At 40.6% G+C, this 1,153,433-nt stretch overlaps 9 protein-coding genes, 3 long non-coding RNA genes, 1 other non-coding gene and 5 pseudogenes across 22 annotated transcripts; 5 read left to right on the plus strand and 13 right to left on the minus strand.

The window, feature by feature from the left end:
* Nucleotides 1-669: 669 nt before the first annotated feature.
* Nucleotides 670-45,845, plus strand: Arg2 (arginase 2). The gene is made up of 8 exons (XM_047540666.1): nt 670-864; nt 1,809-1,881; nt 30,251-30,428; nt 33,864-34,023; nt 34,878-34,972; nt 35,269-35,373; nt 36,708-36,844; nt 39,316-45,845. Exons 1-8 carry the CDS (start codon nt 754-756, stop codon nt 39,519-39,521), a joined length of 1,065 nt encoding a protein of 354 aa, XP_047396622.1. The 5' UTR covers nt 670-753; the 3' UTR covers nt 39,522-45,845.
* Nucleotides 7,276-25,859, minus strand: LOC124974027 (protein N-terminal glutamine amidohydrolase-like; annotated as a pseudogene).
* Vti1b (vesicle transport through interaction with t-SNAREs 1B) lies at nt 19,198-57,219 on the minus strand. 4 transcript variants are annotated; one of them, XM_047540671.1, is made up of 7 exons: nt 56,720-57,219; nt 50,236-50,294; nt 47,417-47,608; nt 43,311-43,484; nt 41,363-41,424; nt 39,971-40,079; nt 19,198-19,843 (listed from the first exon to the last, which is right to left on the minus strand). In XM_047540671.1, exons 1-6 carry the CDS (start codon nt 56,832-56,834, stop codon nt 39,983-39,985), a joined length of 699 nt encoding a protein of 232 aa, XP_047396627.1. In that variant the 5' UTR covers nt 56,835-57,219; the 3' UTR covers nt 19,198-19,843; nt 39,971-39,982. The 4 variants fall into 4 exon arrangements, with proteins under 4 accessions (XP_047396627.1, XP_047396626.1, XP_047396625.1 ...); XM_047540670.1 differs by lacking the exon at nt 19,198-19,843 and adding an exon at nt 23,546-23,564; XM_047540669.1 differs by lacking the exon at nt 19,198-19,843 and adding an exon at nt 33,354-34,011 and having other exon boundaries at nt 56,720-57,218.
* On the minus strand, nt 49,036-49,325 carry LOC124977241 (U6 snRNA-associated Sm-like protein LSm8; annotated as a pseudogene).
* A 1,861-nt stretch (nt 57,220-59,080) lies between the features above and the next one.
* Nucleotides 59,081-75,728, minus strand: Rdh11 (retinol dehydrogenase 11). Its single transcript, XM_047540447.1, has 7 exons — nt 75,577-75,728; nt 73,062-73,180; nt 72,539-72,694; nt 70,941-71,045; nt 70,196-70,405; nt 66,572-66,761; nt 59,081-59,957 (listed from the first exon to the last, which is right to left on the minus strand). Exons 1-7 carry the CDS (start codon nt 75,642-75,644, stop codon nt 59,855-59,857), a joined length of 951 nt encoding a protein of 316 aa, XP_047396403.1. The 5' UTR covers nt 75,645-75,728; the 3' UTR covers nt 59,081-59,854.
* A 16,300-nt stretch (nt 75,729-92,028) lies between these two features.
* Rdh12 (retinol dehydrogenase 12) lies at nt 92,029-126,161 on the plus strand. Of its 3 annotated transcripts, XM_047540448.1 has the most exons (9): nt 92,029-92,259; nt 98,138-98,221; nt 115,326-115,599; nt 117,081-117,199; nt 117,675-117,830; nt 118,585-118,689; nt 119,642-119,851; nt 121,549-121,738; nt 125,430-126,161. In XM_047540448.1, exons 3-9 carry the CDS (start codon nt 115,532-115,534, stop codon nt 125,530-125,532), a joined length of 951 nt encoding a protein of 316 aa, XP_047396404.1. In that variant the 5' UTR covers nt 92,029-92,259; nt 98,138-98,221; nt 115,326-115,531; the 3' UTR covers nt 125,533-126,161. The 3 variants fall into 3 exon arrangements, with proteins under 3 accessions (XP_047396404.1, XP_047396405.1, XP_047396406.1); XM_047540449.1 differs by lacking the exon at nt 98,138-98,221; XM_047540450.1 differs by lacking the exons at nt 92,029-92,259; nt 98,138-98,221 and adding an exon at nt 111,691-111,724.
* A 13,724-nt stretch (nt 126,162-139,885) lies between these two features.
* Nucleotides 139,886-200,957, minus strand: Zfyve26 (zinc finger FYVE-type containing 26). 2 transcript variants are annotated; one of them, XM_047539488.1, is made up of 42 exons: nt 200,890-200,957; nt 200,150-200,426; nt 198,153-198,231; nt 194,028-194,117; nt 191,842-192,364; nt 191,320-191,450; nt 190,548-190,712; nt 190,316-190,404; nt 189,319-189,482; nt 187,903-188,106; nt 186,131-186,742; nt 185,807-185,893; nt 182,553-182,621; nt 181,989-182,140; nt 179,333-179,534; nt 177,862-178,125; nt 176,270-176,389; nt 176,009-176,173; nt 175,233-175,451; nt 174,225-174,327; nt 172,684-173,429; nt 171,186-171,382; nt 170,298-170,402; nt 168,504-168,626; nt 167,950-168,126; nt 166,400-166,646; nt 165,530-165,628; nt 163,456-163,619; nt 162,314-162,450; nt 161,101-161,132; nt 160,313-160,449; nt 159,116-159,336; nt 155,883-156,030; nt 155,431-155,640; nt 154,365-154,583; nt 149,855-150,052; nt 149,025-149,224; nt 148,227-148,368; nt 147,631-147,690; nt 146,312-146,494; nt 145,687-145,731; nt 139,886-143,255 (listed from the first exon to the last, which is right to left on the minus strand). In XM_047539488.1, the coding sequence occupies exons 2-42, from the start codon at nt 200,341-200,343 to the stop codon at nt 143,052-143,054; spliced, it is 7,626 nt and encodes a 2,541-aa protein (XP_047395444.1). In that variant the 5' UTR covers nt 200,344-200,426; nt 200,890-200,957; the 3' UTR covers nt 139,886-143,051. The 2 variants fall into 2 exon arrangements, with proteins under 2 accessions (XP_047395444.1, XP_047395445.1); XM_047539489.1 differs by lacking the exons at nt 139,886-143,255; nt 145,687-145,731; nt 146,312-146,494; ... (2 more) ...; nt 149,025-149,224; nt 149,855-150,052 and having other exon boundaries at nt 154,422-154,579.
* Nucleotides 200,958-202,167: 1,210 nt separating this feature from the next.
* Nucleotides 202,168-836,535, plus strand: Rad51b (RAD51 paralog B). Of its 4 annotated transcripts, none has more exons than XM_047538988.1 (12): nt 202,168-202,201; nt 204,951-205,061; nt 206,336-206,449; nt 208,789-208,905; nt 246,493-246,629; nt 259,241-259,360; nt 260,340-260,523; nt 551,629-551,706; nt 647,835-647,931; nt 786,345-786,448; nt 826,087-826,165; nt 836,090-836,535. In XM_047538988.1, exons 2-12 carry the CDS (start codon nt 204,978-204,980, stop codon nt 836,092-836,094), a joined length of 1,119 nt encoding a protein of 372 aa, XP_047394944.1. In that variant the 5' UTR covers nt 202,168-202,201; nt 204,951-204,977; the 3' UTR covers nt 836,095-836,535. The 4 variants fall into 4 exon arrangements, with proteins under 4 accessions (XP_047394944.1, XP_047394947.1, XP_047394946.1 ...); XM_047538989.1 differs by lacking the exon at nt 202,168-202,201 and adding an exon at nt 202,202-202,323; XM_047538991.1 differs by lacking the exon at nt 786,345-786,448.
* On the plus strand, nt 206,529-207,333 carry LOC124974037 (rRNA-processing protein FCF1 homolog; annotated as a pseudogene).
* LOC124976160 (trafficking kinesin-binding protein 2-like) lies at nt 223,865-226,597 on the minus strand. Its single transcript, XM_047538987.1, is given in 4 exon segments — nt 223,865-224,216; nt 224,218-225,536; nt 225,538-226,549; nt 226,551-226,597. Coding segments are annotated over 4 exon segments (2,730 nt in total).
* On the minus strand, nt 393,704-394,806 carry LOC124974047 (RWD domain-containing protein 1-like). The gene is made up of 2 exons (XM_047537618.1): nt 394,681-394,806; nt 393,704-394,410 (listed from the first exon to the last, which is right to left on the minus strand). Exons 1-2 carry the CDS (start codon nt 394,804-394,806, stop codon nt 393,754-393,756), a joined length of 783 nt encoding a protein of 260 aa, XP_047393574.1. The 3' UTR covers nt 393,704-393,753.
* Nucleotides 439,312-440,452, minus strand: LOC124976161 (KRR1 small subunit processome component homolog; annotated as a pseudogene).
* Nucleotides 765,950-778,814, minus strand: LOC124976164 (uncharacterized). The gene is made up of 3 exons (XR_007107003.1): nt 778,735-778,814; nt 775,160-775,257; nt 765,950-768,203 (listed from the first exon to the last, which is right to left on the minus strand). It is a non-coding gene; the product is annotated as an uncharacterized LOC124976164 (long non-coding RNA).
* Trnav-cac (transfer RNA valine (anticodon CAC)) lies at nt 831,462-831,541 on the minus strand. Its single transcript has one exon. It is a non-coding gene; the product is annotated as a tRNA-Val (tRNA).
* A 60,638-nt stretch (nt 836,536-897,173) lies between the features above and the next one.
* On the minus strand, nt 897,174-898,574 carry LOC124976616 (60S ribosomal protein L26-like; annotated as a pseudogene).
* A 179,073-nt stretch (nt 898,575-1,077,647) lies between these two features.
* LOC124977526 (uncharacterized) lies at nt 1,077,648-1,082,475 on the minus strand. Its single transcript, XR_007107199.1, has 3 exons — nt 1,082,418-1,082,475; nt 1,079,026-1,079,194; nt 1,077,648-1,077,856 (listed from the first exon to the last, which is right to left on the minus strand). It is a non-coding gene; the product is annotated as an uncharacterized LOC124977526 (long non-coding RNA).
* On the plus strand, nt 1,081,649-1,084,721 carry LOC124977525 (uncharacterized). The gene is made up of 3 exons (XR_007107198.1): nt 1,081,649-1,081,787; nt 1,083,585-1,083,733; nt 1,084,590-1,084,721. It is a non-coding gene; the product is annotated as an uncharacterized LOC124977525 (long non-coding RNA).
* Nucleotides 1,084,722-1,120,871: 36,150 nt separating this feature from the next.
* Zfp36l1 (ZFP36 ring finger protein like 1) lies at nt 1,120,872-1,126,205 on the minus strand. Its single transcript, XM_047540500.1, has 2 exons — nt 1,125,999-1,126,205; nt 1,120,872-1,123,666 (listed from the first exon to the last, which is right to left on the minus strand). The coding sequence occupies exons 1-2, from the start codon at nt 1,126,053-1,126,055 to the stop codon at nt 1,122,707-1,122,709; spliced, it is 1,017 nt and encodes a 338-aa protein (XP_047396456.1). The 5' UTR covers nt 1,126,056-1,126,205; the 3' UTR covers nt 1,120,872-1,122,706.
* Between the last annotated feature and the right edge of the window lie 27,228 nt (nt 1,126,206-1,153,433).

The following is a 1,153,433-nucleotide window of genomic DNA, read 5'->3' on the forward strand; positions in this document are numbered from 1 at the left end:
GGTTTTATTAACCACTCCCGTTATTTAGGTAACGAATTGAAAACATCTAGAAGGCAATTGCTTGGTAAATTCTAAACTCTCCATAAGGTAGGTGAATGTAAACATGCCAGAGTCAGAGGGTTTTAATCAATATCTGATCTTCTAGTCGTGTAGTGTGTGATTCTAGGACATTAAACTTCGAGATGGAACAAAGCAGATGGATGCTGGCTTTGTCTAGGGTAGCCAGTCACGTGGAGTCCAGTCAGACCCCAGGGACAGCGCAGCCCAGCCAACCCCTGGGTAGAGTTAGCATCTGCCGGGCGTGCATGTGTATGAAGAGCAGCGATCGTCCAAACTGTCGGTTCGTAAATTCCACCCATTTCATGAATTTGGGGAGGGCTGGCCACTTCCCATGAAAGGACACACCTGTCACCGCGCTTTTATTGGTCCGCCCTTGTTACTGCCTGCCTTCGTGGAATCCGCAGCAGGGGCTTGTCCCTGGCAAAACGCGATCGCCAGGGTGGAATGATGTCATCGTAGGCGTGCCCCCAGGCCCAGAGGAGTAGTGGGCGGGGCTTAAGGGGAAGGTGTGCCGGGGGCTGGTTGGGGGCGCGAGCGGCGTGGCGGGGGCGGGGCCTAGGTGGCGGTGACGTCACGGGGCGGTGCGGCCCGGCTCGCGCCAATAGGTAAGCGCTGCGGCAGGCGGTGGCACTCATTCGAGGCCGCCAGCAGCACCGAAACACTTCTGCCTTGGCCATCCCGGCGCAGCCGATCATGTCTTTGAGGAGCAGCTTGTCGCGTCTTCTTCGGACGCAAGTGCATTCTGTCTTGAAGAAATCCGTCCACTCTGTGGCTGTGATAGGAGCCCCTTTCTCTCAGGGACAGGTGAGAGCTGGGACCCGACACCGTGGGGCGGGATATCCCGGCTCCGGGAACCTGGGGAAAGCGGCGGTGGGGTGCTGGGGGCCAGGAGGTGAGGCGAGGAGAGGATGGGGCAACGGTGAGGGCGAGAGCCGGCGGTTTCCCGTGATTGGGCACCGGGAGAACACGTGGGATTTCCCGGGACCGAGATGAAGAGGGAGCGAGGGAGAGAAGCGGGGCCTGGAGGTCGCGCTGGGTGGTGCGAGGGCCGCGGGCAACGAGAGGGCGGGCTTCTGCGGCCTCCCCAGAAGGAGCGAGGAACGGTAGCCCCGGCCTGGGGTGATGGAGGGGAGGGAAGGAGGAAGAGGGCTCCATGGAGGGGCCGAGGAAGGCGAAACCCGCCGCAAAGCCCAGTGGAAAATCGGCGGGGAGGTGCAGAGAGCGACCGAGAATTAAGATGAGGATCCATTCTTCCAGAAAGCATTAACCGGGAAAGCAATTGGCCCTGTTTTCTCCTGAGGCGGGAGGGCAGGAGGGGCTGTTTTGTTCTCTCTTCAATGAAAGAAACCTGCAGTCGTGGAGGGCTCACTCACTAGTGGCCCGGTCCCTGGCCCCAGCCAGCCACACAGCCACACATGCCCAACCACCAGCTCCTAACCTGGCTCAGCCCCTCCCGTTTTGGCTCTCTTGACCCTACTGGCAGGAGGCACTAGGAAGGTTGATTTACTTCCAGGAATGGAGTTGTTTCCCTCGCCTTCCGTGTAGAGATTAGATGAAACGACTAGACATCATTGGTGGAAGTAATAGATGGAAGGGCTGATGTTCTGTCAGGTTTTCAGAGGAGACTATTGGGAACCAAGTGTAGTATTGCAGAGTTCTGTATTTTTTGTGAACTAAAGAGTGTGTGTGTGTGTGTTGCCCCCCCCATCTTTCCTTCCATCTAACTGTGTAATTTGTGTGATTCACAGAAAAGAAAAGGAGTGGAATATGGTCCAGCTGCTGTTAGAGAAGCTGGCTTGCTGAAAAGACTCTCTGATTTGGGTAAGTGGCTGGATTTTATGTTTGTACAGGACTGATAAGACTTTGAAGTCTCTCTCTCTCTCTCTCTCTCTCTTGTGGTACTGGAGATTGAACCCAGGAGTGCTCTACCACTGAGCTACATCCCAGCCCTTTCTATTTTTTGGCTATAGGGCTTTTTTTGCTAAGTTGCTGAGATTGTCCTGAAACTTGTGATCTCCTACCTTGGCCTCCAGTTGCTGGGATTTCAAGTGTGTGCCACTGTGTCAGGCTTGGAGTCTTATCTCTTATATCAAGTGTCAGCCTTGTACTTGGGAACAGTCTACCACATCTATCTCCTGTTCTTTGAATTACATCTGCAGTTTAAAATCTATCAAGGAGTCTTCAGGAAAAGTTGCAATAAAGAGAAGGTGTGGAAGGCCGGGGGTGAAGTGAGGCTGGGCCTGGGACAAACTGCTAATGGACACATTAGGGTGCTGAGAATGCTTGCTCTAGCATTTCTTTGGTGGGGTATTGGGGATTTAACCCGGGGTGCTTTACCACTGTGCTACATCCCCATTTCTTTTTAGTTTTTATTTTGAGACAGGGTGTCATTAAGTTGCTTAGAGCGTTGCTAGGTTGCTGAGGCTGGCTTTGAACTTGTGATCCTCCTGCCTCAACTCCTGAGTTGCTGGGATTACAGGCATGCACCATCATGCCTGGCCTTGCTTCAGCTTTAACTGCACTCAACACTTCCCTGTAAAATTCTAACTTTCATAACTCAGTCTTGAGGTGTTTATGAATCATCAGTCTCAACAGTTTCCTCTTTTCAAATTCATTTCCTCTCTGGGTTAATGGTTTTGCATTACTGTAAGCAGGGCTTACGTCTGTGTTTTTCAAACACACCTGATAGAAAATCACCTGGGTTACTTGTTTAAAATATAGGTTCCTAGGCTACTCCATGGAAGAGTCTGGTTCATTGGGTATGAGGTGGGACCCAGATATGTGCATTTTTCTTTTTTTTCTCTTTCTTTCTTCTTTCTTCCTTCTTTTTCCTTCTTATTCCCCTGTGGTACTGGGGATTGAACCTAGGGTGTGCTCTACCACTGAGTTAAATCCCCAGAGTTTTTTTTTTTTTTTTTTCAATTTTTAGACAGGGTCTCGCTAAGTTGCCCAGACTGACCTCAAACTTGCCATCCTCCTGCTTCAGCCTCCTGAGTTGGAGGTATGACAGGAGTGCGCCACCATGCCTGACAGATATATGCATTTTTACAAACACCTTAAGTAACCATTTTTAAAAGTTGCAGTCTTGTAATTAGGATAGTACTTTAAGTTTTTAGAACCGGAAGTAGATCTTATCTAAAGATAAATGCCATTTGTATAGTAATGGCATCTTTTAGTAAAAGGGTACCAATTTTCAGTAGCTTTATGGATAGGAAGGTTCTTCCTTATAGCTAACCCAAATGTTTCTGGCTACTACTCAAGGCCATTTCCTCCACTTACATATTTTTTCTGGTGCTGTAAATTCCAAATGTGTGGCAGCAGGGCAATCTGGAGATGGGATCACAGAATCTGGGTGGAGTACAAATTCGCTCCCTACTTTTCCTCTAAAATCTCTGCTAAGCCCATTTCAAGGATCAGTCATCTCCTTCCCAAAACCACAGGAATAATGAAGTCACTGAAATCATCTAAAGTTGAAGTGTCCTTCATATACCTCCACCTTTATATGGATATGATGACTGAGATTGAATATTCAAAATTCTTCTCTGTTCAATAATTGCAGTTTCTTCTTCAGTAGTGTCTCCTTCCTAGTCATTTTAATAATTCACCAAGTTCACTGCCAAAGGGGAAGATAAACTTCTAAGATTTGGTATTTTTATTTTTATTTTTTATAGTGCTAGGGATCCAACCCAGGAACTCACATCCCTAGGCAAATGCTCTATCACTGAGCTACACCCCCAACCCTGGTCTTCTTTTAATGTGTCATAGGTATCTAATGGAAGGAGGTTTTTGATTTTATTTATTTATTTATTTTTGGTACTGGGAATTGAACCCAGAGTGTTTTACCACTGAGCTACATCTCTAGCCCCTTTTTATTTTTTATTTTAAGATGGTCTCAATAAGTTGCTGAGGCTGGCTTTGAACTTGCAGTCCTCCTGCTTCAGCCTACTGAGTCATTGGATACATGCATGTGCCACTGTGCCTGGCTTGGGAGGAGGTTTTTATTCCTGCTTATTAATGAAGATACTGCCTCTTAAAATAGCTTGTATACACTCTGCCTTTTCAAAAGATTCATTTTACACTGAACAACAATCTCTGGTAATCACTATTTTTAAATACTGGATAAATCTCTGCAGCCCATCTGACAAACTGGGCCAGGCATTGCTCAAATGGCTGTGTTGTCTCCAGGTCCTGTCTTCAAGAAACCCTCACCAGAAACAGGTTAAACCTCTTTTTAGAGGGAAGCGGCACATTTATAACAGTTTCCTTTATTTAGACTTCCTTTTCTGTCCCATCTCTTGGTAGTTTTCCACTCCAACCTGAGGGAGGCCCTTTTCCTTTAAATATTCCCTCTGCTACTTCTTCCCCTTTAAACTTCCAATCTGAAGTAATAGTAAAGCTTCAGTTTATTTTGCCTTCCTTTTCATTTTTTCCAAATATTTTTAGTTATATAATTATATTCTTACCCAGCTGCTGATTGGTAGGCCAGTATCACCAGCTGTCCAAAATAGAATCTCATTGCATATTAATAAGATTGTGGCACTCAGCAGATTTCCAGCACGTGGTTTTGGCTAATTTCCTGGAATATGTTGGAGAAAAGTACCATGAGCAGTTTCATTAGCTCTGTTCCTTAACAGTACCAAAATAACTTACTACCTTCAAGCACATGGGTCAAATTTCAAGTCATGAGTAGGGAGCAGGGGAAGCCTGGAGAAGGTAATTTTCCTGAATTCCTTTGTTCTTACCTTTTGTTCTGATGCCACTGGCTGCCCTGCTGTGTTGCTATGGTGTCAGGTATACTTTCTGTCTTCCTGGGTGAATGTATTTGACTTACTGTCTGGACTTGTTTTTCCATTTCTCTGGGCTCAGTAAGGACATGGTGTTTCTTGTACGTAGCCATTTATTTTAGTACATTAAGAGGGCCTAGCAGAAATGAAGAGAGATGACTCTGGCAAAGCTCAGAGGCAGTCCATGTGCTCCTGATTCTAGTTAGCTCTGATATCCATGGCAGTTTGTCTTTTTATCATTAGAATTAGAGTGAATGTCCTGTGGGCAGATAGTTGTAAGCTAAGATTAATGCTCTACATCTCTATCTTTTTAATTATGGTAATTTGACTCAACTGTGCTACTGAAGAAGTGATAGTCACTGAGAAAGCTGTCCAAATGAGCTTGCTTCTGACCAGGCCACAGGTCCTGGAGTTCAGAAAGTCATTTGTAAGTTATTCTGGTTCCTCTTAATCAAGCTAATGACATTTATTCTTCCTAATCCACTCTACACTCCAACAAATAGAATAGAATCTCTTTGGTTGAGACCAGTTGAGAACCAAGAATCTGGTTTGCTTCCACAAGAACTGCTGATAAGAGTACCTGAGATAGTTGTTTAAACATAAGAATCTTAAGTAAGAGAGCTATTCATTTGGGACAGATTAATAAGTGAGTTCAGGCATCTGTATTTGCTTCCAGTGGTTGGCAGGGGACTTTAGGAGTCATAGGTTTAGTTGTATGATGGTGATGCTTTCGCCTGACTTCCTTCCTGCCATTCTTCTGAAACTAGCATGGAGCAAATTTGTCTCATGAATCTGAAGAATGAAATCCATGGACACAGGGTGAGAGCAAAGTAACAGAATTTATTAGAGTAATGGAAGAAAGCAGAACTCCCAAAGGGTAAGGGTCCCAAGAGAGGGATACTGAAGAGTAGCTATTGTCTAGGGGTTTATATGAATCTATAGGGTTAAGGAAGCTGGTCTCCTACCTAACCCTGGGAAAGGCACTCAGAGTCCATGAGCTCTTCATGTGCTCTTTGGTCCAATCATGTTACTATGCCCCCTTGTTTTGATGAGGGTCCATTATAATTTTTTCTGCTTACATAGGAGTCAGCCTGACCTGGATGAGGCCTTGTTTGTGTCTGTAAGTTCGCAACCCTGCTGAATAGAAACCTGACTTTGAAGGAGCCCAAGTTTTCTGCCGGTCCATTCTAACCTGTTCTCCTGCCTCAAAACTACCTGGAACAAGCTCAGATTTGTCAGCGTTTATTTTGCTATATTTCTTTCTTTCTTTTTTTTTTTTAAAGCATATTTTTAGATGTTGGTGGATTTTTAATTTATTCATTTATTTATATGTGGTACTGAGGCTCTAACTCAGTGCCTCACACATGCCAGGCAAGCACTCTACCACTGAGCCACAACCCCAGCCCTTTGCTATATTTCTTATCACCCAACTGACTGCTTTGTTGCTAAATATTTTCCTTTGATAGCCAATACTACACTCTCCTGGCCTCCTTTCTGCATCAAATTGGGGGGGGATCTTCTTCCTAACCTTCATGTTGAGGTCCCCAGTTTTATTCCTGTCATTTTCTGATGAATGCCTTGTGTGACCAATCTCATTCACTCCCCACTTACTCTTTTTTTTGTTGGGGAGGTTTACCAGGGATTGAACTCAGGGGCACTCAACCACTGAGCCACATCCCCAGCGCTATTTTGTATTTTATTTAGAGACAGGATCTGAGTTGCTTAGCACCTAGCTTTTGCTGAGGCTGGCCTTGAACTTGCAATCCTCCTGCCTCAGCCACCTGACCCGGCCACTCCCCCCTTACTCTTAACAACTCTGACCTTCCTCTAGAAAGTCAAGTTCACTCCTCCACCTTTGTTCTAAGTAGTTCACTGTTAAATGGATATGTCAAAGCCATCATGTTAAAAGTTCATTTTATCTTCTCTCTCAAATCTACCTCTCCTGCTGTCCTGTCATTGTCTGTTTCACACGTCATCATTATCTAGTACTCAAGTCAATTCAAAGACCATCACAATTCTCTTGTCTTTCCCTTTGTTTCTTAAGTCTGTTGACCACCTCATTTTGTTGATCTTATCTCCTAAATGATTAGATTCCTTCTCCATAATAACACTGCTCAACTTTTGTTCCTCTTCTTACACCTGGTAACTTTCAAATGGCGTCTCATGTCCTCTTTTTTCCTGCATCAATTTAACCTCTTCAGTGCTACCAGAGGGGTATTTCTTTTCTTTTCTTTTTTCCAGTTTAATGCTAAATATCTTTTATTTGGAATTTTACAAGCTACATTTTCAAGGCATCTTCAAGAAGGTAGATGTGATATGTTCCTATCTGCAGAACTTTGAGCAATGGTTCTCATCTTTGAGTAAGACTTTCTTAGGTGTTTTGAATCATTAAGAGCAACACAAAATCTTCAAAACAAAACTAGTTTTAAATCTATTTTATTTAAAATCATTTCCAAATAGGGCAAATATCACTCAGCCTAATAGAACTTCAACCTTTTTTTTAATGTCATAGTCCAAAAAGTCTAATACTTATTGCTGATTCAGCTCACAGTATTATCTCTTCCCAGGCAGCAGCTCTGTCCCTAGAAATATTTTATGGTCACCTTTTATGGGCATCAGAGATTGACAGAACCACAAGGCATGGCCCTGTCCACAAGAAGTTTACAGTGCCATTGAAGAGACAGGAAATATCCAGAGCAGACAAATGGATACCTCTATCTTAAGTTCATACCTCTATCTTAACAAGAGCTGTCACCCATATAAGTCATCGCGTGTTTTAGCAAATGAGCCACAAGAATAGCCTAGCAATTACATGCTATACTGAGTTTCACCTTAACATATCGAAAAGTCTGCATTTTATTTTATATTATTGTGGTGCTGGGAATTGAACCCAAGTCTCACAAATGCTCAGCACGTGTTCTACCATCAAGCTACAGCCCCAGCCCAAAAAAGGTTTTATTTATTTCACTGATATTTTTGTTCACTCATGTTTCCAATCAATTGAATCTTGAATCAGGAGAAAAATGTAACTCCAACCCAATTGTACCATAATGTTTGGTGTTCTAAATGAAAGAATGGCTTGTCCATGTCCTAGAATTTCTGCATAGTTCCACATCTTGATGTCAAATTCAGTAGTTGCTGCTAAACTGATGTACAGATTCAGACAGTATATAGATAGAGCCCCATCCTACTTCAGGATCCATGCTGATGAAATCATTCAAGTTCATTTTGAGTCTCCAGTTTCAGTGCAGGGGTGTGGTAGAGGAGACTCTCTGCAGTTCCTACTGGAACCTTTCATGTGAGCTCAGTTGGAAGCCAAGTTCTGCAGATAGGAATCTGCATGTATTACTCTAAACTTCCCAGATCACAGTCTATTTCCAGTCCCACCTGCAGTTTCCAGCTAGGTATCATCTTCCTCTCATTTGATATGAAGACAGCATAACACTCTTCCAAAGGATACTGGTTGTGGATTTTGATGTATTTACAGAACTTCCAAATATTTTCAATAGCAACTGCTGTAGACACAGGCCTCCCCAAGGAGGACTGGTTGGCTGGTAGAGGGCAGCAGCAGCAGCATCCCCTCCATGGCCTGGGCCTGGGGTTCACCAGTAGGACCCACCAAAGGAATCTACCTGTCCATAGCAACTCCAAATTGGTATTTCTAAAATGCTAATCTGACTGTATTCTTCCCATGACTAGCTGGCTTCCTTTCTTTTTTTTTTTCCCAGAGGTGGGGATTGAAAATAGGGCCTCATGCATGCTAGGCTAAGCTACCTTGCCAGCCCCATGGCTTTCTTTTCTTTCTTTCTTTCTTTCTTTTTTTTTTTTTTTTTGGTGCTGGGGATCAAACTAAGGGCCTCAGGCTTGCAAGGCAAGCACTCTACCAACTGAGCTATATCCCCAGCCCGGCTTTCTTTTAAATGTAGCCATGCTTGTGTTATTTATTTTATTATTATTTTAATTTTGTTTTGTTCTTTTCTTTTTTGTACCAGGGATTGAACCCAGGGGTGCTTAACCACTGAGCCACATCCCCAGCCCTTTTTTATATATTATTTAGAGACAACTTGCTGAGTTGCTTAGGGCCTTGCTAAATTGCTGAGGCTGACTTTGAACATTCAATCCTCCTGCATCAACCTCCTGAGCTGCTGGGATTACAGGTGTGCGCCACCATGCCTGGCAGTGTTTTTCTTAATATTGGCTTTAAAGCTTCATGCCTTTAAATTAAAATATGCCTGCCCCTATAATAAACTACGAAGTCTCAAGATTTACTCTAGCACATTTTAGTTAGAATGCTTTTACATCTGGGTGCATGTCTTCCAACCACTAGTGGTGTTTGTTCCACAACTTACCAACCAACAGGGTAGATCCTCCATACTTTGACCCTCTCCTGCCTCTTATACTTACTTCCTCACATTCTACCCTGTTTTCACTGAAGCTGAGGCTGCAGCCACTTGACCTAGGTTCCACCAACAGTACCCATATCAAATTCAAGAATAAAGGTCAGCAAGGAATTCTTTCTTCTTTCTTTGGTAGTGGAGGCCACAGCAGCAATAGTACCTTCACTGGACCATTTAGCAGTGTGTGTTTGGTTGTTGAAGGAGTGGGGGTCCTTATTCTTGGCAATGGGCATTTAAACAGACTTGGATTTTATTTATTTAGCAGTATTGGTTTTTGAACACAGGAGTGCCACTGAGCTAAATCCCTATCCCTTTTATTTTTTATTATTTATTAATTATTATAATATTTATTATTGCAGTACTGGGGATTGAACTCAGAGGCACTTTACCACTGATTTTAGATCCCCAGACCTGTTTTTTATTTTGAGATGGGGTCTTCCTAAGTTCCCAAAGCGGGCCTCAAATCTGATCCTTTTGTCTCAGCCTTTCAAGTAGCTAGGGTTATAGGTATATGCCACCACACCAGACTTTTAATTAATTGATTAATTAATTGCTGTACTAGGGATTGAGCCCAGGGGTGCTGTATTACTGAGCTTCATCCATAGCCCTTTTTATTTTTTTCTTGTGAGACAGGATCTTGCTAAATTGCTGAGGCTGACCTCAAACTTGTGATCCTCCTACCTCAGCCTCCTCAGTCTTTGGGATTACAGGGCAATTTTTCCCATGGCTGGCTTTTTTGTTTGTTTCAGAGCTGGGGATTGAACCCAGGACTTTATGCATGCTAGACAAGTGCTTTATCACTGAACTTGTGCCTGGCCTGTTTTTGTTTTGTTTTGTTTGGTTTGGTTTGGTTTTTTTGTTTTTTTTGGTACCAGGGATTGAACCCAGGGGTACTTAACCACTTAGCCACATCTCAGTGAGTTGCTCAGGGCCTCGCTAAATTGCTGAGGCTGGGTTTGAACTCGTGATCCTCCTGCCTCAACCTCTCGAGTCATTGGGATTACAGGTGTGTTCCACCATGTCCAGCCTGGCTTATTTTTGAGATAGGGTCTTGCTAAATTGTCTAGGCTGGACTTGAATTTAAAAATTCTCCTGCCTTAGCCTCCTGAGTAGCTGGAATTTCAGTAAAGTGCTACTGTACCTGATTCAGACATTCTTTAAGATTGTGGGAATAGGGCTGGGGGTGTAACTCAGTCGTAGATGTGCCTAGCTTATATGTGCAAGGCTCTTGGTTCAAGCCTCAGCACTGCAAAAACGAAAAACAAAAAAACGCAAAATCCAGAGATTCTGGAAATGACCCAAATTTAATTATTTTGTTTTTTTGCTAAATTAGGCAGAACAGGTTTCTGTTGCTTGCAATTTAAAGATCTTAACTGATAAACCAGTTTACAAGTTCCAATAAGAAACAAGTTACCACAAGGACTGAATGTTCAGAGTTTTCTCTCTTCAGGACCTTGATCATAAATTTTTGTTCTTTTTAAAGCTTCCTCCCCACCACCAATGTTGGACACAGTCTTCTTGTCAGTTAGTGAAACCCAGGTTATAGTTTCTTTGACCTTTAATCTGGGACCGTATCTTAATTCATTTTCATTTCAGCAGTTCCCTGTTCAGTTGTTACTTTTTTTTTTTTTTTTTGGTACCAAAGATTGAGCCCAAGGGCACTTAATCACTGAGCGACATCCCAGCCCTTTTAATTTTTATTTTGAGACAGGATCTCACTAGATTGCTTCCAACCTGCGATCCTCCTGCCTCAGCCTCCTGAGCTGCTAGGATTACAGGCATGCACCACCATACCTGGCGGTACTTTGATTTTTGAACCATCATGTTCCCTAATGTGACTTCTGAAAATAGCAGCTAAAGTCTTAATAAGCTTAAAGATATCTTCAAGTTCTGGACTTGTGTTGGTCAAATAAAGAAAGCTGTGCAAGTGGGGCCTTCTAGGGAACTACCAGAACAATCAATGTCTCTGCAAGGGACACAGCAAGGGATCAGTAAGCCAAATGGAGGTGTGAACTGGCTGAGAAAATTAAAGGTCTGAAGAAATATTTAGAAATAAAGACAAAGACATGGTGGGGGCCTGGTGGGTGGATCAGACCTTAAATGTCTGATCTCTCTAACAAAGAAGAAAAGCCTGCCATCTTTTATTTGTAGGGAAGCACATCAAAGGGATTTATTGAAAGAGAAAAATTTCTTCAAGATAAACAAGTGTAATTGGGGCTTATCTACTTGAGGGAAGCTGGCGCCTCAAAGCTATTGAATGAGCCCATGTTTCTTCCACCCCAGGGCAGCAGGCATCAGAATACGAAGCTATGGAATTCGTAAATTCCATACCAGACATGGAATCTTCCCATTAACAGTGGCCACCTGCAAATGGGTGTGTCTTTCAGCAACATTGCTGGGAAAGATTCCCCAAAGTGGCAATCTGCTGTCAAAAACTATGGAGTTCTAAGCAATGATTTATTTGCCGCTCCGACAGATGGAACAATGACAATTCTCTCAAAATAAAAAATAAAAAGCAGTTTCAGTGGAAGCGCACCCCTGGTTCCATCCCCAGTATTGAAAAAAAAAATTTTTAATTCAAATTTCCAACAACTGATAAATGGGTAACAAAAATGATATATTCAAACAATGGAGTATTCAGCCATAAAGGGAATAAAGTACTAATTCATACGACAATATGGACAAAACTTGAAAATATTATACTAAGTATGTCAGGAATGCAGACACAAAAGGCCATAGATTTGATTCCATATGCAATATCTAGAATAGGCAAATCTGTAGGAAAAATTGATTATTGATTCTCAGGGGCTGAGGGCAATGGGGAGTGACTGCATATGGGTACAAGTTTCTTTTGTAGTATGATGAAGTTGTTCTTGAATGGGTAGTGTTGATGTTTGTACTACTTTGTGAATATATATGTGTGTATGTGTATATATATGTGTGTGTATGTGTGTGTGTATACATATGTACTTTTTTTGTCAGGGGAAAGAGTACTGGGGATTGAACCAAGGGACACTTACCCACAGAGCCCCATCCCCAGATTATTTTTTATTTTGAGACGGGGTCTTGCTAACTTGCTGAGCCTGACCTCAAACTTGTGATCCTCCTGCCTCAGCCTCCTGAAAACTGGGATTACAGATGTGTGCCATCATGCCTGGCTGTTGATATTTTAAAAATCCTTGAATTGTAATTTCTAAAAGGGTGAATTTTATGGTATGTGAATTATATCTTAATTATAATAACCAAAGATTAGGTAGGCAGTCTTGATGCTAAGGATATGTGGAACTTCTGAGTTATAGTACTGGTCTATTTTTGTGACTTGAATATTAAAGTGCATATTCATTACAAGTTTGATATATTTGTTTTATTTTTATACTGTGAAAAATAACATAATAAAAACACCGTATACTTTACAAATCATGTCTGTTGATAGATCGGGATCTTAGACTGCCAGTTTTTAACTTCTTGTTTATTTGGGGCATTAGGAAAAGAGATGAATCTAGTATTTTTGAGGTGCTGTTTGAATAGTATTCATAAGCCTATGAGACAAAAATTGGTTTCTAGGTTGACTCAACAGCATCTGTCAGTGATATTTTGTAAGGGAGTGTGGGGGGTGTATGACCAAGCAAACCTTTGCTTCTGCTACTCACTTCCTTCTATTGGACATAGTCTTGTCTTTACAGTAAAGAGGAAATAAAAACAGAATGACCAAAACAAAAAAATGAAAAAAAAATTTAGTCTATGTTCTGAGTATTTCATTGTAAGCTAAGGGATTGGAATAAGATTAGTAAAGTGTTTGTTTGTTTTGTTGTTTTTTTATTGGTACCAGGGATTGAACCCAGGGGTGTTCTACTACTGAGCTACATCCCCAGCCCTTTTTATTTTTTATTTTGTGATAGGGTTGTGCTAAGTTGCTTAGGGACTTGCTAAGTTGCTGAGGCTGACCTGGAACTTGGAATCGTTGTGCCTCACCCTCCCAAGTCGCTGGGATTGCAGGCATGCACTACCATGCCCAGCAAGATCAGTACAGTTCTGAATTCCTCTGATTGTAAAGCTAATTGGATATGCTTTTTTTTTCTAACTTTTATTTTGACTTCTTTTTTTTTTTTTTTCCTTGTGTCTGTGTGCTGGGGATTGAACCCAGTGCCTTGCTCATATGAGATAATCTGTTGTTTTAAAAAGATGTCTAGCAAATTGACTTTATTTTTCCTATCTTAGTCCACTTTATGTGTCTATAACACAATACCTGAGACTGGACAATTTATAAAGAACTTATAAAGGCTTTTGGTTCTGGAGGCTGGGAAGTCCAAGATCAAGGGCCTACTTGGTGCATCATAACATACTGAAAGGCATCACATGGCAAGAAAGAGCAAGAGACTGAATTTGCAGGCCCAAATTCTTTTATAATTAGCATTTCATCCATTCATGATGGTGGTGCCCTCAGGACCTGAACTCTTCCTATTAGGCCCCACCTCTCAACACTGATGTATTGTGCATTAAATTTCTGACACGTGCTTTGGAGATGACACATTCAGACCATAGCAGGATCCAACAAAACACCAAACCAGTGCACTGCTTTGGACTTCATCTGAGCTACACTGACCTTGGGAGATGGATCACTTCGAGTGGAGAAATAGAACGAAGGCCTGAATTGAGACGTGGCATCTCTTTTAGTTTCCCTCACTCTCATCCTACTTGGATTGTCACTAATAGTAACCTGTTTCTTTGGGTTCAGCTTTGTTTTCCAGTTTTCCTTTATATTGCACATTCCTCTTAGAAAATGAATACATTACAATAATTTATAATGCCTTAGTAAAAGCTTACATCATTGATGCTGTACCAGAAAATGGGTATATCTATTATACTCTTGGGATTTGGTAAGTTTCAATGTCTTTCCCATTTATAAAGGTAGCAAAGGATATAACTTATACCTCTTACTTCAAAGTTGTTAGATATCTAACATTTTCCATCTTTCAGACACTATGCTAGACATTTTCAATTACCTCTTTTCATAATTTGTAAAAAAGCAAATCATGACCACCTCACAGCCATTAAGATGACTATCATCACAAACACCAGAAAACGAGTGTTGAAGTGTTAGAGAGGATGTGGAGAAACTAGAAGTCTTGGGCACTATTCGTAGGAATGTGCAGTGGTGTAATTACTATGGAAGACAACATGGTGACTGCTCAAAAATTTTTAAATAGAATTACCATGTGATCCAGCAGTTCCATTCCTGGGTATATACCCAAAAGAACTGGAAGCAGAATCTTGAGGAGATAATTGTATGCCCAGCTTTATCCATGATTGTCAAAAGGTGGAAGCCACCCAAGTGTCCATAGACGAATGGATAGATAAACAAGATGGTAGGTATACAACAGAATATTAGTCAGTCTTTAAAAGGCAGGGAGTTTTAACATATGCTGTGATGTGGATGAACCTCGAAAGCATTATATTACGTAAAACAAGCCAGTCACAAAGACAAGTACTGTATGATTTCACTTATGAGGTTTCTTTTTCTTTTTTTAAATAAAACCAATTCCACAGCATTTATTGTCATCTGGTAATAACATAAGAATAATGAAAGCAATATGAACAAATGTTTTAGAACTATATTCCCAGTAAAGAACACTTTTAAAAAATGTTTCCTTCCTATTTCTCACTTCATTGATCACTCGTTTGACACTTGTAGAAGAGTAATATTACCTCCTTCTAGCTTGATCCAACTCAGTGGTTTTCTTGACTTTTAGAATGAATCTGTTCTGTATCATCTGAGGTTCCTGTACTCATCAAAAGCAAATGATACAGCCTTCTATCCACATGTTCATTTGTTCATAGAGCCATACCTGAATACAGAATCTATTTTGCAAGTATATGAAGGTGAAATAGATGGGCTGCACCGTTACCTTTTGCACCTTTTTTTTTGGCCCTGGTCATGGTATCCCACAGTGGAATCTCATAAAGACTATACCAACCAGCAGTCGACCTCAGAAACTTCAGAAGGTGATTTCCAGAATTAAGAACCAGAAATGGCAATGTGTGCAATGACCATGCAATATATAAGGTTTCTAGACTATTCAAATTTATACAGAAAGGAAGTAGAATGGTGGTTTCCAGGGATTTTGGAATGGGAAAAAAAGGGAATTATTGCTTACTGGGTACAGGGTTTTAGTTCTGCAAGATGAAAAATCCTGGATATGGATGGCAGTGGTGATGGTTACATGATGACCTGAATAACCTGAATGCTACTGAACCTTATACTTAATCGTTAACATGGAGAATTTTGTTTTGTGATTTTTACCATAATTAAAAATAACAAAATTTTTGAAATAGATTCTATTAAGAACAAGGAGGGTTACTTGAGGTTCTGGCTTCTTGGGGACACAAGTGCCATGTTTTGACACTTCTTTTCCAACTTATTTAGTACCTTGTTTTGATTTGTAAAAGGCTCGGGGAGAGAGGAAAGAAGTAGAGCCTGAAGAGGCTAGGAAACATTCCCAAGGTCATGAGGTCAGCAAGAGCTTCATTTCCTGCCACATACAACCTGAACCTCTGGCGGGCCCAGTGAGCTGCCTTCTCAGCTTTGACTGAGGCGGAAGAAATCAGAGTAACACCATCAGAAATGTACAGTCAGGCCAGCTTCTTCTGAAGATATTGTGTGTTCCTAGCACACTCTTCTCACATTTTCCATGACAGCTCTTGCAAATTACCCATAATCCTCAAGCCCCTGTTTTTCTGACTTGAGTATGAATTCTCTACTTTCTTCCTCTCATCCTCCAAATTACTTGCATTGACAGAAATTCTTTTTGTTCATCTTCCTTAAAGTATGAGTCTAATCCCAGCTTTAGATAAGATTACATATGGTAAGAACCTAAAATATCAATGGCTTAAGAAAAGTAGTTCATTTTAAACTCAAACGGTTTGGAGAAAAGTAATTCAGAACTGGTTTGGTGGCTTTGTTCATTCAGACTTTAGAATCCTAACTTGTGCTATTGGCAAGACCTCCACTTAATCTGGCACAAGATGGAAGAATGAAAAAAGAGGATAAAGCAAGAACTTTTTCCTTCCCAAGAAGTTGCTGCAGGACACTTCTGCCTTTCCTGTTAGCCAGAACTGGTCACATGACCACATCCAGTTTTGAGGGAAGCTGGTGAATTTATTCAATTAAGAGTTTTTGATGGGTGTGGTCGTGCTCACCTGTAATCCTAAAAGCAGGAGGATAGCAGGTTGGAGGCCAGATTCAGCAACCTAGTGAGACCCCATCTCAAAGTAAAAAGTGCTGGGGATGTAGCTTAGTGTAAAGTGCCCTTAGGTTCGATATCCAAAAAAAAAAAAAGGTCATAAACCTAGCTAAAAATCTGTTGACAGGAACAGACATTAGAGAACCCTCAGCCGCATCCTCCTGTGTTCTAGATCCCATCCCCTTCTGCCTTTGTAAGGGTTCTTGCTCCAGCTGTTATCCTTTCTCTTCCTTGTAACTCAACTTGATCTACTAACCTGTTTCTTCAATAATTAAGAATACAAATTTGCCCATCTGCCAGCTCCCTTGGCCTTAGCTATTGTCCAGTTATTCTGTTACTTTAGAACCACCTTCCTGAGCCATCATTGGAATAAAATTAGTTATGCTGAGATCCCCAGCTACCTGCTTTTTCATGTAAGGGGCATTTACCTTACTTGACATTAAGCTGAATGTCAAATGATACACCTAAGTGTATCATTTTGATACACTTATCCATATTACTTCCATATTGAAAAGGATGCTGCTCTCCTCTGTTTTTAACTCTTCAATTTAATTCAGAAAAAAAAGAGATAAGTCCTCTCTTTCTGCCTACCCATTTCACATTGGCGTTTTCTGAAATCTGTCTTTGATCCTCTTGTTTATACTTAGTTGGTCTGTTCATTCCATAGCTGTATGTCCTGTGTTCTGATGCCTTTCAGAGTTTTATCTCTAGCACTCATTTCTCCACCCAGCTCCAAACCTACTGTATACTAGGTGTCTTCCATGTACCTCCTCTTTTTCATTTTTTTTATTATGGAAGTATTCAAACATAATGACAGTAGACAATAACATAACCAACTCTATGTATCCCTCACCCAGCATCAGTCATTGTCAGTCGCATTTTTTACTGACCTCCAGAGCATTTTGAAGCAAAGTACAGACATTGGATTATTTATTGTGCAAAAGTTTCATTCTGTATCTTCAAAATAGAGAAATTCTTTAAAACTTAACCACAATATCATTATTATACTTAAAATAAGTTAATTTCAAATATCAAATTTTCCCAATATGGAAAACCTCTCCACAAAGGTAGAGAAAGAAAACACTTTGTTACTGAAGAAGCATTAAACCAGAATGTGATATCACAGGCAATCTGCTAAGAGACTGTACAGACCATGGACAGCTCATCTTTTTATTTAGCCAAGCAGAAACAATCCATTACAAAATGTTTCCATGGTAAACAATAACCAAGCCTCAAGAAAGAGAACTTGACAGTACTTTTTATCATACAAAGTGCATGATTACTGAATCATAGAAATTGGAGTTGACGACTTATGTCAAAAGCCAAAGTTGATCAGCTTTACCTGGAGGAAAACATATTTTTCATATCTTATTTCAGATGGTAGTTTTGCAAACTGGAGCAAGATGCCTGCCATCTATGTTCAGGGAAGGTAGCTTCGTCCGTCCTCTTCCATAGGAACTGGCCCTAGGTGTTAATATTTCCAGAAGATGGCTCCCAGGTGAAGTGTTATTATCAGCCATTGAGTATTGCCTAGAATTGATCTACTGACTTGTTTCCATGTCTACATGTTTTCAGCAGAAGAGTCCCTAACACCTCAATGCCAACAAATCCAAAACAGCTTCTCTTTCATCTTCTTCACTTCCTTCCCCAGTGTCTTTCTCTTTTATATTTTTGAGACAGGGTCTCACTGTTGCCCAGACTGGCCTGGAACTCCTAAACTCAAATTGCCCTTCTGCCTCAGCGCTGGCACTACAGGCACAAATTATCATGTCTGGCTCCCTGTGTCTTTAATCTCAGGAGGTAACAGAGCCAGAAAGCTGGAGGCAGACCTTTTATCTGCCCTGCATATACCTCCACTAATGCTGGAATCTGTTTTCTCCACATTATTATATGAGCACTAGATCTAAAATGCTGATTTGATTTTTCACTTCCTCACTTGAAATCTTACCTCCCCACTGCAGTATGATCTGGGTCCTGCCCACATTGCTCCACAGCCTTCCTGGTGCACCATGGGCTCAGGGATCTTGTGAACTATTCTGTAGGGCTGAAGTATTATGTGCCTTTTCTCAAAAGCACTTCTCCCCTCTTTTATTCTTGGCCTATACGGTCAAGACTCAGATATATCCTCTTCTGAAAAGTCCTCCTGGCTCTATCCTTCTCATCTTTCTTCCCTTCGCACCCTGTGCGCATGGGTCACAGCAGATGAACCTGGACTGGACTGCCATTTTCCCTGCCCGTCTTCTCATCAGGCTCTGAGCCCCATACCTCATCTCTGTATCCCCAGGACTTAGCATGCTGAGTGCCAGGCACACAGTGAGCACACAGTAAACTTGGGTTGAAGGAAGAAAAGGGGCAAAGCAGCATAGCTTTCACTGGTAACACTGAGACCCATGGGATTTTCCCAGATCACTATTTCCTTTCTCTCAATGATTCGCTACTCAGAAGTCACTGGTTTCCCAGATTTTTAAGAATGCATGACTCAAAGGATAACCATCATATATCAAACTTTAATTCTTGGAAGAGTTAACTGACTACCAGTTAATAGATTCATTCAAGCTAAATGTTAGCAGGTAATAATGGCTAGTTATTACCCTTTTGTGTTTTGTTTGTTTTTTGTTTTTTGATTTTTTTGGTACTGGGGATTGAACTTGGAGGTACCTTACCATTGAGCCACATCTCCAGTCCTTTATATTTTTTATTTTGAGACAGTGTTTCACTAAGTTGCTTAGGGCCTCACTAAATTGCTGAGTCTGGTCTCCAATTTGTGATCCTCCTGCCTCAGCCTCCTGAGTCACTAGGATTACAGGTGTGTGCCATCATGCCCAACACCCCTCTTGTTTTTTGTGATGTTGGGGATCAAACCCAGGTGAGCAACAAGTGTTCCACAACTGAACTATACCTCCAGTCCTACTGCCCACTTTTTGAAACATGTTCTTAAACCAGAAAGTAAATAGGTAATAATGAATGATCTAGTTGTTTTAGACAGGTGCTGCATTATTCCTTTAGCATCCAAATGACACAATTCAGAGTTAGCACTTAAGGGATTACAGTGGTTGATTTAAATTATTTATTCTTTGAATAAATTTTCTTTATCTGGTATTGAGGAGGTATAAAATAGGTATGGTGGTGCTCAGATTGAAAGAGAAAATGGAGTCTGTAGTCCTAGTGGCTTAGGAGGCTGAGGCAGGAAGGTTGCAAGTTTGAGGCCAGCCTCAGCAATTTAGTAAGGACTTGCCCATTCTTCTCGCCACATCTTTCCACAGTCCTCTTGGTGCACCATAGGCTCAGGGAACTTGTGACATGCTGACGACATTTTAATGTTTGCCACTCTCCAGGTCTTCCTCAGCAACTTCGGGAGACCCTGTCTCAAAAAAATAGGGGGACTGGGATGTAGCTCAGTGGTACAGTGCCCTTGGGTTAAATCCCCAATATATCAAAAAAAGAAAAAAAAAAAAGAAAGAAAAGAGAAGATGGAATTTACCTGGCTTCCTCCCCAATTCAAGAAAGGACTAATGAATAGAAATAGTAGAAATGGGAAACTTCTGCCTTTGTGACCCAAAAGTTGACAGAGCAGGGTGTGGCATTGTGTTTAGGGCACTCAGAGGATTGGTGTTCCAAGAGTTAATGTCCTTGCCTTTATAATCTTTGATAGGGAATGTAGAAAATTCAGGTGGACCTTTTTTTTTTTTTTTGCACCCAGTGTTCCAAGAGGCTGGGATTACAGGAGTGCACCACCACACCCACTCAAGATGAACTCTTTAGGAACCATCTCAATGAGAAATCAGTGGGCCTGTACTTGCGCCTTTTCACCAAAAATTCTGTTTTTATCCAGATGGCATAGTCAGCCAGGTGTGGTGGCACGTGCCTATAATTCCAGCGACTTGGGAAGCTGAGTCAGGAGAATCACAAGTTCAAAGCCAGCCTCAGCAATTCCAATGAGGTCCTAAGCAACTTACCAAGACCCTGTCTCTAAATAAAATATAGAAAGGGCTGGGGATGTGGCTTAGTGGTTAAGTACCCCTGTGTTCAATCCCCAGTACCAAAAAAAAAAAGTCATATTACAAACAAGTTTTGGGAAGTCTTAGGTTACATCAGTTTCAAGGAAAGAGGGAACTGTGGGGAAGAAAAACCACAAAGATGGCCTCATCCAGTTGTAATCTGAAATCCCTAGTATGTGGCAGGCCTTTCCTTGTTAGCTCATTTAAACAATTGTGTACGGTATGACAGGTTCAGACATTGAATTTAGTTAGAAATCTCTTCCAGGAAGTCAGGGGACAGAGGGCAGGGATTCTTTCCCTTTCATGCACTGTAGCACTTGACTAATGGAGGCCATTCAGTGTGTACTCTCCTTTCAGCCCAGAGCAATGTGGAATGCAGAATATCTGGTTTGAGGTTTCTGGGCAGACTCACCAGGATGTTAGGCTAGGGTCTGGGGTAGGGGCACATCAGGGCTGACTGGTAACTAGCCTAGCTGTAGTCACCAGCATGTTGTGTCTCCTTTTAAATCCTTTCTGAAACAAGGTGGAATATAAGAATTTTTAAGAATTACATGCTGTAAAGGGTTTGTTTTGTTTTGGTACCAGGGATTGAACCCAGGGATGCTTAACTGTGTTAACAATCCTAGCCCATTTTTATTTTTTATTTGAGACAGGGTCTCACTAAATTGCTTAGGGACTAACTAAGTTGTTGAGGCTGGCTTTGAATTTGTGATCCTCCTGCCTCAGCCTCCCAAACTGCTGGGATTACAGGCATTATGCACTGCGCGCAGCATAAATGGTAGTTCTTTATCCCCAGGGATTATTTCTGTCTCTTCCCCTGGTTTGATCTTGGAAAGCTTAAAATGTTGTCAACATGTTTACCTAGCAGATCTTTTGTTTTTAGAGAAGCTCAGCAGTCTTCTTCTGAACAAGGGAAAGTGAGTATGTGATTTATGGAGCCAGAGGAACTCTTACTTCCACCTGTGCCTGTGCTGGAATCAGATTGCTAGGGTGCCATCAAATTAGTCTGCCTGGGAAAGCCTGAGTTGGCTCTCCTGAATCCAGAGGTGTTTAGTGGGTTGACTTGAGTTTGATGCAGAGGGACATGTTACTAAGCCCATCCACAGAGTTGATACCCTCCCTAGACAAGGACGATGTAACTGGAAAACCAATTAGTGGAAACATACAGCTAGTGTTTCAAGTCATCTCAGTTACTATCTTGAGCTAATTTTTTTTTCTTGGTGCTGGGGATTTAACCCAGAGCCTCAAGACACGCTAGACAAATGTTGAGCTAATTTTTTTTTACACACTCAATCATAATATTCATACAAAAGTATCTGTTAACACCATGCTTGTATCATTTGATCTTGAGGCTAACTCTAGTGTATGGTAGACAGACGTGTCTGGAGTGAATGGCCTACATCCCCAGGGTCACCTTCCATCCTTGAGCACCCAGTACCACTGTCCCTGCTTCTGTCTTCTTCGGTCACAGTCTCTACAGGTATAGAGACAACAAAAGAGTAGAATAGATGAGGAGGAAGGAGACAGACAGGGTTGGTTGGCAGAGTCTTGGCTGGGACTCTAAAGTAAACTAGAATAGTCTACTTGGGTTTTACACTCTTTCCTTAATGTATCAAACTTATTTTGGAGACTGGATATAAGTGAGCAAAGAGCTGATTTTTAGATAGGTCAAAACACATGATTATTGAGGTTGTATAGTCTCTGGGAGTTAAATGCAGTAAATAATATTCGAATTTCTGTATGTAATTAGTAGTAACCAAATTAATTTACCTAAATTACAGTCTCTTAAAGGTTAGGAATGAGAGAGCTTTTCTGCTTACTCCAAATGGTCTGAATTAACCCTGGCATTTTTTTTTTTTTCCCCTCTAGTTTAAATCTCTAGTAATAGTTCAGCTTTGTTTACAATAGGCTGGTATTCCAAACCAGGGACAGTAGTAGTTCATGCCTATAAGCCCAGTGACTTCAGAAGCTGAGACAGGATGATCACAAATTTGAGGCCAGCCTCAGCAATTTAGCAAGGCCCTGAGCACTTAGTGAGACCCTGTCTCAGAAGGGATGGGGCTGTTCCTTAGTGGTAAAGTGCCCCTGGGTTCAATCCCCAGTACCAAAAAAAAAAAAAAAAAGGAGGGGGGTAGTATTCCAGGTATAGGTGAAGTTCTAAGAATAGCAAGTACTTTATTTTAAAGTACCAGGAATTCCCTTTGTTTGGGGTTAAATCTCCCATATAGAACATTTGAGCCTGTAACTTCAAAAGCCATTAGTACCCAGAGACTTGGGATCACAAGTTCAAGACCAGCCTTAGCAACTTAGTGAGACATGTCTCAAGAAAAACAATTTTAAAAAGGGCTGGAGATGTGGCTCAGTGGTAAAGTACCTCTGTGTTCAATCCCCAGTACCAAAAGCAAAACAAACAAAAAAAGCCATTAGTGGTTATTAGCACCAAATGCAATTTCAAAGTCTGTTTTTCTCCAGGCTTTACTAACTTATTTCTGACAAATCATAAAACATTTCCATCCTATTTAGGGGCAGTTTGAAAAAAACTGCATTCTCAGAGGCCCTCAGCTTTTTCCATTTCTGTCATTCTGCCAGTGAGCTACCTGTGGCTTGACAGACTGCGTGTCAGTCCACTTTGAAACCCATCTCTTGACTTGCTGGGAGTCTTGATAGCACCTGGTTCCCCACATAAGGAGAAGAATGGAATACTTTTGTGCTGTCCAAAAAATACCTGCTCACTCATGACATTGCCTAATGGGAATCTCTAATCAAAGGCTTGTCTCAGTGGTTGTCCCAATGGTTGGAGCTATCCAATCTTGCTCAGTTCTGAGTAAGGTACCTAGCACACTGTGATGTGTGCAAGCAGACAATTATATTCTGTTTTCTTCTTTCCTGTCACTGGCTCCCCTCTGGGATTTACTCACTAGCCCTGAAATAGAAGTGCTGTTCGTAGATGTTGCGAAGGTCAGATCGGGCTGTTCTGATTTCTTCCTTGCCGCCGGTTGCATCATCTTGTTGATGCACTTGTGTTCTTGTTCCACTCTGTTGGAGCCTGGAGGGTTTTATCAAGGCCAAAGGTAATATCTAGGCCTGAAAGATCAGAGTAATATTCGGTGTATTTTATTACCTCACTCCAGAGAAAGGCTCCCGACATGAGGCTGTGCCAGCATATAAAGAGCCAAGGGGGAATGAGGGCCCTTTCAGTTTGCTTCCAAATTTGTTTGACTTGAGAGCTTCCTTTTAAGTTTCAGATTCATCTTGTCATAATGCCACCACCACCTTCTTTATTTTTTGGTGCTGGGGATTGAACCCAGGGGTTGCCCTACCACTGAGATGCACTCCTAGCCCTTTTTATTTTTTGAGACATGGTCTTACCAAGTTGACAGGGCTGTCTTCAAACTTGTAACCCTCCTGTACTGGTGATCAAATCCAGGGTCTCTTGGATGGTATGCAAGCACTCTACCACTGAGCTACAGCCCCAGCCCTTTTTAAAATTTTCATTATTTAAAAAATATTTTTAGTTGTAGAAGAACACAATACTTTATTTTTATGTGGTGCTGGGGATGGAACCCAGTGCCTCACATGTGCTAGGCAAGTGCTCTATCACTGAACTATAACCCAAGACCCCCTTTTTTTTTTAATCCATCCATCCATCTATCTATCTATCCATCTATTCATCCATCCATCCATCCATCCCAGGGACTGAACCCAGGGGCACGTTACCACTGGACTACATCCTCAGCCCTTTCTATTTATTTTGAGATGGGATCTCATTAAATTGCTTAGGGCCCCACTAAATTGCTGAGGCTGGCTTTATAATACCAAATTGCTGGGATTACAGCAAACATTTTTTATCTTTTAATAAGAAATCTGAAGGCTGGGGATGTGGCTTAGAGGAAGAGTGCTTGCCTAGCATCATGATGCCCTGGGTTTGATCCCTAGCACTGCCAAAAAGGAAGAAAGAAAAAGAATGAAATTTGAACCTGTAATCCCAGCAACTCAGGAAGCTGAGGCAGGAGGATTTTAAGTTTGAAACTAGTCTCAGCCACTTAGCAAGACCTTGTCTCAAAATAGAAATTAAAAAGGGATGGGGATGTAACTCAGTGGTAGAGTGCCCCTGAATTTAATCCTAGTGCTGGGGGAAAAAAAAAGAGGGAGAGAGATGGAAATAAAAAAAGAAATTTGGTTCTGGACCTGGCAGTGCACTCCACAATCTCAGCTATTAGGTTGGCTGAGGCTGCAGGATTGCAAGTTTGAAGCCAGCCTGGGTGATTTAGTGAGAACCTGCTTCAAAATAAAATAAGGGTTAGGATGTAGCTCAGCTCAGTGGCAGAGTGTTTGCCTAACATCCATGAGATCCTGGACCTAGCACCACAAAGAAAAGGAAGAGTAACATTGAAATACTTGATCTCAGGGCCTGGGATACAGCTCAGTAGTAGGGTGCTTGCCCAGCACCTGCAAGAGCCTGGGTTCAACTCCTAGCACCAAGGGAAAAAAAGCCCAAAACCCACTAGGTCTCATCTGACCTACACTTGGCAGATAAGTTGACCTGAAGCATAGAACCAGAAAAAAGGACAGCTTCCTTAAGCATAGCAGGTATTCCTTTCATGTTACAGTGTTTACAATGTTACTCTAATATTTAAAATTAATCAGACCATTTCCTTCTGCCCTTTGAACTGAGAATTTGTCTTAGCAATCTGATAAACTAGTACATTTACTATTACTCAGTTCATCTTGTTCTTAAAAAAAAAAAAAAAATGAAACCCCATCAATTTCCTCAAGAAATGTACTTCTCTCAAGGAATGTAGCCTGTAGGTTACAATCATGTTCTCCACTACTTCATATCATATTGCTTCAATTTTCAGACTTCTCATCCTAATTAACTTGGTCACCTGTTATCAAACATGGCCTGTATAGTTCTTCTTTGGGGCCTTTGTTCACTCTTTAGAAACCAACCTTGGATTCTACTGTTAGTCCTTTGAGTGCCTCAGTGCCCTTGATACAGTGGGCATTAGACAAGAGACCTCTTAAAAGGCCACCTCAGGATGGCATAATATTTTTGATGATTTGGCTCTGTAATTAACTAGAGTAGTTAAAAATAATATAAATTGGTGATTCTACAGTGATAAAAGTGGCAGTTTATTTATTTATTATGCTGGATTTGAGCCCAGGGGAACTTTATCACTGAGCTATGTCTCCAGCTCTTCTTGTTTTTTGTTTTGAGACAGGGTCTTGCTCAGTTGCTGAGGCTGGCCTCCTGCCTCAGCATCCCAAGTCACTGGGATTACATGGTAGGTGTGCACTACCATGTCTCGCAGTATTTTGAGTTTTTAACAGTTTAAAATTTATGGCATAGAATATGTATATATTAAAAAAATACCTCATTGTGGCCAAGATCACTAACTATATCCTACAATTCTGCTCTTCATTCTGGACATAAGCTATATCTGCTGGCCAGTGCTATGTGAGCAGGAGCCATACGCCACTTCTCAGCTGGGGCCTGTAAAGAGGAGTTCTCATGCCTTTTCAACGTCTTTATCCCTCCTGCTGCCTTGAACCTGGGAGACATAGCCTTAGCCATAGATGGTAAAGCCTGAGGAATGACAGTTACAAGCCAGGTGCCTGAATCACTACATGAAGAAAAGCTTCCTACTGAGATATTCACCTAGATGTTAGATGAAAAAGAAACAATCTTTTGGCCATTATTTTGGGGGCTTTGCTACAGCAGTATAGCCTACTCTACCTAATAGTCTTATTTAAGAAACTATTATGTATAAAGCTTGCAAGGATATGGTAGTTAGGCCTGGGGAGTAGGATGGGACTCTCTTCCATTATATACTTCCTTATTCATTTTTATAAATAATTTCTATCCAAGTAAGGTAAGATGGGAAAACAAAACAAGAACAAAACAAAACAAAACAAGTGCTGATACAAGTATTACATGTAGGGGTCCTCCTTTTTTTTTGTGGTGGGGGTGTGTACCAGGGATCAAACTCAGGGTCACTCGACCATTGAGCCACATCCCCAGCCCTATATTATATTTTATTTGGAGACAGGGTCTCACTGAGTTCCTGAGGGGCTCACTATTGCTGAGGCTGACTTTAGAACTCCTCCTGTCTTGGCCTCCCAAGCTGCTGGGATTACAGGTGTGTCACTGTATCTGGTTGTAGAGGTCCTTCTTTGACTGCCTCAGTCCTCAGCAGACTTCCTCTAATACTTTAGCACTTGTTCTCCCTAGTCCTTACCTGATCCTTATAGATTGTGGAAATCAAAGAACAGAACTGGGAATCTAGAGGGCAGACCACTCAGGCAGGGCCTCTCAAGATATTCTTTCCAGGTCAGACTCACAGCTTTGTAGATCCAGAAACACAAAAAGCTTGTGTGTGCAGAGCTCATCAGGATCTCATACCCAAACCCACACTAACTGTGCTGGGAAAACCAAGATGCCCACGCACACACTGTCTGGAAGCCCTTGTGGGTATGTGAAGGCATCCATCCTAATTTCCATGACTGGCCTAGAGTGTTCCCAAGTTCTGTCACTTATCCACTGGAACTTTAATTCCTCTGTACATTTTTTGCATGTGAGGATTAATATGAGTTAAAGTGCCTGGCAAGTAGTTCTCTAAAGTTAGTTAATATTAACATTATTATTACATAGCTTGTAAGTCTTTTATAATTATGCACCTAATTACAAAACACCAGACATGTTCTAGGGTCTTATATCTAGTAAGAACCTAATGCTCAATATGCTTGAAAGGTTGTTGAGATTAAAAATACCCTAGAATATAACATTCAAGATCTCACCAGACCTGATATTGACTTCAAAGCTAGAGCTAAGTCTCAAGTGTCCTCCCCATATTTTGGATTTGGTGAAGTCAATAATGATTTTACTTGTGGCTTTGTGTGTGTGAGTGTGTGTGTGTGTGTGTGTGTGTGTGTGTGTGGTGTTAAGGGTCAAACCCAGGGTCTTGTACATGCTAGGCAAGTACTATACCACTGAGCTACATCCCCAGTTCTTGACTTTCTTTTTAAAATATATTTTCCCCCATTTTACCAATGAGTTACAACCTCAGTTCCTTAATTTTTAAATTTTTGAGTCAGGCACTCAGCCAGGTTGCTGAGGCTGGCCTCAAACTTATGATCCTCCTGACTCAGGCTGTTGGGTAGCAGGGATGACGGGTATGTCCCACTGCTCTTTTTTAAAAAAGATTTTTATAGACTGGGTGTGTAGCTCACTGATAGGGATGAGCTACATCCCCAAAACAAAGAAAGATTTTTATTTGGTCATTTTTCTCTTGGTTCTCATTATCTTTGGTTTATTGTCATTCTTCCCCTACCTGCATTTTCCCTCCTTACTTTCCTCTTACATGTCTGGATATTCTCTGATTTGGGGCCTTTAATGCTCACTTGTTCTTTTCTCTCTTTCTCTTTCTCCCTCCCACCCCCACTTTCTTTTTGTTGTACTGGGGATTGAACATGGGGCATTTTATCATTAAACTACATCCCCAGCCCTTTATTATTATGAAACAGGACCTTGTTAAATTCCATAGGCTGGTCTCAAACTTGAGAACCTCTTACCTCAGATTCCTGAGCCACTGGGATTACAGGCATGTGCCCCAGCCTGGTTCCATACTGGTCTTAATCCAAATCTTTAGCAAATCTGTGCAGATATTGAGATGTGTTTGTCTATCATGTTACAGTCCTCTTGGACCCTTCAATTACTAGATACCAGTTTGAGAAGCAGGGTCCTAAGGATACAATTTATAACATTCTGTTCTCTCATATTTCATGTCCTTTTTTAAAAAAAAATTTTTAGTTATATATGGACATAATACTTTATTTTTATGTTGTGCTAAGGATCAAACCCAGTGCCTCACACATGCTAGCAAGCACTCTACCGCTGAGCCACAACCACAACCCTCATGTCCCTTTTTGATAGAATTGGATTTTTAGTTTTCAACTACAATGTAGGTAGAAAGTATTCAAAGCTGTCAGAATATATATTGAGTTCTTAAGTGTTGGAAGTAGGAGGAATTATTTGGGAGACAAACTGCACAGTAAAAAATACAAATATTGGAGCAAGATGACTTGATTTTTTTTTTTTTTTTTTTTTTGGTACTAGGATTAAACCCAAGATCTAACACATGCTAAGCAAGCATTCTATCACAGAACTACCCTTCCAGCCCTTTTTTTTGAAGAAAAAAAAAAAATTTTTTTTTTTTTTTTTTGAGACAGGGTCTTGCTAAGTTGCACAGACAGGCCTTGAACTTAATCCTCCTGTCTCAGCCTCCTGAGTAGTTGAGACTACAAGTATGTGCCCTGGTAGATCCTGATTCTGGCATTTGGCAGTTATATGACCTTTGGTAGGTTACTTTTCTTTGCTTCTGTTTCCTCATTTATGGAATAGGCATTATTTTAGGTGCTTCATAGAACTATTGTGAGTCCTAAATAAGAATTTATGTTAAATTAGCCATGTGTGGTGGCGTATGTCTATAATCCCAATGGCTTGGGAGGCTGAGACAGGTTAATCACAAGTTTGAGCCCAGTCTGGGTAATTTAACAAGACCCTGTCTCAAAATAAAAAAATGAAAAGGGCTGGGGATGTAAGTCAGTGGTAAAGTGCCTATGGGCTCAATCCCCAGCACTGGAAAAAAAAAAAAAAAAAAGAAAAAAAAATTAAGCATAACAGTTACTAGAAATTTGTAAGAAATAAGTGTTCTTTCTTTTATGAACTGGGGATTGAACTCAGGGACACTTTACCACTCAGCCACATCCCCAGCCCTTTTTTATTTTTTGAGATAGGTCTCTTAACTAAGTTCTTTAAGGCCTTGCTAAATTGCTGAGGCTGGTCTAGAACTTGAGATTCTTCTGCCTCAACCTCTTGAGTTGCTGGGATTACAGGCATGTGCCACCATGCCTGGCAGATATTTTAGTATGCTTTAGGTCCTCTGATTGACTTTTTTTATGAAGAAAAGTCTGAGAATTCCTATTCGTGTGTTTTAGTCTTAATTAATAGTACTTATTTTCTTTAAATCCTCTTGGTTATTCTTGGTATTTTACTTCCACTTTATAATTCTGGGATATGCAAGATCTAAGTGCTACCAGTTTTGTGACTTAGGTTAAGTTAATACCTCTGGGTTTTTCTTTGCAAAGTCTAGCTTCTGCAAAATGGTGTTCTTAAGAGGGTTTACTGGGACTGCGATTATAGCTCAGTGGTAGAGTGCTTGCCTAGCATGAGGCTGGGTTTAATCCTCAGCACCACATAAAAACAAATAAAATAACTGCCAAGCATAGTGGTGCACACCTGTAATCTCAGTGACTCTGAAGGCTGAGGCAGGAGAATTGCAAGTTCCCTACTAGCCTCAGCAACTCGAGACCCTGTCTCGAAATAAAAATTATATATTTAAAAAAAAAAAGGGGGGAGGGAGCTGGGGATGTGGCTCAGTGGTTAAGCACCTTGGGCTTAATCCCCAGTATGTATGTATGTATGTATGAATGAATGAATGAATGAATGATGAATAAATAAAGGTATTGTGTCCATTTACAATTAAATTTATTTATTTTAAACAAATAAATAAATAAATTTTAAATAAAGAGGGTTTACTTCCCAGAATTATTGGAGCAATTCTGCCAGTCATGTGACATTTTGGTTTTTAAAAAGTATGACAAAAAAAGTATGATGTATACTTTGCCTTGAGTATTTATGTGTGAACCCACGCTAGTAAGAGTTGGAAAAGCACATACAATTATTCTTGTCACCCCTTATTTGTTTTCAGGCTGCCGCCTAAAAGACTTTGGAGACTTGAGTTTTACTCCTGTGCCCAAAGATGATCTCTACAACAACCTGATAGTGAACCCACGCTCTGTGGGCCTTGCCAACCAGGAACTGGCAGAGGTGGTCAGCAGAGCAGTATCAGGTGGCTACAGCTGTGTCACTGTGGGAGGAGACCACAGGTAAGCTACAACCACGTGTGGTGAGGGGCTGGATAACATATTGTTTTGGGCTCATCATTTAGCTTTTATCTTCATTTCCTCATCCTTAGAAAAATATCTACAGAATTTTTAGGGTATGGTGTATATAACATCATTTTAATGTCTAAGATCAGAGCTATTATAGGAACTGGGAGTTTTGCTTTGTATAACACATTGTATAGTAAGAGGACCTGTATTTGACACAGCAAATATAAAGGTAGGCTAAGCAAGGTTTTTAGTCACCATGTTTCATGCTTATTTCCTGGGAAGTTTTCTTGAAAATATGTATTAAGACATTTCATTTGGTTATTTTGGAGAATTAGAAGGATCCATCAGGGCTAAATTTAGGCATTTTTATTGGCATTTCTAATAGATGTTAGAAATCCTCCCTTGGAATGTGAATATACTTTCTAGCCCACAGTATGGACCCTAGGTGACTAATGTATTTCGTCACTGAATCCTTTGTCTCTTAGTAGGTCACTGAGCATTGTACTGATGTTTTCTAAGCAGTGCTGGGAATTGTAGGAAACTTGTGATCTATTCCAATTAGATGAAATAAAAACATGTGGAACAAAAATTTTTTAAGTATCGGATTACAGCTTTCAGAGAAGGATGAAGTTAGTCTGTACTAAAATAATCAAATTTCATAGGGGAGTGTTGTTTTAGCGAAGTAATGTAGTTTACTGGTAGAGGCAATGAAGCACTAGGAGCACTTCGTATGTATTTTAGCAGATACGGTTTTATTTAATTTATTGCTGGAAGCACTGAAAGCCAGATGTTAGATAACTTATCCAAGTCCTACAGCCAGGAAATAGTAGAGTTGGGATTCAAATCCAGTGTGGTCCCATTACAATTTTTATTTTCAGATCTAGTCTACCAATTTTCCCTGAGGTACTCAGAGCTTTTCAGATCATTATCAAAAGTTCCATTTTGTTCAGTTGGAGAGGCAGGTAGATTCCTTATTAGAGTAAAAATTCAGGTAAAATAACAAAGTCATCAGTCCTAGGTTCACTAGTTTGATTGGGGCATTCATTTAAATCAACTGAAGAGTTCTGTGCTCTCTCCAAGTTTATTCAGTCTTTCCTCTGGTCAGGTCTCACTATTTGGGGACCTCCTAAATGAGGTTACCATGGTCCTTGGTTTTTTTTTTTTTTTTTTTTGCCAGTAGCTATCCATACTGCAGCCATCTTATTACTCACCTTACTTCCTATTTAATGCTAAAACCTAGGCAATCTGGAATATTCTGTAGAGGAAGGGATAAGTGTAAAATTTGAATGGTTGTTGACCATTTTAAAGGAAGAGGCATTTTTAGATCACTCCTTTTATATAGTACCACACGTACCATCACCTTACTTATCAAAGCAGTCCTGCTGGGTGCAGTGGCGCAGGTCTGTAATCCCAGTGGCTTGGGAGGCTGAGGCAGAAGGATTAAGTTCAAAGCCAGGCTCAGTAACTTAGCAAGGCCTTAAGCGACTCAATGAGACCCTGTCTCTAAAAAAGTACACACACACAAAAGCGGGGTGGTGGTGCTGGGGATATTGCTCAGTGGTTAAGTGCCCCTGGTTTCAATCCCCAGTACCAAAAACACCAAAAACCAGTCCTAACTTCAACAAGCCAAGAACTCTTATTCCTATCTTACAGAAAGGGAAGTTGAAGTCTGGAGAAGTCTGATAATTTGTCTCTAGTCTCCCAGCTCTTCTGGATGAAAAGTAGCAATCTGCCTTAATCCACTGCCTTCAGCACTAGCCATACTGTCATTCAAAAGGGAGCCTAAAAGTCTGTCTTGTGCTTTACTGATGAAGAATGGCTGTAAGATGCTTAAGCTGCATTTCCCATCTATGCCAAACTCCTTAGTTACTGGGCAGCTTTCCAGCTACAATCTCATCAGGCATATTCCTGCAGTTGAGATAGAACAGGTAGCTGATGTAAGCAGAGTCCAAGGACAAAGAAAGGCAAAAACAAACTCTTGAAAGATATTTGAGAGCCATGATACTGCAAGATAACACGCAGATTAACTTGTTTTACACAGTGTTGTACATGGGATCTTGAATTGGATTGCCTTGTTACTTCAATGTCTTTAACAATTTTTTGACTTTTTACATTTCAGGCACGTATAAGCAAAAACAGTGATAGCTTTCTTCTTTTTAATTGGTTCTTTTTAGTTAAACATGACAGTGGAATTCATTCTGATATAAATATACAAGCATGGAATAAATCTTATTCTTGTAGATGTACATGATGGTAGGATTCACTGTAATGTTTACAGATATGTATACAGGAAAATTATGCCAGATTAATTCCACTGTTTTTCTTTTTCCTATCCCTCCTCCCTTTTCTCCATTCCCCATTGTCTAATCAACCGAACTTCTATTCTTCCTCTAACCTTCCCCCTTATTATGGGTTAGTTAGCTTCCACATATCAAACCTTTAACCTTTGATTTTGGGGGACTGGCTTATTTCACTTGGCATAATAGTCTCCAGATCCATCCATTTATTGGCAAATGTCATAAAAAGTCATTTTTCTTTATGGCTGAGTAATACTCCATTGTGTTATAGTGCTTTCTTGTGTGTGTATGTGTGTGCTAATGGGGAATCAAACCCAGAACCTCAAACATGATAGACAAGTGCACTGTACCAGCCACATTCCCCAACTCTGCTTTATAATTTTTAATCTGTATAAAGTTAACATAGGCCAGGTACAATGGTGCACACCTGTAATCCCAGTGATTCTGGAGGCTGAGGCAGGAGGACTGTAAGTTCAAATCCAGCCTCAGCAGTTTAGTGAGGCCCTAAGCAACTCAGCAAGACCCTGTCTCAAAATAGATAATAAAAACAGGCTGGGGATGTGGCTCAGCAGTAAGTGCCCCTGGGTTCAATCCCTGGAACCAAAAATTAAAAAAAAAAAAAAAACCAAAAAACAAATAAAAAAAGAATTATAACTGATTCTTTGGATGTTAAGATTAGATCTCCCAGGTGGAGACCTTAAGAGACAGTAAGCAACATTTTGAGTTGTTACATATAGATCACATCATTTAACTAGATTTCATTCACTGAACAAACATTTGAGGTCCTTTTATTTTATGGGCCAGCGTTAATGGATAAAAAGACATGAATTTTGGTGATAGGAAATACATCTGTCACACTGCCAGTCATTTGCGTTGAATCTAGAGTTTTGCACTTCTCTGGTCTAATCCACTCAAGGTAACACACAGATTAACTTGTTTTACACAGTGTTGTACATGAGATCTTGTACTTGGGGATTATAACCCAGGAACTTGCTTTACCTTACCCAGCCTCAGTCCAGGCTCTGACTTTGCCCCGAGGACAGAGTGTAAGCTGTGTTGGCTCAGGGTATTTTTTATTGGTGATGTTAGCAAAGCAGAGGGCCTTGAAGATTATTATATTTGTTCTTCACAGCCTGGCGATTGGTACCATTAGTGGCCACGCCCGGCACTGCCCGGACCTTTGTGTCATCTGGGTTGATGCCCATGCTGACATCAATACACCCCTTACAACTTCATCAGGAAACCTTCATGGACAGCCAGTTGCATTTCTTCTCAGAGAACTACAGGACAAGGTGAGTGGGATAAAATGAGAATGTAAATGGCTTAGGTTATCCTGGGGCTTTGCAGATTTAGTTCAATAAGACTAAGGTGAAAGATGGGTTCCATGAGGCTTACCACTCTTTCATTTATCCACTAAACACTATCATGTGCTAGACAATCCGTTAGATGCTAGGGTTTAAAGATGACTAGGATATTGTCCCCACTCTCAGGGGTGCTAATAAATTTCTAAGACAGTAAGGTGGTAGTAACTAGTGATGGGCAGTTTCATAGCTTGAGTACTTCTTGGTAGAAGCTCCCAGGCCACACCCTCAAATAAGTGATGTTGTGCTTACCTCTGGGTAATATTTTCCGGAGCTGTACAGAAGACATGGAAGGCATGTTTATACCATGTCAGGCATAAACTAGTATCTGTATATCCTTCCCCTCAGTGAGAGACCAAGTTAAACCAGGATAGTACAAAGATTATTCATTAGACAGAATTTGGTTGTTGGCAAATCGAGGTGGCAATTGAGTTACACTTTAAGAACCAATTTGTAAATAGTTCAGCAGTGTGCAAAGGAACCAAAAGGGCAAATTGGGTGTAGTCATGCTATTTAGGCAAGTTAATGGTAAACCAAGACCATTTTGAGAGATTTGTTTTTTCATTCTTCTTGAGGAAGCTGTATTGTTTTTTAGTTCCCCTATGAAACATTTCCATTCTTGCAAATTTAATTTCCTAGATCAAGTATGTTTTGTGTTGCTTTAAACATATCCTACAGACAGGAGGAAAAAGTGATTATACACTTTTGGAAACACATGGTGATTATCTTGGTGAAACCAAGAATCAAGAATTCTTGATTAATTGTGTCCATTCTTCTTTTCATAGGTGCCACAACTCCCAGGATTTTCCTGGATCAAACCTTGTATCTCTTCCCCAAGTATTGTGTATATTGGCCTAAGGGATGTGGATCCTCCTGAACAGTAAGTTGATGCATTAAGGTTAAGCTTTGGGCCTGTGCTGTTTGTGTTCCTCATGAAGGCTGATGCTTGATGTAATCTGTTATAGGTCAATATAAAGGCAAAACCCCCTAAATATAAATGTTAAAAACTGATTTTTTTTTGTACTGAGGATTGAACCCAGGGGTGCTTTGCCACTAAGGTACATACCCCGCCCTTTTTATTTTTTTGAGACAAGGTCTTGCTAAATTGCTGAGGCCTCCTGAGTCACTTAAAAATAGCTTTTTGAACTAAGAATTCCTTTCTTTATTTCTCACCAGTTTTATTTTAAAGAACTATGATATTCAATATTTTTCCATGAGGGATATTGATCGACTTGGTATTCAGAAGGTCATGGAACAGACATTTGATCTGCTGATTGGCAAGTAAGTAACTAAAACGTATGTCTACTTACAGATGCCAGAGGGGGACAGGGCCAACTCCCAATGGGTGTCACACCTTAGACTATTTCTGGAGCATAGAAACTTTACTTTTTTTTTTTTTTAAATATATATATTTTTTAGTTGAAGGTGGACCATGCTACCCACTGTGCCACAACCCCAGCCCCAAATCTTTAAATAAAAATAAATCATGTACCTATAAAAATTTCAAAAAGTTCAAAAAGGCACATGAAATATCTACTCATATTCTTTCTCTGGGGTTGGGAGGGGATTTCCTTTAAGTCATTACCCAGATCTCCTGTCTCTTATGAATTTATTTTTATCTCTCTTTTTTTTGGGTACCAGTGATTGAACTCAGAGGCACTTGACTGCTGAGTCACATCCCCAGCCCTTTTGTATTTTATTTAGAGATGGGTCTCACTGAGTTGCTTAGCACCTCACTAAGTTGCTGAGGCTGGCTTTGAACTCATGATCCTCCTGCTTCAGCCTCCCCAGCTGGGGTGCAGTGGCTTTATCTCCATTTGAATGCTTATCTTTTGAGATGCAGGCATTCCTTGTTCCAATGGTACCATTCTTCAGAGCCTCATAATTATTGCTTCATCTGAGTCTTATATTAAGCAAATCTTGGTAGTGTAGAAAGATGGCAGATGAATGAAAATAATATGCTACTTTAAAGAGCATTTTCCCAATCCTGAGTTTTTACTTCTGGTTGATAAATGTCAAAACCGCCATCTGACAGTAGACCATTCCCTAAGTTGTTAAGAAATTTAGTTAATGGCATCAGGGTGTTGTATGTAGTATAATGTATGCAGTACATTATAGTTATACATAATAGTGGGGTTCACTTTGACATAATCATGGTTGCATGGAATATAATCCTGTACTCAAGTTGGAATTGGATGAGGTTAAGTTTGTGGACATAAAATTAGAGTTAAGTTCAGCTGCTGTTAGAGAATAAAGGCAACTATAACTCAGATCATGCTAACTAAAATTAGCATATCGGAGCCCAATGTCATGTGAAAGTGTTGAATTCCCTCTACTGACACTAATGAAGGAGGCTCTACTGCCTAGTGTAAGCCAGAAATATAACTGGCAGTTAGTCTGTCTGAAGTAAACAGAACAAATGCCAATAACATGAGGTAATGTGTAGGAAGCTAATACACTAATTTTAGTAACTTTCAGAAAGAAAAAACTTGGAAATTTGCTGTATTAATAAAGTACCTGGACCAACAGTAACAAAATCAAGGAGTTGCAATAACAGGAAGAATGAAACTACAAGCACAACTGAATATGTATTCTCTTGTCCTTTTCCTTTCCAGGAGACAAAGGCCAATTCATCTGAGTTTTGATATTGACGCATTTGACCCTACACTGGCTCCAGCCACAGGAACCCCTGTTGTAGGGGGACTGACATATAGAGAAGGCATGTATATTACAGAGGAAATACACAATACAGGTATGTAGACACCAGGTCAGCAACCTCTTAAGCATAAATGTAAATATGCTGAAATCTCTTGCCTGCAGGGATCTTTTCTATTCTGTATCATTGCAGACTTTGTTTTTTTGATACTGGGCATTGAACCCAGGGGCACTTAGCCCCTGACCACATCCACAGCCCTTTTTATTTTTTATTATAAGACAGGGTTTCACTAAGTTGCTTAAGGTCTTGCTTAGTTGCTGAGGCTGGCTTTGAACTTGTGATCCTCTTGCCTCAGCCTCCTGAGTCAAGGGATGATAGGCATGTGCCACCACACCCAGCCCTAAAAAAGTTTATTAGTACACTGTAGTTATACATAATAGTGAGGTTCACTTTGACATAATCATAGTTGCATGGAATATAATTTGCTCCATTTTAGTCCCCAGTATTTCCTCTCTTCCTCCCCTTGCTTAAATTTCTATACCTAAAAATTATAGGGGTTCAGTCCTTCAGACCACAAAAAAAAAGAGGGTTAGGGGCTGGGGGTGTTAACTCAGTGGTAAAGCACTTGCCAAGAATATGTGAGGAACTGGGTTCAATCCTCAGTACCACGTAAAAATAAAGATACTGTGTTCATCTATGATTTCAGTTAAAATAAAAAAAAAAAAAAAGAGGGTTGGTTCTCTGGGAGTTAGGGATTTGGAGTAAAAGCAGATTCTTAAAGATACTGCAAGTTGGACAAGTCCTTTTTATCTACAATAAGTCTTGTAGTAGAGGTTGTTTGATACAAGTTTTAATAAATAGGATACAGTTGGATAAATCACTGACAATATTAAGATAAATTCTAGATTATCAAAGGTAGCTTTTCCAAAACTCATACTTATTTGCAGTTTTCATTTTTGTAAAAAAGTTTCTGGTTTTAAGGCTATTGAAATGACCTCTCCTTCCAAAATTTAAACAACTACCACAATGGTATTGTTTCAGTTAACTGTTTCATGAAACTGAGGTGTACAAAGAAGCATAGAGACCCTAGATTCAAAGGTCTAAGGCTGTAGGGAACCCTTGACTAGTTGAGATAGAAATGGGCATTGAACCCTAGAACCTGCTAGAATCTTAGGCAAGCACTATCAGATCTGAGGATAGCAAGACAGTTTTATTCTCAGACCCACAATCTTAGATATTGCCAGTGGTTCTTGGGTTAGTGGACAGAGAACCTGAGAGTTCAATCCTTCATTTAGCTTCCCAATGTCACCAGTCAGAGGAGGGTCTAATAACTTGCAGCACGTGGATGTGGCAGTGGTCCTTGCCTTGTGCCACCTTTCCTCTGCTGCAGTATTTATTCCAAAAGACACTCATGATACTGTCAATTTAGATACATAAAATGGTTTTCTCTAATTTGCAGGATGGCAGTAGTCTGGAAACATAGATAATATATGTTTTTAATAGCACAAACTCTCCTGATTATTACTTTTGGGATGGGCTCAGAATGCAGGTTTAGCCAGTGGAAATCAGTGACACAAATCATCAGAGACACAGGTCACATGCAGGAAATGATGGAACTGCTATGGTAACATGCCTGATCATTGCTGTTTTGTACACTGCAATCAACTATGCTCTGCTAAGACAACACACTAAACAGATACAATGACACTGAATGTATCATGTACTATAAAGTAATGTCAATAAATCATTAGGTATATATACCCATGATTCTAGTCTTTATAGTCACATTAAATATTCTTAACTTGTATTTTTGAATACTACTTTATTCAGATGACTCTCAAAGAGGTAGATTACCTTTACCCAGAATAACCCCTTAAGAAGTTAGTTCTAGAGAAGTTGACTATGTAGCGGGGTATGGGGGAAGATGTGGATAGGTTCTTCCCTTCCCCTCCAAGCCAAACAACAGTGCTAAGGACTTGGGCACAAGTTCTCAAACCCTCACAGAAGGCAACCAGAGTCCAAATTAAACAATATATGACTATATCATTCCATGGTCAAGTGTAAGAGCTGGGCCAGTCCGCTGGGAAACATAAAAAAATGTATCAGATATGGAACATTCCTCAGAACTCAGGCATGAAGGGATGAGAATATAAGTACATTTTAGGGCATGTAGTATGGTAAATGGGGTTGGGGATGTAACTCAGTGGCACAGTGTGTGCATAGCTTGCAGAAGGTCCCGAGTTTGATCCCCAGCACTCCCAAAAACAGTAACAAAATAAAGATAAAGCATCAGAAAGCCTGACAGCTAGGCCTATTATGTTAGTTGAACAGGGATGAATTATTTTATTACCTTACAAGTTTCTTGCAGTCCTTCAGCATAAAGTGTTTTAACTTGAATTGATGGCTAAGAGGATAAGGTGCAAGGGGCTTTCTTATGTTAGATAATTTTATAGTGGAAAGTGCTCCTGTTTTACCTTGGCTTGTTCTCCCTGTCCAGGGGGCACAATCCTCTCTGAAAGCAGCAGCTAGGGAATTTTCTGAGATTCTACCATACCTTATTCTTCCAGGGTTGCTGTCAGCATTGGATCTTGTTGAAGTCAATCCTCAGTTGGCCACTTCAGATGAAGAGGCAAAGGCTACGGCTAGCCTGGCAGTAGATGTGATTGCTTCAAGTTTTGGTCAGACAAGGGAAGGAGGACACACTGTCTATGACCAACTTCCTACTCCCAGTTCACCAGATGAATCAGAAAATGAAGAACGTGTGAGAATTTAAGAAACTGTGCACTGGCACATTTCACAATGGGCATTCTAGTGTTGCAAAGAATTTAAGGGGACAGATTTTAAATGGTTGGTTGGATTGGCATTGCCTTAATGAGAACATCTATCCATTTTCACAGTTGTAAAGTTTCTCCTCTCCATTTTGGTGACCAACAATACTAGTGTAAATGTATTTTTTTTTTTTTTTTGAAATTTACAAGGTATTGATATGTTACACTACTATGTAAATTTGCAGAAGTCATAAACCGCATTTATTACCTTGGTATATCATACTGGTCTTGTCAATGTTCCTTCATATCTATGTGGTTTTTCTGGCTGCCATTCCTCCTCCCAGTCTGGCTACACAGTGCATCCTTTAACTGTTAGCCCACGGCGGCAACATGCTTATTCCATTCCCTAACAACATTCATCCACAGGGTCAAGGTTCTGGTCCACAAACCTTACCCTGTAGCAATTTCAATGCTTGCGAAAGAATTTGTAATAAACCAGGCCTCCCAGGATAGCTAGCTCCAATAAGATGATGACAGAAAGCAGCAGCTTGTTGGTTGTCACTCTACAAAGAGAAGCAGAACAAGTAGTAGTCAGTAGTCTGGACAGCTTATTTCTTGCTGTTCTTAATATTCTGAGGACACAGAGTTTTTGTTTAAATACAGAGACATTTAGCAGTAAGTACTCATAAGGTTCTTTGGCTTGGAAGCGGCAACTCCAAAGGTTCTTTAGCTGTAATTCAGAAATAACACTGTCTACCTCAGAGAAATGTGGACCACTACAATTTTAAATACCAAAGCATAAAAATGGTTTCTCGGTTCTAAAATGTCTTCAAATCATATTTCAAACAGCAGCAATACAATACCACTATCTAGCCATATAGAGCCACATTGGTTATATTCCACAGCTATGAGTGTAGGCTAGATGAAGAGTTTGGGACAAACCCTCCTGTGTCAAAGTCCAATTCATGGATGGGTTGTGCTTTTAGAAAAAGTAACTAGAAGCCTGGGTACTGCCGTTCAAACTTCCCTTTTTTACTTTGTTCCTATTTCTTCTGCTTTGCTGTGCTCTCCTAACCAAGTGGGATCTTTTATTTTGTGTATATATGTTTTAAAAAGTAGTGTATCTTTTGCTTACACAAAGAGTTCAATCTCTGGCTTTCATGTTCATCTTGGGTTTCTCCTTATTCCACAAGGAATTTCCTATTATTTAGGAAAACTCTACCCTTCCCGTTAGTTCCATGAACCAGGATGTCATTTCGTTTCATGCTAGGCCACATGTGTCCAAGGTCATGCATACTAACCCACTTATCCCCAATTTCAGCCTCAAGGCAATACTTCCCTTCAGTCCTGGTTTTGCTGCTGTTAGTACCTACCTCAAAAGCTTTGTTTTGTTTTTAATTTATACTTCTTGCTAACATGACAGGACTCCCAAAAAATAGCCTCACTCACATGAAGGGTAAGCAGAGCCAAAAGCCAGGACTAAGCAATAACAGTGAAAACTGTTTTATAATCAAGTTTTTACAAATATATTTCAAGTAAAGCTCTATCAGTCCTAAGTGTCAGCTTATATTCAGGAATATAAGCTGAGATTAAACATTCTTTCAGTGGACAAATTTTCGACTGCTGCAAATCAGAATAATAAATAATTTTAACAAAGGATTTTATCCTGAAATATTTTACTATAAAAACTATATTCCTCTATCTGCTGGGTGGTACTGAGTATGGGAGGATTATATACAATCAAGCACCTAGGGGATTTATTAGGACTCTGCCACTGTTTTTACACTTTCTTGATTGAAAGACATTAAGTTAAAAGAAATTTATTTTGTGACTTTTAAAAACTTACTTTCTGGACATTGAACGGAGAATCTTTCGACTTTTGCTCAAGTTTTCACTTGTGTTTACCAGCTGAGAAGAGAAAATAGCAATTATTTTCTCCTTCTTTCAAAAGTACATACCGTATAGAATTTGAACATTCCTAAACTACTAGTGGGTATTAAGAAGTATATGTTGAAAAATGCCTAGAAATCAAACCAATTTAAATTATAGCCTCTCAGTACAAGGAACAGAATCTGGAAAGGAAAAGATACTTTAGTACTTATCAAGGAGGTGTGGTAATCATTATATTCCAAAGTTGCTGTGGGGTTGTAGACTTTTGGCTAGAACTACTTTCACCTTGGCTATTCAAAATAGTAAAGGCATTTGGTGTATCCAGCCAGTGACTATGAAGTAATTTAAGATTGCAATTTCATCAGCCAAGTTCCAGAAAAGCCTTCTGAATTGGTGTTTGTTTTCATAGGCTGGTGGGTTATCACTTTAGAATGTGTTAAAAATTTTTTTTTTGCTTACCCCTTTGAAGCAGTTACACTGAATTGTGAAGGAAATTAGCCCCCATGGACCCTTCCCTTTTGATTGCCTGTTACTAATCTAGATAGCTAGAGGACATTTCAATGGCTGCTCCTTGTCATCTGTTCCCAGATGATCAATATATTCATGGCTTTGATATATTGATCTCTCAGTGCATTCTTTGGCTTTTATTTTTTTTGGTGGTACTGGGAATTAAAACCAGGGTGGGTGTCATTCTATCTATATCTCCAGCCCTCTTTAAACATTTTAATTTTGAGAAAGGTTCTCACTAAATTGCTGAGGCTGGTGTTGAACTTGCAATTCTCTTGCTTCAGCCTCCCAACTTGCTGTAATTACAAGTGTACATGACTGTGCCCAGCTCACTCTGTGGCTTTTAACTTTAACCAAAACACCTGGTGTGTTCAAAATTCAGAATCCACACAATTTGTTGGTAAGTTATTCTCCATAGCTTGCTTTGAATTTAGCATTTTATCGTGAATTTTCACATAAGAAGGAATGGAATCACTGATTAATTTTAAGAATGAAGAATTGCAGCTATCAAAATGTGTAAGAAAGATCTCCTCGCTGGCTAGTGCACGCCTATAATGCCAGCTACTCAGAAGGCTAAGGCAAGAAAATTACAAGTTCACGCCAACCTAGTAAGACCCTGTCTCCAAAAAAGGCTGGGGCTGTAGCTCAGTTTAGAGTACCCCTGGGTTCAATCCCCAGTACCTGCTCCCAACCCAATCCTCAAATCCCCATATGATGCTAATATTTTCCTGTCTAAATCTTGGACCCAATATCTGCTTTTCAATTTGAATTTGCTACAGCCTATTAAGAATATAGCATTCTGCTGGCAAACTACTATTTTTAAAATTTCTCTGTAGATTAACTCATATATAGAAAGGAAGGAATAAGTTATTTCCCAGAGTTTCTTAAGAGTGACAGCATATTACAGGAATCCAATAGTCATCATTGAATTTCTTCTATTTATTTTCTTCCCACAATGATCCAACTTACCTTGGTAACAGTAAAGGATTATAGTCCAGTATTGAATTATAATTTATAAATCTATACACTATGAAAAGTACTATATTTGACATTTGGAAAAGAGTCTTGGTTCTAAAGGATAGGGTCATATACATTGATGCCGTTTTCATAAGAACATCAAATTATCCCCCTAGGTGTGAGAAATTAAAATCTCTCAGTGACTGAATCCTTACATGCCTCTTTAAAAAAATTTTTTTTTGTAATAATGTCTAAGTCTTACGAGTAAAATTATTTCTAAGGGAGACCCTCTCTTACCCAAGCAACCTAAAAAAAAAAAAAGATTATTCTCTAAATTTAGAACTGTTGTAGCTTTCTGGATTTAGGATGAGGACATCTGGGTATGTGGACTTACCTACTTTCCCCATTCCAGTCCCTTGTCCCTGCCTGGACAGACTTACTCTGTTCTTGGTACGTTCCAGCTGGTCTCTTTGTTCCCCCAGCTCTTCTATGATTTCTGAGCCAATCTGGTCAGTCTCTGTAGCAATCCGATGAGAACGTTCAATACTTTGAGTGGCCCTGTTTAGGCTTTCAGTGCCTTGCAGAAGCAATGCCCTTTGTGACTGTAGCCGATTCTGACAGGAGCATGGAAAGGAAATGTTAGACTTCTTCCATTATCAATTCATTGCCAGCATGCTCCTTACAACCTTATGTAAAAAGGAATATAGGGGACAATAGCTCCCTGGTATCCACAATGGATTGATTCTAGGACCCATGAGGATGCCAAAATCCACATATGCTCAAATTTCTTATATAAAATGGTATGGTAGGACTGGAGTTGTGGCTCAGTGGTAGAGCACTTGCCTGGCATGTGTGAGGCCCTGGGTTCGATACTTGGCATCACATATAAATAAATAAAAGATAAACTAAAGAAATACTTTAAAAAAAAAATAAAATGGTATAGTAATTGCATATGACATATGCACACCCTTCGTATACATTAAATCATCTCTACGTTACAGATAATATCTGATACAATGTAAATATTATATAAATAGTTTATTGTTTAGAAAATCATGACAAGAAAAGTCTATACATGTACAGCACAGATTTAAAAAAATATTTTCAATCCAAGGTTGGTTGAATGATCAGATGCAGTGGATAGGGAGGGCTAACTGTACTTTTAAGCAGAATCAAAGTTGCTAATAAACTATAAAAATCATGTTCAAGGTCAGTCTGAGGTAGAACCTGAAGTCCAATCAGCCAGATCACAGGTTACCTACACTGCTTGTTAAACTTAAGTAAGGTAAGAAGACTGGGGGGTGGGGGGGGGAGCATTTTTCCTGTGGACCAGTTCAAATTCAGCATAAACACATGCCTTTCAGACTAGCACCTTCAGAAAGGTGGCAGCCTAGATTAGGGATCAGGAGCTACCTGATTATGCATATAGCCTATAACTTGACAGTGCTTCATAAGAAAACTAATCTTTAAAGTCCTAGAAAAAGACTAATTTGCTATAGATTCCCACTTGACTGGTACTGAAGATTTATTTGGGTACTATGAATAAGCTATTCTTTTTTAGCACATAAAGAAATTATTTAGAACAGATTCTACCACATTCTGGAAAAAACTTAGGTGGTCACCACACTCTTGGTGACAACCCCCACCACACTCTGCCTCCTGCCAAAGAATTTCATCTCGGGTCAACCAGACACATACACAACTTTGAACTTGCCACACTGGTGATTAGGTCTCAGGGCAGGTAGTATTTGGGGCTGAAATAAGCTTTCCCAGCTGCCCTAATTTTCTAAATTCCAACTTAAATTTTATTCTACCTACAATCCTAAACACAGATAGCACGTGGACAAAAGTAGCCTTTGTCAGGCCAGGAGTAACCATGAATAGAAATGCGTGCAGTTCTTAGCTATTCAAAGTCTACACAATCTGAAGGGGACCAACTCTCAAAGGCTTTTTACAAAGGAAGTGACCACTAGCAATAGAACTTAAAAAGACATCATTGCGAAGTGGATTCTTGCCAGGCATAGTGGCACGTGCCTGTAATCTCAATGACTTGGGAGGCCGAAACAGGAGGGATTGCAAATTTGAGGTCAGCCTGGACAACTTAGCAAGATCCTGTCTCAGATAATAAAAAGGACTGGGGATGTGCTTTAGTGGTACAGTGTCCCTGGGTTCAATCCCCAGTACTGGGGGTATTGGGAACAACAAAACTAAGTGGGTTCTCAGAGCAAAAGTAGCAAGAAGCATTTTCTTTCTTTCTTTTTTTGTACCAAGGGTTGAACTCAGGGGCACTTACCCACTGAGTCACATCCAGAGATAGGGTCTCGCTGATTTGTTTAGGGCCTCACTAAGTTGCTGAGGCTAGCTTTGAACTTGTGATCTTCCTACCTCAGCCTCCCGAGCTGCTGGGATTACGTGTATGTGCCACCACACCTGGTATAAGAAGCATTTTCTCTTAGCAAGTAGCATACAGATCAGTGGATGAGGAAACCACTGAATGAGGCACAAATAAACCTAGTTTACATTTGCTCAAAGGAAGGAGAAAAAAAATGCTTAAGAAAAAGATGCAGATTTTCAAATGATTAGGCTGAAGAGCAAAATATCACATAAATCAGCCTCAGACAGATTTGGGACAACTCTACTGAAAGCAGTACATGTAATCTATATTATGATTTATGGTGCTGGGCCTGGTGGCATGTGCCTAAGAGTTCTAGGTACTCAGAATGCTAAGGAAAAAATACCATTTGAGCCCAGGAGTTTGAGGGCAGCCTGGAAAACAGAGTGATACTCACCTCTTAAAAAAAAAAATTATGATTTAAAATTTCTGAAACTAGTAATTATAAACCCCTCTAGGTTTCTGGTAACAAATGACCAAAGTCACTTTTATAATTCCTACTTTCCTGACTTTTTCCAGTCTGTTTTCACATGTGATTTTATGTACATTCATTTGAAACTTTTACATCATTCTCAAAATATGGTTGTTCTTTTTTCTTTTTTTTTTTTTTAATTTTGCTGTGTGAGGGATTTAATCTAGAGACATTCTACCACTGAGCTACATCCCCAGTTATTTTTATTTTTATTATTCTGAAACAGAGTCTTGCTAAGTTGTTAAGGCTAGCCTTGAACTTGCAACCCTCTGCCACAGTCTAAGTCACTGGATTATAGATGTGTACCTCTGTGCCTGGCAAAATATCTTGTTCTGATATCAGCAATGTGAAGTCAGTATCATTGTGAATGTCCTTCAGACTATAATCAGCATGCCTCATGAAATATTTCTATTATCAGCATCTCTCCATAAGTTCAGTCTGCAATGGCGGGCCCCTTTCCATTTCTCTTAATGCACAATTTGCCAGATAATTTCTACTTTGTACTGTATTTGTGAAATATAATCCAAATACAACTTATTAAATTTAATCTTTGTGAAATCTTAGTATATGCCTTTAACCAGTTTCTCTAGATGATTCCAGGTTATAAGTTTTCAATTAGTCCAATTTTATAAACCAAAATCCTGGAGGGGTAACCTGGCTTACTTTCCATTATAATAAAAAAGGCATCAGAAGTTCCCTGAGCCCAGCATAATGGCGTACTCCTATAATCCCAGCTATCTGGGAGGCTAAGGTAGGAGGATCACAAATTCAAGGCCAATCTTGGAAACTTTCTCAAAATAAGTAAAAAGGATTTGGGATGTAGCCAATGATAAAGTACCCAGCGCCATAAAAAACAAACAAAAACAACAACAACAAAAACAACAACAATGCAAGCCCATTCTTGAGAAGCACCTTGCATTTCTCTTGTATAGCTGCTGGACCATCTTGATATTAATGTAAAAAAAAGACTAATTTTGTTACAATATTTTGACAAATTGAAAACCTAAATGAATTTTTGGGGGCCTACATGAGAAAGTGATTCTAAAACATATATGAAAGAATAAAATTTCAAGAAGAAAAGACATGAAACTCTACATCATGTACAACCAGTCGAATGAGAAGTTATACTCTATGTGTGATGTGTCAATGCATTCTATTATCATGTACAACTAATTAGAACAAATTTTAAAAAAGAAGAAATTAGATCAACAGGTCAGAATAGAGTCTAGAAAGAAATAAGAAATATTTATACACTACTACACAAAAAGTTACATATATACATAGGACATAAATCTAAGTAAACATGGTTTAGAAATATCTGCATCAAATCAGGTGTGGTAGCGCACACCTGTAATCCCAGTGGCTCGGGAGGCTGAGGCAGGAGAACCTCAAGTTCAAAGTCAGCCTCACCAATTTAGCAAGACACTGTCTCTAAATAAAACATAAAAAGGGCTGGAGATGTGGTTATGTGCCCCTGGGTTCAATCCCTGGTACTTGCCCCCACTAAAAAAAAGATCTGCATTAGAAAGAGCAGGTACCATAAGGTAAAAGAAGAATTAGATGCAAGAAAGAGAACAAACGATTTTAAAAAACCCAAGAATCCAGTGTGCACTGATAATGTGAACTGCAACTCCACAATTATGTTTAATTCTTGTACCACAGTTCCTTCAGCTAATACTTACCATATGCTCATTCTCTAAGGTATATGTGCCAAACTTCATGTCTCCTCGGCCCCCAGGTGTGGCTGTCAAAGGAGTGCTTCTCACCTCCCGATGGAGTTTGCCAAGGTCCTTCCTGTAGTTTCGCAGCTTAGACATCATGGGGTTACGGAAAGAAAGGGGTGCATACCGTAGCTCTTCCTCCATCTCGGCCAGCTGGGAAAGCAGCAGGTAATGAGTATGTGGTCTGTTTTCCCTGGGGATGAGCCTACTTTGAATACATTGAACCCCTGGACAATTCCAAATAGCACTCAGTCATATGTTCTATAAGGTAGGGGCCCCAAATACCATGTTCACTTCATTCCAAGTATCTGAAAAAGTGTTCAGTTGGCATTCATTTATAAAATCTGTGATGAATGAATGAATAAAAACATTAATGGATTTGGGAGTAGTTCAGGGGTAGAATACTTTCCTACCAAGCATGTGCAAGGGCCCTGAGTTCTACCCCCAGTACTGCAAAAACAAAACCAAACAAACAAACCCCACAACTTAAGAGCTTGTTAAATGTCTTTACATACATTTCTCTAATTTAATCCCCACAACAAATCAATATAATAGGAATACTTTCTCCATCTCACATGACTGACTTAAAACTGCTTACATCCTAAAAGGAGTTAGGATTAAACATTTTTAAATCCTGAGCCTGAAATGGTTCAAACATGGGCATCAAGAAGTATATTCAAGTCTACTTTATTAAAAATGATAGGGAAGTGGCATGAGTGTTCTTTTCTTCTTTCTCTTTTTTTCTGAACATCAACAAATACATTTGTCTCTAAGGCAGAGATTAACTAGGGGTCCACAAGGCGATGATTTGGGGAGTCAAATTTTCATTTTTCTAAGTTAAAACAAAACAAAACAAAACACAAAGACAAGAGGCCCTAAATTACTTTGATCTGCCTGGGATGCCAGAGTGGGACTGTTTATCTTGCTAAATTCAGAAATAGAAAGTACCTAAACACCAAATACATAAATCACAAGTAGACAGATTCTAAAATGCTACCAGGAGGTTAACTGAAAGACAAGACTGATGCATAATAGGTATCATGGATATGCCCAACTGTACTAGGAAAGTGTCTAACAGTCCTATTATGAAGGAGATAGTTTCCATATTCTAGTGATCTGGTCCTTCTTAAAGTAGGTACAGAAAAGAGAAAAAGATGTAGGTAGGGTTATTTTTTTAAATATTTTTTTTAGTTGCCAATGGACCTTTATTTATTTATTTTATTTATATGAGGTGCTGAGAATCAAACCCAGTGCCTCACACATGCTAGGCAAGCACTTAGCCACAACCCCAGTTCAAGAGGTAGATAAGTTTAACTTCTCAGAATTTCTTTGATTTTCAACAAGCAAAGAGGGAGTTCTTTGCCATGAAAAGAACTTTTCTAAGTCTGCTCTTAGGTAGCAAAAACCAGAGCAGCTATTTTTTTCAATAAATATGTAGAAATATTTTAATTTACATATTACAATGAATCAATATGAAGTCAAATTCCACAATTACACAGTCCCAAAAATTCCAAACATCTTCCTCAGAATAATCGGTTTCTATACAAGATTTAGAGATGTCCAATGTATGTAGTTTTTCCTCAGTGTGCTATAGAATTTAGAGGTTCTACTTGAATATTCCCTAAGTCAAGCACACAATCTGTCTCTGTCAATTTCTCCAGTGACTGCAACACTGTCACCTCTTACAATGTACAGCCCTTGTACTACTGTTCTAATTCCTGTGAAGAGCTAAACACTCATTCATAGCTTTCCTCCAAAATCAAATTAATGGTCTGGTCTGGTCAAAACTCTTCAGTGTTCCCACAGTCATTCTCCCATCAGAAGTAATAGCAACAGTTCAGTAGATTTTGTTCTGCAGGGTGAGTATCATGCTAATTGGTCCGGAGGTTTCAGGCAACAAAGCAGCACAGGTGACAAGTTCAAGGCAGCTTTTTTTTTTTTTTTTTTTTTAATTTTAATTTTTTTTATTTTTACATTTGATTCTTTGTACACAAATGGGTTACAACTTTTCATTTTTATGGGTATACACAGTGCAGATTTACACCATCTGTGTACTCATACATGTACATAGGGTAATGATGTCTGTCTCATTCCACTCTCTTTTCTTCTCCTACCCACTTCCACAGGGCAGTTATTTCTGCAGACTATTACCAGGGACCTAGAATTTAGTCCCAGTCTTAATAGGTTTACCGAAGGTAGAGTTTAATGAGAAGCAGCTAGAAGGGCTCTTGCTTCCAAAGGGTTAGAGAAAAAAGAAAATGAAAAAAATTAAAAGCAAGGTAAAAGAGAAGCCCCTAATAAACAGATCAGCAACCAGAACTGACTTCTGATAGGTTTTGGGTCCTGACTGAGACAACTCACCCTGTTCTTATCCAAGGAACTAAGTTATGATGCTATCTTTTAAGACAAAGAGGAACATGGCTAGAACCATCTCTGAACCAAATTTTGTGACAGCAAGTTTAACAAAGAACAGTAACCTATCCTAAAGGCCATCTCTTAAGAAGAGATCTGAAAATGCCACTTGGATTAAGGAGTGAGAATACCCTTACTACTCATATCAGGAATGTAGTATTAAAGACATATTTGAGGAGAGTGTTCCAAGTTTTACCACTTTGTGTTTTTCAACTGTCTAAACACCCACCCCAAGTAGCCTCATTTAATAATAGTCAAAATCAAAGGTCAACAGATATAAAAAGGTAACCTATGATCAGGTCACAGAATTACTTCTGGAAAAGCCCAACACCAAGTAGAAGAAACAAGAACTTGCTCCTTGTTCTCACCGTTTCATTTGCTTCCTGGTGCTTTTCATCAAAATCTCTGATCAACTTCTTCTTCTCTTCTAGAAAAGAGATAAGTAACACTCATTGTTGCTTCCACATATTTGTAGAGGCCACTCCATCTGCTTATGATAACCTTCTCATTTCTCCCCCACTGGGAGTGGTAATACTTAATCACTTCTAAAAGGCATTTGCAAGTATATGGGGGATTTATGATCATGATGACTGAGGGGGGTGGTATTACTATTGGCATTTAGTACTCAAGGAACAAGAACACCCATGCTGGGACAGTCCAGCATAACAATTATTTGGTCCCAAAAGCCAATAACATCCCTACTAAGAAACACTACAGGTCTAAGTTAATCATTCTCAACCATTTCCCCCATCATAACTGAAGGGTCAGGCACACTTTCATCAATAAGAAGTTTACTAATACTGGTTCTCTGAAATTAGTCCCCACCTTCACCCTACATTAAATCACTTCTGTTAACCCTGAACCACTGCTTATCTACAAATCAAACCCAAACTCACCTGCTTATTTCTCCCTGGTGGTGGTGTGGGTAATGGCTTGCATAGTGAGATCTGTCACTCTACTTTGAGTTCTCTTTCAACCCTTCCCATGTCATTTCAGTGCTGTTTTTAATACCTATAAATTACTAATTTCCTCTTTTAACAAAAATAGAACATGCTTCAGTTTCAAAGCAATAACATCTAACTGAAGAAGTATTGATACTTTATGTTTTTTCTGGTCATTTAGATTATGGAGATTTTCCATTTAAAAATACCAAGTTTCCTTTTAAAGTATCTTTATATATTAAATAAATGTACTTTACATGAATAAGTTGATATAGAGAAAACAATAAAAGAAATGGCACTTGGGCCAGGCATGGTGGCATAGGTCTGTAAACCCAGTGGCTTGTGCTGAGGCAGGAGAAAGGCAAATTCAAAGCTAGCCTCAGCAACTTAGTGAGGTCCTAAGCAACTAAGCTTAGCAAGATCCTGACCCAAAATAAAAAATAAAAGGGCCTGAAAATGTGGCTCAGTGATTAAGCACCCCTGGGTTCAATTATTGACACGTGCGCGCGCGCACACACACACACACACACACACACACACACAAATGGCAAGATTAGATGTGGCAAAAATTATGAAGTTTCTTGGGTTTTTTTTTTTTTTTTTGGTACTGGAGGTTAAACCCAGGGATGCTGTTACCACTCACTGAGCTACATCATCAGTCTTTTTTATTTTTATTTATTTTGAGACAGGGTCTAAGTTGCTGAGTCACTCAGATTATAGGTGTGCCCCACCACACCTGGCGGAAAAAATCATGAAGGTATTCTGAATGTGTGACCTGGTAAATATTTGTATAGGGGAAGGGTCCTAGTTGGTCTGGGATGTTAAATTCTGGTGAGAGCCTTGGCCCTGTCTCAACATGAAAGTGTGGATGACTGTCTTCTTATCTTTGAGACCTGATCTCCTTCCTTAGTTCTAAAATGAGGAAGTAGGTCATCCCTTCTAATAAGCAGAAATCAGCTCCATTTATGAGGAACCTGAATTTTTAAAAAATGTACACAAATGAATGTTCTCATTGGAAATCTACACATAATCAATTACCCACAAAGTTACCATTGCTTACCATACTTTTCAAACTCATCTTTTGAGATTACTGTTATAGTCTGGGGAAATAGTCTTCTGTTTCTTTTTAATCGTGGTAAAGTACACATAACAAAAAACCTACCATTTTGACATTTGTGGGGAAATAGTGGGAGTTGAACCCAGGAGTACTTTACCATTGAGCTATATCCTCAATCCTTTTATTTTTTATTTTGAGACAGGGTCTCAGTTACTGAGACTGGTCTTAAAAGTGCAATCCTGCCTTAGCCTCCCAGGTAGTTTGGATGACAGGCTCGTTCTGACCTTTTTAAAGCGTACATTTCAGTGGCATTAAGTACATTTACACTGTTGTGCAACTATCACCACCATCCATCTCCAGAGCCTTTCAACCCACATATGATGTAACAGTCGCTAAAGGTTTGTATGCATTGACACTGTTAATCACAACAACATTTAATATATCGGTTATCTGCTGCTTTTTAACTGATCATAAATCATTTATGTGTTCATTCTACATTCTCCACTTGAGATGAAGCCCTCCAGAAAAAGGAAATTGACTTTTTATTTCTTTTTTAAAAGTACTAGAGGTACTTTACCTCTAAGATAAGTTCCCAGCCCTTTTTATTTTGACAGTCTTGCTAAGTTGCTTAGGGCCTCAGTAAATTGATAAGGATGGCCTTAAACTTGTAATCCTCCTGCCTCAGCTTCCTAAATTGCTGGGATTATAGGCGTATGCCACCACACTCAGCTTACTTTGTCTTTTTTAACTTCGTCCATAGCTTCTAAAACTTTAAACCTCCTCTAGATGTTGTTACTGTCTGAAAGAGAAAATGACAACAGACCCTTTACTATGTCTCATTCATGGTTGTGTGACACTCCTTTAACATACATAAGTCACTGCAGGTGAATTATTTGTCCACATTGTTCACAAAATCCATGGCTCCATTTGTTATTTATTTTTTTTAATAGGGGAAAGTTCAGCTATGGCAAACAGCATCTTGCCTGAGACACAACTGAAATGGGCACCAAAGCAGCTGTCACTATTCTCGAGGGGACTGTGTTCTTAGCCACCAACAGTGAAATAATAGTAGCTGCAGTCAAAAACAGATACTTTCATGGAGCAGTATTGTGTCATTTTACAATAAGCTGTCACAAAAGTGCTGAGTGCAGTCACTCCTCTGAAATGACATACTCCAAACTCAAGTACATCTACTCCTGATCTAAGCCAGATGGCTCTGAAACAAACAAACAAAAAAAACCTGTGTTCTCAAGGGGCAAATTCTAGAACTAAGAAAATGAACTATACAAATAAAAATAGGGGAGAAGAGACAGTCCACTGAAACTGTATTCTTTTGCAAACTTCCCTGTGATTCTGTTATTCTATCTTTTTGGAGTTGGAATATTCTATCATCCACCTGATTTCATAAAGCACACACTTCCTACCTAGGAGTGCTCTACAGCTTATATATATTTTTAAAAAGAATTATAGCTTCCACTGTTTTATATATATATATATATATATATATATATATACACATACACACACATATGTATATATATAAAAATATATATATATTTATTTATTTATTTTAGTTGTAGGTGGACATGATACCTTTATTTATTTATTTATTTTGACATAGTGCTGAGGATTGAATCCACTGTCTCACATATGCTATGCAAGCACTCTACCACTGAGCTACAATCCTAATCCCAGTCTATATACTTCTAAATGAAATATGCTGTCTGAAAAATGTCATTCATTTGCTTCTGTCGCCCCACTGTGGCATTTCTATGATTTACAGCCTCTGTATGTGAAACTAATAGGTTGCTTACACTACATAAGTTAAAAGCAAACTTCCAAACCTGTGAGTAGGAAATATAATAGTACTGACCTCATGGGGCTGTATGAAAGGATTATAATACAAATAACAAGCACTTAGCAAGTTCCACATATAGAACCCAGGTCCTAGTGAATACTAGGCAAATGCTCTACCACTGAACTATAACCTTAGGCCCCCACCTGATTTTGAAAGTACATTCTTAGGTAGGAAGACCTAGGAGAAAACCAAATTCACCACAGAGTATGAAGAGAGCTGGAATAATTAAAATTCTAAAGCCTGCAACTGGTGTTTGTCAGTCTGCTGTATACAATACTCTGGTGATGACTTTTTCTAGCCCCCAAAATAACAGGGTCTCATTTACAAATACTGAAGTTTATGTGAATGAAAATGAAAAACTTTCAAAAACTTTATTACATACAACATTAAGACATATGGAAAGATGTTTTCAGGCACTGTAAAACTAAAGCTAGAAATTGTGAGTACAGGCATTTAGCATACTAATTAAATTAAGAAATGGGCTAGGGTTGTGGCTCAGTGGTAGAGTGCTTGCCTAGCATGTGTGAAGCACTGGGTTTGATTCTCAGCACCACATATAAATAAATAAAATAAAGATCCATCAACAACTAAAAAAAAAAAAAAAAAAAAGAAATTATAACACTGAGGTATTTGGATTGGAGAGACCTCTTCAGGTGGTACAAAACTAAAATTTTTGAAATTCTGCTGTAGGTCTTAATGCAATATTAAATGGATTGATAATTATAGTATATGACAATGAATGGACTGTCATGGCCACAAAAACTTCCTAAAATGACATTTTGTGTCCACTATGTTTCAATGACAAAAATGGAATGTGGACTGTACTTTAAGGAAATAAATATCTCATTTTTGTTGTTTTAACAGTTGCATATATCAATTTTAAGAGTAATGAAAATGTGAAAAACAGAATAGAAACACATTATTAGTTTTTATACTGTTATTTTTTCCCAACAATTCACAGTATTTACACAATTCAATCATTCAACAAATATTTATCACCTCACTTCCATTAGGCACTATTTTAGGAATTTAGGATTCATAATAAGCAAAACAAACAAAATACTGAGTTTATATTCTAGCTCAGTGGATTTCAAATTTGAGTTTGCTTCAGCAATCCCCTGGAGAGCTGTTAAAATAGTTTGTCAAAACAGTTTTCTGATAAAAATAAATTAAAATAATTAAAATTTAAAAAAAACATTTTTCTGATTCAATAGGTCTGGGGTGGGGCTTAAGAAACCTTTCTACTGAAAGGAAGACAAATGATGTATATAAATTTCAAAAATATGTAAAGTGTCTACTATATTAGAAAATAAATGCTCTGGGGGAAAAAGCAGAGCCAGATAAGAGTAGTGAGTTGTACACTGACCTGGTACTACTTTTCATTTAAATAAAATATCAAATTTCCCATATGTTAATAACAATAACTAACAGTTATTATTATTATCAGGTAATATTCTAAGGGCTTTACACATATTAACTCATTAATTTCTCACCAAAATCCTATGAAGTTAAAAACTAGATTTAATCCTCATTCTGCAGGGGAAACTAATTTATTTAAAATACCCTGCAAGACCACACAGCTACCAAGAGGTGTATATAACCCAGTTTGGCTCTAGAATTCTTGTGGCTCTAGAATTCTTGCTTTTTTTTTTTTTTTTTTTTTTTTTTTTAATTGGGATACATGTTGTTTCTCTGTTTGTACATGGAAAACCTTTCCATTTTTTTTTTTTTTTTGCGGTGCTGGGGATTGAACCCAGGGCCTTGTGCTAGCAAGGCAAGCACTCTACCAACTGAGTTATATTCCTCAGCCCAGAATTCTTGCTTTTAAGTATTGCTATACTGCCTCTCAATTCACATAAATGTTCCTCATAAATGTTATTTCTAGTGGCAGAAATTTTTTTTTGTCAGTCTAGAACAGATATGCATTGTGATCTCTATTCTACAGCTACCTATGATGATCTCCTCCAAGCAGTCTACTTCTCTCTCTCACACACACATACAGGGGTGCATTACCACTGAGCTAGTTGACTAGGCTGACCTAGAACCAGTGATCTTCCTGCCTCAGCATCCCGAGTATCTGAGATTACAGGTATGTGCCTCTATGCCTGGTTGCTTCTCTTATTTCTAAGTTCATTATTCACTCACATGACCAAATGAGGAAATACAGAAACCCTTGAATCTTTTTTCCTGCTCTTCCAATAACCAATGAGTCTGCTTAATTTCTGCCTTAGAACCACTCTGGGAGTTAGTACTCTCTACTATGACTGCCATTCAAGCTTCTAACGAGGTACCCTATAGCCACTCTCTTATCCAGTCATTAGAATCCTCTTCCTAAAATAAAATTCATATTAATCATCTGCTTAAAATCCTTAACTGATTCTCTATATCAAGTCCAAAAGTATTAATGTGACATTTAGGTCCCTCCACAATCTGTTTCACTTTCCTCATCTCCTGTTACTTTTCCACCTATACTCTAAGGCTCCATAGTTGTGAGTATTCAATTTTTAAAAATTCCTTCATTGCCTCTTTTCAATCACCGTCTGACAAACTCCCACTGAACCTTTATGTTCCAATGCCAAAAGGTATGGTTCTTTTGGGTTCCTGGCCCTATTTTGTGCTATGGATTCTTTTGTCTGGTGAAGCCTGTCTTGATAAGAATGTTTTTAAATGACTACAACAAATACAAAGAGCTACAAAAGAAACCCACTCTACTGAAATAGAGTATGGTCTTGCCACAGTCGGAAAAAAAAAAGAGAAAACTCTCAAGGCCACAGAAAGATCCCAGAGGAACGACACCCCGACGTCCAACCCTGGGCATGTCCCCAGTCCCCTCTAAGTGACAGCAGGGAGACCCCTGGGCGCTGGGACCTGCCAGCTCTAGGGGGCGTGTCTGAGCAAGAGAAGCCGGGGGCAAGGGGTCCGTGTCCGGGAGGAGGCTCTTCCTCCCTAAGCCCGCAGGGTCAAGTTCCCCAAGGCTTGTCCCGCCCCCGCCTCACCCGTCCCGGCCGTCCCCAGTAGCCGCTCCGGCGCCCCTCGTAGGTCTTCATGGAGGCCGCGGAAGATTTCGTGTAGCTTCTCGAAATGCTCTGAGGAAGCGGCCGAGGTGGCCATGGTGAGGCCGAGCTCAAGCAGCAGCCGCCGAGATTCTGGGCACTGGGCCCACCCCGAGCCCAGTAGTCAGCCGCCCAGTCCCGAAGCCATCACGGAGACCGCGGCGCCACCACCGCCCGGAACGAGGCGCTTCCGGGGCCGCGGTGGGGTCCTTCGCAGCCGGAACGCCCACCCGGCTAGCCGCTCACTGCGGGAGTGTCGGGCGCGAAAGCCTGACGGAAAGCCGGGAGGGCCACACTGTCCGGCGACTTTTGCGGGAGTGGCTCCGTGTCGGCGAGAGCGGCCGTCCTCGGCCCTGTAAATACCAGCCCGAGTTGGGGAAGGAGCCACAGCAGAAGGGCCCAAGTGGGGCCGCGGCGCGGGCAGCTGGGCCGCCTCCTCCGGGACCTGCCGGCCGGCTAGGGGCGGGGCTGGCTGCAGTGCATGCCGGGAGTTGTAGTTAGGGCGGAGGGCGCTCCGACTCGGGGGTCACGCGCAGCTGGGACTACCCTGGATGGGCTGTTGCGCTGGGGTATAACCTGCTCCTGAACATCATCTTCGTGGCTGTCGCTCTCTGCTTTGCCACAGTGACTTCTTCGTGTCCTAAGTGTTGGCTTTCAGCCCTGGAAGGACAGATCGGCCTTTGGGCGGTGGTGTCCTGGGGAGGTCAGGTAGCTTGGGTCACACACTGTCAAGTGAAAACTGGGCAGTGTGACCCTAACCCCAAAATACGTACTCAGCTTCTAGCTACCCGACCGCCATGTGCACTAGGCAGAGCATTAGTTCACAACAGGTGCTTGTTTGAGCGTAGGCGTTGGTGGGGAACTGCATGTGTTGGTGAATTAATTTGTCTTTGGGTGGTTTATAATGTAGGGTGGAAGGTGGACCCAACTTGAGGTGTGATCTGCCACTAAGTGTAACTCGTTAACAATTATAAAGTCTTTTCCTGCACTCCATGGGTGTGTATACCTGTGTATATTGATTGTGTAGTTTGCTTAAGGACTCTTGTTATCAAATGTTTCTTTGGGAGCCCAATATTTAAAGTACCCATACAGTTTTTTTTAATTTTGAGACAGCGTCTTGCTAAGTTGCTGAGGCTGGCCTGGAACTTGCCATCCTCCTGCCGCAGCCTCCAGTGCCTGGGATGACAGGCATGTGCCACCACTCCTGACTGCTTTGGTGATTTCTATCTCTTAGGTCATTTTTATTAGATTGAGTTCACTACCATTGATTCAACAAATAACAAATTAGTTGAGCTTTTAATATGCACTGAGCACTGAGCATAGAGAAGTCTGAGGTTGTTAGCAGCAGTGTAGTGGTAAATCCTATAGCACTGTGTTACAGAAATAAAAGACTGGTACAGAGAGAAAATCCTGGGGTGATCAAGGATTGCAGAAAAAGTGACCTCTGGTCAGTGTCATAAAAAAGTAAGTATGAAGTGAGTGAATGGTCAAATTATCACACAACACAAATTAATGGCATATGAACTGAGATTGTACTGTAGTTAGATTCTGGGACAAATTATCTTTTAAAATGAAAAATGTTTGTATAACTATAATAAGTGTTTTCTTATTTTGACTCTTAAAACTTTTAATTCTTACACTTTTTATTCTGATAATTTAAAACATGATAAATAATCAAAAAGAATTTTTGTCAATGACAGATCCATATAAATTAGGTAAAATATTGAGTTATTCTGCACAAGTTTTCCAATTTTCCTATAAATGACCATTTCTAAATATATAGTTTAATGGTCAAAACAGGTCCAAGAAAAGATGATCAGTTTATACATATGAGAAATGAAGAATGTGGTCCTATAACTTCTCCCTACTAAAGTTAACATATAATTGTTAGTCCAAGAAAGTCACCAACTCTTAGAATCACAGACTCCAATCAAGTGATGGGAACATTACCAATTCCCCAAACTTCCATTAGGCAGCATAACTTTTGATAAAAGTTTTCCAAATAAAACATAGAATTTTAGGAAATTAACTTTTTTAAACTTGTCTCTGTACCCACCTGCTTCTTATTGGCTGACTACCAACATATATAATCTATTTCTCTTTGCAGCTATACTCATTTATATAAACAAACGGATGGCATTGATTTGTTCCATCTCTGATCATATACTTGATATTAGCATCTGCTTTGACTACTGTTCCTTTGTGGCTGTTGTAAATTTTGTGAAAATACTCCCAACTGCATAAATACATAAGACACAAAAAGATAACACAATGACAATGACTGAAAACACTTCCCTTTCCTCTTCTGGTTTCAAGGCACAAAAAGGTGGCCTCCATGGGACTGGGGTCAGTAAAGCCAAGTGGCCTGTTTTTTTTTTTATAACGCTATTTTTGCTATCCCTTTACTGGTCTGAGAAATGGTAGGAAACTGACAGATCTTGATTTTTTTTTTTTTTTTTTTTAATTTCTGCCCTCCCCCCAAACCCCACAAACTTCTTAGAAGTGGTTTAGACTTGGGTAAATGTCTTAACAGCAGTGGCATGAGGTTGTTAGAGATAAGGCCAGGCCGTAATCCAGATTCAGTGAAGGATTTCCTGAAAGAATTCCAGTGTTGGTGCAATGAAGCCCTGCTCTTGACACTGTGACTCATGGGGTTCAGGGGAAGTTGCAATGTGCCCCCCTTGAAGTAAAGGCTGGTTGGTTGGCAGGAACTACACTGTGAACAAAGAAAGTAGCTTAGTCCATGTTTTCACACGTCAGCCCTGCCAGAGCTTAGATTCTCTTAAGTAGTAGTAAATTTCAGAAGGAAAATATAAGCTGTGCAGGTCATATAAGGGTTATCTTATCCAATGATATTGCTAGAAACTCTAGCAGTAACAAGAACAAAGGAAGTCTGGACAAATGCAAGGTGTTAACATGAGTCTGGCAGTGTGCTGGAATTAACTGGACACCACATAGGCTAGGCCAGAAAGTTTTGCTCTTTTTGTGCTTAAGGTTTTGGCCACCTTGAAGGAGAATCATTTTGGCAGGGAGCTCTATCTTCTGCTGCAGTCTTCTTTGGGGTCCAGCTACCACCAGTCAATCCATTGGGAGCCCCAGTAGGTCACAGCTGACATCCCATAGCCTTCTTGCTATAGTCTCATTACGAGCCTGGGCTGAGACCCATGCCACATGGCAGTCGCTGGAAGGGAAACAGAGAGGCAGGAAGCAAAGGGTTAAGAATGGAATCTGCTCTCTGCCTGGGATAAAGAATATGACAGGCAAATAGCCCAGGGGATCTCATGTCTTTCAGGACAGGACCACAGTATGTCCTGTTCTCCAAGAAAATATGATTGCCATTTAGATCTTCTTATTAGGTCACTCTCATCAGATGTTTCATTTGGTCTTATGTCCTCCTTTCTTTGCATATATTTAACTCTAATATCACTGCCTACCTGACACCTGTGTATGTCCACCTTCTTTAAGTCCAAGGCCCTGGGCATATTACAAAGCTGAAATCCTGCTGCTTACATTGGTCACAGATGCTTGGAGTAATAAAATATTTCCTTACTCCTGAACTACCTGCAGTTATTTTATATATATATATATATATATATATACATATATATATATATATGGTTATACATATATAATACAGTTATACACACACATTCACACACACATATATATATTTTAGTTGTAGATGGACACAATACCTTTCATTTATTTATTTTTATGTGGTGCTGAGGATTAAAACCAGTGCCTCACACATGCTAGGCAAGCACTCTACCACTGAGCCACAACCCCAGCCCAGTTATAACTGTTTTTAAACTCATAGACAAATACAGTCAGATTAATAAACAACAAAGGAAGAAAAGGTGACAGCAGAAAAGAAAGGTACCAGGTGTGTCTTAGTCCTTTGTGTGTTGCTATAGGCTGATCACCCATAGACTGTTTAACTCATACAGAACTGAAATGTAATGGCTCATGATTATGGGGACTGGGAAGTTGAACTTCAAGGGGCTGGCATCTGGTGAAGGCCTTCTTGCTGCATCATGACATGGCAGAAGGCATCACATGGTGACAGCCCCAACTCATCCTGTTAAAGGTATTCACTCCCACTCCTGAAATAATGGTATTTAATCTTTCATGACCTAATCACCTCTGAAAGGCCCCACATCTCAACACTGCTATATTGGTGACTATTTTTTTTTTTTTTTTTTTTTTGAACTGGGAATTGAATCCAGGGGCACTTAACCACTGAGCCAAATCCCTAACCCTTTTATTTTTTATTTTGAGACACGGTCTTGCTAAGTTGCTTGGAGCCTTACTAAATTGCTGAGGCTGGCCTCGAACTTGTGATCCTCCTGCCTCAGTCTCCCCAGATGCCGAGATTATAGGCATGCACCACTATGCCTGGCTTCTAAGCAAATTCTGAAGGTGAAAGGAGAATTGCCAAGTCTGAATTAACAACATGAAGCAAATTCGTAACACTATGTCCATTAACACATATGGCTTGATGTGGGCCATAGACAGCAGCAGGAACATCATTGTTATGGCTTGGATTTGAAGTATCCCCCAAAAGCTCACATGTGAGACAATGCAGGAAAGTTCAGAGGAGAAACAATTGGGTTTTAAAGAGTTTTAACCCAATCAGTGAATTAATCCTTGATGGGATTAATTGAAGTGGTAGGGTGTGGCTGGAGGAGGTGGGAATTGGGGCATTGGCTATGGGGTAAATATTTTGTATCTGGAGAGTGGAGTCTCTCTCTCTCTCTGCTTCCTGATCATCATGATGTAAGTTGCTTCCCTTTACCACCCTCTCCCACCAGGATGTTCAGTCTCACCTTGAGCCCTGAGGAATGGAGCCAGCCTTCTATGGACTAAGACCTCTGAAACTGTGTGCCCTCAAATAAACCCTTTCCTCCTTTACAATTGTGCTGGTTGGGTCATTTAGTCCCAGCAGAGAAATAGCTCACTAAATCATCCTGGAACTTGTCTGGTCCTATTTCAGACATTAAATCAGAATCCCTATGGTCGAGGCCCAGGAATCTGTTTTCAACTAGTTCTTAAGATAATTCTCAGAACTAGCTAATCCTTGAGAAATATCACTTAAAAACACCTCCATACTGCCAGGTATGGTGGCACATGTCTATAATCCCAGCTACCCCAGAGGCTGAGGCAGGAGCATCACAGGCTTGAAGCTAGCTAGCCTGGGCAACTGAATGAGATTCTGTCTCAAAATTTTTAAAAGGGTTGGGGATATAGAAATGCTTGCCTAGCAAGCATGAGGTCTTGGGTTCAATCCCCAGTACCACAAAAATCAAACAAAAAAACAACCAAAAAAAAAAAAAAAAAAAAAAAAACCAACAAAAACCAAAAACCTACAAAACCTCACATTTATAAAACAAGCATTACAAGTGTAGTATATATACTTAAGAAAACTTAGAATATGACCAGCACACCCTGGCCTTTCTGAGTGAAAATACCATCACAGAGAACCACTCTCTGGAAACATTTGGTCTCTGGAAGCATCTTCCACCATCCTGTGTCTTCTACCCTTCTTAAGGTCACAGGGAAGAGCAAATGATACAATGGACACAAAGATACCTTGTAAACTATGATGTGCTATAAAAATTATTTAAGTCCTATAGTTAGAGCTATTTAAGTGTGGTTATAGTATCAGCATGGTTGCAGTGCTGATAATTCCATTGGGATTTTGTTAAGAATAAATATAGATAAAAGATTGGCTAATATCAAAAAGCAAGTTACTATAGAGTTACAGTAGTCAAGATAGTATAGTACTGGCATAAGGACAGACAGATAAATGAATAGAACAAAATTAAATTAAATGTGCAGAAATAAACCCCTACCTTTATGGTCAATTGACTTCCAACAAGATTCCTGTTATGGATTTATTTATTTATTTATTTATTTTTAATACAAGGGACTGAATCCAGGGGTACTTAACCACTGAGTCATATCCCCAGTCCTTTTTTGTATTTTATTTAGAGAGAGGTCTCCCTGAGTTGCTTAGGGCTTCACTAAGTTGCTGAGACTTGTGATCCTCCTGCCTCAGCCTCCTGAACCTCTGGGATTACAGGTGTGTGCCACCACACCTGGCCTATGGATTGAATTTTGTCTCTCTAAAATTCATATATTGACACCCTAACCCCCAATATGACTGTTTTTGGAGATAGGGCCTTTAAGGAGATAATTTAGATTTTAAGGAGATAATTAAGATTATGAGGCCATAAGTGGGGCACTAGTCCAACAGGACTGGTATCCTTAGAAGAAGAGATGCTAGGAACATGTGTGCACACAGGAAAGGCCCTGTGAGGACACAGAGAGGGCAGCCGTTCGCAAGTCCAGAAGAAAGCTCTTATCAGAAACCAACCCTGACAGTACCTTTATCTTAGATAAGATCAAGTCTCCAGAATCGTGAAAAAATAAATGTTTAAGGCACCCAGTCTCTGGTTCTAGGACCCCCTGTGGGATGCTTAAGTCCCTTATATAAAATGGTGTCACATTTGCATAATAACCTACATATATCCTCCCATATAATTTTTTTTAGGGGGAGTACTGGGGATTGAACTCAGGGGCACTCGACCACTGTACCACTCCCATATACTTTAAATCATCTAAGATACTTATAATACCTAATGTAAATGCTATGTAGGTACTTGTTACACCATGTTGTTTAAGGAATAATGTTAAGAAACAAACTCTGTACATGTTCAGTATATATACACTCCCCCCCCCGAATACTGTCAATCCTCTTTTAGTTGAATTCACAGATGCAGAACCATGGATACACAGGGCTGACTATATTTTGTATTGGCAGACTGAGCAGACCGATACATCTACCAAGACAATTCAATGCAGAAAGAACAGTCTTTCCAACAAATGGTGCTGGGACTGCTGGATATCTATAAGGGAAGGAATGAAATTAAGCCTCTACTTCATAACACATACAAAACATAACTCAAAATGGATCACAGACAGACCTAAATGTAATGCTAAAACTATAAAATTGCAAAGAAAACAGCATAGTAGCAAATCTTTGTGAATCTGGGTGAGGCAGTTGTTTCTTAGATATGACACCAAAAGCCCAAGTGACAAAAGAAAAATGTAGAAAATTGGACTTTTCAAAATTAAAAATTTGTGTACTTCCAAGGATACTATTAAGAAAGTGAAGGCTGGGATGTAGTTCAGTGGTAGAGCACTTGTCACTGTGTGAGGCCTGAGTTCAATCCCCAGTCTCTCTCTCTCTCACACACACACACACACACACACACACACACACACAAAAGTGAAAAGACTACCCACAGAGTGAAAGAATACTTGCAAATCATATATTTGATAAAGGACTTATATTTAGACTATAGAGAACTCTTGCAACTGAACAATAAAAAGACAATAATTTAATTTAAAAATGGGCAAAGGATTTGAATCAGATACTTCTCCAACATACGCATATATAAAAATACAATAAAGCACATGAAAAATGTTCCATATCATTAGCAGGAAAATGATAATGGCAAGACATACACTATGATGGTTAAAATCAAAAGGAAAGACAATAGTATGTATTGTCTGGGATATGGAGAAACTGGAACCTTCATACATGACCAATGGGAATGTAAAAGAATAGTTGCTTTGGAAAAGTCTGGCAACTCCTCAACAGTTAAACAAGAGTTGCCAGATGCCCCAAAATTCCACTTCTATATATTCAAGAGTAATATCCATACAAAAGTTTCTATAAGAATGTTCATAGCAGTAGTATTCAAATAGCGAAAAAGTGGAAACCTAAATGCCTATTGATTGATGAAAGGGTAAATAAACTGTGGTATGTTCATATAATGAAATATTATTCAGCAATGCAAGGAGTTGGGGTTGTAGCTCAGTGGAAGAGTGCTTGCCTAGCACAGGTGAGGCACTGGGTTTGCTTCTCAGCACAACATAAAAATAAATCAAATAAGGGTATTGTGTCAATCTACAACTAAAAAAAATTTAAATAAAAAGAAATAAGAACTGATGCATGTTTTGGTATAGATGAACCTTGAAAACATTGTGCTAAATGAAAGTCACAAAAGACCACATATCTTATGATTCCACTTTGTGAAATGTCCATTATAGGCAAAACACCATAGACAGAAAGTAGATTAGTAGAAATAGGCAGAAAGAATAGCCAGTGCAAAGTTCCTAAGGTTTTAATTAAAACGGACTTTTATGTTCGTTTCTAGATAGTGGTCTACTTGGCTGCTGTTGGATCTTCAACATGAAGTAAAATTAAGAATCTATTGCCTGGGTAAGGTTCTTCAAAAGTCAATTCAATAATTACTAAGTTATGAATTCGCAGCTGACTTTCTTTAAACCACTCAAGTCAAAACCAAGATAAAGGGTTTTTCTTAACATCTCCCAGGAAGAAGAATCCATTCACTCTTGGAAAACCACTCCAGTATACAAAACTGTATTTATCTATTTTCTTGAACTTCAGACCCATACTTCCAACTATCTGCTTCACATTTCTACTTGTATGTCTTGTAAGTAACACACACTCAACATATACAGAGCAAGATTTATTATGCCAGGGAAAACTGTCATTCTGACTAAATATCCATTCCATCTTCTTTTGGCAACTTCCTTCTATCCAATGCTTCCTCCCTGGAGACTGTATAGTGAGCAACCAAAACTAAAAGATGTCACCCTGGCAGCAGTGCCCCAGAAGGCTGGCTGGCCATTCTATCCTAAGCAGCTCTTCAGTCTTCCCTTTGGATCTAAGGGCATCTCCAGCTCTACTACTGTAGGAAGTTTCCTTCCTGCTTAAGTTAGTCAGAGTTCATGTCCACTCCTTTGGAATTCAAGAACCTTAAGTCACGTGTTATTTTTCCATGCCAGCTATCTAAGATAATATCATCATCAACCTCCTAGACACTCAGACTTGAAACCCAAACTACGAAATCGTCCCTCGCATGCAGTCACTCACTCATTCAGTGGCAAAAATTCTGCCTCTTCAGGGCCTCTGTCATGCAACCATCCTTTTAATTGTCAATACCCTAAATCAGGAACTCTACCTCTCACTGGGTTACTTATTCATTAAACAAATATTTTTCTAAAGCACAGATTAGATTCTGTCTCTATGGATATAACTTCTGTGGTTCTTCTGTAAGTCTGCACGATAGGCTTTTCATCATCTAATTACTTTTCTTTCTAATCTTAATAGAAATATCTAAAATATAAGGTTACTTTAACATCTCTAAAATATCAGGTTACTTTAACATGGTCATGAAAGTAGATAAAAATGTTAAAAATCCAATCTTTATGTGATGTCTGGTATTTTTCTTCAAAGTAATATGGGAAGGGTAAAGGATGGGGAAGGACTGGCCTGGTTTAATGACAGTTGAGGCTGGATGATGGGTATATTTGAGTTCAATATGCTATTTGATTTTCAAAAGTCTCTACAATGCAATTTTAAAAATCTTTACTTATTCAAGAAGGAAGTCCATATGTACTATTTCAATTCTGCAGACAATAAGAAAAACATTTATATTTTTTAATGTAAGAAATATAGAACTGAGTCTAAAAAGGAATAAAGAAAACTTGACTGACATAACAAAAGATAGGAAGAAATAAAACGGAAAGCACAATTATCAGAATAAGAGAGGAAAATCAAACCTAGCAGGCATCACAAAAAATGTGAACGGGTTATATTAGACAAAATACTTTTTTAAAAAGTCTACAACCTACCAGATAAATTCAAATAATTTCCTTTGAGAAATAAAATCTCATCTTCAAAAACAGAAACACTCATACCTGAAGTGATTCCCACTTAGAGTCTCAAGACCTTCTGTTATGGCACAGTACAGGCTGGTCTGGGCTCCCTGCTGAGGAGTCTTGATGAAGAAGGAGAAAAGCCACCACATCCACCTCATGAAAGATGAGTGCCGAACCAATTCTGATTTGACGGTGCCAGGATGTACAGAATATGTGGTAACGCCAGAGCCTATAGTGGGTGCATGTAAAGAGGGGAAGACAGGACTCGATTTTACCAAACATCCAAAAAAAGCAAACGATGGGAAGAAACTTGTGACCCCACAAGTGAACCCTCTGCCCATGGTAACATCATAAGCACTACTCACAGTTAATTTACACTTCCGTTTCACAGATTAAGAAGTTAAGGCTCTGAGAGGTTATTAACTGTTTCAGTGTAGCAGAACCAGGACTCGACCTCTTAGGAACACTTTACATTGTTGACCCTCTCTTTCTATAAGTCCTCTATTTTATTGGCTCCCATGACCCACACCTCTTCTGGTCTTCTTAACCCTTCCAGCTGCTTTGTCTCAGTTTCCTGGACATCCTTGGTCATCATTTTCTACCCAAATGTTAAGTTGGAATTCTCATGGCTCACTAGACTCCCTCTCTGTAATTGTATAGTGCTCACACTGCATCTACAGCCCAAACTGTTTCTTTGAATTCTACAGTGACTATGCGAGAGAGCATAACAAGGTGGTGAAGAGCATGGACTTTGTAGACAGAATGCCCAGTTTCATCTCCCAGCTCCCTTCATTAGTTGTGTAACCATTGACAAGCTTCCGTTTTTGTGACTCACTTTCTCATCTCTAAAATGGGGCTAATCATGATACCTACACCGCACAGGGTTGTTCTGAGTATTAGATAAGCTCACATATGTAAAAGAGCTTAGAATAGTCCCTTGTATATGGGAAGTGCTAAATGACACTTCTGCACATGCTATTTCAGGTTCCCAACCCTGTCTGGAAATCTTGAAACCAAAAATGTTTCAAATTTCTTCTGATTTTAGCAGAATATGAGACATACCCATATCTTGCCAATTGCCTAATCTCCCTAGTGTAGTTGAGGTTTTGCTACCAAATGAGTGAAAAGAGCTGTGGATTTCACTACTTGAGATAAAGTACATATTTTCAACTGCCTATTCCAGTCTTCGCTAGATAACCCATCATAATGTAGATTCAGAGGCTCGAAAGCAACTTCCACTTTTAAGTCCAAAACTGGTTGCTGCCATGTCCCCTAAATGCCCAAATTGGCATCTAGAAGCAGCTCCTGATGATCCCCACTTCACCATGCCAACAAAGCTCTGTGGTTTTACATATGCATTTACATATGCTTGTCATACACAAGGAACTGCATTTCTAACATGGTATCTTGGCAGTTTTTCCATGTGGTACATATTCACATCCATTCATTTTGTTAGCTGTATTACATTTAATATAGCTGCACCTTAGGTTAATTATCCATTTTCTTTTTTAAATTTTTTTAGTTGTCAATGGACCTTTATTTTATTTATTGATATGTGATCCTGAGAATCAAACCCACAATCTCTGTGGTTTCTACATCCTAAATCTCTCAGGAGTGTCTACTACACTCCACTTCTACCACCCTCATCCAAGTCACCTTCATTCTCACCTTAACTACTGAAACTGCTTGCTGCACCTACTCCTGCCATTTCTAAAAGACTTTAATTTCAAAGGTTTTCCAGTGCTCTTCAAATAAACGCTAACATTCAAACTGTGGCCTCTATCTACTCTCAGTTTTAGCCCAATCCTGTATTCTAACCATCATGGTCTTCTCTGTTTCTCAAACCAAGCCCATACTTTATTCATCTTCTTCCTTCTGGCTGGAATGTTCCCCAGCCTCCTCACCCCACCTGCACCTATCACCCATTTAATTTCTAATTATCCTTCAGGGTTCAGACTGCAACTTACTTTCTCAGAGAATCTTTCTTAAACCCTTAGACTGAATAAGGTCCTTGCCAGCTCTCAATCCATTATAAGTCCTTGCACTTTTCCATTATAACATTATTGCAATTAAAATTAAACAGCAGAGACAAAAAGGAAACAATCTTTATGTTGTTAAGAAAATGGATAAACAGGGCTGGGGTTGTGGCTCAATGGTAGAGCACTTGCCTGGCAGGTGTGAGGCACTGGGTTCGATTCTCAGCATCACATATAAATAAATAAAATAAAGGTCCATTAACAACTAAAAAAAATTTAAAAAGAAAAAAGAAAATGGATAAATAAACTAAGTACAGCTATATTAAATGTAATATAGCCAACAAAATGAATGTGAGTAAATATGTACCACATGGAAAAACTGCCAAGATACCATGTTAGAAATGCAGTTCCTTGTGTATGACAAGCATATGTAAATGCACAGGAATGACTGGAAATAAGCACAATAAGTTGTTGACAGCAGTCACTTGAGGGGAGAAAACTGGGAGGGGAAGAAAGTGGAATAAATAAAGAGGGCTTTCATTTTTAATTCTATATACTATCATACTATTTGAACTTTTTACAGCAAAAATTATTGATGTATTACAACAAACGTACAAACACTTACCCAATAAGTGTTTGCCTCATCTCTCTCCATTAGATATAAAACAAATCAAGAAAGAGCCTACACCTATCTTGTCCCCCACCTCCTCATCCCTAGTCCCCTAAATAGGGCATGGAATGCCACTGGCATGGAGTACAGGTCTGCAGAATGGTTGGATGAATCAATCTGTCACACCAGGGTTCTTACTCTTCATCACAGCTATTTTCCACCTAATCCAGGAAAACTGTCAGGTTTACTAATTCTCACCCTGGACCCATCTCTACACCTCCAGGCTGCCCTAGCTCCCTGACTTACCCATTGGATAGTTCTCACCATGCAGTTATCCTCATCTATCCTGAGTTAATAAAGGATGTCATGCCCTGGGCACAGACTGGGCATATGGATTGAGGGGACTGCCAACTTTCTTTCTCTCATCTCATGGCTGACCATGAGATATGATGATCCTGTTCCAACAGTGGGGATCCTGTGCTTAATTCCTTGAGCCTGAATTCTGCCTGCCTCAATTCTGATGCATTGCCCTTTTAGATTGAGATTTCCTTTATCTTTGTTGGAAATCCCAAGTAGAACACACTAAGAACTTCTGTTTACTTGTGACTGGAGATTCCTCTTCACAAGCATACTATCCCTCTTATTTGATGCCTCCTCCAGAATCCCAGCACATGTTTTATTCTAATGGCTGCATCTAGTGCCAGTTCAGTTCCCTCCATGCTACTCAGTCTCACTAAGAGTAAAAAAAATTCTGACTTGCTCATGAGCCTGAATTACGACAATAATCTGGGGAGCAATCTCATTGTACTATGCGGAAATAAATTTTGAAAAATTAAGTAATTTGCTTCAGCTCACACAATAAATAGTGGAGCCTTCAGAATCAAAGTAAGAATCTCCCTGTTCCCAACTAGCCACCTCCAATGTTTAGTGGGCTATTTACTAAAATCATCTCCATTTAGAGTCATGGAAGCAGGTCCTATGTCCAGGTGACAGGCTCTAGAAAACATTTTCCATTCTTGTGGCATTTAGCTACCTCCCACTGACTTATGTCTCCACATTCATTTCTTCCAAACCCACCTTTCAGTCTCCTGGCCAGTTCCTGGGTGAAAAGAATGTTGGCTAACTTGCTGTGACAATAGGCTAGAGCTGCATTGTAGAATTTCTCGCCCTGCAGGTTATGGAAGTGGATTCTTCCCAGGTGATGTGCCAAGGAAGACACATTTACTACCCTTGATGGGGCTGATTCCTTCAGTCTCTCTAGGAGCAGATGGGTCAGGAGAAAGTGACCTGTTGAGAAAAACTAGGATTAACAGAGTTCAAGGCCAGGGTGAGGAGCAGAGGTAAGCAGGGCTCAGCTATGGGAGACAGAGAATTCAGGAATGAGGCCTTTCACCTCAACTTTACACTCTCAACTACACAAGTCCAGTGAGGGTTTAGGGAAATAGAAACAGCCAAAGTCATAGATAGCCTTATATAGGAGGTGGGTCTGACTATATCACCATGAAATCCTGTCTTGTTCCAATGGTGGTAGCCTCTCCCTGATACCAGCCACAGGATCACTTCTAAGAAGCAACACAGGCTCTAATCCAATTAGGACATTGGAAAATATCCCCAAGGTAAACCACATCTGGACTACAGAGTAAAAAGTGAGCAGAACCTGAGGCAGGCCTCAGCTTCAGGCTGGTCTAAACTATAATACTCACATGGTCTATTATGGCCCTGAGCTCCAATCACACCACAAAGAAGGCTCAGTCTGACCCCTAATTTTTCCAAGGAGAACTTTAGATTTCTTCTAGTTTTATGATAAGGCCAGATCACCTACCCAAGTGGTTGACTCCCATGTGCATCTCAAAGCCATCTGCTGTCTTAGAGTAGGGACACATCATCACTCCTGCATTGTTGATCAAAATGTGGAGGTGCTTTTCCTCTGCAGGAAGAGAAGATGGAGCATGAACATGGCCAGCCACAGCTGTTACTTTGACACATGCCTCACAGCCCAGGCTTTGAAAGTTGGGGTGCAGGACTTCAATCTTCCCTCCAGTTCCCCTTCACTGCATTGTTTTTCATTGTAAGAACTTAGTTGAATCCTGCCTCCTTCTACAACAGGGCAAAATACTATCTGACATCACTGAATAGCCTTCCCAATATTTCCAGTTGAGGAGCCACCTACTCACTGCCTTTGGGAAGTATTCTGTCCACCTTTCCCAATCGAAAGATTTCCCAAGGTGAATGGGAAGATTCCAAAGCAAGAGAAAAAAGGATGTTCTATATATATCCCTGCCTCTGGGATTCAGGCCCCAAAAGAAACTTGCCAACTCTCTTTAGGGGTCCATTTCCTTATGTGGTTCAAGTTCATAAAAGTGGAAGTTATTTTCCTGGGAGACCTAGATCCCTGGGCAATAAGGAGGAATATGCTTGGATTTGCTTTTCATGAGATCTACAGTTTTGTTTTTTTTTCAATACTGGGGATTGAACCCAGGGTCTCACACATGCTAGGCAATGTTCTACCACTGAGTTACATCCAAAGCCCTTTTAAAATTTTTATTTTGAGATAGGTTCTCTAAATTGTCCAGGCTGGCTTCAAATTTGTGATCTTCTTGCCTCAGAATCCTGAGTAGCTGGGATTATAGGTGTGTACCACCACACCTGGCACCTACTATAGGTTTTTATGTTAATTTCTCAGCTCAAGAGTCTGGCACCAAAAAAAAATTTTTTTTTAATATTTATGGACTTTTATTTTATTCATTTATTTATATGTGGTGCTGAGAATCAAACCCAGTGCCTCACACATGCTAGGCAAGTACTCTACCACTGAGCCATAACCTCAGTCCCCAAAAATATTTCTTTTAATTAAAAAATAAAGATCCTACACCATTCTGGTATGATTCAGACCCCAAAGATGATACCAGTTTGGGGTTTTAGTTTCTTGCAGATGACTGTTCATCTGTGTCCTGAGGAGATGGAAAGGTTCTTTGTCCTGTCCCTGAGCTGGTAGTCAGGGTTTTGTGGTTTATCTAATCCCTTTACCATGGACCAGATGGTCCTTTGTGAATCTCAACCTTATATATGGTGTTCCAGCTCTTGAAAACCTGAGGTCTCATCTCCTGTCCTTGTTTGGGTGTTTAAACCAACAAGGGTCTAGATCTTAAAAAGCCCCTACCAAGTTCTGATACTCCCAAGAGATTTTGACCTTGGTTCTTGCTCACTGCTATGGTTGCCTTTTTGTTTCTACCTCCTAAGAGGTTCCTTGGGCATAAATCACATCCCAATGATCACCTGAGTTCAGTTATGTATTGAAAGTTTTGGGCTATATTTTATCCACTATTTCTATGTATTAGAGGGAGAGGGATCGTTTCCCTTTAGCTTAGTCTGCTATGTTAATCGTAAGACCTGCAACATAGTCAATGGTTCCACACTTACGTGCTAAGAAGTCCTTAGCAAAGGCTCGAATAGACTTTGTATCAGACAGGTCCAGTTTCCGCACCAACACCTCTTGGTTCCCTGTCATGGCTTGGATCTCACTGGCCACCAATTCCCCCTTTTGCACATCCCGGCAAGCTAAATACACACGAGCTCCTATCAAACAACATATGAAAGAAACTGTCAGTTCAGTTTTTTTTTTTTTTTTTTTTGATTGGGTGTTGTAGATTAATACTGATATAAATGTGATATTAATATTGTTTTCTCCTGTTTTTTTAAAAACAGGAATTTTTATCCCTACCTTACAACAGAGGTATTTAAAGCAAATCAAGAAAGGAAAACAGATCAATAATATCTGTTAAATGTCCATTATAAGCAGAACATCACACTAGGTTCAGACTAGCAAATCAATGGGTATTTGGAGTGTTCTTGAATTCTAGGACTAGAAAGAAATAAGGAGAATGATTCACTGTGAGAGGTAAAACTTCAGTAGCAGTAGGGAATTGAGAGCAGATGAACTTGCCTCTTTGAGCCAGCTCTTTGGCTGTTTCCTTCCCAATGCCTGTGTTAGCTCCAGTGACTACAGCTACCTTCCCAGGAAGCTGGACAGTAGATGTGCACACCCCACTAGACAGCATTTTCCTGTAGACAGAGGAGGAGAGCTTATCAGTTCTTCATTGTCTCATCTCTGCAGAAGATTCCTCAACTCACAATATCTTCAAATCCCAAGGCTAAGGTTTGCTTTAGGTTCTTCCAATTATGTCCTTTTACACGTTTAAGGGAAATTGGTGGAAAGAAAACAATTCGCATTTGTACAAGGAATAAAGCTTTTCAAAATTTAGAGCTGCTCCCCACAGCACAAGAACTGGATGAATGTTTGATTAGCCAAGCACCTGACTACAGTTTGAGCTCCCCAGGAGGTACTTTTGGCTTAGAAAATCACAAGACCCAGTCAAGAAGAGGAAAGAACTTGTCTCTGCATGTCACTCTGCCACAACTGACATTTTATAGTCTTGAGAAATGATTAATCAATTTGAAAAGTTAAAATTATGAAAGCTTATGAATCTAGAACAAAACAAGAAAAAAGTCACACTCACATACATTTATACACATGAAAATAAACAGGGACTGGAATGTAGCTCAGTGACATCTGCTTAGCATGAACGAAGCCATTGAAGCCATGGGGTTCAAACCCATGAAGAGGAATGAACACACACATACACATACACACACTCTCTCTCTCTCTCTCTCTCTCTCGCTCTCTCGCTCGCTCTCTCTCTCTCTCTCTCTCTCTCTCTCTCTCACTCACACACACACACACACACACACACCCACATACACCCACAGAGTTAAGTAAGTACAAAGGGGAATGGGGATTCAAGTCTTCATTTGTCTAATTACAGTCCTTGCTCCTCAATACTACACTATACTGCCTTTCTAAATGAACAAATGCACAAATTCATTTTGGCAGTCCTCAGATTCTTCTTTTCTCTCCTTTACAATCTTGGGACTAAAATAGTCAGATGACTAGGAGGTGAATTTTTGAAGAGCATTTCAGTCTTTTTCATTGAACTTGGAATTGCAAAGTACTCCTAGCCACTAAAGCTATCTGCTTAGTGCAAATAAGCTGAAAAGGAGGTGAACTAACTCGTGGTACCCATCAACTGATGCCTCCCTCCTCAAAGAACATGCCCCTGCCCTGTTTTCCACACCCCTTCAGCTTGAGCTACAACAGTGACAAATTGTTGGGGGCTGTACTTGGCTCCTTCTTCTCCTTAAACAGCAGAAATGAAAGAGAAAATCAACTATAAAAGTCCAGCTCTAGCGTGGCTCTCATGACCTAGCTAGGTTGGAGATAAAGCCTGAAGTATATTCTTTCTCCGAAAATATCACCTCACTTAAATATTTTTTCTGAGAAAGATATTCCCAGTGAAAAGATCATTAGGAACTATTTTGACTATCTCAACTTTTCGCTGAAATTCTATGTGCATAAGTAGATGTGGTAAAGACATAAAAAATTCATGTTTTCATTTCAGTGTGATCACCCATGTGTGTGCTTAGAGATAAGAGCAGTGAGTGTTCAAGATGGAGAAAAAACACAACCGGAAGAGGGTCACCAAGGAGGGAAAGTAAATAAAAAGACTAAGAGAGAGGTAGCGAGGTAGAGAAGCAGGCAGGTGAGCCTTGAAAGATCAATCTTACTATGGTAAGAAATGACTGAGTGAGATTTGGCACAGCTTCAATTTCCATTGGAACTATGATCACGCTCCCTGGGGAAGGTGTGTGTCTCTTCAGTCACTGGTCCACCGTCACTACTGGTGACTGAATCAGAACCAATCAGCAGCCTGCCTGTTGTGCAGTCCGCGGCTTATTCTCTGGGGCACGGGGCCAGACTCGGCTGACCAGGTCCAGAGACCGTCCCCCGTCACTCTCCTTGTCCTCCCCCTCGCTGCCCCTCAGCGTCTAATGCAGATCCCCCATGCCCTTGCTTCGAAGACAGGATAGGGTGCATACTCTTCATTTCTCTCCTTTACATCCGCTTCAAGAAAGTGCGAATCTAACAGTAACGAGAGCACATGCAATGGGGCCATGGAGCAAAAGGTGGAATCGTTCTTTGTTCCTCAAAGGCTAGAAGCAGGGAGCTAGATAGTGCTGGTGCAAGACGTGGGAGTTAAGGGGAAAACTGAATTGGAGGTCATATCCCATTCCAGGGTCTGAAATCTGCCAAGCTGCAAACCAGCGTTTGAGGTAGCCTTGCCCTCGGGGTTCCCTGAAGCTGGACGAAAAGCGGGGGTCAGGAAAAGCAAAGCAGGATGCTCAGAATGGTTCGTGATCGCCTGTGGTGTCGGATCTCGCTCTTCCCACATCCAACACACCTGGACCTGGCCTGCAACCCACTGAACTCCGGCTCTAGGCCATTTGGGGGACCCCCCCTAGAGGAGTTTTCCTAGTCCTTCTTTTTGGAGAAAAGAGCTTCAGTGAGAATTCGTGTCCCCCCGTGAAGACTTTGCAAGAGAAGACAACACAATTGCACAGACCTGATTTGGGGCGCAGCCACGTACAGGAGAAAGGGAAGAAGGAAGAACAGGATCAGGAGTACAACCATCTCTGCCGGCGCAGCTGCAGCGGAGGGAGATGCCCCAGCGCTGCTGAAGTACTATGGCTTCTCTTCCTAGACACGCCCTATTTCAATTGCAACAAGCCCTGAAGCAAAGCCCTCTGGGAAATGTAGTCCAGGGCTTGAGAACCGGCAAGCTGGGAGCTGCTCCCAGCCTCTGCAATCTGAACCACCTGCCAGGTATCTCCAACTGTCTGTGTCTTCTGGGATCATCCAACCAGCTCTCCCACAGCCCTCTGGCCATTCCTTGTGATATTTCCCCAGTTCTCTGTCTCCCGGGACCCAAGTCCAGTTCAGTTTTCCCTAAGCATTGTTGGCAGTTACCTCATTGTCTTGGCTGGAGAAGAAGCATCATCCGCGTCCCACAAGTGTTTTAAGGCCCATTACACAGAGGAGCCGTTGGAGTCTGACAGTTGGTGAGATGGGAGCAGTGCGAATCCTTGCAGGGATTCCTTCTTCTAGTGGAGGGAAAGCAACTATTGGTCCTCGAAGACATTCCTTGGAGAATCACTTTATTGTGTCTATTTTGAATTATAATGGTAACTATTATAACTTTCCTAATGTTCGAGTGTTAATTAATAATAAAATATAGTTTTCTGATAACGTGTCACTTTATATACTTATTCCCAAGGTAGCAGTAAATTTCTGATTGGCACAGTTAATTTTACCAGTTTAAGAAAGTATTTAATCCTGCCTTGAATTAAGGGCATGCATATGTTCTCTGGGAAGAGGCAAGCTCCCTGCTTAATAGTTTCTTTGTGTGTGTGGGGAGGGGTACTGGGGATCCAATCGGGGTGCTTTAACACTGAGCTACATTCCAGTCCTTTTTATTTTTTATTTTGAGACAGGGTTTCGTGAAATTGCTTAGGGCTTCGCTAATTTGCTGGGGCTCGTTTTGAACTTGTGATTCTTCTGCTGCAGCCTCCGGAGCCGCTTGGATTACAGGTGTAATGTAACTGTGCCCGGCTACATGTTTTGTTTCTTATTCATTCCCTAATTCATTTGACAAATATTTATGGTATTTCTACAGTATATTAGGCACTGCACTGAAGTCCACAGGGAGCCAGGCAGACATGACCTTTGTCCTTTTCAGAGGTTGGAAACTGTAAGGGAAAACCTTAAAGGGATCTCAGCAACTAAATCATAGTGCAGGTTATGAGGAAAAATTGAGCTGAGAGCTTATAGGACAGAGGCCTCTCAATCCAGAGATATCAAGGGCTTCTTTGAGAAAATAACATTTGAGCTGAGGCCAGAGGCAAGGTCAAGATTTAATGCACAAGTAACACTTTACCAAGAATGCTCTGAGTAGAGAAAGAGCCTGAGGGATTAGAGTCCTGGAGAGCAAGGTCCACACTAGAGCAACAGAAAACATTGGTCTAGCTGGGGCCTTAGAGGCAAGGGGAAAGCCAGAAATGGCAATAACTGCCAATGCTGATATAGTGTTTATCATATGCCAGGTCATGTCCGAATGCTTTATACATGTTAACTCTCTAAATTCCCATAACAATGAAGTAGGTACTACAACATCCCCCATTTTACAGACAAGGAAACTAAGGCTTGGTGAAGTTAATTAGTTTAGGTGATAGCAGGATTAGCAGAGCTGGGATTCAGGGCAGTTCATATCCAGGGTCTAGGCTCTTAACTCTAGAGACTTATTACCAAAATTTCAAAGTGGAAACTTTCTCCCCATACCTGTGCACATTTACATACCCACACAAAATTTCAGGTGGTTTATCAACACAATAGAGTCATTCGCAGAATCCAGATTAAACGCAATTAAACTACACAATCTTGGGTAGTGTGCATGCCTGTAATCTCAGCATTTAGGAGGCTGAGACAGGATTGCAAATTCAAAGCCAGATCAGCAATTTAGTGAGTCCCTAAGCAATTTAGCAAGACCCTGTCTCAAGATAAAAAATAGAAAGGGTTGGGAATGTGGCTAAGTGGTTAAGTGCCCCTGGATTTGAACCCTGGGACCAATTAAAATAAAAATAAAATTTTAACAGTGGTCCACCTTATGCTTTGAAGATAGCCCTTGCTGCTCTGCCACTGCAACTTATTTTAAAAATGGACAGGTTTCTTTCTCTTCCTCTCTCCCTGCTCCTCCCTAATCTCTCCCCGTCTCTGATCTCAGGAAAAACTGGATTACCTTTCTTTCCTAGGCAGAGTTATCTGTCTTTGAGCATACACCCACCATAGGAACAGAGTAATTCAGACTTTGGGGATAGCACCAGAAGATCTCAGAAATTACTCTCTTCCACATTAACAAGTGAATTACAACTCCAGGCAGAGAACTTGTGGAATATAGCCTTTGAGTAACCTCTTTAAAAAGCCCCTGTTTCCTGATGGGCAGAATCACAGCCTCTGGGACAGGAGTCCCCTGTGTTTCTTCTTTGCTAGCAAACAATAAAACTTCTTTTCCCTTTTTCCTCAAAACTCCATCCTTGTTATTGGATTGGCATCAGGCTGAGGATGTAGCTCAGTTGGTAGAGTGTGTTGCCTTGCATGAACAAGGCCCTGGGTTCAATCTCCAGCACCACATGCAAATGGATTGGCATCAGGGACAAGAATTGAGCTTTTGGTGATAGTTGGAGTGTGAAAGCAGTCATAGTTAATACATAAACAAATGAACATGGCTATGTTCCAATAAAGCTTTATTTATATACATAAAAAAAGAAAAAGGCAGTGGCTGTCTTTGTCCCTTGAGTCATTGCTTGCTAACCTGTGGGCTAATAAGAAGAAAAGAATTTTAAAGAAAATAAAAAGAGCATCTATAATAATGAAAATTATCTCATACATAATATAATAACCACTGCCTGTGGCTGAGATATAGCTCCCAAGAAGGAGAGCCCTTCCACTCCTGGGCTGAGGCCCAGATCTTGCTGGAGAGGGCATAGGTGTTATTGCACAGTGTCTAATTGGGGTCTAGGTCCTGGGTGTCCTGAACAAATAATCGAGCAAAGACAAATACAAATAACAGGCAAAGTACAGATTTATTGAACATGAAAGTGGAAGTAGCAGTCCGTAAGGTAGAGCAGAGTGGGTGGAGCAAGAGAGAGAAGCTCAAGACCCTGATGTCTAAAAATTAGTGTCTTACATACTGAGCTGTGAGGTGTTCTCTTTCCTATATGGACCCTATTGAAGACTTTACCCTGTTTGCTCCCATTGGTTACTTTAGAAAACCTAATTAAAATACTGCCCAGTTTACCCCCATTGGGCATTTTAGAATACCTAACCTGTAGTCGTGATTGTGATAAGTCCTCAGTGTCATGGTATTGGGACTTATAAACAGTGACATGACTCGTCTTCCCATCTTATCCTCTGGCAGCATCCTTCTTATACCCCGCCTCAGACATCTTGGTGTCCTGAATCCCTATCTAAAGCAGATATAGAACACTAAATGGCAGAGAAGACATGTGGCACTGTATAGTGGAACAAACCGTCCACAGGGAGCTGTCTCACTCTGCTAGAACCCACCTGAGTGGGAGGAGTGCTGAGGGAAGCTGCTGGTTGCAGGAGCTGGCACTAGAGAAGCTATGCGGATTGCAGGAGTCTAGTGTTGAAGGAGCCATGTTTGCTGCAGAAACTAGACATGCTGCAGAAGCCGGCTGAGCTGGTAGCCAAGAACCAGGAAGCAGGTCCCTTCCCTCCTGCAGTGTCTCTCCAGTGTCATCAGTGGACAAGGCTTAACTATAAAAAATGTATGAGAAGCGTCCATTTCTATTTTCTCAGAGCAGGCAAGAAAGATGGATTTCAAATGAGAGGCAATAAATTGATATTTGGCACAGGAGGGAACCTGCAAATATTGGGGGATACAATGTATTTTTAAAGTATTTCAAGGACTGGGGGTGTAGCTCAGCGATAGAGCACTTGCCTAACATGCACCCAGCCCTGGGTTAGATTTCCAGCACCACACACACACACACACACACACACACACACACATATACACATATATATGTATATATATACATATACATATATACATGTATATACATATATATTTCCACACTCATATAGTATGTGCATGTATATATACATATATGTACATATGTGTGCATATATATGTGTGTGTGTATATATATATACAAACACTTACATTGCCAAAAGCATAATCCATAGGGAAAAAAATTGATGGTAGTCTTCATCAAAATTAAGAATTTCTGCCCTTTGAAAGATAATGAAAAGAAACCACAGACAAGGCAAATCATATATCTGATAAAGAACTGTAGTCAGAATATATTTTTCATATCAGTCCAATCAGATGGTAACTATAAAGAATACAAGTAACAATAAATGTTGGTCAGGATGTGGGAAAAGAATACACTCATACACTGCCGATGGGACTGCAAATTGACGCAACCACTATGGAAAGTCGTATGGAGATTCCTCAGAAAACCTGAAATAGAACCACCATTTCACTTGGTTGTCCTACTTCTCTGCATATACCCAAAGGATTTAAAAACAACTTACTACAGTGACACAGCCACATCAACGTTTATAGCAGCTCAATTCATAATAAGTAAGCTATGGATTAAATAATCCATACCTTACTTATTTCATAATAAGTAAGCTTATTATGAAATAATAATCCATAGCTTACCAATTCATAATAAGTAAACTGGCTGCCCCTCAACAGATGAATGGATAAAGAATGTGATATATATACACAATGGAATATTTTTAAAATTTTTAGTTGTAGATGGACACAATACCTTTATTTATTTTTAATGTGGTGCTGAGGATCAAACCCAGTGCCTCACATGTACTAGGCAAGCACTCTACCACTGAGCTACAACCCCAGCCCTACACAATGGAATATTACTCAGCCATAAAAAAAAATGACTTTATGACTCTTTTTTTAAAATTATTTATTTATTTTTTTATTATTGTACACAAATGGGATACATGTTGTTTCTCTATTTGTACATGGCGTAAAGGCATACCATTTGTGTAATCATAAATTTACATACGGTAATGTTTGATTCATTCTGCTATTTTTTTCCCTTCCCCCCTCCCCTCCCACCCCTCTTTTCCCTCTATACAGTCCTTCCTTCCTCCATTCTTGCCCCCCTCCCTAAACCTAACTCTAACCCTAACTAGTCCTTCCTTCCTCCATTCCTGCCCCCCTCCCTAAACCTAACTCTTCCCTAACTAGTCCTTCCTTCCTCCATTCTTGCCCCCTCCCTAAACCTAACTCTTCCCACCCCCCATTATGTGTTCTCATCCACTTATTAGCGATATCATTCTTCCTTTGGTTTTTTGAGATTGGCTTATCTCACTTAGCATGATATTTTCCAATTTCATCCATTTGCCTGCAAATGCCATAATTTTATCATTCTTTATGGCTGAGTAATATTCCATTGTATATATATATATATACCACAGTTTCTTTATCCATTCATCAATTGAAGGACATCTAGGTTGGTTCCACAATCTGGCTATTGTGAACTGAGCAGCGATGAACATTGATGTGGCTGTATCTCTGTAATATGCTGATTTTAAGTCCTTTGGGTATAGGCCAAGGAGTGGGATAGCTGGGTCAAATGGTGGTTCCATTCCAAGTTTTCTAAGGAGTCTCCATACTGCTTTCCAGAGTGGCTGCACTAATTTGCAGCCCACCAGCAATGTATGAGTGTACCTTTCTCCCCACATCCTCGCCAACACCTGTTGTTGCTTGTATTCTTGATAATCGCCATTCTAATTGGGGTGAGATGGAATCTTAGGGTGGTTTTGATTTGCATTTCTCTTATTACTAGAGATGTTGAACATTTTTCCATATGTTTGTTGATTGCTTGTAGATCTTCTCTGTGAAGTGTCTATTCATTTCCTTAGCCCATTTGTCGATTGATTATTTGCATTCTTGGTGTAGAGTTTTTTTTGAGTTCTTTATAGATTCTGGAGATTAGCGCTCTATCTGAAGTATGATTGGCAAGATTTTCTCCCACCCTGTAGGCTCTCTCTTCACATTACTGATAGTTTCCTTTGCTGAGAGAAAGCTTTTAGTTTGAATCTATCCCAGTTATTGATTCTTGCTTTTATTTCTTGTGCTATGGGAGTCCTATTGAGGAAGTCTGGTCCTAAGCCGACATGTTGAAGCTCTGGACCTACTTTTTCTTCTATAAGATGCACTGTCTCTGGTCTGATTCCGAGGTCCTTAATCCATTTTGAGTTTAGTTTCGTGCATGGTGAGAGATATGGGTTTAGTTTCATTCTGTTGCATATGGATTTCCAATTCTCCCAGCACCATTTGTTGAAGAGGCTATCTTTTCTCCATTGCATATTTTTGGCCTCTTTGTCTAGTATGAGAAAATTGTATTTATTTGGGTTTGTGTCTGTGTCCCCTATTCTGTACCTTTGATCCACCTTTCTATTTTGGTACCAATACCATGCCGTTTTTGTTACTTTGCTTTATCGGGTATTGTGATACTCCCTGCTTCACTCTTTCTGCCAAGGATTGCTTTAGCTATTCTGGGTTTTTTATTCTTCCAGATGAATTTCATAATTGCTTGCTCTATTTCTGTAAGGTACATCATTGGGATTTTAATTGGAATTGCATTGAATCTGTATAGCACTTTTGGTAGTGCACATTTTGACAATATTAATTCTTCCTATCCAAGAACATGGGAGATCTTTCCATCTTCTGAGGTTTTCTTTAATTTCTTTCTTAGTATTCTGTAGTTCTCACTGTAGAGGTGTGAGATTGATTTCCAAGTATTTTATTTTTTTCGATGCTATTGTGAATGGGGTAGTTTTCCTGATTTCTCTTTCTGAAGAAGATTCATCACTTATGTATAAAAATGCCTTAGATTTATGTGCATTGATCTTATATCCCGCTACTTTACTGAATTCACTTATGAGATCTAAAAATTTTCTGGTGGAATTTCCTGGTTCCTCTAAGTATATAATCATATCATCAGCAAACAGGGATAGTTTGAGTTCTTCTTTTCCTATTCGTATCCCTTTAATTTCTTTGGTCTGTCTAATTTCTCTGGCTAGAGTTTCGAGGGCGATATTGAAAAGAAGTGGTAAAAGAGGGCATCCCTGCCTTGTTCCAGTTTTAAGGGGGAATGCTTTCAGTTTTTCACCATTTAGAATGATATTAGCCATGGGCTTAGCATAGATGGCCTTTACAATGTTAAGGAATGTTCCCACTATCCCTATTTTTTCTAGTGTTCTGAGCATGAAGGGATGCTGTATTTTATCAAATGCTTTTTCTGCATCTATCGAAATAATCATGTGATTCTTGAATTTAAGCCTATTGATATGGTGAATTACATTTATTGAATTCCTGATGTTGAACCAACCTTGCATCCCTAGGATGAAACCCACTTGATCATGGTGCACTATCTTTTTAATATGTTTTTGTATGCGATTTGCTAAAATTTTGTTGAGAATTTTTGCGTCGATGTTCATTAAGGATATTGGTCTGAAATTTTCTTTCCTCGATGTGTCTCTGTCTGGTTTAGGTATCAGGGTGATATTGGCTTCATAGAATGAGTTTTGGAGGGTTCCCTCCTCTTCTATTTTCTGGAATACTTTGAGAAGTATTGGAATGAGCTCTTCTTTAAAGGTTTTGTAGAACTCGGCTGAAAACCCATTCGGTCCTGGACTTTTCTTTGTTGGTAGGCTTTTGATGACTTAATCTATTTCATTACTTGAAATTGGTCTATTTAAATTGTGTATGTCCTCCTCGTTCAGTTTAGGCAATTCATATGTCTCTAGAAACCTGTTGATGTCTTCGAAATTTTCTATTTTGTTGGAGTATAGATTTTCAAAATAGCTTCTAATTATGTTTGTATTTCAGTCGTGTCTGTTGTGATATTTCCTTGTGCATTCCGAATTTTAGTGATTTGGGTTTTCTCTCGTCTTCTCTTTGTTAGTGTGGCTAAAGGTTTATCAATTTTGTTTATTTTTTTCGAAGAACCAACTATTTATTTTGTCAATTTTTGTATTGTTTCTTTTGTTTCAATTTCGTTGAATTTCAGCTCTGAGTTTAACTATTTCCTGTCTTCTACTACTTTTGGTCTTGATCTGTTCTTCTTTTTCTAGGGCTTTGAGCTGTAGTGTTAGGTTGTTTATTTGTTGAGTTTTACTTCTTTTATTAAATGCGCTCCATGAAATAAATTTTCCTCTAAGTACTGCTTTCATAGTGTCCCAGAGATTTTGATATGATGTTCCTTTGTTCTTATTTACCTCTAAGAATTTTTTAATTTCCTTCCTAATATCTTCTGTTATCCATTCATCATATAATAGCATATTGTTTAATCTCCAGGTGTTGGAGTAGTTTCTGTTTTTTACTCTTTCATTTATTTCTAACTTCAATCCATTATGATCTGATAGAATACAAGGTAGTGTCTCTATCTTCTTGTATTTGCTGACATTAGCTTTGTGGCATAATATATGGTCTATTTTAGAGAAGGATCCCTGTGCTGCTGAGAAGAAAGTGTATTCGCTCTTGGTTGGATGGTATATTCTATAAATGTCTGTTAAGTCTAAATTATTGATTGTGTTATTGAGATCTATGGTTTCTTTGTTCAATTTTGTTTGGAAGATCTGTCCAGTGGTGAGAGAGGCGTGTTAAAATCACCTAGTATTATTGTGTTACAGTCTATTTGGTTTCTAAAATTGAGAAGGATTTGTTTGACATACATGGATGAGCCACTGTTTGGGGCATAGATGTTTATGATTGTTATATCTTGCTGATTTATGCTTCCCTTAAGCAGTATGAAATGTCCTTCTTTATCCCTTCTGACTAACTTTGGCTTGAAGTCCACACTATCTGAAATGAGGATGGATACTCCAGCTTTTTTGCTGAGTCCACGTGCATGGTATGTTTTTCCCCATCCTTTCACCTTTAGTCTATGGGTATCTCTTTCTATGAGGTGAGTCTCTTGCAGGCAACATATTGTTGGATCTTCCTTTTTAATCCAATCTGCCAGTCTATGTCTTTTGATTGATGAATTCAGGCCATTAACATTCAGGGTTATTATTGAGATATGATTTGTATTCCTGGTCATTTGGTTCATTTTTAAAATTTTATTTATTTACTTATTTTTTTGACACAACTTGGTTCCTCCTTTATTTGACAGTTCCTTTAGGATAATTCCTCCCTTTGCTGATTTGCTTCTTTGTGTTTTATCTCTTCCTCATGGAATATTTTGCTGAGAATGTCCTGTAATGCTGGCTTTCTTTTTGTAAATTCTTTTAGCTTTTGTTTATCATGGAAGGATTTTACTTCATCATCAAATTTGAAGGTAAGTTTTGCTGGGTATAAGATTCTTGGTTGGCATCCACTTTCTTTCAGAGCTTGAAAAATGTTGTTCCAGGCCCTTCTAGCTTTTAGGGTCTGGATTGAAAAATCTGCTGATATCCGTATTGGTTTCCCCCTGAATGTAATTTGGTTCTTTTCTCTCACAGCCTTTAAAATTCTGTCTTTATTTTGTATGTTAGGTATTTTCATTATAATGTGCCTTGGTGTGGGTCTGTTGTAATTTTGTGTATTTGGAGCCTTATAAGCCTCTTGAACTTGATTTTCCATTTCATTCTTCAGATTTGGGAAATTTTCTGATATTATTTCATTGAATAGATTGTTCATTCCTTTGGTTTGTTTCTCTAAGCCTTCCTCAATCCAATAATTCTCAAATTTGGCCTTTTCATGATATCCCATAGTTCTTGCAGATTCTGTTCATGATTTCTTACCATCTTCTCTGTTTGTTCAACTTTGTTTTCAAGGTTAAATATTTTGTCTTCAATATCTGAGGTTCTGTCTTCCAGGTGTTCTATCCTATTGGTTGTGCTTTCTATGGAGTTCTTAATTTGATTTATTGTTTCCTTCATTTCAAGGATTTCTGTTTGGTTTTTTTCCAATATCTCTAACTCTTTAGTGAAATGATCTTTTGCTTCCTGTATTTGCTCTTTTAACTGTCGATTGGTGCTATCATTCAATGCCTGCATTTGCTCTTTCATCTCATCATTCAATGCCTGCATTTGCTCTTTCATCTCATTGTTTGCTTCCCTAATCATTTTAATTATGTACATTCTGAACTCCCTTTCTGTCATTTCTTCTGCCATGCTGTCGTTGGATTTTATTGATGTAACATCTAGATTTGTTTGGGGCATTTTCTTCCCTTGTTTTCTCATATTTTTCAGGAATCAGTGGGTCCTTAAGATATTGCAGATTTCCTCTATTGACTTATAATGTCCCTGAAGATTGCTAGTATATCCCCTCTTATCCTTCAGTAGCCTGCAGACTTGGAGGAAGTTGATAATGAGGTGCTCCACAAGGAAGCTGCCTCTCTAGGGATGGTGACCCTCAGGTGGGGTATATTCCCTGATAGTGGGCAGAGGTGCCTCCACTTGTTGACCAATGGTCATCCAATGGGGAACTAGGCTGCAGGCTGAGGCAAGGCCTGTTTGTGCCTGTGTCTCTGGTTTTACCGTCCTTGTGGGAAAACCTCACCCGGCAGGGAAGACTCACCCAGTGGGGAGGTCTTGATGGTCAGTTCCCCTCCTAGAGGTTCCCCTCAATCTACAACTACCGCCTGGGCTGGGCTGTCTTCCTCTGCAACGTTCCCAGGGGCCCGGACCTACCTCCTGGGCCTGGGAGCCTCACCCTCCGCAGGCGAGTCTCCTTAGGCTGCCTCTCCCAGATAATCTGCCCGCAGTCCTGGAAACTTCGCTCCGCCCCTAGGCGTGTCGCTGTGCGGCTCTTCCAGCAAGAAGCCGGTCCTGGGACCCTGCTCTGCACCTAATCGCCTGGCTATGCGACCCCTCCTCTGAGCCACCACCTGGAGCCCCGTACAATAGCTCCAATACCCAGAGACCCGCCACACACCTCCTCCACCGGACAGCAGCCCGGTTTCCAACGCAGTCACTAGGAGCCCAAGCAACTCATTTCGAGTCTCCTCCTCCCGCCAACCGCCCATAGCCCTAGGCAGTCACTCCAAGTCCAAGTGACCCACCCTGTTCCTCCTCCTCCTCGGGGTAGCCCCCCAGGTGTTCAGGAGTGGTCGCTTCGCCTCCTCCTCTGGCAACTGCCTGTGGCTCTGATGCAGTCACTCCTAGTCCAAGCGTCCCGCCGCGCTTCTCCTCTTCCTCCGGGCAACCCCCCGGGTGTTCAGAAGTGGTTGCTCTGAGTCCAAACACCTCTCGATGCAGCTCCTCCTCAGGCAGCCGCCCGGAGCCCCAGTGGTTGCTCCGAGTCCAAGCGCTGTGCTGAGCCGCCTCCTCTACAATGATCCCAGTTGTCCGTGTTTACCGCTCCAGCGGGGGGAGGGGCTTCTCGCCGAGCAACTCCACTTCACAAATTCCCTGCGTTCCGGGGCTACCGGCCCATCCGGGACGCCTCCCCAACGGGAGAGACTCACCCGGCGGCTTTGAGTTGGTCCCAAGTCTCTCACTATCTCCTCTTTGAATCCTGCGTCCTGGAGCAACGTGAAATGCAGCTGCCCTCTAGGCCGCCATCTTGAAAACCCCCGACTTTATGACTTTTGCCACTAAATGGATGGATCTGGAGACTACCATGAAAAGCAAAATAAACCAATCCCAAAAAACCAAAGGTCAAACATTCTCTCTGATATGTGAATGCTAACACACAACAGGGAGGGAGGAAAAGAACAGAAGTTCAGTAGATTAGACAAAAGGAAATGAATGGCAGGGTGGGGGACAGGAAATAGGAAAGACCATGGAATGAATCTTACTTTCTTTCAGGAAACATACTGGTTGAGAAGCAGTAAGTGGCACTAGGAGAGGAGGAGAACTCCAAACTTTATTTTATGCCGGAAGGCCCAGAGGAAAACGAAAACTCCAAATTCTGAGCCCTGATCCACAGTTTCTCACAATATTTATAGGTTATTTGGTATCATCTTAGACCCATTCTATCATTAGGGCTTTTTCCTCTTTTTAAAAGAAATTCCTAATCTATGTGGCTGAAGGCCTTTTGCAGGGTCTCTAACATAAAGCATGCACACAGAACAGATAAGAAGAAACAGCTTTTTTCATAGACATCTATTACATTTCAGGAGGGAGTAGTTAGACTCCTAGGGCACTTATTTACAATCCAAAAGGTAGGGACCCATTGTTAATTAGACTTCCTGGAGAAAGGTTGAGAGAGTGGAGGGGAACTGATCCCTTCCCTAGGCATTGGTTTCTTACCATAATGTTTTTGTAATTTCATTTCACAACAGGTCTGTTTCACAAGATCAAATTTGCCCCCCTTCCTTTGATGCCCTTTTAAACCCTTTTAGGAGCATCACCTCTGTTCATGTCCTTCAAGTTAAGCCACTGGTAACTCTGGAGGACCACTTGGAATTTTATGGCTTCTAAGCAGGAGGAGACAAATCAGGTCAGTACGTCAAGGATGCAGGGACCAAACAGGAGGAGCATTATAGTAAAGAGACCAATACAGAAAATAAGAGTAGTCCATTTATCCCAATTAGCAGTCAGTTTTTCAAGCTTCTGCCATGCATAGATTAGTTAGCTTCCGGAGTGACTAAAGCAGGGCTGTTGTCCTTGGGGGGCCTCTTGGGGTGCAACTTGTTTATTGTGGGTGGTCAGCTTGCCAGGAGCAGTTGGATTGGGAATGCACTCCCAACCGTCAGAGGCTGGTTTTACCCTGCTGTGATGAATCCAAAGGACAACCTTGTCCATCTTTACTGTAGTGGCCTGGATAAAAAGACAGTGAAAGGACGCCTCCAAAGAACCTTTAGGAATTGGACTCAACTTTAGTTTTTTTTTTTTTTTTTTAAACCCAATTAGCATCTCCTGGTTTAAAAGGATGGGCATGATGTTGTTTAATTTTTAGATCTTTTTGTATACCTCTTATAATGAGAGGAGTGTGCCCAAAGAGAATCTTATAAGGGGAGAATCCTGTCTGCTTAATAAGGCTAGACCTAATTATTAACAGAGCAACTGGCAACACTTGATCCAGTGTGGGTGGGTTTCCTGATACAGTTAGTTGATCTCTAACCCCTTTGCTATCAATTGTGCCACCTTAGCTATGAATGCCAGCCTGTGTGTTGCTGTGCTTTGTAACTCTCCTGCCAGGTGTTTAAGACCAACTTGGTCAAAATTGATCTTGTCCTTATCTGCTGTTAATAATCAGCTGAAATTTTTCAGGGGGTCTCTCTTGGGAACTTGTGAAGCCTCTTGACTTCTCTAGTGCCTTCTGCTAGGATAGGACAAGGTCTTGTCAATCATGTGTAACTTCCCTTGGAAGCATAAGGGACATTCATTTCCCTTTCCAGGGACCTTCCTCTTTGCAGAACATGTACTGGTCGGCTTCTTATTATCTAGGGTCCCATTGAGCCCCCTGATCAGGAGGTCATAGTGTCAAGAGTTGTTAAGCCCTTAGAGAAGTCCCCATTGTTCCCTGGGTTTGAGCTGACCTCTGAGGGCAAGAGCCAATTATTGACTATTCTCTTTGGCCCTTTTTGTCTTTAGTCACCAAGTTTTAGTTTTAATCAGTTAGCAGGCCAGTTTTACCAGTCTTAAAGTAGGAGTACTGGGTTTTAACTTTAAAGTCTATAATTTTATAGTTACTTACCTCTTCCATTTAATTGGGGTCAGTATTATACTAGAGGTCAGTCTTATATTTTGTCTAGCCCAGAGATGATGGTTTATCATCTCAAATTAACTCAGGTTATTATATTAGAAGCTGTACTTCTGTAAAGCACTAATAGACAACAATTAGAAAGTTTAAAAGGGAATATAGTTTACAATTAAAAAAAAGAAAAACAAGTTGTACCCCATTTGTTTACAATAAAAAAAGAAAATATAAAGTGAAATTAACAAGTCTAGAAACATAGTTTGTATTATAGCTATTATCCAAGAAACATAATTTTTGTCATCCTAAACCTTTAATTAGCTATATATTTTCTTTTTATTTTAAGATCATAGTAATCTTTATAACAAAAATCTATCTTTTGAATCTAACTTCATAAGAACTTGAGAGGTTATCTTAATGTGGAATAAAGTGAGAGGCAGAGTTTTAACTCAGTGTGGTGGGGTCTTGACAAAATGTAGGTAAGGTGTTTTATTTCTGAAACTGATCTTTACCTCTTCCTCAAATATTTTATAAAGTTTTCACATATAATTTCACAAGTCTGTGTGAATCAGTTAATATAATTTAACATTATATCTGAAACATGAATCAAACAAAGGCTAAAAGAGATTTTAACATTCTTTTTGTGGAAAAAGTGGCAGAATGCTTCCATGTTTTACAGTGTCACCTTTAAACAGATCAGGCTCTCCTTATTATCTTTCAAAAACACGTTTACATTTCAATTTCAGTGTGAAGAGTAACACAAAACTGTATATATAACTTACTGACAACAATTTAATCCAATTATAAAACATCAAATGAGGAGCTGGAGTTGTGGCTTAATGGTAGAGTGCTTGCCTAGCATGAGTGGGGCCCTGGATTCAATCCTCACATAAAAATAAAATAAAGGTATTGTGTCCACCTACAACTAAAAATATATATATAAAAAAATGACACAAATAATTACCAACCATATCTGTTATTTCTATACAAATCTCAGACTTTTGCTACAGATACTTTTAGTTTGGAGTACACCAATTTGGCAAAGTGCTCTCCTAAGCTTTACATTGAACTAAGTTTAACTTTTAAAGTACAATTTGGAATCTGGAGGGTACAGTAACAATAATCTTAGGTCTGCATGGGTTAATGAAAAATCAAAGGTCAGCCTTAAATCTTTTATACTTTTAGGAAATAGTGTTAATGATCAGAAATTGACTTGCTCTAAGTATATAGACATAAGACAGATCTTCAGTGTGACCCTTCTATGGTACAAAAGAGAGCACTTACCTATTGGTTATCTTGCCAGTAAACTTACATAAAATTTCATTTTATAAACTTAAAAAAAATTTTTAGATGTTGATGGACATTTATTTTATTTATTTATTTATATGTGGTGCTGAGAATTGAACCCAGTGCCTCACACAAGTTAGGCAAATGCTTTACCACTGAGCCACAACCCCAGCCTCTTATTTTATAAACTTTTATGTAACACTTAGACAAGGCCTAGACAGATATAGTTTTCAGATGTGTACATAAACCTAGTCACATATAATTTGGGTGTCCACTATATTGTTATAACCTAAATAACAACTGTTTGCTTAACCAGATACAAAGTAATCATTTAATACTTTAAAATAGGTACAAACCTTAATTCCTTTAAGACTTAGTTTCCCTAAGTAATAAAACCTAACAAATACAAATGCAAGAAAATTATCTTTTTTTTTTTTTTTTGTGGTGCTGGGGATTGAACCCAGGACCTTGTATTTGCAAGGCAAGCACTCTACCAACTGAGCTATCTCCCCAGCCCCAAAATTATCTTGATAGATAAGAGAAAACCAATGTTTTAGACTTTGCTTCATAGCAACATATTAAAGTTCAAATAACTAATTGTGCTAATTAAATCAAATTTAATCACAAACACAAAAGAGGATGGGGAGGGGTGTAGGATGTAACTGTTAATGGGATAAGAAAAGAATATATAGAAGTTCTAGATCAAAGAGAGAATGAAACTGTAATCAAAAAAGTTGGTTGTTAGCATGAGAAAAGGGAAAAAGAGACTCTGAGGAAACAGGTAAACAAAAGGAAAATAGAGCAAGAAAAATAAAGAAATAAAAACTTAAAATTTTTCAAAAAGGAGAAAAAAAAAGGAAAAATATCTACACTATAACAGTCATATAGTAGTCAAACCTCCCGTCTTCAGTAGCCTAATGCATGAGACATACCTGACAATGAGCTTCCAGTCTCCAGCAGGCATCTCAGGATGGGATTTGCCCCACCTAAAGATGGGAGTTTCCGCTTCCAGGATAATCCAAGATGGCTGCATTGGCTTCCAAATGTGTTGGCAAATGGGGAGCTGCAGTTCGGGTAGTGGTGGGGGCAGCTGGGGGTCCTGGAAGTGGGGTGTGGTCAGTCTGGTTGAGGGGTTCCGGAGGTGGGGCACAGTCAGTTGGTCTAGGGGTCCTGGCAGTGGGGCATAGTCAGTCGATCCGGGGGCCTTGGAGGCAGGGTGTGGTTGGCTGGGCTGAGGGGTCCTGGAGATGGGGCTCAGTCAGACTGGTCGGGGGTCCTGCAGGTCCTGGCTGTTGTCTCAAAATGGTGGCAGCCATGTGTAACCAAACCTGCAGGTACTCTGACAGTGAACTTCTAGGCAACAGTAAGCAGCTGGCACTCTGCTGGCAGTCTGTGATCGGTCGTCAGGCTACCAGTAGACGATCAGCAGGTGGACCTCGGGCGGTGGGTGTGATGAGTAGGTGAAGAGCAGGCGATGAGCAGGCAAGAAGCAGGCAAAAGGGCAAATGGTGGATGATAGGTGCCAGTGAGCAATCTGCACTCAAAATGTAGTTTATATACTGGTAGACGCAGGCGATTGCAGTGGATAAATTGGGTAAACAGCAGGGGATCAATAAGGAGCAAAGACTGCCTCACAGAGAAACAGATATTCTCTGCTTGAAACCCGAGTTATGGAGCGAAAAGGAACACAGCCTCCCTCTATTCTGCCATCTTGGATCTCCCCCGAAAAACAGATAAACAAGAAAGAATCACCAAAACCAGGACTGACAGGTGAGGACCTTTAAAACAGAAAAACTTGCACATACAAATTTTTCCGTAGCTTGGATAGTGAAGGTACAGGACCGGTAGAGGAGTGGGAGGCACTGCAGCTGGTTCAGACTCTTCTTCGGCCTCATTGCTGACATCATTTCCAGAGTCAGAAGTTCTGGAGTGTTGGCCTTGAGGGGGCCTAAAGTTTGAGTTAGAATGCTGAAGGATTCTTGGGACCAAATAAAACAATAGTATTTTATCATTCTCTGAGGTTTTTTTTCTTTTAAACCTTGTATGTAGAACATACATGAAAGTAAAATTTTAACTCTTAATCATCTTGCTTTTAGTGAAGACCAGAAACAAAGCTATGTTCATATATGAATACACCATCAGAGAAACTCCACATCATGTACAACCACATGAGTATGGTACTCCATATTTGTGTAAATATGTCAAATTATACTCTACTGTCATGTATAACTAAAAAGAACAAATAAAAAATAAACACTTGGAATTAAGGGGGAAAAAAAAACAATATTTTAAATGATTGATTTGAACAAATACTTCACCAAAGATATAGGAACACCAAATAAACACTCGAAAAAATGATCAAGGCTGGGCACAGTGCAGCACCCCTATAATCCCAGCTGAGACTGAAGGATTGTGAGTTCAAAGCCAGCCTCAGCAACTTAGTAAAACCCTAAGCAACTTAGTGAGACCCTGTCTCTTAAAAAAAAAAAAAAAAAAAAAAGGGTCTGGGAATGTGGTTTTGGCAGTTTCAACATAAGTAAGCATATACCTATCATGAGACTCCCAGATAATTTTCCAAGAGAAATGAAAGTTTGTACATGCAAAAACTTGTAGGTAGGAGGCTGGGGCTGTAGCTTACTGGTAGAGAGATTGCCTAGGATGTGTGAGGCACTGGGTTCAATCCTCAGCACTGCACAAAAATAAATAAATAAAAAATAAAGGTATTGTGTCCATTTATAGCTTAAAAAAAAAAACTTGTAGGTGAATGATCCCAGAAGCTTTATTTATTTATAACTATCAAAAAATAGAAATAGGGGCTGGGGATATAGCTCAGTTGGTAGAGTGCTTGCACAAGACCCTGGGTTCAATCCCCAGCACCTCAAAAAAGAAAAGAAAAAAACAAATAGGCCAAGTGTATAGCTCAGTGGTAGAGTGCTTGCCTAGTATGTACAAAGCCCTGGCTTCAGTCCTCAACACAGACAAAAAGAAAAACTAGAAACAACCTTAATGTTCATCAAGAGGTGAATGGACAAATTGTGACATATCCATACAATGAAATACTACAGAGCAATAAAAAGAATTAGACTTTTGATATATATAAAGCAGCTTGAATGAATCTGCAAATACTATCCATTTGGGAGTGCAAATCTTTGACGACTTAATTTACATTGTCAGAGTTACCAGGAATGGAAGTGAAATATTGTCTGAATGATGGCTTTCGTGCCACCCTGAGCTACTGTGACAACGTACAAGCTCCCTTAGTTTTGTAAAACAACTGTCCTCATGAGGAAAGAAGAGAAATGCCTTTCTCAGTGTCACCATGGAGAACTTTTTAAATATAATTGGTCAGGGAGCTGGGGTTGTGGCTCAGTGGTAGAGCACTTGCCTAGCATGTATGAGGCACTGGGTTCTATGCTCAGTACCACATATAAATACATGAATAAAATAAAGGTCTATCAATATTTTAAAAATAAATAAATAAATATAATTGGTCAGGACTTCCACATGCCAGATTATGTCTTCTAGACCAATTTGTGGGATAAACCATGAAGCTAAATGATCATACCAACAAACAACAAATTGTTTCCATCTATGCTTAAGATTGGGGAGGTTTTCAGGTTGTTTATTTTTGTGTCTACCTCCCTTGCACCCATGGGTACCTAATAGTACATCTCACCAACAGCCTGGGTGAAGCCAGGGTCATAACCTGCTCCCACGTATTCATTGTGGCCCATTAGGTTCTGGCCATCTTACTTCAGGTCTGAAGAGCCAATTAGTCCCAAACCAATCATCAGCCTATGAAATCACAATATGCTGACTTCGAGTTCCGGGGTCTATCTTAACCCCTGAGTAGAATTAGACCAGTTATCATAAGCATGGGTACATTGTTCCCAACAGACTGGGGCTCTCTGATCTAGATGTCCTGAGGTGGGTGGAAGTCATATGTACTTATCCCAAATTTGATAGTAACCGTCTTTATATCTTTGCCATTCTGGCATTAACTGTGAGAAATGATGAGTAGATCGATTCAAATGTGGCTTAATGGTTGTGAAAGTTTGGAAGTTAGTTTTCTCTCAACAAGTTTTTTCCATGACCTGGGGGTAACAAAGTCTCATATTAGGCCATAATGTAACATCTTTGTGTGTAGGGATTTATAATGAGTACATCTCTTCCTTTTGTTCTAGCTCTAGGGATTGTAATTTTATTCAGTCAGTCCTTTGTAGGAAGATACCCACCAAGGTACCATCAATCAATTCTGATTGTTTAGCTTCTGACAACATCAAAAGAAAAGAACTAGGTGCCTTGAGTAGAAAACTTAGACAATCTCCCACTTTGTTAAGATATCACGACTTAATAATGAAGTTGGACATTTAACCATTACCAAAAAAAGAATGAGTGAATATTATATCTTCCCAACTGCAACATAGAGGAGAGCTAAAGTCTTAACTTGGGTATTCCACTGACTCCCACTACCAAGCAGGAATTAGCAGAGGTGTCCAGGGAATAGTTAAAACGCTATAGGTGTCATCTGTATACAAAAGAATTGAACAGCCCTGTTTCCTACCTGCAGAGTTAACCTCAGTTCAGCCCCACTGATGGTGACTGTTTGGAGTGCTGGCTGATTCCAAAGGCCTCTCATTCTTGGGTCATCATTTGGATGATCTGAGGTTTCTATGACCCTTGGGGTAGTCAATTCTCCAGTGGCCTCTTCTGCTTGTAAAGGACAAGGAGTCTTTGATAGCCTGTCCTTAGTTGAGCAATCTTTTCACCAACATATTGGTTTTCTTCAATGATGACGGATATCTTCAGGGTCTCAAGGGTCCTGTGGAGGAGGAAAGGGGTGTCCCCTAAGGGTCACAGCCAATAACTGTGCCTGTCTCTTGTCCTGATTGTTCTCCTTTTACTAGTCCCTTAAAGTTTCCTCTGGTCTCAATTATAAAAGACCTGGGAGGCTACCCAAAGTAGGTCATTGAGAGAAGTCCCAGGGCCAATTTTTATAATTTTTTCTAATATCTGGAGCAGATTTTACAATGAATTTATCTTTTGAAGTAAGTTGCCCTTTAAGAGATGTAGGATTGAAGGGGACATGATTTATTAAGGCTTCTTTGACTCTTTCTAGAGAAGTCATGGAATTTTCCTCCAACCCTTGATCAATAATTGCCAATTTCATAGAGTTAATAGATTTCATTCCTGCCATGAAAAAAATGATCATATGATCTTTATGCCACCTGCCAGTTGAACTATCATAATTGCATTGAGGATTCTCAATTGGGACAGTTGAAGGATCCACAGGTATAAAGAGTTAGTAATTTGCAAATCATTCTCCAAAGCCCTAGCAGCTTCAATCATCCAGCTTCAATCACCACAGAGCTTAATTGCTCTGTATCTGTTAGCATTTGGCAAACTTACCATTCTATCTCTCCAGATTAGATCAAAAGCCTGGGTTAAATGTTGGAATTCCTCTATATATTTATCAGGGTCATCAGAAGATTGTCCCAAATCCTGTTTGATTTGTTTTAGATCTTGCAGAAAAAAAAATGCACCTGTATTTTGACTAACCCAAATTCTCCATTTGTCTCTTGAAATGTGAATAATCTAGTAATGAACCCATAGAGACAGGCTTATGATGAGGCAAACCAGGATGGGGGAATGGGAACAGCAGGTAATAGTGTAAGGGTTTAAGGTAGAAGTGGAAGAAGTAGGGTTTGATAGATCCAAGTGTTAAGTACATTGTTGAGTGGGAGGAGAATGTAGTTTAGGGGATCCATTAGGCCAACAATTTCTTGACTCATCATTGCTAGAAAGGCATCATTGATGCCATATTTAGCATATAAATATTTTGGACCTCTTAGTAGAAAAAAGCCTGTACACAGGGAATCTCTGACCATTTTCCCTCCTTTTTACAAAATGAGTCTTTTGGAAAATAGTATTATAGTTTAGACTTCCATTGATGGACCATTTTTTTTGGTCCCCAACTTATATTGAGATCATGCAACAGTGCAAAAGAAAATCAATCTCTTCTTAAGGGTCTCTGGGTTAAAATGGTCCCAGTTTCTCAAGATGTATCCTGATGGGAGTATTAGTCAATGCCAATACTGATGGTTGGTTTCCCATCTGTAAAACAAAGTCAGAGTCCTTCAGACCTCCAGGTGTTCCCTCAGAAGTACTGATATCTAAGAGAAATGGATGTTTGACGGTGTCCCTCTCATATATTCCATTTTAAACCCAGAACCAGGAGGCATCCTTGCATGGTTCCCAAGAACTTGGTATAGTATGCACTTTCCAAATTTCACAACTTTCAGTTTATTTGTCAGATTATTTGTCACTCAAGCTTATAATCTAATTTAAAAAATCTATACTGGTCAATTGATAGAACTTGGAGAAGTGACCCTTAATCCTTTTGCATAGAATTTTTTTTTTGGGGTACTGGAGATTGTACCCACTGAGCCACATCCCTAGCTCTTTTTTAATTTTTAATTTTGATACAGGGTTTCACTAAGTGTCCTGGGGCCTCACTTAGTTGCTGAGACTGCTTTGAACTTAATGATCGTCCTACCTTAGCCTCCCAAGTCACTGGGATTACAGTGTACCACCATGCCTGGTCTTTTGCATAGGATTTTAAGAGTAGCATAGGTCTGGGCTGGGTTGCAGCTCAGTGGTGCAGTGTTTGCCTCATATGTACGAGTCACTGGGTTTGATCCTCAGCACCGCATAAAAATAAATAAATTAAATAAAGGTATTGTGTCCATATACAACTAAAAATATTTTTTTAAAAGAAGAGTAGCATAGGTCTGATGTTGAAAAGTGGAGGGGAGCAGAGGTTTTTGTGTTACTTTGTTGGAAAAGTCTGATAATAACAACAGGATAAATGTCATAAAAATAGATCAAGGATCATAGTCTACAAAAATGGTGACTTAAATACCTTCCAGATTCTGGATATTGTCTCTAAAAGGAGATGGTATATACCTATTCCTAAAATGAGTTAGGTGTATGATATAACACAGTGGCCACAACAATGAAGATGGTCTCATTGCTACTGTGGTGACCTTGATCAAAAAGATACCACACAAACAAACAAAAAACCCCAGGAGATTATAAGTTTGCCAGCCAGGAAAGACAAAGTGCCAGTGTGGTTACTGACTGAATGAAAAGCTGAACAAATGCATCAAAGTGGCATAAGACAGACAGAACACTGACATGGCATAGAGAGGAGATTTTGGCAGAGAAAAAAGTACATGGAGCACTTCAAGGCAAAAGGAAAGATACCAGAGGCTAAGTTGGACATCATCTTAACCAGAGCTGGGAGCTGAACAAGGTGAAGTTTAAAATTGCCCTGTAGATGGTGCTGATTTGAGTCATGTCAGGAGAGTGGGGAGCTGAAGCTCCAAGCCTTGGTTCTTGTGTCCCAACAAAAGAAAATTTAGTCAGACATGAAAAGTCAAGCAAGAGAACTTTATTATGAGTGAAAGTAAAGTAAGGCTCAAGCAAAGAGCCTTCTCAAGAGACAAAGTGGGTCGTTTCTGATCAGAGAATGACAAAGAAACAATGCTGCTTCCAAATTTAATGCTGTTTGATGTTTACCAGGAGAACTGGGTTTCACCTTTTAGAGTCTTTGCCAATCATGTGTTCAACCCCTCCTTCACATCAGGTGGCAGAGTTTTGGAGTTTTTGACTCTAATTGATCCTCTCCAGAACTGTCATGATGACCATCCTATCCAGGAGGACTTCATTTGTAAGTCAATCCCATGTTAATGTGGGTATTGGGGTAAGAAAGAATTTCTTTTCTGAATTACACTGAGAAATCGATGGCCATAAATTCTAACTCAGTAGAGTCTGTCAGGAGTTAGCTCCATTGATCTTTCTTTCTTGATGTTTTTCTTAATTGGCTCCCTTTGTTTCTTCCTGCTTATTCTCAGGGTTAGTACACGTGTTGTTCTACAAGTTATTTGATTGTTCATTAAAGGCAATTCAAAGGAGCGCCATGACTCAGCTATGCTATTGGTTCACATTTCACTGCTCATTACTAACTACTGCCTAATAGCAGGAACATTTTTAAAGAGCGCAGAGGAGGCTGGGCTATATAGCTCAGTGGCAGAACACTTGCCTAGCATGTATGAGGCACTGGGTTAAATCCTCAGCACCACACAAAAATAAATAAAACAAAGGGGAAAAATCTTGTTAAAAAAATAAAATTAAGACAGAACCAGAAAAACAAACAAACAAACAAACATGGAAAAAGTTGAAGATGATAGTGAGAGAGAAGATAAGTGATACTTTAAGGTCCCTGAGAAAGCTAGAAAAGATGGGATAAAGGGCTGGGGATAGAGCTCAGTTGGTAGAGCGCTTGCCTCACAAGTACAAGGCCCTGGGTTCAAACCCCAGCACCACTAAAAAAAAAAAAAAAAAAAAAAAAAAAAAGATGGGATAAAGAGAAGTGTAGGTATAATGAGGATGAAACCAATAGTCTCACAAACGTGGTAGCTGGATATAGAGGAATTTTCCTTTGATGGCTGTTTGTGTGCATATGTGGGTTACGAGGCCAGGATTCCTGCTGAAATTGAAGGAAAGTTTGAGAAGTGTTGAGAATGTTTGAAATCACTGTCGTGGAGATCAGGTGGTTAGGAGAAGAAAATAAGATAGTTCTATTGGAGCCCAGGGGGAGGTTGGTGACCCTGCACTTCTAAATGGCATCAACATGTGAAGTGGCGTGATTTTTTTCCTCAGCAGTTCTCATCAGCCAGCTTCAGGCACTTGGGAGAAGATAGTTTTGTAAGAGTCAGGATTTATCAATCTCTTCGGGCAGAAGGACAAGGGTGCCAGGAAGCAGAGGATATTGGCAAGAGAATGACAAGTGATGGATATAAAATCTGAGTTGGATAGAAAAAAGAATTGATGTGATGGCTAAAATGTGGTTGTGACCCAATTGTCCATTGTTGAATGAACATATTAGCAAAATGTGATATATATATATATATATATATATGTATGTATATAGATAGATATAGATATAAATATATCTACCTAGATAGATACAAATATATCATATATATATATATATATATATTCATACACACATATAAAATAGGACATTATTCAGCATTAAAAATGTAGGATATTCTGACATGCGCTGCAACATAGATGAACCTTGAGGACATTATGCTAAGCAAAATAAACCAGTTACACAAAGACAAATACTGGATGAGTCCACTTATATGAGGTACTTAGAGGAGTCAAATTATAGGAACAGAAAGTAGAATGAATGGTGGTTGTCAAGAGTTGGGAGTAGGAGGAAAGGGGGAGTAATTTAATGGGCACACAGTTTTGGTTTTATAAAATGAAAAGAATTCCAGAAGTAGATGCTGGTGACGGTTGTATATCATGAACATTTTTAACACCACTCTTACTTAAAATGGTGAAGATGGAGCTGGGCATGGTGGTGAATACCTGTAATCCCAGAAGCTCCAGAGGCTGAACCAGGAGGATGGTAAATTGGAGGCCAGCCTCAGTAATTTAGCAATGCCCTAAGCAACTTGGTGAGACCCTGTCTCAAAATAAAACATACATAAAAGGGCTGGGGATGTGGCTCAGCACACCCTGGGCTCAATCCCCAGCATAAGATAAATAAAAAAAAAAAAAATGAGGTTAAATTTGAAAATTTTATGTCAAGAGCATTTTAATACAATAAAAAAAAAATTAGAAGAGCAAAAAACAGTGAGCTAAGTTTGTAAATATCTGCTAAAAACAAGTAAATTTATCACCTTTTTGTACTAAGTGTTCATGAAAAGATAAATTGACAAAATTATGATTATAAAAATAAAATATTTTTTAAAGGAAGTGATGGCACAGAGGTTTAAGTGGTCTAGGGGTCCCTGTGCAGTCAAATTACTGCCATGTTGGGATTCATGTCAGCAGAGGAGGGTGAGAAAGTCTGGTTGTGGGACCTCAGCAGTGGCTGATTCCAGGTTCTGACAGACTGGGGACAGGGAGGGAAGCCAAAGGTAGAGGGAAAGGCTCCCAGAGGTGAGGAAGCCTTGGGTCTGAGGGCCAGGGAGTCACAGGCTCATCTGTGAAGATAATGGAGCCACCCAGACGATGGAAGAGCTGAGAGGAGAGAAGACTGAGAAGCAGGGTCCAAAATCTTCAATGAAAGGAGACATGAGATGAGAGGGGAGGGAAGTGACTGCAGGACAGGGGCAAGGAAGAGCAGGTTCATGACTTGAGCCTCAAGAGGGCAGGGACTGCGTGTGGGAGGGTGGAAGAGCCCAGAAGCAGGAATGGGTTATGGAGATAACGACAAACCCATACCCTGGAGACTGAGGCATGTGGGGTGCAGGAGAACCAAAGACCCACCTTCAGAAACTGCAAGCAAACAGGTGTCTTGGGGACAAAGCCAGGTTTCAGTGGAGGGAACATTAGATACGAAGGCTGAAAATGTAAAGGGAGTTTATTATTTGTGAAAAGGGAATTCCAGTGAGAAGTTTGGGATTGGCTGGGGAGAAGGTAAATAGGTTTGTGTTTGGGGATGTTCATATAGTGACACTGTGTGCAGCAGGTGTGTCTGTTCTTTCAACAATAAAGAAAAGTGACAGTGTAGATGCAGTGCGATGGGGACCACTGAGCACAAGGTATTGGGGATGCAGAAATGAAGTATCCCCAGGGCGGGGCAGGGAGCGTCCACGATGAAGGAAAGGGATGGTCAAGAGGCAGGGAGAAGGGACAGCTGAGCCAGGGCCAATTGTACAGGTCAAGGGAGAGACCCAAGAATTACTGGCTGTGGTGCAAAGTCACAGCCATGTGACTGAGCTCAGAGAGCTCTCGTGTGGGGGTGAGGCTGATGGAAGGGTGAGCTTGGGAAAGGGGTGGCAGATGACATCAGAGGCACAGGGAATGTCCAGAGCCTGAACATTGAGGTCTGTGGGCTGAGATAGAGTTAGAACTTTATCTTGAATTTAAGGCAGTGAAAGGTTTTAGGCAGAAGAATGTGGTATGTGGATTTATGCCCTGTTTTGTCTCCCAAAGAAACTGTGATGCTCAATAAACCAGCTTCCTCTTGCCCAGACATCTGTGAGCTCAAGACCTGTATTTCCAACTACATGCCCAGCCTCTATCTGGATTTTCTGGCCTCTTCCATGTATTCCTTAAATGTAGTGGGTGACATCATCCTTCTTTATACCTACACCCAACCAAATGGGTGCTTTTAGAGAAAGTCATGCCCGTGGGTAGACTGGTTCCTGGTAAATTAACCATTAACAACAGTTACCCAAATGCACATTTATTAATTCATGCCATTAACATGCTCAGTAAATGTTTGGAGATAAACGAGCATGTACATGAATCCACTCGATATGCTGAGTTCAGAATAGTACTGATCTATGCTTAATCATTTTTATTTCTTCTAAACGTTCATCTATAAGACAAATCCATAGACAATACAATTTCATAAGTAAGGCAATCATGGTGCTGGGGATCAAACCCAGGGTTGCATGTAGGCTAGGCAAGTGCTGCACTGAGTTCTAGCTGTAGCCATGGCTCTCTTCTTTCTATTGCTTAAGGAATCTATTTTGCAAATATGAGTTTAGCAAGAGTTCTCTGGTGTAGTTCTTTTAAATCGTTGCTCCAGTTACCTACATTTATGTAACAATCTGACCACATTTAGGGATTAAATTGCACTTATAGGGGCCACTATCTGTGGGTTGGGAATTCAGGAAGGCTGGACTCGGCAGTTCTTCTGTTCCATATGGAGTAGACTTTGGCAGGGAGAGCTGCAAACTGAGCTCAGCCTGGTCACTCTCCTTCTCCAGGTACTTTCAGAGCCTCTCTACAGTCTTTCCAAGCAGGTTCATTGGGCTTCCTGCATGGTACTTAGGGTTCTAGGAGTGATATTCAAGAGAAAGGAAGTCTCTTCAGCTCTGGACCTGGAAACTAGTACAATGTCGCTTCTCTGTAGTCTATTGGTCAAGAAAGTCAAACATAAGATACGCAGAGCTCATGGAGTTTCAAGGCAGGGTGACACAGAGATTTACCTTTCCATAGGGAAAAGACCAAGAGAATTTATGCCAACTTTAATCCACCACAACTGTGTTCCTGCTAGGAAGCTAGGAGAATATTTCACAAGTTTTAGTCTTTTATTTTGGTCTTTCTGTAAAATTACCAAATTTTTTTGTTATTCTAAATATGTTTGAGGACATTACAACTTTTAAAAGTTGATTAATTTTTAAAATTTAAGACATAATTAACATACCATAAAATTCACTTTTTTTTTTTTTTTGATACAGGGGATTGAATCCAGGGACATTTTGCTATTGAACTACATCCCTGGCTTTTTATTTATTTTGAGACAGGGTGTCATTAAGTTGCCCAGGCTGGCCTGGAACTTGTTATCCTCCTGCCTGAGTCTCTGTGATTACAGGTGTGGGCTACCACATCTGGTTAAAATTCATTCTTTTAGAGTGCACAAGTCAGAGGTTTAAGTATATTTACAAGGTTGTGCCATCATTACACTAACTAATTCCATAAGATTGTTACAAACATGGAAAGAAACTCTATTCCCCTTACTAGTCACTCCTTATTTCCCCTTCTCCCCAGACCCTGGCAACCACTAATTGACCTCTGTCTCTATGGATTTGCCTGTTATGGACATTTCATATAAACAAAATCATACAATATGTGGTCTTTTGAGTTTGATTGCTTTCACTTAGCATGATGTTTTCAAGATTCATCATGCAGCATGCATTAATTCTTCATTTGTTTTTATGGCTGAGTGATATTTCACTGTATACACATTTTGTTTACATATTCATCAGTTGATGCAAAATTTGGTTCTTTCCCTACTTTTTGTCTATGGTAAATGATGCTATTATAAGCATTTATATACAAGCTTCTTGATGGGCATGTATTTGTTTGTCTTAAGTACATATCTTTAGAAGGCAGCTGCTCATCATAATTTCAGAAAATTTCCCAAATCTGAAGAATGAAATGGAAAATCAAGTTCAAGAGGCTTATAGGACTCCAAATACACAAAATTACAACAGACCCACACCAAGGCACATTATAATGAAAATACCTAACATACTAAATAAAGACAGAATCTTAAAGGCTGTGAGAGAAAAGAACCAAATTACATTCAGGGGGAAACCAATACGGATATCAGCAGATTTTTCAATCCAGACCTTAAAAGCTAGAAGGGCCTGGAATAACATTTTTCAAGCCCTAAAAGAAAATGGATGCCAACCAAGAATCTTATACCCAGCAAAACTTACCTTCAGATTTGACGACGAAATAAAATCCTTCCATGATAAACAAAAGCTAAAAGAATATACAAAAAGAAAGCCAGCATTACAGAACATTCTCAGCAAAATATTCCATGAAGAAGAGATGAAAAACAAAGAAGCAAATCAGCAAAGGGAGGAGATATCCTAAAGGAACTCTCAAATAAAGAGGAACCAAGTCGTGTCAAAAATAAACAAATAAATGAATAAAATGAGTCAAATGACCGGGAATACAAATCATATCTCAATAATAATCCTGAATATTAATGGCCTGAATTCATCAATCAAAAGACATAGACTGGCAGATTGGATAAAAAAGAAAGATCCAACAATATGTTGCCTGCAAGAGACTCATCTCTTAGAAAGAGATACCGAAAGACTAAAGGTGAAAGGATGGGAAAAACTTACCATGCACATGGACCCAGCAAAAAAGCTGGGGTATCCATCCTCATTTCAGATAAAGTGGACTTCAAGCCAAAGTTAATCAGAAGGGATAAAGAAGGACATTTCGTACTGCTTAAGGGAACCATAAATCAGCAAGACATAACAGTCATAAATATCTATGCCCCAAACAGTGACTTACCCATGTATGTCAAACAAATCCTTCTCAATCTCAGAAACCAAATAGACCACAATACAATAACACTAGGTGATTTTAACACGCCTCTCTCACCACTGGACAGATCTTCCAAACAAAAATTGAACAAAGAAACCATAGATCTCAATAACACAATCAATAATTTAGACTTAACAGACATTTATAGAATATACCATCCAATGAAGAGTGAATACACTTTCTTCTCAGCAGCACATGGATCCTTCTCTAAAATAGACCATATATTATGCCACAAAGCTAATGTTAGCAAATACAAGAAGATAGAGACACTTCCTTGTATTTTATCAGATCATAATGGATTGAAACTAGAAATAAATGAAAGAGTAAAAAAACAGAAATTACTCCAACACCTGGAGATTAAACAATTTGCTATTATATGATGAATGGATAACAGAAGATATTAGGAAGGAAATTAAAAAATTCTTAGAGGTAAATGAGAACAAAGAAACATCATATCAAAATCTCTGGGACACTATGAAAGCAGTACTTAGAGGAAAATTTATTTCATGGAGCGCATTCAAAAAAAAAAAGTACATATCTAGGAATGGAATCATTGGATCATATGTCATTCCTGTGTTAAATTATTTGAGAAACTAATAGATTATTTTCCAAAGGGGTTGTACTATTATGTAGTCTCACCAGCAGTATATGAGGGTTCCATTGTCCCTACATTATTGCCAATACTTGTAACTGTCCATCTATTTGATTTTAGTCATTTTAGTGGGTGTGAAATGGTATCTGATTTGTGGCTTATTTCCCTGATGATGAATGATGCTGAGCAACTTATTGGCCATTTTACTTTTGGAGACATTTTCATGAAGAAGTCTCTGCTCCGACCTTTTGTGCTGCCCGCCCCACCCCTCTTACTGGAGATTGAACCCAGGGACTCCTGCATGCTGGGAAAGTGCACTCGAAATGAGATACATCACATCCCCAGATCCCTTTGATCATTTTAAAGTGGGTTATTTATCTTTTATTATTGACTACAGCCATGATTTGAAGCCCAGAAAGTATGACCCTCAAACCAGTGGGATTAATTCTCACATTTTACTGATGTTTTCTGTGCATCATGGTTGCAAAGTAGTGCAAATTTCTTTTTACCACTATTTAGGTAAAAAAGTTGGATGAAAGTAAGAAAATAGTTAAAAGCTAATCAGTGGTAAAGTTTCCTAATCTTTAGATGTGTGAAAGGTAAGTGGAATGTTTGGTTTTTATCCATTCCAGAAATGAAATGCCAGAAACAGAAATTCTTCAATAATGTAGCATGTACAATTACAAATGCACCATGGTGGTTTTCTTTCCCCCAGTGGGAATACATGAAAAATAATTAAAATTCCTGCATTTCTGTGATAATACTACTGCAAACCCCAAGTGGATGTAACACTGTATGAGGTTACATAATTTGTGCAAGTAACAATAATTAAAAACAGATTTTAATATAGCCTCAATCTCATCATGAGAAAACAACAGAAAAGGCTTAAAGAAATTCTACAAAATAACTGTTCAAAATGTCCATGTATATAACAACTAACACTAATATGAGGTCTTGAATTAGATCCTGAACCAGAAATAGAATATTAGTGAGAAAACTGATGAAATTAAAATACAACCTATAGTATAGTTTATAGCATTGTACCAATGTTAATTTCATGGTTTTTTTTTTTTTTTTTTTTGGGTGCTGGGGATCGAACCCAGGGCCTTGTGCTGCACTCTACCGACTGAGCTATCTCCCCAGCCCCAATTTCATGGTTTTGATCATTGTTTTAAGGTTATTTAAGATGAATGAAGGGCATGCAGGAATTTTCTGTATTTTTTTTGCAACTTTTCTGTAATATTTCAAAATAAGATGTTTTAATAAACAAGTTTTATCAGTCATTATAAAGATTTAATTCATTTTTATTATCTCTGCGGAAGATTATATTTATAAAATAATTATTATAGGAGGAGGCCATCAAAAGCTTGCAGCTGAAAATATTTTAAAAGGTATCATTAAGTGCATCCAGCAATTAGTTAATAAAAATACAATGATATTTGCTGGAATTTTCTGGTATGTGTGGCAATTGTTAGATCTTTTAAATTTACTATGTGCTATTGCCATTTTCCCTGGTAATTGACTTCTTTTGTTGTATTACCTTTGTACCAAATATTTATTCATAGTTTTATATTCTTAAAAAGAGCTAATATTGAATGAACTTCAGGTACCACACCATCTAGATCACTCCTTTTTTTAAAAAAAAATTTTTTTAGTTGTAGATGAACACAATGACTTTATTTTATTTATTTATTTTTATGTGGTGCTGAGGGTTAAACCCAGTGCCTCACACATGCTAGGCAGGCTCTCTACCACTGATAACCCCAGCCCCTTCTAGATTACTTCCATGATATTTTGTTTTTCTCTAATCTTTTTTTGTTTTTGTAGTCATGGGGATTGAACCCAGGGGCACTCTACCATTGACATTTTTATTTTATGTTTTTGAGATAGAGTCTTGCTATATTGCCCTAACTGTTCTCAAACTTATGATCCTCCTGTGGTCCTGAGATTACAGGTGTGCTTCATTGCACCTGGCTCTGATAATGTTTATTTCATAAGCTGGACCATGAATAACAGCAAATCTTCTTTATGTGATTCTATATGTCTTTCGGATTACTCTGATAGAAAGTAGTGGAATGCTTTCAAGTTGTCTAGGAGGCATCTGTTTTACTTATTTGTCTTCATGCTGATTTTTGATGCCTGACTTTACCGGTTACTGTGGGCCTTTTTTTTTTTTTTTTTTTTTAGTTGTCAATGGACCATTATTTTATTAATATGTGGTGCTGAGGATCAAGCTAGGCAAGTGCTAGGCAAGTGCTCTACCACTGAGCTACAACTCCAGCCCAACTGTGGGCTTTTGAATTGGCAGAAGTTGAGAATTCCCTAGCACCTCACCACAGTGCAGGTTTAAGGCCTGGGCTTATTGGCCAACTTTTATTTAAAAAAATTTTCCTCCAATATTTAATTGCAAAAGTGCCTTGTTTTCTACTTTACTGCCTGTTTCTGTCTCCAGACCCAGATTGTTCTTTTTCTAATTATCCTCTGCAGGAGTGGCTCATCATTCACTTCCATTAGAACCAAAATCTTGTGGTATTCACAAAATTGTGTCAACCTAAATAGCAATCAGAGAAAGTCTCTAAAGATTAATTATGTTCATTTGGGAACAAAACATCATTGCAATAAGAATATGTATGCTATAATAAACTCTAAGCAAATTCAAAGAGGTTGAGGCAGCTGGGCGTGGTGGTGCACACCTGTAATCCCAGCAACTCAGGAGGCTGAGGCAGGAGGATCACAAATTCAAAGTGAGCCTCAGCAATATAGCAAGGCCCTAAGCAACTTAGTGAGACCTTCTCTCAAAATAAAAAATAGAAAGGACTGGGGATGTGGCTCAGTGGTAAAGTGCTTCTGGATTCAATCCCTGGTACCAAACAAAGAGATTGAGGCAAGGGGAAGTTTTCAAAGGTGAAATGAGTAGAATTACATAAGATGTTTTGAAACAGTAGTCCTTGTCTCCAAGTTTTAAAGTCTGAGGGTAGTGCCAGTCTGAGGTTGAACAGATAATTGCTGGGCAGAAGTCCTTGCAGAATTTTTTTTGTGTGTAAGGTTGTAGATTCAGCAGTCTTATGTGTATAGTTCTTATTATTAGGCATATATGCAAGAGGTCCCCTCCTTTGTAACTTCCCAGATGTACCTATGTATTTATGTTTGTATGTATGTACGTATTTTGGTTTGAATGGACACAATCGATTCCATTTTGATTCTAATGATTTTCACGACTGCACATAACTAAATTAAAACATTTTTTAATTTCATAAGGGAGAATCACTGTAAACTCAATCATATTCACTATTCATTGCATGTATATACTTTATGCCAGTCTTGGTTCTAGATACTGGGAGAACACAAAATTTCAGCCCTGTTTCTATCCCTGAATGGTGAGATAAGGATTGATCTAAGGCACAAGTCAAACTACTGTGGTTGCCTTAATGGAAGAGGTAAATATAGTATATGGGAGTGGTTTAGATATGAGGTGTCCCCAAAAAGCTCATGTGTGAGACAATGCAAGAAGGTTTACAGGGGAAATGATTGGGTTATGATAGCTTTAATCTAATCAGTGAATTAATCTCCTGATAGGGATTAACTTGGTGGTATCTGTGGTGGGTAGGGTGTGCCTGGAGGAGGTGGGTCTCTGGAGGTGTACCTTTGGGGTATATATTTTGTCCTCATTGAGCTGGGCTCTCGCTGCTTCCTGGTGCAATGTCCTGAGCTGCTTTCCTCTGCCGTACTATTCCACCATGATGTTCAGCCTCACTTCAGGCCCAAAGCAATGGAGTTGGTTGTCCATGGACTAAGACCTCTGAAACTGTGAGCTCCCCCATACACTTTTCCTCCTCTAACTGTTCTTGACAGGCCTTTTGTTCATGACAAGGAGAAAGCTGACTAAAACAGGAAGCAAGAAGACGATTGGTTTGGATGGGTGAAACTTCAGAGAAGATATTAAGTTGGACCTAAAAGATCATCAAAGATATTTTCAGTTGAAGAAAATTTCTTTGATGTTAGAAAATTAAAAAATTAATATGGCAATATAGTCCAACTTATTGTTCTGAAATGTTAAGGGTTTTTTTTTTTTCCAGTATCCAGGAATTGTACTCAGGGTCTTACACATGCTATGCAAGTGCTCTACCACTGAGCAATATCTCCAGCCCTCTTAAATTTTATTATTATTAATATTTTTGGTACGGGGATTTAACCCAGGATGCTTTGCCACTGAGCTACATCCTCAGCCCTTTTTATTTTTTATTTTGAGACAGGGTCTCACTGAATTTCTTAAGGCCTTGCTAAGTTGCTAGGCTGGCCTGGAATTTGAGAACCTCCTGCCTTGTAGCTGGGCTAGCATGCTCAGTCGAAATGTTAAATGTCATGACAGAAGGTGTATAAATTTGTGTGTATTTACAGCATTTCAGTTGGAAAGATTTTTCAAATACTCATAAAAGTTTAAAGAGGGCTGGGGTTGTAGCTCAGAGATAGAGCACTTACCTAGCACGTGTGAAGCACTGGGTTCCATCCTCAGCACCACATGAAAATAAATGAATAAATAAATAAGAGTATTGTGTCTATCTACAACTAAAAAAATTTTTTTTTAAAAAAAAGCTTTAAGAATTTTACAGTAAATGTCCATATATGCATCATCTAGATTTTACACTAACATTTTACTTATTTTATTACATATACACTTGTTTTGTTATGTACATAAAACAAGTAATATGTTTGTTTTGCTTCCCTCTATCCATCAATCCACTTTATTTTATTAGTGTACTTCAAAGTAAATTGTAGATATTTGCACACTAAACCCTTTAAAAACCTCAGCATGTTCATTAACCAGAGTTCGATATTTATTTATAGCTTTTTCTTTTGATGTAAAACTTACATACAATAAAATGTACAAGTTTTGAATGTACAGTTGCTGTTTTAAAAATGCATAGATCCATGTTACCCAAACCCAGAACATTCCCAGCACCCCAGAAAATCACTCATGAGAGGTACATTTTTGAAGTGCAGTATTCATACCAGCAATTGCAGACTAAAGAGTGATGAGAGACAGACAGAATTAAGCTGGGAGAAGATAAAAATTTGAAGGTCAAAAGGATTAGTAGATGGCCAGCATCCCAGACTCTGAGAAGGCACTAATAACTTGCTGTGGACTGTAAGCAGATTAACTTGGCTGGAGCTGAGCTAAAGGCATGAGAGACTAAATGAAACATCATTTTGCTCCAATTATTTTCAATAATACACATACCAGTGGTAGAGCACATGGTTAGCATATGTGAGATCCTGGTTTCAATCTCCAGCAGCAAAACAACAACAACAAAAATACACAAAACTCCCCCAAACAAATGCATATCAGGGTTCTCCTGTAGGTCCTACATCTTGAAGGGCAGTGGTTCTCACATAGGGGCAATTTTGCCCCACAGTGGTCACTTAACAATGTTTGGGGATATTTTGAGTTGTCACAAGGGGTTGTAATGTTACACACATCTTCCTAAAAGTTTAAAGAATTTTACAGTAAAATTTACGTCTTAGGCTGGGACTGGGGCTTAGTGGTAGAGCCCTTGCTTAGCACATGTGAGGCACTGGATTTGATCCTCAGCACCACATAAAAATAAATAAATAAAATAAAGATATTGTGTCCATCTACAACTAAAAAAAATGTAAAAAATATTTACATCTCAGTGGGCAGAGGCTAGGGATGCTGCTAAACATCCCTTTGCAAGGAAGAATTATTTGGCCCCAAATGTTAATAGACCTGGCGTAGGCTAAAAGTGAGGGTTGGAAGTTACATACTAGCAGCAAAAGAAAAAAAAAATTTTAAGAAAGAAGATGTGTGTGTTTGTTTCTTCTTTTCTTTCTTTTTTTTTTTGTTTTTTGTTTTTTGGTACTGGAGATTGAACTCAGGGTCTTTAGCTACTGAGCTACATTCCCAGTCTTTTTCATTTTTATTTTTCATTTTGAGAAAGAGTCTCATTAAGTTGCTTAGGGCCTCCATACGTTGCTGAGGCTGACTTTGAACTTGGAGTCCTCTTGCCTCAGTCTCCCGAGCTGCTGGGATTACTGGCATGTGCCATTGTGCCCAGTTTATTTCACTTTTTAAAATCAAGAAAAAAAGAAAAATAAATTATTATTGTTGGGTAAAACAAATACATTTTGGTGCCATTTGGGGTAGGGATGTGGGAAGAGGCAGTCAGTTCCTCATTACTGGAAATGGAAATTTAAAAAAAATATTTTTAGTTGTAGACAGACACAATGCCTTTATTTTATTTTATTTATTTATTTATTTATTTATTTTATGTGGTGCTGAGAATCATACTCAGTGCCTCACATGTGCTGGGCAAGTGCTTTACCCCTAAGCCACGATCTCAATCCTGGGAATGAAAATATTGATGTGGTGCTGTACAAGGCCTTTAGGAAAACCAGGCAGAGTCTGTAGTAGGAAGATCGGATTTGTGACCTTTCACTTGCCTTTTCTGGCTTCTGAATCTGTGGTTTGAAGACTAGGGGAGGGGAAAAGCAGGATGGATGGAAGAGAAAGATGTTTACAGTTTTTCCACCTGCTCTGATTCTGAAGACTAAATAGGGTAACCAGGACAGAGGTGACCAGTGGCTATTGCAGCATGACTATTGACAAATTCCAACCAGAGGTCAAATCAGAGAGCCAACCTCCCAGCTCTGCCCACAACACATGATTTCCAGGTGCTCCCACCTCAGTATAAGTCCTGGGAGGATGGCCGAACTGTGAACTTGACCTGTGAATCACCGGAGGTGAGTGGTCAGAGGGCCCTGCTCAGAGGTGTTGCCAGTGATGTGTGCTCTTTGTTATGGATGAATTTCAGGTCCATTCTTGTACTGGTTCCTTTGGTGTTTTCATCCCTTTCTGTCTGCGACTTATATCTGCATCTGTCTCAGTTAGAAAATTCCTAAAAAGCAGGTATAGGATTGGTCCATAGTCTTCGCTATGGGGCAAAGTATGTTAGTCTCAAGACTGCTTTGAGAGATAGCTTTATTTTGTGATATTGCAATGATTAATTTAACAAAAACAAACAAGTTACTTGTTTCAAAGTGATATGGAGGGCTAGGGTCGTGGCTCAGTGGTAGAGCGCTTGCCTAGCATGTGTGAGGTACTGGGTTTGATTCTCAGCACCACATATAAATAAATGAACAAAATAAAGGTCCATCAACATCTAAAAAAATTTTTTTTAAAGTGATAATGGATCTTTTTGGTGAAAACTTTAATTTTTAATAGGTGATAGGTATAGTGGGCTCCCAAGGCACAAAAGGGAACAGTCAGTGAAAAACCTCCCACACTCCTGTCCCTGAGAAGCAATCATTTTGCTGGACATAGTGGTATACTCTTGTAATCCCAGCAATTTGGGAGGCTGAGGCAGGAGGATGGCAAGTTTGAGGCCAGCCTCAGTAATTTAGTGAGGCCCTAAGCAACTTAGTGGCACCTCGTCTCAAAACAAAAAATAAAAAATGGGCTGGGTACATGACTCAGCAGTAAAGTACCCCTGGGTTTAATCCCTGGTGCCAACAAATAAAATAAAGAAGCAACCATTTCTTGGCATTTTTTTTTTCTGAGTTATTCTACGCATATACAAATAGATCCACATATTCCCTCTATTTTAAAATAAATGTTAGCATATTACAGACACAGTTCTGCTCCCTGCTTTTTCATCCAATGTTTCCTGGATTATTCTTTATCAGAATGTTAAAAAATCAGTATAGTATCTATTGTAGTGCTGTATTTTTGGTGGATATTTAGAAGACTTCTAAGCTCTTGCTATTATATACAATGCTGCTGTGATAACCTTGTAAATATATGGACGTGGAATGTCAAGGGGTGCATGTGCAGCTGGCAGATGTAGCTGCATTCTCTGTGGAGGCTGAAAGGATCCCCTGGCCCACCTGGAGTGTTTCAGTGTTAGTTCTTCACACCCTCCCTGGTGGAGGATATTATTTTCTTTTTGATCCTTGCTGATCTGGTAAGTGAAAAGTGCTTCCCAGTGTAATTTTAATTTGCATCACTCATTTTGAAGAGCCATTTGCATTCCCTTTTCTGTTAACTTGTATTTCAACTTGCTTATTATTCTTTTTCTTATTGATTTGTAAGAGTTCTCTGGAGTCTAAATAAATTAGTAATGTGTTACTAATACGTCCTTCACCCCCAGTTTCTTGCTTGTCTTTCCTTGTATATTGTGGTTGATACCATGAAGATGTTGTTAAGCCTACATCTGCCTTTTTAGTTTTTGAGTTTCCTGTCTTACTAGAAAGGTGTTACCGCTCTAAAATTATTTAAACGTTTATCCAATGGTTTTTCTTAATACTTTAATGGTTTCATTTTTCATATTTATGTCCTTAGTCTATTGGAATTTTGGCATAAAAAATAAAGTAAGCATCAAGTTTACTTTTTCCTAACCACATACATTTATATTATAACATATAAATGTTATAATATTTTATTAAATAACCCACTGCCCACCTCCACTGATCTGAGATGACGTTTTAATCATATCTAAATGCCCATATGAATTTGGGTCTATTTTTTGCCATTCCATTCTGTTGTGTTGATTTTTTTTTTTTTTGGTCTATTTACCTATCTGTACCACACTAAATGGTGGTGTTATTATTATAACAGATTATTATTATAGCTTTATTATATAGTTTAACATTTTGTACAACTAATACCAATCTGATGGTGGTCTTTGGATTATAATATTTAACACTGGTTTTTAGCAAGCCATTTGTGTATTTCTACAATTCTAGATGCTTCGTAATGTACCTTCTAATGTATCTTTCTCCAGAGTTCTACATACTGTTCTTTATGGCTCTCTACTTCCCAGACATACTCAAGATAAATAGAGTCACCAACTTCCTAAGTGCAGGGAGTCAAGAGAGTCCCCCTGGGAACCCTCTGATCAGCCTTTCTGTTGTTCAGATCCATGAGATTCTGGAGGGGCAGGAACTATGTCTTCCCCACACTGAACACAGGCCTGGCACAGAGAAGCGCTCAGTTAGTGCTTGTTGGGTGGATGGATGAATGGTGAATGCAGGAGGGAGCACATGTCCACCAAGGAGCTTTTGTTTTGAGATATTGCCTGGGCCACCTCCAACTCCTGCACTCAAGTGATCTTCCCACCCCAGGCTCCTGAGGATCTGGGACTACAGGTGTAAACTACAGTGCCCTGCTTTTGCCTCATCTTTAATAGCATTCAGTTAAAATGTCACCCTTGCCAGGTGTGGTGGTGCATACCTGTAATCTTGGGAAGCTGAGGCAGGAACATGGCAAGTTTGGGGTCAGCTTGAACAACTTAGAAAGATCCTGTCTCAAAATAGAAAAAAATCAATAGAAAGGGCAGGGGATGTGACTCAGTGGTAAAGCAATTCTGTGTTAAAAAGGAAAAAAAAAAGGCACCCTCTTTCCTCACCTCTCCCTTTCTACATCAAACCCTGAGTAAAGCAAGTAGAATAGGTAGGAAGACAGTGATCAATACAATTAAGCAGAACAGCCGACTCTCCCACAGTGCTTAGTATGTGCTAGTTTCTGTCTTAATTTTTCTACCCATTTAATAATTGAATATTTAAAACATATATATATATATATATATATAGATAGATAGATAGATATAGCTCCACTGTTTTAAATACCTATATACATATTAAAACTATACCCATTGTGCAAGTGAGTAAACTGAGTTAACAGAGAGGTTTGGTAACTTTCCCAGGGCCACAGAGCTTGTAAGAGATATGAATGTGTGTGTTAACTCCATCAAAGTATAACATAAAGCATAGAAAATGCACAAATCAAAAGTGTATGACTCAACACATTTTCACAGTGAATGCACCCGTGTACTAGCATCCAGATCCAAGACGAGAACACTGCCAATCCCCTGGGAGCTCCGGCCAATCCTTCCAGTCACTGCCCCTTCCTCCTCAAGTGTAACCACTCTCCTGATCTGTCTTACCATTCCTCTGAGAGTTTCTTCATCGTCTTTCTATTTTCATCACACAAGTATTTCAAGCATCATAATGTCTGGTGTTTTGTTTTATTTCACTTTTTTTGATATGGGTTCTCACTATGTTGCCTGGGGCTGGCCTTGAACTGCTGGGCTAAAGCAATCCTACTGCCTCCCTCTTCCAATTGCTGGGACTCCAGGCATGTGCCACCATGCCCGGCTTTCATGAGGTCTGCTGCTAAAGTTTAAAGTGTCTTTTCTTACAGGAGTAGAGGTGGGTTGGTTGGGAGAACACATTTCTAGAAAGGAGACATAATTGGGGGTGGCAGAGTTAGGCGGCAATTACTCCCATTTCCTCCAAATTCTCTTTGCAAGAGGCTCTAATCTTTCTTCTATTCCCTCTGCTCCAGGACTACATCTCCCAGGAGGCTCTGCTCTGACAGCTCTCGGATTTAAATAGGATTCTGGGTTCTGCTTAGAGCCAAGCTGTTGCTGAGCGCCTAGGTGTGAGACGAGCAAGAAGCAGCTGAAGCGGCCAAGAGTTGGAGCCAGATCCTGAGCCCGAGCCAGAGTTGCAGTTGAAGCTGGAGCAGCAGCAACTAAAGACGTCAAAAAGATGCTGGTTATCTTGGGACTGCTCACCTCCTTCTTTTCGCTCTTGTATATGACAGGTCCATCCATCAGGTTTGTCTTAATTCAGCCACTTATAACACTAGCTCACAAAACCTGGCATTGGGAGCTGGTTCTTTCTTGCTGAAAAAGAGAGACAGGGAAGGAGGCTGAGGGAGAGAAAGTTAGAGCAGAAGAGGCAGGAAAGAAAGAGAGGTTATGGATACCATGGTGGAAAATGAGAAGGGCAAACTGGGGCTGTGGAGGTGGGGCTGATTTGAGTTCTGATGCTAGAGGAAGGCTGCGGGAATGACTGTAAGTAGCTCAAGACTCATCTTAGGAAGTCTTCGCTCTTTCACATGATTCCCTTGAGATTCTCTGAAGCTCTCCCTTTCTTCTCTTGTCCCTAATCAAGGTGGTCCTGCTAGGTTGTGTGTATGGCAGGGGACATTGCTGAGGGACTCATTGTTAAGTACCAGGCATCCTGGGAAGGAAACCAACTCTGCCCTCTGATAACTACCCTCAGTAAATGTTCTGGGATGACTCTATAGTCTGGACTTCTGGAGATGTCAAAAAATGTGTATAATGAATAGAGAATTTGAAATTACTGGTGATAAAGAAGGTTAAATGGATATATCAGGGACAAAGTGTCATTTTAGGTCCTAGCATAGAGACCTGGGTTCAGATTCCAGTTCTGCCACCATGAGAAGTGGTTTTAACTTCTTTGGGCCTTATTTTTCTCCACTGACATGCAGAGATAATACTGCAGTGGTTGAGAGGATTAAGATAAATTATGTACGGAAAGCACCTAGCCTGGTGGCTGGCGGTCAAATGATGCTCAGAATTGTTAGCTCTGCCCCTTTCTGGTCTCTCTCACTCCCTTTGCTGGGAATTGAACCCATGGTCTTGTACTTGCTAGGCAAGCACTCCACCAACTGAGCTATATCCACAGCCGATCTCTCTCTCTCTCTCTCTCTTTAACTTGAAAAGTCAACAAAGGAAGTTTTTTTTCTGTGTGACAAGGGCCAGAACGAAATCTGTAATATGATGGCAAAAACTCTGAGGATTCCCCACTCTCCAGAATAGGAGAGCCAGCCAACTGCGTGCTGCCCTCCGGGATGCTGTTCATCAGTTACTCACAGAGATGCTTATTGGAGACCCAGGGCTCAGGATCATCCATCCCACTAATGCACATCACTTGTGATTTTTGAATGTGGGTCACAGAAGGAAACTGACCCTGGGAACCTGTACAGATGTGTTAGATATCTTTGTTACTTGACAAGGAAAGTCCCCATTGGCTCTGTCTCAAGAGCACTTAGTCTGTTTGTCCAAGTGATCTTTTGTAGCCTCTGGGCACAGGACCTTTCAACCTGTGCTTATGAGCTGGTCACTACCTTGCCCAGTAGGAATATTGTCCTATGCAGAGTATCTTTTTCTGGCCTCCTGACTCCAAAGTAAAAGATAATTCTTCTTAGAGGCTGGATGGCTATAAGTCATGCATCTCAGTGTGGGGTTGGGAAGGTTGGCATTGATGCTTTTGTTTCTCTTGCTGACAGGAAGTTTTTTGCTGGTGGAGTATGTAAAACAAACACGCAACTTCCAGGGAAGGTAGTGGTGATCACAGGTGCCAACACTGGCATCGGCAAGGAGACGGCCAGAGAGCTGGCTCGCAGAGGTGAGTCCTTCCTCTTCTGCCTGTGCATAGCTTGCCTCTTGCCCTCCTCACTTAGGGCTCCACCCTTCCTCCTAGGCTTGGAACCTCCCATAGGAATTCAAGGAACCTGGGATTCAAGTCCAACATGACACTAACTGACTCTGGCTTTCAACACCTCCCTTCCTCCCTGTTCCTTCCCTATTATATAAAGTAAGGAAAATAATGATGTCCATGTAAAATATTTGTCAAGTCAGTTATTCTAATAGGATATGCTAAGCAGCATTAAATATAGGATTGTAAAATCAGGGTTCCCAGTCTGGGGTTAAGCAAGAAGACTGAGCAATGCTCTCAGAAGCATCTGGAAGGAGCAATGTGAACCCTCCACTGTTTTAGGGGTGGCTGAGACAACACTCTGTCCATCAATCCCAAGTTCACTTATTATTCCTCTTTTTCAGCCTAGGATCTGAACACATTGCCCTTTTTGTCTTGACCCCAGGAGCCCGAGTATACATTGCCTGCCGAGATGTACTGAAAGGGGAATCTGCTGCCAGTGATATCCGGGCAGATACCAAGAACTCCCAGGTGCTGGTGCGGAAACTGGACCTATCTGACACCAAATCCATCCGAGCCTTTGCTGAGGGTTTTCTGGCAGGTGAGGCCCCAGAGGGTGAAGAAATCAGGGAATGGCTGTTCTATCCTGGACCATCTATGGCCCTTGCCTCAGGACCATCATGATCCCACTGGGCAGGTTCTGCTACAGGAACCAGCAGGACAGGGAATTGGCAAGAGGATGGTGGGTGGACAGGCTGGGCAGGATCCTTATCGACTTTTTGCTCTGCAGTGGGAATGTTGGAGGTGTTGGCTCCAGTCTGGGCTTGTACCTTGGCATCAAGGTGTGGTCCTGATGCCACTTTCTTCTTTCATCCAGAAAATCCACCTTCTGTGGCCACAGGCACTAGATGAATTTGTGCCACTGCCAAAATTCTTCTGGGTCTTAGAAAATGACCAGCTTCTATCAAGAACTATAGAATCCACGAGGGACAGGGACCAGGTCTGCTTTGCTTTACCAGTGGATTCTTAGGACCCAGCAGAGTGGGCTTGACCAGAGTCAGTCATTAGTACATGCTTGATGAATAAATGAATGAACAGTGTCCAGGAAGATATAAGCAACTAAAACTAGAAACCCAATGATAATGGTTATTGAGTACCACTGAAATAGGTCCAAACGAGGGATAGCTGTTGACTGCTAGGCAATACCTTGTCTTAGAAGAAAGAAGCAGAATGAGTGATAACCTTGCTCCAACAAAGAGTGTTTATGCAAAAGGCAAGGGGTAAATACTCAGGACTGTGACAGGCAGCTAGTGGTCTCCTCACTAACACAGGATCTCCTTGGTTGTGCTTGGCAGAGGAAAAACAGCTCCATATTCTGATCAATAATGCTGGAGTGATGCTGTGTCCATATTCCAAGACAGCAGATGGCTTTGAAACTCACCTGGGGGTCAACCATTTGGGTAAGTCTACACGAGTAATTCCAAAATAAAGCACATCTGCCTTGTTCTCTATAGGAAGATGGTCCTATACTAGTGCTGAGAATCTCCAGTGGTCCCCTTAGATTGGGAATGTTGCTTGTTTTCATTGACACTCTCCTAATCAGTCTAAAAAAGTGAGGCCCTGCTACCCATACCATTAAGAAGCCCCAAACCTCAGTTGAGAATTGTGTGCCACAGGTCTGTAATCCCATCTACTGGGGAGACTGAGGCAGGATCACAAGTTCAAGATTAACCTGGGCAACTTAGACCCTGTCTCAAAATAAAAAATAAAAAAAGGTTGGGGATATTGTTCAGTGGTAGAATGCTTGTCTAGCATGTGCAAGGCTCTGTGTTCAATGATGAGAACATCACTCTTGGATGGGATAATGACAGTGCAGGTTTTCCCAGGCAGGACCAGGCCTGGGGTATGTAGGAATTTGGGTGTGACTAGAGGAGTCAAATCCATATGAGATGCTAGCAAGTCAAAGCCTGGTCCTTGGGGGACAGGAAAACCTCAAGAACTTAAGATACAAGACATATAGGGGTTCAGAGTTCAAGGTGATAGTTTTAGAGAGAAGTACATGGAACTCATTCTGTGATCCTAGGCAAATGTCATTTTCTCTGACTCTTCTATCCTTCCTCTGTACATGAGTTAAACAATCATGATCAGAGAGCAGGTGGATTTTTATTCCTGACTCAGGCAAAAGCAAATATACAAAAAATAAATATTAATATTGCTTTACTATAGTCCAGCTCTGGCCCTCACTTTGGGGAATCCGCTAACTCAGATCAAATGACCACTAGCACTGAGTTATTCATGGCATCAGAATTTGTTCACACCCAGAGGATAGTGAGCTAATACTGAAGTCCTGTCCTCAGCTCCCACACCCTAAGCCTAGGCTGACATCAGTGTCTCTGCTGCCTCTCTCTACAGGCCACTTCCTTCTCACCCACCTGCTCCTGGGGCGGCTGAAGGAGTCTGCTCCTGCACGAGTGGTGAACCTGTCATCAGTAGTCCACCATGTTGGCAAGATTCGCTTCCATGACCTGCAGGGGGAGAAGCGCTACTGCGGTGGTCTTGCCTATTGCCACAGCAAACTGGCCAATGTGCTTTTTACTCGTGAACTGGCCAAGAGGCTCCAAGGTAAGTCTGGAGAAAGGGCCAGGGTTAAAATGACAAAAACATGGTCCCCACCCAGACAAGGGGTTCACAAGAACTTCTGAAGTTAGGCTGTCAAACATGCACATTTCAGTAGTAGCTCTGTGTGCTGAGGAGAATGAGGTTGTAAACTATAAACAGAATAGTCTTAGTCTCCAGAGACCTTAATATTGACTAGGATTTAGGAACTTTATAAAGTTACATGTATGTCAAATTTTATCTCGTATCTGTTATCTCATTTGATTTTCACAACTACCTTTTGTAACAGGCAGAGTGGGTATTATTATTCCTATTTCATAGGTCAGAACTGAGGTCCAAGAAAATGGCTGACTCAAGATTATATGGCAAACAATTGGGAATGTAGGAACTCTACTTTAAATCGAGGGTGCTTCCTCCTTTGTGCCATTTGTGGAAGTCACATAGGGAGCTAAGCTATAGGGCTGCCACAGCTTGGAGGAGTGATCAGAGAGGTAGGGCTGGATTTCAGGCCCCAGGGTCTGAGTTCTTGACTACCTCATATTAACCCTGTGTATATGTGGATCCGCCCCATTAACTTCCCTGAATTTGTCTCTTCAGTGGTAGAATAGGTGAGTCTGGCTCTTAATACTTAATGACTCTGTGCTCCTCGGGAGTTTTGCACAAGCTGTTGGTTCTGACATCTGAGAATCCGGGGGACCATTTGCTATAGTGAATAAACCAGGGTTTGAGAGCAACAGTGTTTACTATCAGAATGCCAGGGGCAGAAGCACAGGGTAATTCTCAAAACAAATAATAATTATTATAGCAATTGGGAGTTTATTGTACCATACTCTCTTAACTAATTTAATCTTCAACATTCCTATGAGGTGGGTGCTATTACTCCCCCTCCTCCTACAAATGAAGAGATAGGTGTAGATAAGAAATTTGCCCAAGTAACTTTCCTAGTTGAACCAGAACTCCATTCAGAAAGGCTAGGTCTGAAGCCCATGCTCATTTCTCTACCTCTGGGTTCAGTCTTGGCCCTGTAACCTGCTAGGTATGACCTTGGGCAATTTACTTACTCTCTCTGTGACTCAGTTTCCTCAGCTATAAAATGTAAATGGGCATCTTAATATTACCTACTTCACAAACCTAATTAAATGAGACAATGAAGGTAAAGCATGTTGCATGATAAGGACTGAAAAATAGTGGTCGAAGCAGGGGGTGCCTTGGGAGCAGGTTATTTTCCCTTAATCCCCATCAACATCCTCAGTCTACATAAAATGTGCTTGCTGGGCAAACACATCTCAGAACTAGGCCCTACTCCTCTACCTTCCAATCTGATCACTACTCTGAGCCCCCCAGGAGTAGCAGTGGTAAAGATACTACTGTTAATAATTGATATTTCTACTTACTATGTGGTTTTTTTTTTTTTTTTTTTTTTTTTTTTTAGTAGTAGTACTTTAACCCTGGTATAAAGGTGACATTGAAATAGAAGGACATTGAACCAGGCCCTCCTTTTGGAGCACAGAAGGCAATTAATTATTCTGGAAGAGATCAATTAATTATTGGGTACATTCTGCCTGGCTAGCAGTGGTAACTTCTGGACCCTGGGGTTGGGTTTCCTGAGTTCTCTCTTCCCATTTGCGTGTGTTGCTGCAGAGATGAGCTGTTTCCTGGGCTCAGAGCACGTGTCTAGTCTGATTGTGCCCTCTTTGCCCTAGGCACGGGAGTCACCACCTACGCAGTGCACCCAGGCGTCGTCAGCTCGGAGCTGGTTCGGCACTCCTTCCTGCTCTGTCTGTTCTGGAGGCTCTTTTCCCCATTCGTCAAGACCACACGGGAGGGGGCGCAGACGAGCCTGCACTGTGCCCTGGCTGAGGGCCTGGAGCCCCTGAGTGGCAAGTATTTCAGGTGTGTGGTGGCAGTGTGGGTTTCCTCCTCCACCCTCCTCCACCTGTGTATGTGTGGGACACGGACTCCCTGGGCTTTGCACCAGGTCCCCGAATTTGTGTCTGTTGATGGAATCCAGGTTTGGGTTGGGCCTGTAAACCAACTGTGGTTCCTTTTCCAAAGAAACTTATGTTAGAAAGAATTGCTTTTATAGCTCTATTTTATATCTAGGTGCCACTTTTCTATGTAAACTTTGTAGCTTTCTGAAAGCTGTTAAAGACTGTCCCTGTTGTTTGTGCTATGGGAAGAATATTGTTAGCAGTCCCTCTGGATCCTCTTTCTCCTCTTTTAAACTTTTGGCTGATTTGATTCATGAATTCTTTGATACCACTTAGCACAAAATTGTTGGGGGAAGATCACCTCTCTCTCCAGTGTCAACTCTGTCCCAATGCTGTCAAGATTGGTATTATCTGTTAGAATATAGAAATAGAAATTTCAGTACCGTATCTTATCGCAAACTGAACGTGCAATCAGAGTTTGGGAATAAAGGAAAGACCAGGATTAAATCTCCATCCCATCCCATGATTTGAGTCCACTCTGCTGTCCCAGTTTGTTGAAGGCTGTTCATCAGTGCACCATTTAAGTGAAACACTGGAAATAGCTCAGTGTCCAACAACAGGGAAATGGATAAATGCTAATAAGTAAAGTTGCTTGAGCTCTTACAATGTGTTTGTCACTCTTCTAAGTGTTTAGTATTAGTTCATACAATCATCACATCTCCGAGAGGCAGAAGCACAGGATAATTAAGGAACTGCTCAAATGCATAGAGCTCGTAGGTGGTAGAGCTGGGGTTTTCATCCAGGCAGTCTGACTCCAGTGTGGTGCTGTTCAGTGCTATTGCCAGTAGCCACATGTGGTCATTGAACACTTGAAATACAACTAGTCCAAATGGAGATGTACTGTAAGTGTAAAATGCACACCAAAATTTGAAGAGATAGTATGGAAAAAGAAATTTAAATATCTCATTCATAATTTTTATATTGGTACATGCTGAAATGGTTTGACTATAATGAGTTAACAGATATATTACTAAAATCAATTTCACCCATTTCTTTTACTTTTTAAATGTGGTTATTAAACAAAATTTTAAATTACATGTGTGGCTCACATGGTTTGCATCATATGTTTTTTCTTTCTTTCTTTCTTTCTTTCTTTTTGTTTTGGGGATTGAACCAAGGAGCCCACTAAGTCACATTCCCAGCCCTTTTTGTATTTTATTTAGAGACCCGGTCTCGCTGAGTTGCTTAGTGCCTTGCTTTTGCTGAGGCTGGCTTTGAACTCATGATCCTCCTGCCTCAGCTTCCTGAGCCAATGGGATTACAGGCGTGTGCCACCACACCTGGCTGCATCATATTTCTATTGGACAAATCTTTTCTAGAGTCTCAGTGTACTCAGTCTCAGTCACTACTGTAAAGATATGACAAAATATCATGCCATCATTATATGTAACATTCTCAAATAATATTTGATTAATGGGAAAATGTTGGTAATATAATGTGAGAATAAAACCTATAATACAAAACTATATAAGTATTCATTGTAAATACATACCCAGCTACTGGGTAGTAGTGGTTACTTCAGAGAAGTTTGAGGTAGAGTCAGGTGGTATATAAAGTAGGAGTTTAACTTTATTTTAGGTTTTTCTTTATTATTTAAAAATTTTTAGATGATCGTATATTTATTTGTTATTTTTATGATATATATTTAAAATTATATATATTTAATTATATACAAATATATATTTTTAAATTTTAATTATATATAATTATATATATATTTTTTTAATTTTAAAATATTTTTTTAATTTAAAAATTTGTTCTAATTGACAGTAGAATACATTTTGACACATTGTATATAAATGGATCATTAAATATATTTTTAACAGGAGAAAGATATCCTCCCCAAAGTAAATATAGTATGATTCCAGTTTTACATAAAAGACTATATCTATTTATACATGAACAAAGTAAACAAAGTTATGAAGAAAAGCAGCTAAATAATAGGCTTTTCTTCTTTTATCAGTACTATGTTTTCCAAAGGTCATACAGAACTTTCATAATTAGAAAAAATATATGACTTTTTCAGGTGTTAGCAGGTGTGGTGATAAATGTCTGTAATCCCAGTGACTTGGGAGACTAAGGCAGAAGGATTTCCAGTTCAAGTTCAGCCTGGGCAACTTAGTGAGACCCTGTCTCAAAATAAAAACACCAAAAAGATCTAGGAAAAAAAAATGGGGGAGGCTCCGGATGTAGCTCAGTGGTAGTCACTTGCCTAGCATGTGTGAAACCCTAGGTTCAGTCCTCAAGACTGCTAAAAAACAAAACAAAAGAAAGAAAGAAACAACCCCTCCCTACACACAGAGCAATAAAACAACAAAAAATTTAAAAACCACTGTGAGAACTGTGTTCTTCCTCACTCCACCCCCATTATCCTCTAGTATTCTCTATCCTTCTAGTGAGTACCTATTGCTCACTCTAAAACAAAACAGGGTCACTTAGTATAGGGCTCATGGAACACAGTGAATCTGTGGATAGAATTCAACGAATCTGTAAACTAGAATCAGAAAATAATTTCATCTTTAATTTCATAACCTTTCAACTGATACTTAGCCTTCCCCTTAACTGTGAATGTAGACAGTGAACCCTAGCAGTAGTAGTGATACCCATGACTTTATCACCAGTAGAACTACAAACATTTTCATATAACATTGCAGTTGTTACAAATATATCGTAATGCCACTTCTGCTCACCATACTTTGGAATTTTTGAGACAGGTTATTAATCCTGATGCTACTACAACTTGTGATAGAATACATTAATAAAGAAGCTGATGTATCACTATATCCCAAATTTATTTATTTATTTATTTTTTATTATTTTATTGTAAACAAATGGGATACATGTTGTTTCTCTGTTTGTACATGGTGTAAAGGCATACCATTTGTGTAATCATAAATTTACATAAGGTAATGTTGTTTGATTCATTTAGTTATTTTTTCCCTTCCCCCCACCCCTCCCACCCCTCTTTTCCCTCTATACAGTCCTTCCTTCCTCCATTCTTGCCCCGCTCCCTAACCCTAACTCTAACACTAACACTAACTCCTCCCACCCCCCATTATGTGTCATCATCCGCTTATCAGTGAGATCATTCGTCCATTGGTTTTTTGAGATTGGCTTATCTCACTTAGCATGATATTCTCCAGTTTCATCCATTTGCCTGCAAATGCCATAATTTTATCATTCTTTATGGCTGAGTAATATTCCATTGTATATATATATATACCACAGTTTCTTTATCCATTCATCAATTGAAGGACATCTAGGTTGGTTCCACAATCTGGCTATTGTGAACTAAGCAGCTATGAACATTGATGTGGCTGTATCTCTGTAATATGCTGATTTTACGATAGCTCAGTTGGTAGAGTGCTTGCCTTTCAAGCATAAGGCCCTGGGTTCAATCCCCAGCACCACCAAAAAAAAAAAAAAATTATCCAAATTTATTTAAAAATTTTAAAATGCATTTTAATATGGTTTCTCTGAATTCAGTATGTTATGTTTAATATATTTAGAAATACATTAGAGGAAGAGATCACAAGAATTCCCAGACTGCCAATTCTCACTCCTAATATTCACCTCCCATCTCTGCCTTCCAGTGACTGCAAAAGGACCTGGGTATCTCCAAGGGCCCGAAATAACAAAACAGCTGAGCGCCTGTGGAATGTCAGCTGTGAGCTTCTAGGAATCCAGTGGGAGTAGTTAGCTGGTCAAAAAGCCATGTCTTTATCAGGCCAAATCCATGCCATAATGAAAGGGGACCAAAGAGCAGGCCAACTCGAAAGGATTGTCCTCCTGACTGGCTGCTGCTGCGAATGCTGCCTACTCTGATCTTCCTGCCCTTTATGGAGACCTCGATACACCAGCCCTCATGTGATACTGGCTCCTGGCACAAGATGTTCACACCTAGAGACCATTCTGGAAGACGTGGAGAGTCAGCAACCCTATGGGGAAAAAGGACTGAGCAAATCCCAGACTGGGAATGCGGTGGCAGAAGAGCCTGAGAAGTTGGGTCAATTTCCTCACCAACACCAGAAACACCCACGTGCATGCTCAGCTGAGGTGACAGAAGCAGCAGCACTACCTATTTCCGGGGGCTAGAGGCTCAAACTCTTAATTGACCTCTTTCCTCTTTGGAATGCTAGTCACAACCCTTGGATCAACTCGAGAAGATCATGGCTAACCTTGGCCAAATTTGATTTCATCTTCTGAGCATCCTGGAGCTAGAAGTGAAGCTGGGCCTTCCCATTTTCCACTGTGCAGATGGTTTCTTTTTATAGAGTTCCCTTTACCTCAGTTTTTAGATAAAATAAAGATTTGCATTCATCTTACCGCCCTTCTGTTTTCTTAGGGAGACAGGGCAAAGAGGGGAAGCCTGCCTACCAGTTTAGTGAGCTGTATCTCACCCTACCCACCCAGCCACCCACCCATCACTTTCTTAGAATAAATGCATCTGGGTACAAAATAAGATGGCCCAGATGGGTATTTTCTCAAATTTCTTCTAGAACTAACATTTTATTAGCTGAGAAGTGAAAGGAGTGGATTAAAACACAGCTGCTCAACTCCACCACAGAGTAAGACTAGAGGTGGGACTTGGTTTAATTTGACACATAGATGCAGAAAAGCCAAGCCCCAGCGACCCCTCTCCCATTCATAGCTCTTCTTCCTTCTGGCCCCCCTCTTCTATACTGTGGACCACATGACCTGCTTCTAAACTCAAGTCCTGAAGGTCGCCAAGAAAAGGAACGGAGATGTGACTCATCTTTCAGCTGGTTGACCCTAGAAACCACGTTTATTGGCTCTAGCTCTAAAGCTTCCAAAGGGCATCTGGTGACAAAAATGTTATTTTCTTCAATATGAAATAGGTTTTTAATTTATTTTTTAAGATAAAGGGTTTTTTTTGGTAGCAGAAATTGATTGAACCCAGGGGTACTTAACCACTGAGCCACATCCCTGATTCTTTTTATTTATTTATTTTTAAATTTTGAGACAGGGTCTTGCTAAATTTCTTAGGGCTTTGCTAGGGCTTTGAACTCATGATCCTCCTGCTTTAGCTTCTTGACTTGCTGGGATTGCAGGTATATGCCACTGTGCCCACCTCAAGTAGCCTTTTCTCCTTCTCCTTCTCCTTCTCCTTCTCCTTCTCCTTCTCCTTCTCCTCCTCCTTCTCCTTCTCCTTCTCCTTCTCCTCCTCCTCCTCCTCCTCCTCCTCCTCCTCCTCCTCCTCCTCCTCCTCCTCCTCCCCCTCCCCCTCCTTCTCTTCTCCTTCTCCTTCTTCTTCTCCTTCTCCTTCTCCTCCTTATTCTCCTCCTTCTCCTCCTTCTCCTTCTTCTGCTCCTCCTCCTCCTTCTTCTCCTCCTTCTCCTTCTTCTTCTCCTCCTTCTCCTTCTTCTTCTCCTCCTTCTCCTTCTTCTTCTCCTCCTTCTTCTCCTCCTTCTCCTCCTTCTCCTTCTTCTCCTCCTTCTCCTCCTCCTCCTTCCCCTCCTCCTCCTCCTCCTCCTCCTCCTCCTCCTCCTCCTTCTTCTTCTTCTTTTCTTTCTTTTTTTTTGTGGTGCTGTTGAACCCAGGGCCTTGTGCTTCTGAGTTATAATAACTTTTTATTATTAAATCTCTCTCTCTCTCAATCTCTCTCTCTCTCTCTCTCTCTCTCTCTCTCTCTCTCTCTCTCTCTCCCACACACACCCTTCCATTCCCCTCTTTTTGTGGTGCTGGGGATCAAACCCAGAACCTCACACATGCTGGATAAGTCTTCTATCACTAAGCTATACCCCAACCCTACTAAAAGTTTCAAATATACAAAAATAGAGCAAATAGTATCTTGAATACCCATGTATCCATCATCCAGCTTCAATATTATCAACATGTTGTCAATCTTTTCTCATCTGTTTCCCCTATGACATTTTTTGGGAAGTGAGAGTGAGATATTGCAAAACACCTTGGGGTATCATACCATTCACCCACAAATACTTTACTGTGTTTCTAGATAAGAACTTTTTAAAAAAATAAAATCACATCATCATTATTACTCCTAACAAACATCAGTAATTCCTAAATATCATTTATACCTGGGTTTGATTTTCCCTGTTTGTCTTACAATTAGCTTTTTACTATAGGTTTGTTCAAATCCAGGAAAGAGAATTGGTCCTGAAAAGAGATGAAGCTTTTCTTTCCAGAAGACACAGCATATCTCCATGAGGCACACTAACCTGAACAGAATACTGAGCTCCCTCTTGAGCTGTCACCTGGGCTAGGGATGGGCTATGTTCCTTGGCTTAAGTCAATCACAACCCACACTGAGAGCTAGGGCCCCTCCCACCCACTTCACCCAGTGGGAAAGAATAGTAGCTAAAGTAAAGCACTTACATTAACTAGGGTTGGATATTCTCACAAGAATCCTTTGGGGTAGTGACTGCTGCTATCTCCATTTTACAGAGGGGGAACTGAGGCACAGAAAAATTAAGAAGCTTCCCAGAGTTCTTACATCTGGTCAGCAATAGAATGGAGCCCAGTAGTCAGAATGCAGAGTCTGAACTTTTTGCTGTGGTTCTCCACTGCTTCCCATGGTGAAGGAAATGGCAAATTCCCTCAAGGAAAACTTCAGGAACATGCATAGGAAAAGAGAGGGAATAATACTGGGAAGCAACCATATATGTTCACCATGAGGATCTACACTCTGTGCCCCATAGACTGTTGGGTCCAGTGGAAAATCTGAGGAAGAGTGAAGAGAAGAAAGAGGAGAAAAAGGTTGAGGAAGTGCAAGGATGGGGACAGCACACAGGATGTCCATGGGTGTCTTCTCTGGTCTGGACAAACAGAAAACCTGAGGGGGGATGTGGAAGGCAAGCATGCTGGGCTGCTGCAAACAACAGGTGTGAGAGCAAGGACCACACGTATGTGCCAGGTACATGTGCCAGGTCTGAGAAATAAGCAGTGGCAACAGGGATGCGAGGGGGCAGGCTTGAGGTCAGGGCTCACATACAAGTCAGAGAGGGCTGGCTGTTGGCAGAAGAAACACAATTTTGCATGGACTGCAAGAAGTTGACTCTGGCTGAGCACAGTGGGGCACACCTGTAATCCCAGTGGCTCACCAGGCTGAAGTAGGAGGATTGTAAGTTCAAAGCCAGCCTCAGAAACTGAGCCAGGCACTAAGCAACTTAGTGAGACCCTGTCTAAAAATAAAAAAATAAAAAAAGGACATGGGATGTGGCCCCAAGGTTAAGCACCCAGGGGTTAAAACCTGGTACCAAAAATAAATAAATAAATAAATAAAAGTTGACTGGTTGCCATATCTGGGACCTCACACTGGCATTGGTATTAGTGACAGTCACACTCCAGACTCCACCATTCCTTGCATTGCTCGGGTGCTCCCAGGAAACCCATCCTCCCTCAGCATTATATCTTAGGAATTACTCTGTGCTCAGGCTACATCTTGTCTCTACAGCTTCCTGCCCAACATTAAAAGTATCGTTTAGTCTGCTCATCTTGGGTGAGAAAAAGTGCCAGCCGTTTCCAGAACAGACTTGCCCCAAACTGACAAGTGAGGCAAGGGAAAGAAGCAATAATGCTGGAATCAGTGACTGAGACACCATTTGACCCTCCTGTCTCAGCTTTGGAGAGTCTCCTGTGAACAGAGGCTGTTTCCTTCCATCTACTTGTGCTTGGATGTGGATATGACTTCCTGCCTCAGCAGAGTGACCCTAGGTATTCCGAAGACAAAGTCTCAGGGATTATAGTCAGCCCAGTCTTCTCTCTCAGGTGCTTCTCTAACTGTCCCAGGTCCACTGCAGTCACTATTCCTGGGTTCTCTTGGGCTCTGAGACCCTTAGACAGGTGGACCCAAGGGTAGAAACCTTTCTTTTCTCTTTGACTTGACTGAGACTGTCCTAAATTTCTTTAAAACAACACTTCCCTGGGAAAGTAAGAGGAAAGGCAGTGAAAAGACCTATGAAAGTGAAGTCGCGCATGGTTTCAGAGCACAGATTGCCTAAGCAATGACTAGCCTCACAGGTTTCTTTGGCTGGTACTTGGCCTGTGTCTAGCTCAACTCTGCATCCGATGTCACTAGGAGTTCCAAACCCTGGAGGATCTACTTGGGTATTTGGCATCTTTTAGTTACAGGATAGATACCCACTTTGAAAAAAGCTCGGGCAAAAAAAAACATGGAACATTTGCTTGAAGGAAGGGTTAAAACTGAAAAGTCGGAAAGAGCAGGGGTATCTAAGAAATGACAAGACCTCAAGCAGCTAGAATTATCAGGCTTCTCTCCCTCTCCTATTTGCCTTTCTTTGAACGTGGACTTTAGAGTAAGTGGCAAAAAAAACTTGACTGTTGACATTTCTCAAGCTTCATGCTCTTGATTTCTATCATTGAAGAGACACTGAAGCTGTGACTTCTATTATTTATTTAACCCTGGGGAGCTTAACCACTAAGTTACATCCCCAGCCTTTTTTATTTTTTATTTTGAGACAGGGTCTTGCTGAGTTGCTGAGGCTATCTTTGAACTTGCAATCCTCTTGCCACAGGTTTGAGAGCTGCTGGAATTATAGGCGTGCCCCACCGCACCTGGCTAGAATTTTAAAAACTCCCAGGTTTGACATGGGTCGTAAGCTTACTGTGATGCACTCAGCTGTAGCAAAGGGTGAAGAGCCATGTAAGAAGGGGGAGGTGCAAAGATGCCATTTCAAATCAGTGAAAAAAAAAAGGGCTATTCAATACATGGGTTTGGACCAATAACTGCTCAAAGAAAACAAAGTTTTCATTTAGAAAGATTAGGAAAAATATAGAATACCTTAAAGACCTTGGAAGAAGTGGACCTTCTTAAGGCATGAATAACTTCTGGAAAAGAGGGATATGTCTAAAAAGCACACCAAAAGTTTAACACCAAAGTTAAAAATTGAGTGATATTGGTGAACATATTTATAATGTGTCAGGGGAATTATGCTGGGAAACAGACTATGAGATGGATATTTGCACACAAAGAGTTTTTAAAAAAATATTTTTAGCTGTAGATGGACATAATACGTTTATTTTGTTTTATGTGGTGCTGGAGATGGAACCCAAGGCCTCACATGTGCTAGGCAAGTGCTGTACCACTGAGCCAAAACTCCAGCCCCACACAGAGTTTTTTGGGAATACTCTTTGGGTCGACACCTATGGGGGAGTGGTTGAAGTAGGATTAGGCAGAAGGTGAAATTGAACTGTAATGCCGTCATAATTAAGGATCAAATGACCTTATACCACAGGGAGCCCCGGAGCTAAGTTGCCCTAAATTGAGGAAAGGGATTGACCTTTATATCTCCACAGTGATCTGTCACCAGAAGTGGACAGCTTCCAGGAAGGGAGCAAGACCTGGGTGAAACTTCTTTTTGGTAAGGGCAAGGTCAAGAGAAAGACTTAGGTGAGAGTTGTGAGTTACCTATGCTTCTAGCAGATGGAGGAATGAGTGCTTCATTTCTGAAGAGGGAAAACTGAGTGGTGTGCCACTGCAAGCATATCTATATCTAGCTCATCTATGTCTATCTACATGGCAAATGAATAGTACTGGAATAGTACCTATATTACATAAAGAGTTTCTACTTCTCAGTAAGAAGACATAAAACCCAAAAGAGAACTTCACTATAAAGAGAAGCACAGTGCATGGTGGACACACTTATAATCCTATATGAAGATGAGGCAGGAGGATTGCAAGTTCAAGGCCAGCCTAGGCAACTTAGACCCTGTATCAAAATAACAAATAAATGGGGTTGGGGATGTAGCTCTAAGGTAGAATGCCTCTGGGTTCAGTTTTTAGTACCTACAAAAATGAAAAAAGATACAAGGAGGAAATTTACAGAAGAAATGCAAATGAATCCATACCTAAATAAAGATGGTCACCCTCACTTGTAATTAGGGAAAGGCAAATTAAAACAAGATGTTACAATATCATCTTTGACCAACAGATTGTCAAAATTGGAAAGCTTGGCCAGGTGGCATGGATGCATGCCTATAATCCCAGTGACCTAGGAGTCTGACAGGAGGATCACAAGTTCACAGCCAGCCGCGGCAACTCAGTGAGGCCCTAAACAACTTAATGAGAAAAGGGTTGGGCATGTAGCTCAATGGGAAAGCATCCCTGGATTCAATACCCATTACAAACATTTTTTAAAAAATCAGAGAGCTTACTAAATGTTGGCAAAAATGTAGAAAAATAGAGATATTTTTAAGCATAGCTGGTAAGAGTGGAAGCAATGGTGAAACCAGTTCTACCCAGCAATTCTATTTCTTTTTATTTTAAATGTTGGGGTGATCTTGACCCTTTCAGGCCTCTATGGGGATAGGTGCAACAATGTCCAGCCCACTGCCCTCTGGTCAAGTCCTTTCTTTTCCTATGGGGGTGGAAGAGGGAATGTCTCACTTAATAAGAGTTAGGTTGGTTTTTACTTAGGGATGTATCATTGGTATCACCAAGTCCAGCTGGAGCAGAAGGGCTAAGGATATAGTTTGAAGGACTGACCCGAGTTTGTGGATGTTTCTATCCCTCTTTTATGGTGCCACATGCATGCTCTGAGGAAGAGGTCAAGGAGTCCTGAGCAGGAAGCTGGGAAGCCAAAGGTTTCATGATTCTGCATCCTGGAAGATTGTGGTGACTGTCTACTCACGGGGGCAAGGATCACCCTGGACAAGACCTTGGGGTGGTTCCTCTGGAGAGGACCCACTCCCCAGCATCAGGTCCCCTCATTCACCCTGAAAAGATATCTGTTCTCTAATCCTTGTCAATCTCCTACCTACCCAGCACCCCAGTTGTGGCCTGAACGCCAACTCTTCCATCTACTCTGCAGCTCTCAGCTGTGTGTGGAGATCAGGATTCTGTCTCAGATCCCCATGTCTGGATGGAGCTCAATCCTTTGTGAGAAAGCCAGGGGCTACTACATAACCACTTCAGCCAAGACCAACTGTGGCCAGTTTGAGAGGTCAGAGGGTCTCTCTGCTGGGGAAATTCTCCGCCATCCTCTCCCACCTGCACCTGTGTTGTCTTCCTAAGAAAATAAAATACCGCTTCACAAAAACACTGCAGAATATTTCAGGATGACTTGATTTTTGTTCAAAGCATTTGCAATTTCTGATTTCTGTCCTTCCACTTGGTTTCTGTGTGTCCCATCTACTTTGTCTTTCTCACTCTCCCCTTCTTTTGCCCATCTCTCACCTCCTGGTATTTCCCCAATCTCCTTTTCCTAGTTGTCTCTTCTCTCCCAAGTAATTTTCTCTCTTCTCTTCCAATTAATTCTGATGTGTTGCTGGGACTGTGAACCACTGGTCCAAGGAAACTGGGGTGATTACATTTCCCTTGCAAGTAGTTGGTTTTGGAAAAGGCATGTGACTCAACCATGGTCAATGGGATGTGAAAGGAGTCTGGCAGCTTCTAGGAAAGTTTTCCTCATTGATTAAAAAGTGAAGCATGGTGCTGGGCACAGTGGTGCATGCCTGTAATCCCAGCAACTCAGGAGCCTGAAGCAGGAGGGGTGCAAGTTAAAGACTAACTTCAGCAACTTAGAGGATGCCATTCTCAAAATAGAAAGGACTTGGGGTATAGCTAGTGATTACCCTTCCCCTGTTCAATGTCTAGTACCCATGCTGTCATGGCTCAGTGTGATGCCTGACTCTGCCACAGTCATTTTAAGGTCTCCAGTGAAGCTGAGCTTGTCCAAAGACTAGGCTCACATGCCGAGGATGGTGAAGCAAAAGATGGAAAGAACTTCAGTTGTTGATGATGTAGTAGTGAGTCCTGCAATGAACCAAGGCTGAAGACTTCTTGTTACACGATACACTAAATTGTCTTAATATTAAGTTTGTGTCCTGATACAGAGTTGTTATATTGAACCATAGAAAACTGCTAATATTCACCCAGTTTTGACCTATTTTCTTCACCAATACTGCTGGTCTAGAGTAGATATCTTCCTGGCTTACTTTCAATTTCCTCATCTTCCAAGTGAAAATTTGACACCTCTTTCATTATATTTCTCTCTACCCCCAACACCTGTCATCTTTAGTTGATTTCAGTATCCGTGAGGATTACTGAGCTAATATTCCAGTACAGAGACTCTTTATTTTTTATTAGTAAGATTTTTAAAATTTTAGTTATATATGACAGTAGAATGCATTTTGACATATTATACATACATGGAGTACAACTTCCCATTCTGTTTGTGCATGATGAGGAGTTAACATTGGTCATGTGTTCATATATGAACATAGGAAAGTAATGTCTGATTCATTCTACTATCTTTCCTGTTCCCATCCTCCTGCCCTTCCCTTCATTCTCCTTTGTCTAATCCAAAGTACTTCTATTCTTCCCTACCACCTCACCTTTATTGAGTCAGCATCCACATTATCAGAACATTCAGCCTTTGTTTTTTGGGGGGATTGGTTTATTTTGCTTTGCATGATGGTCTCCAATTCCATTCATTTACTGGCAAATGCTATAATTTCATTTCTCTTTATGGCTGAGTAATATTCCATCCAGTACAGAGACTCTTCTTAGTCTTGGTACATTTTCACAGGGGTTCATTCAAATTTTAATCAATGTGTACAATCTATGTTTTCTACATATGAATAGAAGATCTACATTAGGGTTTCAAGATGGCGGCCTAGAGGGCGGCTGCATTTCACGTTGCTCCAGGACGCAGGATTCAAAAGAGGAGATAGTGAGAGACTTGGGACCAACTCAAAGCCGCCAGGTAAGTCTCTCCCGTTGGGGAGGCATCCCGGATGGGGCAGTAGTCCCGGAACGCAGGGAATTTGTGAAGTGGAGTTGCTCGGCGAGAAGCCCCTCCCCCCACAGGAGCGGTAAACACGGACAACTGGGATCATCGTAGAGGAGGCGGCTCAGCACAGCGCTTGGACTCGGAGCAACCACTGGGGCTCCGGGCGGCTGCCTGAGGAGGAGCTGCGTGGTGAGCTGTTTAGACTCAGAGTAATCACTTCTGAACATCGGGGGGTTGCCCGGAGGAAGAGGAGAAGCGTGGCGGGTCGCTTGGTCTAGGAGTGACTGCATCAAAGCCACAGGCGGTTGCCAGAGGAGGAGCTGCGTGGCGAGCTGTTTGGACTCAGAACGACCGCTTCCGAACACCATTGGATGACCATTGGTCAACAAGTGGAGACACCTCTGACCACTAGCAGGGAATATATGCCACCTGAGGGTCACCACCCTAGAAAGGCAGCTTCTTCGTGGAGCTCCGCATTATCAACTTCCTCCAAGACTTCCGGGGGGTTGCCCGGAGGAAGAGGAGAAGCCCGGTGGGTCGCTTGGTCTAGGAGTGAATGCATCAGAGCCACAGGCGGTTGCCAGAGGAGGAGGTGAGTGGTGAGTTGATTGCACTCAAAGCGACCGCTCCTGAACACCGGTGGCCTGCCTGGAGGAGGAGCGCGGTGGGTCACTTGGTCTCGGAGCCACTGCCCCTGAACACCTGGGGGGCTACCCCGAGGAGGAGGAGGAGGAACAGGGCGGGTCACTTGGGCTTGGAGTGACTGCCTAGGGCTACAGGAGGTTGGCAGGAGGAGGAGACACGAAGTGAGTTGCTTGGACTCCTAGTGACTACGTCGGAAACCGGGCCACTGTCCGGTGGAGGAGGTGTGTGGCAGGTCTCTGGGTATCGGAGCTATTGTACAGGGCTCCAGGTGGCAGCTCAGAGGAGGGGCCGCATAGCCAGGCGATTAGGTGCAGAGTAGGGTCCCAGGAGCTAGGTGGCTTCTTGCTGGAAGAGCTGCACAGAGACACGCCTAGGGACGGAGCGAAGTTTCCAGGACTGCGGGCAGATTATCTGGGAGAGGCAGCCTAAGGAGACTCGCCTGCGGAGGGTGAGGCTCCCAGGCCCAGGAGGTAGGTCCGGGCCCCTGGGAACGTTGCAGAGGAAGACAGCCCAGCCCAGGCGGTAGTTGTAGATTGAGGGGAACCTCTAGGAGGGGAACTGACCAGCGAGATGTTCCCACTGAGTGAGTCTTCCCTACCGGGAGAGGTTTTCCCACAGGGACGGTAAATCCAGAGACACAGGCACAAACAGGACTTGCCTCAGCCCGCAGCCTAGTTCCCCATTGGATGACCATTGGTCAACAAGTGGAGACACCTCTGACCACTAGCAGGGAATATATGCCACCTGAGGGTCACCACCCTAGAAAGGCAGCTTCTTCGTGGAGCTCCGCATTATCAACTTTCTCCAAGACTTCAGGCTACTGAAGGATAAGAGGGGATATACTAGCAATCTTCAGGGACATTATAAGTCGATAGAGGAAATCTGCAATATCTTAATGACCCACTGATTCCTGAACAATATGAGAAAACAAGGGAAGAAAGTGCCCCAAACAAATCTAGATGTTACATCAATAGAATCCAACAACAGCATGGCAGAAGAAATGACAGAAAGGGAGTTCAGAATGTACATAATTAAAATGATTAGGGAAGCAAACGATGAGATGAAAGAGTAAATGCAGGCATTGAATGATGAGATGAAAGAGCAAATGCAGGCATTGAATGATAGCACCAATCGACAGTTAACAGAGCAAATTCAGGAAGCAAAAGATCATTTCAATAAAGAGTTAGAGATATTGAAAAAAAACCAAACAGAAATCCTTGAAATGAAGGAAACAATAAACCAAATTAAGAACTCCATAGAAAGCATAACCAATAGGATAGAACACCTGGAAGACAGAACTTCAGATATTGAAGACAAAATATTTAACCTAGAAGATCTCCATTAGCCAAAACAATTGGCTGAGAAGACCAAGGAACAAGAGCAACAATTTGTTCTAATGGGAGGAGGAAATTAACTGCTGAAATAGTGTTAAATTTTAGTGACTTAACATATTAAAATTTTATTTCTTGCTCATGTCACAGTCCAGAGCAGGGATGAGTTGAGAGGGTGGATTCACATGGGCATAAAAAATTCAATGGGTCCATCATCTCTCACGTCTTCAGAGTTCTTCACTGGATACTTTGTATCCAGCTGGCAGATGATGAGAGAAAACATATGGAGCAGTAGTATTCAGATGAATAATAAAATAAAGACATAATGTATTAAATATTATATACTTATTCCATAAAATTTAATTTTCCTGCATCTCAATAAATCAAATTGTGTTATAATCATCCAATAATAATTTTGTCCAAAAGACAGTATTTAAAAGATTAAAAAAATAACTGCATTCAACATACATACAATTTGAATGTTTTAATAAAAATGGAAACCAAATACAGAATAAAAATTTAAAAATTTTTATATTTCTTCTAAAGTATTTAACATATCTATCAAAATTAAAATACTTTATAGTTATGAATATCAACATTTTAAATAAAAATTAATTAAAGCTCAAGTTGTTCAGTTTTTAAAAATTTGATAAATTTCTTTTGTGGTACTGGGGATGGAACCCAGGGTCTTGCACATGCTAGGCAAGCACTCTGTCACTGAGCTACATTCCACCCCTTAATAATTTTTAGATGGGGGTTTGATAAATTGCCCAGGCTGGCCTCAAATTTGCAATCCTTCTGCCTCAGTCTCCCAAATAGCAAGGTTACAGGCATGTGCCACTGTATCCAGCTCAAAAATTTAATGACTATGAATTTTTACTAAAATAAAATTATTCACAATTCTAATATTCAATATTCTAGTTCCCAATATACACAATGGGTATCATACTTCATGCACATTTCTTTCATACTATGTCTGCAAATTTTAAAGTAATATGAATAGCTTATTCTGGCAAAATGCTTTTTAACTTTCATATACAAGTATTGCAAATACACATACTTTGGAATATAAAATGAAAATAGACCCTAAGTCCTACTGAAAATGATATCCACTTTAATGTATTTGTGACCCTCATGCTAAGAAAGAATTTGACAAATTAATATGCCTTTTCCCCTACTTCTTATTTTATTCAGTTCTCCCTGTGCTCCAAGGTAGCAGCACAATCTACACCTTCAAAGCATTTAGATGCACTGGCTAAGGGCTTTAACCAGCTATAGTCAGGAGAGCAGATAAGGTTATCAGACTGTGCTACGTCAGCACTGAAAACCAGTCTAAGTAACAGAGCTGGTCATGTATTCTTAAATACACTATTGCTTCCTTGTGCATGTTCATATAATACAGAACTTTCAAAGTGCATGGTCAAAGCAAAGAGACTTTCTTGCCTGGGTGTAAGGGCAGTTTGTTCTTATAGTACATATAGTTCTGATGTGGCCACTGGAGGCCCAACCCTGTGAATTTCCAGAGAAGAGGGACCTATGATGTGCCAGGAAGGTACCCTAACTGGTCTACCACAGAGGATTAATGTCAATCTGGTATGCAAGAATCGAGTGCTTACTAAACATACGAGAATTTTGCTGTAGAAAGTATCTGAGAAAGTGTGTTTAGATTATAACCATCTCAACTCAAGAACATAGTAGCAAAGGAAGACTACATGGATAGTGTAATGGCTATGGATACACCTGGCTTACCCAAAGTACTAATATTTAAAAGTGTGATGCACAATGTGAATGTACTTAATGACACTGAACTGTACACAAATGGTTAAAATGGTAAGTTTCATATGTTTTAGCACAATAAAAAGTTAGTCTTTCAAAGATTCTGGAGTTCATTTCTGCTTTTAAAGATTTTTCCATACCTCCAAATTATAGTCCTTTTATTCTAGACTTACTATTTGTTAGTAATTGGTAGCAGGTAGTACTCTAGGATGAGTGTTTAAGGTAAAGGGGAGGAGATGACAAGGACCTGAACTAAGGTGATGAAGCAGACTGGGAAGGCAGGATGGTAGGGTTTGACTTTCCACTGGACACATGCTTAAACGCTGAGTGAAGAGAGAAGAAACAGCACAGATATTCCAACCCAGGCAGCAAGTACAATATTAATATTAATACATACTGAAGGAGGAAGATCAGGCTTTTGGGTGGAATAAGACACATCCCACTTTGGACATGCTGATATTTTGGGGTGCAAGTCAGTCATGTAGATAAGTTCCAGGAGGCAGAGCTGACATGAGAGAACTAAGGGGTAGGGGTAAATTTGATTTAGAAACAAGCGAGTCAAAATAATTGCTGGAAGCCAGGCACAGTGGTGATTACCTATAATCCCAGCAACTTGGGAGGCTGAGGAAGGGTGATCACAAGTTGGAGGACAGCCTCAGCAAGTTAGTGAGGCCCTCAGTGACTTAAGTGAGACGCGTCTCAAAACAAAAAATAAAAAGGGCTAGGGATGTAGCTCAGTGGTACAGTTCCTCTGGATTCAATCCCCAGTACCTAAATAAATATGAATGGGCCTGGAGAGTACGAGTATCCAGAGGGAATGGCCAGAACCTTGAAGAAGGATGAAGAGGGAGTGTAGACAGAAAAGCAAATAATTTGTAGAGATGACTCCCCATATGGGCTTGAAGGAAGAGTTTGGACAATGGTAGACTGGAGGGTCGGTAGTGGGAGAGAAAGAAGGGTTGCAGGAAGAAATATGGAGAAATAGGGAGCGGGAAAGCACTTCAGCAAGACAGTTGTCCAGTAACCAGCTGTTGAATGTGTATGTTGTAGAATGGGTAGTTTCAATCATGGGCTGGTTAACATTGTCACTGTGGAAGAGGGGACAAAGATCAAGAAAAGGTCATTTTTTCCAGGGTTACTGTGGCAACTGATATTTAGTTGCTTGTGAATTAAGAGATCTAATGGCCTTTGATCTACTTAGCTTAAGCTCCAGCTAAAGATATCTGATAACCTCGGCATGTCTCAGGTTTCTAAACATAGTGCTCATCTCTCCTCTATCCTACACCTAGATGGGGAGCTTCAATTTTCTCTGTCATGACACATCTTTGTGCCATACCACGTCCATACCAGATGGTTTTTATCATTTTTGTTTTCATTTTTGCAGTACTGGGGAATTAAACCTCATACAGGCTAGGTAAGTGCTCTATCTCTGAGCTATACTGCCATTCCTTTTTAAAAATTTTTGAGAAAGGGTCTTGCCAAGCTGTTGAGGGTGGCCTCAAACTTGTGATCGTCCTGCCGGAGCTTCCCTAATAGCTGGGGCCTATGAGCATGTGCCACTACATCTGAAATTGTGTTTATTTTTAAAGTTTTTTTTTTTTTTTTTAGTGAGAAATCAGAAGAGATCATGTTTCTGGGGAAAGGGGTCCCAGCAGTGATGCTACTGCCCATGGCTCAAGTATCATGCTGTTTGCATGTGCCGGAGAGGGTAGCAAGCAGTTTTAGTTCAACTTCTGCTTTCCCTAAAGGCCCTGCAAAAGATTTCAAAAATTCACAAATTGGTTATTAGAATCATATAGTTTATTGACTTTTTATTTTGTGGTACTGGAGGATGCAGACTGAGTTTTAAAAGTAGCAGACATTTAAAAAAAAAATTTTCAGAGCACCATTTTTCTCCCTCCAAACCAGCAAAGATCTATAAAGTTTCACAACCGTTTTGTCAAGGGTGCGGGGGAAGCAGGCACTCTGTATACTGCCAGTGGGAGAGTTAATTCCCATGACCTCTTTGGAGGTGACTGGCATGATTTGCCAAAATGTACACATCCTCTAATATAGCAATTCTGGACAAGATGTTTCATTCAGCAAATTTAGGCACAATTCGTTGGCACATTTTACATTGTGCCAAAAGATGGCAGCAACCTAAAACACCCATTAATAGAGAATGGTTAAATTATGGCATTAGCTTCACCCTGGAATACTGGTCATAATGCTTGTTTGCATATAAAGTAGCTCTGGAACTATACACTAGCAACTGGTAACGTTGGTGGCTTCTAGAAGTGAGTTGGTTTTGGGAACAGAAATCAGAGAGACTTTTCACTTACCTTTTATTGCCTTACAAATGTATTACCTATTTCCACCCCTTTCCCAGTTGAAACAAAAACAAAACCAAAATGAAAAAAAGAATGTTTCTGGTGGCAGAGGGTCCATTAATAGATTGCAACACATAGGAAACAAGATAAAACCTAATCAGAAAGTCATTAGTCATTATGGGAATCATTGAGAGAAAGTTTAAGAGTTGAAGGTCACCTGACCATTCCTACTCACCTTTTCAAGCCACAGAAAACACAAGAGAGAAAGGATGGGCAGGGTAAGAGCAATGGGCACAAGAAAGTAAGGAGGCCAGCCAGGAAACTAGTTGGATAGAAGCTTTATTGTGGTTTGCTTGTGATAAGACATTTAGCCCCTCAATTCATACATTTGTTCTGGAGAACATTTGTTTTGCTGGAGACCACAGTATGATGCTCAAAAGTCTTTAGCTCCATCTTGTCAGTCTGGTCAATGGCTACTTATTTTACAGTTCAACTAGTTAGAGGAAAATCTGGTCTTAACATCCCAAATTAAGGGCTGCAAGATTTGTGACTCATTTGTATAAAGTGCTTAGGTTCAGTGCAAAAAGGGCAGAATCAGAAGGGCAAGCAGATACCCTTCCTGGGAGTCAGATGTGTTCCATGACTCGAGGAAGGAACTGTCACTCAAACTTCACCCCAAAGAGATCTAATATTTTCCTTACAGTCTTTCTTCTCTCTAAGAGGACCAAAACTTCCAATCTGACAGATCTCCATAATACTTATTTATTTTACTTTAAAAAAATTGGTTCAGAAGGAATTCCACAGGGTTTCTAAGCACCAGAAATCTTGACTTCAGCTTCCAGTTCCTGTTTATCTCAGCTTGAAAGGAGGGATCAACAGGCTGAGCTCTGGATGGTGGGAGACTCAGGGCTGCACGACCTCTTTAGGCCTCTCATTTGCAAATCCAGGTAATTAAGTATGACAAACTCTTTCTCAAATATCGCCACATCTCATGTGGGGAGGCAAGCCAATGCACATTAAAGAAGCACTTTACCTAGTTTTCCACCAACTGGATGGGACCTATTCATTGTCCCCTTGTTCTCTCCTCTTCCCTCTCTTTTTTGTAGTACTAGGTACTTTTTTTGTGAACCCAGGGCCTCACACATGCTACCAGGCAAGCTCTCAATCACTGAGTTACATCACCAATCCTTTTTATTTTATCTTGAGACAGTGTCCTGCTAAATTGCTGAGGTTGGCCTTGAATTTGCGATCCTTCTGCCTCAGCCTTCTGTGTAGCTGGAATGATAGGCGTGGCTCCCTAGAACTTCAGGCCAAACTCTGAAGTGAATCCCTGATTCCTGTTAAGACTGAAAAATACACTGCTGTCTTAGTGACCTGGGTGTCTAAGTATCCATGCAGTGGTCCCAGAGAGACTGAAGGGAGCAGAAGGGAAAGAGAAGTGGTTTCCTAATCAATTCAAGAGGCATGGACAGGACTGGAATTCAAATAGGTAAAGTCTAGTCATTCATTCCTAGGATCCTGACTACCATTACTCTCCCCAGACTCTCAAAGAGGGAATCACATTCTTTTACCCATAACTTTGCAGCAGGGATACCAAAAAGAGCCAGCTCTGTGCTTGTGAGTAACCATCCTGCATCCCTGTTTGGAGAGGCCTGCCCTTCTATTCCCTCTGGATCAATGTGACAGGGACCCTCCTGACTGTGTGTTAGCTCACAGACCTTATCACCTGGATTGCTGTCAAAGGTTTCAGATGTTACTACCTGAAAAGCCTCAGTTCAGGTTACCTTCCAAAGACCCACATGAACTCCTTGTGCTTGTGAGAGGAGACACTTGGAAAACAGTTTTATTCCATAGGTAGCACTTGCCCCAAAGCCATCTCTGAAATTCAGGAAGGGAAGAAAGGGGAAAGAAGCAATCCTTTTGGTGTTGCCCTATCATTCTATGTAAAACTCCTCTAGTTAAGAGGAGCAACTAGAGCATCACCATGTGGAGGGGACTGTGTACAAACAGGATGACCCGGGTTAAGAACCAAAACGCAGGGAAGGATTTCAGTTTAGGAAAAATCTAAAGGGAGGTGCCTCTAATGGAGGAGAGTCTCATTTGTTCAGAAAATGCTTGGGCGTAAACATGAGCATACAGGAGCATGCACATGTGTGTACATGCCCGTGTACACACACTCACTCATTCTGAGGTAGAAAGAACTGGCCATCTCCAGACAAACACACACAGATCCCACAATTTTACAGAAACATGGCACTTGCGTGAAAAGTCCTGTCCTTGCCAGAAGGCAAGCAGGGTCCAGTCCAACTCTTACAACCTGGGGCTGAGCCAGGGGGTCCCCTCCACAGAGGAAGAGGTGGAGGGCACCACTCCTGTTGCCACAGCTCTTTTGCTCTGTTTCCTGACTCTGCTGCCCAGGGTCACTTCCTGGAGCCTGAGCCATGGGCACTCCGGGGGTGGCTTGTCAGAAGCCACTGGGCACAGATGTCTTGCACTACTGCATCTCCGCTGCTCTTAGCAGCCTGCTGTACCTGCTGGACAAGGGCGGTGGCCCTCGAGTGTTCTTGCTTCACGGCAATCAGGTAGGCAGATCGCAGTTTGCAACATGTCAGGTAGGCCTGAACCTGGCAATCCGATATGAGAGACAGTGGAAAGTAAACCATCACTGTGAATCACCAACAAATATGCTGAGCCACATCAAAGCTCGGGTAGACACATCACCTCTCACCTACAGATTAACATCTAGGTTATTACCTTTGACTGTATTTTAGTAACTCTTCATATATTCTAGATGTTAAGCTATCACATGGTATTATAGTGTAAAAAGTTACCACAAATATGCTAAGAATTTAAAAATGAAGGCAGGTAGAGTCTGGCCTCTGTCCATTCCCTTGATGGTCTTCTAGTTTCCTCTTGGCATCACTGGCAGCACTGCCAGTGCCCACAGACTGTGATTTTATGGTTATTTGGTTATTATTTGATTGACGTCTATTTCCTTGACTAGACTATATGGTCCATAAGGGCAGGAACAGTGTCTGCTTTTTCTGCCCCTTGTATTACTGATGTTTAGCACGTAGTGTGTTCAATCAATATGCATGACATGAAGGAATTAATGAACTGATGAGCCATTATACCTTCCCGCTACAATGGACACACAGATCCCCCTTATCCTTTTCTGTTTTTAATCTGAATTAAAAACCTTTTAAAGGACATCTGGGGATGAAAATGAATATATATGATTAGAAAAGGTGTAATTAAGGTCTAACCCCAGTTAGACCTAACCTGACTTCTTTTGTTTGGATCAGAGGCAGCTCAGTTTTGAGGATGCTTATCTCTTATACTATCTCATCAATATGCAGTATGGTGGGGGTGAGTGCCCCTTCTCTCCCTGGTTGACAAGTGCTCTGAGCTAGGGAACAACAAGGTCCTTCTGAGCTGCCAGAGTCCCCAATGGCAGCTGCTTTTCTGCCTCACGGTCCTTTCTGGGACTCTTCTCACTCTATGTATCATGGTCTGCCTTTTCTTTTTTCTTTTCTTTTCTTTCATTTTTCTTTTTGGTCTTAGATACTAAAGACTTGGGTTCAATTACAGATGATCTCCCACCACTAGAAGATGCCTGGCAGGTCCTGAGCTCACTAAAGTGATCAAGTCCTGTTGTCCTATTCACTAGCCTAGGATGTGAGCTCTCACCTTGGCCTTCAGGTCCATTAGAGCCCATGTATGTGATATGCCACAATTGGTAGGCAAAATTCCTGCCAAGACAAGAAGGGTATCTTGCCAGAGAGTCCAGAATAGGAACTGGATCAAGTGGATTTTGGCAAGTCCCCAAGTCCTGAGATCACTTCAGCACATGAGAACAGCTGCTAAGAGATAAACCCTGAAGAGTAATAACGACTGTCTAGACTGCACTGTGCACCTTTTCTAGGGACAGAGATGCTGTCCTGTGGAGTCTGAGGCTCAGTGAAGGCTCAGGAAAGAACCACAGTTTGGGACTCAAGGAAACTGGTTGTCTGTTCTGGCCACTCAGTTCTCATTCTGATTTTAGAAAAGTAATTCTCCAAATTTCAGAATGCTGGGATTTCATCCTTTCTAAGGATTTCATCAGGATGTTGCAGAAATAATGAGGAAATGTTTAGAACATGTCCTCTTTAACACCTAACAATGCCCTGCAAAGATAGTCCAGGGATTAGAAATACTGTCACGGGGAACAGCTTTGTGGTGATTTAAGAAGTTCTTTGCCTGACACTAGTTTTCATCCTAAGGGACTCAGCTACCAGAACATTCCTCTGCTGATAGCCAGGGCAGCCTGGTCTGGTTTGGCTTTCTTGGGTCTTTCCTGGCTGGGGAGGGGGGCTTCCTGCAGATGACAAGAGGATCAATCCTATGGTTACCCACAAACAAGACAGCTGGAAATACTTCTATTCTGACTGGCACTCCTCATAGTGATGACAAGAAGCAAAGATTCATCCATTTCTGAAATAGGAAAGAGTTCCCTGGTCCCAGGGAAAAGGCCCTTTCTGGCAAACAAGACACCAATGAACACTGTAGGCCAAGGGGTTGGGTGTGGCTTTTTCTTACTGTCCTCTTTTCTCTGGAGGACGAAGAAAGACTTGCCCACTCTGGGAACCTCATTTAGCTAATTAGCCAATGATGGAAGTGAGGGATTTGCTAGGCTCTCGGAGAGGAGACCTCCATATAAAATGTAGATTCAAGAGCGGCTTAAAGGGGCTGGAGATGGAGCTCAGTGGCAGAAAGGTTGCTTAGCATATGCAAGGTCCAAGGTTCAAGACCAACACCCCCTCCCACCAAAGAAGAGCAGCTTAGGACACATTTGTCTTGGGGGTCAAAGAACTGAGAAGGCAAAAGCTCAAAGAGTCAATGTTTATCTGTTCCCTATCCATTCCCTCCTTTCTAAACCCCTACGTAGATATCAGTTCCACCTTGTGATAACATCAGAGCTGAGATACAAGACTACAGGGAACTGTTGTGGGGAGCAAAGCAGGCCCCAAGTGCTGTTCATTAGCATCGCCACAGCTTAGAGACAGTTCTGCTCACCTTGTTGTCATCGCTGTGTATTGCCTGGATCAGGCTCTCTAGCTCCTGTGCAGAACAGAGACACAGCAGTTGTAAGAAGGAGAAGGTCCATGGCCTGGGGGCCACAGTCCAATTCAGTCTCGGCCTAGCCATTGTAACTCCAGCATCAGGTTGCCTGCTTGACTCTTCCTTTTAAACTCAACTCCTACTATAGGAGCAATGAAGGAAAGCTAATGATAACATCAAGCTTGGGAATTTTGGGAAAAGGAACATCTCCCAAGAGGCTTGTCCTTGGCCTTCACAAGGCTCTGTTTACCCCTCAAAGAAGCCACAGGGAGACTTCATAGTACTGTCTACTGGCCACCCTGATCTTTAGAATCACAGGGAGCAATACATACCATCAGACATTTCCAGGTGCACACAATATTAGAAAAGGTGAAGTTGAGGGACACCTTCTGGCTATAGAGGTCACCACCATAAATTTTCCTTGTAAGGAAAGGGTTGTAGAGGCTATTGTTGCAAGGGGGTCAGAAAGATAAAGGGATCTTGTAGAGTTTCAGGCACATTGTGGGGAACAGAGAAATAAAGAGGGTGATGGGAATACACTGAAATAGCTGGAAGACCCAAGAGGGAAGGGTGAGTGCACCTGTGGTGGGATTCTCTTGAAGGTTTCCAGGCAGTTGAGGAGGATGGTGTCCCCGTCACTTTTGGCTGCCATGCCTGACTCACTGACACATTTCAGCAGCTGTCGGATCTCACTGTATTTCTCCTTCTCCACCAGCTGCCGGGCAGCTCTGCAGTAGGTTGCTGCAGCATCCAGCTGGAAGTCCTGGAACACAAGAAGGGACTTAAGATGACTGGGGATGTCCACAGTGGGAAGGGAGGTTGTTTAAGAAGTGTCCACTATGTTTGCTGTAGAAAAGCCATGGAGATTGCAGACACATATGTTTAAGAGAAAACATAAACAGAACAAACCCAAAACAAGCAAAATTCCTTGATGAGTCAGGCAGTCATTTAGGCAGCATCCATAGACACTGTAACCTTACCATCTAAAATGGTGCTTTCATTTGTTTCCATGGCGTCTCCTGAAAATATTCTAAGTAAATTCCCAAGAACATTCATTCTCTTGCTTATGAAAACATCTTTCTCTGGTAAATGGTGTGGAAAGCTGGTGTTTGCTGCCCTGGATAACTGGTGCTCCCTTAAGAGCTGTCTTAATGTTCAGAAACAGACCAATTCACCAAAAGACTCATTTGCTGAAAACTGCCAGATGACTTTAAACCTGATCTAGGTTAACTCTATGCCAGGGGAGAGCTGCCCCTTTGCCTGCCCACCAAGGGTTATTTGTGGGTGGAGAGCTTTATTCATCAATAAACAGGGATGGGAAGACAGAACACTAGTCCTTGAGATACGTGTGCTGCATACAGTGTCCTGCCTGCCCCTCAATCAGCTCCTAGGGGCATTTGTAAGGAGCCTATGGTCGTGGTGGGGCCTTTGGGGTTTCAGTGCTTTGCTCCAGTCTCTGCTTCAGTGCCACAGCCCCACTTTTGTCATGTTATCACAAGCAACAGAAAATGTGCTCCTAAAGGTAGCTCCTGTAGAGAGAATGGAGGAGCAGCCCACACAGCCAAGGGAAACGCTCAGCTACTCCCTCTAGCCTTGCTTCCCTGCAAGGGTGAGCAATGGTTCTGTAGAGAAACAGTCATGAGGAACTGTACTAGCCTAGTTTCAGGTAGTTATTTGATAGCGTTTAATGAATTTGTCATTGGTTACTTGGCTTTTGGCAAAGTAGCCTAGAATCTCGCATTTGACCCGGTTCTATAATAGCTACTTCCCTGATTTCAGCCCTAATGTACATGCAAATCTGCTTTTCTTGGGATAAAAATTTTCTAAATAATAATCTCTCATGAAAATGTGGTCAGGTGCTGTTTTCCCTTGCATAATCTCAGATAATCCAAGTCATACCTGCAGAACGCGGAATGCAATTCCAAAACCGTCTTCTACATTTTTCCCTCCCAGCATGACCTGAAAAGGAGAGGGCAACATGCTTAAAGCAGTAATTGCTGGGCACAGTGGTGCACACTTATAATCTCAGTGGCTTTGGAGACTGAAGCAGGAAGATCAAGAGTTCAAAGCCAGTCACAGCAACTTTAGCAAGGCCCTAAACAACTCAGGGAGACCCTATCGCTAAATAAAATATACAAAAGGGCTGGCGATGTGGCTCAGTGGTTAAGTGCCCCTGGGTTCAGTCCCTGGTATCAAAAAAAAAAAAAAAAGAAAAGAAAAAAAAAAGCAGTAACTATCTATTGGAATAGTCCCTAAATCAAGAATGAGGGGCCATTTACTCAATTATTTGATTATTTATATTTAATGAGACTTGACTGAGTGCCAGGCACTAGGGATATAAGAATAATCAAAATTGACTTGATCTCCAGTCATCTATGACTCCAGTAGGGAGGAAGCCATCAAACAAACTGAAGTAAAAACCAATTACAATTGTGGCACTTACATGTGTTGGGAAAGATGAGGGCCGTCCAGGGGAGGGGAAACACTGCACGTACCTTGCAGGCAACATCCATTTTCATGTGGTTATTTCCAAAAAGGGTTGGCAGAGGCAAAGTGGTGATCTGAGAGGTCCCAGCACTTTCACACCGATGCAAGAACCTGGTCACTTCCATCTGCAGCTGAAGTGTGTTCATGTGCCTATGGGGACAGGACACGCATGGTACATTCTCATGAGAAGTGTAAGCAGTGAGGTGCTGAGTGACTAAGAAGTCATAAGATGGTGAAGGAAAAGGCAAAAGAAATGATGTGGAGGGAAGAGAGAGACCCCAAATATCCTCTGGATAGTTATAAAAAGATGGAAATAGATGTCTCAGGGTCCCACACACAGAGTTACTGGGCACCTATGGGCCTGGTCTCACAGAGTCATAGGCTGGAGGAGAAATGAATAGTAACCAAACACAGAAGACATTTAATGATTAAGCCTACAAAGGCAACAATGCACTTTAGATATCACATTGTAAACAGAGGGATTGGCAAGCGTGAAACCCGAAAAGAAAAGAGTTGGTGTGTTGAGGAACCTTCAGGAGCCCAGTGACTGATGCTCATCACGAAGAGAGGAATGCAAGATAGAGATGGAACCACCAGCAGGGGCCAGATCACACCGGACCTTTTTTCCCCACTGTAAGGAGAATGGAGTTTAGTCTGGTTGCAGCATGTGATACTAATCCTCCTCTCCTGCCCCCTGACCCTACGATGCTTTTCAGATATGTTTGTTAAGGGTACAGGGTGTGGGCACAGACGCTCCATCCCAGTCTTTCTGCCCTGTACTAATTATCTCCCAAGCTTGGAGCTACCTGGATACATCTGCTGCCGTCATCTTCTTTCGGAAAAAGGTGCTTTTCTTCCTTCCAGAGCTTCGGGATGTTTCTTGGAGGTAGATCTTCAAGTGGTCCTTGGCCCTAAGCAGCCATGAGAGCTTCTCTCCCAATTCTGTATATGACTTTGCTTTGTGACTGAAGAACCGAATACAGGTCATGGCAGCCCGGACTTGGTCCTAGAAGTGGAAAATGAATGTTCAGGTCAAAAGAGATCAGGGATGTTGGAGGGAGGACATGATGAGAATTCTGATCTCATTCCCATCTATGAAGCAGATGTGCGTGATCTAGCCCTGTGATGTCTCCATCTTTATCTCCTGTGTCTCTCTCTTTTCCTTGCTATGTACTGGTCACCAGTTGAACTGCTACTTTGTGTCAGTCACTTCAAAGCCTAATAGATCCTAAAGTGAACTGAATAGTTGAACTTTGGGGTTATACATTATTTCACCACCGAAGTAAACTATAAAAAGGATACAGACAGATTAGGAAAGATTTGTTCCTTCTCCCTACATGTACTTTTTCTAAAGATATGTTTCTGTCATTCCTTATTAATTCTGTATCTTTCTTACCTTTCCATTCCTTGAATTATGAAGAATGACATAATGGACAAGACTAAAGTTTACCCCTGAATTTACAATAAAAATTCTAATTTTTTTTAAACAATGCTAGACAGCAAGATAGATTTGTTCTAGTGTCAAATAGCAAGGCAAGGGATCAAAATGGCAGTCCTATTCCTGGTCTTACACAGCCTCACACAGAGAGCAGGGCATCAGGGACAGGGGCATGAGGAATGAGGGGAATGCTACTACCTTCATAAACTGCTGCAGCTCATACAAAATGTGGTAGTAGTTCTTCTTTTGTAAATGTTGGCAGGCGGCAATCAGATATGTGCCCCAGCTCTCCAAGGTTGGATCGATGGATTCCAGCAAGTTTTCCAAAGTGTGTAACTTCCCACTTTTATAGCTTGGCTGGAAAATGCCTTCTATAAAGACTTCTGGAGGACTGTCCTGAAACAAGGCAAAGTGATGAGTCAGAAGTCTGAAGGTTAATTCTGGCACAGTCTCGGATCTGCTCTGAATTTTCTTCCATTCATATACTTCAGCATCTTCTTAGCACGGTGCCTAATCTTTTATGTGTCACAGATACCTCCAAGAATCCCTCTCTAGTGACTGCTTCACTTCGCTCCTTCATTTTGTAGAAGAGTTCCATGACTGAGTTATCTATGCTGTTGCTACTTTCTCTCCTGGGATACTATCCTGAATTCACTCTAACCTCACTTTTGGGCCCAAGTACCACCTAAACTGTGTCTTAGGTCACTAGGGACCTCAAAACCAACAATTTAATTCCCAGAGTTATTTCTTGGTCTCCTTTTCCACCTGGTCTATCAGCAGCTTTTCCTGTAGTGCTGGGGATGGATCCCGGAGCCTTGGGCAAGCCACTGAGCTACATCCCCAGACCTATGAGCAGATCTTTTTTTTTTTTTTTTTTTTTTGGTACTGGGGATTAAACCCGGGGTACTGGGGTACTTTACCACAGGGCCACATTGCTGGCTTTTTAAAAATTTTTATTTATTTATTTATTTTCATTGTTGGCTTTTAAAAATATTTTCTTTAGAGACAGGGTCTCGCTGAGTTGCTTAGGGCCTTGCTAAGCTGCTGAGGCTGGATTTGAACTCCCAATTCTACTGCCTCGGCCTCCTGATTATAGGCATGTGCCACCATGCCCAAGCTCCTATCAGCAGCTTTGGATAATAGCTTCCTCTCCCTCAAAAAACTTTTTTTTTAATTTAAATTTTTAGTTTTAATTGTGAAAAACTTCATTTGACCCTGAGAACACCAGCCTCTCTAGGTTTTCCTTTTGTCTCTCTGGTTGCATCTTCTCAATTTCATTTTGCCGATGTTTCCCAATCTCTCTGAGGTTTAGCAGCAACCTATTCTCTTTTCCATTGGGACCTTCTCTCTCTTGGAGATTTCATCCAGTATCATGGCTTAAGTATGATCCCAGTACTGATGATGCCCAAATCCCTATCCATTCATACCCAGCCTGTTTGTCGCCTCCTAAATTCCAGATATCCAAATCGACGGTTATCTACACAAAATACAGTCAAAATGGTATTCCTGAGGGTTCCCTGAAACCTGCTCCTGTCTTCCTTTTCTCAGATGGTAATATCATTTTGCAAACTACTCAGGTCAAAAACCTTAGAATCAACTTTCCCCCCAAACTCCAACATCAAATTTGTAGCAAGTCCTAATTGCTCTACCATAAAATTACAGAGAAGCTGGCTCTTCTCACTACCTCACCGTCCACTTCCCACAACTCATCCAAGCTGTCATCACTGTCATCACCATGTGCCTGGATTACTGCAATAGCCTCCTCCCTGGTCTACCATCTCCCACTCCTGCCTCTTTTCTAATGTCAACAGATCAACCCCAGAAATTCTTTTCAAACAGTGGTTTTCCTTTTCATACAGTGCAAAGGCCAGATTCTCACAATGTCTACAAGGTCCTTTGTTATTCAGCTACTGCTTCTCTTGACTTCACTTGCTACCTATCCCCAGCCATGTTGGTTTTTGCACTTGTTACTTCATCTGCTTGCACTGTGCTTCCTCCAGACAACCACATGACTCATTCACTCCTGATGTCCTTTAGCTGTTTACTCAGATGTCTCCTCCCTAGGGCACCCTGTCTAAGTAGCACAACCCGACCCACTTACCCCACTTTCTTTTTCTTACCATCCCTTACATTATATATTTTATTTACCTTGTTTATTGTCTCTCTGCCTACTATCATGAAGGTTTTACAAAAGCTATTTTTATCTATTTTTTTCACTGCTGAGTCCCTAGTACCCACAATGGTCCTTAGCTATTTAATAATAAATATTTTTTGGATAAATAAAATGTTGATAAACATTACGGACCAACTCCTCTGGAAAGAGCACACATATTAATCTTGCTTCTGAAGCTCATTTGTGGTTCACAGACCCTGAGTCATAAGCCCCTTTCCACAATTCACAGAAAAAAAAAAAAAAAAGAGAGAGAAATCATTTTGGTATTTATACTTTAGGCTAGGAGTGACTAACAAAGTAAAAAAAATGGCTATAAAATGTGTGGTTGTATAAAATGCAGAGAAAGCTGCTTAGAAGTGGATAGGATCTGCGTTTTGAGAATATACACAGTGGGTGAAGATTAGGGGCTCATCTCCTGATTCTGGCTGCTCCTTATTGAGAAATCTAGATTTAATATACATGGTATAGACCAGACTTTAAGAATCAGGAGCACTCTGCAGGAAAGGAGGAATTCCTTAGAAGAGTACCGTAAGAATGTCAATTTCATCCATTCGTCTATCTACTTATTCATCCATAACTGGTACCTGGCCAGGTCTGAATACATATTTAAGTAAAATACAATGGGAAGACTCACTTGTAAAAAAAATCATAACAATCAAAGGGATAAATGAGGCAATAGGTACTAAGGTGGCTCACGAGAAAGGGGTGATCAATGCTGCTTGCCTGATCTCTGAATGCTTAACGGGCAGGGTCTGAAAGGAGGGGAAAGCCATTCTAGGTAGAGGGAATAGCAAATGAAGACTTGTGATAAGCTACTGCATGGTTAAGCTGGGTGTGTTGGCACAGGTCTATAATCCCAGTTATTGGAGGCTGAGGCAGGAGGATCACAAGTTCAAGGTCAGTCTGGGCAATGTAGCAGTTTCCTGTCTTGAAATAAAATAAAAAGAGTAGAGCACCCTGGTTTCAATCCCCAATACCATAAAAACAAAAAATCTACAAAGATAGTGCATGGTACAATCAGGTAACTTAAAATAATTTGATGAGTCTGGAATATGGGTGCAGATAGGATTTGTGATGAAAATTAATTGGAGAAATATGGCAGTGCAATAGCATGCTAAGGACTTTGGACTTCATCCTGTGGCAGTGGGGATCTGCTAAAGGCCAGTTAGGGAGAGGAATAACATGGGCGTTTTTAAGTTTTAGGAGCTTCATTCTACTGGCAGTATGGGTGCAGGGATGAAATGGACAGGGAAAAGGCTAGAAACAGAACACTTTCCATCACCTAGGCACTTGGGTGTCAGTTTCATAATGTGTTTTTCTGTGTCTCTACCTGGTTGAGAATAAAGGTAAGCCATTTCAGTTCAAGGGTAACTGTGATTACAGGAGATAAAAGAAGGCTTCCCTCTTAAGCTGACAGATGGAATGAAGGCGCAATGCTGTTGTCAGCTTTTATCTGGGTTTTTAGGTAAGCAGCTTAGCTCTGTGGACTAGTTATCTAAGGGAACAGGACTAGATGATTTCCATTCTCAATCTGTGCTTGGGAGAAGCATCTCTACATCTAAACTCATTTGGAAGCAGAGAAAAAGGGAGACAGTTAGAAACTAAATTTCAAATAACATGACTTCTATGTGATTCTTGAATCTTGAGACCTGGTTAGTAGCTAAGACACAAGAGTAAGCCAAGCAGCAGTGAGAACATTTCCCTTTCATTATCCTGTAGGTGTCTGGTTACCATAGTTCTGTGAACTGTTGATTTCACTTGGACCAATCCTAGAATATATATCTACTTGTAAACTTTCATTGTCTGCTATTTTGATTCAGGGAAGTTACCTTGAGCTCTTTTAATTTTCTAAGAAATTTGGTTAATATCGGCCAACTTCTCAGAAAGTGATCATGGAATATTTACATAAAAGGAACACCAAAGGGTCATGGTGAAATGGTCCTGATTGCTCCAAAGAAATAACTGTACCTCAGTGGTGCCTTTGCTTCCAAGGGAGGAAGGCAGAGGATGTGAGAACAAAATGAGTAGCGCACACAGAACCTGTGCTGTGGATGTTCGTGGCTCTTGTGGTAACAACCCTGAGTGGACACGATCCCAGGCCCTGTGGGAGGTGGGTGCCCAGGACACTAAGTGTCTCATCCCAGGCACCATCTGTGATTCTGCTAAATGCTTTGGGAGAAGGGATGAAATGTGCCATTGCCAGTCAGGAGGGTGATTTGGGATTGAGTTAAGGCTTGTCACATAATCAATGGACAATGACTGTGTAGACAGAGTCTTCCATTTTGACCTGACTTTGCCAGAGATGATTTCACAGCTCAACAATGGGTTAGATCCTTAGCACCACATTAAAAAATAAAATAAAATAAAGGCATGCTGTCTATACACAACTACAAAAAAAAAAATAAATAAAATAAATAAATAAATAAATAAAAAACAAAACAAAACAAAAAATCCAGGGGTTGAGCCTAAGATGGGGGATACGGAGGCCCAAGCAAGGTGGGCAAGGCAGGCGCTGCCGTTGGTGGGCTGCCTCACCCTGTTGAGGAGGTGCAGCAGGGCTTCCCGCAGGCAGCTGTGCCTCATGTAGAAGCTGATGATGGCCAGGTTGGTGCTATAGTTATGCAGGTAGAAGAGGCATTCTTGGTAGTAGGTGTTGTTCATAATCTTCCCTTCAGGAATCACTTCCAGGGAGAGGCTCTGGGTCCGAAGGGTAGCTTCCAGTTCCCTCAAGGTGGCAAAGTAATCATCATCTTGCTGACAGGAAAGGAGAGTGGGAGAGAAAAATGGAACTCAGTAAGTTCTCAGCAGCCATGGAAATAGAGCTTTCAAAGCCTCTTTTACATGGAAAAATGCTCATTCTCCACTTTTAAGAGTAGAAAAATAGGCAGAATACAAAATTTTATATGTTGTAATATTGTACAACTTGAATTTCACTCAAAAACATAACTCAGGAAAGTTACCAAAAATTTTTTTTGAGATGGGGTCTCTGTTGCTTAGATGGGTCCTGAACTCCAGCTATTCTCCTGCCTCAACCTTCTGAGTAGCCTGGGCTACAGGCACATGCCAAAATCTTAATACTAATTAATCTGGGCATGGGATTATAAATGATTTTTTATTTTATTTCATTTATTTATTTATTTATTTTTTGGTACTGGGAAATTGAACCCAGAGGTGCTTAACTGCTGAGCCAAAACCCCAGCCCTTTACAATTTAATTTTGAGTCAGGGTCTCACTAAGTTGTTTATACAGTCTTTCTTAGTTTCTGAAACTGGCCCTGAATTTGTGATGCTCCTACCTCACTCTCCTGATTTGCTGGGATTACAGGGATGTGCCATCGTGTGCCATCGTGCCCAGTGATTTTTAATTTTTTTTAAAAATGTTTTGTAGATCCCTCTTCTTAAAAAAATTGACTCTGCATTACTTACTTAACCATAACTAGTTTCTTATCTAACTATAAGCAATGGGAGGAAATAAAATATCAAACTGGCAGTGTCTAGCCAGGGCTGACACTGTCAGCTGAATCTAAACTGACCCTTTTCTTGGGTCTCCACTGTTCCTGGCTTCCCTCATGGGCTGGGCGCTCCACCTTCTTTGCTCTTACCAAGGAAATGAGGGGCCTCACGGTGGACTCCAGGTACTCAACCACGTCCTGTACCAGCCTGGAGCCGTGACTCAGTTGATTGAGGTCAAGAGGGGGCTTCAGACAGCGACTGAACTTCTCCCGTGCAGCCGTGAGGTTCCCAGCTTTGAGGCAGGCCATGCCCCAAGCATGCCACGCCCCAGTGGAATCAAGCCCAGTCTTTGTGGAGACCTGGAGGAGAAATTGCTCCTTTGGTGAGAGATGCTGCATACATGCAGACCTGTGAGTCTCCCAGTGACCTGTTCTATCCCTGTGGCCAACCACCTTCCCACCACTCCACTCCCATGCTGGCACGCTCCCATGCTGATCCTGCTCTGGATACTTCCCCATTGTCAAGGCAACTGAGAGATGGCAAGGCTAAGCAAAAACAACTGATTACAGTGGGAGAGAAGTTAGCTATGTCTTTGGCTCACCTCAACACCCAGTTGGTAGTACTCTGCTTCAAGAAGCTGGTTCCTTAGCCTGGTTACTGCAGCTGGCTGCAAGATCTGATCTAGAGATGGCACGTGGCGATAGGCAGCAGCAACTAAAATATTCAGTACATCTACCTTGCTGAGGTAACTACAAGGAGGAAAAAACCAGGTAATGAGGTTGTACAGAGTCTTACTGAGAATAATTGTTACTTAAAGATATTCTATTTCATTTTCAATGTGAAATGTAAAAATGAGAATTGAGAGAGATTCAGCATAGACACTATCAGTGAAGGTTCTAGAGTCAGACTCTTTGAATCCCAGCTCTGTGATCCGGGGCAACATACTTAACCTTTCTCTGCCTCAACTCACTCATCTGTATATTGAGTATGATAACAGGGAGTTTTAAGAATAAAACAAAATACCTTAAGTAAAAGACAGTGTTTAAAACTTTTTCAAGCACTCATTAAATGTTCATTATTGTTTGCAATAGGGATACTCAGGGTTTCTATTTGCGACAAGACCTTTACATTGAATATTGGGGGCTTACAAGTTATCCATTTGCTTTTTTTTTCTTTTAAGTAAACTCTTTATAGCTTCATTTTATTTATTTTTATGTGGTGCTGAGGATCGAACCCAGTGCCTCACACGTGCTAGGTGAGCACTCTACCACTGAGCCACAACCCCAGCCCACCCATTTGACTTTTAGTCCTTTGGAACCCTGCTTACTTCGGAGGTTGCAGCATCGATGTCCTATATTACTAGTTAGTACAGAAATCATATTACTACCATTTCCTGGAGGTGCTGCTATGCAGAGGCATTTTGGCCCTTTTAGTCTCGTCTCTGGGACTTGACTCCTCTCCCTGGCCTAAGGATGGGTCCTCCTCAAAGCCCACCAGGACTGCCTGGTGGAAAAATGTTATGAAGACAGAGAGCCCGGAGGACTGCACCATTCTGTCTCATGTTGCCTGAAACAAGCCCACGCCTATGGTTCCTGAATCTTGTCCCGTAGTTTCAGCAAAAAACCCTGTGGATCCTGACTTGTTCGCTGCAAGGGATTCTGTTCATTAGTGGGTAATTCTTCATCTTGCAGGGATAAGAAAGGGAAAAAGTATAGTGTAAAAAAGCAGATTTGGAACCATAATATGTAAATACATTTGGAAAATGAAAATATTTGAAATAAATGATATGGATTTTGTTTTTAAACATGTATCTTTTTTTGTTTGTCTATCAGAAGGAGGCAAGAGTTAAAAACAGTAGAAAACTCTGCAAACCAAGAGCTCTTAACTGGTTTGCATGGCAGCAGATGAATCCCCTTCCACTGTAAAGGGGCAACAAAGGTTCTCTACGATGAGTATATCTGAATACAGAGAGGGGGAGAAAGAGGTGTGATTTGGAACCAAGAAAGCCCAAGACACCCTGGGGTGGGTAAGGATCCTGTGAAATCCTTCCTTTATTTCTGCTGCCCTCAGTCTAAAATGAATATTTCCTCCATCTACATCAGATTTTAAAAGACATATAGGACTTGAAGTTACCTTTGTTTCCCCTCCCAAAGTACTTTTTTCCTTTTTTTTTTTTTTTTAATGTTGCCAGGGATTGAATGAACTTGGGTCTCTTATGTGCTAAGCAAGTGCTCTACCACTGAACTACACCCCCACCCCTCTTTTTCTTTTAATAAGTAAATTTATCTCATTTAATTACTGATATTTGAGATACATTTGGCTATATTTTCACTTTTGTGTTAACCCCTTTTCCATATTTCTTTTGTTTTCTATCTTTTACATAAAGAGGGTTCTCTTCCCCCCACCCCCCCAATACTGTCATCCCTGTCTAGTAATCTTTTTGGTTATTTTCATAGTTATTCTGTGTGTATGCTAGGCAAGGGATCTTCCACTGAGCTATATCCCCAGTCCTTGCTTGTCTGTTTATTTATTTATTGAGCTGGGGGGTCTCACTATGTTGCCCAGGCTTGCTTCAAACTCCTGGGCTCAAGTGAGCCTCCCCACTCAGACTCCTACGGTGGGACTACAGGTGTGTGCTTTTTATGTTTTTTTTTTTTTTTTTAAACTTTATTTACCATATACCTATTTCTTCATTTATCAAATTGAAAAATGGTGTAGAATTTTTTGTCTCACTATAAAAGAATGAAACTAGCACCTCTGTATTTCCCTCCACTTTTCTTCCACCTTCATTTGCTTTTCTCAACCTTCTGGGTTTTGTTAATGGAAGTAATAAGAATAATTAAATTTTTTGTAGTACATGGAATGTACCAAGCCTTCTTAGCCCTTGATGCAGATGATTTCATTTTATCCTAACAACCCTATGAAATTAAGTATTATCATTCTCATTTTTTTTTTTTTTTTTTTTTGCGGTGCTGGGGATTGAACCCAGGGCCTTGTGCTTGTGAGGCAAGTACTCTATGAACTGAGCTATATCTCCAGCCCATCATTCTCATTTTATAGAGGAGGGAACTGAGGTCCAGAGGGTTACAGAATTGCGTATAGGGAGCTAGGAGGTGATGGAGTACAGGCAAGGACTCTGAGCAAGTGTCTGAGGGAGGCATTTACACTTAAATGAAAATTACACTCCCTGCTCCCAAGTCTGGTTAGGATTATTGTTGGGAACATGAGATGTGAGTCATGCATCTGGGTGGATGAGCACGGAATTACGAGTTTTCACTGTCAAGTCAAAGCAGGTCCTGCAGGAAACTGAGGGAGGCCTGGTCACACCTTTTCCATGGATACTTATACTTTATGACTCAGATGGCATGGTGGCAGGGATCAGTCACTTCTAAAGGTGCTTTTATGGATCTATTATGTAGAACTCCCTAAGGTCAATGTTGAGGTGAAGTTCTGTTGAAGAGTAATCACTGGAATTTGGGGAGGACACATTTCCCTTAAATGCCAGAAATGTCCACAGACAGTAAAGGTACTTCCCTCAATTTTTTAAATCACAAATTAACCAAGGGAAGTCTTTACTTTCTTTTAGACAGGGTACAGTACAGAAACTCTGCTTTAAGGATACAATCTGGGTAAGAAAAGGACATAGGCTGAAAAGACAGGGTGGGAAGACCACTTGTGCTCATAAAAGTATTTCATCACCATCAAAGTGAGATGCAAACATTGCAGTGTGTCTTGTCAGAGGATGGGGAGGTGAAAAACCATACTGATGTGTCAGAAAAAGAAGTGGATAAAAACCACTTCCATGTAACAGAATGGAGATTGATTCTTACATACCTGTCACAAAGAGCCAAATCCTGGCTTTGGCCAGCCTTGACGAACATCATCTTGGCACTGAAGAGCAGCTGCTTCATGATGTCTGTGAGCAGCCCTGCATCTACCTCTGGGTTGGTGAGGCCCTTGGACAGTCTGCAGCAGTGCTCAATCAGCTGGTGGCCACAGGCAATGCTGTCCCGGTGCAGATTCAGGATGGCAATGCACAGGGAGGCACTGGGGGCCTGGAGGCAGAGGAAGAAGGGAGACATACTCAGTGAGTTTAGGGACCAAAGTATTCTTCAAATACAACAAATGGCAGAAATTATCCTCCCCTTTTCAAAGGCCGAAAAACACTGAGAGGAGTCAAAAGTTCTACTGCAAAGCAGCAGACCTCATTTCAGCAGCACTGCCTAAGTTCTGGCTGTTGAGTTTGTCACTCTACAAGGGAGAAAGCAGCTCTGCCCACATTACCTACTTCTTGAGAATGTCCACAGGTCCCTCTCCTTTTTCTGGTCTACTGTCCCACTAACACATTGCTCCTCATCGCTTGCTTGTCTGAACACCTTGAGGAGTCTGTTTCAAAGCACAAGCATGCTGTTGGCCTACTTAGTATTCCTAACGGTTAACTGGAAACTTCTGTTAGGTCCCTGATACCCACCCAATTCCTTACTGCAGAATTCACAGCTCTGTATGTAAGCAGTCCTTCTCAAGTCTACCTTTCACTCCCTAGCCACACTCTTATATTCCTTCCACGTTAACTTCCAATTCCCCAATCATGCCCTGCAGTGTTTGACACTGTGCCTTTGCTCAGACATTTTAATTTTGTACTTTTTCCTTCCTCTATTTTCACTCTTCTTGTAGTACCCAAATTTCCGCTTGTCACACTCTTAACCCTTTTCCAAGACTCATCATGTTCCTCTTCTTATTTTTGGTACCAGGGATTGAACCTAGGGGCGCTTTAACGCTGAGCCACATCCTCGGTCCTCAAGACTCATTTTAAATTCCAAATCTTCCAAAAAGCCTGCTCTGGTCTCCTCTTGTGCATACCCTGAAATGTTCCTCATCCTCTGCCTTAACCAGTTTACTTGTTTTAGCTCCCGTGCTATTTCACAGTAAGGAAGTGCAGGCCAGGCTGTGCTCACCTACCGCTGACGTTCCTGCCATACTATTACATGCCATAAAGAAACTTAAATAACCATTATATTTTATTGCTATTACCTGTTCGTAGTAAAATTCACTCCGCACCAGCTCATTTTCCTCTTCATTCAGACTCAAAATCCATTCCACTTCAGCCACTTTGGGGACTCTCACCACAGCTGAATATGGAGGGCTTTCACTCTTAGAGATATCTGGTGCTGAGAAGAAAATTGTCACTCATGTGTCAGTCACTGGTTGGCTGGCCAGTAAGCAGGGGTGAGCTGAAGGCAAAATACATGCCTGCTATCTGAGGGCCCCTTTCTCTCTCCTTCGACCCCTTTGTTTCCTAAAGGAGACCCCGTTAGGCACATCAGCCTTCTCCCCCCGAGGCAAAGACCTGAGTGAATGTCACAGTGTTTGTCATACAACTCTGCTGCTTCACATGAGAAACCCTAAAAGGCACATGGTTCTTAAACAGATGGCTGATCCAATGGATACTCTAAAAACAACCTACTGTGGAAGGCTACTGACCAAACTGTTAACAGTGACTACCTAGAGGGAAGGAAGAAGACTTGGGTGGTAGGATGGTAATGAAGTGAAACTTGGGGTTGTGGGGAGAGATAACCTATGAAAAGATAATTTGTTGGTTGCTAACCTTCTCAATGCTGGAAGCTTAATGGGCCCATGTGATCGGCTAAAATGATAAGCTTCAAGGGAAACAGAGATCAAGAATTGATAGGAAGGCCAAGAATTTTCTTTGGCAAACAAACTGGACTGAATTGCCACTGAGTGTATCAGTTGTAGCAGAAACTGAAGACAGGGCCAAGCTGAGCATATTCACGGTCATGGAGAATGTGATTAGGCCTTACCTTCTAATTGACCTGAATTCTCTTCTGGTGCACTGGAAACAGAAAGAAAAATTAAGTGTCTGAATCAGTCCTTCTCTTTGTTTTGAGCTTAGTGTGTAGCACTGGCATTTACTCTATTACTCAAGTAAGATTCAGGGAATCATTCATAACTCTTCTCTCCCTCAACCACCACAATCAATCTCTTACCATGTCTTGTTCATTCCACCTCCTAAACATCCTTTTAAATGTCCCTATCTCCTTTTATCCCTATCTCAGTGAGAACCCTTGTCATTTACTACTGGAGTCTGTAATAGCTTTCCCATTGGTCTCCTTGATTCTGTCCACCTATTCTCTACTTTGTAGCTATAGCAATTTCATCATGGCAAATAATGACCAAAAATGTTCATGTTCAAACCAACATGAGGGGCTGGGGAGATAGCTCAGTCAGTAGAGTGCTTGCCTTATAGGCTCTGGGTTCGATCTCTAGTGCACGCGCCCGCAAAAAAAAAAAAAAAACCAACATGAAAATGCTATTGAGCAGAATGTGGAATCTAATTAAGTCTGTTACATAAAATGAAAACATGGAGAATTTAAAGTAATTTTGCTTCTGGAATAGTTGCTTTGGCCCACATTATCAGTGCCCTGGGAGTTTTGATTTCATGCTCCTTTGTTCTCAGAGGTGGAAAGACCTAGTGATGCTGAGCCAGCAAACATGGTCTTGAGCTATCTTGACACAGGTATGAATAATGTTTGAAATTTATCTGCAGGTAAACTATGTGTGGGAAAGTGTAAGGGCTCTTCTAACTGTGGGTAACAAGCCAGGACTAGAGTTAACATAGGTGATACCTAAATACTCAGCAGGTGTAACATTCTCTGAGTCTAGGTGAAGCCAGTGGGCAGAAAATAGGTGACATGTTGAAGTAAGATCAATGGCCTCAGTCTGGGGAGGGCTGATAAGCCAAGAGTCCTGATTTCACAGAGAACAGCATGTAAGAACCTTGAACACTGCTTTCTCTCATCCCAACCTCCTCTCATACCAGTTCCTCTGACAAAGATCAGTTTACAAACATTTCCCAGTACAGTTAACGACACTGCACTATGCATGTTAAATTAAACATTTCTGGAAGTGTTCCAGATTTGAAATATTCTCTAGAATGAGACTCCTACGCACGTAAGGACCTGGGGGAGGGTGTAGTGGTCAGTATCAGTATCAGTTCCACTGCAGGACACTTACTCTTGGTTGTAGTAACTGTAGCACTGGTCACACACGCGGGTAGGGTTCTCTCTGCAGCCTTCCACCACCATTTTCTTAGTGGAGCAGGAGCCACACACTAACCGGCCACAGCGGCGACAATGATGACGCCTGTTAAACTGAGGAGTGCCATTGGGATAGAACAGGGAAGAAGCAAAGGTGAGATTGCAGTCAGTTCATTTATACTTGGTTTTAAGTCACATGTGGCTTATTAAGAATACCTGGTGCATGGGTCTCTACTGAAAATGAATACACCAGGCCTTGCCCTCCAAAAGCTGCCATTTTAAGATATCAGCTGATAATGCAAAAGTTCCAACTCATGCACAGTTTTGCAATTAATAGCTTCTGCCAAGTTTTACTTGTGTATGAGGCAATATGTGGAGACATAGCAAAAAAGTCATGGAGAAGAAGTGACTTTATCAGATAGTGAAGATCATATTTCTACACAGTACTGATGATGATGAAAAAGCATTCTTCTCCCAAATGTTTTTATAACCTCATTTCATTATGAGAGGTTGATAGACAGCTTACACCTCTTTAATAGATAAACAGGAAGCAAATGATAGAGAAATCAGATCATTGCCATTTTCATTCACATTGAGTTAATCTTAAAAGCAGGTACTGTACTAAGTGTGGCACCATTTGTTGTCATATATAGCCGTAACGGTTCCATGAATCAATTAACATATCACCCCTAGTTTACAAGTGGGTACCGAAAAAGTTTATAGTCATATTTCTATTAGGAGGCAGAGCTGGGATTAGGAACCAGATTCTCTTCTTCCTGATCCAGCACATATAACCACCACCTGGTCACCCATCTTATTGTAAAAGACACAGCGGGAGCTAGAAACTAGATTCCCTGATACTTGATGACTCCTCCTGCCTCTTCTTCATTATCTCATCGGAAAGATTTTAGAATTTAAGGCTATTCAAGAATGTCTAATACCTGACTGAATCCAGAAAATAGATCCTGGTGAGGTCAAAGGTAAATGCAAAGTCTTAGGTTTGATAGTTCTGAAATACCACTGTGCTCCTGGGGACAGAAGGCGTTTATGAACTCAGGCTCCTGACCTGGAGCTTTCCTTTCATTTCCTGCAGTGGCCCCGAGGCCCTACTCCACTCACCATAGTGAAATGTTCCCTGCAGCAGACCATGCAGACACTCTCGCTCTCATCCGGTATCCACTGGTGCCTGGCAGGGGGTGTTGCTGGAGGCACAAATTCCAGCAGGGGCTGACTCTGAGGGAAACTCTTCTCCCTTGGACTGGGGGAATGTATGAGGGGGACACCTGGGAGCCAGAGGTCAGGGTAAAAGGTGATCAATGTTCCAATTCATAATTCAGAAGGAAGAACAGAATTTCACCATTTTACAAAGCCCCGCTGAAATAAAAGATGCAGTTAATGGTCATCAATTCCCTGCTTCTGTTACAAAAGAGAGATACTAGAACACTGTGTGCCTCCCGTTGTAAACGCATAACAAAACTTATCAATTATTACCAAAAAATATCATGTCTCACCCAAGATAAGTTTCTAGCTCTAATGGCCAGTATAGTAGACATTCAGGAAATAGAGACCCAGGTTGTCACAGGGAGGCAACTAGCAAAACCCAGCATACAGGTGGCTCTATGGGACAAATCACTCAGTTTCCTCCCCAAATTAAAGAGAGGTGGGAGGAATAAAAAATAAAAGAGGTGGGGCAATCTACTGTTAGAAAAAACTTAAAGAGATATTTTGGCCAAATCCCATGTGTGGACATTATTTAGATCTTGACTGTAGAAAAACCAACTCTAAAAAAATCTTTACTGGGAAAATTTGAATACTGACAGAATGTTTGGTAATAAGGAGTCATTATTCATTTTTTAAGGTATCATAATGGTGTTACGACTTTGTATTATAAAAGTCCTTGCCTTTTGGAAATTTATACTGAAATACTTATAAATGATATACGTGGTATTTGTTTCAAGATAATCCATTAGGAAGATGGGGGGGGTAATAGGTGAAACAAGAGTGGTCATGATGGGATGATAATTATTGTAGCCATATTTCCCATATTACAGATTTTCCATAACAGAAAACTTCCACAGACAAATACACCAAAGCTGCTCAGGTCGCCTTACACTGGGCATGAAGCTGCTCATATACCTGCAAGGCTAGGTCTTCCCCTTGCTGGGTATTATAAAGCATGGCAAATTCCCCAAGTATGGACAGGGAATGCCACAGTCATTGACTTATGATATCTAAGGAGATTTCTTGTCACCTAGAGAGCAATTTCAGCTGTCACAGAAAAAGAAAAACACTGACTTTTAGCAGCACCCAGAAGAGACTCTAAGCATTCTTTTCTCTGACCATGTGGCAAAACAACTGCTGAGCTGCTTCTGCATGTAGGCCACTGTGCACATGCTGGAGACTGGGGAAGGGGGTGGTGGAAAGGGTGACTAAAACATGGCTGAAGACTTCAAGGACCTTGTTCCCTGTGCGGGTAACAGAATTTAAGTGGGGATTAAATACAGTTGATCCTCATTATTAGCTGATTCTGTATTTGTGAATTTGCCTATTTGCTAATATCTATATGTAATCTCAAAATCAATCCCTGCAGTGCTGTCAGTCATTCATGGACATGCCAAGAGTGGTGAAAATTTTGAGTCTCTCAGCACTCAAGTTCTCAGTTAATGCTGGAGAAAATGATGCTCTTCCATCTTGTCTCAGTTCTCATGTGGTGATCAGAGGATGGAAACAGTACAGGGCAGCACAGAGTAAGAAGCTCTGGTTTTGGGGCCAGGTGGATGGAGTCTGAATTCCAGCTCTGGCACTTTTTAGTCGGGTGCCTCAGAGAAGTCACTTCTGAACCTCTTTCTCTTTTGTAAAATAAAGAAAATAGAATCTACTAGAATGGATTATTTTTAGGATTTAGGAATACACACTATGTGAGATGTATGTTGTGTGTGTATATATATATACACACATATTTTTCTTTGGAACAATTCAGGATTCACTAATTCAGTGTTTACAGACTTTATAGACATGTTATAACAATAATGAGAGTCAACTGGGTGTTGAATCTCCTGGGATATACAAAGCTGAAATGAACTATGAAAAAAATAATGTAAATGTAAATGAAGAAAGAGATAAAAAGAATCAGAAGGCCAGGATAAGGCAGACTTGAATTGAAAAACGGTTAACTCTCAGTACCAGTTCTTACCAGCAGCAGCAGCAGCGGAGAATTCTGCTGATGATGATCTAGACAGAGTCTCAGGATCTGAAGTCTGATGGACAATTTCCTGGAGGTGAATCACAGATTCTGTCGAGAGGGAAAATGCTGACAAAATATCGGTCTACCATAAGCATCTCTATTCACCGTACTAGGCATTCAGGTTTAAAGCTCTGTTGGCCTCACTGATTGCTATGCTATAATTGTACCAGGTATAAACAGAAGGACAGTGGTACTTCTAAGCTAAGAACTACATTTTTCTTAAACATCTCAAAAATTGAGCCATGTTTAGGCACAAGACATAATGGAGCAAAATATTTTACAATATTTATTTATTTTACAAAATAAATCTCAAAATGCCCAGCAGGATGTGGAAGACAATTAAATGATGCACTTATTTATGATATCTAAGATTTCTAAGATTATCTAAGAAAAAAGAGCTGGCTGGGGACATTAGTCCATACTTATTTTTCTTCATTCTAAAAGAGGCTGAGTCAGCTCAAATACAAGTGATATCTGATGTGACCCTGGAAATAAAGCATCCTCTACATAAGAAATGATGGCACTTAAGAGCCCATTATTTGAAGGCCAGACAGATGCTATTTCCAGCATATTTGGTTCCCCAAATATTTATATTGTCATGCACACAGTGGTTATTGACTATCCTTTAATTCTGGCTCGCCTCCTGAGCTTCTAAGGCTAAGATATCTCCTATATAATAGACAGCTCTCTCTCCTGGAGTATATTCCTTTTGCTCTTAATCAAACCCAAAATAATGAAAATGGAAAAAATGAAAACGGAGAATATAGCATGGTGTTTCTTCCTCCATGCTGAATTGCCATTTAGGATGTTGGCAGTTACCTGATCGTTTCTCTCTCAGAGGGTATGGGAAGTCCAGGGCTTTCCCTGCATATCTGGAAAGCAGAGAGTCAACTTCATCCATGGTGAAGCCGATCTCCTGCCTGGTCAGTAACTGGTGCAGAGTCTGCACAGCTACAGTGGCCCAATTCACTTTCATGTTCATCAGCAGCTGCTCCAACATGAGCAGGGGACTGGAGGACAAATGGCAATAGCTGGCCCGGTGCTGCTCAGGCAGAGTCAGCAGAATCTGTTTGTGAGGTAGATTCACAGAGTAAAGAAAACAGTACACAAATTTCATAAGAAACTTGAGATTCTTACTGGGAAAGGGAAAGATGCTAGATGCCTAAAGGCCCATAGCATTACTGCAAGGGGCTAGGAGTCCTTCAGGAAGCAAGGTTGAACTCCCACCTAAATCCTCTGGATGGCAACTGAGAAGTAACCCAAGGATCTTCACCTAGACCAAGGGTTGGTAATCCTTGTCTATAAAGGGTAAGGCAGTAAATTGTTTAGTCCTTAGGATTCATGAAACTATTCAACTTTGCCAACACAGCACAAAAGCAACCATAAGCAAATATATATAAATGAGTGATGTGCCTGTGTTCCAATACAACTTGATTTACAAAACCAGGCTGAGGACTGGATTTGGCAGACAGGTGGTGATCTGCTGACCCCTGGCCTAGACCCTCTGCCTGGCCCTTAGAAGGAGCAATATAAGATGGTGTCAGTGGGCTGCCTAAAGCTGGTATTTCCTATGTTCTACAGGTAAATGATGAATCTAAATTCCCTTTAGAGGTCATGATCACTAGGCTTGAAATGGGTTCACTGGTTCTGTTCTGCTCATTGCCAATTTTTAAAGGTCTTCCCCAACTTAGGTACAGTGCATCAAAAAGGAAAAAAGGTTTATTTTCTTAGGGGAAAGTCATTACATTCACAGCTCTCCTGGTACCTGTTCTGTTTGTGAGATAGTATATATAATGGCTACTCAGAAAAATTATAAGAGTGCCAGAGGGTCCCCTCTTTCTTCAAACCCTCCTTCACTGGATTACTTTTCCTAGCTTGCACTTTCTTTGATCAGTGTCCCCAAGGTTATACAGCAAAGCTAAGGACCTATTATGTCATCTATTTAGCAAGACAGATAATCCTCTCCCATCAGTATAGACTAGCTTATCAAGACGTAGTTTTAAATACTTATATCAGAGTCCCTCAGTCCAGTTTTAACTGGTCTGGAATGGAAGGCAACTACTGGTATTTTTAAAAGTCCTAATGATCCTAACAAATGTCAGTACTGAGACACACTGATACAGCAGGTGCCACGGAAAGCCTAATGACAGCTTGAGATAATTAAGTAAAATTCTCTTGAAGGAAGGGCAGTACAAGTCCTAGAGGACTCAACCAGGATATGGTGGGATGCTAGCTTAAGATTTTATATAGCACAGGCCAAGACTGGCAGGTGCTGGTTGAGGAGTCATTGAGAGAGCAGGATCTAAAGTGGGAGAGGGGCCAGCAGTCACCCTCTCAGTCATGTTCTCCTAAGTTCCCTTTATCCTTACCTTGGATCCCATGTACAGAGCCTGGATTTCACAGTGTCGGACATTAGTCAGTTTTCCATAGAAGTGGGTGGTGAGGTAGTTGGCCAAGAAGTGTGAAGTGGCCAAGCTAGGATGCTGGTCAAGGGACTTCTCTGTGACCTCAAGGCACATGGTGGGGTCGGGGATTCTCTGTAGAAGCTGTTGCAGGAGAAGGTAGTAGAGAATGGTGAGGTCTGCAGGCCAGCCTTATTTGGTCTGAGAAAGGAATATTTAGGTTTTTCATTTTGGGTTAATCCTTTCTCCACACTCATTTTTCACCACCTCCATAACTTCGAGAAGGAGCTACGGCTTCGAAAGGATGAGAGTTCAGAAGAATCCTGGACCCACCTGCTCCATCTGGCACCTAAAGCAGGGCTAGGCACCTTTTGCTTAAGATGACTATAACTGGCTCTTGAAGGACATGAAGGGGCACATCTAAGATAGCAAATACTCTGCATGGGATTCAGCATGAAAAAGTCATCTGGGTTAACTAACCTGGGTTAACTAACAAAAAATAAGAAAAATCAGAGGCTTACTTGCAGAGCTTTTTCATGATCTCTTCTTTCTAGAAGGTGGAGAAGATGCTTTTGATGTAGGTTGATTAAATGCTCCCTTGGAATGGGGTATAGGCAGCCCCACTCCTCACACAGTCCATATTCCTGGAAGGAAACACAACTTGTTCAATCCCTTTAAGTTACTGGTCTTGCTAACTTATATAACTTTTGCTTGATTTTTTCAGCAGTCTTCAGTCTTCTAAGCCTCAGGAATGTTTGGTACATGCTAATGGGACCTTCACTATGGGATTTAAGTTAGATCAGAAACTTAGAAGACTACAGTAGTAAGGTAAAGTGAGAAAATGACTGAAGCAGACTGACTGTTACATCATTTTCCTTCCAGTTCTACCATAACACATATAGATGACATATAGCAATACTTGGTGTCAGTCCTGGGTGAGGATGTGGAAAAACTGAGAAGATTCTTCAAAGGAGGTAGCACTTGCTCAGCTCTTACTATAGCCATATGAAGACCCAGTATTGTCAGATTTCTAAAATTTAAAACGAACTTTTTAAATTAAAAAAACTCCATATTTTAAAATTTTGTCAATGATTTAAATATGGAAAAATAAAAATTCTGTGGACCAATACTATATGGGCCAAGCAAACATATTGGGGCTTAGATTCCATCCATGCCCTCCTTTTACTTTTCCACCCTAAATTTGTGAAATCTACAGTAAAATTTCAGGGGGTGGAATTCTAAGGAATTTGTCCAAATATTCCAGCATGGTGGTGTCTGGGATGCCGTCCCCATATGTCTGCCCAGGGTGCCTTCTTTAGGATGTTTCCTTGTTTCTCAGGCTATGTCAGGAGCCCTATCCAAGCTCCTATGATCTTGGGTTACATCTTACTTGACATATTGCATTATAATCATCTCTGGATACATCTTACATTACTCCTCTCCCTAAAATGTGCCAATCTAGGGCAGGGACTAAACTTAATTATCTTTGTTCTCACCGCTATCTAGCACAGAGACCTGTTAGATCCAGTAAATATTTCTTGAACAAAAGAACATCTGAATGAGCATTCACTTTTTTTTTTTTTTTTGATACTAGGGAACCTAGGGCCTTACACATGCTAGGTAAGCCCTATTACTTAGCTTTATCCCTAGGGTCTTGCTATGTTGCCCTAAGTTGCCCAGACTAGGCTTAAACTTGTGATCCTCCTGTGTCAGGCTCCTGAGAAGATGGGGTTACACATGTGTACTATCATGCCCGGTGAACAACTACATTTTGAACTATAGTGTATCAGATTTGTAATAGATAGATAAAATTCTAGTTACTACTCAAATCGCCAATTAACACAGGAAAGACATCACATTTATTACTAAGCATGGAAATATAAATTAAAACAATGAGATACCATCCTATTGGCAAAAAATCAAAGCTGGACAGTATAAAAAGTTGGTGAGTATACAGGGCAATAGGAATTGTGTATAAGAATATAACCAGTACAATCTGGTATCATCCTAGTCAAGGTGAGGATGCTCATGCCTGATGACACAGCAATTCCACTGTTAGGTATACATTCTGTACCTAGTGTACACAGTATAGAAGAGTTCACTATGAATGCAAGGGAGACAAGACAAAAACAATGATTGCATTATTATCTACACTTATCAGTATGTTGGCAAATTTCACAATTCAAAAAAATGAAAAAGAACGTGATATAATTATAAAAGTGACTGCTGATACAGAGAAAGGGGTCTATACAACTGGCTAAGGAGTTGCAACTCTGAATGGAGGATGAAGGGGATACCACCCTGGAAAATGGTACCTGTGCTTCAAGAATCATATTCATGACAGATAATGGGTCCTCAATACAGCGGCTCCTCAGGGTCTGCCAGTCATGCCACATGGGAGGATCCTGCAAGCCTAGAATCTAAGGAAAGACAGGAGATTCATCAAACAACACTGTAGCTTCTCTTCCATGAATGAGTCACTGGTAAGTTCAGGGAAGGGTCATCCCGAGATCTCTGCCCCAAAGGCCAGTGTCAGAACTTGCAGGAAAGAGAAGGAAGAGAGCAAATGGGCCAAAGATTGTTTAGAGAGGAGAATGAACCTCTCTGGGAAGTAAAATCAGGTAGCAAAGGTTAAATGGAAGGCCAAGATCAGTGCCTTTTACTGGTGAAGACAATTCTGAGAGGCTCAAAGCCTGTCCAGCTTTCTGGGGTCACTTTTTCCAAGCTCCATCTCAAAACCCCACCCAAGATAGTCTTGTGGACTTTCCTGCAGCATTTTAGCTTTGCATAAAAATGTCTGAGGAGCCTCTTCAGATGGATGTACCCTTGTCCCACAAGATGCACTCTCATGCATCCTTTCAAAATGGCTCTTAAAATTTAAAAAATCTTTAAGAATACATCAAGTACACACAAAGTTTAAATATATATGTAAAAAAAAAACTTTGTGGACTGAAGAACATCATTTTGACACCAATTTTGTTGCTATTATCCTTGCTTGATGCAAATGTATTTTAAATAACAGGAGTAAATAACAGGAACCACACAGGAGGCCTCCTCTCCATTCACCTAAGAACTGAAGCAAGATGCAAGGCAAAAGTCAGCCAATATTTTATGTTTCTTACAATTCCCCATCATATGAACATAGGCAGAGGTTGTTAACAGGTAAGAAGCCCATTTCCTTCTCTTGATGTCAGGGTCCATACCTTCTGATATACCCGCAGTTCTGCCAACTTCCTCTGAAGCTCAGACTTTAGTCCTTCTTGGATAGTTGTGTCTGAAATGCAGTAAGCCAGGATCTCCAGACACGACTCCAGGGGCCACCTGTCCACAAACCGTAGGGCCAGCTGACTTCTCAGAGATGCATCCTTTACTGGAAACAGGTATTGCCAACCTTCCTTGTCTATAAGATAAAAATGATGCACAGAGACAGCAAGTCCGGCACCAGAAATGCTCAAAAGGCCAGTTTACTTCTTAAGGGAAGGCTTTGTTTGATCTCATAAAATAGGAGCTTGGAAGATCTTCAAGATCCATATGACCTTAACTAGTTTTTACATTTGAACCCTTAGATGACAAGGAGAAATCCTACACCCCTATATATCCCTTTATGCAAACCTGACCATAGTCATGGGACTTTCAGAAGGCAGAGAAGAGGATAAAGGACAAAGGAGAAGAGAAAAAAGGAAGGCAGGAAGGTGGTCGGAAGCAGCTTTCCATGTTTTGGTATACTGCACACAGACATTCTTTCAGACTCATCTTGTCAGTGGAAGTGTAGTTTTCCCTGCAATTTCTACTCTGCATCATATGTAAGATCACTTGAAAGTTACTTTGGGTAAACTAGTTTCACTCCTTGGATATTGACTGTCTTACTACTTAGTAGATGTTTCTCACCCATACCCATTTCATAGCTCTAACCCTAGAGATAGAAAAAACAGACTCCAAGGACTTAACATCATAAAGCCTCTCACTGGCTTTCCCCACCTTCTCAAGGAGGTATTTTCTCCTTCCCAAAGGGCAGCCAAGCCTATCCAAAAACCTTTCCCTATAGCACACCTAACTCTTGTTTTCCCTAGTGGAGTGTTGTAGCTCAGTGGCTTTCCATTCTGGTTACACATAAAAATCTCCTGGGGAGCTTTTAAAGCACATGGTTTGTTTGTATAAATAAAGTTTTATTAGAATACAGTCATGCTCATTTCTTTATGTATAGACTATAACTGCTCTCACACTGCAGTGGTAGAGTTGAATAGTTGCAACAAAGATCATATGGCCTACAAAGTCCTTTACAGAAAAAGTAAAGGACTGATCTGTTTAAAATCATCAGTTGATTAAATACCATCCTGGGCCTCTGAGGATGAGACCTTGGTTATTTTTCAGTCACAGAACTTTACAATGATTCTGATAAGCAGGATTGAAGCTACTGGTTACTGGTTGCGTGCCTCTTCTAGAGTAGGATAAACTTAGACTCTAACCTCAATTTTAAGCACTTACCAACCTGGGCAAATTTTTTTTTTTTTTTTTTTAATTTTTAAAATTTTTTTCCTGGGCAAGTTTTCTAACCTCTCTGAACCTTGGTCTTCTCTCAGTAAAATGAGATTACAGTGGTACTTTTCTAGAATTATTGTGAAGATTAAATGTGATGATACACTTAGTGACTGGTAAATATTATTCCCACTGGAGAAAGAGATAGGCATAATGTCTGCTCACCACATGCCACAGCACAGCTCAGGACTGCATCCCTTATGCCACTCAGATCATCTGCATCTCGCCCATACACTTCAGTGAGCTGTAGGGCCCGTAGCCAATCTCTGGTCACCAGAGCTTCCTCAAAAGCCTTGGTCAGCACATCCAGTGCAGTGGGAGAATGCAGGCCCAGAAGGACAGTGGAGAGACTGGCCTGACCACAGAGACTGGATGCCAGACTTTTTCTCTCCTCAGAAGGCCTGCACAGGGGTTCCCAGGCAGCCAAGAGGGAGGACTTGAGCATAGGGAACTGTTCCAGGAGATGCTCACATTCCTGGGCTATCTGCTCTGCAGTCATAGGCATCTCCTTGCGACCACGCAGCTCCTTCCACAGTGAGCTGGGCTTGCTGACCTTTGATCCTGGGGAAGCTCCCAGGCAGGCCACTGTAGCCAGAAGTTTTGAGCGGGACTGAAGGAAGGATAAGGCGGAGGAGGTGAGGGCTGGGGGTGATGAGTTCTTGGGGGAAGAGTGGGACTTTCTTTCCAATGTGGGATTCTCAGTTGGCTGAGGGGAACTTGGCATAGAAAGGGGGAGGTCATCCAGGTAGTGGGAGGTGTGCTGCTGGGCCAGGACACCCAGCTGGGTCAGAAGGGAGGATGTCTGCTGGCTTTGCAAAGAAGAGCAAAGATTAAGGGGCTCACAGCAGCAGCTGACAATGACCTGTGGTACACTTAGGCTGAGACCCTCTCGGGCCAGAAGGGCTGCCAACCTGGAGGGAGAGAAGCAGAGGGAATGTGAGACCTGAATACATAGGCACCATTACCCAATCTATAATTTCTTTACGTTTACACAGCAAAAGCAATGAAAGTTCTTAACTGTCCCTCTCCCTGTCCCCTGCTTTTTTTTTTGCAGCACTGAGGACTGCACCCAGTCTTGTGCAGGCAAGTACCCTACCACTGAGCCACAGCCCTTGCCTTCTCCTCTTAAACGTACACACAAAAGGTAGCCTGTAAGACACACTGATCTTTACTTTTTCACTTAGTAACACATTTGAGAGATCTGTCCTTATCCCTCTGTAGAGAGGACCCTTATGATTTTTCACAGTTGCAAAATATTCCATTATGACAGGATCCTAACTAGTCTCCTATTAGTGAACAATGGAGTCTTCTGATCTATTGTATATACATTACTTTTCATATGTATAATAAAGTTGCAGGATAAATTTCCTCAAATGGATTGGTGGGTCAAAGGGTATATAAATATATAGATACAAACAAATTGCTTCTCCTCTGGGGTTATACCAATTTATATCTCATCAGCATTCTCTGAGAATGCTAGATTCATCTCATACTTGCAACATACATGTTAGCAGTGACAAGAGACAAAAAGAAACAATGTACATTGATTCTTGACATATTGTAAGAGTATATGCAAATTAATAGCTAAGTCTGGAAGAGAGTTCCACTCCCTGTAGTGACCCCAAGCATAACCCCACGAGCCCTTGCTGTCACTGATGAAACAATCAGGTAGGGTCACGACTGACTTCCAAGGGGGTGGCTCCTACCTGTCTGGGGGAACTTGTTTCTCAAGTAGGAGATGTGACACCAGTTGGGAAGAGCTCTGTTGCAGGAGAACAAAGGGATTTCCTACCTTGACCTCCACATGATCTATAAAGATAAAGACACGTGACTTTTGCACCACTGGACTCCAATAGTTCAGAGTCTTGTTTTTTAGAATCAATACAAAAGTACAATGTCAAAATGAAGACAACACCAAGAGCCCTTCTGTTGATTTGTGCTAAGCAAAGGGGACCTCAACATGACCCTAACCACAAGTTTATCTAAACTAAACCACTACTTTAAAGACGTTTAACTCAGTAAAACAGCAGGTCTAGCCCCTCTTGCTCACTTCAACCTGAATGAAGAGTATGCAGTACAAGTGAATATCCCCTATGTGAAATGCTTGGGATCAGAAGTGTTTTGCATATTGGAATATCTGCATACACATAATGAGATATCATGGAGATAAGACCCAAGTCTAAATACAAAATTCATTTCTGTTTCATTATACTATAAACACATAGCCTTAAGATAACTTAAACAATATTTTTAGTGTACCTGTGTTTTGACTGTGACCTGTCAAATGTGGAATCTCCCACTTATGGCATCAGATTGGTGCTCTTAAAAGTTTTGGATTTCAGAGCAGTTAGGATTTGAGATTAGAGAGACTTACCTATACTTGCTCTGTGGACTCAAGTAAGAATCTGGTACTCACATCAAAAATTTGATTCCTCTACTGGATCCTTAAAGTCACAATGAACCCAAGTTCTGACAGAGATATTTTTGAGTCACTAATTCTATGAGATTTTATGGACTATTCCCATGTGCTATACAACTGTACTTAGAGCAAAGATATAGGAAACAGAGATGAATAAAAAAAAAGAGAATCTTATAAATCTGGTATCCTTGGCTACTGCTGCACTCAGAACCTCTTGGTCAATCATGTTTTCTCTACTTTGCCCTAAATACCTGTAGGTCAATCATGTCCACATTTCCTCTTTCTTGCTACTCACCAGGTTCAGAGCTCAAACTCTGAAGGAGCACTGCAGCCAGTGTGTGGCAGTAACTGAAGAAGGTGCCCACGTAGTCAGTCTGTCTGCTGTTTGCCAGGGTCTGTTTGCTCAGGTTCTTTTGGAGGAGCTGAGCCTGGATGTGCACAGGGTGGGCCTCTGCCTCAGGAGCTTTCTGGGCTGCCTGCTCCACCAGGGAAGAGAGTGGAGTACTCCTGGGCTCTGAGAGGAGTTACGGCAGGGGAAGGGACACAAGCTTTAGTCTGTGCATCCAACTTCTGAACAATACATAAACCGAGTCTCCTGTACACTGACTGGGTCATTCAATAGCCCCAGTCTAAGTACTCTTAGATGGTGGAAATAACATCCTCATTTGTTTATCTGCACAAGTGATGCTCAGTCAGGAAGAACTCTGAGTCTGGAGAAATCAGGGAACATAACTGTGTTGTTGCCCTGCTGTCTCTGGAGTGAAATACCTTTCTGAAAAGCACAACAAGCTTTTGGGAAGGGTTGATCAATATATACTGAGTACCTGCTGGGTATACTTCTCATAAGGATAAGAAAAATGTTTCATCTAATAGAGTGTTAATCATTCTTTCCAGTGAGAAGTGGGGAAATGGGTGAAGTTCAGTTCTGAGATGTGTCCGGCCAACTAAAGGTTTGGTAGAGCCCAGTTCTGGAGTCCTGGGCCTCAGCTGCAACACACTCCTTTGCTCTCAGCTGTGGCTTCTCCCCAGTTCAGACCATATCTGCTCATCTGTTTCTGAGTGGACCCATACCTGGCAGTGCTAGTGCCTCTCTCAGGGACTGAAGAACCTGATCCAGCTGCTGGGAGAGGGTGGTGTGGCTGGCAACGCAGTCCTCGGTGAGGCTGGGCCAGCACATCTGAAGCAGCTCATTGATGCTGCACCGGGGAGGGCTTCCTCCCTTTTCTTCCGCAGTCTCTATGGAAAGCAAATGAAAAAGTGAAATCGGCTGCTGACCTAGTGTTCCAAGTCCAGGAGAAAATAAAAATTGGGGGTGGGAGAGAAGCAACTCACCTGATTTAGTTTGTCCAGCTAATGTAAGTGGATAATTGAGAATCTTAGTAATTTGCTGAAGAACAATTGGAAAACCTTGAATACCTTCAGCATTGAGGAGTACCTGGTCTAGCCGTCGACCTGGAAATAGATGAAAAGGGAATGCAGAAAATTAGATACTCCCAGAGATTGATACTCAGTATTGTATTTACCTGTGTAATTTTATCTTCTCTAATATTAGGGATAAAATAATTGTTGGAGCATTTTGAGTGATGATCAGAAAATCTGATTTATTCCATGCCTGAGGTTGTAGGGCCACCTGTGGTGAGATGTCTAGCAGTCAACAGCAGCAGATTCAGAATCTCTGGCACTCTTGTGGAATTTGCTGTCCCAAGCCAAATGGGCACTTCTTATAGATTTGCCTTGATATTACCCTCAGTTATGGACTTGAGCTGGCATCCTATCTGTCTTTGATTGCCTAATTCTGTCTTCATATACCTGATTCCTCTTATTCCATCTACACATTCTGGGACATTAGTAACCTTAAGGCATGATTCTCCCTGCAACTGTGAGACACTGAATTTCCTCTTATACATGGGTTTATAGATTCATGATGGTCCCAGGTTTTAGGGTAAGTAGATTCACCCAGGAGGGGCCTGAAGTCTAAAGGCAAAAATTCTATTTGTACTTCTTTTTCTGTGGTGCTGGGGCCTGAACCCAGGGCCTCATGCATAACAAACACATGCTCTAACTGAGCAACACCCCCCAGTGCCATCTTGTGCCATTTTTGAAGGCATATTTCTTCCCTGAATTTTTCTTTATTAGAGCTTTATAGTTATGCATGGTAGCTGGATTCATCCTGACAAACTCATACATGCATGGAAACTGATTGCAGTTCATGATCCCACCTTTTCCCTCCTGTCCTCCTCTCCTCTCCTGTCCTCTCCTCTCCTGTTCTCCTTCCACTACTCTATTGACTTCCTTTTGCTTATCTATTAATTTATATTTGATTGGTTCTTTATGTTATCTTATCCTTCCCTCCCCCTTTCCTTTATTTTACTCTAGCTTTTGCATACGAGAGAAAATATTTGACCTTTCAGTTTCTGAGTTTGGTTTATGTCACTTCAATTCCATTCATTTATCAGCAAATGCCATAACTGCATTCTTTTATATGGCCAAGTAGAACTCTACACTACACACACACACACACATACACACACCCCACAATTTCTTCATCCATTCATCCATTAATAGGCATTTGGGTTGATTTCATAATTTAGCTATTGTGAACTGTGCTGCTATAAACATTAATGTGACCATATCACTATAGTATGCCAATTTTAGATCTTTTGTCTTTCCTGAATTTAATGCTAAGCCAAGAAAGCAAATCCCCAAATGACTGTAGATTGCTCTATCTATTAAGGGGAGACTCTCAACAGACTATATTTATGCCATCAGATTAGACATGAGGACATATAACTAGGAATACATTCAACTAGTAATCTTTGTCCTCTAACCCCTAATAATTACTTTCATCTTGCAGAAGTTATCAAGTCTCTCAGGAGCTTATCTCCTCAACTGAGAATGAAGAGTAAGGCTAGCAGCCCACTCACCCCTGTTTTCAAGGCTACTGTGTAGACGCCGTTCAGCTGTTTCCAAGAGCTGCTTGCAGGTCTTCCAGAGCTGGCACTGAGAGCAAGCTAGGTCAAATGCAGCCATGGCAGGGGGACTGAGGTCTTCCAGAATCTCTCTCAGGGGAGCAGTGGGCTCCAATAGAGTAGTGCTTATCCAAAAGTCCTCCTGGAGCGTAGGGATAGGGTCTGCAGAGGTGCTCAGCAGCTTGTCAGTCACATCAGATATAGAGTAAAATACCATCCCTGGAAACCCAGCATTGGAGTAAGAGCAAGGGGTTAAAAGGATTCTAATGACTACTTTCATTATAAAAAGGAGTTATTTTAAAAAAACGTTGAGGCTGTTCTGCACGGGATTTATGACTATCAGAACCATCATGATGTACATACAGTTCACTCTTATAGCATCAAAACAAGTCATGAATGGGAAGACCAAAAGAAACTTAGAATGGCTAAAATGAGGGAGAGCCCCTTCCAAACAGGGTTTAAAAGCAGGCTGAGAAAGAAAGAAGTGGGTCTGTGTGTGCTAACTGGAAGAGATATCTAATATTCATTGTCAAAAAAGCCAGGTGGGAAGCAGCATTCATTGTAAGAGCATATTTACATACAAATATAAAAAGGATGTGCCTAAATATTTTTCAAATGGGCATATAAAATTTCTGGGAGGACATAAGGAGCAACAGGAGCAACATGTGATGGTAATTTGATGTATAGGCCAGTAAGACCAATAAGAAATGTGAAAATGTGGGACCAGATTTTACTTTTAAGACAGAATGGAAGATGAGCTTTTTGGCAGTGCAGACATAGCTGGGAAATTGAGACATGTGGATCTATGGGCTATAAATATTAACAGTAAACCTCTTCATTTTGGAGACAGTAAAATTATGTGCTTTACCCCTCAATAATTACATGTGAAAGAAAAAAACTTTCTTTTTTGGGTACCGTGGATTGAACTCAGGGGGGTGCTTAACCACTGAGTCACATTCCCAGCCCTTTTTTATTTTTTATTTTGAGACATGGTCTCACTAAGATGCTCAGGGTCTTGCCAGGTTGCTGAGGCTGGCTTTGAACTTGTGATCCTCCTGCCTCAGCCTCCTGAGCTACTGGTATTACAGGTGTGCACCACTGTGCAGGCACAAAATAAACTTAACTATTTCCCAAAGCCTGAGATAGTGGCTGCAGAACACATGGTGGGAATCACATTCATGTTTTTGTTTAAGTCACAGAGGACAAGCTTATTGGATTGGCAGATATGTGAACACCTGGCTGAAAAGGTTGGGTACGGCTAGAAAACTACTCTGAATGTGCTGGGATTGCTATTTTTCAAGACAGTATGAGGCCGGATTCCTGCCCGCTCTCGTGAAGAGCCTATGATTTGAGTGATTTCTCCCTTCACATCCACTGCTCTTCCCTAGCTACCTCACCAATTACTGTGGCAGCAGAGAAGCCTGACCTGCTGCTGCAGCGTTGCCAATGGCCTGTAGAGTTGAGCAGCCACTGCCCGTCCTCCGAATGGTGTTGCTACCCCCATCTGAGTTCTGGTGTTCAATCTTGTGCTCTACTCGGGCCAGCTCCTGGATCACTTCCTGGTAGCGCTCCATGAACATGAGTTCCCCTGCACTGGGTGAGGACTTCAGGTTGAACGTGAACACCACCTGTCACAGGAGAGGGAGGAGCATGACTGTGGTGGGCCCAGAGAGTCAGGGAATGTCTAGAGACAGTAGTTCTTGACAATCATTGGACTATGGCCCTTAGATGTCTTCTTTGGAGGGTCAGAAGAACACTGAATGTTAAAAGAATAGATCAAATACAAAAATAACTCATAAAAGTCAGACAGAAAACCAAAAGCCCAGTATAAAATAAGCAAAAGATGTAGACAGTTTCAGAGGATATACTGACTAGTACAGAAATGCGAGAATGTTCTCCCTTACTAGCAATCCACAAATAACAATACTATTTTGTATCTGTCACAATAACAAAGGGTAAAAATAAATCCTCAGTGTGGGGGGTGGTATAGAGTTAAACTGTCGCAACTGTTCCTGAATAGTAGTTTGGCAATCCATAAAGCTATACAAACATAAATCTATACAAATGGGGATGGGGGTATAGTTCAGTGGTAGAGTGCTTGCCTTGCATGTGTGAGGCACCACATAAAAATACTGTGTCCATTTACAACTAAAAAAAAATTTAAGAAAATCTATATAAATGTCTATAAAGACATTTTTAGTCTTTTGACCCAGTAATTTCTATGAGAAACTTTGTTAAGGAAATAATCCAAAGGCTTAACACCTAAAGGCAATTATCTTGGCATATTACAACCATTACAAGGTTGAAAATAACCTGAATGTTGGGCAAAAGGAAAATGGCTAAATGCTACTTGAGCAGACTGCAAGGTCATTAAAATTGATATTATAAGGTCCATGCTTGTATTATAATGTAAAAAAAAAAAAGACATAACTCAAAATTCTAGACTCAAAATAATTTTAGCTACATGAAAGGACATATGTATATTGAAAAAATATTTACCAAAAAATACTGTCTTTAACATTGGTTGTTCCATTCAATAGGGTTAAAAGTAATTTTATTTTCTGAGTAATACTTTTGGGAATTTTCTTATAATATGAACAACTTGTTCTATAACCAGGTTAAAAAAAATAAAGTTTATATTAAATTAAAAAAAAAAAAAAAAAAAAAAAGAGAGAGAGAGCGAAAACAAGGCTAAAGGAAAGGAAGAGTATGGAGGTCATTTAGGGGTAAAGGTACCATGAGACTCCCAGGTGACCACCTTTGGGTTTGGGTTTAAAAGAGGATGGGAACAACAACAGAAATCAAAGAAAACAAATTTTAGGGCTGGGAGCATAGCTCAGTGGTAGAGTACTTGTTTAGTGTGTGTGAGGTCCTGGGTTTGATCCCCAGTACCAAAAAAGCAAAACAGAAAAAGGCTGGTGGGGTGGGGTGGGGTGGGGGGGTTCTGCCTTCTCCAGAGGAATATAATACTCATTATTACTAAAGTATGAGATCTAAAATGATCTGAGGAAAGATTATCCTATCTTCTAGATTTATTCCTTAACTGAACTCACAGTACAGAAAAATTCTGACCTCCATGTTTAGGGACCAGCATAAATATTAAAAATAGACCAAAAGAGTTTTGAACATTAGAAGAGTAGTGTTTTATGATATGCTGAGGATTTTTGTATTTCTCACAATTTAGGTGTAATCCTCTTAGCATTCCTACAAGGTGGGAAAAGCAGGTATTATATTTAACTTCGATTTTCAAATGAGGATTCTGAAGCTTAGAGAAGTTGAGTCTTTCTGTTTGCTACTCCAGTGCTGCTTCCCCTATACACCATGGGCATGCTAGTTTACCAGCCCCCTATACTTCTGGGATATTGAACTGGCATTCTATTTATTATTTTTTAATTTTTTGATACTGGGGATTGAACTCAGGGGTGCTTTACAACTGATTTATGTTCCAGTCCTTTTTACTTTTTATTTTGAGACAGGGTCTCTCTAAGTTAGCCAGGCTACCCTTAAACTTGTGTTCCTCCTGTCTCAGTCTCCTGAATTGCTGGGATTACAGGCATATGGCAATGGATTCAGTAATTCTATTGATTATTAAAAACTGCATCATGATTTTTAACTATATGAAAACATGGATGTGTTCAGAGAGTGAATAAAAGGAAAGAAACAAAAATATTTCAATGTTTTGAAGGGGTGGTATTGTGGCTGAATTTTTTAAAAATCTTATGCTAAGAACACAATTCAGGGCTGGGGCTATAGCTCAGTAGCACAGCACTTGCTCAGCATGTATGAGGCACTGGGTTCAATCCCTACCACCACATAAAAATAAACAAATAAAATAAAGATATTCTGTCCATCTACAACTACAAAAACAAAACCACAATGCAACATCTCTAAATCCACAATGGTGAGGACTGGGTCTGGACATGAGGATACTCCTTTCTATTTCTGCTTGATGTGGCTCCCCAAGTGCTCCTGAGAGTTTCTGGTGTCACATGTATCCAGCTTTACCTGAAGCCCAGTGGGCTACTGCGAGGGGCTGACTAGGTATTCTTTATGATTTCAAGGTACAGCTAAAGCTCTGTTACCTGATGGGCTTCTACAAAGTTCCCCCGCAGAATGCAGGATGCCAACAGTGACTCAGGTGGGGAGAACATCATGGGAATGAGCGAACTTTGAGGTTGGGGCTGCAACCGGCCATCCAACTCATTCCTTCCAGACACAGCGCTCAGACTGCCCTCTGTTGGGACACAAGAACATGGGGAGTCAGGGAAAGAAAAGAAATCGTGGAAAACCATATTGCTGCATCCTGTCACCAAAGTCTTATCTCTCAAAGTCCTTCTCTAAAAAGGTCTACAATTGGGTCTTTGATTATTCCTTGAATAAAGCAAATCTATGCTATATAGAATATATGACAAGTACCAACTATCTTCCTTGGCATTCATCTGTTTCTCTCTGTTGACAGGTAACTCCATTGAATGTGAAACAGCCCTTTCCCCTTTTCCAGCTGACATTTCTTTGGTCATATGCAGAACAACCTTCTCGAACACAAGCATCAATTGCTCAGTTCTGGTTTTTACACCCTGGTATATGGCAACCCTGTATCATAGCAAAGCTGCTTGAAGTTGGCAGCTGGTTGGGATCCACCGTACCTGAAGTACTTGTGCTCAGCTCACTACTTGTACTTTCCAGGGATGGATTGGAGCCTCTGTCCCAGCCATCTTGAGGTATCAGGAAAAAGAGAGAAAATTAGGTATCAACTTACAATGTAGAAAGTGTGTAGCTCACATGAAAGCCAAGATCTGGGTAGAATGAGAGGATAATGGCTAACTCCTACACCTGCTGCTCCTACAATGGCAAAGTATAAGTTTAATATGGCCCCAGGTCTCATCTGGTAGTAGCCTATACCAGTGGTTTCAAACTTGTGGGTCTTTGAAGCCCTAGGAGTTTTCAAGTTATTTCTAGGGGTCAGTGACTACAATCTATAGTCTGAAAAAAAAAAAAAAAAAAAAAAAAAGCATAACTATTATGACCAGGAAGCATCAGAATGCAAAGAAGGGTCATAACATTTTCTGACATAGAAAAGGGTGTTCTTATATTTGAAAAGGTAGAGAACACACAGTGTGAGATATGGCCCACCAAAGACCACCCTGTTCAAAGCCCTAGAAGAAAAACTTCTCAACAGTAGTTTTACTGAAGTGTTAGGGCTTGGCAATGTGGCTATCTGTCCTTTGGCAAGGTCATGGGGAATCGTATCATCCATGTGAGGAGTCTCCTTAGCTCAATATATGGGCTCCCCTTTAGGATGAGAAGCAGAAAGCTGCAGGAAAGAAGTGATGGGCTGCATATTCTTGGGTTGGGTGAGTCAAGTGGATGCAAACTCTGTCTTCTAACCCACACCAATTAACTGAGTGGTTTGAGGGCCTGAGAAATTCAATCTTGATTGTTCCAGGTTTCTCTTATGGTGTCCTCCAACCTATCCAGTATGTTCACCTTTCTTATTGCCACTTAGCTAGACCCTGTTCATTCCCTGGAGCTTGGTTCAAGTCAACTCTCTTGAAATCTGTTTTCTTGACTTTCATAAGAACATGTTTATGCTCCCTTCTAACAGATTTCTTTGGTATTCAGGCAGTGCATCAGTTCAAATTAGTTTTTCATGTATACTGGCTATGCTGGTACATTACATGTTCTTTGAAGGCAATGGCTTGATCTACGTCTTTATTCATTTTTGACAAGATACCTAGTATTATTGTGAGGCACTGGGAAACTTATTCATTTCTTTTTTAATTGTTGAAAAGATCAGTACAAAAACCACCATGAAAATTTGATTATCTAAAAATTTAATATTGCACACCTGAATAATTCTACTGTATTAAATTCCTTTATGAAAAACACATTCAAAAGACAAAATAGAGAAAAAAATTATGTCACGCAATGACAAATTATTTTCATTAATATACAAATAACTTTTCTATAAGTCAACAAAACAGGTAAGCCCAATAGAAAAATGAACCTTAAGTATGATTAGGTAGTTCACAAAAAAGTATAAATGGTTGGAAGTGAAGATGGAGGGGTGAGGTGCGCCTTGGCTCTCTGGTCGTCTGGTCTTTGGGCCTGGAGCAGGGCGGTCCCTGGGAGGCCAATTGTGTCTGCTGACCACACAAGGATCCTTATCACACAGGAAGAACATTTTACTTTTATATTCATCTCAAAACAAAATTCTATCTAAACTCAGGACGTGGCAGATTCAACACAAAAACTCTTATGATACAGTTTATTCTGCTGACTTATCCAGGAAGAAAAAAGCAACTGACAAGGATCTTCTGCAATTCACTTAATTATCAAGAAATTATTTTGCAAACTGAAGGTTGATGCTTAATTTCAAACAGGTGCTTAGGTCCTGGTATTTGTGAATTATTTGCCTTTTGCTCCAAACAAGAAGACTAAATAAAAGGCAAGTATGGATGAAAAAAATATATATATGTACACGTATACATAAATGGCTAATGAACGTATGAAAAAACAATCTCTTTCAAACTAAAAAAAAATATTGAACAATGGAACAGTTATTGTATTAATTATATGGCAAAATATTAAAAAACCTGATACTACTCATTTGATGAATGCATGTATAAATAGGCAATCACATCCAGTTCGTAGAAATATGAATCAGTTTACCTTTTTTCAGGTAATTTGGTAATGTTTATATTTTATATCCAAATACTCTGTACTTATCTAGTACAGGATAAGTTCTGCTAGGAACTGCTAGAAGAACTTATCCTGTACTAGATAAGTACATATACTACGTAAGTATACGTTAGTATATACTACCTAAGTATTCATAAAGAATGTATAAGGTTGGTTACTGTAGCATTGTTTTTACTAGTAAAAACTCAGAAGCAACTTAAATGCCCACTAATAGAGCTTGAAGGACAATGTAATACTAAGCAGTCTTAAAAATATTAAGTGAAAGAAGTTCTTAGTCAAGTATGGTGGGTACACCTGTAATCCCAACAACTTGGGAGGCTAAGGCAGGAGAATCGCAAGTTCTAGGCTGCTTGGGCAACTTAGTGAGACTCTGTCTCAAAATAAAAATTAAAAAGGGCTGGGGAAGTTGCTCAGTGGTAGAGCCCACCTGGGTTTAATCCTTAGTACCACACATACACAAAAATATTCTCAATGTATAATATGATACATTCATGTATATAAAAGGATATGTGAAAAAAATAAATTGTGATTCTTAATACACACACACATACACACACACACTGTATATTACGCATCTGTATATGTGAAAAGATATGTACACTTGTACTACATGGAACATTTCTGGAAAGATATGTAAGAAACTATTAACAAGGGGCTGGGTTGTGGCTCAGTGGTAGAGTGCTTGACTGGCATGTGAGAGGCCCTGGGTTCGATTCTTAGCACCATGTATAAATAAATAAATAAAATAAAGGTAAAAAAATAATATGCAAAATATTAAAAAAAATAAGAAAAGAAAAGAAAAGAAACTATTAACAAGAGTTAGCTGGCTTCAGTGGCACACACCTGTAATCCCAGTGATTCTGGAGTCTAATGCAAGAGGATTACAAGTTCGAGGCAAGCCTCAGCTTCTCAGTGAGGCCCTAAAAGCAACTTGGTGAGACCATGTCTCAAAATAAAAAATAAAAAAGGGCTGGGGATGTAGCTCAGTGGTTATGCACCCCTAGGTTCAATCCATATTACCAAAAACAAAAACAAAAAACAATCTAACTTAGGGGAGTGAGACCAGGATAAGCTTATAACGCTCATAATACTTGTTGTTTGGACCATGTGCTCTATCCTAAAGAATATTACATAAGTAGCATTATAGTGCTTGCCTGGTATAAGGAGAGAGGCATGGGAAGAGAGCTCTTTAGATTACCTGTGCGACTCCGTCTGGTTCGACGACCCCGACGGAGACTAGAGTGCCGAGGGGCAATGGGCCGATATCTTCTGGAAGGTTGTTCCTCTGAAATAGCAATTATAAGAACAGGGATCAACTTTGATTTGACCTGTCTCTTGGGGGAATGGGTAGGGGTTGATCTGTACTGACCTCTGAGACATGGAGTACTACCCAGTGTTCTGACACTGGTTGCTAAGGTGATAATGCCCTGAGTAACAGTGTGATTGCCATGCACTCCTACCTTTCTAGGATTTTTCTCCCTCCCCACTTTCTGGACATACCAGTTCTGCTGCCTCTTCTCACCTGAGCTCTGGTTGCTTGTTACCACCTTATATCTCCACTGGGCTTCAGAGAGGACTTTGGAAAACCGGTGCAGGCGGCTCTGCAGTCTATCTCTGCTTCCTGAGTGGCTCTGGTCTTCTAGCAGCTTGGCCTTGTCAGGGGGGTTGTGGCTGCTGATCTCATCCAGCTGCTCCTGCAGAAGCCTGAGGAAGGCCCCTATTGCAAACTCGTCAGCCAGAAATCCACTGACACCACTAGTAAAGTGCTTTAGATCCAAAAAGTTGTGGCTGTGAGGCCCTGGGGAATGGTCTTTTGACTCTGCCTTCAGACAACTTGGCATTGTATGAGCAAGGATCCTGGGGGCTCCCATGGGACCTTGTTCTGATTTCCTCTCAGGCTGTGCTATGTGCTGAGGGCTCTCTGATGGAGACCTCAAACTCAAGGGAGCTTTCCCCTCAATGTCATCATCCTCAGCATAGTCTTCAGGCAGGTGAGGCTCTGGGCGAAGATCAGTAGAGGTGATAAGGAGCAGTGAGAAGATGTTTTCTAGAATTTCCAGGCATAAAGAATCAGGGATACTGCACAGATACTGTTGACACCTGGCCAGGTATTTTGTGAAGAGATGTGAAGCACCTAAAGAAGTATGTATAAAAGGCCAGAGGAAGAGAAGAGAGAATGCAAATATTATTTGCCAGACTTAAACCTTCTCACAACTTTAACTCACTTATTTTTTAATGACTAAGGGACTGGAGGGAATAGTCAGAAGAATAAGATGACTCAGTCATGTTTCTTATTGATTGGCAGAAAGATTTTTTTACGTTTAAGTACAGCTTACTGAACACTCATTACTTTGTTTTTGTTTTTGAAATATGACATTATTCCTCACATTTGACAAATATTCCATATTTCAGTTCTAGGAATGAAGGCAACATGAAGACTCCTTTAATCCTCAATTTTGTTTTAACACATTGTTACGCTAAAGGTGATCACAGGCTGTCTAGATCTCTTAATGAACGCTCCACAGTCAAAAAATGACCATGTTCAGAAATGAAGATCAATTCAAAAAATAGAAGAGAAAAAGAACTGAGCACTAGTCACAAAAGGCAAAGTTAAGGAGAGTTATAAGTAATTAAGAAAAATATGAAAGGAAAGGACATGAGAGTGTTATTTCTCACATTGCAGATTGTGACCCATGAAACTGACTTAAGGGCTGCATTAAAAAAAACACTACAGGGGCTGGGGAGATGGCTCAGTTGGTAGAGTGCTTGCCTTGCAAGCACAAGGCCCTGAGTTCGATCCCCAGCACCGCAAAAAAAAAAAAAAAAAAAAAAAAAAAAAAAAAAAACCAAACCAAAACAAAAAAAAACCGCTACAGAACAGAGAAGTATGCTCTATTTATATTGTCTCTGAAAACTTAGTTTCAGTTTTATGTATCACACACATAAAAATACACACATACACATGTAAACACATAAATGATATACCTCGGTAACACTGGAGCGTGACATGAAATGCCATTCTTAACATGGACTGTAGTTTTGTTTTTTTGTTTTTTGTTTTAAAGCATTTGGAAAACACTGTACTAGGTGATATGATTGAATACCATTAAAATATAAGCAAGAGACTTGCTTTCTCTATGTCCCTTTGATTAAGAGGCTAATAAATAGATAAAATTACTCCTGAACACCATAAAATCAAAGTCACCTCAATCCTGGTGGAAAATGTAACCCAACAAAGCACTTACTAGGCCAGGCTTTACCAGCACCTGCCAGGGATGGAAGGCAGTACCATACCTGGGGCGGGGAGAGAGTCATTTGCTGTCTCTGCAGCCAGGGCCATGTCCTCAGAGGAGCTGTTTTTGCAGTCCTGGCACTGGGAGTGCTGGTGTGAGTTCACACAGAGGGCATAGATGGCATACTTCATGGCGCAGAAGCCCTGATAAAGGGTCAAGTTCTGAGCCTGGCTCTGGTGCTCAGGGATTGGGGCAACAGTAGAGTCTGAATTATAGAGAGAAACAGGCAGAAGTTCAAAGTTCATTCCATAAAGGCCATACTTACAGGTTCTAACCCTCTCTCATTTCTGAGTCTGCTCTGAATCTCTTCCAGGCCTTTTCTCTAGTCAACATCAACTTTCAGTCCCCTCCCCTTCCTCCTACATATCTCACAACCTCTACAAGGCACTGCTGTCCAAGAGCCTGTACCTCCTAAAGTTTTGTATACTAGTCCCAGCACTTTTATTGCCCCCCTTTTGTCTTTTTCAAGTTCAAGTTCCAAAGGTATCCCAGTGGGTCACCAGGAATCAGACTTAAAATATTCTTTGAAAGGTTTTTGTAGTTGTATACAGAAGCCAAATTTCTAATTCCTTTAAGAAATCTGGTTAAAAAAAAAAAATTTGCCTATCTTTCCAGGAAAATAATGGAGTGTGGTTAACACTGGTTTTACAAACAATGATAGGTTCTTTTGAAAATTAAATCAAGGGGGCTGGGGATATAGTTCAGTTGGTAAAGTGCTTGCCTCATGTGCACAAGGACCTAGATTCAATTCCCAGCACCATAAATAAATAAATACATAAATAAATATATAAACAAAACAACATCCCGGCTGTCAAATGAGAAAGATGGTTTCAAAGTCAAGTGTCTCTGGCCTCTGTGGTAGGTTTTAACTATACCATGGAACAATTTTTGACAGCAAGAAGAAAGAGCTTGTTAACAGGTATTGAATTTTAAGGAAAGATTAAGGGTTGAAAAGAGGCTTTGTTATTGTTTCAGGCAAGTCTTTTGTCTAAACCTCACGATCTGTTCAAGAGTATGGAGAGGACGTGGAGGGAAGAAGGGCACAAAATGTGCTATGAAAAAGATGTGAAACATGAAACCTCTCATCAAGAATTTTCATACACACTGAAAACGACAATGCTGTGAATGCAAACAGCAGGTCCTAATTCTATTTCATTGGAATAGGAGTATGCTAGGGTTTTCTGGGATGATTCCACAGGACAAAGGATGTGGAACTGTGCCCATGGGATTCCCTACACCTCACCAAAAAAGAGGAGGAATGCCTTCAAGTCCCATACATAGCCCTAATTTAGAGGACATCTGCTGGACCCCCTCTTGACAGATGCCTGGCCATCACAAAAAATCCTATACTCTAGGAAACACTTGTATGACCATCCTAAGAGGGAATGCTGGCCAAACTGTTCCATCGCCGACTCACCATGCTCTTGATGGGAGTCCTTGGCTGGCACCTTCTGTAAGAGTTTGAGAACCTCTTCCTCCCTGAGGGCTGGAAGATTTGTAAGGTGATGGAGCGAGTAGAGCACTGAATGGCTGTCTCCACCATGCAAATGACACAAAAGATCTCTCTTTGGTATGGGGTTACTGAAAGAGAAAAGTTGGGAGGAAGTTACTGCCTTGTAGAAAGACCAGTCTCTGTTCCTCTCTGGCCAGTTAACACCAAATGTTTTACTTCCTCAAGGTCTGGGTTAGAATACAATGTTTACTTGCCTTCAGGGAAGCACATCCCATAAAGTCAGCTTAATTTGTCTAGAAAGGGCCTTCCTGGTCAGAGGATCAAAAAAAAAAAAAGCCTATGCAGATTGAATTTCCTAATCTCTACCCTCTCCCCAGCTTCACAATGACATAAGCTTCTTTGGCTTTACTTTGAGGAAAGGTTCCTTGCTACTTCTCCTTCTGCCTGCACTATTTCAGGAAGTGCTGGTGAGGTGGGTGAAGAACAAGAACCCAGACCTACGTTGAGTTATCAGGGAAATGCAGGGCTTCACATACAGTTCAATGAGTATTTGCTGAATAGAAGTGTGACCCAGGATAACAGATGAATAAGGACATGAATGACTTTTACTTTCTGTATAACTCTGGGCAAGTTATTTAACACCTCAGCTTCAGTTGTCCCATCTTTAAAATGAGTTATCTATCTCATAGGATTATGGTAAGGCTTAATCATCCAGGCAAAGGACTGAGAGCAATGCTGGGCATACAGTAAGTGCTTAGGAACTGTGAGCTATTATCATTCTGAAATGATGCTCTAGTACTCATGTTTTTTTCCTGGTTTAAGAGCTAGGGTAAATATCTGTGGATGGTCAAATCCTCAACTCAAAACATTTATGTGGAAGATGTCTTGAAATGGCCACACACGGATCACAGGATCAAGTATGCCCAGTGGTTGGAAGGGGACTGGGTGCACAGTGCTGTACCTGCTCTGTTGTACACACCACTCCAGGACCTCCAGATGAGCCCACAATCCATCACAGGCATCCCTGAGGAGCTCATCACAGTCTTGGTCCTATTGACAGGGGAGAAGAGATGCTGGCTCAGGTACCTGGCATTCACAGGTTGTGATCTATGTTAGAGCCCTGCATTCTGCCTAAGCCCAAAGTCCCATAGCACTCACTTCCAGGGCAACCCAGGATGTGGAATGAGAGTTACCTGAGTCCTGTGGAGTGTTTGCAGCAGCCTCTTAGCTGACTCAAGGCTCTGGCAGTGTGTCCAGCCCAGAAGCACAAGCAGGTGACCAAGAGGCCTGAATTCCCTATCGAGCAGGCAGCCGAGGCTTGGGAAGTCTTCCTCTTTTAGCAGAGTTAATGCTGTTACCTGTAAGTCAAACATGGCCGCCAGAGGCTGCTAAGTGGACTGGAAAGAATGATTTCTGGCTTGCTGTTCACTGGGGAAAACAGCTTTTTGTACAGTGGGGAGACTTCTGATGATGACAGAAAAGGCCAATTGAATGAAATAAATATTCACAAAAATATGTCCTTGAAGGCAGGGACTGACTTCTGTTGTAGACCCAGCTCCTAGCACAGGCGCATGGCAAACAGGATGAAATTTGTAAATATCTATTGAATTAAATGAAGTTTGGTTGTAATCTGGAAGGAGGTTAGAGTAATTATTTTCCCATCAGCTATGCCATGTACTATTGCCAGGATCTTTTCTTTCTCACACCCTCCAGAAAGCTGACATGTATTCGACATCTTATTTACTGCCAAAGGACCAAAATAAAGTAACTACAACTAAAATTACGAATGCTACTGATTCTCAGAGCCTCCTCTCCCCTGGGAGTGTGGGATGGACAGAACCAAATGACTTGCCACTAATTAGACTGCTTGTGTTGCACAAATGAGTGGGAGAGAAATAAGGAATGGAAAAGTCCAGGAAGAGTTCTGGGTCCTTCTGTGATAGAGAATAATCAAAACTGTCTTACCAGGATTTGCTCAAGGAAATGCTTGCTATTGCTTAGGCAGTAGAAAAAGGCCACTTTCCAAGCCTGGGTGGAATTGGGCATGGAGAACAAGGCCAGCATTGCCCGCTCGGAATCTGGATGATCTGGTGAGACTGAACATCAAACCAGAAAAGGTTACTGGGAACCAAGAACTCTTTTTTCCTAAGTCAGAGCCCATGTGAAAAACCAACTGATGTGAGGGTTGGTTCTTTCAAAAATTTAAACCAGGTTTTTTATACTTTATTTTAAAGATGCTTCACTTCTCTTGGTAGCTTCTGCAAAGCTTTCCTGCTATTGCTAATAGTTACCCCTCCATCACCTGTGTACTAACACCAGAAAATCTGTGCTTTCACACACACACAAAACAATAACTTACTTAGTCTTACTTTGCCTCTCTTGTTAGGTGACTTGAACAACAAGCAAGGCACTAGTTTAGGGGACCTTCGGAGAGGCTGGGCATATTGATATTACCAAAACACAAGGAAAAGCAACAAAGGAACACACCTTTTCCAGAGATTGTGGCTCTTGGTAACTTTTCTATAACCTTCTCTGCATAGGTCTGGCTGTAGAGGGACAGTAGGCCCTGTCCAGATTTGTGCAGCAGGCAGCCCAGCAGCTGCTCCTCTCGCAGGGGACTGCCCTCAGTCCAGCAGGCCTCCAGCAGCTCCTCACACAGGACGCGCAACTCAAGCCCTGGTGGCTCTACAGGGCAACGCAGAGTCTGCAGGGCCTTATAGATGGCATCGACTGCCTCAGGGGACCCAGAAGTAGGGCCCTGCAGAGACTGCAGTGCTTTCTGAATGAGGTCCACCAGCTCCTTCTGCAGAAGTGGGTGATAGAGGCTGGTACTATCATCATTGCCCAGCAGGAGCTCCAACAGGGCCTGAGCTGGCCGGGGAGCCTGTTTCAGAAGATCCCAGAGAATAGAGACAGCTTCGGAGCTGAGCTGAGGCGTCCAGTTCTCCCCTCTCAGATTTCTGTCAGACACAGGTCCTACTGCATCTTGTGCTAAGGTCTCATACAGTTCCTGAACAGAGGATGAAGAGAGGGACGGGGATGGTTATGTCTAAAATGTTATCACTTATGTGTCTTGATGGTTTACTAGCAGTAGCAAACACTTCCGTAGGAGTTACTTTGTGCCAAACTCTGTTCTAGGCCCTTATGCACAACCAAATTAATCCTTACGATAACCTAAAGAGGAAAACACTACTATTACCCCCATTTTACAAATAGGGAGATTGAGGCTAAGAGAGATTAATTCAATTCCCCAAGGTTTTCATGGTCAAGCTAGCCCTACCCCACTGCCTCCAAAATGTGTACTGGTGACCTAAACTGGGGACTGCAAATTCATAGAACAGGTAGGTAAGATATTACAGTCATCTAAATATACTTTTTAAAAGAATATTACCTATCAGTTTTTAATTACTAATCTAAATCCTAGTCATGCTTTAAAGTATAATCAAGTCTTCCTTTCACAAAACCTTTCTTCTATGGTTTGAATGTATCCTTTGAAAGTTATTGTAATCCCATTAGGCTTAGATGATAATATTAGTGGTTTTATAAGAAGAGGGAGAGAGACCTGAGCTAGCACAGTAGTTCTGTCTTGCCATGTGATGCCTTCCACCACGTTACACTGCAGCAGGAAGGATTTTAAGAGATGCTGAGCAGATACTAGTGCCATACTCTTCTTCCCAGCTTCTAGAACCATGAACTAAACAGACCTCTATATAAATTTTCCAGTCTGGGTATTCAAGTTACATAAGCAGAAAACAAAAACTTCCATTATCTTTTCAATTTACACAAATTCAATGTAATTAAAAATTTGTACTATGTGGAGATTAAATTGTCTCAGTCCTTCCTCCCCAAGCAGACCATTAGCCCATTAAAAGCAAGAACCTATCTGTTTAGCCTGTTTGTGGAGTAAGGTAGAGGGAGAAAAGGGGGCCAGAAAGTAGATTATTTCTCACACTTTAGCCACATGCCTATAAAGGGTATTTCGTAATACCTCTTTATTAACTGTGAAACTTTGAGTTCTTGACCTAATACAAGTAAAAGTCTCCTCTTTAAATCTCATTACAAATATGTCTTTAATCAACTGGTGGCATGCTTATTAAGAAAACAGGTACAGGGTTGGGGGTGTGGCTCTGTGACAAAGCATTTGCTTAGCATGTGCAAGGTCCTGGGGTTGATCCCCAGCACCAGAAAAAGGAAAGAAAGAAAAACAAAATTAAGTATAGGGGCTCAAAGCATATATCAGACACTTAGGTGGTAATTCATCATACTACACAGATATAGTTAATACTTAGTTTGAATCCCCAAGAAGGCTGTTGTGAGGATTAACTATAATATATTCAGTGTACTTGTTCTAGAAGATATTCACCAAATATTAGTACCTCTCTCTTCATATTTGTTATCATCTACTTGTCAAGAATTCGAACATCTTAGTTTAAATCACTGTTATTTATTCCTATGTAAAATGAAAAAAAAAAATCTAATCCCAAGCTATACTTAATATTTCTGGACAATCTACTTCAAGAATCCTCATATCAGAAAAGTTTACCTTCTTAACCTCCCTTCTCAGGGGCCTCTACTTTGCCTTCCCTGACTATCTTGGAGAACTTCTCTCTGATGGGTCTCTAAAAGCTGGGCTTGTTTAGTGACAGCACAGATGGCCCCAGACTCCTTCTCACCTTAAGGATGTCCTCTGGAATGTCACCTTCGAGATCTTCAGACAAAAAAAGAAACTCAAGCTTTCTCCGGATGACAGCAGGGAGTAACTTCTAGAAGAAGGAATTATAGAGAAGGAAGCATATGCTTTATTTTTTTTTCTGGTGCTAGGGATTGAACCCAGGGCCTTGTACTTGTGAGGCAAGCACTCTACCAACTGAGCTATATCCCCAGATCCAGCATATGTGTTTTAAAACAAATATTAAAATAAGAAATATTGAAATAAATATTTAATATTTTACTATTAAAAATATAAAAATAAGAAATATTAAAATTATTTCTCTACAGTTAGTCTTATTTCTGCTATGTTTCTAAGATAAAGTACTTTTAACCACTAAACTAAATATGTTTTCAGATAACTCTTAGAAACCAAGACAGATAAACTTGGACAAACTCCTCTCTTAAAAACTAATAATAAAGCCTATACTGATTAGTTTCAAATTCCAAGGTTTGTTCCTTTTGTATGACTTTTTGTTTTTTAAATCACTTGAGCTCTTTCCCCAGTAGTCTCCTGTGTTATGTTCAAAACACCTGGTCATGGGTAAGCTTGGATGGGTATGGCCCACATAATCCTCTTTTGGTCCAAACCCCTGTTTTTGGTATTTACTATACTAAATATCAGTTGGAGAAGAAAAGTAAAGGGGGAGGGATCTAATGTTTATTAATAATTATTATTATTATGGTGTATTGTATTGTGCATCACGTTTTATTTTAATTTAATTTAATTTCCAAATCAAGCAAACTTACAGTAAATGGTTACGTATTTTAAAAGAATCTTTACTAGAGATGAAATAGTTGGGAGTATTTTCATATTATTGCAAACATGAAAAGGAAAAAAATGAATTATAAATAAACACACAAAATATACACATATATACATGTATATTATATATGTTTATATATCTATATGTATCATACATACACACACACACACACACACACATACACACACGTATTTTACCTTGGTGTCATGAATTGAACCCACAGTTTTCTGCATGCTAGGTTAGTACTCTACCACTGAGCCCCATCCCCAGTCCAAAAGATAACTTTTGTTTTTGTTTCTTTGAGACAGGGTCTCACTATGTTGCTCAAGCTGGCCTTGAATTCCTGAGCTCAAGTGATCCTCGCAGCCTCCCAAATAGCCTGGGATTACAGGTGTGTGCCATCACATGCCCACTGATACCAATTTGTTAATGAGACCATGCCATCAGCTATGTCCAATGCATAAATAGAAAGACTATGATCTTTTCTGTATTTGCTTGTTTCACAATAATTTCCTGTCACCTGCTCCCTAAAACAGAGTCTTTTGTTTTTCTAGAAACAAATAAAAATAAGAGCCTGGGACTAATCCTGACAAACAGTAAATTAGAGACATTCATAAATCAGGACTCTGGTTAAAACTTCCCAAAGATGAGTTTTACTGAAGGCAGGAAGCACCTGCAGGAGTGTGTGTTTGTGTGTGTATGTGTGTGTGTGAGAGAGGTGAAGCACACTCCATTCATGTGCCATTCATCACATCAAAGCCCAGCATGATTTAATGCGTTCTTGGTCCAAAATCTTCTTACTTCTTACCATACCCTAACAAGTGTACCAATTCTATATAAATGCTTGTATAATGCTTATGATCGGAAGTTCACGCTGAGAAGCTGAATAGTGTTTCTATTGAGAAGTAAGCGGAAAGAACAGATAAGATATCTAAGACAGCAAGTCCTTAATAGTCTGGTTAACACTTTTAGTCTTTATTTAGAATTCTAAAGAATGACTAGCTTATATTTATTCTATTGGTGAAATTACTTTAGCATATACAGGATCATAAATGACAAACATTCCTAGAACAGCCAAACTTCTGGTTTGCAAATTCTGTGAAAGATAACAAAGCTCTAAATAAGTAATTTTCAAAAGTTCTGTCATATTCTTTTTCAAATAATCAATTAAATGTCCCAACATTTTATATTGGGTAATTTATTCTTTTATTGCTGTTTTGTGATATCACTTTTCTTACTCATTAAAGTCTGTTTGTAAGATGTAAAGAAAAAAAAAGATAATTCACTGCAAGATAAAGAGGTAAAAGACAAAAGTGAATGAAGAAAAGGAAAAACAGAATCATGGCTTTGTTTAATAATTACAAAGGAAGCTTTTTGGCAGATGGTGGAAATCCTTGAAAAGAATAGATAGCACATTCCTAGAAGATGAAGGCACTTTCAGGAAAACAACTCTCTTACTGAATCACTCTAAGACTGCATTTGAAGTCTTGATTCTTATAAAAAGTTTTTAAAATTCTGGGAACAAAAACATTCCTACAACTATTTAAATAAGCAAGTCATCAGAGTATGAATGACCAAATGATCTGTGATGTTGGAAAAAACAAGAACCACTCTTAGTCTGTGCCTAAGAAGACAGGGAAATGAACAAAAATATTCCTATTATCATTTAAATAAATTTGTCACCAGAGCTTTAAAGACTAAATGATCTGTAATATGGAAAAAACAAACAAACAAGGAGGAAATTGAAATCCACTGCCTGATAGGGTTGAGCAACTGTCTAGAAAATAAGCAACCAATCAGGCATCAAGTAAGCAAATAGCCTCCACTGAGGGGAAAGTTCATTTGGTTTGACAAATTTCATGCCTGTACTAGAGAGATGCTTCATCAGTCACAAGATTTCTTTTTCTTTTTTTTTTTAAAGATATTACTGCAGCTATGAATATTTCTACTTTAGTTCAAGTTTTTTTCTTTTAATTCTGACTCTTAATTTTCCTGTTTTATTTTTTTTCAGTCTGTTTTCTCTCTTCCCCTCTTCTGCTATCTTTCTACCATTTCTCTTTGCTAAGCAATTTGCTAACACCTGGATAAGTGATAAAATTAGATCAGCAATTTGTTACTTTTTGACAGTTATGTGAAGGATAAATGTCATACAAAAATGTAACTAGATTTTTTTAATCCTGATGACTGAGGAGTAAAAACAAGAAAAATTAGGCTAAATGATAGACGTTTTAAAAACATAACTTCTTACTTTTAACTCCATGTAGGCTAAAAAATAATGTTGAAGTATAAAAAGCAGAGGACTAGGACTCAGATCTTGGTTTCAGGTTCAGTTCTACCAATTAACTGTATGATACATCAGAGGTTCCTCACTCGTGGGCAGGGGTTGTGGCTCAGTGGTAAAGTATTTGCCTAGCATGTGTGAGGCACTGGGTTCAAGCCTCAGCGCCACATAAAAATAAATAAATTTTAGGGCTGGGGATATAGCACTGAAAAAAAAAAAAAAAGAGGTTCCTCACTTGTATCAATCAATCAATTCTTTCTTTTCCTTTCCTATCCTTTCTTTTTGAGATGGGGTCTTGCTGCCATGTCCTTCAGTTCCTAGACTCAAACAATCCTCCTACCTCAGCCTCTTGAGTGGCTGGAACTACTGATATACCTGCCTCCTCACTTAAAGTTTCTGGTTCAATATGAAATTGATTCAGAGAAATTCCTTTAATGGATCTCATTATCTGACAATAAGCTCTTCTAAAAGAGATTTTGGAAGATTTTCTTAAAAAAATAAAAAAGAAAGAAAGCAATTCCTTATCAGTTTTCTTTCACTATGAATTTGCTATATTTTTATATTTAGTAAGTTTCAGTTCAATTCTTGTAAATTTTTAAATTACTAACTAATGGGGCTTAAATCTAAAAGATTTCACTGTTTTAGACTAGCAAAAACATTTTTAGAATAAAAACCAAGTTTCAGCTCATTCTCTAATACTTGAATGTTGAATAGATCCAAATGTATGGGTGCATATTTTATTTGCTATCTTGTCACTTTCACTGAGTTTTACAAAGTTCTCTTCAGGCACAAGACTCAAAGTGGTATTTAACAAAATGGTATCATTTTAAATGCTGTTATATGCCAATGTATTTTAGTGAATTAATGAAGGAATTTAGGTATGAAGATAGCAATAACAGTTTAAACAAGTCTTGTTTTAATACTGAGAAAGACTATGACCAACTTCATAATAAAGGAAGTAACAGATAGAAGGAAAATCCCATAACTACTTCTAAGTTCTCAATGAATGTCTTAGGAGACAATTTAAGTGTAAACTTTCTTACCTTTTCCTGGGCCAACCATTTTTCTAGTACAAGTAGCCAGAGCCAGGCTAATCTTTGAGGGTTGATGTCCTGTTCACATCTGAAAAAAGTGAAAAGAAAAAATTTATAAAACAGTTTCTACTGACCCTTTCTTTTTTGTAACTCAAGATTTAGTTTTTACTAAATCAGAAAAATCAGTCCACTTTAAACCTGAACAGGCAAGTCCTAATGAAAATTTTTGTTACATATGGTAGCTCAATAAAACATTAGCAGTAGAATACAGCTGGCAGCTTCCATAAAAGTCTCCATCCCACCTCCACCTCTTTACCTAATCTTTTAAAATTTTTTTTAAGACAGGGTCTTGCTATGTTACTCAGGCTAGTCTCCAATTTCTGGACTCAGGAGAATCTCCTGAGTGTCTGGGATTATAGGCATTCTTCACCATGGCCAACTTAATCTTATTTATTTATTTATTTACTTATTTCAATACTGGGGATTGAACCCAGTGCTTTACCACTGAGCTACATCCCCAGCCCTTTGTATTTTGAGACAAGGTCTTGCTGTGTTGCTTAGGGCCTTGCTAGGTTGTTTAGGGCCTTGCTAAATTACTGATGCTGGCCTCCAATTTGTAAGCCTCCTACTTCAGCCTCCTGAGTTGCTGTGATTATAGGTATGTGACACTGTGCCCAGTGAGTTAGTCTTACTTTTAAACATAGTATTACAGAGAAAACTGCAATAGCTAATTCTATCTAAAGTATATTCTTAAACATAAAAATGAATCAAATATAAAAAAGGAAGTTCATAAAAATTTATTTTTAACTACATGCAAAAGACAGTTAAAGGAATTCATAAGCCTTTCTTTGAAGTTAGTAATTCAGACAATAACCGGCTAGAACCTAAATTTAAGGGAAACACATAAAGTAAGAAAAGGATCACTTGTTTCTCTAGTCTTTTTTTAATATATGTATTTTTTAGTTGTAGATGGACACATACCTTTATATTTTTAGGTGGTGCTGAGGATACCCACGGCCTCATGCATGCTAAGCAAGCGCTCTACCAATGAGCAACAACCCCAGCCCTCTTTCTCTACTCTTTATGTGCAAATACAATATTTAAGCACTGTAACATAATAGTTAAAGTAAGGACAAGTCAAGGAAAGACTAAAACAGTACATTTCACTCCTGTACCACTAGTAAATAGCACTACAAAACAAAACTTCGTTAAAAATCTAGGATGGGGAAATGTGGTTATCAGGAAGGGTCATAGTGCAAATAAAAAGAGGTAGCACTAAAGAGAGAGGGAATTCTTTTGCAGTGATGCAACAGTTCTGTATCTTCATTGCTGTGGGATTATACGGATAATATTGCATAGAATTACCAATAACAAATGAATGTAGACTTAAAAAATAGTAAAAACCAGGGCTGGGGCTGTAGCTCAGTGGCAGTTCAGTGGCAGAGCACTCTGCCTAGTATGTGTGTGGCACTGGGTTCAATCCTTAGTTCTACATAAAAACAAATAAAACCATTCTGTCCATCTACAACTATAAATTTTTTTTAAATGGTGAAAACCAAAAAAGATTTGTAGTGAACAGTAGTATACTAGTGTCAATTTCCAGATTTCGATACTGTAGCTATATGAGACAGCACAATTGGCGGAAACTGGGAAAAGCTACACAAAAATCTAAACTACATACAGTAGGGTTAAAGAAACTAGACTAGACTACATATAAGTAAAGAAAATACTTTTTAATGCTTGTATGCCATTTTCTTTAATCATAATAAACAAGAAATGGTTTAAGGCACACTTTGGTGGCCAGGCTTAAATCCAGTTCTAGATCATAATCCCAAAACAATGGATTATATTGGTAAGTAATGAGCATATATCAGAAAAATTTCAGAATATGTGAAATATACTGTGCTTCTGCTAATTCTTAGAAGGTAGTTGAGTGGGCCGCACTAACCAAAGCCCACATATTGACCCATGTGTCTTCTATCCTGCCAAAAAGGGAAATCCCTCACCTCAGCAGATGTGGACACAGCACCAGGGCGTGAAGTATGTCTTCCACTCTCTTGGGAATATCTCCATGCGCCTCGTGTAGCTGATGTACACATGCCTGTGCCAGCTCCCATTCTCCTCTCCGCAGGCACTCACAGAAAAACTCAAAAAGCTGTTTCTCAGTAGCAGTTTTTTCTTCTCCAAATGGATGATTCATTTTCCCAGCACCGAGTGCAGGGGCATTGAGAGAGATGAGTTAAGCGGAAGACATTCTCAATTTTCTCATTCGTGGAGTACCTCCTAGAAACAAGGTATCACAGTGAGAAGAAACGGAACTCTATTCAAACCAGCACCTTCTGGCCCCACTAAGGCGGGAATTACTTTCCTTTTTGTTTTTAGTTTAATTTGACACACTCTTTTTAATACCTACCACTTTCTCCAAAGTGTGGATACCATCTTTCTATATTTAGTAATATTAACCATCGTATCAGCCCGGGGGGTCAGACCCATAACTTGACTTCCGTATTCCCTCTTGAAGACTGTGCCGGGTCCGGTTTCAAATCCCCACTGGTCGCCACGGGAAGAATGAAAAATTCAGCAGGAACTCCCCTCGTTTGAGCCTTCAGTTAAGGCAGAGGACTGAAGACTAGGAGATGAAAGCCTGAACTGGAGGACTAGGGGGAAGGGGCGTGAGGGTGGCAGGGACACTTTCTACCCCGGTCTTCTAGAGCCCCCTGCCTTGCCTTCGGCGCTTTCCACTCACCTGCTCCGGGCACCCAAAGCAACAGAGCTTGCAGGGGAGCCATGTTTGGGCCGAGTCAGGTGACAGATCCAGTGCAAACAGGCGCGGAGGGGGCGGTGCCGACGGCTGAGAGCGCATTCCTATTGGCTCAATGGAGGGACCACGCAAATTTAGTGCCTCAGTGGTTTGAGTCACGTGATGCCATCTGGCCACTAGGGAAAGCTAGAAAGCTCGGAAAGAGTTAAATCTGCTAACTTTGCTGAGGACCATCCATCCGCTGTCAATTACCACAGCTTCTCCTCTCAACACTTTCAATTCTACATTTGCAGGTGGCAGGAATAATCTATACTCCTCTATTTTTTCCTCTCTCTTTTTTACCTAGCATTCGAAGTGAACATTTACTTAGTGCCAACCAGTGATAATGCTTTGCTAAACGCTGGGGATACCAGGGCTATGCTCCATTATTTTTCTTCTTGGTCTGTCTTATAATCCCAGAACTCTGTGGTCTGAATACTCATTCTTCTACTTCATTCCATTTATTTATTTCATTTGCCCAGCAACAGTTAATAGAACGATGTGCCAGGCTCATTTACCTCGAACGAGTTAAGATACCGCTTTTCAAATGAGGGGTGCAGGACAATAATTAGGCTACAGTGGTCCAAATTACAAAATCGAGGTATACACAGGGAATTACACAGGGGAGAGCAAAGAATGAACAAAGGCTTTTATGCAAATACAATAATAATCTAAAACCAGGTCTTAGTAGTTATTATTAGGTTTCCTCATTGCAACTGCTTTTACACTAAACCTTGTTTGGTTTACTTTATGTTCTTTTTCAATTATAGACCCAAAGGTTTCCCCAATGTGTGCGTTTCAGTTTGGGCAATTTCAGTAAGCATTTCCCAAACTGTTTTGAAAACGGCAAATTAAACACGAGGTTCTCTTCCAAAATCTCTCTGTGATGGGCAGATTGACATCTATTCCCCAGAAAACATGCCTCTCGGGACCAATAAGCAATTTTAAAATGTTATACTACGTGAAAGAAAATAGAAACCGCCAAGCCAGGTTTCCCTTGCTTCACGCTACTTGGCGATGTTCCTACACCGGATTTTGAGAATCACTATAAAGAGACATAGTTCATACATAGATTTTGGGTAGCAAGAACTACAATTCCCAGCAAGCAGCGGAGCCACATGGGCGTGTGCTTGCCTCTGATTGGATAAATAGCCATGATGACGACCAACCAGCGCTCCGGTTGTTGTTTTTCGGCGCTTTCCGCGGGGCGCTGTGTAAGGGGAGGGGGAAACTTTGAAAGTTGGAAGCTGCACACCCGGTACTGGAAAGTTTCTTGTGGGGAAGAGTTGTGGGGAAGTGGGCGTTTTCATTATTTCGGCTCCCTTCCGGAGCCGGTGGATATTGCTATCGGAGTGGCGGAGAGTCTCTCTTGGATGCTGGGTAGGGTGCTTCACAGGAATCCCGCCTCTGGTCGGGTGGCTTCTGGCCTTCTTTGCGGGGATGGAGGGATGCTTGGAAGGTGCCCCTGTCGGAGAAATCTTTTTTCTCCCCGCAAAGTTTTCATCCCCCCGCCCCCAGGCGCGCACACACTACCGCCACTTAAGGCAGATTGGGGTCTATGTAGGGGATCCTGTCATTAGAAGTTCAGGGACTGGCTCACTTCAGGTAGTGTTGAGCTTGGAATAGTCTGGACTCATTCCTGAATTCGAATGCGGGCTCCACCAATGGCTAAGTGTTTGACTTTGCGCATTTCTCAACGTAGTGTCTCAGTAGCCTTATCTGTAAAACGAGGTAAAACATCCGAATTTCAGCTATTTTTGTTACTTCAGTTTTCATTAAACGTCTAACAGGATTTTTCTTGGTGGTGGAGTGGAAAGAGTTTAATCTTCGGGGTTAAATTTCTCTCCTGACCTCCAAAACACATAGATGGGCACACACATATACAGCAGGAAGAAACAAAGATGCAATTCATAAACATGCGTTAATAAGATTATGAAACAGATATGTACGAAGTGTGATGGAAACTTTGAAGAGAAGTCTGACTCTGGGGAAGGCCTGTGGAGGGGAAGTCAGGGAGGCAAGAGGGTGCTTGAATAACCTACCAAGATAACTTTTGACCAGAGAGCAAGTCACGCGAGGGGCAGCAAATGGTGTTTGCTGAATGAACCAAGCTCTGTGTGCCAGCCACTACCCAAGTCTTTGAATCCCTTACCACAATCCTATGAAGTTGATAGGATTCACCTATCAACTATCAAGGGTGATTAGAGTCACCCTTGTTTTGCAAATGAGGTAACAAATGTACTGGCAGGTAAGTAACTTTTGCCAGGAAGGACAGGATCTGAGCCTTGCAATCTGATGTATGAATAAGAGCACAGGACACTTTAAAGTTTTAAAAATGTGATGGGTTTGAACCCCAGCACCAAAAAAAAAAAAAAAAAAAAAAAAGATCCTAAGAAGCATGAAATTTATCCTGTGGTCTGATGTGCTGGTGGGATGTTTTAAAGGATAAAAGAGAGTTTTTGCAAAACTTCTGGCAAGATTGTGACACTGACCTACCTTTTTCAGGCCAACTTGGGGTTTCTTCCTTTGTGCTCCCGTAGCACACTTAAATAGCAATTACAGTACTTACTGCATGACTGTAGTTATTTGTGTATATACCTCTGCATTTCTCCACTGTGTGTACCCAAAGAGGAGGAAATCCATCTAAATGATTCTTCTGTCCCAGAGTTCAGCAGAGTATATACTTAAGAAGTGTCTGTGGAAGGAACAAATTGAATGGAATATTTTTTTTTCTTCGTTTTTGTTTTTGGTAAAATGGGGAGTGACCAGAAACAATATGCAGTAGTCCAGGCAAATGTTGGGAGTGGCCCTGTTAAGATAAAGGTAGCAAATTATTATTGTTAAAATCTCTGTAGTTTGGGGATTATTTTTGTTGTTGTTGTTCTGTTTTTGACTTGTTGATTTTATCAGTCTAAATGGTGTTATTGCCTGGACCTACCTGATCTGAAAAGATACTAAGCAATAATCTACCAGATAGATGTCACTTTCTATTGGGGGAAACAAATCAATACTAACAAATTCCCATTGGGAGAAATGAGGGCTATATGTTTTAGGTTTGTGGAAGGTGTTCCAAAATATTACTTATAATTATATTGCTTTGTTCCATGGGACAATGAAGAGTGCCTATTTCTACTCTTTCTAGAGAATGCTTTGACAACCTCTCCTTTGCATACATTATTAAGGAAGTCATAAGGAAGTTCTAGCTCTCCAAAGATAAACATTTCGTGAACCTCATTTGCCCCCAGCAAGGTATAACAAGAGTGAAATTTAATTGCATGTGGGATTATGAGCAGCTATTATAATAAAGAATGTTTTTGATTTATAGATAATAACCATAATAATAAAATCTCGTTTGATTCGGGTTTGTTCTGGCTCCTAGAAAAAGGAAAGGTTAAATATAATTCTGGGCTTGCAGTGGAGTGGAATGGTTAAGAAGATAGGTCTCACTATTGTCTGGGTTCAAATTCTGAAGCCACCATTTACTTTTTCTGGTAAAAACAGTCTAGCGGACATTTCCAGTTTAGTTTTCTCATATGTAGAAAGGGGCCAATAATCTACTTTTCTTTTTTTGTTGAGAATATTATTTGTGATAATTAAGGTAAAGCTTTTTGAACAGTGCCTGGTATGTAGTTGGTACCCAATAAATTAGCTGTTATCATCACAGTGCAATAAAACTAAGGAATTCTAGGGGTGATGTTTGGATATATGCCACGAAAATTAATCACATATTCAAATAAACTATAAATACTCTGAAAATCTTAAAATGCTATATAATTGTAGTAGTATATTTATGTAATATCAAAGAATTGTGTGAAATGCACATTCTGAAGTTGTTTTTGTGTATGTGTTTAATAAATAGGTGTTTCTCTTTAAAGCAATCATTTTTTCTTAGTCATTTACATATTACATTTCATTTTGAACATGGAGAAACTTGAAAAATTTTTTATTTTATGAAATGTTTTGGAAAGCCCATCCATGTGTATTATTTTCTGATGTTTCTTTTCAAGGTTCTTTTCTTTGCTGGATCTGGAGGCATGGGTAGCAAGAAACTAAGAAGAGTGGGTTTATCTCAAGAGCTGTGTGACCGTCTGAGCAGACATCAGATTGTTACTTGTCAGGTAAAACTTATTTAATTTTTTTTTGCTAAGAAATTTTATGTACAAATTAATTTTAAGTATATTTTGATAATTCTTAAAACTGGAATGTAAACACTTAGGTTTAACTCCCATCCCCCCCAAAAAAAGTTGAATGATGGTGCTTTTCCATAAACCACTTAGGTTGCATTTCCAAATGCAATTTCATTTACTGAAATCTAATGTTTTTGCATTTTAGGGGACATAAGGTGAAGTATACTCATACCATTTCTTTGGGGCTGTACTGAAGTTTATCTACTTAAAATTTTTTGTAGTTATATTTACATAAAAAATTTTACTCAAATTAAGAGATGGAATTCAACATGGGAAATTTCTCTTGGAATAGAAATTAATAGTTACAACTAATTTTTAGTATTATTTTCTTATTGATGAAGCCTGAGAGATACATAGAGCAAATGTTGCAGTTTTAAGCACTGTAATGAAACGAATCCCTTTTGAGAGGGGAAATATAGTTTAAGGTTATCCTTAACAAGATAGATTTCAGAGCATACTATGATTCTTTTTGAATCTCTTGGTGTGTTAAATGTATCTTTGGTTCCTCCATTATACATTTAATAATCCTTATGTTCATATTTCAAAATGCTCTTAAAAGTATGAAATTTAACATTTTATTTAACATTTATTCAGCCCTGTTTTCTCTCAGTTATCAAACACTTTCTCTGAATAATAGATTAGAAAGAAACACATTTTTTTTTCCAGTGCTTAGGATCAAATTCAGGGCCTCATGCATGCTAGGCAGGTGCTCTGCCACTGAGGTATACCCCAAGCCCCAAGAAACACATTTCAATCTGACACTTTCTGGGTGCATGCAAATATGCATCAGATTCTTTCTGGTATGGGTCCAGATTCTTTCTGGTATAAGTGCAGTGTTTGCATAAACCTGAATTGTATGCTACTGCTATATAATGTTGCCTGGTATGTCCTCTGGTATATGTCAATTGAACTAATAATTAGAGTATGAAACTGTCATCCTATTTTTAGTTCAGGCATGTTTAGGGGAAAAATACAATAAAAAATTCATAGGACTGGGTTGAGACTCAGTGGCAGAGCATTTGCCTAGCATGTGGGAGGCCTTGTGTTCAATCCCTAGCACAGAAAAGAAGAAAGAATGCATAAATCTTTGATCTGCAAAAAATTACATTTTTATCTACTTATGGGCAATATCAATGGAAAGTTTCCTTTTATTCCAATATCCTTGTTACACATGCATGTTTAAAATATTCTCTTTGTCTCTTTAGGACTTTTTATGTCTTTCCCCACTGGAACTTATGAAGGTAACTGGCCTGAGTTACCAAGGTGTCCATGAACTTTTGTGTATGGTCAGCAGGGCCTGTGCCCCACAAATGCAAACGGTATCTGTTTTTTTGATTTGATTATAAAATGATTCTTTATCTCATTTAAATCCGTTTTGGGGATGAAGCAAAAGTAGAGATGAGCACTTCAGAAATATCGAGTATCCTACCATATAGTTAGTCCTCTAATGAGAGTACATGTAAAAAATTTTTGAGGTTTATAATCTCATGGGAGATATTTCCTAAATGTGGGAATTAGGGAGCAACAGGAAGTTGTCTTTCTTTATGCAGCTAATAGTGATATTTCAAAAGGTCATCTTTATTGTTATTTATTTGAATAAGATTTGAGGGCTTTGTGGTTAAATTACTCAAAAACAAGCAACTCTGGGCCATGAAGTGAATGTTTATTCTCAGATGAGAATCTTAAAGAAAAAGAGAGATTAAAACTTAAGAAGAAAGATCCCAGTGAACTGAAGGAAAGAATATTCTTCCAATATAACACAGAGCGAGACCCACCATACCACATCCTGGTTGATACCAGGCTTATCACCTTTTCCTTTGCAGCCAGACTGTACTTACTGCAGTCTTGATGGACTGTCTGTATGCCAAGTGGATCCTATATACAACCCATTGTGTGATGACTGAAATTGAGAAAAGGAAGCAGAAGTATCAAATGGCTCTAAAACTTACCAGTGATCCACAATTTGAATTTGCCATGCACGTACAAAGAAGCCTATTCAGATGACTGCTTGGTACAGAGAGCAACTCAGGACAAGTGTTACATTGTGGCCACAGTTGACCATGACCTTAAAGGAAGAATCCCAATCACTAGAGTTCCTGACATGCACATTTCTAACCATAGGTAGAACATCGAGCAGATGCCAGGTGGCTATGGAGCCACTCTGCCTCCTTTCAACCAACTTTCTCTGTTGCAGTTCATTTAACATGCCATAGCATGAATTATCCTATGCACTCGTTTATTCTGTTGTGAGCTTAGTATGGTTAAGTATATTCACTTTAAAAAGTATACTCACTATTTGATGTTGTTTTGAAAATGAAAAAAAAGAATTTCAGAATTTTATTATGTCAAAAACTTCAGATATACTCTATAGCTTATTTTAGATACATTCACTAATACCCCCAATTTTTTATTCCCATTACTAATACCCTCCTTAAACCACCATTATTTTCCTTTCAAATGGTTACAAAATATCTTTCTGACAGATCTCCCAACTTCCAGTATTAGCCATCTTCAAGCTATTCTTTTAAGCCAACCTGAGTATCTCTTCAAAGTGGTAATTTGGTGTATTATTTTCTTAGTGGTTACTCTAACACAAATTACCTCAAGCTCTTGACTTCAAATAAAAGGAAGTTATTTTCTCTCAGTTCTGGAGGCCAAAGGTAGAGACAGAACTGCTCTCTCCAGAGGCACTAGGGAGATCTATTCCTCACCTCTTCAGCTTCCAAGGAGTGTGGCATTACTTTGCTTGTGGCTACTCCTTGTAGGGTCCATCTTTCCATTGCCTTTTCCTCTGAATATTGAATTTCTCTCTTCCTCTCTCATAAGGATACTTGTGATGGCATTTAGGGTCTGCCCAGCTAATTTAGGATTATCTCCTCATCATGAAGTCTTTAACTTAATCACATTTGCAGAGGCCCTTTTTCCAATAAGGTAACATTCACAGACAGGTTCCAGGGATTTGATGTGAGTATCTTTTAGAGGGCCATTTCTCAGCCTACCAACCTCCCTTTAGGTGTTCTTCACAAAACAACCTGAGTTTGAAATGATAACTTGGTCTTGTTTTTTCTTGTTGCTCTCAGCATAAACTCCAAACTTCTACAAAGCCCTTCATGGTTAAGCCCTACTTCTTCTCCAACCTCATCATTTGCAACACTGCAACTGCATTCTTTCAGCTTAATGAACTTTGTTATTTTTTGTAGTTTTGTTTTGTTTCCATTTTCATTCTTTATTGCTTGAATTTTGTCCATCCTGTCTTTGGCAGAAACGTTTACATTTCTGTTGCTTATCTAATCGATAAATAAAACATAAAATATGTCAGATTTTAGCTCAGACATACAGCACTTCAGTGAAGCCTTTCTAGATTACAAGGTTGAGATTAGGTTTGCCGTTTCTGTCTCTCTCTTTTCCATAACACACTGTCTCTTAAAAATTGTATTGTAATTGCCAGTTTCTAGTCCCAATTTCATAATCCCTCTGTAACATCACATCCCTATAATTTATCACAGTCTATGACATGGAGTAATTACCTGTTGAACAAATAAATAATAGAGGGAAAAAGATAGATTGGGTTATAGCTCCTAAAATTAAGAAGTTAAGAGATGACTCATGTTTTTGAATAGATTTGGAGGCTAAAAAAATTTAATAATTTTTTGTTCAGGCTTATGGGATAAAGACACAAATGTCTGCAAATACCTCACCAGCATTTTTATCTACTACCCTTTCTGCTTTGGATGAAGCCCTGCATGGTGGTGTTCCTTGTGGATCCCTCACAGAGGTAAAGGAAAAACTTTCTATATCTTCTATTGACTTATAATCTTCAGAGCCAGGAGGAAAAAGTTCAGTTAAAACACATAAATTGTTTCAGCTGGGCATAGATGTGCATGCCTGTAATCCCAGCTACTTGGGAGTCTAAGGAAGGAGGATCGCAAATTCAAGGTTGACCTTTTCAGTTTAGTGAGACCATTTCTCAAAAAAAAAAAATAAGGAGGGCTGGGGATGTAGCTCAGTGGTAAAGCAGCCCTGGGTTTAATCCCCAGGACCTAATAAATAAGTAATTTCGTGAACATTAATCTGAATTAAGTTATAAGTACTTCCATTAATCTGAATTAAGTTATAAGTACTTCCCATTTAATCCCTAGTACCTAATAAATAAGTAATTTCATGAACATTAATCTGAATTAAGTTATAAATACTTCCATTTAGTGCCTGGTGTAGTTGCTTAGCAAACAAAGGTTTTAAAAAATACCATTGCTGACTGACTAAAATCTGTTTAGATTCCAGTTTCTTTGAATCAACTGAGAAAGTGAAGAGTACTATGAAATAATATTATGAAACAACTTCAGGGAATTAAAAAAGAATCACTACTTAGCATACTAGGAAAATCTGAAATTTTATTAACATTTGAACAAATAACACTAAGCTCAAATGAGTTATTTTTACTTCCTGTTACAAATAAAACTTAGTTCTAGAAAGTGATAGGTTATTGTTTTAGTTGATATTGCATAATAAATTATCCTAAAACCAAGTGACTTAAAACAATAAACACTTACTTACTTTTCAGTTTCTTTGGGAGTGGCTTACCTTGGTATCTTGCTAAGGGATGCAGTCATCTGAAGCTTGTTTGGGACCAGTGGATTTTTTTCTAGGGGCCTCACTTACATGACTGGCAGACTGGTGCTGGTTTTGGTAGACGACTGTTCTTCCTCAAGCAGCCTCTCCACATGATGACTGACTTTCCCCAGGGAGAGTGGTCTGAAAAAAGGCAAGATGGAAGTGTTGGTACCTTTAGTGATCTAACTTTGGATCACACTTCTGTTTCATTCTCTTCATTAGAAGTGTCTTTACATCCAGCCCATATTCAGGGAAAGTAAAATTAGGCACTATTCTTTAAGAGAAATGTTAGGAAGTTAAGGACATTTTAATAGCACCAGTTCTTTTCTTGAAAGCTGCATTGGTGTGTTCATGGATGTGGTGACTCGATAGGTCATTTACCAATATACTCCTGAGGACTTCTCATTCAAAGGTTCTAGAAGCATAGATAGTTCTAGCAAACTTCAGAATAAGAGCAGACTCTTCTTACATTTTTTAAAAAATTCAGTGGGTTCTTTCTTTCTTTTTAAAAAAATTTAAATATATATGTATATCTAGTTGTATATGGACATAGTGCCTTATTTTTTTTTTTTTAATGTGGTTCTGAAGATCAAACCCTGTGCCTCATACATGCTAGGCAAATGCTCTACCACTGAGCTATAGCCCCAGTCCCTCCTTGTACATTTTTTTCCTTGAAGAATTCTGTTTTAGATAATATACTTATTTTATTTCCTATCTTCCAAGAAAGATACAAAGAGGTTTGTGAGCTATGTCTAGTAGATGCCTAGTAATAATAGTTGGTAAATGAATTTATGAGTAAATTAGTTTAAAAATCAGCCTGCTGTTGCATTGTATCGCCACCAGATGGTGTCAGAATCATAATATCTTACATAATCTTTTTCGGATCAAGTTGAATGTACTCAATTAAAGACTATAACAATAGTTGTAAATTTACTTAAGTAGTAAAAAATAAAAATTCACTTAAGATTAACAAGTAAATACTTTTTATTTTTAAGTTTTAGAATGATTTTTAGTACTTTTCCACTTAGCTTTTAGCAATTCTTTTTGAATTCAAGTGGAGTTATATTTTTTTTAAAGGTGTTTAGTTGCGATCTGCTTAACTGGATTGGAATATAAATACTCTGTTTATTGGTGACAAGTTCTCTACTTTTTGTTCTTTTCTTCCATCTTTTGGGGGCTTTCAGATGAATATAGGGAGTATGTCAGTTTACTTTCTATTAAGAAAGGAAGTTTTCGGCTTCCTTTCTGGTGCTGCCATGTCTGGGAATCACGTCTGCTCATGAAAGAGGCTCAAGGTGTCTCACTCTCAGTGACCCTGTGATTTTCACTGACTGGAGGAGCCATAGGGAGCCTGCTAGGACACACCGGAAGCCAGGAAATGGAGTTAATCACCTTTGAGGATGTGTCTGTGAACTTCACCCTGGAAGAGTCTCCCAGTGGCTTTGCTGGATCCTTCCCAAAAAAAGCTGTACAGAGATGTGATGAGAGAAACATTCAGAAACCTGGCCTCCATGAGGGGGGCGGCAGGGAGGAAACCAACAAATCGATGATGAATACAAAAATCCCAGGGGGAAATCTAAGAAGCTGAGTGGTAGAGACACTGTGAAGATAAAGAAGGTAATAACTGTGGAAAAACCTTCAGCCAGATTCCAGAGCATATTGTGAACCAGCAACAACAATTAAAAAATCCTATAGGTGTAAAACCATGTGAAAAGAGTTGGGATGTCAAAATACCCCCTGGCCATTCATTTCTAACTGTGCCCCTCAGAACTCACAGTGGACACAAACCATAGGAGTATCAGGGTTGTGTACAGAAGTCATATAAATGTAAGGAAATGTGGAATGTTGTTTCTTTTGAAGATTTAAAAGGACACACACTGGAGAGAAATATATATAAAGGGAATGTGAGGTACTTTTCAATTCTTGCATTGACTTTCAAATACATGAAAGAACTCATATGTAAGCAATATGGTAAAACCTTTAGTTCTTTCAGTCACATTCAAAGACATGAAATAACTTACAATAGAAAGAAATCCTAAGCATGTAAGCAATGTGGAAAAGCCTTTAGTTCTTATGTTAAAATATGTGAAAGAACTCACTCTAGAGAGAAGTCTTATGCATATAAACAATGTGGGAAATCATTCTCTACTTCAAGTCACTTTTGAAGTCATGAGTAAATTCACAGTGGAGAGAAGTGCTATGTATATTGGAAATGTGGAAAGCCGTTTTTAGTTCTTGTTCTTTAAATACGTGAAAAAAACTCACCCTGTAGAGAAACCCTATGTATGTAAGCAATGTGGGAAAACCTTCTCCACTTTGAGTCATTTCAAACACATGAATGAATTCACAATGAAGAGAGACCCTACATATGTAAGCAGTGTGGGGAAGCCTCAGCTTCAAATCATTTTTGAGGGCAAAAACAGACTCACAATGGAGAGAAGGCCTATGAATGTAAGCAATGTGGGAAAGTTTCCTTCAAATACATGAAAGAACTCATAGTGGAGAGAAATCCTTTAAATATTAGAAATATGGGAAGTCACTTTCAAGCACATGAACAGACTCACAGTGGAGAGAAACTGTAGATGTAAGCAATTGTGGTAAAGCTTTCACTCATTTTTGTTCCTTTCAGTATTGTGAAAGGAATCATGATGTAGACAACCCTATATATGTAAACAAAGTGAAAAAAACGTGTCCTCTTGTCGCGTCCCCTCTGCCCGCAGAGAGAGACACGGCAAATGTCTGAAGCTTTGGAAGTTTATTGTGCACAGGTTCTTTCCTACGCTTCTCTTACCCCTAGCTTCTTCGCACTTTCAGCTTTCCTTTTCCCAGCTCCTTCCACTCCCGCGTACTTCCTTCTTCCAGCTCCGTTCCCGCTGCTGCCGCGGCCGCCGTCGCTGCTGTCGCCGCCGCCGGTTCTTCCGCTTCTTCCGTCCCTTCCTCAGCTTCTCCCTTCCTTCCTCAGCTTCTCCCCCTACTCTCCCACCCACCAGACTTATATACACTTCAGTCAATCAGGGGAGAGTACACGAGATAAACGTGGACAGCTGCAGGAACAGGATGGGTGCACGAGGGGGGGGCATGCCCTAGTCACATCATTAACTAGCCAATTATTGGAATTCGCTGGTTGTTTACTGTATAGCTGGCCGCCTCTGGCTCAGCGTCAGGTGCCATCTTGACCATGCCCGAGGCTGGGGTTCCCGGAAAACCCCACAGATCCCCCTTCTTTAATATTAAACTAAGGCTCGGGACCGTGTCTGTCTTAGGCTGAGTGGTCAGCATATGTCCTTACCCGTCATCAGAGCCTGCAGAGCATGCTGCAGCTCCTGTCTTAGGTCGGTACACAGCCACCTACTTCATTACCCGTCTTTGACTACCGATCCAGCATCAAGAGCCATACTAATGGGGGGCTGTCGGCCTTTAGGGCTGTCATGGCCTGATGAAAAATAATTTGATCTCTCTATTGGCTAGCTTGCAGATGCATGCCAAAACGAATGAAGAGAAGAAGGCCAAGGCAGAGGAGTACCACCATAGCTCCTAAGCTTGTCCACTGTTTGACAAATCTATAAACAGAAGAGGAACCTTATAGCCATATTAAGTACAGAAACAATATACATCCCAATAGAGTTACAATATGGGTAACACAAAGCAGCTCTCAGGGAATAAACGCATCCCAGCCCCAAGAGTTCTTGCAAGGTATCCACTTGTTCTTATAATGAGTCCATTCTCTGATAGAGTCTCTATGGTCTGAAAGGCTGCAACTGCATTCTCGGCCGAATGATCGTTGTTGTGGTTATGTCAATGCTGCTACTGCAAGGACTGTGGTGGCAGTGATCACGGCTGTTGCAATGTCAAAGCCTCCCCTGCTTCTTGATAATAGCACTGGCAATTCTATATCTGCAACAGAAACTAGGACTGGTAGGAAGATAGAAATGTGCAAATTGCACAGGTGGCAAAAGAACCATTCCAGTATTGTGAGAGATAGGACACAGTGAACAGTTAAGAGGTATTATTAGAAATGTTAGTTGGTAGAAACATAAAAAAGAGAAAATACACAAGCTGACGTAGGAGGAAAAGCAATATCACAGCTAGGGTCAGCAGAACAAGCTGCTCTACTCTGGGTCTGATTTGTAGTATGATTCCAACGGCAAAGTGCAGAAATTCCTCCTGTTAAGGCAAAGAAAGGCTAGAAATATCCTTATCACCAAAAATAGCACGACCTGAAAAATCATCAGTAGAATTGACAGACTTGTAGAAGGATTGGTGAAAAACAAGAAAAGGAAGGATAAAAAATATGTTAGTCAGAAATGAAAAATATGGCCAGGCTAACAATGGCCCATAGGTTCCGGGTTTGCCTTTCCGTCTGAGTTTCTGTTATTGGAGGAAGGCTCAAACTCGCCATTGTGAGGAGGAGCAGCATCACTTGCATGCTGTAAAACTCTGACCAGCCTTTCTGGAATCCAGACTGGAGTCTGTTGATCCTGTGGGAAAATACAAACAGACCCTCGGACCCAACGAAGGACTGGATCCGGTCCTTTCCAACAACCTGTCAGGATATCTTTCCATTTTGCCCATACTTGAGAAGTATTATGGGGATTATAATGTCGATCAGCTGCAGAATGGCCGTCCCTATCCAAAGTTAAGAAATTTAGAATGAAAAGAACTAAGTTAAGTTTATCTTTAGGAGACTTATAGGAGGCTCCTATTCCCCCTTTTTGTTTATTTAGACATTTTTTTAAAGTAAGATGTGCTCTTTCCACAATGCCCTGTCCCTGAGGATTATAGGGGATGCCAGTGACTGATTGGATGTTAAATGTTTGTAAAAACAACTGGAAGCTTTTGGAAGTATAAGCAGGACCATTATCTGTTTTAATAACTTTAGGTATGCCCCAGCCAGCAAATGCTTGTAGGCAATGTTGAATGACATCTTTTACCTTTTCTCCAGAATGAGCAGAAGCCATAATGACTCCTGAAGCAGTGTCTACTGACACATGTACATACTTAACAGTACCAAATTCAGAAATATGGGTTACATCCATCTGCCAAATATGGCCAGGCAGCAGTCCCCTAGGGTTAACTCCAAAGGATTGCACTGGGATTAAAGGAGCACAATGTTGACAATTTTTTACTATTTGTCGAGCCATACATTTGGATATAGGAAATTTTCTGCTCAAAGTAGTGGAATTTACATGAAATTCTTCATGAAAGAGTTTTGCTTGTTCCTCTATGGAAAAGACAAAAATTGATTTGGTGGCCATATCTACCAAGTCATTAGCATTGGCCAAAGGTCTTGGTAAATTAGAATGAGCTCTAATATGTCCTACATAGAATAGATGTTTACGCTGTAGGATAAGGTTTTGTAGTGTAGCAAAGTAAGAAGCTACCGTGGACATAGAAGAAATATAGGGTACCGTTTCAAGAACCTGTAAAGCGTTAACGATATATAAGCTATCAGATAGAAGATTGAATGGCTGATTATCTGCTAATTTAAAGGCTAATATTACAGCCGCAAGTTCAGTAACCTGTGCGGAGTTGGGTGGAACTATTATGGTGTGAAGTTGTTCACCGATAAGTACTGCACCTACTCCATTTTTGGAGCCATCAGTAAAAATGGTTACACAATCTTTAAGAGGCTGGACACTAGTCACTTTTGGAAAAACTATGGGAGTATTTTTACAGAATTGAATCCAGGGATGTTGGGGATAATGGTTATCGAACTGAGCTGAAGTGGAACAATATAATACTGACCAATCATCATCATTATTAATTAACCATTTAATTTGCTGAGTGGAATAAGGAGTTATAATAATAGACGGATGGATTCCAAAAACAGTAATGCAAGATTCTATTCCCTTGAATATTACCTGAGCAATAGCTTGGGGATATGATTGCAATGTTTTAGCTGGAGAGCTAGGGAGATTTATACTTTGCAAAGGTCCTCCTTGCCAAACTATGCCAAAAGGGGTATGTTTCTCCGAGATTATGATTAAACTTAATGGTTGAGTAGGATCACAACGATCAACGTAACACTGCTGAAGTCTATTCTCTACTAGCTGTAAGGATATCCGTGCTTCAGGAGTAAGTTTCCTAGGGGAATTCAAGTCAGGATTACCTTTTAATATATCGAATAAAGGTTTTAATTCCCCTGTGGATAATTTTAAACAGGATCTAATCCAGTCAATGTCACCCAAGAGTTTCTGAAAATCGTTTAAGGTATTCAATTGATCTGTTCTGATGGTCAACCTTATTGGTCTGACTGCAGTAGCAGTGAGCCTTGTACCCAGACACTCTTGGATCTCCTCTAATTGTAATCTTTCAGGGGCTATCGTTAGTCCTCTCTTTTCTAATGCTTGAGTTATAAATTGTAATGCCTCTAACAAGACTTCTTTTTCTGGATGGCAAATAAGTATATCGTCCATATAGTGATAAATCAACAATCTCTTAAACTTTTGTCTAGTAGTTGTTAACGCTTTATCTACGTATATTTGACATATAGTAGGACTGTTAGCCATACCTTGAGGCAACACAGTCCATTCGAATCTCTGGTCAGGCTGAGTGTGATTAAGAGAGGGCAAAGTAAAGGCAAATCTCCAACAATCATTTTTGTGTAAGGGTATAGAGAAAAAGCAATCTTTTAAATCCAGAATAATAGTAGGCCAATTTTTTGGTAGTGCAGTAACAAGAGGGAGTCCACATTGGACGGGTCCCATAGGGTACATTTGTTCGTTTATGGCTCTTAAATCATGTAATAACCTCCATTTTCCTGATTTTTCTTTGTTAAGAATATTGGAGTATTCCAAGGAGAGGTAGAATGTTGTAAATGACCTGCTTGTACCTGCTCTTGTACTAACTTATGAGCTGCCTCTAGCTTTTCTTTTGTTAGGGGCCACTGTGGAATCCAGCGAGGCTTATCATCTTTCCATATTATAGGGATTGATGGTTTATCAGTGGCCCCTAGGAAAAACCCAATCCATGAGAATCATTTTTTGGTGGGGGTAAAGGCAGTGATTGGGTAGATCCTTGGCTATGTCTTCCTAATCCTTTTTTATCATCATAATCCATATTTTGTAACATATTTCTTACAGGAGTCCCTTGGTAAATCTGGTCAGTGGTGAGTTTCATATCCATTTGCTGCAGGACATCTCGTCCCCATAGGCTAATAGGAACATTACAGACATATGGTTGAAATATACCTGTGTGTCCCTCTGTATCTTTCCATGATAATGAGGAAGCACTTTGATTGGGGCTTTCTGCTACTCCTAAGCCTCTCAAGCTCTGAGCTGCTGTGATCAATGGCCAGTGCTTTGGCCAGACCATTGCGCTGATAATACTTTTGTCTGCTCCTGTATCTAATAAACCTGTAAATTCCATATTTCCCACTTTTAATTTTAGGAGGGGCCTCTGTCCATATCCATAGTAAGGTTTATTAAAGTGGTTCCTGTTGATCCAAACCCTCCTTGTCTTTTATTTGTATTTTCACTGGGCCACAAAGAATGTTGACTGGGCAATATAAGCATTTGTGCAATGCGATCCCCTGGAGAGATGACCGTAATTCCTTTTGGTGAAGAGACTAAGGCTTTTATTTGTCCAGTGAAGTCAGGATCAATAACCCCTGGGTGTACTATAAGTCCTTTTAGTGTTGAGGAACCTCTACCTAGTAATAGCCCTACACTGTTCTGTGGGATTTTTTCATGCCAGTCGGTATCAACCATCTGCACCCCCATATCTGGGGTTAATATGAGTCTGGAGGTGGCACAGATGTCCAATCCTGCACTCCCTGAGGTGGCCCTGCGCTCCCCTTCTCTGTGGGAGGATACCACCGTCGGGGAACTTGTTGAATTACCCCGTATATTTGTTGCGGGCCCCGGGGAGGGCCCTGTCTCCCGTTTTTTTGAAGTTTAGGATTTAAACCTAAAAAATTACCTTCCCTATCTCTAATAGACTGACAGGCACTGCTCCAATGACTTCCTCTTCTGCATCTTGGACATAGCCCTGGGGCATAAGGTGTAACAGATTTTACTATAGTTATCTCTTATCCTTTGTTAGGGCATTATCTCCTTGCTGCTGATTTTGTGCATCTATTGAAACGTATTGGTCTTCTCCTCTCAACATTTCTATCGGGAAACCTTGCCACTATGTTTCTGCAAGCAGTTTCAACAGCTGTTTCTTGCTACTGAGCTTCTCCAATTAGACATTGTCCTCCAGATAACACTGCTCTGCATAGCTGTCTCCAATAGTCTTAACTGCCTCTTTATAGTTTTTCTAATGGTTGATGGTATCTCCATTTGCTCCTCAAATACAGGCAGGTTCTACAAATTTTGAAGCTCTTTTTATTAGGCTTAGGTTTCTCCTACCTTTTTCCCTTGTTCTTAAGTTTTCACTACCACTTGGTTATTCCTTTTTGGGGGCTCTTCATGTTAGACTCAGTTCCCCTCTTTCCCTTGTTCTTAGATTTTTTGAGCAATTATTTTCTAGGTCACCACCACTCAATTTTTCCTCACTTTATTCTCTTTAAGCATTCTTTTCTGTTACTATTAAATCCTGTTCATGAAGATACCCTCTTGTGGCACACTAAGCGGCTTTTCTTTACTTTAGCTGTTTTTTTTTTTTTTTTTTTTTTTTTTTTTTTTTTTTTTCCTCAATGGCGTCCCATTGTTTTTCAATGGTTCCCTGAGGGGTTGCCGCACCCAGACCCCATTGCTACTAATCTGAATAGCTTTAGTTATGGTAATTACAATAACAATGGCCTAGCTGCCAGGAGCAAGGAGATTGCTGAAAGGAAAACTATCAAGTGCACATTAAAATTTTTATAGCGGCTTTTCACGTAGGACCGCTTCAAACATGTTTCTACTTTCACTTTAATTAGACCGCGTTCCACGCGCCAGGACCGCTAATGGCGTGTCCCGATACCGGACCACCTTCCGTGTGTCCTTATTTTTATTTTAATTGGACCGCATTCCGCGTGCCCCCAGGACCGCTGATAGCGTGTCCTGATACCCTTTAACTGGACCGCATTCCGCGTATCCGGATAGTCGCTATACCGCGAACGTCGAGGCGCCTCTCCTTTACCTGTTTACCTTTTTTAACTTCTTTACCTGTTTACCTTTTTTGACTTCTTTACCTGTTTACCTTTTTTAACTTTTTTACCTGTTTACCTTTTTTGACTTCTTTATCTGTTTACCTTTTTTGACTTTTTTATAACCGGTTTAGCTTGTTAAAAAAAAAATTTTAAGATATCTTACCTTGTCCCTTTTAAATTCCCGGGTTTCGGCACCAGCTGTCGCGTCCCCTCTGCCCGCAGAGAGAGACACGGCAAATGTCTGAAGCTTTGGAAGTTTATTGTGCACAGGTTCTTTCCTACGCTTCTCTTACCCCTAGCTTCTTCGCACTTTCAGCTTTCCTTTTCCCAGCTCCTTCCACTCCCGCGTACTTCCTCCTTCCAGCTCCGTTCCCGCTGCTGCCGCGGCCGCCGTCGCTGCTGTCGCCGCCGCCGGTTCTTCCGCTTCTTCCGTCCCTTCCTCAGCTTCTCCCTTCCTTCCTCAGCTTCTCCCCCTACTCTCCCACCCACCAGACTTATATACACTTCAGTCAATCAGGGGAGAGTACACGAGATAAACGTGGACAGCTGCAGGAACAGGATGGGTGCACGAGGGGGGGGCATGCCCTAGTCACATCATTAACTAGCCAATTATTGGAATTCGCTGGTTGTTTACTGTATAGCTGGCCGCCTCTGGCTCAGCGTCAGGTGCCATCTTGACCATGCCCGAGGCTGGGGTTCCCGGAAAACCCCACATCCTCTTCCAGTTCGCTTAATATATGTGAATGAACACACATTTGTGAGAAACATTGTGTATGTATACAATGTGGGAAAGGCTTTATCAGTTCTGGATACAATCAATTCAAGAAAGAATTCACACTGAGAACAGTCTTTATGTATGTTAGTAATGTGGGAAAACCTGTGGTCCCAGTTCCCTGAGAAAACATGAAAAAAATAAAAACACTGGAAAGAAAGCCTATGTATGTGACCATTGTGGCAAAGCCTTTATGTCATCTAGTTCCCTTCAGATAAAAGAGCTCAAGCTGGAGAGAAATTCCACCGTAGGTAAGCATGTAGGTATGGTAAAGAAGGTTTCGATTGACACAGGTTCCATCACAGATGTGAAAGAGTTCACACTGGAAATACTATGTAAGCAATATGGGAAAGCTGTCAGTCAGTTTATTTCCTTTTACCAACATGAAAGTACTCATTCTGGCAATTAATACAAAAGATAGAATATGGGAAAACTTCATAATCACAGGACCTTTCTAGTAGTCATGAGAATCCACAGTGGAGGTAACTAATATGAGTATAAAGCATGTGGAAACAGCTCTGATGATTTTGGTTTGATTCATATATGTGGAAGAGCATAGTATGGAGAGATTCTGTGACTAGAAGAGATGTGCAGAAGTCTTCATTTAGCCCAAATGCGGGAAGGTACACCGGATCAAGATCCTGTGATTGTGAGAAACACATGAAAAATGTCAATGTTAATAAATAGTGTTAAAGTTCTATGGAAAATTCCTCGTGGAGTGGGATCCTATAAAAATAAGTAACATGAAAACTTGATGCAAAGAAGTCTGCATAGAGTGGTTCAGAAAATATGCAACTTGAAAGAAATGTACTAAAAGTTATAAATACATAGTGTTTATCAGTGGCTCATTTTAAAAGTAGATCTCTGATTATCTATTTCTAATTTTTACTCTTGAAAATAAGTTTTAAGCTGGGCATGTTGTGCTTTTTTATAGTCTCAGGTACTTGGAAGGCTAAAGCAGGAGGATTCCTTGAGTATATGAGTTGGAGATCAGCAAAACCTCACCTCAGAAAAGAACTGGCTAGGTGTGGTAATAACGTACTTGTAATCCTAGCAACTCAGGAGGCTAAGGCAGGAGGATAACAAATTTGAGGCCAGCCTCAGCAATTTATGAGACTTTTGTCAACTTAACAAGATCCTGTCTCAAAATAAAAAATAAATAAAAGGACTGAGAATATAGTTCAGTGGTAAACACCCCTGAGTTCAATCCCTAGAACCAAACCATATCAAATCAAACAAAATGGCAAAAACAAAGCAAAACAAAAAGAAACTAAATTTATTAAAATGATATGATTTTGTAACTTTTGTTAATGCAATAGTGTATGAGTTTAGTAGATGTTGTCTTTTGAAATCAAGTCAAGTAATAAAGTTTTTTTCTCTTTCTGTTATAAACTGTGTTGGATCCAAGGGTGAACTGAAATGTCTTTCTAATATCTGAGTTTTTTTTTTTTTTAACTGTAGTTTTAAAATAATTGTGGTCAATGTACCATTGAAAATGAACTTTTGTTAGCTGTTGTTTTCCTACTGGTCACATGTGGCAGATTCCTAACATTTATATGTGTACCTTCTTTCTTTTTTTTTTATAGAACACAAATAATAACATTTAATGTGGATTTTATACATTTTATTTTTTAATGCATACTTTCTTACAACAATTTTTTTGTCCATTTTTTTAGAAAGAGTTTCTTAACTTTTCAATCAAGTTATAACAAATGTTAACTTTTTCACTTACTCAGAAGGTATCTATCTGCAAATAGCCCTTTGTAATCATAGTTCAGATCAAGTTTATAGGTTTGCCAAGGTTTTCATATCATGTCAAGAGTCATTATCATGTGTTTCCAACTTTAGTTGTTGTTTTCCTCATGTAAATTTTACTGTACATACTTTTATTGTCATAACCTTTATTTTGATCATTGACCTTTACTCATACCAAAATATACATTATGTTAGAGTGTTTTCTTGCCAAAGACCATCATAGTATGGTCATAGTATGTTACATAGTATATAATGTATTGTAGTAATAAATCTGTCCTCACACCAAAGTAAAAGAGAAGAAAGAAATACAGTTTGTGTGTGTGTATGTGTGTGTGTGTGTGTGTGTGTATTTGTGTGCATAGAAGATTAAATATATCTTACATGGATAGGTTTTGAACTTTTACTAGCTTATGTCCCAATATAAAAACCAGAACAATACCAAAACTTTTAAAAGAGATTATGGACTCCTTCCTGATCATGTCTTTGGCCTTCTTTTGGGAGGAAAACTCCATTGTGAATTTTTACCATTCCCTGTATTTACCTTCCTATACCTTACCTTTTTATACATAGGAGGTACAAATTTTTTTTATTTATTTTTTTGCTTATTTTATTTAATTATTTTAAATATATATTTTTGGTTGTAGATGGACACAATATCTTTATTTATTTATTTTTATGTGGTGCTGAGAGTCTAACCCAGTGCCTCACATGTGCTGGGCCAGTGCTCTATCACTGAGGCAAAACCCCAGCCCATTTTGCTTATAAATTTTATTAAATCATATATCTCTTCTATGAATTGCTTTTCCCACTTATTCTCATTTTTAAAATTTAAGTTTAATTTTAATTAAAAAATTTTTTTTGTAGTGCTGTGTATCAAGCCCAGGACCTCATGCATGGTGGGCTAGCTCTTTATCACTGAACCACATCCCCAGCCTCCTCTTAATGTTATGTCTAAGATATCCATGTTGCAGGTAGCAGGAGTGTAATTCACTCTCACTCGTATATCATATTCTATTTAGAAAATGTGCCATAATTTATTTATCCTTTCTCCTGCGAGTGAACATTCAGGTTGTTTTCAGTTTGCTGCTAATATGGACAAGTTCTATAAATTTTTTGTACTTGTCTCCTGGGTTACCTGCTCAAGTATTTCTTTAGAGCAGGAATGGGCAAACTATGACCCAGTTAGTTAAATCTGGCTCACTGCCTGTTTTTTAAGTATAGTTTTATTATAACACAGGTATGCTCATTTGTTTATATTGTGTCTGTGGTTGTTGTATGATACAAGTTGAGTCAGTTATACCAGAGAATATGTGGTGTACAAAACTTAAATATTTATTATGTGACATGTATCTAGGATATCTGCCCTGGAGGGATTTGGTGGTTGTAGGCTAGGCCCATACATTTGTAACTTTGCAGAATCAAGACTAATTATTTTCTTTTTTTTGGGAGGGGGGGTTTGCTTCAGTTTATAATAATTTAATGTGCCTGAGAATTTTTGTGCAAATATACGTCATCTTTCAATAAAAATATGCATGGCGCACTTTGGAAAAAGTTGTGACCAACTTTCCTTACAAAAAATTTTTTGCATATATAAATATACAACATAACCTAATTCCTATCGATTGCACTTTTGGTTTAACCCCTTCCAGCCTCCAAGGAAATTCGAAAGACATGCAATTGATGTTTGTCTTCCTTAGCCACTGTATTATCCAAAAAAGATTCTAAAAACAAGTTTTCTTGGTTCTAATTTACCCATATTTTTCTTCTTAAAGTAAATTCCTCCCAATCCCTACCCACATTTTGTTTTTTTGTTTGGATGTTGTATAAAAATACAAATTTAAAAATGAGCTTTCAGTAATCATTAATACAATCGAATTTGATGGTGTTTGAGTTCACAGTGGCTCAAAGACCTGAAAACAGGAAAAAAGGAGTCTCAACTTATGACCTAATGAAAAAGATAAGATTCCTTGTTTTGCTAATGCTATGAGCACACCATTAGATGGACACATAATTTAACCAGACATTAGCAGTAACATTTGGGCATCTCGCTACTGTGAGTAACAGACTGAGGTTACCACACCAACTCTTCAGAAGGGCTTTCTCTGAGCAACGTCAATGTTTCTCCTTTTCTGTCCCCATCCTTCTAGGCAGGTTCTTCTGGCTATGCTCACTAGAAGTAAAGGTGTCAGCAAGTTCAGTTTTCTGCTGTGTTCTAATATTACTGAATTTGTTTTCTATTCACTTTTTATTTTCAAGACAAGAAAACTCAACTGAAGGAGTGTATTAAGCCTTTCTTTTCTGTCTTCAAACACTAATGGCTCATTCGATAATACTTTCAATTTACCAGACTTCATCCACAAGGACCTCAGCCTAATCTTGTTTCCACGCCTCCACTGCCCTCTCCACATTCACAATCCTTCTGCAACATTCCTTTTCTCTCAAGTCAGACCAGATTGCTTGATCAGTGCGTATCTATCCTTCATGTGCTAATCTGTACAAGAGGTCAGGTAATGATAAGCTTCAGTCCTCCTTCAGGATACTCATTTTGGGTGAGGAGGTGCAAACAGAGGCACCAAAGCTACCCATCATGACTGGAAGACTCTGATTCCTCCTCAGTCCACCCAATAAGCTGCTTCCTGAATTTAAATAAACAGCAGAATCTGTTTTTTGTAGACTAATTTCTGCCTCTTGGCTTTTTCCATTCTCCTGGGTGCCAGGGGTCTTGACCACTCTGGCTATCCCTAGTCGCTTCAGTCTGTCCATTAGGTTCATCTTCAACTGACCCACATCAGGAGGGTTCTGGGAAGGTCTCAAGCCCTACATTTCCTAGGGGAATGTTTCAGCTGGACGGGAGGCCAAAAAATTTTCAGAGATGCAGTCGGGGCTCAAAGGGCAAGGGAGAAGGGCATGGTGAGTGAGATGGGGAATTTGGAGGTGTGGAAGGGATAGCCAGGGTTTTAGGAAGAGGCTGGAGAAGGGGGTTCTCTGAAACTGGGCTGTGGTACACTTTAGCAGAGATGCCGCGCTCCTGTAGAAGTTTGGCCAAGCTCATGGTGCTACTGAAGGTTATAGTAGAATCTCGACGGTTTGTGATGGATTCACCAGTGCTGAGTCTATAGGACATGGCAGGAGAATTCACAGCTGTGTTTGATGAACTGCTTCCACTACTTCCACAGGATATCGAAGGAAATCCAGAGCTAGGGGTAACCTGAGTGATATCAGAGGGATGTAATATCCTACAGGTGGTGAAGGTGAATGTCGAGTTCGTGCATGACAGACACTTTCCTGGGTTTGAGGTTGAAACTGCAACTGCTCCACCTGTTGAAGTTATGGGTGGTAGGAAGATCCCTGTTACTGGTTTGGATACTGTGGGTTTCTGTTCCACGTGAAGAGTCTGCTGAACCTGAAAAGTGATACCCTCCTCTTCATCTTCTTCTAAATCTGAGATGTGATAGATGGCATCTTTGGGCAACTGGGTAAACCCTTTAGTAATGACGCCTGGTCGTGGATCAAGAATGGTTCCCAAGTTTGGTTGAGCAAGCTGCTGCCAGTGATGTAGAGTTTGTGATCCTTCAAGGGGCTTGACAATTTGTAATTTTTCTGGCATAAAGCCTCGAAGGCAACTGGCACTGCTGAGGTCTGTGATCTCTGACTGGTCGGTGCAAACAGAAGCAAGGCTCTCTGTGGGAGTGTCACAGTCACTAACCCCTTCTTTTTGGTCAGCAAGAACCTGGATCTTCCGTTCCCACTCTTGGGCAAAGAACTGCTTCTCACTTAAATAATTCTGTCGACTCAGGCTAAGGCAATGCAGTGCTGTAGCCAAATCACTATCTTCAGAGGGCTCTGGTTGGCTCACTGACTGAGAGCGCCCTGGAACCTCCTCCAAGTTGCTCCCTGGGTTTGGGAGTGTTTTTTCCTCTGTGTGCTGTACACCAGATTCAAAAGGTTTTGCTGTCATGATGACACTGGAACGGTTTGAGCCTGGGATGGGCAGCAGGGCTGGAAATGGGACAGAGCGGCCCCATGTGTCATTTGCAACCTTGACAGTATCAAATACCCGTTTCTGTTGGGCTTTTTGTTTAAAGAGAGATTCCTCATCCAAATTCAACTTTTTACACATGGTCCCCTCAATCTCAGCTGCCAGAGATTCCCCAGTAAAAGCTCCATAAGATTGGGAGAAGTAGAGATGAGCGGGCAGGGCCAGACCTGCTACAAAGTTCCTTTATTTCTTCTTGGGATTCATGTAACATTCCCAGACACTCCATGTTCCTGTCTTGTAACTCATGTAGCTCCATTGTCAGTTGTCGCTGGGCATCTTTGGAAGCTTGTAGGTGAAGTCTTAGTTCTTCCTTTTCAATAACATGTTCTTTAAGTTTGTGCTGAAGATCTACAATCTGAGACAAGAGTGAGGAGATCTCTTCTTGATATCGAATCAGTTCATCACTCTTCCCTGACAATTCTTCAGTCATTTTGGACATCTGAGCATTTGTTTCACAAAGTTCTTTAACACAGTCATTGACAAGCTGTTGTTCCTTCTCTTCATAAGTACAAGTTTCTGTCTTTAATTGACAAGCCTTGGATCGAAGAGCCATGTTCTCTTCTTCCAATTCCTTGAGCTTTTCTTGTAGCATGTCCAGCTGTAGCAAACCTTGAGATAAGCTAAAGGACTCATTGAATCTAAGAGGTGTAGAACAGCTAGAATCAGTTTCACTCTCTTCAGAAGCAATGGAGACAATTCGAAGTAATTCATCTTTCTTGGATAGCTCATGTTGCAGCTGATTAACTTCATCAAAGGCTTGTCCCAGTTGCTCCTCCAAGGCTTCATTCAGCTCAGATAAGACATGGTTTCGCTTTAAAAGAGCTTGTCCAATTCGAGCAGCTAGCTCCAGATCACGATCCCTCTCTGCGAGGAGATGTGTAACCATGTCAATGTCATTGTAAGTTTTGGTCATCTGCTTCACTCTATCTGTACCTAGAATCATGTAACGGAAAGTCTCCTCAGCAAGGACTGGAGAGAGGGCATCAGATGTATGCTGCTGCTGCTGCGGTGACTGTGTCCAGTCCTGATTTTCATACAGAAAGAGAGAGTCTACTCTTAGCTTATACTGTGGTAGCTGTTCCTCTAGCAGATTCACCAGCTCAACTTCAGGGAGATCCTCATTGGAGCAGACATCAGTGATGCTCTCCGAGTCTCTGTGATTGCTACTCTTCACCTGTTGGTGATGTAAAAATGGCATTCTGGGATTGACTCATGCAGGACCCTTTCTTGCTTTGGTTGAAAAGGACAGCTTTGGTATGAATCAGGGTAAAGGAAATCCATCAAGCCATTTAATAAAGAAATAGATGTAGTCATAGGGATGTTTTCTTTTGAACATATTTTCTCTGATGAGTCAAATGGCATCTGCAGCAATGAATGCTCTCATGTGATTATCATCACTTGGACAATCATGACTGGAAATGCCCGGTGTTTGGCGTCCTCCATTCGCGCTTCCTCAGGGAGAAGCCCCTAAAGAGGCGGCAGCCTGAAAGCAGCAGCCGAAGCTACTGCGGCTCGACAAATTATTTTCTGGAGTACTTGTGCCTGTTTACACTCCTGTCAGTCACAAGTTCTTGCCTGTATCTTCTTACCTTGGTATCATCAGACTTCTGTTCATCTTTATGATCTTAATTTTCATTTTCCTAATTACTAATGAGCTTTCAAAAGGATTTGGATATTTTTAAAAACAAGTTTTTAAAGGTATAATTAAATGCCATAAAATTCAACCATTGTAATCATAATCCTGTGATTTTTTTAGTAAATTTATAGTTTTGCAGTCATTACTACAATTAAATTCTAGAACATTTCCATTGTCTTCATACCCATTTACAATTAATTCTGACCCTATCCTCAACCCTAGGCAACCACTGATGTACTTTTTTTCTTCTATAAATTTGTTTTCTAACAATTTTACATAAATAAATTCATACAATTTGTAACCTTTCATGTTTAGTTTCTTTCATGTAGCATGATTTTTGCTTTTTAGGTAAATACCTGTTGTAGCATGTGTAAGTAATGTGCTCATTTTAATTGTTGAGTAGTATTCCACTTTATGGATATAGCACATTTTGTTTACCCATTCATTAGTTGATAGATGTTTGGATTGTTAGGTTTTTGCTACCAAGAATATTGCTTCTGTGAACATTCATGAATATGTCTGTGTGGAAGTAGGTTTTTATTTTTCTTGGGTAGATTCCTAGGAGTAGAATGACCATATCATAAAATATTTATGTTTAGATTTTTAAGAATTTGCCAGATTGGTTTCCAAAGTGACCATAGTATTTTACATTCTCACCAGAACACACGATGTTTTTTTTCTCCACAGCATCACTAACACTTGGTATTTTCTTCTCTCTCTGTATACTGAGTTTTGAACCCAGAGATTGGCATATACCAGACAAGCATTCTACCACTGAGCTAATCCCCAGCCCCATTGTGGTTTCATTTTGCATTTCCACAAAAACAAATGCTTATTTGTGTTTGTTAGCTATTCCTATGTTTTCTTTGCTGAAGTGTCTATTAAAGTTTTTTACCCATTTTAGAAATTGGCTGTTTTCTTGTTGAGTTGTAAGAGTTCTCCATATATTCTGGATTAAGTCCTTTAATATGTGATATGTGATATGTGATTTCTCAGTCTTTTATCTTGTCTCTTTCATTAGTAATGGCATTTGAAGAGCAAAAGTTTTTAATATTAATTTAGTTCATTTCATCATTTTTAAAAAATTGATCATGATTTTGGTGTTGTCTCCAAGGACTTGGAGATTTTTGCTGTTTTCTTCAAGAAGTTCTATAGTTTTAGATTGTACATTTAGGTATTTGATATATTTTGAGTTAATTTTTTTGGTGTGGGTTACAAGATAGGAGACTATGGTGTGGATTTTAAGGTTTTCTTGTTGGCATGTGAATTTTCCCAGAATCACTTATTGAAATGTTTCCTCATTGTGTTATCTTGTAAATTGATTGCAAATGTAAGGATTTAATTCTGGACTCTCAATTCTTTTCCTAGCATCTGTATTTATTTAAAAAATAATGTACAGCTAGTTTTTATATTTTTTTTGTGCATTGCTTACTCAGGTTCACTCATTTAAAAAATTGACTTTATCTTTTATTGATTATAGTGGCTATGTGTTTCAGATACTATTTTTTACTGTTCACTGTTTATTTTGCCTATCTTTCCATTTTCTCTGGTTATGTGTTTTTTGTACTGGAGATCGAATGAAGGGATGCTTAACACTGAGCTACATCCTCAACACTTTTTTTTGTATTTTATTTAGAGACAGGGTCTCACTGAGTTGCTTAGGGTCTTGCTAATTTACTAGCTTTGAACTAATGATCCTCTTGCCTCAGCCTCCCAAGCTGCTGGGATTACAGGCAGGCACCACCTTGCTGCCTGTCTCTGATTTATGTTTTGAGTAGCTAGATATTATTAATGTAGTTGAATGAATCAGTCTTCTCATGATTATTTTTTTCAGTGTCCTATTTAAGAGGTTTTATGCTTCCTGGCAGATCATAAGGATATTCATTTTTTCCCCTAAAATCATTGATGTTTTAGCACCTCTTTTTGAATAATATGCATTCTCTAGTGATTCTTAATGGAATCCCTTTTATACATCAAGTTTCAAACATAAGTGTGGGTGTGCTTCTGGTTCTCTTGGTGTATTTGTCTATCCTGAATCTTTATTTACTTATTTATTTATTTATTTTATGATAATAGGGATTGAACCCAGGGCTTCCCTACCATTGAACTACACCCCAATGCCTTTTCTATTTTTTCATTTTGAGGCAGGGTCTCCATTGCTGAGGTTGGCTTTAAATTTGTAATCCTTCTGCCTCAGTTTCCTGAATTGCTAGGATTACAGGCATATGCCACCCTACCTGGCCCTGGATCTTTATTTTTTAAGAAATTCCCTTTTAACTGGATTGTTCATACAATAAGTTAGCAAATATGATTTTTATAATAGTGGGCTATCTTAAAAGGAATGCTCATCTTGTATTTCATCAAGAATGAAAAGGGGCTGGGTGCAGTGGTGCACACCTGTACTCCCAGCACCTCAGGAGGCTGAGGCAGGAGGATTGAGAGTTCAAAGCCAGCCTCAGCAAAAGCAAGGCACTAGCAACTCAGTGAGACCCTGTTTCTAAATAAAATACAAAATAGGACTGAGAATGTGACTCAGTAGTCCAGTGCCCCTGAGTTCAATCTCTGGTACGACATCTCCCACCCCCCCCCAAAAAAAAAAAAAAAAAAGAACGAAAAGGAGATTTAATAAGTGTCAATTGACAAAAATCAGCAAAGTATTTTTGCAATGTTAAGTTTATTAAAATTGTTAACTGTATTATGGTTATAGAAGAGAATATACTTATTAGGATATATACTGAAGTGTTTAGTAAATTACTTTGATGTATGCAACTAACTCAGATGGTTCAGAAAAATATTTATGTATCATCCTCCCCACACCCTACACACTATCTCTGTCTCTCTCACATATACATACACATGTACACACGGAGGTGAGAAAGGACAAGCAAATGATAAGCAAGTGAGGCAGAATCTTAACAGTAACTGGATCTGAGAAATGAATTTGTATGGGTACCCTGTTTTATTCTTATTATAATCTTTCTGAAAGTTGAAGATTATTTCCAATTAAAGAGTTTTGAAAAAAAACCTTGATTTTTATTATTTTTATTTTTATTAAGGCAAGAATCCTTAATCAGAGTTAAGGAAGTTTTCTTCTTTTCCTAGTTAAAGTGCTAATTTAGTTTCGTATAACAAGTGCTTTTTTTCTGTATTAATTGAAATGATCATTTTTCTATATTGATCTAATAATGTGGCAAGTAACATTTACAGATTTTCTAATATTAAGTCACTATTGCTCTTAGGAATAGATCATTTGGGAATGATTCATCTTTTTTTAATGAATTACTGGGTTCAGTTTACTAATATTTAAGACTTTTCATATCAATATTTATACAAGATTTTGAGCTTTAATTTTCCTTCAGGTAGTGTCTTTGCCTGAATTAAAACCCAGGATATGTTAGTTTGGAGAATGAATTGTAGAGTAGCTTCTTTTTTTTTTTTAATATTGTGTAATAGTTTGCCGATGATTAAAATTATATGTTCCCTGAAATTTGGTAGAACTTGCCTGAAAATTTGGTCTTATTATTCTCTTTGTGGAAAAATTAGAGGAGATGGGAAAAAAAAGAATAAAGAAAAGAAAGAAGAATTCAGTTCCTTTAATGATTATATAACTGCATAGGTTTTCTGCTTCTTCTTTCTTCTTGAGTGGTTTTTCTGAATGATATTTTTAGGATCCCCCCATATTCTTTAAATTTTCAAAATTATTATCATAAAGTTATTTGTTGTATTCTCCTAACTTTTAAATCTGGTTTTATATGTAGTTTTGTCCTCCTTTCCATTTACATTATTACTTACTTTGTCTTCTTTCTCCCTTTTTTAAAAAAAAAAAAAAAAACATCTTGGCTGGGTGCAGTGGCGACTGTAATCCCAGCACCTTTGGAGACTGAGGCAGGAGGATCGTGAGTTCAAAACCAGCCTCAGCAAAAGCAAGGTGCTAAGCAGCTCAGTGAGACCCTGTCTCTAAATAAAATACAAAATAGGGCTGGGGATGTGGCCCAGTGATTGAGTGCCCCTGAGTATAATCCCTGATACCATCCCCCACCCAAAAACAAAAAACCCAAAACCATCTTGTTACAGATTTGTTGGCCCTTTAATTTCTTTGTCTTTTACTTCATTTATTGTGGTTATTTGCTTATTATCTTCTTCCATCTATTTTTTTTCTGGGGTTATCCTTTTTTTTTTCCTATAACTTCTTAAATTAGACATTTAATCCATTAATTTTCTTCTTTTTACTCTGATCTTTGAATTTCCTTTGCTACATTCTTTATTTTTTTGTTGCTGGGGTTTGAACCTACAGCCTCAAACTTGATGGGTATGTGCTGTATCACTGAACTTCCCCTCTAGTATAAGCATTCTTTTGATATGTAGTATTATTATTTCCATTTAGCCCTGAGGATATTTAAAATTTCTTTTATGACTACTTATTTGACTTATTTGTAATTTTAAAATCTCTAAATTATTTAATTAAAATCTCTAAATTATTTAATTAGTTTAATTAAAATCTTTTAATTTTAGTTAGATTATTAACCTAGTTGAAGTTTTGTCAGAGAACTTGGCATGATATTGATTCACTAAAGTTCCCTGAGACTTTTTTTTTATTGTAAACAAATGAGATACATGTTGTTTCTCTGTTTGTATATCGAGTAAAGGCATACCATTTGTGTAATCATAAATTTACATAGGGTAATGTTGTTTGATTCATTCTGTTATTTTTTCCCTTCCCCCCACCCCTCCCACCCCTCTTTTCCCTCTATACAGTCCTTCCTTCCTCCATTCTTGCCCCCCTCCCTAACCCTAACCCTAACACTAACCCCTCCCACCCCCCCATTATATGTCATCATCCGCTTATCAGCGAGATCATTCGTCCTTTGGTTTTTTGAGATTGGCTTATCTCACTTAGCATGATATTCTCCAATTTCATCCATTTGCCTGCAAATGCCATAATTTTATCATTCTTTATGGCTGAGTAATATTCCATTATATATATATATATACATATATATATATATTTGTATTTATATATATATATCACAGTTTCTTTATCCATTCATTAACTGAAGGACATCTAGGTTGGTTCCACAATCTGGCTATTGTGAATTGAGCAGCTATGAACATTGATGTGGCTGCATCACTGTAGTATGCTGATTTTAAGTCCTTTGGGTATAGGCCAAGGAGTGGGATAGCTGGGTCAAATGGTGGTTCCATTCCAAGCTTTCTGAGGAATCTCCATACTGCTTTCCAGAGTGGCTGCACTAATTTGCAACCCCACCAGCAATGTATGAGTGTACCTTTTTCCCCACATCCTTGCCAACACCTGTTGTTGCTTGTATTCTTGATAATCACCATTCTAATTGGAGTGAGGTGGAATCTTAGAGTAGTTTTGATTTGTATTTCTCTTATTACTAGAGATTTTGAACATTTTTTCATGTATCTGTTGATTGCTTGTAGATCTTCTTCTGTGAAGTGTCTGTTCATTTCCTTAGCCTATTTGTTGATTGGATTATTTGTATTCTTGGTGTAGAGTTTTTTGAGTTCTTTATACATTCTGGAAATTAGTACTGTACCTGAAGTATGAGTGGCAAAGATATTCTCCCACTCCGTAGGCTCTCTCTTCACATTACTGATAGTTTCCTTTGCTGAGAGAAAGCTTTTTAGTTTGAATCTATCCCAGTTGTTGATTCTTGCTTTTATTTCTTGTGCTATGGGAGTCCTGTTAAGGAAGTCTGATCCTAAGCCGACATGTTGAAGATTTGGACCTACTTTTTCTTCTGTAAGATGAAGGGTCCTTGAGACTTTTTAAAAAAATTAAATATGTGATCAACTTTTATGAATGTTCCATGTGTGCTTGAAAAGCATGGGTTCTCTGATAATTGGTGGTCTTTATGTGACAATTAAATTAAGTTTTTCTTTGGATTGTGTACGTCTGTTTTATCTTTATTTATTTTTTCTCAAACTGACCTAATACTGATTTAGTGAGGGTTGTTAAGAAAGCCTGTTCTATTTTGTAGATGATGAATTTTATCAGTTATATTACTTTTTGTTTTACATATTTTTAGATATTTTACTATGTCGAAATAAAGACATTTAGAATTGTCATGCACTCCCAGACAACTGACTCCTGTCCCTCTTCCTTGTAGTACTTATCACCATTATAGTTTTACTGTTGTTTGATTATTTAATGTATATCTTCATTGGAGAATAAATTCTAAGTGGGCAGAATTATGTGTTTTTTTTCCTTCTTATTGCACCCAGAGTATTAGCATATGTGGAAGGTACTTAATAAATGTTAGTTGGATGAATGCATTTGTTTTTCTTTATTTTCAGCTCTTATACAATGCTTATGAAAAATAGTGTTTGGTTCCTATTGCCTCTTCCACATTTACCCCTATGATCCTGGAGTAATCTTGCTTTATAAGGAACTTTTAATGTTATTGCAATTCCAGGGAACAGTATTTATTTTTGAGTATTTAATTGGTATGCCATTTGTTATTTTAAATTATCAAAATAGTACATTTAAGAAATTTGATTTTTTAGCCAGGCATGCTGGTGCATACCTGTAATCCCAGCACCTTGGGAGGGTAAGGCAGAGGATCACGAGTTCAAAGCCAGCCTCAGCAAAAGTGAGGCACTAAGCAACTCAGTGAGACCCTGTCTCTAAATAAAATACAAAATAGGGCTGGAGATGTGACTCAGTGGTCCAGTGCCCGTGAGTTCAATCCCCAGTGTCCTCCCCCCCAAAAAATGATTTTTTTTTACTAATTTGATTTTTTATTAATAAGCACTGTGATTCTTTCATTTTAGGATTTTTCTTACTTGTTTTTAAAATTATATACCTCTAATATTTATATATTTATATCTATATATTTTTGTTGTATATTGCTTTACAAATCATCTCAAAGCTAAGTCACTAAAACAATAATAAGTAGTATCTCAGGCAGTTTCTGTGAGTCAGGAATTTGGGAACAGCTTACTGGGGTGTTTGTGGTCTTGGTCTCTTCTGGGATTGCAGTGAAGATATTAACTGAGACCGAAGTCATATGAAAACTTGGCTGGAACTGGGGAAGCTGCCTTCAAGATAGCTCACTTACATAGTTGGGAAGTTGGTTCTGGCTTTTGGCACTTCTTTGTCATGTGAACCTCTCCACAGGACTGCTTGAGTGTCTTAATGCTGTGACAGCTGACTTTCCCCATAGGACATGATCCAAGGAAGTAAGATAGAACTGATAATGTCTCTTATGACCCAGCCATAGAAATCACATACCTTCATTTCTACTGTGTTCTATTAGATGTGAGGACAAACCTAATACAGTGTGGGAGGGGACTGTAGAAGGTCATGAATACAAAAGATGAAGATCACTGAATCAGTCTTAGAGGATAGCTATCATATATACACAATCCCATGGGACCAGGACTACAAATGCTCACATATGTATGCATACACATATATGCATATGATCTTTAAAAGACCTTAATTTATCAAGGCTCTGAATCTTAATTCTCAGAGACATTGTAATAGGCAGAATGTCTGAAGTGACCTTTGAGTGATGTGCTCTAATCCCTAGAACCTGTGAGTATGATGAGATGTCACTCCTATGATTATGGTATGTTATGTGGTACAGTAACTTTTAGGATAGGGCGAATATTCAAATCTAATTACAAGAGCTGTCAGAAGCAGTGCTTTCTCTGGTGGAGAAAAAGGGAAAGACAAAAAGATTCAAAACATGGGGAGAACTTGAGATGCCATTTCCTGGTATGTAGGTGAAGCGGGGTATGTGAAAAGGAATTAGGTGGCCTTCAGAAACTGCCAGGGGCCCTCAGATGCCAGCAATAAAGAGACTGTAGACTTGCAGCTGTAGAGAAGTAGATTTTGCCAACAATGTGACTGTTATGGTTTGGATGTCAGGTGTCTCCTCAAAGAGTTCATGTTAGACAATGCAGGAGTTTTCAGAGGTAAAATGATCAGATTATGAGACCTGTAACCAAATCAGTGGATTAATCCATTTGATTTGAATAAATTACTAGGTGGCAACTGTAGGCAGGTGGGTAGTGACTACTGTTAATAGGTCAATGGGGGCATACCGTTGGGGATTATATATCTTGCTCCTTGTACTTTCTCTTTGCTTCCTTACTACCATGAGCTGAGCAGCTTTCCTTTGTCACACACTTCTACCATGATATTCTGTTTCATCTTAGACCCAGAGCAATGGAGTCAATCCACCATGGACTGAACCTTTGAAACTGTGAATCGGATATGCCTTTCCTCCTCATAGTTGTTTTTGTCAGGTATTTTGATCACTGTGACACAAAACCCACTAACACAGAAATTGGTAGTAGGAGTGCGGATGTTGCTGTGAGTAACCTGACCATGTGGTTCAGAAACTTTTGGAACCAGTTTGTGGGAGGATCTTGGAAAAGTTTGAATGGGCAGGCTAGAGAAACCTTAGAATGTTGTAAGCAGAGCTTAATGGGCAGTTCTGATGAGAGCTCAGAAGACCAGAATGCTGATAAGAATGTGGACAGTAAAAACTGTACTGATGAGGTTTCAGAGATGATTAAGGTCTCCTTGGGGAATTAGAGGCCAATCATGTTATATTCTGGCAAAGGACTTGTCTATATTTTGCTTATGTCCTGAGACTTTCTGTGAGGCTAAATTTAAAGGTGATGGACTAATTAATCTGAAGGAGGAAATTTCAAGGCAGTACTGCAATTAGGCAGTGGCACGGGTATTGCTGGTGCCTTTTAGCCTTGTGTTCTCTGAGAATTGGGAGCAGGAATCAGAGGATAAAGATTTTAAAAACTTGCAGTTTAACCAGAAAAGAACATGTAAGATGGGTCAAGGAAGATGTGGTGGCTGAAGAGATTACCACCACTAAAGAGAAGCTAAGTACTTTACACTGAGACAGTACGAAAGATGCCTTGAGGATATCTCAGGAATCAGCAAGATCCTAGCCATAGTAGGCTCAAGGGTGTAAAATTGAAACCTCTTTTGAGAAGAGGCCTTGGGGCACCCTGCTTGCACAAGGTTGTCTGGAAAATTATTTCCCCAGCATTCATTATACCATGCTCTGCTCCCCAGGCACTCAGAGGCCAAGGGGACCTGGCTACAGCTTGAGCTGGTGACACACCTTGGCATGATCCATGTGCCAGTTCTGCAGAAATGCAGGATGGGATGCTGGAATTAAAGGGTTGTGAAGGCTTCCACTGAGTTTTCAAAGGAAGGCCTGGGAGATGAGGAGTATTGAGGGTTGGAATTCCTATGGGTAGCCCCTGAGAGGGAGAGAAGTGTGAAGCTTTGGGAAGAAAGCTGAAGCAGCAGTGAAGACACCTATGATTAAAAGATGCCAGAGAATGTGGAACTTCTGCTGAAGAAAGGTGCTAGGTGCTGACAGAGCCAGCCTAAGAGAGAGGTCATATGGGTTACAACTAGCAAGGTTGTCAAGATGGGTCTGCCCAATTCCTTTAGAGATTACATCTCCCCACCATGTGTCCCAGTTGCTGGATGTGGACCTACAGGACTTGATTGCCCAGATGTGTTTCAGTCTTGCATTGGTCCCATTCCTTCTTTATATGCCCCTATTTCTTCCCTTTGAAATGGTATTGTTAACCCTGTGCCATTATATATTGGAACCATGGAACTCACTTTTTGACTTTTTTGTGGGGACTCACAACCATGAATTTGCTTAGAGTTTCAGATAAGACTTTGGATTTGGACTTTTGAACAATGCTGGAACTGTTGAAACTATGGGGATTTTTGGAGCTGGACTGAATGCATTTTGCACTGTGAAATGGAAATGAGTTTTTAGGGGTCAGGGCGCAGAATGTTATGGTTTGGGTGCAAGTTGTCTCCCCAAAAAGCTCATGTTATACAATGCAGGAATGTTCAGAGGTAAAAATGATGAGATTATGAGAGCCGTGACCTAATCAGTGACTTAGTTCATTGGATGGATTAATAATTTGAGTGAATTACTGGGTGGTAACTGTAGGCAGGTGGACTGTGGCTGCAGAAATAGGTCACTGGGGAGCATGCCTTTGGGGGCATGTCTTGTCCCTGGCTCCTCATCCTCCCTTTGCTTTACATTGCTATGCCCTTTTGTCATGATGTTCTGTCTTACCTCAAGCCTAGAGCAACAGAGTCGTCTGACTGGACTGAAACCATGTGCTCAAGTAAACTTTTCTTCCTCTAGGTTGTTCTCGACAGGTGTTTGGTCACAGTGATGAAAAACTGACACACTTATTGAGCTTAGAAGTTAATACTTACCTCATCCTCCAGATAGGAGACCAGCTCAGTTGATTTCAGCCTTATGAGATCCTGAGCAGAGAAACTCTTGTCAAGCCCTTCTGGATTCTGGCCTACAGAATTTTGAAATAATAAATGGGTGTTGTTTTAAGCTGCTAAATTTGTGGTAATTTGTTACACAGCAATAGAGAACTAATAGAAGCATCAGTGGAGGTGTCTAATTGCATTGTATGGTCTTTGTTTCTGGTTGAAAGGTCAAAACCTAGGTCTAGAAATGACTGAGGGAATAAGAACATATCTGAAAATATTCTGCTGTTATTTTTGTAGTCACTTTTCTCTGATTTTAACTTCAAAATCCTCTGTCATCAATTTTGATATATGTGAATTTCAGTGAATCTTGGTAAGTCTGCATATTAAGCTACAACACCAGGATAGAAAGTGGAACTAGAGAGTTACTACTCATGCCAACCAGAAGCAAAGGGGAGAGTCAGAGAGTGAACAGGGAGTGAACTACAAGGCTTTGTTCCATTCTCTGAGAACATTGAATTCCTTATTTATAGAATATGTAATAACTGAATATTAACAGTAAAGATAATCTTGAAGCTTAAACTTTTAAAGTTTTTATTATGTGGAGATCAAATTAGTTAGTAGCCTTCTTTTACAAGATAAAATATATCAGAGTTTCTTAATAATTGTTTTTCATTATCAACTGCTAAGAAGCTTTCTTAACATTTTCTCCTAACCCTCCTCCACTTCCAATGCCAATGAAATTTTAATACTACAGATATACTATATAACGGTCTTTGTACCCTTACATATCTGTGCTTCATATATAAAATAATAAGCCTCCAGCTCCTGCTTCCTGCAAAGCCAGGTTTTACCCTGGGAATCACTGTCAACCCTGCTGAACATGCATGAGATAGATGGTATTGACACTAGGCGAAATTAAAGTTATATATATAAGGTATCATCAAAAAGAGTATTTTTCTTGGGCTGGGGTTGTAGCTCAGTGGTAGAGGACTTGCCTAGCACATGTAAGGCACTGGGTTCTGTTCTCAACCCACATATAAATAGGTAAAAATAAAGGTCCATTGACAACTAAAAAAAATTTTTTTAAAAGTGTTTGTTTTATTGTAACCTAGAGATTATAGGACTAGTGAAGTGGACCAAACTCATGTCAATAAAAAGGAATGTAAAATCTGGCTCTCTTAGTTCAGGAGTACTTCCCAGAGCGTAAACCTCTGAAGCACTGCCAAATAGTTACAACACTGGGAGTGATGATTTCACCCAGTTCCTTGCTGTAAGTCATGAAAAATAACAGTACATTTCTACATTATTTGTATTTCTGAGTCATTTCTGATCCTTGTTCATGATTTAAGGACCAGGTGTCCTTCAGTGGTACAGACTTGCTATGGAATTGATTTTCCTACTGTCTCAAAAAGGTAGAGTAGAGGCAAGATGCCAGGGTTGTTTTAGAACCCTAAGTTTTTTCTGGAACAATTCATATTACAGTTTTTTTTCACATTGGCAGGATTATCTGAGGACCACACAATCACAGGAGACAATAAGGCAGGGGTGATGAACTCCAATGCCTACAAGGGCCAGGTATATAGTAGATATGCATGAAATAGTGAATTACAAGACTTAAATGCTTTGTTAGTCTATTTCATCTGCTGAAAACTGTAGCAAACACCTATTTTTCTCACTACTGGGTTTGTAGATCTTTGATGGTAGGTCTTGTTCAAGCTGCAGTCATGTCCAGTTCAGCCTCATTTGCAGCAACAGCAATGGGAAAATGAGGGAGAGATATCAGATGGGTGTTCCTTGAATATAAACTGGTGACATGATGTATTTCTACTGCCCAGAGGTTTGAAAAGCAAGCTAACTAGGTTTCTATCCTAATACAGGAATTTATTAGCATACATGGTTGTATTATTTTGAATTCTTTACTCACTCCCTAATTTAGAAATAAACATCCTTCTTTATAATGTTTCCTAGGATCTTTCCTATGGCATATGTTCAGTAAATGAATGATTAGCTCATTTACTTGAAGAAAATACCAAAATTTTTGATAACTTATTTTCTTGACTGCAGTTTGGGATACTTGTCATTTCCATGTTCTCTATTCTTCTCTCCTTTTCTTTCTCCTTCCTCATTTACTTAAAAAAACAGCAGCTATCAATATGAAATAAGAAGGAATGATGGAGAGAATCTAAGGTATAAACCCTTCCACATGCTGATGTAAAGTGATTTAAGGTCAAGGTTTCCTTCACAAGGCTAAGTACAACCTGGGCTTTCTGAGATTCTTTGCTTGTTCTTTTGGTTTGAGGATTTAGTCAGTTATTTTTAAAATGAATTCTGTAGATCTTAAGATATAATCATATTTCTGTGTAATTGAATAGACAAGTAGATACTAGGTGGGGGAGTCATTAAAAAATATTAAGTTTCCATGAACTTTCCTGTCTCAGATCAGAGCCAGGCAGTCCTTACATTTTCTTCTGCCAACTATAGAGTTGGCAGATGCCCCCATCTTGTGTGTGCAGAGTTAGTTTGGTGAGATTTCTAGGTCTTAACTCGTCCAGGTTTCACGTTCATCTCAATCACATAATCTATTTGAATGAATAGTCTTCATTATTATTGTTATTTCTCCTCCTCCTCCTCCTCCTTCCTCCTTCTCCTCCTTTTTTTTTTTTTTGTACTGGGTATTGAACTCTGGGACACTGAGCCACATTCCCAGCCCTGTTTTGTATTTACTTAGAGACAGGGTCTCACTGAGTTGCTTAACACCTTGCTTTTACTGAGGCTGACTTTGAACTCTTGATCCTCCTGCCTCCAATTCCTGAGCCTCCAGGATTAGAGGCATGTGCCATCTCGCCTGGCTCATTTATTCTTTAGTAGAATTAGATTTTCTTTTCTTGGAGATGATTCTTTTCTTCTTCAAACCAATTATTAATATTTGCTTCCTTGCTGATGTTTGAGATATTTTCACTACTGATTTCCTTTAGTTCTTTTATATTTCTCATGTAGGAGTGTTGAAACTTTGACTCTAACTCTGTGAAGCTAATTGTATTTTACTGGTGTTTCCTGTGTATAATGTTGTGTTCACCTAGTTTCCAAGAAGCATAGAATTTAGACTCTTCTGGTTTGGTATGATTTCTCTTTCAACCGCCACTGGGGTTGAAGCTGGGAAGTGAACACAACTTGATGTTTTGTGGTCTGGGTGCTAGAATTCAGGGCTAAATTATCTGAAAATAGAAATTATTAATGTTGAGATATTTTCACCCATTAAGTAAACCTGTAAAAATAATGAAATTTTTCTCCAGGCATCTCATAAGATTGTGCATAGCATAACATTTTCTTTTAGTCTAGGAAGAGAGGAAAAATATGTGAAGAAGATCTGAAGCATTAGAAATTAGTTATAAAGTAAGTGTTATTATCCAAGCTCTAATCCACAGTCACAAAAAGCCCAGACACACCCAATAGCTTTTAATGTTATTCATATGATATTTTACTTCTCTAAGACTACACAGAATTAGTACATAAAAATAATGAAGTAGGGAAAATGCCACTTGTTCTTAACTTTTCAGAGTTTTGAAAACATTTTCTTTAAAGATGGAATAGTACATTAATACCTTACATTTTCATGGTACTTGATGCTTCACTGAATATTTTTATATGTATCATCTTAATAAAAATGATGGTTTGGTTTAACTTTCCCCTAAAAAATTCACAAAGCATTTGGCAGTTTTAAACTCATTAATCTTAGAGCATATCTAAACCCAGTGCATAGATAGTATGTATAGAAAGACCAGTTTTCAGTTCCTCCATTAGTTCTCACTCTGAAGTATAAGTATTTCTTTATTTGAAGATCCAGTTTAAAACTTTTACTGACAGAAGATTCCCTTGGTCTGATATCTGATGATTAATTTGATGCACGTTGCCTCTAATAATGATGTTTTAGTCAGCTTTTTCACTGCTGCGACTAAAGGACCTGAGCAGCATGATTGTAGAGGAGGAAAGGTCTATTTGAGGCTCACGGTTTCAGAGGTCTTAGTCCATAGAAGGCCACTCCATTTCTTAGGGCTCAAGGTGAGGCTGAGCATCATGGTGGGAGAGTGTGGAGGAGGGAAGCCGCTCACATCATGGTGATCAGGAAGCAGAGAGAGTCTTTACTTGCCAGATACAAATATATACCCCATAGCCACGTCCCAATTCCCACCTCCTCCAGCCACACCCTACCACTTCAATTAATCCCACTAGGGATTAATTCACTGATTGGGTTAAAACTCTTAGAACCCAATCATTTCTCCTCTGAACCTTTTTGCATTGTCTCATGAACTTTTGGGGAACACTGCACATCCAAACCATAGCAAATAATAAAGGTCCATGATAAGTTCTTGTATCTCTTTAAACTAGTGGTTTCTAAAGCAGGGTATATAAGATGATCTGTTAGGTTTTGGGAAGAAAATATTAGAACTTTTGTTGGCATTTCAATCTAGCAGGTAAAATTTGCTTTAACTAACAATTTATGGATTGGTCATCTGTGTGTCAGAATGTCATATGTCAGTTTTGTCTGTGAGGAAGGGGTACAGAGGGTTGACAGAGGCACCTTGATTTTACCTTTATTTACACTAGTTTAGGATGAATATAGGAAACAATATGGCAACAACTTAAATGAATTATTTGCTAAGCAAATAACTTCAGAATGAGTATAGAAGTCATTGTAGATGAACTGAGGTTTCAAGAATTAAATTGCTCAAGGTGGGAGAATGCTATATAGAGTACAGTGTTTCTAACATGGTCCAGATTATCATATTAGTTAGATTCTTTTTCAATAACAAAATATACAAACAACCACCTTTTTCCTGTTGAGCTGTTGAGGTATAGATGTTATCAGGAAAGAGCCTCAAAAATAAGACTTCTTGAACATAAAATAATGTGTATGAGATAATTTGGTCTAACTTAATTTCCTGGGGTAGTATTATTTTCACTTGATAAGAATTTAGATTGCACATTTGGGTTGAGGGTGTAGCTCATCATAGAGTGCTTGCCTATCATGTGCAAGGACCTTGATTTGATCCCCAGCATCACAAAACAAACATGAATCATTGACTGTGTATGTGTATATGCATTTATTTAAGTTCGTCAAACATTAGAATTAAGTTTTCTGTATTCCACTCTTTGTAAATTTACCAGAAAAGGAAATAAGAATCTTACCCATTAAACTCTACTTAATGATGTGCATACTGAACTGTGGGGAAAGTATACTGTCTTTGACTCACTTTGAAGTACATAAAAAAACAAAACAACCTAAGCTGAATTGATAATGGATAGAGGAATGGAAATATGAATATAGTCCAGTATTATAAGTTTAGTAAAAATGGTAATTTTAGAGTCTAGGTGGTAGGTATATGGATGTTTCCTATAAAATTCTTCCAAGTTTTCTGTTGCCTTATCCTTAGGCAGTCTATAGCAACCCAGAAGTTGATGTCAGATGTGCAAAGAGTACTTCAGGATAGTATCAATTTTGCTTATTTTTTAAAATAAAAATCTGTCAGTTTATTTAATGTTGTTGTAGCAAAATACCTGAGGGCTGGATTCTTTATGTACAGGTGTATTTGGCTTAGAATTTTGTTGGCTAGAAGATCCAACAGCATAGTACTCTCATTGTGGCTTTGTCAGTTAGCTTTTACTCCCTCTGACTGAAATACCTGAGAACAATTTAGAGGAAAATTTATTCTGGCTCCATTGTTTCAGAGGTCTTAGTCCATGGTTGGCCAGCTCCAATGCTCTGGGCCTGAGGTGAATGGCAAAAACATCATGGCAGAAGGGCATAGTAGAGGAAAGCTCTCAGCTCACGGTAGCTGGAAAGCAGAGAGAAAGTGAGCTAGGAGCAAGGGACAACATATAAACCCCCAGTGACCTACTTCCTCCAGCTATACCCTCCTTCCTGCAGTTCCACCCAGTAAGAAGTTCTTTCAAATGATCGCTCAAATGGATCCATCCACTGATTCAGTCACAGCTCTCAGGTCATGATCTCATCACTTCACTTCTGAATACTTTGAACATTCCTGCATCATCTGCATAAGCTTTTGTGCAATATCCTATATCCAAACCCTAACGGTGGTGAAATCCACCCCACAGACTGCATCACAATGTGGTGGAGAAGGAGGAAGGGAAAAGACTTTGTGCAGCAGGAGCCAAGTTTATAGGTAAGACTTGCTTTATAAGAACCCCCTCTTACAAGAACTCACTCCATGAAAGCAACATCAATCCCTTCTAAGGCAGTTCCCCAATGACCTAATTACCTTATACTAGGATCCACCTGTAAAAGGTTTCACCACCTCCACACTGTTATACTGGAGACCAAGCTTCAAGCACATGAACCTTGGGAGAACACTCAGACCAGATCCAAACCATAACAAAACCTGATCAGTATAGAATCTCTATAGTACTCTATTGAGATGAGGAGTGACCAAGAAAATAATTCGAGTCATAGGAGTGTCTCTGCATATTTATTTATTTATTTATTTTGTACTGGGGATTGAATTCAGGGATGCATTACCACAAAGCTACATCCCCAGAATGTTTTTTCATGTTTTATTTTGAGACAGGATCTTCCTAAGTTGCCAAGGCTGTTCTTGAAACTTGTGATCTTTCTGCTGCACTCTCCGAAATTACTGGATTACAGGGATGTACTACTGTGCCTAACTTCTCTGTTAGTTTATAGGAAAGATTATAAAAGAGTTGTTGAACTTAAAGATGGGTGAAACTTTTTTATACATGCACACACACACACACACACACACACGACTTTATTTCAAATTCTATACATATCTCTTAAGAAATGCTAGCCTGAATGATTATCAATGGAAAATATTTTTGCAATCATATTGAATAAAAAAGGCATATCTGAAATTATAAAGAAATGAATGATCAGACATTTTCTTCAGGTTATATCTTCTACCCAACAATTTTTCTTATATCGAGCGAAGTTTGCTAAATCATGCATGGGTGATAGCAATATTGAAAAATGCCAGTTAGAAAAGCAGACACTATTCAGATAATTTCAACTTTAGACTTTTAAAATGAAATATTTTCTTTTTGGGTGAAATTTCTCTTTAAATGAAAGATATTTCAAATATGCTGACCCTTTCTGAATAATTGGTTATGTGATATGTTGCATAGCAAATTCAAAAGCAGTCATTCCATCAGTGGAACTTCTTACTCCCTCTCTTCAAAGTAGAGGTGACTTTTTTTTTTTTTAAATCTTGAGTGGGAAAGTAACTGTCTTTTTAATTTTTAAAATTTATTTATTTATTTGTTACCAGGGATTGAAGTTGGGGAATTTTACCACTGAGCCACATCCCCAGACATTTTTTTTAAATTTTTAAATTTTGAGACAGTGTCTCATGAAGTTGCTTAAGCTCTCAATAAATTGCTGAGGCTGTCCTTGAAACTGTGATCCTCCTGCCTGAGCCTCCCAAGCTGCTGGGATTACAGGAGTGCACCACCATGCCCAGCGGTAACTACTTTTTTAAAGGCAGAAATAAAAATACAAAGAGTATTTTAGAACAATTTAAATTTATATTTAATGTAATATAAGAAACCCAGAGAAATTGTTGTCATAAGGCCCAGGATTAGTGCTTAACTTTCTTTCCTTTTTTTTTTCCAACAAAAACTTTGGATAATTGATAGAAGGCACTGAAAAATGAAAGTAGAGATTTAATGAAGTTCAGCGAATGATGCATTTCTTTCATTTCATCCTTGCACCTTTGCAATTATCCCTTTCTCAGCTATGCAATCATTACAATTAACTACTAAAACAAGCAGAACTTAGGATCTAACATTTTTAATCACAAAATTACAAAATATTTAAATCAATATTTAAAATATTATAATTTCACTTTCAATTATTTTAATTATTATTTTTCCACTAAAATTGTTGATAGGTTTTTATAAGAATGATCTTTCATAGCAATAAATAAGATATGAAACTTCACAATGCTTGTAACCTTTTATTTATTGTTAATACCCATTTTGTGTATGTTTTACCTTACATAGGGCATATTATTAAAAATAGTATATATATAAGAAATATGCACTTATTGAAGGACCATACTACATTTTTTTGTTTGTTTTTCAGTGTGCTTTTTGGTTGTTTTTTTGGAGTATTTGATCAAAGAATTCTGGAGACCTCTTCACTGATCTCTCACCATCTGTCAGATTATTACTTGTTTTGGTAGCAGTAATTATTACTCTAGAGTCTAAATCATTTTAGAGATTATAAACCAGTACGTAGATTATAAAATGTGAGCATTTGTTTTTTAGGTAGAGTCTTGGAAAATGAAGTTTACCTTTAGGCCAAAAAAATTTTTTTAGTACTAGAGATTGAAGCCAGGGGCACTTAATCATTGAGCCACACCCCCAATTCTTTTTATTTTGAAACAGAGTCTTGCCAAGTTACTGAGGCTGGCCTTGAACTTGTGATCTTCCTGCTTCAGCTTCCCAAGTTGGAGGGTGCCACCACCCCAGGCTTCCCCTTTAGGCTAAATTTTAAAATGGTGGTTCTCAAAGGATATAGCAGCAATTGTATCACTTGGGAACTTAGAAATATAAAAATCTCAGGCTACATCCCAGACCTACTGAGTCAGAGATACTGTTAACGAGCATGCCAAATGATTCTAATACTCATATAAGTCTCAGAACCACTGACCTAAATGCTTTGACCTCATGAATCCTTCCTCTTCATTTATTCCTACTTCATAATTATCTGAGGTGGTTTCTTTATGTCTGTAGTCTGTTTCAGTGAGCCCAGATTGTTTTTCATTTCTGCCTGAGATTTCTTCTCTTCTTCCTTCTTCTTTCTTCTTTTCTATTCTTTCCATCATTAAAAAATTGTTCTGTAGTGTTATTTTTACAGTGTCACTTGTAAATGAAAATGTATAAATGAATGAATAATCCTCTGGCCCTTCCCAATTAAAATTTCTCACCTGAACTACAAAACACAGAGGATGATTTGAGTAACCATTTTCTCATTTTCCCAAGAATATTACATAAGGAATACCAATATAGATGCATAGGGGAGAAGTTATTATATATGATGGATATTCTAGGGTGTTAAGGCTTAATTCTGTCCTGGTTAATTACTTCCAAGTAGTTGGACTATTTTTATAGCAAGTTCCTAAAATGATTTGCTTTGACTTATAGCGTTTATACAAATAATATTTGTTTTTTAGATTACAGGGCCACCAGGCTGTGGAAAAACTCAGTTTTGTATAATGATGAGTGTTTTGGCTACATTACCCACCAGTATGGGAGGATTAGAAGGAGGTGTTGTGTACATAGACACAGAATCAGCATTTAGTGCTGAAAGGTAAGATATTTAATTATTTTCCATTACTATGCTTTACTTTAATATATACAGTGTCGAACATTAACAAATAAGTTATCATTTACCTTTTATTTTTTGGACAAAGAATGTTGGATTACTGTTTTGAAGGAGTTTTCCTTTTAAAATTGACACAGGATGCAATTGTTTTATCCCTTTATTATTGGGATAAGTGGGGTTCCTGGGTAAGCTGTTTTGTGGTTGAAAGTTGGTAAGAAAGAAGATAAAGAAATTGGGAGGAATTTAAGAAAAAATGAGGAAGAAACAAGACTTAAAAAAAAAAAAAAAAAAAGAAAGAAAGATTAGTTGCCCTGTAATTTCTAGTTGGAAGTAAATTGTTAGTGAATGGATATGTATAAGCTGGGGATGCTTATGCGTTGGGAGATTTAATGCAGTTCTGTTCTCTAGTATGCTCTTTCTCTCCTGTGTGTGCGGTGCTGGGGATTGAACCCAGGGCCTGTACTTGCCTAGGCAAGCACTCTACCATGAGCTATATCCCCACCCCAATTCTGTTCTCTTAGTCAAGGTATACTGTAGGTATAGTTCTAACTCTTTCTAATCATGTCATTATGAATCAGATCTCTCTTTTATTTCTTTATAAAGAGTACTATTTAAATCAAAGTGAACCTGACTAGATAAACTCAAAATGAATTATTTTGCCTAGAGCTTATTACTTATCTTGCAATATATCTCTTGCTTATCTGTTCTTTCTGAGTATATGCCACTGATCTGTCAGCTCTTTGAGTTTGTGTTTTATCTTTGTATCTTCAAAGCCAAATCTAGTGACTGGTACATACTAATTTTCCAGAAATATTTGATAAATGAGTGAACTGGCAGGTGTTACTCCCAGATTGTGAAATCCAGAGGTTATTTCTTAATAAAAGGAATGAGGATTCCTTGAAAAATACCTGAATCTGACTCTGGAGCAGGTGTTTTTCTTTTTTGGGGGGAGGGGATTACTAGGGGTTGACTCCAGGGCCTCACACATGCTTTTCCTCTGAACTATATCCTAAAGGATCAGGAAAATTTTAAGTTGAATTTGGAAAATGTCAGATAGCAAGGAAGCTATTGCAGACTACTCAGTTGTTGAGTAGTCAACATGAAGAGCCTCTGCTGGTCAAGGATGAAACAAATTGAGCATCAATAAGAATAATAATGACAATGGATTAAAACTTGAAATATTTAAATCCATGAGTCTATAATGATATTAAGAGATAAAATTAAAAAGCTTCTGCATAGCAAGGGAAGCAATGAGTACAGTGAAGGGAAAGATGGCAGAATGGAAGAAAATATGCCAGCTATTCATGAGAGAGGATTAATATCCAGAATATATAAAGAATTCAAATATTACATACCAAAAACTAGTAATTCACTTCTCAACAGTACAAATGGCCTATAAATATATGAAAAAATGCTCAACATTTCTAACCATACAGGAAATGCAAATAAAAACTACACTAAGTATGTGTACATGATGGAATATTACTCAGCCTTAAAGAAGAATGAAATTATGGCATTTGCAGGTAAATGGATGGAGCTGAAGAATATCATGCTAAGCAAAATAAGCCAAACCAAAAAACCAAAGACTGAATGTTTTCTTTGATAAGTGGCTACTGATCCATAATGTGGGGGTGGATAGGGAAGAATGAACTTGCATTGGGCAGAGGGGAGTGAGGGGAGGGGAGAGAGTGTGGGGCTGGGCAGGACAGTGGAATGAGACAGACATTATTATCCTATATACGTGTGTGACTACACTACCAGTGTGACTCCATACCATGTATATAGCCAGAGGAATGAGCAGTTATGCTCCATTGTGTACCATGTGTCAAAATGCACCCCATTGCCATGTATAAATAAAAATATTTTAAAAGACTACATTGAGAGTCTATCTCATCCGGTCAGAATGGCTGTTATCAAGAAAATAATAACAAATGCTGGTGATGTGGGCAAAAGAATCCTTACACACTGTTGGAGGGGATGTAAATTAATAAAACCACTATGGATAAGAGCATGTAAGTTTCTTAAAAAACTAAAACTAGAACTGCCATATGATCTAGTTTTACCACTACTGGGTATATACCTGAAGGAAACAAAGCCAGCTTAAGACAGATACCTGAATACCCATGTGTATTGCAGCACTATTCACCATAGCCAAGCTATGAAACCAGCCTAGGTGCTCATCAGCAGATGAGTGAATAAAGGAAGTTGTGGTATATTTACACAATGGAGTATTGTTCTTGAAGAAGAACAAAATTATTTCATTTGCAGGAAAATGAATGGGACTGGAGGTCAACATTTTAAGTGAAATAAGCTAGACTCAGAAAGACAAGCATTGCATGTTTTCTCTCATTTGAAATCTAGACAAAATAAAGATGACATGAAAGTAGAAGGGGGACTATTACGGAAGGGGGAGGAGACTGACTGGGGAGGTAGAGAGGGTAAGACAAGTAGGGAGGGTCTATACAATTATAGTATGTTATATGGTTATACACATGTATGAAATTGTCACAATGAAACCCATTATTTTCTATAACTAACATGTGCTAACAATTATAATAAAAAAGATGAAAAGGAACTAATTGATTACCATTGTCAAATTCTGGAGAAGCAACTTCTTGTTTTGAAATGTATGAAAAAAAGCTCTTCCTTTTCTTTATGAGCTGTATTACTGACAAACAAATAATTCTTTTGATGGTAACATTTGAGTAATAAATGAAGAAGGAATGATAGAATAACCCCAAATTACAAATTATAACAATCTGATGAATCTCAGTATTAAACATCAAAGGCTGCTAGAATCACACAGAAACAACATCATTGGAATATCACCAATGGAAGAACAACCAGCTGAACATGAACGTGATCAAGCTATCTACCAACTACCAGTTCACACATGTATAAGGAGAGGAATGTGTTAAACTATTCTAGAGGGATGCAGTCAGCAAAATCCAAACTATTGGATATTATAAAATAAACAACCTGGTTTCATTAACAAATAAATTATAAGATTAAAATAAAGAAGGGGGAGGAACCTTTGAATTACAACAGATTTAAAAGATTATTGGTCAGTTGCAATGAGGCCTTAGAGAAGAAATAAGCAGAGAAATATGAGACTCAAAAAGGAATACGTTTAGTCAGTCTGGTTTAGTATTGTCACCATTTTATGCTTACAAAGCAAGCTGTTTAACATGATTGAGAAAGTGTTTGAAGGATTAATATGAGGAAGGATTAAAGGATTCACATATAGAGAATTTTGGGTTAAGTGATAAAAGTGGGATATTATTTTTAGAAATCTTTTTATCAAGAAGGAAGTGGTTTCTAGTTCCAGTAGCCAAAAGAAAAAAAAAAAAGAAAGAAAGAAAGAAAGAAAACAGGAAGAAGAATAAATAAAAACTGAGTTTAAAATGTGTTCGAATGAAAAAAAAATGATAAAACCTTGCAGGTGAAAATGATATACTTAAAAACACTTTGAAATGATTAGTTACATCTTTTAAAACAGTATACTAACTAGCTTGTTTTACATGTTCTTTAGAAATAATCTAAAATATTATGTTAATCATGCATGTTCATCTTAGACTGCATTTGCACCTCCAGAGGGCTTAACAATTAGATAATGCGTAGTGTGGAGCTCAACCCTGGGGGAGCTGACTGCCTCGGGGGAAGGGGAATGCTAAGCCAGCAGAGTTCTGAATGTCCTTCTGATTGATTCTGAAAAGATCTGTTTTTGTTTGCTTTACCTATTAAACTTCTGCTTAAAATTTGATATTGTCTTAGCTACCATATGCTTACATATATCTTGAGAATGTGGATAGATTAATTCAGTGACCCATCCCCATATTTTAACCTATGGAAATTTTGGCAATCATGGGAATGCCATTATACATGAATTGAATAAATAATATATTATCCTTAATAGAGATAATTGGAAAAGATGGAACTGGGGTTTAAAAATAAAAATAAGGAATAGCTAGGCATGGTGGTGCATGCCTGTAATCTCAATTACTCAAGAGACAGAATTGCCAGTCCAAGGCCAACTTGGTCAACTTCATGAGACCCTGTCTCAGGAGAAACAAAACCAAAACCAAACCTTTGGGGATGTAGTTCAGTGGTTGAGCCCCCTGGGTTCAACCACCAGTACCACACACACAAAGGAAGGCAATATGGATGGTAAATAGTAATAGAATTTCTTGGGAAAAAAATTTTTGAGGGAAAATAAAATAACATGAAAATAAAGCTTGGAACTGTAAATATGAAGGGGTTGTTAGTGTGAGAAAGATGGAAGGATCTGGGGAAGCAAGAGATGGACCAAGGACCCTGGAAGGTTGGATATAGGACTGGAGTATTAGGAGGTAGAAATGCACATTCCTGGGTTACAGTGAAATCAGAAAAGCTTTGAAAATGGGGAAGAAAGAGTTCAGTGGGGGAGGAAGACATTAATCAATAATCACTGAAATATAAAATTATATGTGCTATGACTAAGTATGCAAATGAGAAATACCTGTTGTTTTGGTCCTGTGGGGGAAGCAATGGCTGAGCAGCTGCTGTAATTTTGTGTGCATGTCACCCCTCAGGGTTCCAAGCAGCCTATGGATCTTGGTATCCAATTTCTACAAAACTTTAGAGTGCCACTCTTTCTGAATCAGGGTGTATATATGAAGGCATGGTCAGCAGTGGTAGTGGCCAACCATGACTTTGACTGATTCTGAAGTCAATACTAGTGTAGTCTTTTCTAACCCTGACCTTTTGTCAGTTGGTATTAATCTAGGAATTTTGACTCAGAGGGCAACCATTAAGAAGATAAGGCCCCTCTTACTGTTTTTGTTTTTATGGTTTCATGAGTCTCAGTGGTTTTCCTCAGCCCAGTCTATCTACCTTATCATTTGTGAATCTGGTTAAATTATGGGGAAAGAGACCCTGAAAAAATTCTATGATAGAAAGTAGGAATTAGTCATGAGTACTTTTACTTTTTTTTTTAATAATTATTTAATCTTTCAGATAAAAAGAATCTATAAACTAATACAAATTTAAAAAATAGACAAAGTTGCTAAGTAGATGAGCCCAAAATAATCAGTATTCTAAAGAAAATATTAAAAAATTAATAATTGTTCACATTTTCTATATCATTACTATTAATTTGTGTGTTTGTTTTATTTGTGCTAAAATGCCTCATTAGCAGTGTGGAGTTTTCAATTTTTCCTTATACTTTGATCAAGTTTTTTTTTTATTGTTTGTTCTATTTAGTTATACATGATAGCAGAATGCATTTTGATTCATTGTACACAAGTGGGGTACAACTTTTCATTTCTCTGGATGTACACAATGTAGACTCACCATTTATGTAATCTTACAGTACTTTTACTGTTAACAAATTTTGGAATTTTCTAGAATTTAAGGAACTTACAGATTTATATTATATTTAGTAATGTATACTGAATGAATGAACAGTAAAATAGTACATATGTACAAGAAGCTTTGAGAAGCTATAAACTTATATTTCAGCACATTTATGATTCTATATTTCAGGTATGATTTTGGAAATTTTCTTTTACATTAATCATGTTTTATTTCAAGTCGGTGTGTGTTCACTAATGTACAATTTTTATATTTTCTTGCATATAAGAGCTGTGACGTTACATGGGGAACTAATAATGTTGAAAGGGTCTTTGTTCCTTACGTGACATAATGCCTTTTGAGTCTGGGACTGATCAGGAAAGAAGTTCATCTATTCATAAGTAGTTAACACTTTCTAGAACTGGAATCTTTAAAATGCATTTTAGTTGTCAGGTCCAAATTAAGGCATAGTCATCTCCACTGTGAGATTTAGTTGGTAAGAAAAACTGAAATATGGCCTCAAACTTTTAAAAAGAGTAGTGCTTCTACACAGCAACAGACCCTCATAAATACAGTTATGTCATACTAGGCAAAGACATCAAAACATACACATCTTTTCCAGAGAAAAGATAGCCTCTTCAACAAATGGTTCTGGGAAAACTGGAAATCCATATGCAGCAAAATGAAATTAAACCCCTATCTTTTACCCTGCATAAAACTCAACTCAAAGTGGATCAAGGGCTTAGACACTAGAACAGAGACCCTGCACCTAATGAAGAAAAAGTAGGCCCAAATCTTCACCATTTGGCTTAGGAACTGACTTCCTTAACAAGAACCCTAAAGCACAAGAAGTAAAATCAAGACTCATAAATGAGATGGAATCAAATTAAAAAGCTTCTTCACAGCAAAAGAAACAATCAGTAATGTGAAGAGAGACCCTACAGAATGGGAGAGAATCTTTACCACATGTACCTCAAATAGAGCAGTAATCTCTAGGATACATAAAGAACTCAGAAAATTTGACACCCAAAACACAAATAATCCAATAAACTGGGCTAAGGAACTGAACAGACACTTCACAGAAGTACAATCGATAAACAAACATGAAAAAATGTTCATCATCTCTTGCAATTAGAAAAATGCAAATCAAACTGCTTTAAGATTTCATCTCACTCTAGTTAGAATGGCAATTATCAAGAATACAAGCAATAATAAGCATTGGTGAGGATGTGGGGAAAAGGGTACATTCATACACTGCTGCAAATTGGTGCAACCATTATGGAAAAGCGATATGGAAATGCCTCAGAAAACTTGGAATGGAACCATCATTTGACCCAGTTATCCTACTCCTTGGTTTATACCCAAAGGACTTAAATTCAGCATACTACAGTGATGCAGCCACATCAATGTTTATAGCAGTTCAATTCACAAAACTAAACTATGGAACCAACTGAGGTGCCCTTCAACAGATGAATGGAATGGATAAAGAAAATGTGGTATATATATACACACAGCCTTAAAGAAGAATGAAATTATGGCATTTGCCAGAAAATGGATGGAGCTGGAGAATATTATGTGAAGTGAAATAAGCCAATCTCAAAGAACCAATGGCCGAATGTTTTCTCTAATATGTGGATGCTAATTCACAGTAACAGGGAGCAGTGACTAGGGAAGAATAGAGGTACTTCGGATTAGACAGAGGGGAGTTAGGGGAGAGAAGGGGGTAGAAATGATAGTAGAATGAATGGGACATTATTACCCTATGTGCATATATGATTACATGACTATTGTGATTCAACATCATGTATAACCAGAAGAATGAGAAGTTATACTTCATTTATGTATGATGTGTCCAAATGCATTCCATTGTCATGTATAACTAATTAAAATAAATAAATTATTTTTAAAAAATAGTAACCTTTTTCTGAGACTTTCTACCCCAGTAAATCCTTCAGTTGTAGGATTGATAACTAGCATTATTTGTTAGAAATGATGGCTGGAAAGTGGGACAATGAGAATAGATGTAGGACTGCTGAATGTTACTGAATTTAGGAGGTTAAGTTGAATGACAGGGAAGGGGAATTTGGGAAGTTAAAGTGTTTTCTCTGAGGACGTTTCTTCTAGCAATTGGTTTGCAAATGACTTACCCATGGAGGAGATTTTAGAAATAAAGCTTTTAATAGGTTTTCAGGATATTATTTGGGGGTTTCATGGGACACAAGTAAAAAGGAGCTTTGTTTACAGCATAACTATTTGGAATGATACTACCTCTATAATATAAATTAGTGGTTCTAAGTTGGGGAGGAGAATAAGGCAACTTTTCCACCTAGCTAGCAGGTGCTTTGGGAATTTGTAGAGGGGTGAAAGAATAAATGGTTTTCATAATAATAAATGGGTGGGACACAGCGTGCTGGAAATTCTGTAATAGGAGAGTTGTTGAGGTAAGAGAATTGAGAGGCACATGCTCTAAATAACATTTTATAAATTAGAACATATTTCAGATGCTATAAGTGGCATTCATCTTACTTGATCCATATAATAGCACTATGAAGTAAGCAGGGTGGGTATTATGATATCCATTTATTTTATTTTATTTTTTAATACTGAGGGACACTCAACTGCTGAGCCATATCCCTGGCCCTTTTTATATTTTACTTAGGGACAGGGTCTTGCTAAGTTGCTGAGGCGGGCTTTGAACTTGTGATCCTCCTGCCTTAGCCCTCTGAGCTTCTGGGATATAGGCCTGTGCCACTGCACCCGGTATTGATATTAATTTTAGAAATAAGGAAAATGGAACTCAGAAGTCAAGTGATTTTCCTAAGATCTATAGCTAGTAGGTGAACTCAGAGGTGAAGTCACGTTCTCTTTCCACTAAACTATGGTTGGCAAAAATAATTGACTTTGAGGAAGGATCCAGATAGTGTTTTCATTCCTTCATTCAACAACACCTGTCAGACATTTGGGCGTTCTGTGAATCCATATTTGCTTCATTTTCTTGTCTTCTTGATTTGCAGGAGTTTCTTTGTGCATTTTCTAATATTGTCAGTTTTACATATATCTTTTTCTGCTCTGTTATCTTTATTTATGGTGTCTTGTTGAATAGAAATTTGTAAGTTTGAGGTTGCCTTATGGTTTTGGTTTGGATCTTAGAAGTTTTCTCTCACCATTAGGCAAACAAAGGTATTATCCTTCATTTTAAAACATATGTATAGTTTTATTATTTCATATTAATACTTTTAATCCATTGGAAACCTATTCAGGATTCTTTTATTTTAAATATTGATTTAAACTGCCACATTTATCTCCAGAAATATTGTACACAGTTATTGTGTCCTAAATATAGTGTTTTGAGTCTTCATCAACACTTTGTTTTTTAGTTTCTTTAATTTTTGTTATACTTATGAGAAAGTTGACATTTCATTGTTTTAACTATTATGGAGGAATAACTTTTCATATGTTCATTGTCCATTTGTATTTCTTAGGCAAATATGTAGAAATTCATTTGCCCTTTTATCTTTCTCTTTTTTCCTATGTACTTACAGAAACACATTGTATTTTTACATATTAAAGTATATAGGATTTTCTTTTAGCCTGTCATTTATATTTTAACTTTGGTTATGTTATCTCTTGTTACCTATTTTTGTTTGTTGTTGTTGTATTCAGTCTTACAACTTTCCTTTATGGTTGTGATTCTTAATTTTTTCAGGACCATAAACTCTTTAGTTTATATTGATTGAGGTTTATCATGTTAGAAACTTGGGAATTTAAAAAATATTTATTATTAATTCATTAGGAACACAATAATAAATCCATTTTAATACATTGCATCAGGCACTCCATCAGAGAAGTGGAGATTTATTGCAAGGAATAATTGACTTTTGTAATCGCAGAGGCTGTCTGAAATCCACAGGGCAGGCTGTCAGGAAGGACTGAAGGCTAGGTTTGAAGTTGTAGTCTGTGGGTAGAATTTCTTTTTAAAAGAAATTCGAGTGATTGAATAAGGCCCACTGCAATTATCTAGGATAATCTCTTACTTAAAGTCCGCTGTTTACCAACATTGATATCCACAAAATCTCTTAACAGCAATATATAGGATACCATACGCAAATCAAGTTAATTCATAAAACTAATCATCACACATATTTTTCTGGAAAATATATTTTCCAGACTTTAAGATGAGAGAGAAGTTTGCAAATCTTTTTAAAAGTCTGGTAACAGAAGACTATTGGATTCTAATGTGCTTTGCATTGTCTTTTGTTAACATGTTGTTTTGGTGGACAAATATGAAGATGATCTGACCTCACAAAGATATGAATTTGGAAAAGTGAAGAATATTTTATAGTCTTTTCAGACAATTGTAGATTTTCCTTTTTGATACTAAGCTAAAACTTGATGAGTGGTAAACTTTGAAACCATATTAGTGAATTTTTCCTACTTTAAGTTAAATCTATTTGATCTGTCTCTTACTTTTACACGATTTTATAATATTAAGCATTACTCATTTGGAAATATTGGTTCACTGAGTTATAGAAGTCTTCTAAATGTGATACATTTTATTATTCACTCTCAAGTCTCATTCATCGGTATTTCCACTGATCTCAGCAAAAAGTAAATTGTGGGGAAGATTAAGCTCATGGTGGATGATAGAAAATTCCTAATTTTTCATTAAAAAAACCTTGAATTTTATCATTGACAACAATTACTATCATGGTTTTACTGGAAGTGTAAAAACTATAATTTGTCTGTTATTCATTCAAGTAAAAATGGTCTTCATGGAAAAAGTAACTTCTTTACCTCACAACTCAATACACAGGGTTTTTCCTTGAGACAATTTCCTGTTATTTCTCCCTCTTGATTCTGGTGTTCTAGCTACTTATTTTCTTTGCTTTTCCTCAAACACATCAGGCAACTGCCTACATCTGAACTTTTGTACTTGCTGTAGTTCTCTAGTCTGATGTGCTGTTCCACTGGATATTTGCATGGTTCATTTCCTCATCTCCTGTAAGCCTAAACTGCAAATGTTACCTTACAAATGAGACTTTGCCAGACCGTCCTATATACAATTACACTTGCTTCCTTAGGTCACGTTTTTATTCCCTCATCATGCTATAAAAAGTGTAACATCCTGCTTAATTTTTCCTTAGAGCACATATTACATAGTATGTAATATATATTGTTTGCTTCTTTTTTTAGAATGTAAGCTCCCCGAGGGAAGGGTTTTTTCTTTTTTCTTTCCTTTTTTCTCCTTCCTTCCTTTCTTTCACTCCTTTGTATTGCCATATCCTTAGCACCTAGAACAATGCCTGTAGGTATTGTCCTCAATAAATATTTGTTGAATAGATTTTTTTTTTTTTTTTTTTTTTTTTTTTTTTTGGATGCTGGGGATCGAACCCAGGGCCTTGTCCTTACAAGGCAAGCACTGTACCAACTGAGCTATCTCCCCAGCCCCTCAAAGGAATATTTTTTATAAAAAGGTTGCCACTAGGTGGCAGTATTTTCAAACTTTATGTCATTAATGCCTGGGAGTAAAAGATAAGCTCTTTCTGTTATTTGTCCTACAGAGGAAAGATCTTTGTGGTGAAGAGTGTCTTAAGAAATTACTGTGAATACCATGAGACATATAGAATACTACAATATAGTTCTTTTTGACATTTAAAATTTTTGTTAAATAAAAATAATTTGGAGAAACAGAACTGCAGTATATTGGTATATGAATAACCATTTGATACAGTTATTTAGCATGGTAACTATGAATAAAGATAGTTCATGTCCATACATGACCACCAGTCCTTCCAAAAAGCCTTAATGGAATGAGATAGCAGCAATAAATTCCAGAATATTCACAGCTCAACCCACTAGTTGAAATCCATCCTACTGCTAGAAGAGCGGAAAATGATTCATGCCTGTCAGCTGTTGAGTTGTTACCAGTGAGTTAAGTATATCCATCTGGTTCCTGATCAACTACTTTGGGAAACTTCCATGGTTCTGGTAGTTGTTGCCATACCTATCCTAATAAAAATTGGTGCCAAGCACCAGGGCTTTTTAGATAATGTCTCTGACTAGCACAAAACTTTGCAAATATTTGCCCTAGTTTAAAAGCAAACAAAACAAAACATTTCTGCCAAACCCTCAGCGTTTGCCTGTCTGCCTTTGCCAGTGCCATCTCTTTTCTCTTCCCTCACTTGCCCTCATTTCCTTCTTCCATTTTAATCCATGGCTTCTCTCAAGTACTTCAGAAATGGTGTGTGATTCATTTTGCTCTCTTTACACCTCTTTTGCATAATTTTTACTCCCATTTTTCCCACTTTCTCTTCAACCTAATTATGTTTTTTTTTTTCTTTTCAATATGTTTGAAGTATACTTTTTTAAAAAAATTGAATTGGTTTTCTCTCTTCCCATTTTAGGGTTTTCACTTTTGTTTCTGATTATAGCACATACGATTATTTTGTTTGTCTCGTTTAAAGTTCTCAGCCTCTTCTTGCAACTCTAGATGTTTAGAAGTGAAAACGCTGCTCTTTTGCCCTTTTGTCTGTCCTCCCAGTCCTTTTGCATGGCTGATAAAGTGTCATTTTAATGGGAGACAGTTACACTTAAAGAGTTGTATTTTTAACATTTGATATCAGAAGTATTTATGTAATTTTTCATAATGCTTTTCATGTCTCATTCTATCAATGATGATAATTGCATGTTTCAATTTATCATTCTTCTTGCTTGGCCTGCTCCCCGTGTATTAGATATAGTTTTGAGGTCAGAATTCAGTATTTAGAAGAAACAACTGGCTAGTATTCATTTGTTTAGACAATAATTTTCTGTTATCCAAGAAACTATTTGATAGCATTTATTTGAATGAATTATGTTTTAATGGAGGAAACATTTTTCTGAATGAGACAAGGAGACTTACTGATACCTGATGAGGATGATAATATGCCGTCTATGTTCAAATACACTTTGTTCTAGAAAATGAAAACATTTTTCTTATTTGCTAATCTATCTTCTAGTTGCTTGATAAAATATTGTTTATAATAGCATTATTCCCAGAAAAATAGATCTTGGAGACCTTGTTGTTTGCTCAAGATTAGATGAGACCTAAAAACCCTCACTGGTTTCATGCTCTGACAACTAACCTCTGATAAGTGCTCAAAAGGACGCATTTAAATGTTTTGCTTATATCTGCTCTATTGACAAGGCTTATAAGCTTTCCATTTCTTATTAGGATCTCAGCAGTGTGGTTTTAAATTTAATTGATTGATTTTTTCCCCCTACAGACTGGTTGAAATAGCAGAATCCCGCTTTCCCAGCTATTTTAAAACTGAAGAAAAATTACTTTTGACAAGTAGTAAAGTTCATCTTTACCGGGAACTCACCTGTGATGAAGTTCTACAAAGGTATGTTGTTTAATATTTTGACATTTTAGTAATGCTTTGAAGATTTATTTTTTCGTTTCATGTTGTCAGCTTCTGAGTAAAACCAAAAAACACTTACATATTAGAATTATGGGAAATAATTATTTCACTTTAAATTTGCTGTAGCCTTTGGAGTGCTTCTTTAAAAATGAAAAAAACTACTAAATGAGTAAAATGTTTTAGATATCACATAAATGGTATCATGTCTGTTTTTCATTAACAAATTACCTCAAACTTTATCAGCTTAAATAGCAAACATATATTATCTTACATAGTTTCTGAGGGTAAGTATCTGGGAGTAGCTTAGCTGGTAGTTTCTGGTTCAAAGTTGCTTAAAAGGTTATAGTCAAGCTGTTCACTAGGACTGTAGTCTTCTTAAAGCTCAACTATGCTGGGATATCTGCTACCAAGCTCACTCACGTGGTTGTTGGAAAGCCTCCATTCCTTACCAAGTGGATATCTCCATAGACTCACAACTCTTGGGCAACCTGCTTCCGCAGAGGGAGTGATCTGAGAGTGGGCAAGTGAAAGAGTGCCAAGATGGAAACTGTGTTGCTTATAACCTACTCTCAGAAATGATGTATCATCAAATTGTCTTATGCTCTTAGCCACATAGACTAACTCTGCTACAGTGTGGGAAGGAGCTACACAAGGATGTGAAATACCAGCAGGTGGTAGAGAATGGCTACTACAAGTAGTTTTACTCTAGAGTTGGAGCTGTAGTGGTTTTATAGAACAACCAAGGAATTCTGAAACTAAATGAAAACATTTGCTCTATAGCCAGAAAAGTGTAATATGTATAGAAGAACTGAAAATAAATGTTTACAGATTTTTGCAGTAATCACTGTTACTTTAGGAAGAACAGTTTGCAATTTTTCTAAGGTTGATTAACTATCATAACAATCATTTTTTTAAAAAAATCTTAGATTTGTTCATTATTTTATAAATTCTGCTTTTATAGGATTGAATCTTTGGAAGAAGAAATTATTTCAAAAGGAGTTAAACTTGTGATTATTGACTCTGTTGCTTCTGTGGTCAGAAAGGAGTTTGATACACAACTTCAAGGCAATATGAGAGAAAGAAACAAATTCTTGGCTAAAGAATCATCCCTATTGAAGTATTTGGCCAACGAATTTTCAATTCCAGTAAGTTTTTTCTTTATCTCTCCTTTTTCTTTCTTTTAAGTTCACTGACTTATAATACCAGTAATAAAATTAGAAGAAAACATAAAAGAGATGACTTTTTTTAAAGGTAGTACAGTTTAATTAACAAATATCAGTATTTTCTTAAATTAGTTTATCTGCTGAGATTATTTTATCCTTTTTCATAATTTGAAATTGAGGCAGATTTAAATGTTTTTAGAAGTTCCCACACTCACACTTTCTCCCACTTCTTTTACTCATTGGGTATGTTTTATATCACATTTGTCACACTGAGATAACTTAGGAAGTAAAATTCCATGCAATTGCCAGTGTCTATTTCTATGAAGTTTCTTTTACTATAGTGGTGTCAGTTTTGTGAATATTTTAGGTTTATATACAGTGTTATTATGTTCAGTGATGTTTTGTATGTAGTAGGATTTGGTTTGCTTCAGATATTCAGAGGTCAGCCATTAAAGGATGTTTGGAGTGGTGGTAATGATAATGCCAGTAAGAAAACCTTAAAAGATTACTTTTGGCATGACTTTCAGTTGTGGGCATTGTGACCAGGAAATCTGAAGATGAGGGTATATTGCAAGGGTTTGTGGTATATAAACTGTATCCTCTAAGTGTATACTAAATTACATTCCTACCTCAGTATGTGGGAGGGTTTTACTTGTTTCACAGCTTCAACAACACTGAGATTGCTAGACTTTCCAGTTTTAGTCATGCTCATCCTAACAGAAAATTCTTGCTGGGTGCCATGGTGCATGCCTATGATCCCAGTGACTCAGGAGGCTGAGGCAGGAGGATGGTGAGTTCAAAGCCAACCTCAGCAATTTAGTGAGGCACTAAGCAACTCAGTGAGACCCTGTCTTTAAATAAGATACAAAAAAGGACTGGGGATGTGCCTGAGTTCAGTCCCTGGTACAAACAACAACAACAACAACAACAACAACAACAACAACAACAACAAAAAACTTTACCCTGAGATAAAACTGGGTTATGATTTTATGATTTGTTTTTGGAAAATTAAAATCTTAGATCTTTGTAACATAAAGAATATGTGTAAATGGTATGAGCCATGAGCCACAATACAGCCTTTGAGATTTATAAAGCCAAGTAAGAAGTCAAGGGAGAAAATAGGGCATACAAAAAGTTCTACATATTTTAATGGCTTTTTAATCCATAATTTGGATTAAAATCAAGTGATATAAAGTTTATCTTGGGTGGTACTCATTTTTAAAATTTTCTTGTGGTTGGTTAAAATGATGAATTTGAATTTTCAAGGAGAAGAAGGTAATATTTCATAGAGATATTTGATTGAATGTAAGTTTATGTGCTTATTTGTATTAATTCATACTGTAGTTTGACCTAAGCCTGTGCCAAATATGAAAATTCAGTTTTTAAAAGTTGGGTTTGTTTTCTTTTAAATAGTAACTGTAAGTTAATGCTTTTCGGGTTTTTTTTTTTTTTTTTCTGAGATGATTTATCTTCTTGGGTGAGAAAGGGACTCTGCTTTTCTTTGTTTTTAATAGACCCTCTGAAAAAATAGGTACTTAGTATCCCAACATTTCTGTTTCGACTTGTTTTTTTTTCTTTTTAGAAACAAAGGCAAAATATACTACGTAGAACTATGTATACTATGTATATACTATGTATACTATTATATGATACAGTATAGTGTTAATTTTTTTGTGACACATAAGTGTTGGTTTTAAAAGGCTTTTGAAAAGTGCTTCCTATAGGAGATGTTAGAATTTTCCTACATCAATTACCTCATTTAAGTGAAAAATCATGAAGTTTTAAGCTTTTGTACTATACTTGAATAAGGGGCTTCATATGGAACTGAATTTCTTAATACAGGATGTTATCTTTTTAGTTCATTATGTTTTTCAAGTCAGCAAATCATGTGCATCCTTATGTTTCCTCACACCTCCCAACACTCTTCCTCAGCCTGAAGGATTCCTCCTCTAAACAGCCATGTGGCTTATTCTCTCCTGACAACTTAGTAGTGAGGATTGACTAACCAGGTAGATGTTAACCATACCTTTGCCTCTCTGTCTTACTATGCTTTATGTTTCTCTCTGACAGTTTTCACTGTAGCATGTTATATAGTATGTTTAGTGTTTGTGTGTTCCTTCTACTCCATATAATGGTTACAGGGACTTGGTCTATTCTAACTTTTATTCTCAGCACCAGGAATAGCTCCTAACACACAGTATGCATTCAGTAGATATTTTTTAATGTATGAATCATAGGCACCTTTTCTCTTCTTGAACTTGATTTAATCTTATACCTATTAGGTTGAACTTAAATTTTAATATTTGCTTTTAACCCTATCTTTTTTAATATTAATTTTAATAGTGATAAAATATAATTTTAGGTGGCAAAATATTTTACCCTAATCATATTGTAATGACATCTTGTAGGATGAAAAACAGAATTCTTAAGATTTTTAAATTTTGAAAAGATTTTAGACATCTAGACAGTATTGGAGAGCCAGGCAGTAGGAGAAAAGATTCAGTCTAGTAGAACTATGATAGGTCAATGTCTGATGGCCTCTGAGAAAAATTGGGTGGGAGGCCAGTGCATTCCAGCCTGATTTCTGACCGTGGATCTGAGATGGTGGGTTAGGCCAGGACCACATCATTGCTATACCATTTGACACATTCCATATCTCTTTTTATTTAAGTCAGAATAAGGAGTAAAGCCAACATAGGTGCTCAGATTAGCATTTTATTGAATTTTTACATTTCTCTACAATGGATATGCTGTATTTTTACAATATGGGAAATAAGCTTAAAATATAATTTGTATTTAATTTTGCTTGTGACATTATAGGTTGGCTTATGTACATACATGCAAGCATGCCTACACACGTGGAGATTTCAATCTTCTCTGTAAGTAGTTACGAGAACTAGTAGGTAGAAAGTCATGTGAATTACATAATTGATCACCTTGATCTAAATGACATTTATAGAACATTTCACTCAATGCCAGCAGAATATGCATTCTTCTTAAGTGCCCTTGGATATTCACCAAGATAGACTATATTCTGTGCTATAAAACAGATCTCAACAAACTTAAATTCTTTTATTTATTTATTTATTTATTTTCTGGTGCTGGGAATTGAACTGAGGGCTTTGATGCTTGCAAGGCAAGCACTCTACCAACTGAGCTATATCCCCAATCCTTAAAATCTTGAAATGGTACAAATTTTAACCACATGAAAGTCAAAGTAGAAATAAATAACAGAAATATCTGGAAAATCTGAAAATATTTGGAAATAAAATAAAAATTTTCTAAATAACCTGTGGGTCAAAGAATAAATCACAATCAGCAGCCTTTGTCAGTTCAGAGATGATGCTGGTAGGTACCCGAGGAGTCTGTGAGCAGGTCTCACTCTTGAGTTTCTTCTTAGTTTTCCCCTCTTTGTTCTAATGCCTAAAACTGTTCTCACATTGTGTTGTCACTCCACTAAAATTTATTGTTTTTTTGTTAAAACATTTAAAAAAATTTCATCACATGAAAATTTTAATTAATTAATCATTATTATTATTACTTTTGTTGTGCTAGGGATTTAACTCAAGGCTGAATGTGTTCTAGGCAAGCACTCTTCTACTGAGCTGTACTCCCAGCTCCTAGAATTTTATTCTTTTACATGGATATTACTAAATATGCTTCTAGCATGGGAGTAAGTAAAATTATCATGTTTATTGAGAAAGAAAAAATATTGAAGATGATGTTTTTTGTTTTGGACAATGGAGAGCAGTTTTTTTTTTTTTTTTTTTTTAAGAAAGTCTGGACTTCTCTTTAGTTCTCGTCACACTTTGGGGCTCTCAGTTACAGACAAGGCACTTAAATGGAAAGGTCATTAGATTAAGGCCAGCTATATCCTTCCTTCCCCCAGCAGCAGCTCTAGGTGAGAGGGAGAACAATAACATCTGCACCTGACATCTCCCTTGGCACAGATACATGGATCTCCTTAACTGCTGGATCCTGGGGAAAACCCAAATCTTTAATATCCAGATTCAACATGTATAGGGAGGGGTTTCAGAAACTGGAGTCAAAATTGGAAGGTTGGTGCTGGGGATGTAGCTCAGTGGTAGAATACCTATTTGGCACTATCCTTAGCACCACACACACCCACATACAAAGAAAGAGAGAAAAAAGTTGTTGAAAGGCAAGATGTCCTGGGAACTAACCCTAGCCAGCTAAACAGCATTAACATTTTTTTCTTTCTCCCCTCTCCCCGCCTGGGGGTGCTGAGAATTGAACCCAGGGTCTTGTACATGCTATATTGTTACAGTTGTACTACTTTATTGTTAGTTATTGTTGTTAATCTCTTCCTGGGTCTAGTTTATAAATTAGATGTTATCATAGGTAAGTACATGTAGGAAAAACATAGTGTATATATAGAATTCAGTACTGTATTAGTCAGCTTTTGTCTATGTGACTAAAATACTGAGGACAAATTAAAGGAGGAAAGACTTATTTTGGCTCACTGTTTCAGAGGTTTCAACCCATGTTCGGCTGACTCCATTGCTTTGGGCCTGAGGTGAGGCAGACATCATGGTGCAAGGGTGTGGCAGAGGAAAACTGCTCACTTTATGGCAGCTGGGAGGCAGAGAGAGCTCTTAAAATACTATTTAAGATAGTGTTCCAGGCCACTGCTTTGTGAGGGTTGCTTTTTTCCTCCATGATGTATATTACATGTAATAATAAACTTGCTTGTACTTCTCTTGTTAATCATTTGTTATAGAGGTCTGTCCTAACTTATGAATTTATGAGGATGAGAAAATTTATGTATGCATTTGTTTTCTTTTAAAACTTCTATTTTATAAAGTTTAAAAAAATGTGTACAATATATTAAAACTCTGTGAGTGTGTGTGTACTTTAATAGTAAATGTATTTGCATTGGGTATAATTTTGTTTTGATATGTGATTAGTAATGATAACCAGTATCCTAGTTCACAGGATTTCAGGTAAGTAGAACTTTTTTTTTTTTTTTTTTTTTTTTTTAATGTCAGTGAAGACTGCCTTCGAAAATCATGTTATGTTGATGTTATGTCAAAGATAGTCTTTACTTTCTGGAAGGTTTGGGATTAGAATTTCTCTTAGAGTCAGATAGATCTGGATCAAAACTCAGATGCATCTGTGTAATTGTGCTTAATTATTTTTCTATTTCTCGGTTTCCTACGATATAAATTGGAAATAATAATCCCCCCCCTTCAAACAGTGAGATAGTACCCATTTCTTAACAGACCCTTAAGGAGTTAGAGGGTGATGCTTTTTGTTAAAAAAAAAAAAAAGTATTTCCTTGATGGTAAAAACTGACCATCCTCTTGAATTAAATGTACTCACTCTCATACACAGCTTAACAAATGATTAACTGAAAAAAGCTGTGTCCAGGTACCATGGCACCTGCCTGTAATGCCAGCCGTTTGGGAGACTGAGGCAGGAGGATCTCATGTTGAAGGCCAGTCTGGGCAACTTAGTAAGATCTTGTCTCAAAATAAATAAAAAGGGCAGGATGTAGCTCAGTGGTAAAGTAACCCAGGTTCTATCCCTAGTACCCGAAACAAACAAACAAACAAACAAACAAACAAAAACTATAAGGGGCACTTTTATTTAATATTTAATCACCTGCATTTTACAGGTTAGAGAACTTTGTGTCTTATCTCCTTTCCAGAAACAGTAATATTTTATTTCCTACTTATTTGTTTTAGGATTTTCAGATGCCCATGAGGCCACTCTCATTTTACCCTATTAGCTCTTCTGGGCCAAGGTTTAGCAGAGCTTTTTATAAAGGGCCAGATAGTAATATATATATATAAATATATATATATATATATGTATAATATATATATATTTTATTATTGTAAACAAATGGGATATATATATATAATTTTATTATTGTAAACAAATGGGATACATGTTGTTTCTCTGTTTGTACATGGTGTAAAGGCATACCATTTGTGTAATCATAAATTTACATAGGGTAATGTTGTTTGATTCATTCTGTTATTTTTTTTCCCCTTCCCTCCCACCCTCCCACCCTCTTTTCCCTCTATACAGTCCTTCCTTCCTCCATTCCTGCCCCCCTCCCTAACCCTAACTCTAACCCTAACACTAACCCCTCCCACCCACCATTATGTGTCATCATCCACTTATTAGCGATATCATTTGTCCACTGGTTTTTTGAGATTGGCTTATCTCACTTAGCATGATATTCTCCAGTTTCATCCATTTGCCTGCAAATGCCATAATTTTATCATTCTTTATGGCTGAGTAATATTCCATTGTATATATATACCACATTTTGTTTATCCATTCATCAATTGAAGGACATCTAGGTTGGTTCCACAATCTGGCTATTGTGAACTGAGCAGCTATGAACATTGATGTGGCTGTATCTCTGTAATATGCTGATTTTAAGTCCTTTGGGTATAGGCCAAGGAGTGGGATAGCTGGGTCAAATAGTGGTTCCATTCCAAGTTTTCTAAGGAGTCTCCACACTGCTTTCCAGAGTGGCTGCACTAATTTGCAGCCCCACCAGCAATGTAAGAGTGTACCTTCTCCCCACATCCTCGCCAACACCTGTTGTTGCTTGTATTCTTGATAATCGCCATTCTAATTGGGGTGAGATGGAATCTTAGGGTGGTTTTGATTTGCATTTCTCTTATTACTAGAGATGTTGAACATTTTTCCATATGTTTGTTGATTGCTTGTAGATCTTCTTCTGTGAAGTGTCTATTCATTTCCTTAGCCCATTTGTCGATTGGATTATTTGCATTCTTGGTGTAGAGTTTTTTGAGTTCTTTATAGATTCTGGAGATTAGAGCTCTATCTGAAGTATGATTGGCAAAGATTTTCTCCCACTCTGTAGGCTCTTTCTTCGCATTGCTGATAGTTTCCTTTGCTGAGAGAAAGCTTTTTAGTTTGAATCTATCCCAGTTATTAATTCTTGCTTTTATTTCTTGTGCTATGGGAGTCCTGTTGAGGAAGTCTGGTCCTAAGCCGACATGTTGAAGCTCTGGACCTATTTTTTCTTCTATAAGATGCAAGGTCTCTGGTCTGATTCCGAGATCCTTAATCCATTTTGAGTTTAGTTTCGTGCATGGTGAGAGATATGGGTTTAGTTTCATTCTGTTGCATATGGATTTCCAATTCTCCCAGCACCATTTGTTGAAGAGGCTATCTTTTCTCCATTGCATATTTTTGGCCCCTTTGTCTAGTATGAGAAAATTGTATTTATTTGGGTTTGTGTCCGTGTCCTCTATTCTGTACCATTGATCCACCTTTCTATTTTGGTACCAATACCATGCCGTTTTTGTTACTATTGCTTTGTAGTAGAGTTGAAGATCTGGTATTGCGATACCCCCTGCTTCACGCTTTCTGCCAAGGATTGCTTTAGCTATTCTGGGTTTTTTATTCTTCCAGATGAATTTCATAATTGCTTGCTCTATTTCTGTAAGGTACGTCATTGGGATTTTAATTGGAATTGCATTGACTCTGTATAGCACTTTTGGTAGTATGGCCATTTTGACAATATTAATTGTGCTTATCCAAGAACATGGGAGATCTTTCCATCTTCTAAGGTTTTCTTTAATTTCTTTCTTTAGTGTTCTGTAGTTCTCATTGTAGAGGTCTTTCACCTCTTTTGTGAGATTGATTCCCAAGTATTTTATTTTTTTTCGAAGCTATTGTGAATGGGGTAGTTTTCCTGATTTCTCTTTCTGAAGATTCATCGCTTATGTATAAAAATGCCTTAGATTTATGTGCATTGATCTTATATCCCGCTACTTTACTGAATTCACTTATGAGATCTAAAAGTTTTCTGGTGGAATTTCCTGGTTCCTCTAAGTATATAATCATGTCATCAGCAAATAGGGATAGTTTGAGTTCTTCTTTTCCTATTCGTATCCCTTTAATTTCTTTGGTCTGTCTAATTGCTCTGGCTAGAGTTTCAAGGACGATATTGAATAGAGTGGTGAAAGAGGGCATCCCTGCCTTGTTCCAGTTTTTAGAGGGAATGCTTTCAGTTTTTCACCATTTAGAATGATATTAGCCATGGGCTTAGCATAGATGACCTTTACAATGTTAAGGAATGTTCCCACTATCCCTATTTTTTCTAGTGTTTTGAGCATGAAGGGGTGCTGTATTTTATCAAATGCTTTTTCTGCATCTATCGAAATAATCATGTGATTCTTGACTTTAAGTCTATTGATATGGTGAATTACATTTATCGATTTCCTGATGTTGAACCAACCTTGCATCCCTGGGATGAAACCCACTTGATCATGGTGCACTATCTTTTTAATATGTTTTTGTGTGCGATTTGCTAAAATTTTGTTGAGAATTTTTGCGTCGATGTTCATTAAGGATATTGGTCTGAAATTTTCTTTCCTCGATGTGTCTCTGTCTGGTTTAGGTATCAGGGTAATATTGGCTTCATAGAATGAGTTTGGAAGGGTTCCCTCCTCTTCTATTTTATGGAATACTTTGAGAAGTATTGGAATGAGCTCTTCTTTAAAGGTTTTGTAGAACTCGGCTGAAAACCCATCTGGTCCTGGACTTTTCTTTGTTGGTAGGCGTTTGATGACTTCTTCTATTTCATTACTTGAAATTGGTCTATTTAAATTGTGTATGTCCTCCTTGTTCAGTTTAGGCAATTCATATGTCTCTAGAAACCTGTTGATGTCTTCGAAATTTTCTATTTTGTTGGAGTATAGATTTTCAAAATAGCTTCTAATTATGTTTTGTATTTCAGTCGTGTCTGTTGTGATATTTCCTTGTTCATTCCGAATTTAGTGATTTGGGTTTTCTCTCGTCTTCTCTTTGTTAGTGTGGCTAAAGGTTTATCAATTTTGTTTATTTTTTCGAAGAACCAACTATTTATTTTGTCAATTTTTTGTATTGTTTCTTTTGTTTCAATTTCGTTGATTTCAGCTCTGAGTTTGACTATTTCCTGTCTTCTACTACTTTTGGTCTTGGTCTGTTCTTCTTTTTCTAGGGCTTTGAGCGTAGTGTTAGGTCATTTATTTTTTGAGTTTACTTCTTTTATTAAATGCGCTCCATGAAATAAATCTTCCTCTAAGTACTGCTTCATAGTGTCCCACAGATTTTGATATGATGTTTCTTTGTTCTCGTTACCTCTAAGAATTTTTAATTTCCTTCCTAATATTTTCTGTTATCCATTCATCATATAGTAGCCTATTGTTCAATCTCCAGGTGTTGGAATAGTTTCTGTTTTTTACTCTTTCATTTATTTCTAACTTCAATCCATATGATCTGATAGAATACAAGGTAGTGTCTCTATCTTCTTGTATTTGCTGACATTAGCTTTGTGGCATAATATATGGTCTATTTTAGAGAAGGATCCATGTGCTGCTGAGAAGAAAGTGTATTCCCTCTTGGTTGGATGGAATATTCTATAAATGTCTGTTAAGTCTAAATTATTGATTGTGTTATTGAGATCTATGGTTTCTTTGTTCAATTTTTGTTTGGAAGATCTGTCCAGTGGTGAGAGAGGCGTGTTAAAATCACCTTGTATTATTGTGTTATGGTTCATTTGATTTCTAAAATTGAGAAGGATTTGTTTGACATACATGGATGAGCCACTGTTTGGGGCATAGATGTTTATGATTGTTATATCTTGCTGATTTATGCTTCCCTTAAGCAGTATGAAATGTCCTTCTTTACCCCTTCTGACTAACATTGGCTTGAAGTCCACATTATCTGAAATGAGGATGGATACTCCAGCTTTTTTGCTGAGTCCATGTGCATGGTATGTTTTTCCCCATCCTTTCACCTTTAGTCTATGGGTATCTCTTTCTATGAGGTGAGTCTCTTGCAGGCAACATATTGTTGGATCTTTCTTTTTAATCCAATCTGCCAGTCTATGTCTTGATTGATGAATTCAGGCCATTAACATTCAGGGTTATTATTGAGATATGATTTGTATTCCCGGTCATTTGGTTCATATTTAAAATGTTATTTATTTATTTATTTCTTTTTTGACATATCTTGGTTCCTCCTTTATTTGACAGTTCCTTTAGGGTAATTCCTGCCTTTGCTGATATGCTTCTTTGTTTTTTATCTCTTCCTCATGAAATATTTTGCTGAGAATGTTCTGTAATGCTGGCTTTCTTTTTGTAAATTCTTTTAGCTTTTGTTTATCATGGAATGATTTTATTTCATCGTCAAATTTGAAGGTAAGCTTTGCTGGGTATAAGATTCTTGGTTGGCATCCATTTTCTTTCAGAGCTTGAAAAACGTTGTTCCAGGCCCTTCTAGCTTTTAGGGTCTGGATTGAAAAATCTGCTGATATCCGTTTTGGTTTCCCCCTGAATGTAATTTGGTTCTTTTCTCTCACAGCCTTTAAAATTCTGTCTTTATTTTGTATGTTAGGTATTTTCATTATATGTGCCTTGGTGTGGGTCTGTTGTAATTTTGTGTATTTGGAGTCCTATAAGCCTCTTGGACTTGATTTTCCATTTCATTCTTCAGATTTGGGAAATTTTCTGATATTATTTCATTGAATAGATTATTCATTCCTTTGGTTTGTTTCTCTAAGCCTTCCTCAATCCCAATAATTCTCAATTTGCCTTTTCATGATATCCCATCGTTCTTGCAGATTCTGTTCATGATTTCTTACCATCTTCTGTGTTTGTTCAACTTTGCTTTCGAGGTTAAATATTTTGTCTTCAATATCTGAAGTTCTGTCTTCCTGGTGTTCTATCCTATTGGTTATGCTTTCTATGGAGTTCTTAATTTGGTTTATTGTTTCCTTCATTTTAAGGATTTCTGTTTGGTTTTTTTTCAATATCTCTAACTCTTTATTGAAATGATCTTTTGCTTCCTGTATTTGCTCTTTTAACTGTCGATTGGTGCTATCATTCAATGCCTGCATTTGCTCTTTCATCTCATCATTCAATGCCTGCATTTGCTCTTTCATCTCATCATTCAATGCCTGCATTTGCTCTTTCATCTCATCATTTGCTTCCCTAATCATTTTAATTATGTACATTCTGAACTCCCTTTCTGTCATTTCTTCTACCATGATGTCATTGGATTTTATTGATGTAACATCTAGATTTGTTTGGGGCATTTTCTTCCCTTGTTTTCTCATTTTGTTCAGGAATCAGTGGGTCATTAAGATATTGCAGATTTCCTCTATTGACTTATAATGTCCCTGAAGATTGCTAGTATATCCCCTCTTATCCTTCAGTAGCCTGAAGTCTTGGAGGAAGTCGATAATGCGGAGCTCCAGGAAGAAGCTGCCTCTCTAGGGGTGGTGACCCTCAGGTGGCGTATATTCCCTGCTAGTGGGCAGAGGTGCCTCCACTTGTTGACCAATGGTCATCCAACGGGGAACTAGGCTGCGGGCTGAGGCAAGTCCTGTTTGTGCCTGTGTCTCTGATTTTACCGTCCCTGTGGGAAAACCTCACCCGGCCGGGAACACTCACTCGGTGGGGAGGTCTTGCTGGTCAGTTCCCCTCCTAGAGGTTCCCCTCAATCTACAACTACCGCCTGGGCTGGGCTGTCTTCCTCTGCAACGTTCCCAGGGACCCGGACCTACCTCCTGGGCCTGGGAGCCTCACCCTCCGCAGGCGAGTCTCCTTAGGCTGCCTCTCCCAGAGAATCTGCCCGCAGTCCTGGAATCTTCACTCTGCCCCTAGGCGTGTCTCTGTGCGGCTCTTCCAGCAAGAAGCCACCTAGCTCCTGGGACCCTGCTCTGCACCTAATCGCCTGGCTATGCGGCCCCTCCTCTGAGCCGCCACCTGGAGCCCCGTACAATAGCTCCAATACCCAGAGACCCGCCACACACCTCCTCCTCTGGACAGCGGCCGGGTTTCCGACGCAGTCACTAGGAGCCCAAGCAATTCACTTCGCGTCTCCGCCTCCCGCCAACCTCCCGTAGCCCTAGGCAGGCACTCTAAGTCCAAGTGACCGCCCTGTTCCTCCTCCTCCTCCTCGGGGTAGCCCCCCGGGTGTTCAGGAGCAGTGGCTCCGAGACCAAGTGACCCACTGCGCTCCTCCTCCAGGCAGGCCACCAGTGTTCAGGAGCGGTCGCTTTTAGTCCAATCAACTCACCACTCGCCTCCTCCTCTGGCAACTGCCTGTGGCTCTGATGCAGTCACTCCTAGACCAAGCGACCCACCGCACCTCTCCTCTTCCTCCAGGCAACCCCCCAGTGTTCAGGAGCGGTCGTTCTGAGTTCAAACAGCTCGCCACGCAGCCCCTCCTCTGGCAACTGCCTGTGGCTCTGATACAGTCACTCCTAGACCAAGTGACCCGCTGCGCTCCTCCTCCAGGCAGGCCACCGGTGTTCAGGAGCGGGTCGTTCTGAGTTCAAACAGCTCGCCACGCAGCTCCTCCTCTGGCAACTGCCTGTGGCTCTGATGCAGTCACTCCTAGGTCAAGCGACCCGCCGCGCTTCTCCTCTTCCTCCGGGCAACCCCAGAACCCCAACGTTCAGAAGCCGTCGTTCTGGGTCTAAACAGCTCGCCATGCAGCTCCTCCTCAGGCAGCCACCTGGAGCCCCAGTGGTTGCTCCGAATCCAAGCACTGTGCTGAGCCGCCTCCTCTATGATGATCCCAGTTGTCTGTGTTTACCGCTCCAGTGGGGTGAGGGGCGTCTCGCCGAGCAACTCTACTTCACAAAGTTCCCTGCATTCCGGGGCTACCGCCCCATCCAGGACGCCTCCCCAATGGGAGAGACTCACCCAGCGGCTTTGAGTTGGTCCCAAGTCTCTCACTCTCTCCTCTTTTGAATCTTGCGTCCTGGAGCAACGTGAAATGCAGCCGCCCCCTAGTCCGCCATCTTGAAACTTCCCAGATAGTAATATTTTCATCTTTGTGGGTCATATGGTCTCTGTGGCAACTATTCAGCTCTGCCATAAACAGTTTATAAACAATTGGATAGGGTGTGGTTCAATAAAACTTGGTTTACAAAAACAAATTAAGGGATAGATTTGGTCTATGGATTACAGTTTGCCAACCTTTGATTTTGACCTTTCTCCCTAGATTCAGGATCCTGGGCTGGTGTTCCCCAGTATCTTAAGGAATTAGGAGGCAGCATAAGAGAGCAGTCTACTCATGAGAGCAATGTTTTTTCATTCTAATTTAAGGCATTGACCCCTTTAAAATGCAGATAATATTCTCATGAACCTCCATTGCTGACTGAAGGGTTGTTGTCACAGAAATACATAGAATTGTAAGATTAGATAATAGTCCTCTGTAATAAATCATACTTATTAAACCATCAGGTGTTTGGCATTTACAAGAAACACAGAACTGTTCGAATTAATTTTATTAATTTAATGTAATAGACAATAATTTAAGTTAAATTATTGCTTACAGTTATGCAATTAACCTATCTCACAGCTTCTTTTGAATGTAATGTATTTATTTCTACTGTAATTCATGTGATGACTGATTTTTCCACCTTTTTTCTCTATTTAAGCTACTATAAAACTTCCTTTTGTTTGGGAAGTGTGACATTATTTGACCTTCACATGGGCATTGGTACATTTAAATTTTAAATCTATTATTACTCTTCTGTATTTTAGTCTCTAACAATATTAATAGATATTGTGTGACTGAAAACAGACATATTAATTAATATCTTGTGGAAATTTTCCATTATAAAATAACTATACTGATATTTTGAGATTATCTTTATTTTTAAAAAATCCTTGGTGCATTATAATTAATAGTGGAATTCATTGTTATATATTTGTACATACACATAGTATAGCAATATGATTTGGTCAGTGTCATTCCCCTTTTCTTCCCCTCAACCCTCCCCTCAACCCTCATTTTCACCCCTTCCTCTACTCTACTGGTCTCCTTTCTATTTGAGACTATCTTTTTTTTTTTTTTTTGGTACTAGGGATTGAACTCAGGAGCACTCGACTACTGAGCCACATCCACAGCCCTATTTTTTATTTTATTTAGAGACAGGGTCTCACTGAGTTGCTTAGAGCCTTGCTTTGGCTGAGGCTGGCTTTGAACTCCCGATCCTCCCATCTCATTCTCCAGAGCCACTGGGATTACAAGTGTGTGCCACAGTCTGAGACTATCTTTAAAATTAAAATACAAACTTAAAAAATTCTCAGAATTTTATAAGTCCCCATCTCTTTTGTATTTTGAGACAGGGTTTCGCTAAGTTGCTGAGGCTGTCCTTGAACTTTCAATCCTTCTGACTCAGCCTCTAGGGCCACTGGGATTACAGAGTGCTCCACTGCCGTCTGTATTCTTGATTATGTGCCTTTTGACAATGTGCATTCTTCTCATTTATTGTATATCAAGGTTTGTTTTGAAATAACAATGTTCATTTTTACGTACAAAGCCCTTTAGAAAAAGTAGTTAAAATATATGTATTTCTCATTTTGCTCTTTTAAAGAACCAAAGATTTGATGGGTGTAGTGGCACACATCTATAATCACAACAGCTCTGGAGGCTGAGGCAGGAAGATTGCCCAAGTTCAAGGCCAGCCTGGGCAATTTAGCAAGGCTTGGCCTCAAAGTAAAAAAAATTTAAAATGACTGGGTATGTAGTTCAGTGGTAGAGCACACCTATGTTCAATTCCCAGTACCAAAAAATAAATAAATAAATAGATAAAACCTAAAGATTTAAAGTTACTAACCAGAAGAAACTGTTTTTTTTTTTTAAGTGAGGAACTATTATAATATTAAATTGTTATTTGACAAAAGCACAAAAATGTTGTTTCTCTCAATTTAAATTTAATGGTATATTTAACATGGGCCAAGATTTATTTTTTCCTTTACCTTTACTTGTTCCATCATGCAATGTGGGTTTAATCTTGTAGGATTATACTTTATGTTAGATACTAATAAATACTGAAAATTTAAAAATAGGTAAGTAGGCCAATTAGTTTAAAATAATTAAGATTTTGTTAATTATAAAATTGGAATATTGTTTTCCTACTTAAGATATGAGGAAAAAGAGTTTATGTACCCCGTGTTTACATTTATTCTTATCATAAATGTAAGTATTTAGGACTTACATTTTTGTGAAAACCTAATGAAGTTAATCTGATTATAAAATAGAAATGCTAGACCCTAGATAAATAAATAAGCCCTTAAAAAAGCTCTTGAGTTGCATTTTGCTCTATGTAACATTATTCTATGACTTTTCCAGAATCATGTAATTTTTGTTTTACTCTGATGAGAGCAAGTACTTTAGAATTTCTGAGATAAGAAAAGTTCTCTATATTGTTTTTCATCTCCATAAGTGCTTTCTTGTTTGCTCATTTCATATTTAAAATAAGAATGTTTAAAGCTACCTTTTATTTATTTAGGGGCTTGATACCTACATCTAGACTAACCTTTATTTTATCAGATAATAATAATTAATTCTAGGAAAATTATATTGTATAGCTATTTATGACTCTGAAACTTTGCTATTATAGTTGACTAACAGCTAGAAACACCTTAAAGGTTATGAATAGGTAATTGGGTAGTTAGTGTTAGTACATCCATGTAATTTTATATTGTGTTATTGTTGAAGTGAATGAGATAGCCCAGACATACATTCACAGATTGTGCAGGAAGGGTTAACCATGGAGGCTGTGTTGCTGAAATCCAGCAAGTTTCCAAGAAAGAACTCTCTTTAGGACTGATCCTTGACTGATTCTGGGGAAATGAGCTCAAACCCTTTGACTGTTCTGCCTAGTAAGAGTGTTTTTGTATGTCTGTAGGCTTGAGCCATAGGTACCAGTTTGATCAGATAGTTTAGGCAAACAATGTGATTTATTGTGAACATTCATTTTGTTTTGGGGACTGGAGTCTAAATGGGTGAGGTCAGTTATCCAGGTGCTATGTGCCTTGTGACTGACCTCCAATAAAAATAGTGAACACCGAGGTTTGGGACAGCTTTCTTGGTTGACATCACTTTGCGTGTATTGTTGCATGTCATTATTGACACAATTAAGCACATCCATGCAACAGCACTGGGAGAAGGCTTGTAGAAACTTGTATGGATCTGGTTTCTCCTGGACTTTAGTCATGCTCTTTTTCTCTTTGTTGGTTTTCATCTTTATCTTTTGGGTATAATAAGCCATAACTGTGAGTTAATATTTTTTTGGGCCTTCCAGTAAATCTTCTAAGAACAGAGGATAGTCTTGGGGACCCCTGACACACAGGGCCACCGATAGATATGTAAAAGAGTATCTATGGCCCCTTTTATTTTTTGTGTTTAAAATTATTATGTTTTATTACATATTAACAATTTATAATTATATATATTTGTAGGGTACAAAGCGATGTTATGATAGCTTTATTTAGGAAATTGTTCAAAACTGGCAAGATTCAGTTTATAGTATTACATCAATCTTAATTCATTGGTTTGGATAATAGTACTGTGGTATGTAAGATGGTAATTTAGGGGAAGTTGGGTAAAGGGCATGTGGGAATTCTGTAGTCTTTATAACTTCATGATAGATCTAAAATTATTTCAAAATGGAAAGTTAAAAGATGGAGAGTAAAGTGGAGTACTTTGTATGCCTAAGTTGGCTCTGGAAGCTCACAAGACACTTCACTGGTTGAAGCTGGAGAGGCGACATGGTTTTCATGTACTGGCTCTTCTCCCTTTGGTCATGATATGATCTAATACCTCTTCAGTTTAAACACTGCTCTTCATCTTTCAGCAAATCCTTTTGGTTGCACTTTGGAAATACACACTGTACCTGGTACTCACAACCAGCTTCAGTTCCATCTCCCTGGTTCCTGGTGGCTAAGTATGCATTACTGGCTTTGGAGTTAGATGTTGATTTGAGTCAGAGCTCCACTGTTGCTAATTTTATGACCTTGAGTAAGTTATTTATCTCAGCTCTAACTCTTAGTTTCCCTGTTTGAAAAATGGGGATAATAATATCTGACTCATGGGGTGTGGAGATTAAATGAGATAATGTCTGTAATGTTCTTTACATAGTGTTTGGTGTATTCTGTAAAAGGTAGCCATTAATTATTAATTTTAGTAGTTACTTCATTCCAGATGCCTAGTATATTTTTCTTTTTCCTCCTAATAATTTTTACTAGGCCACAAGTGCCTGGAAAGGAAAAAATTATGTCTTATTCACTATTGTATCCCTTTCTGACTGTTTTGTTGACGGTTACTATTATTCCCTGGACCCTTTATACCTGGTTAACTCATACTTCTTTGGATCTTAGACTCTCTTCTTCTTTTCAGTTCTGCCTTCAGCAGTTGTGTCTAAAGCTCTGTGCTAGGCACAATGAGATCATAAAGAAGAATAAAACATAGACTTTGCCTTTGAGGCTTCTATAAATAAGTTAATTGTAGAGACAAATAGCTCTCTGTGGTATAATAGAGAATAAAATAAGTATCTTGTCTACTGTTCTTTTTCTATTTCTAACAGATCCCTAAGTAGACTGGTACCTCCCTCTCTGTTCTTTACTTGAGAGTATAGATTACACAGAGAGAAATAAAGGAAGGTAGCACAGACCTTCATAGTCTGTAGTTAAACCCTGTATCATGTCTAACCTTGACCCTTACTGTCCCAGTCATACTCAGAAAGAGAGTGCTCTTTTGGAGACAAATAGTGGTTAAACTGATAAAGGACAAGCATAATTCTAAAGTTGTGTTGCTAAGAAAAGGTTAGAAATGGAAGTGCGTTCCAGCTCTTACCCTTTAGCATTACACTACATATAACACACAGTGCCTTGATGTGCTGTAGAATTTTCTGATTGAAGATCTTAACATTGTGGCTCAGTGGCAATCTTCAGTTTTCCAGTGAGAATAGGGATATAGAGAAATAATTTATCTAAGACTGCTCAATATATCATTTGGATAATTTAATAATATCCTTGCCACTTCTATCCTGGATTCTTATTGCAATATTTTAATAGATTTGCTTCTCTTTTTTTCTTTATAGGTAATGGACTGGCTTATATCATTGCTATATAATTTTCCCGACATGTATTTCTGGTCACATCCCTCCTCTGCTCAGAAGCATTGTAGGATATTATATTACATATAGAATAACACTAGACTGTAAGCACCATAAAGACAGAGAACTTGATAGTTTGGTTCAAAGTTGTATCATTTGCAGCTAGGACAGCACATAACAGGCACTTTAATTAATATTTGATGAATGATTAAATCTAAATTCCTGATACGCTGTTCGGGAATTTTCTCTCTTGGCTGTAACCTACTCTTCTTACCTATCTTTTGTCATCTGCGCAAGCTGCTGGTCTACCCCTACCTCCCTATGTTTTACAAGGTGTGGATATCTTCCTCTTTCATTTCTTCCTTTCTAAATTTTATTCATGCCTGAGCTCTGAAGTTCTGTTTTCCTGAGACTTTTATTTTTCTTTTGTTACCACTATGTTAACTCCAATTGATTCTACCTTTTTTAAAATAATTCAAATAGTCTTAACTTCTAATGGGAATTGTAATCATTTATTTGCCTTGCATTGTCCTTTAAATGTATATCTATGTCTGAGCTCTCAGTTATATTATAAAACTCCCTGAAAATATGTACCCTTTATAACTGCCTGTAGTGAATTGTATCCTCCATTGAAGAGGTATCCAATAATTTTAATAGAATGATCACATCACATTTCTTCAAGTTATAGTTTTTAAATGCATATTTAACTAAATATGTTTCCCTTTCTTTTTTTTCCTTTCCTTTCCTTTTCTTTTTCTTTTTCCTTTTTCTTTTCCTTTCCTTTTCTTTTTCTTTTTCTTTTCCTTTCCTTTCCTTTCCTTTCCTTTCCTTTCCTTTCCTTTCTTTTCCTTTCCTTTTTCTTTTTCTTTTTCTTTTCCTTCCTTCCTTTCCTTTTTTCCTTTCCCTTTCCTCTTCCCTTTCCTTTCCTTTCCTTTTTCCTTTCCTTTCCTTTTTCCTTTCCTTTCCTTTCCTTTCCTTTCCTTTCCTTTCCTTTGTTCCCTTCCTACCTACCTACCTACCTACCTACCTACCAGGGATTGAACTCAGGGGCACTCAAACATTGACCCACATCCCCATCCCTTTTTAAAATTTTTATTTAGAGACAGGGCCTAACTGAGTTGCTTAGGGCCTTGCTAAGTTGCTGAAACTGGCTTTGAACTTGTTATCTTCCTTCCTCAACCTTCTGAGCCACTGGGTTTACAGGTGTGCACCACAATGCCTGCCTGCCTATTTAACTCTTATACTATTTAATGGGAAAACATTCTAATATTCATTCTAAAAAGTGAAGAGATACCTACAAACTAAAACTTTGGTTTCACTCCCCTTGCCCTCTTTGTAAAAAAATTGAATGTAGAGGATTTGCTGCTAATTTGAAAGCTCTGTACTTGTAATTTAGTAAGATGCAGGAACTTCTGTGAGACATCATTGAACAAGATTTTGGTTATGATTAAGCTGTGATCAAGGTGAGAATTTAGCAGTGCTTTGTACATAGTATTACTATACTGCCTTGTTTAGAAGTTTAATAAAGTCAGATGATATTCTATTCTATGATTTTTATCAAAAGAAAGTACTATAGAGGAATTAAATCTTATCTTGAATACCATCACTAACAGCTCACTGTTTAATTAGAGTCAGATAAACAGTTTGAAATACAGACTTGACTTTGTAGGAGGTTAGTCACAGGATATAATGTTTTTCAAAAACAGATCGTTAGGGCTGGGGCTATGGCTCAGTGGTACAGTGTTTGCCTGCATGTGTGAGGCACTGAGTTCAATTCTTAGCACCACATATAAATAAATAAATAAGTAAAATAAAGGTCATTGACAACTAAAAAAAAACCAGATTGATATTTTGCTCGATATCATTGTGTATTCTATTGTCTTTCTTGAATATGTGTTCTGAGTTAGTACAGTTATACTCCAAGTATGTATGAATTTTTTACAGATAAATTGGGTATTTTCCACCCAAGTATATATTATTGGTGTTTAATTTCACATTATTAAAAGCTTTATCTTTTTAAAAATATTCTTTATTTCTCCCCCTTGAGAGGGGCTTAATTTTTGGCATTCCTTCTTTTTGGAAACTTCAAGTATTAGTGTTTCTGTTTTTCATGTGTTTAATAAATCAACAAATGTATTTCTCTGAGTTTTAATAGAATTTTAAGACCTGGGCAAAGTTTTAGTCTTATAGTAGAAGAGATCCCAAAATAGTCAAAGCAATTGTGAGCAAGAAGAACAAAGTTGGAGGCATCTTACTTCCTGATTTCTGATACAAAGCTACACTAATCAAAACCCTAAACTGAATCCCAGCCCTCAGGACACTGAGGAAGGAAGATCACTTGAGCCCAGGAGTTGGAGACCAGCTTACACTAGAGAGTGAGACTTTGTCTCAAAAAACAAAAAAAACCCCCTGCTCCTCCCCCAAAGAACCCCGCAAACAACCAAACAATATGTTAGTGGCGTAAAAACATACAGACTAATGGGATAGAATAGAAAACCTAGAGATAAACTCATGCATATGTGGTGTCTATGGTTTTGATAGGGTTCGAGTGTGTCCCCCAAGGATTTATGTGTTAGAAACTTGTCCCAGTGTAGTGGTGTTAAGAGATGATGGGATGTTTAGGAGTTAGAGCCTAGTGGGTAGTCTTTAGGTGTTGCTAAGGGTGCTGCTCTTAGAGGAGATTAAGGTATTCTTAGGCTGTAAGTTCTTGTGACAGGGTTGTTATGAAAGAACAAGCATGGCCACTCCCAGTTGGTTGGCTTTCTGTCTTGCCACATGATTGTCCTTGCCCCATGTGTACCTGCCATGATACCGTCTGCCATCAACCTTCACCAGAGACCAAACATAAATCAGGCCTGCCTGATCTTGGACTTTCAGCCTCCAAATCTGTGAGCTAAAAGAGCCTCTTTTCTCATAAGCACTCAGCTTCAGGCATTTTGAAAATAATAACAGAAAACTGACTTATACAGTGGTCAACTGATTTTTGATAAGGGTGCCCCCACATAACAATGGGAAAGAATAGTTTTTTAAATAAATGGTATATATAAACCTGTATATCCATATGCAAAAGAATGAAATTGGACTCTTATCTTACACCATACCCAAAAATCAATTAAAATGAACTAAAGACTTAAAAGCATACAACCGGAAATCTAGAAAAAAAAATAGGGGAAAAGTTCTTGACAATGGCTTTGGCAATTATTTCTTGGACAAGACTCCAAAACACAGGCAACAAAAGCAACATAGACAAATGGGACTATATCAAGCTAAAAAACTTCTGCACAGCAAAACAAGTAACATAACATAAAAACAATTTATGGAATGGAAGGAAATATTTGGAAATCACTTATCTGATAAAGGGTTAATATCTAAAATACATAAGGAAATACTTCAACTCAATAGTAAAAGAGAAAGAAAGAAAGGTGAGAAAATATGGTTACAAAAGGAGAAAGAAATTGAATAGATATTCCTCAAAAGTAGACATACATATGGTTAACAGGTATTGAAAAGGTTTCCAATGTTGTTAGTTATCAGGGAAATGCAACGCAAAACCACCATGAGATATCACTTCACACATGTTAAAATGGCTATTATTTGAAAACCAAATGAAGATAAGTGCTGTGAAGAAAAGGGAACCTTGTAGACTATTGGTGGGAATGTAAATTGGTACAGCTCCTATGGAAAACTATATGGCAGTCCTCAGAAAATGAAAATAGAACTGCCATATGTTTCAGTAACCCCACTTCTCCCTCTTCTGGGCATATATCTAAAGGAATTAAAATCAGGATCTTGAAAAGATCTGTACTCCCATGTTCACTGTAGCATTATTCCCAGTGGTAAAGACGGAGAAGCTACCTAAGTGTTCATTAAAAATGAATGGATTAAAAAAATTGGCATACAAATAATGGAATATTATTCAACCTTACAAAGGAAATTCTACTATTTGTGACAATATGGATGAATATTATGCTAAATGAAATAAATCACAGAAAAATTTCTATATGATCTCACTGGTTTGCGCAATCTAAAATCGTCAGAATTGCCGTTGCCAGAAGACAGGGGATGGAGAGGAAATGGGACCGTATTGGTCAGAGGGTACAAAGTCAATATGCAAGATGAATGAATCCTAGAGATGCACTGTAGAGCATAGTGCCTATAGTTAACAATATTGCATTGTATGCTTTACATTTTGTTAGGGAGTAGGTATTATTTTGTGTTCTTTCCACATAAAATAAAAAAAAAATGGTGGGAGGATACTTTTTAAGTGAGGAATATATTCTTGGTATTGACTGTGGTGATTGTTTCATGGAAATTTATAAGAGCTGTGGTTAAAGGTTTGTCTGTCTTCCATACAACTAAGATACTTTAAATAGAGGATATTAAGAGTTATATATTTCTCATTTGAACTGTTTTATTTCCTCCCTCTTTTTTGCCTTGTTTATCTTTGATATTGAAAGAAATAATCTTATCAATTTCACATTTCCTTATTTTTGTTTTGATTTTTCTCCTGTTGATTTAATCTGAGAAATATCCTACTGAAAGTAAAACATTCAAATTGAGTGATTGTTATTTAATCCTACAGCTGTTTTGATGGTTATAAGAGAAAAATGACTGAGAGCAAGGGTTCTTATTGCTCTTACCATTAATGGATTGAACCTTAGCTCCTTTTAAAATTAAATCGTGATAATAAATATTTGGGTTTGGAGTTCCTTTTAATTAAGAACAGGGACCTTATTTAGTATCTCAGCATTTATGTTGCTTTACTGGCAAAATAGGTAGTCATTGGCATTTTTAGTTTATTTGTATATTCTACAGGTTGAAAATGCTGTTAAAAAATGGTTATGCCTTATGAGTACTTTTGTTCCATTTCAAATATGAACACATTTCAAATATTTTTCACTCAATACTCTAACTTTGTGAGGTGTGCTATATTATTTCCTTTTTACAGTTGAAATTGAAACTTATAAGGGTAAATAGCTTTCCTAGAATCACACGACTAGTAAGTGGAAGGTGAGAGTTTGAACCCAGATCCATCTAATACATGTATTATCATAGTGGAATGTGAATTCCTAATGCAGTAGTCAGAATTATTCTGCTCCCTTGACTCTTAGTGTAGTACTAAAACTCTTTCAAAACTTTCTTCTAAGCCCTTTTCCATGTCTCACAATTTGCTTTGTGCTTTGATTACTATTTGGAAGTATAACTATAGAGGTGTTTCTATATTTGCAGTATCATTATTTCAGTTAAGAAAAATCTTTGAATACATTCAAGTAAGAGGAATATTTGAAGAAATATTTGAAAAAACTTTGATTGATTTTTTGCCTATATGAAATTCTACAGCTTTGTTAAGGGTCTTAATTAATGTCTCTTATCTGCCAGTGAATATGCTAAAGAGTTTTTGGATTTCTGTGTTCTCAAACTAGAAATGGCAAATTTGTGTCTTAAGTCCTGTGATAAGTATGTTATCTTAGAAAAATAATACCTAAATACTTGTACTTTGGTCTTTTCTTGGGGAACACCTAAAATACAGGCAGCCTCCTAAGATTCTGCTTTGAGGTTTCTTGAAGACTGAATACATGCTTGTGACTGGACAGGAGACAAGTTTCATGGTATTGTCAGATGTATCCAGTAAACTTGGTTATTCATGAATTTAATTAAAAGTTCCTAGGAACTTAAAACTTAAGGTAGTTTTTATAGGCATCATGACTCAAAGGATTCTTTGTGTATGTGTACACTGTATGTTTGAGGAAGGAACAGTTCTGACCTAAACTAGAATAAAGCATTGCCCGTAGTTATGAAGCCCAAAGGTAATATTTTAAATAAATATTAAAATTGTTATAATATGAAGTTTTTTAATGCTTCTAGCTTAAAGTCACTGAAGTTAATTTTATTTCTTAAGCTGTATTGTAATGAATTTGCCTTTTGTTATTTTCTGTGATATTTAATACTTTGTTTATTGAATCGCCCAATAACATGGGATTGGCCTGCCATGCAGCATTGGAAGTTAACAGTTCTCTGTCCAACAATAGAGATTTCCTTTCAGTATTTGGGAATCACACTTTGAAGATTAAAATTTCATAGTGACAGCAAGATGCAGTAGAAGGTATCCAGAATTTCAAATCAGAAGATAAGAATTTAAGTACCAAATGCATTTAAAACTAGCTATGTGATTAATTTCTGTATAATAGCAAAGAGAGCTTTTTACAGAGAACATTACATTTTCTGAATCTCAGAGTTCTGTGAAAAGGAGCAGTGTTTGGGAGCATATCACACAGTCCATTTATTTGCCATTCCTTTCAGGGATCTCTGATGCAGTTTACTTGACCCTGATTTTTTTGTTTTAACTAAGTAGTTGATGTTTGGCACTTGTAACGTGTCTATTATGATTTGGAAATGAGATGTACCCCAACTGCTTCTGTGTTAATGCAGGAATGTTCAGAGGAGAAATAATTGTATTGTGAGAACTGTAACCTAATCCTAACCTGTAAACTCTCGTAGTTTGAGTAGACTGACTGGATAGTAACTCCACGCAGATGGGATGTGACTGGAGGAAGTGGGTCACTGGTGTGCCCTGGAAGGGTTCATCTTCCCTCTGACCTCTTTCTCCTTCCTCTTTTTCTCTGCTTGCTGACCACCATGAGGTAAGTTACTTTCCTCAGCTATACCCTTTGACCATGAAGTTCTGCCTCACTTTGGGCCCAGAGCAATGGAGTCAGCTATCTATGGAATGAGACCTCTGAAACTGTGAGCCCCAAATAAATTTTCCCTTCCCTAAGTTGTTCTTATCAGGTGTTTTGGTAACAGCAACACAAAGTGAACTAAAATTGTGGCCAAGACCCTTTAAGGGATGTTTATCCATAAATCATTTCTCTGTATTATTAGAGGAAAATAATTTTTTTTTGTACTAGTGCTTAACCACTGAGCCACATCTGAGCATTTTTTTTTTTTTTTGTATTTTATTTAGAGACAGGGTCTCACTGAGTTGCTTAGGGCCTTGCTAAGTTGCTGAGGCTGACTTTGAACTTGTGATTCTCCCGCCTCAGCCTCGTGAGCCACTGGGATTACAGGTGTGTGCCACTGCACCCAGCAAGAAAAATAATTGTTTTCATACCATAAAATTCACCATTGGAGGATGTTTTTCCCATGGAAAAGATCAATAGATTTAAGATAAAGTCCCACTTTCCTTTATTCTTTCATTTATTGATTTGTATTCCTACAATATAAATTATTTTATTGCTAGACTAGTGTAATCCTGTTAGTATTATTATTTTCACTATACTATAATTTTATACCTTCTGAAATAATAAACTTCTTTCACATTTTATATTGGTAAAGTATTTTGAAGTTGTTTCTATCGTTATACCATTATTATTATTATTATTATTATTATTACTATTATTATTATATTTTGCAGTACTGGTGATTGAATCCAGGGCTTCATACATGCTAGACAAGTGTCCTATCACTAAGATATGTCTCCTGTGTATTCTAATATCATTTATAAAAGACAAAGGAGCTTGGAAAGCCATATTACAGAATATAGTAAAGATTTTAAAGGTGTCCCAAGTATAATGGAATTTCAAAAGCAGGAAAAGAAGATGCATTGAGCTCAGAACTAAATGATGACTTTGCTGGGATGAGGGATGGAAAAAATGTATATTAACTCTTATTTATGGCCTGTGAAACATGTGTTCTTCTTCCTTCCTGTGGACCTGTAATAAGTGCACTAGATAAGGGGTTCCCAAGGTTGACATGCACCACTCCTTCCACTTCCTGGTAACCAACATGCACCAAGAAAATTGATCCCATCCTCAGTCCAGGGTTGGACTGATTGGTCCTAGAGTTAACCAATCTCCCCTGCCAATCAACAGTTCAGGGATGATCACATGGCCTAATTCTGACAAATGGGAATAGGAAAGTCTAAGCTTGTGGGGATGTTCTTCCTTGTTCTTGAGAAAAATCTCTGGGAGGCTACTCTGTCTTTTGCAGGTCAGGACCAAGGAAGCGTGTAGCCCTAACAAGTCTGGATGACATTAATCAACAGTCTTATTTCTGGCTTTGCAGATATGTTAATCTGTGTATTTTCTTATGGTTTAAGTTCTTGGGATTGAACTAACAGCATTAGCATTACCTATAAGCTTGTTGGAATTTCAGGTCCTACCCTAGTCCTACTCAATCTGAATCTCCTTTTTAATAGAATTCCCAGGTAAGTTCTATGCACACAAAAGGTTCAAAAGTGTTATTTTAAGCTAATTTGAGTTAAATTCTTATTTACATGCAACTGGAAGGATCCTGATATGACATTCTAGATTTCTGCCCACCCCCCAGATGGTACTGTCTTCCCTATGCATGTCATACAGAAATGGGGGACACCATTTCTTATTTTAGTACAAATGGCAGTTATTGGGTCATAATATAGGCTTCAAATTTTTTTCATCACACTTTGATGTGTCATTTAAAAAATTTAAAAAGTTATTTTTAGATGAAACCTAAAATTATAGCCCTTGCTACTTATAGTCAAAGACCCTAATGTTATTTTTAGCAAGTCAGGAGATATGAGCTCAGTGTGCTGGTTGAAAGTCAGCCTTGAGAATTGCATTTTACCTCCCTTAGGAGTACCCCTTTCAACTCTCTACCCAGCTCCATTCCTATTTCAACTAAATAGTTTGTACTGTCCTGTGTAGAACAATTAAACTCTGAGACCAGACATGCATTTTAATTACTCGAACAGAGTAAAGAATTTCATTCCCCTGCTCTATCTGTGTTTGTGAAAGCTAAAGCTAATGAATAAATTAAATCTACTAACAATCTAGGAATTTTGAGAATTTTTTTTCTTCTACTTTTTACCCAGAGTTAGATGCCATGTTCCAGAAAAGCCAAACATATTTTAAAATTATACTTCTTATTTGCTCATCCTTCTAGAGCCCTTAATGAGTATAAGGCAGGATAAACTAGGTACTTCAATTCATAAATTAGACTATCATTCTGTAATTAATTGATAATGAACTTCCTCTGTGGTGTGCTTTACAGTGAGAATTGCCTGTGATCTCTATTCATTCAGAAAGGTCTTACCGCTAAAAGCAGTACTTTTAACAAAAGTACAGTTATGCTGATTGATTTTATTTTATCATCTTTTGAGTTTTTACTATGGCTTAGGCATAGTAAGGCTAGCTAGGCCCTGTGAAAATTGACTTCTAGTTTCCATTTAGAAATGATAAAATTGAAGCTAGACAGATTAAGTAACATGCAGAAAATCGTATAGTTAGTAACCCAGGACTCCTGCTCCCAGAACTCATTAAGATCCTCAAGGAGTTTAAATTCTATCAGGTGAGAAAGTGACATGTAAACAGTTCACTGTAATAAAGTGCAAAATTAATAAAAATCTTAAACTGAAGTAAGATTTTAAAAGAGATAAAATGTATTGCGAGCATAGAGGAGGAAGGAGGAGAATCAGGAAAAAAAAATTATTTTCCCTCCTACTTCTCTAGTTCTCAGTTCTCTGACTTCTCTCATTCACTTCATGGTATCACCATTTTTTTTTTTTTTTTTTTTTAGTAATCAAAACAAAATTTTGATGTTTTAATTTTCTTCACATGCTCACATTTTATCAGTCTATAAAACCTTTGCGTTCTTAATAGTGTTTCTTGCTAACCATCTTCTACTGTCCATTTCCACTGTTATCACTGCCATTTTATTGATCACTCAATGAAATGGTTACATGTGATCATTATTGTATTGGACAGCACAGATATAGGATACTGACCACACATTCTGTAGAAAGTTCTCTTAGATGTCCCCCAGACCACTTTGCATTTTTCTACGTCTTCAACGCTCCTAATGTGCCCCTCCCTACACTGGCTGCCTCTGCCACATCCTAATTCTCTCCTGTTCCCTGGCGCTTCTCATCTTGTTACTTATTAAATACTAAATACTGGCTCAAATACTAAATCACTCTAACTGGACATAATCTTTTTTTTTTTAATACTTTTTTTTTAGACATTGATAGATCTTTATTTAATTTATTCATATATGTGGTACTGAAAATCGAACCCAGTGCCTCACACATGTTAGGCAAGCGCTCTACCACTGAGCCACAACCCCAGCCTCTGGACAGACATAATCTTTGTTTCTAGTTTTATAACATAAATTTTGTTCTGTGATATGTTTCTCCTGACCTGTATCTGTTACTTGGCATATAGGAGAGATGGTTATGATATCTCTCCTACTAAGCTCATTGAGGGTAGTAACTTCTTTAATAGATTGGTGCATCATAACCATTATTCTGTAAATAGGAGAAAAGAAAAACAAACAAAAGCAAAGATAGGGACAGATAGAGTAATCAGTGAATGTATGAATTTTACAATCTTAATTTATACTAAAAAAGTTCTCAGCATCTCTGCAAGAGGATTAGATGTCTTAGGAATAAGAATAATATTTACATAGTTCTTTTTATTTCTCTCTTTAGTTTCAGAACCCAACCAAGCTGTTTTCTTGGATGTCCAATAGACGCTTCAAATTCATTATGTTGAAAGCTGAACTTAAAAAGGCACAGTTGTCTCCTTTTGACCAAAGATAGGGAAATTTGAGTCTAAAAAGACAAAATGGGGAGGGAGCACAACTGATTGAATCACACATCTCACTGGAAACCATTGAAGACTATGGCACTAATTCCTTAGTTTGGAAATTGGCAATTAAAAGGAAAGAAGGAAGCATTTATCTATTCTTTAATATTAGCTATGTTATAGGGAAGTCAAATAGTAGGTCTTTATAGAAGAATTTCAGCTATTAAATGGGAAGGAATAATAGAAGACCTTTATTTTATATCCTTTACTTTTTTATTAATTTAGGCAGTAATCATCAATGGTTAATTATTGAGTGAAAGGTTAAATATGATGAATGCTGCAGTTATTTTCTAAGTATGTATAATACCCCTTTATCTGAATATGCACCTAAAATAGTAGAATTGGATCTCAGTTTGAGTTTGCTCATAGCTATATGTATGGTGTGCTTTTGACAGGGATATGACAGATGTGGGTTTTTCAGGTTGTCATATCAGAAGGTACATGGTGTTGATTTGTGTTATTATTGCTGCTGTTAGTTTTTTTTTTTGTTGGGGGGGGGGTACCAGGGATTGAACTCAGGGGCATTTGACCACTGAGGCCACATCCCCAGCCCTATTTTGTATTTTATTTAGAGACAGGGTCTCACTGAGTTGCTTAGTGCCTCAATTTTGCTGAGGCTGACTTTGAACTCGTGATCTTCCTGCTTCAGTCTCCTGAGCCACTGAGATTACAGGTGTGTGCTTCTGTGCCCAGCTTGTTGCTGTTAGTTTTAATCATTTTGTTTAGGAAGTGCCTGCCAAGTCCATGCTGGGTTTTTCCAGTATAAAATTACTGTTTTCTTATTTGGAATCAGTAAATATCTTGAAGAGATACTTTGAGACTATGTTAATATCTTGTAATTCCTGAAATTTTTACTCCATTTTAGCATTCATTGATGCTTCTTATTTGAATCAGTTACAGTTTGAACATCCCTAATCTGAAAGTCTGAAAGCCAAAATGCTCCTGATTTACAACTTTTTGAGTACCAACATGACCCAACTGGAAAATTTCTCACCTGACCTCATGTGATGATGGGTTGCATTAAAAAAAGACATACTAAAAATGTCATGCAAACTTAATTCAGGCTATGTGTGTGAGGCATTTATGAAACACAAATGAATTTCATGTTTATACTTGGGTTCCATCCTCAAGATATATTATTATTATATGTACTATATGTATTATATATATGTATATTATTATATGTATGCAGATATTCCACCCCCCCAAATAAATCGGAAATCCAAAATGTTTCTCTTCCCACACACTTTAGATAAGGAATACTCAACCTTTATTACTGTGATGATGGTTGTCAAATGGTGATTTTCTAATTGTACTATTTTGCCTACATTTATTAATTAGCTTTCTACCATAAAGAAGAGGCATTCTTTTACCTCTCATTTATTTAGGTATTTAACTTTTATAAGCATGAACTCATGTTTTTCTTTTAAATTCAGTTTTTATAAAACTACTGTCATTATTTATTTTCATGCTGAATTGTCCCAGATTTGGCAGTGTGACCCCGTCAAGTTGGCCTATTTGATCTTTTGACATACTGTCATCATTCTTTGAGTGCTTTCTTACCTTCTGACCTAAAATAGTTTTTCGTGTTCATCTTGTACTTTTCTAGCCCTAGCTGTAGAATCAGGCCTTGTTCCTTTTAAGAGACTAGAATATTTAGAAACCAAAATCTGGGTACTCATTAGTTCTAGGTCCTCTTAGTAGCCAGCAATAGGGTGAAATAAGTGTGTATGTGTGTGCATATGTTTCTACTTCTACATCTATAAATCTATATGTTTATCTAAATAGGTAAATAGAGCTATATATTAGGTAGTATAATATATAGGTAGTATAATATATTAGGTAGTAATAATAATAGTTATGTTATTATAGTTGATACTTCTATACCTATATGTCTATTTACCTACTTCTATTTCTATAAAATCAGGACTGAATGCTGATATGTTCAATTCCAATTCAGTTCCACAGAATTTATTCTGTTCTTCCCCCTTTCCATTTTTGTAACTCTCTTCTTCAGTAGTTTATTTATTTATTTACCAAGTTGTAGAATACACAGAAAATAGTTTCAGAATTGTTAAGCTTGTTATATATCTTGGGAGAACCCCTACTATATACAGCTTGCAATTTTGAGGTTTTTTTTTTTAAATCTCAGGTACAAGGGACTATAGTTCAAAGATTGGATTCAAAAGTTATTTTGAGGGCTGGGGTTGTAGCTTGGTGGTAGAGTGCTTGCCTAGCATGTATGGGGCACTAAGTTTGGTTCTCAGCACCACATATAAAAAATAAATAAAATAAAGTTCCATTGACAACTAAAATTAAAAAATTAAAATTAAAACAACAACAACAAAGGTTATTTTGAATCATTTGCTGTGGTGCAAGCCTATAGTCCCAGTGGCTCAGGAGGCAGATACAGGAGGATTATGAGTTCAAAGCCAATATTAGCAATTTATCAAGGCCCTAAGTAACTCAGTGAGAACCTGTCTCTCAATAAAATACAAAGAAGGACTGGGAATGTGGCTCAGTGTGTAAGGGCCTCTGGGTTTAATTCCCAGTACCAAAAGAAAAAAAAAAATGTTTGCTACAGTTATGATTATGGATACATTTGAAATGTAGTTCTGGGGCTGGGATTGTGGCTCAGTGGTGGAGCGCTTGCCTGGCAGATGTGATGCACTAAGTTTGATCCTCAGCACCACATAAAAATAAATAAATAAAATAGAGGTTAAAAAAAAGAAATATAGTTCTGTTTGTATACCAATTCTGTTTGGATTTTCTTCATACCCTGGTTAATTTTATTTATGTATTTATTTTTTAATATAATTATAAAAGTCAGGATGATGCAAAAGGTGTACTCAAAGAAATATCACGTACCCTCTCCTCCCAATTCCTTCCATCCCATTTTTACCTGCTTGTCATTCCATCCTGTTCTGCCTGCCTTCTCGTGTGTTTCTTGTTTATCCTTTTTGTGTTTCTTTTTGCTCAAAAGCAGATACATATAGATTTTATTTCCCCCTATTTTGAATAGCAGCATTTTATATGTTCTCTTTTAAATTTTTTGTTGATATACTACATGTATAATTCACTCCTCTTTAACCATCATCACTAATTCTAGAATGTTTTTATCACTCCTGAAAAGACCCTTCCCATACCTGTCAGTGATCATTCTCCATTGCCCCTTCCTCTAAGCCCTGGGCTTTCTCTAAGCCCAGACAAATCACTAATTTGTCTGTTGGCTATGGTTGTTTGCCTTTTCTGGATATTGATATACATGGAATCATATAGTTTTTTTTTTTTTTTTTTTTTTTTTTTTGCTCAACATCATAACCTGCATGTAACTCTATCAGGTTTTAGACTCTTTCTCATTTTGTTACCGCTGCATAGAATTCCATTATGTGGGTACACCACAGTTGATTAGTTTATTTAACCACTCTTCTAAATGAACATTTATTTTCTAGTATTTGGCAATTATAAACAATGCTGCAGTGAATGACCTTGTGCATCTATGTATGTTTGGTTTTTTGGAAGTGTATGTTCATGGTAAATTCCTAGAAGTGGAATTGCTTTGTCGAAAGGTAAACTTTCTTAATAATTGCCAAATTTTCCATTAGAATTGTACCAGTTTTCATTCCTGCCAGAAATGTATAGAGTGCCAACAGGGTGTGTTATTATACTCATTAATTTTGCCTATCTGGGGTCTGCAGTTGTGGCTCAGTGGTAGAGCTCTTGCCTAGCATGTGGTTCATGAGGCACTGGGTTCAGTCCTCAGCACCACATAAAAATAAATAAATAAAATAATGGTATATAAAAAATTTAATTCTCGTTTAAAAAAAGAAGGATTTATTAATTTTTTTTCCTATCTGAGTGAGGAATTTAGTACACTTTTCTTAATATTAGTGAGGTTGAACATCTTATATTAGAGGCTGTTTTACTTTTTATGCAAATTGTTATCTTTTTGGCACATTTTTCTTTTGGGTTTTCTATTTTCTTTCCCTTAATTTTTAATGGTTTACAAAAATTATTAGGGATATTGGACCTTTATCTATATTTTGTAAATATTTTTCCCTGTTAGTTTTCCTTTGACTTTTGTACTTTTTTGTCATGCATAATTTAAAAAAAAATTTTTATATAGTCAGAAACATCCATATTTTATAGTATTGGATTTTGAGTAGTAGTTGGAAAGTTTTTCATTACACTGAGGTTAGACAGGAAGACACTCATGTTTTCTGAAGGATGAATATACATTTGATCCTTATTGTTCATGTTCCAGTGTTTGTAAATGTTCCTCCTCATCAAAAAATTTATTTATAACCCCTAAATTAGTATCCTTGGTGCTTTCATGGTCATTTGCAGATGTAGCAGAGCAGTGAAAAATTTGAGTCACCCAACGTGCATGGTTCCTGCTGTGGTTGAATTAAGTTCTGCCTTCTTGTTTCAGCTCTCATTTTGTGAATAACTGTCTTTTTCATATTTTTGTGCTTTTTGTTGGTGATTTTGCTATTTAAATGGCTCCCAAGCATAGTACAGAGGTGCTGTCTGTTCTTAAGCACAAGAAGGGTGTGATTATGGAGAAAGTATGTGTGTTAGACAAGTTTCCTGTAGGCATTGGTTATAGTTTTGTTGGCAATGAGATCAGTGTTAATGAATCAACTATAAATTAAAGAGTCTTTAAACAGAAGTTGAAATAGGACAGGTTTGTATTGATCGGTTGATGAAAATGTTACCAAAGCCTTGTGGGAACCCTATCTTGTATTTCCTTTGGTAGTAAATAATGATTTAGTATTTACTAATTCAGTTTTATATATATATTTAATTTGTTTTTATTGTAAACAAATGGGATACATCTTGTTTCTCTGTTTGTACATGAAGTAGAGGCATACTATTTGTGTAATCATACATTTACATAGGGTAATGGTGTTTGATTCATTCTGTTATTTTTTCCTTCCCCCCACCCCTCCCACCCCTCTTTTCCCTCTATACAGTCCTTCCTTCCTCCACTCTTGCCCCCCTTCCAACCCCCATTATGTGTCATCATTCACTCAACAGCAAGATCATTTGTCCTTTGGTTTTTTGAGATTGGCTTATCTCACTTAGCATGATATTCTCCAATTTCATTCATTTGCCTGCAAATGCCATAATTTTATTATTCTTTATGGCTGAGTAATATTCCATTGTAAATATATACCACAGTTTCTTTATCCATTCATCAACTGAAGGACATCTAGGTTGGTTCCACAATCTGGCTATTGTGAATTGAGCAGCTATGAACATCGATGTGGCTGCATCACTGTAGTATGCTGATTTTAAGTCCTTTGGGTATAGGCCAAGGAGTGGGATAGCTGGGTCAAATGGTGGTTCCATTCCAAGTTTTCCAAAGAATCTCCACACTGCTTTCCAGAGTGGCTGCACTAATTTGCAGCCCCACCAGCAATGTATGAGTGTACCTTTTTCCCTGCATCCTCTCCAACACCTATTGTTGCTTGTATTCTTGATAATCACCATTCTAACTGGGGTGAGATAGAGTCTTAGGGTAGTTTTGATTTGCATTTCTCTTATTACTAGAGATGTTGAACATTTTTTCATATATCTGTTGATTGCTTGTAGATCTTCTTCTGTGGAGTGTCTGTTCATTTCCTTAGCCCATTTGTTGATTGGGTTATTTGTATTCTTGGTGTAGAGTTTTTTGAGTTCTTTATATATTCTAGAAACTAGTGCTGTATCTGAAGTATGAGTGGCAAAGATTTTCTACCACTCTGTAGGCTCTCTCTTCACTTTGCTGATAGTTTCCTTTGCTGAGAGAAAGCTTTTTAGTTTGAATCTATCCCAGTTATTGCTTCTTGTTTTTATTTCTTGTGCTATGGGAGTCCTGTTAAGGAAGTCTGATCCTAAGCCGACATGTTGAAGATTTGGACCTACTTTTTCTTCTATAAGATGTAGGGTCTCTGGTCGGATTCCAAGGTCCCTGATCCATTTTGAGTTGATTTTTGTGCAGGGTGAGAGATAGGGATTTAGTTTCATTCTGCTGCATATGGATTTCCAGTTTTCCCAGCACCATTTGTTGAAAAGGCTGTCTTTTCTCCATTGCATATTTTTGGCCCCTTTGTCTAGTATGGGAAAATTGTATTTATTTGGGTTTGTGTCCATGGCCTCTATTCTATACCATTGATCTACCTGTCTATTTTGGTACCAGTACCATGCTGTTTTTGTTACAGTTGCTTTGTAGTATAGTTGAAGTTCTGGTATTGCAATACCCCCTGCTTCACTCTTCCTGCTAAGGATTGCTTTAGCTATTCTGGGTTTCTTATTCTTCCAGATGAATTTCATGATTGATTGCTCTATTTCTGTAAGGTACGTCATTGGGATTTTAATTGGAATTGCATTGACTCTGCATAGCACTTTTGGTAGTATGGCCATTTTGACAATATTAATTGTGCATATCCAAGAACATGGGAGATCTTTCCATCTTCTAAGGTTTTCTTTAATTTCTTTCTTTGGTGTTCTGTAGTTCTCATCGTAGAGGTCTTTCACCCCTTTTGTTAGATTGATTCCCAAGTATTTTTTTTTTTGAGGCTATTGTGAATGAGGCAGTTTTCCTAACTTCTCTTTCTGAAGAATCATCACTTATGTACAAAAATGCATTAGATTTATGAGCATTGATCTTATAACCTGTTACTTTACTGAATTCACTTATGAGTTCTAAAAGTTTTCTGGTTGAATTTCCCAGTTCCTCTAGATATATAATCATGTCATCAGCAAATAGGGATAGTTTGAGTTCTTCTTTTCCTATCCCTTTAATTTCTTTGGTCTGTCTAATTGCTCTGGCTAGAGTTTCAAGGACAATGTTGAAAAGAAGTGGTGAAAGAGGGCATTCCTGCCTTGTTCCAGTTTTTAGGGGGAATGCTTTCAGTTTTTCATGATATCCCATTTCCTTGTAGATTCCCATAATCCTTGTAGATTCTGTTCATGATTTCTTACCATCTTCTCTGCTTGCTCAACTTTGTTTTCAAGATTAAATATTTTGTCTTCAATTTCAGAGGTTTTGTCTTCAAGGTGTTCTATCCTATTGGTTATGCTTTCTATGGAGTTTTTAATTTGGTTTATTGTTTCCTTCATTTCAAGGATTTCTGTCTGTTTTTTTTTTTTTTTCCAGTATCTCTAACTCTTTATTGAAATGATGTTTTGCTTCCCGCATTTGCTCTTTTAACTGTTGATTGGTGCAGTCATTCAATGCCTGCATTTGCTCTTTCATCTCATCGTTTGCTTCTCTGATCATTTTAATTATGTACATTCCGAACTCCCTTTCTGACATCTCTTCTGCCATGCTGTCATTGTATTTTATTGATGTAGCATCTAGGTTTGTTTGGGACATTTTCTTCCCTTGTTTTCTCATAATGCTCAGGTATCTACCCCTCTAGTAGTGAAACTCTGAGATATTACAGATTTCCCCTGTTGACTTACAATGTCCCTGTAGATTTCCAATAACTCACCTCCTAGCCTTCAGTAGCCTGAAGTCTTGGAGGAATTCGATAATGCAGTGATCCACAACGAAGCTGCCCCTCTACGGGTGGTGGCTTTCAGGTGGGGTATATTCCCTGCTAGTGGGCAGAGGTGCTTCCACTTGTTGACCAATGGTCAGCCAGAGGGGGACTAGACTGTGGGCTGTAGCATGGCTGGTCTGGGCCTGGTTCTCTTTTTCTACCATCCCAGTGGGAAAGCCTCACCCAGTGGGAGCCTAGCTGTGCGCAGAAGTCTCTCACTGGGCAGCCCTGCTCCGAAAAGCTGCTGGGGCTGTGGACCCTAGCTGTGTGCAGAAGTCTCTTGCTGGGCAGCGCTGCTCTGTGAAGCTGCCTGTGGTCCAGGCCTACTGCCTGGTCTGGGGTAGCCTCGTCCAGTGGGAGAGACTCACCTGGCGGCTCTGAGTTGGTCCTGAGTCTCTTAATACCTCCTCTTCTTGAATCCTGAGTTCTGGAGTGACTTGAGATACAGTCACCCTCTAGTCCGCCATCTTGGTCTCTCCTCTACTAATTCAGTTTTTCTAGAGACTTTATAGATCATAACTACTGTGAATAACAGGAATAAAATGTAATTTTATTTTTTACATCTTGATCTTTGATCCTTTTGGGATTTATTTGTGTGTATGATTTTTTAAAAAATTTTTAGTTGTTGATGGACACAATAACTTTATCTTATTTATTTATTTTTGTTTGGTGCTGAGGATCAAACCCAGGGCCTCAGGCATGCGAGGCAAGTGCCCCACTGCTGAGCCCCAGCCCCAGCCCTGTGTGTATGATTTGAGGTATGGATTTGGTTTTTATCTTTTTCCAAATGACTAAATAGTTGTTCGAGCACCAATTGTTTTTTATTTTTATTTATTTATTTTTTTATTTTTTAAAACATCTTTGTTCCAGTGATTTGAGATGCCAACTTTAAAATTATTTACTTTCTACATTTACTTGGGACTGGTTTTAGACTATATTTTCCTGTGGTTTGTCTTTTCATGTGACAGAACATTTTAATTATAGATGTTTTGTGTTATGTCTGTAAGTATTAATTCCCTCTAATAACTTTAGTTTTTTTGTGTTTTCCTGGCTATTTTTGTGTGTTTATTTATTTTTATTTTTACTTTTTTGGTGCTGGGGATTGAACCCAGGGGCATTTTACCAGTGAGTCATATCCCTATCTCCCTCCCACCCCTGGGTTTTAAAAATTTTTTTATTTTGAGACAGAGTTTTGCTAAGTTCCTTAGGGCTTATGGAGTTGCTAAGGCTGGTTTTGAACTTACAGTCCTCCTGCCTCAGCCTCCCACATTGTTGGGATTACAGGTGTGCACCACCATGCCCAGCTGTTTATTTATTTTTTATTTTTTTCAGTACCAGAGATTAAATTCAGGGCCTTGTGCATGCTTATGCAGGTGCTTCACCACTGAGCTATATCTACCCAGTCCTGCATATTTTTTTTATATGAGTTCTAGTACCATGTTGTCTACCTTTTAAAAAATGTTTATTCATATTTTATTGGAATTGCATTAAACTTGTATGTTAGTAAGAACCAATAACTGTATTGTCATCTTTTTTAAGAAAAAGGCAACTCTTTTCATTTGTTGATGTTACTTTTGTATCATTCAAGACTCCTATAGTGTCCCTCATATAAGTTTTCTGTTTCTTTTTAATTTATCCCTAAGTATTTTATCTCATTTATTACTTTAATAAGTAGGACTTTCTCCATCACTAAATCTTTAACTGTTTGGTGTGTCTCTACAGGAAGGCTACTGCTTTTTGTATCTTAATTTTACATTATATGTAAAATTAATTTCTTAATTTCTTATTCTTTTCCTTACTAATTTCTTTATTTTGTTTGAGATAGTTTTTATTACTAATTCTCTAGTTTTTCTAAGTACTGTGTTATATCATCTGAAAATAGAGGTAGCTTTTTATAAGCCTATTGCCTATTTTATTAGTCAGCACCTTTAGTTCAGTGTTGAATAGTAGTGGAGAGAGTGGGTATCCTTCCCTTGCTTTTGATCTTAGTGGAAATATTCTTGGTATTTCTTTATATTATATATAAAGAAGATTAGAAGATTATATTAGAAGATTATATTATATTAGAAGATTCTGGCTTTGGGGCTAAACCATATAATTATGTCTGGGTGGTTGGTTCTAGGAATCCTGTGGATACCAAAGCATGAGAATGCTCAAGTCCCTCATATAAAATGGCATACTATTTGCATATGATGCATGAACGTCCTCCCATATATTTTATATCACATTTAGATTACTTATAATACCTAGTACAATGTTAATGCTATATAAATAGTTGTTACAATGTTTTGTTCAGGAAATAGTGACAAGAAAAAATCTCTACATGTTCTGTACAAATGCAATTTTTAAAAATGTTTTCTATCTGTAGTTGGTTGAGTCTGTGGAAGCAGAAGCTCCAGATATGGAGGGTTCACTTATATATACTATTTATCATGTTAATGAATGACAATTTAATTTTTATATTATAAGATTGATGGAATAATTTTCATCTTAATATTGGGAAGGGTTTGGTTTCTAAGAAGTGGGAGGAAACTGAGTCAAATGGACAGAGGAAGGAAGCAAATAGGCTAGGGGATCATCAGAGCATGTGCTCACTGTGAAAGAGGATTTATTTTTAATGGTATCAGATTTCAGTATTCACTTGGCTAATTTAAAATAAAATGTCTTTTGGTTTGCAGAATAGCTAGTATAAATACTTCTAGACATACTATATCTACCGTGCTGCTACCATTGTCCTGAACTTCCCTAACAGCTTGGGTGAATAGACAGTAATAGTCACAGTGTTTTAACCCTGAAAGTCGGTGTTTGTCTTATTTTTGAACTTTTAGTTTTTCCAGAAATTAAGTGCTATTTATAGTGCTTCCCAATAGGGTATGTTGTTTGAATACCTTACATTAGTTGATGAATGCCTTGTATTAGTGTACATATAGACATATATACATGTATGTGTGAGTATATTTTTCTCCTGCTAGTCCAGGAATAGTCTAGCTTCAAGTGAGATTTGATCCAGAAGGTTCAAATTATTTAATCAAGATTCCATCTTCTTATTCTTGATTTTCCTGTTTTTTTCTTCAGTGTTACCCTCATTCTCAGAGTCTACTTTTGGCAAACAACTCTAGGCCTGTGTTGTGTCTTTGTAAGGATAGAGAAGAAACTGGACTGTTTTCCTACTTTTTATTTTCTACTCTCATAGTCACTCAATGCTTCCATTACCTGGTATGTAGTTTTTCTCCACATACCAAGTAGTTTTCTGACAGATTTTCTAGTAGACATCAGGTGGGCATGCTTAATTCAATTCAATTTTGACACTGTCTACCTTGAGACAGCATCGGAACCCACAGATTGAAGGCTCAATCCCCACAAGGTTGACCTTTCCCCCAAGATTCTCCTTCCCCCCTCTTCACAGGTTGTGACTTGTTTTTTTCTGACCAAGATGCTATAAACTGTGTTCCCCATAACCCCCTCCTTGGGTTCAATTAATTTGTTAAGAGATATATGGAACTTGGGGAAACACTTATTACAAAGGGCTACAGAGAAACAGCCGGATTGGAGAGATGCATAGAAAAGAGTGTGAAGCTTCCGTGCCCTCTCTGGGCACCTCACCCTCTAGGTGCCTCCAAATGTTTAGTTGTCCAGAAGCTTCCTGAATCCAGTCCTTTTGGGTGTTTATGGAACCTTCAGTACATAGGCATGGTTGATTACATCATTGGTCATTGATGATCAATTTAAACTTCAGCTACTATTGCTGAAGTAGAGGGGAAAGCAGTCAGCAAAGAGTTTCTTCCCAAAGAATTCATTCAGGACCTTTCTCAGAAATACCACAGCTTACTTGTTATACTCATTCAAGTCTACCCAAGGAAGTTTGGGGGCAGAACTGAAAGTCCCAAGCCTGTAATCGTGCCTTAGTCCCCATCCAGAAACTATCTAGGGGTCCCAAGCTACCCATCATCTTATTAGTATACAAAAGATACTCTTATTACCCTGGAGATTTCAAAGATTTTAAGAGGTGTATGTCAGGAAAAAAGGGCAAAAACCAAATATATCTTTCATAATATCACACTCATTGTAACTCCTATGCTGGTTCTTGGATTCATTCTGATCAGACTAGCCTAGTCATGTATCTGTTGTGGTTGTGGGAATTGGTTGGTCCTCTTGGACCAGGAACACTCCCAGCCCTATTTTGGGGAATGACACCCCTCCCTAAACCCATGATCAGAGAGTATGTGAGGAGGGTAGATTTCCAAATGAATTGTATTTCCCAAAAGAAGGGAATTCGATGCCAGACAGGAAGAAACAACAACTGTTTACTACAGTACTTGAAATGTTTATTGGGTAGATCTGAATGAGTATAACAAGTAAGCTGTGGTATTTCTGAGAAAGGTCTTGAGTGAATTCTTTGGGAAGAAACTCTTTGCAGACTGCTTTCCCCTCTACTTCAGCAATAGTTTACTATTTTTTTCAGAACTGATTCCTCTAGTTTTATTGACTTCTGTCATCTTTGCTGAGGGAAATGATGTCATATAAGTACCGAGTATAAAGGAAAATAAGCATAAGGGTCCTGCTTGCCTGCACCTTTGGGCTTGCCTAGCAGACCTTCTGCCAAAGACACATAAAAGGCTTTTCACTTGACTTGAGGTGGTGAAATGTGTCATTCTTACGTAACACATAGAATATATATCATATTACATACCACAGAAGTTTGGTTCTCTTTGCTAATTCTGTCTGAAGTTACAATATGCAAAAAGTCTCTATCCTTATTTTCTAAGCCTGCCAATGAGGGGGTGGTTGTGGTAATATTTGGAGCCTGAAGGTTTTTTCCTTCCTAGCTGTTATTTAAAAAGAATATGTAATTTAGATAGTTGAGTAGGAATATAGGAAGTGGCCAAAAACTTTTCAATAATTGAGTTAAAATGTATAACAGAATGTTTTAAAAGTGAATTTTTTAAAAAAAGATCAGAACATCCTGGATAACGACATATACCATGTGCCTCAAAGACATGCTCTGCTAAGTAAAAATGGGAGGAAGAGTATGTATCTTACCAGGGGATCAGAAATTGTTCCACAGAAATTTCTCTGGCAACCTTGTTCCTATCTAGGTAGTTGAAAGATTCAACTTCCTGTCTTGCTGGAAATTTCTATCCGCTGGTTTTTGTGTTGAGTTAAATCCATCCTATTTTGCTACTTCAAAAATTTGCATAAACACTTTCCCTCTGGATTTACACCAAGGAATGTACTTTTTATTATTAGAAATAAAAGGGCTAAAAACCCCAAATTTGAAAGTCTGTGGAGGATTTACCATATTTTAATCAGAGACATGGATGAAGAACAGTCTAACTTTTTTGTGTAGACTTTGATGACAAGTCAAATCAGATTTTGATCAGGTTTTTCATATTTTGGATCTGTGGCCTTAGACAAGTTAATATCTACACCTCCCTCATGTATAAAGTAGTTACCCACCTATTAATTCCACAAACAATATGGTACCTTTTTTATAAGTTAGGAAACTATCAATGAATAAAACAATAAAACAATGCTCTTCCTTTGTGCAGATCACATTCCAGTGTGTGGTGGGAGGCAATAGCCAGATATTGTATGTTAAAAACAATAGTTGCCGTAACAAAAGAAAAGGTAGAGCAGGGTAAGGAAGACATGGATTAGGGAGAAGAGCAGGTGCAGAATTAGGTGGTTGGGGTTGGCATTATTGAGAAAGTGGTATTGGAGCCAACACTTTGATAAGGTTTTACCAGACTAGTCCTGGTACTCCTAAGTTGAGAGTATATGTAGGGAGTTAAAGCAGCTACAGTCGTTAGGTGGCTTTTGTAGTAATCTAGGCAATAGATAATGGTGACTTAATGAAAGTAGAAACAGTGAAGGTGACAAGAAATGATTAAATTTTGTATGTATTTTGGAGATTCAGCTACCAGAATTTTTTGATGGGTTGGATATTGTTACGTTTAGATCTTCAGTGTTCCCCAAAGCTCATGAGTTAGGCAAGGCAACAATGTTCAGAGGTGAAAAGATTGAATTATAAGGCTTCTGACCTTATCAGTATATTAATCCATTAGATGGATTAGTCATTTGAAAGTACATACTGGGAGTGATGAAAACAATAGGAAGGTGGAGCATGGCTGGAGGAAGTAGGTCACTGGGGGTGTGGCCTTAGAGACTAAATCTGTTCCTGGCCCTTCCTGTCTCTCCCTCTCTGTTTCTTGGCTGTCATAAACTGACCAGCTTTCCTCCATCATGTCTTTACTCCATGAATGTTTCTGCCTTGGAGCCAGCCGACCATGGACTAAACCTTTGAAACCATGAGCCAAAATAAATCTTTCCACCTTTAAGTTATTCTTGTCAAGTATTTTGACCTCGATGATGAAAGATTGACTAACACAGATACATTGTGTGAAACAAAAAGAGCCTTAGCTGGGCACGCCTGTAATCCAAGTGGCACGGGAAGCTGATGTAGGAGGATTTCAAGTTCAAAGTCAGTCTCAGCAACTTAATGAGGCCCTAAGCAACTTAGAGACCCTGTCTCAAAAAAAAAAAAAAAAAAAAGGGGGGGGGGGAATCACTGAGAATGTTGCTTAGTGTTAAAGTGCCCTTGGGTTCAATCCTTGGTATACCTCCCCCACAAAAATAGACAATATTTTTGGCTTGAGAAACTGGAAAAATGAAATTGTTATCAGTGAGGAACGTTGTGTACACAGCAGATTTTAGGGGGAAGTCAGGAGATCAGTCCTATATATATTGAGTTTGAGATGCCTGTTGGACATTCATGCAGGGGTAATGATATCTATTTATAGGTGGGTTGTGGAAATTAGATATGGTGAATGTCATAAATCGCTTATAGAGTTACTGGTCTAATTATCTCTGCCAAATTTTGCTATATGAAATAAAAATAAGAGATTGCAGAAAGGATATTCAGGGGAAAAGGAGATCACAGAATATGACAGTGGAAAAATTTAAAAGGTCGGAAGACTGAAGAAATGACCCAGAAAATAAAAGTCAAAGAGATGTAAAAGTGTCAGAGAAAAAATGGACTGGTGAAGGAGGTTAGCATTGGAGTGCTTGCCTATCATGTGCAAGGCCCTGGGTTTGATCCCCAGCACCCCAAAGGGGGGAAAAAGATGTATTAGTAGAATATTGAGAATCAAAACAGAGAATGAAAACAAGTCACAAAGAAAGGAACGGGGATTAGCAGAGTGTCACACTTTTTTCAAAAGTAACACGGGAACCTATCGGACAATGGAGCAACACCTTCAAAGTTCTGAAAGAAAATTATTAGAAACAGATTTCTGTATCCAGGCAAATTACTGATCAGTTCTGAGGATAGAATAAAAATCTTTTCCAACGTGCAAGGTGTCAAAAAATTTATCTCCTACATATTCTTCCTCGGGAAGCTATTCTCAGGCAATCACAGTATTCTCTGAAGATTCATGAAGTGTACTCTGCTGCTAGATTCCCCATAGTTGGAATGAAAGCTTAGAAAACTTGTATTTAACTCCTTAAGCATCTGTAATTGAACTGGTAAACCAGGAATTTGGGTCTGAGTTGGGTTAGCTGAAGAATAAGCCCTGCCATACTTTAGAGAAGAAAGCTCTCCCCCCCGCCCAGATGAGTAGGGAGAAACCATTCATTTTAATTGAAAAGTGAACTGATAAATATATTACAAATGTGAATATATAAATACATGCAGTTATCAGTTTTTGTTTTTCCTTGTATGATACTATCATGTTTATAGGAATATCTTGTTTTTAAAATGACTGTGTGAGGGGAAAATATTCAGTTGTTAGCTTTGGATACAAAAAGCAACTGGGTTTCTTATGTACTAATTTATTTTACCCTTTTCAGATATGATTTACTTATCCAGTTGACTTATGCCAATAAAGTACCATTTCCCAATATCACAATGGATCTTTTTCTTGTGGAATTCTTCCATAACCATAAAGTTATTTTGTAATTAGAGATTGATTAAAAAGAAATAAAATTTTACTGTCTAAATAATGGTGCCTAATAAATTATAAACCTATTTAATTTAAACTTTATATATTTTCTTTTGTTTACTTTGACTACAGTGTGAATGTAGCAGTTTTGTGTCACATCAGTATTTCTTGGATGTAAATTTAGCCTATATTTACATCTAGTCTCTTTTCTTATTTGGCTAATACTCAGATAAATGATCCATAAAGAAAAACTACAGAGGTAGAAAAAGGCAATCTAAATGAATACTATTGATTTAAAGTTTGAATATCATATAAGATATTATAACAGTTAAGTTCTTACAACACATGATCATCCAGGGTCTCTAGGAACATTAGTTAATCTAGTCAACAAACATGGATAGGGTATGATAGTCTGTGTGCTATGTCTCAGGGATACATGACAGAGAACTTCCCTCTAATCATTCTTAGTCCAAAAGGAAGAAATTTGACACATAAACAGGTAAATATAATAGAGGTTAAATGTGTTATAGACAGTGTTTTCCAAATGAAAACACCTTATCACGAGAAAAGTATGTTTTAAGAAGAAAAAATGGAGATCTCTTACATTTTGGGAAATGACAAACATTTCTATTTGTAGTACAGAGTAAGAAAGAAGGCTGGGGAAACCTGAATACTATAATTTGGATCTGAAATGTCTCCAGAGGCCCATGTGTGAAAGGCTTGGTTCCCAATGTGACATTATTGGGAGGTGGTGGAATGTTTAAGAGATAGAGGTTTCAGGTTATTGGGGGTGTGATCTGGAAAAGGATTGTGGGATTCCTAGTCTTTTCCTCTTTCTCTCTTTTGCATTTTGGTCATGAGGTGAGTGACTTTGCCATGTCCTCCCCACCATCATTTGCTGCCTCACCATAGGCCCAAAGCAATGGGTCCAACTGACCATTGACTGGAATCTCCAATATTCTGAGCCAAACTAAACCTGTTCGAGTTATAAGTTACTCATCTAAGGTACTAGTTACAGTAGTGGAACACTGACAAACACAGTGGAAAAACCTTTTCATGAGGCAGGCATGCTGCTCTCAGGAGTTAATCAGTTTCTTCTGAAACATTTCCCAAAATTGCATGATCATAAGAATGACTTAGAAAGTTTGTAAACTAACACAAACAAACAAAAAATTAAACAAAATACCGCAACAGACTGGGGAAGTCAGAATCCTTAGAGAGGAGTAGACATCTGAATTTTTAACAAGCTCTTTGATAATTCTTATTATAACCAGTTTATTAAACAAGTCCAACTGATTAGAATATAAGCAAGTATTCTTTCCCCTAGTTTTTAAATGTAAGTGGGACTTTCCTTTGGCATCTTTTTCCCCCTGCTTATTATGGTTATACATAGTAGTTAGATTCATTTTGACAAAGTCACACATGCATGGAATTTGATTTATACCATTTCAGCCCCATTCCCCCTGCCTTTCCCACCCCTATTCATTCCCCCTGCCTTTCCCACCCCTATTCATTCCCCCTGCCTTTCCCACCCCTATTCTCCTTTCTCTACTCTACTGATCTTCCTTTTGCTCATTTATTTATTTTTTATTTGATTGATGCTTTCTAAATATACACAAAGGTGAAATTCCCTGTGGTATATTTATATATGCATATAGCATAATTTTGTTAAATTAATTCCTCATTTCCTCCTCTTTCTTGTCCTTCCTCCCTCCCTCCCTCTCAAATCTCCTTCTACTCTACTGGTCTTCCCTGTATTTTTATGATACCCAACCTCCAACCCAGCACTCACTTCTTTCTCTTATTTTGCTTTAACTTCCACATATGAGACAAAACATTTAACTCTTGATTTTCTGAGTCTGGCTTATTTCACTCATGATGTTCTCCAATTCCATTTACTAGTAAACACCATAGTTTCATTCTTCTTTATGGCTGAGTAAAGCTCCAGTGTGTGTATATATATCATGTTTTCTTAATCCATTCATCTATTGACAGGCATCTGGGCTGGTTCCATAATTTGACTATTGTGAATTGTGCTGCTATAAGCACTGATTGATAACAGTATGCTGATTTTAGTTCTTTTGGATAAATACCAAGAAGTGAGATAGCTGGGTCATATGATGGTTCCATTCCTTGTTTTTTGAGGAATCACCATACTGTTTTCCAAAGTGCTTGTTCTAATTTGCAATGCGTGAGTGTACCTTTTCCTCAACATCCTCACCAGCATTTATTATTATTTGTGTTTTTCATAATTGTCATTCTGACTGGAGTAAGGTGAAATCTTAGTGCGATTTTAATATGCATTTCCCTGATTGCTAAAGATGTTGAACATTTTTCATATATTTATTGGATGTTTGTGTTTCTTTTGAGAAATGTCTTATTTCTTTTGTACTTCAGTATCTTTTAATGAAAGCAAGGACATGTTATACAACTTCCGTGTGTGTATGTGTGTACGCGCATGAGCATGTATATTTTGTTATTATTAAAACATTCTAGGCCAGCATAAAACTGGGAGTAATTCCTGATACAGGTCAGAATTATGACTGACTGATTGTGCTGCCTGATTGTGGTCTAATGTCAAGATTCTGTGTTCCTTTTTGCTTTTCATGATTCTAGGTCCTCTGTCATGGCTGCAGAGTGAGGTAGTAGGGATCTAGTTGTCTTTAGAGTGGTTGGTAGAGGTGAGCATTCCAAACCTGTCAGATACTGGTAGCCTCTCGTGGTAATCTTAGCACATGGTTATTTCCAACTTTATCCTGAGTCTCTTCATCAGTGAGAACTTTTACCTTGACTTCCCTTAATGGTCCTCTCGGGGTTGGGTGTATCTCCTTGGCATTCCCTGTTTCCATCCTTCTTCTTCTTCATCATATTTTTTTTTTAAACAGGAAAAAGAACACATAAAATTTATTATATTCCTAAGGCATGGGAATATTAGAATTCTCCTATCCTTCTCTTAATTCATTTTTTTTTCCACTTGGGAGCTTTTTTTTTTTTTTTTTTTTGCGGTGCTGGGGATTGAACTCAGGGCCTTAGTGCTTGTGAGGCGAGCACTCTACCAACTGAGCTATCTCCCCAGCCCCACTTGGGAGCTTTGAAACTGATCCAACCCTGTGTCCTCCAAGGGCCCTAGTCATTTTCTTACCAGGCAAGCTACATACTATAGTTCTTTTTTTGGAGTTTGGGGTGCTCTAGCAAGTCATCTGCTTTCAGAAATCTCCAGTTACTACCTATATCTCTGTGTTCAGGTGTATTCAAGTTCTGTTTGGCCAGCATCCAACTTGGGATCAACTTCTTGCCAACGTCTTCCCCTCTCAATTTGTATGTCCATTTCTCTTAAAGTGCCTGTTTAGTTAATGAGGGCAACCTTACAAGACCAGACTCCCAAGCTTTTCCTTGTTTTCCCATTTTCTCTTCTTGGAATAGTTGATTAAATATGTCAGTAATTTATTACTTTTTAACAAACCTTGGGGGAGATAGCTGGACCTAATTGTTGGTACTCATCTTTGGCTTTGAGCATTTACTGCCTCTTGCCCTCAGCAACGGACCTTGATCACTGATCTTGGTAAAGTAGGACAAATGCAATTAAATATCTTCATAGATTATGGTCAGGTAAGTTTAACTGCAGGTACAGGAAAACATAATCATGTTTTATTTTATAGTGTTTAAAGTGTTATTTAGGTAAAAGGTCTTGATGTACCTTTAATTCCACCAGAATGGAAGTAACAATTTGTCTACTTAAGAAAAAGTCAACAAATGTTTGACTAGGAATTTTAGTAGATTATCAATATCAATTCCGACAGCTTAATTGTAGATGTGAAAGGAAATAGGTCAGTGTATCTGATGCTGCCATAAGACCAAGTTGGCACAACAGAAAAATTAGAATTCTTTAGTGTTGCTTGGTTAAGTCAGGTTTCTTGGTACCTTTGGGATAAGGGGAGATTTAACCACTAGGTGGCGCTTTTTAATTAGAAAACTGCAAGCTCTCCACTGCTGCCACTAGAATCAAAGTGACCTACTTAGTAAAGCAATGGCCAGTGACAACAGCAGGTGGCAGTTCCTGAAACCCAAGACAGGTTTCAAATAAGAAAGGAAGGAAGGAAAAAAGGTAAAAGGAGAGAAAAGAAGTAGGAGGGCAAGAGAATTGAAAAGGAGAAAGTTAGCAGGCATGTTGTGTAGGCAGTAGTAAAATGTCATTTATAATTACCTGGCACTTGTTGCTTACCATGGGGTCATTTCTTTGCTTATTCTTTATTTGACATTTAATATAATGAGAGGAGTTCCGATTGAGGATACCATGGTGACCAAGATGCTGTTCTTGCTCTTGGAAAGTTTACAGGTGAAGGGAGTTGAAATATCTGAACTTAAAATCTTGGTACCCTTCTTTCTAGGGTATGTTAAATAATATGGGAAAGGATACATTTTTTGTTTTAGTTCCATTTGTTTCATAGTCTATATTTCATTCTCCTACCAGGAAAAAGATATTCTGGAAAAAAAAAAAAAACCTGTTCTTATTGATATACTTGGAAAACTAGTTCTGAGAGGAACTTTGGAGCATGTGGCTTGATATCTGGCTCTTATTAATGTGTGTGCATTGTGTGTGTATGTATGTGTACACATGCACCCATACATTGGTTGACTGAATGGTAGGGTAAGATGGGGAACCTGTAAGGTATCTGCTAGTTTTAGTCTTCAGCCTGCCTGGTCTTTGTAGAATTCAGGGTTCTGACTTTGAAAACTTTCCTGACAGTGCTGTACTCTGTAGCATGTCACCTTCACTGTCTGTTTACAAGGCATTCTGTGTTACTCGATAATGGTAAATTCTTTCATGGTAGTCTGTTTCTAACTTAAATTATTTACACTGTTTCAGTGTTTGTCAGGTGGTTAGTGCTCAGTAAATTTTGGTTGAATGAATGAATGAATGAATGAATGAATGAATGAATGAATTTGACTAGTTATAATGTCCCTGGTGTAGGAATTCTTTCGGAAAGGGTTAATTTTTGGATATGCCAGAAGAACCTTCCTTTAACACTTTCCACATTTATGAGAATGGATAGGCAATTTCTTTGAAGTGTAAGATAAGGTGCACAAATATAACCAGAAGATAGTGATGGATTTATAGTGCCAAATTTTGTAAATAATACTCTTGAAAAAACATTTCCCCCAGTACTGGGGATTGAACCCAGGAGTACTGTACCATTGAGCTATATCTCCAACCCTTTGTATTTTTTATTTCAAGACAGGGACTCCTTCCTCAGTCTCCTGAGTTGCCAGGATTGCAGGCATAAGTCACAATGTCTGACTACAAGTCTTCTAAATTTTAACACAGATTTGTTGTTCCATCTTAGAAAAATAGCCCAACTATAGTCTTCTTATTTCTAAATTATAGGGATTGATTATCTCATTATTTATTGCTTCAGGCTCTAGGATTTCATCCTACAAAATTGAATATTGGAACTAAGTCAAGGTCAAGTAGAGGAATGAAAGATGGGCAGAGAGGGAATTTCATTGCAGCTGAATTCTATATCAGACAGAGGTGAGGGTCAGTAGACCAACATCTATTTATTGACTGTCAGGACTTTCATATTAAAAAATATATTAAAAATGCATTATTTCTGACCTTAAAATGTTTCTTATTTTGTAAAGAACACATTATAAAAAGCCTCCATAGAACAGGTTTATATACCATATAATTTACCCTTTTAGAGTATATAAGTTGGGATTTTTTTTTTAAAGCATATTCATGAATTGTGCACTATCCTAATTCCCAAATTTTCATCACCCCCAAAAAAATCCTATACCCAATAGCAGTCATTTTCAATTTCCTCCTCCCCCTAGCCTTTAACAACCATTATTTTCTGTCTCTAAATTTTCCTATCCTGGAAATTTCATAAAAACGGAATAATACAATTTGTTGTCTTTTGGGACTAACTTCTTTCACTTGCCATATGTTTTAAAGGTTATCCATGTTGTAGCATGATACCAGTACTTCATTTCCTTTCCTTGCCAAATATTATGCCATTATATACATATGCTTCATTTTATTTATCTGTTGGTTGATGGCCATTTGATTTGTTTTCACCTTTTGGCTATTATGAATAGTGCAGTTGTGAGGATCCACGTACATGTTTTTGTATGGATGTATGCTTTCATTTCTCTTGATTATATGCCCAGATCATATGGTAACTCTGTTTAACATTTTAAGGAACTGCCAAACTTAGGGTTCCAGTCTCTCCACATCTTTACTACTAGGTGTTATCATTTTGTTTGTTTTAAATTATAACCATCCTATCAATGGTTGTGAACCAGTTCTCTCTTTGTGGTTTTTATTTGTACTTCCCTAGTGGCTAATTATGTTAAGAATCTTTTCACATGATTATTGACTGTTTATATATCTTATCTGGAAAAATATTTAAATTTTTTGCCCATTTTAATTAGATTGTTGTCTTAATTATTGAATTGTAAGAGTTCATTATATATTGGATACAAGTCCCTTATCTGAGATTTGATTTTCACATATATTCTCCTATTCTGTCATTTTACTTTCTTGGTGGTGGTTTACTTTATTTCTTTGAAGTAGAAATATGTTTTGTACACACACACACACACACACACACATATAGCATATACCCCATGGTGAAATATGGTGGTTTAGAAGTATTGCTTGTGTTGTGTCTGTACTTGGTTGAATTGGGTAGGTTGTCTTGAAGGGGAAACAGGTTTTTTTTTTTTTTTGCTTGTTTGTTTGTTTGTTTTTTAAAATCGAAACTCTAAGCTGTGCCCTAAATGAGTATGTAATACAATTATAGAAAGCCAAGAAAGATCAGAAATTATTAAGAATGAAACATAATGATCTCTAGCGCATAACACACCTTTTTCCTACTGTATCTGTGTTGTTCTTGTTATAAGCTGGTAGAGAAATGCTAAGGGTTGGGATAGTTCTTTCCTTCTCCCGTGGTTCAGACAAGATATGCTATTAAAGATATAGTCAAAAAATAAAGCGAAACAAAAAAGCAATGAGGAACAAACTGGTTGTAGCAGACATAACATTATTACCTAGTCTAGTCACCATCAGAGAAATGTGCTCACAGCTGATCAATGCCATAGTATTGCAAGCACTCTCTTTTCCTTTAGGTATAGTAAGAGAACTGGCTAGCAACAGAGACTCTTATATAGATGGGCAGGAGGTAGGTGGAGAAAGTCGAGTGTGTCTTTGACATAGTATGAATGGAGAAATTTTCCCATTAATAATTGGGTAGCTGAACTGCTTTGATGCACATTGAGATGGTTGTGATCACCTGCCCGTTTTGTTGGCCAGTCTTTTCAGTATTCCATTTGAAATAATTCTTTGTCTCTTTACATACCTTCAGCTTGATGTTGAGATGCAGCGGTAGTTGTGAGGAGACCTTTAAAGTTGGCTGAGATAGATTAGAAAAATGGTCATACCTGGCAAGTTATAGGCATAGATGAATTTTGCCTTTGTTATTTTCTTTTTTGTGCCAGGGATTTGAAATAGAGCACAAATACCTTTCTGAGAAAGATACCCTCCTTGAGATTTTCCCCTGGAAAATCAACACAGATTCTTTCTTGACCTATCAAAATCAACACAGACTCTTTCTTGACGTAGGCTTTCGAGCTGTGTTACGTGAAAAGATTGGGTTTTGGAAAGTACCCTGAACTGTGCTGCAGTGTTTTAAATTGTTTTTAACTTCATTTCTTAAAAATAATATAAGAACCGACTTTATGGATTGCATTTATGTGAACAGGTCTCTCAGCTTTACTTCCTACAGTGCAACCATTAAACCTTTTGGAATAACAATGCAGTTGTCCCCTAAGAAAGATCCTTTAGATTGATGTATTGAAATTGGGTTAAATTCTTCAGGCGCTTTCTCTCCTGACTTCTCTCCACACCCAGAAGGATATTTTAGATTTTCTTGATCTTAATCTTGTACTTTGAGCAAAATGAAGAGATGAGTCAGAGAAATTTTCTAACACTAATGCTTAGGAGAATGTCGCAAAACTTTATTTTGAGTGTGAAATGGCATTAACTGTCAGTTTGCTCCTTTAAGTTGATGGACAGATATGTAATCATGAGCATATTGCATAATGCTGACATAACTGAGAGTGGAGGGTGTTGGCTTATCCTTTAGAACCCAGCCCCCAAGAGACTTGTGTTCAGTACATAATGTAAAGGTATGTTAAGGTGATTGTGAAACTTCTTGCTGTCAAGTATCAGGGACTTCTCTGTCAATTTGTGTATGGGCTGCTTTGTAGGTGATGCTGCCCTTCAGTAGGAAGTGTTTTTTGTCTCAGTGTCATATTGGCATTTGTGGTTAAAGAAAGCTCAAATACAGACCAGGGATATGGATCAGTAGTAGAGTCCTTGGCCAGTATGTGTAAGACCCTGGGTTTGATCTCTAGCACTGTCCCCAACCCCCAAAACTCAACTACTATTAAACTTTCATGTGCGATAATGTGCTTGCCCAGACTTCTTATGCGTCAGCTCTGTATGACTCGTAAGGAAATATTCTCATTTGACAATTTCATTGTCATCTGTGTGTGAGGAGGTGTGTGGTGACTGTTATATTAATTTACATTCTAGGGAGATCATCGGTAACTTGGGCCTGGGATTGCACTATCACGTGAGAAAAATAGTGATTGAAAGAGCAACATCTTTTGTTATTGTTGACCTGCTGTGACTGTGAAACATTTAAAGCATTTGTACTGTAATTTGAGAGAGTAGTTGAAAAATAATGATTTGACACTTAGTATTCTACTAAGTACTGGAAAATCAGAACAAGTAAGACATAAGTCCTTGAGGTACTTAAATTTGGGGGGAGATGGTGTATAGGCAAGTAGTTTCTTTTGATACATTGAGATAAGAGCTTTACTCCCCTCCTACTCCCAACAATGTCAAATATAAAGGGGAGAGGGACACCAAATCCAGGTTAGATATGTATGTATCTAGTGAGTTGTATGCGTCACCTTGCTTTAAGGTAAAAGTTTTAAAAAGGTAGAAACAAAATTCTGTGTACTTGTGTAAAAATGCTTATATAAATTAGACAAAGTAAGACAAAGTAAGAGTGCTACTAAATTCCCTTAAAAAAAAAAAAAAAGAAAATTCCAACAGCTGTGGTAAAAACTCTTTTAAAAAAAGAAGGAGGGCTAAGGGTGTAGTTCAGTGGTAGAGTGCTTGCCTAGCATGTGAGAGGGCTTGGGTTGATCCTAGCCCCCCTGCAACCCGCAAAAAAAAATAGGAAAAAAATATGTAATTCAGAATAATCATGACCATTGGGAAGGAGGCAGGAGGATGGGATTCAGGAGGGCTCTTGTATAACTTCATGGGATTTTCAATTTGGGCTCCTGTAACAAAATAGGTCAGGCAACTTAAATAACAAACATTTATTTCTCACACATTTTGAGTCTGGAAATCTGAGATCACGATTATCAGCATGGTCAGATTCTTGGTGAGGGTCTCTTCTTGGTTATGTCTTTACATAACTGTTCCTATCATGGGGACTCAACCTTCAAGACCTAATCTAATCCTAATTACCTCCCAAAGGTCCCATGTGCAAATGCCATTATGCTGGGGATCAGAATTTCAACATATGAACCTGGGAGAGGATGTACACATTCAGTCCATAGCAGACTGGAAGTGTCCTAATTTCACAAATTGGATGATGGGTTCCTAGGTAAATATTTTACAGTTATACTTTATAACTTACATGGGTGTGTATTGTGTCTGTGTGTGTTCTTTTGCATCTATTGGGTGTTATAAGATAAAAAGTCATGATATTTCAGTATACATTTCTCAGTCTGAATTTCTTCAGAGCTTTTGCTTAGATTAAGTTGTGGGAGAAAAAACTGAACTCATCCAGTTAGCCAAACTCTTTCCCTGTCTGCTATCTTTCTACTTTAAACATCCATCCATCTATTTTTTACTTTAATTTTTGAAACACAATAACAATAATGTTATTGTCAGGTCATATGGCCTGATCCTCCTGTTTCTCTACCCCTAAGTTTCCATGTACTCTGTCCAGACCCAGCTAATAGGTCAAAAGGATTCTGTCTGGGCTGGCCAACCAGACATTTAGGTATTCATTACCCAGCGTGTGTGTGTGTGTGTGTGTGTGTGTGTGTGTGTTTTAATGATGTTTGTCTTTGACTTAGCTGGGGATTTTGAAATCTTTATAGGGTTTCCCTATTTAAAAACAGTTTTAGAATTAAGGGTCATCAGTAGGGGAAAAAAAAAACAGGGAAAAGTACTATTTCCTCTTTCATCTATGTCCCATATTATACAAACGTTTACTGAAAATAGCACCAATTTTCTGGGAAAGGCCCTGACTAAGACTGTTCTCACCCTTTACCCCTACTCTCCAATTCATGTTTTCTTCTTACAACTTGGTCATGTGCTTGCCCAAGCCTGGCTTATGAACCGTGTAGAATATTTGTTGGGTTTTGTTTTTTAAGCCTTACACTGTGCACATGATGCAGTATTTAATTTGGAATGAGCTCTGAGTTTAGTAACACGTGCTTCTTGTGGTGTTTATCTTGGAATCCACAAGTAGGAGGGAAGTATTTTTGCATTTTATACATCTGGACATTGTTCATGGTCCTTCTGTGACTTGGGAATTCTGTGTGGGGCAAAATCCAAGGAACAGTATTAAAAATAACATGGAGTTATGATGACATTTGAGTAAAAACCCTTGAGAATACCCCTCTGATCCCAGCAGAGTTTGATTTTGAGGTGGTGAACTTTTTCAATTGTGTGGTTCACTGGTGGCCTAAGTAGACTGCTGGGATTATAAGGTTACCCGACACCCTGGCATGTGGGCTAATGGGCTGCCAGACATTCTGACAGTCTGTAGCAGATTTGACTTTTTAAGGGGAGAATTTTGCATGGGGTAGGATAGGTGAAGTGAATTCTGTTCACTGCTGCTCTGTCTCTGTCACCTTTTTGTTCCACAAGCCCCTTAAGAGATCCATGAGGGATCTTCATTTACTTTCTTGATTCTATCTCATTTTGGCCACCTTAGCACAAAAAGATGACCCTCAGAACACCTCAAGCTCTGTGAAGCACAGGGGGTCTAGTGACTTTATCCTTTCCATAATTTCACATGAGATGATGTTTAAAACAGGGTTGGACATGGATTAGTCCAGTATCGACTCCTTTGGCTAGGGATCTGCTAGAATGGAAAAGTGGGAAGAGATGTACAGAACTTTGCTGCTCTTTGAGTGAGTTTGCATATGGACGGTATTGCTTTTTGGCCCCAGTCTAGTTTTATTTTATTCCCACATCTCATCTTTAATGCAGCTGCAGAGAGCAGACTGGGGAAACAGAATGAAAGCTTCAAAAAGATTTGCACTTGAATAAAAGAAAGAGCAATTTCTCTTGTTCATAGTACAGACCAGTTTAGGTAGAAAGCTGTTTGCTCTTTTACTTTCTGTGTAGGGACTGTTTGCTTTTCTCTCTTTAAATGTAATAAAGAGAATAAAAAAACTAATAAAGTAGTTGAACTTCTAGTTATAATTCACAGAGAATTTTCAAATGTGTTTAATAAAATCTCTTATACGATTATAACAGACATCAGTAATTGGAGAGGAAAGGTTAAAATCCTGTTGAGGTTTAAGAATCAGATGAATACGAGGTGGTTTGAGAACTTGGATAAGATAACTCAACTAGGAGCTATTTCTCTTTGCTGGTTCCTTTGGTATTTCCTTTGGGATTTTTCCCCCTTAGCTTTCGAAATACATTTTGCAACTCTCTTTTTAGTTGAAAAAATAACCATCAGAATTTAAATTTTTAGCAAATAAACACATCTGAGTCCTATGATGGGAATCACAACATAGCTGAGAATGGCTTGGCTTCAGCCAGAGGTTCATGGGGAACCCCAAGGGTTGCTATCAAGATCAAGCTTGTTTAGTGTTTTAATAACTCCAAAAGGAAATGCTGAAAGTTGCTGATGATACCAAATTGTTGTGCTGATCCAAACAGGGATTTCTGGGAAGCTTCTTCAGAGTATTTGGAATAGGGAAAAAATTGGGCAATGTGGTGGCAGATAAACTGAACTTGAAGTTAAGGTTTATGTGCAGTGGCAGGAGACTATCAATACATAGAAGTCACAAAGCCTCCCAGAGGAAGACTGTGGAGTCTCTGTAAAGGACTTGGCTTGGATTCCTTTCATGAGAGGAAGAGTTTTGACATATAGAAAGTGAAAACTATTATGGCAATAGTTACAAAGTACAGTGATTTAAAAATATGGTGTTTGATTTTCTTTTTCTTTCTTTTTTTTTTTTTGATGCCAGCAATAGTATATCCAAATAGGTAACTGTTTCCCTCAAAATGATTATGGAAGATTGTACACTCATTTTATGCATGCTCTTTTCTGGAAACTGTCCTTTGTATAGTCTTTGACTATTTTCTGTGGTTGCCAGTCCTTATTTTGTAGGCTGTTTTTGATGTTTGAATAGCCAAATATCATGTAGAGCCCAAGTGTGACAAATTTGTTGAGGAGGTCAAATTATATAATAGATTTAATACATAAATGAAATACAAAGAAGAAAAGTGAATTTACTTTACTTCCAAAATAATTCTGAAGGAAAAGACAAAAGTTTTATTTGTGTGCTAGTAGTGGTAGAATAAGTTCTTGGATTAATATGTTTTATAAACACGACTTTATAAAACATGTTTTATAAACATGACTTATTTAGACATGTAAATTATGAAGGCTTGTTAACAAACCCATTTCATTTTATTATAGATACCACTTATTTATTTATTTATTCTGGGATTGAACCAAGGGCTTAACATATGCTAAGCATATACTCTACCACTGAGTTATACCCAGAACATCATCTATATGTTTTTTAAAACTCTCTTTTTAAAAATTTCTTTGAAATTCTTGTTCCCTGAGAACTCTTACGGAAGAAGCAGGAGGTACTTTCTGGCTAAAGTCTACATCTTTGTAGTGAAAAAGACCCACCTCCCTGCCTTTTTTTTTTTTTTTTTAAATAATATAGACATTATTACAGGAGCTGTGGGCTGGCTATCTAGATTCATCCATCCATTTATCCATCTATCCATCCATTTATTTCAAAATAATTATTTCAAAAAAACAATTAATTTCAAAATTGCCTGAAGGTTCTTGGTTTTATTTCATGGTGGTGTACTCATGGGAAACAGATAAACAGAAGTCAGCTGCACTGATGCAAGAGGAGTCAGTCAGTGGTTTTCAAACTTACTCTATGGAACCTATGTTTTAATTTAGTAGAGTGGGGTGGGTATGGTGCCTGAATCCTTGCCTTCTCTGTTCCCCCTCTAGGAAAATCCCTGGAGTAACTTTTTGAAACCATTGCATAGGGAATAAGTTATCTGGAGGACCAGAAAATAATTTGTATTCAGAAGCAGCTAGGGAGATTTACTTCATTTTTTCTTTACTCTTCTACAGTCATGAAAACAAAATTAAAAATTTTCATTTACCAATCATGTACTTTCCTATTTTGAAAGTCATTATAAAGACCCAAGTTCCCTGCATATTTAAGTTTGTGACAGAATTCTGCCTTCACAATTCTTGTATTTAAACACTTAAGATTAAATAAAAGGAGAATAAATGAAGAGGACCTCAGTTTTTTAAGTAATGTGGTCCTTGTAGTCCAAAGATAAAATATAACTCCATGGTTCCTTATGCAGGGCCTCAGACTGGTTGCATCAGAATCATTGGGGGGACACTTGTTAAAAACAAATATTTCACTTTCCAAGGTTGAAAGTTGTAGCTCAGCAGTAGAGGACTTGCCTAGCATAATCAAGGCCCTTGGTTCCACCTTCATCACCTCAAAAAGAAACAAAAGATTTCAAATTCCTGTTTAGATATATGGGATCAGAATCTCCAGTGTAAGGCCCAGGTATTTTAGAAAGTTCTTACTGGGATCCAAATCAGAATAAGATATACTCTATTGTCATGTATAATTTAAAAGAACACATAAAAAAATTTTAAAAGTTCTTTTCTGTGTAAATACAGCAATACTTTCTAAAAATATATATACCAACCTCCCCCCAAACCCCAAAGAAACATAAAAAATATAAAGTATTGAAATAAAACAATGTCGTGTTTGCTCCATGTAATTCTAATGGCTAAAGTGTTAATAACACTAATAATTGTTTTGAATCCACTGATAGTAATAGATAGCTTGGCATCATAGTTAAGAAGTAAGTTCTAGATCCAAAATGTCTGGTCACCTTCTAGCTGTGTAATTTGGGCAAAGTGTTTAATAATCCCTCTGTACCTCAATTTCCTTATCTGTAAAATGGAGATGATACTAATAGCACCTGCTTCAAAAGGTTATTGTGAAGATTAAATGAGATATCAAATGAAAGGCTCTTAGAACACTATTTGACACATAGTAAGCCTTAAATAAAAATAGGTTATTAGAACTGGGGATATATGTGGTTCAGTGGTAAAGTGATTACAAAGCATGCTCGAAGCCCTGGGTTTGATCCCCAATGCTGTAAAATTGAACAGACAAACAAAAAAAGTGTGTTATTATTGTTTCTCTAATATAGAGAGGAAAATATCTTGGTCCTTACTGTGATTCTTGTCTTATAATGAGATCAGGCCTACTTAAGAAGAAAGTGAAAAGAAGGCCTAAATATATTATATAAAAATATATAATGGAATTATGTATAGCTATACTGCATCAATAAAAATGTGGAAAAAAAGTATATGATGGGAAAAATGCACATCCTCTTTCATTTTTTTGGAAAGTCTTTAAGTTGACAGATTCTCAGTTTGCTGCTTTACTTATTTTTGCAGCACTCTAGAATAAAACCAACAAAACTGATGTGATCAGATCAGACACAGTAGATGGCGCTTTAGACTTAGTTTTTAAGAAAACTGGTTTGGAGCCCTGTGGGGATGGTGGGGGGAACTAAAGCCCTAAAGTACATTTTCGTGGGTGTTCCCTCCTTCCCCCCAGGACTGGAGAATAACTTAAGCAAAAATAAATCTCCCAGTTGGTATGTTTGTGCCAGGTGTGTCATTTGAAAAGTATTGTTTTAAGCCACAAATATATAAGGAAGTTATTTTCTTTCAAAACATTGCTTATTTATAGGGGTTTCCCCCCTTTGTCTCTCTATTTTCATATTTCCACTCTTTCCTAGCTTTTTCTGACCTTTTTTATAATTTTATAAAAATGCGGTCATAAAGTTAATTTGAATCACATCAATTTATAATGTAGCCATATTTTAAAATTCAGCTGTTTGTATCAAAGTATTCAAACAAGCCTCAAATATAGGCTTATATTAAGGGATTATATAGTATTTTTAACACTTTTATACTTGATTTATATACTTGATCTTATTTAATCTTAGTAATAACTCTATGAGAATTATTATTCCCTTTTCTAGATAAATAAACTGTGTCAGAGATGTTTAGTAAATTCCCAAGCTTTTGTCTCTAATGTTTTACTAGTAGCTGCTATAATAGTTTTGTCAGTGCATTAATGTTGTAATTTTTGAGTACCTACAGTGTGCCAGGCATGCTAAGTACTGGGCATACTACTGTGTAACCTGCCCTCTGCTTTTATAGACTATAATGATTATTAGATACTCGGTAGAGTGTCCTTGAAATCTGGTGGTCTTGTTGAGAGTGGTTAAGAAGATGCAAAGATACGGTTCAGAGTCACTGATTGTTGAATGGGCCTGGGAACCCTCTCACTAAAGAGAAAGATGGGTTCATACATAGATTGAATGTATACCTGTATTAAAATATTTGTTTAGGAGTACTCACTGTAGCCAAGGGAAAAGTTAAGACCTCCCTTCTCCTTCCATCCTTAAGTGACATCATAAACTCAACAATAAAAAATGAAAATAAGCTACCCTGTCTTGTAGATAAGAACCAGAAAGAGTCAGGGAAATCTGTCTATACTAAAATGTCAAAAGTTTTCATTGATTAAATTTATAATTTAGCAGTGGCAGATTAATGTTGTTTGTGCACAAAGACTGCAGTAACTTTTAGATGGCTTTTATAGTGTCATTAGGTTGGTGTACAGCCAGTCAGTGGTACCACAAATTGCCAGACTTCTTTCATTTTGAAACTTGACTTATTTTTTTCCCAAAAAGTTTTGTTTCATCATTTTCACATATTATGTCAAGCCCCTGGGACATTGAAAGCTATGTGACTGATGAGGAAGCATAGACAAAAAGTTTGAATCATGACAGGACTTCATTAAGTCTACAGAAGATCTGAAATTATGCAAAACTTTATGTGCTTAGAAGCATTATTCTGTAAAGAAAATCCATAGCCTTCACCAGATTCTCAGTGAGTTCCATAATGCCTAAAGGGTTAAAAATTGTTGTAATTAGAACTTTACCCAAAGAGGTCTTTAAGATTCACTCCAGTTTAGAATCATGGAAAGAGATGGACATCTTGGAGGAGAGGCTGTTCCTTTTAAGGACTCCAGTTCTGAGATTCTGAATGAATTTGGGATTTGAAAATATGTGTTTAGCAAAAGAGTTTTGGAACCTTCAAGTCTCAAGAGGATATCCTGTTTGAATTGAGGAATACCTTAATTTGAAAATACTTCTTTCTAATTCAAACTTTTTGTCAGACAAATAGTTATTTTTTAGAAAATGAAATAGGAGTAGGAAAGGAATAAGGTAAAGGTTTATACCTTCTCAGTATAAAAAATAACTGAAGAAATTAATTCTTAAATGTTAAATTTTATCATTGGTTAAAAGAGTTCCTTTAGATCAGACAAATCTTTGGTATAAGTTTGATAACACAAATTTGATAATACAAATTGATATTATGCTTTTTAAAATTTTTTTCGCACATGGATTTAGGTGGGGAGGGGATGGCTCGCTTCTGTTTTCCCTGTCCTCTGGGGTTTCCTAACCTTTGCATATACTCTGCTGAAGAAAGGGATAATTATAACTTCTGTTTGCAGCTATAAATATTTCTGATTAAGCTGCTAACTGTGGTTCTAGATAAAAAGAATCAAGGATTAAAATTAGACTTCTTAATTTGATGCATTTAAGTCCCTTATTTTGATATGATATTTTTGGATCACACAGTGATCTTTTAATACTAGTCCTGTCTACATGGTTATGGTGAGTATTAGACTAAATAATAATGTCAAGTGTTCGGTGTGGTATCTGGAACTTAACAAGTGCTTACTAAGTATTAGCTCTTGCTGTTATCACTATCATAATCATTATGATTCATAACATCTCTATTATATATACCCATGACTCAAACACTCATAGTAAGATTACTCAAAGATACAGAGAAGTAAAAAGGTCATGTTATTGATGAGCATCTTGTATAGAAGAGCCAGTAGTTCTAGAGGTTCGGAGAACTTCCTGTAAGATATGGTTAGCTTTTATTCATGGTTTGATGGAAATATAAATAGCTATTTTGTTGTGAGAAAAAATATAGTAGTTCAATCAATATAGTTCAAATCAATTCAGAGCTTTCCTGACAGCAGGGACTGTATCTTCTTTGTGTACTTTGTGTCCTTAGTTCCCATTGTAGTGTCTGGCCATGGAAGGTGTTCCATTAAATGTTTGTTCTCATGTGTCTGTTTTTTCTTTGTCTTCCCTTCAACTTTCAAAATTAGTTGCTATTTTTGTGTGCAGAATTTTTTACTAAAAAGCCATATCAGTAATTTGACTCCTTGCGTTATTAGTTAAAATATAAATCTTTCTTGGAAGGAGGCTATTTTGTCTTGACTTGGGATACAAGATTTAATTTAATTTATTTAATTTGTTATAAAGCAAGTCTATTTCTGCAGAGAGGATATGTCTTGTGTTTGTGCACAGGGAAGAAGTAAGAGTAAACTCAGGTATTCAACCTCTTTCCCCACTCCCAGAACCAGGTTCCTAAGTCCTCAGCAGCATCCTGCAGTGCTTCAGCATCTTTACTGGGGACCAAAGATGTTAGGATCATTAAGGGTCAGACTGGTCACTAGCTGTTCAAAGTCACCTAGGTTCCATGGTGGAGGTGACAGATTTCCAGAGCCAAGGGATGACCTGTTATCATGGCATGCAGCCACTTCATCTCACAAGTGGACCTTCAGCTCCAGAAGTTCCATGATCAGACACTCTTGTGGGCTCATTGGCTTGGGACTAGGGCTTTAGAGAGATTTAAAAGAAACCCATGTGGGACCAACATGGCATTATCTCCCTGGTTTTTGAAGCTGACACCACCTCTTCTAGGCTTGCTTAGCTGAAAAGGTTTAATTTAACTTAAGAATTTTTATATATAAGATTCTTGTCTTAGTCTCTTTACTGTTGCTATAACAGAATACCTGACAGCAGGGAATTTATGAGATAAACAAGTTTATTTTGGCTCAGGGTTCTGGAGGCTGGGAAGCCCAAAACATGGCTTGACATTTCCTTGGCCCTTGGGGCTGCTTTAGCTCATGCACAAATCAAAAGGGCAAATGGGTATATGTAAAGGGAGAAAAGAGACTGAATTCTCATAATAATTAGCCCATTCCCATGGGAAAGGCATTAATTGATTTATGAGGGCTCTGCCTCCATGACTCAAATCCCTTCCAAAATGTGGCATTGGGTACCAAATCTCAGTCTGAATTTTGGTGGGGAAAATTGTATTTCAAACTATAATAGAGGCTTTTTTTTAAGGCAAATATTTGGTCTTTTAAAATAAGAACTTTATCTAAATTAATTGTCAGGCAATCCCTAATATTTACTCTTTAAGTTACTTTGTATACATATATATATGTGTGTGTGTGTGTGTGTGTGTGTGTGTGCATACATATATATCATATATATCACATATTATATATTTCATATGATATACATGATATATATGTATATGATAATGGGAAAATCTGCCTAAAAGGCTATGTTCTCAATAAGATTGATTTTTTACCTCTGGAAAGTGGGCTTGCTATGTTACCCAGGGTGACCTTGAACCTCTAGGGTTAAGGATCCTTCTATCTGAGCCTCCCTAGTAGCTGGAAGTAAAGGCATGTGCGTCTCCACTTGGTGAGGAGTGTTTCTTAAATATTTTATTAAGCCAGGCTCAGTGGCATACGCCTATAGTTTTAGCTACTAGGGAAGCTGGGCAGGAGGATCCCTTGAGCCCAGGGATTTAAGGCTGACCTGGGCAACACACAGCAAGTCCCCATCTCAAAACAAAAACAAAAACAACCCACTCCCACCCCCGCTGAGTGGGGGAGAGGGAAGAATATGAATGAGAATTGTATGCTAGAGTCTAATTCATTGTAGTCTATAGGAATATGTGTGAAGATGGTCCTGTTTTAAAATGGACCCTGATGAGGCTTGGTTGGTTTGGAGATTAAGTTCAGATTAGGGACATTTTGAAATTCTCTGTTCATAGAAATGAGGTATCCCTGTTTCCTACAATGAACTCTAGATGTATTCTGGGACAGAATAAAATAGTAGAGATCACTTGCAAATGAAACCGGGATCTGGAGATCTATGCTGTAGAGTAGTGCCATTTTAGTATTTTTGTTTTGGTAACAAATTTGCTTGCAGGATATGCAGTTGGTAGCCTGTGGTTTGATACCTATTGAAATGTATTATTACCCATTTGATGAGGAGTTGGGTGAGGATTTTAATAAAATTTTGGACTTTTTCTTTCTTCTATGGTAGTTTGATATTGTCAAGTGAGATTTTTGTGAACTTTTTCAGAATTGAAGTTGAATACTAAATGGTTTATTAACCAAAATAAGACAACTACCCTTAATTTTTAATTTAGTATTTATTTTTTTCTTAAAACTTTTTGTCTATAGAGGAATAACAACATAGTTAAAAGTTTTGAAGTTGGAAAGTTGGTATCTGTTTCGTCTTAATCCTGTAATCTCAAGACTCATAAAATAATAAGGCAGAAAGACTATTATTTTAACAATAGGAAATAGTTAAAAGTTTATCTGAATTTAGAATATTATATTTTAACCATCCTAGCATGTTTTGGTAACTTATATAAACCATAATTGACTTTATGGTATCATCTTGTTTCGTGAAGTGATCTCATGTGACTACAAAGTTGTTTGTAGTTAAAGCTGAAAGTGCTTCCCTCTTCTAAGAGCACCTTCTATAGCTCAGTGTTTATTTGCAAAATAAACCTCATTTTTCTCTTGTCTTATTAAACCATTTTCTGCATATGGAAGCATTTCTGCACCTCGTACACTTTTGAGCAAATAACCCCATGTGATTTACAATTGTTGAAAAAGCAATGGATATTTACAGATGCTATTAGAATGGTTAAGCTAATATGTTCTTTAGGTATTGGAAAAGTTTTTCATTGGAATAAATGAAGAGAATGAAGTCTAGTCATTCTTTACAAGGAAGATAAGTCAATCTTTCACTCTAATTCCAGAATTTCTTTGAGTTTTGTTGTTTATGTTACACTAGTATTATCACAAAAGATTCTAGAGTCAGGCAACCAAATGTTGCACAAACTATATGTAGAAAATTCTCTCTGACTTATTTTATAGAAAAAGCAATAACTAGAAATTAAGAATAGTTGTCCAAACTTTTGGAATGGAATGATATAAAATATCATTGTCAATAATGAAGTATACATCAGTGTGAGATTTTAAGTAGTAATAAAGTCTGCATATGGAAGAGTAAATGAAGTTTGTCTGTAATATTAATGAATGGACAGGTGTTTATGGGAAAAGTAGTGTTAAATGTTATTATCCATTCTGAGGACATACAAGAACACAGCCAGAGAGCTTATAAAGTTTAATAACACATCAGTGCAATTAAGTGTGTATTCTGTGATCTACACTTATTCCTAAATGACATCTTTAAGTTCAACACTGTCCAAAAATATCTTTTTAGGAAGCAATGGTATAGCTGCTGTCTTCAAAGAAGAAGAAAAAAATAACATCACAAACTTATATTAAAATTAATGGGATGAAGTAATAGTGTCCATTGGGGGGAACATAGCAAGAAGGAGGAAGAATAGGAGAGAGAGGAAGAGAATAAGAAGCTCCTTAAATAAAAGTAGTTGAAAATATTGGGATATCTAATATTGTAAGGAATGCTGCATGTAAGAGAATTGACAGATTGAAACTCTCTGAGGATTCTAAAAGCAAAAGAAAGTTTTTTCTACGCCTTCAACTTCTGAATCAGATGTTCTTTGGCATCTTACACTGAGTGCCTATAATGGCTTCTACTGTTCTGTGAGACTTCATTAATTCAACACATATTTGATCCTGTCTAGTAAAGAACACTGTGGTAAGCATTGCAGAAAGAGCAAGACAAATAAGATAAAACTTCTGTCCTTAGAGGACTTATCAGGCAAGGGAGAGAACATAAATATTCCAACATTTACAGAACAGAGTAGAATTAACCATCCAAGAGAACTGTGTAGATGAGACAGATCCAGTCCTTGTGTAAACATGAATGCTTCGTGGAGGAGGGGCATGTGTACTAAATGTAGAATTCGGGCTCATTAAGTTGGGGCTGGGATAAGAGTTAGACTTTGGCAAAGAAAATAGCATGAGCAAAGATGGAGCAAAGGTGGAGAGGTGGGGCATATTTGGTAGCCTCCTTCTGTTGCTTGATACTCTGGAGGACACTTAATTCAGATAGCTTAACATCTTTTTTTTTTTTTATTTGTTTTACTTTGGTGTTGGGTTGTGTGGCTTTTGGTTTTTACCTGTTCCTCTTAAACTGGGAAGAAAATAAAGAGACATGAGATAATTTAAATTTGAGCTGTAAGTATCTCAGTTTAACTGAATGTTAGATGTTTTTAAAATATTTTAAGTACCTACTATATATAAGATGATGAGGAGCAAGATAAAATTCCTGCCCCTGAAATACATAATCATTTAAGAGAAATTTCACTTAGGAAGTTTGAATTATTTCAGTAAACTACAAAGTTCAATGTATTAAACAACGTAAGCAAACCAAGCTATGCATGGTATTTTATATTCCCATTGTGCCTCTAGAGATATACTGTTCAATATGTTAACTGTTAGCCACATGTGGCTATTAAAATGAATGAAAATTAAATAACTAAAAGTTCAGTTGCAAAAACTACATTTCAAGTGCTCAGTTGCCATATGTGGCTAATGGTTATCATATTGATGAACACAGATATTGAATAATTCCATTATTGCAGAAATCTCTGTTGGGTAATGCATCTATAGAGATATAGGATGTGTTTTAATTGTTTTGGTCAGGTGATTGGCTTGTTGTTTATCTCATCAACAAAACTTCATGTGCCAGATGTGCTTAACCCAAATGATAAAGTCCTAGTTCCTCTCAGTCTTGTGGGGGATCAAGATAAGTGAACAGGTGAATAAAAGAGGGTGCAGTAAGTACCAAGATAGAGGAGAGATCCAGGAGGGTGTGACAGTACAGAAACAAACTCAAGGTTTGCCTCTGGAGTGTTGGCTTGGTTAAGTTGGGGAGAGTGAGTGGGTGAAAGCATGATCCAGATAGCTGGATGTGAGGGGTTGAAAGATATTCACTGTATCACATAACCTATAAGGTTTATTAATTCAAAGAATTTCTTTATTATAATGTATTCAAGCTATTTAAAAATAGACTCTTCCTTTCCAGAACAGTAGGGAAAGCTGGGTGCAGTGGCATGCTGAAGTCCTAGGTACCTGGGAGACTGAAGCAGGAGAATCTCGTGAGTCTAGGAGTTAGGGTCCAACCTGGACAACGTAGTGAGGCCTCATCTCTTCTTCTTCTTTTTTTTTTTTTCTTTTTTTCTTCTTTTTCCTCTCTCTTTTTTTCCTTTTTCTTTTTTTTCCCCCTCATCTCTTATTAAAAGGAAAACAAAAATTTGAGGGAAAAAGAACACTGCTGCTCCCCAATATTTGGGGAACTTCTTATATTTGTATCATCTCTGTAGATTCCAGAGTCAAAGGAGGACAAGAAAAGGTGAAAAGAATAAGGTGAGAAAAGAAGGACCAAAAAGATGAAGATGACCAGAGGAAATTTTGGAGAAATAAAACAAGTAACATTTGATGGGGAATGACTCAGATTCCCTATCTCCAACCAAAATTTCATGTTGACTCTTTCAAATATTAAAGTTTCCAGATTGTTGAGTTGATATCATGAAGTATATCATGTAAGAATATTTTTTGAGAAGAGATTTAAAAATTGAATTTCTGTCCTGGCTCATGAGAAATGTGATGGAATTTGCTATGCTGCATTTTCATGAGTGTATACCCTTAGAGTGTATGCAACTTGGAGGAAATGAAATGCTATTATTGTACTTTTATAGCATAAGAAATGGTCACTCTTAGATGAAAACCTAAGGCTATAGGAATTAGAGTAGAATCAGGAAACAAAAGAATTGTATCTTCTCTCATCCATCACCAGTTCCAGAGACTATTATATGTATTATATAAAATACATTGCACATAATAAATCTTTCATGTTTTGTAAATATGTAGCTGTTGTTGATTTATTTCTGCCCTACTAGCAGCCGTCATGTCTCTGTTCTACATTGTGAATGTCTGTTATGTGTCTGTGTCAACATCATCTACTCTAGTATAGAGGCTTCTGGAAGGCAAGGATTGTGTCTATTTGTTTTGCATAATGGTTAACATAGAGCTCTGTATGTGAAGCTTTATTTTTATTTGATGATGACGATTTTCATTATGAATTTTTTTCCTTTCCCATCTTTGGTTCGACTGAATCTAATGATCACTATTCAGTAAAATGCAGAGTTGGAATTGACGGTGCATTGTCTAACCAGGATGGCAGGAGGCTTTCTCACACAGTGATGAGAGTCTTATGCCACCACAAATAGTCACCCTCTTGTGAAAAGATGAACAATACTGAGATGCCACACACGTTGGTTTTCATGAAGGAAAAGTTTGGTGTCTAGGCTTACCACCAAGAGCTTGTCAAATAAACTTGGTATTAAGTCAGGACTGAACACAGTAAACAGAAAACTGAGATAAAAAGCTACAATGAAAAAAATATTCCTCTTTATTTTCATCCCTGTTCTTATTTGGAACAGGCTTCTGTTGGAGGGTTGAATGTAAATTTGATGAGATAGAACTATAGCCAGGAGGGTAAGGTTTCACTACTTTTTGACAATGTTCTGGTTCTAAACAAATTTTACTAGTGCATTTTCCCCTCAAAGTGTGCATATTTTTTGTTTTGTTTTGTCATTGGTCAAAGTTAGTAAAAAAAAAAAAAATTATTTTTAAATTCTTCATTTAAATAATCATAAGAAAAATGCAGGAAAACCAGGCTTGAGCCTGTAGTCATAGTACTCAGGGGCTAAGATAGGAGGATTGCTTGAGTCCAGAAGTTCAAGGCCAGGCTGGGTCACATTGTGAGGCCCCATCTCAAAAGAAAAGTACAGATAAAGAAGTAAAAATCTGTGACTGATGGGAACACATTGGGAAATGATGTAGAATTAACCCTGAGTACAGCACCATTTGTTTATAAACAAAAATCCAAAAGGTAAAATGTCTATCCTGTGTCCCTCATAAAATATCTTACAATTACAGCATTCTCTGAAGTTTGATGAAAGTTAGAAATGCGTTGATACTGGGAGCAGATGTGACTGATGCCTGGGGACTGGAAGGACCCAGGTCACCTTGATGGCTAATGATGAGCACCCAGCTTGGCGAGTTGTTCCCTTAGCCTACGAACATGTGGTATTTATTTGCAGCTTGTTTTTAGTCTTACAGGCTTCACTCATTTCCAGAGTTACTTAGGTGAGTTAAATAAGTGTCTGTCTTTTTAAACTTGCATCACTAGATTACAGAACTGGGCATCCAAAGTCATTCAGGTGGACACAACTGTTAAGCTTAGTTTTCTTTATTAGGATGTTCCAGATTCTAAGAAGAAACTTCTAGACTGATAAGGTAGCTTTTGATATTTCCTTGAAAACTTTTCTTTCCTTCTTCACCTTGGCAGTTCTGTCCTTTCTCTGGAAATATCATTATTTTTCTATTGTATTTCAAGGAATTTTAGGGGCTATTTGCCCTGTCTTTTATTATAGTTAGTTTTAAACTTTACAATTGATACTTCCAGCATTATGTGATATGTAGAGTCTTCATTTTTGTGTTTTAGTTTGTAAATTTCAAGTTTATACATATAAAATTGGAATCAGCTGCTAGTACTATTGATCCTGAAATTTAAGTTAATATTTTTGAATTTTTGGAATGTTTCTGTTTGGTTATACAGGGTTCCTTTGGTTGTTACTTTCTTTTGAAGCTTATGTTTGCATTGAAAAATAAATATAGCCCAGGGATAAATATGATTATGTATCTCTACATGTTATTAGATGACAAATGATTGAAGTTTTAGAAAACAGTCAAAAGTTACTGTTATGTCTTCTTTCTCGCATATGTATATTTTGACAACTAAAACTTTATTAATTGTATATTTGCCTGTTTTTGCCCAGAACAAGACACTCTTTGTAAAAGCACTTTATTAACTTTGTAGAAATATATAAATATAAAGTTAATATTCTGTGGTAAGTTTATAAATGTATGGATGATAGAAATAAATACCTTTCTTCCTGAACTGATGAAAAATGAAGTTCAGAGAAGTTAAATTGTTTATTCAAAGTCACACAGCTTTGTAGGAGTTGAGACTCAAATTCAGAAATGATCAATTCCACCTCACTTGATCTTTCTGTAAGTTTCATTTCTTCCATAAAAAAAAAATTCTTTGTGATTGTCTTAAGTTGCCTTTGATTTCTTGCCCATCAAGAAAAAACAAGATTCTTGGTTTTTCACTATAACATTTCAAGAGAGAAATTTTTATCTTTCACTCTAGAAAGATATTTTTTTGTTCCTGAACCTTGCCCCAAGATTTTAGGAATTAGGTAGCATCATCAGAGTGAGTATCTCAGTGTACTCACAGTACATCTAAGAGAGAATAAATTTGGAAGAATACCGAATGATGTCTACATATATGAATCAACAATTTGTCAGACTCTGAGAGGAATTTCATTCTTTAGGTGCAGTTTTAATTTAGAAATTTTCTGAGATCTATGCTTGCTTAACCTTTGAATCTAAGAACAACAACAACAAAAAAGCCATGAAAAAATAGGAGAGCCAGGCACGGTGGCACATGCCTGCAATCCCAGTGGCTCTGGAGACTGAGGCTGGAGTATCTCAAGTTCAAAGCCAGCCTAAGCAACTTAGTGAGACCCTGTCTCTAAATAAAATAAGGAAAAGGCCTTGGGATGTGGCTCAGTGGTTAAGCACTCCTTGGGTTCAATCCCCAGTACCAAAAAAAAAAAAAAAAAAAAAAGGAAGAAGAAGAAAAGAAAATAGGAGAGGTTTTTTTTTTTAATTTTTTTACATTTACATAGGGTAATGATGTTTATTTTATTTTTCCCCTCCCCCCACCCCTCCCACCTCTCTTTTCCCTCTACACAGTCCTTCTTTCCTTCATTCTTGCCGCTCTCCTTAGCCTAACTCTAAACCTAACCCTAAACCTAATGCTAGCCCCTCCCACCCCCCATTATATGTCCTCATCCGCTTATCAGCGAGATCATTCGTCCTTTAGTTTTTTGAGATTGGCTTATCTCACTTAGCATGATATTCTCCAATTTCGACCATTTGCCTACAAATGCCATAATTTTATCATTCTTCATTGCGGAGTAATATTCCATTGTATAAATATGCCACAGTTTCTTTATCCATTCATCAACTGAAGGGCATCTAGGTTGGTTCCACAATCTGGCTATGGTGAATTGAGCAGCAATGAACATTGATGTGGCTGTATCTCTGTAGTATGCTGATTTTAAGTCCTTTGGGTATAGGCCAAGGAGTGGGATAGCTGGGTCAAATGGTGTTTCCATTCCAAGCTTTCTGAGGAATCTCCACACTGCTTTCCAGAGTGGCTGCACTAATTTGCAACCCCACCAGCAATGTATGAGTGTTCCTTTTTCACCACATCCTCGCCAACACCTATTGTTGCTTGTATTCTTGATAATCGCCATTCTAATTGAGGTGAGATGAAATCTTAGGGTAGTTTTGATTTGCATTTCCCTTATTACTAGGGATGTTGAGCATTTTTTCATATATCTGTTGATTACTTGTACATCTTCTTCTGTGAAGTGTCTGTTCATTTCCTTAGCCCATTTGTTGATTGGATTATTTGTATTCTTCGTGTAGAGTTTTTTGAGTTCTTTATAGATTCTGGAAATTAGCGCTCGATCTGAAGTATGAGTGGCAAAGATATTCTCCCACTCTGTAGGCTCTCTCTTCACATTTCTGATAGTTTCCTTTGCTGAGAGAAAGCTTTTAAGTTTGAATCTATCCCAGTTGTTGATTCTTGCTTTTATTTCTTGTGCTATGGGAGTCCTGTTAAGGAAATCTGATCCTGAGCCAACAAGTTGAAGATTTGGACCTACTTTTTCTTCTATAAGATGCAGGGTCTCTGGTCTGATTCCGAGGTACTTGATCCATTTTGAGTTGAGTTTTGTGTAGGGTGAGAGATAGGGGTTTAATTTCATTCTATTGCATATGGTTTTCCAGTTTTCCCAGCACCATTTGTTGAAGAGGCTATCTTTTCTCCATTGCATATTGTTGGAACCTTTGTCTAGTATGAGAAAATTGTATTTATTTGGGTTTGTGTCCATGTCCTCTATTCTGTACCATTGATCTACCTGTCTATTTTGGTACCAATACCATGCCGTTTTTGTTACTATTGCTTTGTAGTAGAGTTGAAGATCTGGTATTGCAATACCCCCTGCTTCGCTCTTGCTACTGAGGATTGCTTTAGCTATTCTAGGTTTTTTATTCTTCCAGATGAATTTCATAATTGCTTGCTCTATTTCTGCAAGGTACATCATTGGGATTTTAATTGGAATTGCATTGAATCTGTATAGCACTTTAGGTAGTATGGCCATTTTGACGATATTAATTCTGCCTATCCAAGAACATGGGAGATCTTTCCATCTTCTAAGGTTTTCTTGAATTTCTTTCTTTAGTGTTCTGTAGTTCTCATTGTAGAGGTCTTTCACCTCTTTTGTGAGATTGATTCCCAAGTATTTTATTTTTTTCGATGCTATTGTGAATGGGGTAGTTTTCCTAATTTCTCTTTCTGAAGATTCATCACTTATGTATAAAAATGCATTGGATTTATGAGCATTGATCTTGTAACCTGCTACTTTACTGAATTCACTATGAGTTCTAAAAGTTTTCTGGTGGAATTTCCAGGTTCCTCTAAATATATAATCATGTCATCAGCGAACAGGGATAGTTTGAGTTCTTCTTTTCCTATTCGTATCCCTTTAATTTCTTTGGTTTGTCTGATTGCTCTGGCTAGAGTCTCAAGGACGATGTTGAATAGAAGCGGTGAAAGAGGGCATCCCTGCCTTGTTCCAGTTTTTAGGGGGAACGCTTTCAGTTTTTCACCATTTAGAATGATATTAGCCATGGGCTTAGCGTAGATTGCCTTTATAATGTTTAGGAATGTTCCCACTACCCCAATTTTTTCTAGTGTTTTGAGCATGAAGGGATGCTATATTTTATCAAATGCTTTTTCTGCATCTATTGAAATAATCATGTGATTCTTAACTTTAAGTCTGTTGATATGGTGAATGACATTTATTGATTTCCGAATGTTGAACCAACCTTGCATCCCTGGGATAAAACCCACTTGATTGTGGTGCACTATCTTTTTAATATATATTTGTATGCGATTTGCTAAAATTTTGTTGAGAATTTTTGCATCGATATTCATTAAGGATATTGGTCTGAAATTTTCTTTCCTCGATGTGTCTCTGTCTGGTTTAGGTATCAGGGTGATATTGGCTTCATAGAACGAGTTTGGTAGGGTTCCCTCCTCTTCTATTTCATGGAATAGTTTGAGAAGTATTGGAATGAGCTCTTCTTTAAAGGTTTTGTAGAACTCGGCTGAGAACCCATCTGGTCCTGGACTTTTCTTTGTTGGTAGGCTTTTGATGACCTCTTCTATTTCATTGCTTGAAATTGGTTTATTTAAGTTGTGTATGTCCTCCTCGTTCAGTTTAGGTAGTTCATATGTCTCTAGAAATTTGTTGATGTCTTCGAGGTTTTCTGTTTTGTTGGAGTATAGATTTTCAAAATAGCTTCTAATTATGTTTTGTATTTCACTCGTGTCTGTTGTGATGTTTCCTTGTTCATTCCGAATTTTAGTAATTTGAGTTTTCTCCCTCTTTCTCTTTGTTAGTGTGGCTAAGGGTTTATCAATTTTATTTATTTTTTCAAAGAACCAACTCTTTATTTTGTTAATTTTTCCAATTGTTTCTTTTGTTTCGATTTCGTTGATTTCGGCTCTGATTTTAACTATTTCCTGTCTTCTACTACTTTTGGTATTGGTCTGCTCTTCTTTTTCTAGTGCTTTGAGCTGTAGTGTTAAGTCGTTTATTTGTTGATTTCTACTTCTTTTTTTGAATGCACCCCATGAAATAAATCTTCCTCTAAGTACTGCTTTCATAGTGTCCCAGAGATTTTGATATGATGTGTCTTTGTTCTCGTTTACTTCTAAGAATTTTTTATTTCCCTCCTGATGTCTTCTGTTATCCATTCATCATATAACAGTGTATTATATAGTCTCCAGGTATTGGAGAAGTTTCTGTTTTTTATTCTGTCATTTATTTCTAATTTCAATCCATTATGATCTGATAGAGTACAAGGTAGTATCTCTATCTTTTGTATTTGCTAACAGTAGCTTTGTGGCATAAAATATGGTCTATTTTAGAGAAGGATCCATGTGCTGCTGAGAAGAAAGTGTATTCGTTCTTTGTTGGATGGTATATTCTATATATGTCCGTTAAGTCTAAATTGCTGATTGTGTTGTTGAGATCTATAGTTTCTTTATTCAATTTTTGTTTGGACGATCTATCCAGTGGTGAGAGAGGTGTGTTAAAATCGCCTAGTATTATTGTGTTGTGGTCTATTTGAATTCTGTAATTGAGAAGGATTTGTTTGACGTACGTGGATGAGCCAATGTTCGGGGCATAGATATTTATGATTGTTATGTCTTGCTGATTTATGCTTCCCTTAAGCAGCATGTAATGTCCTTCTTTATCCCTTCTGTTAGTTTTGGTTTGAAGTCCACGTTATCTGAGATGAGGATGGATACTCCAGCTTTTTTGCTGTGTCCGTGTGCATGGTATGTTTTTCCCCATCCTTTCACCTTTAGTCTATGGGTGTCTCTTTCTATGAGGTGAGTCTCTTGCAGGCAGCATATTGTTGGATTTTTCTTTTTAATCCAATCTGCCAGTCTGTGTCTTTTGATTGATGAATTCAGGCCATTAACATTCAGGGTTATTATTGTGATATGATTTGTATTCCCAGTCAATTGACTCATATTTGTTTTTGACATGATTTGGTTTCTCCTTTATTTGGCTATTCCTTTAGGCTAGCGCCTCCTGTTGCTGATTTGCATCGTTGTTTTTCATCTCTTCCTCATGGAATATTTTGCTGAGAATGTTCTGTAATGTCGGCTTTCTTTTTGTAAATTCCTTTAGCTTTTGTTTATCATGGAAGGATCTTATTTCATCGTCAAATTTGAAGGTAAGTTTTGCTGGGTATAAGATTCTTGGTTGGCATCCGTTTTCTTTCAGGGCTTGGTATATGTTGTTCCAGGCCCTTCTAGCTTTTAGGGTCTGGATTGAAAATCTGCTGATATTCTTATTGGTTTCCCTCTGAATGTAATTTGATTCTTTTCTCTCGCGGCCTTTAAAATTCTGTCTTTATTTTGTATGTTAGGTATTTTCATGATAATGTGCCTTGGTGTGGGTCTGTTGTAATTTTGTATGTTTGGAGTTCTATAAGCCTCTTGTACTTGATTTTCCATTTCATTCTTCAGATTTGGGAAATTTTCTGTTATTATTTCATTGAATAGATTGTTCATTCCTTTGGTTTGTTTCTCTAAGCCTTCCTCAATCCCAATAATTCTTAAATTTGGCCTTTTCATGATATCCCATAATTCTTGTAGATTCTGTTCATGATTTCTTACCATCTTTTCTGTTTGGCCAACTTTGCTTTCAAGATTAAATAATTTGTCTTCAATGTCTGAGGTTCTGTCTTCCAGGTGTTCTATCCTATTGGTTATGCTTTCTATGGAGTTTTTAACTTGGTTTATTGTTTCCTTCATTTCAAGTATTTCAGTTTGTTTTTTTTTCAGTATCTCTAACTCTTTATTGAAATGATCTCTTGCTTCCCGTATTTGGTCTTTTAACTGTTGATTGGTGCGATCATTTAATGCCTGCATTTGCTCTTTCATCTCATCATTCAATGCCTGCATTTGCTCTTTCATCTCCTCATTAGCTTCCCTGATCGTTTTAATTACGTACATTCTGAACTCCCTTTCTGACATTTCTTCTGCTGTGCTGTCATTGGGTTTTATTGATGTAGTATCTAGGTTTGTTTGGGACATTTTCTTCCCTTGTTTTCTCATATTGGTCAGTTGTCAGTGGGACCCTGAGATATTGCAGTTTTCCGCTACTGGCTTATAGTGTCCCGGTAGATTTCCAGTGTATCACCTCCCAGCCTTCAGTAGCCTGATGTCTTGGAGGAATCCGATAAAGCAGCTCATACGAAGAAAACTGCCCCTAGCCCCCTACTGGTTCCACGGTTTGGAACTGGCTTTGTGCGGAAATGCTCTCACTGTGGGCCTGCGCCGTGCAGCTGGCCGTGTGGGAGGAGCCCACTGCCGGAGTGTGGAAGGCTACCTTGGGAAGACTCTAGCTGCCCTGCCCGGCTCCGATAAGCCACCTCTATCTGGGCCTGCCACCCGGGCCGAGCTTTACCCAGTGGGCAGACTCACCCGTGGCTCTATTTCAGTCCGAGTCTCTCAATGCCTCCCCTTCTTAACTCCAGGGTTCTGGAGCGACTGGGGGTGCAGTCTCCCTCTAGGCCGCCATCTTGGATCGCCCCGTGAAGAGAGCCTGCAGCCGGAGTGGGCAGAGCCGCCTGAAGAGGCCTCTGGCTGCCCTGCCCTAATCCCAGAGGCTGTTTGCGGATCGCGGCTCTCCGCTGGTTCGTTGCCGGAGTACGCTGCGCTGCAGTGGCTCCGGGACTCGGAGCTTGTTCTGGTCAGAAAGGCTCTCACTAGCGGGCCAGTTCCGTTCCGAGAACCTGGAGAAGCTGGCTGTGTGGGCGGGGCCCACCGCCGGAGTGCGCAGGGCTGCCTGTGGATGACTCTAGCTGCTCTGCCCGGCTCCGATAAGCCACCTCTATCTGGGCCTGCCACCCGGGCCGAGCTTTACCCAGTGGGCAGACTCACCTGTGGCTCTATTTCAGTCCGAGGCTCTCAATGCCTCCCCTTCTTAACTCCTGGGTTCTGGAGTGACTTGGGGTGCAGTCTCCCTCTAGGCCGCCATCTTGGATCGCCCCTAGGAGAGGTTTTTATTCACATTGCTGTGAACTCTGTCTCAGATCCAGATTGTATGCTGGTGAACAGAATTGGCATTGCTTTACTGTTTCTCAAAGACTGCAGCATACATACAGTTTAAGAGAGAACATTATTCTTGGAAATTATACATTTTGTATGAGTGACATAAAGATGTCTATTTGTTGGCTGGATACCTCAGTTCTCTTAAAGCTTATAGCTCCTATCAGAAGAAACATCTTGGGCTAGGGATGTGGCTCAGTGGTAGAGTGCTTGCCTAGCATGCATGAGGCACTGGGTTCGATCCTCAGCACCACATGTAAATAAATAAAATAATAAAAGGTCCATCTACCACTAAAAAAAAAATTTAAAATAAAAAAGAAGAAACATCTTGGAAATAGTAGAGTATGGGTAGCTAAAGGAAGCAGTCCTACCAACTGATTTGCTTAGACAGATTATTTCACTTCGTTTGTTGTCTGCATTTTTTTCCTTCTCATTTTTTTCCAAGAAATTTACATTCCTTCTAGAAATACAGTTAATTTTTTTTTTTTTTTTTTTTTTTTTTACGTTTACATAGGGTAATGATGTTTATTTCACAGTTAATATTTACAAATAATGTTTGGCTATGTAACATCACTATACAAGTAATAATTATGTTCATTATGGGAAAAAATAGGAAATTCAGATAAATAAAAAGGAAAAGAAATCACTGACCACAACAGAAAATATTATAGCCTTTGGGCTTTTATAATACATAGAATCATACACACACATATATATATATACACATTCAAAAATGAAATATAAAAATGAGTTCATCTTAATGAAAAATGAAATTATAGAGTTTAGAAAAGAAATCAAGGAGTAGGATACTACCTTTGTGGACTAAAAGTGGTATGACACCAGTAAGGAACAGAAAATGTAATGGTTTGTAGCAAAAGCTTGACATAATTACAGTAGACCTGGGGTGAGAGACAAAGAGACAAACACTTTGTGTAACAGTGATAAATAGCACACAAAGGCCATTCAACAAAATAATTACTGACATCCACGAGGAAGAGGATCCAACAAATGGAGCTTAAAATGTTTTTAGAGAAGTGAAACAGCAAAACTTCAGTGAAATGAAGAAGTGAATCTGCAGACTCAAAAGACACATCGAATATGGAAAATTGGTAGAGAAGGAGCAACATCTAGTCATATCCTGATTGTTACCAAAGACTTCTTGAGTCATGCAAGCAAAAACCATCTCCCTGGAAAATTAGACCGTCTTCTCCACAGCTGTGTAACACTGTAGGAGAGGAGTGTCATCATCGTTCTAGTGAAAGAATGACCCTTGACTATGCTCCCATCAAGTTATTCTTGAGGTATAAGGTGAAAGGCATAATATATTTGTAAATGTGAAAGAACTGTGAGAATATAGCATCTGAGAAGTCTTTCTGAAAAAAAAACAAACAAAAACTACTGGTTAAAATTTAGCCAACCAAGAGAAGAATCACACTAAAGACTGATTGTGATATCAAATACACATAAATATGTAAACATAAGCCTTAGAAACTTTGGCAACGGAATGGAATGTAAATGCTGTACATCAAGGCAAAGTAAAACTAATACAACAAAAATTGTGGAAGGGAATTGGTAGTAAGGGATTATTTTTATTTTTTTTTAAGAACTTTCTTTTTTTTTAATGTTGATAGATCTTTATTTTATTCATTTATTTATATGTGGTGCTGAGAATCAAACCCAGTACCTCACACATGCTAGACAAGTGATCTACCACTGAGCCACAACCCCAGTCCAGTAAGGGATTATTAATCTCCTTATCTTTCACAGCAACAATTCAGTCAGTAATGTCTAAAATTTAAGTAGTTTAACTGTAAAATTAATTTATTCTTTTTGACTTTTTAAATTATTTTTCTTAAACTGGAGAGATTTTTCACAATGTTTCTTTAATGAAGAAGTTTTTATTTAAGATTTAAAATTTATTCATTTTCACTTCAGCTTTTCCTAATTTCAAGAAAATTACAGTTGATACTTTTTTAGTGTTAAAATTGACTGTAATTTCATCCCAGAAATAATATTTATTTCTGTCCATCCGCCTGTTGATCTGTATATGTGAAGAGTTGTCAGGAATCATGTTCACTAGTTGTTACTACTGAATATGTCTCAATGGGGAGATTTTGGATGATTTGTTTCATTTTTTGGGTATTTTTATATTATTTGATATTATGTAATGTAACTGCTTTAATGAAAATGATACAGTGAACTAATTCCTCTGAAAATGGACATATTTATGCAGTTTCATATCCTCATTTCTGTTAAAATTTACCATGATCCAGTGGGGCGTGGTGGCACATGCCTATAATCCCAGTGCCTCGGGAGGCTGAGGTAGGAGAATGCGAGTTCAAAGCCAGCTTCAGCATCTTAGTGAGGCCTTCAGCAATTTAGCAAGACCATGTCTCAGTATGGGTTTGAGGCTGTGGTTAAGCGCCCCTGGGTTCATCCTCAACATTTACCATGATCCTTTTCCTCTTGCTTTCATTTTTAATAGCTGATGGTATATTATGGATGTGTTGTCTTTCTTCTTAATCTCAGTTTCTTCATCTGTAATAATAGAACTGGACCAGATTAACTGGTTGCAATCTTTCTGTCTCAACTGAGGAATCCTTCTAATAATATCTATCTTTCTGTTTGGGCAACTCATATAGAATATAGTTTCAAAACTGTACATACAAATTAGAATATTTCTTTTCCCCTTTCTTTTTCCTCTTTTGTTTATGGTACTAGGGATTGAACATTGGACCTCACACATGCTAGGCAGGCACTCTACCTTGAACTATATTGCCAGCCTGTTTTATTTTATTTTGAGACAGAGTCTCACTAAACTGCCCAGGCTAGCCTTGAATTTGTGATCCTTCTGCCTCAGCCTCCCAAGTAGCTGGGTTTACAGGCTCAGATTAGAAAATATCTAACTAGTTTTTTTTCTTAGAAAAAAAATTTTTTGAGTGACTGTTTTCTATAGTGTTTAAAACAAAAGCAAAAAGAAAAACACTATCAACAACAACAGAACAGGTAATAGCCATAATCTTCAGAATCAGAATTTTAAAGTGAAGGGGGACTTTGAGAACCATCCAGTTTGTTTCTTTAAATTGTTTAACTAACGTCATACAGCCAAATGAAATGGATGAGACCTGAGCCCAGATCTCCTGACTTTCTATTCTGTTCTTTCCCCTACATTGTACATCAATATGTTTTTAAAAAATGAGGGACAGAGAAGATGAGAATTTTATCTTAACTCATTTGATATGTAAACCAATATGTAAATGTCAGGAAATATACTTAATTTATTGGTGTTTATGTTTTTCATCATGAAAAGAGATCAGCAGTTCAGCCGTTATTGAACCCATAAGCTCCAGGAGTTAGAAAGGAAAGTGAGTGGGATTCTGGCAAGGAAGAAAGCATTGGCTTGTCAAAAATTTGGAATTTACTGTGGTTACTGAGATTAAAATAAAACTAAAACTTAACTTGGCACAGGATTAAAAACGAAGCGGCTCCAAAGTGTGTGCACATCATGGAGAAGATGCCATTATTCCTTCAGGCATCCAAGGGGGAGGGGAATATTGTTTCTTTGTGTTGCCGGAGCTGATTTATTTAGTTATGATTTCAACATGCCTACAAGGCAAACCCCAGAAAACATTGCACAACATTAACCAGAACAAATGGTGCTTTTTTTCTCTACCTCCCCCAAGGTTTTTAAAATAAAACAGCAGTGGGTTTCTCCCCCTTTTCCCCTCAAATTGTTTAAAAGGCTCTGATTATGTTTGACTGTTGGGTGGGGCAAGCTCTAAAATCTTAAGTGGTAGTACAGGTTTTTGAACAAGAAAGAGAATTAGAGGTGATGTGACTTGATTATTGGAATGTGTAGAATGTAAATTCGGGAGAGGGACCATGGTCTACCGCAGGCCGTTCTTAGTGATAGACCTTCTTGTTAAAAGCTCTATTATTATTGCCCAAAATTACTGAAGAAGAAATTTTGACAGAAAAGTAAAACAAATCATCTCATTTCATATTTCCTTTCGACACAGGCACTTTGAAGAGATATCTTAAATACTGTCAAGTCTCAGTTATCCTGGCATTGGGTTAGCATTATCACTGATTCTCACGAACTTGAATTAAATACACATGGCATTATACTGGATGCAGCACAGAGAAAATTATTAAACAAAATCTTTATCATTTTGGATTTAGTTAGAGGTGATATCCCAGCAAGTAGTTTAACAAATCCCAAACTCATTTTTTTCCATGCATACTCCAAACCCATTTCCCACCCTCTGTATTCTCTGCCTTCAGTAATGTTCTCTCTATTCCCTCAGCTGGAAACCTCACATTCATCTTGAGTCCTTATGTTCCCTGAGTCTCCACACCAGTCTATCAACAAGTCCTGTCTCTTCTATCTCACAAATTGCTTTTGAGTATGTTCATTCCCTCTTTTCTGTTCTCATGGCCACTGCCCTGTTTAGGTCTTTTTCATCTTTCATGTCAGTTTTTTGGAGAACTGTTTGTCTCCTTTAAGTTTTTCTATTTTCTAATCCATCCTTCATACTGCTGTCAAATCTCTTTCTTTAAAGACAGATCTAATCATATCATTCTCTGGCTTAAAAACCTTTGATGGTCCCCATTAATGTGCAAGGGATGAAGTCTAAACTTAGCCTGTTGTGCCATGCTTTCATGGTCTGGCCCCAGTCTGCTTTTTCTCACCACATTTTTTGCCATACTCTTCCCCTACCCTGCACTCACTTCCTGTTGACAAACAGACATTTACCTATTCCCACTAGCTTCCTCCTAGTTACCTGAGTTTGCTATTTACTTTTTTTTTCTTTCGATCATGTTGTTCCTTGTCCCATACACACAGAATCCTCTCCCCTGACACATGAACTTCTGCCAGTATGGAGGAACTGAGGAAGCCAAGATTTTACAATGAATACTCTTGGAAAATAAGAAAAAGAAGACATGTGCCTAGAACCAAGCAACAAGGACAACCATTAGAGCAGAGTTCAGATTAGCTGCAGGTTATTTCTTCCTGGGGAAAGCTAGAGAAAGGACTTGATCTGAGAAGGTATGAGCCAGCAGTGATGGAACTGGTTTGTAACAGTATTGAATGAATGCTTCCTTCTTACCAATTCAGATAGTAAGTTCTAGCTCCTATTTTTATAAATGGACGATAGAGGAAAAGAACACAGAAGATTCTGGTAGGGTAGTTAAGGTCAAGAATTGAGAGAAAAATCACTACACCCATCTACCTGTTATTCCTTATCTCACTTTCCAAGGGACTAAACAATGATTTGGAACTTCTAGGACTACAGGATTGGGGCTGGCGATATAGCTCAGTGGTAAAGCATTGCTTAGCATGAACAAGACCCTGGGTTCTTTCTCTAGCACTGGGAAAAAAACGAATCTCTAGAGTCCGAGATGGTGGGTCTGGAGTAAACTGAGTCCAGAAGATTATTAGATTTTTATTTTAGTGAGGAAGTTAATGAGGAAGCAGAACCCTTTCTCATGCTTGTGCCTAGTCATGCTTCTCCCTGACCTTTCCATGCTGTGCTCAACTTTTGTCTCTTTTATTCAACACTGCTTCTTCTTAAAAATTAGTTTTTATTATATAAGCAATATACTAATATATTATCTTTAAAACATTCAGAATATCTGTAAAGGCCATTTAGACATTCCTATTAACATCCTCAATTCCCTTACCACTCCACCAACACTAGAAAATGACAACTATTTTCAGTTTGACTTTCTGCCCTCAGACCCTTCTTTTTATTGGTCCTTTTTAATTAAACACGACAGTAGAATTCATTTTGATATAATTGTATAAGTATGGAATATATCTTATTTTAGTTAGGACCCCATTCTTTAAAAAAATTTTTTTTTAGTTGTAGATGGACACAATATCTTTATTTATTTATTTTTATGTGTTGCTGAGGATCAAACCCAGTGCCTCACATGTGCCAGGCAAGTGCTCTATCACTGGGCCACAACCCCAGCCCCAGGAACCCATTCTTAAGCATGTATATGATGGTAGGATTCACTATGGTGTATTTATGTAAGTACATAGGAAAATTATTTCAGATTCATTCCACGGTCTTTCCTTTTCCTATTATCCCTCCCTTCCCTTTATTCCCCTTTGTCTAATCTACTAGATATCTATTCTTCCCCTCTCCCCGGCTTATTATAGTTATCTTCTACTATAAGTGAAAACATTTGACCTTTGATTTTTTTGGGACTGGCTTATTTCACTTAGAATGATAATTTCCAGGTCCATCCATTTACTGGCAAATGTCATAAAGTCATTCTTCTTTAAGGCTGAGTAATACTCCATTGTGTATATGTACTCAATTTCTTTATCAGTTTATCTGTTGAAAGGCATCTAGGTTGATTCCATAGCTTAGTTATTGTGTATTGAGTTGTTACAAACATTGACGTGGCTGATTTAAAATCTTTTGGATCTAAATTAAGGAATGGGATAGTTGGGTCAAATGGTGGTTCCATCCTAGTTTTTTGAGTAGTCTCCATACTGCTTTCCAGAGTGGTTGCAGCAATTTGCAGTCCTGCCAGCAATGTATGAGTATACCTTTTCCCTCACATCCTGCCAATGTTTATTGTTTCTTGTATTCTTGATAACTGCCATTCTGACTGGAATGAGATAAAATCTTAGTGTAGTTTTAATTTACATTTCTCCAATTACTAGAGCTGTTGAACATTTTAAATATATATTTTTAATGTATGTTGACCATTTATATTTCTTCTTCTGAGAAGTGTCTGTTAAGTTATGTACTGACTTACAGAGAGATGTATGGACAGACAAATATGCTTATACAAGGCACATAGTATTGCTTTGTGTGTGCACTTTCCTCACAGAAATTTACTCTGCTTCTCATCCTACATACTTGCTTTTTGTTTTTTTTCTTTAACAGTAATAGATCTAGGAAATCTTTTTCTGTTACTACATATAGATGATTTATCACATTTTTCCAATGTTTGGCATATAGTGTAATCTTTAGAGCTATCTTGACCCTTTCTTCTCATAGTAATTCATGTGGACAATTAGAAGGTGAAAACAGGAAAAAAATTTTGTAAGTAAGTGTTGGTTCTGATGCCAGTTAAATATGAAAAAGGTGGTAATTGTGACTTGGAGAGAAATGTTTTCCTTAAAAATTAGACTGTATTAGAAACACTCTTGGATCCAGTTCAAGGAACATCACTGGCATTAACACTCTTTGCCCTTCTTTCTCTTTATACACCCCCCCTCCAATTACTGGCATTGCTGGAAATTAAATGTAACCAGGACTCCTTGTGGTATGTATACATCTGGTTTTCCCTTTTCCATATGCCTATGTCCTCCCTCCTCAGTTGCTTCTGTTTAGCACTTAAATGCCCAGATTAATTCAAGAAGCAAATTTGGAATCTGTAAAATGAGAGGGTTAGGTAATCTCTTAGTGCTTTTACAGCTCTAGTATTTTATTAAGTAACTGAAACAATTTTTTTAAAGAATGCGTTCTGATAAACTTTTCTGTTTAATTTAGGTTGTTGCTAATTATATATATAAATACCTTTGTATTGAAGTAGATGAAACTTGTGCTACTTGTCACTCTTCCTTGACGATTTATAATGATCATGTAATGTTCAAAGCAAACCTGTTGAAGGAGTTGATAACTGTCAAGTATTATTATTCCCAGCACTAGTGATATTAGACCACTAGTATCTGATTTTTTTAACCTTTATAAAGCTAAGGATTGGTCAAAGTGACTAGGACTTTCTGAGAAAGTACATATGGGATATTTATACTTATTAATATGCTTTTGAATGTTCAGAGATTTAGGAAGTGCCATCATGTACTAGGAGCAAAAGATGGGAGTCAGGAATTGGAGAATTAGTCTCAGCCCATCACTGTCTCACTTTGTGATTGTGGGTCACTCCTTGCTCTTAAGTTACCCCATCTGTAACACACAGGAGCCTATTTCTGACTTTAAGCTTACTTAGTGATATTTTGTGAAATAATAAAGATAACCACATCCAGTTATTTTGTGTTCCTCAGTAAAGATGCTATACAAGTGAATGTAGTGGTAGGGTGGTTATTATATTCTTGAGATCTTCAAAGTGTGAAAAGTACCTGGAGCAGCAGGTCACTTAAAGTTTTTCTTTCTCTTAAGCCAGCAAAGAGTATACTAGGTTAGGTAAAACAATACTGAAAACATACAAAAGCAAAGTTTTGTGATGTTGTAGGAGCCAGTCCACGATGTATTTAGTTCAGTGGCCCACTTTTTGTTTTGGTTTCATTTGTTTATTGTGTTCCACCCCTGAGGATTAAACCCAGTGGTGCTCTACCACTGAGACACATCCCCAGCCCTTATTTATTTTTATTTTGAGACAGGATCTCACTAAATTGCTGAGACTGGCCTTGAATTTACTATCCACCTCCCTTAGCCTCCTGAGTTGCTGGGATTACAGGCATGCACCACCCTGCTCAGCTTTTTTTGGTGTTTTTTTAAAGGTATATTTGGGTGTTTGTGTTTGTTCAGTATTCTTCATGAGTTCTGTTATTTAGATAACCCTGGATTAGAAAATCATGTAAAATTTCTCCTTTACTTGAATTCCAGCACTTTCTATGCAGATATCCTATAAGATTCTCTTTCTAAATTCCTCTTCTCACCTTCTTGTGATTGGTTGCTTCTTGTTACAAAAACATGTAAAAGACATGTTTCTTGAAGAATACCTATTGGGCTTCTTCTTGATGTGTGACACCAAAATCTTTCTCTATAAAGGGAAAATAATTATAGACAAAAAGATATATTTATTTGAGGAAACCATGTAAAGAACTTATTCTTTTCTCATTATCATTCTTTCCAAATTAACATCACCCCGGTAGTGAGAATTCTTTTCAAAGTTTGGTGTCCCACTGGTGAATAAAACTGACACTTGATTGCATGAAGTCCAACAGGGTTTGTTGTGTTGTGCACATCTGGGGACTATTCTGTTATAATGTAAAAATATTAAATATTATAATTTCTAAACTATACATCTCACAATCAAAGTATTTGTAAACACATATGAAATGGTTCTAAGTATAACCTATACTGAAATGAAATGTCATGTTTATAACCTAGTAGGTAAACTATGCTGGAATGCTTCAGACCAGTTTCAGTGCAGACAAGACATTTTGAATTGGTAATGTAAGGAAGGGTCTGTTTCCTTTTTCAGCACTCTCATCTGAACTTAAAAAGATGATTCATGTTTGATTATTTACAAGTTTAAGTTTGTTCCAGATCTTATGCTAGTGGAACATGTTTTCTTTCTATTTACAGATTTAGTAGAGTTGGTCTTAGAGTATGGATGTTGTTTCAAGGTAACTTAAAATTTCTCTTGAACTTTAGAAATCAGAGTAGTTAAGTAACCAACAAAGGCAATTAGAGAGGATAATGTTGACTTGCTTCACATGTTTTTTTCTTTGTCTACAAATGTAAACTGATTTGTAGCTTTGCACTTAAAAATAAATAACTATCAAAATGAAATAATTTAATAGTACTATAGAAAATTTGGAAAATGGAGAGAGGAGAATGAACTGTAATGAGCTGGATCTTGAAGAACACATAGCTCTTGATTTATTCCAGTTTGCCCTTTGGACATTTTTTATTCTGTGTGCTTGTTGTTATATGATTTGTTAGGTCATTCTGCTGTGGTGGAAAGAGTTGGCTCGTTACTTTCTATCTATGCTGTAATCTTAACACATTGCCTTGGGTGAATCCCATCTCTACTTTGCCTTAATTTCTCCATGACAATGGCTATATAATTCGAGATTTATTTAATTTATTGGAACCAAACCTTTTAAAATTGTATAGAAGTGGCTTTCATTGTGAATGAATTTAAGATAAAAGATAGCCTTGCATAATAGTGCATTCTTCTGCCTTTAAGAAGGACACTATCTATTTCTGTGGAATAAAAACAATGATTAGGTGTCTAAGATATGCATGTTCTAGCTGGTTATAATCTTCACCATCTGGTACTCAGCATCTGGTTTATCTGTGAGACCCCTATAATTAACCAGTAGTGCTTCTTGGTCTTGTCTTTTAGAAGGATTTATAGTTTACCTCAGGTGGTGTCTGATAGCAGGGAGAAAGCTGAATAACTAGCTCTCTTAACCAGAAAAAATAAGTCTCTTTGATACCAATATTGTTAAAATACTACATAAAAGTAATTTTCTTTCTGTATTTCACATGATTGACAGCTTTACTGTCTGAACAACCTAAGATATTCAAATTTATTGGGTGTGGTTTTAGTGTCTTAGGATACCTGGGAAGAATGGAGGCTTTAGAAGGGACAGCTTTGTGATGTGCTCTGGAGTGTTATGCAAGAGAGAATTACTGGGCCAAGTGCCTTTCATGTCTGTATTTGCCAGAGAAAAATTGTAGAGACAAGAGTTTGTCTCAGCAAAAATGCTCATATCTTCCCAAGACAAATCGACTCCCTCCCAAACCCAGTCATAGGGATTCAACCAAGGACCTAGTTCCTACTAGGCAAACACTGAACTCTATCTACGGCCCCTTTATCTTTTGAAACAGGGTGTTGCCAAGTTGCCCAGACTGATCTCAAACTTCCAGTCCTCCAGCCTCAGCCTCCCAAGTAGCTAGGATTATAGGTGTGTGTCACACACCCTGAAAAATGACTTCAAATACATGCAAGAATCCAAATAGTTTATATGTAATCAATATCAAAAGATTGATTATTAAGGTGTTACACATTCCTGTTGCCATGTTCTGCTTACACTGTATTTATCAGAGAAATCCTGTTAAATAAGATTTTCTGAAGCGAAACCTGTTGATTACATTAGACTCTTTGGTTTGGAACTCTTATTAAGAGCTACTTGGGCAACCAACTCATTTGGAAAATTCTTCCCCTCAAATTTTGCTTAAAATCCATTACCTCTAATGGGAAGGGGATAGTGAAGGCAACACTAAATTTGTAAGCCTAACTTTACCTCTAAAACTTCCTTAGTGATCAAATTGGCTTGTATAAGTATATTCCAACAAGCATGAGGGATTGTCTAGTTTCAGGACATTTTATCTAAACAGTCTTCTAGGGACAGGTCTATGCTGGCTAGATCCATAGAGATCAAAATAATCAACACAGTGATGACAGTGTAATTAGCCATATCTATCAACAACATCTAATCAGTCATATCTGAGGCCACTTGAAAGGTTGGTCCACTGCTGGCTCTGCCTTTACTGTCATTGATGGCCCTCAGGATTTTGGACTAAAGTTCAAAAAAAGTGGACTTGAATCTAACCTGGAATTTACTCTGTACTTTTAGGTAAATAGTATGCTAAGATAGGAAACTGGATCAAAATAAAACTCACAGATAGGATAGATTGTGAAAGAATGAGAAATTGGCAGTAAGAAGTTTTAGTGAATAAGACAAAAAGAAGGTTAAACAAGTGCTTGCTGATATCAGACTTTAAAAATTTTTGTCTAAACTACTAAAGTGAATTTTATGTAAATTATTCATGATAAACATTTGCATTATATATTTCTATTCTTTTGTTCTTCTCATTTGATGAAGTTTTCAAACTGTGGTTTGCCAGAGGAAGAAAACCCCAAACCCAAACCACATAGGACAAATTGAATTACAAACCTGGTGTGGTCCTTTAATTCAATTAAATCTAATTTGTGTTATTTTAGTCATCCTGGGTGGCAGCTGTTCTGCGTAAAAGGCCACAAACATTTTCAATGTAAGAATTTATCCTGATTGCAACTCCTTAAGATTGGTAGTATCCTATTTATACTTTGAGTGGCAAAGTTAGAGTTTAATTTGGTGTATCAGGACCATTTTGTAAACTGAAAATTTAGTTCTTCATTGAAGAGGCTTTTAAAAAATTGAGCATCCAATATTTACCTTAAATGTTAGTTTTTTTTAATTGTAAACAAATGGGATACATGTTGTTTCTCTGTACATGGAGTCAAGGCATACCATTTGTGTAATCATAAATTTACATAAGGTAGTGTTGTTTGATTCATTGTTATTTTTTCCCTTCCCCCCACCCCTCCCACCCCTCTTTTCCCTCTATACAGTCCTTCCACCATTCTTGCCCCCCTCCCTAACCCTAACTCTAACCCTAACACTAACCCCTCCCACCCACCATTATGTGTCATCATCCACTTATCAGTGAGATCATTCGTCCTTTGGTTTTTTGAGATTGGCTTATCTCACTTAGCACGATATTCTCCAATTTCATCCATTTGCCTGCAAATGCCATAATTTTATCATTCTTTATGGCTGAGTAATATTCCATTGTGTGTATATATATATATATATATATATATATATATATATATACCACAGTTTCTTTATCCATTATTCAGTTGAAGGACATCTAGGTTGATTCCACAATCTGGCTATTGTGAATTGAGCAGCTATGAACATTGATGTGACTGTATCTCTGTAGTATGCTGATTTTAAGTCCTTTGGGTATAGACCAAGGAGTGGGATAGCTGGGTCAAATGGTGGTTCCATTCCAAGTTTTCTGAGGAATCTCCACACTGCTTTCCAGAGTGGCTACACTAATTTGCAGCCCCACCAGCAATGTATGAGTGTACCTTTCTCCCCACATCCTCGCCAACACCTGTTGTTGCTTGTATTCTTGATAATCGCCATTCTAATTGGGGTGAGATGGAATCTTAGGGTGGTTTTGATTTGCATTTCTCTTATTACTAGAGATGTTGAACATTTTTCATATGTTTGTTGATTGCTTGTAGATCTTCTTCTGTGAAGTGTCTGTTCATTTCCTTAGCCCATTTGTTGATTGGGTTATTTGTATTCTTGGTGTAGAGTTTTTTGAGTTCTTTATAGATTCTGGAGATTAGTGCTCTATCTCAAGTGTGATTGGCAAAGATTTTCTCCCACTCTGTAGGCTCTTTCTTCGCATTGCTGATAGTTTCCTTTGCTGAGAGAAAGCTTTTTAGTTTGAATCTATCCCAGTTATTGATTCTTGCTTTTATTTCTTCTGCTATAGGAGTCCTGTTGAGGAAGTCTAAATGTTAGTTTTTAATAACTCCATTTTATCATTTTTTATGCTTAAGTCTCTCCTTAAAATAACCTCAGTTGCTTTATGCAGGCAATTATCAATTTGAGGACAAGGGAATGCAAATTTTTAGATTTTGACATTCTAAACTAATTTTTTAATTTTTAATTTATTTGTTATTACTATTATCATTGGTACTGGGGATTGAACTCAGGGACACCCAACCACTAAGCCACATCCCCAGCCCTATTTTTGGTATTTTATTTAGAGACAGGGTCTCACTGAGTGCTTAGTGCTGAGGCTAGCTTTGAACTCGCAATCCTCCTGTCTCAGCATCTAAGCTGCTGGGATTACAGGTGTGCGCCAGTACACCTGGCTATTTTTTTTACTTTTTAATTTGTTCTAATTAGTTGTACATGACAATAGAATACATTTGACATTGGAGCATAATTGGAGCATAACTGCCCATTCCTCTGGCTGTGCATGGTGCCGAGTCACACCTGTAGTGTAGTCATGATTATATATAGGGTAATAATGCTTGTCTCATTCCACCATCCTTCCCAACATCCTTATCCCCCTCTGCCAAATCCCAGGTTCCTTCATCTTTCCCCTGCCCCATTATGGATCAGCATTCTCTTAATCAGAGAGAACATTTGACCTTTGTTTTTTTGTGTTTGGCTTATTTCACTTAGCATGATATCCTCCAGCGCCATCCATTTACCTGCAAATGCCATAATTTCATTCTTCTTTAAGGCTGAGTAATATTCCATTATGTATATATACCACATTTTCTTTATCCATTCATCTGTTGGAGGACCTCTGGGTTGTTTTCATAGTTTAGCTATTGTGAATTGAGGTGCTATAAACATTGATGTGACTGCATCAAATTTAGGATGATTTTGAAAGAAAAACCATGAAATAATATGAATTCCAGATTGTTCAGGTTAGTATAATTGAGATGGAGGTTTGACAGGATTGAGTATGAAACGTAGTGGAATTTACAGAAATGAAGACCTCAACATCCGAGTGAATCATTCAAAAGCTAACACAGGAATCCCTTATTTGATGTCTGAAAATTGATACTAATTTGTCATTCACTCTATTTTAAATTAATATTTATATTTTGAAATTGATCTTTTCAATAAAACACTTGTTTAATTCACTTTTACTACCTTGGAAAAGGACAATTAAGTGTCTTCATATCAGAAGTGAAATCTACAGAATGCATAAGAGAACATATGTAATAGAAGGAACTTGACTCATTTTCTAAGGTGGACAAATGGGATAATGCTAAATTTTAGGGAATTACAATGAAGAGGTACTATCTGATAGAAACATATGTGGAAGAAAAATCTTAATACTTTAAAAATGATCTATGATTTATGAACATATTTTCAATTAGTAAATTAAACATCTGCTGTGGACTCGGTATTGTTAATGGTATTTTGACATCAAAGATGAATAAACTATAGGAACTTTCAATGTAGTTGGGATAGCGAATAGGTAGCTGATAATATATAGCACCATGTGGCAGGTGATGTGATAAAGGTTTGAATAAATTCGGACTTCTTATTTTCTTATGAGGAGAGTGTAGGACTAAAGGTAGGCACTAGATCAGAACAGAAGTAAAATTTTATAAAAACCCTCACTAGTGGGACTGAGGTTGTGGCTCAGTGGTAGAGCGCTTGCCTGTCGTGTGTGAGGCACTGGGTTCCATCCTCAGCACCACACATAAAGAAATGAATAAAATAAAGGTCCATCAACAACTAAAAGAAATATTAAAAAAAAACCCTCACTAGCATATGTGGGACTTATACCTTTCACTAGCCATTCAGTCAGTTACTAGTTAACCCACACACTTAAGCTTGTGGTTTTTATCAGGCTACCTACACTTTTCTCCTACTCATTCTCTTTTTAAGAGGAAAGCAACAATTTAACCATTAACAGTAAGCACTTTCTTGTACATAATCTAATTTTTATTAGTTATGACCTACCTATGCCAAATTAAATAACATTTAAAAAAACTTTTATCATGCTATATGACTCATTTATGTCTGGCACTACCTGTCTACTATCTGTTGAAACTTTTTTTGGGTGCTGGGAAAATTGGAAATCCATATGCAACAGAATGAAACTAAACCCATATCTCTCACCGTGCATGAAACTAAACTCAAAATGGATTAAGGACCTCGGAATCAGACCGGAGACCCTGCATCTTATAGAAGAAAAAGTAGGTCCAGAGCTTCAACATGTCGGCTTAGGACCAGACTTCCTCAATAGGACTCCCATAGCAGAAGAAATAAAAGCAAGAATCAATAACTGGGATAGATTCAAACTAAAAAGCTTTCTCTCAGCAAAGGAAACTATCAGCAATGCGAAGAAAGAGCCTACAGAGTGGGAGAAAATCTTTGCCACTCCTGCTTCAGATAGAGCACTAATCTCCAGAATTTATAAAGAACTCAAAAAACTCTACACCAAGAATACAAATAACCCAATTGACAAATGGGCTAAGGAAATGAACAGACACTTCACAGAAGAAGATCTACAGGCAATCAACAAACATATGAAAAATGTTCAACATCTCTAGTAATAAGAGAAATGCAAATCAAAACCACCCTAAGATTCCATCTCACCCCAATTAGAATGGCAATTATCAAGAATACAAGCAACAGTAGGTGTTGGCAAGGATGCAGGGAAAAAGGTACACTCATACATTACTGGTGGGGCTGCAAATTAGTGTAGCCACTCTGGAAAGCAGTGTGTGGAGATTCCTCAGAAAACTTGGAATGGAACCACCATTTGACCCAGCTATCCCACTCCTTGGTCTATACCCAAAGGACTTAAAATCAGCATACTACAGAGATACAGCCACATCAATGTTCATAGCTGCTCAATTCACAATAGCCAGATTGTGGAACCTAGATGTCCTTCAACTGAATAATGGATAAAGAAACTGTGGTGTATACATATATATACAATGGAATATTACTCAGCCATAAAGAATGATAAAATTATGGCATTTGCAGGCAAATGGATGAAATTGGAGAATATCATGCTAAGTGAGATAAGCCAATCTCAAAAAACCAAAGGATGAATGATCTCGCTGATAAGCGAATGATGACACATAATGTGGGGTGAGAGAGATTAGTGTTAGGGTTAGAGTTAAGGTTAGGGAGGGGGGCAAGAATGGAGGAAGGAGGGACTATATAGAGGGAAAAGAGGGGTGGGAGGGATGGGGGGGGAGAATTTTTGGTATAGGGGAGGAATGTTGAAACCCATTCCAATGAACACCAAGGAACAACTATAATGCAATATTAAAGTGCAGTCATAGTCAAAAAAAAAAATATTTTTTTGGTCTTAGTGGCAGTGCACTTCTTTGGTTCCTCCCCTGCCTTTCTTTACCTTATTTGAGGTCCTCTCTGCTGACTTCATGTCTACATTAGTTATCTATTGCTAAAAAATCACTCTAAAATTTAGCAGTTGAAAACTATGAACGTTTATTATCTCTGTGGGTTTCTGTGGGTCAGTAATACTCTGTCTTACACGTGCATGATAAACATTGACATTTAATAAATATTGTTGAATGCTACATAAATGGATGCTATTATTCAAGTTACCACTCATATCACTTCACAACTACGTGACTTATAATATTTATTTCCATGCCCTTTTTAAAAAAACCCTTTCTAAAGAAATTCATGCAGTTCACTTCACTCACCAGTCACCAATTGTGATTCTCCTTGGCCTAATCTTCAAGTTTATATTGGTCTCCTTGGTATTCAACATCTTCTATAAGTCAATCTCCCACTCTTAGTTCAACTGTTTAATACCTACTTAAATTGGTTACTTACATCTTAGAACAAACACCATCTTCATCCCTAATACTGTGTTCAGTTTTGCTTTGCTTTTTCCTTCATGGATAATACTTACCCTCCTTGTCTTTCCAAATCTTACTGATTCAGTCTGCTCCAGTCTTATTATGTTCCTTCAACCTCTTTCATAAAGCTACTTTGCACTTTTCTGGCCTAGCTAGCTTTTAATAGAATTCCTGCAGTACTAATGCTAAACACTGAACAGATTATTCCTTTATTTTTAATTAGTTTAACTGGGTTAATTTCCCTTTCCAACTAGAATTCCAATTTTGTGAGAACAAAAATCTTTCTACTTCATGTGTGCCTATTGTAATGTGCACAGTGCATGTTGGCTATTTGATTAAAAAATTAGAAATCTTGATTCAACTGTAAAAAATTCTTTTTTGTGGTGCTGGTGAATGAATGATAACTCTCAGAGCCATTCATGGAGGTGAATTGATTTCAGGATAGTTGGGAACCACATTTCATCATTTTCCTGAAGAAGTATTGCTGTATGAGGAGATTAATTTTTTAAAAAAGTTCCCTCTGGCCAACTCCCTGAATTGGCTTTTAGCCTTGAACTATCAAAGCAAAAGTTTCAGAGTTGCCTGGAGCAGAACAGATACTAAGTAGCAAGCAATTCAGGGTCTCTGATCCCTAGCCTGCTTCAGTTGGGGGCCTGGTCAAACCCTTTGGCTTAGATAAGTAGAAAAAAGGAATTTACTTTTATCTTCTCCCTCTTGAAAGTTTCATGGATTTGATTCACAAAGAAAGGGCAAATTACTGAAATTTTGTGTCAGCATCTTCTCATTATTCACTGAGAAAATTTAAAATCAAGTGATAATAATAATCAAAATATAGATATGTGTACAGCCTGAAAATAATGTGGCTGATTGTGTTCCCTACTATGCTTGTTATATCAGGTACCAACCCCAGAGAGTGAGGCCTGAGAGTCCGTGGGAAGGGAAGCTACTTTTGGTAACCTTTAGTTTGGTGCCTTTGCTCAGATATAATTCCATTCACATTATTAGTTTCAAGAACAATATTCCCTTGTTTTTCCTTCTTCTACCCCCTCTCGCTGTCCTCTCCCTCCTCCTTCTCTTCACCATCTCTAATTCTATTTAGTGTTGGTTTTAGGATTATTCATAATATCAGTCTGTGATTTCGGTTATTATTTGCACAATTTTGGTTTCCTGGTGGTTAAATTACTTGTGTTTATATATTTTTAAAAATCCCCCTCCTGTTATTTGTATGTGTAGGTGTTTCAGCCAAGATTCCTGTCTGGAGTGGTGGAGCACTTGAGTTAGAGAAATTAAGGAAGTGGAAAAGGTCACAACTCTTGATTCTTTCTTTTGATCCTTATAGCTCATGATGTCTGTAATATATCCCTGAGAAGACAAAGCCCATCGGCTGCACCCGGTTACTGCACAGATCACTTCAGTTAGTACCTTCTGTTTGCACCATGTCCTTGAGATCCCCTGACCCTGTGAGGGACTCCTCATGAGGCCATCCCAGTGATACTAGCTCTGACTATGACATCTTTTCATTTTCTTCTGACTCACCCTATACTCCCCACATGTGCCCCACCTCTCTACCCAGTGGACACTCCCTGGTATATGTAAAGGGAAAAGAAGTAAAGAAGTGAATGGAGAGGCTGAGGGAGGGATGGCAGAGACAGACTTGAAAAAGCAATCGGAAGAAGTGGAGTGTAGCCCTCAGGATTCTGTTGCTGTCTCCAACTGCTGTTCTATCTTGTGCTTGTTTCCACATCAGTATTTCTATGAGGAGTTTTAAATAAAAATTAAATTCATTTGCACTTTAGTCTTCAACACAATTTTCTGAAGATCTCTAGTCATGTCTTTAAGATCAAATCTCAATGGTTTTTATTTGGTTTTCATCCTTGATCACTCTGCTGAATTTTTTTTTTTCTTTTACAAATTTGAACATTCCCTTCTGGAAAAAAAAGGGAAAGATTATTGAATACAACTTTTGCCATATGAAACTGTCTGATCAGCCTCACTTGAAAGTTCACATTTCATTCGATGGCATTTGCAGATTGTTCTCCTTCCCCTACAGCAGGACTGATGATGTGAAAATGCTTCCATATGCTAAAAACTATTTTACTCATTTTGCTAAAGCAGAAGAAAGAAAAATGGACTTTACTGGCTAACCATCGTATAAACATGGAACTACAACGTGGGCAGATTTGGCAATGGAAGCCCCTCAGAGTTCACTGTAAACAACTCTGTAGCCCTGAGGCCTCGCTACCGTTGAAGATGATGTGGAGAGTTGTTTTTACCTCACGAGAGTGATTTTTAAAAGTACAATTATGATTTGTGTATGGCTTTAAAATATTTAATTAAGGGCAGTTGAAGCAGAGTTTTAAATTCTAATTTTGAATAGTTTTGAATTTTTGAAGTAAATAAATACTTAAACTTTCGGGTTATTTGTGTATTTCAAGACATTTCAGTAGTTGCCTCTCTGGTCTGCTCCTCCAGCTCCTTATGTCTGAAGTATAGAGCAGTTCTCTCCCTCATCTCCCGAGCCTTAGTTTCTCTCTTTTTAGCTTTTTTGTGTGTGGGACTGGAGAGTGAACCCAGGAGCTTCTGCGCAGCAGGCACGCGCCCTGCCCCGAGCCACACTCCTGGCCGGTCATTCTTTCAACTCAACCTGTGCTGCCAGGCTCTACTAGGATGTTGCAGCACTGGGGATTAACTCAGGGCGCTTTACCACTGAGTTACACCCCCAGCTCTTTTTTTTTTTTATTTTTAAGTTTTTATTTTGAGACAGGGTCTCACTAAATTGCTTAGGCTCACCTCAAACTTATAATCCTCCTGCCTCAGCCGCCAGCCTAACAGGATCATCTTTCTAAAATAACTTCATGCTTTCTCCTATCAACTGATGCCATTTATCTTAATCTTACCAATATTTCTCTCAAAATCTGACTTACGATTTCCTTTAAGGAGTCTTCATAGTAATCTTATCTGACTCTATTTTCCATAGTACTTTTGAACTAAGCTCTTCCTCCATTATTTTTATGTTGATTTGTTTACTTTTTACAACTTTTTTTTATTGTAAACAAATGGGATACATGTTGTTTCTCTGGTTGTACATGAAGTAAAGGCATACCATTTGTGTAATCTTCCATTTACATAGGGTAATGGTGTTTGATTCATTCTGTTATTTTTTCCTTCCCCCCACCCCTCCCACCCCTCTTTTCCCTCTATACAGTCCCTCCTTCCTCCATTCTTGCCCCCTCCCACCCCCCATTATGTGTCATCATCCATCCACTTATCAGTGAGATCATTCGTCCTTTGGTTTTTTGAGATTGGCTTATCTCACTTAGCATGATATTCTCCAATTTCATCCATTTGCCTGCAGATGCCATAATTTTATCATTCTTTATGGCTGAGTAATATTCCATTGTATATATATATACCACAGTTTCTTTATCCATTATTCAGTTGAAGGACATCTAGGTTGGTTCCACAATCTGGCTATTGTGAATTGAGCAGCTATGAACATTGATGTGGCTGCATCACTGTAGTATGCTGATTTTAAGTCCTTTGGGTATAGGCCAAGGATTGGGATAGCTGGGTCAAATGGTGGTTCCATTCCAAGCTTTCTAAGGAATCTCCCTACTGCTTTCCAGAGTGGCTGCACTAATTTGCAACCCCACCAGTAATGTATGAGTGTACCTTTTTTCCCACATCTTCGCCAACACCTACTGTTGCTTGTATTCTTGATAATCACCATTCTAATTGGGGTGAGATGGAGTCTTAGGGTAGTTTTGATTTGCATTTCTCTTATTACTAGAGATGTTGAACATTTTTCATATGTTTGTTGATTGCCTGTAGATCTTCTTCTGTGAAGTGTCTGTTCATTTCCTTAGCCCATTTGTTGATTAGGTTATTTGTATTCTTGGTGTAGAGTTTTTTGAGTTCTTTATATATTCTAGAAATTAGTGCTGTATCTGAAGTAGGAGTGGCAAAGATTTTCTCCCACTCTGTAGGCTCTTTCTTCACATTACTGATAGTTTCCTTTGCTGAGAGAAAGCTTTTTAGTTTGAATCTATTCCAGTTATTGATTCTTGCTTTTATTTCTTGTGCTCTGGGAGTCCTGTTAAGGAAGTCTGATCCTAAGCCGACATGTTGAAGATTTGGACCTACTTTTTCTTCTATAAGATGAAGGGTCTCTGGTTGGATTCCAAGGTCCTTGATCCATTTTGCATTGAGTTTTGTGCAGGGTGAGAGATAGGGGTTTAGTTTCATTCTGCTGCATATGGATTTCCAGTTTTCCCAGCAGCATTTGTTGAAAAGGCTATCTTATCTCCATTGCATATTTTTGGCCCCTCTGTCTAGAAAATTGTATTTATTTGGGTTTGTGTCCATGTCCTCTATTCTGTACCATTGATCTACCTGTCTATATTGGTACCAATACCATGCTATTTTTCTTACAATTGCTTTGTAGTATAATTGAAGTTCTGGTATTGCAATACTCCCTGCTTCACTCTTCCTGCTAAGGATTGCTTTAGCTATTCTGGGTTTCTTGTTCTTCCAGATGAATTTCATGATTGTTTGCTCTGTTTCTGTAAGGTACGTCATTGGGATTTTAATTGGAATTGCCTTGAATCTGTATAGCAGTTTTGGTAGTATGGCCATTTTGACAATATTAATTCTGCCTATCCAAGAACATGGGAGATCTTTCCATCTTCTAAGGTTTTCTTTAATTTCTTTCTTTAGTGTTCTGTAGTTCTCATTGTAGAGGTCTTTCACCCCTTTTGTTAGATTGACTCCCAAGTATTTTATTTTTTTCGAGGCTATTGTGAATGGGGTAGTTTTTCTAACTTCTCTTTCTGAAGATTCATCACTTACGTATAAAAATGCATTAGATTTATGAGCATTGATCTTATAACCTGCTACTTTACTGAATTCACTTATGAGTTCTAAAAGCTTTCTGGTTGAATTTCCCAGTTCCTCTAGATATATAATCATGTCATCAGCAAATAGGGATAGTTTGAGTTCTTCTTTTCCTATTCATATCCCTTTAATTTCTTTGGTCTGTCTAATTGCTCTGGCTAGAGTTTCAAGGACAGTGTTGAAAAGAAGTGGTGAAAGAGGGCATCCCTGCCTTGTTCCAGTTTTTAGGGGGAATGCTTTCAGTTTTTCACCATTTAGAATGATATTGGCCATGGGCTTAGCATAGATGGCCTTTACAATGTTAAGGAATGTTCCCATTATCCCTGTTTTTTTCTAGTGTTGTAAGCATGAAGGGATGCTGTATTTTATCAAATGCTTTTTTTGCATGTATTGAAATAATCATGTGATTCTTGACTTTAAGTCTGTTGATATGGTGAATTACATTTATTGATTTCCAGATGTTGAACCAACCTTGCATCTCTGAGATAAAACCCACTTGATCGTGGTGCACTATCTTTTTAATATATTTTTGTATGCGATTTGCTAAAATTTTGTTGAGAATTTTTGTGTCGATGTTCATTAAGGATATTGGTCTGAAATTTTCTTTCCTCAATGTTTCTCTGTCTGGTTTAGGTATCTGGGTGATATTGGCTTCATACAACTTTTTTTTAATGTCTTTTTTCTTCCTAAGTAGAGATCAGTGTGGTAGAAGTACTATCTTGTATTTCTTCTGAATGGAGTCTAGAACACTTTTGAGTACATAATAGATGTTAAATATATACTCTGTTACTGCATGTTATCAAGTTTAAAATGGTGGCTATTTAAATTACATAAATTTTCAAATAGAAAATCTGAGTGATGGTACCTGCACAATGCTTAACATTATAGTAGAATTTGTATAATAAGGTCTGTGAAGTTCATACTTTGCCTTCTTTGAAGATTTATTGCTTAGCTTTTAGAATTGATGGTTTTATCTCAAACTGAGAAATAGGGTCTGGCAGGTTGACCTGCCAGAGGTGGCCTCTTCAGTTTTTCTTGAATGTCTATATTCTCTTTCTTTCTAATTTACTCTTGCAAAAGAAAAAATAAGTGGGGTTTATATTGTTATAAAATAGAAATTTCTTGCTGGGCATGGTGGCACACACTTATAATCTCATGACTTGGGAGGCTGAGGCAGGAGGATTACAAGTTTGAGGCCAGCCTTAGCAATTTGGTGAGTTCCTTAGCAATTTAGTGAGACCCTGCCTCAAAATAAAAAGTAAGAAAGACCTGGGTTTTAGTTCAGTGGTAAAGTACCCCTAGGTTTAATCCCCAGTACCCCCCATCAAAAAAAAAAAGAAAGAAATTATTTTTGTTTTTATCACTGTAATATCTTAGACAAACAAAAAAAATAAAGAACAACTTTTAAAAAGAATGTGTAGCTGGGGTTGTAGCTCAGTGGTAGAGTGCTTGCCTAGCACATGTGAGGCACTGGGTTCGATCCGCAGTACCACATAAATAAATAAATAATTTAAAGGTTTTTTTTAATAAAAAGAATGTATAGTTAGAAGACTAATACTACCTGATTTCAAGTTTTATAAATCATAACTCAAGGTAGAATAGTAGTATTTTTTTAAAAAATTTTTTTGGTTCTGGGGGTTGAACCCAGGGGCACTTAACTACTAAGCCATATTCCCAGTCCATTTTATTTTTTATTTTGAGGCAGGGTATTGCTAAATTGCTCACTAAGGTCCTTCTGAGGCTGCTTTGAACTTGCCATCCTCCTGGTAGGATAGTATTAATGTAGCGATAGAGAAATAGGTCTGTAGAACAGAATGGAGAATCCAGAAACATCCACATATGTGTGGTCAACTTAGTTTTGACAAGAGTATAAAGGCAATTCACTGGAGAAAGGCCAATCTTTTAATTTTAACAGATTATACTAAATCAATTGGATATTCATGTGAAAAAATTCATGTCATATTTTAAACCATATAAAAATTAACTCCTAAAAGGAGAAGTAGACCGAAATATAAAACCTGAAACTATAAAATTTTAAAAAGAATAAATAGGAAGATGGACTGGAAATGTAGTTCAGTAGTAGAGCACTTGCTTAGCATGCATGAAGCCCTGGGTTTGACACAGTACCAGGAGAGGTGGGGAGAGTAAATGGAAAAACATTTTTGTTGCAAAACTTTGTTATATATGCCTCCAAAAGCTCAAAGAGGACAAATTGATAAATTGAACTTAAAAATAAAATATTTCAGCTCTTCAGAAGAGAATGAAAACATAAGTCACAGACTGTGAGATAATATTTGCAAAACATAATGATGTGGATAGAGGACTTTCAGCCAGAATATATAAAGAATTCTCAAAACTCAATAAGAAACAAATAACAAAAACAAAAACAGAAAAAAAAGTTTTAGCAAACATACCACCAAAGAAGATACATGAATGGCAAATACATGAGAAGAAACTCAACATCATTAATTATTGGGGAAATGTAAATAAAAGCCACAGTGAGAAACCATACCTATTCAAGTGAAAACAGACTGATTCAAAGTGTTGGTGAGTTTGTGGAGGAACTAAAACCCTCCCATCTTGCAGATGGGAAGGTAAATTGGTAACATGACAGTATTACATTTAAAAATATTAAATGGTACAATTGGTAGTTTCTTAAAATGTTGAACATATATTTACCATATGATCCAACTAGTCCACTTAACATTTTACCCAAGAAACTTGAAAGCATAGGAACAAAAACTTGTATATGACTGTCTTAACAGTCTTATTTGTAGTAGCCCAAAACTGCAAGTCACCCCCAGGTTCATCAACAAGTGAAAGGATAAACAAACTACAGCATAGCCATACAGTGGAAGACTACTCAGTAATTAAAAGGAAATAATTATTGTTATGTTTAAAATAGATGGGGATATTGGGGATGAATCCAGGGGTGCTTTACCACTGAGCTTCATCCCTGGCCTGTGTGTATTTTTTTATTTTGAGTTAAGGACTCAGTAAGTTGCTGAGGCTGGTGGCCTGGAACTTGTGATTCTCCCTAGTTGGTGGGATTACAGACCTGTGCCACCATCCCTGGCATCACCAAGCTATCTTTTAACGCTTAGTATGAATTGTCAAAATTTCTATGATTTTTTTTTAATGTCTTTGCCTTTGTCTGTCTTTGTTCATTTTGGACCCCTCTACCTTTCCTTCCTCTCTGCCTGCCCTTTTAAGTGCTACAATTCTTCAGGTGCCATGGAAATCACATCAGCATCAACATTCTGACATTGTGTTCATTTCTGCTTAGAGTTGTCTATACCCGTAATCCTGAAGGTAAGGGGTAAGAGATACCCAGGATGTTCTGGTATGATGGAGGAGAAAGTAGAAACTAGAACTTTACAAATATCTTTATCTCATTTTCTATATATTTTTATAATGTGCATAATAAATTAGTACCCAAATAGAAGACATAAAACAATTAAGATGCATATATTGAGGGGCTGCGTGACCAAAATGTTTTACTAAGGGGCTACACACCAGAAAGACCACTCCTCTATGCTATCACTATATCTCTCAAATTGTCAGGCCTGCTTTTTCACTTGTAAAGTTAGGTCTAGTGTTGGACTAGATAATTTCTAAGATCTATTTTGTTTGTTTTGAGGATATCTTGCTGTTTTCCCCTGGCTGGTTTTGAACTCCTGGGCTTAAGCAATCCTACTGCCTCAGCCTCTTGAGTAACCGGGACTGCAGGCATGCACCACTTGGGCCCAGCATCATCTAGTTTGTTGTTGTTGTTAATGTTTAAGTGTTCATTAAGCTGAAAAATACATTTTGGAAAAATTAAAAGTTGGAGATATAGTATAATCAATTCCTATAATCCATTCACCTAGTTTTACCCATTGTTAACATTTTGTTGTATTTTCTTTTTGTCTCTTAAGTGTAGATGTTTGTGTGTATTTTTTTTTTTTACTGTACTTTTGTTCTGAACCAATTGCTAATAAATGGCAGTGGTTGGAATCCTTTATCCTAAATACTTGTTATGTGCCTTTTAAGAACAAAGACATTCTCTTACATATACATGGTATATTGATCAAATTCAATATAATATCATTGCTAAATTTTGCCTATCCTCCCACTACAACCTTTATAGCAAGTTTTTTTTTTTTTTTTTTTTTTGGTCTGCTATATATGGATTGGTAAATAGAAATTTCATTGTCATGTCCCTTTAGTTTCTTTAGTACATAGCCCTTTTTTTTTTTTTTTAAACACTGACACTTATTAAAGGCCCAGAATTTTGTATAATGCCTTATATGGGATTGATAACTATTTCCACTGTACTTTGGTTTTTTCCTTGTTGTATTTTAATGCTGTTGTGTATGCATACATGTATACTGGTATACATCTGCATCCTATACTTCACTTATGTCTATGTTGAGTCTTTTCTAAACCAGGTTATAAATTTTTGTAGACAGATGATTCATCCTATTAATTTTATTCTCCACACTTTCAAGCACATGTAATACTTAACCTGTAATAAAAATTACATATATTTAGTAAGTCAAAAGTTCTTGCATATTTTATAGATTAAGAGGGTGATATTCACACAGAGAAGGACATATCAGATTAATGAATTCTGAGTAATTAAGGATTTCGAAGAATGCCAAGGTAACAATCCAGGCATTATATTTTGTTTTATTGAGTCTTGAAGGAAATTGAATAGTCCAAAATGTAATATCATATACACATGGAACACTGTGAATTCTGTACTAATTCACATGTTGTTTCTTTTCATCATTCCTTTGAGGAAATCCTTCGCAATTGTTGACTTCCTTTTCATATACACTATCCAAAATAGCATTCCCATCTGACCTGGTATTTTAGCAGGCAGTGAAATTAGCATGAAACATCCTTGACTTTTTAAAATGTTTCTCAAGGCTAGAACTACCTTAGGTTGTCAAAAAGAGGTCTTTTATTATCCCTTTATTATCAAATAAATAAAAGAAAGTGACTCAACTAAAATTTTAAGGATGAGTACAGATGGGAGGTTGTTCGTATTGAAGTCAGCATCTGAGAAGGTACGCGGTAGCCTTTTAGAGGCTCTGGTTTCCCTGCAGCTTATCTTTTATTTGTCAAGGTTCCTAATAATCTTGAGTTTATTATTTAGGATTATTTCAGATTTTTAATCTGTAAGCTTTCAGGAACTCTTAAAACATTGTTTTCTTCTGTTTTGATGAAGAATGTTTAGTACACAGGTTTTCTTAATATTGACTTTCATAACTATCATCTGGGGCAGTTATCTTAGTTGATTTTTTTTTAAATCTCTGAAGGCCTATTCTAACTCTACATTTATCTGAACTTACTGAAGAACTCCTCATTACTCAGCACATACTTTTGTGAAGAGATTCTTAGGAGTAATGGCTGACATTCTCCATATTGTGGTTTGTCTGTGTGTATGTGCCTGTGGATAACTTGGCAATCGCTCCCTCAGTAAAATAACAGCCAGTGTGGTTCAGCCAAAGTTTAGAGGAATAAAATAACTGCAATGGGAGGTTTTTTTTTTTTGGTATAATGCTGAGTGATACTATCCTTGGTTCTTTTTTATTGAATTGCACAGGTAGTTGGTAATGTTTCATCGCCATGGTTGTTATTAATAACAAAACAAACAACTACCAGCAAATGGGAACACCAGGTAATTCAAACGATCTACTTGCCACAATATGAAGCTGAGTTTTTCCTGTAACTAAAAAATGAATGCTTAGATCAGAATCTGATTTAGAGAATGAAAAACAACATATTATCTGTTTTTTCCAGGATCAAGTTTAATAGAAAACTGGTGGTGCACTAGTTTTTTCACACAGTGTGAGGATATTTTATATGTTTGTCAATTTTTTTGAGAGTAGGGTTCTTTGGGGCCTATTTCAACTGCAGTAGGAGGAGGTATTGTGATTCACCAAGTTGTGTGAATTAAAGGCATGATCAAGCAACAGGCCACTGAAAATGATGGCCCTGCAGTATTAAAAGTGCTTTGATCTTCTGTTTTGACACGCTGAGTTTATCTTTAATTATATGTGATGACATTTGATTACTATACACTTAGACTATTATAATGCGGTTTGTAAAATGTAGTTTATAGTATGTAATAACTTCAGCACCCGTTTTTCTGTACTTATGAGTTTGCAGAGTGATGTTTGAGTTTTGTTTAAATGAAAACTTAGACTTCTGAATTAGCAGATATTTAAATGTAAGATATTTAGCAGTCAGGAAAAGTCTGATTCCTGTAAGTAAGGATTAGGAGTGTTCCTGTGACACCTGGTATTTTAATTTATAGAGGTAACAAAATTATCTGTGGTGGTTTCCTGATCTTTCCACTAGCTGGCTGTTTTACTTCAGGTAAATCACTTAAGTTCCTGAACTTTTGAAAATGAAAGCCTTGGACTATATATCCAAGGTTTCAGTAATGAAACTATGCATCTCCTATTCTATGATTGATGTCTGTAATGGGCATAGAATTTCCAGACACTTAAAAAATATTTTTAGTTGTAGATGGACACAGTACCTTCATTTAATTATTTATTTATTTGTTTGTTTATTTGGTGCTTAGGATAAAACCCAGTGCCTCACATGTGAGAAGCAAACGTTCTACTACTGAGCTACAACCCCAGCTCCTCCAGACACATTTTTAAAAAGAAAGATATTTTTAAAAAATATTGCATCAGTAAATGATTTTTGGCCTTGTGTTTTGTTATGGAAATGAGGTCATGAAAAAAGGAAAAGCACAATGACTTTTCCAACTTCCAGGAAGGGGCAGCTGTAGGGGTAGTGGGCTATCCTGCTGTAGGCCACAGGTATTGACAGCACTCTCATTTGGAATTTCCTGTATTATGCCAGTATGTTAGTCTTTGGGATCTACTATTTTTCTTTGAAACTGTCTGCTTTGCTTGCATTTACATGTCCAGCTCTTGATTTACCCCAATTTAGGCAATTACTTGCCCCACCTAGGAAAGGTCTTTAAGAGTTTGAGTCTGAGCCTAATTCTCTAGGTGAAATGACAAAATTATTCTTTCTTTTCAAACAGTAGACATAATAATTTGACCTTTAAAACTGTTTAATCAAATTTGCCAATGTTTCTGATAGCAGAAAACAAAGCCAAAACTAACAACCCAAATCCTACAAATCCAGTGACTATTCCAAAGCATTACTAGAGGCATAATATTCTATGTGTCTCTATTCTGAATTTGCTCATTTTTGCTGTACCCAAGTTCTTTTCTTTCTAAGGGGTAAAAATCTATTGTAAAAAAATCTATCTCATACAAGTATTAGGTATGATTATTCACAGCCTAAAAACTAAATATTTGTGCTTTGGTTTGGGTTTGTTTACTGACTAGACATAATAGGTTATATCTATAATAAGTATTTTGAGTTTTTTTTAATTAAAAGCATACAGCTATATATAGTTTGTGCTAAATAAGTGACACAGTGAAAAACCTAGAAAGGTATGATAATACAGTTGCATATCAAATTATTCTTTTCTGTTCACAGACCATTGCTGTGTTACAATTGTAGCATTTATTTCTTTTTGGAGAGCGTGGAAAAGTGAGGCCTTACTAGAGACCATTTCAGGGTAGTTAGTTGTAGAACATATACTAATAGAGAAGAAAAGTAATCTAGATAATCCCAAACATTAGGTAACTGTTGCTTCTCTTGTTTGTTATAAAGAACATGGGGAAAAGCAGTTGGGAATCAGAGTTGGATGTTTAAATCTGGAAAACCCATTTTTGGTATCTCCCCTGCCCCAGCTCTGCAGCTGGACAGGATCCCTTGAGATGGAACCTCAGGCAGGAAGATGATAGGAGAAAAAGAGCAGATCACAGAGCCTAAGGTAATAGCATCTGAAGTTTTCTCTCTTGTTCACTGTAGCTGGTGAGTGTGAAGTGAATCTCAGTAAAATTTCAGATTAGGTGATTTAGCAGATGGTTGTTGAGTACTCAGAAGGAAAAATGATGATCTCTGGGAGCCAGCCTGAATTTATTAAAAAAGAAAGTTACAGTAGATTAAGATAATTTAATTTTTCTTTAGAAAGTTATTAGGCTGTTGACCATCCCATATAAGTGCTTGTGTTTTATGAATCTTTTGGATATGATGTATCTCATGATAGACCATCATACTGTGGGTATGATGGATGAGATTAATGTTGTAGTTATGTTGATATGAAACTGAACAACCATCGAAGAGTGTTAAGTAATGAATTTATGTTAACTTAGAGAGAAGACCTTGAGATAATAAGGGATCTGTCTTTAGCTACCTGTTATATAATATATAAATAAAAAGTTAAAATACAGCTGCCATACTGATCAAATTTATAATTAATATGCAATTAAAAAAAATGCAATTGGGAAGGATGGCTCATTTATTAGGTGATAGAGACAGGAGTCAGACCAGGTCAAACATGCTGGGTTGATTAGCTTGACTGATAATCATAAAATTTACTGAGAACAAGTTCATAATGCATTGTAAAATGTTATATATTTTGGAATTAGGGAGAAATGGTTTAGATTTAGGAGTAGAAAAAAGACTTAACATCTTTAAGTTAACTTCAAACTTAATGTGAGCAATAACCTTGTCATGTTCCTTTCTAAAAAGTGCATTATGATCTTAGGCTACATTAATAGAGTGTCTAGAACAGGGTTGATGACAATCTCCTTTCTTCTAAATCAGATTATTCTGTTCTTTAATCTCATCTAGAAGAAAATTCTTAAACCATGTTTTTTTTTTTTTTTCATACAACCAAACCAAACAAAGAAAGGATGTTTAACTTTTAAGGGGTCATAATAGCCATCTCCTATTTAATGGGCAATTCTATAGAAAGGAGGTTAGAACAAGAGTATGACACCCCAGAAAGCAAAATGATGACCAATTATTTGATGGTATATGGAGATATAAAAGAAGAGTTCTCTGTTCTTTAGGAACCCCCCCACCCCCCAAAAAAAGGACTTGGTTGCACTGCTTTGGGAATTAAGTAGCGATTTTTCCGGGGAGTTGTTGAAGTACCTACCTCTGGGCATGTGGTAATAGAAGAAGTGTATTCATCAGATAGGGAGTAAAACTGGTTGATTTCAAAGATTCAGTCTGACTCTTTTTGGTGATGTGTTCCCTACAACCAGTCTTACTCTCTGTCATTTGGCTAAGAAACAGAGAATCTCTCTGACCATAAATTAATAAACAGGGAGTCATCTGTGTATGTTATTATTAAAACATGACTTTTTGCTTTTGCAAGAAACTTTATTCTTGTCTATTCTTCAGATATCTTTCTGAAGTTAAAAGGACTTAACCTATGAGTTTAGAAGGGAAAATAATGATCTTTCCAGGAAACATTATTTGTATTTGACACATTTTGATTAGCACTAAAACCAAGGTGCTCATATTGTAGCTGTAAGAAGATAATGCTACAAGGTGAGTATACATACACTCATCAGAATAGCCAAGGTTATTGGCTTCTTCATTCATTTGTTCTTTTATTCATTCATTGATTTATGATTTTTTTTTTTTTTTTTTTTTTTGGCTACCTGGCAAGTACCAGTCACTCTGTTAGGTGCTAAGGAAGTTGAAATATACTACAGTTTCTCCCTTCATTTATTAAAAAAATGTGTTACTAGGCTCTCTTACTTATAATCTTCCAAGAAATGTTTTTATTAAAATAGTATTACTATTAAAGTATAATAGAAACCCTGGAGTATCCTTATATTAATTATGTATGTTAGCTAATTTATATATTCATACAAAATCACACCTTTATGTACATTTTCAGTATTAACATTAATTTGAAACTGAATTTTGAGGTAGAACTTCATTTTTCAGAGTTGTCTTCATTTAATGTCACAATTTTCTTTGGATTATTAATTTCCATGTTACTTTTTGAAAGGAAAAATAAAATACTGTGTAAGTGGTTTAAAAGTACACACTAACTTTTTTTTTTTTTTTTTTTCAAGAAAAAAATCTATTCTTGCTTTCTCGGCTAAATAGGTTTTCAGCTAGTTTTAATTTTAATGTGCATCAATGCTAGGTAGACAAGAATGATCTTGAAAAAAGAAAGCTTTTGAAATATAAAACCAACAAAGGCATTGCCTGTAGGATAAGTTAATAGTTGAACATATTCACTGGATATATGGCCAAGTTTTATCTTTGATTTATTCTAAAATAGAATGTTTATTGTGTTGTCTTTCATCTTAAAAGTATACTCTATTAACAGTAGCTTATAAATCATTATCAAACTAGGTATGGTAAGTTAGCAGTTCCTAGTTTTATAATTAGAAATATTAAATGAGAAATCAGCTCCTTTGTGTAACAGTAGTCAAACATGGCTTAAGGCAGGGGAGGTTTCTCTTCTTTATCTTCAAGTCTTATTTAAACACATCTAAGACCATTGCTACTACCATGAGGTCTTTCTCTGGTTTTCCAGGATTCTTTGGCAAAATGTTTGCTTCTACCCATCAATCACCCCATTCATGGTCTAATTCATGGTCTAATTCATGGTCTTCTCTGACATTTCCCATAGTTATCTTGGATTGCAGAGAAGTGGAAAAACTATTTGCACACATATGTTTATAGCAGCATTTTTCACAACAGCTGAAAGGCAGAATCAACCCAAATATTCATCAAAAGAAGAAGAAATAAACAAAATGTGGCATATAATTATCATGGAAAATTATTCAGCATTAAAAAGGAAATTCTGGGGCCAAGATGGCGGACTAGAGGGCGGCTGCGTTTCACGTTGCTCCAGGACGCAAGATTCAAAAGAGGAGATAGTGAGAGACTTGGGACCAACTCAAAGCCGCCGGGTGAGTCTCTCCTGTTGGGGAGGTGTCCCGGATGGGGCGGTAGCCCCAGAACGCAGGGAATTTGTGAAGTGGCGTTGCTCGGCGAGATGCCCCTCCCCCCGCTGGAGCGGTAAACACGGACAACTGGGATCATCGTAGAGGAGGCGGCTCAGCACAGCGCTTGGACTCGAGCAACCACTGGGGCTCCGGGCGGCTGCCTGAGGAGGGGTTGCGTGGCGAGCTGTTTGGACCCAGAGCGACCGCTTCTGAACACGGGGGTTGCCCGGAGGAAGAGGAGGAGCGCGGCGGGTTGCTTGACCTAGGAGTGACTGCATCAGAGCCACAGGCAGTTGCCAGAGGAGGAGCTGCGTGGCGATCTGTTTGAACTCAGAACAACTGCTCCAGAACACTGGTGGCCTGCCTGGAGGAGGAGAGCGGTGGGACGCTTGGTCTGGGAGTGACTGCATCAGGGCCGCAGGTGGTTGCCAGAGGAGGAGGCGAGTGGTGAGTTGATTGGACTAGAGGCGACCGCTCCTGAACACCGGTGGCCTGCCTGGAGGAGGAGCGTGGTGAGTCGCTTGGTCTCGGAGCCACCGCTCCTGAACACCCGGGGGGGCTACACCGAGGAGGAGGAGGAGGAACGGGGCGGGTCACTTGGACTTGGAGTGACTGCCTGGGGCTGTGGGTGGTTGGCGGGAGGAGGAGACCCGAAGTGGGTTGTTTGGACTCCTGGTGACTGCGTCGGAGACCAGGCGGCTGTCCGGAGGAGGAGGTGTGTGGCGGGTCTCTGGGTCTCGGAGCTATTGTGCGGGGCTCCAGGTGGTGGCTCAGGAGAGGGGCTGCATAGCCAGGCTATTGGTGCAGAGCAGGGTCCCAGAAGCTAGGTGACTTCTTGCTGGAGGAGCCGCACAGAGACGCGCCTAGGGGCGGAGCGAAGTTTCCAGGGCGGCGGGCAGATTCTCTGGGAGAGGCAGCCTAAGGAGACTCGCCTGCGAAGGGTGAGGCTCCCAGGCCCAGGACGTAGGTCCGGGCCCCTGGGATTGTTGCAGAGGAAGACAGCCCAGCCCAGGTGGTAGTTGTAGATTGAGGGGAACCTCTAGGAGGGCACCTGACCAACGAGACCTCCCCACCGAGTGAGTCTTCCCGGCCGGGGGAGATTTTCCAACAGGGACGGTAAAATCAGAGACACAGGCACAAACAAGCCTTGCCTCAGCCCGCAGTCTAGTTCCCCATTGGATGACCATTGGTCAACAAGTGGAGGCACCTCTGCCCACTAGCAGGGAATATACGCCACCTGAGGGTCACCACCCCTAGAGAGGCAGCTTCTTTGTGGAGCTCTGCATTATCAACCTCCTCCAAGACTTCAGGCTACTGAAGGATAAGAGGGGATATACTAGCAATCTTCAGGGACATTATAAGTTGATAGAGGAAATCTGCAATATCTTAATGACCCACTGATTCCTGAACAATATGAGAAAACAAGGGAAGAAAATGCCCCAAACAAATCTAGATGTTACATCAATAAAATCCAACGACAGCATGGCAGAAGAAATGACAGAAAGGGAGTTCAGAATGTACATAATTAAAATGATTAGGGAAGCAAACGATGAGATGAAAGAGCAAATGTAGGCATTGAACGATCGCACCAATCGACAGTTAACAGAGCAAATTCAGGAAGCAAAAGATCATTTCAATAAAGAGTTAGAGATATTGAAAAAAAACCAAACAGAAATCCTTGAAATGAAGGAAACAATAAACCAAATTAAGAACTCCATAGAAAGCATAACCAATAGGATAGAACATCTGGAAGACAGAACTTCAGATATTGAAGACAAAATATTTAACCTCGAAAACAAAGTTGAACAAACAGAGAAGATGGTGAGAAATCATGAACGGAATCTCCAAGAACTATGGGATATCATGAAAAGGCCAAATTTGAGAATTATTGGGATTGAGGAAGGCTTAGAGAAACAAACCAAAGGAATGAACAATCTATTCAATGAAATAATATCAGAAAATTTCCCGAAACTGAAGAATGAAATGGAAAATCAAGTCCAAGAGGCTTATAGGACTCCAAATACACAAAATTACAACAGACCCACACCAAGGCACATTATAATGAAAATACCTAACATATAAAATAAAGACAGAATTTTAAAGGCTGTGAGAGAAAAGAACCAAATTACATTCAGGGGGAAGCCAATACGGATATCAGCAGATTTTTCAATCCAGACCCTAAAAGCTAGAAGGGCCAGGAACAACATTTTTCAAACTCTGAAAGAAAATGGATGCCAACCAAGAATCTTATACCCAGCAAAACTTACCTTCAAATTTGACGATGAAATAAAATCATTCCATGATAAACAAAAACTAAAAGAATTTACAAAAAGAAAACCAGCATTACAGAACATTCTCAGCAAAATATTTCATGAGGAAGAGACAAAAAACAAAGAAGCAAATCAGCAAAGGGAGGAATTATCCTAAAGGAACTGTCAAATAAAGGAGGAACCAAGATGTGTCAAAAATTTTAAATATGAACCAAATGACTGGGAATACAAATCATATCTCAATAATAACCCTGAATGTTAATGGCCTGAATTCATCAATCAAAAGACATAGACTGGCAGATTGGATTAAAAAGAAAGATCCAACAATATGTTGCCTGCAAGAGACTCACCTCATAGAAAGAGATACCCATAGACTAAAGGTGAAAGGATGGGGAAAAACATACCATGCACATGGACTCAGCAAAAAAGCTGGAGTATCCATCCTCATTTCAGATAATGTGGACTTCAAGCCAAAGTTAGTCAGAAGGGATAAAGAAGGACATTTCATACTGCTTAAGGGAAGCATAAATCAGCAAGATATAACAATCATAAACATCTATGCCCCAAACAGTGGCCCATCCATGTATGTTAAACAAATCCTTCTCAATTTTAGAAACCAAATAGATCACAACACAATAATACTAGGTGATTTTAACATGCCTCTTTCACCACTGGACAGATCTTCCAAACAAAAATTGAACAAAGAAACCATAGATCTCAATAACACAATCAATAATTTAGACTTAACAGACATTTATAGAATATACCATCCAACCAAGAGCGAATACACTTTCTTCTCAGCAGCACATGGATCCTTCTCTAAAATAGACCATATATTATGCCACAAAGCTAATGTCAGAAATACAAGAAGATAGAGACACTACCTTGTATTCTATCAGATCATAATGGATTGAAGTTACAAATTAATGAAAGAGTAAAAAACAGAAACTACTCCAACACCTGGAGATTAAACAATATGCTACTATATGATGAATGGATAACAGAAGATATTAGGAAGGAAATTAAAAAATTCTTAGAGGTAAACGAGAACAAAGAAACATCATATCAAAATCTCTGGGACACTATGAAAGCAGTACTTAGAGGAAGATTTATTTCATGGAGCGCATTTAATAAAAGAAGTAAAACTCAACAAATAAACAACCTAACACTACAGCTCAAAGCCCTAGAAAAAGAAGAACAGACCAACACCAAAAGTAGTAGAAGACAGGAAATAGTTAAACTGAGAGCTGAAATCAACGAAATTGAAACAAAAGAAACAATAAAAAAAATTGACAAAATAAATAGTTGGTTCTTTGAAAAAATAAACAAAATTGATAAACCTTTAGCCACACTAACAAAGAGAAGACGAGAGAAAACCCAAATCACTAAAATTCGGAATGCACAAGGAAATATCACAACAGACACGACTGAAATACAAAACATAATTAGAAGCTATTTTGAAAATCTATACTCCAACAAAATAGAAAATTTCGAAGACATCAACAGGTTTCTAGAGACATATGAATTGCCTAAACTGAACGAGGAGGACATACACAATTTAAATAGACCAATTTCAAGTAATGAAATAGAAGAAGTCATCAAAAGCCTTCCAACAAAGAAAAGTCCAGGACCAGATGGGTTCTCAGCCGAGTTCTACAAAACTTTTAAAGAAGAGCTCATTCCAATACTTCTCAAAGTATTCCATAAAATAGAAGAGGAGGGAACTCTCCCAAACTCATTCTATGAAGCCAATATTACCCTGATTCCTAAACCAGACAGAGACACATCAAGGAAAGAAAATTTCAGACCAATATCCTTAATGAACATCGACGCAAAAATTCTCAACAAAATTTTAGCAAATCGCATACAAAAACATATTAAAAAGATAGTGCACCATGATCAAGTGGGTTTCATCCCAGGGATGCAAGGTTGGATCAACATCAGGAAATCAATAAATGTAATTCACCATATCAATAGACTTAAAGTCAAGAATCACATGATTATTTCGATAGATGCAGAAAAAGCATTTGATAAAATACAGCACCCCTTCATGCTCAAAACACTAGAAAAAATAGGGATAGTGGGAACATTCCTTAACATTGTAAAGGCCATCTACGCTAAACCCATGGCTAATATCATTCTAAATGGTGAAAAACTGAAAGCATTCCCTCTAAAAACTGGAACAAGGCAGGGATGCCCTCTTTCACCACTTCTATTCAATATCGTCCTTGAAACTCTAGCCAGAGCAATTAGACAGACCAAAGAAATTAAAGGGATACGAATAGGAAAAGAAGAACTCAAACTATCCCTATTTGCTGATGATATGATTGTATACTTAGAGGAACCAGGAAATTCCACCAGAAAACTTTTACATCTCATAAGTGAATTCAGTAAAGTAGCGGGATATAAGATCAATGCACATAAATCTAAGGCATTTTTATACATAAGCGATGAATCTTCAGAAAGAGAAATCAGGAAAACTACCCCATTCACAATAGCTTCGAAAAAAATAAAGTATTTGGGAATCAATCTCACAAAAGAGGTGAAAGACCTCTACAATGAGAACTACAGAACACTAAAGAGAGAAATTCAAGAAAACCTTAGAAGATGGAAAGATCTCCCATGTTCTTGGATAGGAAGAATTAATATTGTCAAAATGGCCATACTACCAAAAGTGCTATACAGAGTCAATGCAATTCCAGTTAAAATCCCAATGATGTACCTTACAGAAATAGAGCAAGCAATTATGAAATTCATCTGGAAGAATAAAAAACCCAGAATAGCTAAAGCAATCCTTGGCAGAAAGAGTGAAGCAGGGGGTATCTCAATACCAGATCTTCAACTCTACTACAAAGCAATAGTAACAAAAACGGCATGGTATTGGTACCAAAATAGAAAGGTGGATCAATGGTACAGAACAGAGGACACGGACACAAACCCAAATAAATACAATTTTCTCATACTAGACAAAGGGGCCAAAAATATGCAATGGAGAAAAGATAGCCTCTTCAACAAATGGTGCTGGGAGAATTGGAAATCCATATGCAACAGAATGAAACTAAACCCATATCTCTCACCATGCACGAAACTAAACTCAAAATGGATTAAGGATCTCGGAATCAGACCAGAGACCTTGCATCTTATAGAAGAAAAAGTAGGTCCAGAGCTTCAACATGTCGGCTTAGGACCAGACTTCCTCAACAGGACTCCCATAGCACAAGAAATAAAAGCAAGAATTAATAACTGGGATAGATTCAAACTAAAAAGCTTTCTCTCAGCAAAGGAAACTATCAGCAATGCGAAGAAAGAGCCTACAGAGTGGGAGAAAATCTTTGCCAATCATACTTCAGATAGAGCGCTAATCTCCAGAATCTATAAAGAACTCAAAAAACTCTACACCAAGAATGTAAATAATCCAATTGACAAATGGGCTAAAGAAATGAATAGACACTTCACAGAAGAAGATATACAAGCAATCAACAAACATATGGAAAAATGTTCAACGTCTGTAGTAATAAGAGAAATGCAAATCAAAACCACCCTAAGATTCCATCTCACCCCAATTAGAATGGCGATTATCAAGAATACAAGCAACAGTAGGTGTTGGCAAGGATGTGGGGAGAAAGGTACACTCTTACATTGCTGGTGGGGCTGCAAATTAGTGCAGCCACTCTGGAAAGCAGTGTGGAGATTCCTTAGAAAACTTGGAATGGAACCACCATTTGACCCAGCTCTCCCACTCCTTGGCCTATACCCAAAGGACTTAAAATCATCATATTACAGAGATACAGCCAAATCAATGTTCATAGCTGCTCAGTTCACAATAGCCAGATTGTGGAACCAACCTAGATGTCCCTCAATTGATGAATGGATAAAGAAACTGTGGTATATATACACAATGGAATATTACTCAGCCATAAAGAATGATAAAATTATGGCATTTGTAGGCAAATGGATGAAACTGGAGAATATCATGCTAAGTGAGATAAGCCAATCTGAAAAAACCAAAGGAAGAATGATATCGCTAATAAGTGGATGATGACACATAATGGGGGGTGGGAAGGGTTAGTGTTGGGGTTGGAGTTGGGTTTAGGGAGGAGGGCAGGAATGGAGGAAGGAAGGACTGTATAGATGGAGGGGAGGGGTGGGAGGGGAGGGGGGAAGGGAAAAATGGCAGAATGAATCAAACAACATTACCCTATGTAAATTTATGATTACACAAGTGGTATGCCTTTACGCCATGTACAGACAGAGAAACAACATGTATCCCATTTGTTTACAATAAAAAAAAAATAAAAAAATAAAAAGGAAATTCTGACATATACCACAGCACAGATGAACCTTGAGGACATTATGCTAAGTGATATAAGCCAATCACAAAAAGTAGAATGGTGTTTTCCAAGGCTATGTGAAGAGGGAGATGCGAATTGTTTAATGGGTAAATAATTTCAGTTTTGCAAGATGATAAAGTTTTAAAGTTTGGTTGCACAACATTAATATACTTAGTACTATTAAATTGTATACTTAAAATGGTTAAGATGATAAACTTTATGTTATGTGCATTTTACTATAATTTAAAAAAGAAGCTAGATGCTGTGTTGCATGCCTATAATGCCAGCAACTTGGGAGGCTGAGGCAGGAGAATATGAATTTCATGGCCAGCCTCAGCAACTTAATGAGACTAACTTAAAATAAAAAATAAATAAAGGACTGGAGATGCAGATCATTGGTAAAATACCTTGGGTCAATCCCCAATACAACAACAACAACAACAACAACAACAAAACTTTCAAGGATATTTCCAAAGGTTTAACTAAACAAATGCATTCACTTTACATTAAAAAAAAAAAGATTGCATAAAAATTAAGAACAAAAAACAGTCCTCCACTAAAACATACTGCTACTGTTCACCACATTAGACTTTAGCTTTTAGAATTTGGGCTATAAGACAAAGTCACAAGACAATATAACTGATTCATTTATTGCACATGTCCAAAATTGAACTTGGGATCTCTTCCTCACAAATTTGTCTTTGCTTCCTCCATCCCAAGCTAGAAATATAGATGCCAGCCTATACTTCTTTTTTCCTTTACCCTCCAAATATATTGGTAACCAAGTTCTGTGAATTACATATTCTAGGCCCCTATTTTTTTTTTTTTTTTTTTTTTTTGTACTGGGGATTGAACACAGGGGCACTGAGCCACATCCCCAGCCCTTTTTATTTTTTAATTTTGAGACAGGTCCTCACTAAGTTGCTTAGGGCCTCCCTAAGTTGCTGAGGCTGACCTTGAACATTTGAGCCACCTGCCTCAGTCTCCCAAGTTGCTGGGATTGTAGTTGTGTGCCACTGTGCACAGCTCTTCACCTTTCTTTGATCTACCTTCTCTACATTACTGGTGCAACTTACTCGTTCAGGAAGTACTTAGCAGCTACTTTGTGCCAGACTCTGTTCTAGTTGACCAAAATGTTTCAATGAACAAAACAAAGACCTCTGTTCTGATGAAGCTTGTGGGGAAGACAGACAATAAATACTAGATGTAATTATTAAATTAATTATACAGTAGTTTAGAAAATATTAATATCATTAAAAAAGAAAACATTGGGTAGAATGGGGGTTTGGGAGGGTAGGATTGGGAAATAGTTTCAGTTTAAAAACTGGTGGTCCCTGTAAATGAAATCTGAGCAATATCCTGAAGGAAATGAGCAATGAGAATATCTGGGAAAAGGCTTTCCAGACAGAACTGTCAGAGCAATGATTGTAAGAAGAGAACATGTCTGAGGCGTTCAAGGAGCACCATGGGAGCCAGAGTGTTTGAAGTGGAGAGAGCAAGGGGAAGAGCCATGGGAAAGGAGGCCACAGAGGTGACAGTGGTCAGTTCATGGCAGGCCCATGTGGGGCAGAGGATAGATGGATGCAATAAACAGAGGAAAGATGCCTGAATTATATTTTCAAACCATCACTGTGGCTGCTGGTTTGAGAATAGATTGTATGCAAGGGATGAAACAGAGAGGCCAGTTAGGAGGTTGTTGGGATAGTTCAATGAAGAGATAAAGATAGCTTGGACAGAGTGGTTAGTGGCTTGGATATTTTGAAGATACAGCCAACATGAGTTTCTAATAGATTAGACGTAGGGTGTAAAAGAAAGTTGAGATTTTTTTTACTTTTATTTTATTTATTCATTTTTATGTGTTGTTGAGAATTGAACCCAGTGCCTCACGTATACCAGGCAAGCACTTCTACCACTGAGCCACAAGCCCAGCCCCAAAGTTGAGATTTTTAAAGCTAAATTTTTTGTTCTACATGGACTTCCCTGAGAGTGAGGCTATGAGAATGGGTTTATAGTGGAAACACAGGGGCTGAAATTTTGGATTTACTACTGAGATGTCTATTAGATAACTAAGTGGAGAAATTGAGTAGGCAGTCAAATTCATGAGTTCAGAATTACAGTGAAAATAAATTTGGGAGTTATATGAAAATATATGGTGTTTAAAATCAAAGACTACATGAAATTTCCAAGAAAAGGAGTAGATAAAGAAAAGGAACAAGAACCCCAGAGTACTTCAACCCAAGAAATAGGGATTGAGGCAGGGTTGTGGGGAGAACAAGGGGAATCAACCCAGGAGACTGAGAAGAACCAGTGAAATAAAGGGAAAATCAAAAGTGTGGTGTCCTGGAAGACAAGTGAAGTAAGCATACCAGGGAAGAGAGAGTGATTCATCTCTAGGTCTTCTAAGTCACTTCCTAAGTTATGGCAGTTCTGTTCCCAGCCCCTTCTCTATAGCCTTTCCCTACTCTGTTATCAAAGTGTTCTTTAAAACAAACAAGCAAATAAAGTTACAAAAATACACAAAAATGTTATTCTATGACTAAAAATTTTTCTGGTATACTGATACTCCTTTGCTTTTAAAATTTTTTTTGATTGTCAATGGACTTTATTTTTTATATTTGGTGCTGAGAATCAAATCCAGTTCCTCACATGCTAGTCAAGTGCTCTACCACTGAGCCATGACTCCAGCCCCACACTCCTTTTCATGATGCAGATTTTCATGATTTATCACTTCTGTTTCTCTACTCTCATCTCTGTTCCCTTTGAATCTTCCATTTCTGCTTTGCTGAATCATTTACTGACTCATACTATCTCATGCTTCTTTTATGGAATACACTGTATTTTACTATTATTTATTTGTCTATAAGCTTCTTGAGTGCAGATTTTATCCTAATTCATCTGTATTCCCAGACTCTAGCATAATGTGTGACACACTGTGGTGCCAAAGAAATACAAAGGTTTTTTGTTGTTGTTTTGTTTTTTGCATAAAATTGTCAGTCATATGTAAGGGAATTAAACAAATGAGGAAAGAAATTTTGTTTAATTTCATATTAAATATTAAAATTTAATGTTTTTAATATTAAGTATAAGTAAAATAGTTTGTAATAGTAAAACCATTAAGGTTAAATGCTACATGTTTACCATTTCTGACATTCTTCATTCCTTTGATGGCATCTAGGCTTTCTTCTACCATCATTTAACTTCATCCTACAGGTTGCTCTTAAGAGTTCTTATACTGCAGATGTGCTTACACTGAATTCCCTCTGAAAAAACCTTTATTTTATCCTTATTTTAAAGGATATATTTCCTAGATATAGAATTCTAGGTTGACAATACTTTGTGTTTTAGTACTTTAAAGTTGTCATTCCATTGTATTCTGATTTGCATTGTTTTTGATGATAAGTCAGTAGTATTATTATCTTTATACTTCTATATCATGTCTTTAAAAAAAACTTCTTTTAAAATGTTTTCTTCATAACTGGTTTTTACAGTTTTGATTATGACATGATTTATGTAGCTTTCTTTATGTTTATCCTGCTTTTTTGAATTGCTTTTATCTGTTTTTTTTTTAATTTATTTTTTAAGTTTTTGGGTACCAGAGATTGAACCCTGGGGTGCTTAACCACTGAACCACATCCCAGCCCTTTTTATTCTTTATTTTGAGATAGGGTCTCACTAAGTTGCTTAGGGTATCGTTAAGTTGCTGAGGCTGGTCTTGAACTTACAATCCCACTGCCCTACTGTCTTTTCTTTTTAATGATAAAACATTAGATTTTCACCATTATTTATATTTTTATTGATCAGTACTTTTTCAAATATGCCCTGCCCTTATCTGTTGTTCCACAGATCAATGAGTATTTATTAATATTGTCTTTTTTCTTCTTTTACCTCAGTTTGGATAATTTCTGTTGTTGTGCAATTATAGTTCATTCATCTTTTTTTGTGTCTAATTTGCTACTAATCCCATTATAAATATTAATGTGGATATGATGAATGTTGTTGAATGCAGACTTTTACTGCCTTTCTATAAAGAATGTTGGATTTCTTTCTAGAAAGTAGTTTGAGTTAAATGTGGATCAATTTAATCCATTTGAAACTTGTTAGTGTATCTAGAGTAGTCTTCATTCTAGGGCAGTAGTTCTTAAAGTATGATATCTGGAACAACCACCAATATCACTGTCACTGGGAACTTGTTAAAATGTAGATTCTAGAACTTTATTTTAAAACTACTAAATCAAAAGCTCTGGGGGTGATGCTTAGCAGTTAGCATTTTAATAAGCCCTCCAAGTTATTCTGCTATACTCTTAACTTTTAAGAACTTCTATGCTAAAGCTAGTTCAACTTTACTGCTAGGGTGTTGACCCTTCTGGAGTTTGTAGGCAATGCTCTAGATATTGAATGAGGTCTCTCTACTATAGTTGGCCAAAATGTCTTACAGTCTTGTTCAAGTTCTGGAAATTATTCAGGTTACCATTGACGGTACTTTTTTGTCTTTCATGTTTATCCTGCTTTGATGATTTGCTTTTATCTGACCTCGTATAATTTACTCTGTGAATGTACAGTTTAGCTTTCACCCATTAGTTTCGAAGGAACGCCTGTGTAGATTGCTAAGCCCTCCTCTGCACAGTTCCTTCATCTTTAGTACTCTATCCTGAAGATTCCTATCATTTAAATTCTGAGCTCTCACCCTATTACAAGAAGACCTCTGCACTCTGGGTGGGTTACTACTCCCAGTGTTGCATCCCCAAAAATGCTTCCCGATAGACATCAGGGCAGTTTGCGGGGTGACATTGTACACTTTCCTATGCTGACTTTTGTCCAATATGTGACAATAATTTATTTGTATATTTTCCCAAATTTCTCATTGTTTATAGTAGGAGAACAGGACCGATCCTTGTTACTATTATGGCTAGAATTCCAGGTGCTTATTTTTATAGTCCTGAGGTTACATAGAAGCTAATTACATGAAGGAAATTGACATTATACTATTATTTTTACACTATTTTCAACACTACAAAAGTACTGTGTGGTACATAAATTTGTCATTTTTAGGACATGAGGATTCAAACCTAATGAAGATAGTAGCTTTGCCTTCAAAAATCTCATAATGTATGAGTAGACTGGTACATAAACTCATTCTAAGCCTGTAATAAGGGACAAAATAGAAGCAGCATGAAATTATATAAGACAATGGACTTTTAAATCAGATAGACTTAGTTTAAATCCGAACTCCATGATGTTGTTGTGTTGTGGAACCCTCACAACCTTCCTTTCTCATTCTGTTGTGGAGATAATCGTGCACCGTAGAACTGTCTATAAGATTAACATGAAGTTCTTTTTTAGAGCACTTGGTTTGCAGCAAAGGTTCATTAAGTTCTTTTTTTTTTTTTTTCACCTTACGGTAAACATAGAAGGATCAGTTAATTTTATTACTGTAGAATTATTCAGAGAGGTAATGACATTTAAATTGTGCTTTGAAGGTTAAGTAGCACTTTGACAGATGAATTCCAAGGACATTCTACTTTTAAGAAACTAAAATGAACAATGGTTCACAGGTATAACAGGTGGGGAAACCTGCAAATAAACTTATGAAAGTTAGCATGGTCCATAACTTTAGGAAAAGCTGTTTCGATTTTTGAAAACATCCTACTAGGAGGAAAGTAAAATGAAGGAAGAAAAGAACAAACAGGAAATCTAACCCATTGTAAAAGTATACTTCCTTAGGCCATTCCTATTTACTGCCATGACTAATAAATTTGGGAAGACTTATGGAAAATTCCTGTGGGCTGGTATTTTCTTAACCACTATTTAAGAGTGCTTTAAATTGGTATTCTAACCTGATCATTTCATTAATATTAAACTCCAGACCACAGTTCTAAGTTTCCAAGAGTTAGTCAAACTGTTTTTCTTTGTTACCTGTTTCCTTGGGTTATGTTGTTGGTGGTTTCTTCTTCTTTTTTGTCCTATTTCTTAGGTTTTTCTAACTGATTGATAATGTGAATGTACTACAGAGACTTTCTTAGACTCTAGTATGTTCACTTTTAATACGAATATTGTCTAGGGCTTCATAAAGCATATAACTAATACACTTTTGACGTTTCTCTTAGTAGTAATTCTAAACTTAAGTATTTTATTTCATTGAGGCTTAAGATTTGTCTTTTAAATTATTAGTTTTTTGCACTATTAAGAATCAGATAAAAAAAAAAAAAGAATCAGATGACTTCCTGGACAGAGTTTGCATCATATCTCTAGTGGGTAACTTATCTGACCTTTAGATTTAGTTTTGTTTGTTATGTTTTCTGAAGCTTTGGAATGTTTGAAAAGAAATAATGCTTATGGAGAAGGGCTGTTATCCCTGAAAATGATGAAACCAGAAATGGGAAAAACAAAAATCAAATATCTTCCTTGAAATGTGAATTTCACTTTGTAGACAATCCTTCTCCTCAACCTCTAATACCAGTAATTTAGAAGTCTGCTTCTTTGTAATAAGTGCCAAGAATCTTATCCCCAAAGATCTTTCACTTCATTTTTTGTTTCTTAAAATTATTCATAGGCTTTTTTTTTTTTTTTTTTGCGGTGCTGGGGATCGAACCTAGGGCCTTGTGCTTGCAAGGCAAGCACTCTACCAACTGAGCTATCTCCCCAGCCCCATAGGCTTTTTTTTTTTTTTAAATAGATTTTTGAGTTTTATTGAAATCTTACATGAATAAGAAATTGTAATTTTTTTTTTTTTTTTTTTTACTTTCCAACATCCTTATCCCATAGGCTTTTAATAATATTTTTAAATGGGAGTTATTTTTATTACATGATCAGTTGGTTGTTGTATCAGATAATTTTTTTATTTCTAAGTTGAGAAAACTTGATTTCTTTGCTTATTAATGTGATATGCAAACTTTTTTTTTGTATTTTTCATGGAGAGAATCATATAATAGCTGTATTTTCTCTTCTTTTCCAGATCTCATGCTTTATTTTTGAGTAGAAGCAGCAATAGTGGGACTTTGTCTTGTTTCTAATTTCCTGATATATCATTTTTCATGTTGCTGATTTGGTGGAAGTTCTTTTCTTAAGTAGTAAGTCTATATAGAATTTTATAAAATTTTTTTTCTGTCTCCCGAGATGAATCATATGAGTTTTCTCTTTTATTCTGTTAAGATGGCAAATTATATTAATATATTTTCTAGTGTTAATCCACTCTTGCATTCCCAGATAAAATGTACATGGGTATTTTAAACGAATATATTGGTGGATTTCTTTTGTTAATATTTTGTTGCAAGATGCTCTAAAATTTTTCTTTCTGGTACTTTTGATTTTTTATTCTGTGGGAACATTTATAGAATACAAATTTATATGTACAATAAAACTTATCTCTACACCTGTGTACCTGATGGGATTTTTAGGTGGGAATTTTAAAGACATTTTTAACTGAAGCATAACACACACATACACAAGTCATAAATACTCAGTGATTTTTCACAGACTGAAAAATTCCATAAAACCTGGAATCCACAGGAAGAAACTAAAAAGTACCAGTACCTCAGAAGCTCCTGTTTATGACCCTTTAGCAACTGATTTCCCCAACTGACCACTACATCAATTTCTAAACCATAAAGTTTTAAAAAATTTTATTTTAATTATTTTTTTTATTTTTTTACAGACTGCATTTTGATTCATTGTACACAAATGGGATACATCATTTCATTTCTATGGTTGTACACGATATAGATTCATACCATTTGTGTAATCATACATGTACATAGGGTAATGATGTCTGTCTCATTCCATGATTTTTCATACCCCGCTCCCTCTCATTTCCTTCTACATAATCTAAAGTTCCTCCATTCTTCTCTCACTCCCCACCTTCCCACCCCCATTATATATCATCCTCCACTTATCAGGGAAAACATTTGGCCTTTGGTGTTTTGGAATTGGCTTATTTCACTTAGCATGATATTTTCTAATTCCATCCATTTATTTACAAATGCCATAGTATTATTATTCTTTATTATTATTCTTTATAATAGTCCATTGTATATATATGCCACGGTTTCTTGTCTGTTATTTTTTGAACTCTGTATGAATGGAATCATACAAGGTGAATTCTTTGTATATATGGCTTCTTTCATGCAACAATGTATTTGTGAGCTTCATCATGTTGTTTTGTGTGGTTGTGGTTTATTTATTCTTTTGCTCTATAGTATTTTATTATATAGATAATCACACAACAGACCACACTACATTTTATGTATCCTTTCTAGTATTTTGGGTACTTCTCACCTTTTAGCTAATATAAAAGTAGGACTGCTGAGGACATTTTGTTGAACAAATTTACACATTGTCTTTTTAACTTAGGAGTTGAATTATTAGGTCATAGACTATGCATATGTTCAGTTTTAATTATGTTGCTGGTTAAATTGTTGAACTAATTTGCATTCTTAGCAGTAGTATTTGAGTACTGCTTACTCTACATTCTATTTACTTATTTATTTATTTATTTTTCATACCAGGGATAGAACCCAGGGGTGCTTAACCACTGAGGCATTCCCCTAGCCCTTTCTAAAATTTTTCATTATTATTCTTTTTATTTTGAGACATGGTCTTATTAAGTTGCTTAGGGCCTCATTAAGTTGCTAAGACTGGCTTTGAACTTGTGATCCTCCTGCCTCAGCCTCCTGAGCTGCTGGGATTACAGGCATGTGCCACCACATCCATTTACTCCACATTCTTTTTGGAGCTTGATGTTTAATTTTTTCACTCTACCCACTCTAGTAGGTATGTTGGGTGTCACAGTATGCTATTAATTTGCCTTTCCTTCATGATTAAGTTACATTAAACAGCCTTTGAATATGCTTCTTGGCCTGTTCTCTTTGAAGTGCCTATTTAAGTTTTTATCCATTTAGAATGTCTGCCTTTTTCTTGTTAAGTCATAGAAATTCTTCATGCATTATAAATACCAATCCTTTGTTGGTTTAATGTACTGTAAATAACTTCTCTTATGGGCATATTTTTATTGGCTGTTTAAATAGTGTTACTGAAGTTTTCTATTTACTTTTGAGATTATTTTGATAATTTTTTCCTAGAAATTTGTTTATTTAGCTAAACATTTTAAATTTATTGATATATATTTATTAATTCAATCTCTTATTTTTAGTATTCTTTCAATTAGGTTAGAGAATTACTAGTCACCGTTTCTTTAAATATTGTGTATATAAGCATATGAGTATGTGTGTATATTTTTAACATAATTGGTAGAAGCTTTACAAACTGTTTTATACCTTGTTTTCATAACTTAATATTTGTTGGAAATCTTGCATTTCAGTTTGTATGGAGCTTTCATTTTAAAAATTTTAGCCAGTCATGATGGTGCACACTTGTAATCCCAGTGATTTGGGAGGCTGAGGCAGGAGGATCACAAGTTTGAGGCCAGCCTTAGCATCTTAGTGAGACCCTGTCTGTCTCAAAGGTTAGAAAGGGTAGAGTGTAGCTCAGTGGCAAGGAACCCCTGAGTTCAATCCCTAGTATTGCAACAACAAAGCCCCCCAATTAGTTTCATAATTTGCCTAATCCCATATTGATGGGCATTTGAGTTATTTCTAGTTTTTACTGTAATACAAGCAAAACTGCAATGATAATAAATTCACAAAGTAGACTCTGGTCTCATAAACTCTTGGGTTGTCATATATTAACTTTTATACTTATCATTCTGTTTTTAATTTTTTAAATCTTTTGAAAATTGAGGTTTAATTCATATGCAATAAAATTTATAAAGTATACAATTCTGTGATTTTTATTTTATTCATAGAGTTGTACAGTCATTACTATTAAGTTCAGAATGTTTTCAGTATCCCCAAGAGAAACCCTGTACCCATTAGCAGTCAGTATGCATTCCTGCCTTCCTCCAGCCCCTGGCAACCACTAATCTACTTTCCGTCTCCATGTATTTGTCTATTCTGGATAGTTCATGTAAGTGAAATCTTACAAAATGTGGACTTATGTGTCTGTCTTCTTAGACTTATTATAATAATGTTTTCAATGTTATGGTCAAATAATATTTCATCATATGGATATGCCCTATTTTATTTGATGGATATTTGGTTATTAGGAATAATGCTGCTATGAAGATTTGTTCTGAGTTTTTGTGTGGACATACGCTTTCAGATTTTTTGAATCTATACCTGGGAGTAGAAGGGCTGGGTTACATCATAACTATGGTTAACTGTTTGACAAATTGCTAAATTATTTTCTCAGCAATTGCACCATTTTACCTTCCTACTATCCGCCCCTCCATTTTCTCCACCTTTTTGGCAACCCTTGTTATTTTTCTCAAAATTTCTTTTTTAAAATTGTGGTTGCTAAAAAATGAAAAAAAAAAATGTAGTTGCTATCCTAATGAATATGAAGTAGTATCTCCTGGTTTTAATTTGTATTTTCCTAATGACCAATTTGAGTAGATTTTCAAGTACTTTTTGGGCATTTGTATATCACTGAAGAAATGTCAATTCAGAACCCCTTCCTACCCTTTTGAGTTAGTTTTTGCTACATTGCTCAAGCTGGGCTTGAACTCATGGTTCTCAAGTGATCTTCCTGCCCTCAGCTTTCCAAGTAGCTGGAACTACAGGTAATATGCTACTATGACTGGTTACCCATTTTTTAACTGAATAATTTACCATTTTAGTGTTGAGTTGTAAGAGTTCTTTATAAATATATTTGTAATATGTTTATTAATGAAGGTCAAATCTCTCCATATGAAGTATTCTTTTAAGTTAATGAGAAAATAAAATGCCAACTCTGATTGGAAAAATGGCCAAATAATATTAAAAATTTACCAAAGAAGAAATGTGAGTGACTAATAATAAAAAGAAAAAGCAAATTACATTAATGATTAATGTCATGTTATTTTTTTGCCTGTTATATTTAAAAATTTGATGCTTTTGTAGATGAGTATGGGGTAAGACAGATAAATTAATAGTGGATATGTAAATTGGCTTTGTTTTGTGGAAGAAATTTGTCAATATTTTTATATTTCAACATATTTATAATTTGAATCATTAGTTTTACTTCTGGGAATTTATCCTGAAAAAGTCATTATTTTGTATATAGATTAAGTACAAAATGTTCATCCTAGCATCTTCTTTTATAAATGTGGATTCAAAAATAAAAATTCCCAATTACAGATAGTGGAATATCTTACCATTACTAAAATTTTGTATTTTAAAATATAGACATTCCTTTTCACATATTAAGTGAAAAAATAGGAAGATACCAAGATGTGTACAAAGTCCGATAATGGTTTATAGAAAGCAACAATCACCCATACAAAAAACATCAAACACATGTATATACATACTTGTAGAGATAAGAGTGGAAAGAAATTGACATCATATGGACAGTTATTAATTTTTGGTGGTGGAATTAAGGTTGATAATTGAGTTTCTCCTTTATATAGTTCTGAATTTTCCAGATTTTTCAAGAATAAATGCGTATTGCTTTCCAATTAGGAAAAAAGTATAATAATTATGAATAAGATGTTTCATACAGATTAAACATATTACTATGGCATGCATGGTGAGAATGTTTTCCATATGGTTCTGGCATTTTCTTCCTTTAGTTTATGAGTTAAAGTGTTGACAGTTGTGAACTAGTTGGCTAAGTGATAGGAAGCAGCTTTGAAATGAAGTATTTTAAGTCCTAAAGAGTTACAGTGAAGAAAATGCTTAGAAAGAGAGTATAAGTCCTGATATGTACTTCTAAGTTATCACTAGTTTAGTTAACATCTGTGTGATGATAACTTTTTCTTCCCCCACCAATTATGCCTCCCATCCTACCATTTCCCAAACTTGTGTATATCTCATTGTTGTGGGGATAAGCTCTGGACTATTTGAGTGGTTCTTTGTGACTCTGATCCCTTTGAAAACCTATCCCTTCATCATTAAATGGTACATTTTATTTATTTTTGTGAATTTTTAAAATGAATTTTCCCTAAATAAAGAGAACTATCTGCTTGGTTTTAGGATCATGGTTTCTTTCTTTTTTTTTTTTTAAGTTTTTATTAGTATATTACAGTTATATATAATGGTGGGGTTCATTTCAACACAATCATACATGCATGGAATATCTGCTCCAGTTTAGCCCCCGGTACTTATTCTTTCCCTCCCCTTCTCCCTCCCTGTCCCTCTTCCTCTGTCCTATTGGTCTTCCTTCTGTTTATTTGTTGTTGTTTTTTTTAATTGTTATTTTATAAATATACATAAAGGTTGAATTTGCTGTGGAATATTCATATATATAATAGCATGATTTGGTCAATTTCCTTCTGAAGTTCTTCCCTTTTCCTGTCCCTCCTTCTTCCCCCTCAATGTCCTTCCTGTACTCCATTGATCTCCCTTCTGTTTTCATGGGACACCCCTGCCTGTTTTTTCCCCTTATTTTGCTTCAACTTCTGCATATGAGAGAAAACTCTTGATCCTTGATTTTCTGAGTCTGGCTTATTTCATTCAACATGACATTCTCCATTTCCATCTGTTTATCAGCAATGCCATAATTTCGTTTTTCTTTATGGCTGAGTAAAACTCTAGTGTGTCTATATACCACATTTTCTTTATCCATTCATCTGTTGACAGGCACCAGAATTGGTTCCATAATTTAGCTGTTGTGAATTGCCCTGCTATAAATAATGATGTGCCTGTATCACTAAAGATGTTGATCTTAGTTTTTTTTAATAAATATCAAGGAGTAGGATAGCTGAGTCATATAGTGGTTCCATTCCTAGTCTTTTGAGGAATCTCCATACTGCTTTCCAGAGTGGTTGTAATAATTTGCAGTCCCTCCAACAAAGTATGAGTGTTATAATGATGAATGGTGTTTTCACATTTTATCTATAGTGGAAATCTGAGTTACTTCAATCTTATTTTCTGTCTCCCATGTGCCATTGTTCTGACATTAGGTTAAAACAAAGGATTAACTCTGATTCTTGTCATCCTGTTGTTCCCAATGGAGAATTTATAGTATAAGCATAGAAAATGGTATATTAATTAAAACAATAAGCCAAGGGGTAAGACTTCATGGGTTTCAATGCTTGGTCTATAATTTACCAGTTTGTCGTTTAACTTACTATCTTTATCTTAAAGTAGAAACAACAGCACTTTTTCCTATCACTCTAATTCTGTATCTATTTCTCTTTTCCTTGTTGAACTTTTCATTCCTAAGGTAATTGTTCATTTATTCATGATAATGTATAATCCTGGAGGACTGGTATTTTTCTGGTTCATTCATGTATTTCTAGTATCTAGTGCAGGGTCTGCTATGTATTAGCTCCCAGTAATCCTGTTCCTCTCCTGGGAACATTCTTTCTCCATATGTCCACATAACTCTTCTTTATGCTTTATTTAATCCCCTGATCAAGAATTGACTCAGTAGAGTGATCTTGATCGACCACCTCTTCCAGAAAATAACATTCTCCACTTCATTTTATCTTGCCTTCTTTTTCTTCATAGCACTACTGACACTTCGTGTGTGTGTGTGTGTGTGTGTGTGTGTGTGTGTGTTTTCTCACTTATTGCTTGTCTCTTCCACTAGAATATAAGATCTGTTAGTGCAAGGATTTTGTTTTGTTTACTCTTTTATCCCCTATCAGGCATATTTGTTCTTATTGAATGAATAAAAGTGTTGCATATATGGAAGAATAAGTATAGGAATATTACGTTATAGAGTTGCTATGAAAAGGAAATAAAAAATTCAAGTGTTTCACTTCCACAGTGACTAAATAGACAAATAAATGTTAGCCACATGATAATGTTACTAAGAATTTCTAATTCTTACAGCAAATTTGCAAGATTAACATCTTATTACTAATACATTGATGATAAATTGAAACTCAAGATTTAGTTCTGGCATATAAAGGTATTTTTGAGACTCAAGTGTTAATTACCTTGTTACTTATCTATAGCTCTTTTTATTCAGCTCTTTTGTCAAAGAAATCAAAGAATTGAACTGCTATAAACATTGATGTGGCTGCATCACTGTAGTATGCTGATTTTAAGTCCTTTGGATATAACCGAAGGAGTGGGATAACTGAATCAAATAGTGGTTCCATTCCTAGTTTTCTGAGGGATTCCGTACTGCTTTCCAGAGGGATTGCACCAATTTGCTATCCCACCAGCAAAGTATAAATGTTCCCTTTTCTTCACATCCTCACCAACATTTACTGTTACTTGTATTCTTGATAATTGCCATTCTGACTGGAGTGATATGAAATCTCAGTGTAGTTTTAATTTGCATTTCTCTAATTGCTGGAGATGTTGAACATTTTTTCATATATTTGTTGATCATTTGTATTTCTTCTTTTGAGAAGGATATGTTCAGTTCCTTTGCCCATTTATTAAGGTTTTAGAGTAGTGGGTTCTGTTTCATCAGTATGAAAATAGTTCTTATTTCAGAAGCAGATGTTTATAAATATTTATTCTTGCTTACATGTCATTATTTTAAATGTTATTGGGTCTTTTCCCACTACTTCGAAATGTACACATTTAAGCTGTTTCTTCAGCTTCTACTGTGAGCATTTACTTTGAAGTCATATTGCAATAATTTGAGGAGAAATAGAATTTGGCATTTATTATGGCACTTAAATAGCATTAAAATTTAGATTTCATACATGGCATGTCCTAGTTAAGCCCAACTAACAATGGTTTGTTAATTATGTAGTATAGATTAAAAAGTTCTCTTTTTATGAGTGATAGACTTTTCTGTTTGTTTAGTTGCTCTGATTGGTCTGTACTTAATACTTTAGATGATCTTTTAGATGAAAAAAAATATAGGGAGTCCTAAAATCTATAAGATGCATTGAAATTATACTTCTAATTTTCCAGGGATTTCTAACAATGAAGGAAGTAAACTGATTAGCTGTAAGTTTTTAGTGATTGGATTGATTATTTCTCTGGTGACCATTTTTTACATATTAATCTACAGGGCAACTTATTTTTATTAACACAGCATGTTCACCTTACCTACCTGTAATCAGTTCCTATTCTCAGTCTGTACAGGGTGCTGGAATAAACCTAAACTTAGGATTTTTTAAGCCTAAGCTTTACTTAGTTTTACATTCCTGAGCAAAATAAATAAAATTTTTTATACACATGAGTTCATTTCCTCACTCCCATACCCATTCCAGTTTCTAAGGGCCTTCTGATTTATAGACTCTCAAAAATTTTTCCCTTCCAATTTAAACTTTAAGTAATTAGCTTCTTCCTAATTTGGACTCTCAGTTTGAAAACACATGTGTTTGATTTGGCATTAGACTGCACATCTTACTAGATGAGATCATGTAGCTTCAGTTTTGGATGATCACAGAAGTAGTCACTGACCAGCATCTTTGTAGCTCTGAGGAAACAGAAAAACAACTTTCCTGCTAGGATTATGATTCTCCTTGACATTGATTTAACTATAGTTAGGTGCTGGCTGTACCAATTCCAGTTTAAATAACTGGAACTCTGAACTGTTTTTGTTCTGATTAAGAAATGTATTTATATGCTCAGGAATACGGAGGCACAACCTGTTAACAGCTGTAAATTTGGTTGATTAAGCTGTGTGTAGACAAATTTACTAGGGGGAACTGTTCTCTAAAAATTCTAGTTCACTTACATATGAAGGTAGTCTGGCTATTTCTTCCCAGTTTCCATCATTTTCTGCCAAGAATAATAAACATTTTCTTGCAAAGCATCTACAATACAGGTTAGAAGTGGTCAGTGTTCTATCAGTTGCAGTGAGTTGTCATGAAACTCAATAAACAAACATAGAGTTATCTATGTAGATGACTGGTGAAGCAGTTAGACACTACTGAGATAATTCCTTCATACACAGTTCCAGGCCTTTCAAAGCAGGTAAATGTCAGTTATGAAGAGACATTTATTGTAATGGAAATTATGGATGTTTATATCTACATTTTCACTTCCCTACATAATTCAGGGAAGATTATGCTTTTAGTGAATAATAATAAACTGGAATCAGGAAATATGTTTTCTTAATTTTGTATAACTATAGATTCTAGTATAAGTATTATAATAAAAGTTAGTTTATTAATTTAAACTTATAAAATTCAACATTTCCCTGTCATAGTCTGTCAGGCAAATTATGGCCCAGGAGCCAGCTGGGAGTATATTTTTGTAGCATCCAAGTTGAGTAGTTTTACATAAGACTATATAGAGAAAGTCTTCAAAGTGTAAAATATTTAGTATCTGGCCCTTAAGAAAAAGTTTGAACTCTTGGTCTATATTAATTGTTCTGAAGATGATTTATTATAAGACTCCAAAATGTGCCATCAACAAAGCAAGTTGAAAATATGTTTCCATAGTTTGAGTAGTAGAGTATTATTTCTTATTTAGTGTTAGGACATTTTATTTCTTATTTGTATGTGAAATAGATATAATGCCAGTAGAAAATAGATATGATGCCAGTATCCTTATAGGGTTGTTAGAAGCTTTATATCATTGCTTTTGCAGTACCTTACACATGGAGAACAATAGCTCTTAGCTATTGCTGTTATGATGATGATGTTGAATGCCTGATAGTTTTATCTATTTTATGCTCTCATCTGTTTTATCTGTCCTATCTACATTATATTGAATTTTATAAGTCATTTAAAGTATTTTTTATTTTAGTTGAAATGCAAATCTTGTGTAGTAGTTGTTATTGTTCCAGTTCCTATGGCTGTGTAACAAATTACCCCAATATGTAGTGTTGTAAAATAATCAGCTAATTATGCTCACAGATTCTGCAGGTCAGGAATTAAACAGAGCACAGCAGGGATGGCTTTTCTTTGTTCCACAGTGTTCGAGACTGGAAAACCCAGGACTGGGAGGTGGAATCATTGAAAGGCTCACTCATACATATTTCTTGTTGCTGTCTGTTGGTCTCAGTTCCTCTTCTCTCCCAACAGACTAGTTTGAGCTTCCTTAAGTCAGGTGTTTGGGTTCCCCAGAGCTAACATTTCAAAAAGAGAAAGGCAGAAGCTGTATTTTTCCTGAATAGTTCAGAACATTCGTCTTACTCTGTTTGTCTGCACAGTCATGAATCCACCCAGATTTAAGGGAAAAAAATAGACTTTACCTTTTGATGGGGGCTGCAAAGTTCTGGAAGAACACATGGGACCAGAAATATGACTGAAGCTAATATTAGAAATAAAGCCAACCATAATTATATGACTTTATTTATTGAATTGTCACTTATGTAACTTTTATTTTATATGCTGGATCCTATTTTAAGTACCTAATAAACATTAATTCATTTAATCTATAGTGATCTTATTTCACAGATGAGAAAACTGAAACAGAATATTGAATTAATTGGAAACAACTTCCTCTGACCCTGATGGATATCAAAGAATTTACTATAATTTTTAAAAACTTACAAAGTATTATATTTTAAACAATTTTTTTTTATATTTGAAACTTTAAGGTCAGTTTATTAAGTTCAATGATGAAAGTGATCAGAAGAATATTCTCCTGAAAATTATTTTTTTTTTCTTAGAAAAAAAGAAAGGAAAATCAAAACCCTCTAGGCATAACCACAGATGCTGTGGCAGTCAGGCTTCTCTGTAGATGGGGATAGTCCATTAGTCTGCGGAGTCACTCCCTGGGTCAGCAGGATTGTAGTCTGGATCATCTTCATCATCCTCCAGCTCCAAGTCATCCATTTCCTGGAACAAAGACTCATCTACCTCCACATTGTTTCCAGCATCCTCCAAGAACTGGATATCAGATTTGTCAAGATTATGATCTGTTTCAAATAGCTGTTTCCCACTTAATTTATTTTTTCCTGCTTGCTCTTCTTTCATCCATTTCTTTTTAATTTCCAAAAGTTCTGCATCAAACTTGGCCTTCCAACTTAAGAAATTCTCTATTGTAACAGGAGTGCCATGGAATAATTGCTTTTCTGCTTCTTCTGCTTCTCTTTCTTTTTGTTTCTTTTCTTCTTCTCTTCTAGTTTTTATCTGATCTACTATTTCATTTAATTTTTCTTGCACAGCTGTCACTGGAGTAAAGATCATCACCATACCAAGATTTTCTTCAGCCTGTACTGCTAATAATTTTAAAATGTCTGAGACATCATTATCTTCTAGGTTTTCCTGGGAGAATATTTCATAAAGGGGAGCTTCATCTGGGTATTTTTCACTGTATGTAAACTTGAGAGTAGTCTGAACAGTTTCATCATTTTCTCCAGCCTCAGATGTCACAGTAATGGTGAAACTGGGTGGATTTTCTGATAATACTTAGCAGGACCTTGTCAAGTGAAGCACTACTGAAGGAGAATGTGGTATCAGGAGAGTCCATTTATAATTTTGGAAGACTAGTTGTTAGGAGGGTTGGATCAATGTGCAATCAAGCTTGACTGCTTTTCAAATCCGAGAGACGCTATACTGATAGAATTATCTTATAGCACTTTCAGAATCAACTGAAGCATGACTCATATCGAAGAATTCTCTTCCTTTAAAATATATCTGGTGAACTTCTCACTAATATTTTATCTTAGTCCAACTGACAAGTAATCTGCTCCCCCTCATATCAGTTGGAACTAGATCCCAAGCCCCAAAGCCTGTGAAGAAATCGGGGTAGATGGATTCGAGAACCTCCAGCTCATTGCGCTGCTCTTCGCCGTAATCTGTCATCGTGACCCTCGCTGCTACCCATGGGTCGCCCCGATACCAGGGAGCGCGCTGCCACTCAAACCGCGGCCGCGCCGGTTGTCCATATTTTAAACAATTTAAAAATATTTCTAGGCTGGAGGTATAGCTTAGGGCAGAACACCTACTTAGCATGCAGAAGATCCTGAGTTTGATCCCCTATCCCCCCCAAATAAAAAGAAAGATAGTTCAAATACATATTTGTATTTTTTTTGCACAAATCATGTTAGAATGGGTTTAAAAGAGGCACAGTTTCAATTAAGTAATTTCTTAAATTAATACAATGGTTGGGCCTCCATGATTCCATCGTTAACACAACATTCTTAGAGCTTGGGTATGGTTAGTCAAAATTTTTTCATGAAGCAGAGGATGAATGAGTGAATAAATTATGAATATCATTTTATTTGACAATGATCATGGACTGATTTGCCAAACTTGATCAATGAATTAATCCTCTGTCCTTTTATGAAAAAACAAATACCTAATGACTTTCCTTCATTGATATTGAAATCAGACATCCTTAAGTTTTATAATTCAGGTTATTTTTTAATCTTCATTTTCATTAAAGTGTTTTATCATGGGCAAAGATTGCTTTTATTCTCCCCATTTCTTTTTTTTTTTTTCATTAACCGTTGATGGAGAAATGTAACTTTGTATGCATGATTCTTAGACATATTTCAAGCCTTGTTTTATTACATTTATTGATTCTGCTTGAGAGATGTATCAGTCTCTGACCAGATTGCATAGAGGCTTTCCAGTCTTATTCTTCTCTCAGAACCAGTGCTGCTATTTTAAGGGTGGACCAAAGTGACTTTCACCTTGGTACATTTGTGACACAATTACATTGTTACCTCCTAGTCTCTACACATAAATACATAACAAGTATAAGGTGCATACAAGAAAAGGGTATTCATTTTAGGTTATCTAAACTCAAGAGGAGTCCTTAACATCCCTTTTGAACATTTAGATGATATTCTCATATCTAATTGGAGTGTTTGAGATATTCTTTAGAAACAATTTGATTAGGAGAAATTTGCATGATCAAAACTTAGCAAACAGACTTACTTATTTTGTTTGTTTAACCTTAGGATCTAAGGTTATTGTTCTAAGTGTGAATGAACCAACTACATTGACTGGAATACATAATTTAGAAATATACATCCTTTTTAAAAATTTTTTTAAAATATATTTTTTAGTTGTCAATGAATCTTTTATTTTATTTATTTATATGTGGTGCTGAGTATTGAACCCAGTGCCTCACACATGCCAGGCAAGTGCTCTACCACTGCGCCACAACTCCAGCCCCTACATTCTTTCTTTTTGAGTTAGAAATAATGTAAGAATGATTTTTCAAAAAGAGTTATGTGGATGTGATACTATCCTGTCTGCTTCTGTCTCATGTATTTGAAAGTGCTGAATCCTAAAGCTAGACTGCCAGGAACACTGTGTTTGGAAGGTGGCATGTGTGGTGTGGTATGGTAGAGTGGTGAAGAGCAGGGGCTCACAGTTTACACTGACATGAATTAAAAGATATCACAACCCAAACCTTTTTATTTCAGAAATTAAATATTTTCATCTATTTCATCTAGCAGTCAACAGAACATATACAAATTAAATTTGTTTTTTTACAGATCAATACTAGATTCTGTTTTACCCCTAGATTTCATTTGCAAATCATCACAGATTTCCATGGAAGATTTTGAATTTTTGTAAAAGTATCATGCATTAAAGAATGAATTTTAACCCCCAGATGCATCTATTTTAAAAACTGCTTAGGCCGATTTCCATGATGCACACCTGAAATTCCAGTGACTAGGGAGACTGAGGCAGGAGGATTACAAATTTTGAGGCTAGCCTCAGCAACTTAGTGAGATCAGATCTCAAAATAAAAAATAAGATGACTGGGGGTTTGGCTCAGTGGTGGAGTACCACTAGATTCAATCCCTAGTACCACAAAAAAACAAACAAATGAATAACAATAAACTCTGCTTAGTAACTAAATAGTTAATGCCACTTTAAGAAAATGAAGGTACATTGTTCTTAGTCTTGACCCCTCTGTGTCCCACATTCCTAACAGTTAAAATTTTATTAACCATTTATAGCTCATCCTACTTTGTAAAGGAATTTCTCAGATCTTTCAAATTATCTTCAAATACAAGAAAAAAAATCTAATTTTATAAACTTCCAGAAAATAGCTTTAACTCTTTTTCCTGTTACTTTTTTGTCAACAAGTGGTTAACGGTAGTAGACAATTTAGACAAGCTAAGTTTCTGTGTAATTTTTCCCCCTAAAGATAAAGATGTGATGAAACAAATCACCTGTAGCATACCTTGTGAAAGGAAAATGCTTATTTGATGACTTTTTAAAGGTACTAATTTAAATGTCAAAGCAAGTTCTATTAAGGTTTTACCTTTAATCCAAAGTTGTAATATCTCTTGCCTCTTTATCTACTTGCTGTGTACAGGTTTCAACAAGGATTTGGTTTTTAAAATAATTCTCTAGATTTTTATGGGGGAGAAATTGAAGTATTCTATGATCTTTTGAATTCAGTGATCTCTCACTCTTGAGAATTCCTAGTTCTTATTTTTTTGCATTTTTGGCACACATTGTTATTCATTTTGGGAATTATCCTGCTTTTTATTTGTCTAGATTTTCTGAGACACTAAACTCCTTGAGTCAGAGACTGGGGTGTAATGGTTAAGGGACTTCGGAGTAGTAACAAGCCTGGGTTCAAAATTTGATGGATCCAGTTATTAGCTGTGAGACTTGGGTAATTATTTGGGCCTTCGACCCAGCTCTGAAATGAATTAAATAATCCCTAAGTTGGAGTTGCAGAGACGTGTAGATATAAAATACATATTGTTCCTGGCATATAGTAAACATGAAATACATGGTTAGTTTTTAGACATTCAGTAATGATTGAGTAAAATAATTACTTAAGGGAAATTTTGACTACTGAAATAGGCCATTAGCCACATACAGAAAAAAAAAAAGAAAAAATAACCTAAATTAGGGTCAAAATAATTTAGAAAAATTGCCAGATTGCAAAGGTGCTTTTAAGGAAACTGAAAAGGAGTGAATAAAGAGATGGGAACAAAACCTGCAGAGTACTGCTTCAGTGGAGAAAAGAATTTCAGGAATTGTAGTGATTGCCCTGGCAGATTCTATAGGGAATTCAAATAGGAAGAATCTTATAGAATGATCATCTTTGGATTTGGTCATCTATTATTTACCAATTGCTATTGGTATTATTTATGACCTCTATTTACAAAGGTATAGCATTTCGTATATGCTGGGAAAGAAAATGATTTAGAAGGTACTTGTATCAGATAAGATTAGGATAACTGCATATACCAAAAGAAGAGGCAAATATATTATTGATATCTCAGCCTTTGATTGTTGCCTCCTGGTCCCAGATGGCAGCTACGACTGTAGCTATTGTTATTAATACAGTTAGCTGGGAGGAGAGATCAGCAAGAGTGTGCCCCTTCCCTTTAAGGACACTTCTGGTAAATTATACATGGCACTCCCTCTTTGGCTAAAATTAGAGACATGGACACAACTAACCACAGAATCATGTCCAAATAATACTTTCACTGGGGTTTCTTATTACTAGGAAGAAGGGGAAAGTGAAAGAAGGCAATTAGGGATAATTAGTTCTCTATGTTGCAGTTATCATTTTCATTTTCAAGGGTTACACTATTTATTATTGATAATGGGGTTTTTTCCTTTCTAAAAATTACATAGAAGATTTGAGTAACTTGAAATCACTCATAGTAAATATTTTAGTTACCAGTTGAAATCTAATTGAGGTGATGAGCATGTCCTAATCCCATTTTTCTTTTTTAATGTTTGAACTCTTAGTGTCTTTTAAAAAATATTTTTAGTTATAGATGGACACAATACCTGTATTTTATTTATTTATTTATATGTGGTGCTGAAGATCACACCCAGTACTTCATGAGTGCAAGGCAAGTGCTCCACCACTGAGTCACAGCCCCAGCCCTCTTAGTGTCTTTTTAACAAATCATTTTTTAAAATTACTCTAGAATGCACTTCCTTTTAAGGAAAAAAAATCAGGAAATACAGAAGTCTAAAAAGTGGAAAAGAAAAACTGCTTAAGTTAAACTGTCCATCATTAACATTTCTGGTGTACACATTTTTAGACTTGTTATATTTGAAAATTCATTGTGGGTAAGTAGTATAGTTTTGGGTGATGAAAAAGTTCTAGAGTGCTTATGGTTGCACAATACTATTAATGTATCCAATGCAGTTGACCTGTATGTATATGTGAAAATAGTTTAAATGATAAATTTCATGTATATTTTACTACAATTTTATAAAAAACCATTGATCCTTTGCAAGAATGAGATCATACTAAACATACTATTGTGTAAACTGCTTTTTATGGTCAACAATGAAAAGAGAACATCTTTGTATGGAAATAAACATATTTTTGGCACATGATTTTTTTTTGCCAATTATTGATTTTATTCTTTGGATGCACCACCTTCTTTTGAGGGGAGTGTGGAAGTAAGTAAAAAAGAGTATTAGCCCTCTCCTTTTAAAGTGGATTCACAGAGATCTTTGTGATACATGGAGAGGACCTGGGAAATAACCAGATGGTGGAAATTGAAGCCCTCTTGGGTCCTTATATGTGTCTGCTTGTTCAAATGACTCTGTAAATAAATGACTTTACTGTTCTTATGTCAACATGGCAGTTTTGCATTTTTTCCCCATATTTTAAAAATTTATCCAAAAGAATGTTTATTCCAGACTAGTGGTTTTCTTGGATCTATTCCCAAATTAATGTTATACTAGAGGACCAGGGCAAAGGAGAAGCTTAAATGTGGAATGTCACACTCTGTGAAATGGGTCATTCACACAAGGATCAGATGTCAGTGATGGCAGGCAGGTCTGAAACTTTGGACTTGGTAAACTTCTGTCAGGACGATTTTCTTCCCTGACCTGAGGCCTAGTAGTTCCCTGAGATGCCTTTTCCCCTATTGTCACCCTGAGAGGATGCTTGTCATTTTCCCATATCTTTGCTGTCACAGGCTCATTGTCTTCCAAAGTCCTCTCTGCTACTCTTAGATCATTATTTTTTTTACCTGCTGTAAAATGCTCTGCCTTTTTGAGGATGTTTTTGTGACCTAGCTAAATGAACAGTTATTTCTTTTCTGTGCTATACTTGTCCCTCTATTTTCATATTATTATTCTTCCAGTACCCTTATTTTTCTGCTGCTGTTGTTGTTTTGAAACCACATCTTTGATACCATTCTTTTCCATACCACTTTTCTACCCACTGTCACCTCTTCTCAAATTCAAATATTCTCCTGGCTGGCCATCACTTCCTTATCTTTCCTGTTTAGGCACCAACTCTTAAGGGTACCTTAAGGGGACTTGCAGTTTCTTTGGGATAAGGTTTTCATTAACCTTTCTCTTCCACTTAGATTTCATGGACCATAGCTCTAATTTCTCTGTTATCAAACTTTACTCTTGCGCCCCATTATCAGTCATATCTTCCTGGTAAAGTCCCAACAGCAGTCATAGTGACTTAAGTTTTCCTGTGATTGCTCCTGAGTTGTTGAGTTCATTTGGAGAGAAGTAGAGAGTGAGTCAGATTAATGCCACTATAAATAGGTGGGCACCCACCTCACTTAGCTTCTCAGCATTACTTAGTAATCTTGTTTTATGGATTTCCTCCAGTCGCACCTTGTGTCCATTGCCTCATACAAATCTTTCCCTGACTACCTTGTGTAAAGTAGCCTTCCAATTCCATTACCCTGCTTAATTTTCTTTATTACATTATCACAATGCAAAATTATCTTGTGTGTTTACTTATTCATTTTATGTTCCCCTACAGAAAGTATCATGGGAAAGGAAATATCTTTTTCTGCTGTAAAATAGAACAGCACCCAAAGTATAGTAGGTACTCAAAATATATTTTTTCAATGAGTGAATGACAATTTCAGTTATCTTCCACTCTTATTAAACATCTTACATATGAATTCTGTCTTGATATTTAGTAAATGACTACTTCCAAGTCATTATGAAAAAAAAATCATCAGATGGAAAATTCCTTCCTCATCAAAACTACAAATCTTCGCAGGAGTATTTTCCCTCTGTCCCTTCTGTTTGGATAGAAAAAGTTTTCCTTCTTCTCTTAAAGCTCTTCCACCTCATAGGGAGCTTGATTTTTCTCTAGTCCTATCTCCTTTTTAAGTCTTGTATGTAGCCTGGTGATTATGAGCATGGACTTTGCAGGCAGACATACTTGGATTCAAATTTAAGGTCTGTTACTATGAAATCTTGGGCAAAGTATATAATATCTCTCAGCTTCAGTTTCCTAGGGTGTTAGTTGAGGATAATCATACTGATGTCACACTGGGTATAGTGGTTCATGCCTGTTATCTTAGCTATTAGGGAGGCTGAGGCAGGAGGATTGCAAGTTCAAGGAAAACCTTGGTAAGTTAGCAAAACCCTGTCTCAAAATAAAAAATAAAAAAGAACTGGGGATATATTTCCATGGTAGAGCTCCCTGGGTTCAATCCCCAGTACTACAACAACAACAACAACAATACCCATGTCACAGAGTTGTTATTAAGATTTTAAAAGATATCTTTAATGTGCTAAACACTGGCTGGCACACAGTAAGCACTCAAAAGAAAGGCCTTGTATTATGATCAGCTTCTTTATCTACTGACTCCTATCCTTATTGTTTCTCACCTTTAAAAATTGTTCTGCTCAGTTGCATATTTAGCACTCCATTTCCTATTACAGTTAGTCTCCGTGTTTTGCCTCCTACTCATTTTGGAGCTCTCTTCAGTCTGGCTTCTGAAGTTTATTCGTAATTTCACTACTTCATCCCTCCCTCTCCAAGCTTGTTGTACTCTTCAGGGACTTTATCTCCCAGTGGTTCAAGTCAGACATATGGGAGATACCTTGCCTTCTTCCTTTGATTTCCCTACATTCCATCACTAAGCAGAGTTGTGATAATTTTCTCTTCAAATAGTTTCTACTTTTTTGTACATCTCTTTTTCTTTGGATGCCACCATCCCAGTCCAGGGTGTTATAATCTGTCAAAGAATTATGGCAATAGCCTCTGCCATTCACCCCTTTACCACACTATTCCATATTCTACTCTCCAGGGTGATCTAAAAAATGTAAAACTGATAATGTTATTCCCTTTCTAAACATTGCAGCAACTTCTTACTACCCTTAGGGCAAAGCCCCTTGATCAGGCTCTGTTTACCTCTTAGCTTCATCTTGTGCCACTGTTCATGTCCTTACCCTATTGAATTGAATTTCTTCTATTTCACTGAGCTCTCTCTTACCTATAAGCTTTTTCACATACTGTTCCTCTGCTTCTTTCATCATTTTTGTCAAATTCCTACTGAGCTCTGGTTTTAACCTAAACTTCCCTTCCTGAAGTAGCCTTCCCTTCAGGCTAGGGGTCCCTGTGGTCTATCCTATATTACCCTATCATCATAGTACTTGGTACATATTTTAGTTCTTTGTCTTCTCCTAAGATCCTTGAGGGCAAGAGCCATGTCCTTTTAAATTATCATTGTACTCTCTACATTCTCTAGCACAGTGTCTGGTTCATAGTAGACACTCATAAAATTTTGTTAAATGTTGATAAATAATCAGTTCAGTTAGGAGAAACACCATCCTGTATAATAGCATATGTTAAGGTTTAGAGCTACATATGGTGTTCCTATATTTAACTTTGAATATTTCTTTAAACATAAGTAAGTGTGGAAAATAATAATGCAGCTTTTCAACACATGCCCTTACTTTTCTATCCTTACACATTCCCTTATTTTTAAATATTTTAATGTTTGTTTTTATTCTATACTACAAACACTATTTTTTCCCTATTTGGATGCTTTTGAGTGTAAAATGCCACTTAAAATGAGCAGTTCTGCCAACTTTCATTTAACCTTCCAGCTATATTTGGATGGCATTTACACAAATAATTTTGTCAAGTTTTTTAGCTAGAAATTGAATTTATATTATACAATCTTCAGTTCAGTGCATCTTTAAGACAAGGAAACCCAATGAACTGTCTTGTTCTGCAACAAGCTAGACAGAAAGCACTAGGTGGGCAGAGGGCTGTGGTTTACACTATTTTGACCACTTGACAGCCCCTCCCACAGGCCTCTCCCTGCAGGGAGGCTGTTCAGAGGAATCCGTTGATGGATTAATGATCTTCTTTCCAGGCACCACTGAACTGGAGTAGGCTATAAGGCTGACTCATCCTTGACAGGGAAAAATGAATGCTCTGGAAAGACCTGTGTGACTTACAGTAGTCCTTCCTTATCTGTGGTTTCAGTTATGTGTGGTCAACTGCAGTCCGAAAATATCAAATGGAAAATTCCAGAATAAACATTTCATAAGTTTTAAATATGTTTATTATATAGTAAATGGTTATAATTGTTGTATTTTATTGTTACAGTTGTTATTCTTCATTGTGCCTAACATAAATTAAACTTTATCACAGTTGTGTGTGTATAGAAAAAAAAAAAAAACAGTATATTTTGAGTTTGGTACTGTCTTTGATTTCAGGCACCTAAGGGACATCTTGGAACATATCCCCTGTAGATAAAGGGGAACTGCTATAGCCTATTAGATAAGAAACATTTTCAAATTTATTTATAAAAAGTTTGTTATGGAATTTCTACTGATTATGCCTCATTGTCCTTTTCCTAAGAAAGAAGTCTTATTCTTCCCCCCATTAACTGAGATACCAATGAATCACTATACATTAGTTTTCCTTGCCTTTCTTATGTGACCACCGACTATTTGATAATGTCATTTAGGGAAGATTTTGTTCATTTTTTTGGTGTACTTTGGATCTAAAAAATAATTAGAAATATTCCTAATTTTGACATTATTGGCCTTTCATACTGGAAGATAGAATATTTTGTAATTCTTACTGACACAGAAAGGTGAGACTTTTATTTTTCATTTTTAGATCAGTAAAGATTGTTTGCCTTCTTAAGTCTATAACAAGAATGTTGAGGAGATAGTTTATGTAACTCCATTTGAGCTGGGTGCGGTGGTGGCACATGCTTGTAATCCCAGACGCTCAGGCTGAGGCAGAAAGATTGCAAGTTCAAGGCCAGCCTCAGCAACTCAGTAAGACCCTGAGCAACTTAGCCAGAACCTGTTTCAAAATTAAAAAAACACAAAGGACTGGGGATATAGCTCAGTGGTAAAGAATCCTGAGTTCTGTCCCTGGTTCAACAAAACAAAGCAACAACAACAACAAAAAATCAAAACCCAAACAAACAAACCTCCATTTGATTCTAAATTGACAACAGAGTTAATTAAATAATTGAAATAATGGATGTTTCCTGTGCAGCTTTAAGAAGATGAAGCAACCACTTTTAGCAGCAGCAACAACAACAACAAAGTGAATGTCTTGTTTTAAAGTCCTCAGAGGAAGGTTATGTGGACAGTTAAGGTAATAAAATTCCCAAAACAAAAGTCCTTTGAGGCCAAAAACAAACCATTCAATCTTTCTTTTTTTTTTTTTCCCCCAAATTCTTCTCTGGCAATTGTCTTCTCCCACAGAAACAAGAGGGCTGGTCTGAAAAATTTGAATTCCTTATGTTGCAAACTAGGCAAATTTGCAACCATTTTTCTTGAATTTCAAACTGAAAGGAGAGGAACATGTGACTTAGGGAATTAACTTTTGGGGTTCCAAAGTTAAACATATTCTAAACCCTTAATGTGTCTGCTTCCTGGTAGCAATATGATCTGTGGTTCTTTTGGACTCTGATTAATCTAATTTATCCAGTTCTTTTCCTTACATAAATTAAACTATAGAGAGTCTCTTCTCATGGATTTCATTGTTTTATCTCATTTCCAAAGTTTTACTTTTTTTTCCTTTCTCTTTTTTAAAAATAACAAGGTGTTTGGAAGTTTGGCATGATGTCAGTTTTGCAATGTTCAGAAATGAGCTGCTTTCGTTTTATCTGTGTCCTTATATACACTGTGAGATATCTACTATTACAAGAAAAATCAATTCATGCCTTTAAAAAGTCTTATTTTTCCCAAATTAACATATCCTGAGTTCCATATCATGGGTAGAATATGAAAATAAGAGAATTTGACACTAATCTCCCCATTGTTGAGTATTAACATTCAAGGAAAGGTTTTCCTCATTATTATTTTATTATTTTAACACTCCAGAAAGCTGATTCTATCTGCCATTTATAACTCTGTTTCTAAGGGGAAAATACATCCACGGTTAGACAGGGTCAAGCAGTCAGAGCTGTTGCCCTGTCTTGCCTCTTCCTTTAACTTCTTCCTTTAAATGCTGTCCTGTTGTCATATAGTATATTAGTAAGTATCTGGCATTTGAAATGTGTGGCTGTTGCCAACTTCTAGAGAAAATATGAACTAAGCTGTTGCCATCATTATATCTTCAGTTAAAAGCTAGGAATTATATGAATTACAGACCTGAGTCAAGCTTTTATAGAGAAGATTCAGTTGAAAACATTGTGCACCAGTTCTTAATAACTTAAATACAAACATGCAAATACTGGCATGTATCCAGAAACTAAGGTCCAATTAAGTACAGTTGTTTCATCTTACAAAATAATATTCCTACCAAGAAATCTTGGCAGCCATATTGATAACTTCTCATAAAAGAGGCAGATGGGACTATAAAGAGGCCTGAAACGGATTTTTTTTTTTTTTAAATACCAACTTCTTTTTTTTTTTTTTTTTTTTTTTTTTTTATAAATATCAGGAGCCAGGCCTAGAAATCAAGCATCCTGATTTTTTTCCTCTGGTTTTCTAATTATTAGTCTGATTATTTTAGTTGTCTCTTATCTGTTCAGAAGTTATAATTTGTAGTGATGGCACCAGTGGATGTTATAGAACTGGAAATTACATAATGATCTAGATGGCAGTTTATAGGTTTAGTTAGTTTCAAAGACCATGTTTATCTAGAAAATAATTAAGAAGGGTTAATAGACACTTTCCTGTGATTAGTGGTTCATCTGTTTCTTATGTTCCACCTTGACCACCACTGATCTCTCAGAAGTCTCTAAAACCTCTTCTCATATCAGAATGTATACCCCTCAAGAGATCAAAGCTTTTATGCACATTATTTATTGTAACCTCCCAGTATTCTAGGGAGCTATGTTATGTGGCTCCATTTTATTTTTTTAATTTATTTTTGAGATGGGGATTGAGCCCAGGGGTGCTTAATCATTGAGCAACATCCTCAGCCCTTTTTGTTTTTTGAGACAGTCTTGCTAAGTTACTTAGGGACTCACTAAGTTTCTAAAGCTGGCTTTGAACTTGTGATCATCTTGTCTCAGTCTCCTGAGTCGCTGGGATTACAGACATGTGCCACCATGCCCAGCTTCCATTTTTATTTTTAAAACCAAGTGGGGAATAGACAGTCTCTTAGGTTACAACATGAAGCAGTGGTAGAGACAGAAATACTCTTTAGTCAGAAACATTTCCTCATTCTGGCTCTTAAATGTGAGATGCAGTGAACTGCCTTTGTCTAAATAAGCCTTTGACATTTAGGGTGTGTGGAAAATATGTGTTCCTGTTCAAGTTTTGCTGTTTAATTATTGTCTGTTAAAGTAATGATTAGAAAATTGAAGAAAACAGAACACTCAGGCCTCATTGCAGCCTCTGCAGTTAGTACCTGTGGCCTCTGAATAGAGTGCTTGTATTTCCTGGGAATTATTATTCTATCATTTACTCATCTTAATTTTTTTTTTCAGGGCACTGCTGATAAGAATTTGGGGAAAATTATTTTTTCACATTCAAGCTTTATGTATGAAAATTAGACTTTGGAAATAAAGTATATTTCAAAGCTAGATCATGTAGAAAAATAACTGCAAAATCTACATTTTTTAAAATGTAGATGGAGTGCCTTTCCCCCACTTTTTAAGTTTGAAAAGCCACTACAAAAATTGAATTTTAAAATTGACTTAATCCATCAATCTATATTGCTATAAAGTTTTGTGGTTTTTTTTTTTTTTTTTAGAAAAAAAGCTAATTTGTGCCAGGCATTGTGGTGCACGCCTATAATCCCAGCTACTACTCAGGATACGGAGGCAGAAGGATTCCAAGTTAGAGGCCAGCCTTGACAACTTAACGAGACCCTGTCTCAAAAATAAAATAAAAGAGGCTGAAGATATAGATCAGTGGTAGAGTGCTTGCCTAGCATGTGAAAGGCCTTGGGTTCAATTCCCAGTGTTGCCAAAAACCACAAACAACAACAACAACAAAACAAAAAAATTAAAAAACTAGTTTGCCTTATCATAAATATTTTTTTAAATAATTTGCAGCTGTGTTTTTATTTGAATATTTATCACTCAACAGTTATCTTGTGATTTTAGTGGCTTTACTCTCCTTAAAAAAAAAAAGAAAGAAAAAGAAAAAAAAACTTTTCGTATCCATAATGCTTATTTGGAATCTTTAAAACAACACAGGAATTTTTTTCTTCTTTCCTTTTTAAGGGCTGCTCCTCAAATTAACTCACATGCCTAAACCTGTGTTATAATTCAAAAGGAACAGCAGAATCTTTTGCATTCAATCTTTTTATAAAACCCAGGTCAGCATTGCTGTCCTGTGGATGTCTTAAACATTGCAATTTTGGTAAACTATTCCATGTGCCTCTAGCATCTCCAATTTGTGAACCAGTCTCACTATATTTATCCCTGGTGTATTCTTCCACATGTTTGTTTTGTAGTGTAATAACACTTGACAGCTGTAAATTTTTCCATATGCTCCATCTTGTAGAGATAAACAATGTATATGCTGTACATTTTCCTCAGCTTTGAAGATTTACTTTTGAAATAAACAAGTCCATAGGATTTTACAGTAGGTTTTAGAAAGTTGTCACGCAAGCATATTCTTCATGAAAGGGAAGATAGTTAACTTTCCATCCTTTAACTATATACTGGTTAATTGAACTTTTCCAAGGGGCTAGGAGTAACTTAACCAGTTTTTGATTTTCAAAGATTTACTAGAGCAGCACAGACCTGTATTTGAAAATCTTGATAAGTACTTTATTTCATGGAATATAAATACCCTAATTCTTTGAGTGGATTAATGAACTAGCTTTGGATTTGCTTGTAGTTTCCTCTTTTATCTTTCACAAATGTTTATAGCAGCTCAATTCAAAATAACTAGATTGTGGAACCAACCTAGATGCCCTTCAGTAGATGAATGGGTAATAAACTGTGGTATATATACACAATGGAATATTACTCAGAATAAAGAGGAATGAAATTATGGCATTTGCAGGTAAATGGATGGAGCTGGAGAATATCATGCTAAGTGAAATAAGTCAGTCCCCCCAAAAAACCAAAGGCCCAATGAATTCTCTGATAGATGGATGCTGATACATAATGGGGTAGGGGGGCAGTATGTGAAGAATGGAGGAATGTTGGATTGTGTAGACAGAAATGAGGGGAGGGGAGGGGACGGGGGAAGGAAAGGTGGTGGAATGTGACAAACATCATTACCCTACGTACATGTAAGATTACATGAATGTTGTGACTCTACGTTGTGTACATCCAGAGAAATGAAAAGTTGTACCCCATTTGTGTACAATGAGTCAAAATGCATTCTGCTATCATGTAGAACTAGAACAAACAATAAAAATATTTTTAAAAAGTTGGTATTGGCATGTAATGATGACATCTAAAGCACTTATTTTGTGATAGCAGTTTATCGCATAGACGGAATCTTAATGATTTGTAAGAACCATTTTTAAAAATTTTGGTTCTCTTAGTAAATCAAGTTTTTCTGACAAGTTTTATTTGTGAAAATGAGTGCAAATATCTTAACGTTCTGTTTTTCTCCAAACTTGATATCTATTGCCTACATTTTTCCTGCAAGATATAAGGTAATTTTATTGTTCGACTTCCCAAGACTTAAGGGCGGACATGCCTCATAAACTTTCCATCGTTAACTCCAAACTTGGCTACATAAAAAATACAAATTGCAATATCTATAGGTTTATTTTTATTGTTATTATTGTCATTTCTTTAACACACAAAATTTACTACATTTATTCAAGAGATTTTTGACATATAACTCAAAATTGGTGTGTAAATCTGATTTTCATAGCAACAATGTGTGGGATGGGTTATTGACCAATGGTGTGTGAAAGCTATGATTAAATTTTTAGAAATTTTGTAAACTAGTTATCACTAAATATTAAACTACATAAACATAATAATAAATGATTTTAAAACAAAGATAATCAGTACTCAAAACAGTATTTCATAATTATTTTTACTCAAAACTAATTATTTTATAATTACTACAATTTTAATCTTTGCTGCTGCAGTTGTGTCTATTGTGTATATACTGGAAAACTGTGTAATGATATATTCTACTGTATATCTTTTTGCAACTTTGTGTTCACTCACATCAGATTAAATCAACCATGGTAGAAGTATTAGTACCTTGGAAATCTGCAAAAACAAAAAATCAAGACTTGACTTACAGATTATATTGTCTAGACTTAAAGTGATAAAGAATATGTTAATAGTACATATTAAATTTTAAAATGTGTCATGTCTTTATGGTCATTATATTATGACTACCACCAAAAGATTGAGAAAATATTCTTTCAGTATCTGAAAACTTATCATGAAAGAACTTCACCTCTTGGACAAATGAAAGAGTGAAGTTGTGGCACATGTCTGTGTCTTTTTATTCACTAACTAGAGCAAAACCATCAGCTGTAACAGCAGAATTATAGGAATGATGTGTTGCTGCAAGTATATCAGACATCAGATACTGAAGACATAATTCAGTTTATACTTTTTTTTTTTTAATCATGCTACTCAGAACACACTGCCTCATTTGCGGAGCATGTGTGAGGATTTTCTCATTTCTTCAAAGGTTACTGTTAAAGGATACAACAAATTCATTTGTGAAGTGTTCTAGTGATCCACGTCCATCCTTTTGATCACAAGTTACCTTAGAATGTTGTTACAAAACTTTTGTGGAAAAAGAAATACTATAATACTGAATATATTTGACCATACTTTCCTGAGGGAATAATTCCCCCAAGAAAATTCTATTGTTTGGCTCATTGTTGGAAAGTAGCTTAGATTGCTTAATTTAAGTATCAAAAGGGGAAATAGCTGTATTCAACAGAACTTGTTTTTATTAATCTTGTGAATCACCTGATGATCCATGATTTGCACAGTTAGGCAATATATGAGTAAATATGGGTAAGAATATCATTTGGTTCAAGGGTGGTTTTTAAGGTATTGGAATATATTTAGAACTCTCACACCTGCTCTTTGTAATAGGAGAACCTGGTTAAGTTCCTGCCTTCAAGGAACTTGATAGTATTAATTGATTTTTCCCATACTTTAGTAAGCTTAGTATTATTACCCTTGCAATTTTTGTTATATCTGTGCACTTCTTGTACTTTTATTACTTAGTTTTTAAAATTTGACTTCTTTTTTAAAAAAATAAGTGATAATACCCATGAAAGTTTGAGTTTAAGGTGATATTTTTTCCTAATGCCTGTTAAAATATTGCCTAACCATTACAATTTTTACCACTTTTTCCTCACATTACCAATGGTATGTGTACCGTATTTTGGAAAATAATGTGATCGTGATAATAAGTAGGTATTAGAGTAAATAGTTTTGTTTATTCTTCAAAACAGTGTTATGAGTTAAGCATTGGCATCTCCATTTAATAAATGAGGATAATAAGAAATCAGATAAATTAAGTAATTTGTTCAAGGTCATAGGCAAGAACATAGCAGATCAAGATCCATGCTAATCCTTGCTACTCATAGCAGGGAGGTCCTTGGAACTGCAAAATCTTTTGAGTCCCATTTCAGTCCCAAGTGGGAGTCTGCATTGTAACAAAAATCCCCCAGGTGATTCTCATGCACATGAAGGTTTGAGGAGTACTTAAGAGAAGATGGATGACTTGGTCATTGATTTGACTGGTCTCCTTTTCTCTATGCAGTGTAATTTTCTTCATGCCATTCTGTTTTGAGTTACTACTATTTTTAAGAAATTTGGAAAGGTGTAGGAGATAATATTCTCAATAATTTTGATTTTTTTCTTTCTTAAAGTCATTTTTGCTGTTTTACTTCTTTCCTTAATTGTGATATGAAGACTAAATGGAGAAGTCAACATTTTCACTTTTTTATCTCATTATTTCCTTCCCCGCCAGCCTCAGATATACGGTCATTCTTTTCCTACCTACCCAAACCTGGGCTCTGAGAACTGTCTATAGACAGTTATAGAGCTAATTCTCAATGATTCTTGGAAGGTTTTGATGGTATGTGTGCCATCCTGATTCCTGGCCTCTTTTCATCTCCCTCCAGCTCTCTGGCACTCAGCTCTTTGACTGTTTACTTTTCTTTTTACTAAGATGTGCCTACTTCTGTATCCATGAGGCCTGTTTTCTTTCTACCATGTCTCCTTCTGTTTCTCACTTAATGATGCTCTTATAATTTTAAGTTTAATATAATCAACAGCCACAGGAGACCTCATACAGGCAATCTTTTGGAGATGGTCAGAGTGTTGGGAATTTGATGGTTGGATCTGGAAATATTGGTAATGTCAATGATGAATGTAGCAGGCCATAGATTCCAAAGTATTCCAGTGTGTCATGAGAATTTCATCAATGTATTGTCTTTGTGGTTTCTTTGTAGAGTTTTCCTTTGAATCCCATGTGTCTGGTTTCTAGACTCTGTGCCTGGTTTGTACAGTTATAACTCTTTTTCTTGGTGTTTATATAGCCGTTTGTTCAATTTCAAATGGTTATTTGAGATGAATAAAAGTTGGACTTACTCATGAGACCAGAGCTTGTGTTCTTGTTCATTGGTGGCCAGATACAGGTCATAATGGTATTTAGTTTTCTTAAATTTGAACAGTGTTAAAAGGGGTTTGATTCACTTGAATTAAAGGAGGGACTGGCAATTACATTATTATTTCTCATTAATATTGGAGAGGGGAGACTATTCATTACATTTTGTAAAGCAAGAAACAAAGAATAGTTGATTCTTACAATAGTAATTTCAGACTGAAAGATGTGTTTATTAGCCAACTGTAGACACACCTTTACTGAGCCCATATTTTTTTTTTATAGTCTTCAGTTTTGCAATCATTTAGAATTGTGGTGTGGTGTTTTCTTCCCCTCTCTGCCACTTTTTTTTTTTTTTTTTTTGTATACACCCTTTCCCCCTCCCCTTCACCATACTTTTGTTTCCCTGAGAAAAGGAGAGTACCTCTTAGATTGTAGAATAAATATTTCTTTGTGAAGTTTGACTTATTTATGCTTCAGGGGTTGTCAATGTATACACAATAGAGGAGGTGATGGAGGCTCCTAGGCATGCCAACTCAGCACTTTGTGCGTGTTGAGGCCAAAGAGCATGTTAGGCAGGCTGAAAAAAATTTAACAAGTCAGAACATTTTACAATTTCCATATTTATCAAACATGTCAAGGGATGGGATCCTAAAGCCTTCCAAGGATTAATTGCCTCTAGGACTTCAACTGTTATTATTAAGATGGAGGAAGCCAAGTTCTCAACACCCCGTGATTTGCTCTAATAACCACAAGAATCAGAATGTAGGTGATTCTTGTTGAATGAAAGGTAATCCTGAGGCTAAAATGCTCTTTGAATGGGAGAAAAAAACTTCTTTCAACAGATGAACTATGTGTGAATCTTCCTGACAGAATTTAAAATGGAGTTTGAAGTTTATTTACTTGGAGCTTTGGTTTTATTAATTCTCTGGTTGGTGGCTCTTGACCTTTGACATCAGTAACCTATGAAACTCAAGTAGAAGGTGCTTAGATACATTCAGACCTTCCACACAGAGCTGGCCATTGGCTTTTTGAGATTTGGCAAAACATCTTAGAATTCTTACTTGTTTTCCAGTCTTTGGGCTTTGGCAGATCCTGACGTGCATTTTGCCAAGTGCTTTCCTTTGAGTTTTAGTACAGGAATATCTTGAACAGAATTAATTGGTGAATCATTTGCATTATTCTGATCAGAATGTTGTTTGGGGAAGATATATGATGACTGAGAGATATCAGGAACTTTACAAATAGTTTTTTAGTGCCAGTTTTTCCTTAGGTGGGGAGAAAAATAGAATTCAAGTCTCAAATGTTTTCAGCAAAAGATCTGGAATTTGGAATCTTTAACTAGTAGTTTCCAAATTTGTCTATATTGCTCTTTCCACAAAGGCAAACTATAGGTCTGAAAATCTTTAGAAAAGTTGCAAAGTTGATCTATAACCTTGGCCCAATCATTAATTTGAAAATTAAAGTTATAAAGTGGTTTTCAGTGAGCAAATAGTGAGAGCAATTCACTTCTGGAGAAATAAATTAGGATTAAAGGGAAAAAAAAAAAAAAAAAAAAGCAAAGTGGCTAAGCTTAAGGTAGGTCTTTGGAACTGATGCCAAACTGCAGGAGATGACAAAACCCCTGAGAAGACTAAAGTTATTAAAAATGCCGTGAGGTAGCTTTTCCATTACAGTTTGTAGAAAAGGTTGTAAAAGAAGGAAGCATGCTATAACTTTACCAATGAGTATTAAGCCATAAAATTTTAAAAGAACTGGAAAAGGATATGGTTAAATATGGCACCCAACTTCTTATTGCCCATCGGGTTGCCAGGAAGCATGATGATAAAAACGGGTTTCTTCTTGTCTGTTAGAGTCCTACCTTTTGTAACTGGCCCAGAGAAAGTAGTACCAGCAACTCTGAGTGACTACTTATTGTCTCCTTGAGAAAACAACAATGCAAATAAGCATAGTTTAGAGGGAAGCAAGATTTTAAACAATTGATGTGGAAATCTTCACATTCAAATTATTTAGAAACCAACTGGTAGAAAATGTTGGGAAATTCTAGTTCTGAATTCTGTAAACTGTTATAAAGGGAAAACAGGGTGATAGACACTTTATTATATGCTTCAAATAGTGAGAAGGAGGATGTTATAAGCATATCAGTGGGTCAGTCTTGATGGTTTTCTTCTCTCTCATAATCTGTATGTTCTTCTAACTGTTTACAGTGTTGAAAAAGCAAGATCTGTTTTGAATCCTTGATCTTATTTTGACACTGACTTGGCACTGATTTAGCTGGTCTGTGATATTTGGTGGTCTATATCCATACTGGCGTAGGTCTAAACATTCTTTATTTAGGTCAACTTGCCATGTATTTGTTTAACTCTAAGTGTTCATTTAAGAAACATTTATGTTTTTTCTCTTGAAATTTGGTCCTGGTTACCTTAAAACAGACAATTTAGTATAGAACTTTTTAACCTTTGTTTCCCTGTAGCCTTTTCTCATCCCTTTCTTCCTCCCTCCCTTTCTTACTGATTATAATCTGTTTAGTATGTGTTTATTAATCATCAATAGGTACAGTGTCACATCTTACTTTTTGCCCAATTACAGTCTGATGCAGCAGACAGGATTTTTGTTAGGTTGAGAGTCAGTTTTTAGAAATTCAAAATGACTTATTACTTTATCAAAATTATATCTTAGGTTTGGATAATAGAGAATGTAAGTGAATATTTTAAGGGCAGCTCTTGTTTTATATACATCTTATCTCCCACAGTGCCTTTTACACCGTAGGAACTGAATAAAAATGTTACTGATTTTAATTCAGTTAATTTTTTAGTGTGAGGGAGAGAGTAGATCATTTAGTTCTGTATCTGAATATGCATTCCAGGAATGGTGAATGCTTTTTTGTGCCAAAAATCCATTAATATTACAGGAAACAAAACCCAATGATGGGACTGGGGTTGTGGCTCAGTGGTAGAGTGCTTGTCTAACACGTGTGAGGCACTGGGTTCAATCCTTAGCACTGTGTAAAAATAAAATAAAGGCATTGTGTCCATCTACAACTAAAAATAACAACAACAACAACAACAAAAGAAAAACACCAATGAGGATCATTTAAGTAAAAAGTAATACAGTTTTTACAAGTTGTTTTTTTTTAGATAAAGTATAAAATGTCATACACATCTGAATTTAAAATTAAAATCAAGAAGCAAAACATTCTCATGAGTAAGTATGTGAAACAATAATTTTGAGACTATCTTAGCTCTATATTATTAATGTTCTATAATATTAGCATCTTGGAGCTAGACCAGGTTGTTGTATGGGATAGGCGAAAAGAGCAAGATACGCAGACTTTCAGGGGTAATGATTTCATTACTTAATGGCAATTAAAAAAGAAAAATCTAATAAATTGTTTAGGGTTTAAATTATTCAATTAAAAAAATATAACTATTTTGATTTTTCCTTCAAGTTCAGAAGCAGAGGCTTTCCTCAGGCCTTCCCTCCTCAGCTGTAGCAGCATCAACATCACCAGCAGTCCTGGCCCTCATGTGGGAATTGCAGAATATCATACCTCATTATAAGGAAAAAGACTTTGTGGAAATTCTAGCACATCTTGTAGTCTTTTAGAGCATTGCATAAAAGGTGGAGGGGAGGAAGGAAGGAAGGAAGGAAAGAACCCCTTCTAAACGTATGCTGTTTGTGGTTTTCAGTATAAAATGGGACTAACTACTGATGGTTTTCTATAAATCAGATAAAACTATGTTGAGGCCCGGTTTAAACTCATTAGATGAATGATCTTCCTTTTGGGTATAGTGTTTATACTAAGTGTACTATAACTTTTCAAGATAGTTTTTTTTTTTTTTTTTTTTTTTAAAGAATAATAGGATTCTGTGCTTTTTATTTTATACTTATTTTAGGACACTTTATTATAATGTTTACATCTATAAATATTGTTTATGTGTATAAAAATAATGTTTCTACTTACAAATAAGCCTAAGAGTCTATTTAATTTGTTTTTTGTACATTTAAAATTTTTATTCTTTAAGACTAGGAAGAATGGCAGGTAGACAGCTTTCAAAGAGGCAAAGAGAATAGGTGAAGGAAAATCAATTTTATGGGAAGAGATGTGGTCTTGTCACTAAGGGAGCCAAGACATTAACAGAGGAAGAAGAGAAAATTCTATCAGTTTCTACTTCCAGGGGCAATAAATCTCTCCACAGGCTCTTTTTCTGTGCAAAATCCTATTAAAATGACAAATTTTCAAATTAGAATTATAAAAGAAAGGTGTGCTGGTTGGAGAAAATTTTTAAAAAATGAAGAAGAATAAAAAAGAAAGAGCAGCCATCTCCAACACCACCACCCAGAGAAAATGACTCAATGTTTTAGTCTATTTCTTTCTAATCTTTTTTCATGCAATTTAATGTAGTTGAAATCATGATTAATAAACACTTGGTTGGTCTGCTGTTGTTTTCCTTAAATACTATTTTTGACTCTCAGTTCTTTTGAGTAATTATAATGTACCAGGCATTATGTTAAACATTTTACAAATTTTATCTCCTCTCATTGCCCTCTAAGGGTGGGTATTATAAAGTCTTGAGTTTGTGTTAAGGGAATATCTACAAATGAGCTCTTCTATAAGTGTGCTTTGCTGTATAAAGAAAATATAAACTACAAGATAGAAAGTCTTTAAAAATGTTCCTTGAAATTAGAGCTTTAGAGTTACACATAGTAGTTGGGTTCATCCTGAAGGTTAGACTTTTTTTTTTTTTTTTTTTGTGAGTGCTTTCCTTTTAAATTTTGCTTTGAGGTTTTTATTTTGGAGGGAAGAAGAACCTGTCATCTATAAAGAATGAAATATTTTCAACTGAAACCTTATCTGCAGTGTTTAGTGTGTCAACAAGTTCTAAATTGTAAAGAAGTCTTATCAGAGTAAAGGCTTTGAAAATGATATGAAAATATTCGTTTGGTGTTCACTCCTCCAACCTAGATGAAGCATACAAGGGAGTAACTGAATTTGACGATATTTAGATAGCTACATAGTGAGTAATCAAAACATTCCTTAGGTGTTAATAAGAGGTTAAGATTGGCCTACCTAGAGTTTATATAATAGAACTGAGTAGAGGAATCAGTAAGTTGGACAGTTAGCTGTTCAAAGCCTTGGATCAGGCTAGCACTTGCCCTGTAAGGGTGTCAGGACACATCAGAGTGGGTAGAGATTGCACTGGTTCAACTGAGGTCTCCAGCTCCTCTGCCAACTCCTGTTTGCTCAGAGTCACTCCTCGCCCTGTCCTTCACTCTTCAGATTACAAACAACTCCATATCCTCCAGGTGCAGGTGATCTGTGGCTCCTATAGGGAGCCCTAGGTCTCCTTGGAAGTACTGTGAAGACTTCAAGATTTTGTAGCAAAAGTTTCCAAACAATATTTCAAAATAGCTCTTTGGTTTGCGCCTGTGTATGTATTATCATGGTCAAGATGGCACTCCAGGCCCTCTGACTCTAAGTGCCTCCTACCAGTCTTTTTGTTTCTTCTTTTAGTACTCACACTCTCATCTACCATTTCCAGAATAAGCGAGCTAGCTTTTTTTCTTTCTTTCCTTCTTTTTTTTTTTTTTTTTTTTTTTTTTTAAGAATTTGCAATGCTTCACATTTTGTTGTCGTTTTTAGATGTACCTGACAGAGTATATTTTGACATATCATGCATACATGGAGTACAACCCATTACAATTAGGATCCCATTCTTGTGGTTGTACCTAATGTGGAATTACACTGGTCAATGTATTCTTTTATGAGAAAAGGAAAGTTGTCTGATTCATTCTACTGTCTTTCCTATTCCCATTCCCTACTCCCTTCCCTACATTCCCCTTTGTCTAATACTGTGAGCTTCTATTTTCCCCCATCCCTGTATTGTGTATTAGCACCCACATATCAGAGAGAACATTCAGCCTTTGACTTTTTAGGACTGGCTTATTTCACGTCTAGCCCAGCACACAGCTTCCTGGCAGGCCTGCAGGACCCAGTGCCCAGTCCTGATACATTTCCAGATTTCGCTTTCTAAAACATTTCTCTCATGTCATTCCTCTGCTCATGAATGTCTTAAGCATCAGTCTTAAATTTCTCAACTTGTTCTTTGAGGTTCTCTGTAACCTGTCTCCATGCTCTCACTTTTATTTCCCACTCCAACCTGTAGCTCTTTTCCAGTCCAGTGGTGTGCATTTAAACTTGCATCCTTTCTTCTCCTCCTCTTCCTCTTCCTCTCCTCCCCCCACCTTTTCCCTCCCCTTCCTCCTTCTACTTCCTTCTTCCTTTTTGGGTAGTGCTGGGAATTGAACCCAGGACCTGTGTGTGTTAGGCAACCACTCTATCACTGGGCTACGTCTGCAGCCCACAGCTTGTACACTTTATTGGTAGTGTTTTTTCCAGAGGTCTAGAAAATCCTTACTTTTTAATTTATTAAAATCTTCCTAATTCTCCAGTCCTATTTCTTCTGTGAAATATTTCCTAATTCATTTTACCTAGGTCTTTCTTGCTTTATACATCCCTTATAGACAATATCTGACAGAGGAAGTCATGTTTTTATGGAAGTTATTTTTCTCCAGTAGATTATACACTTCATCACAAAAATGATGATGGTAAGGCAGGCCTCTACCCTTCACAAGTGATTTCTTCCTTAGCTCTGTCCTCTTCCCCCATCACCCCTCCTTGGTAATTCACATCACTGTACATTTATCCTTTCATCATCTTTCTTTTCCTTTCCTTCAGATTTTAAATATACCAACATGCCCTAGGGTGCATCATTTTTAGACTATGGCAAAGTTTTTTTCTTCATAATATCACATAATATATTTTCATGTAATATATTTTTCAATCCTACATAAAAATTTTTACAAAAGAAACCTACTTAGGGGCTGCAAGTGCAGTTCAGTGGTAGAGCATGAGGCCCTGGGTTTGATTCCCAGATCCATCCCCACAAAGATCCTACATCAAGAAATAAAAGCACCTGAAATCCCATCAATGTGAACATTGAGGTTGCTGTCTTTTCAGGCGTCTCTTGTCTCACACACACATATGCTGACATAAGTGCCTTACTGCTCTTTTCCATGAATGGCTTTTTTTAATACTGAATTTTTCAGAGAACATTTACCTTCCCTCCTCTCCCCATCTCTTCAGATATTCATCACCAAGTCCACATAATCATACACAGATATAAATGAAGCCCTGTTTATTTTTTAATTTATTTTTATTTGTTCTGATTAGTTATACATGACAGTAGAATGCATTTTGACACATCATACATAAATGAAGTATAACTTCTCATTCTTCTGGTTGTACATGATGTAGAATTACACAGGTCATGTAATCATATATGCACATAGGGTAATGATGTCCAATTCATTCCACTATCATTCCTACCTCCAGGCCCTTCCTCTTCCTCACTCCCCTCTGTCTAGTCCAAAGTACCTCTATTCTCCCCACTGCCCTTATTGTGAATTAGCATTCACATATCAGAGAAAACATTCAGCCTTTGGTTCTTTGGGATTGCAGGCCTGTTATTTTTAAGAAAGCTTTTTATTTTGGGTTTGTCTAATGATTCCTTATGATTACTTTCAGGTTATGTGTTTGGGGCAATAATAGCACAGAATTGATACTTTGTTGTGATTCATTGACATGAAAAACCATGAGTTCACACTAATAATTCCAATGCTAATTCAGCACTAGCTATTCTTTCAGTCACTTCTTTCCTGTTTTTAGCTCTTCAAGAGTGAGAATTCAAGAGTGAGAAGCCTGATTTCATTATCCTCAATGTATTTACTTATTTACTTGGTCTTAGAATACAAAGAAAGCAATTTCAGAATTGATAGCCTGTATATTTTCAAAAAGGAACACAACTATAACTAGTAGTCATTATTTGTTTTGGGTTTGTTTTTTGTTTTCAGCTTTAGGGGATATGGTGCAATACCCGTTTCAAAAGTAGCTTGTGTTAGTTTTCCATTCTCTGCTCTCCCACTTCCATAAGTGTGGTAAGATACTCATTTGAAATATAAGTTTGATTCATCTGTTTCTGTTTGTATTTCATTTTACCATTTACTCCCATTGTTTTTGAGAGTGTGTGTGTGTGCGTGTGTATGTGAACATGTGTAAAATAGCACGTTTTCAAAATCAGAACTGTAACAAAAACGTATGCTCAGAGAAACACCACCTCCCATTCTTTCTGTGCCATTCCCATTCCTCGTTTCTGGTATAATCTTTTTCTTATTTATTTTTCTGTTTATTTTTTGCAGATATATGCATATTTGTTATTCAAGAAGATACTTGTATAGTTCTTATTTCCTCTTCTTCTTTACACATAATAGCACACTACATTCTTTTTTTTTTTTTTTTTTTTGAGGGAGGAAATTGCATTCTTTTTTTTTTTTTTTACATTTCTTTTTTTTTATTGTATACACATGGGATACACGTTGTTTCTCTATTTGTACATGGAGTCAAGGCATACCTTTTGTGTAATCATAAATTTACATAGGGCAATGATGTTTGATTCATTATTTTTTTCCCTTCCCCCACCCCTCCCACCCCTCTTTTCCCTCTACACAGTCCTTCCTTCCTCCATTCTTACCACCCTCCTTATCCCTAACCCTAACCCTAACGCTAACCCCTCCCACCCCCCATTATATGTCCTCATCCGCTTATCAGCGAGATCATTTGTCCTTTAGTTTTTTGAGATTGACTTATTTCACTTAGCATGATATTCTCCAATTTCATCCATTTGCCTGCAAATGCCATAATTTTATCATTCTTCATTGCGGAGTAGTATTCCATTGTATATATATATGCCACAGTTTCTTTATCCATTCATCAACTGAAGGGCATCCAGGTTGGTTCCACAATCTGGCTATGGTGAATTGAGCAGCAGTGAACATTGATGTGGCTGTATCTCTGTAGTATGCTGATTTTAAGTCCTTTGGGTGTAGACCAAGGAGTGGGATAGCTGGATCAAATGGTGGTTCCATTCCAAGCTTTCTGAGGAATCTCCACACTGCTTTCCAGAGTGGCTGCACTAATTTGCAGCCCCACCAGCAATGTATGAGTGTACCTTTTTCCCCACATCCTTGCCAACACCTATTGTTGCTTGTGTTCTTGATAATCGCCATTCTAATTGGGGTGAGATGAAATCTTAGGGTAGTTTTGATTTGCATTTCTCTTATTACTAGAGATGTTGAACACTTTTTCATATATCTGTTGACTACTTGTATATCTTCTTCTGTGAAGCGTCTGTTCATTTCCTTAGCCTGTTTGTTAATTGGATTATTTGTATTCTTGGTGTAGAGTTTTTTGAGTTCTTTATAGATTCTGGAAATTAGCGCTCGATCTGAAGTATGAGTGGCAAAGATATTCTCCCACTCTGTAGGCTCTCTCTTCACATTACTGATAGTTTCCTTTGCTGAGAGAAAGCTTTTTAGTTTGAATCTATCCCAGTTGTTGATTCTTGCTTTTATTTCTTGTGCTATGGGAGTCCTGTTAAGGAAGTCTGATCCTAAGCCAACAAGTTGAAGGTTTAGACCTACTTTTTCTTCTATAAGATGCAGGGCCTCTGGTTTGATTCTGAGGTCCTTGATCCATTTTGAGTTGAGTTTTGTGTAGGGTGAGAGATAGGGGTTTACTTTCATTCTGTTGCATATGGTTTTCCAGTTTTCCCAGCACCATTTGTTGAAGAGGCTATCTTTTCTCCATTGCATATTGTTGGAACCTTTGTCTAGTATGAGAAAATTGTATTTATTTGGGTTTGTGTCCATGTCCTCTATTCTGTACCATTGATCTACCTGTCTATTTTGGTACCAATACCATGCCGTTTTTGTTACTATTGCTTTGTAGTAGAGTTGAAGATCTGGTATTGCGATACCCCCTGCTTTGCTTTTTCTACTGAGGATTACTTTAGCTATTCTGGGTTTTTTATTCTTCCAGATGAATTTCATAATTGCTTGCTCTATTTCTGCAAGGTACATAATTGGGATTTTAATTGGAATTGCATTGAATCTGTATAGTACTTTAGGTAGTATGGCCATTTTGACAACATTAATTCTGCCTATCCAAGAACATGGGAGATCTTTCCATCTTCTAAGGTTTTCTTGAATTTCTTTCTTTAGTGTTCTGTAGTTCTCATTGTAGAGGTCTTTCACCTCTTTTGTGAGATTGATTCCCAAGTATTTTATTTTTTTCGAGGCTATTGTGAATGGGGTAGTTTTCCTGATTTCTCTTTCTGAAGATTCATCGCTTATGTATAAAAGTGCCTTAGATTTATGTGCATTGATCTTATATCCCGCTACTTTACTGAATTCACTTATGAGTTCTAAAAGCTTTCTGGTGGAATTTCCAGGTTCCTCTAAATATATAATCATGTCATCAGCGAACAGGGATAATTTGAGTTCTTCTTTTCCTATTCGTATCCCTTTAATTTCTTTGGTTTGTCTAATTGCTCTGGCTAGAGTCTCAAGGACGATGTTGAATAGAAGTGGTGATAGAGGGCATCCCTGCCTTGTTCCAGTTTTTAGGGGGAATGCTTTCAGTTTTTCACCATTTAGAATGATATTGGCCATGGGCTTAGCATATATGGCCTTTACAATGTTAAGGAATGTTCCCACTACCCCAATTTTTTCTAGTGTTTTGAGCTTGAAGGGATGCTGTATTTTATCGAATGCTTTTTCTGCATCTATTGAAATAATCATGTGATTCTTAACTTTAAGTCTGTTGATATGGTGAATGACATTTATTGATTTCCGGATGTTGAACCAACCTTGCATCCCTGGGATGAAACCCACTTGATCGTGGTGCACTATCTTTTTAATGTATTTTTGTATGTGATTTGCTAAAATTTTGTTGAGAATTTTTGCGTCGATGTTCATTAAGTATATTGATCTGAAATTTTCTTTCCTCGATGTGTCTCTGTCTGGTTTAGGAATCAGGGTGATATTGGCTTCATAGAACGAGTTTGGGAGGGTTCCCTCCTCTTCTATTTCATGGAATACTTTGAGAAGTATTGGAATGAGCTCTTCTTTAAAGGTTTTGTAGAACTCGGCTGAGAACCCATCTGGTCCCGGACTTTTCTTTGTTGGTAGGCTTTTGATGCCCTCTTCTATTTCGTTGCTTGAAATTGATTTATTTAAGTTGTGTATGTCCTCCTTGTTCAGTTTAGGTAATTCATATGTCTCTAGAAACTGGTTGATGTCTTCGAGGTTTTCTGTTTTGTTGGAGTATAGATTTTCAAAATAGCTTCTAATTATGTTTTGTATTTCAGTCGTGTCTGTTGTGATATTTCCTTGTTCATTCCGAATTTTAGTAATTTGAGTTTTCTCCCTCTTTCTCTTTGTTAGTGTGGCTAAGGGTTTATCAATTTTGTTTATTTTTTCAAAGAACCAACTATTTATTTTGTTAATTTTTCCGATTGTTTCTTTTGTTTCAATTTCGTTGATTTCGGCTCTGATTTTAACTATTTCCTGTCTTCTACTACTTTTGGTGTTGGTCTGCTCTTCTTTTTCTAGGACTTTGAGCTGTAGTGTTAAGTCGTTTATTTGTTGATTTCTACTTCTTTTGTTGAATGCGCCCCATGAAATAAATCTTCCTTTAAGTACTGCTTTCATAGTGTCCCAGAGATTTTGATATGATGTATCTTAGTTCTCGTTTATTTCTAAGAATTTTTTTATTTCCCTCCTGATGTCTTCTGTTATCCATTTATCATATAATAGTGTATTATTTAATCTCCAGGTATTGGAGAAGTTTCTGTTTTTTATTCTGTCATTTATTTCTAATTTCAATCCATTATGATCTGATAGAATACAAGGTAGTATCTCTATCTTCTTGTATTTGCTAACAGTAGCTTTGTGGCATAAAATATGGCCTATTTTAGAGAAGGATTCATGTGCTGCTGAGAAGAAAGTGTATTTGTTCTCTGTGGGATGGTATATTCTATATGTGTCGGTTAAGTCTAAATTGTTGATTGTGTTATTTAGATCTATGGTTTCTTTATTCAATTTTTGTTTGAAAGATCGGTCCAGTGGGGAGAGAGGCGTGTTAAAATCACCTAGTATTATTGTGTTGCAGTCTATTTGATTTCTGGAATTGAGAAGGATTTGTTTGACGTACGTGGATGAGCCGATGTTCCGGGCATAGATATTTGATTGTTATGTCTTGCTGATTTATGCTTCCCTTAAGCAGTATGTAATGTCCTTCTTTATCCCTTCTAACTAGTTTTGGCTTGAAGTCCACATTATCTGAAATGAGGATGGATACTCCAGCTTTTTTGTTGTGTCTGTGCGCATGGTATGTTTTTTCTCCCATCCTTTCACCTTTAGTCTATGGGTATCTCTTTCTATGAGATGAGTCTCTTGCAGGCAGCATATTGTTGGATTTTTCTTTTTAATCCAATCTGCCAGTGTATGTCTTTTGATTGATGAGTTCAGGCCATTAACATTCAGGATTATTATTGTGATTTGTATTCCCAGTCATTTGACTCATTTTTGTTTTTTGACATGATTTGGTTTCTCCTTTATTTGGCTATTCCTTTAGGGTAGTTCCTCCCTTTGCTGATTTGCATCGTTGTTTTTCATCTCTTCCTCATGGAATATTTTGCTGAGAATGTTCTGTAATGTCGGCTTTCTTTTTGTAAATTCCTTTAGCTTTTGTTTATCATGGAAGGATTTTATTTCATCGTCAAATCTGAAAGTAAGTTTTGCTGGGTATAAGATTCTTGGTTGGCATCCGTTTTCTTTCAGGGCTTGGTAAATGTTGTTCCAGGCCCTTCTAGCTTTTAGGGTCTGGATTGAAAAAATCTGCTGATATTCTTATTGGTTTCCCCCTGAATGTAATTTGATTCTTTTCTCTTGCGGCTTTTAAAATTCTGTCTTTATTTTGTATGTTAGGTATTTTCATAATAATGTGTCTTGGTGTGGGTCTGTTGTAATTTTGTGTATTTGGAGTCCTATAAGCCTCTTGGACTTGATTTTCCATTTTGTTCTTCAGATTTGGGAAATTTTCTGATATTATTTCATTGAATAGATTGTTCATTCCTTTGGTTTGTTTCTCTAAGCCTTCCTCAATCCCAATAATTCTTAAATTTGGCCTTTTCATGATATCCCATAATTCCTATAGATTCTGTTCATGATTTCTTACCATCTTCTCTGTTTGGCCAACTTTGTTTTCAAAATTAAATATTTTGTCTTCAATGTCTTCCAGGTGTTCTATCCTATTGGTTATGCTTTCTATGGAGTTTTTAACTTGGTTTATTGTTTCCTTCATTTCAAGGATTTCTGTTTGTTTTTTCAGTATCTCTAATTCTTTATTGAAATGATCTCTTGCTTCCCGTATTTGGTCTTTTAACTGTTGATTGGTGTGATCATTTAATGCCTGCATTTGCTCTTTCATCTCCTCCTTCAATGCCTGCATTTGCTCTTTCATCTCCTCATTTGCTTCCCTGATTGTTTTAATTATATACATTCTGAACTCCCTTTCTGACATTTCTTCTGCTGTGCTGTCATTGGGTTTTATTGATATAGTATCTAGGTGTGTTTGGGACATTTTCTTCCCTTGTTTTCTCATATTGGTCAGATGTCAGTGGGACTCTGAGATATTGCAGATTTCCTCTATTGGCTTATAGTGTCCCTGTTGATTTCCAGTGTAACACCTCCCAACCTTCAGTAGCCTGAAGTCTTGGAGGAACTTGATAATGCAGTGCTTCCGAAGAAAGCTGCCCCTATCCCGCTACTGGTTCCAGGGCTTGGAGCTGGCTCTGTGCGGAAAGGCTCTCACTGGGGGGCCTGCTCCAAGAAGCCGGCCCTGTGGGAGGAGCCCACCGCCGGAGTGAGCAGGGCTACCTGGGGAAGACTCTAGCTGCCCTGCCCTGCTCTGATTAGCCGCCCCATCCGTGCCTGCCGCCCAGGCTGAGCTTCACCCGGTGGGGGAGACTCACCCCGTGGCTCTATTTTAGTCCGAGCCTCTCAATGCCTCCCCTTCTTGATTCCTGGGTTCTGGAGTGACAGAAGATGCAGTCACCCTCTAGTCCGCCATCTTGGATCGCCCCGTGGAAAGAGCCTGCGGCTGGAGGGGGCAGGGCCGCCTGGAGAAGTCTCTGGCTGCCCTGCCCTGATCCCACAGGCTGCTTGCGGGTCGAAGCTCTTCATTGGCTAGGGGACTTGTGGCTGGCTCTGTGTAGAAAGGCTCTCACTGGGCGGTCTGCTCCGAGAAGCTAGCCTTGAAAGGCGCCTCCCGCTGCAGGGGGCCGGGCTGCTTGGGGAAGTCCCTGGCTACCCTGTCCTTGTCCCTGAAGCCGCTTGCGGGCCGGAGCACACTTCGCTGGCTCTGGTACTTGGAGCTGGTTCTGATCAGAAAGCTCTCACTGGGGGGCCTGCTCTGAGAAGCTGGAGAAACTGGCGATGTGGGAGGGGCCCACCGCCGTAGTGTGCAGGGCTGCCTGGGGAAGAGTCTAGCTGCCCTGCCCTGCTCTGATAAGCCACCTCTATCCGGGCCTGCCGCCCAGGCCGAGCTTTACCCGGTGGGGGAGACTCATCGTGGCTCTATTTTAGTCTGAGTCTCTCAATGCCTCTCCTTCTTGAATCTTGGGTTCTGGAGTTACTGGAGATGCAATCACCCTCTAGTCCGCCATCTTGGATCCCACACTACATTCTTTTGCACTTTTGTTACTTAACAATGCATCTATAAATTATTCTGTATCAATTCATAGAGATTTTCCCTATTGGTTTTTATAACCTAATAGTACTGCATCCTGGCAGTATAGTATAAGATTATGCTTTTGAAGGAATCTTTGTGTTGGACATCCTTTTTTCCCTGAAGTAAAGATTTGAAGAGCTAGTTGGGTCTTGGTGGAAACAGTGTAACAGTTCCCCCAACACTCAACAATTTATGAATAAACTATTCCTGACAGGTGAAAAGAACTTGTCTAAATATGTACTCATTTGGAGACTTAGTTTCCACATTTGTAAGAATGAAGGTATTTTCTAAGTGATCTAAGTGTTTTTTCCATCTTTAAGATTTTTAAAAATCTGTGACTTATTCAATACAAGGTGATTTGAATATGGGAGCATATTTTTGATTTCTTCACAATCATATAGGGAGAAATTTTTCCTTCAATGATAAAGAAGTTTTCCCTTAATGTAGGTAGTAAAGGATAGAAATTAATGCTGTTTATCTACAGGTCAGCAAGGCATTTATTAATTGAGAACAATCATGTGATAACAACAACAGAAAAAAATCAACTAATCAATGCTAGATATAGAAATCTTTTTGTATCTTTAAAATTACATTATCTTAATTTTGATCCTTGTTTAAGTATCTATTATTATATAACAAATTACCTCAAAACTTAGTATCTAAAAATGACAGTAATATTCATGAGCTCTCTGAGTTTCCAGCTAGGTGCTTCTGGTTCTGGATCTCTCCTGTGGTTGTGGTGGGATGTTGGCCACTACTGTAGTCATTGCAGGGCTTGCCTGAGGATGGAAGATCCTCCATGGTGGCAGGCTGCTGCTGATTGGGGGTGCTGGTTCTCCACAGAGCGAATAAGTCAAGAGGTCTTGGATATGTACCATCACTTTGATACTTCTCTATTCCCTACAAAATATGTTTCTAGTAAACCAAATTGTAGATGTTGAATTAAAATTTTTTCATTGAATAGTGAATTTAGAGTTTTCTTCCTCCTTGGGGATTGTAGAATGCTTTAAATGGCTTAAAAGTTGTATGTATTCAGAGAAGAATAGCTGAATTAAAGCTAGGAATATCTTCCAGAATTAGTGATGGAAAGGCAATGTGACAAAGGAGGAAGAACAAGATTTTGGAAATCATGCAGATGTAGATAAGTGTCTCAGTGCCTTGACCACTTTTTAGCTCTGATTGTATAAACATTGAACCTGTTCTTTTGTCTTTAAAATGAGATCATTGAATTAGGTCAGTTTTTATTAACCTATTTCTGTCACATTGCATATGATGGGTTGTATTAGTTCATTTCTTTTTTTTTAAAATAGTTGATAAAATTTATTTTCATGAGTAAATACATTAACATTACTGAAACTACCAGATGTACATACTGGGTTTTAACATTAAGTAAATGGATGGTAGATGGTTAATGTTTAGGGGGACAGATTTCTCACTGGTAGAGTGAGAATTTGTAAATAAGCATAAGGAGGAAGACATAGTGATGTTTTGTTCCAGATTATGTGTGTGTGTGTGTTGAGCATCAACCACGTCTGAAAGGAGGCCTAGTCTCTAGTCCATTTTTTGGTAATGAATTAGATATGAAAGTTTAGGTACAGCTGTTCCTTGCTACTGGGAATGTCATTGTCTCTAGGCCCTCCCAGTGGCCAGAGTAAAAAATATGTGTGTGTATACTAACACGTATAAGTTCATTTTCTGTTGGTATAATAAAATACCTGAGTACCGGTACCTCAAAAAGAAAAGAGGTTTACTTAACTCATGGTTTGAGAAGACTGAAAGTCCAAGGTCATGTGGTTCCATCAATTTGGCTTCTGGTGAAGACCCCTTCACTGAATTACATCTTGACAGATGGCATCATGCTAGGAGCATGTGAAAGAGGGAGAGATCACATGATGATCACATGGTGAGACAGGAGGACAGAGAGTGGGGAGGAGCCAGTCTTGCTTTTTTGTAACAGTCCTTTCACAAGAGCTAACTAGGATCCCATGAGAACTAAATAATTCCTTATGAGGATATTGACCTCATTGATCTAAGGACTTTCCCCTGGGCTCTATCATAACTACTCTGAGGACCAAGCTTTCAACATAAACCCTTGGAGGACACACTCCAATCATACCCAAACAGTAGCACTGGTCCTATGTGTGACATTTTCCTATCAGCAGACTTAGATTTTGATAGAGTACAAAATAATTAGGGCTTTGATTTTAATTGGATTTCTTAACTGTCACAACTCTTCCTGGTATACTTGTATACCAGTAAGTTGCACACGTCAGAATGCAGCATAGAAAAGACAGGCTATAAGTTATATATGAGCCTCTTTCTTGCTTTCTTGTAAGCTGTAACTTCTTTCTCAGAATGTAAATGGATTAGAGTCAGGTTGTTATAGGGATAGCTTTGAAAGTAATCTAAATTACACAAACATCAGTCAAAACATTTTATTTTATTTGTAGAAATAAATAACATTTTATAATTGATTTTGACACTTGATCTTATCACATTATTATGAACAGTTGACAAGAGGATCTTGAAATTCTCTTCCAAATCTAATTGTTGATTCTTTATTCCAAACTATAGTTTGGAATGAGATTGAAAGTTCTCACCAGTTCTTTGTGACCTGGGCTTATGGTAACATAAGAATAGGGTAAAATGATGCTTTCAGTTAAAGTAATTTAATATCTAATGAGCATTTCTAATTGAGGACTAACATATCCAAAGTATAAAACAATTCTTTATGTCAGAGTTCTTTTCACCTAATTTGTTATAATCCATTCAACAGATTTAGTCATATCAGCATCAACTAGTGGCAAGATTAAGAAAGAATTTGTGGGCAAGCGAATTGAAGATGTATAGTATTTTATTCAATAAAGAGTTGAGAGTTTAATGAATTTAATACAAAAGAAGATGGGTCACTTTGAGGGGAGATGAGCATCCCAACACCCGTAATCTGACTACTGGTCTCTCTGTGGTAATGTGTCTTAGAGGAAAACGATGCTCCTGGCAGCAGATACCTTTTACATTGAGTTGCTGTCTTTCCTAAGAAAGCAAAAAAATTGTCTAAAACTCTCATTTCTTCTTCTTTTTCTTTTTCTTTTTGGACTGGAAATTAAATTAAGGGACTCTCGGCCACTGAGCCACATCCCAACCCTATTTTGTATTTTATTTAGAGATAGGGACTCACTGAGTTGCTAATCACCTCACTTTTGCTAAGGCTGGCTTTGAACTCTTGATCCTCCTGCCTCAGCCTCCCGAGCTGCTGGAATTACAAGGTATGTGCCACTGATACTGCTGATTATTGGTAAGGAGCCCTGCTTCCTCAAATGTTCAAGTCTGACCATTAGAGAAGCAGGCCGAGGCAAGCATTTAAATAAAGCAGGTTTTATTTAAATGTACTAACACAGACTTCTGGGAGGGAGAAGTGGGCCATGGATGGTATTCTGGCATCCTAAGAAGTGAGAGCATCTTGCCCCCTTTATTAGACTAAAGTTTCCTTTTTTCTACTCCATTCTTCTCCCAAATCTTGTTCATTTCCCCTCATCCTGCATAGTGACTGGGAGATGTCGGTGGAATGGCGAGGCGGGTGTGAGCAGGTGGGCTGGTGGGGCCAGGTGGAGTGCTAGGCAGGTAGGGAGCGGCAGCTTGGGGGGCTTTGATTAGTAACTCTCTGTCTGCTCTGGAGTTGCTTCATTAACAACCTTTTTGGGAGGAGTAGCACTAAAGGCCTCTGGAGACATGAACATTCCAATCTCCCAGGGGTGGCTTCCAACTTCCCAGACCCAAATTGTCCTCCATTTTCTAGATCTGACCTGATCACCTATTCTACCTATTCTACACTAACAGCCTGTCTTTAATTCTGGCTTCACCACTGCACCCAGTTAGGAACTCTCATTTCTAGAATAAAAAAAAAAAGAAAATGATGGATCATTTTCCATGTATGATTTTGTTTGTGGGGGAGTAACCTGTTTTGTTTACATAAAAATCAGGATTGTCTCATTTGAATTTTATCAAGCTAATTTTAATGATTGCTCTCTGGGAGCATAATTTATTGTAAACAAAAGGCAGGATGAATGCCTCAATGGTCCAGAAATTACATGTAACTTGTACATTTTTGTTATTCTTTCCTTTACTATAATAATTCCTTTCCTTGGCTTTCATTGTTCCTAAGGTTGACAGTTGGAAACGTGTAGGTATTAGATGGGCATGAGATGATTTCTTTAGTCACCATCTTTATGCCTTCTCATTTTAAAAATATCAACTTTAAGGGTTAGGGAAGTAACTCAGTGGTAGAGTGCTTGCCTTGCATGCACAGGACCCTGGGTTTGATCCCAAGCACAATTAAAAAAAAAGAAAATAGAAAGAAGTAAACAGAAAAAACCAACTTTATTAGGTGTGCTTTGTATTCATGCTTCAGGGTACAGGTCAGTAACTTTTGGCAAATGCGTACATCCTTGTACCATCACCACTATCATATATAAAACTTTTCCATCTTCCCAGAAAATTTCCATATGTCCCTGTGCTGGTAATCTGACCCCCCCCACCCCGTACCCAGGCAATAATTTTATTAATTTCTATCACAGTAGATAAGTTTTGTTCGTTTCAGTTTTTTATATGGATGGAATCATATGGTACACACTCTTTTTGTATACAGCATATTTTGTCCAAATTAATGATTTAGAAATTCATCCATTATTGTTGATTATACCATCAATTTATTCTTTCTTTTTTTTTTTTTTTACTGCTTAGTAATGTACCTTTCTACAAATATGCAGTGATTTATTCTTTTATCTAATAGGCATTTTAATTGTTTCCATTTTGTACTTACTAATAAAGGTGTTTTTAATTTGAACAGAAGTATTTTTATGGACATATGTTTTCATTTTTTTGGCGGGAGTATCTGGGAGTAAAAGTGCTGAGTCATGGGATATGTATACAGTTAATTTTTTAAGAAACGTCCAAACTGTTTTCTAATGGTTACACCATTCTGTAGTTTGAGCCATAGTTAATGAGAATTCCAGTTGCTCTACATTCTTACCAACACTTGGTGTTACCAGTCTTTTTTACTTTACTCATTCTACTGGTTGTGAAATAGCATCTCATCAAGTTTTAATTTACTTTTCCCTGATGACGTTGAACATGTTTTTATATGCTGTTTATTGACCATTTATGTATTTTTTTGTGAATTCCAAATCTTCCAATTTTTATTATATTAAATATTTTAAAAATATATTCTAGATGTAACTTCTAATGTTTTCTTCCATCTGTTGCTGTGTTTTTATTTTCATTATGATATATTTTAAAGACCAGTGAGTTTTAATTCTGATGAGGCCTAATTTATCAGTGTTTTTATATTTAAGTGCCTTTTATGTCCTAAGCAGTCTTTGCTTTCTCAGTTGTTTCCTCCTATATTTTGTTCTTGAATCACTTATTTTTTAATATTATAAAGTTTATCTTTTGATCCATAATAATGATGAATTGAAAGTAACATTGATTTATGATTTTGGGATAAGTAGATTATAAGGTTAGAAAACAGTTTCTGAAAATGTCCTTTGTTCCATTGTCCATCATTCATTTGGAACTTTTCTTCTAACCAGAGAACATGTATTCTGCTTCTCTTCTCATTGATCTTGGCATAGGACTTGATATAGAGTAGATACCACATTTTGGAGCAAATTTTACTTCTTTTTAGCTTTCATTATTAAGTTAGAAATCTTTCTGCACATCATAGAACTCCAGTAGACTGACAAGGAAGAGGTTGTGGGAATGCCAGACTTCCCTGAGCATGTCCGGAATTGGAGTACTGCTTATTGACAGTGTAACAGCATTCTGCTGCCCTTTCATTGGGCTCTGTCCTTTCATTATGATTCCCAGTATAAAGGTCTCCTGTGTTCAGATTCCAGTTCTACAACTCATATTTCCCAGAATGTGTCATCCCACACACATAATTTCTGGATATTTATAATGTCTAATATTATTGGGTTAGAGTATTATCCTTTGCCAACAGATGCCACCGATATGATATTCTCTCAACAACCAGAATATTATATTCCTTACATTCCAGACCTCAAGTGCTCTTTAAAAATTAGTTTATTCCATCATTTGCTTGATGAAATTGGAAGTCTGTGTTTCAGTTTATTGAAAATGAAGGTCATTCCAATAATTTTGAAAACTTTAACATTATGAAAGAATTATTCCCTTACTCTCTCTTTTCTTCTTTCCTATCTGTGTATTTCTCTCTAGAGTTTATATTTGTCTTCTCCAATGACATTTTCTTTTGTCTGTATTGTTATGACAAGCAAAATGACACTTGACTTTGTTTTGGTTTGATATTTTTGCAGGAGAAGCATCTGAGATTCCCTCAAGCTTCATTTCAACCTTGACTCTGATGTCAGTTTTGAGCACAAATAATTTAAAAAATAGGTATTATATCTCTGTTGAATGTTTCCTAAATAGCACCTATATAGCACTAAAAAGGTAGGAAAAAAATCAATACATACTGATATAATTCATAATAGAGAAGAACTTCCTAAGCCTAAAAGCAATTGAGGAAATGAAATAGAGTATTAATAAAATATTTATTCATATATTTAAATCTAAAACTCATGACTGTGGATGTAAAAGGTATACTTAAAAGTTAGGTTTTTTTTAAATTTTTGCCTTGTTTTCTTTAAGGCCTAATGCTATATGTGATGTTGACTCTCATAAATCTCTGGTTGGGATTATGAAATGGTATGACTTTCCTGGAATGTAACTTCATGTTCACACACACACACACACACACACACACACATATATATCTTAGAGAAATAATGATATATAAATATTTGCATGCAAATATATTTATTGCTCAAGATCTTTAGTTCCATCTAAAAAAGAACCAAACAATCAGAACAGGCTTCCCCTGTTCAAAAAATAGTTATTATGAATCACTTCTTAGGAAGATTGTCAGAGGTATTTCTGTTTAAAAAATAGTTATTATGAATCACTTCTTAGGAAGATTGTCAGAGGTATTTCTGATTGAGAGTTTTGAACTAATAAACTCAAGGGTGTTTCTTACTTGAGATTTTATATACATGTGTATATGTGTCTCTGTGTGTGCGTGTGTGCATGTGTGCATGTGTGTGAATATATATGTAATTATATATTATATATGTATTCCCCCTAGGTTTTTGCTTAAATAAAGTTCATTTCTATTACTTACTACCCAAAAGTGAAAATTTCATTTGAGCATATAAGGGATGGAACCTCTCAGAATTAAAGGAAAAGTTAGATAAGCTTCAACTCCGGAATTCCACTGAACCATTTGTCTGTCTGTGTGTCTCTAAGTTCAGATGCTCAAATCAAACACTCTAATTTACTTAGTTTGAGCCATGAGTATACCCTTGTTTTAATCAGCCATGGCTAGAGTAAGTGTCATATGATAGCAATGAGGTTAAAATGGGGTTAGGGATGGGCTGTCTCTTGTGGATGGTGATCAGTAGCTCTAAAAGGAGAGGCAGAATAAGTCATGTGCTGTATGCCCCAAAACATTTGTTACATTTTCAAAAATGACAGTAGTAGAAGTAGGGCTTGGATTTAGGCTATTTGAGTCTGTTTCAGACAAACAATATGTATTATGTAACTATTATATTTAAGACACAATGCTAGATGATGGGCAGAGTCTGAAATATATGACATAGTTCCTGCTCCTAGGGTATTTGTAATCACTCCATCCAGTAGACTATTAGTTTTTAAATAACTCATCCTGCTGACTATTATCTTTGGGAGGAATAGCTTACTGATTATGTAGAAAGACTTCATATAAACTTTTGAAACAGTTTCAAGTTGAATATTAAAAGACATTTGCTTTTTTTTTATTATGTTTTTTGTTTTTATGGACTGCTCTTTTACATTGTTGGTGGAGTTGCAAATTGGTACAGCCACTCTGGATAGCAGTGTGGAGAATCCTCAGAAAATTGGAATGGACCCACCTTTTGACCCAGCTATCCCACTCCTCGGTTTTATACTCCAAAGGAATTAAAATCAGCATACTGCAGTAATGCAGCCACATTAATGTTTATAGCAGCTTAATTCACAAGAGCTATATTGTGGAACCAACCTAGATGCCCTTCAACAGATGAATGGATAAAGACATTTGCTTTTAAGAGCTATCCACATATGTAATATTTGTGTAGACCAATTCTAAAAGACTATCATAAACTCAAACTCTAAGAAACAACAAAAATGCCAATCTTCTCATATTATATTGCTAGGAATATATCCCATTAAAATATGTGCTTATTCTTTTTTTTTTGTTTGTGCAAGCTATTTCTATTTATTTTTATTTTTACAGACTGCATCTTAATTCATTGTATACAAATGGGGTACAACTTTTAATTTCTATGGTGACATACAATGTAGATTCACACTATTCATGTAATCATAGATGTACATAGGGTAATAATATCTGTCTCAGTCCACTATCTTTCCTTCCCCCACCCCCTCCCACCCCATTTCCCTCTACGCAATCCAAGGTTCCTCCATTCTTTTCTTACCCGCCCTCCTACCACTTTATGTATCATCCTCTTACAGAGAAAACATTCAGCCTTTGATTTTTTTGGGCTTGACTTATCTTACTTAGCATGATATTCTCTAACTCCATCCATTTACCAGCAAATGCCATAATTTTATTCTTCTTTATGACTGAGTAATATTCCGTTGTGCATATATACCACAGTTTCTTTATCCATTCATCAATTGAAGGGCATCTAGGTTGGTTCTGCAATCTAGCTATTGTGTATTGACCAGCTATGAACATTGATGTGACTGCTTTACTATAGTATGCTTATTTTAAAGTCCTTTGGGTATAAACCGAGGAGTGGGATAGCTGGGTCAAATGGTGATTTCATTCCAAGTATTCTGAGGAATCTCTATACTACTTTCCAGAGTGGCTCCACCAGCAATGTATGAGTGTGCCTTTTCTCCACATTCACACCAACACTTATTATTGCTTGTGTTTTTGATAATAACCATTATAATTGGAGTTAGATGAAATCTTAGGGTGGTTTTGATTCCCATTTCTCTAATTACTAGAGATGATGAGCACTTTTTCATATAGTTGTTGAATACCTGTGTATCTTCTATGAAGTGTCTGCCCATTTATTGATTGGGTTCTTTGTATTTTTGGTGTAAAGTTTTTTAAGTTCTTTATAAATTTTGGAGATTAATACTCTGTCTGAAGTGTGTGTGGAAAAAATTTTATCCCACTGTGTAGGCTCTCTTCTCACATTATTATTTCCTTTTCTGAGAAAAAGCTTTTTAGTTTGAATCCATCCCATTTATTGATTCTTGCTTTTATTTCTTGCACTCTGGGGGTCTTGTTAAGGAAGTCTGGTCCTAAGCCATCATGATGAAGATTGATTCCCGTGTTTTTTTTTTTTTTTTTTTTTTTTTTGTGAGGCTACTGTGCATGGAGTAGTTTTCCTAATTCCTCTTTCAGAGGATTCATCACTTATGAATAGAAATGCTTTAGATTTATGTGTGTTGATTTTATGTCCTATTTTGGTGAATTCATTTATTCTAGAAGTTTTCTGGTGGAGTTTTTTGGATTCTCTAAATATAGAATCTTGTCATTGACAAATAGTAATAGCTTGAGTTCTTCTTTTCCTATTCATATCCCTTAATTTCTTTGGTCTGTATAATTGCTCTGGCTAGTATTTCAAGCACAATGTTGAATAGAAGTGGTGAGAGAGGGCATCCCAGTCTTTTTCCAGTTTTTTAGAGGGAATGCTTTCAGTTTTTCTCCATTAAGAATGATGTTGGCCATGGACTTAGCATAAATAACCTTTACAATGTTGAGGTCTCTTCCTACTATCCCTGTTTTTTCTAGTGTTTTGAGTATGAAGGGGTATTGTATTTTGTCAAATGCTTTCTCTGCATTTATTGAAATAATCGTATGACTCTTAACTTTAAGTCTATTGATGTGATGAATTACATTTATTGATTTCCGGATGTTGTAACAACCCTGTATCCCCAGGATGAACCCCACTTGATTGTGGTGCACTATCTTCTTGATATGTTTTTGTATGCAATTTGCCAGAATTTTGTTAAGGATTTTGTGTTCATGTTCATCAAAGTTATTGGTCTAAAGTTTTCTTTCCTTGATGTGTGTCTGGTTTTGGATTCAGAGTGAGTTGGAAGACTTCCCTCCTTTTCTGTTTCATGGAATACTTTGAGGATTATTGGTATAAGTTCTCCTTTGAAGTCTTGTAGAACTCAGCTGAGAATCCATCTGGTCCCAGACTTTTCTTAGTAGGATTTTGATGACCTCTTCTATTTCATTGCTTGAAATTGATGTTTAAATTGTGTGTGTCCTGCTGATTCAGTTTGGGAGGACCTTATGTCTCTAGAAATTTGTTGATGTCTTCAAGATTTTCTATTTTGCTGTAGTATAGATTTTCAAAGTAGATTCTAATTTTGTTATGTATTTCAATGATGTCTGTCGTGATATTTCCTTTTTCATCATGAATTTTAGTAATTTGAGTTTTCTCTCTCTTTTTCTTTGTTACTGTGGCTAAGGATTTATCTATTTTGTTTACTTTTTCAAAGAACTGACTTTTTGTTTTGTCAGTTTTTTGAATTGTTTCTTTTGTTTCAATTTCAATGATTTCAGCTCTGATTTTAATTGTTTCCTGTCTTCTACTACTTTTGATGGTGTTCTGTTCTTTTTCTAGGGCTATGAGATGTACTGTTAGGTTATTATTTGTTGATTTTTTATTCTTTTCTTAAATGTGCTCCACGCCATGAGTTTTCCTCTTAGGACTGCTTTCATAGTGTCCTAGAGATTTTGATATGTTTTATGGTCATTCTCATTTACCTCTAAGAATTTTTTTTATCTCCTCCTTGATGTTTTCTGTTATCCATGCTTCATTCAGAAGCATATTATTTAGTCTCCAAGTGTTGGAGTAGTTTCATGTTTTTATTTTATCACTGAGTTCTAATTTCAGTCCATTATGATCTGATAGAATACAAGGTAGTATCTATTTTTTTTGTACTTACTAAGCGCTGCTTTGTGGCATAACATATGGTCTGTTTTAGAGAAGGATCCATGTGCTGCTGAGAAGAAAGTGTATTTGCTCATTGATGGATAGAATATTCTACATGCGTTTGTGAAGTCTAACTTATTGATTGTATTATTGTATTATTTAGTTCTATGGTTTCTTTTCTTTTTTTAGTTTTTCTTTTGAAGATCTATCTAGTGGTGATAGTGGTGTGTTAAAGTCACCCAGAATTATTGTGTTGTGGTCTATTTGATTCCTGAAATTGAGAAGGATTTGTTTAATGTGCAGGGATACACCATTGTTTGGGGCATAAATATTAACAATCATTATGTCTTCCTTATTTATGGTTCCCTTAAGAGGAGGAAATGTTCTTCTTTATCCCTTCTGACTAACTTTGGCTTGAAGTCTATTTTATCTGACATAAGGATGGAAACCCCTGCTTTTTTACTGAGTCCATGTGCATGGTATGTTTTTTCCATTCTTTCACCTTTAGTCTGTGACTGTCTTCTTCTATGAGATGAGTCTCTTGAAGGTAGCATATTGTTGGGTCTTTCTTATTAATCCAATCTGCCAGTCTATGTCTTTTGATTAATGAATTTAGGCCATTATCATTCAGGGTTATTATTGACTATGACTTGTATTCCCAGTCATTTTGGTTTTTAACTTGATTTGGTTTCTCCTTTGATTGGCTTTTCTTTTGGGTTAGTTCCTCCCTTTGCTGACTTACATTGTTTTTTTTTTTTCCATTTCCTCCTCATGGAATATTTTGCTGAGAATGTTGTATAGCACAGACTTTCCGTTTGTAAATTCTTTTAACTCTTGTTTATCATGGAAGGATTTTATTTTGTCTTCAAATCTGAAGGTTAGTTTTGCTGGGTATAAGATTTTTGGTTGGCAACCGTGTTCTTTCAAATCGATATTCACATTGGTTTCCCCCTATATGTAATGTGATGCTTTTCTCTTACAGCCTTTAAAATTCTATCTTTATTTTGGATGTTAGGCATTTTCATTATAATGTGCCTTGATGTGGATCTGTTGTAATTTTGTACATTTGGTGTCCTGTAAGCCTGTTGTAGTTGATTTTCCATTTCATTCTTCAGAGTTAGGAAATTTTCCAATATTATTCCATTGAATAGGTCATTCATTCCTTTGGTTTGTATCTCTGTGTCTTCCTCAATCCCAATAATTCTTAAATTTGGTCTTTTCATGATATACCACAGTTCTTGGAGTTTCTGTTCATGATTTCTTACCATCTTCTCTGTTTGGTTAACTTTATTAAGATTAAATGTTGTGTCTTCATTGTCTGAGGTTCTGTCTTCCAAGTGATCTAGTCTGTTGGTGATGCTTTCCATTGAGTATTTTATTTGGTTTATTGTTTCCTTCATTTGAAGTATTTCTGTTTCTTTTCCTCAAAATCTCTATCTCTTTATTGAAATGATCTTTTGCTTCATGCAGTTGCTCTTTCAACTGTTTATTGGCGTGATTGTTCATTGCCTGCATTTACTCTCTTATCTCATTCATTACTTCCCAAATCATTTTTTATATTTATAAAGAATATTATTGTATGAACAAAAGCAACTCAGAAGTATTATTTCTCAGGGGATGGGAGGGGGCAAGAATGGAGGAAGGAGGGACTGTATAGAGGGAAAAGAGGGGTGGGAGGGGTGGTGGAGAAGGAAAAAATAACAATGAATCAAACATCATTACCCTATGTAAATGTATGATTACACAAATGGTATGCTGTTACTCCACATACAAACAGAAACAACATGTATCCCATTTGTTTACAATAAAAATAAATTTAAAAAAAAAGAAGTATTATTTCTCATACATAATGCAACTAATGCCCTGATATCTCAAAATCCTTTACAAAATGAGATAGCTATATAAATTCTACTTCAGGGGGTTTTGGTTATTTTTTGAATGTTACCTTTTCTTTTTCTTTTTCTTTTCATCTGCTTCCATTTTAAGCTTGACTTCTTCAGCTGTAAGAGCTCCCAGTTTCTTGTTCTTTGCTTTCTTAACCTTTTCTTTGATGGCAGTCACATCAATTTTAGTTTCAAGTAGACGCTTCCTTAGGTTTCACAACTGTTTTTTCCTTAGGTGGAATAAATGCTTTGTTTCTTTCCTCTTGTCTCTTACTGAGAGCTTCTGCTTGTTTAGCCTTTATTTCTTCCATTTTTTGTTGCTTCTTTTGATTTGCCTTCAAAAAGTATTCACCACTAGCCAATTCTTTATCAATCTGACTTTCTGGTTGTGGTTGTGGAAATGGTGTATATGCTTTCTTAACAGTTTTCTTCTTCAGTTCCTTGCGTTTATTCACATTTTTGTGTTTGAAGTGTGGCAAGAATCTTTCCCAACTTTGTGATCGTAATTCAGAATCTTTTGCCAACTCTCATTTAATCATTAAGGTTTTATTGTTATAAATGGGATGAATATTCTTCATAGTGTCTAGAACTACTTTTCAAACCTCTTTTAAGCCACTGAAAGGACCAATGACTGAAACTGTATTTCCCTGAGCCATAATGTAACAGTTTGTTAGAAGTTTCAATGCCTTCAATGTAGAGCCTTTCGGACCAATAAGCCATTGTCTTTTACAAATCATTCCTTATTTCTTACTAAGGAACCTATTTTAATGATATCGCATGTGACATCATCCTGAAGAATCTGTACTGCCTGTTCAAATGAAACACTCCTTGCCATCAATTCTATTAGGTCTCTGGCCCTAATGATGATATATGGGTCAAAAGTCTTCTTAGTAGTACAAACAGTCATGCTGGCCTCTATTAGGTCCAGGGTTGCTTTAACATGATGTTCATTCAAGGCCTTTGCACCAAAGGCCAACACCTTTCAAATAAGCCTCTCTATATTTGGGGAACAAAGTTGCAAAATTGCTCTCTTCTAAGAGTCCTCTGGGATTGTCCTCTTTAGAAAAAGCTGGTTCCTTCCAACCATCAGGAACAGTGAGGAGTTCTGATTCGTCTCTGTCCTCTTACTTTGACTTCTGGTTGAGAAATTCACTTTTTCCAGCTGCTGTAATTGGCCCGCTTGGCAAGGAAGACGCCATTTTCAAATTGCCTCCAGTGGTCCCCAAATCATTTTAATCATGTATATTCTGAACTCCTCACATTTCTTCTTCCATGCTGTCATTGGATTCTATTAATATAGAATCTTGGGTTGTTTGGAACACTTTCTTCCCTTGTTTTTTCATGTTGTTTGTGTATCTTTTCCTCTAGCAGTGCAGATCTGGGGTATTACTGTTTACCCCCTGGAGGCTTTTAGTGACCCTGCAGGTTTCCAAAACCTCTTCTTTAGGGTGGAGATCAATGTTAGCAGCACTTAGTACAGACAATATGCAGCCCTAAACCAAATCGCCCCTAGGAAGACATTAATAGTATTGTCATAGTAAACAGAGAGGATGAGTTTGATTATTATCTATAGTATAACCAATAGATTTCTAATGAGGTCTACAGTTTTTAATGGTGGACAAAGAGGATGGGGAGGGGTGTCGGATGTATGTGTTAATGGGATAAGAAAAGAGTATACAGAAGTACTAGATTGTAAGAAGAGTGAAAGGGGAATCAAAAGAAACTGGTTGTTGGCATGAGAAAAGGGAGACAGAGACTCTGAGACAGATAAACGACAGGAAAATAGAGTAAGAAAAATAAAGAAATTAAAAACTTTAAAATTTTCAAAAAGGAGGAAAAAAAATATACTATAACATTCATATAGTATTCAAACCTCCCAGTCTTCAGTAGCCTGATGCATGAGAGGTACCTGACAATGAGCTTCCAGTCTCCACCAGGCGTCTCAGGATGGGATTCGCCCCACCTAAAGATGTCACGTTCCACTTCCAGGATAATCCAGGATGGCTACACTGGCTTCCAAACGTGTTGGTCAGTGGGGAGCTGAAGCGCAGGGCATGGGTGCAGTGTGGTCAGTCGGGCCAGGGGTTCTGGAGGCTGGGTGTGGTTGAGTGGGCTGGGGGTCCTGCAGGTCCTGGCTGTTGTCCCAAAATGGCGGCAGCCACGTGTAATCAAACCTGCAGGTACTGTGACAATGAACTTACAGGCCCAGTGGGCAGCAGGCAATCCGCTGGTCTTCTGAGGGCAGTCTGCAGGCTATCCGCGGGCAAATGGCAGATGATAGGCATCAGTCAGTGAGCAATCTGCACTCAGAAAGTAGGCGATATGCTGGCAGATGGTGGGTGCTCACGGTGGACAAATTGGGTAAACAGCAGGGAATCGGTGAGTAGCAAAGACTGCCTCATAGAGAAAGAGTTTTTCCACTGCTTGAAACCAGTGTTACGGAGCTACAAAGAATGCAGGCTCCCTCTAGTCCACTATCTGGGATCTCCTCCTTTGCTTATTATTTGTACATGATATGGACTATACTATAACCTTTTAAGTGACTATGAGCTCTACCAAGTATTCCAAGTTTGTCAAATGTAAAATACATGTGATGGGAAGATACTAAATATGGTATTGGTTATAAAATTTAGTTTTTTCATTATTTTAAGGGTACATATTAATTTCAATTAAATGACTAAGGTTTTTTCCCCCTATTCCTATATTTATGTTGCATTTAGGTCTGCAGTGTTCAGTGGTATCATTTCTGGTTTACATTCAACTTTTGTCCTTTCTACCAGTGGAATGGTTTAAACACAGAAGGTTATAAAATAAAAGTATGATATATACACATATATACATGTACATATATATATATACATATATATATATATATATATATATATATACTTGTTTATACATATATATGAGGTGCTAAGCCCGTCACCTTTTTTTCCATCCACAAATGAGGGTGAAAAAGGTTGTCAAGGTGCAATGTCATGTTAAAACCCTCTAAAGATAATTAGTTGCTGATTTAGCACATTGCTTGTATGTTTCCTAGGAGAGCGACTTTAGCTATGGTGCAAGAGATATTTGATTTTCACTTGAATATGTCATTGACTTTGTCAAGACCTATATATAACTTATTCTATCTAAACTCTTAGATCTGTTTTAAATGGCTATGTATCTAAATTTTGATGTTACAAAGTAGTTAATGTTCTTTCTGTTTTGGGAATTTATTTTGTCTTAGAACCTAATCATTTTCACTGATCATATTTCTTAGAGTCTCTTTTTCCAAAATAATCACTTTTCATTTTAGAGTCTAGTGTGCATTTTAGTTATTTTCCATTGTTCACATATCCTTAATTTTCCATTGATCTAGTATCATCCCAAGAAAGAATGCATTCAATCAATACTTCTGCAGGTTAATTATGACCCACTTTACTTTTTACTAGTTTGTTACAGACATATATAATATTGGGCTTCATTTTGATATAATTTTACAAACTTGAAATAGACCTTGCTTCAATTCAATCCCAAGTACTTCCCCTTTCCAACCCTTCCCCCCCCCCCCCATGGCCTTTCTTCTACTCTACTGATCTTCTTCTATCATTTATAGTTTTTTTTTAGAAAGTTAATGCATTATGAATATACATAAAGGTGAAATTCACTGTGGTATATTCATATATGACCCACTTTCCTATGTTTTCCTGTATTCTTGGCAAAAAATGCTTAAATTGTGGTCCAAACCAGCTTAAAATCTTTTTATTCTCTTAATATGCATAATATGTTTAGCCCTTTAAGCAAATGTATATGAACTTCACAGAGATCTTAAGCTCTCCTTGACAGTAATAGCATTTACTGCTTCCTAAACATGTTTGAGAAAGCAGAGGATTCCATGGTAATTTTCCCCTTCTTTATTAATTGTAGCATATAACATTACTAGCAGTGTAAGTAAACATTTAGAATTAAGCTATGTATCTCAGTGAGATCTACATCTTTTTATTGACTTTATTGCTGCTGTAGCCAATATTATCTGAATTAAGTACATCAAAAACATATAAGGCAAAGAGACAAAAGTTGTTTAATGTGTACTTTTTCTCACTATATGTGATATTGGACTACATCTGTATCGTCCATTTTGAAACCAGTTTTAATCATCCCAATCTGTTTCCAAAGAGATTTAAGATGGCACACATATTTATCCTCGTTATCATGCACTTTCTAAGCTTAATACACAAACTTCTGGAAATCAAAGAGATGTCTTTTCTTTTACCTGTTTTATACCTACTTAAAATTATATTCTGTATTCATGAAAATAACAATTATTTATTAACTGGTACAGTTATTTATTATTAGGTACATCACAATCTCCTGAAGGACAGGTAGGAACAACTAGTGGAGTTATTCTGTTGTAAAGAAAGATGAGAACAGTAGAGTGTGACAGGATACTTATCCCAGTGTTCTCACCCAATCCTTTCATTGGTAAACTCATAACTTTCCACATTTTTCTTCTTCTGCTTCATACCTTGATTTTCCCATTTGTAAAATGAGAATAGAAACAGTTGCTTTCCCATTTACTTCTTAGGGAACCTTAGGATGAATGGGCTAGTGTTTTCTTCCCCAGATGGATCAACTTAATCTTTTTTGTTTATTTTCTGTCTACACTTCTGATTCCATAATGTCCAACTGTATATATATTTCTCATTCTTTTATTTACATTCTTTTCCTTCTCTGGAATTTTTCAAAACCAAAACCTGTTAATCACATTTCATAATGCACTTGAATACCCAAGATACTCTTCAGATATGGGCAAATGTTTGAATAGCTGCATTTGCTTTTGAGTGTCTTTCAAAAGAGAGGCCCAGACTATCAAAGGGTTTAACAAGAGAGGTGTCCCCAGTCTGAATGCAAATGAGTTTCCAGGTAAGTCTTTCAACCTTTTATGAAAGCCTCTCTCCGGTCTACTCAGATGCTTTCTTTTCTTTCAACGGAAATGGTCAGCTGTGAAGTAGTACCATGACTGATGGTTTAGTCTGACCAGTACAGGGCTTTCTTTAAGAGCATTAACTGAAAATCCTAATTTCTCATTTGAAAAACAGGTGTTTATCATAATACTCAACATGTATGTGCCTAATCTGTCTGATATTGATTGAAAAAAAGAGAAATAGTTTAGTAGTCAATATCTGGTGTCACCATCAATTTTAGATGAATCATTAACAGTTAAATTTCAATGTAAGAAAAGAGTCGGGCATTGAAACTTGGAAACAAACTATTCATTGATTGAATTTACCAAAGGTCAGAGCCAAAGTAATGCTCAACCATTTGTAAGTCAGTGCAAAACCCTAGCCCTGACCTGATTTCTGGAGTCTGATGAGAACAAGTACTTAGTCTGATGAGAACAAGTACTTAGTTGAAGATGCAGAGTTCTGTAGCATGGCCTGGAAGAAGTGATCTTGTCCTGGACGATTTTGAAGTTGGGAGTTATAATTATAAATCTGTATCACTTTGATATGACTCTAATAGGTTTTTAAAAATGTTTTCCTATAATGAGATACCTAAAAGATAGAATTGTTGAGTACTATTTGATTACTAAAGTGTGTCTTCCATAGATATGTAGTAGATTTTGAATTGGCATAACTGGTACTGAGTTGTCATTGTTTGATTGGTTGGTTTTTGTCAGAAGGTAGCCAAGAATTCCAAGTCTTCTTGAGCCTATAAGCAGGACTGTGTGTGATCTTGACTCAGAGGTACATACTTAAGCTATGGCCAGGTCACATAATCACAGCCTTAAATGAGGTAGATACTGCTCAAGGGGAGAAGAGCTAGCATGGAGTCCTATTTTATGGCATTGTAGTTTGGAACCCCAGTGTCAAAAACTTTTCTCTTTATTTATATTTCCTAATATATCTAAAATAAACAGATTGAAAAGTTATTTCAGAAGTCTATTTCAGGTTATTCTAAGGCTTGTGGCAACATCTGACTGAGAACTCTGAAGGAAATCCTAGTTCCTTTTGGGAGGAACTAATAAGGGATGAATAAATTAGGTAACCATTTTAAAAAATTGTTTTCCTCTTTCACAACTAGAGAAATAACTTCTATCAGTAATCAGTAATTAAACCTGAAAGCTGCCTCTTTTTTGAAAATGCTGCATGAATCAAAGAGAGTTATTGAGAAAACTGCTGTAGAGGTTTTTTAAAGTTAATTTGTCTCGTTAGGAGCTGCCAGTGCCGTGATAATGCACTGTTGAGGCACACACTTTGACCTACGTACTAACAGAACTTGCTGATTTATAGAGTGTAAATAATTCTTTTTTCTTCTCCTTATAAATAATCATTTGGCAAATGTTTTTTTAAATTTCAGTTTTAATTGCTTACTCATTTATTTATCATACTGGGGATTGAACCCAGGGGTACTTTTCCACTGAGCTATACCTTCAGTCCTTTTTTTTTTTTTTTTTATTTTGAAACAGATTTTGCTAAATTACTAGGCTGGCTTCTAGTTTGTGATCCTTCTGTCTCAACCTCTCAAGTAGCTGGGATTACAGAAGTACACCACTGCTCAAACCGTGTTACTTATTTATTGTGATATTAGGAATTGAACCCAGGGGTGCTCTACCACTGAGCTATACCTCCAGTCCCTTTTATTTTTTTGCCTTGAGCCAGGGTCTTTCTAAGCTGCTAAGGTTGACCTGGAACTTGTGATCATCCCGCCTCAGCTCTAATCCATTGAGATTATAGGCATGTGCCATCGTGCCAGGCTTAGTTTTATTTATTTATTTTTAAGAAATACATTTACCTGGTTCAAAATTTCGGAAGTATGGGCTGGGAATGTGACTCAGTGGTAAAGTGTTTGCCTAGCATGCATAAAGTCCTGGGTTCAATCCCAAGCACCACACACACACACACACACACACACACACACACACATACACACACCAAAAAACAAAAACCCAACACACACACACACACCAAAAAACAAACAAAAACCCAACAACTCACTAACAAACATGCAAAATTTCAGAAGTATGAAACAGTGTATAGGAAGGATTCTTTTTGTTCATTTTGTTGTCTAAGACATCCTTTAGCTTCTTTGAAGGGAGTACAAATTACTAGTTTCTTTTGTTTCTTCTCATAAATATTTTATGCATGTAGAAGATATATATGTGTGTGTAAATAAATAAATAAATTTTCCTCTTTCACACAACCACTTGCTTAACATACCTACTGCATAGCACTTTGCTTAGTTTTACATATATGTACTTTTTTTTTTTTTTTTTTTTTTGCTGTACTAAGAATTAAACCCAGGAGCACTCTGTTTCTGAGCTTCATTCCACCCCCCTTTAAAAAATTATTTTGAGATGGGATCTTGTTAAGTTGCCCAGATTGGTCTCAAACTTGGGATGCTCCTGCCTCTGCCTCCCATAGTTGGGATTACAGGTATGTATCACCAATCCAGCTCGATTTATTGTTATTTCACTTAACAACATATCTTGGAAAACATTCCATGTTGATATATAAAATGCTGTCTTGTTCTTTCTTGTGGTCTTGGGGCATCTATTTTGGATGAATTGCAGTTTTTTAAATTAGGCTTCTGCAGATGGACACTTACATTGTTGCCAATATTTTATTTTCATTGCAGTGACTGATATTGCTTTCTGTTTAATTTTCACTTTTGAATTTTTTTCCCAACTTTTCTCAGGGCCTGTATATTAGTACCAAGAAATGAGATACCTGTTCTGTTCTGACACATCTGAGATGTTTGTAGATATCTGGGTACATGTTCATACTGCCGCCCTTTCTCTTTTGATTTTCTTTCCTCAGAGTAGTCATCTAAGGTTAAAGAATCCTTCTGTGTACAAGTGTTGTGTCATGACTCCTACTGACAAACTACCGAGTTCCAACTACTGTGGTTTTGATTATTGTGGCATATCCTGTATTTTAGTTATAAGATACCACACTTCTTTGGTGAGACTGAAGTAGTATAAATGAAAACTGTACCATTGATACAGCAAGGCTAACAAAATGGGAAGCATCTAAGATTTAGGGTGAACTGAATATAGATAATCAAAGCAGTTTTACTCTTTGCTTTCAAGGCCTGCATTTATTTATTATTTTAACCTATGTCAGATAATTGCATTTAGTACACGGTTGGTGTATTTTGTGATCAAATATTCTTAAGATAGACACTGGGGAATGTATTGGCCAAATTATATTGTTATGTTGTGTGTATGTACAAATATGTAATAACGAATTCCACCATTGTGTATAGTGATAATGTACCAAAAGTGTGGAAAAACCCCCAAATTCATAAAATAGTATTTGGATATAATAATCAGACAACACAGTCATTGAACAGGTTTGTTGACCTAGGGCAGATCACTCTAAATCTTGACTCAATTATAGGAAGCACCAAAAAGGAATATTGTCATAGCAAGCAATGGTGGTCTTGATGTTCAGTTACTAGAGTATTCTTTTCCCCTAAATTTGTACTCATTGTATTGTATTGTATTTCTTAGCCTACTCTGATTTTGTGCAAAAATTGTGCATTCTTAAAAAGTGTGGTATTTAGGAAAGAAAGCTGATAAAAAAAAAAAGCGATTAGAATTGTTATATGTTGACACTGACTTGAAAGTTATTTTTTAAGATAGAAAAATATGTCTTTAAAAAATTTTTATATTTGTTCTTTTTAGATATATATGACAGTAGAGTATATTTTGACACATACATATATGGAATATAACTTCCCATTCTTGTGGTTGTACATGATGTGGAGTTGCTCTGGTATATTCATAGATAAGCATAGGAACGTTATGTGCAATTCATTCTACTATCAAAAATATTTCTTATTTCTTGAATATCAGGGAAAAAAATCACATTCATGTCAGCAGAGCATCTTGATTTAGGATTTTTGTTTTTGTCTTTATTTTTGGAGAGAAATAAGGAATTCCATTTACTTTTTACCTTGGGGAAAAGGAACAAATAAAATTAACAATAGTAAACTTACTCCATAACCATGTTGTGGTTGAATAAACAAAAAGAATGAAGAAGATGGGAGGAGCATAAAGAAGAAATAATCTTCTTCTTTCCCAAAGCTGTGAGAAGCAATGACACAGCACAGTGGGTGTGCACTTGTGCCTGTTAGGGTATTTTGTTACAATGCTTATTTCTGCTGGAAGTGAGTAGAGGAAGAAAGAAGCCATCAATAAAGAAACTAGTGAATTTTATTAGAATTTGTTCTGAACATTGTTTTTATTCTTAGAGTTGGAATGCTGAGTCATTATTTAAATTTTCTTATCTTCATTCTTTTAAATTGGAGAAACTCATTAACTTTTGCTTTCGTAAGAGGAACATGTCCTATCTCAGTTTACAGAGGAAATAAATAGGGTTATTGTCTTGTTGTGACATCCTAATCTTGTGACTTTTTAAATAGTGCTACTGTGGTAGTGTCTTATTTTTGTGACTACACACATGAGCACCTTTGACATTTTGGACTCAATAGTTTCTTGTTATGAAAGGCTGTTCTGTACAAGGTAGGTTATTGAGTAGCCTCCCTGGCTTCTATCTGGTAGGTCTCAGTGGTAGCATCCCCTGAGAGACAATCATCTAAACGGTGGCCCTACATAGCTGGGGTGTAGACACAGACCCGGTGTAACATGAAGTGATCTGAGCACCGTGCCAGTGTTTGTGATCTGGAGCAGCAGAGCAACACAAGGCATAACTGTTGGTGCCGTATTTTCTTTCCTAAGACACTGCTCAATTTTGGGGAAATTTTTCAAGAAACATCAAAGCTAACCCTTGAGTTCTAGATTGGTTGTTTGGTTGATCTGTTGATTAATTGATTCATTCAGCTAAACAGTATTAAGCTCCGGTGACATGTTCATTGCCATGTGGTTCCTATGGTTGCATAAAAAGAATGGGTGGAATAGGTGAATAGTAAGTCTACAGGCAGACCAGTGAAGTTGTGGGCAACAATACTGCTGAGACGTGAAGGTTGTCTGGATTGTGTAGCAAGAGTGGGATGATGAGAGAAATTTTATACAGAGATATTTTGGAGGTAACAGCATTAGGATATGGTGGTTGATGGAGAAAAAAAGGGGAGTCAAGAATAATTTCCATGTTTCTGGTTTAGTTAAAAGGGTAAATAGTGGTGGCATTCTTTAAGATGATGACTGGAGTAGGAAGTGCAGACATTTTTGGGGAACAGAGCAGAAAATTTGTTTCAGCTTTTGACATTTTTAGTTGGAGATGCCTTTGAGACTTTCACAAGAATGAGTCAGACAATGAAAGTGAAAAGTGCTACTTTATTCTTTATTGTATGCTTTGTTCTTTGAACAGTGAATTTCTAGGCTGGAGAGAGTTTAGGCTGGGTGTATTGATTTGGTATTCTTTAGGATATAGATTATTGAAATTAAGCAGGCAGATGAAATTGTCCAAGGAGAGTGCATAAAGAGAGAAGAGGGGCTAGGATGGTAACATTTGGAAAGATGTATTCAAGAAACTGGTGAGGAAGGATTGGAGAAGTATGAGGAAAATCAGTAGTACATGGTTTAATGGAAACAAAGGGAAGAGAGTTCCAAGAAAAAAAAAAAAGGAGTGTATAGTGGCTCCCCCCACCCCCCACCGCCCTGTGGATTGACCTCTGGGGCACTGACCACTGTGCCACATCCCCAGCCCTATTTTGTATTTTATTTAGAGACAGGGTCTCACTGAGTTGCTTAGCACCTTGCTTTTGCTGAGTCTGGCTTTGAACTCTTGATCCTCCTTCCTCATCCTCCCAAGTGTTCAGCTTAGTGGCTTTTAATTCAGCTAAGACATCAAATAAGATGAAGACTAAGAAGATGACACTGGATTTTGCAACTGAAAAGCATTGGCAACCTTTTGAGGACTGTTTTGGTAGTCCAGTGGTTGCAGAAATTCATTGAATTTGTTTAAAAAGTAAGTGGGAGGTGATTGGAGTCAGCAAGTACCTATCATGCTTTCATGTGTTTTGACTGTGAAGAAGAGAAGGGAAAGGACACAGCATATGAAGGAGGCACTGACTGGCAGAGAGCATGTGGGCTTGAAAATTTTGAAATGCTGAGAGGAAGAGTCAAGGAGACAGAGGTCGATCGTAGAGTGGGAATGGATAGGTTTGGCCCTCAGGGAGAAGAGTTATAGGATGGATACTCTCCAAACTGGAGGGATGTTGTTAGTGATGAGGAAGATCATATTCTGCTGGGATTAGCTTCTAATCTTGGGGGCCTTTCGAGGGAATAATACTTCTGTGACTTTCTGAAGGGTCAAAGCGGCAGGCTCCTAACACAGTTCATGTTATTTCAAATTCTCTAGCATCCTTAGATCACCACAGATTTCATTTATTTGATGACTCTACTTTGAGGGACAAGCATATATGCAAATTGAACTCCAAACCTGTGGATTTGATTAGGATTGGGAACCTAATTCTAGGCAAAATAATCAGAATAGCAGGGTGTTCTGAGATTCTGAAGATTTTCTAGATGTCGTGTACAACCTAGAGATCACCTGCAGCCAGTCTACCTTACATTAACAAAGATGGCCTTTCCATTATGATTCTTTTTGAATATTAGTAAAAAATGATGAATTGTTGATTGTAGAAAACTCTGGATTATAATGCTATTAAGCTTAAAAACCTCTATTGTTCAACCATTACAGGGGTGACTGTACTCAGTTTCTTCCATTGTTTAAAAGTAAGAGAATATGTTTTGAACCCAAAAAACAAAAACCAAACCAACAAACAAACAAAAAAATCCCCTCAAAACTGAACTCAAATCCTGGCTCCAGGGCTGGGGATGTATGTAGTTTAGTGTAGAGGAATTACCTAGTATGCAGGAGGTCCTGGGTTTGATCTCCAGCTCTAAAAAGAAAAAAAAATTCCAGACTTCTTCATGGCTAAAGTATGTGGTCTTGAGCAAGTCCTGTACTTTTGGTTGTGTCCTCATAGTAATACCTGGTAATGTCTAACTTACATCGTGGTTAAGAGTAGAGGTCATACATCCATACTGGTACATGGTTGATGTTAAATAAACAGGAACTGTACTGTTTCTAATTTTTTTTTTTTTTTTTTTTTTTTTTTTTTTTTTGGTGCTGGGGATTGAACCCAGGGCCTTGTGCATGCAAGGCAAGCACTCTACCAACTGAGCTATATCCCCAGCCCTGTTTCTAATCTTTTAAAACAATTAAACTGTAAATTACTATTACAGAACCCATAGTGAGCATAATCTGAATTTATTGTTACAATTCCAAATCAAAATTGATTGTCTTTGTTCTCCATGGATCTGAGATAAGCTGATGGTGATGCTTTGGTCTGAAATTTGGAAGGGACATAGGTTTTGTTTTGGGACAGCTAAGAACATGTTTTATTGGTCTATGATATCATCATAGTAAATAAAGAGAAAAGAGGTAAAATTCCAGATTTTTAAGGAATATGGAGTTAATCAAATTTATTGGATCACTATCATGGTCCATGAATGTATATCTCAGAAGATGTTTTGTTTATTTTACAGAGGTAGCCTTTTCAACCTCTGTTTTCTTTGTCTAAGAACTCATTTTTTTCTCTCTTTTTACCTCTTCTGATTATGGGAAACTTTCTCATGTTGCAGCATTTGCTGCTATCAGTTACACTAGGAAAGCTTCTTCTGTGTTAGCTATTGTGTGTGTGTGTGTGTGTGTGTGTGTGTGTGTGTGTTAGAGAGAGAGAGAGAGAGAGAGGCACATATGAGAGAGGGAGGGGAGATGGAGAGGGAGGTAGGGGAGAGTGTCCAGGGTAATTGTGCTGGTGTTTTTCTCCTCCTTGAGAGAAGTTTCAGATGTCTGTTTGGCTCTGGCTCAGTTGCTCTAAGGGCGTAACTGAAGAAGAGGGTTGGGGAGGGAGTTGAAGGCAATTAAAACCTTGAACCTCGTAAATGCCCTTCCTAATTAAGTGATGAGGATGGAAAATAAAATACCTTCTTAGGCTTTATTTCTGGTCTTATTTTAAAAGTTTGCTGAGGGATCAGAGTTTATGTCTTTTAGAAAGGACAGAACTTTCAAAATAACAACTCTGAAAAAAAAGTTTTAAAAACTTCTCATTGTTTTCTGCTTCTTATGAACTTTCACGACAAGCCATGTTGCTTTGATTCCCTGTGCCCTCTTACCTATATCCTCCTTCCTACCCTCACTAGTCACTCCAGCCTTGAAGCGCCCAGTTCTCCGTGGCATTAGTGGAAACAGTTCAAGTATCTAACTGCTATGTTTCCTTTGTTCAAGTTGCTTTTGGTCCTTGCTGGGAAATGCTCTGAAAACTGAACCGGCTGCTGAGCACAAAGCCCAGCCAGTGTTGTCCCTCCCGGTAACGCACTGTGTGATTTGTTCCCACCTCCTGTTCACGACTCATTAGTCCCTAAGTACAGAAAAGGTTGCTCCTCTGGAATAAAAGGAATAGACCTGCTTGGAGTCCTTTTTCGCCTTTTCCTGTGTTTTATTTGGGTGCACTCGCAGTTCTCCATCTTCATTAGTGACCTGGCAGGGGGCTGGCACAGTACTGAAACTAGCTTTTGCTGGTTCCCTGGGGTGTATCAGAGACCTCAGAACTCAATACCCTACTATAAAATTAAAATACTGTGCTTCAAACGACCTTTTGATGGAACAAAGCCATACGTCCCAATCTGTCTGGGCTTCTCAAATTGCACCCTTGCCAAGCACCTCCTTTGCATTTTACACATGCCTTCTCAGCCCCCACTTTCCCCCCTACTCTAAATGTGGTTCTTTTAGTAGCCTCTGTGTCAGGTAAATGTTTATGTGTATCTGAAAATGTCAGCTTTGCAAAGACCTTTTGTTTTTCAAGTACACTTCAGGATAGTAGTTTCTTGGGAGAAATGTAGGCAGCAGATACTTGTGGGCTTTTGTGCTCCAAGTGATATTCATTTTGGGTTTATACCTAAAGGTTAGGAAAGTAAGTGAAAGCTAGAGATGCTAAAAATGAGTTGAATTATTTATAATTCAAGTTTTCTTCACTGATTTTCCAGAGCATCCAAATTATTGTCTTATTTAAACCTAGGCACCTGAGACCTTTCCCTGACTCCAGAGCCACATGTATGTATGGACTCCTTAATAAACTCCATAATCAAGTGTGGCACAGGCATGAACATGCTGTCCATCAAATCTTGCTATGAAGTGTTTGGAATGCTCAGAGCATTTTGTTAAACTTCTAGCCTTTATATGCTATAGCTCTTGGGAATGGATTACTGTACTTATTTTAAGGCAACATGGGAAAGTAAAAATAGGGAACTTTTGTTGTTGAATGACAAACCTAACCTTAGAAAATTCAACTCTGTTATTTCTTGATTATTATTGATCTTAGTAATAGTAATAGGATAGGATTAGCTATTTAAGCAAATTATAATAAATTTCTTAAGTAGGGTTTTAAAGCACATTGCTTTTACATTTAAATACTTCTGTAATTGTAGAATATATTTAGGGCCTTAGTTTATAGAAATTATTCAGTTATTTAAGAAACATTTCTTTTGATTCTATAGAAAAATAATATAAAGTGCAAATGCATGCCAGCATTTTAAAATTTGCATTAAGGCTTGCAAACATGTCCTAATTTTCTACAGAAAATGTATGGTAGTTTTTTAAAAAAATTATAGAATTAAGAGATGCATATCTGGTATAGTCTTGGTCTGTATGGTTTTATACTGTGTTTAAAAAAAATAGATCATCTCTTCCTGCCTGCTAATGCAAACAATGATGGGAGGAACATCCTGGTACTCTCCCGGTCATGTACTCAGGATTAGGATTGCAAAGTCATCAAGAATACGCATTCTGAAGGTCACTAAGTATTGCCAGATTGCTTCCTGGAATTGGTGCACCAGTCTGTATCCCACCAAGAATATATGAACACTTCTGCTACTGCACTTCCTTGCCAATATTTTATATGTTTAGTCTGTTTCTTTTTTCCAAACTGATGGATATAAAGTCATATTTAATTTTAAATTACATTTCTCAGTTTACTAATGAAATTGAGTTCCTCCTTATATACTTGTTAACAATTTGGCTTCTTTTGTGACTTAAAGACTCACAGTTAATGTAAGTCTTTAAATCATCTTGATTTTTCTTTTTTTGTTTCTTTTTTTGGTACCAGGGATTGAAACCAGGGATGCTTAAGCACCGAGCCACATCCTCAGCCCTTTTTCATATTTTATTTAGAGACAGGTTCTAGATGAGTTGCTTAGGACCTTGGTAAGTTGTTGAGGCTGGCTTTGAACTCTGTATCCTCCTGCCTCAGCTTCCTGAGCCACTGGAATTATAGGTGTGTGTCATCACACCCGGCTTTAATCACCCTTGATTTTAAATTGGTCAAACATATCACTTTTTGTTTCTTATAGTTTCTGCTTTTAGGGATCCAGGCCCACAGGGTTATTCACTTTTTTATTTAGGCTTTAATTCATCTGGCCTTAGGTCTTTGGATGTAGTATCATCATTTGAGGTAGCAGATGAGTATTTTAGAATGCAGTGCAAGAGTTAGTTTGAATCAGAGGGTTGTACTGCATCATGGATACATTTCAAAATGATCTTTTAGTGAAAAACATAAGAAAGGTATGCATCAAACATTGCCATTTATGAAATTTAAAACACACACTTTATAATCCATATCCAAAGATAGTTGCCAGAAATTTGTTTGCTGAAATAGAAGTAAGGAGAGAACGAAAAGTGGGATAAAGAGGGAAAAAAATAAAGTAAAATAAATCAGAGGGTCCTTATATAGAGTCAAAATAATAGCATTCCCTGACTTGTAGAGTATGATTAGCCCACTGCCCTGAGAATGGAGTAAATATACTTTAGGAGAGATGACCAGAAAGTAGGTTAGTGATAAACCAAAAAAGGTTAATTGAAGAAGAATAGAAATAAAATATTTTAAGTTTTATGATTCATAAGTGAGATACATTACATCTGGCTATACTTTTTTGACTTTTAAAGCTTTTCGTGGGAGAAACAGGAATTTCTCCTTTTTTCCTTAGATGAAGATAGCTTTAAGAAGGAAAGCAGATGTTTCTTTTCAAGTACATGTGTACACCTGACATAAGACAAAATGAGTAGTTTCTATTGAGAGCAGGCTCTGGTTATTCTTTATATTGCTTGTTAAATTAAAATTATTTTTCTGGCAAGTATAGGTTTATAATTAAGTCATTTATCATAAGTGTTCTTTTGGCTACGTCTTAAATCTGATGATATACAGAAGCAATGTATGGGTGGTTTCTTATAAGTGAGATGAATGAGTTATTTTATTGGCATTTATTATTTGCTGTGTAGGTTCTTCCTGTTTATAACAAACACTGAACACTAATTATATGTAACTGAAGGAAGGTGAAAAAGAGTCTGGGTCTTGGTCTTGAAAATAAGTTGCGAATTGTATTTTCAAGTCGTTTTCAGCCCACCAACACTCTTGAGGAATATAATACCTAATGGAAGTCATACTCCCTTGGGATCATAATCACGTTACATTATAAAGAAGGCTTCCTTTCCAGATATGGATTCCTTGTTTCCCTACCTTCAATTTCATGTATACTGCTTTTTTTCTGGTGAATTAATTTCGTTGATTTCTGCTCTGATCCCATCCCCATTTATTTTAATGTCCAAATACTCAACATTATACTAGCACTTTATACTTATTTATTTCTCATTACAACCTGCATTATAAAGGGAAAGATTCAGAAAGATTAAGCAACTTTTCTAGGGTCAAACAGCAATAAATAGCAGAACCAGGATTTGTAGTCAAGCCTAACTCTAAAGCCCCTACCATATTTTTCATGGACTGTATTCTACACAATTTTTATTCATATGGAATATGATATCTTCATTAGGCTTCTTAATTTTTGAAGAGGACATCTAAAGACGTAGGTCCATTGAAGTGGCACCACAGAAAATCTGAATATAGGTTCCTTTTAGAGATGAGAATGTTGAACCCTTTGCTGTTCAGTTGGTCAGAAATCTGCTTCTGAGATATGGTATTTATAGAAGATTGTGAGCATGACTTGTTCTCCATTTCCCTGGTGTCTGCCTTCTAGTTTTGTCCACATTGTGACATCAGATAGCTGTATACTTGGACTTATCTGCTTTTACTCTTTGCAAAAATCAATCAGCCTCTCTGTTTTTTTTTTTTTTTTTTTTTTGGTATTAAATCACTGACCTTCAACGATGGATGCTATAGGAAACAGCTGAATAAGCTAAATAAAATTCACTGTTTTCTCTGTGATTGAGGTTTTTTTTTTTTTTTTTTTTTTTTTTTCCCTATGAGTTTCTTCTTCTTTTTTTAATGTGGGCCAGTACATTGCATAAGTCATCTTAAGTACAAAAATCAAAGCATCTTTAATTCTGCGAAAGAATTTTTTAAAAATTTTCTCTAGGTCTTTTTCTTTAACTGAATTATTATAATTATTATTTATCCTTTGCTTTTTTTTTTTGAGGAAGCCACCACACACCACATATGATACCATACCATCTTGGAGAGGACCTGGAGACAAAGGTTCCTTTTAGATCTGAGGATCAGGAAATGATGATTTATTTTGCAAAAAATCATGTAGTTTTTATTAATCTTAATTGTATTTTCTTCTTTACTTTGGTCACTAGAAAGCTTGGAGTCAAATTTGCAGAATATTTTTAATACCTGTGGAGGAATAAACTATATGTGTTCATAAAGCTCTCTTTACTTGAGAGTTAAATCCCATTTCTCCTGGGAAGGTCACATGTACACATTCATCTTCCTCATTTCTTTTCCCTCTTACTCTTTTTCCATTGTTTATTATAGAATTGTCTCTTGCCTAGAATTAGCAGAATTCCAGAATTGTTGAATATCAATAGAAAGAGTTATTTTTCTGAAAAGTAATTGTCTTTTAATTTGTGGGTTTTTTTTTCCTTTTTTTGAGATGGGTTCCACTGTGTTGCCTAGGATGTCCTCAAATTTTGATTCATCTATCTTAGTTTCCTGAGTGGCAAGGAAATACAGGCACAGGCTACCATGTCCTGTTCTAATTTGTATTTTTCCAAGTTCATATTTCTTAGTAAATGTATACAGTTATTTTTTATGAAAACATTTCCTTTCCCCCCAAAGAAATTTAAGTTGAATATTTTTGTCTGAGGATATGAATAAGAAATTTAAAGTCTCAGAGGATGAAATAAATTTTCAGCTTGTTTTCATGAGGATAATGAATTCCCTGTCATTAGATGTCAGTGGACATCTGTAATTGAATGTTCAGCAGGTATTTCAGACCATCTGAAACTTCACATATTCTTTTCCACCAAGTAAAGTCATGCTTACTTTCGTTCCCTTTCCTTCCCCTACTCCATTTTCTGTTTTGGTGAATGGCACTACTCTGTACCTACCCACTCAGATCGTGTACCTGGCAGTCATAGTAAACTCCTCTAATTGATCAGCCAATTCTTTGTATTTTATCTGCTTACAGCTTTAAAGTTGACTCTTCCATTCCCATTGCTGTCATCTATTCCAAGGGCCTTGCACACAGCCTCGAGTAAACAGGCACTAAGAATTCTTGGTTGGAGAAATAAAGAAAAGAATAAATAAATGTCATGATGAATTGTCTTAGATTCATTGCTTCTGTCTGAACTATCACAAAAACCTATCTTCCTCTATTCTTTTGTGTGTATGTGAGCTGTGTGGTTGAACTCATGGCCTCACACATGCTATTCTGGCCTTTTCTAATCCATGTTCTACAGTGTTATCCAATGGTATTCCTAAAATGCCAGTCAGATCTTGTTACTCCTCTGCTTAAAACTATCAGTGCTTCAAGAATTAATTTAGTTTAGCATCCAGGGTCTTCATGCATCCCCTAAATCTTTCTGGTCTTACCTCCCACCATTCTTCTCTACTAACCTTGTTGTTTGATCATGTGACTGCATACCCTGATCCTCCCACATGCTGTTCATTCTGCAGAACACTTCACTGCCACTTCACTGGAAGAACATTACTGGCATCTGCCAGTCTGATTCAGATACCCTTACTCCTTGTTCTGAAAGCCCTTTGTGTACAGTCTCATGACTTGTGACATTCAGTAAATAACAGTGATTGTTTATATACAAACTGACTGGACAGAATAAGTTTGTAGGTTATAATCCAGTCTAGCCATTCATTCTTAAAAAAACTGTTTATTGAGTACTTATTATGTGCCAGATATTGTTTCAGAGACTGGAGAACAAAACAGTACCTGCTCAGCATTTAAAATAAGCAAATAGGACCAAAGATGTAGCTCAGTGGTAGAGCATATGCTTTGCATGTACAAGACCCTTGATTCTATCCCCAGCACTGGGGGGAATAAAAGATAAGAAAATAGACATACAATGCTGGGTAGCATTAAGTGGATTGAAGAAATTGAAGAGGAATAAGAAAATTCTGAAGCATATAGTCAGGGCATGTCTACAGAGGAGAAATTTGAGCAGAGAGCTGAGTGAAGTAAGAGAAGAGCTGTGTGCTTGATGGTAGTGTTGGTTAGGAAGGGTTCTGGGCAGAGAATAGCATTTTGCATACTTTTTATGTATCAGTCTTTGCTCTAGGGGCTCTGGAGACAGTAGCAGACAAGACTGTTAAATATCAGCATTGTTTATTATAACTACACAGTCTGTTCTTTATCCATATTATATACCGTGATTCAAAAACCCTGCTCTCCTGAATTCCTTGATTTTCTGAAGTTGGCTACTCCCAGTATGGGGCAGTCTCTTTCTTCTCCCTATCTTCTTATCACTTTCTACCCTTTTCTGTGGAGAAGAACCCAGAAATTCTTATTGGTTAGAGGTTCCTAACACAGGGAACAAATCCCCAACCTACTAGTATTTAGTCATGATGCTCAGGGTGTGTGAAATTGTCATAGGTTTTCATGTCTTTGAGGTTTGGCCCAGGTTGTGGATGTATATAAAATACCCTCATTGTAACTAGATATAGATATTATCAATTTCCTTTTCTCAGCCTCCCAACCCAACTTGTGGCTCCAAGTAAATTAATGTAAATTAATCTTAGACCCTTTAACTTCAGTAACAAAAAAGAAATCATAATTTTGGATACTATTCTTTGTTCTGTCACCAGTTTACTATAGTTAAGTGTGCTCTGTGGCAGTTTCTGATTTGTAAGCAGGATATCCTTCCTAAGTTGTAAAAATTTATGTTCAAATAAGCTCCCATTTCCTTGAAAAATAGAAGCAACAGGAATGTAGAGTACCAAGAAAGAAAGAGAGAGAGAGAGAGAGAGAGAGAGAGAGAGAGAGAGAGAGGAGGGGGAAGAGAAGGAGGGAAAAATAAGAAAAAGAAAATTCCTAAGAAAACTGTGTAAATTTGTAAATTGTTGTCCTCTGGTGGCAGCTGACAGGTGGAGTGACAACTCAACCAAATAACACTAGGGCCATTGTGATGGGAGGGAACTTAATATTGTTATTGTTCCGCTTAGATGAAATACGCATGAGGCTATGCCAGTTCCTGTATCCAATCGAGCAGAAGAGTTTTTGGTTTCTGCATTTAGAGCTGCCAAACAACTGAGGAAAACCGATTAAATCTGGAAGGTGGCAGCTCACTCGACAGGCTTCTCCAGGCACCTCTGAGGAGAATCAAAGATAAATAAATACTGCATTTTATGAGAGGAGTATGGGGTGAGAGGGAGGACCTGGATAGGAGTTAAAATTTCAAAGGAGGAGGGAAGTTCTCCTTGACTTTCTTCCTGATCAAACTCTTGTCTTATGACTTAGTTCATGCTTGGAATAGTTTGCCCATGTAAACAGAGGTTTTATTTTGAGAGTCTGTACTTTTTTTCAGGAAGATTTTTGGAGTTTTAGTGTGGTCCCTGTCAGAAATTCAGTAAACTACCTTGAGGACAGGGGTTACTTGGTTCCTCTTATTTACTAAGTATGGACCCTGGTCTCTCATCCATCTATTGTGCCTTACTTTTTAAAAATCTTCATGGGACTGGGGCTGTAGCTCAGTGGCAGAACACTTACCAACCATTCATTAAGCCCTAGGTTTGATCCCCAGTACCACAAAAACAGGCAAATAAACAAACTGTTATGAATAATTTTTACTTGATTAACTTACCTCAAAGGGGCTATGGATATTTAATTGCCCAAAATATTTTCATAGACTCATAGAGCCTTAGAGATCATTGACCCACCCTCTACTCTTTTGCAGAGAGCAAAATGAAGCCCAGAGTGGGTAAATGGCTTGCTTGGAAGCATTCAGCTACCAAACAGGAATGCAGGAACTCCCCCAGATCTTGACCCCCTTGTTTTTTTTCCTTTTCTAATACACATCTTTTGACCTGCTTAGAGCTCAGTATTATATACAATGAAGAGTGCTATAGCAGTTTACTTTATTGACTTATAAAGAATACTTAATAAAATAATTAAGTGGGATTCCTTGTATAATTCAAAACCTTATGAGTCACCAAAATAACTTCAATCTATGTTTCCAACAAATCTTTTGTGAGGAACTAGGAAATAAACTATCATATTGAGTTTCAATTTGTTGTGTTTTTCTTCCTATCATTGAGAGGGAGGGTCATAAAATGAAGTGATCCAAAGGCAGGCAACCCAAAGGTAAAAACCCAAACCAAAGATTTTCATTAGGTATAAGGTATTAGATTATGTGGTAATAATTGAAATTTTAAACTCTTCCTCTTCTGAATACAGTGTGGGTTTGCTGTGACTATTGTTGTAATGTTTTACGTCTGCCTCCAGAACCTGCCATCATTTCTCATTGGCTTCAGAGTGCAAAGTCAATTTAACATGGTGTACACATTGATGTGGAAGGGGAAGGAATCGTTTGTAGGTTACATTAGAGAGACTGAATAAGAACAGGCCCTATCCCTGAGGATAAAAGAGAGGAAAACACATCGATTGCTTCGGACAGATCACGTTAAATAGGGAGCAATTTTTTCAAGAAAATTAATTTTAAAAAGGCATCAGGATTAAATAAGCCCCCCCAAACAAAAGTGCTTTGTAGATGAAAAATATATTTAATTAATCCTGTAAATGTGTATGGAGTTTTGCAGGTTAAGATATTCTGTCTCCTATTAGAAGCACTGGTTGGCATTTGTCAGTATTAGGGCTGTGGCCTGCAGGGAGCCACCTCCTGCTGTGTTTGTTTTAGGAAATAGAGCTCACCCAGTCACAGTTTTCAGAGGGCTGAGGTAACCTCCTTCAGTGTGACACTAGTACTGTTTATGTTGGAGACAAATCCCAGAAACTCAAGGTAGCAACATATACAGAGTGAAAGAAAGAGTGTATCCGGGAGATTTTTATTTGGCATTTTTATTGCTAACAATCTACAGAAGTTTTAGTATTTAGTGCCAGATCAGGCTTAAGTGGCAGTTTTTATTTCTGTGTGATTTTTGAAAGGTTTAAAGAATCAGAAAGAGATTATATAATAGATAATGGGGAATAAAGGTCCTGGCTTTTAGAGAAGCTTGCAAAGGTATGACAGAAGGCAAACAACTGCTTCTAGGCACTGTTTTGATTTTTTTTTTTTTAAGAACTCAAGCATAGTAGGTTCTTTGAGCAATGCTGTTGTTGTCTAATGTTCCTGAACACCCCACACCAATAAATAGTGTTGGGACCAATTAAAAAAACAGGTCAACTGAAAAACAAAGTACTTAGCAGATAGGCCTACAGTGACATGGTGACACGGTGTGACCCAAACCGCATTTCGGGTCTTAAAGCTCTGTTGTCTAATCTGTTCTCCTAGCAGTCATTCCATGCAACACTTTTCATCACTGTGCAGCTTCACCAAACAGCTGCTTTGGAACAGAGTTATCTCTAGACACTGTTGACATCATGTCTCTGCTCACATACCAACTGGGTGAACGTTGGCCCACGTGATTCTTTTAAGTGGATTGCAAGAAATCCACCATAGGTTTCATTCACTTCTGATGAAACCAGGAACTTTCCCTCTAGAATTTCTTAATGAGATATCCGTTTATTATACAGGACACAGGTTGGGACTTGTGAACTGTGAATTTGTAAGTGCTTACCTGAGAAAATAATAAATTCATAAGGTTTATGTTTTATTTTTACTTGCTTCTTAAGAATATAGACTATCTGTTGAGTCTGCCCAGGAGGCAGAACTGTTGTTTTAGATGAAACTAAATAAGCTCTTTCCCCCCCCTTGATGAAGTGGCACATAAAAACTTTAATGGTTTATAACTTCTTTTCTTTTAGAAAAAGAAGAATTTTTTTTTCCTATTGAGAAAGGTGTTCTAAGGTCTATTAGAAGATAGCAGTATCTTTAAAATCATAGAAGAAATAAATACCCAGAGCTTCAAGTGGTAAGAGTTAGGAATAGTTTTTGTAGTAATCAACTTTGGATAACTTACCTAATTATCTGAGCTGCATTTTCCTGACCTGTAGAACAAGAGACTGGTAAAATTCCCCAACATGCAGTCTTTGGTTCTCTACTTACTCTGTTATACTATGACATTGGCAATAAAATAAAAATTTAGGTAAGTGCACAATTTTATTTTGTATTAAAGGAGGTGGTTCACACTTGTCAATAGTAGACTTTTCAGTTTCTTCTGTATATGTGTGACTGATTACACTTACCTATGTATGGAAAACTTCAAGTTGTTACTAAGAAACAGTGGTTTTGTTGGGGGAAAAGGACTGTGGGGCTATAAGTCAGGGAGGGAAAATTTTACATTCATTTTATACTTTTGATTTTATTTTATTTTTTGCAGTAGTAAGGATTGAACTCAGGGCCTCACATGTGCCAGGCAATTGGTTGCTTATTTAAAAAAAAAAAAAATTCATGCATTGTTTAAAATTTTTAAAAATAGAATGATTTTATTATTTTTTTTTAAGGAGAAAAATAAGACTTTCAAATCAATACAGAATGCATGACAATATTTGGGATTTTGTTTCAGACTCTACATATTACATTTAACCTTAAATTATTATTTGCTTTTGTTAGTATTTTGCAAAGGTCTTTTGAATCCTGTCCATCAATTAGAGCAACGACTTTTGTTTGGTGGGATAAGCTGTCTATGAAAGCAGAGAGGCAAACTAGCAATGTAAGTGACAGGATTATATAGCTGCTACTGCTGCTGCTGCTGCAGCCTTTTTTTTTTTCTTTCTTTTTTTTTTGGTCAGGATTATGTAGCTTCTAGCTTTTCAATCTTCTGAAAGGTTTTATTCTTCATCCTGCCTGCAACAATATCTAAAATCGTCTTCCTTTTTATTTGTGATGGTATGAATAAAATAGAGATGGAAAAAACTGATTTTTTAAACCAATTAGTAATGACTAATGTTAAGTTGAAAGTGTTTCAGAGACTTACTCTTGTGCATTAAATGCAAAACAGTAGCTCCTTCTAAATGTTTTTAGAGGATGGAACTATAGGAAATGAAAAAGCAATCAGCTGAAACATCAGAAGGCATTTTCAGAGTGTGCATATGGTAACTGCACTTGAATTTTGGTTTGAGCATTAGTTTTTGTTCCATGAAGTTTTGAGAAATTATAGGAGCCCAGAAACTAGATGTTTCTTGCCAGGCATATTTGTGGGCTCTCCCCACCTCCACCCCCCATCGCCCCGTGGTACCAGGGATTGAACCCAGGCTTGTTTTGCCATTCTGCTTCATTCCCTGCTCTTTTATATTATTTTGGGACAGGGTCTCACTAAGTTGCTGGCCTTAAACTTAGGATCCTCTGCCTTAACTTCCTGAGTACCTGGAATTACAGATGTCTGCCACTGAGCCAGGCCTCTTTTTCTTCTTTAAAAAAATAAACTGCCCATTTACATTGTCTGTGTTTATAGCTCACTTTATATCTACAAGTGACTTTCATCTATTCCTCCTTTCTGTTAAGCTCTTTCTCTACCTCTTCAGATTGATATTTCTATTTTTAAATGTTCAAATATGTTTAATTATATTAATAAATATTCCTGGGTGAAAAGTAAAAAAAAAAAAAACCTAAGGAAATTTACAGAAGAACCTAAAAACCATTTCATTCTATTTTTTAAAAATTAGAGTATGGGGCTGGGGAGATAGCTCAGTTGGTAGAGTGCTTGCCTTGTAAGCACAAGGCCCTGGGTTCGATCCCCAGCACCAAAAAAAAAAAAAAAAAAAAAAAAAAAAAATTAGCGTACCTTTCTAGCATTATTAATATTCTATTATAATCACTATAGAGTAGACATAGTAGTTTTTTTTTTCTCTCTTGTCATTCTGTCCTTGAATATTACCCCGTCTGGTGCAATGTTTTCTAGTCTTTCCTGTATTGAGCAATATTAAGAAAATAAAAGTCAATTTAAAGATGAAGTGCAATATTTGTGCCATATTGGAATTGTTAAAGTTCTCCTTTGTTCTTTTCAGATTTACAATGTTTCTCTCTAAATTTATTTGTATTTCCATTCCTTTCAGAGTAAGTATACTACTGTGTGTGTGTGTGTGTGTGTGTGTGCACGCGTGTGTGCACACGCACATGTGCATGTGTGCACAAATACTCTATAAATAAGCTACATCCCCAGTCCTTTTTTTTTTTTTTAATTTTGAGACAGGGTCTCACTAAGTTGCCCAGGATGACTTCAAACTTACCATTCTCCTGCCTCTGTCTCCCAAGTAGCTGGGATTGCAGGCATTTTTCACCATGTCTAGCTCAGTTTATTTAATGCTTCATTGGAACATGATGTTATTTATGCCAGTGTCAATAATCTCATCATGATGATGATGATAATTATCTCTGCCATTTATTGAACTCAAACTTTTGCTACATTCTACTTTAAACATTTTGCTAATTCACTTAGTAACTATTCATTTTATACCCTTTAGACACAAAGCATTGATCGTAGAGGCTAGGGATATAATAATGAAAAGGACAAAGTATTGGCTTTTATGTTTGTTTCTAATTTATATAATACCCTCAAGGTAGAGGTTGTCTTAATTTAACACACAAGAAAGCTGAACCTAAGAAAGAGAACAAATTTTCTAGTGTTGCATAGCCTGTGAGTGACCAAATTTTAGTTTGAACTCATTATATTTAATTCCAGTTTGAACCCTGTTGTGTCCTATTGTTTCAGCATTATTTCCTTTTTCATTAAGATGTTTATTAACATCTGGAATTGGTCTGAACACATGCACATGTAACTATGGATATAATCAAACTGACAGAAATATAGCATACAATATGAAGTTCATAAACACTTATGCCATTTTAACCTTGATGCTTCAAAAGACCTAGAAGGGACACTAAAACCTAAAACTTTGAATGTCAAAAACACACTTTATTTAGGAATTCATTGAACCAAAAATTTTGTAAGATTTGTGCACTGAAAATTATGAAACATTGTTGAAAGAAATTAAAGAAGCTTAAATAGCTGACTGTGGTGGCACATGCCTTTAATCCCAGTAGCTCAGGAGACTGAGGTAGGAGGATTGCAAGTTGGAGGCCAGCCCCAGCAATTTAGCAAGACCCTGTCTCAAAATGAACAACAAAAAAGGGGGACTGGGGATGTGGCTCAATGGTTGAGTGCCCCTGGGTTCATTCCCTGGTTAAAAAAAAAAAAAATCCTAAATAAATGAAAGATGTCTCACATTTATAATTCGGTAGACTTAATATTGCTAAGATAGAAATGAACTCTAAATTGACCTACAAATTTAACACAATCCCTATCAAAACCCCAAATGGTATTGAAATTCAGTGGAATCCCAAAATGTCAAAACCATCTTTTTGTTGTTGTTCTTTTACGTATACATGGCAGTAGAATGTATTTTGACATATTGTAGAATGTATTTGGCATATCATACATGGAGTATAACTTCTCATTCTTGTGGTTTACATGATGTGGGATTTCACTGATGGTATAGTCATATATGAACATAGGAAAGTCATGTCTGATTAATTCTACTTTCTTTCCTATTCTCATACGCCCTCCTTTTCCCCCATTCCGCCAGTCCAGTTCCATGAACCTTTGCTCCCCCTGACCCCATTGAGAGTCAGTATTTGCATATCAGAGAGAACATTGGGTTTTTGGTTTTTTGGAATTGGCTTATTTTACTTAGCACGATTCCATCCATTAATGGCAAATGCCATAATTTCATCTTCTTTATGACTGAGTAAAGTTCCATTGTGTATATATACCACTTTTTCTTTACCCATCCATTGATTGAAGGGCATCTGGGTTTATTCCACAGGTTAGCTATTGTGAATTGAGTTGCTATGAACATTGATGGGGCTATGTCACTGTAGTATGCCAATTTTAAGTGGGATAACTGGATCAAATGGTGGGTTCATTCCAGGTTTTCTGAGGAATCTCCATATTGCTTTCCAGAGTGGTTGCACCAATTTGTAGTCCCACCAGTGATGTATGAGTGAATCTTTTCCCCCACATCCTTACCAATATTTATTGTGACTTGTATTCTAGATAATTGCCGTTCTGACTAGAGTGAGTTGAAATTTCAGTGTAGTTTTAATTTGTATTTCTCTAGTTGCTAGTGATGGTGAACATTTTTCACATATTTGTTGTCCTTTCGTATTTCTGTGAAGTGTCTGTTCAGTTCCTTTGCCCAATTATTGATTAGGTTATTTGGGGATTTTTTTGGTGTTAAGGTTTTTGAATTCTTTATATATCCTGGAGATTAATACTCTACCTGAGGTGCAGGTGGCAAAGATTTTCTCCCATTCTGTAGGCTCTCTCTTCATGTTCTTGATTGTTTCCTTTGCTGTAAAGAAGCTTTTTAGTTTGGTACAATCTCATTTATTGATTCTTGATTTTTCTTCTTTCACTTTAGGAGTCTTGTTGAGGAATTCAGTTTCTAAGCTGACATGATGGAGATTTGGGGCTACTTTTTCTTCTAGTAGGCACAAGATCTCTGGTTTAATGACTAGGTCCTTGATCTACTTAGAGTTGAGTTTTGTGCAGGGTAAAAGATAGGGGTCTAATTTCATTTTATTGCTTTTGAATTTCCAGCATTCCCAGCACCATTTGTTGAAGAGGCTATCTTTTCTCTAATGTATGTTTATGGTGCCTTTAACTACTCTGAGATAACTGTATTTATGTGTGTTTGTTTCTGTGTTTTCTATTCTCTGTATCATTGGTTTTCATGTCTGTTTTGGTGACAATACCATACTGTTTTTGTTATTATAGCTCTGTAGTATAATTTAAGGTCTGGTATTGTGATGCCTCCTGCTTTACTTTTCTTGCTAAGGATTGCTTTGGCTATTTTGGGCCTCTTATTTTTCCAAATGAATCTCATGACAGCTTTTTCTATTTCTATGAAGAACATCATTGGAACTTTAATAAGGATTGCATTAAATCTGTATAGTGCTTTTGGTAGGAAAAAGAGAATAAAGTGGGAGGACTCACATTTTCCAATTTCAGAATGTACCACAGAGCTGCAATAATCTAGACAGTGTGCTATCGGCATGGGATGAAAATAAGATCGATGAATTAGAATTATGGGTGAGAAGTAAATGCTTTCATTTATGGTCAATCAGTTTTTGATGAGGGTGCCAAGATCTTTCAATGGGGCAAAGAGCAGTCTCTTCAATTAATAATATTGGATGAATTGAACAGCTGCATGCAAAAGAATAAAGTTAAACTCCCACTTCACATCAAATTCCACATGGACCAGACACCTGAACATGAGATGTAAAACTGGGCTGGGGCTGGGTCTGTGACTCAGTGGTAGAGCCCTAATGTAGCCTGTGTGAGACCCTGGGTTCAATCCCCAGCATCACATAAAATAAAATAAAGGTACTGTGTCCTCCTACAATTAAAACAAAATATTAAAAAATAAAAAATAAAACTGTAAAACTGTTAGAAGAAAGTATAGGTATAACTCATCATGACTTGAACTAGATAATGGTTTCTTAGCTATGACACCAAAAGCAACCAAAGTAAAAATAAATAAATTAGACTTCATCAAAATTAACTTTTGTGCTTCATAGTGCCCCATAAAGACACTGAAAGACTATTCATAGAATGGAAGAAAGTAGTTGCAAATCTCGTATCTGATAAGGGTCTAGTATCCAGAAAATATAAATAATTCTTATAATACAAAAATGAAAAGACAAATAGCCCAGTGGAAGACAGGTAAATAATCTGAGTAGACATTTTTTTAAAAAAACATACAGAACTAGCCAATAAACACATGAAAAGATACTCAATAGCATAAACCATTGGCAGAATACAAATCAAGACCACAATAAGATACTACTTTTCACCACTAGGATGGTTATAATAAAAAAGACAAACAGTAACAAACATTGGTGGGGATATACAGCAACTGGAACCCTCATGAGTTGCTGGTGGGAATGCAAAATGGTACAGCCACTTTGGAAAAGCTTGGCATTCTTCCAGAAGTTACGGGCGAGTTTACTGTGCAACCCAGCAACTTCATACCCAAGTAGATGCCCAGGAGAATTGAAAACATGTCCACACAAAAACTCACACATAGTCATAGAAGTGTTATTCATCATAACCAAAATATAGAAACCACCCAAATGTCTGTCATCTGATGAATGAAGCAATGAAGTGTGGTAGATCTGTACAATAGAATATTATATAGTGATGAAAGGAGTATAGTGCTGTTTCATGTTTTAACATGAATGAATGTTAAGTGAAAAGGCTAATCACTCCTACATATTGCATAATTCCATCTATATGAAATATTCAGAATAAGCCAATTTATGGAAATAGAAAATAGGTTAGTGATTGCCAGGACTGGGAGAGATGGAGGGATGGGGAGTAACTTACAAATGGATATGGGGTTTCTTTTTAGGGAAATGAAAATGTTCTGGAATTAGATACTGGTGATGGTTACAAATGTCTATGTGTATATTCAAAAACTTGACTTATATACTTTAAAAGGGTGAATTTTATGTTATGTGATTATATCTCATTAAAAGGTGGATGTATTTAAAAACACCTATTACTTTGAGGATTTAGATTCAGTATACCACTTAAATTATCTGTTTGTGTGTGAATTATTTCACTTCAAGTACAATATAATCTGGACCTTTATTGTCTATAAGGACCTATAACTTTCTTTATTTTTATCTATCTATTTTTAATTGCCTTACTTTACACCAGCTAGCCTTGTTATATACAGGAAAAAAACTGATTCAGAACAATATGATGTCATATTTCCTTCTTGATCTCTTTTTTAAAAATTGTAATATTATATTAATTTTCAAAGCAAGAGTGGCATATTGTTGCAATTACATCATTTGGGAATATGTTTATTTTCAAGTGTACAGATTTGATTTAGAAACTGCTTTTCCTGCATTTTTTGTTATTCATGGCACTGGATGACCACACATTTGAAATGCTCCTGGCCAGAGCACAAAAGTCTTGCGGGGGTCAGTGTAGAAATGATTCATGGTTTGATAAAATGCAGGCAGGTCGAATATGACTTTTATAATGTGACTGTGAGCCCAGCTTACAGTTTGAATTTGTACATGCCTTTTTCTTTTGTAAACATAAGATTCTAGTAAGTTTTATTTCTTGAGTGTTCTGGCGTGGTGCTAGTGAGAAGTATGAGTGTTCTCCCCAAAGTATTATATAACAGGAAGCAAAGTTTTCTGAGGGAATTAAGGAGCTCAGTAGAAAGAGAAGATAAAATCTTTGCGAGGAGATGGGTCTTTGCTATTGGCATCCCCAGTGCATTTCCCCAGGGGTGTGACTGGAGCTCCTCTGCTATTGTTACTTCTTATTCAGGACTTGAAAGAGAAACCAGTTATTTGGGGCCTGGAGCAGAGACAACAAAGAGCTGTGTTTCTGGATGTGGTGTTTGGCCCAGGCTTTCTTGTTAGTGATGGAAATGTGGGGCTGTAGGGGAAAGAGTGGGCAGCAGGACTTGATAACACGAGGCATGGTAACACTAACTCCATTTCCAGTCTCCCTTTCAAAATAGATGAGGTTTCAACCTCTTTTTTTAAAAAATATATTTTTAGTTTAGATGTACATGATATCTTTATTTATTTGTTTTTTATGTGGTGCTGAGAATTGAACCCAGGACCTCACATGTGGTAGGCAAGCACTCTACCACTGAGCCACAACCCCAGCCCAGGTTTTAGTCCCTTGAAAAAAGTGGGTGCTGAGTATCCCTACAGCCAACACCTGCCAAGTTCTTGTCATGCTTGGAGAGAAGTCTTTAGCAGAGCTTCAGTTTCCGGCCACATTTTAACAGTTAATTTGAATTGTGAACACATCGGTTCTACTCTCAAGCAACCTTTCCTGTTTGCCTCTTGGTCATTCAAGTGACAGAAACCTCCAATTTGGCTCCCTTAATCCTTGACTAACCTAGTTGTTGCTTCCAGTGGCCTCATGGTGAGATAACATATTTTGAATAATTTTTATCTTCTAATCTTCAAAACAGTTTTGAACCTAGATGAATAGGTAATCCATTTTACTTAAACCACAATAGATTATTCAACTTTTAAATGTGGTGGGAATGGGTATCTTAAAAAATGGCTATTTATTCATGTGAGTTTCTAAAAACAATGTGGTTTAATGCTGAAGAATATTTTATTTAATTTTTAATTTTTTAATTTGTTCTTTTTAGTTGCACCTGACAGTAGAGTCTATTTTGATATATTTATACAAACATAGAATATGTCTTATTCTAATTAGGATCCCAGTCTTGTGGATGTACACATATTGAGATTCACTGTGGTGTATTTATATACATACATTGGAAAGTTATGTCAGATTATTCCACTGTCTTTCCTATTCCTATCCCCTTTCCTATCGTATTCCTATAAAATTGTGGTTTAAAATTTTTTTCATTACTTTTCTTTGACAGGGTTAATTCAGTTTTCTTATTTGTTTTTTCCTAGTATGTCAGTGTATTCACCCTGTATGAAGTAAGCCATTCTTTTCTACTTTCCTCTGAGTAGGGAAAAATTTTTGGCCAAATGACTCCATAGTCACCCTTGTTATATCTTACTTGAGTTTAAGTTATGGCTGCACTGAATGTAGAAAGATCACAAAGAGGACTCTGGTTTTATTGCCTGCTGAGACCCTCGGCCCACATTCCATTATAGTTCATAACTAGATATCTGCCATTTCCAAAGACCTTCACATTGAGGAACTATTGAGGAACTGAAAAATCAAGTTTAGCCTATCTTCCATGAAAGGTGAAAATTTAAGATAGGGACTAAGCTGTCTACAAGGGACAGCACAGGTCTACTGTTTGATACACCCTGTGGCATTCAAGATCATGGTGGGCTAGAATTGAGGGAGAGTATGGAGAGCAAAGAGTGGGAAGAAGTAGAGGGTGAGTGACACTGTGATGAAGAGACTGAAAGGTGTTCATACTGTTTCACAATCTCTTCTTCTTACCATTATTACTAATGTAAAGGAACAAAATAGAACATCCTCCCTTTCTCAGGTCTTGCTCAAGCTTGTTTCCTGCATTGCATGGAAGAGAAGCAGGGAGGGAGCAAAGTGGCATTGCTTATTTTAGTTTTATTTATTTTTTTTAGGTGTTTGGATCCAAAATTTTTTTTTCTTTTTAAGGAATTTCACACACACACACACACACACACACACACACACACACACACATTTTTAGTTGTAGGTGAACACAATACCTTTATTTTATTTTTATGTGGGGTTGAGGATCAAACCCAGGGCCTCATGCGTGCTAGGCGAGCGCTCTACCACTGAGCCACAATCCCAGCCCCATGGATCCAAAGTCTTATTAGTGAAACTTTTGGTTTTGTGAACAGAAGTGGAAATAATTTTTAGTATTTATTGAACATAAGAACCATGACAACCCTTTAAGAACATTCTTTAATCTATACAACTCTATTATTTAAGTATTTATGAATTAATTAATATATGTAAGACACTTAGAATAGTGGCTGACATATAATAAGCACCCAAGAAATGTTATTGCTAATACTCATTTTGAAGAGAAGTGAACTGTACCTTAGAGTGGCGTTAGTAGAATTTGCATACATGGTTATTGAACCATAAAGTCCATAATCTAAACTATTGTGCAATATTATGTCTCTTTCCTTCAAGAACTCCATTTCCTTTAGCAAATATCTTCCCTGTTACTCTCCTGTGTAAGTACTCTAGAATTAAACTGGTTTTTAAATTCTGTCATCTGACTTGTTCTTGTTTGTGAGTCCTAAATCTGTTTTTTCCCCCTGCACTTATCCCTAGGGAAGTTTATTTTTCAAATTATCAAGGTCTGGACCAAATTTATTTAGTGAGAATGTGGAATTTTTCTTACAAGATTTTAAAAAGACAAGTAAGATAATTACATGAAAGGATCTGTTTAGGCTCTTTTTTGCATGGTAGGGGGTAGACCAAATAACCTTTGGATCACTTCCACTTGTATAACTCACCATTTCGGCAGGACAGCAACATTTCAGACCAAAGTTCAACTTTTTTTATTATTAAATTCTTTTATTGTCACCAGGAAACTAGAGAAAATGAATTCTTCACAGTATGTTTGTGCATGCAACTTGAAACGGCTTGCACACTAAATGAAATTAAATGAAAGGCAGCTGTTTGGGAAAGAGCTGTCAGAAACTGATTGGGTTTTGTTAGAGGAGAATAGAGGCTAGGAATACATTTTCAGAAACAGGATATCAGTGGTTGAAAAAGCAAGCAAATTTACATACACAAAAACTCTCATGTGGTTGTGCTATTGCATGTCTTTTCAATTCATCCATCTTAAATTATTATTTGCTCTTGGTGAGTAGGTGTCTGCTTTCAAGTCTTTTCACATATCAAATCTGTGGCAGTTCTTTCTGTTCCGAGATGAAAATACAGCACAACCTCACTACAATGCCATCCTAAGTACTTTGGTTTTGGTTAAACTAAAAATCTAGTAATGTTCACCAAACCACTTCCTTTACCCAGTACCTCCGTTCCTGCCAAAATATATCCAGGGAAGGACCACCTTGGGCAGCTTGCCAGAGGTGCCACCCAGGTCTTCTGAAATGGCTGCCAGCAGGAAGGGCGCAATTACATCCCATAACAAACTCAAAGCAGATGGTCATCTGTAATGATATGTATTATATTATTAAGCCTTGGATTTGTGATTGTACTTTGGGTTTCCCAGCCCTCAGGTTACATTACCTGTGTGTTCCTCTTGCTGACCTCCCTCTCCACCTTGTTGCCCATTGTCTGGGCATTGTACCTATGGTTTACTACAGGCCCTTCTGCTGATCAAAAGCTTCACTGTCCTGTCTTCTAACCCCGCTGCTAGCGGGTAGCTAATAGCAGGATCTCTGCCAGCTCTTCCAGCAGTAGGTATGGTGTGATATGTAGAGCTGCTTTTAAAGGAATTTTTTAAAAAGTCTTTTGGGGGTCTACTATTGAAGCATAACCTATCCACAACACAACCTCATCCAGGAAATTCAGTTAACACTCAGAGTTAGGAATCCTAGTATAATGTTGCACTCATACAGGTTTAGTCTCTGGAGCCTTGCCTTATACTGAATTGTTTTCAAGTCCACTGAACAATGATCGTTCCTAATTCACTGGGGCCTGATCTTAACTGCTTGACTTTGAGAGCTTGCTTGCTATCTCCTCAGTACCTTTTTACTTTTTATAATTTAGAATACAAATCCACATTCCCACCTTTAACTGACATTAGAAGTCACATTTTTAGCTCCTATTCTCCTCCATACTTTTACCTTTTCACAATGTGAACCCTGTCATCACTCTTTTAGGGTCCGAACCATGTTGTCACAATGTGAACCCTGTCATGGCTCTTTAAGGGTCTGAACCCAGGTCTCCAGTACATTGGCAGATGCAACAGATCTAGTCTTTTAAGCCAAACATATGGGTACATTTTGAAACCGAGGCAAAGGAAACTCCTGGGGATCTTTTAGTTCCCCATTTATAAAACTCTATTTGAAAATAAGAACAAAGGATTGAAATGTCAGCAGTTCTTAATTTAGACCCAGCCTTTATTTTTTTTTTTCACTTTTTAAAATTTTGATTCATTGTACACAAATGGGGTACAACTATTGTTTCTCTGGTTGTACATGAAGTAGTCATACCTTTTGTGTAATCATACCTGTACATAGGGTAATGATGTCTGTCTCATTCTATTATCTTTTCTTTCCCCCGTACTCTCCCTCTGCCATTTCCCTCTACAAAATCCATCCTTCTTCCATTCTTCCCTTACCTCCTCCCCAACCCCATTATGTATCATTGTCCACTTATCAGAAAAATCATTCAGCCTTTGATTTTTTGGGACTGACTTATTTCACTTCTCTAACTCTACCCATTTTCCTGCAAATGCCATAATTTCATTCTTCTTTATGACTGAATAATATTCCATTGTGTGTATATACCACAGTTTCTTTATCCATTCATCTATTGAAGGGCTTCTAAGTTGGTTCCACAATCTAGCTATTGTGAATTGAGCACTATAAACATTGATGTAGCTTTGTCACTGTAGTATGCTGATTTTAAGTCCTTTGGGTATAGACCAAGTAGACCTAGCCTTTTATCTACCCAGAATGGTGCTATTGCTTATCCCCCCCCCCCCCCCCCCCCCCGCCTGCACTCAGTACCACTTCCCCAAAGTGAATGGACAGGCAGGTTAGAGGCACCAGCATTTCCCCACTTAAAAGACATTTACTGAAGTAGATGCCATTACTGGAAGTAAGCTGTGGATTTATTACTGATTGTATTGGTACAAATATTACTTCTCAATTCTGAAACTTCTTCTGGTAACTTCTCTGAATGCTTCCTTTCCTGTTCTTGTTTAAGCTCCACAGTATATAGATACCAAAGATATTCTTCTTAATAATCAGATTGTTCCAAGGTACTTATCCACACCTCATGGAAATGTGGAGTATTCTACTTCTTATTTCCCTTGCATCACACCAAGAGTTAAGTCATCAGCCCTGTTCCATTGTCACCTAGATATTTAAATATCTGTATCACTTTAGCTTATCTATTCTGACCCAGCCTCCTTTCTCATTCATCAAAAACAAAAACAACAACGAAACATTTTTTGACTACTTGTAATGTTCTGGGCACTGTGCTAGGACTGATATCAGAACGATTGGTGAGCCACATCCCCTGTTCTTGAGGAGCTTATGGTCTGTTGAGTTGTGAGGAAAGTTTTTCTGAATGTTGATGTGATGATTACCTGCTATTAATGGCATTTATGTCAATAATAGGCCATAATGATTTGTTTCTCTCCTTCACCCTACCAATGTAATTGTTTATCTCCTTCACAATATGATCAACCCTTTTGTCTACTTGGCCTAAGATGAGATGGCAAAATGTGCATACACGATGATGCAGCCAAGTGTAGTTCCTTATGCTGATAGTCTTTTGGAATTCTTGGCAGCTTTAATTTTTAACGTGGTGTGCCTTAGCTGTAGTAATTTGGATTTAATTATCATGTGATCAAGCTGGAGTGATTGTTTTTAGTACTGTCATAGGAAATCAAAGTCGACAGCTGGTCTGCAGCTGTGTCCTGGCTGGTTTTATCTGAACACAACTCAGAGGGAAAAACAGCAGCAGGCTCCCCAGTTTCCCAGCTCCAGGAGATAGTCTTTGGGTTGTATCAGGCACTACTTGCCAGATGCTTTTGAAGCCAGTGCCATTAACACTCAGGAAGTGAGTGTTAATAAAGTATTAAGAATATAGTATATATTTAGTAGGCATGTCATCATTGTTTTCTTCCTTACGAATTAAATACATTCACCACATAGAAAGAATATTTACCTTTTACATAATTGGGCAGTGTTTTCTCTAAATTACAAAGACATGTTCTTAAGATTGACTGTCTTTAAATTCTATGAACTCTCTCTTAAGGTTTTGACCTACAATGTCTGAATTTTGCCTTAAAATATTTTATATGCTATCAAGTAGAATGGCATATTTATGTTTAAGATATTTTTAGTTAGTTTACTGAGTTTATTAATTCTTACTAGAATTTGCATCTGTTAGTTTTAGCTTTCTTGGAGGAAAGGTATTATTTATACCTCAGATGAATCAATATTGTCCCAAATGTAAATGATTCCATAATGAAAGCTGGAATAAAATTTTGTCGTGCATAACAGAGTGGCTAATATTCATAACATATTAAGAATTCTATGAGTTAGTTAAAGGACAACTTATGAGAAAAATAGATGAGTTTTGAACATGTTGTTCATAGATGAAGAATTATAATTGCCAATAATGAACTCACTAATACTTAAGTAAATGCAAATTTTAGTGCATTCGTCATGACATTATATTGAGAACATTCAAATTTTATTATCTTTCAGTAAATAACTACATTTCTGTTGCAATTCCCAACTAGAAATGCTGTATGAATGTGAGTCACCAAGGCACATTTGTATGTTCACAGGCTTAGAGCAACTATAAATATTCCTTGGTTTTGGGTTAGTTGTGGGTGTGTTTTTTTTTTTTTTTTTTTTTTTCCTGTTTCCGTATCTTTGCTTACACAAAGAAAAGTTGATAAAGCCATAGGCAAAAAAAGTTGGATTTTTTTTTCCCTTGGGGAAATCTCAGTGTAGAGTTCTAAGTGAATATTAAAGTTCAAAGTGGGTAATATAATGAACACTTTCAAGGAATTAGTAAGTATGTAACACATTGCATGTTTGCAAAATGTTTTATAGCTATATTATTAATTTACATAATTCCCTAAAAAGGCAATAATGTTAACTGATGATAAGAGGCCAAGTTATAAATTCTCCATAGAAATGTTGCAGATGTCATGACCAACAGTCTGGTGTATACCCTATATTGAGTGAGATCAATCCATGACCCAAGGGAATTGACCCTGATGACCATACACTGCATATAGGCCACTTTTTTGTTGTCATTGTGTTTCTTTGGGTACTTTCTTTTTCTATTCATACCAAAGAAAATTTCTGTTAAGGAGTAATACATTTGCTAAAAACCCCAATAGGTAAAATATGAAGATCTTCCATCACATGAGAAATTAAAAATAACTCAAACCCTTGAGTTAGAAAGCAGAGGGAGACATGATAAATTATTGCCTTCAATTAACTTTTCCTTCATTTATTGAGTACCCAGAAACTGCTTTAACACCCTGAGGTGTGACCATAAGGTAATGAAGAGCGATTTTTTAAAATAAATATGCCATAAGATACACTGTTTAAATGAGTGCTATTCTTCAACATAGCCACTCTTTACACTAATCCAACGATGCTGTCATTGCAAAAATTATTTTTAGAACTCGTCCTTTTGAAATGCCTTTAGAAGCCATTTATGAACTGTAAAAGAAAACAGTCTCACATTGACTTAAAGTCACACCATATTTTTTTAATCAACTTCTCCCCTGCAAAGAAATTTATTGCCCAAATAGTTACTGACCTTTTCTCTAGCCTTTGTTCTTCATTAATTTTTTTCTCTTCTTTTCTTTTCCTTTCTTTTCTTTTTCAAAAGTGTGATACTATAAAAATGTCAATTTCCTATATTTGAGGATGTTTATTAATTTCCAATTTTTTTATTTTGAAATAATTTGTACTTAACAAAAAAAGCTACAAAAATAGAAGGGATTTTGCATGTATCCTTCACCCAACTTTCTGTAATGTTACCATATACCATAAACACAGTATAGCTATCAAAATTATGAGGTGAACATCAATAAAATACTATTTGGTAATCTATAGGCATTATTTAACTCCTCCAGTTTTCCCTGCTAATACCTTTTTTCTGTTTCAGGATCCCACATTTCATTTAATCATCATGACTCCTTAGTCTCTTCTAACCTGTGAATGGTTCCCAAGGAGGAAATTTAAAACAAAGTACTCCCTCAGTCTCCCCACCCAATCCCCAAAAAAATGAAGGAAGAGAGAGCCATAGACTCTGAATGTGATTCTGAAAATACCTCTGTTCCTATCACAGTCTTGACAAATCTATTTTATTTATTTGATCTTTTGTGAACCTACCATGTGTCAAAATTTGTGTAGGCTGCTGCCATTAAAAGGAGAATAAGAGATGCCTATATAAAAGCAGCAAATCTGTCCGTAACCATGGTGCAGATGTGTGTAAGCTCTGTGGATTTTTTCATAACGCTCTGAGTCTCTTGCATCTCTATGCTTCTTTCCCATTTCTTCTGCCATCACCTTGGTTCATACTCACCATTTTAAACCTTACCTCTTTTTAGTAGTTTCCTAAAGTGATCTTTTTATCTGTTATTACTCACCACCTTCTAACCTAAAATACCCCTTTATGTCTACCATCTCTCCTTTCAATAAGTCTCTGAAGTTCTTACCAACTTCAGTTTTTTTTAATAATTTTCTAATTTCTTGACCTAATTTTCTTGATCTTGGTAGCACAGTGTATCTGTTAATTTTTTCTGATCACCCCATACTGCTCTTGTATCCTTATCTCGTAGGCAGACTTATCTTTTCACAGTTTGAATATGGTCACATTACAATTCTCCTTAAATCCTTTCAGGAGCTTTCCTGTTTTCTTAGGTTATCATCCAAAATCTTTAGCAAGACCTAATAGGCCTTGTATAATCTGACCATTACCTACCTCTCCAGTTCCATTTCTTTCTCTTTTTAACTCCAGCCACTAGGATTCTTTCAAATCCTCAAATACACCACAATCTGTCCCACATCAGGGCCTTCACATGTATCAGTTTTACTACCTATGACATTCTACAATTGATACCATTTTTTGATCTCAACATTTCTTATATGGAGAGTGGAGCTATTGCAACCTAGAAGATAAGGATTTACTGAAGCTAGCTCTTGAGGGATGTGGAATGCTCAAATACTAGTTTGATACTAGGTGCTGAAAGCAATGCTGAATTTTAGTGTCTTAACACAATCAGCATTTACTTTTTGTTTACATGAAGTCACATGAGGATGATGCTGGTTGATGACACCCAGAAGCTCTTCTCCAAGAATAACTAGGGATTTAGTATCCTTTTATGTTGTGGTCTATGTGTGCCTAGTTTCTCATTCAGTCAGCTAACCCGAGAGGAACGCATGTAGTATTAGTAGGGATGTTTTATGATCAAGCCCAGAAGTACTTTCTGCCCACATTCTATTTTCTAGATTCCTTTCTTGAATTAAAGATATTTTCCTTTATTCTGCTTTTCTAGGAGTATTTATTGATTTTTTTAATTTAATGCCTTTTTCCATATATTTTTTTTGGTGATGGTATGATTCTTCTCTTTTAACCTGAGAACCTGATATCCTATTGTTAAATAACTTTGTATATCTATGATAAACCCAACTCATTTACTACTTTATTTGTTAATAGTGTAGTAATAATTTTTGTATCTATATTCATTAGTGAGATTGACTTGTATTTAAACTTTTCCACTGTCCTTGGAATAAAATTGTATAAGCCTCATTAAATGAATTTGGATTACTTCATTTTAAATTTTCTGAAATAGATTTGTAAGACAACTCATTTGTTTCTGAAATGACTTGGTGGTCTTGTGTATAAAAACACTTAGCCAGGTGTATTGTTTTTGTTTTTTGTGTGTATGAAGATATTTAAATATTATTCAGTTTCTATGTTTTTGGGGACTTTCTTATTTTCTATGTCTTTCTGAGTCAATTCTACTGGTTGATAATTTTTCTTGAAATGTCTCCATTTTATTGTTTTCAAATTTGTCATAAAATTGTTTATTATATGTTCTTAACATTCTAATCTTGATTATATTATTCCCTTTAAAAACCTTAAATTTGGGGATTAGGGAGATAGCCCAGTTTTAAGAGTGTTTGCTTAGCATGTGTGAAGCCTTGGATTTGATCCCCAGCACCATTAACAGAACAAAACAAAATAATAAAACTCTCAAACTAAATTTTCTATATGTTAGGAATCTTTGAACTCTTCCTCTCTAGTTATTTTGAAATGTATAATTAATTCTTGTAGCCTATATTTGAGGAAATGGAAATTCTAATTACCCTGATTTGATTATGACATATTGTGAAATATAAATATAGAATATAATACTATACCATAGTATGAATATTATGTCAAAAATAAATTTATAAAATAAATATCTATATATTTAAGACCCTTAAATTTAAAAATCTATACTTTCATTCTCAATCTCACTAGAGGCTCGTCAATTGCATTTGTCTGCTTAAGAATCAACTTCTGGCTTTTTTGATCTTCTCTACTGTATTTCACCGACTTCTTTAATTTTGGTCCTCTTATTCTCACCTTCTTCCTACTATGTGTATATTTAGCCCATTGTTTTTTATTTATTTATTTATTTTTGCTTAGACCCTTAGCTCCGAAGTTTTAAGTTGTTTTTAATTTCCAACATAAGTACTCAAGGCTATAAATTTTCTGCTAAGTACTGCTATAGCAATATCCCTCAAGTATATAGCATTATTATTAATATATGATCCAAAATATTTTCTAAATTTGTTATGATTTCTTCTTTTACTTTATCCTCTCTTATAGTGACTCTTCAATGTATATTCCTGGAATTTTACCTTTGAGAAGCCTTTGAGGCTAGTGTTTAAAGGGTGTTCTTCAAGGGAGATTCTCATTTGATCTTCTCAGAGGTTTATGGACACTGAAAATCAAGGGGCACTGTCAAAACAATACTTATGGATGTTAAATTTTAATCTGCAGGTTTTCAGGGTTCCTAAGTGATTTAAATGTCTAACCCTAAACCATATTAGCTTGGTTGTGGTTAGACATTCTTAGGAGGGCAGAGATCTTTGTTACCCAGTGTGTAGAATTGTGCCTGGTACAAAATTAGGCCCTTGAGATTTGTTGAATGACTGATTCACCCATAGGCATGACTAAGAAGGGCAGGTCTTCTGCTTCGCTGTAGATTTTTTTCTATTGACTGAGGATGTTACTCTCTGGGAATCTTAGCTTTAAGTAGTAAAGAGCTTAAGAGCTTTCATTTCACCTCTTATTCTAGCCAACTCTGACTGTGCCATGAGCTCATTAGAACACAGGCTCTGATTCTGTAAGGATTGGCAACTCTTTCAGGGGAGAATCTGCTCAAAGATTTTCTTCTGAGAAATGTTATTTTTTTTTTCAGTTGTTTCTGGCCTATGCTTATTTCTTTTATTTTATCTCCAGCTGAACCATGCTTTATAAAGACATATTTTATATTGTAACCAGAAATTTTAGGTGTAAAGTCTTTTATCATATTGCTACAAGTAGAATTCTCTATGATCATTGTGTGTGTGTGTGTGTGTGTGTGTGTGTGAGAGAGAGAGAGAGAGAGAGAGAGAGAGAGAGAGAGAGAGAGAGAGAGAGAGGGAGAGAGAGAGGGAGAGATTCGGGATTTGGGGATTGAACCTAGGGGCATGCTACCGCTGAGCTACATCCCCATCCCTTTTTATTTTGAGACAGAGTCTCACTAAGTTGCCAAGATTGACTTTGAACTTGTCATCTTTTTCCCTTGGTCTCCCAAGTACTGGGATTACAGTCAAGTAACATTGTGCCTTGTTTACCATTTCTTTAAGGGAGGTGTAAGGTAGAAATAATGAGGAGGAGTGGGTTATAAGAAAATAATGTCTCTGAGTTCATGATGTGCTCTTTGTCCACAGAAGTTGTGGGTTTTTTCTTTTCTATGTTCCATATTAGAACACCTTTTATATTATCTCATAGATCAGTGACACCAACAGACAATGAAGTGCCTACTGTGCATCAGATGTTTTACATGTATTATCTCTAATCATTATGAATAATTTTTTCAACAATACTTCATTAGCTTTAGAATAAAAGTAAAGAAACTGAAAGCCAGATCATTTATGAAGCTTCCAGTGAGTCCAGACAGTAAGAGTGGTAGTACATGTTTTATGGCATCTGCTTACCCACATGCTGTGAAGGGTACTTCATTTTGTCGAGGGGTAAAAGCCATGGTTAGTATCCTGTGACCCCAACCCCATGTCCCAGGCAAATGGATGATAAATATTAACTTGTTCTAAAGATTTACAATTCATAGGTTGGTTAGTACCCTCTTACCAACTTGAAAACTGGGGCACGCAGGTTTCCCTCTTCTATATGAACTTTTCAGTAGCCAAAATTTTCTTTAAAAAGCCCCAGGAAAAAAACAAAAAATCAAGGATGTATGTATGCATGGTCCTTCAGAACAAGTGACAAAAGTCTGTATTTTTCAACTCTGTTTCTTTTATCTTTACAAATTAAAGTATTTCTATTTAAATAAGAATTATAGTCTAAGGGACAACATAACTTCCTCTATAAAATTACCTTACTGATTTATTAAATTTCAAATGTTTATAAGACCAGAGGAAATAGAAAAAAGAACCACTGTGTATGTAATATTTCTCCAATTGAAATTAGTTAACTTTAAAGCAATTGAACAATATTGACATATCCTCTCGTTAAAAGGATACAAATTCAATAGTAACATTGCACAAAAATGTATTTATTCCCTCCAATAATTGCTAATGAACTAATTTATTAAGTAAATATGTTTTGTTGAGCAACTTCTGTGCTTTCATCATTATGCTGGCTGTAGGGATGCAGTGGTTAACAAAACATACTTGATTCTTGTCTTCCTGTACTTATGGTCCAGCAGGAAAAAAAGACATCAACCAACCAGGTAGATAATTAAAAAATCAAAGGAGTCCTAAAAAGAAATTCAGAGTAAAACATTTGAAAAGGAGTAGCCTTAACCATACTTTCTAAATATGAGAATTTATAATTATAAAAATAAGAGAATTTATAATTACAAATTCTAAGAAAGAAAAGTACTGAGGAGTAACTAGCCCAGTTTTTATAAAAAGTATTAAGCTATAGTAATCTAAAGACTGTAGTACTTGTATAAACAGTTAAATGGAAAAAACTAGATATCTGAAAATAAATGTGAGATGAGTATAAATATATAAATATATGTGGAAATTTCATATCATTTTGTAATTTTGACATTGCATATCACAAAGGAAAATATGAATAATTCAGTAAATTCTACTGTTACACAAAGAAGTGAAGTTGAATCCCTATCTTAAGCCTTATTCCAAAAATAAATCCCTACATAGACTAGTGATTTAAATGTAAGAAAATAAAATCAGATAAGTTTTAGAAAAAAATGTCAGAGACCATTTTAGAGAGTCTCTGCTTGAGAAAACATTTTTAAAGCATTATATAAAACCTAGAAACCATGAAAGAAAAGAATAATTAATTACTTAAAAACAAGATATATGCATAACACAAAAATTAATCATAAGCAATGTCAAATTACAAATGAAAATCTGTAAAAAATATTTCACACATAACACAGACCATGGCCTATTTTCTTTATTGAATAAAGAACATCTATAAATATGTAAGAAACAATGACTAAGAATGCATACAAAAAATTGATAAGGAACAAATCTCAGAAAAATAAATACAAATAGCTTTTAAACTTTTTAAAAAAGATGCCAGATTCACTCATAGAGGTAAAAATTAATTGAAATAACATTAGTTATTAGATTATTGAAGAAAAAGAAGTTCGATCTAAACTGTATTGTCAAGGGTTAAATAAGTGATTGTCATACTTTTTGTGCAATGATAAATTTGATGCAACTTTTGTGTATAATCTTTTAAAAATTTAGATGCATATATCCTTTGACTGGTCCTACTTTTAGGAATTTTCCTACATTGTAATCTCATTTGAGCAAAATAACTGACATAAGCAAAGTTATTGCATCATTACTTTTTTTAAAATAGATTTTATTTTAGTAGTAGATGGACACGATACCTTTTTTAAAATTTATTTTATGTGATGCTGAGGCTTGAACCCAGTGCCTCACACGTGCAAGACAAGTGCTTCACTACTGAGCCACAACTCCAGCCCTGCATTATTACTTATATTAGCAGGGGATTAGAAAAAAATCTTTAAGGCACATCAATAGGGTACTGATTAAACATATTATGATACACCATGGAATATACTATACAACTTATTAAAAGAATGAGGAAGTTTTACATAGTAATGGAACAAAATCTAAGATGCATTATTAAATAAAGCAAAATGTCTAACATGCATGCATAACACACGTACTCAAACACATAGTTTCTTTTTATTAAAAGATTGTTTCCAGGATGGAGAATTGGTATCTGGGAAACAGGGAAAGGAGAGAGACCCATTTTTCACCGTATATCCTTTTATATTTTATACCATGTTTAGATTTTGCCTGTTCTATTAAAATAACTATAAATGTAAGGATCTTAGTCTTTTAAAATTTAGATGATATTAATTTATGATTGTATTTTAAAAGCCTTATTGAAAAGACCTTAGTACACAGGAAAATTCATGGAATTCCATTTACTATCTTGGACACAAAGCCTGGTTGACTGTTATGATTAGACTCTGGTTTTCTGCATGTTCTAAGTATTTCAGAATGATGCATTAGCTCCCCAGGCTCTGATTAGTGGTCCATAGGTCAAAGACCTGTAATGCACCATTTAAATCATCTGGTCAGTAGGTATTAGCTGGTAGAACCCTTTCCTTCATTTTTTAAGAACTTCAAATTTTATTTTGTACTGGGTGGTCATTGTGTAATAAGCATATATGAAGATTGGAGCCTTCATTTTGGAAATGTCTTAAATGGAAGGAGGAAATGTTAACTCAAATACCATTGAGAAATGTGGGCTCAGCCTTATTTTTTCTGTTCTTGCCATGGAGCTGCTCTGAGTAAGCAGTTTCATCCAATTTTACCTCAAGCCTTTTTAATCCTAATGGAGTAGTGTTGGTACCTTTCTTATTCAGAGAGTGACAGATTAATGAGACTTTGGGTGCCTTCTAGTTTTTAGCTAGACAAAGAAGGCTTTTACGTACAACATGGCGTAGTTTTGTGCCTAGATATTTCATGTGATGGCTCTATCTGATGCCATATACGTGCTTTTCCTAAGGTAAAAGAGTGGACTGCTCTATGGTGTCACAAGTTTGCAAATTGTTTTTGTTCATTTTGAATGATGAATAAGCCTTATGTGTTAATAATAATAAAAAAAGACAGGTTTTCTTTCTCTCACTTTAAGAATGCGATAAAGGTACAGTTGAAAGAGATTATGTAACTTTCCAAAACTCTCATGACAAATAGGTGACAAAGCAAAATTTTCCCACATAATGTCATAATTGGATGAGAAATGTATCCTTATTTAAAATATTACATCAGCGAGTCGTATGCTCTATGGAGCACTCACATCAGCAGTGACATTTTTGAGCCCTATACTAGGTACATGACAAAGTAGTGTGAAAATTGGACAGGCCTATACAATTCATTTACACAGCATTCAAAACTTAATTAATTCTGAGTTAAGTAAGTGAAACTGCAGAATTTACAGGGGTGAGAAATCAATTGTCTTGTGTTTACTTTTTACCCTGTCATTTTCTTTAGTTGATGTTCTTCTCAGATGCAAGAGACCAGTCATTGTTGCCAGATGACTGGGCTCTGCTGGATCACCAAGGGACTGTGGCAGTGCTTGTTTCCATGAGAGTTGGAAGAAAAGATGCAATGGAAAAAGCACATGCAATTGTTTATACGTAGCTTGGTGTGTAATTCTCTGTGCGGTGTCCTCTGAATGTGAACTTAGTCTGATAGCTCTTAGCACTGGGCTTCATGAATACAAATTACCACTGCAAGCCGAACTTTAATATTTGTTATTTTTCTTTTTTTTTGGGGGGGGTGTTGCTGGGGATTTGAACCCAGGACCTGTGCTTGCAATGCAAGCATTCTACCAACCAAGCTATATCCCCAGCGAACTTTAATATCTGTGAGCACTTTGGTTAACGTGTATGCATCTAGATTTGTAGAAATAATCTAGGCTATTGAACTTTGGTCAGTTTTGTTGGCAGAAGGACTGAATATTCCTGAGAAAAAATAAAAAAGTGCCTCATTTCTAGTGATCTAACCATTTAAGGTATGTGTTTGTACACACACACACACACGCACACACACACACACACACTCATTTTTTAAGGCAAGTTTCTTTTGGGGCAATCAGTTCATTCATCTTATATATCATATAATTTAATGATAGGCTCTGTTCTTAGAACTCCACTTCTGTTGAAGTCTCATAGTGTCACAGAAGTATAATAAACATAATAAGAAGGCATCAAGGTCCCATAGAATCAGATGAAAATGGTCTAGAATGGTGTTATCATAATGATACATAGATAATGAAGGCAAAATATCCCATACCTAACCTTCCTAATCAGCCAGGTGTTTTCCCATGGTTTCTCTGGTGCCAGATCTAACTTAGACGCAATAATTATAATGAAATGGTGATTGAATTATATACATCTATGTTCTGTAGTCATGCAGTTTCTTTCTGCTGATGATAATGTTTTATCCTACAGTAATTTAAAAATTAATCAGTTTTCATATATTTGCATTCATATGTAGCACTTTTCTTAGTTTCCTTATTCCTTGAACGTTTTCAGTACTTTTGTTCTATTGCTTTGCATGCTCTTTTTCTGAGGAACCATGTAGCACTTATGTGCATGCCCTCCCCCAAAATCTTATACTCAGCAGTTGTAATTTACTTAGTATCTTTATGAACTATTCTATATTCAAGTCTTCTAGTCCTAAATGATTGTCAGTGAAGATTAGAAACCTAATTCAGAAATGTTCTACTCCTTTGACTGTATAAAATGTTGCAATGTTGCAATGAAAGTGGGTTTTATACTGTGGCATCTTAGTCATTGTGAAATTACTGGGCTGAAGACAAGGCCATTCAGACTCTTGACAGCAGAGGTGTATTTTACTCCCTTAATGCCTAAACTGCAGCATCTGGTCCATACCCAGAAGCGAGCAGCTTGTTTTCCAATCAAAATGTAGGCCTCTGCAATTTGACCTTTTTTGGAAATTAGGTACACTTTCCAACATATATGCTTAGAGACCCTTGGGTATTTGAACCATTTCCTAGTCTACTTTCCCAGACATAAAAGATACCATGTGTGAAATATGTGGAATGAGAATGTCAAGGTGTTTGGGTGGATTCTTTCTACAGAAAATATTTTTGCTTATTGCAGTTCTCTGTGAAGACTTTAAAGTAACTCAGGGAAAGCCTAAAAGCACCTCTGCAGAACTGAAATAATTTATGTCTGCTGTATAAATAGAACCTTCCAGAGCCAATGCACCACCTCAACTACCACCTCCTTTATGAAGGCTTCCTCAATACCCTGTTAAAACAAGGCAATCATCCTCTGCTTTGCTTTTCCAAAGCATTTTGACCTTTTGTAAAAGTGCTTATCTTGTATGGCAATCTGCCTTGAATTATATTTTTTTTACCTCTCTCCCCATCCGCTATTGAAATCAAGGTGGGGTTTTGTCTTACTCATTTTTTGTATTCCCCCAACTACTGTGACCAGACCGTTGAATGTAGCTCACCCCCAGCTCACCTGGTTTCCTCCACTGAGCAGGTCTGCTCACTCCTTCCTCTTTGCTTGGGTTATATGCTCTAAAAGGCACTATTCATACACTACTCCAATGATTTGTTTATATAGCTGTCTCTTTTAGACTGTACATTCCAAGGGAATAGGACTATGTCCTCCATCTGTATTTCCCCAGGGCCTAGCACAGTGCTGAACTACAGAGAGTAGTCATTAAATTTCTGTTGAATTAATGTTAGATTTATTCAGTGGGCAGTGACCTTGAATATATGAATCAGAGAAAGAAGTTCCATTTCCCAAAGTTAGCTGTATTGCAAAGTAATAACAAGGAATAAAAAAAAATTCTCCTTATAATACATATACATTAGTGCTTTTTATCCCTGGAGAACCAAAAATGCCAATAAATATACTGCTTCACTATGTTCATATCTTCATGACAGGAAAGATATATTTGCTTACTCTTTCTTACTTTGAAACCCTAAAGTGGTAATCTGTCATCTCTTAGAAGGTTGAAGAGAATTTTTTTTTTTTAGTTGAAGAGAATTGATCATTATGTCTCTTTTCTCTGAACTGCTACAAGATAGACATGTATTTTTTTGAGTTTTCACTGTATCTAGTGATGGAATTACCTATTTTCCACCCCCCCCACACCTATCCCTGGCAAAACAAGTGCCCTACATGCAAGGATCATGCCTCTTATGCCCAGGTTCCTATCATAGTGCCTAAGAGAATGGGAGATGATCAACAGATACCTATTGCATCAAATGAATACATGAATACACAATGCAATTAGGAAAACCTATAAAAATTCTTTATCTTAACTTAGAAGTGAAAGTTCTTTTTATTGCTTGGGAAGAATCACAACTTGGGACCAAACAGCTTTTAAGACATGTTGTAACCTTTTGAAGATGGTATTTAGAAGCTAGAATATGAGTCTAGTTTGGTTGTTTCCAGGTTCTTTTTTTTTTTTTTAATTTTTTAAGTTGTAGATGGACACAATACCTTTATTTTATTTTATTCATTTTATGTGGTGCTGAGGATTGAACCCAGTGTCTCACATGGGTGAGGAAAGCGCTCTACCACTGAGCCACGATCTCAGCCCCTCTAGGTTCTTCTTTTGGTAGATGAAGCTTCATTCTTTTAGACACTTAAATCCTTTTTGTTTCCCTATCTCTTGGATTCTTACTCAAAGAAACATAATATGAGGAGAAATCAATTAGATCACAAGAGTAAAGTCAAATTTTCTGTAATTTTCAAATCAAATCAGGCAGAAGTGCAGGTTTTGTTGTTAAGGGGCTTATAGATCCTGCTCTGTATCTCAGTTCTTACATGAAATTATCCAGTAAGCAAGCCCTTACTCTTAAGGTGGCATTGAACAATTTTAACTTAAACTCTCAAGGTAGTTTGGTAACTATCTTAAAAGATAATATGTCACTCCAATCAGAATGGCAATTATCAAGAATACAAGCAACAATAAATGTTGGCAAGGATGTGGGGGAAAAGGTACACTCGTACATTTGATGGTGGGAATGCAAATTGGTGCGGCCACTCTAGAAAGCAGTATGGAGATTCCTCAGAAAACTTGGAATGGAACCACCATTTAACTCAAAGGACTTAAAATCAACATACTACAGTGATACAGCCACATCAAGGTTCATAGCAGCTCAATTCACAATAGTTAAACTGTAGAACCAACCTAGATACCCTTCAACAGATGAATGGATAAAGAAAATTTGGTGTTTGTGTGTGTGTGTATACACACACATATATACTATATTATACATATACGTATACACGTACATATAAACATATATGTGTGTGTGTATATATATACACTCACACATACACAATGGACTATTAGCTTTAAAGAAGAATGGAATTCTGGCATTTGCTGGTAAATGGATAGAGTTAGAGAATATCATGCTAAGTGAAATAAGCCAAGCCCCCAAATCCAAAGGCGGAATGTTTTTTCTGATATGTGGATGCTAATTCACAAAAAGTGGGGGGATAGGGAAGAGCAGAGTTACCTTATATTAGGTAGAGTTGAGTGAAGGGAGGGGAAGGAGTATGGGTGAAGGAATGATAGTAGAGTGAAACAGACATTATAACCTCATGTACATGTGTGACTGTATAACTGATGTGATCCTACAGTGTATATAATCAGAAAAATGCGAGATTACACTCCATTATGTATGATCTATCGAAATGTATAAATGCATTCTACTGTCATGTATAACTAATTAGAACAAATAAAAAATTTTTAAAAGTTAATATGTAGCTTGTTATTGAATTAATTTTCTTTATTCCCACAAATAACTTCCTAGAGATGGAAAGGTCCTTTCCTCTTTTGTGAGATATGAGCTAAGACATTTGAAGTATCATTTATTTCTTTTTACCTTTCTCTCTTTTGTCATCAAAAGCTCTGGACTGAAAGCCATAGAAGAATCTAGCTGCAGGAGATCCTAGAGATCATCAATTTTGAGCTTTTCCTTTTACAGATGAGTAAACAGGCTCTGAGATATTAAGATTACACAACTTGTTCATGGTAGAGCCTAAACTGGAACCTAGGTTCTTTGACACCTTCTACTATGCCTTATGTTATTTATTTGTTTAGTTGGGAAGGATGCTCACTTCCAGGCAAATACTGACTTTGGAAATTATCAGCATTCTATGAGTTAAGAGCTTGGGGTGAACAGCACACAGCTAAAACTTAAAGACTTAAATATATTACATATATTCTTCAAGTAAAGAGCCAGACACTAAATGGAATGTATGTACCACAGTGGAGCAACAGCGGGATACCTCTCACTTCGTGAGGAAAATGAGGTGTTTCCTTAGAGAGGTAAGCCAGAGATCCATAAGCTGTAGATATTTATGTAACTGTCTTAAAGAATATGGTCTAAAAGAGAAAGGATTTGACTGAAAAGTAAATAGTAGCTATTAACATACCCAAAGAAAAAGTATATCAGTCAGAATAGATGTGGGTCAGATGTAGAAGCACAAAATTGAATCACCAAGTAAAGTTTTCCTGTGCCTAAGTACTTAAGCATTGTACACTTCAGTAGTTCTCAAACTTCAGTTCCCCTCAGAATTAGCTGGACGACTTGTTAGAATACAGATCACTAGGCCCTGACCCCAGATTCTTATGGCCCAAGAATTTACCCAATAAGTTCCTAGACAATACCAATGCTAGTTGGGAAATTGCAATTCAAGAATCATTGATCTGTAGGTGTGTCAGTTTTCTACTACTGTGTAACCACAAACTTAGTCTTTTGAAACAATATTCATTTATTAGCTGATAGTGCTGTAGATTAGAAATCTGGAGCAGCCTGGCTAAGTTCTCTGTTTAGACTGAAATCAAGGCTAGCAGTGTTCTCTTCTGGAGCTTGGGGTCCTCTTTCAAGTATATTGCTGTTATTGGCAGAATTCATTCCCAGGAAGCCTTAAAAATGAAGTCCCATTATCAATTGATGACTGCTCTCAAATTCTGGAGGTTGCTGTCAGGTCCATAAGAGAATGCCTTCAAGGGAGAAAAAACGCTAGTCTGACTGACTCAAGTGTCTCTGGTTCATTTAGCAATTGAATTTTTCTCAGGAGATTAATATATTGGCATTATGATTATATTCATCAACTTCTGTGTGAAGGTATTTAAAGTAGGTCCTCTCTTTCTGGATTGATAAGATTGTGTTTTGAGACTAATTAAGATTCAGATCCTGAGTAAAGAAAGTTACCAAGATGAAAATCAATATTGGAGACTAAACTGAGCAACCAGTCTGCTTCCTAGGCATCATCTCTCAATTACTTTATAACTAGACTCGTTCTTCAAACTTCTCAATGTATAGAATATCTTGTATAGAATATTAAAGCCATGGTTAGAATTAAAATGGAAAAATTCTCAAATTCAAACAAAATGTACAGTGGTTTTTAAGCTGGTCTCTGTAAACTTTTTTGTGTAAGAATTAATTTTTTTATTGAAGACTGGAGATTTCTCAATCACATAAGAGTTTTGAATTGAAGTAGGAGCCTGAAAATGAAATTTTAAAAGGTAAACCAGGGGTGAAACTCATCCCATTGGAATTTCTGCAAATACCAAAGATTTCATGGCAATTGCAAAGGTTAATAGTAATCAATTAAGGTTCCATGATCTGGTTTTTAACACTTGTTCTATATGCCTGATATGTGTGTGTGTGTAAGAAAGAGAGAGAGAGGGAGGGAGGGAGGGAGGGAGAGAATTGTATTTGTCTAATTTTATTTCTTTATCCATTAGGGAAAAAATCTAGCTTTATTGTTTGAATATTAGTGGCTTAAAAGTTATATTACATACATTTACTTACTTGATTTCAATATGCAACACAGACATCCAAATTTAGAATTCTTAAATTCCTCTGGGGAAAACAGATAAGCAGGATTATTCTTAGTTAATTTCTTTGTCATATCAGGATAATCTCATTTTGTCAGAGAATAAAAGCTTGATGTCTATTTGAGTCTGTGACAACCATATCAGAGCAGTGGTAAACCTTTGTAGACTTAAGACTACATAAAGTCAAACTGGCTGAACTGTTACTTATGTTTTAGAAATTCAACTATATAACATAGGGCAGTGAAGACAATTTTGTTGAAGTTAATATGAAAAAGATTTAAACTTTTAGTTGACTATAAACTCAAAGTCTGCTATCAGTGCCATATGTTTGTGACAAGGACTTTGGAGTTGGATTAACAGAAGCACACGTCAGGATCCAGATGGATTTATTCTTCCTGTTCCTCTTCAGGTCAGAACACCTTCCATTTGACTGACATGCTTTCAGAAAGATTTTAATACATGAGTTTAAGAGGAAACCAATCATATTACATGTTGGAAATCAAGTCCCATGAAGTTCAACATACTAAGATTACTTACTACAAGAAGAGAAAATTTTGGGGATATGTTTAAGATTCTCTGCCTGCATAAACTAACTAGCTAGCTTAATAACATACCTGATTAGAAGGATTTTGGATTGCTGAGAGTCCAAGAGAAAGTGGAAGAATCAAGCTTAGATCAGGGATTGGAGCAGTTTAAAGGGAATCAGTAAGTCTAGGGGTTATATTCTTCAGGGCTTCACTGCCAGAGTGATCTACACTCCAGCAATTTTCAGCATTTTTGTCAAAATTCAAAACTAGGGGATTTGACTTGGGTCATATATTAACCCTTTGACTAAAGAAAGGTAGAGCACCTTGACCCATAGTCCCAGAAGACTACATTTAGTAGGGTAGAGATAATTTCCCTCAAAGAAATGGGGTGCCATAATTTCAAGTACAATAAGTCTGACTCAGAAAAGTATTATGTTTTCTTTCATATTTGGAAGCTAGGGAGAAGATGGAGAAATAAGGATACCATGAAAGTAGAAGAATGACCATTAGGGTAAAGGAAGGAAGGAGTGGAGAGTTGGGGGAGTCAAATTGATCAAATTGTGCTTTTGTGTATGTGTGAGTATGCCACGGTGAAACCCACCATTCTGTGTAATTGAGATGCACCAGTAAAAAAGAAAGATATGGGGTGCTGTTATCAAAATAATAGAGAAATGCATGCTATAGAGATAAAAAGGAACAAATGTCCACAACAGATTGTAAGGTTAGGATCTTCAAATATTTGGAACAGGGATGAGACTTAATAAGGGTGTGGGGCAATAGTTGAACTGTCTTAGGAGGTTTACTGTATTTCAACATGAAGAAGAACATTCTAACAACTAGGGCTATTTTCAGGATTTTAAGTTAGGGACTTCCCTTTATAAAAGAATATTCTTTTGATTGCATGTGGCACAAACTTGACTTTAGTTTGGTAAAAATAAAAAATTATTAGAAAGATTCTAGGAATATCTCATGTAAGCAAAGAAAGGATTGAGTAACCAAACTGGAAAGGGCAGATATTCCACTGGGCTGCTGAAACAACCAGACTCCAATGCAGCTGGCCTTGTTTTTCATTCTCTCATCTTTGCTTCTCTCTGGGTATTGGCCTTATTTTCTCTCACTGTAGTCTCACTTTCACATACGTCATGTGAAACATGGTTACTAAGAGTGCCTGAGTTGCACGCTTAACAACATTGCAGATAAACTTTTTCTTTCTTTATCACATTTAGTGAGAAAAATCTTGAGAAAAAACTTGTCCAGCTTGAGCCTGATGCCCAGCTCTGGACAAATCAACCAGTGCCAAGGGATCTGACACTCAGTTTGGTTTCATGCCTTCTCTGGACTCATCTGAGGCCTGGGGAAAAGTTGACTCATGGTAGAACCATAATTGAGGAAAGCAATTTATAGAAAAAAGAGGAGACTTTTTCTGAAAGGGAGTTTTGGTGGGCAAGCAAAACTATCCATTACTCTGTTACTGTTTGTGTTTAAAGGTTGAATCAGTCAAGGATTCTTATATTGGTGGGAATTTGAACTGGAAGATCCCTAAGTACTTTCCAGCTCAGAGATGCTATGGTTCTGATTGCTTTTCAGGAAGACAGATACATACTGGTTTTGGATTACGTCTGGAATTTTCTTTTTCTGTGTATTTCAACTCAAGAGATTATTTGAAGAATTAATTTGGAAACTGAGGAATTTAAGTGTTTTTGAATTTAGGATGGATGGAATTATACATTACATAAAAATGAGTATCCAATGGAAGAAGTCATATATACTTTTAAAAAACTGGATTTAAGGTCTCATAGATTACATTCAAGGCAGAATGACTTGTTTTAAGATTATTTTTAAGACCCTTTTAATTTTTCGTAGCAAGGTGCAAAGAAATGTACAGCCTTCCCCAGTGTTAAGTCTTGTGTGACTCTCCTATAATATCAAAACCAGGAAATGGAAATTGGCATAATCCATAGAACTTACTTTGTTTTCACTGGTTATACATACACTCATTATATGTGTGTGTGGACTTTGCAGTTTAAAAACATATATAGCTTTGTGAGAGTACTATCATCATCAAAATACTTAGCTGTACCATCACCAAAAAAGGTCTCATGTGTTATCTCTTTGTAGCCATGCCCACTGCACCCCGCAATTCTCTAACCTTTGGCAATCACTAATCTCTTCCCTATCACTATAGCTATGTTATTTCACAGATATTGTATAGATGGAATCCTGTAATGTGTATCCTTTTCAAGTTGGCCTTTTTCACTCTCCTTAAGGTTCATTCGAGTTGTATGTATATATAATGAGTTCCTTTTTGTCGGTAACTAGTGTTTTGGGGTATGGATGTACCATGGTTTGTTTAACCATTCACACTTTAAAGAATGTTTGGATAGTTTCCATTTGGGGGCAGTTATGAAGAAAGCTGCCATGTATATTAATTTACAAGTTTCTATGGGGAAATAAGTTTTCATCTGTCTGGGTACATGCCTAAGAGTACAATCCTGGATTGTATGGTAAATACATTTCTAGTGTTAAAAGGAACTGTCAGATTATCTTCTAGAATGGCTGTTACATTTCCACTAGCAATTTATAAGTTATATATGTTCTTTTCATCCTCTCCAGCATTTCGTGTTATCAATAATTATCTTAATCATTTTGATACATGTGTTGGAATATTTCATTGTGATTTTAACATTTGTTTTTCTAATGGCTCATGATGTACATCTTTTCATGTTCTTCTCTATATACTGTTGGGTAAAATGTGCATTTTTGTGCTCATTTTCTAATTGCATTTTTTAGTGTTGAGTTTTGAGAGTTCTCTTTATATTCTAGATACAAGTCCTTTGTTGGATATATAATTTGCAAATATTTTCTCTCATTATATAAATTGATTTTTCATCCTCTTAACATAGTCCTTTGCAGAGCAGAAGTTTTAAGTTTTAATGAAAATAACTTTAAGTATAAGAAGATATTTTGCATATTTGTGGTTGATCTAAAGAATTTTAAATTGACAAATTACCTGCTTCACCTTCTTTTGTAACTCAGACAAGTTACCAATGCAAGTATAGTTAAATTTAAAAACGAACAAAATCATTCAGTATACAATGTTCAAGTGCAGTAGAATGCCTGTGTGTATGACTTTATTCTATTCTGGTGTTTTAATTAAGGGAGAAAAGAAAAATCAAGCTCTATTAAGGAGGTGGATTCATTTTAAATTTCAGCAAGATTTCATTACAGGCTAAGAGAGGACTTGTGATTCTACTTGTACCACTGACTTAATAGGCACCTTGCCTCACTAATATTTTCCTCTTCACACAATCCCAAACATAACCAGACCATGCAGCAACATTCCATGTTTCTTTGTTTATACACATTTAACCTTTAGATAGTCCTTTCTGTTTGTTCCAGAAACACTGCACATCAACCAGATTATCAGGATTATGCTAGGTTCTGGGTTCTAATAGGGAAAGGATAGACATTGGTGCTGCCTTCATGGAGCATACAGTGTAGTTCTCATTTCTTAATATTATACATAGGCTTGTGTTGCCTGTCAGCATTTCATTGATTCAACTGAGTATTCGTATTTCCCATTTCCTGTCACAGAATCTTCCTTGCTCTTCCAAAATGCAGCAAGTCCAAATCTTATTGAAAGATTTTAATGCTGTGGGAGTGACGACATTCCATTAAGAGGAAAATCAAGCCAAGCAAGTAACACTCAATAAGCATATCATGAGAATATGTTATGAGGAAAAAAATCCTGATCTTTAGTTACTTTCTTACCAACCAGGGAATTTTTTTTTTTTTTTCAGTTACCTCAAGGGTGGCTGAGGATTCTAAATATGATATCCCAAAGCCCACCATTCACAGTAGTCTATAAAAAGAAGCCCATTCATTTGAAAAGCCAGTTGAGCAAATGCCTTTTTCTTCTTCTGTCATTTATTTTAAAAACCTATGATCCTGTATTAGTTTTGTGGTATAAATTAGGAACTTTTTCTTTGTATAAACTAACTGACCTGTTTGTAGTCTGACTTAAAAAGTGATTTGCCCAGATGTTGGAAAAAATTCTAAAATAGGATTTAAACTATTGTAAGAGTCAAAATTAGTTAAGAATCAACATTCTAGTTGAAATTTAATTTCTTTTTTTTATTCTTTTTTTTTATTTTTACAGACTGCATTTTGATTCATTGTACACAAATGGGGTACATCTTTTCATTTCTATGGTTGTACTTGATGTAGATTCATACCATTCATGTAATCATACATGTACATAGGGTAATGATGTCTGTCTCATTCTACCATTTTTTATACCCTTCCTCCTCCCTCTCATTTCCCTCTACATAATCTAAAGTTCCCTCATTCTTCTTGCCCCCCACCCTCCCACCCCCATTATATATCATCATCCACTAATCAGGGAAAACATTCGGCCTTTGGTTTTTTGTGATTGGCTTATTTCACTTAGCATGATATTCTCCAATTCCACCCATTTCTCTGCAAATGCCATAATATTATTCTTCTTTACAGTTGAATAATATTCCATTGTGTATATATACCACAGTTTCTTTATCCATTCATCTGTTGAAGAGCATCTAGATTGGTTCCACAATCTAGCTATTGTGAATTGAGCTGCTATAAATATTGTTGTGACTGTGTTAAGTTTCATTATTTGTCTTCTTAATAGCCTTTAATATTTTGTCGTGTGTAGGTTCACATGTGATAAATTATAGATATAACAAATGTATTTTTTAAACTTTATTATAGCAAACACATATGCTTACTCTTTGCTGGCATGCCTTATGTTCTTTGGAAATGTTAACTGATTAAATCCCCATGATAAACCTGTATGATAGATGCTATTAGCCTCATTTTATAAATGATTAAACTGAGACACAAAGAGTCCTAAAGTGATACAGTTAATATGTGGCAGAGCCAGGATTCTAAACCAGTCTATCCAGCTTCAGAGAGTATGCTTTAGACAATGGTCCTAAATTGTGGTTAGTTGGGTGCTTTTTCATATAACACATAAAGGCACAGAACTGAGACCTTCCTATCTTTGAGAAAGCAGTATGGAAAAAGAAGTAATACGTAGAAGTTTTTGGTAGAAGCAGAACTGGACTTAGTTAGAAGATTCGTGTTCTGACATCACCAGTACAAGAGGTATAACTTTGGGGAAGGACACTTAGTTTCCTTTTGGTATCTGTAACAGATTACCATAGACTTAATGATATAAAACTACCCAGATTTATTCTCTTAAAAGTTCTGGAGGTGAAAAGCTTAGAAGCAAAGCATTGACAGGGCTGGGTTCCTTCTGGAAGCTTCAGGGGAGAATTTATTTCCTTTTTTTTTTCATTTCATTTTTTTTTTCTGCATTCTTTGGTTCATGTTTCTTCTAACCATCTTCAAAGTGCATTGCTTCAGTCTCTGGTTCTTTTATTACATCTTTTCCCTCCCTTCCTTCCTTTCTTCCTCCCTCCTTCCCTCCCTCCCTCCCTTCCTTCCTTCCTTCCTTCCTTTCTTTCTTTCTTCCTTCTTTTCCTTTCCTTTCCTTTCCTTTTGACTCCCTCACCTCACTCTTATGAGATCTCTTGTGTCTAACGAGATAGTCCAAGATAATCTCCTCACCTTAAAATTTTAACCATATCTGCAAAATCCCTTTATCCATGTAAGGTTACATGTTTGGAGATTGGGATGTGAACATCTTTGGAGGGCTGTTGTTCTGTTTATCATAGACCCTTTGTCTCTATGAGCCTCACTCTCCTCATTTGTAAAATGAAAGAACTGAACTAGGTGATCTTGGAGGATCCTTCCAATTCTGGTAACACTGAAATTGCCAATCCTACTCTTGAATTCTCACTGAATACTCTTGAATTCTTCATCAAAAGGAAAAAAATTCATGATTGAAAGCTTATTTGTAAAATATTTTTCATATTGCATTTTAAAGTTGAAATTTTCATATGAAAAAGTAATAGGTTAATTACAAATTAATAATGATGAAAGAAACCAAAATGCTCAAATCTATGAGAGACAGTGTACTTTAGCTGAGGTTTGAGTGAAAGAGACTTTGTTATAACCAAACTTTGGAACCAATATCGAATAAGAGTTCTTGTAAATTTTTAGTAGCACATTGACTGATGTAGAATTCTTTTACTAGTAAATAATACAAAAGTGTATATGAACCTCCGTTATTAGTTTGCAATTGGCTATAAGTTGCCAAGTCCCTATTTCCAAATTGTTTACACAATAAGGAAATTTATCATCTTCATCTCACATAATGAAGACACGAGTTGGTAACATTTCAACACCTCAGTAATTGAAATGCATATTCCTTCCATTGCTCTGCTTTGCCATCTTTATTGAATAGGCTTTGCTTGTTAGACTGGCTTTCCTTATGTTCAGAAGATGGCTGTAACGTTTCCATCCTAAACTGACATTACCCAAATACAGAAGAGAGATCATCTCTTGTGTGATGTTTTTAGAAGTAAGGGTACCTTGCTCAGAAGCCACTTAATAACTTCCTCAGGAGTTACTGACTAGAACTCTGTTATATACCCATTTTATAATCAGTTTCAGGCAAGAAGAATGGGATTATCATAAATGACTAGACCCCATGCGTACAAAAGAACTGTTTGCAAGTGATGGAAATGTTTATATCTGTGTTGTCCAATACAGTACCCATTAGTTATTACATGTGACAATTATTGAGCACATAGAAAATAGCTAGTACAATTGAGGAACTGAATTTTAAGAATTAATTTCAATCTATATAACCATATATAGCTAGTGGATACCCATATTGGAATATATAGGACTATATCAATCATCTAGGGCAGAATGGATGTTGAATAGACAGCTATCATATTCATTACAAATTTAAATAAAATAGTGAATAGGTGTGCTTTCAAATTCCTGTTTCATTCTTAGTTACTGACCCTCCTGGGAAGCTCTTTTAGTGGTAGGCTCTTTGAAAGAAAAACAAACAAACAAAATAAGCAAAACCAATGCACAATCTTACAAGGGCTAACAGTGACAGCATCTCCTAGGTGAAGGGTGAGATGGGAGATCATAATGTACCAGTGTATGCAAACATGTGGCATGATTGAGCAGTGGAAGTTTGGTTGGGATTCAATTGGATAAGGACCCTGCTGATGAAAGAATCTGTTCTTCTCTTAGGAAATTGTTTATTTTGCAGTATGATACATATGGAATAACAACTCCAAAGTCAGCCTGCCTTGGAGTTTGTATAGCAAGGGAAATACATAGATGTCATCTGGGAGGATTCATTTATCCCAGAAATATTTACAAGTTATTTGCTACAAGTCAAGTATATTCTAGGCACTGAAAAGTTAGTAATCAAGACAAAGTTCATGTTCTTATAGAACTGAGAATTGTTATAAACAAACAAATAATATGATTTCAGATTGTTATTGTTAAGAATAAAGTAAAGGTAAGAATGAATTAAATGCCCAGATCCATGACTTGCTTGTCAAAAGCTCCGATAATTTAATTTTTTTCCTCTGGAAAAAATAAATAAGTTCTATGTGGATTTGTTATTTGCCAAAGTAAAGCTAAATGAGTTTGTGAGATGGGGCATATTTCTCTGTTATTTGAAAATTAAATTTTGCCCAAGATGTTATGGCGAATCTTGCATAGTCCAACAATAAAGGGAATTAATTTCTAGTTTGATTGTATCCCTCTATATCTTTCACCTTACTGAAGAACTTTGGCTTTCTAAAGTAGATTTTTGGCCTCCAGTTTTCTCAATCATAAAATGGGATTATTATCATAATATTTGATTCATGGATTCTGGAAAGATCTGACAGTAATCAAAATAATTATCAAATGTTTTATAAAGTTGTAAGCCAACAGAAACATTTAACATTTTTGTAGTTAAAATTAGGTAAGGCCAGACGCAGTGGCACATGCCTGTAATCCCAGCAGTTCGGGAGCCTGAGGCAGGAGGATTGAGAGTTCAAAATCAGCCTCAGAAAAAGTGAGATTCTAAGCAACTCAGTGAGACCCTGTCTCTAAATAAAATACAGAATAGGGTGGGGATGTGGCTTAGTGACCTAGTGACTCTGAGTTCAATCCCCTGTACCCCCTCGTCCCCCAAAATAGATAAATCACTGGACTTGGAGTATAGTTTGGTGCTAGAAGCCCTGGGTTGTTTGATCCCTAGTGTGTGCAATGCACACACACACACACATACCCCAAGTCAAGTCATTTAACCTCTCAGGGTATTAGTTTTTTCAGTGTTAAAATAAAATAGTTGTAATATTATCAAGAACGTGAGAAAAAATATTCTCTTTTGGTGATGATAGAAATAGAATTTGGTATTACTTTTCTGGAGAGCCAATCGGCAAAATAAGTACAGATTATTTAAAATGTGTGTATGACTTTGTCCTCAGGAATAAAATTGAACAAGTGCTCAAAGGCTTATATTTGGGCTGGGGGTATAACTCAGTGGGAGAGCATAGTATACACAGACCTTGTGTTTGATCCCCAGCACCACAAAAAATGAAGTTGCCTACAAAGGTACATATTTAATGATATTCGTCATACTGTTAGTTATAATGGCATCAGTAAATAATTTAATTATTCAATAATAGGAATTTGATCCAATTATGGCACATTCCATGTGGGATTCTATGAAGCATTAAAAAATGATGGTATTAATAGATGTTACTAGAATTGGAAAGAAACTCACAGTGTGCTAGCATTTGTGTTGATCTGTGCCTCTTCATTTTGGTTTACTGCAATCAAAGGTAATAATTATGATCACTTTTTAAAAACATCTAGCATTTTACTATTAAACACTACAGTATCTGAGGCAGTATGCTAAATAGTATTCATATATTATGTCATTGAACTTTCATACTAACCATACTGCGTAGGAACAATTTGGAACCTTATTTTGCAGATGAGGGAACCAAGGCTGAGAGGAATAAAGTAATTTGTCCAAGGCCTGAAATTCAAAGATGGCAGAGTCAGAATTGACACCCAGTTATTTGTCTCCAGAGCCTCCATGGTGAAATCATGTGCTAGACCGCCTCTCTGTAAGCCACCTTTGTATTGTAGGTGGCCTAGTCATCACAGGTATATTTGGAAGTCCCTTCACATCCTTTCCTATAAATTGATCCTTGTTTTAGAATACTTTGGCTCAGGTATGTGGCATGGGAAAAGGTGAACTATCCTTTAATACAGAGGTCAGCAAACTATGGCTCATGGGCTAAAGCCAGCCTGCCACTGGTTTTTGTAAATCATACTTTGTTGTAGTGCAGTTGTGCCTTTTCACTTGTGCGTGTTTATGACTGCTTTTGTAGTACAAGAGCAAAAATGCATATTTTCAACGGAGATAATATAGAACACAAAGCCTAAAATTTTTATTATCTGACACTTTACAGAAAAAGTTTGCTGACTACTGCCTTAATACATTAGAAATCTTGGGAGAATGTGTATCTTATTACAATGACTGCTTTTCTTTGTTTAAAGAGAGCAGTTACTTAAAACAAACAAAAAAGTTCAAGAGTTACTGCCATGCAGTAGTAACAGGTTTCCAGGCAGTTGCTGAAGGTTTTCTGAGAAGGTGAATGACAGCAGTCTATTTCAGAACTCCTGAAGGCCCTGGGCATGGTTGACTGGCATTCCCTAGCTGTGCCTTCTGGGTTGCCCTGACACTGCCTGTTGCTGCTCCTCTGAGATGGAATGTGTATTCACAACTGAGGCTCTCCATTAGTCATGGTGAATTTCCTGGGCCCTGGAGACATGGGCATGACATCACCAAAGGCCAATGAGAAAGGAGCCTCTGTAGTGCAAGCCCTCAATCCTCTTTAGAGGACTGTAGACTGTGTGTTCTATTCCTACCCCTTAGGGTGTGATTTGAGACTGCCTTCTCATCCAGCCATATTCTGGGCACAAAAGTCTAGCTTCCAGACCCAAGAGGCCAGGGCAAACTTCAGAATCAGTGGAGCTGGAGGCAGATTCCCATTAGTATTTTTTTTTCCAGGGCTTGGGTTTTTATTCCCAGAGTTTTCCACTCTTAATGACGTTATTACTTCATGTGGCAAGGGTGGGTGGTGAAAGATGAAGTCTGTATTAGATAAAAGATACTTGACAGTTAAAATTTCTGAATAAGTATAGGTTGGTAGCATAACACAAATCAGAAGCATATTTTACTGTTTTGTTACATTTTTTTGGTGTAGTTTAACATAACAAAACAACATCTTTTAACAGCAAAGAGTCCTAGCAAAATTAGTGTGACTTAAAATAGGGCACTTACCAAAGGAACTTTACTGAGAGGATTAGTACCTCATTAAATCTTTTATCTTCAAGAAGAAAAGGAACTTTCCCCCCCAGTTTGCTTTTCTTAGGATTTAAATATTTTGGATAAAAACCTTTCTGTCTGTCTCTCTTTGTTTCTCTGCTTCCTGATTTATGTATTTACTTATTTATGAAAATGATTTGTGGAACTCAGTCTTAGGGGTAACTTTGTTAATTCTTTGTACCAAAATGTCTATTGAGAGATTTGTATTTGAATTGGCTTAATCTCCTGTTAACAAGCTATAATTGTTAAATTCCCCCTTTAAAAGTTGTTCAAGGTAACTGAGGCTCAGAACTCTGTGTGAGATTACACTGGATATACTTTTGTAGAATAATTCAGTAATTGAAGCCAAGAGTCATGTTTTCCAATCTTCACAGACAGTCTGTGTTTGAATGAGAATGATTCCTTTATTTTCATGTTTTTTTCATATTTGAACTTTTTTGATGAAGTCAGAGAGAAATTGGGGGAAACAGCCATTTTTATTAGTATGTTATTTGTGGCTCCTATGTATCATGGAGGGTCTTGCCTCTACCATGTTTAAAACAAAATCCTTTGTTTCTGCAAGTTGAAGATAGAAATTTTTTTTTAAACTATAGAAATTCTTTATTTAAAAAATCTCCTGAAAGCACATGAATTCATCCTTATTTCCTAAGAGCATAAAATAATAGCAATTAAAGAAATTTCCTCTTTAACTATGTAATATACTATAAAAAAAGCACTTTTTAGCACTTTAGAGGTCCTCCCTCAAAAATTTCTATGCAATTCCAACATTAATTATTAAAATTTCAAAACAGCTCTTGGAGATACTTTAAGTGATTTCTTTCTTTTTAGCTTTATAGATGAGAAAACTAGATGTATAGAGGTATAGAAAGATTGAAACTTCTACCGTGTATCATTCATAGACGCAGATATTAAATGCATAAATCATTCTTTTATCGTAAGTCTTAAGAGGACGGTCCTTCACGTTTTCTCATAAAACTGTTCCCCGCCCCCCGCCCCCTGACAGCTTCGTGAACAGTATTGCTTATTTTTCACAACCACTTGATCGAGACAAAAAAAATGTTAGTTGAACTTAGGCAGAATTGGAGAAAGCCCTGAAAGGCGTGGGTTCTCTAAGGGGTAGTAGTGCGGGAATGGGGCTCTGTAACTCCCCACGGTCTTGCTCTTGGCAGAGTAGTTTCATTCTCCTTACTCCCATCCCCCAGTTTCTCCCACCTGAACTAATATTTGCCACCTCTCTATTCCGGGGTTGTCATGGCTACTGATGAGTTAATGTTGATAACATGCTTCAAGCCTTTTAGAAGAAAGGCCTCATAGAAGTGCACAGAAAGGCCAGTATAGAAGCACTGGTCCTAATACCAGTCACAAACTTCTTGAGTGGTCACTAGGTGACTTTGGGTTAGGTTAACCACATCCCTGGTTTTAGTAAGGTAAGGCCCTGGGATAAGATCTACTGTGGCCTTGAGAGAACATGTCTGGTTTGAAATATTGAAAGCCAGGAGATTCTTAAAGCAACCATACAGTAATGTCTCTTCATACAGTAACATGTCTGGCTAATTTGGGGAGCAGCAGATGCCTTCCTCAGAAACCCTTCCAGACAGTTGACATATTATGCTGATCATCTCATTAGGTCCTTAACTTTTCCTACAGAAGAAAATTCTCAAAAGCTCTTCTGGAATATGACAGTGAGAAGTCACAAGAGATAATGAGATCAATTAATGAAGAATCAAGGATGAGTCTTGTCATTCCTAAAAGGGTTGGCATCAATTTATTACACAAAACCAAACACTGGAGAAAGAAAAGACTTCAGTCTCATTAAGGAATCCAGACAAAAATCCCACTTAATCCATCTTGCTTTTCCTTTTCCTCCAGTTCAGCTGGTGTGCAGGTGTAGTGCAGCTTGGCAGAAGCTTTGAACATTTGGAAAGGAGTCATTACTGAAAGTCACTGACACACACTTCCCTTGGAATGCTGCTGATGTCATGGAAAACCAGGACCTTAGCAATAACCCCTAACAACCAGAGCTACAGTAAACAGTAAATGTTACCTCCACCAAGGCATTGGTTTTTAAAGAGTTTTAACAGGCTAGAGCTTGCCAGCCACAACTCATAAAAATGTTCTTATAATTTTACCCTACTTTCTAAAAGCATTGGATAACTGCTGAGGTTTCTTTGCCACTTGGGGATGCAAAGCCAAATTCACGTCAGTTTCAAGGTTCACAAATCAGAATTTACAGCATCTCTTTTCCAATCCTCTTCATACCCCCTGCCATGCTCATGGAGTTAGGCCTGGTAGATTTAATAATTTTTCAAAGAAGTCTTGTCTGAGTTGCTTCGATTTGGGGAAATATGGTGAATTGCTGTACTAGGTTTCATGTAGTGTTTTATGAGTCTAGTGGTTAACCCTTTCTGGTTAATTGGTAGCCCTTAATCTATAGGTTATATTACAACTAATTGGAAACAATTGGGCAAAATGACATCCTATAGTTCAAACTCTGAACTAGGTGCATCTCAAGAAAACAGCATAATATGTTGCCACATATAACTGTTAAGAATGGTTGGTGTCAATGTAAGAAGGCAAAAGAAGAAACAGACCAAGAGTTCAGGAGGCACACTCTCTTTTAAAAAGAACGAACTGGGATTGTCCCAAGCAAATAGGGAATATGGTCACCCTCATCATTGTGAAAAGACCCCTGCCCCATCAGCTCAGGCCTATTTTAAGAGAAAAAGAAAAATCATTAGAACTGGGATTGTCCCAAGCAAATAGGGAATATGGTCACCCTCATCATTGTACTAAGAGTGATGTTGAGGAGGCAGTCTTAGTGGTACCAGAGAAAGTGGACACAGTCACACTACCTAGGTTACAAGAAAACAAGTCAACTCTCAGAATTACAGGATTTGGTATGAACTCTATTACTGTAGGATTCCCCTTAGATAGCACTGTAAAGGAAGCTTGAATTCATACTCTACTTTACCCAGTTTTGAACATTACTTATATTACTATGGTCCAGTCATTCTTGAAAGGTAGTCTAGAGTCCCTGGCAGTCCCTGAGGTTCTTTGAAGGAGTCTGTGAGGTCAACCTATTTTCATCATGATCATAAGACATTGTTGTCATTTCCATTTTCATGCTCTCACTTCTGTATACCACTGTAACACCGTGAATATAAGACCAAATGTCAGAGTCCAGCTGTCATTCAGACCAGATATTAAGGAGGTTTGTAAGAATGTAAAAACTGATACTTTTTGCAATTCTAAGGTTTGAACCCAGGGGTGATCTACCATTGAGCTGTATCCCTAGCCTTTTATTTTTATCTTTTATTTTATTTTGAGACAGGATCTCACTAAGTTGTCCAGGCTGGCCTGGAACTTGCAAACCTCCTGCTTCAGTCTCCCTAGTCACTAGAATTACAGGGGTGCTCCACCATGCCCTGCCCACTGAAGTTTTTTGTTTTAGAAAATATAGTTCTTTTCCATAAAATATGTTAACTTTTGATAAGATTTACATATTAGAGTTGCTTTATGTGAATTAAATAACCTTTTAAAATTATCAATTTACTTTCTAATTTGGAAAACATAACTCATAAATAACTCTATAGGTCCTCAGTAATTTTTAAGAATATAAAGGGGTTCCAAGACCAAAAAGTTTGAGAACTACTGCTCCAGGCCTTTCTCTCTGGGAAAGGAATAAGCAGGTAATGTGATATGGTAAATTCCCTGATAAGGAACAGCTTGTTCATTATTGTATCTGCTGTAGCACCTGGCAAAGTGCTTCTCACGGCTTTAGTGCTCTTTGTAAATATGGGTGGACAAAGTTCCTGTGATGACTCTGCAAAGTTTCCACCTTCTCTGATGTTTGGGTGTTAACATTAACATTATTATTTGGTTTGTTCAAGTTGTGGTCTTTTGCTATTTATTGTATTTAGAACGTTTTTGTTAATATTATTTTGATATAGCAATAATGATGTCATTTTTCCTTCAAAAGTTTTCTGGAGAAAACTTTTGATCAAATTTTCATATGGAAAAATATATTAGATAAGAAAACTTAAGGGATAAGAGAAATGACCCCTCTCCCCTTATAAGTGTTGAAACTGAACACAGGGTTTCATGCATGCTAGGCAAAATGCTCTATGACTGAGCTACTTCCCCAGCCAGAAATTCCTTTTATTTAAACCTAATTCTTGTTTATCTTCCATTCAGGGGTTACCTTCTTCAGTTTCCCTTCCAAGACCTTCCTGAACTGGCCTTGTGCCCCTCCCATGTGCTTCCACATATCCTTTATCACTAGATTTTCTACTCTGCCTCAGTCCATTCACATTCTGGTTTCCTCAGTTAACTTTTAGTTGAGTGTCTTTATGTCAGAAGCAGTTTAAAAAAAGAAAGTAGTTTGAAAAAAGAAGATAGGTTGTTGGTTATGACCTTATGTGCAAACCAATATATATTCAGACACAGAATTGAATATAGTAGCCCCTCCTGTATGTTCCTCCTTGGAACATAGGGAGTATGTTTTAAGCTTTTTCTTGGTCCCCCGAAATCTAGGATAGTAGTGAACCATATATATAATATGTTTTTTTCCCAAGCATACCCATGATAAAATTTAATTCATAAATTGGGCACAGCAAGAGATTACCAATGATAGCTAATAATAAAATAGAACAGTTATAACACTGTAGTGTAATAAAAGTTATTTAAAACTTATGAATTGTTTATTTCTGGAATTTTCCATTTTAATATTTTCAGATTGTAGTTGATTGAAACCATGTTAACAAAACCATGGATAAAAGGGGACTCTTGTAGTAGTACATGGTGAAGAGGTTAAAGAATATCTAAGCTGAAATGTATGGAAGGCAGGAAAACTTAAGCAATCCAATTGGTTAGTGAAGTGTTTTTTTTTTTTTTAAATATATTTTAGTTGTTGATGAACCTTTATTTTATTTGTTTGTATATGGTGCTGAGAATCAAAACCAGTGCCTTGCACATGCTGACCAAGTGCTCTAGCACTGAGCCATGACACCAGATATTATTGTTTTTAATTTCATATAATATGGTTTTCATAGTATTGAAAAGGAATTTTCTTTTGCAGTTTAAAAAAAGAAAGTAGTTTGAAAAAAGAAGATAGGTTGTTGGTTATGACCTTACGTGCAAACCAATATATATTCATCTTTTCCTTCACAGAAAACTCCTTTTCAGAGGTAGAATCTTTTAAACCCTTTAAAAGGCTACTTATTTCTCAGTATGTGATTTCTTTTGATATTGGAAATCATTTACATTGGCAGGAAGGAAAAATGTGAGATAATTTTTGTAATACAGGTTTAGTTTTGTCATAAATTACATTTCATTCTTTGTTTTTTAAATTTACTTTCAAATGAAATATTCTCTGATTTCTAAATTTGTTTCTTGAGTTAGAAATACTATATTTTTAAATACCTGCTTAATTTAATTTAAAAGATGCCTCCAGGGCCTAAAACTAACCTGAGACGTTTTAAATCAACATGACAGGATAAACTGAGTTCATAATTTGAGTAACAGCATTATCTTTGTGATTTAATACCAGCTGCAATTGTGTATATTAAGGGAAAGTTAAAATGTAAGTTTTATGAAGCTAATTTTTAAAGACAGGTGTTGTACTTGACTTTAGTTTGGCTTTGTTTTTCTTCTCTGAATGCTGTTAGTTTCTTTTGGAGAACAAATATTTTGGATAATTACCTACCAAACTTACATGCAAATTCTTAACAGAAAACAGAGGACACACCACGATTCTTGCTAAATCTCCATAAAAAAGAGTTTGGGAGTGGATTATTATTTTATCTGAGACATCAGGGACCCCTGTGTTTTTGTGGAGAGGCTGCTGACTGGGTAGAAATGGTAGACTTGGTTACCTGAACCAACTCTGCTGCTCTCTGAATAGGGTGGTTTCAGCAGGTTACCTTACTTCTCTTAGCTACTATTAGTTTCCCCATCTTTAAAATGAGGCTGGATTAATGTCTCTGAGTCCTTTACAGATCATCTAATTCTGTAGTTCATTGTGTACTGTCAGAATTTCATGTTCTTGAAGTCCCTAGTTGACAAACACAGCAGTCTTCAATAACCAGAATGGACTGTGACCACACTGTTGTGCTAATCCCCAAAGAAGAAGAAAATACAAATGGGCCTGGGGCCTAACACGAACATGGTGACAGTGAGCAAAACATTGAATCAGACAGCTGAAAGCTTCGTTTCCTGGCTTGCCTGCCATGAGAACGGCTGAGCCTGCCAAGTCCTTCAGGTCATCAAGGCCCAGAACTTTGGCTAGCTCTTATTTTGAGCTCCCCCCATACCGCACACACAAACCACACAGGAAAATTGTCTCTCTCCCTTCATATTTGTGTCTTTTGGCCACACTTCTATTTATGCCAGGTCCTTGCTTAATCCCCCTTCCTTCCAGCTATCACTGTATTCTGGCTGCTGCTTTCTGGGGGCTTTGAAAAGTAGCTGCAATTTTCAGGGGAGACACGAGGGGGTAGAATTGGCGGAAGCATGGTAAGGGTGTGTGGACTCTGTTGACCAGTAGTCACTTTTACCTGGTTTAAGGCAGTTTAAACAGTGCTCTTGCTCTCTCCTTCTCTCTCTCTCTCCTTCCTTGGCAAATGTCAGAACTTATGGCTTTAATTTTTCCCCCTCCCTTTCTCTTTGGGGAGCTTCTCCCCCTCTACATTCCTCAGCGTTTTTGTCTGTGAACATCCTGTGGAAGATTTGGTTTGTCTTTAGGTTCTTTTGCCAAACTGCTCATCATTTTTTTTCTTCCACATAAAAACACATTTATCTATTGAGAGAGCTTATGATGAATAACCAGAGCCTCTGTACTCTCTCACAAATTTAGAAATTTGACCCTCCTCAGCTCTGACAGTCCATTCCAAACCACGAGGTCTCCCAAGCCCCAGAGAGCTCTTGGCCATTTGTTTTCTGTCCAGTCCCAGCTGTTGTGGTGTCCTTTCACCTCTGACCTGTGATGTTTTCCCACAGATCTTGTCTGCAGACATCTCCTATTGGCTCTTCATGATGGCAGCTGAGCAAAGAGTCACTTAGTTCTCATCATTTTAGAAAACCAAGGAAGGAAGGCTTAATGTAAGGACAAGCCAAGTGTTATGAAGTTTTTAATTGTTCTACTTGCACAGGCTGACTTTGTTGGCCTGGATATTGAAAGCAAAACAAAACAGAAGCCTTGCGCAGCCATTGTCTTATGTAGTAGGGCACTGTCTTTTGCAGATGAGTAGAACATTTTCAGATACAATGGATTGTTCTTCTCTGCCACTCCTGCCCTATACCTGAGAGTGCCCAGTCTATACTTAATGTATAAGAGGAACTCCACGTAGTTGTCAGAATCTTATAAAACAAAAAACTCAAAGTATATCTGAATGGAATTTGATGTTTTTCTCATGTCTGTATGAATTTTTGTATTTTATTTTAAAAATTAAAATATTGCCTGATGTTAAATTCAAGTAGGTGAGGCTATTTGATTAAATTTTTAGTGACAGGATCTTGTTTCACTTGATATGTATTATATAAAGTATTTTATTCATAATTAGAAATACAGTACTACAAAGTCATTTTTCTTTCATTTCTGCCTGTCTGGTTTGTTTGGCTATATTGTTTCTAATATCCAGGTAAACCTTCTGTTATTTATCCTTTCCCCTATTCTGTTTTTCACATTGTCTACAATTCATAGAATCATAGTATAGTAGACTGTTAGAGCTGGAATGGTCCTTAGATGTTAACTATCTAAATTCCTCATTTTATAGATAAGAAAAGTCAACAAAAGGAACAGATTAGGCCAAGAGCACACACCTGCCAGAGCACGGGCTCACGAGGTTCCACTGTACCACCCAGGCTGCATGTGTCAGGAATTTTCTAAAACACTAGTGATAGCTCCTTCAACTAACAGGAAGTGAATCCTATTGGAAAGGGCAGGCAAATTGGGTTTGAATATCTTGTTCTGCCACCTACTGGTAGGGTAAATTGTGCAAGTAAGTAATGCTTTTTGGGACTTTGTTTCTTCCTGTGTAATATGGGACTAAAAACAATATTGCTTGGTGTTATTATGAATACTAAATTATATAACCTACATAAATTGTCCATTTTCCATATTATACTCAACAAATGATTATTATAAAAATCTGCTAATAATTTAAATAATGATTTTAAATAGATATCGTATTATTAGGTAGTTTGAGCCTCTCTTATTCAATAGTAATTTTCTAAAATCAGTGTAACATATGAATGGAGTAGTTGTCTGGAAACAAATTCCTGAAATTATTTATACCATGACTGTGATTCATGCATTTCCCTTTTCTTTATGACTTTCTTCTGTCCTTAGCTGCAGTGCATCTTGTCCAAAAACTTTCATACAAGTTTAAACTCACCCAAAGAAGACATCTGGAGTGTCTTTGGGTTCAGCCCCTGATTTTCATTTAGCTAAACATTACGTTATAAATCTTAAAATATACTCTGTGTAGAATGTTTTATTCACATTTTTGAGACATTTGAGATATTTAATATTATTCTGACACTTATTGAACTTTGTGAAAAATAGCTTCAGTGTAAAATTATACATACCTGTTTGGAGTAGAAGTAGAAGTCATGTTCAGCAAAAAGGGACCCAAGACTATTCTGTTAAAAAGGAAGCAAAAGTAAATTGTTGAACCTTACAGCATGGGACAAAGGAATGAGTTAGGAAATAAAATTAAAATGGATCTAACAAATGCCAGAATCAAGAAAAGAAAGTTTGGAAGCTTCAGAAGAGGAGATTCAGGGGAATTTCAGTTGAGAGTCTCTGGGATTGCTTGGATGTTGGTGCTGCCTGGAATGCACTTAAACTGGAAGTAGAGGGAGGACCTTGAGAAACTGGACAGAATTTTACTTCTTTAATAAAGAGAGGCTGAGGAGAAAGAGCCGTGGCTTAGATTTCAGGCAGAAGTGAAGTGTAAGTTGCTGGGCACAGTGGTGCACACCTGTAGTCCCAGCTACTTGGGAGGCTGAGGCAGAAAGATTGCTGGAGCCCAGGAGATTGGGGACAGTTTGTCTCTTGAAAAAAAAGAAGGAAAGAAAGAAAAAAATCCAACTAGAAAGAGGCATTATGTGCTTATCACATAGTGAATCCTCTTTATGGAACTCTAATTACCACGGGACTTTCAAGCTCATATAATTTGGGCCATAACTATGGTTAGATGAGGAAAAGAAGAAAACACTTGTAAGGGGTTTTGTTCGATTTTTTACTTAGACCAAAGTGAAAGTGTATCTGTGATGAGGAGCAGAATGGAAGCTCCTTGTGCCTGTTTGTTCCTAATATATATTAGATTAAGAGTCTTAGGCCTGTGGTTTCTTAAAGATAAAAGCAGGCATGATTTTGGAGGGATATTGGATAATCAAATATGGCTAGGAAGAAGAGGACCTGTTTGGCTATATTTTGGGTTATTTGGCCATATTTTGGGTTCATCCAGATGGGATCAGACCAGAGGAATTTGGCAAACATTGAGACTCACCACTTAGAAGCATGCTGAAATAGTTGTGGTAGCAAAAGAATTTCTTCAGGAGTATTATTCCACTTGAGGCATAACAGCCAGAGATTTCTGGCCTTTGAGGGAAGAATGCCAAAGTTGATAAATTTTAGAAAGATCAACTGAGATCTATAAGCCTAGGAGAAATTGTTGAATCAGATCATAATGGGACTATGCATTTATTTCTCTGCTTTTCCTATAGAAGACATATGTGAGTAAATGTGGCCTGGACTCCACTTCTAAAAAGTAACTCTCCTCTAATCTCATGTCCTCCCATTGACATTTAATATAGTATAGTATAATAAATAAGACTATAAAAGAGTTAAACTTTAAGAACTTGAGTTTAGTATATTATTTATTGTGATTGAAATTTTGGTATACTTACTATGCCATTTCTAAAAGCTTTCTGTCAAGACACTTTATGAACCTAAAAATTTGCCTTCCTATTTAATTTTCCATGAGCGTTTTTAACACTCCAGCAAAGTAAATGACACCTGCCATTACATTTTATCATTATCAGCATTTCTTATTCCTTGTAATCTGACATTCATCCCTGTAGTACCCAGTAGTATCCCCTTTAGTGACTCAGTAATTATATAAATAAATATTCAACAAATATTTTTAACTTAATGATGAATGAAGAAGTGGTTCTTCATATTTTAAACAACTATTGTGGAGGGAGACTTCCAACCCATTAGGAATGTATTATGATTAAAGAGTCAAACATTTACCAAAAAAGATAATACAAGGGAATTTTAACATAATTGGTATTCCAGTAAATAGCACACCTTTAGTACAATTTGTTATGTTTGGGCATATGCATATACTCATTAGATAATAACCACAAGGAAGATAATGAACATATCCATCATCCTGAAGGTTTCTATATTACCTTTCCAATTTATCTCTCTCCCACCCTTCCCTACCTTCTCAAAAAAAACTGCCAATCTTTGTCATTATAGATTATATTGCATTTTCTAGTTTTGTATAAATTCAGTCTTGCAGTATAAATTATTTGGTCTGGTTTTTAAATCCAGCTTAATTATTTTGAGATCCATCCACATCATTACATGTATTAGTAATTAATTTCTTTAAAATTTTTTGCTAATATTTCAATGTATGTCTATACTTCCTCTACATATTATTCATGTGTTGATGAGTGTTTATAGTTTATAGTTATTACAAATAAAACCACTATGAACATTTAACTACAAATTGTTGAATAGGGTATACTTTCTTTTCTTTTGGATAAAATACCTAGGAGTGGAATGCTAGATCATGGGAATATTCTATGTCCTGCTGTGTGAGAAACTGCCCACCTGTCTGTATATTTTGCATTCCCAACATAATGAATGGGTGCTCCTGTTAGTCTACATTCTTATCCTCATCAGCATTTGATGGCATTATTGCTTTAGATTTTAGCCATTCTAATAGGCGTTTAGTGGTTTCTCATTGTTTTAATCTGCACTTTCCTAATGGCAGATGATGTTGAACATCTTTTCATGTACTTATTTGCCATACCTTTATCCCTGGATGACCATTTTTTTAAATTGGGATTTTCTTTCTTAATGTTGAGTTTTAAGATTCTGTATATTTTGGATACAAATACTTTATCAGGAATATATCTTGCAAAGATTTTCCCTCTGTGACTTTTCTATTCATTCTTCAACAGTGTCTTTGGCAAAACAGAAGTTTTCAATTTTAATGGTCAACCTATTGATTTTTTTCATGGATTGTGCTTTGGGTGTTTTATCCAAAAACTTATTACTAAGCCCAAGATCACTTAGATTTTTCCTTTGTTATCTTCTCAAATTTTTATAGTTTTAAATTTTGTATTTAGTTCTATGGTCCATTTTGAGTTATTTTTGTGAAAGGCATAAGGTCAATATCTAGATTTATTCTTCTCTCCATGTAGATGGCTGGTCGTTCCAGCACCATTTATCGGCAAGACTATCCTTCAATGAATTGTCTTTTGCTCCTTCGTCACAGTTCAGTTAACTATATTATGTGAGTCCATTTCTGGGCTCTGTTTTGTTCTCTTGATCAAGTTATCTCTTCTTTCATCAAAACCAACACATGGTCTTGATTACTGTAGCTTTACAGTTAAATCTTCAAGTTAGATAGTTTCCTTTCATTCCTCCAACTTTGTCTTTCTTCCTCAATTTGATGTTGGGCATTTTGGGGCGTCTTCATGTTTATATAAACTTTAGAATCAGTTGGTCCAAAGTAACTTCTTGTGATTTTGATTGAGATTGCATTGAATTTATATATTAATGTGGGAAAAAACTGACATCCTAATAATATTGATTTTCCTATCTTCCATTTATTTTTATCCACCTTTGGTTTCTTTTATCAGTTTTTTTAGCTTCCTCATATAGATCTTATGCATATTTTGTTAGGTTTCTGCCTATTTGCTTTTTTTGCTACTAGTGCAGATGGGTGTTATGTTTTTAAATTTGATTTCCAATTGTTCATTGCTAGTATATACCAAATCAATTGACTGTGCATATTAACCTTGTATCCTATCTTCTTTTGCCTTAAATGTATTTTTTTATGATTCCATTTTACCTCTTGTTGTCTTACTGCTATACATTTCTTTAGTTATTTTTGTGATTGCTTTAGCGTTTATGGTATATTTCTTGAACTTATCACAGTATATATTTAAGTGAAATTATGCATCACATATAATACAAAAATTTTATAGTAGCCTTATAGTAGTTACTATGTACTTTATACGGACATATACATGTTTTAATTCTTATACTACAGATTTGTTTAAGCATCCAGTTATCTTTATACTATATTTATGTAATGAGAAAAAATATATTCATTCAGTATTTTCTATTTCCATTCATTCCTTTGTATATCTTCATTCCTTTGTATATACTTATATACAAATCAGATGGATTTACATGAAGGATTTACTTTATCATTTCTTATAGTAAAGAAATGAAATTATTTTAGCTTCTGTGTGTGTGAGACGTCTTTATTTCAGTTTTGTTTTTGAAAGGTATTGTAGCTGGATATAGAATTCTAGGTTAGTAGGGGTTTTTTTTCCCTTTAAGTTTTTTGCTCCACAGTATTTTCACTTTTATTGTTTCCAATTAGAAAGTACACTTATCCTTATTTTTGTTTCTCTGTGTATAATGTTTCTTTTCTTCTCTTTTTGTTTTTAAGATTTTTTTCATTGGTTTTGAGCAATATGATTATGATGTATTTTTGTGTAATTTTCCTTATTTTTATTTTTGGGACTTTGTTGAGCTTTTTTGATACATGGGTTAGCATTTTCATCAAATTTAGAAAATAATCTTAGCCATTATATTTTCAAATATTTTCCTTTTCCAATTCTTTATGAACTCTTGGTGCACATACACAAAGTCAGCTGAAGTTGTCCCAGAGCTCACTGGTGCTCTTTTTTTTGTGGTTGTTTTTTTTTCCTTTACATATTCCATTTTTGCATAGTTTCTGTTGTTATGTATTCAAGTTCACCAACCACTTCTAGTGTCTCATCTATCCTTTATCCTAGCCAGTGTATTTGTTACCTCAGACCTTATTGGTATTTTTTCTCAAGAAGTTTGACTTTGAATCTTTTTAGTATTTCTAATTAACTTTTTAAACATACAGACTATAGTTAGAACTACTTGAATGTCCTTGTGTTATATGGCTTTCAATTGATTCCAGTCACTTACATAATTTTCTATGTGAGTGACATGTTTTACTACAATAAGAACATGGAGTATAATTCCCCTCCCCACAAGAATGTTGCTCCATATCTTATTATATACACATGTGAATTATCGACCTTAAATACGAGACTCCAAAACACCTGTAAACCCAAGATTTTTTTCCCATAATTTTTATTGGTGCATTATAGTTGTACATAATGATGGAATTTGTTACATGTCCTTACATGCCCACAATATAACAATACAATTTGGCCAGTATCACTTCCCAGCACTTTCACTTCCCCCTTCTCCCCTGGTGCCTTTCCTTTACTCTACTCATTTCCCTTTGGTTTTCATAAGACCCCCTCTCCCAACACCTTTCTTTTCCTTTTTCTTCTCTAGCTTCTGCATGTAAGAGAAAACATACTTCTGAGTTTGACTTATTTTGCTTAACATGATGGTCTCTAGTTCCATCATTTTCCTGAAAATGACATAATTTCATTTTTCTTTATGCCTGAATAAAATTCCATTGTGTATGTATACCACATTTTCTTTATCCAGTTATCCACTGATGGATACCTAGGCTGGTTCCATAGTTTGGCTATTGTGAATTGTGTTTCTATAAACATGGGTATGCATTTAACACTGTAGTATAATAACTTTAATTCTTAGAATAAATACCAAGGAGTGGTATAGTTGAGTCATATGGTGGTGCCATGACTAGTCTTTTGGGGAGCCTCCATACTGATTTCTATAGTGGTTGTACTAATTTACAATTCCCCAACATAAACCCAAGATTTTGACAGACAAATTGAATTGGGTGCAGCACAGTAAATTGTCAGTCTTCAAGCTCTTCTCTGAAGTGTTGACTGCCAACATTGGCACTTCTTACTAGTGTCTAGAGAACTTGTGTGTCATTGTGGATCTCCATTGTGTGGTCAAACTGTTTTTCCCTAGAACTTGTCATAGAAAGGTATACCTAAAACTTTTCTTAAACTTCATACTCACAGAGGCTTTCTCCCATAATAAGTGAACAACTAGACTTTAGTAATTGAACTGTAAATGAAATTGATACTTACCCACTATTTGATTAATATACTCTGAGTGTCTTCCCTGTGAAATTTGTTCTTGTTTTCCTCCCCCTTTTTAACACTGTGGGGGGAAAATCTCTTTGTATGGTAATAAACTTTGTGATTCGTAAAATCTTACTTTGATCATGTCCTTACTCTAACAACAAAAAGCTTCTTATCTGTTAGGTACAGCAACTGTCTCAGTTCTAAGTATGTTTCAATTGATTGAGTTTTTCTCCTCATTATGGGTCATATTTTTCTGCCTCATTGCATACCTGTTTATCTGACTGGATGCCAGATACTGTGAGTTTTATCTTATTGGGTGTTGGATATTTATATTTCTATAATATAACTCTTAGGTTTTTTGAGAGGTGCAATTACTTGGCAACAGATTCTTTGGATCTTGCTTTTAAGATTTGTTTAGGCAGAGCCAGGCTTGGCCTGTAATGCCACTGACTCAAGAGGCTGAGGCAGGAAGATCAAAAGTTCAAGACCACACTCGACAACTTAGTGAGACCCTGTTTCAACATTAAAAAGGGTTGGAATATAGCTCAATGGTAGAGTACCCCTAGATTCAATCCTCAGTACTGGAAAAAAATTTTGTTTAGGTAGGATCAGAACCATTTAGTTTAAAGCTAATTTTTCCCCACTATTAAGGCAAGATTCTTCTGGGTACCATACCTAGTACTTGATGAATTATGATATTTTCTAGTTTGGTTGGTGAGAATAAACACTATTCCTGGTATCAAGTGAGTGCCAGGTACTTTTTTTTTTTCCTCTCTGGTCATTCTTTCCCTAGCTAGCCTCAGGTGTTTTCCTCATGTGTATACATTAATCTGTACCCTGCTGAATATCTGAGGGGAAAACCCCATAGAAGCTTTTGCTACCTTCTCTGCAGATCCTCAACATAATCTCCTCAACTTGGAGAGTCTGCTGGACTCCACTTGGGTTTTCTCTCTCTGTATCACAACCTGGGGGCAATTATAGAGGTTTCCTTTCTTGTTTCCCATCTCACAGGTATCATTGTCATGTGTCTTTTTTTCTTGGAAAAAAAAAGTTTTGTTCCCTTAAAAAATGTTTTGGGGGGCTGGAGCTGTGGCTCAGTGGTGGAGCCACGTGTGAGGCCCTGGGTTCAATCCTCAGCACCACATATAAATAAGTAAATTAAATAATGGTCCATCAACAACTAATAAAAAATGTTTAAAAAAATGTTTTGGTTGTTTTAGGTGGTAGATTAATCTTGTCTATGTTACTCCATCTTGGTCAGAAGCAAACTTCTCTGGAGATCTTTTAAGTTTTCAGTGGTGGCTGTAGAGATGACAAATAGCAAAAGGAGGAGTCTCTGGCAGAAACATCATGTTTCATCATTAATTGAGAGTTAGAAAAGAGAATTTCAGATTAACCATTGTATATTCTTCCTCTCACTCACATCCTTTACAAACATTTGCATAACAAATTTCTTTGTACACATTGTTGACCACATCAATGGGTAGATTATTGAGTTTTGGGGGGAAATATGCATGAGGTACTAGAATGATATGGTTTTTTTGAATGTATTATGTAACAAGGAAATGATGCAAAGGCAACTGGGTTGGCATCTTACTACAATATTATATTAATGTCTTTATAATGGTAAGTAGTTCTGAGATTTTGGTTTTGTTTATTTTGCTTTGTTATTTGGACTTCACAGGAGATTCAAATCATTTTTGGCCTAAAAAGAAGCAGGAAAAATATAGAAAAGCTATGCAGGTTATCTCCTTCCTGTTCTCATAGCTTCTATTAATGTCAGCCAAGCCAATAAATGTTTGCAAAATCCAGCTAGCTTGTGAAAAGGTAGTTCCTGCAAACTTTAAAAAAAAAAATTTATAAATAGTCTTTCTGAAAAGTAGAAAAATTTTTAGATAAATAGTAGTGTCTAGAATGCACATACGAATCCAGGATGCAATATACCAAGGTTTCCTTCGACCCCAATTTGCAAATGTGAGCTTCTCTCATTTGACTAAGTGAACAGAAGAGACCCTCTAGGTTTGTGAGTTCATCTCATCTGCCCATTCTGTTTGGCTAATCAGCCCTTGATTTCTGTCTCCTTCTACTACAGTGTAGAAGTTAGCAAAGTAAGAACTAAATGTCTTGGAAGATTCCCCCCTCCCCCCACCTGGTTTTTCTCACAGCAGGGGTTTAAATAAGTACTTCAGTCCCATGTGCTATTTGCTCACCCAGCTCTGTTGTGGCAGCACTGGTTCCAGAGAGAGAGAATGATATTTTTGTTTATTTGTTTGTTTCTATACAATTTCCTGTATCACCACTTTTTTTTGTTCTTTTTTGTGAGCCAGGCATTTGAGGTAGGTAATGTCAACAGAATTCTTGTAAAATGGAAGGAATTCATCTCCATAGAGAGAGTTTTAAAATTTTTAAATTCTAGAATACTTTGCTATTACAGTGGTTTTAGTTTTTTGGTGCTCCTTCATGGGAAAGATTGATCTTCTCTTTATCTAGTTATTGTTTTTTAGGAGTCTCTCTTTTAAGAAAGCGCTTAAGAAAAACTAACAGCCTTTATTAAACTCACATCTACATAACTTACCTGGCTTGGGTTGTAGTTTGGAAATGAAGTTGGTTCCATTGCATCTCTGTGATTTAAAGAAAGTGCTGTATTTTATAAAAGACTTACTTCTGGTGTTGGGAAGATTGGGGAGCAAGGGGGAGGGATTCGATACTCAAATATTTATTAGCATACATAATGGGTCAGACACTTCATATGTTGTCCTTCTATTTCTGAATCTCTGAAAATGGCCTGACTCCTTAGGTGGGATTTGGAGAACTAGAATATCTTATTTTTATTCTTTTTTTTTTTTTTTTTTTAACCTATACTCACAAAAGAATCCTATTAAAAGTTTACTTACTGTGGGTGATTTCTTTTCTCTGCTTTGGGTTTTAACACTTTTTTTTTTTAAACAAGCTAATCCACAGACAGTTGATATAAATTTTTTTAACAAGCTAATCCACAGACAGTTGATATGAATTTTAAAGCATGCCATAGAAAAGGGGTTACATTGTCAAAAATGGAGATACTATATAGAAATAATGACATAAAAATTATGGAATTAGGTGGTCTTAAGAATTTAGAGCTAAAAATAATCTTAGACATCTTTTAGACTTTTAAAGTTTTATTTATTCTGGTACTGGGGATTGAACCCAGGGGTGCTTTATCTGAGCTACATCCCTAGTCTTTTTTTTTTTTTTTTTTGAGACAGGATCTTCCTGTCTCATCCTCCAGGGTCACTGGGGTTATAGGCACATGCCACCATGCCTGGCTCATGTATTTTATTTGATAGATAAGAAAACTGCAGTCCCAAAGCATATCAGCCTTGCCCAACACAGCTAGTTAGTAGAGATAAAAGATGGGCACCTAGATAACCTAATTGCCAGTTCATTGTCTTTTCTATGACAGGTTGAGTATTCCATAACTGAAATGCTTGGGACCAGAAGTGTTTTGGATTTCAGAGTTTTTTGAATTTTCAGATATTTGTGTATACATAATGAGGTAACTTGGGGATGGGGCCTAAATCTAAACAGGAAATTCATTTGTGTTTTATATACAATACTTTTAGTGTGTTTGTGTTTTGATTTGTGACCTGTCACATGTGGGTAGGTGTGGAATTTCCCATTTGTGGTATCATGTTGATACTCAGAAATTTTTGGACTTTCATATTAGGGATGCTCAACCTATATATTCAAATTCTGCTTTCTGTCTTATTATAGAAGCCACATGAGATTTATATCCTGAATAAAAATAGTAATAGTGACAATAACCAACTATTAATTTTTGAAAATATGATTTAAACCTATTTGCTTTATTTATTTGCTTGTTTGTTTTATTGGTTGACTTGTTTGCATTTAGTTTGTCAGAAAGCTACAAGAGCCAAGTTTGGTACCTCATGGCCTATGATTATTTTTGAAGTCAGAGAGAGATCACTGGTAAAGAATTCCCTTCTTAAATAAACTTTTAAAAACTATTCATTTTTGTGTTTTGAGTTGTGATTTCTCTGTGATGGTCCTAGAAGACAGTCTCAAGCCACTGTCTTGTGACCATAGAAAGAAAAAGGATTTTTTTTCCCACAAAATGCATAATAGGCAACATTTAAGAAGACTAGCTCATGGCAGGCTACTCTCACCACACCCTTCCCACAGCATTTTTTCCTTCTTCCACCCCATCCCAACCTGCCTTCACTAAACTTGGTGAACAAGATCCATTGTATGAATCGGAAGGAAAATGTCATAAGTGTATGAAGTTATAATGACTTGGTAAGTGCTGTAAAAATACCCTGCAGCCGAGTTGGAAGTTGCATCATCTGGGCCTGTAACTCTATGGCCTGGGCCCAACTGTTATAATTCTTCAACGTAAAACTAAAACAATGTTTGCATCCACCAAGTAAATGATTTGGATTTCAAACTTCTGAAATGCCAAACTATAATTGTTCAATTCTGTGAATCACAGGTGTATTTTATTTTCTTCCTTTACTTCTTACTGTCTTTAGCTAAACTGAAATAACTGAAGGGTATCATTGTATGAATCTACAAAGTGAGTTTTAAAGTCAGTTAATGTATTTAAATACCTATGTATTATGTAGCAATTCTCTTTGAAACATATGAAACTACTTAATAGGGTGTAAGTCCATTTCATGAAGAGAAAACAATTGTTTTCACCCACATATAATGTAATAACAATGGAAGTGGTATATTGTAATGACAGAACCAGGGAGTTAGAAAATATGGATTTATTTTTGCCTTTATTGTTGATTTTTTTCATTCAATCTAGCTTGAATAATTCCTTTTTGTTTATTTTCTATATCACTTATATTCTAAAGGTGAATAATAATACTTCCATTGGCCACACAGAGGTGCTGGGAGAATGAAAGATAAATTCTCCCGAAGAGTTTTGTGCTCCTTAGACTTATTTAAAGAAAAACTTACTCCATTTTCTATCTCGTTTTTTTTTTCTCATATTTAAATACCACAGTGTCAGAAGAATTTCAAAGGTCTTGGTTATTTTCCATAACTTCATGCATAGGTAAAGAGGTTAGTATATCTACATTTTACAAGCAGGGAAGCTAAAGCCCCTAAAAGATTTAATTTTGGGCTGACCATGAACAACCCGTGGAGAATAGGGGGAAATTGGTGGGAATACAGATGTAATAACATTTGCTATGAGATGACAAATATTGAAGCTGATAATGAGTAAATGGTAGGCATTTATATGATCTTAACTACCTTGTTTGTGTTTGAAATTTTCCACATAAAAAGTTTAAAAATATTGATTTAAGAAAATAGCTTCTGTTTTCATTATAAATTTCTTTTAAAAAGCTACTTAATTCATTTATCTCTCAGGTCTGAGAATTCTTTACTTCCTGGGTTCAGTGAAAAATTGACTTAAAATGTTTATGTGTGGACCCTGAATAGTTTAGTTTTTCATATTCAATTTTTATATTCTATTTCTGGTGATTCTAAACCACTTGCTACTTTTTGCACTTTTAATTTATTATGCTATTTCTTTAGAGTTAGTAGATTAGACTTTTTTCCCCCTTACCCCTTGTTCCACATGCTTGTCACATTCTCATTGTAGTTGTTGAGTCTAGATTTTTGTTTTCCTGTTTCTAGAAATTGTTGAGAATTATAAGCAGTCACTTATTAACCCAATTACTTTATGCTTCAATAAACTTGTCAGTGGGTGGCCATGTGAATTATTTCAGCTTCTAGAGACACAGATCAACCATACCACCTTGTACCTACAACAGAAAGCTGAAGACTTCTCCATTGTAGGATCTTATGGTAATTGAATGGCATTTGAAACATGTGAGAACACTCCTATTTTTAAAAAATCAGCCTCAACTTGGGTTATTTTCATGGTAGACTTGAATGGGTAAAGCTGGTCATTTTATAAACTCCCAGATAACACAAATGCTGAACTGGAATTACAGCATACTCAATGTGATTTATTTTTAGGCATCAAAAGAAATCAATTTTACAATGGAATCATAGAACTTTATAACTAGGAAAGATCTTAATGATCATCTGTAGAGACCTTTCAGTTTATTTAGGAAAAAACCTTTAGATTAGAAAAGCCAGGTAATTTGTTCAAAGTTACATTCCTTAGTATTGGCAGAACTGAAACGTGAACCCAAGTTCCTTAACTTTCAATTCAAAGTTCTTAAGTGTGTTGCCTCTCAAGGTCATTTGAATCCTTGATGTTGTTTTTGAACACTAGATAATGTCTCTGCTTCTTAGAATTTGGAAATTTTACTCTATGTTGCAAAGCTCTGCCAACCCATATTGGAGCCTGAGGCAAAATGAAAGACCACTGATACTGATCTTATATTTATTTAAAATTCAGATATTTTCATCATGGATTTTTTGGCATTTTTTAATTAGATTAAAATTATTAATTGTCTTGATCTCTGCATTTTTTAATCAACTTCTAAAATTTTGCTTTTAAGTCAGGTGCTTCTCTTGATTTACTCTATTCCCAGCTCTGTTATGTTTCCTTTAATCACTAACTCTATTAATTCCCTTCTTCCGGTCCTCTGACAATAAAGTAAAATCATCCTGTGGAAGTTTGTAAGCAAACCCTTACTGTTGGCCACCTAAAAATGATGATGTGATGACTGAAAAGAAAACAAACTAGAGTTTGCAAGTGTTATTCATTGGCTTCATGTATTTATTTGTTGGGTTTTTGGAATTTTGTTTTTGTTTTTGTTCTTTGGTAGATAACTCAAAGTATAATAATTTTTGGCTCCATGAATTGAAACTCTTATAATGTCTGACAGTTTATTGAAAAGCAGTCAAAACAGGGGTTCTATTGTTCAATCTTTCATTGTATTGTGTTTTCAGTTCTTATATAATTGTGTTTGTTTGGATTTCTATAAATTGGGAATCAGGGGTAGGAAGTTCTTTATAGTAACCTTTATCTTTATTTTGCTTGATCCTCTCCACAACTGTTTGAGATAGGTATTTCATGAGAGGGTTTTGTTTTGTTTTGTTTTGTTTTAAGCTCCAAATGATAAAACCAACTCATGCTGACTTAAGTTAAAATAAAAGGGAAGGGAATTTACTTGCTGCATCACTGGCATATCTAAGGGGTAGATCTGACTTCAGGTATTCAGCATTATTTCATCAGGGCTTTGTCTCACTTGGCTTTGCTTTCCACTGGGTTGTCTTTGTTATTATTCAGTCTTTTCTCACTTAGAAGCTCCAGGCTTATTCTCTAACTGCTTAGTAACCTAAGCAGAAAGGGTATAAATCTTTCTTGATTGCTCTAGCAGGTCTCAGAATTTAGTTTAATTGGCCCAGCATCAGTCAGTCACATGTCCATGACTGAACAACCTTAAGGCCTGAGACATGCATTTATTTCATTGGTTAAATCTGGTTCGTGTACTCAACCCTGGTGCAGGGTTTGGACTGAGTGAAAGAGAGCTGTTTCCTTTAACAGAACCTTTCCCCAAAAAGGGATTCTGGGAGGGCAAAGAGAAATATCTACTAGAATGTTATTATTTTCACAAGGCTACACAACTAATGAATGATAGAGTTTTAATTTTGGTCTGACTCTTTCTATATCTAAAGCCATTCTTTTTTCTCCATACCTGGAATACCAGTCTCCTTCTCTTAAATGTGAAACTGTGATGGTTGCCATTTCCCTATAGGTGTGATTTTCAAAAAAGTGGGTGATTCTACGCCCAGAGAAAACTTGGCAGTGTCTGGAGACATTTTGGTTTGTCAGAGCTGTGCAGGGAGGTGGTAGGCATGCTATTGGGTAGAGGCCAGGGATGGTTGTGAACATCCTGCAGTGCACAGGACAGTCCCTCACAATCATTACCCAGGCTAACATGTCGATAGTGCTAAAGTTAAGAAAGCCTGCTTTTAAGGTCCATTCTAGACTATTACTATTAACATAAAATTTGAAAGAAAGAAGTTATGTAGAATAAGATTGAAATAATTTAAATATCTAATTGCAATTAAGTAGTCTCACAATTTGGAGAAAGTTTAACTTTCATAGCAGCCCACTTTAGCATATTAAATTCTTATTTAATATGTAAATAAAAATAGAGGAAAGATCTCTCATGTTCTTGGATAGGCAGAATTAATATTGTCAAAATGGTCATACTACCAAAAGTGCTATACAGATTCAATGAAATTCCAATTAAAATCCCAATGATGTACCTCACAGAAATAGAGCAAGCAATCATGAAATTCATCTGGAAAAATAAGAAACCCAGAATATCTAATGCAATCCTTAGCAGGAAGAGTGAAGCAGGGAGTATCGCAATACCAGAACTTCAACTATACTACAAAGTAATAGTAACAAAAACAGCATGGTATTGACACCAAAATAGACAGGTACAGAATAGAGGACATGGACACAAACCCAAATAAATACAGTTTTCTCATATTAGACAAAGGTGCCAAAAACATGCTATGGAGAAAAGATAGCCTCTTCAACAAGTGGTGCTGGGAAAACTAGAATGCAACTTTTAAAAACAATTGTTTTATGCAATTTTAGCTAACTTCCCAGACCTCATTTTAATTTTAAATTAGCCATATAATTTTTCAAAACTCTTAGCCAAACCATTTTTAAAACTTCAGATAATAGAAGAGTGAAGATAGTAGACAATATACAGAAATTTTCTTCCTATAATAAGTGCTTTGTGAAATCCATATGACCAAATAACTGTTCAAGCTAAAGCTGACCCTAAAAGCAAGTGCTTTGTGAAGGGATAATGAAGACAGAAGAATGCATTTAATGCATTATAGATGTTAGTTAACGGGTTTGACACTTAAGAGAACCTTCTTATTTAGCGACATGAAAATAGTTGAACTTGTCTACTTCCTTGAGGCTATGAATGGTTTCTATGCCTACCTCTATGAATGAATACTAGGAAAGCTGTGCTTCTATAGTCAGACCGCAGATAGTATTCTAGAGAACAGTTGAATGATCAGAGTGATATTGCAGATGGCATTCACATAAGAGATCTTTCACAATTCAGCAAGTCAAATTTATTGTTGGAGTTAGATTGGAGGCTTAGCATTTTCTAATTTTGGCAGTTTTATGCAGGTTCTTAGTGTTATGTTCTAAATCTTTATGACTCTGTGCATGGGCAGTACTATAAATTTATTCATCTCTTGGGTTCTTTTCAACCCCGTTGGACCCTACTCAGATCATGTAACATATTCTCTGATTTCAAGCAAATAATTCTTGCTTGCCTTGATATCTTACAGGGATGACTCTCCCCCCACCTCTCCTAATCAGTTCATGGTCCTCTGGGTCAGGCCTGTCATCCCTGTTGGTTCATCCTCACTTGTTTCCCTGAACATACTATTGAACCCCAGAAATACTCATTACTTTATCTGTTTCTTCTATTTTTCTTTGGCCTCTCTTCCCTCCCCTGTATTAAATTTTCTCCCTGGCTATTACTCCTACCTCTTTCTGTTTCTCAAGCCCTGTTTACTGGCTCTATTATTAGATATCCCCGGTTTTTAGTTCATGTCCTCATCTACTAAGGTATCTGATGTCTGCCCTAGCATATTTTAGTAAGGCATATAGGTACAAAAAGGCCATCTTTTCATTTCCATATAAATAAAAAAACTGCTGATCTTCAAATTACCCACAGTTTTAATGCAAGTTTCTTTGTACATTAGAAGGAACAATAATATTTATCTACCAAAAATGTCAGAAAAATATCTTAATAGATGATGGGGGGGTCATAATTTATTGCTAATATAGTCTTTTTGCAGAGAAGAAATGTTCTTGAAGATTTGGAATTTCTTATCTATTTACAAACATTTTCCTGACACTATTAGATGTTTATTCCACACTATAACTTCATAATATGGGTTTTATAGAGCAGAGAAATGAGAGGTCACTTGACTAAACAAGTAACTTGTTTAGAATTTCATAGCAAGCTAATTGCAGAGTGCTTGAGTCTTAATTCCTGTGACATAAATGTAATACAACTTATTTTGCATTGCTTATTTACGTGTATGCCTTAGAGCATTTCCTTTTCTTGAATAAAATTGTAAAAACTACTACCTGGTAAAGAAATTGTTATGGCTGAAAAGAAATAAGCTAAGCACACTGTACCTGAATTTATTACTGCCTTTTAAACTAATAATGGGGGCTATTGGTTCCTAAGCTCTTTTTTTTGAATTGTGAACACTGTACTTTTTTTCTTCTACATTGGTAAAATTCCTTGAAGCCCTCTGAAAAATAATTTTTTAAGTCCAAAATGTTATTATTGATTAACTTAAACTGACCCTTGTATGTTTGCAAAGCTCCCAGAGCTTGATAGGGCGGGTGGCTGTTTGTGAGCATCATAGAGTATATGTCAAGTATGTCTTGTTGGTTTCTTTTGGATTTCTAAAAGTGTCTTTCTGTTGGGTGGAAGTTGGGAAACAGCTTGTGGAACTGCTTTTGGTGCTGCCAGAAGTGCACTTGGGAATAAAGGGTGCATTCCGATAGTCTGTTACAGGGAGGATAGGTGTTCAGGGGGAAAAAATCCTTACCAAATGTAGTGGCTCCCACTAGCATTTTTAGTAACAAGTACCAGATGTAGGTAGTTAATTATTCTCAGATCTGATAAGTACCTGCCAGCCAAGGCTAATTTTATTTTCAGTAAACAGTGGCCAAAGCTCCTAGCTGTTCATTTGATAGGATAGAGCCTGTTTGTACTTATCTATTAATAAATTCACAACACTCCTTTCGTTTTCCTTTCCCAGGGCCAGATAAAACATTTCAGACCTCAACATATTTGTCTTAGTAAATCAGACAAAGTAAACAAATCTGGTAGATTAACTTGGTAAACAGAGAATGGTTAAGTGTTACCTTTGGAGTTTAACTCAGTGCCATATAAATAACTTTAATCGCATGGTATTTTCAATAGCCTTTATGGAGTAAGACAAAAGGTTTTTTTCTTTTTTTTTCTTTCAACTACCAGGGATATAAGTTTATCTCTTAAGTACTTTCAGATGTCTTTCTATAGGGAGATTTGAAAATCACTTTAAAATGAAATTTATTCTTTTGTCCCATTAGTAACTCATCAGGAACTTTGTACCAGTTAACATTGCGTATAAACCAATGTGGTTCATCTCAGAAGGAATAGACCACTGCCCAGTGGCTTGCGAGATTTGCCCTACAGAGATAATGGTCATCTAAAGATTCTTGATTTAGATGTAGCAGTGAGAAAGGAGTTAGCTTTTATGGTGGAAGAAGGGTAAGTAGACAGAAATTCAGTCTTTATTCGTCCAGATTCCACCCCCCCCCAACTTAGATAAAGAGTGCTACTATTAGGGTCAGAAGTGCTACTTATTTTGTGATGTAGGTGTTTGTCTTGTGAGAACTGGCATGAACCGGACCAGTTATTTCACACTAGCCAACAAAGGACTATTATATCAAAGTAATTTCCAGTCAGTCCAAGCCTGGACTAGATTTATACTGGACACCTGGTAGTGCTGGGATCCAAGTTTTATGCCAGATCTCTGTATTATCTTGTCTCCATCATTAAACTTTCTTTTTTAGCAATGATCAAAACCAAATTGCTCTAACAAAATATATATTTTTTTGCATTGGCTTTATACTTCATACTGCAAGTACTTCATGAAATTCTTTTTAGTTTTGCATGCTGTATAATCCACTTAATTTGGTAAACAGTACATTTAAAAACATAGCTGAAAGGCCTTGGAGAAAATTTGTACAGCTCCCCTCCTTACAATAAGCTCTACATTAATATCTTATTCCATAAGAGAGTGGTACAGTGCCATGAATATATTGCCAGGTACCCAGCAGTAACATCCCAAAGGTGACTGATAATGATAAATGTGTAGGGGTGACAGTGAAAACCAGGAGTTTGTAGACCGGTACTCTGTTTCCAGCCTCACTTTAATGACATACTGGGAGACCAGGCACATTACTTCTACTCTGTTTATGTTATAGTTTTTGCAGCTACACCAAGAAGACAAAAGGCCTGTTCATTTACTTACCTGACAGGCATGTTGTTAAAACCGAGAGAAACTGGGTGCAGTGGCTCACACCTGTAATCCCAAAGGCTCAGGAGCCTGAGGCAGGAGGATCTTGAGTTCAAAGTCAGCCTCAGCAGCAGCAAGACACTGAGTGACTCATTGAGCTCCTGTCTCTAATAAAATATAAAATAGTGCTGTGGATGTGGCTCAGTGATCAAGCGCCCCTGAGTTCAATCCCCGGTAACCCCCCAAAAAACCAAAAAACTGCGAGAAAATATAAAGTTCTTACAATCTGAAGAATGAAAGATACTATAACTAGTAAGTATAAAATATTATTATTATTTATACAGTTCAGAAGTGTAAGACTTGGAAGTTAATTTTTTTATTTCTACTATTAATTTTCTTTTGTATTTACTAATATTTATGTGTTCTATTTTTTGTTTTATTTACTAAATATATATTTTTTCTGTTATATTCTCTTGCATTTAATAACCATTTGCCATATTCTTTGTTTTTTCTTTTTCTTTTTCAAATTCCTGGGTTCAAACCAGGGATTAAATCCAGGGTTGCACAAACACTGAGCCACATCTCCAGCCCTTTATATTTTTTATTTTAAGACAGGATCTTACTAAGTTGCTTAGGGCCTCACTAAGTTGCTAAGACTGGCTTTGAACTTTGTGGTCCTCCTGCCTCAGCCTCTGTAGCTGCTAGGATCACAGGTGTGTGCCACTGGACCGGGTGCCATATTCTCTCTTCCTTTCTTTTGTTTTGTTTTCTTTCATGCAGTCTTGCTGTGTTGCCCAGGCTGGCACTGAACTCCTGGGCTTTGATGATGCTCTTAACTTAGCTCCTAAGAAGCTAGGACTCTCTTTAAATTAGGACCAGATTATAGTAAAATCCATGGTATGGCTTTCAGGAGCATATGTTCTGTTATCTTTACCAACTCTTCAATAAGATTTTTTTATCTATGAATTAAGTTGCATCTTCAAATGTATTCAATTTTAAATGGTCTGAGAATATTAACTGCTGGCAAAGGCTAAATAAAGTAGTAGGGAAGAAAGTGTTAAATAAGTGTTGAATTCATAATTTTAATTAGCACCCATTTGCTAATGAGTCCCAAATCTATATTTCTATGCCAGATCTATTATTCTGGGCTCCAGACCCATAAATCCAACTAATGAGTCAACTTCTCTACCTGGATGACCTATAATAATTTCTACCATAACATATAAACCTAAGTTCGTATTCATATTCCTGAATTCCTCTCTGGATGGAATCACCATCTACCTTCTGAAGCCAGAAAACTCTTACCCATTCCCTCAGTGTTCATAGATTGACCTGTCTTAATATTTTATGCCCTTTCTCTTCATCCCTGTTACTACTTTAATTAGGCTTTTGCTTTTCTGTGTTCTAGCTACCAGTATTGTCCCATGACTGTCTAGTCTCCATACTATTTCCAGATTAACCTTTCCAAAAGGCAACTCAGAAAGTGTTACTTTTTCACTTTCTTTGGTGGCTCCTTGGTTACAAGACAAGGTTTAAACCTCTTATTTTTGTTTTTATACTGGGAATTGAATGCAGGGGCACTTAACCACTTAGCCACACCCCAATCCCTTTTTATTTTTTGAGAAAGGGTCTCCCTAAGTTGCTTAGGGCCTCCCTTAGTTACTGAGAGTGACCTCAAATTTGCCATCCTTCTGCTTCAAACTCTCAAGTCTCTGAGATTACAGATGTGTGTCTCTGTGCCTGAGGTCTCAGTGACCTTTATCTTGCATCTTTTATAACCTCTTTTCCAGCTGCATTGAAAGTTCCTTAGTTCCTAAACATGCCATGTTGTTCAATACTTCCCATTCTCTCCATCCACTTCTTTGATAGGAAAATGTCTATTTTATTTTTTAAAGCCCAATCTCAGCATGAAGGCTTTACTACTTTAAATAGAATTGATTATTTTCTTCTTATATCCCCTTGTACCTTGTATATACTTCTTTCATGCTTCCTCTGAAGTCAATGGCATTTGCATATATTCTTCCCTTTCTACTTTATTATTTGAGGGATTGTGTCTTGTTAATTTTTGCATTTCAGTATGCAGATTACTGGCTGACACAGATTAGTAGGACTTGACTGATTTTTTGGATGGATGAGTAGATGAAATAAAATCCTAAGACCATATTTTTCTGCTCAAATTCCACTTCCTTTTCAGTGTTTCTTGGAAATAGCTTTAAAAAGTGCTCAGATTGAGATGTGATAGGTAAACTAGGTCTTTACTTAGTTGGTATGGTTGAAAGGCCAAAAGGAATGCCCCTATAACTCCTATACCTACCCAAAGATTTTATAGAGCATGTCTGAAACTTAACCATGGAGACTCATTTATTAAGATCTTCTACTTATACTCCATGCATCCTTTAGAACTATATAGTTACAAAGTCCTTCCAAAGGCATTATCTTGTTTAAGTTTGAAAACAACCTTATGAGATAGATTTTTATTATATTATTATTATGTTATACAAAATAAGTATACTTTAGAGATAAAGAAATACAACTTTAGAGATAGATACTTTAGAGTATAGAGAATGTGTTTAGAGATAAAGAAATATAACTTCAAAGCAACTCTCTGATCTGCCTAAGGTTATTCCACAGTGGAGCTGTAGCTTGAGCCCAGTCTACTAACCTGAGTCTTATTTCCTTCTTAGCCTCTTGCTTTGGAAGGAGACATAAATCTATTAACAGTTTAACACCAAAGTGGTATGCATTAACCAAGTAGATAACTTTCTTCATGCCAGCTTAACAAGAACAGAATTTTGAAGAAATAAGAGTTTTTATTATGTTATTTTTTTTCCTTCCAATATGGCAGAGAATAGGTGGAAGATCATTTTGGAGCATGGGACAAGCCCAAGGAAATTAGACTTTGTTTTAATATCACACTGGGCCTAGGGTGATCACTATGATAATGTTAAGTATACCAAATTTGTATTTCTTCATTCATCACCATGCTGTTAAACTGCATTTTAATTTAATCATAATAAAATTTCTATCATCACTATATTGGTAATTGATCCAGATCTTATAAAAGTACAAAATACTGAATTTTAACAATAATGTCTTTAATAGCCGCAGAAGCGTTCTTTTAAAATCTTCGGTATAATTGTTCCTTAGGAACATAAGCTGTTTCTAGGAAGGGTTATGATTTGCTCTTTGACTTTCATGTTGGAGGTTTTCTTCAAAAGTCTGGAGTCTTTGAACTCCATTCACATTGAAGAGCAGGGGTGCCTCATGTGTGTGCACACATACCAGAAGTTCTACATAGAGGGATAGGTTTGTTGATTAATGTTTTCATTAGGCAGTTTGAGGATGGATCCCTCTGTTTTGTGGATGAAACTCCAGGTATTTGCATCTGTATATTGTGCATTCTCTGTATCCAGAAAGGAGCTTTCTAGTTTTTGTTTTGAAATTAAGAAACTGGTTGCCAGAGTTTGGGGAACTGAAGGAGGGAAAGGTGCTAAGCCCAAGTACATTTTCTCTCCCAGGATGTAGATTTTTACTTAATCTCCCATTTCATTTCAATTCAGTTTAGGTCAGTTCAATACTTCCACAAGCCCCCAACCTCTGCTTCCTCTGTGTCTTTGAGTTCAGAACTCCTTTAGATCCATTTTTCCAGAGGATAAACTTCTGATTCATGTGCAGGATATAACATCTAAAATTGTGAAGTATATGTAGAATTTGAACACAAGAAGGTGAGGAAATCTTTCTGCCAAAGGAATAATATAAAACAAAGACAAGAAGTTGGAGGAAAAAACAAAACAAAATAAGGGGGAAATATTCAATAATTTACTCTAACATGGAGCATACAGGAAGAGCTGTATTTAAAGAAAAATAAAGCTAGGAACAGAACCTGGAATTTCAAAGATAAAACTAAGAAGCATAGAGTTTTTGTTTTGTTTTCCTCTGGGAGTGTTAAAGTGCCAGTATGTGCACACTCCTTCACTAATTTATTAGATAGTTTCTGGTCACTAGTGAGGGCTTAAAAAATGAGTAAGACTTTGACATAATTCATCATCTTTTGGTTGAAACCGTAAAAGAGAGGAGACCTCATATGTATAATGCTGGAGCTCACAGATCCTAAGGTTATCATGCCGTGAGGCTCTGTATTTCTTTTTGTGATTAGAATGTGAGAGTTTCAAGTGTCTCCCATCATTTCATAACTAGATGTTATTGGTTAGGAGTTTGAATATCTCCCTGGGGTAGGCCACATCGTCACAAAACCAGAGATCCTCAGATGAGAATTGGCTCTAAAGGACATTATCACTTCATATATGAAATTTTATTCAGTTTAATAGAAATGCTTCTCATAGGCCTTTACTCCACTGAATTAGGACCAAACAATAAGACACTTTGTGCATTGTATTTTTGTACGTTGCTCAGCATAGTACTCAGTTCTGCTTTTAATAATGATAATGGTGATGAGATTTTGCCCATATATGTGTACCATGAGAAAGCACTTTTTTTCTTTATCAATCTAGAGGGACATTATTTTTATAAAACTCAGTTACAAATTCTCTCTTTCAGACTATTTGCCTGAACCTTTAAAATGCAGTATGATTACACAAGCACTCTGGAATTTAGATTAAACAGCATTCAGTTTTTAAAATCTAATCACATCATCTAAATATCATTAAGTTATAATAGGCTGATTGATAGGGACCAAAGCTGTTTTAGCCTGGTGCTGCATGCCTTTCACTCAGCCAGCCTTTTCAAACCAAGATGTTGATAAAGGGGTCTATAAATCTTAATAGGTGGAGACAGTTTAAAAGCATAGTTCACTGGGTAAGGTCACACCCACTTAAGTGACCTATTTTGTATACTTTTCAAAAATAGGTTAATTAACTTAATAGAAATAATAGGACTCTGGTATTGATGTGCATTTACTACTAAAACAGATTTTTTTTTTTGTCTTTCCAAGTGAACATGGCGTTCATGAAATTGAGGGCATAATAGCTATGACAAGAACCAGGCTTAGCAAGGCAGGTCATGCTCAGTGAGCACATTTCAGACTTACCCTTTAAAATGCTCCTTTATTCCAGGCCTAGGACATGGGCAAGTCTCCACCAAAGCATTTATCCCTGGCACTCTCCTGTTTCAGTTTTTAGGAGGGATTATTCTAGCTGTTGTTGTTTTCCTAATCACTATAACAGAAGTCTGTATAGCGCCTGTTCCCTGAAACCTCTAGCAGGCATAGCAAGCTCAATGAATTTTGGTCTCTTTTCTTTTTAATCTGAGGCCATTTTCTTTATTCTTTTAACAGATGGTTCATCAGCCACCCTGAAAAAGTGTGGTTTCAGAGAAGGATACAAGGTAGAAGGGCAAGGTAATGCCCAAAACACAGTCATATTTGGGACAGTCTGGTTTCATTGTTTTGTTTAGTGCCTGATTCACATTTTCTGCTCCCAAAGCATTTTATTCTACCCTTAAACTTCTTGATAGTTGTAGCCTTCTTTTTCTATTATCAACTTACATAATTTGATTTTTCTGTTTATCAATTCCTTAAAATATAACCCTTCATTGCTTTTTTTTTTTTTTTTTTTTTTTTTTTTGTGCCAGGGATTGAACCCACAGGTGCTTAGCCATGGAACCATATCCCCAGCCCTTTTTCATTTTTTATTTTGAGATGGGATCTCAATAAGTTGTTTGTGGCCTCACCAAGTTGCTGAAGCTGGCTTCAAACTTGCTTCAGCCTCCTGAACCACTGGGATTACAGAAGTGAGCCACTGTGCCCAGCCCTTATTGCTTTATATCTTGAGTATGGGATATTTATTATATTGTTCTTCAGAACTTTATATATTTTAAACAGCATATTACGTTTAGGAAAGTTAACATCCTCCTGATATCTTACATCACATACAACGCTCTAACTGTATGTTGCTGAGTCCTAATGGCTTAAATTTTCCTGTGACCCTGATGGCCTTTAGGGCAGTTAGTGATACACATTCCTATGAGGGCAGGTCACTCTTTTGAGGTAGTCATGGTGGGTATTTTGTACTGTGGGTGAGTTTTGAACTGGGGGTTTAGTTGGGCTCCTGGTGGACCGTACAGTGGTTTCTTTTCTCCACTTGCTTGTGCTACTGTGCTAACACAGTCTTTTCTAAATGAAACAAGTCTTGTTTGTATGAATGTGTGCATATACAGAGAAAATAGCAAATAATACTCTTCTGTGGAATCTTAGCTCTGATTGGAAAGAATCATTTAAAATCTCCATCATAGGTTCCTCTTTAGGAAGATACCTTTCTACCAGAGAGTACCAGAGAGTTGTAATGATTTCTAGGTTAGAGTATAGGCAGATGAAAGAATTCTAGTTTTATGTTGTACAATGGAGTAGTACATGTTCCAGTGAAGGAGGGAACCTACTCCACTTGAATTTGCCCTATTCCCTTATTTCCTAGGTTCATGTTGGTTTTCCCTTCCCCAGTATTCTCTCTTGAGTTTGGCAGTATCCCTTCCTTGAAAGCAAAGGCCTCATTTCTCATTTCTTTTATATCATTTAATTTGCCTATTACAGAGTCAAATTCAGAGTAAACATTCATTAAAAACATTTTAGCTAATTAACTACAAAATGTCTGGTTTAGGTTTAAGAGAACGAAAGATTGGGCAGAGGAAGAACTGGCACATGGGAGAATTAAAATCAAGAGGATACATTTATTATTAATTTTTTCTAATAATAATAGTACTAGCCAGGTGTGGTGATATGTGCCTGTAGTCCTGGCTATTTGAGATGCTGAGGCAGGAGGATTGCAAGTTTAAGACCAGCCTGAGAGATTTAGGGAGACCCAGTCTCAAAATAAAATGAGAGGGGCTGGGGATGTAGCTCGCAGTAGAGGGCTTGCTCAGCATGTACAAGATCCTGGTTTTAATCACATGTGCACACGTGCTATGTGTGCATGTATACACACTGTCACACAGAGTATTATATATTCCTTGTGGTAAATTTGAGAACACAGAGGCTTAAAACAAACAAACAAACAACAACAAGAACAACAAAAGTACCCTAGCCACTCCTAGGTGTTTCTTTTATGACTAAAAGCTAATTGTTCAGAAGTATTCATAGCAGTGTTGTTCACAGTATCAAAACAGTTGAAATAACCCAAATGTCCATCAGGGAACGAATGGATAAACAAAAATGTGATACATCCATACAATGGAATATTATTTAGCAATAAAAAGAAGTGAAGTACAGATGCATGGTACAATGTGAGTGAACCTCAAAAACGTCATGTTCAGTGAAGAAGCCATCCACAAAAGACCACGTTATGTTCATATGAAATGTCAAGAAAATCTATAGAGATAGAGATGAGATTAGATTATATTAGTTGCTTAGTGGATGAGAGGAATTCATCCATAATAGCTAAAGGGAACAGGGTTTTTTTTCTTTTTCTTTTTGGTGCTGGGGTTCCAACCCATGACCTCATGCATGCTAGGTGAGTACTCTACCACTTGACCTACATCCCCAGCCCTGGTTTCCCTCTGAAGTGATACAAATATTCTAAAATTGCTGGTGGTAATGGTTGCACAACTCTGAATATATTAAAAACTGTTGAAAGTTTTATATTTTCAATGGGTAAATTGTATAGTATGTGAATTATAGTTCAGTGAAGCTGTTATAAAAATTAATCACCTAAAACCCCACCTTGAAATTGCTATTGTCAATTACATTTGTTATATCTCCTTCTAGTCTTATTTTATACAAACTTAAGGTTTTTACATAATTCAGTCACATTCCACATATAGTTTTTAAATGGTAGTTTTTTCACTTACCTTTTCATAACAGATATTTTCTTATCCTATTAAAAACTTGTTTTGTAAACAGACTTGTAATGATAGCAGAATGGTCTACCTCATGATTTTAACATAATGTCTACAACCATTCTTCTAGATTTTGGACATTTAGGTTGGATCTGCTGTTTTTTTATTTTTTATTTTTTGGTGGGGGGAGGAGGTGGTTACTGGGGATTGAACTCAAGGACCCTTGACCACCAAGACACATCCCCCGCCCTATTTTGTATTTTATTTAGAGACAGGGTCTCATTGAGTTGCTTAGCGCCTTGCCCTTGCTGAGGCTGGCTTTGAACTTGTGATCCTCCTGCCTCAGCCTCCCGAGCTGCTGGGATTACAGGTATGTGCCCCTGCACCCAGCAGATCTGCTGTTTTATTGCAGTTGTAAACAGTAAGTTGTTCTCATTCCTGAGTATAAAAGGTTGATATAAAGGAAAAAATGTACAGGAAGTGATACTTTCACTGAGTTTTAGACTGGGGTTTCTAGAAATAAAAGCTTCATGTCTTGATTTTGACCTTTGGGTAGAACAAAATGAATTTTCATTAAGTGTCTTGAAAGGGCAAGATCCACTGCCCAGCTCCTTCTCACACCCTGCAAGTCCAGAAGTCTCTCGCCTTTCTGTGTGAACAGGGAACAGGTTCCCACCCTGACTGACCTCTTGGATTTATAAAAGAGGCTCTCTTTTTTTCTTGAAGAGGTTCTAAGTTTTTGATTCTTTATTTTCTTTTGTTTATAATTCTAGAATAGGATAGAATGGAAAGGAAATAAGCACTTCTGCAGTAGAAACTTCTTTGGAGAAAAGAGTTCATCGCTAGAAATTTTTATTTTCTGAGGGAAATATTAAATTTAGTGTTGTTGGCTTGGATAACCTTTCGAGAATATTTCACATTCTTATTTAGGTTGAGGAAAATATTTAAAAGTCAATACTTGTGCAGCACAACCACATTTAATTTTGTATATCCAGTAGCTGTTCATTTATTCATTTGTTCATGCATTATCATTTTTTTAGTGCTAAGCATGCACTGTACCACTGAGCTACACCCCCAACCCCACTAGCCAATTTTAATATACTTCTTTCCATTGCATTCTGTTAAGTTTTCATTGAACCTTACCTTCCTGAATTTTACTTTATATCTCCTCTCCTCCCTTAAGTCATCCAGTTCTCATTTAGAAGAAGTAAGGAAATGCTTTGTCAGTTGTTGAGAGGAGGATGTGGATCCTGTATGTTTTTCTGTCATTACATTCTTAACCTAGTACATGTATATTTGTCCTGTTCTTACTGACTTGACCCCTGATCACATTGCAAAGTACAAGCATACTACTTAAGGAAAGGAGAGCCAGGCACTAATGGATTTGTCTCTTTATTAGCCAGGGCCCAGTTCACAATTTCTATTTTCTAACTTCAGGGAGTAAGAAGCTTAACTAGGTTAAGAGACTTTCCTAAGTCACATAACTATTTGCAAGAAGCTAAGAACAGGATTGAGATCTCTTGCCAAACTCTTCTACAAAAATCCATAAGCTTGTGGGGGCTTGTTCACACAATGTATAAGAGCTTATATAGGCAAGCAAAATAATTGAATCTCTGTATATCCATGTTGAACTGTTACCTCCCAAATTTCAAGTGAAGAAAGACTCTTAAAGAAAGAACTTAAGAGAATTAAAATGAGGTGACCTGAACCTCAGCTCCTTTTGCATTCAATATTTCCTTTTCACCACTGATGGCCTTTGGTGCTTGGCTGGGTAGCTTCCAGCTAGTCAAGCCTATGTTATGAAAGAGAAATAAGACACTTAATCCTGTGAATGATTAACCTGCCTTGGCCTCCCTCCCCGGGAGCTTGCCCTTCCTTTATTGTAGGCTGTTTACTCATTGCTGAGCCAAATTTCCAAGGTCTCTTGTTATTGAGTATAGGGACACCTGGATCACAGGGAGTTGGTCCTTTGTTTTCTTCTGAAGGTGATGTGACTGATTATGCAGCTCCAGACATTTACATTTTTCAAAAGCATTTTTAAATTTATTGCTGTGAAAACCCAGTTAGTAAAATATCCTTTCTTAAAGTTTTACAAATGAGGAAGTTGAACACAGGGAAGTTTTACTTGTCAAAAATTCCAGAGCAAGTCAGAGGCAGATTTCAAGTGAGTGTATGCTCTCATATATTTAGCTCAGTGTTAACTCATGGAGGCATAGCTTTGTTTTTTACTTGTACAGCCAACGAGGGCTAACTGGAGCCATTTTGTAATTAATACAGTCTTGTGTTTGATCTGTTGCCATTGAAGCCTAGTTCAAACTTCAAGATAAAATTATATTTTCTTTTGTATTCTTTGCAAAGAGCTGATTGCTACCTTGCCATGCTGTCTATGGGAGCACCCTGACCTCAAAACCCAACATTTTATTTTCTAAGACAGCAGTCAGTAAGTGCAGTGAGACCAAAGTGGGGAGTTAACCCTTGGACTGAAAATTTTGGACAGGAAATCCTAATCAGGATCCCAAAGGTGACAGGAATGGGGTGATTAATTATTGATTGAGATTCCTGGGTTTAGGTACCTTTGGTGGGACAAGAGTCACATGGAATATGAGTAATTTTATATAAATGTCTTTAGGACTTGATCCAAGTGGCATAAACTGTCTTGGTTCCTCAGTAAAGGAAACTTAGAGAAGAAGTGACTTCCTTGTTGTTATATAAGAGCAGTAGCAGAATAGCGGGTAGTATTCTTGTTTGCTGACTTCTTTCCTTGAGCTATAATCACTAGACTGCACAGATAAATATTTACTCAAGGAAGAATGCATTGCTTTGAAAGAGTGAATTATTAAGATGGTTAAAATATACAAACTACTCCTACATAAGTCATTATATTGACATCCATGGCCACGGATTGGTCAGTGAAGAGGAAACTTGCAGCCACGGAAACCTCAACCACTAGAAACTGACTTTGCAGGGCATCTTTGTAATTATGGCATGGCTAGCCCAGGTCTTGGATTATTTCATATGCTGTTTCAAGTTTAGCATCAACTATGTATGTGATGACCAGCTTCCTATTAATTCCTGCCTCTCCCTAATCTACCTCAGGACCCGCATTTCACTATTTGTTCTTACTTGGCATGTGCTTGTTTTTACCCTGTTGGATTCAGACTCCAGGGGAGGTAACTGATGATAAGTTGTACTTTCTGGCAGAATTTAGAGTCCATTATAATCCATGAATAAGGAATATAGGTGGTTCTAAGAATAGTAGGAAAGAGAACATCATTTTGACTAAGACAAGGATATATTCTTGACAGACTTCAGTGTCTCCAGACTAAGATAAGAGCAACTTGGATATAGTAACCTTGAACCCTTTAATGAATGTTATTTTAAAAGTGAATGACCAAAGGACAGGATATACTGAGCAATGCTCGAGTGAAGCCAACAACACATGGGTAAGACTATCAAGACCAAGGGGGCTCCTTGTTGGGTCACGGTTGGTGGCTAAAATGCCCTTCCCCTTAGCTCCCTCACCCACTTTAAGTTTTTGCTCAAATGTTACCTTCTCAGTGAGGCCTACCACCTTTTTAAACTTGGAAAGATTTGAATGAACTAATTGAAACCTCATGTTAATTAATCCTCTTTTCAGGGACTGAGTTGCATTATACAAGAATACCTAACACTACAGATGGTAAGATAAGCGGTACAACCCACATCTAAGTTTTTAGCTTTATTCTCCTTGCAAATAATTATATTAAGTTAGTGTAAATATTAATATATGTCCATTAGAAAGGAACAGAATGTTCTTTCCCTTTCTCCATCTGTAATTTGAATCCTGGGGATCAGCATTTCTGAGAAAGATTAAATTTTAAATGAAATAAAGCAATAACTTGATTCAGTTGAAATATGGATTTTATATACCAATATACCACATTCTTCCCCATGGATTTTATATTTTTGTTTTTCCATCTGAGGTTTTTAATTTCAATCTCCCTTTTCCAACCTTCTGCTGTTATGAAAAGGGAAAAAACTCCAGGTGCATTTACTAACCTTACAGATAGTTGGTATGTTTATAATAGTAATAAGGCAAACCAAGGAGATACAGTATTTGTTTCATCAGCCAGGCAGAGTAGTTTAAGTACGGAAAATGTCTGACTGATTGTTTCCATTTTATTTATTGTTGACATGGTTTATGAAGACTTGTTTGGGTGCATGTTGTCAGTGACTCTCCCACTGACGTGCTCATCGTACCACTCAAGCCTAGCTGGTTGATAGTCTTCAGATAGAAAAAGCTAAGAAACGCCTACTCCAGGTTGTATAAGATGAGCTATTATTGACATGTTCTATGATACTTTTCTTTCTAAATGAGTGCTGTGGCAAGATACTAAGTGTGCCAGTGCTTCACCAGTCTGTGTTCTTTAGTGCTTCCCTGACCATGTTCAAATTGTAGAAGTAAAGTGTCTATTTAAATTCCAGGTGGCTGAGATAAGTTATCAATTAACATCTATATGTAGGATCATCATCTCCTAGTAAGTCAGAGTAGTGGGAGAAAATGTATGCCTAATTTGACCCGTTCAAATCTTTCTACTACCTCCGATTAGGTGAATTTCATCAAGTGCCACTCAGTTTTATGAAGACCCAATTCTCTGGGCCTCCACCTCCTCATCTATAAAACTGGAGAGTTCCAAGCAGTGCTTTCATGATTTGTTAACTACATATTCACTTTCTGAAATAGTTCCAGTAAAATTTGTACCATCTATTATCAAGATGTTGCTGGGGCTGTGCTGGCATGTATGAGGCACTGGGTTCGATACTTAGCATTGCATAAAAATAATCAAATAAAATAAAGGCATTCTGTCCATCTATAACTACCAAAAAAAAAATATGTTGCCCTTTTTTCTTTTTCCCTCACTCTTCTATCATGGCAAGGTAAAAAGAACCAGATTATTGTGCTGATTAGTATATGATCAGCCATGTGTTGTAATAGGCTGGGTTCTCCCACTGAGCTCAGACTCTATTTGGATGCTGTTTTCTGTTTGCTGGAGCAAGTATGTGCTGACTTTCCTACTCATTTAATTCTGAAAACATCCCTAGGAAATGAGGAGAAGGCAGATTTTATCTTAGGCATTTATCTTGGAAAGTGTACCAAGCAATACCTATCTACTTTTCTGGGACTTTGTGTGGATGGTTGGAAAGTGAGGTACAGAGAGATTAAATAACTTATCTACAGTCTACAGCAGCAAAGAGAACTGGGATTCAAACCCAAGTCTAGCTAATGCCAAAACCTGCACTCTTAGTCAATAAGCTGTTCTTAAAGAGTTGGCTTTCAAATCCTTAGTCATTTCTTTAAAATGAGATAATAAAATCTACTGCTGAAATAGTGAATCAGGAAATTCATATTTTACTTGTCAGTTTTAACAGTAACTCACCTTTGGCAATTCAAGTATCATTAGATGATTTCTCCCTGAGAAGATGAGGATCATGATGTCTGACATTTATGGGTAAATAAACATTAAAAACTAGAACAAAATAGCAACTGTAAAAGTTCTCTGATCTCCTGAGAGGATAAAAATTGCATGAATTTACAATGTTACTATTTCACGTTGAAGACTTCTGAGTAGATCCATTTTATTTTTTTAAACATTTTTTTTAGTTGTAGATGGACACAGTACCTTTATTTATTTATATTTATTTATTTTTGTGATGCTGGGGGTTGAACCCAAGGCCTGTGCTTGTGAGGCAAGCACTCTACCAATTGAGCTATATCCCCAGCCCTGTTTATTTTTTATATGGTGCTGAGTTCAAATCCAGTGCCTCATACATGCTAGGTGAATGCTCTGCCACTGAGCCAAAACCCCAGCCCAAGTAGGTCCATTTTAAATACAGAAAGGTAAACTTTGAACCTTCATGTCCAAATTTTGGGAATTAAATGGTAACCAGTCTTAAAACAAATAATGATAGCACTACCAAAAGAGGGTAGGATAATGGAACAAGATCAGCCAGGTAACTACCAGAGAAGGCTTCTGGATTGTTTCAGTTAGCAACAGGAGTATGTATTTCATGGGCCCAGAGCATATTAATCAGCTGCACCATGCCAAGATTGAGTTCTGTTTTTTACTAGAGATCTGTTCTAAATCACTCTGTTTATAATATTGTCATCAAGTTTGCTAGCCACAACTAAGGCACATCACAAAATGAGCAAATAAGGTCCCCCCAGAACATAACTCTAGAATGAGCCAAGAAAGATAACACTGAAGATTAAGACTTGTTTCTGTAAGAGGTTTCCCTTCCAAACTCTAGAATGCCACTGAGTATATAATACCACCATTGACTTCCAAGGACAAATAACATAATTGTGCTCAGACACACACTTAGAATGTCACCCTTAAAACTTTTAGAATCACTACTTTTTTTCTGGGAGCCAGGAAGGAACCTGCCACTGTGTGTGCATGTATGCACAAGTGTACTTGTTTATATATGTGTGTGCATGAGTGTATGTGCATATGTAGGCACCTGTTCTTGTTTTTTTGAATAGTTCTTGTAATTGACCAGCCCAAGAGTATATAATTACATATACTTCACTGATTCCAGTATAAGTAGGTTTCCTCAGTGGACTTTTTCTTAACATGCCATCAGTTATTTCTGATTATCTTTCCTCTCACCAGGATAGACCTCAAGCCCACTCGTAAGGAAAACATATAAAATTTCTTTAATTTGGGCATTATTTTGAAGCTTCTCCATGCAAATTCAAATTGATGAGGTGAAGGTAGTGAGGGCAGGAGGAATAGAGAAGAAGAGAAATGGAAATAAAAGGCAATTAAACCTTTTTAAAAACCAGCTTAAGCTCATAGAAACACATATCAATAAAAATTTAAAATCCTTTTAAGGGTTAAAAGAGCTTAACTCTCCAACCAAGATGTTCAGACTTTCTGGATCTCCACTTTCCCATTTACTATGTCCTGTGTATTGATCAGTGAACTACTGTTGAAATGACCAGATGACTGGGTGCTGAAACCACTCTAAAGAAAGTTACCTTGCTTGAAAACATTTACCTACTCAGATAGGCACATGAATGCACATGACCTTAGCATTGCTTGCAAGGAGGCAGCTCATCCTAATAGGCAGATCCAGATCATCTTGACATTGCTCTTGTAATGCCCTTTCTCTATCATTAAGCCAGTAACCATGTTGCCTTCTTAATTTTGCAGTAAGCAGGGTCTTCTTCCATTCTCATCCTCTTATATGAGGCTATTTGACAATACCAAGTGTAAACTAAACCCATATCTCTGCAGAATGAACATGTAGCATAAGTACATTGATAAGCAGAAGTGGCTGTTAAAAAGATATTTATCCCTAGGACCCATTTATGACAATACTATTAATAGTGATTGTTTCCTGGTAACCCAATTAATTAAAATAGTCTTTCTGAAGCTATAGGAGAAAGACTATTAGTGCTTTAAATGATTTGTCTTTAGTTTAGCTATGTACCTCTTCCAGTTTTGCAGTGTGCTGAGCATACTTTGTTTTTTCTGTAATTATGCTCCTGACTCCCTTTTCTACTCTCCAGTCTCATGATGAAGAAATGGGATTAGCTACATGTAAGTAACCACAGGAGGAGCTGCCATTGAGTTAAGATTTCCATTGTTTCAGAAAGTGGGCTGGGCATAGACTGTTGAATTACCTTCCATGTTAAATCCTTTGTCACAGGTTTGGTGACCAGATTCTTATAATTTTACCTTATTTTGTTAACAAAGGAATTTTTAGGTTGAGTCTGGAGGGTTGTGACTTCTTCCCTGTTCTGACCAGCAGTTGGCATGTTGCAAGTTGGCAGCACATAGGGTCAATAGAGAAGGCAGTTGTCAGAAAAGCTCCATGAAAATCCTCTTGCACTTGAACACATCCATTCCATTGCCCATTTTATGTGACTGGTGATGATGTTGTTTGGGTCATACCCTACTTTTTCAGGCAGACTTAAGACATGATTCTTTGAGAACAAAACTAGAGTAAAATAATTTGGTGGTGCTGAAGAGACTGAAATAGGAAACACTTTGAAGGAGATGTGTAGATAAAATTACACATCTCTGGTCTGAATCACAGCAAATGCCCAGAGTTTGGTTGTACAAGTATTGTGGGAATGTGTTTCTATAATGGTATTTAGCATAGGAGCAGATCAGATCAACACCACCTTCCTGCAAAGTACTCAAATACCCCTTCTTCCTTCATTCCTATTTCACTTTGAAGACAAAGGAGCTGCTTCCAGTATGTGTTAAGCATTCCTTTTCCAGTTAAATTACTGTTTATTGATATGTAATTTCCTTGCTTCACTTAGTATGTGGTAGGTATTATTCATACAGCCCTAGATTTCAGGCTTTGGTTTCAGGATGAGGCTCTGTTATATTTTACTTTTTTGACAAGAATCTGGAGATGAGATCTATTTTATGAAGAAAATTAAAAATAAATATTTAAATTCACTTTTTCATTTTTTATCTAAAAATGTCAAAGCATTTGCAGCTGAGGTCATGCCCATGAGGGATTTATCTCATCTCTGACCTACTGTTAGGTATGAGAATATACAATATTAAAGTTATAGCATCACATACATTGTACTAAGTAGGTGCTCAGTAAATATCCAGAACTTATTGCAGCTTTCATCCTGATTTCTACACCAGTGGCTCACAACCTTTCATAGGCTGTGGTACATAGAGAAATTGATAATATTTGTATGGCACATGGAATACTTTTTCAAAGAACATTTGTAGTAATAGCATAATTTAGAGAGGTATGAAAGTTGGAGAATGCCATTCTACATTCTTACCGTGCCAGCTTGGAATAGGATGAACACAGAGGGCACGTGTCAGAGTGCCCATTTGTGATGTGGGAAACAGATGACATGTTCTTCAGAGCATCTTACCATGGGATGTGATGTGAGCGTCGTGTGGCAGTACCAATGGTTTGTAAGGTGCTGCAAACACTAGGACTCCAACCAGTTCAGTTCTCACTTCAGGACAGTTGGTTCTTGCACAAATGGTAGAAAATATATAAGAAGGTACATATATGTCTATGTGTGGGTCATGGGTGCTCCACATTTCTGCCCTTGATTTTTGTTTTGTTTTGTTTTGCGGTACTGGGGATTGAACTCAGGGCCTTGTGCTTGCAAGGCAAGCACTCTACCAGCTGAGCTATTTCCCCAGCCCCTCTGCCCTTGATTTCTACTTGGCATTCTGTGACTAGAGCTTGGTCTGTGGCACCAACAATTTCTTAATTCTAAAGGACATGTGTAAGCCAGAGCATTGCCCAGCATAGTGCTCCATTATGTCCTAATGGTCATGGTAAGAAGTTTGTCACCTGTTACCTTAATACTCCAGCTTTGAGTATGAGTAGATTCTGAGCCATAACCTACAGTTTAGAGCATTTCTTTTGAAAAACTGCCAACAGTTTGGGGAGCTTCATATCATTTATCTTCACCTTATTCTTGGGCAGTGTTTTGCCGAAACCTGTTTATCCTACAGCCTGCTCAGTAATGACTCAGTTTACCCTAGGTGGTTGTGGTTCGGGAGTAGAAGTTGTCCTGGCCACCATTATATGAGGGAGCTGTAAATGTTAGAGAAGGTCAGTCCAGAGGAGTGTCCTTTTTAAGCAAAGTCCTTGACTTTGGTAATGAAGGTGTCACCTTGATCATCATCATGCTATTGAGTGCTTTACAAGATTCTAGGCAACCTATGAGGTCATATATTTAATCCTTACAGAAACTTTATTAGGTAACTACTAGTATTGATATTCTCATTTTACAAATAAAGAAACTATGGCAAAGAGAGGCTGAACAACTTTTTAGGGTCTCAGGTAGTGAATTGCAAAACCAGAATATCTGGTTCTAGAGCTTGTGGCCTGTGCACTAGGCTACTTCTCTAGGTGGCTGGTGGTGGAGCAGATTCATAGAACACAGCAATCATGGTATCTGGGTGAGGCCTAGGCTGAGTTAGACTTCAAGAACTACAGGGCAGAAATAAGAAATGTGGGAAGATGAAGAGTTTTTCTGGGTAGGAACAGCCATACTGGCCACCATGGCAAAGTTGGAGCCTACCTGGTGGCTACAGGTAGCCTTCTTCCCTATAGAAACTGGGAGACACTGAAGTGGGGAACTGGCAAGATAAAATAAACCAGCTTCTCTCCAGCAAGGCAGGTGGGGAAAGGGAAGCAAATGGCAGAGGCACAGGTATTTTGAGTTTGGATGACACATCCTGGTGCAAAAACTTAGGACTTCTCAGGAGAGTATAAGAATGATTTGACCCTGCACCACAGCAAACAAAATGAAAGTCTTCCTGAGCTAAGGTAATCAAGATGAAAGTATGTTTACATAGATGAGCAGTAGGATTTATCCAGGATTCTGGAAGGTAATCCTTGGGTTCAACACTCCTTGAATACCATGCCGTGTTACTAAGCTGGTTAATTACTGTGAGCTTTTATGAGAGGGGATTGTGGGAATCATATAGATGAAATTTAGCCTGTTTCACCTCAATCCAGGACCCACTAATGCACTCCAGGTGTGCAGGCTACTTGGACGTCTCAAAGAAGAACTTTCATCCCCAAAGGGAAGCTTTGAAGAATACCAAGGGCCTTTCTATCTCTCCTTTTTTTTTTTTTTTTTTTGTACTCTTTTTGCTTGCACTTGGTAACTGGAGATATTTGTGGTGTTAAAGCCGGACTTGTTCCTTCTCAGTCTACCTGAAATCTTAAGCCTTTGACTTCAATTGTGCACAGCAGTGATTTCTCTGCAGTGTCCCTTAGATGTAAATGGAGAATGGCTGAAATACTAGAAAGGGGGTTATAGGAAATCACCAAACAACAATTTTCCACGTCTATAGATCCTTTCATCTGAGAGCAAGAGAAGCTAGAGAGGGTGATTTCAAAAGGAGGGGAAGAGCACAATTTAAAACTCTGGTTATAGGCTAACGAACTGAAGATCAAAGGGCCGTGTCCTCAGAATTACACAGTGAGTCACTGGAACAACTCTGGGTAGAAGCCAGGCATCCTGTTCTGGGTATTAGCCAGGCTAATAAGTGCAATTCGCTTTTAAATAGTACATTTATTTATTTACTTATTTATCATTAAATCCAATGCTATCCTGAGGAATATAATTACATATACATTATGGACTTAGATTTCCAAGCCTCAAGCATTATGAGGTATTTTGCTATAATAATGGTGGGTGAGGGGAAAAGGTACTGAGAGGCCCTTATATCTAATGTGTGGTGCTTGAGCTCCCATGGGAACTTGTCCTTCCTTACAAACCACTACCATTGTGCAGGCCATCCTGTGGCTTCAATTTAAAAGTTCCCTTTTAAGGGGGATTTTTATGCTGGTAACTCTGATTTACTTTTTCCAATTTTGGCTGCTTTATACATATTAGTTTGTTGCCTACTAATTCAGATCAGCTTTAACTTTTTCTTCAAATATAATGATTTAACATGTAAATATGCTTTGCTTCTTAGAAATTTAAGGGGCATAACTCTGTAACTATACCTGGAGAGGTGAGACATGGGACAGTTACTGTTGGGGCCATCCAGGAAGTATATTAGGGTTAAGGAAACTTTTGCAGATCTCTTGAGTGTGTGCAAATATCAAGGGTATAGTGAAAGATCATAAGCCTCTAGCAAGGTAGATCAAAGCTTAATGCTGGCCCCACCACTTCTAGATGAGTAACTTTAAGTTGATTTCTTAATTGCCATGAACCTCAGTTACCTCTGTTACAAAAATGAGGATAGTAATAGCTATAAAGATTTGTCGTGAGGATTAACTAAAGACATGTATGCAAAAGCTTCTGGGATCTTTAAGATTTTCAATAAATGTTAAGGTTTTTTATTGTTCTTTTATTAGAGCTTTGTAGTTATACATAGTAGTTGGGCTCATTCTGACAAACTTATACATGCATGGAAATTGATTGCAGTTCAGGATCCCTGCCTTTTCCCTCCTGTCCTCCCTCTGCTTTCCCATACTCCTTCCTCTACTCTAACTTGACTTCTTTTGTTCGTCTATTAATTTATATTTGATCTTTTTAATATTATCCTTATCTTTCCTTCCCCTTTCCTTTATTTTACTCTACCTTCTGCATATGAGAGAAAATATTTGACCTTTGAGTTTCTGAGTCTGACTTATTTAACTTAGTATGGTATTCTCTGTTTCCGAACATTTACTGGCAAATGGCATAATTTCATTCTTTTTTTATGGCTGTGTAGAACTCCATTGTATATATATATATATATGCCACCATTTTTTTATCCATTCATCTATTGATGGGAATCTGGGTTGATTCCATAATTTAGCTATTGTCAATTGTGCTCCTATAAATATCGTTGTGGCTGTATCACTGTAATATGCCAATTTTAGATCTTTTGGGAAATACCCAGGAGTGAATAGCTGGGTCATATGGTAGTTCCATCTCTAGGTTTTTGAGGAATCTCCATGCTGCTTCTAGAGTGGTTGTATTATTCTGAAGTCCCACCAACAATGTACAAGTATACCTTTCCCCCCACAACCTTGCCAGCATTTATTGTTGTTCATATTCTTGATCATTGCCATTCTGACTAGAGTGAGATGAAACCTTGGTATAGTTTTGATTTGTATTTCCCTGATTTCTGGAGATGTCGAACATTTTTTCATATACTTGTTGGCCATTTGTGTTTCTTCTTTAGAAAAGTTTCTGTTTAGTTTTTTCCCCCATTTATTTATTGGGTTATTTGTTTTCTTGATGTTAAGCTTTTGAGTTTTTTGTATATTCTGGATATTAATCCCCTGTTGGAAGAGTAGCTGGCCAAGATTTTCTCCCATTCTGTAGGCTCTCTCTTCATACACTTGATCATTTCCTTTTACTGTGCTGAAGCTTTTTAGTTTGCTGGAATCTCACTTACTTATTCTTGGTTTTATTTCTTGCACTTTTGGGGGTCTTGTTAAGGAAGTTGGTGTCAGCATCCATATGATAGAACATTGACCCTGTATTTTCTTCTAGCAGTGGTAAAGTTTCTGTCTAATTCCTCTTGGATCCATTTAAATTTGAGTTTTTGTACAGGGTGAGATATAGGGGTCTTATATCATTTTTCTACATATAGTTATCCATTGGTTAAAAAGATTGTCTGTTCTCCAAGACAAATTATTGGCACCTTTGCCAAATATCAAACAGTTTTAGGTATGTGGATTTGACTTTGTGTCTTCTATTCTATTCCATTGGTCTTCATGTCTACTTTGATGCCAATACCATGCTGTTTTTTTTACTACAGTTCTGTAGTATAATAATTTCAGATCATGTATTGCCATGCATTCTGCTTTACTTTTCTTGTTTAATATTACTTTGGCTATTCTGGATCTCTTATTCTTTCAAATGAATGTAAGAATTGTTTGTTCTAATTATGTGGAGAATGTCATTGATATTATGATGCAGATTGCACTGAATCTTTATATTGCTTTTGGTAGTATGGTCCTTTTGACAATATTGATTCTGTGTAACCAAGAACATGGGATATCTTTCTGTCTTCTAAGGCCTTCTTCCATTTCTTTCTTCAGTTTTCTATAATTTTTATCCAGTACATGTAGAAAGGCCTTTGATAAAATCCAACACTCATTCATGTTTAAAATGATGGAGAAGTTGGGAACTGAAGGAACTTACCTCAACATTGTATAGGTCTTTTATGACAAACCCAAAGTCGACATCATATTAAATAGAGAGAAAAAGAAAAAAACATTTCCTCTAAAATTAGGAACAAGACAAGGCTGTCCACTCTCACACTTCTATTCAATAGAGGCCTTGAAACATTAGCCAGAGTGATTGGGCAAGAAAAGGAAATCAAAGGGATACAAATAAGAAAAGAAGAAGTCAAATGATCTCTGCTGACGATATGATTCTATACAGAAGTCCTAAAAAATTCCACCACAAAACTTCTTGAGCTTATAAGAGTTTTGAGCAAAGTCGCAGGATACAAGATCGACACCCACAAATTAATAGTGTTCCTATACTGCAAGAGTGATTCAGCTGAGGAAGAAATCAGGAAAACTATCCCATTTACAATAACCTCAGAAATATTAAATGCTTAGAAATTTATCTAACCAAGGAGGTAAAAGAGCTCTAAGATATATGTTAGTTTTGCTTTCCCTTTTTCTCCCTTCCCTTCCTCCCTTTGTATATTTGATTTGCAAAATCTATATACTATAATTTGTATTAATTATGCTCCCAATAAAACACTATCAAAATCTTCCCAAAATTCAAGTGAGCATTTGAAATTTGCCAAATTTTTTCATGATTTGTTTATAACATATATGATTCCAACTGTCATTTGATATTCTTAACCTGGTGAAATTAAGATGAATAAGACTTCACTGACAAAAAATAATTTACTCTCTATTGGCATTTGTCTAGCAAAACCTGACCAGCAGGTATGGCCCTGAACTGATAAAAACAGGCTGATCCAAGATGATGTAGAATCTGACCTTTCCCAGATGGCCTGGCCACTCATAACCCGTGTTATACACTCCCTAATGTAATACATAGAGCCCTAAATCTCAGTGACTTAATACATACAAACTAATTCCTTACTCAGATGAAGTTTAATTAGATGTTAATGTTCTTGATTAGCATAGGACTCTTCTCCAAACAGTTATTCATAGACTGAGCTCCTTCCATCTAGCGACTCTTCCATTTTTGAAAAATGACTTCTAAGGTTGCTCTGTAAGAAAAAGAACATGAAGATGGGTCATGAAGCAACAGAAAATGGGAGGTTTGTAGGGGAAGTAACTCACATTGCTTCCATCCTCACTACATTGGGCAGGATTTATATAGCCATACTAAACTACAAGAAAAATTGAAAAGTGTGATCTGGCTGTGTGTCTAGGAAGAAGAGGAAACAGATTTTGTGAGCAGCCAGCAATCTCTGACAAATGGGTTTGTTGAGTCAACCCTCCCCTTCCAGGTCTGTATTCTTTTCCTTCCCTTGATTGACTATTCTTCCAATTTATAATGTTGGATTATGATTTTTATTTTAGTTTTATTATCTCCTTATTTTGAGGATTTTGACTTAATTTGTCCTCATCTAATATCCTATAGGTCCAATTCTTGACCTCTGGCAAATTCCATTTGAAATTAGAATTGCTTCAGAGTTAAAGAAAAACTCAGAGATAATTGAGTTGGACAGTAATTTTTATAGTTAAGGTAGCATTGGTAATGTTATTTGTAAATGGAAATAAAATATAAACACCTCAAAATCTGTTTCTGAAGCTTTCTTCTTTATAATGTTTAGACATTTTAAAAGATAAATTAGTAAGAACAAATGGAGTTCCTGGCACAATGGAAAATGGCTTATGGATTTTCGCTCTGGCTTTGACTCTGGTTAGCCTATTTTTCAACTTAAACAGGTATAATGACACCACAGAGAATAGTTGGAAATATTAGAAATCTATAGACCCACTTGGTAACAACGTTGCACCTGGTGGTGGAAACGTGAGTGATTCTTTGGTTTTGTTCTCTTTGTTTTTTACTTTTTTTGGAATTTTTCTTTTCTTTTCTTTTCTTTTATGCACTGGAATGCACTGCTTTTATATTGACTACACCTCAATATCCACCCAGTGTTTCTTAAAAGATAAAAATCATGAAGAACAAAAGCATGAAAATGATTTTTTTTTCTTTCTCCCCACTCCCTCCTGCCTTCCCTTCTTTCTCCCTTAGAAGAGTTTTTTAGAATGATCCTGTAAAAGCTGTTTTAAAGGCAGAAGTATTAGGTTTGGCCACAACTCTCCTTTCCCACTGGCCAATCCATTACTGTACTTTTTATATTGATAGTGTGAATCAGGAATTAACTGACTTCTGGAAAGCAAAATTTTTCCTACTCTGACATACTTTCCAGCAATTCTCTTGTGAAAACTAATTGAATTTAGGGATTATGTTAGTCTATTCTGAAAAGACAGAATGAGTTATCCACCTAGAAACAAATCTCATCCACTTTCCTATTTAAAAATCTCTTTCAACTTCTAAAGGATAGAACCCAAATGTGTTAGTTTGGTTTGTAAGATTTCTGTGGCTCACCTCTCCAGCCTCAGCTCCAGGTATGTACGCTTCAGACCCTGTGATGTCCTACTGCTCAGCATTGTCCATCGCGCTGGCTTTCCCTCTGCTTGCTTCGTGCTGCTTCTCTGATGGTGAAGCTTTTTCTGTGTTCACAGTTCTTTAGACTCCTCAGGCAGAACTCTTTTTCCTTGTTCTTTGCTTCTCTTATAACAGTTCTGATGCCATGGTATATCTTTCCTTATCTCTCTTAATCCTTCATTTCATTGATTTGTGTATTTATTCATTTTTTGAGTGGTGCTATAATTTGAACCTAGGTGTCAAGCATACTAACCAACACTCTACCACAGAGCAAATCCCAGCTCTATGAAACCAAGTAATATTTGTTTACTTTCTTGTCACCAACCTCAAAAGTTATGAGCCATACCTAAAATACTATTGATTTCTTCAGTTGCAATTCTGGGTCGATGGATAAAAACAAATGTCATCTATTTTTCTACCAAACTGATAAGGTTTTATTAGAAAATATAAATTTCAAGACTTAAAATATTAAGCAGCAAAGAGATTTGGTTAGGATCAAACTGCTTTTCCCTTATTGCTTATTCCTTAGATAAGAGTGTAACTATCCTCTCCCTTAAATTCTTTTTTTTTAATTAATTTTTTTTTAATTTTTACAAACTGCATTTTGATTCATTATACACAAATGGGGTACAACTTTTCATTTCTGTAGTTGTGCACGATGTAGATTCATACCATTTCTGTAATCTCACATGTTCATAGGGTAATGATGTGTGTCTCATTCCACCATCTTTCATACCCCTGCCCTCTCCTTCCTCTCATTTACCTCTACGTAATCTAACGTTCCTCTATTCTTCTCTAAACCCCCACCCCCATCCCCATTATGTATAATCATCCACTTATCAGGGAAAACATTCAACCTTTGGTTTTTTGGAATTGGCTTATTTCACTTAACATGATATTCTCCAATTCCATCCATTTCTCTGCAAATGCCATAATATTATTATTCTTTATGGCTGAGTAATATTTCATTGTGTATATATACCACAGTTTCTTTATCCATTCATCTGTTGAAGGATATTTAGGTTGGTTCCACAATCTAGCTATTGTGAATTGAGCTGCTATAAACATTGATGTGACTGCATTACTGCAGTATGCTAATTTTAAGTCCTTTGGGTATAAACACAGGAGTGAGATAGCTGGGTCAAAAGGTGAGTCCATTCCAAGTTTTCTGAGGAATTTCCAGACTGCTTTCTCTGTCAGCAACTCCATCAGCAATATACAAGTGTGCCTTTTTCCCCACATCCACGACAACACCTATTATTACTTGTGTTCTTAAATTTAGATTTAGATTGGTTAAGAAATGAAATGATGTTTCATTTCAAAATTGCTTCTCCCACTAAGAGTTGCCAATATATTAATTTAAATAGTCTTTATTCATTTTTTGAAACTGAAAAACAGAAAATTTACTCAGAGTAATTTGATTCAACAAGGGGGTTTAGTAGTCTTCCTTGAAAGATGATCTTGAAATCAATCCCTTTAACTTACATTAGGCCTTCAGAGGAAATAAGCACATTTCCCTATTTAAAAGCCTGGCCTAGTTACCTTTTCTGTGTTAGAAAATCCAGGCTAAGCTATTATTACTTTGCACTAATTCAGATTTTTAAACACTTCTTTGAGAAGGATATATGGAAACAGGGAAATATAGCACTAAACTGAAAAAAATTTTTTTCCTACTTTATTCAGTGACCAAGATGGCCTTATCCCCTCTCAGCTCATCCTGATCTTATTATAAAACTTACCTTCCTTCATTAATTAATTAATCCATCTGCTCATTTATTCAAATAATCTGTCATTATCAATGCCTGTTATATCCAAGATACTCTGGGGATTTTAAGGTCAGATAAAAATTTTGTCTCAATTGTTTTTAAAATATTACTTTTTACTCTTTGTGGTTAATTGACTCAGTTCTAATAAGTGTCCCTTTAATATCTACTCTGCTGAGTTTTGTTCAAGATTCTAATTCTTTGTCTCTCTTAGGAACTAACACTTTATTTCATTGATTTCAATAATAGCTAATGAAGTTTAAATTCTTCATATGGTTAGTGTTCTACATTTCATTAGTAATTATGAAATGAAAGATTCAAACAAGCTCATCTTTCCTGGGAAATATGTATCTCATTAATTCTCAATATTAATAGTCTAAATACTGTTAGTTAATGCCATATTTCTGTGGGCCTTTTAAAACAATACCCTTGTCTAAAAGGATATTGTGAATACAAAATAAAGTATATGTGTTAGATAAATGAATGTTACTGTTCATTCTAAGAATTGGGTGTCTTGTTGGCAGATTTGTGAGTAAAATGTAATTGTTGTCTTAAGTGGTGTATTCGTCCTTGGAAACCCACCCTTTATTATAATGTCAACATGTGAACTAGCAACAGACAAAAAAAAAAAAAAAAAGCATATGTGCTTGGATCATGTTTTAAAGAGGCTATAGATCTACTTTATTGGAGACTGAGCTTCTGTATAACTGCATTTGAAGCCATTATGTGATCAGTTCATTTTAATAGGACAACCTAATAAAAGGTAACTTGAGGGCCTGTGAGAAGATGATAAGTACTAAGTGATATGATTACTTACCAATTGAAACCAGGAAAGTAAGGTGCTTCCTTTAGTCTTCATCTGTTGTGGACATGGGGAAATAGTTCTAAGAATTAGATCCTGAACGTGTCTAAGACTTGGGGCATTATGGCAGCTTCTCAGAGCATACTCTCTAAGGAAAGGGATAATGAAAGACCCCTTCCTTCTGTCTTCTCTGGTCTCTCTTCTGAGGCCCAGGTCTTACTCAAAAATAGTTTCTCATAGAAAACTCAGATTGCTTTGCTCTTAGCCTGCAAATCAAAGAATGATGCCTTTTTACGTTGTCTTTAAGAGGAGTTCTGCCCTTAATAGAGGGGAGAGAAAGAGTATGTATCATTAATCACTTGAGAATTGTTTGCCCTATAATCTAGAATGCCCTTTCCCCTTGTAGGTAGTAAAATTACCTTGGTTGTGTAAGAATAACCTGAGTGGTTTACTTAGGCTGGTTACAAATGTTTGGGCATTATTCAAGGGCTGTCTGAGACGGACCAATTAGCTTTACATTTCACTGCTCTTTCCAGATTCACCTTCACCGTCCAATCACATTAAGAGGAGTGGAGGTTCCTGAAATTGCAACATTACTGACTTTCAGCCATGTGACATAGTTTTTCAGACACCCAGTTAAACTTCAACCCAGACTTTTCTCTCCAGTTCAGGTCACCTACAGGCCAGACAAAGCCAAGGTCATATATTGAACCAAAATAAGGAGTTTTGTTGGTTCCAGTAACTATAATGTTATTCACTGTTTGAAATACTATACCATGGTTAATCATAAGTTGCAGCTGTTGTGTCCTCTTATTTATGATCCCTTGATCAGGAGGCCACAGTAAGAGCCACTATTTGAAAGGAACCTTTCACAAGGTCTTCTTCTTGGATACTCCTTCCTCTTTCATTGTGAAAAGAAGAGGACTTCATGTTGATTTGAAAAAATTGACTAGCATATCTTGGCTTCTCTGAAAACATACTTTTCTATTCCAAATTTGAATTATCAAACTGTAATCTTTATGTTTCAGCTAATGATGATAGAAATACTAAACCAGTTCTCTCCAGACAGTTCTTTATAATGGTCCCCAAACATGATTAAATCTTAAATGTCAAATAAATCTTAAATGTCAATTATATATTGGCTCTGAAAACAGACTTTTCTATTCAGAATTCAGGTTTTCTGTTTGTGACCATATGTTTTCACTGAAGTTAAGGTAAACAGACTGGAGCCCTTGGAGCAACTCTTTTTACTGGGCCTCACCCTGAAACAATCTCTTTTTCTCCCCTTTTCTCATCTTTTTTTTTTCTTTATATTTACTTTATTTGATGAGAATCATCTTCTTAGTTACCTTTGTTCAAAGTGGGTTGTATCCAGGAGTTTGGATAGGATCATTTTGTGAATGAATGTTGGAATGGATTAGTTTATGAATGGATCATTTAAATCGAATAATTTAGTGGTTCGTTATGTTTTCAGATTCATCGATTTGTTGGCTTCACCCTAAATAGGTAACACTAAACAGGTGCAACTCCTTTTCTTTGAGGCAACTCAAAATGTTTCCAGACTTTCAATTCATGTTTACATCTTAGTGATAACATCTTTGTGTATTTCATTCCTGTGAACTTTTACTCTTCACTCAGTGAGTCCCATGTGAACTGTCTGCTCTAGCCACACAGGTTCCAGGTGGTTCCCTGAACATGCATATGCCCACCTTTATGGCTTGGATAATGCTGTTACTTCAGATGAGTTTCCACCCTCATCTCCTACAGTCTGTGGCATCCTTCAACACCACACTCAAGTGGTTACATCCATCATTCAGCCTCTCCTCTGCATTCCACTTGGACTTAAATGCTGCTGCTTGCACCACACTTTTTGACTTGTTACTGAAGCACTTAGTTCACTCTGCCTTGTGTTTTAATTGATTTTGCTCATCCCCCCCCGCCACCTCCCCATCAACAAGGGGCGATCATATTGTGGACTAGGACCGAATCTTCAGCAGCATCCAGGCTTAGCACAAGGTTACATACCTCTTTGTTTCCTCATAGGCAGATGGAAACACTGGTGTTGAGATGTAACTGTTATGAGAAAGGACCAAGAGACTGAGAGTAAAACACTTGGTCAAACTCAAAATTCTCTTGAAAGTCATCAATATTGTTTTCAAAAGGATTGCTTCAAGTTTTCAGAGATACATGCACCACATAATAATTTTTCTTTTCCTAAGATATCTAAGGAGTATTATGAATAGTCAGCCAAAATAAAAGGTGATACCTCTGCCTCCAGTCTGTTTGGCCAACAGCAAGAGTGCTGGGGAATGAGCTCTTCTGAGTCAACATATTTGTTTAGGCCTCCTTTAAGCATCTTAACCTCTGGCTTCCTCTCCACAGTATCCACCTTTTCAATGCTCTTTTTGTGTTAGATGGCACGTTAGCTGTTAGAAATAATAGGGATCACACTCATGCCAGCAATAATCTGTCCCAGTGCTCACACTCACTGGATGGCTCACCAGCAGGCACTCAGGGGAAAATGGCATGGGACATTAAAGCAAACAAACAAGCTAAGAGGGCTGTCTGAGCCCAAAGGAACAGAGTTATTGGGTTTGTTTAAAGAATTAAGCTTATGAGTTACACTTTCCCCCTTTGCAGCACAGATAAATATCTTTGCTTAAGGAACATTTCAACATCCCAGCTGCAAGTATAACTTACAATGGAAAATATTTTTCATTTTGGAAAGAGGCAATTGCTATTTTGTAATGAAAGACAATGATGCAGAGATAAAACTTGCATTCAAGACTCACACAGCCTGATGAAAGGAGCAAAATGTAGTTTAACATCGGCAAACACTGTTTTAATGTTATAGCTAATCCGGTCAAGAAATACTGACTGTCCTCTGTGTTCAGGGCTGCTAAGCATTAGGAATAGCAATAGAAGCAATAGAAGAAGACATGGTGACTGACCTTGAGGTAGTAAAAATTGAGTGGACAACTCATATGTATTAGGAGCCACAAAAGAATGGTGTTGGGAGTAAACAAAAAGCCACAGGGCTAACTACAAATCAGAACGCAAGGATGGACTCCTGTGGGCTTTGCTGCAGCTGACTTAAGGTTTCCTAGGTATTCTCCATGATCCATTTGTTTTCTTTTAAACTAAGGATTATATTTGTCCTCTACAAAGAACACAAGAATAATCCCAGTAGTGTTTACAATTGTGAATTTAGAACTTTGATTCTCTTGCAAATCTGTAAACGGATTGAGAATGAGATATGACAGTGTAGTAGAAGAGGACTTTTGAATACTCCATGGTAAAAGGAATAAAAGTGCTCCTTTATAATGTTAAAGATATTCTTTCTTTAGTTTTGTAAAATGTGACTTTTGATCATTAAGTAGAAACCTAAAAGAAAAATTTATCCCAAGTTGATTTTTCTCTTCCTTAACTTTAAGAAATATAGAATACTTCACTTTTTCATATGACTGACTGGTTTTTCATTTTATTATACTGTACTTATTAATTCATTCAGCACATGACTACTAGCAGGCCCTGTGAGAGGACCTGGGAACATAAAGTTGATGACATGGGCCATATCTCTAAAATGCTTGTGAGGGGAAACCAAGGGGAAAAAATAAGTTCCTACTATTTTTAATGGTTACACACACACACACACACACACACACACACACACATGGTTAAATTTGAAGCAAATTACAATTTTAGCGATATTTACCATGTTGTCCTCATTTGTTCACTCACCCATTCATGCGTTTTTCAAGTTAAAGAGTGCTGGAAACCTGAGTCATCCATGACATCTCCCTTTCATTTGCTTCCAAGTGCAGTCGCCAAAATCCTCTCAAATGTCTGTTTCCAGGATAGGTGTTGAGATCTACTTCTCAACATGTTTACCATCTTGACTACTCTAGTCACTCAGTTTCTACTCTTGCTTCCTTCTAGCTAGTATCTTTCAAACATTTTTGACTGTGATCTACAATAAAAAATGCATTCATGATATACCCAGTGCATGTACATATATGTGTTACTGTGTATCGATAAGTAAGTTTGCAACAAAAGATTCACAGAATAATACATACCTTTACTCTCTATGGTGAATTTTGATAGTTTTAAAAATTCTGTTCATTATTTTGTTTTTCATTCTAGAAATGATCGACTAAATTTATTCATGACCCACTAATGGTTTGGAAACATACTCTTTCAATCCTTTTCAACGCAGTCACCCACATGATACTTTTACATCATTTTCCTGCTTAAAATCTTTCATTGGCTTCTAATTATACTTTTGGGATTCACCCTAAAAATAATAGCATGGCCTATGAGGTCCTGCATACTCCTATCTCTGCCTTGCCTTCATTCCCACTTCTCAGTACCTTTGTACAAGTTCCTTTCTCTCTGTCCAATAGTCTTCCTCCCCCTAATCTTATTTGACCTGTCTCTATTATCCTAAAGGTCTCTGTGTAAAGATCACTCCCTTAAGAAAATTAGATTTCCTCTTATAATTCCCATTTCTCTTCTTTTCATTCACTTTATTTTTATAATTTTATGATTATGTGTTTCTTAGTATGATTTTTTTTTTTATTGACTGTCATGGTTTTCACTAGATTGTAGGTTCCATGACAGGTAAAACCATTTTGTTTATTGCTATACCCTCAGCATCTGGCACAGTCCTAAGCACAGGTAGCAAATACTTTTGGCCCCTACTTTGTATCAAATGTTATGCTTACCTCTAGGAGTACAAAGGGGAATAAGACATCCCTCCTACTCTGAGAGAGTTCTGCTTTTCTGGCATGTGGTATGTCTGAAGACAAGGTATCTAAAAGAATAGGTCAATAAACATATCAGAAAGGACATTAGAATGCTGGAATTCTTATAAACAGTGGGTTTTTTTAGGACTTTAACTAGAGGGAGGTTTTCCTTATTAACTTAAAATATAAACTGAAGGAACTACAATAGTGTTGTTGAATGACTATGAGTAAATTTCACACTGATATATAGAGAGATTCAAACCAGTGATAAGTATCTTTTGTTTTTTAATGTTATTCCTCTTATTATATAATTCTCAGTCTCAGAATCTTAATATTTGAAAGAATCAAATAGGTATTGAGACCAGACTTCCACTTAATGCTAGAATACTCAGTTATAGCATCCGGGACAGATGTTCACTAGACTTTGAACCCTCCACATGCTGGAGAAGTATCCACTACACAAAACAGCCTATTCCATTTTGGAACAGTTTGAATTATTAGGAATTTTATTGTGCTCTTCTGCCCCTTTGTCTGCCTTTGGAATCTCTGCTCTCTCCCCCATGGAACCCTCCAGCTAACCTGCCCCATAAATTGTTTTTTCCCAATTGAAACATGATTTCCACCCTCTTTCTTTTCCTGTGACTCTTTCAACTTGCTACAGTTTTTCTGTATATTCTTTAAAATTTAGTACCCAGCATGAAGACAGCACTCCATCTATGTGCAGACTAGTGTGGTGCAAAGAGAGATTACATTTTTCCTTACTCTGAACACTATATACTTTTGCTAATATGGCCTTAAATTGCAGTGAAGTTTTCAACAGCCAAGTGACAGTGCTAACTGATACAATGTTCATAGTCAACTAAAATCCCTACTCTTTTTCACATGAACTTGTTCGACCTGGTCATTCACCTATTCCAAACCTGGGATGTAATAGTTTTCTTTCTTGTATCCATGCAATAGATTTTTACATTTATTCTCATTCAGTCTCATGTTATTAACTTCAGACCAATCTTCTAGTCAGTCTTTTGTGGGGTCTGCAAACTTGGCAGAACAAAAAACTCAAACTCCACTGAATACCACAAACAGTTATTTGCTTTAAGTTCAGGAAATGAAAAGTTGTGCTGGTTTTAAGTTTCTCAAATTGCTTTCCTCCTCTAACCCCTTCCCTCTCCCTCTTCATTGCCTCCATCTGAGGCCTGGTAGAGGATGTCTGCAATGAGACTCCCTTTAGAAGGCCCTGTCCTCCTTCTCCTCCATATACCACCATTCAGTAATGGCTGGGGTCTGTCTTGGCTGAGCCAAAGGAACATCTCTGCGGCAAAGCCACACACCACCTCCTTTTACTGTAGCATTGTCGGGCAGGTTTGTCCCATTGTCTCCCAGTGGAAACAGAGAGCCGCCTCCTCTGTCTCACCGCCCCCCCATCTCTTTTGTACCCACAATCCAGCTCTGGAAAATATCTGAAGGCCACAGAAGTGGGAGCACCCTTTGATGTTTATATTGGCTGGCTCCTTTTCCTTTTTTCCTTTTTTTTCCCCCTTAATAATCAGGGTAGTAGAAAATGTGGAGAATTAACCGCATGACAGCAGCAGAGGAATTCATTAGAGAAACTGAGATGAATTCTGCTCAGATTTCAGGCTCTCAGGCAAGAGTCACAAAGGAGTAATCATCTTCTAGTTGTTTTTAATCATTTCTTTTGTGGGACCTTCCTTGTTCATGAAACCAATCTCAGCGTCCAGCATGGGGGAGCCTGAGAACACAAACTGTCAAATGGTGGCTTTGATTTGGGGATTACTACAGTAATATTAACCACTTCCTTCTAACCTTCTTGGATGAGATGGAACTTGTCCATCTTGGAGAAGCCAGTGACCAGTGCTATGTCATTGCTTTTATTTAAAATGTTACCCATTAAAACTTCACTTTAAAATGTAAAAAATATGCACACAATTTTACTATGGAAAATTCTCAAGTAGACCAAGAAATGCTGGGGAATAAAATTTTGCAAGTGTGTTCTCTTCTAACTTAATATCCTCAGAGACCTTTCCTTTCATGAGCCTCAAAGGTAGCATCAGGAATGACTTGTCTGTGACTTAGTTATTTTATGTATAAAATTTTACTTCAATGAACTGGGAAAATAAAGCAATGATTTTCTCTATAAATGTATAAAGGTAGCAGCTGGTTCTCCTGGACACTATTGATGGTATTAAGATTTCATTCCCAGAGTAGATCTGTGCTTTGCTTAAGTAGTGGACTTTCATTGCTTTTCTAATTGAATCTTTTTTTTTAACTCAATCATATTAAAAAGTTTCATATTGAAACTATATAGGAGAAAAGTCTTTCCCCAACATTTTTATGTACCTTAAAAGTTTGTATTCACATATAATTTATTGGTCTTATAAACACAAATTATTTGAAGCTATTTGTTATAGCAAGTTCTATAAAACCCATTCTCAATTACACTTTTTAGCATAGGTGAATTTATCTACCTGAAAGCAATTATCTACCTGAAAGCAAAGTTCTTGTGTATTAGTTATATTTCTGGAAAGAGAATTCATTAATCTGAAGGAATCATCACAATTAGTTTCAACACTGTTTGGTTTTACCATTAGGTTGATCAGTCGACTTGTGTTTCCATCATACAGTAGGGCCTCACAGAGACTGGTCTAAAACATTTCTCAGGGACTGCTTTTCTCATGGCTCATTTTAGGGCGTAGGCTTTAAAACTTACTCAGAGACTCTGAGTCAGATGAGTAAGTCACCTGCCTCCCTAGTGGATGCACAGGTACTTGTCACCTGCTTGTCCATAGGGAAAAGATATCAATCTTCTTTCTTTTAGTGATAAAAAAGGAGCGATGACTAAGAGGTTATAGGTTAGGGCCTAGGGAAGAGGAAGACTTGAGTGAGACCTAGAAGAGTACGTAGGGGTTAGTCATTCAGAGAGCAACTTTAAGAATCTCTGACACAAGGACATTTAAGATATGTTGTCGTCTTCTGATTTGGATCGACAGAGAGGAGGCACAAAGGCACAGTGAGAAACAGTCTGTAAGCATGGAAGTGCAGAACCACATAGTTGCTTTGTGTACACCAAGTAGTGAAAGATGTGATTCAGTTCAATTAAAAAAAAAAAGAAACAACTATTAGTTTTAATGAAATTGTTAGGAGATGAGCACAGACACATATATACAAACTTTTCATTTATACTACTCAAAAGTATAAAAAATGAAAAAAAGAAAAACCAGAGAATTGACTAAGTTAGGTTACAAGTAAACAAAGTATTTTTCTGTAACTATTAATAATCACATTGTATAAAATATTTACTCAAATGAGGAAAATACTCATGGTATAGAGAGGAGTGAAAAAGGTTATAAAACTATATAGTGTGATTCCCGTTTTATAAAATGTATTTGTGGACAGGAAAAATTAGGAAGGATGCACAAGTTGCTCTATAAAGAGAGATGGACACACAGATAGTGAGACAGAGGAATCTTGAGGACAAGTGTGCTATTTCAACCTGTTTGGGAAAATAAAGCCAATAAAAGAGACAGCTTGCTTGGGGACTGGGAAAAACGATTCATTCCAAGTTTTTGTGTTTAGTGTGTTTGGTAGGTTTTTTGTGTGCTTTTGTTTTTACTTTTTATTTTGAAGGATAGAAAAGTTGCAAAAGTGAAAATATTACATACTTTTTTTTGGCAGTTCCTTACTTTCTGGCATAATAAGTCATCCTGCAATACTCATCTGCCTTTACCTATATTTATTTATTGCTAGTATTTTACCACATTTGCATTTTAATTTATTCTATTATCATCTATCTATACATGCATATATATGCATAATATTTTGAGCAATTTGAGGGTACATTATATTCATTTTAATTTTTTTTTACCTCCAAACACTTAAGTGTGTGTTTTCAAGAAAGGGGATGTTCTCTTATGTAACTATAATAGTAGAGTGATCAACTTAATTAAATTTGATTACAGTTTATCATTTGTATTTTAGTTCCAGTTTTATCAGTTGACCCAGTAGTGCAACAGTGTCCTTTATAACATTTTTTCTTCCAGCACAGGATCTAGTCTAGGATTAGATATTGCAATTAGTTGGCATATATAGTTGTCATGCCCCTTTTGTCTCTAATCTGGAACTTTTCCAACATTTTTGGTGGTGTTTTGTTTTGTTTTTATAGCACTAGGGATTGAACCCAGTACCTCATGCATGCTAGCAAGTGCTTTACCACTAAGTACATCCCCAGTCCTTTTTATTTTATTTTGAGATAGGCTCTCACTAAGGTGCCCAGGCTGGCCTTGAACTTGTGATCTGCCTCAGCTTGCCAAATAATTTGGATTTCAGGCACGCGCCACCAATTTCATAGTCTTTATGACTGACTTTTTTGAAGAATTCAGGATTAGTCCCCCCACACACTTTTCAAAAATATATTTGATATTTCCTTAAGATCAGATTCCGCTTCTGCCTTGTCAAACAGATGATGTTTTATCTTCAAGTTATCACTTCTGGAGGCATATAATGTCCTTCTGCCACTCTTCAGTGATATAAATGTTAATCACCACAATAAGGCATTGTCTAATTTTTCCTCTGTATAATTAATTACTGTTTTTCCTTTGCAAATACAAAGTAGTCAATGGGAAGCAAATATCTCGCTTCTCCTTTTCACCCCTAGATTTAGTATCTATTGATAATTATTGCATGATTAGGCTGTGAACAATGTCCGTTTAAAATCATGTTTTTCTAACTCCAACGTTCCTTCCACGCTTACCAGTTAGTACTAGATATTTTCCTAAAGGTAAGAGTGCCCTCTTTTTGCTTCATCCATACTTCTATATGTCCTTCCATCCATCCATCCCTTACCAGTTTGTACTCATGGATTCTCTTCTTTTCAGTGGTTTCTACTATAATGAATTATTTTGATGCTCAAATTGTCTGGTATGTTTCTGTGTCATATTTCCCCATGTTTTTTTTTTAACCTTTTCCTTACTTTTGGACATAATAAGTCATCCTAGGTACATCTTATAACTATCCTGCCTTAACTCTCAAATCACCCATTTTTCTTTCTTTTTTTTTTTATTGTAAACAAATGGGATACATGTTGTTTCTCTGTTTGTACATGGCGTAAAGGCATACCATTTGTGTAATCATAAATTTACATAGGGTAATGTTGTTTGATTCATTCTGTTATTTTTTCCCCTTCCCCCCCACCCCTCCCACCCCTCTTTTCCCTCTATACAGTCCTTCCTTCCTCCATTCTTGCCCCCCTCCCTAACCCTAACTCTAACCCTAACACTAACCCCTCCCACCCCCCATTATGCGTCATCATCCACTTATTAGCGATATCATTCGTCCATTGGTTTTTTGAGATTGGCTTATCTCACTTAGCATGATATTCTCCAGTTTCATCCATTTGCCTGCAAATGCCATAATTTTATCATTCTTTATGGCTGAGTAATATTCCATTGTATATATATACCACAGTTTCTTTATCCATTCATCAACTGAAGGACATCTAGGTTGGTTCCACAATCTGGCTATTGTGAACTGAGCAGCTATGAACATTGATGTGGCTGTATCTCTGTAATATGCTGATTTTAAGTCCTTTGGGTATAGGCCAAGGAGTGGGAGAGCTGGGTCAAATAGTGGTTCCATTCCAAGTTTTCTAAGGAGTCTCCACACTGCTTTCCAGAGTGGCTGCATTAATTTGCAGCCCCACCAGAAATGTAAGAGTGTACCTTTCTCCCCACATCCTCGCCAACACCTGTTGTTGCTTGTATTCTTGATAATCGTCATTCTAATTGGGGTGAGATGGAATCTTAGGGTGGTTTTGATTTGCATTTCTCTTATTACTAGAGATGTTGAACATTTTTCCATATGTTTGTTGATTGCTTGTAGATCTTCTTCTGTGAAGTGTCTATTCATTTCCTTAGCCCATTTGTCAATTGGATTATTTGCATTCTTGGTGTAGAGTTTTTTGAGTTCTTTATAGATTCTGGAGATTAGCGCTCTATCTGAAGTATGATTGGCAAAGATTTTCTCCCACTCTGTAGGCTCTTTCTTCGCATTGCTGATAGTTTCCTTTGCTGAGAGAAAGCTTTTTAGTTTGAATCTATCCCAGTTATTAATTCTTGCTTTTATTTCTTGTGCTATGGGAGTTCTGTCGAGGAAGTCTGGTCCTAAGCCGACATGTTGAAGCTCTGGACCTACTTTTTCTTCTATAAGATGCAAGGTCTCTGGTCTGATTCCGAGATCCTTAATCCATTTTGAGTTTAGTTTCGTGCATGGTGAGAGATATGGGTTTAGTTTCATTCTGTTGCATATGGATTTCCAATTCTCCCAGCACCATTTGTTGAAGAGGCTATCTTTTCTCCATTGCATATTTTTGGCCCCTTTGTCTAGTATGAGAAAATTGTATTTATTTGGGTTTGTGTCCGTGTCCTCTATTCTGTACCATTGATCCACCTTTCTATTTTGGTACCAATACCATGCCGTTTTTGTTACTATTGCTTTGTAGTAGAGTTGAAGATCTGGTATTGCGATACCCCCTGCTTCACTCTTTCTACTGAGGATTGCTTTAGCTATTCTGGGTTTTTTATTCTTCCAGATGAATTTCATAATTGCTTGCTCTATTCTGTAAGGTACATCATTGGGATCAAATCACCCATTTTTCTAAGAAAACCTAGCTCCTTTTTTAGTAGAAATGGTAATAGAGAACTTATTCTGGGCATAGTTGCATTCAGTGCTATTGAGGTGTCTTTGCTTCTTGGACTTTTCAATGAACAAAACTAGGAAACACACACACACACACAAACACACATGTGTACGCATGTTTTAGAGACTGTGAATTCACACTGATTCCTCCAATGGCCATCCATTTCCCCAGATTTCTTACCTGCACAATTCACTTTGGTATGGCTTCCAAGTTTAAAGTAATAAGGCAGAATGGTAAAGATGTTCAGCGTGCAGTGGAAGGAACTAGAAAATTGAAACTTACATGAGATTGTCCATTTTAGTGATTAAGATTAGGAGTCAGCCACCCAAAGTTAGGGATAAATACAACTGGTCATGGCCAAATCCAAGACAAGACTATAAGAGAAAGAGACTGATAGAAAAGAACAGAGCATGCCCACTGAATTTTGAGGCACATTAAAAAGTTCTGTTAGGAAGAAGGAGATAAAAATAAGAATAGCCTGGGAAAGAGATGTAGAAAATGAAGTTTAGAAAGTAGGAAAAGAGCCAGTACTTTATAGAATCATGATGGCCAAGGATGGAAAGAATCTCAGAAGAAGTCAAAGACAGCAGAGTGGTCAGAGAAAATTGGAGACCAAGATTGGGTCTTTGGATTTGATATCTGGTTACTGAAGTTTTTTAAATCTGAGTTTAGAAACTCATTTGAGCTTTTTTGAGAATGTACCTTTAGAATCACCCAACTTAAATTAATTAATATTTGTTTAATGTTTGGGGGACATTTACGTTTAGTTTTTTCTTAAACTTTTATATATGTTGACTAAATATTATTTTATTTCTAATTGCAGGCTAAGCAAGCTATGCTATGTGTCCAACTCTAAGAGGCATTGAAGACAGGCTATTTTTAGGGAACTCATGTTTTTCTTTAAAGGCTTGGTTAGCATTTGGAATCGATATACAGTATAATATTTAAAAGAAAAACAACATATTTCCTCATCCCCCAGGAGGTTTCTTAAAATAGTATGTAATCTTACCTACAGTGGGAAAAGCCTCAAATTTTATAAATCGGGTTGGATGTAACCCAGATTACCTGACCAGGAGTGCCCCCCAAAAAAACAGGGTGGTAAAGGTTATAGTAATGGTAATTAAGAAATTTGTGTTGTGCCTGCTGGGCCTCACTAAAAGCAGTGACCCAGCCTGTGGCTACTGGCATCATTTCCACTGCTGAGACATGCTGTCTTTTTGGAGAGAAATCCAAACCAAGTCTTTGCCCACTTTGAAAGCCAAAATATTCTTCTCATTCCTTGCAGCCACAGAAAGGGCTGAGCTTTTGCTAATAGGATCCATGTCTGTGTGACCTGTTGATGCTTCAACCTGTTTTGTATGCAGTGCATATGCAATAAAGGGTTTAATTTTAGTTATTTTTCTCCTGCGAGCCATGGAGTATTGCTAGAGTTAGAAGCTAAAAAGGATCTTTGAGGTTATCTGCTTTGATCCTACTACATGTTAGAGGAACACACCAAAGGCTCAGATAGGTAAAATAAAATGCCTTTGGCCTCACAGTTGGAAATGGTAGAGCTTAATCTTAGACCAGCTGACCCTCCATCTAGGTCTGCAACTGTACCACATATTATAGCATCTCTTTTCAATAGCAATACCTCTTTGGGATTCTACATTATACTGCAGATGTTGGGCCTCAAATCTGAATGATGATAAGCTGTACTATAAGAGGTATACTGTACTCAGCAGAAGTTTAGTATCCAACATCCATCCACAAGCAAATTCTTTGGGCAATCTAAAAATAAAATCTTTACTGAACTGAGTGGAATCTATGAGGAACATTGATAGCTTATCTTGAGGTGAAGTCCTGTTTTGTTGGAAGCATTAAGATAGTTTCCAGATTATTGAACTTTGCAGAAACCCTTTCCTCTTTCATAATGGATGAATTAGTTTGGGAACCCTGGTAGACTAAGAAGATATTTATTTCATGGTATCCTTCACATTGCAAGACATTAAATTCAAAACAGCATATATTTTTTTCTTCCTATGGAGATTAATTCCACTTTAGTACTTTAGTATCTATTACTTTTGGAGATGTGAGAACCTGTTTCCATTTTACCCAGTAAGTAATTACTTACAGAATTCTCTGTGAAATAGTCACCATGTTAGGTACTGTGAAGTTAATAAGAACGTTTGTCCTTCCTAAGTTCAGGGCAGTGACAAGAGGGCACAGCAACCATTGCTGCTGTTCCCTGCTATAACCTATGTTGGGTTACATCTCTAACTCCCAGGGCCTCACATTTTCTCAGCCTCATGATACTCTTGGGGGAGGTTTCCCTCCCTTGAAAAAGATAATTTTTTCTAAGAGAATTTTAAGTTTTTATTTATTATTGTCTTGTTCCTTTAATTTTTCTTCATTATTCAAAAGAGCTGAAATGAGGACAAGGAAAAATCAAGAAATTTAGATATGGAAAATATAAAGGTTCCCTTTAAATCTACTTTTGGGAAGATGACTTTAAAATATTCTGTAACCTCAGTTGCTGCCATTTGGATACTCATGCCTAGCTATTACAGAATGCTGTGTTTAAGCATCAGAGAAAGGAATTATACTGAGAACTTTTAGCAATAATTCTTTTATAGTTATCTTGATTTTCTTCCTCCCAATAATCTTTTTAAATGGGTTTTGAAGGAAGCTCCTTGCCAGACTGTAATATACCTCCAGGGACTAAAACACATGATCTTTTCCTTATTTGGCATTGAAATTTCATCAGGCTATATTAATCTGAGTGAAACACACTCTAGGAATATCTTTAGAAGAGTTTCATAGTTAGAAAAGTTGAGACCAGGTAACAGGGGACCTATTCAGTGGAACCACAGATTTTGTATCCCACGCCTGAAGCAAATGAAGGTGATTGGTACTTGTGTTGCAGTATTCAGATACACCAGGATCAAATAGGTTAGAATACTGTAAACCATGGTTCCCATACACGTGGATTTTTTTTGAAGATGTTAGGAATGATAACTAGTATTCTGTGCTGATATATGACCAGGCCTCAGGCTAGTTAGAGGCAATCATGCAGTGTGTGATTATGTGTCTTGGTCCCCTCCAGTGAAGGCTGGGTGAGCTGTCGTAGCAGACATGACTACTGTGGTATCATGGGAAAAACAACCATAAAGCAGTTCCCTCACCTGGAACAAAGTGGACAATAATTCCTAGCTCACAGAGTTTGTGTGAGGATGAAAAGAAAAAATACTTAGAAAGTCTTTGAAATCTCCATGACTCCCTCCAAAATCAAAGATGTGTGCTTATGATCACTATTGCAAAGATTTGGAGTGAGTTACTCCCCACATAATCACGATAAGATCATCCAAAAAGAGTAGGTAGGTCACTTTACCCAACAGAATTCTGTATGTATTATAGAAACTCCCTGTTTGAGTCACCAGGTTAAATGAAGGGCAGTTAAAAGTGTGCACTATTTAAAATGTTCATTTCATTTTCACATTCTGTTCTTTATCAACAAAAGTTTCCCTTCGTTTTTAGTTCCTTTCACTTTCAAGTTCTCAGGCTTGATTTAGAGTGAGTGCTGTTCCCACACTTACACATTTGCATTATCTTCCTTGATCTGCTCTTTGACAAGTCTGTTTTTCTGACTAATGCACTGTGGTCAGAACAAGAACATTGCTAATGGTATAGTTCCCAGGTAGGAATGTCTAAAATCATTAAGTGTCTGAGTTCAGGACACTGTGACCTCTTCCCCTCTGCCTTCCCCCTCCAGTGCCTAGTGACTCAACTTTGTTTGAAAACAGGGCTACTTTTGCTTGTAGTTAAGGGAGTGGCCCCCTCTGCACAGGGACTTTCTAGTCACATTGCCCACCCCCTTTCCTTTAAAACCAATATGTGAAGAAGATAGAACAATGAAAAAAATTTCTACTTTTGCACTGCCTTTACTGTTTTAATATCTATTTTGTATTACCAACTGAATATGGTACACGTGTCTTGAAGAGGTAAAAAAAAAATTGAAAAAGATAGTAGGAAAACTCCTTGCTGATATATGTAAGTCAAAAACTATAGGCCAGAGTTAATTATATTGTAGAGCATGAATGAGATATGAGGATTACTCAAGAGTTTGGTTGGGAAATAATATATAGAAGCATTAGAGAATGTTATCAGAGCACAGTTGTGGAAAACCACCTAAAGAAAATGATTGCCTTTAGTCCACACACTGGCATAAACATAAATAAAGCATAGATCCAACAGAAAAGAGGCTGATTACCATCAGAAGCACCTAGAGATAACACTGACCAGTAACTGTCCATAGTGTTGGGAACATAGGCAGTCTTCAAAGTTTCAGTGCCACTGGTAAGAGACCTTCTGTATTAGAAATTCAATTTAACTTTCAAGTCCTATAGTAAAATTCTCTTATTCTGATAGCTGTTGTGTATAGTTTGCCTCTGTAGTTATAACCATCTATAAGGGAATCTGGTCTGTGTGATAGGTATATACTGTTATAAATAATATGTTAGACTTCTGGTTTTCTATTCAAGTTTACTGTGAACTTTGTTAGAGCAACGATGTTTAACTCCATTTATCCTGGGATACTGACAGTTTGGAGTCTCTATGCCTGCAGGGACTGGAACCCAGTTATATAGTTTATATAGCCATTTTGTATCATTGAGTAAGGAAGGGAGATAATGTAGCCCTTGACTAGAAGTTTGGGGCCCTAGCACCTAGTTGACCTGTGTTTGAAACCTAGATGAGCCATTTACAAGCTATATGACTTAAGCTTGATTCTCTCTTTGTAAAAAGGAGAAAAACACAACCTCAAAAAAATTGCTCTAAGCATTAAATTAGTTAATCCATATAAAATTTTTGGCCCAGAGTCTTACATAAAGCTGCTGTTACCATCATCCTCATCATCAGTCGCAGAAGCAAAAGAGCAGCAGAAAGGTAAAAGCCCACCTTACGCATCTTTTGGGTGGTCAGCAAATTGGACTGGCCTAGAATTCCCCTAACTTATGAGTTGGGTGTTTCCATTGAAACTTCAGCACTAGGTAGAGACAGAATTGCTATTGCGAACACAGCACTTATGAGAAAATGATAATAATAAGGTATGGTGCCAGTATATTTAAAAAAAATAGTCAGACATATCTTAATTTTGAAAAATGGAGTAGGGAAGAAAAATGTTCATTCTTGAACCTGCAGAACATTGAGCTTTAGCAAAATTTTTGAGTAAATCATCAAATGATTGCTTATGTTGGCAAGGATTTGGGTAAAAAGGTACACTCATACATGGCTTGTGGGATTGCAAACTGGTGCAGCCATGCTGGAAAGCAGTATGAAGATTCCTCAGAAAACTTGGAACAGAACCACCATTTGACCCAGCTATCCCACTCCTCAGTTTGTATCCAAAGGACTTAAAATCAGCACACTACAGTAACGCAGCCACATCAATGTTTATAGCAGCTCAATTCATGATAGCTAGATTGTAGAACCAACCTAGATGCCCTTCAATAGATGAATGGATAAAGAAACTGTCGTATATATACACAATGGAATAATACTCAGCCAGAAAGAAGAATGGGATTATATTTGCAGGTAAATGGATGGAGTTGGAGAGTATCATGCTAAGTGAAATAAGCCAATCCCAAAATACCAAAGGCTGAATGTTTTCTCTGATAAGTGGATGCTGATACATAATGGGGGGGAGGGATAAGGAAAGAATGAAGGAATGTTGGATTGTGTAGAGGGAAATGAGGGGAGAAGAAGGGGGAGGGGAAAGAAAGATGGTGGAATAAGACAAACATCACTACCCAATGTACATGTATGATTACACGAATGGTGTGACTCTACATCATGTACAACCAGAGAAATGAAAAGTTGTTCTCCGTTTGTGTACAATGAATCAAAATGCATTCTGCTGTCATGTATAACTAAATAGAACAAACAATAAAAAATGTTATTGGGAGACAACATGAACTCACTAAAAGCAAAGCATTCCTACTTCTAACATCAATTCATTCTTTTACAGTTTATCTGATTGGTTATAGAAATTAAAACATAAATTTTTATTTCTGGGAGGAGTTTGGCATCGACTTTTATGATATTCTTGTTGTCTTGTTGAGGTTAATTAAGTAGATTCATAACTGGTTAAACAAATGTATCCTGGTAATTTTGAGCTGAGTGATAGATTGGTGTCCATCTGGAAAGAGGTCATCATGGTAAACCTCAGGAATCTGTTTACTAATGTTCTGACCAATTTTCCCATTTAAAACTTTTGATGGATGCACAAAAGATGTGCTTTGGTGACATATGGCTGACTGAAAGTTAGAAGAGAGTTAATAGGAAACTTAATGTGAATCAATACTGTCATATGCCTGCTTAAGAAAAAGAAAAATGAGCAACTAACATATATTTGAGAATGAATTATTAGATTATGATATATGGAACAGGGGTGGCAATAGTTCTTCTACTCTAACAGTGCATGCCCAGAGTACTAAGTCTGGTTGTCATTAAGAGAGTCCTTGACTATTATTTTCAGGATAAGAAGTCTTGGATTTATATCCTAACAGGAGAAATGGTGAGCTGAAGATGTTACCCTGAAAAAGGCAACAAAGAGGAATATAAAGACCACCTTTCGATATGATGAGAGAAAGAAGCTTTTTTTGGTATTTAAGAGAACCATTTCTCATTTCCGGTTGAGAAATAAAACCAGGTATCTGATTGATTGACATCAGGAAAACTATATTGGTGATCATGGCTTGACCTGGGGTTACAACCAGACTTTTAACTCCCTTTTCCTGCCCTTCCCTAATTAAACACTGTGGGGTCAATCAGGGCATCTGGGAGCCTGCAGGTCTTGCCTTGGAGGCACAGGCCAGTCCTGTATAAAAGAGTAGCATGTGTGCATTCTGAAGCCAGAGCAGACTTCTCTATTTCAAATTAGAAAGAAGGGAACCAAATTCTTACCCCACACAAATCCTTCTTGGGATCCTTGAAGACCTCAAAAGAGATCAGAATGTTACTCTAGCGGGAGGCCCCTATGGAAACCTTGGGGCAGAGGAATTGTGTTACTCCCGGAACTTGTCAACCATAACTCTAGTGGGGCAAAGAAACCATTGGGGGCACTCATCCTTGAAATGTTTGACCCTGTACTGAATGATGTGAAAAAGACTTCCATCACTGGGATGTAGAGGAGGGTACCGAATGGTGTTGTCTAAATGACTCTAAAGTTCCTTCTCTCAGTTTCTCTTGAGATCAGTTAAGACACACACTGGTAAACACCAAAAACTTTGAGTTAAGCGAGTTAGTAGTTTAAGGACTTAGTCTGAGCAATGAGTGACGTTCAGTGTTCTAAGTGCTCTGGCTTGTCATGTTCTGGAAGTGGCTTTGCTCCAACTGTTCACCAGTGTTTTGAATTAAAGAGAATGACAGTCTACAAATTTATGCACATGGCACTCAGAATAGAAAAGGCCAGCTTCTGGGCTCTGATACCCAAATGTAACAAATACAGCTGTGTTCTTCCCCCAGGACCCAATGTGTAAGCCTCCTTATTGCATTGTGCTGTATTAACAATTTCCCAGTTTTGTGGGCAATCTGTGAAACCAGCCTTCCCTTTATTTCAACTTTGTTGTTGTTTTGCCTTTGTAATATGAATTAAATGAATCCTTAGGGGTTTCAATTATGTTATGGGAAAAAAGACCTTGGAGTTCTAAGAACCTGAGGAACAGTTTGTTTTTCCCCAGTTAGATGTTTAGAGCTTACAATTTGGTTATCATTTTCAAAACATTTCAAGAATACTCATCATGCCTGTTACTTCTTTTTTTAAAAAATATTTTAGATTTGATAGACATTTATTTTATTTTATTTATTTATGTGTGTTGCTGAAAATCGAACCCAGTGCCTCACACATGCTAGGCAAGCACTACCACTGAGTCAGACTCCAGCCCATCCCTGTTACTTCTAAAACTTAAGATAGTATAATTCAATTCTCTCCTATCATAATAATAACCCTGATTTTCATATGATCATTTACATTTCATAAAGCACTGTTTTATATACAATAATCATCACAAATAATCCTGTTTGAAAAATAGAACAGGGGAAGCAAGATAGATGTAATTGTCCCCATTTCAGAAACAGGGAACATGAATGTTAGGGAGTACTGGTGGTAACAATTTGAACAGAAGGTTTCTGAACACTACCTCTGTGCTAACTACTTGCAATAAACATTTAATCCTTATACTTGTTCCATGAATTAGGTACTATTATCCCCAGTTTGAAATGGGGAAGCTGCGTCCCAAGGTCACACAGTAGTAAGTGAAAAACAAGAATCAGTCACAGCTTTCTGATTCTGAAATCCATGTTCTTAATAACTAGACTACTGTCACCAGGAAGATAATGAACCTGCACAAGGCTACTGGCTGCCCAGTATCCGTGGCAGGGGCCAAACCTATATCTTTAGACTGCTTATTACATCTTCTGCATCTTGCAGCTGCTTCACTAGTCTTTATTCATTTCCCCCCAATTCATAGAAAGGAAACAAATGAAAACTCAGTCAAAATTTCCCTTTATAACATAGAGGAACCTGTTTAGTACCAAAGTGAATCTCAGGCTCTTAGGGATTTTTAAGTACCTAATGTTCTCTTCCTAGTGTTTATTCTTTACCACCAGCACTGTCATCTTCAGTTAAGGATACAGGCAATCCTTGTCTGATAGTGATTCACACAAGAACTTCTGCTAGATTCATCTATTTTGCTCTGTTTCGTATTGATAGAGGTAGTACGTTTCCCAGCAAATTGGGGAAAATTAATTTTCATATTAATTGTAGAAAAGCAAATAAGAGAGTCAGCAAGACTCTGTGGGAAGTGCTCAGACTAACCTTTGATGTCAGCCAAGCAGAGTTAAAGATCCCAGCTCAGCCTCTTCATAACAGAGGGGCTGTACGTGAGTTGACTGCATCTCATTAAAATCCCATCACTGCATTTTAAAGTGGAGCTAATACGTGTTTCATGGATTGGTTAGAAAACACAAGTAGAAAAGGGAGTTAAATGTTTGGGGGTGTGAAGTATATGATAGGTGCTGTGCTTGCATTTGCCTCACTTAATCCTCACAACAGCCCAGGACATAGGTATTATTATAACCACTTGACAGAGAAGGAAACAATCTCAAGGAGATTTAATAACTTTCCCAAAGCAAACTGTATCTTAGAGTCTCAAATGCATTTCCCAAATGCTGTGAAATATCCCTGAGCCTCCCCCCAAATTTTCCTGAATAAGGCTGTCAAAGTTTTCCTAAAGAATCCCATCTAAGTTCAGTCATTTCAGTGGTTCCTTCATCCTTTTATTTGTTGCTGTAAAACTGAATCTGGAATAACAATGGAATATTTCAAAAGGTATGTATATTCCTCTGTTTTATGGATTTATGTATCATCTCCTCTATCATCTGGGATCAAGAAGGATATACATATTTGGATAAGACAGCCACTTCCTGAGATTTCCTCATCTCCATTAACAGGGGTCATGGGAAGCCTGGACAGTAATTCCTCTCTGACTGCACACTCTCAGCCTAATCACGGCTATTTGCCTCAACCAATCTAATCTCACGATGCCTTCGATCACCATTTGGATTAGTCAGTACAAGAAACCTGACTTGCAGGGGAACTTTTACCTCCCAAACCAATTCCTCTCTTCTTTTCCTCCTCGATTCCTATGTCCCCTGGCATTCAGAACCCATCTTCAGCAAAGTCTCCTATGTTCCCAACCTCTTCTTGGAACATTCATTTCACTTTCTAACTCTCAACAGAAATCTGGTTCTCCTGAGCATGCTGCTTTTCCTGCTACCCTCTTAACTGGTGGCAATGCTATCTCCATAGTTCTTACCACTAGGTCTGGAGGTGGACTAGTGGCCTCCTTATTCCTTACTGCTGCTTTTAGACCACTTTTTGTCCCTCCTCCCTAAAAACCACCAGCTTCAAATCTCATGCTATCAGTTATGTATAGATCTCAGAGAGCTTAATATGTAAAGGCATATTGTTTGTGGTTAATTAATATGATGTTTGTAGCTCTTTTATAAAGAAAGTGGATAGTAGTCTTTTGATAAAGAACATAAGTGCTGTTTTAGTTAGCCAGTACAATATGATGGAATGTGTGGTCAGGGAAGTGGGTTCTACTTTCATCAGACTAAGGATGGGGACCTTAGCCTCTTCAGAGTCAAGGACTGCTGTGGGTGAAAACACAGTTCCTGACCAGAGTGGTATTCACAAGATCTGTTTGTTGGTGGGATTGTGTGGTTCTGGGCCAAAGTGAGTTTGATATGCCTCACTTTCCTAGTCTTTGTGGAGAAGTGAGACAAGAAGAATATGTAGTAGGGAGTTAGGCATTCATGTACAAGAATATTTTCCTAAAACAGAAAATCATGGGGACTCAGGATCTGAAATATAAAGTGTTTGTCTACTTAATTTTGAAAGGAAAACTTTGTACAATTTAGCAAGATCTTCTTGTTTAAAGTTAGTCTCAAGCAAAAGAGCCTTGTTGAATTTCTCCATAATTCTCAGTAGTTACCAGAGGTCAGAACAGTTCCTTATCTGTAACAGGTCTTTAGATTATAGACCTAATGGGGATATAACTTTAATGTTGTACAGTTACATCAACTTCACACTATTTACAATACATGTCATACAACACCGAAAACAAGAAATTAGAGTACGTGGAAACTATGCTCCTAAAATTAAGCAGCATAAGGAAAATTAATGTAAGCCTATAAGTCATAGCCTGACTTCTGTTTCAGCAGCTGACCCAGGGGCAGTGGAGCCAAGAACAATTTTAAGACCTGTTCTGTTCTGACTCATAAAGATTATTTGATGTTGCCCCCACCCCCGAGCTCTATCCACTGCCAAGTGAGTACCAGGGTTTAGGAAAAAGACTGTAATATCGCCTGGTTCATTTCTCGTCTAACTTTGATTCTGGCTTCAGCAAGATGAGATATCTGCTGTTTGTTAAGTATTGTTTGTTAAGTATCACTGCTAGTACAGTTTATGTGGCTGCTGGTGATATTTGTGATACTCTGAGGATGGGCATTCTAGAAATATATACTTTTTGGAAAGCATGCTAACCTCTAAGTGATGACTTAGTTTATACTGTTACCTGAATATAAGTGCTACTGATGTGGCATTCACATTGATTTTCATATCTATTTAATCAAATGACAGAAATCATAATTTCTTATTTTTAAATATATTTTTTAGTTGTAGGTGGACCCAATACCTTTTTTTTTTTTTATTTTTGTGTGGTGCTGAGGTTTGAACCCAGGGCCTCATGCATGCTAGGTGAGCATACTGCCACCAAACCACAACCCCAGCCCCCAGAAATCATAATTTCAAATGTATATTTATGACATCACTGTATTGGTCTTTCTTTGGAGATGAAAAACATGTAGTTAAGAGCTGAAAAACCTCCTTGATTGTATCAGAATATTTATACAACAATGTTGAAAAATTAGGTGATTAATAATTTACAGTATAACTTGAAGTTGGAATTTATGGAACTTTCCATGTGGAGATAGGAAGTGCTAGATAGTGGGTTGTATATATAATACAACAGCACATTATTGCAGCCTGGCAACAGTAGAAGTTGTCACACATAGTGATGCGGAGCAGGAGTGGTTCGGCAAAGTAGCAAGTCTGGTGATAGGGCAATGGGAGTGTTTCTTCAGTCTCCTGGACAGGTAGGTGGGTAGAAGACTGACATCAGTGATACTCTCCAAATTAGGGAAAATCTATAAAGCACTACAAAGTTTAATAGAGAGACAGGGAACTTCTAAGTAGCTAAAACACCTAGCATGGGAATGTTGCTGGCATAGAATCTGGATCTTATATGTAAAAGCCTCTCAGTTCATTTGGAGCAGAACAATATTTTTCCTCTCATGAGGAAACTTTATGAAGGGAACCAGTAGGAAGTTAGAATTACTTTACAGAAACTTACTCTAATTAACCTGTTTGGACTTCATCTAGTCCATAGCATGTCTTTCCTTTTATTCCACTTGGTCACCTAAATCTTAAAAGAGAAAAGGTATACTTTAGAATGGGCATAATGACAAATTCATAATTATAGCTTTGAAAATACTCTTGAAAAGTCCTCAGGGTCAGTCTTCTGCCCCTGTTTTGGAGACCAGCAATGACATTGCCCTTTGTTAAACTGTCACTGTAAGGATAACTTTTTCCTATGTCTAAATCCCATATATTATCTTCTGAACCCACTTCTTTCTGCTCTGTCTTCAGATGGAAAACAGCTGGTTACTATTCTCTGCTTAAGAATCCTCATGTACTTCAAGAAACTGTTATTAAATCACCACCTTTAACTTGGATTTTCAGATAGAATCATCCCCATTATGTTAGTATTCCATATAAATCTATTTTCCAAGTCTAATCTGTCTTGCGGTTCTCCTTTAAACCATCTGGATCCCAGAACTTGGTGCTCTTGTACATAGAGCCTGACCAATTCATTAATAAAGAGATTGTTTTGTGCTGGGTGAGATGACTCACACTTGTAATCTCAGCCACTCAAGAGGCTGAGGCAGGAGACTTTCAAGTTCTAGGTCAACCTCAGCAATTTAGCAAGACCCTGTCTCAAAATGAAAAAAAATACAGAGGGCTAGGGATGTAGTTCAGTGACAGAGCACCCTGGGTTAAATCCCTAGTACTGTTCCAAACAAACAACAACATTATTTTGTGATTCCTAAGTATTTTTTTTAATGAATCTCATTTCCTTTCTTGAATTTTGAATTGTATTTTAATTGCAGTTTTTGAGATGTCATTTTTATACCATAAAATACACTTATTTTAAAGTGCATAATTCAGTGGTTTTTTTTTTTTTTTTTTTTTTTTTTGGTATATCCACTAGGTTGCACAGGTATCACCACTGTGGAATTCCAGATTATTCTCATCACCCCATAACGGAAATTCAATGCCCATTTGCAGTCACATCTGATTTCCTCTGTTTTCTATTTTATGGATTCACTTATTCTGGACATTTCTTATAAATGAAACCAAAAACAAAATATTGCCTTTTGTATTGATTTCTTCCTTTTAGCATAACAATAAGGTTGATTCATATTATAGTCGCAATCAGGATTTCATTCTTTTTATAGCTGAATAATATTATGTTGTATGGACACCTCACATTTTATTTATTCTTGCCTGGTTATTAAACTCAGAATTATATTAATGTCAAATGATCTGCTCCATTCTTTCCCCAGGAATATTCTGTCAGTTTTGAGGTTTTGGATTATTTAGTTTTTTTGAACAAAATTGGCATTGGGCCATTTATGTATAAATTTAGACAAGGCTTTACAAATATCTTTAATATTGCGTGCATGGACTGATATAAAATAGAATACAAATGCAGAAAAGAGGACTCAAAATAGAATATGGTAAGTGACATAAAAGGGGGAAAATTATTTCACTTAAGGTCCCCCAGAAGAGGCATTATTTGGAGGTTACATAGTATATGTTATATCAAGGAAATAAATTAATTTTTCTTTTCTTTTTAAGATTTTTACATTTTTTATCTGTTCTTTTAGTTATACATGACAGTAGAATCTATTTTGATATTTTAATACATGCATAGAATATGAATAGAATATTCATAGGATAGAATAGAATATGTCTTATTCTAATTAGGATCTTATGGATGTACATGATGTTGAGATTCACTGTGGTGTATTCACGTATGTACATAGTTACGTCAGATTTATTCCACTGTCTTTCCTGTTCCTATTCCCTCTTCCTTCCCTTCATTCCCCTTTGTCTAATCCACTGAACTTCTATTCTCTCCCCATTCCCACCCCTTGTTGTGTGTTGGCATCTACTTGTCAGAGAGAACATTTGACCTTTTGTTTTTTGGGACTGACTTATTTCACTTAGCATGATAGCCTCCAGATTAATCCATTTACCAGTGAATGTCATAAAGCCATTCTTCTTTATGGCTGAGTAATATTCCATTGTGTATATATACACCACAATTTCTTTATCTATTCATCTATTGATGGGCATCTAGGTTGGTTCTATAGCTTACTATTGTGAATTGTCCTGCTGTAAACATTGATGTGGTGGTGTCACTGTAGTATGCTGAATTTAACTCCTTGTATATGTACGAAGGAGTAGGATAACTGGCTTAGTCTTTTATTTCTTTCTGTCTTTTTTTTTTTCCCCATTTTCTTTTTGTGGTACTGGGGATTGGATCTAGAACTTCCCACATGCTAGGCAAGCACTCTACCACAGAACTACATTCTTAGCTCAGCCTTTCATTCTTTACTCTTCAATTTAATAAAATCCCTTTCAATCCCTAATTTTTCTACTCTACATAATATTATTTATAAACTGGGGGAAAGACTCAAAGCCAACCTGCAAATCTGCATAGAACATTACTTATTTCATCTTTAAATAGATATGTTCATGATATTATGAATATAACAAGTCCTATTATGGATGTAATAGGTTTTCATTCCTCAAAAATTTAGACATTCACTAAATTGTCTTAGAGCAGTGTGCTTCTCAAGGCATGATAACTAATTTCCTAAGGTGGGCCAGGGAGTAGATGGGATTGGATGGAGGTTATTGATGGAAGATGCCCAGTTATTATAAAACTTCCCTCCTGTCACTGATGGTGATTATCTCTTTCCTTTGCTTGAGCAGTAAACAGCCTGAGGAAACTTATGAGCATGAGTTTGCTTCCATGAACTTGAGATAAATTTGGACTTGTGTCATGGCTGTGCTGTTTGCCAACAGTTGTATCTGCATCTGTGTAGCATCTATGAAGTGGAATAGCAGTACCAACCTTGTAGGATGTTGTGATGTTTCAGTAAAATAACTTCTAAAAATCACTTAAAAGTAATGTCTGGTATATGAGATGTGCTCGACAAGGTATAGGTATTACTCTCATGTATGATCTTAAGAATGTGAAAAAGAAATAAATGCTATAGTGGCCCCTGACATCAAGGAGCTTAGGATTATTGTTTGTTTGTTTGACTTTTTGTTTGTCTGTAGTACTGGAGATTGAACCCAGGGCCTTAAACATGCTCAGCAAGCACTGAGTCACATCACCAGTCCTTTTTATTTTGAGACAGGGTCTCCCTAAGTTTCTGAGGCTGGACTCAAACTTGCAAAATCTGCCTCAGTCTCTCAAGTAGTTTGGAATTACAGGTGTCACCATACCTGGCTAAGATATTTACTATTCTAATGGCAGAGATAAAGTTGACAATTGATAATCTTAAATTTAGAAACAAAATTTAAAACTTATGACTGAGAAAGCATAGAATAATATTTTCTTATGTCACCTCAATGAATTCGGGGGGGGGGTGAGGTGACTATAGGGGTGTCCCTATAGAATCAAGAGAGAGAAATGTTCCCAGTGGCTCGGGAGGCTGAGGCAGGAGGATTGCAAGTTCAAAGCCAGCCTCAGTGACTTAGCAAGGCACTAAGCAACTCGGTGAGACTCTGACTGTAAATAAAATACAAAAAAGGGTTGGGGATATGGCTCAGTGGTTGAGTGCCCTTGAGTTCAATCCCTGGCACCAAGGAGAGAGAGAGAGAGAGTTGTTTGTTTTACTCAAATACTCATCATAGTATGTATCCCCTTGAGGACTGGAACTACATTTTCTTCATCTTTCTATGCCTGGAAGTACCTCACAAAATGACTACACAGAATAATAGAGGTATTTATTGAATTATCGTTGATAGCATTCTAGATGCTGCCTTTGGTTCTTTTTTTACTGTCCATCTCTCATTTATGCCTATGGCATCCACCATATCCTGGCGAGTCCCAGATCTCTGCATCCAGTCTGCACCTCTCTTCTGAGCTCCAAGTCCACGTGTCCAAGTGTTTGTTCAGAATGCCCAAATCTGAACTGTTAGTTTGTTTTTTCCAAAAGGACACACACTGGACACACACACACACACACACACACACACACACACATATTTTCCCTGTCTTGCTTAGTGGGAAAATCCCATATGTTCACAATTTTGGAGCATAGAAACTTTCCCATATCCAGTTGAATATATTTTATATTCTTTTTCTCCTGGTTTGGAATCCCTTTCAAGAATCCCTTTTAGAATCCCTGTCTCATTACTTATTATCTCTGCCTATCCCAAGGCCTGATTTAGGATGCATATGGTTTTAATAAATGTCTAATGAATATACTTTGTTTTCTATAGCTGTTCATTTTCTATTGCAAGGACACACACTCATGAACACATATGTGTGCCTGTGAACACATACATATAGTGTTCTCACAGCCCTCCAAATTTACCAACTCCTGACCAGTTCTTCAACTCCCTTAATTTATTGTGGAGATTTTTGTATGGGACAAGCCTAGAGGCATGTGCAATTGTTAAGGGGATGTGGATTGAGAAGTCTGCCACGATAACTCATAATTCCTTCTGGCTAGTTAAGCCACAGACCCCATTCTGCCAAACCATTCTCAGACATTTCTCAACCACTTTCATTCTCCTTTGTTAACAAATGTTTAAAACTTAAAAAAAAAAAAAAAAAAAAAAAGGAAAAGAAAAGAAAAGAAAAGAAAATCCTAACCTAAGAAATTATCCTGGCTTTGATGGCAATGGAGTTTGGATTCCCAATTGACCATTTTCCATTCTGTCACTAAGATGTATTTGGAGAATAACAACAAATAACCCCTGAGCCTTGCCATTGTTTCTTTATGGTTTATGTTTCATGCTCTGCTGCTTAGCCGGCAGGGAGGGAGGCTTAACTGACAAACCCAATTTCTGTAACTCTGCTGATATCATCCATGATTCAAAACCACAGTGAAAAATTACAAATCAACCTTAGCCACATTTTTTGTTGTTGTTCTTTCTGAGAAACACACATGCACAAAGAAGTTCCATGTTTGCCAAGTAGGGCAAAACAATCCTGGTGTGGAATAAAGAAAAAAAAGTGAACCTGTGAAGGATGAACTTATTTAAACTACAAAAAGCAAGTGACTTTCTTTCCTTATTGCCAGACCTTTTAAGTCACCTCTTTTTTTGCAGTGTCATCCTGCACAAAACCTGTTGGATTAATTAGTTGCTTTCTCATCCTGAGATTGCACTGAAACGGTGTGACTCTGTTACAGTACTTGGATGAATCTCAAGAACAACTTTTAGTTGGAAAAATTATTGTAAAAATAGCATCTGTTCAGGATCCAATTTCGTTCTCTCCCAATCTCATCCTTTGCCAGGGTCTCATCATCTACATAAGCAATTCAGCTCTGCATCTAAGAAACAGGAAACACTGCTTAGGCATTCCTTTGCTTGGTGAATCTTCCTTCATCCTGAGCATCTGTCAAAATTCTACTCATTCCCCAATGCCTAATATCACTCCTCTGTAAATGCTTTCAGGTTCACATTGTGTTCTGTTTATATTTTATCCAGTTCTCCAAGACCCAGTGTGTGCATAGTAGGTGTTAAGTATTTACTAAGTTGATGTTAATATTAGGCTCAGGCCTGGAGATATAGCTCAGTGGTCGAGCACTTGCCTGGCATATGTTGAAGCTCTGGGTTTAATCCCTAGGATGACCAAAAAATCTGTATATATATGTAAGATAGAGATAGACATAGACATAGAAATGTATTCAGTCTCAGGAAATTGCTGTTCTTAGACTACCATGGTACATTTTTACATAAGTAAGAAATGAATCTTTAAGAGATATTTTCTTTTAAGCCTCTACAATACTAACAGAAAAAACACAGGAGAAAATATTTGTTTTATTTATTTATTTTTATTATTTTTGTTCTACTTAGTTGTACATGACAGTAGAATGCATTTATACATTTTGATAGATCATATATAAATGAAGTGTGATCTCTCATTTTTCTACTATACAAATTGTAGGATCACATTGGTCATGCAGTCATATGCACATGAGGTAAAAATGTCTGTTTCACTCTACTGTCATTCCTACCCCAATACCCCTTTCTCTCTCTTCACTTACCTCTTGTTTTACATACTATTGTGAAATTTATAAAAATATTTTTATAAACATTTTAAATTTAGAAAAATTATGAAGAGAAACCTAAAACATTCCAGGAACAATAAATGATAAGTAGATTGCACTTCAGTGACTTGTTTCGGTATTTCACTTCTTAGATATTACTGAATTATCTGTACTAGTAAAGGAACGATCCTCCATAAACCCAAACCTACTTATCTTTATATCTGATACAAATTTTAGGATTCTTGTTCAGCTTATTTACTCTCATACTCAAAAGTTTTATCTGGATTCTCATTAAAGTTAGCTCTCCCTAATTGCTTGGAGGAGATAGAAACATGGTGAGAGCTGGGAGGCAGGCAGTTCAAGTTTCAATGTGCTATGGAGAACCTGAAAAAATCAACTTTCTTTCTAGATTGAGGCTCTACAAACTACAGCCTGTAGAACATAAGGTACAGTATAGCATGCAGTGCAAAAGCATAATCATGGGATGCTAATTTAGACAACTACTTTGCAAGAACCATGACACATTCAGCTTGCTAGTCAACATTCAGAACCGTAGTTGGAAATTGTGCCCAGTTCAGCAATTTGTAATTAATGTGGAGGGGTTGAATCTAGAGGTGGCTGAGAGTTTAGCCACAAAGGTGATTAAAGGATTGGGAAAGAACTATGAGGGAATTTAAAGAAACTGGGATTACTCAGCATGGAAAGAAAGAAGGATAAAGGGCAATTTAATAGCAATCTTTACGTACACAATGACGCTAAGAAGAACACAGTGACTAGTGTTTTCCATCTCACCTCAGGACAACACAAGAAGCTTAAACTATGGCATGAAAGATTTGGTATGGATATAAGGAAGTATCTACTAACAAGCAAAATTGGAGTGGAGTACTGAAAAATATAGTAATATTCTCATTTCTGAGCATTAAATATACACATATTAAGTATATACATATATATATACTTGCCTAGCATCCTGGAATCCTGTAATGCTATCCATTGTATGGCATTATTATTTTTGAAAAAAAGAAAGTTTTCTGCAGTACTGGGGATGAAAGCCAGAGCTTTTCATTTGCTAGGCAAGTGCTCTACTATTGAGCTACACTCCCAGCTCTGTGTTATTATTTTAAAATGCTTCTTCATGGATAGCAGAGAGGAGATAATGTGATATAGTTTTGTTCCTATAGAATTTTTCTATAGATCCTGTTATGTTACTAATTATTATTATTATGGTGGTAGTAATGATTGTTATTATGTATTAAGGGCTTACTCTGTATCAGCAATGATCTAACTGCTTTACATACATTATGTCTAGTTTTTATAGTAAGGAATTTTATCCCCATTTTATAGGTAAAAAATTCAAGATTAAGGGAAGGTGTCCAAGGTCACAAAGTAGTAGATGGCAGAGCCAGAATTTAAATTTAAATTCAGGTGTCTTAGCTCCAAAGTGCATGCTTTCTTTCAGCATAGTTCCCTCCTCGCAATCCTAGGCAAGACTCAACATCTCACTTCTACTCTAGAGATGGGAGAATCAAAGTGGTTTCTTGGGCTTCATAGGAAGTATGATTAGCTTGGGGAAAATGTTCCCTTTTGCTGGCAAAACAATGCATGTACTGCTTGAATGATGTTGAATCATTACTGGTATGAAAATTGAAGTCATTTCATTCTCTTGCTTTTACCACAGTGTGAAAATTGAAACAGAACTGTTGCTTTTCAAAATCACTCTCTTTTGATTTTTTTTAAAGGAACTTAGTTCTATCATTTTTTGTCCATATTTATAACAGCTCATGGCATATCAGACATGCTTGATGAATTTGTGTTGAGGGGGATAAATGAATGAGAATTTACTATGGGTTTAAAACAGTTTTATTTTAAAGCACTTGATACAAAGAAATGAACTCTGGTCACAAGTCATATAATTTGTATTCTACATTTAGCCTGATCACTGCCAGTGCTGTGACTTGTGCTGTCACTATTTCTTGACCTTGGACCTTGCATGCAATTTGTCCTTTGTAAAATGATGGAATTTAATCCAAATCACTAAGGCCGCTTCTATATCTCAACTTTTGTAACTTTCTATAGACTATGTGCATGGGAACAAAGTATAATTTTTCTGACACTGATCTGGAACCCTAGATACCTGCAGATTTAGTAAGAAAACCTAATGTTCTCTAAAAATATACTATAGAAGTTCTGAATTAACCAACAGGTAAGTCCTGAAACTTTACTCATTCTTAAACCCCAAAAGACACTATTCAGTGTTTTTAGTATATGATAAGATGAAATAATTTTTGAGACTTCTTGACAATTCTCAGTGCAAGTTAAAGTGAGACATTAGAGCAGATGCTTCTGGATTATTCCTCTTAATCATGACAAGAATTTGCCATTTTCAAGGTCTCATATGTTGCAGGATGAGAAAGAAATTGCTTTATGAGTAGATATCATCTTCTCACAGCCAGTTTCAGAGTGGGGCTGTCTCCAGGGTATTGGGAGTAACTATGTCCTGGTCTTCAGTCTAGGCTCAGCTACATTCCCACAGGCCTTTGGTGTACACTGAAGAATGCTCAGTTGGTCATTCATTCATCTTGTCTCCAGGTAAAGAGGATGACCCTGAAAACTGTAGCTGACAGAACAAGATCCCAGCTCCAGTTTGGGACTTGCCCTTTTGGTTAGGCAAACCTTCAAATTGGGAATAGGCTCAGAGCTGTGTCATAGATCTGTTTTATCTTTGTACCTTGTCCCACTCTCAAAACTATCTCATCTGTACACAGATGACTTAGGACTGGACAGAATAGTCCTGACCAGTTTTTGGTGCCATTTGGGTGAGGCTGTCACCCTCTGGTCATCCTAAAATTTCAACTCGACAGGTTTCTAGCATGTCACCATATTGTACCTCTGTTCTTCAGTGTCAGTTAAACTTTTCAGCTGGGTGTCCAGAATTGAGATGGCACAGAAGAGGCATGGCCTATAAGTAGTTAAGAGGTTACAAAAAGCACCAAATTGTATGACAGTCTTATATAGGTGATTTTTTTCATTCTTTGTAACTTGCATTGTATTCATACAGGTTTTGGATTGCAAGTAATAGCAATTAACCCCTTGGCCAACTTAAAGGAATAAAGTGTAATTTTTGGATGGATATGGAGTAGGTCATATCCTTAAGAAGAACAGTTTCCAAAGCAGGATAGCTCTAGGAGTACTGGGACCAGAAACTGTTAGACAGTTATGTCAGGTTACCATTGATGGAATGAATTCACTCCAGATATTTTCTGATCTTAATTGTTCAAATTCTCGGAAGAGAGCCTGACTGGCTGGCTTAAATTATAGGCCTGCCTCTTATCCAGGGGAAGGCCCTGTACCTTGGAAGATAGTTTTACCAGCACTGGTCATAAGGAAGTTAGGCAGTAGTTACCCAAATCTAAACCAGAGTGTTTCTACCAAAAGAAAAGGAGACTGGAAGACAATAGATATCCACTGCACAATCTGTTATATAGTGAGGGAACAAGTTCAGCCTTTTAGTCAAGAAATGGTCTTTATAAGGGATTTCTGCTTCTTCACAGTTACCAAAGTGGCCCTGATTCAGCTTAGGAGTTCTTGGTTGTGATTTTAATGTTCTTTTGCCTCCAATGTACTTTCAGAATTTAGATCAGTAGCAAGAGGACTATTTGGTCATTGAAGTTTGGAATAGAATTTTTAAAAATTCTTTGACCATGATAGAAAACCCCATCATCATGTTTATCATATATGGAAGGCCAAAATTAGGGCTAGGCATTAGAGGTAAACTGTCAGAAGAACATCTCAGTTATTTGCTCACTTTTGAGTTGTATAGAGTGTTAGGATTTGAGTTCTTGAGGGTTTTGACTAACTGACCTCAAACAAATTGCAAGATGGGTATTTCTGCTTCTGTAGGCTGAGGGATTTGTAATAAGCCATTTTGAGGACAGTTGATCATAATAACAAAAGCAATTTTAAAATGAGGATGACACATTGATTTGGAATGTCTTCTCATCTGTATTTACTTATTCCTAAATGTTTTTCCTCATGCTTTCTTTTTCAAGTGAAAAAGCTGCACGCTGCCTTTTTCTTCTCTCTGTGCCTGTTCCTGATTTTTCTTTTCCTCAGTCACTCTGCTTTTCTTCCTCCATTCCTGTGTTTTCTCTCTAAATCTTTGCCCAACCCCCATTTAGTTGCTTAGTCTGAAACTTTGCTTCCCTTTCCTCAAATTCCCTTACTTTTTCTTCTCCAACCCACCATTCTAGTTACCCCACCCCTGAACTCTTCTTATCTCTTTGCTGTTAATCCCCAATGTATTTACTGACCTGTGTGCCAAAAGGCAAAACCTCCTGCTTGCCAGTGCAGTGAAAAGCAGTGGCTGTCACTGCTCAGCAAGTTCCAATGAATAAGAACCCTGACAGTGAATGTTACGTGCATATGTTTGTATGTAAGATAATGTCTGCTGAATGGAGAAGTACTTGGATATTTTCTGGTGGGGAAGAGAATTAAGCAGACATCTTTGTAAAAACCTATTTCTTTGTCAAATAAGTAGACGAGATTGAGATTCTAAGAAATTTATAAGAAAAATAGATGATATATACTAAGAAGAGAAATAGGGACAGGAGACCAATAAACAACCAGGCATCCACATATCCTGCTGACACATTATTGAGAGTAGGCACAGGAATGTATTATAGATGCAGTGATAGAACAGAAAGCAGAACCAGGAAAGGAAGAGATGGTAATAAAATCCAAGTGATTCATAGGTTTAAATGAAAGAAGAAAGGGGGGCAGTGTATGTAATGTGGAAATGCAAGAAAATTAAGGTAAAGGCATAACCAGTGGAGATAAATAGATCAGAAAATCAAGAAGCCCTCCTCTCATTAATATAATATTGCATATTAAACAACAAATGAGGGGAATGCAAATAAATTACACAGATGCAGTGTCTTCAGTACTCTGGGGATATTAAAGTTTAATAATACTAGAGTAGTATTTTTTTAAAAAGTAACTTTGGAAGTCAAGTCCTCAGTAAAGAGAATTGGAGGATTTGAATAGATGAAATAAGGAATACTGGCAAGTAATACAAATCTTAAGCCTGAGAAGTAATTTTACCTTGTACTGGCAGGGTAACAACTGGCCAAAAGGAAAACCAAGACGGTGCTATACACCCTAGGTGTTGGGAAACCAACCTGGTCTAACAAAAGAGCAGACCCACCTGACTATTTGCCAAGTACTGTTCTAGGTGCTTTGTATTTACTTCTAATTTAAACCTCACTAAACGTAAAAGTGCAGCCAAGGACTGAGAATGTCATCCATTGGGAGGAAAAAGCAGAGGGAATTTTCTGAGCTATTTCCAAAGTCATAAGGCTCAGGGGGAATTACTTTGATTTTGTCAAGTCAGAGTGAACAGCCAAAGGCAGCAGACATAGGATATTGTCAGAGGTAAATCACCCAGCTTGGTCTGTTCTGTCTTATTGCAAGGTCAGAGGATAATAGAAAGCTGGCCAAATGTTTTCAACCATGGAAATCCCCTAACTTTCCAACTGCTGCAGTCCCACAGCTCCAAGGCTTTACTCACAGGATGGCCCTTTTCCAGCTTTCAAATCTCTCCAAGTTGATTAATCATTTTCTTGTTCTGACTCATTCAGGCCTCTAGAAAATAGCTGTAGGTAGTGGACGGACTATGTAGATCAAGGAGGTCAGATAAATTGGTTTGATGTTAGTCTATAGAAAAACTTAGAAGACATTGCCAAAAGACTTTAAGCACACTGTCCTCAGATGCTAGTACGTGGGCTATGGCCAGAGGCCACTGGCTCAGACATGTGTTTGAAGTAGGATATTTTCATGTGCATTAGGAAACTTGGTTGTATGTGAGTATTTTAGTTTCTTAATGTAAAATTAGGTATTGGAGGTTGGTTACTTAGCAGAATTCTATCATGACATATTATCTTTTTATCTGTTTAAATGGACAGTGGACCATGTCATAACTAACAATAAAAACAACAGAAAACACACCAAAGTGTATATGCTAATCACATTATTTTGCCTGTCTAATATTCCCCATCATTAAGTTTGTTGTAGAAGAAATTGTTCATTTTTATATTTGCAATTATACTTCTCAGTTATACCAGAAAGTTCATTTTTCTTGATTTTGTGATGTGTTAATCTTCTGGCTTATTCACTCAGTTCATAGACATTTATTAAATATTTGAGTATACTAGCCATTGGAGATATAGCTGTAAATAAGACAGTCATGTAAACCTGAAGTTTCATTGAATTAGTGCTTTGTGTTTGGTCTGAGCAAAATACTTGGGGAAGCATCGAAGAAATAGCAGATATTTCTGTGAAGGACAGAAGGAAATATTTGAGTTGGTACATCAAGAATAAATGCAGGGGGGGAGGGGGAAAATATAATAAACATCATTACCCTATGTAACCGTAAAAAAAAAAAATAAATTAAAAAAAAAAAAAGAATAAATGCATATTTTCCAGATTGACAAGGTTGGGAGGAGCATCATCAGTACAGAAAACAACATATATAAATGGTAAGAGATGTGAAAGAGTATAATATGTTCAGGTACAAGAAGACATTTAAATAGAATTATGGGGAAAAAAAATAAGCCTAAATAGGTTAAGATTGTTTTGGGCCTGGTATAGCATACTGTAAGTACTAGAAAGGTTTATGGGAGTTTTAAAGAAAAAAGTAATATTATTTCATTACATTTTAGAAAGAGAATTCTGATGATAGTATGGAGTGACAGAAAAGGGTAACAAAAGTCCCAGTTGGAAAGCTGTCTGGAAGTAGTAGCAGCAGGGGGAGAAGAGAGGAGATAGATTTGCAATGCATTTCAGAATTCAGATGAGAAGACTGCAATGAATGTTCGGGTACAGGGGTTGGTGTTCAGATGATACCCTGGGTAGATAATGATGCCATCAACAAGAAAAACCAAGAAAAAGCAACCTTAGAAAATATTGAGGTTACTTGTAACATGCTGAGTTTAAATAAAGGTTTTAATAAGAGAAGACATTCAGATGGAGAAGTCCAGTAGATAACCATAGAATGGTCAAGAAAGGAGAAGTACCTAAAGTACATGAAGCCAGGCCAGCCAACAGATCATTCAAGCAAAAGAGAACGTGCCAAGGACAGCAGAGTGTATTCTTTTCATTTTGTCTATCAAGGCCTATACACCTTGCTGTATAGAGAGAATTTCAGGAATCAATTAACAGAATGCTTTACAATCATATCTGTTGTTTCTGTGGTGGTACACACTTTGGATTCTGTCCTCTTCCTATGGGTGAAAAACTTTTTAATGAGGAGATTTTTAATGAGGTTTGAAGGCTAGTAGGACACTGACCTCTTCTAGGCTGTTAGTTTGTGTCTGCTTTGGGGAGGAGTTGGGGAGTTGTTCTCTAGAACTCTAAACACATGCCTCTGCTCAACTTTCCCTGGTTGGCCTTGATTCCCAAGACTGCTCATGCTATATAGATTTGTAGACATCCACACAAAGAGTGTTACTTGTAAGCAGCCCCTTAACTGATTGTAACAATCTATTCTTCAAGTCTCTGAGGGAGGACACAAATTGATTTCCCAGCACCTGTCCATTTTCAAGGACACCTGTATGATTTTCCATCAGATCAGCTGCCCCTTCACCTTTTCATTCACTTGCTATCTCAATTATGTGTGCCGTAATGTATCTGCCTCTAAAGTCCCTGTCCTGGGAAATTTCTTCATATGAGAATTATTGAGAACTGTATTTTTTTTTTTTTTTTTGCAATGGAACTAACACAGAGTTTTAAAACTCTTCCAACCTACAGAGCACCTGGATTCAAAGTGTCTATTCCCTCCTGACTCTGCACGAATGAGCTGCATTTGAAATTGAAGCTCATAAGCACATGGAGAAACTCTTGAGTGTTTCTTCCTGCTGTTCACTGAGGCAATGAAAAGTAAATGAATTCAGATAGTCCAGAGCCAGTGTGAAGTATCACAAAATGGGACCCGCTGGCAGTGTTCTGGAACTACAGAGGCTTAGTTTAGTGCCATATGCATAACCATCTTGCGGGCTGCTGGAGCTGCCTCCCTCAGGGATGCAGCACTTTACTTTGTGATGAAAATTGACTTCTCTTGACTTGTGCTCTAGTTTTATGCTGCGCCTACCTTCTAGTGCCTCACACCTAAGCGGTCTGTGATAGATATTTGTTAACTGCTTGGATTTTCCAAGTTGTGGAGGAAACTTAGCATATAAAAAGTCTTGTGAGCAACTTGAATGCAGTCCACTTTACTAACTGCATTGGAAAGGTGAATGTATAGGAAAAATCATCCAAAGGTGACCTTGTGGATTTACACAAGGTGGCAGCCATAGGATCCTCCAACCTGTAGTTATATTTTCTTGACTCTCTCAATGATGACTTCAAAAAAATATGGATTCAGTGTCAGCATTTAAAAACTGAGGGATGTCATATAGAGACCTAGGCTCTTTACTTCTTCTCAGAATTGGAAGATGTCAAAACAGTGCATCACATTCTTGCAGGTGACAATTCATTAGACCTGGGCAGCTTCTGCTCCCTTTAGATGGGCATGCCTCTCCCAGCTTGCCAAAGTTCACGCCACTCCCTTTACCTTACACCTGACCCACTTCACTCAGATACGTTACATGACTTCCTTCTGTAATCTTTTACTTGTAGGCTCTGGTATTAAAATTATTTAGAGGCTTACAAATTAGCATGATATTTCAAAATATTTTAAACAGATTTATTGAGATATAATTCACATACCATAAGATTCACTTAAGGTATACTATTCAGTATTTTTGTTTACTCAGAAATGTACAACTACTGTCACCACATTGAATTTTAGAACATTTTTACCCCCAAAAGAAATCTTAAATTCATTAGCAGTCACTCCCCATTCCCTCCCCCTTTCCCTATGCTCTTCTGCAGCCTTTGGCAATCACCAAATGCTTGCAGCCCCTGAGGATTTGGGTTATTTCTTTTCTACTTTCAGCTTGTAAATATCACTACTGTGAAGATTCACGTACAAGTTATTACATGGATATATGTTTTCATTTTTCTTGGGAATATATCTAGAAGTGTAATTGTTGGTCATATGTTAACTTTCTGTTTTAACATGTTGAAGAACTGCCAAATTGCTTTTCAAAGTGACCACACCATTTTACATTCCCACCAGCAATATATGAGGGTTCCAGTTTCTCCACATCCTTGCCAACACTTTTTATTGTCAACATTACAGCTATCACAGTCATTGTGAAGTGATATTTCATTGTGGTTTTGATCAAAAACATTTTTTACAAAGTAGAATTCCTTAATTGTTATGAGGAAATGTTGCTGACTGTTACTCATCCCTGGGACTCTCAGCTTGATCTCAGTTCTTAAAGCCAGACCACATACTGTAATGTAATATGTCCCTGGGTTGTGGTCTGTGGAGCACCTGCAGTGAATTCCATCAGCTCGGGGTTGATGTGATGCTTGTTAAAAATTCCAATTCCGGTTCCCTCCAGGGATCAGAATATCTGTGGGTAGAGTGTGATCATGAGCCAGTTGTGTTGCTCTACTTAGCAAGTTTTATCAGGAAATTGGACATGATCTATGGTCCTTTTCAGCTGTTCTGAGCATTCTGTGAACCACTATTAAAAGGTACTGGTTCTGAAGGAATCTTGGCATCTTAACAACAATAGATGGCAACACACACCACATGCAAGACGCCATGCTGACTACTCAGGCCACATGGATGACTAAGCTGTATCACCCTTGTCCTTGTGGCAGTACAGTCTCCTGGAAGGACACTCATTCCAAATAAGATACAACTGTTATCCAAGGAAAATGCCTCTACTCTTCTGTCATTTTCCTGGGGAGCACATGGGGAATGTGTAGTGAATTTGTTGCTTTCCTATGACCTTTCCTATCCCATTCTCTTCTCTCTGACTCCTTTTCTCCTTTTCTGTGATTCTCTCAAAGTGTCACAAATGGCATCACAGCCACTCTCTGTGGTACTGAGTTTCGCCATCAGTGCAGAATCCTCAGTGTGTGAAGTTGCTCAAGAGCATTCACAACCCTTCTCTCTGCCTGACTCTGAAAGTCACAACTGCTTTCTCATTCCACCCTGACCCTCCATGGAAGCAGGCAGTCATTCTGCTCCAGCTTCAGGCCCTACTTCTCCCTAGGAAGTGGTACCACTCTATAGTCTTTTTTTTTTTTAACTGAGCCCTAAGATTCTACTCTAGTACCTGGCATGTTTTCTTCAACTCGCTGTTCACTTCTTTTGTTCACTGCTCCCTCTCTTCTTCCTTCTTTCTGATTTCAACCTGCCCATCCCATCATCCCAGTCCAGTGGTACCATTTGCCAGACCTAAAGTCTCATTTATAGTCACTCAGTCAATAGAAGCACAAAAGCCCTTTCCTTAAAAAAAAAAAAAAAAAAAAAAAAAATATATATATATATATATATACACACACATACACACACACACATATAGCATATATATGTTAACATATAACATATAACATATATATACATATATATATATATATGTGTGTGTGTGTGTGTGTGTGTTTAGTTGTAGTTGGATGCGATACCTTTACCTTTATTTTATTTAATTTTATCTGGTGCTGAGGATCGAATCCAGAGTCTTACTCATGCTAGGCAAGCACACTATCACTGAGCCAAAACCCCAGCCCACCCTTTCCTTTTTGGCAGCAGAATTTGATATAACTATTGATGTTTCAACAATCTCGTTTTAAACATTCTATTCCATTGTCTCTTTAAATATTCTTTACTGACAAGGTACCTGTTTTTTTATCTGAGAAAATTTAGCCAATCTAAGTATAATTTAATATCCAAATTAAAAAAAAAAAAAAAGGTCTTAGGTTGGATGTGACAAGCTACATTGGTTACATTATTTGGACCTACAAATGTTCTGTATTTTTACTTAGTCCCTCTGCCCTGAAGGCCACAGTCTGGCCACAAGAATATCCACAAAGGCATTCGGAAGCCGAGACACCTTCTTACCAAGTGTGACACTGATGTTGTCCAGGAATCCCCATCACCTCTTTATCAGCAGCTGTGGTTTCATAGGACATCCTTCTTAACCTGGGTATTACATCAACCATAAAAAAATAACCTTGGATCTTTAGTTTTCATCATTGCAGAAGAGACCTTGTTGTGTATATTTGGAGCCACAGACCATGCCTATTAAATCTGTTATGAGTGGGGTGACGGAACAGCACCTTTCACCCCAGGATTTACTGAACAACCTTAACACCACTTTCACATATAACCATTTAGGAAAGGGCAGACAATAAACAGGAAGTTTGGGGGATTGGTCAGGGAGAGTAGAGAGAAGATGGTGAGCACTAGCAGCATGAGCCCTTTTTCTTCAATCCAATATTACTTAAAATTCTTATGAGTGACCAGAGTACCTTTTCTATAGCATATATAATAATGAATATTTTTTTATTCTCCTAATGTATCATTACCAGAGCTTAACTCATCAGTTACTAGGAGGCAAAGTGGTAATAAAGGACAATTCTCTAACCAAAGAAGGACAGATTGAGCTCTCACCTGACACAGGAACTTGCTCTTTATGGTGAGTCACTGGTAGAATAAGATAAAGTGTCCAGAGTACAAAAAGTCTCTTGTTTTCAGTGGCCTGCTGTTTGTTCATGTCCCTGCGCTCATTTGCTTCTTGAGGAAAGAACTTCTGTTCTCATACTCATCCCCACTCACTTGTAGGTGATGCCAGAACTCAGGGACTTTACCCTGTGGGAATTTGAAGACTCATAAGACTATTTTATATTTTTCCAAACTAAACTATCAGAGAAATAAAGTCTGTCTTACTTTTTGTTGGGTAGGTTGGGATGATGCTAAGAAGGAAAAGATAAAGAACCTTTTCTTGCACTTACTTTGCCTTAGGTCCTGTGTTGGACATTTTACATGTACTATAATTCAACTAAAATAAAACCAAATTCATCTGACATGTCTGCAGAGAAAAGCAATTTCAGTGATCTTGCACCTTTGCATATTTATCATTTGTTCTGTATGTTATCATGACTTTAACCCTAGAAGCCCACCAGGGTCTCTTCTATTCTTCTCCTTCTCTTTAAAATGTGACTCTGGTATACTCAGAAACCCAAAAATGTATGTTCTCACTTGGAAGCTGCTATACAACCTTCAAACCACCTTTTTCTTCTCTTTCCTTTTTCTTTTCCTTCTTTCTTGGTTATGAGAAAATCTTGTTATACTCTTTGTAAATTGCCAGTCATGGTGTCATGATAAAATACTTGGTTTCATGATTTTGGCTGAATCTAATACATATGGGTACCACTTAAATTTAAATTCTTTTAGGTCTCAAATTTTGTTTCTTAAAATCCAGTTTTGCCTGCCTTCCCCCCATTGCCTATCCAAGACAGTCCAGCATTTATGTTCCCTGCCCCCAACCTGCTGCTGTTTCAAGACATCATTGATTCCTCTGCCCAATCATGTCTCTTCTCACAAACTCAGGAGTTTATACCAACTCCCAACATTTATGAGCTCGATGACCTTGGCATGTGCCCTCTCAGTTTCCCCACCTGAGGATACTAGTTGGGTTGGTATGAGGGTCAAATGACTGGCAGTGGCTGCCCTAACTCTAGGTTCCCCTGCTCAGGTCTACCCTACCACAGCTGTCAGACCAGTTGGTCTCAGCCTGGCTATCCCTCAACTCTGAAACTTCTCTGGTTTCTGCCACCTGTGTGTTGGCATCTGAAGCCCTTCCATGCAAGTCCACCCTGACCTTTCCAGACCTGTCTCTCACTATTCCCCAGCATAAACTCCCGTCCTCCAGCTAGCCTGGACTAGTCAGCATTCCCTAAAGATACATTTGCCTGCTTCACTTCTCATCTGGCTCAGTCCATCCTGCTTGCTCAGAATGAACCCTTTTCTCATCTTTACTTGTCAAAACTTCTATCACCTTTCAAGTTGCCCTCCCTAGCCATCCTGACCAGGGAACTATTAGAGGAGACTGGAAACATCTGAATTCCTGGATGGAGCTTGTCACAGATCGCCTGGGAATAGAAGATATTAGTGCATCTTATTTTCCTTTCTAGAAGGGTTGTAAGCCCCTTGACGGTAGGAAGTCTAGTTTCTCTTGCATGACAATTTCTTGAATAAATAAATAAATAATAAAGCCCTCTTTATCACCTTTTTGTTTCCTCCATTTGAATTTAGTAGTTTCCTCTAATGTTCAGAGGAAGGTAGCATATATAACCATCAATATTTAGCCTTACTTCATCAACATAGTTTTGAGTACCTGCCAAGTGATAGAAATTGTGTTATTTGTTGGGCTTAAAAACAATAATTGTAGCTACAATTCACAGAGCCCTTCCCAGGTGCTATGTACTGTGCTAAATAAGTACTTTTCACATATTATCTCTTATAATTCTCATGACAACCATGAGCAGAAGATATTATTATTGGTATATTTTAATGCAAACTATAGGTCAGAGAAGTTAGTAACTGGTTCACGGTCACCCAGCTAGTCAGTGTTAGAACCTCTTGGTTATGTATGGAGTATGGACTGCTCCTGGAAGGTTATGACCTTGGGCATGGAGAGCCTCTAAAGTTGATCCTGACCCTGAAGGAGCTGATGTTGGAAACTGTCTGCTGACCGTACTACTCATAGCCAGGTGGTAAGTCCTTCCTTGAAAGGGGCTCTGGCAGTGTTTTACACACTAGTAAATCGAGTATCTTGTATGCTAATGATAATATCAGTAGTGTGTGCTTAGGTATTACTACTACTGTTTTTTAAGCTGTGCTCTTCAGAATTAATTTACATCTAAAAACCAGGACTATTTATATCAGAAATGTTAAATCACATCAGTACTTATTACCTTCAGATCACTCATTCCATTGATTCACACAATAATCAATGACATTTATTTATTTATTTTTTTAATTTATTTTTGCTTTGCTGTGGATTGAACCCAGGGTCTTGTGCATGTGAGGCAAGCACTCTACCAACTGAGCTATATCCCTAGGCCAATGACATTTATTATAGTAACTTTTTTATAAGTTTTAGTATTATAATTTTTGGTATTATAAGCTTTTATATGAAAAATTTGCTGTTTTCTAAATAGAGACTTATCTTCAAGATGATTCAATTTTTTAACCTATGTAAGTTTGGTAAAATGAAGTTTTTTTTTTCCTTTTTATAAAGCAGTCTTCTCATTTTTCCTATCATGAACTTCTTTATATTATACAAACTTTTAGGCAAAGAAAGCAATTTCTGCTATTTTGTTTTGCTAACATTTTATCTATTTGACTAATTCATCCTGCTGTAAAAATTACTGAGTAACAACACTATTAAATTATCATGGCTGGTGCTATTTTGTATCTTCTGAAGTCTAGAACTTGCTTATTTTTTTTTCTTTTCAATTCAGACTTTTCCTTCCTTGGGGAATTCAGTTCACCTTTGTTCACTTATTTATAGCTCTGCTGAGGGTATGGTTTGCAGCCTTGGTTTTTATTGCTTCACTTACTCTATAGTAATTGACATACTTACACATTCCAGGTCCCATGTTCCCTTTACATATGGACATACACTACTTGATGATTCAAAAAGACCATAAAGGATCCCCTTTATTCTAAGATCTATTGAGATTCTAGGTTACTGTGTTGGTCTGTTCCTCTTAAGCACAGGACTGACAAGATTGCCTGTTGGAAACAACAAAACTTTTATTTATCCTGGCATTTCATTGCCATGGGTGCATCTCAATCTAATTATATGCTGATTTGTATTCATCAGAGGCTTCCTCTCTTTTAATTTTCTGTTGACTTTATATGCCCCTATTTGGAAACCTCCAGGATTATTGTATCAGTTTCATTAAACAGTTCTCTTTTCTTGATGGCCTGCTTCCAGTCTATTGCTTTTTTTATTCACTTACTCTGTCAACCCATGTTATCTGTTTAAAAACAAAACAAGCACACTGATATGTTGGTGGGCTCTATGCTGCCATCTAAAATATGGAAAATACTATTTATGTTATTGTTTTTACCGTGAATTGGTCCAGTGGCTCACATCCGTCTGCCAATATAATAAGATACTTGACCTTAGGAGGAAAAAAAAATCGAAACCAGAATCCTCACTGAAGTCTGACTTGGGTACAATGAGAATTCATTAAAAATCTAGAAGCTACATTTCCTAGGAAATTGAGGCCTTTTCCTGTATTTGGGAGTGGTAAAGAATACGCCCAAGAACTTGGAGCAGATATAGCGTTGGCAGACAAACAAAAGATCTGTAGGGCAGGACTTCCTTTTTATTCCCCTGAGTTTTCTTTCCCATTGTCTTAGAGAAGATGAAGCAAATACTCAGACAGAAGCTGCTTCAGGATTGTCTTTTATTGATAGGCTGCTTGTGTTCAGTGATTCCTCTGGCCCATAGTGTCTGCTGGACAGTTGGAGGCTTTTGAAGCCTTTGTATTGTTAGAGAATAATTAGGGTGAATGAAGCAGGGGGTAGGGGTTAACAACAATTCTTTGTTGCCAGCAATTGCTAGTCTTGGCATCAGTATTGGTAACAAGGCCAATCTACTGGAAGGAATCGAAACAAAAGATGGAAAGGTTGCGGTTGGTTTGTCTAATCCATCCAGTAAATCCACCCATGCATGGCCATTGTGCCCTGTGAGCTCTCTGGAAATGCCTTTGGTCACACTGCATTCCAAACCACTGGGTGGGTGATCTCTGCACGGTCTTGTACATGAATTTCCTAGAATGCTTCCCATAGCAAAAAAGGGGATACACAGGTGTTGCCTTGGCAATTAATCGGTATACTTCACAAAGAAAACAATCTCCTAACATTTGGGTAGATGAATGGGTATGGTATGAAAGGCTCATGATCTTTCCTTAGATGGAGGAGTTAGAGAATATGCTAACACAAAATAGCTGAATTGATAGGTAAAATACCTAGGTAAAACCATGACCTGCGTCCTCATTGCCTCCTCCATCTCCACCAAGCCAATCAGGCCCAGTCCTGGTCCTAGGAGTCTTACTCTAACTTGTATTGTGATCTAGAGGAGACTCAGCCAGGGTCCAGCAAAGTGGGCTGGCTTCATAACCCAGTTTAATACTTCAAAGGTAGTGGTGCTTGGGATTGGGTAGCTCAGTGATAGCTGAGTGAATGATGCATGAGGTCCTGGGTTCCATCCCCAGCAGGGAAAGAAAAAAAAAAAGAGAGAGCAGTTATTATTTACTATCTCCCCTCACTGATTTGGGAGATGGAGCTGCTGCTAAATTCTGAGTCAAACAGACTTGTAGCTCTGGTTGATCAGATTCTTGATTTGTTAATAATACATTGGCAGTGGTGCTTTACATTGGGACCCTGGCTTCCTCCTTGGAGTCCGTCATTCAGATTTTCTTGTATTGGTGTGATCTACAAGTGTATGATGCCTCACAGATCCTCCTCCCAAATCAGTTTTCCACCAAAAGTTCCCAAGCCTGCCTTAAATATTTGGTTCAAATTGTGTAACAGTACTTCCCCAAATATAGGGTTGCTTATCAAAAAGGGCAGAGACTGAAGCAGGCTAGAAGTAGAGGTAGAGATGTCTCTACAGAGATTTCTGACCTTAGACCTATATCCCTAAAAGGTGAATTCCTGCTCTCACATATAAAGTAAGGCTCTGATCCTATTGTCATTAGACTGAGGATTGTTACATTTGAAATCCAAACTAGAACTGATCAAGGTCAATATTGAACTCTGAGTTGTGAGGCCATGGTGGTGTGTACCTACACATAAATGCTCCTGGGTCTGCATGAGGAGGGCAGGTTGTCAGGAGGTTGGGGGAGGGAGGTAAGAGGGGACAGCAGTGTGTTTATTTTCTGTCTGTCAGCTGCTCTGGAAAACAGCCAAAATGAATGAGATACAATAAGCCTTCAGGGTTATAATAAGCCAAGGAGAGGCAAGGCCCCTTTTAAAAGCTCTATGGAATTTAGACTTAAAGTTTCATGTGTATTTGGTTTGGGGCAAATGTAAAATCCTTGAAATTTCCCTATGAAAATGTTAGCTCCCAGAAGCATACAGTGGGCCCTAAATCCCTGGATAGAAGTGTGACTTGAGGGAAATAAAAGAATCCAGCACCATTCCATTTAGTCTCCTGGTTCTGTTTGGCCAGTGGAGAAAGATTGATGAGAACCCTGATTAGATCTGTCTCCATGGCCTCCAGCAGATTATTGGAAAGACATGAAAAAATCCTTTGACTTAGAGGGTAGAAACCCCAGTAAATGAGGGAAAAGAAAGGGCTAAATCTCCAGGGCCCCAATGTGCCAAGATGTATACAAACATAACAGCCAGGGAGACTTAGTAAAGCTGACCATTTTTGCAAGGTGAGACACTGGCATCATCATAAGGGAGAGGGAATTGGGGATATTTAAAATAAGGTGACCTCCATACAGGAGGAAGTGCTAGTGAACCAGATGTGGCTGTGATTTCTGTAACAGGGGTCAACAGCTGGGTTTTTTTCTGAGGCTTGAGTTGTATCCTTTACTGGCAGTCATGTTTCAAGTTCCATCCCTCCACAGTGTGACTTTGGTCTGATGTTCACATCAGGAAAACACCAGGCTGTTTTTACTGCTCTTGCAAGTATTGCTGACATTTGTAGGGAAAGAGGAAATCTGGATAAATAGAATTCTTTTCTTGGCATTGTTAAAAATATTACTCAAAAGAGAAAAGGGTGTTTTCAGAGCTAAATGGAAGGAAAGCCATTCTTTGTAATTTTGAAAACCCAGGTAGATGGCTGGGTAAGCATTTTCTTATGGCCTGTTTTAGCCCAAAGTGTTTTCTGAGTAGCTAAGAAATTCTGATAGAGTATGCAGACACACCTGTACTACCGTGGCCCTCTCTCCTAAGGTTGTCTTTTCTATCATGTAACTTTTCTGAAGAACTACACTATAGCTTGTCTGTGATGAGCTTTGAATTTTCTTTGAATTTCACTTTTAAAAGTAGAACAACTTTTCATTGTAGAACTGGAAGGAGCTGGTTGTTTAGTTTACTGCTTATTTTTCACATATTTGGAAACTGAAATTGATAGTGGTTAAGTGACTTGCCTGAAGTTACACAGCTAGTAGTCACAGGAACAGCAGTGAAAAATTCTAAGATTCCTGATGCCTGATTTGTTTTTGCAATGCAGCCTCTGTCCCCAAGAAGGAAATTCAGTTTAGCATCTCTGGAACTTTAAAAAAAATTGAATTTCAGTAGAAACCACTAATCAAGAAAGCCTTATTATTCTCAGTGAAACATAGTTTTAAGGAGAACATTTAGAATAACTTCATTTCGTACTATAATACTAATTCTTTGTAGTCCAGTGGGGAGATATTTTTCATATGTTGCTTGACACACTTAAACATTTTCTTATTTAATACTTCTTTTAACCCCAAGAGCACTTATTCAAGAATGAACACTGGCACTCCAAAACAAGTCGAATATGTAAGCCCTTTACACCGAAGGTCACATACAAATAAGTGACAGTCACAAACCAAAGAAGGGGATAATATAGAAGGGAAAGGGTCTTTATGGTGTTGCACTGTGCTTTATAGTTCGCAAAATGCATTCACATGTGTTTCTAACTGATCCTGGGATGGTTTTATGAAAGCAGAAGGAATGTACTTAAGTTCCAAAGACAAAACTGAAGCTCAGAGATACTGCGTGACTTACCTGCAGCTAGAAGGCTGCTAAATTGGGACTCAAACCCAGACTTGCACTCTAGATCCACGACTCATCTCATTGCTTCATGATACATTAGTTGTTGACGTGATAAAGCTTTTAATAATGATCCCTGTTTTCTCTGTTTACTTATTGCTGTCTTCTCCAGAGTAAAGACTGCAGTGGCCACACTTTTCTTGCCCAGTCCAGATGGTTTCACTACCTAGTTTATGCTGCTGTATTCATGGTATTTGCCTTATATGGAGGGAATGGACCTTTTAAAAATTATTAAAATGGGATTTTGAGGTTATATTCTTTTTCTCCTTTACATCCTGAACTTCAGAGCTAATACTCTCTGGCTTTCCATTCAGATGAGAAAGACTGCTGTAATTGTTGGCAGTGCTTCACCAGGCTGCCAAGTGTAAATGAAGGATCTTCATTTTCAGAAAGAAAAACATGCAAGTTAGCAAAGTTTGTGATTCTCATTTTACTCTTCAAACACAGCCCGATTTTCAGCTCTTATTTGTTTGTTTTCACATATAACGCTAGGTGGCAGAGTAACTACACCACAAAGCTCCATTTCCTTTGTTTCTTGCTAGTTGGTAGAACTGGGACCCTGAATAGGGAGGCATAAACCATCTGTGACTGCATGAGATTGGACTAACCAACCTGGACAATATTTTCTTGACAGGGAACTGGCTGCAGCGATTCTAAAACATATGCTTCCAAGATACCGTCTTTAAGTTTCCTTCGTTCTTTTTTCCCCCAGATCCCCTGTGTTTTAATTTTTCTGCCCCATTGCATTCTGGTAGCAGAGGGCAGACACAGCCTGAAGGCAGATGCTTTGAAAGGGCAGATTGGGATGGATGCACCCAGTGGTGTTGGCACTCTTGACTTTGTGTGTCAGTGGATCACGGAGGGTCTGGAGGGAGGCAAGGTGCCTGAGCCCTTGCCCTGAGTGGCTCTAGCTGCTGACAGAGGGACAGCGGGCTGTTAGATCAACTTGAAGATGTCCTTGATAACTCAGATATGCAAAACAGGATTTTGTTTTAAAAGAGCAGCCTAATCTCAAGTGAAATGGGTAGCTGGCTTTTAAGTACAGTGGCACAGTTGGTGGGATATGGCCTCCAGTTTTTCCCAGTACTTTGCTGGTGTCTGCTACCCAGGATGCCTCACATGCCGCAGGACTCACTAAGCTAAATAAAGCTGCAGTGCAAGTTTTGTCCTATCATGTCATGAAAAGCATGAACTTGGGTACAGAAATACTTCTTTGGATTTTTTTTCTGAAAAAGAAGAAATAGTGTTAAAACAAAACAATACATACCAACTGGTAATAAAACTCTTAGTGTACCTTGCACTAAGAACTCCAATTAAACTGAGTCTGAATATGTAACATTGATCACAAAACGATTTTATTTTAATTACAAAAGCATTCTTTGCAGCTAGAACCACAATCAAATTTCCTATTAAATAGTGAGTAGTGAGTTCCTGGTGTGAATTGCAAATTATTCTATCTACAAAAATGGGGGGGGATTTAAATCTGCTTTTCAGGAACCCACTTGTTGCATAAAACAAAAAACAAGTGATATATTTATATCACATCCTCCATTACTTCCCAACCGGGAATCCCGTGGTATATTTTAATTTTAGCTGGGTGTGCTGGTAACATTCTAATTTTGCACTCATAGCACTGATGACATGAAAAGGCCTTGTTGAAGTGACCAGGGTGAGTCACAGTAATCAGAGTATTCCTGTAGATTAGGGATAAGGGGATTTGTTTATTTGTTTGCCTGCAGAGTTACAATACTTTTATAAAGAATGAACTATATGACATTTGAGAATACCACAAATAACCTATATAAATCAAACTAAGGATATTAATCACAAGCCACCACCATAGTGATGCTTTGAAGCTAGGAAAGGGTGGTGGGACCTTCTTGTTTGTTAAGAAAGAAATGTCATAAAAATTCCAAAGCAGAGCTCAAATTTCCAGGGGGAGGGGCCTCTTTATTGTTTCCTCTAATAGCTACTTTGGTGCTTTGTGAATAAACATGTACAAAATACCCCTCATGCAAGCTCTGAACTACAGCCTGGCTTTGCTCCTGCTTTTTTTTTTTTTTTTGCATGCATTCTGAATTATTATTAATTTATGATATTTTACTGTTATCTGTCACTCCTTCCTCTCTCTCCACTGCCCTCTCTCTCATTTGTCCTGTCTGTGTTTTTATACTTCTCCAATTAATTGATATCATCTGCTCTTAGGGCTATAGCCAATGTGTCTGTACATTTTTATGTAGATCTTCACTATTCAGGCTGTGTTTTTAAGTTTCTGGAATAGAATAATGGTAAACATGAGTCACAGCTTGTTTCTATATTTGTTTCTGAATCAAGAAGCTCAGTTTGCTCACTATAATGCCTGAGGTATATCACTATATGGTTTACTTTTAAGAGTAAACAACCAAAATTTAGCCAGTTCTTTTAATTAAATGCAATACTTTAGAAACAGCACTTCTCCTTAGAAAGAAAATGCATGACCAAAATAGGCAAAATCCTCTCCCCACTCCTCTGGGAATAGCCTTTCTGGTGTTGCCCAGGCCTGCTCACCGCCTTAGGATACTCACTGAGGACCTCAGACCTTTATCAAAATGACAGCTCAGACCAGAAACCTGAGGGACTGGGGTCTAACGGTAAGAAAATCAAAGAGTAGAGTTGGGGGATAGGGAACAGTCATGGGGTGAGGGTGTGGGGAAGAATATGGGCTAAACCCAATGGCTGCCCCAGTGCACTGAGTGGCTGGTTTGCAGCAGGGGTTACCAGAAGTTCTGGCACCTCCACCTCATAGATGCAAGCTGTATATATCAGCTTACCCTGGTTTCCAGCATAAAAAATCAACTAATATTCCTGAGTGTCACTTTATCAAGTTCTCCAAAACAGCCTCATAACTTATATTAATTGGGAGAGAAAATGCTTCCAGAGTAAAGAAAGATGCTGGTCAAAACAACTTTGTCCTTGACTAGTTGTCAAAGCCCTGCTGTTTGGTTCTTGATTTTTTTTATGACAGACCTGGGAAAACGAAAGAAGTGATTCATCTTCTCTTGCACCTTTCAGGGATGAGTTTAAAACAACAACAACAACAACAAAATTATTTTGTTTATGAACTTAAAAATCACTGGCAGTGGCCAGTGGGCTCAGACTCTTTGTAAGGTATAATTTACATTGTGCTCCTCCTTCCTAAGCTGGTACACCTCGAGGAACCCCATCCCATTAAAATTCCTTCTTAAAAGCTTAAGGTGAAAGATCCAAACGTGTTGTTTTCTTAGAGGGGAGTGTAGCTTTTTAGAGGGGAGAGGTCCCAGTCCTCTTTTCTATTTTAAATGCTGGCAAATAAATTGAAACCTGTTAAAGCTCTTGAAGGAATGTAGAGGAGTTGTCCTTTGACTAATGTTCAGGAAAACAAAATAAAGGAACCCATTTTAAGAAAAGGGACTTTCCTGTGATGGGCACTATTTCTGAAGCATCCTGCAAATGTCACATCTGCCTCTATAGGTACACAAGCTAACTCACTTGTCTCTGTATCTGTGGGGTCCGTCATCTTTATCCATTGCCCAGCTGATGTTTTTCAGACTTTAGTGCTATACTTTTCTAGCCCAACCCTGAAAAAATGTGAAATACTGTTTTTGAGAAAGAACAGTGTTGCTTAAGGCTGACGTGCTAATGCATTTATATAAAATTTCCCCAATTTTAATGTTATGGGGAAAACATCAGGATTTGTTATGACTGAATGCAGTTGTTATTCTAACACTTTATCATGCACCTAAGATAAACCTGTTTGCCCTTTGGGGAAACCTTCATAACCTGTAAGGTGCAGGAAGGGACTTGATTTATTGAGATTTAAAAGGAATGTCTATCAGTCATTCTTTCCGAGACCCTTCTTTCTAAAGGATCTCTTGCAACTTTTACAAAAGAGAAGCTCAAATTCTTCCTCTAATCTTAACAGCCCACAAGAAGGGAGTGTACCTGCAGCCAGGGGGCTAAACCCTCAAAACAGCAAGATGGTGATTTTCTAAAATTGCAGTTTAGTTATGGAAATTTCGAACTTTTGAGAATGACTTGATCTTGGTTTTCTTGGAAATAATCTGTGCAAGGACTCAAATCTAGGTCTTATTTTTTATTCCAACTGCTTTAGAATTTCTCAGTTACATGAGTAGGGGAGCAGGACTAGGAACCATCTAAAATAATATAAATCTAGCTTGGGTATGTATTTTTTAATTTATATTTAAATATGATCCTAGCTTATGTTCTGGAAATTCAATACACTCCCCTGGCCTTAATCCATTTTTCTACTTCTCTTTCACCACTGCTGCTTCTCTCTGTCTCTCTCTCTCTCTCTCTCTCTCTCTCTCTCTCTCTCTTTCACACATACTTTTTCATTTTTTTCCTCTCTCTCTGACACACACACACATACACACACACACACACATGCACGCGCTTTTAACCAAACAATAGAGAAATATGCACAACATTTTTAATAAGGTCATACTTACATAAACTGTTTTGCAACTTTTCTTTATGTACTAATATTGCAGAAATAATATATTTTGTTCTTTTTTAACCATTGCCTATTGCATTTTATCAAATATGTACATAGTATATATTTTTCTAACCCATTTGTTATTGATGAATATTTAGATAGTTTCTAATTTTCCAGTATTTCAAGCAATGCTGCAGTATCATTTTTTTCTATTATAAAAGAATGTACTTTGTAAATTTGATCAAGTTCTCTGTTCAAAAAAGATCAAAAAATGTAAAGAAGAAATTAAAAAATCACCTAGTCATAATCTTCTACCCATAATCTGCTCTAACATTCTGATATATTTCCTTTCAGGCTCTTTAAAATTGTGTTTGTGTACTAACAAAATTAATATCATGTTGTCTATAGCATTTTTCCCCCTACTTAACCTTATACTTTGGATATCTTCTCATATCCTTTAATCTTTTCTTTTGAAAATTTTTTGTCTTTTGTTTACTTTTCTATTGAAATATTAACATGTAATACTGATTTATAGAACTCTTTATTCAGTAAGGTTGTTAACTTTTTGTCTCATGTTTGTTTTAATTATTTTCCCTTGTTTTTCTTTTTTTATTTTATTTTATTTTATTTATTATTTTTTTTTGCGGTACCGGGGATCGAACTCAGGGCCTTGTGCTTGCGAGGCAAGCACTCTACCGGCTGAGCTATCTCCCCAGGCCCCTCATTTTTCATTTGCCTTTTAATTTTGTTTATGAAATCCTTGGTATACAGAAGTCTTAGATAATCAAATATTTCAGTATTTTCCTTACCTTCTTTTCTTCTGTAGGCTTAAAAGGGCCTTAAGAAAAGCTGTAATAATATGAAACATTCTTAAGCACTTACGAGCTATTATTTCAAGTGTTTGATATGTATTTACTGTTTGCAACAGCCCTGTGAAGAATATAATATCATCTGCGTTTCACTAAGAGGAAATTAAGGCATATAAGGTCATATAAATGAAAGTGGCATAAAGGAGATTCAAACTCAGGCATCATCCAATGAGCCTACACTCTTACCCACTACATTATGTTGCTGTATGTCTTCCTGGTATATTTGACCTCAAATATTATGCTAAATTCTATTCTATCTCAACAATCACTGAAAACAAAGAGAATTTTCTTCCAGTCTTTTAAAATAGTTTTATATCTCATTCTAGTTTGCCTGTCATGTGAGATGAAGCTCCTATTTAATTTTTTTGGTTAGTCAGCATCTCCAATATTAGCACTTTTTTAGGAACTTGGAAAGAACTTGCCTTCTCCAAGAATCTTTTGTAATTAGTGCCACTTCATATTAATTGTTCTTTTAATTGTTTATTTCTTCAGAGATCTTGGTTTCCTCAGTAGCTTTGATCTGCATGACTTTATGGAATGCTACTTTTGGATTAAAAGGTAAATAGGGGCTGGGGTTGTGGCTCAGTGGTAGAGCGCTTGCTTAGTATGTATGAGGCACTGGCACCACAGCACCACATTAAAAATGATAAAGTATATAATTTGTTGTTAAACTTTTTATAAAAGTTCATAAAATAAGAGGAACAATCTCTTCAAGTTATTTATTTATGTATTTTTGTGGTATTGTGGATTGAACCCAGGGCCTTGTATATGCAAGGCAAGCACTCTACCAACTGAGCTATATCCCCAGCCCCATCTTCAAGTTGTTGTTGTTATTATTATTATTATTATTATTATTATTATATTTTTTTGGTACTAGGGATTGAACTCAGAGGCACTCAACCACTGAGCCACATTCTCCAGCCCTATTTTATATTTTATTTAGAGACAGGGTCTTACTGAGTTGCTTAGCACCTCACCATTCTGAGGCTGGCTTTAAACTTGCAATCCTCCTGCCTCAACCTCCCAAGCCGCTGGGACCACCACACCCAGCATATTATTATTCTTTATATAAGATAAGAGGTTCTCTTCCGGGGGTCAGTTGATACCCTTCCTCCCTGCCAAATTCTGGAGATCTGTGAATCCAGATAAGAAGAAACCTACATCTGTGTTTTCACCAACTTTTAACTGAAATTTAGCATTTGCTCCAATTTTTGAATGTAGGCAATAAACCACAGTACTATTAGAAATACCTAGAACTTTAAGGCACATATACTTAATACTGCTGATATACATTTTACTTGTTCCATTCTTTATATGTTCTTTATACTCATTACTACTTTGATATTATAGTAGTTATATTTAGACCTACCACTAAGTTTTGCTATTTAGTGCTTAAGAAGCACACTTATTGATAATTTAATTATTCAAAATTATTTTGAAAACTGTATTTCCATAAATTGACTTCCTTTATAATCCTATGTATTTTATTGTAAGTTCTTATAAACATTTCTGAGAAGGGGTCCAAAGGCTTCACCAAATTATCAAAGGGATTGGTGACATGGGCCTTGTGGACAGTCCCTATCTCTCTAGATACAGGGATGACCTTGGACCTTATACTCATTTGGGTGCTGAGAAATCAAGAGGTAACTTGGGAGGAGCTGGAAACAGTCCTGCATGTCCCTCTCTAATGCTTTGATTCTTTCATTTCTGGAATAATTCTCTTCATCATCTTAAATAGAACTATTTATTCTTTTCCCTCTTCTTCCCCTGTCACCCTCCTTTGTCTTCCCTTTTCACTTAGGATCTATCCCCCTCCTTTTCATTTCTTTCTCATTCTCTTCCTCCTTCAATTTGCTCTTCTGCCCTTCTTCTCTTTTCCTCCAGCCACCACTGTTAAAAAAAAAAAATGTCTTAAGGAGTTGCTATTTCACCTATTTTCAAAAAACTTTTTCTGGTCTAAAAAAATGAATTCAGTAATAGGAATAAACAAAAAGTGGTAGATTTTTAAAAGTGAACAAGAAGTCAGAAACAAGATTTGCCAACAATAGACATAAAGTAATTACCTGGAGATAATTTGGGATAATGACCTTAGGAGACATCTACCTGGTTTGCTCGTCTGACCCCAGGAAAGCTGTGAACCTTGGTTCTGGTCCCATAACTCATAGTTCTGCTTTTGTAATAAGGCTTATCCAACTCCTTTTATAAATCATTTCCCTTATAAGATAAATCATTCACTGTAATTTTCAAAGTACCCATAGGAGGGACCTGTTTTGAGAGAATAACACTATTAGAATGTATTGTTGATTTTGTAGTAATTTCTTTGGGATTAGTTTAAAAAGTATACACCTTTTATGGACAAAAGTTGTCACATAATTCATTCACCTAAAGTAGAATTTTGATGCCTGAAATGACTTAGTATCTAGTTACTGAGATGTTTGCCCTGTGGTCTCAGCCATCTATTGCAGCTTAGCTATCACTGGTTGCAGTTGCTTGTTTATACAATCTGTATGTCTGTAAAATTTTTCTTTCTTAATTTCTGCATCTGGGATAATGCCATTTTTCTACACTAAAAACATTAGCTCCTCTTACAGCTAATATAAGCTGAAAATTAGAGGTGCCTGGGGGAGGGAAATGAAGCAGATGGATTGTTTACATGAGTACTATAGTTTCACTTTTTATGCACCAGTCACCTTGGAAGAATTAATGCCCTGTAAGTGTGCCAATCAGATTGCCCCAGTCATCTCTAAACATTCCGTTTGGTTTATTAGAATAATAAATACTGTACAGAAAAAATTTCTATTGGATCCAGGATATTATTCTGTGGTCAATCAAAGAAATATGTGCTATACCTTACCTCTGACTAGATTTGGTCAGGTGACACTGTGGGTTTGACAAGTGGATATAGATTTACCCATTTGGGTGCTGACTTTGATGACTGATCTCCAGAATTACAGCCCTTAGAAATTTTTGTCACCTGTCCAAGGTCAGTGGTGGTGGCCACTTCATTGACCATTTCTCTCATGCCCCTTGCCATATGATGTCTGCTAAGTAGTCTATATGGAAAGGATTAAGAGGCCTCTCTTAATCCTGCCAGGTGGATTTGGGTGTCAGTGGTCACCCCAAAAAGACTTACTAAAAAGTCCATTAAATGTTTTATCCAATTTGATGACTGTGACTCTGAATTAAATTTTGCCTGGAGAAGATTCAGTTCTTAAGACTGGCTTTCAAGTCCTTGCATGATATGTCCCTTCTCATCTCATGGAAGCTTATTCCAACTGTTCCCCAGCAACAGTGACACTGCACTTGGGAAAATAGCCTTGGAAATCACACTACTTGGTCATTATACTCCCCTGTATTTTCTTTCAAGCTGGTCTCCTTTTCTGCGGCCTGTTCACTATCTTACCATGCTTCCAAAGTCCAGGTCAAATCCCATCTCCTCATGAGTCTTTGCTATTATCTTCATCCCTTCACCAGTCTTTCTCTTGCCTCTTCACTTCTATATATCTGATAGCTAATACAAAAAGAAAACTTATGGCTCAGGAAACAATCAGATAGAATCAGGTAAATAGTAAAGTCATCAACATAAATCTAGTTGTATTCATATTAAAAGATTAATCAGTTTTCTTTTTCTTTTTCCTTTTTGGTGTGGGAATTGAACCCAGGGTAGCACATATGCCAGGTACTGCTCTAACACTGACCTGTGCCTCCAGCTCCCATAATCAGTACTTGTAAGAATGAAGTGCATATTTTGAGTTTTATTTATTTTTTTAATTTTTTTGCTGGTGCATGGGTTCCAAGAAAAAGGAATTAAATCTGAAACTAAAACAAACAAACAATATTTACAAAATGATAAATGCACTAATCACATTAATTACAGCATTATTTATAAAAGGAAAACTCCTTTAATGTCTAACAACAGATTTAAACTGTGATATACACACTTAACACACTTTTTATGTGTGTTATTTGATAATTTAAATAATGATTTTGAAGATTATGCACCAGTAAAAGTTTTTATAATGTTAAACAATAAAAACAGAATATAAAATTTAAAAAATGTGATGTGTGAAGTAAAATGAGAATGGGACACAGATATGTGAAAACAGCTGGTTTGTTAAGGTGGTAGGATTGGAATTTTTTCAATTGAAAGATTTTCATTAAAGCAATTGATTATTTTTTTCTTCCTCCAGAAACATCTCTCTTAAACCTGTAATATATATTGGGACCCTGAAAAGTTTGTGTCGGCTTTGTGTCTTAATAAGACTTAAAGGCTCTGGGCTCATTGACTAATAAAAATGGTGTGTGTGTGTGTGTGTGTGTGTGTGTGTGTGTGTGTGTTACTAATAATAATTTCTCTAGTTCCTTAAAAGTATAATTTATTTTATAAAAACACATCATCTCAAGGATTGCATCCACAATCATACCAAATTGTAAGATGATGTGGCGAGATCAAGAAGGTCACACCTAGGGTGCTGCACCTTTCCTGTCCTCCTCACGGCTTTCCTACAGATTGCCTATTGTATGAGGGCAGTCATGACCAGCCCAATGAGACAATTTATTGGAAAGCACACTTCTCCCTCCTTCATATACTGGTACTGTCTAAATTAGACTTTTGTGGTTGTAAGGAATAAAGGCCCACTCCAGTTAGCTCAAATGACAAAAAGGCTTACTTCAAAAGAATAAGAATCTCCTGGAAATTTAAGAACAGATGCCATGGTAAGGCAGAGCTTCACTGATATGCCTCAGATACAGTCTGATCAGCTTCTCTTGGATTCATCTCCCTCTAGCAAATCCTTCCCTTACTTTCTGGCCTAGACTCAGACACTTGACTGTAGTCTAATCAACTTTGACTGGGGATGAGTCACTTTGGTTTGAAAAATGGTTACCTAGGCCACTGACAGTGGAGACTCCAGAAGTCTTATAGAAGCTTAAGAGTTTTACAGAAGCTTAGGAGCAGCAACCTGTTTGCAGGGAGGAGAGAAAAGATGATATTTGGTGTGGCATTGTTTAAAAAAGTACTGAAATTTCATTTGTTTATATCAGTGAATTCTAGAGAGAAAGGGATGTGCCTTGTACCGTCCTTGTCAGAAGGAGTGGTGGATAGGTGGTTTCCCTTAGAAGGAGATAAAATTGTTCAGGACAAAATTAAAGCATTTGCTTTAAAGATGTGAACAAATTATCTACTTGGGATTTTTTTAAATAAAATACTGACACCTTGAACCAAATTATGTCTCTGAGTTCACTCAGAGTCCTCAGTTCATCTCCTTCCCCCAAACTGCATGGGAGTCGACTAAGATTGGCTTACGGATTTGTACACAGGGCTTCTCGTTCAGGAATGCCCAGCCAGTTAGTGGTGGGGCTGGAGTCATCTTGAAGGCTTTTCAACTACATGTCTGGTAACCGAGTTTAGAATACTCAAACAGCTGAGGTTGAGAATAGCCGGAGCTTCTCAGCCCTCTCTCTCTCATATGGTCTTCCCTCATGGTCTTCTGCAGTAGCCTCAAGGATAATTAGACGTCTTACCTGGCAATGAAGGCTCCCAGATTGAGTGTCTCAAAATAAACCAGCAGAGATGGTATGACCTTTTGAAATTTAGCCTCAGGAGTAATGCATGTCCTTCCACTACATTTTTTTTTGTATTGAGGCATCCAAAAGACCCACCCAAGTTCAAGAGTAAGACACATTGACACCATCTTTTCTGGGAGTTGTATTATGGAACTCGTAGACAGATGAACACCCACACAATCCATGCTATTACAGAGTAAGCTCCAGGAGAGCAGGGACTATGTCTTGGGTTCCTGTAATCACAACACTTAAACAGAGCCTGTCACATAAAAGGTAATGTGTGAATATTTATTGAATGAAGTGAACTGAATTACTCCAGAGACTCATTTCAAAAAATAAATACATTAAAAAAGGGGGAAGTACCCCCATACATGTATGTTTACACAAATGGTGTTGAATCTACATCGTGTACAACCATAGAAATGAAAAGTTGTCTCCCATTTGTGTACAATGACTCAAAATGCAGTCTGTAAAAATAAAAAAATAAATTAATTAATTTTAAAAAAGGGGGAAGGGATACTAAACATCCTCTTGGGCTGTCATCAATACATGTGATTGTTTCAAAGCATAGAATCTTTACTTCTGTTTCATAGTCACTGTTCCTAGCAATTATATGACTTCAGTGTCCTACTAAAATGCTTGCTTTTTCTCAAGCATGTCTAAACATGGTATTAAGTCCTTGTGAATGAATTTTAAAATGTTTGAAATCACATTTAAAGGGAACATCAGAATTTCAGGAAATGTAGAGGTGAATGAGGTCTGCATGCCAGTCTTTTCCCACTCAATGCTTATTTCAATGGGTCTATCTGGTCTCTTGATATTTTAAAAAATTGACCAAATGCAATGCAGGGAAGATAACTTAAAAGCTCTCAGAGGGCTGGGGCGACAGCTCAGTGGTGTAGTACTTGCCTGGCATATGCAAGGTCCTGGATTTAATCCCCAGCACCAAAAATTCAAAAGTTCTCAGGGCACAAATAGATTGCTTAAAAGACTTTTGCTTAGGTCATCAAGTGTGATTTAAAAAGAAAGCATTTGCCTTTTTAGAGACTGAGGGAAAATTGGACAAGGTTAAGTGTATAAGGCCAGTTATAATCTGCCATGTGTGGTTATAAATGGTCATGATTTCATATGATTCCAAAGTGAGATAGATAGCATATCAAGGATAAACACAGGTCTGTGATGGACACCTGCAGAGAACACCACAATATACTTGTTACATTAGCTCAGGTCTATTCAAAGAAGCTGGCAACATAATATATAAACTAAACTCTCTTAGTCATCCTAGAAAATGTTGGTAGATGGCCAGTGATTACATCTATTTTAGTCTTTTTTATTTCCTGTGAAAATATCCAGTTAGATATTTTCCAGTGGATATTTATATCAAAAATTTCTAAAAAAAATAAATGGTATAGTCCAGAATAGGTTATCACCACTTCTGTGCATTCTGGAGAAGTCATTGCCTTGTGGGATCCTGTAGCTCTTCCTCTATCTGTTTGTTTGTTTCTTGTTTTTAATTTGAAAGTTTATATACCCTTTGCCAAAAAAGCTGGATTTGGAAAATATATTTGACAGGTGATTTTCTGTCTTACAAATTTGAGTTATGTGAATCTTGATCAAGAAAATGACTGCAGAGAAATAAAAAGAGAACTGGACACTGAGTCTCAAGATTTAGGTTCCAATCTTGACTACACACTTCATGTCCTTTATCACATTACCCTGAGCTCTGGTCTCCTCATGTGTCAAAATGAGGATAAAAGTGTTACTTCTACTTTACATTATTAATGAGAATTAGATAGCCCCTATAGAAGTAACTGGTAAAACTAAAATGATGCTTGGCACATTAGAAAACACTCTGGAAAATATTTGTTTGTTCATTTGTCCCTCATGGTTCGTTACTCTCATGCTAGAGCTCAGAAAATGAGACCCCAAAGTATGGTGCTTTGGAATGCTGAGTATTTTGAACTAATGAGTATTGAAAAGCTTTCAAGGTAGACCTCAGAAGCAAATTCTCTCTTTGCTGTCTTGCCCTTCTGTGTTCCTTTGGGTCTTTATTCAGAAGGCTCCCATGTCGCTTTCAAAATTTATTAAATAAATGTGTTGTACTTTTCTCTTAACCTTTCTTTTGTTATAGGAGTGTTGGTTGTGACCCTTATAATGGAGTAAGGAAAGATATCACCCCTTCTGCTCCTACACTCTATCCTTGATTCTTTAGGATATTTTGGCTATTGTGTCTTCCACAACTCAAATAGGGAAACATAAACTCATTATGATTTATTCCCATGACTCTATTTTATCTTCTGAATGTAGTATTAGTTGTAGTAGTAAGTGAATCTTCAAGCAAGCATTCTTTGGGTCTCATCTGGCCCTTCTGGTTGCAGGTATATTTATATATTTGTATTATGCAGCGACTGAGTTCACTGAGTCTCATCTCAATGTTCTCTGTAGCACTTTGCACAGTATCCGATCTATGGTATGTGCTCAGTAAAGGTGTTGAATTTCAGCAGGTGTCACAAAAGGATGTGGTATATTCTTTTGGTCAAGGAAGAATGCATTATGAATCTAACGGTTATGCCATAACCATGCTTGCTTCTCCCATAATACTCAGAGGCTGGAACTCTGTGGAATTAGTAAGTCTGACTTGGCCAGGTGGAAGGAACATGCAGTTTAGTTAATGGTCTGGTGTTTGGATCTGTTGGCAATCTCAAACAGGAATTCACCTAATATCCTTGTCAGGTTGTAATTCTGTATCTCTAATTTCTCTGTCCACTTTTCAGTGGAAGGGGAGATAGTATACAGAGAAACCTCAAACCAGTCAATTCAATAATAAAGTTAACCTTGCAAGTTGAGTTTGTAAAACTTTATTTTCCTACTTAGTCCCTTTCCCTGTGCTTGGGGCAGCAGGTACCAGTCAGGCATCATGACTTGATCAGGATACTATGACCCAAGCATGAGGGCTAGGCCATATGGCCATGGCTATTTTGCCTCAGAATCATTTATTCTCTCATGGGGTATGAACATGCTTTGGTTCAGGCCTGTGGTAGGCACTGAGAAGAAAGTGGTGAACCAGAGGCCCTGACTTCAAGGAGCTAGCACTTCCATGGAAGGATTCAGATGATAGGCAAAATAACAAGTGTATAATGTATTTTCAGAAAGTAATAAATGCAACTTGGAAAATAAAACTAGTTCTGGTAGTAATGGAGGGTGCTATGGTAATTTCTGCTGTGAAATGGGTGATCAGAGAAGGCTTCTCTAAAGAGGATTTGAGCTGAGACTTAAATCCTAGAAGAATTCCCCCTGTCATGGGGACACCTGAGAGAAAAATATTCCTGCAGAAAGAAATGGTGATGCACAGCCCCTGGGGCAGAAGCAAGGTTAGAGTATTCTGGAACAAAAGGGCCAGTGTGGCTAAGGCATTGTATGTATGTATGAATGTGGGGAGAGAAGGAGGAGAGGGATTCTAGGGGAGAATAAGTAGTATCTTTCCCTCACCTATTGCAAGGTTAGTGGCTGACACCCCTGCAACTAAAGATAGATTAACAAGAGAAAAGCATATCAAATATATTTGCCAGAGTTTTTTTTTTTTTTCCCCCCTGGTGCTGGGGATTGAACCCAGGATCTTGTGTTTGTGAGGCAAGCACTCTACCAACTGAGCTATCTCCCCAGCCCTTTTACCAGAGTTTTGGGTGACATGGGAACCTTCAGAAATGCATACTTAGACCCAGAAGACTGTATTCTTACAGTTAGCTTTGATAAAGAATAGGCAGTCATGTAGTTGGACAAAAAGGGGGTGTCACCCAATGATAATAAATTGAGTGGTATGCTTCGTAAGGCCTATTTATCCAGATTCTTCTTGGTCTTTTTGTTTAACTTGCATCCGAGTATGGGGTAGGATATCTGTTGTATGAGGGACTTCAAGAGAGAGTGTCAGAGAAACCTTCCTGCTTCTGCAGTTTTCTCAATTTCTTTCAGTTTAAAATACTCTGTCATGCCATATTTGGGGCTAGCATTTCCTGTACCCCATGATGCTATAAGCTAATTTTCTCACATTTAGGGAATGTTGGACAACTAACATAAACAATTACCTGATGCTGTATTTAAAGATGTACTTAGAAGATAAGTTCTTAAAAAACAACAAGCACATACATACACAGGAATCATTAATCTTCCATTAAGTCTTGAGTGCCTAGTCTAACCTTTGTTTTACCCCATACATCAGCTTGAATGCTCCTTTCATTTCATTCTGTGTGTTTCTGAGAATAAATTTTCCCTTAAGTAAGGCCTTACATCCTTCAAAGACTCTGGGCCAATTGGTCACCAAGATACTTGGTCTCCTCAAGGCTGTGTGCTGTGCGTGTCACAGCCTAGGGAAGCATTCTCAAGCTGGGCATCTTTCACAGCCTAGTGTAGAAGTTATGGCCTGCAGTTTTTACTGGCTTTCTCTTTCAGAAATCTTCTTTTGTTCCTGCCACAAGGCAAAAACAGGAAAAGAGACCTGTGTGAAAGAATGCTCTCTCTTTTCCTTTTGTGGTGATTGTGTATCTTAAGAGAAGGCCTCAAAGGTTCCCGGAGCTGTCTGTCTTTTCATGTAAATGGAGCCCTTAAGCCTATTTAGAAGTGTGCGAAAAGCCTGTGGGAGTTGAGGTGAAAGATATAGAGCGGTAGCATCAGCGGCCCATTTAATTTATTCAAGTTCAACTGTGTGCTCTCTTTCTTGTATGTAATTAAGAATACTGTGGAATGGTATTTTGCACTTGTACTTTTAATTATATGCTATGCGTATTACCGTATACTCATATTACTGTGTAGCGTTGGTGACTACAAAACCATGTATTTTGCACTGGGAGGTTTAAGGGATTTTCCAGGGTAATTTTGACAATGTAAATAAATTTGACCTTAAATGCCAACTTTAGAATGCAACCAGCATGTAAAATAAAAATATTAGATATTTTTAAATTCCTGCTTATTCCCAAGTACAAGAGTGAGCAGAATTGGGACCAATATTCACCCCTCACACCAAACCAGTAGCAGATATGGGTTGGGGTTGGAGAGAAGAAGGCAAAGCAGAAGGAATTTGTAAGATTTCAGTGAGGAACAAGAATTCTGATGCTGGACACAGGCAATTAGTAAACTCTAAATCAGATAGGGAAGGAGGTGGTTCTTAGGTGAGACTGTTAACTCTTGAAGTTGGGGCTTAAAGTGATGCCAGCCATGGGTTGACCCAGTGTTTGTAAATGGGAGTAACCCTGGCTAGATGAATATTAGCCCTTTCTCCTAGACTCATTCATTTTCTTTATTTTTTTAAATACTTTTTTAATGTAGATGGACATGACTTTATTTTTTTATGTGGTGCTGAGGATTGAACCCAGTGCCTCGAATGTGCTAGGCAAGTGCTCTGCCATTGAACCACAACCTCAGCTGGACTCATTCACTTTCTAACAGGGTTTACTTGTGCATTGTTACATGTGAATGGTGTGTGTGTGTGTGTGTGTGTGTGTGTGTGTGTGCAGACAGAGTAAGAGCAGACAGCAGCAGTGCTGGAAAGAAGGGAAAAGGCATGAGCATTTAGGTCCAAGGTTTCAGGAACAAGTTCTGCCCTTAATTGTTCTGTGGGCAGAATTAGAGGAGGGGACTCGAGATACTGGCGGCTGTGGTGGGAAGCAAAGGTCAAACGTTATAGCCCCTGTCACAAACTGTCCTGGAGAAACACTCCACCACCCCAATGCAGTCTTTTTAATCAGATGCAGGAAACATTCTGATATTGGCAGTGAGGAAATGTAAACAACTCATCCTGTATCCCCCTAAGCTTTTTACCAAGAGCAACTGAAATGTTTATCCAGGCACCCCTGCTGTGGGCTTTTCACCCGCCCCCCAACCTCAGCTCCTTTAGGAGGCTAATAGAATTTTGAATCATATCCGACTGAACTGGAATCCTTCCCTAATTCCTGGTAGTCACCTTGACATTTGCAAAAACCTGCAGAAGTAGGGAAGGTTACTCTTTCTTTCCCTTCACCCTTCTTTCGTGAAGCAGTCATAATACCCTTAATGGAGAGATGCTCTCCCTAGACCCAGAGGAAAGGAACATCTTTATCTCTGAAGACCTGGGACACAGAGAAGAATCTGAAAATTTAGGTTTTGCTAAGTATCCTTACCCTGACACACATATGCAATTATTACTATTAGATCATACTCCCTTTGTCCACAACTATCCACCACTTCATTAAACCTAAGTATAAAATATATAAGCTACCTCTGTCTTTGAGTCATTTCTGAAGGCTCCCAAATCACGTAAAACTTATGTTAAATACATTTGTTATAACTTTTATCTTGCTAATCTGTTGTTTGTTAGAAGGACTCAGCCATTACTTAGCAGTAGGTGAGGAAAAAATAAAACTTTTCTTTCCCTAAGGTAGCTTTTAGTTTTTGTAGCAAGTCTCTGAGCCTCAATTTCCTCATCTCCATCAAAAAGATGGCACCTATCTCCTTGGTATACTGTCAGGGCTAAAGGGAACAGGATGTCTGTAAGTACTTCCCTTTAATTTTTATACATTGGCTATAAAGAAACTGCCCTAGCAAGACAGTTTAAACATAAAAAGTTCTAATGCATCATACAATATGTTCGTTAAGACTTTGTTACAAGTGATGTAAACCCAAATCTAACCAATTTATTAAAAAAAAAAAAAATCTTACTTTATAGGAGCCAAAGAAGACCAAAAGAGTAAAAAAGGTTGGAGCAAGGATAGCAAGGATACAGGTTGCCATGCACAAAGAATGGGGCAAACAGGGACACATTCATTCCTGAATGCCTAAATTTCCTAGTCTTCCAGGAACTCTGTGACTGTCACTGGGGAAGACTTACAGGCAGGGATGGAGCCAGACTCCTGACAGAGTATCACAGGATGATAGAATTGGTGATAGAATTTACCAGGTGGAAAGAAGAGAGAGTTTTCTAAGTGGGTTGTGTTCGGGATGGCCAGGAGTCTAGTGATACTATTTTCAACAAAAATTTAAATAAAGCTTTTGAACTTATATGTTATTTCATAATAATATTCATTATGAATTTTTTTTGGGTGTGTGTTACTGGGAATTGAATCCAGGGATGTTCTGCCACTGAACTGTGTTTCCAGCCCTTTTAATTTGAGACAAGGGGTATCACTGTATTGCCCAGGTTAACCTTGAACTTGCAATCTTCCTGACTCAGTCTCCCTAGAAGCTGGGATTGCAGTTGTTATGAATACTTAATTCTAATTTTACATTTTTAGAGTTATATAATCAACATTGGCTATATATATGGAAAGGATTTGTGTATTTCACAGTGCCCCCCCCACCCCAGTTCTTGTTTAAACACACAAAGCTACACTTTACTGTAAGCAAAAAAGAGTATGTCAGGCTTTCAATTCGGAAACCTGAGTCAAATCAGCAGTCTCTAGGAGGAGGAAAGTTGTAGGCCTACGTTCTGTGTTCCGTTCTTTCATAATGGGCCTAGCCCTTCCCCCTCATCTGACATTTTCTTGTGGAAAACATCTGGTTTGAATAAGCACTAATGGCAGCCTTGATCATCAGAAACCAGAAAGCAAAAATCACAAACAGTGTATACTAGGTAAAAGACATGCCAAAAAGCAGTGTGCAAGGAAAAGTCAGCAGCAAATTTATTTTATGTATAAATTTCACCTTTTTAATGCTTGTCTTCCAACTGCCACACACTTCTCTCTTGGGAATAGCCAAGGCCCCCAAAACACAAGGGTGAGTGAGGTTCTCTATTGCTTAGTGTAAGCATGTTTATTCAGAACCAGAGCTCCTAAATTAGTAAGAAAATTTTTAAATCTTTTTTTAAATTTTTGTTTTTTACAGACTGCATTTTGATTCATTGTACACAAATGGGGTAATCATTTCATTTCTACGGTTGTGCACGATGTAGATTCATACCATTCATGTAATCATACATGTACATAGGGTAATGATGTCTGTCTCAGTCCACCATTTTTCATACCCCCCCCATTTCCCTCTATGTAATCTAAAGTTCCTCCATTCTTCTCTCACTTCACCCCATCCTGGGATATAGCTTGCATCCTGGGGTAGAGTGCTTGCATAGCATGCACAGGCCCTGGGTTCAATCCCCAGCACTACTGGAAAAGAAAATTTTGACTAGCTATTCTCTGCTGATAATAAGGGGATAGGGTTGTCATACTGGTCAACAGAACTAACCCTTTAGGGACTACCCTAAAGGAAACCTAAATGCCTAAATTTCCTAGTTTTCCAGGAGTTCTATGACATATAGGCAAGGATGGAGCCAGACTCCTAACAGAGTATCAGAGGTTTATAGGCTTGGTGACAGAATTTACCAAGTGGAGAGAAGGGAAAGTTTTCTAAGTGGGTTGTGTTTGGGATGAGCAGGGATTTGTGAGATTTTAGAAAGCCGGGGCAAGGTACTTTGGAGTATCCTGGACCTTATCAATTTGTGGGGAATGCCAGAGGTACAGGAGGCATCTCCTAGGGTTTTTACACTTTAGAAGCTAGAAAAGGTAACAGTAGATATAAGCTGTTTACCAGGAATTTTAAACAGTTATCAGGGGAAGGAGGTTGAAGGTGGAATTATTTCAGAGAAAAGATTAGTAGAAACTAGTTAAGGGGATTAGAAAGTGATGAAGATGTCAGAAGCTCTCAGGATCCAAGCACAGTGGATGGCAGGGGTTAGCATTGTGTTTTGATTTCCTTCTTTACTATTTCTCATCTGCCTTGCCTGGCTATTGCCTATGCCAAACTGAAGGGATTTGTATGGAGGCTGCTTAGGGTAATAGAAAACATGGCTAATGGAATCTGAAGACCTTTATCTCTTGTAACTTCACCTCTAAAATAGCATATAACACCTACAGGGTTTGGTGTGAAAAACATGGGATCATCTAGGGTAAGTAGATTAGGTAGGATATTGGCCAAGTGACCAGACATCTGAGAATGAGTAGGATAGTCTTGGATTTCAACTTCCTATCCTATGTCTAGTTCCCCTTCCCATTAGGGCTTCCTATTATCCTGATGTCTGAACTGAACACATGGTTATGAACCTATGATAGCAGTTAATTAGGGTTAAAATAGAGTTCTTAAACTGGGTTCAGAAGTAGGGTTATAAATGACAGAGTTAGTGTATGTTTGGGAAAATGATTTGACTCTACTTAAGTTTAGTCTCAAGATTTATCACTCATTTATGACTAAGCGTATCACAAACAATTGTTACGTTCCATAGTAAGTATTCAACAGTTTTTTTCTGTGTACCAGGTGTTAGGCAATCCCAAAATGAATGACACATTGTCCTTGTTTTTAAGATCTGCAAACCCCCCCCAGTTCAGTGGAATAGACTGACATGAAAATAACCAACCATCCAGTGTAAGAAATATGATACTGTATTGGTACAAATCAAGCAGCAAAGAGGAAGAAAATTATTCACTTTGGAAGATCAGGAAAGAACTCATAGAAGAGTAGATAGCTAGCATTTAGAGGGATATGATTATGCTCAGCAAAAAGTGAATTAAAAGTATTGCAGTGTTGGAATTGCAGTTAATGAGATATAATGCTACCAAATTAGATTAATTACATGTACTGGGTTTATAGATGAATGGTCCCATCACTTTTGTTCCTTATTCATTCCCCTACTCATGAGGAATTCCTTTTCTGGCAAAATGATCAGTGTTTGCACTATTGGAAATAGGCTTTAGACCTCTGTTTTGGCACCCAACTCTAAAGGAAAGAAAGAGTAATATCCTTTCCTCACTCATTGCAAGGTTCATGGCTGATACCCCTATAACAAAGACAAATTAACAAGAGAAAAGCATAACAAATTTATTTAACCAAAGTTTTATGTGACACTGAAGCCTTCAGAAATGAAGATCCCAAGACCCAGGGAATCTATGTTTATAGATTGTCATGCAAAAATATGGTTGGAGGACCAAAGGGGATGATCTAATAGCAGTAAACTCCAGGGAACTTAGCAGGGCCTATTTGTTCAATTCTTTTTGGCTTCCAGGTATAGGGCAGGACTTCTCTGGAATGAGGATCTTTATGACCTTCTTTCAGGGGAGGTAGGTCAGAGAATTCTTTTATGACCTCTTTCAGGGGAGAATGGTGAAAAAGGTCAGAGAGTGATCTTCTTCAGTGGATTTTTTTTTTTTTCAATTTCCTTTAACTTAAAATGCTCAGTATGCCAAAGTACCATATTTGGGGTATCATGTTCTGAGTCCCAATGTTTCTTTGGAAGAGGAAGAGCTTTTTTGATCTGAACAATGTTATCAAACAATGTGGCATAAATGAATAGAGGACAGATTCTGTCCTCAACAAAATTGACTCCACCACTTTAAGAGCCGAGTGTCTTCTGACAAGTAACATACATTCCTGGTGACTCTGGTATCTCTATAAAATAGGACTGATAATATTACCAACCTCAAGTGCAGTAATAAATGGGAAAACACTTTGTAAAGTGCTTTGAAAATACATAAATGTTATTATTTTATCAAAAACATTACACCATTTAAATATGCAGTTCTATGCATGATGCAAAGAGCTATAGACATAGGACTCCTCTTCTAGGGAAACACAGTCATTATTCACAGCTCCCAAGTGGGAGGACAAAACCTTGAGCTCTCACTAGGTGCTCTTTACTCCAAAATGTTGACAGATGAGTATTCCTCAGTGCAATGACTCTGATGACCTGGTCTTCTTCAGCTCTGTAAAAAACAGTTTGAAAGCGGAAGAGTATTGTGTTCTCAGCAAAGATATTACTCTTTTTGCTCATTGGAAAGTCTTGCACTTTTGGTTATGAGCTCTGAAGGTGAATAATCTAGCTGATTCAGATCCCTAGAGTACCCCAAATAATAGGAACACTGTGACAATCATAGATACTAAAAACATACCTTGATATAAGCAACTAGAGTAAGTCAAATACATATGGTGTTATATGGGAAAAAATTCCATTATGCAAAACTAGAAATATGATTTTAAAATGTCATTGCATTTAGCATAAAAGGGATGATGACAAAAGAGAACACGTTTACCATTAGAAAATTCAAATGAAAGAATCAGTCTTGTAGACAAATTTGATAGGAGAAAAACAAAGATCCATAATTTCTCTTGCTAATGAGAAACAAAATTGGGTGGTTACATTGACATCAAATTTTCTAAAATTTAACTTTCGTACAGTAAAGCATATAGTTTGATTAATTTTGGCAGGTTGCACATTTACTAACCATATTTCTATCACCCCAAAAAGTTCCCTCAAGTTTCTTTACAGTCATTTGCCTCTCCTCCGCCTGGTCCTAGGCAAATACTGATTTGCTTTTTGATGGTATGGTTTTGCTAAAATTAAATTTTTATTTTTATTTTGCTGGTTAATCAAAATGATGATGTTGAACATCATCAAAATTGGGATTAGGATCCTTCCTACCTCTTTTAGAAAAAGCAATTCCAGGAACTTCAGAACCTTAGTTTTCTCATATGTCAGTGAGAATGAAAACTTTTCTATTTTTCTCCTAAGTTGTTGTAAAGAATCCAAAGAATGCCAGGCACAATGGCACACACCTGTAACACCAGCAACTTGGGAGACTGAGACCCTAGGATCACAAGTTCAAGGTTGGACTAGGCAACTTAGTGAAACCCTATCTCAAAATAAAAAATAAAAAGACTGGGAATGTAGCTCAGTGTTGGTAAAGTACCTCTGGGTTCAATTCCCAGCACCAGAAAAGAATCCAAAGAACTAATAGATGAGAATTAGTTGTACAGGGTTTGATTATTGTGGAAATATTAATGTTAATCAAAAGATAATATTAATATTAATCAAAAGAATGATACTTCTGGGGCTGGGTTGTAGTTCAGTGGGAGAGCCATGTGCAAGACCCTGGGTTCAATCCCCAGTACAACGTGCACATACACTATATTGCCATTTGCCCCTGTGTGTGCACATTTATCATTGTATAGAGTATGCATTTTCAAAAAAGATAACTGGTCATTACGCCATTCTCACTTCCCCCCATGTACATTTTGTAGCTTCCCCATAGGGAAGTGAAATTGGTGGTGGTTGGAAGAGATTGAATTTGCTGAAGTGGATTCTGCCAAATGGCTGTTTGTGGATGACCTTTTCTTCTTGGGGGTAATAGCAGGAGTTACAATTTTTTATCAGAACATCTAAAAACATCCCAGCACAATTAGAATATAAACTATGGGCTTTGTGGGTTTGTTCACCTGACACATTGATAACAGGGATCAAAGAACCTGGATTTAGCTGTCTCTAAATATCTACATATGTTTACCACTGTAGATATTTTCCCTCTTCTGGCTTCTCTTTTCCATAAGACTTTCAAATCCTGAAAAACCCACTGCATCTTTAATTTACACAATATTTACTTTTTCATCTTTGTTTGGTAGACATATAATAAGTACTTGCTCATTGATAGAATGAGATCACTTTGTGCCTTGGACAGACTGGAATTCTGTTTGAAGGTATGTCCAGCTAGAAATATTCCACTTTATACTATGGTTACTATTAAGATTCATCTGGAGCAGATACAGCATGATCAGATACCTCCCGCCAGTTGTCACCTGAGTAGAGGGCTGTGAGGACACTCCCCTAGATATGAATTTGTTGTCCAGCTATATCTTTGGGGCCCACAGTCTTGAACTCTGGTAGATATTTTCTCTTTTTTTCAACCCAAAGTGATGGAGCACTTGCGAATATATTAAGCAGGTTACAAAAGCTGTATCTTCATGGCAGGGGGCAGAAGGGGTGTTAAATTGTTGGAGTTTTAACTTTTCAGAATCAGTACATTTGAAAACATAAACTGGATTGTGTCAGTCTCCCAACAGTGGCCTTCCACCACCCTTTCAAGCAAACCCAAGGCCTCTGTGCTGGCCTGACTCAGCCCTGACTAACTCCCGGCTCCTTACTCACTAACCTCTGGCACCCTGGTCTTTTTTGACTTCATAGGGCACCATCCTGTGGCATTACTCCTTAGTACCTTTATACTCATTCCTTCTGCCCTGAACTCTGGACTACCTCAGGGTTGTCACTCAGATCTCAGCCTAAATGCCCTCTTTCAGACAAGCCTACCCTAACCTATCAGTGTCTACACCCAATATTTTATTTCTTCATATCACTCATCCTATTTGAAATTATCTTGCTTATCTCTGGTGTCCTTGATTATTGTTGAACCCTGACCAGGGGTCTCATTCCACAAAAGCAGACAGAGGCTTTATTCATCCTGTTCTTGATGTTGCTTCAGAACCTGTAATGATGCATGTTACCCAGTGGGTGTTTAGTAACCCATGTGGACCCAATGAGGGGATTGAATCTGAAGGTGTTTACCTCTTTCGGTGTTTCCTTCCTACATGTGCACACTTTCTTTCTCTGTCTCTTCCTTTCTCCCTCACTTTATGTAATCTACATCATGAAAAGCAATGTCTTCTAGTGCTGGAGCACAGGCCTTGGATCAGGGTCCTGGCTTGGCCTAGTCCCTTAATCTGAAGCTTCTGATCCTCACAGCTGCCAACTGGAAACAGCTATTGTAGAACCACCTTCTTTTTCCAAGGGTCAACAGTAAGTCAAAAGTACAAACATATTTTCAGATAATCGTATAACACTTTACTAGCATCAGCCCTGGTGGTAACTTTCCCCACTTCATTTCTGTCACCAGAGTTCCACTTCTTCAGTACCCTCACTTTGCAATGTGCCCTATAATCCAGCCCAGTATAGGAGAGGCTCCTAGAATATGCATTGCTAGATCTCAAAAACTGTCCCCTGAAACGTGCTTATGAGCTGGAAGGGGAAGATAGTTCAACCAAGGGCCATTCGTAGATGAGGTCAGGCACCAAACTTCAGTGTCTAGCCTTAATTCTTCCTCATTAAAAAGTCTGAAATTGAAGGATGAGCTCTCAGGATCTTTCCTAATGGAGGAGGCCTTTTTCTATTTGGATGAAGAGACTATCTCTATAACTTCCCACAGTCTGAGGTTGAACTCCTCGACGACCCTTGTGGTATAATGAGCTCTTACTGCAGGCTGGTCAGGGCTTTGTGTACTCATGGGAAGTATAATGTAGCTTGCCCTGTTGGTTTTTCTGGAGATATCACATTTGGGTCACAGGGGTTCAGCCAGTCTTTGGCTGTTATAGAGTGCAGTTTTATGGGAATAGCTTTGTAATGTTAACATCTGTAGGCTGAGAGCTTGATGAAGACATCACCCAGATTGCCTGGGGAAAGCTGCTGACTTTGGGAGCAAATTCTTAATAGGTAAACTATTTAGCTCTCCTTTTTCCTTGCCTAGGCACAGCCACTGACCTTACCATTTCCATTTGTAGTGGCAGATGAGCTGTGTGCATATTTTCTTGTCTCCTTGCAGTGTCTGTTTCTGGCAAATTAGAAGCCAAAGCCAATGCCCTTAGTTTTTTAACCGTTCTGCTCTTATAGTGTTTCCACATAATATATTAAAGGATTAGAGGGTATCTTTTAAAAGTTTTCTGGTGAGGAGATACAGAGCTGCCTGGACATATACATGCCTGCCACCCTTAGCTCTGTCAAGCCTATTTTCATATTTCTCCTTTTCCACCAAGCTCTTGTGCCCACTTGCTTATGATTGCAACCAGTTCCCATGCCTCATGCTAAACACTCCTTACCCTCATTGGTTTCCTGTAGTATGTTACTTTCCAACATACTTTATCATTTGTCATTATTGTATTTATTGTACAATAATATATTTGCCTCCCCCTGCTTGAATATAAACTCCCTGTGGGAATTTCTTTCTATTGTATTCATATTGTACCCTAAGTGCCTAGATCAATGCCTGGCACATAGTAGTAGTCTTTGATAAATGTTTGTTGAATAAATCAACTGAGGTCTCAGTGAAAAGAGAGGTCATGTAATATTGTGGTGAAGGGCTTGGGCTTTGGAGTGAAATGATTCTGAATTTGAATCCCAGTTTTGCCATTGATCAGCTATGTGTCTGCAGAAAGCAAGTGACTCAGTTTTCTTATCTATGAAATGAGAATTATGGTATTGACCTTGAGGGTGTGTTGTGAAAATCAGAAAAGACTTAGAGGCAAAACAGTCTGGTGATGAAGAGGCAAGGCTTTATATTTCATGAGGTATATTTCAATAGGTCTCGGTTCTGGATATTAGCTTCAAGTTCTGGCTCTCTTATTACCTTGTATAACTTTTATAAACTCTCTGAGCTCACCCTTTCACTTGTAAAATGGATGTAAAACTATGCCCTGCCTCACAGGACAGTGGTCAGGACTAAAGAAGTAATCTTTGTTCAGTTCTTAGCAGACTGTCCAACTCATAGAAAGGGATTGAGGATGACTATGACGATGTTTGTCAGATGCTTAGTTTCAATGCTTGGGCACAGTAATTGTTCAATATATTGTAGCCTTGGGAAAAAAACAGAACTTTCAGAATCTCCTAAATTTGTCACTTTCTTTTCATTCTCCCTTCTCCAAGGGGAAGAAGGCAAATTCCTGAGGTTATCTTTGTGAGATATTTCAACTTGAAAATGGGGCAGCGGAAAGTTTTTATATGCTGCGATCCTTTCTTTGTCTTGTAATCATCAGTTCTGTTAGCTTTTAGGGATTGTTTATGAATTTTTGAATTCCATTGCTGCAGAGGCTCCTCTCTACCAGGTGATCATGAGTTGGACTTACATAATCTAGATATTTAGTCAGTGGTTGGGAGCTAATGGCATTGGCTACAGCAGCTGTAACTTGGGGAGATTATAATGTCTCAGAGTTCATTGGCTTTCACTTCTGCAAACTTGAAAAAGATGAGCAGTGACTCTTCCCGTTTCTGGTCCCCATTGTAGTGTGAGTCTCAGGAAGACCCTTTAGCATTGCTGAGGACCAGCCCCTCTAACTGGACGGCCCAGGTGTGAATCCAGGCGTAAAAGAAATGCCATCTTTGCCTCCCCACATCATTCTGATATATGTATTATTTTAAATTTTTAATGTAAATTTTATTTTTCATCAAAGTAAAACATATATATTGTTTCACAAATCTAATGACAGTATAATTCTTAAACAGAAAGACAACAGTTCCTGCCCCAGTTCTCCCTGTCCTTTCTGTTCTTCTGCTAGTTATCTACACATTTCTGACTGATGTGCTTGGATTGCTATTCTTACTTTTCCTGTTTTAGACATTATTTTATGTCTTCTATAGAAGATGACTATTGAACATTTTTACCATTCTCTACTTTGGTTTCTCCCTTCTCCTTCTTTCTAGTATGGTTATTTTAATATTTAGTTAAAAGCATATTTAGCATTTATATTATTGTGACAGTGTAAGTATTCATGACAGAACTACAAAATATACCATAATTACACCTCCCTCCCTCCCTTTCTTCCTGGTTTGTATTTTTAAATTTCTCCCTGTATCATCTTTGGATTTTATAGGGGGCATTTGAAACTACAATTGCTAGGCCTTTACCATACCTTAATAAAATTAGCCAACAGTGTGTTAATATCATCTATTACCCAGCCCATATCCAGTTTTCTTGATTGTTTAAAAGATAACCTTTTACAGTTGATTAGCTTGAATTAGGAACTAATTAAGGTCCATAAATTGCATTTGTTTGTTATATCTCCTTTCTTTTATTCTTTAACACTTCCTCATCCTCCCTTTATTTGTAATATTGGTGTTTTTGGAGAAATTAGATATAGAACGCCTCACACTCTAGATTTGGTTGATGGCTTCCTTACCTTTTCCTTTAACTTGTTCTTCTGTAACTCATGTTTTCCATAAACTAATGGTTACAGCTAGGGGCCTGATCAGGATTTAATCTTCTTTGTTTTTTAAGACAAAAATACTCTATAGGTGGTGCTGTATACTTCCTATTTTATAATGTCACAAGGCAATAATGTATGATTGTATCACCTTGAATGGTGATTGAATTGATCAGTGGGCTCAGATGGTGGCAAGCTGATCTTTTATGACCAAGTTCTCTTTTAACTTTTCACCTCAAGTTTTTGGTTTGTTTTGCAGTTTTGGGGATTGAACCCAGGGGTTTACATTTAAGGTCTACCACTGAGCTATATCCCCAACCCTCGTTTATTTTTGTTTTGAGACAGGTCTTGCTAACTTGCTCAAACTAGTCTGGAACTTGTGATCCCTCTGCCTCAGCCTGCCAAGTAGCTGGGATCACAGGCATGTGCCACCCCACCTAGCACACCTCATGGTTTTCAGCATCCTTTAATGATTATGATCTAAATATGTTATTTTTTGGAGCTCATATTCTATCTTTTCATTGTACAGTTTTGCTCTGAGTGAATAAGTGCTGATTACCCATTTGAACTTCAAAGGACCATCTTATTTTGTTCATTTCCAAATCTGTGTTAACATCGAGGGGCTTCTGTGCAAGCTGTGTACTACCTAATTAACTAATAACTGACAATATTTACATGAAAGTAAAATAGTTGTAGTGATTAAAATTTTTATTTGAATCTCCAATTGAGTTTTATTTTTGACTTTGAAAATATAAACAGAAAAGTGGAAAACTTTCTTGTCAGTCATATTGAATTCTAACTGGCTAAAACTGTGTTTGTGTATCCATATATATATGTACATATTTAAATTAGTAGAACAAATAAAGGGATCTGCTTTACTTATGGTGTCTCCTTTGCAAGACCAGGGAAATTTTGGCCTGATAGGGTCTCTTCTGCCTGTGTGAGGGAATTGGAGGGGAGGTGCCAGAATGAGCCCTGATGACATACATAGGCATTTAAGGACATTTCAGTTGTTTTTTGTTTTAGTTTTTACTCCCCTAGTTTGCTAAGAAGTCTTTCATAAAGATTTTTCCTAAACTGTGTTACATTTGAATTAGGGCTTTTCCTTTCTTCTCTGATGGCGCCTGATATGCTTTGATGTGTTTTAGCAGAATTTAGCTTCTAAAATACAGTTTGAAACCTAGCTTTCTGTGTCTGTGTGTGCACATGCGTGCACACACCACACCCTTAAATCTCTCAGCTGGAATTTCTTGTTTTTCTTTTCTTTTCTTTCTTTCTTTTTTTTTTTTTTAACTGTAAGAACCTGTCCCAGATCAGTGGTAGGAGGAGACTATGGAGGCATCTTCTTTCCAAAAAGGTTGGGACTCAGGGATATGAAAGGCTGGTGAAGAGGGGAAGCCTCTCAGTTGAGCGCCAGCTTTTCAAAGAGCTCCTTTTAGAATCAGATGAATTCCTATAAATGCCTGTGATTGGCCACTTTATCTGTGACTTCCAGTATTCCAGAGTTCAGGGACCTCCTCTAAATACTCCACAGATTCAAATTCGTATACTATTGAGCTGCTTCTGCCACTTGAAATATAACTCCCCATGTATAAATTGTCCCCTCCTATCAAGGTCTAGGTTGAATGACATCTTCTTGGAATACCCAGGGAGAAGTCCTCTCTTCCCATTCCTATTTCTCTTCCTGTAGCTCTTTTTACCTCTCCTATTGCAGGATAATTTGTTCCCTTTCATTTATATACTAATGTTACTTCTCCTTTTTAACAGAAAAATATCACTTTGCCTTGTATTAACAATAATTAGTATTTAGTAAATGTTTTACTAACATTTTTAATTTTAAAACAAATAAATTACTTGAGTAATTCTGTTTTTGTCTTATATTCAGCTTATATTTCAACTATTCTTGAATATGTACAGGCACTTCTCAGTCAGATGTAAAACCAAACCTATTTCAGGAGAGGGAAGAAAAAATGGCTAGGAGAATTAATGTGAACGTGGAGACAGAAGAACTGGACTCATGACCCACATCCCCCTCTTCAGAGTCACTGTTTTAGAGATATCCATGTCAGCAGGGACCTCCCTGGTGAAACAAAGACTCCTACAAAATTTATTTAGGATTTAGTTCATCAGGAAGAGGGAAGGGAAGGAAGGACTATGTAGAATTCTGAACAGTGGTAGGTGGTGAATGGATGAAGTCTTGGGCTCTCAGAACTCTTCCAGGTAGTGCTGGCTGGGGAAGGGAGGCCTGGAGGGGTTCCACTTTAGCTGCAATGGAAAGGATGGGCACATGCAGCCCATTGGGGTACTCCAGACAGACAGAATATGATGGCAAGGGAAGCCCTCAATATAAATTTGACTTGTTAACCTCCTTGCAGTCTTGCCCTGAACCTGCCTTGTACCAGATATGGCTTTCCCTCACTTCTTGCTTCTATCCTTCTCCCTTGGGATCTCCTTGACTGTGTTAATGAAGGAGACCACTTCTAATAAACCTTAACTAATGACCATCACATTGGCCATGGAAGACCACCCTCAGTGAGAGTATAGGTTCTGATGGCATTGATAGTTAAAAACCTGTGTAGAGAGAATAGCGAAGCCAAGATGTGGTTTCACTAGACATCACAGTTCACACATAACTCACCCTTACTTCAGAAAGACATAAGACTAGTGTTCTCATGGCAGTTTTTCCTTTACTATCATTCACCTGTCTCTGGAAAGTGTGTTCCTCTTCTAGAGCAAGGGGTGTAAAGACCATGGGATATGGCATCAGATCTGGTTCTGAGTTCATTTATATGCTGTAAACTTCAGGAAAATCACTTTTTCTCCCTGATGTGGGAAGAGGTGTAATATTTACCATATCACTGTTAATAAGGAGATTCAGATGAGATTTCATATCCACTCACATGTATATTATATATTTAAATATACCACCTTAATTATTCTAAAGCAACAAAGAATTCTTCCCTATGACCAAGCAATTTGAAAGGCTGCCTCTCACAGGGGAGAGTCAGAATCACATGTGTTCTGATGGCTCTTCTGCTTCTCAGTGTGAATAGTTCCCTACATCGCACCTTGGTTTTTCCTCCTATGAAATAGGCAAGAATAGTAGTTGTCCTAGGGAAGAAACTTATCTGGAGAATAAAATATGCATAGTAGACATAGGGCTAGCAAGTTACTTTTATGCAGTTTCCAAACTACCTATTTCATTTCTTCCAGAGGAATTTATAATGTCACAATAGTTTATTTTTGGTGCCATGCCTGAACATGGGGTATGTAGTTGAAAGAAGTGATTTGGTAGTCACATGATTCTGCTTGCAACATGACTATCCTTAAAGTGGACAAATAATGTCACCTACCTCACAGGGTTGTGAGATTATTTGTTTATTTTTTTTTCAGAGTGTACTAGGATTTGAACCAAAGGATACTTTACCATTGCGTTACATTCGCATTCCTTTTAATTTGTTATTTTGAAACAGGATCTAAGTTGCTGAGGCTGGTCTCAAACTTGCAATCCTCCTACCTCAGCCTCCCAAGTCACTGGGATTACAGATGTGTACCACCATGCCAAGTTTATTTATTTGTTCTTTGCAGTTCAGGGGCTTGAACCTAGGATTTCACACAAGCCAGGCAAGCACTCTGCCACTGAGCTACATATGCCCCCAGTCCCTTAAAGGGACTATTTAAATAAGGCACTGACCTGGTGTTTGATACCTGGGAGGTACTCAGTGAATGTTAGTTTTCCTCCCCTAGCCTCTTCATTCATCCTCATCAAGTAACATTTATCAGAAATTCTAAGTAAGGCATGGCATTTGATGCTTTAACTCTGAATGAAAGAGTGCTAAGGGAAGGTCATGCTGGGGTGGAGCGCTACAGGAGCCAGTTATATTTGTTTGTTTTGTAGTAATCAATAATGACTTCTCCTGTCCTGACTCTGGGCTCTGGCCTGCTGAGTCACTGTTGCAGCCCTGAGCCCCTGATCTCTGGCTGTGTCTATGGAATACAGCAAAACCCACAAGAAACCAGCACTAATAAATGGCAGATCATTTGAGGGATTTGTGTTTACGTTCCTGTGCTTGCTCTCCTGGGGAGATAGGAAACCTTTAATAAGACTTTTCCTAAATAATGCTGAATGCGAAATGGGGATTTTTTTCCCCCTGTGTTCTCCTAACAAATGACCATTTCATGAGGTTGCTTTTCATTTTTTTCTTCTTCTTTCCTGCTTCTCAGTACATTCTACAAAGAGCTTATTCCTCTGCTGGTTACTGATTGATGGTTCTGCTCTGTGTGCCCTTTAATTTTGCAATAAACCAACAAGAAGTTGAGACCACAAACTTAAAGAGAATTGACTTATTTATTTGACTGGATTCACTGGAATGACAGGCAGATTTAGTCATTTCAGTGTGGTCCTGGGGAGGGCAGGAGGAATCCATGAGAAGGAGCACTGTGTTGTCAATAACCAGACAGAAAAGAACTTGCCTGCCCTCCCTGTTTCAAAGCAGCAGGGCCTCTGTTCTCAGCAGTGATCCCTTTCCAGACCTTGATGGGAACAGGAAGTCTTCCACAAGACTTGCTCACAGTTCCAGGATTCTGAATTCCATGGTACTTTAGCTATGTAGAAATGGATAGTCACTACCTACAGGTTCTGGTCCCTTTTTGTCAGGGGGATCATGTGTATCTTAAAGGATTATTGAAACAGCCATAAACTTCCACTATCACCAGTTCTTTCATGCCTGGCCTCTTAGCTAGATGACTTCAAAGACTAATGACAACCTCTGTCCCTACCTGCTCAGTCCCAGTTGTGTCTTTACCATGAGACCAGGTACTCCATCAGGATCAGAGGCATACCTCATGAGTTGATTTCCAAACATGCTAAGAATTAATCAATACTACCATTGTGCATTATTAACCAGTCTGAAAAATACAAATATCATTTCAAGTACAAAAAGAACAAACATAAATGGTTCAAGTGGATCCTAAATTAACTAAAGTTCTTTAAAAACATGCGTACTGTTACCATTTATACTTAAGGATCATTCCATACCCAGGGCTGCTCTCTACAGGTTGAAGCAAAACTGGAAAGACAAATGCCCAAATGGAATTTGTCCCAGCTGTAAACTCCTATTGATCCTAGTGTTGTTTGTGGCTCTACCACATTTAACCAGCTAACTGCCTGTTCTGATGTGGCAGCTTTTCTTCTGAAACTCTCATCATCACATTTTAGCAGAAGTGAAAATATTAACAGAGTGGTTAGTGGCCAAGACAGAAATAGAATCCAGGAATCTGTCTCCTTTCCTTTGCCATATCTACTGGAGCATGGTTCCTCCCCAGCCTGTGAACTCAATGTTTCCAGCTCTACCAAACAGAATTCACAGTACATTCCACAAAACAGTTGACTGGTTTCTTCTTGGTACTGAAAATTTGTTGTATTCTTAAGCATTTTGTACATTTTCCTCATTAAATGTCAGTTTGCATTAAACAACATGGGTCTTGGTAGATCTAATATGAGCAAATGTTTTGCTTTAAGGATATTAATCAACAAATATACATGAGGCCATGAATTTTGATATTGAGAACCTTTTATGAGGTAGAATCATACCTCGGAGAGACTAGAGAGACAGGCAGACCTGTTTTGAATCTAACTCTCTCACATGATAACTGTTTGATCTCAGAAAACTGCTCACCTTCTCTGAACCAGTCTCCTCATCTTTAAAACTTGGCTAAGAATGTTTACCTCACTGAGTTATGAAGATGACATGGGCTAAGGTTTGTGAAGCACTTGGTATAAGGTCTGATTCATAGGAAGTGTTCAATCAGTGCTGGTTTCCCTTCCCTTTCCTTCTCAAGAATGGGGTCAGGGTTTCAGAAATACATAAAATCTCATGATGTTTACACTGTAGATAGAGAAGAATAACATACACCACACAGAGAAAAATTCTTTGAGTAAATTACTTGGTATTAGGAAATGAGAGATTAGTTGGGGCTAGAAGACTTCGGAAAATTTCATGAAAGGTAGAATTTGAACTGATTCCTGAAAGATGGAAACTTAAAAAAGAGTGAAGGGGGATATTCCACACTGGGACATCTGGGATGGGAATGAGAATCAGAAGTGAACCATGAAAAATCTAGCAGTTAGAATGAGAATGTCAGAACAAAAGTAATACTTGTTAGGTACCTACAAGGCATCAGACTCTGTCTTAATTGCTTATATACGAACTCATTCACTCTTACAATGGGCATGATTGCTATCTTAATTGTACAGTTGAAGAAACAGAGGCATGGAGAGATTAAATAATCTACCTGAGCAGGTGTAGAGAAGGTGTTCTACAGCTGTTAGGTGGTGAATCTGAGATGGGAGCCACTCTCGAGAGTCCAGAGTCCACCCTCCTAACACACAACTGCTGCTTCAGTTAGTTCCCAGCTTCCCTCACCTGCTAGTGGTGAGAATCAGCTAAGACCCTTTTGTGAACAAACTCTTAAAAGTATAAAGCACCGTGGTGTCATTATTCTTGTTAATGATGTCAGATGAAAGGTGACAAATAGTCACCTGAAAATGAGGGAAGGAAAATTACAGGATAGCCTAGCACCCAGTGAATGTGTAGTGTCCATGCCCCACCATTCCCCCTAGCAACTCTGAGACCTCACACAGCCTCACGTTTCTTTTTGGGCAGTCCTCTGGGTGGCCATGTCCAAGCCACCAGAGTGGTTATCAGAGAATAAAATTGTATTTGTCATCTGGCATTGAGACTTACACCTCAAGTGAGATGTGCCCATGGTCAGAACACCCATTTTAATGAGCCTGTAGCATGTGATTTGCTGTTGGCTTGATGAAGACCTCCATCCACTCCAAAGACCTCACTGTGAAAGGTAGTCTGCCTCTACTCACCAGGTAAATATTTGGCCATTTAATATATTTGTTCTGGACCTGTGCTTCTTAAGTCTCTCCTGTATTGACTCTTTCATTGTAGGTTATTATTGTTTGTCTATATTGATGTCATTTATTTAAGTATGGACACAGCATTATTTCAGCTCCTGCCTCCCTTTAAAAATAACACCTTACACAATATCCCTTCCTTGAGGACGTCAAACAAATAATTTTTGCCTAAGAGCATATCTGTTGAGGCTGCTGACTTGGGAATTTGTTCCTAGGCAGAACATTTTTTCTTTTTTTATGGTGCCGGGGATATGAACCCAGGGCCTTGCGCATGCGAGGCAAGCACTCCACCAACTGAGCTATATCCCCAGCTCTCCTAGGCAGACTTTTTGATCTCCTTTTGAATAGGTAGTGAATGACCTTTGCTCCGACTTTATATCACTCTGGAGATAGAACTGATTGTACCCGTCCAGTCAGTGTGTTGGGAGAGCCCTTGGTGGCTAGGATGCTATTCGTGCTGGTGGCATAGAGATACAAAGAGGCAGACTCACATTGGCTCACCCCCCCACAGAAATCTTCTCAGAGGCTGTGTGAGACCACAGCTCCTCTGAGCTCTGGCTCCCGTCTATTATAAACCACTGTAAGCGTAGCTGGGGCTGAAGGAGATCAGAGTAGGTGTTCGTCAATGTGAACGCCCCCAAGAGCTGTATTTTCAGACCCTCCAGGGAGTAAGTGACTCAACAGAACTATTTTCTGGGTCTCACATGAGTCTAAGGAGGGGAAATCAGTTAATAGCAATAGTCTATGATGACCTGATGATCACAAAGCTGTGTCTTTCTAATCCTTTTTGCAAATCAAAGAGAGGGAAATCCCCAGAGCCCAGGCGTACACGTGAATAGAAAGCACCACCAAGTAACAAAAACACCTAAAAAGGTCAGCAGAAACTCAGGGGGCTGTTGGAAATTCACCTCCCCTACCTTTCTGTAGGGCTCAGTGGGCTGGGGTGAGGGAGTGGGTGAAGACAACCAAACAAACTTCAGGCAAAAATGAGTTGGCCACAGAAAATGCACAGTGCAGCTGGTAGGAAAGTTTCTTCCACAGCCGTGTGGACCTCAGAGTCGTCTGACGATGCCTTGTTCTTTTCACACCCTGGCTGGCCAGAGACTATCTTAGCTCCATGCTAGCTGCAAAATTGCACACAGTTGGCAAATGCCCCATTGGAAGCCACTGTAGCTGCCCTGTCGCAGTTCACCAATGGTGCGTGTTATTTCCTGCAGTGGGCCCAGGACCACTGATGCGATGCCACCGCAGGTTTGGGCTGACAGCGGAAATAGCTCACTGCTTGTGGCCTCCTCCCAATTGTTGGCCCTTCTGAGTCTCAGAACCAACACGTGCTAACCTCAGCCCTCTGTGGCTGGGGAGACAGCACACCAACAGTGGAACCAGAATCCTCCATGCCTATGGCTCCCGTACCGCAGCTACTGGCCTGGGTTTCCCCCTCCAATGTGCACCCAGGAGAAGTAGGCCAAAGAGAAATCCTCCCTATTATACTGCACAGTTACTTGCCCTGTGCGTTTATGTTGACCAAATGGCAGACACAGCCTTACCTCAGTGCATTTCCTGGGAACTCAGTGGTCAGGAGAGGTGGCTGCCATGGAGTGGAAGCGGTATTGGTATACTACTCCCTTTGTGACTGGGTGAGTGTGTGTGCAGAACTCAGATCCTTTTCTCTTCTTCCAGCTACATTGCCTCAGACCTCCCACCCTATTCTTCAGGGACTCTCCTAGGCTGTGCACCTCTCGAGCTTTGCCTATGACTGTCAGAGCGAAATCTACAGGATTAACCCTCAGAGTTGATAACAGGAGGCATGAATTTTATTCAGATTGAAAAAATTCTCACCATAACACAAATTAGGTTGTCTTCCTCAACCTTTTCTCCTTCTCTCTGCCTCAGCCACTGGCTAGGATGGTTTTCTTAAGGCTGGAGATGGTGAGACTCAATAACAATGGTGGAATTTTGAGTACAGCACTATAGTAAGGTGAATGAAACATAGGAAACATTTTTTTTTTTTTGTAACCTGCTCTAATAACAATCAGTACATTAACTTTCTTCCTATCTCCTTTGAACTGAACAGCTTAAGGTACAGAAGGGTTAGGATCATTTCCCAGAATTGCACAGCAAGTTAGTGTCAGAGCCACAGAAATAAAAGATAAGTTGCCCTACACCCATACCCATGTTTTCTTCAAGTCAAATTGAAGTTTATTCTTTTTATTACAAATATTTCAAAAGGAAAATCTCCATGGCCTTAAGATTTTCCCAGAAAACAATTATGCAGTCACTCAAGATAGAAATAGCACGCTGGAATACTAAAACCTTATCAGTTCTTTATTCTAAAACTGACAGTTGATATTCTGTAAGCAGAAACAAAAAACAAAAGATTTAATTTTCATCATGAAATAATTTATAATTTTCCAGAGCTCTGTAAAACTAAGCCTGTGAATAGTGAAACCAGATTTGTTTTTATGATGCTCAAATTCCAGAATATTTGGTCTGACTGTTCCTCACAACAAATACTGGATAGCTCTTTCCAGAGCTCAAGTGGGCTGGGAGGGGCTGAGTTCAGGAGTGTGGCCCTCAGGACCTGCATGGGGGCCCTTTTCTTCCCTTCCCCTTGGCCTCTCACCCACCCTTTCCTTCTTCACTCCCTCCTGTGGCTGTCCAGTAGCAGATGGATTGGGGCAGACACGGTCATGGTTGGGAAGCAAGAGGAGAGCACGGTGAAAACCACTCCAGGGTCTTTCTCTCAAGCCTCTGTGATGAAAGGACTCAATGAACCCGAACAGTTTCTCACAGGAAAGTTCCGGCCTCTGTCTCCTTAAAAGCAGGGCATTCAGCAACCCTTTACTGAGCCAGCATTACAACTCAGAATTTCTTACCCAAGGCTGCTGTTTGGATAGAGAAGCTAGGTCACTGTCATATCTGGCAATTAGCGTCATTTTAGAAACCAAAAGTAACATTTTTAGAACAGTGTCTGAAACCTGTAAACCATTTTTTAGTATAAAAAGAAGAAAGATTATTAACTGTGCCTTCAGAACTGATAAAAGGCAGTACCTCATCATTTTGAAAGCACTAGGCTGATGAGCCCCAGGCGGGTGGTGAGTATAGTCGGCACCCACATTTTCTTCTCATTGCTCTTTCTTTGGCTGACCTGGTTATCTAGGGCTGCCTGTTTACCTGGGAGCTGGCAGTTTCAGGACAGTCATTGCACCTAGCCCTCCTGGCCCGCTTGAAGTGATTATTAAGCTTTTCTGATTCTGTTAGATTGTGGCCAGGTTTTGCCAGGGAATAGGCAGGAGGAGGAAGTAGGTGTTCCTGTGGGCACAGAAATGCCCCTGAGTTGTCTGAGGTTGCCTCGTGGTTCCACTTGCCAGCCTGCCCCTTGAATCCTGTTGCATAGACATGAGTTCCACAAAGAGCTTTTGTTTCCCAACTTCCCGTGACCTCAGAAATGACAAGCTACATGTCATTTGAGGTCATTGAAGACCACCAGAAAGATTAAGAGAATTTCTATAGACTCATATCCCACACCTGAACTTCATAGGAGTAGAAGCTGTTTATCTACTTGGCTTATGGTTGTTTATTAGCATCCCAAGATTGGGCTTTTTATGACAACTTTTGACAAACTTTTAATGTCTTTTGGACATTAGGTTCATAATTTTATAGATTAAATTCTCTAAGCCAGGACATCAAGGTATAGAGAAGGTACCTGTTGGTGGGTCTGGACTGAGAACGCCTCTCTCCCCTGCCTTAGGAAGGAGAGTAAGCAGGGAGGCCTGCAGCCCCTTTTCTTCTCGGAGCTATCGATCTTAAGCAGGTGACTCTAGTTCACTCAGTGGAAGTGGGGATTACAAAATTTACCTCCCATCTGTCCCCACAGAAAGCTAAATGATAGTTTGTCATATTCTCGGGTCCTTAAAAGAATCTGACTTGTAAATATTGAGTTATTGTTCCAATGACTATGAAATTTTCTTCTGCTAACCAAACAGGACCAGATGTAACATTCCAACTTATCCTATCCCTGACCAACTATAATCTCCCTCTTCTCTGTCATTTTAAAGTCAAGTAAAAGAAATTTCTTCCATCAAAGGCTATGTCTTTAGTTTTGTACGTTTCCCACTCTATTCTCTCCAAGGCAGTCCCATTTTCTTTTCTGTCCAAAATACTAAATGGCTACTCATGGAATCCCCACCACCCCTTCAATGTAGGGTAGATCAGACTAGATGTGAACAGTGGTCTATTAAGGCAGAATGCATTCTGGGCAAAGAGCAGAAGCTTGAGTACTGTGTGGGTGTGACCTAGATGTAGTCTTGTTATAGCATAACTGAAGAAAGATGGGTCAGCTGAAGGCAGATAGTCTGCACCAGACACATACACTAGTGGAGAGTCAGCCTCAATTGGTCCAGTCTCCACTCTTAGGGCTGATAACCAGCTCATTCTACTCCTACCATCTAATCTCAAAGTTTTGCTGTCTTAAAGCTGCCTCTTTAATACCTGGTGGAAATGACTCTCATTTTTTCATTTGTGTGTTGGTTGTTTTTTCATGCTCAGGACCCTCTGCCTTCTGACCAAAACCACATCAATTTCCTAGCAATCTGCTTTACCAGTTCACCTCAGCTTTAACTGGTTCCTGTCTTTCCATCTTTTTTCTCTAGCTTACAAGCACTTCTATCTTTGACACCACAACCTATTGGGTTGTTTATGAATCTGTGCCCTGAATTCCTTTTTTTAAGAAATTTTAACTGTTTTCTTAAACTGAGGATAGGCATTGTACAACAACACACAGAAGGACTGAATAAGATGCATTTAGAGAAGGTAGAAAATGCCAAGGGAAAACATGGAACCCAGGGACATGGTCTTTGAAGTCAGAAATCTCCTCCCATAAGGAGGGACTGTATAGAGGGAAAAGAAGGTGGGAATTCCGAGTGGGGGGGGGGGGGAGGAAAAAATAACAGAATGACTCAAACACCATTACCCTATGTAAATGTATGATTACACAAATGGTATGCTGTTAACTCCATGTACAAACAGAAACAACATGTATCCCATTTGTTTACAATAAAAATAAATTAAAATAAAAGAAAAAGAAATCTCCCATTTTGCCTTGGGAAGGAAGGATAAACAGAGGGAATCAAGGTGTATGTGACTTTATATGAAAAACCATTTTATATACAAATGTATCTCTTTAAGCATCCCACAGCTGAGAAGGTAGTGTGAAGAAGGTTTGGGAATAAATGGTCTCTCCCTTAAAAGCTGAGTTGAAACAGTAGTAACTTTATACAATTTATAGGACTTCTTATCCCCACAGTAGGTGGAGGTATTCTTCTGGACAAGTGAACTTTAAGCTGAATTCTGTCTCTTAGCATAAGATTATGAAGTATATCTTTCCCTTTGTCCACGTGTTCACAAACTCTGGCCTTTGGATTTATAGTTGATGGTAGTGGGCTTATGTTATGTGTTTTTAATTAGCTATTCTTTTAGGGAAATAGCAGATGGACTCTCAAAGTTGTTTTGCTTTTGAAGAAATAAGCAGCAAATATTTGTTCTTTGTCAACAGTGAGCTATATGCTGTACAAAAGGGAATCAGATACTGTTTTATTTTTAAGCTTGTTTCTTTTTACTGATAGTAAAAATATAAAAGTAGTACATATTAATGAGGTACCATATAATGTTGAGAATCAGGTTTCTGAACAACCAAGGCACAAATCAGTGAAGGATAACTAATGACAACAATGGGGATGACTTTTACCACAGGCCGAGCACTGTGCCAAGGACTGTAAACACATTATCCTGTTTAATCTTCAAAACTCTGTGAGTTAAGTGTTATCACACCCTCAGAGGTTATGAAACCTACTCAGTGTGGCACAGCTAGGAAGTGGTAAAGTCCAGCATCTAAACTCAGGTCTGTCTGATTTCAAAGTCCTTGTGCTAGCCACTGCAAACTGCTCTTGCGTAAGTTCAGCACTGGGCATCAGACACCCTGTTCTTTCCAATGGAACAAAGTGTAGGAAAGCCCCCTCTGAGGTGTCAGAACTCATTTCCAGAAATCGGATAGTGCTAAGACTCTGTTTATAACTTGTATTTTATAAATTATTTTAAGAGCATAGTTTTCATGTCTCTAAAATGCCTCCGAGGAAAACACATCTGTAGGCTTCTGACCAAGTTGTGATTATTTGTAATCAATGCTTTTGGAAATGTTTCCATTCTATCATTTTGCTGAACATAGATTTAGAAAACCACACAATTCAGTAAGATGATGTGATTAGCAAACCCCTGAGGTCTGGTGCCATGTACCCCTTCAGTGATTTGGCTTTAAGACTCATAATAAAAGGGAGAAGATAGTTAGCAGAACCACTAATTAACTCCTTCTTTTGCCATGGGAGAATAAAAATGTTTTCTTCTCTATCTACTCTTCCATTGCAAGTGGAAATGAGGAAAATTTTCTTTCCTTTTCAAAGGTGCTAGAGATCAAATCCAGGGCCTTGATGCATGCTAGGCAACTACTCTATCACTGAGCTACCCACCCAGTCCCAGTGGGTTTTTGTTTTGTTTTGTTTGTACCAGGGATTGAATTCAGGGACCCTCCACCACCAAGCCACATCCCCAGCTCTATTTTGTATTTTATTTTATTTTGAGTCAGTGTCTCACTGAGTTGCTTGGCGCCTCACTTTTTCTGAGGCTGGCTTTGATCTTCCTACCTCAGCCTCCCGAGCTGCTGAGATTACAGGTGTGCGCCACTGCACCCTGCTCTGGGTGGCTATGTTTGAAGTCAGCTATAGTTTGTTTTAGGTTCTGCAGGGCATCATGTCATTAGTTCTATACAATAAAACCTTCATTTTAGTACAAGTTTCCATTATAGGACCAAAATTGTGAAAAAGTGATCTAAATATTTTAGTCAATGCCTTATCACTTAATTTATAATTTTCTATGGAAGACATATAGTGCCTTTACCTCTTAAAGTCCTCCATGTGTATGATGACATGCTTTGCTTTGCATAGTAAGTGCTATGTCCTGTAATTGCTTTTCTTACACTGTTACCATATCACTGGAGTTTCAGTCATTCTCGCCAAGCCATCATTGAGAAGAATTCCATAAATTAAAGCTTACATATTTAGAACCTCTCGGAAGTTTCTTTCTTTCCTTCCTCCTTCCTCCCCTCCCTCCCTCCCTCCCTTCCTTCCTTCCTTCCTTCCTTCCTTCCTTCCTTCCTTTCCTTTCTCTCTCTCTCTCTCTCTCTCTCTCTCTCTCTCTCTCTCTCTCTTTCTTTCCTTCTTTCTCTTTCTTCCTTTCTATTAGAACAGACGTACATTATTTTGTTTCTTGGTAGATAAAGCACATAGTATTTTCAGAGTAATGTCAGTATCGTACTGGTCTTGCTTTAACTACTTACTAATTTTTTTCTTGCTGTGTTTTTTAAAAATATTTTTTAGTTGTCTGTGGACCTTTATTTATAGGTGGTGCTGAGAATCGAACCCAGTGCCTCACACATGCTAGGCAAGTACTCTACTACTGAGCCACAACCCCAGCCCAAATGCTGTGGTTTTTACACAAACTCTCTACATCTAAATAAAACTTAAAGCCAGTAATCCCAGCAACACAGGAGACTGAGGTAGGAGGATTGCAAGTTCAAAACCAATCTTAGCAACTTAGTGAGGCCGCAAGACCCTGTCTCAAAATAAAACATATGAAAAGGACTGGGGATGTTGCTCAGTGGTTAAATAACCTGGTTCTCCCCCTGGTACTAAATAAATAAATAAATAAATAAATAAATAAATAAATAAATACTTAGAACGACTGAAACTGGTAGAAATGAGGGCTGGGGATGTAACTCATTAGTAAAGTGTTTGCCTAGCATGTGTGAGGCACTGTGATCAATCTCCAGCACTGAAATAAAATAAAATAAAATAAAATTGGTAGAAATGACCAAGTACCACAGTATTTCCTGATGTAGAAAATTGTGATTTAGTGTTCTATTACTAGACCCAGTTATCTAAAGCATATGGCATATACGTATTTATTAACCCATATGTCATAATTTTGCAGGAAATAACAAGACCTTCTACGTATGATATTTACTAAGTGCCAGACACTGTGTCTATGTTGTTTATCTCACTTAATTCTCATAACAATTCTGTAAGATTTATATTATTTTGCCTGCTCAAATGGAGAAGCTCAAAATTTTCACAACTTTCCCAAAATACTTAGAACCTCATTTTATTGAATTCCAAAGCTCATACCCTGTATTAGAAAGAAAGATGAACACAATTCCTTATTCTCATGCTCTTGAAAATGAATAGTCGTTTCTTAAAAGATCAGGCTGTTTGAACATTTCCAGGCATTTTAACTGAAGACATATATCTTCTGTGATTCTTACCATTTCAGATGAAAGGTAGCTGTTTAAAAGAATACAAGAGGTGAGATGAGCAAACACTAAATGGAATCCCATAGTACCCGATCAGCTCTGCAGAGTAACTGGAGACTCATGAGTCTCCTTGACACAGGGAGACTTTAAGAGTTTGTCTCTGCTAATACAGCACTTCATTTCTTAACCTGACCTTGCCATTCTGTTCCCCTTTCAACCCTCAATTAAACTGCCATTGATACAGGATTTATAATGTGTCACTGGTGTACTCAAGAGACAGTGACAGAGGTGTGGCAGAAAAGGTGGATAATAAGGAATGGAGATGATTTCCATTTCTGATCTCATCAGGGTGGCCACAGAACCATAGCTGACCCTCAGGACAGACCAAGACCATCTGATTGGACACATATTCCAAAATTGTGCACTAGACACCAAATGACCTTGTCAGAGAGGACATTTCCTCCAAGTAACCAGGATGTTCACAGTTCTACCGATGATGGCGATCCCCAAACGTTTTCAAATGATTGTAGCATTGGGCATGTTAATGTTTCCCAGGAGAGAATCTGAAGTTTATTCTTCCTTTAAATTTCTAAACAATGATGTTGATTTTATAAATGAGGATTTTTAAGGAAAAAAAAGGTTCTTGATTGTGCTAAAGTTGAAAATATTGTGTGGCAATGATGGTAGGTAGTTTTAGAATCCTTTCCAAGAATTATAAATGTTATGACTATATTTTATAGGATTATGTTAACTTTTGTTTTAATTGCATAATGAGACTGGTTTTCTTTTGTTAGAATTCAACTAATTTAATTACTCCTCTAGAATTGAATCTTATTCCTGTTTCACAAGTTTGGAACTAAAACTCTGACTTTTGAGATAACAAGAAAGAAGGCACAGGCATCAAGATTTTTAATTATTTTCATTCAACACCAACATTATATTAGTTGTGGACATCATTTTTGAAATTAAAGTTTGATAAAATGCATACATGTACACCTTAATTCTGGTTATTTTTCTGGACTTTTTGCTAATGTAACACCTCTTGGTTCAAATTTTCTCATCATTTAGAAAGAATTGATTAGCCATTTAAGCTCTGAAAAAAGTAAACCTCTTTTGAGTTTTCTGGGTTTTGAATGACCAATAGGCCCTGCCTGAGATAAAGTTGGTGAAAGTTAGAGCTGGGGTTTTCCTACCTGGGTACTTATCAGTCTTCTCCTAAACCACAGTCTGTCTTTTGATAGCTCTAATAATTAATTTGGTCTTCTCCCTGTTTCTTCTCCCTTCCCCTCCCTTATCCCTGTCTGCTCACAGGTTATCTTGACGAATCAAATTACAACCCATCTGAGTGGAGCCCTCGCTTCTCAGGCAGACCTGGTGTCTCCGGCTGATGATTTGTCCCTGTCTGAAGGTAAGGGATCTGTCCTGGAGAGGCTGAAACTTGACACTGACATACACCCCACAGCCTCCCTGCCTCCTGTTGAGCTGGGAGACATGGCTAATGGGTTCTGGCCAGTGAAACCAGCTGAAGCTGGTGATTTAGGTTTGGTCACCTTTCCAGGTATCCAGTCGCTTGCCCCATCTCTGTAGTGAGCTCCTTTTTTCACTTGAGTGAATCATCTTCACAGGCAGCCATCATCTCCATCTGGAGGCTGGTTACTCTTCTGTGTGATGTCTCAGGTCCTTAGGAGAGCTGGCAAACTGTTAAAGGATTTTGATTCTGAGACCCACACTCAAAGGTCTGCTTTAATAATGGCCCCATAGTAATTTAACCTTTTGTTTGTCCTGAGTACTTTTGGCCTGACTAAAAGTATAGAGCAGTTTCTAATGCCAGAGATGTAGGCTTCCTGATAAACTTTACAAAAAGATTAAGAAAAAATCTCCACAGTGGTAAACCTGCAAAATTTTCTGCTAGCAAAGGTCAGGCTGGCTATGGTTTTGATGGCAATGAGCTTGAAGTAGCTGGAGGAATTACGTCAGCAAGCCAGATAATGGTTTCTAGTTTTCCTGAAAGTTCTTACTTGACATGTCTGATTTCTAGTTGTAGTTGAATTTCAGGCACAATGTTCTAGGTCTGAGTAGATGTGCATAGCTCTTACAGGTCCTTCTTCCCTTTCTACTTTCTGAGAATTTTTCATGATGGACTACAGGGGACTTTCAGGCCTATCAATGTTCCTGACTGACTGCCCAGGTGGGCAAATGGGCCTTGGTTTATGATCTCAGAAATTACAAAAACAGCACTCCTGCTTCTTACTGGTGTCTTTCAAAGTGAAAACTAAAAACGTATTCTAAAATATAAATTTATAAAAGCTATAAGATTCTTTTAGTACCCTCTTTCTACATTCAATGATACATTATCATTCTCCTGCCACCTGGGCTGATAATCTGAATCATCTAGAATTCTTCCTTCCTCAAATTCTTTTTAACATCAAGTCCTCTTGAGCTTTTCTGTCCACTTATATCTTTTTTCCCTTTAAAAAAAATAATTTGTATTGTGAACAACTGACTTATTAAACTCACCATTGAATTTTTATTATGTTTTTAATCCAAAAGACTTTGCCAATTCTATTCTCTACCATTTTCATTCTGCTGCTACCAAATTAAATTTCCCCAGTCTGACTTCTTTCTACCATGTCTTTCTCCTACTTAGAAAGCTGGGAATTGTCTTTTCTGAGAACAGACAAAATCAGTAAGCCAATTTAAAAATATTCAGGGATTTGGGATTTGTTGTAATCAGCAGGGTAGAAGTATTTAAACCAAGAGAGTCAGTAAATGCAAACACTCCTGTGTTTTCTCTTCTGAGTGGACCAGTTTCCAGAGCACCACTAGATGAAGTTAATGCTTCTTGGCCCTTAGTGTCTATCCTTTCCTTCTTATTCAGCCCCAGTTCCCACCAATTCCTTCTCGGACACTCCTATGCTTCTGTTGCTGATCTTCTGCTGGCCCTCCCCACTCCTGCTCGTACACCTTTGCAGAGACCACTCCCCCTATCTAGAGTAACATTTCCTGTGTTCACTTCTCTCACTTCTTCGAGGCTTCAAGACTGCCTCTTGCACAGAGCCTTCTTGCTTGTGCAGTTGGTCTCACTCTCTTCCTCTTCTCTGACTCTCTCTCTACTTGTTCAGCTATGTAAGGATAAGGCTTAGAAAAATGAATTTAACTTTTCATGCTTTTCTGACTAAACTGGCAGATTTTTAAGGAAACAGACCATGTTGTGTTCTTTTTGTATCCATGTGATGCCCCAGTGACTAGCAAAGTTCTAGGCATATTAAAAGCAGTAGATAGATGCCGAGCAAATGTCATAGTAAATACTTTGGAAGAACCATAAGAATCACATAAAACACCTAAGAACAACATTAAAATTTATTATAATTATCACACAGACACACACACACACACACACACACACACACACACACACTTGTTCTACTCTGAGGAGACCTGAAGAGAGTATCTTGCTTCCTCATTTGAAAATCAGTAGTAGTACTTTTCTTTATCTTGGCTTCCTGGTTTATCTTGTGCAAAGAAGAGAAGCAAAACAGAGACAAAAGAAATGGCTTTATTGCTTCAGTGTGACTGCTACGAGAAGATGATGAGTGTTCCTAGCAGAGGGAGAATTACCAGCACATTCTTAGGCAACTTCCCCTTATAAAATCCAAGGGAGAATGGAAACAATTGGGTTTTGTTATTGTTGTTTGTTTGTTTGTTTGTTTTCTAGCTCTTATATAGCTGAACATATAAGGAATATATAGAAATATTTTTCTAAGATGTATAATTAGGCTACTTACTAGTGAATTAAGGTGAACAAATTTCTTAGAACATTTTTACCTACTCAATTGTTGCACTGGTTAAGTTCCTGTTTCATACACACACACACACACACACACACACACACACACACACACATATATATTTAGGTATACATATATATACATATGTGTATATACACACACACATACATAGAGAGATGTATATTTATATTCACTTATGTATCATATAGACTATAAATCGCATTGCTTTTTCAAGTATTTATTGTATCCACTTAGTCTTTATGTTATGTGACCTGATCTTAGGCAGGTTTTTAAATTACTTTGGGCCACAGTTTCTTCTGTTTGTTGTTAGGTTGGATGAATAAAAGATTGCTCAAGTCTTTTCCTGCTGTAACATTATCAAATCATGAGGTGGGTCTGCACATCCATCCACCCATGGATGGGGTTTAGTTCTGATTTACAGAGTACTATAATAGATTTCAGCTGCAGAGCAGAGGACCCTGCTTAAACAGTGTACCCTTGAAAACAGTTGAGGGGTGAGAAAAAGCGGCCAAGAGCAGTAAAAGGATCTGAGTTGACCTGAGAGGAGTACCCAGCAGGAGCTGATTCAGGGGAATGAAGTCCCTTCTGCTCTGACGAAGAGGAGGGAATACAAGTGACCTGGCCCAACTGAGAGATCCTTCTACCCCAGCAGATCCTGTGCTATTAATATCTGCCAGCTGCAGGACCAGAGCATCCCCCTGCTGAGATCAAAGGAGCCCCTATCTTAGCTGGAACAAGGTCATCTGCACAGGGCTGTAAAAGTGAGTTCTGGCTGGCTGCAGGGCTGTCTATGGGGGAGGAGAAGTCAGGAGATGGGGAGGTGCTCTCTCACGCTCCTTTAATCTCAGCTGACCAGCTGTTGCCCTCCCGGTGTTTGTAAAGTTGAAAGTTCTTTGTTTTTGTGTTGCTGCCCCCCCCCCCACCCTATTAAAATTGTGACTGGGTTGTTGCTTGGATTAAGTAGTCCCAATGTTCTTTGCTTAAGTCTGTGGTCTGATTCCCTTCATTTAGGTTCCTTTCCACTGGGAAGTTATCCACTTCCCAGGTGGGAAAGCTATGGAAGGGAAAAGACCTCAAAGGCCAAGGACTTTCTCCATGATTTTCCTGTCCCAGAGCTTGTGGCTTGAGAAGAAGTAAAATAATTCCTCATTTGTGCTGTGTGCTTATCAGTTTGTAGCTTTGTGTTCACAAACTTTCTCATTTATGTAGAAGAATGAAACTTTTAGGACTAATGCAAATTGACCAAAGTTTACAGAGTACCCCCATCCCAAGTGTGTTTCTCACACTAGTTTGCATACATTTCTGGTTGTTTGTGTGGGAGAGAAGCAGAGAGAATAAGAGAGACTGACAAGACCAGAAATGAAATGTATACAGAGTAAGAAATAGAAGTACATGGAGTGGGACTGTTACAGGTATGCCAGAGTATCAGTGCTAGAACTTCTGAAGAGCCTCGTAATTTTGTTTAACTTAGGACAACATCAGCTACAAGATCATTCTTCTCCCTCTAAAAATCAGAATTAAAATTCCATTCATGGGTGGATGCTCCTAATTTTCAGACCCACATTATGATCTCATAATGTCAGTGCTGGAAAAGATTAGGAATGTTCCTATCCAACCTATCATTTAACAGAAGAGATGGGGCAGAAATAAGGATTTGAGGTTTCGTATTTTATATTGTTCTAGACCAGGCACTGTGATTCAAAGTATTTTCTTCTTCAGTTTTTGTTTTGTTGGCAGGAACTCCAGCATGGAGTTATCATGGTTATCATGGAGTTATCAGTTTATCATGGAGCTCAGTGACTATGACTGCTCTGGTTTTTAGCCCTTGCCAGTTCTTTTTTGTGATCATCAAAGATACTAAGGACAGTTGAATCTCAGTCATAGGAACTCTCTTTCTGTTTCCTATAGTGGTCAGTAGAGAAAAGATCTAAAAGTTCAGCTGGCCTAGAAGGACATATCCTATTCTGAAGTTACCTGAGATTTGAGAAGAAGTGGCTGAGCCCCCATCTAGCAGACACAGTTGGTAACATTGTAGCAAGTTACAATCTTGCATGTTCAATTTTGAATATGCAAGATTGTAGCTCTGCTCAATCTAGACACTTAACTTTATTTCTTATGATGCTTTAGCAGAGTAGCAGTTACTTTGGTGTGGTGACATGGCCCACTTCAGGAGTTCCAGGTGTCTTCATGGGAAGGAAGACATTATTAGGCTGCCATCCTGGCAATCCTAGCACCTGGCATGTTAGTATCTTCTTATGTGCATTAATAGCTTTTTATAGATTATGACATATGAAAACTAAAAATTAAAAATTAAAAGTAAATGGAAGGGTCAGGGAAAGAACACAAGAAAAAGCAGTGCTTACTAGAACCAAAAGTGGTTTCTAGTTTTAGTGTTGGAAGCCTTTCTATTCTGGTTGGAGTCAGGAGTTGATGGACTGATTTCATGTGCAAGAGAAAGTATTTTGGGATTCAAATTCCTGACAAACCATCCCTGCAAAAAGCTGGAGTCCATTTGAAAGATTATATGCAAGCGTGTGGCTTGTGTCTCTTTTAAAATAAATTCAGCAAGCAAGAACAGCTCAGAATGGTTGGGGTGAATGAGAGACCCATGGTTGTGAAAGAAGCAGACTTCAAAGCATGGTATGAATTTTCAATTTTTATTTCCACTCTTGCTTTCCAGCTGGATCTGCTCTGGATTTACTGCAGGATGTTTGAAAATGTGGCTCCCTGCTAATCTCAGACAGTTGCTATGATCAATGGTTTCTTTCATTTCCGATAAAAAACACTGGTGTTTTCTGCTTAAATTGTGTGTACTTTCAGCTTTATTATTTTAGTTGTGATTTATTGTTCTGCATTACCCAAATTTGTAATCCATTAGCCACAAACTTAGGGTGGGTTGATCAAGTTAGCAGAACTCTCTCCACAGTTAGTTCCAACACCCTTCACGGCCCAATCTCACACTGAATGTTAATTGTTTTGTGTAGACCATACATAAATGGATATGGGTGGAGCAGCTTTCAGTAGCCACTCCCCAGAGGTATGATGCAGGTTGGCTATTATTAGTGCTTTGAAACCATAAGGTGTCACAATGTGACTGCAATCAGCATTATTAGCATTAGCATTTCCTTAGTACTTAAAAATGTTTTAAGATGATGAATTTCTTAATACACCTCAAGCAAATGAAGCATGAAGGAGAGAAGAGAATTGCTCAAATTGCAGTGCAAGGTGACCACGGTGGGGACAGAAGTCACAGAGCTTCCTCTGAAATCTTAGATTTGGACGGTGTTGTCTCTTAGGAGCAAATATTGGATAAAAGTATTTAAGGGTCCTATTGATCTTTCAGTTTTTGATTCCAAAGCCACAGACATTTGTCAGCACATAAGGCTTCACATGCTTCTATTCACTAGGGCACACATGTTTATCTGTGCTTCACTCTCCCTGGCATTCAGGAATCCACAACACTTGACCAGCCCTGTATTACTTCCAACAACTGTTCAGATGCCATGAAAGGTCTAATTTATAGAAAAAGATTAAAGGCACCAAAAAATGTGTGGTGTTTGGCTAAAGAAAGTCTAAATATTATGTGAGGTAGGAGAGCCTAGAGTTGAGAGGAGGTATGCACAGCCTACAAATGTCTGAAAAGCTATAAATCTCAAGAGTGTAACTTCTTGAGCATTTGTATCAGGGAGGCCAGGGGGCAATATAACCATGATTGAGGGATCAAAAGGAGAGAGGGAACGTAAAAGTCAATCACCAGGAAGCACTTCTTGGTCATGAGCTGTTTTACTGGTACTAGTTTGCTGAAGGAAGACGTTTGAAGAATAAGGCACATCACCATCAAGTTAGAGGAGAGCCAGACAGTTTTCTCTGGGAGTAGTCTTTGAAGTGGTTCATGTGAGGGCTGAGCTAGATGTTTTGAAAGTATATCCCCCTTACTCTCAACCCTCTTTACCACTTAGGATTTACTAATTTCCCAGGTCTATACCTGTTCCTGTTAAGGTCTCAGGGTTAAGAAGACCAAAGGAACCAGAAAGTCAAAGTCAGCTTTGTCAGTTGCCTCAGCTACAGAAGTAACAGGGCTAAAGCCCAGAGAATGGGATGCCCAGAGTCAGCCTGATCATAAGTGACGTTTACTAGGATTTGGGGGATGATCATAACAAGGTCTGTCCAGGTGGTCTGGCCCAAGGACGGTCCACCTGAGCTCTGACCTAGGTTCTAAGTCTATCCCTTCCAAAGCTGACTTCCCCAGATAAAGTAGGGCTGTTCCTCAGTCAAAGATATCAAGTGGTTATGTTTCTCCATCAGAACCTTTATTCTAGTTGTTCTCAAACTTCAGCATGCATCAGAATCACCAGGAGGTCTTATTAATATACACATTTCTGGACTCCTACTCCCAGATTTTCAGTTTATCTGGGGAAAAGTTAGAGAATTTTATATTTCTAACAAATTCTCAGGGGTTGATGATACTGTTGGTCTGGGGACCACATTTTGAAACACTGCTTTATTCATTGAATCCCTATCTATTTTAGGCATCACAGATAGAAAGACAAATGTCTAATCTCAAGGAGTCAACATCCTAAGAGGGGAGTAGATATGTAGAGAGTTCCTTTAGCACTCACCAGGGTCATGTGCCTCCATTGGGTTACTAGTGGTGTTTTCTATAGACTTTGCCTCAGGTCTGAGATACAGTAGTTACTAGAAGGACCAACTCTTCTAGTGGCAAGAAACAGAAAATCTCTCAAGTTTACTTTTTTAAAAGGTAGATCTATTGGGGGCTGGGTTTGTAGCTCAGTGGTAGAGTGTTTGCCTAGCATTTGTGAGGCACTAGGTTTAATTATCAGCATTGCGTAAAATAAATTAAGAAAGAAAAAGGTCCATGGACGACTAAAAAAATGTAAAAAAAAAAAAAAAAAAAAAAGAATTGGCCTTATTTAAAAAAAGGTAGACCTGTTAATAAGAGTAGCTAATATTTATGGACCATATATTGTGTGCTGGGCATTATATGTTATCACAACCACCCTCTGAGGGCTATACCCATTATGCCATTTAATAGATGAAGGACCTTGAGCTTAGAAAGCAGCATAATTATTGGCAGAGCCAAGATTGCAACCTAGGGAGAGTGGCTCCAGAACTTACATTTTTAATCACTAGGCTCTTCTGTAAGGATATAATTGGGATTCTTTTAGCTATTTGTAAATACAGCCAGATTGAATGGAAATTGAAAAGGTAGAAACCTAGGTCATTCTGTTCTTTTATATATATGTGTGTGTGTGTGTGTGTGTGTGTGTGTGTGTGTGTGTGTATGTAGATATATGTATGTATTTATATAAACATTCCCTCTCGCCCCCCACTTTCCCTCTCCCTCTCTCCTCCTTTCTGTATATACCTTGAAACTTGACCTTAGAATCTGGCCCAGTTTACCTGGTTATTCTGTATGTTGGTCATCCTTTCATCTAATCAGCCATAGCTAAGAACATGACCAGTAAGCATACCTCTTCTTTAGCATGGCCCATAAATGGGAGCATTTCCCCTTTATAAGAGCCTCTGTATGAAGGACAGATTCCTTTAGAATGGAGAACCATGAGCTAAGCACCCTAACATAACATCTAATAGAATGACTTTCTCCAGCTGAGCAGACATTAGTATAAATTTACTAAATGGGACTTTGTACCTCAGTTAATCCCTTCCATGATGTTCATTCTCAGTATCCTCTTAGTTTTTGAGATCGAATTTTTGGTATTAGTTAACTATCATTGGTCCATGCCTTCAACCCAGTATACTGTGGGAAAAAATTCAAAAAATATTTTCTTTCTGACCCCAGATAATCACCTGGCTCCTCTTTATTCTAATTTCCATTATAGCCACAGTGTTTGCCTTCATGAGAAAAGAGGTTTCTTATGTTTATCCAGAATCTACTGTCTACTCTCAACTATTATTATCTGATGAGACAGGGCCTAACTAAGCTGAACTATGTATAACTTACCTCATATGCAGGGACTATGACAGAGGCACATTAGCACAGATTATATCCCGTAGTCAGCCATCATTTGTCAACTACTTAAGACAGGTAAGCCGGAGAAGCCAGGGTGGCAGTTGATCAACTGAAATGCCTGCAGCAGAGAACTCCATAACTACAAGTTACATCCTTTCTGAATTTACAATAAACTGTAGCAAAATTATTCTGTACCTTGAGCTGAGGTCTGAGTATATGTGTATGCACAGTGGTTGTGTGTGTTGGGGCAGTTCCTCTGTTTTAGAAGACAACAGGTCTTTTTAGGTTATGTTGTTGATTTTTTTTTTTAACTATTCCCCTACCCCATATTGCTAAGAAAATCTAACTATCTTGGCAGTGTTACCTCCAGCTACAGAAAATAGAGAATACCCAAGTGGGCAGGAGATTAAGATGACAAAATTTGCTTTGTTTTAAAATATGATATAAATGAAGAAAGAAAAGTATCAAAACAAATCAACAAGGAGATCTTGTCCCCCAGAGAGCTCTAGACCAGAAAGAGAAGAAACCATCGGAACCGTCAAAGGTGGAGCCCAGGAAACAAATGTCAGTGAATGAGTGACTGCCAGAATCCGAGGACTAGGTCTACCAGCCAGGAGGAAAGTCATTGCCCCTTCAGGGATCAAACTGCTGCGTGACCAGATACCAAATTAGGGCAAACCAACAAAAAAAAATCTTGTCTCAGAGTCATTATAGTGTTGGTTCCTCAAGTCATTATAGTGTTGGTACTTTTGTTTTGTGTTCACTGCCGGATCTTGAGAGCCTAGAACAGTACCTGGCAATGACAATTATTCAATAAATACATGATGCATGAATGAAGCACCAGCAGCTATGAGGGGATTATTTAAGCTTTAGATCTGTATTCACCTAAAAGGCATGAAATCACCATCATAGTTTTTGTCACCCATAACATCTCTATACTCCAAAATTCCTTCAAAGCATGGGCAACTTGTACTATCTATCCATATGTGATGCGTGACAATAGGCAGCATGGGGAAAGGGTTAGCAACGAAAGAATGGAAGCCTAGTAACTGAGCTTTTCAAGGAGGAATCTTGTATTTGCACAAGGGTGGTGAATGAAGTAATTTAGTCTGATACACAAGGAGAACATTTATCAGGCACCTACTGTCTACTATGTCCTGTGTGAGGCAGGTGCCAGGGGCGCAGAGACAAAGCAGCAGTGCCTGCTCTTTGGGAAGCTCACAGCCCGGTGATGAAGGAGTACATAAAGTACACTTGGCACTGTGATGGCACTGGTCAGGGGGACTGCAGGTCAAGCACACAGGAGCTCTGGTGTAGGGATGGGGCTCTCTAAGAAGACTTTGCAGCAAGGAGATGATTTAGCCAGACCTCCAAGGATCCATTGCAGTTCCTAAGAAGGGAAAGGGAGGAGGAAATGCGTCTGGCAGAGAGAAAAACCTTCCAGATGGGACAAAGGCAGTGTGCAAACATGGACTGAGGTTTGGTTGTGAAATGTTTTATCCATATCATGCTAATCAGTTTGAATTTTTTCCTGAGGGTGATGGGGAGCCATTGAAACTGGAAGGTGACAAGATCATTTTGTAGTTCAAAGAGCAATTTATAGTTTAGAAGGGATGGAAATGAATCTAGAGAACTTGGATTGTGATCTCTTAGCAATCACACTGGGGTGGGGTTAGCCCTAAATTTCTTAAAGCAATGAGAACTTTATGGTAAGTTTTATCCTTTCTAAGGTCCTCAGTGGCCAGTTTTGATTCCCCACCTCATCAGCTTGGGAAAGATTTATTTGGTACACTAGGTTTCTTTTTTTTAAAAAATTTCTAAAATTTGTTTTAATTGGTTATACTTGACAGTAGAATGCGCTTCAATATGTCATATATAATGAAGTATAATTTGTCATTCTTCTGGCTATACAGGATATAGAATCCCACTGGTCATATGGTTATATATGTACATGGGGTAATAATGAATGATTCATTCTACTATGCTTCATATTCCCATGCCCTCTCCCCTCCCTTCACTCCCCTGCATGAATCTCAACTCAAAGTGGATCAAAAACTTAGACACTAGAACAGAGACCCTGTACCTAATAGAAGAGAAAGTAGGCCCAAATCTTCACCATATAAGCTTAGGATCTGACTTCCTTAACAAGACTCCTAAAGCTCAAGAAGTAAAATTAAGAATCAATAAACGAGGGGCTGGGGTTGTGACTTAGTGGTAGGCATGTGTGAGGCCCTGGGTTCGATCCTCAGCACCACATAAAATAAAAGAAAGATTGTGTCCACTGATAACAAAAAATATTTTTAAAAAATCAATAAATGGAATGAATTCAAACTAAGAAGCTTCTCCACAAAGGAAATAATAACATGAAGAGAGAGCCTACAAAGTGGGAGAAAATCTTTACCACATGCACCTCACATAGAGCATTAATCTCTAGGATATATAAAGAACTCAAAAAACTCAACACCAAAAAATAAATAACCCAATCAATAAATGGGCTAAGGAACTGAACAGACACTTCACAGAACTAGAAATACAATTGACCAACAAATATTTGAAAAAATGTTCAGCATCTTTAGCAATCAGAGAAATGCAAATCAAACTACTCTAAGATTTCATTTCACTCCAGTCAGAATGGCAGTTATCAAGAATACAAGTAACAATAAATGTTCACAACGATGTGGGGGGAAAGGTACACTAATACATTGCTGTTAGGAATGAAAATTGGTGCAACCATTCTGGAAAGCAGTATGGAGATTCCTCAGAACACTTGGAATGGAACCGCCATTTGACCCAGCTATTCCACTTCTTGGTTTATAGCCAAAGGACTTAAAATTAGCATATTATAGTGATGCAGCCACATCAGTGTTTATAGCAGCTCAATTCACAATAGTTAAACTATGGAACCAGCCTAGGTGTTCTTCAACAGATGAATGAATAAAAAAATGTGGCATGTATATATAATGGAATATTACTCAGTCTTAAAGAAGAATGAAATGATGGCATTTGCTGGTAAATGGATGATGGTGCTGGAGAATATCATGCCAAGTGAAATAAGCCAATTCCAAAAAGTCAAAAGCCAAATATTTTCTCTGGTGCACTAGATTTCTAATAGCATCAGGGGAGCCCTTCACTTATCAAAGTGCCTAATAGTTAAAAGCAGCATTAGACTATCTGTAATTCTTTGTTAGGAGGTGAGAGAAAATAGGAAATGAGTTGAATGCTATTAAATACCACTATGGTATTGCTAACAATTATAATAATAATATTGAGTGCCTACCATGTCAGGCACTGTACTAAGTACAGAAAAGCTCAGCGAGTTTGTACGGTTCAATTTCTTTTTGTACGGTGCTGGGGATGGAACCCAGAGCCGTGTGCATGCTTGTGGGGTTCCGTTATCACCCTTATTTTAGAAACAAAGAAATGGAAGCACAAAGTGTTTACCTAATTTGATATAACTAGCAATTGGTGGGGATTCAAACCTAGAGGGTCTGCCTCCAGAGTCTTCTCTTGACCAGCATACATACCAGCTCTTCAGGGGGACATTGCCATTACCTCAGAACTTATGGCCATGTATTTCTGTTGTGGCCAGAGTTGAATTCCATGCTTCAATATAATTGTGGCTGTTTCATTGTCTGTACCCTGAAATATCTTTACAGAGAGGCATTAGAGAAGTGGTGTGGATAAAGTAGATATCTACTTAACAGTTGGTAAAGCTTTGCATTCAAATGAGGAGACTTGTGTTCAAGGACTAGCATCAGCCACAAACCATATGTGCTATTTTAAGCAATGGTTTGAGCAATATTGTCTTCAAGTTCTCTGGACCTCAGTTCCCTCAGCCACAACACGGGATTGCATTAGGTGATGCCTGTGGGCCTTTTCAGTTTGCTTCTTCGGTTGCATTCTGTCTTCACAGAGCAAATTGATACATTTTCTTTAAAGCCTGAGTCAGGCCTCTCTGTTCATCCTTTAAAGATGAGAGCAAACCCTAGGCTGGACCAACTCTTCTGTGAGCATTTTGTCATATCCTTTTGTCACAGTTACTATGTTGGTTATCTAGAGGGGCAGTCCTCACGTTTTGTTTGTTTTGTTTTTTGGGGGGTAGGTTCTGGAGATCGAACTTGGGGCACTTGACTACCGAGCCACATCGCCAGCCCTATTTTGTATTTTATTTAGAGACAGGGTCTCACTGAGTTGCTTACTGCCTCACTTTTGTTGAGGATGGCTTTGAACTCATGATCCTCCTATCCCAACCTCCTGAGCCATTGGGATTATAGGCATGTGCCACCAGGCCCAACTGTTTTGTTTATCTACAAGCTATTATCTAAGCATATTAGCTCCAAATACTTAAAATTACTACTGGTAAACTATAGTGCTTTTATGCTATTAAGTTATGTAAAACACACCAGAAATAGCAAGATGGGATAGGTGGTAATATTTTCTTCCCACATCCCACTGGACCATCAAAAGTATGACTGCCACTGGGTCTAGTTCAACTTTCTTCCTTCCTTATTTTCATTTCAGAACTCTTTACTGTCATAAACAGAGTGAGACTAAACTCAAAACTTGAACATTGGCTCTCTTCATTCACTTGTTCACTCCTTCACATACTCACTTATTGATGCAAGATGGAGCACTTATAATGTGAAATGCTTGTGGGGTGTTCAGGAGTAACAAGATCAAAATTAGACTTGGTTCCTGCCTTTCTAGAACATAAAGGCTAGTTCTTATTGTCAGCTTTGTTTGGATGGAAGCCTAGAATTTGTGCATACTGTAATGAAGTTAAACTTTACATCTAAATTAGTTCTATGTGTTGTGCCACAGTAGATGAGAACAGGACAAGATAAGAAAATAAGGAAAGTCCAGAAAATGAGGCTCACACATATGCAACACTTAGTCACACTGCAACACAGCACCTAGTGAATTGCCAGGATGAGGGAGACAGACTCTTTTTAATCTTAAAGGCAGTCACAGAAAGAAGAGGATATCATGATCTTTGTTATAGTGGATTTTTTTTTAATTGTTGACTTCTTTTTTTAAAATTTTTTAATTTTCTTTATTTTTTTATTATAAACAAATGGGATACATGTTGTTTCTCTGTTTGTACATGGAGTCAAGGCATACCATTTGTGTAATCATAAATGTACATAGGATGTTGTTTGATTCATTCTGTTATTTTTTCCTTCCCCCCCACCCCTCCCACCCCTCTTTTCCTCTATGCAGTCCTTCCTTCCTCCATTCTTGCCACCCTCTGTAACCCTAACACTAAACCTAACCCTAATCCTAACGCTAACCCCTCCCACCCCCATTAAATGTCATCATCAGCTTATCAGCGAGATCATTCGTCTTTTGGTTTTTTTGAGATTGGCTTATCTCACTTAGCATGATATTCTCCAATTTCATCCATTTGCCTGCAAATGCCCTAAGTTTATCATTCTTTATAGCGGAGTAATATTCCATTGTATATATATGCCACAGTTTCTTTATCCATTCATCAACTGAAGGACATCTAGGTTGGTTCCACAATCTGGCTATGGTGAATTGAGCAGCAATGAACATTGATGGGGCTCTATCTCTGTAGTATGCTGATTTTAAGTCCTTTGGGTATAGACCAAGGAGTGCAATAGCTGGGTCAAATGGTGGTTCCATTCCAAGCTTTCTGAGGAATCTCCACACTGCTTTCCAGAGTGGCTGCACTAATTTGCAACCCCACCAGCAATGTATGAGTGTACCTTTTTCCCCACATCCTCGCCAACACCTGTTGTTGCTTGTGTTCTTGATAATCGCCATTCTAATTGGGGTGAGATGGAATCTTAGGGTAGTTTTGATTTGCATTTCTCTTATTACTAGAGATGTTGAACATTTTTTCATATATCTATTGACTGCTTGTACATCTTCTTCTGTGAAGTGTCTGTTCATTTCCTTAGCCCATTTGTTGATTGGATTATTTGTATTCTTGGTGTAGAGTTTTTTGAGTTCTTTATATATTCTGGTAATTAGTGCTCGATCTGAAGTATGAGTGGCAAAGATTTTCTCCCACTCTGTAGGCTCTCTCTTCACATTACTGATAGTTTCCTTTGCTGAGAGAAAGCTTTTTAGTTTGAATCTATCCCAGTTGTTGATTCTTGCTTTTATTTCTTGTGCTATGGGAGTCCTGTTAAGGAAATCTGATCCTAAGCCAACATGTTGAAAATTTGGACCTACTTTTTCTTCTATAAGATGCAGGGTCTCTGGTCTGATTCTGAGGTCCTTGATCCATTTTGAGTTGAATTTTGTGCAGGGTGAGAGATAGGGGTTTAGTTTCATTCTGCTGCATATGGTTTTCCAGTTTTCCCAGCACCATTTGTTGAAGAGGCTATCTTTTCTCCATTGCATATTTTTGGCCCCTTTGTCTTGTATGAGAAAATTGTATTTATTTGGGTTTGTGTCCATGTCCTCTATTCTGTACCATTGATCTACCTGTCTATTTTGGTACCAATACCATGCCGTTTTTGTTACTATTGCTTTGTGGTATAGTTGAAGGTCTGGTATTGTGATACCCCCTGCTTCACTCTTCCTGCTAAGGATTGCTTTAGCTATTCTGGGTTTCTTATTCTTCCAGATGAATTTCATGGTTGCTTGCTCTATTTCTGTAAGGTACGTCATTGGGATCTTAATTGGAATTGCATTGAATCTGTATAGCACTTTTGGTAGTATGGCCATTTTGACAATATTAATTCTGCCTATCCAAGAACATGGGAGATCTTTCCATCTTCTAAGGTTTTCTTTAATTTCTTTCTTTAGTGTTCTGTAGTTCTCATTATAGAGGTCTTTCACCTCTTTTGTGAGATTGATTCCCAAGTATTTTATTTTTTTCGAGGCTATTGTGAATGGGGTAGTTTTCCTAATTATTCTTTCCAAAGATTCATCACTTATGTATAAAAATTCATTGGATTTATGAGCATTGATCTTGTAACCTGCTACTTTACTGAATTCACTTATGAGTTCTAAAAGTTTTCTGGTGGAATTTCCAGGTTCCTCTAAATATATAATCATGTCATCAGCAAATAGGGATAGTTTGAGTTCTTCTTTTCCTATTCGTATCCCTTTAATTTCCTTGGTTTGTCTAATTGCTCTGGCTAGAGTTTCGAGGACAATGTTGAATAGAAATGGTCAAAGAGGGCATCCCTGCCTTGTTCCAGTGTTTAGGGGGAATGCTTTCAGTTTTTCACCATTTAGAATGATATTGGCCATGGGCTTAGCGTAGATGGCCTTTACAATGTTAAGGAATATTCCCACTATCCCTATTTTTTCTAGTGTTTTGAGCATGAAGGGATGCTGTATTTTATCAAATGCTTTTTCTGCATCTATCAAAATAATCATGTGATTCTTCACTTTAAGTCTGTTGATACGGTGAATTACATTTATTGATTTCCAGATGTTGAACCAACCTTGCATCCCTGGGATAAAACCCACTTGATCGTGGTGCACTATCTTTTTAATATATTTTTGAATGTGATTTGCTAAAATTTTGTTGAGAATTTTTGCGTCGATGTTCATTAAGGATATTGGTCTGAAATTTTCTTTCCTCGATGTGTCTCTGTCTGGTTTAGGTATCAAGGTGATATTAGCTTCATAGAATGAGTTTGGGAGGGATCCCTCCTCTTTAATTTCATGGAATACTTTGCGGAGTATTGGAATGAGCTCTTCTTTAGAGGTTTTGTAGAACTCGGCCTGAGAACCCATCTGGTCCTGGACTTTTCTTTGTTGGTAGGCTTTGATGACCTCTTCTATTTCATTGCTTAAAATTGATTTATTTAAGTTGTGTATGTCCTCCTCGTTCAGTTTAGGTAATTCCTATGTTTCTAGAAACTTGTTGATGTCTTCGAGGTTTTCTGTTTTGTGGAATATAGATTTTCAAAATAGTTTCTAATTATGTTTTGTATTTCACTTGTGTCTGTTGTGATATTTCCTTGTTCATTCCGAATTTTAGTAATTTGAGTTTTCTCTCTCCTTCTCTTTGTTAGTGTGGCTAAGGGTTTATCAATTTTTTTTATTTTTTCAAAGAACCAACTATTGGGGAAGGGAAAAAAAAAAAAAAACATCATTGCCCTATGTAAACGTATGATTACACAAATGGTATGCCTTGACTCTATGTACAAATAGAGAAACAACATGTATCCCATTTGTATACAATTAAAAAAAAAAAAAAAAAAGAACCAACTATTTTGTTAATTTTTCAATTGTTTCTTTTGTTTCAATTTCGTTGATTGTGGCTCTGATTTTAACTATTTCCTGTCTTCTACTACTTTTGGTGTTGATCTGCTCTTCTTTTTCTAGGGCTTTGAGCTGTAGTGTTAAGTTGTTTATTTGTTGATTTTTATTTCTTTTGTTGAATGCACCCCATGAAATAAATTTTCCTCTAAGTACTGCTTTCATAGTGTCCCAGAGATTTTGATATGATGTGTCTTTGTTCTCGTTTACTTCTAAGAATTTTTTTTTTTCCTCCTGATGTCCTCTGTTATCCATTCATCATATAATAGCATATTATTTAATCTCCAGGTATTGGAGTAGTTTCTGTTTTTTATTCTGTCATTTATTTCTAATTTCAATCCATTATGATCTGATAGAATACAAGGTAGTATCTCTATCTTCTTATATTTTCTAACAGTAGCTTTGTGGCATAAAATATGGTCTATATTAGAGAAGGATCCATGTGCTGCTGAGAAGAAAGTGTATTCGTTCTTTGTTGGATGGTATATTCTATATATGTTGGTTAAGTCTAAATTGTTGATTGTGTTATTGAGATCTATGGTTTCTTTGTTCAATTTTTGTTTGGAAGATCGGTCCAGTGGTGAGAGAGGCGTGTTAAAATCACCTAGTATTATTGTGTTACGGTCTATTTGATTTCTGGAATTGAGAAGGATTTGTTTGACGTACATGGATGAGCCACTGTTTGGGGCATAGATATTTATGATTGTTATGTCTTGCTGATTTATGCTTCCCTTGAGCAGTATGTAATGTCCTTCTTTATCCCTTCTGACTAGTTTTGGCTTGAAGTCCACATTATCTAAAATGAGGATGGATACTCCAGCTTTTTTGCTGATTCCATGTGCATGGTATGTTTTTTCCCATCCTTTCACCTTTAGTCTATGGGTATCTCTTTCTATGAGATGCATCTCTTGCAGGCAGCATATTGTTGGAGCTTTCTTTTTAATCCAATCTGCCAGTGTATGTCTTTTGATTGATGAGTTCATGCCATTAACCTTCAGGGTTATTATTATGATATGATTTGTATTCCCAGTCATTTGACTCATTTTTGTTTTTTGACACAACTTGGTTTCTCCTTTATTTGGCTATTCCTTTAGGGTAGTTCCTCCTGTTGCTGATTTACATTGTTGTTTTTCATCTCTTCCTCATGGAATATTTTGCTGAGAATGTTCTGTAATGCCGGCTTTCTTTTTGTAAATTCTTTTAGCTTTTGTTTATCATGGAAGGATTTTATTTCATCGTCAAATCTGAAAGTAAGTTTTGCTGGGTATAAGATTCTTGGTTGGCATCCGTTTTCTTTCAGGGCTTGGTAAATGTTGTTCCAGGCCCTTCTAGCTTTTAGGGTCTGGATTGAAAAATCTTCTGATATTCTTATTGATTTCCCCCTGAATGTAATTTGATTCTCTTCTCTCATGACCTTTAAAATTCTGTCTTTATTTTGTATGTTAGGTATTTTCATTATAATGTGCCTTGGTGTGAGTCTGTTGTAATTTTGTATATTTGGAGTCCTATAAGCCTCTTGTGCCTGTTTTTCCATTTCATTCTTCAGATTTGGGAAATTTTCTGATATTATTTCATTGAATAGATTGTTCATTCCTTTGGTTTGTTTCTCTAAGCCTTCCTCAATCCCAATAATTCTTAAATTTGGCCTTTTCATGATATCCCATAATTCTTGTAGATTCTGCTCATGATTTCTTACCATCTTCTTTGCTTGGTCAACTTTGTTTTCAAGATTAAATATTTTTTCTTCAATGTCTGAGGTTCTGTCTTCCAGGTGTTCTATCCTATTGGTTATGCTTTCTATGGAGTTTTTAATTTGGTTTATTGTTTCCTTCATTTCAAGGATTTCTGTCTGTTTTTTTTTTCCAGTATCTCTAACTCTTTATTGAAATGATCTCTTGCTTCCCATATTTGCTCTTTCCCATATTTGTTGATTGGTGCGATCATTTAATGCCTGCGTTTGCTCTTTCATCTTCTCCTTCAATGCCTGCATTTGCTCTTTCATCTCCTCCTTTTGCTTCCCTGATTGTTTTAATTATGTACATTCTGACATTTCATGTCTCCCTTTCTGTCATTTCTTCTGCTGTGCTGTCATTGGGTTTTATTGATGTAACATCTAGGTTTGTTTGGGACATTTTCTTCCCTTGTTTTCTCATATTGGTCAGATATCAGTGGGACTCTGAGATATTGCAGATTTCCTCTTTGGCTTATAGTGTCCCTGTGGATTTCCAGTATATCACCTCCCAGCCTTCAGTAGCCTGAAGTCTTGGAGGAACTTGATAATACAGTGCTTCCGAAGAAAGCTACCCCCAGCCTGCTACTGGTTCCAGGGCTGGGGGCTGGCTCTGTGCAGAAAAACTCTTACTGGGCGGGTCTGCTCCAAGGAGCTGGCTGTGGATGAGCCTGCCGCCGGAGGGAGCAGGGCTGCTTGGGGAAGTCTCTGGCTGCCCTGCCTTGGTCCCAGAAGCCGCCTACGGGCCGGGGCCTACCGCTGGGTCACTGGGTCCAGGGCTTGGAGCTGGCTCTGGGCAGAAAGGCTCTCACTGGGCAGCCTGCTCCGAGAAGCTGGCTGTGGAATGAGCCTGCCCCTGGAGGGAGCAGGGCTGCTTGGGGAAGTCTCTGGCTGCCCTGCCCTGGTCCCAGAAGCCGTCTGCGGGCTGGGCCTCACTGCTGGGTCCAGCGCTTGGAGCTGGCTCTGTGCGGAAAGGCTCTCACTGGGCAGCCTGCTCTGAGAAGCTGGCTGAGGAAGGAACCTCCGCCGGAGGGAGCAGGGCCACTTGGGGAAGACTCTAGCTGCCCTGCCCTGCTCTGAGAAGCTGCCCCTCTTCGGGCCTGCCGCCTGGGCCAAGTTTCACTCAGTGGGAGAGACTCACCCCGCGGCTCTATGTTAGTCCTAGTCTCTCAATGCCTCCCCTTCTTGAATCCTGGATTCTGGAGCAATGGGAGATGCAGTCACCCTCTAGTCTGCCATCTTGGATCTCCTCTATAGTGGATTTTTGACCATTTCAGGATGTTAGGACAAAACTAAAATGAACTCCCTAATTGGACTCTCTTGAAGAGCATATGAGATGTCCTGGATATCAGCTGATCAACAGTTTCCATCACTAAGTTAAAGCCACTCATCAAGTGGCAGGGTGTGAATCAACACCATATTTCATTGAAAACTTACTATTCTAGCCAAGGTAGCTCAGCATAGCTTAGCACCTGTGGTGAGTGACTGTTTTTCTTGGCCATTTAATGAGCACCAAATCAGATAAAGTGCTGCTTGGTTCCTAGGCTTTCTCCAGACACAATTAAGCACATCCTGGTGCAGTCGTTATGTTAGGGAATCTGGCTTTTCTGTGCTGATCATCTAGGTTTTCTGCCCCTTGAGGCTAGAGTTTGGAGGAGCAACCTCGAGAAAGCTGTTAACCTTCAAAAGTTTAGCTTTTCATCACCAAATATATTCAAAACTTATTTGCAGCCAAAGCCTTACTATTAATGGCAATGTAAAATAATTTTCAAACTCATAATTTAATTAATTTGTCCCACCCCTTAAAGAAGTAGGAGATGACAATTCACAGGTCCTTTCTGGTGTTGTAACCAGCTTACATTCTGAAGTTGGGGCAGTCACCTTGCCCTTCTCAGTTTATTCATCTATTACTAGGGCCCCAAAGTCACCCATGCTGCTAGTGAAATTCACAAATGAAACCTTATCTTATTGTATTCGAGACTCTTTGAAAAATCATTTTTTCTTTATGAGAATGTATAGATCAGCTGAGGCTAGCATGATTTATTCTAGATATGAATTAGAATGAGCCCCAGCTGAACAGTTCTTCCAGAGGAAGTAATCTAAAATTGGTATATATAATCCAGTCTGGCCTTTGACCAACTGGCTTTGGGAATCACAATGTACATGGAGGAAATATAATCTTGATCCTTTAACCTACTGATAATCATTCTTGTGATCCCAAATGTACCTGGAATTTGTGACAAGTGCATTTTGGGAATATCTTTGAAAACACATAGTTGGTAAGATGAATTTGCGTGGCCCAAGTGAGATTGCAATGGAAAGGGCTTTGTGGAGAAAGGGTTGGGAAGGTGTGTATTGATCCCAGATTATGTGTGTGCCAAGCAATGGGTTGTACCATTAGGAAAGAAATCTAGGAAGGTAAGGAGACTAATGAGAAAGGAGGTGATATCTGTTGACCAATCACCCTTGTTCAGATTCAGTGCAGATAAGAAAAGAAACTCAGAAATCTACATGACAGTTTCTCTTGGATTGGATGAAAATACTAATTATTTTTTTCCTAGCTGGAATTTGACAGGGTCAGTTCATGTCTGGGTTTTCAGCACTTAATACAGGGCCCTTTGTCTTAGGAGGTGGCTGGACTGGTTTTTCCTCCAGGCAGGTGCACAGAGGGCGTTTATTGTAGCCTGAAACACAAACACCAGGCCCTTAGGCCTGATCCACACACTCTCCAGCATGGCTCAAGGAAATAAAGTGAACAATGACTCTTGCAACAGGCAAGCACTGTAAATGCCACTCCTGAATGAAATATTTCTTAAAACTTTGTATCCGTAACTTGATCGGCTCTTAAAACTTAATTATATGTCAAGGAATAGGAAGCCATTGGCTCCTCCAGCTGTCCAGGTTGAACGAGAGCACACAATGGAGCATATCCGATTCGCGGCCTTACTTAGGTAATCAGATTAATATCTCCCGAATTGAATTTACCCTTTTGATACGGAGTCTTTCAGCTGCCTTGTTTCACATCTCAAATTCTGACAAAGCTGTGCAGCCTTTGAGTAATTTCCCTGAAATCTATATGCGGGAAGCCTGTGCTCTTTCGAGCACTTTTTGGGACTTGTACCAATTAAATCTGCTTCTGGCACACTTTTAATGGCATACTTTCTCCTGAGTCAACAACCGCTCCAAAATCTGAGGTCATTTGTTTAATTTAAAAGCAAGGGTTATGGAACAACCATTTCAGGCTTCACCAGCCAAGCGCCTGTGGCTTTGAAGGGGGATGAGGTGGAGGAAAGGCTAATAAACTGGATTTCTTATGCACAAAATAAGTTAATTACCATGTCTCTGTTAAATCGATATCAAACCAGATTTGTCTACATCCCTCTTGCCAGCCTTCTCTCCTTTTCTCTTCAAGCTCATCCCATTCTTCTAGAGCATTCTTAGTCAGGATAGAGGTTTACTCTTTTTACTCTTGGTCTTGCAAAACAAACATCTGGACTGGATTTTTGTCAGCTGGAGTCGAGAGCAAACTGTAAATGATGCAGTGATTTTTTTTCATCCTTATTAAATTTATTTATAGCCAGCCTGAAGCCAGGAAACATGCTCAAGCCCTTGATTGGAGGTTCTCGAGGAACGTAGGGTAGATGGTATTTTCCCTCTGTTGTTTTCTAAATGAAATCAAAGTAAAATTACATAATTCCGTACTTGGGTTTGTTTGCCCTTTTTTTTTCCCCTGAAGGACTCTTCATTAGGACATTTTGTGCGTCAGAATTCTTTCATTGTATTAGCTTATCCAATATGCCTTCCTCTCTGTCAGTGAGAGGAAAGAAAATGTAACTAGCATGGTATTTCTGAAAAATTGCAATGATGGAGAATGAGTTTCTGGTTGTTTGAGACATGGACTAGTGGCATGGGTACAAATTGGATCCTCTTCCTACCTTTTCCACTTAACAACCTCTCACATCTTAAAGCTGCCAAATCTCAAAGAATCTCATTCATTTTCTCATTATTTAAGATAATACAAGACTCCACAAGAAGCTTTATAAAATACTTTGCTGTGCCCTTAGACCTTATTATATAACAATGCCCTGGAATTCCTGTAATTATTTGAGAAACAAAAGCTTCTAGCCAAGATGGAATCAGATGATAATTTCTTGAGATCCCTTCCCAGTACTATGATCTGAGATGATTCTTTGCTTTTTCTTTTGCTGACATTTATCTGGAGGGAAGGGAAGGAGGCTGTTTGGGAATGAGGCTTGCTACCCACAGGCATTTCTTCTCCAGAGAAGAGACTGTTCAACTTCCTGCCACCCAAGTCTGTCATCCTAAGCCTGAACAATGGAGCTTAATGTTCCCCATCTTGCTAAGGGTTAGTCTTTGTTGTCATGAAAGTGAATTGAAACCAAATGCACTTTCTGTTGGAAAAACTGCCATTGATGTCAGCTCATAGACCATCCTGAGAGAGAAGGCTCTTTTAAAACAGGGAAATCCTGACCGTAATATCATTAACACCACTTACTTCACCACTCAGACTATGAATGAATCACTGATGCAACAGCCCTCTAGTTTATGATATTCCTGTGTCACTTGAGGATGGAAATTTCATATTTAGTTCTTAGAAATGTTAATAGATCCTTCCATGGGTTATCTTGCTATGAATGAAAAAGCTAATCTTACAGAAGATCTCATTAACTAAGTTACTAAAAGTAACTCGATGTTCTCCACCAAAAAAAAATGACTCTTTTTCCATGGGTCTGATAGAAGCATTTGAGGCAGAGCAGCCTAATCAAGTGTAGGTGTCTGCTGCCCACTTTCCAATTATTAAAATAAAAGCCAATTCAGTGGTACTGGCATTGGCAGTAAAATGAGCCACAGAGAGATCATTACTCATCACAGTCATGATTCAGGGCACTGGATCCGAAAAAGAATGTTTATGTTCAAGTCAGAGAAGAAAGGACAATCACAGAGATGCAGACAAAGGCATAGGCTAAAATCCAAGTGATCATCAAGTAACACTGCTTCTTCCAAGATAATGAAGCCAAACAGTTCCTGCTAGATTTAGCTTTAATTATTTTGGGAGATGAAAATCACAGGGTGGATGAAGGGAGAAGGCTAGAGGGATAGGATTCTCAGTCTACACTTAAAACCTTCCTTGATATTTTAAAAATAGTCATCACTTTTATTAAGTCTCCCTAAAGAAGCTTCAAATGCAGTGCTGTTTGCTGTGAAACATTCCAGCTGATGGTGAAGTTGGAATATCTGTCAAAGATGTGGGTGTGAACTGACACAGAATTACTGGTATTGGTCACTGACAGAGTTAGTTCCTCTAACCAAAAGAAATGAATAATTATGGGGAAATCATTCTTCTAACTGTGATGCTTAGAGAAATTCAGTGGAATGTAATTGCATTATGTAATGAAGATTCTTAGATATGTAGTAGACTATATGTAAGTTCACCTGATTGGCTCTTATGGGGAAACATGACTTGATGAATATATGATTGTTTTTAAGGTGTTATTTGATTCTGCTATTTTATGTTGGTTTGGAGCCATCTTCAGGTAAGAAAATTCTTTCATGTATATTCCTGTTTTCTATAATTCAAAATCTTAAAAGTAAATAAGTTCGCCTGGGGCCTATTGTTCGTATCTTTCACTCTCTACCGGAGTTTATTAGTCATCTGTGATCCAGGAGCCATCTTGGAACTGCGGCATGGTGGAGCCTACAGAAACTGAAACTCAGATCTGTGCTGTAAGTACTGATCTCCCGCTTAAAGGTGAGGTACTGGAAACCAACAGAGACACTATAAGTCTTCAGGGTAGAAACTGTACTGCCTCAGATTCACACGACTAGATGGGAAGACACACAAACAACATGAGAAAACAAGGGAATAAAGTGCTCCAAACAAACCAAGACGCTTTAATAATAGAATCCGTTGACAACACAGTAGAAGAAGTTCAGTAGTAGAAGGAGTTCAGAATGTACATAGTAAAACGGCTACGCAATACAAGGAGTGAAATCAAAGATAAATGTCAGGAGGTGAAATATCACTTCAATAAAGAGATAGAGATCTTGAAAAGAAATAAAGCAGAAATCCTTAAAATGAAGGAATCAATAAACCAAATTAAAAATTCAATGGAAAGTATCACCAACAGACGAGATCACTTAGAAGACAGTACCTCAGGCATTGAAGACAAAATATATAATCTTGAAAATAAAGTTGAATAGAATATTTCATCCATCAACAAGAGAATACACTTTTTTTCTCAGCAGCACATGGCTCTTTCTCTAAAATGAACCATATCTTATGCCACAAAGCAACTCTTAGTAAATACAAAAAAATGGAGGTAATACCCTGCATTCTTTTGGATCATAATGAACTGAAATTAGAAATCAATGATAAATAAAAAATAGAAGCTACTCTAAGACATGGAGACTAAATAATACACTATTGAATGATGAATGGATAGTCAAATCAAGAATGGAATAAAGAAATACTTAGAGGTAAATGAGAATACCAATACAACATACCAAAGTATCTGGGACACTATTAAGGCAGTGCTAAGAGGAAAGTTCATTGCACTGAACTCATTTTTTAAAAGAATAAAAAGTCAAAAATAAATGGCCTAACATTACATCTCAAAGCCCTAGGAAAAGAAGAACAAATCAACACCAAAAACAGTAGAAGACAGGAAATAATTATAATCAGAGTTAAAATCAATGAAATTGAAACAAAAGAAACAGTTGAAAGAATTGACAAAACAAAAAGTTGCTTCTTTGAAAGCAAATCAATAAAATTGATAAAGCCCCTAGCCACACTAACAATGAAAAAGAGAGAAATTCAAATTACTGAAATACATGATGAAAAAGGAAATATCACAATTGAAATACAGAAGATAATTAGAAACTATTTTGAAAATTTATACTCCAATAAAATAGAAAATATCAAAGACATTGACAAACTTCTAGAGAATTATGACCTCCCTAAACTGAACCAGGAGGTCATACACAATTTAAACAGAACAATTTCAAGTAATGAAATAGAAAACACCATTAAAAGCCTATCAATTCAGGGGGCTGGGGAGATAGCTCAATCGGTAGAGTGCTTGCCTCTCAAGCACAAGGCCCTGAGTTTGATCCCCAGCACCGCAAAAAAAAAAAAAAAAAAAAAAAAAAAAAGCCTATCAATTGGACTGGGGTTGTGACTCACTGGTGGCACACTCACCCAGCATGTGTAAGGACTTGGGTTCAATCCTCAGGACCACATAAAAATAAAATAAAGGTATTGTGTCCATGTACAACTATAATAAGTATATATATAAAATATTATAATTATGTATATTATATATAATATATATTTTATGTATTTAAATATTTATATTACATATTATAATTGTTATATATGTTTATATATATATAGATGGATAGATAGTTAGATATAAAGCCTATCAATTAAGAAAAACCTAGGACCAGACGAATTCTCAGCCAGGTTCTACAAGACCTTCAAAGAAGAAATTAACACCAATACTCTTCAAATTATTCCATGAAACAGAAAAGGAGGGAACCCTTCCAAACTCATTCTATGAGGCTAGTGTCACCCTGATATCAAAATCAAAGACACAAGGAAAGAAAATTTCAGATCAATATCCCTGAGGAACATACATGCAAAAATGCTCAATAAAATTCTGGCAAATCACATACAAAAACATATTAAAAAGATAGTGCACCAAGATCAAGTGGGGTTCATCCCAGCGATGCAGGTCTGGTTCAACATACAGAAATCAATAAATGTAATTCATCATGTACATAGACTTAAAAACAATAATCATATGATCATCTCAAAAGATGCAGAAAAAAGCATTTGACAAAATACAGCACCCCTTCATGTTCAAAACACTAGAAAAACTAGGGATAGTAGTAACATACCTCAACATCGTAAAAGCTATATATGCTAAACCCAAGGTCAACATAATTCTAAATGGAGAAAAATTGAAAGTATTCCCTCTAAAAACTTGAACAAAACAAAGATACCCTCTTTCATCACTTTTATTCAACATTGTCCTTGAAACTCTAGCTAGAGCAATTAGAGAAAAGAAAAAAATTAAAGGCATACAAAAAGGTAAAGAAGAACTCAAACTATCACTATTTGCTGATGACATGATTCTATATTTAGAAGATCCAAAAAATTCCACCAAAAGACTATTAGAACTAATAAATGAATTCAGCAAAGCTGCAGGATATAAAATCAATGCCCATAAATCAAATGCATTCCTATACATCAGTAATGAGTCCACTGAAAGAGAAATTAAGAAAACTACTCCATTCACAGTAGCCGGAAAAAAAAAAAAAAAAAAAAAACCTTGGGAATCAATCTAACGAAAAAGGTAAAAGACCTCTACAATGAAAACTACAGAACACTAAAAAAGAAATTGAAGAAGACCTTAGAAGATGGAAAGAACTCCCATGCTCCTGGATAGGCAGAATTAATATTGTCAAAATGACCATATTACCAAAAGCATTATACAAATTTAATGCAATTCCTATTAAAATTTCATTGATATTCTTCATAGAACTAGAAAAAGCAATAATGAAATTCATTTGGAAAAATAAGAGACCCAGAATAGCCAAAGCAATCCTCAGCAAAAAAAAGTGAAGCATCACAATACCAGAACTCGAACTATACTACAGAGGTATAGTAATAAAAACAGCATGGTATTGGCACCAAAACAGATGCATAGACAAATGGTACAGAATAGAAGACACAGAGACAAACCCACGTAAAATACAGTTAACTCATAGTAGACAAAGGTGCCAAAAACATTCACTGGAGAAATGGAAAGCCACATGTAACAAAATGAAATTAAACCTTTATCTCTCACCCTGCACAAAACTCAACTGAAAGTGGATCAAAGATTTAGGCACTAGAACAGAGACCCCGTACCTAATAGAAGAAAAAGTAAGCCCAAATCTTTACAACGTTAGCCGAGGATCTCACTTTCTTAAGAAGACCCCTAAAGCATAAGAAGTTAAATCAAGAACCAATAAATGAAATGGATTCAAACTAAAAAACTTCTTCTCAGCAAAAGAAATAATCAATACTGTGAATAGAGAACCTATGGACTGGGAGAAAATCTTTACCACATGCACTTCAGATAAAGTATTAATCTCTAGGATATAAAAAGTACTCAAAAAGCTTAACACCAAAAAACCAAATAACCCAATTAAATGGGCCAAGGAACTGAACAGACACTTTGCAGAAGTAGAAATACAATTGATCAACAAATATATGAAAAAATGTTCAACATCTCTAGCAATTAAAGAAATGCAAATCAAACTACTCTAAGATTTCATTTCACTCCAGTCAGAATGGCAATTATCAAGAATACAAACAAGTTTCTTTTGCTGAGAAGAAGCTTTTTAGTTTGTGAGGATGTGGAGGAAAAGGTACACTCATACCTTGCTGGTGGGAATGCAAATTGGTGCAACCATTCTGGAAAGCAGTATGGAGATTCCTCAGAACACTTGGAATGGAACCACCATTTGATGCAGCTATCTCACTCCTTGGTTTATACTTAAACGACTTAAAATCAGCATACTACAGTGACACAGCCACATCAATGTTTATAGCAGCTCAGTTCACAATAGCTAAACTATGGAACCAACCTAGGTGTCCTTCAACAGATGAATGGATAAAGAAAATGTGACATATAATGGAATATTTTTCAGCTTTAAAGAAGAATGAAATGATGACATTTGCTGGCAAATGGATGGAGTTGGAAAATATCATTCTAGGCAAAATAAGCCAAACCCAAAAAATGAAAGGCAGAATGTTTTCTCTGATGTGCAGATGCTAATTCACAATAGAGTGGGGGGCATGAGGGAAGAATAGAGTTACTTTAGATTAGGTAGAGGGGAGTGAAGGGAGAGGATATGGGGTATGGGGGTAGTAAGGACAGTAGAGTGGAACAGCCATTATTACCTCATGTACACTTATGGTTACATGACTGATGTGATCCTACAATATGTACAATCAGAAAAATTAGAAATTATACTCCATTTATGTATGATTTATCAAAATGCATAAATGTGTTCTACTGTCATGAATAACTAATTGGAACAAATTTTTTAAAATTTAAAAAAGTTGACCACACAGAGAAGATGGTAAATTGCGTGATGTTCCCTCACCCAGACACAATGCCTGAACAACAGCTGCTGAAGCCAGTAGAGTGGACCTACTGTGACTACTTCTGGATTGATAAGAAGGACCCCCAAGGCAATGGCACTGTGGCTGGGTTCTAACTGCTGCTCCAAAAGCAACTGAAGGGCAAACAAATGCAGAAAGAAATGTCTGAATTCATTGGAGAGAATATAAAGATTGAAGAATATGTAAAGAACTTGGCTAGCCCTTTGACAGGACTCAGGATTGAAGAAGAGGAAGTATTGAGAGACTCGGGACCAACTCAGAGCCACCAGGTGAGTCTCTCCCACTGGGCGAGGCCCCCTGGATGGGTCAGTAGTCCCGAAATGCAGGGAACTTTGTGGAGTAGAGTTGCCCAGTGAGACTCCCCCACTGGAGCCCTGAACCCGGACAACTAGGAGCATTGTAGAGGAGAACCGCCCAACAAGAGGCTTCAGAGCAGAGCGAGGGTCCCAGGCTTGGGCAGTAGGTCCAGTCCCCAGGAAACATCATAGAGGAGGGCCTCTCAGAGAGAGAGTCCCTCGCAGGGCCAGGCCCTCCAGCACAGGAGGTAGTTCCAGGCCCCAGGGAACGTTGCAGAGGAGGGCTGCCCAGCAAGAGTCTCAATCGCAGGGCGAGGCTCCCTGGCCCAGGAGGTAGGTCCAGACCCCTGGGAACATTGCAGAGGAGGACTGCCCAGCTCAGGTGGTAGTTCTGGACCGAAGCGAACTTCTCGGAGGAGAACTGCCCAGCGAGACGTCCCAACCAGTTGAGTCTTCCCTGCAGGGTGAGGCTTTCCCACCAGGGTGGTAGAACCAGAGACACAGGTCCAGACCAGTCATGCTCCAGCCCGCGGTCTAGTTTTTAACTGACCATCAGTCAACAAGTGGAGGTGCCTCTGCCCACCAGCAGGAAATATACCCCACCTGAAGGCCACCACCCATACAGGAGCAGCTTCCTTGTGGATCACTGCATTATCAAGTTCCTCCAAGACTTCAGGGTACTGAAGGCTAGGAGGCAAGTTATTGGATATCTACAGGGACACTATAAGACAATAGAGGAAATCTGTAATATCTCAGAGTTTCACTACTAGAGGGGTAGATACCTGAGCAATATAAGAAAACAAGGGAAGAAAATGTCCCAAACAAACCTAGATGTTACATCAATAAAATCCAATGACAGCATGGCAGAAGACATGTGAGAAAGGGAGTTCAGAATGTACATAATTAAAATGATCAGAGAAGCAAACGATGAGATGAAAGAGCAAATGCAGGCTTTGAATGATCACACCACTCAACAGTTAAAAGAGCAAATGCAGGAAGCAAAAGATCGTTTCAATAAAGAGTTAGAGATGCTAAAAAAAACCAGACAGAAATTCTTGAAATGAAGGAAACAATAAACCAAATTAAAAACTCCATAGAAAGCATAACCAATAGGATAGAACATCTGGAAGACAGAACTTCAGACAATGAAGAAAAAATATTTAATCTTGAAAACAAAGTTGACCAAACAGAGAAGATGGTAAGAAATCATGAACAGAATCTACAAGAATTATGGGATATCATGAAAAGGCCAAATTTAAGAATTATTGGGATTGAGGAAGGCTTAGAGAAACAAACCAAAGGAATGAACAATCTATTCAATGAAATAATATCAGAAAATTTCCCAAATCTGAAGAATGAAATGGAAAACCAAGTACAAGAGGCTTATAGGACTCCAAATATACAAAATTTACAATAGACCCACACCAAGGCACATTATTATGAAAATACCTAACATACAAAATAAAGACAGAATTTTAAAGGCTGTGAGAGAAAAGAATCAAATTACATTCAGGGGAAAACCAATATGGATCTCAGCAGATTTTTTAAACCAACCCTAAAAGCTAGAAGGGCCTGAAACAACATTTTTCAAGCTCTGAAAGAAAACGGATGCCAACCAAGAATCTTATACCCAGCAAAACTTATCTTCAGATTTGATGGCGAAATAAAATCCTGCCATGATAAACAAAAGCTAAAAGAATTTACAAAGAGAAAGCCGGCACTACAGAACATTCTCAGCAAAATATTCCATGAGGAAGAGATGAAAAACAACAATGTAAATCAGCAACGGGAGGAACTACCCTAAAGGAATAGCCAAATAAAGGAGAAACCAAGTTGTGTCAAAAAACAAAAATGAGCCAAATGACCGGGAATACAAATCATTTCTCAATAATAACCCTGAATGTTAATGGCATGAACTCATCAATCAAAAGACATACACTGGCAGATTGGATTAAAAAGAAAGCTCCAACAATATGTTGCCTGCAAGTGACTCACCTCATAGAAAGAGATACCCATAGACTAAAGGTGAAAGGATGGGAAAAAACATACCAGGCACATGGACTCAGCAAAAAAGTCAGAGTATCCATCCTCATATCAGATAATGTGGACTTCAAGCCAAAGATAGGCAAAAAGCATAAAGAAGGACATTACATACTGCTCAAGGGAAGCATAAATCAGCAAGACATAACAATCATAAATATCTATGCCCCAAACAGTGGCTCATCCATGTACGTTAAACAAATCCTTCTCAATTCCAGAAATCAAATAGACCACAACGCAATAATACTAGGTGATTTTAACACACCTCTTTCCCCACTGGACAGATCTTCCAAACAAAAATTGAACAAAGAAACCATAGATCTCAATAACACAATCAATAATTTAGACTTAACAGACCTATATCAAATATACCATCCACCAAAGAGCGAATACACTTTTTTCTCAGCAGCACATGAACCCTCCTCTAAAATAGACCATATATTATGCCACAAAGCTGCTGTTAGCAAATATAAGAAGATTGAGATACTACCTTATATTCTATCAGATCATAATGGATTGAAATTAGAAATAAATGACAGAATAAACAACAGAAACTACTCCAACACCTGGTAATAAAACACTATTGTATGATGAATGGATAACAGAAGACATCGGGGGGAAATAAAAAATTCTTAGAGGTAAACGAGAACAAAGATACATCATATCAAAATCTCTGGGACACTATGAGCGCAGTACTTAGAGGAAAATTTATTTCATGGAGCGCATTTAATAAAATAAGAATCAACAAATAAATGACCTACCACTACAGCTCAAAGCCCTAGAAAAAGAAGAACAGAGCAACACCAAAAGTAGTAGAAGACAGGAAATAATTAAAATCAGAGCTGAAATCAGTGAAATTGAAACAAAAGAAACAATAGAAAAAATTGACAAAATAAATAGTTGGTTCTTTGAAAAAATAAACAAAATTGATAAACCCTTAGCCACACTAACAAAGAGAAGGAGAGGGAAAACTCAAATTACTAAAATTCGGAATGAACAAGGAAATATCACAACAGACACGATTGAAATACAAAACATAATTAGAAGCCATTTTGAAAATCTATACTCCAACAAAATAGAAAATCTCGAAGACATCAACAGGTTTCTAGAGACATATGAATTACCTAAACTGAACCGGGAGGACATACACAATTTAAATAGATCAATTTCAAATAATGAAGTAGAAGAAGTCATCAAAAGCCTACCAACAAAGAAAAGTCCGGGACCAGATGGGTTCTCAGCCGAGTTCTACAAAACCTTTAAGGAAGAGCTCATTCCAATACTCCTCAAAGTATTCCATGAAATAGAAGAGGAGGGATCCCTCCCAAACTCATTCTATGAAGCCAATATCACCTTGATACCTAAACCAGAGACACATTGAGGTAAAAAATTTCAGACCAATATCCTTAATGAACATCGACGCAAAAATTCTCAACAAAATTTTAGCAAATCGCATACAAAAATATATTTAAAAAATAGTGCACCACGATCAAGTGGGTTTTATCCCAGGGATGCAAGGTTGGTTCAACATCAGGAAATCAATAAATGTAATTCACCGTATCAACAGACTTAAAGTGAAGAATCACATGATTATTTTGATAGATGCAGAAAAAGCATTTGATAAAATACAGCATCCCTTCATGCTCAAAACACTAGAAAGAATAGGGATAGTGGGAATATTCCTTAACATTGTAAAGGCCATCTACGCTAAGCCCATGGCCAATATCATTCTAAATGGTGAAAAACTGAAAGCATTCCCCCTAAACACTGGAACAAGAAGGCAGGGATGCCCTCTTTGACCATTTCTATTCAACATTGTCCTCGAAACTCTAGCCAGAGCAATTAGACAAACCAAGGAAATTAAAGGGATACGAATAGGAAAAGAAGAACTCAAACTATCCCTATTTGCTGATGACATGATTATATATTTAGAGGAACCTGGAAATTCCACCAGAAAACTTTTAGAACTCATAAGTGAATTCAGTAAAGTAGCAGGTTACAAGATCAATGCTCATAAATCCAATGAATTTTTATACATAAGTGATGAATCTTTGGAAAGAATAATTAGGAAAACTACCCCATTCACAATAGCCTCGAAAAAAATAAAATACTTGGGAATCAATCTCACAAAAGAGGTGAAAGACCTCTATAATGAGAACTACAGAACACTAAAGAAAGAAATTAAAGAAAACCTTAGAAGATGGAAAGATCTCCCATGTTCTTGGATAGGCAGAATTAATATTGTCAAAATGGCCATACTACCAAAAGTGCTATACAGATTCAATGCAATTCCAATTAAGATCCCAATGACGTACCTTACAGAAATAGAGCAAGCAACCATGAAATTCATCTGGAAGAATAAGAAACCCAGAATAGCTAAAGCAATCCTTAGCAGGAAGAGTGAAGCAGGGGGTATCACAATACCAGACCTTCAACTATACCACAAAGCAATAGTAACAAAAACGGCATGGTATTAGTACCAAAATAGACAGGTAGATCAATGGTACAGAATAGAGAGACACAAACCCAAATAAATACAATTTTCTCATACTAGACAAAGGGGCCAAAAATATGCAATGGAGAAAAGATAGCCTCTTCAACAAATGGTGCTGGGAAAACTGGAAAACCATATGCAGCAGAATGAAACTAAACCCCTATCTCTCACCCTGCACAAAATTCAACTCAAAATGGATCAAGGACCTCAGAATCAGACCAGAGATCCTGCATCTTATAGAAGAAAAAGTAGGTCCAAATTTTCAACATGTTGGCTTAGGATCAGACTTCCTTAACAGGACTCCCATAGCACAAGAAATAAAAACAAGATCAACAACTGGGATAGATTCAAACTAAAAAGCTTTCTCTCAGCAAAGGAAACTATCAGTAATGTGAAGAGAGAGCCTACAGAGTAGGAGAAAATCTTTGCCACTCATACTTCAGATCGAGCACTAATTACCAGAATATATAAAGAACTCAAAAAACTCTACACCAAGAATACAAATAATCCAATCAACAAATGGGCTAAGGAAATGAACAGACACTTCACAGAAGAAGATGTACAAGCAGTCAACAGATATATGAAAAAATGTTCAACATCTCTAGTAATAAGAGAAATGCAAATTAAAACTACCCTAAGATTCCATCTCACCCCAATTAGAATGGCGATTATCAAGAACACAAGCAACAACAGGTGTTGGCGAGGATGTGGGGAAAAAGGTACACTCATACATTGCTGGTGGGGTTGCAAATTAGTGCAGCCACTCTGGAAAGCAGTGTGGAGATTCCTCAGAAAGCTTGGAATGGAACCACCATTTGACCCAGCTATTGCACTCCTTGGTCTATACCCAAAGGACTTAAAATCAGCATACTACAGAGATAGAGCCCTATCAATGTTCATAGCTGCTCAATTCACCATAGCCAGACTGTGAAACCAACCTAGATGTCCTTCAATTGATGAATGGATAAAGAAACTGTGGTATATATATACAATGGAATATTAGTCAGCCATAAAGAATGATAAACTTATGGCATTTGCAGGCAAATGGATGAAATTGGAGAATATCATGCTAAGTGAGATAAGCCAATCTCAAAAAAAAACAAAGGACGAATGATCTCACTGATAAGCGGATAATGACACATAATGGGAGGTGGGAGGGCGACAAGAATGGAGGAAGGAGGGACTGTATAGAGGGAAAAGAGGGGTGGGAGGGGTGGGGGGAAAGGAAAAAAATAATAGAATGAGCCAAAAACTATTACCCTATGTAAATGTATGATTACACAAGTGGTATGCCTCTACTTCATGTACAGAGAAACAAGATGTATCACATTTGTTTACAATAAAAAATAAATTTAAGAAAGAAAAAAATTAAAAATAAAAAAAATAAAAAGAATTTGGCTAAGCTCTCTCAGCACTCTTTGGTGGCATAGGAAGAAGGCTTTCTGGGAGAAGTGTGGGCCCAGGTGAAGGACAGCCTGGCGGATGAAGCAGAAGTTCATCTCAAGTTCTCCACCGTGCTTCATAGGGAAGTTCTGTGAGAACTTCAAGAAAGACATGAAAAAGTGTGACCACCATATTGCTGACCTCCACAAGCAACTTGCCAGCTGCTAAGTGTTGGCCCTGAAAGCCCTCACAGAGCAGCCAGGAGACTAGGAGATGAAGACCCAGCAACTGGAGACTGAACTGAGCAATAGGACAGAGGAGGTCATCAAGAAGACACACAGGCTGGCGATGACCTCATGCGCTGTATGGACCTCCTCAACCAGGCCCAGTCCAAGTGGTTTAAAGAGATGGTGACCACCACTTTGGAGCTGGAGGAGCTAGAAGTGGAGAAGGTAGAGATGATCTTGCAACATCTGTGCCAATACACAGCTGCAGCACAAGTCGGACATATTCAACCAAAGCACAATTGAGCCTGTGGACCAACTGCTTCAAAAAATGGACCAGGCCAAAGACAGTGAGCTGTGGGTCAGAGAGCACAAAATGGGCAGTATTTGTCCTGTGAACATGGAGATCTAGACATACCTGTGCAGCCCCCAGGAGTCCTGCCCAGCAGAGGGTCTAGTTGTCCCCTACGGAGAGGAGATGGAGGCTCCTTTGGGTGAAGCTGCTCTCCAACCCACTCTCTGTCCACTGAGGAGAGAGGAGAGAGATGGCAATTCCAGAAGGGTGATCTGGATGGCCCAGCTGGGGAATCCAAAATATTCCCTGACCAAGAAGACAGACCTGCAACCCTCCCCTTTTCTGCAAGACTCAAGCTCCCCCAAATTCCATGCTGTGCTTGTTGGTCTGAGAACAGACTGAGGCTGGAACTTTGTGGTCCTTGCTGAGTTCCCTAGGGGTGACTGTCACACACTTGCGCCCTTGGATGCCCCAAGGCCCATCCTCCAGCTGGTCCCTTTAATCTCTGGGCCTTGGAAGAGCAGGGAAGGTCTGTCTCTGCCTCCAAGCGAATGTCAGGATCAGAATCATGGATAGAAGGCGCCATCAGCTCAGCCTGCACCTAGAATCCTTTACAACCCTCTCTATGTATTTTTCTCATTGCATTCTGGAAGCCCAAATCTGGCTTTCCTTGGCCACTTTTCATCCTCACGAGTCTGGGAGGTCCTGTTTTCTGTCTTCTCAGACCAACCCTGCCTACAGAGGTCAGGATGGAACGACCTCATTCAGCAAGTTAGCCCCAAGTCAGGGCATTGAATCATGGTTCCTATCAGACCAGGCATCGTCTCTGAAGTCTCTGGAAATCCCAATCCATCCATTCCTCAGCTGCTTTCTCAAGGCAGTCCCCATCCTGCCACCCCTGCCCAGGCTCACTAGAGGGAGCTTTCCAAAGTTCTCAGTCAGCAAGACCTCCTTCAGCTCTCTGCAGGTCCAAAAGCTTTGAGGGATGGGGATGAACCAGCTCACCTCAGAAATCAGACGGGGCTGTCTGCCATGGTGTCCTGTCCATCACTGGGCTACCCTGACTGCCATTCACTGGGGCTGCCCACCATGGGCTTAATGGGACTAGGTCAGTCCCACATGGGAGACAGGTTAGGGCAAGTCTTTGTCATCTCCCGTATGGCTCCATCTGCTTGTGCATGATGGGGTTTGAACTGCTTTCCCTTGTGTGGGCATTGCAGACTCCTATGGCCATAAGAGTTCATTGCTATCCACGTGTGTCCTGCCACCTGGTCCCCCAGCTCCTCTGAACTTTCCAGAGCCTTGTGCCAAGGCTTCACTTGGTGCCAGTACCTCCTTTACTTCTGTTCACCTTCCCTGGAGGAGCCTGGGCCAAGTGTGACCCAAGCTTTTCAACACCGCCACTGTGTTCAGTCCATTACTTCCTTTCTCTACTACAGCAAATATGATCTTCATCATATTAACCTAGAGATGGGGGATGGGAGAAAAAGATTGACATCATGAGCAAGGAACAGATTCTAGCCAGAAACCCATGCTCTGAGAGTCCATCTTTCTTCATCTTTCCCATAGATGGCCGTGGACTTGACCCTTACATCTCCCACTGGGACAGAATTCTACAAGTACAATTCACTGTTCTTTCCCCCAGTTTTACATGCTAATGATGGATGACATTAATCTTGAATCTTTGGGCATCTCTTCCATTGAATCAGAATTGCTTTCTCATAGTTTATATTAGAAAGATGTCACTAAAGCAAACCAGAAAAATAAATAAATAAATAAATAGATAAGTTCTGAATCAGCCATCAGTCAGTTGCCTGAGACATGGTTCCTGGGGAGATTTGTAAAGTCTTGTGAGGATGCCCACATCTCTCCTGTATAAAATTCCTCTTCCTCTGGCATCTTCAGTCTCAGGTGGTAGAGGGCAAAAATAATATCAGAGACCCTGTACATTCTAGGATGGAAGGGATCACATCAAAACTTTTCCCCTCAGGCTCTCAAACCTAATTTCTTCTTATTGCCTGATGAATTTTCAACTGTTCTACTTTTTCATCCTCTGTGCTTTTGTTTTTCAGAAAGCCATGAAGCCTATAAACTGCACAATAGATATGATCCCAGCAGTCTTAGGGGAGCACTGCACACTGTCATCAGAAGCAGTGTGATAGCTGTGAGTGCTTGAAATGAGAAAAAGCAGAGTGGATATGAGGGTGAACAGGCAGTCTTTAAAAAGATTTGATTACCTCTCTCTTTAGGGAAAGCTGGGGTGTCCAAAAGGAAATGAAACTACACAGTGTGGTAAACAGCCTGGCTTATGTGAACCAGTTCTAGACTTTTCTTTTGCTCTTCTCACTAGCCCCTTTGCCAGCCATTCCACTTTCTCTCTCAGACCGTCCCAAGAAATTGCAATGATGCTGCGGTCTCCCTTGTGCAGAATGTTTGGGTGATGTTTTTCCAGCCCAGAGTTCCTGTCAGTTTTTAGACAGCTTATTGGAAATGAACCTGTTTAGCTAGTGGCCTTCCATTCTCTGCCTCTTACTGCCTCATCTCCTGTCTTTCTGACCATGTATACCTCATCTTTTATGTGAATAATACTTGGTCTCTCCAAAAAAATCTTTTTGAGTATAGGGCTGCAGAGTAGCTTGCTGGTGCCATGTCAGCTTTACTAATGACAGTTCAATGTGTAATATAGTTTAAAAAGAAAAGAAAAAGAAATAAGATCATTTTAATAGCACACCCCTAGACACCTTTGTCTGGAGAGGAAACCATTGTAAGAAAATGAGGCTTAATAAGGAGGCCAATTGGGAAGCAGACAGTGGCTATTTTAAAGGCTTGGTATTTTAGCCTGTGTGCATGTCTTTTTCCCCCTCATCTTCTGCAGACAGATAATGGATTGTGTCAGGGGAACATTCAGGAAAAAAACACCTTTCTTTCCCCAGGAAATCTGGCTGTTGTGTTTCTGCAGCCAGTGATAAATGACCAATGCCACCAGTAGTGACCTAGGACATCCTAAATTCTTGTTCGTGTGATGAGCTTACATTGTGTTTTCAAAGGGTATCCTGTTCCTATTGCAGTCCTTATGCTATCTCAGCTCAAGATCATGGTTTTTCCCTCTGTTCTCATACCTAAAATAGCACCAGTATTGTTTGGAAGACTCTCCCCATAGATGTTCTTATTTGGGGGAGGGCAGGATTTAAAGAAAAGACAACCAAATTTTGCCCCATTCTAGAATTCAGTAAATAGACAAATGAAACTGAGCATTGCTATTTCATGTTGTACAAATCAAATAAATATTATTTTGTTCATTCAGGGGAAAAGTGGGCCACAAAGGCCCAAGTTCATATGGGAAGAGCAGCACAATGGAGGAAAAATGTAGTTTTGTTTTTCAAAGTGGTGGCGAAAGGTGTTGTGCCTAGGAGTAAGTCATAAATGTTGATCATGAAGCTTGATTCAATTAGTCTCCACTGGCAACACGTAAATAAGTGGGGGAAGCAAAATACTCTTCCCTAGAGCCTCTCAGTTGCTTTGTATCCCTGCATGTTCAAAGCAGAATCTACAAGACCTGTGCCACCGCTGCTCAGCTACTCAGGAGGCTAGGTAGGAGGATCACAAGTTCAAGGTCAGCCTCAGCAACTTAGCAAGACCTTTTCTCAAAATTTAAACATTTTAAAAAGGTCTGAGGATATACCTAAATGGTAGAGCCCTTGCCTACCATGCACAAGTCCCTGGCGGAGGAAAAAGACAAGATATAGGACTGATCTACTGTTCTACTTCCCTGATGTCTTCCAGTTAAAAATGTGTTGCAAACTAAAGTCCAGAGAGATTGTTGCTTTACCTCTGTCCCATCCAGCCAGCAAGGCAAGGTTGGTAGGAAGGATCAGTCTTCATGCACCATACAGATCTCCCCAGTCTTAAACCTGTTATTGTCTGAGGGTGGCAGAATCAATAGGTATATATCCCTTATCTCCAGTGAACCAAGGCAGCTGGACTTTCAAGGAAAGAAAAGTAGCCCAACCCTGGTAATTTTTCAGACAATTCTCAGAAAACAAATAAATCTTATCAGTAGTTCTTTTCTGTAGTTAAGGGTTTTGCCTGCATAATTTTAAGCTTTTAACATTTCTCATTTCTACATCTTTGTTGTCTGGTTTGCTTGGTGATGTCATAACCTTTCTGTTTGAAGAATTAGTGGAAGATAGCTGGATGTAGTGGTGCATGCTTGCAATCTCAGCAACTTGGGAGGCTAAGGTAGGAGGATCTCAAGTTCAAAACCAACCTCAGCAACTTAGGGAGGCCCTAAGCAACTGAGTGAGACCCTGTCTCAAAATAAAAAACAAAAAGATCTGGGGATGTGACTTAGTGGTTAAGCACCCCTGGTTTCAATTCCCCTGAATAACAACAACAACAACAACAACAACAACAACAAAAATTGGTAGAAGATAAAAAGTTGCTAAGAGCAATTTGGATAATATCAAAAGTATTAGGAAAGGAATGGAGCAGTCGTTATTAACAAAATAGCTGGGTATATGTATTAAACTTGGAAGAATAATTAAGGCCATTGGGCCTTCTATGCAAAATACTTTTGTTTTACTACTACTACTACTACACACACACACACACACACACACACACACACACATGCACGCACGCACATGTGCGCGCGCGTCCTAGGTTGGAGTGTCTTGAGAGTCAGAACCTGGGTTGGCCAAGACCAGTGACTGCTGATTTCCAACACTGTACCTCAATCACCAAATGTTTATAATTTTCAAGGTTTACAGGGAAAGGGTATGATGGTATGATGTGAGGTTTGATGTCTTTGCTGGTTTCTTATTTAAAATGTTATTTCAGTTCCACACAGCTGATCACAGTTGTGCTTGCTTCTACAGGTTAATTCTAATATTCTGTATGGGAACCACACTGCATGTCCATGGGGCCTCCCATCTGCCTCCTTTGTGAATCTCCTCTCCTTTCAGTGCCTCCAAACTTGGGCCCCAAAGAGGGGTACAGCAACTGAATGCCATTCTCTTGGGCCTTGGCCCAGGCATGCATCTTTCTGGAGGGATGACTGAATCCCATTCTTAAGTCTAAAGTTCCTCTTGATTAGCAGCTTCTTTTGTTTGTTGTTTTTAACGGCATCTCTGTCTTTCATGGGTAGCTTACAGGGATGTGTTTGAGAGCCCCTTCCAGCTGGGAAGCTGCCCAGCTCCCACCAGCTGAGTTGGGGGATGGCCTCGCTTTAGTTCCGCTGCCTGTGGACTACAAGGACTCTACTTCCAGCCTGGCCACAGTGGCCCTTGTCTGATGTGCGAACTTGGCTCTGTTCTCCGGGTTTTCATTCTCTAGCCATCTGGGCATTTTGAGCACCCTTCTTATCTTAGTACCTTGGCACTCAGGACCGCATGTCATCCTACCATAGAGATGGAAACAAAGGAATCCTTCACCTCTGGCTTGCAGTTCCCCTGGAACCATCAGAGGTTGAGTGACAGGGAGGCCGTGGGGGCTGTGCATAGGTCTGGAGAGATATAAATGGTTTTGCTGATAGAAGGCATACAGAATGGGGTGACAATAGCTAGGATTGTTCAGCACCAGGATTCTTAGCGCCTAGCTTCCTTTTTTTTTTCTTTTGGCTATTTCCAAATCTAGGAGGTAAAAGGATAAAGACCCCTGTGCCTTTTGGTTGATATACCTTCTCTAGGTCTGGAAGCCTAAGCTTAGGAACTAACAACTATGTGTGAGGGAGAAGTGACTCTAGCTTCCTATTAAGAATTCTATGTACATTACAATTTTTTACATGTCCCTTTCTACTTTCTCAACTACCAATTTGTGTAGGGTTTGATCAAAGTCACTCATTCTTCAGAGAAGCATCTGAAAAGAGTGCTGACAGCAAGTTCACTGTGATAGTCCTGCCTAGAGAAAAACTAAGCATTTGATCCAAGGATGGTTTCCTTCCACTCCACTGAATCCTCTCCTTTCCTCGCTGCCAGCCCTCTGACCCTTGTGCACTCATTCTGATCTTCCCTCAGAGGTGGCCAACAAGACATCCAATAGCCAAAGAAAAGCAGCCAGCGTTGAACCACTTTCACGAAGACCTCAGCAGTCAGGTGGGGCTGCAGCTCCTTGAAAGGCAGATTTAAAATGCTTGCTTCTTTTTAGAGAATCTGATTTCACACTTGGCTGTTGATCACTTGGAGCCTGGCATTTGGTCCTGTAGTGGAAGTCCAAAGCTTCCATTCACTCGATTCTTCAGAGCAGTGTAATATTAACAAGACATATCTTGGTTATAGAGCCAAAAGGTGATGCCACCTAATTTCACACCAAAGTGGTGGGCCTTTTTTATTTTTATACTTGATGAGACAGCACAGGGAAGGTCAAAGATTCACTCAGGATCATTCATTGAGTCCAAGTTTTGATCCTCTGGTCCCTGTGACAGGCAGTGATGGCCACTTTCCTATAAAGCGTGTGACCAATATAACTGGAACCATGAGTTCTAAATTATGACTTCCTCTCTCCACCCATTACCACCACCTTCCAGTTGCCAGAATCCAGTTAGTTTTCTGTAAAAAGGCAGCTAATGACACTTGGTGAATTCAGTCTTGGTCTCATTTTAGTTCTATATCTAACCCAAGAAGATCAACTCTCCACATATAAAATTAACCCCCTCTAGCTGGCACTATTTTTTCCCAAGAATCATCCATTGTCAGTCCCTGATACTCTATCTGGCAAACCTATAAGAAACAGTGGAGTTCAGAGTACAGGATTATCGTTCAAGAAGCACTGAATGATGTACTAATTCTTTCTTTATCTGTGAGTGAAGAAGAAATGCTATCTCTGGCACTAGCTGGTTCTACCAAAAGGTTTGAAGTAAATAGACATTTTATTTCCCATTAGGAAGAGAGACTTGGAGCAGCTTGGCAGCAGATCTGTGGCTGGGTAATTAATCTAAGAACTATAGCTTTCTTCCACATAGGAGATTAAATGCCTGCCTTTGGTCAGATCAAAGCAGGCCTCTTGGACTATCTGATCTTTGCAAAAGGCCCCATGTTGGGCCAGCACAGCAGTCTTCCCATGTATTGCTCCCTATGTTAATAAAAGAGACTATTTTTGTTTGTGTAAATAATTAGGTCTCCCAGCATTTGTAGCTCTTTAGACCCAAAGTAAAACTTTAGTTCTACTCGCACTGACTTCATTATCAATTTCATACTACTAAAAAAGTCACTATCTCTCAGAATTTGAAAAAAGGTGAATATTAGCTAGGGTTTTAATGAGTGTGAACAGCAGCATCACTCTTTGGGTCATGTATCTTAAACTACATTTTCTTTAGGGAACTAACAAATAGCGTTCATATAATCTATCATTCATTTACTTGATGTCTCATTGAGACAGTTTAAGTATTGCTGCTATATTCTCTATTGTGAAATGGAAAGAACCAAAGTATCAAGTTCCCCTTATAGGATTATAAGAAAGAATGCAGACATTTGCATGATCTGTGTTGCCAAGGTGCTGCCTAGAGACTTTGAATTTTCTAAGTTCTGCATTTCACCTACCAGTCAGAGTCTGAGCAGTGTGTAATTTGCTCCAGGGTACAACAGGTCCACAGTGAGGTTGAACTGGACAAACAAATGGAACAGGTTCCAGTTTACCAAGCTGGCACAAATTATGTGCTGGTTGAATTACGGAGAGCCACTAGTGAAAATCCACTGGTGCTTCGCTAGTGGCCTTTGGAGATACTTTTATAACTTGAAACCATTCCCATGGCAGGCCCAGGGAGAGGTCTTTCTTTAGCCAACAAGCAACATTAGGTAGAAGAAACGGGGCCTTTCTGGCTGATTTGACCTGTGGGTGGGCCTTTTTCCACATGTTTCTAATTAGGGATGCAAAAAAGAGTAGATATTCTGTGGCGACTCTCCTTCGATTCTCGATTCTCGGCTACGAGACAGAACAACAGCGCCTTTGTGATGACCTTTACAGAGCTGTTTACATTTGGTGACCTGCCTGAGCACTCCTGCCAGAGTGGACACACCTCCTGGCTAACGAGGAACAGCCATGCTGTTACTGTGGTGGACTTGGAGGTCAAAATGAAAAACAAGAGGATGCCCTGTTGTTGAGTAATCTAAGTTAATTTTTTTATAGATTCATCACAGTATAATTCACATACCATAAAATTCACCCATTGTAAGTACACAATTCGATGAATTTTAGTAAATTTACAGAGCTGTCACCATTACAATAATCCAGTTTTAGAACTTTAGTTGGACTTATTTAAAAAATACCAATAATGATCAAAGTTGGAATGTAGGTTATGCTAAAGTGCAAAATAAATTTTTGAGGTTCTTTTGGGCTAGGAAAGAGGGCTACTCAGAAGTCATTTGAGACATCTATTCTTAGGCTTCTCAAAGTATATGGAGCCTTGAGATTGGCATTTATATTTAGGAAGATTTCCATATTTTTGCTCACCAAATAATATGACCTAGTTGAAAAAACTGAGAAACTGCTATTGAATTTGCCTCACATATCCACATCAATTAATGTTTCTTGATTATAAAGAGAAGGTGCAGAATATGGGACTATAAGCTCCCCGGGATGAGCGTATGGTCCACTTTGAACATCTAATCAAATATCTATTTATGTGCCCTCTCATTGTCAGGTACTATTTTAGGTGCTGTACTTAGGGAACTGAGGTCTCTGCCTTCAAAACTAATAGTCTGGTGGCTTATATGATAATTTCAGTATAATGTCATGGGCTCTGTTGTGGAGGTAATACTGTGTGGAATCAGGTCATCAGTAAAGTCTTCCTAGGGGAGGTGTTACAAAGAAACCAAAGACATGGCAAATAAGTACATCAGTTCTGCTGCCCCTGAGCACTTTCCCTGCGCTCCATCCAGAGGAGGCTCTGTGAGGTCTGGTCCCTGCCTTCAGGGGGTTTGTAATCAGTGAGAGAAAGTCTACCATTACTTCCAAATAGATGAAATAATTTCATAAAATGGAAAAAACAAAGCATGCTGGGAATTTGGAAGAGAAGAAGAGACCACTTCAGGGAAGCCTTTCTAGAAGAAGTAGTAGTTGAGCTGAATTTTGGTGTGGATGAGAGTGGGAAGCAGCTCAGAAGAATGGTGTGAGCAAAGACTCAGGGCAGAAGAGCTTGGGGTAAGTTGTGGGAGCAGTGAGTGGTCCAGGTGGACTGATACACATCACACAGTGTAAGCTGTTTCTATACAGGAAATCAGTGGAATAACAAGCTCTGCCTTCCCTTTCCAGGATCAAGGAAAGTTTCCTAGATAAGCAGTTCATTTCACTCTGTCCTTCAAACATGTTTTGTGTCATGATGATATGATGATGCGTTTTCTTCCTCAGTTTGTTCTCCAAGGTTTCTTCATGTGGTCACCAGCCTCTGAGCTACCATCAAAGCACGAGTGGATTTTCACTAGTGACTCCCGTGATTTAAAAAGCATGTATTTGACATGCACATAATCCTTGCCAGTTTGGTAAGCAGAAACCAGTTCCATTTGTTTGTCTGGTTCTACCTGGCCATAGACTTATTGTGCCCTGGCCCAAAAGTTTAATGTAATCCTTTAAAGAAGATTAAAACAACAACAATGCTAATCTTTGGAAGGGGACTCACTGTATCTGAGTAGTCTTAGAACATGGATAGAAGATCTAAGAGGGAAAAAAAATTAAAGGATAATAGTGCCATTTGCTTAAAATTTCCAGTGCCCTACAGAGTAAACTATTTCTAATTTTAAGTTGCTAAAGATTTTGAATCTGGTGGCATTTGGGGATATTTTGGAAAGCAGGGAATATTGTTGACTTTCAATCAGGAAGGAAAAAACTCAGTTGGTTTGGTGTTACCAAGGAAGAGGGAGTTTTGCATTTGTTTGTTTGCATGGACAGTCCACCTACTGTGTGACCTTGTTCACAACATGGCCAGTCTCTCTCTCTCTCTCTCTCTCTCTCATGTCAGTAATAATCAGGCTGCAGCTGGAGCTGGAGACAATGGTCAACACTGTTGGACATTGCCCCTTAAGTGCTGAAGGTTAATTTCATAGTATTTAGTGGCATTGAACCTGCCAAAGAAAATGCTGCTTCATTTGGGGGAATATAATTTCTGTATGCTTATTTTTTTCATGAAGAATAAAGAAGAGAGATTTTTGGAAGATCATAACTTAGCCTATTGGCCTTGCTAGACAAGCTAAAAAGCAAGGGGTCATAATGCAAGTAAGTATTGTGTCTTAAATGTCAACCCACTGATAATTATTTAGATGCCATCAGAGGGAAAGTCCCCTCCCATTGTTATTTTTGCTCTAGACTGAGATGCTTTTTTAAAAAATCCTGTGTGGGGAAATAATTTTTGTGAAACCAAGTCTGTGAATTAGAACTGCATGTACTGAGAAGTAACAGCCCTAGAAACTGTGTGGTTTTTTTTGTTGTTGTTGTTTTGTTTTGTTTTGTTTTTTTCTTGGTACTTTATTTTCCAATGCAGTACTAATTGTAGACAGGGGGTGACTTTGTTTTGCCACTCTGCATGTTTAAAAGGGCAAGTTTTAGGTGACTATTTAAGTTTGCCAAATAAAATCTAGGATGCTCAGTGAAATTAGAATTTTGAATAAACAACACATAATTCTTTAGTATAAGTACATCCCAAATATTGCACTGGGATGTGCTTACACTGAAGAAATATTTGTTATCTGAAATTTAAATTTAACTGAACCGCCTACATTTATTCTTGCTAAATCTGGCCACTCTATGTTACTTCTACAATAAAAGGACTATCCAAAGAGCCGAGGAACTTTTATGATTACTGAAAGACATGATCAATTTTAAACTAAAATAAAACAATATGTGAGATAAAACTTGGAAAACAATCAGGTTAGTGATATTACAGTGAAGTGAGTCTTTTCTCTCCTTTTTCTTCTTGTAGCTAGTTCTAAGGGTTCATTTCCATTGCAGTGGCCCACCTAGGTCTATTCCACCTATAATCAGACTTTGTAGATGATCTGGATGACCCTGTGTCTCTGATGATCAAATCACACTAGGGCTCCCTTTGGATTCCAGAGTATTTGACCGCTTTAGGATAGTTCTAGACCTCTTGAATTTGTGCTTCTGTGAAATTCCTGCCTGGTCTAGTAAAATGAAGTCTCACTAGATATGTCTCTGAGAACAATAGCTGTCATTTATTGGGTACCTACTATGTGCCATCACTTTACCTTCATTACCTACATCTATCTTCTTTGACGTTCATATTGCCTTCTAACAACCATAGGAGACAAATATTATTATTTCCATTTTTTCAAATAAGGAAGCCCTAGAGAGGTTGGGTAACTTGCTTCAGGTCACAAAGCCATCGAAAGGTAGAGCTGGGATAAGCCTTTACATCAGTCTGATTCCAAAACCCCTGCACCTAACCACTGGACTTCCTCATGGGTTGCTCTCAGATCCCCCACTTTTTCACTCCCTCCCCAACCCCTCAGTTTGACTTGATATTGAAATCATCCCTTTCTCTCCTTTGCTCTTTTCTGGATGCAACTGATAGAGAACTTTCTGTCTGAACCTGTCCATAAACAACTTTTGGCCACGTGTCACAGAGCAACACAATAAAGAAATCTCTGCACTAGAAGATGTTAACTTCAGATGCCTCCTGTTTTATATGAAGGTGATTTAACCATGAGAAACAAAAAGCCCAGGAACATTATTACAACATTTTAAAATGTGTTGTCATTTTAGTATCCTTAAAGAGCCTGAAGACACTCTTAAGCATTAGACTGTAAATGCCTAACAGCTCCAAGATGAACTTACATAGGAACCACACGATTGTTACAAAATGGCTGTTGTCTCATTGGGGTTGCTACAGAATTCAGCCAGCTATCCTGCCAACAGAGAGGGCTTGCCCCTCCTTCCCACCCGTTCCCTCTTCTCAGCTCTCCTCTTGGTTAAGAAGGAGTAGAATACACTGCCCAACACCATTTTCCTTTTGAACTCACACATCCTCCTCCTGGTTCACTCCTTATATAAAATGATTGGTCAGCATTTTGATCTCATTATGTAAAAAGCTTTGCTTGCTGTAGCTGGGAACATTCATGAAGTTAGCCATTTCATCCTATCATCTGCAGTGACCACAGTTGTCAGTGTTAAATATCTGTATGGTTCTACCAAGTATCCCAGTAGCATTTCTTAAACTGTGGGTCATGGACCCAAGGGTCTGCAAGAATTTCTCTTGTAGGGTCTCAGAAGAACAGGGCCTCTTTCTGGGTGAAAGCCTCCCAGCCTCCTCGTCCCACTCAGCACATCTCTCATCTGCATGGCCCCTGCTGTAGTGCAGTGAATCCCCTCTTCCTTTTCCTCTGCACTCTCTTCATCTGTCTCCTATGTCCCATTGTGCTACCTTTCTCCTACTTCCTGTTTCCTTTAACCAAGAGTCCTCACAGTTTCATAATCAAGGTCATCCAGTTCTAAAAGGAATTAAAAAAGCGAAAGAGAGAAACTGTGGTGGGCGGGGAAGCAGCGGTGGGAGGCATAATGTTACAATCTTCTCTGTTAGAAAACCGATTACTAAATTGGGCATGTTGCTGCACACCTGTAATCCCAGTGACTCAGGAGGCTGAGTCAAGAGAATCACAGTTTGAGGGCAGCCTCAGCAATTTAGTGAGGCCCTTTCTCAAAATACAAAATTAAAAGAACTAGGGATGTAGCTCACTGGTAGAGTGCTCCTTTGTTCAGTCCCCAGTACCAAGAAAGGCAGAAAGGAAGAAGACTGATCAACGAAAGAAGTGATCTCATTCTATTCTCCAAGACTAAGGCAGCCCTACTGGTCTCCTCTCCTTTTGTCACCATTCCCCACATCCTTCTGTCTTCCTGCTGCAGGGCATCTTTACATACTTGGTACACTTGCAGGCATTTGTTACCCTCCTTTTGGGTGCTGGGATGCTGGTGCTGCAGGGCCTTTCAGGAACAATTTAGAAAGTGGTGGTCTTAGAAGATTTCAAAAGGATCTCGGGGAAGACATCATCAATTAGTCTTTGCCCTTGGCATTTTGTTGCCTATAACAGGCTCAGTAAATAACAGTATTTGACCCATAATCTGCTCTTTCTTGGTAGCAGAAGAGCAGAACAGGTAAAGACGTTGAGCAAATTATTTAACCAGTGTGCTTTTTGTTCCCTTTCAGTAAAAAGAGCAAAATAATCATTCTGACTTAGTGTCACTGTGAAGATTCAGTGAGTTAATATTTTTAAATCACTTAGAACAGTGCTTAGCACATAGTATTACCTAAAATAAACACATAAAATGAAGCAAGAAATAATAATAATAATATTCTTCTTTTAATTCATGCTTAAGGAACTATATCCAATTTCTGCCTGGTATCTTGAAGGTTCATAATAAATTAAAGTGGCAGTTTGCAAGGACTATAAGATCACATATTCCATCATTTCATTTAGGGATTGTGACTGTCAATCTAGCTTTGGGTATCTCTCACTTGTATTTTAGCCACACTGATCGACTGTTTCCAATTCTTCCCAAATTTTCTTCCCCATCTTCTTCAAAGTTGTGAATTGCTCTTGCCTTTACCTCATATTGGCTGTCAGCATTTTTGGCCCTGTACTATTGGATATCTGTATAAGTACAAAACCTCTCTCCTCTTCTAAGTTGTAAACCTTTATTGAGAGGTGAAGCCTGCACTTCTGACACTACATACCATTCTCTGTTCTTTGTGCATAAGTGGTACTCTATTTCTATGTTTTGAATAACTGATCATGGAGGTGCTCTGTGAAAGGTCAGTCTTCCTGCTTCATTTGGGACGATTCAGAATCTCCAGTGGAGGTCTGAGTAGAGAGAGCCACCTTGAAGTTAGGGGTGTGTGAGGAAGTATGCTGGCATTGAATGTGGGTTGAGAGGAGGGTGCCTTTAAGCAGAACTCCTGAGACATTGACTTTGCACTATTACCAAGGATACTCTTAGGCAGCACCTTGAAAGGTGGTTAAAGAGGGTCAGTCTAAATATACTTTTTATTGTGTAAAGGACCGCCTCTGAAAACACTCCAGATTTGTAGGCCTAGTGGAAAAGTAACTAAACACAGAGCTGGAGAAATCCCTGCACCACTGCTTAAAGGTGTGCAGGTGAGAGAAAAATGGAGAGCCCAGCTTGTGCACTGGTGGCACTTGCAAAACCAGCCAGGAGTGTGCTGCATTCATACCCTGTGCAGTTTCTAGCAGATGGATAAATAAGATTATATAGGAGATACGCTTTTATAAAAGTCTGTTCAGCCACTCCATGACATTGACACATACATCCTTGCTCTCATAAATATATTTACATGAACCCACATGGCCTGTAGTCCCACATGTTGGAGATAAAAGTTGGAAACACAGTTGAAAGAATTGAACAGTACCATGTTTTTCCTCCATTTGGGGTAGTTTTTAATGTTTGCCAGACATATGGTTTTAATAACATTCTCCAGTAGATTTAGTGTCTGACTTCAGAAGAGGATTCTAGAACTCTGAGAGGAAAATGCATCTTGTTTCTAGGGGGCAGCCTTCCCAGCAGCACTCAATGCAGATACTGTTTTCCTCCAAGAAGAGCACAGAGATAAGATAAATAGACCATGGTGACTCAAAGACAAGGACTCCCAGGGAGACTGGGATCTGGGAGGAGGAGCAGGTTGGAGGGATGCAGTATGCAGTGTGAGACTGATGCTAAATTCAGGCTGGATGGTCAGTCTTTCTGTGTAGTTGGGCATTGCCAGTGCACCTGAGGACAGGGCCCTGTGCAGATGTGAAGATGTGAGCATATGTTCCTTCATCATTCAGCAAACCTTTACTGAGTGCTTGTTATGTACCAGATGTTGGATTGAGCCCTGGCTTGTGATCTCACTAGGAATTGAGTCTGAGACCTTGGCAGCTAACAGTGGTGTCCTTTAGAGAATTGGAAGACCTGCCAGATAGAAAGCATGGTACAAATGAGGAAGAACCAGGGAAAACTAACCCTGCATCAGGAAAAGTGATGCACGGATGCACAACACCCAGACGGTGAAAGCAGGAGTAGAGATGAGTTCAAACTTGACGTTCAGCTGTGATATTTAGATGCTAAGAGAACATTCAGAAAGAGTTCAGAGACCCTGTTGACCAGAGCAGGCCATTGTGAACTTTGAAAAGTTCTGAAGACAGCTAGGAGCAGCCGGAAAGAAGCTGAGAAAAAGAGCTAGGACAGCTACCTCCAGTCGCCAGTGGCTAAAAAGTTCACTAACCTCTTAGAGGACCGTAAAACCATACCTGCAGTGGTACATGCTATGCTTTTATAAGTACCCAGCATATCAGTAATTACGCATTTTGTGCTATTTTGATGGTTCTCAAATTATCTCTGACTTTATGTCCTAAATAAAGTCCACTCAGATATTGTTAGAACGGACTGCCCAAGCTGAGTAGATTTAACGAACTATCTGCTCTTAATCCACATGTCTGCATGACCCAGGATGACACTTGATGAGGCTTCCAAGCCTCATCTCTCAGAGTATTTGTTCATCCCCTCTTATCATGGGCACCGCAGAGTTTTATAGCAAATTGCTAATAGTTCATCTTTCCCAATAAATGCTGTGTCCTCTGAGAGCCGGTACCCTGTCCTACTTATCCCCTCATCTTTGGTATAGAGCCCAAGACAGTCAGATTTAGAACAGGGGCTTTTCATTTTGGATGTGCTGACCTCATATAACCCTAAGATAACACTGGGCTCAGTTTACAAATGCTCTGGCTTTCAAGTGGCATCTTCTAATGGTGTAAAAGACATCTTTATAACTTTTTCTCTTTTTTATCATGTAAATGATATATTTAAGGCATAAACTGTTGTTTCATTTTGTAGATTAACATTGAACATATTGTTTTCCTTTTAGACTATGACTGTGTTAGTAGTTGCTTCACATTTTCATTCCTACCCATTATGGTTTTTTAAAATTATTTCTTTTTAATTTTTTAATTTTTTTGATTCTGGGGGGATTGAACTCAGGGGCACTTAACCACTGAGCCACACCCCCAGCCCTTTAAAAATATATGAATTTTTATATATTTATTTATTTAATATATATTTATATATGCAAAATACATAAATATATATTTTTTTATTTATTTAGAGATAGGGTCTCGCTATGTTGCTAGGGCTAGCTTTGAACTTGTGATCCTCCTGCCCCAACCTCCTGAGCTGCTGGGATTACAAGAGTACGCCACTGAGCCTGGCTCCATTATGAGTTTTTGAGTCTTTGGATTCCCATTGAAGTTTCCCTTTCCCTTGATGTTTATATGACTTCTCAGGCTGGCTTTAGCTGTCCACTCATGCTTGACTTCAGCAGTACTATGCTCTGCCCCAGTTGTCCCTCCCCGTTGCCCAAAGTTATCATTAGTGCATAGAAGGCCTTACCTATCTATTCCCTCCCTTGGAGTTTATGCTTTCTCTAGGGAAAACTGTTTTATTGTCTGTGTGTCTCCCAGAACAAGCAGCACAGAGCCTTACATACCACTAACTGCTCAACAAGTATATTCCACTAAAGATTCCTTGGAGAAGTGAATAGTTCGGAGCATAGCTGACAGTGTAAGAGCTCAAGCATTTGGGTGGGAGTACCTGGGTTGTTATCTTGGCTCATTCACTCTTTTTTGACCTTGAGCAATCTGCAAAGCCTCCCAGTGTCTCAACTTGTTCATCTTTAAGCTGAAGACAATACAAAATCTGAAATGCTCCAAAATTTAAAACAAACAAACAACTTTTTGAGTGCTGACATGATACCACAAGTTGAAAATTCCACACCTGACCTCATGACAAGTCAAACTAAAAATGTGAACACTACAAGTATTACATAAAATTTTCTTCAGAGATGGGTGCAGTGGTATATACCTGTAACCCCAGCTACTCAGGAGGCTGAGGCAGGAGGATCACAAGTTTGAGGACAGCATGGGCAACTTAGCAAGACGCTGGGTCAAAATAAAGTCAAAAGGGCTTGGAACGTAACTCAGGGCTTGCTTAGCATGTGTGAGGTCCTGGGTTTGAGCCCTAGTATCAAAAAAAAAGAAATTATTTCAGGCAATGTAGATATGAAACAAATGATTCTCATGTTTAGTGTTGGGTCCAATTCCCCCCAAGATATCTCATTATGTATATGTAAATATTCTAAAACCCAAAAGGTTCTCAAATCCAAAACGCTTATGGTTGGTCCCAAGCATTTTTACTACTTATCCTATAGTATTCTACCTAATAGGCATGTTGTAAGGGTTAAATTAGTTAGACTATATGAATCACTTAACACAGTGTCTGACCCAGGGTAAGAACCCTCTTCATCTTCATCAACAACTGTAGATATTCATTATCAGATGTTGGGAGTTTAGGCTTTTAAAGGAAGTACATTTCTCTAGCTTAACTTTTTATAAAAACTGAACTAGAATGAATCTCTCCTGATTCCTTCCTAGAGTACTTGTGTGCTGCCCTTTTCTACATTGGGATTATATCTGCTCCAGTGTGATATAAAACATCTTATTAAAAGTGTTTTTTCTTTTGTTTTGTTTTACCTTTAGTCCCTGACCTATATTTATCTTTTGGTGTGGGGTAGATACATTGTTTTCATCATATTCTCAAAGGGGAAGTCCATGACCCAAAATTGGTCAAAAACCACTGAGACAGACATTGATGAAGATCTATTAAGAAGAATGAGAAAGCCCACATACACAGTAGAAGTGCACACTCAGGGTACAACTGTGGCTCCCCATAGCATTGACTGACCTACTGGATCTTAGAATTTAGCTCCATGCTTCATGTCAAAAGTGTTTTAATGGGGCCTTACTAAGTGCCAGGCACTAGACTGGGTCTGGGGACTGGAAGAGTGGATAGATAGAACATGATTCTTGCCTTTTGTGGTGCTCATCGAACTATAACATTTAAAAAAAAAATCCTAATTGAATAATGTTATCATTCATAAATAAGCAAAACTAGTTTCCCTAACTGAACTAGCTGTGTGCTTAGTGCTTCCTGGACACTGTTAGCCCCAGTGCTATTTGCCCTACCCCTACCCAATGAAAAGAAAGGGTGACAAGTTGTAAGGACAGGCTAGGACTGGAGGAAAGTGGAGAGGAGGATGCTGGCCTGTGCCAGTGTGATGAAAACCAAGCAACTCTTGTTCCAGCCCACTAGGCGTCCATGGCCAGGCTGTGAAGAGAGGCCTGAAGACTCTCCTTACCCTTGGGCTTGGTCTGCCTTCAACTCTAATCTCAATAATTGTTAGGACTAGATGTAAAGTGAGGCATTGGTTGCCTTTACAACTTTTTCTATAAACTAGCTACTTTTTCTTTGGCCTGATGTGTTGCTTATTGTATCAGCCAGGATCCAATTAAGAATGAGATGGCATACTTCAATTTGGATGATTCAAGAGACTTGCAGTGGAGTGGACAGAGTATGCAAGTCTCAAAGACTGTGCAGTGCTTGGGGCTAGTTACAGTGGGGTTCTATCAGTACCCCAAGACTGAGGGTGAGGAGACAGCTGAGACAGAAAGGACAGCTCCGCAGGGTCTGAGACCTTCCACCCAGAGGTGCTGCAGCTCATGGGTGCCCCTCTCCTCTCTCCAGTCCCCTGCTGGTTCTCCTCAGTGGCCTAATCCAGGAAAGTTCTGTGATGATCCATACAGACCAGGTTCCAAGGCAGAGGCAGGATAGAGTAAGAATAGGAGTAAGTCTGGATGGACACATTGGCAGATGTCCTACAAACTTGTTTTACTCTCGATTTTAGAAGTAAGAATGGGTGTTTCAATTTTATCAGTTTAGGCAAGCTAAATTTTTTATAGGTTATAAACTATTTCTACCATCAATTTGATGATCTCAGATATTTTCCTCACTGTCTTATTAGTTTGTCCCCAACACCATCTTTAAGGGAAAATTAAAAAGTTGTGTGTAAATTAGTCTGCTTTCCTCCAGAGCACACTGAAAATAAAAATTCTATTCTCAGAGACTGCTCTTTACGAAGTGAGTTTTTCCATCTCCCTTTCTGTTTCTCTCTACTGCTTTCTCTTTCTGTGCCTAGGCCAAGAATGTATTACATTTGGAGACATCTAGCATGGTGCTTCCCAAACTTTTCTCAGCCAAAGACTCCTTTGGGAATCCAACTAAATTTCCTGGTTCTCTTTTGCTTTTAGTGCCAATGCCCATATTGCTCAATGAGGTTATTTTTATTTCTTACAAATATTTTCACAATTAACTTAAGATTCAACAAGGAACCAAAGGTAAACAGACTGTAATTATTTCAAGTTCTAACCACTGTGAGTGGATATTAATCTTTAAGAAGGTATTATTAAAGCACAGAATACAGTAGTCATAAATTAAATACCAACTTATAATTGCAAAGGAATATCTGTGACAATAAAAGGTAAAGGGAACTAGAATTTAAAAGTTAATCACTGTACCTTTGATTAGGCCAGATTTCAGCACAGTATTTGTAAGTTCTAGAATAGGATTTGTCTTCTAATTATTCACTGAAATTCATTTATATTATTTTCATATTCAGTAAAAAATCATTTGAATTACTTTCAAAATATAGGCAAGTTCTAGATAGTTACCCTACCTCTGCCTGGAGCCCCTGAGACACCCACTTCTCTGTGGAGCCCTCCGTCTGTCTCCCCATCCTATATGCCTCATACACCTTTATCCAGCCTTGCTGTGTGGCCACTCTGCCTATTTTACCAAGCTGCCCTTAAAGTCACTGCAAAATCTTGATCAGAACTTTACAGAACAAGGGAACAAAGAAATGCTCATTATAGGCTTTAAGTATATGCTTCTCCTTAGATCTGTGGGAGCAATTTCTCTAATTCTTAGGTTTCCCTCCCTGAAATTACATAGAAAGGACTGTATCTCCTCAACCCTTTTCCCTTGGTCCCCTCCCCACATCCTGACCCAATAAACATTTTGTCCTGTGCATTGGTAGGCAATGCTACTGTTGTCCTTAAGTGTTTGAGATCTTTTGCTGGCAATGAGCCAGTGGTCACAAAGCTAGCCATTGGAACCATCCTTCAAGCCTTTACTGATTCCATACTGTGTGCCATAGACTGTGCCATTTGTGGGCTCCCTGAAAGCCACGAAGAGACTCCTGAGGGCTATGAACAGAGGAATGCTCTGTTCTCTCCTGCTTGACTTCCCACCTTTTGGAAACAGCACCTGATGAACTAGATCAGACCAAGCAGAGTTTCAGGGTTGGTTTAGGATATGTGACCCAATCTGAACATGTAAGAAGCCAGCATGAGTTTGGCCAGAACTACTGGGAAAAAAGAAACTCTGTCTACCAGGGTCACTGCCCTGGTAGAAAATAAGCCTGTAACTATGCTTTGGAGGAACCTGCCTAAGAATGCCAGCACACTGAAGATGGAGAAGGATTTGCATCATCATTTAGGCAGTCAGGTTTAGCGTGGTTGGTGATGTGACCTAGTAAGTCTACCCCCAGGCCCTACCTATTGCTTTGCCTATTATGACAATTGGACTGTGCAGTCTGCCACTAATAACCCAGATCCCTGAGTAAAACATGCACTCATCTGAGAATTCAACATTCTCTGGGACCCCCAACCCCATAGAGGCCACAAACTATTAAATAAATAAGTAAAATACTTAAAGTCAGCTTGAGCTGAGAATTCCAAGTATTTTCCCTTTGGTTTGGTTCCAGAAAGCACATACACATATGGAATTCAGGTATCACAGAAGAAAACTTGGGACAGGTAACAGAGTACATTACTAGCTGTGTGTGGCATCTTCTGTTAAATATAGTCCTTCTTTGGTATCCAAGGGGGTCGGTTCCAAAATCCATGAATGCTTAAATCCTTTGTATAAAATGGTATATATATTTGCATATAACATAGGCACATCTCCCATATTGTTTATTTTTTTAAATATTTTTTTAGTTGTCAATGGATCTTTTATTTTATTTATTTATATGTGGTGCTGAGTGTGAATCTCAGGGCCTCTTCATGTGCCAGGCAAGTGCCGTACCACTGAGCCACAACTCCAGCCCTCCCATATACTTTAAATCATCTCTAATGCAATGTAAATGCTCTGTAAATAGTTGTTGTACTGTATTGTTTAGGGAATAATGACAAGAAGAAAAGGTCTGTACGTGTTCAGTACAAAGTCTTTTTTCCCCAAATATTTTCCCTCTGTGGTTGGTAGAATCTGTGAATATGGAACCAGTGGATACAGTATGTTAAAACCCTGGGGGGAAGGATCTAGTTTTTACCTTAGACCACTCTAAATGATTTTAAGATTTTTCACTTTTAAACAAGTTAATGTTAAAAAAAGGTATTACAAAAATTCCAAGTAAACAATCAATTATATATTTTAAAATGTACTTTTAAATATAATATCATGCTAGGCTATACTTACAGAAGACTGGTGTGAAAAACTGAATCACTGTATTTGCATTAATAAGACACTTAGTAGCAAAACTCTCATTCAGTACCATGCCCAGCTTGGACTTATGCATTTTCAGAGGATGTGGAAAGCAATTGAAATGATTAAAAGCATGGAAAATCAGATCTCTGAAGAACGATGAAAGTGGGCTATTTAACTGAAAGAAAAGAAGATTGAAGGGAGAAAATAAATGGTATTTAACTATAGAAAGCGTTCTTATAAAGAAAAAGATAGCCAGATGTTTTCCTCCTCCACTGAAAATTAAGAGAAAATTGCCTAAGACATTTCATGTATACAAAAGAAGTGGTTTTTCTTTTTCTTTTTTTTAACCCCCAAGCAGATAGGATCCTTGTACTAGGTGAGAGGTTGGATGAGATTACCTTTATGATGATTCTTACTAAGTTTCTGTGGTCACCAGATTGTGGATTTCCTTTTCAAAACTGTTGTGAAACTCCTTGCTGCACATCTTAAAAGGGAAGATGGAGAAACACTGACTGGTTTGGTTTAGATGTAGTTTCTACCCAGCAGTCACTTCCCACACTCATAATATGCCTGGGAAGAGGCAAGTATTGTGTGCGAACAAACAGCACAATTCACATACACAAGCAAAACAAAACCAAGAAAGACTAGTGGTAAAGGAGTGATGAAATCTAGGACTACTCTTTTCTACTCTTTCAGTTTAGCTGTTGGGCAACAATTCACAGTTAGTTTCATTAACTATAAATGGGGCAAACCGTGGGGTCACTTAGCCTGGTGGCAGTGTTTTTGAAGGAATAGAATTAGGTGTATGGGTTCCCTATTGAGTGAGGAGCCTTTAATGCCAGCACTAGTTGGTATCTGTCCCCTACTGTAATTTGGCTAGTCTAATTTGGGATCCAAAGACTTCAAATCAAGACTCAGAAAAATAGATTTTATTTAGAGAAATAATTCTAGTTGTATAAATGGAAAAGTTCTTCTAAAGAACAACAGCTTTGGCATTGTTACTGCTTGGATGGATCTAGACTTATTTAAAAGTTAAATTAAAAAAATTAAAGGTTATAGGTTGCTCCACATTTTTCTATACCAGTTGGACTATTTCATTAAGTTCTATGTGGTGACTCAGAATGCTTTGTGTAAGTACAAACTCTCCTGACTACAGTATTCGTGCATCCACATATCTACTAATTAGCTCCACAATTGGGTTCTGCAATTTCCTGAGCCACATTGCTTAGACAGTTTCCGCATGTTCAGCACTAGCACCATTTCCCCTTATGGAACCCACATGGACATTTAACAGTAGTCTATCCAGGAGCCGCCCTAGCCTTAAAACGAATCTACTAATAACAGAGGTTGGCTGACTTTACAATCAGTTATTTTGAATAGATTCAAGTGATAATTTCTAGGTTTGTAGTTTTCAATTTACAGGGAATAACTGGGAAGAGAAAAGAATGTCAATTTTCCAAACCTGTTGTTGAAAGTATTGGGGGAAAGTTTGTTGAAGATAGTGATTTTGATGGAAAGGGACCATACAATACTGTATTCATTCTCATTTTCCAATTGAATTGCACACACACACACACACACACACAAAAAAAAAAAAAAAACTTAAAAACAAAACCAATCAAACAAGCAAGGAAACTAAACAACAATAACAATGGCCTGATCTAAATAGTGCTTATTATATATTTACTTTTAAAACTAATCCAGAAGTAAGAAACTGGTTTCTAAATGTATTTCCATACTTGCCCTCTGAATCTTGTGTTCAAAAATTCAGGATATCAAATTCTCTCCCATAATTTCCTTTCAGCAGAATTTACTGTATTACCGGCTCATCCCCCAAATATAAATGGCTAAAAGAGCTGGCTCCTCCACTCCTGATATATACACACAAATGACACACATACATGCATGTGTGTAATATACATCTCTACATATATAAACACACACTTTAGTTATTTATTTTTTTAACAGAATAAAGGTCATTAATCAAAATATAATTCATTTTAAGGGTTGAGGTTTGGCATGAGATCATTATTTCAAGAAAATCCAAGGAGACTTAGCTGCCTTTCATAGTATTGTTTTCTTTCTAATCCTCTGTTGGGTGCATGGCTCTTCTCCACTGAGAAATTTGCACCATGGAGCAGCCTCGTGGTCTACATATTAAAATCAAGTTCTCGAAGGGTTTCAAGATGGCGGACTAGAGGGCGGCTGCATTTCATGTTGCTCCAGGACGCAGGATTCAAAAGAGGAGATAGTGAGAGACTTGGGACCAACTCAAAGCCGCCGGGTGAGTCTCTCCCGTTGGGGAGGCATCCCGGATGGGGCGGTAGCCCCGGAACGCAGGGAACTTTGTGAAGTAGAGTTGCTCGGAGAGACGCCCCTCCCCCCACAGGAGCGGTAAACATGGACAACTGGGATCATCATAGAGGAGGCGGCTCAGCACAGCGCTTGGACTCGGAGCGACCACTGGGGCTCCGGGCGGCTGACTGAGGAGAAGCAGCGTGGCGAGCTGTTTAGACTCAGAGCGACCACTTCTGAACACCGGGGTGTTGCCCGGAGGAAGAGGAGAAGTGTGGCGGGTCGCTTTGTCTAGGAGTGACTGCATCAGAGCTACAGGCAGCTGCCTGAGGAGGAGCTGCGTGGTGAGCTATTTGGACTCAGAACGACCACTCCTGAACACCCGGGGGGCTACCCCGAGGAGGAGGAGGAACAGGGCGGTTCACTTGGACTTGGAGTGACTGCCTAGGGCTACGGGTGGTTGGCGGGAGGAGGAGACGTGAAGTGAGTTGCTTGAACTCCTAGTGACGGCGACGGAAACCGGGCGGCTGTCCAGAGCAGGAGTTGTGTGGTGGGTCTCTGGGTCTCGGAGCTATTGTACGGGGCTCCAGGTGGCGGCTCAGAGGAGGGGCCGCATAGCCAGGCGATTAGGTGCAGAGCAGGGTCCCAGGACCGGCTTCTTGGTGGAAGAGCCGCACAGAGACACGCCTAGGGGTGGAGCGAAGTTTCCAGGACTGTGGGCAGATTCTCTAAGGAGAGGCAGCCTAAGGAGACTCGTCTGCGAAGGGTGAGGCTCCCAGGCCCAGGAGGTAGGTCCAGGCCCCTGGGAACGTTGCAGAGGAAGGTAGCCCAGCCCAGGCGGTAGTTGTAGATTGAAGGGAACCTCTAGGATGGGAACTGACCAGCGAGACCTCCCCACTGGGTGAGTCTTCCCTGCCGGGTGAGGTTTTCCCACAAGGACGGTAAAACCAGAGACACAGGCACAAACAGGCCTTGCCTCAGCCTGCAGCCTAGTTCCCCTTTGGATGACCATTGGTCAACAAGTGGAGGCACCTCTGCCCACTATCAGGGAATATACCCCACCTGAGGGTCACCAACCCTAGAGAGGCAGCTTCCTTGTGGAGCACCGCATTATCAACTTCCTCCAAGACTGCAGGCTACTGAAGGATAAGAGGGGATATACTAGCAATCTTCAGGGACATTATAAGTCAATAGAGGAAATCTGCAATATCTTAAGGACCCACTGATTCCTGAACAATATGAGAAAACAAGGGAAGAAAATGCCCCAAACAAATCTAGATGTTACATCAATAAAATCCAACGACAGCAAGGCAGAAGAAATGACAGAAAGGGAGTTCAGAATTTACATAATTAAAATGATCAGGGAAGCAAACGATGAGATGAAAGAGCAAATGCAGTCATTGAATGATGAGATGAAAGAGCAAATGCAGGCATTGAATGATGAGATAAAAGAGCAAATGCAGGCATTGAATGATAGCACCAATCGACAGTTAAAAGAGCAAATACAGGAAGCAAAAGATCATTTCAATAAAGAGTTAGAGATATTGAAAAAAAACCAAACAGAAATCCTTGAAATGAAGGAAACAATAAACCAAATTAAGAACTCCATAGAAAGCACAACCAATAGGATAGAACACCTGGAAGACAGAACCTCAGATATTGAAGACAAAATATTTAATCTTGAAAACAAAGTTGAACAAACAGAGAAGATGGTAAGAAATCATGAACAGAATCTCCAAGAACTATGGGATATCATGAAAAGCCAAATTTGAGAATTATTGGGATTCAGGAAGGCTTAGAGAAACAAACCAAAGGAATGAACAATCTATTCAATGAAATAATATCAGAAAATTTCCCAAATCTGAAGAATGAAATGGAAAATCAAGTTCAAGAGGCTTATAGGACTCCAAATACACAAAATTACAACAGACCCACACCAAGGCACATTATAATGAAAATACCTAACATGCAAAATAAAGACAGAATTTTAAAGGCTGTGAGAGAAAAGAACCAAATTACATTCAGGGGGAAACCAATACGGATATCAGCAGATTTTTCAATCCAGACCCTAAAAGCTAGAAGGGCCTGGAACAACATTTTTCAAGCTCTGAAAGAAAATGGATGCCAACCAAGAATCTTATACCCAGCAAAACTTACCTTCAAATTTGACGATGAAATAAAATCATTCCATGATAAACAAAAGCTAAAAGATTTACAAAAAGAAAGCCAGCATTACAGAACATTCTCAGCAAAATAATCCATGAGGAAGAGATAAAACACAAAGAAGCAAATCAGCAAAGGGAGGAATTATTCTAAAGGAACTGTCAAATAAAGGAGGAACCAAGTTGTGTCAAGAAAATAAATAAATAAATAAATAAAATGAACCAAATGACCGGGAATACAAATCATATCTCAATAATAACCCTGAATGTTAATGGCCTGAATTCATCAATCAAAAGACATAGACTGGCAGATTAGATTAAAAAGAAAGATCCAACAATATGTTGCCTGCAAGAGACTCACCTCATAGAAAGAGATACCCATAGACTAAAGGTGAAAGGATGGGGAAAAACATACCAGGCACATGAACTCAGCAAAAAAGCTGGAGTATCCATCCTCATTTCAGATAATGTGGACTTCAAGCCAAAGTTAGTCAGAAGAGATAAAGAAGGACATTTCATACTGCTTAAGGGAAGCATAAATCAGCAAGATATAACAATCATAAACATCTATGCCCCAAACAGTGGCTCATCCATGTATGTCAAACAAATCCTTCTCAATTTTAGAAACCAAATAGACCGTAACACAATAATACTAGGTGATTTTAACACGCCTCTCTCACCACTGGACAGATCTTCCAAACAAAAATTGAACAAAGAAACCATAGATCTCAATAACATAATCAATAATTTAGACTTAACAGACATTTATAGAATATACCATCCAACCAAGAGCGAATACACTTTCTTCTCAGCAGCACATGGATCCTTCTCTAAAATAGACCATATATTATGCCACAAAGCTAATGTCAGCAAATACAAGAAGATAGAGACACTACCTTGTATTCTATCAGATCATAATGGATTGAAGTTAGAAATAAATGAAAGAGTAAAAAAAAGAAACTACTCTAACACCTGGAGATTAAACAATATGCTATTATATGATGAATGGATAATAGAAGATATTAGGAAGGAAATTAAAAAATTCTTAGAGGTAAATGAGAACAAAGAAACATCATATCAAAATCTCTGGGACACTATGAAAGCAGTACTTAGAGGAAAACTTATTTCATGGAGCGCATTTAATAAAAGAAGTAAAACTCAACAAATAAACAACCTAACACTATAGCTCAAAGCCCTAGAAAAAGAAGAACAGACCAACACCAAAAGTAGTAGAAGACAGGAAATAGTTAAACTCAGAGCTGAAATCAACGAAATTGAAACAAAAGAAACAATACAAAAAATTGACAAAATAAATAGTTGGTTCTTTGAAAAAATAAACAAAATTGATAAACCTTTAGCCACACTAACAAAGAGAAGACAAGAGAAAACCCAAATTACTAAAATTCGGAATGAACAAGGAAATATCACAACAGACACGACTGAAATACAAAACATAATTAGAAGCTATTTTGAAAATCTATACTCCAACAAAATAGAAAATTTCGAAGACATCAACAAGTTTCTAGAGACATATGAATTGCCTAAACTGAACGAGGAGGACATACACAATTTAAATAGACCAATTTCAAGTAATGAAATAGAAGAAGTCATCAATAGCCTACCAACAAAGAAAAGTCCAGGACCAGATGGGTTTTCAGCCGAGTTCTACAAAACCTTTAAAGAAGAGCTCATTCCAATACTTCTCAAAGTATTCCATGAAATAGAAGAGGAGGGAACCCTTCCAAACTCATTCTATGAAGCCAATATTACCCTGATACCTAAACCAGACAGAGACACATCGAGGAAAGAAAATTTCAGACCAATATCCTTAATGAACATCGACGCAAAAATTCTCAACAAAATTTTAGCAAATCGCATACAAAAACATATTAAAAAGATAGTGCACCATGATCAAGTGGGTTTCATCCCAGGGATGCAAGGTTGGTTCAACATCAGGAAATCGATAAATGTAATTCACCATATCAATAGACTTAAAGTCAAGAATCACATGATTATTTTGATAGATGCAGAAAAAGCATTTGATGAAATACAGCACCCCTTCATGCTCAAAACACTAGAAAAAATAGGGATAGTGGGAACATTCCTTAACATTGTAAAGGCCATCTATGCTAAGCCCATGGCTAATATCATTCTAAATGGTGAAAAACTGAAAGCATTCCCCCTTAAAACTGGAACAAGGCAGGGATGCCCTCTTTCACCACTTCTATTCAATATCATCCTTGAAACTCTAGCCAGAGCAATTAGACAGACCAAAGAAATTGAAGGGATACGAATAAGAAAAGAAGAACTCAAACTATCCCTGTTTGCTGATGATATGATTATATACTTAGAGGAACCAGGAAATTCCACCAGAAAACTTTTAGATCTCATAAGTGAATTCAGTAAAGTAGCGGGATATAAGATCAATGCACATAAATCTAAGGCATTTTTATACATAAGTGATGAATCTTCAGAAAGAGAAATTAGGAAAACTACCCCATTTACAATAGCATCGAAAAAAATAAAATACTTGGGAATCAATCTCACAAAAGAGGTGAAAGATCTCTACAGTGAGAACTACAGAGCACTAAAGAAAGAAATTAAAGAAAACCTCAGAAGATGGAAAGATCTCCCATGTTCTTGGATAGGAAGAATTAATATTGTCAAAATGGCCATACTACCAAAAGTGCTATACAGATTCAATGCAATTCCAATTAAAATCCCAATGATGTACCTTACAGAAATAGATCAAGAAATTATGAAATTCATCTGGAAGAATAAAAAACCCAGAATATCTAAAGCAATCCTCAGTAGAAAGAGTGAAGCAGGGGGTATCGCAATACCAGATCTTCAACTCTACTACAAAGCAATAGTAACAAAAACCGCATGGTATTGGTATCAAAATAGAAAGGTGGATCAATGGTACAGAATAGAGGACATGGACACAAACCCAAATAAATACAATTTTCTCATACTAGACAAAGGGGCCAAAAATATGCAATGGAGAAAAAATAGCCTCTTCAACAAATGGTGCTGGGAGAATTGGAAATCCATATGCAACAGAATGAAACTAAACCCGTATCTCTCACCATGCACGAAACTAAACTCAAAATGGATTAAGGACCTCGGAATCAGACCAGAGACCGTACATCTTATAGAAGAAAAAGTAGGTCCAGAGCTTCAACATGTCGACTTAGGACCAGACTTCCTCAACAGGACTCCCATAGCACAAGAAATAAAAGCAAGAATCAATAACTGGGATAGATTCAAACTAAAAAGCTTTCTCTCAGCAAAGGAAACTATCAGCAATGCAAAGAAAGAGCCTACAGAGTGGGAGAAAATCTTTGCCAATCATACTTGAGATAGAGCACTAATCTCCAGAATCTATAAAGAACTCAAAAAACTCTACACCAAGAATGCAAATAATCCAATCGACAAATGGGCTAAGGAAATGAATAGACACTTCACAGAAGAAGATCTACAAGCAATCAACAAACATATGGAAATATGTTCAACATCTCTAGTAATAAGAGAAATGCAAATCAAAACCACCCTAAGATTCCATCTCACCCCAATTAGAATGGCGATTATCAAGAACACAAGCAACAACAGGTGTTGGCGAGGATGTGGGGAGAAAGGTACACTCATACATTGCTGGTGGGGCTGCAAATTAGTGCAGCCACTCTGGAAAGCAGTGTGGAGACTCCTTAGAAAACTTGGAATGGAACCACCATTTGACCCAGCTATTGCACTCCTTGGCCTATACCCAAAGGACTTAAAATCAGCATATTACAGAGATACAGCCCCATCAATGTTCATAGCTACTCAGTTCACAATAGCCAGATTGTGGAACCAACCTAGATGTCCTTCAGTTGATGAATGGATAAAGAAATTGTGGTATATATATATACAATGGAATATTACTCAGCCATAAAGAATGATAAAATTATGGCATTTGCAGGCAAATGGATGAAATTGGAGAATATCATGCTAAGTGAGATAAGCCAATCTCAAAAAAACAAAGGACGAATGATATCGCTAATAAGTGGATGATGACACATAATGGGGGGTGGGAGGGGTTAGTGTTAGGGTTAGAGTTAGGGTTAGGGAGGGGGGCAAGAATGGAGGAAGGAAGGACTGTATAGAGGGAAAAGAGGGGTGGGAGGGGTGGGGGGTAGGGGAAAAAATAACAAAATGAATCAAACAACATTACCCTATGTAAATTTATGATTACACAAATGGTATGCCTTTACGCCATGTACAAACAGAGAAACAGCATGTATCCCATTTGTTTACAATAAAATAAAAAAAAATCAAGTTCTCTTGGGGAAGGGTCTTTGGATTCACTCACCTTACAGAAGATAAGATTTTGTATCGGCTCTTTTTCTAACTCTAGGCTATCTCTAGTTAGCCCTAGGTCAAAGGCAGTAAAAATATTTTCCTTTCTTTCTCAGAAGAAAGAAATGGAGGTGCAGAGAACTAAAGCTAAATATCTTCTTCTTATTCCAGTTCAGCGTAGTTTTATGTTCTTCCCTTTAACATTTTGTAAGCTGAGAAGAAATATTTTTAAATTATTCTATCTTTTGTAGGCCTTCCCTTGAAAGTTGAAGAGCATCTATATTTTTTTGCCTTCATTCTGATTCTATGAGTATAATGAAATGACTGGTTTATAGCAGTGACCAGGACAGTGGCGAGGCAAATGATAGCCAACCTGAGGATTCTGTCCACAACCTCTCCACCCAGTTGAGTAACCTGTTAACTGTTCCCTGCATAGAATGGTTACCTACACCCTTCCTATGACTGCAAGGTGGACCCTGCTGTGAAACCAGCAAGTAGACTGAGTGTCCCCTTGGCACTGCAGGGTCAACTAGGGACTGTTATGACATATGACCTTCTAACCTTAGAAGTGAGGCATATTCATATCATGATAAGTAGAGAAGTCCCACAAATCAACAAGAGAAAGACCAATAGAAAATGGGCAAAGGATATAAATTGTTAATTTTTAGAGGTAGAAAACTGAGTGTTCAACTTTACAAATCATCAAGGAAATAACATTTTATACAGAAATGTGATGCCACTCTTACCCATCAGTTTGGCAAAACAAAAGTTGGTAAACGCGTGAAGAAGCAGGAACTCACACTGCTAATGGGAGAGTAAATTGGTACAGTCGTTTTGAAGAACCATCTGCCAGCACCTAGTTAGATATGAAAAGGCACAAGACTGCAGCCCAATGACTGCACAATTCCAGGTGTGTGCTTTAGAGGCTCTCCATGCTTCATGTTTAAGATTATGTGTAACAAAGACTACATATTTATTTTTAAAAAGAAAAAGCTGGAAGGATGGATGCCAATTTCTTGTTAGTAGTAGTCTCTGGAGAAAGAATTGCGTTTGGGTTTATTCAACTTGATTTTTTTTTCTTTGAGATAGAGTCTTGCCAAGCTTCAGGCCTCAAACTCACAATTCTCCCACCTCAGTCTCCCAAGTCGTTGGTATTAAAGGAACACACCACCATGCCTGACAACGTGACATATATTCTTATGTTTATAAAAGAAAAAAAACAAGAAAATATAGAAATGGTGCCTGTACTTTCCTGCACTTTGGTTTTTTCAAAACTAAAAAAGAAGATAGTCATCCATGTAGTTTCCTGCATACTTTAGGTCTTGGGTAATTTTCTGATTTGCATCTTTCCAGGTCTGAAGGAAACAGTGGGCTTTCCTTTATGATGCTGACAATTTCACCAGGACTAATTCACCTGTCTGGAGCTGATTATAAGCTCCGTGAAGGAGGTGCTGATAAGGCCTGACAAAGTGGGGAATTATAGTAAAGGCCTGGGCTCTTTCTTTTCTTCAAAGTCTTTCATAGATTTGGAAAATGGTCTCAGTGGTCATCAAACATAATTCATTCGATAAAACAAGGAAACTGAGACCTTTAAGAGACATTTTCAGGTACATTTGGCTGACTAAAGGTAGAGGGGGACCAGAATCTGTAACTGGATTTTCCAGTAACAAGCAACTTTGATATGTGGAAATTAAGGAACGCTCCAGAGAGACTTCACTGGGGACAAGCAAGTACCCATTCTGCGTTTAGCCCATTATGAAAATGGCCTTTAGTCCAGCAATACTCGAAGAGACTCAAAGGCAAGAGGTGAAAGATGTGTGGGGACTACCTTCAAGAAGCAGTATATGTAGAGTTTAAAAGGTTTGTCAGAAACCACAGTTGCAAGGGTGTGTATCCTGGCTGTGTCACTTTGGCTGCTTTACCTTGGATAAGTTGCTTAATCTTTCTGTGCCACTGTTTCTTTAACTGTCGAAGTGAGAAGAATAATAGTACCTATTTCAGAGATTATTCTGAGGTTTAAAAGAATTAATAATGTAATATGTGAGAATGGTATCTGATATATAATGTGTTCAAGAAATGTTAACTATTTTATGACATCATTTGTGGAACAAACTATTGAGGAAACTGAGTATTTAATTGTGGTTCTGACATCTATTGCCTTAAGCCACATACTATATATCTCAAAACTATCATTAGTATCTTTCTTCATATTTGACTTGGATGAGTCTCAGTTTTAGTCAAGAAAGCAGATTTCAAAAAGGTAAGATCATTTATTTGTCCAGAACAATGTCATAAATGTGTGGTAGTGATTACAGTTCCCTTTCATTATATTTCACTCAACACTTATTCATCCTTTTTGGAACACATAGGGCTGGCTACAGGCAGGGGATCTGAAGCAATTAAGTTGACCTCAGAAATAGAGGACTTAGTCCTAGTGGGTCTGACTGTACACTACCCAGATTGCTGTCATAATGCACTGTTTCCAGCAAGTTCTTGAATTTTTTTAAGAAAAGAAGTACCCTCCCCACCCCAATTCCTGCAATCATTTCGATAGAAATTCCTTGCACCTAAATATAAAATCATGACAAATTTCTGCTCATGGACAAATTTATATCTGTTATATGGAGGAGGTTCCAAAGTTTCAAATCAGATTTTTTTTCTATCAATTTCTTGATACTAATGCTATTGTATATTAATCCTGATATGCTTTTCAGTCCCCAACTCATTTACTGGTAGAGAGAATTCATTCCATGGTTTAAAAGAGAGCTAACCTTATCTTTATTTGTTCCCACTGCTTCTAAAACATAACATGTAGTTCTTAAAATATCCATTTCTATCAAATAGAATATTATAAATTTCCTTCTTATGATGGCTTGAAATTTTTTGTTTTTACAAATATTACAGTAATTTTTCTCAGCTACTTCAGAAAAGATCCATGCTCTAAAACTGAGATAAATTCCTTGGTTGAAGTAACAAGGATAACAAGTAACTGCTAAGACTAGTCATTACAGCATGCAGCTTTGTAGAAATGGTACACTTCTTGAATCCTATGGTTCCTTCTATTCTATTTGCTGTTGGTTGCTTAATCAGAAATGTCCTTTTTCCTTTGATGCCTCGCTTTGGCTATCTACCAATTGCCATTCCATATGCCATAGTTCTCAGGTTGAGCTTTTTAAAATTTCTCATATCTACTCCAGATCCTCTGGATCCCTTGGAGCAGGGCAAATGTTTTTAAAAATCTGTTTAGGACATTCTGATTTTCAACCTGAATCAAGAACCACTCTCTTTATTGCCTAGGTTAGAAAACATTTGTTTGTAAATAATTGAAACCTACTCAAACTATCTTAGCAAAAAAGAGAAATTTACCAGAGAAGACTCTCCCAGAACCTATGGATAGAAAACCACACTTGGCTTCATAAGAGACTAGATCCTGGAACTGAAGCTGTTAGTAGTGCCTGCTTTCCAAGTTAATCTCTGTCTGCCTAGCTCCCCTCAGAGACTCATGGACTCAGACCTCCCTTACTCTGCTTTTTTCACTTTCTCTTTCTCAGCTGACCATTTTCACTGCTTAGTAAGCACAGGACCAGATGTTGTGCATCCTCAGGACCCAAGTTTTTATGTTCTGGATTAAGCTTACCACCAAGGTAGACTAGTATCAATCAATCTAAATTCCTGAGAGAGAATCTGATTGGCTTGGCACAGGTAATATGTCTGCCTTTAATCCAAATTTAATCACAGTTTGAACGTGACTGCCAAGGTCCCACCCATATGTGGATTCAGATTGGAGGCTGTTGAGATAACTCAAAGTATATCTTTATGCTTTCCATGTTCTCCGTTTTATCCTAGTATCTATACCAAATAACTCTCTGATTTCAGCTTTACCAATGATATTTTCACCTTTAAAGAAGGTAAGAAGTAACAGTTTCCATATATTAGAGGTGATTTCTTTGCAGATGTCACTAAGATGAGTGTTGGATATATCTTTCTCTTTCCATGCTTACTTCTCCCTCTTATAAATACAAATCAGATAAAATCTTGAGGAAGCCAGAGCCTTGGGAAATCTGCTTATCTAAGTAGTAAAAGTTGAAAAATAGTAGTGTAAAAACAGTCTAATGGCTCAACCATTTTCTCTAATGTATACACCTTTAATCACCACAGCGACAAATGTTTAAAGGAGTTGAGGTAGTTTATCACAGACAATGCTGAGATGTGACCTTACAGTATTCTTTACAGAGAAGCCTGCTACTTTTTCTTTGTCTATACAAGGGTTAAAAGAAGAGCAAATGCTTTTAGGGGGAATGTAACATAGAGCCTGGCATGTGGCTAGCATTCAATACTATTTTACTGATAGTGTTTACTTAGTAATGTTTATTAGAATTAACTCCCAGTTGGTTTTAGACCAGTGGAATGAGTTACGGAGGAAAGTAGAAAAACTTTCCTCTTTTCTCTTTTTACCATTGAGCATATATGGAATAGCCAAAGACATCTATGATACTTGGCCTCCTGTGGGATCACATCTGGTAGGAAAAATAAAATACAAAAACCCTAGGCAGTGCTCCACCTTCAGTGCTCAAGAGATCTCCATACATGTTCATTTGTCCCATTTTATTACTGTAGATTAAGGAGGTAGAAATACAACTTAAAATTTTGATTTTGATGACATTTTCACTTTGAAAGTAGGTGAAAAGCAAGGATTTCTACATGTCAAAGGTGATCTAATTTTGCAGATGCCACTAAGATGAGCTGGGCAGAGAGAATATTAAGGTAAAGTATAACGTTGATATCTAACTTAAAATTAAATATGAGGGGCTGGGATCATGGCTCAGTGGTAGAGTACTTCCCTTGCACATGTGAGGCACTGGGTTCTGTCCTCAGCACCACATAAAACAAAATAAAATAAAGATATTGTGTCCATCTACAATTACAAATATTTTTAAATGAATAAATAAAAGTAAATACGAATTTAAGTTCTTTAAAGGACAACAGCAAAGCAACCAAAGTGACTGCATTTCAGTAAATTGTAATACAAAAAAATGCATGGTGGATAAAATAAAACAGAAACATAGGGAACCTTGTGCTATAAGTATGGTATTATAGGAAAAGTAAAGAATGAGAGTTGATAAATGATACTGTATCAAAGTAACTCTATCACAAACCCACATAAATACAGTTATCTCATACTAGACAAAGGCACCATAAACATACATTGGAGAACAGATAACTTCTTCAACAAATGGTGCTGGGAAAACTGGAAATCCACATGTAGAGAAATGAAATTAAACCCCTATCTCTCACCTGGCTCAAAACTCAAGTCAAAGTGGATCAACAACTTAGGTATTAGACCAGAGACTCTCCACCTACTAGAAGAAAAAGTAGGCCCAAATCTCCATCATGTCAGCTGAGGAACCGAATTCCTCAACAAGACTCCTAAAGCGTAAGAAGTTAAATCAAAAATTAATAAATGGGATGGTATCAAACTAAAAATCTTCTTCATAGCAAAGGAAACATTCAATCCAGAACATTAATAGAGAGCCTACAGAATGGGAGAAAAATCTTTGTCACCTGCATCTCAGATAGAGCATTAATCTCCAGAATATATAAAGAACTCAAAAAACTTAACACCAAAAAGGCAAATAGCCCCATCAATAAATGGACTAAGGAGCTGAACAGACACTTCAAAGAAGAAGAAATATGATTGGTCAACAAATATATGAAAAAATGTTCAACATCATTAGCAATTAGAGAAATGCAAATTAAAACTATACTGAGATTTCATCTCACTCCAGTTAGAATGGCAATTATCAAGAATACAAGTAATTTGGTGAGGATGTAGGGGAAAAGGTACACTCATACATTGCTGGTGGGACTACAGATTGGTGCCACCACTCTGGAAAGCAGTATAGAAATTCCTCAGAAAACTTGGAATGAAACCACCATTTAACCCAGTTATCTGACTCCTCAGTATATACCCAAAGGACTTAAAATTAACGTACTAGAATGAGGCGGCCACATCAATGTTTATAGCAGCTCAATTCATAATAGCTAAGCTATGGAACCAACCTGGGTGCCCTTCAACAGATGAATGGATAAAGAAAATGTGGTATACATATACAATGGACTATTACTCAGCCATAAAGAAGAATGAAATGATGGTATTTGCTAGTAAATGAATGGAACTGGAGACTACATGATAAGTGAAATAATCCAATCCCAAAAAACCCAAAGGCGGAATGTTCTCTCTGATATGTGGATGCTAACACACAATAAGAGGAATGAAAGGGAGGGACGGGGATGGGAATAGGAATGACAGTACAATGAATCAGATATAACTTTCCTGTGGTCATATATGAATACACAGTGTAACTCCACATGCTGTACAACCACAAGAATGGGAAGTTATACTCCATGTATGTATGATATGTCAAAATACATTTTACTGTCTTGTATATCTAAAAAAATTTTTTTTTTTTTTTTTTTTTTTTTTTTTTTGCTGTGCTAGGGATCGAATCCAGGGCCTTGTGCTTGCGAGGCAAGCACTCTACCAACTGAGCTATCTTCCCAGCCCCTAAAAAAATTTTTTTTAAGTTAAAAAAGAGTAACTCTATCATTAAATGACACTGTTGTTCATGGAATAACTGGCAATCTCTAGAACATATTTTAAAGTGGTAAGGGTCTTCATAAAGTTTTGTGGAAGTCTGAGCCTTAATAACTAAGGTGAAAAGTACAGGAGAAGCAACCTATAAATAATATTTTAAAATAACTTGTAAGATTACGATAAATACAAATGACAGATCCAGTGGAATTTATTGTCTAATATAGTTGGGAAGTCTCAAGCATAGATCTAATTGGGTTTCCAACAATGTCATCATTATTTCTTTTGCTTTTTCCATCTCTCTGCTGTGCTTTCCTCCTGTTGTTTTATTCTTAGTAAGTTTACCACATGGTAGCAAACCAGTTTCTTTGGTCTTTATCACTTAAAATCTCAGAAGCTATAAGATTCTTTTTCTTTTTTATTTTAATGCAATAGCAACCAAAGAGGTCCTCTGTTGGCCCTCAGATCACTTATCTACCCGTGGGGCAAAAAAGACAGGGTCCTAAAGGTGGGGCTGGTGCAGTTCTTCAAAGCAAGAAAGACTTCTTTTATTAGAAAAAGGGGGCAGAGCCTGTCAGTGGTGCATGCCTGTAGTCCTAGCTACTCAGGAGACTGAGGCAGGAGGATAGCAAGTTCACAGTGCGCCTGGACAACTTATTAAGGCCCTGTTTCAAAATAAAAAAATGTAAAAGGACTGGGGCTCTAACTCAGTGTTAGAGCACCCCTGGGTTCTATCCCTGGCACCACAAAAGAAATTAAAAAAAAGAAGAGAAAGAGAGAAAAGGGGAAAGGTAGAAGGGGCATTAGTCAGGCAGAAAGAACATCTGTTCACCAATGTTGCATGGTACACTTTCACATCCTGTGATTTAAAAAAAAAAATGCTTTACTAGTGAAAAAGAAATGATGACAACATACTGTGTGTAGTGGAAGAAAAAAAAATTCAAGGAGCCTTTTTATATTCTTTCCAATCTCCCAGGTTACAACTAATTGTTACGTGCTTTTTGCTTCTCAAATGTTTTGCTTACCCCTCTACTCTATCACACGATTACATTCCTTCTATAGGATCATTTTCCTGAAATAGAGTATGAACATTTGAAGACAGAACTTTGTCTCTTATTTCCTTCTGGTTTCTTGTCCGGTGCCTGGAATACAAAAACCACTCGATGCTTATTGAATGCAACTGAATTCCATCAAATCTACTGCTTAAGATACTACATTTTTAAAAAAAAAAAAATTATTTTATTTTGTTTTTGGCTAAACAAAAGCAATATAGGGAAAACATTTATTCTCTAGGAAAAAGAGTTTTCCCTAAGTCACTCATGGCTTCTCTCTGCTTCTTTACCACTACTCCTTAGAGCAGATAAATGGAATGACTTATCTGATTGGTGAGTCTGGGATAAGGAAGAACTTCTCATATCCAGGTATTGTCCTCCACCAGCCAGAGGCATGAGGGCCACTGCCTAATCCATTTTGGAGGAAGCCCACTGTTGCTGTGCACCCATGCCTTACCTCCCACCTTCTTTCCCTGTCTTTGCCTCTCTCTGTCTTTTTCTCTTTCTCTCTCTCTCTCTCTCTCTCTCTCTCTCTCTCTCTCTCTCTTAAATAAAGAGTGCTTTGAATTTAATAAGCAAAATAAACCTTTACCTTGAAATATAATCCATCAAAAGGGAGAGAGAAGTAGAAACACAAATTTTTTTACTTGTCACCATATAGAAGAAATGAGATTTAGTAATAGTCAGCACTTGTGCTGTCCAAATCTAATAAACTCATTCATGTCTATGTTGGTCTAATGACGTTTGTAGAATTTTTTGAAATGTTCAGGTTTAGGTGAATGTAAGCAGGTATTCAGGGTTTCCTGTCTTTGTTGTCCTCTGGATGCTTATTCCAAATCCATTCAGGCAACAGATCCTAGAGATTTTACCTGCTCCTTATCTTTAAAATATATCTAACCTGCTCCTTATCTTTAAAATATATCTAACCCTTGCTCCCATTTCTGCTCCATTTCATTGATTTGTTATTTTAAATTATAAATTGACAAGTTATAGTTGTATTTATGAGATACAAAGTGATCTTATCTAAGAATACAAATGCAAAATAATTAAATCAAGCTAGTTAAGATATCCATCATCTCAAAAATCTATTTTCTTGTGGTGAGAACATTTGAAATTTGCTGTTAGCAATTTTGGTACATACAATACATTGTTATTGTTTAGATTCACTGCTGTGTAAATATATCTCAAAGTTAAAAAAAATAGTTATTTCTTCTGTCTTAGTGAGACTCCATAACCTTTGACAATCATCTTCCCGTTTCTCTCCTTCCCCCACCTCAACTTCTGGTAACTACCATTCTGCTCTGTTTCTTCGAGTTTACTTGTTTTAGATTCCACATATAAATGAGAATGTGAAGTATTTGTCTTTCTATATCTGACTTACTTAGCATATGTTCTCCAATTTCATTCATTTTGTTGCAGAGACAAAATTTCTTTCTTTTTAAAGGATGTGTGTGTGTGTGTGTGTGTGTGTGTGACATATTGTACATTGTCCATTCATCTGTTGATGGACACTTAGGTTGATTCCATGACTTGCCTTTTGTGAATAGCGCTGCAATGACGTGGGAGGGCAGACATCTCTTTCACACACTGCTGTGAAAGCTTTTGGAATTTGAGAATGAGATTACTAGGTCAATTTTTTGGTTTTCTTTTTTTTTAATGAGAAAATTTTATGCTGTTTTCCTAATGGCTGACCTAATTTACATTCCTATCAACAGTGTACAGGGTTCACTTTTCTCTACATCCTCATACAATCATACAATTCCTTTTATGTTTGTTTGTTTTGGTAATAGCCATACTAACAGGTGTGAGGTGACATTGTAGTTTTAATTTGCATTTCCCTAGTAATTAGCCATGTTGAGTACTTCTCATATATCTGTTGGCCATGTCTTCTTTGGAAAAATGTCTGTTCAGGTCCCTTCTCCATTTTTAATCAGATCATTTATTGTCTTTCTGTAAAGTTGTTTGAGTTCTATATATATTTTGGATATTAACTTCATATCAGATAGATAGTTTGCAAATATTTCCTCTCAGTTCATAGGTGTTTCTTCACTCTATTGTTTCCTTGGTTGCATAGAAGCTTTTTATTTTGCTGTAATTCCATTTATCTATTTTTATTTCTATTGCCTTCACATTTAGGGTCAAATCTAACAAATCATTGCCCAGACCAACTTTGTATATTTATCCCTGTCTCTTTTGGCAGGCTCAGAATTTAATTGTTGAAAAGCTGTATAATTTAGTGATCCCTCAAACCTCACAAAATATTTTCAGAAAGATCCCCCACTTTGTCTTTGGATATATGCAGAGAATAGATTAAAAACTAAATATACTGGCATTCTCTATATTATTTATTTACAATTCATCTTTATTTTTAATTTTTAATTTTTATTTTCTTTACTAGCTTGAGTTTTTTTTTTATTTGTTCTTTTTAGTTACACATGACAGTAGAATGTATTTCTGAATTCAGGAAATTTTTAATAGAAATAAAGATTTCTTCCTTGTTTATAGTTTCTTTATGATCTCAGGTCTAAGTAGTTCATGCATGACTTGATGATTTGAGGGAAAAACCATATGAAGGCAGGCATTCGTCTCTGGATAAGTGGATCCTGGTATAAATGCAAGGATTTTTTTTTTAATTTAATTTTTTTGTACTAGGGATTAAATCCAGGGACACTTTACCACTGGACTACATCCCCTTTCCTTTGAATTTTTTTTTGTTTTGAGATGGGATCTCGCTAAGTTGCTGAGAGTCTTACTGAGTCGCCGAGGCTGACCTCAAACTTGTAATCCTCCTGCCTTAGCCTCCTGAGACTCTGAGACTGCAGATGTGTGGCTCCATGCCTGACCGTAAGGAGTCATTCACTTGTAAGCTTTTATGCAGAATGCACAGGTTTGGTGAAAAATAAAAGTGGCAACTGAAGGTCATCATTGCTTTTGTCTCATAGTTTAGATCTCAAATCAGTAAAGGACAAGATATTTTAGGTTTTGCAAGTCATATGGTCTTTGTTACAACTGCCGACTCTGCCATTATGGTATGAAAGCAGCCATAGACAGTACACAAATAAATGAGGATGACTGTGTTTCAAAAAGACTTCATTTATGAATATTTAAGTTTGAATGCCATTTAATTTTCACATGTCACAAAGTATACTTTTGCTTTATTTTCATTGATTTAAAATGTAAAAAACAAAACAAGGGACACATAGGCTAAATGGATATTGGCTGATCATCATTGCAAAATCTTAGTCTTAGATTTTTTAGAGCTGATCAGTCCAAAAGGAACAAATGAAGGTGTTCTGTCATCTGCAGAGGATAAAAGAATTCTCCTTTCCTTACTTTTTCATATTCAGAGGGAGCTAGGTTTATATCCCATTGGACATGGAAGAACCAAATTGCTCACCTTGTGTTTTCCAAAGCCTTAAAGGCTACATTTCAGGCAGCCAGGTGATGAGTGAGCCTTGTGTTTTCCATGAGGAACCCTATCCCTTAAGCATCTGTATCCCAGTCATACTTATGCATGGAAAGGCTAAGTAAAATCTATTAATATCCCAGCTAGAAAGAAAACTATAAAATTACACATATATGCAAGCTTGTGTGTATTCTACAGTTCAAAGTATAGTCAGCATAAAAAGCATACATGCTATTGCACAGGGAGGAAATCGGCGTCTTTGAAATCAAATACTCTGTCATTGGCATATCCAGGCTTGAAACCCGGCTGCAGCTTTTAGCTTCCACCACATGTTTACATTGGAAATCTCTCTGTGCGCATATAGAGTTTGTTCTCTTATGAAATCATGTCTCTAGGGAAGGATAATTTAAAGCCATTTCCGTTTGTTATGTCTGAACTGAACTAGACTATTAGGGCTTGTTAACGCTGGATAAACTTGAGCCCTATAACTGCCTTCATCTGCAGATTATAGAATCTGTCCAACAAATTGCATTCTGATGTTTTCAGAAAAATGGCTAAGCAAGCTAGAGCCTTTTAATTTATATTTTATCACCACGGTTGTCTTAAGAATCCCAGTTTTGACTTTCACGCTTATTTGGTATAGCAGAGATGTTATAACTCTTGAGTGGGCCAAATCCAGCAGTAATTGAGACACTAAACTACATCTGCATGCTGCTATAGCAGAGCAAGCAAAGGCTGGCAGCAGAAAATCGCTGGCAAAGCATCTTTCTTCAGAGCATCTCCCTCCCCCAGTCTTAACATAAATCAACGTTAGGTCCACTAAAATATTGTGTGTGGTCTGCATTTAGAAATTTCATTTGAAAATTATATTGTGGCAACCATGAGACAGATGGATAAACTAAAACAAGTTTCTTTAGGTTAGTGTTAAGTAAACAGAACTAAGTGAAGATAGACAGTTTCCCTGATTTAGTGAAGGGGAGGTGATGGTTGCCCCAGTGTACCTAACTCCCTACACCTCCACTCATCAAACCTGTGGAACGCTCTTACTGTTAGGCTTACATTTCAGTGTTTGGTTTGTTATTGTTCTCATTTTTAGACAGGTATATTAGAAGGTAGGAATTGCATTTGTTTGACTTCTTTTATGAAAGAGTCTAGTAGAACTGCCAGTACAGCTTCAGTAAAGTCCTAAATAGGGTGATGCCAGGCAGTAGTGTGACTCTACAACATGGCATCCCCTGACTCTAGAAAAGTTACCACAGCTGCAGCCTTATCATCAGAGGCTCCACTGAATTTAATTCCTCTCAATAAACTTGTAGAAGGCACACTCCCTGAGGCTGATGACAGAGGTGCTGGTTGGATACAGAGACAAACAAGACACTGGACCCTGCCCAAAAAATAACTGTAGAATAGGTCACCCCAATCCAACCCAAACTCAAAGAACGTCAGGAATAAAGGGCATAAGACAATGTCCAATGTCTATTAGAGAGTGGCATTTTGAATGAGAAACAGGCTTTTAACTGCAAGAGGTATAATAATCTGCTATATGAAAGGAAAAACAATGTACCAAAGTTCCCAAAACAGAAAAGTATAGAACACATTGAGGGAACATGGGAATAACTCTCCCTCTCTCTTTCCTTTGCTCTTCCTTTATTCAATAATTACTTAACTAATGCCTTCAGTAAACCAAACAAACATGCCCTCTGCCCACATACAGCTTACAGTCTAAAGGCGGAACAACCATGAATCAAAGAAACTCAGAGTAAATAGCAAATTATAGCCCTGATCCTACCTCAAAGAAGATGGGTACATCAAGGAGCTAAGAGAAAGCATTACAGGAGAATCAAACATACTTTATGGGTCTTTGCTGAAGAGATGTCCAGCCACTTGAAGGAAGAAGAGGTGTCATTTTGAGAACATTTCATGGAGAGGAGTCAATGCATACACAGCATATGCCAGAGACTCCAAGAGAGGGAAGGTATACATGGTATAGACAGGGCTTACTTGAGAGTCAGGGAGGAGCCAACACTGAGGTTTTGTCTTTATCTAAGAGCAAAGGGAAGTCATTGACCTGCTTCAAGCAAGGAGTAGGGTAAAAGGTGAAGAGATTTATTTGTTAGAAAGATGACTCTGGCTGCAGTATAGAGAATGAATTAAAAGTGTAGTGAGGGAGTCCTGCCAGGAGGCAATTGCAGTTGTCTTGGTGAGATGTGCTGGTTGTCTGCACTGGGGTAATGGTGGCGAGGATGAAGAAAAGGAATAATGGACTACGGGTGGAGCCCTGTAGCAGAGCACTTGCCTAAGATGCTCCTGGGTTTGATTCCCAGCACCACAAAGAAAAGTGGAGGGGGCAGCGGGGAGAGAAAGAGAGAGATGAATTCAAGGACTGATTATTAGCTTGGCCTGGAAGATGTTGAGTCTGAGGTGCCTTTGCAACACTGAGAAGATACACCAGAAGGTACAGGAATCTGGAACTAGGTAAAAAAGTCTGGATGGGAGGTAGACATTTGAGTCATCTCCCTATAGGTGAAAATTTGAGCCATGAGTGTGTTTCCCTGTGGCTCAATCTCATGCTTCCTATGGACACACTTTGGAAGTTAATAAGAACCTCAGAAGTGAGCAGGCCACCCCTTTGCCCACATGGAAATCCCTCTCGTAGCCTCCCACTTTACTGATGGGCAGATCACATAGAAAGTGGTTGTCTCAATTGTAGACCAGTCATCCCAAAGAAGTTCCTGGGTTCCTAGGCTGATGCCACCAGGTACCCTGACTGAGGGCCTTTCTGTGAGACATTGGCTCTTAGGATGCCAGGACCCCCTTTCCCTTTAAAATGTTTAGAATCTGAATGTGGTCACCCTACTTAACCCCATAAAGGAAAATGAAGGATTGCATTGGTAATAATAGATTCACAAAGGGTTAATCATTTTCATTCAAGAGAGAGGATATGAGCCAATGGAGTTGCTTCAGGCATTTTATCCCAGAAGCTAGACTGTGTAGGTGCAGGAGTCAGGTAGCAGAGGGAAGGAAGGTCTCTCGTGAAGAGCCAGAATTGGGGCTAGGATGTTGCCACAGATGGCGTACCTCTCTCTTCTCCTGTCCCTTCCTCTCCCTATAACCAGATCTGCCACTGAAGATTCAGACTGGCACTGGGACAAGATGAGATAAAGGATCAGGGTTAAGAAGGTAGGTTTCCAGGCAGCAGGGTTTGGAAACAGAGGTGGAGCCAGGGTATAACAGCATAGAGAGTGGGTATTGAAGGGGTCCAGGCCATCATTGCCTGGTTGTTGCAGCAGAGGAAAGAAAATCTCAAAGTGGCAATGTTTCATTTAAATATTGTTTGAAAAGTTGCTACTTTGGGGGAATGGCTCAGGAACCTTCCCTGCATCCATATAGCTATGCTTCTGTTCAAGATTTCTGAGAAGCTCAGGCCACCCAACTGATGTAACCATGTGGGGTTCCTCCAAGCCCATAAATCTCTAAGGGAGGAACTTAAATCACATGTATACACTATAAGAAATACCTGTGATATTAAGCAAACAAATATGTGGTCCTCTCTCATCACCCCTTCCATGAGATAAAAAATGGTTTATAAGTGCTGACTATAGTGGTAATATTTTCATGACATAGAGATTACTCGTAAACTAAGAGAACATTAGAAAAAGGAACCGTGGTCACTGTTTGTGGTACCATATAGGAAATGTGCCTACTGTAAGAACTTTGCACCTTCCATGTTTTAAACTAGAAAATAAAGTCTGTTCTCCTTGGGTACTCACAAGCCTAAAAAACTAAAGATCTTATGCCATTAGGTGGAGAAGGAAGGTGAATTAGTTGCCTTTGGGAAGCTATTTGCTAGCCTCTGGCCTCATTCATTTTTCAAATAAGAAAAAGTAAAGAGTGGACTTGGAAATGAATTTTTAATTGAGAACTCTATTTCAAGCTCTGAGGTCTGAAATGTCAATGCTGCAATGTAACTCAGTTTCCTTTTCCACAGGAGAAAAAAAAAGTCTCAAATATTAGAGTAGTGCTATGGTCTGGATATGAAGTGTCCCCGCCAAAATCTCATATTTTGAAAGCATTTGGTCCAGTATAGGAATGTTCAGAGGCAAAATGACCAGATGATGAAAAGTATAAACTCATCAGTGGATGTATTCATTTGATGGATTAATAATTTGAATGAACTACTGGGTGGTAACTGTAGGTGGATGGGGCATGGCTATAGGAAGTAGATAACTGAGGATGTGTCCTTGGGGATTATATCTAGTCCCTGGCTCGCGCGCTCTCTCTCTCTCTCTCTCTCTCTCTCTCTCTCTCTCTCTCTCTCTCTCTCTCTCTCTCTCTTTCTCTCTCTCTCTCATTCTCTCTGTTTCCCAGCTTCCATGAAGTGAGCAGCTTTCCTCTGCCACACCTTTCTGCTATGATGATGTTCTGCCTGCTTTACCTCAGCCCCAGAGCAATGGAGTTAGCCAACCATGGCTTGAACCTCTAAATCCTAAGTCCAAAATAAACTTTTTCATCTCTAAGTTGTTCATGTCGGGTATTTTGGTCACAACAATACCTTTTGGAACTTAGCAAGACTTGATGAAGCAAACTCTGTCACTGTGAAGGAGCCATGATATGCACAGTTAAGGGAGTTCTCTCTTTCAGAGCTGTGTGGGCAGCTGCCCAATGTACCCTGCTCAGGAATGGTAGAGATGGCACTCTGGCTTTGGTGGGACTAGTGCAAATGTCTTGTTTTACATCCCATTTCTTATGGTGCCAGTTTTGAAGACAGAACTTTTAACCCTTTCTGTTGCATAAAGAAAACATGATTACAAATTATATTGAGTGGTAAATTAGCTCAAAGTAAGTTAAACATTTAAAAATTTACTTTAATGTTAGTTAGAACTGAAATGATTTGCCTAAATTGTTTAGCTCCTCATTTTGTTATAAGCTTCATTGTGATTCTGGAAACAAGAGAAAATAAAGTAGAACTTGGGCTTGTGGATCTACTAGATTATTCAGTTTTAACCCACCATCCCCTATACCCAACATTAACAATCTTTCTGATATCAACTGGGCTGCGGTTGTCTTTCTAGTTCTCCTCAGAACTAGACTGAATAAAATTCATGGCACGTGCAGGTCATAATTTGCAATTAGTCCAGTGTTTGGAATTTTTTACCCCACTGAAAATAGACATATTGTTATTGTTGTCTTCTAATTTAAAAAAGTACTGAAAGTTTAAAGAAAAAGGGAAAAGTCAATTCAAGTCATACTGCTGAAAGAAATAATGTTTTGATGAGCATCTCTCCAGATATCTATCAGAATGTCATGTTATACTCACACATGCCATTTTTAGAAAACAAAGTCATACTGTCCTACTGGTTGTTATCTTTTTTTACTATGATTCAATAATCTATTGTGGACAACTCTATGTCCATAAATAATGACACTGGGGGGAAAGGGAGGGTGCATATGATTAAATAATCCTATTATTTTGTACATTAATATGCACTAATAATTATAATAAAAATGACATTGTTAATTATAGTGGCTAGATATATAATATTCCATTAAGTAACTGTACCATAACCATTGATGCATTTCCCAATTATTGGTCATTTCCTTTTTTTCTATTTTTTACTATCATTAAAAAATTGTAATGAACATCTTTTTACATTTAGATTTCCAACTTGTCTAATCATCTCCTTAGGATCTATTCTTGATTTGCTTTTCATGGGTCCTGTGCATGTTTCAGTTTTTATTTTGCCAAACCACCTGTCAGGAACGTATCAGTTTTCAAGGCCATTAGTAGTGGTTGTGAATTCTTGATCACCCCCCACTATTACCTAACTGGTAGGGGTTTTTTGTTTTGTTTTGTTTTTTTCCATCCTTTGTGAAACTTTTCAGACTGATAATATCTTATTGTTGTTCATATTTGCTTTAGTTTGATTACCGAAGAGAATGTGCATCTTTTATTGCCCACTTATATTTCTCCTATTATGACTTGCTTGTTTGGTTCTGTCTTACAATTCTGGGAGGGTTATGGTCTGGTTGATTCATGGAATGCAGGATCCCTATAAATTATCATTCAGTTAGATCATCTGATATGAAAGCCTATGGTAAAGAAAATTTTAGAAAGCTATTTTAAGAATAGTCTGTTTTATGATTATGGCATGGAATTTGAGAGTCTATACAAAAGAAGAAATTCATGATGCTAACTGGAGACCAGCTAATGCTAGACAAGGTGGGACTGGGCTGTGCCCCTCTGCTGCAGTCCCTGCAAGTAGTGACAAAATTTCTGGAAAATTCTCTAATTTCACACCTCCTACAGAGGAGCTACAGACACAGTGGAGCACACCCCACCTGCTTGAAGCTGCCACAGGCCAACCTCTCTGAGTTTTATGATGCATCTGAAATGAGGTTTTATTGCATCCTCCCTCCACCTCACGAAAAACCACGGGGGAGGAAAGAAAAACAGAACCCACCAAGAAGAACAAGCAGACCTGTCCGAGGTGGGGAATTGGCTACTTCATAAGGCAGTAGGAGAGTAAAGTACAAAAGACATAAAGCACACCTCACTTTAATCCCTTCCATCCGCCCGGAGCCCCCAGAAAGCTCATAAAGTCTCCCTTGCTGGGTGATTGGACTCCTTTCACTCCGGGGCAAGCAGGGCATTTTGCTGTTTCTGGAGAGGGCTCCAGGGAGCCAGGGAGAAGGATAATGGCAGTGAAGGGAATGAGGAAAAAGAAAATGAAGTCTCCTCTTCTTGCTTCAAGGTAGTGAGCTGTAAATACAAACAACTGCTGTCTGAAAACACAGGGAGGGAGGGGTGGTTGGACAGCCGGGCTGTCAGCTGCCTTTATCAGGCCCAGTAGCTCCAATGGCAACTACCTTTCTCGGAAGAATGCGTAGCTGAGAGGTTTTCACCTCTTCAGGCTCCTCTTGGCTAACTCAAAGGAATCATTTTGAAGGTTGCTGGCAAAAATGTTCCTGAGAGTTGTCTGTGGTGGGTGATGCATTTTCTCTCTCTAAAAGGGTGGTTATTCTTGTCTGCCAGTTTTTAGAAGCTGGAACTGTCTGTTCTTTTTGTTTGAAATAAAGACTTTAGAGACCAGTCCTTTCAGACAATGAAAAAGGGAGAAAGGAAAAAACTTTCCTCCAGTTTACCTTTAGTCTGGGTCCTTTTTGCTTGTTGGCTTTTGACATTTCACGGAGTTTGCAGGGAAACCGGCTAGTCAGCCAGGGCAGGGCTCCTGGATCTTGGACGATAAACACTTAAACAATCAAAACAATTTATTTGGCAGTTAAAAGAAGAGTCTCCTAAGTATGTGTCTAGTCTTACTTGCTTTTGTACTCCTGGTGAAGCAGAGAACATGCATTTGCTTGTTCCCCTCCCTCCTGTGGCCCTGCCTTTACTCCTAGACTCCGTCCTCCCCCCACACACTCCCAGACTCCTTCCCTACAGACTCCATCTGCCCACCCTCCACTCCTAAACTCCATCTTTTCCCACAGACTCTAAAACTCTATCCTCCACACATAGACTCACCTCCACCCTCCCGCCACTCCTGTCCTCCAGCTTCCCCACACATACTCCTGTTCTCCATCTGCCCCCTACACATTTCTGGACTCCATCCTGCCCACACTTGTAGACGCCACCGCCCCCCACTCCTAGACTGCACAGCCTCCCAGCTTGGCACCAACTTTACCTCTCATGCTTCTCCTCTATAATACCCTCCTGTGCCCTTCACTGGGGAAAATCCTTCTCACCATCATGTAAGACTGCCGTAATTGTACTGAGCTTCCTCAGGACGCACATGTCATTTCCATGTTTCTCCCTTTCAATGACTATTATCCTTAAAAGCAACCTTAGGTGTCCAGCATGATGCCTGTGGGGGTAATGAGAGCAGTACTATCAGGTTTAGCAGCAGCAGTAACAGTTCGCTGCCCTTATCAGAGCCCATAAGAAGATGCCTACAGACTTCTGTGTGGATACATGTAAAGCACCTCTAGTGCCTTGCACATAGTAAGCACTTGTCATTTTTTTAATCCTTGACTATGGTGCTGAAATCCCTAAATGGGTGTAAGCCAAGAGAAGAATATTAATTAATAAGTATTGCAGAAGCTAACACCTAGTATTATATGCCAAGCACTATTTTAAGAATTTTTTTATATGTTAACTCATTTATATAATTAATTTTCTTAGCAACTGATGATGTGAGTATTATTAGTCTCATGTTATAGGTAAGGAAGTAGACACATGAAGAGGTTACAGTGTAGAGATTGGGTCCAAGTTTCTGGTTCCAGAGTCTGTGCTTTTTCCTGATCACACTACTCTGTAAAAAGAATAGCAGAAAGGTAGTATATTAGTTTCCCCTTATCCTTTTCTCTGGTTTATATTTTCAGGGAAATGAGTGTATCTGTGAAAGGCAAAGGCCTTTGGTATTTTTGCAGAGTCCCAGGCACCACCTGGAGGAAGGAGGGCATCCCAGAGACATTTGTGTTCCTGGTAAACAATTTAAAATGGGCAGCACCTTTTTTGCATCAAACTCAGCTTCTCTCAAACCAGAATTTCTCAGTTGCCAACTTGGTGCAAAAATCTGCATTACCATAATTGTGGCTGTTCTGTGAAGAAAGAGTTTTGGTACAAAATAGATTTTTATAGTCAACAAACTTACCAGTTTTATTACTTGGCAAAATACCATGTCACACTATTTTGTAGAGGCCAAAACAAATTCTGTGAACATACAGAATTCTTGTAACTCTATTATTTTCAGAAATCAGTACTATACATTGAGTAAATGGCAAATTAACAGATGATTCAATAGTTGGTAAAAAAGTATATATCTGCACAGCACATATTTCTGTAGGAAATACATGCGTATATTAAAGTAATTTTACACTTTAAACTGCATCTTGTATTACACATTTTATTTATTTTAATTTTTTGTGTGTTTTAAATTTTCCCTGTACAGAGAGGAGCATTTTCAAGTGCACAGACTCTGGATCGGGCCAGCCTCTTCACTCCATTGTGCCAAGTTCTCCTCATTTGCTCACACCATGTCTTCTTTCCCCATTTTTGTTTGTCATTCTGTAGTGAATATAGTAGCTCTGTGGTTCCAGCAACAGGGATAGGGGCTGATATCAACTCCACAAGTAAAATGTGACTCTCTCACACTTAAATTGTAACTTTCTCATCTGGGAGAACTAGAAACTGAGCCTAACTGTGTGTGTGTGTGTTAGAGATGCCAACTTGTGAGACTCAGAGCCTACTGTCAACTGTCGTGCCAATGTGTCAGGGGGTCTCTCACATCCATTGCTCTACTTCACTGAGATCCCCAAGAGCAGGTTGTGCAAGGGAAGGCACACTTCTGGCTGGACAGCATGTCTGCTTTTCCAGTGCATGCCCTGAGCAAGATCAAGGCCTCAGTGGGCTGCCTCGATCCGCTTTACCACCTTCCCTCCCCATCATGCTCATCCTCACTCTTCCTCCCTCCACCACCACCACCACCACCCCAGCCCAACCATCCGCCTTCTCCCCTTCTGCTCCCACTCTTCCTGATCTCACAAGAGCCCTCTCTTGACTCAAGACACCCATGAAACAGAGTGAGACGCTAGCAATCATGGGCACTTTGTTGGGAGGGCCAATTAGAGGACAGATCGACCAGGACGAGCAGCGGGACATCCAGAAAGATGCTTTCCTTCTGGGGAATGGGAACCTAATCCCGTTACAGGCGGGAAGGAGACTCCTGGGGCCTACAAGCCTCTTTCCCGCTGTGCCTGGAGGGATATCATTGGAGGACTGCCGGGCTGTGGAGGACTCTGCTCGCCAGCAGCCTCCCCCTCCCCCCAACCCCTTCCATTCTCTTTTCTTTTGCAGTGACACACACTGCAGTGCCTCTGAGGTCATTTGTTTCCCACAGCCTCACAGAGCACTGTGGCAACAAGGGGGACAATGATCTCTCACAGGAATGATGGGAGGCCTTGTTTTGCCTTAAATAAGCCCCTTCAAGGGAGCAGTAAGGTCTGTTGTGTGTGTGGTTTGTTTTTTCAGAAAATCCTCTTGCCCGTAGCTCCAGTGTGAAGTACTCAGGCAACTTCAATTGAGGACATAAAGAATCTTATGTGTGTGTGTGAGGGTTTAATTTTATTTTTATTGCTGCTTTGAGACCAGGATTGTGTTTTCCCTTCTAGCAGTTACCCTTTTCCCGCTCATGCTCCCTGGACCCCAGCATTCTTCAGATAGTTTTAGGCAGGAATTGGCAGGTGTTGGGGCAGAGTGATGCCCACGTCCCCGTGCTGGCCTCTGATTGCCCTCTACTTTGGGGAGGGAGCTCAGCAGGGATTTAGAAATATGCTCCTGCACATTTCTCTTTCATCCTGAGTCTGCAGAAAGTGCTTGAAATTGGGTATACAGGGCCAGGATTCAAAGCGAAGGGAAGATGGAGGCTGAGGTGGGAGGAAGGAGGACTTCATGGGCACCTCAGGGCAGACCATCAGCTTTAACACCAGAGGTTCAGGGAATAAGCTGGAAGAAGACGTTTATGTGGAATTAAGAGCAGTCATGTTCTGTGCCTGATTTCGCTGTGTAATGAGAAAGATGTAAGTATGTTTCTCATACCCTGATTGAACCACTAGGTTACAACTGTCCTATTTCTCTTACGGCTCTCTGGCAAGTGTTTTGGATCTTCAAACGGTGGAACATAGTTTAACTCTGGAGCTTGCATGAGCAAGCATTATTATGTGTAAAAGCTTTGTATTTGGTGAATCATGCTATATCATATAATCTAGATATTTCACCTGGAGAAACTGAGGTTAGACAGATTAAAGCCTTTCCCAAAACCACATGATGAATTAATTTCAAGGTTTGAGATTAAAACTCAGGTCCTTTAGTTTCCAGATCATTAACTAATCAGTAAGATCTATGGATTCTTTCTCTTTGTTCCAAAAAGAAAAAAACAAAAAAGGCAATCAAGACATTTCCTCATCTGAGCCATCTGAACAGAACATATCAGAAAAACTCATCTGTATAACTGTATGGCTATTTAAATTTTATTTTTAAACTATTTTTTCTCCTTTTGCTTTTTATAAATCATATCTCCAACTGTTCACAAAATTTTGTCACCTCTTTGACCTAGGAGACTCAAATGCTGTTGACTTTCTGATTGGGCCACTAGAAGAACGTAGTATTTCTTCACTTACTTTTCATCTCTTCATTTTCTGATATTTTTTTAACAGACAATTTAAATATGTTTATGAAATTAGCAGGAAGAGGAGTTTTCCAGATGCTTTTGTTGGTTATTTTATTACAAACACAGATCAATTCCAATCTGGTATCACATTTTGGTAATTAAAAAAAAAACCCTCCCACCCCCGACTTTTTTTTTTTTAATATTATCTTTGAATTTAATAAACATTTCTAAGATCAGTTCTTCTCTTAACAACCTCAGTGTCATTTTAATTGTTCACAAATTCTAAAGTGACTGTCCTGGAACTTTTGATAAATGGATTGACATATTGCTTTATTTCTCTGGACCATCTGTTAAATGTTTATTCTCAACTTCAACTGAAGTACTGTTCATCAGCTTCAAGTAACAAACACCCCATAGTCAATTCTAACAGATAGCCTGTGTCTCTCTGACAGTGATAGGACACTGGCCAGACCATCCTCTCTGGCTAGGGTGGAAGTGTTCCAGTCTTAGCTAAAGCTAGACTGACTTTTTGCTTAGTATTCATTGTAAAGGAAATGGCAACAAAAATAAATAATAAATAAAATCATCAATATGATAAGATCTGTGACAGAAACTAGATGGTAAAGGAAAACCCCTGATCTATAGTCATTAATAAGCTAACTTTGGAAATGTTTGACTTTAAGGAAGTACAGAGTTTGTGTAATCTGCCTCATGACCCAGGGCAAAAGCAGCCTTCCTCTGGGGCCCACTGGAAAATCCCCCCAGAGTTTCTTGCCTACTAATATATCCCAACACATCTTCCAGATGCACGGAAAAGAGTTTCATTAAATCCAAAATGGTAACCAAAAATGTTGAGTGGCAAGAAACTGGCGGTGGTGGCTTTGGGAGCTGGTAAATAAATAACAGGCTTGTTGTCCCACACCCTAGTTTAATGCTCTCAAGAGGTTCTTATGTTGCTCACATTAGTGGGCATGTAAATGAAACCCCTGTTGGCCTTGGCAGATATTGGCCTCTTCCATGACCTTGTTTGACTGAAACAAAAAGTCATTGGTGGAACAAAAATTCAGAGCTCTGAACTTAGTTGAAAGAAAAGGGCAATTCTCTGAATTGGGTAATTGGATCACCCTTCCAAGTGCCCTAGGGCTTATATCAAACATATAAGAAGGGGATTAATAACTTCAGTGTATAAATGAGCTTCAGGCAGCTTCCCACTGTAACATTTCACTTTCAGGAGCTTTAGGACATAACAGAGCATTTAGGACATTTCAGAGCATTTTGAAGTGCTCTTTATAAAACTCAGGAAGGGTCTGCAGATGACTGTGGAATCCTTGTAATTGCCTAGGTCCAGTTGGAGGGCTGGGCAATGTGAGTGCCTCTTCAAAATGGCCCCTTAATAAAACTGCTCATGAAATGCATTATTTGGATTGAAAAATGATGACAATAATGTTTTTTTCAAATTGTATTTGATAATCACTTCCTTAGTTATGACGTTATGATTTAGACTAAATTAGATGGACCTATAAAATAGAGTTGACCATTTTCCTGTTTCTTACATTTGAGCTTGAGGATCCCCAAGACTTAACACAAACCTACCTGTTTATGTGTGAGTTGTAAGGATTCATCTGAAAAGTAGGGAACTTTTTATTAATTCCTTAATTTGCTCATTCAGTATTTATTGAATGCTACTATGTATTAGGCTTGAGCATATAAAAATGTACGAAGAGCAAGAGTCATAATAGAAACACAGGAAACCTGTGTTTGGAAACACAGGTTCATAAAGATTGAAGGAACACAGGAGAAGGGAACCTTAAGGCCGAATTGGTAATTAAGCTGACCAGAGAAGGCATGTAGACTAAAACCGTTCTATTCATAGAGGGGAAGGATCAACAGGCCATCCCTGAGGCCTGAGGAAGTGGGATTATTAGTGATAGAGGCAAGCTTCCAGTGTCACAGCTGGGTAGAAAAGGGGATACAAGGGAAAACTTACTTGAAATACATTATTTTGAAATGTATCTTTATGGGTATGGACTTTCTGAGACCTCGGGCAATCCCATAGAAAAGAAGAGCTCTTCGGGAACATTCTAGAATTGATGCTTATCTTAATGGCTGTAGATCTCTCACTGTATGCCAAAGAGTTAACAGAATCCTATTTATTTATTTCTTGTTCACTTTAGAGGGGGTATTTTTTTACTGGGGAAATATTACTAAAGCTGGGTAGAGTTGCTTCTAAGAACTAGAATTCTAGAAAGCTAGTCAGGAAAAGAGCTAACTTTAATCATGAGCCAAGTATTTATTTTCATTTTTCTCCTATAACTTTTATGGAAACTCCGTGAAGCAAATGTTTTACCCACATTTTCTAAAAAGAGCAAATAGCCTCAGAAAAGGTAGGTAAATTCCTCAGAATCTCCCAACTAGTACATGGCAAAACCCATGTCCTTTCCATTATCTATTCTCCCAACGTCAGAGCATAAATCTTCAGGTAAAGGTAGAATATTTGAATTCTCTTGTATTTGTTTTGATTTTGCCATTGACCATGGTTTCTTTTCCTATAAAGTTGATGTGTTTTATTCTTTTTTTTTTTTTTTTTTTTCTTTTTCTCCTATAATACCTGGGTACTTCCAGCAGAGATAGCAATAGATCTTATCTTTCATTCAACTCCAAATGCTCCATAGTGGTTACTTGGACTACTGTACTGGGATTGTTGAACAGCTGCTCACATGTGCTGTGTGGTGGGACAGTGGTGGTGTGCATGCTATATATCTTTCATCAGGGAGGTTGCTTTAACATCTTTACTTCATCCTGAAAGTGGTGAATGAGAGAAATAATTTTAAATCCTTATACAGGTAAGCCATACCTACCTCCCAAAGTAGGAAACATTGTGCTCCTGCATAAATGAAATTTATAAGAGAGATTTGCTAAGACTTGAAAGGAAAGAGTAAGTGAAGTAGACTACAACCATCTGAAAGTTGACCTCAAAACCAAGTTTGGATTCTGTGGCCATTTTCAGGGAAGCTGTTAAAATTGTTTTGTTGTTGTTGCATTGTTTTTTTTTTTTTAAGACCTTTGTATTTTTCTTTTCACCTTTATGTTCAGTGAGATAACAACCACAGGGGCTGGGGGAAGGAATAGACTTGCCTGTAAAGCCTTTTGATTGGAGAGTTTAGCCAGTACCCAGCTCTCCTCCCTGCAGCTAATGCTTGCTTGTCCTGAAGAGGCTGGTTGACTCATCCCTCTTGGGAGATGAGACATGGTTCCATGTTGATATCACCCATCGGGCTCATCGCTTGAATCCTCAGATTGTTCATGTGTTTGTTGATTTTTCATCTAAAAATAAAAGTCACTTAAGTCAAATAGCCTAGTGCCAATGGGTTTGGCTATTTGAAATTTGGAAACCTATTTAGGAAACCACCATCAGGATGTTCTTGGCATTGAATCAGGTTGGGCATGTTGCACTCTAGCTGTTGCACAGATTGAGTCCACTGAGTTGAGTTATGGAAACCCTTCCTAAGAAAATAGGGCACTCAAGAAGTATTATTTATGATCCACAAGCATTTCTATGCCATCTAGAGTTCTCTCTTGGTCATATCATTGCTTGTGCTTGAGTAAAATATGAAACAAATATTAGCTGCTTATCTTTGAAATTTTGGTTCAACTCAGTCAATTAAATTCCTCTTTTATAAACTCCTCCTATTCTTTGAAATGGGTGCCATATCTTTCATTTTCTGACCTTAGACTTTATACATTATTTCTGACTGTTAGGTTCTATCCAGAACCTCTTACATTTAAGTGTTGGGATGAAATCTTCATAATGACTAGCTTAGTTCAAGTTGCAGAATTGGAGATCAAGGCATCATTTTCTCTTTGGGTCACACACAAGTTGTTTCTGGACAAAAAGTGCTATATACAATGTATATTTTCAAAAATGATCTTTATTCTATTTTGTGCTACAAAAATAAACTTTGCACGAATGATTCTCTCACAGGATATGGAAATGGCCTTGGACCATGTCCAGGGTTAGTGGCACAGCTGCTGTTTCCTGCAAGGGACATCCCAAATCCAGAAGAGAAAAAGACAAAGTTAAATATATAGCAGGAAAATAATGCCTGAACCTATTAACAAGAATGAAAGGACTTGCCTGTTACACAATCTGTCTGCAATGACATATAACCAACCACTGGCAGGGATTACAGTTTATGTTTAGAAGACGTGTTTAAAACTCTTTACCAGAGGGCAACTGATCCAATGAGAGCAAGCAACAATAGCATCTACTTATGGCCCCTAATAATTTTAAAGTTTCTTCATATATCTAGTTTTATATTCACAACAATATAATAAAACTAGTGAGTTGCTTGGAGACAGCCAGGGCACATATAGTCTGGCCTAGGGTATGTAAAGCCAGGTTTATTCTAAACATGATGCAAAAATTTAAGCTAGGGATGGACATGACTTAATTTACAGTTTTAGAAAATATCATCCAGCCTACTATGTGGAACACAGACTGTAATGGGGCAGAATGGAAGCTGTGAACTCAGTCAGGAAACAACACTAATCCAGGAAAGAGATTATGGTGGCTGGGACTTGGGAATGGTGGTGGAGCAGATAAGAAGCAGTTGGATTGAGATAAATTTTGAAGAATTGTTTATAAGACCTACATATAGGTTGGATGTGAAATATGAGCATAAAAAAATTCAAAACTTATCCCTAGAATTGGGGGCCTGAATAACTCTGGGAATGGTTATTTTTCTAATTCTGGATTTATTTAGGTCAAAAAAATATATGAATGTTAAGGAGAAGAGTAAATTGGAGGGTAGCAAATTAGGGATAAGGAATTCTGTCCTAGAAAAGTTGAGTCTGAGATGTCATGCAAGTAGAGAGAATGTCAAGGCAGCTGAATTTGAGTCTGGAACTCAGGGAACAGGGTTGAGCTGGAGATGGGAAGACAGCTAAGGACTAAGATTCCTGGGGGTACACCAACATTTAGAAGTGGAAAAGAGGGGGAGAAAACTGCTATAAAATAGGAAGGAATCCATGAATCTGGAAGCCAGATGAAGAAGTATTTCAAGAAGGAAGGAACTAAATCTAGTGTTGCTAAGAGGACAAGTAACATGTCAACTGAGAATCGACCCTTTGATTTGGCAGGATATAGTCAATGGTGGCCTTGTGGAGTATTGGAGACCGAAGCCCTATTGGAATAGGTTAAAGAGAGAAATGGAGAGCATGTGCCCATTGTTTAAGGTGTTTTGCTATGAACAGAACAGATCTGAAGTGGTAGCTGGAGAAGTCAAAGGTTTTATTTTTAAGGTTTTTTAAAAATTTTGTGTTTTTTTTTTTTTATATTAAGGTACATGATGCAGTGGAAAGAGAAAATGTGACAATGCTGAAGAGGAAAAAAGTAATCACTGATGGAAAACCTGGAGGATACAGGAAAGGATTGGGATGCAGGTTCAAGTGTACAGGCAATCCTTAGGTTGAAGCAGGATCCACTGTACCAGAACAGAAGGCAGATTACATGATATAAATGCCAGAGGTTGGTAGATTTGGTGATGTGAGGTTGAGATAGTTTTCTTATGATTTCTCTTTTCTCAGTGAAATAAGACATGAGATGGTCAGCAGAAAGCAAAGAAGAGTCAGCAATGTTGGAGATTGGAAAAGATATGAAATAGTTAGATAATCTTTATATTTTACCACCACTGACTTTGCATCCTTTGTGACTTCCTGGAGAAAATAGATCCAGTTCTAGACTTGATAATTTATTCAATGTATAGAGAACCCAGAAAAAACAAATAGGATTTCCTACTTGGCTCCCAGCTCTTAATGCTGGAGTAAGTGGGGTAAATAAAGGAAGGATGCAATGTTGGTGGCTGTGTCAAATGAACCTCCTTTGAGGACTACCCTGAGCCCTTGTCTTTGCCCTGTAGGGTCTATAGAGTGGGAAGACAGAGCCTCTTCTTCCAAGATGGCCACTTGCCTCAAATGATGGAGCCTGGAGCGTGTCTGCCAGACTTCTCAGATCAAAACTGACCCAACTCGTCCTGCTCCTTACTGTGTTGCTTAGAGGCACTTCTCCAACTAAATCTTCACCCTACATCCACACTATGCCTCTTTCATGCTTCTCCAAGAGCTCTTGACTCTCACATCTGCATGTACTACAGACCCAACAGTGAGTGCTCACAAGGAAGAATGTTGACTAGAGCACACTGTGTTCACTGGCATATATTTGAATTCTATTCAAAATGTTGTCAGTTTGCTGGGGTTAATTAGAATCTTCACATTCTAAGGTTCTGGCTTGGTGTTCTGAAACTGGAAAGTTAAATCAGTGGGGTTGTGGGTGATTAAGAAGAATGTGCAAATAAAAGAGGTGAATTTTTACTTCTGGAATCCCTGAAAGAGCCAAATAGAACCACCCGTCCATCCCCACCTTTAATGTAGTGACACTACATTTTTCAGCATCCTTTTCACTGCTTCCCTTTAGGAATCCGGCTGTGATGTACTCTCTTAATAGGCTAATGATATTTGCTTTTATATCTCTGTGAATCCCAGAAGTAAATGAAAAACAGTATAAATAGTACCATCGTAATTAAATCAAACCAGCTTCTTTGAGATAGGGTGTGTGTGTGTATGTGTCCCTATTGCTTGCTAATCAACCACTTAGTTGCTACTGCTTACACAGTATTACACAGTCAGTGATAATGATGTCTTGGTCATTGCATTTGTGAAGCATCTTCCATTTGAAGAGTTAAAGTCTATAAGTATTGTCTTCTTTCATGATTTAGAGAAAATAAAGAAAGAACCAATATTTATTGGATACCTTATATATGTCAGATATAGTTTTAGCCACCTTCACATGACAGATAGGTTATATTTTATCATCCTTACTTTATACATAAGGAAGTGAAACAGAACAGAGAAAATAAGTTGCCCAATGTCACATGGCTCACAAAGAAGTTAAAAGTCAATCCTGGTGCTGTCCCGCAGTAAACTCTGAGTTCCATTGGAGCAGGGAGTGAGTCTGTTTTAAACATTATGACATCCCTAGTGCCTACATGATTCTTGCGCATAGTAGATGCTTAGGAAAATACGTTGAATGAGTAATGACTGGACATGATGTGAACTGCAGTTAGAACACATCAAGCCTTGTGCTGTGTTTTCTGGTGTCTTCCAGTGGATGCCAACATGATGCAATGACAAGGTTCTGAGAATTAATCAGTAAGTGCATGCATGTTTCTGATTGCAAAACCCTAGCTCTTTGCACAGCTGTGCAGTCTATGTGTTGGAACTGCTTCTCTAATGTTGGGAAAACTGAGGCACAGAAGTTACCTTGGCAAAGACTTTGAAAGTCAGTGAGCAGTTTGTGGCACAACTGAACTCTTGAGATTCTCACCTTTACAGCCTTAACCACTTAACAACCCTGTGGTCCTGGTGGGGTTATAGCTTTCCATAAATCTGGTACTTAATCATTTAAAGAGATGGCAATTTATCTTAAATACACGCCTCATTATGGATGTGACACACTTAGCACAGATGGTCTCAGAAGTTTTTCCTGGCTTCCTTTCCCCTAACAGTATCTAGTATGTTAATGTCAATATTAGCTTTACTGTTTTAGGTAACTTTGGTATGCTTCTCATTAGCTGGAACCATAAAGAGTTCAGTTTTACCTGCACTGAGGGATCGCTAAATTCCTACTGGCATCTGCATGCGCAGTCCCATGTTGAAAGTGAGGTCATGTTTCTCCTGGATTGTGCTGTATCTGATGAGCTTGGGCTGGCATGAATCCGAGACAATGAAATAATCACACCCATTAGCTCACCAGGGCCTTATTAAGATGTGGCCTGGCTTTCCATCCACTTCTCCTGCTTGGAAAAACTGACATAGCCATGGTTTATAAAGGTTAGTGGAGATGGAACTGCTTCAGCAACCGAGACGTAGTTCTACCCTGTTTAAACTTGGGATGGGTCTGCCTCTTGATCTTGGGAAATAGCACTTCAAGAGCCAGGGTGCTAGAATCTTTAATCTCTGTGTGAGTGATGATAGAGTTGAATTTTCTTACCACCCTCTTTACCCTCTTCCTAACTTCAGTGGGGGAGGGGCCACAGTGGAGCAAAGTTTATAATAAATTTTCCAATGTTTATTATATTTCCATTTGCAGACCCCAACATTTTGAAGCTTTGGTCTAGGAAATAATGATTTTGCTTTCTTGGTGGTGCCCAGTATTGTCCTGAACCTTCTGCCTCAGTCTTCCTCGTGGTGCTCTTAGGGACATCTTCCCCACAGAGCTCTTTTTATAGTTACGACTAGCGTTACGTGTGTAATTGTTTGCTTGTAAGGGCAGGTCTATCTCATTCATGGCTGTTTCTCCAGTGCCTAAGTCTTTGCTTGATACATAGTTGGCACTTGATAAATATTTGTTGAATGGATTAAGGAATTAGCTGATTTAATTCCAATAAAGAATTAAAGAAAGCTGTTCCTTGTATTGGCTTGGAGAGCCTTATTCTGTGTAAATTAGATAAACTTTTTGAAATGTTGACAAAACCTTAAATAAAAATCACCAAGTTTAAAATAAAGGTTAGCTTCGTGTAGGAGAGAAGATGCTATTGGGATGAGATTACACAAGAGGCTTCCAGAACTTTAATAATATTCTATTTCTTAATCTGGAGGACTCCTAGGGATCCAGGCATCCCAGATTTACTTCTGAAATAGAGGGTCACCTGCTATTTACTTCAGGTACACCCAAAGCAAAGCTGTTGGGGTCACCTAAGTATATTTTTAAAATGTGAGGGTGTTATTAAAGTAACCTTACTACTTTATAGCTCTTATGATTGTTCACCTTAACTGGCTTGAAAAATATCTATTTTTTTTTTCTTCTCACAACTTTGGAGACATGCAGAGTTACCACAAGTAAACCTTCCTGACTCTCCTTTTGTGTCTACTACCTTTTGAACCCATCTCACTTCCAAACCACACATTGAAAGTAACCCAAACAAACAAAACAAAACAAAACAACCAACCAGCACTGGTAGGTGAGCACCTACTATGTGCTTTGGATTATAAGCTGCAGTTAGAATGCCTGGAGTCCTTTCCTGAGCTTTATGGGGTCTTCTGGTAGATATTATCATGTAAAAATGAGAAAGTTATCTGAGTCTGAAGTCAGAACAGTTTTTCAGTCTTTCCTTATGATCAGTTGCCCCCTGTGTGAGTCTTTGGAACTATCAGATTTTTTTGAGAAATCACAGCACCTGCCAAACATTTGTCAGGGACCCAAGTTGAGTGACTTGTGCTACATTGCTACCTTGTATTTAAAGACCACCTAATATCAGAAGTTTGCTAGATGCAGCCCCTCCCTGTTCAAGGGAACAGGCTCCGTCAACCTTCTCATTAGATTGCAATCAAAAGTTGCTTGATAAATCAGTCAGGCTGAAAATATTCTTGGCAGTTTAATCAGGCAGTGGTAAGAACATGCTTTCTCTAGTTACAATGAGTTCATTATCCAAGGGCCGGAAGTGACCAAAATCATTGATTAGCTAATTATATGTAACTCAGGGGTCATAATGCTTCAGTCATTATATGGGAATATCCATAAAGCACTTGAATTCAGCTCTAATAATGAAGAGAAATTCACCCAAGGAAACTGCAGGGTTAAAGTCTGGGAATGTAGATGGTATAGGATGTTACTCCTTTGAAATGGAAGGGTTTAATATATTACTGAGTTTTGCAAACAAATCTTGGAAAACAGATTCCCTAAATCTTTCCCAGCTTTCAGATGGGATGTAAAACTAGAAGTTTTAACCTTTACTTGTGGTTGTCTAAAAATCTACCCTATTTTTCTTAGGAAGGGAAGCAGTTGCCTTAACACCCTGGCCAGATTCCCAACATGTACAGGGTGGCCCGTTTAAAACAGGCCTGTGGATGCTTCAGAGTGAGGGAAGGGGTTTGTTGTAAAGCACCATGTGTATGTGGGTGTTTAATGAATATGAGCTGATTAAATTGGCCACCCTGAATTATAACCTCATACCTTCTGTAGTTCCTCTCCAGTTTTTTAGCTCAGGACCATGTTCTTCCTACTTTTCTGCCTAAACTTGTTAAGCAGAAACACTCCCGTTATTAAAACTACTTGAGTTTTCCACCCAAGGTTTCTTTGTTTCAATGATGAGCAAAAGAATCCAGCCTTGGAAATACCTTCCTTTCAAATTGTGTCCCAGCTGTAGTGATGTTCTGCATCAGCCACACCCACATCACTTCCCTTCAGACCTTCTTGCCTCCATCTGCTTCCCTGGCTCTGCACTAACACAATGCTGGTATCTGTCTGGAGCAGATAGTGAGCTCTGCCACAAACAGAGGAGGCCTTGTGTAAGGAAGGAAAGGCTCTGTTCTAGAAATCAGGCGACCTGGGCTTATGGCTCATTTTTGCTAATAGCCATCTGTGTGGCTTAGGGGAGTCACTTTGTCTTCACAGGCCCAAGTTCATGCATAAATAGCAAAGGCAAGACAAAATCAGTATTTCTCAAATTGAGGCCTGCAAGTTCTATAAGATTTTAAATTTGTTGTATTTTTATCATGAAAGTGACTTTAAATCATAAAAATAATACTGTGCAATTGAAAGACATTTTCAAAAAATAAGTCTTAAATGTCTTAAGTTGGTGATTCTAAAACCTACTTTGATATCTCCTAGAGGATTTTAAATGTGTTTTGGAGGTCTCAAATAATTTTTCCTTTTAAAAAGGACTCCATAGAGCAGTCCAGTTTGGGGAACACTGGGTTGATTCCATTTACTCATAAAGTGGATAAAGAAGTAGGACAAAATATTAGTTTTAACTTTCATGTTCTCATATTACCTTTAGACCACCCCAATAATGTTTAAGTCTTTTAGCATATGGGCTTCTTTTGTTTTCATAACTGAAATATTTCCTGTTTGCGATCACTATATATTAAATTATAAAGAGCATGTTTCTCTCAATAGCTCCTTCTTTTCCCTTTAACATTCAGATCATTTAATTTCTTGGTGACTAACCTGGTTAATTGAGACCACCTTCTTCTATAAAAGGTTTCTGTGTTGGTTGAAGTGAAGAGATGTACTACTCATATCAGTCAACCAGTCATATCAGAAAGTGTAGTTGATGTACACTTTCTACTTATATAGTTGACAAAGTATGTTCCATGTACATTATTTCTTTTGATTTTCACTGTAATCTCTTCTAGTACATGAAGTTGGTAGCATGATCCCCATTTTACAGATGAAGATGCTCAGGCCTAGAAAGAGTACCTTATAAATCTTCTAACTCACTAGACTTGTTCTTCCCAACAATGTTTCTTCCAAAATAGATTGGATTCCTGTTATTTGGCACATTGTGCTATTCCACTGTTACTTGTTCCAGGAAATCCTAAGTGGAGCTTCTCATTCAAAGATAGACTGACATTACTAGGCCTTGTTCAGTCTGACATAAGTCACCTGCTATCATTTACTAAAAGACCTAGCTGATCTCAACCCAATTCAGTTCCTGGTACATAAAGGTACTTGATAAATATTTCTTGGATGATGAATGAATGAATGACTCTATAAAACACCTCTGATTAAAATTTATACCTTGAAAATCAACTTTTGCTGTTCAGATTTTTTTGCCTACATTTTTTTCAGGTACTAAGTCAGTAGGGTTTACTCAGAGACTGCCAAGTGCTTTAAAGACAAAAGAAAAGGGAACTGCTGGGAGACTGAGATGCTGTGTACCAGCAGAGGAAATCCCCTTTCTGGCTTTATCTACCCTCCCGTCTAGGACTTCCTAGGCCTCTGAGTGGACACAAGAAATGGCATCTCTTTGTCTGGAGTTGACCAAAAAACTCACCCCCACCATAGGGAGAGAAGAGTAAGGACAGAGGTCTGTGAAGAGTAAATGGAAAGGAAGACAATATAACAAGTTGGAAAGTTGGGATGGAGAGTAGAGAGCTGTGGGAAGACGCTTTCTGTGGTCAGGATATGCCTGCCTGGAAAGGGGAGAGATGTTTTCTCTGCTCCTCCCATAGTGTGGTTTGGCTCCTTTCCCTCAACTTCCCAAGAGAACTATTAGTGACCAAGGACATCACATTTTAATCAAGGCAGTTTTTGCTGGGCTGGGAAGCTAGGCTCCCATGGGTATAGTGAAGTTATAGCAGGGTGAAGAGGAAGGCTGCTGGTCACAAAGGGATCTACTCGCCCTCTTCCGCTGTTGGCAGCTGCTGTGGTATCTATAAACATGTAGTGTATACTCACATACTCATAAATGCTGGTTATTGTCATATGATTGCATTGTCTATGAAAGTGGATTGCTTGGAAAAAGTAATTCCATTTCATTTTTATATACTCATTGTTCCTGGAACCACTTCCTGCAATTCCAGGCTTTTATTTTGTTGTCATTCTCTTAAGTTACGCTTGTCAAAGCCTCTGGCTTCTGGAGATGTTCCTGTGCTGCAAGTGTGCCTCTAAGTAGCTTCTGGGAACTATGTAAGATGGTCTGGCTTTGTTTGGTCAACCAAGAGGCAACTTTTCCTCCCAATTATTCCTCTTTGACAGGGGTTGTTGGTCATCTTGAAAAGCTAAGAATGTTAAAAAAAAAAAAAAGACACCAACTACAGAGCATATGCACCCAGCCAAACTAAAACACACATGATTAATTGACCACACACATGGGCTCAGAATGACATCGCACTTGGGGAGTAAAAGCCAAGGGTTGTGGTTAGTGCCCCAGCAGGCCCCAGATGGTTAGAGTTAATATACACCTATGTTTTCTGCCAGGTACTTTTCATCAGTTTTCTCAGGATGTCAGTGTGTCTGTATAATTAGGAGTATTTAATCATATTATGATCCCCACAGAGAGATGGAGTGGAGTGGGGATGGAGTAGGGATCACTGGCATTTAGTCTTAGTGAGAGCCATCCTTGGTGGGGGGACATACAGAGAAAAAGCCAAGTCTCTGGGTTACATCTGTGCCATAACTCACTCAGAAGTCTGTCTGGTACTACCACCCCCATGTCATTTCAATGAAAATGTAATCCCAAGTCTTTTATTGCAATATCAGAATTAGAACCATTTTATTTTCTTTTCTAATTATTTTTTGCAGTGCTGGGAATCAATCCGAGGGTCTCATGCATGCCAGAGAAGCTCTTTACCCCTTGAGCTACACCCAGCCCCTCACTATTTTAGCATTAAGTTCAAATATTTGGATGACAGAAGGAAAACTGTGTTCTAATTCCACATTCATCAAGGCTGTGATTTGTGTGCATCCACATAAGACACCCTTCAGTTTGAGAGAGTGATGACTCCAGTCCTATAAAAACAAGTGAGGTGGACATGTCAATCATTTTATGTACGATCTGATCAATAAGATCTACAATAAGATCAACTGTGACTACAGTTTAATTGGCATCTATTGATAGACCTAAATTAAGAGAGAAGGATATGGAGCCATCAATTTAAGCCATGAGAGAATTTTCTTGCTTATTTCAAATCTTTCATTCTTTCCATTTCTCTGTATGTTTTCTTTGTCCTGTCAATCATTAAATTTAGCTGATGGCAGCAATCTCTTATGTTCGATAGGAAGGTAAGTCCCAATGACAGTGAGTGACTTTTTGGAGCCATACCACTATCAGCTAGTCAGAAACTGGCTCACTGGAATTCCAGTCATTTCACATGACCAGATACTCTTCTCTGGAAAATATATTTTTACCTATTCCTTTCGTTCTTTTCTGGAATGCGCTCCATGCAATGAATTTTCCTCTTAGTACCGCTTTCATAGTGTCCCAGAGATTTTGATATGTTGTATCATTGTTCTCATTGACCTCTAAGAATTTTTTAATCTCCTTCCTGATGTTTTTTGTTATCCATGTTTCATTCAATAGCATATTATTTAGTCTCCAAGTGTTGGAGTAATTTCCCTTTTTTATTTTGTCATTGATTTCTACTCTAAGTCCATTATGATCTGATAGAACACAAGGCAGTATCTCTATTTTTTTGCATTTCCTAAGGGCTGCTTTGTGGCATAACACATGGTCTATTTTCGAGAAGGTTCCATGTGCTGCTGAGAAGTAAGTGTATCCGCTCGTTGATGGATGGAATATTCTATATATGTCTATTAAGTCTAGGTTATTGATTGTGTTATTGAGTTCTATGGTTTCTTTGGTTGGATTTTGTTTGGAAGATCTATCTAGTGGTGACAGCGGTGCGTTAAAGTTGCCCAGAATTATTGTGTTGTGGTCTATGTGATTCTTGAAATTGAGAAGGATTTGTTTGATGTACAGGGATGCACCATTGTTTGGGGCATAAATATTTATAATCATTATGTCTTCCTGATTTATGGTTCCCTTAAGCAGTATGAAATGTCCTTCTTTATCCCTTCTGACTAACTTTGGCTTGAAGTCCACTTTATCTGATATAAGGTGGAAACCCCTGCTTTTTTACTGAGTCCATGTGCGTGGTAGGTTTTTTCCCATCCTTTCACCTTTAGTCTGTGGGTGTCTTTTTCTATGAGTCTCTTGCAGGCAGCATATTGTTGGGTCTTTCTTTTTAATCCATTCTGCCAGTCTATGTCTTTTGATTCATGAGTTTAGGCCATTAATGTTCAGGGTTATTATTGAGAAATGATTTGTATTCCCAGTCATTTGGCTTATTTTTGGTTTTTAAGTTGGCTTAGTTTCTCCTTTGAGTGGTTTTTCTCTAAGGTAGTTCCTCCCTTTGCTGACCTCCATTGTTGTTTTTCATTTTCTCCTCATGGAATATTTTGTTGAGAACATTTTGTAGTACAGGCTTTCTATTTGTAAATTCTTTTAACTTTTGTTTATCATGGAAGGATTTTATTTCATCTTCAAATCTGAAGGTTAGTTTTGCTGGGTATAGGATTCTTGGTTGGCAACCATGTTCTTTCAGAGCTTGAAATATGTTGGTCCAGGCCCTTCTAGCTTTTAGAGTCTGGGTTGAGAAGTTGGCTGCTATCCGTATTGGTCTCCCCCTATATGTAATCTGATGCTTTTCTCTTGCAGCCTTCAAAATCCTATCTTTATTTTCATTAAAATGTGCCTTGGTGTGGATCTGTTGTGATTCTGTGCATTTGGTGTTCTGTAAACCTCTTGTATTTGATTTTCCATTTCATTCTTCAGGTTTGGGAAATTTTCTGATATTATTTCATTGAATAGGTTGTTCATTCCTTTGGTTTGTATCTCTGTGCCTTCCTCAATCCCAATAATTCTTAAATTTGGTCTTTTCATGATGTCCCATAGTTCTTGGAGATTCTGTTCTTGATTTCTTACCATCTTCTCTGTTTGGGCAACTTTATTTTCAAGATTAAATATTTTTTCTTCATTGTCTGAGGTTGTGTCTTCCAAGTGGTCTAGTCTGTTGGTGATGCTTCCTGTTGAGTTTTTTATTTGGTTTACTGTCTCCTTCATTTCAAGGATTTCCTTTTTTTTTTTTTTTTTTTTTTTTTTTTGAGAATCTATCTCTTTGTTGAAATGATCTTTTGCTTCCTGCAGGTGCTCTTTCAACTTATTGGTATTATCATTCATTGCCTGCATTTGCTCTCTTATCTCATCTTTTGCTTTGTGAATCATCTTAATCATGTATAATCTGAAGTCCTTTTCTGACATTTCTTCTAACATACTGTCATTGGATTCTATTAATATAGAATCTAGATTTGTTTGGATCATTTTCTTCCCTTGTTTTTTCATGTTGTTCATGTATCTTCCCCTCTAGCAGTGCAGATCTGGGGTATTGCAGATTTCCCCCTATAGGCTTATAGTGGTCCTATAGGTTTCCAAAACCCTTTCTTTAAGGGGAGATCAATATTAGCAATGCCCAAATCAGACACTATGCAATCCTAGACCAAATAGCCCCTATGGGGACAATAACAAAATTCTCATAATAAACAAAATGAGTTCAAATCTTCAGTAAAACAAACAGGTTTGCAATAAGGTCTGCAGTTTCTAATGGAGGACAAAGAGGATGCAGAGGGATGTAGAATGTGGTTGTTAATGGGATAAGAAAAGAATATACAGAAGTTCTAGAAAATAGAAGGGTGAGAGTGTAATGAAAAGAAATCGGATGTTAGCATGCAAAAAAGGGAGAAGGAGACTCTGAGGGAACAGGTAAACAAAAGGAAAAGAGCAAGAAAGGTAAAGAAATAAAAACTTAAGTTTTTTTAAAAAGGAGAAAAAAGAAAATCTACAGTATAACAGTCATATAGTAAAGAAACCTCCCAGAGTTCAGTAGCCTGATGCATGAGAGGTACCTGACAATGAGCTTCAAGCCTCCAGCAGGCGTTGCAGGATGGGATTTGCCCCACCCAAAGATCGGAGCTACGGCTTCCAGGATTATCCAAAATGGCTGCTCTGGCTTCAAAATGTGTTGGCAAATGGGGAGCTGCAGCTCAGGGGTGGACATGGTAAGCTGGAGGTCCTGGAGATGGGATGCAGTTGGTCTGGCAGCGGTCCTGGAGGTCTGGTGTGTTTGGTGTGGTTGTGGGATCCTGGAGGCCGGGTGCAATCAGTCGGTCTGGGATCCCAGTGATAGGGCGCAGTCAGTTGGTCTGGGGGTCCTGGCAGCAGGGAGCAGTCAGTTGATGTGAGGGCCCCAGAGGCAGGGAGTGATCGGTCGGGCTGAGGAATCCTGGAGATGGGGCTCAGTCAGTTCAGCCAGGGGTCCTACAGGGCCTAGCTGTTGTCTCAAAATGGCGGCAGCCACATGTAATCAAACCTGCAGGTACTGTAACAGTGAACTTCCAGGCAGCAGCAGGCAGCTGGTGCTCCACTGGCGGTTGGCGATCAGTTTGCTGACTGTTGTCGTACCATTGGGAGGTGAACCTCAAGCGTTGGGTGATGGATAGGAGTAAGGCAGACAATGCACAGGTGAGAGGCAGGCAAATGGAGGATGATTTGTGCCTGACAGTGAGCAATCTGCTCTCAAAAAAGGCGTCGATATGCTGGCAGACTGCAGGTCATCACAGCAGACAAATGGGTAAACACCAGGGGATCGATAAGCAGCAAAAACTGCCTCACCGAGAAACAGATATCCTCTGCTTGAAACCGGCATTATGGAGCGACAAGGAACGCAGCCTCCCTCTAGTCTGCCATCTTGGATCTCCAAGATCTTCTGATACTATCCCCAATGTCTGGATTACTTCATTCCTATGGATTTTTACCTATTTCTTAGACGAATTGACTAATGTGAGTCTTACTTAAAGCAATATTGATTTATTTCCTAATTCCCCCAAAATTAATCATAGTGAATTTCTGTTATAAAGCTACAGAGTTTCTCTATAATTTGGTTCCAACACTGTTTCTTCGCCATAGTAGTAATAGTTCTGTGATAAGAAGACTGGATTAGAATGAAAACCACCAGCTGAGTCTCTACCTGGAACCCTTTCCAAGATGCTCTTTTTCAGGAGGAAACAGCTTCTGTTCTATTTCTGCCCAATTAAAATCTCTCCTTTACAGGGCCCTGACCATTATTTATGTAACTCTATTCTATGTTTATCTCAGATTATCTTTGAAACTATTAGATGTAATGGCCAGTGAATGAAAAATACATATAAATTTGGAATTAGGAGGCTCAAGGGGAATGGACATAGAAAAGATCTAGGAAGAACGAGAACAAGGACTGGTATGAAACACATTTGGAGGTCAAGTCCATTTATTTAACTCCAGCTGATGCTTAATCTAGCCTAAAATTTCTCAACCAGAACATCATTGACATTATTGGCTCGATAATCCCTGATTGTGGATGGCTGTCCCATGTACTGCAGTATATTTAGCAGCACACCTCCTTCTCGTAGATGCCAGTGGCATCCTTCAACTTCTGAAAAACAAAAATATCTCCAGACATTACCAAATACCATGATGGGGGTAGGAGGAGAATTGTCCCAGACTGAGAATCAACAATCTCTCTCAAGGTTTTTCTTTGACACCAACACCAGCAGATACTTTGTGAGAGGATAGATTGGCCTTCCTAATTTTAATCTACAGTTACAGACTTACCCTAAACATTCCTTATCTGGTGCAAATATAAATCATTTGTATGTTTATCCATTCATTCAAAGAACAACTGTTGCACATGATACTATGTAGGTACTCTGATAAATCTAGATAAAAAGACCCTCCCTACAAGAACTTAGAACTTAATGCTCTTCAAATTCTACTCGGTATATATGATTTACTCATCAATGCTAATGACATTAAGATTTTGAAGTGTATATTCCCTATCTGACTTTGACTTGGACCAGCCATTTCACTGACTAGATGAGCACAAATATATCCTGAACTACTCTAAAAAATGCTTTGAAGACATATCCTTCTGGTGGTATGTTGATAGCTTCCTGTGAAGCTGGCATGGTTAAAGCTGAAAGGACCCTTCGGGATGAGTGGAAAAATAAGTAAATAAATACTCTTCTTTTTTTAATTTTTATTTTTACAGACTGCATTTTGATTCATTGTACTCAAATGGGGGTACAACTTTTCATTTCTATGGTTGTACAAAATGTAGTTTCACACCATTCATGTAATCATACATGTACATAGGGTAATGATGTATGTATCAGTCCACTATCTTTCCTTCCCCCACTCCCTCCTGCCCCATTTCCCTCTACACAATCAGAAGTTCCTCTATTCTTCTTTTGCCCCACCCTGCTACCCTCCCGCCTCGCCTCCTTTATGTATCATCATCCACTTATCAGAGAAAATATTCGGCCTTTGGTTTTTAGGGCTTGGCTTATTTCACTTAGCATGATATTCTCCAACTCCATCCATTTACCAGCAAATGCCATAATTTTATTCTTGTTTATAACTGAGTAATATTCCATTGTGTATATATACCAGTTTCTTTATCCATTCATCAATGGAAGAGCATCGAGTTTGGTTCCAAAATCTAGTATTGTGAATTGAGCAACTATGAACATTGATGTGACTGCATCACTGTAGTATGCTGATTTTAAGGCCTTTGGGTATAAACCAAGGAGTGGAATAGCTGGGTCAAATGGTGGGTGCATTCCAAGTTTTCTGAGGAATCTCCATACTACTTTCCAGAGTGGCTCCACCAATTTGCAACTTCACCAGCAATATATGAGTGTGCCTTTTTTCCCCATATCCATGCCAACACTTATTAGCTATTCTAATTGGAGTTAGATTAAATCTTAGGGTGGTTTTAGTTTACATTTCTCTAATTACTAGAGATGACGAACACTTTTTCATATATTTGTTGATCACCTGTATATCTTCTTCAATGAAGTGTCTGCCCAGTTCCTTAGCCCATTTATTGATTGGGTTCTTTGTATTTTTGGTGTAAAGTTTTTTAAGTTCTTTATAGATTTTGGAGAATAGTGCTCTGTCTGAAGTGTGTGTGGGAAAGATTTTCTCCCACTCTGTAGGCTCTCTTTTCACATTATTAATTGTTTTCTTTGCTGAGGAAAAGCTTTTTAGTTTGACTCCATCCCATTTATTGATTCTTGCTTTTGTTTCTTGCACTCTGGGGGTACTGTTAAGGAAGTCTGATCATAAACCAACATGATGAAGATTGAATAAAGAAACCATAGATCTCATTAACACAATCAACAATTTAGACTTAATGGACATATATAGAATATACCATCCAACAAAGAACGAATACACTTTCTTCTCAGCAGCACATGGATCCTTCTCTAAAATAGACCATATTTTATGCCACAAAGCTACTGTTAGCAAATACAAGAAGATAGAGATACTACCTTGTATTCTATCAGATCATAATGGATTGAAATTAGAAATAAATGACAGAATAAAAAACAGAAATTTCTCCAATACCTGGAGATTAAATAATACACTATTATATGATGAATGGATAACAGAAGACATCAGGAGGGAAATAAAAAAATTCTTAGAAGTAAACGAGAACAAAGACACATCATATCAAAATCTCTGGGACACACTCTTTGAATGTTGAATGTGTTCATATTTTCCAGGTATATAAGTTTTTAAAGCAGGGAATTTATCAAGCTGCTATTCTCCAAACTAAACTTGTCTGTAATAGTAATTTTAAACTTAAAAAGAGTGAATTTTATTGGGGATTTATTTCTATCATTTAATGTTCTATTATAGGACCTGTCATCAATAGGGTATATGTAAAATTTGTTAAATGTATTTCTGAAGGTTATTGAGAGCCTGATTTGTTTAAAGGTTAAACACAAAAACATTTTGTCATTTTGTCACACAAAAGGAAAATTAAAAACTCTCTCAGCATTTCTTTAAAAAAAAAAATCTCTGGGACACTATGAAAGCAGTACTTAGCGGAAGATTTATTTCATGGGGCGCATTCAACAAAAGAAGTAGAAATCAACAAATAAACGACTTAATACTACAGCTCAAAGCCCTAGAAAAAGAAGAGCAGACCAACACCAAAAGTAGTAGAAGACAGGAAATAGTTAAAATCAGAGCTGAAATCAATGAAATTGAAACAAAAGAAACAATCAAAAAAATTAACAAAATAGTTGGTTCTTTGAAAAAATAAACAAAATTGATAATCCTTAGCCACACTAACAAAGAGAAAAAGGGAAAAAACTCAAATTACTAAAATTCGGAATGAACAAGGAAATATCACAACAGACACAACTGAAATACAAAACATTATTAGAAACTATTTTGAAAATCTATACTCCAACAAAACAGAAAACCTCGAAGACATCAACAAGTTTCTAGAGACATATGAATTACCTAAACTGAACGAGGAGGATATACACAACTTAAATAAGTCAATTTCAAGCAATGAAATAGAAGAGGTCATCCAAAGCCTACCAACAAAGAAAAGTCCGGGACCAGATGGGTTCTCAGCCAAGTTCTACAAAACCTTTAAAGAAGAGTTCATTCCAATACTCCTCAAAGGATTCCATGAAATAGAAGAGGAGGGAACCCTCCCAAACTCATTCTATGAAGCCAATATCACCCTGATACCTAAACCAGACAGAGACACATTGAGGAAAGAAAATTTCAGACCAATATCCTTAATGAACATCGACGCAAAAATTCTCAACAAAATTTTAGCAAATCACATCCAAAAATATATTAAAAAGATAGTGCACCACGATCAAGTGGGTTTTATCCCAGGGATGCAAGGTTGGTTCAACATTTGGAAATCAATAAATGTCATTCACCATATCAACAAACTTAAAGTTAAGAATCACATGATTATTTCCATAGATGCAGAAAAAGCATTCAATAAAATACAGCATCCCTTCATGCTCAAAACACTAGAATTCTATGGTTTTTTTGTTTAGTTTTTGTTTGGAAGATCTATCCAGTGGTGACAGCAGTATGTTAAAGTCACCCAGAATTATTGTGTTGTGGTCCATTTAGTTCCTAGAATTGAGAAGGATTTGTTTGATGTACATGGATGCACTGTTGTTTGAGGCATAAATATTTATGATTGTTATGTCTTCCTGATTTATGTTTCCCTTAAAGCAGTATGAAATATCCTTCTTTATCCCTTCTGACTAACTTTGGCTTGAAGTCCACTTTATCTGATATAAGGATGGAAACCCCCACTTTTTTACTGAGTCTGTGTACGTGGTATGTTTTTTCCCATTCTTTCACCTTTAGTGTGTGGATGTCTTTTTCTATGAGATGAGTCTCTTGCAGGCAGCATATTGTTGGGTCTTTCTTTTTCATCTAATCTGTAGTCTTTGTCTTTTGATTGATGAGTTTAGGCCATTAACATTCAGGGTTATTATTGAGATATAATTTTATTCCCAGTCAGTTTGGCTTATTTTTGCTTTTTAACTTGACCTGATTTCTCCTTTGGGTTTTCCTTTAGGGTAGTCCCTCCCTTTGCTGACTTACATTATTGTTTTTCATTTCCTCCTCATGGAATATTTTGCTGAGAATGTTCTGCAGCACAGACTTTCCATTTGTAGATTCTTTTAACTTTTGTTTATCATGGAATGAGTTTATTTTGTCCTCAAATTTAAAGGTGAGTTTTTCTGGGTATAAGATTCTTGGTTGGCAACCATGTTTTTTCAGAGCTTGAAATATGTTGGTCCAGGCCCTTCTAACTTTTAGGGTCTGGGCTGAGAAATCTGCTGATATCAGTATTGGTTTCCCCTTATATGTAATGTGATGCTTTTCTCTTACAGTCTTTAAAATTCTATCTTTATTTTGGATGTTAGGCATTTTCATTATAATGTGCTTTGGTGTGGATCTGTTGTAATTTTGTACATTTGGTGTTTTGTAAACCTCTTGTAGTTGATTTTCTATTTCATTTTTCAGGTTTGGGAATTTTTTTGATATTATTTCATTGAATAGGTTGTTCATTCCTTTGGTTTGTATCTCTGTGCCTTCCTCAATCCCAATTATTCTTAAATTTGGTCTTTTCATGATATCCCATGGTTCTTGGAGATTCCGTTCATGATTTCTTACCGTCTTCTTTGTTTGGTCAACTTTATTTTATCTTCATTGTCTGAGGTTCTGTCTTCCAAGTGATCTAGTCTGTTGGTGATGCTTTCCATTGAGTTTTTCATTTGATTTATTGTTTCCTATATTTCAAGGATTTCTGTTTGCTTTTGTTTCAGAATCTCTCTCTTTGTTGAAATGATCTTTTGCTTCCTGCAGTTGCTATTTTAACTGTTTATTGGAGTAATCCTTCATTGCCTGCATTTGCTCTCTTCTCTCATCCTTTGCTTCCTGAATCATTTTAACTATGTATATTCTGAACTCCTTTTCTGACATTTCTTCTACCATGCTGTCATTGGATTCTATTAATATGGAATCTTGGTTTGTTTTGAACACTTCCCTTGTTTTTCATGTTGTTCATGTATCTTCTCCTCTAGCAGTGCAGATCTGGGGTATTGCAGGTTCCCTGTTGTAGGCTTATAGTGACCCTGCATGTTTCTAAAACCTCTCCTTTAGTGGGAGATCAATATTAGCAGCACCCAGTACAGGCAATATGCAGCCCTACACCAAATAGCCCTTATGAAGATGTTAATAGTATTGTCATAGTAAACAGAGAAGATGAGTTCGATTATTATCTATAGTATAACCAATAGATTTGTAATGAGGTCTACAGTTTCTAAAGGTGGACAGAGAGGAGGGCGAGGGGTGTAGGATGTAACTGTTAATGGGATAAGAAAAGAGTATACAGAAGTACCAGATGGTAGGAAGAGTGAAAGCAGAATCAAAAGAAATTGGTTGTTAGCATGAGAAAAAGGAGAAAGAGACTTCAAGAAAACAAGTAAACAACAGGAAAATAGAGTGAGAAAAACAGAGAAATGAAAACTTAAACATTTTTAAAAAGGAGGAAAAAATGTACAGTATAACAGTCATATAGTATTCAAACCTCCCAGTCTTCAGTAGCCAGATACATGAGAGATACCTGACAATGAGCTTCCAGTCTCCACTAGGCGTCTCAGGATGGGATTTGCCCCACCTAAAGATGGCAGCTTCCACTTCCAGGATAATCCAAGATGGCTGCGCTGGCGTCCAAAAAAGTGGGGAGCTGCAGCATGGGGCACGAGCGCTGAGTCTGCGTGGGGCACGGTTGTTTGGGCCAGGGGTCCTGCAGGTCCTGGCTGTTGTCCCCAAATGGCAGCAGCCACGTGTGACCAAACCTGTGGGTACTGTGACAATGGACTTCCAGGCAACAGTGGGCAACAGGCAATCCACTGGTAGTCTGCAGTGGTCTGCAGGCTCCCAGCAGATTAGCAGGTGGATCTCAGGGGGTGGGTGATGGGTAGGCGAAAGGCAGGTGTTGGGCAGGCAAGAGGCAGGCAAACTGGCAAATGGTGGATGATAGGTGTCAGTCAGTGAACGATCTGCACTCAAAAAGTAGGCAATATGCTGGCAGATGGCAGGTGATCATAGTAGACAAATGGGGTAAACAGTAGGGCATCAATGAGCAGCAAAGACTGCCTCACAGAGAAACAGATTTTTCTCTGCTTGAAACCCGAGTTACAGAGCGAAAAGGAATGAAGCCTCCCTCTAGTTCGCCATCTTGGATCTCCTAAATGCTCTTCTTAAATCATTTGAAGAATATCATTTGACTTTTTCTGCCCTGACTGGGCCCAGCCCCCAGATTCAGACCACCTGCCCTTATGTTCATTGTATTCCTTTAGTTTATTCTGATCCTTCTTTCTAGATAAGAAATCACAACTGGAAAAAAATCAAATAATTCTTAATTTACTCTTAATTTTTCCCTATTAGAAGGAGCCAAGTACCTCTTGTAATTTGGTGCTGATTCCCTTTCAACATTTATTAATGTGTGAAGTCATTTTGATTGCCGCAACTGGTTCAGGGTTTGGGAGGCTGCTACAGGCATCCACTCAGGTATACTGCTAAGGAACTCAGGACAGCACCTATATTCAAGACATCCAACCCAAAGTGTCAACAGTACTAAGGCTGAGAAACCCAGAAGGTGTAGAATACAGATAACATACATTGAAGGAGGCAGAACAGAACTAGATTCCCCCTTAGGGTGTTCTCTTTTAAAAAGGAGGTTTTAACTAATTACTTCCCATATAAGACAGCTCACCCTTAGAGTAGCAGGGTGTGTCCATTCCTATCAGTAACGAGTGACACAATTCATAAATAAGTTCTACTGCTAAGTCTGTTATATTTGACTTTATTTTCTCAGAGTCTTACTCTCAGCATCCAGTATTCAGCATATTTTACTGTCCCTCATTATCAGACAGAGGATCGGGGTAGAATATAAGTGTTTCCCCAGATATCATTTGACTTAAAGTTGACCCTGCCAGCTAGTAAGCAGTAGATTCTTTGAGCTGAACGCTTTTTACCCTTTGTCAATCCTAGGGCCCCACTCTAAGAAGACAAAAGTGAGCAGGTAGCTTCTGAGAGGGCCACTGGTTAGGGAAGTTTGGGGGTGCAGGTAAAGTGGGGAATACATTTTCTGCTTATAACTGCCTTGTCAATGCCCCTATTGAATAATTCAGTGACCACTTAAGTTTTTTGTCATGAGTCAGCTTGTCGCTTTGGAAAAGCAAAATCCATTTTTATCAATGGAGTTTATTTATTTTTTAAATATTTTTTTAGATTTTATTCATTTATATTTATGTGGTGCTAAGGGTCAAACCCAGTGCCTCATACTTGCTAGGCAAGTACTCTACCACTGAACCACAACCCCAGTCCCTCAATGGAGTTTATTGACTTAATTTTTTAAAGTTTCTTATTACCTCATTGAATGAAATAACTGGGTCAAACAAGGGGGAAAATTAAAACTTTTATCAAAATCCATAAATCAAGGATTTGTAAAAACCTCCCTTTCTGTTGTTTATATGACTGGAAATTTTTTATTAAAGAAATTATTATAAAAATGAGCCAATACCCAAAAGTACAAGATAGGATTTTCCAAAATGGCTATGTCCTGGTCAGCCTCAGAGCCAGATGAGTCTCATTGTTGGCCACTGACTAGGTAGAATGACCACTAGAAGAATTGGTTATTTCAGGCCCCTCTGAAAAAATCACCTTGAAAGAGGCACAGGGTGATAGATAACTTGTAAAGTAGTCATTTTCCTCCCAAAGTGTCAGGGTTGATATGTTTGGTCTAAGTATTCTTAGGCATTTGTCACATTCTCTGGCCATGGCACCTCTTCCTAGTGCCTGTGAAGGAAACTTGCATAGTCTATAGACTCGACTATAGATAGGAATAAAATGCATCAGAATGAAAGTTCCTTTTCTCGTTTTCATCTCCAAGTTGCAGTTATATACCTTTTTAACAGTCTTGCATACATTATCTTTTAAGTAATTGTTTCAAGGAATTATATCTTTAATATAAAATAGTAATTCAGTAAAAATCACTTTGCTTCCCCTCTATAACCAGAAGGCAGCATCTCTCCAAAGCCTTCTGAAAGATATCCTCCCCACCACTACACCCCAATTGTGGGTGACAGTTGTGTTTAGAAAGTGTGGTTGTAGCTGCTTTTCATGCAGGATGATTACTCTGTGACCATGACCTTTGGGGATGGGCGGAAAGGGCTGAGCAGAGTTAGATAGCAGGAGGACGGAGGAGAAACTGTGGGAGTGCATTGCAAACAGAGATGGGTGAGTTAAGTTACTCAATGGCCATCTGTCTCTGTTTTGCTAACTCATTAGCTCGGACACCACATTGTGTTAATCTCCACTTCCCCTGGCTATGAGCTTGATCCAGGTCTCCAGGGAACAGTGGGACTGCTCAGCCTGACTCTCCCGTCAGCTGGGCCATAGCTTCTCTGCGTCGGGCAGCATGCCAGGTCTGCCACCCTTCACTGCGGCATCACACTGAGGTGAAGCCTCCTCCCCAACCCCTACAACAGACGTGGAAGCCTCTGAATGACTTAGCTCATTCTTTCAAAGACTCTTCTAGGCAATGTGATAGATTTTGGCCTTTCACCTCTTAGCACTGTCTTCCTCCCCAGAATCCCCTTCCCCAAGACAACTGGCAATTTCATGGTGACCATCTTGAAAGTTTGATACCGTCAGGTAAATACTCTCATACGCTTTCTGTATCTCTCATAAGAGCCCATCCCACAGCTAAGAATCAACAAATAAGTCTTCATTTGTTCCCCAGGATTATACCCAAAAGGGCAGTATTACTTCTGGTCCTATCTACCATTAAGAAAATTCAATTTTTTTGTGAATAATTGGTTAAATATGTCATTGTGTCTTCTGATGATCTTCCTGGAATATACACATCATTTCCATTGACTTATTTTGACCTGTCTAGCCCTCACTTTTCTCTCTGTGAAAGGGCGTTTAGTGAGAAGGACTAGATATTTTGTTAAGTCTCTTCCAGCTTTAAAAGTGAAAGTGTGCTGTACTTATTGATAATGAGATTTGCAAATATTTATATGTGTGCCAGACACTGTAGTAGGCATTTAACATACATGTTCCCATCTAATGGTACCTAAATACCATTCCATCTCTGATTTATAGATGAAAAAACTGAGTCACAGAAGGTTGAGCCATTAGTTCAAAGACAAATAGCTAATAAGTGGCAGAGCCAGAATTCAAACTTAGGCTGGGAGTAATGGCAGACACCTGTAATCCCAGTGACTTGGGAGGCTAAGGCACAAAGATTGCAAGTTCCAGGCCAGCCTCAGCAATTTAGCAAGGCCTTAATCAAGTTAGAAAGACACTGTCTCAAAACAAAAAAATTAAATTTGGGGCTAAGAATGTGGCACAGTGGTTAAGCACCCCTGTGTTCAATCCTTGGGGAAGGAAGGAAGGTTAAGCACCCCTGTGTTCAATCCTTGGGGAAGGAAGGAAGGAAGGAAGGAAGGGAGGAAGGAAGGAAAGGGAGGAAGGGAGGAAGGAAGGAAGGGAGGAAGGGAGGAAGGGAGGGAGGGAGGGAGTATTCAAACTCAGAAGTTGGCTCCAGAATCTTTACCCTGTTATGTGGTCACCTAAGTTGGTCCCTAATCACTTCATTGCTATTTCCCCAGGTCCTTCCCAAAGTTTACAGGTTCTCAGGTATGGTCTCATCCACAGTTAGGGCAGTATTCTTTGGAAGTTATTGTTGCCTCCTTTTTATAAATGGCACTTTGAGATAAAAGCAGGGACTTAACCACACAAACTATTGGAAGAACTCAGAAGTCCTGGTTTTTCGCTGGGATATCCATCTGCTACGTGTCTCTCCCAGACATAATTAGGATGAGCAAAAATCTTAAATATTAGAAGTTAAGTATTCTCTGACCTGCTTAACCCTGTCAACTGGGGCAAATCAGGAACTGTCTATGGTCTAGCTTCATAGACAGTTAAGTTCCCCAATTAAATGTTGAATGATCTGTGTAAGATATAAAGGCATTTACAAGCCCATGACTCATACACAAGCAGCAACCACATACCATTCCCCTTCTACTCTTGGTTGCAAGGCACCCACTGAATATCTTACACCATCTGGATGGCAGAAATCTCAGTATATTCCTCCCACATTCAGCACAAGCAGGACTTGTCCAGGAATCTTAGTAGTAGGAGATAATGGAGAGTTTGCCCTTTGTAGTCCTTCCCGTGTCCTGATACTTCTTGGAACCCTAACGACCCTTCCAGTCTCCTCTAGAACACTGGATTGCATGTGTCTTTTAGCATCAGAGGTTCTCCAAGCCAAACAAGAACTCCTCTTAATGGCATTCAGTGTTTCTCTCTTCCTGGTTCTAGGAGGGGTTTCCTGTCAACCTGTGGGAAGGTGATTGTTTCTGCCTCTCATTTCATCCTGACTTCCCAACTTACTGACCCTATACCACCTACAAAGATGGTAGCATTTGCAATTGTGGATGCCCAAAGACTGGTTCATGACACAGAAAAATTGTAATCCAGAGGAAACAGGTTCATTGATACCACCTCTCCCTGTGTGTCTGGACCTATTTGGAGGAAATGAACAATACTGAAATGCCAAACTTATGTGTTGCATTTCATCACCAAGTGATTTGGGTTTTGGTATCAGAGATGGCTGCTGTTTTTCCCTCAGCAGACCTAAACCACTGGCCCATTCTCCTCAAACTCCAGTTCCATGTTTAACTGAAGACACACAGAAATAAATGCATGTTGGCAGGAAGACAAGTCCTGAGATGAAGCAGGAGGTGTGCTGGCTGATAGAAAGGCTGTTATTTAATTTCTTTTACATGGAAGCAGTCTCAGATGGATAGTATCCAGGTAACTCGTAGTGCCTGCACCTTATTAAACTCCTGTTTGATTCAGAATTTACAGCTAAATTACACCTGGAATTCTTCAAGTTGGAACTAGACTTTGGTTCATTTGTTCACAAAAGGGATAGACAAATTGATTGTGTAACCTACAGCAAGCAGCATAAAAATCTTCAGAATAAAATGGTGGCTCACTTTTGTTAATTGTTAATACCTTTTTTTTTAATTTATAAATTAAACTATGCTGATTTAGCATCTGTGGCTTGACAGGCAATGTGCCTGAAAAGCAGGATGCACCCAGGGTGTGTTTTCTCTATACCCGTCTCTTCTTATTGCATGTGACAGAAAATAAAAGTATCACAGGGATACTGGCATATCTAAAGAAATGAAAGACCAGGACACATCTTACCGTATCAGGAGTACCTCAGGTTAGAATTATATACTATCAAGTTCATCTCTCTGTCATACCATCTCTCTCACACACCTGCACCACCAAATGGACATCCTCCTAGACCAGCATTGTCGATACAATAGCCACCAACTACATGTAGCCATTAAGCACTTGAAATGTGTTGTAAGTGTAATGCACCCTGGACTTCAAAGATGTAAAATGGGAAAAAATGATGTAAAATATTTTAATTTTTTATATGTTGGGGTCATAATGTTTTGGACACATTGTGCTAACTCAAACACATTGTTGACATTTATTTCATCTGTTTTTCATATGGCTACTAGAAATTTTTAAATTACATTTGTGGCTTGCATTATATTTATATTGGACAGTGCTATTCTTCTAGATTGCTTTACCATACATGTACAGCAAAACAAACCTCCCCATGCCTTAGCCCATCTTAGCTTAGTTGAGGAATAGTGAAGGGGACAGAAACACTTATCACCATTCCAGTATATATCATCCTAAGTTCATCCTTTTCCCTCCCCTTTACCATTCACGGTACTTCTACTTGGGTTGAAATAGTTTCTTCTTTATGGAAGTAGATTTATATATTTACTCACCTCAAAAGTATTTATTGAGTCCCTATCCTATAAAGATCTTGCACTAAGCTTTGGGGATACCAGTCCCTACCTTCACAGGGTTTCCCTTGTAGCTGATTCAGCTACTTGTTTTCAAGTAGCTGTACAGGAACTGCATGTGCCAAAGTAACTGCATGTGGTCCGTGCAACCCTTCTAGTGAGCCTGAGTTGAATGAAAATTTTTTGCTCAGATTTTCAGAGTCATCATTAATTTTGTGTTGTCAACGGATATCACAAATCAGGACGCTTCAATGACATAAATTTGTGCTTCCTTTCCTACTTTTATGGAGTCAGATGCCAGGGCCCTTTTCTGTGGAGTTATGGTTGTCTCTTCCTTATAATTGTCACCACCCAAAGAAGACAACTGTACAGTTGAAAGTACAGTTCGAAATCCCCCTCCCCTGCCTCCTCAAAAAGAGCCTTTCCTCTGGATTTCCTGGCAGTATGTGTGAAGAAGCCTCTGAATTTAGTATTTGATTTTTAAGTAACTTTTAAAATGAAGTATATTCTTCAAACAAACAAGTGTATGCATCATAAGTGTACAGCTACACAAATTTTCTCAGTGGACACACATATACAACCAACACCCAGATTAAGAAGCAAAACATTAGTACTCCCACTAAAGCCCCACTTCCTCTCATTACCCTTGTCCCACCCCTCCACTCTCTTCCTAATGGTACCTACCCACTCTTTGGACTTCTACAATCATAGATTAGTTTGCCTGTTTTTGAACTTTATATAAATGAAGTTGAATAGGAGGTTCTGAACCTCATTGGTGTTAGTTCTTTTGTTCAATATTATAAAGTTTATCTGTTACTTTATATATCAATAGGAAATATAGGTAGCCAAAAAGAAAATAAAGATTTTAACCATTACAGTAAGATGATGTAAAATATTGGTATTTATAATTCTAGCCACTTTTCTATGTATAAAACTTATGTCATTTTTTAAAAATTAGACCATAATGCTGTACTACTTCTTTGCTATTAGCTTTGTACTCATTTTATCCAGATTTACCAATGTGTTCTAAATGTCAGTCTATCTTAAGGAAGCTGCACTGTAAACTGAATTGAAAGGTAATGTAGAAGAGTGAAAATTAATTTTTTAAAAATCAATAACACACATGGCCTTTATGTATTAATAATTCTGACAGATCTATATTTGGGCCATCCTGGTCAGACTTCCAAAAGATTTACAAATGAAGATAGTAAGCAAATGGACCATCGAGTTGCTAGGGAAATCTGATATTGAAGAGCAAATTGGACACATTGCTTCTCAATGAATCGTCTGAGTTTTTTACTCTATTATTTTAAAGCCAGGTATTCTGCTAATGTGCAACAGATTAGAAGCCAGATAATTCTGAGTGGTTTGTTGAAATCTCTGTCAAGTTCTGGCTTACTCTCTAACCCAAGACAACTTTGTAAAATGTTCCTTATTTCTCAGATGAAGAGCCTCAATTCCACATCTGTTTGGGATCATAAGAAATAATACTTACATAACATTTTGGAGTCCTTGAATGAAAAGTTCCTTGGAGTTGCTGACTGTTCTTAAAATTTCCTCAACTAACATTGTGGAAATACATTGTTATGGATATAGTTGCTGAGCTGGGTTATTAACTAGTTTGCAAATCTTGGATAATGGAAAAATCTAAGTTTTGAAATTCTAGTCATTTATTTAAAAAGCTGCCTCTTTACTGACTAAATGTTCACACATGAACTTAACCTGTTATAGTTTGGACTTGTTAAATCTTCATGTTTGGGGTCTTCATCTTTACTCATTTTGGATTTTATCTGTTGGCATATACTAGTGGGTTTCCCTGATTAAGGTCACCTGGAACACTATAATTCTGAGGTTAACTCCATCCTGCAGGGGTGGAAGAAGTAAATGCTCCTATTAGCAAGCAAAGCTTGAATGCATGACCTGAGACTCCTCAGACACTATTGGGTAACCTTGGAGACCCACATTGGATGAAACTTAAAAGGTAGAGAATATACCACAGCTGGTAAAAATGCCAGTCTATGCAGAGATATAGTAGTCACCGGGCATCTCAGAGGTCAAAGGAACATTAGAAGTACTCTAAGCCTACTTTCTTCTTTTTTTTTCAAATGGAGAAAGTGAGGTGTATGGAGGTAACAGAATGAGTTAGTCACAGAGACACGTTAGAAGCTCACTTTGCTGTTTCATCAGCCACCTAGATGCTTGCACTGTTTGGAAGATACAAGGAAAGACAGTGTCTGAGGAGTGATCAGGGCAACCTCCAGACCCTGTTGTACTAGTGCTGTCCCTGCAGCCTTCTCTTTCCTGGGCCAGCTGACATCAGTAAGAAGATAGATTCATTCTTAACCAACTCAGGGTTGGGATGGTGAGATGAATTTGGCATTTTATCTAAACAGCATTGGAAATTTGGTATTCTGCTGGAAAATTAAAATATTTAGTCCAGGAGATTTTCAAAAACACCTTCCTCCAGAATTAGTGAAGATTAGTCGTCATTAAATTTGTGAGTCTTTTTTCTCTCTTGCATGCTCTCTTCTTGTGGTATTCTTTCTGAAACTTGTTCTGATGACCTCTTCACCCTTACTTTCCAAGTTTAATTACATTTCAGTTGTCACAGATATATCAGTTGTTGAATCTTTAATATGCAGAGATGCTGAAGCTTGCCTTCCAAAATTCTTCCGGGGTCAACTCACATTATAGTCTAGGTTCAGGAAATGAGAGTATCTTCAACTCACTGGGGACCATTTTGGCCTTGAGCAGAAATGGGGTCTGAATCATTACCTAAGAGAGCTTTGTAGATTGTCACAGTTGGCAGCCTCAGACTTGAGCTAATCCTGGAAATTCTTCAACTTCCCAGAAAGAAGGTTCCACAAGGTCAAGCTCAGGTCCTCAGAGAGAGCAGATGGAATAGAGTTTGCAACCATTTGCCTTTACAGCTGTACTTAAAAATGACTAAAATTTTATCCTAAAAAAAAAAAAAAAAAGAAAACTTTCAGGAGATACCTATTCTTTTCTCGTTTTACTCTGTATGTAGAAAGAAGAAGAATGCTCTCTAATCTCTGAAAGAAAAGCAAACAAACTTGACTTAGTTCCCATGGTGAATGCAAAGAAGGCTGGGCCAATAGAAACAACTCAATTATTACAAAAATGTGTTTCTTCTGGCGGCTGCTCAGTCAGTCTTTTATATCCAGTCACTGTAATCAGCCCAGCACCCAAAACTCTTTCCAAGGTCATTATGCTGGTTGTGGGGGCTGCTTCTACAAACAAATATTGATTTTACTAAATGTCCTCTCTCTCCACCTCTCTTTGTGGCACATGAAGAGTAGCAAAGCATCATTTAGGAAAAGAAAGTGTAGAAGATCAGAGTGATGAGATATTGCAGGGTTTTTTTTTGTTTTTTGTTTTTTGTTTTTTTGTTTTTTGTTTTTTTAACTCTGGCCTATAGGGCTCAAACCACACAAATTAAAACCTACAAAACCTTTTGTATAATCCAGTTTTAATTAACTTGAAGAAGGCATATTAATGTTATTTCATTAAAATGAAATTCTGTTTAAATGGAAAATCCCCACTACAAGGTACATGGGGACATTGTTCACATGAGTTTGGGGGTCGGAAAGTGAATCCTCTATTTAGAAAAATCAAAGCAAACCCTTTGTCACTGGGTCATCTTATACTGTGGAGGACTTTTCATGGGTTCCATGGAATGTGGGGAGTGCCCCTGGTTGAGGCTGAGGTGTGGCTCAAGGTCTTGTTTGCCAGTTTTTTCCTTTATGGCCCTTGCAATCCTCTGTCTTCCCGCTCCCTGCCTGTCTCGTGTCTCTTTAGTACTTGGCCTTGATACCCAGCACCACCTCTCCCAATTGTCATGTCACACTGACTGATTTGATCCCCACTATTATTTGGGTGGATAGTGGATGACATGAAGCACTCTATCGAAAGACAGGGTTGCTATTTCAAGCTTGCAAGAGGGATGAGCTCAAGGAGTTGGTGAAAAATAGAACCCCTTTTTTTGAACTCTCACTTCATCCCTTGTCTAAGAGCTGAAGAACCCGATAATCTAAACACCTCCTCTGAGGAGGGCTGTGAAACTCACAGGTGAAGAAACTTGTCTGAACTAGTTACGGCCATTTACAAGGGGTCTCTCCATCTCTACTCAGGCACTTTTCCCTCCAGCCCACTGCCCTGATTCTGTGGACCTGTTGATTACAACACAGCCCACAGCGAGGAAATCCTGCCCTGTCAGCAGATCAGCTTTACAAGCTGACATAGGACATGTGCACATTGGGAGTCAGGAGAATGGCTGAGTTTTAGTTCCAGTTCTGCCTCTGCTTTGTTGGCTTCAGCGAGTCACTTCTCCTTCCTTTGTCTATTTCCCCATTGGCAAGGAGAAGATAATGAACCCTTCCACCTATCAGGCTCACTTGAGTGCTATAAAGAATAATGAGGTGATATTTGTAAAGTGCTTTGAGCTGCTGGGAAAGAGGAGGGGGTGAGCTCAGCAGAACGCATTATTAGCTGGAAGCACTTATCAATTGAGCTGTTTAACAATAGTGGGGAGTAAGAATACTCAGAAATGAATTCCAGGAACTAGCCCTGCTTTGAATGTAGGAGGAGGATTAGTGGGGACCTAATAGGTATTCCACTTCTCCAATTTCTTTAGTGTACCATCAAACTAGGAAAGGTAATTACATTCTTCTATGTTGGATTCAGCCTGGAGTTTCAATTGGGATGTCAAAGTGTGCTTGTCTTCTATTCTCATACTGAGGCTGTTATGTTGTGATTGTTAAAGCCTTGGGCATCTTCTATCCCCTGGGGGAATTTCACTTAGGAGCTATACAAAGTAATTTCTATGCAGAGACTGGGCTGCTGTTTATAAGGTTGATTAGTGGAGCTTCTAAGTCTGAAGCGCCTGGGGAGCAATTTGGATGAAGCAGGGAAATAAAAGGCCAGGTCTTTATCATGGTCGATCTTTTTTATTATGCCGCTCCATGGGAATTTTCTCAGTAACTCAGATGTACGTACAGTGTGAAATGTGGGACTTGATGGCCATTTTGGCATCCTCATTCAGGTGGAAAAGGAGGCCTAGCCCCAGGTAAAGGTGAATTCTCAAGTCACTCAATATATTTAGAACTTTCTTTTAATTCCCCTTCCTCTTTCAGAAGGTTAGATGGGAGATGCTCATGGGGCCTGACGTGTGGGGATGTTTCCAAATGATCTTTCCGATGAGGGGTCTGTTTCCCCAAACCTGTGCTCCACTGTCTCCAGACCTTAGCCCTCAGTGCAGGTTGCTGTCCTTTTCAGGGCCAAGCAGGAAGGGTGGAAAATCAGAACTGGAGAACTGTTTTTAGCTAGTGTCGCTCCCTGGGCTGACTGGACCGTAAGACAGGAACAATGTGGTTCCCTCTTAAGAAGCAGGAGACTCCTCAGGGTATAGAGAGGTCAAGACGTCATTTGAAATGATAATTTTCCTGATCAAAGTTATATTAAGGAAATTGCACTGATTACATCTTTGTCCCCTGAAGTTTATGAGCCTTTTTGTAATCACTGCTTCCGCAAACCAGTCCCCCTCTTCACCCATTCTCCAGGCCTCCATCTGCAGAGGCTGTCAGACTTTCTCTTCCTAGCAGGACAAGTTCACCAGCAGGCCAGGGGTTCCTGTACTCTTCCTGCTCTGAAACGAGTTGTGAGTCTCCAATGACCATCCTCCAGTGTGGTACAGCTACATGCAAGGAGCCCACAGGCGTCCCATTCCTGTGCCTAAGATGCATGCACCCCAGGAACCCTCCTTGGTCCTGCTGTGCCAGGGGAGCCCATGATCAATGCCTGCACCTCTTCAGGGGCTGACAGATCTCTGAGACCAACTCAGGGTTCCTTCCTGAGTCTGCCACCAACTCATGTTTGAATTTTCCTCAGCAAATTGCTTCTCTGCCCTGAGATGCTGTAAAATAATATAAGATTAACTTGGCAGGATTCTCTGACCTTTTTCAAAGACCCAGATTTCTTGTTTATTGTAGTATGAATGTCTTCAATCTTCTAAAAGCACTTGGAATCCTCTCTTCATTTCCCTCTCCCCGGGTATCTGTTTACCCCAGACATGCCTCCCCCTGTGGGTTCTCTGGCTCCTGTCCTTTCCTTCACCTCTGCCAGGACCAAGTCCAGCCCTGTGCTAACCTTCCTGGGTCAAGCCAGCAAAGAAGGCTGTGGAAGCCCACAGGTCCCTGCTGCTGCCCACTGTTGTGGTTTCCCCTGTGGCCACAGCTGCTGCCCCACACCCCTGTGCCTGCTCTGTTTTCTCAGTGAGCCTCAGCACCAGTGTCCCAGTGAGCTGCTGGGAACAGAGATCTGTCCCCTGCACTGGCCTCGGCTCCCCACCCCAGAACACCCAAGTGTCAATGGGAAACAGCAAGATCTGTCAGCATTGCCCTTTTCTTCGGGGCTTTGAGGGCCACATTCTCCACGGCCATCTGTTCCCTTTCACCTCTCTGGACAATGTTGCTTTTTGAAGCCAGCGATTCTTCCTCTTTATCCCTCTCCCGCCTCCCTTCTTCTGTGTGCCCACCCTTTCTCCTCTCATCTCTCTCCTTTTCCAATCCTATGAAATTAGCTCTCCCTAAGAAAAAGTCTGCCCTTCCCCCAGAGAAAACAATTTTGCAATCATATGTTTTTTTTTTTTTTTAATTTAAAAATTTTTTAAAAGTGACGGCTTGCTACTTTTAAAGTTTGTGATTCTTTTGAGAGGGATGGAAGGGGGCAGAATAGAAAAACTTTCCAGTCATGAAAAAAGAAAATACAGAATAATAACAAGTTTAGGTTCTTGCTGGCAGGCACTTGCCTGTTTAAATAGGGAACTCCCTTTCCTTCTCTTTATCAGTTTAACGAAAGTTTTACACCCTCGAGTTACTTCCACTATTTTATTATTATTTTATTGTTGCTACTATGTCATTGTTGTTATGCTGTTTTTAATTTAGAGCTAGGGCTGCCAGGGAGCCTTTCGTCTTAAACAGAGCCACAGACAGCTTCAGAGGTACCCAGATTCAGGCAGTGAGTCTATGGGTTCCTCCAAGTGAACCAATAGAACAGACTGAAGGGGTGGACATGAAGGGGTGTTTGTCCCATTACTGACCAGTGATTTAAGTGCATGACCTTGGGTACATCACTTTTCTAAGGACCAATGATAGAATCTTTTATTTCAAAAAATAATAAACATGGGATTCTTCTGTGTATACCGTTACTTTGTTTCATAAATGTGGGCCTATGATAATGTCATGAAAACTTTATGGGCCATCCTTGGTTTAAGGATTTTTTAATAATCCTTGGTTAGAGTCTAATTCATTTGCTAGTGTGGGAAGTGTTCAGAGCAAGAATCCCAGTCACTGCTGCTTGTCAGAGTCCTGGGTAAGGCTGGCACAGGGGCCCTGTGCAAGGTTTTGAATCCTGGCTCTTCTACTTGCTAGTTGTACAATGGAGGTAAAGTTTTGTCATCTATAAAATGGGAGCAATAATGGTATCTGCTTCATTTTGTTGTTGTGATGATTAAGAGCTTTTTATAGTAGATGCTTATAGATATTAGTTATGATTTTTTTTCCCTCTTCCCACCCCAGAAGCATAGAACATGAAAACATGGGCTTTCTTCAGGGTTCTTCTTAACTCTTGTGTTTAACTTCCCCTATTTTATTTTTTTCACTGTAGAGTTAACACTGATAAAAAAAAAAATCATGTAAATATCAATAGAATTATGGTGATGATTAACAAAGCAATTCTACTTTAAAATGCCATAAAATATAGAAATGTCCTAAGATATATAATTGTACATTTCTGTTAAAGAAGGTAAACCAGATGTGTAAATTATAATCATAGAAAGACAGCCAGTCATGGCTTTGGCAACTGGGGTTATTTTACATATTTTCAGTTGGAGAAAACCTGGAGATTTCTTTTTCTTTGGTATCAGTTGCTAGAAGCCTATCATATGACTAAGAGTTTCCTAGCAATAAGGAGAGAACATTATCAAAATATACTTTTCTAGGATGGCACAGATGACTCTGAAAAAGAAATTGCATATTAAAATTTAATAAGGAAGACAAGTAGAGTGTCTAGAAAATGGGGTGGGGGTGAGGTTCCACAAGTTTTCCCTCCCACAGGGGAAGACAAATATTCACTCTTGTAATACTTTCTAAATAACTGAAAGAATCATTGAAAACAGAAATAATGAGCTAGATTGTGGTGTTCAAATCCTGGCTCTGCCATTTGCCAAGTAAAATTGGTCTCATAATGGTACCTTCCTCATAGAGATAATGTAAGTGAAGCACTTAACCTAGCACCTGGAACACACTAATTATCCTAAAATGTTACCTCACAAGTCTTGACTGTTGCATGTTACATCAACTGACATTTGAGATGTGGGATACGTGACACAAGATGGTGGTCTTGATTACTCTGCTAATATTGGTCATTTTTAGTAAACCTGTTTCTGGATATTTCTTTCCTATTTCTGGATAAATAGTGGCTGTCAAGGAAGAAGGAAATTGCTTTGCTTAAGAATTCATATTTTGCAGATGTGTTCTGACTATCCACTGCTCACCAAAACCAGTTCCCCCCAGTTAAAATAACCCCACTAGCATCAGCACATTTTCTCATTATTTTCCCTTTCCCTTTATGAGGCAGCTGCCTGAAAATACTTGACTGGATCCCTGAGGATTGGGACACCCCTGTGAAGGGCACTTGAGGAATATAAAGGATGGTCATCTCTGTTGCCCACCTGCCCCCGCTCCCAACAATGCACACTCTAGAAATCTGCATGTTGCTAGAACCTTGCAACCTCTGTTCTGGAGGTCACTGTGATTGTCTATCAAAAATGGAATTTTTTCCTCCTCCTATGGCCTCCATTTGTTGTGAGCCTTATGTTGGCTGGGTGGCCACAGGGACATCCCTAACCTGTATGATCCCTCTCACATGTGTGCGCACATGTGGGGGCACATACCTCCCAAAAGGAGAAGTGCCCCAGCTTCTTCTGGTCTTGACTCAGGAAGCCCAGTTCCAGATGTAGAGGAAATATAAGCAGCACTGAGGGAACTCAGCAGTCAAGGCAAATTCACCAGTGTGGGAAAATGAAATCCCTTTGGGTTCTCATCTAAAACTCAGGAGTTAGGGAACTGAGATCCCCTCCACCACACTTCTTCCCCTCACTCTCTTCTGAGAGCCTTCAGGGGCAGCAAGCATGTGTGACGCCAGCATTCCATTCCCTCCCACGCATGAATATACCCTGATTCCTATCAGGATCCTCTGCTTCCCCAAGGGGCAAGGGGCAATGGAGCCGGGTGGGAGAAAAGCATAACAATAAATCTTCACGCTCTGGGCAAGGTGATAATTAAAAGCATTCTCCACAATGATGTGCTTTCTGATGCCAGAAAGGAAGCACAGGGACCGTGGAAAGTCCTGGAAGGCCTGGGCTCAGGCCCCAGCTCTGCCTCCAGTGAAATAGATTTCAGTGATCAAGTCACTTCTGTATGAAATGGAGGTAATGATTGTGCCAATGTCCTGAGATCAAAGGAAAGAAACACTTCAGCTGATTTCATCAGCTGCACTTATGTCCTCTGCGTTTTCAAAGCACCTCAGGGCGGCTGTCTCCTGTCCCCCTTGATTCTCCTGACTCCCTGAGAGGCACTCTGCTTCTGTCTCACCAAGGAGACAAGAGTTGCTGGAACGCTGAAAGATGATGTCTTAAAGAACTGCAGGTCAGGGAGCATGACTGAGGAGGGATTTTATGAGGGTCTCTGAGTGACCAGGCACCAGCCCTGGCCTGTTTCATACCTCAGGCTGTCAGTTGCCCCTCCTCCACCACGACTTTCTAAATTAATGTTTTGGGTGACTTCTCTGACAACAGCTCCGGTCAGATGAATTATGGCCATTCTAAAGAGCACTTACCTCTCCTCTCTGTATTCCCCTTGGGAGTGGATTGGGGAAAAAAGGCAGCAAACTGGAGTCTTAAACACTGAGCCAAAGGACATTCTCCAGAATGATGCCTTCAAAATGAAAAGGAGACAGAGTCATATCACAAGATACAAGGTAGAGGTTTGCTAATGCAAATGTGTCCTCAAGAAGCTGCACAGTGGGAAACCTGTAATCCCAGTGGTTGGGGAGGAGGCTGAGGCAGGAGGATCTTGAGTTCAAAGCCAGCCTCAGCAAAAGCAAGGCGCTAAGCAATTCAGTGAGATTCTATCTCTAAATAAAATACAAATTAGGGCTGGGGATGTGACTCAGTGACCAAGTGCCCCTGAGTTTAATCCCCAGTACAAAAATAAAAAATAAAGGTACATGCACTGTCCATGGGGACCGAGGAGACTACAATTACAAGCAAAACAGCAAATGTCTCACACATGATTTGAGCATCGTCTTGGAGAGCTTTTCAAAAATAGAGACTCCTGGGCAGCACTTGGGAGATGCTGATTCATTAAGTTTGGGCTGCGACCCAGAATTCAGCATTGTTTTAAAGTGAGTGAGGTGATTCCGTTGCACAGAAACAATGCCCTAATAATTTCTCCAGAAATCACTCCAATGTCCTAATTTTATATCCGTGATCATCTCTTAGGGTAGGCTAAACTAAATTTTCACACTAATTTTTTAGGGGGTAGGGTCCAGGGGAAAGAATTCAAACCTACAGAAAAATTCAAAAGAAAAGTACAGTGAACTCCCTACATACCCTTTACCTAGGTTGTTAACATTTTGTCACATTCATTTTATCTCTTTTGCATCTTATCAATTTATTTTTGTAATACTTGCAGGGCCATTTTGAGAATGTTATAGATATCGTGCTACTCCATCTCCAAATATTTCAGCATTTGTCTCCCAAGAAAAACAATTTATCTTACATAACCACAATGTAATTACCTCACCCAGGAAAGTAGCATTGATACAATGCTATTATCTAATATAACAGCATGGTTCACTCTTTGCCAAGTGTCCCAATAATGTCCTTATGGCTTTTTTTGTTTGTTTGTTTTTGTACTGGGGCCGGAATCCAGGGGCACTTTACCACTGTGCTAGGTTCCTAGCCCTTTTTGTTTCTTATTTGGAGACAGCATCTTGCTAAGTTACTAAAGCCAGCTAGCCTTGAACTTGCAGTCCTCCTACATCAGCCTTCCAAGTTGCTGGTATTACAGGTGTGTGCCACTGTACCCCTCTTATGACATTTTTTTCCCAGGATTAGAGATTTCATTAAGTTGAAAAGTTTTGTGTTAATTTTTTTAAGCTACTGATGTTTTCACAAAAATATTTTTCTTTTAGAATGTATGTCCTGATAAATAACAGTATTCTCTTCTGTCCTTAACTGCTTTCATAGAGCCAATAATCCAGCGTGGACCTGAAGCAGGAGCAGTCTCATCCAGGCCTAAGTCCATATCAGCTAAGGCACCAGCAAGGAACCAACTCTCAGTCCTGGGTTTTCCTTGTGAGCTGACTTCCCAAAAGAAAATCACATGTGTCCCCTGGCTTTTTAGTCAAGTGCACTGTCATCTGACTTTCTCATTGTCTAATCCAGGTCCTTGGTTATGTAAAGCTACCAAATATTACTTCACTATAGTTTTAAGTCAGTTAAATGATATAGTTTCAGTTAAGTGATATAGTTATCAGGAAGAATAACTGATAAAGGATATGTCTTTTTAAAAATTTTTTACCCTTCCTCTCTCTCTACAAAGTCAGCTGACTGAAGGCACACATTGGAGGGTGATCCTCCCCCCACCTCTGTCCCCAGCCATGAGGGCTATAAACAATTTAAGATCAGAGCAAGCAGCTGTGTTCCTTCTGTGTCGGCCAGTGTCACCTGAAATAAATATCAGATAGTCAAAAATGAGATGATGACCATGTATAATATTTAAGATTTATTAGAATCCAGCTCTGGTATCCTCCTGCTGCCTGGGATTCCAATATGGGAGCAGAAAAACAAAGGTCATGCCAAGACAGCTGATAAGTGCAATTTGAAGAATTCACAGCAAGCAGATAGAATCCATTGTGGAAAAAAAATTTTCATGTAAGCATCTTTCTGATCTTTCTGTCTTGTCCTGTACCACCCTCCCCTTCCCCACCGCCCCAAGTTCTGGGTCTCAAACCCAAGGCCTTGCATGATACTAGACAAGTGCTCTATCAGTGAGCTACATATCCCAGCCCATTTTATTTTGTTTTGTTTGGAGATAGGGTCTCACTTAGTTGATGCAGCTGGCCTTAAACTTTTGATCCTCCTGCCTCAGCTTCCCACATAACTGGGATTACAAGCATGCGCCCCATACTTGGCTCTGACTTTATCTTGAATGAAACCAAAATTCAAAAAGAAAATGCCTCAGGTTTTTAAAAATGGTCTGTTTTTGTTTTCTTTGCTTTATTTTGCTTGCATTTACCTAAGGGCAGCATGTTTTTCTCTAATAAGTGAATTCACTTTTAATTAGAAAGTTTGTTTCAAAGGGTCAGGAGACTTAGGTCCAGGTCATCATTCAGGATTTCCCCCCTTAAATAGAAGACAGCAGGAAGATGGTTGAACTATTGGAGAAGAGGTTCAGGGACATGACCTCCTAGGGGATATCAGGAACTGAGCAGATGAGAGGAGATGGTGTCTGTTTGAACACCAGTTCTGATCTTTCTAGTTTGCCAGTGTTCCCCAGTTATCTTTGAGGACCTTGATGATTGTCACTCCAAACACAGCAGAGAAGCCCTATGCAGTATTCCCTTCAGAACTGTTTGGTTGTCACATGGGATGCTTTTCATACTGAGCTTTTTCTCAGAGATTGAACATCCTCACCCAGATTCTGGGTTGTTTTCTACATGGTGTCCCTGGAATGTGACCATATATCTTGGTTATAGTTCCAATTTACCTGTTATCCCAATATAATCATTAAAATGTCCCCATTCCATTTTCAAAAGTGACCTGGTTAGATGACCACTCAAGACTATGGAAACGAAATACTTTCTCCCCACACAAAAGCCAGTGTCATCGTTTGAGTGATTTGTGCTGGCATGTACCAGCCTTTATCCTAGAGATTACCTCGCCCCTGCTCCTGCTGCACCTTCTGCTACAGAGGATTAATCCCTACCTAAATCTTGCATTCCAGAGGTGCTGACTGCCCTGCCTTTCTGTTCTCTGCTTCACATTTCTTTCTTTCCCCAGCAATGAGTTTTATTGAGACTTCAGTCAGCCGAGGTATGTAGTGCAGGCAAAAGCTGAACTGCATTTGTCCCTTTCACCTCCAACCAAGAGACATTGCAAATGAAATGTTCTGCTTTACCAAAGTGAAGCAACTTTATTTATTAGCCAACTAAATGCCTTCCTCATGGGTATATGGTATTGGATGAGGCAGTTGTTACATGGTTTTATGTCTCAGATCCTTTATTTGTAAATCTGAAAGAAAACTAACAACTTTAAAGTATTTTGAGAAACTCAGAGCTCAGGAGAATATAAATAACAAAAACTCTTTCTCAACTAAAATGGTAGCACAGATACTGCGGTTACTTACTTGATAGGTAGCGTGTGGTCCTGGGGCCATTGCAGCTGATGGGTTTTTTCCAGTGCTCTATTTATAGAGCTAGGTCAAAAATATCACTTCCGTTGGAACTTGACCTACAGACCATTGTCAGTTTTAGAGACCCAAGGAAGTAGACTGCACACTAAATACAGCTGGTTCACAGGTTCAGTTAGTGAACTACAAGCCCCCAAGGAAATTAATTATGCTGGAGAATAGATGTCTGAGCCTATCCCAATTCTTTTATTTGATACCTTTGCCCTGTGGCCTCATGGAGCTTGTAGGTCACCTTGAATCCTTGTTCTAGAAATAGCCTAGCCTAGGCAGTCTCTCTCCCTCCTTTATAACACATTTTTCCTCTTCCATTGTGGTTGCTGAAATTCTGTCATTTTGCATTGAATAGAACAAGACCCACAGGGATAGCTTAGACTACTTGGAGATTTGGGGAAATACAAATCTAAATGTTTCCTCTAGTTCATCTTTCTATTGGGGTAATCAAGATTCTCAATCACTTCCCCAGTTCCAAGGGATGCCCCAATGAAAAGCTTAGGCTGAAGTTCAGCAACTGCCCTGGACCTGGTTTTAAACAGGAGAAACTGAATTTAATAGATGATAATCCCCTCCTGATCCCTACTCTAGGACTTAGACTCCCACCCTAAAGCTTTGTTTTTGTGAAGTTGCATCGCTGAAACTTGGCCACTAGCCAGTTCATATTTACCCATCATAAGGTTTTAATAGGTAGAATAGACAAAGAAAATTCCTAGTCTGGAGAGAAATCTGCTGTCAGAACAAGGGGCACACTTTTGTATGGTATGTATCCATAAATGGGTGTTGGCTGGGTAGGACATAGCAATTCAAAGACAACGTGTGGAGTATTGCATTCTCAGACTTCCTGGGGTCCTAAATGAGAAACTAACTTTTTGTCAGTAGAGTACTATAGACAAAATTTTTAATTCAGACAGGAACATTTGAGTTTGAACAACAACTTCTTTTCATGGATGAGGAAACTGAGGCTAAGAGAGGTGATATAACTGGTCATTACTGAGGCCTACTCTGATGTTCTTTGTATGCTGCTCCCTTCTCCCACCTGATCTTAGTCAGAAATAGAACTGTGGGGCCCTGCCTGCTAGTCAGCAGCTCTCATGCATTACATAGAACAGGCTTCAGAATGTGAGGACAGAGATAAGAAAGAGAATGTCAGTTTCAGTGGTAACATACCACCCCTTCCCTGGACTTACTTCAGTCCTGAAAACATTTTTAAGTATGATCAACCCCCTCTTTAAAAAAAAAAAAAAAAAAAAAAAAAAAAAAAAATTCCTCCTTAGTTTCAATAAGTTGCCTTTCATCCAAGGGAAAGGAAGGACCAAATATCCAGAATATTCAGTCCTCTAAGGCCACGAACTTTTCCTTCCCCTCTGTTCCTATTCTGGGAGTCACTGCTTTGTTTTTCTTCACTTTTTTTTTTTTTAAACTTGGAGAAGTCTATCCTTTTAAAGTTGACCCTTCTGCTACAGGGCAAACACTTTTCTGTTATGCATTAGAGATTCAGTCTGACCTACCAGAAATGCTTAGGAGAGGAGTCATAAATTGAAATGTTTTCAGAGGAGTTTTCTCATTACAGGCTCCTCAACAGGCCCCTTCTGAATACTGACACAGGTTGGTACCAGAGGCCCATTACCTTTTTGAAAGTTAAAGCTACATAACAACCTAGTTATCCTCCTCTGGTCTGATTGCACCAGGGCTACACCCTGTGTGTATAGAGAGGGAGACAGCTCCTTGCCTTGTGAGAAATTTGTCTTCATAACTAACTCCTACTCCAAAGGAGTAAGGAATAGAATCCAAAAGATAGTAGGCATGAAAGATAATCCAGAAACTGAATCCATGTTTTAACCACTTCATTACTAAGTTTTACTATCTTTTCTAATGATTAGCAGGATAAAAAATGGAGAATATGGTGATTAAGCTTTTCTTCTTAGACTTTCATCTTCCGTGTTTGATCATCATTGCTCCTGTCATTTATCCGTATCAAGTATCTCCATCTAAGGGTCACCAAGAACCTTTGGTTGCCTGGAGGCAAAAATTATTCTTCACACTTTACAGATGGGTAAGCATCACAGAAAGAGAACTTGCTTTGACTTACCTAAAGGCATCTCTGAGAGAGTGGAGAATGAATGTTCCCACATTCTTTTTTAGACAGCCTTGACTTCAGAACAAACAAATTAGGTTTGCTCTATGTAGCTTACCCAAATGCTTCTGCAGGTTCAATTCTGTGACCATGGACAATTTCCCCAAGTGAAAATGTTTTGAAAGCCCAGTTCATTTACTTTATTTTTAAAAATTTGTATTGAAATCAGCCGAATTCCCGACAATTAAGTCATACTGCTTTGGCAGATCTAAATATCACAATCATCAAAAGGAGAGAGGGAGAAAACACCCCAATTTTTAGAACTTCCTCTTAAGATGAGCACAGAGAAGATTCACTTATCTGTTTCCTGACCAAATAGGTCATTGGGCAGGAAATCACCTTTTCTGAAAAGCCAGTAAGCAGATTCCTCATATCTTAATTCTGTCATATATAGTATTAACAATTATTTATATCAGTTTTCTCATAGGAATGATGGAAAAGTCAAAAGACATGAGACCACTAAGCTTCTGGTTGAAAATAATAACTGACAGCTTCTCCATCTCCCTATCTCAAGTGACCCTACCACCATAATCACCTTCAATTGTTTTCCTATATTAGAGGCCCTATTAAATGAAATATCTTCTTAGTCCTGACCAGATTTTAAACCTCTGACGAGGGAAGGTCAGTTCCAGGCCACCTGATTTGCGTGAATCCAGCTGCAGGGCCAGTTAAGCAAGGTTAAATAATTTGCCGAGCCAGGACATGTGCTGTCTCTCTGGAAACCTTTTGCCCTAGATTATCAATGTACATCAGAACAGAGGAAGCTGAGTGTGGAGCCTGAATGACATTCAGAGTTCAGATGAGAGATAAGATGCTCACAACATACCTCTGCCAGTGTCATCCAAAAAGATGGGCCTTTGAGCTCTCGCAGCTCTCCCAAGGACCCCCATAGGCTTAGCACAATAACAGGATATTTGACTTGAGAGACATAATGAGTCTGCAAAAGGCTATTACGAATAGTGGTTAAGACTTAACCAGCCGTGTGACCTTAAGGGAGTGACTTAACTCTTAGAGCGTCAGCCTGTCAATAGGAATAACATTATCTATCTCATTGGGTTGCTGTGAAGATCAAAAAAGATGTAACTAAGATATGAAACTCAAACAGTAATTAAAGGACTTACACAATGCCTAGTGTATAGTACGTTTAAAAACATTTTATCATCATTAACTTTCAAGGTCTTGCTACTATAACTCTTACAGTGGCTTGATGTTTGTAAGGCTTCCTGGGAATACATCTCAAGCTTACTCAGTTTCTATTGGAAAAGCTTCTGTGATCATTTGCACTCTTAGATGGCCCTTAGTTGAGACCTGAGTTTACCTGTTGAGGAGGCAAGTAAATGGTACTTTGTTTGCTGCTTTAATTAGTTTAGTGTCATGGAGTTCTTAAAATACTTGCTACTAGTCCAAATGCGGCTCTAACCTCTGAAAACATCCTGTGTCTACCTTTAGACCTGGGAAACTCCTCCAGTTTATCTCAAAAAGGGTACTTAACCAATTAGCAACTCCTAATTATTCACATGTAGCTTTTTCTTGGCAAACTTTAAAGCTCAGTCTCTCTTCATTCTATTCCTTAGCAGATATGTAAGCAACTGGCTTTTAGAGTTTGTTTGTAAAAGGCAAACCTGTTAATTTTAACTTAAGCAAGATAGAATTAAGAATGTAAATCTGCTATAACAAGTATATAAGATGGCTCAGAGTTTAGTGAAATAATTTACTATTGATTTAATCACTCTTTTTAAGCATCATCTGGGTCTCACATTTTGCATTGAGTCAGGCATGCTGGCATAAATTAGAAATACGTCTGACCCTTTTATAATATATATTAAGGGTGATAAGAAAAGCACACAAATATAATGTCATGATAGAATGTGTCAGATAGAGTGAAGTAAAGTTTTATTGAAGTTTAGAGGAGGAAGACATTATTTCTGTAATGGTAAGAGAAGTGGGCACATGGACCATGGCATTGAAGGCAGGGCAGGTCTTGGGCATGTGGATGTAGGGGCATTCCAGACAGAGGGGAATTGGGGGAAAAGTCATCAAGTTGGAGCAAAGGCTGTGTGAAGTGGAGTGAAGAGAAGTGCAAAAGGCAGGTTGAGCACAGGTGAAGGCTCTTGAGTGTCCATCTTAGGAACTTAGAATTCTTTGAAGTCATTTGGGAGCCTCTGAAAGTTTTTCAGCATGCTGGTTTTAAGTGCAGGGTAGTGTGCTTATGTGTGCTTGGAGAAAGTTCACAGGTGAGAAAATAGAGGTTGGTCTTTATTATGGAGAAGCTGACAGCAGCAAGAACACCAGGCAGAAATCTAACCTGGTCATTCCTAGGGGGAAACTAATGTGGGTCTAAGATTGGGCTAGGAGGAGTGGAAGTAGAAAGTGGATGTGAGTGAGATTTTACAGATAAATCAATAGGACTTCACACTATATTCGAATGAAAAACATAGGAGAAGAAGAAATGTAAAAATGGAACTGAGGTTTCAAAAGCAGGTAACTGGAAGATTGAAGAAAAGAACAGAAGAGTACATTTATATGGGAACTTATAAGCTTGTTTTGAATATATTAAAGTGACAGTGCTAAAATTCATATGTCCAACTTGCAGTCCCTGTGGTTGAGAGTGGAGGACAGCTGCTGAGACAATTTAGAGGTTGAGACAGATGCTTAGAAATCCCCTACCTGCCCAGGCCTTGCCAACAGTGAGGCTATGCCACATGGAGAAGACATCGCTAGCTTGATGGGAACAAGATATCTGGCTCACAAGTATGTTTGTGTGGTCTTAAAAATTCAAAAATTTAAAAATCAAGCTAACAGTTTAAAAATCAGGAAATTTTACAGAAAATATTGCTTTTTGTCTTCTCTTTTAAAACTCAACAAGATGTGGTCAACTATGAACTTTCACTGCCTCATGACAGCAGAGGCTGCCCCTTGAGATCCTGGATGAATTCTCAAAACTCAAACATAGTCCCAGCTACTCCCAGTCACCTCCCTAATATTCTAAGATTAAAAGTCATTTGATGACTCTATAGAGACAACAAGTAGATTAATGGTGGCTGGAGCTGGGGGCAAAGGATGGGGTGTTCAGGACAGTGGTTAAAGGATGTGGGATTTCTTTTGGAGCTGATAAGATGTTCTAAAGTTGATTGTGGTGATTGTTGAATGATGCTTGAGTACAGTAAAAGGCATTGAACTGTACCTTTCATATGGGTGAATTGTATGATGTGTGAATTATCTAAATAAAGCTACTTTTAAAAATGCAAATATAATTTGCTATTGCCCCTAAAGTGTTGATTTTCCTATAGCAGAAAAAAAAAGTGTCTTTATCAAGAAGTGGAAAATGAAAGGTAGACTGAGAGGGCTGTGTATTTCAAAAAGAATGGAAGGGAGTACCTCTTCATGGTAATACAGACTTTTTACACATTGATAGGCCAACACCTGGACTCTTTACTAATGTACATATATTACCTTTACCTTCTTAGCCACTGAAGGCATTTGGTATTAGGAAAACATATGGTCTCTCCAGCTTCCTGAGGTCCACACAGCTAAGGCAGGGAAAGAAGTAATCAACATGTAAAAGGCGAACAGAGAAGGCCAGTAGAGTGGATGCTCTATCAGCTGCTGACAAGAGGTCAAGGAGGATGAGAACAGAGAAGTCAGGAGGTCACAGTGAACCATTCAGTGACAGAGCTTAGAGAGTTGAGACCAGAGAGAGAGGGAGGCAGATGATGGAAGTGCCCACAATGCATTGTTCAGGGGCCGATATTTTTTTTTATTTGTTCTAATTAGTTGTACATGACAGTAGAATGCATTTATGCATTTTGATAGATCATACATAAAGTTTATCCTCAGGCATAGAGCGTTACTGAGGATTTAAATAGGGGAATGGGGCAATCAGATTAGCACAAGCTGGATTATTTGTGTTCACATTAATTTTTGAATAGTGTCCATGATGAACCAAGGTTAACCCAAATTTTATTCTTTCCTACACTAAATTTTCCTTCAAGCGAAATCCCCATTTGTTGAGACCTGTTACTGATTTCCATCTTAATTTATACCTGGACCTGCTTGAACTAGGAAAAATACATGTGACTGGTATTATCTAACCCAGGGGTTCTCAACCTAGTATTGTTCTATTTGGGGCTGAATAATTCTTTGTCAGGGGACTGCCCTGTACATTACAGGATGTTTACTGGCATTGCCAGTCTCTACCTTCTGGATGCCAGTAGCACTCTCAGTTAGACATTGTCAACAAAGTCACCTCCAGTTAATAACCACTAAATGGCATTTATCCATTATTGCGTTTGGACCCAGAAGATTAAGGCCATGTGCAGTTGGCAGACCACCCTTAAAGATAGCTGGCCAGGTAAAAGGACCAATTCCTACTCCACACTGAGGGTGCAAATCAGATGATGAAAGTAGGGAATGAAAATGAGAAATAAGACCTCATTTTATTTTAGATATTTCAGTGGATTTCAGTCTCTGCCTTAGTCTCCTTGCTGAAAAGAAATGGTATCCAGAGGATATGAGGCAGATGAAATGTCCAACATCCCCCACCCCAGGCCAGGATTCCTGCCCTGGCCGTGGGCCAAAGTGGGCATGAGAGCTCTGAGGAGACCCCAGGGTGCACCAGACATGATAGTGGGGGTTGGCTTCTTGTGGTGGGACTTGGAAGTTTGCCTCTGTGGAGGAAGAAAGTGGGAAAGGAGTGAGAATGGTTTTCTTGTGATGTCAAGAGGAATCAGTGAAACTGGAGATGGAAGATAGTCATTTTAGTGTAGATTGGAGTAGAAAAGGAACTCAGATGAAATTTGCTTCAGATCCTCCCCCTGCAAGGGGAGTCTTAGAAGTTAAAGGAATGTTTCTCTTGGAATAGGGCTGTCTAAAATAGACTCAGTGTGAAATGTCAAGATCTTCCAGATTCCCCTTCTGGGTGTGTATATGTGTACAGTTGGTAGGAGGGCAAAGGAATTTTATGTGTATATGCTACCATTTTTTTTTCTATTTGATAAGGAAAATTGAGTTAAGATTCTTACCAAGCTAAAAAGAAGTCTAACAACTATTAAGACTACTTCATAACTGGCTCTGATGCTGTAGAGTGGTATTTTGCTTTTCTGCCATGGATGTTGAGGGGCTTGATTCATTATTAGCAATGGCTCCAAGCTGCTTTGCAGTGCAACCTTATTGGCATATAACTGCTATTGTTTAGCCCAGTGGTGGTCACTTTCACAGAGGTTGAAGAAAACACATGCTGGTCTTTATTTTCAGTCTCAAACTCTTTAACCTCCTCCTCCTATTCTAATTCATCAACTTCTGTGGTGATGAACCAAGCCTTTGAGTACTCTCCAAGCAATGAGTAATAACTAGACTTTTTTTTATATGAAATATTATTTGAAGAAAGGGCATCCATAGATTTTGCCCTGTCTTGTTTCAGGCCTTTCTGGATCCAGCTGTGTAATTGCTGCCCTAGGAAATACTTGGAGTCACAGTGTGAACACCCGGCTGATTCTCCAGTACCTTGATTCAGAGAGAAGACAGGTGAGTGCTTTGACAGTGTTCTCTTCACTGTCAAGGTCAAGATGTACCTAGAAATCAGAACCTCTTCTGAAAGTGATGGCCACTTTGTCCATCCTGGGCCAACACTGGCAAGGGTGCATCAAGAAACCCTGCTGGCCTCAGTGGTAGTTACAGTGAAATGAGGGGACCAGTCACATACAGGAAGACAATGTAAGAATAAATCACAGGAAGTAAGCATTTCCCCTGATATTTGCAATAACCAAGAACCACACCTCTAGAGATTTCAAATTCTCTATCTCTAAATGGTCATTCTACTTAGATATTTGTTGAGGACTAGATAATTTGTGTAAAAATTAAATAGTGGTTGTGCTTTTAATGACATATCATATATGTGATGTGTGTGTGTGTGTGTGTGTGTGTGTGTGTGTGGAGAGAGAGAGAGAGAAAGAGAGAGAGAACTTTAGGCCAGCTAGATCCTGCTCAGTGAATGAACCTTTCCCCAGATCCCAGGTACTTTTACATTGATGCATAAGCCTGTAGTATAAAGTACTGAGTGGTGCCAGAGAGACCTTGGAAAGGATGATGACTTCCTCAGAGTTCCCTGTTTACAATTTCTATTCTGGTCCCAAGTGAGAATTCCCCACTTCTGTCCAGAAAGCTATACTGTCTACCCCTTTCTCCATCTTCTCTGTCCGCTCCAGAGAAAAGAAAACTATAGCCTGATGTTTTTCAAAATTAGGAAATTCTTTTTCTAATGTTTTACCTTGACTTTATCCTGCTGTGTCACCAGATTCAATCACAATCTCTCCTGCATGCAGAAGGGAAAAGGGTGTTTTGAATGGGGCAGATTCAGAAGCCAGATTTGCCCAACTTACTAAGCATATGGCAAATTCAAGTTATTAATTAAAGTGGTATGAACTATCGTGCTGGTGGTCCTTTCTGGAGATGGGAGTAAGGTGTTGTTGCCTTTACCTGCATTAGGTAAATTGGCTCTTTTTCAAGGAGACAGGAATCATGAAAAACAGACATGAGCCTTTGCCTGTTCCGGACATAACTTTATGAGTGCGCTTGGTTACAGACCAGAGGATTCTGGGTCTTCTTGGGACTGTGTAAATAACATTCCAGCTTGGTAACTGGGTCAGCCCTGTTCTGAGAAGACAAATGGACTTATTTCTGTTCAAGAAGCATTCTTGAGTTCTCAGACCCAGGTGTGCTCATTACCTCAGTGACACCTTTCCCCCGATGATTCAGGTCTCCTGGGCTCCATCACTTCTCTTTCGGGTGAAACGCCCTCAAAAATATTCCTGGAGAACCTAATGACCTTTGGCTTGTACCCTAGGTGGTAAATCATGATAAATAAACCTTGTTTGCAGTTATCAGAGATATTACTAAGGACTGTCAAATGCTCCTATCTAAACTGCCCAAAGGAAGCAAAATTCCTTATGAATAGTGTTGATTCATTCATTTTCATGAATCCTTTACCCACTCCTTGAAAACCTACAATTTATGTCTGTGGGGTTCTTTTTCCCTCAAATCTGTTTTAGATTTTAGATGGCATTCTAAAGGGTATATTCTTTCTATAATATACCCTGAATTTGTGATTTGGTCTCATATATCATAGATTGGAGGCTCCTACATCCTAGTTTCACTAATTTCACTTAGAATTCGCAAGTAGATAAAGAAGTTAGAGCCACATTTTTCTTTTCCTTGTAATAACTAATCCAGTCCTTTCCATTTTGTCAGTGTCAACAGGAAGTAGCTGGGAGGACAAATGCTATTATTTTGCATCTCTTTGATAACTAGAGGATTTTGGTGGGTCTTTGCTCTTGGTTGATAAGGTCAAATGCAGGCCACTGGTCACAAGAAGAACCAGGGGCAAAGTGTGGATGGATCAGTGACAGTCTATCAACTCATATCCTATTAGATGGGTCAGTGATGTTATCTTAATCTACAAAGATAACAACAAAAGGACAACTTGTACTATCATTACTAATCAATCAAGGACAGACTTAAATGCCTTTGAATCATGTTTTCAAACAATAATTAACAATTAATGTAAAATATGGCCAGTGTTAAAATGACTAAACCAAGAAGAAGAACATACGTTTAACTGCACTATAGAAATAAGCATGCCTTAGGGAGTGAATTGTTCAATTTGTGACCCAATAACTAGAATAAAGTTTGATGTAGAAAACATGTCTCTACCTAATGGACTTATCGTGCCTCAGCAGAGGGCAGGCTTAGTGATTCAGTGTCCTTCCTGTGTCTTACTTCATGACCAAGTATTGAAGCCATGTGAAGATGAACCTTTTCAGTGATATGTGCACAAACAATACTTTGAAGCCAGGCTTCAAGGTAATTGCACAAATAATACTTTCTTATGACACTACTTAATAGGAAAGTTATGCCTGATCATTATAGGACACTCATACTTCTGGGACACCAGCCATTTGGAGAAGAGAACAGGTATAATTTTTTGTTTATTAGAGTTTTTTCAGTCTGCAAGTGGAGGCCACTACGCCAAAGGATCAAGGTTATGGAATAAGGATTATGTTTTATCCTGTTTCTATGACATTGAGCTCTATACCAGGGCTCTTGAATGTGAGGCTTAGTCTGGGATCACAGGGCTGGAAGGAGGTCAGGTCAAGCTGAGCAGATCTTCAAGCTGATTAACCCAAGAGCTGAATTGAATAATCCTAGGGAAGGAGTCCTCCCTGGCTGATTTTTTTTTTTTTTTTTCTTTACACCCTGGAAACTTTGTAAAATTATATAACTAAAAAAGAAGTCTCTTTATCAGGGCACAGGCCAAATTCATTCTCTTGTTTATTCTGCTTCAACATTTGCAAAAAACCCTCTTAAGAAGCCAGGAAGAATTTTCTTTTGGACTAATTTAGCTTTTTTCCATTGGACTTTCATTTACTGTTTTCCTACTCTGCTTCAATCCTACCTCTCCCTTTTTGCACATTTTTATTCTTACCAAAGACATGTCCTTAGAGTAGCATTGCAGTGGCCTCTACTAGTTTTGTTGTTGTTGTTGTTGCTATTGTTTTAAATCATCAAAAACATGTCTGGATACATGATGGGCATAGCACGGGCATGCCAGGAAGGAGCAGACACGGTTCCTGCCCTCAAGCTGCTTCTGTGTAGGGAGGAAGATGATTCATATACACACACTGATGAACAGTCAAATACAGTGTAGGAGTTAGAAAACTAAGGAATATTGAGATATAGTCACAAGGCAGTATCTTACTTGTTATCTAATGAATGGTTAAAACAGTAAATATTTTGAATACTAAGAAAGGTGAAAGATGAAATCATCAGGACACATTGAGTCTTTCTAGTAGGTGGGACCTGAGTATCACCTTAAACCAGGGGAATCTCAAACTCCACTGCATTTCAGACTCATCACAGAAACATTTATAAAAAACCAGAACCTGGGTCAACCTTACCAATGAAATTTAAATCTCTGCCAGGGGTGGGACAGGGGCCCATGCATCAGTGTTCATTTTATTTATAAAACTGGCCTCAGTGATTATAATGTGCAGCCAAGGTTGAGAACCCCTGCCTTAAACTATAGGTGTCCCTAGGTTGGTCAGAAAGGGAAATGCTGGGGCAGATGAATAGCCCAAAAGAAAATTAGAAAAGTGGACACACGCTCAGGTGGTGCAGAGCAAAGGGTTTGAGTACTCATTCATTTGGTAAAACCTCACTTAATCGTTTTTGTCTGCTAGTTTCTTGTGTAAGATGCTAGAGAATCAAAGGACAAAGAAAGGTAGGTGATACCCTCTGACTGTTCACAGTCTACTTGGGGAAATGTAAGCATGTGAACAGTGTATACTGTAAGAGTATCATGAAAGCATAGAGGAGGTGGAGCGCCCTACTGCTAAAGAAGATTCTAGAGTGTTTAAAGAAGCAGCAGCATGCAGAGTGGTTTGGCCAAGGCTTGTAATCAGGAAGCTCTCATTGAGCTAGCTACCTTGTGATGAGGGACTGGAAAAGCTTATACTTGAAAGAATGATGCAAAACCCTGATGAAACATTCATAATATTTCCCATCAAAATCTCATGAAGTCTGTTCCTACAAACCACATAAAGGATTATACAAATTTTGAAGTGCCTTAGAAGCAGTAATGAAATAAATTAATCCTGACTAAGCCTCACACCCTCTTGATGGAATAAATATTATGACTCTCTTATTTCAACAAATTGGAAAGAGGTGACTTTTTCATATAGGAGGTTTATTTAAATGAACGTTATAATAATATTTGCATCTTCTATTTAGAAGGCACCCTTAAGTTACAGAACTTGAGGGATAAGCAGTAAATTATTGACAGACCAACATTCTTCTTCAAGCCCCTGAGCATCACTTGCATCCATGGGCTTTTCTCAAACTCCCAGGTTGTTTTGCACCAGTTTTTCCTCTCTTTTGCTGTAATTCTTCTCTCAATGTCCATTCTGTATTTTCAAAGATTCAAACACCATCACTGCATTAATCAGTCCCTCTTCTTCAAGTTGTACCTGGCACTTTTTATGAGCCCCTTGAGGTCTGTGATGAAATTTTTATGCATGTACCCTCAGAGGTATGGACAATGCTTAACACTTATGTATTTAATATGCTGATTTGAAAGAGAAGAAGAAAGAAATTCCTTGTATCTATATGGAAACCCAGTCTATTTTTCTTTTTCTTTCTTTCTGTGTTGGAGGAGAGGGTATTGAGGATTGAACTCTGGGGTGCTCTACCACTAAGCTACATCCCCAGCTCTTTTGATTTTTTATTTTACGACAGGGTCTTGCTAACTTGCCCAGGCTGACCTTAAATTTGTGATCCTCTCGCCTCAGCCTCCAGAGTCACTGGAATTACAGGCATGTGTCACTGTGCCTGACTGTGAATCCAGTCTTGAGGAAGGACACACTGCTGATTTAGAATCACTCTTACCCACAGGAATTGAGTTTTATAGTCTAATCGTTCCTGTAATTGTCGGCAAAAAGCTTTAGCATAAAACCTTGACAACTACAAGCAGACATATGTATAGAAGTATCATAAGAATACTGAATGTAGGGATACTCTTATGCAGAACCAATCTGCTGGGGGCTATAAGTGAGTGGGAGCCAGGTTTTCCCAAGAATCCTAGTAGGAATTCCTTTGTGTAAGTGAGCCAGAACCTAAACATAGACTAAAGCCCAGGAGGGAGGGTTTCTGCAGCTACTTTCAGAAACAGGTGGCATGAGGACTTTGGGGGAGAGGGCAGAAATCTTTGTTGCCATCTTCTACAAGTCTTAACTTCACCTCTTTGTGGTTGAGAAGGCTTAATAATGACAGAATAACCAAAGAAAAGATAAAAATTTTCTCCTAGGTAAGCTGAAAGGTGGAATTGGAGCAGAATGCTAGGTTTACACTCATGTTCACCCAAAGAGAGACACTAAAGATGGAGTTTCAGCTGATCTAAGCCACACCGTATGTCTTCTTACTCCCAGATTCCTCTAAAGAGGGATCAAGCTTAGTTGCCCTAACTCAGACATGAATCTCTTTCCCTGGGCAGAATGATTCCAAATCAACATGTTCTCGTCTTTTCTCCCCCAGCTCATCTGATGTTTTTAGGCAGGGAGACTGTGTGCATGCGTGGGGGCCAGGGGTGCAGGGGGCAGGGCGCGGGGAGGGGGACTGGATTCAGCCCAAGGCGAGTTTGGCTGTGCTGCAGAGGTGGAAGAAAATCCTTTTTAAGCAGAAATATCTGCAGAAACAGCAAAGGGAACATAGAATCCCAACTAAGTGAATTGCCTTGGGTATAAAGGTTCCCTCTCTTTCCAGAGTTGCTCAAGTGCAGAATAAAAACCCCTGCCACACTCTTCCATCAGAAGTGTTCTAACAGATATTGAGCAGATTGGAAAAATGGTTACTTTGAAGGGATTCTTTCCTCACATCACCAGGCAGATGTATTAAAATCTGAGGAAATCCCATCTGAAAGCATGCAGCAACCACAAATGAACAAGGTGAATTGGTACCCACAGAGCATAAGATAGGCTGCGTCAGAGAAGGGACAACATTCCTGTTTCTGTCCACATTTGAGATAAGACTATCTATATCTTTCCTACCACCTACAAATGAACTCAATGGGATTCCCTTTGAAAAAAGTCAATGTGCCCATGAAATCACCATCTCTGAATGGGCTTCAGTAAAATTCAGTAAGAAGAGCTCCTTTTTTTTTTTTTCCTTACCTTTTTGCAGTACTGGGGATTGAACTCAGAACCTTGTAAATGCAAGGCAAGTGCTCTACCACTGGACTATATCCCAGGCCAAAAGAGCTGTCTTAAGAAAGGTGTCACTAGAAATTACTAATTGAGGCTGGGGCTGTAGCTCAATGGTAGAGTTCTTCCCTAGCATGTGCAAGGCACTGGGTTGGATTCTCAGCACCACATAAAAATTAATTAATTACTTAATTAATTAAAGGTATTGTGTATTACAACTAAAAAAAAGTTTTTAAAAAATTATTGATTGAAAATACATAGGTACTATTGCTCCCTTGCCTTTGCTGGTGGTCACTCTTCCACGTGACCATGTTCCTTCACCAGAGAAAAGTTAGTCTTTATTAGGAGATTTTGATCCCTTGGGGGCCAAGAAAAATTTAAATAAAAATAAAAACAAAACATTTTTATTAAAGAATTGTAAAATTAATGTTGGCTTAGGACCAGACTTCCTTAACAGTACCCCCAGAGTTCAAGAAATAAAAGCAAGAATCAATAAATGAGATGAAGTCAAACTAAAAAGCTTTTTCTCAACAAAGAAAACAATAATGTGAAAAGAGAGCCTACAGAGTGGGAGAAAATCTTTCCCACACACACTTCAGACAGAGCACTAATCTCCAAAATTTATAAATAACTTAAAAAACTACACCAAAAATACAAAGAACCCAGTCAATAAATGGGCTAAGGAACTGGGCAGACACTTCACAGAAGAAGATATACAGGTGATCAACAAATATATGAAAGAGTACTCATCATCTTTAGTAATAGGAGAAATGCAAATTAAAACCACCCTAAGATTTCATCTAACTCCATTTAGAATAGCTATTATCAAGAACATAAACAATAATAAGTGTTGGTATGGATGTGGGGGAAAAGGCACACTCATACATTGCTGGTGGAGTTGGAAATGGTGCAGCCTCTCTGGAAAGCAGTATGGAGATTCCTCAGAAAACTTGGAATGCACCCACCATTTGACCCAGCTATTCCACTGCTTGGTTTATACCCAAAGGACATAAAGTCAGCATACTACAGTGATGCAGCCACATCCAAGTTCATAGCTGCTCAATTCACAGTAGCTAGATTGTGGAACCAACCTAGATGCCCTTCCATTGATGAGTGGATAAAAAAACTGGTATATATACACAATGGAATATTACTCAGCCATAAAGAAGAATAAAATCATGATATTCGCTGATAAATGGATGGAATTGGAGAATACCATGCTAAGTGAAATAAGCCAAGCCCAAAAAACCAAAGGCCAAATGTATTCTCTGATAAGTGGATGATGATATATGATGGGGGCGGGAGGTGGGAGGGGCAAGAGAAGAATGAAGGAACTTTGGATGGTGCAGAGGAAAATGGGGCAAGAGGGGGTCGGGGAAGAAAGATAGTAGACTGAGACAGATAGTATTACCCTATGGATATGTATGATTACATGAATGGTGTGAATCTATATCGTGTACAATCATAGAAATGAAAAGTTGTACCCCATTTGTGTACAATGAATGAAAATGCATTCTGTAAAAATAAAAATTTCTTAAAAATATGGGAAAAAATTAACAAAATAAATAAATAAATAAAACATTTCTATTGAAGAATTGTAAAATTAATGGTTACCTCCATTTTAAAAAGGAAAAAAAAGACACGTTAGCATCAGAAACAGGACAGATGTATCTGTGAATAAAGAATACATGCATTAATGTATTTTAACTAAATATGTTTATTTTCATGGCAGATTTATTACATGTCCTTATTTCTGTCCTTAAGGATCATGATCTCTGACCCATCAAATGATGGGTCCACTCACAAGTGTTTGAAAAGTGATTTTCCCTGAAATGAGCCTCTCATTTTACCATCTTAGTCATTCTCCTCCAGCTCTGATTAATTTTATTTTTGCATACTCTTTGGTTCCAAATTCCCTTATGCTGTGATCCTCCCAGCTCTAACTTGCTAAGTACACTAGGCTAAATACCTGGGTGAGAGATTGTTAGAGAAATCTGAACTGTTGAAAGAAGTAGAAAAGATGTAGGACTTTGGAATGAAACTGACAACCCTATTTGGCTAGGAAAGAAAAATGTTTGCAGTGGGAAACGACTAGGAAACAGCTACAAGATCTCTTGAACAAGGCAGTGACCTGAGAGTCAAGGACAATGAAAAGTATTTGGCTCATTTGGAAATGACAATTGGACAGGATGCTGTATTTCAGCCTTGGTTCTTTAACTATGAGTGAAAAAAAAAAAAAAAATGGGGCAAGTTGTTGACTGGGAAGTAAAAAGTAAAGGAGGTTTAATATCTGCATAAACTATGAACTGACTTTCAGACAAATCAGCACTCTTGCTACAAGAAGAGCATTTAGAGTAACAGTATCCCATTTGAGGTACCTTCTAGAGATCTCCCTACCCAGTGACTCTTATCTAGATCCCAGGCTCTGCCTCCAATGATGAATTCAGTAAGAGCAGGGCCAAGCCCAGGATCTGCAGTTTTTAGCAGGCACTTTGGGTGATTCTCATGTGGGTGGTTTGTCCTTAGTCCTGTAATCTGTTCTAACCCCTTCTTTTACAGATGGGGTAAACAGTTGGGGTTAAATGATTTTTTTCAGGGTCAGACAATTAGTAAGTAGAAAAAATGGAACTGGAATTCATTTCCCCCAGTTCCTAACCTTTGCTATTTTCACTTTATCTGATGATTTTTAGTAGGAGGACCCTGGGCAAAAAAAGTCCCCAAACCGAACCAAATTATTGGGTTTGCAGGTGATGTGATATTTATAGCCCCTAAGACTTTCAGTAACTCATAAAAAAGATTCTACAGAAATCTACAGAAAAAAATATTTTTAAAAGCACCATCTCACCCCAATTGCAATGTATTTCAAGATAAAAGTCGACTTTTAAAATTCTAAAGTTCATTCATGTGATTACATGACTTTTTCCCAAGCTGAATTCACAATGAGCATGAACTTCCCAATCAAGTGATTTTTCTTACAGACAACATGACTGCCTGTCTCCTATAAATGGTCATTTGAGTTCATGGAGGGGCACCCTTAAACCCTGAGCTTCCCATTGCCCATTTTAATAGGCTCATGATGTGTCATGGTTCAGGAGAACCAGAGTTTTCTTGCCTTTTGTTTGTCTGATCTTCTCAGTAAGGGAGAAACTTTGTGGTTATCACATTTTTGAGTCTCTGCATCTTTATTTTGAAAAGACAAAGCAAGACTGAGGGAGAAATGGAAGCGGGAGGCTGCCTGTGTGCAACCCATTTCCCTGGTACCAGTACTCCAGGCAATACAAATTTAGAGACCTCTTCCTTTTCTGGGAATGGAATGGAATTAGCCTTTATTGAGTGCTTATAGGGTGGCAGGTGGCAGGTCTGAGCCTTTCACATATTGTTTCCATTAATCCTCATGGCAACCCTTCCCATGCACCTTATCTCTATTTTTACAGATTAAGAAATTGGGCTGAAAGATAAATAACTTTATTCAATGGTGGTATCAAGATTTGCAACCAAGTCAGTATAGCTTCAGAGCCCAGGTTCTTTTTGCCATATACCATGTTCTCTGAAATGTAAGGGTTTTTTTAAAATAAATATTTCTTTTTTATTTGTTCTAATTAAACATGACAGTAGATTGCATTTATGCATTTTGATGAATCATACATAAATGAAGTTTAATTTCTCATTTTTCTGATTGTACATTTTGTAGGATCACATCAGTCATACATGTACATGAGTTATTAATGTCTGTTTTATTCTACTATCCTTCCTACCCCCATACCCCTTCCCTTCCCTTCACTCCCCTCTACCTAACCTAAAGTAACTATTCTTCCCTAGTGCCCCCCCACCCTATTCTGAATTAGCATCCTCATATCAGAGAAAACATTCTGCCTTTGGTTTTTTGGGTTTGGCTTATTTCACTTAGCATGATATTCTCCAACTCCATCCATTTACTAGCAAATGCCATCATTTCATTCTTCTTTAAGACTGGATAATATTCCATCGTATGTATATATACACCACATTTTCTTTATCCATTCATCTGTTGAAGGGCACCTAGGTTGGTTCCATAATTTAGCTATTGTGAGTTGAGCTGCTGTAAACATTGATGTGGCTGCATCACTGTAGTATGCTGATTTTAAGTCCTTTGAGTATAAACCAAGGAGTAGGATAGCTGGGTCAAATGGTGGTTCCACTCCAAGTATTCTGAGGAATCTCCATACTGCTTTCCAGAATGGTTGCACCAATTTGCATTCCCGCCAACAATATATGGGTATATCTTTTCCCCCACATCCTCGCCAACATTTATTATTGCTTCTATTCTTGATAATTGTCATTCTGATTAGAATAAGATGAAATCTTAGTTCTGATTTGCATTTCTCTAATTGCTAGAGATGCTGAATATCTTTTTATATATTTGTTGATCAGTTGTATTTTTTCTTCTGTGAAGTATCCATTCAGTTCCTTAGCCCATTTATTGATCAGGTTATTTGTTTTTTTGGTGTTAAGTTTTTTTAGTTCCTTATATATCCTAGAGATTAATGCTCTATGTGAGGTGCGTGTGGTTAAGATTTTCTCCCAGTCTGTAGGCTATCACTTCACATTATTGATTGTTTCTTTTGCTGAGAAGAAGCTTTTTAGTTTGAATCCATTCCTTTTATTGATTTAACTTCCTGTGCTTTAGGGGTCTTGTTAACGAAGTGAGATCCTAGGCCAACATGGTAAAGATGTGGGCCTACTTTTTCTTCTAGTAGGCGCAGGGTCTCTGTTCTAGTGCCTAAGTCTTTGATCCACTTTTAGTTGAGTTTTGTGCAGGGTGAGAGATAAAGGTTTAATTTCATTTGTTACACATGTCTTTCATTTTTTCCCAGCATGGTTTGTTAAATAGGCTATCTTTTCTCCAGTGAATGTTTTTGGCACCTTTGTCTCGTATGAGTTAACTGTATTTTATGTGGGTTTGTCTCTGTGTCTTCTATTCTGTACCATTGGTCTATGTGTCTGTTTTGGTGCCAATACCATGCTGTTTTTATTACTATAGCTCTGTAGTATAGTTTGAGGTCTGGTATTGTGCTGCTTCACTTTTTTTGCTGAGGATTCCTTTGGCTATTCTGGGCCTCTTATTTTTCCAAATGAATTTCATTATTGCTTTTTCTAATTCTATGAAGAGTGTCATTGGAATTTTAATAGGAATTGCATTAAATTTGTATAATGCTTTTGGTAGTATGGCCATTTTGACAACATTAATTCTGCCTATCCAGGAGCATGGGTGGTCTTTGCATCTTCTAAGGTTTTCTGAAATTTCTTTCTTTAGTGTTCGGTAGTTTTCATTGTAGAGGTCTTTCACCTCTTTTGTTTGATTGATTCTCAAGTATTTTTTTTTTTTTTTGAGGTTACTGTGAGTCTCTTTCAGTGGATTTATTACTGATGTATAGGAATGCACTTGATTTATGGGTGTTGATTTTATATCCTGCTACTTTGCTGAATTCATTTATTAGTTCTAGAAGTCTTTTGGTGGAATTTTTTGATCTTCTAAGTACAGAATCATGTCATTGGGAAATAGTGATAGTTTGAGTTCTTCTTTACCTATTTGTGTAAGGGGTTTTGTTGTTCTTTTAATCTTTTGAATTCAAGAATACAATGAGGTACTAGAAAATTAAGTCTTAACTTGATGGTGATTCTTTTGGCTTGTGATAGATGATCCTTATTATCTTTCTCTCTGCCTTCTCCTGAAGGATGACTAGATCTAGAATGTCATTTAGCTTACCTGCAAAGCTTACTGGGTTACATATGAAAATGGCATTCCCTACTACAGGACAGGAACATGAAAGAAAGGAGATGATGAGCTGCTTCTTGTTTTTTTCTGTGGTTCTTGGCTTTGTTTGACTTGGAAATACTCCGGGCACATGACTATGATCCAGAAATGCTCTTTGCTCTGTCTCTGTATGTAATTTGAAAAGCACAGCTTGTCGCACATGGGGCCAAGGCAGGTCCTGCTTAGAGCACTATGGTCTGGCTATTGTTCCGGGGGATAATCCTGATGATAAGGTAGTGTACTCCCTGGGCCCCATGGCCTCTGCTTCTCTCCTGAGGGCACTATGGCTGCTGGGAGACGCACAGCATAGTACAATGCTGGTTTGCATTTCTAGTCCTTTCTCAAGGTCACTGATGGGTAATGGGTAGAGTAGTAGGGCTTCCAGCATCTTAATAGCTTTTGAGGTTAGGGGCAGAAGACTAGGATGCAGACAAAGGATGGAAGTATGAAAGAAAATGAATCAAATAAAAGCATTCAGTTTGAATTTGCTTAAGTTCTATTGTGTTACCATAATATTTGATGATGTTTCTCACATTGTCCAATGCATGATTGATTGTCAAATGCAATACACATTGTTGGGCTTTCCTAATTTCAGGTGGTCTAAATAATTTGGAGTTTTCAGGTTCCATGGAGTTGAATATTCCTTCCTCCCCTTAACCTTCCTCCTACCCTTTTGCCTAGCTCCCTGTCCCCAGTGGATCCTGGCAACTGCCTTAGAGTTAAAATGCTTGAAACAGAGGTTTTTCCACTGAGGGTCTTTTCTGGATGTTTCCCTTCTTGGCTTGGCAGTATGTAAGAGTTCTGGCATCTTGGACAAAGACCATGTGTGCTTTTGAGTCTTGGACTCCTGTTTTATTGTTACCTAAGGGACTATGATTTTGAGAACACCTTTGGAGAGCCAAGCTGCCGTGGTTGTACCCCACTGCTTATTTTCTCCACCCTCCTTTCAGAATTGGCAATGAGAGATTGAACTGGGATTATGATCCACACACTCTCACCAAAGTCTTTTCAGTGTCCCGCCTCCAGGAAGAAACTTAGAATCAAGGCGCCTGCTGTATCTGGGAAGAACTGGGAACAGTCCACCCAAAGCCCCCACAGCCTTGGCCCTCTGGTTGCTTTGCTTTGTCTACCCAAGCATTTATTGAGAGTTTCCTTTGTGCCAATTACTCTGCCAAGTACTTTATAGGCACTTTCTTGTTCAAGCCTCACAACAACTCTGTGAGGTAGGTATTACTAGGTATGCTTTATAGATGAGTACATTGAAGTTTATAGAGCTTTAAATTTTTGCCCTAAATCACATGACTTCTAAGGGAGCAAAGGCAGAATTTCCTTCTCCTTTGCCCCCACCCCTCACACCAGTCACATACATGCACTCCCTACTCTCCATCCCTAGATTCTTAACCTTTATCTGACAAGGGTCCCATCTTAATATAAGGTTATTTCTTTTTTTTTAATCCTATTGGGTGGTAGCCTCCTAATATTAGGTAGAATGCTTCCTTCAAATACTGGAATGCTCTGTTGTCTTGAGAGCTGTTTCAATCCCTGTTAAATAACCATTATCTATTTCCTATAATTTTGTAGCTCTGTATGGCAACAGAACACTCTCAAGAAAGAATGAGCTCCACAGAACTTGGTCCCCCTGAGTCTTGTCATTCAGCCAGACATCCTGGCCCTTCTGCCCTCAGCTCCTAGCTCTGACCTTTCCAGCCAATGTCTTTCCATGTCCTGGGTTTAGCTTCAATGCCAAATACACCCATTTACTGTCAAAGAAGAGAGAGTCTCTGAGGAGTCGTAACCATAGAGTGGATATACCTGTGCTTATCTGCTTAGGGTTTCCTCCAGTGAGAAGTGGCAGTTCCCAGGAAGTATCATGGTGTACCTCAGAGATATATCCCTTCCTTTGTGAGTGATAGAGAATAACATACTAATGATACCCATTCCTTTACCTTTTCCTTGCAAAATCACATTCCCACGTAGCAATAAATATCCTTTCTGAATTGTCTGTTCTCTGAAAGTACTATTCTAGCACTCTAATGAAGATTCAATCAATGTCTAGTGAAATGGGAAAACTCTTTGACAGTTCCATGTTCTTTTACTGGTGCCTCCTTAAAACAGAAAGGTTTATCAGGTCCAACATGGCCGCTAACCCTTTAACAGCTGTGCTTATGCCAAACAGTCCTCTCATATTTAGAGCTATTTATACAGTGTTCTTTCCAGACATACTGTCCTACGCTGACCTGCATTGGAATGTCAGTTTCTTCTTTTGATCTCTGTTTCCTACTTGTGGCCCCATTCTGGCACTGGTCTTGCCTTTTTATACTCCCCCCACCCTCTCCCATCCACACCCACACATGGTGACTAGCTCTGCTGAGGATCTGTCAGCATTTGATCCCACTGATTTGAGATCAGTCCTTCTCAGGAGCTGCCTATAATATTAGCTTGAATTAAACCACAGTCTCTAGGACCCTACTGCATAGGGAATCTTTCTACATGTTGTGGTTGTCCAAAGACCAAGTATTTTCTAAGAAAACTCAGAGAAGTAAGTTGAATGAGTGACTTCCGTGGCATCTTTGAAGCCTTGGTCACTTTTGTCATCTCCTAAAAATCTAATATTTCTCCTCAATTAAGAAAAAGTTCATGCTGCAGTTTGAATGTGTCCCCTCAAAAAAACCACACATTAGAAACTTAGTGGCCACTGTGACAGTGTTAAAGTCAGGACCTTTCAGAGGTGGTTAGGAGATGAGGACTGCCATCATAAGTGAATCGGTACTGTTAGGAGTGGTTTCTTTATAAAGATGCGTTTCTCTCCCTCCCTCTCTTTGTCATTCCACCACATGATGACATAGGAAGGCCTTTGCCAAATAGAGGCCCCTCAACCTTGGACTTGCCAGCCTCCAGAGCTATGAAAAATAAACTTCTGTTCATTATAAATTACCCAGTGTGTGGCATTCTGTTATAGAAGCACCAAACAGACTAAGGCGTATTACAACTTAAAATCTTTAGTAACAAATCTTGTACAAACACTACTTGTATTAGTGTTTTGTGCTATAAGCAAGACGTGATTCTTCGGTCTTCATTTAGACAAGACCACTAAGTGTTCTTTGTGTCAGACACCATTCTTTCCTTCCATCCCTCCTTCCTTTTTTTAAATTTTTTTCTTTACATCTTTTTCAGGTAGATAATATGTGCCAAATATTGGGAATAGGAAGTCAAATGAAGCCCAATTTTCTGTCCTAAAGAACCATACTATTGGGTTGGGGATGTAACTCAGTTCCTAGAGTGCTTGCCTGTCAAGCACAAGGCCCTGGGTTCCATTCACTGCCAAAAAAAAAAAAAAAAAAGTATTATTATAGGAGAATACCTAGAAAGAGAAGCAAACATGTAAATAAATATAAGAAGGTACTGAGGGAACTATAGAGAATACAGTGTGGGCATTGACATTGGGCTGGTTAAACTCCTAGTAGTGAAGGGATGGTCTGAGAAGGATTCAGAGGAAGGGGTGATATTTGAGACAAAACTTAAAAGGCATCTTGGTATTTGCCAGGTAGATTGGGGCTGGGGAAGCCATGAGTAGACGCCTTGAGATGGGAACTGCCAAGGATGCTCCTTCAGGGCTACAGTGAAGGGCGTGTCTGTGCAACACCTGGGTGGGGAGAGGGCAGGGCCTGTCATTTAAGCAAGGAAAGGAAGGGTGCACCAGACCTGAGCACAAAAGTTCTCAGAAGCCCCAGTCATGGCGGTTGCATCTGGTTTGCACTTTCAAGGCTCCTGTGTGCAAGTTTGCTGTGTGGATTTGGAGGGATTAGAAATAGGATTCATGGAAAGAGGGCCTGAGGAGACAGTGGCCACGGAGCTAGAGAGGAAGGAAGAGATATAAAATGGTAAGGAGACAGGATTAATAGCATTTAAGCATAGAGAGGAGGAGAGGGTGGTCCTGATGCAGTAGGGGAGTGAATGAGGTCACTGACCACTGAAATGGGCTGGGACCAGAGAAAGAGCAGACCTGGGAGGGAGGCAGGAGCTGAGTGTGCTTGAGACGTGTGTTTCCCTGCTTAGATAGCATAGTGTGGTTACTTCCATTCTTCCACTCAGAATTCATTGACTGCCATCAGGAATTAGTTTGGAGATCCAAAGGGGTTTCTCATAAGTTGCACAGAATCATGAGTGAAAATTGTCTTCCCCACTGCTTTCAGCCCTTTATTCCCTCCTTCCATCTTCTCTACCCTCCATGCCAATTCTTTGTTTTAGAACCTTGGTTTCTATACAGAGACAGTGGTTATCAGAACATGTGAAAAATGAAAAGTTTAAAGATGCCTGCTAGGGAAAGGGAAGGCTGCAAAATTATTTGCAATAAAACCCTTTGATTCAGGGAGGAGGGGACCCTATGGATAGCCATGTCTCCTTCCACTGAATTCTGGCAAATTTAAAATCCAAGATTGTAGCATCAGTAGCTAATTTGGAGAACCAATGGTTATACTTCAAGAGTTTCTAAAAGATACCCATCTGCAAAATGGGAATCAGAAATCCCTGCTTTGTGGGTCATGCCAGTCAATGGCTTCTTTGTTCTTAGATCCACCCCTCTGTCCTTCCCTGCTCTGCTTGGTACCACAGGGAAATAACTCCTATAATTTTCATTTCCCAGGCTACCTTTCCATTGATTCTGATTCATTTTGGTCGCTGGGGGAAGGATGAAGGGAAGAAGTATGAGAGAAGCCATGTATTTCTGTCCCCTCTCCATGCTTGCCCTCTGATAGTGTCTCCGGCAGTGATACTAGTTTCTCCTCCATGATCCTTTAGTTATCCCAGGTCCAATTGGGCAGCTTCAGCCTTTGGGCTCCACCAGTGGCACCTCTTCCTTGATCGAGGATGGTGGTAGCTTCTTGTTGCTGAACTCTGGGTTGTCTCACTGTCTTCTATTTTCCTTCAGCTTTTCCAACTTATTTGTGACTAAGTTCCCAAAATTAAATTCTCTTTCTTGAACTACCTGGGATGAGTCCTGTTTTTCAGATAGACCTTGACAAATATGGGTCTTACATAAGCTCTCTGTCATGTAGTTAACATAGGAACCAAAATCTGTTCTTCCTTGCCCCTGTTCCCCAAAGGACTCCTCCATGTACCATAGTTCTCCAGCCCTGCAAGTTGGGCTTCTGGGCTGAACTGTCTTGGAGGGCAAATATTTTGCACAGTGCTTCCTGCATGGCATGAGAAAAGGAGCTCTTTTGGCTCAGTCTCCTTCCTGTAGGATTTTCCAAAACTTTCCAGATGTATCTAAGCTCAGGAAACATTTTAATGGCTGGAAATAATGTCTCGTGGGGACTGGAAGTTGAGACCAAAAGGACCTCCTTTAAAAGAGGTGCATTGAAATGTTGCAGGATCTGTGTATACACATCCAAACTGCTCTTCCCTTGTGAAAAGAATAGCAGGCTCCCATCCTTTAATGGGTTCATGTCCTAGAAGAGGCGCGATGACATAGCACAGAAGAACAGCTCCGAAGACCAGAATTCTCTCCAGGAAGGAAAGGATTGTTAAGTAATTAGTGATGCATTTGGTTTCTAATTCAGATATCCTCTCGGATTCTATAAGGAGACTTCTATAACCCCACTTCTTTGGGCCCTATTTGGCTAATAATAATGGTTGCGAGATTGACCTTAATCTTGTAGGACCACTGTTACTAACTTAGTGAATTGGAGTTTTCTGAGATTCTTACAAGCAATATCCAGCTGCAGAATACATTATTGATTTTCTTCAAGCAAGTCATGGCTTTCACTGCCATGTCACCCACACGTCAGAGCCCACTTTCAGAAGGGATTCTGATGGGGGATGAAAATTACTGCCTTAAAACATTCATTAGAGAAAAGTAAAATGAGAGAAACTATACTCATGTGCCTGCTCAGATCCTTCAATGTTGGACCAAGAGGAAGAAAGTGATCATGATTTCTAGTCCATGGAGACAAAACCCCAGAAATTGTTAGAGATTTTTTTTATAAGTTCCATCATTATAGAGAAAAGCTGAAATTCCATCCTTTTGAAAATAACTTGAATCCAATGCCATACTGATTTATTTGGGTACTGTGTAGGAAACTTGCAAATTTTTTAATATAGTAATCACTAACCAGGATAGTTATGTGGTTATTTGATGACACATGGAACTTTCTAGACCTTAAGGTCAGGTATATATTTATATTAAAAGAGGAGAAATTTAATGAAGCAGGATTATATAGTAAAAGAATAGAATTTAAGGAAACAGATAAAAGTGGGTGTTGTACACATATCTAACTACAGTTCCTGATATCTCTGAAATGTCCAGCATTGTGACATCGATAGTTCTTTCTTCTGACCAAGTTTTCTTTATTAGTCTGCAAGGGAGTATTTGAAATGATCATAGTCCCAGAATTACATGGAAGGACTTTTGCATTTTAGCGTATCAGAAATTTAAGATGATTTTTAAATTATTTGAGAGATTAAGATGAATTCATGGATTCCAGAATATATGCATATATATGAATATATATACATATATAAACCACCATTTTCATCTCTAGATACCAAGAAAAATGATTTCCATTGCAAAAAAGATAAGGATATTTTATAATCAAGCTCCAGCTCTGTATCTAACGAGATATGTGATCTTGGATGATTCTGAGTCATGGGTTCCTCTTCTATTAGAGAGAGAAATGATCTAGAAGATGATCACATTTTCTAGTTCTATGAAGAAGCAGCAATGTCATCATGCTCCACCTCCTTTACTATATTATGTAACAGGAATATCCTTCACTATCTTTGGGAGCTTGCCATGTTGTTTGGTTGTGTCAATCTGTAGAATACAGTCCTGGTACTCTGCTCATTTATTTGGCTGAAGACTTCTCTTGTAATGCTTCTTGACAGGTGGGTCAGAGGAATACCTTTTGAAATCTACCTGCATGACTTGTTAAAAATTCAAATTCCTGAGCTCTTACAGGGTGAATCAGCAGCTCTTGGGGTGGGTCAAGAAATCTGCATTTCTACATTCCTGGTCTATTCTTAGGGATACAAAGTCTAAGATCTACTGCCTGCTGACAGTGCATGTAATATTCTGTGAGGAGGATGTCTTTAAGTCTCTTTACTTTTTAAGGCCAGTCTGCATGGTCCTAGCCCCAGGCCCACTGCTGCCTAGGTGGTTTGGTCAAACCTTTTTGTCTCTTTAGGACTGATCTAACCTTTGAGATCACTGTTATTATTCCCATCTGATGCAGAACTGAGGCTCAAAAAGTAGGGTGACTTGTCCAAGTCTACGTAGTCAATAAGTGGAGCTGCAGTGAAGTAGGACTTAACTGAGGCCATAAACACATGAAATTGCCTGAGTTACTGCTCCCCTAAAGTTTCTGAAGGTCTGGGGCCCATTCAGTATGCCACTCATTTACTGTGAGTTCCACTCTCCTGCAAAGGAAACTGGGTTTGGTTTCCTTCAATGTTTACTTGGCCTCTTGCTTAAGCATTTGCTTTCCTACTCAATAACAGTGAAAAGACCCACCACCCCCCGCCAAAAAAAAAAAAAAAAAAATCCCAGGGTTGGAAACTTTTTGTTTCCTACAAGAAGAATATTTTGCAGCCAGCTTTGTGGTTGAAAGTATTTTTCCTGTGGTCTAGGGATGGGTTGGATCCCATGTCTTCTTGGCCAGTGTCTGAGAACTTAGCCTGTGGTTTCCCATCAAATCAGCACACAGCACACTGTTTTTAAATGAGTGTCTAGTGATGTGAATGTGTACACGAATGAACAAATAGGTCTGTTTGGGTATAGAATGTGTACATGACCCTCTGGCCCTTTAGGGGCAGAGCAAACCTGGAAGTGATTTTCCACATGCTGGCTATCAACATAACTTTTTAAGTCTTCGTCACTCAACACAACAACTAAACAAAGTCAGATACTGACAAAATGGAAGAGAATGATATGTAAGCCTTATGTGGATTTGCAAGTAATCAGAAATCCAGGGAATCTGAGATTTTGACCTGCACCTTTCTTTCCATTTTCAAATGCTCAAACCAAGACATGATTTTGGTTTTATTAGATGGTAGAGTGGTCTGATGGGCATGAACAAGATGGGAATTCTGGGTCTGCCTCCAGCTTGACCACTTTCAGAGTTCAGTACACTGACCTTTGCCTAACATAAATAAATAAACAAATAAATGAATGAATAAATAAATAAATAAATTTATTAACTTAAAGCAAAAGTTAAACAATTTTAAAAAGTTTTGTGTTTCCAAGAATAAAAATTCTTTTAGTGAAAGATAAATTTTTGAATTTTCAAATAATTCTCAGATAAGATATTATGAGTGCTAGATACCATTTCTTTGCTCCTAATTTGGTTTTTATTCATAATTTTGTTTCCAGTGAGACTTTGCAGTGTAGGGTAGTACCCAGAGCTTTTCAGCCTTATTCCCCATGACTTGGGCCTAATGATTCTATTCCCCTAATTCTGGTCAACCACCATGAAAAGGTAGATCTGTGGGCTTCCATTGCACATGGTTTTAAGTGCAGTTACCTGTCTGCTTCCCTGTCACACTAGATGCTTGACTGAGAGTACCCCACAGTGCCTGGCACAGAACAACATGCCCAACATGCATTTGTTGACAAGTGAAATAAACTTCTCCTAAGATGACAAGCTACTATTTGTAACTTCAGGATCTCTAGTGGGAAATTCTGTACCTAGCTTTCCAGTTGGATACTTTTTTTAGATCTCACAGTATCATGACTTCCAGGGAGGAAAGTTGTATTCACTGGTTTTGGAGGGCACCATTTGAATAAACAAGCAAATCCCACAGGTGGAAAGAATTGTAAACCCTTTTGTTTGGTTTTGAGACAAATGGTATTAAGACATATTTGAAAAGCTATTGGATTAGAAATTGAACCATGAAGAATGTTTCATTCTAGAGAGACAGGTTGACACGGATTTAGCTTGGTGATATGGTCAGAGGGCTGCTCCTACCCTGGGATGTAGAAACTGGCCTATCCAAGTCAGCCTCGTGGGAAAGAATGACCACAAAGAGATCAGGAATCACCAGTGGGGAAAACTGGCATTTGCTCCACTTTGTCACACAAGGCAGTAGGGCTGTTCTCACAGTGAGGGCTAGGGTGGGGTGGAAGGAGTGGTGGTGATTTTAGTAAACCAGTTTCTGATGACAGGGGTGAAGGGGTATTTCTGTTTTTACCCTTAACAATGAGACAACAACCCAAATAACAGATCCCTCAGTACATCGAAATGTCGAGGTTAAATGAACTGGTAGGGCTTTGTGGCTTTGGCTCTTGGCTAACAAGCATATCCATGCGTTCGGGCCATGACTTGGCAGTAAGCAATGTGGCTGTGTGGGTCCTCAGGGAGCCCTCTGGCTCTGTGGCTTTCTTTGATACATAACTGAACTTTGGCTAATTTTTCCTCTTATGGCTGTGTTTACCAAGTCCAGAGGTAGGCACAGACCCTCATTATGGAACCCAAAGCCAAAAGCAAACTAGAACTACAGGATGTCCTACCACATTTCTGCTTTGCTTACAGCCTTAAGAGCTGACCCACAAAGATACAAGTGAGGGGAAGAGACTGCTGAATTCTTTTCCCAGCTTCACATGGCTCTAAATCTGTAAGATTGACCAGATCCTTTTAATTTCCCTTACTTGGAAAGACCTTACTTGGAATGTATCAAGAATTACTAAATTACTGGTTTCTGATGCAGTATTTTTAACAACAACAGGTAATCTTTATGAAATACTTAGCCATCTGCAACATACTAAAGTGATATACAGGCAATAAACTCATTTAAATCATCACATCTTTGTAAGATAAGTATGGTTATCCCCATTTTATACATGGAGTCACAAAGAGTTGTTAGTTGTTGTTCTTATTGTTCCCCAACTTTCAACTCAATTCTGCAAATATATCTTAAAATTGACTGACTTTCCTGAATCCTTATCTCCTTCAGTCTATAACTTTAGGTCACAGGTAATAAAAACAATTAAAATTAGCATTCTTAATTGCTGGTCCACCTTTAATTATAATTGGATCTGGACATTTTTTTCAAGTTATATCATTCTTATTTTGTGAAATATGAAGTTGGAACCTGTGCAAAGTCATGAACAGGTGTATAAAAAGTGAATCAAACATAACTTTCCTATGTTCATATATGAATATACAACCAGTGTAACTCCACATCATGTACAACCACAAGAATGGGAAGTTATACTCCATGTATGTATGATATGTCACAATATACTCTACTGTCATGTCTTTTTATATATAAAAAGAACAAATAAAAGAAAAAGAAAGTGATGACTTGATGAACAAGTGAGATTGTCCATTCTACCAAACTTACATAGTAGAGTGGAAACAAATACGATGTTGGACTGAGAAGTTTATAGAATTAGAGGCAAGATCAAGCCACAAGACTCCAGAGGGGCTGCACAGTGAGGCAGTACACTATAGTTTGCTATCTAATGAGGACACTGCAACTTGTTTCCTACTCATTTCCACTGCAACCCTTGTGCTTTCCATAGCTGTCCCCAAAGAATGCTGATAACAACATTTACTGCTGCCATTTTTGTACCAAACACAAGAAAAACTGTATGAGCTTCATCTTTATTTATTTATTTATTTTGTGGTACTGGGAACTGAACCCAGGGCCTGGGGCATGCTCAGCAAGCACTCTACCATTGAGCTACATTCCCCAAGCATCATCTTTATAATATGCTATGAGGTAGGTTTTTGCAATAACATGGTGAAGTGAGTGTTATTACCCTGAATTTACCAATGGGGAAATAGGCTCAAATAGATTAAGGCATGTCCTAAAACTAAAACAACAAGTAAATGGTTGGAAAGGAAGTCAAACTCACAACTCCAAAGCCATTAGGTTGTTTTGCTTCGTAAACAGTGTAGTAGTCATCTGGTCTTTTTGCTTGGACTTGATCTCTTACCCCTTCTTTTAGTACCTGCACTATGATCTTCCTATAAGAAAACACCTTTCTTCAGTGTTTAGCCCGTGTTGTCTAAGTAGGGTTGACTATACCTACTGGTTCCATGTCTGACCAAAGGAAGGATCATATTTCCTTTCTACAGAGATTGTTTTGTAGTAATTGCTTAACCCAAGCTAAGCTGATTAAGGTAAACCCAAGACTCAGCTGAATAGTCAGGATTGCTAAATTGATAGAAAGTAAGCATGAAGCTCCTGGTGGCTATCTTGCCACCATACAGAGGGAATCCACTTGAGGATGACAATGAAGTCAACCCAGTATAAAATAATTAAGAGATATAGAGAGAATGTTCTTGGGGGAGGAGAGGAGGTTTTAAGGTCATAATGTGAGGTCCTGGATCCAACTGTGCCTGAGGTCAGTCACCTATGAACATTCCAGTTATGTGAACCAATAGGTTCCCTGTTCTGTTTAGTCTCAGTTGTATCTCCCTTCCTTCAGACAGGAAACAAACAAACAAAAACTAAATAATGCAAACATTAGATGCTCATAGTGACGTGCAAATGTGAGGCCAGAAAGTTCTAATAATGAAACCTCTGTCATTAAATTGATGACCATTATCTTCCCATTAAGTAGAGACAAGTTCTCATTATTCAGATTGATCTTTTTCTAGATTATTCCATTCCATTGGTCTTCCTCTTCCTGATTTCCTTTTGGTCTTTTTCTTTATCACTTCCACCAGTGTGGTGAGAAAAAAAAAAAAAAAAACATGAAATTTGCATTAAAAGTTTCACAGCTTTTTAGGGCTCTTTGAAAAGGTTCAGATAAAGATAAGTTTAAAATATTGACTTAAAAGCAATCAAAAACCATTTTGGGGTTTTAGATAGCCTTCCTATTCATGATTTCTTTGCCACATAGTAAACCTGATGAAAGTCCTTTGTGTCATTGCTTCCACTACTAAAATGCACATTTTGGGGGGTTAGTCTCAGTCATTAATGTGGGCTATAAAATATTCTTTCTAGTTTAAAAGTGGCATCCAAATTAGTACTAAAATGAAATTAGCAATCATTTTGGAAATGTGGTTATATTGCAAGTTGATACTCACTAAACATCTACCATGTAATGGACTAGATTCTGGAAAAAGCAAAAATGAATTATTTCAAAATCTACCCAGATGAGTAAATTTCAGAACCACTGACCATAGTGCAGTGTGATGCTCAGGAGGAAATTAATTAAGGAGCATTTAACAACCACATAAAAAGGGACCAGACAGAACAGATGCCTGACCTTGGGGAAGGGACATTGCTTCTGGTACCACCCCACATATACTGTGACAAGCAGTAACCTTTAGTTGGTGGACTATAGGACAGTCCTGGGCCTGGTGCAGCGATAGGCATTTGGAAGACTTAGGGGCAGTAACTATTTGCCCAGTGCATGGCAAGAATTCAGTTTTTGCAAAACTGGAATGGCTCACCTGGTGCAGTCAGGCTTAGAGCCTGGAAATTGCTCAGTACTTGAGATGTCCTCAAAGCGTACAGGAGAACAACTGGTCCTGAGGAGGTAAAGCATAGCTGCAGACAGGGGGTGACTTTTGAACAGGACTCTAATGGAATTCATTCAGGGTAGGGATAACAATTCAACTAAAGGCTCCACTGATACATTTCCCCAGCAGAATCAGATTTGGGAGTCATCTGGAGAAGAGGGTAGAGGTGAGACTGAAGAAGCAAGCCTACCCATATGGAGAAGGACCTGATGAAAGGTGTGAAAAGTGGATACGAGGGTGCCAACAGTGGTTTTCAAGACATTAGAGCTGGCAATCTACTAGTGATGACTTATGGTTTATATGTGGTGGTCTTACTTGTCTAGCAAAGAGAAAACTCACTTTAAGATTATTTAGACATATGATCCATGTATTTTACCAGGACATCTCTTTTATAAATTGATCAGATCAATCTGAGCAATCTAGACATACAGACATTTAAGCTACTAAAATTCTGGCCTGGTGCTCACCCTAAGCAAGGAGCCAGGAAGCAAGCATTTTTTAAAGCACGTGCCATCTTCAGGGTTCCCAACGCCTTCTGGGTTACCTCAAGCCTGGATCTTCCAGCTTCTGATGGGCAGAGACCTCACTGTATTCATCTTGTTTTCCCTAATGTCTAGCTGAGTACCTGGGATGTAGAAGGTACTCAGTAAATATTTGTTGAATGAATATAACATTAAATAAGTCATTCAGTTCTAAGTTATCATTGCTTATACTTATTGTAAATACAGTTTGATATAATTGCAAAGTGTGTCTGTCCTTTTTAGGTCTTGTATTTTTATTCTGGCAAGAGAGCTCTCAATGGCACTCAGCTGGAGGCTTTGCCTGCTCAACGGGAAATCTCTGGCAAGAACAAATTGCTTATCCTGTCTTGACTCCTGACCGAATATGGCAGAGCTCTCACTCTCTCTTTAACTTGACTTTTCCTACCTGTATAAAGGAGAGGTTTTTGTTTACTTATTCTCAAATGGAGAACAAAAAGTAAAGCATGCTCATTTGGTGGGTGGTGATTAAGCAATATAGAATAGCACAGAGTTATATAAACTTCTAGACATTTTCTCTGCATATAAAAGTGTGCACACACTCAGCACATGTTTTATAGTCTGCTCTAAAAATAACCTAAACATTGCAGATAATCTGTTTTTGTACATATGTGTACTAATCCTTTTTTCACAACAGCATAGTATTCCTTGGTGTGGATGTACAGAAATGTAGTTGAGGACGATAACATTAAAATGAATGAAATTTTGCCTTCATTAAACTTATATCAGGAAAACTTAAAATATTTTCTTTTAAATTATTAAAACAACAGATATCAAAATAAACTCTGCTAATAAAAAAGTAAAACAACGATAAGAAGAAAATTTTGATCCAACCAAGACGAGTAGCAATACAACCTTACTTCAGGAATAGCTAACTCAGTGCATGAATATTATAACTTTGCTTTGCTTCATCATTAACCTGATCTAGCCCTTCTACTTAGGACTAGGACTCCAAAGAGCATAGTACAGACTTTACAAAGATTCCATAAAAGGTGTTCTGAACTGATCTGAACTGAATCGATTTTAAAATATAATTATTGTTTTTAAAATGTGTTTTAATTGGACCCGCCTTAATTGGGCTTCTTTCTTATGAATAGATTTTAATGAGGCTTGAGAATGTAGCTCCGTGGTAAAGCATTTGCCTAGCGTGCACAGGTCCTGGGTTCCATCCCCAGCACCACAAGAAAATGGAAGTTAAAAAAAGGGAGGGAAGGCTCAGAAAACTGCTGCAGGTCACCAAAAGAATCCAAGTTCAGAACAATGGAGTGCTTTAAGTCCCATCCCTCCAGCTGTCCCGAATGCCCACCCTTCACCACGTGACCTGGAGAGTCTGTGATTCTGCAGCTGTGCTGAGGAGAGCTATGCACTCCAGGCTGTGGTGTTGCTGAACCTGGTTTTGGTTTTTGGCTCTTCTTTTCATTCTTTTCTCTCTTGCCTTTTTCTTCTTTGGTGTCTTGTTTCTCCTAGAGTCCTGAATGGCTCCCCTGGGGGTGAATCTGCCTGCCTGCCCAGAGGAACCCACAGCACCACTAGGGTGGTTATCTCTAAGCCATTCTGAGCATTGAAGAAACTCAGGTGGGCTCATCTTGGAGATGAGAGCTTTGTCCTATAGTCATGAACTAGAGCTCTGGTTTACTTCTAAGCCATGATTAGCTCCTTGGGAAGCAGTGGAAAATTGAGAGTTGTTATTTAAGATGAGTGCGCTAGGGGAACAAAAGGCAGGCTTTCCCTATGGTTATGCCTTCTAATTAGGCCATGCCCAAGGTTGCTGTGTGCCATTCCAGAAAGCAGTTGCCTGTCTGGGAGGAAGATAGGAGCACAGGATGAAGGGGACATCAAAATGTCATGCAAAAAGTTTAGACCTTTTGGATTTGCCTCCCATCCCACCTCTAAAGGGCCTGGGGAGAGAGCCTATGCCCCACACTCTGTTCTGTGTTTCCCGACCTAAAGAGTTTTTCTCACTTAGAATCACTGAGAAGGGGCTGCTTTGTTTTATTCCTCATAACTCTGTATATTGCTTGACTTGTTTATAGTGAACATGTGTTATTTATATAAGCAGAAAAGCATAAAATCATATTCATAGTATCAGGAAGGAAAAGAGAAAGAAAAAGTGTTGCTTAGTGGGACTGGCACATAGTCCCATAGTACAGTCAACAATAATAAGACTGATGGGATTAGGATACTGTAAAAGGACCCTGGAAATTATGAACAGGGCTATTCCTAACCTGGTGACAAATAGGAAGACTCTCACACCTCCCACCCTTTCTGGGGGCCGAGTGCCAGGCTGTGCTGGACCCCCAGAGGACACTGTCCATACTTCCTGGCCCAGAAAACATCTTATATTGGACAGTTTATGGCTCTCTGATGGTCAGTATTCATTAACTTTTCAGCTTCAAGGCTGTGTTCCGGGTGAGATAACCTCCTGACTCATTTCTAGACAATGTGCTCTGCCTGGTGGTATGTGCATATATTAACCAGGCAGATGCCTGAAGATACAAATTTGGTCCAAACATGATTCTAGGGAGGATTTCAGACCCTGATAAATCAATGGGATTGTCAGAGTATATTGACACCCTCAAATCACATCTCCTAAGTGGCTGCCTATGGAGCCCATGGGTTTTCAGGCTTCTATAAATAAAAGATGTAGGCATGGGCAACCGTTCCTCCCTCTACTGATCAACAGACTCATTTGCCATTTTCCTCATTGGTAAAATGGGGATAATGATATTTACCTCATAGAGTTGATATGAGGATTACATGCCTTAGAATAGTGCCTGGCACCAGAAAATGCTTAATTAATAAATGTTAGTGCTTATCGCTATTATTATCCAAAGTCTGCCAAGAGTTGTAATGTTTGAAGTAGGCCCCAAATCTTGTGGGTTCCCAGCGTGACTGCATAGTTTTAAAACTCCTTATGTATCCAGTCTGGTTGCCGTCAAGCTCTTCTAACCAAGTCTCTCTAAAGTCCTTCCCGGGCAGCCCCCCACTTCTTGAATTATTTCAGTCTATGAGCCTATTTCTGTGGGATAAAGATACCTTAATTTCCCAATAATAATTCATAAATGACTCACTTGATGTTTATATAGCGTGTAAGATTTGGACATAGTCACATAAAAATATTAAAAATACAAAGGACTAAGCTAACAGGTTCCTGACTCTGGCCTGACAACACTGGAATTACTCTATGAAGTTCCAGCTCTCCTCCATCTTACTAAGCTGGTTACAAAGACTAATTCAAACTAGATTTGAGTTTCAGCACTAAAGGAAAGAATGGGAGGGTTCTCTACTAACACTTTCAACCATCTGAAACCCTGTCTGGTGTTTCTGTCCGGTCCTTTGTCTGTTTCTTCACTGAATGATGACTTTAGGGAAATAAGAATGCTGTGGTAACAGGGAAAACTAATTTGACCATGCTCTGAAGAAAGAGCATGTTGATTTCTCACATTGGTTCCTCCACCCTTCGCAGCAGAGCCAGGGATGTGGTGCATTACACAAACCAGTCCCACTTGACCAGCTGTTTTGGATGTGTCAAGCCCAGATTTCATCCTCTTTACATAGAAACATGTTGCCTTCCTTAAATCAGTTCCTGTGAGACTAAAGAAAGTCCCGTGTGGCCCAAACATGATGTAATGGATGTGTGCCTCAGAATTCAAGACACACCCTCTGAGTTCCTGGCATCTTTTTTACCATAATAATCACACATCCACAGCCTTCCTTCTGTGACCCTTGAAGGCCAGAGCTGTGTTGCTTTGGCTGTATTTTCTAGCAAGCCTTGACAAATGATCCAGCGCTGCTTCCTGTGGGTCTGTGGATGGTGCTGGGAAGTCAGGCATGCCTACTGAATGTACAAAGAGCTAGCATTTACAACTGGATAGAGCTTGTATGCATTCTGCTTTTATGGTCAATTAAAAGGTAGAGAAATAAAGGGGAGAGAGAGGGAATGAGTCTCTGTCACTTAAAAAATCTGTAACAGTATTTGGTTGCTTTAATTGGAGCTAAAGTTTCCAAATTTAGATGACATAGAAACCAGTTCATAATTACCAGTAAGCTGAAATTAGTGATACTTGTGTTAACTTTTTTTAAAAACTCATTTTAAAAAAACACCAGTTGCAATGGTGCATGCCTGTAATCCTAGCAACTTGGGAGGCTGAGGCAGGAGAATCTCAAGTTCACAGCCAGCCACAGCAATTTAGCAAGGCCTTAAGCAACTTAGTGAGAACCTATCTCAAATAAAAAAAGATAAAGGACTGGGGATGTGGCTCAGTGGTTAAGCACCCCTGAGTTCAACCCTCCAGTATCCCCTACCCAGGAAAAAAAAAAAAAAAAAAAAAAAAGATTGAACAACCAGGCAGAAATTCAAAAAAGAAAAAGAAGAGTTGAGTAACACTATGGACCAACTACACCTAACATGCATCTATAGAACACTCCATGCAATAACAGCAGATTACACATTCTTAAATGTTCATGGAATATCCTTCAGCACAAACCTTATGTTAGGCTATAAAATGAGCCTTAATATATTTAAAAGGACTGAAATCATACAAACTTATCCAGTCACAATGGAATGCAATTAGTACTCAATAACAGATGGAAATTTGGGGAATTCTAAAATGTAAACAAATTTTAAAACACACACAGAGAGACACACTCTAAAATAAGCAACAGGTCAAAGAATAAGTCATGAAGAAAATTAGAAAATACTTTGATAAAATAAAACAAAACTACAGCATACCCAAACTTATATAAACTTATAGTTTAAATGCCTATATTAAAGTAATTTTACTTTATATAAATTATCTCAATAAAGCTCATATTAATGTTGAAAGAATTACCTGGGCATGGTGGCACACACCTGTAATCCCAGTGACTTGGGAGGCTGAGGCAGGAGGATCACACGTTCAAAGACAGCCTCATCAATTCAGTAAGGCCCTAAGCAACTTAGCAAGACCCTATCTCAAAATAAAAGGGCTGGGGATGTGGCTGAGTGGTTAAGCATTCCTGAGCTCAATCCCTGGTGGAAGGAAGACAGGGAATGAGGGAGGGAGGAAGGGAGAGAGGGAGGAAGGAAGGAAGGACAGACATATTTTTGACTGCATAAATTTTCATACTACCATATGTTTGTAGTCACTCAATCCTCTGATTCTAGTATAATTTGGGAAGAATCATAATACTTTCTAACCACATATAGCAGTCACTGAAAAAAAAAAACCCAACATAATTTTTAAAATGTATGAACAAATACTAAGCTTATAGTTAGTTATATGCATGCTAAATTATTTAGGGAAAAATGTACCAATGTTTGCAGTTTACTTTGAAATGCAATAGCAACAGAAATAAGATGAGTAATAAATAGATACATGATTGAAACAAATATAATAAAATTTTAATTATAAGACTAGTTGATAGATTCATGTGTATTCATTATAAAATTCTATCAACTTTGTCATATGTTGGAAATTTTTCATGATAAAATGTTGGGAAAAAGAAAACAACTGAAAATATCACTTAGACCCTGAACTACTTACTATCCTATAATTTACTAATTTAATATCCTGCTGATCTGAGAAATAATATTTTCTTTTAAGGAGCAAGTCTTAGAATTCTAAGGAATACCTTTATATACTTTGGGAACTTGTCATATAAAAGGTAGTCATTTTGAAAACAACCGTCAGAGAGATGTTACTAAAGAGCATAGCAGGCTGGGTGTCATGGCACACGCCTGTGATCTCAGCAATTCTGGAGGCTGAGGCAGGAGGATTGCAAGTTCAAAGCCAGCCTCAACAACTTAGTGAGACCCTTAGCAACTTAGTGACACCCTGTCTCAAATAAAAAACAAAAAGGGCTAGGGATGTGGCTCAGTGATAGAGTGGCCCTGGGTTCAATCCCCAGTACCATAACAGGGCTGGGAACATTCTCAGTGGTAGAGCACTTGTCTAGCATGTGCAAAGCTTTAGATTTAATCCTCAGTGCCGTGTACACACACACAAAAGAACATAATGATATTCTGTGAAGGAATAAGAACTCAGCCTGAGGCACAAACTTTCTAGGAGATTCTACCCAGGGTCTAGAATTATATTTCATTAGGGATTCAGATCAGCTTACCGTCTGTCCCCTTAAGTGCTATAGGAAAAAAGTTGGCCATATAAAAGTAAATTAATAAATTCATGCCAGCTCAAATACGTTTCATTTTCCACCTTGCTATTTGCCAGCACTATATTACTTCTACAGATTTTACTCCCCTATTTTGAGAAGGCAGCTTAGATGCCATTGATCTCATTCCTGCTTTCCCCTCAAGCCTGTGAAGCTGTTGCTGTCCAAGCTTCAGGGTTCTGTGGAGAGTGATTTTCCAAGTGATGAAGCAGATTCTAATCAGTATACGATCCAGATATGGGTTGGGAGCTGGACCTCTGCCACCTCTCTCTCTAGCTCTCTGCACTTGATGACCAGGGAGTTCCTCCTAGGATCACTGAGTGCACTTCAAGCCCCCTGCTCTTGCAGCCTCCTTTCAATTGCAGATCTTCCTGTCTGGAGCATTTCCGGCCCTCTGCCCCTTGGCATGGAGAGTTCAGAGCAACCTGGGGAAAGGACAGAAGATTGAGATTATCACAAACTGTGGAATTATCTGATGCAAGACTAACTCGTTTGTTTTCCTCCCTGGCTCTCTTCCTGGGCTCTAAGCAGCTGAGAAAACAACCTTTTTCTAAGTCTTGGACAAGGAGGAAAAACCCTGGCATGAAGGATTTTTGTCGCAGACACTTGGCATGGCTAGAGGAAAGGTTTGTTTAATTTAGCAATGGGTTTATTACCCCAGGACTCCACTTGAAGTGAGATAATAACATCCCTGTCGAAGGACATTTCGGAGTCAGTGGGTTTCTCCCTTGCTTCTCATCAGGACCCTTGCAGATGAAAGTATCAGACACACTCGACAAGGACATCACTGCTAAAGTCATCCACAACCCTATAAGCCAGGTGCAGTGGCACACACCTGTAATCCCAGCTACACAGGAGACTGAAGAAGGAGAAGCACAATTTCAAGTCCAGCTTTGGGCAGTTTAGCAAGACCCTATCTCAAAATAAAAAGGGCTGGGGATATAAGTCAGTGGTTGAGTGCCTCTGGATTCAATCCCTAGTGACACAAACAAAACAAAACATATAATCTTGCTGATCATGAGGGAGACTGAGACAGGGTTAAAAAACTAGCAGGACAGGAAGTTGTGGATTTCTGAGCCATCTCACTCAGTTGCTTCTCTCACTGTTTTCTGAACAGAACATATTTTGTTGTCACATTATAGCAGAGAGCAGGACAGAAAGAAAGTCTGCAGGAAGAAATTCTCTGCCAGCTCATTTCCCTCTGCCCTTTACCCCGACCAATGTGAGCTTTGGGGTAGTGGGTGAAAAGGGGAAGGAAATTGAAGAGAGGAAGGATTCATCTCCAGTGTTAAGGGAAGCCTTCCTGGCACAGGAATTAGGGAAGAGAAAGTGGAAGAATTGGTGCCAGCTTGCCTTCAGTGCATGGCTGCCTATTTATGTCTGCTTTCCTGGGCCACAAAGGCTAAACTCACTGTTTCCTAAGGTTGGGCTCCACTGCAGAAACTCACAGAGAACTGGACAGGACCAGAGCTCTACAAAAGCAGCCCCAGGGTAGCCTGCACCCAAGGTTCTTGACATCTGTGCTGCCTACTCCACACTGTCCTTTCTGGCCACCCATGGAGAAGGGCTGAGTTGGGTTGCTTCAGATGAGGGCACACCTGTACTTTAAAAGGAGGACAGAGGCACTATCCCTAGAAGGTATCACTGTCCTGGAGAAGACCTGGGTGCTTATGCCCAGCACTTTCTCTTCTGTGACTCCTTTTCCACTTTTTGAGCCTCTTGGAAGTGGGATCAAGCCAGGAAAAACATGTGATGCTATAGCAAGCTGGAACCAAAGACTTGACTTTGGGCCCTGCCCAAGCTGAGAATCTTGGCAGGGATTTACTGGGCAGCCTGCTATTTTCTATGGCATCTTCAAAGTCCCCTAACTTTGGGAAGAGGATGCCAGGTAAGTCCTGAGAGTGGGTATGACTCAGTGGAGCTGCTGTGGATTACCAGTTGGTGCATTTATGCATTCATTCTTATATTTCAAAGATGAACTTCCATTATATAAATAGCACCATTCTGAAGACTGTTGTACTAAAAGCAGCAGCAACAACGTAGTGGTGTCTGCCTTCAAAAAGATGATGAGGAATCCAGGTAACATTAACTTACTGTAAAATAGTGATGAAAGCAGTGTTGTTATTAGAGGTACAGATAAAGCATAACGGGATTAAAGAGAGATTACCCATGCTGGAGAAACCAATATAAGCTTCTAGAAGAGGTGACATTTACAGGAGTATGAAGAATAGGTCAGATCTGGACATTTAGAGATGAGAGGTAGAAGGAAGGCTGCCAGGAATTCATGAGCAGCTAAGGCACCCAGTTTTCTCTTTGTCTTGAATCATGCAGTCTCCATGCTGCAGGAGGGAGAAAAAACATCCTTCTTTTCTTTTGCATATTGTTCTTATTTGATGTTTTTCTCCAGAGAAGCAGTGATCTGTATGTGCCAGATTGGGAGCTGCCATCCCTGTGGTTGTAAGGGCCTGTAGAACCAGGTAGCCTGAGTGGAGTCCAGCTTTAGCAGTTATAGCTACCTGCCTCAAAGTGTTGTTGCAAAATTAATGGCGGCTGACTCTGGTTGTTTTCATCATCTTTATTACTGTGGAACCCTGGAGGGCTTCCACCTACCCCAATCCTATTGCACTGTCTGCCATTGTAGATACAGTCTTCTCCTTTGAGCGCCTTATATTAGTGTGCAAACATACCTGTGAAAGGGAATATTAGAAGGTTTAAACCAACTATCACTTTAGGACTAGAGAGAATTAACTAACAACTTATTTGATGAGAGTGAAATGGATACCTGAGGAGAGGGACATAAAAGAAGGAGAAGAGAGTATGCAGGGAGAGGCCCAAGAGCCCAAAGGCCACCTGCTACTTCCACCCTTACTTAGAGTATCTAGGTCTCTGTATTCTCTCTGTATTGTAAGTTGGGAGGAACCTCCAGGCATACAGCACAGGAAGTAAGAAAAATGTCCATGCATCATTTTAGAACTGCAGCACACTGACTGGATCCTATATAAGGGAAGGGGCAAGGTCAAAGCAAATGCTCTGAGCTCAATCCCCCTGAGAGTTCAGAATATGCATCTGAGAAATAAACAGAGGCAGAACCAGGTGGTAGCCTTTTGATTAGTGCAGATTCACTCAGGGTAAATTGAATCTGCCTGGCCCAGAGTAGGTACTCTATAAATGTTAGTTGATGGTTGACTTGAATGCCCAAGACCAAAGGACACATAGTAGAATGTCAAAGTGGGAGAAGACCAACAGCCCCAAGGTTTCCCTGTGCTGTCAAGCCTTAAATATATGGAATTGGATAAGTGCATGGATGAGCAGATGGTATAGATAATGGAAATTATTTACCCCATGATAGTAGGATTTGGGATTTAGGCATATCTTAAATATTTCTCAAAAGAATTTAAAATATTGGTGAGCACATTCCTTGAAAGAATAGGTATATAAAAGAGAAACTGTAGTCATCAGAGTGTAGTTAACATTGAGCTGATCTGATATGAAGAAAATAATCAAGAAAAAATAACCTATTTGTGACAGTAGAATTAATAGCTTACCATACTATACATTTACCATGTGGAACTCCAGGCTTTCTGAACCACATAGGTCTATACTTACTCAATACATATTTCTGTGAACCCCAGAGAGTTCCAGAGTCAACTCCACACAGCTCCACACACAGGATTGAGTGTGATCAGAATTTTTACTAGGGAACTAGAGGGTTTTTTTTAACTCCATAGGCCTCCCCACAGGGCATTATGTATTAGAGAAGACAGATTGACACTCAATAGCAGCCCATGTCAAACTAGAACACCCAAATTTATGGAATGGCTGAACATGTGAAACAGAACAGCCTAAATTATTAGCTGGGTAGTTTTTGGCTTTAGAGAAGATAGTTTACAGTTGAATGACAGAAGAGCACATGGGCATGGAGCATTTATTCAGATCTTTTTTTGGAGGGTGGGGTGGGGACTGGGGATTGAACTCAGGGGCACTCGACCACTGAGCCACATCCCCAGCCCTATTTTGTATTTACGGGGGAGGGGAGGTCTCACTGAGTTGTTTTAGCACCTCGCTATTTCTGAGGCTGGTTTTGAACTTGTGATACTCCTGCCTCAGCCTCCCAAGCTACTAGAATTATAGGTATGTGCCACCATGCGATTCAGATCTTTGAAAAGGAAGAATCTGTGGATATTGACAAGATACATGGCAAGTATCACTTTCCCCTCCTGAAATCTACTGAGCTAAAAGCCTAACTTAACTTTCCCCTCAAAATCCACTGAACTGAAAGCTAACTGATCCATCTCCTCACTAGAATGTAACATTACCAAACCGTAGATCAGAAACTCATCAAAACACCTTCACCCCAGTCCTCTTACAATCATGTTTGCATTACAGTGTGTTGGTCATGGGTTGCTTTGGGCATCTCCAACTTGTTGGTTCTTCCATTTTTCAGCTTCCCTCTTGGACTGTGGGCCCCAGTCTACACATACTGTGTAAGGTGTGGTTTGCTGAGTCAAGAGGACAGCAGGACTCTATCACAGCCTTTGTTCAGATACTGTGCTTCCATTGCTATAACCCGAGACCACACTCGATTTTGAGAATCGCATCTCACTGCTGACTCATGTTGAATTATTATTAACCAACACTTCTAAGCCAATTCTGAATGCTTTACTTTATCTCCTCCATTCTGTAGCCAAAAGTTCATGCTCTGTTCTCAAGGATTTCAGTAAAAGTACATCCTAAGAGACATGTAGATTTGTCCTAACATTATTACCAAATTGAGATTTGTTTGTATATCATGGGATCTGATTAATATGTGAATTCTTTATTAAATTTCTTATCTTCAGTTACCTTCCCATTATTACCACATCCCATCAATGAGGTTAGTTTACATGATCCACAAGGCCAAATGTCCCATTATTTAGAACTGATACCCTCCTCTGATCTAGTACATACCCTATATTCTTTCTCTGCCTTTGTCCACCGTAGCACACATAATCACCTAACATACCAAATGTATTTACTGTTTACTACCTTTTGCCTCCTTTAGGATGCAAGCTCTATTAGAGTAACATTTTTTGTCAGTTCTAGTCCCTGCTGGAGTCCCATTTGTTGTATGGATGTAATTGAGTATGTCAGCATCCTCATCCAGGTCAGTTAAAAATGTTGAATGGAACAGGACCTAGGCTAGAAACCAGTACCTTACACCAAAGGTACATCCCCTCACAGGTTGCTACTGAGCTTTGGGTCACTTACAAATCCAGTGCAACTTGTCTTCACTTAATCCACTAGGCTATCAAAAGAGTTCATCACAAAATCAGATATTTCATGTTGATGACAGACCTCTGATCTTTCAATCTAGAAGTTCTGTCCCAAAAAAAGGAAGTGGGATTCATCTGATATAATTTATCACTTCCTCTTTTTGATTGCACACAAATCATACTTTTGATGACTCATTTTAAATACTGCTCCCAAATACTGAGCATTAATCAGTGACCTGTCCATACCCTTTGATTGACTGCAGGGTGGTCCTCCCCAGTATGAGATTCTCTTGACTGGGACTCAGGACTTCTTCCTACGGTGGGCATTCGGTGACAGAGGTGGCACCACAGAGTTGGAAGGCTTAGGTGCAGGGGCCATTATTTCACCAAGTATTGAAATATCACATCCTTTTTTTCCTGAATCTCAACTTCTGCAGTCTATAAAATTCAAATGCTAATATAATTTTCAAAATATAAAATACAGTGTGATACTTTATCAGTTGCCATTTATTTATACCGTTTTGGTTTCATGTCTGATTGCTACATTCAGACAATAACAATCTGAGATTTGGGTATGGTTAGTTTCTTTCATTCCTATTTGATCTTATTCCTTTTCCCTATTCTTTCTGACACAGTTGTGGTTTAGCCCTTACCTTCTCATCACTGAATTTTTGCAGTATCCTCCTAACTGACTCTAGACCTCCCAACTCTTGTTTTTCTGTCTTAGACTCTTCAATCAGGCTACTCAAAATGGGATTTTGTTAGAAGTGCAGACTCTCAGGCCCTGTTCAAAATACCAAATCAGAATCTGTGGGTCAGCAGGACCTGCTGGTGATTCATACCCATATTGAATTCTAAGAAGTCTATCCTTTCTTCTGCACGCATTCCCCTACTAAAGGGCATCCTTTAGCTTCATGTGGACCTTGAACTGAGTCAGAAAATGATCCACCTTAATTTTTAAATGAGATGTTTTAACATGAAAGTGTAAATGCCCACCTGTACTCATTGATTCTGAGAATGGTTTGCAAGTTTGTCATATAACTTTAAAGCAGCTATAATAATTATTGAGATTCAAATGGAAACTTCCTTCTTGAAAAGCAAAGTATTTGGGGTTTTGTTAAGTAAAAGTGGCAGGGCTCTTTGGAAACTTGTGAGGAGTTGCTTGGAAATGCTCCTATTATTTATCATGCATTTACTATGTGTTTGACAAGTATTTTATATACTTGATTTAATCCTCATGATAATCCCATTGAATACTTCTATGCCCATTTGACATAGACTGAGATTCAAAAAGTTTAGGTTGTCCAGAGTCACAGAGTTCAGTCTATACTATATCACAAAGACAACTGAAATACAGTGGTTGAAACAAGGAGCTCTATCCTGAGGAGACAAGGGACCCAGGCTAGGAGGCATGGATACTGACAGGTCACCATGCTTTCTCCTCCCATGTTGCTTCATGATCACCACGATGTCGTCCCCACCCATGTGGTTGGAACTGGTTCCTGCCCTTGGGAAGGGGACAAGGGAAAGTGAAGGGCATGCAGTTTTCTTATGAAAACATAATCTGGAAGTTCTACCTGTCATTTGTACTAACATTCTGTTAATCACATGGTCACACACCTCTCTGCAAAAGAGGCAGAGAAATGTGGGACTTGGGCAGTATTTACTAGAAGGAAGAAGGGGAGTGGTTAGCAGAGAATTTGTGGCTCTGCAGTCAGTAGAAGAGCTAGATTCAAACCCTGTAACTAAAACCTGTGATCTCCTCACCCCATTATTCCACCACTTCTCATAATTGACAGACAATAAATGTTTGTTGAATTGAAATATTAGGTGTCAACCTTTTGCTTATTTGAAATGATGTCTTCCTTCTTCCTTGCTTTCCTGATGACCTAAGTGAATCTGTGTCACAATGTCACTCTTTTTTTTTTTTTTTTTTCAACTCTAGGGATTGACTGGGGGTCTGTGCACATACTAAGCAAGTGCTCTACCTCTGTCTACCTCCCCAGCCCTTTTTAATTTTATTTTGAGACACTGGTCTAATTTGCAGAGACTGACTTGAACTTGTGATCCTCATGCCTCAGCCTCCCAAGTCACAGGGATTACAGGTGTGCACCACTGCACCTGGCTTGTCACTGTTTATGATGATGTTATTCTTATTTGAAAAACAGGAAACTGATATTCATATTCTTCAATAAAATATTATAAAAATCCAGCAATCCTTAGAGGTTCTGTAGAGCTGCATGAAGTGTGACAATGGGTGATTGGTACTGATTTTTAAAATAACCAAATGACCATCTCCTTTAAAATAGGTATTGTTGTAGAAGAATGCCATTGCTCAAAGTGCTTTTGGTGTTTTGCTTTGGCTGGTGTATCAGTCACCTCTTGCTACAATAATGCTACATGACACCACCACCAGAGGTTGAGAGGCATACATACAGCAATATTTTAATTTATATGTGCATAGGCCCCTGAGCTCAGCTATTTAGATGGTCCTGGCTGGCCAGCTCTTTTCAGGTGCCTCTTACCCTTCTTAGATAGCAGACTAGCTTGGACATATTTTTTTCCTGGCAAAGGTAGAAGCATAAGGGAACAAATGGAAATACTTGAGGCTTCTTGAGGCATAGTCTGGGAACTGACACAAAACAACTAGCCAAAACAAGTCATGTGGCCAACCCCACAGTCAAGGGCATGGAAAATGCACTACACCTTAAGAGAAAATATAGTCACATGATAAAGGGTGTGAATACAGACATGGCGAGGGATTAGGGCCAAGAAAGCAACTTACCTTTGCTTTGTCTTTAGCAAGTTAACTTAAATATTTATCAGGAATGGTAAATATTTCAAGGGTCACTTTGAATTTTTTAAACTAACTGTTTATTAATAAAAATTAAAGAATGGGGTTAGATTTATCTTTGAGCAGAAAGGTAGCTGTGACATAAAATAATGTGTCTTATTTCTAGAAGAATTGGTTCAAGAATATGACACTCAGTGGCAGAATATTTGAATTAACACTATATCCTTCTAAGGTGATCATTTTGAAAGGATAACACTCATTCGAACATTTGGTTTTAAAAGATTTTTAAAAATAATAAACCTTATGACTTACAGTCATGTGATACCACTATATGTCAAAGTTAGAAGAGTAATAAATAGAGGCTCATACCTGATTCTTTGTCTGACTCTGGAAAAATGTGCTCTCTATACAGATTCTCATTGCCAAGTCCCCTCTGGCTCCTTTCACCTCATTTGTCTACACCATTAAGGAGGAAGGCCTGGTTCTTCAAGGTAAGATCCTTACGTTAAGCCATTTCTTCAGGCTGATTATGCTTCATGCTCGTCCTTTTAGAAGCTATTTTAGGATAGAATCAAAGGCCAACATGAATTGACCAGTGATATTTACCCTAACAAGATCGGGAGATTGGCAGCTTGGCAAGAATTTGATAGATGATTGAGGTGTGAATGAGGGAGGACTATATTGGTAATAACAGAGTGGGACAACTGAAAAATTTACAAAAAGAAAGCTAGGCATTGCTGCCATCTGTCTTCTTCACTGATCCTATGGTGTGAACTGGACAGTGTGGAGGAGCCCTCTCACTTCACAGGCTGTGGCAGCCTCTGGGCTGGCAAACTGTTGGGTACTGTGTCATGACTCCATGGGCACCATTTCCTGCCTCCTTATTGTTACTATGTTTCCCTTTCTGGTGTTTGAAATCCCAGCAGGTCCTTCTGCTGGGGCCCAGGCCTCGCCTACCTGGACCTTGTGACATAGGCCTGGGACTTGGAAGGACTCAAGTTCTTCCTCAGAGTGGAACACTCCCAGGTCACAAGCTGTAATTCACTGCTCTGTGGTAGTAGTGAATATCCAGATGCTGGATATTCCGGAGGTTAGGAAAGCACTCAATTGCAAATCTTTCCCAAGAACAATTAACATAAAGGCATACATTCAAACACCATGAAACTTAGAAGAATCCATCTCAAGGGTCAGATGTGTAAAACTCCTTTGTGGATTAAGAAATGCCCAGGATATGCCTCTGACCACACTATTAGGTGGCAGGTTCACCCACAGAGATGCATAGGTGAGCCTCAGGCCTGAGAAGCATATTGCCAAGGCCTTTCATGGGGAGGAATGTCTGCCCTGTAGGATTTTGTTAAGTTGAGGTTTTTCCCCAAGTTTTTGGAACAGGGTAGTCCCAGCAATATTCCCATATTCCCATGGAGACACATAGCTTTACAAATGTCTACAGGAATTCTGTGGGGCAGGCTGGGGAGTTGACCCTTCTGACTGAGGAACAGACTGCAGTCCACCCTTTCCTTCCCCTTCTAAAATGTCTGCTTCTTAATGGACTCAAAAGCTGCGTGTTTGTTTGGTGCAGTTGAGCTCCACAGCAGGGACCCTCAGGTTCACAAAAATTTGGGTAAGAACTACTGACCTTTGGCTCTTAGCCTTTGACTTATGCTATCCAAGTTCCTTGGTAAATATTTTTTTTTACAATTGCAAATATTGTTTTCTGACAAAGAAGCAGAGATTTTAAGACCAGATTAAGCAAAGCAAACAGCAGGCCCCCTTTGTTACATACTCTCTAAGGGTGTATAACTAATAAGCAATCAGAAAGCTGGGTTTTTATTTACCCAGTGCACAGTGTGGCTTTGAGCTCTTCATTTTTAGAGGCTGTTTTAAAAGATAAGAAGTCCAGTAAATAGCAAATGTAGAGAGACATTTCAAGAAATCCTGTGGAAGATTACAAGATAAATTCAGGAGGAAAAGAATCAGTTCTGCCCTGATGACTTGTAGTAAAAGCCTTACCAAGATGCTTATACCTCGACCAATGGACATGCTAAGCTTGGTCTAATGTGGACAACATCAGGGACATTTGTGGAACTAAGATTCACTGGGTTGCTTCCCTGATGCTCGCTGCTAAGATCATGATTTTCACAGGGGAAAGCAAATTGGTTACAGAAAAGAGAAACTAGAAATATAATGAACTGGTAGAGGTCAAAGAACCACAAGGAATGACTGTTAGAGAAAACTGGAAAATGGGAGAAAGTGTATTACTAAAGAAGACTCACCTACAGTGAGCAGTGTGACCAGGGAAAGAAGAAATTCAGAAAATGGCTTATGATGTAAGATCCCCAACCAATAAACCAAATGCCTGGGTGGCCTCAGAACTTCACCTGGTTGCTTGCTGAGGTCTTCTCTAGCCCAGCCCCCAGCTGTGCTGCCCTCCCTGAGGTCTCTGGAGGCAGTAGAGCCCTTCTGTTCCCATCCGCAGTGCCACTGAATATACCTCCTGGCACTCCCTGCCCACTTGGCTCTGTGCTCCGAAGATTTTAAGAGGCAAAAGGGTGCTCTACTCCCCAGAAAAATGAGGGTCCCTCTTTGATTGCAAAGAACTCTTGGGTTTCAGTTCAGCTCTGATATGATCTTGAGAAAAATCTCCAGGCCCTAGTTTTGTCCTCTTGAAAATGAAAATGTTGATTTAGGGCTTTGCAAACTGTGCCGTAATCATATAGAGGGTCGTGATATGAAACTGATGAGTCAAGATCAGCATTTAGGAAGAAAGGAAGGGAGGAAGGAAGAATAGGAACTATCAAATTATATCACATATATTGTATCGTTTTGTGAAATATCTATTGCATGTGTGCTTGTGCGTGCACTCTGCACGTTGTGAATTCATATGTAGGAATTCCAGTGTGATACTTTCTTTTTTTTTAACTTTGAATGTAGTAACCGGCCAGGGTGATCTCTAAAGGCCTTCTCACGTCACCTTTATCTGATTCTCCTTGGGGGTGTTTACATATGATTCACTTAGCCTGGTACGGTTGTACCCTTGAGATCTTCACGCGCTGGAACATAAAGGCTTATTTTTCCCTTCCTTACCAGAAGACTGAGCTAAAAGACACCTGCACAATTTCCCAGGCCTAAAGCAAAGAAACCCTTGCTCCCTGGGTGGCAAACTTGGAAAGGAACCCTCAAGTCAAAGCCAGAAATCTCTCCTGGTGTGCAGGGTTGCTCTGGCAGGGTAGCACCTGGAGCTCTGGGTGGGTTCTGCAGTCCATTTCACAGCGACCTAGAGACAGAGGGGAAGGGCTGGGAGGGTGAGGCAGGTCCTGTGTTTGATATCAGGCTCCATAATCAAGTCGCTGGAGCGGTGAGAAGAAGAATCCATGCAGGCTACCCTGGGGGCGGGGGCTGCTAGTGAACGTGGGAATGGTCCCTCAGTGCCTTTTATCCCTTAGCAAGCCCGGATTCCTCCCAGCCACTGGCCAGGAGGTTTGCTAATACCTGAAGCTCTCTGAGTGCACAAGCACAGGAAGGGAATAAAAGGTGAGGGCAGAATGGGATTGACCAGCTCCGCAGGCCATTCCCCTCGGATTCCCAAGGATTAGGATGTGAGAACAGGCAGCAACTGGGAGCCTGACACCCTTCCCGCCCCTTTGTTCACTGGGGTGGGAGGAACAATGAAGCGACAGGCCAGAGAGACTCAGGGGCTGGTTAGAGATTTCTCAGGCCGCTTTTTGAAACACTTGAAGGAGCCGGTCTGTGCTATTGTTGAAGTAAAATAGAAAGCGGAACTATTCTCCTTTGGCAAAAAAAAAAAAAAAGAAAAAGAAAAAGTAAAAGAAAGAAAACCCACCCTCCCTGCATCTTCAGGAGGCCTAGACTCAGGCCATTAACATGGTAATACCACCCCGTTTGCATCTTCTTTGTCTGCCCACGTTCTTCTGGTATCCTGGCCTCTCCTGGCCTGGCCCTGGCCCCTGGAAATACTTGGGCCTCAGAGGAGAGGGAGCTGACTGCAGCCACCAGCTTCTTGATGGTTCAACTCTGAAAGGGGCCAGGTTGGGACCAAGAAGAGTTCAGCCCTTTGTGCAACTGGAGCCAGAAAGGTGGGGGTGGGGGCGGAGGCCTGAATCCAGTTTTCCTTTTGTCCCCCATGGAAGGTCCAGTGCCCGTCAAGTGGAAAAGTTTAGAGGTGCTGGTCAGGCTAGAATGAGGGTGCTGGCACCTTGTGGCAAGGGAAAAGCAGAAGTTGACTTTCGGGACCAGCTTTCATGGGGTGGGCCCCAAAGCACCTGGGTGCAGAAGGGAAGGAAGAATTCACAGTGAACTCCACCTCCACCCACATCAGCTCTGGTCACGTCTTTTGTTTCCTCAGTAAGCACCAAATGTGCCACCCAGAGCACAGCTGGGACTCTTTAACTGAAAGCAGTCAGGCTATGTTGCTGATACTGCAGGGCACATATAAGAAGTCAGGTTAGGCCCTTCTGGAAACATCCCAGTTTCTTGGGACCTCTGGATGGAGTGAAGCAGCTTCTGAGGAGGGGCAGACCCTGCAAACGGAGAGGCTGGACCAGCAGGGCACATTGTTCACTCCTTTACCTACTCTCCCTTCCTCTGGAATCTAGGGAGTGGTTGGAAAAACAGAAAGCCAGAGTTGTTTTGAGCAGGACTGAAGGTAGCAACTATTTCTCAGTGAGACAGACACATGATTTTAAACTGTTTTTAAAAAATCAGGATCAGGTGTGACTGGTTGAATTTGGATTCTGATGCTGTCCTCTACTAGTTTGGGTTTGAATGAGCAGCATAAATCTTGGGATAGCTGGAGAGCATCAGAGCAGACCAGGGCACCCTGACACAGGTCCAGAGAAGGTACTGGACACAAACCTAGCTTCAGCCATTTAGTAGAGGGACAAGAAAGAAAGAAAGAAGAAAGAAAAAGAAAGAGAAGAAAGAAACAATGGTCTTTTTATGGAAAGCTAAGTACTTCATCTTTCTGCTTTTACAATCAAGAATGGTTTGTTTGATCACCTTTGAAGCATATCAGGAAAAGCATTAATCTCCTCTATTTGTTCCCTTGTCACAAAGTTGGGTTAAATTCTTCCACTCCTTTTTCTTAGTTACCAAGCCAACTGGATGATTTATTGAAAAATTCTTTTCCCCAAATAACTACCATCTGAGCTTATCAGATTTCAATTTGAATCAGTAGCCCATCTAAATATTGTCTGCCTGGTAGACTCAAAGTGACCCAGAAGATTCCCAGTCTGTTTCTATCCAGGTACAGAGATGTCTGCATGGCTAGTACCACCCATATGCCTGGCACAGCCTGGGGCTTAGGCCAAGAGTCCTGAGATTCAGTGGCACAGAGAGCAAAACTCCTCCTGGAGGTCATGAAGAGGAGGGTAGAGCCAGCCTGTCATGTTGTCCTTGTCCTACCAGGTGCCACTGCAGCCTCAGAGAGTTTATTCAGGCCTCTTGGTGTGGGCTTCCTAGGGGAAAGAGGAAGGACCCCATCTCCCCAGTGCTTTTCGCCTCTCTGTGTGTATTTCACATCCCCTTCCTCCACGACCTCTCACACTGGCCCTCTGCCTTGTTCATGTCTTTTCCTCTGGCTATTAGCATCAGGGAGAGTATTAGCATTTGGGACGAGTGGGTGTTGGGGTTCAGCTCAGGGCCTCGCTCATTCTAGGCAAGCCCTCTAACACTGAACAACACCCTTGGTCTGAAAAAATATTTTTTAATACAGAATAGTACAGAAAATCATAAAACATGAATTTTTTTTTTTTTTTTTTTTTTTTTTTTTTGCGTTGCTGGGGATTGAACCCAGGGCCTTGTGCTTGTGAGGCAAGCACTCTTACCAACTGAGCTATATCCCCAACCCAAAACATGAATTTTTATATGAATCTAATACTCAGAATTAACAACTGTTAAAATTTTTATCCTAATAGTTTCAGATTTTTTTTTTTTTTTCTAATTCCAGGACTAAAACTCGACAAAGTTCAAAACTCCTTTGTACCTGTTTCTACTCTAGGCCCTCCCCACCCCACACTCCTCAGAAGGAAAGCTCTCCACAGATTGATAGATTTCCTTCTCCTCCATTCTTAAAACTTTTCTGTGATCCCATATATAATATAATGATTTGTTTTTCATTCATTTTAAAATTTGTATAAATGTTTTATCATACACATTATTTTACAACTTTCTTTTGTCATTTAACATAATGTTTCATGATATGTCTACATTGATACACATAGATTATGTTCTTTCACTTTATTTCTGGTATCCACATCCATTGTATGAATATACCATTGTTCACTCCCCTCTTTATAGATATTTTGATTATTTGTAACAATGAATTTCTTTGTACATGTCTCTGGTAGGCAGGCTGGAGCGTTTCTCTAGGTATAGATCAGAATTGTAATGATTGACAAAGGGTAAGCACCTTTTCATCTTTTCTATATATTCCCAAATTGTTCTCAAAAGAAGCCACATCAATGTTTATAGCAGCTCAATTCACAATAGCAAGACTATGGAACCAACCTAGATGCCCTTCAACAGATGAATGGACAAAGAAAAAATATATATATAAATACACACACATACAATGGAATATTACTCAGCTTTAAAGAAGAATGAAATTCTGGCATTTGCTGGTATATGGATGGATTTAGAGAATATCATGTCAAGTGAAATAAGCCAAACCCAAAAAATCAAAGGCCAAATGTTTTCTCTGATATGTGGAAACTAATTTATAATGGGGGGGATAGAGAAGAATAGAGTTACTTTATATTAGGTAGAGGGGAGTGAAGGGAGGGGAAGGAGTATGGGGGAAGGAATGATATTAGAGTAAAACAGACATGATTACCTGGTGTACATGTATGACTGCATGGCCAATGTGAGCCTGCAATATGTATAAGCAGAAAAATGAGAGATTGCACTCTATTTATGTATGATCTATCAAAATGTATAAATGCGTTCTACTGTCCTGTACAACTAATTAGAACAAATAAAAAATTTTTTTTAATTTAAAAAGAAGAAGAAGTTAACCAATTTAGACTCTCTTTGGAGGGTGTGGACCAATCTCTATGCAGCCATGTATAATTATAAATGTGTTGCCATGTTTCCAACCTTCTAACACATTCTTTTATGGATGCCTCTTTCGTCTCTGCCTTAGGAGTGCAAGCTTGTCATGTGCTCTGGAGAGATCTTTATGCCTGTACTTAGATGATCACTGATAAAGATTCACTCATTGCTTTGAAAGCTAACTGTACACTTCCCCAAATAAGGGCTTTTAGTCTCACCCATCACATTGATTTTGTTGAGGAAACAGGTCCAAGAAGATAAAGCGAGGTTCACTGCCTCAAAGTTAGGTTTGTACCCCTTTTGAAGTGTTCAGCCTGGGCCTAAGATTTTAGAAAATCAAAAGGGCTTTGGGTCCTTCCTCTTCCATCATGGCGGCCCCCATAGCTACTTACTCTTAGGCTTCATGGGCCTCTGTTGACATACTCTAGCCCTGTCTTCAATGTTGAATAGTGAAAGTCTAAGCTAAAATGGATCAGTCACACTGATATAATGATCCTCTAAGAACTTCCCTGAGGGTGGTTGGGTTATAAGGTTGGCTGGGTGCAGCCACTACCTAAACTAACAGTGGTATAAAAAAGGTTTACTGCCTTCTCACATAGTACTGCAGGGGAATGTGGTCCTGAGCTGGTGTGGCAGCGTGGCTGCACGTTTGTCCAGGGCAATTCATTGGCTTGTAGCTCCATCACACCTGGGATGTTACTATTGTTGTCATGATTCAGAATGACTCAGCATCATGTGCTCCATTCAGGTGGCAGCATTCGAGTGGGTCAGAGATGGTGGTGGGAAGGGAAACATCTCCCTTTCTTTGAGGATGTTAACCAGAAGTTACACACTTGATCCTGCTTATATCCTGTTGGCTAATCTATGGGTATATGGCAAGAAATGCTGAAAATGTAGTTATTAATCTAAGTGGCCATGTACCCAGAAAAATTGTGAATTGCAGGAGCTCTATTACCATGAAAGAAAGGGGGAGAATGAACATTCAGTGACACAACCCTTTCAGAGATTAATTCCCATGGTGCAAGAGTATAGATCCTATGGCTGGGCTTGCTGCATAATAGAGTTATACTCTTGAAATGCCACATAAATAGTGTGTGTACTAAAAATGCTATTGGGATCCTCTTCGGTTCCAGAGCCTAGAGAAAAGAGGAGTACCATTGTTAGTCTGTTCCTCCACCAAGGACCAGTGCTCCAAAGTCTTGGCCACCCACCCTACCCCAAACAGAATCTCCCTCAGGCAGTAACTTCAGTATGTGTTTGCTGTTAATGCAGCATTTAAGAAAGAAACTTGAATGAGAGCTACTAGTGCTTATAGCACAAAACAGGGTATTAGGTTCAAAGTCACAGACTAAACACATTTTTTTTCCAAAATGCTTTTTCTGCCTGTACTTTTTTTTTTTTTTTTTTTTTTTAATGGAACAAAATGTCACTTGAAATAAGGTAATAGAGAAAAATTTCATTCCAAGACCTGGACCATAGTTAAACTGGGTCCACACTCCTCTCTTAGAACCTGGAAGCCATTGTCAGAGCTAACAATATGCATTTGTGAAAATACCCACGTAGTAATACCAAAAGATGTTAAATCAATTCAGGCTGTTGATTTTCTCTGAAAATCTCTTCCAAAAGGACTTGGTGTTCTTTCTGGAATATGATTGAAGCTTCATTCAGTTCAGCAAGTATGTGTTGAGCATCTATTGTTTACAGAGCATGTTGCTCAGGATTCAGGGGATACAAGGTTGGGAGAGAAAAAAAGAAGTTCCCTTCCTTTTAGTAGCTCACAGTCAAGTTAGGGAAGATGTAATTGTGTAAATCTCATCATAAGTAAATTGGGACACGTATTTCAAGGTTCAATCACTGGGATGTGGAAGGATGAAGGAAATAGGGTTGTCCCAAATAGGATGACTGAGGAGGGCTCCTGAGAGTATCTGGGGCTTGAACCGGACTTCAGCTTCTGAATACCAACAAAAACCACATTCCATTGTCTCTTGACAGAGGCCAATTTCTTTTGCTGTTTGAGGATAGCTTTGGGGACACTGGGGAATGCTGATTAGTTCCATCACTAGTGCTGATTAGTGACGAATGTTGAATCATGCTGACTAATGTGTTCTAAATGGATTGACTCAACAATAAAGGGAACATTAAGAGTCAAGAGTTCAGGTCCTGCATCTCACCGAGTGATGAAGTATAAATCACTTAGCTTCTTGGTGATTTTTTTTTTTTTTTTTTTTTTTTGTCAATTAAAAATGTGCTCATCCTGAGAATCCAGTAAGTCACCTTGACTAGTAAGGGCTTTAAAAACCTCAAAGATAACAGAAATGTTTAACAACAATTGGCAGGACAGGCTTATACAACCTTAGGTTATTCATACATACACAGAATCAGAACAGACGTCACATGCTGCTTGCTAGCCATGCGAAACTTCCATTTCCTCACACAGGCCATGAGAACTGACAAACATGAGCCACAGTCACAAAAACTGTCAAATAGAGAAGCTTTTGAAAAATCTTCCTATCTACCTACTGGGGCGTCTGTGTCTTTCGACAACAAATGTCGCCACAGAACTGAGAGCTTACATTGCACACACAGCTCTTTCTCTCTTTTGACACCTCCCCAGCTAGACTGCTTGAGAATCTGGCCTTCCACGTCCAGATGTTTACTGAATTCTGAAGGCCCCCCCAAAGGGCCCAAGTTCTTTTGTTGCTCTCCAAATCATTTCCCACAGAGACTGACCGATGTCCTGAAGGAGCCCTTCAATAGGCAGGATAAATGAAGGCAGATGAAGACATGACCCCCTGAGGCTTGCCCACATCCACTCTAACAAAGGGTCTGAGGCACGACCTTGTAAGGAGTGTTTTGGTCCCTATAAGAGGCCAAGTCTCCCCCACAGGGCTGTTTTCAATGGCTACCATCCTAGTGGAAGCACTAGGCATTTGTTAAGGGCTGTGGTGTGCTAGGTGTAGCACAAAACATCTAAATCATGGTCCTCAGCCTTTGTGAGGGCTTCCTGGCTACAGATGGCAGCTGGCTTTCTCAGGGGAAACTTGGGGGTGGTGGAGAAAGCTGAAGAAGGGCCCCCACATCTTTGGATGACCTTTTTCCACCCAGAGCAGAGAGTCCCCCTTTGGAGGTCAAGCCAGAGCTGCGGGACCTTAACCCCAGCTGTACTTGTTTCTGGGTGTCTCTGTTGTGCAAGGTGGTTGGTTCTGTGGGTAGGAGTATAGAAGGGGAAGGGGCCTGCTGCTATAAAGGGAAGTTTTATTTCAATGAAAGGTGGGAAGTTAGTGTATTTCATGACAACGTTTTTTTTTAATCTCTCTCTCTCTCTCTCTCTCTCTCTTTCCTTTTAGGCTAACAGGCCATAGGGATACTGTGACCTTTGTCTCCAGCTGATGGGGGTGTGATTTGTGAAATGAAACAGTACCATGCTGCTTGGAAGAAGGAAACGGAAGCCGACATAATGGGGATTAATTAGTTGATTGCTGTTGAGATGGTAACAGATTTGCTCCTAGACCATTGAACCAGCGATTTCAGACTAGCAGGGAAGGTGAAGATGAAGACGCCTTTGTTCAGGTCTCTAGATGTGTAGGGCTGAGGGCTTTGCCGCCATGGGATGTCAACAGACATAATAATAATAATTTGCACTTATATAGCACCTTTCAACCAGGCACCTCAAAGCGGTTTAACCACATTAATTAATTAAAGCCCACAATCCCCCTGGGGAGAGAAGGAGGATGACTAACAAGATTTGTAATTACAGAAGGGAACATTTCCGAATAAAGTATTGTCCACCAAATAAAAAGAGTAGGTGTAAAGGAATTGAGGTCTCCAAAGAGTAACTGATTCAGAAATGAAATCATGGAAGATGGGGGGGAGCTGGGGGTGGGCATGGGCATGGGGGTCTGCTCTTGTGTTAGAGGGAGGTCAGTGGCCTCAGAATTCATTGACAGGTTTAGATCCAACTGAGAAGCAGAACATGTGTGGTATTAGTGGCATTTGGAAGGTCATTAGTGGCATAACTATTGTAGTGTAAATTCAAGTTTCACTGGTATATTGTGTATGGCCTGGCAGAACAAAGAGTGAGATTCGTGCAGTATTTAATAAAGGATGAAATGATTTCTTTAGATTTAAAGCCAAAGCTGGGCCTCAATTAGCAAATACATCAATTGGTGACCCAGGGGATAATTTAGGAATTTCCAATAGAATAACCAGCCTACCCATTCTTACTGCCTGAAGGCTTCTGACCAAAACATCAGACTGGGATTGGTGCAAAGGTCTGGGAGCTTCAGCCCCTTCAAGGTCAGGCATTAAGTCCTCCCAGCCTTTGGCAAGCCCTTACCCAGTGTTAGTGATCCAACCCGTCTTCTGTACAATCACTTTGTACCTGCTCCCCTTGAGAAATTTTAAGTGCCTTAGGGGTTAAAATCAAGTCCCTATTTCCTGTCTCTTGTCAATACCCAACAGAGTGCCCTGCACCAAGTCGGCAGGGAGTGATGAAGAATGGACAACTTTGTTTCTGTATTTGTTAAACACAGACCAAGCAAAGCTTGAAAGCAATAAGATATATGCCTTGTCCTCAAAAACTTTTTATATTACAAAAAGACCCCAAAATAATAACTACAACATAATGCAGAATAAACTAAAGGGACATGATAGATGCATGTCCAAGCCTCATTGCAAGGACAAAAGGAAGAGCATCTCACTGGCCTGGAGTGAATCAGGGAAGTTATTCCCGGGCAACAAGCAGGAGCGCTGGGGATCAGGAGAGCATTTGGGTAGACCTGGAAGAGGCGGGAAGGCAGTGTTCCAGGCCGAGGCCATGCATCTCTCTGAACGAAGTACATTTGGAGAACTTGTGAGCTTCCATAAAATGTTTGTGAAAACCCAGCTGAATTTTGCAACTGATTAAATGTACATTTCCCATGAATTCTTATGAGCTGACCTGGTCAGTTTCAGATATCAAAGAGGTATTTGAGAAGTTGGTGGTGGGGTTCAGGGCACACTACCCCAAAATATGAGAAAACAGCAGAAGAGGACAGTGACTGTCTCCTTTCCCCTCCCTTCTCCCCTTTCCCCTGAAGCAGGTCATAAAAACTTCATTCCAGAGGTGCCCTCCCTATACCCGGAGGAAAGGAATGTCCTTATCTCTGAAGACACAGGGAGGCAGAGAAGAATATGAACACTCGGGCCTAAGTCCCCCCACCCCGTTTAATTACCATTAGATCATCTACCTTCCCCCTCCAGTCAGAGCTGCGGCTCTGTCCACTCTTCATCAGCACATGAAAATGCACAGACTTCCCTACTTCTTGGGGTCTTCATTTCTGAAGATTCGCATGTTATGTAAAACTTATATTAAATAAGTCTGTTGGCTTTTCTCTAATCTCTTTTGTTGTAGGAGCTTCAACCATGATCCTTGAAATGGATGAAGACAAGATAACACTTTTTCTTCCCTACAGTTCTTGGTGCCCAGTTTGGGTGTCTGAGACCCAAACCTGCAGATGAGATCCTGGGACAACTGACAAAAAGTTGGTGAAATAAGAATTCTCACCAATAATGCTCTCCAGGATCTCTACAGTACCATGTAGAGAGAGGAAAATGAAAAGTTCTCCTTATCTATTTCTTTCCAAGTTCAGATTAGCAGAGAAAAACACCTTTTGGACGAGGACTCTGGCTGAATTTGGTGTTATGGTACCCATTCATTACTGATCCTTTCCCTCCATGGACAGCTATCTCTTGCTGTCTTGCTCTGTGTGCTGATAACTTGCCTTGACCTTCTGCTCATCAGGGCACACAGCTTAGCAGTTTTGCAGTTGTCCAGGTGGATAACTTCAGGCTGGGGGACTCCCAAGAACATGCCCAGGGAGAAATTAGGTTGTACCCCATTTGTGGCTAATGTGCCAGGTGTTGTCAGCTCTTGAGGGGCATGTGTGTCTATCTTGTGGCCATCTTTGGGAGTGGATTTGGATCTTGGGAGGGCTGCATCGTTTTGTCTTTCTTTTGAGGACGTCTGTTTCCTCCAAGATTAAGTCATAATAACTTATTGGTTTGAGTTCTGAGTCACTTAATAGATACCTTTGATTTAAAAGAAGAAAAAGTTAATTAAATTTACATGTTTTTCTCTTGTAAGCCTGTCTTGTTATAGGGGCTCTGTGTTAGCTTTCTGTCACTGAACCAAAAGACCTGACACAAACAACTTAGGAGGAAAAGTTTATTTTGGCTCACAGTGTCAGAGACTCAGTCCATGGTCAGCCAACCCCGTAGCTTTTGGGGAACACCTCATATCTAAACCTTTACAGACATCAAACATGAACCTTACCATGGATGAGGAAAACATTACTTTTTCTTCCCTACTTTGGGAAAGATTACATTTATTCTCTATAACTGTTCAGAGATCTCTTTCCCCTTCCATTGTCCACCAAGACAGAAAAGCTACCACTCACACACTAAGATGGGTTACTCAGAAGCGTCTGCAGGGTAAAATGAAGACATAGTTGCATCCTAGATGTCAAAGGTTAAATGGCTTCCTCCTTGAGATCCTTTTTTTATTTTTTAACCCCAAGAAACTCGTAAGACAGTGCAGGACAGGCCTAAGCATGACTCCTGCACACCGAGCTCTCCTGTTGCCAAGCTGCTGCCCATACACACTCCCACCTGATCTCTAGCAGTCTCGTGAAGCGTCCTCATTGTATCCTTTCTTCCCTGATGAGGAACCAAGACAGAAGGGGTTTGGACCCAGGCTGTCCTCCTCTCGCCCACCCTTGCCCATATAGTACTTCTGCTTACAACTTTGCAACCTGTCTTACTCATCCTCAGTTCACCAAAGTTCTCAGCACAATGCCATATACACAGTTCTTCAGGAACACAGTGAATATTTTCCAAATAAAGAAATCACCAGGAGTAATGCTGGCGTTTGGATCATCTGCTCTGAGCAGCAGCTGCAGAAGGCCCTGGCACTGGAGCTGAGAAAACAGGAGAGGCTCGCCACAGCCATCTTGGCTTTTCACCACTGTTAAAGTAGGAGACATGCGCAGGAAGGTTGCCCTAGGGAAGGTGCATAGGAAAGAAGACTCAGGCCGTCTTCTTCCCCTGGAGCTGAAAACCTGCCAGGGTGGTACCACCCACGACCTATTAGTGGGGCATCTTGTATCATCAAAACTTATATTGAAAGTAGTTAATGATGTAATTCAGAAGTTTTTTGAGATCTTTCTCGCTACATATATATGTGTGTGCATGTGAAAGTCCAACTTTGTCACCCTGATTGCACTGGACTCCTAGCCATTCTCTTGGGATATTGCAGTGCTGGAGAAGATTCAGAAGTATTTCTGGATTAACCCAGAGATGTCAAGCTTTTTGCATACTATCTTTACATCATGTGTTGTGAATAAAGCAAAGTTACTGCTCAGAGACAAGGTTGAAAAAGTTTGTCCAGCAAAACTTAGATTGCCAAAAAAGAGAGGGAAGATGCAGATTCAATACAAAATATTCTATTCTGGCCTAAAAATCAGTCTTAGAACCATTGGAACTGTCAGTTTTTGAGCTTTTGTTTCAGTATTACCATGCTTTCATCCTGTGACTGTGGACAGATGCTTTATTCCACTACAGAATACAGAGCCCTCCTTTGCAAAGATGGAAGGAAGGAATCCATCATACACTTCTCAGCTGAGTATCCTAAGTATGAGAGAAAATGCACTACTTGCTTATCTGAATTGGATAAAGCACAAATTGGGCTTGGATAAAGCACAACTTTTTCCAGAACTCCAAATAGATCTGGGAGGAGAGAAAAATAAATCATTGGGTATAAATCAGGAGAGATTTGATTTTGCTGCCTAACCACCACCCCCTGCTCCCCAATCTCAGTGACTTAAAATCTGTGCAAGTCAGAGACTCCAGGCACTTCTCCGTTTGAGTTCTGGGAGTTGCACTGCAGTGTCAACATGCACTTCTGCAGTTGCCACTTTAGAGGAAGAGGGGCTGGGGGAGAAGCAGGAGAGAGATTAGAAAGAGCCAGATGGAGCACTCGCAATTAAGAAATGACACACATCACTTCTACCCTCTGCAGTCATGCAGCCCTGCCTAATTTGAAGGAGGCCAAAGGTACAGACTTGCCCTGTATTCAGAAGAGAAGAACTGGATACTAGCGAATGCCTGCTATGTCTGCCACATGTTGCTACTCCCGGGCCACTGGCAAGTCTTTCTTTCCTTCTTCCCAGCTCACTCCCACTATGTACCTTTCCTTTGGATTACCTGGCATATGTCAAAGATCTACAGGGTCGTGTTAAGGAAGGGAGATGAAATTGTTCTGCAGTCCATTTTTGTCTGCAGGATCTTTTTGAAAATGAGGAGTATCCAAAAAGGACTGGTGACCTCTGGGTTCTTTTTCCTTAGTACTATTAGTCAGTAATAACTCTGGGAAAAGATAATGTGTTAAAGGGAGCCATAGCCTGGCTTCATAACACATTTGAAATGGAAGGACTAGCTTTCAGCTGCCCAGGCCCAGCGTGCTTTGTGTGAAAGGCTTCTGGCTTCCATTTCCATTCCTCTTCTTACCAAACATGATTCAAATTCCCTCTAAACCTTGTGACTTTTCCAGAAAGCAGTTCTCCCTACAGCAGAGAGAAAGAGAAAAGAAAAAAGTAAAAACTTTCCCTTATTATTCTTCCAATAATGAATTCCTGCTCCGAGTGGGCTGCCTCCATGTGTTTTCAGTCAAGTGCTGATGGCAGCCTTGCTGGGGGACATTTCCAAGAGGTTGTGGACTTAATAGATGAGGTCTTGTATTGACAAGAGCTGCTCTTGGTTTTCCTTCCAGTTTAGCTCTCCTGAGCCCTGAAATCAGAGATGAGAAATGATTCATGAGGTTGTGTTGGTGAATCAGCGTGGCTCTCATAACCTCTTTTCTCCCTTTAGTTAAAACAAAACAAACAAACAAACAAACAAAAAACACATTGTTTTTAAGCTTTTCTTCAGAGAGATTTGTGAATCTAGATTTTAGTAACCTGAAAGAGACTTTCTAGACCAAACACATTTTTTTGTAGATGCCAAGACTTCTTTTCTCCAGGACCTAAGCATAGTCTTAACCTAGTATGACATCCTAAGAACAAAGAGAGAAATTAGGTCACGCCATTTCCTGCCTAAACTCTAATCTTAAGTACACAAGCAGCTTCCAAGTTAGCGATGGTGGTCTGCCATGTTTGCCAAAAGAGCCACCTACTCATTCTCTGCAAAGCAACCTGCCTGGCTGAAACTTGTACAATATTTGGCTATAGCTGGGCCCTTTACATTAGGAAAAAAGAACCTCAGTTACCTCAGGTAAAAGGGGACATGTGTTTTTAAGGATATGAATGGCAGGGCATTGGAAAGCCTTGAGGAGGGGAGGCAGCCCTGGGGGATTCATGATCCTGGTTTTTCTGCTTTTCTCTGCATGTCTGCCCAAGGCTACCTTCCCTTCCAGCAGACTTGTCCTGCATAGTTTAGTTCTGGTTACTGAAAACGTCATGCATGGCTTGTACTGGTGTCCCTAGCTCAACTCAGTCCCCATTGTTTTTTTCATCTTGGTTAAAATTCCTAAGAAAGACCTAATTGGCTCAGGCTCATCCTATTGTTTTGACACATACAGTGTCTTTGGTCACCAGCCAGTCAGTCAGTTGTGGGCTAGGAACATCACTGAACACAGCTGCCTAAGCAGCAGGTGTGGGGAAGGCTGCTTCCACGGGGGCTGGGTGAAGGCAGGATGGTGGTGAGCCCTGGTGCACTCTGTCCTCTAAGCTGCAAGGATCCTTATTTTCTTGCCTGCTTCCTCCTCCCCTGCCTATCATGGAGACCTGCCCTCTTCACATCCCGTCACAGCCTAGGCATCTCCCGTCCCTTCTCCCTCCTCTAAACCCTGATGCCAATATTCTCCTCTTCCCCCTGTGGAAGTGTAGGACTACTGAGTGGGCAGGAAGAGCTCTTGAGAGTTATTTAGCAGTATAAGCAAGGTTGGGGAAGGTATTGTGGAAGGAGAACTGGAAACACACCCCTCTTAGCTAAGGAAAATCCTGTTCCCACCAGGAGACCCTGTACTTTTCCTCCTGATCCTTGGCACAATTTCATTTTCCCTGAAATCATACATCAGCAGAAGAGAAACTTCCACTGAAGAACCCTGACTGAGCTTGAGAGAAGATGTTCTGTCTTCACTAATCTCCCAACCCCTTCTGGTCCCAGGTTCTGGACTAATGAGTCCCAAACAATTTACTTTCAAACTAAGGTGCAGAACACAAGAGGATTCAGTTTGAATAAAGTTTTTGCAAACTATGCTCTCCCAAGATGCCTGAAACACTTCCCTGGAAGTTTTTTTCAGATCTTCATGTTTTTGGAAGACCAATCACATGTGATGTTGCCCTGTTCCATCTGAGTTAGAGAAATTATGCTCCATGTGAATTCAGACATCAACCAGAGGACTAGGAAAACTGAACTGTGATACCATGCTTTACTTCATAAATGCCATTACCTTTGTACCTCATCAGATAGGTAAAAGCCCTATCCAAACCACCTGCCTTCAAGTTTCAGTATTTTCATATTTCGTTTAATGAACATTAGGCTCTGAGTGAAGTGCAGGCAAAACTAAACAGGTCTGTTTCCCTGCCCTTTCCTGAGCTCTGAGTATGTCAGTGTTGATTAAATCATTGGTCAAGCTTTTCCTGTGACTGACACTTTTATCTACTGACTAAAATTGCTGTATTCCCCTTGGAGACTGTGATGGCAGAGAAGGTAACTCTGGCGACGTTTCGAAACCTGCTGCTGTGGGATTCTAGAGCCAGTTCTTCTGGATCACTTCCAGATCCCTGCTCATTCTACTTAGAGTCTGAGGTTGATGTCTATTGCCATTGGCCGTCCTCTGGGGCCCAAGAACCCATCTGGGGTTTGTCCAGCCTCTTATGCCAACACCATCTTCCAAACTTCACAGTCAAGTTCAATCTAACAGCTTGGAAGTTGATGCAGAGATGAAGCAGAAGCCAGTTTGGCTTTCTCCCAGTTCTCTAGACCCCTCTGGGGCTAATCAGCAACCACCTATCTTTGTGTCAATAGCATAAACCTCTCTAACTAGAGCACCTGGTGGAGGCCCACAGGAAGGCTTAAGATGAAGCAGATTTTGCAGCAGTTACTTTGACCATCACTCTGTTAAGCTGAACTCAGACTCTCCTGACAAAAACAGCTTGCTAAACCCAACTGACTAGCTGAACAGGCCTATTTAGCTAATATTTTCCATGCCCACATCTGAGCTCCAAAGTCTCCTTATACTGTGAACTTAAGCAGCATCTCCTCTTGTCAGGTCTGCAAGGTTGAGCGAAATGGTCTGAGTCGATCTCACTAGTAGAATTCTTTATGGCATCTTCTCAGCCCTTCTCCCACCCTCAGCCCATTTTGATGGTGGTGTTCATGCTGCTGGAGAAATCATAGACCTTCTTAACTGACGTTACTGAAAACTTTCTCTGGTAGCCTTTGGTGTTAGGTGTTGCCTGTGCAGGGTAAAGTGGGTGGCGGGGGGGCAGCTGTTGAGAGAGGTAAATAGGTGGACAGAGGGCACACAAAATTCATATCCTTACTATAGTCTCCTTGAGATGCCATAACAGAATACCACAGACTGGGTCTTAAGCAACAGAAACTTATTTTCTCATAGCTCTAGAGACTGGAAGTCCAAGATCCAGGTGCCAGAAGGTTTGGTGTTTAAGGACTCTTTCGTCATATAGATGCCTTCTCTCCTTATCTTCACCTGGCTTTTCCTCTGTGCATGAATTCTGGTGTCTCTATCTCTCCTTATAAAGATAACCAGTTCTGTTAGGTTAGGACCTCACCCCAATAGCCTCATTTAACATTATTTGCCTCCTTTCAAAAGCCATAAATGCAAATAGCCACGTTGGCTGTTAATGCTTCAATATATGAATGTTGAAGGATCATAGTTCAATCGTGACACCTGCTGTAACTATTTTCCTCAATAGATCATCTCCCATCCTTTGATGTTGCCCTTTTAATCTGAGTGGGAAAAAAGCAGATGTTGGCTAAGAAATGCAGATGTGACTTGTGCAGCTTGAGAATTGCTAAGCTAGATAGGGAGGATGTGTAGACAAGAAGAGTGAAAAGACAGATGATGGATGGATATATGAGGGATGGTTGAATGAATAGTCAGGATAATGTGTTCGTAGCACCAGGGCAGAAATGTTTTCTGCTTCTTTGGGATTGTAACTTTCTACAATATGAGGGTCACAAACCAAAACGCTCAGGCTTAACATGTAGCAAAGTTGCAAAAAGAAGCCAGGTATGGTAATAGGAATAGTGTGGACTGACAAATTGGAGAAAAGGTGTCCTATAAGTAGGTAGCAGTCACTGATGAAGACTCCTTGCTCGACCAAACCTGAGGCTCCTCTGAGTCTTCTTTCCAACTAGGCTCCAACCTTGGGCTCTATCCTTAGCCCACTTAATCCAGCTTTAGCAAGAATCTTGCTGAGGCCATTTATTGAAATGCCTCATCCTTGGTATTCCAGGATTTCCTCCTAGCCTTGATGTTGTTCCTCTCAGTAATTTTTTCATTTACTAACCCCACCTGCTCTGTGGCTATAAATTCCTACTCTTCTTTTTCTAATTCAGAGTTCAGCCCAGTCTCTTTCCCTGTTGCAAAACCCCACCCAATGTCCCTTCCTGAATGAATTCTTACTTAACATCTTAATAAGTGTCATGTAAAATATTTGTTTAACAGCACTCAGCTCCCTGCCAGTTGATACCTTGTGGATGCTGGTCCAAAGTTGCCAGAACTTCTAATTTTTCAAGGGAAGCCAGAAATCCGGATTTTTAGATGAAATCTTTCTTGCAATAAATCTTGAAATTCAAAAATTATAAAATAACATGCAGCCAAAAAACACACTTATGGTCTGAATGCACCCTGGAGGCTGCTATGTTTCCTCTCTTGGGATACCAGCAAGACATGTCATGTCATCACATGAGGACGTAGGTGTTTGAGTTTGGGCTCACGGGTAGGATGCCTGGATTCATGTTCCGGTCCACCACTGACTACTAGTGTAGCCATGAGTTATCACTCGTGTAACTTAGAGTTGTTGGAAAAATGAAATTAGTTAACACGTTTGTGCCTAGAACAATGGCTGCTACCTGGTGAGAATGTAATAACCATGAACTCGAGGGTTTAGCTAGTATCGCTAACCTCTAGGTTTCCTCATCTCTAACATAGGGTAGCACTTGCCTTTCCTGTCCCCCAAGGAAATGTTGGAAGGGCAAAAGAAGAATATGTGTGAAGGAGCTTGAAAAAGTATACACAAGAAATACACCAGTCATTACTCTGGTTTCTCTTCCTATAAATGAGGAACAGCCTTCTCAATGCAGGAATGAAAATCCCTACTTAGAATAAGTAATACTCCATGTATGTTTAATATGTCAAAATACACTCTCCTGTCATGTCTATCTAAAAAGAACAAATTGAAAAATCAATAAATAATGACTAAGTAAGAGAGAAAGAATCCCCAGGACAAGGAGGACAGTAGGGAGCAGGACTGGTCCTTCTTTCTTCCTAGGGTCATGCGCAAAATTTGCTGTTCTTAGAATTTGGGGAGTTTTGTTTTGTTTTGTTTTTGTTTGGGGTTTTTTTGTTTTGTTTTAAAGGAAAAATTTAAACATTAAGAAAATTGGAGAAAAATAGTATAATAAACACCCAAATACCTGGATTTAATAATTACTAATATTTTCTATATATGCTTCATCTGGTGAATTTTTCTGGCAGATATATGGGATGGAATGTGGAAGAGATGTGGTAAGGAAGTGGGATGAATGAGGCATGATGATGTGGCAGGGAGACCTGGGGCTTTAACTACCTCAGCTTTAAATACTGCTTATTTTTTAGAGGAGATAGTCAATCAGGTGTGGATGGGTTATTTTGTTTTAGCTTTTTGGATAGAACCTGAGGAGAAAGACTTTTATTGCAGCAGTTTGTTATAGACAACACATTGTTACCACCTCAAAGAAAATGGCACAAGTATGATAACAGAAATGATTTTTTAAAATTTTCATTTAGTGCTATTTTTGTTTTTAATTTTTTTTTTTTTTACAAAGAGAATGTATTCATGTATTGCTCATGTAATGAAAATTGAAAATTGCTAGAGAGACTTCGGATGTGGAAATGTCTGCCATGACGAACTCTACTTGAAAATGTACTGGATCTGTGACAAGCCTCGTGAAATCATCGTGATAAAAAGACAGGAAATGAAGTTTTAGGAGCAGAAATCATCTAACTCAAAGAAAGTGTACGCTAACCCAAAGGGTTTTCCCTTCTGGTAAACTTTTAAAAAAGATTCTCTAGACCCATTGCCCCATTTCTCCATCAGCTATTACTGGATTTCAATGCTAACCCTTCTCCCTAGAAAGGGTGTCTTCCAAGGGTGAAAGCAGCTAAACCTGGCTGTAAAAATCTATTCTTCAGAACTCCTCATTAATTTAAACTGACATTCCTTCTCAATTGGAGCAAATCATCAAAGCTCTATTGTATTGAGAACCTTGAATTCAGCAACAAAGAGTGTGGGATCTGGAGGGAAAAGGGTGGAGTGGGGGGCCAAGCGCCCAAGGCCCAAAGAAGGCAGAGGAGGGGAGGAGGCAGGGGAGGCCCAGGGAGAGTGTGGTGTGGAGAGGCAGCCGGAGTAGGGAGGTTAGCGGGAGGCGGAGGCGAGCTGCAGAGAGGGTCTCGGAGGGGCCTAGCGCTGTAAACTGCCCCTCAAGTCTCTTCTAAGCAACGGGGTGGAGGCAGAACCAGCCCCTGCAATTTGCAGTCACAAGTTTCCCCCAGAGTGAGTATAAAAAAGGAGCTATGGAATTGGGAGAGGCCACATTCCCTTTCTTTCTCAGGTGCCTCGTGAACTTGACCCATGGCACCCTGCCCAGTGCCTGGTGCCTGCTGGGAAGCCCTTCCCACAGATGCTTTAGCCTGAATCCTCAGCCCTGGTCACAGTTGGTGTCTGGCCACGCTGTACCCCTACCAAGTCCTCTGCAGGGTGCTCTGCCTTCCATTCTGGGGTGACTGTGGAGTACACAGTGTGGAATGTACTAGGTGGGATATATTGGGTTCACTGTTGAGGCTTAAGGCAAGGAAGGATCTTTTGAAATGTGAAGACATCATTCACGGATTTTCACTGACCATCTATGATTTATAACTGGAGTATAATAAGATTTATAAGGTGATCTTTAAAGCCTAAGGGAAAACTGGATTTTCTCAATGTATAACTGTAATAAATAAAATATAGTTTTCAAAAACTAAAGTAGTCCCAGATGGTCTTTTCTCTGCACCAAATAATCCTCAAGGACATAAGAAACTCACATGGACACCGTGTAGCTGACAGCCCTAGTGTCCAGCAACACATCCGAGACTAAGTTCAAGGGCTTCAAGACTTCAGTTCCAATCTACCACCTTCCAAACTTGAGGCCTTGAAGGACTCGTGGAACCTCCCTGGGTAAGGATTTGCCCATGTGTGACGTGAGAACAGGAATCATCCTCTAGTCTTCATGCCACGAGACCTGTGCCGATGCCAGTGCAGAGGAATCAGTGGTTTCCAACCGTCACCAAAGGTCTGAGCCTGGGGCCAGCAGTGACCCAGCAGTGCTCTGGTTTTAAGACACTAATCAGATCATGCCATTCCTTTGCATCAGACTCTGAAGTGACCGCCTCTTCATTCAGACCGAAAGCTGCCCAGGCTTCCCGCAGCTCCAAGTCCCCGTCCTGTAGCTCCCTGCTCACCTGCTGCAGGTTCACCATCTCTGCTCTTCCTCACCAGGCCCACTGCAGGCTCTAACCCCTGAGTCCCAGGGCTGGCTCCACCACCTCCTTCCCCTAGTTATGGGCATGACTCTCTTACCTTTAAGTGTTTGCTAAAGTGTCACCTTCTCCATGAGACCCACCATCTTTAAAACCACAGCCCACTTCCCTCACCCCATCCTGCTCTACATTTATGTCCCTGAAGCACCTATCACCGTACAATGTAATAAATGACACTGTTTACCAGTAACAGCGTGTCTTCTCTGCTGTCATATGAGCTCTGGAGGATGGGCATCTCTGATTTGTGCGCTGATTTGTCTGGGTCCCTAGAGTAGTAGTGGGCACATTAACCATGCTTAATTAATAATTTGGATCTTAGAGGTTCAGGATATAAAACCGATAGAAGAAGGGCTATTCCAGTTGAAGGGAGATATGAACTCAAAATCTCTCCCAAAAGTCCTGCAGGTTGTCCTGGAGTAACTGGCTCTGTTGGGCAAGTGTGAAAATTACTGATATTCATTCTCACCTGCAAAGCCAGCTTTGAAACTCTAAAGTACTGTGTAATGTCAGGTCCAAGGGTCTGGCACAGTGGGTTGCACATAGTAGGTACCCAGTTGGCACAAATAATAAGGGGAAGGAAACTAATATTTGTCGAGCAACTACTATATGCTAGGTAGTGTGTGTTCCCAGTATACTACATAATTTATTTCACAAAACTGTCATCGTCTAATATGACAGGGCTTAGACAGTGAGGTTGGGCATATATTAGATGCTTAATTGACGTTCACTTATTTCACGAAAAGCTCTGAGCTACTGTTATTCCCATATCAGAAGACCCAATTTTCAGGTTTAGGTAGCTTGCTTAATTCATTCAAATTAAGATTTTGAATCTCATTTAAATCTTGGGTGGCACAGTGAGGACTGAAGTAATCAAACAAATCCAATCATTGTGGTTTGAGTGAGAATATAGGTTAGACCATCCTCAGGAGCTTCCCTCAAGCACACCTACCTCCTGGCCACATTGGGACATGAGGGAGGGGTATTCTTTCTCCACCTGGGCTCACTTCCTCCCTCTGTGCAGTTGGCTCACCTGGGCGGTTCTCCAGACCCTTTAGATCAATGGATCTTCTTTTCCCACCCTCCCTGCTTGAATAACCCTGGTGTTAGCAGCAGTTCATCTTGAATCATAAATCAAGTGCTAAAAGACACTGCAGCTTTGTGCTCAGAATCTCCCTAGAATTCCAATGCTTTGTGAAGTTCATTCATTTATACGTACAATGATGGGTTCATCAAGTCTCTCCCTTTAAGGAAAATCTGGATGGTATCTGCTGGCTTCACCCTCCCCGCTCCAAAAAGCACAGTCCTCAAGAATCCATTTAACGTCACAGAATCCCCCTGAGGACCTCACATACAGGACGTACTCTGGCATACTAAGGAAAGGTCCCAACCCAGTTTCCACACCACACAGACTGAATAGTTTATAATGAGCATGTCATTGTGCTTTCCATATACCCACTGTTAGCTAGGATTTTATTTTCTAGCCATTGCCGAAGTGCAACATGCCAGCTATATATGTCTATGGGGACAAAGCAACTCAGTTCATGCCCCAGACCTATTCATGGAAACCGAGAGGCAGCCTGTGTAGCTCTCGTTCCCAGAACTCCAACCCTAGGCCCGAGCATCCCCATGAGCCTCCTGACACTTCATGTCAGATATGTGGTCTCTTAGGAACTTTGGTTCTCAGGGTTGCCTTTAGAGGCAATGGTGGACTCTAGATCACTGGTTGTTTTCCCTTTCTAGGTGCTTTTTATTCATCTAAAACCAATAGTGGGGGCCAGGCACAGTGGTACAGACCTGTAATCTCAGCAGCTCAGGAGGCTGAGGCAGGAGGATCACAAGTTCAAAACCAACCTCAGCAAAAGCAAGGCCCTAAGCAACTCAGTGAGACCCTGTCTGTAAATAAAATACAAATTAGGGCTGGGATGTGGCTCAGTGGTCGAGTACCCCTGAGTTCAATCCCTGGTACCTTCCCCAGATTTTTTTTAAATAAATAAATGAAACCAATAGTGACCTTTTCAATCAGATCCTCCATCTCAGAGATTCCTTCCAGGGGTTTCATGTCCACAGATTGACAGGTTGGAGAAGCCTGGGTTTCCAATGAGTGTCAGAACAGCCAATCCCATCAGTATTCCTCCATTAGCCAAAGGCTGGGGTTGTTTGTTGATCCGATGGGACTGGCCTGTGTACTGGAGGACGTTCATCCTTAGCGCCTCATCCAGAAAATACCCAGTGCATCCCCACCGCTGGATACCAGAGGTGCCTGCAGGCGGTATTCCAAGTACCCCTGGTTAAAAGTACAAGGGACAGTATCTCTGACAGATGGTGAGCTGGGGGCAAGTGTCACTCAGTTCCACCATCAGTGAGGGACCCCCAGAGACACATCTCCTCCCAGCTTGAGCTGCTTCCTAACTTTGTTGCCCTCAGTGACTTTATTTACTCTCAAGTCTGGTCTTGAGGAATATTTATTTTCATCTCTGATATCTCCCATAGAAAATGGGGTCAGTCGGAAAGAGAGGAGGGAATATTGACATTTTCTCTGGGCCTATATCCTTCTGAGAAGAGTCCTGCTCTCCAGCATGATTAACTCTTTTTTCAAGTTAATCATTGAGAGTGTTTACTAAATATGTAGTCCCACATCCCGCCATCAGAATTTGGGATAAGAGAAACAGGGGCAAAAATCAATGGATTCTTAGGACCCAAACATGGGGCTGCGACCATGAGTCTTTCCACCCTGCATCAGCCGTGACTTGCCTGTAGGTCCAGGCGTACCATTCACCTGTCCTACAAGGCACAGTGGATTCTCTGATGTCTAGAAACATCAGGGTTCTCTGCACAGTGAACGGCCAGAGTCAGGGCCTTCTGGCAGGGCAAGGATCATGGATCTCCTCAGACCCCGGAAAAGCATGACCATGGAGACCCACCCGAGGGGCGGCCGAAGGACCCCCTGAGCCTCTCTTCTTGCCCTGCTTGTTTCTCTTGGGCGTGATCGCCAACTTGCCGGCTCCCGAGCTCTCAGGCCCTCTATTCCGGGCCTGCATCCTGCCTGCCCCTCTGGCTGGTGCTCTCTGCAGTTCTCAGTGCATCCTGTTTGTTCAGACCTCTTTGTCCTCCACTGGAGCAATGGGGAGAGAGGATTCCTCTGTGTCCCTCTGCTTTTGGCTTTGAAATCAGATCCCGGCCCACCTGATTATACTCAATAGCTGGAAATGGTAAGGATGTCCGATGGCAGAGGGCTCTTGTTTTAAGGCCTGCCTGCCAGGAAGGCAGGGGGCTGGGTCTCCTCCTCCAGGCTGCGCTGGAGGGGGCAGGATGCTGTGGCAGAAAAAGCAAACAGTGTGACTTGAAGGGAAGTTCACTTGAAAAGGAACTCGGAGCACCGTCCCTCAAAGGGCATCTAGACCATCCCTGCGGACTTCAATGGGGCCCAGACTCTCTGCTCTCTCCTAGCATATCCTAGCACATGACAGGAAACAGGCAGTCCCATCAACCCTCTGCCCAGGGGACCAGGAGGGACAAGCCTCTTAGTTCTGCTTTTGCAGCAGGAGTTGCCGCTGAAGCCTGTGGAGTGCGTAGCGACCTAGGTCCTCCACAGTGGTAACTCAGCAGCTGTTGAGTGTCAAAGGGCACCCTGGCCTCCACGCACTGCCTCCCACCCAACAGAGAGGCCACCCTGTGTCCTAGCGTAATGGCTTAGAGTCTCCAGCAATGTTTCCACAGACAGGCATGCAGAGCAGCCTGTACCCACCCTGGCTTTGGGAGTGAAATATTCCCACTGCAGTTAAAGCTTCCCATCCTTCCATCCCAGCTTCCCCGGGGAGCTGCTAGGTCACTCAGAGGCTTGTCCTGATAGGCACATTCCAGTGACATGCCCCTTTGTGATCGTTGGTTAAGCTTTTTTTTTAAAAAAAAAAAACTTTCATTTACTTACTTATTCACTCACTCATTCACTCCTGCAGTGCTGAGGGTGGAACCCGGAGCCTCACACGTGCTAGGCAAGCGCTCTACCACGGAGCCTCGACCCCAGCCCCACTGGTCAACCTTTTTGAACCCCACTGTCTTCATCTATATAAAAGGGGCTTAAAGGAAATAATCTATGATAAATATTGAAAGGATTAAAGGAAATAATCTATGATAAATATTTGACTGTCATTCTTATGAAAAGGAAAATGTTGGCCGAAAGAATTGGGTCAAATGCGAAGCCTTCCCGGCACGGCCCTGGCTTACCCGCACAGCCTATTCTCTGGGCCCGGATGTTTCCGTGCCTCTGGGCCAGTGGGGTTGCTGGCCTCACCCCGGCATGCTCCTTCCCCGCGTCCATCCTCCTTCAACACTGGGCTCAAGTGTCCCCAACTCTTGTCCGTCCCCAGCATTTCGGCCATGATTCTTCGCGGTGCAGGCCCAGCTTTCCTGAGCCTCCTGGGCAGCAAGGGCAGGGACAGGGTCTTCTCTAGCCACGGCCGAGCCACTGCCTGCTGCCTGCAGACACATGGCAGGCCACGTCCAGGGAGCGCAGGATGGTTTAGCCAGCAGACTACCACTTTCAGCCCCAGTTAACTCGGCGCGTCTCCATGTCCTACTTTCTCCTTTCAGGTACTTTTCTCTTTGAAATTCCAAATCTTTTCTGTTCTGGAAGCACACTAAAACGTCTCTAAACTCCTCAGGTGAGGTAGGAACAAATTAAACTTCCCTCCCCCAAAACTTCCCTCAACTACGGTTTCCAAGGGTACCTGGGTGCCTTGTACACAGGCCTGGAACATCTTTTTCTAGGTATCTTGCCACTGTTTTTGGTTTTGTTTTGTTTTTTCTTGCAGCCTGTAGAAATTCTTAAAGACAAGAAATGTGCAAACCTGTTCCTCTTGCCTAGAAAATCTGCTTTACTTACTGCTGCAAAAACAAAATATTGGGAAACAACAGTCTGGCTCTTCAGGTGTTCTTACCCACACCCATTGTTCTGTGCTGGGACGGTTACTAGCTATTGTGTAGACTCAGCTTTAGTCATGGGACTTTAGGGGATGTGTCCCAGAAGGGGATCAAGAACAAGCAGGACAGTAATCTGCACCATAAGCTGATTTGTTACATGGCACTGAAAAAGGGCACACAGGTCTGTTCAGGAAGGAAATGTGAGCTGGGAACAAGAGCAGGGGCGGGTGTGGGCCTGGAACACGTAGGGCAGATTTTACATTATTGTTATTCTCTCTCTATTTTAAACACTTAATTTTTTGTTGATCTGAAATTCGCATGATGAGAATTAACCTTTTAAAGTGAACAATTCACAGACGATTAGATGCATCACCACAATATGATGCAGCCACCTCTTCTATCCAGAATGTTTTCATCACCCCAAAAGGAAACCCCATAACCCTTAGGCATTTGCTCCCATTTCTCCTCTCTCCGACATCTTAGAGCCACCAGTCTTCTTTGTCTCTATGGATTACTTATTTTGGATACTTCATATAAGTGAAACCATAAGCTATGTGACATTTTGTATGGCTTCTTGCACTAATGTGTTCATCCACATTATATCAGGATTCCATTCCTTTTTATGGCTGAGTAATATTCCAGTGTAAGGGTACATTGTACTATATTTATCCATCCACCCATCAGTGAACATTTGGCACCTATTTCCACCTTTTGGTCATTGTGAATAATGCTGATATACATGTGTGTATGTGTATTTGAGTGCCTGTTTTCATATCTTTTGAGTCTGTAGCTAAGAGTAGATCTACTAGGTGATTCTACATTTTTTCACTTTCTGAGGAGTCACCGGACTATCTTGGGTGGCTCAGTCATTTTATATTCCCACCAGCAAAGTATAAGCACAGGTAAGATTTTATCCTTCCAGGAGTGATATTCTAAAGTGGCACGAGACCCTCCTAATGGCCGGCCTCCCCACACACAAAGAACTCCCTGTCTACGTGTGAAAATACAAATTTCATTCAAATGTGTGCACAGAGAAAAGGAGAAAGGAGTGCCTCCCTCCACCAGCTGATGGGTCAGAGAAGTAAAGGGTTTTACCTGTGTCCTTGCCACCTGTCCTTGGCTGAACAGGGACAGGCTTGGGAAGTCATTGTCTTTTTGCGTCTTATTTTCACTTCTTTCCAAGTGGATCCTCTGCTGCCCTGTTCTGAGGACTGCAGGGTCACAGTGACTTCCCCACCCTCCGTCAGGTTCCAGTAAACACGGGGCATTCTGTTCTGATACAACCCAGTGTCCAGAGCTGCCAAATGTGTGAGGACTGCACACTACACATGTGACTTGTCAACATCTGTGAGCCAGAAACACCTTTAAAAAGAGAGCACAGACACAGAGTTATTAATAGGAGCCATTGACAGAAAAGCAAGGCCACCACCAGAGCCCGCCGAGTGAGCCGCATCAGAGGGGAAGGGCAGAGAGCCGGCTTCGTTCCTGAAACCACCTGGAAGGAGCTGAGAGCCTTGTTAAATTTGTACATAAATAGCATTCAACTGGAAGAATAAGAGTAATAGTGTATACCGTCTCCCCCTCACTGTCTGGAGCCGAAGGATGGAGGGTTTGGGGGAGGCCTCCTTGACAGGGGCCAGGAACCCCAGGAGAAGATCCTTTCTAGTGGACCCAGGTCCTCAGGGTTGAGTCAGAGGCTGAAGGAGAAAAGACAAGAGGTCAGGGAGCGAGGTCAGAGGAGGCCTTTGAGAAAAGAGAGGAATCAGGTCTCCGCTGCTTCCGAGTATGGGGCCCTGGGAGGATGGCGAGGAGAGAGAGGTAGCACCGGGCACCGTGCTTCCTGTGGGGCTGGGCGGGAAGGAGCCGCGCCACGCAAGTCTTCATGGCTCACTCATCGCCCGGGGCAAAGCAGCCACGGAGCCTCAGTGCCTCTGGCTAAGAACAGGAAGCCCAGGAGCTCTGCAAGTGTTCGAGACCCACCACTGGACTCCAGGGCCCTGCTCATCACAGCCTGGGAAGGACTCGTCCTCACTCCCTGCCAATAAATAAGGAATGACAAGCCAGGGTCTTCTCTGGCGGCTGGGAAGCATGGCCCCTTCTTGGGGCCAAGTGGAGAACCAGAGATGTCATGGAGAGGAGTAACCCTTCTCACCGGCTGCAGGTGGCCAGGACATTGTGTAGGTTAGTGGTGTAATAGGTTGACTAGTGACCCCCTAAAAGATAGGACCACATCCCAATCCCCAGAACTTGTAAATGTGACCTTATTTTTATCAAGGGTCTTATTTAGAATCTTGAGGTGAGATCACTCTAAATAGGGCCCACTTGTCTCTTATAAGGATGAATGTCCTCATACGGGACACGCAGGGAGGAGGCAATGTGTCCATGGAGCAAACACGGGAGTAATGCAGCCCGAGGCTGGGAGAGACGGGGAGCCTCCGACCCCACGAGGTTGGTGTTCTCATCCCCATCTTATGGATGAGGAAACTGGCTGAGAGGTCACGCAACCTGTTCAGGGTCACTTGGTAACTGCCGATGGAGCCAGCCCTTGCGCCCAGTCGCCTGTGCTCAATCCACAGCTCTAAAAAGGCTCAAGCCCCACGAGGACAGTCGGTCCAGCAGCCCACCACCCTCAGCTGCCTGATGAGAAAGGATCTAGTTTTCTGAACACTAGCAGCACTGGCATTGGAGACTCTCTTTGGCATTGAGGGTCTGAGGGATGGACTGATGGAGATTAAGAATGCTGAGGTGACCTAGTTGCTAGCGAGCTAGTAGGTGACCCAGGTGAGTGAATAGCAGATGGGCAGCAAAACATCTGCATTTGGGGGGGGGACACAGAACGGAGCCTGTCCAATTCTTCTCTGCCCAAGACCCTGAGGCCCTTTCTCCTCTCTCAGCCACACTGAGAAGAGATGAAACCCCTAGCCACGGGGTGCCTCTGGTGTGAGAAGCTGAAACTCCCACTCTCGGGTCTGTTCCCTGCTTCTCCAAGAACAGAGGACGTATCCTGACACACTCACTTGCCCAGCCAGAAGGAGAAGGGCGGGTACTGGTGGGTGAGAAAGGTCCTGGCCTGGGCAAACTGACATCCCCTCTCTTAGCAGGGATGGATTCGTGTGGGCTCTGTCCCTTTCAGAAAGTCCTGTGTTCAGAGTTTGGGAGATCAGGGCCGCTCTCCCTCTTGCTGTGGCCGAGGCTGGGGTGTGGCCAACATGGCAGCTTCTCCCCGTTCTCCCAGTGTCCCATGTTGGAGTGAGTACAGCTTCGGGGAGACAAGCCACAGGCCTGCCAGACTTCCTCCCGTGCAGACCTCTGTGCAAGATAAAGTCAGGCAGGGCTCTGCCGCGGACAACAGCGTAATAAATCCCCCCCGCTCCTCCTGGGCTTATTGTTCTGTTGCAGTTGTTTTGAGTATGATCAAAAGGAAGGAAGAGCACTGTGCTATCAGGCTGAGGAAGGAGGATGCTCTCCTGACCGCTCCTGTTGCCCTTGGCCACCCTCATTTTAAATGTGAGGAAACCAAAGGGCACCATGCAGCCTAACCTTGTCCTCGTCATGAGGAACGGTCAGCCGCAGCTGAGGCCACACTGGACCTTCTGGTGAGGCAACCACCTCTACCCAAAGGGAAGACAGCACCTTGGTGGTCCAGCACTCGCTTTGCTTTTTTATGCAGGCTCTAGGGGCTGGCAGGCCAGAACACAGGGTCAGTGGCAGTTTGGGGCAGGAGCTGGAAGTAGGCCCTGGAGTGGCCAAGTTAGTTGTTGTTTATCCCTAGGCCTGAGAACTGAGGCCATAAGGCCACAACTGTTGGAAATAATAGGCCAGAAAAGAAACTTCCCTAGTTTGGCTGGCCTACTGCCTACTTTTCAAGATAGTGAACGGTTCAAGTTCTTGGGAAATGTCAACTTCAAAACTTCTAGCCTTTCCTACACTCAACCCAGGTTCACGCAAGAGCATGGGATGGATGGACTGTGACATCTGTCACCACGGCTGGATTCCTGAAGAAACCAGAGCAGAAAGCGTGAGCTCTCCTTGGGTTGCATACTCGAGGGGTAGGACAGGCAGAACTGAGTGTCCCTCTTGGCAAAACTCACAGGCTCAGTCAGTCCTTTGCCTCTTGGGGTGTCTGCCCTGCCCAGCACTCAGACTCTGATTTGCCAGGTGCCTGGCTGCTGCAGCCCAGTCACCTTTGTCTGGCTGGAAGGCCACATATGAGCCATCAAAGGACCCTCAATGTCAGAGGATGTCAATGTGTTTCCTCAACCAGAAAGGTGGTTTCAGTTTGGCCAGAGCAACCCAACCAAACAAGCAAAAGCCTGTCAATTGAAAGATGGGACTGCTGCGAGATCACACAACAACAAAATGGGAACCATTATCAGACTCGTCCCAGCCCCAAGGAGGCAGAGCCTTTGAAGCCACAGACAGGCTGAACAGAACTTTCCACCTGAGAGACGCTGGAGATGGGAGGTCAGGCTGTACTCAGCCCCCACAAAAACTGATCAAAGCCTGATGCAGAAGGGAGGGGGCGCACAGCTGCAGCCCAGCTCCCCCCACAGGGCCGCCCAGGTCTTCAGAAGGCAACAGGGCGGCCTTTGCAGGGGCCTGTGGGAAAACCCAACACAGATGCACTGTGCAGCCAAACCCCAGCACTGCTGGGAGGGACAGAAAGTAAACCCCTCAGTGGTCCTGAAAAGAAAGGGAGGGAATCAAAGCACACAAAACATGCAAAGACCACCCACCTGATGCGCGCCTACCTTTCGGAAACAAATAACTCCTGGCTTCCAAGGCCCGCCTCTGAGAGAACAAACGGCCTGAGCACTCCGCCTCAAAGCTGGAGCGCCAGGGGATTTGTGGGAAGCAGAGGCCCCTCTAAGCATCGGAAGCTTAATTTAAAGTGGTGCCTTTTCAAGGGCTTCCTTGCATCCGCTTTCCGCCCTGGGAACCTGAGAGATGAGAATCCCCATTTAGTGAGGGACAGAGTCCTGTAAAGATGCCTTCAGCGGGGTCCTCTCAGAACAGATGGTACCTCTGCCGGGGAACATTCTAGATGCCCTGTTCTGGTCCTGGGAGATGGGGCACCTATGAGCAGACTTTACCCTGTCGGTCCTGCCGGTCCTGCTCATCAGCCCCTCTGTGATAGCCTCACCCCACTGGGCCTGGCCTGGCCCCTCCTGCTCCTGCCTGAAGCCCCCCTTGGAGGACTGTCACTTGGTGGAGCTGCGGTTTGATCTTTTCTGAAGTGGGCACAACAAAGCAAAGCCACTGGCACTGCACTCTTTCCTTCTCAGAAGAATGGGACAGCTCTTTTCTTCTCCTTGGGAATAGGGTTGGTGGGAGGGAGGAGGGGGATAATGATGTGGCGGCCTTGGAAGGTTTGGGTGGAGGAGGGAGAGGGTATATAGAGGAAATGAGTTGCCCAGGAGTGCCTGGGGAAACTGAGATGAGAAAGTTCCAGAACTGCTGGTTTAACCAACTGACATTCTTTCCTAAATGGAGCCAAGCCTAGACAGAGGACCTCAGGGAGGAGGAGCAAGAAGGGAGGAAGAGGCATCTCCTGGCCCTTCTCCAGAGGCCAGATTCTGAAGAGCTGGGAGACTGAGCTTCCACCCGCCATCCACAAGATTTAGATCCTTGTGCTACTTGATGACTGTGAGATGCACAGATTATCTCCATTTTACAGGTGACAAAACAGATTCAGAGAGGCGATCAAGGCTCTCCAGATATATATGGGACTATTGCGTTGGAACTCAGTCTGCAGGCAGACTGGCTTCAAAGTTCATAACCTTTCCCACTCATTCCAGTCCTACCCTGCCTCTCAGGGCTCCAGAGACGTGAGTAGATGTTCCGTAAATATTTATTAAATGAAACTGAACTGAGCAATCGAACACACGCAGGCCTCTTCCACCCTGACCAAGAGGAATCCTTTGAGGGTCCTGGTTATGGAAAGGAATTCTCTGAGGCACCAAATAAAATCCTGCTCTGAAGTGTAAGGAAGCTTTTATTTTATTTTATTTTTTTTATAAAGAATACCTAATAAAGTGTATGCAGACCTCCAAAAGGAAAGACAGAAGGGAACTGGAACAAAATAAAACAAAAACAGAGTAGGTCAATAATAAAACTTCCCGGCGTTGTCCTTTGTCCAGGAAGCACTAAGCACTCACTGCTTTAACTACATTTTCATTCCGGGTCCTTCCGAATTCCATATGCACACTTTAACGGGACCCCTTGTTTAGGTGTGGACACTCTGATGCCAAAACCTTCAGCAATTCCCCCCAAGGTGCGTACAGTACAGAGTTGGCTCTGGCAGCATGACCTCGTTCCCCAAACCTGCTTTGGAGCCTCCCTCTATGTTTGCAGACTCAGCAGGGAGACCAAGGTCTTCCTTGAGAAGTCTGGGAGGGCTAGGTGGAGACCAGAAGGCCTAGAAGAAAGCGGGTAGAAGGGAGGAATTAGGCCTCCACACAATGTAAATGTCCCTTTTGTTCAACCACATGAACATTCTTGACTTTGGGCATGTGGTCATGTGTCTAACTCAGCGGGTTCACTCATCGTCACAGGGTTGCTGAGGCCAGGGTTGGGCCATCTGCTTTAGGTAATGCCACCCTAGACGCTAAGTGCCTCTGCTGATGCAGGCTGGAGAAAGGGGCCAGCGTCAGTGTCTGTCCATGAAGAAGGGGAGCTGCTCCTGTTGGACGATGGCATGGTGTGTGGTGGCTGAGGCCACTAGAGATGGGAAAGATGACAAAACTGCAAAGGAGGCATTCTCTTTTCACTAGTTCAGTTTCAGTCAGATCATTTCCTGGCTTTAAAATAAGTAGGTAGAGCCAGGAGTGGTGGCCCACACCTGTAATCCCAGTGACTAGGGAGGCTGAGGCAGGAGGATCACAGGAGCTTCAAGACTAGTCTCAGCAACTTAGTGAGGTCCCAAGCAACTTAGACCGGGGACATGGCTCAGTGCTTCCATGTCCCTGGGTTGAATCCCTGGTACAAAATAAATAAATAAATAGGTGGATAGACAAAAAATATATATAGCTTTTTTGTGACTCTCCATTGCCAAATAGCATCAGACACAAACTAGAGGAACTGGAGGCCATCAGTGGCATGGCTCCCTTTGGGACCTCAATCTCATGTCTTTCTTTCTTCTTTTTTGGGGGTACCAGGGATTGAACCCAGGGACAATTAACCACTGAGTCACATCCCCAGTTCATTTTTATGTTTTATCTTGAGACAGAGTCTTGCTAACTTGCTTAGGGATTCCCTAAGTTGCTGAGGCTGGCTTTGAACTTGCAATCCTCCTGCCTCAGCCTCGTGAGCTGCTGGGATTGCAGGCATGTGCCACCAAACCCAGCTCCAATATTAGTTCTTGATCTCTCTTGATTTCAATTTACTTATTCCCCAGTCATGAGCTGCAGGCCTGTGGGAGACCAGGGAATGTCAGGACAGGGTCCTTCCTATATAAGGATATAAGCCATATTTAGGCTAATTTGAAAGGGCTATCAAATTTCAAGGAGTTCTTTGTCATAGTGTGTTTCCTTGGGTACCAAAGTTCAACAACTATTACGAGAAAGAGCCTGAACTGTCAGAGTAGTTTTCAAAGTGACATCCAAGGAATCCCCTTCAGAATTCCCTGAAGTGTAGATGGGGAAAGCATCAGGATGGAAGCAGGAACTGAAGAACGCTCCCCACCGCACCCCCACACAACTAACTCAGCCCCTATCCAAGAAACGCTGCTTTTATCAGTTGCGCGCACTGCACTTTCTTACAAGATTTTATGTCCTCTGGTGGGGAGGACAGCTGGGTGAAACTTCCCAGCGAAGGGTGCTCACAGTGCGTGCGCTTCCAGCCCGCCCTGCCACAGCACAGGGAGGCCGGGGAGGAATCTGTCAGCAGCCCCACGCTCAGGATGCGCGGGCTCCGCCGTGGGAAGAATATAACACAGACGTTACCTATTGTCCAGATCCTCACGGTAACATTAAGTCCATCTGGTTTTTGGAAATTAAAAAATGCATTTGTCCACTGACCAGTCTTATTGTCCATGCAAAGACAGTGTCCCTTTTGCACGTGCTCTGCTGAGAGAATTTGACTCCTCCCAGCCCCGTTTCGGACAGAGCAACACATAAGGAAGTCCTCCAAAAGTCCAGGATGTGCCCAGTCAGCGGAGATGGGAGATGCCTTTGTCCCCGTGGCTCACCCTGCTGCCCACACATAATTTTAAAAAGTCACCATTCCCAATGCTCAGCCCCAGGGGAAGTGCTACAAAATGGGATGACAAACTTCTGGTGACCTCCTCTGTGATACATGAAAGTCTGGTAAAGGCGAGTGAAAAACAATGGCAAACAGACCCAGGCCTGTCGGGCCGTGCTGCCACCAGCTGGAGCATGGCTCTGTGCAGGCGTGCGTGCGTGCGTGCGTGCGTGCGCACACACAGGAATATAAACATCCTTGGCTGGGGCATGCTGAGGGTGCAAAAAGTTCCAGTGTCTGAGGGGGGGGGGGCAGCACCCCCTCCTCCAGACTTCAGTTTATGTGGGGGGGGACTGACAGAGGGACTTTCTGGGAGCCTGACTTTCTGGCCTGGGGAGGGGCAGTTTTCTCCAGAGACGTGTTGGGGGACCTGGGGAGACGTTGTTTGCGTGTGTGTGTGTGCACACCTGGCAGGTGCCGTGTTCAGATATGGAGTGGGGAAGCTGAAAGAAAGTTTGAGATTTCCGTGAAAACTCTCAGGTAGAAAAAGTCTGGCAACCCCCATACCACAGACTGGTCCGCATTCAGTGCTTGCGAAATGCACTTCCTGTGCTAGTTACCTGTCCTTGTTTACACAGGACACAAAAAGTGACTGAGAGTAAGAGCGCCAGGTCTCAGGGGTGAGCTGCAGGAGAGCATACAGGGAAAGAAATTGGATGGAGGTCCCCGCCCTGTTTCTTTGGAAGAACAACTGAAATCCCTTTTCAATATTAATCCACAATTCTCTCCTGGGTGCTTAGAGTGGAAAGAAGATAGAGCTCTGATTTTTTAAATCATGTCCTCCTTCATTGCTCTGTAGCCACCTCAGTGCCCAGCCTGCGTGGCCTGTGGCAGCTCTGCGATCTCGTGTGTTTTTATGTGTTTTTAAACTCGTCTGGCTTGCTCTCCTTTGAGCTTAAGTTTGTCAGCCCAGGAAGTGTTTATGAGCTTTTTCGTTCGGTTTTCTTCTGGCTTGGCTTTATTTGGTAGCACAGAAGAGTAGACCTTGACTTAAATGCCCTGTTCTTTTGCAAGAGCTCCAGATCACTGAGTCCTCAGACGGTGTCCTATCATGGGTTGGGGAGTTTGGCCAAACATCACTGATGCATAGATGTGAGCAGCATTTCTGACCATCTCAATGTGGGGAGAAGCCGCACACTGCAAACAACTCCTTGGCATGTGACCTTCTCAGAGTTTGTCTTGCCAGCATGTTCATCCATGTGGTGCCCAGCTAGTGATAGATGCCCAGTGACCACTAATTAACCCTAATGTATTGCATTCCATCCAAGAGTCATGAACCCTTACCAGCGGCACACAGTGCCAGCACCGCTCCTCAGTGTAGCTGGGGACCTTGTTAGGGCAGGTGTCTGCACACCCACCTGGGTTCCCGATGCAGCCATGTGAGAGTCACGGGCCTCTGTTCTTCCTCTCGTCTAGACTCGAGGAAGCAGGAGCAACACTCTCTTTGCTGTGGTTCTACAGAGCAGAGAACCCGAATCTATCAGGAAGCCAAGTCCCCAAAACCAGAGCTTTGAAGATTGCACCTTCAGTGCTGTTAGCAGTGAAGGGTACCAGGGGAGGTTCTGGGGCATCACTAGGAGGCAGAGGCGGCATGCTGAGTGCCTCAAGGTCTGAGCATAGAGTCCCTGGGACAGGGGAACCCATAGATGCTGGCAGGGTGGTTTCCCAGGCTTTGCCCTGATCCTTTGCGTGGCTCCGGTGCCATAGTGATGGGGGATTCTTCAGTCCTGCTCAGTCGGAGCCGTCTTAGGCAATTCACAATCTCTAGTCAGTGAAGACCATTGAGAAACAGCAGGATTCTGAAGTCGGGGCCCCCTGACTCCTCAGTGAATTCTGAAATTCCTTTGAGGTGCTGCCTAAAGTTCAAGGAGAAGCCTGCCAAGGACAGACCAGGAGGCTGCCGTGGAAATGGAGATACAGAGGCTCAGATTAACATACCTCCTGTCAGCTGCAGCCCTTGCATAGAGCCAGTGATCTTTGCTAGCTAGGGAGGCACCCTGCAGATTCTATTGGAGGACCAGGCAGGACGGCCTCCAAGGTGCTCCTGACCATCCTGACCATCGTGATTGCACCCTGGGGGACGGCTACCTTGGCTGGAAGGGTCTCCACCTGGAGATAGTTTCCTGCTTTGCCTCTCCCCTGCTGCTCCAAGGCTGCAGTTTTCTTGGTGTCTTCCGTTTACCGTCAAGACTGTTCTGGGAGGATGCCAATTTCTCTGACTTCCCTTCTTGTCCCCCAGATGATCCCAACAGCATTCAGCTCCTGAAAGCCTGGGAAGTGTGTCTGATGACACTTCCAGGGAGCAGTGTTTGCATAGAAGGCTCATCACTTAGGACTTTTCCTTCAGTAAAATGCAAGGTTCACCTGCATGTGTGCCCTAGGCAACTCATGTGCACCTCCATCACTGTACCTGTCTCGGAATTGTGACCCTCCCGCTCCTGGCCTCTGCTCCACCTAGCTTAGAACCTTCTGAAGGCCTGGAGCTGCCTTAGAGACATTCTGGGGAAGTGCAGGCAGTCACCTAGGGCCCAGAAGACCTGGGAAGAGGCTGTTGGGCCTCAGGTAAAGGTGGTGTTTAAGAGTGAGCAAAACCTGCCTGACTCAGCCCCAGTCCCTGACCTTTACCTTAAACATGGAGACATGTTGCCCCAAGCTTCACGCCAGATTGTTTGTGGACCCGTACATGAAAGAGCTTTGTAAAATGTCCTGTGGGCCACACAGGGAGTGGCACAATGTTAAAGTACCCCAGGACCCTTTGTTACTGTCATCCGACCAACAGAGGATTGTTCTGTGCCTCAGAAGTCTGGCTCCTAACTGTGCTGTTTCCTATATGAGCCTTAGTGTGTTCCTTTGCCTCTGTGACTGTTCTTTTGCCTGTGAAATGGGTGTGTGGATTGTCAGGGCAAGAACTTTGCACCCTTAACTTAGAGGCATGGTAGTTGGCATTACTTTATATTGCCATTAGTCGAATGGGCATAAAGACCCTTTCCTGAAGGGTGGTGTCTGGAAAGACCCTAGACATTGGCGTGATGTGGAAGCTGAGTAAATCTGAGACCCACCCTTTGTTGTGCTGTGAGTGGGGTGCCTGCCCTATGAGATTTAGCACGGTTGTCTAACTCAGGAGTTGGCAAACTTTGACTGCAGAGGGGCAGAGAGTAAGACTGTTTAGCTTGTGGGACACAGGATCTCAGCCACGACTACTAAAGCAATCATAGACGTAAGCAAATGGCCACTGCTGTGCTCCAATAAAACTTTATTTACAAAAGCAGGCTGGGGGCTGCACTGACCATGGTTTGCTGGCCCCTGCTTTAGCTTATGGAAGGCACCCAGCAAAAACTTGGGAGAGTAATTGGTTGAAGGTAAGAGAGTAGAGGCCTCTGCTTGTCCAGATCCGTGATTTTAACGCTGTCTACACAGGCCAGGTTCTGTGTTTCTGCTTCAGGGTCCCAGCAGCAAGACCCTCACTTCCCCTTAACTCCCTCCCCCAGCTTTGAGAAATCACAGGCTCATTCAAACCGGCTGCTTAATGGAGAGCAGAGTTTTTGTGCCTTCCAGAATACGTTCCCCTCCCTTTCCCCACCCAGGGCCTTTCCCCTCCATCCCAACTTTGTGGGACACACAATTTGTAATCTCCTTAAAACCAAAGAAGCGAGGTCTCTGATTCATGTAGATTAAAATCAGCTGCAACCTATTAATGGCCTGAGCCCAAGACAGATTTTAGGAAACAAAAACACTGGACCAAATTAGACTGCACTGGCCTCTGTCTCCAGGGGAGGGAGGTGGAGTAGGAGGCTGGGGGTGGGGGAGTGGCCATGTGGTTTTAATTAATTTGGATTCTCTTCCTAAAGCTAATTCACCCAACACAAAGCATGTGTAGCGCCATGGCAGCAGCCAGCCTCGGGAGCCCCACTCTCCCTGTAGAAGCCCTGGGTCCTGTTGGGGGGCTGGGGCTGGGGCTGGTTGTGTGTCTGTAATTAACAGGTTTCAAAGTGGTTATTTTGGAAAAGAGAATTTCAGTGGCGCGTTAAAATCCTTTCATCAGCCATCAGCCGGCGTCCCAAGGCCTTGAGCGAGGCCCTCGCCACTTAAGGCTTCAGAGAGCTCTGAATTCCCAGGGTCTCTGTGGAGAATGTGGAGGCTTTTCCCTGGGTTTTATGAGGCTGATGGTTGCCATGATTTTCATTATGTTGTTTGGTTACTGGGATCATAAAAATGTTTCTCTCTTCCTAGAATACCTAGGATCATTAAAAAGAAAAGGAAAGAAGAAAAGTCCTTGCCTTCAGTAGAAGTTACATAACATGTGAGCTATGGCCTGTCATGGGAAGGGGGTGGACCCTGGCTCTGGGCTGGAGAAACCTTAAGGCCAGGAGGGGCGGGACCATCAGTCAACACCCAGTCCTGTCTGAGGAAACTGAGGCCCAGAGGGATCCTGTCAGCTGGTCTTTTTCTTCCTGGTGACTCAAGCCTGTGAGTGTAGTTGGGAAAGGTGAAGAAAGAGTTTGGATTCTGCTGGACTGGTGCTTTGGGACCCTTGTTAGAGCAGAGGGAAATGGTTAAGTTCAGAGGCAGCTGCAAGTCAAATGCTGGACAGGCCCAAGGAACCGTCCTGGCGAGTGCTGGCATTCTGTGTCTGCACAAAACTCTGAGAGAAGGGTCTTGGGAACCCTCGCTTGGCACCCATGGCCCTGAGCTGTGGAAAGGAGAGAAACAGATACCAAATCCCACAAGCCACAGAGACGATTTCTTACTGCTCTAAATATGAAACCTCTGAAACAGGGTCAAGCTCCCAGAATCACCATAGGGGGGTGACAGGAACTTTGGTTAAGCCTGCGTTATCTGATAAATGCAACACTAGCCTGGCTTTACTTCCTATTTTGATCATGGCTACCTTCCAGAACCTTCTTTCATGGATGACATGAAAAATATTCTGAGAGAATTGCTGTTAAATAACCTCTGGTGCTTAAAAACAATGGATGAACTCAGCAGGACACCTGTAAGAACTAGTCCATCACACAACTACGAAGCTGTGTTCAGAGAATTAGAGAGTGCCAGGCCTGGGGGAAGAGGGGACTAGAGTCCAGTGAAGCCAGACTTTACAGATGAGGAAACTGAGGCCTTGGCATATCCAAAGTTATGTAACTGGTACAGGGAGCACAGCCCACGGTTCTGACTCTTGGGCCATGGAATGCCTGAATGCACTGTTCTTCACAGGCCCCTATTTCCCTTTAGGCTTGATATTTTTATTCAATATTTACTGACTACCTTCTATGTATTAAAATTTCTAGGTGCTGCTCATTTTGTTTCTTTAAAGTTTTTAAAGGTAGAATAAGAAGATACATTTCTGCGGAACACAGAGAGGAAATTGCACCTGCCCCCTACCCTGCAAAGCCAAGTTTTAGGAAGCTCTGATGATCTTTGTGAGTTTGGGGCCTCCTTGAGAATTGCCTGCCATTCTGGGTGTGCCTTTTAGATGGGTGCAAATGTCAGCGCTAAATAGTGATGAGCCCTTCCTAGGCTGTCCCCACTCGCAGCCACCTCTTATTCCCAACAGCCACCAGGGCAGCATTATCCAAAGGATTCTGGGAGTGGAGGTCAGCAGGCATTCTCTGGATCCAAGTTTGAGTGAGCGCCCGTGGGAACCCAGACCCCTGAATTCGTGCAGATTGCACGGGTCTCTCCGCCTGTTTCCCATCATTCTCCTCCTACAGTTCACTTGTCAGTCCTTTGCTCTTGTTTACCTCTGTGTGAATAATTCCTCGATTATAAATCAGAGAACTTGGCACTGAGTTTTGGATTATCTGTGATCTTTAACTTTCCCAGGGCAACAGAAATTAAACCAGCAAATCTCTTTGTTTCTCAGGGTTCAGCATCCAAATCATGAAAGTGCTGATCTGTGTCGAGTGAGCCAGCCTGAGCCTCCCTCTGCCCCCTGCACTGGAGGTAATCAGTTACCCTGCGTTCAGCCGTGCGTGCATTTATTCCTCAGCAAACACACCCTGAGCACCTACCTGTGTGGCAGACTCCACTCTAGGAGCTGGAGGTACAGGGTGGAAAAAGACAAGGTTCCTCCCTACTCTGTTTACATCTCTGTGCGAGGAACAGACAGCAAGCAAGCGAACCAGACAAACACACAGTCATGCCTGGCATCCACAGGCGAGTGTCCCCAGGACTCCCGCAGCACCAACACCCACGATGCCCAAGTCCCTTCTATAAAATGCTATCGTATTTGTATACAACCTATGTACATCCTCCAGGATCTCTAAATTACTTGCAAAACTGGATGCAATGTAAATGCTATGTGCATAGTGTCAGACTGTACTTTTATTTTGTTTTGTATTTTGGTTTTGGTACTAGGGATTGAACCCAGAAGTGCTTTACCACAGAGCTACATCCTCAGTCCTTTTTATTATTTATTTTGAGACAGGGTCTTGCTAAGTTGCCCAGGCTGGGCTTGAGTTTGCAATCCTCCTGCCCCAGCCTCCCACCTCCCTGGGATTACACGTGTATGCCACCACACAAGGCTCTGTTACACTGTATTGTTCATACAGTAATGACAAGGAAAAGGTCTGCACATGTTCAGTACAAATGTAACTTTCTGAATATTCCTGGCTGCTTGAATCCACAAATGCAGACCCCACAGATATGGAGGGCTGACTAGCGATATGTGACCCACAAGAAGTAAAGCAGGGTAAGAGAGGGCAGTGAGGAGCGCCCCACGTTACGCACTGGGACATTTGAGCAGAGACCGAATGAAGACGGTGAGCCATGTTCAATCCAGGAAGAACATTCCAGGCAGAAGGAAAGCAAGGGCAAAGGCCTGGGACAGGGACAAGTTTGACATGCTTGGGGAACAACATGGAGGCCAGGAACTGGTGCAGAGTCAACGAACAGAGACAAGAGGCACGTAAATCAGAGCAGCAGGCAAGGGCCATGAAGTGGCAATTTTGGATGCTGTTCTGAATGTCATGGGATGTCCTTGGTGGCTTCAGAGAAGCAGAGTAATGCAGCAGAGATAGACACTCAAAGGCTGTAGAGAGCCCAGTGGGATAATGGCCCTGCTTGGGTTAAATGTTTGCACTCAGACATGTGGCACATGGTGGCTGTGTCTCATGGGCGGTGCCTCAAGTGGAAGTCTTTGAGACTCCATGTTTTGACAGGGTGAGGCTGGGCCTGAGAGCTCACCACCCCTCTACTGATTAGTCTTAAGCCTAGAAAAAGGAAATGCCTCTGTTTAAATAGCAGGGTTGGGACTGGTGAGTCACAGAACCCTCCGTCAACAGGGTCATGGCAGGCTCTGGAAAGTTGCCTGTGCAGGGTCTCAAGCCCCCAGCTGGCTTGTTTGGCCCCAAAGAAGCCTCCATTGGAGCCTGCAGACTCAGTGGAGGAAGTGGGCTCCAATGGAAACCCAACCTTTCCTCCGCCCGATCCTTATTTCCAGCTGATTGCACACTGTCTACTCAGTTTCCTCTCCAGCTTCTTTCACTTTGCAAAATGCAGGCCACAGAGGAGGGCTGAGGGGTAAGGGAAAGGTGGGCATTTGGGGTCACTCTGCCCCAAGACACAGTCCTCACCTCATCATGTCACCAGTTTTTGGAACAACTACTGAACTTCCTAGAACACTGCTGTCCTATTTAAATTCATTAATAGGGAAAAAAATTAAAAATTCAGTTCCTCAGTCTCACTCACCATACTTTAAGCACTCAGTGGCCACACGGGGCTGAGGTCAATGCAGATATAGGACATTTCCACCATGGCAGGAAGTCCTGTTGGACAGTTTCACTTCTTTAAGAAGGAAGTAATCCATGAGAATTCAATAAGTTAACATACACGGAGCACAGGGTACTTTGCCTATCTCAGCAAGTGGTAGTCACCATCACATCATATGACTCTCCGTGTGCTACTCTGCTACTGGCTAACTATGTGGCAAGTCACAACTTCTCTGAGCTTCAGTTTTCTAATATGTAAAATGGGAATAATAGGTAATTTTGAGTGTACTCCTCACAGCATAACATACTTATTTTTCTCAGTCCTCTCTGGACCCATGAGAAATTTCTTGTCTACCCTCAGCTGATTTATTTAGACCAGAATTTGGAAATTCCAGTCCTGCCTTACTTGGTGGGAAGCCTGACTTGTATAAAGGATTCTGGAGAGTTTAGCCTCTGAGTGTGTGCACTCGTGTGTGCGTGTGTGTGTGTGTGTGTGCGTGCGCTGCTGGGGATTGAACACAAGGCCTCACACATGATAGCAAGTACTCTATCACTGAGTTAGATCCATGGCTCTTTCTTTTTTTAATTTAGAAACAGGGTCTTCTTCCTCTCCCCTGAAGATAGGATCTTGCTAGGTTGCCAAGCCTGGCCTCAAACTTGAGATCCTCCTGCCTCAGCCTCCCCAGTTGCTGAGATTATGGACATGAGATTCCATATCTGACTGGTTTTAGCCTTTTTGAAAACCTTGACCATGGTTAGTGATGAAATTCTACTAAAACAATTGGACAAGTCTGATCAAGAAAAATAATCATTTTGACTCCAGTCAGGTATTTACCCTGCTCTGTTGTTCTGCAAGAAGTGAGGCCTTGACACCCCAGCTCTGGGCCCCTGCTTCTCTGCCTAAACGTTCCTCCTGGGGTGCAGCTCCCTGAGAGAGACTCAAGCAGCCCTTCCGGTATCTTGGTCTCTGATCAGTCTTCCTTTTTTTTCACTTTAAGTTTTGTTGTTGTTGAACGTTTATTAACTACAGGCATTTGGTAGTGGAAGCTGGGATTTGCCTGGGGCTGGAAGGAAGTTATTTGCCAGGCCAGGATAAGGTGTGGTTTAAGAGTTGGAGCTGAAATTCCCTTCACCTGCTTAATGCATTTTAGGGGAGATTTGTTTTCAACTCCCAAATTACCTGCTAGGATTTCTAGACTTGAGATCCTATCTCCACTGGCTGTTTTCTTTCATTTCCGATAAGAAGGACAAAGAAAAAAGAGTGGGAGGCTCGAGAACAACATTCTTCCACTCCCTTAAATAAAATTTCACACAATGAGTGATCTGCTTCACGGTTTCCTAAAAAGCAGGTGGTAGAGGGCCTGTCCTAGCCCTGAGAACCCTGCCCCTGGGGACAGCAAGTATAACTGGGGTCTTCCAGAAAACTCTGGGAGCAGCTCCAACTGCCTGTGTCTAATGGAACTTTCTAAATCTCTTCTTTCAAACTGGTTCACCTGCAACTTACTCTTCTCAAGTGAGGCAGTTCCAAACTTCCAGCCCTTTGGGTCCCAAACTTTGGAGTTACCCTCAATACCTGCCATTCTTTAACACCCCACTGCCGAGCAGCCAAGGGACTCTGTCCAGAATCCAACCACGCTCAGGAGCCACAATGGCAACACCTGGTCTAAGCTACCTCGGTCTCTTCTCTGGTCACCTACAATAATCTCTTAAGTCTTCCTCTTTCTACTTTCCGCTAACTGGTCTACTTCTTCTAGCCCTAAAATATATTCTCAACGTGAACGCCAGATCAGATAACATTCTCCTCACTCTCAGACCCTTCCAAATGGCCTCCAAATGGCTCCCATCTCATTCAAACTAAAAGCCATAGTTTCTCCTGTGGCCGCCAAGGCCCTAAATCATCAGCTCCTGTTGCCCTCCAGTCTTCCCTCCCCCTCCCCCGCCATTCCTCACCAGTCACTCACACACAAACCAGATGTGTGTCCACCTCAGGGCCTGGCTGCAGCTGCTCCTCCGGCTCGTTCCCTCACCTTTCCAAGTCTCCGCTCACGTTTCTCCTCCTCGGCGACCCTGGCCATCCTTGTTAATCTCAAAAGTCTCCCACACCCGGCCGCCGCCTGACCCGTCACTTCCACTCCCCCTTGACCTGACTCTTCCTTTGTTCCCGTCACTTTCTAACAAACGACACACCTGCTTGTTCCTGTCTTCCCACTTCTGGAATCGTAAGCTCCATGAGGGCAGGGACCTTGGTCATTTGGGTCACAACCGTCTCTCCAGTGCCCACAAGCTCTTGACTCGCAGCCACTCTTCTCTGCCCACTAGTGACATGTTCTTAGAGACAAGGAGCCTGATGTGAGAATGATCAAAGCTGAGAGGAGCCCAGGCACCGCTGGCTGAAAAAGCCCAACACGCCGGGGCTGTGAGGAGAGCGAAAGCACAGAAGGGACCCCTAGTAAAGCAAGGGTGCAGGAAATAGGGAACAAGGCCCCGTGTCCTAACCGTGGAGGGTAAGAGAACAGGTAGTTGTCTGAGTGATGGTATAACAATGAGCAAATTGATGAAGGAAATAGATGAACAGTAAAGACTTTGTCAAGAAATAGACCAATTTCTCTAGGCTGGCTTCTCTCAAATGTTTGGCCTGAATGACTCCTTTGATACTCTTATATTTTACTGAAAACCCCAAACAGCCTTTGTTTACGTGGTTGTTCTATTGATAAATCCTGCAGTAGCCAGTTTCTAGGATAGCCCCCAAAGATCTCCTCCGTCTCCTGTACTCTGGCCTATGTGTATTCTCCTCCCACCTTGAATCGGGACTGGTCCATGTGACAAACAGAAAACAGCAGAAGCAATGGTGTAATTTCAGAGGCTGGGTCATAAAAGGGACTGCAGGTTCTACTCGGTCTCTCCTATTCACTCTGGAGAGAATCAATCGCTGTGTTTTGAGTACACTGGGGAAAGACCTGCGTGGAGGAAATCCAAGACCTCCAGTCAATAGCCGGCAACAACTGACCCAGCTTATGAGTGAGTTATCTTGAAGGCAGATCCCCTGAGCCAGTCAAACCTCCAGACCCTGGGCTAGAACAGTACCAGCCATTTCTGAATTCACGGGGCCCAGCAACAGCAGGAGAGAACCAATGATTGTTGTTTTAAACCAATGGGCTTTGGGGTACTTTGCTCTGCAGCAATAGATAATTAAGTAATTTGCCATATTAAAATTAAAACAAAAAATATTTAATGTTTGCTAGTTCATTTAGTATTTATTTTCATGTATAAGTTAATATTAAACAGTTTACTAAAATTCATTGATTTCAAAGTTACACATAACAATATGTTTTCATGTAAAAATAACTTTTCTAAAACAAAACAAATTTTAGTGAGAAGGCAGACAGTTTTCTACATTTTTGCAAATCTCTTTAATGTCTGGCTTAATAGAAGACAGCTGGATTCCCGTATCAACTTCTGCATTCAATCAGCTGTGATAATGTTGTTTTGGTTGAAGTATGTGAAGGAAACCCAGCCTCCCATAGATATGTTGTTGGGAAAGGGAGGAATATTTTAATGGCCTTTTCAGATAATTATGGATATTCTTCTTTGACATTTTATCCAAACTCAACTAATGGTAATTTATTAAAGGTTTGTTGCAATGTAGAATCTGAAACTGCATCAGTGAACTTTTGTGCTCAGTTACATTCAAATCCATTTGGTCTGACTTATACTTTGAATAGATCTTTTGCCCATGCATGATTTTATAACACTATGCATGGGTCATTTGGGAACTATTGCTTCATAACATTATGTGAATCTTTCCTGTTTGATATATGCCATGATGAAAGGTAATAATTCATTTTTTTAGTATCACCACTGATCTCATCAGAAACTTCCATAAGCATTGGGAAAGCGTTAAGCTCACTTTGGCAGATATAAGTTTTCAAAACTTAGTTTTTGCTCAAAGCTTCTATTTTGACAATAAATTCTATCTTTCAATTCTCTCTTGAAATGATGATCTCAGTTTTTTTCATTTTTGAGAAAATGTTTGTTAAATGGCCAAGTCTGAATCACCATGGTTATTTAGTGCTTTTGAGGTAACATGGTGTCCATGACAGTGGCTAGCTCCACCTACAACCCAACAGCCACCCACAGGCTTTTCCATGAACAGCATCACACTACAGGATGCACCAGAAAAGCTTGATGCCTCCTTTCCAGTTCATGTCAGGATAGTTTTTTTTTTTTTTTTAAGTGTACTTTGGACAAGGTTTTATAAAATTTATAACTTTGCTTCATTTAGAACATTCTTAAGTGAAACTGGCCTCCCCCCCCCCCCCCCCCCCCCCCCCCCGTGAGTTTATAGCAATGAAGAATACTATGACTGCTGGTATAGTCTGGTGCCAGCAATTTTACCCAAATGACAACATAGTAAATAAGACAAATTCCATCTTAGTATTTTTATGAAAATAGATTTTGGCCTTGGGGACACCTAGATAGGGCCTCAGCGATCCCAGGAACCCCTAGACCTCACTGTGAGAACCACTGCTTTAGGGAAATGGGTGCCATTCCTTTACTTGTAGAATTTATAGGTGACTGCTACATGCTAAGACAGGCACGTACCAGGTCTTTGTGCAAAATTGTAATGGCCACTGCTTATTGCATAAGCTAGCAAACATATCATTAGGCAGCAGCTTATTCTTGTGGATGGACTAGATCTGAGACAGGCTCTTTATTTAAGGGAGATTAGCGTAATCTTTATGCTTTTGTTTGTCCCACTGGTAAGGCTCTGAGAAATTCCTCCAACTGTCATTGTTGAATAAATAAGGCCATGAGGAAGCTAACAGCTGTGCCCTTCCTGTGGCGCTCTGCTCCTTCCCCTTCATCCCGTGAGCACAGAAAGCTCGGTAGATGCAGAAGACCTGCTTTTTAGAGTGGCAAGGTCCCTTCTGGTTCTGGGCTCAAAATGGGCCACATGCTCACATCCACAGTACCCACAGTAGGGACCAGAGATGCAGCAGGCCTGCAGGTTGCGTTCATCAAATGGCCACAGCCTCCGGGATCGTTTTATTGCCATGGAAGAGCTACAGGCATGGCCTCTCCTACAGTGCCTTGGAATTCCTGCAACGGGGACTTGGCACAGGACAGAGCAGGGAGGCGGTTGTTTTTCATTCTTCTTCAGTTTAGCCCACACATCCTTTCATGGCAAAAGTGCAGGGGTGGTTTGCACCCCACACCTGACTGGGCTCAGCGTTTGCTCAGTGACTGTGTAGCTGCCCTGTCTGTGAGTGCGGGAACAGCAAGCGACTGTGTCCTGAACCCTGAGAACCGGAGACCTTTCCACATCTGTTCGCCTAGTCGGGGGGCGGGAGGAAATCACCAAAACCTTCAAACATGGGGCCAGAGCAAGGAGACAAAGGGGAAGCCTTAAGCTGCTGGTGACCCCGGGTCGTATGACCACCCCAGGGTCCTCCCCCGTCCCCTTTCATCCCCTCAGGTCCCTGACACTCAGTCTTTTCATCCTTCTCCAGGTCAGCAGGATCAGGTTGATGAGAGTTGACCAGAAAACTTATCAAATGAAGGCCAGAGCAGGTGTTTGGAAACCCCTTCCCTGGCTGGAAGCTGGGCTGCATGAGTGAAGAGGGCGACTGCGTCCAGCACCCTCCGCTAATGGCGTTTCCCCTGGGAGCTCTTCTCTTTCCTCTGCTTCTCTTTCTGGTTTGGAACCCCTAGAGGTCTCTGGGAACCATCACCAAAACAAACCATTCAAAGAACTAAAGTTTTAGGAAAAAACTAGGGTGTGACATCCTGGACTGAATGATGGCCCTTCTATCCTGGAGTCCAGGAGCTAGCATTTGGCAGCATCCAGAACTTTTCCACCGCATGATGTGCTGGAACCAATCATTCTGGGCTTGTAAGCACTGATTACGAGTACCTTCTCCCACCGTCACAATCATGACGTCACGTTGGTAGCTTGAATTGACCATTGTGGAAATATTGGCACTACAAAAATCCAACCAGAATCCCCTCTGCACCTGAGCTGGTTGTCAGGCATTTTTTTTACCAGGGCTGCCACTGTAGCAGTCCCAATCCCAGATATCATTCTCTGACCAGTTACGTTGGAATTTTCTAGGGGAAGAGATGAAATGGGTAAGAGGTGTTGTAACTTAACGGGCGGACTTCCTGGCCAACCTGAACTAACCGAATCTGCTTCTCTGGAGGTAGTGCCTGTGGAAATGCCTCCTTAGCAAGCCCCCAAGGTTAGTCATAAATTCAATAAACTGTGAGTCTTCAGGCTTAAGGAGTGGGAGAGGAGAGTGGGTGTGCATTTGGCTCTTGGCATCTGGAATAAACAGCTGGCGTCAGTCCCAGTTGGCCCGAGAATGGACAGCTGTTTTCCCTCGAGATATAAACTTCATGACAGGAAAAGGAGGTGGGAACTCTGGGGTCCCAGCCACTCACTGACAACACGACCGGTTCTGCCTTGCATCTCAGGATGTCTCCACTTGCAACCTTGAGACTTAGACCCGACGCAGCCCAGCACATGCCCAGAGATATGCATCATCGTGAAGAAAGTCACCATCGGTGGAGCCCCTGCAGCCCAGGGAGAGCCCACAGTCAGTTTTCCATATTAGACTCATCAGGACAGCAGCTTTCTATCAAACACGCTTAGACATAACCAGGAACTTTCACAATCAGCCTTCATAAAGCAAAACCTCTGACTTTTATCTCACTGAGCATGGAAGAGAAGGTACTTTAAGGCAGTAAAAAAAAAAAAAAGAGAGAGAGAAGTTTTTTTTTTTTTCCCTTCCCCAGATGGGAAACAGGAAGTGTGTGGAGACCCCAAGTCTGCTTTAGACTTATTTTTCACCTACCTGAGGGGTGATTCAGATCAATGTTTTCTGAAAGTTGGATTGTGTTTGAATCCGTCCTGGGAGGTAGGTATTAATGAGAAAACAAAGAGTGGGCCAAGTGATGAGAAAACAGAGCTAGCAAATGGAAGACCTGGGATTTGGACCCCAATCTTTATGACTGAAAACCAACATACTTTCCTCCCAAGCACAATCTACTACTTTTCCTGTATGTAGTTGGAGCCCAGAGCCCTTAATAGGTAACTGAGGCAGTGACATTGGACATATAAGCTCAAAGTACTGTGAATTCCTAAGGACCAAAGCTCTCTATATCTGATGCAAATTCAGAAACATAATCCGAAGCCACATGTAAAACTGTCAGGGTTATAGGCTATTAAATTATAAACTATTAGATTATTGGCTATTAGATTATCCACTGGAATGGATAATTGAGAGTCAACCATGTTTATACATGTAATTGAGTCACTCCCCATATCAGACATTTAATCTTGCAGCAGTTCATGATCATACCATATATGTTTGTTCTCACTGTTCAGGGCTTTTATTAAATATGAAGCTTTGTCAAAAAGCAGGGGAATGAAGCCAAATAGCCCACTTCAGGAAAACAAGATGTGAGTGATCTCAAGAATTTTTTGACAGGTTCCAAGACCCTTCTTTGTGCATAGAAACTCTGTTCCTGACCCCAGGACCCTTCTCCACTTTGAAGTCATTCATTCAGCAAATATACAGTGGGACCCTACTATGCCCATATTAGATTGCTCAAGACAGTGGCTTCTTTTAGATTTATGTAAACACAATGAGGAAATTTCACAAGTAAGCACTGGACTAGGTATAGGGAAGGACAAAAGACAGAGAAATGTCACCTCATTTGCATGAACTTTATTAGGAAACAGCTATTATACATCTAGTATAAAAAATGTGTGATTATACATTGTCTTAAGGACTATGAAAGAAAAACATATGGTACCAAAAGAAAGGTCAACTGCCTTCAAAGGTCATTAGCAGGGAGAACATTTACAGGCAGACCTTGCTGTGAGGGGTTTTCATGTTGACTGGTTTTAGTGGCATGGGGTTGGGGTGAAGAGAGTTGAGAGTTCTTTTGGGGACATTTGAAAGGAAGATGTCGAAACACCATTGAACATCCAAATCAAGAGAGAAATCCTGGGAGTCAGCCGCATGGAGACGTTGGGAGCCCTCCACCTGGTTGAGGTCATTTAGGGATGAGAGTAAGAGAGGCAAAGGCTGAGGCCTGTATCCTGGGCCCCCCACAGGCAGAACTCCGCAGAGCAGGAGGCAGTCAGAAGAGCAATGCAGGTTTCCCAAGATGCATCCGACTGACCCCTCCTTTTCCCTTGAGCCTGGAGGGCTGTCTGTGGGCCAGCCAGTGAATTGAATTTGAACAGCTGGTCTGGTCGGGGACAGTGCTTCCAAACTCTAAATGACTTTCTCTTCCTTCCTCCCCCTACCCCAAGCCCTCTGACCTGGGTAGATTCTCTGAGTGCAGGTAGCAGGAAGAAGGCAACCAGTTCACACTGAGGAATGAATGACATCTAACCAGTGAGTTCTCTTTGAGATATATTGTGACAGAGGCAACAGTAAATCTCTAACCTGTGGAGCTGCAGGCAACCTATTGTGTTTAAGATGATGCCCTTGGGAAGATGTTTTGGGGTGGGGCTGTTACCTTATTCCCCTCTTGCTGCCTTCCCCTGTTCTCATGGTACCCCGCTTTCTTCCTCCATTTCTGAATCTCCAGTCTTGCAAAGCTCCAAAAGGTTCAGAGTGATTCCTCTGGCACCAGTAACCATGCCTCTGACAATTATGGTAGCTAACATTTATTAAGCACTTGCTAGCTACAGGACCAATGCCAAGCACTTTACAGGGGTTAACCTCATTTTAGCTCCATAGCCACCCTATGAGGTGGGGTCAGTCACTGTTCTCATTCCACAGGTGAGGCCATGGAGGTGAGCGATGTGAGACAGCAGGTAGGCGGGGGTTTGAAACAGGATCCTGCTCCTGTTTCCTGAGTGTGGGAGTCCTTGCTCAGGGCGGTGGTGGAGGGGACGGGGAGACACAAGCCTGAGACTGTCCTTCTTTGGGTTTGCTGTTCTAAGAACACAGCAAATAAGATTCTCTATTCTGGTTCACTGAGGCAGCTCTTACTTGTCCCTGTTCTAAGGATTGACAGGAAGACAACTCAGATCAAGCCCATGGTTGCTGATTACAATAAGATGGGGGTGATTTTTTTTTAAGATGGGGGTGATTTGGGGTATCCACTTCTGTCTCTTGAGAGAAAACCCCAAAATGCCTCCTGAATTTCCAGGATGGGGTTGAGGGCACAGTCTTTTCAGGCCAAATCTCCTGGGCAGATGTGAGGGACAGCAAAAAAAATATGGAAGGCTTCTCTCCTGTTTCTGAGGTATCTGGATTCTTCTCTCTTGGAAACAGAGCCTTTGGAAGGTTCCATAATCCTCCTGCTGGCTCAGAAGCCCAGCCACCCTCTATAAAACAACCCTGAGCCATCTGATCTGAAGCATGTACCAGCTTGTGTGTGGAAGACAGTAATTACCTCCAATTCCAGTTAGGAAAGCTGAAACCTGCCTTTTTCATGCCTCAAACAATTATTGAAGTGCCTTTTGAAGCTCTGGGTAGAAGAGAAAAGCAAAACAAACCAGAGCCAATTAGAGCCTGGGATTTGAGGGTGGCTTAGTATTGTGCAGTGGGACTTGGGAGGAATTGTGGGAGAGGGTCAGAGGTCACCCCAAACCTCCAGCTGCCAACCAACTTTGCCTGTGCCAAAAGAGGAAAGTGCCATTATTTTTGTGTTTGAAAATCAAGGCCCTATCCCTGGCTCAGCACGGTTTGTAGGAACAGCCTCTGCATCACTGTTGAAGAGGCTTTCTGATTAGATAAGGCCTGGAATGCGTTTGATGTTGAGTAAAACCCAAAATGGTTCTCTGACAGCTTTCCTTGCTTGCCTTGAGAATGGTTTTCCTCAGCTGCAACTTGGTGAGAGAAATTGAATCACTGGCACCTCCTGTTTAAGGGCATATTTGAGGAATTTATGCAACCTGTGTACCATTGGGAGTCAAGGTTCTCAGGCCCTGAAGCACCTCTGGGCTTAGTGGTGGCGCCTGGCCACTGGGATATAGGCCACAGAGTAACTGCTTTTGGGACTGGAAATTAGAACTACATGGTGAAGTTCAGAGGACAGCAAGTGGCCCTGGGGCCAGGTTGGGACTTTAAGAACAGTCCCATGACAGTCAACACTGTGCCTCAAAGTTCAGGGTGGAAAGTGAGTTGGGGCATGGAGGTTGAAGCCATGTTACAGTTGTCCTGGCCAAGATTTGTTTGTGAGGTGGATTGTCTGAGGGCATTTTAAGTTAATAGAATGGTACTGACTGTCAGGGCAAGATGGCCCTGTGTAGGAAGTTCCCTTTTGAGATTGGGTGAGGATTGGGGCAAGCAGTGGGCACCAGAGAGTCTTGAGAGAACCCACTTTGCTTATTTTTGTCCCTAACCCAGGCTGTGTAGAGAAGCTTTCTCTGGGCCCTGACATAAGTGCCTAGCTCTCAACTGCCTACCATTTACCCACTTGATAGGAGGTTTGTTTTCTGCCCAATAGTGTGTGCAGGAATAATATTCCCATAGAGCAGAACATTATTGGGAGAGGCTTCCATATTTTTTTCCACTGAGCAGAAACAGGGACAATACTTAGAAATGTGTGCATACGACCAAGATGGGTGTATCAGTGTTCCAGTGGCATCAGAATAGCTGGTTTATGGCTGCCAGAAAAGAGGTTTGGTTCTTATCTGATCTTTTGCAAATAATAGCAGCTAAGATGGATCCCAGTTTTCCCAAGTGTCAGGCACTATTCTAAAGACTCTGAGGTTCATCCACTTCTCACTCCAGCCCTGTGAAGCAGGTGCTGTTGTTATCCTCACAATGCAGATGAGGACTGTTGAGTCACAGAGGCCAACAACCTGCAAAGGCCCACTGAGTGAGGCACCCAGCAAGAGAGCCACTGTCATGATTCCAAAGTGGCTTAGATGGACCAAAAAATTAAAAATAAAAATAAAAATATGCTTAAAATTTAAAAATTAAACCTTCTGAAGCTAATGGACTAACACTGAGAAATGATCAGAGCAGAGTAGAAAGATAAGTGTATGGATAGAGTAAACTGGCATGAGATAGGCCTCCTCTCTCCTGATAGGGTTTTTTCAATACCAAGAAATAAAAGCACATGGAGAGTTCCACACTCACTACACCAGTACTTAGTCAGGTAAAGAGCTCACAGGCCCTGGCTGGTTTTAAATAAAGTGTTCCAAACAGATCCAAGACACATGATAAGGGAATATTCTGGTTACATTCTTCTGAGATTTTGAATGAAGTTAAGTGGGAGCATGCTCATGCTCTCCTACAAACTGCCCCATGTGGTCATTATTCTGGAAGATTCTGGGCTGTCTGTATCAATGATTTGACCCCACGGGACAGTTCTTTCCTAGGTTCTGACAGGGAACAGACACGTTGCAGCTCTAGACAAAAAGTGTTTCAGATTTCTCAAGAAGACGGGTGTGGGGCTGATGTGGTGGAGCATGTCTCACATGTGTGAGGCCTTGGGTTTTGTCCCAGCACCACAAAAAGAAGAAGAAGGCGTGCATCTGTAGCTCTTTAAAAACCAATTATGTGATTTCCCAGCCTGCTCTCTGAAGCAGGTCCACGATGGTTCTTCTCCGGCATGCAGCAGAGACCACCAGCTGCTTAGCGCTCCCTCAACTGTGCCGAGAACGTCTGTGATAGGGAGTCTTGGTTTTACCGTTTGGGGGCTGTGACAGGCAGCCTGATGGCCTCCCAAAGAGGGCCGCATCCTAATCCTTGTGACATGTGATTATGCTATATGGCAAGGGAGAATGAAGGTAGTAGATGAAATTAAGATTGTCAATCAGCTGACTTTAGAATAAGGAGATTATCCTGGATTATACAGGCAGGCCACATGTCATCATGAGTGTCCTTAAATTTGGAATCGGTAGGCAAAAGGGTCAGCGTGAAAGTGATGCAATGTGAGAAGGACGTGGAGGCCACTGCTGGCTGTGAGATGGAAGGGACCATGAGCCAAGGAACGTGGGCAGCCTTTAGGAGCTAGCAAAAACAAAAATAGAGTCTTCCCTACAGCCTCCTCAGGAACACCACCCTGACAATGCCTTAATTTTAGATGTCAGACTTGTGACCTCCAGAAGTATAAAATAATAAATTGTATTGCTTTATACCACTGTTTGTGGTAATGTGCTAGAAAAGCCGTAGGAAACTGTTTCAGGGTTATCATGGTTTTTGACCCCCCAGGGCATAGGACAAGCTCCTTCAGGTTCCAAGACTGGAGATTGAAAACCATGAGAACAACCTCAGCCTTCTCCTTAGGAGCCTGGACATTTCTATAGTCTTCCTGGCCACGCAGCATGTACCTGTGGGCCCTTTAGCTACCAGAGCTTCGTGGGCAGGGTCTCTTCTTAAGAAAGGTTTCACTTCTAAATGGCACGCCAGGGCCTTTCCTTAGTGTGGCCCTCCCCTGAGATGTTACCGGGAGATGTTTCTGACACTCACCCAGAACGCTGGCTAGGGCCTGGGAAGTTTTTGTCCCAGATAGCCAGTCATAATTTCTATAAGCTCTGGAATGTAGAATTAGCACGACATGCCTTTCCATGTGCCAGGAGCCAACCTGAGCCATCCTTGGGTTTGAGAAACTATCTGCCAGAAAATATTTGCAATTTTTCTCCCATCCTCCACCTTCCCTCCCTATGAACGTGCAACTCAAACTTTTGAGCTAGGTTAAGAAACCCAAATTCCTGAGTTCTGGCTCAGACTCTTACAAGCTCAATGACATTGGGAACATCATTTGAACTCATGCCTGTTTTCTTATTTGTAAAATGGGCAAAACACTTGAGTTAATATATGTCAAGTGCTTGGAGAAATATCTGGTAAACGTTCAGTGCTGTGAAAGTTTTCATGGTATCGTTATTCTTGTTCTTGTTCTTATTATTGAATGGGTCCCAAACCTCAGGGCAAGTCATTTGGCACATCAGGAAAGCCAGCTGCTTCGTGGTTTGCTGTGTATCATGCCTCAAGTAACTGAAAACAGTTCCCATTGCCCACAGCGTGGAAGCTCAGGTGTGCACATCCTCTTTTCGAACTTTCTTTCCCACGAGCATCTCCTCCAGGAAGTAGGCTCTGGTGTGCCACAGCCAGATGAGTGATTGTGGGGACGACAGCCTGTGTTTAGAGTTGTGCAAGGCCGTGGGGAGAGGGCACCTCGGTTGCTGACTCACTGGCAACCCGGCCTGACTCATCCGACTGCTACTGAGGACTCCGCATGGGAGACTGAGGACTCCTCATGGGAGACTGTCCGAGGATCGAGGTTCCCTGCAGGGCCAACCAAGAGCGCTTGCCTTTCAGGCCACTTGGTTCCTCGGGACTTAGCTCATAGCTCCTCAAAGGTGGTGAAGGAGAGGGGAGAAGGCCAGCTCATTTTCTGCCAGGAGGTGTCTCTGGTGCCCAGGACACTGCTTGTGTTGGACAGAGGCCACTCACAATAGGCTGCCTCTTCTGGGTGTGGCAGCCAGGCTGCTCTGACAATTGTGTGGCCTGGGTCTGTCAGAGGAAGTGACTTTTAGTGCCTGCGAGGGGGCTGCTGCAGGATGCTTCAGTCTGTGATGTGCCCAAGAGAGAAGTTTCTGGACAGATCAAGGGTCTCAGGAGAGACTTTCTCTCTGTACAAAGTTCAACTATAAAGCTCAGTAGTAACAACAATGAAAAAAAAATTCTCCATGCTCTTTGGTAATCTTTGGAATGAAAACAACAGAACTGGGTTCTAACTTTCTCTTAACTTGATTCCCATGGAAGAGGTTTGAATTACAATTTTTTATCAAAGCAAAACCCATTAGAACAGCCACGTGAGCTAACCTGGAAACCTAGATCTTTTAGCTTCTTGACCCCCTAGCATATTGGAAAGGGGAGAAAAGGAGAGAGAGTGGAGACAGCAGCTCTGCCTGGAGCCAGCTGACAGACAGACACTCCCGCTTCCAGGGGTCACAGCAGCAGCACCAGGAGGGAGTCATCGCGTCTCTGAGATGTGGCACACTGTCAAAGAAAGAATATGCTGCACAGACACGCCTGATTCTGTGTTTTTGCTCCTCCTTTCACTCTGTGTGACTTAGACACATTACATAACCTCTCTGCAAACAGGGAAAACTTCCTTGTGCCTGTTGGTCTTGGAAGGATTGGGGTTCTGGAACCCGCCCCTAGCTCTGTGTCCGGAGCACACCAGGTGTGCACTGTATGAGCGGTGCTCTTTAATTATAGGTATAAACCCCCCCGGAGCCAAAGGCCACCAATTTGTAGACCCACTTAGCTAGGAGAAAACCGCAAGAAGGCAGCTAATGTCAGTACACACAGAAAGAAGTCTGGAAGGACCTTTACTAGATATGAATTATGTTTGTTTTAAAATGGGATTCGGATATTTCCATGTTGTGCTTTCCACTCTTTCATGTTTTCCAAATCTTCTTCAAAAACATATATATTCTTATACCTGGAATTTTGAAAACACTGTTTTCTAAAAAGTCTGCAATCTCAGTTTCCTGGTTCTAGCAGATTTGCATTAAGCCATTCACACCCAGCGTCCTCCCAGCTGCTGCTAAAGCCACCGCCACTGGTGCCCTGCGAAGGATTCCTTCTCGTTTGGCACCATGCAGCCTGAATGCAGAGTAACGCTAAATGTTTTCTAGTCCATTATAACCTTGCTAAACTACTTTCGGGAAACTTGGGCTATTGAGAATCAGGTCCCACGTGTTCCATTCCTCGTGTGGCACACGCTGCGCTTCCTCGGTGCAGCCTTCAGTGGTCAGGAAGCCCTGAACAAATTTAATGCTCGATTACAGTAACAATTAACTCAGGTTTTTGGCATAATTATTGTCCCTTCCTCTTCTGTGGTTTAAATTTCTCTCTTACTCAGCCAACTTGTTGTACATGTGTCTTTTATGTTAAAGTTTCTCGAGGATACTTTGGAAATTGGACATATTTCATAAACAAAATCTATGGAGTTTTACCTGATTTCTTGTAAGAACCCATGATCAGTCTGTGAAATTTTATATAACTCAACATCTTATCATGACCAGTAAGTTCCAGCAGGATGACATTATATAGGAGAAAGAAAGTCAAGGTCCCATACTTTGTGTGAAAAATATCCTGGAAAATGTGGATGTGTTTGGAATGAATTATTTATCTTTAAAATGATTATTTAATACCCATTCCAATATGTGCTACAAATATCTACCCTGGTGCCAGGCACTTTTTTAACCTTTATCCTATCAATCTTTTGAGGTAGGAAGTATTCCTGGTTAGCAAATGAGGAAATTGAGACTCCAAGTTAGATGACTTCTCCCAATCCCGATGCTAGTAAATGGTGGGTCTGTGGATGACATCTTGGTCTCTCCATCTCCAAATAATTTCAAACCTTATTCTACTTCAGAAAACACGGGTTTTCACTAGGTGCGGTGGCACATGCCTGTAATCCCAGAGGGCTGAGACAGGAGGATTTTGAGTTCAAAGCCAGCCTTAGCAATTTAGCCAGGCCCTAAGCAACTTAGTGAGACCCTGCCTTTAAATAAAGTATAAAAAGGGCTGGGGAATGTGGCTCAATGGTTAAGCACCGCTGGGTTCAATTCCCAGTACCTAAAAAATAATGAAAGAAAGAAAGAAAGAAAGAAAGAAAGAAAGAAAGAAAGAAAGAAAGAAAGAAAGAAAGAAAGAAAGAAAGAAAGAAAATACTACTTCTCTTTCTCTAGGTGGATTATGCAGAGTGAACAGAGTTCAATTCCAAATCCAGAAGTAGGACAAGAAGCTCCCATAGAGTAGCAGGGCTAAAATTGTTCCAAGGGTGGGAGATTCCTAGAGTTAGACTTACTGAGATGAAACACCAAGTCAAAAAGAAGGTCAGAAAACCTGAGGCTGAACCTTCCTGTAACCATCACTTGTATGAAATTGCCGCCTGTGGAGAGGGGAGGAAGTGGTCACAGCTCACAGGAGTTAGGATGCTTTCACTGCACAGGGGGGGATAACGAATACCATGGCCTGGCAGGATCTCAACTGCCACTTGGTTCTGAAGCGGAGACTTCTATCAAATCTTCAGGATAGGGGAAACAAGTGAGAATGAAAGAAAAAGGAACTCACACTCAAAATTAATATTCAATATCATGCTAAGTGAAATAAGCCAATCCCCAAAAACCGAAAGCTTATCATCCCTGATAAGTGGATGATGATACGTAATGGGGGGTGGGGGTGAGAGAAGAATGAAAATTATGTAGAGGGAAATGAGGAGGGGATGGGGCGGGCGTATGAAAGATGGTGGAATGAGGCAGACATCATTACCCTATGTACATGAATGGTGTGAATCTACATCGTGCACAACCATAGAACAAAAAGTTGTGCCCCATTTGTGTACAATGAATCAAAATGCAGTCTGTAAAAATAAAAAAAATTAAATTAAAAAATTACTATTCAAGCAAAGATATTCAACACAAAAAGAAACAGTAACATTTCTAGATGAATTGTGTCCAAAAGACATGATAATAGTAAAGACTTTTATCTATCCACTAAGTCTCAAGATAGGCTATAGAAATCTAGAAAACATAGTGGACCCAGAAATAAATGGATTAAAAATGCATTTACTTCAACAGATTAGAAAATCTGGAGTTTAAAATAGTGGTTAAATCAAAAGATTAATTGACATTATATGAGATAATAGGATGTTCATTGGATAAAGTGTGCTTAGAGTCTTGCCTTGTTCAAGAGGGAGATAAGACACCAAAAATCTTTTAGACTTTGAAACGTTTATTGCTAAATGTATATGATAAAATTTTAGCATAATCATGAATAGAAAATAAAATCAATCTATAACTTCCAGATCAACAAAGGGGAAAATATGAAGTGTAGGAAAACGTATCAAATTAAGAAAAGGCAGGAAATAAGAAAAATGGGGTGCAGCAAAGGAAGATAAATAGAAAATTCTAAATAAACTGGAAGAAGTAAATAAAAAATTACAGTACCCACAATAAACATAATTGTATTAAATATATGTACCAAAAATCAGAGATTATCAGATCAGAATTTTTAAAGTATCCAGTTACACATTTTTTCAAAAGACACACAAAGGCCAAACCATAACAAATTTAGAATTAAAGAAATGATAAGTAATATACCACAAAATATTAACCAAAAGAAAGATGATCTCACATTTACCATATCAGACAAGTATAATTTAGGGCAATATATATTAAAAGGGATTAAGAGAAATGTACAATGAAAAAAGAAACTCCTGGTCAAAATAACTTAATAATCATGAGCCTGTAGGCTCCTAAAAACATAACCTTGAAACTTCAAACAAGTAAACCAAAAACTGAGATGATTTCAAAATGTACACTCATGGTAGGAGATTTAAATTCGTGTCTACAAATCTTATTAACAGCCTAGGCAAAAGTTAGACCTCATTTCAATAACACAAACCAACCAACAAAACAACAAAAACTTAGCAAAAACATAAAAGATATAACTTCAAACTAATGTGCCCTTTGCTCAAAATTCAACAATAGAGGACATATATTCTTTTTTGAAAAAAAAAAATCAAGCATTTACATAATTTATATAAATGAACATAATAAGCCAAAGGAGGTGTCAACCACAGTGGGATTAAATTTAAAAAAAATCAATGAAAGATAGTTAAAATATATTTAGAAACCAATCTCCTAAGAAACTTACATGTTAAAAAGAAATCACAATGGAATTTTATGTCAAAGCTTAGCAACTTAACTAAAGTGGCACTTTGACAGAAAACTTATAATCTTACAATTCATTAATTAAAAAGAAGGGCTAGTAACTCAGTAATTGAGCACTTGCCTAGCATGCAAGAGGCCCTGGGTTCAACCTCTAGTACCACTCCCACCAAAATATATGTATATATAGGTATAGATATATATTTGTGTGTATGTGTGTTTATATACATGTGGTTATATATATATGTATAAACATATATGTATATACACATACACATACACACACATATATATGTTATTGTTTCAATCTAGAAGCAAGGAAAACAACAGATTAAGCTTCAGAAAATCAGAACAAAATTAAAAGTTCAAAAATTAATGGAAAACAGAAACAAAGAAACAATAAATAGAGCAAACAAATCCAGAAGTTAAGTATTTGAAATTACTATTAAAATAGATAAAACTAGCAATATTGCTCTGGAAAATGAGAAAAAAAGTGCAATAAATATTAAGAATTGAAAATATAACTCAAGTGCAGATACAGTCAGGATGAAAAAATTCATAAAAAAATTGAATGAGCAACTTTATAAACAATTTAATACCAATAGATGACAATAATACTTTTTTTTAGAAATGTGACATCTTGAAATTAATCAAAGATAATTTATTAGAAAATTCAAATCAACCAATAACCCATGAAGAAATTGAATCATTACTCCACATCTCCCACCTAAAAGGCCCAGGGTATAGGTGACTATCTAGGAATGTCTTATTAACCACCATGGAATAGTCAACCCTAGGTTATAGAAAGTATTTTATAGTGTAAAAAAGAGGGAAAGTTGTTCAATTTATGAGACTGTTATAAACTTGATACCAAGATGAAAATTACTAAATAAAATATTACCAGATATGACATATCTGTGTGTTTGTGTGTGTGTGTTTAAAAAACTCTCTTGTAGAATTTATCTAAAAGCAAGAATGATCTAACATCAGAAATGACTGATGGAATATACTAGAGAAACAGATTAAAATACAAAATGTATATGATCTCTTACTTAGAGGCAGAAAAATCATTTGATGAAATCCAAGTTCCTTATATATATATATATTATATATAAAACTCTTAGCAAATGAAGAATAGAAAGGAATTGCCTTAATTTGATGAGAAATCTATAATTGATACCTTTATGGACACCATATTCAATGGTAAAACCTTAGATGCATATTCATGAAATTCAGAAAAAAGATGAAGATACCTGCTATCACCCGTTATGCAATATCATTCCAGAAATCTTACCAGTGCATAAGAAATGAGGAATAAGAAGTAGAAAAGGAACAGATAAAGCTAGCTTTCTTTAAAGATAATGAGATTTTTAATGCAAAAAAGTCATTGTGTTGGGAAATTATCATAAATAATAAGAGAATTCAGCAATTTTGCTGAATATAACATTAATATATCAAAGTCAACAGTGTTCTACATACACTAGATAAAACAAATTAGAAGGGATCAGAGAGTGAAACAATAACTGGAAGGGATGTTGTATCAAAGGAAAAATTTCAAGATAGGAATATTCCGGAGCATTTTGTACACTGATGAGAATGATCCAAAGAACAGAAGAAACTGCTGGAAAGGGAGGTGGATGACCTTGGGAACAAAGTCCTTGGGACATCAAGAGAGGATGGGCATCCAGCACAATTAGAGTGATTTGTCTTTAATGGAGGGGAAGACATAGAAGGTTAGTAGTTTTACATATGTCACAACTGGAGATGAGGAAGTTCCTGTCTGGTTATTTCTGTTCTCTCAAAGAGACATGAGTTGACATCATCAGCTAAGAGCAGATGATCAGGGGAGGTCTGAGGGGAGGAGAGTAACTAGTGCTCTTAGAAAAGTCGAAATGTACTTACTAGGGAAGCAGTGTAGTCTATCTGGGCATTTGAGGACGAAGTCATGGATTTAAAATGTAATTGGTCAATTCAATTAAATGATTTTCTCCTTAATCTTAGACTGCCATAGGGCCATTCACAGCCAGTAGGTGGGTTTAAGCAGATTCAAGTGTTTTGCTAGGTAGGTTTGGCATGAGAGAGAGGGACAGAGTTGTAAGACAGTGTTTATTCATAATGGACCATGGAATTGATTATGGATATAGAGAAAAATAACAGCACAAGAGGAGGTGATAAATAAAACAAAGTCATAAAAAATAACAGTAGGAAAAAGTGAATCAACTTGATTGATCAGAGGTCTTGTTAGGGGCAAGGAATTGCTGGAGAAGGGTGGCTGGAAGGGTGAGATGGTGTTGCCATGTGACAACTGAAGTCTAGGCTTGAAAGGCGGTGGGGACAGGCAAAGGTGGTGGCCCTTTTAATGTAGCTGAGGAAGGTGGAAGAAATGAGTGGGGATGAGGAGTTCCAGGGACTCAAGAGCAAGGTGCTAAAGGCCCCAAGAATAATGACCACAATAATGAAAGGGGAAGGTGGGTTAGTGCCCACGGCACGGGGTGGGAGAATGGAGAGGCTGGTGCCCACGGCACGGGGTGGGAGAGGGTCAGCTGGTCTGCGGGGACGGGCAACCAAGTAGACATGGTTTTTGTTTTTGTTTTTCTCTGGTACCAGGAATTGAACCCATGGGTACTTAACCACTGAGCCACATACCTAGCCCTTTTTTATATTTTATTTTGAGACAGGGTCTTGCTAAGTTGCTGAGGCTGGCTTTAAACTTGCGATCCACCTGCCTCAGCCTCCTGAGTTGCTGGGACAAGCCACGGTTTATAAAGGATAAAGGAAGAAGGCTGGTGTGGTGTCCCAAGCCTGTAATCCCAGTTGTGTTTCAAAATCAAAAATAAAAAGAGTTGAGTATGTAGCTCTGTGGTAAAGTGCTTGCCTAGGGTTTAGTCTAAGATCCACCACCACCAAAAAAAAAATACACACACACACACACACACACACACACACACACACACACGGAAGCAGCAGTAGGAAGCAAGGTCACATCTCTACTTCAAGCTCTGGGATATATAGACAGTGACCAAAAAAGCAGCTCTAATTTTGAGTGCTGTGGGGAAAACCAGATCCTTAGGGCCAGCCAGGTTTGAGTTAAGGCTTGAAGATCAACAAAATGTTCAAAGAGGATAAAGGATTTAGGATTTAGAGGATTTCCAGAAAGCTCAGTGGAGTGGGCGGATAAGGGGTCAGATAGCAGTAATACCACCAACATTGTTTATGGTTTCTCCCCTGCTAGAATGTAAACCCCCCAAGGGTGGAGATCTGTGTCTGTTTTGCTCATGGATCTATCTCAAGTACGGGAACAGTGTCTGGGACACCGCAGATGCTCAATAAATATTTTAAAATTGGATAATACTAACTAATATTTATAGAGCACTAATGTGCCAGGGATATTACTAAGTGCTTTATATGTTTTGTTTTCTGTTTGTTTATAGGCTGGGGACAGAAACCAGGGCCTCACTCTCTAGGGCCTCTGCATCCTCACCCTCCTTCCTATGGTTGGGGATATACAGAGCAATCTCAGGGTAAGAGCCCAGGTGATGGCAAATAACCAGAGGCTAGACTCTAGTGAGTCTTAAGTTAAAATGTAAACAATAACCCAGCAGCTCAGGAGGCCGCGGCAGGAGGATTGTGAGTTCTAAGCCAGCCTCATCAACTTAGAGAGGTCATAAAGCAATGCAGTGAGACCCTGTCTCTAAATAAAATATTAAAAAGGGCTGGGGATATGGCTCAGTGGTTAAGCACCCCTGGGTTCAATCCCTAGTACCCCCACACACAACAAAATTTAAACAATAATTATTAACACTGATTTCAAAATGTAGTCTAAAAACCAGTCTGGGGCATCTTCTACCCCAATGTCATTCTTACGTGTCTCTCCTGGTGATTGGGTACTTCTGCCTTCAGTTCCCAGATGGTTTTACTTCCTTCCTCCACATCTTCCCCCCTGCATATCTCCCTTCTTTGTTATTCTTTGGTTCCCACGTATCCTCACTCGGACTCCTGGCAAACCCTCTGCCCTTTTCCACTAACTTCTCTCCAGGACAGTCAGGTACATTGGAACCTAATTTCTCGGCATGTGATATTGACACATCAATCTAACAGCAGGCCTTGTGAGCACAGGGCTGACTCATTTTTATATTGATTCCAACTGCAATCTCATTCTGGGAGCACCCTTTGAAGTGCTGGGATTCTGCTGGCCATTTTATGAACAGCTCATCCTCTGAAGTGAAAAGCTAAATGAATGTTCCAACATTCCAGGAAAACCGAGAGAGAAATGAACGTGTGTAACTGGGTGGAGGAGGCCCGGGACGGTGCCACTGCCCCAGCGTTGAGCCGCTGTGTCATTTCCCTCAGTGAGTGATGCTCTCACTGCGGTCGGGGCACGTGGAAGGTCTCAGCAGCGCTGAGTAAGCCGGCCTGAAGGTCAGCACTCTAGTACCCGGTGCCACCATAGCCACCCAGGTTCTCTGGGTATATGCAACAGCCATGCTGCTGGCTAACGTAAGCCAAAGGGGGTTTAAAAGAAGGCTGGAGAGGGTTCACAGGGTTAAGGGAAGAGGGGAAAACCAGTCTTAGAAATGGGTAGAAAGCAAGCAAGCTTCCGGAAGCTCAGAAGCAAGAACCACATCAGAGGTCACAAGTACCTGGGAGGGTGCTTGACTCGGATGGGATGAAATTTCCAAAATGTTCACTTTCTTTGCTCCTCTGTTCCAAATTCACTTTCCATTGAGGGAGCATCTGATAGGCCTAACACAGGTCACAAGCCTGATTACCAGCAGTGTGCACAGACTGTATCCTACAGGGAAAAGATAATCCCTCAAGAGGAAATCAAAGTGGTATTAGGAAGGAAAAATGGGGGGTAGGCATTCTGACTCAAGAAACACCCACAATGCCTAACTGCTGTGCGGATAGTTAAGGAGACAAAACCTTTTGTGCTTTCAGTCAGTTCACTGACTGAAATCCCAGGCCAAGTTTTGGTTTTTGTTTTGTTTTATTACCTTTGTAATAGCTTTTTAAGAACAATGTGATAAGAGACTGCTCCTAGTGGATCGGTGGAAGAGAGGAAAACTCCTCAATGAAAAGTATTGTCATTTCAGTTCTTCTAGGCTTAGCCTATACCTGTGATTAAAAGAAAGACTTTTAGGACAGGGGCTGGGGCTCACTTGCTTAGCATGCATGGGACCTGGGTTCAAATCCCACAAAAGAAAAAAGAAAGGAAGGAAAGACAGATTTTTATTTATTTATTTAGCAAAGACGGGCTTTTAATGAGACCTTCATACATGTATTCCATTTGATAAAGTTTGTTCCAATGGTAGTTATTTTCTTAGTCATCCTTTTTTTAAAAATTTATTTTATTTTATTTGTTCTATTAGTTGTATATGACAGTAGAATGCATTTATACATTTTGATAGATCATACATAAATAGAGTGTAATCGCTCATTTTTCTGATTATACACATTGTAGGATCACACGGGTCATGCAGTCATCCATGTACATGAGGTAATAATGTCTGTTTCACTCCACCCATACCCTCCCCCTCCCTTCACAGCCCTCTACCTAATAGAAAGTAACTCTATTCTTCCCTATCCCTTGCCCCCATTGTGAATTAGCTTCTGCATATCAAAAACATTCAGCATTCTTTCTTTTTATTTCTCAAGTTATTACTTTTCAGTGTATTTTCAGATGCATAATTTTATTTCTCAAGCAAATTGGTTAGAAGAGGTATTCTGTCCCCATTTTATAATGTAGAAACTGAGTAATCAAAAATTGATTTATCTAAGGTCACAGAGCTAGTTAGTTATAAAAACAGGCCAAAAATCAAGACATCTCCACTCATAGGCATTTGTTTATTTAAGTCAGAAGGGCCAGTAACACTTAGATTTTGCTAAAAGGAGTCCCTGCCTTGGGACCCTGCACTTAAAGACCCTCACTGTGGCTATTTCTAGTCCCATGCACCAAAGAGAAGTGATCACCCAAGCTCATGCTTCTTCTAGACCACACTCTGGGTCCCAGAACCCCAGAGTCCTGTCAAACATGACCAAATCCATTTGAGGGTGTTCTCCCAGGGCAATCTGCACTAAGCCAAGGGACAGGTATATGGGGACAGACAGAGCTTGACTTGTGGGCTAAGATATACAAGACCCCTGGTAATGCAGGATGGAGGTGGGGGTGGGAGAGCGGGGCGGGGGGGGCCAGGAGTCAGCCTTCCCCCCACTGCCCCATTTCTGTAACAACTCCGAGCCATCTCAGAACTCTGAATTCACGCCTGGTTTCCATGTTGCTAGGACGGCATATACTTTCATTGTAGGCTGAGAGAACATATTTTGTTTAACAGTTCATGAGCTTGATTTATACCTTTTAAATATTTAGATATATGATATGTGGGCCTCCATTTGTACTCTTGCCCCAGGGCCTCCAAATGTTAGGGGTAGGCTTACAGTAGGCCAACATATTTTGTTTGGCTAGCACACCGTGTGTGTGTGTGTGTGTGTGTGTGTGTGTGTGTGTGTGTGTTTCACATCTTGAATTAGTTTCTAACATTAACAATTGCAGGCTTCACATAAGAATAGAGATGTTTGGTTTCAAGGAAGGAGAGAAGGAAGAGAGGCAGGGAGGTGGGGAATCGCAAATTCAGGGCCTGTCTACCTGAATGGCATGAAGCCACCAGAGCTATGCAGCAACTGCCCTTCTAGCTAAGACTGGGCGAGTGTTTTCTAATTGGTCATAGCGCCCACCTGTCTCCCTTCACTCATTTTGGTGAACTCCAAGCTCTCAGGCCCTTGGGGGCATTGGAGTTTGTCACCCTTATTTAAGTTCTTCTTAGTTATGTCCTTTCTACTTTTATAAAGCCATCATGCTATCACATTTAATACATGGTTTTGGTCTCTTCTCTCCAACTTCCCTCAAAGAAAATTTTGGGTTTTATATTTTTCCTCCATTTAGCTCAATGTAAGTTCCTAAATTTCGATATGGATATAATTTTGGCAACGTAGTCCCTAAACTTCTGAATCTTGGGGACTCATTAAAACAACAAGAATGTCAAGAGAGCAGTCTCTCTGCGGGATCCTCTCCTTTCACCAGGCCATGTGAACTGGAAACCCAACGGGATGGATTTTCTCACTTTGACCCCAGTGAGGGAGATTTTTGATAACTGACAAAGGGCTTTTGTTCAGGTTTGCATCAGGAGAGATCAACGTGCCCCCGTCGCTTGGCCCCTTCCTTCTTCTAGGCTCATCTTCCCCTTCTGCCCCAGAAGAGCCCCCAGCCCTTCCTCCGGCCGCAGCCCTCCTCCTCGGCTTCCAGTCGCCAGCGCTCCACCCCCACTCCTCCCGCCTCTTGGTCTGGAAAACAGCTTTGCACATTAACCTCCAGGGGCATTCACTGGGTTTCCAGCGGGGTCCCCAGCCCCACAGCCTGCCAAAATAGGCTCTTTACACTCCATAGATGGGAGAGAAAAATCTGCTTGTTCGGTTGCAACTGTCAAGCAAAGGACGTGCTGAGCTCAGATAGAAATAGCAGCAGGGTCAGGGCAGGGCAAGGCCCCAGCATTTCATTAGCTCAGCCCAGCTAAGGGTGATTAAATGCACACAGTGGCCGATGAATGGGGCCGCGGAGGGCAGCTACACAGCGCGGCACAGAAAAATCATTCTTTGGCTGCTGTCAGCTGGCTGAATGGGACTTAATTATTGGGATAATGAGAACTGATTTTCATTGTTTTAATTTGGGGGAAGGAATGAGAAAGGAGGAATTTTTTCCTCCTCTGGGTAAGAGGATGCTAAACGGTGGCCTCCATTGGGGTCCCATATCCTTCAGACGGCTGTTGGCTAGGACTCTGGAGTTCTTTCTTTATCAATGCAGTCGGAGTGTCCCGGCAGTCTTCTGTGTCCTTTAGGCGCTGTGATCTGGTGAAAGGGCATGTCTGTGTGGCATCCAGCCCCAGAAGCCCCACCAAAGCCACACGGACAGAGAAAACCCCCGGGACAGTTCTACCTTTGCTCTGCCCCTTCCCAATGCTTCCAGCCATGAGTGAGTCATACCCCGTGCTTTTTGAAAATACAAGATCTAGAGAGTTCAAATCATCTTCGCACGGCAAACATAGAATTCTGAATTCCTTGCACCTGTTGGAGGCACAGACCATGCTCCATCTCTGCATGGGTTACCAGAATTCTTATAAAGCCAGAACTATTTGACAATTGAGATAAGTTCTGACCCCCATGAACCAGGAATGTCATGTCCCCCTTACTCATGTTGATTCCATTTTCCAAGATCTTGCTCTTTGTATAGGAATGCGTTATTATTCATTCTCCAACTTGATCACTCATTTCTGTGGAAATACATAATGACACATCCTCCCAAGAAAGTCAGCTGGTGAGACCTGAATCAATTAGAGAAACATACAAGGGGGCCCTACTTCAGTGTGAATCTCTGGCTAACCAGGAGAAGGAAGAAAGGGTGGGTGCAGTGGAATGGGTGACACTTTGTAAAGAGATGAAGTCTTGTGAGGGCCAATATTGAGTGGAATTTCAACCAAAAGCAAAGAATGGAACTGAGTGGCCTCTTTGAGGGAAGGAAACAGACGGGGCTGGAATGAGGAATCATGTGGGGAATAAGATTGAGTCGCAGAGCAGGCCCAGATGATGTAGAATTGGGAAAGCCAGGCAGAGCGTGCTTTCCTCTGGCCCTGCCCCCACCTCCAGCTGTGGCCATAAAAAGTGGTTGTGGTTGCTGTCATTTGTTTTTGTTTTCATTTTTTCCCTCCCAAGTTCTTCAAAGAGCTAGGCAGAAAGGAAGAGCCCGTGCCCTCCTAGGTGAAGCACAGAGAAGGAAATGCTCTTTGATATTCCAGGTTTTTGAGTCTGGGCTCTAGACCAGTGCTGCCGTCCTCTCTGGGACAGCCCAGACTTTATCCCCAGGGGATTCAATGGATCCTTTCTCTGCTCAGTTCAGTTTAGGTTCCTCTTTTCTTGAAGCCTTGACAGGATATAGTTTAAGTTCCTCAAATATGGCAACTGGGTTCTTTGTGATAAGGACTAGATGGTTAAAGGGAGCTGGCTGTACTAGATTAATGGCCTACCTGGCCCCTTTCTGAAGAGAAATGCCATATTCCGTCCCAGAAGCCACATTCATGTGCATAGGCTTCATAGAATGTGTCTGCCCAAAGAATCCATTACTCATGCCTGTCAGGAGGAGGACTGGCCTTGGTGGCTGTGGAGGTGACTGTGTCCCTCCTAATGGAAGACTGCCTGAGAAATGCTTGTAGGTCAGAGGAGAAAGTTGAGTTTAGATGGCATGAGGTGTTCCTAAGGTGTATTTACCCATCCCTGAAATTTTATGTCACCTAACAAACTGCTCATTGCAAAGCTCTGTCAACAGTGCAAACCTCTGCGCCCTGACTTTACATTCTGGGAAGAAGAGAAAACCGGCAGAGTGGAAGTTGGATAACAGTTCTTGGTATTTACATAATTTGTTTCAAGATCTCCAGGAACTTAAAAAAGTCTGAACCCCTTTCTCAACCTGTATATTAAATTTTATGAAGCCATATTTCTTATTTCTTAAAAAAAATAAAAATCCCAATAATTTCTGCCTGAATCCTAACAGTTCAGCTTGTGTAGCTCAATGACACACATCCCATTTGAAAAACAGGGTTTACAGAATGGATTTCAGACATGTTAGCATTGACTTTTAAGGATGCTCGCCCCCAAGTAGCCCATTTTCCAGCCCCATCTGTTGTTTCCTGTCTTGTACCAATGAGACCTCCCATTGCTGAGGCTGCTGCTTTTTTTTTGCTTTTTTTTTTTTTTTCATTTTAACAGTTTTGTTTTTGTTTTTTGTTTGCTTGTTTTGGGCACTGAGGGTTGAACCCAGGGGTGCTTAGCCACTGATCCACATCCCAGCACTTTTTATTTTTTATTTTGGGACAGCACCTGGCTAAGTTGCTGAGGTTAACTTTGAACTTGACAATCCGCCTGTCTCATCCTCCCAAATTGCTGGGATTATAGAACTACACTACCGCACCTGGCATTTTAGCAGTTTTTGATGAAAGTTCTATATTACTTTATTCCTACATCTTCTCATATGTTTCTTTCTTATATCTGCCCCTTTCCTTTCCTACTTATCGAGGTTTGGCTTTCTGTTCCAGGACCATCTTGTGGTCCTTGCCCAGGGTTAGCCTGGCAATAACCACCTTGCTGGAATGTATGTCCACATGGACGATTGTGCCGTGAGCCTGTTACCCCTGCACCTGTTCAGGGTAGATGACATATTTCCTCCTGTAAACCTGGGGTGCTTTGCCAACTTGCTGACCTTTATAGTGTCCCCACACCTCCTGAACTTCATCATCCTTTCAGGTAAGCAGGACTGAAGGTTGTACTTCTGTTAGCTCTTTGAAAAGAGGGGAAGACTTTATCCTGTGAACACAGGAAGGTGCGTTGAAATACCTTTTACAGCCCTTGCTGTGGTTAGAAGTCACAAAGGGATTGACCTTTGTTATGGCCTCTGCCACTTCAGCGATGCCAATGAAAGGAAAGAGAGCACATTGCTTCTTATACACGAAGCGACCTCTAGCAACTCTGCTCCTCTGTACTTGACTGTTCTAGCCAACTGGAAAAGCTTTCTCCTGTTCTCTACTTTAACCTACTGTAAAATCTTTGAAAGAGTTGATTCCTTTAAGCCAGAGGTCAACAAACCTTTCTGTGAAAAGTCAGAAAGTATTTTAAGTTTTGCAGACCACTGTCTCTGCCACAACCATTCGGTTCTGTCATCATAGTGCAAAAGCAGCCATAGATAATATGTGAACAAATGAGCATCTCTGTCTTCTAACAAAACTTTTCTTGTGTGTGTGTGTGTGTGTGTGTGTGTGTGTGTGTGTGATACTGGGGATTGAACCCAGGAGCCCTCTACCGCTGTACTCCATCACCAGTCCTTAATTTTTTTTTTTTTTGAAACAGGGTCTAGCTAAGTTTCACAGGTTGACCTCAAACTTGTGGTCCTCCTGCCCTGGACTCCTGAAACTTTCTTCACAAAAATAGGTGGCGGACTGGATTTGGCCCTAGGGTTATAGTCTACCATTGGAAGTCCTAAAAGCTTGTCACTTTTCTATAGCCCTTTCTCTGGCTTTTTCTTCATAATTGTGTTTATAAGCACATCTTTCTAAAGGACTGATTTTTATTCCTATATCTGAGAAGCTAGATGTCTGGGACCTAGAAACTGTTCAGTGAAGGCAGATTGTTGAATATCAAGAATCATCATTATGTTCCTCATTTAAAAAATGGACAAAAATTCTTCCATTGGGTATAAGATCAAATGGCCTACTTCTATTATCTAAAATGGAAGATTATATAAAAATCCTGAAGAGTGAGATTAAAGAATTTGGCTTGGGTATAAAGTAGTCCCTCTAACAGGACAGCTGGTGTCCTACCCACTTGACCACCAGTTCCTCCCCTGTCACATTGTTTTGGTCCATGGCTTCAACAAAACCTACAGAATCACTTCATTTTCAATCACACAGCAACTGTTGAGGCCAACCCCACCCTATGTTAATTTATGTAATGCTTTATGATTTTCAAGACAAGTAGCACAATTCCTACTTTGTAGATAAGGCGACTGAGGTACGTTAAATGACTTGCCCCAGGATCAATACAGCTGGAACTTCTGATTCCCAACCTAGAACTGTTTTCATTATACCAGACAGCCTCTCAGGTAATTAGAACAAAATGTCACTGTGAAAAATTAAGCCAAAATATAAATTAATCCCATTTGAATTCCAAGGAGACCTTGGGACAAACATATATAGGATTTCAATGGTATTCTATAGACTTGGCCCCATGGAGGTATAGACACCCTGCTAGCTTTGCACAAGATACATAAATCTCAAAATCAATTTGACTAGCCTTCATTTATCTTGGAAAAGCAAAAATTTAGACTAGAACTTGGCTTGAATGAAGAGATTCACACCAAGCCTGCACCCCGCCACTCTTGTAAATGCTTCAGGAACCCCAGTGTTGAAGACCGCGCTGTTTGGTTTGACTGCGAAGGCCGCCCACGCTTACTGTGCAAGTTAACACTGACTCAAGCCGGAGGACCACGGACAACATCGCCACCACCTACTACAATCCTCTGCTCTGTGTCCCTTGGAAACCTCTTGCCTCAGTTTGGGCTCAACCCAACCCACTTAGAAGGAGAGAGCAATTTTACAGCCCCGCATGGAGTGTCTCCAAGCCAGTCGTATCTATTTCCAAATGATCTGACGCAGCAAACAGATCATGTTTCCTTTGGAGGCTTGGCTGAGAAGAGTGAGGCTGGCAACGTTGTACCCGAGCAAATAAAATAAGGCTGTCAAGAGAAATCTGAAATGGCCTCTACGGAGGGAGGACTGATGAGATGCTCAGGTCCAGGAGTGGGGTGCTATCTGGAGAGACTGAAAAGAAAGGAAGGCTAGGTGGCCATGTGTGAAATTCAGAAGAGCGCATAATGATTTGGGGAGGCCAGGCAGATTGGCATGTGCCCAGGGCTTTTCTGAGAGCAGGCATCAAGCCTAAGACAACTCACAAAATCGACCTCTTATTTTTACTCTTACTTTTAATCAGACTTTTTATTGGAATTTCTGATGGTGGGTTACCTGTCCACCTTACCACCATCCTGCCAAAGGGGGCAGGACCCCCAGTGGGGTTGCCAGAGACCCACAGAGCCCTGTGTTCAATTATTCTGGTGGCAGGGAATAGTTAGTGATGAGGGAGTTCCAGGAATGGGATGTGGGAATAGCAGAGAAATTAGATTTCATGTAAGGTCCTTGGAAAGAAATAAACACCCCGTTGCTAGGATGAAAATGGAGTTGGTTCTTCACAGATCGTTCAAAGGAATGAGCTGAACCCTAGAATCAACATCTAACCCAGACGACTTTCCGTTCAGATGAATTAAGGCAGATCTTTGGGCCTCAATTCCACGGGCACATATCTGGTTCTTTGTTCTCTTCTTGGGTTATGCGAAGATCTTCTCAAAGACAAGGACATGGGGACAAAGTCGGGATCTTGGAGGCTGTTCCTTGAGCAAGAATAAGTGTGAACCTCTGACCATCCTCTTAGCAAAGGATGTCTTCCTGACTCTTCTTTTCAAATACTATAACCACTGGAGTTGTTAGCAGGAAAGAGTTTTAAAAGAGCATAAGTCCCTTCCCTTTGCTTTGTGTTTGTCACGGTCAACTCAACCCACCTATTTCAGGTACCTACTGTGTGCCAGGCATTTTTCGGAAAGGAACAAGACTTCTCTTGACCTTAACGCCTCAGTTGTCTTTTAGGAGAGACAGCATTATAAGTACCCAGGGCAGAAACAGTGTGAGACGGTGGAGAAGGGGAAGGCGTCATCGCAAGGAGACTTCACCAAAGAGTAGACGTGAGAAAGCGGGGAGGCTTGCCTGCCTACCCTCCACTCACCCAAGTACATCGGCTTGTTACGTGCCAGGAACCAGGGGTTTGGGATTCAAAAAGAAATAAGACACGGAGTACAGGGCAGGGGACTGGGAGGCCAGGGGCGGCAGTGGGAGCAAAGGCCAAAAATAGATTGGACCATGTGGATCCCAAGTCTGAACTTCATTCTATCAGTAACAAAGAACCTCGGGGTCTTTCTGCAGATGGTGGCACCGATACCTACCACCCCATTATTTCCTACAGCACAATTCACTGAGAGGCATTTCATTCATGTATCTATTTTATGTTTATGTTTTTGTCTGGTTCCCCAGCTGGGAGGTGAGTCCCATGAGGACAGGAACCCTGTTGGTCCTATTCACCAACCTATTTCCAGTTCTGAGCAAAGTCTGGAACCAAGTGGGCCCTCTGCAATTAGTTATGAATGAATAATCATATCTGTGGTTAACACTTAACTCCAATCCAAAGTGTGGAAGGAGGTCTCAGGCTGGGAGATCTCATAGGAGGGATTAGCAGTAGCAGAGAGGTGTGGAAGGCTGAATTCAGGACAATGGTGGCATAGGTGAAAAGAAGAGACATGACATGACAGATGGTGATGGACATGGAGGGGTCAGAGTGAATTTAAGGGTTCCATTTGGATGTCTGAGTGGCTGGTGATATCATAGAGAGAGAGAGAGAGAGAGAGAGAGAGAGAGAGAGAGAGAGAGAGAAGGTAGGAGAGGAAGCTGAGGAGGGGCTTGTTGTGGGAAGCAGGGAGCATAGATAATGAGATCAGTCTTGGACATGTGTGATCTGACACAACCATAGAACGTCCAACTGGAGACGTCCAGTAGACAGTTGGAAATATATGTGGGCAATTCAGGAAGATGGCTGGGGCTAAGGTCACAGGTTTTTGTTGATAAATGAAGTCAGCAGAGGGTAAGGTCACTCAAGGAAGGCAGACTTTGGAAAAGAAAACAGAAGCCCAAACCTAGAGCCAAATACCATTGGATGGGAGGGTGGGAAAGAGGAGCCAGGGAAGGAGACAGAAGGTGAGATCTAAGAGGTAGGAGAAGAGAAACCCCCCGGCTACTGTAGAGAAAAGATCAGATCAAAGGTCAGTGGTCATGGGGGCTGCCATCTTGGGTGACTAATACCATCCAGTTTGTACCATGTAATGGGGAGCTCATGGCATTTCTGGGCCACTGAGAAGAGTAGAATGCATATGTATAGTTTATCAGTTTTTCCTTTTGGCATTCTCTGAGGGTAGGGCCAGATCTAGTTGTCTGCTGAATATTCGGCATATTTGAGTATACCACCAACTCCTGCCTCTCCTTATCTCCTACCAGGTGTGGTACTCATGGACTAGATAGGTGTATAACAAGTGGCCTATGCTTTGGGGTCTGGGTTCAGACTTTAGGGAGATTATTGCAGGTGGCTTCTGGTTCTAGTTGTCTCAGGGGAAATGTTTTCACACATAAATGCAGGTCTTGGCCTCCCCTCTGGATACACCTCCTTCCTCAGCACCCCTTGCCACATTCAATCCTGTTTCCACAGACAGTTCTTCTGCCTGCCTTCCTGCCACCCACACGCTGTCTTCTACTTTCCATCCACTGGTACAGGTCAGTGATTTCTATGCTTATCACAGTCACTGAAAATGTTGTAGATGTGACATGAAAACTTAAAACAAAGCCAGTACACAAAATAGATCATGTGGAGATGCTGCGGTCAAAGGGAGGACAGTTGGGGTCGGTGCCTGCTTACTCTGCAGAACCTGGAGTCCAGGAATCTGTGGTGAGCTGCTGGGGCAGGAGAAACTGCACTCATCCCGCTCAGCTGTACACAGGTCCCTCCTCTCTAACATTCTCCAGGGGAGAGTCAGCAGGTCACCAGTCTCCACCCTCTTTCCCTGGGCATTCTTCCTATCCAGGAAAGAACAGACCAGGCTGGGACAAAGTGTGTTGGGACGCCCTGACACAGAACATTCCCTGTCCTTCCTAGTCTCCATCTCCTCCAAAGCTAAATTACTCAGACCTTCAGGTCCTTTTTATGAATGGAGTCATTTAGACTGCGTGAGCTGGCCAGGACATCCCTTGGAGTAGGTAAGCTACTTGAGAGGGGGACTTATAAGACACGGTGCCCCCACTAGAAGAGTCCAAAGAAAAACTCCACTAGAGATGCTCCGTCCCCTCAATTCCCTAGACACGCGGAAAGTCCGTTTAGGGACCCTGTCTTGGAGGCCTCAGGGGTTTCCTCCTTGAGAACTTAAAGGGAGGGGGCAGAAGCAGGAGAGACAGCTTTCTAAAGTCAGCAGTGCACTCTGCTAAGGCTTCCTCTCTTGAGGTGAATCCTGTCCATTGGGCCCCTGATGGGACTGTCCTGCTCTCCCCTGTGTGTCCCTCCCCCCAGTGCCAGCCCAGTCCAGCCCGGCCACGTACTTCTGCTCAGGTTCGTGCGTCACTGCTATTCATCTTGTTTAGTGCTAGACTTGGCTGCAGATGCTGTCAATATGATAATTTTAGACTCCTTGATTGGAAGGCTTTCAGGGCAGGCCAGGGAGGAAAGCAGTTTGATTTACTCCGTTCGAGCTGGCTCCTTCCCTCTGAGCTGGCTCTCCACCTCCCTGTTGCCCTTCTCTTCTCCATGAGGTGACCCTGTGGAGCCTGGCTCTTCGTGTTCCATCCTGACTTCTCTGGGCCTAGGCAAAGGGAGAGGGTCGGAGCGGGTGTCTCTGGGCTTTTGGCCTGGAGGATCTCTGGCTAGCACAGTCAGTGACGCACAGGGTGGGGGCCTGAGCGGGCAAGATAATGCGGAGGGCAGGGTGGATGGCCCGGATAATCCCCCCACCCACGGCCGTATGTGGGGGCACACTGGCGATGAAGTGGGGGCCACCTGAGGCCTCTGACCCCTTCTGAGCTCTCTGCCTTCTCGGTTCTTTCTCTCCGACCTCCCCCCATGGGGGGCCGTCACTCCCCAGGGCCTTCTGCCCAGCGCTCCCAGGGTTGTCAGCTAATCCCTCCTCCCACCTCTTTGGTGCTTAAAGACCTAATTTGCATTTGAGTACAGGACCCCTGAGTGGCGGGGGAAGATTCAAATCCCTAGGGAATGACTCAGGCTGACATTTCAGGCACTGTAAGTCCTGGGGGAGCTGAGAGTTTTGAGCTCCAGGGGTGTGTCAGGTCCCTCAAAAGCCACCAGAGATGCTTCCAGCTGCCTTTCCCACCTCCTCAGTCCTCATTCCAAGGCACTTGACTGAGTCAGACTTGGAACCATCCTCGTTTTTCAGCCAGTGTCTGTACGTCACCAATGTTGGGGCGGCGGAGGTGGAGGCGACTCAGATTTCTTTGAGCCCAAAGCCTCATTTGACCAATGAGAAGTTACTTGTGCCAAATCACAGGTCCAGGAAAACACAAGATTGTTAGCCTGTGTTTAGTCCAAACCCTGGACTCACTTTTATGGAAGGATTCAGAAGAGTCTCTTCTTTCTGATAGGTATTTCTTCACTGAAGGAAGCTAGAGTGGAGTCCTGCGGCCCTCCCTACCGAGTGATGTGGAGCCCATGTTTGGTTGCCTCTGGTGACAGGAAACTTGCCACCTACAAAGCAACCTAGTAAAACTTTGGCTGACTCTGACCATTGTTCAATAACACTTTATTGCCGCAAGTTCTCCTGCCACCCACCAGCGTCTGTTTCAGGGTCAGGCTTGGACCTAGGGGAAGGATTAAGGAGACTCAGATGGAGGGCGGAGGTTGTCCTGTTACAGGAAAAGAACTAGCAGGACTCTACTAAGGATGCGACGTGGGGAGATGTTCTCACCTCCCTTTGGCAGGCTCTGCCCCTCTACATCCAAGCACCACAATGCTCCCTTCCTGTACATAGATAGCTACGGGGTTCTCCCGCTGGTTCGAGAGGTGCCAGCCACACACACTTGCCTTTACTTAGTTTTCCTGCTGGAAATATGGAAATGAGGTCATACCCCTTGCTTTTCAAAGCCAAGGGTTCTTTCCTGGGGAATTAGCAGACCCCTCTGACAGTTAAATGTTGCAGTTATCTGTAAAGGGAGCTTAAGTGATTATTCACAGGTTCTTTCATGCTAAAGATGCATCTTAGCAAAACTTCACTGGTTTGGACTAATTCAGGTTTTGGTCTGAAGAACCTCAGGCAATAGACATTCCTAGCGAAATAGTCTTATTTTTCTCCACCCTACAGAGTCCATCAGAATCTCAGCCAACAAAATCTTCCCGAGGAGAGGTGTGCCTGGTCTACTTTTAAAAATAGATGAGTCCCCTGTATAAACAACATTTTCGTGTTGGAATGTCGATGGATATCGTTGGGATGCTTGGAGACAGTTTGTTCTTTAAGTGGATTAACAATTTCCCCCTTGAAAATATTGTTTCGCAGTATTTGCTAAGCACATCCTTCCTTCATGCGCACCGGGGATTCCATGTCAGCCAGCCCAGACAAGTCAAAACTCCAGAAACATTGCCGTAATCAATCCATCAATAACCCTTGCAGCAATCCGCATCCTGGAAAGGCAGGGGAGATGGGGCAGGAAATTAACCAGAGAAGAATTTGCTTCCAAAACTTTCAAAAAATAGTCAAGAAGTGGCATATTATACCACGAGGAACAATCAGTAGAGAAAACAAACTTGTTACTGAAGGAACATGGATGGTAGGCTAAGAGAGCCAGGATCTCATGGAGGTAGACGGGACAAGAGTTTAGAATTGTTTCCCCGAGCAGCTGGTTTGGACAGCATCCTCTCCACCACCACCACCCAAATGTGGTGTAGTAAAGCACCTTTCCCAGTACCCCTCACCCATTCCTAGAACCCATTGCTGACCTCCTCCAAGTCTGCTGCCCTCGTCTCCACTTCTGCCCAGTGCCATCAGATCTCAACCCCAGATCACTGTCCCTACAAGTCACCTCTTTGTTTTCATTCCCCCACCAACAACTTAAATACTCATGCTCTGGCCGGCAGTCAGCACTCATGGCTGGGCTCCTGGGGACTTTTCCTTTTTCTTTTAGTACCAGAGACTGAACCCAAGGGCACTTAACCACTGAGCCACATATCCAGCCCTTTTTATTTTATTTGTATTTGGAGACAGGGTCCCGCTGAGTTGCTGAAGCTGTTGTTGAACTTTCGGTCCTCCTGCCTCAGCCTCCTGAGCCCTAGGATTACTGGTGCGCTCGGCCATGCCTGGCTTCCTGGGGACCTTGTCCCTTGTATGTATGAAGCCCCAGCAGCGTACGCACCACTCCATGGAGTCCACGGAGTGTGCCTGGGTGTGGTGAGCACTCTGTTACTGTCAGGATTTTGTGATCTGTCCCCTTGCCTGTGCTCAGGCTGCCACTCCCCAGCCCACTCTGCCTGGCCAGATTCCATGCTCCCTGCCTCCTTCACAAGTAGCACCCTCTTCCGGTCCCCAGGGAGTGGCTGCTGTCAGTCACATTCTCATATCTGAGAAGCTCACGATATTTATATCCTGGATTTTTCTTTCTTTATAGAATGAAAATACCTCCAAGTTGAGGGCTTTTTCTCACATATATTTATAGATCCCTTAGCACTTACCACAGTATGTTGTATACAGTAGGTGCTTAGTTTTAGACTGATATCCTTAATAATAATATCTTTACTTTATTAAGCATAGTGTCTGTGCCAGACACTGGGGACTTCTCCCAGATTAATCTTCATAACAAGTCAATGAGTGCTACCATTAATTCCAATTTTATAGAGTAAGAAAGCAGGGTCCAGAGATCATAGGTAATGAATGGCAGGGCAATAATTTGAAGCCAGGTTTATCCACTCTAGAACTTGAACTCACAAGGGCTCTGTTATACCCTCTCATGAAGACAGGGATGTGTCTTTTCCTAAGACAGACCTGTGAATTGGCAACCCGAGGACCAAATCTGGCCCATAGATATGTTTTGTTTGGCCCATGCAGTGTTTTTTAAAAATCAGGAAATTGTACATCACCATTTAGATTTATGGCTTCATGGGGAAACCTGGGAGATCCAGGAACCCTGAATTTCAGCATGATGATGCTGGGCTGCCGAGAAACAGCTTCACACTGTCCTTCCTTGCGTGGTGGGGTAGAAGGGGAGTATTTGATCATCTGAGTTTGCATCTTCTGTATTCAACTCGTCCAGCTCAGTGTCCACCCCCACCCAGGGTAGGCCGTTTCTTGGTTATACAGAATGCCCTGTCTATTGTAGGGTGCTTAGCAACCCTGGCCCCACCCACCTTCTCTTCCATCATCCTGACAGTTAAAAATCCCCCTAAACATTTCCAGAATACCTGGTATGAGATGTTACACCGTGGAGAACCCCTGGCAGGTAACGCATCGTTTCCCCAGTGCCGGCCTACAGTAGGCTCTCAAGGACCTGGAATGCAATACCCACTTCTAAATGGTTCTCCAAGTTAAAAAAGTTCCCACGAAAACAGGGACAGAACAATGCAATAATCAGTGTATTTAAAAAAATAAATTATCTGGAGCAAATTTAGCACATTCCCCTAAACACCTGTCCCAAAATGGGGGAAAAAATAGTATGTTCCCGTAGAAGCATTTCCATTCTGCATGCCTCGGTTCCCACTGTAATGTTAATTGGTTATGGTTTTCTCTGCTTCTAGCCCTTACATGTAACAAGAGTTACTGTGCAGCTGTCCACCAGGCACCACCCCAAGAAGGGCTAAATGTAAAGGGGTAAGAAGAGGCACAGAATCACATGCAGCTTTTCTATGGAGAAAGGTTCCTTTTTTATTTTTTCATTTTTATTGATTTATTTTTTTAATTTTTTGCAGTGCTGGGAATTGAACCCAGGACCTTGTGCTTGTGAGGCAAATAGTCTACCAACTGAGCTATATCCCAGCCTTATTTTTTTTTTTTTTTTTTAGTTTTTATTTTAAAAATACTATATGCTTACATTAGCAGTTTTAGAACAAAGTCCAAAGAATAGGTAAAAAGATTCCTCATAATCTGGTTACCTGAAGATACTCATTATTTACTTTTTTGTATATATTTTTCCAGTCTTTAAACCTATTTATGTTTGTTGTTTTAAATTTTGCTTTGCTGCTAACAAAATTGAGAGTATGCTCATTATAAAACCTCCCAAGCCATCTCATGGCTAAACAGGTTAACCAACCCCCTTCTGTGCAATATGCAATTGCTTCCCAGCTTATGCTTGGCCAAGCAGCACAGAAATCAACTTCCTCATTCAGAAGTCCTCTGGGTCACTCTGATGATGTCTTTTGCAAGTATGATACGGTAATCAATGCAGGAAGAAGTTGTCCCCTCTGCTGGGGAGATGGGATCCTAGAAGAGATGATCCTAGAAGGGTAAATGGTAGACTGAGGTCTGGGTAAGGAATTTCCAGAAAGAAAGAAGCTCATGTTATTGAACTTACTCTTCCTAATACAGCTGAAAACAGGACATGCACTGTGAGAAGAGGGATATGGGCTTGGGCACCAGGGAATGGTGGAGAAGGTTTGGAACTCCTACCACAGGAAGCACGCATAGGCTTCACCAAAGGATGAGAATTGTTTGTCAGCGCTGAGCTCAGTCAAGGTCACATGTTGAGATGGGCCTGTAGCTAGCTCCAGGGAGGAGGTGGGCTGGGAGGGTGGTGGGGGGCGGTTAAGATTATTACAAGCTTGAGAAAGGGCCCCCATGGATCCACCCAAAGGTCAGAGGGGCTGGTGAATGCCTCAGGAAGTCTTTTCCCACTCAAAATAATAAGATTACCATAATACATAAGTAAAAATAGCCTTTGTAACCTACAAAGAAATGATCTCTGCCTACTAGTACGGCTTTTCAGACCCAACATGAGCTGGACATAGCCCTGCGTAGTTTATGCTCAGAAAAACAATACTGAACACTTTCTACAGCCTGTTACAGTTCCCAAAATGCTTTACACAATAGATTAGCCTGATCACCTGGAGTAGATACTATTAAATGGACTTCTGCTATTTTGCAGAACAGTAAACAGACTCTGAAAAGGTGGTTTGTGTAGACAGGCAGTCAGCAGAGGAATCGAGTTCTAGACAGCTCCAAGGGCAGTCTGTGATAATTAATCCATTCTCTCGTGACCATCTCTTCTATCTTTGCAAAATAACTTTTGTTAGGAAACAAATATATGCTCCCTCTGTGACCTTGACCTCCTTCGAAAGATGAGTTAGCCAAGTGAGCTAACAGGAAAAGCCAGTTCTCATGTTTGAAGAGTGGTCTGTGTTCTACCTACTGGACTGGTCTTGCTGTTCCACTCCTGGGTCCTGCTGCAGGACCTTTCCTTTTGTAGGTGGTTCCTACATCTGGAATCTTCTCCCTTAGATATGGGCATGGCTCATTCCCTATCCATTTTCTTGTTCTTCTTCTTTGTTTTCCCTGTAAGATTGTAAGTGTGACTGACTTTTTGTCTTTTTTCCCTGCTGTTTCCTCATGCTTAGAATATGCCCAGAACATAGTGGGTAGTCAAAAAATATTTGTTGGAGAATAGTGGTGGAGGTATTAGAGCAGATTCCAAGTTATTCTTAAGAGCATTGGCACAGTGACCAGTTCATAATAGGGAATCAACGCACGTTGGTTCCTTTTCTGGCTTCCCTCCTGTGTCCAGTTATCTGTTCAGCAAAGTCACATTTAGGATTGAAGTGTCTTGGGAAGAGATGACACATGACACTTTAACATCCGGTCTATGGAGCAGGGAGAGATCCCATACAGGTTCTCAGAGAAGTGGGCAAGTCACACTCCATGGTCTCCCTGTCTGTCTAACATCAGGGGCAAGGAACGCACAGTCTGATGTCATTCCCAGTGTTCCACCCAGCTGTGAATCTGCATGGGTAGAAACTACACACATACAGGGGACCCAGATGGGTTGAAGCCTCCTCACTCTGCCTGCTGGGGTACCTACCCTTAGGGACAGCAGTGCATGTGAGCCTGTGATCTGCCTGGTGACCTGCCATGGGTTTGGAGCAGGTCTTCAGTGGGACTGCTGCGTTGCTCATGTACACATCCACCCACTCCCACATTCAGTCACTCACGGAGGAGATGAGGACTGAAGGTCACCATGTGTCCAGGGCTTAATGCTTCAGGTTCAGACTCAGGGTCGCACAGTCAAGTAAGAGAGGGACTTTCGAATTTGGAAGTCCATCCAGACCAGAGCCACCTTGGGGCAACCACAGTGCCCGTCAGACTTTCCTCTCCGACTTTGGGAGTCTTTTCCTTCCCAGGACCCCACCCAGGCCCTTCCCTGGAACCCAAGGCCTCCTAACTGCTCTCCTTGTCTGCAGCCTCCCCTGCCTGGTTCATGCCCTGCCTTGCATCCCAGGTTGTCCCTAAAAACCAGTCTCAGATGATTCCAACCCCAGGATGCCAGGGAGGCTCCTCCTGGAGAGGACAGAAGGCCAGGCCGAGGGCAGGTGTGGGAGGATGTGGTGAGCAGAGTGAAGGGAGAGCCGTGAGGGGACAACCAGGAATTGGGGGAGGGGGGACAACCTGAGAAAAGAAAAAGGAAGCACCTGGGGGGGGGGGTTCTTTTAGCATATGAAAACTGAGGAGCAAATGTCCCAAGAGGTTTGGGAGAAGATTCACTCATGTTCTTTGGATCTGAATGACGGCCATCCTCTAGTGAGGGCTGGCCCCGTTTATGCAGATGACAAGCACAAGTTTGATTGTCACCCTTCCACAGTGTCGTCCACAATCCTGGGCCAGGCTTGTGAGGCCCGGAGAAGGGCTCCTCCTTCATGTTCCAACCTGGTTTCTCACCACCCCACCCTGGCCCTCTCCACACACCCTGGCCTTCTCACCGTCCCCTGGATAAGCTATGTGTTTTCGAGTTTCCTCATCTCGAGTTTGTGACAGTCCCGGGAGTCCCCAGCATCTGCAGCAAGGTCATTCCTCCTTTCTCCTGTGTTCCCAAATCCTACCAGACTTCAAAGCGCTGCCAGAGCCTTCTTCACCTCCTCCAAAAAGCCTCTGCTGACTCCCGGAAGCACCTTCTGGTCCTCCTACACCTCCCATGGGCGCTTCTCATAAACTCTGTGTGTGGGGTACTGACCTTGATGGACATGAGTTAGCTGTTGCACCATCTTGATGTAAACTCCTGAATAATGAGGACTCGAGATTAAAATTCCTTTAACCCTGCACAGAGTCACAATAGCACTGTGCACACGAAGCTCCTAAATCATTGCTGCTCAATGAATAGACTTCCCCAGGCAAACCTGGAGAGGTTGCCCACAGAAAGAACCGGCAGAGGACAGAGTTAGTATCCACATGCCTGCCGGCTTTGGGGCTCAACCCTAGAAACCTAGAAACACCAATGGTTCAAAGAATTAATGCTGCCCTTGGAGGGGCCTGCCCTTCAAAGGAGCAGGGCCTGACCGTTCTTGTTATATGCAAAGTGGAAAAGGTCTTGCGACTGTTCTCTGCATTTCCTGCCTTTCAATTGAGTGAGGAAAGACAGAAGATTTATTGGGCATTTCCTAACCTCCCCTTCACCATAGGAAACCAGCCTGAAAAAAAAAAAAAAGGTGCAAATTTTTAAAAGATGTGTGAGTGTTTTGAGGGGGTTGGAAGAGAATTCTTCTGTACCATTAAAGTAAAAAAAAAGAAAAAAAGAAAAAGAAAAACCTCTAACAGCAGGACTCTGATCTAGATGCATACTGACCATAAATTTACACCACCCTTAGAGAGCTCAAAGCTGCTCGCGGCTGTGCTGGGAGGGAGTGGGCAGGGCCGGGGAGGCTGTGAAGTCTCACCCTCTCTCAACTCCCCATTTTCAGGTGATCAAGCTTGAGCTTAGGTGGTGGCAGTGTGGCTTTAGCCATCAGCTGCTCCCACAGAGGAGCAGAAGTCCTAGGGAACTTCATAACCTTTGAAGTGTTGGTTTTAGTTGGAAACAGTTGGATATCTGCACGCCATCCCTACCCCCAAGAGGGAGAGCCAGGGAGAGGCACCAAGAAGTGGGAGCTCACCAAGCACAAGCCCAATCCTGACAGGAAGTTCTGCTCTGTCCCACTCTGTGATGAGTTGTTCCCTAAGGCTGCCTGAACAAAGGGCCACAGACTGGCACTTAACTGGGTGGCTTAAAACAATAGAAATGTATTGTCCCATAGTTCTGCAGCCTGGAAATCTGAAATCAGAGTGTGCTTCTCCAAGGCTCTAGGGGAGGGTCCTTCCTTGGTCCTTGGCGTTCCTGGGTGAGTAGGTGCCTCGCCCCAGGCTCTGCCTCCGCCTTCACACAGCCTTTCCTGTATCTGTCTCTACGCGGCGTCCCTCTGTGTGAGTCCGCCTCTTCTGAGTCTCTCTCTTCTTGTCTGGACACTGGTCATACTGGATGAAGGACCCCCCCCTCCCCCCAGCAATTGTAGGACCATATCTTAACTTCATCTTAATTACATCTGCAAAGATCCTGTTTCAAAAACAAGGTCATATCCATAGATAGGAGTTAGGACTTCCGTATATCTTTTGGGGGACAAAATTCAACCCACCATGGGAATCTAACAATTATTGTCCATGACCTCAGATCACTAAACCAGTTACTCTGCACATGTGTCCACTCGTGTGTGTGGTGTGTATAAACTAAACCTGTGATTTATACTTACATAGTGCCACCTAGATATATATACATACAAATACCAGCATGTACATATGTGTGTATACAAATGCCTGTACATATAACAGGTATTACTTATGTATACCTATAATATTTATAACATATACAAATACCTGTGATTTATATTTATAGTACCACATAAGTATATTATAGAATACATATAAATATATATAACATTGTATGTCATATGTACAACATACTTTATATGTTACATGTATAATAATGTGTATACAACATACATACTCCCAAATATAACATTATACATATATACATATTATATATGATGTTATACTAATGCAAATCATAGGAACAATTCTGAGTAATGCCTAATTTCAGGACTCAAAAGGAAGAAGGCCTCAGAGCTTTTTTGTGATTCTCTTACTAAAAAGATGTTGAGAAAGTTCTGTCTTCAGAACAGACACAAGCACTGGGTGTGGTTGGACCTCAGGAGAAGACTCGAGCATCGTACGGGCAGAGCGTGTGTCTACCCGGACATCCCCTGCTTCACCGGGCAGCAACTTTGCTGGCCACACAGCGGCCTACCCTGCCTTGTTTTGGATGAGGAAATCCAGACCCAGAGTACTAAAGCAGTTTGTCCAGGTCTACCAGGCAAAGACAGTTCTAGAAGTGGAGGTTATGCTGCCTGCACCAGCACCAGCTCTGTTCACTCGGGCCCTTTCCTCCTCCAGCTTCTCCTTGCCCCACTTTTCCAGCTAATAATCGGGGTTTTCATTGGAGTTACATCCACTGAGAGTGCCCAGATGTTAGAGGTGGTCACAAAAAGAGCACTATTTTCCCTTCAAATGAGCTGAGAAATGACTCTTCATGGAGGTCTTGCCACAAGCCAAGGTTAAAGTACTTTGTGTTCGGTTGTTTTGGAGTTGTTGGTGAGGTGGAAAAAAAAACTTCATTTTTCAATTTTACGATTTATAATTATTTTTCCATTTTTTTCAAATGGACTAACCTCAAGTTTAACTTCATTATCGGCACAGGGTAGCCTGTCTGGGACATTTTCCACTGATGAGTCTGGGGGTTGAGGGTCTCTCAGGGATTGCCTGAAACCTCTTTTGAGGGACCTTCGGGAATGCTGAGGAGGCTGTCACTCCCTGCCTCTCTGCCTCTGTTGCCCCCTCTCTGGGTCTCCACCTGCTCTCTCCACCTGCATGGCCATTTCCCTTCCCTTCTAGAAGCCCTAGGGCCTGATTCTCTTTCCATCCTGCTTGCTGGGGTCTCCAGCAGGGAACAAAAGAGATGCCGCTTCCCAGCAGGAAACCAGATTCCTGGATGCTTGAAATGGGGCTCTGGAGGCCTTCTGCCAGGAAGGTTGCTGGAGAGTGTTTCTGCCAGGGCCATCGCCCATCCTGCAGTTCCACAGACTGCCAAAAATATTGCCCAGCCTCCTACACCTTCCTCTGCTACTCGTCACTTTCACCCCAGTGTCCCTGTTTCCATACACCCATGCCTGTCCCCGGTGCACAACGAGCTCTTCACATAATGCAGCATAATTCACAGAGAAGCCTGAACTGTTGGCCTCGCAATTCAGGGAACCTCAGAGTCACACTGAGAAACTGCTAGAAAAATGCAGATTTCTAGTCTCGTGGAGGCCTCTGGCAGAGGCTGAGGACCTGCATTCTGGAAATGCACCACGGGATACTGATGCAGGTTGTCTAAAGGCTACTCTTGAAGAAATACGACCTAATTTTTAGTCAACCATGCTTACATGTGGCCTAGACTCTGCAAAACCTGCTGGGGGCACTTAGGGGAGGTGACTAGGAGGAAGCAAAGACCAGGAGTGTGATGGTAGAGACCGAGAGGGGGAAAGACACCTCAGGAGGCAGGAGGAAGGGGGCTCCAAGGGGCACTCCCCAGGGGCCAGTGGTGTAGTGTTGCCCTTGGAAATGCTGTTGGAGAGACGCTTACATCTACTGCCAGGTGGAAGCTAGAAGAGACTTCTCCTGGGTCTGGCATGTGCTACCCATCCAGACAGAGCAGGTCGCCAAGGTAAATGTCATAATTCTGATAAGGGAGCTCCTTCCACTTTCTCTCAGAGGCAACGCTTGGTGAGTAAAAATACTGGCTTTGGAGTCAAGCTGCTGTGTTTGGATCCTGACTTGTCTCGTCTCTCTCCATAAGCAAGCTCCATACTCTCTCTGTGCCTCAGTTTCCTCATTTGGAAATGGAGGACTACGGTACCCACTTCTGAGAGCAGGTGAGAGGATTAAATGAGATAATATGTCAACGCACGCAGCATGGTCCTGGCACTGTGAGGGCTCTGTGCCCACTGGCGGCAGCCTTTGTTCTCGTGGCTGCTCCTAGCTGCCTCATGCATGGCACCTTTCTGATGCTGTCTTTGCAGAATTCAACCACGTGAATAATTTGAATAGTCCACAAATGTCCTTGTCTCTTGCTCCCAGAATACTTTTGGTTTTCCCTTTTTCTCCTCTGAAAACCCTTGTCACCTTGCAAGTGGTGCCAGTTCAGAAGGCGAGGCCTGTAGCAGCGTCAGCCTCCCTCTTTCAGTGACCTGTTGCGGAAGGCTTGCACCCTTCCAGTGATAGTGAAAGAGTCTCTCAGCAGATGGGGGCCAGACCTTTGCAAACGAAAGTTCCGGTTTTGAATTCCAAACCTCTGCCTGAGGAAGGCTGTGTGATCTACAAGGTGAGATAGCAAGTTCAAGGTTGGAATCAAAGACTCCTGAGCAGATGGAGAAAGGAAATGCACATATGCAGAGCCCCAGATCGCACCCAATTAATCCTGCCTTTGCCACGCCAGCTGTGGGGGCCTTTGTGCTGGTCTCAAGCTCTGAGTTCTCTCTGCCTCAGTTTCCCCCTGCAGGGAAGTTCAATCTTCACCGGCCTGTAGTGACACATGGCAAACTGACACCTTTCACACGCTGTGCAAAAAGGCCGCAAAGTGATTATCGGTTCTTGGCTCTGATGATCAGCCATGAGGACCTGAGCAAGTAAGAGCTGCTGACACTTTATGAAAGAAAAGATCCTGACTTATCAGAGTAACCCACAAACTAGCCATCCTGCAGATCCGAAAGATACCCAACTAGTGAGGTGGTGCTGTTCTGTACTTACCTGGGGTGTGGTACGAACACCATAAGGCAAGTATTCCAAGCCCAGAACAGTGACAAAATCCTACACAGCACCTCTGGAAGACAGTGGCTTGGGCATTTTCTGGATGGAGTCCATTACCTATCCAAATGCTCACCCTGGGTCACTACAGAGGAAGTTCCTGCCCCTGTGCTCCAAGGAAGGACCTGGCCCCTGCCACTCTCACTAGGGTTCACCCCTGGGCACCACTTGAGTGACCTCTCTGGCCAGAGGAAAGGCAGAGCTGGCAGAAAAGCCTGAGTGTGCCTTGTTGACTCTGCCGGGTTCAGAGAGACCTTCACAGTTGGCTTGGTGAAGGAGAAAAGTTCTTTATTTCCCCAGCCTTGGGGCCTGCCAACCCCAGGACTGAGGTGGGCAGTTTTGTCCTCCCTTCTCTGACTCCCACACCATTACCGGCAGAGTTCAGGGAAAAGCCCCAGGCAGCTGGGCCGAGCTGGGTTTGCAACCGGCCTGTTCTATCCCCAGCATGGGTTCCTTCCCCTCCAGCTCAGCCGGCCAGGTCTGCCCAGTGATAGTCCCAAGCTGGTTTTTTTCATTCTTTCTTTCTTCCCCTAGGTCCAGAGCCCAGTTATTTACCCAAAGAAAACAGGGAAGTGACAAGGTAACAGAGTACACATGTTGTGAAAATATGCAGGCTGGGGCTGAAGAAAAGAAAACATTCTTCCATAAGTAGCTGCCTTGTTAATTCATTTTTTTCTCCAGATTAGAACCAGCCAGTCGTTGTGCTCCTTCAAGCACCTTCTGTGGTTTCCTGACAGCTGCCTGCAAGGGGTGAGATTTGGCTTGAAAAATGGGCCATCGGTCATGCTTTGGGGGGAGGGCAGAAACCAAAATTCCCAGATTGCTCCAATTCACTGCTCCCTTTCTAAAGGGGAACGGAGGAGGGAGAGGTGGTGGGGAGAGGATCGTATAAACGCTGAGGCGTAACCTGATTTTCCATGAGAAGCGACAGCTCAGTAATGAACAGTCCTTGGAACAAGGTTTTTTTTACCTCCTCTTGAAGTTGGTTTCTGATCCTGGCGAGCCCATGCTCTGCAGCCTTGAGTAACGGCCACAGGCCGATTCTCGGCAATTAAAAATAATATTGGCCCTGATAGAGGAGTCTTGGGCGCACCCCCCATACACACCCTTTTCATTATGTGCCAAAGATCACTTTCCCAAACCTGTTTCCGAACAGCTGGCTGCGTTGGAGGAGCGGGCTCCATCCAGCCCTGCACACCCTGCGTGGCCTGGGGAAAGGCCATGGTTATTAATAGCATTTGCTCTGCTGGTGTTGAGGCAGGAAGGGGGTGACCTGCAATTTTTTGATAGCTGGGCCCTAATCAGTTTGAGTTCCCTTTGTCCTCACAGGGGCCTGCAGATCGACTGAGAAAGCCGGTAGAGGCTCCCCGCGGCCAAAATCCTGCTGGTACAAATCTTCGTGCTTCTCATTTTTTCCCTTGTCCATGTTCTCTGTCTCCTTTTCAGCCTGTGGGTACTGGCCCACGGCTTGGCTGGGCTCTTTTCAGGAGAGGTCACACCACAGAGGCCTGGATGGTCCCTGTTAGCATTGCTGTGGCACTCCATGCTAATGGAGGCTGCTGAAGCTGGGCCTGGCCAGTGACAGACCTGGGACAGAGTGGGATGGGTTCCGCCTTCCCAGAGGGGCCAGGCAGAAGCCCAAGCAGGTGTGGGTTGGAGGAGCCTCCCCAGGCCTTACAGCCACAGAGTTCAGCTTCCCACGGCAGCCTTACCTCAGGAGGAGTGGAAATTCTACCGTCTCCCCGCATGGCTTACCACCACCACAAGGGCACCCTTCCAAGAGCCCAGGAGAGGGCTGGTTTTCAGGCCTGGAATGATTTTGATTATCAAATTGGGTTGAAGCTGGAGTGGAAAACCTTCAGAATAAGGCAAGGATCTGAGAATAAGGTTTGGCTTCCAGGTGAACATTGTCCATGGAGAGAGAGAGCCCTGGCTGGCAGGAGGCACGCACAGTCGGAGCCCTGACCTCGTGGGTGGAAGGGGCTCGGAGCACCAGTGTTCAGGACTGGGGCTGGGAAAGCCCAACCATTCACTCTGGTAAGGCTTCTTAACATGGGCCACCAGCCCCATTGGGAGAGCACAGATTGGGCCAGATTCCAGCCTCTGGCCCTAGGTGAGACTCTATTTCCGATGATTGTTTTCAGATATTCTACATCTAGTTCATGAAAACACAATAGCAACAGGAAAAATCCACACACACACACAACACAAAGGTGGTCCCATCCTTCACTATAAGAAGGTCAGAGGACCCTTTTCTCATTCCAGTCCTTGATGTGGCTCCAAGGGACGCAACTTCTTTGAAGTCAGCGGCAGCCATAGCAGTCACAGCTGTGAGGGTGTGGACCAGGAGGTGGACAGGATGCCCTGCCTTATCTGGGCCCAACAGCGTCCCCTCCTGTAAGGATCAAGCTTCCTCCAGCAAAAGGTGACTTCAGAGTCACTTATTCAATAAGCTAAGGAGACCCATATAACCCAGGGGCAGTTGGGATCTGCTGTTTTCGAGCCTTAAGAGCAAATCTCATGGTGTCCTAATTCCAGGCAAGTCTCTCCCTTATCGAGGCCCCTCCCTCTCTCATGTGGGTTTCAGCCATCTTTAAACCGCTGCCCCGTAACACATGATGTCGCAGAGGAAAGGCCTTTGGTGGTGAAGGTGGGGCAGGGAGTGGCATTCAGTTTTAAGAGTCAGATTTGGGGGCTCCTGCGGTTGTTACTGAAAGGCGGTTCTCTGGGTTCTGGGTAAGGGCCATCCTCAGATTCCTCTTCCCCTTTGGACCTGCCTTCTGCTAACAGAATCTGAGCTGTAGAGCATCAAGGGCTTTGATTTGTCATGGAGTTCAACATGCCTCAAACAGATGGCCATCCTGGAGCTTGAATTCTTCCAGGACGGGATGCTCACGGCTTTGTAAGGATGCCTGAGCCATTATTGGAAAGTTTTCACCCTCAGGAAGTTCTTTCTTACATGGAGGTAGAACCAGTCTCTCTGACTTCGATCCATCCACTCAATCTTGTAGTAATTCTCAAGAGCCGGACAGCAATGTAGCACCCCTTCCCCCAGCCCCAGCTGCTACCTACAACTCATGCCTGATTAGTAATATTTCAATTATATGTTGGATGGACTGATTCTTGCTCTCACCCTCGTGTATTTTTATGGTGGCTTGACATCTTCATGCCAATGTTATCTTTTAAAATGCAACTGAACAGCTGCTGTCTTTAGAGAATGGTGTCTCCCTCCATCAGGTTCTCCCAGTGCAGCTGGGGAGTAGATCAGAATCATCTCCCTAGCACCCTCCCTAGCACCACCGTAGCCACAAGCCACTGTTGCTGAGGGCAATGTGTCTGTGTCCATTGGGTATGTTGGGGTGTAAAATGGAAGGACGACTGGTAGAATAAGGTAAGCTTGTTCCCTGTTCTCTCTCACATGTCTTTTGGTTTTATCACCCTACATTCCTCTCTCGTGACTTCTCTAGATTCAACAGTTTCCAGACTTGTCCTTCGCGATCCTCTATGCCTGGTGAGAAACCAACCAACTTCTCAAGCTTTTTACTAGAATACTGGCTCCATGAGTTTGACTCTTCCTCGCTGCTCTGTCCTGAGTCTGTAACTATTTGTTGAATGAGTGACTGGTTCTCCAGATGAAAACCCTATCTTCAGCTCTTATATTCTGCTTAGAATCCAGAGAAAAAGCAAGAAACAAACCTTTTCTTTTGACAATAGAACTGTCTAAGGTAAACAACATCAAGGTCAAATTTCAAACAGTATATGTTATGGTTTGTCTCCTCCAAAGTTCATGCTGAAATTTAATTGTCATTATAACAATGTTGAGAGGTGGAACCTTTAGAGGGGATGCCCTTTCTCATGGGGGACACGGCCTTCATGAATGAATTAAGGGTTGTCATGGGAATGGATAAGTTATCAAGGGAACTGGCTCCTGATAAAAGGGTAAGTTTGGCCCCATCCTTCTCTGTCTTCCACCTGCACACTCTTCCTCTCCACGCGATGCCCTGTACCGTGTTATGATGTAGCATGGAGGTCCTCACCAGATGCTAGCACCATGCTTTTGAAATTCTTTTCTACAGAACTATGAGAAATAAGGGTCTTTTCTTTATAAATCATCCAGTCTTGGGTATGTTGTTATAGCAACAGGAAACAGACTAAGCCAGTAAGCAATAAACCAGGCCAATACCTTAAGTTTGAGCACCCTGTCTCATACACCCTGTTACATCAGCTTCACTTCTTTTGCTGGGGGTGGCTGGGTGTTTTGATTTAGATGTGGTGTCCCCCAAAAGTTCATGTGTAAGACAATGCAAGAAAGTTCAGGGGAGAAATGATTGGGTTGTAAGAATCTAACCCAATCAGTGATTCAATCCCCTGGTAGGGATTAATTGAGTGGTAACTGAAGTGAGGGTGTGACAGGAGGAGGAGGAAATTGGGGCATGGCTATGGGATATATATCTGTATCTAGCCAGTGCAGTCTCTCTTTTTCCCGATCCGCATGATGTGAGCTGCTTCCCTCTGCCACACTCTTCCGCCATGATGTCCTGCCTCCCCTGGAACTCTGAGGAATGGAGCCAGCCTTCTATGGACTAACCTCTGAAACCTTGAGCACTCAAGTAAACTTTTCCTTCTTTACAATTGTTATGGTCAGATCTTTTAGTCACAGCAGTGAAAAGCTGATTAAAAAACTGGGGATTGAACTCAGGGCCTCACATGTGGGATTCAAGGGCTTTACCACTTTGTATTTTTTGTTTTAAGATAGGGTCTTGTTAAATTGTCCAGACTGGCCTGAAACTTGCAATCCTCCTGCCTCAGGCTTCCAAGTTACTCAGATTATGAATGTGCGCCACAACACATGGCTACCAGATCCTGCTTCTAAAGCTACTGCTTTCCTTACGTTCCTTCTCAGCTCTAGGGTTTACTAAACTTCACTGTGTTCTCCAACATTAAGTCCCAACTTCTCTGCTTGGCTTTCAAGATTCTTCATTATCTACTGGATGGATAGATCCCTTCCACCATCTATGGTCAGGACACATTGTTCCTTAACTTCCCTATGCATTTCGTTTGCTCCGTTTTTAATATGCTTCGTTTGAGAATATCCCAAATAAACTCATACTGACTTCATATTTTAAAATAGACTTGACTTTTAAAGTAGTTTTAGACTCACAGCAAAACTGAACAGAAAGTAAGAGTTCCCATATGACCCTATGCCCCCCCACATGCACAGCCTGCTGGCTACCAACATCTCCCACCAGAGTGCTACACTTGTTACAATTGATGACCTCACATCGACACAGTATTATCACCCAAAGTCCATAGTTTCCATTAGGATTCACTTTTCACTCTTGGTATTGTATATCCTGTGGATTTGGGATGTGTAATGACGTGTCTCTACCTTTATAGTGCCATATGTAGTAGTTTTACTGCCCTAGTTCTCTGTGGTCTGCATACCTCTTTATCATTTCTATTTTCTAAAATAGTCATCTTGGATGTGCAGGTTCTACTTGCTAAACAATGCCTTTCCCCGTAAAGGTAGTCCGCAAATCTCTCCCTTCCTAGGATTCCTGCTGTACTCACAAGCAGGGCACCATTGGGCTGGGCCATTATTGCTCCTTCCATTTTAGCTTTGTCTCTGTAAATAGGGTGTAAGCTCGTGGTAACTGGATTCCACAACTGTGCTTGCCCTTTGGTAGGTGTTCCGTAAGCAGGGCTGCCATATTGCATTGTTCCAGGGGTCCCATTCACGTGATGTGACAGGAGTTACACAATGTCGTAGACCTGTTTCTCAGTCCTTGGTGGCTGAATAAAACTCAATCCAGGACCTTAAAAAGAAACATCCTGGTCATGATTCAGTTCAATTCTTCATGTGATTATTGAACAGCTACTATGTGCACTAATGTAATGAAAATAAACAAAATGACTGATCTTCACCTCAAAGAAACCATAGTTGATTGTGTTGTATAAAAGTAAGTAGATCATCATAATACAAAGTGAAAAGTGCTAAGATATGAACATATATCAATAATATGGCACTTGATGTGTAGCTTAGAGGACCAATGGGACTCTGCCAGGTAGGCGAGTGGGTGGAGCATTCAAGAAGGTGAAGCACTGGTGAAATGAAAGTACATGGCACATTTAGAGAGCTGCAAGCGCACAGTTCATTTCCTAATGAGAAAATCGGAAGCCCAACAGTTGAATGGTTGCCTGTGACCCCCCACGTGTATCTATACCAGATCACTGGCACAAGAGTGTGTGGTCACCTTCCATTACTGCCTCTGGAACCAGGAAGTGAAGAGCGGAGCCCTATTCTGCTTGCATCGCCTTGCTCAGTTTTGCTCTTCTGAGGGCTGGGCAGAGCCAAGGCACAGCTCCCTAGTCTGTGCCCCAGTGTGCTGTTCTCATACGTATCCCCCACGTTGTTCTACGTACAAGAGGGTGTGCCATTCAAACAGGAGCTGAATCCATCCGGAACCCTCATGGGACAACCTGGTCAGGCATTCTCTGCGGGCCTTTCTTCCAAGCTTGCACTGTTTGGGGTCTACCTCATTAATTATTCTCTCTCTTCTTCCTTCTTCTTCCTCTACCCCTTCTTCCTCTTCTTTCCCATCTCAGTCTGACATTTTGGAAATTAGAAGTCTGGTTAATTAGACCAAACCCAGCGTGGGCAAAAATAACGCCATTTCATCCTCTTACATGGCTTCCTCTTCACAACCCACTTGCCAGGTGGTCATTGGCCACTATGATGGAGCTTGGATCTGGCTGGACCTCTGCAATGCGTGACCCAGTCCACGCGTGTGCCAAAGGTGTGGGGGTCTGACTGGATAAAAGGCCGAGGCCCATGTTGTGGTTCTGGGCACCTTCCATTTCCCCTTTCTCTATTTCCCCTCTGCGTCATTAGCAGGAGTTTGTTTAAGGCTCCTTCTTCTTGTCTTTGTTTTACCTGGGAAAGTTCCTGCAGGGAGAGCTAAGATCTCCCCCAAGGAAGGGGCTGGAGCCCTGACCTCTGTCACCCGAATTGTTCGGGCCCAGAAGCCCCCAGAGGGGTTAGGAGGGTGATCAATTGGCAACCTAGGGAGTGAAGACCTCTCTCTCCCTCTCCTCCCGCACTCATTGTGCTCAGAAGGGCAGTGAGGTCAGCGGCAGCAAACTGAAGGGCCGGCTCGCTGGGCCTTGAAAGAGGCTCGTTTTGTGTTTCAGTAATGAGCGCTCTTTCTCCCCTTGGATGCACTCAGATTTCACAAGTTACAGGGAACCTGTCAACTGCTGTTTTCATTGTATGAGGCTCACAGGGAACTTGGATATAGGGCAAGCTTGTTTCAAAGAAAGCAGGGGAAAGAAAAGTCCTGAATAGCTGCAATGTGCTGTCATATGCAGATCACAGCTCCAGTTGCTATGGGACACCTCTGCCCGCCGAGAGGGCAAGATGCCGAACGTCCCTTATTGACGTGACCGCCTCCTTGGAGATGGGAATGCCCTCACTAAAAGGGTACAGCCAGCAGCTGGGATAGAGCAGGCCTGCCAGCGGCCCAAATCTCAGCAGCCTCTGTCCCCACTGGCTGCTCCCCAGGAAGCTCCAACCCAGGGGCTGAAGGAGCAGGTCAAGAGGACCCTGGAAAAGTGAGGGGCAGGTATCAAGGGTCCCTCTGTACAGGGTTTCAGGCCTTTGCTCACAGAAGAGCTGCTGGGAGCCACGGTTGGGAACTGGGACTGCTGTTAAAGACAGGTTTCACCTTCTTTGTTTGTCTTGCCCTCTGAGAACACTTGGCAATAACATTCCTTTCCTGACGGGTTCATTTTGTAGCCGACAGACATTGTTTTCTTTCCTCTGTTTACCTAATGTGGCAGGGTAATTGGTAGGCCATGCCAACCAGAGGGGAGAATGAGCCTGCCCTGGTGGCCGCTGGGTCTCCACACCCATGTTCCTTTGCCCTGTGGCTGTTTGTCCTGTGTCTGTTGCCCCACCTGTGGGAACACAGTAGTACCCAGAGGGCTGCTCCTTCTAGAGCCAACCACAGGCCAGATCTGGGGAGGGTGGGAGTCTGGAGCTGAGCAGAGGGCCCAGGACAAATGTTCTCCAAGGGGTCTTTTGTAGGATAGGAAGCTCTGGGATCAAACAAGCCTGTGGGGAACTGGTCTGGCCACTTTGCATAGGAGGCCATTGAGAGGCAGGAGTGACTAGAGGTATCCTGGGTAGGTTATGGTAGGACCTACTACCTGACTGAGAAATATGTTTCCAACAAGTCTTCACTGCACACTCTATTTAAAGGGACAAATTATGGCCAGGCTTTGTCATCAGGGAGTCTGAATCTGGGTGCTGTAGCTGAGCCTGGAGGGAGAGCCAGTACCCTTGGCAGCCTGTGATAACCCCCTGGTTCTCTACTTTTTAACCCCCATCCCCATTTTTACCTCTAGCTAAGTGTCCCTATGGGGTTAGCAAGATAAATACTTAAGTCCACAACCCTTCCCTCACGGAAGCTTTAAATCTAGTAAGAGAATAACATTTGCATATATGAAACTATAATTTAAGACTGTGGTCAATGCCCTAAAAGAAAAAAATTCTGAGAGCATTCAGAGACCTTGGGCTCAAAGGCTGGAGACACACACACACACACACACACACACACACACACAAAATCACAATCGTATTTTTATTAACTTCCTAGTTTGCAATTTACTCACATGGATGACTTTGCCTTGAAATTTACATCAACCAATGAAGGGGCTTTGAAAGCTTGGACAGTCCGTACAAGTGTAATATCTAAAGACCCTTCCAGAAAGAGTCTTGAACTTTGGCAGAGGTCAAGAGTAGGGACTGTCAAGCAGCAACATTTTCTGATTGGCTGGAACACTGGGTGGGTAACCCCAGAGCTAAGGCTGGACAACCCCAAACCCAGGCACCGGGCTTCACTATGCAGAGTAGAGATCCAGTTCGGTTGTTACTTTTCTATTGCTACTGTAACAAATCACCACAAATTTAGTGGCTTTGACCTTGCAAATTAATTACTTTTCAATCTGAAGTCCAACAGGGATCTCAAAATCCAGAATGTTGTCAGGGTCCTGCTACCTTCTGGAGACTCTAGGGGAGAATGGTTTCCGTGCCATTCCCAGCCTCGAGAGGCATCTGCGTTCCTTGTCTCATGACCTTCTTCCTCTACTTTCAAAGCCACCAATGTTACAGCTCCCTGACCATTTGTTCTTCCATAGACTGATTCCTCTTCTACTTTTAAAGACCCGTGTGATTACACTGGGCCAACCCAGATAATCCAGGACACTATGCCTATTTAGGGTAGATAATTAGCAACCTTAAATCCTTTTCCTTACAAGGTTACATATTCAGAGGGTCCAGGTATTAGGGCATGGACATCTCTGAGGGGCTGTTCTTATTGTCTGTCAGTTAGTTGATTGGTGGTTCTTTGTTCAGCTCTTGGTTGTCTGGTTGTCAGTTGGCCATTTTTTGAGAGATTCCCCTCCTCAGGTCCTCATCCAAGAGCCAGATAATCAAGTTTGTTGAAAGAAGGGAAAATAAGAGTGAACAGCCCCTAGGGGAGACAGGGCTGCTGGAGTGGACATAGAAAGTGGACATCAATTTTATTTCATTGTCTATCAGAATCCACCTATAAAGCACAGTCCCCCAAATTAGAAAACGGGCTGTTCTAGGGAAGTTTTTGAACTGCACATTCCCACAAACCTCAACACTTTGTATTTTGTATTCCATACAAGAATTTGTCCTTAAGTCCTCGGTGTCCCCTGGTTAGAAGCAGGGATGTTCATGGCCCATTTTCAGATGTCCAGCCAAACTTCTGAGATACCATCTGTAATCCAAACACACCAGGGGTTTCTGCTAAGTGTCTCTTGTTCCCTGGATCCTCCCCAGCCTCTCTCCCATGCAGCCCGGTCCCTGCCCTCTGCCTCTTGGACTTCAGGTCTTGAAGCTGAATGTGTTGGCAGCCTCCTGGCTCTCCTCCTTGCTGCCCTTCAAGTAGCCCACCAAGACTCTTGAAATTAGATGTAGATGTTGGTCACGCTTTGAGCTACCCTGCAGCTGACTGGCTTCCGGTTGATGTCTTGGCAAGACCCCTTATCTTTGCATTGCCTGGTGCCCAACTCCTTATTTCCCAGTTTCTTTACCTGAGGCTCCTTATTCCAGATAACTCCTGGGATGGCCTGCTGCCCACCCGCAGTCTGTCACCTGGCCTCTGGAGGGGCTGCCTCAGGCCCGCATGACCCAGCCTCCCTCCTCCTCTGCCCCTTGCTCTCCCTGCTCCTCAGCCACACCAGACTCCTCGCTGCTCCTCAAGAAGCTAGGCACACTCCTGCTTCCATGTCCCTGTCCTTGCTCTTTCTTTTGTCTGGATTGCCCTCCCCTCCCCATCCCCCAATACCTGCTTGGCCCGTTCCCTCCTTAGCGGTATCATTCCTGACACCGTACATTAAAGCAGAACAAAGCCAACGCCGACATTTGCTGACACCCCACCCAAAGACACCCGATCCCCCTTACCTAGCTTTATTTTTGTCCATCAGTGAGTCAGCAAATAATGCCTGAGATACCCTGAGATACATAGGAGTTGTTGGTCTCCCCCTGGGAACTAGGCTCCAGGAGGGAGGCCCCTTTGTTCTCTGCACGGACCCCTTGACAGTATCTTGAGTATTTGTTGAAAGAATGGAGGAAGTCATTCACTCCTCCCCTCAACCCCTGAGGTTCTAGGGAGGCTCCAGGCCACCACGTCTATGTCTGTTCTTGGGCCACCAAAGTGAAGCACCTGTTCAGCTCACATGTTAAAATTTGACTTCACTTTGGAGTTCCATTCCTCCCTCTAACCTGGTGAACGAGAACACGCAGTACGTGTTTCTGGTCTGAGCTCCATGTCGCATTCTCTTTGCTGTGTGTGTGTGTGTGTGTGTGTGTGTGTGTGTGTGTACAAGCATGTGCATCTCCCCTCCACCCCTTCCCAACTCCAGCAAGCTGAGGACAAGAAGCAGCTACTTCTCCACCAACACTGCTGACCACAGGCCTTCATTATCAACCTTCAGCTCACTGGACATTATTTAAAATAATAAAACCAGGAAGTCTTTGCAGGTCTTTCCTAAGGTCTAGCCCCCATCCTCCCACCCAGTGGCCTGAATAGGGCATCCAGGGAGCTGCCCCAGCATACGCAGGATACTCGTGTCTCTGTTTTGAACCACTGGACCTGCTCTAGTGGGACAGGGAGGCTGGACAGTGGAGTGGGAGCGGTGGATCAGGAATGTGCTGCTGAGAGCACCTCAGTAGCAGGCTCTGGGCATGTGTCCCCGGCACTGCGCTCCAACAGAGAATGGTTTATTTTTCTGTTTTCATGGCTGGCAGCAAGGCGGCACCTGTGGTAACCTCGTTAGTCAATTCCAAGAGCTCCTAGGAGAGAGGGAAAGCATGCTGGGTTAGCCAGGGCTTTTTGTCTCCAGTTGCTGGGTGTTGGGGGATTGGGGAGCTAGGCCAAGAGGCAAGAGAGGCACGGGTGAGTAGAGTCTCTTCCAAATCCACTCTGAGGTTCAGGAAAAGGGCAAATGTCTTTGACTGGTCTTCTGATAGTCTTAAGGCCTTAACTAACATTAGCTTCCAAGAATCTTCTGGAGATGACTACTTCTGTAATGGGAAGCCAAGAAGATGGGCTTAGACGATCGGTGGTATCATGTCCTGAGCATCTGTGTGCCAGGCACTGTACCAAGGCCTTTAGCTGCATCCTCCACACCGGCTGCTTGGTCAGGGGTATTCTGTCAAAAATACTGAGTCAGCAATCCTAGAACGACGTATTTTTTAAAAATTCACAATTGAAAAATGAGGGGGTTGAGTCTTTGACTTTCCCAAGTTCATATTGCTTTCAAATAGCAGAGCCATGCCCCTTGCTGCCCCCATCCTGTATCTCTCAGGATGTTGCCAAATTTCCTTTGTCCCCCAAATGAGAATCTATATAGGTTTGAGGTCCAGCTTATTTGGAGTGAAATGAGCTCAGTAGGTACATTTCTGGGTCTTGATCCCATTCGGTAAATTGAAATTGACCATTGAATCCCAAATCCTTGCCTGGTAGATTCCAGAGCACAGAATTTATCCCCTTCCCCTGTCATACCCCAACACACACACACACACACACACACACACACACACACAAGGTGAGCTGTTCCTCTCCCTGACAGAAGGCCCCACAACTGCCAGGGCCTTCCACCCTGCTCATTCTAGAAACTTGGCAGCTGCAGCAATCCTAATACCCAGGTGGATTCCCCAGTAGCCAGTCAAGTTCAATCCTTAGGACACTAACAAAGCTTCAAAAGAGTCAAAAGTCAGAAACCCTCTTACTTTATGGTTTAGGGCATTATTTATTTATTTATTTAATTTTTTTAACCTGGGCTTTGCCCTCATTGACAGTGTGCTTAGTGACACCCATGATTCCCTTATCTCCAACATTTCCTCCACCTCTCGGCCATATGGAAGGTCTAATCCTCACTTTCACCTTCCCCCTTGCTAATTATTAGATTGAGTCTGTAAAGGAAATAGGGCAGTATTTATTTAGAAACACATATAAGAAGCTGTATCTATCAGGGTCTCAGCAGAAAATAATCCCTAAAAGGCTTAGCATGAAAGAGTGTAGTAAAGGACAACTTACGAGGGGCAGGGAAAGCTCAGGGAGGCAGCAAGGAATGCCAAGACCCGAGGGACTAGCACTAGTGGGAACCTGTTACCACCTGGAGCTCAAGGGACCCAGGGAGGATATGTGTGGCAGGGCCTGATGAGAGTGGGGACCACCGGATGGGAGTAGCAGTCCTGCAGGACACAGACCTTGCCAGAAACAAGGCACCAGAGCAAGGAAGCAGCAGGGCAAAGGTGCCCTCAACCTCTGACCTCCTGCCAGGGCCCCGTGGGTCAAGCCCAAAAGGAAGCCAGCAGCCAGAGGAAGCTGGTGATTCTGTTCCTAGCAGTCAGCACAGAGGGACACAGAGCAGGGCAGCAAGGGGGGAGCACAGCCTGAAAGGAGAGTTCAAATGGAGAAGGAGGAACACTGGGGCACCTTAATCCTGCTGCCACCCGCATCCCTGTGGGGCTCCAGACCATGGGGAGTGAAGAACCAAGCCCTCACAGGAAGGATAAGGATGCACAAAGCTCAGCTCCTGGTTGACAGGAGTTTCTTGGCATTCTTTCTATGACATTGCGTGATGAGGAATGAGTCCTGCTTTTTAGATGGAGACACTTGGGCAGTGGGCATGACTGGCACCCAGGGACACAGAGACACTATCCTAAGGAAGGACCCAGGTTTTGTACTTCAGAGCTTTGAGGGTAGGAGACATCCTTGCCTCTTAACCATCAGGTCTGAACTCTATTGTCCTATTGTCAGAACTGGTTTGGACCTTGATTTGGTGCAGGAGCAAGATTAAGTTCAGCAAAGTGTGCAAGGCAGGTCCGGGCTGGGCTTTCTGCTGCCAGGGAATCTGCTATAGTAGATCCCAGAATGCACAGAGTTCAAGAGCAAGAAACACATTTAATTGTCTTTTATTTAATTAAAATAATAATGGATTATAGAAGAATAAATAGGGCAATTCTTTTTGTGGCCTGCTGAGATTCCTTGGAAATCAAGTTTGGGAATCCAGGGTCCATGTCAGAACACGAGACCAAGGCCCTGTGCAAGACTGTATTAACAGAAGCACCCACGAGCTGACGGAGTTACAGGGAAGGAAACAGAATTTCCAGTTTGGTTCCAAGTCTTTTCCAGCCTTGACCTTTAGCCTAGAAGCAGAAAGCCAAGCTGATCTCCATGATCGCTATAACTCAGGAGGAGGGTACAAAGGGACAGGGAGAAAGTTGGGAGACAATGTTGCATTTATACCTCATGAAACCCCCAGGAATTGGTCGCCCCTCCACAGGATAGCTACAGCAAAGCCCCTGGACCCTCCTTGTCCTGTGGCCTTGTCCTTGATTTCTGTCATTTTGAAGATGAAGACCCAACCTCAAAAAAAGAACAACCAAGGGTAAAACTTCTCTTTCCCCTTTAGTGTAGATGCTTCTACAATGAAATGCATAATTATTATTCTTGTGATTTTGCCTAATATTTATCTGGTTTTTACTTTTAAAAAATCCCAAAACCAAAACTAAATACCTAATCCTGGTCTGCCTACCATGGTGTTCTTAATCTCAGGCCACCGTCCAGGGGTCCGACCTTCTGCTCTTCACCACAGACTGTCCTCACACCTTAGCCTGGATCCCACTCTGCAACTTCCGCCTACCTGGGGCCTGGTCTCAGTCTTCTGTTCACCAGCCATGCAGACTGTGGGGTCTGTTTCCCACTGTAGGTCTCTGCTGTCTCCCACCAAAATGAAAGGACCAAACCAGCTGCATCCAGGTGGCATTTTAGTTCTCCCCTTTCCAGAGCACTTGCTGGCAGCACCTCCCTAGCCTGCAGCTGAACTTGGCCTCTCTGCTAACACAGCAGCTAATGAGGCCCAGGCCAGCTCCCCACCGTCCCAGCCCCACCTTCCGCCTGTCCTTTGCTGCCTTCACCCCTTTCTTGTTGCCCTTGAAGACAGGAGTGTGTTCTTCCTGAGATTCAAGTTCTTCCGAGGGGTATTTCTCTCAGGGAGCTGCTCCCAACTTCATAAACATGAAATTTCTTCCTCGTTTTATGTTAAAATTAGACATTTTCTAGAAACCATATTATTATCTTAGAGTGATAGTGTGTTATCATTGCATTTTCTGAAATCCGTCCTCCAGTCTTGCCCAAATATAGGCAGATTGTCCCCAAATCATGAATGATAATTACAGTGCTACCACTTATCCGTCATTTGTCACTCATCGGGCACAGTACTGAGCTTTTTTTTTGACGGGTCAGTGATGCCCTTTATTAAGCAGTGGAGTGAAGCAGTCAGGCTTTGGAAGGGCACATCTTTGGGGGTAAAACAACCTGAGCTCTTTACACAATGTGATTTTGTGATTTTGCCCAAGGAGTTGAGGCCAGGTCTGCCTGATGACAGAGCCCTCTTTTTTTTTTTTTTTTTTTTTTTTTTTGGTCACAGACTATCAAACTCAGAGGCACATTCCCAGCAACCCCCCCCCCAACTTTCTTTCTTTCTTCTTCTTCTTCTTCTTTTTTTTTTAGAGACAGGGTCTTGCTAAGTTACTGAGGCTGGCTCTGAATTTAGAATCCTCCTGCCTCAGCCTCCTAAGCTGCTGGGATTACAAGTGTGGGCACCTGGCCCAGAGCCCTCTTTGTTCTATGTTGGAAGGTTCTTCTCTGCCTTCTCTCATTTCAGCTGCCTAGACCCTTCCCTGTTGCAACCCCCACCCAAGCATGTTCAACCTCTTGGGATCTACCTTAGCTGTTTCTTGGTCTACCCCTCATCTCTTGCTCGCAAGGTCTCAGAGCCAGTCACCAGCACAGGATCATGTCCTGTCAGCTCTGCCTGAGGACTCCCACCTGTGAAGCCTGGTTGTCACTCACTCAGAGGGTCTCCCACTGTGTACTCCCTAAGTCTCACTTACTACCTCGCCAGGAGGGACCTTGGATGTAGGATCTGAAATGTTTTCACTCACAACACTTCTGACACCAAATGTGTGGGTTTCACCCTCATGCCAATCAATTCTCTAACTCTTGGGACACAACTGGATATCTTATTATTCGATTCAATGTTGACACTAACTGCCCAGAGTTAGTATCAGGTTCCACAGCTTTAAGGGCTCAGTTCTCACAGTTTGCTTCATTTTAGATGTCAGTCCCAAGTCCCAAGTTGCCATCTGTACTTCTGATCAACCAGCTATGAATCCGGGGTTTCTACATTCCCCCCCACCCCTCAGGTTTGATAATTCACCAGGATGAATCACAGAACTCAGGGAAACACTTTACTTACTGTATCTGGTTTATCATAAAGGATCATGGGAGAGATGCATAGGAGGTATGGGGAAAGGGACCCAGAATATGCCACATATTCTCTAGGCACACCAGCCTCCTGGCTCCTTCATTTGGTCACTAGCCACGAAGCTCTCCAACCCCTGTCTTATGGAGACTTCCTGACACAAGCATGGTGCTACTGGAGAGAAACTCAATCTTTGACACTCCCCCTCTCCACTGGAGGTCAGGGACTGAGACTTAAAGTTCTAACCTTCTTATCCTACCTTGGTCTCTAAGGCCACAAACTCACATCCTGAAGCTACATGGGGCCCCTCAGCCACCAGTTATCTCATTAACATACAAAAGATACTCTTAATCCTCCAAGGGGTTTAGGACAAAGACCGAGTGTATATTTCTTCTTACATCACATAAGAACACCAGGATCTGCCCATCTCTCTGACCACCACCTCCAAGAAGGTGAAACAGGTACGTGGTCCACCTTCGAGCCAATTCTTGATTTAGAAAGTCTACGTCCAAAACAAGCCAACTTCAGCTGGGGTGACCTGACTCTGGGCATGGCTCATCAGTATTGTTGGTGAATGATAGAAAAGGAGCTCAGGGCTCCAATTTCAGACCTCTTCTCTATCTTCATTGACTTCCAGCAGTCATGTAACTTTATGTGACATTCAGTCATTGGCTCCCAAATTGAATCTCTGGCCTGGACCTCTCTTCTTAAATTCTAAAATTACATAGCCAACTACCTATGTAACATCTTCACTGGAATAACTATGGGCCATTTCACTGGAATAATTATGAGCCAGATTCAAAATCAAACTCAAGTCTATTGTCCCCTCAACCACCTCTCAGCCTCCCTAAGTCTGTAAGTGGCAACTCAACTCCATCCTTTCATTTGTTCAGACCAAAAGTCATGGAGTCATTCTTGTTTCCCCTAGGAATTTCATATTCTACAATCAAGCGGTCAGCAAATCTTGTTGGCAACTCCTTCCTGTCACTACCTCTGTGGTCAAAGCTACGACCATCTTTTGCCTGGATTATTGCAAGAGCCACAACAATGTTGCAGGTGCTCAGTGAGTACTCATTAAATGAATGAATGAATGAAATCTGGAGTGTCCTCAGGGGTAAGTTAGAATCAGAGGGAATGTTGAGTATACCTACCACTTTGTAGGACTTCACGTTGGCCCAGCACTTGGGTTGTTTCCATTAGGCAAACTCTTGGAAAACCATTGGTCTTCCCAGTTCTGTGGTGTGGTTTGTAATGGCACATTGTCAAACATGCTGTTGCCTATGCAGCAGAACAGCTGTTGGAACTTGTTGCTAACAGACGTGAAAGACAAAAAAAAAAAAAAAAAAAAAAAAAAAAGGAAGAGATGAATTTAGTCATTTCCTCCCTGGATAGTGTGACATGGCAGCCTTCAGAGAGGTTTCAGGACCGGGCAGCCTACCTCATGTATGATCTGCTATGCAATCAATTAAAAAGAAACCAACAGAACTTCATATCTGGGGCCCAGGACCTGAATGTCTTTAGACAACCTCCCCACTTGAAGGGTACATTGATTCACAGGGAAAGGGCTTTTAAAAGGAACTTTGGAGGACAACTTTGGAATAAGAAGGAAACAAGATCATGAGGCTGAAAATCCAGAGGGGAGTTCAAGGAAGGTGGTCTGGACATAGATGTGGTACCCCAGATCCATGTGCTTGTGACAAGAAGGTGACAAGAGACTGGGGAGAGGCATGTGCATTGAGAGACAGCTAACAGATTTGTCTTTTGATCTAGCTCTTTGGAAATATTGGGGTGTCTGGTGACCTCGGTTGCAGGTTTTCCTCTAGCTCACTGTGTGGGCCTGGATATGTTGCTTGGCCCTGTCTTCTCACCCTTAGCAGCCCTCCCACTCTGGTCCCTTCCATGCTTCTGTGCAGAGTAGAGAAGCAGGGCACATAGCAGACCCAGAGGTGACTCTTGACAATCACGGATGCTGACTTCAGCCCTCCTGACTCTCACCAATTTCCTGTTAGAACACAGCCTCACCAACCTGGAAAATTCAAGTATCTGAAGACAAGTCGCTTCTGAGCCTCCCCAAGTCTTGTTTCACACCTGCTTCCAAATGGCCAAACTTACCTCCAACTGCCACCATGGAGATAGAGTCCACCAGAGCGGGCCAGAGGAAGGACCTCTTCCCTTCTCAGACCATGAACAGAGGCAACTCAGAGATGTCTTTCATTCTGGAGTGCAGGACTTTAACAGTTCTGCTCAATCAAGGGAGTAGAACTGGTTGGGGCTTCTCTTTAACCATGTCCTGGGAGCCAGGCCAACATGTTTGCATTTGAAGGAAGGGTTGCTAGATTTCACAAATAAAAACAGACAACATTTCCAATTTGAGATAAACAATGAATAATGTTTTAGTATAAATATGTTCCAGGCGATGTTTGGGATACATCTATAAATACCAAAAAATGATTCCTTGCTGAATCTGAAATCCAAATGACTTTGGGTGTTCTACACTCTATTTGCATAGTTCCTAAACATATCAGCACCTCCCAAATCAGCCTGCAGAGAGCTGGGCTTGTGGCAAGGGGTACAGTCTACAACCCCAATTCCAGTTTACTACCTCACCCCTTCCTAGGATTCTAGGGGACCCCACTCTCAGAGTGCTCAGGGAAGAAAATGGAAGGGGGAAAATACCCCAGGGCACCAAGGCCAAGAGAGAGATTCAGGATGGTTGTGCCTCCAGGCCTGGCCACACGCACAAGGATCTGTGAAGGGCTAGGTCGCAGCCATCTGCCCAGGAGGAGGAGGCATGGGAGAGAGTGAGCCTGGGAGTGGGAGGGACAGGCATGAGGACAGGGCTTGCAGGGCCAGCATGGAGTTTGGAAGGGGTCTCTTGAAAGGCACCATCTGGGAGACAATGGTTTCCTCCAGTTTGACCACTTGGCCTGCTAGCCTAAGACCTCTGCTGGTTCCACCATCCCTGAAAGAAGCAGGGATGAGCTTCCTACTTGCCTTGTTTTCTCTTTTGATGCATCTCCTCTCCTCTCTCAGGCCCCTCGGCCTCCTGGAAGGTACTCTTGGAGCAGAAACCTTGTCAGGGAGGCCCTGCTGCTCTGGCCCTCCCTGGCCAGCTGTGGTTTGGCTTGAGAATAGTGATTAGCACACGGCTAGTCTCCCACGGTTCAAATCCCATTCCTGCCCTTGACTAACTGTGTGACCTTGAACTACTTACTGCCTATGCACCTCAGTTTCCTAATCTGCATGGGGGCCCTTGTCAGGATTAAGTTAGTAAATAGATGGGAAGTACTTAGAACAGAGGCCAGCATGCATACATATTGTCACACGCGAGACTTCTTTTCTGCCTCTGTTGCTTCTTGGAACTGTTCCCTGAACCCCATCTCTGATTTTGTTCTGAGGTCTAGATCTTTGTGACCCCTTGTTGTCCCTGTGCACATACCATCCCTATGCCTCCCACTGCCTTCTCCTTGGCACGGATGACACTGCTCAGCTCCATTCCTTCTTCCATTTTTGACATCTCTAGTTCCTCCCCACAGTGTTTTTCTCTCAGTCCCGTCTAACCAGGCCCCTGTTCCCCAAGGTCCTCTCATGGTTCAATTTTCATCTCTCTGGAATCTTTTTTCCCTTTGGAGATCTAAAGTAACAGACAGAAGGACCAAGAGAGCATAGCTTTGACGTGCAGACTATTTCTACAAGGGACGGAGCAACTGTTTTGTGGTCATCTCTTGCAAAAGGGCAGCTGGGACTCAGAAGAGCAAGAAAGCTTCTGCTTTTCACTTTCCACCCTTTTGGGTGAATTAATTTTTTTTTCATGAGCACTAATTACATTTATATGTAATTATATAGTAATTACAATGATAATGTTAATTTTTTAAAGGAGAAAGATGGAGGAATTTTGACTGGGATCTTGGGCCTTCCTGAATGCGCAGTCTGCCTTTAAGATGGGATGGGAGAGGAGTGTAATGAACAATCTGAGCAAAGGCAAAGAGGAGGAGGAGGAGGAGGAGGAGGAGCAGGAGGAGGAAACCCTGAAGTGATTGGGAGGCTTTGGTGCCTGTAAAAATGTTTCAGATCTGGGCGGAGCAGAGAATGTGGTGAGGAACAGGAATTTTGGAAGACCTCAGGGATCTTCCAGGGCCCCTCAAAATCACTCAGTGATCCACCTTGATTTTCTGTAACGCAGGGCCCACAGAGGATTCCAAACTTCATGAAGTGATTAAGACCAAAGGCACACACTTGAGAGAATGTCAGGCTCTCCGCTGGTCTCCTGGGTTTGACTAGGAAAAAAAAGATAATTTTTTTTTTTTTTTTAATACCAGGGATTGAGCACAGGGGTACTTAACCACTGAGCCACATTCCCAGCCCTTTTTAATTTATTTTTTATTTTTTATTTTATTTATTTATTTATTTATTTATTTATTTATTTATTTATTTTGTGGTGCTGGGTATTGAACCCAGGGCTTTGTGCTTGACAGGTAAGCACTCTACCAATTGAGCTATCTCCCCCGCCCCCTTTTTTATTTTTTATTTTGAGACAGGGCCTCACTAAGTTGCTAAGGCAGTCTCAAACTTGAGGTCCTCCTACCTCTTGAGTCACTGGGATTACAGGCATGCGCCACCATGCCCAGCACGAGAGGATGATTTTAAGGCCCAGATAGGTCCTGTGGCTCACCAAAGCCTTGGGTCCGCTGGGTTTGCCCACCAGGTTTGTGTATGGCACCTGCAGGCCTGCCAGAAGAGGGCAAAGTTCTTCGAGCAAGATGACCCTTAATAGGGATGCGAGTGGGAGGAGGGCTGAAGATGGGTTAGGAAGCAGCCTCCCCATCTAACATGTGGGAGTCCAAGAAGAGTACAATGGAGTCTGGCTTCCATATGTCCAAATATTTGGAAGTTACATATCAAACTAACCAACTATTAAATTTAATATGTTCTCTCCTCCTACCTTTACAAATATACCTTCACGATATTCTGAGGGCCAAGTTTGAATTTAGAATTTGGACTAGCCAGCGTTCCACACTGGAGTATGGTGGCTTAAGGGAGTCCGTCCTGGTGTGGCTTCAGATCCTGCCTCCATTCAGCATGAAGAAGGGCCCTGAGCACACGTGTACTCAGCCCACATTTCCACATTCCACCCCTGCAAGCCAGCCCTTGATCACCCCTGAGGCCCATGTGCACACCAATGCCACTGTCCACCCTTTTAGGCAGGGCAGACTCAGGCTGGTGCCCACACTGGCTTTACATTAGGTTCATGGGCTTGGCCAGAGAATTTCAGTATCCTAGTTCCTGAAGCAAGATCTAACAGAGGGACATGCATGGGTTCTTGGCAGACATGTTCCTCTAAACCATGAATACTTTGCTGCAGCCAGGCTGTGACTGGAGCAAAGGTAGAGTCAATCCTTAACTCATGGGTCACTCTTATCACCAGATCAGGGCCATGCCCAGTGGGAGTGAGGTCAGCCAAAGAGAGCTTGGAGGAGGGGCTTCAGCATTTCCTAGAAGGGTCCTCATGATGCCTGGGCACTCCCCACTGCTGAGTTGGATGTCTGCTGGCCACCTTGTGCCTCTGGGTCACACAGATGTCACTCACTGTCTCATGCCCCTGACACAGTGGAGAGCTTATTTTCCTCCTCTCACACTCCCTGACTCTAATCTCCACCAGCCTGTGCCACTTGGCTGGCCTTCTTGGTAGAAAGGTGACAAAAGGACATATCTCTGAGAGTCAGATCCTTCAACCACCTGAACTTGAAGCCTCCTTGGGGCCACGTGAGCCAATGGCTGAGTGTCCTGCCCTCCAGTTACTGCCCTGGTTTCCTTTCACCTCTTCTGGCTGGGGTGTTGGTGGGAGTCACTCAAAGCAAATTCATTCCTCTTACAAGAAGGAGCTGTCCTAAAGTGCTGTCTCAAAGCTGTGTCTCAAAACATGGCTTAAAGCAAACCTCTCCTCTCCCCTACACTCCTGCTCCTGCCGCACGGCCTGGACCGGCCTCCACTGAACCTTACCTTCCCCGGGTTCCCAGTATAACTCCTGACTCCAGCCAGCTCACCTCCTCCACGGGGCTCCTCCCCTTCTCTCCACTCCCACTCCTCTGCCCCTACTCAGTTGTTCTCTTTATTTCTGTCCACATGCCTTTCATCCTTCAAGGTAACACTTGAAGCCTCACCTTCATGAAGGTCCCCGGCGCTTCCATGAACTTGTCTCTTGCTTTATCGCCCATGTTGTTTGCCACATGCACCCCACATTTGACCCACAGATGATGTTATGCCGTATGGCATTTTTATTCCTTCCTCGTTACATAAAAATCTTAGAAGAAATCTTAAAAGGCCACCTAGTCTCACCCTCATTTTCTGAAGATGAGGAAACTGAGATAAAGGAAGATTTCATAACTTGCCCAGGTTGAACCTGCGGGTTTTGGCAGAACTAGGCGTGACATTCCAATTACATGCAGCTTCTTGACCCAATCCAGGACTTGCCCACAATCCTCTGCTGCTTCCGTTCATAGAGTCTGTGTCACCCGTGTGAAGGAATGGGAGGAAGGACAATCATGTGACCTACTCATCTACTGGTCAAATAGCACCTTCCCATTTACTGGCAAGACAAAGTCTAGAGCTGCATCCCACTTCTGTGCACCCTGTTTTTCAAATTCTTTGCATTTTAATAACCATCAAGAAAAAAAATTAATTGACACAGGTCACACAGAGTTTCTCATACCATCTTTGATTCCCTGCTGTCTCCACATGGGGAATTTCAGGAAGTCCCTTTTCTTTGAGGGAATGAGCCCAATCCCTACTTGCCATGGCAGGGAAATTGGCTCCGTTTGCTGCCAATATCCATCATCCCTTGCATTTTCCTTCTGGAAGCATAGAGCTTAGCTGTGGTCTCCCCTCAGAGACTGCTCAGAAGCCCCAGGAGGGAAGCTGGTGGGGGACAGCAGGAAGGGGCTAAACAAGCAACCAAGGCCTAATCCAAGGCAGGGTCTGAGTTAGAACCAGCTTTAACAAAGGGTGGGATGAAGTGAAAGACAGCCAGGGAGCCAGACAGCACGGAGCAGCCAGAGACCCAATGGCCTCTCCAAAGCAAGGCCTCTAGCTCTAGTAAACTCCCTGGTTCAAAATCAGCCAGAATAGGGTAGAGCAAACATTGTGCCCTCCCTCCCTCTCTGGTTGTCCTGCTCACTGCAAAGGAAGAAAAACAGAATAATGAGCCACGTCGAAGAGTGTCACCCGAGCAGCTCCGGAAAGACGTGGGCAGACGCCTGGCCGGGCGGCTGACTTTCTCTGTTTCTGGTAGAGATTTTATAAATATTTGGGGAGTTTGATCTGAGGCTGTTGGTGGGGAAGCGAGGAAAGCGTCCAGGGGGGAGATAACTCAGCCCACGGGGGTTCTTGGCTCTCGGAGGCCTGCTTTTCATTAGCGTTGCCAAGGCAACGGCTCATCTGCTGCAGATCTCATCACAGCCTGCAAAGCATCCACAGCACGATCTGCTTTCCACCTCATAGTGAATCTGCTGCCATCAGTCTTGCTCGGAGCCCCCTCCCCTCAGCCCCCGGCACCTCCTTGCCTGTGCAAGAAAAGATAATTAAAGGTGGGGGGATGCAATGACCACTTGAGGCTGGCATGGAGAGGCAGAGCAGCAAAGGTCCTGTTGCAAGGGCTGCGATTTGCCTGGAGGACTTTCGAAGCTGGGGAGTCAGGAGTGCCAAGCGACCAAGCGGACCTGCAGCCGCACTCCACCTCCTCTGTGTGCACACTCAGCACGGACTCCTGCTCCCCACCACCTCCCGACCTTTCCCCTCCGCACACACCTTTATTTTTGACCAAGGCAAACATTTGCAGAGTTTCTAAGGAACCGCCTCCCTGGTCATTGTGTTGATTGGTTCCAGATGCCCATGGAAACCCAGCCCAAGCTTGGTTCGGGTCTGAACCAAGGTGTTCAGTGGTTTCTAAAAGGGTGCAGGTTGGGGAGGTGGGGGCAGGCAAGGCAGCGGGAAATGGAAATCCATGTTTACAAAGTGTGAGGGTGGGTGAGCTGATCCAAAAGAGGACAGCCAGCTCGCAAGACCCCCGGGTCCAGCTGGGCAGAGCAGTGCACGGGAGGTTTGAATCCCACCTTGCCCACGCTCCCCTTCTCAGCATTCACTCAGCGACTCCAGTACCGCAGAGGAAAAGTCTGCGCGCTCTGCAGGACCAGCAACTAGGGAGTTCTGCTCTCTGCTATCTGCCAGCGCCCAGCAAAGCCTGCACAGAGGAAAGCCCCATTCAGATCTGTTGCAAGAAGGGGCCCCTCTGCAGAAGCAAAGGAGGGGAAGAGAAGCATCAGGGTGCTGTAGGGGCTGGGGTTGGGTGTTCTGTGTCATCTTGCTAGCCTGGCTTTGTGCTCAGGAGAAAACCTGAGCCCCAGCCTCTCCCAGCTCCTCCTTTCTGTGGAATGCAGATCACCCCAGCCCTCCTAAAAGATTTGTACTCCCAGCCCTCTGGAGCAGGCCCTGGGGAGCTGCGGACTCTCAACTGGAACTAAAAAAGCCAGAGCTCCCTCCCCCAGCTTTAAATGGAGCAGAACCAGGAACCCAACTCAGCCAGGCTCACACAAAGCAGCCCCTTGCCTTCTTGTTTCTTGTTCCCATTTTTCCCACTGAGATTGGCCCTGGAGGAGCAAACTCCTAATTCCTCTGCTGGTCTGAGCAGGAAATTCCCTTCAGCTTGTGGGAGAGGCCCTAAGAGGGAGATTTCATCACATGGATCCCTCTGAGATACAGATCATATCAAAGTCATATCCCAGCCCTGGGGAGCAGCTGTCTTCCACCATGGGCTTCTGGGCCTCACTGAAGCACACCCCTGGGAGCCTTTGTGACCCAAAGCCGATGTTAGGGTCTTAACACTGGTAATAGGCAAAAGTGAGACAACGTACAATGATGAGCTGCCTGGCGGAGCTGATGATGTGGTTTTGCAGTCAGTTCTAGCATCCTGGTGGGAAACTGTTTTAAAGAGGCAGGGAAATGCTGGTCCAAGTGCTCAGATGAGCGCCAGTTAAAGAAGGCCATGTAGTCCCAGAGACTGCATCGGAGGCTTTGCCTAGGAGCTTGCTACAGACGCAGAATCTCAGGAACCCACGGAGTCTGAGAATGGGTTTTCACCAACTGGCCAGGCGATGCAAGGCACATGGTAGTCTGGGGTGCAATGGGGTGCTTCCATCTCCACCTCATGGATTCTACTTCCAGCTGAACACACAGTGACTATGGGGCCTCAGGTGAGATAAGTACCCTCTCTGCCACTCAGTTTCTCACCTCTCAAGTGGATGTGGTGTTACCTAGACTATAGGGTTGGTATGTGAAGCAGGGCCTGGTACAGTAGGCTCTTACCCTAGTGAACAACAGTAGCACAAAGTCATTGCTTAGGAACATCAACGACCTTTGTGTCCCCAGGGCAGCTACCCAGGTGATATGGCTTCCACCCACTCTTTGGTTGTTTCACTTTTGTATTTCACTTTTTCTGGGTCCCCTGACCATGAGCCCTGCCAAGAGGAGTAGCTTTTCATCTCTAGTAGCTCACATGTGGAAAAAGGGCCGCAGTGCCCCGGAAGGGACCGAATTGTCTCACATAGGCTGGGTGGCCAGGGGTAAAGAAATGAATGCATGTGACCGTGCAGGACCAGGTCTGAGGAGGCGGGTGCAGGAAAATAAGACACATCTGGCTTTCGTAATGAGCCTTGTGGAACCTTGACTGTTCCAAGCAGGGAGTCTAGGTTCTGGGTTTTCATTTCTTCCACCATGTGTTTCCTTGAGAGATGGCAGGATCCCGTTGTTATCATGGGGATTGGAGTTCCAGCCCACTTCCCTTTGGTGCTGACATGTTCCGTAGCTGTAGCTCCCTTCTGTGTGTCCAGGCTAATGTTCATGTGTCCCAGGATGGACAAGCCACGGGTGTGTGCAGGAGCCTCCAGGTATCCATGAATGCTGTGCTGATTTTGCAAAGCTGCTTTTCGGATTAGTTTTGTCAGGAGAAGGAGGGGCATCTCCTGCATGCTCCTGGAATACACTGGTTGGGTGACCTGGGGCAAATTATTTCACTTCCCTAAACCTAGGTTTCCTCCCAGGATGATAATCCTAACAGAACTTCCCTGAAGATGGCTGTGTATGTCTTTAACCATTCTGGGGCTGAGAAATTTGCTGGAGAATTAAATGAGGTAATACAAAACACATGGTACAGAGACTGGTATACAGTCAATAAGTGGTGGCGTCCATCTTGGTAGTTGTTAGAAAGCGTAAGCCTGGGACAGTTGGCCCGGCTGAAAAGCACGCATAAGAGCATGGACCAACTAAGTTTGCAAACAGCAAGCGCAGCCTCAGCCTCCCTGCTCCTGGGTAGGTCACTGACTCCCCACTCCCCCTCATATCACTTTTTCTTTCTTTAGCTGTGTAGCTCACCAGGCTATCCCAGTGAGTTAAAGCTTTAAATAAATAACACTCGAAACTGCTGTCACATCCCTGCCCCCAGCTGCTGCAGGCCCTCCCTCTTCCCTTCCTCTCCTGCTGGGAGCAAGGGCCGGGCTGAGCCCAGGAGAAGGTATCTCCTCTGCACTATGCTGTCCCAGGGGCCCTGCCTGGTGCAGGACGAGGGTAGTCCTGATCCAGCACAGACTCCCTCTTCCTGGGTTTGTTAGAAGCCTGACCAGGCCCAGAGTCTCATGACTTCAACAGATGTTTCTACTTAAGGAGCCCTGGCATCTTTACGGCCTGTTTTTTCCATTCTTGCTTCTCTTCCTCTGTCCCAACAGCCCTGAACGCAATTTGGACTTCATTTTCTTTCTAATGGTTACGGGGATAGAAAGGACTTTTTTTTTTTTTTTTTTTTTTTTCCAGTTTTTTCCTTTTTCCTTAGTTCTTCAAGTCACAAATACACACTTGCACACATGTGTGCACACACACACACACACAAATTGCACATGCATTCAGATCTAGTCTCATGGTGTATATTCTTAACATTGCACTGACATTTACTGTCCCTGCAAACTTAACCCTGTTTCAAAGCCTCCCTCCCTTGTCTACACCCATACCTCACATTCTTCCCTGCCTAGCCCCACACGGGTCATCTGGGGCAGCTGATGGAGGTGTCCACCCCAAGGCTGATTCTGACAGCTAGCGCTGCCTCCACCTCCAGCCTGTCCCTCCAGTCAAACTTGAAGATCCTCGCTGTCTGACAAGTGCTTTGTGTCCAGGGAGGTTTCGACTAAGACCGAGTGAAAGCTGAGACTGTGTCCCCTCAAACTCTGCCTGGTCAGCCTACCTACCTAGGTGCAGGAGGGGTCATGTTGACAGTCGTTAAAAAAAGGAACCAGTTTTCCATGGGCAGGTCACAGTCTTGAAACCAGTCAGGCCACTCCTCAGATCACACCTGAAATACCCCCAGCTTGCTCGAATGACAGGTGTTCCCAGTCACCTCCCCTGCAGGCTTTGGGGTGGCCTGTCCCACGACCTCAGGTCTTCAGCTTATGGTCCGTGGACACCTGAGGCCTTTTTATTGCCTCCCAAGACTGAGCAACGGACCTGAATTTCGCTTCTGGGCTCCCACAGCGGGTATAAACAGATCTAACTAGAGTCCTAAATGTTGACATCACCTGGCCACCTAGACCCCTCGCCTGCAAGAGGCCATCCTATCCTAAATTCTCTGTGTCTCCACATCCTTCCTACCAGAGGGTGATGATGCAGACTCGCCTCTGAAGTTATTTTCATACCTGAGCTAACGACTCCAGACTGTCATGATCCACCCTGATGCTGGCCTTGAGGGAGAGGAAGTGCGATGGCATCTGTAGAATGTCCCGTCTTCAAGGCCCTCACCACAGAGGGGCCTTTCCTGATGACGGGGCTAAGTCACCTGAAATGCTTAGTAGGCAGCTGCCCTCGCCTGCCCTGCTCCTTCTGGAGATGCTGCTACGCGTACGTCTCACCTCGGCCCTCTCCTCCCTCCTTCTTCTTAAACAAATGAAAACTCTGGCTCTTGTTTGTTCATGATCTGGAGACCAAGCGGTGGCATCCCCGGTTCAGGAAGCTTCTTAGAGAATGAATGAGATTCCCAGTGACCGAATGTCACATGCAAGGACAGGGGGATGTGGAACTGGAAAAAGACTCAAAAGTGGAAGTGAGAAGAATGGCATTCTCCATGTTGGGCTCTGCCAGGAAGGCTGGGTGTGCTGCACAGGAGCTCTGCTCTTGAGCTGGGGACTTAGCTCAGTTGGTAGAGTGCTTGCCTTGCAAGTGCAAGGCCCTGGGTTCAATCCCCAGCACCGCAAAAAAACCCTGCTCTTAGAGTCCTGAGGACAGCCTTTCTGCTTGCTTTACTTCCCACAGATTCACTAACAAAGAAGAGTGGGGCTGTCCCCTTGGCTTCTCCATCAGTAAGTAAATCCCTGAGGTCCTGCTGTGGTTAGAACTAAATTGACATGAGGACTCTGTGGGTCAGATACTTTTTCCTCCTGGGCATTTGCAGAGCAGGCAGGGAAGTTTGTTTCATTTTTTGCTGCCCCCCCAGGGGTCCCCACAACCAGCGGCAACAAGGATTTCACACCGCATTGCTGAGGAGTGCTTGTTTTCTACTACCATGTGGGGCTCTGGCTCTGCTGGGCAGATCTTCAGGGTTCTGGAATGACCAATGCACTTGCAATCCTGAGTCCTCCAGAGGGAGAAGAGATTGGCCAGTCACCTGCATGCCCAATGCAGTCCTATGTCACCCTCCTCTCACTCTTTGCTGCTAGATCTGGTTGGAGGAATGAAGTTCTGGGAAACGGCCTCACCACCCAGGAGCCAGGCACAGACTCCGGTGGCAAGTGACTTTCAGATGGTCATAGGGAAGCTCTCAAGTCCTGGAGGATCTGGCCACATGCTTCCTTCCAGATGGTTGTGTCCCCTTGGTATCAGGAATGAGGGAATGGATGCCTTCCAAAGCTTCAAGCACAAAATCCCCTCTCTGCATCAGGAGGCCCTGCTTTCTTTTGTGGGCTGGTAGGGAATGGCTGAGTCCCCAGATGCCTTCAATGCACTGTCAGCATGAGTGGGGAGGTGCAGTGGGGTTGGATGTGTGTGCGTGCACACGTGTATAGTATTATCAAGAGAGAGATCAGTCACAGGAAGAGGACCGAGTGACTCCAAATGCTTTAAACATATGCATCCCGGTTTTGAAATGGAAACATCATTAATACTAATAATGTTTTTGCAATCATTGATTGAGATCTGTCTCTGTGCTGGTCACAGTACTTTGCATATATTACCTCATTAAATTCCCCCAAACCCCTGTGAGGTACAAGTACCAAAAAGTTAGGTCAAGTGCCAAAGATCATAGATCTGAGCAGTGGCCAGGGCCAGGATTAGAATCTCAGGGCCCAAAGTCTTTACCACAATGCTCTTCCACCTGTATACAGTGATCACAATAACACCTACACCGACCGGGCCTTATTCTTTATGGGCCATGTGTCACATACTATTCCAACTGCTTTACATGTATTCACTTAACTCGTGTTCACAAAACTCTGCATTTGCTATCTCATTGTACAGAAGAGGAAACTGAGGCACATAACATTTGGTGTTGATTTCCTTCAGCAAGTGTTGTTGGAATATCTCCCCGTGTCAGGCCTTGCACTAAGTCTGCATGTGAGATACAGAGTTGAGTTACATTATCCTTAGAGTCTGGAATCTCTCAGCAAGGCCCATGGCTCGGAGTGGGATTCCAGAACTGGAGATGGGGGGATGGTAAAAACAGTGCATCCTAGGGAGATTTAGGGAGATGAGCACCCCTGGAGGTCTCCAGAGAAGGAACCAGACACAGGAGTGGAACAGAATCCCATTATCAAACTGAGGTCAGAACCAGGACAACAGCAGGACTGAGAACTGGAGTCATTTTATTTCCGTTGCAGTGTGGCCTTAAAAGCAGTATTCCAGAACCAGGTTGCCAGGTTCAAATCCGCATTCCACCACTCATTAGCTATGCCACACTGGGCAAGTTAATGCACCTCTCTGGATTTCAGTGTCTTCATCTGTAAAGCAGAAGTAGTGACAGTGCCCACCCATGGTTTGCTGTGAAGGTGATTAAGGTAATACTTAAAGATGCCCTTCGTCAGGCTGTGGCTCTCTGGGGGGCTCTCAACTCCGTCCAGCCTTCATGATGAGGGGGCCATATTGCAGGTAGGGGCCAAATCGTCACCCCGGTATAGAGAAGAAAACTGTAGCAGAAACCAACCAGAACCTGTCCCTGTAGGTTTGGCGGGGAGAGAAAAATAAAATCTGATGGGACAGGGGGAATTCCCGTCCTGGGTGAAAGGGCTGGCAAATGGACTTGGGGCTCTCCCTTCTCAACCACCAGAGGCCATATTGGAGCTGCCTGGCACCTGGGCTGGTTGGAAATGGGGAATTTCTCTGGACTAGCATTTACCATGGTGCCACTGTCATCTTGTTCTGGGCATGAAGGCAGGCTTCTGCGGTCTTTGCACACTCCTTTGTCACCCAGGGCAGGAACACTGATCTGTTCCCAGCAGACCCTCTGTAAGCTTCCCCAACCTCAGCCGCCAGCTTGGAAGGGAGACAGGGTGGCTGGGTGGGGCCATGGAAGTCAGCCACATTCTGTGCCAGTAAATCTTTCCTGGGAGTGGAGGTGGCTGAGCTCATCAGCCTGCGCTGAATCCACTCAGAAAGCCTCCTTCCCAACCCCCAGAAGACCCCTCAGCCGCTCGGGAAAGAAGTGGCGCTGGGTTTGTGTACAGAGACTGTCAGACTGAGCAGGGCTGTCTGGTGACAGATTAGAGCAGCTGAGAAGAGAGGACGACCTTTTGGAGGTGGGACAAAAATGTTGGCCTCAGGGGAATGGCGGGTCCGCTGGCTCCCCACTCCCTACCCGCTCAATTTGAGAGCTCACTCTGAGACTTTCCATGTGCATCGAGACCACAGGTTCCTCTCCCAGAAACCCCATTAAACTGTGAGTGTGAGAGAAAGGGAAGGAAAGGAGGTTAAGAGGGAGTGTGTGTGTGTGTGTGTGCGCGTGCGCACGCACGTGCATGTGAATACACACGCCAGTATTTCTTTCTGGCCTACACTTACTTACACATTTCCACCATTTCCATGCCAGCCCCTGAACACACACTCTCTCTCTCTCTCTCTCTCTCTCTCTCAAGTCTTCTGGAAGCTCCAGGGCCTTCTTTGTTAGCACTCTCACCCAACAGCCTGCTGAAGATGTGCAGGTCTAGAAGGACGTGATGGGTGGCACTGGCTGCCTAGCTGCCCTGCTCAGACCCTGTGCCCCAGGCATACAACCCCTGTCCCTCCTCCATGGAGCACACTTCCTTTCTGGCCCGCTGCTGAGCAGAAGGGTCAGGGATGCAGAGGAAGGGGTGCTAAGGCTCATCCCACATGGCGGCTTGAGTTTCTTGAGGGTGAGCTGAACTGGGGACTTTGGCAGCCTAGATGTTGTCCCAGATTCTCCCGTGGGAGTTGTTCAGTGCTCTGAGCCCATGGCTTCCCCATCTTTGCCCAGGAGAACTACAGCATCTCAGCAAACCCCTTGGCATGCTGGGAGTCCTGAGTCTTTTACTCTTTCCCTTCCAATTATCTAATCTAATAGAGCAAAACAGTGACACCGAGAGCCATGTGGCTTCCCCCTCTATGACCATGAGCTTGCCTTTCCCACAGAAGAGGTGGCTGGGGTCAAAGGGGACCAACCAGTCAAGAGATGCCATTTTGTCTGAAATAACACATCTATGAATAAAGTTTCACTAAATTCAGTTTAACTCCATTTTTACATTGTGCATGTTTCTGTGGAATTAAAAGCACATTCAGGGCTGCTGCTTGTTTGAATTAGGTTAAATTTGTCCTTGTGTTCTGTGCAAGGGCTGTGGAATCTCTCTGGCCCCCAAAATGTTCAATGGCTTTTGAAGAAGGACTAAATGACTTGTGCTGGGAACAAAGGAGCAGCCTGAGTCAGTCTCCCCAATGTCTGCACCATGTAATTTATAATAGCAAAAAAAAATGACACAAGCTAAGTGTTCAAATGCATGGTATTAGTTAAACTAATATCTGTGAGATGAAATACTAGGCAGTCATTAAAATTATGTGTCAGACAAAAGTTTAATCTCTTTGGAAAATGTTCACAGCCCATCACTGAAGGGAAAAAGCAGTTTATGAAACAGAATTCATAGACTATAGCAGTTTTGTGAGGAAAAGTATTATGTACATTTTTAACTGGAAAAATGTATATAAAATATTCACAGTGCTATCTTTAATAACCTTATGTTTGACTTTTATTTATTTATTGGGAATTATCCCTATTTTCTAATTTTCTCCCAAGAACATGTATTTTCCAAAATCAGGAAAACCTTACATTAAAAAAAAAAAAAAAAAAAAGATATCTGCGGGACCAGAGATGTGTGTCCTATTCCTTGCCCCATATCTTTTCTCCATTTGGTTTTAGAGATTCAAATTTCTCAGCCATTCCACCTCAGATATTTTATGGAACGCAAGCGAATATCTGATATCCTCAACAACATCACCAAGGTGAATCTCTCACCGCCAGTCACAGGTTTGCAAAGGCTTCCTTTCTACCTGATATTGGGAATTCATCACACCAAAACCAGGTTTTTTTCTAATCAGTAATGAGCATCTCCGGGGATCGTACGTTTCCAGGGGTTCTCAGAGGACCATTATAAACCTTGACAGCTTCTCAGTGGGTTTTTGAACACGAGGGTGATTCATCCCTTCTCCTGGCCCTTTCACATCATCCTATCCCTCAGAGCTTTGAAAACCTGCTGTCGCCCTGAGAAAGGGGCCAGGAGAACAATGGCCCTTCTCCCTTTGTGGAAAGATGATGAAGGAATTGGAGAGAACAAAACTACTGGATGAAGACCATTCAGCTTTGTCTCCTTCATCGGACAGCGTCTCCATAGAACAGAGCTCGCGAGCAGACGAGGGGAGTCACAGAAGGAAACAGGCAGGCTGTGAAGTCTGCCATGGAGCAGATAGGCCCTGATGTCGCAGATTTTAAAGACCCATCTAGCTTTCAACTGCTCCTCATGGCCACCTCCTTCCAAAGCAGGATCAAGATCATGTCTCTTCTCACTGTAGGAAATGGCACTGTCATGTTCCAGCTGTCCTGAAGTCACTAATCCCCTCAGTGGCAGATCTTGGCAACACACCCAGAGAAGGGAGCAGGGCAGCTGTCCTCCTGGTCCAAGAGTCCAGCCGGTCACCTCTGCTGCTCTAGGGGTGCCACGTTAACTAATTCTGGTGCACGGTCAGACAGTAGCTTTTCTCAGTCAGCCTGTCCTTGGAAAATTCATTCCCCTGTTGTATTGGGAAATTCCTCTTGTGCCTGTCACTGCACACATCAGGAGACCAAGGTTTCCATTTTCTCAGAAGAAATTAACCAGCTACTGTCACTGAGAGTGAGCCTGTTCCTGGAAATTTTTCCTCATCCTCTTACAGGCATAATCCAGGAGACTGTCTGAGGCCAAGGCCTGTGTTCTCCCACAGCGAGAAACCAGCTGTGGCTACCAGGGCCTATGCATGGAATGGGGTCTATCCCCAGTGGGGGAATGGCATATTTAGCATCATCCACTCCTGGTTGTTGGGGAAGCTGAATTTGGCAGAATAAAGAGTAGGGACAGAAGGCCAATGAGGCATGCTTCCCCTGAAGAATAAGACTTCCACGACCCCTGCCCTAATTGAGACCCCTCGAATTATAACAATATTAATGATGACACAAATGGGAGGAAGTCTACCTTGTCTTGCCAGGTCACAGAAGAAATGTTCAATTTGATTGACACAGAAATGAATGGAAGATCCTCACCGTTTCAGCTCCTGGGACTCACTAAAGCAGGAAAGGCAACTTGAAAAAGTAACAAAGGTTCCCTTTGCCCTGGGGTCCCCTGGTAGTCTCCATCTGATTTTAAATCCAAATTCTCAAATGCAAGTAGCTTCATGGAAAGAAAGAGCTCCTTATATACGAAGCAGTAGAAGCAGTAGGAAATCTGAGGCCTCACCATTTTATGATTAGTGATGATCAAGGTGGAGTCTCCTGTTGATATCATTGTCAGACTAGGCAAAACACCCACTCAATTGTCATTCACTCTCATGTGTCCACTTAACAGATGCCTATTGAACACCTTGTGTAACTTGAACCAGATACCGTGCTACACACTGAGTGTGTTCACTGGAAAGTATGTTAGCCGTCATCCCCTCTCCAAGAGCTCGCAGCCCAAAGGAAACCAAGAGACGACAGCAGGTTACAAGTTAGAGCCTAAATCAAGGAACAAAGAGAAGGCCAGGATTTCGTTCTGCATGACTAATGTGATCCTACAATATGTATAATCAGAAAAATGAGAGATTATACTCCATCTATGTATGATCTATCAGAATGTATAAATGCAGCCTACTGTCATGTACAACTAATTAGAATAAAAAAATCAAAAAAAATGTTTTTAAAGTAAGCCACAGACTAGGTGCTGTGGTGCACGCCTGTAATCCCAGGAGCTCGGGAGGCTGAGGCAAGAGGATCATGTGTTCAAAGCCAGCCTCAGCAACTTAGCAAGACCCTATCTCAAAATAAAAAATAAAAATTGGGCTGGGGATGTGGTCCATAGGTAAAATACCCCTGGGTTCAATTCCTGGTACAAAAGAAGAGTGAACCACAGGAGCCCAAAGGAGGCTGCAGCTGATTCTCCTCCTAGCTCCGGGAGGCACTTCCCCACGCAGGAAGGCTGTAGTCGGGGTTGAGAAGCAGTAGTTTTCCAGGCCATCGGGCTGGTTTTCACTGTAGACGTGAGTGTTTACACTGCCTCTTGAGCTCCAACGGGTCAGGAACTCGGTGGGTGACAACCGTTTGTAAAACTTTTAACATCTACTGGGAACCATGGCCATGCTCTCTGGCAGTGTGTCCAGAGTGCCAGTTGCCCAAAGCATGTCTTCATGTTTGATGTGGCCAGACAAACATCTCAAAAAAATGTCCCAAAGCCTGTGCCATGTTCCTCCAGGGACCGCTGCTTCTCAGAAAAAGGAAGGCCCGGCTCTTCTTAAGCACGTGGACAAAAATGCCTGCATAAAAATAATGGAAGGGCTTGCACAATGGTGAGGCCCAAACCTGCCATGGATTATCCCCCTTGCTCCCTCCCCCTGCCACATCCCCACCCCCGCCCCACCCCCATCTGCCCTGAGCAGCAGATGAACGATAGTCAAGCCTCAGCTCAAACCCCCTCTCCTCCGAGAAGACCTCCCCAGCACTACCGGGCACGTGGTCATCTCCATCCTTGTCCCATCCCACCTTACACAGGTCCATCTTACCTGCGGGCATCTACTTCCTTCCCTGTCTGTCTTCCTGAGGATAGGAGGTCGATCTTTCTATCTCCGCAACCCCAGTGGCTAACTAAATGCCCGTGAAGCTTTTATTGAATGGACCGAGGCTGCTCTTGCACAGGTAAATTTGCCCTGAAGTCCTTTCATAGAGCAGGATGATATCATAATTGCAAAGTCCTTCCTAATAAAATCGGAGCATCTTCTTACTCTCATTTCACATATGAAGAAACTAAAGAGTGGAGAAGGGAGGCAAGTCCAGAATTCAGGAGGTGGCAGATTCGGGAGTACTGTAGCACGCCTCAGTCTGGGATAAAACCCACCAGGATTGTGTGGAGACTATAAAACTCCTTAAAGTCCTGGCCACCCCAAATCTGATGAAATTCTAAACAAGCCACAGTGCTGGGCTCCAGCGTATTCTAAAAGGTTCTCCCAGGCTGTGCCTCTAGAAGGTCGGGGCGGGGAAGAGCCCCACAGGCCCAGCCCAGTGTCAGGGTCCCGCTTTTCTGTCAGCATGGAAGAGCCTGTAAGAAAATGGAGTATTATTATTTGTTTGTTTTCACAGTGACTCAGTCTGTAGTAACTGGGTTAAAGTCCACTTTGAGAAAAGGAGAACAAAAGACCTCCTGTTAGTTCTGGAAGTTTGCCTCTTAAGATATCACTGAGAGGAACTGGGGAGGGGAAAAAAAACCCAGCAGGGCAGAGGAAGCTGCAGGCCTTCAGGAACACCGCGGCACTCTGGAAAGCAAAGCACAGCCGCCTTTCATCTCCAGCCGCCCTATCTGTGCTGGCTTCATGGCCCACTGCTGGACCGGGCAGCGGACGCGGGCCAGTGCCCAATTCCCACACCCCTTGAGCATGGGGAGGCTGCCAGGAGTTGTGGTAGAGCAGACAGATCTCCACATCCAACCACCCCAGGGGGAGGAGGAAGGCGGGGATCCAACCCTATAGAACGTCTGGGTACCAGACACGATTCTCACAGGATCCATTTCAACTCATAAGCACTGAGGAGGCGACCATGCTCCTGCCTCAGGTACAGCAGGAAGACTTGGCGAGGGAGAAATCTGACCCTGCTCTGCTTGGAAACTAACTGGCCTCAGTGCAGATGGAAGATCCACGGAGCTGGTAGGCTCGGTGGATCTTCCAGATTACAAACTCAGGACATCTGACTCCAAGACTTGAGGACTTCATCTACTCTCTTCAAGTCAAAAAAGAAAGTTGGAAAAAGACAAGACAAGAAAGGCCCTCTCCCACAACCTGCCTCCAGAGCAGCCCTACTTACATGAAACCTGCTCCTGTGTCCTCACTCAGCTCTCTGGAGTATTCTCTCACCCATGACCACCCAGAAGACGGGGTGCGTCTGTGCTGTGACTGCCCCTTCTGGAGCTGACCCTCTTCACCTTAGTGTAAGAAGCTGGAGTTCTCTGCTCCAAGACTATGACAGAGGGATGGAGAAGGGAAGGAAAAAAGAGAAATTCCCCTAAAGACTCAGGTCCTTCTTCCAATCTCAACCAATTCACATCACTCTCTTCCTTCCCAGGGTTCCCCTAAGATTAGGCCTGGGCTCCTGCCCTGCGGAGTGGCTGGGCCTTCTGGGTCCCCAACTCAAATGGTCAACCCTAACCATTCTGCTTCCTGAACACCTTGATATTTTTAATGATTTCTGACCAAACACCAAAGATTTCTCCACATAAACCCCAAGATGAAAGTGTTACTATGCTACTCTCATCTGTCTCCTCCTGGGCACCCCTGTTCCACAGGACACAGCAGATAGGCCTGGGAAGCAAGACACACGAGGGCACGACTGGAGTGACCCAGCTGTCCTGTGCAGGGCTGTCCTCTGATTTTCTGTGCAGCTGTCCCATGACTTCAGGGGATTATTTGCACTAACAAAGTTGGCCAACAATGGTGTTGGGGGAGGACTCAAAAGGAGCTGATCCAGTGCTCTTTGGGATGCCTCTTGCTTTGACTGGCCTCTTGTGGAATCACCGAGATTTGGGCCTGATTTATCCCTGGCATTGAGCCAACATACTTGTGGCCCCTCAAATTTCCCAGGTCCATGCAAGTGACATAAACACCAGACTAAGAATGTGTGCTGCTTAACTGATCCCATAAGAACTGGGCCTTGTTAGCTGAGAGTGTGTGTATAGGCAGCTCACATTGCTGAGCAAGTGTCAGCAGGCCCAACTCTGGGACAAACACATGTCTTTAGGCAAAACCCTCTCTGGGGCCACAGTGGGCAACCTTTAAGATTTCCTTCCTTCCTTCCTTCCTTCCTTCCTTCCTTCCTTCCTTCCTTCCTTCCTTCCTGATCCTTCCTTCCTTCCTTCCTTCCTTCCTTCCTTCCTTCCTTCTTTCTTTCTCTCTTTTTTTCTTTTTTAACTGAGGATTGAACCCAGGGGTGCTCTACCACTAAGTTACATCCACCGTCCCCTACCTTTTATTGAGACAGGGTCTCCGTAAATTGCACAGACTGGGCTTGAACTTCTGCCTCAGTCTCCTGACTCACTGGGATTAAACTTTCTTTCTTTGACTGATAAAGGCCAAGTTCACCACCACAGGTGACCAGTCATCCCCTTATTGGGAAGTGCCTGATAGTCCTTGCATCTAAGGCGTGTTTGACTTCTGAGTACATGGTTGGGTCTTGCACAGCCCAAAGCATAAGATTTGGGGTACTTCTGTACCTTATGGCACCAAACACGAACTCAGTAAATGCATGCTTTCTTGAATGTGACAATTTGATGAGTGCTTGGTCTCAGCATTTACTTGTAGTAAATAAATAAGCAGAAAGTAAGCTTAGGTCCCCAAGTAGTTCAAGACCAAGCATATGAAAGATCCACTCCCCAAGCCCCACGCCCGGTCCCAGGAGACCTCTGGGAGTATCCTGAGGCCATCTCCTGAAGCATCAGAGCCTGAAGCTGGTCTCATGGCCACATCTTACCAGTAATGTGGCAGGGGTCCTGGCAAGATGTGCGTGGCTGTGGAATGGCCCAGCAGTGGAAGGAGAGTGAGGTAGGATGTCTCCCACACTTTGTGTCCTTGGTGGACAGAGTGGTTCTCATCTTGGCCCCAGTTCCTGCACCTATAAATATGGTGACACCTGCCACCAACTTCTCCCTGCAGGGGGCTGGGAGAGTGAATTAACTAATGTTTATTGAGCACTTGAAGTTCTTTGGAAAAAGGCCTTTATAAATATAAGGCATGATTAAAGGATATCAATTTGCTAACTCTCGGAGGAAGTGCTTAATGGGATCGGGCCTGAAGATCTTGATGACTGAGTTTCATTCTTCAGTCACATATGCTCAGGGCTCCTGTCACTCAACTCCGCTGCCCATTCATGTGGTTATCATGCTGTTTTTCCAATTTCATATAATCATAGTGGGGGTCCCACAAATGTTGCCCTTCTGCCATGCATACCCACTGCCCCCCCATCCTCAAACCTGATGACTTTTTCTCATCATTTTCCTTGTCCTTCTGCAATGTGACACTGGTCACTACCTTCTCCTCATCCTCAGAAGCCTTGTTCTGCAGTTTCCTCAACCCCAACAAGTCCGAACTGAATTTTCATCAATCCCAGACCAACTTCCTACACTGTTTGCCCTGTGTCTCTTCTCCATTCTCACGAGGCCCAGTCTCCGGGTCTCCTTCCCCATTCGACGCAGAGCCTCACCTCAGGCCCTTATCCACCCATTCTGCCCAATCCCTTTAAAAACCTGTCCCCGGGGAGGAGTGGCATGTGTATGTCCCTAAGACAATTCTGTACCACCTTTGACCTCAGGTCATCCTGTTCCCAAATTTGCGCCAGTCTCCTGTCCCTTGGCTGCGGGCTGATCCTGCTTGGTCTGCCACGCGGCCTGCTTTCCTGCTAGTCCACTTTCTTGCCTGGCTCTCACTCCCAGCACGCTGTCTGAACCCACCGAGAACTGAACAGCAGATGCCCTGGTTGCCATGACAGACTCATCCCCTGCCGACAACCCCCAACACACAGACACAAGATCACTGTTACAGCCACCAACACACCAACACATGCCAAGTGACACATGCCAGACACATAGATACATGTGCTCACGTGGACACATACCAACACGGACACTCACAGAGACACGGACATGTACGCATGAAGACATACAAACATGCACGGAGGCACACATTCAGATGCACGCAAAGACAGACTCATCCAGATACACACAGAGATATGAAGACAGAATCATACAGTCACTCAGGGACAGAATATAGACACACAAACACATGGTCACGCACATAGACACACACACCTAGATATATACAAAGATGTATGCACAATTTCATGTACAATAGACATATACAGACATTTCAGAGAAGCACAGACATACATTCACATAAACATGCACATGAAGGCACATACACACACACGCATGCACACACACAGAGATGGTATTCACATGTACACAGGCATACATAGAGGTCAAGTACACACTCACCTACCCTCATTCTTAACTGCTCTGTCAACATGCTTACTGACCAAACTGACCTGCCTCACCCCTGTGAATAGGCAACTCTCCTGTCTTTCTCCAAATCCATCTGTGTTAGTAAGCATTCTCCAGGGAAACAGAACCAATAGGACATGTACGTGGATGGATGGGTGGTGGGTGGATGGATGGGTAGGTGGATGGATGGATGGATGGGTAGATAGATAAATGGGTGGGTGGATGGATGGATGGATGGGTGGGTAGGTGGATGGATGGATGGATGGGTAGATAGATAAATGGGTGGGTGGATGGATGGATGGGTGGGTAGGTGGATGGATGGATGGTGGATGGATGGACAGAAAGTGGACACGGAAATAGATTTTAAGGAATTGGCTCATGTGATTGTGGAGGCTGGCAAGTATGAAATCTGTAGGCCAGGCCAGCAGCCTCAGATACGGGGAGAGCTGGTGTTGTAGCTGAAGCCCAAAGATAGTCTGGAGGCAGAAGTGAGGTACCTCAAACTTTTCTTTTAAGCCCACCCACAATATGGAGGGTAATCTAATTTACTCAAAGCTACTGATTTAAATATTAATCTCAGGAGAGATTATATGCCTTCACAGCAACATCTAGATTAATATTTGACCAAATATTTGGGTACTGTGGCCTAGCCAAGGTGACACACAACATCACCCATCACACACCATCCATCTGGTAAACCAGTACTCATACAAATCTAAAACATCACTCTCACTACAATGCCTCCCTACTCCAAACCCCAACACCTTCACACCTACACACCCTAGGCACAAGGAAAATACTTGCTGAGTGAGTGAATAAGGAGGAAATTTTGAGATGAACCCCCTCAGCTCAACCCAGCCAACCATCCTGATGGCCCAATGGCAAGCTCTGCTAGGGGTTGAGGATCCAGATACCAAAAGCCACTCTCGTGTGTTTCTCATCTCCAGTCTCCAGTTTCTAGATACCCTTAGACATCTCTAGTGCCCCCACAGTACCTAAGGGAGCGCCTTACACAAAGTAGGACCTCAACTACTTGTGAATTAATTAATTTTATTTTTTATTGATCCTTATAACAAATTTACCTGAAAGATTACAGGTTTTTAGGGCCTCTTTTATAAAATCATGAACTACACAACAAAATGTGTTTCCACTTTTATTTTTAAGGCACAGATGTGAAGAGATATTTTCATAATCAGAAAGGGTATTTATACCCCAGAACATCGACAGTGGTCTCTAGGGATGGGATGGTGGGTGGCTTCTATTTTATTTTTCATACTTTTCTGTGTCTTCCAAATTGTCCTCCGTGACCATGTGTTACTTTTAAAACTACAAAACACTACATGTCTTTTCTTTCATCTTTTTATTTCTGAGTCTGAGGGGGTTCGGGGCTCTGTTCTCAGTTGTTTCTTGGGACCCTGGGTGTACTTCTTGGCTTCCCTTTGAAAATGAGGTGACCTGAGACTTCCTTGTAAAAATCTGTGGAGGTCATAAAAGTAAAATTAACTGCAAACGGTTGTTCTGTTTTAATTACGTCCAAGTGTCAGGTAACATGGAACTTTTAATGAAAGCATTTGGAGAGCTAATGATGACTGCCCTGTCAGGCCATTGTTGGAAGGAGCAGCAGCCACTCCTTCAGTCTGTCCGGCCCTGCCTGCTGGTCCTGGGCCGCCTGTCAGCATGCTGTCAAGCTGCCTGTGTGCCAGACAAACACCCAGCCATGGTGGAAGCGACTCTTCCTTGAACTTTGCCTCAGCCCCCGCCTGCTGGGGTCTCGGGAGGGAAGTGTTCACCTCCAGCCCAAATGAAATGGAGCTTCAGAAAAACCACAGCGGAGGCCACAGCGGCCTGGGGTCCTGAACTTTGTATTTCTTAGGCTGCCAGCATCGCTCGCTGCTGAGTGTCATGTAACTCCCAAGAATGCAAAGGGGAAACCAAAGAGCCAGAGGAACGCAGACATCTTGTGGCTGCAGAGTCCGCCAGAAAGTCGCCTTTCATGGTGTGGCCAGGTGCACACGGAGTGGCTGGAGGCCTGTGAGAAGTGGGTGATCCCGGAACAGGGAGGCCAGGCCGGCGCGGAGGCCGAAGTTCCAAGAAACTCACCCCACGTAAGGCCAAGTTTGTGAAATCCCCCTCACTCTGGAAAGGATCCTACACAAACTGCTGGCTTTCCAGCCTGATATTTGATAAGTGCAAATGGGCTGAAAATATTCTGGAGATTTTCAGTTTGGTACAATTAGCAGCGGCCAACGAGGCCCATCTTACCTCCTACAGCGTGCAGTCAGTGGCTGCACCAGCCAGGCAGGGCCAGTATTTGTCCCTGGCCACCTTGGCCCTCCAGGAAAAGGTGCTTCACCGTTGTGCCTCGGTCTCACAGGCTCATGTCCCCTGCCACCCTCCCAAGGTCCTGTCTCTCAATGGCTGTAAATCCAGGGAATGTCCCAGCAGGGGCACCGTGGTCCCCAGCCTGCTGCCCTACTTCCTTCTCTGAGTCACCAAATGTCAGAGCTGGAAGAAGTCTTTGTGCTCAGCAGCCCAACCTCCTAAATGATATGCAGAGGACCATCTGGGTGACGCTCCCTGAGGACAGGGCAGGGAGGCTCTGGTCTGGTACCTTTGCATTCCCACAGGGTTCCTGGCGGGCTCCATAAACCAGGTGGTGAGTGACGAGTGACAATCCAATGGTGAACTGACTCCTTTGTTCTCCTCACTTCTTCAGAGAGTAGCTCCATGGCCTCAGCTTTTCCGATCCCTTCTGGCCACACAGAACAGAGCAGTCACGCTGGGGCTCTTCAGATGCCCATGTAGTGTGGCTGGGGCCACAGTTCCTCTCTCAGCATCTGAGGGAGGGATGTCACAGCCAGGCCTCACTAACAACAGCCTCTGTCCCCGTCTCCCTGGGCTGCCACAGCCAAGAACCTAAACTTGGTAAAATTTGACTTGATAGAAATTTATTCTCTCACAGTAACAGAGGCTAGAAGTCTAAAATTGAGGTGCTGGCAGCGTTGGTTCCTTCCGGGCAGGCTGAGGGAGAATCTGGTCCTGGCCTTCCCCCAGTTTCTGGTGGTTGCCAGCGATCCTCGGGCATGTTCTTTGGCATGTGGACGCACCACTCTATAGTCTCTGCCTTCATCTTCACAAGGTGTTCTCCAGGCGTGTCTCCCCCTCCTCCTATTAGGACAGCAGTCATTTTGGATTCAGGGCCCACACTACTTAGTTATATCCTCAATGACCCTGTTTCCAAGGTCACATTCTGAGGTTCTGGGAAGGACATGCTTTTGTGGGGGACTACTCAACTCAGTACGGCCGTCTTAATACCCACCAACGACAAAGATCTGTCTTGTTCTCCACCTCCCCCTGACCTCACGGCCCTTTCCTTCAGACAGGGAGATGGGCTTCTGGACTATAGGGTGGGGCCCCAGGCGGCAGGTCCCAAACTCGCTCACGAAGCTCCCAAGAGGCAAGAGAGAGCGAGTTACATTCTCTAGGGGACCTTAAACAGACTACAACAAGAACAAAATACCCTTGAATTTCCTGTTTTACCTGTAAGATTTGGGTTTTGCCTCTTCTTCTATAATACAGACCTGCGTTTTTAAAAAATTGGTTTTTTTCCTCCAAAAAATATCCAAATGCTGACATGAGGCTCCAAAAAGGAGTGCTGTGTTTGAACTGTGACTTCATGTGTTCTTTGATTCACCATTGGGTTTTCCTGAGGTTCCTGAGTTTGGAAAGCCCAGCCACAGACGGAAGGGGCAGCAACTAATCTGTTTACCCTTTAAAAGGAATCACACCTTAAAGAGGAAAGCCTGGGCCCAGAAAGGGCAAGTAGATCACCCAGAGTCACACAGTGCATTATTAACTGAGTACGAAATGTCCCTCAGTACCCACCCTTTCCACTGCAACTACCTAGCTCAAGTGCTCATTTGCTGTGTGACCTCGAATGGATCTTTTTACTTCTTTTGTGTAATAAAATGTCCCTAAAATGGTCATAATCTCTTGCAAGTGAGAGGACCTGAGTGGAAGCACTTTGAAATCAGGAAGAGTTATATGTAAATAAGGGTTTGTAATTCTGCTTTCAACCAGTGCTTCTGAGCCAAGCATGGTGATCAGAGCAAGTGACCCACCCAGGGTCGTGCTGGGCTGACCACTGTCTGAGAGCCTACAGGAGCCCCTGCTCCCTCCAGCAGCTGGCCCTAGAAGCATCTCCCAAACAAACTTCCTGTCCCAGACCCGAGAGCACCTTTTCAAAATGGAAAGTCATGGGAGAACGAGTAGCAAAGAGCCGCACCAGCATCTTCTTTCTCCCTTAGGAGGGCCACAGAGACCACCCCACCACCGGGCTTCCAGAGGAAGTCGTCCTGCCCCGCCCGCCCCGCTGTCCCAGGCTCCCCGGCCGCCTGCCCTTTTCTGTTTACACTGGGAGATGAGCTTCTGCAGAGCTTAAGTGCAGTTCTGGCCCTTTTGTTTGTTTTTAAGTCAAGCTACAACTTTGCTCCTGGATTTATTGCAAATTCCATTTATCTTCTTCTGCCCAGGGTCTTTGCACAGATCCTTTAGAGCGTCCCTCCCCCGCTGAGGACAAATATCAAGGGGCACAGGGAGTGGAGGGGAGCACAGACAGGGCAGAGGCTGTCCCGCCCCCAGGAGGCTCTGGGAGGAAGCTGGGCTGGCTGTGCAGGAGGAGGGGCTGCAGGTCCTCAGGGGGACTGAACAGGGGAGGCCAGCCACCTGCCTCCTGTCCACTTTTACAGACCTTAATAGGAAAGAAGTGCCAGGCTGGAAGGCAAAGAAGTCCCAGGCCTTCGGGGAGGGAGAAGAGAAGGACAGCTTGAGTTTGGAGGGAGGGAGCCTGGGGCAGGTTCTAGCAGGGAGTGGTGTGAGGCCGGTGGTCCCAGAGGCCTAGACAGGGTCCTCTGAGGCTGGTCTGACCGAGGGTGACCCCAGAGCGGCTGGACCCCAGCACAGCCTGAGAGTCCCCTTCCTGCTCACAGGCCTCCCCCGCTGTCTTCGAGCCCCACCGTGCCTGTAGGTGCTGATGAAGATCTAACAACTCCAAACTGAAGCGCGCCAGGGAGAGAAAGAGAATCAAACGGAGTCAAACAAAGTGGGAGCAGGAAGTCCAACTGTGCTGTTGACTTGTCCTTCCAAGACAGGAAGTGCCGATGGCCTGTCTTTCCTGGCTCAGCCGCATGCAGGGGTCACTCTCAGGGCCTCCCATGGCCTCTGCCTCACCAGAGGAGGGTCCCAGGGGCTGGGGAAGGGAAACTGCTGGGATCTCAGTGCCTCAGGGCTCAACCTCAGAAGGGGTCTGAACTCTTCCTGGCCCCAGACAGCAGCTGCAGTGCTGGGTGGCTGCGGCAGTGGGCCAGCCACCAAGAGGCGTCACCTTTCCCTTTACATCGGAGTCCCAGTGTGTGGCACTCAGGCCTCAGGGGCTCAACTCGGGACCCCGGGACCTGGAGTTTAGGGAGCATGAACCGGGCAGATCCCCTTGGCCTCTGGGAGCACCCTGACTTCCAAACAGGTGCTGCTGCTTAAATGAGAGGGACAGTTTTCCACAGCAATTTCTGCCAAGACCCCAGGTTCCATCCCTCCTCGTCTGTGGGGTCCTAGTCTTTCCTCAGTCACAAATCAGTCCCTCTGAGAGCCCAGCCTCTTCCCTGCCCCTCCTGCAGGTCTTCCATCTCTCCAGCCTCCGCTCTGTACTCTCTGTCCCTTATCAGACCTAGAGACCTACTGCAGCGGTCCCTTCTCTGACTGCATCTTCCGCCCCTCACCTCTTCCTTCCTCTGACTCTCACCTGTCTCCCCCTGCCATGTCCCCTTGGGAACTTCACTGGGCTACTCACCAATCTGACCTCTGTATCCTCCATCCCCTGCATCCCCCACATTCCCCAGGCCTGCCTGAGGGACCCCCATCTGGGTCACCCTCTCCATTCCCCTGCAAGGAGGAGCTCAGCCCCCACACTGGCTGCCCACCCAGCAACTCAGTGGGGTCCCATCTTTCCTCTCAGACCCAGAAACCAGCCAACTGCTAGGCCTGAGGCCTTCGTTCTCCTCAGATCTTCCCACCCGACCCCAACTTCTATCAGCAGGGCCACCACCATCCTCCTTCCTGAAATCCAGACCTTTCCACAGGACTCTCTTCTCATCTCCTCCACCTCAGAGTCTCTTCATATCCCCACCCAGTCCCATGCTAGAGAGCGGTAGATAATCCCACCTCCTCTGCAAACCAACTTATTTACCTGGTCCAAGATGGTAATGGCTCCTGTCTCCTCCATGTCACCTCATCGCCCATCCTCCTTCCTGAATCAGAAGCTGTACAGCAACGTTGGAGAAGAGTGGACCAAAGCCTGGCTGCCTCTTCCCTATGCTAAAATGCCCTTCGTTAACCCTGTTCTCTCCGCCATCTTTGTTCCTTCCATTATACGTTTCCCAGAGGGTCATTCACACCTTTTGCTTCTACTTCCTCTCCTTGGGCTCTGGCCATTCTCAGTGAGGCCACCTCACTGCCAACGCCTCACATTTTCTGGGCCTCCTGCCCACTGTGTGGACTCCGCCTTGGGTTCTCTGGCTGCTTCCTGCCAGCCTTCCACTTCTGGCTCTCTGAGGGGACCCTCCCCCTGCTCCTCTGCACACCCAGCCTTCTAGTCCCACCATCCCGTCTATCTCAGCCATGTTCACTTCTTCAGCCATCGATTCTATGAGCCCCAGATCTCTAACTCCTGAAGTGTCCATGTTTCTCCTGCCTTCTGGCTCTCTTTACACAGACATCCTATGGAATGTTTGCACAAACTTGAGTCGATCATTTCCTGCCAGGTCCATCTCTTCTTGAGGTTGACTGACTTTGTTTATGAATCTCTACCCTCCCCATTTCTCAGGTTCAAATCCTCAAAATTGTCTACATCTCCTTCTCCCTCTCCCTGCATGTCTGATCAACTGCTGGAAACTTGAGGAATCTTCTACACTATTTATTTTTTGTACCAGGAATTTAATCCAGGGGCATTTAGCCACTGAGCCATATCCCTCGCCCTTTTTATTTGTTTATTTTTTGAGACAGTGTCTTGCTAAGTTGCTTTGGGCTGCACTAAATTGCTAAGGCTGACCTTGAACTTGCGATCCTCCTGCCTCAGCCTCCCAAGCCCCTGGGATTACAGGCATGCGCTACCCCACCCACCCAAGGTGTTATCTAAATTCAGCCCTTCCCATCTCCCCCCTGGACCCTTCTCTCAGCCTTTGGGTTTCTTCTTCAGTGAAGAAGCCTGTCCTTGAACACAGAGTCCATTGCGGAGATCTGTTTCCCTCCTAGACACCCAAATGGACTCCTGCCGGTCTAGTCCCCATTACCAGTCCTCGGCAGCTATTTACTGAGAGCCTACCATGTAGCTTGAACCTGTGCCCAGTTATAACCACCTTCTTCCCTTCCAGAGCTCGCCACTCTGCTCTCACCCAGTATTATCATCCCTCTTTCTGTTCACTCGTTTTATGTGCGAGAGACACCTCCTCTCTTGCTCCCGTATCCACTCGTCAGCACCTAGACCAACCTGCTCGAGGAGTAGCTCCTCCAAGAAACCTGTAGGATACGGTAGAACCAAGTTCTCTCCTTCATTCTCCCTTAGTATATTGTTAGTATATTATCTTTTATATTATATTATATCTAATATTCATATATGAAATATTATATATCTAATACTTTATATTATATATAACGTGTTCCCTATTACAACTGCATCTGAATGTGTTTGCACACATGCATGTGTCTGTGTGCATGCACATGTGTGCCTTTAGGGGCCTGGGGTGTAGCTCAATGACAGAGGGCTTGCCTAGCATGCATGAGGCCCTGGGTTCTATCCCCAGCACTGCAAAAAAAAAACAAAGAAAAGAAAAGAAAAAGAAAGAAAGGGAGGGAGGAAGGACAAAAGAGAGAGAAAGTGTACTTATACTGCCTTTGAGTTGGGCCTTATTCCCTTATTTCATACATGATAAGACTGGCCAGGGTGGGCCCCAGGTCAGAAGGCAAGTCAACAGCTGAATCGTATCCTCACCCAGGTCTGCTGATTCCTGACACAGTACTTAGGAAAACACAGAATCCCAGGCTCAGTTGTCCAAACTCTGAACGGGCCCTCCAACTCTCTACTTCTCTGCTTCCCTCCTACAATCTGTTGGGACTAGAGTCAGAACAGAGAGAGCTTGAATGAGTCTCCAGGTCCAGCATACTTTCTATCACCACCCCCAGGTCTACATTCAACACCCAGCAGCAAGTCCCTACAATCCTGTTTTCCAAACCTCCGGGGCAATTGCTTGCTGCTGTCTTTCAGCAGAGGATGTCTGCAGTGGAAAATCTCTCTTTCCTCATCTCTAGCTCTTCCCCCACCCCTCTCATTCTTGTTGCCCACACTATCTTGAGTCCTCTGACTGGGTCTTCTTCTGCCCTTTTTGCTACAACATCTTTAGTGTAGAGGATTTCTGAAGCTTTGAGCTTTGCTCCTCTTGGGAGGAAAGATACAGAACACATCAACACAATAATATGTTTTGTAAAAGTCGAGCAGGCCACCATCTATCTGCATGACTGTCCACACTGGTAGTCGCACAGGTGTTATTAAGCTTTGTCACTTGGAAAATGTGTACATGTGCCTGTGCCTGGGCACACAGCACAGGATTCTGTCAGTCTTCCATAGCCAGATTTGGCCTGGGACATCCCAGGGCCTATTAGATCAATCTTTGTTTTCTGCTCGTCTGGCTTTCAATCTAGCTATGGCTTTACCCCAAATCCAGTGAAGAGATTTTCTCTTTCGTTAATAAGGAATTGTTTTCAGTTAGCTTCCCAATCACAGTGGAAGGATCAGGCATGAGGTTCAAATCCTCGCCATGAATTTCATAGAACTGGTCAAGGAAATAAAAGGATCATGCCAAACTGAGTGCATCAGTCACTGCGAGTGGCAGAGATGGGCGTTTGGAAAGTGTTCCACATTGCACTCTATACAACTTGGAACAGGAAATTAGCCATTGAGCTCAAGGATCTGATGTTCTCCTTCAAGGGTGAACTGGAGCAGGCTGACCCAGGAAAGGCAGTCACAGCTGAGCGCATCCGCTTGCGTGGGAAGCCCAGCTGTCTCCCTGGGGCCCAGGAGACAGGCTGACGAGGGAAGGATTCCTGTGTTTGGGATTGGGCTTGCAAAGTCTCCTGTTTGTAACACTCCACTCTCAGAAGAGCAGAAAGAATTTCCAGCTGTCGTCAGCGTGCAGAGTCCTCCTGATTCTGTCTGGGGCTGTTTGTGCTACAGACTCCCCTATCCCTCCTCTGGGTTGTACTACATCAAACATCCGGTCCCAGGGACCAGCTCTGGAACCATGTGACTCTTGGCTATCAAGAAATACAAGCAGCAAGAGCCAGGCGTGGTGGAGTATGCTGGTAATCAGAGACTGAGGCAGAAAGTTCACAAGTTTGAGGCCAGCCTCAGCAACTTAGCAAGACCCTGTCTCAAAATAAAAAAATAAATAGGGCTGGGTGTAGCTCAGTGGTAAAGTGCCTTGGGTTCAATCCCTAGGACAAGAAAGACAGACACGCAGGCAAGAAGCAAAGGGACCAATATTGTGTGTCCACTTATGTGAGACAACCAGAGGAGCTGAATTCCCAGACAGGAAGGAGAATGGAGGTTGCCGGGACTGGGAGAGGGGAGTGAGGAGTTAGTGATTCCTGAGCTCTGAGTTTCAGTTTTGCAAGATGAGAAAGTTCTGGAGATGGATGGTGGTGTTGGTTGCGGATCAGTATGAATGTATGTTAATGTCATAGAATTGTACATTTTAAAATGCTTGAAAAGATAAATTTTATGTTATTTATGTACATCTTACCATTATTGGGAGAGAGTGGGAGGAAGGAGGGAGGGAAGAGAAATGGAAGGGAAGGAAAGGAAGGAAAAGAAAGAAGGGAGAAAGGGAAGGCAAGTGGATTTCAGCCCTGGTCACAGCGCAGGTAGGAGAGGCAGCCAGGGGGCTCGATTCCCAGCCCTAAGGGGTCCGTGTGGGCGGGGGCGGGGTCCCTGCCAGAGTGAAAATAGATCCACAAACACACCATCAAGGAAGTAAGCATACTGGAAAAAGTCAGTCCCGAGGAGGTAATTTCTCCATAACCTGTTCAAACACACAATTTAGTTGCTGGAGAAGAGATTTCAATTTTTGAGTCAGAGAAACCGGCTAGAGTTCAGGCCACCGTATGGCCAATTCAAATTCAAATGTCTAAGGTCAAGAGTGTTGGATGTGAAAATGCTTTTTATAAACTGTAAAGCACCTCACTATCAATCATCCATCATCTATTATCATTTCAGTTGAGTCTGGCTATGGGAAGCAAGCTAGCAATAGGCTTTAAGGAGCTCATACTGCAGGAAAATAAGCATAGAAACTAAAATGCAAAACTCAACCTCTATTGCAGACTTTGGAGGCAGCCTGGTAGCAACCACATCTCAGAACAAATGGAAGTCCTAGGAGCTGGACTCAGAGAACAGATGCTGTAGTTTTTGCAGGAAAGGGTCATTCTGAGTTAGACCAGATATTGCTCAGAGTCTCACATTAAAGTTGTATCAGTAAACAAGACTGGGGCATAAAGTCATTTCTATCAGATCCTTATTTGTAAAATTGAAAAGTAATCTATATGCCAAAAAATTCACCTTTTGAAAGTGTAAAATTTAGTGGGTTTTAGTATCGTAGGGACAAAGGGAAGACTTTCCCTTTACTCTCCCGAGTGTTGCTAGAATGAACCGAAAACACACAGATTAGCTGGGGGGAAAAGGCATACAAATTTATTTAAGTTGTAGGAGGGACAATCCCAGAAGTATGATTATCCACCAACCCAGTGAGGTTCGTTTCTTCCTAGGGCGGAGGGAGGAGGGGGAGCATAGGCGATTCTTTTTGAAGGGTAGTAAATGATTGTTTGGGGGATTGAATGGGCCAAGAGCACAGACAATAGTTGGTAAATGATTCTCTTTGGCAGAATGAATGGACCTGGGAAATGAAGGATAGCTGATGGCTTATAGACAAAGCGTGCCTGGGTGCGGTGGCATTTCCCAGTTTTCCTTCCTGTGATAGAAGTTTAGTTAACAAAACCTCAGCCAGTGGACTGAAGGCAATGGTTTTCCCTCTTTGGTGGGTCTGATCTTCACACAGATAAAGGAACAGCAGAGTAAAGCCTCTTCCAGCATCTGCTGATCTCCCAGGTCCTTGAAGTAATCAGCATACAAGGGGACCATATTTTAGGGTAGAATTCTCTAGGTTCCTGAAGTATATTCATGAGGTGATGCCAACCTCGCCACTGTCTAATTTAGAATATTTTCATCATCCCATAAAGAGACCTCTATCCCCATTAACAGTCACCCCCATTCCATCCCTGGTTCCACTCCTCCACTGTCTGTCTATATGGATTTGCTTATTCTGACATTTCTTTCAAATGGAATTATACAACATGTGACTTTTGTTTTTTTTTTTTTTATGGAACCCAATTTGGGATTTACTTTATTTATTTTTTTAATTGTAAACAAATGGGATACATGTTGTTTCTCTGTTTGTACATGGAGTCAAGGCATACCATTTGTGTAATCATAAATTTACATAGGGTAATGTTGTTTGATTCATTCTGTTATTTTTTTTCCTTCCCCCCCACCCTCCCACCCCTCTTTTCCCTCTATACAGTCCTTCCTTCCTCCATTCTTGCCACCCTCCTTAACCCTAACCCTAAACCTAACCCTAACCCTAATGCTAACCCCTCCCACCCCCCATTATATGTCCTCATTCGCATATCAGTGAGATCATTCGTCCTTTAGTTTTTTGAGATTGGCTTATCTCAGTATGATATTCTCCAATTTCATCCATTTGCCTGCAAATGCCATAATTTTATCATTCTTTATGGCTGAGTAATATTCCATTGTGTGCATATGTGTATATATATACACATATATCACAGTTTCTATATCCATTCATCAATTGAAGGGCATCTAGGTTGGTTCCACAATCTGGCTATGGTGAATTGAGCAGCAATGAACATTGATGTGGCTGTAACTCTGTAGTATGGTGATTTTGAGTCCTTTGGGTGTAGGCCAAGGAGTGGGATAGCTGGGTCAAATGGTGGTTCCATTCCAAACTTTCTGAGGAATCTCCATACTGCTTTCCAGAGTGGCTGCACTAATTTGCAACCCCACCAGCAATGTATGAGTGTACCTTTTTCCCCACATCCTCGCCAACACCTGTTGTTGCTTGTGTTCTTGATAATCACCATTCTAATTGGGGTGAGATGGAATCTTAGGGTAGTTTTGATTTGCATTTCTCTTATTACTAGAGATGTTGAACATTTTTTCATATATCTGTTGATTGCTTGTACATCTTCTTCTGTGAAGTGTCTGTTCATTTCCTTAGCCCATTTGTTGATTGGATTATTTGTATTCTTCGTGTAGAGTTTTTTGAGTTCTGTATATATTCTAGTAATTAGTGCTCGATCTGAAGTATGAGTGGCAAAGATTTTCTCCCACTCTGTAGGCTCTCTCTTCACATTACTGATAGTTTCCTTTGCTGAGAGAAAGCTTTTTAGTTTGAATCTATCCCAGTTGTTGATTCTTGCTTTTATTTCTTGTGCTATGGGAGTCCTGTTAAGGAAGTCTGATCCTAAGCCAACAAATTGAAGATTTGGACTTACTTTTTCTTCTATAAGATGCAGGGTCTCTGGTCTGATTCCAAGGTCCTTGATCCATTTTGAGTTGAGTTTTGTGCAGGGTGAGAGATAGGGGTTTAATTTCATTCTGTTGCATATGGTTTTCCAGTTTTCCCAGCACCATTTGTTGAAGAGGCTATCTTTTCTCCATTGCATATTTTTGGCCCCTCTGTCTAGTATGAGAAAATTGTATTTATTTGGATTTGTGTCCATGTCCTCTATTCTGTACCATTGATCTACCTGTCTATTTTGATACCAATACCATGCCATTTTTGTTACTATTGCTTTGTAGTAGAGTTGAAGATCTGGTATTGCGATACCCCCTGCTTCGCTCTTTCTACTGAGGATTGCTTTAGCTATTCTGGGTTTTTTATTCTTCCAGATGAATTTCATAATTGCTTGCTCTATTTCTGTAAGGTACATTATTGGGATTTTAATTGGAATTGCATTGAATCTGTATAGCACTTTTGGTAGTATGGCCATTTTGACAATATTAATTCTTCCTATCCAAGAACATGGGAGATCTTTCCATCTTCTAAGGTTTTCTTTAATTTCTTTCTTTAGTATTCTGTAGTTCTCATTGTAGAGGTCTTTCACCTCTTTTGTGAGATTGATTCCCAAGTATTTTATTTTTTTTGATGCTATACATGTGATATTTTGTGTCTAGATTCTTTTGATTGGCATAAAGTTTTCCAGGTTTATCCATGTTATAGCATGTAACAGAATTTCATTCCTTTTTATGACTGAATAATATCCCATGGCACAGATATACCACACTTTGTTTATCCATTCATCATTGATACATATTTGGGTTGTTTCCACTTTTTGGTTCATATGAATAATTCTGCTACAAGCATTCACACACAGTGAGTGTATTTTCAATACTCGGGTACACATCTAGGAGCAGAGCTATTAGGTCGTTTGGTAACTCTGTGCTTCACTTTTTGAGGAACCTCCAAACTGTTTAACAAAGCAGTTGCACTCTTTTGTACTCTAACCAGTAATATATGAGGATTCCAAATGTTCCACACTCTCGGAATGCTTGTTATCGTCATCTTTTTTACCTTATAGTCATTCTAGTGGTTGTGTTATCGTACTGTGATTTTGATTTGCATTCTACTAATGATTAAAAACGTTTTGCTTCTCTTCATGTGCTTATTGGCCATTTGTATATCTTCTTTGGAGAAATGTCTGTTCAAATCCTTTGCCTGTTTTGTTCATTTATCTGTGGTTCTGGGGATTGAACTCAAGGCCTCGTGCATGGAGCCACTTCTCCATTCCCCCTTTGCCTATTTTCAAAATTAGGTTGTCTAATATATCAATTTAAAAATTGAAATTTTAAAAATGTGGGCTTGGGTGGGATTGTGGCTCAGTGGAAGAGTGTTTGCCTAGCATGCGTGAGGCCCTGGGTTCGATTCTCAGCACATGGTATAAATAAATAAAATAAAAAATATTTTTAGAAATGTTGGGCTTGTCTATCTTTTTATTATTGCATTATAAAAATCATTGATATATACCAGGTGCAAGTCTTTTTTCTTATATGTGATTTGCAACTATTCTTCCTATTCTGTGGGTATTTTCACCTTATTAATAGTGCCCTTTGATATGCAAATATTGTTAATTTTGATGAAGTCCTATTTATTTTTAAAATGTCACAGCTAACAAACCATTGCCTAGTCCATGGTCATTAAGATGTACACTCATGTTTCTTATAAGAGTTTTCTAATTTTAGCCCTTAAATTTGTGCCTTTGATTCATTTTGAATTAGTTTTTGTATGTGGTGTAAGGTAGGGCTTCAACTTCATTCTTGTACATGTGGATAGTTATATATTCTAATATCTAATACTTGTGAAAAAGACTTATGCTATCCCTACCGAATTGTGTTGGCATTGAAGTCAAAAGTTAGTCTTTTTTCTTCTCTAATTAAGCACTTGAAATTCCATCCAAATGCTAAGTGGAAGACACCAGACACAAAAGGCCATGTAGTGTAAAATTCCATTTATATGGAATGTCAAGGTTAAGCAAATCCATAGAAACAGAATGTAGATTAATGATCTCCAGCAGGGAGAGGGAAGAAGAAATAGAAATTGACTGCTAATAGGTATGGGATTTCTTTTGAGTGTGGTGGAAATGTTCTAGAATTAGATGGTGGCGATTGTTGCACAAATAATGAATATAGTAAAACCTCTGAATTTCACACCTGAAATGGTGATGCCTTCATTCTCATTCAGTTCAAAATAATTTTAAATTAGCCTCACAGTTTCTTCTTTGACCCATGGATAATTTAAAATGTAATGTTTAACTTTCAAATATTCTGGTATTTTCCAAAAATGTTTCCAACTTTTATTTCTAATTTAATTATTTGGAGATAAAATTTCAAATTAAAATTTTTTTTCTTTCTTTCATAATGGCCCAAATTAGAATCTATCTTGGTGAATGTTTCATGGGAATTTGAAAAAAACAAAGTTATTCTGCTGTTGTTGGGTGGTGTATTCTATAAATATCGGTTAGATCAAGTTGATTGTTAGTGTTATTCTGGTCTTTAATATTCTTACTGACTTCCTGATTTTTCTGCTTCTTTGTTCTATCAGTTGCTGAGAAGGAATAATGAAATAAATATATCATAATTGTAGAGGCTGGGGGTGTGGCTCAGCGGTAGAGCGCTTGCCTAGCATGTGTGAGGCACTGGGTTGGATCTTCAGCACCACATAAAAATAAATAAATAAAATAGGTAATTTGTCCATCTATAACTAAAAAAATTTTTTTTTTAAATAATTGTGGGGGTTGGGGTTGTGGCTCAGTGCTCGCCTAGCACTTGTGAAGCACTGGATTCAATCCTCAGCACCACATAAAAATAAATAAATAAATATAAAAGCATTGCTTGTCTACAACTAAAAGACATTTTAAAAATAATAATTGTGGTTTTGACTATTTCATCTTTAAATTTTGTCAATTTTGTTTTATGCATTATAAAACTATTAGTAATTGTTCACACATTTTGGATTGCTAAATCTTCTTAAATTTTTTCTTTCTTTTTATTATTATAAACTTGTCTATCTCTGGTGATTCTACTTGTTCTCAAGTTGTTGTTGTTTTTTCTATAATTAATATAGCTACTCAAGGTTTATTATAAGTGTTACATAGTATATCTTTTTTCATTATTTTGCTTTTAAATTATTTGTTTTTTTTTATATTTAAGGAGGGTTTCTTTAATTATAAGTACATGTAGCATACATGTTTGGATTACATATATCACCTTACTATTTGTTTCTATTTGTTGCATTTGTTCTTCATTACTTTTTTTTTAAATCTTCTCCTGCTTTCTTTTGGATCGAGTGTTCTCTTTCATTATTTAATTTTATCTAGAACATTGTCTTTTAGCTATATACCTTTATCCTTTATGCTATTTTTTGCTATAAAATTTACTTCTACATGTTTTATAAACTCCACTGTTTTGTTATTATTTTTGTTTTAATATTTAAGGAATTGTTCTAGAAAAATATTTTATATTTACTCTTATGCTTATCATTTCTGGCACCCTTCATTCTTTTTTGTAGATCCAAGTATTATTTCTGCCTAAAGAACTTCCTTTACTGTTTCTTTAATGCAGATTTACTGGTGGAAAAATCTCTAAGTTTTTATTTCTCTCAAAAATTCTTCATTTTTAAAGAAAATTTATGCCTTCACTTTTAAAGGGTATTTTCACTAGACACAGAATTTTAACTTGATCTTTATTTTTTTTTTCTTTACTATGCTCAATACATCATTCCATTGTCTTGTGACTTGCATGATTTTGATAAGAAGTCCATAATTTTTTTATATTCTCTATAACACTAACATCTTTTTCTCAGACTGCTTTTAAGATTTTCTCTTTATTGCTAATTTTTAGTAATTTGATTATTATTTACCATCAATTTCAATTCTTTTAATTCTTAGATTAGTGATATATATACCTCTATTTAGATTTACTTCTAAATCTATATTTATATATAGTTCAAAATTGGAAATAATTTGACCATTATTTTGCCAAGAATTTGTTCATCTTCTCTTCTCCTTCACAATTACATTTATTCATCTTCCCCTTTTCAGTTACATATGTGTTAGACCACTTGATATTGCCCAACAGGTTATTGAAACTCTGTTCATGTCTTTCTTTTTATTTTATGAAGGGTTTTTTCATGCCAGAGATTGAACCCAGGAGTGCTTTACCACAGAGGTACATTATCTCAACCCTTTTTATTTATCTGTTTTCTTTTATCTTGAGACAGGGTCTCACCAAGTTGCTGAGGAACTCACTGAGTTCCAAAGCTGATCTTGAACTGAGAATTCTCCTGCCTTAGCCTCCCAAGTTACTGGGGGTATAGACATGTGCCACCATGACCGAGCCTAGCTTTAAATCTTTTTCCTCTCTGGCTTCATTTTTGATAGTTTCTATTGCTGTATTTTTAAAGGTCACTTATTTTTCTTCTGTTCACATCTATTTTGCTTTTAATTTCATCTACTGACTTTTCAGGTATGATATTTTTCATCACTGGAAGTTAGATTTGGCTCTCGATTCATGTTTTCATTGTTTCCTTACTCTGTTTTTCTTAAAACCTTGAACACATTTTGTTCAACACTTATAATAGCTATTTTAACATGCCTGTCTGCTCATTTAGTCAATTTTGTCATTTTTCAGGTATGTTTCTATTAACTGATATTTCTCTTGGTACAGATCACATTTTCCCACTACTTGGTGATCCAAGTAGTTATTTTATTGGAAGCTAGATATTTTGAAAGTTACATTGGGGGCCGGAGTTGTGGCTCAGTGATAGAGCGCTTGCCTGGCATGTGTGAGAATCGAACTGGGTTCGATTCTCAGCACCACATATAAATAAATGAATTAAATAAAGGTCTATCAACATCTAAAAATATATTTTAAAAAAAGAAAGTTACATTGTTGAATAGCTCTGGGTTTTTATTTTTTTCTTTAAATCTTCCTTTGAAGAGTGTTGAATTTTTTTATCTGATGGAACACTAGTTACTTATGGTTAAAATCATTTCTTTAGGGAATTGTTTTAAACTTTGTTAGAGTAAACCTAAGAGTTTCTTTTTTTCTAAGGATAGTTCATTCCTACTATTTGGGCATGATCTTTATTGAGTCTCTACTAAATGCCCTGGTGATCAAGTTAGTTGATATTTGTACATTCATACTTCCATGTAAACTCTCTGGATTGTTCAGTTTACAACCCCTGGTCATTCTTTGCCCAGTCTATGGAGATTCACTGTCTGTGTGTCTACATTTTAGAAGCATGCATTAGGTGGGGCGCCTACGGAGCTTTTCCCACACAAGCAGCTCATTTTCCAGAACTCTGCCCCACAACTTCCATCTAGCATCTCTTTAGTCTTTAGTTCTGTCTTTTAATTTAATGAGACCATCATGCTGTGCTTGGGATTCCTTTCACTGTTGTAAAGACCAGAATGTGTCTCAAATCAACACCTGGGGTGATCAAAGGGCTCACCTCATTTATTTCCTTTATCTCAGGGACAGCAGACCTGCAGGTTGTGAAATATCTGAAGCTCTTAGTACATTATGCGTCCCGTTTCCTAGTTGTTTACAGTGGTAGGGTAAATCTGGATCCTGTTGCTTTGTCATGGCCAGAAGACTAAATCTTAAGAATTGGTTTGATAAAGAAATGGTCCATGTACAAAAAGAGAAATAACTTGTATCCCATTTGTTTACAATAAAAAAAAAGAAAGAAAGAAAGAAAGAAAAGAAATGGTGAGTAAGAAAGGACAAGTCCAGAAACTAGACACTGGCCTGGCTGGGGGTCCCAGGGCAAGCAGCAGAAAACCTAGCATCTGCAAGCCATGGAGGAACAGGTATGATAGTGGAAAGGAAAGAAAAAAAAAAAAAAAAAATTGGAGGTTATAAAAACAAATCTTGGACTAGGGCTATAGCTCAGTGGTAGAGCACATGCTTTGCATGCACAAGGCCCTGGGTTTGATTCGTAGCACTGCACAAAAAATTAAAAAAAATTAAAATATAAAAATAAATAAAAAACCTCACTTGTGTTTCCTGGTGATTGTCTATCTTCCATTTACTCCTCCAGATCCACTCACTACTCTACCCTGTCCTGTATGCCAGAGGATTCATTTGTCCATACTGTACTAACAGAGCATCTTTGACCTCGGGTTTCTAGTTCTGCTCAAACAGGAAATTGGAAGGCAGAAGAATTGTTTGTTCCCTTAGTTCCTTCCCTGCTAAATCCCTGTGAATTAGTTTTGCCCCTCCACCAAAGGACACTCTGTCCTGTTTGGCAGCCTCTCCTTACAGGTAGTCTCTCCAGGTTCTAACTATTCCTTCCTCTTGACACTTCAGACTTAGAAATGACATCACCTCCTCAATGTTATAAAATCTAAAGTAGCTGGACACAGTGGTACATGCCTGTAATCACAGCTAATCAGAAGGCTGAAGAAGGAGGATCACAAGTTCAAGGACAGCCTGGGCAATTTAGTAAGACCCTGTCTCAAAAATAAAAAGGACTGGAGATATAGCTCAGTGATAAAGCACCCAAGTTCAATCCCTAGTACTGGGAGTAGGGAAGACTAAAGTATTACATCTTCCTTTATTCCCCTAAACCCTACCCATAGCTCGATACATAGTCCCTTCCTTGAGTTCTCCTTTGTCTTTTCTCCATTAGAACACTGACTGATAAAAGGTCGTTAGCAATGTCCCTGAATGCGAGCTATCTGCTGCCCATCAACTAGGAGACTTTAGGCAGCCCATTTTACTGATCTAGCCTCAGTTTGCTCTTAGCCTAACCCTGACTACTTCAATCCTTATAAATCAGAAGCTCAAACTCAAGAAGCTGCACCACAGGAGCAGACCTGGGAAAAGAAGCACCTCCTCTCCCATCTCCTACTGGCTCTTTTAGCTCTTCACTCCCATCCTGGAATTCAGAGCTTAGCTGCTCTCTTGCATAAGGTAACACCAACTCCTCCCTCCAGATATTAGCAGCAGAAACAATCTGGTGAGGGCTAAGAGAACAGGAGGCCAGAAGAAGACCATGCACATGGGGGCAACCATCCCTTGGGGATCATAGGGTCAAGTACACACAGCAACTTACCTTTTAGCCCTGACCAGTAGGATTCAATACAAAGGAACTCTTCCTTCCTGATACCTGCTCCCTGGAGAAGACTTATTTTAATTTTATTTATTTATCTATTTTTGAGACAGGGTCTCACTATAATGCCCAGTCTGGCTCCTAACTCCTGGCTCAAATGATCCTTCTGCCTCAGCCCCCCATGCAGCTGGGATGACAGGTGTATGCCCCCCTGCACTTGGCTATTATTTTCATTTTTAAATTAGAAACAGATCAATTAACATGAGCAAAGTAAGAACTTTAAATAATAAAGGGGGTAAGGTCATGAGTTTTTAAGTTAGTCTTATTTAAAGGTTAGTCTTGAGGTCAAGAAGGTAGGTTAGAGTAGGCACTGCATCCTCCCCCAGACTGAAGCAGATTTAGACATGGATGCTATTTCAGTTCACCTTTGCGTCACTGTGACCAAAATACCTGACAAGAACAACTTAAAGGAGGGAAAGTTTATTTGGGGTTCGTTGTTTCGAGGTAAATTCCATCACTCTGGGCCCAAGGTGAGACAGCACGTCGCAGGGGAAGGGGCCAGCAAAGGAAAGCTGCTCAGCTCACCGGAGGGTCAGGAAGCAGGGAGAGAGGGAAGCGGGGAAGGAGCCATAGGGAAGATGCACCCTTCCCGGACATGGCCCAGGGACCCACCTCCTCCAGCCATGCCCCACCTGCCTACAGTTTCCACCCAGTCCATTCAAACTAGGATGGACTGACTAGGTTCCACTCTCACAATCCAACCTTCGCATCTCCAAATGTTAACAGGAGCTTTGGGGGAACCCCTCATATCCAAACCATAACAGAAGCCAAAGGAATGCTGGGTGGAAAGAATTCAGCAATGAAGGAACCAAACAGTGGCAGTCTACCCCGAAAGACATCTGGTCATAGGTCAAGATCATGAACGTGAACACACACCGCGTGGGCAAGCATGCCGGCATCCCCGTCCTAAGAAAGAAAAGGAAATGGTCTCCCACCCTTCAGTGAAGACCCTTTAAACTCCCCCTCTCGCTGGGGAGATTATTTCTTCATGGCATACCTTTTGTATCTTCTTCTCTATTAAAGGAGCACTTATGACCCGTTGGAGGTTTCTAATGTGACAAGCTATTCACCTTCCAAGTCTGATGACTTTTCCTGGAGTTTCTCATGACACTTGCCCCAAATACAATACACCTTTTCCCTACCTGTGGGAAGCCATCCTTATCTAGCAGAATCAGAGGAGGTGGAGCTTCATGACGCAGAGGTCTGACCTCCCAGAACTGGCAGATATGGAGGTCTGTCCCAGATTGCCAGGGGGTATGTGGCACCGTGGCAGGGGTTCCCTGTCTGGTTCTGCCGTAGTCCCCCTGAGAGAATGGCTCCCCTAACTCCACCCCATCCTGTCCATCACAGAAGAAGCTCCTCCCATTTCCGGCCCCTTTCCCTGTGTGTCTATAAATAAAGGAGAGTTGGGCTACTCCAGGTTGTTAGAGGCCAGAGCTGGTATGGCCAGATCCGACACGCCGCCTCTCATTTCAAAGGAGTATTGGCTCTTGTGTGTTTATTGATTAGATAAGTTTATGGGTAATTGATTGATTTATAGCCAATATTGTTCTCCGGCAGTTAACCCGTTTCTCATCCATGCAGGACATGGCTGAGGGACCCCCACACCTACCCACGTTGGGACTCAGCAAGGAAGCCTCCAGGGCTGCCCACTATTCCTGAGTCAGTATCTCTCTCTCCCTCTCCTTCCAGGACTCCTTCCAAGATTTTGGGTAAGGTTAACACTTCTCTGGGAATCAGACCTCCTTACCTTTGCTGTTACATGACGCTGCATCTTTTTTTATCGAAAAGGCCAGTGTTTTCCTGTTATTTATTGACCCAGACTTACCTGAGAACACACCCACGCAGGTTATTGGACTGGATCCACTCAAGTCCAGGGATTCCACAGTGAGTCAGAAGGCCCTGAGGTAGTGGGGACCTAAGAATGGGACCCCTTCTCTCCACCCTCTACTCGACCCCTTCTAGCCTGTGTCCGTAGGTAGCTATTGAAATCTGACTCACATGGGTAGCTCTGGTTTCTGACCAGGACCCTCCATGAAAGAAGAGTCTTGCTCACCCCTGAGCTAACTGCTTACCTTATTGGTTCAAGGCTTGCAGGGTACAGTCCTTCGGTCCCGAACCATTAACCCTGACTCCACTGAACTATTCCCTCTGGGATTTCCCTGGAGAAAAACCTGTATTTAACATTTTTTACTGAAGGGCTGAAAGAGACAACCCCCTCAACAATCTTCAATCCTTAGAGTAATTAACACCCCAAATCCCTTAGTAGGAGTGCCTAAAGTGTTAAGATCTTTTAACTCTTCCCATTCTCAAATGAAACTACAACTTTCCCCCCATCTCTTCTAGTCATGTTTCAGGCCCTCGCCTGTCTGTTCAGAGCCTGGAACACTTGGTCTGGTGGGGAAAGAAGACACTGCCTTCTAGGTGAACAGTGGCAGCTCTGAGCTTCTTAAAGGAGAACCTAGAAATGGAGAGCTGGGGGATACAGGGGCTCAGGGATTTTCCTTCAAGTTGTTTACTGTATAAACATCCCTTTTCCCCCTTAGAGTGCATGTTTATGAGGATGATGGGAGTGGGGTGAGGAGCAAGGCACCCCTTGGCAACATCTTTGTAGTTGGCAATCCTAGCCTACCTGATTAAGCCCTCTCATTGGATTCTCTCACTTTTCTTTCTTTTCCACTTTTCACTTACTCTTTCTCTTCTCTTTTTCACTCATCCAATCCCTGGAAAATTCCATTCCATTATTCTTTGCCTTCATCCATCCACCCATCCATTCATCTATTCAGTCACCCATCCACGCACCCTTCCATCCACCCATCCATCCATTACGGTACTTCCAACTCTATTGGATGCCCAGGCCCACTTCCTAGAGAAGTATTAACCTTACCCAAAACCTTGGAGGGAGACCTGGAGGGAGAGGGGGAGAGAGAGAGGCTAACCCAGAAAAAGCAAGCGACCCTGCAGGCTTTGTCACTGAGTCCCAGTGCAAGTAGGGAAAATGTGTATTTTTTAATTTTTTTCATCTTGGCCTGCTGGGTCATCCCACGTTGGCTTCATATCCCAAAGTGATGCCCAAGGCTACCACTGGTGTCACTGTCTTTCCGTACCATCACCTTTCTCCTCTTGCCATTCTCTCCCATCCCTTTCTCTTTAACTCTTAGGCTCCTTTTTATTTATTCATTTATTTTTTTGCACCTTTTTTCTTCTCTACTCTCTGTACTGGCCTACCCAAAGCAGCTGCCATGAGTATTTTACAGCCATTCAAACCTAAAGAGAGCTGAGCCCAATCCCAGAAGAGCTGATAGCTCCTCGGTTATAGAGCCCACATCACCTCATGGGCAGAGCTAAACTGGCTTCTGGCTACCAGGATCTGGGTTAGGACTCACTTGGACTACAGGACACCAGGCCTCCAGGCTGGGGCCCGAAGCCGGTTACAGTTCACCCCACGGTAGAAACACATAAGCTCCCAAAGCAGAACAAAACCAATTGTCTTCCTTTAGCCACTGGAAACAGAAAAATAGAGCCAGGAGTCAGTGGCCCAGTGTCCCGACCCGCGGGACATCAACGCGGACGGCAAACCTAAGAGAGAAGGAATGAAGGGACAAGAGACGCAGGGAGAGGCAGCAAGACAGGAATTCTGATCAAGCTGCAAATTTTTATTGTTCACACAGGGGTATTTATATGCTCAGGGAATGAGGGGTATGACGAGGTGCAGCCTGGTTGGTTGTGTTCTTCTGCTGGGTTCCTGATAGGGTGCAAATTCGCGCTGACGGGAAGGTGAAGTTCGCGCCGGCGGGAAAGTGTAGTCTCGGAAGAGAAGCCGTGGGCGCCATAGGCGCCATACTGTCAGAATTATCAGCCAGGAGGGGGGGGGGAGGGGCGCTGCTGCTTATTGTAAAGGTCAGAATGTTCTCAGAATGAGAACTTCTTGGTCCCTGACAGCCCAGCAAGAATAAAACCTCCTCAGGCCCAACCTCCTCTTCTTCTCAGTGGTGATGTAGGTTGTGTGCACAGTGACAATGAGTGTAACCAGACCCAGAGCTCTGGGTGCAGGGGCAGGCTAGGTGCCACACCTCTCCCCTTTCCCAGGTCACCTCCTGCCGCTGGCAGACCTGTTTGTAGTCACATGGATCGGGGTGGAGGACAGATCATCAGCCCACAGAGAGCTCCTTGTCACAACTTTCTTTCTTTCCTGAAGAAGGATGAAGCCTGAAGTGGCTGGAATGCACGCCCTGCCCTGGTCACCCAATGCTTTGCTTTTCCCTTTACTGCACCAGCCTCCTGGGCCCCGACCGTCCCAGAACCACTGGCTTTAGGCTATGGGGACCTCGGCAATCATCTGTTCCTGACCCTCTCCAAAGCAGAAAAGTCCTCACTCAGCCCTAGACCTTGCACAGGGTCAGATTTCCTAAACACAGGGCCATCGCCAGAAGGGGAGCCGCTCTGACTTTCAGAATGGGTAAGAGTCGGCCACCACCGATCATTTGGGACCGTAATGGGCCAGGATAGCTGCGCCTTCTGAAGCCAAGCCTCGACCTGAAAGAGAAGACACACAGGAGCCCAAGGCTGGAGAGCGGGTGGCTGGGAAGGCCTTTCTGAGGAAATGGCATTTTATCTGAAGTAAGGGGCTCTTTTTCTCACTTGCCTACCCAGAGCATAGTATAGGTCTGCACTTAGTAGATACTCAATTAATGTTTGTTGAATGACTGAATGGAGAAATGAATGAATGCTGCTAGCCCTTGATTACTTACAGGATTTAATGCTGGTCTGTTAATGTATCCATTTATGAAATTCCTGACTAAACCTGAAGCCACGATTCCTCCTGAGGACTGAAGATGTTGTGGACGTGCTGTGTGCTGCTCCTTTGGTGTGAGAGGTGCTCATGCTGGGTCACAGCCGGGAAGATGATACTCCTGAGATCCTGCAGGGAGTCTTCCCGACTCGCCACCCCTCACCCCTCAGACCACACCATGAAGAGCTCTGTAAGTGGATTCATCAAAGCAGGGAAGCCAAGCCCTTTGACAGGTGATTGGATTTAGATCTGAAAGCAGAGATGGGTTAGACTCCCTGCACCCAGATGTCCTAACCACAGGCAAAGCTCCAGAGCAGGCGAGGGGAGAACAGCACCCTGGATCTACCCTTATTTTCTCAGAGAGGTTTATTGGTTCTTGCAAATTCCCTTAGAGCAACCAAATGAGCAAATCCAGAGCGGTTGGCTGTCAGGTTTCTGGCAGGATTATGGGCAGACTGACCAGCTGTTCCATTCCTCGGGGACACCTTAACTTCACAAAACCATGTTTTTTTGTCCCAGGAAAAGTGGGCTTTGTTGTAAAATGGCCCCCAAATTCTCCCAGGCCACAAAACATGCCCACATGAAGGCGTTGTTCTGGAGCCGCCAGGAAGCTGTCTCAAATGTACAGCAACAAAGATCCGTTTCCTCCTCCCTCTCCAGTAAGCACCTTCCAAGAAGAGAAGCAGATGCTGGTGATGGGTGGAGGTGCACCAGGTAGGGATGTGCAGGCTGCTCACTACCCAAGGTCAACTAGCCTAGAGGGCAGATGGGGGCTGAAATTCAGCCTGTAATCTGCTAGCCAATCTGTGCCTTGGCATGGCTGTAACCACGGGGGAAGGGGTGCCCTTTAGAAATGCCCGTATGGACTAGTAGTGACCCTGGGTGGAGAGCCCAATGAATTACATCTGAGGAGGAAAATAAGCCAATCATTTCCTTTCTAGCACCTAAGCCCTTCCAGTCAGGTGTTCCTCAAGTGATCAGATATGCTAATAAGGAGACTTCTTAGAAGGTAACAGAACAGGATGGATAAACCAGTCCGACCAGTAGGGCTTTGTGTTTTATTTTTCTGCGTCCCAAGTTTAGATGACAGTGAAAATTGAACTATCAAGATGCACTAAGAAAGGATCCAATATCTTCTTTCTGTTAAACTACTTTAAGGAGAGGAAAAGGTTTACCTAAGTATGGCCCTTCTGTGTTAGAAATACCAGGAGTTTGGAATCTGGCCCAGGAATTTAGAATCTGGTGCTGGAGTTCTGCTTACCTTGAGCCTGTTGGTCAGGAAGTGGGCCCCGAACGATGAGGTAAAATGGACATTTTCTCAAGAACATGAATTTCTCCTTTGAGATCCAGACATCCCAGCAGAGAGCACATTCCATTTCCAGAACGAGTAGCTCTCAGAGCTGTCTGAATGGTGGCCTAACAAGGACACGTGGCTTGGAAGAGGAACTGTGGCGTGCAGAGGAAAGCCATGTATTCCCCCTTACCAACACTTTACCTCAGGGGGATATTTGCCTCAGACCCACGGTCAGGGGCAGCTGTTCCTTCTCCAGCACAAGGTACATTGTTCTCTCTCTCTGCCCAGTCTTCCTCAAAGTCGAAAAGGAGCTCTGGAGAAACCAAGAGGGAGGATGGAAGCAGGGCCTAAAAATCAGAGCTCTCCAGGTGCTATTGGTGGTTCCACAGATCAGTTCGAGTGGGGCCAAGGGACAGGACTGAAATGCTTCCTGGGGCTCTGGGGACCCTTAATCTCAGTTCCCTATTTTCCTAATCTCAAGTTCTCTCTGGCTCCAGGATCAGGCAATTACCCATGAGCAGGCCCTGGTCTTGCCAGAGGGAAACCCAAGTTCACCCCACATTTAGGAAGGGTAACCAAGGCTCCCAGGCTGTGCAAAACTCCTAGCATGCAGACAGTCCTCGGTGACCAGACACATACGCTACCTGTTCAAGAAGACCAGACGGGTGTCCGATGACCCCTGGATGATCCTCTCAGAAACATATGCCCCCTTTAGTTTCCTGGGACTGTACCGAGAGGGACAAGTCTACATAGGAGAGTAACATCCCCTTGATCTCCTTCCCTGAGTGGCTATGGTGTGACTGACATTCAGACTCCTCCAGGTGTGACTGGCTCCTGGGTGGGCCCAAGCAGCAGTCATATAAGAGCAAGTGTCAAACATGGCAAATCAGAAACCAAGCCACTTAACTACCCTGAGATACCATTCCAGCCTTTGTCTCCCATGTTGATCCACCAGAACAGCTTGACCAATCTGTCAGTGCTAAGAAGGAAGGAATCAAATAAGACAGGGCCCTGATCTGCAGGCCTTGACTTGGTGTTGAAAAAATTAATACATACAAAGCAATTAGTGAGCATCCAAGGTTTGCAAGGGGCCGTGTGCCAGTCACAGTTCCGAAAGGTGTGGTGGAGAAATGGAGCTCCTCAAAGTGGCTGGGACATCAGAAGACCCTCTCCTCTCTTTCTGTTGCCCCACCAGCATTTCGCTTCTGTTCAGTTACCTATTGCCACATAGCAGACTACCCTAAAACTCACTGGCGTAACACAATTGTTATCATTCCTATTGTTCACACCTTTGATGACTGGACTCAGCTAGCCAGTTCTCATTCAGAATTTCTTGCCATTGCAGTTGAACGGTGGCTAGGTCTGGTGTGATCTGAGGATTCTATGAGTGATGCCTGAAGCAGACATCACTCATTCCACTAGATTGACAGCTCAGCTGGGGTTCTTGACTAGAACTAGAGTGAGTGTCCCAGGAACCAGGTTTCTAAGAATCTCAAGCAGATATTATAAGGGCTCTTAGAACCAAGCATAGGGAGTTCTAGAATGTCACTCCCACCAGTCTCTCGTTCAAGCCAGTGGCTGCGACTAGCCCCAATTCAAGACATGAGAAGCAGCACAAACATATGAGGAGAGAGACAAGGTAGGCTGCCATTTTGGAATCTACCACAATTTCTTTGATATAAATATAAGATGCTTTCATGGAGCTGAGGAGGAGAAAACTGAGCTATGGGCTGGTGAAGTTGAGAGGAAAGAGATTTTATCCCCCTCCCTAGAAGAAGGAACTTCTCTAAGTCCCATCCTTGTTGTTCCCTTACTTCACATCCCAAGGTACATTTTTAGCCTACGTCTTAGGTCCAGAATTCTGGAACCAGAATATAGAAGAGAGTGGAAAAAACCACTTACATCATCCTACTAACCAGCCCACATTTAAGAATGAGTTTGCTACGTGACTGTTGCTGCGAAATTGTTTATCTTCCCTTGCTGCAGCATGGCCTTTAAGGGACATGATCTGGTGTCAGTGACATCCCAGCAGCAGTTGCCCTGGAGACCTGGAGGTCAAGGATGGTAAGGGAGCTTCTTGCCAAGATGATTTCACTTAAAAGTCCATTTGCTGGGGCTGTAATTCAGTGGCAAAAACACATACTTAGCAAGCACAAGGCCCTGTGTTCAATCCCCAGCACTGGGGAAAAAAAAACAACCTTCATTTTCTTGACTACTTAGTAAATGAACTATGGAGGGAAGAAAAAGAGCCATAAATTCCTCAGATGTGTCTACACAGCAGAGGAGGGTGGCTAATGCACCTAGCTTCCAAGTCATGAGACAGTCCTTTGATTCTTTCCACCCACTGACTTGCTTGATGGGGACTTGAGCCTAGAGCCTCATTTGGAAGGCTGTGGAGTCTTTGGTCGAAGCTGCCTTTCCCATTCATCCGGATACTCCAAGTACAATAACTTGCCTCTGCCTGCCACTCTCCCCTTACATACATTTCACGTTTAGGTGGGTGGGTGGGGCTTTGCCAGAACAAAGGGACCTTGCATCTCATTCCCCACCAAGTCCTCCTCTAGTATATCCTGCTTGAGAGACCTCTTCAGTCTCCTTCACCATTAGCAACAGAATGTATTTAATAACTATTCTCACTCATTCTCTATTTCCCTCCCCAATGTGTGCACACAATCATAAAATAGGATTAATTTTATCCCTTGGTTGGTGACACTCTCATCTTTGTGCCATGCACTTGTATTTAGTTATTTAGTTTTTTGGTTTTTTTTTTTTTTTTTTTTTTTTTAAATAAACAAACACGGTCCAGCCCACAACCCAAAACAAAAGCCAGGGCTTTGACAATAACCAACATATCTTCCAAATCCCAAAGAACAATAAACAGGGAAATGAAAGAACCAGTCACCAAACATAAGCAAGACAGAAGAGGCCCATTGCTTTATAAACATTTCACTTCGTGCGTCCAAAGGCGTCTTTTCCAAATGCCTTGATTTTTACATGGCCCAAGCGTCCCATTATTCCCGGTCATTTAAAACCTGGATTCCCAATTGGTATGTCCTTTTATTTTAATGATCTGAACTTCCTACGGAAACATGGAAACTACTTCTTTTTTCAGTTAAACACGTCGTGATCAGCTGATTAACGCCAGCTCCTCTTGCAGCCCGCCGCCGGGAGCGGGCGGGGAAGGGGTTAACTCAGCGCGCGCGAACCTGGGGGGAAAACGGTTCCGAACCCAGCGCGGACCGGCGCCGCGCATGCGCCCTGCTGAGCTGTGCGCGCGGGCCGCCGGCGGCTCCCGGTTCCCGGCCGTCCGGCTGCACAAAGGCCTGCTTTGTTCTCTCGGCTCTGTTTTAAATATCTGACGAATATTGCCCCCATCCCTGCGCCAAATCCCCCGGCCTGGCTGCAGGCCCGGCACAAGGGCGCATTGTGGGGCCGAGCGAGGGGCGAAGGGGGCTAGGGGCGGCCGGCCCGATGGGGACGCTCCGGTTGCACCAAGTTGACTCAGCCATTTGGGTCGCCTGGGCTGAGTGGTGGGGGTGGGTGCTGGGGCTTCTCGTCTTCTTGTTCTAATCCCAGAAGTAAAATTGGAAAATGGGGCCCCTGGCAGCGAACGGAACCGTTTCCACATCGGGGCTGTTAAGGAGGTTCGGGCCCAGCACGGGGGGCGCCGGCCGCGGCCGCGAGCGGGCAGTGCGGGCCGTGTGGGCGCAGGAACCCGCGGAGCCAGACTCCAGGTTTCTTATCGGGCCATCGCTGTCCATATTTAGAAAGTGCCTGTCACGCAGACACTTTGAAAAGCGTGGCATTCCAGCGCAAACCAACCCGAACGGGATGGAGGGGAGAGGCCCTCCTTCCTCCACGTTCGGGGTCCAGGAGGTGCGCGGAAAAGGTATCACCCCGGTTGCCTGCAGCCGCCGCTTCCAGGCCCGTGCGAGGGTCAACTTGGATTTAGGAATGGCCTTACGGGAAAATCACACCTTCCATGTTAGGGTCCCTCCCTCCCAAAAGGAGAGAGGGGGTGATTAGAATGTGGTTCAAACAAAAGTAGGCTTTCAGTTGGCAGGGGAGCTGCCCCGCCTCTTCCCTTGCCTTGTCTTGCTGTCCTCCAGCGTGGGCTACAGGTAGCTGTCCTTCCCCGCTCAGGTGTTTGGTTTCCTACGGCTGCAGAGGAGTTTGCATTGTCTCCAGCGAGGCTTGCAAAATAAAATTCACAAGACCCGGGTTTCTTCGCTTTTGTCTTTTTTTAAATATAGAGAAGAAAATTTGCCTTTCAGACTAGGTCTTGGAAACTCAAAGCAAAAACACAAAAGTGTGGGCCATAGCAACTCTGAAAAATGTGCTTGATCTTAAATTTAATTAAAAGGAGGTTTTCATATCCTGCCTTGTGAACAAAGCCCACATACCCTCAGCGTCTTGAAGGGAACTTGCCACTGTTCCACTTAGGCAGGTGAGGGAGGAGGAATCTGCTTAGAGGATTTGATCCAGAAGCAAATGGCTTTGTAGTTTCGTTGTGCTTATTCTACTTTTCTAGACCCGAATGGGAGACCCAGAGTCTCAAGGTTCATTATAAATCTCAAGGTCAAACTTACATTTCCCAGCTATGAAAAGAATAAATACCTTCTAAGATATTTTTTTAAATCATGCTTGATATTTTTCACATTTCACATATTATCACATTTCCCCAACACTCTAATACCTGAGTATTAGAGCTGATCAGAGATCAACCCTCTTATTTTGCAAATGAGGCAGCTTGCCCAGAGCCACTTAGGAAAACAGGGCCAAGGGAGCCTGGAGGCCCAGGCTCCTAACCTCATGATTTGGTTCTGCCCCCTCTAACATTCTAGTTAGTCATGGACTGAAACACCAGGTTTCCACCTAATCACTGCCTCACGAAATCTTTCCCACAAAATCTTTCTCATTCTCAAGAGTAAGAATGTTTGAGGAAAGCGCCTCGGCATTCAGGCAACATTAGGAGAGGGGTCTCTCCTCAGTGCATTCCCTAGAACTGCTGAATTTACAAAGCCACACCCCCACAGGCTTCAAGACTTAAGTCACGTTCTGCAGCCCAGGTTGCTAAGTGGCAGAGAGCTCCGGGTGTCTGTTTCCAGGCACTCTTTGGCCTCCTAAGGAATGTCTTCAAGTATACTAAGTGTCCTTTCACCACTCTGATGGCCCTAAAGCCCCCTATCTCTGGGGATGATAAAGGCCTGCTCCCCTCCCCGCTGCCACCGCTGCCACCACACCTCTCAGCCCGCAGGCAGATCAGCCTAGAGCCACAGATCTAAGGGAAGACACCTCCTAGAACTTGACCCACCTCCCTGATGAGTGCTTAGAATCTCCCCAGTTGCATGACAGGATGGCAGGTCCCACCAGCCCTCCACCTCAAACTGCTTGGAGAACAGCCTTCACCAACAGCCTCGCGGCAGGAGGCGCCAGGATTTCTACCCCACTGAGCTTCAGAGGGTAGTCATCTAGACGACCATCAGCTTGTGCCTTTGACTTCGGCACACCCTTCTTTTTTATGCATTTTACCTTGACCTACACCACCACCACCACCACCCCAACCCCTTGAGCCGACCCCCATTTCAAGCTGTCCCAGGCTGCTGGATAAACTAGCATTTCAAGCAGTCTCATGGCAACACAGCCTGCCAGCCAACAGTTCCACATCAGCAATATCACCTTTTGACAGTTCAGCAGCATTAGTGCAAGTATTTGAATATTTTCTTGCATTTGACCTTATTATTTTATAAGAATGAGTGGAAATAGAAAAATGAAGTGCTGATGCTAGTGATAAGATTATAAACCTAATATAATTGAGACAAAGGTGGAAATCATTAGGTGGGCCAAAAGTGGGGAATATTTAGTCTCGATCAAATGCTTACTGGATTTAAGCCAGACAACTGTGCGTTCCATTGTGAAGGAAAAGAATATGCTTAGAAACATGTATGAAACTCGGAACATGTACAAAGATTGTGACTAAAAGGGGGTATAATTAGGCAGTTACCATATTTCCTCAATTCTAAAACTGCATTGATTTAATACGTTTTTCAGGGCTTGGTTGGAGAGATACTGGAAGTCAGTGAAATACAGTGGCAATATTGTTTAGCTTCCTGGGAACAGAACCTTTGCTTCTAACATGAGGGTGTGCTACTTGGTCCTTGCATGTTAGACCAGCAAATATTCAGGAAAACACTAGGTATGAAAGGAGAGGGTGGCCCAGAGACATCTCTGTGGGACTCTGTGAAGCACCAAAACCAGGGACAAGCCCTTTCATTAATGTGCTGGAAGGGATGGAACTTGACTTAAGAGAGATCCTCATGCCATGAGGTTCTCACAGCTCATAAGAAAACCATGAATCAAAAGCAAAGAATATTGGGGGCAGCTTCCATTCTTTGGGCTCCAGCTCCTGCATAGCTACAGTTTGAGCTGCCTGGGCCCAGGGCCTACCCTCACAGTCTTTGCATGATCTGTTCCCTCTGCCTGGATTATCTGCTCCTCTTGGCTAACCGGGGCTCATCCTTGAAGCTCAGCTCAGGTTTACACCTCCCCTGCTCTGGCTTACACATGCGCAGTGCCATCTCTGCCCACTGTCCTTGCTCTTCCCACACTGGGTAACTGTCACTGGCTTGTCCCTGAGAACACTGAGGTGAGATTTCTTACTCATCTTTGGATCCTCAGTGTCCACACCTGGTAGCCCTTGGTGCACGTATTTTTAAGTGACAGAGAGCAGGAAAGGACGGTAGGCTCTCAGGAAGACCCTTCGGCACACACTCTGGATTTTTGCTTTGGATGTGACCTAGTGCAATCATTTTGACTTTCTTGAGACACTAAAAATCCTGTCTTCACTTTCCAGAAGCCAGGCTGTCTGTTTCTGAATCCCCCTCTCTGTCCACGTGGCTCCTCTTGGAGGGCCTTCTCGTCTTTAGTCCCAGCTGCTGCCACTCTGCCCTCCCGTGCCCTGGATGGTTCTCTGCTGACACTCCCAGCAAGTTAATCCACTAGCTTTGACTTCAGCAGTGGCTCTTTGCTGCGTTTGCCCACTCTCGCAGGCAGAGACAACGGGGAAGTGCTCTCTGGTCCAAAGCGTTTCTCGGGGAGGATGGCCAAGTGAGCACGAGGCCACTGGGCATCTGGGACCATGAGATGATGACTGCCCAGCCCCTTCAGAAACACTGGTCCTTTCCCACAGGGTCACCCCTCACAGTTGCTTCGTGTCCTCGGGATGGAGGCGAGGAGCCCCTGATCGGGGATTAGCCTGACTGGGCATCGGTTGGCATCACTGGGTCAGCTGTGACTGAGAAGGGGTCTGAGCTCCGTTTTGTACCCTCCAGTCACCAGCATGTCCTTGACTTAACACACCGCCCCTGCTGTCCTGTGCTGTGACAAGGGAAGCAACTTCTGAAAAAGCCTGAAAGGAGTCTGCTCAGAGAAGCCCGCCATTGGCCGACTGCCCACCTCACCCGGATTGATGACCAGCAGCCCCTGAGGACCCCGTGCTGTTGCTTCGGCTGACCTGCTCTAGGCACTAGGGTAGCTCCACGGACGGCCACCTCTGGACCCTTCCAGTCTCTGGGGCTGTGCCCAGAGTCCACTTGATAGAAAGCGGATTCTTTTCCTGTGGGGCAAACAGCTCTGATCAGGACATGTCCGTCAGAGGGTGACTTGGCAGAGTTACAATGCCCAGGCTCAGATGCATCTTTTTGTGTGGTTTTCCAAAATTCAGGCAGGAAAACATGCCTCCCTCCTGAACAGCCCCAGCTCTCCCTCCGACATTTGCCTTCCCCCAAAGATATATAAAAGAAGCCAGTGGCCAGCCCCCAGCGAGGACAAGGCTGCGATTCAGCGAGGCTCCAGTGACATCCCGACCTGAGAGTGCAGCTGGGGCAGTCTATGAACAGTGCCGAGTCCCAGGGGGAAGCCAGCCCTGCTCTCTAGCCCACAAGCGGCTATTGTTCGCTTTCTTGTTTTTCTCCAAATGTTTAGATGTGCTCAGAGCCCAGAGAAGCCTGAAACCAAGGCCGTCAGCCAGGGCGAGCCCGAAGCAGGGAAGCCTGCGGCTGGAGCTCTGTGGCTCGCCACCCCCACCTCGATTTTTCCCACCTTGCCCTAAAATGTGACTGTGCTGGGGTGAGGGGTGGCCTCTTCTTGGTCAGGGCTGTTTGGACAGCCGTGGGCTTGGGTTGTTCCAGCAAGGGAAGTGTGAGGGCACAGCTCAGCTCGCTTGGTTGGCAGCCAGTGCAACTGCCCACGTTACCTTGGGCTGTCTAAAATGTGGGCGGGGATTGCCTGGGCAACTCTCTTCTGATTGTTTGTCACTGACCAATGCTGTTGAAGGCTGATGGGAATAATTGAGCGCCAGGCACCTATCTACATCAAAAGTCGCCTCCAAGATTTAACCCCTAGAGTTTGACTCCTGGCTCTTACTCCTTACTTGCTGTGCAACCTTTGGCAAGTTACTTAGCCTCTCTGAGCCTCAATATTCTGCCTGATAAAATGGCATCTATCTCATGGAGCTATTGTGGATTCAACAAGATAAGGTAGAGCACTGGCATAAAGTGAGCCCTCAATCTCTTTTGGCTACTCTTTGTGTTATTATTATCAGTGTTTACTATTCCACCATCCTGAAGCCACCCCCTGCTTTGAGCATCCACTTGTGCACCTGAGCCAAATGCCTTCCACCATCTCCAGTTGTGGGTCAGAACAGCTGCGCAGGAGTGGCAGTCAGAGGGATGAAGGATGAAGTGCCTCGGGACACAGAGGAGGAGAGAACATGCTCCACAGCCCATCTTCTCCACTCCCTCCCCACAAAGCCCCAGATCCCTTTCTCCAGGGCTCAGGTTACCTGCCCTCCTCACACCTGGGATTCTCAGCCTGCCTTCTGGCTCCCGGTCCCACCAGGCCAAACGAAACCCCTTCCCCTGCCTAGTAACCGTGTTTCCCCTGTGTACCCACCTTGGTCAGCCATGAAAGGGGTGTGGGTGGGCCGAGGTGGGGTGCCTGGAACTGACCAGATCATAGGGGAGGGGTCCAGGCCCAGACAGGTCTGGGCTGCCGAGTGCCATTGAGAGATGGGGGTCCGAAGGGCTTTGGAGTGGCAGGGGCTATGGAGAAGAGAGCCCGGGAGGTCGGAGAGGAGGGAAGTACTGGGCTTCCAGGCCTGCAGACAGTTCCCATCCCCAGGGATTTCTGCCTCCTCAAGAACCGACTAAGCCGATCCTTCTAGACTCATTAATCCTGTCAGGAATAAGACCCCGGGAGCCTCCTGGTGACAGGGCCATATGGTTTCCTTATCTCCCTTATCTCCCAGCACTCACCTTCCATTTGGAATGTTTATCCCAAGATAAGGATCAGATTCCACTTAGGGTGATTGAATGGGGGCCTCCCCGCAATTTCAGATGAATGGCGATCTGATCCAATCGCAGATGAGCCAGACAAGCCCTTGCTAATGGAGCGAGCTCCTCCCCCAATCCCAGCGCCCCCAGTCACCCCAACCTCCATCCCCTCCAGGGAAGCTCCACTTCTACCTGCTTCATATAGCGTAAGATTTGCATCAAACAAAATGGAACTCCTTCGAACAACATTTTTGAAACCAGAGATCTGATAGGAGGCCAGCGATTTTCACCAGAAATGTAACGCAAACTACAAATGCAAGTTACACATGTGACTTGAAATAGTCTCATAGCCACACCAAAAAGGTCAAAATAAACAGGTGAACTTAATTTTAAGAATACATTTAACTAGGGCTGGGGTTGTGGCTCAGTGGTGGAGGCAGTAGGTTCAATTCTCAGCACCACATATAAATCAATAAAAATGAAGGTCCAGCAACAACCAAAATAATATCTTTTTTAAAAAGAATACATTTTACTTATAATTCATTATTATTTGTATTTATTTACTATAAGCAGTATATTTAACCCCAAAATATCATTTCTATATGTAACCACTATAAAAATTGTGAGATATTTCACATTCCCTTTTTTGTACTTAGCTTCAGAGAAAGAGCGTGCGAAACGCTTACAGCAGGTGTGGATTCAGACTCCTCCCCACATTTGAAGTGCTCATTAGCTCCCTGTAGAGGCTGTTGCATTGGGCAGGGAGGATCTGAAGTAGACTGGACCAAGCAACCTGGGACAAGGACAGTGTGTGGGCAGGGTGGCCATCACCCTTGAGCTGGCTGCCAAAGAGAGCGCCTGTGAGAAAATGAGCGACTCACAACTGTGTTCCCAGGGTGAACGGAGACCTGGATTTCCTCTCGCTGCCTGTCCTTGTCCTTCTCTCAGGAAGAAAAACACATACAACTTTTTTTTTTTTTTTTTTTAGTGTTAGCAATTTTTATTGCTACTAATTAAATGTTATTTCACCTGCTAATAAAGTTACAATCGACGCCTGCGTCACTGAGTGCTTTTTCTTATCCACCTCTAAAAGTGAAGGTGATGCCCACTGTCACCAGCACCCATGCCGTGGCTCACTGCCCTTTTAGGGAAGGGGGGCCCTGTGCGAGGAGGTGTAGTCAGCTCTGGGTCACCACTGCCGGTAGATGCTTCCTGATTCCAGAGAAGCGGAGACATGGTTCAGACATTGACAGGACACCCAGGCGGCGTCCGCTAGTCAACCAGAGTCCATATTAAATGATCAGTCATGTTCTGGATAGGGCGATGGAAGCGAGCTGAGCTTGTGTCTGGGGACCTGCATGCCCCTTTGGATTTCCGCCTCATGAATCTTCAGGGAGTCCACGATGTAACAGGTCTCCTGCTGAAGCAGAGGTGAGCCCAGCGCCTCAGTGACCTTGAGATCCGGGTGAACACAGTGCAGATACGGGAGGGAGGGGGTCAGGGACCTCCAGGCAAAGCGGGAGGATGTCAGAGGTGCCAGCTCTGAGCCCTAAGTGAAGCAGATCTGTCCCCAAGGTAGGAGCAGATCCCAGGCCTCCTCAGAGAGGCCACCGGGCCACCTCGGAAGCGCTGCTTGCCGACCCGCTCTGTGTTCCTTTTCTTGTGATCTCGCCCTTCTGTCATGTTTGCCTGTGCGGCCTTCAGTTTTGTTCCTCACCGTCTCCCCAGTGCCTGGAGGAGGCCTGTCACTTTGTACGAATTTGCCGGCTGAAGAAGTGGCCCTGGGAGGTGGGGCCAGGCCTACTGAGCGCGGGGATTTGGGGGGCAGGAGAGGATGCCAACCAGCCGGTGAGAAAGTGGGGGTGCTGTGGAGACGCAGCGAGAGATGGCGGCCAGGGCGTGTGGGAGACAGGGAAGAATCTGTGAAAGTGCAGGAATGTCACTGCAGCACAAAGCCAGCCAGATGATTTTGTCAGCGACATTTGGATCCCATCGGGGATGAGAGACATGTGGGCCCGGCAGAGAGACAATTGTGGTAGTCAAGACCGGATGTGAGTAAGACATAAAGAAGCGTTTCATCAGTGAGGGTGGAAAAGAACCAGCGCTGGGGGAGCCAGGCCAGGGAGTGGGAGGGTGGGCCCCGCAGCCTCTTCTCACACCCCCTCGGTGTGTTACACACCCACATCCACACACGTGCACACTCGCACACCCACTCTGCCTGCTGGGGGCCTTCATTCAAAGCTTCTGCCACACACTGGCGCAGTTGCGAACCCCACTTTACATTTCCAGCCTTGGTCTGTGTCTCCGTTTGCTTCTTAGCTTCTCCATGAACTGAACCTCACCTTGTGGGAAATGAGAAGCGCAAGGCCCGGAAACTTGAGAGGAGGCCACGTCTTCTCCAGGAATAGGTTGGATTCTGGCTACTTTTGGGGAGGAAAGAGCCTCCGAGAAGTCTCGAGTCCTCTAGGACAGAAAGGAGAGAAAAGGCCCACGGAGGAGGCCCTGGAGGAGCAGAGAAAGCTTTCTTCGAACTGAGCAGGGAGGGCGACCCTTAGCTGACACCCTAACTCACACGCTCACACATGTGTGGGCCACGTGAAGGGTCTGCGATGGAGACTAGGGCCCTGCAAGAGGCAAATGAGCTTCTTGTTGGAAGTGGGTGGGGACATGCTTGGGGATCCAGCTGAAACAGGACTTTATTTTTAAAAAGCCTTAGATTGATGTCTCTGCTAGCCTAAATATAACCGAGCAGCCAACTTCTTCCCAGCCAGGCCAGACCTCTGAGCAAGCTCCAAAACCTGTGTTTAAAGAGAGAAAGAGAGAGAGAAAGGGAGAGAGAGAGAGAGAGAGAGAGAGAGAGAGAGAGAGAGAGAGAGAGGCAGAGAGAGAGAGGAATCCACAGATGGAAAAGGTCACACAGTTAGCCCTCTGGGTATGCTGGGAGGGAGGGAGATGGATGGGCTGGTGTGGACACTCTGCAGTCCCCTGGCCTCAAACTCAAGGGAGAAAGATTGAGGGCTGCTGTATGATGGGGGAGGGGAGCCAGCACCCACTTAGAACCTGGTATACAACTGGCCTAACAGGGGACAATTAAGACCCAAACTCCTGCTCAGGGAACCAACAGTCCAGTGGGGAAGGGGGCGGAGCAAGCATGCATCTTTCAGGTGGAAGCCCCTGACATCCAGGCAGAAGGCTGTGAGCATTCAGTCCCAGGAAGCCAGTCCCTGTGGCTGGAGGACCTAAAAACTGCATCCCAGAGAAGCAAGGATTGGGGCAAGGACAGAAATAAAGAGCAAACAAGAGCAGAGGCAGGAGTGGGCAGGATGCAAACGGGGGACAGAAAGAAGAAGGGAGCGGAGCACAACAATGTCAGAGTAAGTGCGTGGGAAATCGGAGCGTAGAGCCCAAGGTCTCCACACCCCTCCCCAGACCATGTCTTTGAGTCTGTAGGTAAAAGGGAGCTATGGAAGAGCAGGGGGGACCGCATCTACACAACCCATAGGTTGAAGCAAATCGCAGACAGGAAACTCAGCAGAGGTTAATTTCTTGTTTGCCTGAAGTTAACTTGGCCCGGGGCTGAGAACAGGGCTCTGCTCCTGGAGTGGTTCAAGGGTCCGGAGTGAGTGGAACTCTTCTGTCTGCAACATGTGACCTTGGGTCATTCTGGAACTGACATCCTTCTGTCATAGGCGAATGTCCTGAATCTCACAGGAGGTTTTAATAAGACAGGCATGTCGTTGGCCGGGACTCAGCCACGTGGTCCCACCCACACACAACAGGGGTGGGATGGTGGTTGTTATAGTTTGGATCTTGAATGTTCTCCAAAGTCCCATGTGTTAAAGGATTGGTTCCCAGCACAAGAAGCTATTGGGATGTGGCAGGGCCTTTAAGAGGCGGGGCCTAGTCGGAAGAAGTAGTTCACTGGGGCGTGCCCTTGAAGGGGCTGTCGGGACCCCAGGCCCTTCCTCCTCTCCTTCCAGACCACCAAGAGGTGAGTAGCTCTACTCTACCACACGCTCCTGCCATGATGTCTTGCCTTGCCACCAGTCCAAAGGCAGTGGGGTCAAAAGACTATACACTGAAACCATGAGCCAAAATAACCCCTTTCTCCAAAGAAGTTGACTAATTCAAGTATTTTGTCACAGTGGTAGACAGTTGACTAACACAGTGGTCCTCTCTGCCACAGGACAGGGAGAGGGACTGGGATCTGAAGGAGGATGTTAGTCACAAAAATGGGGACGCACATCCACCCCACAAGCACATTCGTAAATTAGGCATGCACAACCCCCTGGCAGGACACTAACTTCTAAACACCCAACAGGCCCCAGAAGAGACCCCTTTCCAGGGACTGTCCATACTGCAGCAACAGGAATATGGACTCTGGAATTCAGGAGTTGCCACCTTGACCTTCAAAGACTCTCAGTTTCCTTATTTATTAAATGGGTATACTGCATCTGTTAAGTGGGCATCCAGCATCTATTTTGTAAAGTGCTTAGCTCAATGCCAGTACATTGCCATTCATGCAACAAACATTTATTGTGCTCCTATTGAGGGCCGGGCACCTTACTAGGTGTTAGGGTTTCAAAAGAACCAAAATTCTGGGTCTCAAGAAGCTTCTACTCTGGTGGGGCTGGCAGACACAGGAGCAGATTCTTAAAATACAATGTGGTAAATGCAATGATGGTGGCACTCTTCCATGATGGAGACCCAGCCCTGGCTGGTGGGAGAAGTGACCAGCTGGTTTTTAATGGAGAAGGATGGTCTGGAATATTCTACAACTAAGGAACTACAGGGGCAAAGGACTGCAACGTGGCACGTAAGTAATGTAGGCAAATATTGGGACATGAGGGGTGGAACTCACAAAAGTTCTTGTCTCTGACAATAAAATTGAAGAAGTGGGGGAATATATAATGGGAAATGTGGGCAGGATTCTGAACTTTAGGACCTTATCCATCATGTTGATGGGCATTACCCTGTAGGCAGTGGATGACCCTTGAAGAGTTTTTTTGTTTTTTGGTTTTTTTTTATTGTAAACAAATGGGATACATGTTGATTCTCTGTTCCTACTTGGAGTAAAGGCATACCATTTGTGTAATCATACATTTACATAGGATAATGTTGTTTGATTCATTCTGTTATTTTTTTCCCCTACCCTCCCACCCCTCCCACCCCTCTTTTCCCTCTATACAGTCCCTCCTTCCTCCATTCTTGCCCCCCCCATTATGTGTCATCATCCACTTATCAGCGAGATCATTCTTCCTTTGGTTTTTTGAGATTGGCTTATCTCACTTAGCATGATATTCTCCAGATTCATCCATGAAGAGTTTTAATTAGGAGACTGATTATGGTCATATTTGCATTCTAATGAGCTCAACCTGGTTGCTATTCAGAGAGGAGATTTGAAGAGAGAATAGAGGCAAGGGAACTCAAGACACAATTCAGATACAAAATAATGAAGGTCTGCAGAGAACTATGGTAATAATAATGACCATCCATAATCATACCTGCCACATATCATGTGTGTACCACATGCCAGCCCTGTGCTAAGGGATTTAATATCAAATTCCACTTTGCTCATTGCTGGTATAAAGGAAAGCAATTGAGAATTTTGTATTAGCCTAGTATCTTGCAACCCTGCTATAACTGCTTATGAGTTCCAGGAATTTTCATCAGTTCTTTTGGACTTTCTATGTAGACAATCATGTCATCTGCAGCAGAGTTTTATTTCTTCCTTTCCAATCTCTATACCTTTTCTTTTCTTGTCTTATTGCATTATCTAGTATGATGTTGGAAGGCAGTGGTAATAGGATCTTAGTGGGAAAGCCTGAGTTTCTCACCACTAAGATATTAGCTTTACATTCTTTTGTAGATGTTTTTATCATGTTGAAGAAGTTCTCTATTCCTAGTTTACTGAGAATTTGTATCATTAATGGGTGTTGGATTTTGTCAAATGTTTTACTGCTCCTATTGACATGATCATGTGATTTTATTTTTCTTTAGTCTGTTGATATGATGAATTGCCTTAATTGATTTCAAATGTTGAACCAGCCTTACATAACTGGGGTAAATTCCATTTAATTATGGTGTGTAATTCTTTTTGTATATTGTTGGGTTCAGTTTGATATTTCATTGAAGATTTTTGCATCCATGTTCATGAGAAATAATTGGTCTGTGGTTTCCTTTTCTTGTAATATCTTTGTCCAGTTTTGGTATTAGGGTGATGCTGGCCTCATAGAATGAATTAGGGGGTTTTCCCTCTTTTTCTGTCTTCTGAAAAAGATTGTAGAGAATGGGTATAATTCTTCCTTAAATATTTGGTAGAATTCACTAGTGAATCCTTACTTATGGACTTAGTGTCTTCTGTTTTGGGCAACTATTCATTATTGATTGAATTTCTTGAATAGATATAGACCTATTCCATTTGTCTATTTCACCTGATTGTGATTTTTAAGAAATCGGTCCATTTGAGTCCCCAAATTTTGATGTTATGTTTCCATTTTCATTTAAAGTATTTTGAACTTTCTTTTGAAATTTCTTCTTTGACCCAGGCCTTGTTTTTGAGTATGTTGTTAATCTCCAAGTATTTGGGGATTTTCCAGTTATCTTTCTGTTTTGGATTTTTATTTAATTCCATTGTGGTCTGAGAGCAGACACTGTATAATTTATGTTCTTTTTTCTTTCAATATTTTTGCTATTAAAAATGAAATTGCAACAAAGATTTGTGCATAAGCCTTTGCTGCATTTTAGGTTATTTCTGTAGACAAGAATTGCCAAATAAAATACAGGAGGCTGTGCTAAATTTGAATTTCAGATAAACAATGAATAATATTTTCAGTATAAATATACCAAAAATATTACCTGGTACAGATTTATTCTTTAAAGAAGTATACATTGAGTCAGGTGTGGTGGCTCATGCCTGTAATCCCAGTAACTCTGGAGGCCGAGACAGGAGGATCATGAGTTCAAAGTCAGCCTCAGCAATGGTGAGGCCCTAAGCAACTCAGTGAGACCCTGTCTGTAAATAAAATACAAAATAGGGCTGTGGATATGGCTCAGTGGTTGATGTCCCTGAGTTCAATCCCTGGTGCCCCAAAAGTATACATTGTATTCATGCTATTCAAATTCAACTGGCATCTTATCTTTTTCTTTGCTAAATCTAGCAACCTCACCATAGGTGCAATTCCCAGGAGTGTGTCAAACCAAGGAACAGTTCTAAGATTCTGGGTACCGATGGTCAATGGTTCGTTCAGTAACTTTGTGCCACTTTGCTCTTCCTTAATGGTGAATGAGAATGCTTGTTTTCCCACAAAAATGACAGCTTTGAAATATTTCAAAGTCTTCTGCACTTCCCTTCCTGGACACTGTGTGTCCTGTCCTTTGCTCTTTTATCTTTTTCTTGTCAAACCACATGAACTCCTAAAGAATTTTAACCTCATGTCTCTATTTCTCCCGACTTTCTGTTTGCCTTTTAATTTGACTTATATTGTTTTCCAAAGTAGAGGTGTTTAAACATTTAGTCAGTCCTAGGTCCTTCATGATTCTTCCATTACTTTTAGTCCACAGTCCCTTCTCATTTAGGGATCAATATATTTATTCACCTATATTTTCTTCTAGAAATCTGTATAAGTTCTTTTCAGTGGTTTTGTTTTTGCATTTAACTATCTAAACCATGTAGAGTTTCTTTGGAAATAGTGTATGATGAGTTTCCAAATTCATTTTTTCCCTCAAATCCCTAATTTGTCTCAGCTCTATTTGCTGAATGAAACCCTTTTAGCCTCAGTGATTTGTGATTTTGTGATGCCTCTTTAGTCTTGTTTCTTTGAGGGGGGCGGGAATTGAACCCAAGGGCTCTTAACCTCTGAGCCACATCCCCGGCCCTTTTAATTTTTCTATTTTATTTTGAGACAGGGTCTTGCTAAGTTGCTTTGCTTAGGGCCTCACTAAATTGCTGAGGTTGGCTTTGAACTTGTGATTCTCCCACCTCAGCTTCCCAAGCCACTGGGATTACAGGTGTGCACCATTTAGTCTTATACATAAAGAAAAGCCATTTTCCTTAAAAGTGACCTTCTTTATGTCATTTAGTCTTTCTAGGTCCTGTTATTTTAAATATAAAATGAGACTATGTTGTAATTAATTCACACATTCAACTGAAATTTATTGAGCATCTCCTCGGGATCAAGTACATATGTAAGATTCCTTCCAGCATGAAAATTCTGAATATAAAGGAACTGTATTTGTTTATTCTCAAATCAATGGAGGAAATTGACATAATTTGCTTCCTCTATTGGTTTTTATTTATATGACTTACATTAATCTATCCTATTGAAGTTTTATTCATATCTTTCCCAGGAGTTTTACCTCCTGTTTCTGTATCATACTTATAGCATTGGGACATTTTTCATAATGATTGCTATATAGTAAAACTATACAGTAAAAATAATAACTGATATTCTTATCGTATCTCAACTTCTAAAGAAAATGCCTCTCATGTCATGCCATTAAAAATAACTTTGACTTTTGGGCTGGGGTTGTGGCTCAGTGGTAATGTGCTTGCCTAGCTCATGTGAGGCCCTGGGTTCAATCCTCAGCACCACATAAAAATAAAATAAAGGTATTGTGTCCACCGACAACTAAAAAAATATGTATTTAAAAAAAACTAACTTTGACTTTTGATTTAAGGAATAAAGTATTTTTTTGTTAACAAAGTAATCATCTCTTTCTTATTTTTTGTGAGGTCTTTAAAAAAATAAAGTCAAGAATGCTTGATTAATTTTATTAAATGTATTTTTAAGACTTTATTAAGATTATTTTATCATTTTTTTCTTTATGAGTGTTTCATTTGGAAGAATAAGTACTACCAACTCAGTGGGATTAAAGAGAATTAGTGTGAACACACACAATTCTCACCACATTACATAGTGTATTAAATGTACATGTCTATGTTACAGACATATCATATATGTTTATAATATATGCATATAGAAAGCATGTATACTTTAATATATTCTAAAACATAACAAATTTAAATTTGCTTTATTATAATACAATATTTTACATTTTGGGGTTCATTCTACCTTGGACATATTCAAAGTTCTGTCTTGTTTTCTTTTGGGTCTCACTATGTTGCTCAGGCTGACCCCAAATTTCTGGGTTCCAGTTATCCTCCCACCTCAGCCCCCAGAAATATGCACTCATTTCCATCAGTCACAAAGGATCCCAAGTAATGTGTTTGAATTTGAATATACACAATTCAAAATGCCCTCTAAAACCTGAAGAATTTTTAAACCAGTGGGATAAAATTCAATAATGGCAAAAGCACACATGTACACACACACACACACACACACACACACTCACACACACACACACACACACACACACAGGGGAAAACAAGTTATTCAGCTCCGCCTGACCTTGGGTGAGTTATGTAGTCTCTTTGGGACTCAGTTTCCTCATTACTAAGATGACAGGGTTGGGCTAGATGATCATCAAGCCTCTGTCTGCCCTGACATTCAGTGACAGGGCTGGCCCTGCGGGGAGTGTCAGGTTACGGGAGAAGCAGATCTGTGTCGCTCAGCAGGGCAGCGCTGTTATCAGAAAACCAAGCCGAGAGCAGTCCTAGCATGGATGACCAGGAGGACAGGGTGCACTACCATAAATCCTGGCTTCTCCAGGGGCAGCCCTGGCGCCAGTCACAGCAATGGAACACCAGGGCTGTGGAAGTCTTTAGGAGCGATCAGAGGAAGACAGCATAGGAGTAAAGTGCTGGCAAATGGGTCTTCTGAGAAAAGCTAAAGAAATGGAATTCCTTAAGCTAGAGAAGGTCACATTAAGATGGATCCAGCTTTGAGCTCCTAGCGCTCGAGCAACTGTTTTGTAGAGATGACGGCAGTCTCAGGCAAAACTCTCTATTGCAAGGAACAGTGACCTACGCATGCTAGTGCTCAGAAACCCACAGCTAGGAAACAAGCGGAAGCGGAACTCGAGGGAACAAACTGTAGGGAACTCAGACATGTCTCTCAGGGGCTTTGTGTACTAAGTGTTTCTCTCTCTCCACGTACACACACACACACACACACAATGCCAAATCGTTCTCCACTCTGGCACTTCTTGTTTCTGGTTTCTACTTCCCCATAAGGTTGGCTTCTAGATGGACACCACGGCCCCCACTCCATACCCCACACAATTTCTTAGCGCAGTGTCCGTGGCCAACTGGCCCAGTCTTTCCATTTTCAATTCTAGATTCCCCCAAGAGGATTCATTAACTCTAGCTTATCTTTTTGTAGCAAGCAGGCTGGCCAACAGATGGGTCACCCTCAGGTCAAGGCCATCCTGGTCAGGTCATAGATGAAGATGGAACGTGGGGCAGGTGCTTGAGGACATGGCTGTGTGGGACATGACAGTAGGTCAGATCAGCGTGTGGGGAGACTGGCCTGCTAAACACCTCAGCAAAGAGGTCGATGTCTTTTAACCTGATACTACCTGAGAATAAAATAAGTCTGATCCTGCACTTTTATATGGGAGCTTTTGAACGCTCTTCTTTTTCAAGCTTAATTTCTCCATTCAGCAATATCTAATCTTTGTCAAGAGGAGATCAGCTGGTTGAAAGCTTTGTAAAGCACCAATTTAAATACCATGGAAAAAGTTTCACCACTTACCAGAAGATACCAAACACCACCCAAGGACCTCTGGATCATCGTGGGCTGGCTTGACCTATTTTTATCTGTTTCAAATATCCAGTTTCCCCCTCTTGCTGTCCAGTACCTTTGAGTGACCATCCTCCTATTCTTTGATGCCACATATGACTCTTCTCAGCATCCTGCCCAGAATTCCCATCACCTTCCAGGACAAAGAAAATGAGACATTAGGGAACAAGTGGGCAAGGTAATTGTTTGTGGGGTTTTGTTTGTTTTTTTCCTGCACTAGGTTGATCATACTACCAGCCTCAAATACAGGCAGGCAAAAAATCCAATGACCTCAAATGCAAGGGCCTTGAGAACACAGACTTCAAATTAGAGTTAGGTTTCCTCTACCCAAAACACGATTACTCAAACACCTCACTATCTAAAATCAGACCAGAACCTGGGCATGAGCCAAGAGATGTCTAAGCAGCCAAAATTATCTACATAGACCCATATTGGTATATTTAAAGTAGCATATAATTCAAAGCAACTGTGTTCCCCAGAGGGCTGGATGGCCTGTGACCCCTTAAGAGAGACTGGATGAGTCCTACGGGAACAGGAAAGGCTAGGTTTCTTGCTTGTAATCTGTTTACTTTTTGTTTACACAGAATTTCAACAAGTTTGCATACCTGGTTCTCAACCCAGATTAGACTAAAAGAATCAAATTATACTAAAAGAAGATAGGTCGTGAGGTTGCTACAGGTTAAACAGCGTTCTTCCTGACAACCGGGAAAAGTGACTATTGGCCGTAAGAGAAGAGATGAAATGATAAAAAGGAGACTCATAAAGCCCACGAGGACAGCAATACAACGTCTCTCAAAGGTTTTGGAACTGGACTATCAGTACAATCACTGGTTTATAATGACCCTACACAGAACAAAGATGTTAAATTAAGATCAGTATGTTTTATTTTAAAACCTGGTAATATGTGACATTTTTTGAAGAAACACTTCCATCTGAAATGATTAAATTTTTCAAAATGTGTTATTATTTATTTATATTGCACTAGGGATTGAACCACAAGATGCTCTGAGTTATATCCCCAACACTTTTTATTTTTTGAGACAAGGTCTCCTAAGTTGCCCAGGCTGACTGAATGAACTTGAGATCCTCCTGCCTCAGCCTCTTGAGTAGCTGGGATTACAGGTGTGTACCTGTAATCTGGTTTAAATGTGTTGTTTAAAAGGGTGAACCTTGAACTAGCTAGAAAACTCCACTATCCAGAGTGACTTGTATTGTGCTGAATGACCGAGATTTCACCCAAGCTCAGTGTAAACCCTCTGACTACTTCCTAAAGGACAATCAAGCACCTAGTCATCCAGGGAAGTGCTGTGGCTTTGACTTATATGCTATTTGGAATAAACCAACAAGGGTTTTAAGGAGGTTTTACTGTATTTGGTTTGCAGGCTTCACTTGGCAGCTGCCTGCCTTTGAACTAATCCTCTATTTATAATCCAGCTGGAGAAAGGCCGCGGCAATGTATACACATTCCTAGAATTTACAGAGTGCTCCTCACGTAAGCCCTGCGCCCCCATCCAGAGCCCCTGCCTTAGCCCTCATGTCTCCGGAGAGCACCCTGAATCATCCCGGAAACGTCTAGGTGCTGCAGTCAACAGGCTGCCTGACATGTCCAGGGGTGCCCCCTACACTCTCGGGGGGAGCACGTGGCTCATATGGGGCTGGGGCAGTTGCTGGATCAGGCTCAGTCAACACCATCACTCACTCCTGACAGCCGTGCTGTTCAGATACCCCTTCCTAATGGTCGGGGCTGCGGCCTCACGCGCAGCTTGCCCCCTCAAGCCGTTCCTTTCTTATAACTCATTCCCTCCTGAAAACGACGCCAACTTCACATTTTCCTCTTTTCCCCCTCACACAAATTATTGCAAGTCATGGCAGTCTAAATATAGCCCCCAGTCTGTTTTCCAGATGCCGGGGCCTCGCCAGCCCGCCTCAACATTTTCCTGATGTCCTTCCAGCTGCCTCTTTGCTCTTGCTTTCCTTTCTCCTCCTGTCTCACCTTTTATATTTTATTTTTTTGTTCTCCCCATATGCCTTCCCCTGCCTCCCAGGCTCCCCTCATCTTTCCTGCCCTTCCAATTCAAAGGAAAGTTCTAGAGCAAGGCCAGAAGCCAGAAAGCTCCCTCCCCAGCTGCCCAGCAGCTAGCTAGAGCCGGAATAGGGATATAACCTAGAGAAGGGGCAAGGAACATCGAGGCCTCCAGGATGCGTGGCAATGAGCTTCCATGGTTGATGCCCAACGCTGCTCGAGCTGACTTGCTGATCCAGAAGTCGTTTACCTCCTCCCTCCTCTTTTCTTTCCTCCTATTGGGTCCTGGGTGCCAAAGAATGGCTAGACATTCCCCTCTTTTGACAACTTCCTGGGTTACTGGAAAATATCTACTGTGACATATTTCAAGCCATCACTTTCCTGAGGTTAAATACTATCAATTCCTTTTGCCTTTCTTCACCAGACCTACTTGTCCAGAGTTTAATCGTCTTCATGGATTCTCTCTGTACGGGATCCAAGTTGGCCGTGTCCCTTACAGGATGGGGAGCTGAGTCTTGCATCCTCTGCACTAATAAGGGTTTGATTCCTGCTGCATGAGTGTGCTGGAGGACTTTTCCTGACGCTTCTTCATCACAGATCCCTGATTTGAGAAGAAGTGATATAGTGGTGACGTGCATTCGTTCCCACCCTGAGGTCTACTCTAATGATAAATATAACATATATGTTTTCTGCATTGAAAGTAAAGCATTTGGTTCTGGTACATATTTTACTTTATCCTCTTTGCTATATATGCTCACTATTAATCAACTTAAGTGCTAATTTGATGAACCAAGTCCTATAGGTGGGAATATATAACCATCAAGTAGTTCTGTTCATGTGTAGATTTTAAAAATTAGTTATTGGAGCTAGGCATGGTGGCGCACGTCTATAATCCCAGCTGAGATAGGAGGATCACGAGTTCAAAACCAACCTCAGCAATGGCAAGGTGCTAAGCAACTCAGTGAGACCCTGTCTCTAAATAAATTACAAAATAGGACTGGGGGTGGGGCTCAGTGGCTGAGTGCCCCTGAGTTCAATCCCTGGTACCCCCCAAAATTAAGAAAAGTAGTTTTTGGACTCCTCTGTAGGCCAAGCACTGGAGATACAAAGATACAAGCAAGAATTCACCTCAGGAGACATGCAACCTAGTTTGGGACTTCTTAACTACAACCTGATGAATATTTGGGGTCACATAATTATTGGAAAGACTCTCCTCAGCATTTAGGATGTCTAGCAGCATCCCTGGCCTCTACTCACTAGGTGCCAGTAGCATGCACACAAGTTATGACAAGTGAAACATATCTCCAGACATGGTCCAATATCCCTAAAGGTAAAATCACTCCAGGTTGAAAACCACTAGCCCGGTGAGATAGGTAGACGAGCAAACAATTGTTACCATTCAAAGAAGTTCTCAATAGGGACATGAATACTGGACCATGTATGAGTCAGAGGGCATTTGAGTTGTTCTGGAGGATGGTTACAAGTTTTCCACAGAGCAACAGTGTTAGAAGGAGGACTTTGCAGGCAGAGGAGTAGCATGTGCAAGGGCCCTGGGGTGTCACAGAACAAACAGCTCGGTTGCCTGGCACGGCAGGTATTTGGGAAGGAATAAGAGATGAGGATGAACTGGGTCTGGCCCCAGTTCATAAAGGGCCTTGTGTGACCAGGAAACAGGGAGTTTTTTAAGCTGGGGAAGACGATGAGCAGATGCATTTTTGGCCTGAAGGCGTGGAGAGGAGGAAAAGGTATGAGGATAACTCAAGATGATGGTGTGCACTTAACTTAAGGCAATGGTGCTTGGAAAGGGAACAAAGGGGACAAGATTTGAGAACTCTTTCTGAGACAGAACATGCAGGACTCTAGATGTGGGGAAGGAGACAGAGAACAGAGTTGAAGGTGACCCCAGGCCCTCAGGGTTGATGAAATCCTGCTGGGTCAGTTTTGGCATTGGGACTTTTTTCCATCCTGGAAACGTCCTGGAGTTTGGGCTGTGTCCACCTCCTCTGGGAAGATGAGGCTCTGGGATGTTTACACTGGGGAGGGTTTGTGCTAATCTTTCCTCCTTGTTTGCTTTTAGGTCAGGTTCATGGGAGGCATGTGGTGGGCAGAACCCAACCATCAGGAACTGGGTTAAGGAACTGAATTTCTAGTTCTTCCACCAACAGCCTCTGGCATTCAAGTGCCTGAGCCTCAGTTTATCCATCTGTGATTGATGAGGAGCTCCCACCCCCAAACTACCAGGATGTGGTGAGTGTGAATGGGGCTGTCTGTGGGTGGTTCAGACCCCCGTGGGTACTTGGCATGCAGTGCCCGCAGTTGGCAGGGACCAGGAGTGGTTGTAATCAGGCCTGATGGGAAGGCCCCGGACTCCACCGCGGCCTTGAGCGGCTGCCAGCCCTGTGACCAGGCCTCTTCAGAACTTGCCTGCAAGTTATTTCTTTCAGGGTGTCTGGTTCCTACAAACAGGCTTTCTAAAATCTTCTCAGACTCCAAGAAGCCCCTTTGGCTATGCATCCCCGTCCTTCATGGTCTCCCGGCTCAGTGGGAAACCTGGAGATGATTTCACTTCATTTGGCTGCATGTAAATATTCCCCTTCCTTTGCTCCCGGCCTTCCCAGCTAAGTTAAAGAAAAAGGAAAGAATAGGAGAGGAGGCTGGGTTGGAGGCTCTGCGGAGAGGCTGGCCCAGCTGCTCAGCCACAATGAGCTTGGGCCTGCTAGGTAGCTCCTTTCAAATGGTGGGTGCGTGTGTGTGTGTGTGTGTGTGTGTGTGTGTGTGAGTGTGAGTTCACTGCTCCTCTCTCCCAGGAGCCTGGCGCTGATGGTGATCTCTCTCAGTGCAGGAACAAGGGGCTACATTGTTAGCTTGCCTATCTCTTGGTTTCTGATTCACCCTGGGCCACTGCAGCCTGAGCAGGTTCGCAGCTGCTCAGGGATATACTTTCCAGCACATTTAGGACTTGGACCGGCCCCAGGTTTCAGGAACACATGGTGATGGGGGAAGGAGGGGGCTCAAATAGACCAGGAAGGGGGAAGCGAGCTCCTTCTTTCTTTCTTCAAGACGAATCTCCATTTTCATCATCTGATAGCAGGAACAGCATGTGAGGACGGCGGATGAATTGCAAACCTGTGCAGGTCGGGGGAGAGGGCAGGCGGGTGGGGGGAGATGGGCAGATTTAGTTCATCCTGGCTGAGGTCTTCTTGTGTCGCCTGGTCCCCTCTGACTCACAGCTCTTGCTCCAGTTACAGCCTCTGCTCAGCCCCCCAGTCAGCCAGGGATGCTCCAGTGTACACCGGAAGTCGACCCCTGGAGTGAGTTTCCAATAGCAATGACCAAGGGGGCAAGGGAGGAACTGCATACTGTCCCTAAGATCTGGGGAGCTGGGGATCACGCAGGTCCCATCCTACCAGGCAGTGGTGTCCTTCCTCTTTGTTCCTGGTGGGTTTTAAAGGAGGGTATAGACATGGAACTTTCCCAGCCTCGGTCATCTCTTCTTTCCCTCTGAGGCAAGTAATTGCCTCACAACAGACAGGGCAGGTGACGCTGCTGTTCCTCGCATTCTGCCCATATTCAACCACAGTCATTGATCCATCCATCTGATGTCTATTCACCATGCAGAAGCCAGGTACTTGTTTTCGCTAGAATAGAATATGGTCCCTGAACTCTGAGACACCACCATCCCCACTTTGATGGAGAATCCAAAGGAATGGCTAAGCCTTTACAGCCCATGTGAAGGGAGTTTTTGCAGGACAAAACCAGATCTGAGCACTCTCAGTGGCTTCGAGGGACCTGTGGCAGGGACGCCTGGCTATGGGCAGCCTCCTCCTCTGCCAGGATCTACCTGGGCAACCTGGAGCAGGTTTCTCTGTGTGCCACAGCCTACCAATGGGGATGACTGTGGATGTCACCTCCTGCCAGGACGGCTACAAGATTCAAGTTAAACTCTGTGTGCACCACCCCATGGCAAATTAGAAAGCCTGTGTCTGATTCTCAGATTCCTCTTCTCCTCCTTTTCTGGATGTGGTGACTGAGGATTGAGGACTGTCCCATAGCAGCCAGGGTCAGAACAGGGAGGCCGATGTGCTGCTGGAGCTGGCTGCCCCTTCCGGCCCAGCCTGCCAGGGGCAGCGCTGCACAGAGCTGGCCTCTGTGTGGGGCTCGGAGCAGCTCCCGGCTCCCACCCAAAGCGCCTTTCTCCTGTGCCCTCGCACAGAGCTCGCTCACAGGCTCCTATTCAAGGTTGACTGATTGAAGAGGCGGCTGCAGGTCGGCAGCGTGACCTTTGGGCCTGCCTTGGTGGGTGAGTGAGCTGAGCCCCAAGGGCCCCCAACCCCGAGGGGACCAGCCAGGCCCTGATTCTTCACAGATCCAGCTAGGAAGGTGCCACATGGCAGGGAGGACAGGGCCGAGGTCCTGGCTCTCAGCCCTCATGGGTCACTCACCCCTTCTCTTCAATATGCCCATTCACAAAACCAAGAAAATAATCACCCCTCTCTTTTTGGGGGAGCTAGAGGAGGGGAGAGGCTGAAGGTGAGTTTGCAACTGAATAAAAGAGTTTAAGCAGCGTGGTTAAAACAGGAGAGAGCCTTGGTACAGTCCAGTTGCCTTGTTAACCGTTTTTGGTTTGCTTCTTGGTTTTGGTGCCAGGGATTGAACCCAGGAGCACTTACCACCAAGCACATCCCCAGCTCTTTTTATTTTTTGAGACAGATCTTGCTAAATTCTGGCTTAAAACTTGCAATCCTCCTGCCTCAGCCTCCCGAGCCTCTGGGATGGCAGGCACGTACCACTGCACCCGGTTTAACAGTTCTTTTTTGTAAAGATGCAATGTTCCACAGGCTGCCTTACCCAACTGGACAGTCACTAGCCACAGGTGGCTATTAAGCACTGCAATGTAGCTAGTGTCACTAAAGAATGAAACTTTTAATTACTTAATTTAATTGGTTTAAGAGCCACGTGTGGCTAGTGGTGACATTTTATTGGATAGTACAGGTCTAGTGGAGAGGGAATGCTGTAGCTTTGAGGCCACACAGACCCAGGTTCAACTTGTGATTCTGCAATATATACTTGTCACTGTGTGACTGCTTAACCTCTTAGGACTCAGTTTCCCCGTTATTTAACACACAGTTGAGTAATAATACTAAGTGAGCTGGTAGGGACCAGGCTACTGTACAGCCAGCACTGAGACCCAGGATCCAGCTCACAGGCTCCAAGATGCACTTACAGCCAATCCTCCCATTCCTGCCTCAGCCAGTGCAAGGGTTCAGGCTGCAGAGATTGAAAGGAGGGTACAGATCCAAACTTCCTCCCTGGCCTTTGCGGGGGAGGCCTGTGTGCAGGAAATGTCTCCTCTACTCCAGTGCAAGGAAGACTTGTCAGAACAGGTCCAGAAGCCTCGGGTCAGGCCATTGGGCAGGGCCTTCTACTCTGTGGCCCCAGATGAATCTTCCATGAACAAGTGTTTCAGTAGGTGAGCCTGGTCCCAGGCTGGATAGTGATGTACTACAAGGAAGTGCCCTACCCTGGTCTTCAGCTGCCAGCTCTTCCTCCTAAATTTCTGCCCCTCTGGCTTTTCTTCTTCCTATACCTGAGCCAAACCTTATCTGTCCCATGTCCCATCCTGGTGAGAATCTGCCGATTATTTTCCCAAATGACAACTGCACCTCCGTGGTCCCAGGTCTGACGTCCTCCTAGAATCTGGTTCTGGCCTTTCCAAGAAGGGTGGGCAACAGGGTAAAGGAGGGAGATCCTGGGCTAGGGCAGCAGGTGAGAGAGGTGGGGAGAGCATCCCAGGCTGCTCTGAGGGCTGTCGCCTCCCCTGTCTTGCTCTCTGGATCCTCTGAGGCAGCCACCTGCAAACCCTGTGCCACCATGCCAGGTAAGTGGGGGCTTCCTGGACCAAGGATCTGGGCCTAGGACTCTCGCCCCAGCCAGCACATACGGGTCTGTCCCATGGTGCATGGCACCGACGGTTCATCTGGATGACAAGGGCCAATGGTCTTCCTCCTGTAGGGACACTGGGAGGCAGGGGAGTTGGCACAGGGCAAAGCATGGGAACCCTGGTTTCCCCAAGCCCCCTGCGTCCCCCAGGGCCCACATGTGCTCACTCAGCATTATGTTGCCAACCTGCAAGGAGGAGGAAAGAGCCCTGCTCTATCCACAGAGGGGAAGGTCAAGTTGCAGAAAGCTACCTAGTGGCTCTGCATGGACTCGTTCCCTCCCTTTCACCCCAACTGGGTCAGCATTATCGCCCCCACCACCACCACTGCCACTTATTAAGTACCAAGTTTTGTGTGTGGAGCCTGCCTTGTCACATCATCTCACCCTTCCTATGGCTCTGTGAAGTAGGTATCATTGTCCCTATCTTACAGGTGGAGAAACTGAGGACCAGAGAAGTCACTAACTTCTCTAAAACCACACAGCTCCTTTGAAGCAGGACAAAGAAACATGAGGCCCGGGATATCACTCCATGCCCCGTACCACTGCTCAGGACTGAGGGGCGAGAGAGGGGAAAGGCTGGTGAGGTGACCTCTTCTCCATAACCTGCCACTGAGCCCAGAACATGGAGTCTGCTGCCTGGAGCAAGAGAAGAGAGTGGAGCGCGGTGGGAGACAGGCGCCGCAGAGCTTCAGGAAAACCCCCGGAGAACCAGCTGCAGACACAAGCGGCTCTTCTTTCCCTCCACTCCACCCTCGTGGAGACTTCTCCTCCAGGCCAGCCTGTTCTACTGGAAAAACAATCTCCCCTGCCTGGGGACCTGGGGCCGGCTGGGCTACCTTCTGGTCTGTATTCATTCAGATCCATTTCTCTCCTCCCTGGAGCTGGGGGAGGGAGTCATGCTGGGGGAGGCACGGGTGGGGCTGAAGTCTTCATCTGTCCCCCTTTAAGCCAAGCAAAGAAAAATAGCCTTGTGCCAAGATCTTTCATCTCGGTCATTTACTCTCGCAGATGTTTTCTGCAATGTAAACAAGAAGCAAGGAACGACGGGGAGGAAAGGAGGATGGGAGGCGGGCAGGAGGGAAGGAGAAGAATCCACAGCTTTGAAATCTGGGCCTGCAGAGGGCAGGAAACGGGACCTCAGCGGGGTCCCTCCAGCCCTGAGAGCATGGGCAGCCTCAGGTCACTGCATCAGACCAAGCAGAGGGCCGCAGTTGGGGGTGTCTTTGAAAGGAGATTCTGGAGAAGCAGGCCAGCTCTTGAGTGGGTGGTCACCCCAAATAGGCTCCCCGTGCCGGAAACGAGCCCATGGAGAGCTACTGCTGGGTCCTCTTCTTACCTGGAGCCGCACCCAGATGGGGCGCACACCTGCCCACCTTAGCACACCCCGAAGGCTGGGCAGAGGTCTGCAGGACCTTCAGCCTACTGCCAGCAGATCTGCCAGCAAGACCAGTGGGATATGTGGTACCCACAGTGGGAATTAGGATTTGGTCACAGAGGGAGGAGAAAGAATCCTGGGCTGGAGGGGCAGGAGAGCAGATCACACAGTGGGTCACAATGCTAACCAGGAAGGCACATGTCTCCCGGCTCCGCATTTCATGGGATTCCTACTGGTGCCAGCAGTCTTTAAACTGGTATCAGCTATGTCAGCCACACGAGGAGTGACTGTGAGCAGATTTTAGTTTATGAATGAAGAATATTTGCAAAGTCTCTAGAATGCTGTTTTCCTCACCTTTCCCTCACAAAGGGATTTGTGAGAAGGCTGGAAAAGGAAGAAATGGCAAGTTGTCTCTCCACTACAGAGCTGAACATTCAGATGGATTCAGAGAATCAGAATCTGGTCCCAGTCCTCGAGGATGTACACCAAAGTTAGGAGACCGAACAAAGAACGGAGACCCAGCCTTGACATTGGCACAGGATGTTGAGGGGCAGGGGAAGCCAGGCAGAGCTTCCCATGGGAGGTGGTGTTTGGGCTGAACCCTGAAAAGTGGATAGGAGGAGCTACTTGTTGCAGGGAAACTGGGAGACTCCTCAGGACACAGAGAACTCTGCAAAACCAGGACCTGGGGACTCTCCTAAGAAAGAGTGGCCACCCTATTCCTGCCACCAGCCTTCCCTCACTTGCTCACGTCCACTCCCACAAATTGTATATAGGATCTCTAAGAGACTGTCACTTAGGCATCTCCAAGGGAAAGTTAGTGAGGGTGGCACAAACAGAGTTGCAGACCATGTTGGAGGGCAGCCATTCAGGAAGGAGTGACAAAGTGTTCCTGATGTTCAGCAGCCTTGTATTTCACATAAGGGCCCATGAGGATTTCTGGTGCCCAAGAGTTTCTAGAAATACCCAAAACATTGAGCTTACAAGGAAAAGACTGGAAAGGGAAGCAACTCTGAGTTAGCCTCAGGCTTCCTACATACAAAGTCGATGTATTTCTTACAATATGCTACATGGCGGTAGTAATCATTCCCACTTCACAGGGGAAAGACCCGCATGGTAAGTTCCGTGAGGACAGGAGGACTCCCCACTGCCAGCACAGGGTTTGCACCTAGAGCTGATGCTGCTGAATGTCAGTGGCTGAGCTGGGGTTGCATAGCCAGAAGTGGAGATGCAAACCCAGATCTGCCTGGCCCCAAGGCCCAGTCTCTTCCACTCTGCCAGGATTCCCAAAGGTCACTTATAGAGGAATTCCCTGCCCTGGGTGCCTGATGACCCAAGTGCTAAAGACAGGTGACTGGGTGTGCTCCATCACCCTTCGTCACAGTTAATGAACTGACAGAGGGAAGGAGGGGCAGTGTGCAAACGTTACTCACTTGGCCTGCCATTTGGAATGGACAGAGATCCTCTGAGGCCATGTGGCCCTCTACTCATTCAATACTGCAGTTTTGGTTTGGTGCCTCCAGAGAGATCAGGCTCAGCTCTCCACATGCCACTCTGACCACACACAGGGTGATCTCCACCCAGCCTCCCGTTAGCTGTCACCCACTGGTCAGTCTTTCTGCCCTATGGACACGGCTCTTCCACACACCATTTTTCACATGCTCAAAGTCCAGCATTTGCCCTCTCTCTCGTTTGTCTCTTCTGCTCTTCCTTCACATGCTCCCTTGTGCTACACTCTCAGAACCCCTCAGTCAACATCCCGTGCTTCTCTCCAGATGGAGTCCAGTTTCTGCTGCTGCTTCAGAAGTGACGTGGTAGCGTCCCAGGTGGAACAGGCCAGTGAAGAGTCCAGCAAGAAGACATACTTTCCTCATCCTCAAGGCTCTTCTTCAGTTAACGTCACCTAAAATGATTCTTCAATTAATGTCACCCAAGATCACACCAATTTTCTTGGTAATCATACAAATACTGACTCACATCAAGTTTATCATCAGTACATGCCCCCAAGTCTGTCACACCTCCTCTGTCCTGAACATGTAGCTCCAAGGTCCATACATTTAATCCTATTATATTTCATTGCGCCATTAGTCCAATCATTGGAATTGTTTGGGATTTTAATTCTGATATCCAAGGTGTGAGCTACTCCTGCTTAGCTGCCAGTGGGTAAGCCTGACCTCTAATGGTTCTTCCAAGTCTCCGGTTGAAGTTCTGAAAGGGAAGGACCATGGGAAAGCTCTGGAATATTGATGGGATCCCTTGTCCAGGTGGGCACCCATCTGTTTGTCAGCAGCTTTAAGGACAGTCACTTAGCACATCCCCAGCCACTCCACTCATGCTGTCTTCCAGTCCTCGTTGACCTCAGGAGTGCCATGAGGTGCCTGCTCTGTTGCCTGCTACAACACCACGTCCCCCAACTTAGGAATCCCATCCATTCCCTTAAGAAAGTGCACCTGGTATGTCCCATCTTTTGGGGTATCCATGCTAATTCCTCATGATCAGCACTAGGTTTTCAGAAGTCATTCCTTTTTCTGTAGATGGAAGAGATCACTCCTGAACCAAAGCAGAAGCCCTCAGACAACTGGACTTGTTAATTCATTACTCTTGCATGCCCATTTCCCTCCAGAGTCCCTCTTCATTCTTCTCCCCCACTGCATTGTGCCCAAGGGACTGACCTTGTAGACTCCATTACTGGGCATCTTTGTCTTCTGGTTTCATTTGGGTTCAGCCAGTGGGAAACACCAAGACACAGGGATGTTGGGGGGGTTAGAACAAAGTTAAGAAATGTATACCCTTGGTTCTTCTCTACTGGACCCCTCCTTGACTGTTTTTCAATTGCCCCTCCATCTAAGGTCATAGGCCCTACCAGGTGGCTGTCTCCTGCAGGTACTTTCTCTCATGCCTCTCTTCCCTTACCCTCAGGATCCTCACCCCTGCTAGCCCTAGAGGACCTTATAATGCCTCCTTAGATTCCTTTAATCTTGCCCATATCTTGTAAGTGGTTCCATTTCTAAATTTCGCTCAATTACCCCATTTGAGTGTGCATCTCTTTCCTGCTGGGATGCTGACTAGTGCACTCATATTTTGAGTCATGCTTCCTAAAGACAAGCCCAACCGTGCTCAGGTGTGGGAGGGAGTGTAGGTGTTGGTGAGAACAGAGCAGAGTTTAAGTACACAGGATTTGTGGTCTCACTGAGCAGGATTGAATGCAATCCCCACCACTCTCTAACTGAGGCCATTTAAGTTCTCTGAACCTCTGCTTTTTCTTCCATAAAATTGGTGCAGTAACTCCTCCTCACAGGTTCATTGTCAGGATTTGATAAGATTATATTTGCAAAACACTGATTGGCATCAGGTGCATTGTACACACTTAATAAATGTAAGTTAGCAATTTTTATTAAGAGAAAAATCTAACCATTGAGGGTGTTGCTTTGGTGCTAGAGTATGCTAGCAATAATCTACAAGGTCTGACTTTATGGGTGGCAGGGAATTTGTACTTCAAGTAACCTGCCCTACAACTACAGGAGAAAGAAAAAACAATTATTATTATGTTAACTAGAGAAGTAGTCAATTCTATTACTTATTTTCAGGAGAAATTTTTTAACAAAAAATACTGTTAGGAGGCTGTTCTTACATTCTACCTGGTGTCCCTTTCCTCTTGCTTTTCTGCGTGATCTTAAAGTTGTTCAACCTCACAGTTACTCACAATGCCTACTTGTTTAAAGTAAGGAACATGGTACCCTTCAGCCTGCCCTGACAGAGCATCTCCCGCCGATCCTTCCCCCACATGATGTTCTTACCAAAATAAGGTTCAGAAGAGAGCCTCTTAATTTGTTCCAAAAGCTAAATCTGAAAGAGGTCAAAGATTCTCTGGTCAGTTACATTTCACCCAACTATTTTTAGCTCGGGTAAGGCGAAACAGATTCCCTAAAGATCTGGGTCCTGTCAAAGTTGGAAATCATGCCAAGATGGAGGAATATAGCTATCCCTGTTGGAAAAGAGAAAACAGTTCCCTCCTTCATAGCCCCAGGATGGCTGTTTGCTGTCAGTGAATCTACCTGCTCTGTCTTGCTTGCCGTTGAACACATTGGGTTGGTCCACTTATTTGCTGTTTAACCTCCACTTTTACTACTGACCTTGTGCTACCGAATGATCAGTGTGTTGACTCTTCCCCTGGGCCATCTCGTGCCATATTATCCTCTATCTCTTGTGTTAGAAGCTTGGCAAGTCTTCCGATATCTATGCTAATAGAAATTCACAGCAAAGCATCATGGATTCTCCATCTTTTCCCAGCCTCTTCTGCCAGCGCCCCCACTTCTGTTTCTCTCTCAGAGCACAAGCTTTGCCATGCCCGTCTATCCTTTTGGCTCCTTTCTCCCGTACTCACGTTGCTACACCAAGTAGCAGTCTTCATGCCCGGAGACATCTGCCCTTCCACGTTCTCCTACATGACCCTCCACTCTCTGACCTCTGTTGCCAGAATCCCTCGAATTAGAAAAACAGAGATATTTCCATGACTTTTAAGGCTGCATTGGCAAAACAGCAAAGAGAAGGGATGAGGGACCAAGCTCAGAGTTTCTGCCTGACTCCAAATTGCTTCTGAGGGCAATGCCATGGGAAGGTGACCTCCCCAAGGCCTGGGGCTATCCCAATGGGATGACACAATTGGCTACTCAATACCCAGCTCTTCTGTTGCTTTGCTCCTCTGGCAGGACATTGGGCAGATAGAAATTGAATTGCAAGTTCAAAGATGTGGATAGAGCATCATTCAGTGATTTATGGCCTAGGCCATGCTTTCCAAAGCTGTGTAAAAAATAGTTATTCCTGGCCAAGTTTCTTACTAGTCACATGTGTGAAATGGAAACATCAGCATTGTCAGAAACATACTCCCTCCTCCCATCCCAATCTGTGTCTATAATCAGGATCTGGGTGGAAGATACTGGTAATTAGAGCTGGGTGCTGAGAGATGAACTCAAGGGAAGAACACTTTACAATAAAAATATATCACCTGGGCAGTGGCAATTACCAAGTATGCACGGAGGGGCTGAGCCAGCTTCACATAAGCTCCCAGAGGTGCTTTTTCCATAAGTGACTTGATCATGCATCTTAGGCTTTCTTGTTTGTCATTGTAACTATTCAGCACTCACCCACTCTCTTTCGGGTCCATGCCCCCACTTCTTATTGGGGTCCCACTCCTCCCTGCTCTCAGTCTCCGTAACTCAGCTCAGCAACTTCACCCCCATCTCAGGGTGAGGCAAGTAATCAGGTCTAAGCCAATAAGAGCATCGCATTCTCTCCAGCATAGTGATTGGTTTAGGAACGGACGATGGATAAATCACAGACAGTGAGATACCTTGAGGCTTTCCCTAGGACTTCTGGAAAGGAGACTCCTTCTTTATCTTTGAACCTCATAACTGAGAGGTTTAGAGACTGTAGCCATGGTCCTTTTTCTATCACATGAAACCCGAGAGCAGGGCAGAGAAATGGAGAGTAACCAAGCCCTGGTGATATTATTTTAGCCTTGAATCCAGTTTTGTCTGATGCTAGCTCTCGTTTGAGATCTTTCCACTGCATGGACCATTGGATTTGCCTTTTGCTAAAGCGTTTTTTTTTTTGTTTGTTTTTTTTTTTTTTTTCTGTCCTTGGTGACCAAAAGCCCTCATTTTCAGAAGTTATTTAAAAGTACATGTGTAGTTTAAATGGAACTAAGGGGAAGAAGACAGGCCAGCACCTGCCCTGGACTTTGCAAGCTCAGGTGTACAGAGGGAGGTTATCACCTACTTTAATGTCAGGGAGCTGCACCAGAAGGCCCCCAGACAGGGAGAGGGAGAACTCCAGACAAGAAGTTCAACTAGCCAGCACCATCTTTTAGAACCCAAATTGCTAAAAGACCCATTTCCGCTGAGTTTAGTCTTTGTGACAACGCACCGGGTGGATTTACTATAATAGTAAGCATTGGGGCTGTGGTGAAACGCCACTATTTAAACCATCACAACTTGTACTTGCCTGCAAGTTACTCCCTTTCCTTATGAATTAACAAAAATGTCTATTAATAAGACATGAGAGGAATGACTTTCTCTAAAGTAGTCTGCTTTCCCCCAGGTGATACAGAGACACAGAACCAGCAGGATCTCTCTGTTTCTACCTATTCTCTAGATCTACATGTGAGCAGGCCTCATCAGAGGCTGCTACCTGGCATCATTAGCCTCAGCCCCTGAAACCTAAGGAACATTCTAGGAGAAAACTCTCCAAGTGCGGTGGGCAGAGTAGTTTGTGGACTGACAGGGCCTAAGACTTGAGCTCATTAGAAAGGAAGGAAAGAAAGGGTTCCGGGCCCTGAACAGTGCTGGGTTCCTTCCATTTTAGTTAAAGTGGAAAAGAAGATATCCCTGCTGGGGTCCAGAAACAGAGTCCTCTCTGTTGAGAACGTGTACAACTTAAAGCTCCTTCATTACAGAAAGCCTGCCGGGCCTGCCGCGTGGCGTGACCCGTGGCTGTGTGTGGGACGGCTTGGTATTTTCATACTGATGGAAACAGTGGCCTTGTTGATCTCACAGAGTCCCAGATTAAGCTGATCTGGCTATTTTTAATCTTTCCGGAAATAAGCAAAGAAGAAAAGTCTAACTGCAAACAGACTGAACTTTACATAGGAAACGTGTAAGTCCCTCGAGACACCTAGAAAGTGTCTGAAGCCCTAACTGCCCCTGCCTCCCTGCTCCCCTCTTCAGAGCACCCAGGGAGGACTGCAGCCAGGAGAGTTTGCAATCAGGAGTCCAACGGTGGCCTTGGACTGACCAAACCAGCCCAGCCAGTCAGCCCACTGGGCCTGAGGGCAGGGGCTCCGCATGAGAAACCGGAAGACATTTTGCCCACAGCTAGCACTATGGCTTTGGGAAAGCTCTTTGTTCTCTTACCCCCATTATTTTGGGTTTTCTGGTCTTTCTCTATTCTGTGCCTGTCAAATTCCAGGCATGGAAGGATTTCAAACACTAGTATCAAGCCCACCACACACACACACACACACACACACACACACACACACACACGCTTCCCACCCCACTGCATTTTCACCACAATCCCATTTGCCACACAGCCCTGAGATGTGTAGCCAAGTGGGGCCCAGTGAAAGCTTTGAAAGAGTTCACATGGCCCTGGGCCTTCCACAAGAGCTCCAGAGCTAAAGTCCCAGCCAGAACCCTGGGCCTTACTGGCAGCTGTGCTGCTGGATCTCTGTGGGAGGCGGGACAAGGTCCTATGGCCTGCTGTGCCTCAGTTTCCCTGCCTGTCAGTTTAGACAACCATGACCACAGCTAATTCTGAATTGTCTGCCTGCTGGTGGGACCAAGCACTGGGGGGGCTCAGATTTATGGCACAGAAGTCCCAGAATGAGTCAAAGAAGAGAGAGACCAAAATAGATCGGGAGCCCAGTGCCCAGAAAGGCAGCCAGAGAAGATTAGACACGCTGCGGAGAGAACCATCCGATGACTTTATTGAGGGTTCTTACTCATAAACAGCCGCTGCGTTAGTGTGACTTGCATGGACCAGGCCGACCCTGCCTTGTGACGGGAAGTTTGGGGTTGGAGTCGTCCATGGGCCCTGCTGTTGCTGAGGTCACCCTGGGAGCTGGGGCTCTTCCAAAGGAAATCAGCATGGGGCTCTGGGGCTTGGCGTAATGGCTGGACAGATGGACAGTCTTTGAGTGAAAAAGTCATGGTTATGAGGCGAGGAGGAGAGGCAAGGGCCTCCTGCTGTAGCTCAGTTGGGGGGAATAAGTCTTTCTTTACGTGACATTTCTGCCACAAAGCCCTTCTTCCCTCGTGCTTGCTTCTTGGTCTCATGAATCCACGTTCATGGCAGTAGGCCAGGAGTACGGACATGGAAAGGGCCCAAGGTCTGCTACCACCGCTCCCATCCCTGGGAGCCCCGTCCCCAGCAACCCCCAGCAATGGATCTTTTGCTCATATCTTGACCTCTCACATCTTCTGTCTCCTTACAGAGTCCATCTTTGCCCTTCTGGTCGTTTGCTCCTTTTAATCTTTGTTTCACATGGCCAGCAACTCAGTTGAATTCTTTCTAGCCTTACCTTCCCTTGCAGTACTTCTGACAGCCATGGAAAAACTTATTGACATTCACTAGCAATATGGTCAAAGGCCAGAACATGTACATTAGTAGAGAGGGGCTCACAAATATCTCATTACCATATGGAAGACCCTTTCTCCCGTCTACTGCCGCCTCTCAACCACCCATCCCTCTCCCGCTCATCTCTTCTGGAAACACCACCAGCCAAGGCGAGCCAAGCCAAGCAGGTGTCTGTGGGCTCTCAGACCCTCCAAGGACTAGGGTCTTTTCTGTGGCTACCAGATTGTACCCTGATGCCAGCCAGCTCCTGGCGTCTGCCACTGGCCCTCCCAAGATGATAGCCTGTGGGGACCCAGCCCAAACACTTGATCTAGCCTCTTCCCAGGCCAGTTCCATTGGCAGAATGAAACTCCCTGCCCTGGGAAAGCCAGCCTGGACTGTCCGTGGGTCATTCACAATAACTGGACAAACCACCCGTCCTGGGCTGGCCCATGCTGCAAGACTTACACTCTGTGGGCCAGTGTGAGGAAGGAGACAGGACAATGTGCAAGAGGGCAAGTGTCAGATTTTTGGACAAGCCATTGCTGACAACACATCTTTATTTAGAAAATAACATAGCATCTTACAGTGAAAAAGAAGCTTTTAAAACCTTCCATCATGGAGCCCTTACCTATCTTTCCAATCTGCTCTACCATGTCTTTCCACGTGAGTTTCCCTTGGCCAGACCTACAAACCCACCCCATCTCCCAGAGAACCTCGCTCATTCCACTCCCTTTGCTCACAATATCTGTCTCTGTTCTGAGAGGTCCAGCTCCAGAAGGGTCCTCCCTGTAAATTCACTGCACTTTCCAACCAACCTGGGAAGCCTGGAGCCTGTGTCGCCGGCCTTTCTGTGCTTTTTCTCTGCTCTCTCCAGTTCACTTCTTTATTGAAGACCATTTCACAGGTTCTCTGTGGCATATGTATTAGCCTTTGTCTCTCCAACGGATCTGTGTCCTCCAAACTGGTTCTAGAAATTTTTGTATGCCCCACGGGCACCTCTACAGTGCTCTGAACATCATTGGGCCTTAGGCAATACTTATAGATTTGACTGGTTATCCAAAAAGGAATTTAAATAACCAAAAACAAGTATAGTCAGGAAGAGCTACAGAAATGGTTGATGAAACTGAGTGTAGGCCTAGATGATCCCTTTTGGGGTGGCAGGGGCAGTGGTATGTGACAGGTTTTCCTTTCCTGATAGTCCTAGAATCCCACAGAGGTCAGGGAAGTGGTGGTTGGGTGAAGTGTCCTGCAATCAAACAAGTCCAAAAAGACAACACCAGAGAAGCTAAGCAATGTTAGCTTCACAACTCCAGGTGATGAGAGTGGTATTTATAGACTCAGTGACATGTTTGAAGCAGTGAGTCCCAGAGGCTAATATTTTAAGCTGGACATCCTGAGACCCTGATGTTCTGTTTTTATTCTCCTCCCCATCCTTCCCTCCTGGAGTCCCTGGAACTTTCCATGCAATTTAGACAAAAGCATGAATCCTCTATTGTTTCTCAATCCTTATTCACGCTAGGGAAGGATTTAAAAAGCTGCTTTGTGGAAGGGTGATTTGTGATGAGTGGAAAACATTCTGACACCTCAGAATGACATTTGCCATTACACTGAAACTTCCATCAGAAAATTTGAAAATTCTAAGCAAAGACAGAGGTCTTTCTGCCCTCAGAGAATCCAAGGGCAATGGGACTGGGAATACAAAGTGAGTCCTCACTGAGAGATGGACCCATCTTTGTTCAGAGGTTCTAGAGAATTCATGTCTACTCATCTAGAACTTTCTTTCTCTTAAGGCCATTTTCATATTGGATAATAGGGCCTGAGACAAATCTATAAACAGAGGGTGGGAACCTAAAGCTTTGATATTTATATGGCCGGGGAAAATCAGTGTTTTCCTTCGGAGCAATCTAGAAAATACTAGCCAAAGAACAAATTACAAACAGCTACACAAGCATCAGGGAAGTCCCATAGATCATAAGAGATGGAAAATAACCATGAGATCATCACGTTCATCTCCCCCAGGGCCTAGACAGCCAGGATACAGCTTCGCAATTCCATTACCTCTCTCTTGCTCTGTACTGTGAACAGCACTCCTGATTAATCTCCCATGCATCCCCCAAAGACGGGCAGCACCTACAAAACATGTTTCTCATGCAAAAGAATTAAGTCCAGAACATTCTCTAGTCGGTGTTTTTTGCACCATTTGTAAACAATTCTAGATGCTTAGCCATAGTTCACTTAACCATGGTGACCAGGTCTATGCACTAGCCAGACTTGGCAAAACTTAAATGCACTTTGAATCTTGTGGTGACTGACTGGAGGGCCCAAGACCAACTTTTAGAAGTTATCAAAGCAGGAAATAAACTATACCTTTTTTCATGTTAAGAAAAGCAGATAGCTAGCCAGGTGCAGTGGCATACGTCTGTAATCCTAGTGGTTTGGGAGGCTGAGGCAGGAGGATCACAAGTTCAAAGCCAACCTCAGCAACTTAGTAAGGCCTTGGACAACTTAGTAAGACCCTGTCCCAAATTTTTAAAAAAATTAATAAAAAGGGCTGGAGATGTGGTTCAGTGAATAAGTAACCCTGGGTTCAATCCCGGTACCAAAAGAGAGAGAGAGAGAGAGAGAGAGAGAGAGAGAGAGAGAGAGAGAGAGAGAGAAAGCCAAGCTATCTAATCCACATCAGGAAAACAAATAAAAGTAATAAGTTAGTTATAAGTAACTTGAAAATTTTTGTTTTCACCAAAGGAAGGATATGGAATAAAACACACACACACATACACACACACACACACATCTACACATATATACACACACATATACATACACACAGGTTTTTTTCTCCTAATTACAAAAATAATAAATGGTCAATGCAAAACACTTGGAAAATACAGAAAAAATACGACTAGAAAACTGTTGGTAATATTATGTTACATTTTCTTTCCACTATTTTTCTATAAATAAATCACCTATATTCTAAGGCATGGTATATGTTATACATATTACATTTTACAATATATGTTATATAATGTAACTATGTAAATGAAGGAATATAGAATTATTTTCATATATATACTTATACATGAATATATATTTATATCTTTCATTAAAAATTTCACATAAAATGTAAGAAAACATCAGTTTTGTCTTTAATTTCTATTTTATGGTAACAGATATTAATTGTAGAAAAATCAGAAGATACATGTGAGCTAAAAGAAAAAGATGAAAGTCACATTTATTCTTACCATTCAGAAAAAAGCACTTTCACTTTATGCCCTTCTCATTGATTCTAAGTACACACACATTAATATAAATGGTACGTCCAGTTGTATAGAAATGACCCCAGAATCTATGTTCCATTTTGTAGGTGTCCTGGGCTATACCAATAAACACCTTAAACCACCATGCCTCCCTTCCCTTGTAAGACATCCCGTGCTATCCCCAGCCATGGGCTCAACCACTCCCTCCCTGCTGTGGAAGGGGACCCTACCTGGGATGATGGGTCACTGCTCAGCCTTGAGAGTCCACGCCCACTCTCTTGAATTTCTGGAAGCTTTGAGGAAAAAAGACTCCTGAATTTAAAAATCATTTTACATGGCAAGAACTGAGCCAAGCAATCTGATAATGGGAATTCACGGTAAACCACAGTATAGAAGAGACGGTACATAGCCTCAGGAAATTTTCCTCCAGATGGGAAGGGAAAGGGGAATGTTCCTCAAAGTCAGGAGGAGAAGTAGAAGAAGAGAAGGAGCAGTTAGAAAAACAGATCTTTCCTTCCTCTCTTCCTGGGGATCATACCTTAGGGACGGGGTGTTATTACCATCCAGGAAGAGTTAGGGATCCAGAATAATCTGGGTTGGGTCCTGCTTTTCTGCAATACACCTTGAAGAGATTTCAGGTCTCTTGAACTTTCCCATCACAGAACCCAACATGGTACCATGGGCTGATTCTGAAATGAACACAGGGAAGTGGCTCAATGTCTAGACAAACTGACAAGGGACAATACTCCAATTCTCACAACTGGCCTAGGTCTCCAGGGGATTCCTGATTCTTTTATGGGCTTAGCATAGCAACAAAAGTGCGGAGAAAGGGCCCCGGGAAGAAATAGGATCCACAGTTATTTTTAACCTTCCATTCTAAGTCAAGGGAGAAGGAATATGGTTAATACACTAACTTTCAAAAGCAGTTCAGTTCAATTTAATTTAATTCAATTCAATTCCATTCCATCGAATTCCCACCTGACATCAGCAATGCAAAGTCGAGACCCCTTTTTCAATGCACTCAAAATCTACAGAGTGGAATCATTCTATAGCACTGGGCTGTAGGATCTCTGAGAAGGTTAGTGCAGGCACTGTTTATGCATCCTGTTTTCTATGGCCTTTATCTTCTCCCCTGCCCTTGATCCCAGCCATATCCTCTTCTTAATCCTCCATCCCCACCTGCGTCACAGAGCCCCTTGCCCACATCTTGCTCCCTTGAGTCTTCCAGTGTTGATGACAGTAGCAAACCTAGGCCAAACCAGGCCAGGCTTATGGTAAGAAAGGAAGGAAAATGGGACCAAAATGATAGTTGGGGGTGGGGCGGGGGTATCTGATGGTAATGTGGTAAGGCTTACCACTATTACTAGCATTTATCAGTTTATCATTTACTAGCATATCTCACTATGTGCCAGGCACTGTACCTATATAGTGTGATCTCCCACATTTGTGTAAACTTCTCACTCAAATCCATGAATTCATGCTGTGGGTGTCACAACCTCTAAGGTGGGTGCAACTATGATCCTCATTTTAGAAATGAGAAAACCTAGGCACAGAGAGGTTAAAGTGGCTTTCCTAGGGTCACATAGCTAACAAATGGAAGGCAGAACAGCCATTCTGACAGGCTGGCTCTAGATTCTCAAAGTAGGTGACAGTTGAGGATACCAAACTCTCTGACCTAGAACAAGGCTAGTGCTATATTTGGTTTGGGAGCACAGCCTGGCCCGAAGAGGCACCAGAAAATCTAAAACCATCTGTAAGAGTTTTCAGGAGATGTCCCAGTAGCCAGGGTTTAGAGAATCTAAGGTGCCTCCCTTGCAGCTCTGGAAAGTGAGACCTGGGGAGACTGGGACTATGTGACATGGCACAGTCACAGAGGTGGCCACGGGAGTGGAATTTGCACCTGCTTGCTCATTGTCAGGGCAGAGCAGCTGGGGAAGGTGTGCATGTCTGCACCTGCAGGAGTGCCTCTGAGGAGCCAGGCGTGGCGAGCCCCCTGCTGAGGAATGCAGGCTGGGAAGGCACCCTTTGTCTCGCTCTGGTGGCTTTCAAGTAAAGAACCCAGAGTGCTTTGCAGGCAGCCATTCATGCGCTTAGCGCCTGAGTTGCACCGACAATGACAAGCCTTTCCGCCCAGCATCCAGGGACCAAGTCTCCACATGCCAGCAGGGCCAGCGGGAGGTCAGGATTAACCTGAGAAGCTGCAGCTCTTCCCTTGGGGCCACACCAGACCAGGGGGCCTGTTGAAGTGGTCTTGGAAGCACAAAGTGTGGAGCTAATAACCCTTGAAGGTCCCTCTCCTGCAGTGGGACCACAGCTTTTCGTGGAAGGAAAATTGCATAGCCCTTTCCTCTTGCCCTGTTGCTCCTCCTCAGTTCTAAGTCCTTCTGTCTCTGATTTTGGAGCATGGCTTTGGCCTTGGCTCCCTTCCCCCTCTATGTTTTCCTACATGTAGAGGTGCATTTGTGGTTATTTTGTCAAAGGGAAGAAGGCCATTAGACACCATAGACACCCAAAGACACTGGCGTCATTACAGCAGCTTCTGGGTCCAGGTAGGGCTGTGAGGTCCTCCCAGATCAGTGTTTCTGCAGTAAAGCCCTTTGCGCTGTCCCAGGCAGCTGCGTAGGACTGGCCTATGAACACAGCAGCACATCTGGCTTTCCCCCCTCCCTCTAGCTGTGCTCTTGCCCCTGCTGAAATTCTCCACCTCCACCTCCACAGGTGATGGACACTCACTCCCTCCCCCGTGCAGGCTCTGAGCTAAGCACTCACCATTCTTTATCTCATTCATCCACTCTACAACCTTCTCAAGTGACTATTTTTAGCCACTTTTTACAGATAAGAAAAATGAGACTCAGATAAAATAACTTGCCCAAGGTTACATAGCTAATAAGTGGCAGGGCCTGGATTTGAACCACCAGGTTCTTAACCACTGAGCTCTGTGGCCTTGTTCAGTCCACATCAGCAGATCAAGACCATCCTCAGGGACACCTGTTTTTGCAGGGAGCTCTGCCCTGGACCTGTAACTCCCTCACTGCCATGGTTCAAACTTGTAAGACCTGAGCCAAATCTTAGTCTGTTGAACTTGATCAAAAAACATTGTTATTTGAAGTAAAATTTCAAAAGAGGAGGAAGTGAGGATAATGATCCATTTTACTCTCTTCTTTGGGCCACTACTTACTGAAAACCCTGTGTGTCCCCAGCATTGGCCTAGATCCCAAATGTAACAACCAAAAGCCCTGCCCTCATGGAGCTTACGGTCTAGGAAATGATACAGCTTGCCATGCGGTGATAAGCGCTAAGGAGATTGATAATCTAGAAAGGAGGGCAAGAGCAGGTGAGGTGTGGCACTACCCCTCTGCCCTGCTGAGGAATAGCCTGAGGCCTCTGCTTCCTGTGGGGATAGGTGGTGCTCTCAGGCAGAGAGTGGTGGTGAGATTGTGAGGACTTTAGCGGGCAGGGATGTCTCTGGACTCCCTCATTTCTGCTGGTGACTGTGCAGGGGCCCAGGTCTGGGCAGGATAGCTCATCTGGCAGTCTAGCTCCTCCTGCATGGAATGGCCTTGCTGAGCACAGTTGTGCATCCAGATTCACTCCAAATACCAATGGGCAAAGGAGCACTTTATGAAATTTTCATACTAGACTTCCACTTTCTTCTGGCCCTCTTCTTCCATCCTCCCTGCCTCTGCCCCTAACCCTTCAAACTGATTTGGCCTAAAGCCTTGCAGAGTAATTTTACTTAAAGAAAAAAAAAAAAAATACAACTAAAAAAATAAATATTTGAGCCCAAAGAATCTTATACTTAACATTCAGTGTTTAAGAAATGTCAAAACTTCCTGGGGGCTGGGGCGATAGCTCAGTCGGTAGAGTGCTTGCCTTGCCAGCACAAGGCCCTGGGTTCAAGCCCCAGCACCCAAAAAAAAAAAAAAAGAAAAAGAAATGTCAAAACTTCCTAGTGGGAAGGAAAAGGAAATGAACTTCCATGGACAGTCTCTAAGAACCAGGTCTTTTACACCTGGCATCTCATTTCAACCACCCTCACAGCAAGCTTGTGACCTAGACATTATCATTCCCGTGTTGTAAGTTAAGAAGAACCAAGGTTTAAAAGGTAAAGCAACCTTACCAAAGCTACACAAACATCGAGGTTGGGTTTTTAACCAGGTATGTCTGACCCCATAGTCTGTGTTATTTGCGTCTCCATCAAGTCTCAGCTTAGAAATAGTAACCTTGGGCAAACTCCTTAACTTCCCCATGCCTCAGTTTCCCATCTGTAAAACAGGTGTGATGCTGATAGCTAACTTACCTACTTCCTTACGATTCTGTTCTAGTGGTCATGAATGTGAACTTACGTGGAGGAAAGGCCCAGAGGACTTCAAGTCACTGTGAATGTGCAGTGTTAATGCTCACCTGGAATTTAGAACCTACCTCCCAACCTTGTTGGTATCCAGTGGTGCACTTCAGTTTAGCACATCTGGTTCATTTTCCTCATTCCTGCTCTCATAAAAGTCTCTGCTGCTGCCAGATACAGGGGCACACACCCGTAATTCCAGGAGCTTAGGAGGCTAAGGCAGGAAGATCACAAATTCAAGGACTGCCTCAGCAACTTAGTGAGCCCAGAAGCAACTTAGCGAGATCCTGTCTCTAAGTAAAAGATAAAAAGGGCTGGGGATGTGGCTCAGTGGTTAAGCACCCCTGGGTTCAATCCCCGGTCAAAAAAATTTTTAAAGTCAATGCTGTTCTTCCTTCTGGGACCCCAAGGGAGTGATCCAACATGCTCCTCTCCAGCAGTGTGCTGGTTAATGTTTAACGACTGACTTTCCAACTGTCCATCTGACATGAATGTTGGTTGACAATTTGGTTCACAATAATGAGTAAGAGAAAAGTGAAACGAGGAAGAGTTACAGGCATGTCCTGCATAACAAGTTTCCATCGACAAAGGGCTCCATAAAGAAGCTCGGTCCCTTAAAAGGAATCGTCTAGTGACTTTGTAGTCACCTTAGTTAGTGGAAGTGCACTCTGTCATGTTCACATAATGATGAAATTGCCTAACACCACATACTACAAAAGGCGTCTCCATCGTTCAGTGACGCATGACTCCGTTTTAGAACTTCACTCATTATTCCTTCACTCATATCCTTCGCTGAGTCAGATGGTAGCTACCAAAAGCCAGAAGAACATCATCTTGATATTTTGTTATTCACAATGTAACGAGTACAGACATGGCACACTTTTACATTGCATTTCATCAACTTTATTATTTTCTCCATCACTTCTTAAGTCTAGATAATCAGAAAAAAAAAATCAAGCCTCAGGCATAGAGTTTACTAATTTCTGTGGGGTAAATATTCTTACCATGGTCCATTCCAGTTATAAATGTGATGTTACTGAATGCGAAATTGGGAAAAGATTCATAGCAGCTTGCCAGTCTATATTATTGTATGGATAGCTAGACAGATAGACAGGCAGACAGACAGGTGGACGTATCACTCAAGAGCATAGATAATAGTGCATTTTGGTAAAATAATTAGTGTGTGATCTGTTTTTATCATTTATAGCTTTTGTTTTTAATATGTCATTTAATTATAAGTATATATCATTTAATCTTTAATATTGGCAGTGTTTAACAACAAACTTGCAAAATTCCTCAAAATTTAGCAATTATCTTTCACAAACCAGCTCCAGCATACTACTGCCCATCCCTGTTCCCATTAGCCCCCCAACGGCCCCATGCTATCTGATGGACACACCCTGTGTTAAATATCTTCAGCTAGTCTAGCTCCACAGGAATCACAGGAACATTAGTCAATGCTCAGCTTCTCTAAATAAGCAATGGGGACGGCTTTAATCCAGTGGAGTGACTTAATGATCTGTTTCCTTCAATAAACTGTGATTTCTGAACTCAATTCGGATACCTGAGCGCCATCGTAAGCTTAGAGTGAGGCCCGAAGGCGTTCGTGATGTAATACACTAGGTCTAAACTTGGCAAGCAGATGACATGCTGAGAAATGGATTTTCTTAGGCAGATTTTGAGAGTTTGGGGTGTTTTTTTAAGAGTTAAGCCAAGGTAAAAAATAACCCTTGCAACACATCACTTCACAGCTGGTCAGCCTAGGAGAAGCTATTCTGGGATCTCCAAGCTAAGATGCCTCTTTAAACTCCAAGCAATCTGGAATCAGGTTGTGGGGTTTCTATTTCTATCTGTGTCACTGACTTGCTGTATAAACTGGCCAGTTACCCTCTGGCAAAATCAAATCGACTGCCTTAATTGATAACATTAGTCTTTTGAACTACAGGGAGTGAAAAGAGAGAGTAGCTAGAGCTTCCTGGAGGGTTTGGAGTGCCATTTGAGATGTTCTTACCCAATGAAGACTCTGGGAGAAGTGTAAGTGGAATCATATAAAAGAAAATGACCAACTTGCAAGGTATGACAGAGAGGAGGAAGAAAGGGAGTAAAAGAACAGGAAGCAGCAGAGAGGGCCTTCAAGTCGTATCCCACAAAATGTTGGGTGAATGGCTAAACTGTGCCCAGTATTCAGTTCTTTGGGTCAATGTGTAAACAAGATAAATTAGTTACGGAAGAAAGAACAGGAAAGTTGAGGTTCGTGGGTGCCTTTTGTCTGGGTTGAACGAGGTGGGAATCTTCCCAGGAGACAACGAAGGTGATTGGTTCTGAGACCTGCACGGACCATGACTAGGGAGTGGGCAAACTCGGAGGTAATACCAGCCTCCAGCCCTGTGTAATAATGCATGCGGGCCTCCTGTTCACTCTTCACTGGTAGGAATCACAGCTCTCATAGCAAACCTTTCTCCTCCACTGAAAGTGTGGGCCAGCTCCTGCCTTCTGCTCTGGTCATCTCACCTTCCTTGCTAGCAGCCTGGAGGGAAGGGACACTATCCCAATTTTAACGTCCAAGGAACTGAGACCTACAGACACTAGAAGACTTGTTCCATCCAATTCACAGCTGAGACTCAAACCCCTCACCTACCCACAAACTCTGTTCTTTATCTGCACCATTCTCTCTGAATTAAACCTAACTAGCTAATCAACTTTTCCCCACCCACAGGCCAGACACCTTTTAAAATTAAAAGCCCTCCAACCTCTAGAAAAACTGAAAATCCAGTTCTAGTTGTCAAACACGACAAGGTAGAATCTCTTCCAAAAGTTGTCTGGGAAGTGCCAAGTTTCAGAATTCCAAAGCCAGTCAAATTTGGCTTTTCCTCTATAAAGAGAGGGGGCCCCTCCCTGTTCAGAACATACCCTTCCTCATTAAGTCCCATGTTTTCTAATAACTTTTGCTTACACCACAAAATTGTCATAGATTATAGAAACACAAAGACCTTGGGAAAAAGGCCCTGAGCCCCTGGAAGTCATTATCCCTTCCTTTAGCAATTGCTGAGTTAAGCACCATAAATATGGTTCCCATCCTGCTCCCTTCCCCCACACTCCCGCCAAACACACACACACACACACACACACACACACACACACACGTGCGCGCGCGCACGATCTGCTGGACATATGTTCAGAAGAAAGCAGGGATGTGGGGGTGGGAAAGAAGATTCACAGGTCGTGAGTCAAGAGCTTGAGCATTTGAAAAGAAGTAGGGAGAGGGTGGGAGCGTGCAGCCCTGGAAATGGAATAGCCGAAGGATTTATTGCCTTTGAGTATCTCACAAGGCTTTTTTTAATGTATAAAAATCTGTCGCTTATGGCATTTTTTTGGTATGGGGCAGTAAACAAGAGCTCTGAAAGGGGAAGGAAGCCAGGAGAAAGCCAGCTCCATTAGTCACGCAGCTGCATATCCCGTCACAAAGGACCCCAGTTGAGTAATCGCCCAAAATATGCCTGTTATTTTTTTTTTCCTGTCAGAAAAAATGGGGCCTGCCAAAATGTACTGTAAAAAAGAAAGGGGAAAAAAATCTGTTCTCTGAGCCCCAGAGGGGGAAAGGAAAATAACGAAGAAACAGGCGAAGCGGCACTGCACTCTCCTAACCCTCTCCCCAACTTATCTTGAAAAGAAAAAGCCTGCAGACTGCTCATGGGGCCATGGAGCCCGCCTGGCTTGAAGAAAGCCGGCTGGTGAGACATCCCAAGCCTCAGTGTCCTGGAAACTGCGTGGTGCCCACACTGGGGAAGGGGAGGGCAGGAGAAGGTGGGAGGAGGGCTGCCTGGAGGGCAGAGGGAAATTAACAGAAAGGGGACCACGAGATTGAACGAGCCCTTTGATGGCCCTTCAGTGGGTGGCTTCATGGTCCCAGAAGGAACCTGCGGCAGGCCACATCAAGTCCAGCAGCACTGCATGAGCCCAGCAGGGGCCACTGGTTTCCAGCAGGGCCCAAGCCCACTTCCTGCTAAGCTTTTCTGATGGCCTCAGCAAAACTAGGGCTGAGACAGGCCTCCACCCTGCCTGTGCTGTTGGGGCCACATGTGGAACAACAAGCACTGGTGTGGGGCAATGGGAAGAACAGGGCCAGGTGGGGACGGGTTGGTCAGGCTGTCTCCATCCTCAGGGATTCTCCTGGATCAACTTCCTGAAATCTCTGGAGGGCAGGTTTCTCAGGGGGAGACTGAGGCATGGCTCGCCAAGGGGTTCTGAAGCCTTGTCCAGTAGCAACCTCTGTCCCAGGCTCCTAGTCCTGGCCGTCAGAGTCAGGATCAAGGTGATAGGACAGGAGTCTGTCCAAGTGCAGAGAGTGGTTGGAAAGTCATAATTTCCCTCCGGTAAACATTCTGATCCAATCAGAGCTGTGTCTGAGGAAGGGCGCTTCCTGTACCCAACTGACTAGAAGTTAAGCAGGAAGCCTCCTTCTTAAGAAAGAGAACAGGACCCTGCAGAGGGGTGGCAAGGTAGATGCACTGTCCCTTTCATTTCCAGGGTCTTTGGATCTCTCTTAGAGGAGAGAACCTCAAACCTCCTTCACTGCAGGGGCAGACTGGGAGAAGACCCTTTCCAGGGACACCTCCAGAGACCTGGGCCCCAGCATTTGGCTACTTGGACACTCTGAGTCAAGGGAACTCCCTCCTCAGCACAAAGACCAAGTCAGTCCCCCTGCCGACTGCTACAGGAAGTCCCAATTTTGCTAAAACCAGGGCACTCTGCAGCTCTTCAATGCCTTGAATCCTATCTAAGGCACAGTCCCAAAGCCAGTCCTGAGCCTCAAGACCCATTCCTGCCCTGGACACCTAAACTCACCAAGAGGACACTTAGAAAGGGTTTGAGCATGGCTTCCTGCAGAGAACTGGCCTGCACGTGGGAGGGCAGATTCTCCTCCTGGCTTCCTAGTGGAATTGCTGTGGAATTTCTGGGAACTGCAGTGAATCTCTGTGACTATTCCCCCCAACCACCCCCGCTTCAATATTTATCAACTACAGACATTCACGGCTTAACAAAGAGGATAGGGGCTGGGGAATATAGCTCAGTTGGTAGAGTGTTTGCCTCGCACACACAAGGCCCTGGGTTCAATCCCCAGTACTGCAAAAAAAAAAAAAAAAAAAAAAAAAAAAAAAAAAAAAAACTAAAAACAAAGAGGATAGGTCCTGAGGAATGTGTCTTTAGGTGACTGTGTCACTGTGTACTCGTCCAACACCCAGATGGCATTGGTCAGTCGCTCAACGTAGCCTCTGGATGCAATCAAGACACCAGTAAACACAAAATGTGTAAACCCACTGCTGCCCTGAATCACATACCGTTTTACAGTAAACTTTTTATTTTATTTTATTTTTTATTACTGGGTCTTGAACCTAGGGGTGCTTTTTCACTGATCAGCATCTCCAGTCATTTTTTTTTAAATTTTTTTTTTATTTTGAGACAGGGCCTCACAAAGTTGCTGAGGCTGGCCTCAAACTTGCCATTCTTCGGCTTCAACCTCCCAAGTAGCTGGGATTGTAGGTCTGTGCCACCTTGCCCAGACAGTAACTTTTTCTTAATAAGTAAAAGGAAAGCACTCTAAAATAATGATAAAACCTATGGTATAGAATAGTAAACACATGAACCAGTAATATAATAATTTATTATCATTATCAAGTATTATGCACTGTACATAATTGTATGTGCTGTACCTTTGTACCATTGGCTGTGTGGATTTGTTTGCAGCAACATCATGACACACACAAATAATACATTCTGCTATGACATTATGACTCCTACAATGGCACCAGATAAAATGAATTTTTCAGCCCCACTCTGATCTTATGGGACCACATTCATACATGTGGTCAATCACTGACCAAAACCTTGTTATGCAGTGCAGGGTTTTATTAGTTGGAGTCTCTATATGACTGCCACATGCAAAGTCCTGGGGATTCGATGGTGAACAACACAAAGTCCCTTTCTGCATATGAGCTTGGGAAAACTTTTCATTCCTTCTGCATTTCTTCTTTCCTTCTTTCTTAAATTTGCTGATGCCAACTCCTTGGATAGGTAAACCAAAGATGGGGAGGTGGCAGGAGGGTAATAAATATATCAAAAAATAAATCCACACATACTGAAAAAACAAAAATCCTATGCCAGTGCTTGTATTTCCAAAATGCTTATAGGTAGAGAAAAGTCCCTTAGCAACCTGATCGTAATGAAAATTCCACAAGGGCATCTGGAATTTACTCTGTCAGACATTCCAGCTGATCAGGAGAGGGAAAGTCCCAAGACCATCGTAGAATGCACAAACTATGTTAATATTAGTGCTAATGTCTATCACCTAGCTTATGTCAAACTCCATTACGGGACTCATTACAGGACTGAGGGGCCGCTCCTCATCTTGGCTTTGAACATTTGTTGCATGAACAACCTGGGGACTGCTGTCTTCCTCATGGCTCAGCTGTTTCTTAAGGCGAGCCCTTCATATAACCCACAAGTTGCATCAGAACTGTCAACTCAGGTCCTTTGATAGGGTTCTGGGACAACAGTCCTGGCACATGAACCCCAGTAATGCTATTGCCTGCAAAACCGTAGGTGAGGAGGTTGCTAGGGGTGCCCACCCCACACTGATTTCCCATTGTGGTAGCAATGACATTTGAGTCGCTGAGTATGAGGCCACTATTTAGGGCCCCCCCTTCCTGCCTTGTGTCCTGGAAGGAGGATGAGGGGAGGCTCAGCCTCTTCCTCCAAGCTCCAGACAGTTTCCAACCACGTCAGATCTTGCAAGTCTGTGATTGTAGGTACCAAGGTGACAAGGTCCTTCTTGGCCCATTTTCCCTTGTAGCCCTTTGATGTTTCAAAGCTGACAAGGTCAGCATCTTCCAGGCTGCAGGGAACGTGCCTGCCAGGTACACCTTTTGAGCAGCTCATTAATCTGTCAAGAGGACTCTGGTCAAGGAGAGAGCCTGGGGGTTGCTGAAATTCCCAGCTAGCTCTGTCCTTGGGCCTTGGGGGAACTCGCCTGTCAACAAGAGACTTTCAGGTGAAGGGTACAGAGGTGGATCTGAGAGGGTGAAGCTCTCTGGCCTACAAACTACATCCAAAGGAGGGGCGAGATGGTGGGCTCCTTCACCTGCCAGAGCCCCAGGCCCTGGGCTCGGAATCATAACCCAGCAATGTTCTCCATCATGCCGAGGAGAAGTGAGCATGAGGCCAAATCTGGCCAGACCTCCAACGCCGGCTTGCTAGCCTATGACTGGGCGCCCCCAGGTCTTCTGGGGACGGTGTAATGAGGGCCTTGAGTGTGTGCAGCATTAGTGGGCTGACAAAGCACTTACTGACCAAGGAAAATCAACCTCAGGTGCAGCAGGAAAGGTCTGGTACCAAGAATGTCTGGGGTTTTAAGACACTGGAAAAGATTGCCTAATAACGTAATGGGCTCCCTTCCCTGGAAATATCTGAAAATAGGATAAATCCTCTCGGGTTTTGGATGGGTCAGAAGTGCCCGAGGTAAGAGATGGTTACAGCAACCCACAGAGAGCCCTCGCCAGCAGCTCTGCATCTGTGAGTCGGCCTATTTGCATGCAGGAAAAAAAAAAAAGGTTTTTATTGTGGCAAAATATGTGTAATGTGAAAATGACCATTTTCACCATGTTTAGATGTGCACTGCTGGGTCATTAAGTACACTCACATTGTTCTGTGACCATTGCCATCAGCCATCTCCAGAATTTTTTCATCTTCCCAAACTGAAACTATTAAACCTATTAAATATAAACTCCTTAATTTTCCCTCCCTCCAGCCTCTGCAACCACTGTCGTAAAGACAAGACACCATTCTCGTCTTTATGAATTGGGTACTCTAAGTACCTCACATAAGTAGAATCATACAGTATTTGTCCTTTTGTGAGTGGTTTTCTTCACTTAACATGATGTCCTCAAGGTTCATCCCTGTTAGAGCATGGGTCAAAATTGTACTCCTTTTTAAGGCTGAATAATATACCAGTGTGTGAGTGCAAGTGTGTGTGTGTGTGTGTGTGTGTGTGTGTGTGTGTGTGTGTTTGGTGTTCCCCATTCTTCTGTTGATGGACACTTGAATTATTCCCACCTTTTGGCTATTGTGAACAAGGCTGCTGTGAACTCAGATGTGCAAATATGTCTCTGCTTTCAGTTCTTTTGGGTATATACCTAGAAGTTGAATTGCAAAAAGAAAAATTTTTAAAAGACAAAAGCATTGTGCCCCAGGAGAAACAATGTCAATCAGTCTCCAATATGGAAAGCAGACACCTAAAAAACCCAAGTCACAATAAGATTAGGCAAGATAGGCCAAGGTAACGTGGAAGTGAGATGGGGATGTAGCTCAATGGTAAAGTGCCCCTGGGTTCAATCCCCAGTATGGGGAAGAAAGGAGAGGAGAGGAGAGGAGAGGGGAGGGGAGGGGAGGGGAGGGGAGGGGAGGAGAGGAGAGGAGAGGAGAGGAGAGAAAGAACTGGTAGTTTCCTGAAGCAATCAGAAGTCTTCACAGAGGAGATAAAATTTAAGCTGGATTCTGACAGAGGACCAGGACTTTATTTGGTAGGAAAACAAAAATAAAAACAAAAGTGGAAAAGGGCAGAGAGAGAAACAACCCTCTTTAAAAAAGGTCTAGATAAAAGGTTAAGTGCACACATACTTTGACTCAGCAGTTTACTGGTAGGAATTCTCCTGAAGTTATCTTCACACACGTACACTCAAGGCTCCTGCCCCCAGATTGTGCCACCTGTGTTCGTAAGACTTCTGAACTGGAAGCAGCACATACGCCCACCCCGGGTTAAATAAATGATGGTCCAGCCCCACGGGGATGTGCGTGCAGCCACCAGAAGGAGTGAAGGAGGTCTCCAAGCACGATATGGCAAGAATGCCAGACTATTTTTAGTTAAAAAAGAAGATGCCCAAATTCTTTCCCTGGAAGGATACACAGCAAACTATTAACAGTCACTACCTTTGAGAGGAACAACTGGTTTGAGGGGAGAGAGAAGTTTCATGTTATACCTTCTAATACTTTAAAAAAATAAAAAAGCATGTGCATGTATTGCATTAAAAGACATGCTAACAGGGCTCTCAGTTTGATGGGATTATGGGACATTTTTACATTCTTTATACTTTCCTTATTTAAAATATTTTAAAGAGGAAAGCAGCTATTTTTCTGGAACTGTTTAGTCACAATGGCTCCTAACGGCGGAGAGATGGAATTGACATTTAAAGGGCCAGCCTGGAGGATGTTCTCTTAGAATTATTTTCAAGAAAGATGGTGTCCTGGTCTTCTGGCAAGAGAAATGGAGGGGCAGTAATGAGAAAACTAGGCCAAACACTCAGGGGGAGGGATGTGTGGAGCCAGGAGCTCCCAGAATACTTGGCTAGCTGTCTGCAGGATCCTACCCCTCCACCTCTTGGTTACTTTTCTGTTCCTGTGGGGACCCACATCCTTCAAGACAGAAACCCAGCCACACAGGGTTAACCCTTGTGCTTTGCTTCACTGAGCATGATGGAGAAGGGGGTGGTGAGAGCAGAGGGGGCCTAGCCCAGCCCCAGCTCCAGGCGGCATTAATAAAATGCAGGTGTTTGTACAGTTGCTTTAGAGAGGAGGGAAGAGAGTCTCTAACGCAGCAAGCGTATAGAAATGAGAGCACGGTGCGGTAGGGAAATATGCCTGTGAGCCATGAGAAAGCATTTTGCAAAGAAGGCTGTCTTTGGAGCGAGAAGGAATGCAGCAGTTTCTGTCACAGGCCTACCCTGTAGCTCCCTCTGTGTGTGTCGCCTGTGTCTGTGTGCGAGTGCGTGACAGCCTCCTGTTCTCACACCACCACCACCTCCACCATCATAGCTCTTTTCCAAACAACACTTCAGACACCCCTGAGTTTGGCCTTCATCTGCTGTGACCCAGGAATGGTTCTGACACTCCCCAGCCCATGGTGCCCCACCACTCCCCTCCCTCTGGAGCCTCTGGATGGCTGTATCTCAGTTGTGCCTGCCTCCTATTTCTTCATTCCCCTTGGTTCTCCAGTATTTGGGGAGCCTAGCTCCCTCCCTCCCTCCTTCCCTTTGCAAGTGCCACCTTCCTTGTAACAGAGAGGAAGAACAAAATGGTACCTCTGTCCTGAGATTCTAGAGAGCACTGCAGCTCAGCCCTGGCCCAGCTCCTACTGCTTCAGTGCTGCTGAAATACTCCAGGAGCCATCTGAGACTCAAGGTGTGAGAGGTGCTATAAAGCAGGCACAGGAGCCTCCTCTTCTTGCCCACCTCAAGGCCAGGAAAGGGGTGAGGAGGCACCACAAGTGATTACAAGGTGGCTAGCAGCCCTGCTGGGGTTGGTCCTGCTGAGGATCCTCGGCCCTCTTCCTCCACATGCTCCAGGGAGGTGAATGTGTCAGACAGCCCCTGCCTTCTGGGGTATTGCTCTCAATTTGCCCAAGTTAACTTAAAGCAAGTTAGCTCTGTGTTTTATTTGAATCCTTATCTGAGACCCACTAAGGAATGGGATTGTAGGTGTGTTCTGATACAGGGAAAGGATTTGGAAGATCCTAGAAGATCTGAGGTCCTGCTGTGCCCCAGGTGGGCTGGTGTTGGAGTAGAAGTCACAGTGGAGGTAAAGTTCCAAATGAATGTAGATTCCTGATTCCCACAAGAGGCAGAGGTGGGGAGATGTGCCAGGGTCTCAGGAATGGACCCTCTCGCTGGTCCTAAGCTGACCCTGAGTGTTGGTGTAGGTGAAACCCCAGGCCACAGAGCCAGTACCTGTGCAAGGCAAGAGGCTAGCCCAATGGCCTGACAAATATGTTCCCCAGAATTCAGGGCCCAAAGGTCAGAGGGTGGCAGGGGCTTGCAAGAACTTATCAGCTAGGCTGGGGTTGTGGCTCAGTGGTGGAGCTCTTGCCAAGCATGTGTGAGGCATTGGGTTTGATCCTCAGCACCCATCAACAGCTAAAAAAATTAAAAAAAAAAAAAAAAAAGAACTCATCAGTTGCCTGCTCCTCTGGCCTGATTGAAATAGGAGGACCAAGCGCCAAACTCCAAAGGATCAAGGTTTTACTTTCTCAACTCTTATTCTCCACCCGCTCCTCCCTCCCCACCTACAACACCAAAGGGCAGTGGGAACAGGCCAAGCAGAGGTGGGCAGGTGACAAGCAACTGTCTCCCCTCATCCCTGCCCACAGGCCGGCCCTGTGGTGGCTGTTTGGAGAAGGTAGGCCTGACCACCACTTCTGGGAGTACTCATTCCGAAGCTCTGAGGAATCTCTCTCCAAAGCTCCCATTTGTCCCAGACCCCAAACGGAGCATCCTGTCAGACAAGGCCAAGGTTTCAGCTTGTTGCTTGTGGGGTTAACAGTGGAAACCACCCTGGGAAATCCAGGCTGCAGAGTCCCCAAACCAGCACTAAGTCCCCTGTGTCCACACACCCAGCCTCTCTTTCCTTCTGGGAATGAGATGAGGGAAACCGTGCACCCTCAGAGCCGCACCCCCATTTGGAAATCACATGGAACTTTCACAGCCTCCCTCCTCCACCGCCCTGTGACGGAGGCCGGAGGCCGGCAAACAGCAGATGTTTCTAATGAAGGGCCCAGACCTGGCCGGAGGTAACCAGCAAGCCATCCATCCCTGGCTCCCATGAAGGGGCCACAGCCCCCAGACCTATGAAAGCACAAGCCGCCCCGTGAATGGGACCCACACGCACTTGCATTCTCGGCTCCTTTCAGGAAATTGCCAAGTTAGCCCTTGGCTTTCTCCTACCGGGCGCCGCCGGGTTTCCATAGCAACCGCCTCCCCATCCTCCCGAGCCCTCTCGGTGCTGCCACCCCCTCCTCTCCACCGCCCTCCACGTCTCATCTGTCTGGGTGGGAACTAGGATTAGAGTTCACTGGGGCGGGGGATGCTTTTCCCAGGGCTGCTTTGCCTTCGTGATCTCTTTGCGGCTGCCGGCTCCTGCCCTAGGCTTTTCAAGTCCCCAGACTTAATGACCAGCCCTGGGTTTCCTCCTCTTCTCTTTCTCTGCCTCCAATAAAGCCGGAGAATTAACCCAGGTTTTAAGTGCCCCAGTTCCAAGCTGCATATCAAAGGGGGCTTCGCCAAGCTGCTTCTGCATTTCAAAGGGGCTGATTTATCGCTTTTCACTTAAACCAGCACATTTTGGGGTAAGAGTTTTACCCAGAGGTCAAACTCTGGAAAAACAAATGGATCCCCATTCACCCCCTCCTGGGGTGCAGTGGGATATTAGTATATAAACTGCCCGCGGGGAAGGTGGGAAGCGGGCTGGCTCTCCCCAGCAGCAAGGGCCCCCATGGCTCCTGTTGCTGAGGAAAGGGGGAAAGACTTTGGGCTGGTCTTGAGGAAAGGACCGGTTCCTCTAGCTTCTTCTGGCCTCCATGCCTGTACCCTGAGTTCTGTTCCTGCTTCCTTGACCTCTTCTGGAGCCTCAGCCCACGTCCTGAGCAACTGGAACCTGTGTTAGCACTTCAAGGGAAGGCCATACAGCTGGCCCCTGTGCCTGCTGGTGCACATTCTTCTTACTACAAAGTCTTTGCAGTCACTTAATATCCAACTGCCACAGGGCGGGACCAGTAACCTGCACTCACGAACTCTCTCCTACCTCACAGGGAAACCTCACCGGTGCCCTTCCTTCCCACCCCCAGGCCACGCACATTTGCTCACTCTCTTCATGTCCCCTGTCACCACCCGTTTGCCCCCTCCCACCCAACCTCAATTCATTTGTCACTATTATTTCCCGCTCTTCAAGGACCTTCTCCTTCCCCTTCACACCCCCCAAGCCTGGAAACTTTACTTCCACTTGGTGAAGTGTCCTGAGCAGACTCCACTCTCACTGCAGACCTGAGGTTCCTCCCATGACAGCACCAAACAGATTCCCAACCTTTCTTGGACATTAAGTCCCTGTCGGCCCCAAACATGCAAGTCCTGCCTTCATTTGACCCAAGATCCACTAGCACACCACCAATGCTGCTGTCCTTGGACGAGGCCAGGCAGACACACAGTATTGTTGAGGAACTTCTTACATGTCACTGAGCGGCAAGAGCAGGAGAAGCAGCACCCAAAAGCTGACTGCTGGAGGGAGCTTCCTGAATAAGGTCATTAAGCAATGGGTCTGTTTCCTTTGCTCACTTTGCCACTAGCTCATTCTTTTGTTTGTTCACTCATACATTCAAGCACTCACAGGACCATGATGAGTGTCTATCATGTGTCAGGGGATTAGACAGGAGGACAACAATTAATTATGGTGCAATGAGATAAAACCTCTCTCCTATAAGGAGGCTAGTAATGTGCCTAATCATCACCTAACCCTTTCCATGAGGATCCAGGGAAGATTCCAGACAGGTGGGGATTTGATCTGAGCTTGAAGAATGGGCAGTAGCTTAGCAAAAAGACAAGTGTATTCCAGGAGCAGGGAATGCAAGCTGCGAAGGCACAGACGTGGTGGTGGCAGATCAGTGTGCCCAGCAGCCAGGAATGTGGAGGAAGGCGTTGCGAGATGAGTCTGGAAGCGCTGGGGCTGGGGTGCAGGCAGGGAGGGTGAGATTGTCAATGCCCTGCCGAGGACCCAACACCTCTGCTACGCCACCCAAGTTTGATCTCACCCAATGAGATCAAAGTCATATTCCCAAGATACACCAGTGGAAAGTCAGTGCCATGTCTTCCTGCACCCCAAGAGCAGCACCCCGGTCTGTCTCCAAAGCAGTGGTGACCAGAAGAGCCTGAGGATCACAGTGAAGTTAACCATTCAGAAGAGACAAGCCACAGAGGCACCTCTGACTCTGCGATGATCACAAAGCCCTCAAAGAGCCACCCAAGACAGAGGAGCAGAAAAACAGTAAGCACAGCGGAAACACCACTTTCCATGAGACTGTCAACATCGTCCAACAGACGTCTAACCAGAGAACTCTCTGGACTTCAAGAAGTCTTAGGGTCTGTCCCATCTGTGGACTCTGCTATTGATGGTGACACCCTCAGACTTCATAGATGGCATCAACCGTGGGGTGGTGGAGTGCCCAGCTGGCTAAGAACTACACAGGAAACTGTTTTAAAGAAGGATCATTTGACAACTAAAGAAAACAAAAACAAAGAAAACAGGACCAAAGGGAAGAAGGTAGGCAGGCCTGTGTGGAGCTGGTAGGGCACAGGAGGAAAGGAGCCAAAGGCTGTGTTCTGCTCACAGCCTCCTGTTAACCCTGACCCTGAGTTTCTTTGTCCCCCACTCCCTCCCCGCCGCCCCAGAGAAACAGTAAGCGGACAGGCCCTTCTCCAGGAGTCTTTGCTGCAAAAATCACTCATCATTCCACCTGTTGGGATTAGGCAAAGAGGACCAGTAGGACCTACATGTAGAAGCTTCTCTCTCCCTGTGAGGAGGGACCCAGGGTGTAGCCAGCAGGTGCCTCCCGCTTGGTACTGCAGTTTGTCAAAGGTCCCTCTTAGGTCTTGGTCTCCCCACTTGTCTTCTGCCCCCACCAACTACCCAGTCACCCTCACAGCGTCCTTCTCCACACCCTCTTTTGAGCAGACAAAGCTCAGATGCCTTCAAAGTGTGGAAGAAGAGGTGGAGGGGAGGAAGAAGAGAGAAGACTCCACTCCGCACTCAGAGGGCTTCCCGGAAGTCATTCCCAGCTGCTTTGCTGGGAAGTCATAGGCCCTTGGGCCACGGGGAGCCCCTGCTTGCTGGCTGCCTGAAGTCCACGCAAGCAATGCTCCTTTTACCATTTACCAGGGTGCTGCGACCTGGTCACATCTTGCTTTAGGTCAACTTTAAGGCTGCGATGCAGGCATGACTAAAAGCTGCCAGTATCCAGGGAGTCGTTTCCTGCTTTTGCTTTTCTACCCTACAGCTTGGGAGGGGAGGGGTAGAAAGAAATCCAATCTTGTTCAAAGACCCTATTTTGTATGTTTTCTCCCTGAACTTTCTGGGCCCTCACCACAACACTGCATGCTCCCATTTCTCTCTGTGGACTCAGTAGCCTTCTCACCTGGTCAGGCCCTCTCTTCCCACTTCCCACCAGCCCTCCTCTAAAGTCTCAGCTCCTACAACAGATCTCCTGGATGGTGCCTTTCTCCAACTAGTCTCGACACCACAGTCAAGTCACCGTTCTCCACCAGCCAGAGCCCAAATCTCTGATTCAGCTACAGAGGCAGGTGTCCAGGGACATCTGGCTTAGTCCACTCACTGGAAACCAAAGGAAATAATATTGGTCTGATTCAAGGCCTTCAGAAGTGAGTCAGCTCCCAAGCCTAATATCACGCCTGCATTATTCATGAATTACTGTCTTCGGTTTACTAGACAGCAGAGCCCATCCAGGACTCCGGGAGCCTGAGGCTGACTTATTGGTCTGCTGTGGGCTCAGCAGCAACTACACGCCTTATCTCTGTCCAAAAAATGCAGAGCAAAGCTCTGAATCAGGAAGGCTCATATCTGAGAGCATCTTCCCCAGGCCTCTGCTTACCCCTGAGCAGACTATTCTATATCTCACACATTAGAAAAATGTCCCCCATGCATGCAACGAATGGGAAGAGTCCTGGAGGAAAGGGGGGAGGTGGAGTCCAGCAGGCATAGCACCCCTGCCCAGTCTACCCTTGCCCACACTCTTAGACTGGCACCTCCAGCTAAATCCTGTATTCTATGAGCTAAACCAGTGCCATCTTTGGTTTTCAGTTCTTCTGTGGAAGACCAAATTGAGGACCTACTAAGTTGAAGCTGGAATTGGAGAGGGACTTTCCTTCCTACAGTGCTGGGATAATGCTGTGGCCAGAAACACAACTTTGGAGTCCTTGAGGTTTAAACTCAAGTTCCAACCTTGAGAATTTGTACCAGCTCAGGAAGTGACTTCATCTCTCTCAGCCTATTTCCTTTCTTTTATAAAATGGGTATCATAACATTGACAATATTATAGAACTGTAATGAGTTTTGGATGTCATGGTGCCATAAATGCCTGGCACATGGTAGGTGCTCTGTAAATGGTGCTCCGTGTTGTTGGCATTGTTACTATTATCACGAGTCGAGTTACCACCACCATTCTCTCTAGACCAATCTTCTTTAACATAAGGATACTTGTCTTTTTTATTTCTGCTCCGAGGGCATGAGGCACAGTAATGCCCAGTAAATGGGAGTTACACTGAACTTCAAACGGTGAGGGGCCCCACAGACAGAGGGATACAGCCCAAGTCCCTCAAAACCACTTCTTTAGGGCTTTTTGTCCCTTTACTTGTGCCTTTTCCAAAATGTCATATCCATGGAGTCATATAGTACATAGCCACCAGGGTCTGAGGTCTTTAGCTTCACTTAATACACTTGAGATCTGCCTACATCAGAAGTTCATTTTCATTGACAAATGGTATTCCACTGTATGAATGCCTCATGGTTTGTTTATTCATTCAGGTACTAAAGGTCATTTGAGTTGTTTCCAGTTTGAGATCATTATGATTAAAGCCATTTTAAATATTTGTATACAGGTTTTTGTGCGGACCTAAGTTTTCATTTCCCTTGGTATTATAGGGTCATAGAAGGGTGTGCTCAACTTTATACTAAACTGCCAAATCATTTTCCAAAGTGATTACATCATTTTGCATTTCTAGCAGTGCGTGAAAGTTCCAGTTGCTCCTTATCTTCCCTAGCACTTGATTTTGTCAGGTTTTTGTTTTTTAATGTGTTTTACTTTAGTCACTCAAAGAGGTATTAGTGGTGATTTCAATTTACTGATTAACAATGTTAATCATCTTTTCTTGTGTTTATTGGACATCTGTATTTCCTCTTTGCTGAAGGGTGTGTTCAAATATCTTGCCCATTTTAAAAATTGGACTTTTTGTTTTTTTCTTACTGAGTTTTGAAATTTTTATATATACATTCTACATACAAGTCCTGCATCACATATAGTCTTTGCAAATATTTCCTCCCAGTCTATAGTTTGTCTTTCCATCTTCTTAATGTACCTTTTGAAAAAAGAAGGGTTTGTTTGCTTCCTTTGTTGTTTTGTTTTGATTTCAGTATGAGGGGTTGAACCCAGGGCTGCTCTACCACTGAGCCCATCCCTATCCCTTTACATTTTTTGAGGCAGGGTCTTGCTAAGTTGCCCAGGCTGGCCTTGAACTTGATCCTCCTGCCTCAGTCTCCTAAGTAACAGGGATTACAAGTATGTACCACGGCATTCATCAAGTTTTATATTTTGATGAAATTAAATTTGTCAAGTTTTTCTTTTATGGATAGTGGTTTTGGTATCATATCCAAGAAATCTTTGCAAAACTCAAGTCACAAAGAGTTTCTCTTATGTTTTATTCTTTTACATTTTTAAGGGTTTATTTTTTCTTTAATACTTCCTCTTACACTTTTTGACTTTTATTATTTAAAGCTACATTTAGCTCTATGATTCATTTTGAATTATAAGCCAATCTTCTCCTCTCCTTGTGGATGGCTAAAATTCCCAAAGTGGCTTAAGGGGGTTGAGGGGGAAGCACTCTTTCTCCATTGAATTCCCTTTGCACTTTTTCAAAATCACCTGACTTGCAAGTGTAGAGGGAGTCTGTGCTCTCCATCTGTTCCAGTGTTACCAATGTGTATCCTTTCTAGTAATTCCTGAAATCAGGCACTGTGAGTCTACCTAATCACCCAGTTTTTAAGGGTCTGCCTCTTTCCTGTGGTATTCAGGTCAGGGGACAGAGGCTGGACAAAGTCAAGGGACCTTCCATGGTCGTGCCTGCCTCCTAGAACACAGATGCGCTTGTGGTTCTCAGTTTCCACCCAGCCATGCTGGGTGTCCATGCCCTTGCCCACGCTGTCACCTCTACCAGAAGGCCCTGCTTCTGACCTCCTCAAGTCTCCCCACACAAGCAGTACAGTGTGGCTGCCAGAGAGTGGACTCAGGAGCCAAGCTGCCCAGGTTTGAAGAACAGGCCCACTACCATCACTACTACTAAGGCAACTTCTTTCCTTCTCTGGGCCTCAGTTTCTTGTTTGTGAAATAGGAATAATCAAAGTAATTTTTCTTTAGGTTGAATTAGGATGAGATGAGTCAATACATGTATAAATAAATACATGTACTTACTCAAATATATACTATAAACAAATAGAATAAACAGCCCAAAGTTGGGTTGTTATCATTAGTTGGCGACTGAGACATTTGATGCCTAGTGCTGTCAAAAAAATGCATGAGTGGGGTGTGGTGGCCCCCATTACTCCAGAGGTTGAAGCAGGAAGATTGGCCCTCATGGACACCTCAGTGAGACCCCGTGTCATAATAAAATAGAAGACAGGCTAGAGATGGAGGTCAGTGATAGAGCGCTTGGTCCTGGGTTCAATCCCCAACACTATAAAGACAAAAAGAAAAAAAACACGTGAGCCCAGCCTCTTTCCCCAATGTGTCACCCCCACACAGGCAGGGGTGGAGGCCATCTGAAAAGCTAGATGCTACCACTGAGGCCACGGTAGCCACTGTAGAACTGCTGCTTTCAGGTGCCTCATGCTAGCAACCAAGCACTGGGAACAAGTGACCCCTCCTATCGCGTCCAGGTACACCACACAGGAAGGAGTCCAGCAGGTGGGTCTTGCTGTCAGGGCTGGGAGTTTATACCTGAATGCCCCAGGGCCCTTAGATAGAGATATGTCAGTGACATGTCATGGCTGGAGCAACCTGACTTTTGATCAGTGGGGAGCTGGGTGTGGCCCGGCTGTGGGAAGCAGAGCTATTTGTCTTTGAGGCGGAGTCTCCCTTAGAAGAAGGTCAAGAACAAACCAAGAGCACCACTGTTTTGGGATTAGTTTTTGTTGTTGTTGTTGTTTGTTTGTTTCCCCTGGGACATAGGGCAACCCTTCAAGCAGAGAGAACTATCTGGACATAAAAACCATGAAAGTGCGAGGGAGGAGGGGGGTCACGAGGGCAGAGGGCCTTGAGTCCTAGCTTCCCTTCACTATGGGGTCACTTCACTCTCCTGGACCTCCTGGACGTTAGGTTCCTGACCTCTCCTGAGAAGACTGTGCCACCCCTATAGGGGATGCCTATACTACAGCAATGGCAGAGCAGGAAGGAAGTCTGCATCCAGCCTTACCCAACAAGGCCCCAGGCCACTCTGTGTTCTACCAAGGTGGGTCCTGGGAGTGCCAGTTGGTGCAAGGGCTCTCTACAGAACAAAGAACCAAAGAGGAAAACCACTTGAGGTTCTTGGAGAGCTTGTTCACCTCCTACAGCCCCTCACACCCCAGCCATAGAAACAGGCCTGCTCAGCCCTGCATGGAAGGAGCTCCATTCTTGCCCCATGGCTTCCCACTTCTTGGTTCCTTCAGGTCCCTTCCTTCCAGTTCTAGGCAGAGCTGAGGAGGGCAATGGGAGCCAGGTCACTGGCAGGCAGGGCACCTCACATGCAGAGTTGGGAGGAAAGGGTGACCAGTGCCTTCGCCAGAGCCTCGGGGAGGAGGCAGAGCATTCTTGTGAGTCCATTCAGCCTCTCAGCTATTTCCTGCCTGCTCCAGCACCCGCATGCTCCACCTGCTCCTACTTAACCATTTCCTGTTTACCCGCCTGCCTCCTGTAGCCTTCAAGCTCCAGGGCAGCAGCCTGCAGTCCAGTTCCCCGGATGGACAGGCTCAGGGGCAAATGAGAGACTGTGCTGCTGTGAGACTGGGGGCGCTGGAACAGTACTCTCTGATAGAGCCACAGGTCCTTGCCCTCAGGTAGCTCTAGGGAACACTGGCAGGCTCCCCAGGGCAGGAAAGGCTTGGGAGGAGGAAGAGAGCATTTCCCAGCGGAGGCTCCCACCGAGCAGCCTTGCCCACTAGTAGCCTCTTCTCTTTTAGAGGCCCCTGTCCCCACACCACCTGCTGCAGGCATCTCTCCTGGCCACCCCTACCCATACCCACACTGTTCAGGCAGACACAGGCACTAGCTGCCATGTCACCTGTCATTTAAAAGGCTTCTCTGTGACACCAGCTTCCTGTGGGAGAAATTTTTGGGGTTTTCTTTTGGGGGATGGGTACTGGGGATTGAACTCAGGGGCACTCCACCACCGAGCCACATCCCAGTCCTATTTTGCATTTTATTTAGAGACAGGGTCCCACTCAGTTGCTTAGTGCCTGACTTTTGCTGAGGCTGGCTTCGAACTCACATGCACCACCATGCCCAGCATCTTTGGGGGTTTTCTAATGACAGATTCAAGGGTCCGAGACTTTGTTACAATCTCAGCGCTTCCACTTTCTACCTCTGTGACTTGGGCAAGTTATGTAACTATCTGGTTCTTCAGGGTTTTTTTGTGTTTTGGAGGTTTTTTTGTTGTTGTTGTTGTTTTCAGAGAATAATCATCAAATCTATCTGGTAGGGTTGTTATAACGATATCCTACAATGTAGGTGAAAGTTCCCAGACAAAAGAAGTGATTTGGCTGGGAATGTAGCTCAGTGATACAGCACTTGCCTAGCATGCATGAGGCCCTGGATTCCATCCCCAACACCACAAAATAAATAAATAAATGATCCATGCATGGTAGTGCATGCTATTGATACGTAGGGACTATGTTTCCATAGGTAGCCTTTTGTAAAATAAAGGTAATAAATCCCTTGTCTCTTGTGCCTCTAAAACTGTAGGCTGATGTGGAACAAAAAAATAAAAGACTCTCCGCATCTCATATCCATGGAATGTAGAAATTGCCCCCAACCAGCCAGGGAAGGGTGGGGAGCGAGGAACAGTGTTGGTACAGAGAACGATGGCCCCAAGTGAGGGCACTGGAAGGGACAGAGAAGGCTGCACATGTGCCCCAGAACAATTCATGCCCTCTGTTCCTGAAAGCCCACTCGAGCCCACCTCTCAAACATAAGATGCCCCCATCCCAGGGCCCAACCTCTTATTTCTGAGGCAGGGTTTCTCAGCCTCAGCACTTGACACTTGGGGACCGATTATTCTTATTGTGGGGCCGTCCTGTGCAACGTAGGACAGTTAGTAGTCGGCACTAGCTGTGACAACCCAGAATACTGACGAACGTGCCCCCGCCCTCCCTGTGCCACCACTGGGAACCACTGCTCTGGGCACCAGAGTGAGAGTAAGTCCTTTGTCCCCCACCCCCGCTCATCCCCCACCTCCCTGCCTACTGCTGGGCCCTCCACCCTGTTAACCTCACCCCCAGGCCAGGCAGGGACGTCTCCCTCAAGGGTCCCTGGAAGATGCAACACCGAGCAGCCCACAGCAGCACAGGAAGGCAGCTCGGCCCAGCAGCGGGCAATTGGAATTGACCAGCTGACTCTGCAAGAAAGGCCCGCACTGGGCCGAGGAGTGGTCATGGAGGAGTCTGGGGGACAAAGGAGGCATCCAGACCTCAGAGAGGAGCCAGAGGAGGTCACAGGTGGTGATGTGTGGGCCTGGCTGGGCACCTTTGCTTGGTCAGCAGCTGGAGAGGCCGCTGGGAGCTCATGGGGAACTCAGGGCCACAGCAACTGGCACTGCCCCTCAGCAACCCTGAAAAACCCACACTCACACTAGACCCAAAGCATTCAGGGGACCCAGTCTGGGCCAAGGATGTGAAAGGGACCAAGTTCAAAACCTCACATGGGGTTGGGGACAAAGCTTCCAGGACAGCAGGTTATATAAGCACTCTCTCCCTAGCAAAGGGACCAGAAGAGCACCAAGAAGAAGGTGTCAAAGGAGGAAAACTGCAGGCTTCACAGAGGAGGCTACTTGGGAGCAAATTTTGTCACATAACAAGGAATTCCCCAGGCAAAGTCAATGGAGGAAGAGCATTCCTGGGAAAGGGTGCACACAGTTCATGCACAGGTGAGGCGTCCTGAAAAGGCCAGCCGGTTTGTGCGGCAGGCCTATTGCCCACCAGGGCTCAGCTCTTGGGCAATGCGGAGGGCTGGGAAGGTGGGCCTGTTTCACTGAGAAAGAGGTTGACTGAGATCGTGAGGACAAATGGCCAGTTTGCCTGGGTTTGCCCCCATTCTCCACACCACTGAAGTTAAGGTCACCTTGAGGCTGAGGTCATCCTCTGCTGGTGTGAGCAAACTAGCCACTATTCCTGCAAGAGACCTGAGCCCAGGTATATGCTGGCCTTGGGCAGTTCCATGGAGAAGACTCTGAGGCTCTCCTGCCCTGCAGAGTGGCATTGAGAGACAGCAGTCACCTAGCCAAGACCTGCAGTCAGGAGACACACCATGGTGACTGGAAATAGGGTTCCAACACCCTTGCTTTCAGTGAGTGCTGGTACGATGCGGGGGGCCATGTTCTCCCTCCTCACAGCTCCCTGGCCTACAGGGGCAGACGCTCCTTCCCTCCAGGCTACTCAGGAAAGTCACAATGCCTGTAAACCCAGTCCTCCATCTCCCATGGGAGAGAGATCAGATGGAGCCAGGGTACCAGGCTCAGCCCTGGCTGGAAGAGACTCCGCCCCCTGTCCTGTCCCCATGAGCCTGAGTTGTCCCACCCAGTCCCAGGAAAGGGCTGGAACAGTTTCCATTTCCAACCTGTCTGGGCCTTGCCTTTCTTGCCCAGGTGGCTCTGCTGGGAAAACGTAGAACAGCTGGGCGGGCTTTTAAGGACAGGCTGGACGCCAGGGCCAGAGCAAGATATGAGCCGCCAACAGCATCATCTCATGAGCTGAGGACTTTTCCCTAGAGGATCTCCAAACATTTTACCAGAAGTGGGGTTGTCGCAGCTGGAGGAGGACCCGAGAAGCAGGGTCACATGCCAAACTGGTAACAGCTTTGGCAGTAGAGTGGATGCTTAAAAGGTTTGCTCCCAGAGAAGCAAAATGGAACTCAAAGGTTAAAATTGCATCCCCAATTAATATTATTTGCAGTTGAAATAGTAGTTTGCTTTTAATGGAAATCTATACAAACCTAATAAGCACAAAGTGGGGTGAGAGAGAGAGTTTTTGCAGGAATTGGGAAGGAAAAGAAGACAAGGCTTTTGCTCTTTCTGCCTCTACCTGCCTTCCTGAGGTGACAGACTTGAGAGTGACCCTAATGTGAAAATCTTCCCTCTGAAATTCTGTACCCATGACTGCAGCAGGGCCCAGATCTCCCACTTCAGAGATGCCACCCCTATTGGCTTCCTGTCCTCTTGATGGGAACCTGCATGCCCTACTTGAAAGATGAGGCCATTCCTTTGGTTTGCCCTCTGGTCATCCTTCTTTCCCTTGACATAGACCATGAGGCTCAGCTCCCCACCCCCATTCACCACTTGTCATTCCCTTGTCTTAAAGGCCACCATCTGATTAACCTTCCCAAAATCCTGCTTTGATTGGTCCCTCATCCTTGTCCAAAGGACATAGTCCAATACCTCCAGCAGGATAGTCAAGCCCTCTCCAGACTGACCTTTCTCCTCTGGTCCTCCCCAGCATGAATCTCCTCTAGACGTTTCCCAGTCTGCTGCTGTCCCCACATTGCCTGGAGAGCCTCTCCTCTCTAATCTTATAGATCTTTCCCACTGACCCAGGAACCTGCCCATGACAAGGCCCCTTCCAGATCTGTTAACCAGGTTGTTATGGGTTTAAACCCACCTTGGGTTTAAATCCAGAACTCTGCCTTCTCCAGCCAAAACCCTCATTATCTGTAGATTATCAGTATCTGTATTCCCACTCTGTCTTTATTAACACCCTGCCTGGGTTATGAGCTGTCTCCCCAAAGAAGCTGAGTTGCCAGACTCAGTGAATAAAAACACAAGACTTTGGGTTAAGTTTTAATTTCAAATAAACAGCAACAACAACAAAAAATTTAAATCTATCCCATATCGTATTTGGAACATGCTGGTATTAAAATTTTGCTCTTTATCTGAAATTCAGATTTAAATGGGGATCCTATACATCCTTACAAAGAAAGTATAAGGTCATGTCTGTATAAGGGTCTTATGCTCCCATCCCCTCCAAGGTCTGACACTCAAAGGAGTTCCTTAGGTCCTATTCTTTGTGATTCAGCAAAGAATTGCTGCCTTCATCTGCTATGGGTCTCAAGATCCACAGACCACTTGAAAGTCTTTGGTCCAGCCTGAACACCTATGACAACTAGCAGACCACATATAAGAATAGCTCATCCTTTACTGCTTCATGTTCTCCCCTAATTCCCATCCTCAAGACTGCACTAGCAGCAGTTGGGTTTCATGCAATAAACTCTGAGTGTTTCTTGCTAACCAAGAAAGCAGGAGCTCTGGAGCCTGCCTGCTTGCTTTCAAAGGCAGAAAGGCTGGGAAGCCTCAAGCAAGGGCTTCAGCATCTCTAGGTCTCAATTTCACCATTTATGAATTGGCAATGCTAATATTACCTAATAGGGCTGTCGTAAGATTTCAATGAGATAGTGGAGGATAAATACACTGACTCTTCTGTGAAGAGCACTTGATGTGACCTGACAGTGTCTGTCAGTGGCTGCTGGCATAGATTTATACAAAAAGTGTAAATCTATCCCATGTCGTATTTGGAACATACTGGTATTAAATTTTTTTTTAAATCTCCTTTTTTAAAATTTTAATTTCTTTTTAGTTGCAGGTGGACACAATATCTTTATTTTCTTTCTTTATATGTGGTGCTGAGGATCGAACCCAGTGTCTCACACAAGCTAGGCAAGCACTCTTACCGCTGAGCCACAACCCCAGCCCCACAGTCTCCTTTTGAAGGCTCTTTAACTAGCTGCTCACTAACATGGTGGTCATGTGCTCTTTGTGTAAGCAACAAAATTGGCAGTGTCATAAGGAAAGCCAGGAGGAAGTTCTCCATGGGGATCTTCTGCCTCTAGGAGAGGCCAAGTAAGATACACAGTGGCTTCCTCTTAGAGCATAGTATGTCCCTTCTCCAATTAAATTACAAACCACCACCCTCCCTTTTCAAGTTCCTAAAAGCATGGGTCTCACACCTTTAAAAGATTGGTAAGACCTGTTCTTCACCATGATGAATGGCTGGCAGGCTCCAGACCCAACTGGATATGGGCAGAGGAAAACAACCATTAGCCTTAGGATACTATGGGTGAACATCAGGCCTCAAGGAAGAGAAATTCTTTGCCCAAGTCCCTCTGCATCCTTCCAACTCATCCTCAGTCTCATAGACCTCCAGACTGCTTCTGAGCCTAGGCACTGATGGGTCACCCGGGGCTTCTTGAGGGTATTTTAGGTCAATTCAACAAAAGCTGAATCAATTTGTCAAATGGAAATTCTTTGAAATGACCAAATGTACAATTTCACAAGAACTTCTAAAATATTCTCAATTAGTATATTTTTCTTAACAGTCATTTAAGGAGTATTCAATTTGCTGAAAACTCAGAGCCCTAGAGCAATTTCATTTTCTTTTTTTTTATTAGCACAATACATAGACTTTATTCAGATTACATCAGTTTCAAATGTGCTCATGTGTATGTGAAATCTACATAATTTTATTACATATGTAGGTCCGTGTATGAACTCTCATAACCGATATGCAGAACAGTGTTTTGAAGAACAAACATCTGCAATTTTCATATAAATACACTCTCCTTATGGATATATTCTTCTTTTTTTTTTTTTTTTTTTTTTTTTTTTTTCTTTTCTTTTGTTGATGCTGGAAAAGGAACCCAGGGACTTGTGCATGCTAGGCAAGCCCTCTAGCACTAAGTTACATTCCCAGCCCTACATATGTTATTGTAATTAAAATATTTCATTTTTCTTTGGCCCCTGAGCAAATTGACTTTCAGAGAGAGACTCACCTGCTTCTCATGAGAGAAAATCTGTTCATCCCTCTTATCATCTGTTTGCAATGTGATTCTGAGAACTTCTAGAACAGTGGTCCTCAAACATGGATGTATGCGTTAGACTCCCTGGGAAGCTTAGCTGAGCTGCTGATTCTTGGCAGGGTGGGGTCTAGAAATCAACAGGTTGACTTCAATTTCAAAGTCACTCAGATTCCTGCAGACCTCATGCCTTGTTTCAAGAACAAGTTTTAGGGTAATGGAGAATTGGCTAATCACGAGGAGCTGCTCTGATTTTCTAAAATAAGATCAACACTAATTTCGTATAATAATAAAAGTACCTATATCCCACAATTCCACCATTAGTATCTTTTTTTAAAATAGCCTTCAATGTGTATGCTTACTTTACTGATTGTCAAAACGTACAATTCTTTATATTCTACCTTTTCCATTTACTACCATAGGAGAAACACTTTTCACCATTCTGCAAAAGCATCGTCATTGTCTTTTTATTTTTGTTTTGTTTTTTTCTTTTTTTGGTACTGGGGAATTGAACCCAGGTGTTATGGTTTGGATGTGAGGTGTCCCCAAAAAGCTCACATGTGAGACAATGCAAGAAGGTTTGGAGGGAAATGACTGGGTTATAGCCTTGACCTAATCAGTGAATTAGTCCCTGATGGGATTAACTGAGTGGTAACTAAAAGTGGTGGTGGAGGGGCAGGTGGGCTGGAGGAAATGGTTCTTTGGGAGTGTGACTATGGGGTATATATTTTGTATCTGGCAAGTGGAGTCTCTCTCTCTGCTGCCTGATCATCATATGAGCTGGTTCTCTCTGCCACACTCCTCTGCCATGATGTCCTGCCTCACCTAAGGAATGGAGCTGCCCTGCTATGGACGAAGACCTCTGAAACCTTGAGCCCTCAAATAAACCTTTCCTCCTTTACAGTTGTTCTGGCCGGGTCTTTCAGTCGTAGCAGCAAAAAAGCTGACTAAAACACCAGGAGTGCTTAACCACAGAGCCACATCCCCAGCCCTTTTTATTTTTTGAGACTGGTCTTGCTAAGTTACTTAAGGTCTCACTAAGCTGCTGGGGCTGGCTTTGAACTTATGATTCCTGAGTCTCCTGAGCCACTGGGATTATAGGTGTGCACCATTGCGCACAGCTTGTCATTTGTAATGATTGTATAATATGCCACCAGTATGGTTTGGATGTGGCTTGTCCCCCGGGTTCATGTGTTGGAAGGTCAGTGTAGCAGTGTCAAGCTGGTAGGAACTTTAAGAGGCAAGGCCTAGCAGGAGGTCCATAAGTGCCCTCAGAAGGCACCATGGGACCCTGGTCTCTCACTGATTCCTATCTGGTGGTATGATCTCTTCCTACCCCATGAGCTCCTGACAGCATGAGGTCCTCACTAGAGCCAAGCTAATGCCAGCACTATGTCCTCGAACCTCGAGAACTGTGGCTAAATAAATACCTTTTCTTTATAAAATTAACTAGCTTCAGGTATTTCATTACAGTAATAAAAACCGGACTGATACAATTGCACACAAATTTACTACTTTTTGTTCAACTAGTCCTCTAATATCTTATATTTCCTGTGTGCTAAGTTCCCAAATTTGAGTAGCAGTGAACATTGTCAAGCATGCAGTTTTGGGTTTTTGTTTTTTGTTTTTTGTGGGGTTTTTTGCTTCTTTTGAATCATCTCCTTCAAATTCATTTCCCAGGACTGGAATTCATGGTGTGGTGGGTATCTACAGTTGTTCCCTATAGTGAGAAAATAGTAGAATAAGGACCAAAGGCCATTTCTGGGATGACATGGAACAGGAACATTGTTATGGTCCATTAAGGCACTCTCCCGGAGCTCTAGGGTAAGGGTCAGAGTAGGTTTTACAGTTCAACTTAAGGACAGGTTATTAAAGAAGTTGGATAAGTGGGGGTTATGAGCTTATAGAATTATGATTTTAAAGTAGCATGCAGGGGGAAGGCCTGAGACACTGTAGGCACTTAATGTATTTCAGCACTTGATGCATAATAAAGATAGAGCACTTAGCGCATTATCAGTCCAGCATAATTGAATTACTCAAGCACTCCTGGCCACACCACCCAACCCGGCTGGGTGCTGTCCAGAGGCGGCCCACTGAGTCTCAAGACCTTGACTGATGAGTGGAATCAACTCCTCCACTTTCCATCCTGCTGAATCCCTGGCTGCTACACCATAGAAGGCGGGAGGCAGAGAGGTCCAACATAATGAAGACCCTTAGCTGAGTCTCACTTCTGCCCCAAAGCTGATGTTGTGACCGTGTCCTGATAGACCAGGGAAAACTGCGAGGAGCAGGCTGGTTGCTCTCCAGAAGTGTATTGTGAGGAGGTTATTCTGATTTTGCTTGCACGAAGACAGGACCCTTGTCTTAGTGACACCATAGTAGGCACACAATTGCCAAAATGAACTTTGCCTAGGCCCACAGACCATGCCCCAGGCTTTCTCTTCCTGACGCGCTCTGTGGGGCGTGCTCTCACCACTGCCTTGGCCTCAGCCACCACCTGGGATCCAGACACCTGTGTCTCCATCCTCCTCAGTGCTGACTTTGGTTTTATTTATCTTCTGGATCTGACCTCTTGGAAACTCAGCAGTGCTCACTCTAAACAGAGTTTCTGAACTTGACAGAAGGGAGCCATGTGGGTGCATCCAGGTACAAACCAGGGGTTGGTAAGGTTCCTGTCTAGTGCATGTAATATCCCCAGCACCACAAAAAATAAATAAATAAATAAATGTACAAACTACAAGCAGTTATTACCTGGTTGAGGTTGGTACTGAGGATTGAACCCAAGGATGCTTGACCACTGAGTCACATCCCCAGTCCTTTTTCATAGTTTTTTGGCGACAGGGTTGCTTAGGGCCTCACTAAATTGTTGAGGCTGGCTTTGAATTCACAATCCTCCTGCCTCAGCCTCCAGAGCCACTGGGATTACAGGTGTGCACCACCGTACCCCACCCGGATCCTCATGTTAACAGGGCACAATGGGAGACTCCTCTGTCTGGAAATTCAAGCCCTGTTCTTCTTCCTTGACTGTTTTTGCCATCTCATTGCAGCCCACCTAAGTTTCCTCCCTAGTTATCCAAGCAGCGTCTCTCTTCAGGTCCTCACCTCTTCTGAGAACCAGCTACCCCAGAGTCCCTTTGTAAACCCAGAGCCAAAGATGTTTTTCTTTTGCCTGGGTTCTGCCTCCTCCCAAGCGTAGGCTGTCCTTGAGCCTCACTGAGGACTGCCCAGGACCCATCTGCTCTAGCCCTAAAGCCCAGCTCTTGTTTTACAACAGTCAGGAATCCATCCATATACATTAAGGGCAGAGCTTTGGTCCCACCAACAGCAGACTATATACACAGGTGGGGACCGTGGTAGGGGAGCCACTGGTCTTTCCCCTTCCAAGTTCCCTGCCTGGGATTCTGAAACTCGGGTAGAGTGGAGAGGAGAGCTTCCTGTCCTCCCAGCTGTCAGGAGAGCGAGCGGCCTCGATCCTGCTGGCCCAGGTTGAGGCCCAGACAGTCAACCCCTAGTTCCCACGCTCGGGCAGCAGGCCTGAAGCAGAACTGGTTTCATAATCCATAATCTCACCTCTGCTGCTGCTCTTTGCATAATGACCTGCCATTTGGTTCCCACATCACAATCATACTATTTATCTATGCAAAACAGTGCCTCATTAAAAAAAAAAGAAACACATCACTATTGGCCCAACCCCTCATTAGAGTATAATGCACAGGCCCTGGGCACACCTAGGGTGGAACCAGAACCCTAGTAGGGTTTTAGGCCTATCTCATTAGCTCTGTCCCCACCCTCGTCCCATTCCTCCTAAGTGAGCTCTCTTGCTCCCCACATTTGTGTGGTGGGAGCCTTTTGGATTCACTGCGGAACCTCTCCTCCAAGGGTCCCTCTCCTCTAGAATGGTTCTATTCAAACCCCTTCCTGATGCCTTCAGCCCAGCTTGTACAGTGATGCTCACTGCCTACTGACCTATCTTTACCTGTTTCTCACAAGAATGCGAGGCCCAAGATACAAGTGTAGTGGCACTTGCTTGTAATCCCTGCAATTTGGGAAGCTGAGGCAGGAGGATCCCCAATTTGAGGTCAACTTTAGCAACTTAGCAAAATCCCCAATAACTTAAGGAGACCCTCTCTCAAAATTAAAAATTTAAAATGTTGGAGATGTAGCTCAGTGGTAGAGTGTTCCTGGGCTCCATTCCCAGTACCACAGAGGCGAGTGGGGGTGGAGAACAAGGAAAGGGAGAGGATGAGAACATGAACCATATTCTGTTTCCCAGAATCTAAACTAGCACATAGTAGGCCTTCATTAACAAATTGTGCAAGGATCAATTGAATTTTGACTTCATAATAAGGAGCTCCATGATTGTTCTTTGCCAAATGGCTGCCCTCCTGTTCTCCCTAGTACACCTCCCTTTCTGCTGCTTTACGCAATCCTTTCTATCCTTCATACTCAGGGTCTCCAAAATAAAAGTTGAATTGCCTTCATTTTGAATAATAATCTTATGCTTTTCGTATTGCCAGAATTACTTTAACGTAGTGTGTGGTATTTAAGACATATAGTAAAGATAGAAAGGATGTTTACTTCAGTCACATCCTCACACATGACTCACCTTGAAAAAGAACCCAAAGCATCACCATCGCAACCCAGGCTATCCCGATACCACATATCCATCTCCTTCCCTCCCCTGCAAGGGAACCTATACCCCAAATTTGGTGACCATCTGAATGTCTTGCCGTCAAGTTACATGAAGTTTGTCATTGGCATGTCCTGCAAGCGGGGGTCAGGCCTGTGTTCTCAGCCTCAGCTCCACCCACGCACCGCACCTGCTCTGTGCCCCAGTTTCTCTATCTGTCAAATGGTGATAATAATACCTGTCTCTTCCCCACATCTCAGAGTGTGCAGATGACAGAGATAAACATGAATTCTTGAAGCATCAGGGAAGAGAGGTGCTAGATAACCCCAAGGGGGAGGCAGTGCACAAGGCACCCACCATGGGCTTCTCCCCCCTGGAAAGGGCGTGCAGATCACCCTTGCTTTCCTGTTCCCAGGCCCCCACACCAGTCTGTGCACACCACTGGCCAACTCCACTGTCTCCACCGGATGGACGGCCTCCACGGGTGATCGCAGGATCCCAGAGCTATGGCAGGTGACAGCCAGCATCTGGCTACCAGGAATCTGTTACAAGCACAGAATCAGCAGTTTCTCACCAGGCACTTCCTGTCTCCCTTCCTGCCTTTCTGTGAGCCAGAGCCCTGTTGCCCCGCACAGCAGGTTCCTGAGCCACAGTGAGAATCAGGTCAGCTGAACTCTCAAAGAAATGGAGAGAGTCAAGAAAAAAAAGTCACGCAGCAAAGTAAACTTGGGTTGGGTGTGAAAAAAAAAAGAAAAGAAAGAAAGAGAGAGAGAGAGAGAGGAGGTCCGTTTGCCGACATCTTCATAGCACCCCTACCCCATCAAAGTCAGTGAGATCTACCACGTTTCAGGACCCCTGCTCCCAGGACCCAAGGAGAAACGACGTTGAAACATACTAACTTGACATAAAATAGAAGCTAAATAATTCTCACCTAAGGCATCTACACACATTCACTCCAGAAGGCTTCAGGCATGGGAATCATGTAGGGAGAAGAAGAGCTGTCTGTCTCCCTGGCTCCTGTGGCTGGAGAGGGAGAGAAATGGAGATAGGCTAGATGGTGGACAGAGGCCACAGGCCACCATCACTGACTGAACCAGTGGAGGCCTCCGGAGCAGAGTGACAATGTGGTTTAAGTAAGTGGCAAGCTTGGCAGGTAGAAGAGTTTACTAACACAGATGTTATCTACGGTGGAGAAGCCACTGTCATCAGAAACTATCCCCCAGGTGCTGAGAGCCAGAGAGGCAGTTCAGAACGCTGAGGCTGCAGACAAGCAAAAATGGATCCATCCACCCATCTGCCTCCAGGACCCACTGCCAACTCCAGGCACCCGTCCTGTGTCTAGTACTCAAGATGGTCCTGGAGGTAGACCCCTTCCAAGAAATATCCAAGGGATGCTGAATTGGAAGCTTGGCTCTCCCAGCTCCTATCAGGAGTTGATAGTGATAAGAACTAAGAGCCATGGGAAGCAGAGCTGAGAAAGCAAAGCCTTATGGGGAAGCTTCCTGGTGGAGGAGAAAGAGGCCTGGGCTGCTGGCTGAGAGTACTGAGTAGAGACGTAGCCACTTGTGTGACCTTGAGTGAGTCGTCTCCTCTCCCGGGGCTTCTGTTTCCTCATTGGTAACATGAAGGCATTGGGCTGAGTTATAGTCATTCCCGTATCCATGGGGGACACATTCCAAGACCCTCAGTGGATGCCTGAAGCCACAGAGAGGACCGAACCCTATACATGCTGGGCTTTGTTTCCCCATACATACATACCTATGGTAAAGTTTAGTTTGTAAGTCAGGCACAGTACAAGGCTGACAACAGTAACTGATGATAAAATAGAAGGGTGGTAACAAAGTACTGTAGTAAGTTATTTTCTCTAAGATCTTCTGTGACTTGTCACAGTGTGAGATGAGACAGTGCCTACATGACGAGATGAAGGGAGGTGAGTGATCTTGGCGTTGTGATGTAGAATAGGCTGCTGTTGGCCTTCTGATGATACAGCAGGAGGATCGTCTGCTTCATTTAGGGTCAGGATGGTGAGAGCCTTCATCACTCATTGCAGCACACAATTTTTTATTATTATCATCATCATCATTATCATCATCATCATTTGATACTGGGGATTGAACCCAGGGGTGCTTAACCACGGAGCCACATCCCCAGAGCTTTTCCTTTTTTATTTTGAGATAGGATCTTGCTAAGTTGCTTAAGACCTCACTAAGTGACTGAGGCTAACCTCGAACTTATGATCCTCCTGCCTCAGCCTCCAGAGCTGCTGGGATTACAGGCATGCACCACCATGCCTGGCTCACAATTTTAAACTTAGGGTTTATTTCTGGAATTGTTGTTTTTGTTTGGTTTTATTTTGTAGTACCAGGGATTGAACCCAGGAGCACTTAACCACTGAGCTACATCCCCAGCCCTGGATTTTGTATTTAATATTTTTGAACCATAGGTAGCTGAAACCATGGAAGGCCAAATGACAGATAAAGGGAGATTCGTGTAACTGTAAGGTCCTATCACACTAAGGACAGCATTAAAAGACAGGAAAGGACCAACGCTGTACTATCCCTACATGCAGCGCTTAGGACCACCTGGGCAAAACAGGTTCAGAATTAGAGCTCATATCTGGGATGCTTTGGGGCAAGCTGTAAGGCTCTCCCATGGCCACACAGCATCCTGACCTCATTGCCCCTTGTTTGTGAGCCAATGGGCACCACGTTGGGTAACCCAGTTGAGTCCAGTGCTTCTGCGGCTATGTGACTTCAGACAAGGCAGTTATCTTTCTGCCAAGCCTGTTTCCTCACTTCTAATCATCTCTGCCTCCTCCCTGCCCCAGAAGCAAGCTGTGAGAATTCACTGAGTAATGTCCACAAAGTACTTAGCTTGCAAGAGAAGAGTCCCACATAAATAGATGATGATGATTGTTGTGACAGCTGCTTGATTCCCTTAACCCTTCCCCAGCCCTTCATTTGCTGCTGGGGGAAATTAACCCATTGAGTCACTACGTCTTGTTCTCAAGGCACAGCTAAGAGCATCCTCTTGAGCATCATGTTCACATCTAGCCACATGGCAGAGAACAAGGCTAAGGGAATATGTCACAACTTCCCTAACACCTGATTCCATTTTGTTTTTTAGCCACAACACTAATTTTATAAGGGCAGGAATGTCTGGGCTACCATGCTGCACACCTGGGGCGGGGAGGCACCATTGGCCAACAATAAACATTAGTTGAATGAATGAATGAATGGCACACACACCCAGCTGATATTTAGGTAGAAACAATATTTGTGAATGCCCACCATTATGCAAAGAGCATTTTATCTTTCTCATTTCATTTATCCCTCTCAGCAGCCCTATAGAATCAAGATTTTCTTCCCATTTTATGATTGGGCAAACTGAGGCATGAGCATTAAGTCACCAAGGTCTTAGGCTTTAAGAATTTCAAACCAGACCTGTGTAACTGGGCTCCAGCCATAGTGCCTTGAATATGAAAAGCCAGCAAACCCCTTGAATCAAGGTGAGCTGAGACGTCATCTTCAACAGGTATCTCAGAGGGAATTCAAATGGTGGAATAGTATGGGAACGGCATTACCTATGAGCAACACAGAGGCCTCTTCACAGCAGGCTCTTAGGAAGTAAGGGCTGGTTGAAAAAAGAGTCCACGTTTCAGTAGGTTCTCAGAAATTTCGGAAAAACCTGAGAAGCTGGGATTGCCCTTCTCCCTTCTGTTCTGCCAATTTTACCTCCACTACCCAAATCCCATCACATACATATACACCAAATCCTCACCACAAGGTTCCCCCATTAACACAAACACACAGGTGCACAATGTCAATCCTCCTTTACTATTTAAACTTGGTTTCTAGAATGCTGGTGAGAACTGACAAACAAGATCTTGAGTGATGTGAATAACATAAAGAACATAAAGACTGTGTTTTACCTCAGCTCTACTAAAACTCAAGAGTATAGGAAGCAGCCTTTTTTCTCCATTCCTTGTTGGGGACATTTTCCTAGTATAAACAGTTTCAGCATGACTCCCCCAAACCCATGGATTGACCCATATTCAACCCTCCATTCCTGAGCTTGGTTGACCTTCATTAGTTCTTTGATATAGGAACAATAATCTCTGGTCTGGTATCAGAAGGAACTTGTGCTTTCAAACTCCTACAATGGACCATGTTTGAGTAGCAATCATTAGGAAAGCCCATGGGGAGCAGTACATATTTACACAGGCCTTTTGCCCCGGTGAAGGGATTTTTGACAGTTGAGAGGCACTTCCAGCTGAATGCACAGCCCATGAAGTGGTGACTCCCTTCACCTGGGCCTGATACCTGCAGGGTGCCTGGCAGTCAGCTAACTGCTCACAGTTTCCCTGACCGCTCCTTGGAGTAGGGTGACAAAATGGAGTGAGCACATAGAACTCACCTTCTTTCCTGAGGTCCACCTTACCCAGCATCCCCCAAGAGATGGGGGCATCTAATAAAATCTCACTGGAATTTCACTCACAGAGGTAAGTCCTACAGGATAATTTCTCTGGCCAGGGAATCCAGGACTAAAGACTTGTGCCTAAATCCCAGATTAGTTTGCTAGGGCTGCCATTACTAAATACCGAAGATGGGTGGCTTAAACAAGGGAAGCTTGTCTCACAGTCTGGAGGCCAGAGGTTCACCATCGAGATGTTGGCACACAGGGTTTCTTCTGAGGCTTCTCTCTTGGGCTAGTGGATGGCCACCTCCTTGCTGTGTCCTCACATGACCTTTTTCCTCTGCAAGCTTGCACCCCTAGTGTCTCTGTGTCCAAGTTTCCTTGGACACTGTTATGGTTTGGATACGAGATGTCAGCCAAAATCTCCTGTTAACACAAGAATATTCAGAGATGAATGATTAGATTATGAATGCTGTAGGCTAATCAGTGCATCCTGATTTGATTGGACTGACTGGGTGATATCTGTAGGCAGGTGGGCATGGCTACAGAAGGTGGGGTCCCTGGGGGCATGCCCTGGAAGGGTGCATCTACCTGTGGCCCCTTCCCACTTTCTCCTTCTGCTTCCTTGCTGCCATGAGATGACAGCTTTCCTCTGCTGCACTCTACCACCATGATATTCTGCCTCACATTGGGCCCAGGGCAATGGAATTGACCAGAATAAACTTTTCTTCCTCTGAGTTGTTCTAATTGAGTATTTTGGTCACAGTGATGTAAAGCCTGACGAAAACACTCTAAGGACACTAGTCAGATTGGATCAGAGCCTACCCTAATAGCCTCATTTTAACTCAATCCACTCTTTAAAGACCCTATCTGCAAATAGTCATATTCTGAGGTACTGGGAGTTAGGATTCAAAATATGAATCTTGGGAGACACAGTTCAAGCTGTAGCACCTGCCTTGGCCAAGTCATTTCCCATTCCTTGTTCAACCCATTTGCCAAAGAAGACAGCATGTCATATGCTTTAAGGAAGGCCTGTGCTTAGTGAATGTCAAGGGCAGAGTGGGAAGAGTGAGGAGTCTGCCACGAGTTGTCCCTGGAAAGCAAGTTGCGAGGTCAGAAAGGAATCCGCAGACCTTGCCCAGCTAGAAATCATCCTCTTTGGAATTCTCCTTCCTTACCTCCAAAGGCTTCGACATAGATTTAAATATAGACACTTCCAGGGAACTCAAGCTTCTATCAGCTAAAGAAAGGAGGAAAATATCTGTCTCCATACAATGTATGATGGTGCTATTTTTTATTGATTATTTCTGGGCCTCAGGGCTAAAGAATTGAGGTTAATAATACTAATTGATTTGTGGCATCACCAGGCTGACCGAGTTCTCTTCACCCCAATAGTCACTACACGAACATGTTTTTAGATGTCCTTTTGTATGTGTATATCCTTGAAAGATAGATGGTATTATATCTGGGGGGTGTGGTTTCAATTTATAAACAGTATGCTCTAAATAGCATTTGGTTTCTTGCCTTTTATTTTTCTAGTTCTAAGACATTGTCCTATTATGGTATATGCATGTAATTCACTGCTTCTAAGAGCTATGAGTGCATGCCCACCAGAGTTAACTTATCCAGGCACTGGGTGACCGAAGACTAGGTTCCCACACAAAAGGTTAAATCCAGCACCCATGCAAGAAAGAATTGCTCTCAGTAAGAATCCCCGAAGGAATCTCTGTGCCCCAGATGGACGTATCGTTACTGCACCGAGCCCTTCCAGATTGCTCTCTGACCAAGTACATCAGGTTAATCGAGCACTTGATAACACCATGTCAGCTATTAGCAAGAGACTTCTATACTGGTGCATAGGATTTAATCGTGCTGACTGTGGGACCTTATATAAGTCACATCATGTGTCTGGGTCTCAGGGTCCTCTTCTACCAAATGAATATGCCAGTCAAAGTCAGCTCAAGGTCAACCCTACCCTCAGTGGGAAAGTATCTGAGGGGCAGAGAAGATGATGAAGGAGAAACAACTTTGGACCCCAAGTGCTAGCTTCAAATTAGTGGAGAAATCCATTGCTTGCCTTTACTTTGGAAATATATATGTAATGAGAATCCTTTGGTAAGTAAAGGAAATAATGTGCATAAAGTACATGGCACATTGAGAAGCAGATATCAATTCTCTTCTCTCTCTTCTTGACCTACCTCTATCCTCTTTTGTTTTGGGTGTTTGGTAGAGAAATTCAACTTTACAGTTCATTCTCTTTTTTCGTTCATTTTTTGTTTTGGGATTTGTTGTTGTTGTTTTGTTTGTTTGTTTGTTTGTTTTGGCACTGGGAATTAAATTCAGGGGCACTTAACCACTAAGTCACATCCCCAGTCCTTTTTTTGTATTTTATTTAGAGACGCAGTCTCGTTGAGTTGCTTAGGGCCTCGCTAAGTTGCTGAGGCTGGCTTTGAACTTGTGATCCTCCTGCCTCAGCCTTCTGGGATTACAGGCATGGGCCACTGCACCCAGCTCATTCTTTTTTCTTTTTCTTTTTTTAATGAGGTGTAAATGCCGACAGCAGGGTGTACTAATCTTTTATCCATAACAACTCTATTGGGATAATCACATACCATAAAACTGATACTTATATAATTCAGTGCTTTTTACTATATTCACAGAGTCATGCAGTCATCACCATTGTTAAGAATATTTTCATCCCCCAGAAAGAAACCCTATGCCCATAAGCAGCCACTTCCCATTTCCTCCTCCCCCAGCCCCGGGCAACCATCAATCATCTACTTTCTGTCCACTGTCCTGGGCATCTCATATAAGCAAAGTCATTCAATATGTGGTCTTTTAAACAGCCTCTTTCACTTGGCATGTTTTCAATGTTTATCCATATTATCACATGAATCAGTACTTCATTCCTTTTTATTGTTGAATAATATTCCACTCTATAGACACATTACATTTTATTTCTCCATTTACCAGTCAATGGACATTTGAGTTGTTACCACTTTGGGCCTACTATGAATAAAAAGTCTATGAACATTCATAACAGATTTCTGTGTGGATATGTTTCCAATTCTCTTAGGTACATACCTAGGAATAGAATTGTTGGCCATATGGAAACTCTATATGTTCAGATTTATAAAAAACTTCCAAAACTGTTTTCCAAAAAAAAGCCATGGTAGTGCACACTTGTAATCCCAGCAGCTCAGGAGTCTAAGGCAGGAGGATCTCAAGTTTGAGGCCAGCCTTGACAATTTAGTGAGGCTGTAAGCAGATTAGCAAGATTTTGTCTCAAAAGAAAAAAGAAAAAGAACTGGGGGTGTGGTTCAGTGGTAAAACGCCCCGGATTCAATCCCTGGTACCAAAAAAACAAAACAAAACAAAACAACTTTACAACCCACCATCCCTAATGAGGCCTCCAGCTTCTCTTCATCCTTGCCAATACTTGTTATCCTCTGTCTTCTTTGTTTTAGACACCCTGGTGAGTATGAAGGTTTGGAAGTGCACAGAGCTCATATTAACAACTTGGTGGATTTTTGCTAATGAATATGCCCATGAAGTCACCCTACCAGTTGAGGCACAGAACATTTCCCTTGCCCCACCTCCCAGTCGCTACCTTTCCACTCAAGGTAATGACTATTCACATCATCATAAATTAATTTTCCTGTTCTTGAACTTTACATAAATGGGATCATAGAGTGCATACTCTTTTACATGTGGCTTTTCTCATTCAGAACACGCTGTGGTATTGGTTGCTCTTTATTCCTGGGTGGCATGTGTGAGTACGCTACGGTCTATTCATTCACTTATAGACATTTGTGTTGGCTTCAATTGGGGGCTGATATGAATAAAGCTGCGAAAAGCATTCTTAGACATTTTTGTTCTGGACGGTATATGAACTCAGTTCTCTTGGGTGTCTCCCTAGGAATGGGACTGGTGAGGTAACCGTAGCTTCTCTAGATGTTACCAAGTGGTTTCCAAAGTGATTGTACCAATTTACACGCCTCCCCTGGAAGGCCTGTATGAACATTCCAAGCTACTCCACACCCTTGGCACTTGACTATGTCAGTCTTTTTAAATTTCAAGTTTTCAAGTTAACTTTTATTTGGGTTTATGACAGTATCTCAGGCTGGTTTGGCTTTGTTTTTGCAGGGCCGGGGCTTGAATCCAGGGCCTCACGCCTGCCAGGTAGGTGCTCTACCAGCAAGGACACCCCAGCCCACCTGGCAGTTTCAGTTTCCCTGGTGACTAATCATGTGGAGCACCTTTGTTCATGGCTTTTAGTCTGAAACTTAGCTGAAGAGGTCTGAGAGCCAATGCTCACCTCCCCTGCTGTGGTTCCTGAGATCCAAGGATGGGAGTCCCCGGGATTTCCATCCCACATCCTTGATCACACTCCACTAAAAGCTGTGAAATCATCTGGTGTGAGTTTATTCATTCCTTTTCATATTGTCAATATTTTACTTCCAGCTCCTAGAACTCTCCTTACAACACATCCTTAACCCAAGAGAGGGAGAAACAATATCCTTCAAATAACTATAGAAAAACAAAACAACAAAAAAGCTCTCAACCTTCAAGGCCAATAGTTGACCTTGACCTTTATGTTTAAACAAAAGAACTTTCCATTAAAAGTTAAAGACGGATGAAGTTATAATCTGGTATTTAATGGATGTTTAAGTTTCTCTCTTTTTTAAATAGAAATGTTTATTCTTTATAATAGCTTAATGGAAGGAATAGTTGAAAGAGAGTCAGTTATTTTTCAAAGAAAGTTTACTCTGTCCTCAAGTCACGGAGAGGCGATGTGAGAGGTAAAGATTCGGAAGACTCCTTGGGATAATCACCTGGGGCCTGGTGAAAGGAAATGGCACTGTGGTGATTCATAGAAGGACAGTTGGCATATACTGAAGGACAGTATATGCTGTGTCCACTATCCAGGACCAGGACAAATTCAAATGCCTAGTCCTTTGGTGGCAGAGGCATTTCAGAAACTGGATGTGAGGCAAGATATGGAGCCGTGAGCCCCTCCATGCCAGACCCAGGGAACAGGACCTTCCCGCCCAGCTATAAACTCCCATTGCCTCTGTCCAATAAATATCCCTGATGTGTTTATGTCGTGTTAAGCCATTCAGGCAAAGAAGTAAGCCCCATGCTAAAGCAAACAGCAAAAACTATCCCACAAACTTAATCAAATGCTAAAACTGTTTGACATGGAAAATTTCTTCTTAATAGGGAAATGGAAAATTACCAATATAGAATCTTATAATCTTAGAGCTGGAAGGAACCTTGGAGGTCATCAGTTGAACCTTGTGCCTACTTCTGGGATTCACATTGCAACATCTCTGCTGTCCTCTGCTTGGACTGTCTTGAACTGGGTCCTTTCTCAGTACCTCCAAGAAAGTTTTCCATTCGTTGTTGGATGAGTTTTAGACAGTTCTTATGTTGAACCAAATTCTCCTTCTGGAAACTTCCATCCTTCAGTAATAGTTTAAATAAGTCTATTTCTCCTCCTCCATGACCAACCCTTTGGGTATTTTAAGTCTATAAACCTGATTCCCCTTTCAGTTTTTTTTCCCCCAAGCTAAACATTCACAGTTTCTCCAAATGTAAAATAATCCAGTATAATTTAGACATGATGATATCAAATCACTGGTATATAACTTCCTAATGCTTTCTTCTCTTGTCTTGAAAGCCACGTTGGGGACCAGGGCAGCACACCCATCTTGCGCGTGGCCCAAAGGTACAGAAAGTGCTTTGGGAGCACCTTTGCAAGTCCCCCAGTGGAGAATTTTTTTGGTGGGGAGGGGTTACCAAGGATTGAACCCAGGGGCGCTTTATTACTAAACCACATCCCCGGTCCTTTTTTATTTTTTATTTTGAGGTAGGATTACACTAAGTTGCTCAGGCTGGTCTCAAACTTGGGATCCTCCTGCTTTAGCCCCACAAGTCACTGAGATTATAGGCATGTACCACCATGCCTGGCTTATTTCTTTTAAAAAGGGGGATTTTAGAAGTTTGAGTACTTTTAGGAAATAGAAGTGGCATTGTTGACTCCAACCTAAGATGAACTCCAGCAGTTTTCCCAGGATGAAACTGGTATTTTACCAGTTCAGTCACATAGATTAACTTATTTAAGTATTTTCCAGTCACCCTTGAAGACTGCAGAGTAGTCCCTTCAGGGAACTAATGGAGCATCCTTAGTCCTGGTTTTATCCACCTGAGCAAAGTGGCCCAGACTTGTGCAGGAGGAAAAGAGGCCATGGACACCTCAGGGTAAGAACTGGGCACAAACAACCCAATGCAAGCCTTACCTGACATGCTGGCAAACCAGCTGCTTCTCCATCCCATCCCCTACAGCTCGGAGCCCAGTGGGAAGTGGTACACTTGTGAGCATGTGCACAGTCATGTGTACAGACACATCCACACTCACAAACACACACCCATATCCTCAAGGTCTTGCCCATCAAGCGCCCTCACTTCTATTCAGCCATCCATCAGGAGCAGGAAACAAAGCCCAGGTCTTTACAAGGGGAATCCTGGCCTCTCCTTGGAGGTTGAATGATTTTATGGTAGAGGCAATTTTGAGCAGCCAGCAAAACAAGACAAAGGTCTTATTTGGTTTATCAAGCCCGGGTTACACCCATTGTTCGGTCAGCCAAGGAGTGTTAATCAGTACCCGGATCTTTGAATAGAATTTTTACTCAATAAATCTGCAAAGATATTCTTGCTGTATCAGGACACGAGTACTATATCCAGTAGGAAAACAGAATCACTAAGATGTTAGACAAAAATCTGTCCTTGCCTATGAAATAGTAATACCTGATATCAGATATAAGCACTTTTTAATTCTTTGAGGGAAAATCTATAATGTACAAAAATAATGCTGAATGGGTCTGGAAAAGACAGCATTGTGAGTAAAAGTGCTGGGAGAAACCCCTCTCCCCAGTTCCTTTTCATAGTCGTGCAAACATACAAAGGGGAAAATTGCACAATTTCAATTTTTTAAAAATCATGTCTTTTTTAAAAGTCATGTATCAAAATCCAAGAATGTGAGAGAGTTCTAATTACAACACTCAGGGGGACGGTTACGAAATACTAATAATAGTTCATAAGTGCACAACCTATTCAGTGAACACACACACAAACCTTTGACCCGGCAATGTTAGAGGATCGCTGGCAGTGAGATAAAAGCCTAAGGACACACCTCGGAAAAGGAGGGAGGTCCTTAGAGCCTGGTGTCTCCCTCCCCTCTGACACTCTCGAGAGCCTGGCTACAGCAGGGACTACAGATCATCAGCACTGTTTAGAGAAGGGCCTGCCTTGATCTTCCGGGCTCTCATCCTCCCTCCTGGTTGTCACGACAAGGCTGTGCATTCTCAGGAATGTAAGATGTTCTGTTTAATATGGGAAATGATCCTCCCAAGACCTGGAAAGAAATGAAAAAACAGATTTCCTCTGCAGCCTTTAGAATAAAAACCGCAATACGAAATCTCAAAGACGCCAAGAGAAGGGCGAGTTTAACAGGTGCAGAGGGAAGACAGAATTTGTGACTTCAGATGGTGGCCTTGCTGTTTAGTTGCAGGCATCTAAAGGGTTAAGTCAACTCCAAGGATGATTCAACTGAAGGATTCTCTCACATTTTCTTCCTTTAAGGGTCTTATACAGATAGGTGGGAACTGCTGAGAGAAGGAAGGTGGGAGGGAAGCACTGGCCTTTTTCTGATGCATAGATCTACCACCCTCCACAGTAGGATGGACTTTGTGAAAGACTAGCCTACAAGGAAACCTGGTGCACCTAACTAGGCTTTTCTAAATCGCAGCCTCTAGACTTAGGAGTTCAAATCTCCATTTCCTCATCTACAAAAGGGAGCCAAGAACCTACCTCGGAATTGTTGCAAGAATTAGTTAAATGGATTTCAGATTTCATCCCAGAACCCAGGAAACAGTAGCTATTATTATATAGCTATCTTTTCATTGCTGATTCCTTCATAAACTCTAGGGATCGTGTGCAGAAGAATCACTATTATGAAAATGAAGACTGTGCAAGTAGCAATGGCCAGTTTCACAGCATACAGACCATTTGGTGATGAAGTCCTGAACCCTATGTGATTCTTGCTCCTGCAGTTCTGAACAGGTTGGAACCCCACAAGAACCAACTGGTAAATGTCTGCTATGATATAATGGAAAGGGCCTGGAGGTCAAGTCAGCCACACCCACGTTCCAATTCCAGCAACCATCTTGCCATGTAACCATGGAAACCTCACTCAGAAAACAGCATAGGAAATTTGTAAAGCATTTACATGTTTTGATAATCTTGTGATATCATGTTTTCTTTCTATAGTCAGTTGTATTTTAATAGCAAGACCTGGCAATTTAAAAAGAAAAAGAAAAGCCTGTCCCCAGCATCCAGTACGGCTGAATGCCATCCATGCAGAAGTCTCTAACCAGAAACCTGATGAAGCAGGGCAGGGTGTTGCATGCCTGTGATCTCAGCAGCTTAGGAGGCTGAGGCAGGAGGATCACAGGTATAAAGTCAGCCTCAGCAATTTAGTGAGGCTGTAAGCAACCCAGTGAGACTGTCCCAAAATAAAAAATTAAAAAGGGCTACAGATGTAGCTCAGTGGTAGGAGCACTCTGGGTTCAATCCCTGGTACAAAAAAAAAAAAAAGAAAGGTGGGAGAATATATGTCAGCCACAGGGGGAAATTGTCTGATGTACTTAGCTTATTTCTGTATAGGGAGCCAAATGCTGAACATGGACCTCCATAAAATTAAAGAGAAATAAACCAGCAAAGACACCTCATTTCCTGAAATAGATGGGGAGGGGACACTTAGTGAGAAGAGTTACCTAAAGACAAATCATGACACTGCTTCTCACAAAAATAATAAACCTTAAAACTCTTTTCCCTAAAAGGAACTTCACACTGGCAGAAAACAAAAAAATCCAAAGAGGTTTGTATATGGAAGACTGGGGAGGTAAGGTTGCCAGATAAAAACACAGCAGAACAGTCAGTTAAATTTTAATTTCAGATAAATAACAAATTATTTTAGTGTAAAAATCCTATTGCTGTATTATACTACTCTATTTGTATTTACTATTAACAAATGAAGATTGTTTATTTACCTAAAATTAAAAGGTAAGTGGGTGTCCCGTATTTTATCTAACCCCAGCAACCCTACTTGAGGGGAAGCTAGGCAGAAGGAAAAACAGGCCAAGACTGAACAGCTTCTGTGGCTGTAAGTGGGAATAATCTCTGCCTTAATAAGTGGTTTGGAGAAGCAAGTGAGATTTCACATCTGAAAGTGCCTTTGTGACCTACAATAGGCCATTGCATAGATGGAGGATAATCAGACAGGATTCCAAACCCAGGGCTCTCCACTTTTGGGCTCTATGATCTCTCTCAAGTTAACCTACCCAGGCCTCAGTCTTCTCATCCACAAAATGGTAGTAATCACCACACCAACTTCACTGAATTGCCATGAAAGTTAAATGAGGCCAAACACACCGGCGAGAGTGAAGGTGAGTCCACTTCTCTTGTGAGTTTCTCTTCTCCAGGATGCCATTCCCTGTATTTTCTAAATGGGTTGTTATTCTATGTTGCATGGACTTGTTGCTCTGCCAACTCACCAGTGGGTAAGCAAATTAATTAGGTGATAAGTGACTCTTTGATCTTCCTATTGTTATTATTATTTGATGATGACTAGTTAAGCAGGTGGCCCTGGGATCGGCCACAGGTCATGTGCGCAGAGCGGCGGCAGTGGTATCTCAAGATTGTTTCCTTATCAGGGACCTGCCATCCAGGTGTTTCCTCATCTTTGGATCCACCCTCTAGGTTTCCTCAGATTGTGTCTTTCAGATGGTACGCAACCTTCGGAGCTGCGCTTTGAAGGGCCTGACCCTGGTGTGCGTGAGGAAGTCCTTCACGGTGATGGCCCTAGCCACCCTCTCAGGAAAATGCAGTGACCTCTCCCCTGCATACACCCAGATCCTCAGGCAGAAGCGGAACCCAGGGAGCCAGCCCTTCCACTAGAAGCAGCCAGAACCTAGTTCCTGTCGCCTCCAAGAATGGCCTGGCTCTACCAGGCAGTTTGGTTTCTGTTTTGTTTGGGGGTTTTGTTGTTGTTGGGGTTTTTAACATCATTTTAAGATTCTTGAACAGTGTGGACTATTCATCTCTCTTCCTAAGCTGTATGTCAATTCATTAACTCTGCTTCTTTTGTCCCATTTGGTAGACGACACACTCTTATGGGCATCATAGAAGGTCCTCCTGCCGGTGCCGGGTTAGAAGCCCTCACAAGACAAAGTTTCAGAGAGAGTCACACCAAAGGTGCCATGACCTCTGTGCTCGTGATGATATTCTGGGACCTCTCATCCCCAAGTCCCGGGACAAAGTCTCCTGTCCTATCGCTTGTTTTCACTGAAGATAAACCCATCTGCTCACTCTGCGGACAGATTTTAAACTCTCTCACAAATCAGTGCTTGAGATGAAGTCCGCCCAGGTTCTGCACTTTGTCCAGGTCTCAGCGCGGCCCCTGCTCCATATTAAAAATAGCCACATCTAGTCCAGAGCTGGGTCCAGGAGGCAGGCGCCTGCTATTCTAATCTCGGTTCACAAATAGCTCTCGATGGGCTCGAGCCTCCATCAACACCTCCAGGGGCTCCAGTTATAACACAGGCCCTGCCTCGTTACCTCCAAAGGTAGGCTCTGCTCAACTCTCCCGGGCCGCCCCTGAGGTCAACCCGAGGCCCATTCCCACAGAACTGAGAAGCCTTTAAGAGCACCCCCAACTCTTGGAGTAGCCTGTGTTTCCCAGGTCAGAAGCGACAAAACTCCCCTTGAGACTCGAACTCAAACAGCTGAGGTGAACAGGCGGCCCCTCCCTCCTCCTCCTGCCTCCTCCAGCCCCACCCTCATTTCCACCTCCCTGCCTCCCCTTGCCCATCTTGTTCTCTGTGAAAAACCATAGGCCTTTCGGTTGCTATGGGAACCAAGCCTTTTATTCCATCCCAGTGACTGGCTGGTTGGGGCTGAGGAGTAGGGCAACAACTGGTGCCCAGGCCTTCGGAAGCCCCCACAACCCCACCTTTTCTCCAGAGGAGGAGGGGTGGGCTGCACCCCATTGCCTTTTCACCCAAGCCCAGCTGGGTGGGACCGAGCCCTTGGGCTCTCAGGAGTTCCCTGGCTGTGGTTCAGGGAGATCAGTGCTCCCCAAGCCCTCCTCTGGCCCTGGCCCTTTCCAGAGGACAATAGCCTCCACGCAAGGGAAAATTCCATCGCCCAGGGTTCAAGTCTCCAAGGAGTTGCTGGAGCCTCTGTTTAGGCTGGAGTGGGCTCTGAGGAGCCGCTGCAGCTGCCTGCCACCACCCCCTCGCTGAGTTTTCTGTTTAACCCCTCAGCTGCCAAGGATTGTCTTTTCCCCAACCAGTGCCTGGGAACTAAGAGAGGAAAGAAATAAGGCTTTGTTCCCTTTGGGGAACTAATTGGGAGAGGCGAGCAGTGTGGCCGGCTCAGCTCCTCAGGGAGTGAGGCTCCTGCCCCTGGCTGCACACACCTCTGCACCCCAACCCGTGCCCAGAAGGCTGGGAGCAAGGCGGGTGCTCCCCAGGCTGCCACTGTGCCAGGATTTGGAGGAAAAGCAAGGGCTGCTACAGGACTGCCAGGGCAGCTGAGAGCCATTTTCTCAGGCTCAGAAGATGTTCAGAAAAGAAGACGCCGGGAACTGCAAATGCCTACTTTGTCTCATTCCAATCCCCCAAACCAAGGCCTACTTTTTTTTCCTACTATTTCTTCCCAGATCTGCATAAGAAACTCTGAAAGAAAAGTAAGCAACAGGAAAATCAAGACATGATGTTTTTAAATACTAGGTTTACAAATGAAAAATACCTAGCCATCCCTGTTACAAGGTATCAAAAAAATTTTGTTGTTGTTGTTCTTATTTAAAAATGTACTTCTTTGCAAATCAGCTAGAAGTCAATGAAAAATTTGGTTCATTGTGATTTAAGATGGAATGAATTCCAGGTCCAGATCCATAAAGAACCAAAGGATGATTTTTTTGATCCCATCTAGAAACACGGCAGATTGCTGAGAAATCATCCATCACCATGTCCAGTGCCCACCCAGGGCATTCAGGTAAGGACTGCTCTCTAATCATCAAGAGTATCTGAGAAAAGAAAATGCTCTTGTGCAGTGGACAACAGCACAAAGGTCATCTCTGTCCTGGGACACATCGGCTTCACTCCTGGAAAGAGGATCCCTGACCCAGGTAGACAGAGGGTTCCGGAAGAGGCTAGCTGTGGGCTGACACAGAGCCCATGGCTTCATGCTGGTACTGGCAGAACTACACAAATGGAACACAAATCAGTTTATTAACACTCAGTCCTGTTCAGTTCCCCACAAGTGCAGCTGTCGCTCTGGTTCACCCCCAGTAAATCCTGCTGACACAGCACCCACACTGCAACAGTCATCTTCCTCCGATGTGGCAAGTCTACATTTTTAGGAAGCTGTTGGGCAGAAGGAGGCAACTCCAAAGTCAGAAGTATCTACGTGCCTTTTAGAATTGGGATTTAACTCCCACCCTTGAATGTCCCAGCAAAGGCATTGAGAGTTAAAGCAACTGATAAAGGTTGAGTGGAGCTGGCACCCAGCACCTTTGAATCTGGCTGGGCTCCCCCTCACATCTTCCCACTCTGCTCTGCCTTGGGTCCAAGTATACGGAATCCCCAGTCTGCTCCTCAATTCATGCTCTCAGTATCAGTAGCCAAGTCAGAATGGACACTGCAAAGTGTCCACTAAGGGGTAGACACAGCACACAGCCCTATCTGAGGAGACACCCCTACACTCCATCAGAGTTGACTCTGCATTGGACCATCAATATTATTTCTTTCAGCTCTGAAGACAAACTTCTGGCTTTGGGGAGACTGGCCAGGGTTAAGGTGGAGTCTCAATGTGGCCCTATTCACAGCCTGAGCAAAGCCTTTGGTTGGTGCCAGATTCTCGTCGAGTTGAATAGAACGGAGGAAAGCTAACTAACCCACCAGAATAGCAATAGCTCACATTGGCAGAGCCATCACAAGCCAAGACGCTTTGAAACGTTTTATGTGTATTCACTTATTTTCACTTCATGATAACCGTAAAGATAAGTATTTTTTCTATTTTACAGATGAGGAAACAGAAATAAGGTTGTAAAGCAGGCCACCAAAAGGACAGCAACTACTTCCTCCCAAAGAGACCCCTGTCAGGAATCCTACATTAATTTGCCCAGGATCCTGTCCTCAAACCCATGTCCACACTAAAACATTACCTGGCTTATGTGCTCCAAGAAGAAAGATCCAGGGGCCCTCCCAGATGTTTAGCATGGTGGGCACGTTAATTGGGCTAGTGTGGCTTGGGAGTCAGGAGACCCCAATTTCCATTCTGGCTCTGCCCTGGTGGGTATGATCATCACCAGCTGCTTCAGCTCCTGGGCGCCACCGTCCTCCCTGGTAAGTCACACAGTTGATAAGAGCTCTCAGGTGCCTGCCTGTCCTCAGATTCATAACAGGCAGCACATGACATGAGGACGGGCCCAAGACACAGCAAATAACTGAGAAATAACTACTCACTGCACACGTGAGCCTTAGTGTGCACGTTCCACTGTTTTGGGAAATATGTGCTGTTTTGATACGTGTCTGCTTGGGTCATGAATAAGTCTGTGGGGGGAAGGGACAGGCACCTTTTTCCAGCTAATGAAATGAGGCTTCTTGGAGGAAGAAGACTTTCTTAGTCACACTTCCTGTTTCACACTGACCTTTTAAAAGGAAACCCACAGTCAACCTGTGCTAAGGCCTGCCTACAAGATCTACCCACAGGTATAATAAAAACTATCTAAATAAAGACCACAGTGGGCCCCGTTTCACTGAATCAGTGGAAATAATAAGATCATGAAGAAGGGATGATGGACAGAGATAAGGGACACGGGGTGTTCCATACACTGTGCATAACAGTGCATAAGAGATTTAAGTGGTTATTAAATAGAAATCTAAGTAGAGAGGCAGAGAGAAAGCATGCAGCCACCTTGTCATTGGTGTCTATGTACTTCGGGTTTAGCCTCCAGTCAAAAAAAGGAGGCCCTAAAAATTAAAAGAGATACTTGGAGTGATTTCAAAAGAAGTCATGATGACTAAGTTGTAAAATTAATTATGGGAATTTTTATTTAGCCTGCAGAAAAGAAGACTGAGATAACTGAAGAATGTTCAAGGTGTAGGGTGCTCAGAATCTCAGAATGTTCTGGAGATGAGGGAAGGACGATGCCATGAGGACTCATGAAGAACAGAGCAGGCTCACCTTTGCCAAGAGGGCAGGACCATTAGGTGGCAGAGCCTAGATCTGACCACCCCAATAGACCCGTCGTCATCACTGTGCCCTGTCTACTCCAATTGTGAAATTCACAATTTCCCAATAATCCTTCTGTTCTCTTTCTTGTTGCTGTGGTTGGTTGTTTCCGACTACAAACTGTCACCAAAGAGGCTGCTGGATAGGAATGAGCTATACAGCCCTCTATTAGAGGCATTTCTCCAGGAAGCTGAACCTTGATCTGTCTATCTTCATATTAATGGAGGAAGATGCCTGAGTCAGGAATTTGAACAGAACACAGCCCCCCACCGCGTCTAGGGCTTCAGATGGAAAAAGTAGATGAACTCAATGGGGACTGAACTTATCTAGAGGCTTCTTCATTCACACATCTGGTACCTGCATCAGAATGAGTCAAAGCCTGGGCTCTTCCAGGACTGCCATGCATGGAACTACCTGTGGCTCTCCATGCTGCCTGGCACCTGGGTTCCCAGAGTGGCTACTGTAGGAGAACCAGGCGGAAGCTGTAGACCTTTTATTATCAAGCCCCAAAAGTCACAGAACATCACTTTCTTCAAACTCTACTGATCAAAGCAGTCACAAGGGGACTCATTCAAGGGGAGGTCCCACCTTTTTATGGAAGGAGCATCCAAGAATTTTAGAACAGCCAAGTGACTCTGGAAGCTTACACCCAGGTGCAGGATCACTTGGAGTTGGGAGCCCCTCACCCAATCAGGCAGATGCTCTAGCTGGCAGGTTGCTGAATGGTGATAAGGAATTGAGAGAAGCAATATTCAGAGGCCTCTGACATTCCTTCAGGGAGGATGGCGTAGGAGCCAGGCAACCATGATAAGGATCCTCTAACAGAACAGAGATTCAAGGTGATGCGGTCTCCTGAAGAAGGTAGAAGCTCAGTTACCACGATAGGAGTGTGCATGAGGTCACCCCAGTTGAGCACCTCAACCCTCCTCCTGGGGCCACCTGAGGGTTTGTCAAATGCCCTTGCTGAAACCAAGGAATCTTACATCCATGGCCTATTCCCAATCTAACATTTCATACATTGCCTTTCAAATGTACATGGACCATCTTTAATTATCTTAGATCTCACCAGACAGGGAAAGGAGATAGAGAGCATACAAATAGAGAAAGAAGAGAAAAACAAATGGGGGAGTCTAGAATTCTTCCTGACTTCCTCTAGAAATGCTAAAGGGAAAAAGGGATCCCAGGGTCTGGTGGTTCCAGTCTGCCAACTGCATGGCTGTCAGCTCTCCATCAGTGTCCTGCTTCAAGGCTGGCCCTATTTCTTTCAGAAAGCAAAACATTTGCACTGATCTAGGGTCACATTTATTTGTCCTCATAGGCTGGAAATATTTGGGGCTTGGGAATTCATGGAGGGGCAGCAGAGGGGAAAAATAACTCAAAGCTGGCCTGAGAAGAATAGAGAAATAAAATTGACATTTGGGAAGGGGGGCAGCTCTTCCTATGGAAGCTATGTACAATGACCCAGCACACTGTCACCTCTCATGGGTTATCAACTTCCAAGCCTCTGGCTCACAAGATCTTAGAGGACCAGAGCTGGGTGGTGCCTGCTCTGAGCTCATCCAGTTCAACCCTCACATTTTAGAGGTGAGGATGTTGTGGTACAGACTATCTGTACCCACTAAAAATCCAGGTGCTCCAGTCTTCCTTGAAGTTAGGGAGGGGTCATCTGAATAATTGTGACCAATGGACTATGAGTGACATGTGTCACTTCTGGGCCCAAACTCAAGTCACTGTGACCTTATAGCCCACACACAGGATTGCATGGCTACAAGATGGGAGACATTCTGTCCATTCTTATCAGAGCAAGAAAAAAAAAGGTTGAATGTTCAAGCCACTGAAACTTAGGGTCTTCTTTGTCACTGTGGCATGGGCTGGCTTAGCCTGACTAACATGGAAATTGAGGTTGAGAAAGAAATTTGGGGATTAGGAGCCCAGAGTGACACAAATTAAGTCTCCCCTCCATCAGGAAAGCAGAATCAAGGCTGGTGAGGAGAAATATTTTCTGCTGAAGGGGGATGAGCAGTATTGCCCATCTTACTTCACGATCCTCCCAGCAACTATGGCAAGTCCATCATTAGCCCTTTTTTAGGACTTCTAGAGGCACACCCAAAGTAATACGGTGAGGAGAGTTAAGACCAGAGCCCAGGGGTCCCCTACACACTGCCTGATCGCCCGTGTTTTTATAATAACTGCCATCTTTTTTGGGGGGAGCAGTGTACTAGGGATTGAACTAAGGGGCACTCAACCACTGAGCCACATCCCCAGCCCTATTTTGTATTTTATTTAGAGACAGGGTCTCACTGAGTTGCCTAGCGCCCCACCATTCCTGAGGCAGGCTTTGAACTGGTGATCCTCCTGCCTCAGCCTCCTGAGCTACTGGAATTACAGGTGTGTGACACTGTGCCCGACCATTACTGGCATCTTTAAAAAAGATCATAACTCTCTTTTTCTCGTCTACTTTCCAAAAAAATTACTAATTGATGTAGGTTTACTTTTTCATGGTTTTATTTTTGTAGAATGTTTATTTCAATATTTAAATATTTCCTTGAGGAACTTTCAGCAGGCCTGGAGATAACTAGAGAAACTGAGGAGTCACAGGGTCAGGGCTGGGAAACCCCTGCTTGGAGGTCCCTGGACGATACAGTCCCCTGAGTCGGTCCCCACAGGGGTACCACCTCCCACAGTCTCTGTTGGGCCAGCAAATGAAGAAGTTGGATTGGACCACATCAAAGCAAGATTTCTTCAAAAACTCCAAATCATATCCAGGTTCCTCTTCAGACCTCATAGAGTAGACCGAGGGGATCTTCTGTGGCTGCTTCCTCTTTCGACAGAAAGGGGAATGTCTGTAGGCCTAAGGGTGTCACTCATGTCTGGGAGTACATGACAAGTTAAAGACCAGGGTTGGAGACCCAGGCCTCTTGGGCCCTATACCCAAGGTGTAGCCTCCCCAGGGGGCCCAGGCTCCCATGAAAAATCCAACCCCTCTGTATTCCTTAACCTTGGCTGCCCACCTGACCTGGGATGTCCCTCCTGACCCTTGGTGCCCTCCTCTCCCTGCCAACACTCAGATGGGTGACCCTTCCCTGGGGTTTATTGTCCCTCCAGCTCCTTCCTCCCATGTTTCCACAGTCTGACTCCATCTTTATCTGGATCCCAACACTGCTCTCACCAAGTCTGTCACTGAAATGCTCTTGTGTAGACAGGGAGAACTTAGGTTCAGCCTGACCCCATCACTTAAAAGTTAGGTTATTTATTTTCTCTGTCCTCCATTTCCTTATCTATAATATGGGAATCATAACAGGTCTGTGGGGGATTAAACAGGTTAATGTTGGTATAGCATTTGGCAGAAAGCCTGTGTCGTGTGGTCTATTGTGTGAGGAATACAGGTTAATATCCCAGCATCCCTTGAGACCAGAAATTAGAATCTTCCTTATCTTAGTGGGAAATACAGTACATAAACCATCTCTAGCATACAGCCCCTTGGGTGCTTATCTTACAACCCATGACACCTGTGACATTCACCATGTTGAAGCCAATGTGCCAACATTCTTTAGGAGACTGCAAATAGCAAGTCCAGCTCAGGTCACATTTACATGTTTGGTGTCAAATCAGTGAAAAGAAAGAGAGGGAGGGAGGGAGGGAGGAAGGAAGAAAAGAGAGAAAAAGGAAAGAATTTTTTCTGAGACCTGGGGATTTCAGGCTTGGGGACAAGGGATTGCGAGTTTGTGTTAGCGTTATTCACATTTGCACAATTGCCACCTCAAACGTGGTGTGTCTGAACGACTCCCTCTCAGGGGGCCCCAACCACAGAAATCTTCCCACTGATCTTGCCACCATGACTCTCTTCCTCTGGGCACATCACAATCTGAAGTAGCACACTGACCCACATTCCTCACCAACTCCATGAGGGCAACACGAACGTTTTCTACTTCCCCGGTCTTCTTAGTAATAAGGACAAAACTGAGTAAACAGTAGGTACTTAATACATACCCCCTGAATGAACTCTGCCAACCACTCCGATTCTACTCATCTTGACAGAAAGAGACAAAATGGTATAAGGAAATGTCAGGGCTTCTGGGCTCACTCCACCCGAGCTGTCAGCCTGCTCAGGCTCCTTGCCCACTGCGTGTCTTCTCGTCTCTTGGGCTCAATTTTGCATCTGTGAAATGAACATAGTAACTAACCCACATTAAAGGGTTTTCCCCATAAGAAACCATATGTGTAAAGTACCTGGCTCTCTTGGGGAAAAGATAGTACTTGCTTCACAGGGTCATCCTGAGAATTACATGAATGAGAGTTCCTGGGGGGCTGAGGAAAGATTCTAGCATGTTCCGTGTGCTCAATGTATCTTGCTTGTGCCATGCTTGAGGGTTATGATTTTTCTTTTCTTGTGGTAAAATGAATGTTACATTGAATTGACAATTGTCCATTCGGGGAGTTCACTGGCAGTAAGTATATTCAGACTGGTGCATCTTTTACCACCATCTATCTCCAGAACTTTTTCATCTCCCCAAAATGAAACTCTGTATCCATTTAACAATAACTCTCCATTCTTCTCTTTCCCCTGCCCCTGGTGATCCCTAGTCTACTCTGTCTCTATGAATCAGACTATTCTAGATGTTTCATAGGAGCGAATCCATTGTCCCTTGGTGACTGGTTTATTTTCCTTAGCAGTCATGTCCTCAGGGTCCATCCATGTAATATAGCACGTATTAGAATTTCCTTCCTTTATGAGGCTAAATAATGTTCCATTGTATGACGATACCACGTTTCATTTGTTCATTCATCAGTTGATGGATAGTGGAGGCCATCTTTTGTCTATTGTGAATAACTTTGCTACGAACATGAGTATACACACACCCAATCACGTCCACTCATCAATTATTTGGGGTGTACACCTATGTGCAGAATTGCTGGGTCATCTGATAATTCTGTTTGAGGAATTACAAACACTATTTTCTTTAGAAACCTCAAAAACATGTAGGTTGTTATTTCTTCGCCTGTCCATTCATTCAACAAATAGTTCATGAGTGTCAACCACACGAGGCACCATCCTAGGTTCTGGGAATATATAGGGAGGTCCAGTTGGGCAGCATACTGTTTAGGCCCTGGAGGACCAACAACAGTGGACTCTCTACTGCTCTGCTGTTCCATTTATCTTATACCTCCATTAAATCACCTCGTCTGCATCCAATCTGAGGATTTGTTCTCAGCATCATTCCCATTTCAGGGTCATCTCCCATCATGGGTTGAAAACTTCTTACCGTTCCTGCAGGCTTAGGGCAACCCCTCTGAACGCCCTCACGCAGGCCTCTCTTGTCCTTAATGGCTTCTCTGAATCATATCACCTTCCCTGAAGCTACAGGAACTCTTGGCTATTATTAAACTCTTGTTAATCAGGATTTCCAAACTTTCTCCCACTTTACTGGCCGCCTTGACGGTCTGGTCCCCTAGGCAACCTCCTGAGGATCCTCACATACCCTTACCTTCCACCATCCTGCCAGGCCCAGCCTTCCTTCGACCGTATCACAAGTTGGGTTTTTCCATTCAAAAACACAAAACCAAAGTCACCTTATGTTGGGAAGCATTTCCTTCCACCCTGAAGCTTCAGGTATTTCTCCACTTCACAAAAATGACTTGATTTTAACAAATTTCTGGAAGGAAATCCTTACTACCACTGATTATCCTTGTAAGTTAGAAGATGAGTCTGAACAAACCAACCAACCAATGAGCCCGGGAAGGCTTCCCAGCAGCCTGCGGGGGCATCTGTTGTGCCCTCCCTGGTTCCAATTCTACCCTATTCCACAGGGACCCATGTCCTTCCACGCCACCCCCACCCCTCCGGGACACTTTCTGCAGGGGTTCTTCATAGGGGTGAAGCTCAGCACCCCCGGAGGTGGAGAACTGTGCTGCCTGCCTTCTTCCTGTCCCCCTCTGTGGCTGGAGACACTTTCCTGAGGGGCTGCTGGCCACTTCCAGTCACTCTTGAGGCAAACATGCCTCTGGATGGTTCATGTATAGATTCTCTTCTGATGTCCCCTGAAGGTCTCCAGCTCACATCAAATCACATGGCTTCCTAAATCCTGGCTTTCTCTGGCTAGAACAATGGGGAATTTCTTGTTTTCCCTTCCCATCCCACCTCCCACTCTGTTCTCACTGCTTCCTGGTAGGCCCCTCAACCCAAAACTGGTTTGGGAATTCATGCTCAGCCAACCTGAAACATTAGCATACCTAAAACCCACATTTACATTTTATTACTTTGTAAGAAAACAATTTACAATATAACCTACAATAAAATGAGGACAAGAGAAATGGATGTTCTGGGGGCCATGGGGCTGGAGGATATATACCTACGATATTTTTTTAAAACTTATTCTTTTTTGTTGTTGTTGTTAATGAGAAAGTGGTTAATGAAGTAACCAGTACTGTGACATGCTAGTTGTCTTATAACACTGATGTTTCTGCCTCATTTACCCAATTCTTTTTGGGTAACCAGAGGAATTTTTCCCTAATGGGGAATCCCCTGATTTTGCATTCAAAGCTCTCCAAATTTAGTTCCTCCTCTCTTTTTGTTTGTGTACTTATCTGTCAAACACAGTCAGGCTGAGAAGACTTACTTTGGAGCTCTGGGACAGAATAGGCAGTGGCTACCTTGAGCTGCATATTTCTTAAGTTTTCAAACCTTTTTGAAAAGGAGTAAATCCACCCCACAGGGTCCTGATTGGCCAATTTAGTCCATTCGAAATCCTGAGGTAAGTTTTAAATTAACTTGCTGCAATTTGGTTCACAGGGAACCTGTTTCTGAATGATTTGATACTATGTCCATTACATAACAGCTGGAATCCCCTGGTCCGAGTCCTCAAACCCCCGGGGGCTCCTGAGAAGCAAGAGGCTTTGAGAAATGTCTCCTGAACATGTCTCCTGATGCAGCTGACCCTCCTCCCTCTCAGTCCACAGATCCACAGGACACTCCTCTCAGCCCGAGCCCTTGGCTAGGCTTTTGACACCCAGGGGACAGATGTTCAAAGATGCCTGCAGCCCTGGCAATATCCAGAGAAGAATGTTGCCTCCCTCTCTTGGTGGCTCTGCTAAGATCTGAGAGAGGACAAGGGGGAAAAGAAATCAAATGAGCAGGCTCTGCAGGACATGTTAATCAGGGACCTGCCCTGAAAGACAGCAGGTGGCAATGCCCATGGGCTGTCCTTCCCCTGGGGCAGCCCTAGGCTCCACTCTGTACTAGGTGCATTCTCTCCACCCACCAAGACCTTCCTATCAGAGCGCCACCCCACCCCCAAAGCAAAATCCCTTGGCACTGGGCTACCCTTCAGCCATCAACCTATTTTTCTCCTTCCCTTTAGAATTAAATTCCTCAGAAGACTTACATATTATCAGCCCTCAGTCCTCCTCTTCTGATCTTCTGGAGCTTTCTTTCTTTTTTTTTTTTTTTTTTTTTTTTTTTTTTTTGGTCCTGGGGATTCTTCTGGAGCTTTCTATAATGGGGCAGTACTGCCACCACTCCCGATACCTGCCGGTCAGTTCTCAGCCTGTTATTGGCAGCAGTTGCCCAGGCACTTGTTCCTGCCTTCTAGAAGCACTTTCCTCTGTTGTTTCCCAACTCCCTGTCTCTGCCTCTCTGCCTCCCTACTATTTTTTGTCAAGTTGACAAGGTCCTTTTCTTTTCTTTCTGCCATGCTGGGGATGGAATCTGGGTCCAGCACTCTAGCCATGAGCTGCACCCCCAGCCCAAGGACGCCCTTAAAGCAGGGGCATCCCAGAGCTCTACCCAGGGGACCCCTCCTTTGGTCTCCCTGTTCTCACCCCCTGGATGGTCCCCTCTATCCCAGTTTTAAATGTGCTCTGTATGCTAATGTGGAAAATGAAGTGCACGTAATAGTGCCTGGTGGTCGAATTGGACTTAGGACTTGTAAAGCACTACCCCTGCGACTGGTAGGTGAGTTCAGTAAATGCTCTTCCCTGATCCCGACACCTGGCCAATGTCACCTTGTCCTTTAGGACTGGGTGTGAATGGGACTTCTAGGTTTTTGCAGCACTTCTTCAGTCAGTCGCATGCATAGTACTGGTTGGGACATTATCTAAGTGGCTGTCAACCAGCCCCTGCTTTCAGGAAGCTCCTGGAGAGCAGGGACCCGGCCTGCCTGCATTCCTGCTCTGTTCTCACCATGGGTGGCAGGGAGAGGAGAGGGGTGAGGCCCAAGGGAGTGTCACTGGATGAATGAACAACTGGAGCCATGAGTGGCAGCTCTGGCCCTGGGGCACCTGGGGCCTCACCTAAGGAAGGAGCTGCCTTGGTCAGGACACACTGGAACGCTGGGCCATGGGGGAGGGATACAAAACTCATATTTCCCATGACAACCACAAAAGCCTCCTTGTCCTCTTGGGCCTGCTCGTAGGCCCTGGATGACAAGGCTTTATCCCACAGCAGTGATTGACATTCAGTGACCAAAGTCCAAAGCGGATTTGTAAGGTGTGAAACCCCGAGGTTTCTGTTCATACGAAGACTGGAAACAGGCTGGGTTGTGTTTCTGCAGTAGACCTACTCTGGAAAGCCTGACGCCACCGAGGCAGTGAGACCAAGCAAGGTCTGCAACTGGGCAGCCTGGGTGACTCCACCCCTTGTCACCTGGGCGACCTCGGGAAGAGATGGCTCACCCTCCTCTGGTTCCTCAGTGATAAAATGGTAAGACTCCTAGTGATGTTGTGAAGGTACAATGAGACACTGTGCTCAGCAGGTGGAAATGCTAGTTATTACTTCTCCATCTACAATATAGAACAGGATTTTCCATTGGGAATGAAAATGGTAGAAACCAAGAGGCTCATATTTGACCTTGGGTAGGGTAATTATAAGCATGATTCAATTCAACTCAACAGTATTTATTGTTATATGAACTATTGATAGTTATATGCCCCTACTTATATATCCATTTATATTTATTGTGGGTACGAATATGTAGCCTAAGAAGATAGTGAAATTCCCAAATCACAACACTCTTCTTTTGTATCTCTAGAACTTTGTATATAAAGCAACAAATGATTTCTTAAAGTCTTTAAAGTTCTGCTCTGTTAACGCCACGACTGAGACAGGCTAGCTTCTAATGAGGAGAGAAAACTAATATGGTTTGAACACTGTCTTTCACCACATAATAGTCATACCCTTTCAGTCCAAAAACTGGTTTATAACCTTTCATTGCATAATTCTGTTCTTCTCTCCATTCAAAAGTTAAACAGAGCAGCAACACGCGGATACACGTTTGTCTTAAGCACTATAAGCTGTGAACCTAGAATTCTCAGCACTTGTGCATGTTCTGTGTATGTGATAGCCCACTGCTGGGGTTCATTCAGAGCACTGCTGTGCTGATGATAAACACATCTTACCATGGTGCTGAGGATGGAGGGTCAGATAACGAAACGGCTGAGAGAAGTACAGAATCTTTGGACACGGAAGATTAAATTTTGTAGGTCCGTACTTCACAACATTGTAGTATTTGACCTACGGGGCACAAATTAATAGCAACTAATGTGTTCACTTTTTTCAGATCAGAAAAATGTTCACTGAACTGTCATCAAGAAATGACACACGTCAATTTCAACCATTCGATTTTAATGTATATTCCATGCATCCTAATCTTGCAACAAAGATGGTTTAGTAATAAATGATTTTAAAGGCATACTGGCACTATATTTTTTCAATATATTTACTTGCAGATGGACACAATACTTTTATTTTATTTATTTTTATGTGGTGCTAAGAATCAAACCTAATGCCTCAGATGTGCTAGGTAAGTGCTCTACCACTGAGCCACAATCCCAGCCCCTTATGGTCACAATTTTAAAGAAAAACTTCACATAGTGGCCACAGCCTGCTTTTTTGTAAAAATATTTGACATAAAATCTGTAATGATTATGCGATGAAATACCATAATACACTGGTGGGTCTTTTCCTTTCTCTTCCTTCCTTTCCCTTCTTCCTTCCTTCCTTTTTCTTTCTTTCTTTCTTGAGTTGGGGGTATCTCTATGTTGCCCAGGTTGGCCTCTAAATCTTGAGCTCAAACAATCCTCCCTTGTTAGCCTCCCCATAACTGGGACTACAGGCCCATGCACTCCACCCAGTCTTAAAGAACTGGGAAATCCCAGAAGCCACTTTGCCTATGATGGTTTGCAAGTGGGGGAAGACACTGGCAGACCCTCAGAAGTCCTCAGGCCTAAGGATATGTCACAGGTTGCTATGTAATTCAAAATAAAACACTGTGAATTCACAAAATGCAAAAGTTACATGCTGAAGTTAAAATTGCTTCTTTCTAGATGATTCCAAACACAAAATTCTAGATAACTTTATCAAAGCTGGACTTCTCATTCCTTGGGGCCTCTGCCTTAATGGTGACCTGAGGCCATTGGTCTGCTTTCTGGATCAGATGCAGCCAGTATCTGCCGTGTTCTTGGGAGAGGAGATGGGGGTGAATGAGCTTAGGCCAGGCCAGTCATGACCACAGTGCCTCTCCCAAGTATTTGATTGCTTCCAAGCACCTCACAGGCATCCCTTCAATGCACCATTTACAGAGAGGTTAGAGGGTCAGAAAACTGATGAGGCCTAAGACATCTAGACAGATAATGACAGAACTGCTTTAAGGACACTAGATTTGATTAGATGCTCAACCCACCTTTGTCTATTTTATCCCTCTCATGTGAAAAGGAAGACAGACATGTAGTTTGATGTGTAAATTGATAGTCACTTTTTCTAGAGTCATTTACAAAATTATCAAAATTCCAATGTGTACATACCCCAGAGTCCTTGTCAGTTCATACCTACAAATTTACCCTACAAAGATCCATTTGCACAAGTGCTCAAAGATATTTGAGCAAAGATTTCCTTGTATTATATTTTTATAGTATAGTATTATTATATTTTAAAAAACTGGAAATAACCTCAGTGTTCATTAATGAGACAATAGTTAAATGATGCACAATGTATCTGTTCTATGGAACACAATGCAACAGTTAAAAAGAAATAAGGTTAAGATCCAGCCCTGGGGTGATGCAAGCCTATAATTTCAGCAACTTGGAAGGCTAAGGCAGGAGGGTCACAAGTTTGAGGTCAGTCTGGGCAACTCTGTGAGATCCTGTCTCAAAATAAAAAGTGCTAGGATGTAGCTCAGAGGTAGCACCCCTAGATTCAATCCCCAGTAACAAAACAAAAAACAAACAAAAATCCACACTCATGAACTGACATGGGAAAAAGCTAACAATCATTCTTTAAGTTACAAACACAAGTTTTCAAACAGTGTGAACTAAATCGCATGGAGGATAAATATATATATTTTTTATTATATATATATATATATATATATATAATTTTTTTTAATAAGCTTAAGAAACTTCAGGGATCTGGGCACAGTGGTACATGCATATAATCCCAGCAACTCAGGAGGCTGAGGCAGGAGGATCATGAGTTCAAAGCCAGCTCAGCAATTTAGCAAGGCCCTAAAAAACTTAGTGAGACCCCATATCAAAATAAAATATTTTTAAAAAGGAGTGTGGATGTTGCTCAGTGGTTAAGTGCCCCTGGGTTTAATCCCTGGTTCCAAAAAAAAAAAAAAAAAAAAATTCACTTGTGAAGGTATAATTCACTTGAGTGATAGGAAGGAGGTAGAAGGTTTCAAGAGTGAGAAACCTTCACTTTTTAAAATTTTTTCTACCAAATTTATAAACTTTCATATAAGGAGAATATGTCTATTTCCAAATAAAGAATGCATGAATCCAGGCAAGGTGGCGCATGCTTATAATCCCAGCGACTCAGAAGGCTGAAGCAGGAGGATTTCAAATTCGAAGTCGGCCTCAGCAAAAGTGAGGCACTAAGCAACTCAGTGAGACCCTGTCTCTAAATATAATACAAAATAGGGCTGGGGTGTGACTTAGTGGTTGAGTGCCCCTGAGTTCAATCCCTGGTACCCACCCAACCACCTTCCAAAATAAAGAATGCGCAAGGTCTTTGACCATGGGCCTCACAAATGTGTTGGATCAGCTCCACATACGCTGCAGCTAGAGCCACTGCCATCCCGTCTCCGTGGAAACTGATCCAAGCTCCACACTCCTTGGAGTACAACTGAACCCAGCTTTCAGGGGTAGCGTCATGATCACCTGCTGCAGGTGAGAGAGGAGGTTCCCTGCTCAGTCTGCTTTGTGGGGACAGAAAGAGTTGTGTGATTCACCCAGCACCTTCATCCCCTTCCCTCCCAGCAGCCTGTGAGACAGGACAGGAATTGTTATTCTCATTTCTCCAGGGGAGGCTTTGACAGGTCACTGAACTTGCCCCCAGTCACATGACTGGGAAGTCAGTAAGCCATGACCGGATCTGGTGAAAAGCAAGTTCCCCCAACGTGCTCGCTCCAGAAGTGCAAACTTATCACCAGGACCAGACAGGTGGCAATGCGGGGCCAAACGGGCTCTTCCTCCCCGGTCAGGTCCCCATGGAAACAGTCCACTTTGCCTCTAACTTTTCATGGAGCTATCTGACACATTCCAAAAGTTCCAAAAGTCAGACCTCTCAGGGATCTGTCCATTCCAGCTCTTTAAACCAAGTGCGCTCAAGGCTCTGTGTTCCACCACCTGTTGCTTAGCAATGCATTTTTGTAGGGCAGACTTGTGTCCCCCCAAACTTACACACTGAAGTCCTAACCCCCAGTACCTCAGGATATGACCGGATATGGAGGTAGGGTCTTTAAAGTGGTAATTAAGTTAAAATGAAGTCATTAGTGTGACTAACCCAATATGACTGAAGTACTTACCACAGGAAACCCAGACCTCAACACACACAGAGGGAAGACCTGGTGAAGACACGGGGACATGGCTATCTGCAAGACAAGGAGAAAGGCCTGGAAGGGATCCTGCCCTCACAGGGAACCCACCTGCTGACTGATCTCAGATCACTACCTTCCAGAACTGGGAGCCAAGACATTTGTTTTTTAAACCACTCAGGCTGTGGACCTTTGTTACAGCAGCCTTAATGAACTCATACACACATCTCTCGGAAAACAACTTTGTTTTCCTTATTTCCAATTTCTTGAAACAGGGCCTCATTGTCCCGTACAAATTATAATACCTAAAAAATAAAAATTCCTGAAGATAATGGCATTAAGATAGTTCCTCTCTACAAAATAACCAACCCTACCATCTCAGGGGTTTCTTTGTATTCCAGTGCTGGGAATCAAATTTGTGGCCTTGTACACATTAAACACACTCTCTACCATAAGCTAACTTCCCAGCCCCTAAGACTTTTTTTTTTTTTTTAATCTTAATGACTAAGGGTAGGAGTGAATGTGCCTTTGATAACTCTACAAATTCATCAGACGTCTACAGGTACAGTTGCACATGACAGCATTTCAAGAGGGGTTGGGAATTAAAGACCAAAGCTTCCTTCAGACTCTTCCCAGGTTTTATTTACTTATTTATTTTTGGTACTGGGAATTGAACCCAGGGACTCTTAACCACTGAGCCACACCCCTAGCCCTTTTTAATTTTGAGACAGTCTTGCTAAGTTGCTTAGGCCCTTCCTAAATTGCTGAGGCTGACTTTGAATTCACAATCCTCCTGTCTCAGTTGCTGGGATTACAGGCATGCACCACCATGCCCAGCATCTTTCAATTTTCTAAAAATATTTTTTTTAGATGTTGATAGAACTTTATTTTATTCATTTATTTATATGTGGTGTTGAGAATCGAAACCAGTGCCTCACACCAGCTAGTCAAGCGTTGTGCCACTGAGCCACAACCCCAAGCCCATCTTTCAATCTTTCACAGTTAAAATGAAACTTTTTGGCATCTAAATCCCAAGAAAGAGGGCAACCAATACGATGCCCTTTGATTTGCTTCCAGAACAATTTATGTTTTAAAATCACAGGTTTATGGGATTTGGTAAAAAACAATGCTTTTTGAAATTTTGGAAAATACAAAAAAAAAAAAAGAAAAAGAAAGAAAAAGCCCTACCTAATACTGCCTCTGTTTATATTTTTGTATGTTGTCTTTATTTACATAGCTGAATTTCATAATTGGATAAAGATTTATGTATACAATTTTACATGCCATTTCATTTACAATGCATTCCTCCATTCTATTATAATCGTTCTGTAAACATCATTTCAAGTGACTGCAAAATCCCATCAAGTTGATCAGTTTTTTCAGATGTTTAACCAAAGAACATCCTCATTGAAATCATACAGGGTATGTTTAAAATGCAAATTTTTTTTTTTTTAAATTTCATCCCAAACCTATTAAATCAGAATCTCTAGGGGTAGAGACTGGGAATCTTCATTTTATTAAGTTTCTCAAGTAACTCATGATCCTACACAAGTTTGAAAACTACTAAAATCAGCGTAACCATATTTTCACAACCATGCCCAAAATACTGGACATTAGTTGTTTCCAGTGTCTCCTTTCATAAATAATTGTGCAAAGGACATCTTTGTGCATTTTGCAAATTTTACATCCTTCGGACAGTTTCCCTGAACCTATGATCCTCCTGCCTCAGCCTTCTGTGGTGAGTTGCTGGGATTACCTGTGTGCACCACCACACCCAGCAGGTGTGAACCTTTGAAAAGACACTTGATAAACACACATCCCACCTGCACACATGTTTAAGCACACAGTCTGCTCAGGTTTCAGGAGGGCGTCTGTTGACAATTACTTATCTGTATTTGTGGTTTATATGAGCTTTGATTTTCCAGCTCTCTTTTCAACAGCGTTCCATCTTTATTACTGATGGGTTGCAGTAAAGTAGGTAAGGAATGACTGGATGGTCAATAAATGTCCTTCACTGACACAAGTCTGGCCAGCCCATGTAAAACCAGGGCAATGGATGACCATGGGCACCTCGAAACCTCTAGCCAGACACAAACCAGAACTCAAAAGGAGCATCGCAACACCCCAAAGCACCCCTGTCCCACAGGCCACAAGAACAATGCGCTCCTCAATCCAAGGTGACCACCAGCCTTTGGATGCAGATGCAATAGCAAGGATGGGTGTGTAGGTAGGGGCTGGGCTCCCCCTGCCTGATGGAGAGGAATCATCTTTCAAAGAACAAAGACCCCAGCAGCTGTTGGGATTTAGGGACCTCAGAAAGGAAGATAGGTTCACAAAGTCTGTATAGTCAGGCCAGGGCAGATTTGACTTAGGTGGAACTTATGAACTACAACAGAATCAAGGAGAGCCATGAAATGGAATGTCAAGTGCACAACAAACACGCTGTTCTTAGACTGCGTGTTGAAATGGTTTGGGGAAAAAGTAAATGATAGAGACACAAGTAACCAAAAGCAACCCGCTCTGCTCAAAGTCACCAGAACTCATTCATTTGTTTAACCAGCACTTATACAGAATTTACTATGAGCAACCGCTGGTCAAGAGCTTTACCAGTGTTAATTTATTCATTCCTCAAGCCAAGCCGTGAGGTGGCATCACCTGCATTCTATAGATGAGGAAACCGGCACAGAGAGGTTAACTCATCCTGTCACACACTCAGCAAGTGATGGAACCAACATTTAAATCCAGTTCTTCTCCAGAAGGGAGGACTAAGACACATAGGAACTCAGTGCGTGGAAAGAAAGATCAAAGGACGAAGTCGAGGCCACAGAGTCAACAAAAGTAACATTCAGAGCAAAGACACTATCTGCAGACCCTGACACCCCAGCAACATTACAAACCAGACTTCTAGAAGCAGTGTTCCCCTGCCCTGACTCTGGCTGTCTAGCACATCAGTGTAGCTGGGTGCACTTGTGGGTGGCTGAGCACCCCGTGTCTTCTGGAGCAGCATGGCAGACCAGCCCGTGCAAAGGCCCTAGGCACAGGCATGCTCCGAGGTCCCCCTGCCTGCGGGCCTCAGACCGAGGCGCCTACGCCCCTGGGGCCCTAGGGCAGCCATGCATTCTACCTAAAGCCCTGAAAAATCCACCATCAGGGGCCATCCTGCCTCGCTCTGCGGCCTCCAACCACTGCAACCAATTATTTGTGTTGTAAACTCCCATGTGGAAACAATCTCCAGGATTTCCCACCAAACCTGGCTGGCCAGTCGGCTGGCTGGTGGCTCACACGCCACACTTTGGAGCAAGCCAGCCTCCCCCTTTAAACAAACACATTAAGTTAATAATAACACCAGCCACATTTGACAGCCACGTTTGCTAATTAATTCCCATTTGTTCCTTCGGCTAGAAAGGTGGGTAGGACTGGCCCAAGTTACAGGATGAATTTTCCAGTTCCAAATCAATTTCTCTTCAAGCGGCACCAAAAGGTTGTTGGAGAATTTAACTTAGACTGTCCCCACCCCCATTCAATGTGACCCCGTCCCTCCCACCCCACCCCCTGAGCTGGTGCTCCTACCTGCCTTTGACCTAAACTCCTGCAGACCTGTTTAGAATGGAGATTCTAGAATCTCCACCAACCCTGGGTGGTAACCAGTCCCTGCCCTTCAACAGACATGTAGTGGCTCCTCTCAGTCACCCCTTCCATTCACCTGCACATGCAAATTAACTTGGGAACCTCAGCCATCACCTCATTCCATCCTTCCAACCACTCCTGTCTCCCAGATGAGCAACCATGACTCTTAAGAGGTCAGATGACATGTTCAAGTTCACACAACTCGGAAGCAGCAAGACCACAATCCTATTGTCTGCAGCCTCACCCTTTACCCAGCGATGACTGGTTAAGGAATTTATTCCAGGTGATGTAACTGGCAGCTTCCAGGTAATAAAAGTCTCCATGCCCAGCCTTGGGCTCTGACTGCAGAACCCCTCTCTCCTCACACCTGTCTCCAAAGGCCTTTGGGATCTGGGAGCTGAGGGGCTGAACTGTTTATGGAGGAGGAGGGATGATCCTCTGGGAACCTGCTTCTACTTGGCAACCTCTATTCCCGTGATCTGAAAAAGTTGATTCAAGGAATGCTGTTGCCCGGGCTGCATGCTCCTGGCCGATGGCATCCACAAGTCAGTCTATGCTTGGGGGATCTTCACCCTGACTTGTTTTCAGTTCCCGGCATCTCAAGGTTAGGAAAGTTCATCAGAACGTTCCCACTCTTTGGCCTCACAGTCTAGCCTCTCTCCCTTCATAACGCTTAGTGAGCATTTTTATACCTGCCAGATATTCCCCTGGAGCCATTAACATTCTAGATCATGTTTCATTCTTGCAAACATCAGACAAGACAGGTATTATTGTGGCATTGCTTTGACAGATGGGGAGACTCAGACATAGACCGCTTTTTGTGAGTGTTTCTGTGCCTTTCAAAAGGTCACATGACTGAATCCACCTTTGGACTCTGTTTAAGACTGAGCTGGGCACAGTAGCACATGCCTGTAATCCCAGCTACTCGGGAGGCTGAGGCGGAAGGATCTCAAGTTGAAGGCCAGCCTCAGCAACTTAGCAAGACCCTGAGCAACTTAGTAAGATACTGTCTCAAAATAAAAAATAAAAAAGGTTGGGGATTTGACTCCATGATAAACCTCCTCTGGGTCTAATCCCCAGTACAGAAAAAAAAAAAAAAAAATACTGGTCTCCAGTTATAAGAGGTACTTTTCCATAAACTCCTCCACCTTTCACCCTTCCTCTTTAGAGGCTGCTCAACTCTCAGGACAAATAGCCCCATGGTCTCATTTTTCAATTATTGATGGTTTGTGGGGCTCATGATAGTCATTTCCTGAGAAGACTCAAGGGCCCAGGTGCAGAAATCAATGTTCTCCTCTACCCTGGCCACTGGGCAAGGGGCATTAGCTCTCTCCAAGAACTGAGAACCCAGGTTTCTGAGGTTGTACTAAAACAAAAACCAAACAAAAAACAAGCAAACAAACAAAAAACCTAGGAAGTCGCTTGGCTTTCTGCTTAGTCTGGGCCTGGCTAACCACGTCCCGCCTAGGATCAGCATGGTGGCCAGGACCTCGTGAGTAATAACCCAACTGGGCTCTTCTTGAACCTTAAACTCCATAACCAATAGTAGCATCTGGCATTTTCCTAGGGCCTCCCCAAGAACCCACAGCTCTGGGTCAGACATGATCTCACATCTCCTGGTAATATTAGCATGTCCTTGTGAGTAGGAGGGTGGCCAGAGAGACCTTTCTCTTTGGAGATGGAGACACTGGGACACAGGGGGAAGATCTGATTTGCCAGAAGCGAGTCGCAAGAAGTGAAACAGCTCCCATTATCCACAGCAGGCTCCACTCTCAGCCGGGACCGTGAAAGGAAGTAAGAGTTTCTAGGTCTCCCTAAGCAGCCAGACTGGAGCTGGCTCCCTCACACTTGTGTGAAGAAAGGCAATGGCCCCTAGACAGGGGGGTGAACAGTTTGGCCATTATCTGCAGTCATCCCTTCCCCCTTAGCTGCCCTGGCCATAGATAACCACACCACAGGCTGTTCTGGACACAGCTGGCTGCCTGTGGTCTCTGCTTGCCTGCCCCCCATGCTGGGATCCAGACACCAGATGGCAAAGATACCACTGGCCTGGAGAGCTTGGTTTTAACTCAGTCCTAGAGCTAGCCAGGCTGCCGGCCACCAGAGCAAGGCCCCCGAGGGCTTCTCCTCCAAGCCTGCCTCAGGCACATGGCTAAGACAGAGCTTGCCAGGCAAGGGGCAAGACATACAGCTGACTCCAGTCTCCTCAGGGTCTCCCCAGGCTGGCCCTGGGTCCCTAGGAACCTCTTCTGAGATGGCCCAGAGGATGAGCAAGCCTGACAGGTTAGCTCGGTGCCCTGATTCCTTCTCTACCAAGACAACTCCTACCTCTGCCCTTCTAAGCCTTTCTGCTGACCCCTCCCCTCTGATGGCCTCTATGACTCCAGCCCACTCAATTTGTTCCCTCATTCAGACCCACCCAGGTGAGCCCCTCGGCCTTGCTTTCCTACCCAGCTTCCTAGCCCATCCTCGGTGACTGATTTCTGCAGAGAATGAGCTAGAGGGACCCCAAAGAGCTGCACTCTGCACATAACAGATGAGGAAACCAGGACCCAGGGAGACCAAGTGACACATCCAGGGCCACCATTTGGTACTGGCAGAACTGGACTGGTTTCCAGGAATTTGGGAAATGTTTGTTCTACCAACTTGCACACAGAAAGTCAATAAAGGTAATTGGAATGGCGGGTGGGGGTGGGTGGAGAACAAATTTCATCCATTTACAGATGAGCCAACTAAGGCCCCGAGGGGTGAAGAGGCCTTCCCAAGGCCCCACGGTCACACTGTTTGTTAGTGTGATCTCTTAGATACAGACTAACTGGATGAGAGGCCCCTAATCCTGTTGGTGACAGCTGATGCCCAGACAGCATGGTTTTGTAACCTCACTTAGTCACCTATTAACAAGCAACTCTGAAATCCTTCTGTAGGCCGGCCCTCAATCTTTCCATCTGCAGGGTTCCGCATGCATTTCTTCTTCTGAGGGGCCCTGGGACTCATGAATGCTCTGCCACATAGAGATTCAGTTCCCAGTCAGCAAAGAGGTCAACAAAAAGAGTGCTTTCATTTAATTAAAAAAAAAATTAATGGAAAAAATTCTACATTATTCTATAACCAAATCCCTAACTGCCTAGAGAACTCCTACTTATCCTTCAGTGGTGGGTGCCTTGACACAAGGTCTGACTTTCTCTCGTAGCCCAGTAGCTGTGTGCACTTGGTCCAGTTTCTTAGTCCCTTTAAGCCTCAGTGTTCTCTTCTGCCAAATGGGTCTATTACCTCCCTTTTGCAGCCTCTTTGTGGGGTTTAAATTAGCAAACGGCTATGAAAGAATGCCCTGATGTATAAAATGCCTACAGACAAAAGCAAGCATTCATTAGTAACCTAATATCCTACTGGTGCTTGAGAAGGCCCTTGTGGGGTGAGGAGCGCAGGGTGAGCGACTTGGGTAACAGGGCTGCCTTAACGAGCTTCTCTTAATCATCACTGCACCTCGCTCCTGTGCCTAGATCTTTCTAAACTCTTCCTGAACTCTGCCATCCCCAGCTCACCCCGCCCACATCCCATAGTCCCTCTCTGTGACACTCCTCAGCCTACCTTGACTGCAGAGGGAAGGAGCCCCTGGGAGCTCCCAGGAAAGGGCTTCAACCTGCCTCCAATCTTGAGAGGGCTCCCACCACGCCTCTTCTTACAGTGGTGTCAGCAAAGCCACACAGAATCTGACTGACGCCTTCCTTGGGGGAAGAACGGGGTCTCAGTCCTCTCAGGTAGCTTAGGGGCCTCCTACGGGAAGGCTGAGTGGCTTGGACCAGCCTGGCGGCACCTGCTCCAGGGCACCTCCCATTCTCTAAACCCCACACTAGATCCAAGGGAGGGACCAGGAACTGGCATTTATCAATCTTCTATTGTGTGCTGATGTCGTTGTCCATATTAGCTCTACTGCTCATAAACCATGAAGGGGGTCGTTATCCCTATTTAACAGATGAGCAGAAACAAGTTCCAAGATCCACAAGATATAAGGGATGGAACAGGAATCCAGACGCAGGGTTCTCACCTCCCAACTCAGGCCCGGCGGGTGGATCCCACACCCGCGGTCATTTCCTGAGTCTCTACACAGCAGGTTTACTGGAGTAGATCAAAAGAAAAGAAAATATCAAATTCCCTAGGCTTCTGAAATTTTTTAAGATTCTGCTCTCACAATAAATATTGGAAATGAACATAAAAAATAAAAACAGTTGCTGGTAGGATAAGTAACTTTAATATTCCATTACCTTCTCAAAAGAAAAAAGTTCCCCTCTTAATAATTTTCTTTTCCCAAAATGAAGAGCTGATATCCATAAATAGTAGAATTAATATCCCCGGACCATTTCCTATGCACAAAGCCTTTTACAGGAACGTTGCCATTTAATTTACCAACAGCCTGTGCAGTAGGCACTATTGCTATCTGTTTTACAGATGAGGAAACTGAGATGAAGAGATTTGCCCCGGGTCACTGAGTTAGGGAATCTGAGCCTCAGTAATTTGATATTGGAGCCTGTACTGACCCATCATGCTTAATATTACCAAATCTGGAATTTCCTGGACAACATGCAGAGCATAACCCAGAGAAGGTGCCTACTGTGTGTGAATACCAGAGAGTCAATAAAGAGTGAGTATGTAATAACTGTTGAATGCACAGGGAGGGAGGGAAGGAAGGAAGGAAGGAAAGAAGGAAGGAAGGAAGAGTAAGCGGATGATTTGCTAGGAGTTCTTAAGGATGACTCATGCACATGGAGGGGTTGAGTCAGCCATCATCAAGGTGTTCTAGATCTTTCTCACTGCTCCCCTTGGAAAGCAGATGTAGAGAGTATCAGTGGAAGCAGGCACTGCCTGCAGGAGCTGTCTTCTCATCGCTTCTGCTAAGGAGACCCTGACTGTGCCCTGCCCCCAGGACAACATCTCCAGGCTGGTGTCACCTCAGGTGCACCAGGATTAGGCAAACAGACACCTGCCACAGATGGAGATGAGTCCCAGAAGCTCCCATGGGAAGGAGCCCCAGACCCACAAATGTTTTCTGAGCTTTGACACAGAAGGGCATCCGGGTGAATCTGACAAGCCTCTGCCCTCAGAGTGACCACCTAAGAATAGCTCCAAAACAACTGTGCTTCCCACTTCCCTGCGGAGGACAGTCTCTCTTGGCCACTTCTCATCCCCACCTGCCCACCACTGGTTCTGTTCTTTTCTCCCCCCATGTCTCCTTTCTGCCTTCTCCCCACAACCCTAGGATCCAGCCTCCCTCTGCAGCTTCATTTCTCACCATCACCCCCTTCCTTCTCTAAGGGACCCCTAAAAATGCCACTTTTCCCCCTCTATGCATATACCCCCTCTTTTGCTTCCCCTGCAGTATTCCCTCTGCCTGCGAGGCTCTCTGTGTCCCTCTGGTGATCACGTAGGCAATTCTTCAAACCTCTGCTTAGATGTCCCCTCCAAAAGTCTTCCTTGATCCCCAAAGTTTAGGGCCCCTGCCAAAGCCCTCGATGGCATTTCCTGCCTTGGCCTGTGATTCATATAACCACTTCATTGCTTTTAATCTCCACAAGGGATGGGCCGGGTCTATTTTTCACAACTTGATCCCGTTCCCTAGCACAGCATCCGGCACGTAGCACTGGCTCTTCAGTAGCTTCCAGGTCCCTGACACAGCACAATTCAGAACCTGCTTATTTCGGGGAGGTTGAGGAATATGGTGAAAGGAATTATTGAATTAGATTAAGCCTGTTACCACAAGGCCCTGCTGTGGCTGGAAATCCTTTCTCAGATGCCCAGAGACCTAGAAACCAGGGAAGAGACACAGCTTCTTGAGTGAAAGACTCCCCAACTCCAGGTATGGAGAGCCTGGCAGCTCAGCTCAGCTCAAACCTTCACCCAGTGCAGGCTCCTTGCAGGAAGTCTGGGATTGGGAGTGAGGGTGGGGGGAAGGGGAAGATCTATAAACCACACAATCCTGGCTGAAAGCAAACTTCAGTCCAGGACATCACTGGGCTCTCCTCTTCCCCCACCCCCAGGGACCAGCAAGCAAGAACCTAAGTTTGTATAAACAAGGCCACAGGAAAACCAGTCCCTTATCTGTTATCAGTTCTCTTGCTCTAGCTCAACCACTTTGCTGGAACAGTGGTGGGAGGAGGGAGCTGCCCAGACTCCTCCCCTCTCTCCTTCATCTTTGCTCCCTGGCCAGCTCCTCCTCCCCCAGTGGTGGCTGGGCTCCCAGGTCACTGCTCCCCGCCAGCTGGAGAAGGGAGGCGTAGCTATCTTAGCAAGCCAAGTCAAGGCTGAGTCTCTGATTGTCGGTGCTGGGGAGGGTTCCTCCTTCCTCCTCCTTCCCTTGGGATGGGGTCTCGGGTGTGTTTATCTGTGGAGGAGGGTGAGAGAAGTGGGCAGCAGGGGGACTTCAGTACCCCTAGGGTCCTAGACTCCAGCTGTGTCATCTAGGACAGGAGGCTTGCATTAGAGTCTTGTGATGTCCAGATATCCAATTGGAACACAAGGGACGAGAGTTCATTAGGTACAAGGCCTCTTCCTGCTCCAAAACTCTGTAAGCACCAGATAGAAGGCCGCAGGGAAAGGTTGTGGCCCCAGCGAGTCTGACCGTCTGACTGTCTCCTCTTTGGACTTCTAATTACGTAAGACTGGTGCTGACCCAGGAAGAGGGGGTGGCAGCTAATGCGCTCCAGACTGTCACGTCACACCAGAGGCACCACAGCCTGAAAGAAATCTGGGAGTCTAAGGCATCAGGTTCCATGAAATAAAAATATCTGAGGCACATCCCTAAGAAAATAGACTTCTATACTCCTCAGACCAACTGAACTGTGAAGACAGGGGAAGAGGCAAGCTTCTCCCCCCTCACCCGGCCATATGCCCTTTTTTCCTCCCAGCATAACCTGAGGGGTCCTTGGAGAAGGTCAGACAGGGAGAGTGGACTCCTGTCCCACAAGGCAAAGCAGATGAAGGTGGAGTTCTTCAGATCTACAACAACGTAGAAAGATTCAAAACCTGGCCAGGTCAGGGGATGTTTGGGGATGGACATGCTCCCTGAGACTAAAAGAAACCAAAACCCCTTGAAGCAGATGTCAGGAGACTGAAGGTATAATGTTGTGACAATTTAGGTATAGCAGGAAGGGTCAAATTGCTCTGTATGTGTGTGTGCGCGCAAGTGTGTGTTGCTAGGGCTCAAACCCAGGGCCTGTGCATGCTAGGCACAAGTCCTACTACTGAATCAGCCCTAGCCCCAGATTGCGTCTTAAAATAATTCATTCTGCAAAAAATAGATGTCAAAGGGCCTCTTGAAGTCCTTAAGTTTCACCAATGACAAAAGGGAGAAAGACTTCTATCAGTCCCTTGTGTAGTTAGTGTAATTTTTATGCCCATGCCTTCCCCCAAATGTAAAGTAGATGAATTTTTTCCCTTTTGGCTGAAATGGAAGACAAAAATGACTCAGTTCAACATTCTTTAAGAAATGTACAAACTCAAGAGCAATATGGTCACAAAATTTTCCCCCCAAAGACCTGGAAGTATCCGGAACTGAAACCTATGGGTTCTTTCAACCCAGTGTTCTTGCAATACATTACCCAGAAGATGGCTGTGAATGGTATTGACCCACTACAAGTCTATTTTTATGTTTGTCACTCAAATCTTGGTTTCCTGTATGATGTACATTATTTCAAGTAATGTTCATTTATCCATGCAAATAGATTTTAAAATCTTAAAAAAAAAAAAAGATTCACCAATGAACAAAGGAGACCAAGACTCTTTTCTCGTGAAACTTATATTCTATTCTTATGCTTATTTATGACTCCATCCCAAGTTCACCAACTGAATTTTGAGTTCTCTGTATCTCACAAGAATTTCTGAGGCTGGTATAGTAACCAAAACAGCATAGTACTGGAATGAAAACTTACCCATAGACCAATGAAACAGAAGAGTCAGCAATAAACCCAGACATCTACAGCCAACTGAGTCTTGACAAAGGAAAAAAAACATGCATTGGAAAAAGGACTCTTCAACAAATGGTGCTGGGAAAACTGAATATCCACAGGCAGAAAATTGAAACTTGACCCCTAACCCTAACCTTGTACAAAAACCATCTCAAAATGAATCAAGGCCTTAAATGTAAGACCCAAAACTCCAAAATTACCAGAAGAAAACACAGGTAAAACATTTCAAAACATTGGTACAGGAAATGCCTTTTTGGATCTGAGCCTAAGAAACACAGGAAACAGAAGCAAAACATTGACAAATGGGAATTATATCAAACAAAAAATTTCTGTACAGCAAAGGAAATAATCAACAGAATAAAGAGATAGTCAACAGAAAGGAAAAAAATATTTGTCAACTATTCATCTGAAAAGGATTAGTATCCAGAATACATAAGGAACTCAAATCTCTTTTTTAAAAAAAGATAATTCTATTTAAAGATGGGCAAATGATCTAAATAGATACTTTTCAAAAGAAGAAATACAAATGGCCAACAACTGTATGAAAAAATGCTCAGTGGTCAAAAGGGAAATGTAAATCAAAACAATAATTAGATATCATCTAACCCAGAAAGAATGGCCACAATCAAAAAACAAGAAAATAAGCCACGTACAGTGGCCCACACTTGTAATCCCAGCGGCTCAGGAGGCTGAGACAGGAGGATCGCAAGTTCAAAGCCAGCCTCAGCAAAAGTGAGGTGCTAACCAACTCAGCAAGACACTGTCTCTAAATAAAATACAAAAAAGAGCTGGAGTTGTGGCTCAGTGTTTAAATGTCCCTGGGCTCAATCCCTGGTACCAAATAAAAAACACATAAATAAATAACAAATGCTGGTGAAGAGGTGGTGCTGTTAGTGGTACTACAACCATCATAGAGAACAGTATGGAGGATCCTCAAAAGACCAAAAATAGATCTACCAGGTGATTCAGTTATCCTGCTTTTGAGTGTATGTCCATAAGAAATGAAATCAGCATACAAAGAGATATCTGAACACCCATGTTTATTACAGCACTATTCACAATGGCTAAGATAGGGAATCAATCTTGGTACCCTTCAACAATGAACAGATTTTTTAAATGAAGCATATATTTACAATGAGTATGATTTAGCTATAAAGAAGAATGAAATCCTGTCGTTTGTAGCAAAATGGATGACAGAGGAACATTATGGTAAATGAAATAAGCCAGACACAGGAAGACAAGCACTGTATGTTCTCTCTTATGCAGAGGCAAAGAAATGCCAACCTAAATGTAGAAAAGTTATTAATAGAGGTCAGAAAGGTGGGGGCCAGGAGGAGTGTAGATAAAAGGAGGTTGAATTTGATCAGTGCACACTCTATGCAAGTGTGGAAATATCACATTGAACTCCATTAATATGTACATAAACACATGCTAATCAAAAATAAAACAACTCTTTAAAAATAATTGGTGAGGCTGAACCTCATGGCCTAAAGCAAAACTGCCTTTAGAAACCTTTACTTGCTCATTGGAGGATTAGAGTTCTCTGTCCCAGAACAGTGTAGGTTTGGCCATATGACATGCTTTGGCCAATGACTATAAGCAGGAGTGAGATGTGTCACTTCCAGATGAAGTTTTAAAATTAGCGATTGATTCAACTTGTCAGTCTCTTCTCCCTCTGCTATGAAAACATGTGTGTTCCAAATTGAGGTGTCCCATGTCACTCCATCAGGTGAGAATGGAAACCACTGAGCAGTCTTAGCCAGCTCACAATGGGTTTGCATTATGTGTGAGAAAAGACCTTCATTGTTGTGAGCCACTAAGATTCTGTAGTTGTTACCACAGCACATCCACATACACCTGGACTTCCTGTTTGTTCATTAGTTGCACCCCAGGAAAGTTGATTCTATTCTTTTTTCTATTTCCCTCCTGACTTTCGATGGGAAATGATCAAACAATTCCAGTAGATGACATTAAACACCCCCATAGACCACATGGACCCTCCCGACTCTTCCTTTACAGTGGAAATTCTCCCCATAAGATTTTTTATTATATGCCATTATTAAACCCACAGCTCCCCATACTCTTCTTTTTGTGATTCGAATGACAATGTCTCCTAGAGGTGGGTCATCATATCACATTTGTTAAAACAAGGGAACCATCTAACACAATCTATATATTCCAACCTGAACATTCTAGAGCTATATAAAACATAGTCATAGGGCTAGGGATATGATTCAGTGGTAGAGCACTTATTTAGCATGTGCAAGGACCTGGGTTCAATCTTGACACCAAAAAAATAATAAAAAAATAAAAATTAAAAAAAAAATTTATGTCCTTGTCCTCATCCTGCACTCTAAGGAGCATCCCACCTTGGCCCACTATCTCCCATCCCTCTATGGCAACAGTCTCTCCTTACAGTCCCCATTCTTGCTCCTTAGTACATGCATCAGCTGCTTGTCAAGAGTACTGATCCCCTGGGCCACTGAAGTCCTTTCCTCTTTCTCTGTTACTTCCCTGGCCAACCCAGAGCAGGCCATGGATATTGGGTGGAGTACCCAGAGCTCGAGTCCCCAGATTAAAAAGACTGGGAAGCAGCTAAGGAGTACTTATTCAGGCCAGGATAGAGGCTGCCATCTGTGCCATTTGGCAGGATGGGTTGGTATAAGATATTGGTACTGATCTTTACCTTGCATGGCAGAGGGACCCACAGAACCATTGACAGAGCAAGATGGAAAGCCAGGGGTGGACCTAGCAGGTAGAATAGATGAAGAAAGAAATGATTTATTGTGATGCCAACAAAGTACCAGGAACTCTGGTCCACCTGCCATTCCAGAGCCCCTCTCTTCTGGGACATCCGGAAAGAGAAGTTCCACTTTCCTTGCCTTCCTGGAAATCCAGGTAAGCCAGGTATGGCGCACATCTCTTGGGAAGAGAGGGGTTTAGGACCAAGGAGAAGTGGGATTGCTGTGGGGATCACCCTTTCAAGTGCTCCCATGACCTGATTCCCTCCTCTTTCCCTGCTCCAAAGTTGCATGTAGCAGCAGGTGCCCGTGCAAGTTCTCAGTCTGGAAATGGGAAGGAGAAAACCTGAAGGGTCAGGTGAAGGGTTCCTGGGGAGTAGGCAGGAGTAGAAGTAACTGAAATTCCTAATCCTTTCCCTGTGCTCAGCTAACAGACGCCAAAGGCCTTGGTAAAATGAAACACCACACAAATGAGGAGTAGGATCCCGGGTGGTGGTATTAATATTATTCACTCTTGCTTTTGCATGGGAGCCAGCCCAGGCGCTCACTGATCAGAACCCTGTAAGAGTTCCAGAGTGACTCCGGCACCTAGCATGTGCCAACCTCAGGACTCAATTTCTCCTTAAGAACACAGGGCCTGGCCACCTCCCTAGACTGTCGGGGAAGCTCTGTGGCCTGTGGCACTTTGAGTGGCCTGCGTCCCCTGCCACTCCTGGTCAGAGTCACATCCTCTGGTCCTACTCAGCCATGTCTCCATCTCTCCTGAGCCACACGTCATGTACACCTCCCTGCCCGCCTCCCAGCCAGCCAAGGTCAGCGGAGGCTGCCAGTCTGACCCCATCCTGATACCAAGACAGGGGCCATCTGAAGATTTCAGGGATGATTGTCAGTGAAGGTCTGAGATCAACTGTCTTCCTCTCCTTTCCACCTTCCATTTCTCTGGCTGCTACTGGCACTGAGCCCCACTGCCTACTAGCAGCCAGCCTTGCTGAGGCCACACCCAACCCCAGGCCTTTAAAGGCTTCTTTAGAACCTCCCTGTCCTGGGACCCATCCTCTCAAGCTCTGCTTTCCTCTGAGTGACAGCCACCTGATTACTGTAAAGCCTCAGTAGATGCCTAGGAAGGGCCAAATCTGCAGTAAGTGACGTGCGGACATTCCATGGACATGGTCCTCACCTTCAAGACGGTTAAAGATACGAAACACGTACTGGAGAAAGAAACTCATTCAAGGCAGTTCAGGCCATGAGTGTTCCCTGGGTTCATGGAGGTCTGTGGAGGTCAGGAGTAAGGCCCAGACCCTCATGGGAGGTGAACTTCATATGTGAAAGGACAGGGTAGGCCTTGCCGCCCTAAAACATTCCAGAGAGATGAAACTCTATCCCACTTGTGAAAGATCTCCAGGGCCCAAGGCTTCGCTGCAGCCCTACAGTCCAGGTGGCCTGCTCTCCCTGTGGCTCTCAGACATCGCTGTACGCTGCAACCTGAGCTCCTAATCTTCTCCGGGAGCTTATCTCCAGGGAGACAGGGAACAGCTGGTCACTAGCCTCCATGCCATCACCCTTAGTAGACCAGAAGATGGGTGGTCAGAGAGGACCACTGCTGGGAGCCAAGCAAACCCGTGGAGGGGGACTTTTAGAAAAGCCCTGAAGAGACAATCCCAGCCAGTCCCCCCTGATCTGTGAGTCACAGACACATAATTAACCACCACCCCAATAGGAGGTGAGAGGTGGGGCTTGCTGGAGACAAGAAAATCCCAACTATTATGGGTAGTGAGGAAGTTTGGGATAAAAATGTGACCAGGTTGTGGGAGGAGGTAGGCCCACAGCCCCAGAGCTAGGGGACTCAAGCTCCAGAGAAATGAGGCGGCTCCATCATGGCTGGTGGTCACCAACCAGCCCGGCATGACTGATGGCCCAACTGATATGAGCAAAGATCAGGGAGGTTGTCCCTGGGAGGACCAAGGAGGAGCAGGCCTGCCTGGCCTTGAGGGAGTTCAGGCCCCAGCTCCAACTCAGAGTGAGCCAGGTGGAGAAAGGATGGCCACTTCCTTTCTGTCCTTCCCCATCCCCCTAACCACAGCCTGCCACAATCACCACATTGACTGGCATTTATTGAGCACCTACTGTGTGCTCTTTATAGCACTGGACTACGGAAGTCTCATTTGGTCTCCCCTAATTCACAGCAATTCAATGACACGGGTCAGGAATGTGGCCCTCACTGAGCACACCAGCAGACCTATCCCTTGGGAGGTTTGGTTTTCCCCCAGGGTTGCACAGCAAGAAGTGCCAGAAGCCCCTGCTCAGCTCTCCAGCTTGCTGTCACCAGCACGCAAACTTCCCTGAGGACATACAGTACTGTGGCCATCTCACAGAGAAGAATACTGAGGCTCCCAGAGTGACATCCCCCAAAGTTACACAAGAATCAAGGGGGCGACATCAGGATTGACCCCCAGGCCTTCTGACTGTAGAGTCTACACTTGCAATGATACTACCCGCTCCCCGGGCCTCCACCCTGCATAAGGAGAATGGGGTTCACCCTACTTCTTTCAAAATGAGTTCCTGTCTCCAAGAGTAATTTGAGCTGCAGAGTGAAAAGTCACATGCCACTATTTGAGGACCTGCCCCCAGGGACCATGTAGACACATGTAGCCATGGTAAGAACAGAGAAAGGGGGTCACACTGGATAGCCCTGCACCCCACTCTACCAAGTGAGCCTGGCATTTCATCTGCTCTTTGACCTCCCCTAATGTCAAAAACAGGTCCCTTGGTAATGCCACGGGCCTGAGGAATGCGGTCGAGTACCCCATCACCATGCGGTGTCTCTCTTACTGCTTGTCACAGATGAGTGATAAGCATCACTTGGGTGCATCACTGGGTGCTTCTTGGGAAAGTGCGATGACACACCCAAGAGCCTGTGTCTCCCAGGCTCCGACATGTCTCACCTGATGTCACACCTGGGGCCTGTCTGCCTCTGCTCCTACTGCAGACATACAGGCCACAGGAGAGACTCCCCTCATGAAGGGCAGGCAGGCCAGCGGCCGCCTCTGAGAAAGCCAGAAGGCCACCTGCTGGGGCCTGACAGGCAGGACTGGGGCTGGGGAGGGCCGCACCTGGCTTGCAGTCTCTTACCATCTCCAGACTCTTCCTGAAACTGGTTCCTCACCCCAGAAGAGAATTCAAGTGAGCGTCTACACTCCGGTTCTCTCTGCGTACCCAGCGCACCTGGTGGCTGTGACTGGGGACGCTCTGGCCAGCTAGAGCCTGGTTCGGACAGGTGGGCCCAAGCAGTGGTGGACAGATGTGGCCCCTGCAGCAGTTGGAGAAGAGCAGGAGCACCTGGAGCTTCTTTGTAGCCTGGAAGCCCCTCGCCTGCAGGTCTAGCCAGCCTGAGGAAGGGCCCTTCCTCTCTGCCCACCCCTCTCAAGGGGCCACGTGCTCCATTCTTCACTCTCTTGTTTCTTCTACCTTAGTCTCCGAACATTTTCTTGCTTGTATTATTGAACTTATTACATTCATCGTTGTCCCCCACAATACCCTCAAACACAAAGTAGGACTCAGGACAAGTGCTGAGCGAGTGCCTGCACCTGAGCAGTTAGGACCTGTCCTCTGCACTCCCAGCCTCTCCCCAGGCCCTGCCACAGCACTGCCACATCCGCCATCACCCGCTCTCTGCCTTGGTCTCCCTGACTCTCTGCGCAGAGTCCCGGATTTAGGACTCTGACCTACCCTCGTGGAATCCCCCGAGCCTCCCAGAGTGCCTGGCGCACAACTGCTATTGGTGTTCATGCATTTAACATTCATCCCATTCCTTCCCCCATTTATGTCTTAGAAAGCCTCATGTTTTCATTTTTATCTTTGGACCACAACTCCGTAAGTGTCTATAAGCTAAGTGTTCACCCATTTTACAGATGGAAAAATGTCGAGGCTCAGAGAAGTTAAATGTCTTGACTGAGGTCACCCAGCTTCAAACAGGCAGAGAGAGAGGCCAAGAGTCAAAGCCAGGCCTCTCTGGCGTCTAGGCCAAGCTGGCTCTTATACACCAGCCTCCCCAGCCTCAGAGCACAACCTCTCCCATCACCATCCTCTGGGCCCATGGGCTACTCATGCCATGTCACCCCCTGAAGAAGCCTGTTTCTTCTGAGCCCCAGGGAGAGGTCTCCAGAGCGCTCAAGCCTAGGGCTTCCTACTGCCCATGCCCAGCACATGGGAAGTGGGCGTCTGTCTTCCTAGCGTCCTCAGTGGCTGTTTCCTACAATGTATCCGCCCTAGAGAATGACCGGAAGAAGTGGCTTCCGACTGGGCCAGGAGGAGCCAGCCTCTTCCCACCCTACTGAGAAGGGATTTTTGCACCAGAGTAGCAGTGCTCTTGGGGCACAGTTGAAACAGAACTAGAGTTTGGGGTAGTAATTACTTCTGATTTTAGTGCGATTGATTTACCTAATTGTACATTTGTATGACTTCATGTTTCATAAGGCTGTGTTTAAAAACTGACTCACAAGATGCCTGAAAACCCAGCCGTCAGCTATCATGAATCAATACAACACAGGACCGACGACTTCTCAGGACTGTTGTAAAACCCAGCAAGATAATGTTGGTGTCCGCTAGTCATATGCTGGAACCAGCTGTACCACCTTGGACAAGTTTCTTAACCACCCTGTGCTCCAGGTATTGCCCGTCTGCAAAGTGAGGCTGTTGTCAGGATTACGTGGACCAAAAAAAAAGTAAGTAAAGGACAGGGTGACATTGTTCACAAAGGACCCAGTACTCACTCTCAGGCACCTGAGTGTTTCCTTATATTTTTTAATGCTAAGTACTTAGCTTGACTGACCCTCATCCCAGTCCCAATCCTAGCACATGGTAGGTGCTTCCCGTTATTACTATGAGAGCTTCAAGGAGAGTGTAATTTAGCAACGCCATGAAGAGGAGACAAGTTATCTAGCAACGGAAAGAGAAGCGGTGCCGTTCGTTGTCCTGGGACATACGGTAGACACCAAATGAGCCACTCAGATAGTGAGGGTTATTTCAGCAAATACCCCTACTGCCTGTCAAGGAGAGCATGCCATCTCTAGAAGACCCAGAGCTGTCTCGGGAAGTGGCTGCTGCAAATAAGAATTTCTCTGCATTAATTTGAAAGATAAAAAAGCACTACTCTTCAAAACATACTGTCCACTACACAGTAGGTATAGATATGGGTTATAGGATTATTCTTTCCCAATAACTCATCTAGAGAAATCAATGCCCAAGGGAGATGGACCTGCTGACCCCGTGGTTCCCCACATTCCCCGACCGCCCCCTGTGCACCAGCCACCAGACCTGGTAATGGCAGAGTGGGAAGATGCAAAGACCCTGGCTCTAGCTGTGGTGTGCAGTGGGAGAGAGGGCTGTGTGGACTGGAGAGTGAGAAGACTTCACTTGCTGGGATGTAAGAAAGGGGAGCTGGGGTCGATTCCCTGAAAGGTGTAGCCAGAAAATTCTAAAAGCACATGTTGAAGGATGCCTACTCTCAAATCTCAAAATCAAGTCCTTTCAATGCATTGGAGTGGATTCCAGATTAGTAATGAGATACTGTGATAAGATATTGTGATGAGGATTGGATTTAGAACTAAAGGATATGGTCTCCACCCCTGACGGCCTCCATAACCTTGGGCAAACTCTTCAGGAGCCTCATGTTCTCCATTTGGAAAATGGGGAGCATAGAGAGGAATATGAGCAGGTGAGGGCCCCTCATGCAAGTCAACCCTGACCTGAGAACACTTGAAATTTATATGCTAAGTTCATACTCAGCTTCCCATATAGAGATATTCCAAGAATGTCTCTACTTCCTGACTTGGAAGAAGAACCTCCATTACAATCACTGGGGACTTCATGTCTTAATATCAAAGGTAAGAGGACTGGAGTTATGGCTCAGTGGTAGAGTGCTTGCCTAGCATGCATGAGGCCCTGGGTTCAATCCTCAGTACCAAACAGGAAAGAAAGTAAGCTACTAAAATTATGTATCCTTGACCCAACTTCACTATGAACTCAACTCTTTACTGCTCTCTCCACCAACATGGAATTACTGCTCAATAAATAGAGACGTAATAGGCTACCCCTCAGAAACAATTGCTTTCTGAAAGATGACCAAAGGGAAGGACAAGGTCTAACAGAAAACATCACTGAAAGAGACATTGTAGGACAGAGACTTTCCCACACTAGAGCCAGACAGTTTCTGACTCCTACTGTGTCTAAAGTAGTAGAACAAACACTGGTTTTGATTGTTCACCAGATCACAAGATGCCCAAGGACATGGGCATGTGGTAGATTATTTGCAAGAACGGCTGTGAGTGTTCCTCTTCCTGTTTCTATCCTCCAAAGCATGACTGTGTAGCTTCTCCCTCTGAGAGGCACATTCTATTTCCCCACCCCTTGAATCTGAGCTGGCCTCGTGACTTGCTCTGGCCAATAGAATGTGGAAATGAAGCGCCAGTTCCAAGCCCAGCCTCCAGGGCCCTTGCCTGCCCGGGTTCATCCTACCGAAGTGCCATTACCACCGTGAAAACAAGCCCCAGCTCACCTGCTGGGGGAGGAGAGACCATCCCACCAAAGCTATCTAGGACCAGCCAGCCCCTGGCCCTCCTACCAGCTGACCACAGCTATGCAGGAAGGCCCCATTGAGTCTAGAATCATCCAACTCAGCCTCATTCAAATTGCCCACTCACTGAATTATAAACTAAATAAATGGCAGTTTGAAGTACTAATGTGGGGGATGGTCTATTACCTACAGGACATATTGGTACAGGACAGAGGCAGTCCCTCTGCAAAGCACCCAGAGCTCTAGCTGTAACGCCCCGCCTACATGGGCATAGATAGGGGACTGCAGATGCCTTCACCTTCAGTACACATCTGTCCAACTCCAGCTGCCAGACCCCGTCTCTGCCTGTGGGTGATCTCTAGCCGCCCTACAATCAGCCGGAAGTGCCAAGCAGCCTTCAACACGTGATTGAGGGAGTTGGTGTACAAATGCTCCAGTCTCGCGGGTCTCAGTGGCGCCCGCCTGTAATCCCAGCGACTTGGGAGGCTAAGGCAGGAGGATGGCGAGTTCAAAGCCAGCCTCAGCAAAAGTGAGGTGCTCAGCAATTCAGGGAGACCCTGTCTCTAAATAAAATACAACATAGGGCTGGGGACGTGGTTCAATGGTTGAGTTCCCCTGAGTTCAATCCCAGGTACCTCCCCCCAAAAATACTCCAGTCCCCTCACCCCTTGTGTGCACTGAAGCACGCGCCCTTCACTAGCTCCCAGATCCTCCCAACAGCATTAAAGCCCAGCCACCCGGGGCAATGACTACCTTGATAAGGAACGCTGACTGGCCACCTTTCCTCCTCTGACTCACTCCCAGCTCACCTACTAGTGTTTCCTGGTATCACCACTCAGTCCTCATCTCAGCTGGTTTCTAAAAACCTAAGGCAGGTGAGCAGCCGAGGTGGGCTACCACCCCCAACCACTGCAGTCAGAGCCCCTCGCTGCAGGTATCGCTGAGTCCCCCACATCAGTCAGGAACCAGCTGCCTAGACACTGCCCCCTAACCCACTGCCCCTGCCCGAGGGCACACCTTGCACAGCCCACTTTCTCCACCAGCTGGCTTTATGAGCAGAGAGTGGTTTTCCTTCACTTTTCAATCCACCAACTATCTCATCTCGTGGTCTGCAGGGTGGTGAAGGCAAGAGAGAAGAGGGAGACTTGGAACAGAAAGGTATGGAGCAAATTGGTTGTCCCACCTATTCTTTTCACCCTGCCCAGATCTGGCCAAAGGCCCAACCTGAGCCCCCAGCAGGCTGTGGAACTAGGTACAAGTTCAGATCCCCAGTGCCTGTGACACCCCGGCAATGCTCTGGGCGCTGCACTGGCACAGAGCAAGGAATAAAAGGAACCAAAACCTTTGCTCTCATGTAAGCTCATATTCTAGTGGAGAGACACAAAACACACACACACACACACACACACACACACACACACACACAGCACCTATGCATCACCCCAAGCCAAAGATATCTGTCTTAGAGCCTCAAGACACAGAAGGAGCAAAAGCGAATGTAGAGCCGGGCACAGTGGCTCACGCCTGTAATCCCAGCAGCTCGGAGGTTGATGCAGGAGGATTCCAAGTTCAAAGCCAGCCTCAGCAACTCAGTGAGGCCCTAAGCAACTCAGTGAGACCCTGTCTTTAAATAAAATAGAAAAAAGGGCTGGGGATGTGGCTCGGTGGTCAAGTGCCCCCGAGTTCAACTCCTAGTACCAAAAAAAAAAAAGTAAATGTAGATTCTGGGGTCAGGCAGTCCTATATTTAAATCCCAACTCCGCCTTCAAGAAGTCATATGATCTTGGCATGTTGGTTAACTTCTCTGCACCTGCTTCCTCCTCTGAGAGGCAGGGAATGATAGCAGGGTCGTTGGGAAGGTTAAGTGCATAACACCTGGCACATATTAGAAGCCCTTAATAAATTTCAGTTCTTAGGACTCTTCTGAAGGTAGTGCCTCTGTTACATAACCTGCCATGTTGTCCACAGGCACAGCAGGTGCAGGAGCCCAGCAAGGAGTGAGGAGTGAGGCCGGTGGCTGAATTCCTTCAACAAAGCCTCCTTTTTTCTATGTGTGAAGTAATAGACTTTTTTCCTACCACTTCTTTTTTAAACACAGTCCTCTTTGACGTTTATTTTGATAAAAATATGAGTACAGAAAAATATTTCTCTACCATTGTCATAAAAAACCTTCAGGAGATTCTGGGGATTATAAAGAGTGGTGGGGACTGGGGCAAACTGGAGAGCATGAGCCCATCTTAAAAGAAACGGATACTACTTAGAACCACTTTGCTGATCCAAAAGGGACACAAGCCTTCTGTGGCCAGATATCCCAATTTTTCCAGATACTGGAAAGCTGGACTACTATTGAAAAAGAAGGAAGAAAGGAAGGAAGGAAAGAAAAAGAAAGGAAGGAAGAAAGAAAGAAAAGAAAGAGAAAGGAAGGAAGAAAGAAAAAGAAAGGAAGGAAGGAAGAAAAGAGGGGGTATGGAGGGAAGGAGGGAGAAGAAAAGAAAGCAAGTTTACTTAAATGGAAAACAGGCATCTCTTGACTTCTATGTCAACATGCACCTACCATTGCAATAATAAGAGTTTTTTTTTTTTTAATGTTGTCATGAAGAATAGCTTACTTTTAATTTTTCACCAGGAAAATGGAGTGATCCAGGCTCACTTGCCATCTCCTGGAGAGGGCAGAGAGAAAAATGGAAGTATAAAGTGACTCCAATTATAAAGTACATTTAAAATCAAAGAATACAGTCAGCTCTCCATATGCTCAGGTCCTGCATTCCCGGATTCGACCATCCACGTACGAAGCTATTTTAAGTGCATCTGTGCTGAGCACGTAGAGACTTTGTCGTTACTCCTCAAACAGTGCAGTGTAACAGCAAGTCACATCCCACGAACATTCTATCAGGTTTCACCTGTAATATAGAGACGATATAAAGTACGCAGGAGAATTGCATAGGTTATATGCAAATACTGTGCCATTTTTACAAGGGACGTAAGCATCTGTAGATTTTGGTATCCACAGAGGGGTCCTGGAACGAGTCCCCTGAGGACACTAAGGAATGCCTGTCTTAGGTTTGTTTTGCCCGGTGCACTGTTAGGTGGTGAAACTGTATCAGGAGAAAAACCTTCAACTGCTCATCTGTGCCTGGTGACTATTGAGTTAAATAGCCGTTTCCCTTCGAGTCTCGCTGTAGTCCTTACAATTTGTTGTGCAGAATGCAATTCATTTGCACTTGTGTTTGCTCTCTGCGTCCCAAGGCTACTTTTCCCCCTGTTTTAATAGGCATAAAACCCCTAATAAAAGAGAGTTGAACAAACAGTTTGAGAACAGAGGAGTGAGTGTAAACACACAGTACTTGCATCACAAGGTCATCTGACAGGCAAGGGCTGGAAGAGAACCGAATCCAAATCTCCTTTTACACTCGAAACAACTGAGACCCAGAGGCTTGGGTGACTCACTGGAGGACGTGCAGCCAGTGTGCGGCCACACGCCTGAATCCTCATGCTTGTTCCATGTAAGGGACCCCACGGAGCCCTCAAACGTCCACGACCAGGTTTTTTAAGGACCCCATCCCTTTAGAATGGTGGGTTCTTAGAAGATAGGAAACCGAGGCCAATGGCAAAATGTTGTCCTTTCAGTATTTGTGCCAGAGAGCCCAGGCACCTGCCACGCCAGATCTATCTTCAAGTCGGGTGGCATGATAGCAAACAAGTAAAGAATTAAATCACTGTGGCACTTTCGGAGAGTGATAAGATTTCAAGCATTGAACCAGTATGGTCCTACCGAGAGAGAGAAGGGACTCATGGTAGTGTGCCGGAGATGGGGGACCAGGTAGCTCCTAGCATTCGTTTGACCATTACCAACAACAGGAAACTCCTTACCGCCAAAGGCCAGCTCGTTAGAAGGTTTTCCCTGGACTGGGCCCAAATCTACCTCCCTGGGACTTCCAACTTTAGCAACTCATTTTTCTGAGTGTCACAGAAACCAGTCAGCTCATAGATGTCAAGCAGCATGTTCCAATGTAAGGCTCAGTCCTAAAATAAGACAGTGTGTTTCAATGTTTTAATTGGAAATAGCATGTTTGGGAAAATACAGCATACCAAGGGGATGACTTACATGTTCTCATCCAACCTACAGTTCATAAAAGTGTTTAAAACCACCACTTCAAAGCAGGGCCAGAAAGCCAACTTCCAGAGTCTCAGACCTGTCTGTGTGAGTCACCTGACATCATTAACAGGACACACCAACTCCCTTCCGTCTATAACTCTAGTCAGGGTTTTACAACATCCACGCCACTGTCCTTCAGTATCTGAAGGAAATTTGACATTTCCAAGAAGGAAAGTCTGTGCATTTTGCTTTCGAAGACACTGGTGGAATCATAAAAGGACCCTTCTAATCTAACCTCAGTTTTTCATAGACAAGGAAATGGACACCTAGAAACAGGAAGTGATCTCCCAGGTCCATTAGCAAGTGATGGCTAGAGTGGAACTGGCCCCCTCCAGCCCCCAAAGCAGGCTGTGTGCATGACTTGTAGTTACCCCAACATCTAACCCCCAGGTTTGCCTTCAAGTTGGGATGGACTTCCAGGATGGACAGTTGGCGCACATGTATGAGGAGAAAGCGCAGTTCCCTCACCCCCTCTTCATGCACTCCTAGAGCGTCAGACCACGTGCTGAAGGAGTCCCCCGTGGTTCCACATTGCATTGCCTGATTCAGGTGTGGTGTTCAGTGCAAGAAGAGGCCTCTCTGGGGTGTGGGGGGAAAGGTTCACTCATGCACTGCTGGTGGGACTGCAAACTGTGCAACCACCATGGAAAGCAGTGTGGAGATTCCTCTGAAAACTTGGGATGGACCTACCATTTGACCCAGCTATCCCACTCCTCGGCCTATACCCAAAGGACTTAAAATCAGCATACTACAGTGATGCAGTCACATCAATGTTTATAGCAGCTCACTTCACAATAGCTAAGCTGGGGATCTAACCTAGATGTCCTTCAACAGATGAATGGATAAAGAAATTGTGGTGTATATAAACAATGGAATATTACTCAACCTTAAAGAAGAATGAAATTATGGTATTTGCAGGTAAATGAATGGAACTAGAGGCTATTGTGTTAAGTGAAATAAGCCAATCCCCAAAAAAACAAAGACCAAATGTTTTCTCTGATAAGCAGATGCTAATTTACAATAAAGCGAGTGGGTGCTAGGAAAGAATAGAGGTACTTTGGATTAGTCAGAGGGGAGTGAAAGTAAGGGAGGGGGCATGGGGAGAGGAAGGATAGTAGAATGAATGGGACATTATCACCCTATGTGCATATATGACTACCTGACCAGTGAGATTCTACATCATGTGCAACAAGAATGAGAAGTTATATTCCATTTATGTGTGATGTGTCAAAATGCTTTCTGCTGTTATGTATAACTAAAAAGAACAAATAATTTTTTTTTTTTTTTTTTTAAAAAGAGGCCTCTCTGCTCCAAACCCAACCAAAAGCTGCAAGGTGCCCAGAGAGACAAGCAGAGGTCAAGAGAAGCCAAAAATACTTCAGCTTTCATCTGAGTCCCCAGGTCCAACTGAACCAATTGCCTTCTTGCCCATGGCCTCTCGGGGCCCCAGGATGGGCAGCCGATGGTCAGTAATGAGGGTAAAAAGGGGTCTGAGGAAGCAGGCCTTCCTGTGCCACTCACTGAAGTGCCCAGAACCCAGGCTGCCTTTCCCCAGCCGGACACAGTGGCTCCTACTCCCACTATTCCCTGGCTGGCTTCTGCTGCTGGCCACAGATCTGAGAATCTAGTACTGCCCCCCTCTGAACCCTGCGTTAACAGGAATAAACAACTTCCTCGAGTGGAGGGGGACTGCTGGAATGCAATTTAATAACTACGGACATCTCTCTCAGAAGAAGATACACCAAGCCAGGTGCTGTGGGGCACGCCTGTAACCCCAGCAACTTGGGAGGCTGAGGCAGGAGGATCGCAAATTCAAGGCCAGCCTCAGCAATTTAGCAAGACCCTGTGTCATGATAAAGAAGGACTAGATGTAGCTTACTGGTAAAGTGCCCCTGGGTTCACTTCCAATATCATTTTTAAAAAAAAGAAAGAAAGAAAAAGAAAAAGGAGGAGGAGGAAGAAAGGGGAGGGGAGAAGACTGGGGAAAAAGAAGAGAAAGAAGAAGAAAAAAGAGATACACCAATACAATTGAAAAGAGAACTAACTCCAGCTGGTTCCTTCCGCAGCCACCTGAAGGTCGTGAGTGTCAGGGAGGCTACAGGCTGGTAGCTGATTAGAGGGAAATCAGATGAGCCATTAGGCTCCTGCACTAACTTGGGGTTCCAATCCCTCATCAGGCAAGACAACACCCCTCTAAGAGAGAAAATATGACTCCCTCCACCGCCAGCCACGCAGCCACTCGGTGGACTTGGGTTTCGGCAGGCACTGTCACCACGTTGTACCTGTTTGCCCCATTGGCAAAAGAGACACCAAACCCAACCTCCACCCACTACCCAGCCTCCCCAGAGTGCAGGGAGCACCAGCTGGAGAGATCTCAGGGAAAGACAGGCCGAGAGAAGACAGTCTCCTCCATGACCCTGGGTGTCCGGGAGAGGGATGTCCTTTGATTTTAGTCTCTCATCCCAACTGGAGGCTGAGAACTTGGGTATTGGGGCCAGACAGACCTGGGTCCTGGCTAGGTGGTACACAGCTGGCTAGTTGGGACTCCTAACCTCCAAGCCTGACTTTCCCCATCTGTACAACGGGGTCGATATACCTATGCACAGGTATTAGCCACCGTGACCATGTGACCAAAGGCTGAGCCCAGTGGCGCTGGCTGGCATGGCACGTCTCCACAATGCGGGCTCGGTTTATTTCTTTTACTATGTAAATTTTGAAGCATCATCTACGACATACACGCCACGTGAGAATTTGAGAGAGGATGAGCTGAGACAGGGAAGTGCCAGGTTATGGCACTAAAGTCCCTCTGGAGGAAGGGCTCTGTCACTCTGGGGACTGCGGCTGCTCCGGGCTCTCCTCCGACCTCCTCCCCATCTCCCCCGACTTCCCACAGCCCTGCCACGTGGGCCAGCTGAGCGTGCCCCCTGCGCCCCATGCTTAGAGGAGAAAAACGAGCCTCAGAGAGGTTGAGCACTCCCCCCAGGCCAGACAGCCTGTGTGGCTGAGCAGCGTCACAAATCCAGGACTGCCCGTCAAGGCTAGAAGGCAACCAAGGCAGGTGAGGGGCCCAAAGAACCAAATTCAAGGAGGTCCCCCGACCGCAAACACCTTGCGGTTTGCCCTGCCGCTCACCCGAGCCTTGGGCTCTTCCAGAGCACTCAGACTAAGGTCGTGCATGCCGGCCACCCACAGCACAAAGCCCCAGGAACTCACCCCAGAAGCCTTGGGGGGCTGCAGCTACCAGTTGAGCTGGGTGTCTCCTCTCAGGAGCCAGGAACACCTCCCAGAGCAGCAGCAGCGGGCAACGTGGTGCTACTCCAGCCACGAGAGGCTTCCGTGCACCCTGGGACGGAAGACGGGCAGGGCTGGGGGGACATTCCCATGCCCCGCTAAGGCAGCTGGGCCCTTGGAGGCCTCCAAGCCCCTTCAACCTGAGGAAGGGCGGATCAGGATGGGCAGCAAGCCGCTCCCGTGACGACCCCCGGGACAGCAGCCCAGGCTCTCTTCTCTCAACCCCTCAGAGTCCACTTGGCCCCCAAGCGGGCTGCCCTCTACCTCCTACACATCAGCGAGGTGCTGAAACGAGTTACAGGACATGCAGGCTGAATCTGCAAAGTGAAAAACTCTTTCCTCACATAGATGATTGCATTTACTAAGTAGCCACCGGGTTGGTGCCCAAATTACTGTGAATTTAACTTCTCCCCAGAAGCAACACCTGTTCACCAAAGGGTAGAACAGATAGGTGGAGCCGTGTGAGGATTCAAATCCCACTTCCCAGGCAGGGCGTTCACCAGCCCCTCCTTCCATAAAAGGGACCACAAAGTCAGGCATGGTGGCGCACACCTGTAATCCCAGAGGCTTGGGAGGCTGAGGCAGGAGGATCATGAGTTCAAAGCCAGCCTCAACAAAAGCAACTCTGTGAGACTCTGTCTCTAAATAAAATACAAAACAGGGCTGGGTATGTGGCTCTGTGATCGAGTGCCCCTGAGTTCAATCCCTGGTACCAAAAAAAAAAAGGGACCACAGTGGTACAAACAATCTCCCATTGCTCCTCTTTTAAAAAATAGCCACAATTTATTAAGTTCCTATAATGGACCAGGCACTGAATTTTTCTTTTTTTCTTGTGCATATTATTTAACACTCACAACAACTCTACAGGTTTTTGGTTTTGAAGTGTAGCTTACAGTAAAGTGCCCAAATCCTCAGTGCACAGCTCCATGGATTTTATATATATACACTCTACCATCCCACTCTTATCATGGACCAGTTCTGCCTGCTCATGGTCTTCATATAAGTGCACTCACACAATGTGTGCTCTCTTGTGGTTAATTTCTTTCACTCAATTTTGGTTTTATAATTCATCCACTCTGAGGTACATCATCATTTGTTCTTTTATGGAGCTGTATAGTATTCCATTGTATGACTGTGCCGCAATTTACCATTGAACCAGGTGTAATTATCACCACCATCCTCATCCTCATCCTGTTTTGCAAATGAGGAAATGGGGTTCTAAATTGCTTACTAAGTTTGTAGCTTAAGGTCACCGAATGACATTACAGGTGATCAAGGACTTGAACCAGGTCCCTCTGCCTCTAAAAGCAGCTCCTCACCTCTGGAGTACTAGGGCAGCAGAAATGAGGTCCTCCCTGTGTGATCACAAACTCCTCCCCACTGAGGTACAGTTTGGGAGTCAGAGACAACCTGCCCTAGGTTTGACCATTTCCAGTATTTATCTGCTTTGTACCTCAAGCCAATGGGGCAGGTACAGCCGTCACTCACAGCCCTGTACCTTGAGACTACAGCTTTGCCAACATTTCGAAACAACTGCAAACAGCCCAAATGAGTAGGCGGCATCCTCATCCCTGGCCATCAGTGGCTCTCAGGGGCAGCCCCTGCCCTAGCTCCACAGAGACTAGTTGCCCATGACAGTAGCTCAGATAGAACCATTTGAAACTCCTCCAAAAAGCACTGCAGGCCCTCGGGCCAGGTTTCTCCATAGCCTCCAGTGCTGGCCTGACCCCAAGGAATGGCAAGATTTTGTCCTCTGAATCCCGCAGGCCTTGAAGGTCCATTCCCAAGGCAGCCAAGGGGCAGCCGGGAGCCCACTGACCTCCACCTCCTCACCCATTAAACTCAGGTGGCGTTCCAGTCAGTCCAGCCAGACATGATTTAACGGTTGGCCGTGTGCAGGGGTGGGGGACTCCAGGGGAGGAAGGGCACAGGACCAACGCTCCAAGGTGCCTGGGGCACCCTTTGCTCTGTCGATTATTAACAGAAGCCACCCCCAGCAGACAGAGAAGGGGAAAGTCCGAGGGGGTGGCCTGCCCCCTCCTCCCAGAACCCTCCTCCGAACACACCAATCCAGAGCCTCCCTAGGACATGAGATCATGCCACTTGGAGGAGGGGCGTATGCAGAGTCACCCAATCCAACTGGCCGCCTCTCCAGTCCTGCAAAATTGCCTCCAGAGGCAAGGGAGATGAGAAATAACCCTGGTGGTTCTGCAGTTGCTGAGTGACAGGGACTGTGCCCAGTGTCTTCCGTGTGCCAGCCTATGCTACTCTGCCTGGGTTCGAGTCCCGGCCCTTTCTCACTGTGTTAATGAACTCCTCTGCACCCCAGTTTCTCCATGTGTAAAATGGGGATGGTATGGAACTTTCCTCCACAGGGTCGTTACGAACTTCTGAGTTAATGAACACGAAGACTACCTCACATTTAAGAAAATGTCATTACTGATGGTTCACTTGAGCCTCCAAGTAATCTCTGGAGATAGAGCTGAAAAGTCCAAGGTCTAGCTGTTCGTTCGAGGCACAAGTTGGTAGAACTGGGACGTGAGCTCTGGCACCTCTTCTTTCAAGCCATGGTTCCTCCCTCCTACCATGACCCTCCCTCCCCTTCAGTTACCAGGACTTCATGATTCGATTGACCACGAAATCCAATTTAAGCCAGCCCCAGATTCTCCGTTGGCCCTCAGAGGCCATCTTTCCCCAGAGTGCCACTGAGGTATAGCAGACACCCACCTTCCTCCTGCCAATCGGCATCGAGGCCGGGAAAGGTGAGCCACTGACCAATGGCCAAAATAGCATTTTTTCAAGCTGCTTCAAGGCCTATAGCCAACAACCAGGCCATGGGTTACAGAGCCAGCAGCTACAGAGGCCATATCTACCCCGCGAAGACTTTGTGCAGGCCCCCAAACCAGAGGTTCCCCAGGATCCTGGGCAGAGGGTGGGAAAGGCGGCTTTGGACCCAGGAAGTTGGCCAGCAAAGCAGGATCTGGCCCGTCCACATTCCCTCTGTGGGCCTCATCTTCAGCTCCTGGGCAAGGTTCCTACCCTCCCTGGCTGTGGAGGAGCTCAGAGTCACAGGTCACTGCCAGCTCTGGGCCCACACCTCCCTGGACTCCCTGGCTGAGAGCACAGGGCTGCTGTGGACGGGAATAATGGGCCTGAAAGGATTTCCTTTCCCTTTTAAGAGCTAGATGGCAGGAAATCAGGCTCTGGGCCTGAGTGGCCTAAATTCGACCCTGTGTGTTCTAAGTGAAGACACTTAGGTGGGGTGAGGGGTTAAGGCCTGAAGACAGCCAGCTTCCCCAGGGGATGGCGGAGCCTCCCCTTGCCTTCACAGCCAGCCTCACCCTCCAGGGCCTGTGGAGTCAATGTCTCAATCTTTGTTATCTCACTCCAAGAACTGACTCCAATGGAGGAAATTCAGGACTGACTTAGACCCCCACCCCACCCCCAAAAAACACTCAGCCAGTGTCACCAGAGGGGGAATTAGAAAGATATCGGTCATCACTCACATATGCCTGCAGGAAATGGGCTCAAGGTAAACCAAGATTAAATGTCTTTGCTTTTAGTCAGAGAAAGATCAACACACACACACACACACACACACACACACACACACACGTCATTCCCCCCTTAGGGGACAAGAGGCCTAGGTTCACTGTGGTCCCAGGAAGGGCTACTTGTCCTCCTCCTGCACCACCAGCCCCTGTCCTGGAAGAGGAAATATTTCCTATTTTTCTACCTCTCGCTCCTGATCCCCAGTAACACCTGCCAACCAGGGAAGGAAGAATCCAGAGGGTTCAGATAGATCTGCACAATCTTGAGAAGAGCTCTGGCCTGAACAATGTCTGCAGCAGGCCTTTGGGAAAGGCCTCGTGGAGTCAAGGGGGAAATCCAGCTTAACCCCAAAACCTCCTGAGTGCAAGGAACCAAAGGCAACTCTAAGTTGGCAGTTTCTCCCTCCCCAAAACATAAGTCCAATGCCCCCTTGCAGGAAAATCTTTCCTTTCTCAGGGTCCTCTGGTCTTGGCTGGGGTGCTTCTATCCAAGGCAACCCCCACGACCTACTTTGTGTAGCATGGTTGGTGTAACTGGGACTAAGGTGGTGGGAATATTGGCGACTTCCTATTGTTGGTCAGTGCTAACACCTCTCTTTAATAGCCCTCCAAATTGGACACCAACCCAGGTAAGTGACTGAGCCCCTCACTACCAGAGAGGCTCCTCTCCAGGCCTGCAATTCTTCCTCACACCCACCCAGGAGCTGTTGAGAGGCCAGGACTTGCTTAACTCCTATGGGGAAAATGAGTCTGAAGTAACTAAACCAAAGAACTTGCTCCAAGCCAGACCCGCTGGTGTGCCGTGGGCTCTCTCCTCCATTTTGGCTCCCCAGTCATGGCCCAAAGGAATGAAGACCACAGGTTAACCAGAGACTGGATGCCCCTGAGCTGTGGCCGCTGCAGCAATAAAGCAGGAAGTAGATTCCTCTGCAAAAAAAAAAAAAAAAAAAAAAAAAACCTCCACCCCGCAACCCCCAGTCCCCAGTCCCCACTAAGCTCAGCAAAGGGAGCTAGGTTCAGCTGTCAGTGCCAAAGCCAGCCACTGCCCCTCCTACCAATGCAAGGTAGGCCTGGGGAGCCCTACAGGCTAAGTCAAACCACAAGCCAAGGAAGACCAGCCCCACCATCAGTTTCTTGAAAAACGGGGTTTATTGATTTTTAAACTGCAAATAGTCGTTACAAAAAGTTTTTTTTTCTTTTAAATAAATTCACACAAAGAAAGAGAAATAGAAAGCGACGGTAGTGACCAGCAAGAGGAATAATAATTACATTCATCTTAATGTGTGTGTGCGCCAGTTCTGTTTACACTAACATTGGAAAACTCCAAACCTGGAATCCAGAACCTCAAATCTGCGAGCGGAATGTCTTGAGATGGGCACGTGGAAGTCAAAGGGTTTCTTTTTTTTCTTTTTTTTTTTTTTCCCTTTTAGAAGCTATACATAAAGTTGTTTTCCTTCTATACTGTCACAGAACTTTTACATACATTCTCAGTCCTAGCTGTGAAAGGCCTAAAGAGAAAGAAACTCAATTTGCAGTCCAACACAAAGGGGGGAATTTCTAAAATAAATAATCCAACAGTTTTTTGCATTTTTTTAAATTAATTTTTCATTTTTTTAAAATAAAATAACCAAAAAAAGTGTAAAGTTACAAAAAATGTTGTTGAAGAATAATATATTAAAACTGTGGAAAAAAAGGAAAAAGACACGTCACAAAATTTTAAGATTAATATGAAGATCATAATTTAACATAAAAGAATATATTCTATGGATTTGTCATCCCGATAAATATGAACAAAATTAACAAAAAAAAAGCATAGTTTGGCAATAAATACGTTTTGATAAGTTAAATAAGCTTTTTTATATTGATGTGCAGTGACAAGCAAAATTTTTTGCTCTCCAATTTCTGAAAGTTATATGAAGTTTAAAACCCAGGGAAAGAAGCATGGCGTGAGTGCTCTAAGGGTAGACCTACCATATTCTAGAGCAAAAACCATTAAAGCTACTTCTACAGGAAATCGTTTTACACAGATATTGTATGTGGAATGAATACCATTAACTGCTCACCCCTTACATGATTTTTTTTTTAAGCTTTTCTCTCTTTTTTTGTTGTTGTTTTTTTTTTTTTAAAGATGTCACATATGAACTGGGGAACTTTAGCACCAAAATCAAGTCTCTCATAGTCCATCTAGCTGCCCCTTCCTCCCCACTTTAAAAAAAAAAAAAAAAAAAAAGATTAAATCACAAAAGTCCCACTTATATCAAAATCTTCATCCGCTTTTTCAGCCTTCCTTCCTGCAGACCTACACAAACCCAGGCAAGATTAGTCAACAGGGGTTCGGGTTGGGAAGAAAAAAGGTTTTGAATCTCGAGACAAGTTTCCCCAAAAACCCAAGTCCGGCAACGACTCTTCTAAAGGGAGGGGACAACTCTCTACTGGGAAGAGGAGGAAGTGTGCGGGAGACCAAAGGAAGGGAAGGTGCGCTTGGGTCGCCAGTGGGGGGAGCTGCTGGTTCTGGGTCTCCCCCTCCCCCTCCCATGGGCAGAGGCTCCGGGAGGCCCACGGGTGCCCCCTGGCGCTGAAGAGGTAATGTAGTCACAGTGACAAAGTTAGATAACAAGGCACTAAGTTGCTTCTGTAAACTGTTACTGCTTTTTCTTTTGTGATTTGGCACTTAAGGCTTAAGCCGGAAAAAAAAGGCATCTACTGACAAATATGGGACTTGTCTGTTATGCGTGGTGAGTGGGCGATAAAATTGAGGGAGGGGTTTCAAGCCAGAGGAAGCTACTGACAAATTGACTTGTCCTTATGTTAGGAGGGGAAGGGGGGGCATTCCAAGGTTCTGGGGAAGGGGATGAGCTTAACCTTGTTAATGTAGGGGTTGTGGGGAATGGGGTGGGTAGTGGTGAGGGTATGGGATGAGGGTGGGGGAGAAGGAAGTGGAGGCAGGGGGTCCCTCCCTACCCTGGTTTAGTCATCTGAGATGGAAAGTCTGCTGAAAATGGGCAGGCGTCTTGAGTTGTCCAAGGTGGGGGAGTCTGAGCCACTGTGGCTGCTGCTGGAGCTGCTCAGGTAGCCCTCCTGGTCCGAGAGAGAATCCTGAGGGCTGGGGGGAGAGTCAAACATGTGAGGGGACTCAGACATGGGCCTGAAGAGGAAGGTGGTGGGGGAGCCACCCCCAGGCAGCCCCATACTAGGAGCAAAGAGGCTGGCCAGCTCCTGGCTGGAGAAAGCAAAGGGGTTATTGGTGCCATCGGGCAGGGTAGGTGAGCCCAGGAGGTCATCGGCGCTCAGGATTGGGGGTGGGGTGATGGACGTGGGGCTGTCCAGCAGCCCCGTGGCAGCGGCGGTGGCAGCGGCACTGGGAAACCCAGCAAAGCTAAAGCTATGCTGGAGGCGGGGACGGTCAGCGGAGAGGTCCCGGGCCCCGGCCAGGGCGCGGCGCTCCTCAGCGTTGTGGATGAAGTGGCAGCGGGGCCCATAGGGGCAAAAGCCGATGGTATGGAAGGTGCGGCACAGCTCCGTCTTGTACTTGGGATGGCGGGTCAGGCTGCGGAGCTCGTGGATGCCGTGAGCGAACTGGCACTTGTCCCCGTACTTACAGGCGCCGTTTTCCTCAAAGGGGCGGCACAGCTCCGTCTTGTAGCGGCTGGAGTTGACCTGGCCACTCCCGGGCTGCTTCTGGGTGGGCAGCAGCCGCTCGCCCCCTTCAGAGAAAGAGCGATCTCGGAAGCGGCTGTCCCGAGAGCTCAGAGCCGGGGCTGGCTCACCCTTGAGGCTGCTGAGGAGCTGGTTCTGGTGGAACTTGGAGCTGGGCAGGGTGACTGAGTGCCTCCGAGGGAAGCCTCCGCCAGCAGGGGTACCCACTGCCTTCCTGTCCAGCAGGCAGCCCCCTGCACTGGGAGTACTGTAGTTGAGCATCTTGTTACCCTGAGGGGAAGAGAGAGAAGGAAAAAGATGGTTAGTGAGGGAGGACATCCACAAGGCCAGAGAAGGGCACCCACTAAGAATGACCCCCTCCACAATCTGAAATGTCCTGTCTCCCTAAAGAACCAGCTCCTCCTCTGCTCCTTCAAGCCCCCTTCCCTCCCTTTCTCCCACACACCAGCCACCTAGGTTTATTTTGGCCCCATGCATAAGAAACTACAAACCCTGGCTAACAATTATTTTATGTGTGCATTCTGCTCCATGCCAACCCCTGAAATGCACCTTCATATCCTCTATCACCAAAGTTATCATTTTTATCTATAAAATTCAACTTCTTTGCCCCCCAAACAGATTCCTCAAAGCAACCCTCTAAATACTCCCCCACCCCAACACAACTAGGCAAATCCCAGAAAGAAGAGTAAACCTGAGCCAAGTCCCCTCTTAATCAGTCCCTGCTTAATTGATAGCCCCTTCCCCGACAACATGGCCCAAGACTCAACTTCCTCCTTCAGAAGTGTTCCCTTCCTCTGGCAACAGGTTTTTAGATTGTCTGTACTTTTTCTTGCTGGAAGGAGGGCCTGATCTGAGGTTGTTGTTAGAGATGTGATGCCTGAAAACACAAACTCATGGCCCCAGGCTCCTGGAAGGGGTACCCTGGATGGGCTTATCTCCCACCTTTCCCCACCCCCTTCACTGGGAAGATGCCTATGCACTTGGTTTCCTGGCTGAGAGAGAGGCTTGGATAGGAGCACCAGTGTTTAATCTAGAACTGCAAAGCCCAGATGGGAAGGAAAGGAAGAGGTACACTCCACACCCACCCAGCACCCTGCAGTAGAGAGAAAACTTGGGGTGGGGGAGGCAACACTGCCAGGGTTCTGTTCCAGTGGGGCCTTGGTCACTTGCCCAAACTGTACCTAAGATTTGGAAAGGGTGCCGGTGGGGGACCTGAGGGATGGTTTCCCCACCCATGTGGGTGTCATTGTGCAAATTCTAAAGTTGGTCCCTAAGGATCAGCAGCAGGGGATTGGGAATCTGTAACCACAACCACCCCACGGAGCGGATTACAGGAACCCAGTTGCGAGCTGGTTCTCAACAATGAGGTTCATTTAAAAAGTCCTCCGGGAGGAGGGGGTGAAAAAAAGAGAAATAGATCAAAGAGCTGGAAAGCCAGGCAGAGAAGAGCCCTGAGCTCAGGCAGCAGCCTGGTTTGTGGTGTTTAGAAGGTAGGGAAGGAAGGAAACTGAAAAGTCAAACTTTGTGATGTTGTTCTTCAGCTACTCGGAGTGCCTGCACCCCAACCCTGCAGCCCTGGGGCCTTGGCAGCTGTGCCTACAGGAGCAGCAAGCTGGGAAAAGAGAGCAACATGACCCGACGTGTTTAAGAGAAGGCAAAACACTTCACCAATTAAAAGTAGCCTAGCAGCTTCACTCTTTCAAACAGGGGGGAGAGGGATGGGAAAAAAATTTAACAACATCTCTAAGCTTTTGTTATGTACTTTTCAGCCACACTCCTAGAACATTCCGCGTTGAAAACTTGTTTTTTCAACACGGCTGACAAGCTACCCGGTTTAGAAAGGCCCCCTAAGTCCTTACTGGAGGGGGATTCTAGAGCCCAGGCAGCATTTTGTCACGCATCCCCCAGCCACCAGCCACCAGCCTGGCAACCCAGGTAAGCAGGTCCACCCACTTTCACCCCCAAAGTTTGCACCGCGATCTGTTATCGCGGGAGGAAGCCCAGCTGAGCTGGAGCAGACACAAATCCCACTGCAAACTTGCTTTGCTACATCTTTATGAATCAACTCTTGGCCTTTTTTTTCCCCCCTGCAGATCCCCAACTTCCTCAAAGCAGAGAGAGAAATCTCCCAGCAAGACATCATCCCGAGACTCACTTCCCCGAAGGACCCCCCACGCAACACTAACATCTCAAGGGCCGGCAATGGTGCTGAGCAGGATCGAACCCCTCTGGGCAGTACAGAGACCCAGAGCGCAGACAGAGGAAACGTGTAGTCCAGCAAACCCCGGCTCAAGCAGCACACTATGTTGCCCAAAACTTGTCCCAATCCCGGCTAGTCCCAAGATCCACGCCTCGCAAACTTCGCCCCCCCAAAACTCTGCTCCCCAGATTCACATGTAACCCCACCGGGAACTGTTGAAACTCAAAGAGTGCGGAGGACACGGTCAAATTCCTTCAAAGTGGGGAAATGCGGTCGGAGAGAAGAGCCGTCTCCCTTCTTTACCCTCTACCCACTGCGTCCCAAGAACCTAACTTTCAGAGGTTCTTCTTTTTAGCAAAAGAAAAAGACTTTTTGAAAAGGAAACGTTCCGCCCCACTTTACCTTGCATAAAACTTCGCTCAAGTCGAAGATGGTGGCAGACACGAGGGTGGTGGTCATCGTGGGAGCTCGCACGGGGCAGGGGCGCGAGGATCTGGTGTGTCGTGAAGGTCCCGGTGCAGGGAAGGCGCAGCCTCCGGCTCTCCGGTCTGGAGTCCCACACGCCTGCTCCCGGCGCCCCTCGCCTTTCTGACTCTCCCGGGCTGCGGCGCGCAAAGCCCAATTTATAAAGTTTCAGATTTGGTGGGCTGGGGGGAAGGAGGAGCTTTAAACTTATTTAAATGAGGAAGAGGAGGAAAAAAAGTTGATTGACACTGAGGTTGAATCAGCCATGCGGTCAAGCGAGGGGGGTGCGGGGGGGGGAAGAAACTTTCAAAAGGAAGAAGGGGGAGGGGAGACGAGGAAAGAAGGCGGAAAAAAAAAAAAAAAAAACCCACTCCGAGCCGCGCACAACTTTTTTTTCTTAAAGAGGAAAAGTTTCGAGTCGGCGGGCTCCGCTCCCCGGCGCTTTGGGCGCCCCTCCCTGGGGCCGCGCGGCGCAGAGGGGGAGGGGATCGCCCCCCCTTTGTCAGCCTTGGAGCGCGGCTCTGTGACATCACTCATTCCACCCCCTTCGGAGTTCTTGTTGTTGTGTTGTTGTTTTTTGTCGGGCAGGAAGGCGGGCTCGACTTTCTCTTTTTGTGAGCGGGAGCTGAAGCCTGTCCCGAGTGCCCGGGCTGCGGTTTCCATCTTGAGCTAGTCTCCATTGAAACTTCTCCAAGTGCCGGCACAACTTACCTTTCCCCGACTCCTCTGTCCCCACTGGGCTCCCCTTCGCAAACCGGGCCAGGCAAAGAGGTTGGAAATTTGGAGCAGCCAGAACGTTCAAGTCTAGGGTTTTATGGTTTTTGGGGTTTTTTTGTTTGTTTGTTTTTTTCTCCAGGCCGACGGGTGGGGGGAATAGAGAAACTTTTTTTCCCCTTCGAGGACCTAGCCTGGCGGGGGCGAGGACAGCACGATTTAGTTCGCCGCACGCGTCTACACTCGCGCTCGCCTGGCAGCCGGCGCTCTCCGGGTGTGGGCGGGAGGGGGCATGCGTTGCGAAAAAGACCACCGCCCGGGAAGACTGTTAATTTTAGCAGACCTAGGCGTGGCCTTTCTTACATGCCTCCAATCTTTAACTTTTTAAATACAGAAAACCCTGACTCTTTCGTGGGCACTCCTTCCGCCCCGCAAAAAAAAAAAAAAAAAAAAATCCACTGAGCAACGAACCACTTTCCTCCTCCCCACACAAAACCCCAGACGTTAGAACAGTGAAAAAAAAAAAAAAAGTTACTTCGGTAAGAATGAAGGTAAAGAAGTGGGGGAGGCGACACTTTTAACTTATTGTTGCTTCTCTCCCGCCACCACGAGAACGGAACATATGGCTTGTCACCCTGTGCTGTTTTGGGGGGAGGGGACATGGGAGCCAGGAAACCGAAGGGCCCGCAATGAATTATTACTCCTTTAAAAACGATAAGTATTTATTTCCCGTTAAGTTCGAATGCTTCCCCCATTCACCCAAATACAAAGTTGTTAACGGGTCCCCCACCCGCTCCCCGCGCCTTGGCCCTGGTGCTGGAGTGAAGACCTAGGCGGAAATCGCGGCTAGGGCCGCCTCCTCGGCCCTCGCACGTTTCTTCCCAGCACTGAAGGCCGCCGGGTCTGTTATGAAACCCCGTGAGCCGAGTGGCTGCGAGCGAGTTCCATTGCAATGTAATTAGGTCACCCCATTATGGGCACGTTTCTTTGGAAAGGATGGGGCGGGCGTAGCACAGCGCTCGAGTCGCACCCCCCCCAACACACACACACACACACACACACACACACACACACCCCACTACTGCATTTCTTATTTATTCGTCAACCACTGGGCAAACCCAGGGAAACCTTCCAAATCACAACTGTTTTAGGATCCAGTTGTTTTTCCAACTTTACGAAACACACAACTTCTGCTGCAGCCACGAACCTTCGTCATTCCCAACGGGGTCTGCTTTTATTTATGCCTCCTCTGACTTGAATTGATGGCCCCCATTTTTAATCGGGCTGCTGCCCCTTTTTCTGCCGCGGCTGTCCAGCCGCCTGTTGCTTCTCTCCCCCCCTCTCCCATTTTTCATCTTCCCTTGAAATCTGGCAAGCGCCAGGAAGGGAAATAACTTCCATCCACCTTAATTTAAATCACTCGCGTGTATAGGTTTCTTTCTTAAGGGGATGTTTGCTCGATCCTTTCCCTAGCTCCAACAAGTGGGGGGTGCATTTCGTGCAGTTTCTTGGTGATGAGGTAATGAGTTCCAGATTTCAGGACAGAGCAGGGTGCGCGTTAAAACCACAAGGTTCGTCTGAGTCCTGATGTGAAGTTATTTCGGTTTCTTTCTCCCTCCCACCCCCCAAAGGCTGGGGTCTAACTCAGGAGGGCTCGCGAAGCTCAGCTGGGGGTCCCGGGAGGCGAGTGGAGAAGTGAGGGGGAAGGGGACCCGGGGCGGGCAGGGCCACCTTCCCGGCCCAGGACCGGTCCCCCGGGGCGCGGGCTGTCCCTGCGCTCCCTCCCGCGGCAGTGGGACGGGCGAGCAACACCCTCGCGGGGCCCCGGCGCCCCGGGCTGACTAAAAAGTCGTTTTTATCAAAAAGAAAGACGATTCCTCGAATTTCCTCGCCCGGTCCAACTCGCGCCGCGCCCCCCTCCCCCGTCCCGGGCGCGGGCTGGGCGGGCGGCGGCCGGCCTGTCCGGCTCGCTGCGAGTTGTTTACCGGCCCGCCGACCGCCCGGGTTTGTGCCAGCTCCCAGAGCCCGTCTCTATAATTAAACTCTTCTTTTAATTGTCGGGTTGAAACGTCACTTAGGGGACTTTCCAAGGGTGAGAGAGCAGAGAGGAGGGCGAGAGCTCCTTAACCCTTCGCTGACCCGGCGTCCCTGCCGCGGCCGCCCGGGTGGGGCGAGGGTCTGCGGCCGGGCGCGCGGCCCCTCCGGGACGTGCCCGCAGGAGGGCCCGCAGGAACCCCCGCGAGCGGCCACCGGGACAGGGAGGCCTTCTCGAGGCCGCTCGCCCTCCCGCTCCAGCGCGGCCGCCCCTTCGTCTGCACTGCAGCCTCGGACCGGGAGGCGGTGGGCCGCCACTGCGCGCGCGCCCCATTCGCTGGGAGCGAGTCCGCGAGCGGAGGGGAGGGGCGGGCAGGGGCGGGGCGGGGCGGGCCAGGTAGCTTGGCTTGGGTGGGGGTGGGGCCGTAAAGTTCGTGAAAGGCGGAAAGTGAAAGTCCTAGAAAGGAAGGAGGCGCGGCTTCTATGTTCATCCGCAAATCCCGAGCCTGGGCTCACCTCCTGGCAGATGGGAGTGTGTGTCGAGCGCTGGGCCGCGGACCCCCACCACGGGTCACCCGCGGCACTCGATGCACCAGCTCCCCAAGAGCCCAGCGGCGCTGCACCTCCTCCCAAGCTTCGGGTCGTTTGCAAAATCTTCCAGGTTCTTCGGATTGGGACCTGTCTGTCCTCCAACCTCTGCTACCTGGGGCCGCCTCGAGGTCCCTGGGTAGAGAGAGAGAGGGAGGTCCGGCCGAATTGGGCCCCTAGAGTCACCAGGGTTAGGGTGACCTATTGTGTTTGAAGAATGCAGATTCTTCAGCTAGAACCCAGGTCCAGTGAGTCAGACGCTCTGGGTGGGGCCAAGAATTTGCATATTTTGGTAAATGTCCTGCCGGTAACAAACATTAAGGTTTATAATCAATGGTCGGTCCAGGACAGTTTAGTCGGGGGCGGGGGGCGGGGGGCGGGGTGGGAGGGGATCCAGGAACCAAATAACCAAACCTAGCTCTGCAAGTCTGAACTGTGAACTTTTTTTTTTTTTTTGAAATGAGGTCTCTTTTGTTGCCGCCCAGGCTTTTCTTCTAACTCCTGCCCTCAAGTGAGCCTGAGGAAGAGCCGGTTGGTCAGGGTGAAACCATGGGAATTTGCCGCCTAGCTGAAAAATACCTGAGTATAGTCACAAGGATTTCTGAAAACAACTAGATCCCTGGGACACTGTGGATAGACAGCAGAAGCCAGTCTCCTGTCTTCTCAAAGCCCTCAAGTCCTCAGAACGTGGAGTGGGCATCACTCAGCTGTTAGCATCCTCCTGAACCGCGGGGCCTAGGAGAGGGCATTGAGGGTCTACTGTCAATGCAGCAGGCACGGGCAGCACTGCATGGTGTCCCGTTGACTGCACTTCAGGGAGCAGGCCACCTCCTGCCAGGACACTGAGAATCCAGCCAACTCCAGGCCTGGGAGGGTGTCAATGCCTTGAAGCGGGACATTTAAACCTCATTCTTAGGTCAATTGTTTTACTACTTTCCCTGCAGAGATGTTCCAGAGTTGAGTCTCCAGGCTAGCCCACATCTTCACCTCCCCACACCTGCTTGGCGGCCCTGTCTAGGATAAACCCTTAGTCCACGTCATCTGAGTCCATTTTGGTGGGGGTTTTGTTTGTTTTGTACTAGGGATTGAACCCAGAGGCCCACTACCATTGAGCTACATCCAGAGCCCTTTTCATTTTTCAGACAGGGTCTTATTGAATTGCTGAGACTGCCCTTGAGTTTGAGATGTCTTGCCTAAAGCTCCTGAGCCACTGGGATTGCCGGCATAAACCATCTAGCCCAGTCATAATCTGATTCTTCCTACAGCCTTGACTTTCACTGTCATTGCTTCGCCAACCTCCTTTCCCCCAGGGCACTACCGGTGCTCTAGTCAGTTTTAGAAGGAAATGAGCCATCTTCCTCCTGCCCCAGGGCTTTTGCACATGAAAATCCTGTTGGTCCATGAAAATTCCAAATCATTCTTTAAAACAACTCAAGCATCACTTCCTCTGTGAACATTCTTGACCTCCACCTCCCCCACCAAGATAAGGTATCTATCCTCATGGAATGTTCATTGAGTAGTCAGTTCAGTTTGTGAGCATACATTCATTCCAGTAATTTTATTTTTTAACACCTATTTAAATGGTGTACAGATTTTTAATTTTTTTTGTACTAGATTTTTATTTTTTTTGTACTAATTTTTTTTTTTTTAGAACCCAGGAGTGCTTTACCCGTTCTTTTTTTTTTTTTATTTACTTTTTAAAATATTTTTTGGTTGTCAATGGACCTTTATGTGGTGCTGAGGATCACACCCATTGCCATACTCTTGCCAGGCAAGCACTCTTCCATTGAGCCACAGTCCCAGCCCTTTTTTTTTAAAGACAGAATCTCGCTAAATTGCTGAGGCTGGACTTCAAATTTGCTATCCTCCTGCCTCAACCTCCCAAGTAACTGGGATTATAGTGTGTACCACCAAACCTGACTGGTGTATAGATCTATGAATGTTAACATATAAACAGATTCATGTAATACCACCACAATCCGGGGATCATGCCCCCAAAACTCCCTCCAACCATCCTTTTGTAGTCAAGCCCTTCTCCATCTCTACTCTCTGGCACTACTGATCTGTTCTCTATCACTGTAATTTTGTGTTTTCCACAGTGTCATATAAGTGGAATCTTAAAGAATTTATGATTTCACACAGCCTTTGAGATTTAACCATGTTTTTGTTTGTATCACTTGTTCATTCCTTTTTATTGTTAAATAGTATTTCACTGTATGAGTATACAATAGTTTAACCATTCACCTGTTGAAGGACATTGGATTATTTCCAGCTTTTGATCATTACAAATAGAGCTGCCATAAACGTGTACAGGTTTTTGTGTGAACATAAGTTCTTATGCCTCTAGAGTAAATAAGTAGGAGTGAGATATCCGGGTCACATGGTAAGTCTATGCCAGAATTAACTTAGACACTGCCAAGTCACTCTTCACAATGGCCTTACCATTTTGTATCTCCAACAGCAACGTGTGAATGTCTGAGAGTCCAGTTGCTTCACATCCTCAGTACTTAAAATTGTTACTGCTTTTCACTTTCATCATTCTAAGAGGTATCCAGTCATGTCTTATTGTGGTTTTAATTTGCATCTTTAATAACTAATGATATTGAATATCACTTCATATGTCTAATTGCCATCTGCATATATTCTTTGATGAAATGTCCATTCCAGTCTTTTGTCCATTTTTTAGTTGGGTCATTTATTCTCTCACTGTTGAGTTCTGATAATTCTTTATATATTCTAGATAGTACCTTGTCAGATTTGTGAATTGCAAATATTTTCTAAGTCTGCACCTTTTCATTCTTTGAACAAAGTACCTCTCACAAAGCAAAAGTTTTTCACTTTAATAAAGTATAATTTATTAGTTTTATCTTTTGTGGGTCATGCTTTTGGTATCACAACTAAGGACTCTTTGCCTAATCCCAGGTCATTGAGATTTCCTGTTTTTTTTATAAAAGTTTGTATATCTTTCAGGTTAGTTGTTAGGTGTGTAAATTTTGTAATTATTTTATCTTCTTGCTGTATTGAAAATTTTATTAATATATAATGTCCCTCTTTGTCTCCGTAACTTTTTTTACTTAAAGCCTATAATGTGCAGGGCACATGCACTACTATAATCCCAGTGAGGAGGGAGGCTGAGGCAAGAGGATCACAAGTTCAAAGCCAGCTTCAGCAACTTAGTGAAACCCTGTCTCAAAATTTAAAAAAAACAAACTAAAAAAAAAAAAAAAAAAAAGGCTGGGGATGTGGTTAAGCACCCTGGGATTCAATCCCTGGTGCCAAAAAATAAAAAGAAAAAAGAAAACCTATATCATCTGCTCTCTTAGTATCTGCATTGATTGTGTTTGTGTGTGTGTGTATGTGTGTGTACGTGTGCACTCATGCATGCTGTAGATGGAACCCAGGGCCTTGTGCATGCTAAGCACAAACTCTACCACTGAGCTACATCCCTAGCCCCAGTAATATCTTTTCCTGTCTTTCACTTGCAATCTATTTGTGCCTTTGGATCTAAAGTGAGTTTCTCATGTATAGTACACAGTTGGATCATGGTTTTAAAATCCATTTTGCAAGTTCAGTTTTTTGTTGGTTAGTTGATTGGTTTGGTTTGGCTTCATTTTGTTAGTTTGTTTGTTTGTTTGCAGTACTAGGGATTGAATCCAGAGGTGCTTTGCCACTGACCTACATCCCGAGCACTTTTTTTTTTTTTTTAAGATGGGTTTTGCTAAATTATTCTAAGCTGTCTCACATCTGCAACCCTCCTAACTTAGCTCCCCAAGTGTCTGTGATTCCAGGAGTGTACCACTTCCCCCAGCTCCAATCTGTTTTCGGATAAGAGAGTTTAGTTCATTTACATTTAAAGTGATTATTAATGAGGAGGGACTTCATTCTGTTATTTCACTATTTTCTAGATGCCTTAGAACTATATTGTCCCTTATTTTCCCACATTACTACAGCAGTCCCCCTTCAAGGGAAATACCTTCCAAGACCCCCCACCATGGATGTCTGAAACCAGATAGTACCAAAAACTACATACACCTCTCATAAAGTTTAATTCATAAATTAAATAATAAGAAATTAATAGCAATAGAACAATTATACCAAATGCTATAATTAAAATATCATATTGTGTACCCTTTTTGTGGTATGAGATAATACAGTGACTATGTAATGAAATAAAGCGAGGTAAATTGTGACATAGAATTGGCTTCTAGGTAAGAGTTGCTTGAATACAAGCCCTGTGATACCCCAGTCAGTCTGATAACTGAAATGGCTACTAAGTAAAGAACAGGTAGGTAGTTTACACAGCATGGATACCCTTGACAAAAAGGTGAGTCCTAGGCAGGATGGACCTGTACGACGTGAGATTTAATCACACCACTCAGAATAATATTCAACTTAAAACAGAAATTATGGGTTTGTCATTTGTTTTTTAAGATAGAGATCTCACTAAGCTGCTGAGGCTGGCCTTGATCTTGCAATCCTCCTGCCTCAGCCTCCTAAGCTGCTGGGATTACAGGCAAGTGCCACCGTGCCTGGCCTTATTTTTTATTTTGAGGCAGGATCTCACTAAATTGCCCGGACTGGCCTTGAACTTGTGATCCTCCTCCACAGACTCCTAAGTAGCTCAGATTACAAGTGTGCATGATCCTGCCTGACTCTAATAATTCTTTTAAATGTGTTAGACTATTAAATTATGTAGAAAACAAATTGTGGAATTACAAACCAAACTTATAATACTAGCTTTTAGATTAATAATTATCTTAAATTAATCTACATCATGTAGAAAGCAGGCTGGGGATATAGTGCAGTAGTATAGTGCTGGCTTAGTATATATGAGGCCCTGGGTTTGATCCCCAGTAGCACCCCCCCAAAAAAAAAATCATGTAAAAAAAAAAATGGAGGTATGAATTGTTAAAATTATACTAGCTTTTATGATTTCCCAACTATTTACCTTTGTAAGATCTTCATTTATTTGTATGACTTCAAGTTGCTATCTGGTATCCTTTATTCCACTTTGAATGATACACTTGAAAAAAAATTTTTTTCCTTTTGTTTTTTTTTTTTTTAGACAAGGTCTTACTATTCTGTTCAGGCTGACCTCAAATTCCTGGGTTCAAGGGATCCTCAGACTCCTGAGTATCTGAGACTATAGTCACATACCACCGCAACCTAGCCCCTTGAACATTTTTTGCGGATCTAGTGGTAATAAACTCTCAGCTCCTGTCTGTTCAAAAATGTCTTAATTTCTCTCTCTCTTCTTCGAAGGAAGTTTTGCCCCGTATAGGATTCTTATCGGATGGAATTTTTTTTCTTTTAACATTTTGAACATTTTAACCCACTGCCTCTGACCTACAAGTTTTCTGATAAGAAAACTGCTTATAATCTCATTAAGGATCCCTTATATGTGAGTCGCTTTTCTCTTGCTATTTCCAAGATTCTCTCTTTGTATTGACTTTTGAGTTTGATTATAATGTGCTTGGTATGGGTCTCTAAGTTCATTTTACCTGAATTTTGTTAAGCACTTCGGATGTTTACATTTAGTCTCCCATCAAATTTGGGAACTTTTCATCCATTATTTCTTCAAATATTCTTTCCACCCCTTTCCTTTTCCTTCTCTATTCTCCTTTTGAGAGTCCCAAAATGTGTACATTGATTTGCTTTATGGTGTCCCAGGAGCCCTGTTATGGTTTGGATGCAAGGTGTCCCCCAAAAGCTCACATGTGAGACAATGCAGGAAGGTTCAGAGGAGAAATAATTGGGTTGTAAGAGTCTTAACCCCATCATTGAATTAATCCCTGATGGGATTAATTGAAGTGGGAGAGTGTAGCTGGAGGAGGTGGGAATTGGGGTATGGCTATGGTATATATTTTGTATTTGGAGAGTGAAGTTTCTCTCTTGCTGTGTTTTCTGATCATCATGTGAGCTGTTTCCCTCTGCTACACTCTTCCACCATGATGTTCCACCTCACCTCAAGCTCCAAGGAATGGAGCCAGCCTCCTATGGACCTCTGAAACTGAGCCCTCAAATAAACTTTTCCTCCTGTATGATTGTTCTGGTTGGGTCATTTAGTCACCACAGAGAAAAAGCTGACTAAAACAGGTCCCTTAATAAAACAGGTCCCTTAAACTTTGTTTAATTTTTTTTAAATTTTCTTTCTGTTCCTCAGACTTGATAATTTCCATTGTCCAATCTTCTAGTTTATTGATTTTTTTCTTCTGTCTCCGCAAAACCGTATTTGAATCTCTCCAGTGAATTTTTTATTTCAGTCAGTATACTTTTCAGCTCTGGAATTTTTTTCTTTCTTTTTAGGTTTTTCTATCTCTTTATTGATATTTGTTTTATTAAACAACCCAGCTAATAAATGGGTAAATGAACTAAACAGACACTTGTCAAAAGAAGAAATATAAACCACCAACACATATATGAAAAAATGTTCAACAGTGTTAGCAGCTAGGGAAGTGCAAATCAAAACTACACTCCAGTTAGAGTGACAGCCATCAAGAAAATAAGCAATAAATACTGAAAAGAATGTAGAGAAAAGGGACACTTTTATACTGCTGATGAGGTTGTAAATTAGCACAAGCACTACAGAGGTCCTCAGAAGACTAAGACTGGAACCACCATATGACTCAGCTACACCATTCCTCACTATTTATCCTAACGAATTGAAGTCAGCATACTATAGCAACACATGCATACCCTTGTTTATAGTAGCACAATTTACAATAGTCAAACTATGGAACCAGTCTAGGTGTTCGTCAATGAATGAATGAATAAAGAAAACACACACACACACACACACACACACACACACACACAATGGAGTTTTATTCAGCTGTAAAAGAATGAGATTATGTCATTTACAGGAAAATGGATGGAATTTGAGAACATTATGTTCAGCAAAATAAGCCAAACTCAGAAAGGGTCATCTGTTTTCTTTCATATGTGGAAGCTAGAGAGGAAAAAGGAAAAAAGAGGTCAGGGGTGGGGCATCTCATGAAAATCAAAGGGAGATCAGTAGAGGAAAAGGACCAGGAGGAGGAAGGAGGGGAGATGAAAGGGGAAATACTGGGGAATGATACTGGCCAAATTATATTGTTTTATTGTGTGCATGAGTGACTATGTAACAATGAATTCCACCATTATGTACAACTGTAATACACCCATAAAAATATGGTGAAAGAATATTTTGTTTTTTTATATGTCATTTTCTTGACTTTATCCACATCTTCCTCCTTTAATCCTTTCACTCCCCGGGCAGCCCCCTGAGGCTGGGAATCAATCAAACTAGGCCCTCAAATAAGCTAGGCAAGGACTCTACCACTGAGCTACATCTCCTCTTTGAACATTTTGTTATTGTTGTTGTTACTGGGGGTTGAACCAGGGAACTCTACCACTGAGCTACAGCCCAGTCCTTTTCATTTTTTATTTTGAGACAGGGTCTTGCTTAGTTGTTTAGGGCCTCGCTAAGTTGCTGAGGCTGGCCTCAAACTTGCTATTCTCCTGGCTTAGCCTCCTGAGTCACTGGGTTTACAGGCATGTGCCACTGCATCTGGCTGTTTCCTAAGCATCTTTTAAAAGAGTTGTCTTAAAGTATTTGTCCAGTAGACTGGCCATCGGATCTTTTTCAAGGAGTGTTCCTGTTCAATTTTTGATGGACCACATTTTCCTGTTTCTTTGTATGTTTTGGGGTTTTTGTTTTTATTTTCTTGTGGAAAACTATGTTTTAATCTAATAATATGGTAACTCTGGAAATTAGATTCCTCCCTTCATCAAGGTTTGCTGGGTTTTGTTATTATTTTTGGTATAGGCTGTCTATTAGCCAAGGATCAACCTGAAGTTTATAAGCAAGCTTTTCTCGTGTGTGTGTGTGTGTGTGTGTGATATTTTTGTTGTCGTTGTTGGCCTGTTTCTTTCCTGGGCATGTGCAGGCACTTTCTAATTTCCCTTGCATATGCAATTGTTTTCTTATGTCCTAGTTCTCAATGGTTGGCTCCCAACAGGGCAGGGGAGGAAAAAAGTGGGGGCAAGAAAGAGCTGGGGGATGGTGTTTACGACAATGGGGAAGGTACAACAATGGCCATCTGCATCATTGTCCACACCCCTGTGAATAGAATTAGCAATCAAAGCACAGATCCCTGATATTTGGAGACCAGGGTCATTTTTTTCCCACCCTGGCTCCCACAAGCTGTGTTCAGGCTGCTCCGGGAACTGCACACATCTGCTGCTCATGGGACTAGGGGTGGAGGATGGTTAGCTGCTATCATGCTAAGAGCTGAAATGGACCAAAACTAACCACAATTTATGTCCAGCCCTTCTTCGGGAAGTTTCAAGGCTTCAATAGACTCCAGAGTTCCAGAACACTAAGAATCTGCCCATGCAATTGTTACCTGGGAAGGGTGACAGACTTCTGGTGTTTTATGCCTATCTACCTTTAAGTCTGCCTAAAGTATGTCATACTCTACCATCTTCCCAGAATCTTCCTCTAATAGTTTTATGTTTTACATTTAGAGCCACAATCCATTTTGAGTTACTTTTTATATGAGATTTATGTCCAGGTTCATTTGTTTGTCTATGGATATCAAATCTCAGCACTATTTGTTGAAAATACCATCATTTCTCATTAAATTGTTTTTATACTTTTCTAAAAATCAAATGACCATATTTGTGTGGATCTTTTTATTCTGCCCCATTGATCTCTGTGTTCAGCCCTTTATCAATATCACACTGACGATTATTGTAGTTTTATAGTAAGCCTTAAAATCAGGTGGTATAATTCCTCTAAATTTTTCTTATTATTTGAAATTGGTTTGTCTATTCTAGTCATTTTGTCTTTTTATATAAATTTCAGAATCGGTTTGTCTGTATCTACAAAAAAATCCTATTGGGGACTGGGAATGTATTTCAGGGCTAGAGTGCTTGCCTACTATGCATGAGACCTTGGGTTTGAGTACCAGCACTATTAAAAAAATATTTCTGAGATTTTTATTAGAAATGCATTAAATCAAAGAAGAAATGACATTTTTATGTTATATCTTCTAATCCATGAACATGGTATATCTAGTATTTAGAATTTTTTGTGGAGAGAAGCATTCTAACAATTGAACACAAGGCCTTGCCTATGCTAAGCACACACTGTACCAAGGAACTACAACCCCAGGCCCTTTTCTTTGATTTCTTTATTCAGTATTTTATAGCTTTTAGTAGTATATACTTTATGTGTTAATAGCTTTAGACTTAATGTTTCCTATTTTTGAAACACCTGTCATTTTTCAAAAATTTTGGCTTCTAATTGTTCATTACTTAGTTATAGAAATAGTTGATTTTTGTGTGTTGCCTCCTATAATCTTAGAAAAGTCACTTCCATTGTGTGAGGGGCCTTTTCGTAGACTCCTTGGCAGTATTTGGCTTTGTTTTAACATTAGAAAGCATGTTGTCCACAAATAATTAATCTCTTTCTTTTCAATTTTTTTTCTCCCTTGTGGCACTGGGGACTGAACCCAGGGATTCCACATGCCATGAAAGTGCTCCACCACTGAGCTATGTTAAAAGGTTTTATTTTATTTTCAGACAGGGTCTCACTAAGTTGCTTGGGCTGGACTTGAACTTGCAATCCTCCTGCCTCAGCCTCCTGCACTGGGATTACAGGTGTGTGCCACTGTGCCTGACCCTTTCCAAACTTATGAATTGTTGATGTTTAATGGGTGTGATGAGAGTGGATGTCCTCACTTTGTTCCCAGTCTTAAGGGGAAAGCATTCAGAGCTCCACTATTAAGCACGATGCTCATTGCCAGATATTTGTAGTCATCTAATCTTTTAACATCTCCCATCTACCAGGTTGTATGCTTCATGAAAGTGGGCTCTCTCTGCTCCCAATTCAACATCCAGTGCCTAGCATAGGGCCCAGCACATAGTAGGCCCTCAATAAGTACTCACAGTCATGATAATACTTATCTACTTTGTTGACTTATCCAGCCACAACCACTGTCCTGTATGAAAGACAAGAGGGAACTTGGCTAAATATACACAGACATCATGAAAAATAATTTTACAGTACATATCCCAACAGCTCCAACTAGGCATTGGCCCCAGAGAGTTGACTTTGAAACTGAAGAACATTTACAGAACAACTTTCTAGCAAATCTGACTGTGTTGAAGCATTTATCTATAAGTTATAGATGACTAAAGTGAAATAATTATTTTAGATGGAGAGCAGGCCATTGTCAAAGAGAATTTAAACAAAAAGCTCTCAGCTCTGAAAAACAGGGGCTTTCTGGGTAAAGAATCCCACTGCTCTGCAGTCTTGGGCCCTCAGACGGGTGGGGTTGTTTCGCTAAATTTATTTCAGCCAGTTATAGAAACAGAAGGGGGAAGGGGGTGGCTACGTGCGCACCAGCCCTGTAGTATTAATATCTGCCAGGCCCAGCTTTTATTTGGGTTTTGTTTTACTTTGGGGAGCTGGGGAGGTAGACAGGCAGCAGGAATATCTTGCAGTATCTGAGCTGTGGTTTGCCACCTTCTCCCTAAATATTCCTTCAGCAGGCCCGTCAAAGCCCGTCCCTTCCTCCCCTACCTTGCCTTGGGACAGTGGGGGGGGGGGGTGGACTGTCCTCATGCTGCACCCACTAAATACCAAGCACTCTGCCAGGCCTTTCTTTGCAGTCACACCCCAACATTTTGGCATAAGCTTTTCTCCCACTCCCAGAAGGGGTCTTAGAAAGGAGAGATTAAATCTGTTTGCTTTCCTTCTGGCACAAATGCAGTAATAGGGAGACTGGAGCCTTTGTCCCTGACCCCTATCAGAGCACCCTACCTGACCCCATGCCTCCACCCCCAGTGACATCATACTGGAATGTTAGGGTTTGTTGGATATGAAAGGCTTTTTTGATCCTCAGCCTCGACAAAGCATTGAACAAGCCTTCTCCTTAGTCCCTGACACCTGGCCAATCTTTTCTGTCACATCCCCCTCCTCCATAACTAGAAAAAGAATTTGAAATGAAACTGCCGTATTGCTTTTTTAAAACCTGGTTTGGGCTGAATTCGGAATGACTTATGGAGCACAGGTTAGTTACCTCCCACAGACACGGGCAAAACTGAAGCGCAGGGAGGGGAGGAGCTAGGATCGTGTGCATGCAGTCCCTGGCTTCATTGAGAAGGGCCACAGGAAGATAGGGCTCGGTACCCACCGGCTTGCTGCAAAGATTTGAAGCAGAAAGAAGAGATATAAACAAGGAAACTCAGAAATCTGCTGGGCTCAAGACCTGAATAACTACAAGAATATGGCATTGTACCCTGCACAGCACCTGGCCTGAGGGAGCTCAAATGGCAGTTTGATTCCTTAGTAAACTCCTGCTCACTGGTCACCAAGGAAGACTGGGGAGGGAGTATATGTCCTCTCCATACCTTTCCCAGGACTCCCCGAAAGGCAAAGGCAGGGGAGACCAACAGGGAAAGCAGGGAGAGGCCCAATATGGAGATTCTCCATGATTTTTATTTGGTGTTTGTGGTACTGGGGACTGAACCCGCCTGGTACATGCTAGGCCAGAATTCCATCACTGAGCTACACTCCCAGTTCCAGAGGATTCTTGCCCTAAACTGAGGAATGGTCTTCAGAGCAGACTGAAGATTTCACACATATTAGCAAACTATGAATTGCTCACAGGGAATTAAAGTTAGACTTTTGTCCTGACATCAGCCAGTTTGCTCTGGAATTGTCCTCCACTGCTCTCTATCAAAGCCAGGTGCAGAGTACTCCAGCCCCCCATCCCAGGAACTTTTCCTTTGAGAAGTAGGAGCGTCCCCAGCCAGAGCAGGAATCCACAGCTCTTGGAGAGCCATCCTGTGGACAGCCAGAAGGCAGAGAGGCTGGACCCTTGCCAGGGCCCTCTGACCTCTGTACTGCTGAGTTTCTCCCACCAACTGTCTCCTCCACCCTGGGAGGGACTGTGGGCCCCCAAACCAGGGCCTGGCCTTGTCTGACCAAAGGCAACCAGATCTGGTGCAGCTGCTGGGTGAGAGAACAAGCCCTTGTAGAGACCAGGGAAGCAGCTGGAGAAAGATTCCTGCCAGCCCCCGGGTGTAAATATTTATACAACATGGTGCGTGGGAAGAGGCAAGGCGGGAGGCAAGGCGGGGTGGGGGAGGTGGCAGGAACATGGAGGCACAGACATTGACACGGACAGATTTAAAGAGCCTGCTCTTTGGTCTCCTAGGAGTGGGCCCTCAGGCAGGATGGCAAGAGGCTGCTGGGATCCTAATCACTGCCTGCATTCCCAAAGAGGCCAGGTCCTGCCCCAGACCCTCCCGCTAGAGGGTAACTTAGAAATTCATCCCCACTTGCCCGTCCCCTAGAAATTCTTCTGTTGCATCTACCCCATATACACTTGATATAGATTTAGGGAAGGAGGCTCAGCCCTGAATCAGAGATAAGGGCCTAGAGCAAAGGCCTGGGGACCTCTGAGGCTTATGGTTTTAGGGTCTTAAAGAATTGTGAACCCCAAGAGTTGGACCCCAAAGCTGAAGGCTTTGCTTGTATAAACAAAATAAAAGCAAAAATATCTCTCAAGTCTTTTTTTTTTTTTTTTTTTAATCATTTTATTGGTACTGGGGATTCAACCCAGGGCTGCTCTACCATTGAGCTACATCCCCAGCCCTTTTTATTATTTTGAGACAGTCTCACTAAGTTGCCAAGGCTGGCCTCGAACTTGCCACGCTCCTGCCTCAGCACACTAGGTCCACTATGATTAAAGGCGTGCGCCACCAGGCCTGGCCTCTCAAGCCTTTTAATCAATAGCACTTTCCAAAGTGGCAGAGAATGTTACACATGGATGACGACAACGAAGAAACGATGGGATCCAGACAGAGAGCACAATGTGCCGGCAGAGATGGTCAGGGGGCCTTGAAGGCACTTACCAGAGAAGCACATGGCCTCCATCACCACAGACCCTGGGAAGACAGGACAGTCCAAGGATGTCCACTAGGTGCTCTTGGGCCCCCCAGCCCCAGTGCAGCTCAGCTCCAGGTATGCCCAGGCAGAGCCTTGATCCAGCTGCCCTTTCAGCTGGGCCTGCTGACTCAACCAGGGCCCGACAACATCGACACCAGGATGGGAAGCAAGCCTGTGCTGGGGACAGCCAGATGGACTCAGTCAATTTGCCTCGGACAGCTGGGGAGCAGGGCCCAGGCCACTCCCCCGCCACTCCAGACAAGAAAGGGTGCAGTTACAACTTCTAGGATTTCTCTGCACCATCAAGAAGTGCCACCTGCCTCCATCAGTACCCAGGCTGTCCTCAGGTCTTCCACAGGTGGGGTGTGTTGAAGACACCCCACAATTATCAGCTTCTTCTAGCACTCCCCTTGTGCCTTCAAAATGCCCCCGGCCAAGGTGGGAGCACCGGGAGGAAGACCCTCCTACTGGAACCCTGCCTCTGTGTCCCCAGCAAACGAATCTGAATGCCAGGCCAACTTCAATCCCTGAACGAGGATCAGAGGGTCTCAAACTCCCCAGGAGGAAGACCCCAATGCTAGAATTCATCCCACAGCACAGAGCTTGCAAGTGACACGCTCACAGTGGTGCACCTCCTCTCAGCTCCCACCTTTCTGCGTGGAACCCGGATCACTCCCCACCCATCCGCCCAGAGGCTGGATTCCATTGCCTCCCTAGCCGTGGGGTCCGGGCCCACACACTGAGGAGGCTATACCATCTGCCTTAACCTCCAGCCCAGGCCTGGCAGGCAGCATCAACCTCACAAGGGACAGCAGCACTGTCCCAGCACCTTCCATACGGAGATCCTCTTCCAGGGCACCAGGGCTGGGAGGAGCAACTTCAGGCACCGGGTCGCCTCTGCTGCCAGGGCGCTGCCTGCCGGCTGTGGCCTCCTCCCTGCCAGCACCGCTTAAACAGACGAGCAAGAATAAAAGCCACGTGGCCCAAGAGAAGCTGTGGGCAAAGAACTGAAGCTGAAGGGGGAAAAACAAGAACACCGAAAAACTTTAAGAAATGGGAGAGAAATTCAAGAAACAGACAAAATAAATCATCATCCTGGAATCCAGATGTAAAGCAAGGCAGGCCAAAAGAAAAGAAAAATTATGCTAAGAAAGCAGAGTGAGGTGGGAGGGGAAAAGAAAGGGGAAGGCAGCTATAAATATTCTGAAATAGAGAAGGATAAAACACCACCAGAAAAAAAATTTATAGAGACCCCGGAGAGAAGAGAAGGCAGCAGTGAATTTAAAACAACTGCTGTGATCTTTAACCCGATCCGCAGCAATGCTCTCGATGCCTACAGCTGAGCCTTCATGCAGTTCTGTGGATCTCAGACTCGTCCAACACGGAGCAAGGACAGGCACAGAAAAGCAAGCTCCGCTTCTTGTCTTTTTCCTGTAATTCTCCCATCCCATCCCCGCTATTAGTCTTTGGCAGAGTGAGGGCTCCTCTTCCAGGGCCAGGCTCCAAACCATCCAGTCACCCCCAGACTGGGGTGTTCATCATGGTTCCCTGCAGAGGGCTCACTGGAGGATCTAGGCAGAGTCTGTGACAGAAGTACTGGGAAAGGGGCTGTGTGACCAGCTTCGCCTCTTCTGTGGAAAGGCCTATCCCAGCCACCTCGCTGTGGATGAGGGCTACCCCACCCCAGTAGCGACATACCTAGAAAAGCCAGGTTCTTGGAGGACTGGTACACCACCTCCAGGCAATGCCGGGGAAATCCCAGCAAATGCAACCCCTGGGAGAACCTAGAGGATTTCAGTTCATTTCCAGGTGTTCTACAGGGAGCCTACAGGGAGCCCCAGCCTTCTCCTTGCATAGTTTGCAAACAGCTTCTGGAATTCTGGTCTCTGTACACAGACCCTGTGAAGACTTCGGGAAGACACTGGGCCACTCACTCTCGAGGATGGGCCTCCTTCCACCTCTGCTGCCTCTCTTTGTGGGTCTGTGGGTGCCTCTCCTCTATGTCTGCTGGGGTTTTTCCAGTTTCCTTATTTAACAAACCCACCTCTGCCCCCTCTTCCACTTCCCTAGGTAGCAGGAGCTAGGAGAAAGTTGAAACAAACCAAGGAACAACCCAGAAGCAAAGGAAGTAAAACCGCGAGCACTTGGTTCAGCCTGGCTTGGGCATGCCCAGGTGGCTTCAGTAGGTGAGGCAGCCTCCAGATGGGCAGGGGGTTCACAAAGCCACCTAAAACTGCCCCTCCAAAATTCAGCCAAGGGGAAGTCACCCAGCTCTGATCCAATGGGACAAAGCAAACAGGGTCAAGGCCAACTCTCCTCCCTCCAAGAATGCTTAAGTACTTGACCCTGATTCTGTAGATTCCAAAAGACATGTTTTTCTTCTACCAAAAACTGAGAGATGTGACGAAAAGCGCAGAAGGGATAACATCTATTGTGTGTCCTTCCACACTCAAGCCGGTTTCTTCCCATTCCTGCCAACTTTTAAACCTGTCCGTCTTATAATCCATGACTCAAACTATTATTTAATCATGAAAAAAGACAAACAAGGAAATTAGAAGCTAAATGACCTAAAATTTATTTCATTCTACTCAGCCAATCTCCTACGAAGGTGTGTGTAAATTATGCTACGTCTGTTCTGGAAGACATGCATGTGGCAGGGAACATGCAGGGTGACTGCAGATCTCAACCTGTCAAGATTTGCTCTCCAAAGGAAAAGGGCCTGGTCCCAGGCCAAGTTGCCTGGTAGTTTCTTAAATGAGTCTTAACGTTTGGGAATCTATATGTTGCAATGAACTCCACGTCCAGGCTGACCACACTCAAATCCTGGCACTGCCACTTCCTGGGTAGACAAGGGACCTCCCTGCCCTCCCTCAGTCTCTCTGTGAAGACCCATCTCCCAGTGTGGTTGTAAGGACAAATGAACAAAGCGCTCAGCACACTGTGGATGAATGTGAGTCCTCCCACAAAAAAAAGCAACCTCGTCAACTTGTGTTATATGTTGAGCAGCAATTGGCAACTCCAAAGAGGCTGGAGCCCCCACAAAGAGGGATTCCATGGAGCCACTGGAGCGTGGTCAAGTATCCCAAGCAAGAGAGAGAACAGGGTCCCTGAGGAGGCCCAGGCAGCTGGTGGGTAGAGCACTGGATACCGGGAAAGCCAAGGCCAGCCCCGGGCAGCCAGGCATCTGTGGGTGGGAGGACGCAGGGGGCTGCAGGGCAGTCTCCCCACATTAGCTCAGTGTGTCTGCTCCCCGCCTTGCGAGCATTCACACTCGCATGAAACTCAGCACAACCGACCTAACACCCACACTGCACGAGGCACGGGCCAAGCGGAGCTGCAGTGGGACCAGACTTACCAAGTGCCCTCAGAGACTTTCTGCCCAAATTCAGAAATCTGTTCTTCTGTGAGGACGTGCTCCAATGCTGAGAAATGTTTATTTCAGGGCTGTTTGCTGTTGCTTTGGAGTAGGTGGAAGAGAAAAGAGTTCAACACTGTCTGGCAATGTGAACACCAAATGAATCTTGATGACGTTTAGGAGGTACGATTGATTTTTTAGATGAAATAAGGATAATGCAGCTAAATGTGACAAGTCCATTTCTTAAGGACACATACTTGAATACTGACATGAAGCGACACCATCTGATATACAGGATTTACTTTGAAACTGGAGGGAAGAGGGCTAGGGATGTAGCTCGGTAGTAGAGAACTTTCCTAGCATGTGTGAGGCCCTGGCTCCATCCCCAGCACCACACGCACATTTAAAAAAAACTGTACAGGAGGTGGCTGGCGGTATAAATGAAATAAACAAACCAGCCTGGCTATAAGCTGGTGACACTGAAGCTGGATGATGGTCCCAGGGGTCCACTTACTACTGCCAACTGGATGAAGGGAGGGAGGATTCTAACCTGTCTCCTGCACATTCAAAATAGTTTAAAATTGTTTTGTTTAAATATGTTTAAAATTATCTGTAATAAAATGATTTAAGTTCATAAAAACTGACACAATTTTAACTCAGTGATTCTTGTGCTATTGAATCTTACAACACGATATTTACTTCCTACGGACATGAGCTCTTAGACAAAAGATGAGGCCCTGGAAAGACCAGGAGGAACAGGGACAGGATGGCCCCTCCCCAGGGTTGAGAAAGTTCCTTAGGCCCCTTCCCCACACCTCTGTAAGGACCAAGAATGGGGTCTTGACCCTCAGCAGGGCCTCGTAGGCTAGGGAAAAACCTTCAGAGGGACTAGAGTCCATTTTACATTGCTCTTAAGTTTAGTGAAAATTATTTTTAAATGGGTTTCAATGCATTTTAAACCACGTGAACATTTTTCCTCTTGGCAGAAAGTCATTGTAACAGTGGGCAAACTACTCAACCCTCCTCACCTCACTTTCTTCTACCAGAAAATGGGGTGAATCACATGCACCCCATTTCCTAGAGTGTGAAGGTAAACAAATTAGCATTGAGTACCTACTGCAAATAAGCATGCTAAAGAGAGCCTGACAGGAGATTACTTGAGGACCACAGTGGAGAGCATCCCTTCTTGGAAGTTCTGTGTGAATTACAGATGCTTTTCTTTTCTTTTCTTTTTTTTCTTTTTTTTTTTTTTTTTTTTTTAGTTTTTGATGGAGCTTTATTTATTCATTTATTTATTTATGCGGTGCTAAGGATCAAACCCAGTGCCTCACACACGCGGGGCAAGCACTCTACCACTGAGCCACAACCCCAGCCCTAGATGCTTTTCTTAAACATTGAAATAAAATAAAAATCAAGGCACGCTACTCTGAAAACTCTGGGCCAGACATCCTGCTGGTACCAGAGAAGCTATGACATCTTCCTCCCCAGAGAAGTCCCTGCTCACAGGAGGAACTGGCCACCTGGGATGGAGCACCAGCAGCTTTCTCTTTGGCTGAAGGAGTTGGAAGACAAGGAGTAGGGCACTGCCCACTCAAAGCCATGGCTTCGAATGGCAAAATGACCGGAGAAAGGAGACCCACGGGAGATCAACTCATTCCCAAAGACAGGGCTTAAGGCACACACCAAAAGGTTAGGGGGCCCTGAGCTCAGCAACAGCTCCCCAAAGGCAAGCCATCCATGAAGACCTCCAGACACCAGGAGGCAGCACAACATGCCTTTACAGGTATGAGGGACTTGCCACATGGCTGGGCAAAGTGACCTGGCCAGATACACTTCAAGGTTGCACTTCCCAGTAAGTGGCCATGGTATACAGAGGAAGGAACCCCAAGAAAGGCAGGAGGCCTATACAACCAGTTTATAAGTCTGTGCCCCTTGCCTCACGCCACTAGATGAGTGACTTCCTGTGAGACAAACTTCAGCCAGAAGAGGTGTTTGTCACTTCAGGAGACAAGACTGGAGGGGATGGGGAATGTAAGTAAAGGTAATATGGACCCCTGACAGAGCAGGGTCCTTGCTCTAAGACCTGCTGCCAACTGGATGAAGGGAAGCATCCTAACCTTGAGGCACATCCCATCCTCTCCTTGACACCACTGTCCAGGGAACCTGGAGGAGGTGGGATGGACAGGTTGCCCAAAGCTACCCCTGCTCTCTGTGGCTCCTCCCCTAGGATGAAACAGAAGAAACGGAGGAAAGACCAAAACAAAACCAGAATGTTCCCAAAAGGTCCTTGGGCTTGAGGACCTCTGAAATGCATTCATGAGCTTATCCTAAGCTTCTGAAAGCCTCCTGGCTCCAGAAAAGAAAGCAATCTCAGACTGTGAGACCCTGAGGGCAGGAACACAGGCTCTGCAGCCAGAGTACCTGGGTTCAAATCCCAACTCTGTTGTTTATTAGCTCTGTAGCACTCAGCAAGGTTCTTTTTTGGGGGGGAGGGGACCACTGGGGATTGAACTCGGGGCACACGACCACTGAGTCACATCCCTAGCCCCATTTTATATTTTATTTAGAGACAGGGCCTCACTGAGTTGCTTAGCGCCTGGCTTTTGCTGAGGTTGGCTTTGAACTCTTGATCCTCCTGTCTCAGATTACAGGTGTGCACTGCTGGCTGGGCTTCAGCAAGGTTCTTAACCCCTGCTTCCTCCTCTATAAAATGAGGTTAACAATAGCCTACAGAGCAGAGTTGTCACTAAGAACATTAGAAAGTCCTTAATGAACTTAGCAAGGGTTCCTCCTCCACCCAATGGTGATATGTACCTACTGATCCCCTGGGGTTCTGGAAGAAATCAATGTGCCACATAGGAAGGCAACTGAAGGAAGTGGAAAACTTTCACAGAAGTAACCCCGAGATGTGCAGAGTACTGCTGTTAACACAGGCCAGGAACCCCAAAGGTTTGTTCCTGTATCCATCAGAACGCAGCTCCAGGAGGCCACCAGGTTGCTGAGACTGTGTGGTGCCTGGAATGTGAAAGGGTTTATCTGGTTTTTCCCTGAAGAGGTGGAGAGGAAAAGGGACACTGGATTTTCTGCAGGACAAGCAGAGGACCTATCTCATATCCAAGCTGGTCCTATGAAATACATATCTCAAATACAAGCTGGGGCTAGGCCACCTCAGAGGGTGTGAGGAGCCTGTGTCTAGCCTCAGAACAGGACTGGGCTTCCCTGGGAAGGGGAAGAAAGAGTTAAGCTGGCTGGTTAGGGAAGGAGGGCTCAGCAGCTATAAACAGTGAGCCCTGGAGGGAGGGAGCTGACACAGGATGTGGCCAGGCTTGAGCTGTCTGATTATTAACTTCACTTTTATTTGGAGGGGGGATTCGATTCTCTGTTTTACTTCCCATCAAGGAAGTGAAAGCCCAGGTCTCAGAGGGGCCTGGTTTCAAACTGTTTTGCCACAGCTCATTTATTTTTTCCTCTTAAATAAATAAACAAAACCACCTCTTTGTTTTCCTCTTAATGAGCATTCAGCAAATCATCTGTGGGTGAGGCATGAAAGGAGTTTTTGGGAGTCCTTCATGGAGGAACTTCTGGCTTATTCTTTTTAAAGGGAAAGGAAAAGTTCCCTCTCCTTTAGCCTAAGCCTTCTCCAAGGCTCTAAATGAACTTCTCATGGGATCTTTACTGAGACCTCGAGGGTATCCAGACCTTCCTTCCTTGGCTAATCCTGGGGCCTGAACTCCTGACTGTCATCCCATCTCACAGCTCCAACCCCAGGCTACATAGAGGGGGCACCAAACTTAGGGCTCCAAACTTGGGGCTTGGTGGTTAATTCTTCTTGGCTAGGCTCAGATCCATGGCTTTGGTTCCTATGGCACCCTGACATTTCCACTCAAAATAACAGAGCAATTAAACACACAAAAGGATTCCATCACAGGCTTCAGAAAACACCATTACATGTTTCTTCGTCCAAAGTTCAAAACATTTAGGAACTTTGCTTTCTACACCCAAATCCAGATCAAAACCCATTCAATTATTTCATGATTCTCCTGCAAGGACACCTTCCTGAGTGACCTATGGAAAGGACACCAAGAACAATATCACACAAGGTCCCTACTCTTATGGGTTCTTAACAATTTAGCAAGAAGAAGAAATGCCAGACTGTCAGGAAAACAGAGTCCCACTTGCTGCTGCTGGTCCTCTAGGTAGACAGAGGAGGAAAGAGGTCTGCTGGAAAGGAAAGGGCCAGATTTGAGGAAGGCTTCCTGGTAGAGCTGGCAGTTGGGCTGGAACTTGAAGAACTGATGATATTAAGAAAGAACATTCTAGAACCTGAAAAATATCCAAATGACAGAGAGACAACATCCATGTATAAATAAACCAGGCTAGATATGAGACAACAGGAGAGGAGGCACCTGCGGTTCTTCACACGGTATCCAGAATGGCAGAGGGGGACAGAAATGAGTAGGCCACTTACAGTCAGCTGGCGCTGCCAGTCCTTGACCCTTGGCTTGGAGGCTGGTGTGACCTGTGACACTTTATGCCATAAGCAACAGGTACTACACTGAGACTTGGCCTTGTCCTGGACCCTGGCACTGGGCAGCCCGAGAAAACCCTGAAGACCACTGCGACCTACTTTAACTACTTGTGACTTTAAGCTCTCAGACTGTGGGGCAAGAAGAACGGTGAGGTCTGGGGTGCAGCCCAGCGGCAGCACTCTGGGGTCCATCCCTGGCATGAAAAAGGGAAGAATGGAAGGCTAGAACAAATCCAAGCCACTCACAAAAGCCCCGGCCCTGCCTCCCGGACCGAAAGGGTGACCATTCCAACCCCCCAGGGAAGTTGCCCCACTGCTTTCTTCCCCGACACCTCGGCCTCCACCCCAGGGCGCCCGTAGCCGCTCCGAGCCGGGCTTCTCGGGGGTATCGGAGGCCCCGGGGATCTCGGAGGTCCTGGGGGTCTCAGGGGTCCCGGTCCCAGCCGGCGGGTGCGGCCTGCGCCACGGGAACGCCCGGCGGCGCGGGGTTAAGCGGCCCAAGATGGCCGCGGGTCCACCGAGCACGGCCCTTTGCCTCCGGGACCAGTCGGGGTTCCGCCGCCCTCTCTGGCACCCGCTCCGGTGGCCTGACAGCGCCCCCTCCCCCGCGGTGCCCCCGGGCCTCGCGAACCTTCCAGACCCGAAGCCATCCAAACTCCACACTAGGCCGGGCCTTGGAGGGGAGGCAGGGAGGCCGAAGGGCCGCGGGGGTCCCTTTAGCGTTAGCGTCTCACAGCGTCTGAGGCCGAGAGCCGAGGCCGGTGATAACCAGCTGCTGCCGGCACGAGATCCCATTCTTGGCTCCTGGCTGAGGCGGCCCCACTGGTCTTCCCGGCCCGGCCTTCCAGAGCATTCCCGCCGCGAAGCCGTCGGAGGTGGCTTGATGGACGTGGTCACACTGCCCCCCAGTGGCCAGCCTACCGAGAAGCAGGGATGGGTGGGCCTGATTTGGGGGGTCAGGGCCCAGGATCTACACTCTGCTGGTGGCTGCTTTTGAAGATGTGGTATTGCTCATCCCTGGTTCCTCTTACAGTCCTTCAAAGCTGCCCTCGGCCATGGTGCACACAGACCCAACCGCAGGGGATTTGCTTCCCACAGTGGTTCTCAAAGCTTACTGTGCACCAGGATCTCCTGGGCAGTTCATTCAGATGTGGACTGCTGGGTCACACATCCCAAGTCAAGAGAATTTACATTTCTGTGGAGTTCCAGGGTGCTGCTGATGCTGCTGGTCTGCTGGTCCCAGAACCACACTTAGCGGCCATTGACTCAGTTCACTCATTCTGTGCCAAGGATTCTGTCATTCACTCATTCAATATGTGATGTAGTCTACAAAGCTGGAAAGACAAGATGTGACCATAACAGAGTTCCCACCCTGGCAGAACTTAGTCTAGCAGGAGACACACTTGCTTAAACAAATAATCTCATAAGTATAAGATTCCATTTGAGAAGGTTTTCATATTCATATGAAGGAAAAGAATAAGGTTCTCAGCCAGGCATAGTGGCGAATGCCTGCAATCCCAGAGGTTCTGGAGGCTGAGGCAGGAGTACTCCAAGTTTAAAGCCTGCCTCAGCAACTTAGCAAGACCCTAAGCAACACAGTGAGACCCTGTCTCAAATTAAAAAATAAAAAGGCTGGGGATATGGCTCAGTGGTTGAGGTTCAATCCCTGGTACCAAAAAAAAAAAAAAAAAAGAAGAAGAAAAAGAAAAAACAAACAAAAAATAATGTTTTCAAAGGACATAAAGAAATGGGGAAATACATATAGGCCAACTTGAGTTAGCTCAACTTATGATTTTTCAGTTTTAAGACGGTGTAAAGTGACGTATGCTCCGTAGAAACCATGTTTGGAAGTTTTAATTTTGGTCTTTTCTCACTGGCCGGCAACATGCACTGCCATGGTCTCATGCAGCAAGTTCAAAGTCAGCCATGCAATCATGAGGGCAAAAAACCCATACTTTACAGTGTGCTGTGTTGCTAAGCAATGATATTCAGAAGGTTAAGGTCTTAAATGCATGTTTTACTTACCTGATATTTTCAATTTATGATGGGTTTTTTAGGATGTGATCTCATCATAAATTTAAAAGCATCTGTAATTTAAATTTGGGATGGGGAGGCTGTTGGGAAAGGCATCTCTGAGCATGAGGCCAAGAGGAGGAGGGGAGAATGGGAGAGAGGATCATAGACAGATCAGGTAGCAAGATGTAGACACTGGATGTAGATGAGAGACTGGGGGAAAGAGATGTGTGCAGGCAGTGGGTCAGAGCAGGCTTGGTCTGGGCATCTGGTACCCAGGGACTTGCCTCTTCAGAAGGGCAACGTTCAGAGGGAAAAGGTAACGTGGACACCAACAGCTTAGTCACCGCTGAGCACTCACAACGATGCCCTACCTACCTTCAGGAACTCCAGCCACATGCCTGAGCTCTTTCATTAAGGCCTAAAGTGCAGTCACATGATGGAACCCGCTTCGCCCAGCAATAGTGAAACGTTGCATCCTGCTGGAATTGTCTACCCATTCTTACATTCAGCATCTCCTCTGGGGTCCAGGGTCCAGCCAATTCTCTAGTGAGCATTTTCAAGCACCTACTGTGTGCTCTGCACTGGCCTCATTACAGTGATATGTGAGGTGTGTACAAAGAGATGAGCCTTTTCTGTGCTTGCCTGACCATCCCAGCAACTCGAAGGGGAGGCAGGTGGAATACAGCACCCCTGCCCTCCAGACCACCCGGCCCCCACCACCCATGCTGATTCACCCCACCACCACCATCACACAATGTCCCTGGGGCAGCTCCCAGGGGTTGGCCAGGCTGGCAAATAGCAGCCAGGAATTCTATTGTGGGGATGCTTGTTACTTGGTATCAAGGCCAACTTGATGGACAGGAGAGGTGAGCACCACCACTGCCTATTTATCCCTCCAGCTCTGACAAGAAGCTGTCTTCCCATTAGTCCTGTCACCATGCACCATCCCTTCCCTCCTAGTTTTCTCATCAGAAAAATGGGTGGGTGTTGCTGGGCATGGTGGCACACATCTGTAATCCCAGAGACAGGAGGCTGAGGCAGGAGGATCACAAGTTCAAAAACCAGCCTCAGCAATTTAGTGAGGCCCTATGCAACTGAGTGAGACCCTGTCTCAAAATGAAAAATAAAAAAGGGTTGGGGATGTGGCTCAGTGGTAAAGCACCCCTGGAGTTCACTTCCTGGTACCAAAAGAGA

Source organism: Sciurus carolinensis, chromosome 2, assembly GCF_902686445.1.
Source record: "Sciurus carolinensis chromosome 2, mSciCar1.2, whole genome shotgun sequence".
Lineage (NCBI taxonomy): Eukaryota > Metazoa > Chordata > Mammalia > Rodentia > Sciuridae > Sciurus > Sciurus carolinensis.

What these genes read in the sequence shown, in the direction of transcription:
- Rad51b (XM_047538988.1), top strand. Translation starts at nt 204,978, where the DNA reads ATGGGTAGCAAGAAACTAAGAAGAGTGGGTTTATCTCAAGAGCTGTGT. An exon ending in ATCAGATTGTTACTTGTCAG is followed by an intron (nt 205,062 to 206,335) that starts GTAAAACTTATT and finishes TTGTCTCTTTAG; the next exon opens with GACTTTTTATGTCTTTCCCC. An exon ending in GTGCCCCACAAATGCAAACG is followed by an intron (nt 206,450 to 208,788) that starts GTATCTGTTTTT and finishes TTTTTTGTTCAG; the next exon opens with GCTTATGGGATAAAGACACA.
- LOC124974047 (XM_047537618.1), bottom strand. Translation starts at nt 394,806, where the DNA reads ATGACAGATTACGGCGAAGAGCAGCGCAATGAGCTGGAGGTTCTCGAA. An exon ending in TGAGGGGGAGCAGATTACTT is followed by an intron (nt 394,411 to 394,680) that starts GTCAGTTGGACT and finishes AGGTCCTGCTAA; the next exon opens with GTATTATCAGAAAATCCACC.
- Zfyve26 (XM_047539488.1), bottom strand. Translation starts at nt 200,343, where the DNA reads ATGAATCATCCATTTGGAGAAGAAAAAACTGCTACTGAGAAACAGCTT. An exon ending in ATATGATTCTTGAAGCACAG is followed by an intron (nt 168,627 to 170,297) that starts GTACCATTTTCC and finishes GTTTCCTTCCAG; the next exon opens with GAATATGGACTGTGTGAGGA. An exon ending in TGCTGCACCTCCTCAACAGG is followed by an intron (nt 150,053 to 154,364) that starts GTGAGGCAGCCC and finishes GCCTTGTTTCAG; the next exon opens with GACAGTCCTCCAGAAGTCTT.
- Vti1b (XM_047540671.1), bottom strand. Translation starts at nt 56,834, where the DNA reads ATGGCCACCTCGGCCGCTTCCTCAGAGCATTTCGAGAAGCTACACGAA. An exon ending in ACCAGGAAGCAAATGAAACG is followed by an intron (nt 47,609 to 50,235) that starts GTGAGAACAAGG and finishes CTGCTTTCCCAG; the next exon opens with CTGGCCGAGATGGAGGAAGA. An exon ending in CCTTAGAGAATGAGCATATG is followed by an intron (nt 43,485 to 47,416) that starts GTAAGTATTAGC and finishes TGCTCCTGTCAG; the next exon opens with AATCGGCTACAGTCACAAAG.
- Rdh12 (XM_047540448.1), top strand. Translation starts at nt 115,532, where the DNA reads ATGCTGGTTATCTTGGGACTGCTCACCTCCTTCTTTTCGCTCTTGTAT. An exon ending in CCTGGGGGTCAACCATTTGG is followed by an intron (nt 118,690 to 119,641) that starts GTAAGTCTACAC and finishes CTCTCTCTACAG; the next exon opens with GCCACTTCCTTCTCACCCAC. An exon ending in ACTGGCCAAGAGGCTCCAAG is followed by an intron (nt 119,852 to 121,548) that starts GTAAGTCTGGAG and finishes TCTTTGCCCTAG; the next exon opens with GCACGGGAGTCACCACCTAC.
- Zfp36l1 (XM_047540500.1), bottom strand. Translation starts at nt 1,126,055, where the DNA reads ATGACCACCACCCTCGTGTCTGCCACCATCTTCGACTTGAGCGAAGTT. An exon ending in TGAGCGAAGTTTTATGCAAG is followed by an intron (nt 1,123,667 to 1,125,998) that starts GTAAAGTGGGGC and finishes TCTTCCCCTCAG; the next exon opens with GGTAACAAGATGCTCAACTA.
- Arg2 (XM_047540666.1), top strand. Translation starts at nt 754, where the DNA reads ATGTCTTTGAGGAGCAGCTTGTCGCGTCTTCTTCGGACGCAAGTGCAT. An exon ending in ACTGTGGGAGGAGACCACAG is followed by an intron (nt 30,429 to 33,863) that starts GTAAGCTACAAC and finishes TGTTCTTCACAG; the next exon opens with CCTGGCGATTGGTACCATTA. An exon ending in TTTGATCTGCTGATTGGCAA is followed by an intron (nt 35,374 to 36,707) that starts GTAAGTAACTAA and finishes TTTCCTTTCCAG; the next exon opens with GAGACAAAGGCCAATTCATC.
- Rdh11 (XM_047540447.1), bottom strand. Translation starts at nt 75,644, where the DNA reads ATGGTTGTACTCCTGATCCTGTTCTTCCTTCTTCCCTTTCTCCTGTAC. An exon ending in CAAAGAGCTGGCTCAAAGAG is followed by an intron (nt 72,695 to 73,061) that starts GCAAGTTCATCT and finishes GTTGTTTGATAG; the next exon opens with GAGCTCGTGTGTATTTAGCT. An exon ending in TGCTAAGGACTTCTTAGCAC is followed by an intron (nt 71,046 to 72,538) that starts GTAAGTGTGGAA and finishes CTCTTCCTGCAG; the next exon opens with AGGAAAAGCACCTCCACATT.